The sequence below is a fragment of the Fusarium falciforme genome, chromosome 4, assembly GCF_026873545.1.
Source record: "Fusarium falciforme chromosome 4, complete sequence".
Classification (NCBI taxonomy): Eukaryota; Fungi; Ascomycota; class Sordariomycetes; order Hypocreales; family Nectriaceae; genus Fusarium; species Fusarium falciforme.
The window spans coordinates 3,101,817-4,175,553 of NC_070547.1; the positions used below are offsets into that span (position 1 = coordinate 3,101,817).

The 1,073,737-nt window shown below is 54.1% G+C and overlaps 292 protein-coding genes and 15 pseudogenes across 307 annotated transcripts in view, besides 15 other annotated features; 146 read left to right on the forward strand and 161 right to left on the reverse strand.

Annotated features, from left to right (window-relative positions):
- Positions 1–2,506: 2,506 nt before the first annotated feature.
- On the forward strand, positions 2,507–4,348 carry NCS54_00568900 (Mannosyltransferase; the record flags this gene model as incomplete). Its single annotated transcript, XM_053151181.1, has 4 exons — positions 2,507–2,615; positions 2,781–3,166; positions 3,234–3,361; positions 3,418–4,348. 4 exons carry the CDS (start codon positions 2,507–2,509, stop codon positions 4,346–4,348), a joined length of 1,554 nt encoding a protein of 517 aa, XP_053007156.1.
- Positions 4,349–5,002: 654 nt separating this feature from the next.
- NCS54_00569000 (Ribosomal protein) lies at positions 5,003–5,782 on the reverse strand (the record flags this gene model as incomplete). The annotated part of the gene is made up of 3 exons (XM_053151182.1): positions 5,003–5,459; positions 5,516–5,693; positions 5,764–5,782. The coding sequence occupies 3 exons, from the start codon at positions 5,780–5,782 to the stop codon at positions 5,003–5,005; spliced, it is 654 nt and encodes a 217-aa protein (XP_053007157.1).
- A 367-nt stretch (positions 5,783–6,149) lies between these two features.
- Positions 6,150–11,187, forward strand: NCS54_00569100 (Hypothetical protein; the record flags this gene model as incomplete). Its single annotated transcript, XM_053151183.1, has 7 exons — positions 6,150–6,244; positions 6,310–7,154; positions 7,200–8,421; positions 8,473–8,716; positions 8,825–9,659; positions 9,711–10,384; positions 10,435–11,187. The coding sequence occupies 7 exons, from the start codon at positions 6,150–6,152 to the stop codon at positions 11,185–11,187; spliced, it is 4,668 nt and encodes a 1,555-aa protein (XP_053007158.1).
- A 167-nt stretch (positions 11,188–11,354) lies between these two features.
- On the reverse strand, positions 11,355–13,359 carry NCS54_00569200 (DUF3074 domain-containing protein; the record flags this gene model as incomplete). Its single annotated transcript, XM_053151184.1, has 2 exons — positions 11,355–12,763; positions 12,819–13,359. 2 exons carry the CDS (start codon positions 13,357–13,359, stop codon positions 11,355–11,357), a joined length of 1,950 nt encoding a protein of 649 aa, XP_053007159.1.
- A 780-nt stretch (positions 13,360–14,139) lies between these two features.
- Positions 14,140–18,246, reverse strand: NCS54_00569300 (Hypothetical protein; the record flags this gene model as incomplete). Its single annotated transcript, XM_053151185.1, has 1 exon — positions 14,140–18,246. One exon carries the CDS (start codon positions 18,244–18,246, stop codon positions 14,140–14,142), a length of 4,107 nt encoding a protein of 1,368 aa, XP_053007160.1.
- A 1,045-nt stretch (positions 18,247–19,291) lies between these two features.
- On the reverse strand, positions 19,292–20,889 carry NCS54_00569400 (Eukaryotic peptide chain release factor subunit 1; the record flags this gene model as incomplete). Its single annotated transcript, XM_053151186.1, has 5 exons — positions 19,292–19,296; positions 19,350–20,481; positions 20,537–20,586; positions 20,643–20,727; positions 20,854–20,889. 5 exons carry the CDS (start codon positions 20,887–20,889, stop codon positions 19,292–19,294), a joined length of 1,308 nt encoding a protein of 435 aa, XP_053007161.1.
- Positions 20,890–23,403: 2,514 nt separating this feature from the next.
- On the forward strand, positions 23,404–24,032 carry NCS54_00569500 (Hypothetical protein; the record flags this gene model as incomplete). The annotated part of the gene is made up of 2 exons (XM_053151187.1): positions 23,404–23,832; positions 23,883–24,032. The coding sequence occupies exons 1-2, from the start codon at positions 23,515–23,517 to the stop codon at positions 24,030–24,032; spliced, it is 468 nt and encodes a 155-aa protein (XP_053007162.1). The 5' UTR covers positions 23,404–23,514.
- A 604-nt stretch (positions 24,033–24,636) lies between these two features.
- Positions 24,637–26,830, reverse strand: NCS54_00569600 (WHIM1 domain-containing protein; the record flags this gene model as incomplete). The annotated part of the gene is made up of 5 exons (XM_053151188.1): positions 26,534–26,830; positions 26,241–26,410; positions 26,056–26,185; positions 25,630–26,001; positions 24,637–25,563 (listed from the first exon to the last, which is right to left on the reverse strand). Exons 1-5 carry the CDS (start codon positions 26,774–26,776, stop codon positions 24,637–24,639), a joined length of 1,842 nt encoding a protein of 613 aa, XP_053007163.1. The 5' UTR covers positions 26,777–26,830.
- A 1,618-nt stretch (positions 26,831–28,448) lies between these two features.
- On the forward strand, positions 28,449–29,487 carry NCS54_00569700 (60S ribosomal protein L2; the record flags this gene model as incomplete). Its single annotated transcript, XM_053151189.1, has 5 exons — positions 28,449–28,497; positions 28,560–28,667; positions 28,769–29,152; positions 29,209–29,306; positions 29,362–29,487. 5 exons carry the CDS (start codon positions 28,449–28,451, stop codon positions 29,485–29,487), a joined length of 765 nt encoding a protein of 254 aa, XP_053007164.1.
- Positions 29,488–29,810: 323 nt separating this feature from the next.
- NCS54_00569800 (Adenosine kinase) lies at positions 29,811–31,605 on the forward strand (the record flags this gene model as incomplete). The annotated part of the gene is made up of 4 exons (XM_053151190.1): positions 29,811–30,273; positions 30,389–30,847; positions 30,903–31,398; positions 31,569–31,605. The coding sequence occupies 4 exons, from the start codon at positions 29,811–29,813 to the stop codon at positions 31,603–31,605; spliced, it is 1,455 nt and encodes a 484-aa protein (XP_053007165.1).
- Positions 31,606–32,270: 665 nt separating this feature from the next.
- Positions 32,271–35,393, reverse strand: NCS54_00569900 (Hypothetical protein; the record flags this gene model as incomplete). The annotated part of the gene is made up of 4 exons (XM_053151191.1): positions 32,271–34,003; positions 34,054–35,033; positions 35,094–35,207; positions 35,320–35,393. 4 exons carry the CDS (start codon positions 35,391–35,393, stop codon positions 32,271–32,273), a joined length of 2,901 nt encoding a protein of 966 aa, XP_053007166.1.
- Positions 35,394–36,893: 1,500 nt separating this feature from the next.
- On the forward strand, positions 36,894–37,724 carry NCS54_00570000 (C2H2-type domain-containing protein; the record flags this gene model as incomplete). The annotated part of the gene is made up of 2 exons (XM_053151192.1): positions 36,894–37,229; positions 37,293–37,724. 2 exons carry the CDS (start codon positions 36,894–36,896, stop codon positions 37,722–37,724), a joined length of 768 nt encoding a protein of 255 aa, XP_053007167.1.
- Positions 37,725–37,975: 251 nt separating this feature from the next.
- On the reverse strand, positions 37,976–38,556 carry NCS54_00570100 (Hypothetical protein; the record flags this gene model as incomplete). Its single annotated transcript, XM_053151193.1, has 2 exons — positions 38,173–38,556; positions 37,976–38,119 (listed from the first exon to the last, which is right to left on the reverse strand). The coding sequence occupies exons 1-2, from the start codon at positions 38,473–38,475 to the stop codon at positions 37,976–37,978; spliced, it is 447 nt and encodes a 148-aa protein (XP_053007168.1). The 5' UTR covers positions 38,476–38,556.
- Positions 38,557–38,774: 218 nt separating this feature from the next.
- NCS54_00570200 (Hypothetical protein) lies at positions 38,775–39,450 on the forward strand (the record flags this gene model as incomplete). Its single annotated transcript, XM_053151194.1, has 5 exons — positions 38,775–38,817; positions 38,871–38,932; positions 39,058–39,204; positions 39,281–39,391; positions 39,439–39,450. The coding sequence occupies 5 exons, from the start codon at positions 38,775–38,777 to the stop codon at positions 39,448–39,450; spliced, it is 375 nt and encodes a 124-aa protein (XP_053007169.1).
- A 130-nt stretch (positions 39,451–39,580) lies between these two features.
- Positions 39,581–40,189, reverse strand: NCS54_00570300 (Hypothetical protein; the record flags this gene model as incomplete). Its single annotated transcript, XM_053151195.1, has 4 exons — positions 39,581–39,705; positions 39,764–39,840; positions 39,891–39,982; positions 40,037–40,189. 4 exons carry the CDS (start codon positions 40,187–40,189, stop codon positions 39,581–39,583), a joined length of 447 nt encoding a protein of 148 aa, XP_053007170.1.
- Positions 40,190–47,010: 6,821 nt separating this feature from the next.
- NCS54_00570400 (Hypothetical protein) lies at positions 47,011–48,365 on the forward strand (the record flags this gene model as incomplete). The annotated part of the gene is made up of 2 exons (XM_053151196.1): positions 47,011–47,231; positions 47,297–48,365. 2 exons carry the CDS (start codon positions 47,011–47,013, stop codon positions 48,363–48,365), a joined length of 1,290 nt encoding a protein of 429 aa, XP_053007171.1.
- Positions 48,366–50,655: 2,290 nt separating this feature from the next.
- On the reverse strand, positions 50,656–52,212 carry NCS54_00570500 (Protein kinase domain-containing protein; the record flags this gene model as incomplete). Its single annotated transcript, XM_053151197.1, has 2 exons — positions 50,656–50,787; positions 50,842–52,212. The coding sequence occupies 2 exons, from the start codon at positions 52,210–52,212 to the stop codon at positions 50,656–50,658; spliced, it is 1,503 nt and encodes a 500-aa protein (XP_053007172.1).
- Positions 52,213–60,114: 7,902 nt separating this feature from the next.
- On the reverse strand, positions 60,115–62,251 carry NCS54_00570600 (Protein kinase domain-containing protein; the record flags this gene model as incomplete). The annotated part of the gene is made up of 6 exons (XM_053151198.1): positions 60,115–60,822; positions 60,878–61,287; positions 61,346–61,709; positions 61,767–61,916; positions 61,970–62,051; positions 62,121–62,251. 6 exons carry the CDS (start codon positions 62,249–62,251, stop codon positions 60,115–60,117), a joined length of 1,845 nt encoding a protein of 614 aa, XP_053007173.1.
- A 946-nt stretch (positions 62,252–63,197) lies between these two features.
- On the forward strand, positions 63,198–63,767 carry NCS54_00570700 (Trafficking protein particle complex subunit; the record flags this gene model as incomplete). The annotated part of the gene is made up of 3 exons (XM_053151199.1): positions 63,198–63,234; positions 63,290–63,610; positions 63,664–63,767. 3 exons carry the CDS (start codon positions 63,198–63,200, stop codon positions 63,765–63,767), a joined length of 462 nt encoding a protein of 153 aa, XP_053007174.1.
- A 592-nt stretch (positions 63,768–64,359) lies between these two features.
- NCS54_00570800 (Hypothetical protein) lies at positions 64,360–66,081 on the reverse strand (the record flags this gene model as incomplete). The annotated part of the gene is made up of 3 exons (XM_053151200.1): positions 64,360–65,417; positions 65,470–65,855; positions 65,924–66,081. 3 exons carry the CDS (start codon positions 66,079–66,081, stop codon positions 64,360–64,362), a joined length of 1,602 nt encoding a protein of 533 aa, XP_053007175.1.
- Positions 66,082–66,541: 460 nt separating this feature from the next.
- On the forward strand, positions 66,542–67,497 carry NCS54_00570900 (Hypothetical protein; the record flags this gene model as incomplete). The annotated part of the gene is made up of 3 exons (XM_053151201.1): positions 66,542–66,698; positions 66,880–67,218; positions 67,307–67,497. The coding sequence occupies exons 1-3, from the start codon at positions 66,578–66,580 to the stop codon at positions 67,495–67,497; spliced, it is 651 nt and encodes a 216-aa protein (XP_053007176.1). The 5' UTR covers positions 66,542–66,577.
- Positions 67,498–68,580: 1,083 nt separating this feature from the next.
- NCS54_00571000 (Fork-head domain-containing protein) lies at positions 68,581–70,875 on the reverse strand (the record flags this gene model as incomplete). Its single annotated transcript, XM_053151202.1, has 1 exon — positions 68,581–70,875. The coding sequence occupies one exon, from the start codon at positions 70,873–70,875 to the stop codon at positions 68,581–68,583; it is 2,295 nt and encodes a 764-aa protein (XP_053007177.1).
- Positions 70,876–77,343: 6,468 nt separating this feature from the next.
- Positions 77,344–81,951, reverse strand: NCS54_00571100 (annotated as a pseudogene). The gene is made up of 3 exons: positions 81,161–81,951; positions 78,573–81,095; positions 77,344–78,514 (listed from the first exon to the last, which is right to left on the reverse strand).
- Positions 77,344–81,951: a sequence feature.
- Positions 81,952–82,788: 837 nt separating this feature from the next.
- On the reverse strand, positions 82,789–86,625 carry NCS54_00571200 (Hypothetical protein; the record flags this gene model as incomplete). The annotated part of the gene is made up of 5 exons (XM_053151203.1): positions 82,789–84,246; positions 84,297–84,607; positions 84,661–84,948; positions 84,998–85,458; positions 85,514–86,625. 5 exons carry the CDS (start codon positions 86,623–86,625, stop codon positions 82,789–82,791), a joined length of 3,630 nt encoding a protein of 1,209 aa, XP_053007178.1.
- A 5,952-nt stretch (positions 86,626–92,577) lies between these two features.
- NCS54_00571300 (NADH-cytochrome b5 reductase) lies at positions 92,578–93,744 on the forward strand (the record flags this gene model as incomplete). The annotated part of the gene is made up of 4 exons (XM_053151204.1): positions 92,578–92,740; positions 92,828–92,909; positions 92,994–93,537; positions 93,595–93,744. 4 exons carry the CDS (start codon positions 92,578–92,580, stop codon positions 93,742–93,744), a joined length of 939 nt encoding a protein of 312 aa, XP_053007179.1.
- A 486-nt stretch (positions 93,745–94,230) lies between these two features.
- On the reverse strand, positions 94,231–97,932 carry NCS54_00571400 (Hypothetical protein; the record flags this gene model as incomplete). The annotated part of the gene is made up of 2 exons (XM_053151205.1): positions 94,231–95,277; positions 95,332–97,932. 2 exons carry the CDS (start codon positions 97,930–97,932, stop codon positions 94,231–94,233), a joined length of 3,648 nt encoding a protein of 1,215 aa, XP_053007180.1.
- Positions 97,933–101,489: 3,557 nt separating this feature from the next.
- Positions 101,490–103,615, forward strand: NCS54_00571500 (Sorting nexin-41; the record flags this gene model as incomplete). The annotated part of the gene is made up of 5 exons (XM_053151206.1): positions 101,490–101,589; positions 101,697–101,959; positions 102,016–102,282; positions 102,332–103,465; positions 103,520–103,615. The coding sequence occupies 5 exons, from the start codon at positions 101,490–101,492 to the stop codon at positions 103,613–103,615; spliced, it is 1,860 nt and encodes a 619-aa protein (XP_053007181.1).
- A 749-nt stretch (positions 103,616–104,364) lies between these two features.
- On the forward strand, positions 104,365–105,596 carry NCS54_00571600 (MRNA-capping enzyme subunit alpha; the record flags this gene model as incomplete). Its single annotated transcript, XM_053151207.1, has 2 exons — positions 104,365–104,546; positions 104,615–105,596. The coding sequence occupies 2 exons, from the start codon at positions 104,365–104,367 to the stop codon at positions 105,594–105,596; spliced, it is 1,164 nt and encodes a 387-aa protein (XP_053007182.1).
- A 635-nt stretch (positions 105,597–106,231) lies between these two features.
- On the reverse strand, positions 106,232–107,725 carry NCS54_00571700 (annotated as a pseudogene). The gene is made up of 4 exons: positions 107,680–107,725; positions 107,463–107,627; positions 107,286–107,406; positions 106,232–107,231 (listed from the first exon to the last, which is right to left on the reverse strand).
- Positions 106,232–107,725: a sequence feature.
- A 2,483-nt stretch (positions 107,726–110,208) lies between these two features.
- Positions 110,209–114,809, forward strand: NCS54_00571800 (Hypothetical protein; the record flags this gene model as incomplete). The annotated part of the gene is made up of 3 exons (XM_053151208.1): positions 110,209–110,646; positions 110,703–114,134; positions 114,189–114,809. 3 exons carry the CDS (start codon positions 110,209–110,211, stop codon positions 114,807–114,809), a joined length of 4,491 nt encoding a protein of 1,496 aa, XP_053007183.1.
- A 750-nt stretch (positions 114,810–115,559) lies between these two features.
- NCS54_00571900 (Snf5 subunit) lies at positions 115,560–117,737 on the reverse strand (the record flags this gene model as incomplete). Its single annotated transcript, XM_053151209.1, has 2 exons — positions 115,560–115,886; positions 115,941–117,737. 2 exons carry the CDS (start codon positions 117,735–117,737, stop codon positions 115,560–115,562), a joined length of 2,124 nt encoding a protein of 707 aa, XP_053007184.1.
- Positions 117,738–119,263: 1,526 nt separating this feature from the next.
- NCS54_00572000 (Peptidase-M24 domain-containing protein) lies at positions 119,264–120,874 on the forward strand (the record flags this gene model as incomplete). The annotated part of the gene is made up of 4 exons (XM_053151210.1): positions 119,264–119,285; positions 119,550–119,738; positions 119,797–120,609; positions 120,681–120,874. The coding sequence occupies 4 exons, from the start codon at positions 119,264–119,266 to the stop codon at positions 120,872–120,874; spliced, it is 1,218 nt and encodes a 405-aa protein (XP_053007185.1).
- A 1,792-nt stretch (positions 120,875–122,666) lies between these two features.
- On the forward strand, positions 122,667–127,124 carry NCS54_00572100 (PHD-type domain-containing protein; the record flags this gene model as incomplete). The annotated part of the gene is made up of 6 exons (XM_053151211.1): positions 122,667–124,855; positions 125,154–125,241; positions 125,634–125,965; positions 126,019–126,483; positions 126,539–126,746; positions 126,798–127,124. 6 exons carry the CDS (start codon positions 122,667–122,669, stop codon positions 127,122–127,124), a joined length of 3,609 nt encoding a protein of 1,202 aa, XP_053007186.1.
- A 1,860-nt stretch (positions 127,125–128,984) lies between these two features.
- NCS54_00572200 (Hypothetical protein) lies at positions 128,985–132,582 on the reverse strand (the record flags this gene model as incomplete). Its single annotated transcript, XM_053151212.1, has 2 exons — positions 128,985–132,243; positions 132,344–132,582. 2 exons carry the CDS (start codon positions 132,580–132,582, stop codon positions 128,985–128,987), a joined length of 3,498 nt encoding a protein of 1,165 aa, XP_053007187.1.
- A 3,706-nt stretch (positions 132,583–136,288) lies between these two features.
- On the reverse strand, positions 136,289–139,302 carry NCS54_00572300 (Non-specific serine/threonine protein kinase; the record flags this gene model as incomplete). Its single annotated transcript, XM_053151213.1, has 4 exons — positions 136,289–136,698; positions 136,760–136,859; positions 136,913–138,977; positions 139,289–139,302. The coding sequence occupies 4 exons, from the start codon at positions 139,300–139,302 to the stop codon at positions 136,289–136,291; spliced, it is 2,589 nt and encodes an 862-aa protein (XP_053007188.1).
- Positions 139,303–142,100: 2,798 nt separating this feature from the next.
- NCS54_00572400 (Glycine--tRNA ligase) lies at positions 142,101–144,641 on the reverse strand (the record flags this gene model as incomplete). Its single annotated transcript, XM_053151214.1, has 2 exons — positions 142,549–144,641; positions 142,101–142,496 (listed from the first exon to the last, which is right to left on the reverse strand). The coding sequence occupies exons 1-2, from the start codon at positions 144,142–144,144 to the stop codon at positions 142,101–142,103; spliced, it is 1,992 nt and encodes a 663-aa protein (XP_053007189.1). The 5' UTR covers positions 144,145–144,641.
- Positions 144,642–145,596: 955 nt separating this feature from the next.
- Positions 145,597–146,881, forward strand: NCS54_00572500 (Aurora kinase; the record flags this gene model as incomplete). Its single annotated transcript, XM_053151215.1, has 3 exons — positions 145,597–145,695; positions 145,744–146,715; positions 146,765–146,881. The coding sequence occupies 3 exons, from the start codon at positions 145,597–145,599 to the stop codon at positions 146,879–146,881; spliced, it is 1,188 nt and encodes a 395-aa protein (XP_053007190.1).
- A 1,309-nt stretch (positions 146,882–148,190) lies between these two features.
- On the reverse strand, positions 148,191–149,038 carry NCS54_00572600 (annotated as a pseudogene). The gene is made up of 2 exons: positions 148,469–149,038; positions 148,191–148,418 (listed from the first exon to the last, which is right to left on the reverse strand).
- Positions 148,191–149,038: a sequence feature.
- A 394-nt stretch (positions 149,039–149,432) lies between these two features.
- NCS54_00572700 (PUA domain-containing protein) lies at positions 149,433–151,215 on the forward strand (the record flags this gene model as incomplete). The annotated part of the gene is made up of 6 exons (XM_053151216.1): positions 149,433–149,457; positions 149,670–149,714; positions 149,767–149,954; positions 150,012–150,122; positions 150,177–150,447; positions 150,503–151,215. 6 exons carry the CDS (start codon positions 149,433–149,435, stop codon positions 151,213–151,215), a joined length of 1,353 nt encoding a protein of 450 aa, XP_053007191.1.
- A 205-nt stretch (positions 151,216–151,420) lies between these two features.
- Positions 151,421–152,043, reverse strand: NCS54_00572800 (60S ribosome subunit biogenesis protein NIP7; the record flags this gene model as incomplete). Its single annotated transcript, XM_053151217.1, has 2 exons — positions 151,421–151,761; positions 151,818–152,043. The coding sequence occupies 2 exons, from the start codon at positions 152,041–152,043 to the stop codon at positions 151,421–151,423; spliced, it is 567 nt and encodes a 188-aa protein (XP_053007192.1).
- A 1,703-nt stretch (positions 152,044–153,746) lies between these two features.
- On the forward strand, positions 153,747–154,699 carry NCS54_00572900 (annotated as a pseudogene). The gene is made up of 2 exons: positions 153,747–154,508; positions 154,577–154,699.
- Positions 153,747–154,699: a sequence feature.
- Positions 154,700–155,380: 681 nt separating this feature from the next.
- Positions 155,381–157,453, reverse strand: NCS54_00573000 (Hypothetical protein; the record flags this gene model as incomplete). The annotated part of the gene is made up of 1 exon (XM_053151218.1): positions 155,381–157,453. Exon 1 carries the CDS (start codon positions 157,169–157,171, stop codon positions 155,381–155,383), a length of 1,791 nt encoding a protein of 596 aa, XP_053007193.1. The 5' UTR covers positions 157,172–157,453.
- A 268-nt stretch (positions 157,454–157,721) lies between these two features.
- On the reverse strand, positions 157,722–159,581 carry NCS54_00573100 (Hypothetical protein; the record flags this gene model as incomplete). The annotated part of the gene is made up of 1 exon (XM_053151219.1): positions 157,722–159,581. The coding sequence occupies exon 1, from the start codon at positions 159,549–159,551 to the stop codon at positions 157,722–157,724; it is 1,830 nt and encodes a 609-aa protein (XP_053007194.1). The 5' UTR covers positions 159,552–159,581.
- A 407-nt stretch (positions 159,582–159,988) lies between these two features.
- NCS54_00573200 (Hypothetical protein) lies at positions 159,989–161,459 on the reverse strand (the record flags this gene model as incomplete). The annotated part of the gene is made up of 3 exons (XM_053151220.1): positions 159,989–160,052; positions 160,100–161,162; positions 161,219–161,459. 3 exons carry the CDS (start codon positions 161,457–161,459, stop codon positions 159,989–159,991), a joined length of 1,368 nt encoding a protein of 455 aa, XP_053007195.1.
- A 2,296-nt stretch (positions 161,460–163,755) lies between these two features.
- NCS54_00573300 (Iwr1 domain-containing protein) lies at positions 163,756–165,167 on the forward strand (the record flags this gene model as incomplete). Its single annotated transcript, XM_053151221.1, has 3 exons — positions 163,756–163,825; positions 163,881–164,870; positions 164,938–165,167. 3 exons carry the CDS (start codon positions 163,756–163,758, stop codon positions 165,165–165,167), a joined length of 1,290 nt encoding a protein of 429 aa, XP_053007196.1.
- A 1,511-nt stretch (positions 165,168–166,678) lies between these two features.
- NCS54_00573400 (Hypothetical protein) lies at positions 166,679–167,893 on the reverse strand (the record flags this gene model as incomplete). The annotated part of the gene is made up of 3 exons (XM_053151222.1): positions 166,679–166,755; positions 166,810–167,685; positions 167,737–167,893. The coding sequence occupies 3 exons, from the start codon at positions 167,891–167,893 to the stop codon at positions 166,679–166,681; spliced, it is 1,110 nt and encodes a 369-aa protein (XP_053007197.1).
- Positions 167,894–174,033: 6,140 nt separating this feature from the next.
- NCS54_00573500 (Hypothetical protein) lies at positions 174,034–175,173 on the reverse strand (the record flags this gene model as incomplete). Its single annotated transcript, XM_053151223.1, has 4 exons — positions 174,034–174,106; positions 174,216–174,318; positions 174,388–175,036; positions 175,138–175,173. 4 exons carry the CDS (start codon positions 175,171–175,173, stop codon positions 174,034–174,036), a joined length of 861 nt encoding a protein of 286 aa, XP_053007198.1.
- Positions 175,174–176,902: 1,729 nt separating this feature from the next.
- NCS54_00573600 (Hypothetical protein) lies at positions 176,903–177,691 on the forward strand (the record flags this gene model as incomplete). Its single annotated transcript, XM_053151224.1, has 2 exons — positions 176,903–177,009; positions 177,079–177,691. The coding sequence occupies 2 exons, from the start codon at positions 176,903–176,905 to the stop codon at positions 177,689–177,691; spliced, it is 720 nt and encodes a 239-aa protein (XP_053007199.1).
- A 754-nt stretch (positions 177,692–178,445) lies between these two features.
- NCS54_00573700 (BZIP domain-containing protein) lies at positions 178,446–179,715 on the forward strand (the record flags this gene model as incomplete). The annotated part of the gene is made up of 2 exons (XM_053151225.1): positions 178,446–178,695; positions 178,796–179,715. 2 exons carry the CDS (start codon positions 178,446–178,448, stop codon positions 179,713–179,715), a joined length of 1,170 nt encoding a protein of 389 aa, XP_053007200.1.
- A 397-nt stretch (positions 179,716–180,112) lies between these two features.
- On the reverse strand, positions 180,113–182,167 carry NCS54_00573800 (Hypothetical protein; the record flags this gene model as incomplete). Its single annotated transcript, XM_053151226.1, has 1 exon — positions 180,113–182,167. One exon carries the CDS (start codon positions 182,165–182,167, stop codon positions 180,113–180,115), a length of 2,055 nt encoding a protein of 684 aa, XP_053007201.1.
- Positions 182,168–186,591: 4,424 nt separating this feature from the next.
- NCS54_00573900 (Protein kinase domain-containing protein) lies at positions 186,592–190,444 on the forward strand (the record flags this gene model as incomplete). Its single annotated transcript, XM_053151227.1, has 3 exons — positions 186,592–186,625; positions 186,699–190,112; positions 190,170–190,444. The coding sequence occupies 3 exons, from the start codon at positions 186,592–186,594 to the stop codon at positions 190,442–190,444; spliced, it is 3,723 nt and encodes a 1,240-aa protein (XP_053007202.1).
- A 550-nt stretch (positions 190,445–190,994) lies between these two features.
- Positions 190,995–194,380, reverse strand: NCS54_00574000 (Zinc-ribbon-16 domain-containing protein; the record flags this gene model as incomplete). The annotated part of the gene is made up of 5 exons (XM_053151228.1): positions 190,995–192,289; positions 192,340–192,432; positions 192,489–193,067; positions 193,119–193,739; positions 193,801–194,380. 5 exons carry the CDS (start codon positions 194,378–194,380, stop codon positions 190,995–190,997), a joined length of 3,168 nt encoding a protein of 1,055 aa, XP_053007203.1.
- Positions 194,381–194,961: 581 nt separating this feature from the next.
- On the forward strand, positions 194,962–195,917 carry NCS54_00574100 (RRNA-processing protein EFG1; the record flags this gene model as incomplete). The annotated part of the gene is made up of 2 exons (XM_053151229.1): positions 194,962–195,271; positions 195,325–195,917. The coding sequence occupies 2 exons, from the start codon at positions 194,962–194,964 to the stop codon at positions 195,915–195,917; spliced, it is 903 nt and encodes a 300-aa protein (XP_053007204.1).
- A 654-nt stretch (positions 195,918–196,571) lies between these two features.
- On the forward strand, positions 196,572–197,637 carry NCS54_00574200 (Hypothetical protein; the record flags this gene model as incomplete). Its single annotated transcript, XM_053151230.1, has 2 exons — positions 196,572–196,941; positions 196,991–197,637. 2 exons carry the CDS (start codon positions 196,572–196,574, stop codon positions 197,635–197,637), a joined length of 1,017 nt encoding a protein of 338 aa, XP_053007205.1.
- Positions 197,638–197,820: 183 nt separating this feature from the next.
- NCS54_00574300 (2'-phosphotransferase) lies at positions 197,821–199,034 on the reverse strand (the record flags this gene model as incomplete). Its single annotated transcript, XM_053151231.1, has 2 exons — positions 198,579–199,034; positions 197,821–198,483 (listed from the first exon to the last, which is right to left on the reverse strand). Exons 1-2 carry the CDS (start codon positions 198,999–199,001, stop codon positions 197,821–197,823), a joined length of 1,086 nt encoding a protein of 361 aa, XP_053007206.1. The 5' UTR covers positions 199,002–199,034.
- A 777-nt stretch (positions 199,035–199,811) lies between these two features.
- Positions 199,812–203,514, reverse strand: NCS54_00574400 (Hypothetical protein; the record flags this gene model as incomplete). Its single annotated transcript, XM_053151232.1, has 2 exons — positions 199,812–201,662; positions 201,874–203,514. The coding sequence occupies 2 exons, from the start codon at positions 203,512–203,514 to the stop codon at positions 199,812–199,814; spliced, it is 3,492 nt and encodes a 1,163-aa protein (XP_053007207.1).
- Positions 203,515–213,773: 10,259 nt separating this feature from the next.
- On the forward strand, positions 213,774–216,161 carry NCS54_00574500 (Hypothetical protein; the record flags this gene model as incomplete). The annotated part of the gene is made up of 1 exon (XM_053151233.1): positions 213,774–216,161. The coding sequence occupies one exon, from the start codon at positions 213,774–213,776 to the stop codon at positions 216,159–216,161; it is 2,388 nt and encodes a 795-aa protein (XP_053007208.1).
- A 1,142-nt stretch (positions 216,162–217,303) lies between these two features.
- NCS54_00574600 (Hypothetical protein) lies at positions 217,304–218,657 on the reverse strand (the record flags this gene model as incomplete). Its single annotated transcript, XM_053151234.1, has 3 exons — positions 217,304–217,542; positions 217,598–218,397; positions 218,452–218,657. The coding sequence occupies 3 exons, from the start codon at positions 218,655–218,657 to the stop codon at positions 217,304–217,306; spliced, it is 1,245 nt and encodes a 414-aa protein (XP_053007209.1).
- A 1,434-nt stretch (positions 218,658–220,091) lies between these two features.
- Positions 220,092–221,334, reverse strand: NCS54_00574700 (Hypothetical protein; the record flags this gene model as incomplete). The annotated part of the gene is made up of 3 exons (XM_053151235.1): positions 220,092–220,229; positions 220,288–220,865; positions 220,932–221,334. The coding sequence occupies 3 exons, from the start codon at positions 221,332–221,334 to the stop codon at positions 220,092–220,094; spliced, it is 1,119 nt and encodes a 372-aa protein (XP_053007210.1).
- A 3,481-nt stretch (positions 221,335–224,815) lies between these two features.
- On the reverse strand, positions 224,816–226,777 carry NCS54_00574800 (Hypothetical protein; the record flags this gene model as incomplete). The annotated part of the gene is made up of 1 exon (XM_053151236.1): positions 224,816–226,777. One exon carries the CDS (start codon positions 226,775–226,777, stop codon positions 224,816–224,818), a length of 1,962 nt encoding a protein of 653 aa, XP_053007211.1.
- Positions 226,778–227,115: 338 nt separating this feature from the next.
- Positions 227,116–229,621, forward strand: NCS54_00574900 (Rab-GAP TBC domain-containing protein; the record flags this gene model as incomplete). The annotated part of the gene is made up of 6 exons (XM_053151237.1): positions 227,116–227,225; positions 227,281–227,398; positions 227,456–227,617; positions 227,672–228,204; positions 228,254–228,396; positions 228,447–229,621. The coding sequence occupies exons 1-6, from the start codon at positions 227,203–227,205 to the stop codon at positions 229,619–229,621; spliced, it is 2,154 nt and encodes a 717-aa protein (XP_053007212.1). The 5' UTR covers positions 227,116–227,202.
- Positions 229,622–229,810: 189 nt separating this feature from the next.
- NCS54_00575000 (MFS domain-containing protein) lies at positions 229,811–231,681 on the reverse strand (the record flags this gene model as incomplete). The annotated part of the gene is made up of 5 exons (XM_053151238.1): positions 229,811–230,181; positions 230,244–230,884; positions 230,939–231,274; positions 231,345–231,445; positions 231,499–231,681. 5 exons carry the CDS (start codon positions 231,679–231,681, stop codon positions 229,811–229,813), a joined length of 1,632 nt encoding a protein of 543 aa, XP_053007213.1.
- A 3,191-nt stretch (positions 231,682–234,872) lies between these two features.
- On the forward strand, positions 234,873–236,882 carry NCS54_00575100 (Hypothetical protein; the record flags this gene model as incomplete). Its single annotated transcript, XM_053151239.1, has 1 exon — positions 234,873–236,882. One exon carries the CDS (start codon positions 234,873–234,875, stop codon positions 236,880–236,882), a length of 2,010 nt encoding a protein of 669 aa, XP_053007214.1.
- Positions 236,883–237,975: 1,093 nt separating this feature from the next.
- NCS54_00575200 (Hypothetical protein) lies at positions 237,976–239,352 on the forward strand (the record flags this gene model as incomplete). The annotated part of the gene is made up of 1 exon (XM_053151240.1): positions 237,976–239,352. The coding sequence occupies one exon, from the start codon at positions 237,976–237,978 to the stop codon at positions 239,350–239,352; it is 1,377 nt and encodes a 458-aa protein (XP_053007215.1).
- Positions 239,353–240,374: 1,022 nt separating this feature from the next.
- On the reverse strand, positions 240,375–241,157 carry NCS54_00575300 (6-phosphogluconolactonase; the record flags this gene model as incomplete). Its single annotated transcript, XM_053151241.1, has 1 exon — positions 240,375–241,157. The coding sequence occupies one exon, from the start codon at positions 241,155–241,157 to the stop codon at positions 240,375–240,377; it is 783 nt and encodes a 260-aa protein (XP_053007216.1).
- Positions 241,158–244,965: 3,808 nt separating this feature from the next.
- On the forward strand, positions 244,966–246,630 carry NCS54_00575400 (MYND-type zinc finger protein samB; the record flags this gene model as incomplete). The annotated part of the gene is made up of 1 exon (XM_053151242.1): positions 244,966–246,630. The coding sequence occupies one exon, from the start codon at positions 244,966–244,968 to the stop codon at positions 246,628–246,630; it is 1,665 nt and encodes a 554-aa protein (XP_053007217.1).
- Positions 246,631–247,008: 378 nt separating this feature from the next.
- Positions 247,009–249,020, reverse strand: NCS54_00575500 (Calponin-homology (CH) domain-containing protein; the record flags this gene model as incomplete). The annotated part of the gene is made up of 2 exons (XM_053151243.1): positions 247,009–248,797; positions 248,854–249,020. The coding sequence occupies 2 exons, from the start codon at positions 249,018–249,020 to the stop codon at positions 247,009–247,011; spliced, it is 1,956 nt and encodes a 651-aa protein (XP_053007218.1).
- A 625-nt stretch (positions 249,021–249,645) lies between these two features.
- On the forward strand, positions 249,646–250,284 carry NCS54_00575600 (NADH dehydrogenase [ubiquinone] 1 alpha subcomplex subunit; the record flags this gene model as incomplete). The annotated part of the gene is made up of 2 exons (XM_053151244.1): positions 249,646–249,733; positions 249,791–250,284. 2 exons carry the CDS (start codon positions 249,646–249,648, stop codon positions 250,282–250,284), a joined length of 582 nt encoding a protein of 193 aa, XP_053007219.1.
- Positions 250,285–250,495: 211 nt separating this feature from the next.
- On the reverse strand, positions 250,496–252,407 carry NCS54_00575700 (annotated as a pseudogene). Its single transcript has 2 exons — positions 252,077–252,407; positions 250,496–252,024 (listed from the first exon to the last, which is right to left on the reverse strand).
- Positions 250,496–252,407: a sequence feature.
- Positions 252,408–255,022: 2,615 nt separating this feature from the next.
- NCS54_00575800 (Hypothetical protein) lies at positions 255,023–256,931 on the reverse strand (the record flags this gene model as incomplete). The annotated part of the gene is made up of 3 exons (XM_053151245.1): positions 255,023–255,960; positions 256,012–256,576; positions 256,632–256,931. The coding sequence occupies 3 exons, from the start codon at positions 256,929–256,931 to the stop codon at positions 255,023–255,025; spliced, it is 1,803 nt and encodes a 600-aa protein (XP_053007220.1).
- Positions 256,932–258,689: 1,758 nt separating this feature from the next.
- On the reverse strand, positions 258,690–260,578 carry NCS54_00575900 (MFS domain-containing protein; the record flags this gene model as incomplete). The annotated part of the gene is made up of 4 exons (XM_053151246.1): positions 258,690–259,060; positions 259,115–259,795; positions 259,849–259,874; positions 259,926–260,578. 4 exons carry the CDS (start codon positions 260,576–260,578, stop codon positions 258,690–258,692), a joined length of 1,731 nt encoding a protein of 576 aa, XP_053007221.1.
- Positions 260,579–261,935: 1,357 nt separating this feature from the next.
- Positions 261,936–263,794, reverse strand: NCS54_00576000 (SAM-MT-RSMB-NOP domain-containing protein; the record flags this gene model as incomplete). Its single annotated transcript, XM_053151247.1, has 2 exons — positions 261,936–263,534; positions 263,594–263,794. The coding sequence occupies 2 exons, from the start codon at positions 263,792–263,794 to the stop codon at positions 261,936–261,938; spliced, it is 1,800 nt and encodes a 599-aa protein (XP_053007222.1).
- Positions 263,795–264,520: 726 nt separating this feature from the next.
- On the reverse strand, positions 264,521–266,173 carry NCS54_00576100 (DUF1996 domain-containing protein; the record flags this gene model as incomplete). Its single annotated transcript, XM_053151248.1, has 2 exons — positions 264,521–265,754; positions 265,830–266,173. 2 exons carry the CDS (start codon positions 266,171–266,173, stop codon positions 264,521–264,523), a joined length of 1,578 nt encoding a protein of 525 aa, XP_053007223.1.
- Positions 266,174–276,231: 10,058 nt separating this feature from the next.
- NCS54_00576200 (Sexual development regulator velC) lies at positions 276,232–277,641 on the reverse strand (the record flags this gene model as incomplete). The annotated part of the gene is made up of 1 exon (XM_053151249.1): positions 276,232–277,641. One exon carries the CDS (start codon positions 277,639–277,641, stop codon positions 276,232–276,234), a length of 1,410 nt encoding a protein of 469 aa, XP_053007224.1.
- A 6,605-nt stretch (positions 277,642–284,246) lies between these two features.
- Positions 284,247–285,411, reverse strand: NCS54_00576300 (Hypothetical protein; the record flags this gene model as incomplete). The annotated part of the gene is made up of 2 exons (XM_053151250.1): positions 284,247–284,840; positions 284,896–285,411. 2 exons carry the CDS (start codon positions 285,409–285,411, stop codon positions 284,247–284,249), a joined length of 1,110 nt encoding a protein of 369 aa, XP_053007225.1.
- A 3,563-nt stretch (positions 285,412–288,974) lies between these two features.
- NCS54_00576400 (Hypothetical protein) lies at positions 288,975–293,102 on the reverse strand (the record flags this gene model as incomplete). Its single annotated transcript, XM_053151251.1, has 3 exons — positions 288,975–290,638; positions 290,693–291,256; positions 291,305–293,102. The coding sequence occupies 3 exons, from the start codon at positions 293,100–293,102 to the stop codon at positions 288,975–288,977; spliced, it is 4,026 nt and encodes a 1,341-aa protein (XP_053007226.1).
- Positions 293,103–296,949: 3,847 nt separating this feature from the next.
- On the forward strand, positions 296,950–297,861 carry NCS54_00576500 (Store-operated calcium entry-associated regulatory factor; the record flags this gene model as incomplete). The annotated part of the gene is made up of 1 exon (XM_053151252.1): positions 296,950–297,861. One exon carries the CDS (start codon positions 296,950–296,952, stop codon positions 297,859–297,861), a length of 912 nt encoding a protein of 303 aa, XP_053007227.1.
- Positions 297,862–298,358: 497 nt separating this feature from the next.
- On the reverse strand, positions 298,359–301,202 carry NCS54_00576600 (E3 ubiquitin protein ligase; the record flags this gene model as incomplete). The annotated part of the gene is made up of 4 exons (XM_053151253.1): positions 300,846–301,202; positions 300,343–300,486; positions 298,585–300,294; positions 298,359–298,532 (listed from the first exon to the last, which is right to left on the reverse strand). Exons 1-4 carry the CDS (start codon positions 301,026–301,028, stop codon positions 298,359–298,361), a joined length of 2,211 nt encoding a protein of 736 aa, XP_053007228.1. The 5' UTR covers positions 301,029–301,202.
- Positions 301,203–301,572: 370 nt separating this feature from the next.
- On the forward strand, positions 301,573–303,345 carry NCS54_00576700 (SANT domain-containing protein; the record flags this gene model as incomplete). The annotated part of the gene is made up of 1 exon (XM_053151254.1): positions 301,573–303,345. One exon carries the CDS (start codon positions 301,573–301,575, stop codon positions 303,343–303,345), a length of 1,773 nt encoding a protein of 590 aa, XP_053007229.1.
- Positions 303,346–303,941: 596 nt separating this feature from the next.
- On the reverse strand, positions 303,942–305,772 carry NCS54_00576800 (UV excision repair protein RAD23; the record flags this gene model as incomplete). The annotated part of the gene is made up of 7 exons (XM_053151255.1): positions 305,509–305,772; positions 305,344–305,391; positions 305,177–305,249; positions 305,045–305,124; positions 304,653–304,982; positions 304,122–304,598; positions 303,942–304,070 (listed from the first exon to the last, which is right to left on the reverse strand). Exons 1-7 carry the CDS (start codon positions 305,524–305,526, stop codon positions 303,942–303,944), a joined length of 1,155 nt encoding a protein of 384 aa, XP_053007230.1. The 5' UTR covers positions 305,527–305,772.
- A 1,964-nt stretch (positions 305,773–307,736) lies between these two features.
- NCS54_00576900 (Hypothetical protein) lies at positions 307,737–309,158 on the reverse strand (the record flags this gene model as incomplete). Its single annotated transcript, XM_053151256.1, has 1 exon — positions 307,737–309,158. The coding sequence occupies one exon, from the start codon at positions 309,156–309,158 to the stop codon at positions 307,737–307,739; it is 1,422 nt and encodes a 473-aa protein (XP_053007231.1).
- A 7,888-nt stretch (positions 309,159–317,046) lies between these two features.
- On the forward strand, positions 317,047–319,021 carry NCS54_00577000 (Photolyase/cryptochrome alpha/beta domain-containing protein; the record flags this gene model as incomplete). The annotated part of the gene is made up of 2 exons (XM_053151257.1): positions 317,047–317,216; positions 317,272–319,021. The coding sequence occupies 2 exons, from the start codon at positions 317,047–317,049 to the stop codon at positions 319,019–319,021; spliced, it is 1,920 nt and encodes a 639-aa protein (XP_053007232.1).
- A 97-nt stretch (positions 319,022–319,118) lies between these two features.
- On the reverse strand, positions 319,119–320,225 carry NCS54_00577100 (Hypothetical protein; the record flags this gene model as incomplete). The annotated part of the gene is made up of 2 exons (XM_053151258.1): positions 319,119–319,789; positions 319,844–320,225. 2 exons carry the CDS (start codon positions 320,223–320,225, stop codon positions 319,119–319,121), a joined length of 1,053 nt encoding a protein of 350 aa, XP_053007233.1.
- A 456-nt stretch (positions 320,226–320,681) lies between these two features.
- Positions 320,682–321,564, forward strand: NCS54_00577200 (Hypothetical protein; the record flags this gene model as incomplete). Its single annotated transcript, XM_053151259.1, has 2 exons — positions 320,682–321,040; positions 321,096–321,564. The coding sequence occupies 2 exons, from the start codon at positions 320,682–320,684 to the stop codon at positions 321,562–321,564; spliced, it is 828 nt and encodes a 275-aa protein (XP_053007234.1).
- An 8,345-nt stretch (positions 321,565–329,909) lies between these two features.
- NCS54_00577300 (Hypothetical protein) lies at positions 329,910–333,624 on the forward strand (the record flags this gene model as incomplete). Its single annotated transcript, XM_053151260.1, has 4 exons — positions 329,910–330,111; positions 330,233–330,598; positions 330,652–331,375; positions 331,446–333,624. 4 exons carry the CDS (start codon positions 329,910–329,912, stop codon positions 333,622–333,624), a joined length of 3,471 nt encoding a protein of 1,156 aa, XP_053007235.1.
- A 1,098-nt stretch (positions 333,625–334,722) lies between these two features.
- On the reverse strand, positions 334,723–336,597 carry NCS54_00577400 (Putative T-complex protein 1 subunit theta; the record flags this gene model as incomplete). Its single annotated transcript, XM_053151261.1, has 4 exons — positions 334,723–334,740; positions 334,796–334,969; positions 335,026–336,418; positions 336,539–336,597. The coding sequence occupies 4 exons, from the start codon at positions 336,595–336,597 to the stop codon at positions 334,723–334,725; spliced, it is 1,644 nt and encodes a 547-aa protein (XP_053007236.1).
- Positions 336,598–337,850: 1,253 nt separating this feature from the next.
- Positions 337,851–338,855, forward strand: NCS54_00577500 (HMG box domain-containing protein; the record flags this gene model as incomplete). The annotated part of the gene is made up of 2 exons (XM_053151262.1): positions 337,851–338,150; positions 338,289–338,855. The coding sequence occupies 2 exons, from the start codon at positions 337,851–337,853 to the stop codon at positions 338,853–338,855; spliced, it is 867 nt and encodes a 288-aa protein (XP_053007237.1).
- A 386-nt stretch (positions 338,856–339,241) lies between these two features.
- Positions 339,242–341,088, reverse strand: NCS54_00577600 (DUF155 domain-containing protein; the record flags this gene model as incomplete). The annotated part of the gene is made up of 3 exons (XM_053151263.1): positions 339,772–341,088; positions 339,372–339,723; positions 339,242–339,315 (listed from the first exon to the last, which is right to left on the reverse strand). Exons 1-3 carry the CDS (start codon positions 340,918–340,920, stop codon positions 339,242–339,244), a joined length of 1,575 nt encoding a protein of 524 aa, XP_053007238.1. The 5' UTR covers positions 340,921–341,088.
- A 594-nt stretch (positions 341,089–341,682) lies between these two features.
- Positions 341,683–343,218, reverse strand: NCS54_00577700 (Sacchrp-dh-NADP domain-containing protein; the record flags this gene model as incomplete). The annotated part of the gene is made up of 5 exons (XM_053151264.1): positions 343,128–343,218; positions 342,928–343,071; positions 342,513–342,858; positions 341,896–342,458; positions 341,683–341,840 (listed from the first exon to the last, which is right to left on the reverse strand). The coding sequence occupies exons 1-5, from the start codon at positions 343,183–343,185 to the stop codon at positions 341,683–341,685; spliced, it is 1,269 nt and encodes a 422-aa protein (XP_053007239.1). The 5' UTR covers positions 343,186–343,218.
- A 755-nt stretch (positions 343,219–343,973) lies between these two features.
- NCS54_00577800 (Hypothetical protein) lies at positions 343,974–344,646 on the forward strand (the record flags this gene model as incomplete). Its single annotated transcript, XM_053151265.1, has 4 exons — positions 343,974–344,005; positions 344,065–344,082; positions 344,356–344,520; positions 344,583–344,646. 4 exons carry the CDS (start codon positions 343,974–343,976, stop codon positions 344,644–344,646), a joined length of 279 nt encoding a protein of 92 aa, XP_053007240.1.
- Positions 344,647–347,546: 2,900 nt separating this feature from the next.
- On the forward strand, positions 347,547–349,657 carry NCS54_00577900 (Hypothetical protein; the record flags this gene model as incomplete). The annotated part of the gene is made up of 2 exons (XM_053151266.1): positions 347,547–347,910; positions 347,976–349,657. The coding sequence occupies 2 exons, from the start codon at positions 347,547–347,549 to the stop codon at positions 349,655–349,657; spliced, it is 2,046 nt and encodes a 681-aa protein (XP_053007241.1).
- A 1,061-nt stretch (positions 349,658–350,718) lies between these two features.
- NCS54_00578000 (MRP-L46 domain-containing protein) lies at positions 350,719–351,909 on the forward strand (the record flags this gene model as incomplete). Its single annotated transcript, XM_053151267.1, has 3 exons — positions 350,719–350,767; positions 350,878–351,563; positions 351,616–351,909. The coding sequence occupies 3 exons, from the start codon at positions 350,719–350,721 to the stop codon at positions 351,907–351,909; spliced, it is 1,029 nt and encodes a 342-aa protein (XP_053007242.1).
- Positions 351,910–352,348: 439 nt separating this feature from the next.
- NCS54_00578100 (Structural maintenance of chromosomes protein) lies at positions 352,349–356,126 on the reverse strand (the record flags this gene model as incomplete). The annotated part of the gene is made up of 4 exons (XM_053151268.1): positions 352,349–352,647; positions 352,698–353,136; positions 353,187–356,013; positions 356,089–356,126. 4 exons carry the CDS (start codon positions 356,124–356,126, stop codon positions 352,349–352,351), a joined length of 3,603 nt encoding a protein of 1,200 aa, XP_053007243.1.
- Positions 356,127–358,883: 2,757 nt separating this feature from the next.
- On the forward strand, positions 358,884–364,930 carry NCS54_00578200 (Hypothetical protein; the record flags this gene model as incomplete). The annotated part of the gene is made up of 4 exons (XM_053151269.1): positions 358,884–358,894; positions 358,950–358,967; positions 359,098–364,737; positions 364,885–364,930. 4 exons carry the CDS (start codon positions 358,884–358,886, stop codon positions 364,928–364,930), a joined length of 5,715 nt encoding a protein of 1,904 aa, XP_053007244.1.
- Positions 364,931–365,469: 539 nt separating this feature from the next.
- On the forward strand, positions 365,470–367,011 carry NCS54_00578300 (Hsp90 chaperone protein kinase-targeting subunit; the record flags this gene model as incomplete). Its single annotated transcript, XM_053151270.1, has 3 exons — positions 365,470–365,493; positions 365,543–366,838; positions 366,886–367,011. The coding sequence occupies 3 exons, from the start codon at positions 365,470–365,472 to the stop codon at positions 367,009–367,011; spliced, it is 1,446 nt and encodes a 481-aa protein (XP_053007245.1).
- Positions 367,012–368,393: 1,382 nt separating this feature from the next.
- NCS54_00578400 (Hypothetical protein) lies at positions 368,394–369,500 on the forward strand (the record flags this gene model as incomplete). Its single annotated transcript, XM_053151271.1, has 1 exon — positions 368,394–369,500. One exon carries the CDS (start codon positions 368,394–368,396, stop codon positions 369,498–369,500), a length of 1,107 nt encoding a protein of 368 aa, XP_053007246.1.
- Positions 369,501–370,018: 518 nt separating this feature from the next.
- Positions 370,019–370,631, forward strand: NCS54_00578500 (Hypothetical protein; the record flags this gene model as incomplete). The annotated part of the gene is made up of 4 exons (XM_053151272.1): positions 370,019–370,165; positions 370,217–370,322; positions 370,395–370,497; positions 370,556–370,631. The coding sequence occupies exons 1-4, from the start codon at positions 370,025–370,027 to the stop codon at positions 370,629–370,631; spliced, it is 426 nt and encodes a 141-aa protein (XP_053007247.1). The 5' UTR covers positions 370,019–370,024.
- A 2,108-nt stretch (positions 370,632–372,739) lies between these two features.
- NCS54_00578600 (Succinate-semialdehyde dehydrogenase) lies at positions 372,740–374,443 on the reverse strand (the record flags this gene model as incomplete). Its single annotated transcript, XM_053151273.1, has 4 exons — positions 372,740–372,867; positions 372,923–374,164; positions 374,227–374,314; positions 374,432–374,443. The coding sequence occupies 4 exons, from the start codon at positions 374,441–374,443 to the stop codon at positions 372,740–372,742; spliced, it is 1,470 nt and encodes a 489-aa protein (XP_053007248.1).
- Positions 374,444–375,699: 1,256 nt separating this feature from the next.
- Positions 375,700–377,529, forward strand: NCS54_00578700 (4-aminobutyrate aminotransferase; the record flags this gene model as incomplete). Its single annotated transcript, XM_053151274.1, has 3 exons — positions 375,700–375,896; positions 375,953–376,234; positions 376,287–377,529. Exons 1-3 carry the CDS (start codon positions 375,826–375,828, stop codon positions 377,527–377,529), a joined length of 1,596 nt encoding a protein of 531 aa, XP_053007249.1. The 5' UTR covers positions 375,700–375,825.
- Positions 377,530–382,217: 4,688 nt separating this feature from the next.
- Positions 382,218–385,075, forward strand: NCS54_00578800 (Hypothetical protein; the record flags this gene model as incomplete). The annotated part of the gene is made up of 7 exons (XM_053151275.1): positions 382,218–382,297; positions 382,555–382,689; positions 382,766–383,019; positions 383,082–383,161; positions 383,220–383,842; positions 383,896–384,063; positions 384,130–385,075. 7 exons carry the CDS (start codon positions 382,218–382,220, stop codon positions 385,073–385,075), a joined length of 2,286 nt encoding a protein of 761 aa, XP_053007250.1.
- Positions 385,076–386,087: 1,012 nt separating this feature from the next.
- Positions 386,088–387,495, reverse strand: NCS54_00578900 (Hypothetical protein; the record flags this gene model as incomplete). Its single annotated transcript, XM_053151276.1, has 2 exons — positions 386,088–387,310; positions 387,423–387,495. 2 exons carry the CDS (start codon positions 387,493–387,495, stop codon positions 386,088–386,090), a joined length of 1,296 nt encoding a protein of 431 aa, XP_053007251.1.
- Positions 387,496–388,583: 1,088 nt separating this feature from the next.
- NCS54_00579000 (Non-specific serine/threonine protein kinase) lies at positions 388,584–390,277 on the forward strand (the record flags this gene model as incomplete). Its single annotated transcript, XM_053151277.1, has 2 exons — positions 388,584–389,549; positions 389,597–390,277. The coding sequence occupies 2 exons, from the start codon at positions 388,584–388,586 to the stop codon at positions 390,275–390,277; spliced, it is 1,647 nt and encodes a 548-aa protein (XP_053007252.1).
- Positions 390,278–392,007: 1,730 nt separating this feature from the next.
- On the forward strand, positions 392,008–393,453 carry NCS54_00579100 (Hypothetical protein; the record flags this gene model as incomplete). Its single annotated transcript, XM_053151278.1, has 2 exons — positions 392,008–392,492; positions 392,544–393,453. The coding sequence occupies 2 exons, from the start codon at positions 392,008–392,010 to the stop codon at positions 393,451–393,453; spliced, it is 1,395 nt and encodes a 464-aa protein (XP_053007253.1).
- Positions 393,454–393,723: 270 nt separating this feature from the next.
- On the reverse strand, positions 393,724–394,170 carry NCS54_00579200 (Hypothetical protein; the record flags this gene model as incomplete). The annotated part of the gene is made up of 3 exons (XM_053151279.1): positions 393,724–393,765; positions 393,831–394,104; positions 394,154–394,170. 3 exons carry the CDS (start codon positions 394,168–394,170, stop codon positions 393,724–393,726), a joined length of 333 nt encoding a protein of 110 aa, XP_053007254.1.
- A 443-nt stretch (positions 394,171–394,613) lies between these two features.
- Positions 394,614–397,592, forward strand: NCS54_00579300 (Hypothetical protein; the record flags this gene model as incomplete). The annotated part of the gene is made up of 6 exons (XM_053151280.1): positions 394,614–394,630; positions 394,685–395,171; positions 395,231–395,299; positions 395,347–395,560; positions 395,929–396,248; positions 396,504–397,592. The coding sequence occupies 6 exons, from the start codon at positions 394,614–394,616 to the stop codon at positions 397,590–397,592; spliced, it is 2,196 nt and encodes a 731-aa protein (XP_053007255.1).
- Positions 397,593–399,532: 1,940 nt separating this feature from the next.
- Positions 399,533–403,711, forward strand: NCS54_00579400 (Phospholipid-transporting ATPase; the record flags this gene model as incomplete). Its single annotated transcript, XM_053151281.1, has 3 exons — positions 399,533–402,763; positions 402,814–403,481; positions 403,531–403,711. 3 exons carry the CDS (start codon positions 399,533–399,535, stop codon positions 403,709–403,711), a joined length of 4,080 nt encoding a protein of 1,359 aa, XP_053007256.1.
- A 3,320-nt stretch (positions 403,712–407,031) lies between these two features.
- Positions 407,032–408,113, reverse strand: NCS54_00579500 (Hypothetical protein; the record flags this gene model as incomplete). Its single annotated transcript, XM_053151282.1, has 3 exons — positions 407,032–407,542; positions 407,620–407,679; positions 407,899–408,113. The coding sequence occupies 3 exons, from the start codon at positions 408,111–408,113 to the stop codon at positions 407,032–407,034; spliced, it is 786 nt and encodes a 261-aa protein (XP_053007257.1).
- An 8,813-nt stretch (positions 408,114–416,926) lies between these two features.
- On the reverse strand, positions 416,927–419,058 carry NCS54_00579600 (Hypothetical protein; the record flags this gene model as incomplete). The annotated part of the gene is made up of 3 exons (XM_053151283.1): positions 416,927–418,013; positions 418,065–418,746; positions 418,830–419,058. 3 exons carry the CDS (start codon positions 419,056–419,058, stop codon positions 416,927–416,929), a joined length of 1,998 nt encoding a protein of 665 aa, XP_053007258.1.
- A 1,087-nt stretch (positions 419,059–420,145) lies between these two features.
- NCS54_00579700 (Hypothetical protein) lies at positions 420,146–421,810 on the reverse strand (the record flags this gene model as incomplete). Its single annotated transcript, XM_053151284.1, has 1 exon — positions 420,146–421,810. The coding sequence occupies one exon, from the start codon at positions 421,808–421,810 to the stop codon at positions 420,146–420,148; it is 1,665 nt and encodes a 554-aa protein (XP_053007259.1).
- Positions 421,811–422,583: 773 nt separating this feature from the next.
- Positions 422,584–423,531, forward strand: NCS54_00579800 (Pre-mRNA-splicing factor SYF2; the record flags this gene model as incomplete). The annotated part of the gene is made up of 1 exon (XM_053151285.1): positions 422,584–423,531. Exon 1 carries the CDS (start codon positions 422,599–422,601, stop codon positions 423,529–423,531), a length of 933 nt encoding a protein of 310 aa, XP_053007260.1. The 5' UTR covers positions 422,584–422,598.
- Positions 423,532–423,623: 92 nt separating this feature from the next.
- Positions 423,624–424,548, reverse strand: NCS54_00579900 (Epimerase domain-containing protein; the record flags this gene model as incomplete). The annotated part of the gene is made up of 2 exons (XM_053151286.1): positions 423,624–424,389; positions 424,445–424,548. The coding sequence occupies 2 exons, from the start codon at positions 424,546–424,548 to the stop codon at positions 423,624–423,626; spliced, it is 870 nt and encodes a 289-aa protein (XP_053007261.1).
- Positions 424,549–424,992: 444 nt separating this feature from the next.
- NCS54_00580000 (Protein AF-9-like protein) lies at positions 424,993–425,855 on the forward strand (the record flags this gene model as incomplete). The annotated part of the gene is made up of 2 exons (XM_053151287.1): positions 424,993–425,230; positions 425,287–425,855. 2 exons carry the CDS (start codon positions 424,993–424,995, stop codon positions 425,853–425,855), a joined length of 807 nt encoding a protein of 268 aa, XP_053007262.1.
- A 1,158-nt stretch (positions 425,856–427,013) lies between these two features.
- NCS54_00580100 (Mitochondrial distribution and morphology protein 34) lies at positions 427,014–429,077 on the reverse strand (the record flags this gene model as incomplete). Its single annotated transcript, XM_053151288.1, has 2 exons — positions 427,014–428,369; positions 428,811–429,077. 2 exons carry the CDS (start codon positions 429,075–429,077, stop codon positions 427,014–427,016), a joined length of 1,623 nt encoding a protein of 540 aa, XP_053007263.1.
- Positions 429,078–434,099: 5,022 nt separating this feature from the next.
- Positions 434,100–435,680, forward strand: NCS54_00580200 (Inositol-pentakisphosphate 2-kinase; the record flags this gene model as incomplete). The annotated part of the gene is made up of 4 exons (XM_053151289.1): positions 434,100–434,385; positions 434,436–434,708; positions 434,762–435,593; positions 435,647–435,680. 4 exons carry the CDS (start codon positions 434,100–434,102, stop codon positions 435,678–435,680), a joined length of 1,425 nt encoding a protein of 474 aa, XP_053007264.1.
- Positions 435,681–436,121: 441 nt separating this feature from the next.
- Positions 436,122–437,548, reverse strand: NCS54_00580300 (Hypothetical protein; the record flags this gene model as incomplete). Its single annotated transcript, XM_053151290.1, has 2 exons — positions 436,122–437,304; positions 437,361–437,548. The coding sequence occupies 2 exons, from the start codon at positions 437,546–437,548 to the stop codon at positions 436,122–436,124; spliced, it is 1,371 nt and encodes a 456-aa protein (XP_053007265.1).
- A 2,601-nt stretch (positions 437,549–440,149) lies between these two features.
- NCS54_00580400 (NACHT domain-containing protein) lies at positions 440,150–443,103 on the reverse strand (the record flags this gene model as incomplete). Its single annotated transcript, XM_053151291.1, has 2 exons — positions 440,150–441,452; positions 441,506–443,103. 2 exons carry the CDS (start codon positions 443,101–443,103, stop codon positions 440,150–440,152), a joined length of 2,901 nt encoding a protein of 966 aa, XP_053007266.1.
- A 188-nt stretch (positions 443,104–443,291) lies between these two features.
- On the reverse strand, positions 443,292–443,750 carry NCS54_00580500 (NACHT domain-containing protein; the record flags this gene model as incomplete). The annotated part of the gene is made up of 1 exon (XM_053151292.1): positions 443,292–443,750. One exon carries the CDS (start codon positions 443,748–443,750, stop codon positions 443,292–443,294), a length of 459 nt encoding a protein of 152 aa, XP_053007267.1.
- An 827-nt stretch (positions 443,751–444,577) lies between these two features.
- NCS54_00580600 (Hypothetical protein) lies at positions 444,578–445,966 on the reverse strand (the record flags this gene model as incomplete). Its single annotated transcript, XM_053151293.1, has 8 exons — positions 444,578–444,644; positions 444,692–445,257; positions 445,305–445,374; positions 445,418–445,525; positions 445,573–445,614; positions 445,662–445,757; positions 445,804–445,856; positions 445,913–445,966. The coding sequence occupies 8 exons, from the start codon at positions 445,964–445,966 to the stop codon at positions 444,578–444,580; spliced, it is 1,056 nt and encodes a 351-aa protein (XP_053007268.1).
- Positions 445,967–448,785: 2,819 nt separating this feature from the next.
- NCS54_00580700 (Catalase) lies at positions 448,786–451,162 on the forward strand (the record flags this gene model as incomplete). The annotated part of the gene is made up of 6 exons (XM_053151294.1): positions 448,786–449,064; positions 449,116–449,318; positions 449,364–449,604; positions 449,651–450,013; positions 450,061–450,268; positions 450,318–451,162. 6 exons carry the CDS (start codon positions 448,786–448,788, stop codon positions 451,160–451,162), a joined length of 2,139 nt encoding a protein of 712 aa, XP_053007269.1.
- Positions 451,163–453,393: 2,231 nt separating this feature from the next.
- On the reverse strand, positions 453,394–455,751 carry NCS54_00580800 (HET domain-containing protein; the record flags this gene model as incomplete). Its single annotated transcript, XM_053151295.1, has 1 exon — positions 453,394–455,751. The coding sequence occupies one exon, from the start codon at positions 455,749–455,751 to the stop codon at positions 453,394–453,396; it is 2,358 nt and encodes a 785-aa protein (XP_053007270.1).
- A 1,379-nt stretch (positions 455,752–457,130) lies between these two features.
- On the forward strand, positions 457,131–458,473 carry NCS54_00580900 (Phosphoribosylamine--glycine ligase; the record flags this gene model as incomplete). Its single annotated transcript, XM_053151296.1, has 2 exons — positions 457,131–457,941; positions 457,995–458,473. 2 exons carry the CDS (start codon positions 457,131–457,133, stop codon positions 458,471–458,473), a joined length of 1,290 nt encoding a protein of 429 aa, XP_053007271.1.
- A 5,248-nt stretch (positions 458,474–463,721) lies between these two features.
- NCS54_00581000 (1-(5-phosphoribosyl)-5-[(5-phosphoribosylamino)methylideneamino] imidazole-4-carboxamide isomerase) lies at positions 463,722–464,607 on the forward strand (the record flags this gene model as incomplete). Its single annotated transcript, XM_053151297.1, has 3 exons — positions 463,722–464,021; positions 464,072–464,261; positions 464,318–464,607. 3 exons carry the CDS (start codon positions 463,722–463,724, stop codon positions 464,605–464,607), a joined length of 780 nt encoding a protein of 259 aa, XP_053007272.1.
- A 1,409-nt stretch (positions 464,608–466,016) lies between these two features.
- Positions 466,017–470,616, forward strand: NCS54_00581100 (annotated as a pseudogene). The gene is made up of 5 exons: positions 466,017–466,073; positions 466,128–466,277; positions 466,332–469,323; positions 469,372–470,105; positions 470,158–470,616.
- Positions 466,017–470,616: a sequence feature.
- A 917-nt stretch (positions 470,617–471,533) lies between these two features.
- On the forward strand, positions 471,534–473,782 carry NCS54_00581200 (Coronin; the record flags this gene model as incomplete). Its single annotated transcript, XM_053151298.1, has 8 exons — positions 471,534–471,567; positions 471,646–471,734; positions 471,823–471,965; positions 472,019–472,171; positions 472,236–472,657; positions 472,705–472,741; positions 472,788–472,902; positions 472,952–473,782. 8 exons carry the CDS (start codon positions 471,534–471,536, stop codon positions 473,780–473,782), a joined length of 1,824 nt encoding a protein of 607 aa, XP_053007273.1.
- Positions 473,783–482,794: 9,012 nt separating this feature from the next.
- NCS54_00581300 (Transcription factor steA) lies at positions 482,795–485,120 on the forward strand (the record flags this gene model as incomplete). Its single annotated transcript, XM_053151299.1, has 5 exons — positions 482,795–482,912; positions 482,968–483,067; positions 483,121–484,626; positions 484,677–484,760; positions 484,817–485,120. 5 exons carry the CDS (start codon positions 482,795–482,797, stop codon positions 485,118–485,120), a joined length of 2,112 nt encoding a protein of 703 aa, XP_053007274.1.
- A 497-nt stretch (positions 485,121–485,617) lies between these two features.
- On the reverse strand, positions 485,618–486,630 carry NCS54_00581400 (Hypothetical protein; the record flags this gene model as incomplete). The annotated part of the gene is made up of 3 exons (XM_053151300.1): positions 485,618–486,160; positions 486,216–486,304; positions 486,354–486,630. The coding sequence occupies 3 exons, from the start codon at positions 486,628–486,630 to the stop codon at positions 485,618–485,620; spliced, it is 909 nt and encodes a 302-aa protein (XP_053007275.1).
- A 325-nt stretch (positions 486,631–486,955) lies between these two features.
- NCS54_00581500 (SWR1-complex protein 5) lies at positions 486,956–487,963 on the reverse strand (the record flags this gene model as incomplete). Its single annotated transcript, XM_053151301.1, has 2 exons — positions 486,956–487,604; positions 487,656–487,963. The coding sequence occupies 2 exons, from the start codon at positions 487,961–487,963 to the stop codon at positions 486,956–486,958; spliced, it is 957 nt and encodes a 318-aa protein (XP_053007276.1).
- Positions 487,964–489,058: 1,095 nt separating this feature from the next.
- On the forward strand, positions 489,059–490,810 carry NCS54_00581600 (Hypothetical protein; the record flags this gene model as incomplete). Its single annotated transcript, XM_053151302.1, has 1 exon — positions 489,059–490,810. One exon carries the CDS (start codon positions 489,059–489,061, stop codon positions 490,808–490,810), a length of 1,752 nt encoding a protein of 583 aa, XP_053007277.1.
- Positions 490,811–491,916: 1,106 nt separating this feature from the next.
- NCS54_00581700 (Hypothetical protein) lies at positions 491,917–496,349 on the forward strand (the record flags this gene model as incomplete). Its single annotated transcript, XM_053151303.1, has 3 exons — positions 491,917–492,009; positions 492,103–496,089; positions 496,146–496,349. 3 exons carry the CDS (start codon positions 491,917–491,919, stop codon positions 496,347–496,349), a joined length of 4,284 nt encoding a protein of 1,427 aa, XP_053007278.1.
- A 495-nt stretch (positions 496,350–496,844) lies between these two features.
- Positions 496,845–498,418, forward strand: NCS54_00581800 (Hypothetical protein; the record flags this gene model as incomplete). Its single annotated transcript, XM_053151304.1, has 4 exons — positions 496,845–497,093; positions 497,157–497,314; positions 497,370–498,208; positions 498,261–498,418. The coding sequence occupies 4 exons, from the start codon at positions 496,845–496,847 to the stop codon at positions 498,416–498,418; spliced, it is 1,404 nt and encodes a 467-aa protein (XP_053007279.1).
- Positions 498,419–498,610: 192 nt separating this feature from the next.
- NCS54_00581900 (Very-long-chain (3R)-3-hydroxyacyl-CoA dehydratase) lies at positions 498,611–499,390 on the reverse strand (the record flags this gene model as incomplete). Its single annotated transcript, XM_053151305.1, has 3 exons — positions 498,611–498,696; positions 498,760–499,110; positions 499,162–499,390. 3 exons carry the CDS (start codon positions 499,388–499,390, stop codon positions 498,611–498,613), a joined length of 666 nt encoding a protein of 221 aa, XP_053007280.1.
- Positions 499,391–500,509: 1,119 nt separating this feature from the next.
- Positions 500,510–501,048, forward strand: NCS54_00582000 (annotated as a pseudogene). Its single transcript has 2 exons — positions 500,510–500,714; positions 500,765–501,048.
- Positions 500,510–501,048: a sequence feature.
- Positions 501,049–504,824: 3,776 nt separating this feature from the next.
- NCS54_00582100 (Fe2OG dioxygenase domain-containing protein) lies at positions 504,825–505,977 on the reverse strand (the record flags this gene model as incomplete). The annotated part of the gene is made up of 4 exons (XM_053151306.1): positions 504,825–504,957; positions 505,004–505,230; positions 505,282–505,884; positions 505,933–505,977. The coding sequence occupies 4 exons, from the start codon at positions 505,975–505,977 to the stop codon at positions 504,825–504,827; spliced, it is 1,008 nt and encodes a 335-aa protein (XP_053007281.1).
- A 662-nt stretch (positions 505,978–506,639) lies between these two features.
- NCS54_00582200 (Amidohydro-rel domain-containing protein) lies at positions 506,640–507,770 on the forward strand (the record flags this gene model as incomplete). Its single annotated transcript, XM_053151307.1, has 1 exon — positions 506,640–507,770. One exon carries the CDS (start codon positions 506,640–506,642, stop codon positions 507,768–507,770), a length of 1,131 nt encoding a protein of 376 aa, XP_053007282.1.
- Positions 507,771–507,875: 105 nt separating this feature from the next.
- On the reverse strand, positions 507,876–508,744 carry NCS54_00582300 (J domain-containing protein; the record flags this gene model as incomplete). The annotated part of the gene is made up of 1 exon (XM_053151308.1): positions 507,876–508,744. The coding sequence occupies exon 1, from the start codon at positions 508,722–508,724 to the stop codon at positions 507,876–507,878; it is 849 nt and encodes a 282-aa protein (XP_053007283.1). The 5' UTR covers positions 508,725–508,744.
- A 291-nt stretch (positions 508,745–509,035) lies between these two features.
- On the reverse strand, positions 509,036–510,819 carry NCS54_00582400 (DUF2235 domain-containing protein; the record flags this gene model as incomplete). The annotated part of the gene is made up of 4 exons (XM_053151309.1): positions 509,036–509,739; positions 509,794–510,011; positions 510,064–510,494; positions 510,544–510,819. The coding sequence occupies 4 exons, from the start codon at positions 510,817–510,819 to the stop codon at positions 509,036–509,038; spliced, it is 1,629 nt and encodes a 542-aa protein (XP_053007284.1).
- A 1,184-nt stretch (positions 510,820–512,003) lies between these two features.
- Positions 512,004–513,296, reverse strand: NCS54_00582500 (GCV-T domain-containing protein; the record flags this gene model as incomplete). The annotated part of the gene is made up of 1 exon (XM_053151310.1): positions 512,004–513,296. The coding sequence occupies exon 1, from the start codon at positions 513,237–513,239 to the stop codon at positions 512,004–512,006; it is 1,236 nt and encodes a 411-aa protein (XP_053007285.1). The 5' UTR covers positions 513,240–513,296.
- Positions 513,297–516,801: 3,505 nt separating this feature from the next.
- On the reverse strand, positions 516,802–517,548 carry NCS54_00582600 (Hypothetical protein; the record flags this gene model as incomplete). The annotated part of the gene is made up of 1 exon (XM_053151311.1): positions 516,802–517,548. One exon carries the CDS (start codon positions 517,546–517,548, stop codon positions 516,802–516,804), a length of 747 nt encoding a protein of 248 aa, XP_053007286.1.
- A 4,925-nt stretch (positions 517,549–522,473) lies between these two features.
- NCS54_00582700 (HET domain-containing protein) lies at positions 522,474–524,360 on the forward strand (the record flags this gene model as incomplete). The annotated part of the gene is made up of 1 exon (XM_053151312.1): positions 522,474–524,360. The coding sequence occupies one exon, from the start codon at positions 522,474–522,476 to the stop codon at positions 524,358–524,360; it is 1,887 nt and encodes a 628-aa protein (XP_053007287.1).
- Positions 524,361–525,830: 1,470 nt separating this feature from the next.
- Positions 525,831–526,898, reverse strand: NCS54_00582800 (Hypothetical protein; the record flags this gene model as incomplete). The annotated part of the gene is made up of 4 exons (XM_053151313.1): positions 526,557–526,898; positions 526,220–526,507; positions 526,147–526,170; positions 525,831–525,872 (listed from the first exon to the last, which is right to left on the reverse strand). Exons 1-4 carry the CDS (start codon positions 526,683–526,685, stop codon positions 525,831–525,833), a joined length of 483 nt encoding a protein of 160 aa, XP_053007288.1. The 5' UTR covers positions 526,686–526,898.
- Positions 526,899–527,612: 714 nt separating this feature from the next.
- NCS54_00582900 (ATP-dependent RNA helicase DBP8) lies at positions 527,613–529,238 on the reverse strand (the record flags this gene model as incomplete). The annotated part of the gene is made up of 1 exon (XM_053151314.1): positions 527,613–529,238. The coding sequence occupies one exon, from the start codon at positions 529,236–529,238 to the stop codon at positions 527,613–527,615; it is 1,626 nt and encodes a 541-aa protein (XP_053007289.1).
- Positions 529,239–531,686: 2,448 nt separating this feature from the next.
- On the forward strand, positions 531,687–533,414 carry NCS54_00583000 (Hypothetical protein; the record flags this gene model as incomplete). The annotated part of the gene is made up of 4 exons (XM_053151315.1): positions 531,687–531,731; positions 531,786–532,514; positions 532,563–533,224; positions 533,273–533,414. 4 exons carry the CDS (start codon positions 531,687–531,689, stop codon positions 533,412–533,414), a joined length of 1,578 nt encoding a protein of 525 aa, XP_053007290.1.
- A 521-nt stretch (positions 533,415–533,935) lies between these two features.
- Positions 533,936–536,266, reverse strand: NCS54_00583100 (TRUD domain-containing protein; the record flags this gene model as incomplete). Its single annotated transcript, XM_053151316.1, has 3 exons — positions 533,936–535,954; positions 536,009–536,096; positions 536,151–536,266. The coding sequence occupies 3 exons, from the start codon at positions 536,264–536,266 to the stop codon at positions 533,936–533,938; spliced, it is 2,223 nt and encodes a 740-aa protein (XP_053007291.1).
- Positions 536,267–537,866: 1,600 nt separating this feature from the next.
- On the forward strand, positions 537,867–539,041 carry NCS54_00583200 (Hypothetical protein; the record flags this gene model as incomplete). Its single annotated transcript, XM_053151317.1, has 3 exons — positions 537,867–538,441; positions 538,499–538,780; positions 538,831–539,041. The coding sequence occupies 3 exons, from the start codon at positions 537,867–537,869 to the stop codon at positions 539,039–539,041; spliced, it is 1,068 nt and encodes a 355-aa protein (XP_053007292.1).
- Positions 539,042–539,484: 443 nt separating this feature from the next.
- NCS54_00583300 (Peptidyl-prolyl cis-trans isomerase) lies at positions 539,485–539,996 on the forward strand (the record flags this gene model as incomplete). The annotated part of the gene is made up of 3 exons (XM_053151318.1): positions 539,485–539,625; positions 539,687–539,926; positions 539,979–539,996. The coding sequence occupies 3 exons, from the start codon at positions 539,485–539,487 to the stop codon at positions 539,994–539,996; spliced, it is 399 nt and encodes a 132-aa protein (XP_053007293.1).
- A 267-nt stretch (positions 539,997–540,263) lies between these two features.
- NCS54_00583400 (40S ribosomal protein S12) lies at positions 540,264–541,048 on the reverse strand (the record flags this gene model as incomplete). The annotated part of the gene is made up of 3 exons (XM_053151319.1): positions 540,899–541,048; positions 540,452–540,764; positions 540,264–540,388 (listed from the first exon to the last, which is right to left on the reverse strand). The coding sequence occupies exons 1-3, from the start codon at positions 540,899–540,901 to the stop codon at positions 540,264–540,266; spliced, it is 441 nt and encodes a 146-aa protein (XP_053007294.1). The 5' UTR covers positions 540,902–541,048.
- Positions 541,049–541,465: 417 nt separating this feature from the next.
- Positions 541,466–542,082, forward strand: NCS54_00583500 (40S ribosomal protein S22; the record flags this gene model as incomplete). The annotated part of the gene is made up of 2 exons (XM_053151320.1): positions 541,466–541,598; positions 541,823–542,082. The coding sequence occupies 2 exons, from the start codon at positions 541,466–541,468 to the stop codon at positions 542,080–542,082; spliced, it is 393 nt and encodes a 130-aa protein (XP_053007295.1).
- A 2,307-nt stretch (positions 542,083–544,389) lies between these two features.
- Positions 544,390–546,335, forward strand: NCS54_00583600 (Hypothetical protein; the record flags this gene model as incomplete). Its single annotated transcript, XM_053151321.1, has 2 exons — positions 544,390–546,194; positions 546,242–546,335. 2 exons carry the CDS (start codon positions 544,390–544,392, stop codon positions 546,333–546,335), a joined length of 1,899 nt encoding a protein of 632 aa, XP_053007296.1.
- A 326-nt stretch (positions 546,336–546,661) lies between these two features.
- NCS54_00583700 (Hypothetical protein) lies at positions 546,662–548,123 on the reverse strand (the record flags this gene model as incomplete). The annotated part of the gene is made up of 2 exons (XM_053151322.1): positions 546,662–547,803; positions 547,853–548,123. 2 exons carry the CDS (start codon positions 548,121–548,123, stop codon positions 546,662–546,664), a joined length of 1,413 nt encoding a protein of 470 aa, XP_053007297.1.
- Positions 548,124–548,779: 656 nt separating this feature from the next.
- Positions 548,780–549,520, reverse strand: NCS54_00583800 (Protein RER1; the record flags this gene model as incomplete). The annotated part of the gene is made up of 4 exons (XM_053151323.1): positions 548,780–548,865; positions 548,916–549,215; positions 549,274–549,391; positions 549,452–549,520. 4 exons carry the CDS (start codon positions 549,518–549,520, stop codon positions 548,780–548,782), a joined length of 573 nt encoding a protein of 190 aa, XP_053007298.1.
- A 1,105-nt stretch (positions 549,521–550,625) lies between these two features.
- On the forward strand, positions 550,626–551,561 carry NCS54_00583900 (Hypothetical protein; the record flags this gene model as incomplete). Its single annotated transcript, XM_053151324.1, has 2 exons — positions 550,626–550,767; positions 550,831–551,561. 2 exons carry the CDS (start codon positions 550,626–550,628, stop codon positions 551,559–551,561), a joined length of 873 nt encoding a protein of 290 aa, XP_053007299.1.
- Positions 551,562–552,697: 1,136 nt separating this feature from the next.
- On the forward strand, positions 552,698–555,570 carry NCS54_00584000 (Hypothetical protein; the record flags this gene model as incomplete). Its single annotated transcript, XM_053151325.1, has 2 exons — positions 552,698–552,748; positions 552,811–555,570. 2 exons carry the CDS (start codon positions 552,698–552,700, stop codon positions 555,568–555,570), a joined length of 2,811 nt encoding a protein of 936 aa, XP_053007300.1.
- Positions 555,571–555,844: 274 nt separating this feature from the next.
- Positions 555,845–557,120, forward strand: NCS54_00584100 (Cysteine synthase 1; the record flags this gene model as incomplete). The annotated part of the gene is made up of 2 exons (XM_053151326.1): positions 555,845–556,064; positions 556,123–557,120. The coding sequence occupies exons 1-2, from the start codon at positions 555,950–555,952 to the stop codon at positions 557,118–557,120; spliced, it is 1,113 nt and encodes a 370-aa protein (XP_053007301.1). The 5' UTR covers positions 555,845–555,949.
- Positions 557,121–557,200: 80 nt separating this feature from the next.
- Positions 557,201–558,409, reverse strand: NCS54_00584200 (Hypothetical protein; the record flags this gene model as incomplete). The annotated part of the gene is made up of 2 exons (XM_053151327.1): positions 557,201–558,261; positions 558,313–558,409. The coding sequence occupies 2 exons, from the start codon at positions 558,407–558,409 to the stop codon at positions 557,201–557,203; spliced, it is 1,158 nt and encodes a 385-aa protein (XP_053007302.1).
- Positions 558,410–558,610: 201 nt separating this feature from the next.
- Positions 558,611–559,379, forward strand: NCS54_00584300 (Hypothetical protein; the record flags this gene model as incomplete). Its single annotated transcript, XM_053151328.1, has 2 exons — positions 558,611–558,815; positions 558,871–559,379. Exons 1-2 carry the CDS (start codon positions 558,638–558,640, stop codon positions 559,377–559,379), a joined length of 687 nt encoding a protein of 228 aa, XP_053007303.1. The 5' UTR covers positions 558,611–558,637.
- A 1,420-nt stretch (positions 559,380–560,799) lies between these two features.
- NCS54_00584400 (Hypothetical protein) lies at positions 560,800–563,666 on the forward strand (the record flags this gene model as incomplete). Its single annotated transcript, XM_053151329.1, has 4 exons — positions 560,800–561,584; positions 561,646–561,712; positions 561,763–562,742; positions 562,793–563,666. The coding sequence occupies 4 exons, from the start codon at positions 560,800–560,802 to the stop codon at positions 563,664–563,666; spliced, it is 2,706 nt and encodes a 901-aa protein (XP_053007304.1).
- A 989-nt stretch (positions 563,667–564,655) lies between these two features.
- Positions 564,656–566,472, forward strand: NCS54_00584500 (annotated as a pseudogene). The gene is made up of 2 exons: positions 564,656–566,332; positions 566,440–566,472.
- Positions 564,656–566,472: a sequence feature.
- A 1,150-nt stretch (positions 566,473–567,622) lies between these two features.
- On the forward strand, positions 567,623–569,448 carry NCS54_00584600 (Hypothetical protein; the record flags this gene model as incomplete). The annotated part of the gene is made up of 5 exons (XM_053151330.1): positions 567,623–567,678; positions 567,746–567,896; positions 567,953–568,444; positions 568,501–568,620; positions 568,678–569,448. 5 exons carry the CDS (start codon positions 567,623–567,625, stop codon positions 569,446–569,448), a joined length of 1,590 nt encoding a protein of 529 aa, XP_053007305.1.
- Positions 569,449–570,072: 624 nt separating this feature from the next.
- NCS54_00584700 (Proteasome subunit alpha type) lies at positions 570,073–571,091 on the forward strand (the record flags this gene model as incomplete). The annotated part of the gene is made up of 5 exons (XM_053151331.1): positions 570,073–570,103; positions 570,158–570,164; positions 570,214–570,266; positions 570,322–570,709; positions 570,761–571,091. 5 exons carry the CDS (start codon positions 570,073–570,075, stop codon positions 571,089–571,091), a joined length of 810 nt encoding a protein of 269 aa, XP_053007306.1.
- Positions 571,092–571,271: 180 nt separating this feature from the next.
- Positions 571,272–571,903, reverse strand: NCS54_00584800 (CHY-type domain-containing protein; the record flags this gene model as incomplete). Its single annotated transcript, XM_053151332.1, has 3 exons — positions 571,752–571,903; positions 571,654–571,697; positions 571,272–571,591 (listed from the first exon to the last, which is right to left on the reverse strand). The coding sequence occupies exons 1-3, from the start codon at positions 571,754–571,756 to the stop codon at positions 571,272–571,274; spliced, it is 369 nt and encodes a 122-aa protein (XP_053007307.1). The 5' UTR covers positions 571,757–571,903.
- A 242-nt stretch (positions 571,904–572,145) lies between these two features.
- On the forward strand, positions 572,146–574,632 carry NCS54_00584900 (DNA helicase; the record flags this gene model as incomplete). Its single annotated transcript, XM_053151333.1, has 1 exon — positions 572,146–574,632. One exon carries the CDS (start codon positions 572,146–572,148, stop codon positions 574,630–574,632), a length of 2,487 nt encoding a protein of 828 aa, XP_053007308.1.
- A 3,409-nt stretch (positions 574,633–578,041) lies between these two features.
- Positions 578,042–581,052, forward strand: NCS54_00585000 (Potassium transport protein; the record flags this gene model as incomplete). Its single annotated transcript, XM_053151334.1, has 3 exons — positions 578,042–578,141; positions 578,270–580,023; positions 580,075–581,052. 3 exons carry the CDS (start codon positions 578,042–578,044, stop codon positions 581,050–581,052), a joined length of 2,832 nt encoding a protein of 943 aa, XP_053007309.1.
- Positions 581,053–581,811: 759 nt separating this feature from the next.
- On the reverse strand, positions 581,812–584,106 carry NCS54_00585100 (VPS9 domain-containing protein; the record flags this gene model as incomplete). Its single annotated transcript, XM_053151335.1, has 3 exons — positions 581,812–581,997; positions 582,064–583,750; positions 583,802–584,106. 3 exons carry the CDS (start codon positions 584,104–584,106, stop codon positions 581,812–581,814), a joined length of 2,178 nt encoding a protein of 725 aa, XP_053007310.1.
- A 2,076-nt stretch (positions 584,107–586,182) lies between these two features.
- NCS54_00585200 (Hypothetical protein) lies at positions 586,183–588,101 on the forward strand (the record flags this gene model as incomplete). The annotated part of the gene is made up of 5 exons (XM_053151336.1): positions 586,183–586,653; positions 586,705–586,985; positions 587,036–587,282; positions 587,333–587,375; positions 587,425–588,101. 5 exons carry the CDS (start codon positions 586,183–586,185, stop codon positions 588,099–588,101), a joined length of 1,719 nt encoding a protein of 572 aa, XP_053007311.1.
- Positions 588,102–588,235: 134 nt separating this feature from the next.
- NCS54_00585300 (Aldo-ket-red domain-containing protein) lies at positions 588,236–589,158 on the reverse strand (the record flags this gene model as incomplete). The annotated part of the gene is made up of 2 exons (XM_053151337.1): positions 588,236–588,568; positions 588,622–589,158. The coding sequence occupies 2 exons, from the start codon at positions 589,156–589,158 to the stop codon at positions 588,236–588,238; spliced, it is 870 nt and encodes a 289-aa protein (XP_053007312.1).
- Positions 589,159–590,866: 1,708 nt separating this feature from the next.
- On the forward strand, positions 590,867–592,310 carry NCS54_00585400 (Hypothetical protein; the record flags this gene model as incomplete). Its single annotated transcript, XM_053151338.1, has 2 exons — positions 590,867–590,930; positions 590,980–592,310. The coding sequence occupies 2 exons, from the start codon at positions 590,867–590,869 to the stop codon at positions 592,308–592,310; spliced, it is 1,395 nt and encodes a 464-aa protein (XP_053007313.1).
- A 485-nt stretch (positions 592,311–592,795) lies between these two features.
- Positions 592,796–593,645, forward strand: NCS54_00585500 (Hypothetical protein; the record flags this gene model as incomplete). The annotated part of the gene is made up of 2 exons (XM_053151339.1): positions 592,796–592,916; positions 593,017–593,645. The coding sequence occupies 2 exons, from the start codon at positions 592,796–592,798 to the stop codon at positions 593,643–593,645; spliced, it is 750 nt and encodes a 249-aa protein (XP_053007314.1).
- A 1,836-nt stretch (positions 593,646–595,481) lies between these two features.
- Positions 595,482–596,991, forward strand: NCS54_00585600 (Hypothetical protein; the record flags this gene model as incomplete). The annotated part of the gene is made up of 2 exons (XM_053151340.1): positions 595,482–595,525; positions 595,584–596,991. 2 exons carry the CDS (start codon positions 595,482–595,484, stop codon positions 596,989–596,991), a joined length of 1,452 nt encoding a protein of 483 aa, XP_053007315.1.
- A 254-nt stretch (positions 596,992–597,245) lies between these two features.
- On the reverse strand, positions 597,246–598,661 carry NCS54_00585700 (Hypothetical protein; the record flags this gene model as incomplete). Its single annotated transcript, XM_053151341.1, has 3 exons — positions 597,246–598,234; positions 598,285–598,470; positions 598,529–598,661. The coding sequence occupies 3 exons, from the start codon at positions 598,659–598,661 to the stop codon at positions 597,246–597,248; spliced, it is 1,308 nt and encodes a 435-aa protein (XP_053007316.1).
- A 1,050-nt stretch (positions 598,662–599,711) lies between these two features.
- Positions 599,712–601,802, reverse strand: NCS54_00585800 (Ras modification protein ERF4; the record flags this gene model as incomplete). The annotated part of the gene is made up of 3 exons (XM_053151342.1): positions 599,712–599,822; positions 599,875–601,251; positions 601,311–601,802. 3 exons carry the CDS (start codon positions 601,800–601,802, stop codon positions 599,712–599,714), a joined length of 1,980 nt encoding a protein of 659 aa, XP_053007317.1.
- A 2,308-nt stretch (positions 601,803–604,110) lies between these two features.
- NCS54_00585900 (Hypothetical protein) lies at positions 604,111–605,614 on the forward strand (the record flags this gene model as incomplete). Its single annotated transcript, XM_053151343.1, has 2 exons — positions 604,111–604,556; positions 604,609–605,614. 2 exons carry the CDS (start codon positions 604,111–604,113, stop codon positions 605,612–605,614), a joined length of 1,452 nt encoding a protein of 483 aa, XP_053007318.1.
- Positions 605,615–610,957: 5,343 nt separating this feature from the next.
- Positions 610,958–614,387, forward strand: NCS54_00586000 (DUF4203 domain-containing protein; the record flags this gene model as incomplete). Its single annotated transcript, XM_053151344.1, has 2 exons — positions 610,958–611,312; positions 611,362–614,387. 2 exons carry the CDS (start codon positions 610,958–610,960, stop codon positions 614,385–614,387), a joined length of 3,381 nt encoding a protein of 1,126 aa, XP_053007319.1.
- A 707-nt stretch (positions 614,388–615,094) lies between these two features.
- NCS54_00586100 (Hypothetical protein) lies at positions 615,095–616,924 on the reverse strand (the record flags this gene model as incomplete). Its single annotated transcript, XM_053151345.1, has 3 exons — positions 615,095–615,683; positions 615,743–616,244; positions 616,303–616,924. 3 exons carry the CDS (start codon positions 616,922–616,924, stop codon positions 615,095–615,097), a joined length of 1,713 nt encoding a protein of 570 aa, XP_053007320.1.
- Positions 616,925–618,078: 1,154 nt separating this feature from the next.
- NCS54_00586200 (Hypothetical protein) lies at positions 618,079–618,612 on the forward strand (the record flags this gene model as incomplete). Its single annotated transcript, XM_053151346.1, has 3 exons — positions 618,079–618,356; positions 618,421–618,509; positions 618,563–618,612. 3 exons carry the CDS (start codon positions 618,079–618,081, stop codon positions 618,610–618,612), a joined length of 417 nt encoding a protein of 138 aa, XP_053007321.1.
- A 596-nt stretch (positions 618,613–619,208) lies between these two features.
- Positions 619,209–620,954, reverse strand: NCS54_00586300 (annotated as a pseudogene). The gene is made up of 4 exons: positions 620,608–620,954; positions 620,507–620,558; positions 620,287–620,435; positions 619,209–620,232 (listed from the first exon to the last, which is right to left on the reverse strand).
- Positions 619,209–620,954: a sequence feature.
- Positions 620,955–622,334: 1,380 nt separating this feature from the next.
- NCS54_00586400 (Hypothetical protein) lies at positions 622,335–628,174 on the forward strand (the record flags this gene model as incomplete). Its single annotated transcript, XM_053151347.1, has 3 exons — positions 622,335–627,122; positions 627,177–627,845; positions 627,920–628,174. 3 exons carry the CDS (start codon positions 622,335–622,337, stop codon positions 628,172–628,174), a joined length of 5,712 nt encoding a protein of 1,903 aa, XP_053007322.1.
- Positions 628,175–629,830: 1,656 nt separating this feature from the next.
- On the forward strand, positions 629,831–631,785 carry NCS54_00586500 (5-aminolevulinate synthase; the record flags this gene model as incomplete). The annotated part of the gene is made up of 2 exons (XM_053151348.1): positions 629,831–630,173; positions 630,254–631,785. The coding sequence occupies 2 exons, from the start codon at positions 629,831–629,833 to the stop codon at positions 631,783–631,785; spliced, it is 1,875 nt and encodes a 624-aa protein (XP_053007323.1).
- A 655-nt stretch (positions 631,786–632,440) lies between these two features.
- Positions 632,441–634,479, forward strand: NCS54_00586600 (Zn(2)-C6 fungal-type domain-containing protein; the record flags this gene model as incomplete). Its single annotated transcript, XM_053151349.1, has 5 exons — positions 632,441–632,553; positions 632,652–633,245; positions 633,297–633,464; positions 633,512–633,789; positions 633,839–634,479. 5 exons carry the CDS (start codon positions 632,441–632,443, stop codon positions 634,477–634,479), a joined length of 1,794 nt encoding a protein of 597 aa, XP_053007324.1.
- A 226-nt stretch (positions 634,480–634,705) lies between these two features.
- On the reverse strand, positions 634,706–636,427 carry NCS54_00586700 (TMP-TENI domain-containing protein; the record flags this gene model as incomplete). Its single annotated transcript, XM_053151350.1, has 5 exons — positions 634,706–635,270; positions 635,323–635,534; positions 635,583–635,901; positions 635,953–636,088; positions 636,142–636,427. 5 exons carry the CDS (start codon positions 636,425–636,427, stop codon positions 634,706–634,708), a joined length of 1,518 nt encoding a protein of 505 aa, XP_053007325.1.
- A 448-nt stretch (positions 636,428–636,875) lies between these two features.
- Positions 636,876–638,450, reverse strand: NCS54_00586800 (Pyr-redox-2 domain-containing protein; the record flags this gene model as incomplete). The annotated part of the gene is made up of 2 exons (XM_053151351.1): positions 636,876–638,233; positions 638,354–638,450. The coding sequence occupies 2 exons, from the start codon at positions 638,448–638,450 to the stop codon at positions 636,876–636,878; spliced, it is 1,455 nt and encodes a 484-aa protein (XP_053007326.1).
- A 955-nt stretch (positions 638,451–639,405) lies between these two features.
- Positions 639,406–644,928, reverse strand: NCS54_00586900 (U3 small nucleolar RNA-associated protein 10; the record flags this gene model as incomplete). The annotated part of the gene is made up of 3 exons (XM_053151352.1): positions 639,406–640,311; positions 640,362–644,499; positions 644,552–644,928. The coding sequence occupies 3 exons, from the start codon at positions 644,926–644,928 to the stop codon at positions 639,406–639,408; spliced, it is 5,421 nt and encodes a 1,806-aa protein (XP_053007327.1).
- Positions 644,929–645,839: 911 nt separating this feature from the next.
- Positions 645,840–646,781, forward strand: NCS54_00587000 (SGNH-hydro domain-containing protein; the record flags this gene model as incomplete). The annotated part of the gene is made up of 4 exons (XM_053151353.1): positions 645,840–645,845; positions 645,897–645,993; positions 646,049–646,173; positions 646,221–646,781. The coding sequence occupies 4 exons, from the start codon at positions 645,840–645,842 to the stop codon at positions 646,779–646,781; spliced, it is 789 nt and encodes a 262-aa protein (XP_053007328.1).
- A 1,491-nt stretch (positions 646,782–648,272) lies between these two features.
- On the forward strand, positions 648,273–650,176 carry NCS54_00587100 (Hypothetical protein; the record flags this gene model as incomplete). The annotated part of the gene is made up of 2 exons (XM_053151354.1): positions 648,273–648,465; positions 648,522–650,176. The coding sequence occupies 2 exons, from the start codon at positions 648,273–648,275 to the stop codon at positions 650,174–650,176; spliced, it is 1,848 nt and encodes a 615-aa protein (XP_053007329.1).
- Positions 650,177–650,522: 346 nt separating this feature from the next.
- NCS54_00587200 (Isochorismatase domain-containing protein) lies at positions 650,523–651,455 on the reverse strand (the record flags this gene model as incomplete). The annotated part of the gene is made up of 4 exons (XM_053151355.1): positions 650,523–651,027; positions 651,078–651,131; positions 651,195–651,210; positions 651,263–651,455. The coding sequence occupies 4 exons, from the start codon at positions 651,453–651,455 to the stop codon at positions 650,523–650,525; spliced, it is 768 nt and encodes a 255-aa protein (XP_053007330.1).
- Positions 651,456–651,983: 528 nt separating this feature from the next.
- Positions 651,984–666,773, reverse strand: NCS54_00587300 (Midasin; the record flags this gene model as incomplete). The annotated part of the gene is made up of 1 exon (XM_053151356.1): positions 651,984–666,773. The coding sequence occupies one exon, from the start codon at positions 666,771–666,773 to the stop codon at positions 651,984–651,986; it is 14,790 nt and encodes a 4,929-aa protein (XP_053007331.1).
- Positions 666,774–667,449: 676 nt separating this feature from the next.
- NCS54_00587400 (Hypothetical protein) lies at positions 667,450–668,075 on the forward strand (the record flags this gene model as incomplete). The annotated part of the gene is made up of 2 exons (XM_053151357.1): positions 667,450–667,668; positions 667,749–668,075. The coding sequence occupies 2 exons, from the start codon at positions 667,450–667,452 to the stop codon at positions 668,073–668,075; spliced, it is 546 nt and encodes a 181-aa protein (XP_053007332.1).
- Positions 668,076–668,504: 429 nt separating this feature from the next.
- Positions 668,505–669,409, reverse strand: NCS54_00587500 (CID domain-containing protein; the record flags this gene model as incomplete). The annotated part of the gene is made up of 3 exons (XM_053151358.1): positions 668,505–668,942; positions 669,023–669,199; positions 669,254–669,409. 3 exons carry the CDS (start codon positions 669,407–669,409, stop codon positions 668,505–668,507), a joined length of 771 nt encoding a protein of 256 aa, XP_053007333.1.
- Positions 669,410–670,691: 1,282 nt separating this feature from the next.
- On the forward strand, positions 670,692–671,856 carry NCS54_00587600 (Pyrroline-5-carboxylate reductase; the record flags this gene model as incomplete). Its single annotated transcript, XM_053151359.1, has 2 exons — positions 670,692–670,767; positions 670,904–671,856. The coding sequence occupies 2 exons, from the start codon at positions 670,692–670,694 to the stop codon at positions 671,854–671,856; spliced, it is 1,029 nt and encodes a 342-aa protein (XP_053007334.1).
- Positions 671,857–672,331: 475 nt separating this feature from the next.
- Positions 672,332–673,881, reverse strand: NCS54_00587700 (Histone acetyltransferase type B catalytic subunit; the record flags this gene model as incomplete). The annotated part of the gene is made up of 3 exons (XM_053151360.1): positions 672,332–673,455; positions 673,506–673,787; positions 673,854–673,881. 3 exons carry the CDS (start codon positions 673,879–673,881, stop codon positions 672,332–672,334), a joined length of 1,434 nt encoding a protein of 477 aa, XP_053007335.1.
- Positions 673,882–674,339: 458 nt separating this feature from the next.
- On the forward strand, positions 674,340–676,490 carry NCS54_00587800 (Putative lysosomal cobalamin transporter; the record flags this gene model as incomplete). Its single annotated transcript, XM_053151361.1, has 2 exons — positions 674,340–674,650; positions 674,702–676,490. The coding sequence occupies 2 exons, from the start codon at positions 674,340–674,342 to the stop codon at positions 676,488–676,490; spliced, it is 2,100 nt and encodes a 699-aa protein (XP_053007336.1).
- Positions 676,491–676,963: 473 nt separating this feature from the next.
- NCS54_00587900 (Hypothetical protein) lies at positions 676,964–678,751 on the reverse strand (the record flags this gene model as incomplete). The annotated part of the gene is made up of 7 exons (XM_053151362.1): positions 676,964–677,208; positions 677,263–677,452; positions 677,504–678,135; positions 678,187–678,368; positions 678,429–678,493; positions 678,546–678,617; positions 678,665–678,751. 7 exons carry the CDS (start codon positions 678,749–678,751, stop codon positions 676,964–676,966), a joined length of 1,473 nt encoding a protein of 490 aa, XP_053007337.1.
- Positions 678,752–679,759: 1,008 nt separating this feature from the next.
- On the reverse strand, positions 679,760–681,610 carry NCS54_00588000 (CAMP-dependent protein kinase type 1; the record flags this gene model as incomplete). Its single annotated transcript, XM_053151363.1, has 4 exons — positions 679,760–679,787; positions 679,840–680,217; positions 680,277–680,530; positions 680,582–681,610. 4 exons carry the CDS (start codon positions 681,608–681,610, stop codon positions 679,760–679,762), a joined length of 1,689 nt encoding a protein of 562 aa, XP_053007338.1.
- Positions 681,611–684,982: 3,372 nt separating this feature from the next.
- NCS54_00588100 lies at positions 684,983–686,154 on the reverse strand (annotated as a pseudogene). The gene is made up of 4 exons: positions 686,035–686,154; positions 685,953–685,976; positions 685,818–685,888; positions 684,983–685,757 (listed from the first exon to the last, which is right to left on the reverse strand).
- Positions 684,983–686,154: a sequence feature.
- A 998-nt stretch (positions 686,155–687,152) lies between these two features.
- Positions 687,153–687,513, forward strand: NCS54_00588200 (Mitochondrial import inner membrane translocase subunit; the record flags this gene model as incomplete). The annotated part of the gene is made up of 2 exons (XM_053151364.1): positions 687,153–687,290; positions 687,349–687,513. Exons 1-2 carry the CDS (start codon positions 687,207–687,209, stop codon positions 687,511–687,513), a joined length of 249 nt encoding a protein of 82 aa, XP_053007339.1. The 5' UTR covers positions 687,153–687,206.
- Positions 687,514–687,827: 314 nt separating this feature from the next.
- NCS54_00588300 (Hypothetical protein) lies at positions 687,828–689,039 on the reverse strand (the record flags this gene model as incomplete). The annotated part of the gene is made up of 1 exon (XM_053151365.1): positions 687,828–689,039. One exon carries the CDS (start codon positions 689,037–689,039, stop codon positions 687,828–687,830), a length of 1,212 nt encoding a protein of 403 aa, XP_053007340.1.
- Positions 689,040–689,574: 535 nt separating this feature from the next.
- On the forward strand, positions 689,575–690,423 carry NCS54_00588400 (Hypothetical protein; the record flags this gene model as incomplete). Its single annotated transcript, XM_053151366.1, has 2 exons — positions 689,575–689,700; positions 689,752–690,423. The coding sequence occupies 2 exons, from the start codon at positions 689,575–689,577 to the stop codon at positions 690,421–690,423; spliced, it is 798 nt and encodes a 265-aa protein (XP_053007341.1).
- Positions 690,424–690,622: 199 nt separating this feature from the next.
- On the reverse strand, positions 690,623–694,625 carry NCS54_00588500 (Hypothetical protein; the record flags this gene model as incomplete). The annotated part of the gene is made up of 4 exons (XM_053151367.1): positions 690,623–690,649; positions 690,703–691,990; positions 692,168–694,247; positions 694,382–694,625. The coding sequence occupies 4 exons, from the start codon at positions 694,623–694,625 to the stop codon at positions 690,623–690,625; spliced, it is 3,639 nt and encodes a 1,212-aa protein (XP_053007342.1).
- Positions 694,626–694,892: 267 nt separating this feature from the next.
- On the forward strand, positions 694,893–696,507 carry NCS54_00588600 (Zf-Mss51 domain-containing protein; the record flags this gene model as incomplete). The annotated part of the gene is made up of 3 exons (XM_053151368.1): positions 694,893–695,709; positions 695,765–696,422; positions 696,477–696,507. The coding sequence occupies 3 exons, from the start codon at positions 694,893–694,895 to the stop codon at positions 696,505–696,507; spliced, it is 1,506 nt and encodes a 501-aa protein (XP_053007343.1).
- Positions 696,508–697,039: 532 nt separating this feature from the next.
- NCS54_00588700 (PXA domain-containing protein) lies at positions 697,040–700,099 on the forward strand (the record flags this gene model as incomplete). The annotated part of the gene is made up of 3 exons (XM_053151369.1): positions 697,040–697,520; positions 697,571–698,357; positions 699,655–700,099. 3 exons carry the CDS (start codon positions 697,040–697,042, stop codon positions 700,097–700,099), a joined length of 1,713 nt encoding a protein of 570 aa, XP_053007344.1.
- A 1,436-nt stretch (positions 700,100–701,535) lies between these two features.
- NCS54_00588800 (HTH CENPB-type domain-containing protein) lies at positions 701,536–703,323 on the reverse strand (the record flags this gene model as incomplete). Its single annotated transcript, XM_053151370.1, has 2 exons — positions 701,536–702,682; positions 702,785–703,323. The coding sequence occupies 2 exons, from the start codon at positions 703,321–703,323 to the stop codon at positions 701,536–701,538; spliced, it is 1,686 nt and encodes a 561-aa protein (XP_053007345.1).
- Positions 703,324–711,576: 8,253 nt separating this feature from the next.
- NCS54_00588900 (Ribosome-interacting GTPase 1) lies at positions 711,577–713,433 on the reverse strand (the record flags this gene model as incomplete). Its single annotated transcript, XM_053151371.1, has 7 exons — positions 711,577–711,596; positions 711,841–711,961; positions 712,054–712,300; positions 712,374–712,764; positions 712,931–713,213; positions 713,319–713,339; positions 713,413–713,433. 7 exons carry the CDS (start codon positions 713,431–713,433, stop codon positions 711,577–711,579), a joined length of 1,104 nt encoding a protein of 367 aa, XP_053007346.1.
- Positions 713,434–714,189: 756 nt separating this feature from the next.
- On the reverse strand, positions 714,190–718,895 carry NCS54_00589000 (Hypothetical protein; the record flags this gene model as incomplete). Its single annotated transcript, XM_053151372.1, has 3 exons — positions 714,190–714,699; positions 714,751–714,977; positions 715,028–718,895. 3 exons carry the CDS (start codon positions 718,893–718,895, stop codon positions 714,190–714,192), a joined length of 4,605 nt encoding a protein of 1,534 aa, XP_053007347.1.
- Positions 718,896–720,237: 1,342 nt separating this feature from the next.
- NCS54_00589100 (Hypothetical protein) lies at positions 720,238–721,133 on the forward strand (the record flags this gene model as incomplete). Its single annotated transcript, XM_053151373.1, has 3 exons — positions 720,238–720,399; positions 720,456–720,748; positions 720,842–721,133. The coding sequence occupies 3 exons, from the start codon at positions 720,238–720,240 to the stop codon at positions 721,131–721,133; spliced, it is 747 nt and encodes a 248-aa protein (XP_053007348.1).
- A 23-nt stretch (positions 721,134–721,156) lies between these two features.
- On the reverse strand, positions 721,157–722,226 carry NCS54_00589200 (Polyprenol reductase; the record flags this gene model as incomplete). Its single annotated transcript, XM_053151374.1, has 2 exons — positions 721,599–722,226; positions 721,157–721,548 (listed from the first exon to the last, which is right to left on the reverse strand). The coding sequence occupies exons 1-2, from the start codon at positions 722,164–722,166 to the stop codon at positions 721,157–721,159; spliced, it is 960 nt and encodes a 319-aa protein (XP_053007349.1). The 5' UTR covers positions 722,167–722,226.
- A 1,207-nt stretch (positions 722,227–723,433) lies between these two features.
- NCS54_00589300 (Hypothetical protein) lies at positions 723,434–725,401 on the reverse strand (the record flags this gene model as incomplete). Its single annotated transcript, XM_053151375.1, has 1 exon — positions 723,434–725,401. One exon carries the CDS (start codon positions 725,399–725,401, stop codon positions 723,434–723,436), a length of 1,968 nt encoding a protein of 655 aa, XP_053007350.1.
- Positions 725,402–728,184: 2,783 nt separating this feature from the next.
- NCS54_00589400 (Eukaryotic translation initiation factor 3 subunit A) lies at positions 728,185–731,596 on the reverse strand (the record flags this gene model as incomplete). Its single annotated transcript, XM_053151376.1, has 3 exons — positions 728,185–731,130; positions 731,208–731,471; positions 731,594–731,596. The coding sequence occupies 3 exons, from the start codon at positions 731,594–731,596 to the stop codon at positions 728,185–728,187; spliced, it is 3,213 nt and encodes a 1,070-aa protein (XP_053007351.1).
- Positions 731,597–735,358: 3,762 nt separating this feature from the next.
- Positions 735,359–735,692, forward strand: NCS54_00589500 (Guanine nucleotide-binding protein subunit gamma; the record flags this gene model as incomplete). The annotated part of the gene is made up of 2 exons (XM_053151377.1): positions 735,359–735,519; positions 735,572–735,692. 2 exons carry the CDS (start codon positions 735,359–735,361, stop codon positions 735,690–735,692), a joined length of 282 nt encoding a protein of 93 aa, XP_053007352.1.
- A 1,378-nt stretch (positions 735,693–737,070) lies between these two features.
- Positions 737,071–737,566, forward strand: NCS54_00589600 (Hypothetical protein; the record flags this gene model as incomplete). Its single annotated transcript, XM_053151378.1, has 2 exons — positions 737,071–737,160; positions 737,213–737,566. 2 exons carry the CDS (start codon positions 737,071–737,073, stop codon positions 737,564–737,566), a joined length of 444 nt encoding a protein of 147 aa, XP_053007353.1.
- A 951-nt stretch (positions 737,567–738,517) lies between these two features.
- On the reverse strand, positions 738,518–739,760 carry NCS54_00589700 (Serine/threonine-protein phosphatase; the record flags this gene model as incomplete). The annotated part of the gene is made up of 4 exons (XM_053151379.1): positions 738,518–738,613; positions 738,675–738,974; positions 739,048–739,449; positions 739,581–739,760. 4 exons carry the CDS (start codon positions 739,758–739,760, stop codon positions 738,518–738,520), a joined length of 978 nt encoding a protein of 325 aa, XP_053007354.1.
- Positions 739,761–743,497: 3,737 nt separating this feature from the next.
- Positions 743,498–747,087, reverse strand: NCS54_00589800 (Hypothetical protein; the record flags this gene model as incomplete). The annotated part of the gene is made up of 3 exons (XM_053151380.1): positions 743,498–744,503; positions 744,557–745,590; positions 745,642–747,087. 3 exons carry the CDS (start codon positions 747,085–747,087, stop codon positions 743,498–743,500), a joined length of 3,486 nt encoding a protein of 1,161 aa, XP_053007355.1.
- Positions 747,088–750,217: 3,130 nt separating this feature from the next.
- Positions 750,218–752,825, reverse strand: NCS54_00589900 (Hypothetical protein; the record flags this gene model as incomplete). The annotated part of the gene is made up of 2 exons (XM_053151381.1): positions 750,218–752,737; positions 752,793–752,825. 2 exons carry the CDS (start codon positions 752,823–752,825, stop codon positions 750,218–750,220), a joined length of 2,553 nt encoding a protein of 850 aa, XP_053007356.1.
- A 9,722-nt stretch (positions 752,826–762,547) lies between these two features.
- Positions 762,548–763,462, reverse strand: NCS54_00590000 (Hypothetical protein; the record flags this gene model as incomplete). Its single annotated transcript, XM_053151382.1, has 1 exon — positions 762,548–763,462. One exon carries the CDS (start codon positions 763,460–763,462, stop codon positions 762,548–762,550), a length of 915 nt encoding a protein of 304 aa, XP_053007357.1.
- Positions 763,463–764,030: 568 nt separating this feature from the next.
- NCS54_00590100 lies at positions 764,031–765,493 on the forward strand (annotated as a pseudogene). The gene is made up of 2 exons: positions 764,031–764,208; positions 764,298–765,493.
- Positions 764,031–765,493: a sequence feature.
- A 3,917-nt stretch (positions 765,494–769,410) lies between these two features.
- NCS54_00590200 (Hypothetical protein) lies at positions 769,411–771,547 on the forward strand (the record flags this gene model as incomplete). The annotated part of the gene is made up of 4 exons (XM_053151383.1): positions 769,411–769,567; positions 769,622–769,830; positions 769,884–770,974; positions 771,028–771,547. 4 exons carry the CDS (start codon positions 769,411–769,413, stop codon positions 771,545–771,547), a joined length of 1,977 nt encoding a protein of 658 aa, XP_053007358.1.
- Positions 771,548–772,793: 1,246 nt separating this feature from the next.
- NCS54_00590300 (Hypothetical protein) lies at positions 772,794–775,595 on the reverse strand (the record flags this gene model as incomplete). Its single annotated transcript, XM_053151384.1, has 8 exons — positions 772,794–773,281; positions 773,328–773,542; positions 773,590–773,616; positions 773,666–773,871; positions 773,922–774,117; positions 774,165–774,383; positions 774,436–774,775; positions 774,824–775,595. 8 exons carry the CDS (start codon positions 775,593–775,595, stop codon positions 772,794–772,796), a joined length of 2,463 nt encoding a protein of 820 aa, XP_053007359.1.
- A 597-nt stretch (positions 775,596–776,192) lies between these two features.
- NCS54_00590400 (3-oxoacyl-[acyl-carrier-protein] synthase) lies at positions 776,193–777,629 on the forward strand (the record flags this gene model as incomplete). The annotated part of the gene is made up of 3 exons (XM_053151385.1): positions 776,193–776,642; positions 776,693–777,415; positions 777,468–777,629. Exons 1-3 carry the CDS (start codon positions 776,241–776,243, stop codon positions 777,627–777,629), a joined length of 1,287 nt encoding a protein of 428 aa, XP_053007360.1. The 5' UTR covers positions 776,193–776,240.
- Positions 777,630–777,937: 308 nt separating this feature from the next.
- NCS54_00590500 (Hypothetical protein) lies at positions 777,938–778,928 on the forward strand (the record flags this gene model as incomplete). The annotated part of the gene is made up of 2 exons (XM_053151386.1): positions 777,938–778,304; positions 778,354–778,928. 2 exons carry the CDS (start codon positions 777,938–777,940, stop codon positions 778,926–778,928), a joined length of 942 nt encoding a protein of 313 aa, XP_053007361.1.
- A 195-nt stretch (positions 778,929–779,123) lies between these two features.
- Positions 779,124–779,810, reverse strand: NCS54_00590600 (Dihydrofolate reductase; the record flags this gene model as incomplete). The annotated part of the gene is made up of 2 exons (XM_053151387.1): positions 779,124–779,603; positions 779,673–779,810. 2 exons carry the CDS (start codon positions 779,808–779,810, stop codon positions 779,124–779,126), a joined length of 618 nt encoding a protein of 205 aa, XP_053007362.1.
- Positions 779,811–780,050: 240 nt separating this feature from the next.
- On the reverse strand, positions 780,051–780,965 carry NCS54_00590700 (DSBA domain-containing protein; the record flags this gene model as incomplete). The annotated part of the gene is made up of 5 exons (XM_053151388.1): positions 780,051–780,126; positions 780,175–780,655; positions 780,705–780,745; positions 780,799–780,877; positions 780,932–780,965. 5 exons carry the CDS (start codon positions 780,963–780,965, stop codon positions 780,051–780,053), a joined length of 711 nt encoding a protein of 236 aa, XP_053007363.1.
- Positions 780,966–781,289: 324 nt separating this feature from the next.
- Positions 781,290–782,362, forward strand: NCS54_00590800 (Hypothetical protein; the record flags this gene model as incomplete). The annotated part of the gene is made up of 4 exons (XM_053151389.1): positions 781,290–781,383; positions 781,435–781,628; positions 781,675–782,001; positions 782,051–782,362. The coding sequence occupies 4 exons, from the start codon at positions 781,290–781,292 to the stop codon at positions 782,360–782,362; spliced, it is 927 nt and encodes a 308-aa protein (XP_053007364.1).
- Positions 782,363–782,627: 265 nt separating this feature from the next.
- Positions 782,628–787,573, reverse strand: NCS54_00590900 (AAA domain-containing protein; the record flags this gene model as incomplete). The annotated part of the gene is made up of 3 exons (XM_053151390.1): positions 782,628–784,301; positions 784,351–784,626; positions 784,679–787,573. The coding sequence occupies 3 exons, from the start codon at positions 787,571–787,573 to the stop codon at positions 782,628–782,630; spliced, it is 4,845 nt and encodes a 1,614-aa protein (XP_053007365.1).
- A 1,992-nt stretch (positions 787,574–789,565) lies between these two features.
- On the reverse strand, positions 789,566–789,909 carry NCS54_00591000 (Hypothetical protein; the record flags this gene model as incomplete). The annotated part of the gene is made up of 2 exons (XM_053151391.1): positions 789,566–789,766; positions 789,823–789,909. The coding sequence occupies 2 exons, from the start codon at positions 789,907–789,909 to the stop codon at positions 789,566–789,568; spliced, it is 288 nt and encodes a 95-aa protein (XP_053007366.1).
- Positions 789,910–793,959: 4,050 nt separating this feature from the next.
- Positions 793,960–795,837, reverse strand: NCS54_00591100 (Zn(2)-C6 fungal-type domain-containing protein; the record flags this gene model as incomplete). Its single annotated transcript, XM_053151392.1, has 3 exons — positions 793,960–794,721; positions 795,050–795,187; positions 795,241–795,837. 3 exons carry the CDS (start codon positions 795,835–795,837, stop codon positions 793,960–793,962), a joined length of 1,497 nt encoding a protein of 498 aa, XP_053007367.1.
- A 6,996-nt stretch (positions 795,838–802,833) lies between these two features.
- On the forward strand, positions 802,834–805,297 carry NCS54_00591200 (Hypothetical protein; the record flags this gene model as incomplete). The annotated part of the gene is made up of 4 exons (XM_053151393.1): positions 802,834–803,736; positions 803,815–804,754; positions 804,808–805,196; positions 805,250–805,297. The coding sequence occupies 4 exons, from the start codon at positions 802,834–802,836 to the stop codon at positions 805,295–805,297; spliced, it is 2,280 nt and encodes a 759-aa protein (XP_053007368.1).
- A 1,465-nt stretch (positions 805,298–806,762) lies between these two features.
- Positions 806,763–808,359, forward strand: NCS54_00591300 (TRNA-dihydrouridine(47) synthase [NAD(P)(+)]; the record flags this gene model as incomplete). Its single annotated transcript, XM_053151394.1, has 2 exons — positions 806,763–806,891; positions 806,956–808,359. The coding sequence occupies 2 exons, from the start codon at positions 806,763–806,765 to the stop codon at positions 808,357–808,359; spliced, it is 1,533 nt and encodes a 510-aa protein (XP_053007369.1).
- Positions 808,360–808,559: 200 nt separating this feature from the next.
- NCS54_00591400 (C3H1-type domain-containing protein) lies at positions 808,560–810,555 on the reverse strand (the record flags this gene model as incomplete). The annotated part of the gene is made up of 5 exons (XM_053151395.1): positions 808,560–808,796; positions 808,848–809,702; positions 809,760–809,976; positions 810,167–810,368; positions 810,426–810,555. The coding sequence occupies 5 exons, from the start codon at positions 810,553–810,555 to the stop codon at positions 808,560–808,562; spliced, it is 1,641 nt and encodes a 546-aa protein (XP_053007370.1).
- A 1,194-nt stretch (positions 810,556–811,749) lies between these two features.
- Positions 811,750–812,401, reverse strand: NCS54_00591500 (Hypothetical protein; the record flags this gene model as incomplete). Its single annotated transcript, XM_053151396.1, has 3 exons — positions 812,336–812,401; positions 812,130–812,277; positions 811,750–812,063 (listed from the first exon to the last, which is right to left on the reverse strand). The coding sequence occupies exons 1-3, from the start codon at positions 812,366–812,368 to the stop codon at positions 811,750–811,752; spliced, it is 495 nt and encodes a 164-aa protein (XP_053007371.1). The 5' UTR covers positions 812,369–812,401.
- A 4,662-nt stretch (positions 812,402–817,063) lies between these two features.
- NCS54_00591600 (Pre-mRNA-splicing factor cwc22) lies at positions 817,064–819,320 on the reverse strand (the record flags this gene model as incomplete). The annotated part of the gene is made up of 2 exons (XM_053151397.1): positions 817,064–817,383; positions 817,496–819,320. The coding sequence occupies 2 exons, from the start codon at positions 819,318–819,320 to the stop codon at positions 817,064–817,066; spliced, it is 2,145 nt and encodes a 714-aa protein (XP_053007372.1).
- A 460-nt stretch (positions 819,321–819,780) lies between these two features.
- NCS54_00591700 (Dolichol phosphate-mannose biosynthesis regulatory protein) lies at positions 819,781–820,264 on the forward strand (the record flags this gene model as incomplete). Its single annotated transcript, XM_053151398.1, has 3 exons — positions 819,781–819,783; positions 819,921–820,001; positions 820,079–820,264. The coding sequence occupies 3 exons, from the start codon at positions 819,781–819,783 to the stop codon at positions 820,262–820,264; spliced, it is 270 nt and encodes an 89-aa protein (XP_053007373.1).
- A 468-nt stretch (positions 820,265–820,732) lies between these two features.
- On the reverse strand, positions 820,733–824,198 carry NCS54_00591800 (Hypothetical protein; the record flags this gene model as incomplete). Its single annotated transcript, XM_053151399.1, has 2 exons — positions 820,733–824,030; positions 824,101–824,198. 2 exons carry the CDS (start codon positions 824,196–824,198, stop codon positions 820,733–820,735), a joined length of 3,396 nt encoding a protein of 1,131 aa, XP_053007374.1.
- Positions 824,199–826,398: 2,200 nt separating this feature from the next.
- Positions 826,399–826,934, reverse strand: NCS54_00591900 (Hypothetical protein; the record flags this gene model as incomplete). Its single annotated transcript, XM_053151400.1, has 2 exons — positions 826,399–826,649; positions 826,739–826,934. The coding sequence occupies 2 exons, from the start codon at positions 826,932–826,934 to the stop codon at positions 826,399–826,401; spliced, it is 447 nt and encodes a 148-aa protein (XP_053007375.1).
- A 1,778-nt stretch (positions 826,935–828,712) lies between these two features.
- On the reverse strand, positions 828,713–831,442 carry NCS54_00592000 (ING domain-containing protein; the record flags this gene model as incomplete). The annotated part of the gene is made up of 1 exon (XM_053151401.1): positions 828,713–831,442. The coding sequence occupies one exon, from the start codon at positions 831,440–831,442 to the stop codon at positions 828,713–828,715; it is 2,730 nt and encodes a 909-aa protein (XP_053007376.1).
- Positions 831,443–832,451: 1,009 nt separating this feature from the next.
- NCS54_00592100 (Hypothetical protein) lies at positions 832,452–833,054 on the reverse strand (the record flags this gene model as incomplete). The annotated part of the gene is made up of 3 exons (XM_053151402.1): positions 832,452–832,584; positions 832,649–832,798; positions 832,855–833,054. 3 exons carry the CDS (start codon positions 833,052–833,054, stop codon positions 832,452–832,454), a joined length of 483 nt encoding a protein of 160 aa, XP_053007377.1.
- Positions 833,055–835,157: 2,103 nt separating this feature from the next.
- On the reverse strand, positions 835,158–836,466 carry NCS54_00592200 (Hypothetical protein; the record flags this gene model as incomplete). Its single annotated transcript, XM_053151403.1, has 3 exons — positions 836,036–836,466; positions 835,896–835,977; positions 835,158–835,829 (listed from the first exon to the last, which is right to left on the reverse strand). Exons 1-3 carry the CDS (start codon positions 836,326–836,328, stop codon positions 835,158–835,160), a joined length of 1,047 nt encoding a protein of 348 aa, XP_053007378.1. The 5' UTR covers positions 836,329–836,466.
- Positions 836,467–837,381: 915 nt separating this feature from the next.
- Positions 837,382–838,903, reverse strand: NCS54_00592300 (C2H2-type domain-containing protein; the record flags this gene model as incomplete). The annotated part of the gene is made up of 2 exons (XM_053151404.1): positions 837,382–838,171; positions 838,293–838,903. The coding sequence occupies 2 exons, from the start codon at positions 838,901–838,903 to the stop codon at positions 837,382–837,384; spliced, it is 1,401 nt and encodes a 466-aa protein (XP_053007379.1).
- Positions 838,904–846,898: 7,995 nt separating this feature from the next.
- NCS54_00592400 (Hypothetical protein) lies at positions 846,899–847,464 on the forward strand (the record flags this gene model as incomplete). The annotated part of the gene is made up of 2 exons (XM_053151405.1): positions 846,899–846,988; positions 847,078–847,464. The coding sequence occupies 2 exons, from the start codon at positions 846,899–846,901 to the stop codon at positions 847,462–847,464; spliced, it is 477 nt and encodes a 158-aa protein (XP_053007380.1).
- A 251-nt stretch (positions 847,465–847,715) lies between these two features.
- Positions 847,716–850,313, reverse strand: NCS54_00592500 (Hypothetical protein; the record flags this gene model as incomplete). The annotated part of the gene is made up of 10 exons (XM_053151406.1): positions 847,716–847,931; positions 847,992–848,128; positions 848,179–848,820; positions 848,875–849,210; positions 849,261–849,288; positions 849,339–849,413; positions 849,463–849,576; positions 849,634–849,699; positions 849,753–849,968; positions 850,266–850,313. 10 exons carry the CDS (start codon positions 850,311–850,313, stop codon positions 847,716–847,718), a joined length of 1,878 nt encoding a protein of 625 aa, XP_053007381.1.
- Positions 850,314–850,791: 478 nt separating this feature from the next.
- Positions 850,792–851,220, forward strand: NCS54_00592600 (Mitochondrial import inner membrane translocase subunit TIM14; the record flags this gene model as incomplete). The annotated part of the gene is made up of 3 exons (XM_053151407.1): positions 850,792–850,842; positions 850,899–851,026; positions 851,082–851,220. 3 exons carry the CDS (start codon positions 850,792–850,794, stop codon positions 851,218–851,220), a joined length of 318 nt encoding a protein of 105 aa, XP_053007382.1.
- A 375-nt stretch (positions 851,221–851,595) lies between these two features.
- Positions 851,596–853,199, reverse strand: NCS54_00592700 (Hypothetical protein; the record flags this gene model as incomplete). The annotated part of the gene is made up of 4 exons (XM_053151408.1): positions 851,596–851,977; positions 852,027–852,698; positions 852,744–852,790; positions 852,840–853,199. 4 exons carry the CDS (start codon positions 853,197–853,199, stop codon positions 851,596–851,598), a joined length of 1,461 nt encoding a protein of 486 aa, XP_053007383.1.
- A 548-nt stretch (positions 853,200–853,747) lies between these two features.
- NCS54_00592800 (ATP-dependent DNA helicase II subunit 2) lies at positions 853,748–856,192 on the reverse strand (the record flags this gene model as incomplete). Its single annotated transcript, XM_053151409.1, has 7 exons — positions 853,748–853,765; positions 853,817–854,283; positions 854,332–854,543; positions 854,590–854,981; positions 855,030–855,545; positions 855,597–855,657; positions 855,705–856,192. 7 exons carry the CDS (start codon positions 856,190–856,192, stop codon positions 853,748–853,750), a joined length of 2,154 nt encoding a protein of 717 aa, XP_053007384.1.
- Positions 856,193–860,596: 4,404 nt separating this feature from the next.
- NCS54_00592900 (DUF4149 domain-containing protein) lies at positions 860,597–861,331 on the forward strand (the record flags this gene model as incomplete). The annotated part of the gene is made up of 4 exons (XM_053151410.1): positions 860,597–860,652; positions 860,711–860,744; positions 860,802–861,099; positions 861,147–861,331. The coding sequence occupies 4 exons, from the start codon at positions 860,597–860,599 to the stop codon at positions 861,329–861,331; spliced, it is 573 nt and encodes a 190-aa protein (XP_053007385.1).
- Positions 861,332–861,576: 245 nt separating this feature from the next.
- Positions 861,577–862,269, reverse strand: NCS54_00593000 (Hypothetical protein; the record flags this gene model as incomplete). The annotated part of the gene is made up of 1 exon (XM_053151411.1): positions 861,577–862,269. Exon 1 carries the CDS (start codon positions 861,985–861,987, stop codon positions 861,577–861,579), a length of 411 nt encoding a protein of 136 aa, XP_053007386.1. The 5' UTR covers positions 861,988–862,269.
- A 1,055-nt stretch (positions 862,270–863,324) lies between these two features.
- Positions 863,325–864,410, forward strand: NCS54_00593100 (4-nitrophenylphosphatase; the record flags this gene model as incomplete). Its single annotated transcript, XM_053151412.1, has 4 exons — positions 863,325–863,390; positions 863,447–863,468; positions 863,516–863,584; positions 863,641–864,410. The coding sequence occupies 4 exons, from the start codon at positions 863,325–863,327 to the stop codon at positions 864,408–864,410; spliced, it is 927 nt and encodes a 308-aa protein (XP_053007387.1).
- A 209-nt stretch (positions 864,411–864,619) lies between these two features.
- On the reverse strand, positions 864,620–865,847 carry NCS54_00593200 (Hypothetical protein; the record flags this gene model as incomplete). The annotated part of the gene is made up of 4 exons (XM_053151413.1): positions 864,620–865,044; positions 865,093–865,319; positions 865,368–865,432; positions 865,488–865,847. The coding sequence occupies 4 exons, from the start codon at positions 865,845–865,847 to the stop codon at positions 864,620–864,622; spliced, it is 1,077 nt and encodes a 358-aa protein (XP_053007388.1).
- Positions 865,848–866,471: 624 nt separating this feature from the next.
- NCS54_00593300 (DNA topoisomerase) lies at positions 866,472–868,698 on the forward strand (the record flags this gene model as incomplete). Its single annotated transcript, XM_053151414.1, has 6 exons — positions 866,472–866,552; positions 866,607–866,804; positions 866,854–867,032; positions 867,082–867,251; positions 867,299–868,611; positions 868,669–868,698. The coding sequence occupies 6 exons, from the start codon at positions 866,472–866,474 to the stop codon at positions 868,696–868,698; spliced, it is 1,971 nt and encodes a 656-aa protein (XP_053007389.1).
- Positions 868,699–872,848: 4,150 nt separating this feature from the next.
- Positions 872,849–874,063, forward strand: NCS54_00593400 (Hypothetical protein; the record flags this gene model as incomplete). Its single annotated transcript, XM_053151415.1, has 1 exon — positions 872,849–874,063. One exon carries the CDS (start codon positions 872,849–872,851, stop codon positions 874,061–874,063), a length of 1,215 nt encoding a protein of 404 aa, XP_053007390.1.
- A 5,025-nt stretch (positions 874,064–879,088) lies between these two features.
- NCS54_00593500 (Hypothetical protein) lies at positions 879,089–881,079 on the forward strand (the record flags this gene model as incomplete). The annotated part of the gene is made up of 4 exons (XM_053151416.1): positions 879,089–879,322; positions 879,374–879,577; positions 879,628–879,709; positions 879,785–881,079. The coding sequence occupies 4 exons, from the start codon at positions 879,089–879,091 to the stop codon at positions 881,077–881,079; spliced, it is 1,815 nt and encodes a 604-aa protein (XP_053007391.1).
- Positions 881,080–882,921: 1,842 nt separating this feature from the next.
- NCS54_00593600 (Hypothetical protein) lies at positions 882,922–883,326 on the forward strand (the record flags this gene model as incomplete). The annotated part of the gene is made up of 1 exon (XM_053151417.1): positions 882,922–883,326. One exon carries the CDS (start codon positions 882,922–882,924, stop codon positions 883,324–883,326), a length of 405 nt encoding a protein of 134 aa, XP_053007392.1.
- A 1,587-nt stretch (positions 883,327–884,913) lies between these two features.
- NCS54_00593700 (Hypothetical protein) lies at positions 884,914–885,501 on the reverse strand (the record flags this gene model as incomplete). The annotated part of the gene is made up of 1 exon (XM_053151418.1): positions 884,914–885,501. One exon carries the CDS (start codon positions 885,499–885,501, stop codon positions 884,914–884,916), a length of 588 nt encoding a protein of 195 aa, XP_053007393.1.
- A 7,431-nt stretch (positions 885,502–892,932) lies between these two features.
- Positions 892,933–896,080, forward strand: NCS54_00593800 (PUM-HD domain-containing protein; the record flags this gene model as incomplete). Its single annotated transcript, XM_053151419.1, has 5 exons — positions 892,933–892,962; positions 893,368–893,500; positions 893,601–895,030; positions 895,080–895,635; positions 895,683–896,080. The coding sequence occupies 5 exons, from the start codon at positions 892,933–892,935 to the stop codon at positions 896,078–896,080; spliced, it is 2,547 nt and encodes an 848-aa protein (XP_053007394.1).
- Positions 896,081–896,879: 799 nt separating this feature from the next.
- On the forward strand, positions 896,880–898,146 carry NCS54_00593900 (Hypothetical protein; the record flags this gene model as incomplete). The annotated part of the gene is made up of 3 exons (XM_053151420.1): positions 896,880–897,521; positions 897,577–897,807; positions 897,868–898,146. The coding sequence occupies 3 exons, from the start codon at positions 896,880–896,882 to the stop codon at positions 898,144–898,146; spliced, it is 1,152 nt and encodes a 383-aa protein (XP_053007395.1).
- A 476-nt stretch (positions 898,147–898,622) lies between these two features.
- Positions 898,623–899,488, forward strand: NCS54_00594000 (Hypothetical protein; the record flags this gene model as incomplete). The annotated part of the gene is made up of 3 exons (XM_053151421.1): positions 898,623–898,928; positions 898,990–899,111; positions 899,167–899,488. The coding sequence occupies exons 1-3, from the start codon at positions 898,632–898,634 to the stop codon at positions 899,486–899,488; spliced, it is 741 nt and encodes a 246-aa protein (XP_053007396.1). The 5' UTR covers positions 898,623–898,631.
- Positions 899,489–900,221: 733 nt separating this feature from the next.
- Positions 900,222–901,531, reverse strand: NCS54_00594100 (PH domain-containing protein; the record flags this gene model as incomplete). Its single annotated transcript, XM_053151422.1, has 2 exons — positions 900,222–900,906; positions 900,972–901,531. 2 exons carry the CDS (start codon positions 901,529–901,531, stop codon positions 900,222–900,224), a joined length of 1,245 nt encoding a protein of 414 aa, XP_053007397.1.
- Positions 901,532–905,840: 4,309 nt separating this feature from the next.
- NCS54_00594200 (Hypothetical protein) lies at positions 905,841–907,623 on the reverse strand (the record flags this gene model as incomplete). Its single annotated transcript, XM_053151423.1, has 4 exons — positions 905,841–906,128; positions 906,184–907,209; positions 907,271–907,345; positions 907,399–907,623. The coding sequence occupies 4 exons, from the start codon at positions 907,621–907,623 to the stop codon at positions 905,841–905,843; spliced, it is 1,614 nt and encodes a 537-aa protein (XP_053007398.1).
- A 2,295-nt stretch (positions 907,624–909,918) lies between these two features.
- On the forward strand, positions 909,919–910,759 carry NCS54_00594300 (Ribosome assembly factor mrt4; the record flags this gene model as incomplete). The annotated part of the gene is made up of 3 exons (XM_053151424.1): positions 909,919–910,109; positions 910,169–910,648; positions 910,702–910,759. The coding sequence occupies 3 exons, from the start codon at positions 909,919–909,921 to the stop codon at positions 910,757–910,759; spliced, it is 729 nt and encodes a 242-aa protein (XP_053007399.1).
- Positions 910,760–911,529: 770 nt separating this feature from the next.
- Positions 911,530–913,064, reverse strand: NCS54_00594400 (RRM domain-containing protein; the record flags this gene model as incomplete). The annotated part of the gene is made up of 4 exons (XM_053151425.1): positions 911,530–912,230; positions 912,465–912,570; positions 912,623–912,750; positions 912,803–913,064. 4 exons carry the CDS (start codon positions 913,062–913,064, stop codon positions 911,530–911,532), a joined length of 1,197 nt encoding a protein of 398 aa, XP_053007400.1.
- Positions 913,065–913,408: 344 nt separating this feature from the next.
- Positions 913,409–913,935, forward strand: NCS54_00594500 (Hypothetical protein; the record flags this gene model as incomplete). The annotated part of the gene is made up of 3 exons (XM_053151426.1): positions 913,409–913,447; positions 913,506–913,588; positions 913,644–913,935. The coding sequence occupies 3 exons, from the start codon at positions 913,409–913,411 to the stop codon at positions 913,933–913,935; spliced, it is 414 nt and encodes a 137-aa protein (XP_053007401.1).
- Positions 913,936–914,295: 360 nt separating this feature from the next.
- NCS54_00594600 (Triosephosphate isomerase) lies at positions 914,296–915,293 on the reverse strand (the record flags this gene model as incomplete). The annotated part of the gene is made up of 4 exons (XM_053151427.1): positions 914,296–914,327; positions 914,378–914,980; positions 915,064–915,134; positions 915,256–915,293. 4 exons carry the CDS (start codon positions 915,291–915,293, stop codon positions 914,296–914,298), a joined length of 744 nt encoding a protein of 247 aa, XP_053007402.1.
- A 1,841-nt stretch (positions 915,294–917,134) lies between these two features.
- On the reverse strand, positions 917,135–920,057 carry NCS54_00594700 (Hypothetical protein; the record flags this gene model as incomplete). Its single annotated transcript, XM_053151428.1, has 4 exons — positions 917,135–917,717; positions 917,767–918,012; positions 918,076–918,825; positions 919,972–920,057. The coding sequence occupies 4 exons, from the start codon at positions 920,055–920,057 to the stop codon at positions 917,135–917,137; spliced, it is 1,665 nt and encodes a 554-aa protein (XP_053007403.1).
- Positions 920,058–922,149: 2,092 nt separating this feature from the next.
- Positions 922,150–924,136, reverse strand: NCS54_00594800 (Hypothetical protein; the record flags this gene model as incomplete). Its single annotated transcript, XM_053151429.1, has 6 exons — positions 922,150–922,885; positions 922,940–923,058; positions 923,123–923,342; positions 923,409–923,466; positions 923,524–923,777; positions 924,030–924,136. The coding sequence occupies 6 exons, from the start codon at positions 924,134–924,136 to the stop codon at positions 922,150–922,152; spliced, it is 1,494 nt and encodes a 497-aa protein (XP_053007404.1).
- Positions 924,137–932,136: 8,000 nt separating this feature from the next.
- Positions 932,137–933,353, forward strand: NCS54_00594900 (Hypothetical protein; the record flags this gene model as incomplete). Its single annotated transcript, XM_053151430.1, has 2 exons — positions 932,137–932,222; positions 932,309–933,353. 2 exons carry the CDS (start codon positions 932,137–932,139, stop codon positions 933,351–933,353), a joined length of 1,131 nt encoding a protein of 376 aa, XP_053007405.1.
- Positions 933,354–935,438: 2,085 nt separating this feature from the next.
- On the forward strand, positions 935,439–938,039 carry NCS54_00595000 (Zn(2)-C6 fungal-type domain-containing protein; the record flags this gene model as incomplete). Its single annotated transcript, XM_053151431.1, has 4 exons — positions 935,439–936,042; positions 936,103–937,154; positions 937,210–937,804; positions 937,882–938,039. 4 exons carry the CDS (start codon positions 935,439–935,441, stop codon positions 938,037–938,039), a joined length of 2,409 nt encoding a protein of 802 aa, XP_053007406.1.
- A 3,777-nt stretch (positions 938,040–941,816) lies between these two features.
- Positions 941,817–942,386, forward strand: NCS54_00595100 (Hypothetical protein; the record flags this gene model as incomplete). The annotated part of the gene is made up of 1 exon (XM_053151432.1): positions 941,817–942,386. The coding sequence occupies one exon, from the start codon at positions 941,817–941,819 to the stop codon at positions 942,384–942,386; it is 570 nt and encodes a 189-aa protein (XP_053007407.1).
- A 282-nt stretch (positions 942,387–942,668) lies between these two features.
- NCS54_00595200 lies at positions 942,669–943,148 on the reverse strand (annotated as a pseudogene). Its single transcript has 3 exons — positions 943,067–943,148; positions 942,934–943,028; positions 942,669–942,866 (listed from the first exon to the last, which is right to left on the reverse strand).
- Positions 942,669–943,148: a sequence feature.
- Positions 943,149–943,358: 210 nt separating this feature from the next.
- On the forward strand, positions 943,359–947,538 carry NCS54_00595300 (Urb2 domain-containing protein; the record flags this gene model as incomplete). The annotated part of the gene is made up of 3 exons (XM_053151433.1): positions 943,359–943,409; positions 943,466–946,745; positions 946,793–947,538. The coding sequence occupies 3 exons, from the start codon at positions 943,359–943,361 to the stop codon at positions 947,536–947,538; spliced, it is 4,077 nt and encodes a 1,358-aa protein (XP_053007408.1).
- A 118-nt stretch (positions 947,539–947,656) lies between these two features.
- Positions 947,657–948,882, reverse strand: NCS54_00595400 (annotated as a pseudogene). The gene is made up of 3 exons: positions 948,721–948,882; positions 948,523–948,654; positions 947,657–948,457 (listed from the first exon to the last, which is right to left on the reverse strand).
- Positions 947,657–948,882: a sequence feature.
- A 590-nt stretch (positions 948,883–949,472) lies between these two features.
- On the forward strand, positions 949,473–952,855 carry NCS54_00595500 (Hypothetical protein; the record flags this gene model as incomplete). The annotated part of the gene is made up of 3 exons (XM_053151434.1): positions 949,473–951,758; positions 951,816–952,255; positions 952,303–952,855. The coding sequence occupies 3 exons, from the start codon at positions 949,473–949,475 to the stop codon at positions 952,853–952,855; spliced, it is 3,279 nt and encodes a 1,092-aa protein (XP_053007409.1).
- A 972-nt stretch (positions 952,856–953,827) lies between these two features.
- Positions 953,828–955,964, forward strand: NCS54_00595600 (Phosphoinositide phospholipase C; the record flags this gene model as incomplete). The annotated part of the gene is made up of 2 exons (XM_053151435.1): positions 953,828–955,397; positions 955,450–955,964. The coding sequence occupies 2 exons, from the start codon at positions 953,828–953,830 to the stop codon at positions 955,962–955,964; spliced, it is 2,085 nt and encodes a 694-aa protein (XP_053007410.1).
- A 397-nt stretch (positions 955,965–956,361) lies between these two features.
- NCS54_00595700 (uncharacterized protein) lies at positions 956,362–957,769 on the reverse strand (the record flags this gene model as incomplete). Its single annotated transcript, XM_053151436.1, has 7 exons — positions 956,362–957,015; positions 957,069–957,245; positions 957,297–957,353; positions 957,407–957,466; positions 957,520–957,561; positions 957,614–957,667; positions 957,722–957,769. The coding sequence occupies 7 exons, from the start codon at positions 957,767–957,769 to the stop codon at positions 956,362–956,364; spliced, it is 1,092 nt and encodes a 363-aa protein (XP_053007411.1).
- A 2,232-nt stretch (positions 957,770–960,001) lies between these two features.
- On the reverse strand, positions 960,002–962,059 carry NCS54_00595800 (Hypothetical protein; the record flags this gene model as incomplete). Its single annotated transcript, XM_053151437.1, has 1 exon — positions 960,002–962,059. One exon carries the CDS (start codon positions 962,057–962,059, stop codon positions 960,002–960,004), a length of 2,058 nt encoding a protein of 685 aa, XP_053007412.1.
- A 162-nt stretch (positions 962,060–962,221) lies between these two features.
- On the forward strand, positions 962,222–962,892 carry NCS54_00595900 (annotated as a pseudogene). Its single transcript has 3 exons — positions 962,222–962,359; positions 962,415–962,722; positions 962,772–962,892.
- Positions 962,222–962,892: a sequence feature.
- Positions 962,893–964,200: 1,308 nt separating this feature from the next.
- NCS54_00596000 (Protein-S-isoprenylcysteine O-methyltransferase) lies at positions 964,201–965,100 on the forward strand (the record flags this gene model as incomplete). The annotated part of the gene is made up of 1 exon (XM_053151438.1): positions 964,201–965,100. The coding sequence occupies one exon, from the start codon at positions 964,201–964,203 to the stop codon at positions 965,098–965,100; it is 900 nt and encodes a 299-aa protein (XP_053007413.1).
- Positions 965,101–965,275: 175 nt separating this feature from the next.
- NCS54_00596100 (O-acyltransferase) lies at positions 965,276–966,998 on the reverse strand (the record flags this gene model as incomplete). Its single annotated transcript, XM_053151439.1, has 4 exons — positions 965,276–965,499; positions 965,548–966,556; positions 966,630–966,670; positions 966,731–966,998. The coding sequence occupies 4 exons, from the start codon at positions 966,996–966,998 to the stop codon at positions 965,276–965,278; spliced, it is 1,542 nt and encodes a 513-aa protein (XP_053007414.1).
- Positions 966,999–968,367: 1,369 nt separating this feature from the next.
- NCS54_00596200 (Polyadenylation factor subunit 2) lies at positions 968,368–970,721 on the forward strand (the record flags this gene model as incomplete). Its single annotated transcript, XM_053151440.1, has 3 exons — positions 968,368–968,452; positions 968,905–969,020; positions 969,075–970,721. The coding sequence occupies 3 exons, from the start codon at positions 968,368–968,370 to the stop codon at positions 970,719–970,721; spliced, it is 1,848 nt and encodes a 615-aa protein (XP_053007415.1).
- A 406-nt stretch (positions 970,722–971,127) lies between these two features.
- Positions 971,128–972,168, reverse strand: NCS54_00596300 (Endonuclease; the record flags this gene model as incomplete). The annotated part of the gene is made up of 1 exon (XM_053151441.1): positions 971,128–972,168. The coding sequence occupies one exon, from the start codon at positions 972,166–972,168 to the stop codon at positions 971,128–971,130; it is 1,041 nt and encodes a 346-aa protein (XP_053007416.1).
- A 1,819-nt stretch (positions 972,169–973,987) lies between these two features.
- NCS54_00596400 (Hypothetical protein) lies at positions 973,988–975,800 on the forward strand (the record flags this gene model as incomplete). The annotated part of the gene is made up of 3 exons (XM_053151442.1): positions 973,988–974,063; positions 974,198–974,328; positions 974,382–975,800. 3 exons carry the CDS (start codon positions 973,988–973,990, stop codon positions 975,798–975,800), a joined length of 1,626 nt encoding a protein of 541 aa, XP_053007417.1.
- A 415-nt stretch (positions 975,801–976,215) lies between these two features.
- Positions 976,216–977,822, reverse strand: NCS54_00596500 (Hypothetical protein; the record flags this gene model as incomplete). Its single annotated transcript, XM_053151443.1, has 2 exons — positions 977,702–977,822; positions 976,216–977,642 (listed from the first exon to the last, which is right to left on the reverse strand). Exons 1-2 carry the CDS (start codon positions 977,781–977,783, stop codon positions 976,216–976,218), a joined length of 1,509 nt encoding a protein of 502 aa, XP_053007418.1. The 5' UTR covers positions 977,784–977,822.
- A 308-nt stretch (positions 977,823–978,130) lies between these two features.
- NCS54_00596600 (Hypothetical protein) lies at positions 978,131–978,769 on the forward strand (the record flags this gene model as incomplete). Its single annotated transcript, XM_053151444.1, has 4 exons — positions 978,131–978,171; positions 978,228–978,500; positions 978,555–978,674; positions 978,733–978,769. The coding sequence occupies 4 exons, from the start codon at positions 978,131–978,133 to the stop codon at positions 978,767–978,769; spliced, it is 471 nt and encodes a 156-aa protein (XP_053007419.1).
- Positions 978,770–980,065: 1,296 nt separating this feature from the next.
- On the forward strand, positions 980,066–980,515 carry NCS54_00596700 (Hypothetical protein; the record flags this gene model as incomplete). Its single annotated transcript, XM_053151445.1, has 2 exons — positions 980,066–980,152; positions 980,207–980,515. 2 exons carry the CDS (start codon positions 980,066–980,068, stop codon positions 980,513–980,515), a joined length of 396 nt encoding a protein of 131 aa, XP_053007420.1.
- A 478-nt stretch (positions 980,516–980,993) lies between these two features.
- On the forward strand, positions 980,994–981,960 carry NCS54_00596800 (S-formylglutathione hydrolase; the record flags this gene model as incomplete). The annotated part of the gene is made up of 3 exons (XM_053151446.1): positions 980,994–981,662; positions 981,723–981,827; positions 981,877–981,960. 3 exons carry the CDS (start codon positions 980,994–980,996, stop codon positions 981,958–981,960), a joined length of 858 nt encoding a protein of 285 aa, XP_053007421.1.
- Positions 981,961–982,443: 483 nt separating this feature from the next.
- NCS54_00596900 (UDENN domain-containing protein) lies at positions 982,444–985,094 on the reverse strand (the record flags this gene model as incomplete). Its single annotated transcript, XM_053151447.1, has 3 exons — positions 982,444–982,866; positions 982,915–984,156; positions 984,216–985,094. The coding sequence occupies 3 exons, from the start codon at positions 985,092–985,094 to the stop codon at positions 982,444–982,446; spliced, it is 2,544 nt and encodes an 847-aa protein (XP_053007422.1).
- A 1,294-nt stretch (positions 985,095–986,388) lies between these two features.
- Positions 986,389–987,358, forward strand: NCS54_00597000 (Hypothetical protein; the record flags this gene model as incomplete). The annotated part of the gene is made up of 3 exons (XM_053151448.1): positions 986,389–986,391; positions 986,457–986,889; positions 986,940–987,358. The coding sequence occupies 3 exons, from the start codon at positions 986,389–986,391 to the stop codon at positions 987,356–987,358; spliced, it is 855 nt and encodes a 284-aa protein (XP_053007423.1).
- A 4,519-nt stretch (positions 987,359–991,877) lies between these two features.
- On the forward strand, positions 991,878–994,407 carry NCS54_00597100 (J domain-containing protein; the record flags this gene model as incomplete). The annotated part of the gene is made up of 4 exons (XM_053151449.1): positions 991,878–992,505; positions 992,589–993,756; positions 993,810–994,009; positions 994,067–994,407. 4 exons carry the CDS (start codon positions 991,878–991,880, stop codon positions 994,405–994,407), a joined length of 2,337 nt encoding a protein of 778 aa, XP_053007424.1.
- A 330-nt stretch (positions 994,408–994,737) lies between these two features.
- NCS54_00597200 (Mediator of RNA polymerase II transcription subunit 10) lies at positions 994,738–995,293 on the reverse strand (the record flags this gene model as incomplete). Its single annotated transcript, XM_053151450.1, has 3 exons — positions 994,738–995,047; positions 995,099–995,201; positions 995,254–995,293. The coding sequence occupies 3 exons, from the start codon at positions 995,291–995,293 to the stop codon at positions 994,738–994,740; spliced, it is 453 nt and encodes a 150-aa protein (XP_053007425.1).
- A 368-nt stretch (positions 995,294–995,661) lies between these two features.
- NCS54_00597300 (Hypothetical protein) lies at positions 995,662–996,264 on the reverse strand (the record flags this gene model as incomplete). Its single annotated transcript, XM_053151451.1, has 1 exon — positions 995,662–996,264. The coding sequence occupies one exon, from the start codon at positions 996,262–996,264 to the stop codon at positions 995,662–995,664; it is 603 nt and encodes a 200-aa protein (XP_053007426.1).
- Positions 996,265–997,013: 749 nt separating this feature from the next.
- On the forward strand, positions 997,014–998,073 carry NCS54_00597400 (annotated as a pseudogene). Its single transcript has 2 exons — positions 997,014–997,609; positions 997,659–998,073.
- Positions 997,014–998,073: a sequence feature.
- A 1,200-nt stretch (positions 998,074–999,273) lies between these two features.
- NCS54_00597500 (Hypothetical protein) lies at positions 999,274–1,000,697 on the forward strand (the record flags this gene model as incomplete). Its single annotated transcript, XM_053151452.1, has 3 exons — positions 999,274–999,582; positions 999,633–1,000,367; positions 1,000,419–1,000,697. 3 exons carry the CDS (start codon positions 999,274–999,276, stop codon positions 1,000,695–1,000,697), a joined length of 1,323 nt encoding a protein of 440 aa, XP_053007427.1.
- A 614-nt stretch (positions 1,000,698–1,001,311) lies between these two features.
- On the forward strand, positions 1,001,312–1,003,987 carry NCS54_00597600 (Hypothetical protein; the record flags this gene model as incomplete). Its single annotated transcript, XM_053151453.1, has 5 exons — positions 1,001,312–1,001,493; positions 1,001,570–1,002,581; positions 1,002,633–1,003,323; positions 1,003,387–1,003,642; positions 1,003,696–1,003,987. 5 exons carry the CDS (start codon positions 1,001,312–1,001,314, stop codon positions 1,003,985–1,003,987), a joined length of 2,433 nt encoding a protein of 810 aa, XP_053007428.1.
- Positions 1,003,988–1,005,223: 1,236 nt separating this feature from the next.
- Positions 1,005,224–1,006,926, reverse strand: NCS54_00597700 (Hypothetical protein; the record flags this gene model as incomplete). The annotated part of the gene is made up of 2 exons (XM_053151454.1): positions 1,005,224–1,006,577; positions 1,006,631–1,006,926. 2 exons carry the CDS (start codon positions 1,006,924–1,006,926, stop codon positions 1,005,224–1,005,226), a joined length of 1,650 nt encoding a protein of 549 aa, XP_053007429.1.
- Positions 1,006,927–1,013,161: 6,235 nt separating this feature from the next.
- Positions 1,013,162–1,014,501, reverse strand: NCS54_00597800 (3-isopropylmalate dehydrogenase; the record flags this gene model as incomplete). The annotated part of the gene is made up of 7 exons (XM_053151455.1): positions 1,013,162–1,013,295; positions 1,013,350–1,013,923; positions 1,013,960–1,014,031; positions 1,014,089–1,014,109; positions 1,014,166–1,014,192; positions 1,014,236–1,014,300; positions 1,014,369–1,014,501. The coding sequence occupies 7 exons, from the start codon at positions 1,014,499–1,014,501 to the stop codon at positions 1,013,162–1,013,164; spliced, it is 1,026 nt and encodes a 341-aa protein (XP_053007430.1).
- A 664-nt stretch (positions 1,014,502–1,015,165) lies between these two features.
- Positions 1,015,166–1,017,301, reverse strand: NCS54_00597900 (Hypothetical protein; the record flags this gene model as incomplete). The annotated part of the gene is made up of 1 exon (XM_053151456.1): positions 1,015,166–1,017,301. One exon carries the CDS (start codon positions 1,017,299–1,017,301, stop codon positions 1,015,166–1,015,168), a length of 2,136 nt encoding a protein of 711 aa, XP_053007431.1.
- Positions 1,017,302–1,022,904: 5,603 nt separating this feature from the next.
- Positions 1,022,905–1,024,851, reverse strand: NCS54_00598000 (DUF4451 domain-containing protein; the record flags this gene model as incomplete). The annotated part of the gene is made up of 3 exons (XM_053151457.1): positions 1,022,905–1,023,213; positions 1,023,277–1,024,550; positions 1,024,599–1,024,851. The coding sequence occupies 3 exons, from the start codon at positions 1,024,849–1,024,851 to the stop codon at positions 1,022,905–1,022,907; spliced, it is 1,836 nt and encodes a 611-aa protein (XP_053007432.1).
- A 6,515-nt stretch (positions 1,024,852–1,031,366) lies between these two features.
- On the reverse strand, positions 1,031,367–1,032,101 carry NCS54_00598100 (Hypothetical protein; the record flags this gene model as incomplete). Its single annotated transcript, XM_053151458.1, has 1 exon — positions 1,031,367–1,032,101. One exon carries the CDS (start codon positions 1,032,099–1,032,101, stop codon positions 1,031,367–1,031,369), a length of 735 nt encoding a protein of 244 aa, XP_053007433.1.
- Positions 1,032,102–1,032,786: 685 nt separating this feature from the next.
- On the reverse strand, positions 1,032,787–1,034,241 carry NCS54_00598200 (MPAB-Lcp-cat domain-containing protein; the record flags this gene model as incomplete). Its single annotated transcript, XM_053151459.1, has 5 exons — positions 1,032,787–1,033,195; positions 1,033,252–1,033,728; positions 1,033,776–1,033,805; positions 1,033,857–1,033,933; positions 1,033,984–1,034,241. The coding sequence occupies 5 exons, from the start codon at positions 1,034,239–1,034,241 to the stop codon at positions 1,032,787–1,032,789; spliced, it is 1,251 nt and encodes a 416-aa protein (XP_053007434.1).
- A 935-nt stretch (positions 1,034,242–1,035,176) lies between these two features.
- Positions 1,035,177–1,037,530, forward strand: NCS54_00598300 (Actin-related protein 8; the record flags this gene model as incomplete). Its single annotated transcript, XM_053151460.1, has 3 exons — positions 1,035,177–1,035,216; positions 1,035,284–1,035,362; positions 1,035,415–1,037,530. 3 exons carry the CDS (start codon positions 1,035,177–1,035,179, stop codon positions 1,037,528–1,037,530), a joined length of 2,235 nt encoding a protein of 744 aa, XP_053007435.1.
- Positions 1,037,531–1,038,198: 668 nt separating this feature from the next.
- NCS54_00598400 (Hypothetical protein) lies at positions 1,038,199–1,040,005 on the forward strand (the record flags this gene model as incomplete). Its single annotated transcript, XM_053151461.1, has 3 exons — positions 1,038,199–1,038,581; positions 1,038,634–1,039,120; positions 1,039,166–1,040,005. The coding sequence occupies 3 exons, from the start codon at positions 1,038,199–1,038,201 to the stop codon at positions 1,040,003–1,040,005; spliced, it is 1,710 nt and encodes a 569-aa protein (XP_053007436.1).
- Positions 1,040,006–1,040,337: 332 nt separating this feature from the next.
- Positions 1,040,338–1,040,973, reverse strand: NCS54_00598500 (Hypothetical protein; the record flags this gene model as incomplete). The annotated part of the gene is made up of 1 exon (XM_053151462.1): positions 1,040,338–1,040,973. The coding sequence occupies one exon, from the start codon at positions 1,040,971–1,040,973 to the stop codon at positions 1,040,338–1,040,340; it is 636 nt and encodes a 211-aa protein (XP_053007437.1).
- Positions 1,040,974–1,042,180: 1,207 nt separating this feature from the next.
- On the reverse strand, positions 1,042,181–1,043,895 carry NCS54_00598600 (HABP4-PAI-RBP1 domain-containing protein; the record flags this gene model as incomplete). The annotated part of the gene is made up of 6 exons (XM_053151463.1): positions 1,042,181–1,042,754; positions 1,042,808–1,042,871; positions 1,042,934–1,043,038; positions 1,043,097–1,043,252; positions 1,043,373–1,043,391; positions 1,043,878–1,043,895. 6 exons carry the CDS (start codon positions 1,043,893–1,043,895, stop codon positions 1,042,181–1,042,183), a joined length of 936 nt encoding a protein of 311 aa, XP_053007438.1.
- A 1,409-nt stretch (positions 1,043,896–1,045,304) lies between these two features.
- NCS54_00598700 (Hypothetical protein) lies at positions 1,045,305–1,046,706 on the reverse strand (the record flags this gene model as incomplete). Its single annotated transcript, XM_053151464.1, has 3 exons — positions 1,045,305–1,046,147; positions 1,046,203–1,046,209; positions 1,046,531–1,046,706. 3 exons carry the CDS (start codon positions 1,046,704–1,046,706, stop codon positions 1,045,305–1,045,307), a joined length of 1,026 nt encoding a protein of 341 aa, XP_053007439.1.
- Positions 1,046,707–1,047,540: 834 nt separating this feature from the next.
- NCS54_00598800 (Hypothetical protein) lies at positions 1,047,541–1,049,730 on the reverse strand (the record flags this gene model as incomplete). Its single annotated transcript, XM_053151465.1, has 2 exons — positions 1,047,541–1,049,616; positions 1,049,677–1,049,730. 2 exons carry the CDS (start codon positions 1,049,728–1,049,730, stop codon positions 1,047,541–1,047,543), a joined length of 2,130 nt encoding a protein of 709 aa, XP_053007440.1.
- Positions 1,049,731–1,056,403: 6,673 nt separating this feature from the next.
- Positions 1,056,404–1,057,947, forward strand: NCS54_00598900 (BZIP domain-containing protein; the record flags this gene model as incomplete). The annotated part of the gene is made up of 3 exons (XM_053151466.1): positions 1,056,404–1,056,607; positions 1,056,856–1,057,570; positions 1,057,631–1,057,947. 3 exons carry the CDS (start codon positions 1,056,404–1,056,406, stop codon positions 1,057,945–1,057,947), a joined length of 1,236 nt encoding a protein of 411 aa, XP_053007441.1.
- A 1,669-nt stretch (positions 1,057,948–1,059,616) lies between these two features.
- On the reverse strand, positions 1,059,617–1,060,789 carry NCS54_00599000 (GH16 domain-containing protein; the record flags this gene model as incomplete). The annotated part of the gene is made up of 1 exon (XM_053151467.1): positions 1,059,617–1,060,789. One exon carries the CDS (start codon positions 1,060,787–1,060,789, stop codon positions 1,059,617–1,059,619), a length of 1,173 nt encoding a protein of 390 aa, XP_053007442.1.
- A 704-nt stretch (positions 1,060,790–1,061,493) lies between these two features.
- On the forward strand, positions 1,061,494–1,062,345 carry NCS54_00599100 (WW domain-containing protein; the record flags this gene model as incomplete). The annotated part of the gene is made up of 1 exon (XM_053151468.1): positions 1,061,494–1,062,345. One exon carries the CDS (start codon positions 1,061,494–1,061,496, stop codon positions 1,062,343–1,062,345), a length of 852 nt encoding a protein of 283 aa, XP_053007443.1.
- A 348-nt stretch (positions 1,062,346–1,062,693) lies between these two features.
- On the reverse strand, positions 1,062,694–1,065,013 carry NCS54_00599200 (Pre-rRNA-processing protein RIX1; the record flags this gene model as incomplete). The annotated part of the gene is made up of 2 exons (XM_053151469.1): positions 1,062,694–1,064,625; positions 1,064,672–1,065,013. 2 exons carry the CDS (start codon positions 1,065,011–1,065,013, stop codon positions 1,062,694–1,062,696), a joined length of 2,274 nt encoding a protein of 757 aa, XP_053007444.1.
- A 692-nt stretch (positions 1,065,014–1,065,705) lies between these two features.
- On the forward strand, positions 1,065,706–1,069,478 carry NCS54_00599300 (Hypothetical protein; the record flags this gene model as incomplete). Its single annotated transcript, XM_053151470.1, has 4 exons — positions 1,065,706–1,065,711; positions 1,065,781–1,065,892; positions 1,065,968–1,068,843; positions 1,068,894–1,069,478. The coding sequence occupies 4 exons, from the start codon at positions 1,065,706–1,065,708 to the stop codon at positions 1,069,476–1,069,478; spliced, it is 3,579 nt and encodes a 1,192-aa protein (XP_053007445.1).
- Positions 1,069,479–1,069,848: 370 nt separating this feature from the next.
- NCS54_00599400 (Hypothetical protein) lies at positions 1,069,849–1,071,585 on the reverse strand (the record flags this gene model as incomplete). Its single annotated transcript, XM_053151471.1, has 1 exon — positions 1,069,849–1,071,585. One exon carries the CDS (start codon positions 1,071,583–1,071,585, stop codon positions 1,069,849–1,069,851), a length of 1,737 nt encoding a protein of 578 aa, XP_053007446.1.
- A 641-nt stretch (positions 1,071,586–1,072,226) lies between these two features.
- The window catches only part of NCS54_00599500 (Exportin-T), a gene marked incomplete at both ends in the record, with an annotated part of 3,332 nt that continues 1,821 nt past the window's right edge, over positions 1,072,227–1,073,737 (reverse strand). Inside the window, one exon of the mRNA XM_053151472.1 lies at positions 1,072,227–1,073,737. This exon is cut by the window's right edge and continues 6 nt beyond it. Coding sequence (XP_053007447.1) covers positions 1,072,227–1,073,737 — 1,511 coding nt within the window.

Sequence of the window (1,073,737 nt, forward strand, 5' to 3'; positions counted from 1 at the left end):
TTCTCAGTGCCGACCGATCTAGACAACAGGCTCAGCCAAGTTCGACGTCGTCTGCAACTATCAAGTCGATCATGTTCTGGTCTAGCAAAACACTCACCTTCGGTAACTGACCGAGGACACCTTCTTCTCGCGTGCCCGCATACCTTTAAAGTTGCGACTACCGTGGCTACGACATGGCACAGACTTTGCTCGAAAGAGAGCCCGACCTCACGTCAAGCCATCGGGTATCATCAATGTCACTTGTCGAAGCATGCAACAATAACGAGATATGAGTATCGGCCCTTTCGACAACCAAGGCAAAACAAGTGAGGAAATGCCGGTGGAAAGACTCATCGTGGGAATTTGGTGAGATCAAAGGGAGCCCTGCAAGGTCCATGCGCTGGTGACTGCAAGACATCGTCATTACCATGGCAGAGATGATGCTGGTCGTCCATCGTACTCGGTCTCCATCCCTTGTCGATTCTGTCACCGTGGCGTTTGATCAATTCAGGCTGTTTTTGTTGGGGAAGACAGTCAGTGCTTTACATGCTGTGCTGTGCTGTGCTGTGCTGTGCTCTCGAGCGGTTAACCCTGCAGCCCTCGCGATGGACAGACCATGAGTTGGTCCACCCCCATCTAGAGGGAGCGGGAATGCCCTTGCGAGATCCAGTTGATCAGTGCCTAGATGGCTGGCCTGCCTCGTCTTCGCTCCGAGAGACGCAACCATGGTCAGATAATGGCCCCGCGCGCCCCCGTCCATCAAACAAGACTCAGCCTCTTCTGCTCGGCCGAGTCCCACAGAGGGCAGGACAGACATGGTGCCTCGAGATCATGATGCCCAGGGCCATATCGTGCAACAAAGGCGGTGATGGCGTCCCAAAGGGCAATTCAAAACGTCGCGGCATGCATGGCATGGCAGCAGTCCCCAGAGCAAGGAGCGGCAGCGACCGAGCCCACCACCATGCCAATCAATGTGCCTCTCGATCTCACCATGCTTAAACTCCCGTCCAAAAAGCACCGGTGCCTTGCCACACACGAGCGTTCCAGCGCTACGGATAGGGCAAATTGACATGGTCGACCGCCTTTGCGCTGGGGGACCGTCGAAGCGGTGGATGCGTGCCATGCAGCAGAATCGTGTGACATGCTGGCACCCCGGGGCAGGACGGGAGCTGGGCGATGCGCGGGGCGGCAGAAAAGGAGACTGGACGGGCCCAACACGTGTTTGCAGGGCGGTGATGAATGGGAAAACAGGCCATGGCCATGGCCTTGTCAATGGGCGTTGTGAAATGGCTTGTAATTGCACACAAGATTACCACCGCCCTGGGAATTGCCCAGCTGGATACCATCCTTGTCCTCTGCCATCTGGCGTATCAGAGGGCGAGGGAGACTCTGAGATCTCGGTTCCAAAGGGCTTAGCGTCATGGCTTCTTTGGCAGGGCTCCATCCGAGCTCCATGCCACAGAGCCTCTGCTTGGCTGGGTTGGCTTGCGGGTTGCCGTGGAGTTTGTTTTTGTTCTAGAGATTCTGTCTCTGCTTCTCGACAGGCCGGGCTCAACCGTTTCAGCCTCCCCAAGCCGACGGCTTCCCGCCTAGCCTAACTCCCTACGTCGAAATTCTTGAGATTCAGGAGGCTTGAGAGGCTGCCATTGTACTCGTCCAGAGTCCCCCCCGGAAGCCGCCTCCCCCTGTCCCGCAGCCCCTAAAAAAGCTTCTAGCGGACGCTGTGGGCCACCTCCAGCGGCCATCCCTTCCGTTAGTTCCGCCCATCCCGGGTGACGGTGCCCTCTCCAACTGGCCGTGTTTGGAGCTGGCGCCCGCCCTGGCTCCCCCTAGCCCCCTTGTGCGTCACCCTCCCACTCTTATCCTTGGGCCTGGGACTGGAGGTCGAGAAGCATGGTACGTACCTACTGACATTTGCTTGCACATGGACGGCACCCGGTAGTGGTGTGTGAACGAGCCCCCAAATGGAAACCACCCCAACAGAGAGAACCGCTTGTGACGGGGTTAGACCTATACCTACAAACATCACCCTCCTGCCGCTTCCTTTTGTTTCTCTATTTTGTTCGTCTCCTTGTCCCTGTTCTTGTCTGTTTCCTCGAGCTTGCCTTGAACCATATTCATCCCTATAGTACCTAGTTAATCATTGATTGGGCTTCTTTCACTTCCCCTCACCTTTGCCCACCTCCACGACCGATACCGACACCGACACCGAGACGCTGCCCGCCACGCACATACATCTAACCGAGCCCGCACGAACTGTACCTATCCTATATCTTGGGCATCCTTCGATACGATACGATAATTTTGGTTTTGCATTCGAGTACTTTTCGACCGTCGACAATTTCTCTCCTCGATTAGATCATCACTGCCCACCATTGCGACGACTGCTGCGCAAGCTCGAATCAGCTGCTGTGTGGTTTGCGACTCTCGCCCGTCGTATTCGTCCTCGCTTTCGCAGATGCTCGATGCCTTTGCGCCTTGCGACTAAGCACATGCTTGCTCTGCCCGCTTCTCACTGCTAAGAATTATGTGGCGGCGGACATATCTCATTTTGGTTCTCATCCGGCTGTGGTTTGCATTGTCACCCAGCTATCTACACCCCGACGAGAACTTCCAAGGCCCCGAGGTCATAGCCGGTATGTTTCCCGCTTCTGCCTTCCTGCGCCTCCTCGCCGTCGCGTTGCACAAGCCAGATTTACTGCTCTTGTCAGCTTTGATATTCAGCTGAATGTGCTCGCCAACTGCGTCCCGTCTCTGCAAGTAAGAGGGCCACACGCTAACCACTGCGTTGCCATCAACAGGACAGATCTTTAGTTACCCTGTGCGCCATACCTGGGAATTTACGAGCGAGAACCCGATCCGAAGCGTCTTTCCATTATGGCCTGTCTACGGTCTCCCGATGCTCCTCCTGCGGTGGCTATGGATTGGTAATGGGCAGGACGGCGAGATACCCCCGATTGCCGTTTTCTGGACCCTGCGCGTCCTCATGTTCTTGATCAGCTTCGTGCTCGAGGACTGGGCGCTACACGAATTGATTCAGTCGCCGAGGCATCGCCGGGTCGCTGTTCTCCTGGTTGCCTCGTCCTACGTGACGTGGACCTACCAGACGCACACGTTTTCCAACTCTATTGAAACATTGGTAGTCGCGTGGAGTCTGGTCTTGATCCAGCGACTCGCTGATCCACGGGTTCGTCTTTTTTTTTCACACGTCGCCGCTAAATGGACAAATCAGCTGACAAGATATCAACGTGCAGCAACGGTCATGCGTCCTATCCGCCACTGTTCTCGGAATAGTAGGTGTCTTTGGCGTCTTCAACCGAATTACCTTTCCAGCCTTCCTTTTTATTCCCGGGTTTCGCCTGATTCCCGTCTTCTGGAAGAGGTCAGACAGCCCACCTGCGCTTGGCGCGGAAGAGCCCGAGCTAACAACCTTCACAGGCCTGGATCACTTGTGTGCTTGATTTTGGCTGCGGCCGTGACGACAGTGATTGCCATCGGGTTGGATACTGCATTCTATCTGCCTAGTCCTATCACATGGACCGACTTGATCAACAAGCCCGTAATCACACCCCTCAACAACTTCAAGTACAACTCGGCCACCGAGAATCTGGCTCAGCATGGCCTTCACCCGTGGTACCAGCATCTGGTCGCAAACCTGCCTTTGCTGCTGGGTCCAGCTGCGGCACTTTTGATCTTCAAGCCTGCCTTTTCCCTTCGGCTCTACTCGGCTATTTCTGGACTAGTTGTTCTTTCGGCTTTCCAGCATCAAGAGGCGAGGTTCTTATTGCCGACGGTGCCGCTGTTCCTATCATCGATCCACATGCCCCGGAACCAGACGCTGTTTCGGTTATGGACATCGGCATGGATCATTTTTAACCTGTTTCTTGGGGTGATGATGGGCATCTATCACCAAGGTGGGGTGGTGCCGGGGCAGGTCTTTTTGAGCCAGCAACCAGACGCAACCCAGGCGATCTGGTGGAAGACTTATACCCCACCAGTCTGGCTTCTTAACGGGAAGAACGAGGTCCTGACGACGCGAGACGTCATGGGTCTCAAGGGAGACTTGCTTCTCGAGCAACTATACCAGCTCGCGACCTGTGACACCCCGGCCGACAGACGAAACCAGGAGTATCTGAAGGAGAAGAACGGCACGTACCTGATGGCCCCCGCCTCAGCGACGTGGTTAGACTCCTACCTCCCCAACAAGGGGCTGGAGGGGCTACGATTTAGGGAGGTTTGGCGTTACCGGCAGCACTTGAACCTGGATGATTTGGACTTTGAGGACGACGGCGTTTGGGGCACTCTAGCCAGAGTGATTGGGCGGCGGGGTCTCGTCGCATGGAGGGTGACGAAAAGCTGTCCTCACTGATGAAAGAAAGGGGTGGCGTATATCTTTTTTCCAGCTTTATGACTCGAGTTAGACACTGTTAATGACCATGTAAAACTACTTTACTTCTTGGGGCGGCCCATGAACCCATTCACTTTCTCCTTGCTTTTTCTCATCATGATGGTCAAGCTGATTTACCAGCTGAAATTATCATCGAGGCTTCATTTCCCCCACCAGCCGGCCTCATGCCCAGGACTCCCTTGCTCTCCCCGCAATTAATGACCCGAAGACTCATCCGCCACCAAGAGAATCGAGTCACTGGCGTCATCCGGCGAGCCTTGTGGGGGTCATGGAAACTAGGCAATTTCCAAATGTCTTCGAAGGTCTTCGAAACACTTGCGGGGCTCGCGATGCATAATTCACAAGGTGTTGATGCATTGAAGACTAGGGTCTCGAATAACATTAACAGCATGGCCAAGTCTTATGGGTACTTTCGCTCTTAGCATTACACCGAGATGGTCACACCACATATACAGCACTGTTGAGCGGAAGCATCATCACGTTACATCACAGTGAGAGAGCATGAATTGTCCAAATGTCTTCAATTTTTCCGCCATCCTAGTCTAAGCTGCATTGTCCACGTCTCAGCGGACACGATTGTTAGGCCATCTCAGGCAGAGACCAAATGAAGTACACTTAGTACAGGCGCTTGGGAGGAGACATGGTAGCCTTGATGGTAAGGCTACCGACGTTCTGCCAGCCCTTCTTCAGGAGAGAGACGAGGTAGTTGATGGCGAGCATGATGTTGCCAACGAGCTGCTCCTGGGTCATCTCGACATTGCCGACGGCGACACCCATGCACAGAACCTTCTTGAGCTGGAACTTGATGGTGGACTTGACCTCGTTGATCTTGCCAGTGAGGTCGTCGGAGTGGGAGACGGGGGTGGGGAACTTGCCGGCCTTGGACAGACCGGGGCCGAGGAGACGAGGGATCATCTTGATGAGGGCCTCGGAAGCGACGAAGGCGTCGTACTTGCGGGCGAGCTTCTTGATGAGCTTCTTGTTCTTGTTCAGCTTCTTCAAGTCATCAGCGGACATGGCATCGACACCACCGTGCTTGGCACGGTCGATATCGTGCTGGTCACCAAGAATGCTAGAGGGAGTCGTCAGCGTCTGTGTCTCTTTGTTCAGGTGTCTCAAGTTTCGTACCAGACAGCCATGTTGGGGCGGGGGATGGAAGGCAGCTTGATGGTGCCAGAGAAACGCTTGTCACGCTGGGGGTCATAGTTCTTCAGGCCGATCTGGAGCTCGACGGTCTCGAGGAAGTTGCGCTTCTTGGTCTCGTTGGAGTACTCCAAGAGCTCGGAGACTTGCGTCCGGACATTAGCTGCGTGGTGGTGAGCACATGGTCGACAAGTAGCAGAGGATGGCGCTAGATGGCGCTCGGGATGCCGTACCGACTGTGATCTTCGACATTTTGACAGTCTCCCAATAGATGGCTTTTACAATCTAATGGTGGTCAGGGCGAGTCGTGGTTGAGGGGATCTAAGAAATCTTTTGGGGCGGGTGAGATTTTGAGAAATCGAAAATGCGCTTGTGGGACTTTGGTGGGGTCTTGAAGGGCAAAATTTCCTCACGGGACCTGGCACGTGATGTGGGTCAATCGCTCTTGGCCGCATGAGTCGCAAAAGCCTATCGGCGAGAGAGTCAACTTTTGCGGCGACGGCTTCAGGAGAATTTGGGGCATTGAGCTGGTATCTTGAGTGAGTCATCTCTGTCTTGAAACGAGAAGCAGAGGTCACGAGACTCGCGCCATCTTCCCGCCGCTGAATTCATCGCCAGGATGAAGGATACGGCGCAGCAAGTTGACGACTTAATCGCCAACTCCAACCATATCTCAAAATGGGTCGAGGAGCAGCCAAGTGAGAGCCAGGCAAGGTGCGCAATTCTTCCAAGATGACTCTTTTTTTTATGTATGTATCCTAAGAAGACATTTTCTGTAGTTGGGCCCGGTCAATCTTTGCGAGGCTTCTTGAGGGCGCCTCACAACCCAGGGGTGCTTCGGGCAACTCGTGCGTAAAACTCTGCGGCTTCGTGGAGCAGTCGTCAAAGTCACGGTCCCAGGATCTCCGGCTCTGGGCCTTTTCCAGAGATGTCACCATCAGGCTGTTTGATTTCTATGTCGAGTGGAATGAGTCGGACAACCACCGTTCGATGAAGCTCGTTCTCGACCTGATTCCCCAGCTCATCAGGAGAAACCCAGCCGAGGAAGCAGGTCAGGCAACAAAGTCAGCTATTCTTGACAATCTTGTGTCGATTGTCACGGGTAAGTCGACAAAGCCTCTCGCCAAGTCTACTATCAAAGCCCTGGATCACCTCGTAACCAAGAACATTGTCACCCTGGAAGAGATTCGATCCAGCTATGTTACCCTCCAGCAAAAGGATACCTCCGTCAAGACATCCGAAGTATGGAAATCGTTCATCTTTGAGTTGTTTCACTGGATGACACTTCACTTTGTGTGTCCAACAGCTGGGAGATTCATCGTCTGCATTTACCGTGGCTTGAGACGACGAGACCAAGAGACACCAGTCGAATTGACCGTCGAGACGTGGCACAAATGGCTTCTGGAGGCTGTGAATGAGGAGCCTTCGATCCTAGAGTCTATCAAGAATTACATCTTCCTACCCCTGTTCAAGGCTGACAAGGCCGAGGCCTTGGACTTCTTGAAGAGAATGAATGAGCACGAGGCAGTTTCTGCCGGTGCCGAGATAGACCTGAATCTCCCAGCCCTTCTCCAATTGGCGGCTCTGGAGATCGGAAAGAAGGTCGGCTTGGTGGAGGAGCCTGGTAAGTTGGCACGCCCCTTATCTTGATACTTGCTAACAGTAGCAGCACTGGGCAATGACAAGACGAGCGATGGCGAGTCATCAATCGTGCTCCATGAAAAGGTTCTGGAGAGTGTGTTGGCCCATCCTTCACATGAAGTTCGATCTCTTGCCCTCTCCCTGCTCGTCAGTTCTCCGTCGACGACAAGGCCATATTCGTCCACCGCCTTGGACTTGCTACGCAAGCACTTGGCAACTTATTTCGCAGACTCAGACGCAAAGTTCCGAAACGAGGTGGCTGGCAAGGTGCGAGATATGTTCAAGAGAGTACGAGGCGCCATCTTTGTGCTCAAGAAGAGCATACCAAGAGCAGCCGCTCGAGACCAAAAGGGGCAGTCCGGACAGACAGTGTCAAAGCCCATTCTCTACCGAACCAACCTAATCTCACTACCGGAAGCCCAGCTGGTTGATTGCTTGGACTATCATCAAAAGTTCTTGTTCTGGTACATCAGCTTCTTGTGCAGCGAGTTGACGCCAACGGCCTCTTATCAACGACATGCCGCTTCACTAAAAGCGGTGACATTTATCCTCCGAATGGAGGGCGAAGCGACAAAAACATGGGAAACTGTTGATGACCAGGAGCTTTTCTTTGATCTGTTCAACGGTCGTTGGCTTCGTGCCCTTTCTGATCTGGTCATGGATCCCTTTGACGACATTCGAGATCACTCGGCCACAGTTCTCAAGAGAATATTCTCTGATGAGCGGTACAGAAACTTCCACCTTATGGCTACAGGAGGCAAGGTGAATCCTGCAGAGGAGCTTGCAGAACTTCTCAGAAGGTCTGATGAGCTCGCACGCCGGACTGCGAGAGCAGATCACTCAGATGGTGTTGCTAGGGTTTGCCAGTTGCTCTACCGGTTCTCTCAGGACGAGCAGCAGCGACTTGATCTTCTTTCGAAGCTTGTTGGCGGCGTTCAAGAGAAGTTGACAGTGGCGGAGAAGGACCTTGGCCGGGCAGTTCTGGACGCTCCTCTCCACGGTGACTTTGCTTCTCTCTGCTACACGTGGCAGGTGGTCTCTGAGCTCCAATTCTCCGAGACCGAGCTACAGGCTGTTCGAAGTCTGCAGGATTCGCTCGTGGCTTGCTGCGAGCGAGTCTGGGCGGCTGTCCGGGATATTCTCTGCGATGACTCCCCAGAGGGTCACCTCCCGCAAGAGCTTGAGGAGGTTGACGGCCTTGACACGAAGGACGTCCTGAGCTACAGTTTCCGATCAGTTCATGAATCAAGGTATGTTGTTGAGCCTTCACGTCTCGGTCATTTAGGCTAACACAGAGACAGCAACCTGTTACGAACCCTGATCCTCCCTATCAAACAACGGTCCCGTGAGGGCAAGATCTTTCCATCGAGGGAGGTCTACGAAAGGATAGGAAATCTGACATTTACCCAACTGGCTAGCCTTAGACACCGTGGTGCTTTCGCTACCGTCGCCTTGACCTTCTCAACCTGCTGCCAACTGGTCAAGCATCTTGACCAGGGAGAGGCCGGCGCCGAAGGCCCAGATCTGCTAGAAACATGGTACAATGTAAGTCGACACCTCCTTTCCAGCTTATCTCATTGCAGTTCCTGCAAAGGGGCACTGACCACTTCGTTTGGTGAATCCGACTCTGTTCAGGGGCTAACCCCTGTTTAGGGCACTCTGGATGCCATCTACGCCCAGGTATCAACAACTCGACGATCTGCTGGAATCCCCTCCATGATGACGGGCGTGCTCTCTGCCAATGCGGCCAGCCCCTCGTTCGAGCAGGTCATGGCCAAGCTGATGGAGATTGCCAGCCAGGAGGCCCGCGCCGCCGAGACGGACGGCTCCAACCTGCCCCAGGTGCACGCCTATAACTGCCTGAAGGAGATCTTCAAGAGCTCTTACCTGACGGCCATGGGAAATAAGTCCGAGAAGTTCCTGACGCAGTGTCTCGAGCTGGCGGCGAATGGACTCAAATCGGAGCTATGGGCGATCCGCAACTGTGGACTCATCCTCCTCCGCAGTCTCATTGACTGTCTGTTTGGATCCCACCAGAGCAAGGCTACGATGGAGGCTGGCTGGGATGGCAAAGCCAACCGTATCTCATATCATCGCTACCCCTCCCTGCCAAAGGTTCTCCTGAACCTTCTCAAGTCGGGCCACCAGATGATGGCGGCTACGGCCACAAGCTCAGCGGCAGCCGAGTCTGTCTTCCCAGCTCTCGACATCATCCGGAGAGCTGGACCTCCTGAGCTTCTCCGTGAAGAGCTTCAGGTGCACATCGCCAAGTATCTAGCCAGCCCAGTCTGGCATGTGCGGGAGATCGCAGCCCGAACCCTTTGCTCGTGCCTCTTGCACGATCTCTGGCTGGACGCTATCATCAGTCTGGCGGCAGAGTCTGTTCGTTCACCGATCGGCAACGTTCAGAACCATGTTCACGGCGTCCTCTTGTCCTTGAAGTACATTATTGACAGGCTTAGCGAGGTCATGCCAGATCAGCTACAGCGTAAGATATACATTTCTGGCGGACGAGACCAACTACTTACACACTTTACAGACGATACCCCAAAGCTTTCAGGTTTCCTCATAGAATACTGGCGTGAGATCCAGTCCCTCGACTCCCCAGAAATCGCTGCAGCCTATCTCGAGGTTGTGAACCTAGTGCGGGTCCTCCCCAGACCAAAGGGCGTCGCCCCCCTTGGATTCGAGTTTCCAGAGGATAATGTTCGGGAGAGTGCCCTTCTCAGGGCTCAACGCGTCATTCACGAGGTGCACTCCATCTCCGAGTCCAACGATCCGGTTGAGACCCTCAACACCCTCTTGCTGAGCAGGACCCTGGGCGTCAACACGATAGTCGCTGGCCTTGAGACGATCCCCAAGTTATGGGGTGCCTCAAAGCTGTCAGAGAGCAAAGTGAACGAGTTCTGCAATCTCTATCGAAACGTGTGTCTTAAGATCGGACCTGCAGAGCCTAGAGTCATTGCCCTGCAGAATCTGACAGACATCTTGGATCAGCTACTCAAGACCAACAACGTTGGAGCTGTCTCGCCGACTCTACTCTCCCAGATTTGGAGCAGTTTGCCATTGAGCTTATTGAACCCAGCCCTCGCAAACGCCGTGATAAGAGTAAGCGGCTGCATCTCGGCCATTCTGAGAAAGTCACAGGCTATATCTGCGGCTGGTGTCCAGAACTGGGGACACATGATGGCCGATGCTGGCCTCGACGACAAGGTTTGTAAGACTCACTCTCCGTATATTCAAGTGCTGACACTTTAAACAAGGACTTTGATACTCGTCTGGCCGCTGCAGAATCTCTGTGCTCATTCTTCATCGGTATTGAGGATGAGCAAGACTGGGCACGCGAGGAACACCTCCCAGCACTTCTTGCCCTGTACGACTCACTCAACGACGACGATGACGATGTGCGGGACGTTGGCTCTGCTGCCGTGAAGAGTATCCTCGGCCAGGCCCTCGTCCCCATCGAAGCCGCCAATCGCCTCCTCTCGTGGCTATCGCAGCGTTTCGGCCATGACTCAACTTTCCGGCAAGTTGCTGTCCGTCGAATCATGGGAGACGCCCGATTCCCAACCCCGGAGAGTCACACGGCGTCTGTGAGCGACCAGCTGCAGAACGCCATGAAGTTTGATGACTCGCTCTTCGTCATCGAGGAGCAGAACCTTTTCGTTGACGAAGTCAGGGAGACACAACGTTGGGTTTCCATCTACGAGAGCTTGAGCTGGGAGGCCAAGGATCCCGCTCTTGAAGCGTTGGCCGTGTGGTCAAATGCTGGCATCGACGAGATGCGTCGTCTCGTAGGTGAGGAGGACGGTCCTCTCGGATACGGTTCCAAGCCAGAAGTCTTTGCAATCCTCTCCCGCGTCGTCTATGCCTCGGCCGCCCTGGTGAAGGAGAGGCATCACCCTGACGGTAGATTGCTTGAGGGCGTCGACAAGTTTGGCAGCGCTCTACGAGAAGGACAGGGGCACATGTCGGGTCTTTTACTACAACCCCTGGAAAAGACTATAGACATTTGAAGCAATAGAAGCAGTAAAAGAACAAGAAAGAAAATAGAACAAGTCGTGAATTCATGTTATCTTGCTTCACAATGATCCCGCCTATCCACAACGCCTCGCAGTAAACCCATCTGATCGTTACGCTATAGTGTACATTCAAGTATTGCCTCGTCTTTCTCCGACTCCTTCTAAGATGTCTCGATGCCCGTTCCGGCTCTCTTGAGACTCTTGAGCGACGCCGTAGAGTCGGACCTGTCCACCAGCCCCATCTTACCCAGCTTGCGGACCAGCATTGTGTTCTGGGCTTGGAGTTCGCCGACCTGACCCTCGAGGATCTCGATCTGACGACGAGCAAGATCTCGTTCGGCACGGACTCGCTCCAGCTCGAGGGAGAGGTTGTTCTTCTCCTCACGCTCCAGAGCCTTGCGTCGGCGTTCCTCAGCTTTGCGTTGCTCCGCCTCACGCTTCTCCTCGAGCTTCTTGATCTCGCGACGATACTTCTCCTCTTGCTTAGCTACCTCCTTTTCATGCTTCTCTCGCATCTTGGCCAGCGTGGCGGCGTCCTTCTCTTTCTCGCCTTGGAGCTTGCTCTGTCGGCGCTCGTGAAGACGGGCAACCTTCTCGTCTAGCTTCTTCCTCCGCTGCTCAAGCTTCTTAAGCTCCTTGTCGCCCTGTGTCTGTGGTGGGTTCGAACGGGATGTCTCGGATTGCGACTCGGTGATGCTATCAGGGGACTTGTTCTCTGCAGTTACACTCCTCTCTAGGGCGGATGCAAAGCTTCGAATGGACGAAGTGTCACTTTCATCGTCGCGATGCTCTTCCTCGATCCGATGAGCTTCATAGGTGCTTTCATCAGTGGAGGCCATATCCGATCCGGTTCCCCATGTCTTGAGCAGTCCAGTAGGGAGGTATGAGCTCGCAGCGCCGATAGCGCCAGCTAACATGCCGTAGAGTCCGTTACTACTCGGCATCATGTCATCTTGGCTCGGGTGCTCATCAACAGGGTCAACATTGGCCGTAGGAATGTTTGGAATAGTTGCTGACTTTTCCTTGTCCAACACAGGCAGCTCAGTCTCTTGTGGTTCGACAACCGCGTTGGGATCTGGAAAGCCTTGCATCGCCTTGGCCGTCACCCACTTAAGGAACTTGCCAGCATCACCGACGATGCCGGGCGGCGTTCCCTTCTCGATGAGGAAACGTGGTACGCTGCCACCGGGATCGCTTCGAGTCACCATGAGCCATTCAACAGCTGTAGGGAAGTCGTCGATAGGTGCTGAACCATGGCCTTCGCTGCCAGGCTTTGGGCTCGGCCTCCTGGGCTCGTCTCGATTCAATAGGTCTGCTGACGACAAAGATCTCCTGGAAGTAAAGTTGTCAATGGGAACCTCGCGGATAACTTCGACCGATTCGTAGTAGCCACGGATAATGCCCTGGCGAGGAGGTGATTCTGGATGATCGCAAGGCTTGGATACAATCATAAACTGCCTCAGCGGACGAGAACCATCAGCAGGCTTAACGGAGGTCTCGGAGGTTAAGAGCAGAGTAACAAAGTCTCGCGGAGCAGTCGGACCCGGAAACTGGGCAGAAAGTTGGAAGACTGTTGGCAGTATAAGTCAGCATCACGTTGTCCGAGTGGGTAGCTCACGACTTACCCTGCAGTCTACCAGCATCATCGATGTTCTTGTCCTCGACACGCTTATCGGCCCCGATACCACGGATGTTGCCGCTTCCCGGTGATCCCTGTATCTTCATCGTCTCGGCAAACTCGACAGAGAGGCCTGTCTTCCAGTCGTCGAACGACAGGCCCTCGTGGACGCTTCGTCGCGCAAACCAGGCCCCGCGCCCATCTTTGGCAGCCAGCTTGTAGACACTAATACCAAGAGGATTCTCCTTGGCGTTGACTTTGACTTCTTTCCACTCTTTCCGTAGGTCCTGGGCTTGGCTGATCGCCGAAGCCTTCTGTCGTTGCGATAGCGCCCGTTGGATATCGGGGCCCGAGGCGGCCGATTCGGTCTTTGAGCGCGCCCGCCCTCCGCCACTTGGGGCAGCTCTCGTAGCCGGAGCTGGGATCGATTCGATAACGGTCTGTGTTTCGGAAAATATATCGGCGAGGAAATCTTTAAGGTCATCTTGGGGCACCTGGTCCCAGTCGACAGGGCCCATGGCCGCGAGCGGTTCGTGATGGCTCGCCATGGTTATGGTAGTGGTGTGTTATGGGTATGTTGGAAGTTTCGGTATGGGCTCGCTCGCAAGGAAGAAAAGAAAAAGAGAAGTACAAAGAAACAAGCAAGGAAGGAAAATCGTGTTCGTGAAAAGTCGATACGTCACTGACAATCCAGGGAAGAGAGATGTGTTATAGGCCAAGAAGAGGAGAAGCGGATGACCAAGCTAGAAGAAGAAGCAGGATTAAAGGTCTTTGGAGGTGATGAGCCATGATCGGCAGCCGTGGAAGCCGGAGGGGCGCTTCACTGACGTCAGCCAACTAGGACACTTACCTACCGCTAACCTAATCCACTTGGAAACCCGTAGGGCAGGCTCGCTCTTTGGTCGTTCTCGCTCTTTGCTAGCGCTCTAATTAGCGCCCGAGACGCGAGTGGGACATGGGGCTCGCTCTCCGGGTCGGTCAGGGCGCCCCACTCCGGAATACGCGGACCTACAAATACAAATACGAAAACTTCTCCGTATCCGCCGGGACCGGTCTTCTGGAAACCTCCTCTGACAAATACGGACTTGCAACGTATAAATAGACAACACTCGGACGACCCCTATTCGCATTCGGACAGCCCCTGTTTCACAAGTTTGGATTAATACAATTGCTTGCTTGCACAAATAAAATCCGCCGGCCAAGGACGGGCTGGAGTCCTCTATTCTCCCTTCACTGCTCGCTTCTCTGGTACACCTCTGATCCAACATGCCTTCAATATGCTAAAGCTTTGCTCCTCCCAATTACTCCTGAAACGACTCCGATCCATGCTACAATGTTGACAACCTCCGCTCCCGCATCACAACCTGGTAATCCTTCCTACAACTCCCGCAATAGCTGTCGCGCCATTGCTCAAGTGCTTGTCTTCGCTTCGCCGTTGTCTGCTCCATCACCTTTTGTGATTCCTTATCCTTTCCGGATTCTGATCCCTTCTTCTGCTTCTTACTGCGATCATCCGTCTGGAGCATTATGTCTAGCTCATCGCACAGCGACTTTTCATCCACCAGCCAGTTCTCCCACTCCGACTGGAGCATCTCCCGCTCAATGCTGTTGACAACTCGCATCGCCACCAACAAATCATGTCGGTACGAACCCAGCCGCTGTCGCGTTCGTCGTAGTCGGCGTGCTGTGGCTTGGCTTGTGGCTGTTGACAAACTGGCTCCGGCTTCCTCCCATGGCGTGTCCATATCCGCGGTATCCAGTAGATCTTTGAACGTAGTAAAGCATGTGCTGTTCTCGGGGAATGACAATGTCTGGCCAGCCCCTGACGCCTCATCCAAATCGGCAATGTAAATAGCCTTGCTCATCATCAGGTTTGGTCGAATTCCAATGCGCTGCATGAATCCGGCTGCCCTCCGCTCACCCCACCACGTTGTCACCTCGCTCGATGTCAGAAGCACATTGGTAAGTGTGCTGAATCCAAGCAAGGCGAGGATGATCCACTGAGCCGTGATAATATTAAACGCCTTGCGTAGAACCGCAATAGCACCCATGATGACCGATGATACTGCACTCTCGCCCAGAGATCGAACTGTCTCAAATAGCATGGTGGTCAACGTTCGGGGTTTGATGACCTGCTTCTTAGCTGAGTCTGTCGCACCAGGTCTGAAGACCACCACCTCTGTCTGTTGGCCAATCTGCCCATACACTTGGATTGCTCTGTTCGTCCGACTTCGAGGTCCGAGTTTGCGGACCTGGTCTGTGGCAACTTCGGCAAGCTCTTCGGCATCGCTTGCGGCATCGCGAAGCGCTTGACGCTCCACCAGATTCTTTGACAGAGCCGGAAGCTTGGACCAGTCAATCTTGGTGTAGATGGCAAGCTTGCACTTGGACTTGGCCACATGCGTGATGACGATCTTAGTGATGACCTTGAACCAGCTTGAGTGAGGTAGATGCCACGCTGTCTTGACGTGTGTCACCACGTATGTGACATGATCACTGAATACATCAATGATCTGATAGTCGTTGACCTCGGCCTCCTTTGATCGGCCCAGGACATCCTTGTAGTCGACCTTGAACTGGAAGTCCCGTCTCATCCTTCCCTGGTCAACTAGTACCCATGGGCCCTGGGCAATCTGCTGAGCACGTCGCTCAAAGTAAAGCTTTGGGAACACAAAGCTCTTGTCACCAAACAGCACATGGAAACAAGACTTTGCGCTGATCTCAAAGTTGCGCTCGGCTGCCATCTCCTTCATACCTTCCGGCTCGTAAATAACTGGTCGAACCGGTAGGTGAAGCTTGTGTATCTGTCTGGCTCTTGATTTCGAGGCGCGCGAATGGGAGCTGAAGTCGTTTCGCCTTGCCACCGGTCTTCCTAACCAGGTTCCATCGTCCATCGGTGTGTTGGCTGAAACTTCTTCCCAGCTCTCAACGCTGGGGCTTGGTCGATCAAACTCCTCCTTCTCAAGATTGATCAAGGCAGTAATGATTTCCTCCACGTCCATGGGTTCCTCAGCCTGAAGGTCGTCGATCAACAGGTTCAGGCGGGTGTGGAGAAGGCCCAACTCTTCCAAGAAAACCTTGATGGTGATCCTAGTGTACCCAGTATCGTTGGAATCATCGCCCAGATGCAAGAAGATGAAATCGCAGTCCTTTCCTGGAGCAGCTGTCACCTCGGCAATGATATCGAGGCTGATGCTGTAGGCCGTGACGAGGCCTATTTGCTGTCCGTAAAAGTACATGTTGTCAGGCGTGACATAGATACGGCCATCTCCCGCCATGTCTGGTTTGCCAGGTCCGCGCTCAGGGGAGCCAGTCCAGGCTGCTCGGAAGACGAGCACAAGTTTCTCTTCCAAAGGCGCATCCGGGAACAGCAGACGGAACTGCGCATGCTGGGCCCTCAGCTCGGGGGGATAATTGCGCGGGAACAGCTCACCGCCCTGTTTCCGCGAGATGCCCTTGCCAAGACTAGCCTGTGAACTTCCGGGGACCACAACTCCAATAGGGTCGTCTTCATCAAGCCTAGGTAGAACGGGTTGGGTCGGCGTGTTCATGGCACCCCAAAGACTAGTTCCCCAGTAATTGGCAATGACAGAAGCTGGGAGCTTCCTATTGCTCCCCACAGGGCGACGCTCTCCCGCAGCCAATACGGCAATGCGACTCAAGCCTGTCATCGAGGGAGGCTTAGCTAGAGTAGCTGGAGCCAGAGTGCCGGATTGGGTGTCGACCGATGGCAGCATGCTAGGCGTTTGTCTGAAGGTGGAAGAGCTTGCTAGAGTATTTGAGTATCCGGGTGGAATGTGGCTGGTGGACATGTTTGAAAGTCCAGGAGATCCTGCGCCGCTTGCCTGGGCAGCCTCAGAACCTGCTTGACTACCAAATGTGGCCTTGCGGTGAAGATCGAGCTTTTGGATGATCCTGGCTGCATGTTCACGGCCACTTTCACCTTCCTCTCGTGCCAAGTCTCTTCCCAGGGCAGTGATAGATCGACGAGACAAGCTGCCATTAACGTCAAAGCTCTGTCTCGTGCTGAGGTTACCATCTGTCCCAGGAACTGGCAGCGTACTTGTTCGCTCGAATCCACTCCCAGACTCGTCGTAGATACCAATCTGTGCATCAAGTGTCTTGGCTGAGAATTCTGGGATGCTTGGCGGTGAGATGGAAAAGGCGGGATCAACAGCACCAGGGAGGGTAGCGTTGTTTCTGTTCATGCTTGTCTCGAAGGCGTTCTTTTTGGTTACCTCGAAGACCTCCAGCCACTCCGTGAGTTCGCCTTGTGTCTCAGCTTGAAGGAGTATCGTTTGGCTCTTTGTCTTGACCTCGAAGCAGAAACGTCGGTCCTCGGTCACCGCTGGCTTTGCGTTACAAAGCAAAACTCCAATCTCATCACCCTGGAGAACTCCCAGCGGACCTGGTATGAGCCAGCCAAAGATGCCGTCACGGCAGTAGTACCATCTCCTGATCCATGTATGTCTTGCGGGTTTGCCAGAGAGTGCGCGGAGGAACAGCCAGCCTTGCTTCTCCGAGATGACAGGGACACCCTCCTTGAGGCGCATGTTGACGGGGCCACGAGTGCCGAGAAAGGGGACAGTCGAGGTGCTGTAGTCTTCGAGCTCGCGGGACGGCTTAAATCCTGCGAGCGCGCCCTCTGCAAGATCTCGCCTGGCCGCTTGCAGTTCACGTCTGAAAACCATCTCTGAAGCTCCCATCTCGTTCGACCAGCCCTGAATTCGTTCCATCTCCTGGTTCCACCGAGCGGCGTTGCCAACCGCTTCTCTAGTGCGCTTCAGCTCCTTCCATCTTTCACTGCAGATCCTGACAAGTAGCTTGTCCATGCTGAAGCGTAGCTGGGGAGCAAGCTGGCAGTAGTCCATGGATGCCTTCAAGTATAGCTTTCGGGTCTCGAACACGGCAAAGGCGTCTTCGCGGAGAGCTGAAGGTTCCTTTGTTTTTGACTGACTGACATAGCGGGCCAAGGTCGTGTCAAAGGTTCGCTGCGCCTGTTCCATAGCTCTCCTGCACTCCTTGAAGTTCCTCAGGTCGCCAACGATGAACTGCCGGATGGGATCGACAACAGAGCCATCCATCTTCTTCATAGTGTTCAGCATTTGTATCCAGTACTCGCGCCAGCCATCGCCGACCCTCTTGAGGGCCAGAAAGGTATAGTCGTTGTCAACAACGCCGTCGGCGGCTGAGGGCATCATCTTGACGATGTAGGTGTTCACGGTCTCTTCGAGGGCGAGGAAGTCGTGTAGGAGCTTCGAGGTGGACTGGACGTAGCCGTTGAGCCATCGTTCGATGGCATCGACCTGCTCACCGAAGTTGGTGGCGGTTACTCGAAAGGTCGGGGAGTCAAGAGCGGCTTCGTTGAGGCCAACGGGGATGGCGCGGCCAGCTTGCATGGTCGCAGCGGCCGGTGTGCCCGGTGGTTCGGGCATGATGAATGATGAATGATGTTCAGCGCCCGACTACAGCTTCAGTTGACACTGAGCCGTGGTCTTTATGGCGCGAAATAATATGGCGGTGGGAGATGGAATGATGCTGGTAAGATGGTGGTCGATAGGATAGGTCGAGCCCTTGTTGTTTCCCATGTTGACGTAGCACCCTTGCTCGTTCGTACCTTCCTCTCGCATTCGTAGAAAGCCCCCACATCAAAGTTACGGACGGAGTTGGAAGGAAGGTGGTCTCAAGCCACAACTAGCGCCGTGGAGAACACCAAGACTCCATGATTACCGACGTACGTACTACGTTTTTCGCCGTCGGAGAACTGAACGAACGGAATCCGCGGAGCCTTTAATACCTACCCTGGGAGCTGCGGAGCTTCCCCTCGGGCAAGTAATCTCGCTGCGGAAGCGCCCATCAAATGCGAGGGCAGGATTACGCAGCCATGGGAACGAGGGAAGCCCTCGGACACGGACAAACTCAAGCAACGCGTGGACGCGCAAACTACATCACTTTTGGGAACTGCTCAACAATGGCCATGCAAACGACTAGTATTTTGTTGATTCGACGCGTCGTGACTGCTCGTGGCTGAGACCCGTCAAGAAATGACGAACAAGCCTGCAGCCAGCTCACGCCGATTCTACTCCATGACAACAGATCTTTCAAGCCATACAGAGCAACGCCCGTGACGGCCCTCGCGGATCCTTTAGTCGCCGTGACACCCCGATCCTTCAATTTTAACGCGTGGGCCTACCAGCAGTTAGACCTGACTTCTGGGATTGCAGAGTTGATGGTTTATCTACCTCTATTCCCGCCGATCATAACTCAAGCCGTCATCATTGTGCGAAGCGGACTGGGTCGCGACACCTGACGGGGGTAATGGGGAGGCGCGAGACTGTCCCTCCCCATCAAGCGCTTCTGAGCGATTGACATCGGCGCGGCATCGGTCGACCTCTGCGCCTCGAGGCGCATGGCACTGTTGTCGTGCGTGGACGGTTGAACTTGAGTCGATCCCTCGCTGGTGACGAGGGGATCCGCTGGTCAATCTGCGCCAATGTTAGCTCAAGGAATGCATCTCCAATGATCAGCCATCACTCACCGTCGTAGTACTCGTCGTCGTCGCTCAGGTCAGCCAGCTGCTCAAAGTTGACCTTGTAGCGGAGAAGGCCGCCAATGCCACCGAAGCCCTTGACGAACTGGTTGCCCTCGGTGGATCGGTCAGAAACGAATTCGAGCGTCGTACCAAAGTCCTTGTAGTGCTCAGCAATCCATTCTAGGAACGAATCCTGAGAGACAATGTCCATCTCCTGGCCAGTCTCCTTGTCGAGGAACTTGTCGCGGCTGGCCTGCTCCTGCTGCTTGGTGGTGTGGAGGATGATCTCGCTGCCGTTGCTGTCCTTGAGAACCCAGCGGGTGATCTCGAGGTTCTCAAAGACGATGAGAGTCTCGACAGCACCGAGCTCAAGAGCCTTCAGGGTGTCATCAATACCGTAGCAGACCTTGCCGGTGTCCTGGCTAATCTCCTCAAAGTACTTTCCGATGAGCTTCTTCTCCTGGATGAACTTGACGTTGCCGAGGGTCTCGGACGACAGCTCAATGGCCTGGTTGAAGCCGTTCTCACCACCGTAGGAAACATCGACAACCTTGATGACCTTGGACTGCAGACGGTTGTCGAACATGTCGGAGGCGTTGAGGTCGTTCTTGAAATCGGCGGAACCAGCGAGGATGATACCAGCGACGTTGACCTTGTCAGCAGTAATGAAGTTCTGGACAGCCAACTCGGCGACCTTGCGGACGTAGTTGTGACGCTTCTCCTCTCGCAGACGGGCGAAACGCAGGGCGGACTGACCACCACGGCCGTGCTTCTTGGGAAGATCGACAGAGAACTTGTGGACGACCTCACGGGTGTTTCCGCTGAGGGTACCAAAGAGGGCACCGTTACCGTCCATAATGATGAAGCCGAACTTCTGGTCAGACTCGAGCAGCTCGGCCAGGGCCTCGGTATGGAACTTGTTGTCGCACAGGTAGAGAGAGGTGTTGATGGGCTTGAAGGGCTCGAAATCGATGTTGACCTTTCGCTCCTTGCCTTCGGAAGTCAAGATTTCACCACAGTAGACGACTAGGCCGTTCGGGGGGACCTTGTTGTACAGCTTGAGACGCTGCTGGGTCGAGGTAATGGCGGACAGGACGGACTGTCGGTTGACACGGGACTTGATGTTGGAGGCAGTACCCTGGGGAGTCGTCAGTGAGGCCATGAGGGAGTTGGGGATAGTGGCAGAGTCGTACGTATTCTTCAGCCAACATCTTGGCTGCCCGAGAGACCTGATCCTTGGGAGCTGGAAGCGGGTATGTTAGTGCGCGGTTTCGGAAGCGGAGCAATGGAACGACTCACGGATGATGAGGGAAATCATGGAGGTTCCATTTCCTCTGGCGGCCTCGAGGCGCTTGATGAGCTTCTTGACCTTCCAGATCTCAATCTATCGCGGGATTACTCGTCAGTCGCGGTGGAAAACTTGGGGTTGAAGGGGGGGTAAATTGTTGATTTCTGGGAACGCGGGGCAAAAGTTGACATCAAGGAGGGGCGATGCTAGACAAAGACTTACGTTCTTCTCGGCCTCGTTCGCCTGAGCGTCACTCATCTTGGGAGATGGATCGAGGACTCTTTCTTAGCGAAGGTTCTTTTTGGCTTCTTCTCGCGAGTCTGGGGACTCGTTCCTGTTTGTAGGCGTGATCTCTGGAGCCCGAGGATGCCAAAGCCAAAAAGTTGGATGTTAGTGCCAGATTTTTTTCTCGTGCAACGGGCGATGACCTAGGCACCCGCACGCACTGAACCCACTTTACTGGGTGTATGCTAAATAAATGTGGCCACTGACCTTTTGCTGCCTGTGTCTGACTCTCAACCTGCTACGCAGTAGCAGGCAATTGCCCTGTGTGAATGACTTGCTGCCCGAGCGGGGCATCGGAACCTCCGCACCGCCACAATGACGGAAAACGCTGACTCCAGCCCCGGGCCATCGCGTCCACTACCCAGTCCGTATTGTCTGCCGTTGGTTGTCTTGTTGCCTTGACTTCCATCCATGACAAAGGATTGTTGACTCACCGACTGTTCATGTGCGTGCCAAAATCCGGGGTCAGAGCTTAGTGAGAGGCAACTACCTCATCAGGCTGGTATGGATGTTCCATGTTCAAATCTACATACACCATGTCCAAAAAACGAGAGCTCCCACTATTCACCAACGTCTGGGTATACTTTAAAAAGAGTGGCGCAAAACCGGTGATTGCTTGGATCAACACCCGTTCCCTGGGAGGCTTCCCGGTTCGACTCATCCTGAGCTGACATGTTATCCATGGGGTACGCATCTGCCCTGTCTCTGCTCCGTTGGTGTTCAACGCTCCTTTGATGGACCCTCATAACGTCCACTGCCAACTCACCAAAGAAGAGGGTAAATACCAACGCCACGAATGCCAAGTCAATTCATGGAAAGAACGTGTAGCTCAAAGCTACGACCGCGACAAAAAGCAGTCCGGCGATACCCAGTGCACACCTCATTGCTAACGGGGCGTGATTTATACCAGCCTCGATAACGTGTACTCGACGTTCGGAGGTGTATACTGCCGACTGCTATGTTTGGTGTTAGCTCGCAAGCCCATGATGTCCAAGATAATGGATATGTTGCAGTATTGGTTCTACTTGGCGCCCCCAAAGATCCAGTCAACGAATTGGTTCTGATCAGCCAGCTGTACTTGCTATGTCTGTCACTGAGCAATTCGGCTCTGGACGCAAATACAGAGCCTGGCTTATATCTTGTTCATCATTGCCGGTTGCAAACGAAGCTCTCCTAGAAGGGTGACCGGGTTGTACGAGTGTCCCCCCTCGTGTAGTCGAAGCCTCAGTGGTAGCATCGGGGTTCGGCGTGGTTTCGCTTGTCAAGGAAGCCCCCTTGGTAGTGACCTTGTGGTGCTGCTTGATACATATAGGGCAGTCGAGATTAGCGGACAGCGCGTGAGAGAGATGGACGGTTGTGTCGCTGAGACTTGGCTCACTGCCGACCCCTAAAGCAGTCACTGCGAAAACAAGTAGCAAAAGAACTGGCAGGATTTTGCCGAAGCCAAAGGACAATATCTTTTTTGTGTCGACCTCTTTTGTGAGGAGAAGACGGCACAAGTGGTAAGTATAGTGACCAAACCAGAGAGCAGGCTACAGCAACTGAAAAGAGATGGACCCAATGATTTCCCACAGCAAGATCGGGACGATGATATAGACTACTTTGAATAAGTTTGGCTTCTGTCTTAAAGCATGGACTTTGCTTTGCTCCACAAAAGCTGCCTTCGTCCGCTTCTGAAGCAGGTAGGTCTTGACATCCGCCCTCGTATCTCTACGGGAATAGATTAGCTTCAAGACACCCGTTGTCCAGAATGTAGGTGTGAACTTGTTTTTGCGCGGCGTTATCGGTATAATGGCGTTTAGGTAAGTAAGTGAGGCGCATACGACGTTAGTCACACTGCTAGCCATTGCGGTTGACGAGGGCTATTCTTCATATGTGCAGGTAAATGATGAATCAATATGATAGTGCCATGTACGGGCTTCCTGGAAGACGATTATGAAGTACAGTATAAGAAACAATACCATGAGCCCACAGCGAACGACTGCTTGGCGTTTGTCCTCGAGAAAGTACGGCTTGAGCACGGCCAATGTGGCAATGTGAACGGTCGAAGAGATACAGATGAGGCGATCGCCAACCTGGAAGGAAAACACTGACAGTTTTCAGATGCGTATATACATCGTGACGGCATAACATATGCCTGTCAGGAGGGTTTGGTCGCTAAGACCGAGGAGAAACGCTTGGTAGCCGACGTTGTCTAGTGTCTCCTTTGGGAGCTTTGTAACCCATGTGGGAAGCTTCGATAAGAGTTTCTCATCTAGCCATGTATAATAACAGTCTGGAATACCGCCTCTAACAATGGCAGCAATGGCAGCAAGAAGTGCGAGGGCGGCTGTAGCGACAAAGGCTATGATAATCTGTGGGTAGAATTAAACACTTGGTGGTTGGTTTGTGAGAGCCAATCAGTGGACCAGCCAATCAGCTGCGCTTCCGTTCCCCATGCGCTAGTTTGCCGCCCCGGTCGGTATCAGCCGCAACTCGGCTCTCCGACGTCAGTTGCTCAGCTTCAGCGTGACCAAACCGCCCAGGCGCATATCAATCCAGCTCTTCAACAAGGGTCACGGCTCGATACATCGCAGCCTGCCTAACCTACCGCCCATCATGGACTCAGCGCCTACAGAGCTCGCGTCCACCATCCAGTCCACGCACATCAAGCGCCACCCAGACGCGGCCCTCGACGTCAACCCGCCCACAGCCGCCTCGGCGAGAGAGCCCGTGATACTGCAGAGCCTCAAGCACGGCAGCGACGACGGCATCGATGAGGACGAGGAGGATATCCCATACAGCGTCCTCCGACCACAGCCGCGGCACTACAACCTCCCTCCGCTGCCGGATCTGCGCTTCGAGCAGAGCTATCTCCGGAGCATCTCCAAGGCGGATACATGGTGGAAGGTGGCGCTCATCACGACGAGGGATCAGGTACGGTGTGCCCAGCTATATGGAAGGTCTGTTTACTGATGCGGCGGCAGATTCTGGTTCCCTTGACACAGGGTTTGTTGTACAACTTGTTCCTCTGCGGCTGGCAATACTGGAACAGGAATGCTCGACTACACGGCAACACATTAGGTGCCCGGGTACGGCGGTGGTGGTGGGGAGTGAATAACTGGAAGATTCACTGATGCAATCCAATATCCTTATGAGAATTCGATGCACTCCAGCTCCTGTCCCATACGCCAGGTGACTGAGCGAGATACATACCAGATGCCGACGGAGGTGAACTCAAGACCTCGCAGGCCAAAGACAAAGAAACAATAAAAATAATCCATAATAGTGATGAAAAACAGCTGAGGGAGCATTCCATCACTACCGTCTTCTCACTGTTCCTTGGCCCTCACGACCGAGGAATTCATGTAGGCAACCCGAAATCATCCGCTCGTTTAGAACCTCCAAAGATGAATGAATTATGCGTTTATTTCCTTTTTGGTATCAAGAACATAAAAAGCGTCCGCCCTCGCTCGCGTTCACGCCTAATTCCCTGACTTATGACAAAATACATAACCAGGGCCCAACATGAGTATCTCTTCTGGGTATTGCTTCGCCATCTCTCGTCTGGATGGCCCATCATCGGCACCTCATGCAATGTGCCGTGCCATCAATACCCTTTTTTCCGCATGCCAAAAATCTATTCCGCCGTGATACCTACCCTTGGCCATGTTAACTCTATGCCATATAAGCCCCCTATTCCGGAACTCCGACAAAAACATTTGATTACACCGCCACTCCCTACTCGTGGCTTGTGCCAATATCCAGAGGCCGGGGGACTGGCTGAACATGTGGCTTCTCTGGGCTTCCTCTAAAAGCCAGAGGCGTGGCATGGATCGATGCAGGAGTCGCGGCCTGACGCTCTGCAAACTTGGCGTCTGGGGCTGGGGATACTCGAGCTGCTGGCTCGACTTCCTTGCCGGCAGCCTTCTTGATTTCGGGCTCAGTTGCCGGGGCATCCTCCATCTCGACTAGAAGCGCCTCAGCAGCCTCAGCCTTATCGCCCCCTCTCTCGGAGCTAGGTGTCGGGAGCTTGCTGCTAGCATGCAGGTTTGGCGCCAGGACGCTTCGCAGCTTTGGTGGCGTGACTGAGAGCTTCACGACCAGGCTGCGGCCTGAATCATCCAGATCATCGTCAACCATGGCCTCGTCTTCATCAAACTCGTCTTCGTCCTCCGACTCCTCAGGCACGTGCTCGTCGACGTCTTCCTCATCGTCTCCAAACTCAGCTTCACTCTCATTCTCAGAGTCATCCGCAGTGTTGCGCCGAGAGCCGTTGCTGGTTCCTGCCCAGCCACTGGTCCCATGGTTGACTGCTGCTGACCGTCGAGGTCTTCCTGTTGGGCCCACCGAGCTCTCCTTGTCGACTTCCGATGTGTCTCCCTGTACACTACCAGGAGCACTGCTCCCCGTCGCAGGATTCAGTCGGGTTGGCGCCCTGATCTGCCGACCACTCGAGGTAGTCACTGGGCCAGTTTCGACTGGAGTATGGGTGCCTGTGTTGCGGGCAGAACGTCGAGTAGTTGAGTCGCTGAAGATATCCTCATCGTCTGAATATGTGTACTTCATCTTCTTGCCCCGAGTGCGACCCTCGTAGAGTGAGAAGCCGGGCTCAGGTCGCTTGAACTGTTCCTTTCGCATCTGGCGGTATTCGCGACGCTTACGTTTCTGTCAAATGTTAGCGGGAGAAAGCGCAAACATGCCTACTTGGCATTTGGATGGGTGTATACTGACCTCTTCACCAGCTTCGAATCGAGGCACCGCAGAGATCATCTTCTGAGCCAACTTCTTGGCTTTCGGGCCGCCGTCCTTGGTCTCGAGCTTCTCGGCGAGGGCTTTGAGCTCATCAATTGTGCCCGCCACACTCCACCATGTGCGCTTCGTTCCAGCAGGGTTGCTTTCTCGGTAGATGCGAAAAGCTGTGTCGTCTTGTCCCTCAATTAGGAAATAGCGACGCTTGTCGCCATCGGATCCCCATGGCTGGACCGATCTTGGCTGGTTCGCATCATCTTCGTGGCGGTTCTGCTTGTAGGATTGGTTGATGAGCCCCTTGACAGTCTCAGACGACGAGAGAGTCCAAAGGATCAGAGTGCGCAACAATGTGAGCTGCGAGATGGTCAGTAGTGGTCGCGCGATCAAGTAGAAATTGAGGTAACACACCCTCTGCGTGGGGTTCATCGACGTAAAGGTTGCGCCGCCAGACAAGGGGTTCTTGTCCTCCCAAGCAGGCGCCCATTGGTTCTTGTGGGTGCTAATGGCATCCTCCAGGGCGCGGCCGTAGTGACCTGGCCTAGAAAATTGCTTGTCAGCATGCTGTTTTATCGTGGCGAAAGGGGTGGCCGTACTTGACATCCTGCTTGCGATTCAAGAGTAACCCCAGCAACGCGCAAAGAAAGTGTTCGACTCGGTCGCCGGGAATGGCTTCGACAACATCGCGCTCGAGCTCCTGGGGGCCAAAGTGGGCAAGGGATTTGGGAAATGCGTCGTGGAAGCGGCTTCTGAACATTACAATGAACTGCAGCTGTTAGCGAGAGCCCTTGACGTCAAGTACGCGACCAGGTCGCGTCGCAAAGGTGGCAATACGCGCCAAACCATTGCCTTTTGAAAAATGAATAAAAATCGAGATACGGGCACATACAGCAATGTCGGGATTGTCTGCCAGGACATATTCGTGAGGCGGCGAGGGTGATCGTTTGCGCGGCGGCGGCGTGGGCTCTTTGGGTGGCTGCTCCGCAACCGTGGAGAAGTATTTCTGGATGCCCTTCTTGGGCTTGGGCTTGGGCGCCTCCAAATCAGCAGGAGCATCCAGCTCGATGTCGGACGGCGCAGGCGACAGCGAAGACAAGGACGAGAGGTCCGAGGAATCGTCGTCGGCCGACATTTTGCGGGCGGCTGCTCGATGTTGTTGTTGTGAGGATGAATTGAGGTTGAGATGGGAGATGGGGATGGAGATGTGGGGGGAAGAAGCAGCCCAGGAGGAACGACGTAACTTGGGCTCTCACGCGGAACAAGCACACACTAGCCTCAGGTTGCGAACGAGCCGCAAGCCTTATCAAATCTGATAGGTCGACCAAACCAAGTTAACTATTTGAGCAACACAATAAACAGCCAGAGCCTTGTTGTCTGTCTCTGACTCCCTGAGGTCCTGGCCTGGGCAGGCATGTCTCCTCGCCTGGCACTCGACTTGACATGACAGCAACATGAGGTCTGTGAGCCCGACGCACATGAGGCTGGCATGCCCTCATCCACACATACACATTCCCTCGTCAGATCTTCCAAGTTGAAGATTGCCATCATCCATGAACGTAGCCATCACACCCCAACCTATCCATCCCATGTTATGACTCTTAACCTGAGACGGGATTGAAGGCCCGCTAGGTGCATTCGAGTCTAGCAAGTCTGTTTTGTTGATCCTTCTCCTGACGGTCGCTACTCAAGTTCTGTGTCGTTGACCTTGAGCAGGCATCCTGGACGATCCCCAGCACCCAACCAACCCGCCGACTTATGTCACCCCCGACGCCCATTCCCTGCTTGCACAAGTCCAAAAACGCTCCTGGAGTCCATTCCCGTAGGCTCAGCCTGAAATCGAGGGGAGCCACCCAGAGCGGATGACCACGTCTCACACAGAGCCTGAGTGACAAAATAAGAGTTTTCTCACCGCCTTAACCTTCAGATAGCGCAGAATTCGCGCCACACATCAATGGCTGTCTCAAGCGATCTTGAGCATCCGCAGAGGCAGACCAGGGATGCGTCCCACTGAGAACGCATAGGTTTTGTCTTGAATCCCAACATCGTAACACGGGGCACCAGCTCACAATGTTATTGTTCTTGTCCATTTTGACCATCCAACGGGTCAACCACTTGGTCGGACCCAACCACTCCCGTGCATGGAAGCGTTTCAGAGGTTCTCCACGATGATGCAGCCAAACCTGATGGTGAGTGTGCCACAATTCAAATATCCCGTGAGGCAGCCTTCCATGACATAAGACTTGAGATATCCGCGATGGAAACTGTCAAGATGCGATGAAGCTGACAAACGTTTCTGCATTGCATGTAATCTCACAACATGGTAGCAGGCTGAGACGTCGCGTAGGCCAGGCGTCGCGGTGGCCTTCCAGTGGCCGGGGTGTTGTTCCGTCGTGGTGATGATCTCAGCCAGAGGACGTTGGGGGATGAGATGATGACATTGGCTCGGTACGCGTCGCGCCGGCGCAGGGCGCACGTTAGCCAAGGTACCGGACAATCTCTGGGTTGAGTTGGCCGGGTTCCCGTCATTTTTGCAGGTTGCAAGAGCTGGGGCCCTGAGTTGTTCGGCTGTCGCGCCCCACATCTCTTCACTGATCGGCTCGCGAGGTGCAGGTCACGTGGTCAGGGCTCCTTCCCACCCATTGAGGTTCCGCGCACAAAAAATTATCGAGCGCAGTGCACCGACGGCCCTCTTTGACAAAACACCAAGCGGCCCAAGCCAGGTAAATTCCCATCCTTACCTCTTCGCCCTCGATCCTCCATACTAACCCACAGCTTCACAGCATCTACCGTGAAGAAGAGCCACCATGGGTAGAGTCATTCGCAACCAGCGCAAGGGTCGTGGATCCATTTTCAGTCAGTACCGATCGAGCCTCCCGACGATATCGAAGTTTCGAAAATACTAACATCCAGGAAAGCGGCCAACACGCGCCTGAACAAGGCTCCCGCCAAGTTCCGCAACCTCGACTACGCCGAGCGCCATGGCTACCTCCGAGGTGTCGTCCGCGAGATCGTTCACGATGCTGGCAAGTTCCCCGACGAGCTTTCCCAAGAATTATTTTTCGACGGAAACCACAGACACATTGGCCATGGAGGAACGACGACTAACCAGAATTGTTTTGTGCAGGTCGAGGTGCTCCCCTCGCCAAGGTCGTGTTCCGCCACCCCTACCGATTCAAGCAGGTCACCGAGACCTTCATCGCCAACGAGGGCATGTACACCGGCCAGTTCATCTACGCCGGAAAGAAGGCTGCCCTGACCGTCGGCAACGTCCTTCCCCTCGGTGAGATGCCTGAGGGTACCGTCGTCTCGAACGTCGAGGAGAAGATTGGCGACCGTGGTACTCTCGGCCGCACCTCCGGCAACTACATCACCATTGTCGGCCACAACCCCGATGAGGGCAAGACCCGCATCAAGCTCCCCTCTGGTGCCAAGAAGGTTGTCCACTCCAAGTCCCGAGGAATGATCGGTATTGTTGCTGGTGGTGGCCGAACCGACAAGCCCCTCCTGAGTACGTTTTCCCTGGTAGCAAGATTGGTGGGAATGGATTGCTAACATCGGAAACAGAGGCTTCTCGTGCCAAGCACAAGTTCGCTGTCAAGCGCAACAGCTGGCCCAAGACCCGTGGTGTTGCCATGAACCCCGTCGACCATCCCCACGGTGGTGTACGTATCCCCAGGATTGACTCACGAAAAACAGAAGAGCTGACACTCGACACAGGGTAACCACCAACATATTGGTAAGGCTTCTACCATCTCCCGATACGCCGCCCAGGGTCAGAAGGCCGGTCTTATCGCTGCCCGGAGGACGGGTCTTCTCCGTGGTACCCAGAAGACGAAGGAGTAAGATGGCGGCTGGTTCATGGTCTCATTGGGATGGTGTTATACTGGCTTGCTTGCATCTATTGATGGTACTGCTGAGAGCAGATGGCTGGTAGCTCAAAGGGCAAGTACTATGGCATTTGGCGCAAAAAATCTGAAGGCCGTTTCTGTGTGAACGATGTGCGCTGCGCGAAGAAGTGAGATACCAGGAATACCAGAGATGGGCTTGCGTCGTGAGGAGCCTGCTTGATCGGTAATGATGTCCGATTGTCAATCTACAGTTAAAGCCAACCACGTGCCTCCACTGCCTGCCTGCCAATCTGTGGATGCATCTCGTCAAGGTTCGCGATGGATCATGGCCAAGGGTCACCTGCTGCAATGATGCGGGTAGCCGGGTCAACTAGTCCTTGCCGAAGTGATCGTATGATGGTGATCTCGATTGAAGTGAATGCTTGTCTACCTTTCCTATCTTTTAACTCCACCGTTACAGACACTCTCAACACCAATTGCTTTCTGCCATCAATCGAGACAATGCTCGCGAGACCATCCACAGCCCGTCTTCCCTCCCTCGTCTGTCGCACGTGGGCTCGCAGCCTCTCAGGCGTCGCTCCCACTCGGACGCCGACGACGACGCTGGCCCCACGTCGACTGGACCTGAACCCCACCAAGACCATCAACCCCTCCATCCGTCTCAAACTCTTCCCTTCGAGAGCTGCATCTACACCATCATCTTTTGTATTTTCTAGACAATTGAACACCATGGCCCCCGTTAAAGAGTTTTCCCTCCTCTGCCTGGAGAACCCTCTCCTCGGTGAGTCGTCTCGAAGCTTGAATACCCCTCAATGATTGAATCTTACTCCCCTTACACCGACATGTCCAGTCTTGGATTGCGTGCTGACGGTTACCTTTTTGTCCCTCCCCCGCAGACATCCAGGCCGTCGGTGACCAGGCCCTGCTCGACAAGTACGGCCTCAAGGCCAACGATGCCATCCTCGCCGAGGAGAAGCACATCCCTCTCTACGAGGACCTCCTGAACAACTATGATGCCAAGCTCATCGCTGGCGGCGCTGCCCAGAACAGCGCCCGAGGTGCCCAGTACATCCTCCCTCCCAACAGCGTCGTCTACATCGGCGGTGCCGGCGACGACAAGTACTCTGCCATCCTCCACGACGCCGTCAAGGCCGCTGGCCTCCGTGTCGAGTACCGCGTCGACCCCAAGGAGAAGACTGGCCGCTGCGGTGCCATCATCACTGGCCACAACCGAAGCCTGTGCACCGACCTCGGTGCTGCCAACCACTACGACCTGGACCACCTGAAGCAGCCCGAGATCTGGAAGCTCGTCGAGAACGCCGAGGTGTACTACGTCGGTGGCTTCCACTTCACTGGTGAGAGAGAGCTCCAACAGCTTAGCTCACGTCCAATTGCGCTAATATAAACCAGTCTGCCCCCCCGCCATCATGGAGCTTGCCAAGCAGGCTGCTGAGCACAACAAGATCTTTGTCCTCTCCCTCTCCGCACCCTTCATCCCCCAGTTCTTCAAGGAGGTTGTTGATGCCAGCGCCCCCTACTGGGACTACATCATCGGTAACGAGACCGAGGCCGCTGCTTACGCCGAGTCCCACGGCCTGCCCAGCAAGGAGCCCAAGGACGTCGTCAAGCACCTTGCCAACCTCCCCAAGGAGAACACCAAGCGAAAGCGAGTTGCCATTGTCACTCAGGGCACTGACCCTACCCTTGTTGCCATCCAGGGTGAGGAGGGTATCAAGGAGTTCCCCGTCCACGCCATCGAGCCCGAGAAGATCAACGACACCAACGGTGCCGGTGACGCCTTTGCCGGTGGTCTCCTTGCCGGTATCCTCGAGGGCAAGCCCCTTGAGACCAGCATCGACCTCGGCCAGTGGCTCGCCCGTCTCAGCATCCAGGAGCTTGGACCTTCGTAAGTTCACCCCCATGAGCACGATTGATTCTACTACCTCGCAAGACATTGATTGCAACTTCATTTCTTCTACCTATCTTCCCCTACAGCCACCATCACGATGGCTCCTCCACAAGGGCACCAGTCCCCGAAATCATCTCAGAAAAGTCTCGGCTAACCGTCTCCCGCAGATACCCCTTCCCCAAGCAGACCTACCAGGGTGCTTAAACCCATAAACAACTCATCTTGCGTATCCTTCATCAAGGGACTGAATGTGGTTTGGCGTTGAGAGGGAAAAGGGAAACGGTTTCAACAACGGCGTTTGCATCCAATGGGAGAGAGAATACCCTGATTGGGGGGAGCTCCCAAGCGCACAGCGGCACGGTATCCTCCACGATATCGAGTATTTGGCAAGCATATTTTTCTGAGTGAATATAAAAATGAGTGACTTCTTGCCTGAGAAACCAAAAGAATCGCCCGTGCCTGATTGGCGTGTAGACCAGCACGCAAGGTTTGTGTATAACCACCCCGGGCTGTTGTGTCGCAGTAACTCGAGATCAGATGTTGTGCAGAGATCTGGTGTGTCGGCAAGACAGCAGATCCAGATCCCGTAGATGAGTGTATGTTGCATCAGCTGAATGATCGAGTGTATCGATCGATACGTTGATATCGTCGTCAAAACCGCGAGGACTCCAAGAATGGGTGCCTTAGCTAGCACATGGCTGTTTGCTATTGTTCAGCTCGACTCATCGTAGTAGTCCCGAATGGCCTAGCCAGGAACTGGGCAGCACGAAAGCGCCATGGCTGCTAACAGACTCAGCAGTTGGCCGTCTCCAATTGTCAGATTGGTTGATGTGAAAGTAGAAAAGGTTCAGAGAGAAACCCTCGGCCGCCTACTTGTTGTCGTGAAAAGCAGCCTGGAGAATAGCGGCGTCGTAGTTCAGAGCCGTCTCATCCATCTGGAAACGCCGGGCGGCGGACGGGACAGTCATCGACTCCTGGGTCTGAGTGCGATTATACTGGCTCATGTCCACGTAGCCTCCAGAAGGCATGCCATAGACGGCTCCGTTAGCTGGGGTTCCCTGGTACAGGCTGCTAGGGTGGGAGAAGGCAGACGCGGAGGACATGGGATAGCCGTTGAAGCCCTGGTGGTGGCCGTAGGACGATGGGACAGTCTCCTTGGGAATGCGAGACGAGTTCTGACCCCACTGGCTGAACGTAGACGTTCGGGGAGCACTGGTGCTCACAAAGGATTGAAGCAGGCTGTTGCGGTGAGCGGCTTCATCTGCAGCTGAAACGCGGCGAGGGCTTCCCATCATACCGCTGGCCACCCGAGGGGTCAGGTTCGTCGGGAGTTGCTGAGGCGAAGTGCTCGCAAATGGATCCTCCAGAGTACTGACAGTCGCTCGGGGCAGGTCTCGGGACGAAAAGTTGGGACTGACAGGGGCGTCAAAGACGTCTTTGCAAGCAATAGCGGAAGGACCAGTCGCCTTATGAGGGGTGGGCGTATATACCCAATCCCATGGGAGGGGCTTCAGCTTGCCAGAGGTGATCGAGCCGGTTGGGCTAGGCTCAGGCTGCTGGATCATCCCAAAGACCTCATTCGCCGTCGCACTATGCATTCCATAGGAAGTCTCATCGCTAGACCGGTGAGATAACTGGGTAGCATCCGAGATCGGGGGCTTCAGGAACGGGGTGAGCATGCCGAGGATAAAAGTGTTTTCACTTTGGGCGGGGGAGGGTGCTCGAGGCTGAGCCTGGGGTTGAGGCTGGGGTTGAGCAGTGGGTTGGGGAGAAGCGAGGGATGCCTTTCTCGCGTCATCGTTAGCCGGAGGTCGATTTTCGGTTTGTCGATTGTCAGGCTGTCGATTATCAGATGCGGTGCGCTGCCGGCCGGGGTTCTTAGTGTTGACCTTGAGTTCGCGCACAGGAGAATTGACGATTGACATTGGCTCAGGAGCATTGTTCATAACGGGGACATTGCTGATAGTGGGGGCGTTGTTCACAACAGGGACGTCTTGATATTCAAAGACCAGACCCCGTTCAGAGACACGATATGTGAGAGGGCAGGAGTTGTCTTCAGCCAGGAAATAGGCGCAGCGAAGGATGTCCAGGATTCTGGCCAGCATCTCTTGGAAGGGATCAAGCCGGCTCTCTTGAGACGGCAGTCGTGGTTTCAGGGTACCATTCTCGTTAAAGTAAGACCGGCAAGCCAGAGGAACCTGTTCCTTGGAAAGGGGAAGCAATCCCTGGGTGTCGACATCCTCGGCCAGCAGGTAAGGGCACGAAGCCAGGTTCTCCTGGGTGTATGTGTCGTTGCACAAGAGAGAGAAGACCTTGGAGAGGGCTTTGACCATATCCGGCAGAACTGCACCCAGCGCTTCACCAGCAGCAAAGATCTCGTGACGGCGAGCGGCGAGCCACATGCCGTAGATGCGGAGCAGTGGGAGGAGCGAAGTGATAGTGGGAGACGACTTTGCGGTAGCCGGGTCCTCGGATTCGTGACTTTCGCGACTAACAATTTCAGTAAGCTCAGATTCCAGTGCAGCACAAAAGGCCAGGATAAACTGAGAGTTCAGGCGCAAAGTATGCTGGCAAAAGCGCGATGTCGCAGGGGTTTGAGACTCTATGCTGCGTTAGGAGGTGCTTGAAAAGGTCTGGACGTGCAAAACAAACCGGTAAACTTTTGCGTGGCGACGTAGTAGCTTGACATGTTGATCAAGGCCATCTTGAACAGGACCTGGGTGTGGCTAGCGCTCTTAGAGGCCATGTCAAGACGGTGCAAGACCTCTCTCTCGAGCTCGGAGCTGTGTGACATGACTTCGTCCCGATAGTACGAGGCGTGGAGCTTGGTGAACCAGGTGACAAAGGCATCGCTCGGCCCGCGTGTTTGCTTCTTGGACGGGTTCTTATCCGGTTGCAAAATGGTCTTGAACTTGGACTCGAGGTTCTGTCTCGCATTGGGGTGAGGGTCGGCCGTCGCGATGCTCCGGTAAAAGTAGTAGACGACGTCGAGGTCCTTGCCCTCCTCCAGGCTGATAATGCCCATCTGGTGGAAGGGGAAGCCCGAATCGGACTTGAGGTCGTAGGCAAGGCTGTAGTAGGCCAATGCGGTTCTGTAGCTCGACTTTCTCAGACCGGACTGAACGTAGTAACGAGCCAAGTCGCCGAGGCATATAAGAGTATAGTGACAAGAATTCAACACCAGGGGGTAGATCTGGCTTGGGACCGGGCTGATGACATCGCTGCTGGGAGAGCCGTCGACTTCGATCCCCTGAGCAATGCGCTTCAGCTCGACAATATCGTAGCGCGCCGAGAGGCGCTGGACATATCCCTTGTAGAATTCCTGGGCAACGTGCAGAAAGTGCGTGTACTTTTCTCCAAGCTTCCGCTTCTCCACATTGCGCCTGTCATTCTTCTGCTGCTTCGGGGTGCTCTGCTTGTCTCCCTTGGACTTTTCGCCATTGCGCTTCTCGGAAGCCGTCTTATCAGCCCTGTGCTTGTCCGAGTGCTGCGCCAGGTGTCTCAGGCGGCCCAGGGTTCGTCGGTATTCGTTATTGATGCTGGTGTGCACCGTCCACATTGCGTGGTCGGTGCGCTCGGCGACAGCATACTCAAAGTCGAGGTAGATGGTTTGCACGCAGGCAAGACGGAATCTATGTTGAGGGCAGCCATCAGCATCAGGGGCGCAGCAGACTGCGAGCCATTATCCTCACTTTTCCAGCTGCGAATCTATCGCCTCGAACTGGGCGATGTCGACGCCAGCGTTATTATCTTTGGGGAGCTTCTCGAGCTGCTTGGTGAGGAGCTTTCGCAGCTTGAGCGCCGTGCTGGAATGGTGGTGAGGTCAGTGACTGGTAATGGGGGTCCGCGAAGCTGGCGGGGCACTGTCGAAACAGAGCTCGAGCAACAGCAGGGAGGGAAGAGGGCATTCACACGTACCGCCACGTGTGTCTCGCCTTGGCAGAAAGGTCTGCGTGCTCGGGCGTGGAAGCCTGAGCAGCGGCAGCCTCCATGGTCGCAAAGTTGGGCGAGTTTCGGCGATCGGCGAGGTCGGCAGGGAAACTTGGCGAGCGCGGAGTACTAAGGCGAGAGGTCTCGTCGGCGAGGGCGGGACGGGACGGGGGAGGAAGGATGTCGCGGGGGACAATTTTAGAGAGTTGGTATCGAACTAAAAGGATTCTCGATCATTCTTTCTTGGAGCGGGATCATGGAGAGGTCGTCGGTCCATAACTCGATCGCAGTTCGGGATGTTGGGTCTGTGTTGGGGGGGAGCAGACTCGGCGGCTCGCGAAAATCGAAGCGTCGGCCGAGGAGACACACATTGGCGGAGACGAAGAAGCCGGCGGGCGGGTGCAGCGACGGGAGCGAGCGAGAATGGGGATATGAAATGGGAAATGGAAAAGGAAAATAACACGAAAATGGGAAATATAGTTGAGCTGCTGCAGGCTGCGTTGTTTGCGCCACAAAAACAAAAGGCGCTGCTGAGTGAGTGAGTGGGTTGAGTTGGGTTGGGCGCGCGCGGAGAAAATAAATGTGAGAATAAAGTGAAGAAGAGGGATCGATCCGAGTCTGAGCCTGAGCCTGAGCCGCCTCCCGTCAACACGAGAACCTGAGTTAGTTGAGGTTGAACCCCTCAAGGTCCTGATTTGGTGCCCGTGGGAATACTTCGGATGTGCACTTCCAAGACCCTTGGATCATCGCTGAGAGCCCAGTATCAACGCATCATCCGTTACCATTTTCTGCAAGGCTACTGTTGCTAGTGGGTGTCTGAGGCTGCCCGATGGTTGGTACTGCCAAGGGGATGTTTGAGGCTCTAGAAATCACGTTGCTTCAATCACAACACTGTCAAATTACATGCATCTCTCTTCGTCAACTTTTAAACGTCGGTTCATGCCTCATCACCCGTGGTCCGTGCTTGTCTCTTGTGCCCCTCACCAGTTCATCAGGCAGCTGAAGAAAATGTTACGTGCGTGACCAATTGACAACCACGTCAACGTTTAATATCGTGTTTTTGAAATGCAAAATTGCATTAAACATCCATGGTGCATAATGTTCATTTCTGTCATACAACCAGCTTTTTCACCATTCGTGCCCGGCCTGAATCAGTGGTTTTCACATGAGCCTATCGTTGGACGTTTGATCGGTTAAGGCTGTAGCGAGCTTTAGCGCCCGTCACAGCGAAAACCCCGCCATATTTCACTGAGCTGCTGATCGGCCCGCAACTCCAACGCAGAAGCTCGAGATCCAATTCTTGGATATTGTCCCGTCTTTGCCTCAACCTCACAGTTGTACAACCTTTTGCTTGACCTTCTCACCAGTAAATAACACCGGATTACACACACCAAACTGTCCAACATTGCTTCGCCTCCCACAAGCAACCAGCAACGGCACAACATCCTCTCAGGCTCGACAAACACACTCACTACCCTGCACTCACCGCTTCGCAAGTCTCTGGTTTGCTTCAAAAAAACGTAAATTCTACCGCCCCAATCAAGCTCACCACACACAAAAAGATGAAGCGCTCACGAGAGCTCCAAGAAGAGCTAGATTCGGACTCCGAAACTGCAGGTACCCAGCCCACCATCCGCCCGGTTTTCAAGGTCACCCAGCTCGACTCTGCCATCGACGACGAGCTCGACTCATTCGCCATGAGATGCAACTTGCCACCGCACAGAGAGCCCTTGGCTTTCAAGACCTACGACGAGTACGAGGTTCACTACAACAAGTCTCACACAAATCGATGCCTCGAGTGCCGCAAGAACTTTCCCAGCGAGCATTTGCTCAACGTCCACATTGAAGAATGTCATGACCCGTTGGTGACTGTCAAGCGGGAAAAGGGGGAGCATACTGTAAGTTCTAGCTCATGGCCCTTCTACATCAGATGAGGAACTGACTTGACTAACACGGAATAGTACTCCTGCTTCGTGGAAGGATGTGAGCGCAAGTGCATGACACACCAGAAGCGACGGATGCACCTCATCGACAAGCACATGTACCCAAAGAACTTCTTCTTCGCCGTTACAAGAGATGGCATCGACGGTAGGAGGTCCCTCTTAAACGACGGCAGTCACCACCGCCGCCGATCTTCAACCAACTCGCAAGTCACAAAGGGCTCTCGGCGCCGCGCAAGTCTTCTCGAGGCCGAGGGCGCAAATTCACAGCAGGAACCCAAGTCACCAAAGACACCAAAGTCACCAAAGGCACAGAAGGAGGAGAAGAAGCCGGACAGCGACAAGTCCCCAGACACGGAGATGGCGGATCTTGCGGGCGCCATGTCGTCGCTGAGCTTTGTCCCCCCAAGCATCCGGTTCGGACGCGGGAGGGCAGGCTTCTCCAAGAGATAGGATATGGATGGGTATGGGGTGTCCAAGCTGTGTAGTAGAATCAGCACCATGTTATGAAGATATGAAATGGCCAAATAAAAGGATTTCTACCTCATCATGTCGACCTCCCTCGCTTTCCACCAGTCAGTTCGTAGACCCATGATCTGATAACTTCCCTGTTGCGCCAAACGCCGTCTCTTTTGGTTTCGTTTTTAGCCTCAGTTTCCCATGCCCGTCCGGCGTTAAAAAACAACAACTCGAGCTTGCCATGTCTAGTCGCTCGATGCGCAACCTCTGCAGCCACAGCTGACGCACTGGATGTCCTGGTCCTCCTTCATCTCCGCTCGTGGGACTCGGCAGATACAAGTGCTGTTAAAGTTTGTCTCCTTTGTCTGGATACAGCGCAAACAGCAGAGCTAGGTAGAGTTAGCAACGAAACATCAAATAGTGGAAAGCATAATGAACTGACCTTCTCATAGCCTTGCTTCTTCCACTTTGCGATCAACATGGCGTCCGCGTAGCCGTTCTTTAGGAGGAAGTCGTACAACTTCTTGCTAATCGCCTCCTTCTCGTAGTATAACTCGTAGACGTATCGGCTGCGCTGATGCGAGATCTGGAAGATTTCCCACTGGGCCTGATGCCTGGGTCCTGCTGGCGGGGGTTTGTTCTGCGCATCCTTCATCTTGTTTGCAAACACAAGCAGATCGCTTTCGATATCCTCAAAGCCCTCCGGCGGAGGCTTTCTCTTGGACGAGTGTCGGATCGCGGGCATGATGGGTGGTTGCGGTGGTTGTGTTTGTTGCTGTTGTCTGGCCTTCGTCGTTGTTTTGCTTGCGCGCGCGCGTTGGAGAAACCCCGAAATCGCAGGTTGCCTCTGGCAAAGTTAAAGGTGGCGTCGCTGACGAAAGGCGGCTTTGTAAGTGGGAGATTCCCCTTGTGGCTGTGTACTAGCGTGTGGCGCCCACACCACGTGATCTCGTTCCGGGCGCTACCTCTCGTGCATCTCGGCTTCGGGAATCTGGGAACGTCAGAGCAGAGTGGTTTCCCGTCCGAGAGCATTGATTGCCCACCATGGCCATTACGCCGACCCAATTTGCCAAGAAGACGGCGCAGTGTGAGACGACTTGCTACCGGCTACATTTCTGACCTTGCTGATACCCTCGATAGCTGCCAATTGGGCGGACGCGAAGCGTCGAGTCCTCTCTTCCTACCGAGAATGGCTCCGAGCTGTACGTTTGACGAACCCCGACATGGCGCTTACGGCTGTGGGAAGGCTATAACCCTTACTTGGAGGCCCATTGAAGCCAGAGGATCGAGTCTTCGTTCACAGATCCGACTAACCAGCGAGAACTAGGCCCCCGAGGTCCAGACCATGTACAACATGCCCATGCCCGTCTCTACGATCCGAACCCGAATGCGACAAGAGTTTGAGCGACACCGATTTGCGAACAAGCTGTCCGTCGTGGATGTTCTCCTGTTCAAGTCTCACGCCGAGTACCAGGTGCGGACGATCCCTACGGCCAGGAGCGGGTTGGGGATGATGAGAGGGGTTGCCTTTGCTAACCCCACGATTGCAGGAGACCATGAACTTCTGGAAGCAGACCAACCACGTCATGTCCTACTTCAAGGAGGAGAACTTCCGAGGCGACAAGAGACTACCGTCGAGCTTCATGACTGGTTTCCTGGAGGTGAGCATCGTTCACCCTATACTGAAACGTAGCTAACAAAGACACAGGGTCGCAACTAAAGTTAACGGCAGTGATTGCTCGTGTATATAACTTATTAGAAGGAATTCATCAAAACGCCTCTATGTCCATCGTGCTCCATGTGAATGCAATTGCCTTTTTTTAAAAACCCCTGCAATGTCCGTTCCAGGTTTACCGGTCAATTCCTTGCTCGGCATTGTAGGCCTGCCTCTTGGTCCAGAACTCGTCCGCAACAACGTCGCAGACATCCTGAAGATCAGCCAATCCCTTCTTGAGAGCATCCACCGCCGTACCACCTAGTGGAATGGTTAGTATGGTGAATGGGCATTGTAACTAGATACTATATGAACGTACTGTAGGTCTGGATGCGGATGTTCATCTTGGGCTCTGAGGGGTGAGGGATTGAGTAGGCACAGAACTCGACATCAGGGCTGAGACATGTCAGTTACAAGCACAAAGCGACGCTTCTGGGAATACATACTTCTTCATGACAATATATCTCAGAGCGTTTCCAAGAGTGTGGCCCTCGTCAATGAATTCAAAAGAGGCGGCAGTGTCTGTTGAACCAGGCAGCTAAGTGGCTTGTCAGTAAAACCCATGAATGGGGAATAACTTGAAAAAGCTTACAATTCTCACTCGCTGGGGCTCAACCTCCTCTTCCTCTTCTTCTTCCTCCTCCTCCTCCTCCACGTCCTCACTAGGCTGCGCAGAGGCTGGGGCATCCTCCATATTGGTGTCCTCAGCATGAGGCTGTTCTTCCTTCTTGGTACGAGCAGGCATTTTGATGTATGGAAATAATTTAAGTAAAGCGTAAAATAGGGTGGTTCTCTTGTAGAGTCTTGTTGCGAGGTTGACTTTTTTTTTCTTTCCACTGGAGTATCAGAGGTCGGAGCCTTCAATCGCAATGCCACTGAAGGAAAATTTTGGCGGGGCCCGAAAAGGCTGACCAGTGGGCAGGGGGGTCCAATCGTAGTTGATGAGGCTGTGCTGTGGCGCTTCCGCTCTAACTACAGGGCTGAGTGGCTGAGCGTGGCGGGCATGGAAGGGCTATCAGAGGCAACCGGACAACCTATTCCACCAAAGCATAGGTCTGTTATCATTCAGATAGATGATATTTCAAGTCTATATCTAAAGAAAGTCACTATGTCTTCCGAAATCCCCCCTCTTTCTTTTGAATTTTTGGAGAAACTTTCTCTGGTGACTTTGATCATCATCGTCTTCGTCCGTGTGTATACATACATGGATGGCAAACTACTTGAGTCGGTACCTGTTGAGCAAACATGAATGCCAACTCCTGCCCTTGCTTATTAGCAAATTTTAAGAAGCAAATACATGTCTATTTAAATTTCGTTCATACCTTTGACTACCAAGCACAGCGTGGATGCCTCGTCCGGCCCCGCCGGCGTCAGAACTTGTCTTGTTCGACGAGTGATACAATAGGAAACATGCGTGACAATTTGTCAATGCCATGAATGCCATGATTTTGGCTGCCGGTCCTGTGTGCCAATGGTAAACCAACAGGTCAAGAAGCCGATGTGTTTTCCGGCAGTGCCGACAAACGTGCATATCATAGTCCTCACGAGTGCCCGCAATGCAGGGTGGTTCCCGGTTTTCGCTGCTCTTGGCCCGAAGCTCATGATATCAATATAGGGTCAATTCATTTATTTGATTAGAAAGGGCTTGTCACTCATGGTACGACAGCTGTGGGATTGTTGGCGCAGCGCATCTGCCAAATATAGTTCACCCAAGAACCCAAGACACGCACGTCTTGTTGCACAGCTCTGCGCAAGACGACCAAGCTAGCGTGAGAGACAGTCTGAATGGAAGGGTGCATGATGAAGTGGTCAGCTACACGCAACGGACGATAACGTGGCTCATCCAATACCGTGAAGCAGATATTGCCCCAGATAGTGGCAGTCGTCTCAAGTTAATATCACTCTCCCGCATAGAATCTGCCCCTGGGGAAAATGACTGAGAGGTCCGGTGATGCCGACCATGGTTCATGCCTTGGAATGTCACCATATCCTCCTAGGATATTCCAAGTCATCCACGAGGCAAAGCTTGAAGATTTGGCATATAGACAAGGATGCCCCTCATGTCTCGGGCGTCATGGAGGGGCCTTCAGATGAGCCAACAGAGCAATGTGCACAAAACGGCAAGAGTTGCGGCCGATAGACTGACTGCCCGGACAAGGAAAAGCCGAGCCAAACTCTGACCTCCTGTGACGACAAACCGCAACCAGTTTATCAACCAACATAACATGACCGGCGACTGTGTATCACAACCACAAACCTCGCCGGGATCAGCTGGATATCGATTCAATGCAACGGCTAGCCACATCAGGACCTAGCACGGACCAGCCATGATTCGCGTTTGAGGGTTTGGGAGGGTAGCAATGGCAAGCCAATCAGAGACCAAGGCCCGTGGGTATGAAACATGGCAAACGACGGCGCCCAGAAAGGGTGGTTGCAGAAACAAATTGGGCACTCGTGCTGGGGGCCCCCGGGGATTGTGCTGCTGTTGCAGCGAGAGGTGTGGTGTCAGCGCATGTGGAGGAAACCCTCCACAAGCTCATAACCTGAGACGCCGTCTCAGGTGAGGTGAAGCACAACAATGTGAAAGCCCTACAGAGCACGTCCGCAATCCGCAACAATTGTCCCTGGTCCGAAGGGTGAAGCGGAGGCGAGAGTCGGAAGAGAATCTGGGTATTCACATCCTCAACCAAGCCGGCCCTCGTCAAAACCATCAAATCGCCGGTGGCAAGCAGCTTTGAACCAAAACAAGCCCGGGGAGAAGCCACCTGAAGCGATGGCGGCGGGAGATGGGCGGCGCCTTTCTTCATTTCGCATGGCCCACGGCGTCGAGATTTGGTTGGTTAAGCAGCGACGGCGCCGAAAATAAAGGCATGCAGCATGTCGAGTCGCCCACCCGGTTTCTGCTGTAGAGAACTCGGAGCCTTTCATCTGGATGGATATCGGCCTGGTAAAAATACCCGGCGGAGGAGGTTTGGGGGCCTCAGCGTGCTCACAAGGTTCACGCCCAGATTCTGCGCTGGTCGAACAATCCTAAAAGGGATCACCACCATTGAGCCGGAATTCCATTTCGTTTGCTGCTCACCAGAATGCTGCGGTACGTACTGTGCACGGTACGCATGTATGGACATGTGGCAGACCCGAAAAGAGTGGACGCAGTAGAAATTAATCCTGCAGCGAATGGTTGGCCAGAAGCGGTGGTGAGGATGGATGATGGGTGCAGGCCCGATCAGAACCAGGGGCTAGTTGACAGGGGTTGTTGGAAGGTTTGAGGACGGAACTGGGGCGCTGTCAATGCCGGTCAAGAGAAGATCGTCAACACGAGACTTGTCATCCATCAGCATGACTGAGGCAGAGCCCTAACCAAATACCTCGATGATTAGCTGCCTCAAAAGAACGAGGAAAGAAACGACTTGAGTCTGGAAAAAGGTATGAAATAATTATTAGGTTTCGTCATAAACTTGAACCTTGGCATAATGAATGTGTTTGACGCATCACAATAATATGTTCATTAATAAGGAATGCGTATTGTTGTCTTCCGCGTGCCCGAGCCTCTGGGGATGTCGTTATTGACAGTTGGTGGTGAGAAGCATGAAAGATGGATGGGCAGTGGAACAGCAGATCGTATACGATTTTGTGAGGGGGAGTGAGCCGAGTGAAGATCTTGATCTGGATGGAGAACGGGCTGAGGCAGACATAAGACGACTTGCAACGCACTAAGGCAGCTATCGTTCGTAGAAGGGCAATAGTGCAAGCAGATGCTGCTAGAACCTGGGGCGATTTACCTATCAATTGCAGGCCTTCTCTGTAGATGTAGCAACTATTGACTTGTAAGCGGGGATCTCGAGGGCAGAGGGGCGAAATTGTCAGTGGTGGCAGATGAAGGCTTGCGACGACGACGACGACGACGACGGCGACGATGAATGAATGAGGAGATGGTAGATCGTACGAGGCGAGAAACAGTCCTTCATTTCTGATTCTCACCGTTTCGCCCTTTGCCTCCACAGCCTTGATCCCTCGCGATAGCAACTCCTTCTTGTAACGCTTGCCTAGTCTGGGGTTGTCGCTGTGTCTGGCAGGTCTTTGCTGGAAGAATTTGTGGCCGAAGATCGTCAGGGACCCAGGCCTGTTTTGGGATGCAGCGTGTTTGAGAATGCGTATGAGGGGCAGGCAAGTTTCAGCATGTGGGAGTGGCAATCCAGGCGTGGATGGGAAGTGGGAAAGGGAGTGAACGAGCCGAGATAGTGGGGAGACGACAGGACGTGTCAGTGGAAGTGGGTTTTGGGAGGCGAACCGGCCGTGACTGGGAAGCAGCGGGGGGTGGTTAATAGCCACGAGGCAGCCCAAGATTAGCTCGGGATGAGATTGCATTGAGATGGACTTGCGTGCGATTTGTATTGTCGTGTCTGGAGGAGAGTTTGAGTTGGGTCGAGACGTGTAAGATGCGGGTGGGATTCGAGATGTTCTACTGCAGGACCGTACCTGCCTAGCTACCTAGGTAGTTGAAGTCCGTAAAGCGCACCTTCCTTGCTGTACTGTAGAGGCATTCATGCAACTCCAGGTCCCGTGATTCCAACAGCTCCTCCTTCACTCGTACCCAACACGGGATTTCCTCATCTTACATGCATTCGCTAGGTGAGGTGCTTTTGCAGTGCCTATGGGACCCTCATACCCAGAAGGATACGCATGGCCCGACGTTCAAGAGCCCGAGGCCTTGCATCAGCAGCTCGCAGCTAATCGTCCGGTACCTCCCTCCCCCTTTCCCTCCCCTTTACCTCGTGTCTGTACGGATGAGCCCTCACCATTGGATGTCTGCATTCAGAGTCGATGCTGCTGCGCCGTGGATCGCTGACGAAACAGGTTCCATCACTCAGAGACGGCCGACTCACCATCCATCTCGACTCACCAACCATGGGCCTTGAGACCGCTAGCGTACCAGCGCCACGGGGTGCACTAGCGGCGAGCATCCAGCAGGAGTCCTCTCTGACCCTCACGCTGACACTGGCTGTTACAGGTTATGGAGGGCTGCCTGACAGGAATGGATTCCAGATTCTACCGAGCCCATCCATGTCCCTCAGACCACTCCCCCGTCCCAGTAACCGACCGATTGGACTGGACTGGCTTCCAGTTGCGACTGAGAACTGGAACCACAACAGCCGGGTTGTGTAACAACTCACAGCACCTCGTCTTGATCAGTGATCTGAGACTCAGGACTGCCACATAACGCTGGCTGATTCATACAGTAGAGAGAGATTTTCCTAATCTGCATGTCTGAGATGGACACCGCAACTGTCCAAGACCAAGGGGCGGTCAGCTTCAGATGGGAACATCACACAGGGGCCGTCAAGTCAGTGCAAGTATGTATTGTCTGGTCTGGTCTGGGGCCGCGGACTGAACTGCGGTATGTTGATCCCATCTCCAACAGCATCTATGTAGGCATCTGCAGGTGGGCGATGGTTGGACATACATACAGCCCGTACCGCAACCGCACAGAGCGGGCACAGCGCATCACGGCGGCCGATGGAGAGAGAATGTAGTGCTCTTGGGCATGTGAGGTTGGCTGCCAACAGCCTGTACAGGGATAAATGCCCAACCAGCAGCGGCAGGGGCCACGTTGGAGGGTTTGTTAGCATCAATGTCAAACCGCCAGCGACGGTGAGAGCGAGGCCGATGGCGACAAGGTCGACGACGAGTGGCCGACGGCTGGCTTGGGTCGCGTGCATCCAGCAGCAGGATTCAGGTGAGGAGGACCCTGGACCCTGGCTTGCCATGCCTCGTGTCGTTTCTTTGGGATGTTTGCCCGCCTGTCAATCGCCTATCCGTCCGATATGAATGGCCGTGGGCCGTCTGTTCTGGCTTGATTTGTGCCTGTGCGGAACGGCACTGGAGGAGTTGTGTGGGTAGGGACTTTGGCTGTCTGTCTGTGGCCTACTGTGCCTGTGCCAATCGCTTGGACTGCTCTCGAGATGCTCATCCGGTCTGCGTCTTCACAATTGGTGTGATAGCCTCACCCCTCCCCATCTGGCTTCTGGGCTTGGAGCAACCAGGGGCGACCCCGGTCCTTCTCTATCCTCATCGATCCCATCCATGTCCCTTGGCTCGTCTGGCTGGGTCGGATCCATTGCTTCAAGACACGAACCGGGCGCCATGCCTTTGTGTCACTTTTCCCCGTGTCCCCTTTCATAAAATACATGGCACCAAATAAAACATCGCCAGGTACCCGACCGACCCCTCATCGTCAGCTGGCGATTTTCTGCCGTTATTCTGCGACTTTTTGTCTCGAGCCATCCTCCTCTGGACTCTCTTTTTCTCTCCTTCTCTCCCGCATCTCATCCGAGTCCATCATCCCGCTGTCGCCAACCTCGCACCCGAGCTCGTCAAGTGCCTGCAACGCAACCAGACAGAGCCATTGCTTGGTGCCTACTTTGTGACTGCTCACTGTCACTACTGCTACCGCCGACGCCAACGCCTTTCCGCTTCGTCACATTTGCTGTCGGCTGTGGGAATCTCTTCATTCGCTAATTCCGAGCCCGTGGCCCACGGTCTTGCATCCCACGCTGTTGGTTGGGCGCTTGACTGCACTGCATTTGCGCTGCACTGCGCTGTACTTACCGGCTTCCTTGTTCCAACGGCGACAAGATCCAATACCAGGACATCATCGATTGTCTCTCCCTCGCTTCACCACCTCTTTTCGCTATAATCCAGCTGTTCTAGTGGCCGTCCAGCGGAAGCACCCCGCGCCCATCTTTTACCCAAAAGAACCAAGCGACCCTTCTTTGGCCGTTTGCCTGCTGCTTCCTGCGCACCAACTGAACTAAGTTGGGCGAAACACGCCAAACGCGGGCCTGCCGAGCCAACAACCCACACCTGAAGTTCCATGTTAAAACAAGTCGCCAGTCGACCGACCGAACCACTCTGACGCCCCCTGGCTTTTCACTCCCTCAATCAATCAATCAAATCAATCGTCAGCAGCGAACAGAGGCGAGACTAATAATTGTCTTTTTTGTCTTCTTTTTCTGCCGCCTCTTATCTTATTTTTAATTTCGATTTCTCGATCGTCCTCCTCTTTCCTGGAAAAGAGGAAAATTACCCAACCCAGCCTTCGACTTTGCTCTGTCACATCTCGCACAGAGCTGAACCGCCTGGTTTGAGCTTGGACAACTAAAGGAGCCCCAGCCGTCGAGTCGAACCACCAACCAGACATCGCGGCCTTCCTTGCTGAGCTGAGCTACCTCCTCTCGCCAGCCTCCCGGTTCTGGACTGCGAGCCTTCCATTGCTCCATCTTGTTCCGCGACAAGACAGAAATCTCGTGCTGACTTGAGTCTGCCACGTCCACGATCGCTTCCATTCCTGTCTCGCGGCCCTCGCCGAACGATTCATTTTTCCTCGCCAAGACAGGAAGCCTCCGACTCGCGAGACCCAGAAAAACCCAGCAGCTCGGCTCACTCTGGCTCGCTGACTGGCCCGACTGGCCTCTCGCCCTCCTTGCAGGTCTCCTCGCACCCTGCCCAACTACGAACCACCTTTCGCCAATTCCCACAGCCAGCCCTGCATCCGCTCCTTTCACTATGAGTGCTGCAATTGCAATGGCCCCCTCTCCCGCTCCTCACGAGAGGCCCTCATACTCTGAGCTGCCTCCTGCGCACACGTCGGTTTCAACCACCGCCGTTTCTCCCTCTGCACAGCGGTCCGCCGCCGCCCCTTCAGCATCGAATGCGACAGCGCACTCATCCAACAGCAGCAGCCCTAAAGCTGCCGGCTCTGGTCCTAAGTCCTCGCCCCCCAGCGCGTAAGCCTTAATTACTCCTTGACCACATAAATTTTCCCTCTTGCTGACACTGCCTGTCTCTCTAGCTCTCGATCTACCGGCGCGCCTCCCAAGATTGTCGTCAAGAAGGAGCCCGCCTCCCCCGGTATGACCAACACGCGACCCCGGCCGCGAAGACTCGACCTATCAAAGAACACTCTGAAATCGAACCAGCCCGCCTCTGCGCGGCCGATGACCGCCCGCGAAGGCCTCGGTATCCAGGAAGTCGGCATTGCGTGTCTCTCCCCTGGCTTTGTCACCCAGGACCCCGTCATGAAGGAGCAGCTCCAGCGAAGTATGTCGGTTCGAGAGCAGCAGCGACACATTATCGAAGCGAGACTGCACCAACAGTCTGCCAAGGGTGACGGCTCCGACAAGGATCCCGTCTCCCAGTTCGCCGCCAAGACGCCTGGCATGTCGCGAAGAAACAAGGCCCCTCCAGGCCTCTCTATTGTTGCTCCCTCTCACGAGCAGTTCGCCAACGAGCGAGTTATCCAGTCGGCGCCTCTTGGTCACACCTTCACTGGCCGACAGCACCCTGCTCCTATGACCCGACATATCGCCAACCAGCCCTCTAACCTGTCCAGCACCTCGCACATCCACCACGTCCCTGCTAACCAGACCAACAACCGACTGCCACCCATCAGCGACGTCTTTGGCCAGGGCCTCTCAGCACACCCCGACAACGCTCCCCAGTCCCTCTACCCCAGTGGTCCCAGCTCTCGGGGACCTCTAACATCTCCTGGACACCCCCCTCTTCCCCAGGCCCCGACGCCCGGCCGTAGCCGCGAGTACAGATCTGCCGAGGAGGCCCAGCAAGACCTTGCCGGTGGCCGACCCGAACTTCTTCCCAAGCTGGTCCACTACGGCGGACACCAACCCCCGACTCCTCCCTCTCCCGCTCCTGGAAGCCGGCCTGTTGAGGCCTCACGAAGTGCCAGCAAGCGACGGACCCGAGCCGAATATGAGGACGGCAGCCCTCCCCTGGGCCACGGCCCTGCTCCCACTCGCCGTGGACCCTTTGGTGCCGGACGCGACAGCCCCGAAACTCAGCGACAGAAGAAGGAGGAGTTTATCCGATTATGTGAACGGGCTTGGGATCTATTCCACTCGTAAACCTACATACGATATACCAATAATTCTTTACAACTGGACGACCTCCGAGTATGTCTGGCCTAGGCTCGATTCAGCCTGCCAGCTGAGGCGTCATTCTTGTTCATTATTTCTACACTATTACTGCGCAGCTTGCCTCCGAATTTTTGTTCAAAAAGATATGAGAATCTGGCGGTCACGGAATGGGGGGTGTATCGAGTGGGATGTAATGTCTTTGTTCTAACGACGCCATGAGGGTTTTGCGTCGATATCCTAAGGGGGTCTTTGGAGGTCTAGGCCTATCTCCCTGGACAGCCTCTATTCTCGGACCGGCAGCAAGTCGGTGGGGATTGGCTTGCTGGGCTGCCATGGTCGGCAGCAACTCTCTTGGACTTTATGGGTCTTGGGTTTTATATTATTTCATCGAGCTCTCTGACCAGAGGCTCGCAACATAGGGATCGAGGCAAAAAGGGACATTGAAGCGGTACCTAGTCGGTACCGCAATGATCCCCAAGGAGGGACTGGTGTACTACTGGGCCTCAATACAAGGAGGACGGATGGGTTGATTACATCGTTTATTTGTATGCATAGTTACGTCGGTTCCGGCCCAAGATGGTCGCGGATAGTTCTGGTTTTCTGGTTGTCGAGGCAGTCAAGTCAACTGACCTCAGTCAGATAGGTATGGGAAGAGTTTTCAAGTATGGAGAAACTCGAATGGGATTTACGCACCTGACAACAGGATATTTCAACTCAATGTTCCTTGGCCGGTGACTGATGCGTTGTCTTTGTCTGTGCTCAACCACTCTGGTTACTCTATTGCGTAGTAGTTGAGAGTGAGATGCAACCTCGTGATCTAATGCAAGTCCTTGATTAAATTGGTTAATGATAGAACTATTGAGTCTGTGCTTCAGGCTATCCTCTTTCCCTAAACTGTGTAGCCACCTTTTTGTGGTCTCGGCGTGAGTGTCTTGCCGTGGATAGTACTTTTAACTCTCTCAAGATCACCTATGATGATTCTCTTCATAGTATTCGTCATCCATTTCACCTGGTTATTGCAACACCAATTAGACGGCTATTGATGCCTCTTTTGTCATGTCAAAAAAGCCGCTCACTCCCTTCTTCCCACACAAACTTTCCACCACCGTCAAAGCGTTTCCTTGACCGTCTTTCAAAAATTAAACTTTCCCCGACTGAACGCCGCGCAAAACTGATAGAACCAGAAAACACCCAGGTCAAAAAAAAAAAAAAATGACTCGTCCCCCATGTCCAGTCCCAAACCATCGGGTTCGCGGCTTGTGGGCGGGTCACGTCGCGAATGAGTCTAGAACATATACTATAGGACATACTACGTAGTAGTACACTCTTCTCTCTCTACCTTTCTTCCCTGCTAGAGGCAAAGCTTAGGTCGCGACGGATTGGGAAGAGCTCGGTGAGTGTTTTCAGGTTTAGCTTGTTTCAGCGGCAGTCGAGAACTCGAATTCGGATATTGGGCACGTGGGTTGGTTACAGCGCTTCTTTCATAGAACTCAAGGCTCAAGGCCGACATCAACGTCTCGTCTATTTTGGTTTGCTTGAAGCCATGGTTCGCGTCAAGAGACATATAAGACTATTTTGATACCCCATGAAATATCTGTGTGAGATAGATCCTATTTCCTCAGTGTCCGCATACAAACCACAACTTCACCCTTCTCCTTGTCCTCTCATATAACCATACCCATCAGCCCACACTGGATCAATTCCTTGACCAATTCATGGTCTCCATCCTTGTTTGGGACTCTTCCCGGAATCTGCAGCGAAGCCCTCCGTCATGTCCATTGTGTGTGTGTTCTGTCCTGTTCTGCCTTGCTTTGGAAAATGAAAAATGCAACCTCTTGACATGCATGTCTGTCAACATCGTGAACCTCCCTATATCGCCGGCCCGATTCCAGGGCATAGGTAACCAATTCCTGCCGCCCTTCTCCATTCTTTGAATAGGGGAAAGAGAGAGAAAGAAAAACCCCGTCCCGTCCTGTCCCGTCTGCCTACGCATGATACGCTCCAAAAACCAAAAGACTTCATGTCTGTTTACACATGCGCCCAACACCAGTGCTCAGTATCAAATGACATAGGAAATAATCCAAACGATAGGTCATCGAATCGTCAGCCGGGAGGTGGCGCCAGTGGACGCCTCAGCCTACCCATTCCGTCTCGTGAGAGATTGGTATTCCATCTGGGTGCTCTCTTGGATAACAAAAGGCACATGCATCGATAACCCCCTTGGCCAAACCATCATGCTGTGGCTCGAGCTCCAGGATCATCAACACAAACTATCCCCTTACAGACCCTCCTCGCCGGCCTTACAGAGCTTGATCTCGCGCACCCATTCTGACTTAAGGACCTGGGCGGCTGTCAAGCGGCGAGTCGGGTGAGGGTCAAGAACCGAGTAGATGACATTACGACAGCGAGCCTAGGGCACATGTTAGCAGACTCCTTCATTGCCATGCAGCGCCCATAAACTTACCCGATGAAGAGACTCGATAGGGCCGTAACCTTCCTCATCTCGGCGACCTTCGAGATAGCGAGCATAAAACTCGTCGTCATCCTTCTTGGCGAGTCGCCAGAGGTGACGACCTGTGCGCATTGCCATGTAAATAACACCGCAAGCCCACACGTCAACTGCTCGAGCATCAAACTCCTTGTCTGTGTACTCTTCGGGGGCGATATAAGGAGCCGAGCCGCAAAGGCCAGAAACCATGTGCGCATCCGTCTCCCATGCCATGCGGAAGCACTCTCCGTTACCGAAATCGGTAATCTTGAGAGCACCACGCGTCGTCAGAAGGAGGTTTTCCGGCTTGAGGTCACGGTGCGCTACACCCATTTCGTGCAGGTATTCGACACCTCGCATCATTTGCTTGAAGAAGCAGTCGGCCTCTTGCACCTCGAGCTTGCCACTCGACAGGACAAGGGTGTACAAATCACCTCCGGCACAGAACTCCATCACTTCACAATAATCTCCCTTGGCATCCTTGAGGAGATCTAGAGTGTGAATAACGTTAGGGTGGCGAAGCGATGATGAGATGCAAAACTCGGCCGTCAGTCGCTTGCTATATTTCTTTTCGGTTTCTTCGGGTCTCCGTCGAAATTCCTTGACAGCAAAGAGCTTCTCGCCACTGCCACCGACCTTCTTGTGGGAAATCCGAACAATGCCGAAAGCCCCACGTCCGACAACCTCTTGACATTTGCCGTACTTTTCAACTAGGGTGGTTGTTGCGTTGGGCCCGCCCTTTTTGTCACTGGCCTCTTCCTTCTCCTGCTGTAGAGTGTCCACCCAATTTGAGACGAGGGAAAGGTCGTGTTCAGGAGCGTCTTGCTTTTTGCGCAGAAACGTTCTCCACATGTCTGTCAGCTTCTCTTGGCGTCTGCTAGACCTGAGGTGATGCTCATGGCCGCCTTGGAACTCGGCATCGAGGACGAATCGTTGAAGTTGTTCCTTGCTACTTGAAGGCTTGGTTGTTTTTGCCGCAGACGTCGGCTTTTCGGTTGACTTGGTCGTAGACTTCTCACCACCCTTCTCGGCAGACGAGGTTTTCCCAGCAGGGGTTGAGGTGCCATTCGTTGATGAAGCCCGCGGACGGTTAGGAAGGTCGACTGAGGACGGGGCGGGGGTTGAAACTCGAGAAGGGTCCTTGGAGGAGAACATGCGGGTGAGACGGTTCTTGACTGAAGACTTGTCCGGAGGCTTCAAATGAGTGTCGGAAGGAGTGCCATTAAGGCCTGTACCGTTCTGCGGTGTCAAACCAGGGGATTTCTTGACGCCATCCTGTGACTTAATGGACGAGGGTTTCGAGCTCGATGCGGAGGGCGGCTTAGAGGAACCTGGGAGGTTTGGCATCTTCGTAAGAGGTGAAAGAGAAGACCAAGAGTGTCTCGGGTGTCGAGAAAGCGACTGGCGCGGAGAGAGTAAGCGGTGCGGTGATGGTAGGATATGCGGCGTCTCGGTGCAACACCAGAGTGAGGCACAAGCACAGGCGCAAGCACGACTCGAGTAGTGTCGCGCAACGGATCAGCCTACAGACGACGGGCTATGCCGGGCGTACGTGCGACAATAAGCCAGGTAAGAAATGCGGTACCGAGAAGAAAAGTGCTGGAGGGGGAGGGGAAAAAAGAAGTCGAGTCCAAGAAGATCAAAAACAGGACAGGGCGGATCTGTGAGCTGTTTCTGGATCTTGGCGGGAAGTGGAGATGAGGCGAAGCAAAGCAAGGCGAGGAGGCGAGCGTCGATGACAGCAGGAGCTGGAGAAGTAAGGCAGCGCCCGTCTGTACAGAGGTGGAGGAGGTGACGGGCTGGTGGATAGCCAGTAAGTCAGTGGCGGCTGTTGGTGGGATGGACGGTGAATCAAGACCCGAGGCAAAGGCGGACAAGACCTCCTAGGAAACCCGGAAGGTATTTGATGAATGGTATCGGCGGACAGCCTACAGGCGTGCGTTCCTCTCTAGGCCGCCAGACCCCGGAAAAGCAACCAAAGGCGAGTTCGCTGAGACCCTCGCTGCCTCTCTTGGCTGATGATGATGAATGCCAAGAAAGGAACCAAATGCAAGTTGCGGATGTCGGCTTGCAGGGACCGCGCGATGCGAAGATGGCGAGCAACCCGTCCAACGAAACCCCAAGAAATCCGAGTCGAGGGCGGTAGGTAGGTGAAGAGACACGCTCAGTGGCGCTGAAGAGAGACGCCTTACAGGCGTTGCTGGGCTCGGGCGCCCGTAGCTTGGGGCGGGAAACTCTGCTCGTACCACAGAACAAAGATGGGGCGATCTGCTTGCTGTGAACGCGCCAGAAAACCGCAAGGGTTTCGGTGGATGGGAGGAGAAGTAGGAGGAGGAGGACGGCGAGAAGGAAAGCAGGAGAGAGAGCGCAATAAGCGAAGATGGAGGTGAGGTGAGGTTAAGTTAGGTGAAGTGAAAGGGAAAAACAGGACGCGGGAATTTAAGAAGAGGGCACGGGGGGAAAGGGTGTGAATAAGGGCTTGGGAAGTATAAGGTAAGAGAGAGCCAGAGCAAAGCTAAGCAGGAAAGCAATAGGCGTGTACGGATGTAGGTAGGTAAGGTAGGCAGGCGGTACGCAAGCACGGGAGTGAGGTACTTGGCCGGCCGTGATAATTAAGGTCAATTCGCATGTAGCCAAGGTCGCTACCTGCGAGCTACTGTATTACACCTCAATCGCTGGCGGGAGCGAAATGAGAAATGGAGCGCAAGAAATGGACCAGAGTACGAGGGCGAGGGTGAGGGCGAAGCGGGCGGGTAACGCAGGTAGGGTCGATGTGGGGTCCGGTAAAGTACAGTACTCGCTGTACAGTCAGGTACAGCGTCTCTTCGGCCTGTGTTCCATCCATGAATGGATGCCAGCTTGTGGGATGGATGGATTTTTCAATAATTAGTACCTTATTACGGAACGGAGTACGGAGCAGCAAATCATGTTGCCATGGATCCAATCGAGGCATATGCCGACCTGGCTCGGCTCCATGTCCCTCCAAGTTTTTCCTTCTTGCTTACTATTTATCATTCAATTGTTTCGTGACTCTTGTCCATCTTGCCTCAGGCCAGGTTCGATGACCCTCTCGAATCTTTGTTGGGGGCTCCCTGGCCTGCCTGGCTGACGGGCGGCTTCGGCCTGGAGGAACAAAGCCTTTTTCTTGTCCAACTCTCCTGTCGGTGGCTCGCTCTCCTTTTGACCATGGACTCCGCAGCAAGCAGCAGGGAGGACCAGAGGCTGCATTGGCGGCGGTCATCAGGACAGCTGCTGATGCTTTGATCACCCAAGCCGCCGTTTCGAATATTTCCCTGGCTGCTCAATTATTTCCGACTCGTAACTTTGGATTCAAGGGGTGGGTTTGACCGTCTCTGTGCTGTGCTCCATGTGTGAGCCCTGGTACAGCACAGAACCCGCCTGGCCTGGCCCTCGCAAAACGCCGTCATGAAAAGGAGGGGCCACCAAAGATGCAGTGGGCGGCCATGGGACTCATGATGTACATCCGAGCCATGAGGTCCAGGTACCAGAATGGGAATTCCCTCCCAAGTACAGCACCGCTCTGCATGGTGGGAAGACCCGCCCTGCAAGGTCTCCTCTGGGCTGGCCAAGACGGCACGGTACCTCAGCCCGGGAAACGCCAAGCACCACCTGTCGTCAAAGATGAGTACAAACGAGGTAGGCTTTGGTATGGGGTACCACCCAGTACCTGCAATGACCCTCATCTGCTTTCAAAATCCGAAAAAAAGAATAGCCACGGTCCTCAAGAACCAGCCAAGCTTTGCGGCGAAGAAGCCCCTGCAACAAAAGAACGTGCGTTTTTCTTTCTTTCTCGTCCTCCCGGGTCCGTCACCCACCGAAGCCGAGCCTCCATCCTTTTCTTTACTTTGCTCCTCTCCCCTGTCCTCCTTTGCTTTTCGTAGGTTGCCAAGCACCACCCGAACTGCCCGGGTTCAAAGACGATCAAAAATCAAAGGCGGTGACGTAGAGAGGGCGAACAAAGCCGGAAAACCGAGGGAGCACCTGATTGTATGACGGCAGATCTGTAAGAGCCGGCAATCAGCGATCCGGTCCCTGCAAAACGGGGTGCGACGAGACAGGCTGGCAGACAAAAAATCGAAGCACCTCGACATTTCAGCATCCTGTACCAGACAAGCCATACGATGCGATGCGGTGACTCTTTCGGTATGGCAACCCAAGGCTGTGCAGAGGCGAGGCCCCAGCGAAAACCGTCTGCCCAGCCGCGCGGTACTCGCACAAGGTAATATGACGAGGAGGCGGAGGTGAGGAGCTCGTTGATCAGGGCCCATCCATGGTCCATTCCTCTTAACCAAGGGCCGAAGCGACACGGAAGAGTTACCGTGCTTCTTCGACTCGGTACCAACTTAGACGTTGGCACTGGAAGCACAGAGACGACGATGCAGCGGCTGATGCGGTGCACGTCTGTGGGTACCCTCGGCGTTCGACTTCTCCGTCTCCAAATCTTTCGGGGCGCCTCGGATGTGACTCTAACAACCTTGGAAGTCTAGGCAGGCCCAAGGCAGGTCGAACTGAGAGTCTGGAGCGTCGAGACCGATTTGTAGCCAAGGGCGACAAGGGGACGAGAGAAAAAAAAACCGTGGAAGATTCGAGCAACCCATTGCTTCAAGGAACTGGCTGCTGACGTTGTTGCCGCTTACCATCCGGCCCTCGAATTACTATTCTGTGAGGTGAGTGTTGAATTGCCGTTTACCTGGGCCGTGAGATGGCTGGGTCGCCCTGCACGACGGGCGTGAATGCAGTGGCGGTTTGTGAAAATTGCTTCGTCCTGTCCGTCCAGGGACTTCTGCCCACACTCGCGCAAGACATGGGATGGGCCCCGGCCTACCGTTCTCGGAAAGCTGTCGCTACCCGCTGCCCACTGACATGTGCTATCATTTCGCTGACCAAGCTGCGTGTTTTGTGTTTCCAGATGGATGGATGAGCCTCTCAGCTTCGATATCTCAGCACAGGTCTGAGCCTCTCTTTATCAGCCATCTTATCTTGCCACTGTTGCGCAAACCTCTTCCTTTTCTGACATGAGAATCTGGCCCCTTTCCGCAGCTGGGCTGGCCGGCTTGATGATGAAATCCACCTGAGCGAGTCGTCCATCCTTGGACCTTGTGCAGACCCCAACTCCACCCATAGAAAGCGCCAAGAAAATGGCGCATAGGTAGGTCAGTGCTTGAGCACCAGATGGACATGAACAACAGAGATCCGGCTAGACAGGGATGCCAAAAATGTGGGGAGCGGCGCGGAGGGGCTGCCAAAGGTGCTTTGCTTTGGGGTCACCGAATTGCCCGTCGTTAAGAGGGTGATCCTGGCCGAGAAAGAGTTCAAGTCAGCCATTGCTCACCAACATCATGAACATACAGAGGGAAATGACTGATCCAGGTCAGTTCAAGGGGTTCTGGGTGTCGAATTGTTGGTGGCATTGCTAGGGCTGCCAAGACTTGAGCCGAGGTCTAACTGATGGAAGCTGCAGTCCAATATGCGCGAGATCTGCAGCAGTCGAATCTCACGCAGCCTCTGTTCAATGCCGTTCGCCCAGAGCACTCAAGACCTTGTGCGCCGTGCTGTCCCAGCCGCTGAAGGCGCAGAGGGCACCCATCCATTATGGATGACTCTGCTACCTGCCCTGGCCTGGGCATGGACCTGAAGAATGGCGAGGGTGCTGGGCGCTTGACGCTTGACGCCCAGATTCGTTCTTGTCGGTTATTGGCTGGCCTTACAACATTGGCATTTTCTTGATGAACCCTGTGTAAGCATTGACCTGCTCATCTGCGAATCTTGGCCGAATACCTGGTAGGCGGACCAGAATCTACGATCGTCAAAGATGTGGTGTAGATTCGCTCAAGAGTCGAGCCGCGATGATAGAGGATATTATTCTGCTTGCATGCATTTTGTTGTTTTGGTGCCGGACCTGCCTCCACTTGAAGGAGGTACCTGCCTGGGCATGGGGCTTCGCTACTGCCTGGATTGTTACAGCCAACATGCTGCGCTCACCGACTAAACTGACTTCAAGGCTGCTTACCTACCTCTACATTATCTTGCAACACTCTGCTGGTCTGGATCAAAGTCATCATTCACTAGCCATTGCCTCGATGCCTCCACTCTTGCTCTTCCGCCAGCCTCTTCCCTACACGACGCGACCACTCTCGTCCGCTGAAGCCGGCTCTATGTTTCGACTATATCGGCCCAGAAGTGGGAGGACCCCAACGAGAAGCACCAAGACGTTGGTTGTTCGATGCGCATGTCTACACCGCGTTCGGAATGCCCCCGGGGGAGCATTCGCCTAGCCATCTGCAGGCCTTGCATCCATCCCACAGACGATGGACGTACGTCAAAATGAAAGGTCCCGGGGCCCCGGAGACTTCCTCGTGCGTATTCGGCAAGGAGGGCAAGGCGCCAAAAGGTGGTGACAGAAATGACTGTACACTCTTCTTTCAGCCTTGGCAGATGTATTCCTTACATATATGTCTGTCCTAGGTACTTTGTGTTTCCCACCATTAGAGACGACTAATTACCATTGGTTGTTAGAGTTGTGTTGACCTGAGCAACCACCACGAGCAACCTTCACGAGGTTGATTCCGTCTATGCTATTACGCCCGTTCTGCGATCACCAAGGCCAGATAAACCCGCCAGCACCAATGATTTCCTCCTTGGGATTTTGTCCACCAACTCGTTCAAGCATGCGCAACCAACGTCACTTTACTTAGCCCGAGCCGTTGAGCTAGCAACACTAGCAGTTAGGAGTTTGGTGCGGAAAATCGCAGGATCTCGACCTCGTTCTTCCGACGAATCGGCCCTGTTCGCGCTCGCTAAGTGAGAGGATAGTATGAGGGATTTCCATGCACGCAGCAGGACAACGAGCACAAAGCACGATGAAGTGGCATGACCTCCTGCCGATGCCGCTGTTTTCTCGTTGTTTTAATTTTTCCTATCCAGGTACGATGTGCAGGTATCCTCTCCGTGCACCGCCCCCGCGTCTCCGAGATTGCTCCATTGCTTCTACCCTCCCTGTCTCCCGCAGCTGCGGTCTGGAAGCTCCCAGCTAGGACTCCACCGGCCTATACTACCTTGAGCTAGCTCCGGCTACAGAGCTCTGAAGCGAATTACTGAGAACCCCAGCGGCGCAGACAGAGGCCTCCAGCAAGCCCGGAGCCGTTCGTGAGCATTTGTCTGCCCAGGGTCAAGGGTCACGGAACCTCAATGATCTTGCGTTCCCACGACCGACACAATGTCCCCAAGCTGCCATAGCTGGCGCCTCCGCACTCAAGCATGAGCTACCGCCACCAGTGTCCACCGCGCGCGTACATACGTACTGCACCTACCTAGGCTGGCTCATTGCTTATCCGCCTCTCAGGGTTACGCGGAACCCGCTTCGCATTCCGCAACCACCGAATCCAAGAGCCGTCCGCCATCAGCTCGCGTGCGTTTGCATACATGCTGATTGCATACAAAAGGGGTTGGATATCCTGTTTGACTGATATGCGCCCAATCCAGGGGTATAGTTAAAGAAATCTGGCATTGGTGGCGCCGGGACTGGCTCTATTTCGACTTGCACTTTCGGCAGAAGCGAGACATGTGCCGCCACAAGTTCGCTATTTACATGGATCTCACCAATGCTTGGCTGTAAGCAGTCATGGTCGAGGCCACATCCCCAACACAAGCAAGCAGAGAGCTTGACAGTTTCAAGATTACGGGATGCTCCATTGAGGAAAGACAAGGTCACACAGCCCTAGCCTCCTTCACCGGCTTTTAGTTCCCACACAATGGCACTGGCGGGACTGTGGATTAGACGCGCTGAATCTCGTGTTAATTCTATCACATCAGTAAGTTGTGCAGCTATGCGACATGGCAGGATATTTTTCAGTCAGGAGATAACCCGCGAAGCACGAGAGCGTCATGTTTTGCATCCCACGTCTCCTTGTCGATCAATGAGCCTTGAGACGTCCGAATTTGCAATCTCACCCTAACGTCACACCGTCTTGTTCTACCCCCCAAGAGCCTTTGCGACTGGGTTTGTTCAACTACACCGACAACTGGATAACGGAGTTTCTTCACCTTGGCTCCCCGTGGTCTATGGCCGACAGCTCACTGGCTCACCGTCAATAAGCACCAACCATCCATCTCAACCCTGGCTCTGCTCCCGAAAGCTACCCCTGCGGCCCACACAAGCTTATCGAAGCTTCCATCTCAAGGCCCTGCCAGATGGCAGTTCAACCCCTGTCTCACACCCAGTAGTGTCTCACGGCAGCTTGGACTTTGCCGTCTGTCGAGGAACTATGGGGGCCAGGGAAGCGAGCTCTGGCAGTACACTTTATGTACAGTGACACCTTGAGCAACGTTTTCCACGTGGCGTCGGGTGTTCCTGGCGCGGCCAAGTACCGCCGCGGTGCCCACTTATGTACGAAGCGCATGGCCTGGATTAATATCCCGTCCTCGGGAGAGCTCCCCGTTGCCGTGCCTAGTTTTCTCTGCCCTCCTTTCTCGTTGGCAGCCAACCGCCTCTTCTCGTTATCCACTGACCGACCTGTCATGGTGTTTCATGCCGTGGCTGGCCACAGGGTCTCACGGCAGCTATCCACAGGGCGTCAGCCATCATGGACAAAAATTTTCTCTTCAGCCGCCATCTCAACGGCGTATCATGATGCATCTCGTCCGTGGATGGGCGCTTCACTGGCTGTGCTCTTCCCAGCCCCCGTCATCTGTGCCTGGCCAGTGCGTCTCTTGCCGTGTATCTTGAGAGATAGGACGCTGGCAACAGGCATTTTGTTCCCGGTTCCGCGACAGAGATGCCACCAACCATTCTATTACGGGGATGCCAAGAATACAAGTGACCAAGACTCACCTACTTCAATCCGGCGGTGCCGGAGAATTTCGGGCCTCCAGAACGCTCATCTATGCGGGCCAGAGATATGAAGAGGCCATATATCAAGGCCATCCATGCTGTTGTTCTCATGTCGATCCGTGGCGCACCGCATTATCCGCAGGCCACTTGCCACAAATGCAATGCACATCCGCATGCCAGGGGATATCATGTTCCATTCGGCTACCAGGAAATAACGTACCGCCATGGTATCTCGCTTGCTCCCCTGCCCATCGAGGTGATCAATCTGGGTTTCCCAGCTATGTACCATTGGTTATCTTCCAGAACGCCCGTTTCCCTGCATGTGGTATCCAACCTTGAGGCCCTCCTGCTAGCGCGGGTATTGCTATCGACTAGCAACTCTCAGTCTAAAAATTGTCTTACTTGGCATCAGACACGTCCAGCTTTGATGTCAGCTGTGTTATCGTGCCCGTCGAGCTCGAGGACGCCTGCCGATCTTCGTCTTTGGGCGTATCTACGCCCTCGACAAGTTCAGGGACCCCCTTTATGTTCTTCGCATCCTTGACAAACTTGGTTAGGTATACGGTCGGTTTGCGTGACGAGTCATTCTGCCCCGAAGTGATGTTTTCGATAGCGCTCTCATAGGCCCGATCGTAGACGTTAAAGTCGACGGCAGTTGGGGAATCTGAGACCAGACCGGGGGTAACCTCGTCTTTGGCAAAGTCGTCCCTGGTACCCGTGCCGATGCCCAAGAAGGGCACGCCCTCCTCTCTATCATCCCTTGCTGGTGGTGTTTCGTTGTCTTCTTTCACGAGCTTTTGAGCCTGGACTTTCCGTCGCTGCGAGAGTAAGGCCTCAATCACTTCAGCTTTGGCCCTCTCCTGCGATGCATCAAAGGCACCCTGCATCTGGTTAGGGGTGCCTGACCCAGGTCGAGAGCTGGCGCGATGCCTAGCCAATATGTTCTTGAAGCGGTGGATGGCCTTCATAACGCAGAGGAGGTGATTCATCTTACGCGTGAAGGCGCGGATGACCTCGAGTTCATTTGGCGGCTCGATCATGTTGGCACAGTTCTCCTCTGCGGGGAGCAGGGGATCAGCTCCTTTCTGGGTCACCCAGGGATGCTCCTATACCAAAAGTCAGTCAAGAGTCTCGGTAGCCTTCCAAAGGTGGGAATCTAACTCGGAGTTTATCCATGGTGATACGCTTCTCTGGATCCTTTTCGAGGATCTTACTCATCAGGTCGACAAAATCAGGGTTCTCGTCTTCAGGGATTTGTGGCTCATCCGACTTGATAGCATCATACATGTCTAGGACTCCTTCGCGGTTGAAGGGTATCCGACCATATTTGAGGCAGTATAGCGAGACGCCCATAGACCAGATGTCAGCGGCAGTGCCCGAGACATCAGCATGCTTGCCACAAAGCTCAGGGGGGAGAAACGCGGGTGAGCCAGCAGACTTTGCTGTCCTCATGTTCTCTGGCTTCTGGAACATCTCGGACACGCCAAAATCAACCACCTTGAGGACATCATCATCCGACAAGAGAAGATTGTCGGGCTTGATGTCTCGGTGGATGATACCTTGGGCGTGAACTAGGGCGAAGTTGTCAGTCACGACAAGAGTAACGAAATAGCCCGAGATGTCACTTACGGTACTCAATGGCCAGGATCAAGTCGCGAAACCAGTAACGGCAGTTCTCTTCGGGGTATGGCTCAGCCTGTTCATCCAGACCGACCTTCATGACGACACCTTTCCTGCACATCTCCAAGACCATGTAGATGGAATCCTCCTCAGGGTCATCCAGCACCTCGTAAAGCTGGACCAGATTGGGGTGGTTTAACTTCTTCATGATGGCGATTTCCTCACGAATGAAGTGCAGCGCATCGTTGCTCTCGGTGGCGCGAGCATTGAATCCAAAGCCAGGGCCCATACGTCTAGGGCCTCGAGGGCCCTGCCTCAAGATATGCGACTGAGCACGTTTTCGAAGACGAGCTTTTGAGAATTCTTTGACAGCCTAGTGAGATTAGGGATCAAAAACAGCATGAGATTGTGGACGCAAGTAGAAACTCACATACTCATGGCCAAACTGATCCGTCGCGAGATGAACGGCACCATATGAGCCTCTCCCAATCTCCTCCAAGATAGTATATTGGTTCACGCGATGATTCGACTTTCCGTCAGCATCTTCGTTTCCGAACTGCGTCTGCGCATCGAGGGTTTCCTATAGGAGAAGGGTGAGCCGAGGTCCATGAGTTTGGGTTGCGACGATAAGACCTTGACTTCGCGATGGGCACTCGGGGTTCGCTTGTGGTGTCGCATGGGGCTCGAAAAACGATGAACAGCGGTAGGCTCGGTCCTAGCATTGGGTCGCAGTGTCAGGCGAAGGCTATGGCCTCTAAGCGCGTTGACCTGGTGGTGGACTTACAGGTGGTGGGCGAGGGGTGGCGGGGGGTTGTCGTCGACGGCATCGTCGTGGCAGTCGACTTTGACCTGAGGCGATGGGAAAGTAAACGACGGCCTGATCTCAGGGACCGGCGCGGATTGAGAGGTATCCATGGTGGAGGAGAGCCAAGGTCGAGTGGCACTGGTGAGCTGAGGAGAATGGATGGGTATGAGGATGCGCGTTTGTCCTGTTTTTCGGTGGATTTGCTTGCCCCGCACCCCGCGATGTGAGGGGGACGATGATGGGCTTGAACGTCACAGTTTGCGCCTTGAGTTGGGAGACGAGGTTTGACAAGAAGTCAAGGGAGATGGAAAGAGTGAGAGTGTGTGGAGGAGAGTGAGGGTCACAAGGAAAAAAAGCAAGATTGGGCTAATGGGCTTGGGGTCATTGAGAATCAACTTGGGTCCTGTGGCTGCTTATTCCAGTTGGAGATGAGGGAGGGAGAGGCCTTGGATCCAATAGCTGCGGTACAGTACCTGGTAACTACTGTAGCTACCTGCCTAACAGTTACCGAGAAGGGCAAATAGTGCGCCGGCAGCTGACGCGCCTTGTGGTCCTTTACTACCTTTAGGTTGCTTCCCTGGTGCCATGCCGGGCTGGACGGCACCTAAGTTCTGGGAAGGCGCGACGGGCAGGGCGGATTCAGCACTGAAGGCTGACTGACGGAGCCCCCGAGGCAGGTACAGGACAGTAGGTAGGTTCCGTTCCTCCTTCCTCCCCTGCTCCCCTGCCAGCCCTGTCACGATCCCGTCAAAGACCCTCGGCCCCACTAGAGCTCAATGGGCCGGGCTTTGAGTGGGGGAGGCGGTGCAGGTCTGCGTTGAGGCTCGGTGGATCCTTCCGTCTCATCCATGATGGACAACTCTTCCATCCGATCTATCTATCGCGATCCCAACTTCATTCATTCCGCGGCGTCGCATCTTGAAATCCGACCTTGGACGACCAAATACTATAATTCACTCGCTTACGGCTTTTGTCGCATAGCCTCTGTTCATTCAAGAACAACTTGAAGCTTCCACGCTCTCACTCGTGTCGCCGTCTCCCCCTTAAACCGCCGTCATGGTTGTCTACTCATTCCACATCTTTGACCGGCACAGTAAGGCCCCCCGCTCCCTATACTATATAACCTCACACACCTAACCAATCCCCAGCCGAGTGCATCTACTCCAAGTCCTGGCTCCCCCCGTCCACAAACCCAGCCGACCCCGATGCCCCCGCAGTCAACACCACAGCCCCGACGACGTCGTCCGACGACGCCAAGCTCCTCTTCGGCACCGTCTTTTCCCTGCGCAACATGGTCCGCAAGCTCGGCGGCGACGACGACGCCTTCATCAGCTACCGCACCGCGCAGTACAAGCTGCACTTTTACGAGACCCCCGCCAACCTGCGCTTCGTCATCCTCACCGACACGGCCACGCTGAGCATGCGCAACGTGCTGCACCAGATATACATCAACCTGTGGGTGGAATACGGTATGTTTTAGAGGTTTCCAGGTATGCAGCAGGGTGCTAATGTTTGCTCTCAGTGGTCAAGAATCCTCTGGCGCCGGTTGAGCACAAGAATGGCGAGGGCGTCAAGAATGAGCTCTTTGAGCTTGGACTGGATCAGTTCATCAGGGGGTTGATGTGAGCGCTTGCGCCAGAGAAGAAGCGCCACAGGAAATAAGACTACCCTGATCCAAGAGACAAAGAATCAAGCAGCTCCAAGAGCTGGCAGCTTGGACTTGTCCTCTGTCTGGAGGGGGTCTACGAGCGGGCAAGACAGACCCGTCCCCGCCTCAGACCACCGAGGCACGAGAACAGGAGCCTCCGCATGATGATCCTGTCTAGAAACAAGAAACATCTCGATCGGAGACAGTAGCCAGGAAAAGGCCTCAAGTTGACCACATGAGTCACGTCGATCCAGGATGAAGACAGACACATCACGGTCCTGGCAGAAGGAGGCAGACGAAGCAGACAGACAAGACTATACCCAACGCCGATTCCGGCATAAGAAAAAAAATATTACACGGGGAGATGAACTACCCCCCAAGATCCCAACTAAGCTATGCCCTTCCCTTCCCTATCCCTTCTAGAATACCATTGTATGTTGTTTGTGTGTGCCTCGGCGAATCCAGATGCAAAACCAGCCCCTGTACAGCTCGTTTATATCGACCAACTCATGACATTTCCCAGCAAGACTCTTCATATGCATTACACGAATACGGCCTCAACGCCTACCCTCACGACGACTTGTTATCCACGGCTCGCTCCCACGCACTCTCGAACCCTCCCTGTGAGTCCACCACAACGACGCTCGACTCGCCTTGTGTCTGCGTCTGAGTTGTCTGTGTTTGCGCCTGCGACGTCTTGCCACTGGCCTGTGAGGTACCCAGGTCGACGGCGCTGGCCATGAGGTCGTCATCGGCGCGGATCTCCTGCTCCCAGTTGCTCGAATAGACCACGGCGGCAAACGCCTCGAGGTCACGGACCGTCTCCATCTTCTGCAAGTACTCGTTGGGCATGCCGTTGCCGATGACATGAGCCTGGCGCGTCAGCACCGACATGATCTTGGGCAGCAGGATCACCTTGGACCGTCGCTGGTCCTTGAGCTCTGGGGAGACGATGCCATCTGATGCAGGAAGCTCAAAGGCCGCCGTGGCGAGCTTGTTGTCGACCAGATACGAGAAGCCGGCATCGAGGAGCAGGGTCAACACGTGGGAGAAACTAGGTGACTCGATAAGGTCGGCCGTCTCATCGAGGAGACGGCGCAAGATAGCCTGCGATGCGGCTGCTGACTGGTCCTCTCCCTCTTGAGCCGGGGCCTCATCGAGGATGCCCGACTCCCGAATCACCTCATCCTCCATATCCCTAGGTGGGAGAAGGAATCGGAGCCAGTCGCACTTGCGGCGCTCCTCAGCTGTAGAACCCTCAACCAGCTTCCTCACCTCCATGGTCAGCTCCGAGAAGCGTTCGAAGCTCAGGAGATCCCTAGGGCTGAGGCTGCCAAAGACGGTACGCACAGCGCTCTCAACACGACGCATGAGGTCCGCCCAGCCCTTGTTGAGAAGCCACCAGCTGAAGGTCAGGTACTTTCGGTTTGTGTCAAAGTCGCTGCCATATGTCTGCTCCGTGTTGTCGTCATCGTTGTTCTCGAGACTGATAGTGCCCTGCTGGCCACCCGTTGCGAGGGCCACCACGCTTGAGAGGTAGCTTCGTCGGCCGAGGAGGTTAAGTTGCACCCGGGTCAGCAACGTCAGTAGTGCCAGGGTGTAGATGAGCGTAAAGGATCGCGTCACGGCTGTTGGTGTGTGAGTTGTCTAGTACATGATGCTAGGAAGAGCTTGACTTACCACTGATGGTCACATCATCCCACAGCTGCCGCTTCGTCTTTCGTGGCTTGGGCAGAGAAGCTCCATCCTGCTGGCCTGCTTCTCCCCCGGCGGCAAAGGGTGACGGCGTCGCAATCTGGCTGGCGTGGATCCCGCTCTCGCTCTGTATGCTCTGACTGACCATGCTCTTTCCATCATCCTCTGTCAACGTCGTGTCGGCGATGCTCGGCGGCGTGATGGACTCGGTGGCACCGTTCTTGATGGCCTTGGTAGCCTTCATCTGCTGGATCTCGTAGGTGATCTGCTCCGTGTTCATGGCCTCGAGGATGGCGGTGGTCGCGGAGGGGAGGAGGGCCAGCACGGTGAAGGTGCAGTCCTCCTGGTTCTGCTCGAAGCGGCGTCGCAGGCTGCGAGTGTCACGTTAGCAGGGTGGTGACACGATACAGTGATGGCCAGTGATGGGCGGTATACTCACTTCTCCTTGGCGATGCGATCGCTGCTCATGCGCTCGCGTGCGTCGTTGAGCTTGGATATGACATACTGTGTCGCGACGTAGCCGGCGCCAATGACGCCGACGCCAACGGCGATGGGCGTCCGGTTGTTGCGCAACCAGCGCCGCATGGAGGTGAACATGGCTTGGACTTGGAGGGGGACGGGTCAATTGCTCATGGGAAGGAGGAGCTATGGCTTTGTTTCTGATGGACGTGATCCCCTGTGAGGATCAGGTGGCGGGAATGTGAAAACGAAGAGATGTAGACGAAAAAGAGACCGTTGGGCTTTTTTCTAAGATGGGCGGCCCCAACGTCGTCGCGAGCTGAGGGTTTGAATATCAAAGTACTCGGTACCTCGGCCCCGGGAGGAGGTTCCAATCGATCATGGAACACGGGGAAAGAGGCGAATGTGCACCTGCCTGCTGCTGAAAGTGTGGCTGGTGCCTTTATCATGTGGCTAGTTTGAGCTAGTCTAAGTACGGTTACCCTGATTGCCGCATGCCCCGTGCCCCTCCGCATTCCCCGATGTGGTGGTCAGCCCAGGAGAAAAGTGACGTTGGTTTGAGTTGAAGGTGGGTATGATGAACAAAACTCTCTCTTCTACAACAACCTCTTTTCCTCCTTCTCTGTCACTGATAATGATTGTAGCCCAGAGTCGAGTTCAAGATACGGCAACGCGCACCATGGAGCAGCAAGAGCCGCCCGAGTTCCTATTAGACGTCTTTGCCGACCCGCGCTCAGTCCACGACGTTGTCAAAGGTGAGTTGAGGTCCTTGTTTAACGTCACCCTACCCTATATAACCCACCCCGCAATCCCGTGACAGCCTTGACGACGACGACCACCGAGGTCGCGATAGTCCGGAATCGGCGAGAATGCGATCGCGACAGCGCCTGCGAAACATTGTCGGATGAAACAATGGGCTAACGGTTTACTCGCTAGGTATTCTACACGCCATCTTCTTCCATCGCTTCTTCCCTTCGGTCGTCCCCCAGACCCGCGAGGTTCTCGACATCACCCTACCCCACGTCGATGACGATGAGCTCGAGACCATGATCGAGCAGCGCGTCGCTGCTCTGGAGCGCCAGCTCGACGCTCAGCGCTCCTCCGGCGGAGCCGCAAGCACGGGAACGGGTACAGAGGGCGGAGGTCGCGGGCAGCTGGCCGTCCAGTTCTTTGAGAAGCGCCGGCGCAAGGCTTGGCTGTCTCGAGGCGACGAGGAGGTCTGCTGGGAGACTTGGACTGTTAAAGTGACGGTTGCTGAGCCGAGGACAGAGAGTGGTAAGAAACCCCCCTGACCAGCCCTTTTATCTTGCGCATGGGAATGGTAGGAATTATCGCGACTTTCGCTGACATTATCATCACTTAGAACGAGCTAAGGTCCGGCGCGCAATGGAGCAAACGCTCCTCACCTCAGCCATGAAGATTGTCACATTCACCAACACACACAAAGACCATATCCCACCCATCACGACACAAGGCACGAATCCCTTCCCCTACAAGATCAACCTAGACCAGAAGGAGGCAACAGGCTGGGCGACCCGGATGCGTATATACTGAGAGGAATAGAGTGGTTCAGCTGATGACGAGGCTCCCCTATCAGGGGCTACTGAGTTACCAAGTTGGATACCTAGTCAAAAGGGGCCGAGAACAGATACGAAGGCAGAACACATAGGAGTGATTTCCTGGGGAGGCGGATTAAAGATCTCGATCGCGCAGATGGCCTCGATCGATCTAGGGATGGAGGCGTAGATCACACATAGACAGCCTAGTCGGGTAAGGCGATACGATGGCGTTTACGGAGTTGAGGTTGGAATCTCGATTGGTATAAGACACAATAGATACCCCGTTGCCACGACTCAGCCGCCGTGCACATGATGGTCAACACTCTTGATTCCCGACAAACCTGCCACCGGCAAGGAGGCTGAGACCACAGTCTCGGACACTCGAGTCAGCCAACACGTAGTTGTGATCTAGAACCCAGACCAAGGCTCTACGAGTATTGGCACCGGTATTGGCACAAGCATGTGGATACTTGAATTAACAAGCAGAGCAAGCTAGAAAAAGAAATGATTCATCATGTTAAAAGGATAGTAGTTATAACGCTGGCCTCGGGTAGCTTCTCTCCGAACCTAGTAACAAAGGGATACACGCAAACATACGCAGGGTGTAGAGTACACAATTCTTCCAGAGCCACACGGGGGCCATCCAAACTCCGAGCAACCAAGAAAACACGCGACATGCAAGTTGGGTTAAAAAGCAAAGGGGAAAAAGACATCAACGCAACCAAAACCAAACGCACATGCCAAATCAACCAATCAATCAATCGTCATCCAGTGGTGTCCCGAGCCTCACGAGCTCTCACTCCCCTCCGCGCCTGAAAGTCATTATCGTCGTCAACTGCCAGCCGCGAAGCCTTTCCGAGAGCCCGGCAAGCACCGAGCCTCCCTGTTCTAGTCCATACCGGACAAATCCAAACGTGTCCAAGCCACAATGGAGCACAGACATGGCCGTCTCTCGAGGAGGAAATTGGAGGTTTTCTTCTTCTTTTCGTCAAGTCATTAATCTCATCATTACGCTTTGTGTTGTTTGTCGTCTCCGCCGCTTCATTTTCTGGTGGGTAGGTGGATAGGTATATGCGTCTTAAAATGCAGTAGAGTAGCTCCGACCCAGCCCGGGCTTGCTGCCCCTGGGGTTGGCAGAGTTAGAGTTGGTAGAGTTTTCGTTGTCGTTCGAGGTGTTTTGTGATCCGGAGCCAATCTTCTCGAATCCCTTGAAGATGTCTAGGTTCGAAAAGTTTGCGACATCCGGCGTACCGTGGTTCATGAAGCCAACAGGGTCCATCATCATTGAGGGCCAGTCACAGTCGGCAGGGAGATCTGGCAGGCTGGCAAACTTGGAAGGGGACTGGTTCCTGATGGGGGATTGCTGGAACATCCTTGATGGCGAGCTGAGGCCTTCAAAGATCTTGCTGGGGCTGTCATACGCAGCAGACGGCTCGGGGGCCTTGAGCAAGGGGGCGGAAGCGATGGGCTTCTTGACGGCAGAGTTTGTGATCTCGCCTAGGGCGGATGTAGAGACAGATCGATCCAACCGATTACGCTTGACAGAACGCTTGACAGGGGATCCAGCCTCAGCTGAGCTGATGCCAGCAAAGGCATCTCCCTCGAGGTTTGGCAATCCGTGGAAAACCTCAAAGTCGGCCGAGTTCACGACATCGCAGTCAAAGCTGTAGACGGGGTCATCGAGGTTGAAGGCAGGACTCCATGGCGCAATATCACCGAGGCCACCGAGGGCACTAACCCGGCGGATAGGCGACTGGAGAATGCTTTGGACCTTGTCACGGTGAAGTCGAAGGTTGGTGTTGGGAGAGACCGAGGGAGGTGGTCGAACAGGAGGCTTGATCTTGATGACAGGCGTGAGCGGGGGAAGCATCTGATTGTCGTGAAGTCGCAGCGGAGAGGACGAAACGGGCGGGCAGAAGCGTGACTTGGTCGGGCTGAAGGGAGAGGATCCTCGCAGGCGGGCAATCTCCTCCTCGGCACGGCCTCGAACCTTCATCCTTGGGCGGTCGGCCTCTGAGGTCAGTAGGTAAGCCTTCTGGTTGGGTCGGACAACGGATGAATCAAGAGAAGAGATGTATCCACTGTCATCCATGGACGCAAACTTGCGCCTGCGAGATCGTGAGATGGAAGAGGCGGGGTTGCGAGCGATAGGAGGTGGAGTGTTGCTTCGGGGCTCCATGTGCCGAGAGACGGGAGGTGATGAGTGCATGGCAGCGGGAAGAGGTGAGTAGAGGGAGGAGTCGTGAGGAGCATCGTTATCGGCCTTGTCTGCGGCATCTTCGGGACCAATGTTATCAGAGACCGGGATGGTTGCATCCGAAGACAACTCCGGAGGCATCGACATGGTGGCTTGAGAAGTGGGAAGGGGTGGGAGAGTAGCCTGGCTGACGGGAACGGGCGGAGGGAGAGTAGGCTCCTGAATCGGGGCACGAGTCGAACGCGAGGGCTCTAGCCGAGTTGACATGACAGGTAGATTCTCCGAGGCGGATGCAGATTTGCGTGTAGTCTTTTCCTTCAGGAACTGGGACTCGGTGCCGGGTTCGATGGCCCAGTAGTTGCCCTTGCCGGGGTCGTCCTTGGGTCTCTCGATCTTGTTGAAGTTCTTGTGAAGGCTGAGGTTATGGCGGATGCTATTCTGCCAACCGGCATCGGAAGGACTGTAAAAGGAGTAGTTGTCGCTGATCCACTTGTAAATCTGGGCAAGTGTGAGTCGTTTCTTAGGAGATCGGAGAATGGCCATTCCAATCAGTTGGGCGTAGCTGTGAGGAGGCTTGTTGCCGTCATCGATGATGGGTGGGAAGGCGTCGGGAGGAGGAATGACTGCGGCGGCCGGCTCAGCCTTGATCTTCTTTGCTGGCCTCGAGTCCTTGATGGGAGCAGCATCCATGAGCGCTCGCTTGCCGTTGGGCTTGCGGTAGTAGGTTTCGGCCGGGAGGTTGACGGCGGGGGGTGCCGGGAAGAGCTGAGGGCGAATGTTCTCCTTTCCATAGTCGAAGCTGATATCAATGGATGGCTTTTGAGGGCCCGTCTTGAATTCTGATAGGTAGGGCCCCTTTTGAGGCATGTTGGCGCTGTGGCCTCTGGTTGATGGAGGAGCCATGGGGACCATGTTCAACTTGTTCCCGAGCGACGAATTCAGGGGAATGTGTGACGAGGAAGACGGCCTTGTCTTGAAGGTCGAATATGTGCTGTGCGAAGTGGCGGGTGGGTTGAAGACGACGTTGGAGCTCGAGCTCGTCAGGGGTCGTCGGTTGGGTTTTGTGACTGAGGGCATGGGAGCGTGACTGGTCATAGGGGCGGCGCTCTCGAAGATCTCGTCCTGGAAGATGTCTACTGGCTCGTCCAAAGCCGAAAAACGCGTGTGCTTGGCCATTGTGGCCTGGATGGGAAGCTCGAGGTCGGTTCAATTGCGAGAAGACGAGGACTGCGGTCTGACTTTTGCCGGAGGTTAGTCAGTCGAGACCGGGGACGGGTAGTGCAGAGCAAGCAAGCAAGCCAGGGGAGGGGATGGGGAGAAGATAACGTCGTAGACGGGATGTAAGAGGTGGACACCGGCAGAGCCTGATGGGACGAGTGTGCATGACGGCAAGGAAGAGAAGGAGAAAAAGGGCTCGAGACTCACTTGGATGGACCGTGTAATCTGTTAATGAGTTGTGGGGCGGTCGATGACAGGGCTGCCGTGACCTTTGCTTGAGGCGTTCAATAGGACAAGCTGCCGGTATCTGGGGTCATCTGCCTTTTCTCCCAATGGCGTCTTAGGCGAGACGGAGGAAGAAGCAAATGCAGTAGGCGGTCGAAGCAGCGGTGGGCAAGAGTTGCGCCGAAACAGACGGACGATGCTGGGGGTTGAGTTGACTATAGTAGGGGATGTCGCGAAGATCTGGTCGGGTACGAGTTGGACTGGACCGAGAGACGTTGAGGAGAGGGGAAAGATGCGGTCGAAGTAGGGAAAAGAGCGGGAGAAGAAGCTGGATGGATGGGGATGCTTAGGTACACGCGAGAGTTATGCACGGCAGATGGGCGAGATGAGAGCAGAGCCGGTGCGATCTGACTGGCGGATGAATATAGTAACCCTGATGATCAGAGGCGAGATGGATATCGATTGAAGGAGAGAGAGAGTGAGAGGAAGAGAACGTGGAGAGAGTGAGAGAATGTGAGGTGTGGAAAGCGGCGGTTGCTTGAATGATTCAGCCAAGGACCAGAGAGAAAGACCTGCTGGAGACGGAAAGAGAGGCAGGCCTGGGCCGGCTGTGGGTGGTGAGGTGAGTGGTCCTCTCCCTCTTTGGCTCTCTGCCTCTGCTTGGCCGCCGTGCAAGAGGCCCCAGTGGAGCTCGGCGCAGGGAGGATGATGAGCGCGGTGCCGGGGATTGGGTGGGAGGCGTCCGGGCTGACACGACACGAGTTGATGAGCGAGTGAGAGGCGGCACGGAGATTTACTGGGTAGGCAATGGGCGCGACAATCAATCGGCGGCGGGCGCGAAACCGGGGGAGTCTGATGAGCCTGCCTGGCCGAAGATGCACCCGTCCTCAGGTTATCGAGAGTGAGGAGATGGAGAAAGAAGAAGAGGAAGAACAGGAACCGGCAGAGAGAGAGAGAGCTGGTTTACTGTAGCTTTACACGGGCAGCTAATGATAGGGCGTGCAAGATGGGGGCATGGGTGTTTCGGGAATGGGGGGGGATTTGCGCCGCCGACTGACTGACCGACCAAAGGGAGAGTACGAAGAAGAGCGTGATGGGAGAGGATGGAAGAGAGAGAGCAAGTGACGCGAGAGAGAAAAGGTGTGGGGATAGGATAAGGATAGGATGGGAGAGGATAGGCAGAGAAGGAAAAAAGTTACTAGGGGCGTGCGGTGCGTGCGCCGCGATTGCAGGGGTCACGATGCGTGTGTGTGTGCGAGTGCGTGCAAGTATGAGCGTGAAAATGGCATGGATCCATCCTCGATTTTTACTGCCGTAAAAGTAGCTAGAGCCAGCTGGGTTTATGCATCCATCATACATCATCAGCCAGCCAAAAGGGTCCATAGTGCAGCACCCTCCGTGTCGGCCTCGACGCGCGCGTAGCCTCTGATTGGATTTGGAGAGACGCGCAGCACGGGGATTGGATGGATTTCTTTTCCCAGGACAAAAGAAATGTCGAGGACTACGATCAAGGCGAAACGGGGTCGCGTCTGCTGGCCGCCGGAATGCATCATGTGTTTTTTGTTCTTTGTACAAGATTAGAAAAAAAAGGAAGAGAATGTTCTCGTTTTTAGTGCTATGCGACCTCTTGAGAGACCATATGGGTGATGAATGATTTTTACAATCGTGGACGGCACACAGAGGGCAGAAGCAGCAGATGATGTTCATGGATGATAGGCGTCGTTGGCCGAAACTTGGCTTCGCGTGGTGGAGAGAGAGGGGGATGATGGGTCAGATCTCGATCTCGACGTCCACTCGCTGGAAAAGCCGGGCGGGTTTTTTGTCTCTTTCCCAGACGTTCCGTGCTCTCCGTCGCCGTCAGTCAATTCTCGTTGGGCCTTTGAGGGCCTGAGAGTGGCGCCAGAACATGCGAGAGCAGATCACGGGCGGGCCATGGATGCAGGATGCGGAAGGCCAATTGTGGGATGATGCTCCCGGGTCTGTCGAAGAGGGGAACATGGAAGAAACTCAAAAACAGAGGTGCATCCTTTTGCAACCAGTCGAAACGCCGCCGTGCCTGTCTGGGCTTTGTCCTTGGGAGGTTTCGGAGTTCGGACCTCGACCTTGGATGGGCTGAGACCCCCAAGATCTGACCGTCAGAGTAAAAGTGTGTGTGTGTGATCTGGTTCACAATGCGACGACACACAGTCATAATGTCTATAGCCTCCTCTTCTGGCCTGTGCCTCCATCTCAATAACCGTTGGGAGACACTACTGTCTTTGTCTCGCCTCTGAGAGCTGGGCGGCTACACACAAGATTGAAAGGGCAGAAAGGAAAAGACGGCATAATCTGTGCAAGAACGCCATACTGCTATTCTCGTCAAGCACAGCCAGCCACAATTCGATAGAAGACACCGTCTCGGGTGCTGACCACTCCACTCCACCGAATCGATCAAGCTGTTGGCTCTTCTCTTGTGAACTCGTGGGCTCCGTTTTCTGCACCACTTGTAACCCATGTCTCGCTTCACCGTTTCCCTCATGCTTGTCCATCCTTCTCCGCCCCCGTCTCACACGCACATGCTCCCCAGCAAGGCAAGGGCGGAACTGGCAGACAACTGCAACATGCTGCGGCCTGTGGTTCCGCCCAGGGTCGCAGAGAGGCCGTGTGATTGGGGGTTGTCCGTGGTCAGGGAGGAATGCCAAGAGAGGCAGTCAAGGGAGAGAGAGGCCGACCGTTTTGATTTGACTTTGCTTCTCTGCTTCGGAGGGTGTCTTCGTCTCCGGTGAACGGCGGCCTACGGGGGACGCGGGCGCATGGGCGAGAAGTGTGGGTGGCATCTGGGAATGGCCTCTTGATGGATACTGCTGAGAGCTTAGCTGCAGCAGGGAAAGAGGGAGGAGGAGGGGACGCGTCTCGGTAGGGGCCAGACGCGTCTTCTGACACTTTTCTTGTTTGGATTGGAACGCTCCCTAGCCAATCATTCACCGCCAATCCCCAGGGTCTGAAGTTTGGTGGTGGTGCCTGGGCTGAGTTTCTCAGAAGATGAATCGAGGCGTCTGGAACATCGTGACCGACGCCGACCGAGGTCGGCCTTGAGGAGCCCGGCCCGGCAGTTTGATCATCGTCATTGAGAGATCATGATGTCTTTTATTTAGAACAAAGCTTGAAACCAGAGTGAGGCCCGAGTTCAATATCACAAGCTCCCCTTGCAGTAGTCGAGATGATGAACCTTCATTGTCCCATTGGGGTTGCTTCTTGGCTTGGCTTTGGGGAGCAAGGAGAAAGAGGGGGACCCTGTGGCGTATCTTCAGGCTCAATTCGAGGCGAACATGGGCTGCTTGAGGGTCGCTGATTGCCCGTCCTAGTCGAAGCAAGGGGACAACAAAGGCCGAGGCCAAGCCATCAAGGCAGAGCTGAGATGGAGGCTTCCAACAAGTGTCGGGTCTATCTGTGGAGAAACGCCCAGGCCCGTTTCGGCAGGTGGGGGTCGTTGGCATCCCTCCATCAGATCAAGCAGGAGCAGGAGCAGGAGCAGTTGGAAGCATCAGATCAGATCTTTTGGTGGTTTTCCTATCTAGAGAGTATGGCCACTTGAAACAAGGTCAAGGTATTCAGGATAGCAAGAACCAACATCTGGTTCACAATCATCATCTGCATATTTCCCAGCCTCACTTCAGCTCCCGGAGTCACCGTCTGTATCTCGGCAAAACGGAGCAGCTGGCATGGATGTCCCGCTCTGCCGTAATGAACCCGCGACTCAAGTTTAAGCTCAAGGGCCCTCATTAAAAAAAAAAAAATCCAAAAAAAAATCCGGCTTTTAGGTGATGACGAAACGCTGGCCCTATTTTTACACAGCCCTCCCGAGAAAGAACTAGCTGCCTTGCTTGGCTCCAAAGTTTGTTACGGTTCATTCTTGTTCCCTCCAAGTGCCGCAGCCCAACCTCGACCTTGACCGGGGGGCGGCAGTTGGAAGCTGGACCACGAGACCGACAGTTTCAGCTGTCAGAGTGAAAAGTGGTGGAATGGTTTGTTAATGGCACGACAATGCCGTCTGTCTGTCGGGTTGTGCACGTTCCGGAGGCATCTCCTTGGTTGGAGACGGTCCCTCCAAGCCTGGATGTTCCATGCCTGGCCTTTTGAGAGGAGGGGGCACATCCGGGTGCTATTCGCTCGTCATGATGAGCTATATGTGTCTATCCATCCATCCATCATCAGCTGCAAGCCATGTGGTGGTTCATTCGATGGTGTTCGTGTCATCGGATGTAGGCATCAAGTTGGGTTCCGACGCGTCAGATAAGACGCGTCTCGTCTCCAATTGACTCGACCGACTATTTACACATTGCCGTTTCTGGCAAGATGTACACTTGAGAGGAATGATGGGATAACCCAAAATGCGACCGCCCTCTGACTTGTTCCTTCACCTGACTTTTTTCTCCTCTATCGTCTGTCAACGGACCCTGAGCCGAGTTCCATCTGTTAAACCAAGTAATGCATGCAATTGACCGCTCATCCTTCTCGTGAACACGCCCCCCTCTTCGCCCCTTTCCATCCGTCCCCCTTTCTATATGTCTGCTGTGTTCTGCTCGCCTCGACTGATGCCCATGCCATGCCGTGACATCATGACAGCCCGGCCGTTGGGCAAACCAATTCAATTCAATCCAGCCAAGCCAAACCAAGCAAAAGCCAGCCCGGCCCAGCCCAGCCTTGGAGGCGATCCCGTGCTTCACGAAATCTAAATTGGTGTCCACACCGAACACGCTCCTCGAGGCCATTCGCCCGTTGGTAGAGCCCCCTCCCCCGGCATACCGGGACCCTCCCGCCCCATGGGATGGGATAGGCCCGTTGGAAATGATTTTCATTCTTCCATTTGGATTCCTTTACGGAGTAAAAGAAAAGGAAAGGGCAGTCAGAGTCAGCTCTCATCTGCCGATGCCTGCATGAGATGCCAATCTTGCCGTGGAACCAGGATTTCCTTCTTTGGCGAGATTCACGGTCCTTGACAACTCATCTAGCTCCGAGCTAACGGCCATCCCCTCCTCGCACAATCTGATCTGAGCGTCTCGCCATTAATGATAGAGAATCATTCATTTTGTTTCCTTCTTTTTTTTTTCTCGTGCTTCTGCCTTGCTTTTTTCTTCTCTCGTCCCAGGAATATTCCTTGCTGTCAATGATTGACCCCCTTGGATCAGCTTGCATCTGCGCCGTGAGACCCGCCATGTAGACCAACCTATCGTGGAAGCTTCCGATATAGGTAATTTATCCCTGCAGCTATATCGGAAGTTCCGTATACATTCATGGAGCTATACTCCGTATTCTAACACTAGCACTGCACATTGCTACTGTCTGTATCGACCTTCTCCAGCTGAGTCTGCCTGTCATCATCCCTGCCTTCACTCCAGTCCGGTCCAACATCGCCCTCGACTTGACAAGTCGAGTCTTCCTCGGCCTTGGCCTCGGTCCCGTAGCATACTCTAGACTATCTCACCCACTACTGCGCCGGCATGATGGGCCATGGGCCTTCCAAGGCACCACCGGTCGTTAGGAATGAGGCAGCCGTGAGCACTGCTCTACATCCCTGCCTGCTGCTCTACTCGCACCTCGCTTCCATGCATCACGAACCTCGACTTCTCTTGCATGTTTCATACTAATTGACACGTCCACTTGCACTACCACACTGAGGGATTGTGCAGAACCACCATGGGCTCTCCAGACTCACACTGACCTGATCCCTTCTCGCCCGCTTGTCATAGGCCCCCACAACACCCAGACACCTGAGCTTCCAAGACATCCGTCCCCATCTTTCAACAACGTGAATCGATGCAGTGGCTGGGACATGGCTGAGACCTCCCCAACTATGATAAGAAAACGCCCGCGTGGCACCACCTGTTCTAGGCTACCGAGGTATCGTAACCGATCTTTGTCGGAAGGGACACCACCTTGACTACTGAATGCCGGCCGAGGCCATCATCGTGAACCCGGCTGGTTGCTTTATCACGGAGCACAACGGCGAACGCTCGCAATGTTCGCCCCACGTGGGACAGACATCACTCAAGCCAAAACCCATTCCTAGTCAAATAAATATTCACAATTACATATTGAAACCGCTGAGGTCACCATTGCCCGCGTTCCACTGCACTACCTCCTGCCTCTACATCCCTTTGCTCAACGTTGCACCTCTCCCGAGTCCCCTTTCCTATCTATCTACCTACGCGCACGATCCTATTAGTCCAAAACTCGCCCAGCCACCGCCGCTTGGCTCTTGTCCCTGGTTGTCGTCTTCTTGAGCGACCTGCCCATCTGAATCTCGCTCAGGAAACCAGCAGGTCTGCCTCCCCCCGAAGGAGGTGCTGGCGCATCTCCAGGGGGCGGCGGCGGCGGAGGAGGTGGGGCTCCACCAGCAGGCATCGGAGGGGGTGGTGGCGGAGGAGCCGAGGGTGCATCGGATCCGGGCATGGGAGGAGGAGGAGGCGGCGGCGCAATGGGGACACCACCCTCAGGCATGGGCGGAGGAGGTGGTGGTGCAGCAGCAGTGGGCAACGGCGGTGCCGGGGGAGGAGATATGGGAGAGTTGACGCTTGGGGGAGCTGGGCTAGCCGTCGCCGAGTCCCTGCCGGCTGCCGACAGAGGGCGGGGAGGCGCCATGGTGCCGAACAGGATCGATGCCAGCTGTGCCGCGTTTCCACCGCCGGGACGGTCATCGTCAGAATCGTCAGAGTCATCGTCCTTGTCGGAGCCCCAGTCATCTGTGTCCGCACGACGGCGCGAGACAGGAGCCGCAGGTGCAGCCGGAGCCTTGGCCTCCTGGTTCTGAGTGATACGGTGGAAGGGGTTCGTAGAGACATCAGGCTGCGGTGCAGAAGGCGCGGGCGCAGCTGGAGCGGGAGGCGCCTGTGGAGCGGCAGCAGGAGCAGCAGCCGCATGCTCGTTCGACTGGGACATCATCCGGAAGAATGGATTCTTGCTCTCACTCTCAGCAGGTGGTGATGTGATGACCGCCGGAGGGGGGGAGACAGCCGCCGCAGCTGGAGGAGGCGATGGCTTCCTCTCCAATTCTTGACTGGCCACCTGACTGCCGGCCATCGTGGGTGTCGAAGCCTGGGGAGTGATCTGTTGAGGACCTTCGTCATCATCCGATGAAGAGCTGTCGTCGTCCATGGCCTCAAGTTGACGCTGGAGCTCAAGCTCACGCTGGCGAGCAGCCTCAATCTCGGCTCGTCGTGCGGCAAGCTTGGCCTCCTTCTCCTTGGCTTCTGCCAGAGCAGCCTTCTTTCGCTTCTTCTCTTCCTCCTTGCGCAGCTTGCCTTGTCGCACTTGCTCCTCGAGGGCCTTGAGACGAGCTTCGGCAGCCTCTCGCTCGTGAGCAAGATCATCTTCCTGTGCCTTTGCTGCTTCCCTTCAAGGGTGTTAGCTAATGTCTCATCGTAATTGTGTAAGAGGTGGGTGATACATACTCCATCTGTTGCGTTTCACGCTGTTGCTGCTCATGCTCCCGAGCGAGCCTCTCTTCTTCGGCCTGCTTCGCAGCAGCAGCTTCCTCCTCAGCCTTCTTTGCGGCGTCGAAATCCGCCTCAGGCTTGCCACGATGTCGAGTGGGTGGAGGTGGGGGCTTCTTGGCCTCTGCCTTGGGCTGCTCAGGGGCGGGTGGTGGGATACCCTGCTCTTCCGCGAGACGGGCTTGTCGCTCAGCCTCTCGGCGAGCATCATCCTCCTCAGCCTGGCGAAGCTTCGCGGCTCGCTCAGCTCTCTCACGCTCCATACGTTGAGCAGCTGTCTCGCCTGACTTAGTGGGGGCCTTGATGCCAAGTGCAGCCAGGCGCTCAGCCATACGCTGCTCAGCCTGTTGCTTGATGAAAGCAGCGCGTTCCTCAGGAGTCTTATAAGCCGAGTAGGATCCTCCGGCAGAGGGTGTAGCCGTGCGAGAGGTGGACGCGGGGCTCTCGATCCGGGGACTGGCAACACGCTCCGGTCGAACCTCCTCGGCGGCTGTGCTCCGTGCGGGTCGCTTGTCTTGAGCGCGGGCCCGAGAGGCTCGGCTCTCACGCTGGAGATCGAAGATAAAGTCACGAACCTCATCCTCGACACCGAGAGCATCCTCCCATCGGCGCTTCTCGTGCTCGCTAGTGCTATCACGGCCGCCCTCCTTAAGGCTATCCTCAATACCTCGGGCAAAGTCTCGAACGCTTTCCTCGACATCACGGACCATGCGCTCGTTGCTCTCCTTCTCGTTCTTAACCTTGATGTTCTCCTCCTCGAGTCGCTTGGGCGCATCGAGATCCTCAGTGCCAACATCAATCTTCTTTCCGGTCAGGGCGGCAGTTCGCTGCTGCATCATGGCCTTGGCCCTAGCCTTGAGTCGATCGGACTCGGTCACAGTGCCGCCAGGCCCAGTGCCTACAATGGGAGTACCACTGCCGGGATGGGCCTTGGCGTCCTTGATGCGGAACAACTCGAGTCTAGCCTCCATGATGGCCTTCTCGGTTCTTCGGACCTGAGAGGCAAGCTCTGGAACCTTGTCTGTGAGGTTCTGGAGCTGGCGCTTGAGAGCTCTTCTCTCCGCATCAGAGTCTCCACTGATGAGAGCAGCATCAGGATGAGAGTCAATGTCCTCTTGAATGCGACGGATGCGACGATACAGCTCCTCCGCCTCACGTCGGTCTCGTCGGTCAAGGATGTCGTCCTCCTCATGGTTCTTCTCATCGGCGAAATCCATAGCATCCAAAAGGACCTCCTTCTCCTTGATCTTCTTCCTCAGCTGGTCCAAGGTCAGATCATCGCTGGAAGCGACGGATGCTGGGGAGTCAGGCCGGGGAGAGTTGTTGCCAACCCTACGACGAGCACTAGACCTGTATCCAAACTTTTCATCGTCGTTCTTGAAGACAGTGGCATCCTTTCGGCCCGCAACGGCTCCAGCGGGAGCACCCCTGAACGAGCGGTTCTTCATGTAGCTCACGCCCGTCTTCTGAGGCAGCAAAGCAGCACCAGACTTGGTCCGGAACTCAGATTCGTCATGAAGCATCGACTTGAGGGTGCCAATCGACTGGCTGAAGTTGCGTGTCGAAGGAGGCACGAGCTCTGGAGGAAGATTATTGGGCAGGGGGTATCCATTGAGCTTTCTGTAGATCAAATGCATGGCAACAGCAAACTCGTCAAGGTCAAGGCGGCCCTTGTTGCCATGGTCTGCCAGTGTCCAGACTCTTTCTAGGTCGGGCTTCTCAAGTCCACTCTGGCCAAAGATCTCAATGGCTTGGTCGCCACCGATGTAACCCTTGCCGAGGCCGTCCCAAGCCTTGAAGAGGGAATCGTAACGCGTCTTCTCTTCCTTAGTAATTGCCCAGGGGATGACAGCGTTTCCTTGAAGGCCTTGGGTGGTGAAGTTACCACCCTCTCGGCCCTGCTGGGGCATCATACGAGCCTGCAGAGCATCGATATTGGGGAGACCAGTCGAAGGAGCGTTGACCAGACCCCATTGACCCGGGCGACCCGTGGGTTGGGCGTTCAAGGGAGCAGCCATGCCACCAGCCCCAGCGGGCGAAAGCGATTGACCAAAACCTGTAGGCATGGGGGGCATTGGAGGACGAGGACCACTATACCCAGTAGCTTGAGGGTTGTTCTGCATCCCCGCGAAGCCAGTCGGCTGAGACTGGACGCCCTGTTGCCCGAATCCTGTCTGTTGTCCAGGGAAACCCGTCATCTGAGCCTGGAGCAGCTGCGAGTTGGACGCCTGAGGCTGAGGCTGCTGGATCGTAGGGGGGGTCGCGGTATTGGTCCTGATATCTGGAGCTGGGGTATTGCTGCCTCCCTCGTCGGCGACGCTGAAGCTGATGATATCCACCATGCTCGACACCTCGTTCTTGACATTCTCGGGAAGGGATGGTGGCAGTTGCTTGCCAGTGAGCTTCAAGTTGCACAGGTACATGGCGAGCGCGAATTCGGGAAAGTACAGCTGACCGGCACGAGTGGTATCAGCGAGAGTCCTATGTCAGGTTAGTCCAACTGCTAGATCGCAAATCAGTATATAAAGTATAAACCCAATACTCACCAGATGTGCGACAGAGAGTCGCCGTCGAGCCTTGAGCGCATAAGCAGGTCGCGCGCCTTCTCTCCTGACATTGTCATCCCCTCGCCGACAGCAGACTTGAACAAGGTCTCAAACTTGGCCTGGTCCTGCGCTGTAATAAAGGTCAGTCGGATGTTGGGGATCTTGTTGGGCTGCTGCTTCTCTGCCCTGCGCCCTCTAGGCTTCGCAGTCCCGCCGGTCTGGAAGGAAGCGGCCATCTCGGTGAACCCAGTCGGTTGGGGCTTCATGGGCGGAGGCGGCGGTTGAGAAGGGCCAGAGGCTTGCTGCGGCGAGGCAGAAAAGGAGGTCTGCTGGCTCGACTGGAATCCAGGTTGCTGCTGCTGCTGTTGAAACTGCTGCTGGAACTGCGGCGGGATCGACGGCATTGGGGGAGCGCCGGTCTGGAAGCTCTGTTGCTGCTGAGGCTGCTGCTGCTGCTGTCCCGGGAAGCCGGTAAACTGCTGCTGGAGCGGCTGAGTCGGCTGCAGTCCCTGGCCTTGCATTGGAAAGCCAGTGAACTGCTGTTGCAGAGGAGCCTGTCCGAAGCCGGTAGGCTGGGGCGCAAAGGGGCCAGGCTGCTGGCTGGGCTGTTGCTGCTGGCCTGCGCCCAAGTTTCCGAACGATCCTCCACCATATTGTTGTTGCCCGGGTCGCTGGCTATTTCCGCCTAGGAAGGCGTTGGAGTTGGAGTACATGGCGGGCGAGCGCTGCCGTTGTGGTAACCCTCCGTTGTCAAGACCACGTATGAAGCTCGTTCGTTCGAGGGGGAGACGCTAAATCGGGGGGTTGACGACGTCGCGGTTGGAGCGTACAAGCTCCGGGAGGACTGGACTGATAGAGAGTGTAGGTAAGAAATATGAAAGATTAGAATACGAAAGGACGGAAGCCCTCAAATGGCATGCGTAGAGCAGATGGAGGGCATCCACTTGGGGGTGATAATGGAAGTTTTGATGATGAAGGTGGAGGATTAAGAGGGAACAAGAGTGAGAGCGAGAGAGCGCCCGAGCGTGGCTTGGTTGGTGATGACGACCTAGCGTCTCGCCAGGCCAGGCAGGTTGCTAAAGGTTCCAGTGGGGTCACCCCCGTGGAGCGCCGCCTTCTCAGTGGTGCTTTGGGCCCAAAGCAATTTGAGGTACGGAGTAGCTTGGGCTCCCCTGGACCAGGCAGGGATTGGCGGACTTTCTGCGAGTTATTGCGGCGTGGTACTGACATTGGATGCTCGGCTATTGTGTTATTGTGCATACATTCATGACGACGCTGTATTGCTGCGGTTGTGAATGCGCAAGTCATGGTGTTGCAAAGCTGGACCTTCATGGCTGAATCGCTTCGTGCATCCTCACAACCGGCACAGTAATTCGCAGACTATACATAATCAATTACTCATTAAAAACAATGAAGTCGACTTGTCTAAGTGAAAACTCGCGAAGGGTATCAAGAGTGAGTATAAGCAGCAAATCCAGACCCCCATCCAATCAATAGATCCTTTCAACGCCTGCTGCTTGCCAGATTTCTTACAACAAAAGAACTCCAAAAAAATGATCGCAAAAGGCCGGTCAAATATCCGCTCCTTCGTACATGTGTTTGTTTCCATTACTTCATTTATCCATGCTTCATGGACGCCGTTCATCAACTTGAATCCCATTGTCCTCCTCCTCAATGCATCCAGCCTCATCGCTCCAGAACCTTCGGTGAGCTCGAAGCTCCAGCCCGAATTCTGTGTCCTGGGGATCGGCAAATGTGTAGTCGTTGTCGGGGGACCCCAGAGGGGCCGCCTGAGTCTCTTCCGGGTTGCCCAGCAGATACTCCTTATCCACCGGGCTCTCAACCTCAGGGGGTGTCGGGACTGCTGAGCCTGTGCTTGGGCTTTCGCCTGTCGCACTCATGCCCCCTTCGCTCGAGACGATCGAGTAAGATCTTGACCAAGATCTTGATACTCTGGTGCTAGGATCAAAGGAAGATCCAACCAGGCGAGTCGCCCCCAGAGATATGGTACTAGCCCTCTTCGGGTTCAGAGTTGGGTTTGACATCCGACGTGTCTGTGCCCGCTTGGCCTCGAATGATTTCAGCGCAAGCCCGCCGAATGCCTTGGAAAAGTCTTCTTCGCCGTCACTAAACAGGAAGCCTTCTCCTGAATCGTTTCGACCGTCTTCCCCTGCTTCAAAGAGCAGCCGGTTCCTTTCCAGAACCTGTTGCTGCGTTTGTACCGAGTCCTCCCATCCATCTCTCAGCTGCTGCGCAAGAGGGAGACTGATGCTCGGGGGAACCTTGTCATGCCGCAGCCTAGACATCATCGATTGTCTGCGTGCTGTGGAAGTGGCAGCAGCCACAGCGTTGTCGACCGATTTCTGAATAGTCTGTGCGAGATCACGATCCGAAAATGCCGAGAAATAACGAATCGTCGTGCTATCGCTAAGATGCTTCACGAGATGCCTGAAATTAGAGAGATTAAAGTCATTGCCCTCACAGTCGAGGCTGTGGAGCGTCTTGTTGGCAGATATGGCCTCTGCCAGATCACCAATATTAACGTTCAGCATCTGGCTTCGTACGCGGAGGTGCTCGAGTCGCGTGTTTGATCGAAGCCCACTCAAAGCCTTGGAGAAGCGTCGACCGAGGCGACCCTCGTCCAGCTTGGCATCAAAGCCAGAGAGGTCGAGGAATCTGATGGTGTTGTTGTTGGAGAAGAGGTCTGCGAGTGCCTTGCAGGCTGTCTCGCTGGCAGAGTCGGGGGTGGCTGTGCCGGCCAAGCTCAGACACTCGATCGTTGTGTTGACCGTGAGCGCTTTCAATAGCTTGATGTAGTTCGTCTCCAAAGCGAATTCTACCATTTGAATGAATAGACCCCATGGGCCAAAACCCTCAGTGATGACTGCGCACATGTCATCAATACCCTCATCTAGGCGATTGCCATTGATGTAAAGTGTTATTTGTCTGGCAGGGCCCATAGCATAGAACATCTGGGCTATTTGAGCTCCTGTTAGGCCGCATTTACTCAGGCGAAGCACTCGCAAGTTGTCCGAACTGGGTGAAGCCAGGTACCCAGTCAAGATGTCAACTGTTGGAGCATTGAGCTAGGGCGTGTTAGTCTTGATTCAAACTGGTAGATGGGGCATCTACTCACTGCAATACCAGACAAGTCAAGCTCCTCCAGGGCCCAAGTGTGCAAGGCCGATTCGTCAAACAAGGGAACATCTAGCGGGATGCGGGTGTTTCCGGCAATGTTGAGCTTCTTGATGACCTGGAGTTGGCTGAGAGCGTCGTAAATAATCTCGAATTTGACAGTGCCTTGGTTTTCGGAGGTGTCGATGTGCTGTAGGCTGGTGCCCTGGCCTGCGATACCAGTCCATAGAGTTGTAAGACCCTCATCGCCAAGCCCACAATTTGCTAGATCGAGCTTTCTCATGTAAACATCTTCGAGGACGAGGAGGTTGGCTGGTGAAAGGTTAATAAACAATCAGGGGTAGTCGACAGAAAGGGTAACTAACATAGCTCCTCAACATCGGCCGGGGCAAGGAGGTTGCCGGCCATAGTGATGCTGTGACAGAGGCAAGCCTGGCGCCTCAACAACATGAGGATCGGGCGCAGAACTTCTGAGCTGACTCTTCGAGCACCCTCATGATCTTTGGAGCGTCGAACCGTACTTTGAGAGCCCAGGATGTTCCTCAGGTCCATGCTACGAATAGACTCGGACGAGAAAGCCAGAGCGTGCATCTCCTGACTGAGGACGGATGCTTGCATCAAAAGATCATAGTGCTCTTCCGAGATTTTGATTCCTGCTCAAGTTAGTCAATTGTGCACACCGCGAGAGCATGTGAGTTGTACCATTCAGAGATGTGTAGGCGATGGCATCTCCAAAGTGAGAATAATCCTTCTTGCCAGCAAGACCAGACAAGTCGATATTGCGGAAAGAGAGCTCCTTGAAGTAGCTGTTGTAACGCAAAGCTCGGAAAAGCGCGAGGAGCTGTAGTGTAGAGTAGGGCTGTCCACTTGAAGGTAACAAGCGAAAAGCGGGTTGAGATGGCGTGTTCCATTCAATAGTCCATCGAGGAACTTGAACTTTGAATGCAGCGCAGTATGCGTGCAAGCTTCGCTCCAGTCCGCCCAAGTCGTTGCCTGAGGTCAGTGAGAGCGGTGGGGGAAGCCCCTTGATGTCAAAAATTGCCTTTTGCAGATGCTGCGGCCACATGGGCTTGAGTTCTCGATCTACCTTGGTCATGGCCTCAATGACTCGTCGATAGTGAACGCTGGCGAGCTCGAGTCTGCTCTCGCGGCCGAGGGGAAGTCTGAGCAACGTTAGTACCCAGGGGTTTAACGAGGACAAGGCCTGCAGTGACTTACCGAAAGCTCATGACAAATCTCTGTTCGTGCGACGCAACAGATGCTCGGAAGCGGATGAGTGAAACTGTGCCAAAGGACTGAACCTTCACACGCAGGTCACCGGGGGTGGTTCCATAATCTGCCTTGAGAACTTCGAGGAAGTACAGCATGCATGGTCCGATGACAATGTAAAACGAGGGACCGTCCACAAAGTGCTGAGACTCCTCGGCCGAGTTGGTCTTTTGGGGCGCCCCAATTGTGCGCTTGACAACGGGAAAAGTCAGGATCTTAGAGAGACTGTTGTTCGCGTCAGGCTCCGTGGTCTCGACGATGTGATTGATTCTGGCCTTGAGGTTGCCGGGGATCAATGATGGAGGTGGTGATCGTCTGAGGTTCATCCTGCAGGCCCTTTGAATGCTGGCTAGCCAGTCATCACGGTCCTTGGGAAGCATGAAGAACAGGTGTGCCTTGGAGTATGCCAGCTTGGGCCACTGAGCAAACCACCAGACTTCGATGCCGAACCGAGGGCTTGAACCTTCCTCATTGAACACAGCAACGATGGAACGTAGAGGAATCTCCATACGGACATCTGCTGCTGAGGACTTACCGCCGGCAGAATAGGGGGAGCCGCCAGGCTTCAACATGCCGTCCCCCTGTTCCAGCTGCGGGAAGACAGCCCTTGCGGCCTCGGCGCTCCCAAACTTGACCAAACAGGCGTCGGTGAGAACGAGGTATTCGGCGCGTGCCTTGAGGAGGGTGACATCGGTCTTAAGGGGGCCATATTGGGCAACCTCCATGGACGAATAAGGCACCTCGGGGGGCATTGAGGAGAATTCGGGGGCGGATGCGCTCATGGGCGACACGCTCGAGACTCGGCGGTGAATTCTATCGATCATGGATCCGGAGCCGGAGTGGTTCTTCTGGAGACGGCGCGTGGAGGTCGAGTTTCGAGAAGGGCTCTGGGACATGGACTCCATGGACGAGTTGCTGAGAGAGCGAAGGGCCTTGGAGAAGACGCGAGGCTTCTTGCCGTCGCCATTCTCAGACTCCTTTTTCCCATTGTGAGGGATCGGGACAGGGGGCGTCGTGCGGAGAGTTGGGAGAGTCCTCCTCCTCCACTTTTCGGCGTTCATTGTGATGAGGTCGCGATCGTCGGCGGTTTTGCGTCAAGACCCAGTTCTTTTGGGGTTTCCCAGATCAGCAAAGATGGAGAAGCAGATTGAGGATCAGTGGATGCCTCGCATGCCGCCCAAAAAGACAGGATCTATCAGGAACTTGATCAGGTTGGATATGGGTAGGGCGTCTTCTGGGGAGCCGTCTCCTGGGGTGAAGAGACGTGACGCCGTGGAGCAAAGATGAGAACGGCGCGGAGACTGCGCAACAGGCAGGGTCACCTCGACGTCAAATTGTCTCAGTCCTCGGCTACTATGTCTTGGAAGTTTGTCAAATCAAGCCAAGAACTCCCCCCCGCATGCGTGCGTGGTCGTTGAAGCGGGATGCGGAACGCGGATGCGGAAGCGTTGGCTGGTGTCAACGCCCGTGGTTGAACAATTTTTTGGGTTGGGTAGGACCAAAGCGTGCAATAGAAAAGCCGAGTGACGCGTGGGCGCAGGCTATGAATAGCAGCTCTCGTCTCTCGGCCGAAGGAGGGAGAGAGAGAGATTCCTAACTCACAATCACGCAAGGAAAGGAGCGAGAGCGAGATGTGGATTGCACGAAGCAGAGGGCGCAGAATAGGAAGATCACGGTGCGAGCTGAGCAGAGTGAAGGTCGAGGGAAGAAGGATCGGCGGCAAAGGGAATGGCTTTGACGGGATGTGCGTGCGATAGATGTGACTCGGATATTGGATTGGATTGGATTGGGGATGACGTCGTTTGGAGGTTAAGGGCCAAAGAGTTGCCCCAGGAGCATGTGAGGACCAGGTCACGTCTCAGGCATGCTGATAGCTGCCAGGCACGGGGAATTGGAGGGGGCAGAGCGATGCCCAGCAACGCAAGCAGTTGAGTGAGCGATACGGGGGCAACGAAGCTTTCGAGACGCCAACGGGAGGCTTCACGATACGAGGTGCCTAGATAGAGTATCCGGTGGCCCCGGGGAACGACGGCGGGAGGCTGTGGTGGTTTTGACGAGGAACGAAAGACGGATTCAGGCCAAGCCTGAGAAAAGATGAGGATGGAAGGAGAGGGTTGGGGAGACAGCAAACACCACCGGTGGTGATTTGTGCCTTGGAGTTGATCGGCTTCGAGGGTGTACTAGGGTTTATTCAAGGAAAATGGGGTAAAGAGAAAGAAACAAGAGCCTGAACATGGAAGAGTAGAGAAAAGTCGATGGTGTGAGGCAAGCACACACGGGCAGACTGAAGGTGTCGTCGTCATAATGCTGCGCCGGGTCACAGTGGAGATGGGCCCCCGACCACCCCTGGAAGCTTTGTGCATTGCAGTAGCCCGTCTGCTAACGAGCCCGCACTAACGCCCTGAGGAGCAGCGGGCTATGGCTCCCCACGCGGCCGACGGGCCCCAAAACAAGTTGGCCCAGCGAGCCGCCCAGAACAGGAAACCCTGGCAAGACCCCGGCGTCGACAGCCAGCACAAACGAGGACTAACGTGTGTCAGATCTCGATCATTGGGAGAGGCCAATTGAATGAACCAACCCAAGGATACGGCCTTGTTGCTCGGAGGCTACTGGTCAGTTACCTGTAAGCTGCTCTGATCTGAGGTCTCAACCCTCTCTTGCGCCAATAGCCAGGGGCCCCAGCAACCAACATGGCGTGGTCCAAGGTTTCTTGGACTGAGACCCTCTCAGATGGATGGGATGGGATGGCCTTTTTCCTCCTCTAGAGAGCGCCTTTTCCGTTTCGCATGCTACCTCGCTGACAGCTCGTGACAGAAGGCCGTGATGATGCCGAAGCCCATCATGCTTTCGGAGTGGCCTCTCGACTCGTCGACTCCCGCGGCCAATCACCAGGTGCGCGGGGTAAAATTACTGCACCCTGGCCCCATCGACTTCTTTGTCCTTTTCAGCCGCCCACGTCGACGAGCCCACGCTGTTCTGACTGCGCTGCTGCTTGCGCTCCATGGCTGATGAACCTAGGACAGCTGAAGCTCGGAGCATGGCCCCCTCCACTCTGGCCCAACGCTCCAGGCGCCAAGGAGCTGGAGCATTGGTAGGTTCCAGGCCCACGATTTTTTCTGCTGCAGTAGCCGCGAGATTCAGCACGGGGAGCTGCGAGTATTCGTAAGTCGGTGGATCACGCTCGGTGGAAAAGATGCACCGCATGCGCGGTACGCAGTGTACATACGTATGTATGGATGCAGATGTGCATACAGAGCCCCGTGCCCTCCGGCCCCTGCTGGGACTGGAGACTGGATCTGATCCTTCTGTATAAACATCGTATTGTTGATCTCGTGTCGTGCTGTGGCTTACCCGTTCTGCTTCTGTCGTCCTCAACCTTCTGGATCTCGTGCATGAGCTTTCCACCCCCGGCCCATGGATCGATCTGCCGTACGAGAAGTCAAGCCAGTCATTCGCAAAGCTCGGCAGCCGTTGAGATACCGTCACCAAACAAAGCCACCCGCTAAAATGGTACACGGCGATAGCGCATCCCCCTTGAGACAAGCCTCTAGATGGTATGGGCGCTTCGAGACCTGAACCCCCCCTTCCATTTCCCCCCATCATCTCTCGCCTTCGGACAATTATTTGCGTCATTGGAGATCTTGACCGACTCGACATGGGAAAAACCTCGCCATCCGCGCCTGACAATGTGCCATCACTCGGACGGGACATAGGACCCATGCCCGCGCGGGCGGGCGTGGCATCTGGTGGTGAAACCGTGATATCCGCCAACAAGCAATTGGCAGAACCGCCGCAGCGCAGTCTGCAGTCGGCGAGCCCGTGAGAAGGAAGGGTCCCGGGGTCATGGTCGTATCCGCCATGGATGCTTCCTGGCCATTGTTTGCCTTGGTTCTGCGCCTCTGGCCCCTCAGAGACCCTCAGTGACCCTCTAGACAGGGGGCAGCTGAACACGAACAGACGAGCCACTCGGAGACTTGAGATGCGATCCTGCTGCACCCAGCTCCGCTTATTAACGTGCTCACTCGCCTCACCATCAATGCCTATTCTCCTTGATATAAGACTGCAGCTCCTGCGTGGTGTTGACTGGGCGATTGTTGATGACTGATGGCCAATTTGCTCTTCTAACAACTGCCATCTTAAAGCCAACTCCCCTGACAAGGTTTGCAGATGCTGGAGTCTCATCACACTTAACATTTTGGGCTCAAGGTGATGGAATGAGAAGGACCATCAGGACCACAGGTTGCCGCATTTTCCGTGACGGATTTTTCGGATAGTTTCGCATTATACCTGGTGAGCAGTCACTTCGATACGAGGAATGCCATGGATGCTTGTCAGGCGGAACTATCTGTCAACTTCTTGACACAAGTTGTGCAATTCTCTGCCCCTGTGTCTAATATTCCTCATATAGCAGCAATGAACAGTGAGCAGTCATCCACCAACATATAAAGATCCTCGCAGCTCCCAGTAGAGATTAAAAGCAGTGGTCCAAAGGATCTAAAATGGACTACATGATGTAGAAGTGTCTCGTTTCGGGTGGCTGTCAATATTATGAGCGTCTCTCGGTTGCTTAATGAGTCCAATCAGAGGCTGGCACCAATTTCAGTTTCCACGAAGAAGCTCGTCCATGGGCTTGATCTAAGTAACATGGGATTCCTGATTAAGAGCCAAGTATACATAGCCTGGCGAGAAGTGTAAGACATGGCAGAGCGGAGTGCAGACAGAGAGCGTAGGCTGCAAGCCACGATCTCCAAAATGGGCGTTGCACAGAAAAAGGTCGAACATATCTATCATGGGGCATGCTCAGAGAAATATGCGATTACTTCCGGTTCTCAAGTTTGCGTGATGTGGCCATGGTTATGGTTATCACTTCTGGCCCGGGCTGTTCAAGTTGAACAAGATCTAGGAGCACCAGGGGCCTCATATTCAGTGCTGGTGTGGTCGTTGGCCCGCAAATTCCGCAAGACAATATTCTTAGTGTTATACATTCAGGCCCATCGCCGATTTGTGTTCCGAATGTCAGAATGCGTAGGTAGGTTCCCCCATGGCGTTCTTGTAGTAGCACACACACATGTTTGTGGGCATTGCCATTGGTGTTGTCGGTATTCCAACGTCAAGTTACCAACAATGAGCTTTTCAGGATCATATTTAACACCAGGGGAAAGCACCAGCTATGTTATCACCGACTATGAAGAATGAATAGCTTTCTCAATTGACACTTATCGAAACAATGCCTGGAGTGATTCCGTGCCCCAAGTTGTAAAAGCATCCATGTCGTGACCGGTACCATCAAGACTGAGGTATCAACCCAACAGACGGCATCTATACCTTTTGCGTCAACAAAGAATGCTTCTCGGATGTTTCGGCGAAGACTCATGGTCGAGTTTAAAGTGGGTTGGGTCGCGAACTGATATGATGTGACTTGTGGTCTGACGACATCAACCAGAAGAACCGCATACCCAAATCGACTTTACCTGCAGGAATTGTATCATGGGCGCATTGATATGATCATGACACCACAGCTGTGGTAAGGCCCCGGGAGACTCGACATGGCTGCGATACCCTCCATCAAGCTGGCCAACCTTGCCCGTACGTTTTGCAGTAGTGAGGTGATATGAGAGATAGTCGATAGTCACGAGCTCTTGCTTTTCTGCAGTGGAACCAGAAAGAGTCAGCGTGGTACCGTGAGTGATGTGAGGTGGATTATCAGTGAGTCAGTGGAAAAGATGTCTGGTGAGCAGGACGTATGGATCTCTGAGTGTGTTTCTTAACACTCAATTCATCCTGAATTAACTTTGAGGCTTCTGGTATAACTGAAACGATGTTACTGAGACCAAGTGGCTGAAGTTAATAGTGCTACGAGGGATGCTGAGATATTATGCCATAGTGACTTTAGTGGGACGACGTTGTTGAAGCTGGGTTTTGAAGCCACTCGCAATGTTTAAGAACCCCAATGAGTCAGGTTGCATGAAATGGAAATGCAGTGGAGCTTTGATGCCCATGGCATTTGTCGAGTCAAGGTGTGAAAGCGCCTGGGTGATGGCTCGGCATTGCAAGACCGAGTTTCCGCATGTCGGTAGGAGAAGGGACAACAATTCCGCTTCCGCCTTGACGAGAGCAGACCCGTAGGATAGTACTTGCAGCCACCGAAAGAACTCGAGGCCGGTCGTATGGATCTTGGTCAACTTTTATTCGACAGATATTGGACAATGAGGAGTGGTAGATCTGCGATGGATCTTGATTGATAGACCCTCGGAAGGAATCTCCTAATAGGGTCATGTCTCAAGTTGCTGACTTACATTCTGCATGTCACAGGATCCATCAGATTGAAGATTCCAAAGGAGCCCCAGTTAACAAGGATGATGCTCTGAACATGTTGAAGAACTTGACTGTCGGCTTGTAATTTATCTCCTTGGCAAACTCTGGTCGAGTCACTCTGATTATATCCAATGAGTATGCAAAAAGCAACAACTCTACTCTTATATAACCCCAGCTCAACAATTCGAAATCCCCTCTTGCTTGCCGACTTATTTCCCCTCGGTTCCAATCTCTTCCCTCGGAACCAAGCTCAAATCGGCAACAAAACGAGATCCGATTCCGCAGCTTTAGAGAGAAAAAATGCCCCACCTTCCCATAGTCTGGGGTATGGACCGTACCGGCGATTCCTTCCATCCGCTCTCAACACGGCATCGTCTCCCGCAAATACCGTCCCCACCTTCGTCACCGCCTTCCAGAAGCAGAAGACCTACCCGGGGCGATTCGGGGGTCACTCGGGCGCCGGTCTTCGGTTTCCAACGGTGGGAAGGCCACCATTTTTAAATCAAGGACAGCTTCCCCTCTTCAAAGCCAGGTTTGCCTTGTTGAGACCTCTTCCGCAATCCCCTCCCCCTCCCCCTCCTCCAGCTAGAGACCTCGTCGCGAGGTTTCAATTGCTCCCTCCTCGTTGAGAGCATCGAATCGCAAAAAAATCGGTGTGTGTTGGGTGTAGCTAAGCGCGCACCAAACCCAGAGTCGCCATGTCTTCCGGCGACAACTCGCTCTTTGCGAGGCACTACATCGACTATGTCTACATGCCTGGCCTGCTCCTCATCGTCGGAACCCTCATCATCAAGAAGGAGTGGACGCCCTACGCCGCCCTCGTCGCCCTCGCATTTGGCGCCTACAACTTCCTCGCCTTCCGTGAGCTTTTCCCTGTCCCCAAAACTTTTTCTCACATTCCCCGCTCTTGGGTGAAGCTTGTCGATGTCGTCAGCTAACCAATCGCAGAGGTGAAGAAGGTCCTCAAGCCTGATGTCTTCCAGGAGTTCGAGCTCGAGGAGAAGACCATCATCTCGCACAATGTCGCCATGTAAGTTTTTAGCTGCCAACGCAATTGACGGCTCAATTGCCTTGCGCCACGAAATGCGCCCGCGCGCTGACAGCTCGACGATAGCTACCGCTTCAAGCTCCCCAGCCCCAAGCACATCCTCGGTCTCCCCATCGGCCAGCATATCTCCATCGGCGCCCCCTGTGTCCAGCCCGATGGTTCTACCAAGGAGATTGTCCGCTCTTACACCCCCATCTCTGGTGACCATCAGCCCGGCTACTTCGACCTTCTGATCAAGTCGTACCCCCAGGGCAACATCTCCAAGCACATGGCCTCGCTCGTCGTTGGCCAGAGCATCCGCGTCCGTGGCCCCAAGGGCGCCTTCGTCTACACTCCCAACATGGTCCGCCACTTCGGTATGGTCGCCGGTGGCACTGGAATCACCCCTATGCTCCAGGTCATCCGGGCCATCATCCGAGGCCGCGCTGCCGGAGACAAGACCGAGGTCGACCTCATCTTTGCCAACGTCTCGCCCCAGGACATCCTCCTCAAGGAGGACCTCGACTCTCTCGCCGCCCAGGACGCCGGTATCCGCATCCACTATGTCCTCGACAAGCCTCCGGAGGGCTGGACTGGTGGCGTCGGCTATGTCACCGCCGACATGATCACCGTGGGTGCCTCAATCTCTAGCCTCAAAGACCTGACTCGCTGACAATCAATCCTGCAGAAATGGCTCCCCAAGCCCGCCGACGATGTCAAGATCCTCCTCTGTGGACCTCCTCCCATGATTAGCGGTCTCAAGAAGGCCGCAGAGAGCCTTGGCTTCAAGAAGGCCCGCCCCGTCAGCAAGCTTGAGGACCAGATCTTTGCCTTTTAAGCGCATCGATTTACCAACCCAAGCTTGATCATCCGCCCAGGGTTTCCATCAGCATTAACCCGTAGAGAGATAGTCGTCTATCGGCAATCTCACGCTTAGAAACAAGAGAGAGGGGGGCGGACGGGATGCATGTACCTCTGACAAGCAAGCCTAGATAGGCTGGAGCACTGTCATGTCATAGCAAAATGATGAGGAATATGTTGACGCAAGGAAACGAAATGTAGATTCACATTAGTTATATACCAAGACTTGATTGGCGTTGACGGAGTCTGTTTCAAGACGACCTCCCCAGGCAAGACAAGACAAGATAAGACATCAGCAATTGCAAGCACGCTTTCCATTGTCACCAGCCCCAACTCGTCTAGCATTATGATATAGTACAAATAGCATAGCCCCAAACTGCACTGCACTGTAAAAACCCCAATATTTTGTGTTAGGGCTTGGTAGGTAAAGGTCACATTCTGAGCACCCAACTTGTCTTGCCCCTTATTCCTCGTCATCGTCCGCGTCCGCCATGCTCGTGTCTGCGCGACGAGGCTCTTCATCCTCATCGCCAGACGCACTCTTGGCTGGAGCGGGGGCCTCCTCTTCCTCCTCGTCATCACTCTCGACGACACGTCCACGACGGGATCGCTTGTGCTGTTGGCGCGGAGCGAGCTCCTCATCGTCGTCGTCATCGCCAGCCCCCTGGTTGGCCTCCTCGTCAACGTCCATCTTGTCGTCGTCGACGGCCCTTTCATCTGCCTCTGATAGAGGTGTCTCCTCTCTTTCCATATTTCTTTCAGCACGTTCGAGCGCGTCGTCGTCGTCTGAATCATCACTGTTATACACCAACTCCTGGCTCTTGTACTTCTGGGACTCCTTCTTCCCAAGACGGAGACGCTTTTTGGGCTGAGTCTCCTCCTCCTCTGATTCGTCATCTTGACGGTCTCCCTTCTTCTTCTTCTTTCCTCCTGATCGCTTCGGCTTGCTCTCGCCGGAAGCTCGGGGTGCAGTCTTGCGCTTCCGCTTGATCTTTTCTCCCGTTTCGCTGTCCGTCGTCATCTCAGCCTCCATGCGAGCGCGCTCCTCTTCGGCTCGCTTCTCAGCCTGCAGTCTGTCTCGCGCAGCGATGGCTTCGCGCTCCTTCTTGATTTTGTCTTGTCGCTCTTTCTCCTCTTCGAGCACCTTTTGGCGTTCTTCTTCACGGCGCTTAAGCTCCAATTCTCGCTGAGCCTTGGCTGCTTGGATCTTCTCCTTGTTCTTCTCCTCCCACTCCTTTTGCTTCCCGATGGCTCGCTCCAGTTGCTTACGCAGTGTGTTGCGGGCCATGTTAGCACGCTGTTCGACATCGTGCTTGGGATAAGGAGTCTGAGGGTGAGTGGCAATCTCATCCAGGGATGTGATGGCAGCCTCAAGCCCTTCGGCGGCCTTCTCAAGCTGCTCTGCTGAGCGCTTGTTCTCCGGCAGGCCCTGAATCATTGTGACGAGTTGAATCTGCACAAAGGCAACATTGAACTTGTAGTGAACCTGCTCGGGAGCAACTTCAAGAGCCTGTATTCCAAGATCAGTATGACAACGATTTGCATTGACGATGTAAAAACGTACCTTCTGAGCGCATTCGAGCGCCTTGTTGTATGCATCGACGTCGCGCTCCGTTCGGCCACGGTTCAGCCAAGTTCGTCCCAGGCAAGCGAGGATCACAGGGTCATTAGCCTTGCCATCTCGCGAGAGGGCGATCTCGTAGTGCTCGATAGCCTTCGAGTACTGCCTCAGCTCGGCATAGATGTGACCCAAGTTGACATATAGATGCGAATCCCTAAGGGTTTCCCGGACCTTGTTAAAGATGCCGAGTGCGGACTTGTAGTCCTTCTTGTCCTCCACAAGGGCAATGGCGATACCCTGTGCGGCATATGCGTTCTTTGGATCCAGGGACAGAGCCTTCTCAAAGAACTCAACAGCCTTGCCGTACGTTGCGCTCCTCTTTTGCTTCTCTGATTCAGACTCGCGGCGCATCTCTCGGGCTTGAATCAGGTACAGGTTGCCCATTCCCACCAGAGCATGCCGGTCATGCTTGTCGTAGTTTTGAAGAGTGTGCTTGTAGTGGCGGAACTCCGGGTCCTCGACGATGTTGGAAGGGCGTTTCCTTGAGTGCACTCTGCCGAGATACCAGCCATAGAGGGCACGAACCTCGAGGTCGGTGTTGTTCTCCTGGTACAACTTGGCAACAGCATCAGGGCCTTCCTTGTTGGGGTTCTTCCTGAGCTTGATGTAGGCCAGTCGCGCGCGAGCATCCGTGTAGTCGTCGTGACGGGCCAAAAGTCCTTCATAAACCTCGACAGCCTTGTCCGTAAGTCCTCGTGACTCGTAGCTTCTGGCGAGGTTGAAGCTGATGGTGGACACAAGAGCATCCGTGTCCATGTCAGGGTCCTTCTCGCCAATCTTGATGCAAGCGCCCAAAGCAGCCTCAAACATATCACTGGCGAGCTCGTGTTTCTCGGCTTGCGAGTGGAAGCAGCCGATGTTGTTCAGCAGTTGGGGAGGCAGAGACTTGCGAAGGGCAGCCTTGATCTCCGCCTCATCGGTGACATCTTCCGGGCGTTCTGAAGGAGGGACCTGGTCCAGCTCAAGCTGTTCCACCTGTTGCAAGCACTGCAGGGCCTTGTCAGGGTGATCTGTCTCGTACAGGCGTGCTAGATTCAGTAGGACTGATGCATCTGGCGCCAGTGTCTTCTTTGGGTCCTTCCATGCATTTCGGGCACCTTCAAGAAGGGTGATGGCCTTCTTGAGCTCAGCAGATTTATCTTCCTTGCTGTCGCTAACCTGGTTGGCGAAAACTTCCTCGGCATACAGAGTGCCCAGAAGGATCATGGCCTCGTGATTCTTTGACTGCTGAATCATCTTCTCCAGGCGGAGTTTGGCTTCTCCAAGGTCGTTCTTCAAGACTGACAGCTGCGCAACTCCAAACTTGGCGGGAAGGTAACCGGTCTCTGTTCCTCCTCGCGCATCATCGGCACGACGGTAGTAATCGGTGGCGCGCTCGGTGTTACCGCTATAATGCTCCTTTCTGGCCAGAAGATACCAGCCATCACTGGCAATAGCGTTGACGTCCGTGTACTGGATGGCCTTGTGTGCGAGCTTGTCGGCGTTGTCCCATGCCTTTCTCGACAGGAAGTAGTTCGCAAAGGTAGAGCAGGTCAGAGGAAGGTCCTTGTCGAGCTTGAAGGACTTTTGTGTGTACTCGGTCATGGCCTTCTTGTAGAGTTTGAGGAATTCGTCGCTGTTAACGGGAACGTGGCCGCTGGCGTCAAGATAGTACAATCCGAGGAGGATGTTGGCCACCTTAGAATTGGGGTTGATCTCAAGGCATCGCTCCCATGCCATCTTCGCGTCATCCTTGAAGCCAAGTTGCCAGAAGCAACAGCCAATGCCGATTCGAGGATCTGGGTCAACCAAATCGGGCATCTTGTGCAAAACATCTTGGTAAATCGCAAGCGAATCGGGGTACTTGTGCATAGAAAACAGGGCCCGCGCTTTTCCCATCAGAGCCAGCATATTCTTTCCCTGCGAGACCCTGAGAGCATCGTCAAAAGACTTGACGGCAGTCTTCAAGAGCTCATGCTTCTCTGAACCAATACCACCAGCGGTCTTGGACGGGGCTTGCAGCGACGCTCTCAAAAGCAATAGAACACCTCTAGCGAGGAAAATGGGTGGGAATGACGGGTTCAATCGGGCGGCGTCGTTCAGAGAAGATGTCGCGAGCTGGAGGTAGTACTCCTTGGTCTTGGCTTCGGATACTCTAGTGCCGTCGGGTGCAACTCGAGGCGCCTCTCGACTCTTCCACAGATACATCCAGCACAGACAGCAGATCATGCTAACCTTATCACGCGGGTTTGTGCTGTTGCTCTGGATGGCGCTTCCGCCTCGGAGGAGCATCTCGATGGCATGGTCGATCTTGTGTTGTTTGGCATATGCCAGAGCGACCGTCATCCAGTATGTCTTGGCGGCGCGTTCGTTTTCGAAAAGGGTACAGAGCTCGGTGGGATCATCGACCAGGTCCTCGAGATCGATCTCGACGGCTTCGTCCTCTTGGTCGCCTTGCACGGGGATGTCGATGGCAGAAGGGATATCGGTGAATCGAGTGCTGACTGGGCCAGCAGGGGCGTCGCCGTTGACACCGTTCGCGGTGCCATTCTGCTGCGTGGCCATGATTATCGAAGGAGTGGGAGGATGAAAAGGTGCTGTGTTCGTTGTGAAGCGAAAGCTTTGGGTGGAGGAACGCGTCGCTCGGAGCAGCTAGCAATGCGCCTCGAATCCAGGGACGATCAGCGCATCGGACGGTTCAGAAATCAGAGAGCATAATCAATCGCAAGAATCGAAGGAGCGTTTGCGTGGCTTGAGACTGCGCTGGCGACGAGAGGGCGGAAGGATGATGGTCGCGCAAGACGTTTTGTCGTGTTAGTTTTGTTGCATCGCAACTGAAGCGAGAGAGAAACTGAGAACCTTGAGTTGCACCTCCGTGGCGGTACGTACTTGCGGGGCGGAAGGCGGCTCGCTGATTGGTCATCGGCGGACGGCGGCACTCAGCTGGGAAAGAGCCCCTGTCCAACGCCGCTGCCTCTAGTTCCAACTTCAACCGTACATCCATTTCTACATGCACGAACCTTTGCAATAGCAAATTGTGCCAAAATCTTGATATTTGTTATCAATTCCATATTTTATGGTCTTTCTCTTGAATTTCTCACAACATCTCCTAAGCATGGACACGTTAGCGGACGCACATATAAAAGTATACTCAGCACAACTCCTTTTGCTCCAACTGCGAACAACCACAACATCTGGAGTTTTCGCATCTTTCAGCATAGAAAATTCCAAGAACTTGTTTCATCAAGTTCAAAAATAACCTATATTTTCCTTAATGCTCTTAAGGCCATGTACCTTCCACAGAAAACTTCCCCTTACCCGAGCTTGGCTGGTCGTCGGTGGGTTATGAGGACTACAGGAGCACGAAATAGATTGCTACCACAAGAGAGGGTCGAAAGGTATTCTCAGTACGCCTCAGTATATATGATTCAATATTCTGGTTCTTTTATCTCTTGGTTCATGTCTCAATTCCCTTGCAACAGTCGATACCTGAGTGTTTATGCCCAGCAGTGCCCCAGAGCAAGCTCGGTAGGTATCAGCTGGCAACCACCGTTCGCCAGTGGCAGCTTTCTTGAAGAGCTTCAACCTTCTTCTTTCTATCTTCTCGACCCTGTTCGCCTTTGCCCCATTTCTCCCTCTTTTCTAACATTTCCCACACATCGACGCAAGACAGCTTTCCCTCGCTCCCGAATGCCCTAACAGTTCGTTGGACGCTTTCACATTCCCAGATTGACTTTCCTATCGCGACCGTAACTATCTCAACAGATTGAATTTGCAGCAGCAATGACTCCAACCGGCGGGGAGCAGATCACGGCCTCACAGCATGTATCTCCCCTCGGTCCCCGCGATAACCAATGCTCAGGATGGAAATGCTTGACAGAGGCCGAGCAGTGCGGAATCATTTTCAGCATAGTCATCACCTCGATTGTTCTCGTCCTTGCTTACATGTACTACCTTGGCAGGATCACTTCAGCGCATCAAGAAATCGTGCTTGCCCGTCGCCGTCGTCGTCGACGCAGAGAACGCCTTGCGAACATCTCGGTGTCACAACTACCCGCCGTCCCGCAATATCCAAGCCAGTCTCAGCAGGTTGTCTACCAGCCGGTGTTTTATAGTCTGGGTAGCACCCCGTTTTCACCTCCACGAGCTCAAGTGCCTCCAGGGCCGTTTCCTCCCCAGCCCGTTCCAATCATCTATTCAACATCAACAATCCCACCTCACCCAGCCTTCGTTGCTGTTCCCCATATTCAACAGGGGAGCCTACGGAACAGCCCACGGAGCAATCCACGCGGGCGATCTGTCCAACGCCATCCACCATCTGAATCCTCATACCCTTCACCTTCCCCATCCCAATCACAAGGGTTGCCTCCTCGACAACCAACTTGGCGTCAGAGGCTCTGCCGAGCTTTCGGGCTCCCCGTGGGAAGAGCTTCAACGATAGCCAGCTCGGCTCCGGGAACTCCTGTTAGATCCCGGTCTGCCTCAGCAGGTGGTCGCGAAAACATAAGACGCAGCTTATCTACGTCCAACCGTGCTGAGCATAGTCACGTATTTCGCAAGAGCCAAGAGTCTCGTCGGAGCCGCGGCCGCTCAGACAAGGCTCGTCACAGCAGCGACCATGATCGAGAGGATGAGCCGAGACCCGAGTCTCCTGACACCAATGTTGCGACAGTCCATAGTGACGATTACCAATTGAATCCCATCCCAGAACCAGTTTCCGATGGACGTGGCCCTGTCAGAGATGAGCAGTGGCCACTAACGACAATACCCCAAGGAAAGGAAAAGGGGGGCTCCAGCAGCTTGGGCAGCGACATCTACTCAGATGGAAGGCAGACCCTGCCGACAATTTCGTCGATTCGACCAGCTTTCGACACGAGAGCTAGGCCAGCTCATCTACCTGAAGAGTTAGGTGGAGGTTCTTACACGCCCGTGGCTCGACCAGGGACGCCGACTGTCAGTGAGGGCAGGGAGATGCGGGCTAGTGTGTATCGAAACCACAGAGGTCGTGAAGACAGGAGGAAGCATTGGGAAAAGTGAGTAAACCCTTCAAAGCCGACTTGGTGTATTCTAACTCCAAGCTCTAGGGTCGTCGACCCTAGCCAAATGACGGATGATGGTCCTGGACCTCTACCGCCTCGACGTATCCACCAAGGAGGGGGGAATTATTATGCGGTTTGACGAGAGGTAACAGCAGATGCTGTGAAACGGAGCAGTGCTCGTGAACTTTGGAGAATGTTTGCTAATAGGTGAGTTGTGAGAGTCATTTTGGTGGTCAAGGGGGTTAGAATGAGAACCTCACATTGGAGGCCAGTCCAAGTTAGTTTGTTGGAGTTTTTGTATAATAGCCCGCAGCTCCGCAGAATCATCTCGACCACGTTGTCTTTGTGGAAGCACAAGGGTGAAGGGCTGGTCATATATGCAGCTCGGCGTAGAGTTACGCAAGGTTCAAACAATGGACATGGATGGAAAGCAATCACCAAGAACTACTACATGAGAACCGACATGAATCCTATTGTATCTGATTGGCCGAGGGGAGTTGGGGACATCATCATCACACACACTTGACACGTCCCTGAACGATCCATGAAATGGATGGAACATTCAGGCGGCGACAGCGCTAATCCCAGTCTGCACTTGAACGGACCCACTACAGGTAGAACCACTTCCGGAGCTCTTGGGTGGTGGCCTTGGCGCAGAGCCACCTCATCCCTCCCCCAATCCCCCAGCCAGAGCCAGAGCCAGAGCAAGAACCAGCCCAGCCCAGCCCAGCCCGCCAGCCCCATTCAACGTCATCCTATCCCATTCACATCCGCCGACACCGCCGCCGCGACGCCTTTTCGCCCTCCATCGACTCCGCCTGTGAATGGCGTAGAATGGCTGCTCCCGTCTACATCACACTCTCTTGATCCCTCTGATGCACTGATTCAACCATCGCCTCGCTGCATTCTTACTTCGCAACCTATCCCAGCTGCCCCTCCCCCACTACCTATCTCTACCCTCGGCACGTCTGGAGCTTGCCACGACCCGACCTCTTTCTCCAGGCTCCAACTTAAAGACACCTCAGCTTGCGAAACACTGCACGTCTCCAGCTTTCGACGCGATTGCAGAGACAAACCGTCGCCATGTGGAACGACGAAGACAACAATCCATACGGCACTAGCTTTGACCGCCGGGATTCGCAATCGTCGTCTGTCAACCCGGCTTCCCCGACCACTCGTGATTGTGAGTATCTTCATACCTGTATCTCCAGCGCTGTCGCCTGTGGCACAAGATGGAATCTGTCGTTTTCGGCGATGAGGAGAACATTACTGACGCGTACATCGTGGTAGACCATAATTTCGAGCCTCCCCACACGCCAACTTCTGGCAGCGACGACGACCAACATGGTCAATTTAGCCATGGGGGAGCTCAAGCCGATAGTGACGAAGAGGTCTCGAGGGATGATGCCGGGCCCCGGCGCAAGCCTGGCGGCTACGACAGTCGAATCGAGCAGATCCTCTACGAGAACCCTGACCAGTCTATCTTGATTACCGAAGCAGGCAAGAGCCTTGAGAGTGGTGGCAGGTATATCGTATATACTATTCGCACCGGCGTATGCTCCCACTTGTCCCACTCCCGTGCGCCGCTTCTGCTAACTTTCACTTCAAGGACCTGGAAGTGCGACGTCGATATTCGGAATTCGCCTCCCTGCGCGATGCCTTGACTCGTCTGCACCCTACCCTCATTGTCCCCCCCATCCCCGAGAAGCACACAATGGCCGACTACGCTGCGAACCCAACAAATGCGAAGCAAGACCAGCAGATTATCGATCTGCGAAAGCGCATGCTTGCGGTCTTCCTGAACCGTTGCCGCCGGATGGACGCCATTAGAACTGACGGAGTCTGGTGGAGATTCCTCGATCCTAACGCCAGCTGGGTATGTCCAGACCTCGATAGCTCGATCATCGTTGCTAATGCCAGAGCAGAATGAGGTTTTGCATTCACATCCCGTAGCATCCATCCCCAAGTCAGTCCTGAAGGCGCCCCCGCTCGATACTGCGAACCCAACTGCCGCCCATAACTTTCTACCTGTTCCAGCGGCATCGGCAAAGCTCAAGACAGTGGCTGGCGCCAATCACGACAACAGCTCTGGTCATATTCAAGCGGGACCTCATGCTTTTGGCCGATTTCCACCTGAGGCGCATAACCTGAGCGAGCAGGAGCTGGACCCCTACTTCATCTCATATGAGTCGTCGATCAAAGAGCTCGAGCAGCTCCTGACTGGCCCCATGGAGAAGGTCAACCGTCGAACCCTGAGCCATCTTTCATCACTGGCAGCCGATCTTTGCGAGCTTGGGTCCGTTTACAATGCATTCGCTGTTTCAGAGCAGGCTCCGTCTCTTGGACCAGCCATCGAGCGAGTTGGTCAGGCCGCTGACCTCTCGTACATTGCGACAGAAGAGCTTTCAGGGTCTCTCGGCGCCAGCTTCGCAGAGCCGATGCGAGAGAATGCGCAGTTTGCAGGTGTTGTCCGGAGCGTGTTGAAATATCGCGTGCTCAAGCGCGTCCAGCAGGATCTAACCACCGAGGAGTTGAACAAGAAGAGAGCACTGCTGGACCAGCTAGAGCGGAGCGAAGCCGAGGCTCGACGAATTGAGAACTACCTATCGAGCAGCCAACAAATCTCCCCCCCGCCAAAGCGATCGGCGAGTCTTAAGGAGCCCGCCTCTCACCAGCGACGGGATGGTGGTCAAGAAGACACGGAATCTATCGATTCCGACTTTCCTCCGACTCACGGCGATTTCCCATCATCTGCACCCTCGGCAAGCCAGGGGCTACCGGAAAGGAGCACCAGTGTGCCATCTCACAAGAAGATGCCTAGTGGGAACTCAATAACGAACAAGATCTTTGGACCCATCCGTCACGCAGTTCAGGGAGTTGTCGATGTCGACCCGGAGCGGACACGACGCGATTTGATCGGCAAGACAAGGGAGAGCATTGGTCAATTGGAGCAGGCTCAAGTCGCTTCGGAGCGAGATGTCAAGGAGGCCAGCGCTAGTGTTTTGCAAGACCTGAAGCGGTTCCAGAAGGACAAAGAGGAGGATTTGCGACGGTACATGGTAAGTTCTACCCGCATTCGAAATATGAAAAGGACAAGCACTAACGTCAAGTAGCTCGCTTATGCGCAAAGCCAGATCGAATGGGCAAAGAAGAGCAAGCAGCAATGGGAAGAGGCTCGGGCAGAGGTGGAGAAGATTGAGGAGTCATAAGGGGACTGCTTCGTTATTGATAGTCGATGGAATAACTTCAAAGGAGTCAAGAATGGGAGGAGGCAAAAGGACCTCGGACTAATTCGCGTGGACGATTCTCTTCACGATGGCGTTTATCAGGGGGTGTCGCGTGTAAAGTAGACGGCTCTTGACCTTGAACCGGGCCCAGCAACGGTCGCCTTTGGGCCATCTTAGGTAGAGCTGCATTCTATTGCCACATCCAGCAAGAGTTGTGTTGTTGAAAGAAACCTCAGTATTTCCTACTTGGTGTTGATAGACGGTGATCAGTCCAAGTACTATTCATGGGTATTCCAATGATCAACCGCAAGAAGGATCATTCTGGCCCATGATAATATTGCGCAACTTCGAATCGACACAAACAATACAGGCTCCGTCATTTGACTCTAGGCTACAGCAAATATCTCTAGATAACCCAACAAATGTTTGATAACCTGTGGTCGACAGCCAGCAGCTCATGTGGATCCCAAAGGAGCCTTGAATGCACCTCTAGGTGGGGAGCTACCTCTACGTGGCAGGCCAATGAGGGGTCGGCCCTTATCGATAGGAACACTGGTTTGCGACTCAGTTGCCTGTCGCAAGCTCATCATCCAAGTTGAACCCTCCATTGACAAAGACTCTTGACCGTAAAAACACGTCTCTTAAGCGCCGCCCTTTAAAAGTATTCGAACTCACGAAACAATTCCACTCACATCACACATGGATATCATCGAAATCACGCTCAACTCAACATGAATCAACAAGATGGACCCATCACCTCCATCGCCGAGCCCGGCATCAAGGCCAACTTTGAGATGCGCAAGGAGCTGCGAAGCAAAGTCTCGGCGCTGCTGGAGAGAAACTCGATGAGTTTTCCCGGCGCGCAGCCTGTGAGCTTCGCCAGACAGCATCTAGACGAGCTCACTAGACAAGAGTATGCCTCCAACTCCAAAGCTGGGCCTCGACGCGCCTCACGACGGTTACTGACCCAGTGGCATTTAGTTACTACGTCTGCGAAAAGTCGGACGGCATCCGATATCTCCTCTATTCACATATCGATAACAACAACCAAGAGGCGCACTACCTGATCGATCGCAAGAACGACTATTGGTTCATCCCCAACCGAAATCTTCACTTCCCCCTCGAGAACGACCAAAGCGCATTCCACACTTCTACACTGGTCGATGGCGAGCTGGTCTGGGACAGTCTACCTAGCGGCAAGAAGGAACCCAGATTCCTCGTCTTTGACTGCCTGGCCATGGATGGGAACAAGCTTATGGATCGAACCCTCGACAAACGGCTGGCCTACTTCAAAGAGCGACTATACACGCCATACAAGAGGTTGTTCCAGGACTTTCCCGATGAGCTCCAGTTCCAGCCCTTCTACGTCGAGATGAAGCCCTTCCAGCTGGCCTACGGCATCGAGATGATGTTCAAGCAGGTCCTGCCCAGCCTCAAGCACGGTAACGATGGCCTCATCTTCACTTGCCGCAACACGCCCTACAAGAACGGCACCGACCCCCACATCCTCAAGTGGAAGCCCCCGGAGGAGAACACGGTCGACTTTCGCCTGCGCCTGACGTTTCCCCTGGTGGAGCCTGACGAGGAGGAGCGCAGCGAGGGCATCACCGAGCCGTTTGTCGACTACGACAGCGTGCCCAAGTCTGACCTGTGGGTCTACCTCGGCGACAGCGGAGAACGGTACGAGCGCTTCGCCCCGGTGTACATCACCGAGGAAGAGTGGGAGATTCTCAAGAGCCTGGGCGATCCTCTGAACAACCGCGTCGTCGAATGCAACCTCGACGACCAAGGACGGTGGCGCATCGTTCGCTTCCGTGATGACAAGAGCGAGGCCAATCACACAAGTACGGTTAAGAGCGTCTTGGAGAGCATCAACGATCGCGTCACGGAGCAAGACCTGTACAAGGCTGCAGGCCGGATACGGGACAACTGGAAGGCCCGCGCCGCTCGGGAATCCCGGTGAGGCACCAAAAGCAGCTCGAGAAGCTCAAGGCCCGCTGGTGACTTTGATGAGACCCTTCATCAGGATAATCCGCCTTCCTCTAGAGTATTGAATTTTGGATGTAGGGAATCGGGCACCTAAGATGCTTGGGCGAAAGAGCACAGGGCTAGGGATGGCGTCTGCAAATGCTGATTTTCAAAGCTAAGGCGAGGCGTTGGACAAGGTAATTGGAATATGGAATCGTTTTGTTTTTCATCGCTTCCGTGTTGTGTTTCTGATACAATTCAAGGGTGCGTTTCTCGTTTTTTGCTGCTGCAGTCGTCGATCAGGCTACACTGAGATGATGTTGAAGGACCACATTCACTTCATGGGAATTGATGGGACATGGTCAAAGAAGTGATGCCGCATTATTTAGACTTGATAAAATCTATACCTAGCACCCAGCCTCTTCTCATTACCTAGGTATGCGGCGTAGAACAAGCCAAAAACGAACCGACAGATCCCCCGATTTTGATTTCCAGCTTCGATGCCAAATCCGACCGATGAAACTCCAAAATCCTAGAGTGATCCATCCCCTTTTACATTCATACAAGTGTCGTTTCCGCCATGGCGCACCAGTTGCAAGGCCAACCCAGCAACAAACACCTCGTGAGAGTCTAGAGGAAGAACATGATGGTCGCAATCAGCATGATGGCACAACCCAGGTTGGAAGTGCCATTGCTGCCACCAAAGCCACGCGGCTCAGGCTTCTTGGTAGCACCCGAGACGATGATGGGCGTGACAACGGTAGGAATGACGGTGACGGTGCCAGAGGGACCAACCACCATGGTGTTGTTGGCGGTCGGGTAGGGAGGCATTTGAACCTGGACCGTCTTGGTGGAGGTGGGAGCCTCGCCGGTTGTCTCGAAGACGACTTTGGTGAAGGTGCTTGTGGGGGAGATGAAGGAGACGACAGGGGATTCCTGGACGAGGTCCGTAACAGTGATTGTAACAATCGACTTGTGAGTAGTGAGAGTCTTCTGAACTGCGGTCAGCTCTGTAACGGTGCTCATGTCCTCCGCGGGTGGGAAGAGGTCTGTAACAGTGATGACAGTGTGGAAGCTTCCAGTGACAGAGAAGCTCGCGTTGACCTGAGTGACAGTGAAAGGTTCGCCCGAGACGGTAGCATCGGGGAGGCCACTGGTGAGGGACCAGTTGGTCTGGACATCAGTCACAGTAGAGGGGTTGCCCGAAACCGTGGCATCGGGAAGACCAGGGGAGACAGAGAAATCAGTCTCGACGTTAGTGACGGTGTCAGGGCTTCCAGAAACTGTAGCATCGGGGAGGCCGCTGGTGAAGGAAAGCTGAGTCTGGACGTCGGTGACGGTGGAGGGCTTGCCGATTACGGTCGCCTCAGGGAGGGCAGCAGACGTGGCCGTGAAGTCCTCACTGGGAATAGGAATGACGGTGACAGTGAAGCTCTCAGTCATGGTGACGACCTCAATCTCGCAAACCTCGGTGGAGCTCTCGATGGTGGCAACAGAGATGGAAACATGGACCTCCTCAGGGACGGTAACGTAGGTGGTGCCAGTGACAGTCTCAACCTTGGTAAAGACGTTGGGAGCGCGGCTGGTGGCGTAGATAGTGGAGAGTTCAGTCTTGGTCTCGGTCATTGTCCTAGATTCGATGTTAGAGCCGAGTGACGTCCAAGTATTAGAGTCTACTACTTACGAAATGGGGTACACGGTACCATCACCATCACCGCCATCACGACGAACAACTACGTGCCCATCTCCATGCACCTTGGCCTCAGCCATCAGAGCACCATCATACGCTCGAATCTCCTGCTGGGCTATTTCTGCGTCAGCTATCTCTACCCATAGGAATGTTGGTGGTGAGAGGACTCACTGTAGTGGGAGGCTAGAACACCCATGCCAAACATGACCGCGAGGAGGCAAACAAGAAGAACGAAACTAATGAGAAGCTTCTTGACGGGGAGAAGACCCTTGAGCTTGTCGAACTTGGACACTCGGGGAGTCTCCTCGCCCTTCTCGGTATCGATAACAGTTGCCACTAGGCAAACAGTCAGTTGGAGTGAGCGCAAGAGGTGAGGGCGACAACATACTTGGATCGATGCGATAGCTGAATACAGGTGGTAACGAGCGTGACTGCTGCGATGGTCAGAAATGTATTTCTGCTCATTTATGTCATGTCATGATGATTTCTTGGTGTGCCTGTGATGTTTCTCTCGGCAGGCAGTCCGGAGGCGCACGCGGAGGAGATGAGGATGATCAAGAGGCAGGGAAGCGCAGATGAGCACATACCTATTGGCTAGAAAGAATGAAGCGTCTGTTGGCTTGAGGATCAGCGAAGATCAGGCGTTGGAGTAACGAGGGCGGTGGTGAAGCGAGGTGAAAACGAGCGATGGAGGAAGGAAAGAAATAGTGCGAGGGAAGGAGCTGTGGTGGTGATTCAAGTGCAGATAAACAAAGGAGATGGGCGTTTGCTCAGGCAGCAAGGAAAACAATGGGATATTATGGCAGTGATTCATCGACAGGGCAAGAAATGATGGCAAGAGCTGGAAAATATTGCTATCAGCCGGCGGGCAACTGGCGGCCAGTGTCAGGGCCGGCAGATGTGAGCCAGATGTTGAGGGGCATCGTCGTCGTAGACAAGTGCCCCAAAAGAGGGGCAAAAATAATGGGATACAGGTACATGGAAATACTCTTGGTGCCAAAGGCTTAGATTGGTAGAAAAAGCTTTGAGTGTCTAGGTAGGGCGAGATAAATGTAAGAACCCGGACTTACAATGGATGCCGTGGCAGTCAATGTGGTGAGTTCTCGTCGTCACTTGGCAGCAACAGCTTACCAACCGGCAACAGGTAGAGGAAGTGAACGGCTAGAGTCAAAATTCTGTTAAAGTGGGAGGAGGAAGCGGGAGAAATACGTGCTCTCTTCAAGAGGAGGAGTGGTTCAACTTGTACTTGGCGGCCAGCCAGCCAGGACACTCCAGCAGAGCAGGCAAACGCAACACCATATACCACCTCCGCCGACGGGAAATGTCCCCTTTCATAGGCGAGCACAAGGCAGATGCAGCACATGGCTCCGTCCTTTCCATCTCGGGGCAGAGAAATGATTCGACCGACGGCAAACGACGCGGTCAAACTTGTGCCACAAGAGATCTTATTCCAAATTGCGCCTCCCGTGCCGAAACTGTCGGGGGAGGGAGAACGTTCCAGGGCCGAGTTACAGAAAGGAGAGGCTGTGTGTCCATGTCGGCCGGCGGTGAAATGAGGCAAACATGATCTTGGTGGTACGTCAACGGCCGTGATGGGACGAGTCGAGTATCACCGTCTCCACGACACATGTATCTGTTGTGTATGTGCGTGTCTCCGTGGTCATTGATACTCAGGAGAAGCAGCTTGAAGATTGCTACGTCGAAGAGGGAGTTCTCTTGGATGTGCAAAGTATGACTGACTCCTTTCACACATCGAGCGGCCTCTCATGTCCGCAATGTTGGCTACATTGGGTGCTTTACTCTTCGATGATCAGACACGTTAGCTTCGTCACCCATTCATCAACTAGAGGTTGTCTTATAGTTTAATACGCAATGTTAAATTGGTTCCTTCGAGTGTTCAATGTCAACGCCACCTGCAGCGTGGTTACTACTTGCATAGACAGTCGACATCTCGATGCAGCGAATCTCAGCACTCAACGTTGTTAGTTGCATTACAGCTCTGTTTGACATGCAGCCAAATGCACATATATAAAAACGGCAAATTAAAATTAAAGGATTAAAAGATACTAAATATTGCCAGACAGCGGCCCAAGCCTGGTCCTTTCCTCGTCGCAATGCATCAGCGTTTCGGGGACGGTGGGCGACTGTCACAGATAAATGACGGACGTCCAAGTACTCGGTGAATGCAATTAGCCACTGTTTTACTTATAGGCTTGAACCGAGTATTCTCGAATCCTTCCAGATGTCATTTACAAAGAGTGCATATTGACTGACCCAGGAATGACGTGGATGATAGCCAGTTGAGAGATGAGAACAGCTCTCGATAGCAGATGCTATTATGCAGCTATCCAGAACAATCAGCTCTCAGCTACCTTGTTGGCGGGGTCCACTAAAAATGCGCCAGCAGGCCCGGGGCAGCTCCAGGCGGCAAACGGGAACGGGAGCTGGTCCGCGCCATTAGCTGTAGCTGCATTTGGGCGCTGCTACTAAGGTCAGGTCGCGCGTCGCGCACACGCACGGCACACGGAACACGCCTCCGCTTATCACATTGGAGGAGTCTCCCTCTCTCCCACCTTCACATTCAGTTCACCTTTTTCGCATCGCACGCAATCAAAGCTGCCCGAGCTGTCCCCCACGACGCTCAATCCCGCCGTCTTCGAGTCCGTCATCGGGCGCTTCGTGCGAAGTATATCTTAGCGACCGAGAGTATCTCCTTGCGAGTGCGCATGCTATGTGGTGACCCTGCTGTCGCGCACCACCCTCGTTTCCGCTTCCGCCTCCGCAACCAAGTACGACTCGAAGCACTTCGTCACCTCAACCCGCCGCAGATCAAGGCCGTGCCTTGACCGCCTCGAAAAGCCCTGCCATTTGGCCTCGTCGGTCTATTTTTCTAGCGACAATCCCCAGGTAGCGCATCATGGCGCGTCGTCGCGCGCGCGCTCAAAAGCCCGTCGAGGTGGTGGAGGAGGAGGAAGAAGAGGTTATGGAGCAGGATCAGGAAGAACAGGAAGAGCAAGAGGCCGCCCCTGAAGAGGGCGACCAGGCATCGGAAAACGATGACGAAGAAGTCGAACTGCGAAGTTTAAATTTCGATCAGGAGCTTTCGTGGAGGCCAGCCAAGCCAATTCCAACGGCCACCTTAATCAAGCGTCTCGAAGCCCTATCGAAAGAACTCTCCGAGCTCGACCAAGGCGCCACCGACCTCGACTCTCTGAAGAAGGTCGCTAAGCACCTCGGGCATCGAAACTTGATTCAGCATAAGGATCAGGGCGTCAGGGCGTACACTGCCTGCTGCCTTGTCGACATCCTACGACTCTTCGTCCCTGACGCCCCTTACTCGGACGACCAGCTCCAGGTGGGTTTCTTCTGGAGTATAACCTGGGGACGGATGGAAGCTAACACGATTCCCAGTCCATGTTTTCTCTCTTCATAAACGTCATTCTGCCCGCTTTGCATAACCCCACGAATCCCTACGACAGCCAGCACAAATATGTTCTCACGTCCCTCACCGATGTCAAGAGTATTCTGCTCCTTCAAGACATCTCTGGCGGAGATGGCCTCATGAAACAACTCTTCAAGACCACATTCGACGGCGTATCAAAATCTGGATCAAAGCCCGCCACTGAAGAACAGGTCGCCAAAGATGTCGAGATTCATCTGACAGAGATGCTGATGCAATTGATTGATGAATCCGCCAGCGTATCAGCCGATGTAGTTGACGCTATCATCAGCCAGTTCTTGAGAGCCGGCCCTTCTAAAGACAAGCGCAGTCGAGAGCAGAATGGAAACCAATCCACCCTTCTCATCAAGACCGAGCCACCAGCATATGTCATGGCCAAGAACATCTGCAATGGATGTTCTGACAAGATGGCCCGTTATGTTAGCCAGTATTTCAGCGATGTTATCCTTAACGCCTCCAGCTTCGCCACTAAGTCCAACGGTCATCGACAAGGGGATGACGACGACGAGGATGCCGCCCAGGGCCCATCGAGTTCCGAATTGAAGAGTCTTGACCAGGCTCACAACTTGATTCGCGAGCTCTGGCGAGCTGCTCCCGCAGTTCTTGTCAGCGTCGTTCCGCAGATTGAGGCCGAGCTTTCTGCCGACAACGTATACCTTCGCCAGATTGCAACCGAGACCATTGGTGATATGATCTCAGGGATCGGTGTAGCTGGACCTCCCCCAGCTCCTGTGTTGGAGCCGGCAGCGTACCCTCCTCTGAAGCTGTTGGACGAAAGGCCAGCTCCAGCAGTCGAGAATGTTTTGACAAAGCCATACTCACCGCACTCCTTTGCCCAGACTCACCACACCGCCTACCGCAACTTTGTGGGGAGAAGAAACGACAAGACTGGCACTATCCGCGCAGCCTGGGTAACGGCCGCAGGATACATCCTAGCCACGTCTGCCGGAGGCATTGGTCTGAGCAGGGAGGATGAGCTTGAACTCGTCAAAGCCCTTAGCGACAAACTCAATGACAGCGAGGAGAAGGTTCGTCTGGCCGCCGTCAAGGCAATCGAGCTATTCGACTTCCGCGACATCATTCTGAAGCTGGGAGTCATTGGCGGCGTGGAGAAGGCCGGCTCTATCTTCGCCAGTCTCGCAGACCGCTGCCGTGATCGAAGGCCCGCCGTACGTGTGGATGCCATGGTCCTACTGGGCAAGCTCTGGGCAGTTGGCTCAGGCGAGATAGCTGACGGCCAGGACGCCGTCACGACTTGTCTGAGTGGAGTACCCTCCCGCATCATCAACGCTTTTTATGCCAACGATCCAGATCTGAACGTCCTGTTGGATCGCGTCATGTTCGAATGTCTGATCCCTCTCAAGTATCCCATCATTAAGGGTGGAAAGGCGGCAAAGGCTTCGTCTCAGTCGCAATCGCAGACTGGTGGCAGCCAGGCAGATCAAGACAAGATTCGAGCCGAGAGAATTCTCCTTATGCTCAAGTTTCTCGATGCTCCCGCCAAGAAGGCATTCTTCGCCATGCAGGCTCGTCAACCACAAGTTGCCAAGGGCGTCGAAGTCTTCATCCAGCAATGCGAGGCACACAACGGCGGTGTCGGCCACGCCAACGAGGAGAAGGTCCAGAAGGTCTTGGAAAAGACATATCAATGGTTTGGTACCTTCCTCCCCGATCCCCTCAAGGTTCGCAGCGATCTCCAAAAGTTTGCCAAGTTCAACGACCGCCGCTGTTACCAGCTGGTCAAGTGGACAATCAGCTCTGACAGCGACTTCTTGACTGTGCGAAGGTCAATGAATGAGATGTTTGGCAGGATCCAAGCGAGCCCATCAGCAGCAGGCTGTCTAGACACGCTCATTCCACTCCTATACCGCTCTGGCTCCCTGATGTATAACCGAAGCCATCTGGCAACGATTATGGATTACTCCAAGAACGACAAGGGCGGATTCGCCGCTGTTGCCCACGAGGTTCTCAACGACATTTCGCAGAGGAACCCTGACCTTTTCAAGGCTCACTCGGAAACCCTGCGAAAGGAGATCATTGACCAAGTGCCGTCAGAAACCCGCTCTAATGACCCGGGTATGGTGGACATTCTAAAGGCGTACTCATCATTCTCCAAAAGATACCCCAAAGACATCACCTATGATCGAAAGTTCATCCAGGTGCTCATGGACTACGCTCTATATGGAACACCGGCCAGGACTGCCAAGTATGCTGTCAATATTCTGCTTGCCAGGAACGACGACAAGAGCAAGGTTACAGCCACCAATCTTATGCAAAAGGTCATGAAGGACCTCGACTATGGCTCGCCGCACTTTCTCAATAAGCTGACTGCAGTCAGCCAGCTGGAACGCCTGGCACCAACTGTCACTGTCGACTTTGACGATGCCATCAACGAATTGACGATCCAGAAGATCCTGCGTCAGGTCCGCACCGAGGATGAAAACCCCGAGGTTTCCTGGGTTGAGGACGCCGACATGAATGAGGAGCTCCAGGCCAAGATTCTGTCGTTGAGGACACTGGTCAACCAGGCGCTTGCAACTCAGGAAGATCCCGATACTGAACGGGTCAAGACCGTCTTCAAACTTCTCAAGGACTTGTTGGTTAATGAGGGAGAGTTCTGCAAGGTCAAAGACACTCCATTAGCTCACAAGAAGCGCCTCAGGCTCCTTGCGGGTCTACTTGTCCTCAAGATGTGCACCGTCAAGCGTTACGATGAGCTGTTCGATCATGCCAGCTTCAACAAGCTTGCTGAACTCATCCAAGACACTGAGCTGCAGGTTCGCCGTTTCTTTATGGAGAAGCTACAAAACTATCTCAGTCGAGGACGGCTACCTGGGAGATTCTACGCCATCCTTTTCCTGGCTGCCTTTGAGCCAGCGGCTGAGCTCAAGAGCCGCGTTGAGACATGGCTCAGATCGCGAGCGCGGAGTCTGGCTGAGGCCAAGAGAAGAGTGCTTGAGTCCATCATGAGCCGGCTCATTCCTTTGCTGGCACATCATCCCGATTACAGCTCAGACGTCAATGATCTGGCCGACTTTGCCAATTACTTCTTGTTCTACCTCAACACATGCGCGACTGAGGAGAACATCTCCCTGATTTACAAGTACGCTGAGCGAGTCAAGCAGACCCGGGACGCTATCACGCCCGAGGCCAGCGAGAGGCTGTATGTCTTGTCGGATCTCGCAACTGCGGTAACCCGCAAGTGGCAAGAGAAGAAGAATTGGGTATTTCAAGCTTATCCAGCCAAGGTTGGCATGCCTCAGGGGCTCGTCCAGGCCTTGACATCAAACGAGGAAGCCAGGGAGATTGCAAAGAAACAATACATCCCAGATGAGCTAGATGAAAAGCTTGATGACCTCATCAGAGCTCTCGATCGTAAGAAGGTTTGTGTCCCTCTTATCTCAGCTAGAGAGAGACCTTGCTAACATCTCGCCTAGAAGCGGAAGTCTATGAGTGAAAGGCAAGATCCACCAGCAAAGAGGGTGAGGACACAGTCCAAGACGGCGAGCAGGGAGAAGAAGCCCAAGACTCCCAAGGCAAAGAAGGTATCGAAGTCTAGGAAGCCTCGGCCATCTAGAGACTCACCACCGCCTTCGGAACGCCGTCGCAGTGGTCGAGCTCACAAGGTGTCGGTCTACACGGAGCGAGACGATGATGAAGATGAGGCCGAGATGTTGGAGGGTGTCGCCTCATGGCAGTATGAGGGCGATAGCGACGGCAGCGGAGACGATAATGAGGCCGGCTCGGACGCTGAGTCGGAGCTTTCTGATGCCCCTTCAGAGGAACAAGCCGAGGAGAGTGGCGCAGAATCAGACAAGGAGGAGCTTGAAAAGGAGGATGACGATGACAACGAAACCCCTGAAATGGAGGTGGATGAGCCCGAGCCACCAAAGTCCAACGGGCGAAAGACGGCTGCACTCGCGTCAAGGACCAAAGCTGCTGCCAAATCAGCCGTCAAGGCTAGTGTCCTTACCGAGGCGAAGCGTCCAACACGGTCGACGAGGAGTCGGCGAGGCAAGGAGTCGGCCGAGATGGATGTCGACGATGACGAAGAGTAACAGGGGAAATTCGAGAGCAGGGTGATGAAAATACGGGAAACAATGGATACGCGGTGTTGTCTTTTCTTTTTCGATTACTTCTATATAGGTGTGCCGGAGAATGGTTATGATAGCCGGGCCAGTTGTGAATGAATGGGAGGCGGGTGTTGAATTACCTGTGATGCCGGGCAAGGAAGGGAGTCTTGAGGCTGTCTCTGTATTTTTTATCCTTTCATATACCCTCTCATACGGGACTCGAGCACTGCGTGCGAACACGTTGATTATACATGGCTCGTTTGAAACTGTCTGTCGTACGTGATGGCTGATCAATGAACAACACAATGTAGGTACGAATCGAGAGAGCACAGCATGTCAATTCAAGGTGGCAAGCAATCGCTCTCGTATTGATATCTCTCACTCATTCGCCCTATCCTAGCTATACAGTGGTTTTACCGCCCCTATTTCTCAAGATCAAGACTCCATGACTAGACCAACCTCGAGGGAGAGAGGCCGCTTCGTTCAGCCCATTCCCATTCTCTCTCTCTCCCCCCTCTGGACCGGGAGTCGTATGTACAGCGATAAAAGATACTCGATACTTTGAGTCTGACGCAAAGCAAGGAAGAAAAAAGATGGAACAACGCCCCAAGTTCGTCTAGGAATAACATGACCCAAGAAACAGCCCTCAAGGGGTAAGCATATGAAATGCGTCAACATGAGAAGACTGCCAGGATGAAGGCCCCCCTGTGCTAAGAATATAGCAGCTCGCTCTCCTCAAGACTTGGACGCCGACGCTGCTGCAGCCTCCCGCGCCAGGCGCTGTCGGACCTGGTTCTTGTGCGCCGAGAATTTCAGGTGAGCCTCGAACTTCTGGGCCGTCATATCAGGGCCGGGCGTATACAACTTAGTAGTACAGTCCAGGCAGCGGATGCGCGGCAGCCAAGCGTACCTAACGCCCTCGGGCATAGGTTGGTTCTGTACGGGGAGTTCCGTCACGGGGTCGAGGTACGAGTATTTCATGATGGCCTCGAACCTATCACCTTCGTTATATGTCTTCTCTAATTCCTTAAGGGCGTTGACGAGCCACTCAGGCGGCGGGGGCTAAGGGGCTCAGTCAGCTCAGTTGGTGATTAGCTATAGACTGGGAGAGCTTACCGCTGGGGGATGGGCCTGCCCAGGAACAGGCGGTGGTGCTGGTAGTCGGCCTATTTGGCCCGGAGGATATGTCGAAGTAGGATGCGCCTGGGGGGTGGAGCCAGATGGTGTAGATGGCGGCGGAGGCATAGACCTTGAAGAAGCAGAAGCGCTAGGGGCACGAGGGAAAGGGACTGGTGTCTGAGAAGGCGTCCTTAGATCGCGATAGTCGCGGTTCATGAGCCTCCTCAGCTTTTCCCGGTTGAGCTTGAGCGTGACAATCAGATGCGCCGGCTCCTCCGTCTCCTCGCGGAATCGACGGGACGTTCTCGTTTCGTGGTGATGTGTGATAGCGCTGGCCTCGGGAGTTTCGGAGCGGCCCAGGTTGGCCATTCTCTGCTGTGCCGCCGAAGCAGCTCCGCGCATGCCGCGTGTTCGAGCAGTGCCGCCAGTGATTTGTGATGGGGCAGGAGAATCAGGAGCCGAGTCTTCACTGTCGTCTGAGTCCGAGATCTCGCCGTCGCGTACGGCACGTTTCGTCCGAGGTCCAGCAGCCCGCTTATACAGCCGACTCTCCTCAATGCTAGTCGCGGCTCCGGGCAGGACGGACGACACGATGAGAGTGCGGATCGTCCTTTGCCGTTCCCTGAGGTCAGGCAGTTGTGGACCTCCTCTTCGGTTGATGGACCGCTTCTGCCGGCGTTGCTCGCGTGAGAATATCGTCTCGTTTCGTTCCAGATCGGCATCGCTGAGCTCGTATAGGTAAGGGGCGTACTCCTTGGCCTGCTGTTGAGGTCGGAAGACGGAGGGTAGAGGGGTCTGTAGAAACGCGCCGACCAGGTCGGGATCTTCGATCGGCCGTCCGTCGAAGGGGTGTCCGACACTGTATAAGCTCCTGGTGAACAACTGAGTTTGCTCCCGGATGCAGTGCGCAATGGCAGTTGTGAACTCTCCTGAGAGTGACAAGTCCCTTGCCATGTTGGCAGCAAACTCCTCGGGCGAGTTTGAAGGGTTGTTGATCTCCCACTCGAATTGATCGACGAGCGTATGTTGGCCGATGGTGATGTTGAGCTTGATGAGGATGCGCATCTCGTCGTTCTTGTACGCCAGGTAGGGCAGCTCTGGGTCAAGGGCGTCCTCCTCCGAGAAGACGAAGGGATAGAAATCGTTCAGCTGCTCGCGCATTTGATGCACCACCTGCTCGTAGACGGGGTGAGATGCAGGAGGCTTGAGACCCATGTCCTCGACGAGTTGCGCGGCGAAGAGCTCGACTCCCAACAGGCGCTCGTGGAGGTTCCAGGTGAAGGTGTCGCGCAGCTTAATCTTATCCCATTCGACCTCCAGCCGCAGGGGTACCAGTTCCTCGTGCTGCTCGGCCTGCTTGAGCATATCCTTGCGCTTGTACTTTAGGGGAGGCGTGGTCCGTTGGCCGGGTCGGGGCTTCTGGGAGGGATAGATGATCCTGGAGGGTCCGTGGTTCTCTGTGTATCCATTGGCAAAGCCATTGTAGCCTTCGCCGTAGAGCCGTGAAGGCGGGAACCACTGGCGATAATCGGTGCGAACCTGGCGATACTCCTGAATCTTGTCGCGTGTGTCGGCCATTATTTTTCGGGTGTGGTCCAGCTGACTCCCGAGCGCCGCGGCGGCGATGGCATCACGGGTGATGTACCGCTCAACCATGAGCTTATCATAGGATTCCTTTGTCCGCACGGGCATCTTGCTCGACGATGCGGTCGATGCATCCCTATCGGAGGCCGAAGTCGCGGTGGACGCCGGGCCCGTGGCCGGCGCCGTAGAAGTGGAGGGCTGAGCAGCCATGTTCGAGGCTCACGGGGCGCGGATCGCGGTCGCGGCGCAGCGGAATGGCCGCGACGGAGGCAGCAAAGCAGGGCAAAATATTGAGATGGGTTGAAACAGGATGCGCGACACGTCGAGGGGCTCGAAGAGAGATCGTCAGCGGCGAGGATGCCACGTTGGTTGGGGCGGGGATGGATGAAGTCGCTGGGGTCGAGGCGAGGCGAGGCGAGGCGCGAGGCTTGAGGCTTCAGTTGAGTTGAGGATTTGTTTCCAGCCAGGCGGAAGGCGCAGGTGCAGGCCGGGAGGATTCTGCCGCGCCGCGCGAAGGCTCCTGTTTGCTGGATCAGTCAGAGAGTGTCTTTGGTCTGTTGTACAGGTACCTCTGCAGAGCGCGTGCTGTGGTGATTGGTATGTAGAGGGACTTTGCTGCGCCACGTGTGGCTTGTGAATAAGCACGAGACTGGTAACCCCTTTCCTTTCATAATCGATTCTTAATAAATGGCCATCGAGTTATCCCCATGCGCGGGATCGTTTTAGTTATTGATTGCTCGGTGATATCACATTGAAGGCGTTGTTTGATTAAGAACGGGTATGCAGCAATCTCGTTCAACTATCCGTACTGGGGAAGCAGATGTGGCGCAAACTACCTCCGTTTGGTCGACTTACAACAGCGCGCCTTGGGTCAAACGGTGGAATTGAATTCTAAGCAACATTCAATACATAGAACCGAGAAACAATATCCCAAAGTCAGAAATAACACAGAAACACATACAAAATCATACACAATGGAAATTTCCAGCCCCGAGAAAGCCCTCATATGTCACAATCGTGGGCAGATGTGAAAGTGTAGGGTAGCTAAAATTAGCCCCGGCAGACGGGAGTGACCGATTGCCCAAGACGGAAAATAGGGCTGGATGAAGTCATTATCAGTAACGACAGTTCCTGAGCCCCTCAACACCGAGGCCCGAATACTCCTCACCCAAGTAAAAAAAAAAAGGTGACTGTGTGCGGCCGTCTCCGAGAAAGGTCAAGCTGCAAGCAGACGGCGCACTTATTTTGAAAATTCCCCAGGTACTAAATGGTCTCTGGGCAACTGGAATGACGTGTTGTTGACCTGTTGACCATCACGCTCTGCTGCAAGTGGCGCTTGCTTTTGCGCACACAAAGACGCACACAACCTAGACATAATACGCCAGGATTCACCACCAGCAATGAACATCGGGGCAACCCGAGGGGAGGCATGGGTTACAGAGACCAAAAGCAAGCGCTAGCCAACCTGATCAAAGCGAGAAATCACCATAAATCATACAGTCAAATAGCAATAATCCACCCTCGAATGCAGTCCATCCATCCATCTTGGGCCCCTCCTCCACTAAAACCCTGCCGTCGAAGCCCTTCCTTCCAGCTCCCAGTCCAGTACCAGGGTCCCCGCTTCCATTTCTGTGCGTGCGTGCGACTTGGTCGAGCTTTCGTCGTCCACACTCCCCCGGCATTCGTAGTTCTTCACCCTTCTCACCAACCAACCTACCTGATCAATTTTGCCCACCATGTCGGACAACAAGGAAATCGGTAAGTCTTCCTGTGTTATCTTGTTCTGCCCTGCTCGACATCCAATGGCGCGCACATCAAAGAGCTCCTCTGCGGGAGCTCGCCTGCTGTAGCTCTGGCGCTGGCGCTGGCGCTGCCCCTCGCCGTTCGCTTGCTCAGCTGCTGGTTGCCCCGCCATAACAACAACCCATTCCTGTGAATGCCCTCGTCACCATTGCCCCACGATGACCTCGCTTGAGATGTCGAGTCCTGTCTAATGACACTGATGCTGATGCCACTCTACAGATTATACTCTGGCTAACCCAGACACTCTCACCAAGTACAAGACTGCTGCTCAGATCTCTGAGAAGGTCCTGGCCGAGGTCTCAAAGCTTGTCGTCCCCGGCGCCAAGATTGTCGACATTTGCCAGCAGGGTGATAAGCTGATCGAGGAGGAGATTGCCAAGGTCTACCGAGGCAAGAAGATCAACAAGGGTCTGTCTTCCAAAACTCCCCCATCTCCCGCCCGTACAGCATCACTGACGCCGTTTAGGCTTCTCCCACCCCACCACGGTCTCCCCCGCGTCCTACGTCACTCCCTACACTCCCCTTACCTCCGACGAGGCTGAGGCCGGTATCGAGATTAAGGAGGGAGAGCCCATCAAGATCCAGCTCGGTGCCCAGATCGATGGCTTCGGCTCCATCGTTTGCGACACTGTCATCGCTACCCCCGAGGACAAGGTCGGAGAGCCTGTCACTGGCCGCACCGCCGATCTGATCCTGGCCAACTACTACGTCAATGAGCTGCTCCTGCGACTCATGATCCCCCCTGGCCTCCTGGCCCAGGGAACCGACGAGGAGAAGGCCAAGGCTGCCGCCCAGAAGGCCCCTACCCAGTCCAAGATCACCAGCCTCCTGGAGAAGGTCACCAAGGCCTACGATGTGAACCTCGTCGAGAGCACCACCTCGTGGCTGTTTGACCGCAACGAGATCGAGGGCAGCAAGAAGATTGTCCTCGCCCCCGCCGAGGGCACCAAGGGCGACGGTACCCCCGAGATCAGCGAGGTCTGGGGTGTCGAGGTCGGTGTCAGTCTGGGTTCCGGCAAGGTCAAGAGTATCGACCAGCGACCCACCCTCCACCGCCGCACCAACCAGACCTACGGCCTCAAGCGACCTACCTCTCGCAAGATCCTCTCCGAGGTCCAGAAGAAGTTCGGAACTTTCCCCTTTAGCTTGCGACAGCTTGAGGATGAGCGTGATGCCAAGTCTGGCGTCGTGGAGTGTGTCCGCGGTAACGTCTTCCGCCAGTACGAGCTGGTTGGCGACAAGGACAACGCCCAGGTTGCCCGATACCTCACCACCATTGGTTAGTATTTTCTTGAATCGAGAGACGCCAAATAGCCACTGTGAAGCCCCTGACGCTGACATGAAAAACAGCCATCACCAAGAACGGCATTACCAAGCTGGGTGGACCCCCTCCCCTGAACCTGGAGAAGTACCAGTCGGACAAGAAGATCGAGGACGAGGAGGTTCTCAAGATCCTGGAGCAGCCCATCGCCCGAAACACGGGCAAGAAGAAGAGCAAGCCCAAGAAGAAGGCCAAGAAGGAGGGCGAGGCCGATGCCGAGTAAATGGAATGGCAAGAGCGGAGATGTTGATGACGGGGTTGGACAGCCTACGATCCAAGGACAAGAGGCGCAAGATATCAGCATGCATGCCAACAGGCCGGGTCTTTGATCATGCCTTTATCGGACGGGGCTATTCGAGGAAGAGTCTTTCCAGCGCAAACCTTGGGAAAGTTAACGGGGACGTTCGACATTCGAAATATCACACCCAACATGTTAGTTAGATGGTTGGGGAAGCCCAGGGAGGTATATAGAAGCCCAAAACAGCCTTATACTGACCAAGCCCCTGATTTTGCCATTATCTTGTTGACTGCCTTGTTGGATAGTGATCTTGAGGAGGCCTTGCTTGAAGCATGCACACAAGAAAGAGGAGCGAGAACAACACCCAAAGGTGTCCGGTGGAGGACTTGGATGAGGGGCATCGTCATGTGGATGCAAAACGAGGCGAGTGCCTGAGATAAGAGACAGTGAGTGACTTGATGACTGATGAGAGCTGCCCTGCCCGTGCTGTGGCGGGAGGCCACAAGGCCGATACGATGGATGCTTGCTCTGGAGGCGATGAGTGAGTGACGGGAGCGAGCAAGGTCTTGTCATGGAGGAAGGGGGATCTGATGCACAATGCGTGGCCAGGGGCTTCCAATTCGCCAGCTCGGGCAGAGTCGCCTTGTTGTGCCCCCTCCCGGCCGGCCCCTGACGGCGTGTGATTTGTGACGAGGCGGCCCAAGGCGGGCTATGAGGTTGGGGAGAAAAAAAGCAGGCGAGACGTCCGTCTAGTCAGTCCTAGAGGCTGCCTTGCGGCGAAAAGAAAGCATCAGGCTGGACAGCAAATGTTTGATTCAGGAGGACGGGATTGTGCATTGACGGGGGGAGCTTCAAGCTTGACCCCCTTATACTGTAGCTCGAGACGGGAGCTAGACTTGGGTTGGGCTGGTGGGTAATGGAGCTTTGCTGAGCTTCTGACTCAAGGACCTGGGGGAAGAGAGAGGTAGGAGAGCTAAGATGGGGCTCGGGTTTGGGAAAAGAGTACAAGGAGAAGGGGAAAATGAGAACAAAAAAGAAAGGAAAAGTAGGATGGAGAGGGAAAAGAGGCGACAGGGCTCACAGCATGACAGTGAGAGTTTACTGTGTGAATGTTTGATGCCCAGGAGGTGGTCTTGGGACTGGAGCTATGAATGAATGGATATAACTAGCTGCTGCTCACCCTGATGCCCTCACCACAGTGACCTACAACTGTCGTTATTTCAGTACCGTTGCTGTTCAATCACTACCACTGGCACTGGCACTGGCACTGCCGATAGCCCTCCATCCACTGATTAGCAGGGCTGTAGGTCGGTAGGGACTGGTGCTGTAGCTGTTGGATCCAGCTCGCCCCCCGTGCGTTGCTCAATTGCCCGCCCCCCCGCGACCCCTTGTCCGACCCGCGCCGCCAGCTCCGACGGGACGCACCTCTACCTGGACCTTCTCAAAGTCGAGTCTCGTCTCAACCCGCTACCCACCACCACCCTCTTCCTTTCTTCTCCTCGTCAAGACACCGCGTCAACGCCCGGAAAAGACGCGATACCGCAGCAGTAATTCATGCTGCTTCTCCAGAGCGAAGTAGCTATTTGCCCCCTTTTTTACTCCCCACGCGCGTGCCCTGGCTGACCATGTTTCTTTAGTAGCCCGCCCAGGCCTACAGAGGTGCGCTGCTTGTCCCGCGGCAACAGGCAGAGGCACGGCAGGCAGGAGAAAAAAAAAGAAGGGCACCAGGGAAACGGGGGGCAACCACCACAACCACAACCACGCAAAGGTCGACACAATGATCTCGTCAAACACCCGCGCCTCACGATCTCGCTACTCTAGCCCCGCGCAATCCCAAAACACCAAATGGAACGGAGTGCTGGACGCGTCCAAGGGAGCTACCGAGGGATCAAGGGCATTCATGCAGCGATGGTTGGAGCCTACCGTGCAGAGCAAGGCGAGCTTCGAGGATGATGGTCTGATGCGATATGGCGTCGTGGAGAACATGGCTCCGTTGGGAAGTCTGCCCAAGCCCAAGAAGGCCGCGCCCGAGACCACTTCTGGCGTGCGGAGGATCATATTGAGGCCGTCAGGGGCAAACGCTGCCAAATCTACCGCCGAGGCCATCCCGAGTGATCCGGCTGCGGATGTCGACGTGGACGCCGACCACGATGCTGATGCTGCCGCCGCCGCAGCTGCTGCCAGAGCAAGGGCGGAAGCGTCTTCCCCTCCTCCGACCACCCAGCCCCCTACACCGCCACGGCGGAGGTCCATTGTGCTCAAGGACGCGGCAGCCGCAGCGGATGATGAGGACGATGAGGATTACGACCCGAACCGGACGAAGCGGCGACAGTCGGGTCGCGCATCTCTGGGGAGGCGGACACGGCGCTCGTCAGGCGGCCGCAGGAGCTCCATCGTTGTGACTAAGCCGGCAGTAAAGGAGACCAGGGAGGCCAGGGAGGCCAGGGAGCCCAAGGAGAAGGAGGCGAAAGAGGTCAAAGAGACGCCAAAGGACAAGGACATCAAGGACACGATCCAGGCATCCGAGCCCATGGCTGAACCCCAGGACAAAGATTTCATCGACAAGGTGGTCGAGGCTGCAGTGGACGAGGCCCTCAAGCACTACCGCTATCCGACGGCGTGGGCGCTGCGGACCCTCTACGACGAAAAATCGGGCGACCCCCGGTTCGTGGCCATGATCGAGGACGTCTTCAACCAGACGGCCGACGAGGACACGATGCGAAAGTTCTCGAAGCAGATGGAGGAGAAGAAGCGCGAGGGCAAGAAGGACAATCAAGGCTGCTACTACTTTATCCCGCCGACGACGAACAGTCGATTCACACCGCACAAACCCAAGGCAGCACCCTACGGCAAACTGCTGCATCACCGCCAAGAGGAGCATCAGCACCAGCACCAGCACGACGGTGACGACGAAGACGAGGAGGAGCATCATCACCGACGAGCGTCCAAGAAGGTAAAGACGCTGCATTCTTCCCGGTCTCACTCTCGATCTCACTCGCACTCTTACTCTCACCCTGCGCCGCACTCCTCTCACCCTGCCTCTGGCCACGCCACCCGCCACACACCCCGGAAAATGTCGACAGACAAGCAACCCCGAACGCCGACGTCGCGGAAGAGAGGCCGTCGTGACTCTGCGTCTAGCGACTCTTCGCTCTCGTCGGCTCTCAGCCTGTCGTCTCCAGAGGCCAGCATCGGCAGCCCCAGCCCCATCCGTCGAGGGGCAACGGCTGGTCGCCCTGGACGTGGATCTGGAACTGGAGCTGGAGCTGGAGCTGGAGCTGGAGCTGGCCGTGGACCTGGGGCCGACTCCAGCGATGCGCCAAAACCTCGGCCAATCACCACCCGCCGCAAATCACTCGCCGCCTCCAACAAGACCAACAAGACCAAGTCCAAGCGATCCAGGTCAAGCCCATCCGCATCACACTCTCCCACCCTCCCCGTCATCTCAAACACCAGCAATTCTTCTGCCGCTGATGCACCCGCCGGTGCCACCATCAGCGTGAGTGCCGAAGCCAGTATGCCAGGAAGGCTTGCTGATGCTCCCGTCTTGAACAACCTCCTCCCTCCCAAGACCAAGGCAGGCAAGGGCGCCAAGGGCTCGTCTGTGCCGGTCGATGAGGCTGGCCATGATAACGACTCCTCCTTCTGGGACCGCAGACGCGACGCGCAAAAGTTTGCCAACAGCGTCACAGTGCGCGAGAGTTCGGTTCGTGATGGTGAGGACGATGAGCAGGTTGCGACACCCGCCAAGAAGACCAGGAGGACGCGTCAGTCGATCGCGCCCCCAGCGACAACAAGGGCAACCCGATCAGCCAGCAAGAGGCCTCACGATGAGGTCGAGAGCACTGTGTCTCCAGTTGCATGGCCTTTCCAGCGTGATAGCAGCTCAGTCGCAGGCTCGAGGGCTGCCACGCCCACGCTACGCCCACCCAAGAAGCAGAGAACTGGCCTTCGTGTCAAGTCATCGTAAGTCACACCCCAGATGGTGCTTCATCTCCAAGATGCATCGATCCCATCGGCACAACCATGGTGGTTTTCATGTCGCTCTCGCTTTGGGTGTGTTTTTTTGATACGGAGAGACGCCTGGACGCGTGAGAAATCACGTCTTTTGTCCCTTTTTTGGCTGATCTCACATCACATCCATCTCCAACCACCCTTTGCGTCAGAGACGAAGATGCACTAGCCTAGGCTCTACCGCAAGACAAGGCCTTGTTTGAATCCATGCATCATGAAGAATTTTGCTGATAATACGTGCCCTATCTAGCCCCGTGAAGAAGCGAGGAGGAACTGCTGCCGGAGTGCCTCGGGCTATGGGAGATGGCACAGCAACCAGCGCGGCCGCCAAGGATCAGGTATGCTTCTTTTTTTCCTTGTTTGTTTCTCATTTCACTTGGAGGATGCGAGACGCGTTTCAACGGCGATACACTCTGAGAGGCATCATGATGGAAACCCAAATTTCATAGATCTAGCAGATGGTGGCCATTTTTTCGTGCCCTGTCTGTTTGGTCTGGTCTGGTCTGGTCTGTCTGATGAGGATCACCAGACAGGGCTTTTTTGGTGGTCCCTGCAAGAATGATCCGCTTTTCCGAGCCAGCCACCAGATTGGAACGCGTTGCAACAGAAGCAAGCCTCAAGCGAGGAGCGAGAAGCGCCTCGTATGCGAATGAACTCGCGGGCCAACGTGGACATGAGACGTGGCTGGATATGCATGCCCTGGTAACCACTCAACTGACACGGCGGTTAGATATCCGACAACGATGAGGACTGCTCCGCCTGTGGTGCAGCCGGTGATGTCGTCTGCTGCGACGGATGCCCTCGGTCATTCCACTTTGAGTGCGTGGGCATGGTACCATCTGACGACCTCCCTGATGAGTGGTATTGCAACGAATGCCTGTTCAAGCGGTATCCTTCACGCGTGCCTGTCCACAAGGGCGTTTTTGGGCCTGCTCTGAACAACCTTGAGAAGAGCATTCCTCGCGCCTTCAGCCTTCCCAAGAAGTTGCAGACTCGCTTTGAAGGGGTCAAAGCTGGTCCTGATGGCGAGTACGAAGAGGTCACGGCTGCCAAGACGACCAAGTAAGTGACGATTCCGGGCATCTAGATATTAGAGTGGCTAACCAAGACGACAGGAGGAAGAATGGCTACGAAGAAGTACCCGACTTCTTCAGACAGCGAGACGATGGACAACCTGTGCTCTGCCACGGCTGCCAAAAGGCCGCGACAGATGTCCGGGCCATCATCCCTTGTAGCGTCTGCCCGCGTTATTGGCATATTGACTGCCTGGACCCCCCTCTGGCTGTCCCTCCAGTTCTCAAGAACTGGCGATGCCCTCTCCATTCTGAAGAGATAATTGCCGAGGTCCGCTCGCTCGCGCCTGCTCATCGGTTCCGCAAGATCAAGGGAGCGCAGACCATCACGCCAGCATTGTCACGAGGTCTCAAGAACAATGGCCAAATTGAAGTGGACTGGAACGATGAGACAGAGTCTGAACCAGAGTCAAAACCCGTCAACAATTCTGGCTGGCCAGATCCCGACTCGTTTGGACGGGCTTACAAGCTGCCTGCCCAAGGCATTGTACTGGACTTTATTGAACAGTGAGTGACACTATTACCTCTCTCGCGATCCCCCGTGTTCTAACGCCATATCAAGGTTGCGCCGTCAAAACGCTGGCTACGGTCCTCGCCAAGATGAGCCTCGATGGCTGTCATACGCCCCTGTGCCTGTGAAGGACTCGAGCCATCCTGTCAAGGGCTCTGATCTTCAGCGGTCAGTGGACGAGATGCAAGTCGCCTTGACCATGACCAGCCTCAAGGACCACAAGTCGGAGAGCGTTGACCAACTGATCTCAGCTCTCTTGGTGAGTAGTTCTTATTCCACCTTGTCTCACATGTTACTGATATATCTACAGGACGCTGCTGACCCCAATGTCCTGGCGCTCATGACCAAGACTGATGCTGGCAACATCGCTACTGGTCACCTCACAGACAGTGACAAGCTTAGCCTACGCGTTCTACTTGCCCAGATGGATGCCATGGGATCCCGTATCAGACATCTCCTTGGTGAACCGGACCCCACCACTATGCTTGATCAGGAGCACGAAATACCTAGCATCCTATCTCCCCAAGACTCAGCCATCGCCGAGCCACTCGATAAGGTTGCGGTGCCTCCGCCTGTCACTGAACCTACCCCCCCTTCAACCATTGACCACGCCGAAGGCGCTATGGAGCTTGATTAAACCTCGATCGACATGTTTCCGAGTGGCTTACAACCCCTCGATCCTCTTCCTGCTCGCTCTGTCACGACAGAGCATCACGATTCCCAACGATTCTCGACCAAAATTGGCACTCTTGTTTGACTATAGCGTAACCCCCTTTTTTTCTCTTCACTTTTTTCCTTTTCATAGAAATCTGTGTACGAATTTCAAAGCTCTCACACGCAAGCGAGCACTCTCACTCTATCAACCCCAACAACCCAAAACCTCTTGAGCCCGCTGACTATGGATCGCTGGAGTTTGGGAGGCTTTTGGTATTTCGAAATCATCACGACCACGGCATAGAAACGACCTGGGTGCTCTCTTGACATTTTTGTTTTTCTCTCTTCCACCTCGCCCTCGCCCTCGCCCTCTCCGACTCTTCTCTTCCTGTGCCAGCTTGCCGTTCAGGTTATTGCCCATGGTCGTACCCCTCTTCGCATCTTCTTCTCTTCCCAGTGCCATCTGATTCGTGGTCTTTCCCTGCGACTCTACTTCTCAAAACCACTATATTATGGACGAAACGAATCTCCTTTTTCTTTCTTCTTTCACCCGCCAGCGGGGCGGCAGCGGTCTGATGCACCAGGGAGGGGTCTAAGCGGGTGGCACAAATGTGGTCACCCAGAACAGCGCTGCGTTTAATGCTCTTGTTGTATCATAGTTTCGGTGGAGTGGCATAGGATGAGATATTTCATCCCATCACCCGCCGGAGAGGGGAAGAAGGGTAGGTGGATGGATGGATGGAAGGAAGGGGTGGAATGGTGATGGATATAGCTCCTTTTCGGTATCGAGGATAAAAAAGACACAAGAAGGCGAGCCCAATATCAAACCTAACAATCCGCTATGCGTGTTCCTTTTGGTGCCGTGACTGACACATTGATTCCTCTCATTGCCTACAGTAGTCGTAAGAGTAATTCATACGTGTGTTGGTCATCTGATTGACAACGGGAGTCAAGGACCTTTGATAATGTTGACATGTGAACAACATCAATTGCGAGGCCGTGAAAAGGTCAAGGTCGTAAAAGCGCCCCCATCTTCCTATTCTTCCATTTTAATATACAACAATCCTTTCATTGCGAGGCATTGCCCTGCAAGCCAGCTGTGGCCCAGTGACCTCTTTGCTGGTAGCTGAGCCAAATATCCTTCGCAAAACCCACCCAACCTCTTCTTCCTCTTCACCCAAGGCTGAGTGAGCCCAACAAAAAGATTCCTTTCAGTCCATTGACGCGCCCAAATCTCACTCGTGTGACCAAGACTCGTCGCAGGCCCTTGAAGAGGGTGCCAAGGTTTCCTTTCTACAGAGAATTGAACAAACCCAGACCAGACCAGAGCCCATACATAAATCCGTCCGTCGCCGCCTTGAACAAGAATCGTCGAGTAGTTTTATTTCTTTCTTTCTTTCTTAAAAAGTGATTTTCCCCCAGGTTCGTTCAATCGTGGAAATAGAATAGTCCCGCTTCTCCGTCTTTTGTTTGTTGGCGGCGTCAGAGTCAGACATTCAAGGCCGGCCTGAAGTGCGCTCCCGCAACGCAGAGCAAAGCAAGAGATAGGAGGCAGGCGTCGAAACAAGAGATTTCGCAACGCAAGGCATCCAAATTCGCACATCGGACACCCGGTCCATACCAACCATATTTGGTCATCGTGACAACGCGGCCGTCTTTGCCATGCATGTCTGTATCCGAAGTAAGAACCCCCCTAATACCCCCCAACTCCTGATGGCATCATGTGCCGGAACTGGCCTGAAAAGTGAGAAGAAAAGCTCAAAAAGATCCGTCTAAGTTGTAAACAGCTCCCAGTGACGCCGTTGAAGCACAGCTGATTTGATCATCTCTGACAAACACCTTGTTAGTTTCTCTGCTGATCGTTGCGAGACTGAGCTGTACTTACGCGGCCGCGTCTGGGATTACCCTGGTCCTGCTGCATGTAGCCCATGTTGGGCATGCCTCCTCCCATGTTTCCGTAGCCATAGTTGCCCATTCCCATGTTGAACCCCGGTGGCGCAAATGGGGTCTGCCCGGCAGGCATCTGAGGCATCTGCGAGACAGGAGGCTGGATTGGGCTGCCATTGGGCATGTTCTGCTGACGATACTGATCGACAGAGGGGTTGGGACCGTTGAAACCCCCGTAGCCAGCCTGCATGGGGGGGAAGTTGTAATTCATGGGTGGCGGGCCACGGTTCATCATCTGCTGGTACTGCATCTGCTGGATGTTGGCAGGCATTGGGCCGCTGGGCGCGTTGTACATCATGCCCTGGTTGAACTGAGGGAATGCCGAGACACCGCCATCGCCTGCCTCGTTCCTCTGGCCGCCATAAGGCATGTCGAAGCCAGGAGGGTTAGCCGGGGCGTTCATTGGGTTATAGAACGGCTTGTTGGAGTGAGCAGACTGAGGATGGTGGCCGTTGGAATTCGCCTGTCTCGAAGCTGGTCGCTGGCGCTGCTCAGCGTGAGTGCTGGCATCACGGTTGTTGGCAGCGTTTCGAGTCGAGATGCCGACCTCATCCATCAGGCGCTTGTACCCCTGGTTGGGCTGGGCCTTGATTCTAACAAGGACAGCCTTCACGTTGTCAACCACCTGGGTGCGGATTGACTCGTCAAAGAAGGGCGTCGTAAGCACCTTGAAGATGAGCGTGGCACCGCACTGATGATCCTTGAGAATAGCCTCAAGAACCTGGTCATTGGGGGTGAAGAAGAGCGCCTTGAGGATCGCATCTCGGGCATCAGCCTCGGCCTTCTGGTTGATCACCTTCAGGACAGTGAGATAGGCAACCTTGTGGGTGCAAAGGTGCACCAGGTAGGGAACCAGCTGAGGCGAGAGGACGGTCCGACGTTGGGGGAATGTGCAGGTATCCAGGAACCACGTCAGAAGCAGGGCGCCGTTAGCGTTTGTTGCCAGCTGAACACTGTGAAGGGCAATGGCAGCCGCGAGCATCCGCTGCTGGTCCTTGGTAGCATGATGGCTTTCCAAGCAGGCTCGCATGGCACGGGCGCCATACCGACCCTGAGCAATCTCCCACATGCGGCTGAGCATCGTCTCAAAGATGAAGTCGTTGTAGGGAGCGCCGAACTTGAGGCACCCCTGCAGAACATAGTTGCCGTACTGATCAAGGAAGAGAGGGATCGTGTAGGGTCGCAGGTGCTCGACAATCATGGACATCTGGGCGGGCGTCTTGCACACATCAATGATCTTCTGGGCCGCCCAAGTGCCGTTCTTGTGCACGCCAATCTCGGCCATGTGAGGCGCAATCTCGGTCAGCATGGCATCGCGGAGCTGGTCGGAGCAGTGCTCGAACAGCTTTTGAACGACAGTGTTACCCAGGTAGTCAGACGAAAGCTCAGCAATCTCCGGGAGCATGTCGACAGCAATGTTCTCAATCTCGGCCTGAGACAAGCTCTGGTTGTCAATTCGCTTGCGGATATCTCTGAGCTTTGGCGCATCGTGGACTCTAGTATGAGCGGGCTCGCGGATCGGGGGAATCTCTTCAACGAACGAGTTGAACTGAATGGCTGACTGAAGGTTGCGAGAGATCCTGAACCTGTCCTCGTCCGAAGCTCCAAACTGCTTGACAATGTCGAGAATGTCCGTAGTCATCTCACGAAGGGCTGGAACCTTGGGAGAGGCGTTTGCTGAGGTAGGGGCAGGGGCGGTTTCACCAGCGGGGGTAGCAGAGCTGGTGCCCTGAGCGTTGTCTTGTCCCTTGGCGAATGGATCAGGGCTGGGAGAAGGGAAAACACCATCATGACCAGGAGTGTTGGAAGCAGAGGGTGGCTTAGCAAAGTTGATGCGGATGGGTCCCGCACCTGGGAAGATCTCCTTGCTGTTCATGCTTGCCTTGGCTGAGATGGCACTCTCAACACGTTCAAAATTGACAAAGCCGCAGTTCTTGTGGGTAAGGACACGGGCAGACAGGATGGGACCGTGGGACTTGAACATTTCGATCAGAGTCGACGTAGTGGTTGAAGTGGGAATGCTACCCAGCCAGAGTGCGCTGGTAGGTCCTTCAAGGCCCTGCTCGTCAGCGCTGAGAAGGCCGGCATTGCGGCTGTTGGACCTGCCAAGGTTCATTCCAGCAACGGCCTGAGGGAGGTCCTCGTAATCCTTTTCGTCCTGCAGGCGAATCTCGGCGGGCGCAATGGCATTGGGGATGTTGGAACCACTCGACATGTAGGTCCTCATAAGTCGACTGCCGGGAGTATCCAAAACACCAGCAGTGCGGGCACGAGGGCGGGTGGCCGAGGCCTGGTTGGCAAAGGCCTGGACGGCAAGGTTGTGGTTGTGGATTGCGGCGTTGGTAGCTGCCAGCTGATCCTGGAGGGCAGCCACATACTGGGGATCCAGAGGCATGTCGGCATCATAGTCGTCCTCGTCATCGGCATACTTGTCCTTGTTGTTGACCGAGTAGGATCGGAAACGGCTTGCTTGCTTTGTAAAGTCAAGGTTGGCCAGATATGGGGTCGCAAGCTGGGCGCGGGGAGGCTGCGGGGTCTCTGCGAGGCCGAGATAATCCAGGGTCCTCATGTGGACATCAGACTCGCCGCCGCCTTCCTTAGAGAACTGAGACTGAGCCGGGGAGCTGGGACCGTTGGAGCCCACACTGGCAATGCTGGCGAGGGTGGAAGCTCGCTCACGCCCAACACCCGCGGGGTTCCAGCTGCTGAAGATGGAGGGACCGAACGGGGAGCTGGTACCGGGAATCGGGGCAAACTGGCTTCTCTGGGGCATGGATCCGGCTCGCAGACGGGAGAGGAGCGTGGAGCTGGAGTTGGCAGCCGCGTTCTCCTGGGGGTCTGGGTTGGGAGAGGGGGACTTGAAGGGGCTCTGAGTCGGCGTTGGCCTACTGGTCTTTGCAGCCAAGCCAGCGACGCCCAACATGCCGTTGGCCACTCCCCCGGGAGAGAAGCGCGAAGGCACCGTGCCGGCACGAGCGCGCCTGGTCTGAGGCATCGAGTCTGGCGTGGGAAGCTGGGCGAAGTCGGGGAAGCCATCGGTTGGGGATTCGGGAATATTCTCGCGCAGCGGCGTAGAATTGCCGCTCGTGGGAGGACCACCCCAGAGGCTCCCCGGCATGCCCGGTACGCCCTCTTGAGCCTGAATCTCGCGAGCCCTGCGCGGTGAGACAATGTCCACGTCAGCAACTGTCACGAGCGGAGGACATGATGGCAATCCGAGGAGATGAAGCAGCTCGGAGATTGGGACAGACAAACCTCTTGGAAAACAGACGGCTGGAACCAGACATCTCGTGCGACGGAGAACCAGCCCCGGATCGCGGATTGCTCGCCATCTTGCCAGAGGGATTGAGACCACCAGACAGGCCGAATGGAGAGCGAGAAGGCGGCAGAGGGTCGATGGGAGAGTTGTTGGCGGAGGGAGAGGTGGAACGGGGTTGACTGGCAGACTGGGAGGCGTAGCCAAGAGTCAAGTGTTCGGATCTAGAAGTTGACATTATCAATTATCTAGCCGACCTCATGAGACGGTGACACGAAGAGGTGTCGGGCCGGATAGTGGATTATTATTCGCAGCGGGGATCGGTTTGACCAGTGGATCAAATCGTGTAGTCGTATCTAGAGGCGAAAAGGACAGCCCTGGGAAGGAAGTCGTCTAGTGAACAGTACGGTATTGCAGCAGCTTCTTTCTTCTGACCCCGAGCGGTGGACGAAGGGGTGGATGATGACGTGGAGCGCCGAGGATGATGCACCGTAGGTAGGCGACGGAAACGGGGGTGTTGGATTTAAGGAGCGCGATGCGAACGAGAAGAGATCCAGGAGCCGTCGGTATTACAAAGGATGCTTCGTACGAAGGAGACGAGGACAAGATCGGAGCCGAGAGCAGTCGATGACCGAGAGTCGTTAGGTCTAATATGGATGTCGAGGAACAGGGCGATCCGGGAGGAGAGCCGATCGAGACGATGGACTTTTCTGTGGCCAGACAAGAGCGCTGGAACTTGTGAAGGACTGGACAGTGGCCGTCCAGCGTCGTCCGAGCCAGCGGCTTGGGGAGTGATGCAAAAAAGGAAGGGAATGGGGAAGGGGACTATATGAAGGGGGGAGGGGGGACAGGAAGAGAGAGTGTGTGAGAGGGGAGAGGGCACAAACAAAGGGTAGGATCAATATACAGGCCTCATGGAGAAGGACAAAAAAGGAAGATTTTTTGACGGGGCCTGGAGAAGCAGACGAGGCGCGCGCGATATGGAGAACGGGGCAAAATGGGGGGTGGAGGAGGAGGAGGAGGCGGGAGTTAGCAGCACCTTGGGCGGGAAGGAGGGATGTGGGAGTGGGAGTGGGAGGAGGAAGGGGAAGGGGAGAGAGCCCGCGCCTTGCTTCCTTCCAGCCCAGACCCAACGGAGCATGGAAGCTGCCCTCAGAGGCTGCTACACTCAATACAGCACAGTACAGTAGCCAGGTACTGTACATCAACGCCTCCCGGGGGGACCCGCTAACCAAAAACGCGGACAGGACAGAGAACGGCCGTTAGTGGCCAGCTTTTGCCCTGGAGCGAACACACACTCTCTGTAGGTATCCTTGTGGGCAGTTTTGGGGATGGACGAGTTGCCCAGGTGGATAATTTTAGTGGGCGTCCAGCCCCCTAGGGCGACTGAGAACGTTTGCAACAGTCGAGCCCGGGCTGTGCGAGTTCCCCTCAGGGCTGTGTACCTTACCTGCGCGCCCAGTTGCGGTATGGAAACTTGGTGAAGCCCGCACACAGGGCATCCTACGGTACGAGCAAAGCGACGCAACACGCAACCTGCTTGTCCTGGCCACGCCGAGCATGAAACGGCGCCCGCCGCGTGGGAATTTTACCTGTCTTTTTTTTCTCCCTCCTGCATGCAGTGTCAAGCTTTTTATTTTTTTGTGCGGTAAACTCTCGCTAGGTAACCAAACCGAGCCGTTCCGTCGCCAGGACGATTTGAGTTAGTTTGAGGTACTGTACCTCTGTGGTGCAGTCCCCGTGTTAGGGTACAGATGGATGCAGATATAAACTTGCAGTGCCGTTTCTGCTTTGGCTGACAGTTGATTTGTCTGTTTGGTGTATGCACTGTACTGTGCTGCCGTTAGGGGGCGAGCGTGCGTGTACTTTCAGGTTTCATCGTGGAGCAACACGAGTTGGTTCTTCCTGGATACGAGCCGAGCCATTGGGCGTTCGTTTTGCAGCTTGACTTCCTCTGACAGTCTTCCCCAGACTATTCATCTAATAATGTACCAACTTGCTTTGCTTGCCCAGCCATCGGTACCCAAGACCCTGCTGGTAATCAAGTTGCAGGAGGTGACGACTTGACCTGGACAGTTTCGAGTCCTAATCCCCGTCTCGACTCCGTGTGTAAGCCTCTCTGCCCCACACGGTCCGTCCGTGACACGAGTCGGCACGCGCCGAAGACGTTGCAATTCTGTGCGCCAGCAGCTCAGCCTGGAATCAATTTTGTGCCTGTAGCTAGGCTGAATCATTCGCAAGTTTATGCTCTACAATCGCATCGGTCAATCTAGTCTTTGGAGTGACAGACGAGGGTTCCTTGTCCCGCCTTGTATGTACACTAGACGCCCGAGGTCACCTTGATCAAGCTGCCTATTGCCTGGCATATAAGACGGCAATACGCACGTCTATCAAAAAGCCAAGGCTAAATTCTGCTGACATCGGCTGCTCGGGATTCGGTTAATCAACTGTCTGAATCCTCACCCATAGCCTGATCTTGAAAGCCCACGTTGCTGACCTTGACAGCCCAACTCAACACAACACTATACGCCTCACTTTCAACCCAGCAACAGCCTCCATTCTTTGTCTGGCTTCACTTCAGGTACTTCAGCTTTATTGATAACAGACATCCTTTCTCGTTTCATCTCCTCTCATCTCCCCTCTTCCTCGTCGCTCCCATATCCTCTCTCACTTTCACACTCTGACTCCCGAGAAGCCGCCCCCATTGGCCAATTTGATGACACCTCTCCCCATCTCACCAACCCCTTGCTCGGCCACGCCCAATCACGGCCCCGCACAGCCTCGTCGGAGGATCTGCTAGCCTCCATGCTGAAACAAGCCCTACCATTTACCCCCTACCCGTACATATGCAAGCAAGTTGTCCTTAGAGCGCGAGGGAGAGTCCAAGAGCTGGCAGGGCATGGTGGGTGTAAGTCAGGGGCTACACGCCGAAACGTACGCACACGCACTCACCACATCCCCTCCTCTCTTATTCGGCATCCATGCAGCGTAACCTACGTACTGTACCGACATATCACGAGCTGACCCCGGCCACGCCTCGGCTTTGGTTCTTGGCCCTGTTTCATATTCCCACCCAGCGGCCCCCAAACAGAGCAGCCCATAAAGGTAACTCGTCGTCTTTGTCCCGGGCGGCCCGTGACCCCGCGTCCACTTCATGCCGAATCGCTGAGATGGCCATCGAGAGCCTCTCCTCGAGGATTCGATACATTGCCTATGCTTGGCTGTCTTGCCTTAGGCCGTGGCCCTTTCTTTGCCCTGTTACACGACGCGCCTTGTCCTCTCAACTTGAGCTTGTAATTGGTTACCATGGATGTATGCCAACCCGGCCTCCGTATTCGAAGCGCTGCGTAACTACTACGTAGTAGAGAACCACCTATTTCCTGTCACGACGCTTCCCAAACCGATCGAGCTAAAACAGATCAACAACTTCAAGGCATTCAGTAGAATCCATGCAAACATCTCAGTTCTTTATTTCCTCTATATTGTCTTTCATTACTGGCTTCAGAATGATTCTCTTGCGCGTGACAGTTCCCGCTTGCACTCGAAATCTTGCTTTGCTTTCATGCGGCAGACCGTCTCCATCTGCCCAACCCCTTCAAAAGCTTCAAGGGCCCCCTATATGTGACCCGACTCCTAGTACTCTGGGTATTTGTCCTAGCTTTCATCGCATTTCATCATCATCGATAGAACGTGGTTCGGCACCATGAGCAAGGCAGCTAGGTACTGTAGGCAGGTGGAGGGATGTCTACACTTGGGACATCCTCCTGCCCAGAAGGAGGTGCTAAAGAACTTTCGCCCGTAACGCCAAAAAAAAAAAAAAAAAAAAACAATCATCTGGGGGGAATATATGTGTCACCTTGCTTCCAAACCACATTCAAAATGCCGCGTCGCAAAAAGAGCCCTTTCTCTTCAATATCGTCAAACCCTCGCTTGCTGCTCGTCCCTTACTTGGCGTGCTTCTTGAACGCCAACAAGTCCGCTAGGCTGGCTAGGGGGCAGCCGTGTCGCAAAAAGTCGTGGGCCAGCAGCTCATCCGCCGAGGCGCGGCTCTTGACATCCACGCACAGGCAGACAGACAAGAACGCCTTGAGCTCCTTGCTCAGCTTCTCGGGCTTCTTGAGCCGGGGAGTTCCGTTGGTAGCGATGAGATACAGCGCCTTGAGGGGCTCCTCGTTGAGGTAAGGCGGCTCCGACTCGATCATTTCAATCGCCATGATACCAAGAGACCAGATGTCCACCTTGGGACCATACTCCTTTTGTTTGACAACCTCTGGGGCCATCCAGTAAGGAGTTCCCACCATAGTGGCTCGCTTCGACTTCGTCTCTGTGAGCTTGGCGCAGAAGCCAAAATCAGCTAGGGGCGTGTGTTAGCAGTAGTTACATGAGATGACACCCATCTTTGTTTAACAACTTACTAATCTTGACATTTCCGCGCGCGTCCAACAGAACGTTGTCACTCTTGATATCACGGTGGATAATGTTTTGCGAGTGCAAGTGTTGCAATCCGCGGCAAGTCTACGGCATCTGTTAGAATTGTGGCTCAAGGCTAAGAATGTCAATGAACTCACTTCGTGGCAGATGGTCGAGATCTGCTCTTCAGAGATCGACGGGTTGTTGTCGATCACATCAGTCAAGGCACCACCCTCCATGTACTCCATAACAACCCAGAGCTCCGAGTTGTTGTTGCGCAAGAAGGCATCCAGGAAATTGACAATGTTTCGGTGACGGCTGTCCTTCATGACCATGATCTCGTTCACAATAAGCTCCTTGCGTGGTTGATGAGCGAGATCCATTTGCTTAATGGCAACCTGGGCCCGGGGTCCCTGCGCGCGCAGCATGTCACGGGCAATACCCACGGCTGTTTCCTTGATCTTAGCCACATAGACCGAGCCGGAAGCACCCTGTCCGATCTTCTTTTGCTTAGAATAGGAAATGTTAGGGTCATCCTTGGAAACGGCTTCCTTGAGCTTGGCCATGACCTCACTCTCAGACATGGTCGACATGCGAACATCCTGCTTGCGTTCAGATGGCGAGGGCTTGGCTGTAAGCGCTGCCTCGGCGGCCTTGACGCCATCAGGTTGTTGCTGTTGCTGACTGGGCTTGGGCGCGACATTGAGAGGCTTAACAGGGGCAGGCAGTCGCGAGGGCTGCTGCTGCTGCTGCTGCCGGGGCTGCGATGCTTGGTTGCCATTGGCATAGCGGGGAGCATTTGCGTGGCCTGTAGCACCGTCGTTGCGAGGAACTCGCTGCGCTTGGGTGGGGTCGCGAAGAGCGCTGGAGCTGTTCTGCGAAGCCAAAGGCGGCCGCGAAGAACCAGTCGGGGCAGGAGGAGCAGGTCGCTGGGCTCTGAGGTTGCTTTGTTGAGTGGACGCCTTTGGTGCCGAAGGGGCGGCTCGTGATGGGTTGTAACGGTCGGGCTGGGGAGAAGGCGATCCGCCATATCCGCCAATCTCCTGCTGGGCCAGAGGGACCTTCGTTTTGGGGAGAGAAGCATTGTACGCTTCCAGTTCGCGTCGGTTCTGCTCCTCGATCTCACGCTCGCGTTGTCTCTGAGCTTCCAACTGCTTTTTACGTTGCTCCTCCCTCAAGGCTTCCTGGGACACGTAGTTAGGGGCCATGGCCTGCATCTGCTGGCGCTGCTGCTGTTGCTCTGACGGCGAAGGGCGCTCGTCAGGTCGAGCAGGACGCTCAGGGCGCTCAGGACGTCGAGGAGGGGTCGAGGCAGACTGAGGAGGAGTGTAGCCGGGGCGTTGAGAGGCAGGAGGCGGCGCGGGGCGAGGAGGGGCGACTGAAGCACCGCTGCCATATCCAAGTTGCTTGTTCCCTTGGCTTTGCGCAGGAGGAGTAGGTGTCAGACTGGAATACTGGTTAGGGTTCTCCGCCCGCTTGGCCAGATCGGTATAGAAGTCAAGGACTTCAAAGACGGCCTGGGGGTTACGCTCGTAATCCTCCTTTGTGATGGCAGACGAATTGAGGAGCTTCGACCACTCAGGGGGAAGTCCGACAAACTCGCCAGTCTTGGGATCGAAGCCAACATGGACGGCATGGGAGAAATTGGTCGGGTTGCTAACGCCGCCCATTCCAGGGCAGGCGCCGTAGATGAAATCAATCCACTCGTAGAGGTCATCGTCGCTCTTCACCTTGATCTGAAGAGTCTTGGTCTGTCCATCGTCATCACCAGGGCTGTTGGACGAGCCGTCGGGCTTCCGCTTAATCTCAAAGATGGTGCCGGCCGCCTCAACTCGTCCGACATTGACAACGTCCCTTAGGAATAGCGTGTACGAGACCTTGCCACCTTCTGTCTTGTGGAAATCGAGCGACTCCTTACGGAGGATCAGATATTTTTGCTTCCAAGGTTGGATGAAGTTCTTGCTCTCCTTGACAGAGGCCCATCCCTCCTTCTTAATTGCAACCCCTCCTAGACCATCAGTGTTGTTGGACTGCTGGCGAGCGATCGGGAGCGAGATGGTGGAACCGGTATATGTGGAGGTTGCGGTGCTGCGAATGGGAGAAATAGCCATGTTGGCCATGCTTCCTGGGAGATTGGCATTGGGCGTTAGATTCAACCTCGGACGGTCGGTGGGAGGTCGAGGAGCTGGGCCCGGGTTCATGAACTGCCCTGACGTGTACATACTGTGGATGGTCAGTTATCGATCGTCAATACGATTCCCGTCTCTCGCTTCATCGCTTCTGCTGACACCCGCTCGGACACGGCTTGCTTCCCAGTTTGAACCCCTGAAAAAGGCATGGCAGCCATTGATCCAAAAGTGGCAAAACCTGGCAACCGCGGCTCTTTCGTGGCTTCCATGGTCCCCCAAGATTTGAAACTGGGAAGCGCGAGGATTGCGTGGAGGCATCCAGAGGCGCGGCCCCTCACCCCGCCTCGGCACCGTGACACGCGCTGCCTCATCCAAGCCCGAGGGGTTGCAGTGTTGCAGACGTACCTGTTTTGAGCCATCTTGGATTATCTGAGCTGCAAAATGCACAACAAATCTGGCAAGAAAAAGATGAAACCGAGGCTAGCTGTCGATAATGCGCGAGCACTCGAACACCGAGTGCTACGTCTCGCTGGTTCTTCGGCTGCAGTGGCGGTGGGCGGTTCTAAGAGGTGGTCGACCGGCCCAGGAGTACTGAAACGGGCTCTGAGCGGTCGGGAGTACACCCAGTGGAAAGCGACCGTGCCAAGATTAGTAAAACGATTCACTCTCAGGCGCAACGAGGAAGGCTTCTCAGTGACGGAATATAGAGATCATGTAGTCGCGAGTCCGTTCGGAGCGGCGGTCAGAATCAGGCTCGCTCGTGGGTGACGAGCACGGGGGAGACTTGGGGTGGAGGTGAGAGGCGCTGGTCCCAACGGTGGACTGGAGACAGGAGGGCGGCAAGCTGCACAGTTGTACCGTACCGGCGCACGCAAAAGCTTCTCAGTTGCCTGAGATGCAGTGAGACGTACAGTTTGCAGCGCGGGATCAGGACAAAGAAAACATCCAGAAGCCGCAAAGAAGACGCGCGGGGGAGGGAGGTTGAAGGGGGAAGAAGGGTTGGGTGATAAGGTAAGGTCGAGGGGGGTGGGCTTGGATGATGAGCGACCACAAAGAGCCAAGAAGGAGAAGGAGACGGAGGAAACGAGGAGTGGGGAAGGAGGAAGGAGCCCCAGGTGCCAGTGCTTGCTTGCTTCCATGCTTAGGTAGGTACCCTCTTACCCTTAGTCCCTCACTAGGTGTCAGGCAGGTGTCGACGGGCGGCCAGCTGGGCTGTTTCCATGTGCCATTAGGCCCGGTCAGCGGCTTCCCGGGTCGCTAACGCCTGTCTTTCAGGTAAGGCACCTAAGATTATAGTGGAGTTACCCCCTCATCGGTTCGCTAGGATTGAATGCAAGGATATGGATGGAGGTAGGGTAGACGATGGAGGGGCTCCCGTCTCCTTTGAAGACGGGGACTTGACTCGACACAGTAACAGCAGCAGCGATGGCAATAACCGCTTCTGCAATTCATTAAGCGGTAACGATATATGCAAGGCACGGAAGTAGACGCTCCATGAACGTTGCTACGTGCCTCTTTGATGACAAAATGATGCCCCGCTTCCCTGATGAGTGTGGAGTCATGAATGTTAGTCAAGCCTTCTGATCTGGGGGAGTAGAAGGCAGGTGCAGAGGTCTGTCATCACTCAGTCTGGACCTCCTTAAAGACATCTAGAACATCAACCTTTCTTCCCATCTTCTTGGGCCAAGTTGGGTTCGGATTTCAGATCATCAAACACCAGCCCACCTTTGTCGCCCCCGAAACGCCTCTTGCTGTTACGATTCAAGCGTCTGCTAGGCCCAAAAGGCTTTCAGAGCCTCGTGTGCTAAGATCGTCTAGCGGTCCAGACCGGCTGCGCTCTGAGGCGCCCAGCTAGTTACACCATGTCGTCCACCACCATTCCTCGACCCGTCTCGATCCCTGGGACTCTCCGTCTTTGCGAGGCCTAGGAATTGATTACCCTTGGATTCCTGTCCAAGGATGCATCCTCTTCCACCAGGCGTGGTGCTAATTCCGGGTCGTAGAAGCCGGCAAGAGTTCCATGGATACGCTGTGGGTTCTTCCATATACCATCAGCAACTATCGACACGTCCATGCTATGGATGTCGTGTACAATACGTATCATAGCGCCGATTCCCGACCGAGGATCGAGGCTGTTGCGCCGAGACTGCCACTGACTGCCACGAGACCCAAAGACAGAGTTCCAGCTACACATGGCGAAACATCGTCGCCGCAGCCCGCCCACAAGGAAACGGCATGACGCGAGAGTGAGGACCGACTAGACCCATCCATACCAGACAACCCGGCGCCAAGGCCCGCTCTCAGTCCCCTTTGAAGCGTGCTAGGATCGGCGCCGAAGACGGTGACGGCCACGTTGCGATTGGTTCTCTCAACATGACAGTGAATCCCATTTACACCAAGGTCCTCCGTAATAACTAGCTAATTAACAAGATTGGACTGTCCCGTGGCAGAGACCCCTTCCCGCGAGACCCTGCTCGGCTTGCCAGGTGGACGACGGGGATATCAACTCTTCCCAACCACCAAAGCCCACTATTGCAACCCAATCTCAACCTCAGGTATCTCACACGTTGCTGGGCCATGACCCGGCTCCTTTTGCCTGCCAATTCTGATAGAGAAGGGAGAGGTCTCAGCCAATGCCCACCAAGACAGATGCCAAACCGATCAGAACCCGAGACAGAGGTGCACATCATCAGCGTCAGCGTCGTTGGCCGCTGGTCTCATGGCTTACTCTGACCCTCTCATGGTATGGATTTTCTCCCTCCCTGACTAGGCCCCGGCCAACCCCTGGCCCTCCCGCTCGCTGGTTGTTGTTTTTGCGTCTCCGCTGCATGCATGGGCCGCAGATCCCGGAATCCTTGACATTCATGAAGGCCTGGATCCCTGCCTACCGGATTTCAGGAGAATCTGGCCAAGTACTACGTCCCCGGCAGCATCAAGAGCCGACGACGGAGCATTTATCAGACAGATTGCAGTCATAGTATGTACCATGAGCGGCAGATAACATTTCATACGTTCGGAGAAACAATCATGACGCCGAGTAAACAAGACAGTCTCTTTTGACTCTACCAGACAGGCCTTTTTATGTAGTGTCTAGGTACATTACACCTGACAGATCCCAACTCCTGGTTTGGCCCCCGTCTTTCGGCCAAGACAGCCACGCCGGTATGATATCTATATTTTACATTTCTCTCTATGCCAGCTCTATGCCAGCTCTACTTTATCGAGCAGCAACCTCCACCTCCTGACCCTCAAACTTGGGGAGCTCGGACTCAATCTGAGACCAGCTCTTTTCGCCCTCAACGAGCGACCTGATGGCGTCGATAATCTTCTCCTGGTCAGCTCTGACCTGGCTGGTGCTGTCACGATCTCGGAGAGTGACGGTGCCGTCCTGCACGGTTTGGAAGTCGATGGTGATGCCCAGAGGAGTGCCGAGCTCGTCGTTTCGGCTGTAGCGCTTGCCAATACTGGCAGACGAGTCGTCGACACGACTCGAGATACCAGCGGTGCGCAGACGCTGAGAAAGCTGCTTGAGGAGCGGCTTGAACTGGGGGTTGGAGGAGAGAGGAACCAGAAGCACCTTGGTAGGGGCCACGGTGGGAGGGAAGGACAAGACCTTGTAGCTGTTAGTAACTTGACGAATCATCAATTATGTGAGGGATGCTTACACCACGGGCTTCGTCACCGCCCTCGCTGGCGCGGGTCCAGAAGCTGTGCTCCATCAGGGAGTAGAGGATACGACCAATACCGAATGAGGGCTCAATGACGTTGGGGACGAACTCGCGGGTGTTCTCGACCCTCTTGCGGAACTCGATGGCGATCGACTCCTTGCCAATCTGGACCTTGCCGTTGCCGACACCGGCCACCTCGATAGAGATGCTGCCAGTCTCGCTGAGTTCCTTGGCAAGCTGCTCGCGCTGCTCCTGGGAGGTGGCGTCAAGAGCCGCCTCGACAGTTTTGGCATCCTTCTTGAAGAGAGGGCCAAACTTCTTCTTCTCAATATCGATCTGCCACTCCTCGATGACGAGGGGCTCCTCGCGTCGCTCGCGCACCACCAAGGGGGCACCAGTCTTCTTGGCGTGGACGCTCAAGTCGTAAGCACTTCGGTCGGCGCAGCCAACACACTCAATCCAGCCAGAGGTGGTGAAAAGCTCACAGTCCCAGCAATCGCAGGCGTAGTGGGCCATCTCGTTGGCCATGTGCTGACGGAAACGCATCTTGCTCAGATCGACACCGATCTTCTGCATGAAAAGGTGAATGCGGGCGAGGAAGTAGCCCAGAGTCTCGTTATCAACCAGACCCTCCTTGACAGCCTGGCCAACCTTGACGGTCTTGGTCTCAGTCTTGCCAGACAGCTGAGTGTGGCGGTCGAGGAGGACAAGCTCAATGTCCTCGACTTCGTGGAAGCGGCTATGCTTCTTACCACCCTCGGGATCGACAAAGTGCTCGATCTCAGCCATGAGAAACTCACGGACTCGCAGGAGACCGGCACGAGGAGAGATCTCGTTTCGGTAAGACTTGCCGATAGAGGCGGACGCGAAAGGCATCTGGGACTGGTTGAACTCGAGGAGCTTGGCAAAGTTGAGGAACTGGCCCTGGGCAGTCTCAGGGCGAAGATAGCCGGGGTAGTTGCTGCTGGGACCGATCGTGGTCTGGAACATGAGGTTGAAGGAGACGGGCTCCGAAGGCTGGAGGCCGGTAGCGGGGTTCCTGAGGTCGTACTTCTTGATGAGCTCGCCGAGCTCAGGGCCACCATAGTTGTCGATTCTGGCCAGGACCTCCTGATACTCCTGGACGACGGCATCGTCGAGTTTGACAGCCTCCGTCTTGGCCTTCTTCTTCTTCTTCTTGGGGTCCTCCTCCTTGTCCTCCACCTTTTGGCCACGGGCCTCCTTGTCGCCGTTCAGTCGAGCCTCGAGAATAGCCTCGACGAAGTGGTCGGCTCGGAGAATCTCGCCGTTCTTGGGGTCCTTGCACATCCAGTCGGCGAACTTGTCGACGTGACCACTGGTCTTGAGGACCTCGTGAGGAGTCAAGACAGTGCAGTCAACCTCGAGCATGTCCTCCTCGAGAATGAAGTGCTTGCGCCAGACGTCGATAACGTTGGCCTGGAGGGAGCAGCCAGGAGGGCCATAGTCGTACAGACCGCCAACGCCGCCGTAGATCTCGAAGGAGGGGGTATAGAACATGCGACGTCGGAGAATGGACTCGAGGACAGCCTTGTCAAGGGGCTGGCCCTTGAGGGTAGTAGCGGTGGAGGTCATGGTGACTGGTTTGCGCTTCTGCGACTTTTGGATCTGAAAAGCGTTGAGGGGTCGTGAGGTCGCAAAGGTGCGGCGGGCAGCGACGGTGCGGGGTGGTGGCGGTGGTGGTCTTGCGCAGGCCGTGAAACGGAACCTGGGACCAAAGCGTGAGTAACTGAGCTGCCTCGTCAAGGGCTGCGCTGCAGAAAAAGATGATGTCGAGGGTGAGGTTGGAGAGAGCGAGAAGAGACGAATTGGCTTCATCCACTCGAAGTTTACAAAGTCGTAAGAGGACAGAGGAGGGAGGCGTGAGTCACAAGCTCAAGCCGCACTGGTTCCCCTGGGGTCCTCTTTTTGTCTAGGTAGGTATGTACGACAGGTAGGTAAGTCAGTGACTGACTCTTGGGCCCGACTGTTTGGGGAGGGATGGACAGCGGTGGACGTCGGTGGATGGTGGGGGGAGCAGGCAGGCGTTGTGAGAGTTTCTCTGCGGGCTGCCGAGCGCTGATTCGGTGATTTGGGTGGTTTGAAGCCCTACGGTGTAGATTTTGCCGTTCTCTTTGCAGCTGCACAAGTGAGACCTAGACGTGACTGACTTTTTTTTTGCGCCTTCCCGATTCATTGACCTCCGACCGGAGCCACTTGCCGTTTGCAAAGCTTGTTCCTGATGGCCTTGACATTAGTCATTGTCAGCAAGATATTGCCAAGCAACGCAAATTTCTCGGAAGCACACTACCCAATGACAAGAGGAGAGAAGATCACTGTGATAGACCACATCCATATAACACTGGTTGATGAGGCAAAAATGACACCAAAAAAAGAAACCCAATGCGAGACTCGAACTCGCAACCTTTCGATCACCTTAGACAGCCGTCCTTGTGGAGGAGCCAAGATAGACTGGGAATTGTTAGTTTGGATGAGCATGTGTGAAGTGACTGGAGAAAACATACAGTCGAATGCGCTAACCATTGCGCCAATTGGGCTGAGGCGTTTTTCGCTGGTGGGCGGCTGTTTAACTTTGAGTCCTATACCCCAACCACAGTGGCTAGCTAGCAACCAAAACACGAGATTATTAGCTTACCCTGCTCTAAGGGCAATTAAGAAGGCATTGTAAAAGTAATAAGAGAGACTTATAAAATTTACACTTTATTAAGATATACTTTACATATTTTAGTATAATTATGTATATTAATATCTAATGCTTAGGACGAGGTAGGTCTTATTTCTAACCCGCATGCCAGGCTAAGTGCTCAGCTGGGCAGTCAGCGACAATTGGTCCAAGCTCCCCCACAATCCGTTGCTTTGACAACGTTCTGTTTGTTAGACTAGGCCTGCAGGTGACGGCCCGGGTTCATAAAAAGACGGTCCATGTCCGGTGATCGAGGTTTACCCTCTAATCGCGTCGATCCATCTTTTGCTCTTCCCTCCCACTCCGTTACTAACCCCCAGACAGCTCAGCTTTCATTATTCGCCATGGCTGCCCGTACCCTTGAGGCGACATTTGAGCGCATGACAGTGAATGATGAGAATGACTCCATCGGTGAAAGCTCCAAGTCGTATTCCAAGACCAAGGTATGTTGAGATCCTGCTTTGGTGATGCTTAGTGGCTAACATTGGCAGGCCGTGGTCTCAGCGACTTCATCACAAACCTCCCATGGCAGCAGTCGACCCAACCTCTTCAAGGTTGCCCTCCAGTCTCACAGCGGCAATGCCAACGCAGCCGTAGTACTACCCTCCCAGGCCGCCCAACGAAAGGCCAACGCTCCCTCATCACCTCCCCGGAAAGCCCTTCCTTCTTCGTCGCGGACATCAGAAGAGGCCGAAGAAGAACGAGACTCGCTTGCTTCCCTCCCTGAGCAAGCCTCCATCCCCAAACAACTCCACCTGGGCATGTTTGAGATCGGTCGCCCCCTCGGCAAGGGCAAGTTTGGACGAGTGTATCTAGCGAGGGAGAGGGCCTCGGGTTTCATATGCGCCCTCAAGGTCCTTCACAAGAACGAGCTGGTGCAGCATAGAGTCGAGAAGCAAGTCCGACGAGAGATCGAGATCCAGAGCAACCTGCGACACCCAAACATCCTTCAGATGTACAACCATTTCCATGACAGTAAACGAGTCATCCTCATCCTCGAGTTTGCTGGCAAGGGCGAGCTGTACAAGCACCTTCGACGAGAGAACCGATTCCCGGAGTGGAAGGCGGCCCAGTACATTGCTCAGGTCGCTTCGGCTCTACGCTACCTCCACCGCAAGCATGTCATCCACCGGGACATCAAGCCCGAGAATATCTTGCTCGGCATCCATGGAGAAATCAAGATGTCGGATTTTGGCTGGAGTGTTCATGCTCCCAACAACCGGAGGAAGACCATGTGTGGAACTCTCGACTACCTCCCCCCGGAGATGATCAAGCCCGGCACAACCGACAACTACTACAATGAGAAGGTTGACCTGTGGAGCTTGGGTGTTTTGGCGTATGAGTTCCTCGTCGGCGAAGCGCCTTTCGAGGATTCGCCCATAATGACCCAGCGGAGGATCGCAAGGGCCGACATGGCGGTTCCTAAATGGGTGAGCCCAGAGGCTACGGATCTCATCAAGAAGGTAAGCACACTCACCTGCTCTTACGGATAATATGCTGACTTGAAACAAGTTGCTTGTGTTGGATCCCGAGAAGCGAATCCCTCTGGACGACATCCAGATGCACCCCTGGATCATCAAGCACTGTGTCAAGGGGGAGCGTGTCTCCAACCGCGAAAAGGCACAGTAATCTGACTAGGCTTAGGTATGGGTACCCTAAGGAACAAAGGCGTTATGGAGAAGCTTAGGATGACTCTCTGGGCTGTGATCATAATGATGTGATGAACGTCTTCACACGCAAAGATGGGACCTTGCCTCTGTGCTCATTGTTAGGCCGAGGCCGGCGTCGATTGGATCGCTATCTTTTCCGATACCTAGAGAGCATATGGGTTGTTTGGGGGCGTGGGTTGGGACCTGGGTTGGGTTACATGGAAGGGGCGTTTTGGCGATTTAATTTTTGATCTATGTTGAGGACGGAACCTGGCCGTTTGCGTTTGTTAGAGTACTGTTGTAAGCGTTTTTACATAGCATCATTAGTGATTGCTTCACGAATCGAGAAGATATGTTCAAGTTTTATATGCCTTTACTTAAGTCCTGATCATGAACGGGGCTCAGACTGTCCCCCCGTTGCAAGAAGGGACAAGCCAACGCATAAAATTAGTTTGGCCAGTGTCTCGTACCAAAACCCCGTTGCGGGAACAGTCTGTTACACCCTCTCACGGCGGGATCAGTTTGAGCCGGAATTTCAGGTATGACTTTCTGGTTGATGCTTTTATTGCCTGGTAGGACTGGTGCTAGATTGAGCTAAGCCCGTCTGATAGGCATTTAACCCAAAACTCAATCGGGCTCAGTCTGATCCCAGTTCATGATCTGGGCCTTAGCAAGAGTCTGTTGCCGGCCACCTTGCCCTGGTGATTAGGATGACTGAATCATGCGGCAAGTATAATCTCATGTATTAGGGTAGTATGATTAAAATATGCATGCTCCTAAGGCAAGACTTAGATACACCGAAGGTAAGTCTTTCTAATAAGGTAGTCATAGGAAATTAGAGTATCCTTAAGAAAAGGACACCCAGAGCAGCCTAAGTGCATAGAAGTGGCAAGCAAGTCAGCTCTAGTTACCGGGTTGTCTATGAGAAGATCAAGAGAGCAAGGTCACTAAGTAACTTGTAGGGCAGACAAGGGCACAAAGCCAGTTTCATTAGAGATGCGCATCAGGGCAGCCTGGGGAGTCCCCAATTCATGGCCCAAGTATTGGGAAGAGATATGACTGAGCGGCCCAGGCAAATTTGCATGCCCATGAGCTTGAGATACCTAATCAGGAGTGTTGCGAGATTCATTATATCGCCATGGTTTTACACGTGAATGTAACATGGAGATGAGCTTGGCGGGTCATGGTACAAATAGTAAGACTCCTTGTATAATGGGGTATCGCTGATAATATTGGTGTAAAAGTAGAGATATTGTACAAGTCCCTTTATCGTCACAGTCATCGATCAATCACCGGTACACTTCATCAAATGGCCGTGTGTCTGAGAAACAAGAGTCCCAGACTTGGTTGACCACCTTTGTTGCTTGGACGTCGTCTTTACAACGGGGTCTGGCCATGACGGACTGGATGGCTCTTGTGCGTACGCAGTTCTGGAACTGCTGTGTCAACTTCCAGTTACCTCGGGTAAAGGCCTCTCGTGTCCATCTGCATTCACCGCTGAGCATGGACGCTCGGATCTAGTGTATCAGTTAGCATTATGGTCAAGCAGCAGCTCAATCTCACCCACCTCTGTACAGGCAGCATGCTTCAAGTCCTTGTCACCAGTCCAGTCCACCTTCCACCGCAGGTGATCCCAAGCGTGCACCATCTCGTGTGCGAGCGTGTCCTCTAAGTGTTTTCGGTCTCGTACTTCGTTTGCGCAGAGCAAGATGCCATGGTTGGGACTAAAGCCACCAGACTGACGATGAACCTGACCGTCCTCCTCAAGATGGGCGGGGCATCGACGACAGACGACGTTGGAAGGGTCTAGCCGTCCATTGAGGGCCTGGATCTTCTCGGACATGAAGCGGACGACGGGGGAGTAGGTGAAGAGCCAGTCCCGGTAGTCCTCGCAGCGCTTGCAATCACGCTCCTCGTGGACGCGGTATCGCCACTCACGGTAGTGGAATTGGCCTTCGGGGGTCATCTGACCGGAGAGGATCTTGAAGTAGTTCATCCACCATGCCGTCTCTGGATCAAAGCCGGTCCGCGCAGGGTTGTTGAAGACTTCCTTGGGAGCTGCTGTGGAGGAGCTCGGCGCAGCTGCCGGGGTGCTTGAAGACGAAGCCGGAGGTTCGGATGGCATGATGGGGATGGGCTGGACACGGATCAATTAGATTGATCAGGTGGATTGAACACGGACAGCCTTGTTTGGTGTCGGCAAGGCTGATGAATTATCGTCGTGATGTCTCGAATTGATCTCTCTTTACCTTCCAGCAACGCCCTAGCATGGTGGAAATTCTGCCGCCGGAAAACCGTCGGTGGCACGCCGAGGGCGGTGAGCCTATACATGATCCCTGATTGGCCCAATTCTCCGAACCCCCTCGACCCATTTTTCCGACATCGGGTCTGGGGATTCATGGGCTTGTCGAGCACAGTCCAATCAACTCGACCATCCACCAACGTTTGCCCAGGATTCTCCCAAGTTGCGCCCAACTCATGACAGAGAGACACCTGCGGTTCCACATCCAAAGCGACAAGGGCGTGCCAAAATGACGAGTGAAATCACTGCTCAATGTAAGCCTTTTCTTCTCTTTTATTTGCTTCATTCATCTTCTTTCCGTCTGTGTCGCGGGTAGTGTCCGGCTGAGGCTTCTATACAATACTTGTGGTATATATAGACGGCAGGCCATTCCCATGTGAAAACACCAAGCACCGCACCAATCCCTGAAATTCACAAGGCCAAGACAAGAGAGGCATTAACTGACCTCTTTTCCTTTTATTCGCAGCCATGAGAGGAAATGGAAAGTCTCTCACCATCGTCATCAAGCTTGGTACGTCGAGAAGGAAGCTTTGAGTCATCACCCACTAACACAAGATATCTAGGAACGAGCTCAATTGTCGACGAAAAGACTCATGAGCCGCTTCTCCCAATCTTGACTCTAATTGTCGACACGGCCGTCAAGCTTCGCAAAGATGGCCATCGGGTCGTCATTGTTTCCTCGGGCGCCATCGGCGTTGGTCTCCGACGCATGGATGTCGAGAAGCGCCCCAAGCATCTCGCACAGCTGCAGGTGGGATCACAGTTGCACAACTTTTGAGTGTGAAAACTGAAGTGCTAACCGGTGAAGGCCCTCGCTGCCATTGGCCAGTGTCGTTTGATGAGTCTCTGGGATAGCTTGTTCACCCACCTGAGACAGCCAATTGCTCAGATCCTGCTCACAAGGAACGATATTGCAGACGTAGGCTCACTCTTGCTTAATATTCAATCAACAAACTAACCAATTCTATTCTAGCGAACAAGATATTTTAATGCTCAAAACACTTTCAATGCCCTTCTTGAACAAGGAGTGATCCCAATCGTCAACGAGAACGACACCTTGGCCGTCTCAGAAATCAAGTTTGGTGACAACGACACCCTCTCAGCCATCACTGCAGCCATGATCCACGCCGACATGCTATTCTTGATGACGGATGTCGACTGTCTCTATGACAAGAACCCGCGAACAAATCCAGACGCCAAGCCGATCGAGGTGGTCGAAGACATCTCAGCTCTTCAGGCCGATGGTACGTATCCATTCTCATGAATTTGCTACATATAAAGCTGACCACGATCAATCAGTTTCGAGTGCCGGCTCAGCCCTTGGCACAGGTGGAATGAGCACCAAAATTATTGCCGCCAGATTGGGAACCTCGGCTGGTGTCACGACCATCATCACCCGATCCTCGAACCCTGGAAATGTGCTAAACATTGTCCGATATCTTCAATCTCAGCAAAAAGGACACTCGTCTCCAAGCGCCGATGAAGGAACCAGTCACTTGACACGATCAGCTTCGGCCCTCTCCCTCTCATCTTCAGCGGATCTCACCAGCCCTCCCCTGCATACTCGATTCGTACCAGCGGATGATCCCATCCGAGATCGCCATTTCTGGCTACTCCACACTCCATATCCCCACGGAACCCTCTACATTGACTCGGGAGCCTACAAGGCACTCCTCGGCAAGGCTGGCCTGCTTCCTGTTGGTGTTGTTGACGTGGAGGGCAACTTTGCGCAGCAGGAGGTGGTGCGGCTCGTGGTGGTCAAGCGTCGGACAACCCCTAGCTCTGACGGCAAGCTCTGGGATGGCATTCCAGAAGAGGTCGGAAGAGCCCTGGTGAACTATGCAGCCGCCGAGATTGGACGTATCAAGGGGCATCAGAGCGTCGAGATTCAAAAGATCCTGGGTTACGCTGACAGCGAGTATGTTGCCCACCGGCAACACGTTGGCTTCTTTAGAAGAGACAGCAGACCCGTGAGCCCATCTCGAGAAATCAACCGGGCGGTGATGGAGTAGGAACCATGTTGAAATGTCAAAAAAATGGTGCAAGCGAATAGATTTGAGCATATAGAGCGCTTTCTGATGATATCTAGCCGTCTATGTAATCAATCACCCAAGCATTGATGTGCTCGGTGCAAATTTCCCCCCCACAACGCCAAAGAATGAAGGATGAATAAAGAGCCCCAACGCCGGCAAAGTACTCACGTCGACAGCTTCAGGCTTAACCAGTCGCGAACAAGTTGTCTTCGTCTCGGAGGTACTCGCCGCAGTCGGCCTGTCTGAAGCAGGTGATACCTGTGGGATCTAGCCTTCGGGCCTCAGCAGTGCTGCGCGCCGTGACGCCAAAGCCCAGGGGCGTGTCGTTCATGCTATAGACGACAACGCCCTGGTGCTCGGGGCAGTCCTCGGACCAGCGGCCAACATGAGCCTTCACCACGTTGCTGCCGTAGAGAAAGGGCATGGTGCCATTCTCCTTGACCCAGATCTTATAGCGGGCGTGCTCGGCGATGATGGGGAGAGCCGTGACGTGCAGGCGAAACTTGCCCGACTTGGTAAACTTGCCTAAAGGATCGGGGCGTTAGCCATTGGCGCAACGTATGCGGACTGAGAGTACATACCAAGGCAGGTTCCCAGGGAGAGGAGCTTGTCGCGGGCGATCGAGGTGGCCAGGTTGGCGATGGACAGGCGCACATAGAAGACGCGATCGCGAACGAGGCGGAAGACGTAGCGGTCGGCGTTGGGGGAATCGTCGAGCGGCGCGATGAGGTTCTTGAGCGAGCTGCCGGTGTAGTTTGCCAGCTTCTCAAAGAGAGTCTGGGTCTCCTTTTCCGTGAGGGGCCGCATGGTGTCTGTCGTTGAATGTGTTGTGAAGTGGTGAGTTGGTGATGTTGGATTCTTGGTGTTGAAGCTTAGAAAAAAAGTTCCTCTGGGAGAACCGATAAGGAGCTTATCGGTAAATGTGGGGGGTCGGGCGTGGGTACGTACTCGCCGTCTGCACCTTGCTGTTTCCACCTTGGACATCTATCACCACTTGAGAATCGAACCAAATTGCGATTCTTGTTTTTTTCTAATCTTCTTGCTAGTTAGGTTTCGATATCTATGTTCTTCCACTCATTCGAGCATTAAAGCCACCATACGGAGACTTTTCATCTTCATCATGGGTGGCCGACCAGAAGGCGACTGACTCACTGTTCACTTAGAAGGCTGGTGTGACAACATAACTGTAACACCCTCAGAGATTGAGGGGGGGTTGCTTTGTTCCATCTTGTTGCTATTTTATTAGCCCTCTATTTCTTGTGTCTTATCTCTTTTCTCTCAATGGACTCATCAATTACCACATTCCCCTCCTTTGGCTCTGCCGAGGTTGTCTTGTGAAGAACTGACTTGCAGCGCTCGAAATCAACTCGACCTACTATGGATATTTTATTCACTATTCAAACTTAACCAAACACGATGATATAATTGTTTTACTCCCTGCTTATATACACCAAGTCCCCAGGGCTTGAACATGCGTCCTTTCGCTCCCAATTCCCGCGAGTCTGTCATGACCATGATCTGGATACCCTCGTCCATGTGACTGCGTACCTCCTTGGGACTGACTGGGTAATCTCAAAAAACATTTACTGCCATTGTAGCAGTGCGATTATCTCAAAACGTCTGTCTGTGACTGACAGTGAATTACGACAAAAGACCATGTCATAAGGAGCATTCCTACAATGGAACCACTCTGTTATACTCGTTGCCTAGATACTATTTAACATCTCATCTATATGGTATCAACTGCTCTTTAACATTCTGGCTTCATGACATCTGACAAACATTATGTCGACGATTAGACACTTTGTCAACATCCAAACACTCTGTCCCAGTCCCTATTCACTGGGTACTAATGGTATGCCTCACACATTCAACTATTCTGGGTGATAAACACATAAAGGACACCCCCGTACATAACAGTCAGATATTAAATATATTAGCTAGGGATAGTATAAATAATTTGATAGCCGACCCTTTAGTCTTGAGTTCGCTGGGAATGAGTCCATGTTGATGCTCTGAACTTTGATGAACGATGAAGCCATCACGAAGAGTGGGGGCAGCCAGCAACATGGATATTAGTCCTTCGCACACTCTATACAGAGAACGGTCCATCTATTTGAAATTGAAAGGGATTTCAGACTCTCAAACTCTCTCTTGCTTATAGATTGGGTCCCGTTGAGCACATCTTGTGGCAGTTGGCAGTCACTTCTAACATTTTGCAATATCTGAGTAGCCAGTCCCACATAGGCTCTTGATTGATTTTGGACTTGAAACTGCCTCTAATTCGAGGGCTGGTTTTCTTCCTGGGAACCTCATAGTGATACTTGAAGACGCCCAACGTTCAGGAGAGATTGATAGATTGATAAGACAGGTGCCTGGGTACCATAGAGCGGGGACCAAGGTACCTCTGCGAGAGCTCCCCCACCATACCCCACCACCACCAGACCCTTCCACAGCAGGTACCTTGAACTGTAAAGCTTCATCTTGAAACAAGCACCTCGTCTCCATCTGCGGTACATCTCATCCTCCATCGCCCAGCGCTCCGGAACCGCTCGCCCAATATGAATCACATCACCGACATCAACGAGCCCTACCCAACCCCCGAGGCTCTCGCCGCGGCCACCAGCACCCACAACCAGGGCCGATTCCGCATCTCGACACGCAAGCTCCCCATCTCAAAGGCCGGCGTGATAGACTCCCTCACCGACAAGATCGGCATCCCCATGCCCGAGATGATCTTTGGCGAGAACCTCGTCTCCCTCGAGCACGTGCCCTCGGGCTGGTCCGTCAGCTTCAACACCCCCGACGCGCTCGACGCCGTTGACAAGACGGATCGCCACATGCTCAAGGTAGCCTACGCCCGGGATTGGGAGAGCACACGGGAGGGGACAACTCAAGGGATCAAGGAGGTTGTCAAGCCTTATGACTGGAGTTACTCGACGACATACACCGGCACGTTGGCTCCAGGAGCCCAGCAGTTTGCGCCCACGGACCAGGCTATCCCCATTGAACTACTCAAGCGCCGGGACCCCATGATCTTCTTTGACGAGGTCATGCTGTACGAGAGCGAGCTCGATGACAATGGCATCTCCATCTTTAGCGTAAAGGTGCGCGTGCACGAGAAGCGCATGCTTCTGCTGTGTCGGCTGTTCATGCGCCTGGACAATGTCATCTTGCGGATACGCGACACCCGCATCTATGTCGACTTTGAGACTGACACTATCCTTCGCGAGTACTCTGCTCAAGAGGAGAGCTTTGCGAATGTCAAGAGGGTGAGTGCATCTGATCGTCCACTTTTGACTGCCAGGGAACCCAAGAGTTGCTAACTGTCAATCTGTAGAAACTCTTCATGTCTGGCAGATTGCCCGACGATATTACCATTGCCCTGCGCGATCCTAATGTGCTGGCGCCGCTACTGCCTCTAGTAGAGCAACGGACAGAGGCTGTCAAGCTCAACGCATGAGATGATACTCAAGTATCTCCGTGTTTCGATCATGGTGTTTGAGGCGTTGGTGGTTGGTTGCTTCAGTCACGGCATCAGCTGGGAGCGAGATGATCTGACTTGATAAAAAATGAATTTGTTTTGGATTCCAATAAAGCTAGCAGCATTTTGCTTCTTTAAACACGGCCGGCCTTTACACTTGGTTTGGCCTTGTTTGCTCAACCACCCACAACCCCCCCCCCCGGATCCCGAAGAAACGTGATACATGCCATAAACGACCATCATTTCAGACCCTTCATGATGAAGAAAAAAGACAAGACCAACACCCTGCGTAACTCCACATGTTTTACTTCGCTAACACAAACCGCTCCAAACCCCCAACGCCCTCCCAGAGCCTACTCGCCACCAAGAGAAACTTCGACGATCCCGCAAACAAGCCTCCTTCATGGCGCCGTTCAGAGGTCAACGAGACACTGACACCTCTGACCTCATGAATCACAACCTCGCGTAAGGGGGTGTTGGGCTCGGATACAACATCCATGTCATCAACACCCGCCTCTGGATAGCAACTCAACAGTTGACAAAAAAAGATGTGTCGCTCTGAACAGAAGGCAAGCAAACTGTCCTGTCGCCATCCCTCCAGAGATGCCAAAGCCCATCAGGGGCCACGGCAGTTTCTTCCCCCCTTTGTTTGCTTGTGCCTCATCGTGCACCCGGCGGTGACGAGCTCTGCGTAACCTCCTCATAGTCGAGCTCCCACCTGTCCACTTCCTTGAACTTCTTGACTGCCTGTCTCAGCTCATCCGCAGACGGCATGTGCGAGCTCTCGCCGCTTCCGTCACCATCGAATGTGTCGTCTGGGAGCGGTTGGAACTGGCTGCGGTCGTGCTCATCGTTGTCACTGCCTTGCTCCTCGCCCTCATTCTCCTTATCTGACGAGCGCCGGGAGTAGGTCTGCTGATTCCGCCCCTTGGACTTGTTGGAGGCTGCCTGCCTGCCCTTCGGGGCCTGCGCTGAGCGTCCACCCCGTGAGCCTGGCCGACTGGCTTGTCTCCTCCGGGTCGTCCGGCTATCCACATACGAGAGCTCATCCTCGCCATGCGGCATCTCTGATGTGTCGTACTCCTCATCGCTCTCCAGTCCCAGGGGGTCCCGCTGCTTCTTGTACCGGCGCTTCGGGAGTAGGTTGGTGAGATCGGCGGTTGTGAGCTTAGGAGAGGGTTGTCTCCGAGCGGCGGCCCTGCCTCTGGTCTTGGTTGCCCGTGTCTCGCCGTAGTTGGGTGAGTGTGTCAGCGAAGGGGGAGAAGAGACGTCTGAGAAGTTGTCGGCTCGAGGTGGTGTGGCAACGGATGGTCTCCGTCGTCGTTTTGCTAGGGTATGGATATCTGGCCAAACATCGTTTCCCTCTTCGGAATCGCTGCTGGCAGGTGGTGCCATGATCTCTTCATCGTTGATTGGCGTGACAGGTCGATCGGGGAGAACGGGCGAAGGACCAAGTGGTGATGAGAGGGAAGAGAGTGAAGAGTCGCTTGCGTTATCATCAACAAGATCGATCTCGCTTGCAGCTCTTACTTCCTCCTCCTGCTGTTCCTCTTCTCGGTCTTCTTCCTCTTGCTCCACATCAACGCGCGACATCTTCTCCGGCCTATCGCTACTCGGTACCGCATCCTCGCTCTTACGCTTTCTACGCCTCGGCCCCGTCGACGCCTCTGGAGTAGCTTCACGCTCAGCCTCGAGCTCGGATTCAGGTTGGGTCCTCCGTCTGTTGTTGAGCGGCGTCGACTCGGCCTCGGGCAGAAACTCCTCCTCGTCCTCGCTCTCCGAATCAGGCTCTTGACCTGCTCCAGCCTCTTCCGGTCGGGGCTTCCGCGCGGTCCCCAGGATACTCGGCTCTCGCGCGCGTCGTCTGAAGGCTCCGAAGTGGAGCGTCGAGCTGATGCTGGGAGTGTTGCCGCCGCGACTGCTTGGTCTGATTGGCGGGTCGTTTCGGCCGATGATACTGGATTGACGCGGTCTGCGTTTGAAGTTGCTCAGGTTCAGTGATGATGTGTCGGTTGAGCGCATTCCTCCTCGCTCGCCATCGCCATCGTCATCGAAGCTGTCATCGAGGTCGCCAAACACGCTGTCCGCCAGATCCAATCCCGTCGTGTCCCTCCGATTCGTGGGCGTGGCCGTAATTCGTCGCCCACCCTCGACTGAGCTTCCCGAGTCTTCATCTGCAGCGTTGTTACCACTTGCAGAGGTTGGGTCCTCATTGGCCAGCCTGTCGAGCGCCGCATCGCGACGTCGGCTCGTAGCCAGAACCGCCTGCTCGTCAGTCGCGCTAAGGCGGGCACCAGAAGCTCGCGTCGTTCGTCTTCGCCCTCTCTCCGGAGACTTGACCTGGCGGGGAAGTTCGTTGTCGCTCGGGGCTTCAGCCTCGGGTGTGGGAGATCGTGCAGCAGCTTTCGCAGATTGTGCGGGCGCGCGACGCGCTCGTTTAGGGCGAGGCATTGTTTGATTGTGTGTTGTTTCGGTGTGGAATATGTGCGTCAAGGCCCTTCCGGGATAAATGATCGAGGTGCGGCTGCGACCAGCCTGGAGCTGTCCCAGAGACTCAAGTTTGCACTTTTGGGGGAAGCGGAGGTGCGGCAATGATGATGATATTGAGTGTGTGGGAGAGAAACACGCCAACGGGACGCGACGCGATAAGAGCTGGTACGTACCTTCCGTGAGTGGATCCACAAAAACACCGGGCGCTTGGACCAGGTCCCGGAGCTTCAATCTCAAGATCGGCGTGGAAGGAGCCGATCGCTCATCAATTCTCGTACCTTGCATTTGTACTCATCCATCTTATCACCACAATGTCATCCCCAAGATACATCACGTTTGCTTCATTTATTAAGCGCATTGTTGGCGATGGTGATATGTTACATATGCTATGGAGATATCGTGATAAGCCCTGACCGGTCTACCCAAATAGACTTTTCTCTTCATGCCTCTGTTCATACAAGATTCCATTCCCTATCGTACATTTCATAACAAGACTGGCCGATTTATGTCATTAAATTAGGGCCTGTCCCTTGAACATGCTGTGCTTGACTTCTGCAACCACATCCTTTCTATCATCGTTGCCCACGAGGACGATGCCACGGCCTCGTCGTCCCATTCGTCCGGCACGACCAAGTCGGTGGATAAAGTCAATCGTTGTGTGTGGGACGTCGTAGAGAATAACGTGTCGAACAGCCAATGTGTCGATACCTCTCGAGGCCAGATCTGTAACGACAAGAACCCTTACGTTGGCAAGGGATCGCTGGCGAGATGGGCTGGGGGGAGTGGGGATCCTTAGGGGTTCGGGGGATGTGAAGGTCTCAAGGACTTCGCCGTGGCGTTTCTCAGGGGTATCCCTGTGGAGGGCTTCGGCATTGATACCCTTCTCTCTGAGGTAGGCAGCTAGCTCTTCCGTCTTCTCACGCTCGTTGACAAACACCATGATGCGGCGAACGTCAACTTCACCCTTGACGGGACCCTCGTGGCTCGCAGATTCGCGACCGATCGAGTAGATGGCATCCGCACAAGCGAGATCCTTCTTGTTGCGGTAGGGGTCCTTTGAAACATCGATGACGCCAAGTTGAACACGTCGGGGGATGGCATGAAGATTGGGAGTGGTGATTCGAGTCATCTTGGGGTAGTTGGTGGCGAGGAAGTTGTTGAGCTTTCGGGGGATGGTGGCTGAGCAACAAACAAACTGCTTCAGGGACGGTGATGCCCGCTCAATGATGCTTGTCGTAACAGGGGCGAAACTTCGGTCAAAGAGCGAGTCTGCCTCATCGACAATCAGATGAGTTACCCGTGACAGAATGTTGGGGTCCGAGTCAGCAATGGATGCCAGAAGATGGGGAGTCGAGACGATGATATCAACGCCCCTGGGTCCGTAGAGGTTGCGCTGGATCTGTTGCGGCTTCAGATCGGAGGACAAGAGCTCTGTCTTGAATTTGGCCACATGAGATATCGACTTGGACACCTTTGTAACCTGGTGGGCGAGCTCCGCCGTAGGGACAAGCACAACAACCTTGGGACGAGCCATGGTGGGGTGAGGCTCGTCAAAGGCCTTGTATTTGGACTTGCTCGCTAATTGCCGCTCCTTCTCGGCCTCCCACCGCTCCCTGTAGGCCTTGATTTCGGGGTCCTCCGCTTCCGCCATCTTCAAAGCGTCAATGGCCGGAAGAAGGTAGGCAAGAGTCTTTCCGGAGCCCGTCTCAGCGGCGAGCAGAAAAGACTTCATCTCGGTCGAGGGCCTCTTCGGATCCAGTGGGCCCTTCTGTCCCAGGAGGGCGGGGATTGCGAGTCTTTGGACGGGAGTCGGCTTGATATCGGTCATGCCCTTGAAGAGCTCATCGTTGACAGCCGCCTGGAGGACAGGGATGAGGTCGAAGTTGTCGAATGACTCGTACTCGGTCATTGTTTCCTTCAGTATCGTGCGCTTTCCATATGAGACGGTAGCTAGGGCGCGCTGCATCTTGAGCGCCTTTCGATCGTCTCCGTCCCTGTCCCTCGAGCCTCGTCTACCATCTCTTTCCCTATCTCTTCCCTTGCCACCTTTCGCATCCAAAGCACGCTGCCGCCCGGCCCTCCGAGCGGGATCGACGTTGGCATAAGTCCGGTTCATGCCACCAAAGGGGCCCGGGGCGTCTCGGCGTCTTCGTCGGTCATCTCGAGATGGTGGTGCTTCGTCAACTCGGTCAGAGAGAACCATGCGAGAGGGGCGAGCCTTTGCGCGTTGTGACAGAAAGCGCTGGGCTAGGCATGGTTGCAATGGCGCTCGAATCGCGGTAGCCGGGCGCGCCGTGAATAGGCAAAGCGAACAAATTGAGTTCGCTGCCACGCGCTGCATCGTGACGGAGAATTGAGGTTTGTCTGTTGCTCGTCTGTACTCAGGTGGGTAGGCGGGCAGGTAGTAGGTTTTTTTTCTTACAAGGTCGGTCATCGGAGTTTTTTCGCCGATCAGTGGCAAGGTACGTACCCCAGTTGAATCCTGCCTTCAATAGTCAACTTCAGAAAATTAACGACTTCACCTTGGAAACAAATTCAAGATAAGTTAAAGATAAAATAAAGAGATGTACCTCCGATTCTCCTTGCAAGTTGCATACCTAGGTTATGTGAGTTGTCCGTTCGACCCGACCCTCCTGCCGAAACTTCGTTTGCGCCATTCCAATTGATTCCCACCGCCAAAGGCCAAACCAAACCTTGACCCTTTCATATTATCCCCTTAACTATATTATACCTCCAAGCCAGCTTGACAATCACGGATTGAATCGCATGGCTGGCCTACTAATCAGAAGTTTGCCACCATCCTATTCCAATAGCGACTGCGAGCGCCCCGGTCGTAACGATCCTGTTCATCAATCAGCCAGATTCTTTCCCAGGCTTTATTCTACTCACATGGGTAGTACACTCCCGCCGGAGCTTCGAGACGGCTCTCCAGCGGGCGATGCCCCATTAGGCGCTTTCCCCCTTTCCGAGGCCGAAGCAATGGGCTCGTCTTGAGATGGGGGATCAAGTGTTGGCTTTGAGCTTGTGGGGGTTTGGTCTTCCACGGACTTGTCCGCTTGGCCTTCAGCCTCCTGGGCACTTGCAGCTGGTGACGTCTCATCCGCAGCGGCAATGCTCAGACCCGTGCCGGAGTGACCATTCTGGGCCTCATAACTTTCAACTTGAGACACTGACAAGCTTTCGTTCTTCTCTTTGGGCTTTACCTCTGAGGTTTTCAACACCACAGCTTCATCTTCCTCGCTAGGAAGTGACTTGAAGCCAGCATCTGTCCCCTTGGGATTTTTGAGACCGGGTAACGAGACGACAGGGGGGTTCTGGGGCTTTCTGTCACCCGGAGGCTTGGGCTCTTCCGCAATTGAGCCCAGGGAGACTGCCGATCGAGTCCTTCCAAAGCTGCTGTGGGACAATCTACTTTCTCGCCTTCGAGTAGTTGTGGGACTCAATGAGGCAGGAGACAGGCTCAATTCATCGGCCGAGTCGAGGCTGGTTCTTCTCGAAGAAACCACACGAGGCGAGGACGGGATGTCGTCAAGGTGGGTATGATCTTCACCGAGGTGGGTTTGGATCGTCCGGAGGGCATCTAGGATCGAGCCACGGTCTGAAGGAAACTTCTCGAGCGTGGGGTCGTTGATGTCGATGTCAGCCATATCATCCTTCTTGAGCTTGTGTTTCGAGTGCTGCTCTGGGCTATTGCTCGCACTCGGAACAGCCTCGTGGTCTGAGTCGCCATCTCCAAAATCATAGGCGCCCAAGCATTCGTGCGCAAACAGAGGCATCTTTATATCATCGGATTCATCCTTGGTATTGTCAGCTGCCTGAGAGGTCGGGGCCGGCTGCGTGTCATGTTTCACGTTGATCGCCGGGGTGTTGAGGCCAGCGGGAGCGATCTGCTCCTCAGTGGAAGGCTCGGGGACGTTCAACAAGTTGTTCTGGTTCCCGGAATCGTCGGTTACTGTAGCCACAGATCGTCAGATAAGCCAATTGCATGATGGATCGGATGCAACTCGCCGATGGGATAGTTTTCGGCCAGAACCCACCAGTCGCCATGTCCTATGCGGAGCTTGAACTGGTAGTCCTGGTGCGCCTCGACTGTGACCTTGGATCGGAAAGTGTGCTCTCCATCCTCACCAGTGGTGAATTCCATCTCTTGAGGCTCCCATTGCGGATCGGAGAAGGAGCCGGCGAGGAAAATGGGAGGTGAAGTTCCAGGCTTTCTGTAGGTGATGGTGGAGGTGATCTTGGGCGACATTGTAGGGTGTGATGGGGTTCCTCTATGGCGGGAGCGACACGGAAGAGGTTGCGAGTAGTCGCACAACTCAATCTCGGAGTGGGAATATCGAGTCGCAGCAGAGCTCCAGGAGCGAAAAATAGGTTAAAGGAGGAAATGGCATTAGCGATGATGTCGTTTTGCGCTGGAATCGAACGATACTAGAGGTAGGTAGGCAGGGATGCGCGAAGGGACTGGACGGGTTGGGATATTCTGGGTATGTACTGTATTGTACTGTACGAGGCAAGGAAAGGTCCTTGACGGATAACACATGGCAGCTGCCGGCCGGTGACGCGTCGATAGCTACGAGGTAGGCACGAAGTCAAACCTGACTCAGATCTACAAGTGGACTAGGTACAGTGTCCAACCCCGCACCCGTCAGAGCGGCGGTCTGGTGCTGTCGAGGCGACGTCGATACAAAGTCTTGCGCCTCCAAAGACAGTGCCACCCGAGAGCTTCCAAGGGAGAAGAGAGAATGCATCATTTTGAGGTCAAGGCGGGCCAGGAGGTGGTCTGTGCGCCCCCGCATTCCACCATCTCGAGCTCCATCTCGGTCATGATATGATTGACCAATGGGTTTGTCGAAGTGCATTCCGATATTTGAGGGTTGATGATAGAGGTGGTCATGTAGATTAGCATATAGACATGGAAGGGAACATGTATATCACCTATTGTTGTGACCCACGTACCTAGACTTGTTGTACTGTTGAAAGTGTAAGTGCAGGTAGAGATCTCACAGATGTGAATCTACCTACACTCCACCGCCCTTTTTTGGGCGTCAGCCAACTCGTGTCAAGACCTCTCCGAGCACAACACACCGTCTTTCTTTGACCAAAGCGGTGGCCGACATTGTTATCATTGCAAGTCGAAAACGCTGGAAGGGCTTTCTCTCGGTCATGGAAACTTTGGAAGCCGTGTGGCGGTCCGAGTCCGGCTCCACGGTCTGACAAGTGCATGATGGGGTGGATAGCTTCCCAAAGAGTCGCCTTGCTTTTGTTGCTGGCCTGTTGCATGGGTGGGTAGTGTTAACACACAAACATTATAAAGCATCATATCATGGCAGCGAAATGGTCTGAATAGGTCTACCTGTTCTTATGCATAGTAGCCCACCACGTTGGTAACTTTGAGCACTTGATTGTGTAGGCAAGTCGTCTGAAGCAGCAAAGAGCCATGTTGGAGTAAACGCATGCATCTTGAGGCCAAGGGAAACCAGCATGAACCGTGCGCCCCCGCACTTCCAAGTTAGAGCTCATGATATCACCACCTTGATACCCTCTCTCTTCGGCGTGGTCCAGGTCTACGGTGGTTTGGCATCAAACAAACAACCAGACAATCATGATCATAACCATGGCCTCGTATGTCGTTTCCGGCATTTGAGGCTCATTACCGGCCTCTATCTGATTGGCTTCCAAAGGAGAGGATTCTACGCCAAACGTTGTCCGTACTCCACTGCCTACCTTATCCACCAAAGAGTGCCGCCTTCGTCTGATCACGACGGGAGTCGGGCATCTCCCTACTACAGCCAATGGCGTGGTCACCTTGCGCACCGTCCATCAACCTCACCGCACATGTTAAAAATCTCCCTCTTCTCCTCTCCTGAAATCTATTTACAGTTGATCATGATAAGTTTCCTTGTCTGCGTCTCAATGCTCAGCGCCCCCACTCATGAGAATTGGAAATGACGCTAAAACGGACATTTTGACCCCACGCCGGAAGCGGCTCCAAAGTGGTTGAAGATGAGAGGCCACCACAAACAGTCACCAAGGAAACGACGACCCAGATATTCGCCATATTATGTTGACGAATTCATACAGTTCTCATGTGATATCTTGATGAGTACATTCATTTGTCATCCAATTGAAGCTCAGAGCTCACAGCTAACAAGTAGGTACGTACCTCTAGTTTCATTGCGGACGGCTTGACTCTCCTCAGGCCCCACTTTCCGGAAAGTGGATGCAGCGACCCAACTCATCCAGGACGAAAAAAAAACACCTCCAGCGATTTTTGGTGGAGGCCAGGCCAAACTCTGACCTCATCGATCGCAACCCACGCTTGAGCGCATGCTGTAGCATCATTCCAGCCTGCTTCAGAACTCCCGTCTATCTCTTCTATTGTGTATTTCCTTTTCTCTATTTCGGTCTCGGCCCCTTACATCTACTCTTTGAGCGCCCCCAGGCAACCATCCATCCATAGCTTCGTTTCGACGAGCCGCCGTGAACTCCGCAGCTCCAGCACAGCCGTCATATCGCACGAGCGTGTCCTCTCGCAGCTTCTAGCCATGTCTATTCCGCCTCAACTTATTCGCGTCAAGCGAAAGCGCGACGATGAGTCGCCTGTGACTTTTCTCCGTATGGTCTTCCCCTTCTCCGTGCCTTCGCTATCGCGGTATCTTACTCTGAGCAGAGTTTGACGAGGGCGCGAAGCGCCATCGAACTGGAAGTAATTGGGTCTACCAGAGGCGACATGCCGATCCCCAGTCTCCCACCGAAGCCCCTGCGAGATCCCTTCACGATGTCAAACCCGTCATCCATGTATCCGGTCCTGATGGTGACGCTCCTCGGACAAAGGCAAAGGTCGCCGTCAAGGCATCGGATCCTGCTAGCATCGCCTCTACGTTGAACACGGCACCCGCCGATGACTCCAAACTCGCCGAGCCACGACGTTTCCACATATCAAAGAAGATGATGATGACGGCTAGCGGAAACCAGTCTTCCATCCCCGGCATGAAGAAAAAGGGGCGTTACGGACCCGCCGTGTTCGTTGAGCGAGGTCGTGTCAAGGTCAGTCAGCGAGCCTCACGAGCTCTCGAGGCAATGCGCGCATCTGCAACGCCGCCGCCCGACCAGCAACAGCAAGATGCAACCGTGGCAGTAGATCAGAAGGCAACGGAGCCGCGCTTGAAGAAACCAGGAGTGAGGAGTAGGCAACGCTCTCCTATGCCGGATCCCAATGCGCGGGCCCCTCTGCCGGCCTCCGCCATGAACCCTCACAACCAGGACATGTCGAGGATCGCGGCTGACATGAACGACTGGGTCATGAAGGAAATTGGCGCAAACCTCCAACAGATGGAGAACGAGAAGCGCAAGGCGGTGCAACACAGGTTCAAGCCAAAAACCCCGACCAAAAGTTATGCTGAACGCCATCCGGAAGTCGTGGCCAGCACCCCTGAGCCCAACCAGATGGATACAGCCATGAGCGACGTGAGTGATATGGATGATGATGACTGGGTTATTGAGGAATATGTCCGTGTCCCTGCACATGCCATGATGGTCAACGTGGCACCAGCAGATGTCGGTGTTTTGGTTCTTGATGGAGAGGAGGATAACACCCTGTTCTTTGGGCCTGAGAACGATGAAGATGAGGAGCTTGACGAGGACGACGAAGACGAAAATGGTATGTTGCTATTTCTGGATGAGGCCCCCCATTGTCTTTCAAAAAGCTAACAGAGCAAACTTGACAGCCGAGAACTACTACACGGCGGATTACCCCGAGGACGAGGTCGAGTCAGATGATGAGTATGGACGGCGCCCATACGGCTACCGCAACGGGAACGCATCCGACGACGAGGAGTTTGACAATATGGACTACGATGATGATGATGACGACATGGTCTTGGAGGGAGACGGCGACGACGATGCCACCATGGCCCGCATCAAAAACTACGTGAGACGCAGCCATGCCTTTCAATAGAGCGGCATCCGTACTGTGCTATAGATTTTGAGGCGTCATACTTTGGCCCCCCCCTGTTCCTCTCGATCGACGACTAAATTTGGCTCGTCCAACAAATGCAACTCCATCTGCGAGAGCACAACCAACATCCAACCCGATATATCATGGACAAAGCAACTCAGCCCGCCATGCAAGCCACAACGGCGGTCCCCTGGAGCCTGGCACCCTCTCCATTCGTTCAGTAGCCGAAAGTGTAGGTCCGCTGCCAACCAACAAACTCCGGCAACGTCCTCGATCCGGCATTCCCAGCCTTTCGACTTTTTTTCCCCTTCCAAGGCTGTAGATTATCACGCACGAGGGGGGAGGGGGGTTCCACCACACGCTTCCGAATGTTTGCTCGCGAGGAGCGGGAGCGTCATGGGGATTGCAACTCGCCCAGAACCTCAAGACGAGGACAATGCTTGACCTAACTCGCCCCAGCAGGCCTGCATCTTCTCTTGCCTTTTCTTGCATGTCGATAAGAGCAGAGTACCAAGCCTCTTCCACACCGGGACCTTGCATCCCCCCTCAGGCGCCCCTCGCCGAGCCCACAGCCACGTACAAACACGTGCACGGAACACGCGAAACGAAACCTTCAGCCCTGCGTAGACAATCTGTCCCGTTTCAGCCCTGCACGGCTTCCTTCGACATGTCACGAGGTCTTTTGAGGAGCGGGCTGGTGTTGCAGCCGACAGGGGACTATGCACATGAGCCTAGCCGATGTTTAGAGATTGACTCTTTATTCAACTCGATTTTCAGTGGTCACAGTGGCATCCCAACAGGCACACGGCTGCAAAGGCATACTGTAGACAAAATAGAATATGAATAAGATCAATCAATGACATTTTTACATGCTCACTGTGTAGCCTCCAACGCCCTCCCTTGCCCAGCCCGTCATATTCATCCCTCCTCATTAGGTAGTTTTGGATGGTCCATCATGGTCTAGTATACAAACACGTCAGGGAGCAGAGATGAGAACGACGGATATCATCGCCTCTTGCTCACTTACTCCTGTTCGGCCAACGCCGGGCCCAGCATGCCCTGCCTTTCATTTCTCTCGTCTCGTCTCGTCTTGTCTTGACTTGCTTTTTCTCGTTCTCTCCGTCTCTTCTTGGTACCATTGACAGTCGTTAAATATGTGGGAAACTAAAGGAAAAAAAGACAAAAAGAAAAAGGATGTGCAGTGATAAAGATGTAAGTTAGGTGACAAATGAGAAGTAGTTACATGCGCAAGGGAATGAAAGGTACATGGGATACATGATATTCGTGACTTCGGAACCTCGGTCATATCGGGGAATTTGGTGCAAAAACTCGGGGTAAAAGGAAATCAAAACCTCATTTCGTCAATTGAGCGGGGCCTAGGCCGATCCGTCTTGGTTATTGTTGGTTGTGTTGGCTGCGTGGGTGGGTGTGCGTGTGCGTGTGTGTTGGTGGTAGTTGGTTGCAGATGTTGTTGTTGGTGGCAGCTTCGTTTCCAGACTTGCTCTGCCTCCCTACAGCTTCAATCGCCGCTGCTCCTTTCTTCGTCTTCGCTCGCGACGTTCTCGGTATTGCAAGGCTCTCTTCGCAGCTAAGCTAGTGGTTAGCATCACTAGTTGCAACCACAGAACACAATAGGACTTACCCCAGTCTCGGGCCTTGAGCTTGAGCTCTGGGTCGACCCAGGCGTAATTCACTGCCCGCTCGGGGTACCGCTGGGCAAGCCCGAGCGGCTCCATAGGCTTGTCTTGGCTGTCACGCTCCCGGCACTTGATGCTGACGTGACGAGGCTCGAGGTCGTCCTCGTTGTCGAAGCAGAGCCAGCCGTCCTGATCCCAGATTGGTATGCGCAGATTCATGCGGTAGTACCACGCCTGAAGGCCCTGGACTGTGCGCTCGGGGGTGCGGCCAAATCGCGCGGCGAATTCTTGCTTGATGCGCTGCCACTTCATCTTCTTATCGTGCCAAGCGTAAATAATGAAGTCTCCTTCTTCGGTCGTGTACTTCTGGTTGATGTGTCTGTTCTCACCCTCGGGCGGTGGGCTCGGGTAACAGTCCATGCCTGTTTGTCTCTGCAGAGGCTGGTTCCATGCAGCTTTAGCAACGCCAACTTTTCCGTGAGGGTTGCTGTAGCTGCTGTAGAGACCGTAGTTGTTCTGTAGTGGCTGTCGGCTGTGGTCAACGGCCAGGGTGTATTGATCAAGGCTAGTGATGGTTCCTCGACGAGAAGAAGGATAGCCATCGGTGGCCGGGTCCTCTGAAGGGAAGTCTCTGAAGGACCATGATGGTTCGGATAGATTGAGAGTCTTCAGGGGCAGCAGAACGGTAGGATTGCCAGACAGCCTAGATAGTGGGGATGGAGGAGTCCAGGAGCTAACTGGGCCATGCTTTTGAATAAGAGCCTCTACGCCCTCGTCGAATTCCCCTAGACTAGGAAGTCTCACGAGCGAGTCATCACGAGGGGAGTTGAGACGATGGGGTTCCGCAAAGGTCGCGACCTCTTGGGGCTCGGAGTAGATGCCTATCGTCGTTGTTGGATGAAAGAACTTCTCATGTGTTCTGAATGACTTACCCTCAATCTTAACTCTGGGGCTTCCAGAGTCTGATCCTGGTGGAGTTTGCAATTGCATCGGTCGCTGAGAAGAGACATTTGCTGTAACATCTCCACTGGAGCTCCCTCCGGATTTCGAGGGAGCCCCAACGACATCGAGGAAAGGCTGAATATTCATATTGACAATGGGTGTTCAGTAAGCAGGCGGTGCGACGAAAGTAATACACCGGGGCTTTGTTATGATCCAGAGTTGCTTGTTATGATTCAGGCGGAAATGCGATGCCTCTTGAAGGATTCCCTGAAAAGTCGAGGAGGAGCAGGTCGAGACCCTCGGGGTTGGGCAGAGAAGTTCTGTAAGGGCAAAGGCTCGTCCAAACTAGTTACGCCTCGATAGACCAAACTCAGGCAAGGGGCAAAGGGAGAGCCAAGGGCTTAATAAATAAGGAAGGGAGGGTTTGGGCGGAGAATATTCAAAACTGCGGGTACCTAGTCGAAATATAACATTCAGAGGGAGGGGTCATTGCTCTCTTGTACTCGGCTGGCGGATGGGCCGAGACTCGATATCTGTGTAGGGTCAAAGGAAATCTGATCGTCTCTGCTAATGCAATCTTTTTCTTCTTCTTCCGTCCGGTACCTGAATCATCGATGATAAGCCGTCCTCATCAAAGGAAGACGGCCCAGGTGATTGTCTCGACTTGCCAAAGAGGTCTGTGTGTCACCCCTGCTCGATACGAAATAGGCGCTACCAACAGTCAAGCTTGCAGTTGGGTAGGTAGAGCGCCCCCCTCGAGGGGGAACACCCTCCCCGCCTGCTCGAGCCTCCACCATTGAGGGGGCCTAGGTGGGTTTGTTTCGAGGTGCAGATATCAGGTAGTACCGTACGGTACCTGTGGGCATCAGAGACAGCTCCGTAGGTTACTGCAAGTTCAGGGTGCCGCCCCTCCGCCAGACTCTTTTGTCAACGCCTACCAGTGCTCTCCCGCGACGGGATGATCGACTTGCTTTGCCATGACCTTACCTGCAGGTTGGCCCATCTGTCATCCTTGGTGGAGCACTGGTAGTCGTGTACTGTATGTATGATGCATCCAAGACAACGGCAAGACGTAGGAGCAGCACGTCCAGATCCCGTCCCCAGAAGCCGGTACACCCGATGCGAGCAACTCTCCTTGGTGCTACTACACCTGGACTAAACTCATACCGTCAACCTTAACTTGCACAGAAAACAGAGAACGAGGAAAGAGAGGAAACCAGCGCAGAACGAAGGAGTTGACGCTCGACCCCCGTAGCCTGAAGCCGGAGTGAGGGACCCGCATAGCCTGTAAGCAAGGGGAAGATAGTTAAGCGGAGACCCCATCCCTCACTCAGGGCACACAAGCGAGCCTCACTGTATAATACTGTGCTTTATAGAGCATACTAAGCCCTCGCACTGAAGAATTCGGTCACACAGCCCCTCTCATGTTCAACAATCAACCTGTCTGGCAGCCTGGTCGAAGTTGAGTTGCTGAACGCAACCACTGTGGACGATGTGCCCCCATCTCAGCCACCCTTGCCCATCTCCTCAATCGGAGTACTGCGTCAGATTGGCCCAGCCGTCTCCATTTGACGCACATTAGATCGAACTTGTACTGTCCGGGGCCTACCCTGTCTTTCAGATCCCAGCCAGATCTTGCTCGATTGGCCCGAGATGGGTGCGAGGGGCGTCGGGGCCAGGGTTGAAAGGCCGGGGTTGCCACTGCACTGGGGCGTCCAGCTCTGGCCAATCCAGCGTCACTTGACTGCCATGAGCCGGCTCCCTCGAACAAACTTTGTTTGCCCCAATAGCTCAAACTTGTTGGGTTGTGATGAATGATTGTGTGGCCAGGAACCGTCCTGCTGGGACAGGCTTTGATCGGCTGCTTTTCTGATCAAAACTGGGCGATACTTGCGAAGAGTCCGTGATGCCTCTTGGCTTCAGAGTGGAAAGTTGATTGAACAAATTGGGTGCACGTTTGCTGACAACTCGCACCTCTTGATGGAACAGACAGTGTCCTATGCGCCTGGTTCTCAAACGGCAATCTAAATTGACAGCCGCCACCACTGCCACAACGGGTTCAATCTGTCCTGTGGGGACAATGTCGTCGAAACTAGACGAGCGTATGGCCATAGCGGAGGACCTGAATGACTCTGTGGGGCAATAGGACAATGGTCCGGTTCAGTTGTTTCGTCAGCTTTCAGGAGCAAGAACTTCTTGCATTTTCATTTTTCACAAATTGCAGGGGCATTTGCCTGCCACAGCCATGAAGGAGAGGCCAAGGGTGAGCGTGCGCTACCAAACGGCGCTGGACATGGGTATGGGTAGTTGACGACATTGGCCAGACAAGGGGGAGGAGACGGAGTGAGAATAGCATGAAAAGGTATCGGGGGGCCGGAATCTGACAGGTATTGTCTTGGAGGTCTTGCTCCGCTTAAGCGCAGACGGCTCATGAGCAGCGAACTACGCCTACGCAGTCCGCCCAGAGGCCTCGACAAGTCACTTTGTCCTAGTTGACGAGTGACGGCTAAGTCTGCGTGTCTTGATGATGATGCAGGGTCGCCTCGGCTCCAGCTTTGGAGGGGGCGCGACCGTAGCGCCTGGAGAGAAGAAATCAGGTTTAGGAGTGCCATTGTTGACAGGACGAGCCAGGGGTTGGTTTTCGTCGCTGAGCTACCTCTAGCCCATGTGTGTTTCTGTTTCCGGTCTTCATCGCGGCGATAGCTCACATCCCAACCCACAGGGAGCCTTGTTGACGGTCCATATCAGGCATGATAATGGGCCAGCTGATGTAGCTTTCCTAGGATTGTTCAGCCAAAAGTCGATGGACAAGCAATGCGAAATCACAATCACAATTTAATGCCTGCAGCTGGCGGCGGGCGAGAGCGGGAAGGGCCACTTACATGCTGTTGCAACATGTATAAGCGCGTAATCATGCCCGGAGCACCGTCATGGCATCGTAGCATGGAGAGAATCCTGGAAACAGCGTGGTCTAGCAATTGCAAGCCGCGGGGACATGCGGCCGAGCGTCATCGGCTTCTCACATTGACGAACGTGGGCGACCTAGACCCGTGTCACCAACACGGGCGACATTGCTTTTGCCTATCCTTGGCTGAAGGGACGGCGGATGGATGCACGTTGGGCCACGCCGCCACACTCTGCCAACCCCAATTCGGTAGATGGTGCAGAACGGTGCTGGTGCTTGCGGGTGTTGTTGAGCGGTGGTCAGTGGCTTAAGTTGAGAGGTGACGGTTGCGTGGCAGGGGCAGCGAATCGATGAGTCAGGTATTGGGGGTCGCCAGGTCAGGCTTGGTGACCGCTGTTTGATGAATCGTCAACAGTCGCAAGGATGGCAGAAGATGAAGTTGGCGTGTCGAAAATGTGAAGCGTCTTGTCGATTCCAGTCAGGGAGGCTATGTGCTTTGCAGCCTCAGGCACTACTGTCAATCTACCTAACCCAAGGGAGGTACGATCCATTCCATTCATTCCACGATATGACTTGCCAAACCTGAAGGAAGGTCCTGCTCGACAAGAACCTGCCATGTACTGAGAATCGAAGTCCTCTCCAATTTCTGACTTGGAAGGAGCCAATGCTTATCCTTCCTCAAACCTGAAAGCACATGACCGAAGCGCCGGCGTCTGTCGCGCTAGTTGTGGCCGTTGGCTGGGTGGTCCATCAACTCCGAAGCTCTTCGGTCGCCACACATCGCATCAGCCAGAACTACCTACTCCGTCCCGAGCTGTCAGGATTGCTTTTTCGACAGCTAAGAAGCGGAACGTGAGAAAAAAAAACTGCCGCTGTCTTTCTTTTTCCTACGATCCTGCCCCCTCGTCCCCCACCATCCACAACTTCCACCTCCACCCCCCGCCTCTCCGATTCCTCTCCGCCCCTAGCATCATCCACCTTCCACGTATAGTCGCCATGACCGGCGCTACTCACGGACACTTGCGATCCTCATCCCCGAGCCGAAATCTGCTGCGGAACAGAGGTTCATGATACTAATCAAACATGACTCGGTCGACCCTCCCCGCCTCCGGCTCTTGAGCCCCTCTAGTCATCTTTGGTCGATTCTGTCATTCACCCACATGTTCAAAGTGCGTTAGCATCGCCCACTCCTCGAACCGGGTTGGCGGTTGACACGGGCCGTTCGGTCTTTGTAGCAGCCATCTTGCCTCATTCGTCTATCCTCTACTGTCTAACTGATCGCTGGAGGCAGTGGGGAGAGGCGGCCCAGGAAACGAGCTACTGGTAACCTCAAGCAGCTGTCAGCCATTGTTAGACAGACACCTGTCTTGGTTGGAGTCACGCGTCTGGGCCTCTTCCGCTCGACACTCTCTGTCTTGTGTCCAAGACCGATGCTCCGTAATGCCGGGGTGCATTATCTTGCCTCAAACGCTGTCCTTTCAGTGGGCGCTCTTGTGGTCCCAGCCAGTGGGAGCAAGAGTAGCAAACCTCAAACGCCATGTCGCACGCAAGGCTTTGAGGCGTTGCATAACCACCAGCAACTTACACCACATATTCTCCGGAAAGCCGACTTCTACCTTGCCCGTGTTACAATGGTCGGATCCGATGCAGCCCTGTTGGTTTCTAAAAGGGGGCAAACAAGGCGTTCGTCCCGTCTGCTCAGCCCCAGTCTTTGCGTTGGTGGAATTTCAAGGATCCTCGATCCTTTGTCATCGGCCGAACGACACGACAGTCTCTTCTCGTTCCCATCTCATGGTGGGACAGGGAGGAACACCGAAAATACTCCATATTGTGCTCAGGCCAATTGTTTCTTTCAGACCAGATACCTCCTACCATCTAGTGCCGACAACCCTGGCCTTTCAGCAAGAACGGCACATAGCGAGGTGAGTTTTTATCGAATTTATCACTTCTCAACTTACGGATTGATGACAGAGCCTGCCAGCCGAGGATAACAGGTTTTGGTTCGGCTATACGTCAGGGCCCTTGTATCCCTTGTAAACTCGAGGGAGATGAATGGTCAATGGCTATTCGGTTAAGCCAAATCGTACAATAGCTCGCTGACGGACGCTATCTCGGTTGAGTTCCCGCCGCTATGTATCACATCCGGCTCGGCCATAGACAGGGGTCATAGATCGACGGCGATCCCACTACCTTTTTGCAGACGCAAAGACTTTTTAGTGCCAAGGTTCCCGATCCGGCTGAAGCCCTTGTCCGGCTGGACAACCATGAGCACCCAAGAAGAGAGAACCCCATGTTCATCATGGCCTCATTTTTCGACGATCACCGCATGTTCGTGTCGGCAGGATCAGCAACGCAGCAGCACATGGGCATGGCCATGTGCATGGACTAGAAGGGGACCCTACTTACTGGTCTCGTCTCCTATTCAAAGACCCGAAACATCTCTCAAACTGGCAAGTCCGTGTCACAGAACCCTGCCTCAGCTTTTGCATGTTATCACCACCTGTTCCAGACCCCAAGCAAGCGACGACGTGCAAGGCAATGCACATATGGGCGGGCTTAGCCTGCATCGACTCGACTCGACTGCATCTTGGCCGGGTCTTTTTTTAGCCGCATATCGGCTGCTCACGCTTGCCTGCCGCGCCCTCCACATCAAAGAAAGGCAAGGCGGATGCCGCCAGCCAACAGATACCGGGCGTCAGTCAGTGGATGATATCTGATAGCAGTGGCTGGCCGTGCTAGCACCTCGGGCCTTGGGCATGTCCCGTGACTGAGGGCTCGACGGCAGTGTTTGCTTTTTATTTCCATGGCCCCCGTAGATCAAGGTTCGAGCACCTCAACCGCTCAAGTCAGCGCCACATAATCGGCAGCAACGCTCACCCTGGTGTCCAGCCCTGTTTCATATGAGCCCGGTGTCCGGGTCTGAGGGTGGCGATTACCATCTCACCAAGCCTCAGGGGAAGATCGGGAACGGCGTCGACGGTATGAACCATGGCGCGAGCGGTACAGCAGGGAATCGCTCTTGGTCGGATATGAATCTGATTCCTGATATACTACCAATCCCAAGGCCATCCTTCCTCTGGACGCCAGGGTCCGTCTGTGCGCCAGACAGTGTCTAGGGTCTATGGTACTGATACACAGCCGTCATGGCCCGTCTTCGGTCCCTCAGGCTCTTGCACGCCCACGATTGCGAGTCAGAGGCACTTGTAGGCTCCCTCTCCCTGGTGCCTCGGACACCAGGCGTCAGGTTGTTTCGAATCAGAAGCACAGTACCTCGAGCCGGGTTGTTGGGCAGAGCCTCCAATTCTCTACCGTCGTCCGGAGCCTCCACTCTTATCCTCTGGGTCTCACCAGCGGACGGCACGCGTCTTGTTCCGGAGTCACTCTAGAGTTTAGAACCTGCTTCGGCCTGGGACAGCGACCCAGTTCCTGGAAACGATTCGTCGCCCGAGAACCTCCTGATTCTGGCGTCAGCACGGGCCGAGATTGACGTGATACAAGTGGATGGCGGTGAAAAGCAAGCAGGTCTACCGTCTGGAGACCATGTAGATGGATGGGCCAACTCACCATCCTCGCTCCTCTCCAGAGCTCAGGAAGCTGCAGTCGCTGTCCAGCTCGCACTGCCATGCTCCCACGGGCTGGGCCTCGCTTATTGGTGACCCAGGTTCGCCTGCAGTGCCATGTTTGTCAGGATTCTGCTGCTGCTGCCAAGGTTGGGTCAGTTGACCAGAAAACTTACCAGAACCGGCCGTGCTCGTCTGCATGCTTCGCCTGCGGTAGACGCTCAGCCCGCAGGTGAAGGCTTGGAAATCCTCCGTCTCGACAGTGTCGGGGATGTTACCCGACAGAACGCGGCCCAGAGCGATGATTACGGCTGCATGTGTGCATATTAAGGCGGCGCGCTTTCCCTCCCGATCACATTGGTCGATGATGGCTTGCACGGCTGCTGCAACTCGCCCGTACAGGTCCTGGATCGTTTCACCTCTTCTCGACGGGGTCAAGGCGGACACGTAGTCTTGGTCGTAAGCTGGAAACAGCGCCTTGAGTCGCTCGGCAGGCGCTGGCACTGGGTGGTCAAAGGGCGCTGCTCCAAAGAACTCACATAGTCCATACTCTGGGCGGATTTTGGTGGCCGCAGTGTCGAGTTTGCCTTCGGATTGTTGTCTCTTGAGCTCTACAAAGGGTGTGATTGTCTGCAAGCACCTGTAGTATGGGCTAGAGTACACGACGTCGATGGGAGGATCAAGTGTCATCAGATGCTGGCCCATCTCCTTGGCCTGCGATACTCCATGCGACGTCAAGGGAGGGTCTGCGGGAATGCCTGTGGGAGACCGTATGAAGGCGGAATAAACGCCAGTCAGAGGGTCGACGCTCCAGCCTGATCGGAACTGAAATTCGCGGTTGACTTGTTAACATGGGCCAAAGTAACAACACCATGGCCGCCTCGTAGCGTCGTCTAGGCCGGGATACGCCGTGGTTCGTGACTTACCCCGTGGCGGGTGACATATATGACCTCGAGGGACATGATGATACTACTATCAATGTGCAAGTTAAGAATCGGTGGCTCTATATTATCATTGTTGTTGTTTTTGAGATGTTGGTCATGGGGGGTGCCATGATTGGTGTTGAGCAACGCAAGATCTGGTGGACCTCGGGATCTCGGTGTGAGTGAGCCACATGACGGCGCGGGGAGGAGCCTCGGCCCCACCTACCGGAAATCGGTCTCTGAAAGGGCGATGGCCTGATCCCTCATGACCAATGAAAAATTAATAAAGGAGCCTAACCGCGCGGATCGAACCCTAGCCCCCGCCGTGATTATCAACGCCGTGATCACGGTTTCAAAGCTACCTTCTGCAAGCCGTTGCGAGCTACCATTGCATGTTGCTGTTGCCAGCCGCTGGAAGCTGCCGTTGAAAGCTGTCATCCTTTACGAGCCGTTGCAAGCTGCCTCATGACTCAAGGGGGAGCTATTTCCAATTACGAATTTCTCAGATATGAACCTCAGGCATCAAAATCAGCTTCGCTGGCCTCTGACAACGGGCTGCCGTTAGTAACTTTCCTAATAGTTACCTATTATATAATATGGTATAGTCTCAGAGAACGAAGTGTGATAATATAAAGATATAAACTTATTCTCCTGCAGGCTAGGAGCTCATGTGGCTCGGTTGCGAGCATATAAGCTGAAGAGTAACACTCGCCTATCTCGCATGTTCGCAAGTTCGCATGTTCGCAAGAAGCACGATATTGCGGCCGAGAAACGCCTCCAGGGCATCTATTTTTAGGTTTCTCTGACCAAAATAGTCGCGGGGATGTTGGAGGTCCCGACTTTGGAAGACATACTCAGCCTTGATTGTCGACGCCCTGCCGAGTACATTACCAATCGACCCAAGCTTCTTGATTCCATCATTCGATCGTCTTCGACGTGTTCACCCCGTGTCAGGTAGGTCGTGTCTAGTCGCAATTGACCGGATGTTGAGCAGAGGCTGGGCAAGGCGAAGCAGAAGGTCAGGCTGCAGCTTGAGTTGGATGAGGACTCGATCTCAGCTGCTGTCCACACACATATTCGCCACAAGGTGGGCGAGTTGGCGGAACAGAAGGATTATGGCCGCCAGACACAGAACAACATTAGGCGTCTAATGTCGCCAACATGTTTCTCTGGGTGGCATCGGTCTACCAGAAGCTGGAGGACACACAGATGGATGTTTGTATCTCATCTACCGGTACCCGTGAGCGGCATTCAGGCAATCCAATGTTTAGAAACAGACCTTGGGACCCTTGCCACGGTCTGCCTAGGCGCCCAAGGCGTAAAGCGGCATCAGGCTGTGAAAAGCCTGGAGTGAAAGCGCCAACCCAAACAGAAGTGCAAAGCCACCATGCACGGGAATTTCTTCAGGGTCGGCCAAGTGCAGAATTACGAGTTGCCTCTCTTCTCTCGGGGTCAGAGGCCTCCCCATCGTTTTGTCCTGTTGACAGATAGATATGTGGTGAAAGGCCGCCTCGTCCTCATCTTTTTGGGTTCCCTTTCAACATTACCTATACCTCTCTGGCTACCTACCTGCTTAAACAAACCCCCAGCTACAACCAAACGGTTCTTTTCTACTTTTACTACCACTATTTCCAACTTGTATCACAATGCTCAGCCTTTCTCATGGTCGTGGACAAGGTAGCGGCCGTGGAGCAAGCGCCCGTGCCGCGCTCACGCTCGAAATCCAAGAACAGCAGTCACGCAAAAGGTGCGACCTTTCTGGGTCATCATGGCAGTCGATGTCAGTGGTTCTATGAGATGGCTTATCGATACTGTTGTCGATGGCATTTCCGGAATCAACGCGGTCCTGAATAACGAGGACCTCGTCAGTGTCTTGTAAGCATTCTTTCCACCTTTCATGGGTTACCCTATTACATGACAAGGTTAACTAACTGCTGTAATCAGAGACTTTGCTGAAACACAACGGACCATCTTTGGATACTTGAAACGAGCCAGAGTTGACTGGGACAACGTGAGGGACACACTGAGAACCGATGCGCATCGCTCCAACTGCGGAGCGCAAACTGCTCTATGGGACGTAATCGGGTATGTCCTCGACACGACTCCACACAACAGGAAGTACAGCGTGTACAAGCCCGAAATCGTCATCTTCACCGATGGTCATGACAACTGTTCAACAAAGCACAGCATTTACAGCATTCAAGAGGCCATCCGACATCCGGGCATTTCTCACGTTCACATCACCATCATCGATGCGTCTCAGGGCGGCAATCCCCAGCTTAGATGGATTTGCGGAGAGACTGAGCATTGCTCGTATGTGCCTGTCCAAGCGTTTGAGGAGGTTGTTGCGCGTGCCTTTGTAGAGGTCACTGCAGCCGGCACAAAGCGTCTTACCATCTCGATCGATCTATCAGGTGACACGATGAACGCACTGGCAAGTACATTCAATCAGCTGGCTATTGAACCTGCGGCGCTCCCTTCCACAGAGGATGGAGAGACCAATGGTGGGAGAGAGCGTGGACGTGGACGTGGTGGGCGTGGGCGTGGATCGGGCTAACTAGAAGCTGCCTAGGTTGCCTCTTGGGAAGCGGTTCGCCCAAGGGCAGCATCGTGACCCGGCTGTCATAAGAGGCGAGATAGAATGCAAGGGAACGTGGGGGTCTGACACGTAACGGCATATCTGAATCGCCCCGGGAAATCCTGTCCTGCTGCACTTCTGTTTAGGTAGATGAGAACATGTTGAGTCTTGACATATTGTTGGAGCCATTAGGATGAATGTTGGCAAATAGAATGTTGATTACTTAACAGCGTGTTGTTAATAGCGTTATAGCGAGAGCTAATAGCTGGTAGTTATCATGTTGAACTCGTTGCTGTAGTCTAAAGCCAGCCTGACTCAGAACTCCCATCACCATCGTATGTACTAGCAGTGTTTCGGTTGACAGCTCGCGAGTTAGCGCCGAAGCGAACAGCTGAAAAATAGACATTGGCCAAGGACGCAGCCAACAGTGGGCTCGTAGCGGTAACAATGATCCATATCCAATGGAAGCTGTCTTTGGAGAGATTAGCAGTCCAGTTGCTGCAGCCAAGCTCGGTGGCAAGAGGCCATGGCCAAGGAGATGCAGAAGTCATACTCAAAACATGCAGAGTAAGCAGGAGAAACCCAATCTCAATTCACACAGAGCATTGACACAAATTATCATTATCGTCACAATCTTCCTCAAATCTAGGGTAGCCCAAGATGGAATTACCGCATTAGGCAACTATGAGACGCAAGTGGACCCAGTGGCTGACATCAGCCATAAGCCACCATAATGGCTGACGAGAGCCTTCGCGATGCCCTCTCCCAAGTTTCCTACTATCATTCTCCTGAGTCAAGGATTTCGGACGCGAAAATTGAACTGAAAGGGATGGAGCAAACACGTGCTGGCGATTCACAGTCCCCCGCAGAAGCGGATACGAACCATGACACGCGCAGTAGGCCATCAGCCGTGAAGAAAAAGGTTGTTCGTCGCGATCCTGCAAAGAGACGGCTGCAGAATCGTCTAGCGCAAAAGACATACAGTGAGTGTTTTACCCCTGGGCAAGAGGCGGGTGACCGGCTTTTTATATGTGGTGGATTCGAGGTGTTGCGGGCTCCGGTGGCTGACATGATCCATCTCAGGGGAAAAGCAGAGGAAGCGTATCCAGGAGCTGGAGCGCCGTGCCGGGGGATCCGGCCCCGAGGCACATGCAGGTCCTCCTCCCGGGTCTAATGATACCCAAATGGTAGTCAGGGCCGCTGCAGAGCCGGCGACGAATGCAGGAACCCTCAATGTTGAGACGGTCAATCCCTCGCAGCTCCAGGCTGGTAGTGGGACCTCAACTTCGCAGTCAACAGAAGATATCTGGGGCCAAGATCTTCTCTCAGCCACTCTTGATCAATGGCTTAGCGAAAACCCCATAGGAGTTGACGAGAACCAGTATTCCATGGTATACTTCAACTGCGGTTGCCCTATCCTCCACATCCCCAATCACTCATCCCACGTCCTCCTCCCCGTCATCCCAGACCCCTACATGAACACGTTACGCATCGACATCATCTGTGTCGTCAGTGCCATGCTGCAGAACTGTCTCCAGCTTGGCATCACACACGCCATGTACTGCTCCGAAGACGCCATATCGCCCTTTTACAGGCCTCACACCGACGCAGAGCCTGGCCAAGGCGCCGTGGTTTCGGCGGTGCAGCGTGGATTTCGTGCCCTGCACTACGACCTAAGACCCACGCACAAACAGATTGTGATAGAGCACCATCCATTTCTCGATGTGATCCCGTTCAAGGAGATTAGGGACAACATCATTGATAACATGGACAACATGGACGAGGATGAGTTCTTTCATGATTCGTTGAATCACCTGACCTGTTGGGGGAGTGTTGCAGGGGCGCATACTGGATCTCCGTGGGATGCTCGAAGCTGGGAAGCGACAGAGATGTTCTTGCAGAAGTGGTCGCACATTGTGGGAGGCGAAGACGGTGAGTTGACGAGGAATTCGCGGTGGTGGAGGTCTCTCAGGGGTGAGAGGGTAGTGACCGAGGTCATGTAAGACCGAATGCGTCTAAGAGAAATATAACCAGTATGTTGAGATGCCGAAATGGCTTGTAGATATCCAGCTTAGAATTGCTCTCATGTAATCGACCGTCTATACAACTATGCAGAATGACCATCGTTGAGCATGATGAAACCGCTGAGCTACATCTGCGCCGACATCATGATGTGAATGCCAAACAGTCTGGAAACCACCCAGAGAAACACATATACCTTGTTCTACCTTGACGCCGCCCACTGAAAAACCCCAGTAGGTTCAAGTGCTTGCCTATCCCAAATTGAACACCGCCTTGTTGACTTGAATATCGAAAAAAGCCCATCCATGTACGTTTGTTGTGTGTGAAACCCGCATTCCATGCAGTCTCTGGTCTTGTTATATAAGTCATATCGGAAGCTCACATGACAGAGCATGATCCGAGTGTGCGAGCCCTCCGGCGACCCGTGGGACCCAAGCCTCCGTCTTCCTCGTCCATGTGGAGGGCTTGGGCCTCCCGGGCTCGACGCCTGCGTCTCCGGTAGCCCGCACCTGTCATGCCCGCTTCCTCGGTAGCCTGCATGTAATCTGCCCATCTCCTCTCTAAGCGGCCTGCGGCTGCAAGATCCCCCCGCAGAACCCGCTTCTGGTGCTCGTCAACCGTCATCTGCCAGCCATAAAAACACTTCAATCCGATCACCTCAGTCGGGTAGCTCACTTTGCCGCTCTGGCCTGCGACAGGCTTGACTTGAGTATTTCGGAAGAGAACTTCTCGAATACCCGCCCATGTCACATTCTGACAGTCATAAACCACCATCTGGAGAGTGAGGTCCGGCCGTGTTCCTGCTTTCATGGATCGTTCGGAGCGTTTCATAACCATGGATGCTGCCTCTGCGAGGACGAGGTTGCTAATCCTGGTATTGTCCAGGTCGACACTCTTGAGTTTCGTGCAACGTTCCATAACCGGTAACATTCCCGTATCACCCAGATTCTCACAGTAGCTCAGGGAAAGGTGCTCCAGTGAGTCAGCACATGGCGCCTTGGCTAGATGTTCAGACAAGATCGAGTTTGTGAGATTCTCAAGGTCTTCGAGCTCAAGGTGCGTTAGCCTAGGCGTCGAAGCCAGAATGGACTCGAGGGCACCGTCGTTCAACAGCTTGCAGCCAGAGAGCTGCAGACCCTCGAGATCTGGCACAAGGTGACCCAAGGCTTTTACACCTGCGTCTGTGAGACGAGCACAACGGCTGAGATCCAAGTGGCGAAGCTTTCGAGGAGGAACAATTGGCTGATCGGTCAGAATATCAATCTCCGGCTCAACACCGTGCACCATGACTTGGAGAGCTTCATCGGTGAGCTCCGCGCAGCCGCTCAGAACCAGTCTCTCCAGGTTGTTGGTCTTGAAAATGGCCTTTGCCGCAGCCAAATTGTCGAAACCTCCGACTTCGCCGGCACGGAGATCCCTCAGCTTTGGGCAAGCTTCAACGACTGCCTTGACGCCTCGAGCGTCCACTCTGCCACACCATGAAATGTTGAAAATCTCGAGTTGGGGGCAAGATTCAGCAATAATCTTGCAAGAGGTATTGGAAACTGCCGTCAGTCCAGTCAAGTTGAGACTGACCAGCTTCTCGTTGCTTCGCAGCAAGCTGTGAAGTGTATTCTTTTGAAAGTTCTGGCAACCTTCCAGAGTTGCATTCATGAGGTTCTTGCACGCCTTGACAATAACCTCGGTGCGCTTGTAGTGCTCAACCTGCACACAGCCTCGCAGGTTTAGGTCTTTGATGAAAGGGCCCGCGGCGACAATTATCTTGGCCAATGATTCGGCTGGGACTTCTCGGTAGAATTCGGAGGCATCAAGAGATGTCCACAACTGTCCATCGAAACAGGCCTTGTAGAACGACCTCGAGACTCGAGAAGTTCGCACCAGCTCTTTCGGTTTGAAGAAGGAGAAGATGTGAATTTGGAGCTCGTAAGGCATCCTCTCCCAGAAACGGAAGGGTGGCTTCTGGATCGGCTTAATGCCAGGGCGGACGTCTTGCTTCACCCTGAGATCAGACGGGAGCGGCACGGTGCCTGGAGTTGTGGCCGGGGTGCCATTGTCGACCTTCCGGATTCCCAATTGACTCTCGATGCTCTCAAACGGAAACTCCCCAGAAGAATGGGCATAAAATGTCGAGGCGTTGGAAACCCCCAGTGGCGATGATTGTGGGGTAGGAGATCGGACGCTGTGGGGGGTCTGAGGTGGGCCAACAGCAGCGAGACTAACACACGAGAGTGTGCTTCGTGTGCTATAGGGGCTCCCAACAGACCTCGAGCGACGCAAGTTGGTCAGTGAAGGTGATGAAGATATCCGTTGAATCCGTCGGAGCAGCCGGTGACGGTTCTTCTCCTTGACCGGCATGTCCGGCGCTGGCGGAGTGGATACGCCTTCTGGGGCCGGCGTCGCGGTGCCGGATGACGCTATCTCGTGTACGTCCATGGTGTTTGAGGTTGCTGACAACCAAGACCAAAGCAAGAAAATGTGTCCAAAAAATGAAAGAAAACCGATGCGTTTCCTGCGCTGACAAGCCTTCAAGGCAAAAAGAAAAAATACCGCCACTGATAATTGTACTCGTCGGTCGAGCGAGGCCGGCCGGTCGGGGGGTGGCTGGTGCGTTCCTCGGTCGCTGTTGAGGCGGACGCTGTTCTATCTCATCGCTAGCGAAGGACGTCGACGGAGGATGGCCAGGCGGTTCGCGGAGGTTAGGTTTGGATGCAAAAGGTGACAGGGCACCGACGATGGGAAATGCAAACAATAAAAAGAATGAAACTGTCGTGAAAGGGAGAAGGATGAAAAAAAATTATCGAGCTCGATATCTCTTGGAGGGGGACTAGAGATCAGCAGACGACGGGGTGATGGTGGTGGGGGAGTGGTCAGCGGGGCCGTTGTGGTACTTGAGGACGAGGCGTAAGATCTTCCAGGAGAGACAGGAGGAGATGATGGGCGTTCAGTCGAGGTGCGCGTAAAAGGCACATGCCCATGAGAGGACCAACATGACCGTGATCACCGGAACGAGAGAGGGATGGAGGAGAAGAAGGAGGAAGACGAACAACAAGACGGGAGCCTTCTTTTTTCTGCTGGAAACCGCGCCCTCGGAGCACACCCGTACTTGACTTTCCACTCACCACCTACCGAGCCCGAGTCCGAGTTAGCAGCAGAGCCTAGATGGCTGCATGGTGTGGGAGGGGGAGGACCCTGCTTCTCGGTCTCACACGCTAATCCCCACCGTCTAGGTTCTTATCGTGCTACAGCGGCGGCGGGGTCGGCTACTGTACGGGCAGAGCTCCGGCTGTAGCGAGTTCATCCGTCCAGCCCATCAATGGATGGATAGCTGGGAATCCGATGGGGTGGATGGCGTTGACTCTATCGATAAGAACCTTGGTAGCGCTTCGGCGAGTCCTGGCTGGAATGAGACCTTGAATCACATCGCGGGATACACGAGGCAAAAACGACAACCCCAAACCCTGAAGCGGACAAGATTTCCCAATAATCCAACGGGGCGGTGATCCGGAGGCCAATCGGTATTGTCCAGTACAAGGCCACTCCAGACCATACTCAAGGATCCTCTCGTCTCTTTCAGGGGGTCCTTCACAGGTGTGTGCATCGCCTCCACCCTCCCATCCATCCATCCATCTTACCCGAGCCATCCCCAACATAGGCTGCTCTCTCGTGTGTCCGCGTGGCACCAGCCTTTGGGTTGTTACGCCGTACCTAGCAAGATATCACCCAAAAATGCCATTTCTCCTGGTCATCATCTCATCCATTTTGCCCAAGGCGCCAGTTTGTGGCTTTTTTGCTTAATCCCGCTCTTGGTCACGCTTTAAACTTTGGTGAGAAAGACCACTTACACTGGATCATCATTACTGCAAGAGGCTACCCGCCGTTGCTTCGAGGCCTTGAACCCGAGCGTGCCTGTCTCGGATCGCCCAGTTCTAGACGTCCCCCCAAAGGTCCCCCAAGGTTCCAAGGGGTCCTCGGGCCCTTACACCCAGAGATGTAGGCAAAACGTTCCCTGACTCAAGGGTCCAGCTCGCGATGGACCAACCATGGGAGCCGCTTCTCCGCATGCAGGTTCTGGAAGGCGGTCAGAACAACGTCCGACCAGTGAGGGAAAGATCGCGGTCCACGACAGAATGCTGGGCTGAGGGTTTTCTTTGCGTGGCTGCGTCTGGCCGTCGAATAGCGGCCTGCGTCCTGGGGCGCCTTTTTTGCCTCATGGCCTTGTTCCTTCCTCTTCCAGTTGACGCGGGCCTTGATGCCGAGAGCCCGGGGAAGAAAACCCCGCCAAAAATGCCCCTCACCTTGGGACTCCGGAGCGTTGACCCCGCCACGAGTTGTTATCGCTCTTCTCCATCTCTTATCGCTTTCAAGCACCTCATGATGCCTTTAAGAAGGCGTGAACTCCAAGCCGGTTAACGCGGTCAGAGACAAACATTCTAGTTGCTCATGCGTCACTTGTCAACAGCGCTTCATATGCACCTCTGGTCCCCTTTTTGGACCGCTAGACGTCTTGTTCCCGGATTTGGCGCCCACCTGGAGATGACACCGACTCTCAAGTGACAGGTCTCAGGGTCATATGCCCTCGTGTCTTGGTTATCGTTAACCATTCACGCCCTTTTTCTCTCAGCCTGAAGCAGAGATAACGATTCCGCTTGGTCTGGCTGTGATACTCGTTGGTGTCGCGTGCCTCGTTTGAGTTAGTGTCTCCTGGCGAGACATTTTGGCAGCTATGGGTTGGTCTTATGACTATGTCACGCTGTGATAATCAAGATCTGATTCTGAGGCTGCCTATATCGATCGCTATCTGCAGCCTGTTCTACCTTGGCTAAAAACCTGGGTCTTAATGATATCCCGCTACTGGACATGGATACTTCGAACTCCTCTGATCGAGCTTTCATGACAGCCATGGCCAAATACCTTTTTGGTCTGGTGGCTTTGAATTAGGTTGACAGCAAGATGGATGTCTCAAGAACTAAATGCCAGTTATGTCCTCCGTATCCCCGACCCTGACTTGGTATTTCCCCCTTCAACATGATAGTCAGGGAAGTCAGTTGTAGGTCCTCACCATTATTCTCTGATTCTGCTGATCTCTCGTCAGTGGAGAACCCTCTGTGGGCCCTGACGCAATCCAAGAGTCTCCGTTCTCTTGGCTGAATGATTTCCAGTCGAATCGATTGGCAATCTCGGATGGGTCGAGGAGGCGTTGACTGCAAAGCCCAACTCCACGTGGCCGTCAAAAGGGGAACAGTTCGCTCCTCTTCTCCTATGCTGTTGCTTTTTGCCCTCATTTCCCCCGATTTTGCGCATTTTTCTCTCCTGATTCATGTGCGAAACCTTGGGCGTCTTGACAGTAACACGACGAAGTGATCGCCAGTCAAGTAATCTCACTCACATTGATACTCCCGCTTGACGCAAGACCCCGAAGACGATGAACCGTTCCTCCGGGGAGTCGGAGGGCCCTTGATGCTAGACCTCATTTGGTGTTGCCCTCGATGACTAAGTTGAGGTCTCACTCAGAGGCTGTTTACTTTGTCCCACGCAGGACTACTGTACTGGCCGACAATATTCAACAGCTTGATTTAGGTTTTGAGTTACCGTGGGAACAAGGGGCAGCTCATGCGCTTCGACGCAATCTTGGTTCACGTGCTATTGTTTATTCCCATTGTTGAGTCATCTTGGAGAAGAGCAGCATCATGGATCAAAGTCTTGGACACACTCTTCAACTCTGAGGTGGGCCGGCCGCCAACTCAACCGATACGCTATTATTCCGCCCACCCTCTAGTGGCCGTCGGTGACGGAGTCTGTCTGGTCTCACAGCCCGCGCAGGCCGGGGATGGATGGACCCAGCCAGAGGACAAAAAATTCAATGAGCCTCAAGCCTCGCCCCCAATTGAAATTTGGACCAAAAATTTTAGGTAGCACCGCAATCTCAGGGTGCAATCCAGCTCCAGCTCCCCCTTTGGCTTGGCGTAGCACATGTCGTTCGTTGGGGATTGAGGTGCTTCACATGGTGTTGATCTTCTTCTTCGAGGTTCCAGCTGCTGGCGTCATTTGAATCCTAGACGGACAAGGGCACCTCTGACAGCAGACGCGGATTGGAAACTTGTAGCTTCCTGCCAGGCTTGCGTAGGTTTCTTGCTGGGGTTCTTCACTGTGATCGCCGCAACCTCCCTGGGTTCAGGGACCTTGGGGAGCCATAGCCTGGATGACAGCCAATCAGAGGCCCCCTTTGCCTCCATCACTCTGTTCTTGGGCGGCCTATGATAACCACCACAACCCCCATGAATTAGAGCCGTCCAGTGTGTAATTACCTACTCCTCAAACCAAACCCACCATCCTCCCTCCTCCCGCGAGCCTTACGACTGAGACGTCCAGCGCCTGTTCCTCTTCTCGTATTCCCTGGCCCCATTGCCGACTTATCCATCCCTTATTTTTCAAGCATCAACATCATCTTTTACCGACTCGACTGCCTGCTCCTCGTCCTCGTCCAATCTGCCGATCTCGACCGTTTTCTTTGTCACCTAGGTCACAAGCCAGGCCAGGTTGAGACCCAGCAACAACACGACCCCATCCGTCCACCGACCGCCACCACCCCTCGAATCGTAACCCTGGAGTATCAATATTCCTCGATAAACCGGCTGGCCTCTGCTTCGATTCGTCCTCTTCTCTCCTAGACAATCTATGATAGCAACTTCTCCTTAGTGGCGACGGCTTCGATCCATTTTGTTGGAGCTTTTGGGCGACCAGACCCAGCCGACCGAGATTTGCTGCTCAACCCCGCCATCCTCAGAGCACGCCTCTCTCGCAGCCCTTTTCTCACCATCTGACCTGTGGTTTCGGCCTTCTCTCGGCCGACTCCAATTATGCTACAGATGCATGGCGGACAACCTGATCATGGTATGCCCTGCCTACCTATGGACCTAGACTCGTCCCCCACCGCAGCTGACCACGATGCTCTTCTCTTGCGCAGGCACCGAAAATCACACGGGAGACGACCATCAACGCGGACGGGAAAAGCTGGCGACGTCGCTCTCCCTGCCCAAGAACCGTAGCACCGGCAACCTGGTTTCCGCGAGCGAGTCGTCACCGAAGCAAGATCGTAGTAGAGTCCGAATGTCGCTGGATGCGTCTGCGGCGGCGGCGGTTGCCGCTGACCTTGAAGCCATCACCAGGTGCGTCGAGTGGAATCATGTGTCGCTCAGCCCGGGTGTGGCGGCCAAACCCAGCACGTTTTCCGCTGACCACCATGTCAACCCCAGGTCCCCCATCATGACGGATCATGAGCATGGCCTAGGCCTTTCTGGCCTCCGCCGCATAAGACAACAACGTCCTCCGTCCCGGAACCCAACACTACCGGGATCCCGAGCCTCGTCTCGAAGCCCTTCCGTAGCCACTCTGTCTCGCTCCACCTCGATGAGTGCCATGGTCTCTAGCACCGGCAACCTGCCGCTGGCCGGTGGTCCGGCATCTCCTAGCTTCTCTGAGGATCTCTCACGCTTTCCTTCCGAGTCTCTGCACTCGTTCTCTTTTGCCAATCAGTCCGAAGACTTCTTGCACAACCGGCACAATGTCTTGAAGCGGTCTATCGAGTTCATGAAGGACCATAGTCTTCCCATGAACTCGTCACAGGCGGCTCTTGCAAGTGCTCAAGCCAGGGCCAGTGGTGATGTTGAGACTCAAAACATGCTTGACCTGCTCGCCCAAGCACAGCTGATTAGAGCTGGAAATCTTCCAAACCCTGATGAATTCTACCAACCAGCCCCATTGACGGGCCCTGCTGGAGCCTCGGAAGACAACGTTTTCGACAAGAACTTTAACCCTCGAGTATCGAGCACTGATTTGACGCAGCCTCGACAAACGTCTCCTGCGCCGATGACTCGCCGATCACGAACTGAGACGACGAGAAAGGCTAATGTTGTTGAGCCGACAGAGGTTGATCGTGTCCCAGAGTCAACAACAACAATTAAACCTCCAACAGGTGAGGAGGAAATTCTTGCCGCTGTCGACAAACCTGCACCTGCACCTTCACGACCCACGAACCTGAAGCGAACCATGACAGACATAATGTCTGTGTCTGTTCAAGACAAGTTGATGGACACTATGGCTCAGCCATTCTTGACCGGCCAGCCCATGTATCAAGAGCCATTGGCATCGCCGTCTTTGGGGCCGCTGCCTGGCTCCTCAACATCCAACTTTCCTACTCAACTCGGTCCCTCAGTTCATGGACACACAAACCGATGGGTTCCGGCCGCCCAAGCAATCTTTACGACGGAAGTGAAGCCTCCGTGGACAATTATTGCGGCAAACGACCTGGCTTGCTTGGTGTTTGGCGTGACGAAAGCCGAAGTGCGCAAGATGGGCATTCTGGAAGTGGTTCAGGAAGAGAGACGGGCGTGGTTGGAGCGCAAACTTCTCAAGAAAACAGAGGACGAATTCTCCGATGCCAAAGTGTCATCGGGACAATCAACGCCGGCAGCTTCGGCAGCTTCAGCACTACTCAATGGCCGATCTGGTATTACAGCTCAGCTCTTGAGCAAACCAAACTCAAGAACCCAGTCCCGGAGCTACGCCGCGAGACGCGCACAAACGGTTCACAGCGGTGACCCAAGTCCTCCAAAGACCCGTGGTGGAGGACACCATCGGAACACATTATCGAGGGGAGTACTCCTCTGTGGTGATGTTGTGCCGATCCAGAAGCGCAATGGCGCAACAGGCTCTGCTAGCCTTTGGGTCAAGGAGAAGCGAGTAGGCCTCATCTGGGTCCTGGAAGAGATCCACGAAGACGTAGCCCACATCTCTCTAGATGAAGATGGCATCGTCCAAGAGGTGACAGGATCCACGTTACCAATCTGGGGTTTCGAGTCGATTACTCCAGGGTTCGATATCGCCAGGCTTATCCCACGAATCCCCAGGCAGGGCATCGATCCCAATACTGGAGAGATTGATTTCGCCCAGGCCACACGGCGAAGATTCTTCACATGCCCTTACTCGCCCAACGTCAACATTCCTTGCACTGTCGAGCAAGTCAGGGGCAAGCTACAGCTCCGTGTCTCGACGTTCCCTCACATGGCTGGAATCGTGGTGGTCGAGCCAGAGGGTCTCAAGATTCGAAGCTCCAACTCGGTCTTTTGTGGTGCGCTTTTTGGGTTCGAAAAGGCGGATGGCAAGTCCATCAACACCATCATCCCAGATTTCGACAAGATCCTGGACTCGTTGATAGAAGAAGACGGCCTTCAGCTGCTCGATGGTATGGTTGTTCCCGAGCACCGGTTCAGAAAGGCATCCGCGTTTCTCGCCCTTAAGGAGCATCGCCCTGATGCCGCCTCCGCTTTCCTTCATCCTGCCGGATTACGCGCAAAGCACCGCGACGGGTCAGACCTGAAGGTTGACGTTCAAATGCGCGTAGTCAAGAGTGAAAAGAAGACGCTCGTGGTCAACGAGACGGTGGTCGAAGGCAGTGATGAGGATAACGCCAACCCGAGCAGTGGCGACGAGACGTTCGAAGTGACCCGTTCAGAAATTGTGTATGCCCTGTGGATTACCTACTCCCGCCATCTCCATGGCACCCAGCCGAACCTCAACAACCTCGAGTCCCCTACCCGGTCCGGAGCTGCAACGCCCCTTCACCAGCCATCTCCTGGTCAGACCCCGGCCCATACTCCCCTAGAGATCACCTCGGACGACGAGGCGCCCAGGAAGGACCTGCTTGTTGCGGCAACCTCGCTCTCTAAGCAATTAAAGGACCTCACTCTCAGTGCCGCTGCCAAGATCACCGGCCAGCAAAAGCCTGCTCCCCAAGTTGATGAACCACCCCCGCCCCCCAAGGTGGTTGAACCCCCCCATAAGAAGACCATCAACGACTACGTGATTCTCGAGGACATGGGCCAGGGTGCGTACGGCCAAGTGAAGCTAGCCCGAAATAAGCAGTCAGGTAAGAAGATTGTGCTCAAGTATGTCACCAAGCGGCGTATCCTCGTCGACACGTGGACCAGGGATCGCAAGCTGGGAACTGTGCCTCTGGAGATCCATGTCCTCGAGTACCTCCGCAGACCCGAGTTCCAGCATCCCAATATCATCGAGATGCAGGGATTCTTCGAGGACGACATAAACTACTACATCGAGATGACCCCCCACGGTCTGCCCGGCATGGACCTGTTTGACTACATTGAGCTGCGAACCAACATGGAGGAGTCCGAGTGCCGCAGCATCTTCGTGCAAGTAGCCAATGCCATACATCACCTGCACACCAAGGCTCGGGTGGTGCACCGCGATATCAAGGATGAGAACGTGATCCTCGATGGAGAAGGCAACATCAAGCTCATTGATTTCGGAAGTGCTGCATACATCAAGAGTGGTCCTTTTGATGTCTTTGTAGGAACGATTGGTGCGCAACCCCCTTGAGCCTAACATCGGCTTGATGACCTGACTAACTTGTGACTAGATTATGCTGCTCCTGAAGTTCTTGCTGGCAAGCCATATCGTGGTACAGAGCAAGACGTCTGGGCACTGGGCATCCTTCTGTATACCATCATCTACAAGGAGAATCCCTTCTACAGCATTGACGAGATCATGGATCGCGACCTGCGTATCCCCTTTACCATGAGTGAGGAGAGCATCGACCTGATCCGCGGCATGCTGAACCGCGACGTCGCGGGCCGCTTCGACATCAACCAGGTGCTGGAGCACCCCTGGTGTCAGGTTAACGCCGCCTCATGAGAGCCGTATCCTACTCTCACTCGAACGAAACTACGACGATGACGACGACTACTGGTCAGCCAAATGAGTTGGCCTACGTCGACTGGCAACTTCTTTTTTGGTCATGATACCCCCTCCTCCAGCAACAAGACCAACCCCTTCTTCCATTTGTGTGTTTCGTGGGTTAGAAATGTTTCGATTGGAAAGCCGAAATGAAGATAGAAAAGAGAAAAAGACCATCTCAGCTAGGAAAGGCTGAGCACGATGATGAGTTGGTAGAGAGGGCGCTTTTCTGACAGGAATTATATTTGATTCGACGGGTTACTACTACTACTACTATACATGAGCCAGCACGATCAGGGGCTGACGGGTCTGGGATGGCAAATGATGGGAGTTGATTGCAGGGTTTGTCTCTTTTTTCTTGGAATTTCGTGGATAGAGAGCAACCAAGACAGCATGTGACGTGACACAGCGAATGTTCACTTGGGAAACGATGGTGAATAGAGATGATTGCGTGGTGGCTATCAATATAATATTCACAAAAACAAAGCTCGTTCATCTCTCTCTCTAGCTAATGATAACTCAACTCCGGGTTTGCCCTGAAATTGCAACGACAACGACATTCGGGTACTGGGCATTCGACATGTCTGGCAAACCACTGCCTGGCGTGATCTAGATGCAACACATGCTCGCAGCGAAGGCAAAAGGTTGGGAATCGGCCTGCCATTCTGCCCTCGCCCTTCTCCTCGGGCTTGTCAGAGCGCGGCACGCCGACAATCTCGAGGCAGACGACGCAGCGCGGGAGGTGGCGGCCACAGTTGGGGCAGCTCACACCAGCGTTGATGCTCGTGGCGAGGAGCGGATTACGCGTCTCGAGCGACGAAGGGCCGGCAGCTCCCTGCGCCGAGGTGCCGGCTCCAAGGTGAGGCGGTTGGTGGTTGTTGACAAGCGAGGTTTCGGCGTCGCAGAAGACGCAGCGGAGGGCGATCTGCCGCGAGGGAGGCTTGAGGTTGGGGACTCCATCACGCTTGGAGCGTTTGGTGGACTCGACGTCGAACTTTGTGCGATGAAAGAAGAGCTTGTGGCGCTGAAGGTGAGCTCGGTAGGCGTTGCGCCAGGCGCGGCAGCGGATGTCGTCTATATAACGGGGGGCACAGATGGACAGGACGAGGGCCGCCGTCTGGACGTCGTGGAACTTCTGTATGTAGCGTGCAAAGATATCAACCAGGGTCTCCGAGATGCCTGTAAGAACGATGCCCTCAATGTCACCATCAGCCACAGCGAGAGCGACCTGGTCGTTAAGCCATGCGGTAAGTTGATCGTCGTCAAAGTTGCGGACGGCGACATAGACTCGATCAGAGAGGGGCAAGGATTGCTGGCCGGCGATGGCTGACCAGTCCCCGGTTGCGATGAGTGACGAGATGGCGCGAAGATAGGGGTCAGTCTTGGAGGCTACGGCCTCGTCAAAGTCGAGCTGCTCCTTGGCGAGCTGGCTGTCCCCACGACCCATGAGCTGTAGGGCCAATGACACAAACAAGAGCTCTGGGTGCGCGGTGCTGGCCTTTTTAAGGATCTGAATGGCCTCTTTGTGGTCACCCGTGAACAAGGCTCGAGCAGCGGCCATGGTATGGATGGTGGTGGGATACTCAGGGTCTGCCTTGCGGTTGCGGCCCTTGGGATCGTGCTTCTCTGAGTCGCCCCAGCCGCATATCTCGAGACAGAGCTGACGATGACAAGGCCACTTGGTGGTTTTCCCGTCAAACTTGGGGAGGTGGTTCTTCTTACAAAAGGACCCAATTAGACGTTCCCAAGTTGATCGATCAGGGGGTGATGTGCCGGCTGGCAGTCTAGTTGAAGGATCACGGCCTATAATTATGTCAGATCAAGCGGTGCGGTAAGCAAAGTTGAGTGCTAACCTAGATTGTTTGTCCATATTGAGTGGACGCCCAAGTAGCTGAGATCGAGGCTCGAAAGGATCAAACCTCCATCATCGGCGGTATCTTCTGCGGCTAGAGAGAGGTCAGCATTTGATAGACTACACTACAGCCCTTCAAACCAGACTCACTTGCAATCCAATCCCAGACATACTTGACCCAGGGGTCATCTGCTACAATGTCTCTATTGGCGACGGCATCGAAAAGATACTTTTCCTTGGCACGCAAAAGCATTGTATGGTCAATGACGTTTTGTGCTTCCCTGGGTAGTCCCTCTGCCTCCGCCAGCGAAGCCAACAGCGCATCATGGATCTCACGGCATGAGCCCAGGCTATCAGATGCTAGAGACATCTCACTCATCTGGCTTTGAACGATCTTGGTGTCGCCGGCGCGTGGCTTAACACCGTTTGCTGATTTAGGAGCTTGGAACTCGTCCCTCACAAAAGCGCGCAGGGCCCTTATCTTTGGAGCAACAGTAGAGGCTTCATGGAATGCCTCGGGCAAGGGCGAAGTAGTTGCCCCGACGTTCTCTATCGAGACGGAAGATAGGGTGTTTGATTTTATTGCAGCTTCGGTGTCTGCCCGAACGTTTGCGCTCTCTGGTCCAAAGAGCGGGACATCTGACAGGGCCTCTTCCATGAGCAGAGGCCCCAGAATGTCTGGAGCCTGGGATGGTTCGAATTGCATCATGCTGTGGTAGGGAGCTCCTTCTAGTATGGGGTCAGGTTCCGCAAGCTAGATGAAGAATCGAATCGACGTACCTTCAAGGCCACGATGCGGTGCTTGCCAGGGCACAAGCTTGTAGACGTGATCTGAAGTATGGGATGGCTGCTCCAAGATCTCAAAGTTTCCATTTGCTCGTAGGACAAGAAGTCGTGGGCGCAAGACAGGAGAGCTCAAAGTCACCCAATCAAAGGCGACTATTCGATCATTCTTCCTTGATGTTTCGACATATGAAACATCCATCTCGTAAGATTTCTGGACCTGGAGGAGCTCGGGACCAGCAGAGTTGGCCGACGGTGTCTCTTTGTTGGTCTTTAACACCTTGAGCTGACCAGTACGCGACAATACGGCCAGGAGGCCTCGGTGGTCGCGACAATAACGTAGGGATCTGACAAGAGAATACTTGCCATCTGCTAAGAAGGGGTCGGAATCTGTCTCGATCACTCGATCAAGACGCAGAGCTCCTCCCCAGGGCAGGTCATCTTCATCAACCGCCTGTAAGTAAGAGTGAGCAGCCACAGGCCTCGTGGTTGCGCGCCGATCCCAGATCATGACACCGGGATGGTCCAGGGCGGATGATGCAAAGTAGTTTTGATCGGCATAATCAATCGTGAGGTTGTTGTTGCATTTGGTCTGAAATGTAACGACACTGCCCGGATCTGATGAGAAAGAATATATAGATTAGCTGGATAAACTCAACATTGATTCTTAGAATCTTACCGCGAAGATCATGTATGCGAAGTCCTTGGGCCTTGATGCCCACCACGAGCGTCTGGGGGCTGTCCTCAAAGAACTTGATACTAGATACAGACACACTGGGTTCAAGGCGATGCTTGGGGTCTGAAATATTGGTGGCATCCGATGGAAAGCCTTGTGTGTTCTTGTCAAGCGAAGACAGGCGGCTAACATCCCAGATATGGAGACATTGGTCCATTCGAACGCGGTCAAGGCCAACAGCTAATAGGCCTGTGGTGTTGAATGCGACAGCCTGACACGTGCGAGACATCTTGAGACCCAGCTCAACGTATGCATTGGATCCATCGTCGATCCTTAACAGGTTCACAATACCGCTCCCAGTGCCGACGGCAAGAAGGCCAGGGTTGGTGGGTGACCAGTCATAAGTAGTGAGCGGAGGGAAGTCATCGTGACGGTTGAGTTTCTTGTAATCGAATCGACCTGCTCTGGCGTGTCCAACGGGCTCATAGACCTGGACAACACGGTGCTGGAGGTTGATGTGGATGAAGTTGTCGTATGAAGGGTTGGAGGACCATTTGACGAGCCCTGGTTCTGGGCGGTCCATGGCGGAGACTGATCAGCCCAGCGAGGGGGCCTTCAACGCGAGCATGTGAATTGGCAATGAAACTCTTTGTGAACGGTATCTCCAGGAGGGTAATGCCAGCGGTTGCGGCTTAAAGGCTGGATCTGAAGGTGAGGTTGAAGTGAGCTTCCCGAGTCAGGTGCTGAGTGTGTGAGTGTTTTGAGCTGAAGTTTGAGAGCAAGCCCAATGTGAAAGGGTATCCACAACAGTGATGAAAATAATTATTCTCTTAGAGAGCGGCGATTGGGTGCCATTGACATCAAGAAATGAGACTCATGATGGTTTGCGTGGTGTAGGTGGGAGTATGGAGTATGGATGCTGGGTAAGGTACCTTCCACTCAGCTCACATGGCAGAGCGCACCTTCTCCACACTTGGGACGCAGGGCGCTAATCCGCATCTGGAAAGTACTGATAAGATACTGACCTGACGATCCCCGCCAGTCGAAAAAAAAGTTACTTTGTCCAACTCTCGCTCGCCCTTCTATCCCCATTTACACCCAGGTTATCGGCCAACGTCAGCGACAACATTCCCCCTTTGATCGCGCAAACTGCACACCTTCATCATGGCTCCGAAGCGAGACTTTGAAGAACTTGGCTCCCCTGGGCCTGATCAAGAAGGCTTCAATGGTGCGGCCAAGAAGCGCAAGCACAACACAAAGACAAAGCATAGGCCGAACGAGGGAACGTCAGGATGGGCCAAGAAGCGGGCACGCACGATCGAGCGACTCCTCAAGCGGAACCACGACCTTCCCGCCAACGTCCACAATGACCTCGAACGCGAGCTGGCCGCTCTCAAGACCACCGTCTCCGACAAGGCTTTCCAGAAGAAACGAAGCGCCATGATCTCGAAATACCACATGGTTCGCTTCTTTGGTATGTTATTTCTGGATTTATCTGGCAGGTTTAGGAACTAACGTCGAGTGCAGAACGGAAGAAGGCATCGCGATTGGCAAAGCAACTGCGCAAGAAGATTGAAGAAACAGAGGCCCCGGAAGAGCTCGAGGAATTGAAACGGGATCTCCACGTCGCCGAGGTTGACGAAGCATACACTCAACACTTTCCCCACGCCGAAACCTATATCAGTCTGTACCCCGTCGACAAGCGGGAGAAGGAGGCCGACGATGACAAGAACGATTACACACCACTGAAGCAGCGAGGTCTGCTGCATACGGAGCGGCCCCCAATCTGGTCCGAAGTCGAGCAGGCATTGAAGGAGGGGCCCAGTGCGCTACGAGAGTTGAGGGAGAGACGGTCACCGGGTGGTGTGGAGGAAGAAACCAAGCCTCAGCGCCGCGAGAACAAGCCCAAGGCGCAGGCAAACGTTGGCAAGCCTGTGGCAAAGACGCAACCAAAGCAGCAGACGTTCAAGGACAAGAGCACATCGAACAACAAGGACGATTCGGGGGCCACGATGAACCGCAGAGAGCGCCGGCGGCTGATGCATCAAAACAAGCAACCAGTCGCGAAGAGCGACGACGACGACGACAGCGATGGGGGCGGCTTCTTCGAGGAGGACTAAGCACTGGGAAAAGAGAGAAGAGGGAAATGGAAAAAAATGTCGATATTCATGCGCTGCTGGCTTCCTGCCGGGCGTTTTTCTCGCATACACATTGCATAGATTGTTGGTAGATACCCCTGCTGCCGATGGGTCGAGCGTGTGTGTTCGACCAGGCTGTAACCAACACAATTGAGCGATTCCAGGATCTCAGACTCGACGAACCATGAAAAGTAAAGCAGTTTCTGCCTGACGATGCAATATGATGCGAGTCGTCGGCCTCTCAAATAGCCTAGTCCCACCGAAGCTGGCCGTGCCATGGCCGGCCCCCAAGCCACGGCCCCGGCCCAGTCGATGACCTCGTCTAGGCACACCACCATGAGAATGAGGCAATACCGCCTGAGCGCGAGACAAATCGCGTACACTTTTGAACAGCAAGGATCCAATCATTGACCGTCTCGATCCTTGGGCGACCCTGCGTAGATGAGGCCGGCGAGGATGAATCAGTTGGTCAATGGAGAACCCCTCCAAGTTGCCTATTTGGAGAGAGATCTGACAATGGGGGCCTGTATCTTACCTATTGTGTGTGGTTCGCCATTGCGATCTTGGAAAAAAGAGGGCGGTTCTTTTTGATTCCGCAAAAACTGCCATTGTTGGCTTTATTTACCAAATGGGTCAATGGCGTATCTATATAATCCCCTCAGTCATCTTATAAAGAAATCCTTTTACCGTTCAGTAGACAACCTCCGAGTCTGCCCAACATTGACCTCTAGAAGGGTGATCTCATCACGCTTCATAGAGTTCACGACGACGCCTCAACGACTACACTCCACCACGAGCGAACCCCGAACCATGGCTCCGTCTACCATCCAGGGAGGCATCCCTTGGGATCTCCTCATTGAGTTTGCCAAGGAGAAGAAGGCGGAGGAGGAACAAACTGGTTTGCCTGCGCAGTTGGGCCAGCAGCAAATCACCGCTATCTCTTCCCTCATCTCACTCATCCCAGAGCCTGATGTTACCGAAGGGGACTGGATCAGCACTCTGAACAGTAATTGATCTCTTCTTTATCCCTCTATGCATTGACTAACACGCTTCAGCCTTCTGTCAGCAGAACAAGCACCCCCTCCCGTACTGGTTGCCCAGTGAGACCTTCAACGTCGTCGCCCACGGGGTCAGTCTCCAACGTTCCCGTGTCAGCTGCCATCTCCCTTGGTGCAACCAGACGTTCCCTCAGCAAGGATTCGGGCACGAGCCTGGTCAGGATCCCCCGACATTCAAGAAGGCGCAGCAGGCGAAGCAGTTCGCCGCCATGCAGGCCTACAACTATATCCAGAGCACCCGGGGCAACAAGCGACCTGCCTCCACGGCCCAGGGCTCACCCTCTCGCACTAGAGTCAAAGCTGAAGAGGACAATTCGGACGGAGGCGTTTTCACGACCGCTGCGCCTCGCCAGACCGGCGGTGCCTCCAGCAGTACCCCCTTGATCCGCGAGCGAGTCGCCCTTCTGGCCGGCCAGATGAACTATGGAATTCCAGAGTACTTTATCGAGCAGGACGGCGAGACTTGGATAGGCCGCCCAATCTTTAGAAACGATGGACGGATCCCCGAGGGTGTGGGCGCCGTGAGCGGCTACGCTGATAGACAGCAGGCTGAGGATGCCGTCGCCGAGAAGCTGCTTGAGTGGCTCGAGCAGGAGTTGCTGGCCAAGGAAGCGCTGCTTGGCAAGACTACAAGCCAGACCTGAGGCCTTGTGATACATGCTGTTGTTGTTGGGCTAGGAGCGCCGGAGAGCTACGAGAGTTATGTCATGGCTGTCAAGGACAAAGATCAGGGAGAGAGTAGCCACAGTAGTAAACGAATTCACGACCTTTCAAATAATGCGACACCGTGCAAGCAATCAAGTAGTTTTGATTCTCTAGGCTCTGCATCAGGAACCACCCCGTCTCCCCCCTCTTCCTCCCCTTCCACCACCACGAGGGCCCTTGTTAAAAGGAGGCCTAATCTTCAACCCACTGGGCAGGTCAGCAACATGCTCTCCATCCTGCCAAAGCACGCCGACATCAACAGTCCGGCCCGTCGCCAGCTTGAAGAACTTGGAGCTCAGAATGCCCTGCTCATCGCCCTCGGTCAGCAGCACGCCGTTGTCGCTCATCCACCACTTGACGCCCTCCTTCAGGCTCGCCTCGACGTCAATCTCAATGATCAGCTCGGCGTCCTTCCGCATGCCGCTCACTACCCCCTCCTCGGGGGTTCCTGTTGAGCAGTGCACATGGTTGCGGTTCATGGGCTTCAAGCCCCCCGTCTCAACGATCTGTGGCCAAAAGTAAAAGAAGGTACCGTGCAGGACGCGGTCAGGCACGTTTCCGGCCTCAATGGTGATGGGTGCCAATAGAGCCGCTGACTCGAGCTTGATCGAGTGGCCCTGGTTGGCGCGGATGAGGTAGTCCTCTGGTGAAGTTGAAGTGGTTGATAGGGATGGGTTTGTGCTGGGGTTGGGCTTCAGAGTAAAGCGCTGCTTGTCGTTGGAGGCGACTATGGATTGCACATCATCCAAGGTGACTTTGAGGGAGCGTAATGGACCCCATGCGAGCTGTGAGAATGTGTTAGCTGTGTCCGGAGCCGAGTGAAGCATGTTCACGGCAGTCCATACGACAGCCATCACCAGCCGAGCTTGATTTCACTTACCACTGAATTCAGAGGCGCATATCCTTCATCGTCAAGCTGAATACCCGCGTTCCCAGCCTGATGTCTCAACAGCTTCGACAAGGCCTTTGATACCTGAACCTCCCTTCCCTGTCCACTTCCACCACCACCTCGGCCCTTTCCCCGTCCTCTGTCACCCCTTCCCTTAGAAGTACTACTTTGAACTTTTTCCTCCAGTTCTAGAAGTGATGCGTCTTGCGCATCTTCTCGGAGGTTGTCAGCCATGCTGCGTGTTTGTTGCGTCAAAGTTGTGGGCTGAACCGAAAGAGATGTCTTGCGACGGTTTATAGCACTTGAATGACCCAAGAATGTATAATGAGTTCTTGGGATTTGGAAGAGGCTTCGGCCTGAGAGAGGAACAGACGAAGGTAACCTTTTCAGCTTGATTGTGTAGAAAGAGAGCATCAAGCCCTTTGTTAAGCTGGAAGGAGAATTGTGGTGATGGTGGGGCTAAGTGCCTTCACTTCGGCCTGACTCAGCGCTGCAGTTTCTAGGCTGCCAGCCTCATAGACAAAGTTTAACGCGTAAGAGCCATGGTATATCGAAAGATGTGAATTGAGAAGCCAATAACACCTGCGCATGATTAGAGTCTTTTGTGATAAATCTCACTTATACGTGTGGCTTATAAATCTTCTTAACAATCGTTATTTAAGAGAAACCAACGTCTTTACATATCACAGAGACAAAAGAGTACATCAAATGAACCATCAAAAGACAGATCGTGATTGCCACGACCGAGCCATATCATACATTAGACTAACTGGCATGTACCCATATGCTTATCCTGGTCCCATTGCATTCCCCCTCTTGTACGCCGTCGCCTTCGCCTCCGAGAGACAGACGGACAGCCGCGGGGGTTTCTTCACCATGCCGCCGCCCTGTGATGCGCCGTTTTCAAAGACAACCATCCCAACTCCATGATACAACTTTTTCTTGCGGGCTTATTTCGTCTTCCTTGTGTTTGTGTATGTATGTGCCTCTTCTGGTGGGTGACAGCGTAGGTATGTACACTGGGGTTGAGCAGCCATCGACTTGCCGACGGACCTGCTCGTCATGAATCGTCAAGCCGAATCAAATGCGACAGAAAAGGAAACGGGGTGCCTCCCGTCCAAAGCGGAATATAAGAAAATAGCCACGTCCTGCGGTCGAAACATAAACTGTGTGTATAGTGTAATAGTACAATCGTAAAGTCAATGCAAATCGTTGTCATTGGCGTCATCTGTAGCCGCCAGCAGCTGTAGAAGGGTTGGCAGACGCAACAATGCTGTCTCGATTCGGCCTCCTGATCATGCTGCCGGTTCGGTTGATCAACGTCGTCTGTCCCAGCGACATGTAGCGTTGTCCGCGATCCTCGGCGAGCTTGTCAGCCACCGTGTTGTTGTTATTGTTGTTGTTATGATCCTGCTGAGTGGATCTCTCTAGATATCTCCGAGGGGGTGTTGCCATATTAGTCGCTGGCGTCGCTAGCCGGGAAACAGTAAGGTTGGAAGAGGCGAATCGTCGGCGGGGAATGGCTGAAGTAGTGTCAGACGCTTGTTGTTGTGGCGTCGCATCATGTGTCACTGTCCGAATCGCGTTGAGATCCGTGTGTGCTCGCGAAGGTGATCTGAACTTCATTTCGTCCTCGCTCTCGTCGCCAACTGTTCCTCTCCGGCCGCGGACAAACAGGGAGGTTCTCCGACCTTCATCGGGTTCCTCGGTTCCTGCGCGTCGAGTTCTCAGCAACAAAGACGACTTCCTACCATCTTCTGGTTCCTCAGTGCCTGCCCGGCGAGACCGGGCCACCAAAAGAGAAGATCTTCGCTGCGAAATCGGCTCCAGTGGAGTAGATGGCGTAGAGTTTGACACACGAGAGGCAGGGAGCGAGTTTCCGTTGAGAATGTTGAGCCTCCTCTCCTCAAACTTGGACATGGCTCGAGGACTAGTGTTCGCCCTTGCCAAGGCCTGCTCGGTGTTCGAGAGACTCGGTCGACGTTGATGTGTGAAGCCGGTAAATGTCTTGTTGACTGTCGGTGTCGTCGGTGCGTCGTTCTGAGCAGGCGGGGGAGCTTCCACCGACTGTCGTGGTCGCGTTTGGGTCACCTCCTCGCCCAGGGCAAGGCAGAGTTCTGTCAGGCTCCGGCACACACCGTCCGCTTTCCGTCTCAACTGGCGATCAGTCACGGTTGTGCCAGAACCAATGGTGCTGGCGCCACTCGAGATTGGCCCAGGCTGGCCGACGGTTCCCATCATAGAAGAAAGCGCCATGGCATCGTTTGCGGCAGCCTCGAGGGCCCGGTAGACTTCGGCATCAAGCAGAGCCTTGGATTTGGCAAGGGCGGAGTGTAGGATCGGGTGCGATTCTCGGTGCGAAGACGTGGTGCTAACAGCGTCCGCGTTCTGATTACCGTTGGTAACTCGCTTAGGTGATGAGGAGATGGTGGTTACCGTTGTGGTTGCTGTTGGTGGTCGTTCATCTGATAGTCTCGATACAGCGGCGCCCGATGTTGACGGGAGCTTGCCTGTCAATTCCAGACGGTGAATCCGAGACTTAAGATCGTCAAGCTCATCCCACACCGTTGAGGGTGCTGTGGTTGACAAAGTGGATTCTGTTCCTTCGGGCCCGTTACTTGTCTCTTGGTTTGGTTGACGCTGGAAATCGAAAGATCGAACTAGTGGAGACGAATTATACGTCTTGTTGTGGTGACCCAGAGCAGATTTGTACGTGGAACTGCGCGTTTGCCCGTTCGAGTTCGAGTTGTCGGTGACTGAGGGACGTCGGCGAGACGTCGCATCGTTGCTGGGCTCCTGGAAGGCTATCGATCGAGGCGTCACCGGTGATGGCCGGATGGTCGATCGGCGGCTTAAATCCTCTCCGGGATGTACCGATGCGGCTTTATCCCTCGTCAATGACCGGTAAGTAGACATTCGAGCGACCTCACTGGCTCTCTCGTCGTCATAGCCCCTTGACCGGGACGTTTCCTGCTGGTCAGAGAGGCGACGCCGCACCTGGGGAGGTGAAGAGGGCTGGCGAGCTGGAACAACGTTGGATAGTGGTCGGCGATGGGAGAATCGTGTTGATCGTGACTAGTCCAGTTAGCATTGGGTCGAGTAGAACGGGCAACGCTCGGGTACGGTTTCAGAAACGAGACAAGTGAGCACACACATGAGAATTCCCTTATCTCAGTGGATCTAACTCAGTCTCTCGCGATTCAAGAGCCCATGCGCCGGAACAGATACGCATGGACCGTCACATGGGCGTAAGACAATGGATTGGCAGGAAAAGGAATTTACTCACCACGACACTTCGAGTCTCATCCGCAGGCTGCTCATCCGGTTGTCGCCGGGAAGCCTCCTCACGGGCAATCTTGAGGAAAACGTCGCCGGTGTCATCGTTGTCAAAGGCGTCGTGTCGGCTTGAGAAAGCAGGTGCCGAATGCAAAACATCATGGTCGGCTCTGCCCTCTAGGGCGCGCAGAGTTTGGTCATGGTTGGAGTCGGGGCCGTCATCCCCAAAATCGTAGTAGCGCGACCTCGAATTCATGTCGAGGGTGAGGCTCTTGCGAGAGCCCGATGAGCGAAAAGCCCGGATCGGGGGAACGCGAACGGGATTCGAGGCCGGCGGCTCGGTATTGTTACTGACGCTGAGAGGCGGCCGGTAGGAAACTGGAGGTCGCTGCGAGAGGGACGCTCGCCTCTCATCGATCGAGCTCGGCTTGGACAACGTCTTGGGCAAGATCAATTCTCGCTGACCAGAGGAAGGAGAACCCTTGGCTGAACCGCCGTCGGATGAGGAGGGGTAGGAAGCGTGAGCACCCTGGGCACCCTGGGCGGCCTCGATGGCCTCGATGGCGTGCAGGCGTTCCGCGTTCAAAGAAAGTGGCGGGCCAGTGGAGGCCGCGGCGGCTGTTGATCTGCGAGATACCAAGGATCGTCGGGTCCGATTCTTGTTGGAGGAGAGATGCGGGGAGAGGGTGTCGCCTTGGACAGGTGCAGGTGCGTCGGGAACGGATGCGGGACGCTTCGCCTGGGGTGAAGGCTCAACTACCGAGACGTCTGACGAGGGTTGAAAGGAAGAGGCCCTGGAACGCGATCGCAAAAGCGGCGGTGAGACGTCGTCGGTGGGCGAGAGTTCAGTGGGCGAGGTTGTGTTCGCGGAGGCGATTATGGTCGCAGATGCAGATGCAGAGACTGATGCAGTGTCGGCGTGTTTTTCGTCGTGGTGATGCGTTGTCGGGTGAGAAGGGTTAGAATGGGTCGTCGCCGGGGCCGTCGCTGGTGCTGAGAAAATGTCTGGCGCCGCGACTGGTCCACTAGCAGAAGTGCTCGAGGGCGCCAATGGGCCTGGATCTGCTGATGCTGTGGATGGGAGTGCGCCCGGGACCGGGTGTGAGACAGAGGCCCGGGCGACGCTGGAGCCCGGATTGGGTGAGACAGGCGGAGAGGGAGCGTGGAGCGCGAGAGACGGCTGCAGCGGGAGCGCCGCTGATGTGTTTTGGGAAGTGGCGGGGGCGAGAGAAGTCGACGTCGAAGTGTCAGTGGGTGCGTCGGTGATGAGGTTGTGACTGCCGTCGCTGGTTGTCGTTGTGGTGGTGGTATTATTATTGTTGTTGTTTTTCAGGTCCAGGCTGGGGATCCGGTTGTGGTTGCGCTGGGCAGTGGTGATGGTGATGGACAGGGGTGTGTCGGCCTTGCTAGCGCTATTTCCACTGCTGGCCCTTCGGTCAGTGAAGCGAAAGGCGGGTAGCTTAGACGAGCTATGGCTCTGACGGTGCAAATCCGGGTTGACGAGGGCAGCAGAAGATGGAGATGGTTCAGATTGATGGGCAGGCCTGGACGAGTCGCTGGGTGCAGCGAGAATGGGCAGATGCTGGTGGGCACCCTCGGCACGGTTGGGGCCCAATTGGCCCGCACTGGTGAAACCGCCCTTTGCCGTCATGGTCTCGCCCACCGCAGCTCGGTAGCATCCCAGCAAGTGCTTGCAGATGAGACGTCAAGCTTCATCCACACCCTCGAGGTTTGGATGCGCGGGCGGGACGGGGACGCGATGGAGGCCTGGGTATTGATGAGATCTGGAGTCGAATGTCGAAGAGTCCGATTTCTGCTTCAAGCTGGGCGCTGTCCGATATATGAGCTCCGTTGGGCTGTTGTCCTCGAGACAAGACCCCCCGATGCAGTGGCTTCTTTTCTTATTAGTGATTACAATGAGCGCGGCAGTGCAAGTCTCAGCATGGGCCGTCCCATAGAACAATGAACTAAGACAGTAGAATGCCTCTCTCGAGCCTCCGTCTCTGTCAAAGCGCAAACGGTATCTTGAAACGCGTTCCTGGGAAACCAGACAATTCCAGAAGAGGGACGTCACAATGGAGTGGGTTCCCGGGTCGTCGAGGGGACCTGGCGTTGAATTGGGTAGGTAGTAGCAACGAAACAGAAAAAACACAACCAAGCTGGGTTGGGTGGCAGGCGAAGTCGATCGCGGTGGTTTTTTGAGGTCCAGGCCTCTAAAAAGGTCGAAGAAGAGGTGAGGGAAAAAGGGAAGGCTAGGCAAATGCAGCTCCAGTCGGTGAGGTGAGTTTTCAAGATGCTGCCAAAGGCGAAAGGCGAGCGCGTCCGTAGGGGGGGTTGGGTACCAAGAGGGCGAGAGAGAGAAGGAGAAGAATAAGGGACCGAGGAGCAAGGAGACGAGACGAGAGAGGGGAGGAGAGAAGAGGATGAAGAGAGTATTCGCTCGGGCGAAAGAGAGAGCAGCAAAAAAGAGGAGAGGCGAGAGGAGAGCGAGCAAGCAATGGACGAGAATGAAAGGATAAAAGAGGAGGGGTCTGTCTGTTGTGCTTTGGCGAACGAGGAGCGAGGGCAGCAGGACCTCAATCGACAAGGGCCCTACACGGACGGTCCCTTTTTTCGATCCAACACCAACACCACTGGAACCTACAACAGTCCCCTGTTGGGCGAGCGAAAGAGAGGAGGATCCAGATAGACAGGTAAGGTGCTGGACTAGACGCAATCGAGGAGACGAGAGCTTTGGCCTTTGACCAAATTGGCCAAGGAACGACGGCCACGAGCAGGTGGGCTCTCTCTTTTAGGAGGCTTGCAGCAGAGGAGAAGGACACCGCTCAGTCCAAGGCATCAAATGATGCATCATTGTCGGCATATCATGTGTACAGAGTACTTGGCCGACAGTCAACGTTTCCGGCCTCACTCTACTCTACTCGACTAGACTTGACTCGACTCGTCGAAAAAATGCCCCGACAAAGCCGCGCGCGCCCCCATGTCATGTCATGTCATGGATACTTGACGTCCTTAATGGATGGAGGGATGGATGGACATGGACGGACGGTTAGACATTGTGGATTTTTGCTTTGGCTGGGTCAAGTGCAAGTGGATGCAGTTCGCGCAAAAAATCAGAGACATCAAACCAGCCCAGCGCCGGAACCATGCTATCGAGGTCGGGATTGTTGCTGCACAGCACGCACATCACAGACATTGGATCCATGGCTTGCTCTGCTTATCCATCCATCCATCCATCCATCCAGGATCGGGGGAGAAGGGCATGGGATGGGATGGGATGGGGGATCAATTCGATCTGCAACCGACCTTCCCCTGCAGAGACCCTGACGCCCGCGGCGCCGACAACCTGTTGTGCTACCTTGCTTGATCACACTACGTACGAGTGAGAGTTGACGACGGTTTTGTTTGAAACGGCTCTGTGAAGCCACAGTTTCTCCTGCATCTCCCGGCTCTTGACGATGCCCTCCTTTTTGGTGTCTCTCTCTATCTCTCTCTGTCCCTGTCAAAGCTTCGGGCCGCCAAAAGCTCCATTCCCAAAACGACCCAAGCTTTCATCCTGTCTCTGCACCGGTGCTGCGTTTGCTCCTGGTCCGATTTCAAACAGGACTATCCCAATTCCCCTTTGCGGTTCCCTTCTCGTACGGAATGCAACTCATCCCTTGTCATCCGTCCTAGCGGCAGAACATGGGCCACCGTTGGATTCAACCGCCCGATGGACCGCCCGCTGAGCTAACGTTAAACGGGACCTGAGCGAGAGATGGGAGCGCGATAGAGTGAGGAGCCCACTATTCCAGGGGTCGGCTCGTGGCTCGAGGAGGCTGGGCGCCGCCCAACGAGGGATAGCGCCAGGGCGCCCGTGGGAGCTTCGACCACCGGGTCGTAGACCAGAGGGAAACGCCTCTGCGGAACTACATGTCGCCATCCCTGTGCTGAAACAGAGGCTCTCTGGGGGTAGGATGCGAGATGAAGCCGTCTATCGTCCAGTGGTACTTACATCTGGGCGCGGTATCAGGGGGGAGGAGGACAAACATGAGATGATTGCTCCAACCCCAAGATCCCGAGATGGATGCATTCGGCTCGCACAAGTGTCCTCTTTTCTTGATTTGGTCTCAAGCAGGAGAGGAGAGGGCTGGTGATCGACAGGTACGACGTGACACCAAGTTCCACAGTCCCGTCGACAAAGTCTGAGCGAGGCGCCGTCGTCGTCGTGAACCACTCTTGTCGTTGGAAGTTCCAATGTTGGTTGAGCTCTCCCCCACCCCCGTCCGCCTTGAGGCCGGCACCTGGACCAAGCAGGGAAGCCCCTTGCACACTCTGCGAATACCCTCAGCGCTCAGAATCCGTCGCAGTCCCAAGATGGTTACTTGTTCGCGCCATGTACCGGGCCCCGAAGCGTTTTCTCCGATGAAAGGACCGTTCGCCTGTCTCTGGCCTGCAACAGGACCGCCGTTAATTTGACGTGGGTGGTTTCGTCTCCATCCTTAGCTGCGCAGATCGTTGAGAGCCAATCCTGACGGGGAAATTCTTGGCCGCTGGATCGTCCATCCATGGACTGTTACTGTTACTGTTGCTCTCTCATGTGGTTTTTGGCGGATGCAACCGACGATGCGGGCTTTGGGACGGCGCATGCGAGGCGTCATGTCAGTTTGTCGTTAATGCGTCGACCTCATTTCGTTTCTCCCCTTCTATACCTAGGTAGCGCTGTTTAAGCGTGCTACCTATCCCATATTCATATCCATACTATCCATATCCCTCCGCTCTCACCTAGCAAGCGAGCGAGCGAGCTTCTGCAAGGCTACGATTGCGGAAAAGACGACCTAGGTAAAACTACAGCCCCCCTTGGTCTACTTACCACTTGCCGGCCAAGCTGCAGCATTGTTTCTCGCTTGCTTTTATTGCGGCTCCCCTCTTCTGCAATCTCGACTTCTATTTTGTGGGGTCCTATGCAGGCATTGACTTTGGGCCTAGTGTTTAGCGGATGAAAGCTGCATTTGAATACGGGATATTGCGCCCGCGCGCTTCACGACATATCGACAGCATCGCTGAATCTGTCCTGTCGGCCGCCAGGCCAGGGCCTTGCAAGTCAAGTTGCCCGGCGCCGAATTGCCGTTGAATCCTTGTGGGGCGACCTCTGATGAGCCGCAGTAGCTCACCACACGTGTCTATCCCGATGTCGCTAACTGCATAGCGTTGGTGTTTTGGGTCGATAAACAAATTCATCATCGGCAGATGAAACGGTGCCTGGCCTGAGGCTTCCCGGAGATGGCGTGCTGGCTGGATTCGGACTCATAACTCTTTCGCGTTGCGTCGCGTTGGGCTGCGAATGTCTTAGTCGAGCCGTGTGCGGAAGTGAACCCTTGGGTCCAACATTGCTTCGCATGGCTTGACGAACTTGTCGCAGACCGGCTCAATATGATGATTTCGTTCCGGGTTGGCTATACAACCGTTTTTAGGACATGCCTCGTGGACAATGACGCGTTGAAGTCGTGTAAACATACACATTGTGTGATACAGACGAGCAAGACTGTCTCTTCGTCAGGCAGGGCCATTTGCGCCGTGTTCGAACACTCACATGGGGTGTGCCAAACAGCCAGGCTTCATTGTACCTAGACATCGATAACAGCTTGACCGGTCCCTGCTAGTGTTTCTTATTTCCAGCCAGCTGATCTCCAGGTCGTGTGTCAGTCTGCCAACATGCCTGTACACACCTCAGCGTCATCCGAAACGGTCACCGCGGACTACATACCAACCAACAACACAGTATCATCCCCGGATATAAACGCCCAGTTAAATACGATTATGATGAGGGAAACACCGGGCCTAAATAACTTGTCTCGGTTTTGATATTCCTCGTGATGATGGTCTTGGTTGGCTACCCTGTACAAAATCGCCGGTTCAAGACGCACATGGACACGCCAACAGATAGACCAACAGTAAGCCGATGGGTTGATATTGACGTCATGGCGGAGGCTTGTCGTATATCACTTCGTGGATATATGGTCGCTGTGCTTTTGATACGTCCTGGCATGTTTCGACTGATGACATTGCCATCTCACCCAACACTGCAAACTGCCGGGCCACCCGAATATCTTTGGATCAAGCAGCATCCAACATGCCGATATCAGCATTGTATGCTCTTGAACGCTGTTCCAACTCTCATAGATCGTATAAAGTGCCATGTTTTTTGTCTACGTTTCCCGGGGAAGGCATGATGGTTGAGTTGCACCAGCCCACAAAGGTATCACACAAACAACCTGCAGAAGCCATGCTGGGAAACGTATGGATACAAGAGCACAGACTATAGTGTAGTCCAGGCCCCCGACAATAACAAACAACGGATTGACGTAACAAAAGGAATCGGATGGCCGACGCATTGGCTTAGCTACCTATCTGCGTCTCCTGAGTGATCAACCGAAGTCTCGATGGCCAGCAGTGACTTGACTTTGGCTTGTGTATTTTCTTTCTACCTTACCAGGACCATCACAATGCGATCAGTTCAACACAAACCATCGAAAAATTCTTCCTCGTTGATCGTAGAAGCCAAAAGGTCAAGTTATGTGGGAGTGACTCAACTCCCCAGGACTTGGTGCACTTGCGTCGGCCGATGTGTGACAATAGACGACAACTCCAACCAACAATGGCTCAAAAGCACAGGAATAAACTACACAGGCACTCGACACACATGTACTATACCCAAAACACGAGCTATACGAGGATAAAGAGTTTATCGCTTACAATGGTTGTCGAGACTGACCAACAGATGATGAACCCGTACCCTAGACATAATCTAGACACTTATACGGGAAGACAAATCTCGGGACACTCGAACTGCGAGAGCCGTCTGACCAACCTGGTCAACGGAAAAAACAAACAACACTGTCACTTACATAAAGGCGGCTGCTGTAACCCTACGGTTGCTGGAGACAATGCCATTACTGGTCTGAGTTTCGGGACGTTCCGTCGAACCTGAAACTCCAACACGGACGATCGTGCCAATACCACCAAAGACCCATGTACGGGAAAACTATCCATGCGCTTGGTAACCCTCTTATTATTGAAGATGAGCTGCTCCCCAGCGTGAGCAAGTTGGGAAAATGGCGCCATGCCGCGTAGAGTAACCCCGATAGACGCCGGGCAGCAGTTCCCACGGCATCGCGTGTCTAGATCGAGCCTAAGCAGAGCAAGACGGGACGACATGACATGAAGGAGGTGTGCCGGCCCGGCATTGCTGCCCGGCAAGTTTGGCGACCTTGGGATATCCCGGCTGAGGCACCATGCTGTTAGAGTTTGTTTTAAGAGTCATCTTAAGAGTGGTCTTAAGGACGTCGCCTCGTGGCAGGACGCGAACGGGCACCACGGGATATTCCAAACCTTGAGGTCGTGCTGGATTCGGGCCTGCCCTTCCGCATAGGGAAAGCGCAGAATGTCAAGCCCGTTCAATGATTCATCAGGCTATGAGATCATGCGGACCTCGTTCGTGTTTGCCACCTCTACACTACCAAAAGCTTCAGTGGCAAGACCCTGACCGGCAACGCGTGACGCAGAAGATTTTCGGGAGGAAAAAACTGTGGCCCAAAAACAAAGGGCGAATTCCTATCCGACTCGGCCGAGTTCAAACCGAGCAAGGAGCTTGGAGGATTCCAGTTGCGATATTCCTTGCAGTGGCATTGGCGGTAAGAAGACAGTTTGTTCGAAACAAGCGCCGGCGCGGTCGACACGCCCAAGCGTTTTGCATCAAACCCATCCGTCCCATCACAGGAGTCAAGCAGGAGACAGGAGAAGTTTTCAAGGAGGATGGATGATCAAGACGGTTGCGTTGCGCGTAGCAAGAGGGCGAAGCGACCCTGCAATGAATGAAATGGGCGAGTTCTCGTTTCAGATTCAGACCCGCCCCCAAACGCGTCCATCGGCGGGCTAGCCCAGCTTCAATCTCGGGCTAGGCAATGGCGCGCCCAGGGGTCCCTGAGGATACACAGCACAGTGCTGGAGAAACAGCTGCAACTTTCAGGTGGCTCATCTGACTAGAGGGAACCGTCGTGACCTTTGCTGCCTCTGACAGGCCTGCAGCAGACTTGGCCTTCCGGCAATGGCAGGAGGTCGTAAGCAGAGGCAGATGAACCCTGCAGGGGACGATGGAGATGACTGTAGTCATTCACTGTGAGTCCCGTCTCGAAACCCGCCCTGCGGGAATACGACCGCCTCAGCTAAAAAAAGGCGTCGCTATTTGAGATCCAAGTGGGTTTGTTGCAAACGTCGCCCCTGACCCCGAGCCTCGAGCAATTTGACGTGCATCGATCGTCCAGAGGCCAATCTTACTGTGCCGACTGTAGCATCACCTCCTGCCTTGTTCTGCTTCCTGCGCAGTATGGGATCCATGACTGGACTCAGCTGGTATGGGGAAGACGGAGTGTGTTAGTGAGCGATCCAGAGAAGCTGAAACTAGGATTCTCCCCTTTCAGACAGGGGGTTTCCGACTGAGCCACACTCTTGTCTGTGGCTTGGCTGCCTCGAGCTTGAGGCACGGGACGGACGAGACGAGGCTAAGAATGGAGAAAAACTCACGGTTAGCTTTGGTATTGGCCATGTCCAAAGTCCTCAGTGGCTGAAGGGTATCCCCGAGAGATCAAGATTGGCCAATCTCTGTTCAAAGTCTTGCTGCTGGACTCCTCCGCCTGACCTAAACTGCGGAGTCGTTCTGTCGTACAAAGACAAGATGGAGTAGGTTGGTAGGTAGTCTTCGTATAGAGGCTGGGTCGCGTATTGTTAGTTGCCTGCTGCCTCTCCAAGACGAGAAACTAGACGCTGTCCCTGGTCTCGCCCTTTCACTCGAGTCCACGAGCTTCTCTAGGCGCCTTGATTCATCCAAACATGACTAGCATCCAGCTGGAAAGCATTGCCACAGCCGCTTTCAGACGATAGACGCCGCGAGGTGGCGCGACTAACAAGGCCCAGCCACGAGGCCTCTCTCTAGCAGACAGAAAGACAGAGACAAGCTACAGCCAACCAAACAACCCACAGAACAGCTCCTCCTCTGGTCGGAACCTGCTCCTGTATCTGGCCTGGCCCCCAAACAAAGGCCACGCGAGCCTCGGGTGTCTGTGTTTCGATCATATTGAATGACACCTGCTCGCTGCCCGGCCAGCAACCCAGTGGCCACTCAAGAGCCAGTGCACCCGAGCGGCCACATGCTGGGGTTCCAATCTCAGCGGGTTTCGATCAGGGCAGTAGTAAGCGAAGGCATCCATCCAATGTAATAGTTGGCGGCGGGCGGGCGGTGGAGGACGAGCCTCTCTTTCTGTCTGTGTCTCTGACCCTGACCCTGACCATGAACCTTGACCACTACCGCGCGAGCGAGAGCGACGGCGACAAGTCTCACCCAGAGCAGAGGCCCCCCCTTGCCCACCTGTGACTGTGACGCCAGACGCCCGAATCACCGAACATTGGATGAGACGGGGTTACGGGGCGACGGCGGGCCGGGGTAGCAGGACGAACCTCCTCTGGTCTTCTGGTTTTTCTTGGCTATGTGGACATGGCTTTACGGAGTGGCGCACCGCGCCGCGCCGCGCGAGTCGAGACGATAATCGAGAGTGGAAGAGATCGTGCTCTGTACTCTGCTGTGTTCTGTAGTTACGGGACTATGTGAAGGCCTGCGACCCTACATAACTCGGATGGAGATGGGCAGGTTGGATAGCCAAGAGAGGAGAGTGAGCTGGAATCTTGCAAGTTTGGTCTTGTTGTCTCGAGCTTTTGAATGGCTGGTGTTGTTGTCTGGTTGTTTCTTAGTTCCGTCGAGATCTCAGATAGCCTAACGGGACTAATTACCCCCATTATCCGCACCGGTTCTCTTGAATAATCCATCCATCGTCGCAGGATGGATGGATGAATTACTCTCACTGGATGGATCACACGGTGCACAATGGTTGCTGCAAACAAGGAGGTACCCATCCACGGCCCACTGGCGGTTTAAATTTAAACCCTCGACCTTGCTTGCACCCCCGCCCCTGGCCCTCCCCCCCCTTTGCAACCAACTCTCAAGTCCCAAATTTGGCCTGCGGGCCGTGATTGGCTCGCCATAGACGCCTACCACGACCCGCTGCAGAGCGCTGGCGCTGGTGATGCGCAAGGAGGAGACGTCCGCTCTATATTTAGCCCCCCGGATGTGTTTCGTGCTTGCGTGCCCCGTCCAGTCACGAAGCGGCGGCGCCCAGAGACTGCAGAAGACCATGGCCGGGGCTAACCCGGAACGGGAAGCAGGGGCTGTGAGTGGTCCCTCGTAGCGCCTTCCTCGCTGCTTGCCCCCATCGGGTCATCCTCTGCGATGATGGGATTCTGTGTCTGTCTGCTCGCTCTGTTCTCGATGGCTGCTCTCTTCTGTTGGTCGCTACAGCAGACATGCCCTGGTCTGGATGTTCTAGGAGTCTTTTTTCTTCTACGCGTAGCCTGCTATTGGACACCGCCTGCCCCCAAGTTGGAACCCTTGCCTGGTTTCGGCTTGCTGGTAACCGATCCACGGTTCCTCCGTATGTCACCAGAATACTGTACCCGCCCCCCCAAGTCGTCTCACGTCCAGTCTTTTGTGTCTCTTCTGGCATAACCGCCATTGATGCATCCAGCCTCGCGCCTGTTGCACCGTAGGGAGCGACGGAAACATCAGCAGCTTCAGACAGGCGCTGGGTTCGTCTCGCTGCCGCCGAAGGGGGCGCGTCCAGGCAAGACTGAGCCTCGGTGCCAGGGCTGGTCCGGCCTGGTCCTGGGATGGATGTTTTAGGTGCCGCCGTTGCTCTGTCGGCAGCGCTCGGTCGCCCTCTTACAGCGCCTCCACCAGCTCCAGCTGACGGGACAGGCCTGTAGAGGCCCTGTGCCTCCACTCCTGTGCCTTGCGCTGCCCAGTGTGAGCCCAGTGTCCAGGCAGGGTACTTACAGTGCCCGCCTCCAGGTCGCCAAAAACCTGAACTTGCAGAGTCAAGTTGCATCCACCCCCCCAGGCCCAGCGTCTGTTGGCAACCAAACTCAATCCAATCCAATCCCAGACGCGCTGCACTCGCTTTCTTCTCACACTCCTCCTCTCCATCCATCTTACTCGCCGGTCCTCCTCTCATCCCTCACTCCCCGTCTCTTCACTTACTTCTCTCCTCACTTTGATCTTCGTTCAATCTTGTTCTCCTTCTCCCTTCGCTTCCCTTTCCCCTCCCCAGCCGCCTTGTATACCCTCACCTCACCTCACCTCGACGACTACTCGGTCTCCCTGGCAAAGGGAATAATGATCTTGCCATTGTAACAGCGCCACGTCCAGCCCTGCAGCCCGCCATCCTTCGCATGCTCTTCGCCGAGACGCCGATTCTTTGTCTCACTTCTTCTCTGCTCTGGGCTCGTTCCTTATTCTCCCTGCTACACCCCAGGTTCGACCGACGATAGTTACTCCTTCGCCTATTTCTATCGCCTCAATCCGTCGTCTTTTTCGCTCTCGGAGCACCTTTTCCTCCGCTTATCGCAAGGCTCATTTTCCTCTCTTTTTTCCCGCCAAGACCCCGAAAGGATTCTGGCTCTCGAACCGAGCACTGCCCACCACTCGCGCCCTCAGTGACAGGATCAGCTGCGCTATCCACATCGAACGACCGACCGTTTGCTCTCGATCGCACCTCGGCCGCGACACCACTCATTTATTTGCCCGGAACGATCTTTCTTTCTGCTCCTTTGGTTGAAAACTTGCGCACATTAACTTCATAATATCTATCAACAACGACGCTGTCCCAGGTGGAAAATAGCGTGGTTATCCGAAACGCCCCGAGGAATTCCAGCCAACGCCCTCGTCAGCGACAAGAGCACACTTGGCTCTTTAACGCCTACATCGATTCACCACGCACACGACACACATACTTTCAGACCGCAACGCGGAACGGAAGCAAAACAATGCCGTCCGTAACAGACCGGAGAACCTACGAGGACCAAATACCACCTTTCATGACAGTGTTTGATCTGGATGCCGAGACCATGGCTGACCAGGACACTGTCACCCTCGTTGACCCCAAGTTTGTCGATCTGGAACCCAAGCGACCTGGCATGATGAGTGCCACCCAGCACGGCCTCCGGCCGAGCATGATTCCCGCGGATCCAACCCACAAGCACCATGACAGCACCTCAACTCAAACTTCAGAGTCGGCCGACTCTTCCCCCACAACAACGCTGTCCACAACCGACTCTTCGCCTCTCTCAGACCCGTCTCCGTCCTCGTCCCCCGATTCTCCGACAAACCTCATTCCCCTCAACAGCTTCCCTGCCACCAGCTTCGGCGCTCTTCCTGCTGCTAATCCCACCACACTGCTCAGCGAGCCCCCGCGGTTACAGCGACCCATGACTTCGCCCTCGCCGCGCCGGGCGCGCAACATGAAGGGTCTCTCGATCCAGCCCCCCTTTGCCAGCTCAACTGCGACGACGACCATTTCCTTGGTTTCGGAACCTTCCTCGCCATCATTCATTAAGCCCATGATCCCTGCGATGAGGCGGAAGCCGAGCCAATTGAGCCTCAAGACCAACACCTCCGACTTGATCAGCAGGACAACACTCGAGGTTCCCCCCTCGCCAGGCATGCCTATGCTGCAGCGCCGCGCTCTCAAGCACTCGTGCTCCTCACCTCACATGTCCTCGGGCCTCAAGTCGTCTACCTTTGGCCCACCCGGTGGCATGACTTTTCCCAAGGTTCTTGAGCGGAACGAGTCTGGTCTGTCTGAGGTTCTTCGACCTACAAAGTCGACCATGAAGCCGTCGTTTGGTTCTGCAATCACGGAAGAGGATTCGCCAATTCGAACCCAAATGGCCAACCGAGACGATGATCCTTATCGCGACAATGAAAACAACGAGGACATGAAGACTCCAGGATATCCCGATGGTCCGATTGCCATTTATGGCGACAACGTCTACCTCTATTCTGAGCCTAATGCAGATGAGGCTGCGCGGTTTGATGTAGTAATTAACTGCGCCCGAGAAGTCCGAAATCCCTTCGAGCTTCGCAAGTCTCTTCGGGACTCGCGATCGACTTTTGAGCACTTCCGTTACTCGACTCCCGACGGCGAAAGCCCCGTTCCCGATACTGCCATTTCGACAGCCAGCTTCGCTACTGCTTTCGAGTATCCCCCGGAAGAAGAATCCGCTGAGACGCCCACAACCCCCAAGGCAACTCACTTCAAGGAGCCCGAATACATCCACATTCCCTGGGATCACAACACCGACATCGCACCGGATCTGATGAGGCTGTGTGAGACTATTGAGGATCGTACCAGGGCTGGCTTGAAGGTGCTTGTTCACTGCCAGCAGGGCGCTAGCCGATCAGCCAGTCTTATTATTGCCTACGGTCTCTACCAGAAGCCCGAGCTCACCGTCAACGATGCTTACTATGCGGCCCAGAGCAAGAGCCAATGGATCAGCCCCAACATGAAGCTCATGTACTCGCTGCAGGACTTCCAGAAGGAGGTCTCTGGAAAGCGATCTGGACCAGCCGCTCATGGCCCTCGTACCGGCCGTGTTCCTACTAAGCACCGACTAACTTTGTCAGCCGATGCTATTGATATTAGCCCCAAAACACCCCAGACAGCGCCTCTGCCTACGCATGCTGAGGATGTGAAGGAAACCCAGTTCAGCCCGAGCCCGAACCGGCTCAGAGGGAACTCGACCCCCGGGCTACTTGCCGTTTCACCAGGCCCAGCTTCTGCACCACCTACCTGTACATGGATGGAAGAGGTTGAGCAGCAGACTTCGGAACAGTTGACCCCCTTCAAGCTTGGAGGTCTTCCCCAGCGGCCCAAGTCAGGACACGGCAGATCCCCGCCAACCTTAGCACCGCCGCCTACTCTGGCTCTGGCCCCGGCACCTAGTCTGGGCTCTGATATGATGCCACCACCCACTCCGGGATTCCCGTCTCAGTCAAGCTTCGGCTTTCAGAGCATGACGTTCCCCAGGTTCAACTCAGCGCCTTCGATCAAGTCAGAGAGCACCAAGTACGACGATGCTCCTGTGACGAGGACAATCACCCTGCCAGGGTCGTTCCCTGATGACGAGGCTCTTCTATCCCCACGGGTCGAGACGATGACCAACAACCCACTGCACGAGGTTGGTGAAGTTGCCGGCATGCGGTTTGTCGAGTGCCCACCAACCCCCAGTCAGAGTCTCTTTTCCCCTCGAGCGGGAATGTTCCCTCGCGACCCATTCTCGACGTTCGGAAGCCCTGCAGTGGTAGCAGACCCTCGGAGCCCCCCAACAAGAGGCGAGGCACCTATTATCCGGTCAATCGACGATCTACTATGATAGAGCTTAGTCAATATGGACTCGGCGTACTTGACCCTAACCCGTGTTGGAAGAACGGACGTCCGACTCGGAGTTAACAAGTTTCCCTGAAGGGGAACTCACAGTCCGCCTACTTTCGCTTATATCTCTTGTATTCGCCATATATCTCACTCACAGTATTCGACGACACAATCACGGCATTTTCAGGCGTTTTTGCAGGCAGGGGTGGACTGCTCCCTGCAACCACGGCCGGTTATTGTTGGACCGGACGCACGACGACACGCAAATATCTCACTCAAACAAGCAATCTTCTTTGTCACCGCCATCATCGATCGACTCATCAACCAGCCAATCAACCAATCAATCGCTACCTTCTGCAACCCCCCTACTTTCGTTTTTCAGCAAAGCACAGCGCAAGGCGTCGGACGGTTCCACCTCCATCGGTGTCGACATTGTCTTTCTGAATCAGAAGGAAGACGTTAGTGTAATATAGACAAAAGACTTGGGTGTCGTTTGTCACATTTGTTTCCTTTTTTAAAAAAAAACTCGTTTCTTTGTTATCTTTGGTTTTGCTTTGTTGAGCTTGGACAACAAAAACGGAGTGGCGTATGGCTCAGGCTCAGGAAACCCTCCCTTTGACCCATGGAGGGCTCAAATACCCAGCTAGGGAGGGGGGGATGGAAACATGACGATGGATGGGAAAGACGGGCTCTGCTATCTTGGGTTATAGCAGGGAGGGAGTTTTTGGAATTGAAGGATATCTTATCTAGTTGAAGCAGGTGATTCGAGAAATCACATACCTAGCTAGGTGAAATCACAAAAGATTCTCCAATTGATCAAGTTGCGTATGCTGTGATCATGTTTCTGCTGTTAAACTCTTTCTGATCTTTTCTAATTTCTAGCACTTTATTGAATGTAATGCCGCCACAGAAGAGAGACTCTGTAAGTAGATCCATCTTTAGGTCTATGTATGTATATCTTCCAACTCCAAACTAAGCTCCTCTGAGCCTCCCACAACTCTGACAACCCTCTAGCGCCTTTTTAGTAGTAAATAAACAATATAATGCACTGAATCCAACGCCTGATCTAGCTTTACGTTGTAAACGGTCTCCTTCACTCTCAAAAACATGAACTCTGAAAAACATGACAGAAACACGACACAATTAGAGATCCTTCTTGTTCCCGTTCTGCTGCGCCTTCTTGGCAGCCTCCTTGGCCATCTTCTCCTGCCGCGCGATGCTGGCCTCGACGCCGATGCCGCCGAAGACGAGGGCGACGCCGAGCCACTGCATCTGCGTCAGGCGATGGCCAAAGGCGAGAACAGACAGGATCATGGTGAACATCTTGCGGGTGACGGTAACGGTGACGAGGAGGACAGATGAAAAGGTAGCGAGGGTGTAGACTAGAATGACAGTGGTTAGCTGGGGCTTGCCATGGTTGCGAACAAGAAAACCTACAGATAAACACCTGGCCAACGGCGCCGCACGCCGCGAAGCCGAGGACATCCCTCCACACGGCCGGGTACCGGGCCATAAAGTCGAGAGCAGCCTTGAGCTCGCCCGCGCTGCCGGCAACATCCATGCCGAGCCACTCACCGATGCCGGTGGCGACGAGCCACGGACTGCCGATGAGGTATGCGCCGGTGACGAGGGAGCTCATGAGGTTGTTGGCGCACATCATCTGGGGGCCCGAGTAGGGGCGGAAGGTCTGGAAGATGTGGTCCTGGGTGCTGTTGGTCAAGCCGTCAAACAGCAGGTTGATACCCAGCAGGAGGAGACCCCAGGCGGTGCTCGCGTCGTCGGGCCGCACCGCCGACGCCTTCTTGCTCTTTTTGCCCGAGTGTAGAGTGAAGACGGCAACGCCGAGCGTCACGGTCGCGACAACGAGGTACTTGTACAGAGGATACCGCCGGCGGAAGACGGTGATGTGCAGGAACATGACGGGGAGCAGCTTGCAGCTCTTGGCGAGGAGGAAGGTGATGTAGTCGAGGTGCGCAAGAGAAGCGTATCCAAACGGGCTGGCGAGACTGCTCGTGACGGCGACGAGGGCGAGAGGAGCGAGGATGCGGCGCGAGGGGATCACGGGAGGGACTGGGCTGTTGCGCGGTGTCGAGGCGTAGAGGTAGACGGCGCCTACGATGGCGGCGAAGACGGACTGGATGGTGTTGAGAAAGACGGGGAAATGCCAGACCTCGGGGGCGTCGGCAGGGCCGTAGGGCGTCGTCGTGAGCTTCTCTTGGAGGTAAGCCCATGTTAAGCTTGGAGGGTTAGTATCTCGATCAGTCGTCATGATGTCGCTGGCCATGACTTACAAGGATGCATAGATGCCCGCAACCGCCACGACAAGCTGGAAGACTCCCGCATTCTGCTCCAGCGGCACAACATCAGCCGCCTTCTTGACGGCGTGTCCATTGGAGCCCTTGTGCGCGCCATTCGTATCTTCCCAGGCGGCGGTCGTCTTGTTAAAGAACTCGGACGAAGCCTCGCGCTTCACGGCTGGCTGCTTTGAGCGCGCCATCCTGTTCGTCGCTTTGTAGTGAGTGGAGTCGAGATGCGATTCGGAGTGTCACGAAAGCAGATATAGTCACACAAAGATTGATGATGCGAAGAAGAAAATGGCAATTGGATTTAAAGAGAGACAGAAGGAATCGAGTGAGTGAAAGGGAGTGGAGAAAAGTGTTGGGAGGTCATGTAGTTGCCATGATGAAATTTGACAGTTGGCTTCAATTGCCAAAAAAGCATGAGACACAACCTAGAGGTTGCAGGCTGAGCGCCCCACCCTAACGCCACAAGGGTCTTTGTGGCGTTACTTCAGCCTCGTATCCATCCACTCTATTCACATCGAGATCGAGATGGCCTAGACTCAGCCACGACAAACAAAGAGACATATTTCAAATCACATCACAAACAATATCATGCTCATAAATTTAATTTTATTTCGTGGCTCTTCAACCTGACCTATATCTGCCCCCAGCTAATGATGCTTTTCCCAGATCCCGCCCTACATGCAAGGTGGAGAGAGGAGAGGCATCATGCGGGTGCGAGTTCACGAGGAACCAAAATACACAATCAAGTGAGCCAGCGTGTGTGTGTGGATGGATGGAATATTGTGATGGGGGTATGTAATATCGATGCGTGCGTGCGTGATTCGGGATTATGGAGCGATAAGTCGGGAGGCGCAAGTCGCGTGACAATGTCGGAATCCGAGCGTGTAAGAGAGAGAGAAACAGTTGTGCGAGGTGAAAGGGAGGGGAAGGTGACGCCAAGATTGAGTGAGGTGGAGAGACTGAGGTGAGGAAAGGTAGAGGCCGTGATGTGCCCTTCTCGGCCCCCAAGTGTCTGCGCTGTCTGTCCCAATCATTCATTACCGACTCTTTGATGGAGGTGTTGTGATTTGTTTTTTTGTGTCGTCAAGCCATAGCCATAGCCATGTCCATATCGGGTCCAAGCCCGACATCCATGCTTCGCCAGTCGTTAGAAGCACTGTGTCAGTGTCATGCCCATCCAGAGCCATGAAACCATAACTCCGAGGAGAAAAGCAGTCGTCCCGAGCATCCGGTTGAGAGAAACTTATACAGACGGTATGCCACATGAGATGCATATCGGTACATCGCGCCACAAAGAGGGTTGGTTGGTTAAGGAGGCGACGGGGTGACGAGCAGTCACAACCGGGCTGATTTTGCAATAATAATGAGAATGAGACCAATTAGGAAAAGGAAACGGAGTTGAAGATGGGGGGTTTTCTTTTTCGGCGGAGGGAAAAGAGTCGTGGAGAGGAGTCGGCCGTTCATGGTAATGTCGTCTGGTATCGTCCCCAAAGAATACACAAGCCTCGCGGCAAGTCAGATCTGGAAGTGTCCCAGGTCGCCTTGCCAGAACTGACCTCAGCAAGTCGCACGGAACACGCAAAGCAAAGCAAAACTCAATGAGAATTTTAAGCGCCGCGAGAAGCCTACTCGGGCTCCTGGAGCTGGCTGCGGCGCATCTTCTCTGCCTCGAGGTTCTCGTACAGAAGGAACAGCGCCGACTCGTTGGCCTTGGCAGTGCCCATGATGGTGAACATGCGCTCACCCGTCTCATCATGAGGCGCCTATACAAGTATCTGGGTTAGCTATGCTGCGACTGGCTCCGTGGGGAATCCGACTTGCCTTGGCGATGGAGATGCGAGCACCCGATGTCTTGCGGATCTCACTGATCTTGCTGCCGGCACGTCCAATGATGCAGCCAACCATGTCCGCAGGGATGCTGATGTTCTGCGTCTGGATCTCTTCGCCGTTCTCGTCATGGGTAGGCGGGCCTCGAATGGCTGCGTCAGAATCAGAGCGGCGATTATACGGCCTTGAGCTGCCGTTGCTAAAGTCGGCGCCATTACCTGTTCGCATGACGCGAGGGCTACCGTACTCGCTCCTGCCTGAGCCCTGGCTGTATCCCACTCCACTGCCAACACTTGTGCTGCTGGAGGGCTGAGTGCGAACAACAGGGTTGTAGAGGACGGTTCCGGTGCCTCGCTGCCAGTCATCAACCAGACACTTGCAGATTTCCCACACGGCACGCTGAATGCCCTCGGGAGTTCCTTGGACCTCAACTATCCGCTCGGTGGACTGGGGAAGCATCTCCTTCTGGGCGACCATGCGGACACCTGAAGCGTCCTGGATGTGCTTGATCTTGAGACCTTGCCTTCCAATGATAGTACCCATTTGGTTGTGGGAGATGAGAAGCTTGATGGCTAGAAGAGCAATGTTAGAATGTCGGGCCAAAACTGTTTATTGCATCAGGAAAATTTTCAACGTACGATGAGTGCCGTTACTCTGAACAATGCCTCCCATGCCCATGGCGGGGGCACCCTCGAGAAGAGCCCGGGCGACGATGGCATAGGCCCGAGAGATGGCGTCGCATCCACCAGTGATGGTCAGGACACGATCGTGAACGCCCTGTACGACCTTGCTGACACCGGCCTTGACACCAGTCTCGTCTCTCAGATCGGCGACATTCTTGCCACCTTTGCCAATAATGACACCAGCTTCCTTGGACGAGACAATGGCGCGAAGGGTGAGTTGGGCCTGAGCGTACTCCTCGTCCGTCTTAGGGGCGGGTTCACCATCGGGGCCGAGGCGCTCGTCCATTCTAAGCTGATCCATCTGGTCGATGATATCGCTGCCGTTGTTGGGGGGGAGGGTATCCTGAGGGGCCGACATTTTGGTGGAGGGTCGGAAAGCGGGAGGCGAGGATGGTTTTCGAAGTTTGGAATGAGTAAGGGAGCGGACAAGCTAGAAAAATGTCCGAAGGAGTCTATTCTATATGTCAGAAGGTTTCTTATTCAAACGCAACTGGAAGAAAAAACGAGAGCTCCAACGCGCAAACCCGGGTGGAGGATGGTTGGCCCTCGTTGCACCGCACCGCACAATTAGAGTCATGAAACTCATGCGCGCCGGCACAAAGAAGCCGGCACTGAAACGCACCGGCGCAGTCAAGAGCCAACACAAGTAATGAAAACTATTCACTAACCTTGACGTCGACGCTGGGGGTGATGCGAGGACGCAGAAGGATGCTGGAGAAGGCGGGGGCGGCGGGATGGGGATGGGTGGTGCAGTGTATTTTTTTTCTGCGGTCGTGTACGCGAGGCGGGATAGCGGGGTCAAGGGTCGCGAGCGCTCCGATGAGAAAGCGACGGCGGCGGCGGATGGGTTATTGCACAGGAGGCGTGGAGGAAGAGAGGCCAACAACTGGAGAAGTGGAGGCGGAATAGACTGAAGTGAGGAAGGGGGGCGAGGAGAGGGGAGGAGAAGGGTGAGAGAGATGGAGAGAGCAGAGAGAGGGAGAAGAGAGGTGGTGAAGGTGAAGTAAAGTGAGGTGAGAGGTGTGTGAGTGGGTGAAGGAGGAGGATAGAAGAAGAGGTGGAGGAGTTGATGGAACTGGGAAATGGACCCAGGGCCAGAACCAGAGCCAGAGCCAAAGCCAGCACCAGAAGCAGAATCAGAGCCTGCCCGCCAGGCCAGGCCATGCCATCCACCTCATGGACGGGATCCATTGCCAGGGCCACAGAAAGCCCAGAGCAGAGCTGCGGCAGCGGCAGCGGCAGCGGCAGCAAGTCTCTCCTTCCCCTCCATCCAATCCGGCTCCCCCACTCCACTCACTGAGGGAGGTGCTGCATGGCCCAGCGAGGGACAGGATGCTATGACCACCTGAGGTCATGGGCTGAATACTTGACGGTCTTGTACCTGTGATCCCAGCTCCCTCGTTGTGTCAATAAGTGAGGGCGGAAGAGACACGACTACTGAGGGGAATGTATACCTGCTCACCGAGTACCGAAGCTGTAGCTTGTGCGCCTAGATCCATCCCATCCCACTTGCCGACATCCACACCCACGCCTCCTGCCCCAGCTCAAAAGTCACCTCTGCCATGTACTGTACTAGCTCTACATTGCCCCTCGTGACGGGCATTTGTAGGAGCCCGATTGTACATGAAGCGTCTGAGGTAACTCGTGCGACTCGTTTTGCGATAGGACATCTGGCCTCTTCATTCAATGGGCATCGAGGGCCGTCCTGAGCTCGCGATTGGGGCTAGGAGGGGGGCTGGGAGATGGGTGTAAGTGGAGGCTCATTTGTTGACTGATTGACGCTCCTACCACTTGAGCACAGGGAAGGAAAGACCAGAGACCTTCCAGGTGCTTGCTTGACCATAATAGATGGAATGGAAGCCACCGTTGGAGACGGGAAGCCGCAACTGACGGGGCCAGGCAAGGTACTGGCGAGCGGTAGTTGGGCCACCTGCCGTTCCATTTTTTAAGGCCACACGTGCCCTTTGAGATGCCTTCCACCAACCGAGGCCCATTCTCCCACTCTTCCATTCCACCTTATCTGGGCACATCAGAAAATCCATGATGAAATCCACCTCTCGGAAGTGAATCGTGGCATCTGGGTATCCTCCACAGCCCGCGACACAGGTTTCGGATCAGGCCCGGCAACCCGAACAATGTTTCGTGGCAGACACTGGTCCTGCTGCCTCCCGCGACAGCCTCTTCCCTTCCACGCACAAGTACAAAGACAAAAAATTGCTTGGCATGTGCCGCTAATCCTTTTCGAGCATCAAGCGAGCATTGAGCAACCCATCCCAGGTTTCTGGCATCTCTGCCATTGGGCTTGTTTGACCAGGGAATGAATGGTCCAGAGGTGAATGAATGCCACGCCGTTCCCCACTCACCTAGCACCTGGCATGTGGGATAAGAAATAAACGAGACAGAGGAAGGGCAAAGTACCTCCAAGTCTTTTTAAATACAGGTATCTAATGACGAATTCTATCATTTAGTGACAGAAAAAATGGGATCATATACTTTGAATGCTCTAAAAGCTTCTTCTATACTATTCAGAATTCTTTATCATCACTATGTAGCTATCCTTGGAGAAGGACATGATGCTTCCTTGTACTGGTGTCACATTCTTTCTTGACCCTAGTGCCTGGTCACTCGGAGTTTTCTTCCACACCCACTCGGCCCGGGGCCTGTCCTTACGGAGTGGGCCAGCCCTGGAGGAAACGGTCTCCCAGGACCACCATCGCAAGTGAGTTCGCCGTCGCTGTAATGGACAAGAGAGGAGGTGAATGACGAGAAGGACGACGCATGGGCTCGCTAAATCTTTAACTCTTATCTATTCTGCCGTCAACCGTTCTCATGCTTATCAGCGTCTTGTCCAGAGTGCGGGGATATATGTGGACGTTTAAGTAGGTTAGCTTGGCATAAGAAGATAAAGCCCCCTCAGCCGCCTGTTCCCCTAGTAATTCCTGGCCCTCTCTGGAGTAGGCCGTCGAGAGCTCCTGTTTCTACGACAACATGGAGCAATGATGGCTGATATCAGATCATTCGGAGCAGCGTCAAGTTGAGGCCAATGACAGGCCCAAAGTCGACCTTGACGGGCTTATTGGCCTGAGTGACCCAGGGGTGTTTCGCGGGCAGCTTCCCCAACCTCCTCACAATGTTATTTCGGCGAACTTGCTTGGATCATCCGTCTTAGCGGGCAGGACAGCGCTGTGTACACTCGAGCGGTTCGGCGAGCTAATGTGCAGACTTTTTCCAAGTTACGCGTGAATCCTTTTTCCCCCTCCGCTTCCGGCTCGGCCGGTGCTCCCCCGGAGGAGTTCAGATGCCGTGCAACGGTCCGACCCCGCAATCCGTCCGTGCTCAAGCCCGTTGGCTCTTTTTGACGGCGACTGTTTGGACGGTGACCGGTCGGGACATTTTGTTGGATTCAGCTCAACAATTTGATCTTGTAAATTCAATATTCCTGCAGATCCTTCCAGTGACGCAGATATTCTTTGAATTCCCTGTCACCTGGCTGCATCAATAGTCTCTCAGATTGGTTCTCGGATGGTTCCATCGGGTGGAGCAACACTGCCAGAGGCCTGCATAAGTCACCATGGAGGCATGCAGCTTAACAGCACCCGTCACTCCTCGTTGAGCTCTGTCACCCTCTGCCGTGCGATGCTTGTGGGTAACGTCCTCACATAGAGACGACTTTCCTCATCGCGTGAGTGCATATGTTTTCAATTGAATGCCCTTCTTCTAGAAACGGTGGGCCGTCAGGCCACTGACGTTGCAGCGAGGCCAAGACTGCGACCAATATCACGACGACTTTATATTGACATACATAGCTAGGTACCAGGCTCGGAGTATCTGGCACCGACTCATCGCTGCCTCAGCTGCTGCTCATGTTCTATCCAGAAGTTCTTGCATGCCTTGTGTCCCCAGTGATCCACCCACCACTCCCCGAAGCTGTCCTCCACCTCAAAGTCCACCTTGGCCACCCGTTCTTCTCTCTTGAGACCGCAGATGATGCACGCCTTGGGGGCCGTCGGTACCATCTTGGCCGTTTGCACCGACATGCTCTCGCTAATCTCAGGGACCCTGAGTGCTGTTGAACCCTTGCCGGCCGCCTTGGCCGCCGCAACGGCAGACCGCAAACGGCCGACTTGCTGCCGCCACACGGCGACGACATCTGCGGCCTCGCGGTCTTCGCGTGCTGACTGCGTCTTGTCCACTCCTGCAAGTTTCATGCCCTTGCTTCCTGCGGCCGAGATCGACATGCTTTTGGCCAAGATCTTGTCTCGGTGCCATCGCTGTTTGCGGCCCGCAATGACCCTGGCGGCTGTCATCGCTAGAAGAATATAACCTTGTAGAAACTCCCCAGCCTTTGGGTCTGATAGAATGCGCTGCTTAATCGACGCGGTTTGGCCCGATATGGGTTTGAATAGAGCATTACCAGAGTTGAGGAGGTCGGGAAATACAGATAGGATAACTGATGGAGGCGGGACATTGATGGGTGGAGGAGCATCATCTGGAACATGACTCTGAGATGGCTGGACATTGTCGACAGCATCCCAGTCCCAACTCTCGGCCGGTTTTGAGGAGTCGGTACCTGCCTTCTGGCTGTCGGCAGCCGGAAAGTCATCCCAAGCCCCCCATCCTTCGTCATCTTCCTTGCCTTTGGTTGCCTTGGTGCCCACCGGACTGTCCATAGATGGCCATGCCGTGACTGGCGATGGCTCCTTGGGCTTTTTCGCCTGCTTGGGTTCCGTCGGAGTCGGTGTCTTGATGGCCAAGTCAGGAAAAGGGTTACGGTCTTGAAAGGACGGAGACTTTGGCGCCTGAGGGTAGTTCGAAGCTGTGGCACCGAAAGCAAGACCCCCGAGAAGCTGGCTAGGAGGCTGCTTCTTGGTTGGCTGCTTCGGCGGTTCTGGCTCATCTAATGAAAGGAGGTCCATCGATGGAAGAGTTGCTGCTGGTTTCGTAGGGGCCGTTGTAGGAACTACCTTTGGTACCGGCGCGGGTGGAGGAGGGGGTGCCACAGTCTCAAACTCCCCAAATTCATCGTCGTCGTCATCCTCATCACCCTCCGCCACCTGAAGTTCAAAGTCCTCCGCATCAAAAAGAACGCTGGGGTCATTTGAAGCTGAAGACTTCAGCATAGCCTTCATGCGTGGCTGTTGCGGCTCCTGATGGGCTGGTGCATGCTGCCACTGTTGTCGGAGCTGTGACTGAGGAGCGGGTTGTTGCGCCTGGGCTGTGCCAGAAGTTTGATGAGGAAGTGTGCCAATATCGACAAGGCTGTTGGACATGAGATCCAGCGTGGATGCCCTCACAACCCGAGTTGGGGGTTGCTGGACAGAAGGCGCTCGCTGTGCTGGAGCTGGACCAGGGCTTGGGTTGTGCCATGGTATTGAGGGTGAGCTGGCTGGACCCGTAGCTGGTGAGCCCCAAGCCGGAATAGACACAGGCGTAGGAGTTGGGGCCTGGAAAGGAGAAGGGTTCGCGGGTGAGGGCTGTGAAGGCTCAGCTACCTCGAAATCCCCCCATCCGTCATCATCGTCCTCAACCGCTGCGGCCGGCTTGGACGGAGCTGGAGTACTTCCCCACGAGATTGACGCAGCAGGCTGGGTCTGGAGTGAAGGCCAAGGCTGTGTGCTTATGGGAGAAGCATGGCTAGTGGTGCCAAAGAAGTCAAACGGATCCTTGGCTCCAGTTTGTTGTGATTGCTGTGGTGGTGGTGGTGGTTGTTGCTGAGGCTGAAAAGGAGTGGCCTGTTGGGCAGGAGGAGGCGTGGGATTGCTTGAGAGGCTGTTGAACTCAGCGAAGAGATCGGCAGACATGATGGCTCATCCGATGAAGCATCCTTCCCGAGCTCGCGGTCACGAGGTGGGTATGGAAGTGGATGAGAGTAGATAGATAACGACGGGTGCTGGTGAGCACAAGGCTTGACGTAGGTGGTCTGAATGGATTGGATGCACGAGGCATCACAAGTCGTGGCTATTTGTTTAGCGCGATGCCCCCTGAACGCGGAGGCCTCGAGCTTCTGGTAGGACCCCCGGGCGGCCTGTCACGGGGGGGTTAGCGCTAACAGAAGGCTGAGAGTGGGGCCAACTTCCATCCACCGCCAACCTGGATCCATGGAACTTGCCTAGGCTGGATCCCGTCCCTTCCTTCGCCTTTGACGGCCTCAAATTCATCTCATTCATTTTGCATCTTCTCTTGCGACACGGTAAAGCCTCTCCTCTTTGCTTCGCCACGAAGCATCATGAGGCCTCTGGAAGAGTTGCTGTGGGTTGCAAGCACCGTCAAGAGCGACTGAATTGACTGACAAACCCTGACGCAGGCCGAGATGGCGTGAGACTCAAGTTCACGGCGCTCATCTTGGCGACCTGCAACGAGCCGTTCGATATAATGGGCCTTCCAGTCCATGCATATCGGGATGTCGCTCTGTGTGCTGGAAGGTAGGTCAAGCCGCTCCATCATTGGCTGATGCTGGATCAAGTACTGACGCCTGATAGACTTTTCTACTGTCCACTGCAGCTGAGGGCTTGAGCTGGTCTCAAACCCTCGATGAGGGAAGACGCCTCTATACTGAGCGGCGGGAGCACTTTCTCAAGTACATCAAGCACCCAGAGACCCTAGCTGAACTCAGCATAGACCCTCTAACAGATGATCCTGCTGTGAGTCTTGTGCTGCAACTTAGACTCTGACTAGAGGGCTGACCCCAACTCAAGTCTCCTTGGAACACCGTTCGCCAGGATGAGATTATCCGCGCCGAGATCCTGCAGGATGTCCAAAGACTTCCGGATGAAGCATCATATCATGAAGATGAAACCCAGGCCATGATTCTGGACATCCTTTTCATGTACTGCAAACTTAACCCTGAGCGAGGCGGTTATCGACAAGGCATGCACGAGCTTCTCGCCCCTATTCTGCATGTCATCCAGCAGGACACCTTGGACCCGGCGACCATACCATCGGACGCCTCTCTCGAAGATGCTCTCATCAAGACTTTGGATGCTTCCTTCGTCGAGCACGACGCTTTCATCCTCTTTTCCAGGTTAATGGAACATGCGCAATCATTTTACGAGGTTAAGGACTCTATCGCGACATCAGGAACCCCTTTGCGATCCTCCAAGTTCCCTGAACAAAGCTCTACTATCGTCGAAAGAAGCAGGTTCATTCATGAGGTATGCCTTCAAAAGGTGGACCCGGAACTCGCTGCACATCTCACCAATATCGAGATATTGCCGCAAATCTTTCTTATGTATGGCCTAAGGCTTTCTTCATATCCACGCTCTTGCTGACAAGAATAGTCGATGGATCCGGTTACTTTTCAGCAGAGAATTTCCGTTCGAGCAGTTTCTGGTCCTATGGGATACGATATTCGCTGTTGACGCATCACTAGATTTGATAGACCTCATCTGTGTTGCCATGCTAATCCGCATTCGATGGGATTGTAAGTTGTTTTGTTGGTTTCCTTCTTTAGGTGCTAATATTTCGCTACAGTATTAGAAGCGGATTACTCCGTCTGCCTTCAGCTGCTCTTGAAATATCCCGCCCCCTCGCCATCTCACGGCCCTCATACGTTTGCTGATGATGCCCTGTATCTCCGCGAGCATCTCAGCGCATCTGGCGGAGCGTCTCTGATCATGAAGTATACTGGAAGGATGCCGGCTGTATCATCGCCCTCTCAGAACTCGCGAGCAGCTACCCCAAGCTTCCGTGCCTTCAACTCGCTCAGGCAACGAGGACTTGGATCCAGGTCACAAATACCTTCGCCGTCTCGGTTTATTCAGCAGCAAGGCGGCATGGAGGCGCTGTTCCAAGGAGCAGCCAAAGGAGCAAAGGGGGTGTTTGAAAGGGGCGAAAAACTCGGCATCAACCAGGCGGTTAGAGATGCTATGGGAGAAATCAGACGCAACATCAACGAGGCCAGATCAACTCCCAGGTCTCCACGACAGATAATGAGCGAGGAGGGGGCGGCCAAAAGTCTTGCTGCGCTGGAGAGGCGCAACCAGCAGCTGGCTGCCATGCTTGACGAGACGGTCAACAACCTCAAGGCAGTGTCAGCTTCAAACCTGGAAGATAAGACCAAGAGCCTCGACCTCATTGAGGTTGCGGCCGCCAAGGTCCAGTTTGTCAAGATCTACCTAGAAGATTCTTCCATGGAAGTTCCAGTACTGGAGTCCCCGCCGTCTGAGGAGAGCCCCAGGGAAGTGGTGGTGGCAGAGACGACTATTGTCCAGCCAGACCCAATCCCTCCGATGGAAGCGGAAGTGGACATCTCCGGTCTTCGGATTGTTGAACCGGTCCCAACCCCCCGGGAGGAAGAAGCACCAAACAACCCTGATCGTATGGATACATCTGGTGACGGTCCGAATCCAGATTCTGCCACCAAGGCTGCTGGGGTAGAAGTACGGCCATCTCCTGTCCCGACTCGATCAACACTGGCACAGTCCTCCTTCTCATGGATGCTGGAGCCAGACCAATCCGCTCCCTCGAAATCTTCAGCGTCATCAGCAAAGTCACCACCACTTCAGCACAAGAAGAAGATGTCCAACAGCACTAGGCGCGAGAAGAATGCCTTCCTGTTCGGGGAGGTTACCGAGAGCCGCAACCCTCTTCGCTCGGATGAGATATTCGGGCTGGAACCTCTCACCAAGACGAAAGATGAACCGTAAATGATGCATATATGCACATAACGCAACCTAGACAACCCGGAATGTACTTGATTTCTTATGCCATCATGCCCAACTTTTAGACCTCATATCTACTATACAATTTATAGATCGACCAAGATTACAGTGTGTTTTCAGACATATCCTCCGCGTCCCTCGAACAGACTTCTGCAGTGAATGCCCGTTGTCTTCTTACCTTTTGAGGGGTCTCTCCTTAATCCAGAATGCCGTCAAAAACGATACAGCAAGGTATATCGTGATCAACGCCAGAGCTCCAAGCGTCGCCACCTGGTAGCTCGAACGGACCTGAGCGGCGAGGTGAGGCGGGAGTTCCTTGATATAATCCAAGCTCTGTCGCACATTCTCCTCTATCTCACGGGCCTCGTCGCCGTTGGGGAGTCGAGAGGCCAGCTGGGTTCGGAGTACCTGTTGGAGGACGGCAGATCCAGTGCTGATACCGATGCTAGAGCCGAGAGAGCGGAAGAGATACGAGCACGCAACGACTACAGCTGTGTCTTCGACAGCGGCATTGGCCAAGAGACCCACAAGTGTCGTTGTGATGCCTACGAGATTGATCAGTAAGGGGCCAGTCACATCGGTCAGCGATGAGATGTAATAGACATACCACAACCAGCTCCAAGAGAAGTGGCGACTAGGCCAACAACCTCTCCGGTGGTTGACCTGAACCAAACAGACAGCCCCAGAGGCAAGGCTGCAACGAACAATAACGCATACGCAGACACAGTGATTGCGTAGAACTTTTCGGTTCGCTTGATAATCCATCCACCGAGGAGCGAAGCAATCACGCCAGCAATCATGCCCGGGACAAGCAGTGCACCGCTTTGAGTAGCAGTTAGTCCCTGAACGGCCTGGAAGAACAGAGGCATGAAGAAGAGGATTGCCATCTGGCCCGCCACACCAAAAAAGTTGACGAGGTAGCACGCGAACAAACTGCGGTCGAAGATGATGTGACCGGGAGCAAATGGATTAGAGGCGACCTTCATCTCAACAAAGAGAAAGAGCCCGAAGAAGACTGGAACGAGAGACAGCGCAACGATGGTGATGATGTGTGACCAGCCCAAGTTGGAGCCAGAGTCCAGGCCAGCAAGCAGGGCGACTACGGCGATGACGAGGGTGAAGGCACCTAGAAAGTCAATCTGGCGTACTTTGGTGAGCCAATGGTCGTGCGATACCGGTGGGAGATCGAGGACGAAGTAGACGGCGATGAAGGCAACAAAGCACAGCGGAACTTGTCCAAGGAACGACCTGGGGCGTATGAGTGCTCGTCCATGACAAGATACGGCGCGGGGGCAAGCTCACCATCGCCAACCAACCGAGTCAGCCAGCAGACCTCCTAGAGGCGCTCCTGTCGATGTCCCAGCAGCCCAGAGAATGTTGATGCAACCCTGCCACATTCCGCGCTCCCTCAGTGGCACAAGGTCACTCAGAAGGATAGAAACCACAGCGTTCATGCCGCCTCCACCAATGCCTGCAACGGCCCGAGCGGCGCACAACTGCACCATGGACTGTGCAAGACCGCAGCCGAGGCAGCCAAGGGCAAAGATGGTGTAAGCGAAGAGAAGGCAAGGCTTCCGGCCAAAGATGTCGCTGAGCTTGCCGTAGAGAGGCTGGAAGCTTGTGAGAGTGAGAAAGTAGCTTGTCAAGGGTCAGCATAAGGTCCTAGGCGCTCTATAGGTTTTCCGTCTTGTAACTTGGCCGGACTCACGCTGTGGCAATCCAGCTGGTGTTGTTGAGAGCGTTCAGCTCGTTTCCAATCTTGGCATACGTTGCTACGGTCAGTAACTGGTCAATTGCAACCATATAGACCTAGTGACGCTGTTTAGAATGAGTGATGGCTATTGACATTATCGGTTTCTTACACCGATGCCCACTGCCGGAAGGATGAGGTGCATTTTTGCCTTGACGGGCTCCTGGACATGATTGCCGTTCACTCGGCCATTTCCTGCGTCCTCATTGATAGCATCGCCGCTGTTGCGGTCTCCGAGGAGCGGTGAAGTCTCGGACGGAGCTGAAGCTCTGCCAGACGTTAAACTGCCCGTCATTTCTGCTCGTCTTGGTTCGAAATAGCAACCTGCAAGGGCGGAGGAAAACGGCGAGGTCTAAGAAGCTCCGGCCTCAGCTCGAGCCTCGAATTGAAGAATCTGGCAAAACAATTCAGCTGAGTGAGAAAGAAGCAAAGGCTCTACGATGCTGCGAAAGAGGCTGGAGATAAGAAATCAAAGGTAACGTTTGTCTCGGACCGGACCTGCAGCCGGAATCAAATCTGAGCAGCGATCGGAACCCGAATTGAGAGGGTGTGCTGCGGGCCGTTCCCCCGCTGGCCCATCAACGGCAGATTGTGTCATACTGGAGACTAGAAACGTGATGGAAGATTCTGAAGTTATTCAGACGAGGAATTGCCGTATCCGAGATTGGTAGCACGGATGATTCTGATGCTAAATTGCCATGTTGAAACTTTTCAACACGATCTCTGAGGTAAAAGATGTCCTGTGGTGGATGATCCAGCCGAATGCCCAAGTCTGCCACGGTTCGGAGAACCTGAGGGTCCGACGAGAATGTGCATGTGTTGGATGAGCTTTCAAATTCGTTCAATCGGACTCGAAAAGACGAAAATATTGCGGCGACGGGGAGGGGAGCCAAAGGATTGTACATAGAACGCATGTGAGTTGTTCGGAGTACTCGGTAATTATCCAGGGGAAACGTCGCAGCCGTCAATGTGAGTAGATGCATCCTCCAAAGCCAATTATACTTGTCGGTGTGGGTGCTAATTGGTATAAGCACGGCGAGACGAACCTTGCCTGTGGCACATAGAGTGAGCAATTCCCACGAGATCGGGCAGTTCCTATTCAAGCCGTGAAACAATGCGATTCAGTCTTGTGTAGCATGGATGATGCCTGGCCCAGAAGCCTTCCAGTCCGTGCTGTTGGTGTTGGGCGAAAGCATTCATGGTTGTGTTCATGCCACTCATTGTTGGACAGCATCTGCCGCGAGGGTTCCCTGCCCAGTTCTGATGCATCTCATCTCGCAGCATTGAGAAGATTAGATGTTGTAATCCCAGAGAATCCTTCGCAGTTATTCTTGGTTCAGGACGGGAACGGACAGCTGCGCGCGCGATGTACGCCAGTGTACAAGCCCAGGGGCATCAATGTCGTACGTGCACGAGAGCAGTCGTGGCAAACTAGCTTGTCAACAATGATTTTCAGACCGAGAGGCCGCCACGCATAGAAGCCAATGCCCCGGAAGGTTCGTCATGATGATGATCCGTGCGCCATGAAACTTGGAACATTCGACTGGGGTTGACTTTGACGTGGGCAAGACATCGGTTTTGTCAAGATTGGCGGATCGAGGACGAATCCGGACAAACCCACGAGGCACCTTTCTGTCAATGCCAACCACGGCGTAAGCATGAAGCACCACCTCGTCATAAGCCGTTTCCCTGTCAAAGGCAATTTTCATCTTGTTTCGACCTCTTCCAACAATGCTGCCAGACATTGCAGGATCACGCGGAGTGGAGTGCCATCCGGCAGCATGTAATTAGCTGTGGAGATGCTTGGACTGTGATGAATGGGGGATCGATCGCCCTGAACGCACACCACACAGTCGAGGGGAGTGACGCGGCTGGGCCGGGCTGGGCGATCAGTGACTGGGGGTTCCTGATGTACATGTACTGTACCTCACCACTGGAAACCAATATTTGGGCCATGAATTCGTGGCGCGCTGGTGTTGAAATGCATATCATTGAGGCTGAGCTTATACGCGTGCAAAGGGTCATAATATTGAACAGCCAAGAATGAAGTATTCGGTATTCTCATGAGAAAAAGAAGGGAAGAGAATGATCAGTGAATGTCATCTGACCGCCTCGGGATTCCGTTCCGTGCGGTGTGGTGGTGCTGTGCATGAGAGGAAATGAGACGAGATGAAGAGATGGGACGGACAAGACGAGAAGAAGAAAAGCCAAAGTGGATCACGGGGGAGAGCTGGGCTTGGCCGTTCTTTCCAAACGTTGTCTTTATCACACAACGTGAATATGGGCGTATTCGGGACGGGAGGAACAAGGCGCTCAGATCATGGTTACCTCGTGCCATGATGAGGACAGATTCTTCCAAAACCGAGGTTGAAAGAATACACCATACCAATCGTTCTCTCCTCTGCAGCGCAATCAATGTCTTGATTCTCGCTTCTTTCTTTACACATGCTATCAAAGGCAAAGAAAAAAAAGGCAATGCCAGGGGTGACGTGGTTTTCAGCTGGAGTGAACAACTGTCCCCGCTCGCTACTGCAGCTCCTGGGGGTGTTCCTGCTGCGGTCCCACGCGAGCCCGCCCTGAATTGCCTCAACCCTGCTGAAATCTAGTGGCTGTTTCAGCCGATATGGCTTAGTCCCCTGATTGCGGATGGCCGCTGGGAGGGAAGAGCCACAGCGAACAATGCGCCAGAGTGTCCCTGCAACGCCCCAAGGCCCACTACGGACTTGACGAGTCGTCCGGTACAAGCCACTTCTCAAGCCTCCTCCGCCCATCCCGCGATCCAATGTGGATGGATGGAGATGGGGATGGGTCGTGGTGCAAGGTACAGTACATGTGCATCTCTAGTTGCCTGACAGCGAGCGAGGTTAGCAGGCTCCCAACGGCTCGGTCCAAAGAACTGGCCTTGGCTGGGCAGGGTTGAAGACGGCGCCGCGGCCGCGGCAGCCTCTGAGTGTGATGAAACCTTGGAACTCCCGTAAACAGGCAGGAAGCGTAATACCTACCAACCAAAACAAGTTCTTGGACTTGTTGTTCTCTCTCCTCCATCCAATTCTTCTTCTTGCATCTCTTCGTCTTTTCCCATCTTTTCTCCCTCCCTGCTTCTTGTCTCTACTTCTTCCTCTCGTGTTGCTATTTCAGTTCCTCTCCGTCTTGAACCTTGTCCCACCCACACACACCACCTTTTGCTCCAGTCTTGAGCTCGAGATCCTCTCGTGGTTTCACTTCCAACACGCCTCTTGGTCACTTCTTGTCTCCCTCCCCCCACTCGGATGCTGGTTCATCATCCCTCGAGGGGCGTTCCGTGAATCCCGCATAACCCGAGGTTCCCAATTTATCAAAAAGATTCCAGGGCCCGGCATTCTCGCACGCTTTTCCAGCCCGTTGCTTTACCTTTTGCTGCGCTCCGTGTTTCGCCTGTTCCATCTTGCTTCAAGTTGACCGCTCCCCCTACCCCTTCTCCTTGTTCCATCGACGGCCTAGTTCGTCATGGCCACCATGTTGAACGTCAGCTCTCTTCAGCCGCCTAAAACAGGCACCTCTCGCTGGTCCAAAGCTCTCCCTGATGTCCCAGGTCCTGACGACCCAGCTTTTTACGACGACTACGACTACGACGATCCTTCACCTCGCCTTCCTCCCACCAGCGAGTTTTCTATGCCCCCGCCTAGGTCGACCAGCATGGCCAATGCAAAACCTTTGCCTCGTTCACTGCCGCCTTTGCACCTGCTCGCAGCTGCCGATGCGCCCCCGGCCGGTCCGCCAAAGATGGCTATCCCACGCCGGCCTGTCGGCAAGCAGCCTCCTCTGCAACCACCTCCACCACCTCAGAAGCAGCCCGGGCACCAACAGAAGCAGCAACCTCCACCACCGTCCCCTTCGGAGTCACTGTCGAGCATTTTGTCTGCCTACTCCCGGAGCTCGGGCGAGTCGCTGGTCAGGTCATCCGACGGAGCTAATACCAACAGCGACCATCAAAGTGAGGCAAACCCATCCCCGAGCCGCGAAGCTCCACTTGCCAGCACCAGTACAAAGACCAGCACGCTTATGAGTCCTGCCTCCGCCGAGCAACACCAACATCAACATCAAGACCAGCAACAATATGCTGCACCCAAGCCGCCTGTCAAAGATAGTCGTCCGCCGCCTCTACCTTCCAAGGATACCAAATACCACCTTCCGGCCACCCCTGCTCCGAATCGCCCGCCTAAGCCGGAGTCTAACATCTCACCTATCAAATCATCACCACCCCGAGCTCAGCAGCAGCCTCAACTCTGGCGGCGCCGGTCCAGCAAGGCCGAGCGGAGCCTCGAGCTCCCCGACCTAAAGCTTGTTACCAGCCACGGCTCAACCGCTGCGACAAAGCCCATTATTGCCGTCGCTGCGCCATCTCAGTCGGCCCAACAACAGCTCCCTGAAGGCGTCACCAAAGTCTCCTCACTACCGAGCCAGCAGCTCAGGAGCACAAACAATTCAGCTCTCTCGGGTCAAGATACTCGACAGGCGCCGGCTTCCGAGCAGGCAGCCGAGTCTCCAGTCATGGGCAGCAACAGCTCCAAGCTCAATCGCCTCAAGGACAAGCTTCATCTTCATCGCCGAGGCAAATCGTCGAGTGACACCAGCAAGTCTTCAACCCCACGGCCTGGTGCGCAAAGGCCTCCTACACCTGAATATCAAAAGGAAGACATCAAAACCCCTATTGTTGATTCATTTGTCTCGCCTCTGTCGCCTGCATCGTCCCCAGAGCCTGTCGCAGAAGTATCTCCCGAGCTTCCAAATGACATTCCTCAGCTTCCTCCCCAGCAGCGAGCCAGGGCGCCCTCATCCGCCAGCATTGAGTCCAAGCCCATTACCCGCAAAGCTCTTCCCCCGCCAAAGCTCCCGAGCCCAGTCGAGATCAAACCGCAGCCTGAGCCAAGCGCCAAAGTCGAATCACCGGTGATGGGATCGCTCCCACCGTTGGTCACTGACTTTGCCGGAAATCGAGGATCAGCCGGTAGCGACTCTGCGTCGAACCGTACGCAGCCTCCTGCAGATGTACCCACTCGGTTTCCGCCACGGCACTCGTCTGTGAGGTCTAATGCTCCGCCCCGACAGCTTGCAGTGGATCAAGATCCAAGGCTGGTACAATCTGAATCACAGGGACTTCTCTACAAAGGCCGAGATGGGACCTTGTACCCCGAGATGAAGGTTCTACGAGAACCCGACCCGCAAGCGGCTTACTTCCCCAAACAAGCCGATTTCCCCATAGCCGAGGGAACTGTCATCAAGGCACCGCCGTTGAAGGAATCTCACTTCAACTGTTACCATGGACACAGGACGATGAACCGTCGAACCAACAGGCACTATCCCCTGACATGCCAGGGTTGCGAGAAGTCGGATGTCGAAGATCGATGGACATGCACATTTTGCCATTTACGAATCTGCGAATCTTGCCTCAAGAAACTGAACAGCAATGGAAGAGATCTACGACGATTGACAGACGAGGCGAAGCAAACGTCGTGATCGAATCAAACCAGGCCACAGGCTAAAAATCTCGCGAGATTTGACAATCCTTGAAGCTTTTCCTATCATCACCACACTTGTTCACTATTGTCACTACTACTGATTTCCTTTGTTACGCATAGAAAACGTTCACAGGGTTGGGCTGGGCTGGCTCACGGATCGCATGTATGATATGGGATGGCTACGAAGGGAAAATAGTTGCATGGAAAACATAGACACCCTGGGAGGATGTTATTTGTTGCTACTTTGACGATACCATGTTTTGCGACCACCGGCGCATTTGGCACGCCGGACGATAAGGGGAAGGGCTCACATGGGGCTGCACGAGGAGGACATGTTTTATCTTTGGCTGACCAATGTCACTGGCATGGACGGGATGTCCTCTTCGTGTTCTCTCATGTTATTATTCATTGGTCTGCTAGATCTAGACCGCTTGTGCGGTGCCCTAGAAGGGCGCTACTCCGTTGTTGATCAATAACAAACCCGATTCTCTATCCATCACCTAGCCAAGTTGTATTGTTTGAAGAGACCTCCTGCGCTAGCCGAGACGCTGGCTTCGAATCAGTCACCAGTAGGTCACTACACCCATGTGCTAAGACCTACTATAGTAGCAGTTAAGTGATACAGGTGAGCTATAGGTCCACGTGTCAGGCCTCCCACGGGCATGACAATGTGTGAAATTGACCAGGCACGAGCATCAAGGAATGACCAAAACAGGCTGGCTTATGCAATATCTGACAATGCTATCACCTCATATTCAAGGCGAGGAAATCGCATTACTGACCTTGGCATTGAATATCAATGCATCCAGGTAAAAGCATTCCACAAGCTGTCCCTTAACATCACATCTTTCGAAACAACTTCCTCTCCCTTTGACTCGACGTAGGGCTGATCTCGAATTCCCCAATCCGCCGGTGTGGGGGCTGCGTCTCCGGCTCCACATCCAATCCATCTGCCCCCTGGCACCTGCCAGTCCGGCTGACTTACCGGTAGGCCGAGTAACCCTGGCCTGGCAGCCCCAAATCCTCCTCCGCCTGTCAACAACAACCCATCAAGGAAGAATTGACACATCCATCCGGAAGAGAGGGTCATCATGTCCTCGCTACAACGCTCGCGCTCCCTGCGCAAGCCTACTTCTACGGCTACGAGCACCACTGATGCAGAGCGCCATGGCTCGCCGAGTCGCCTGCCCATCAAGCCTCTTACTAGGAGCGCAACAACGGCCAGCAGTACTACCACCACCACAAGGACATTGAGGAGCGGGTCAACAGGCCTCACGAGGTCAACATCGGTGAGGCAGCCTGTAAAGACAGCGACACATGAGCCTCCAAAGAGGGAGTCGACGAGGTATCCTCCCTCCACAACAGCCACAAGACCTCGACCAGCGGTGAGGCCAACTTCAGCAGATGGCCAGCCTACACAGACAAAGAGGGTTGTTTCGCATGGGCGTGCTAAGAGCACAACTACCGGGCTAAGAAACGCTCCCGTTTTAAGGCCACCCTCGTCAGGTTCGTCGTCCAGCGGTACGACAACGACTACCACCACAGCGACCCGTCCCCTCCGGTCGAGAACCGCAGGCAGCCATGACAAGCCCGCAAATGCTGCCATAGCCCACGCACCTCATCTTCGACCAGCTTTTACGACTCTACAACAACACTACTCGCCAGCCAAGTCCTCCGCGCCGAAACCTCTGACGTCGACCTTCCTCGCTCCACCGTCCCCGTCGAAACTCCCGGCCAACGTTGCCGCCTCTGCCGAGACGAGTCGACTACAGACCGAGCTTCTACAACTCCATCTCTTACACAAGGATGCAACTGCTGTGAACACTGCCTGGCGCGCTAGCGCTGAGCGCAAATTGGGAGAACGATTCTCAAAGCTTGCCGTCGCAAGCAAGCAGGCTGACGATCGCGAGAGGGCCGAGGTTGAAAGAGAAAACGTCTTGGTTCTTCGCAATTGGGCCATTGGCGGCGGCCTGGAGGAGCGCATCCAGACGCTAGATGCAGTGGTCAATGGCGTCTGGACCCTCGGCGAGCCTGGAGGTCGCTATGCGAGGGTCGTCAGACGGTTCGAGCGGTGGGTTGACCGCATGTGCGAGATTGAAGAGGCGCGCCGCGAGGGCGGAGCCCTCTTGCAGGAGAGCGAGGTCCTATTTATCGGCGAGCTGGAGACTGCGTGGAAGGAAGAATACACAGGGCTTGTCCGACGCCTAGAGACATTGGGGAGACAGCTGGAGGAGTTGGGGCACTTTCCTGAGACCGACGACGGAGATAAGACTGCAGAGCGGTCGAGCCTGCAGCGGATGGTGGAAGGTTCGCGTGCCATGGTTGAAGGAATGCTGGCAGAGCTGGCGGTCATGGAAGACATTGAGCGTGACGCGCTCGCCCGAGAGGACGACTGGATCGAGAGGATGAACCGGGAAGAAGATATCGATGATACCCCTAGGGCTGGAGCGATCTGGCGAGTCGTTTAAGACTGGTTCACAGCGGATTCTTATATGGATGGATAATGTTTTTCTTCTCCTTTTCTCTCTTTTTTTTTTTTTTTTTTTCATTACAGGCATAATGGCATGGATGGATGAAGCGCAGCATGGACATGAGAGCGACTCTCGCCCACGAGCATCACAGCAGGCGATTGAACTTTGGTTTTTTCCCAAACGCGATGGAATAGAATAGACTGCTTTTATCATGGGAAGACGAGAGCCTCTCTAGCTAAGGCGATTGGTGAAGATGATGTCGACGAGCAGCAAAAAGGGACACGAAAAAGCAGATCTTCTCCTCCCTTTCCGTCGTGCTCACAAGTGGATCGAATATCGATTAAAAGGGACAAGGGGACAGCTGAAAGCTGTGGCAAAAACGACCAACCTCCCATTCTAGCTTGCAAGTATCGTGTGAGTGTGAGTTTGTGTTTTCATGTGTGACTCGATGTGTTGTGTGTGGTGGTGTGTGTGGTGTCATCATATTTGGCGGCTTCCCTCCGCCTCGCAACGCCCTCTAAATGGTTTCCGCGCAAATGAAAAAAAGAGATGTCATAAGGGGTTGTAATGGCTAAACGGGTGGATGATGAAGTGAAGTGAAGAGCAAAGGGCACATCCTATCTATGTCGAAGGCGTAACGAAGTTTCATAAAACATTGAATTTCCGAAGAGATCGAGCCAGGCAAATGGGCTGTAGAAAGAACACCGCACACCAAAAGGTATGTATGCGCTTACACAGACATGAGTACAGTCTTGGCGCCAGACTGCTCACGAGGTGTGCAGTTTATTCTTGTCGCGGTTCGTCTAGCCACCAAAATGCGCAGTGAATCGTAGCCCGCTTGCCTAGGTAAGGTTGCCAGGGTAGGTCAGGTCGTTGAAGCTCGTCATCAGCTACCCCGCGCCAGTCTCAGATTTTCATGGATGCGAAGCAAGATCCCCTGTCCAGCAGCATTTGCGTGACAATTGAAATGCAACGCGCCGAGTGCGCAGAGCTACCTTGTAGCCGGACTGTAACTGATATCATAGGAAGGCCCTCCGAGGGAAGCTGACGCCCTCGACGGCAGGCTCGTCGACGAACCAGCTGCAGCGCTCGCCGGTGGACTCGTTGACAAGGGTGCAGGGCAGGCCACCGTTGGTATCAAAGATCTGCTTCATGATATCCTTCTTGCCGCCACCCGTGGCAACAAAGGCGACGCGAACAGCGTGGTTGACGACGGGGAGGGTGAGAGTAATGCGCTTCGGGGGAGGCTTGGGGGAGTCGTCGATGGGAGCAACCCAGGCACTGGTCTCGCGAAGCAGAGGGTGGCCGGGGAAGAGAGAGCAGGTGTGGCCGTCGGGGCCGCAGCCGAGGAGGAGGAGGTCGAAGATGGGCAGGCGAACCGAGTCGCGGCTGGCGAAGCTAGCGACGAGGGTCTGCTCGTACTCGTCGGCGAGCTCCTGAAGGTCGTTCAGGTGCTCAGTGTTGATTGTGTGGACAGTGGGCTTCTGACCCTCGGGGATCTTGTCCAGAAGCTCCTTCTTGAGAAGGGCATAGTTGGAATCGTCGTGGTCGAGGGGAACAGCGCGCTCGTCGGCGAAGAAGATCTCCCAGCGAGCGAAATCGACGACGTCGTTGGGGCCTGAGGAGGGGGCGAGGAGGGCCTGGGCGAGGGTCTTTGGGAGGGAACCGCCAGAGACGGCAACCTTGAAGGCGCCGTGACGGGCGATGCCCGCGGCCTGGCTCTGGATGACATATGAGCGAAGAGCCTGGGCGAGGACGTCGACGCTGGGGAAGGCGAAGAGGTTGGGCTGTGTTTTAGCCATGGTGAAGTTGGTGTGTGCGGGCTTTGGAGTAGTGGGGGGTTTGTTTTTTTCGACAAGTGACGACAATGATGAAGAGGGGAGAAAAAAAGTGAAGAAAAGAAGAAGAGAGGAGGAGGAGGGGAGGGGAGGATAGAGATGATGGCCAAGTAGGCAGCTTAGGTAGGCAGCTTAAGGTTCCTTGTGGCTCTGATTGATTTGACGTGAGCAGAGATAAGTCAGGTATTAGACAACCTTAGGCAGGGCAAAGCAAGCAAGGTAGGTAAATTGTCAGGACTTAGGCCGGGCAGAACGTTGTGGATGGGATGAGACGTGATGGGATGGGACAATTTGATGGAGGGGGCGGGGTTGGGCTGGGTTCCAGTTCCAGTTCCAGTCCAGTTCCCGTTGGAAGGTCCCGGTCCCGGCGATTTTTCTGGTACCAGGTACTTGCTCCGTCGTTCGGTGATTGTCGACCCGGGGCTGGGGAAAAGGCGGCCGAAGGAGGACCGGGAAGCAGGCCGACGAAGAAGACGGCCTCACGATGGCTTCTTTGCAAGGGAAAAAGCTGTGAGAGAGGATGGTTTATCCGGGGCAACGGGGGGATTGATATGATGAGGCACAACACAACACAACAATGACAGACAGCCCTGTAGCAGAATGATGAGCGCAGTGGCGTACCACTGTAGCTTTTTTGACTTTTTGGGTTGCTCTAGTCTGGTCCCGTTGTTTGACTTGTCATTCTTGGTTTATTCTCTGGATAATGCAAGGAGAGCCGCCCACCCGCGTGCTACCGGAGCTTGAAGCAAACGCTATCATCAACCATGAGCTTCCGAGTGCATGAGTATGCTCCCTTGCCGAACCGCGAGAGGCTGAGCTATTGGACAACGGGGCCAAGCTTCATGTCTGTCCAGGTCCAGCTTTGATAACACCCCTTGGATCTGATGATCTGATAGGGAGCTGTCGATGCAGTGAGCAAGGGCAGATTAACCTTTCCGTCGGCCTGGCTTGCCGTTCCATTGTTGACGTGCTCTAGATCCCCTGCCTACCTAACCCATCCATTCCTCCGCCGAACCGACATCATCATCATCACGGCGTGGTGACACAACACCAACCCAACCCCTCCACCAGTCGCCATGGCCACATGTCCCGGATCCCTGACTTGATGTAGGGTGGCAGAGCATATCTCGAAGCAACCTAGAAGACCAGGAAGGTAGCCAATGGCTTCGTCCGGCATGATACCGTGCCCTCGATCAGGACGGGAAAAAGACGACATAGGCAGAATATCCCCGACGCATTCTGCGCTTGCAACGTGATAACGAGGGGAACAGGGGAGCTCGGACAACCCCTGCATGCCCCTTCCCAACACTTTGTGGTTGTGGCCTCACCTTTGTCCCCGTCTGCTTCCCTCTCGTCGGCCGCTCGGTGATCTTTGCGACCCCTGGTTGTGTGGGAGGAAGGGGGGGGGAATTCCAACAAGAGGCCACAAGCATGTGCTTGGCGGGGTTCTGCTCCTGAGCCCTCATGACGTATGTGCCTGGCCTATTTTTTTTTTCTTTTAGAGTGCTTCCAAGAGCTGGGACTGGGGCCTGCTAGCTTGGGGTTCCATCGATTGCTCAAAGAGCGCCCGCTGAAGCTTTGTGGATGGATGGATGGATCACGGGGAGCTTACATTCAACTACAAGTATGCTAACAGCTTCACGTAGTATTGTCACCCATCGAGAAGCGAATACCCCAGACTCCAATTTCCGCTGCAGTTGAAAATGTCCTACAGTCGGAGGCAACGGTACGAGTTATGCGAGCGAGCTGGATGGGCTCCATAACGGTGGTCCAGGTTTACCCTGCAAAACGACCGAGAATAACCTCCACCCCATGAGACAAGACAGTCTTTGGCTGACTAAGGACGTTGACCCTAAACACCAGTGATACGGTAGATTAGTGATATTTATAAGGTATTACAAGACAATTAGAAGGGCTTTACGTCTACTTAACTACCTACCTACTTATGTTAGGTTGCTCAGCTGAGGTAAGTTGTCCTTGAGCTCCATGGGAATCAAGTCGATGGAAGTTGCAAAAATCAGCCAAGCGTGCCTGCCCCTCCACATCTTCCCTGCAATACGTACCCCTCCATTTCATGCGTTCCACAATCTTCACAAGGGCCTTGAGGTCGTTGTCTTTATAACCTCCCTTGACCAACCCTGGCCTCCTCTCCTCCTGACAACACTGCTTGCTCCATGAATGCTACTAGACGAGACACTTGCAGCAGCCAGCCTCCGTACAACTGAACACCAAGTCGTGACTCGAGGGTCTCGGAAAGAAAGCAGGTACAGCATCATGACGCACGACACGACGTACGGGCTAGAACGCTCCCGCACCGCTTGGCGCTGGCTTTCTGTGGGGGGTTGATGTTCTCTTGGGATCTGTCTAAGAGACGGTGAGCAGCTGTAGGTGCTTGTCCCTGTGCCAGAGCCTGCGTCTTGTCATGTATGCTGGCTGCGGAATCGACAGATGGATGGCGAACCAACCACGAGGACTGGGACAACGGTCTAGCAACGCAACGGCACGCATGTAAGTGTTGGGCCTGTGCGTTGTTTCTGGACGTTTCGTTTTGTGCGTGCAGAGGCAAGACAGGGAAAAAAAAAAAGAAAAGGCGTTGTTTGTCAGAGCGGATTCTCTTTAGCGCCGGCTCATGCTCATGTTCCCTCGGCTGCCATCAGCGCCCCCGGGCTTGAGCAGTCTGGTTGGTTGGCCTCGTCGACTGGCTGACCTATGAATACGAAATTGTGAGGGTGAGGGTGGTGTGGATGGAGTTTTTAGTTCCACCTGTGGGACGTTTTCAGATGGATGGACCCTGGCGATCAAAAAACCTCACACTTCTCTCGGCTCACCAGGACATGTACAGTACAGTGAGTGCCTGGCAGAGGACAGGAGAGGAGGGTGGGAACCTGAAAGCACTGGCCGTTCTATGCTGAATTTTCTTTCTTCCAGAAACTCGGGGCCAGCACCGTCTTCCGCCCTCTATTCCCGGCCAAGACAGGGTCTGGAGACTCAATAACACCCTCTGTTGCCGGAACCTTCTCTCCGCCGACACCAATTGAATCGTCGCCAACATATCACATCTCCTGGTTGTTTCCCCTCTTCCGCCTTCGGCATTGGGGTTGCTCTAGGGTCTTCAACGGCTCCAACGTCTCTTCCCGCGTCCAATCCTTGTCCTCCTTGCACGGCAACTCCCATCGGTGGCTTTGTTGGACAGAGACAATCCCTGGCTGCCAAAAGCCATACATGAGCCACAGGCTTCCCGTTGCACACTCGCTTGCAGACTGACAACCCACACGACCTCAACTGGCTTGCCACCAGACGCTTTGTTGGCTGCACCGGGCTCAAAGTGGCCGCCCCGGCTTGTCTCCGTCCTGGTTAGACTCGACCAGAACACACACGAAAGCACGCTCAAGGGATGGCAAGGGCTTGTACTAAATAAGTCGTACGCATCGTCAGCAGCTTCGCACCAGGACTGCGCCGGTATTATTGTCACCCCGTCTTGGCCTGCAAGCCCTTTCTTTTCCCTCCGATCCTTGCCTGGCATCCCGGGAGCCGCTATCGTCAGTTGTCGACGGAGCCCTCTGCCCTACGAGTGTCACCGCTACAGATACAGCACTTTACTGTCTGTGCCTACACGCCGGCCCCAACCTTGATCTGTCGGATCCGCAGACCAAGCGAAGCTGTCGCTTAGATCCGTTAGCTCGGCTTTTCACTCTGCTGCCCCTCGTTGCGCTCGCCTCAACTTATACAACAAACCAAACTCGAAAGCAGCTCGCAAGAGAAGAGACAAGACATGGACACGGCGGCTCGGAACGAGAAGCTGTTGGACCGTCGGTCGCAGCTAACCGAAGGGCTCGTCAGCCTGCCCTATGACCTGATCTTGTACCTGGAGCGGGCGGTTGTCCACTCGGATCTAGGATATCCGGACCTGGCTGCCGGCGATGCATATCGCGCCTTGCTTCTTGCCGACGAGGTTCTCAACGAAGGGTTCGAATACCATGACCAGGCTCTAGAGTCTCTGCAGATGCACACTGCAGTCCCCCTCCCTGATGTGCTGGTCCACGGTAACCTCCCAGAGGATGAGCTGCATGACTCCCAGGGAGATTCAGAGGGAGACGACGTGGTTAGGCGCCTGGCCACCTTGGCCTCGGTCCGTGCCTATCAGATCCTGTCTCTCGGTCTTCTTCTTTGCGGATCTCTCAAAAGTGCCGCCAGCTTCTGCCAGCGTGGCCTCCAGCTCTGTCCTTCGAACCGAGAGCTGCTCGATACTAAGAACAACATCAACACGGTAGCTCGCCGGAGACTCCGCCGCGACGATGTCGACATCGACTACCCCAACCTCCCCGACGGCGGTCTCGTTCGCCGTGAGGTGTATCCCTGGAACGACCATGAGCCTGATCGATTCTCGGCCGAGTCGCTTACGGACCTGAATGAGCACTTGAGCCAAATGGCCCCCAAGTGCGCAGTCGAGGTTGCTACCCTGCCCATCTTGCTCGAAGGAGCCAGCAGTACCGACGACTACGAGATTATCCCGACGTGCAAGCAGCTCGGGGTCTTCGCCAAGGAGGACATTGCCCCTGGCGAGGTGGTTCTCAGGGAATATTCCCTCCTAACTGCCAATAACCGCTTGAAAGACTCCATCTGCGACGCCTGCAGCTCCGATTTGCCGCCACTCGGCAGTGAGAATGAACCTGTCAGCTGCGACGAATGTTACGACACTGTCTTTTGCACCCAGTACTGCCACGATCAAGCCATGGAGCGATATCACCCTGCCGTCTGCGAAAAGGACGTTGATGCAATCGCCAAGGACCCTGACGCTTTCGAGGCTGACGAGACCCTGTACCTGCTGCTGCTGTCCCGTGTGCTGGCGATTGCAGCCCACGAGGAGGTTCACCCCCTGGACGTCCGCGAGGTCAAATACATCTGGGGCGACTTTGTGCCAACCAGAACCAACGACATCAACGTCTCGCCAAACGCCGGCCCTCCGCCCGAATGGACCCTTCCGTTCTCGTTCAAGTATAGCATCGAGACACCGCTCCATGTGCTCGAGAAGATGGACATTGATATCTACGCCTCCCTCGCCGAGTATGATCTCTGGGTGCTCAACACCCTGTATGCCAAGTTCCGCGGCACTGCGTCAGCCCGCAAGAACCCCCGGGACGGCCGCCCAGATGTGGCCGCCGTCCACCCTTATTGGTGCCTTGCGAATCACGACTGCGACCCCAACGTCACCTGGGAATGGGGCGGCCGCATGGTGCTCGAGGCCAGGCGAGAACGTGTGCTGGATGGCCGACCGGGGGGCATCAAGCGTGGAGAAGAGATCTTGAACCACTACTGTGACGTAAACTTGCCCGTGCAGCAGCGTCGAGAATGGGCACGAGGCAGCCTGGGCGGCTGGTGCATGTGTAAGCGTTGTCGGGATGAGGCTGCTGCAAGCGATTCGAAGCACGAGGCTTGATATTGGATCCATGATCTGCTCACGAGGTGTATCTTTAGAACTTGGATGGCGTAGAGCCTTTTAGGGAATGGATGGATGGGTTATAGACAAAAGTTATGGGACATTCATTGATTGCTCGGAGCGAAGATGAATACACACGGTATATACACATGTTAATGAGATTTCTTGACCCCGATCACGGAATACTGATGGCTAAGTCAACTCTCACCCTGGGGAATGAACCATCGCCCGTCGTGGCATCTATTCGAGACTATGACAAGTGATCCAGACGTGGCCAATTACTACTAAACTACGGTAGAACACCAGTATCACCAAGCTTGCCCCTTTTCGACCCATGCATGTCACCAGCGTTTCCCCCCTTTTCCCGATAATGAGGCCTTACCTTGGCTGTTCGGGCAGTGGCCGCGGTCCTACGATCTGCCTCCGTCCAGCTCCGATACCTAGTGATCCGTTATTTTGGCTATCACCGCCAGTGTAGCCGGCCCATTGTCCAACATCCCATCTGCCGCCAATGCCTCCACCAATACCATCTACACCCTCACCGGAGCGCACTGCTGCGGCCGTTTCCTTCTGAGCCTCCTCCCACTCGCGCTGTCGTTGGCGCTCCATCTCCATCTCGCGTTCCAGGAGGGACTTGGACGCCCATCCGCCAGCCTTGGTCTTGGCCTGGCTCTGCACGCGGCGCTGGTCCTCGCCGTCGTGCTCAGCTGTGGCACCGAGTTCGCGCGAGTAGGTTGTCTGAGGAGCGGCAGGCACCGGAGCAGGGTTGCTCGCGAGGAAGCGGTCGGTACGGGTCGGGGCGGCGGGAGCAGGCTTGGCAGCGTACGCCGTGGGGTCCGGAAGGGGACGGCCGCCGGTATTTTGTGGCTTGACCTTGGGTGCCGAAGTCGGGTCCGGGAGCGGACGAGGAGACCTCGGCGGCAGGATGGGAACGTCGACTTCTTGCACAGGTTCCCTCTTATGCGGAGATCGGGTGCGCAGAACCTCTCGTTCATCTCTTGACCACGAATCCGACCGTGTCGGCGGGCTGGAGAGGAGGGGCTTCTTCGCCTTGGGCTTGGGTCCGCCTCCTAGGCGCTCCGCTCTCTCCTGGCGTTCTCGCTCGTACTCGGCCTCGCGTTGCCTGGCAAGCTCCAACTCCTTCTCCAGCTGCTTGACGCGGCTTCGGTAGTCGTCTTCTGAGGCGCCGTCCTGCTGCGACGCCGCCTCCTCCGCTCGGTACTGGCTGAGGAACTGACCCTTGAGTTTGGCATCGCTTCGGCTCCTTGCGGCCTTGCGCTCCTCATTGAGCCGGGCTTCAGCGTCCTCTTCCTCTTGACGCCTCTTCTCCTCTGTCAGCTTCCACTGGCGTTCCTCCTCCTCCCATCGTCGCTTCTCCTCATCGACTGCTTGGCGCTCCCTCTCGCGCAGATTCTCCTCCTCCTGCTCCCATCGGAGCTCTTCCTGGATCCGCGCACGCTCCTCTTCTTCAACCTGTCGTCGCTCCTCCTCCTCGGCCTCCAGGCGAAGGCGCTCTTCTTCTTCCTTTCTACGGCGCTCTTTATCGGCGAGGCTTGGCACACGGGGACCAGCACTAGTGATCTGCCTCCGTCCGCCAAACGAGATGCCAAGGTTACCCTGACTAGCACCCCCTAAGTAGCCGTACTGAGCAATATTCCAAGCCGGCGCGGTAGTGCCCTCATGCTCCTTCTTGCTCCAGCTGCTAATGGGGCCGGGAGATCCGGGGCTCTTGGTAGGGCTTTTGGTAGGGCTCCACCGGCCGGAGCCCGAGTCGCCGGTCCGATGTGGCATGGCGGCAGAGCGGCCGAACGCCGGTGATGGGTTGCTGGTGAAAGATGCGCCTCGATCGCGGGTTCCGGTGGGGGTCCTCGAGCCTGTCCCCTGGGGTGTCACAGCATCAGGTCGCGACTTGGGTCCGATGGCTGTGGGGAAGTTCTGGGGGCTCGCAGCGTGGGCGGCTCTGCTGAATGCCCCGATGCACTGGAGAACCTGGGCAGGGTCCTTTTGCTCGTACAGGTCGACGGTGAGGAAGGTATCGTGTTGGTGGAGGTTCAGGGGCGGGGACTGGCAGGCGCGGAGGAAGAGGGAGATGTTTTCCATCTGTACAAAGGGCATTGCCGATCGCTTGAACCTGAGGCCAGGAGGTGGGAGAGCGAGGTTGGCTAGTCTGCAGAGTCGTGTAAGTGCCGCATTCACGATGGCCCATGTGGCAAGGGGACGTACCTGCACAGAGCGACACCATCTTTGAGGCCCTCGAGAAGGTCTGAAGAGGGCAAGTTCTCGCCGAGGATATCTTCGATCCACGTACGGGCTTCGTTTGCTGCGGCAGGGGTGTACTTTTCCAGGCGCATCTTGCGCAGGTCTTTGTCGAGGGACGTCACGGACGCCATGTTGAGATTGAGAGGTCGATGATGGACGTTGGAGCGAGTGTTTGAGTATGTGACACTTTTAATCGGGTTCGAGAGAGGGCCACGCAATGCTGTGCGGCTGTAAATGTAGCGGCGCGCAAACGAGTCTTGGGGTTACGCAGCGTCTTTTGGATTGGATTGAGGGGGGTGACGGATGGATGGGATGGGATGGGTATCGGGGGTATCGAATAGCAATAAACAAGCAAAGGCTGCCTGGTTCAGTCTGTCTATCAGAGAGTTGATGGAGGAGAGAGAAAAGAAGAGAAAGAAGGGATCATCCCGGAGATCCGAAGTGAAGTGCAGGTTGAAAGAAGGGTTGGTTCGTCCGGTAAGTAAGTAGCTTAGGTAGGCGAAGGCAGCCAGATTAGGTGGGTTGGGTACAATTGATCCCCACGTACGCACGCCTGCGTCATTGCTTAGGCCGTCGCGGGGTGGCTGGTGCGCATAAAAAGTGTGGCTGGTGGAGGGTTGCCATCATCATGCTGCTTAGGTTAGGATGGTCGGTGATTTGACTGCCCGGTTGTTTCATGCCCCTCCCCCCCGAAATTCTCCTTCCTTCGAAACATATGCAAGCATCTTGACAGCCCAGCTCTGACAAGACCTTGCAATGGCCCCCAACCAGATTGGCCCCGTTGCTAGGGTCTGGTACAGGTGGAAGGCCCTCCGTCTGCCATGGCGCAAACGCTTCCTCATGGGTAAGTTCCTCCATTCATGCCACCCTCTCGGCCTCGACTTACACACCCCACCCGCAGGCTATGACCTCCAGGGCAACACATACTGGGAGTTCCGGCTCACGCGCGGCCTCGAGGGCAACGAGCGATGGCGTCGCATCGTCAATTACCCACGGTCGACACACTACTCTTCCGTGAAGGTCAGTCCGCAGTGGCACCAGTGGCTGCGGCACACCCGGCAGGATCCCCCGACACTCGAGGAGCAAGAGGGCGACGTGGCGCGCCAGGTGAGGATGAAGAAGCTCGCCGCCGAGGCCGACGCCCGGTGGGAGGCCAAGCCCCGTGTCATGGAGGCCCCCGAGGCTGCTCCCGCGCCGTTGCTGTCGTCGGCGCAGGCTGGTGGTAGTCCGCCACAGCAGGACGTTGGACGGGAACGGCAGTCCCCCGCAGACGCAAAGGAGGTTGAGGAAGAGGTTGAAAAGAGCGATGATCCATGGGCAAAGGCAAAGGCTAGGGGGCCTGGCGAGAGCTGGCAACCTACAGCCTGGAACCCTACGGCGACAAGGAAACGATGAGATGTCAACCCGAGAGATTGTAACAACAATGTACAAAAGCTATCCATTCCGATTTGGGCCCAAAGCGATATTCAGAGGATATCATCATTCATTACAACATAATGTCTATCTATGTACAGGGGTAGTCTAAGTTTGTACAATATCAAGTCACCAACAAGTGTCACCATCAAAATACCCAACCAACCCATCATGACCATCAACCAGCCCGAATTCATGACTCCGCTTCCACTTCCGCTTCCTGAATAGCCTTTAACGTCTCGAGAAGAATCCCGAGCCTTGTCCCAGAGTTCGCCAGGACGTCCTGCGCCATGGCATCGCCTGCATCCCCCTTCATCTTGCCTGTCCGCCGCTTCTTTGCCTTGGTCTCTCTAGCCTTGATGCCCTTCTCAACAGCTGCTTCGAATTCTTCTGAATACACCATCATGTCAAACGTCCATAGAAGCTGGATGGCACTCTCGACCACCAGTGACAGCTTGGCATTGTCCTCCAGCGCCACGGTATTTGCCGGGTGCAAGACATAACAGTGTTCTAACATGGGCATGGTCAAACTCCCCTGGGCGTCGCCTTCAGGGTCCACTCTAGAAGGATTCTTGTATGATGAAGGTAATAGTAGGTCGAAAAGTTCTTTGTTGATCGTCACAAGGGCTTCGGGTAATAAGATGTTGGGTCGTTGTGAAAGAAAAAGAGAGAATGTCGGTAATGGTAGGAGTTTGAGGGCAGCCGTGTACTCCTCATAAAGACGATTAAGCTCGGATCGCTTCCGTAGTGACCATGTCACAGCCGATAAGAGCTTGAAAATGCGCAGTCGTATGCTTATTGATTCCACCATGCCAGGTGAATGGATCCCGGCATCCCCGAGTTTGCGTGTGTCCTTGGGTTTTTGAGGCGTGGGAGGTTCTGAGACACCTGACGACATGGATTCATCCTCGAAATAGTCGCCGAACTTATCGTTTTCTAGATCGAGCACTTGTTCTCGTTTTCGCTTCTTGGATTGTTTTCGTGGGCCCCGGGGTTCCTTGTCAAAGACCTCGCGGTAGGCCGAGGATGATAACTCGCCTCCATCGGCGAATAGAGCTTTGATGAACCCCTTGGCGCCATTTTGTCGTCCGTTCTGTTGATCCATATATATGGCCATGATGGATTCCTCCCTTGATGTCAGGATCGGTTCGCTCTCGGGGCCGTTGGCCTGCTGTGCCGCCTTGTCGCGCCGTTCACGCTCGTTCCAGTCGGCTTCGAGTACGTCCATCATGAATTCCAGCCAGACTTTCCAGTAGCGCCACCGGTTGGGGTACATTGTGCTGCAGTTAAAGGCCCAGCCGACAGTAGACCAAAAGTCCTGGCCACGGTTCCATACACTGCCGTCATTGGCGATCTTGCCCCGGAGGCGCTCATCGTCGCCGCTCAATTCGGCGTCGGAAACATCACTATCGTTTGCTGACGCAATTCGTTCCCGTCTGCGACCTGATCGAGGGACTGAGTAGAACTGAAAGGCGGTTCTGAAGTCGGCATTGACGGGGCCGACAATGGCGAGAATATTGCGTAAATAGTCGAGCGCTTGGGAGGATACGTCGAGATGTTCCTTTTTCTCGGCGCGAGTCGTGTGAAGGGGGTGAATGATGAGTGTGCTCAGCAAGGCGAGATGGCTTGGGGGAGGAATCGGGACACCCTTTCTGTTGGTGGAAGTGCGCTTGGATGCGCCAGCACCGGCGATGCTGTTGAGGAGATTAATGGCCGAGGCATCTCCATGAGAGTCAGCAGAACGACCAACACACAAACGAGGATCAAACCATACATAGCTGCTCTTCAAGAAAAATATGGCAGTGAGCCTTCAGCTCGCGGGGTAGCTGGCGCGCATCGCGATAGGGACAAGGATTCTCCTGGACGGGACTGCTGGCGGCGGTAGACTTGTCGACTATGGAGTCGTGCGCAGTAACAAAGGATGCCGGCGAGGACAGGCAGGAAGAGGGCGACGCCGATGCCATGTCGCGCTCGGAGTGGAAGACATTCAGGAGAGTTGAAGCTGACGTAGGTTGGGTTGGGCTGGTGTTTGGTGAAGAGGCAAAAGGCAAGGGAACGTATCGCTTTACGCGGGTTGGGACCTGGAGAATCGCGAGAAGCGCGCGCTACGAGGCGCTATCAGAGGGAACCTTGAAAGGCAGGAGGGGTTGTACCTGAGCTCCAAGCCACACTCAAAGCTTTGTCACTTTCGCACTGGGCCTAATACCTAGCAAAGATGACGGACAGACCACTGACGCCATTGAATGGAGCGCTATGCAGCTATACCCCACGCAGGAATGGTGAAATAAACCTTGACGCAGGCAAACGCACAGAAAAAAAAACAGAGAAACTGGCAAAAATTGATGATGAGAGTGGGATTCGAACCCACGCCTATTTCTAGACTGCGAATCGTTGCTAGTTCTTGTGGAACCTGAACACAGCGCCTTAGACCGCTCGGCCATCTCACCTTGTTTGTTGGAGATTCGACTCCCATACTGGCCCCTTAGGGAAAGGCCCACGGTGCCTTCCATCCCATCCTCCATCACAACACCCTTCCAACCTTCGGGCCAAGGTCGCCATTCATAAGCTTGGTTAATCACTTACACTCCTAAGCAACGGAAGGGTTGAGATCTAGCACAGAGTTTGTTAAGAAAACAGATTTACTACAAGAATGGATTTGTAAATATGTAGGTAACTAGGTACGCCTATCTGTTTGGGTGGATATCATCCTCAGGTACCTAATTCAAGGTAGTCCATCAAGATAGATAGAATGATTATGATTCCTGTCCCGCATGCGGAGCATCGCTTCTCTCTCTTCGTTCTACCGCGTAAAACCAAACAAGAAGGTGTGTTGGCTCTGCCACTTCACTCGGCTGATGGGCTCTTTGGGTAGCCAGTGCCCACCAAACTTGAGACATGCGGCATGGCTGAGCAAAAAGAGCTCCTCGGCTCTCGTCGCCAGATGGCACATTGTTTCTCCATGTATCGACCCAGGCGAAACTGGTATATATATAATCTGAATGAAGACATTGGACTTGGTGTCTTCAGGCTCGTGGAAGGGAACGCCCCAGTCCGAGCCAGTCTTTTCTTGTTGGCAAGGCGAGAAAGACCGGGGAAGGCTGTATATAGTATCTAGTGCGTGGACCTATCTCTTTCAAGCGGATAATGCTGGTTCACTCCTCGATGCTCACGACGAAGCGAGAAATCGGCGTTTGCTCAGGTTCCAGGAGAATTCGTTGAACTTGAATCCAGCCACTACCAACCGACCACTTTGGTTGTTCTCGGTAAAGGGGTAAGAGCCTTTAACACGCCGCCTAACCTGTGAAGCTGAAGAGGTACGTAAATGTAGGCTTTGACGATCTCCAGTACAAGCTCTTGATATTCACGAGCAATCTGTTCAAGAGTATAAACTCGTGAATGGTGAGTTCTTGACCGATGTGGGCGCGGCTCTGCCCCTTCGTAAGAGATGTTGATGATTATATATAGAACCTGTATTGTCAAGTCAGCCAGAGATCGCCTCATCGATCGTGCCAACCAACTTACTTTGACGGTTTCCTTGGTCTGTGAGAAACCCCCAAGAAGCATATGCTGTGGTGGTCACCAGATGTTTGAGGCTCTCGGTCTGCACCATTGGAAAAATATATAGTTCAGACTACAGTAACAGAGGAGAAGATATTCCAGAGTGCTGGCATATTGCTGGAAAAACTCCCTCGCTCTCATCATTCTCGTGGGAGCGAGCTCTATCTCGATGACGAGACGAGAGGAACACGGCAACTACCGCGCAGCTGGGCAGGCCAGTTGAAAGCCGGATAAGGAAGATCCAGGGTATTGTTCTTACTTGGAGAAGCGCTCCTATGCTCATAACCCGGATTCCCAGCAGGTTTCCGTTGTCGACACTCCTCGTCAACGGATATGAATATACCATCTAGGTACAGTATATATATTAAGATGAGTGATAAACTCACGAAAGACATTCAAGGCTTGTGAGGGGATTATATAGGGCAATGCGAATTAGTTTGCTCTGAACGTGCTTGTCTGCGAGTATCCTTGTCCTCCCGCATTTTGCCCACTACGAGCCTTCAAATCTTTCTCCTACCACGTTCGATTTTTGGTAACAAAGATCCTCTCAAAGAGCCTCCCAGATTCCATAGCAATCTAGAGGGTGTCACGTCCATGCATTCAATGCTGTTTCCACGGGTAGACAGGTAAACGACACCGTACCTACGCGTATACCCATGCAAACAAACACCGACCATCAATTCTCTGGAAGCAGTGAAAGCCCAACTTGGCAAACACAGTCCAATTGGTCAAATATCACTCATCACTTGCGTCACCATTAGAGATGTACGAGAAGATACTGACTGCTGCTTTGTCTTAACGGTTGGCCAAAGCTGTCTGGGATGATGAACATGTAAAACTCGCCAGATTGCTGACAATTGTGACTTGGGTTTTATCACCGACCGTGGGGCATTTTCTTAGAATAAAATAATGCTGACAATCTCGCAGGTTCCATGTTGCTCGACGTGGGCAAAGCCATCAGCCTATAACAGATTCGGACTTGATACGATGTCTCTCTTGTGTAAACAAGAGGGATCACAGATCATCACAATAAACATACGCCAAGTAGAAGTCTAACAGTTCATTCATATTCGTTGGTATCATACTTTTGCAGACGCATCTAATACTCTATCATCCAGAACCCATCATTAACACCAAAAAGCAACGTTGCATTTTCTCCCATCTAGACATCCGACTCGGGGCCAGACTTCTCCTTGTCTCCCTCCTGAGTACCCTGATCAAGCTCATGCTCTGTCTCAAACTTTCGATCCAGGCTCTTGGCCTTGACGCAGAGCACAGACACCACGAGGGCCACGCAGGCCAGAAGAGTCAGGACCAGCCAGACGGTGCGCAGACCCTTGATGTACCCATCGACGATGGTCTCCTTCATCAGCTTCATACTATCAGGAGCCTTCTTGATGATTTGTACCAGAGCTGAAGCGTCCTTGGCCCACTCGGCAGCCTTGGGAGCAAATTGCTCGCTCTTCTCGATCTGCTTTTGGAACTCGTTCTGGAATGTCACTCCGCCGACAGCAACGCCAATCCCCTGACCAAGAGATCGGCAGAATGCGTAGAAGCTCGCAGCAAAGGGAAGATCCGCATTAGAGGCACCAGCCTGGGCTGCAAAAGCTTGGGCAGAGTAGAGAATGCCCAGGCCGAGACCTCCAGTGAGATAGATGAGCACCCACTTCCAAGTCTCAGTGTCCTTCTCAAGAAGCATCATCAAGCCCATTCCCAGAGGCACGAGGGCCCATCCCAGCCAGATGAACGGTCGGTAAGCACCGGTCTTGGCAATCAAAAGTCCAACGACGACAGCAGCGGGGGCAACAGTGCCCGTAAAGGGCAAAACTGCAACACCGGCATCGATGGGCGAAGATCCTCTGACCTCGTGGTATAGGGGTACATAGTACAGCAGGCACCAGACCAGGATTCCGTGGATGACGGTGGCAAAGTAAGCCGAGAGCGACGTGAGGGATGTAAAGAGGCTCGGTCGAAGGAGGGGATCGCATGTCGAGTGTTTGGCCGAGAACTTGATGTGGCAGCCAAATCCGATGAGGCCAAGGATGCCGACGACGAGGGGGACGACAGTTCGGGGGTTGCTCCAGTCATACATGATGCCACCTAGGATATTCAGTTAGCAACAGCCACAAAATAGAAGCCAAGATTACTTACCCCAGCTCAGGGGAATAAGGAAGCTCGTCAGCGCTCCAACGAAAATGACAGTTCCGATCCAGTCAAACTCCTTCAGCTTGGTGTTGACGGTTGCATCCTCCTTTCTCTTGATCTTCATAGTCACAGGGATGGCAACATAAGCCACGGCGCAGAAAGGCAGGTTCAGCCAGAACAGCCAAGGCCACGAAACTTCGACGAGGGCACCGCCCACTACAGGACCCAGGATGCTTCCGATGGCCCAGTTGAGCGAGATGAGGCCGAACCACTTGCCTCGCTCGCGGAGACTGACAAGATCTGTTGCAATGACATATGTGAGAGCCAGGATACCACCAGAGCCTAGACCCTGAAGCGTACGGCCACCAAGGAGAACGGCGATGTTCTTGGCGAGGGCGGCCATGATGCTGCCACCCGCAAAGACGGTCAGGGAGCCAAGAAGGGCTGGTCGACGGCCGAAGATGTGGGATAGGGAGGCGACGGGGGGCTGGATGACTGTCGAGGCGAGGAGGAAACTAGTACCACACCAGAAGGCCTCGATGGCTGAGGCTCCAATGTCTTCTGCGATGGTCTATCAAGGTCAGTGAGTCAAGTGGTGATATCAATCGTCCAGACTCGAAGCTTACCGGCAACGCAACGCAGATAATAGTCGAGTCAAGGGCAATGATGAAAGTGACAAGACACAAAGTGCCAAAGGCACCATAGAAACGCCATCCCCTGGATGCTGTAGGCATGTTGACGTTCTCGACCTCCTTGAGCTGGACAGAAGGGGCGTTGGATGAGGATGAAGGGTCCCAAATAACTCCTTGGCTGGAAGACTGCGAGCTCTGAGGTGTATGTCCCGGGACGTTCAGCGAGCTAACGGCAGGCAGAGAGTCCAGCCTGGGAGCCTCGGGCCGCTGAGGTTTCTCGGTTTCGTTACTCATGGTCTTTTTCGATACACAAACAGGTCAAGCCGGTCCTAATGTGCTGGTGACACAGGGGGAAAGACAAGCGAAGTGAAGACTGCTCTGGGTATCCTCAACCGAAGAGAACAGCAGAAAGCCCGTTCTTTAAGAATAGCCTCAGAGGATGAGGAAACCCACCAAGAGAGAGGAAGCCAACGCAACGCACGTCGATGGCCTCGCTCAGCCAGCCTCTGAGCGGCCCATGGCCCCCAAATTAGATCTGCAAAATAAACCAGCAGGTCCTAGACCATCTCTCGAACCTTGTAGTCGAGATGAGCCTAGCCAGAGTACAACGGGCATGCAGAGTACAGCCCTGCCTCGATTGAAGGGGCGTCGACAGATCCACAAGCAAGGTGAGTTAGCCAAAACAAAACCTCCGCTTTCTCACTTCTCCAGCTTCCATTGTCCCAGAAACTAGCGATTTCCAAGCGCCGTACCAAGCATGCAGAGTCCCGGACCAGGGTGCTTGAGCCTCAGACTTCTGTGGCGGCCGCCCACCAAGGAAACCTTGGAGGGGTTACTAGGAACCACGATGCTGGGGATCTCTGACGCGGGTGAGACTACGTGGGCGGCGCAAAAGTAGGCTTGGTGATGTTTGAAAACATGACATAAAAGGGTAAGCAATGGGCCCATAGATGATCAACGTGATCTACCCTTCGGTCAGGATACCTGATAAAGCCCGTCAGTGATGGAAAATCTTGCCATCATGATCAACGGTCAAGGGAGTCAGCCCTACAGCGTCAGATTTGTCGGGTCCCTGACCCCTGCTGTTCCGTAATCTCAGCCACTGGGTTCTGCATCTCGGCGAGGCCGTTTTCCAACGACGGCCGATCCCCGTTTTGTGCAGGTTGGGTTGGTTTGATCCCGATCCGCCAGCCACAAGCGATGGAGGCTGTGGGAAGTGGGATTGTCCATGTCGAGGTCAAGCCAAGGCTTGATGCCAAGAGTTTTGAAGCATTCCTTTCTTTCCGCACGTGTATCCGTCCAAAGGCTGGACTAAACCTTTTGATCCATGTTTCATCATCTCTTCCTAACCCTTTTGTAACTGTCGTCAGCAACTCATTTCCCTCAAAACAATGAGCAATCTCGTACCCCGTAATGGTTACGCAAGCTGAGCGGTTCCGTCGGCATACCAAAGTGCGGAATTCTGCACCTTGCTGTTGGTTGTTGTCTTGCTGAACCACTAGCTGGTCAGACTATCTGCCCGACTACGTAGTGATAGCGCCACTAGAGCCTAGTTAGCACCAACAGGGCCATCCCGGCGGTTTGGGCATCGCCTTCATCGATCTCTGGGTCGGGTTTGGTCTGGGCTGAGCGGGTAGAATGTTCCGATTGTTTCGTTGGTCTGTATCTCTGAGACTATCTACTTCTCAGCTTGCGCCATGCACATGCTTCTAATCTAGTACGGCGGTCAGAGCCTCTATCCCTATCTATCCCAGTCTATGAAGCTATCCACGGATCTTTTTCCCAAACCGTAAACGCCATCCCATCCGGCCCCATAATCGCTCCCGCAGAGTGGCGCGCTGAGGCTGACAAGATCCACCCGGATTCCGGGTCCGAACAAACAAACAAACAAACAAACACGCACAAAAACAGAAAAAGGAAAGGGAATATTAGCGAGCATGGCCGCTCGGGTATGAATGGTAGTCGTGTCTCGTTTCTAAAGGAGGAGGGGGGCTTGTGCTGAAGAAAGAAAAAGTTTATATCGAAATGTTGTTGCCGCTGTTGGTTATCAACTTAGCGAGTCGCGTTGGTGTGAGTTCTTGACATGCTCCGGCGGAGAGCATTGCTCGCCCGGCGTTCCTTTTCGGCTTCTTCAGCTTCAGCCACGGCTTGGTCTTCCGTGATCTCCTCGTGCTTGTTGCGCATCCGCTGGAGGACGCTGGCCGCTTCGGCAGCAAACTCGCACTTCATCCGGATGGTCTCGCCGTACTTGTAGAACAGGAACGGGAAGGGGATACACGCGATGGCCAGGAAGGCCGGCACCGAGCTGGCCCAGTGGATACCGAGGTCGTCGTACATGTACGTGGTGAAGAGCGGGAATGCGGCACCAAAGAGTGATCGAAGAACCGAGTTTGCGGCCAACACCGACGCCGCGAAGATAACATCTAGACCAGGTTAGCCTGCTGCAGAGTAGAGACGAGCTGGGAGCTGAAACTTACAAGAGTCAATAAGATAGTTCATTAGCGAGAGGAACACCACCACAAGGCCAGCAGAGAAGACAGCTGAGCCCATGATGCAAACGATCCAATGCACGTCGCTTCCGTTGGACCAGGCAAACCAAAACAGACCGACAGGAATCAGGATCGAGCCAACAAGCGTAGGGGGTAGTCGGGCCTCCGGGGGCGCATGGCCACCAGCCGCAGCAGCCACGCGCATGTATCGCTTTTGGTCCATGATGGAACCAGTTACGGCAAACACCATGCCCACTGCGATACCAATAAAGGCGAGGCCTCCCTTACCAGGGCTCCATCCGCGACCCTGCTGGAAAACAATAGGGAAAGCAGCAAAGCAGAGGTACAGAGTGCCGTAGATGATGGCCATGTAGATCGAGGTGAGCAAGACGATAGGCTCCTTGAAGAGCAGGATCCAGGGACGCAGAAGAGCCACCTTGAACTGCGTAGCAACGCTAGTGTGCGGGCGGCCAGCATCCATCTTGGCAATGTAGACCTTGCCAGTCGCCTTTGAGAGGGCGGCAGCGCGGCGCCGGAGTTGATAAGGGGCGTAGGTCTCGGGGATGAGAAGCGAGTTGACAATCCAGACGACACCAGTAAAGATGGCCATCATGCCTTCAACCCAGCGCCAGCCCTCGTGCTCTCCGAGGAAGCCACCAGCAATGGGACCTAAAGTGCCATGTTAGTTTGCGTGCTTCATCCCGCATCGGAACTAAACGTACCAATAGTAGGACCAAGAAAAGGAGCCCTATTCACAACCATTAGTTCACTTCCACAACATTACAAGGAGACTACGCACATGGCAAACAGCGCCGAGGCAAGACCACGCTGCCTGGCATCAAACATGTCGGCAATGACACCACCAGCGTTAGTAAGAGGCGAGGAGCCGAAAGAACCGGCAAAGAATCGAAGAACGATCAAAGCAGCCATGGTGGGTGCTCCAGCAGCGCCAGCGTTGAACGCCGTCAAAGCCATATAAGAGATGAAGAAAGGAATCTGTCGACCATAAAGCTCAGACAGGGGTGCCCAGAAAAGAGGACCGATGGCGAAGCCCAGGACGAACATAGAGATCCCGAGAATGACAACCTCAGTCGACACATGAAAGTCCATCAGGATATCAGTGAGGCCGCCTGAGTAGGCGGTACTGACAAAGGCGACGGCGAGCGTCGCGATGGCCTGTAGGATAGTGATGGCCCACTTCTTGGACTGGGAAAAGTTCATGGCGTTTCGGGGGTCGTTGGGGAGAAACTCGACGAGATAGGGGGACTCGGTCGTCCCCTCGCCGGCGTACTTGTGGTTGAGGACAGCATCATCAAGGCCGACCTGGTCAAAGATGAGGCTAAAGTGGGAGGCCTTGGTCTGGACTGTCTGGTTCTCGATATCGACTTCGTTGGCCGTCACCGAGGATGACGACGATCCCGGCCTGGACTCGGGTTGTGTAGTTGCGGTCATGGCGGCGATAGGACACAGTGGGAGGTGATACTAGGCACTGCAGTCGTTCGAGATGGGATCCGGATCGGCGGTCCTTGGTTGGGATGAACTAGCCAGGGTATCAGGCTCAGTTGCACATATGGATTGCGTCCAAGTATCTCATCCGTCTCGGAGACCCAGCACGGCGGGAGGCAGATATATATGCCATGGGGACCTCGCCCGTCGGTCCCAGATGCATTGTTAATCCAGATCCACTAGATGCTACCAGAACGCCCAACAGTCTGGGTTGACGGGGGTCTCTAGACCAACAAAGATGCGAATAGATCTCGGGCCCTCCTGGTCGCCGACTTTGAGCGAGCCTCTGACGTTTCTGTCGTCCGTTTGTGGGCACTGCGGTCGGAGTTGAAGACTATTCGGGTAAAACAGAGATGGGTGCATGTAAGATCGGGGGCCCGGCACCTGGCCTGTCTCTCAATCCCGGCTTGCGACATCGTTTACAGGTTGTTGCCTCATCTCGCGTCTTTTCTGTCCCGTTCCAGGAGCCCCGGCGTGCCTCGGAAACATGCCGTCCCTGTCGGCGGTTCCCAGTCGATAGAAGGTGAAGGACCAACTAGAAGCCTGGAAAGAAGGGGATCCCCGCTCGGTCAGAAAGTCCGACGGCGATTATGCTGCTCCCTCATGGGCTCAGCCGCGTAGAGTTGACCCATCTCATCTCATCTCAGCTCGCCGACGGGATTAAAGTGGGCGCTTTTGACGGCGAACCCGCTGGCTTAGGGGCACGCCACGACGCCAAGTTCCGAATGCCGACTCATGTCTCGTCCGTGATTCGGATCCGAAGCGGCTTTTACTGTAATGCTCCAGTAGGAATGATCCGTGCCCACGTTGTTCCACGCGCTAGAGACCAAACTTTGTTGATAACCTTGTCTTTTGTGAGCCTCGATCCCACTCGCGTCAATTCTCTGACTGATAAGAAAAAAGTTGCCTCGGCTCATTTCGTTTTCGCTATCGGTTCAGGGCACGGAGCCGCCGGCCGGCCGATATCATTGCCCCCATCTCCCTGCCTGACCCCCGTTCCCTCGTGGATTTGTGCTAGCGGCTGTCTCAGAAAGATGGAAAGAATAGAATGTTGGACCGGTGACGGATTTCGGGCGTCAAGACTGGCCGACCGCCGATCATTGCCTTGGAATTGTCCTCCTTTATCGCGGCTGTCAAAGATCAGGCGACATGACTCTGCCTTGAATCCACCCACACACACCGTTGTTGATTCAGCCCTAGCTTTGAGCCGCATTACAGCCGTTCGTAACATCACTTCCCTTCACAATCCTTTATTTGGGAAGCCCTGATGCATATTATCCTTGCCATTGGCTGGCATAGCGGATCAGTCGCCGAAGCCTTGCCATTCTTCCTCTTCCATGTCCTCCACGTTATCTTGATGACTCGAATCTGATGCCAAGTGTGAGGGGTACTCTGAAATGTCATCATCATCGCTCTCATCTTCACTTTCATCCTCGCTTTCCTCCTCTTCCTCCTCCTTCTTCTCGTCCTCGTCTCTTGCAGTCAATGACACGGGCTCGCCAGTCGACTTCAAGACGGGCATGCCCAGAACATCTCGGATAATGGCACCGTTCTCGTCCCGCATGTAGGGGCCGTCATCATCTGCAGCTTCGGCGTCCTCTTGGGCACCAACCCTTACAAACGCAGCCACAAAGAAACCCATGACACCCTGCCCGTCGTCCTTGTAGGAGCGGATGCAGGCCTCCGCCACGTCTGTCTGGTCCCCACATGCCGAGGGTAGGCCCCGAACGGGCCACTCTCGCATACCGGAGACCTGGTCGGTCCGTCGTAAGATGCGCCAGTTCCTCTCCTTGGCAATCTTAGATTCGAGAGCCCTCATGACGACACGTTCGTTCTCTTGCATATGGACGGAACATGTCGAGTAGGTAATCTTCCTCGCCGAAGGAAATCGAAACGCGTGTTGAAGAAGGGTCAGCTGGAACCCTGACAGAGCATCCAGCCGTGCTTCCAGATCCTTTTCCGACGCCAGAACGGTCTCGTTCCCGTCGTCGTCGATGATGACCTTCTCGGGCTGCTCAACCTGGTCATGCTTCCTCTTGCGATTGTTTGGCTTGGCGGCCACCCCTTTCCCCGTGTTTGCAGGGCTATCTGGTAGATGGAGTTCCGGCATTGAATCTCGCCCGACAATGCCACTCCCTGAACAACTCGGGTCCAGGAGCAGAGCTCCGACAGACTTGTATTTGTCAGACTCAGGGTTCACCTGCAAAAAGTCCTGTCCAAATCCGATCTGTGTCATGGGCCTGGAGCCCGCAGTCTTGACCATCTTCTCGAGCGTCTGTGCCCGCCTGGGGTCCTTTTCGAAAGCATAAATCGTCTGCTCTGGTGCATCAAACTCGGGTCGGTGTTCCTTGAGAATAGCCGCCAGGTGCGTAGTCTTATTTCCAGGCGCCGAGCACGCATCAATCAAATCCCCGTCTTCTGACTGGGGGTCCAGCAGATAAGCCGGGAAGCACGACGCCTTGTCCTGCAGGATAATCTTGCCTGATGCATAGGCCTCCGTCTTTGTCAGGTCGATTCCAGGGGTGATGGCCAGGAGATTTGGCACGTGCGGGTCGATGTAGAGGAATTTTCCCGATTTTGTGACAACTTCCTGGATCGAGGCGGCTCTCGCGTAGGTCGAAAAGGTCGTCTCCAGCTGGTCTTCCAGGGTACTCTTCACCGCGTTGACGCGAACCCACCTCGGGTAGTTCGCTTCCTCGCCCGCTGACTGCCTCTCGATCTGCTCCTTCAGGGCCTCAAGCGTCGGCATCTTTCTTCGGAGCCGAGCCAGCTTGAATTCTGAATTGAGCCTCGCCTTGTGCCGTTCAATGGATGCACGAAGCCCATGACTCTGTGGGAGAGCGATCCCTCTCTTGGCCAATAAGAGGTCATGTACGAGAAGTAATGACAGAATAGGGGTGAGCTGTGCCAATTGTTAGCCAAAATTCGGCCTTCATCTGAATCGAATCGTTCATATCTTACCTTGCGTTCATGCTTGAGAAGCTCAGACTTCTCAATCACCTCCTTCAGCACCGAGCTCCATTTGCAGCTCTCGAGGACGAGCGCGTAAACCTGATTGGGTGAAGATTTCAGATTCTTCTTCTTGAAGACCCGGGACTTGAGACTCCCGCCCTGTGAAGATGATCCCGATAGAACCTCTGCCGCCTCATGGTAGAGAGACATTTTTGAGGCGATGCAGAGATGGTTGAAGTTGCTGGCGAGGACTGCTGAAGAAAAATGAAGCTGAGCTTTGAGAAAGAGGCGGTTGGATAATTACAGTTTTGCCGAGATTCACCCGGGGACCTCAAGCCCGTGTAAGTGCCGTGATACCTACCCTACGACTCAAACATGACCGTTCAAAGACACACAGACTAAGTTTAGAATTAGCTTGACATTGTTCAATAGATTTAAAAGCTGATTATACAGGTAAGGAAAGTATCTCAGCGACATGATCACACTCCGCTTCCACTTTCTTAAAACACAATCAACTGGGAACACCACACCTGCCAGCAAACATCAGACACCACAACGGTTACATCACGTAGTTTCACCATCAACAACTTCTGTTCATCATCATGTTTGGGTGCCCTGGATTCATATCGGGCTAAGGGTACGTACGCACGCGTACGGCCCTTGAGAAGCGAAACCATGTCCTTCAAAATGTACATGTCAAGAAGCGAAACATCCAACTCTCTCTTTCTTTTCCCAGATCCATAATGCGTGTTTGATGAAGATGTCTCTCTCTAGAGATCGCCGATCTTATATCAGTCCAGCCCATGTTCGCCGGACCCCATATGCAAAGATGCTCCGCAGATGCACCCTTTCTTTATTTGAAATGTCATGAAAACCAACAAGAACACAAGAACTGTCTAGGCCACCCTAACTGGTGAAACCCATAAAAGATTCAACTTAGTGACGGTGGCTGCGGCGGCGGAGATGGTTGCGGCCGCTGCCGTGGTTGTGGGCATGTCGTCGCATGTGATCCCTCTTGTAGACAGGTGCAGTCTGCTCAGGGGCGCTGGAGGTCTGGGTGACGGTGACGGTGTTCCAGACGGTGTGAATCCTGGGCCTGCACTTCTTGCCCTTGCCAGGCTTTCCAAACACGTTGGTGGGCTTGGGGGCGTCGGTGGGAGCGGTGGGAGCTTCAGACTCAACGACAGCCTGAGAAGTAGGAACAGTCTCGGGAACCTCGGTCGGCTGCTTGGGGGCGTAGGTAGACTCCTCATCGGCGGCGGCGACGGTGGCGGAGGACCCGGCACCAGTGGCGCTGGGAACCTCGGGAGCGGTCGTTTTGTCATCTGAAGCAGGCTTGGTAGCAGAGGCGACGGGGGTCTTGGAAGAGCTGTTGTCATCATCACCGGCTGAGGGAGATCCCTGGCTGACGCTGTCACCGTACGCCCATCCACTAAGAGGGTTGTTTCCGGGCAGCTTGCTCAGGGTACCGTCAACCTCCTCATCGACCTCGGACTCGATGGTGCAGTCGCCCTTGTTCAGGCCGTAGGTGAGGCCGGGGCAGTTGTCCATACCATTGGTACCAGTGTTGCAGGTATCAATGATGTGCTGCAGAAGGTCCTCGTCCCAGCCAGCCATGAAATCGGCGTGGTTGCTGTACCCAGTGACATCACCGTTGGAGAAGACAAAAGGCTGCTCGCCCTTGCCCTCCTCCCAGCGGCCGGCGAACTTCTCGGTGTGCCAGTAAGACTCATAAAAGAGGTGAGGCACATGAATCCAGCCCTTGGGGCAGTCCAGATATCCGTCGTTGTCCTCGGGGTAGGCCATGTTGTTCTTGAAGTCGGTGAGGCCGGCATCGGGGTTGTAGCAGGACGGGAAGTGAACGTCAGCCCGCAGAGGCGAGTACTTGCCATCGCAAGTCCTGTCAGGGAAACCCACACCCTCACCCAGGTTGTTGGGGTCACCGACACCAGCCGTGGTGCCATCAGAGTTGGGGTCCCAGGATGGAGGCACGAAAATGTTGTCAAGACGAGGGCAGGTGATTCTGGCAGCGTTCACAGGTCCCTTGGAAGGGTCGAGGTTGGCCTTGGCGCCGGTCTTGGGCATAGTGCGGGTCATACTATTACCCGCAACTATCTGAAGACCGACGGGGAAAGGCTTGATGTCGTCATGAGTCTTTTCGAAGCTGAGACTGCTGTTAGAGCTTGCGCTGTATAGTTGAGGAGCGTGGCTGAAAGGCTCTGGTTTGTCAGGGTAGGACTCTTACAAGTAGTAGGCGTTGAAGTAGTCAAACTCAACCGACTCGAACTTCTCAGTCTTGGGGTCGCGGAAGTAGAGCGAGGGGAACCAGTAGTTACTGTTGTCACCCTTGACAAGAGCGTTGCTACACTTGGAACCAGCGAGGTCCTTTCCGGTTGAGCTCTTGCCGAAGGCGCTGCCGCCCATGATGGTGTGGACGTGGGTGGAAGTCTGACCAGGGAACAAGATGGGATCCATGCGACCCTTGGTGAGCTGCTTGTTGGTGAAGCGCAGGACGGCAAAGGTGCCATCCTCGTGGGCGGCAGAGGCGACACCAGCGAGAGCGGCGACGGTGGCGAGAGTGTACTTCATGATGACTTGGTGGTTGATGAATCTCGTATCTCGGAGAGTTTTGTGTGTTTCAAACGGCGGGTCCTGGCGAGACCTTGATCGGGATCCAGGCAGAAAAGAGTGTAAAAAGCGTTGATCTTGGAGTCAGTGTCTCTGGGACTCTGGGCACCAACAATGAAACCTGCTGCGAACCTCGCGGAAAGAAGAAGCAGGGAGTAGAAGTTGAAGACGGGCGAAAGGCGGGGGGAGAGGAAGCGGCGCAGGTGATACCGGAACACCTGTGGGATTGGAAGAATGAATGTGTCGCAACCAAAAGGCCGGCCACTGAATCAGAGAGCGGACGGTGGGAAGAGGTTGACGAGGGGGGAGCCGAAAAGAGGGGAACAAACAGGATATCGCGGGGAGAGCCTGTTTTAGGAAACGAATGAGGGAAGTGAAAGAAGAAAGAGAGCGGACGTGCCCAGCAGCTGCTTTGCGGTGTACGAAGGTGAAGAGAGGAAAGGAAGAGAAGAAAAATGAGCGTGTGGAAGGATAAAGAGGAGAAGTAGGTTGGACGAAGGAGGGTGAGGTGAGGGTCTTGTGTGAACGGGGGAGACCTTGGCAATCCACCATGGAATAAGGTAACCCAAGGTAAGCAGGCCGTTTGGAGAGGGGACAAGACCCTGCTCGGCGTTTGGGTGCGTGCTACGGCATAAGGCTGCTGAGTTCAGACCTGGCCCTGGCCAGCAGCTGGCGGCCAGTTTGCGAGCATCTCTTGTTGGTTTCTGCCTCGATTATCGAAGCGAGCGATGGATGAGATGGAGTTGCATGGGCCCCAGCGATGGATCCTACCCTTGAGCTGGGCCCATTATCATCCAATTCAGGGGTCGCAAGAGCCGCCACGGCCTCTTCGGGGCTTCCTAGTGTAGCAAGATAATGAAAGAGGATTGGCTAGATGCCCTCACGCCACATCCGACTTCTTGTGCGCAGTGCCAGTGCCGGGTGCAGCACATCCATCCAGTTGTGTGCCAGCTGACCAGGCTGGGCTGTCAAAAAGGCGCTCTGCTCTGGTCTCTTTGGATCCATGGGGTCACCACGGCGAGGACCAGTGAAACGACCCGAGGCGGCTGCTTCTTGGCATCCCTCCCGATCATTCAATTGCTGTACCTGCATCTGAGCTAACAAACCCCTCCTCCGGGGACCGTTGGCGCCGCCCCGACGATGGATGACCTAACAAGGGGGGTTGAGGCCACCAAAGCCAAGGCCTACAAGCGTCTATACATTTGCGGTGACGGATGGGGGATCGTGGGAGCACACATGGCGGTGATGCGCTGGCGCTCCGTGTAATCGTCAAAAAGCCCGGCTACGGTTGAAGGTGGCTGCTGCAGGATGGGATGGTTACCTTATCTCGACAACGTCTCTCTGTCCCATTCAAGGATATGAGTGTTTGCTCATGGCACAAGCAATGTGATTGAGCAGCAGAGGACCCGTTGCACTGCACGACTGCAGCTCGTCGTCCCACGAAGAAGGAGAACAAACCTACAGTTCTTTCAATGGAGAGAGGCCAGGATCGGGCCGCCAGCCTCTGACGCAGCAGATCATGGAGATTACAGGGTCGCTATGAAAGTGCCTGCAGATCAGCGACCTGGAACAAGCAGGGGTCTAATTCACAGCGCTTCAACGGCCATTATTCCCGACCCACGAAAGAAAGTTGGAGTGAAGTGATATGACCTACGGCAGGGATGTGCAGATGCATGTCGCGAAACGGAGCGGGTGTTTCAAGGCCGACAACCTTCAATTCAGCTGGGCTGTGGACATATCTTTGAAAAGCAAACAAACACTTCTTCAACAAAACTGAGTCTTCCCCTTTCATGGAGACTCACAAAAACCGTTTCTGATGGTTCGTCATCCATGGCGATAAGCTCACGGCGGCCAACGATTTAGCCAGGGGCAGCACATGCACTAGCAGCGTCTCAGCGCCAATCGACAGCGCCTCAAGCTCGCTAAAAGCTTCAGTGGCTTTTGGCTTCTCCTACAGGGCGCCTCCAGCAACGTTGCCAACGTTGGGGGGCCCACTGAAAAGGCCTGAAACGCGCTAGGTTGCTTCCTCTTGATTGCCCGGCCCCACCACGTCAATCCTCCCCCGCCAGAAAAAAAAGACCCGAGCTAAAATGATCCTGGGATTCATCATGGAGCATCACCACGACGACAGCAAATCGAGGCCTCATGTTCATCCGACCCCCGACCTGGCCGAAGCCATCAGGCCCTGCATTGTTTCGCTTCGCCCTCGCTTAGCTTTTCGTTCCTTCTAATCCCCCCGAGTCTTGCCCTGCAGCACCGAGAATTCGGGATGCGTATGGTTGGATCTGCCTTGCCAACTCAAGACCCAACCGCCCGGTCCGGGCCACTCGCAGCCCTCCTTATTCTTCATCCCTATTTCCAGAGAGCGAAGCTTCTAGTTTGGTTCTAGTCCATTGTTGATGTGGGTATGACACCTGGCCCTCATTTCCACACTCTTCATGCGACGAGTGTCGATTGTCACGTCACGTTGCCTTCAAGATCGGATCAAGCCAGATCCATCCGATGAGGCTATAGCATTTGGTGATCGCTACTACCATCGACTCTAGCCTCCTCCTATACGGACTACTATCTCGTCATTCTTGGTCTAGTTCCATGGTCGAGACCTGCGATGAGTGACTTGCGAGTTCGAAATGCTTACCAATATGTGATCCCACTGCCTGGTCGACTCAACATAGCCCTACCAGCCCTTCTCAATCAAGGGTAGTCTGCCCGAGAATAAGGAGACGGCGACTCGAATCCATTGCCTCCCGTATGCCAATTTCACACACCGCTATGTCAGCCACGGCAGCTTGCTTTCCAGATCCGTCTTCGATAGTAGTCTGCTGATGAGTCCAGCATCTTCCTCGACCCCATCGCACCCTCTTGCAGCAGGTCGCTCATTCTCGACCAGCATCTTTTTACAGGCTAGCTGCAGTCACCCGCAAGGTAGACCAGATTGCTTACGCTTCCCCTCTTTGCGAGACCCGGCACAATTAGGCCAGGGGTTCGGGATCTGACCCTGAGGGACGAGGGTCTTCGATGAAGCAGCTGCCCGATCCGGTGGCCCTCGGCATTCTGCATCTCCCGTCTTCCACTGTGATGAACGAACTTGTAAACCCTGGGCCCGATCCTTCGCGTCGGAATCCATCTTGAGGATCGATTGATGAGTGAGATGAAGGGCCGTCGAGTAAGGGGGCAACTCGAGCCGGCCAACACGGGGAGCTTTGTGCAAGGCCAACCGTTACACACTCTCGATGGGGAATTGTCTGTGCCAGGTTTTCGCCTGTAGGTAGCCGACCTTCCATCGAACGGGGCGGCAACATCTTTGTCGATATCTTTCTCTACCATCCAGTTCTCTCTTTCTTCTCCTGTCAAGCTGTACATCATTTCACCCTCTATGCTCGTTGCAATGCTCACTTCCCACGACTTGAACCCAAGCGGCGGCCCTCGGCACCTCGGGTCTTCACGTGCGCTAGGCGTCGTCGCTAAGGATGGATGATGAGATCAGTAATTTCGTCGACAGGGGAGAGAGGATCAGGGCCGAAAAGGCGTGGTGGACAAAGAGAGCTGCCATGGCCCAGTTGCCTGCCATCAGGTAGGCAACAACGAATTATTTGATTTACCTTGGCAGCCCTGGGAAAAGGGTTCAGATCTTGTGGCCGTTGTTAAGCTTGATAGAGCCCTCAGCGGGCTTGGGAATCCCTCAAAGCTTCTCAACATGTGGTCTTGCTCGAACATTCCCAGCTTCCTTCTCCTCAGGAGCCACACTACTCATCAAGATAACAATCCGTCGTCAACGCCCTCCTACCCGGGTGCTCTGTTGCCGTCTTCCGCGCTTTTCTATATTCATATTTTGTAATAATAGGTTGGACATCTTAGGCACCCGGCCCCTTCCGCCCATCATCTTTCGCCCATCTATTGCAGACTGTCTACATAAATCTTCAATCACGACTACCCTTCTCACCCTGCGCATGCGCTCTGAATTCTGTTACTCTAATAACCATTTATGAGATACCGGGATTAAGTCCCACCAAGCTGCCATGCCATATTTTCCACGCTCCCGAAGATGAGGGCAGATTGTTATACCAGCTCACTGTTGATAAAGGTTGTAATCTGTCTAGCAAGGGCCTCCACAAGGACATAGCCACAAACAGCGAGATTTCCATGTCCTTTAGGGTAATTCCAATAACTTCATAAAGGAACAAGATGCCGATGGTGATACTCCCCGCCTTTCAAAAATGGTTGATTATGCACTTTGGCAAGTCTCTCTGACAAGACAAATACATCCTGGCAGCACCAGGTGAACTGATCTAGGAAGAAGTATTGCCACAGATTCTTATCTCCCTGTAATTGATCTAAAGCTTCATAAAGAAAGATTCGCATATGACGCTCGGCAAGTGTGATGGAGATAGCGGAGGGGGAGATAGAACGAGCGTCCTTGATGGAGGGGACCAAAGGACGGGCAGGTACATATAGTTGTTTCATGTTAGGCCTTGGATATTCATAGGCGAGATCATTAAAATCTAGTAAGGTTGACTCGTTCTGATTAATCACCATCCATCGAAATTAGATACAACGCCATAACGTGAAGTCCTACGCTTCCACGGGATACATGTTTAGATACCACCCACTCTCAAGGGCAAAACCATCAAAGCAACACATTCGGGAAACTAGAATACTCCCGAACTTTTGATTTACTGGTTGTAGTATTTTCGTATTATGTCGTAGTAGCTCGTACTTGATCGTCCGTCTACGAATTTGGCTCATCCATCCAATACTGCGATCCAGGGGACACCGCTCCCAAACTGTGAAAGGTGCTAAGCCATTATTGCGAGATGAGGAGGGCAGCATCTGAGAAACCGGAGTCATGAACTTTCAATCCTTAGAAATGAATATCAACACTACGACGCTGATGGTGTCATTGCTGCCCATGATTGGCAGGGGGCCTGCTGATGGCTGCAACGACACTCGAAGGCTCAAGCATGGGCGGCTACACGTCAGAAGTAACTTTTATATCTCCGGGAAAGTGACTGTAATTCCGTTTTCGTGCTGCAAGTGCTTTTCTCTGCAATCGTGCTGCCATGCGGCGTGCCCTACTGGCCCCCCTCGGCGGCTGCCCTGTCACGAGCCACCAAAACATGGAACTCAACCACATTTTGGACCAACATGGCCGGTAGCAGTGATTGTCAAGGCTACCAGTATTCCTAGTAAACACCCTTAGATTCATAGACGCGGCCACGCCTTTGAGAATTTCAGAATCGCTCTGTCGTACCCCTCCAAAAATGTCTTCTCTTGATCATCGGGCTCCTGCGGGGGCGTCTGTTGGATATGAAATTCCCGAGTTCCCTCTCTGCAGTACGACACGCCACCATGGGTCTCATCATTCTTGCAGAGGCTGAGAATCCCAGCTGAATGTAACGGCCTTCTGTAAAGGGCGTTCTGGAGAAAAGGCGCCATGTCATCCATGCCACCTGCCAGTCCAGTCGAGTTGAGACACTTGGTTCGCCTCGTCCCGCCTCACATCGCCTCACCTCCACTACCTGCTCACCCAACACCTCAACAAGAGACGGGATAGAAAGCAAGCAAGTTGGCGATTGCATCATAAGAAATAGCCTGAGTCGCCAGAAAAGAGTTCCGCGTCTGCATGGATCAACCATGCATGAACGCCCGGGTATCATGTTGCATGCATCCTGACTCCTAAAAACTGATAGCTTCAAGCCCACTTGACGCCGTGCCGGACCCTCTGGTGACCCATTGGCTCCTCTCGAGAGACCTACTATTGCAACCAGCGGGTACTCTTCCCGGAAAGCCGATGGCCTACCCTCATCTCGGCCTCTCTTTTTCTAGATTCACCATCCGCGGGATGTCGAGTGTCATCATCTCCTTCGTCACCGGTAGTGGATGCGTGTCTAGGCAAAATTGGACCGGCCTATCCTCTTGCTAAAAGCATTGCTGTTGGTGCGAATACGGGGCGCGGCCTTTGATCGATATCGCTGTGTTCGGCCGAGAGCCAAGCCCGGAGGCAACCAAGAGAGACGCTGATTCCTCCATCTGGTAACAAGATCAACTAGCTTTGCCCTTTGCCCTCTGATCCGTAGTCTCATCTTGCCGTAACTGGCGAATTGGGAAATACTTGGACATTTTCATGTCACAAGCCGGGGAGTGGCTTCAATAGCCGCAGTGCCCTTTGCCATTCTCCAATCCGACTTGTCACATGCCAAGTGGCGCTGTCCATTCCGACACCCCCTTCAAGTGAAGATGAATGGAACCTGCGAAAGACAGGGACAGAGGCAGGAAGTGAGAGAGAGGTGACAGTTGCTGGTTTCGGAATACCCTTCAAAGGGGCTAGGCTATTACTGTCAAGAGCACCAACCTTCTTTAGTCCCACCAACATCACACAAGACAGCTAAAGCCGCTGCCGTCAGGGGGGTTGGACTCACCGGTGAGGAGCCCCATGTAGGGGCTAAGGGTCGATGAGGAGCACCAAAAGGGATAGAGCCTCCTGGGGATGGGTATTGCTGGCGCGGGGGCGCAACGCGGGCGCAGATGGAGGCGCAACGCCAAAATTGCCGCCGTGTTCAGAGGGTGAGAGACAGGTCTCACACCTTTCTCCAGACCTTGGCATGATCGACGGCTCGAAAAACACGCTGTCAACTTGTGGTTTACACGTGCCCATAGCCATGGTCGTGGCCGCGCCCGTACCCGTCCGTGTCTGCCGTGACCCTCGTGTGCCGCTAGAACATTTACTGCTCTGCCAGCCTGGAATGTTTTGGGGCCAAGTGTTTGGGCATCTCTCTGTGATAATTCCACGGCCCTTCTTTCTCTCCTTCTCTCTTCCCCCGTCTCCTCCGGAATCGGCCGGTGAGGGCCACCAAGAACATGCCGTTAAGGCATCGCACCAAATCCAATCGAGTTAGGAATGGCCAAGGGTTTTTCTTCTTTTCATGGCGAATTTTCGTACAAGTTGCCGCCCACTCAACAGGACAGGGCTCGTCGCTGGCTGCGGGGACAAGCTGCAGATCTCGGAGATCAATGAGATTAGCTGCCCGCTCATCTGGGTAGGTGCATGGGCAATAATATCCGTCCGGAGGAAGAACTTGGAGCAAGGGGACCTTGCCAAGACATTGATGAGCAGGGATGGTCCGAGTTGCTGAAATTGGAGGCAGGTTGGTTACACAGAATGTTGCAGAACTGATGGCGTCCGTGCCGTAGATGCCCGCAACAAGCTCTTGGCCAAAGGGCGGTAGCCTCGTCACCGTGACACTTTATTTCCGTAAGGCTTCGTATAGCTTCGAATGATGCCCAGCTGTTCTCAGCTGCTGTACAGGGTGTCAGCTGTCAGCGCCTCGATGCTCAGCTCGGTGCAATCCCACCTTGTTGATCCGCCTGAACCCACGACGCCAACCATCATCAACTCACACTGCAGGATGCAGAAGGCAGAATGCAGAATGCATGTGCATATGCAGTCATCGCGGCCATGGCCCATTCGTTGAGACATCAAGACCCCTCCACCCGGATTGCAATGTCGACAAGGCACGGGCAGGTACCCGTTGCTCAATGTCTCAACCATGCGAGACAGCGAGCAACTCGCGCTATCTCGATCTGAGCTCTGGTTGGAGGATTCTCACTTAGCTCCATCCATCTTGTCTGTTCTCTCAGCCATGGGGAAGCCGGGCTTGTTTCCAAGTATCCGTTCATTTTCAACTCTTGACAAAGAGGGTCCAAGTAGGTAGGTAGGTCGACGGCGGTTTGAAACACACAATAACATGGGCATCGGAGCTAACCTCCCGTCGACGTCAGTAGTGCTTTAACTTTCGTTGACAACAGTCAAACTTGACTAGTAAATCGATGGCAGCGGTCCGCGCAAAACCCGGTTCGTCGCGTGGTTGCACCCGTGCGGGGTGGCCCTGGGACGACCCGTTTTGCATGCATCGGGAAACCGACTGTACGCATATGGTCATAGCTCTCGTTGCCATAAGGCGAAGCCGCCGTGATGTGATGCTAAAAGCGACGATCACTGTAGGGTGGTGTGCAAGGATGCCGGCCACCTGGATACAGTATTCTGCCCTCATGCTCTTGCTCACGGGAAAAGACGTTGAACTTTTCGATGAGACATTACGTCGTCTTGTGCTCACATGCTCCTTGTGTTCTCGTCTTCGTCATCGCACCCTACTTCCAATTGAGCATTGGCGCATCAACACCCCCTTGGTCCGATTTAGTCGTCATGATCTGTCATATTGAGTCGTTCCCATCATGCTCCCCAAGCCACTAGCACGGGATCGCTCACCATAGTGAGATAATTAGTCTCATCGGTCGCACATCCATTGTCCTCAACGACAATGTTAGCCCAAAGCCGTCGACAGGGGTGAGCTGGCTGGCTACTCTCTGTTGTTCCACCCCAACATGGATCCTAAACCACACGCGGAGACCCGGGCATCACAGCGTTGTTGACTGGAACTGGAATGCGAACATAGCCAAATCATGTCGAGCCGCGTTATGGCAGCACGCTTCGAAGAAGAGAGTTCCTGCTAAGGCCCACGAAACGGGTAAGGGCACCATCTTCTCTCGCGTTCTGCGGGACTCTCCCCCTTCCCGCATTCGTGTTGTCCCAATGGTTGCCTGGCCGCTTCGTGCCGTCGAATCGACATTTTCCTGTGTGATCTCAAACCAATGAGGGCGACCCTTGGCCTGCCCACTGGCGACGCCTCTAGGTCTGAGACATGTAGGCATGCCACTCCGGGCTGGCCCTATGTCATCGCGATCAATGCGTAAGGAGGCTGATCACTTCTGCAGACATCGCAATTTGACAGCCTGCATTTGATTGCTATTGGCGAGCCCAGAATCATGGATTCGGCTTCCCGAATAGAGATCTGAGAGCTCAGAATAAGGAGTGAATATGTCGCACCAGCGGCATAGATTTCCCTGCCCAGGTTATGACCCGTCATCAGGCATCTATATCAATTCATACCTCATGGGGTGAGCTAAGGCGTTGAGGCGCTCCTCGCAATGCAAGACTCGGGGTATCTGTCACCATGTTGACCATCCCGTTATAGTTTTGCAACTGAAATGCGCTCTTTGTCTCGATGCCGGGTATTAGACAGACTTTCTTCATCGTGAACTTCCATCGAAGACTTCGTTCCAAATCGATGAAGGAGACTTGAATCGGAAACGCAAGTCCTCGACACCGATCGTGTCTCGATACTTCCACGCGTTCCGCACAAGCACATGCTTATTATGGTTAAACATGGAGTCCATATCTAGCCATGGACCTGCAAGGGAGAGGCCATGATCATGTCCCTCGACGTGACCTCAACGCCTTATTTTATGTACTCGGCTGTCAAGACTCGCCACTGGATCGCCCTAGGTGCAGATCTAGCCCATCAACCATATTCTGATAGCCTGAGAGCTTCCCCTGGCTGGGACAGGAGAGCAACGCCAGGTCTCGGACCGTATACGTGCATAAGTATCCACAAAGCTACTCCTCAAGCAGCCCGCAGGTGTTCCCCTGTGATGAACGGCGTCGATCGATATGTCTCTACCAGCGAGGCCATAGAATAGCACTTGTTCTGGGAGGCATGTTTTACCGGTTCTGTGGTGAGATGCAGGTCGTTGTCATGATGCATCCCCCAGAGAGCCCTTCGCACTGACGCAACCACCGACTTCCCCCAAACCCGCGTGCAAGAAAGCGTTGGACGATTTGAGAATGAACCGCTCTCTTTGAGTCTCGTGAATTAGCTGAATTCGAGTTGCGCGCATGTGTAAAATAGCGCTCTTGATATATATAGTAAGACATATCGGTTGCTTGTCGATATAGCAAGGTCATGCCTGTGCCGTTTCCCCAAACCAGACATGATGAAAACAGAGAAAAGTCGTGGGTATACCGAGCATGCCAGAGCTATCATCATTCTGGAAAAGATACTTGAAACCCGCAAAATAATGTCAGTGACCACACAGCCAGTTTATTCCCCCCTTGTCGTATATGTCCCAGGACTGCTTGCCCTGTACCCTTCCAAACGCCAGAAAAGTTCAACGAGTATATATTATCGCGCCGAGCGGCGGCGTCTCTTGCCCTGAGAGGATGTTTCGCCATCATCTGGCTCACCATCACTCGATTCGTCGTGACCTCTTACATTCTTTGACCTGTCGTTGCCCTTCTTGATTGAGATGATACACCCTTGCTCCTTCAAGCGCTTGGTCAACCTCGTGCTGGCCTGCATTCCCGGGAAATCCTTTGCAGTATAGACGGTAAAGACGTCGCTTTTAGCCTCGACAAGGACAGGGAAGTGCCTTAGTTCTCTTGCTCGTGCTGGGTCGATCTTTACGAGGCTGAACTTGAGGCGGAACGAGCCGGGGGTGCGGCAAGAGAGGTCTGGAAAGCAGAAGAAGCAGCCTTCTTCATTGTGCTCATCTTTGCCGACAAATGGGGCACCAACTAATGAGCCCATAAGCCGCCGTTGTTGTCGGTACTCCTCGGGCATGAAAGATGCATCTCGGGCACCACTCTCGTCGTATATTGAGCAACTCATCACATAGTGACAGTAACGTAACTGCTTGCTGATCTCTTCTGGAGTGAGGTTGGGTCCTTCAATAATGAGCTGAACGATTGGGGGAGGGTCAACGACTCTTCTGTCCCTCTCGCCGAAGCCACATGATCGAGCGGCTACGGGTTGCTGGCGGATCCTCAGCTTGTAGGTGGCATCAACATCTCCGGGGCGTTTACTGCTGCTGATGCTGCTGCTGCGACTTCCGCTGCCGGCGCCAGGACTGAGCAGGTCAGAGATTCTCATGGGATCCGGCCTCGATTCAGTGGGCGAGGCGGCGGGACTATTTGGATTTGTCCCGCTGACCATGGGGGCAGTCGTCGGGAGGAATTGCTGGCCGGTGAAGCGCGGAATAGCCCGCATGTCGACTGATGGAGGACGCTGCGCGTATGCAAACGGTTGCTGGTTTTCTGAGATTGAGGGCACCCGAACAGGTTGTGAGATGTGGCGGCCCTGTAACATGTCTGGTCTTTCAATGGCAGGGGAAGAAAAAGGAGGTGGGGGATGCGCAGCGTTGGGTTCATAGTGCCTTTGCTGATCGAAGGTGCCACTGGAAGTATGATGGGACGGCACGCTGAGAGGAGGCGGAGGATGTGAGACCTGCGGAGCGGTTGACATGTCGGTCAACTGGTATCCATGACCGGGTCGTGGGTGCTGTGGGGGCTGCAGCTGTGAGGGACGGCGGCTGCCAGGGACGCCAGTTGACATGCTCGCTGGAGAAGACAGCTGGTGATCGTAGTGTGGTTGTATTTGTGGTTGATGAACTGGGCCGCGAGGAGCATAATGGGGATCGGACCAGCTTGTGGCCGTGGTGGCATATGGACGTGACATGGCTTCCGACATGGCTTCCGACATTGTATCAGGCCGCCGCGAACTCTTCGCGGCAGTCTCAACGGCTGTGAGGGACATGGACGTCGAATTTCAACTGGCGAGGGTCGCCATCAAGAAGTATGCATGGGAGAAAGGATAAGCAGCGGCAGTTGTCAAGATAGGCAGCTTGGGCAGGTCAGTGGCGGCCCGGATCAGTTTCGTCAAGTCGATAGCAAAACTTACACAGCCCAGGTACTCCGTACAAAAGCTGAGCAGCGTCCAATGAGGTATGTGGATCGCCCAAGTCAAAGGGGACAAGAGGGACGCCCAGTCGCCCACCACTTCCAGGGAGCTGGCTGGTAGAAGGAATGCGGATGGGTCCACCGAGCGGGTGACGGGGGAGTGCGCGATGGATATGGCAGGGCAGTGAACCAATGGAGACAAGGCGTGCAGCCTCTCGAGGCCGAATCCGTGGGAAGAGACTAATGAAATGACTGAGGTCAAAGCCCTCGCTCGGACGAAACCGTCAGTGGTGGCCGACAAGTCGTGGGTGAAGCTGGAGCTGCACTGAAGGGCGCCAAGGGAAATGGGAGAGGGAGGACCAAGAAATGCCGTGGGTTGTCGTGATGGAGAAAACTGGGAGAGAAGTCGCCAAAGTCCACACCCCACCCACATCCACGCCCACGAAAGAGCCGGATTTGGTTCGTTGCCGAGCCTGAGGCGGAGAGACGGCAACGCGAGGAAACGGGGCGCCTCGTGCGAAAGGAAACGGGCACGAACGAGAACGAATCCGTTCACGGGTGAGAGATGACCTAGTCCGTGGGTTCTCGAGAGAGTAGAATGCGGCGCCGTCGACAGTACCCGATAGACTCGAATGCACGACTGAGATCAGGGTGGCTGATGCGGCGTAGAGAGGAAGGACTTCTCAGGTCGAGGTCGAGGCCGAGAACGAACTGGTTCGATGACGAGGGGCCGGGACGGCTGAGGCGGGAGAGAAAAAAGAGGAGAATATTCTAAAGCCAGAGTATGTTCCAGAGAAGCGGAATGGTATTGTAGATTGACTTGAGGCCCAGCGGTGGAGAACACGTCGAGGTCGTTGATGGTACAACAAACCCGACGTTGCCAGAGTTTCTAGTCGAAGAAGGGACACAGCTGAAACGAGCTAGAGAAAGACAGGCTCAATAGATCAGCCAAATACGAAGCTAAAATCGAGTTCCCCAGAGAATTCCAAATAGATATCCAAGAGAGAACCGCAATCAAGAGCTGAGACCAGAGGTTAAATCGCGGTGAGAGTGCAGATTGGAGTGCGTCGTGATAAGTAGGTAGCAAGGAGATGACCAAGTACGTTTTGATGGTTGATGCAGATGGCAGTGGCGGAGAATTGATTATTAAGGTACTGACTGGCTGCACCTACCTTGGTAGCCACAGTCAACTGGGCCTTCCACTTCCACAGCTGCCAACCGAGAGATGGCAGTTGCCGGGTGTCAGGTACGAACAAGAGCGGGAGCAGGCTGTACCGAGGCAGGTATCTCTGGGCCTGAAGCTACCTTCCGGCTTGATTGACCTGGTACCACCTACCTGGGGAAGATAGGTAGGTAGGCAAAGGCAAGGCGAGTAAGGTCGTAGGTAGGGAAGGTAGATAGGTCGACATCGCTTAAACGCCAATTCCAATAATTCCATCCTACCTTCCTGTGCTGACCTACTACCTCCATGACCGTGACCTGCTTGCCTAGGTAGGTACCTAGGGAGGGCCAGGAGGTGTGGTGCTGGAGGCGTAGTAGGTACCTGCCTAGGCGACAAGGTCCGGTAAATCACCCCAATCTTCAATGCAGGCAAGGCGGGGAGTTGGGCTGGGCAAGCAGGGCAGGAGGTACCCAGCTAGGCGCGGATTGCTGCATGATGGAGGGTCTCAGGAGATCTGCCCTTGCAACCCAACCTGAGTCTCGACGTAAATATCAAAAAGCCCCCTTCATTCTCCATCTTTCTCCTCTCTTCCCCCATGCAAGCTGTCCATTCCATGGTATGTCACTCACAGACGTACTTGAGATGACCAAATCTCACCTGCCGACAATGCTCTCGAGCCGGCTTGTGACCAGTGAACGGGGGGGCTTCGGACATCGGACAGTGGACGGGAAACAGAGGGTGAGCCAACATTGTCGAGGCGCCACGGATCCTTCAAAAACTCAAGCGGGCCAGTGTCAACGACGCACGCCTGGTAGGCTTCCCGTTCCAGCAACTGGTCCGAGCTACAGACATCAGCTCGCCCAATTGGTGATCTCTTGCCTGTTTGACGATGCTCCCAACGCTTCGCATTGCCTTGCCTGAGGAACCGAACCTGTTAGCTTCTGTGCCATGAATAGATACACGCCAAGCATACCACTCGCACCGGCCGGGTGCCCATGAACTTGACCTGGGCATGCGGTACGGTACAGGGGTGATTGCTCAGGCCCCGGGGGGAGGCCTTGAGGAGGGGGGACAGCTGGGGCGGTGATCGCTGTGTTCGGCCATGCTGAGAGGCACGGCATCACAAGGACAACGACCGCATGCTTGCCAACAGTGGTATCCGAGGAGATATCAGCGAAGCAGAAGCTCATCTGGAGAAGATGAAGAAGAAGGACTGTGGAGACGTTTTAACCGAGGTCTCAAGACCGGCCTATTTTCCAAACTCTTCTTCCAAAGAGACGACAGCTTCATCGGCATTCGCCCATGGCCGCCGGTTGAGGCTCCCGTCAGGAGTCGACAACCTCGGGCCCGTCAGGCTTGGGGAATCGGGACACCGGTTGACACTTTGGATACCGGGGCTGGGATCTACCCGCAGCCGGCGATGGCGCCGCCCGTGTTTCAATCTCGGCGAATCTTCACCACGCGCCTCAGGGTTCCGTGGGTCCTTAAGAGCAGGTCTAGCCCGCAACTGTGTGTACCCAGCAGAGCCTTGTGGACGGAGCCAGTTGATTGGTGATGGATTAGACACAGACGTTGATCGCAGCAGAGACGGCTGCCCTGCTTTGCGACTCGACTGGACGGTTGAACGAACCCTTTGTTGGTGGGCAAGGGAAGGGATGAGAAGGTAGCAAAAAGCAACGACGACTGGACGCCGTCGGCGTCGAAATCAGCGAGTCCAGACTTGTCACAAAATGTTAGTTTGATGGTTGGCCAAACTGATGTTGGCTCCCAGCGCCACGGCGTTCTCTGGCTTTGTTGGGTCCTCAGCCATGGCCAGAGCTGTCTTGCCCTCATTATCGTCTCGTCAATCGGTACGGATAATTGGACGCTGCATCGGGGGGCGGCCCGATGATGCTTATTCTCGACGATGAGGAGGAGCCCAGCCGGAAAAGAAAAGGCTTTCCAGTCCAGGCGCGGCCAGTTAGCTCGCCTCCATCCCTCTCAACATCGGCGCAACCACCTCGCCACCCAATAGTTGCGCAGTCCCTGCCGCACTTTGTTCTCTGTCAAGCGTTGCTGTCAATTCCTCGTCCCCGGAGTCTGGATCCCGTCTCCAGCTTGCTTTGGCGTCGAAGCTCAGGCCGCCTGTTAGTGCTGATGACCACCACGCGAGAGCGCCACACGGTTCTGCCATGGATCTATTGCTGGAGCTGATGAGGACCTTGGAATCTCGACGAGTCCCATGAGGGGACTCTAGGGCCTCGTACGTGAGAGTTCGGAGCTGCTGGTAGGTACACCACAAGTCACGAGGAGAAGATCTCTTCCTAACCAAACTCTCATTGCATCTCTCTCTCAGCCGTGTTGGTCGAGACGCTTCCTGACTACAGGATGCGGCCGTGCGGCGTTGTTGGCTCAACCCTGGATCCCTGGAATCCTTGATTCAAGGAACTCAGCTCCAAGGACCCGGAGCGTGGGTGATCACCCGAGCTAGGATAAGTTTGGTCCCAACGTTGCCGTGTCTCCCCCATTTCTTGGATGCTGTACCTTCACGACGTTATTTGCTCGATTACGCGAAGCCAAGCCGCCCATAGCTCGAGCCTCCCGTCCGTTCCCGCTTCGCCCCTTCAACAACCCCCAGCAGTCATGGCAAAGGAATCTCACACGCGAACACAGCTGGACCCTCACGTCCTAATCATGCAATTGCACAGGTGCAATTCTGATTGCTGCTTGGTCGGTTGGCTTGGAGTGGTCCAAACGTCCTGTCTGTCAGTGGGAGCTCATGATTGGCTTCCATTCCGCAGGGACCGTATTACAGGCACGTTGGTGATGATTGAGGATGGATAACGAACTGATCGCCAATCTTGTTAACTTGACAATCGATCGTGGTTGTCCCAAACCAGACGGACTCGCTTGTCAGCCAACGACTGCCCCCCCTCCTTTCTCTCAGCACCACTGGCACTACCTGCATCTCGGTTTGAGAATGTGTGTCGCTCGCTCTGTTGGTTGTTGGCCTCCCGTCTGCCAGAGCCTCTTGGGGTCAAGGGTCTTGGCCACTCAGGATGACTAGCTCTGGCATGGCGCTGACTGCTTGCATCCCAAGATATGATGTGCCAATCAACAACTCGTCGGTGAAAACAGCGTGAACATGCATTGATCTGCACAATTGCTCCCTGACCGCCTCATAGCGTCGGCCTGAAGCTGAGGGGTCTAGGAGTTGAGGGGCTTGAGTCCCTTCCATCTCACATGTTCCCAGCCCTCCAACAACGCCGTGCCAGCCGTGAGCGAACAGTCAGTCTGAGAGCAGATTCATCATTCCTCTAGCCCAGTGCCAAGAGAGGCTATCGAGTGATGGAACGCCTCGTTCGGACTTTGGCAAATCCAACCCCGTGTCCTTGGAACGGTTCAAACGCCAACGTCTTGATGCAGTCATACCCCAAGATCGGCAGACGTTCCACAGCCGCTTCATCGCGAGCTCCTAACCACTAACCAGCCGCTTGGCAAGCCCTCCGTTTCTGTACTACGCTAGCGGGAATGAGGCCTGGGCGAGCAGCCAGCCAGGTGGTGATGGCCATGCCCAAAGACCACCATCAGACGTTTCTTGGCCATCTGCATCTCGTGTTACACATACCTATCGGGACCGGACGGCTTTTTCCCGAGTCATATGGTACCTCTGCCCACCGCCTTGACCGCGGAGATGAGAAGAGCTCAACAATATGAGCTGCTCCAGACCAAGAGGCGAGGGGGTAGGTGCTGGCTGATGAACGGGCGTTGCATCCAGCTATGCGGTTAAGGTTCTGTCACCAGAACAAGATTAGGTTCATGGCAACATGGCAGACCCTCGCTGCCTCGTTACGTCGTCAGCCACACACACCGTCCTGTCAGCACCTGGCAACTCGTAGGGGGGTGATAACGCTCAAGCTCTAGACGTCACTCTATCACAGACACACATGGGCCGGATGTGATACTTTGACGACGTCTGACCGCAACTCTCTGCCTACTTGTCTCAGTATCTCTTGTCAATCGCTAACTTGTTTCACATCATTCCCGGCGAGAGGAGAGAAAACATGGCCTGGGGGTGCATATCAGACCAGTACGTCACTCTGAGCAAGGCCTTCGGGAATACCGAGAGTTCCCTCTTTGAGTAGCCATTTTCTAACCATGTAAGTCCGCGGAGAAGGTGTTGATACATTGGTGAGTTCGGAGAAGTGTATAATTGAAATTGTATTTTCTTGATGAAGAGCTTGTAAGGGGGATGCAGCCCTGCAGATATTCACACACCTTCAAGAAGACATAAGACTATTCATTCGATCATAGCCAGGATGCTGAACTCGTGATATTATCGGGAACCACGTATGAATGAAAGCGAATCACCTAGAATGCCCTGGTATCCAAGTCTCGCCCACGAAGTGAGATGGGCAAGTAAGAAGGATAGGGACAAAGCCATCAGGGGCTCACCTCTTCGGCTGGGGGCTAGTCTAAACGGAAGGCAAGAAGTCGCGATGGAATTATAATTTGCCTTTTAAGGCCACAACGTTCTCTCAATACTTCTAATCGACTGGGGGGAGAGAGCGGCTCCTCAGTCACAGGCAAAGCAACGAGTAGCAAGGTCCATGTTAACATCCTTTATTCATAGTCATATATGTATCTAACACGAGATTCATCTGAGAATCTCCTATACAATATAGACCATGTCCGCCCTGTGTGTGTGTGTGTGTGTGTGTGTGTTTTGTCCACATCGTTCATGTGTGGCTATGATATAGCCCCTGACTCCAACAATGGAGCAAAGCTGCTTGGTCTATCCCAAGGTCCTTTCCTTTCCAAGACAGCATGCGCCATGCCCCGTTCCTCTAGTCCATCGAGTATGCCCCTTGCTCGTTGTCCATGCCCATCACCACCCAAGCCAGATAAACCCAACCCAAAAAGTCGATATATAACTCCGGGCCGTGCTCGCTTTTGATGATCAAATCCGGTCTAATTCCAAACAATAATAAAAAAAGAAGCCAGGCCAAGCCAGTCGTGGCAAGGAGGAAAGAAAAAAGACATCCTCATGAGCCGATGATTAAAAGTACTAATGCAGAGTGATGCTGTCTGCGTCTGTAGTGATTGCTGCCTCGCGGCAGATGTGAGTTTGAGTTGAAAATAAAAATAGAAGCAGAGGGTATCGAGTCGTAAGTGTATGCCGAGATGGCGATCATATCAGAAGAAGAAAGGGTTGGATCGTGTACAAGATCCAAAGTCGTAACTAATTAAAAGGCGTAATAGTCCAAGGTCGAAGTGTATAAAAAAGGAGGGTTGCAGCAAGTTGGCTGCGTCCAAGTGCTCTATAGTAGAACATTTACCAGAGCAGCACCAGCAAGTGTCGCCATCAGGCCTACCCAAGAGGGACCAAAGCTATGAGCGGCATTGGTCTCTTCAGGGGGTAGGGTGCCATTGACAAAGTCCATGCCGCACAAAGTGTTGACTTGACGAGCGGCAGTTTCGTATGTGAGGGCGATGGGCTGAGACCGGTCCTCAGCTGCGGCGTGGAAGATGTTCATGGTTTCTTGAATGCACCAGCTACATGAGGGATTGGTGCTACCGGGCAGAGTGAGGTTGTAGGGGAGGTAGTAAAAGTAAGCATTGGAGGCGGTGCTGGTGTTGGTGACGGCATTGGCGTAGCAGTACATGTCGTCATCGGGAGTCTGGAGGCAGGTTGCCTTGTACATCATCTCGTATGTCTTCATGCCGTAGAGGAACTGCTTGACGATGCTGTTTCCATTGTCCCACTCTTTCTTGCAGTTGTCTGCCGAGGTCAGGTTCTTGGCTGCCGCGTCGAAGAACTCGGTGCAGTAGGTGACGTTGGCGGCGCAGGTCTGGTCGAGAACACGGACAATGCTGAGGAGCTGCTTCTGGGCGTCGAAGAAGCCACGGGATGTCTGTTCAATGTTGTTAGTATATCCGTGTTACATGGTTCACGGTGAGACAGCCTACCTGGAGCATCATAGAGAGAGGGTAGCAGGCCTCGAACGAAGGATCGGCGAGGACGCCATTGAGAAACGAGGGGCAGTTGCTGTCCGAGGTGGTGGTGAGCTCCGCGGCCAAGTTCCCATCAAAGGCCTGAGGCAGAGGTGAGTTGGTTGAGGCGGCAGTTTGAGCTGTACGCTGGATGGTGACGGTTGTAGAGCTTGGCTTGGTTTTGCTGCTTCCATCCTTGGCAGGTGCCTCAGGGTTGGTGATCTTGTCGGGCTCCTCATCATCGTCCTCATCCTTGCTTGATTCCCCACGGCGGTGCAGTTCATATCGGTTTATCGTAGCAACGTGGTGTCGTCGGTGTTGAAGGGAGGTGGCATATGTCTCACCTTGTGCCAGAACAGTCGAAGTGAGACATGCCAGAACGAGGAGCCAAGTCAGAGCAAGTCGTAGGCGGGGCGCGCGGGAGCGGGAGGATGTAAGCCGGGGCTGGGCTTGTGAAGGGCCCTTGGAGGCGGATGAAGGTGTTGAGATCATGGTGAACGAGTGACAAGGCGATTGACGCCAAGAAAGGACTGGTTGATGGTTGTGAGATGGTTGTTGCTATTGCGCACTGGAGGAAAGGTGGTTGCCAACGCAGATAGCGAGATTGGATGCGTGTTTCACCACGATGGAACCGGTTGGCTCGACAGGGAGCGTGGTTGGCGGGGATTCAATGGTGAAGCACAGGCGAGCAGATGGACGAGGCGAAGTAAACAGTGAGACGACGGATGGACGGTATTTATCTGGTTGGTTGCGTCGGAGGTTGTTCAGAGGTGTCGTCGCATGGCGCGTGTTTGGAAGCCCAGGGTGCTCCAAAAGGGTCGTGAATGGGATGATAGTTCCCAAGAGGCTGAAAGAATGGATGAATGAGAGGCAGTCGCGGGGGATGCGACAGGCGTTGCAGCGTAGGCGAGTACAGTCTATTGAGAGAGACCAGACCGGACAACCGAAGACGAGCGAGGCAGGTCGTGATTGCGAGACGGGATTGGCCAAGGGGCAACGGTCGGTGGGAGATGAGATGGAGCCGTAGAGTCACCAACCAAAGCAGGCTGGGCTTGAACGGGTTGGGTCGGATCGGGTCGCGGAATCGGCGGCCAGATGGTGATGATCGATGGGGCCTCGGAGAGAAAAAAGGTAGAAAAAGCCAAGAGATGGTGCGTCCAGCAAAAAGGAAGGGAGAAGAGGCTCGCTACCGAGTTGCTGGAGTTGGAGTTGTCGACTTGAAAGTTAGTGATCGTCGCGGGTGGGTGAGGGTTCAAGTCGGCGGGTCAGGGAAGGAGGGGATCGGCGGCGGCTCTCAACGGTTGCACGAGCAGGAGGCAGAAAAGGGAAAGAAAAGAAGGGAAAAAAAGAGGGCGCCCAACGCTTGATGAAAAAGACGGAGAATGAGTGGATGAGGCGGGAGATGGGCATGGGAAGGGTTGGGCTGGACCGGGTCGTGTGAGTGGACGACGGCTCTTCCTAGGCACAAGCAAGAGAGAGAGAAAAGTAGCAAAGAAGGACGATTCCGGACCCCGGCCATGACCAGAGTCGGAGCCATCAGCCAGGGCCAGGGACAGGGGACAGGGATTGTTTATAGGGAGAATGCAAGAGATGGATGGATGAAGCTCTGGAAATGCACCAGGGGTGATGAGGGACCCTCCGAGGCTTGCAGTAGCTCCCCCTTAGCGCGACGGTTTATTGAATGGGGCCCCTGGGCGGCCACTCTATCCGCATCAGCCAACTGTCGAGCTAGCCTCTCTGGGGCATGGACTGCGCAGATTGGTAACGTTGTGCATGCGTGCGTGCGTGCGCTGGCTGTCCATCAACTTTATGAACTCCATGCTCATAAGAGGCGATGGATTGTATATGTGACCCATTTTGGATCTGTGTTGGCAGCTGTCAAGAAGGAGGCTACTGTTACGCTGACCGACTTGTTGAAAGGGAGACGGTGAGTACAGCATCAAGCAACTTATGCAAGGCTGGAGAGAGACATTGTCAGAAGAGGCTGAAAACGCTCCATCGAGAGACATGCCAAAAAAAGAAAGGAAGCCTGTCGACGTCTGACGACGACGCGTCTTCAACAGAATCCCCTCATGTCTCATTCCCGGTAGACCAATCTTCCGAGCGGCGTTGCATTAACACGTCCAGGTTGCGCACACTCACCCTCACAGACACACACATCTGTAAACGACGATTAAATTCCCCCACATGCAGAGAAAGAGAGAGACGCGACCTCTTCAAGGTTCGCGCGGCATTTTAGCCCCAACGGGCCAAGTCGTGGCACAAAAGGGGACAATGTCCAATCTCGCTTGAACCCATGTCGGAGCCAGCCACCATGGACAATGCGATGCGTTGCGGGCAAAAAATAGCATCCGTCCAACCTCTAGCGTCGCATCACTCTCCGCCTGTCACCTCATGCCGCTTCCTTGATTGAAAAGACTCAGGTTGGGTCTGGATAAGATGGCTGCCGGGTCGGTTCATGCATGCACGAAGACGGCTCGGCTCCCTCTCTCACCGTTTTGTTTCGTTTCGTTTCCTTGCCCCGTCGTCTCCAGCTTCAGGTAAGTCCCCGCTGGACTAATGATGGATGGCTTCTGTCTCTGATGGCCGTGGCTATTTCCGGTGAGTGAACCGCTAGTTCAGTTCACGCAGGTCATTGTCGGTCGGTGGTGGTGGTGGTCATCGTCTTGGTCTTGGTCTTGCTCTGGCTCGTCGATGGCCAGCTAGCTTACTGACCAGCGCATAAAAATCAGAAATCTCCACTAAACTCCTGGTTCCTGTTCCTGGCCAAGGATCAAAGTGGAGGGGAGTGATCCATTGATGACAACCTTGAAAAGAGACGGACGCTTGCTTGCTGGCGCTGCTGCTACGTATCTTGCATACCTCGCTGGCAGCAATTTCCCTCGAGTCGACCAATCACAGCGCCTCCTCCCCTGCCAAGAAAGCCTGCTTCCAACCCCACGTGCCCTGCCCTTCACTGTCCGTCTGTCCATCGAGTCAACGGCTTCCATCATCCAACGCTTCATCAATCTGTCTGTGTTACGGTTACACTCTCGATGCAAGAGTTGAATCCTCGATCTTGACTTGACCGGCCTGGCATGCAACGGCCAGCCACCATGAGTCGCGTGTCCTTCTACGTAGTACCTACATACAGACCCTGCTCCAAATAATAGGTACGAATGACTCCAGCAGTAGACGCATCATCCAAACACCAGATGAACCAAAGCCCCTGACTTGTCCCGTCCCCATCCCATGGCTATGGCTATGGCGCCAATTCCACAAAAAAACATCTGTCCAATGTCTTGAACGCGTATCTGTATCCATCCCACCGTAGTCGCCGCAGAGCCGTCCAACGCGTGCCGCCGCGACTACCGCCATCCTCGTTGCCGCCTGGAGCCACTACCCGCCGTCAGCACCCGTCGGCGTCGGCGAAGATTGAATTCGACAATTCATTGTGCTCGGGCCTCGAGATAGTCGATGGTAGCGCACGCGCGGTCGCCGGAGCCAAACCAAACCTGCTGAAAATGCCCAGTTTCTCGACCGTCATGGTCCAGACTCCTTCTCCGTTCCCCATCTTGTCGATCAATTCTTCTTTTGGTAATTTCTCGACCCCATCTTCAGTTTGTCTTGCACGCCTGGGCCATGTGGCGGTCCGACGCCCCGGCTGTCTCTTCATCCCCCCTGGCTGGCAACATTATCAGGGGTAGCTATGCCGACACCAATTGAGCAACCCGCTCGAGATTGTGCATCAACGAATATCCAGCACTGTTTGCTTATCAAGGGTTAATCAACCTCATCTAATGATTGCCTATTAAGCTGGGCTGCGATTTCAGTTTTCCTCGCCAACATCTTGGAGTCAACGTCGCTGGAATCCACTGAATGACTTCAGCTATAGTATCCGTAGATTTGAGTGTATTCAACATCGAGCGGAGTCGACTGTTCAAATAGGTACAACCAAGAAAGCATTATAGACTGTATGGAGTAGATGTTCCTCATCATAGCTCCTTTTGGGGGAGATTTGCCGCCTCTAACAAAAGCCACACCTCAACGCCGATACAATGCACATAATATCCTCCTTACTTCTGCTTCTCCAGACTTTGCAGGTTAACCAACTCGGCGTAACGCCCATTCTTCTTCATCAGCTCAGAGTGCGTTCCCTGCTCCACAATCCGGCCTTGGTCAAACACGTAGATAATGTCTGCCTTCTGGATCGTGCTGAGACGGTGCGCAACCGCGATGGTGGTACGACCCTTAGCCGCCTTATCAAGCGCAGCTTGCACCACGTGCTCAGACTCGGAATCCAGCGCAGAGGTTGCCTCATCGAGAAGCAGGATCTTGGGGTCGCGGATCAGAGCTCGGGCAATCGCAATTCGCTGCTTTTGACCACCCGACAGCAATGTGCCCTTGCTACCAACAACCGTGTTGAATCCTTCGGGAAGCGACACGATAAAGTCGTAAATGTTGGCTTCGCGACACGCGAACTCGACGTCGGAATCAGGAACGTCCTCTCGAGACGTTCCCAGGAGAATGTTCTCCTTGATGGTTCCCTGGTAGAGTGTTGGCTCCTGACTAACAAGGGCAATGTGTGAACGGTAGTCGTTAATGTTCAGGCCACTAATCTCCCGGTTATCGATGAAAATTCCACCAGATAGGGGGTCGTAAAATCGCTCCAGAAGTGCGATAGTCGTGCTCTTGCCGCATCCAGAAGCACCCACAAGGGCAATGTACTGTCCTGGTCGCACCGTCAGGTTGAGACCACGCAGGACAGGCTGCTCTGGTCGGGTCGGGTAACGGAAATGGACGTCACGGAACTCAAGAGTGCCCTCGACTTCGGGAAGACGCTCTCCGCTTTCCGACCAGGTGTCCACAACAGGTTGTCGGTCGAATAGCTTCTTGAGCTCACCAGCAGCCTGATGGGCCTTGCCCATGTCAGGGGCAAACGAAAAGATGGTACCCGCTGACTGCGCACCGAAGATGACAGCCATGAAGCAGAGGAAGAACTGGAACATGGTGTACTCCAGCTTGCCAATCAAGGTGCCGCCGTACCAGAAACCAAGGGCCAAGCAGGCGAAGATCAGGGACTGCGATGCGGCATAGAGCAACGAGGACTTCATGACTGAGATCAAGCTCTTTCGCTGCTGCACCGCGAGCGAGTGTTGGTACTGCTTCAGGACGTCTTCCTCGCGTGTCAAGGCGGCCACAGTTCGAATAGCTGAGATAGCTTCAGAAGCAAACGTAGCCGATGAGTCGTAGGCGGCCTTGGACCGGCGCTGGAAGTGCGCGAGCATCCAGAAACGGAAGAATCCACAACCAAGGAGGACTGGAATCGTCGAAATACAGACAAGTGACAGCTTCCATCCAATGGCCAGTGACATGGCGATGGCAGAGATGAGAGTCGTAGAGACCATCAGCAGCGTTCCCAGCGTCACACCGCTCAGACCAGCAACGTGGGTCGTCTCCGTCGAGAGGAACGAGGTGAGGGCACCAGAAGTGTTCTCATCACGGTCAAAGAACGACACATCTTGACGGAGCATAGTTCGGAAAGCACGATCTCGGACTCGGTGAACAAGACGCTCAGAACACTTGGCAAACAAGACGCCTTGGATAATAAAGGCGAAGAGCTGGACGAAGGCGAGCATCACGTACATGGCGCTCCAAAAGTCCGATTCCTTCTTGATGTGGTGGCGGTTGTCGTCAGTAAGGGGCTCGGACAAGACCACGATCTGTTTGGCAAAGAAAACTATCACACGTGTTAGTCAGGGTTGGCATTGTTAGTTTCGAGTATTCGACATACCGGCTTGGGTAGGGTTGCCTCCACCGCAGATGGCAGAAAAGAAGAGACCGATGAGCATCAGCTGCCATTCGGACTTGTTGAAAGAGGCAATGAGCTTGATCAACGTCCAGAGGCTGTACTTTCGCTCTTCTTCAGGCTTACGGCCCTGGAGAGCCACGCTGGATGCTGACTTGGTGGTCGTGGTACGGTTCAACTTGGCAGCGATATCGTCATCAGGATCAGCGACAATACCGCCCTTCTCCGAGGTCATCTTGCGGATAAGAGTCTCTTCCTCTTCATCAAGGGCCGCTTGCTCCTCGGCAGTCATCTCATCAACAGCAGCAATGTTCTGGGCAGACACAAGATTGTAGTAAGCACCCTTCTTCTCCAGAAGATCGTTGTGGGTGCCTTGTTCCACAATTCGGCCTTCCGCCATCACCACAATATTGTGAGCGTCTCTGATGGTCGACAATCGGTGAGCGATGGTTATAGTAGTACGGCCCTCAGCGGCGTTCTCCAGAGCTGCCTGAACTACACCCTCAGACTTGGTATCCAGAGCAGATGTTGCTTCGTCCAGGAGCAGAACTATTTTGCGTTAGTCACATATCAGTTGGTTGGGTATTGTAGTCTTACTCTTGGGGTCGGAAACCACAGCACGAGCGATGGCGATACGCTGCTTTTGACCACCTGACAAGAGGAAACCTCGCTCGCCAACATTGGTCTCATATCCTTCGGGAAGGGCAGAAACGAAATCATGAGCGTTGGCCTTCTTGGCAGCCTCAATAACAAGTTCCCGTTGCTTCTCTTCACTCGAGTTCTCGTGCGCGGTGCCGATCAGACCATAGCGAATGTTGTGAAAGATAGTTGTACCAAAAAGGGTGGGCTCCTGACTGACCAGGGCCATCTGCTGGCGAAGCCATCGAAGGTTGAGCGTGGAAATGTCGCGATCATCCAGGTACACGGTGCCCTGAACGGGATCGTAGAATCGTTCAACCAAACCGACAATAGTACTCTTGCCAGAGCCGGAGGCACCGACCAGAGCAGTAACCTTGCCAGCTGGGATCTCCAGGCTAACATTGTGCATGACAGTCACTTCGGGTCGAGAAGGGTAAATGTGCTTGACATTGGACAGCCTGATAGAGCCCCGGAGCTGCTCAATCTTGTCACCTTCCTCGCTCGAGGGGTCAAGGGGCGACGCACGGTCGATGGTGTTGAAGATCTTGGCAGCAGCAGCGATAGCGTTGGTGAAGGCTTGAAGGTTGGGCGCAACGTTTCCGAGGTTGAAAGCACCGATCATGACAGCCATGAGAATAGTCAAGATGTTGGAGAGCGAGGTCTCGCCGTCAATGAGAAACTTGCTTCCCTGCCAGAAAGCAAGTCCATAGTTGAGGTAAAGCACCATCATCATGCCAGCAATCATGCAAGCGATGGCACTCTTGACACGGAAACCAAAGAACTCGGCCTTCTTGAGATGGTCGTCATATTGGCGCGCAAGACGCTCTTGGGTACCAAAAGCGACAGCGTTTCGGATGGAGCTGATGACCTCGTCGGCAAGGCTACCTCCCTGGGCATAAGCTTCCAGACTCTGCTTGTTATACTTCATGATGAAGGTGGAACCGCCGCCCATGTTGAGCAGCAGGGCGACAACAGTGGAAAGAAGGATTAATGTCAACTTCCAATATTTGACGAAACCAATGACGAAAGCCGAGATAAAGGTAGCGAGCGCAGAAAGAGTGAGGGCAACCTTTTCAGAAATGCCATCCTGGATGAGGTTGGTATCAGAGGTGATACGAGTCGTGACCTCGCCGGCGCCGAGCTTGTCGAAGAAGCCAATGTTTTGTCGCATGCAGCTTTCAAGGTAGTGCTCACGAATCTTGGCTGAGATGTGCTCTCCGGTGTAGATGAATCCCACAGTGCTGACCCAGACGACGACAAACTCGGCGATTCCAAGGTATACAAAGTACAACACAAAGTGGACCAACTTGTCGGTAAATGCATCGTAGTCCAGCTTGTGGTTCACAAAGAAGTCCTGGAAAACACCCTGGAGGCTACCAAAGACAACAGTCATGAGAGGGAGGGCAGCACCACCTGCAATGGCGCAAATGGCCGACACAACGATGATGATGATGTCGTTGCGGGAGGAGTAGCGGTACAGCACGCCGACACCCTGCTTGACCTCGGGACTTACGACTTGGCGGCGCAAGATCTCCGCTTCGTCAGGAGGCAGATTCCTGAAGTGGTCTTCAAGGTTGTCGGCCTTGGGCGCCTGGACAACCTTGGAGTCTGCCTTCTTCAGGTCAAGCTTCTCAGGGTCGGACGATGGTCCATGGCCAGGACGAGCAGTCTCTATGTCGGTTGATCCCCCGCGACTCGAGGATGAGGGCCGTGAGGCGGTGCCAGCGGCCGTCTTTTCGGATAATTCAGCGGCCATTGTGAGGGAGAGGATCGAGGTGTCGCGTCAAATGAGAGGCCGCGAATGGAGATGAATGTGAGAGCTGTAGAGGGACGGGCAGCGCCCTCGAGGAAAGTTGCGCAGGCAAAGCCCGAAAATATGAGATCGTGGTCGTCGAGATCAGCGCGGCATGTGTATAATTGGTCGAGAACAAGGAAGCTACCGAGGGCGAGGCGTCATTACCCAAGAGATGAGGCACGATAACGATACTCCAAGATGAGCGCGGTGCGATGAAGTCTCGAAGCAGCAGAGGTCGGACAAGCGTGGGGTGATATATAAATCCAAACACTAGCAATGAGGAAGATTGCGACCAGCAGGTAATAACAAGATCAAGTGAAGCAGCGAGGACTCGGGCGGGATACAAAAAGGGTCCCGGACGCACCTACCTTGTTTAGCGTCGCCGTCGTTGCGGGCCGGTTCTGGAGCCACGCCCCCCAGCGCCTCGCCAAGTTCTCGGCCGGCACAGTGCAACACGCTTTGAATTCGATTGCTCTGATGAGTTGCAGGGGCATCGGAGGGTCTCTGAGCTTTGGGAAAGAAAGCCTTGGATTGCAGATGCGGGGAGATCTCGGGGGCACACTGGGCTGATACTGATGGAGGAATGTAGCTTGGCGTTGAAGCTGATTGTTTCTCAAGAGTATAAAGGTAGCTTGTCGCGAGTTTCTCAATCAATGTTTACCCATCTCCGATACTCGACATCTTTTTCCTCTTCTGCCATGTGTCTCTGTTGCTTCGCAACTGCTCACGACAGCATATGTGCTGCATCGCCAAGATTAAAAGACCTGGGGTGATCCCCGACACCCCCTGCCGCTCATTGGTCTGTTCGTCTAAGTGCGAGATGTCCGAGGCAAGGCATCAGGCAAATCAAGGACCAATTCACAATCAACCTCGTCAGCCAGCAGCGTATTCTACCCATCCTTCGCATTCGTCGTATCTACAAGAGATAGCGCATCGCATCGATTGCGGCAAAATGAATGCCGACTCATCGACTCATCTTACAAGACGCATGGCATGTGTCTGTCTATGACTGTCTCTGATTATCTTCAGCACGATTGGCTCCTGGTTGATTCACCAACCTCGGACTCTTGCAGAGCCCCGACACCCCGTAGCGGCGGCCAGAGACGAGCCAAGAGTCATTCAGCGGGCGAGTGGAGAAAGAGCTTTCGCGGCGTTCGAAACGGCTACCTCTTTCGGACACGGGCCGGGGTTCCCCGGTCCACTTTGCAGGACATCCATTAGATATTTCGCTCTCGCTTAGACAAACACACCTGCAATCTGGCGTGTGAGTGTCTCGACTACAGAATGCGTCACTGCTAATATAAGATCGGCACCTCGGCACCACTGGTGTGGTTACTGTACCCAGAAAAGCGAGGGGTGTCGCTTTCGTTCTCGTGCGGTCTGTCGGGTCCGGCTTACTCCATCCTTTAACCAGCAACTTTCCTCCGGGCTTATTCCCAGGCCACGAGCTTCTGGAAAGGCTTGGCTTTTTTGGGGCCATCGGGGGGTCAGCCTCGAGGTATCACGCACGTTTCGACCAGAGGTTCACTCAAGTCCCAATGGCGTATGACAGGTGTGTCGCATTGCAAGACACAAACTGTTGTGTTTCGGCAGAATAGCACCTCGATGAATGTCGAGTAATCACGTTCAAGTGGCACCGTAGAGACTGTGTGTGGATCAGTCATTCCTTCGCATTCTCGTTTTCCTCTTTTAGGGGAAAGCGAGTCATCGGGAGCCAGAAATCGGGACGGAGTACGGGGCATATGACCGACAGCCCGGTCTCTCATCTTGATCGGGGATCGGCCACGTTCTGTCCCCGGTTCCCGTCTGCCCGGACAAACTCTTTTTAAGGCCGTAATCTCCTGGCCCAGTCAGAGCCTGCATCTGACAAGACCACCTTCAACAGGAGTTTTTAAACTTGGCCGTCGGTGAATCCTTGCACCGAACCCCGGTCCCTTCCTGATATTCATCCGTACTCTGGCCCATCAGAAGAGTTTGAGATGTGCGCTGCCCTGAGGGGTTTCGCACCACACCAAGCCTGGCGAACCATTCGCGAACAGCAAAAACGGAACCGAGAATCGCCCGTGTATGTATGCTGGCCAAGGATCGGGAATCGGTTTAAAATGCATGAGTTGAAAATACACAATATGACCCGAAGAAAGGGAGCCTGGTAGCCTGGAGACGATGGAGGCAACAGCTGTCACTATTGACACTCCCGTAGAACAGTGTTTTGTTTCAGCTTCTCGTACTGTAACTTTGCTCCGACTTCCCCCCAGCCCATCAGCCCTACATACGTCCAAGAGATCAGCTGACACACGAATACGCGTGTCGAGGCACCAGACTTTCCGATGTTGTGGTGTCTTCGGTATCGTTTAGGTCTATATAAGGTTTTGACTCACCATGAGTCTTCGAGCTACTGTACCCGCCACTGTCATCTGCCATGACGGTAGCGGTCTCCCGGCGTCTACGTAAACCACAGTTCTGACGGCCATGTGGCGGTTACCCTTACGTCCAATACGAGTTGAGAGGTAGGTCACTGTCGAGGTCAACGTTCCGCTATCTCAAGCATAGCTTTTGATCATGGCCTTCAATATAGTTCTCACGCGTTGGCGGTCATCCATGTTGAGTAGATTTGACGGTTGCTTAGGGTAGGTGGTTACAGTTAAGCTGCGCAAAACCTACAGATGTTTATTAGAGTTTATGATATTCAAGGCGATAGTTGAGGATAATTGAGCTCTCTCTGTTGCAAAATCTCGCCGAACTACCTGTTAAGGGGTTTGTAAAGCCTCTATTTAATAGCTGTTTTGTTGTAGATCCAATCAGCAGGCTACCCTTCAGTACCCAGGCACGCCGCAAACCCAATCCAACCGAGAACAATCTGCGTTTACGCCGACACCAGGCCTCCACATGTATCTATTCTGCCAAATACTGTAGGGTCATGCAAATGTTGATATGGATTCAGTGTCCCTTCCACTACCCAGGTATGTTGCCACGAATCGGTGCCGCTATTCGGGACCATTCGGATTGCCATCTAGTTGTCAATGTATGGCCAAGAAGCCCTGGTCTGCCAAGGTTTGTCGTAACCAAGACATAGGATCCCATTCAAAATAAATACCAAGACAAATGTGCTTTTCTTGCGCTTCTTGAAGGCATCGAAGGTTCTAGGGTGGGCTAGGCCAACACTTTGCTCCACTGAGCTGAGGCCGGGTGTCAAGCGGGTCAAGGGTTCATTGATGATAGCAACAAGGAGCCTTGAAAGAGTTCTTTCATCTTGCCAGAAAATGAACGATAAATGTGCTACTTAATTTTCACAAAATAGTAGTTCTTTCAACCTCCTCTTTGTCTCTAATCCTTCAGGTCTTGTTCGGTGCACCATACCTGGGTCAAAGGAAGGCCACCAAAGCAAACCGTCATAGCGCCAACATCCATTACCTATACAGAGCTTCACAACCTTGATAAAAAAAAACAAGAATTGATTCACAGCCTTCAAGCATTTCCGTCTTCTTATCACCAACAGCACATCCTGACAAGATCGCCCAATCAGCCACATTGCTTCCGATAACACTCGGCTCATTTTCAGCTCTGCCACTTTTGCGTTGCCACTGGCACGTGTTCAACAACGCCCCTCTTCCAGGTTGCCAGCTCCAATTCGTGCGTGGCCTCTTTTCTCACCACTGAACTTCCATCCTACTTCTCAACAAAAGTCGCCAGCTCAAACCGCCCACCTCCCATCAAACTCTGGGACCGAAACATCTTAAAACCCGGGCCTAGGCTCGTCATCCTACAACACATCGAGACACCGCGTCCAAGACATTGATACCCCGCCATCATGATACCCAGTCTGTTCGCTCTTTGCCTTGGCCTCCCGGCCCTGACGCTCGCCGCTCGTCAGCCCAAGGATGCCATCAAGCTCTCCGACGTCAAGTCCCTTACCCTCCGCGGCAAGGGCGCCATGACGAACCACCGTCGCGTATCGGCCATTCCCCAGCTGCGCTGCGTCTCGCGCGGCGCCATCTGCGACCTCTACGAAATCGACGTCATGCGCTGCACCAACCAAGGCTCCTCCTGGGGCGATGAGGACATCGAATGGAGCTGCACCGCGTCGCTCCCCGAGGAGCTCAAGCTCGGCAGCACCGACGTCATCTGTGAAGGACATGCATACCCCGACGACCCCTACGTCCTCAAGGGCAGCTGCGGCGTCGAGTACCAGCTCGCCCTGACCAGCAAGGGCGAGCGACGATACCCCGACATCGCCAACGGCGGCTGGTTCAATGACGGTCGCGGTGGCATTGACTGGGGCGCTTTGGTCTTTACCATTATCTTCGTTAGCATTCTCGGCTGGATCATCTACTCGGCATGCTGTGTGGCCCAAAGGAATACTGCCAACAACAACCGTCCTCGACGTCGACCAGATGGCTGGGGTGGTCCTGGTGGATGGGGTCCTGGATGGGGCCCTGGCGACGACCCTCCTCCTCCGTATCCCGGAACGAAGCCTCAAAACACAGACAGTTGGAGGCCAGGCTTCTGGTCCGGAGCCGCTGGAGGAGCTGCCGCTGGATACTGGGCTGGTAGCCGCAACAGCAACAACAATAACCACTGCCACCACGACAGCAATAGCAATTACGGTAGCATTGGACGTGGAGGTGGAGGATGGAATTGGGGTGGATCAGGATCATCATCTGGCTCCAACAACTCCAACCGCCATGAAAGCACCGGCTTCGGTTCAACCAGCCGACGCTAGGTGTGCGTCTTATCATGTAGCTCATTTTGTTGACATCACGGCCATGGCTCAATCATCAATCAAAGGTATTTCATCGCATAATCGACTCTTCCCATTTATCCTGCCAACTCGTACATCGCCTCATAACCACGACCCGTCTGAAGACTGCCTGCCACCTAACTACCAAGTATATACATGCAAGCAGCGAGACGCCTCATGCGGCCGCTGCCAAATAAAAGTACACGGACGACTTTCCAATTGTAGCCATCTAGCCCAGAGAAGAAGAAAACCGTCAAGATAGCCATAGCCTGTCCAGGCCGTATCACCCACCCAAGCTGTAGAGAGGGCGGGTTCCAGCACGACCTACCGGGCGGACTATCCCGGAAACAAAGGCTCAAGCAAACCGAACCGAATAGCTCTTGACGGAGAGGATTAACGAAGAAAAAGAGGTATCGCGGCGTGTGTGGTGAAGAAGCAGCTTCTGGTCGGGGGAGGGTTTCGTAGGGCTTCTCTGGCATTTAATGATGTACGGACATAACATCCATCTTGTCAAATGCTCGAGAGCAGGTGGGACATTTGCGCATGCGGTTGCTGATGCGGTCATCAACACACTGGTTGCAGAAAAGGTGGCCACATGTCTTGAGTGCCGTGTTCTTGAAGTTGTTGCGACAAATGGTGCACAAGGCAAAGGTCTGTTGCTGGGTTAGCCAGTGCAAAAGAGATCAACATGTAAAGCAAACTTACTCGAAGCATCTCCTCCTCTTCGGAGGAATTGCTCAATGCCTTGTTCTTCCACGAGTCGCGATCCTTCTGCACATGCTCGATTCGCACCTTGAGCTTTTCCACTTCTGTCTCCTGCATAGTGTTGCGCTCTCGAACCACCGCAGATGCCGCATCCTTGGACTTGACCAGGTTCGTTAGATCGTTGACTTGCTTACTGAGCGAGTCTGTTCGTCGGACTGCCTCCAAACTTGTCGCCTCCGCCTTCTTGTTCTCGCTGACGAGGCTGGCGTTGGCCTGCTTCAGGTCCGCCAGTTGCTTCTCCAGATTGCTGAGCAGGGTCCGGTTCTGCATCTCAAGTTCCTTGAGCTGCGCAATAATCTCTGAGCTCTTGCTGTTCTGGTGTCGTAGGGATCGAATCTCGTTGTTCCGGGTATCAGCGTCCTTCCTGGCGGCAAAGTACTTCTGATCCGCCTTGCTCTTCTCGGCGATCAAGATGGTCATGCGCTCCTCCATAGCGCTCGAGTCCATTGCCTTTCTATGAGCAAGCTCCTTCATCTTCTTGTATGCTTTTTCTATGGCCGGCAACTCCAGGTTGATTGAATCGAAATCTTGCTGCAGCTTCCGGTATTTCAGGCGAAGCTCGTCAACCGTCAAATTTTCGTCGTCGGGGTTGAATTTCTCTTGCTCCACGCTCGACGTGAGGCGCGAGAGCTCAAGTTCGAGAGCCGTGATTCTGTCGTCTTTGGCAGATGCCAGATCCTTGATCTGCTCCATTGATCCTCGCTCCTGCTCCAGTCTCGCTTTGCACTGAGTGTTTTCGGCCAAAAGTTCGTCTCGGGCTGATCGCACTCGGGCAAGGTCTTGATCTCGGGACATGATCTCAGCCTCCAGTTCCTGCGTCACTTGGTTCGCATCTGCCTCGAGCTGACTTCGGAATGCCGATCTCTCCGCCTGTAGCTTCTCGGCCTCCTCACGAAGCTGCTTGTTCGTGGCCTCGAGCGTGTTGATACGCTTGATGAGATCCTCATTCTGGTTCTTGAACTGTTTGAAGACATCGGTCCGGATAAAGTCCTCGTCGGTCAAGGTGTCCCTTTTCGCCTTAAGAGTCGAATTTTCGTCCTGCAAGGTCTTGATCTCTGCTAGAATGGCATCCAGCTGTTCCTTTTGCTTCGTAGCCGCCGCGGTCGCTTCCTCGTATTTCAGCAGGATCTCGCCAGAATTTCCATTGGTCTCGCCACTCTCGGCACCCGCATCGCCAGATGCCGAAGGTCGGGTAGCATTGGCAAATGCTTGTTGCTCCAACTTCTGCACTTGAGAACTCTTTGCCCGATCCAGCTTCTTCTCCGCCTTGAAGTAACGCAAGGTCGCGGCGTTGAGTTGCTCCGAGAGTTGGTCCTTTTCGCTGCTCAGTCGGTCTAGTTTGAACAAATATTCCTTTTGCGCGGCCAACAGTCCGGAAACCTTGCTCTCCAGTTTGGACACGCTTGGGTCAATGCTGCCTCGTGAAGCGGCCAAATGTGCGAGGAGCGATTCCGCTTTCGACTTGATCGACTTGCCCTTGTCCTGGAGATGTTTCTGGAAATCGTGTAGGTCCTTGAAGCTCACACCGCTGAGGTATGGGGGCTCTGCCGCCGAGTCAGCAGAGGTAGGATGGGGGTTGTGGGGGTTCATACCGGAAGGAGTCGAGGAGGTTGTATCTGAATCTGCAAGGAGTTCGATCTCCTCTAGGACCTATCCAACAATCAGCCATGCCCCGAGTCGTGTGCCAGATAAACCTACCTGTCGCCACCAGGCGTCAATGATTCTCAGGTGATCGTCATGATGTACGGATCGTTTGTGAAGTTCCTCAAGTCGCGACTCATAGGTGGCTGCCTTGCGACTATACTCCTGCATCTGTCGATAGATGGCGCCCTTTGTGTAGGCCTGGTAACCGAGGTCAGCGGCAATTTCGTCTCCACGCGTCGACAAAGTTGTATGATATGGATTGCAGGTTGTGGTTGGGCGGGGGCGCGGCTCAGCAGGTGCATTGCAGATACACTTCCGAGCCGAGGACTGCTGTCGCCGGGAGCGAGCGAGCATTTCACTGGCTTGGTGAGCACTACCGTCCAGGACCGTCCCCGACAAGAATGGCATGGCACGAAGCCTGAGAGCAGAGCACAAGCCTCTGAGATGAAAGGCACAAGACGGAAGAGAGGGGGAAATGGCAGACGGGCGGGCGCTCGATCGATCGCTCGAGCATCTGCGGTAGAAAAGACAAAGACAGTCGTGTGACAGACACTCACCTCGATCCAACTCTCCTCTTTCATCTCGAGGGAGTCATCCTTGGCCTTAGAACCATTGACGGCGACCCTCTTGCTCGGAGGGGCCAGGTCGTCGGCGCTGCTGATGGCAGGCCGCTTCCTGTCCTCCATCTTGGCGAGCGTGGATGGACGGGGCGACGCAGAGGGGGTGGCCGTGAGAGGCATCAGAAGTCGCGTAGCACAGGGCAGCAAAGAGGGCGCGAGGCACAGGAAAAGCGACGGATCGGTCGTGGGAGCGCAGTGAAGCCAAGTCCCGTCGCGAGCCTGGGCGTGCGGGCGATCATCAAGAGGTGGCGCGGGGAGGGCGTGTTGTGATGATGGAACGTTCCCTCGGGCCAGGAGTTGAAATTTCGAAGTTGAGTCGCAGTCCAAGAAGCGCCCGGGCGTCTCCACCTTGAATGGTCAAAGGGGCTTAGTGAAGGGCTAACCTGATTGGGACATGTGGAGCCTCTCGTGCTTCTCGTGCCTCGTCCTTATCGATTCCCATTCCCTCCCATGAGCGGTTAATCCTCGCTCTGGGCACTCTGCTGGGCCCGGCCTCTCCACCATCCCGCATTTTCTCTGCATTTTCCATGAGTTTTCTGCAGAGGGTCTTTTTTTTTTCCCCTTCGTTTTCAAACCTTCGGATCTCCCCTCGCGTTGTTGAAATGACCATAATATTCTGTACCTTGGATCGCGATACATACATGGCAAACGCTTCACATTCACAATGAGTTCCATGTTCAAGAAGAAGGGAGGGCCTGCCTTCAAACCGAAGTTCCCTCCCCGTCGCCCCGCGGGACCGGCACTTTCACAACCCAAGCCAGCACCTCCTCCGCCGCCGCAAGTTCCTGTCGCTGAACCCGAGCCTCAGTCTGAGCCTCAAGGAGCTTCTGAGAAACCCCTCACCGAAAAGTCCACTGTCGAACCTGTCGAAGCGCAATCCCAGGACTCTCATCAGGCACCCCGCCAAAAGTCTCCGACCCCGCCAGCGACGATCCCAGATCCTCCAGAACCAAGCCAGAATGTCGCAACTCAAGAACCCCCCTTGGCACTAGCGTCGCAAGAGATCCCTCACGAGCCCGATACTCAGATTGGCGAAACTCGAATAGAAGAGGCCCCTATAACCGCAACGACCGAGACAACATCACAATCCAGCGCTCCAGTGCCTGCTCCCACGAGCATACCGGAGCCAACCCAAACACCTGTCGCAGAGAGCGCAACCCCGCAGGCAGATGCGACCCAAACAGAAGATGCCGACAATACGCCTTCTGCTGTTCTGCAGGCACCAACTCCAGATGACTCAGAAGCGCCGAGCGGAACGGAACCTTCCACAACACCATCCGCTGACGCAACTGAATCGACTTCGACGCCATCGACCGAGGCCCAGAACCCCCCCAAGCCGACTCGAAAACCGCGAGCGAGGAAGCAGGCTCCTCAAGCAACCCAAGATGGGACGGGCGCGGATGGAGAGACTGCGCGACCCAAGAAGCGCCAGCGAAAGCCAGCTGAGGAAGGCGCAGCACCAAAAGAGCCAAGGAAGCGCAGAGCACCCGCTCAGAATGGAACGGCCGCGCCCAGGAACCGACGAGCACGCTCAATCACACCAGAAGATTCCGAGAGCCAGGTGGTGGACCTGCAGAAGCTCAAGATGTCAGATCTGACCAGGGATCTGCACATTGGTAAAAAGTTTAGTCGACATGATGAGCTGCGAGAGCGGGAGCGACGTGCTAGGTTGAAGTCGAAACTTGGGACCGAAGGTTCACGCGACAGTTCAGCAACCCCTGAGGCCAGTGGACAGGGTGAGAAGACGGGCAGCCCGGTAACCCAGTCAGGGGATGCGTCACCAGCCTCCTCGGGCCCAGCACCGCCCTCTGGTCCTCAGTTCCGCATTGTGGACGGGCAGATTGTGGTCGACCAGAGCTCTCTGACGGTGGATCGACACGCCCGAGCAGCGGCCGCACGGGGAGACATGGAGATTGTCGAGGAAAACGACTTTACACGACTCATCACCAGTAACTCGTTCATGAACACGTCCAAGCTCAGGGGCCCCAATATCTGGACCGACGCGGAGACGGAGCTCTTCTACCGAGGGCTGCGCATGTTCGGCACCGACTTTGAGATGATCTCCAAGATGTTTCCCGGCAAGCAGCGGCGGCACGTCAAGCTCAAGTATAACCGCGAGGAGCGGCACTGCCCGCGCCGCATCGATGCCGCCCTCGTGGGGGAGAAGACTGTCAAGATGGACCTCGACGAGTACAAGGCCTTTACCGGCAGCGAGTTCGAGCCCGTCGAGAACATCGAGGCCGAGCAGCGCAAGATACAGGAGGAGTATGAGGCTGAGCAGAAGCGCATTGCTGACGAGCAGGCCGAGATCATGCGCAAGAAGCGCGAGGAGCTCTTCAAGGACGACGACGAGGGGGATGCCAAGAAGCGCAAGAAGAAGAAGAGGCAGACGATTGTCTATGGGCTTAATGGAGAGCCTATTACCCAGGATGACTGAACACACAGGGATTGAAAGTGAGGTCAAAAAAGGAGAGGTACACGGAAAGGGGAGGAAACCCAGATTCGAACGGCGCAAAGAGGCAAAACATCACGATACCCATAGGGTCTTTGGAATTGATTAGGCAGGCAAGGCAATTGGGCGGCTGTGCTTGGGGGTATTTGGAACGAGGAAGCAGTCTCTACAGGTTACAGGCATTGAACATCCATTTGCTGTTGAGTTAGGAAATACAAGTCCACTGGTATAGCTGAAGCTCAACTCGGCTCAGGCATGATTGCGTGTAGATGGATAGGTGACCGACTAGAACGAGGCCACAACTGCACGTAAAAATATTGTATTCATCAATCTCATCGGCTGTCTGTGCTACCCTGCCCTTGCAAACATTCAAGGCCAAGCAGAATCCCCACGCCTGACGCCGGCGCATCTCGTCGTGCTGATCACGACTTGCCAGGCGGCGCCAGGGCGTTACCGCGGTATTTTCGGGTCAGAACGCCGTATGCCTACCCATATTATGTTGGCAATGCCTGGATATGCTCCATTCCCTCCCGATTCGTAATCGTAACACGCGCTATCCCGAGCAATTCACCCTAACCCACCTAGTTGCCAGGTCCAGTCTCGTCGTCGTCCGGTTGGTCAAAGAGGAAGTTGGCGGCAAGCTCTTCGTTCTTGTCGCAGGCGAAGTAGGCCTGAATGGCCTGGTCTCGGTCGAAGCCGAGGCGGCACAACTGCAGCTGGGTTAGTGACCTCGTCAGGGGTTCAGTTTGGGTGATTCTTACCCTCTCGATAGCATCGCGCTCCTCTTCAGTGACAGAAATAGCCTGGGCACCAGGAGGCAGAGGAACATCGTCATCAGCATCTTCGCCAAGGAGTTGGAGGAACTGGTCGGGATTCGAGGCAATGAGCTCAGCCAGCTGAGGGTTGCCGGCGCCAAGCTGCTGGAGGATGGGCTCGAGCATCTGCGGTTGTTGCTGGACAACCTGGCGGAGCTGCTGGAACTGGGCGTTATGTCGCAGGAAGTCGAGGTTACCCAAGTCACCACCCTGACCGGCAGCAGCCGCAGCAGCAGCCGCGGCGGCGGCTTGGTTGCCACCGCTTCCTCCCCGACCAGAACCGCCTCGCTGAGCAGCGAGATCGAACAAGTTGACGTTACCACCCTCATCACCGCCATGAGCGGCGGGTTGAGCGGCAGGGGCCTGTCCTCCAGAGGCAGCATGGTGCTGCTGCTGCTCTTGCCGGATGTTATCGGGGATTCCCTAAAATCGAGTTAGTAACCGCGGCTTGTGAAAATGCGGGGTGGTGAAACCAACGGTCAGAAGATATTCGACAGCACGGTCAGGGTTGTTGAAGGCAGCGCGCATGGCAGCCTCGATCTGGCTCCTCTCAAAACCCATGGCCTCCATGTTGGCAATCGCCTCGGCACGTTGAGCGCCCATGGCCAGGCCCGAGGGCTCATTTGAAGGAGCGCCGGATCCGGCTTCGACAGAGCGCTGGGGGGTGGGAGTCGCAGGCACAGCAGCCTGATGCGATGTGGACTGGACAGGGGCGGCGGGAGCGGCTGGAGTGTTGGCGATAGGCTGGGCGGGAGTCGCAGGAGGAGCGCTGGATTCGGCAGCGGGAGCAGCGGGCTTGGGCTTGGGCTATCGCACGAGGTGTCAGTCAGTCTCGGGCCGGGGTGGCAGAGAGTCTGTGTGTTGCAAACCTTGTTCACCATGCACACAACGAAACCCTTCTCCTCGATGTTGTAGGAGGCGACGGTTTCCTCATCCTTGAGGATCTTGCCTTTTGTCGAGGTTAGTGGAGGTTGATGTGCCGTGGGGGTCCATGTAAATACCCGAGTAGATGAGCTTCTGTAGCTTGGGGTCCCAGCCCTTCTCGGCCGAAATCTTTTCCTTGACGGCAGAGATCTGTTGAAGTGTTTGTCAGTCGACTGGAGGTCCAGTTCGCGCGGCCGCGATGAGCGATGGGTGATGTGCGTAAGTAAACGCGGGGTGGGCGTACCAGCTCGGTCGGTTCAACGTCAAGCGTGAACTTTTGCTGCTTGAGATCCTACGACGTACAGTTTGGTCAGCTATTTCCCCGGCAGGTGATTGTAGAGCAGATTTAGATCTGGCAGCGACGGATGGATTTGAGGCAGCGACTGCGGCGCAAGTGTCGGCGACGTACTTTGAAAGTGACCTTCATGATGGGCGAAAGAGTCTGCAGCTGTTGGATGAGGTGGGGAGGTGGGAGGCGAGAGGCGAATAGCGACGCTGGAATCGGAGCAGCTCTACCTCGTCTGTTGCGGGCTCGGCGGGGGAAAACGTAGGGAGCGCAAGCTGTCGCGGCGTAGGCGTATCCAGAGGAGGTGTCGAAAGAGGTTTGAGGATCGAGGGAGAGGAAGAAGAACAAGATCAGTCGGGCGCGTGGAGAAGTAAAAAGAAGAAGATGGGAGGGAGGACGAGGGAAGCTAGGTTTGGTAGGTAGGCAGGTAGGTCAGTTGCAGGCGTTGACGTTGACGGGACTGACTGCCCGGCTGTGACCAGTGGCAGTGGTCAGCGTTCAGCGTCTGCGGCGGGGAGTGCAGGTGGGGCTGAGCAATTGGAAGGCTCTCGCTGGCCTAGCCCTAAAAGGGCCTAGAACGACCGTGTTCCACCCCAGGCTGCCAGTGGCGGTGCGCGTCCAGACTGGACGATTCAGAGCATAACAGTACTGTAGCTACGCTGCTATCGTGGGCGGCTGCCTGTATTCCCCCACGGTATCCCACGGCATAGGTAATTGCATAGACCAGGTCAGGGTCATCAATTACATATTCCACCAGTCAATGCCCAGCCTCGTCTCTACTATTTGCAGTTGCTGATGTTCTGAATTACGCCGTTACTCATTGGCTGCTGTTCATTGTCTACCTCTACCTACCTAAGCAGGACCTACTCCATAAATCTCCCTCAGCCGCATCAGAACATCTGCAAGACATCAACAGACAAAAACTTTGTCTGTCCACGTGTATGCACTATGGAACACACTGCCCTGTCGTGACCTGCCCATCACAGCATCGCCGTGCAACGCGGAGAAAACTTTGATGAGACAGTTACCTGCATGCTAAAGGTCAAGCTCGCACCACTTTGCCTTCATTGATAATGGATCCGTCAAGTCGACATCCAATTTCAACGCTACCCAAGCTCAACCACCCATACTAGAACATTCCATATCTAGCAGTAATACCCACGGGTTGACTAGGTCCTTTAAATATTCAGCCTAAATCCCTTGCACATGGCTAGTATCCTACTATTTAAAAGGCATCCTACTTATAACTCAAAGATTACGGGGTACTATCACCAAGTGAAGATATAGATTCCAACGGACGGTAGCTTTATCAATGATAATCTAATACAATAAACAACCAAGGCGGAGAGGAAGGTACCAATTGCCAGGCATCCATGCCCGCTTCTCTTGACGAGTCCATCATTCACCATTCCTGCCCAGCTTGCCCACAATTGAAGACTGTTGGGGTCGGGACTGCATTTACCATTCAATTAAAGGAGCATCAAATTCTCTCTGCTCGAACCCTTAGGTCTGATACCCATCTTCAAGCCCTTTCGTTTCGCAGATTCCACGGTTCTCAAAACTTTGCTGTGAACTCCAACTCCCCTTGCCAATACTGACAAGGTTCGCGAAGGAGGCAATGACCTAGCCAGGCACACTCGGCGATGGCACGCATGAATAAGATACTCCTCAAAGATATGCAGCCAACCGCTCTCCTTGGCCATCAAGCATCAGACGTTGAAAGCTTTTGGGTAAAGTTTGGAGGTCTAGGTACGTAGAAACTCTCACCGGGAGGAGACGAGGTCAAGGGGGATAGCTTTGCTTCCAAAGAAACGAGTCGACAGACCCTGTCCTAAAACCCAGAGCAAGAGGTGTACGTTGGGCAGTTGAACAGTGACACAGATTGCTCATCTAATGTACACTCTGATACATGACAATTCTCTTCAGTGACACAAGAAAATTAAAACTCATCTCTCCAATAGACCCAGCAGGTCACGTCTGCACAAGAGAAAATGGCAAGGTTGTTAAGTGGTGATGGATGCTTGATTCAGCTATCTAGGTAGTTGCCGTCGTTCATTGACTCGCGCCTCAGACGCGAAGACGGCCCTGTAAATAATGTATATAAACGCCTCGCTGTTTTCTCTTCCTTGGTATAATCCTAATCCCGCCCGGCCAATCCACCAAGTTCTAGATGGACTCGAGTCTGGTTTACCATCTAAAGATCCCGCCCCCCCCAGTAGAAAGAATAGACAAAGGAAAGATGGATTCAAGCAAATGCCAATCCATGACATGGTCCGCCTGCTGAAATCCCTGTATCGTCGCGCACATATTCAATAGTCGTTAAACATTACCGTTACTTGCGGTAGTCGTCATCAGTTCTTCTTCCCATTCTTTGCCTCTCCCTCACTATCGCTGTCCGACCTGACCTTGCGGCTGTTATATCCGGTCCAGCTTGATCGAGACCCAGCCCCCAGCACCCATTCGGGGATTGGAGGAGTTATCGGTCGCTCTGATGAAGTTTGTGAGGATGCCTCCGCTTCTGTCTCCTCCCGGATGCTAGCTTGCTCATCCCGCAGCCTCCGCGAATCCATACTGTCTCGGTGGCTGAGTGGACTTGGCACCACCGGGTTGCTGACGGCGCGCATCTGGTTCAGTGATCGGAGGCTCTGGCGATGCGTGATGACCTGTCCAGCGTTGGGAGAGGCCACGACGACCGTTCCAGGGGTGGCAATCGGGGGTGGCGTGGGAGAATCGGATCTGAAGAGAGGGTGGATATGGAGCTCGCTCATTGAGGGTTGAGGGCTCAGTGTTGGTTCCCGTCTGGAGGGCACGGGGCTGTAACTGCGGCTTCGAGTCCGGATCCTTGGGGGCTCGAAGGGCATTTCGTGGTTAGGGCTAGGCGTCCTGCTTGCAGTTGGGCTGCCGGGAATTGTCTCGAGGAAGTGGCCCTTGGTCTGTGGAGGAGGCGTTGTTGCCTCCATCACTACTTGGCGGTTCTGGGTGTCAACAGATGATGTGTCCCAGGTGTCGAAGGCATCCTCGCTGGATCGGTGGACGTGTGATTCGACTGAAAGGGGTCGTCGAGTCTCAGTTGTAATGAGCTGCGTCTTAGAAGTCACAGGTCGGATCGCGTTGGAGAGTTGAACCTTGATAGAAGTGATGGTTCCGGCCCTGGAGCGTCCACCGATGGATGGAGGGGGTGTTCGAGAGTCCATCGAATTCATCATCCGAGGAGCAGGATCCGGGTCTGGGGTCTGGCTGTAGCGGAGAGACTTAATAGACGACTTGGCGCGGAAGGCAGCTGACTGGCGGTCCTCTTCAAGTGTGTGAAGTGAGAGGGCCTTTTGGTCAGAGTGCCGCACGAGGTAGAAGTGAACAGAAAGAAATCCGGTCTGGAGAGCAAATCCAATACCGAGAGCGACGGAGAGGCCGACAAGAAAGTTTTTCTTGTTCGCCCCAAGGAGTTTCTCGCTCTTGTCGAGTGTCGATTTGCTCAGTTGAATGAGAGTAGCCACTGTTGCAACAGTGGCAAAGAGGATGGCCAGGAGGCACGCGCCGTAGTCGACGCCGAGGCATTTGATTGACCAGTATCGAAATGAAGCTGAAGCGTATGATGAAAGAAACCAGCCAAGAGCAACGAGGACAATGGCCTCGAGGACGACCGAGACCTGCGAGAGGGTCCGACCACTTGATTCCCCAGGAATGTGAAGGGTGAGGACAATGAGGACACCCATGATGGCCACTGTGGAAAGCAAGGCCAGGGAGCCCAATGCGAGAGAAATGGAGCGACGCATTGTTTCTCGTGAGTGCAGGTAAGGGGAGTGTTTGCTGGGTTGACTTGCAAAGCCCGAAGTCGAGGCAGTTCAGAGGCGAACCTCGCACTTGACGATCACCAATTCTCAGAACTGAATGAATATGAATTCCTGACCGTCTTGAATGTTTTTTGAAGATTGTTTGGTAGATGGATGCTGCATAGTCTGGCTTAGGCCAGCTTTGTTGATGACTCCCGGGCAGCAAACTCAAATGCAAGGCTGTGAGTCGAAGCGAGGGTGGTGATACTGCGGGTAGAAGCCGAAGAGATTCGAGTGCGTGTTTTCGAGTTGTAGTAGTCGTAGTCAGACAGCTCGAATCTTTCAACGATGGCTGGTTTTCGATGTTGTTCCTTCGCTGGGGCAGGTTATAGCCACGATGGTATAAGTCGAAATCCAAGCAAGCACCAAGCCAACTCTGGGTTGGCTAACGAACGGAAGAGATATAAAGCGAATGTAAGGCTCTGGAGCAAGAAGACCAAGGAGGTTGGTATTCTTGATAGCGAGGGACGCAGAGCCAGGAAAGTGAAGCAAGAACAACCAGGCTTCAAAGTGAGGTAAGGGTACAGGATATGGGAACGAACGGAATAAAGAACTGAACGAGGGGAAAAGAAGGCCAGAGGGCAGGAAGAAGGGACACAGGCAGAGGCGAGGACTAAAAGTAAAACGAACTTGTGGATGCGGACGTCGATGTGGGAGGTGTGTGCGAAGACGGGATGGAGCCGTCGAAGTCAACGTCCAAGCACACCAGCACCAGCCAGAGAGAGCATGGTTGTACCAACACCAACAACAGGCCGCCAAAAGGTACATGCCATACCGAGAAAGCACACGATGGCGGACTGAAAAAAGCAAGCGGCGGGATCCTGGCGTGCGTGTTCTGGGTAGTGCTGTGCTGTGTTGCGTGTCTCTGACCGGGCTGGTCCGGGCTAGGCCGGGGTCTACAACCCCCGTCAACTCTCTTGCAACTCTCACACACAGCACAGAGCGCAAGCATCGCACAGCTTCGTTTCCTAGGCCTGCCTGGCGTGTGCCTGAGGGAGGTGAGGGGCTTGACAGGGGTCCCCTTCCCCTCCCGATCTCCGAAGGGGGTGCGAGGGTGTGGCAGAGGCTTGCTGGCTGGCTGACTTGTTGCTGATGCAAGTCATGACAGAATGCCAGCCTGCTTGTCGTTTCTTTTCTCTGCCATCTCAAGGCTGGCTGGGTCTGAACCTCTTGTGGTTCTGGTCTCACTGATGGGCCCAGTGGGGAAGGGGGCGTGGGTGGGTAAAACGGCCCTGGGTTGGAAGGCTTGGAGTATTGACTGTGTCAGAGATAAGTTGAAGGTCGAGATGAATCGTAATTGAACTCATAGAAGAATGAGCAGATGTTCAACGCCGTGACTCGTTGCGAGAATCAGTTGCATGCATCAAGAGTATTGCATCCTGAGCCGAGGACTTTCGAACCATGCTCTGCCAATGTTTCCCTCACATGGATCGTAACGGGCAAACAGCAAAAGCCGGCAACGGTTCCCCAAACTCAAACTGCCGAACTGGCAATGATCACCCAGGCCAGCATGAGATGAAAAAATCTTGCAAGCCCTATCTCCATGGCTAGAGCACGAGAGGCATAGCGAGGTCGACGAAGCCTCTGGGTTCCCCGCCGCCCTGGGTGCGCCATGCTGAGTTGGGCATTTCATGGTGCGCCATCAAGAGCCGAGGAGTCCTCTTTTCATCTCGTTGCTGACGACATCATTGGGTGTGCGCCAGAGCTGGCCATCGGGTACCTTGCCCTAGCACCTTTGGCGTTAGATCCCCTCGATCCAATTCTAGCAATTTTTTTGTGAGTTGTGAGACGGCGGCGTCGGGGCTGCACGGGGCCATGAACCGTTGAGTTTAGAACTCGGCTCTTTGTTGACATGACGTTGCATCGCGACACGCAAAGGGCAAGTTGCAAGTAAATAGCAACGGCGCCATTCGCGTGTCGAAATTTTGGACAAGGCGAGGTTGGCGACTGTATCGTCACGATTTCTTCATGGTGAAGGAAGCGAAGCGACGCGACCCTCCCTCCTCGCATCGAGACTTTGGGGAATCTCTCCGAAGACAGGGGGGAGGCTGATCAGAGGCGATGCTGCTGATTGGAGCACGGTGGGCGGACCAGAAGACGTCACTTCCATTCGCTTGTTGATGCTCAACTCAACTGCAGTCTGCGGGCGGGTTAAGGGATTCCCCGGTCGAGGAAGAATCCTCTCGAGGCCAGGCAGATGAATGATTAGATGAGATTGGCTGTCCGAGCTGAAAATGAAGGGAGGTGAGCAAGACTGGCCGGCTGAATAATCCCAAGTCACCAACGGATCCTTGCTTTGGAAAGAATCGTGGAAGGAATTACCACCAGGATCAACTGCCTGGTTCCTTGAACAGTGGGGCAGGCACAACGGGAGTTTCAATTTCTTGGAAGGCACAAAGGCACAGCCAGTCACCCATGCCCTTGCCCCGACTGTTTCAAGTTTTTTCTCTCTGCCTCCTCCTCTCATGTTCCCATCCATGGATGCAAGTTTTGAGGGACACCCCGGGACATATCCATCTCATTCCCCGAAAGCAAAATGTGGCATCCAAAGCAGGTTCCCTCCCAATGAGAGGACGCGATGGTACCGAGCACCACCGAGGGCGGCCGAGAAGAAAAGGGCAGTGCATTTGACGCCGTCCTGCACAAGGTTGCTCGCCGTAAGGCTAGCCCATGGAGCGAAAACGTGCCCCCAAAAGTCTCTCTGGCAGCGAGCGAGCGCGTGGGTGGGAGGATGCTGTAAGCAAGCTGGCCGATGCACTGCAATCCTGTCAGCCAGAGGCGAAATGACGCTCTGCTGAGAGACAGAGGGAAAAGAAATGAGTGCCTATTCAGAAAGACGGACACAACACGGACCCTGCTTTTCTCTCGGAGCGCCCTTCAGCGCCATCATCTCGCAACCAACAGCCATGATCAAGAGGCGGACCGGCCAAGACAGCGCCAACTCGGCCTCGTCCCTTGCCTCCTCTAGCTCTGGTCGCGTCTCGAGACCATCATGACCCTGTCTCATCATGGCTGGCCAGCCCCAAAGTCTCTCCCCTCCCCCCGGTTCCTCTTCCCATGTGCGGGCCATGCTGGACGGGACGCCATGTTTCAACCGTCCCGAGGTCTTGCCCTGGCCGTTTTTGACTCTGCCTTCGCTTTAACTTCAGGTTCGCTTCAAGCGTTCCCCTCTCTCCAGCCTCTTTTTGTCGCCGTTGATACCCCAAACGCATACGCTTCAAAGTCAATTCATCTCAGCTGCAGCAGCTCTTGGTCAAAGTTAACATCAGAGTCAAGCTCCAGGCCACATCGAGCCAGCTTCAGCGCTGACGACGTTGTAATGCCCCGCCCTGAATTCTCCGGCATGCCGTGCTACGTCCAACTCTTCTGTTCCTCCAGCCTTATTTCGTCCCCGGCGGGCCAGGACCCGAAGCATCGGGCACTAAAGCCCATCTCAATCCCCGGCCTCGCCGGGTCTTTGGCTATGATCAGTTGCGAGGGTTGGTCCTGTCATCAGGCTGGATAACTCCAAGTTTCTCGTGGTCCTTCATCCAACATGTCGGGCTCGTCGCCCACTTGGTGGAGCGGTCAACTCGCAAGTGACGTGCTCACGAAACGAAAGAGAGGACCCTTGCGCCTCCGACTGTTCCTGGGCCTGCAGGCGGAAAGGGAGAGGGAAATCCTGCAAGAAAGGCCATCCCAGTCGCGGCATTTCCGGGGAGATCTCGACAGGGTGCCGATGCTGTGTCTGATTGGCGACAGGGCACTGGTCTGTTTCTTTTTATGAACGAGGCGTCCTCTCGGATTTGCTGCGCTGCTCGCACTGAGTGGTTATGCCACGAACCTATGACTGCGGTTCGCGACGGTTACACCCAGGCCAATGTCTCGCATGCCAGGTTCTCGCCGGCTTGATCAGAGACATTGACTGAGATTCTGGGGAAGACGAGCTCATGGGCTGGCTTGACTCGACTGGATGCTCAAGCCAGCCCCCGCATCGCATCACATCACATCGGGAGTTTGCTAATAATAGGGTGTGGGTGGAAATCGACACGTCGCACACTCTCACATCTCACGCCATGGTGTTGCCTCGACGTCCGTACGTATCGGGATACGGGGGCCGCAGATAGCATCAAGAGGTGCTGTTTTCTCTTCCCGTGACTAACTAACCAACCTCATGGCCAGTGCCTTGAGTAGTTCGCTAAGGCATCATGTACCTCCGCTCATCCTTCGAACCACGCTCATTGCCAATCACCCAGCGGAACCCCCGCATATCTGTCCAAGGATCTCCCTCTTGTCCCGCTCGCTGTCGTTGCTGGTATCTGCTGCGCCTCAACAGCTGTCAAATACGAAGCCGGCTCCGATGGTCTAAAGTCTTGTGTTGGTGATGAACTCTGCCATGTTGGCTGGCTGAGAGCCACGTAGCTCGCTTCATCGAGTGAAGATGCCTCAGCTTCAGGTCTTTCATGCCCAATTTGGCCGAGATCGGTGTCTCAGGTCCTTGGACATTCTGGGTGTATACAAAAATACCCCGCCCACCGAATCTTGATGGACGGAGCAATTCTACAGATCGAGGTGGTTTTGTTTCTATTGTCGTAGTCTCTCGTGTTTCCCCGCGCCGGGATGATGCTGCAGAGTGTTCATCATCGGGGCAGGCACCACGATGGTCCTCAGTTTCCTTCAACTCCACTCTCAGAAGGCTTCAGCCATCCACGGGCTCCCGCCTGGATCGGCCGGGTACCGATGGTCAACTGAGAGGCCGCAGGATCAACGGTGAAGTTCGCCGGCGTCTCCTTGCCATGGTATATTGGCAGCATATTGCACCCGTCGAAACGACGTCATTGTAGACCGAGAGCAATCAACTTCTATATTGCACATGATCCTTCCCGCCTGTCGTGCACGGCTGGTTGCCGATATCGTCGGTTGTCTTTCAGGACTTGAGATCTTAGCTCGTTGATAACTGCGAGGCGAGTGATGATAGATCCAAACTTGGTCTGTCGTTAGCTCAATCGCTCTAGCTTGCTATGGATGATCACGATGATCGATCTTTAAATAGCTAACCCTAATACAGCCAGTCAACAGAGTCCTTTCACGCGTACATCTTCTTCTTGTGACACCCAACAGGAGCGGTATTTCAGCCTAACTGAGCAAGAATATGAGCTTGAAATCCAGTATCTAAAATTGTTTGCTTGGCGCATTCCACAACGGCTTATGTGCACCGTTGAGGCTCTGGATACTTCTGCGGGCCTTTGAACGGACTATTTCTTGTTGGTAAGCAAGGAGCTCCCAGATTGACAAGACAAAGCTTATTGTTGTGGAAATTGCATTGATGTTGGACAACCCCACTCAGTCTCGAGGGTGTGCATCGACAACGGCAATGTTCACCGAGGAGAAGAGTGCGAAGTTGATGTTTATGTTGACTTTTTTTCGTTTTGTTTTGTTTACTTACTTCTACATTGGCTCAAGCTCTGGTCAGCCAAAGTGGGGGAGCTTCGAGACAATGACACAGATCCATTGTTGGGGAACCACGATTCTAGTGTGCATGACGTGAATTTCGCTTCTGCATGGCCGCATGGCCATCTACGCCGTTCCTCGATAGTTCTCAACGGTGGTCTCTGAGCTAAGAGGCTGAGCCGCTAGGATCTGACTGCTCAGGTCGATGACATGTCGCGGCTCCAGTTCAGTTCAGTTCGTAGGAAATGAAAGTGAGCAAACCTCATGCACACGCCTCGATCGAGGTCTCAGCCTCTGAGACCCAGTGTTCACACGTACCCAGTTGATCGACGGCGTGCAGTTGATCGTCACCTTACCCACAAGACGCGCACACAGTTGATAGATGATGCCTCAGAGCCTTCACATGTTCCCCTTGGCGAGATACCAAGCCCGCGGCTCGGAAATCAGAGCTTCATACCCTAAACCGCGGGTTGGACAATCTGGTGGAGTACGCCAACGTCTAAGCGGCTGCAGTGCGTCAGACTTTTTTCCCGTCCTTCCCGTTACATTGAGCGGGAAAAGAAGGAGCATGCAGCTAAGAGAAACCGCTTTTTGTCGTAGTTGTGCCAACTGTCTGACTGTTTACTTTGGCGTTTTTTATCCGCTGAAGGAAAACAACATTGAGCAGTGAGACATGATTCAACTCACAAGGCAACAAAGTCTAGACAAGACGACAATAAACTAGATGATAGAAACCAGAGAACAGGAAAACATCAGCATATGCCATCATTGACTTGCCGCTGTCATGACAACTCCCTTGACAACTCCTCAGCCGCTGGCTGTGCGTGCAGCACTAGGTCAGCTGCCACGACCAGGCGACAGCTACAACTGCAACTTCTATTTGACAATTGGGCCTCTGAAACACTGTCTCGCGGAGTTTGGACCTTGGACTATCGGCCGGGCTAGATCTGGACCAGGGTTGATAAACCGCTCTGAGCCCGTGTCTTGGTTTACCCATGTCTCGGTGTCATTTCCGAGAACTGGTCGTCTTTTCGCGGGGCACGTGGGTTAAGGGGATGGGTTGCAACTTGCTGATCGATTGATAAGAGGTTCTTTGATATATGATAGGTTTTGAACAGACAGATATCAGCTGTGCCCCTTTTGTCGGCATGTTGCTTGGGTTCAGCTCAATCTCTGGCGCAGCGCTTGCTTGCCCCCCCAAAGACGGCAGCCCGCCAAAGACAACCACATGCCGTCCTTGTGTTCAGTGTAAATGATTGTCGTATACAAATCACATCTCCCGACTCTCCAGCGCTTCATCCCGAGACTCAGTGCCCAGAATCCCTGCACCTTGGAGTGCGAGTGAACAACTCCGGGCGACACCAGTAGCGTCACATTGGCTACATAGCAATATCACGGCTCATACTAAAAGCTAAACAGGGAAGACATCAAGAAGTACGGAGAAGTACCCTGAAACCGTCAGTAGTATCTGTCCATCGCAGACATTGTACTCAGGGACCACCTGAAACCCAGCACATACTCACCGCGCAATATAGGGCCCGGTCTGGCGCTACCAGAGACAACCCCGGGAAGACGCATTGGTAAAAATAGGGTTGCGTCCGAGAACAGTTCATCTTTAAACCCTTATCCGGCTGTGGCAGATAAATGTCGAACAACAAAATGTAGAATATATATGATCAACTGACCGGGGGAAATATTGAGACGGTTCCTTGCACAGGCATAGGCCATGCCTTTCTTCAGATCACGTAGTTCTCAGATTGAAATCTCAAGTCAGGTCATGATTTCGTTCGACAGAGATGGCCAAGCTTGCTGGTTGCTACGTGCAGGGTTTGTGACTCGCATCATCTATAGCTTCTCTTCATATATGCCACAGAAAAACGACTTGCCTGAAACTACCATAACGTGGACTATAGTGACCGGACCGATGCAACTCTTGCTAAGTTGGGTTGCAGATTATCGAGAGTAGCACCGTCTGTGGGAACTTTTCCGCTATATCTTAATATCTAAATATTGAGCGAGATTTGTTATTCAAAACAATTATTCTCACATGATTGTATCTGGAAGTAACCCCGGTGAGGGCGCAGAGCAAGCAGATCCACCTTGTGCGACATGCGGTATAGCACACTCACACCTCACAAGAGGTTGTTAGACATGACAATTGGAAGAGTCAAAGAAAGTATAGATTCTCCAAACGAATCATTGAGCAGAGTCGGCGAAAGCAGATAGAAATCTCTCCGTGTAGTTTAATTGTTTGTCTCAGATCCATCTCAAAGCCCGGTGGCCGGGGCACTAACAAGTTGTTGACATCATTGACTCTGTAATTGTCAAAAACCAACACCACGAGATCTCAGCAAGACTTGATTCCTACTTTACCTCGGGTGCAGAAACTGTGAAGTTTACAATGGGGAAGCCCCGCGTCATCTACTGGTTCCGCACTGATCTGCGGCTGCACGACTCGCCAGCTCTCAAGGCCGCTCTTGACCTCGACCCGGCTGTGCTCTGGCCCATCTTCACGTGGGATCCTCACTATGTCTATCGAGCGCGTGGTGGTCTTAATCGATGGCAGTTTCTGTGAGTGATAAGGAAATGCCTTGGTGTCTTCAACTCGTGGGCTAACTCAACGTAGACTTGACTGCCAGAATGACCTTTCCAAGTCCATCACCAAGTTGAACCCCAAGTCGAAGCTCTTTGTCCTCAGAGAAGCTCCACAGACCCTCTTCCCAAAGCTATTCAAGGCCTGGAATGTCACTCATCTCGTCTTTGAGAAAGACACCGACAGCTATGCCCGTGAACGGGATGATGTTGTCACACAGGCTGCCACGGAGGCAGGCGTTGAGGTCATTGTCCGCACGGGGAGAACACTCTGGGATAGCGACCAGATAGTCGAGAAGCACGGTGGTAAGCCCACAATGTCAATCACCCAGCTTCAGCAAGCTGGTGCTAGGCTCGGCGAGGTTCGTAAGCCGATACCTGCTCCAAAACATCTTCCAGATCCTGGAGAGATGCCTGTCGACTTTGAGCAAGAAGAGCCCGAGACAAAACCAGACTTCAATTCAGAGCAAAGGACAGAAAAGGATCAGGCATATACCAAGATAGCTGGTCCAAACGGAGACTTTGCTATCGAGACCATGGAAGAGCTGGGCTTTCCATCAGCGACGACTCCCCACAGGGGAGGTGAAACTCTTGCTCTCGAGGCACTCGACAAGATCATTGCCGACAAGAAATACACAGCCAAGTTTGAGAAGCCAAAGACGAGCCCGGCCCAGTTTGAGCCGCAGTCCACAACTCTTCTGTCGCCCTTCTTGCACTTTGGGGCACTCTCTGTGCGAGAGTTCTACTGGCGCGTCCGAGAAGTTGTCGATGCTTACGGAAAGGGGGCCTCATCGCCTCCAGAGAGTCTCATCGGTCAACTTCTCTTTAGAGACATGTACTTTGCAGCTCAGGCAGCCCTCGGGGAGGTCTTTATGCAGACTGCCAAGAATCCGTATTGCCGCTTCATCCCCTGGCATCTTCCCTCCAAGAGAGATCCGAAAACCAGCCTTATCACCGGGGAATACCACATCGACTCTGAAGAAGCAGACATCTGGTTCAAAAGGTGGAAGACGGGCATGACGGGTTTCCCCTGGATCGATGCACTCATGAGGCAGCTGAAGGAAGAGGGCTGGATTCATCACCTTGGACGTCACGCCGTGGCGTGCTTCCTCACAAGAGGCGGATGCTACATTGACTGGGAGCGCGGTTGCGAGGTCTTTGAAGAGTGGTTGATCGATCACGAGCCTGCTTGCAACGCTGGGAACTGGCAGTGGCTGTCCTGCACAGCCTTCTTCTCCCAGTACTTTCGCTGCTACAGTCCCGTCTCATTCGGCCAGAAGTGGGATAAGGAGGGCAATTTTATCCGCCGTTATGTGCCTGAACTAAAGAGCATGGACTCCAAGTACATATACGAGCCGTGGAAAGCCCCTCTGCCCGATCAGAAGAAGGCGGGTGTCCGTGTCAAGGGAGATGGCCTGAACGATGTCCAAGAGGGCACATATCCCAAGCCAATGTTTGACTTTTCAAAGAGACGAGATGCGTGCCTCGCTGCCATGAAGACAGCGTACAAGGTCGGACTTCATGGAAACGATGAAAAGGTTCTGGATGGAACTTGGAGGGAGCTGTTCCCTTCCGGTAATGATGGGGAGATCCAGGGTGAGATCCAGAGCGACAATGGGGAGCACGCTGATCGAGGAGATTATGAAGGTGATAGAGATCAGAATGAAGCTCGGGAGGAAGGGGAGGGTACAGCATCTGTTGAGAATCAAGATGGCGAGACTGTGGGTAAACGAAGCGGGAGGAGACACAGTACTGAGAAGGCTGCAAAGAAGCAAAAGACTTGAACACGGGGCTTTGTTCCATAGCCCGTATCTGGATACAGTTATCTCCCGGATGCAGCCAGATTATAGTGTACAGTACCAGAGTCGTAAAGTGGCCTCGTCAGATCTTCTCCCTCTCATCCGCCAGACGAGACCACTCCATCGCCCAGAGATTGTGCTCCCTCTTAGACGCCTTATCCGTCTCCCTCGCCTCCTTCTCAAACTCAATCTCTGAAAGCTGTCGAAATGTTTCCAAGCGTCCGTTTATGCCAGCCGTGTAAAGGTACTGCTCCATCTTGTCAGGATCGCTCGTTCGAAGCAGCTCAGCAAGCTCGACAGCCGCCTCTCCAGAGCCCGCCCCTTCAATCCCCTCGAGCAACTCCTTGGCCTCAGCAGTCCTTCCGAGCTTGAGATACAATCTCCCGAGGCACAGCTGACAGTGATGCTTCCACTCGAACTCGGAACCCTCGGGGCCGAGGGCGCGCTGTAGCACCTTTACAGCGGCGTCATACATGCCCAGCCTGTAGAGCCTCTCACCTTCGGCAGTGAGAGCATTTCTGTCTTTCCCTTCTTGCACAATCTGCTTGAAGCGGGACTCGACGTTCCTGTACTGCGAGGCTTTGCCCCAGAAGCCGCCCCCGATGAGCTCCCTCGCCAGGGAGATGGTCGACGGCCTGTAGCCCATGTTTGATGCTGCTGTCCACAAGGCTCCAGCAAATAACTGAGACTGTCTGGTTGCAAATCTCAAGATGCAGGCTAGTTCATGTAGAACATGCGCCGGCACATCATCCTCTAAATACATCTTGTTAGTTCATCCATGGGGCTCTATCAACATGGGTTGTTCACCTTTTGACAACTTGACATTCCACGGAGATGCCCCCTTTTTGATGGCGTCTTGGAATAGCAAAGCAACCTTGTGGTATTCCTCCGGAGACAAGGTGTCAAATGTTCCCTCCGTCATATCAATGATTGCCTTGATGTCCCCGGGTGTGATGCTTGAAATATCAAAGAGCTCCGAGTTGGACGGTCTGGCTGCTGGTGCTTTTGGCGCTCGCGGTGCCCGTGGTGCTTGTTGCGTGGCATAAGAATGTGCCTGAAATAGTGCGATACTGGTGGATTGACTGCTACCAACAGCTTTCAAACCGCAAGGTTGCGTTGTGGGCAGAGGTTTCGGGGTAGAGCGCAGCATCTGTGAGCAGAGCCGGCGGGCTCTCAAGTGACGAGACATGGCCACCGATTGGTATCAATTATCTCTGGATTTCAATCGCCAGAGTAAAATCCCTCGGAGCCCGTCAATTGCCAATTGCTCAACTCGGGAGTGAGGTTGTCGAGTTGCATGAGGTTGAATCGCACACCAGCCACAATCCCAGCAGCCACAGGTGAGCGGACCAATCATGTCTCGAGGAGCCACAAGGTGAGCAGAGCACACCGAAAAACCAACCTCATTCTGAATTTTTCGAGCATCGAAAAGGGAACTTGAGACACGATTCACGTCCAAACTCGGCATCTTTTCTGGGTGAGGCGCTTAATTGTCGCGCTTCATATTGAATAATCACTTGAAAGAGATTATTTCGGTTTCATTTTCGGCATCGCACAAAAATCAGAAGATTGACTACGGTGTTCTCTTCATCTCATCTCGTCGCATACATTCACCAGAGCGTTCACCAGCTAGCGACACCAAACAATGGCACCAGCAAAAACCCGCAAGAGAAAGTCCGACCAGGGTCTTCCAGTCGAGACGCCAGTCGAGTCTTCAGCATCAGACGACTCCAAGATACAGCACAAACTCCCCGTCCGGGCAAAGGATGACGACTCCGCTCAGAGCGCAAAGCCAGCTTCGGCACCGACAAAGGGAACCATGATGGTCTTTGGGGATGACGACGAGATCCCGACGCCTACACCTTCAAAGCCCGTGGTACAGGCTCCTGAGAAGGAAGAGGAAGAGGAATCCAGTGACGATGAGGCTCCTGAGGCTGTTTCCACAGCCAAGGTGGCATCTGATATCAAAAAGTCTAGCCAAGCCGCCCAGAAGGCTGCCCAAGAGTGAGTCCTGCCCTTAGTTGTCAACCCAATTCCATAGCCATTAACTTCTATATAGACAAGCCGCAGCACAGAAGCGAAAGCGCCGGGAAAGGGATACCCTCTTCAAACAGCAAGCCGAAGAGCGCAAGAAGCTAGAGGACGAGGCCAAGGCCGCTGAAAGCGCTCCAGCTCAAGCTGAGCCCGCCGAATCTGCAGTCCAAAGGCGACAGCCAGCCAAGACGCCCAACCTGCTACCTGCAGAGTTCCTCACAGACTCGTCGAGCGAGGACGAGGGCGCCGACGAGGACGATCAGGCGGTGGCACGGCCAAGGAAGCGTCGTGTCACCGCCGTGGAGAGGACCTTGGCGCGTCAGAACCGCGGACCCAAAGACGAGAGGGTCGGGTCGACGGTGTACCGCGTGGCCAAAAAGGTGGACGAGAGCATGGCGCCCAAGCTGCGCAAGCACGCCAGGAGTTCCAAGGAGCTGCTGCTTAAGCGAAATCGGAGCGCTGCGAAGCCGCGGTCTGGGTTCTTGGTCAAGTAAAAGGATGTGGGAGGGGGTATTTTACATTGGCGTTGATGTTGTTTGCTATGTACATGGCCTAATATTGGATGGACTAGAATAGCATATGCACGTTTGTTTTCTGGTGACAGTTCGGCTGCATTTAGTCACATCCCATGTGCCACAGGCGAGCGGTAGGCTGTGAGATACTGGATGGACGTTGATTTGCGGTTGTTCATGCATAATACCATCAAACATTCTGATTGCCGACAACATGACAGGTTTTCAGCAGGACTGGCCACAGCAAACGTGCATACGAATAGATATCATCGCCATGACAGCTAAATGATAGTAGCCTTGGTAAAATCGACACGTTTCAAGCCTGAGTCAAGTTACTTACGTCCAATTTGTTTCCATTGAAGCTGGTCGAACGTCAGCTACCCTGCACCATCACTGGATGGATCCACGGGAGAGCAACGACAAAATCCACCGCCTGGATCACGGGGAGGCCCCTCGATCAGCATTGACGCTGGTCTAGCTCACGGCAAGTTGCTTAATGCAAGAGATCCCGAGGGACTAAGCTCGCCATTGCCGACGGCTATCACCCATCCATCCGTGGTTACGCAGAACGAAAACACGGATCCGCAAACTCTGACATTGCGATAGCTGCCATATCCACATCCAAGTCAGAGAATCGCCGCGTGTCTACCGAGATCATGTGGGGGCCTTTTCTTGGTGAGCGACCGTCGACGGATCGGCATGCATATGGACGGACACAAGTTTAGTTGGAGGCACGACGACGCGATAATCGTCACCGGAAAGTTTCGACGAACCGGAAGACTCCAGACCCGGCCCCGTCATCTGGACCTGCAGCTGCTTCACACATCCAAGGAAGCAGAGAAGAAGGATTCATCAACGAATGCAGTCATTATTCCCCGCGTCAAAAGGTGGATTTGCTGCTGTGGACCATCGTCGACTCCTAGGGTTGTGACCCAATTGAGACGCTCGAAGCAGGCTTCAACTGCCCTGATCCCTGGCTTCGTACTGCAGCACCAGTCCTTGTCAGGGGGGAGGGATGAAACGGTTAGAGTCAGGAACATATCGGGTTTCCCAGCCTTGAATTTTGACAGCAACCGTAGAGTCAGTCAACTCTGACGGCAGAATGGCTGTGCTGTACCAGCTGATTGTCCTAGGACCGGACGATCTGGCGTCACATAGCTGCGCGGAACACCGGGTCCTCGAGAAGCCCGTAGCAGATGGGATGGGTCCGAATCAATAGTCCTCAAGGACCCCGGAACTGACCATGTATAACAAGGCACATATAGTCAGCTGCCAATCCTCATCCAAACATGCGAGACGAAGAGGCGAGGAAACTGTGACATGGAGTGACGAATCCCACCTCACCAAAGCCAACACCACACGAGGCAGGAAGTAGAATGCATAATGCTTCGTGGCCTGCGCGGATACCAGAAGCCAACCACTCTGCTTACATGACCATGGAGCGCAGGTTATGAAACCTAGTTGATTGACGACGGAATGATATCACCTGGCAAGCCTGTCCTTGATGCTTTCTGCATAAAATATGCTGAGCTCGGGAGATCGACGCAGGCAATTTGGACAGGACGCTCTGACTCGCGTTTCATACCTCCAGCATCTGTACTTTGTCTGACCCGACTGTCATTGGCGATCGACCTGCATGCCGGCACACACTTGAGTCACTTGAGACCAACAAATGTCTCGGGGACTCGGAAGTTGCTGAACTATTTTTGTTTCTGGAATGGCCGTTGAATAAAAAAAAAAAAGAAGCAAAAAAAAGGAGGGCTGTCCCAGTCTGGGCAGCAGAGCATGGTGCCGAGTCAGCCACGTGGGATTAACGTGACAGCAGGTGTCAGTGGACGTGCGAGACACAGTTGACACATGCTACAAGACAATAGGACCCTTTGCAACCAATGATTCCGAGTGAGTGATTGGGGTTAGCCATGATTGTTCTTGATGCTGCGTGGCTTGTACCATGGTGGCCTTCAGGTATCCAGGAATCGTTATCAAAAGCTGACTGCAGAGGCTCACTACCGGCAGCGGAATCTTAGATCGGACAAAAAGCAACGGTAGCAGAACACGATCGGGTAATTCAGCTCTGTGGAGAGCCACAACATTGACCACTCACTGGTGGCCTCCCGAACCTGGTGCTGCCGACTCTTGTTTGCCAAGGAACCCATGTGGACGGAGAAAGAGATCGTATCTTGCACGACGGCAAAAAGCAAAGGCAGCTGTGAGTTGGCCGGAGCAAAAAGAACGAATAGTGCTTCTTGAGACCTGGCAGGCTCAAGAGCGAGCCCGATGCTGTATGCCTTCGGCCCATGATTCGCCTCGACTGCGAAGCGGGCTGAGGCGGGGCGCCATCTTGATGATCCCCGAGCCAACTTGCATGAGCCCACCAGAACTTGGCCTTGGAGCCACGCGCGAGTGCTGCAGGCCTTCTGCGGCCAAAGGTCCGTGCCATCTCCAAGTCAAGGTCAAGTCAAGCCACGGGGCATAGGTGTGAAGGCGTGGAGAGCCTGGCGAATTTGCCATCACCAACTTGACGGTTGCGTGGCGCCAGACTTTGAGTGAGCTTGGGGAGCTGAACCCCGGAAGTCTTCTCGAAAGAGGCAAGAAAGGGGCACTGGCAAAAAGGCCCCTGCGAGCACTGTAAATCCAACATGACAGCCCCCCCTCCCCAAACAAGACATATGTCATCGCCGGCAGGAATCCATCTTGTGGATGATGTGATCATCTCGCACAGGCGAGCCGTCTGTCATGACAGGCAAGGCCACCGTAATAATAACGGCGGGTATCATTCATGCTAGATGATGAGCTAGCATGGGATACCCAGCATGAAGCCCTGTGCTATCGCTCATGGGAGACGTCTCCGCCTGCGCGCTCGGACGGACGTCTGGATAACCTTGCTCGACGGCTCAGCGAACCCTCGTGTCTGCGGGATACGGTACAGGGCGACAAGCTGGCCGACAACGTGGATGACTAGTGAGCGAGAGCGGCAGTCGAACGAGATCACCGGCACCTGGTCTGTGTAGATGGTGCTGGACCTCGTCCTCTGAGATAAGATGAGGCCCATGGATGGATGGATGGATGACCGACTTCAACTGAGGCGAAGGAGGATTCCAGGGGTCCTGACTGCATACAACATGCTCCTCGCGCTCAGTATGCAAGTGTGTCTGTGTGTCAGTTGTCGCCCCATCGGCTCGCCCCGTCTGACCTCGTCGTCTGGCAGACAGATACTGGGCAGCTCTTCATGCAGTGGTGTCGTCTGGCGTCTCATGGAAGGGCGATATCCACAGAAGATTCGCTGGAACAGCTGAAGAAGGACGCTAGGCCTGATGACCGTATGCAAGCCAGCTGCTGGAATGACGCTTCGATTCCGTTCTCGAGCCCTTCTAGGCTTGACCTCTGCACACCATCAGATGCATTCAGATGCACTGTGTGGCAGACAAACACACAAACAAGGTCGCTTATTTGTTCTGCCGCCTCGCGTGTAGGTAGCCCGCCAAGCGCTGTTAGCGAAGTATGCGCAGCAGAGGGATAGCGAGAGCCGAGAGTGAGTGTCCATCCGTGCCGCAATCGCGCCTCGAACCTGGCAGTTGCATTGCAGCAAGCAAGAGCCGTGATGTGAAGGGAGCTCACGACTCTCCCAAGAAGGTTATGCTAGCGAAAGGAACCAACCTGCAATTCATTTCCGATGAGGATGCTGCTCCTGGGGTTCCAGGGCTAGATCGAATCAGGATTGGAAGGGAGGTACCAAGAACCGCAGACTCTCCCCTGGACTGGAACCTGAAGCCCTGGAAGGGAAGGGTTCCGTGTTGCGCCACATGCTCTTTTGGGGATAGCCTCCCGTTGGGGTCTGGTCCAATGCCACGGCAGGTGGTAGTCGTCCCTTCATCTTGTCTTGCTTGACTTGACTGACTGAGGCTTGGACAGCGGCATTCTTTCAGCCCGGTTTCGACCTTTCATCGCTACTTTGGACCTCTTTGTGGTAGATACGACAATCAGTTTCGAATCTTGTAGTTCTCTTTGTCGATCTGATCTCCCCAAATGGTCCGGCGTTGACAGTATCACAAGAGAGCAATGACCACGCAAATGCTTGCCTCTTGGTTTCTCGTTGCAGGTCACGGTCGCTGGCTCAAGGATAGCCCAACCCAACACGGATGGATGCCGGGGAGACTACCCGGCCAATCGCCTCTTTCATCCACTTCAACTCTCTTGTCATGTACCCTGACCGAAGGCGACAAGGGGGCCACGGGGCGCTATCGATGTCAGTGGTGGACGTGGGACGACGCCGTCTGGTTGACGATGCTCTTAACACGCGCGCTATATGGCCATTTGCCATGCTACAACCGCGGCGGACGCGAGGCGACATGTTTTGAGGGCAAGCCCGGCCAGAGGCTTGTCGCCCTCTGTGCTACGTTTGCGGCAGACCATGCCGTCATGTAACCGTTTTAGTGGGCGTTGGAGTCTTGGTCTAAACCACCATGGCTTTCCGGGCGCCGTTGAGGTGGTTGCCGACCGTTGACAGAGGCAGCCCCTTGTCTTAAAGCCGCCGTCTTAAGGTGCCTGCTTGTATGGGTGCTTGAGACTTTTCGGTTTCAGAACAGAAACAAATCCGGCACCAAGAAACAAGCGACCCCTGAAATCCTCTCAGGCTTGTCTCATCTCGTCCACCTTTGCCTGAGAGGAATCTGTCTCGGCAACAGGTCAGTGTTTGAGCGCTTCTGCTTCGCCCCGTTGCGGAAGCTGTCGTCTTGCCGCTTGTCGCCGCGGTGGCCACCTGGTGGACAATCCTATCAGCAGGTGCTCCATCTCGCAGGGGATGTGACGAACCTGAGGGGTCTGCTTGGATAGTGACCAGCTGGCCGCCTGGGTCAGAATTCCAGACCGGGTCTGGTTTCTTTTTCCCAGGGCTTGAATCGTCAAACCCCTAACTGAGTTTTCTGGTTGCTATCGACTATTATCGTTTGGCCAATATCCGCTAGGCTATGCGCCGACTTTGGTGATGGATCATATCAAGGAACAATATCAACTCACCCCAGCAGCAATAGTTTGAACACTATATGTTGACCCGTCTATTTAAAAAACAAATATCGTTACTGTTCATCTGAATTTTTTTTTTTTTTTTTAAAAAAAAAATTAGATAGCACCGTTTCCCTGCGAAGAGATCAGCGAGTTGGGCAGAACAGCGTAACGTGTTGACTCGGTAACTGTCATCCACCATATTCAGTCTCATCTCGTACGGCTCAGTTGATCTCTGACGCGGGGACCACTGTATCTTTTGCTGGCGGGTCTCTTGAAAGAAGCTCCATGTTGAAGGGCACTCCCGTAGGAGCCGGTGGTCGATCTCGAGCGTGGGTCAGGATAGGACAGGACAGGACAGGTAGTCAGTCGACGACCGTGCTTAGCTCACGGCGACAGCGAGACTGGACTGTCAGTCTTGAATTCGGCCTCCTCCGGACGTGCTTTGGAGGATGAATCCTCAACCCCTCCGTTACGTATCCGTCCCCCAGTAGAGTGTTCCGCGCAGTTGAAAGGTGAGACGCATTCCTGCTGTGCGTGGTGGAGAGACACTTGGCTCGCCAATGAACGCTGACGCTGTCGGCCGCATCACCTGCAACCTCGCTCGCACGGCCTGGACTGGGTTGATCTGAGAGATATTCCTCCTTCTGGACTGCGCTTTGAGTCGGACCCAACGCGCGTGACTGTTCTGTTCCGTCTCGCGGTGAGCTGGACCAACAAAGGGAGGCAAACAAGCTGTCCAGCGAGGCGACTGCAACTGCAACAGCGGCGCGGCACCTGGTTTGGTTTGGCTTGTCTGGTGTTTCTCTCGCGTGTGCCCAGGTTCAATGCCGCCGGTATTGGGTTTGGATCCCTTCCCTTACCCACCAGCCACGGCAACGACACACATTTGCCAAACAAGGACGACTGGGTGTGTGGTGTGTGGTGTGTGATATGGTGGGCTTGTCAGAGATGCCCTGGGGATGCGACCCTGGTAGCTGGAACTGTCGCTCACAGTGGTGATGATCGCTCAAGTCCCGTGAAAGCCACGTGAAAAGGTACCGGCCGAGTTGCAGAGGATGGAAGCCCAGACAGAACAGAACCCCTGGAAAGCCCTCCTTCTGCATCGAGATGGCTGGAGACCCGTCCATCCCCCGGACGGACGCTGCACCTAACGCTCTCAGACATCCAGCCCAAAGAAAGACTCCGCCAAAACGCCATCGAGCAACTTGCGCACTGACTGCGTGGTGGCACCGGGCAAGGGCAGCGCATGTCGGATACGTACATGACCCAAGGAAGAAGAGACTTTTCCAGGCAGGACCCCTCGCTAGCTTGGGCGATGGGAGGCTTGGGTACTGGTGCTTCGCCGGTGCTGGACTCCTCCTGGCCGCGGTGGCTTCCAAAGCCCTGGCCCTTGGTTGCACTCCTGAAGACCGAAGGGTTTTGGTTCGCTCTAGGTGACAGCCCCGACGAGTCAAGAGATTTAACAGTTTCCCTATACGGAACATGGGGTCCTTCTAGAGAACCCATTTCCCCGAGAATTCGCCCTGCTCTGGCACAAAGAGAGACCTGACCTGGGCATGGCTGGGTAGCCTCATCGGCTCGCTCCCGTCCATCCAATACATTCTGGACTCCGAGCATCTGGAAATGGGCCAGCCTCGACGGAAGGAACCTCAACGCTGGGAAAAGCCAAGGGGCGGGGGGGGAAGCCGTCTCTCTGTCATCCAAAGGGAGCGTTGGAGATGGATTGCCGGGGAGGCGCCGGGGGGGCGCCGGGAGCCCTGGGTGCTGTGGAGCCGGCCTCTGAGCGCAGCCCTGGGGGGCCCTTGCGCGGAGCCCGGACCCTTTGGAAGCTGAACAGGGGGGACCCGTGGACGCTTAATGGAGGGACCCACTCCGGCCACCGCGAGCGAAAGCAGCCATCCATGGATCCTTGCACATCGTTCTGCGCGAGGCACCTGCTGGGCTGCTTGCTGGGCGGGCGGCCCCCAGAAAGAAGGGGCATGGAAGTCAAGTCAAGTGGTGGCAGCGTTGGACCCATCCATGGAAGAACAACCCAAGCTTCCAAGGGGATTTGCTCCGTTCCGTCGTGCGTGCTGCCTGTCGTCTGTACCTGGCACCAAACATCTTAGCACCACACCGCGGGCCCTTGGTTGCTGCTAGTCAAGGTTAATGGCCCGGTCGTACGGTGCAAATGAAATCCCATCCATCCCATCCATCCATGGAAGACCAGAGCAAGCCGATTCCTTAAAAGTCGCCCTGGCCCACCACGCCCGCACCTTTCTCTGGTTTTGGCTCTTGCTCTTGCTCTTGCTGCTGTGAAGTGCTGATAATCTTGTTTCTTCCTTATCTCGCCTTCCCGCTCTCCCCCCTCGTTCCCTTCCTTCCTTCCTTCCCTCCTCTCCCTTTTCCTTCAAGCAAAGCCGCCCTTAACCAGGACAACTAGCTGCCTCCATTCCTGCCGCTAGAAAGAAGGCGGGATTGGACGAAAGGTAAAAAAGAAAGGAAGTCACGTCGACACAGAAAAAAAATCGTTAGCGAAAAGGAAAAATCGACAACTCTTATACCCACAACCAAGACGGTCTCTCTTCTCTCCGCCAAACGTCTTCATCGGACGAGCCCCCAAGGACAAAAAGCAACGACATCGTCTGACGACTGCCGTGGTGAGACGATTGTGGCTGCTTCCTATACCGTCAGTGGAGCAGAGCCTCTGGGTCACTTCCTAAAGTGAGTGACAATCCAGGGTCAGCATCACATCGCGCATTGCTAAAAAGCAAAAGTATCGGGATCCGGCGTATCGCAAAGCAACAGCATCCCACGCAAACTGCATCCTCACAAGCGACAAGACACAGCTCGACGCTCAATTCCCTCAGGCAGTCACTGATAATTGCTTCGGGCCCCGTTTCGTTTGCGAATTCCTCTTCTCTCCCCCCTCTTGACGGGTTTCGAAACGGCCGAGCCGACGTTCCAATTCACCGAATCTCAGCGGCGCAGTTACCGACAAGGGTATTGAGTCGCATCGCATCCCGTCGCATCGCATTCATCGCACCGCCTGCCCAACGCTCTTCCAATCTGGATTCTCAGACGTTCCGCTCCCCGCTGAAGTCGAGTCTTAATCTCATCTTTCCTCGAGTACGATCGCGCCACCGATATCTCTTCTCACCGACCTGGATCTTGCATTATGCACAGACTGTCCCGCTGGATACCGTGTAATTAAAGGAAACACCCTCTTTCTCTTGTCCCACTCGGAGCGATCGCTTCTCGCCTCTGGTCGAACGCCAACCGCTTGCTTCACCCTGCAACCTAATCTCCCTGACGACACACTGCTCAAACGGTGTCGATTTTAAATGTTTCGCCGACATCGCAAGAACCAAGACTACGCCGCATCTACCACTTCAAGCAAGACCCGGGAGGACGACAGGGCAATCGCCGCGAACCTTCGCGACCTCGGCCTGGTTGGCTCCCGATCCTCTAAATCAAGCAGCCGAAGACCTCGAACCGGCACAGACCCCAACTCCTACTCAGAAGTACCGACCTATCCTGAAAAAGGTGCGTCAGAGGCTTGGAAGTCGCACGGCAACCATTTTGGGTTTCTTGGCTGGCTCGAGTTTGAGCCAGTCAATGCGATTTCAACTCAATTATCCCATGTCTTACTGACTTGGTCTCACAGGACATTCGATCACCGCCAGATCTCTTCGAGGGCAGGGCTCAGCTTCTTCCGCTGGCTCAGTGAGATCAGGTATTAGCACTAATTCGCGTCGAGTCGGAAGCATTGACAACAACGTAATGGCTACCAACGCTGATCGGAGTCGCTCGCGACGAGAGCGCACTTTTGTGGGCAGTGAGTGTGCTGTGTGTGAGGAGCCTCTTGAGCACACTCTGCGAGGCGAGCGCATCCTGCAATTTTCCTGCTCACACGTCTCCCATGAGGCGTGCTTCTACGAGTTCATCCGTGAATTTGAATCACAATACTGCCCGTCATGCGATGCGCCGTTGCATTTGGACACTAGCCGAGGTGGTAATGTGATTGATATAGGTACGCCTCTCGTTCCAAGACAAGGCTTTGTCAAAGCGCTAATTCAATTACAGAGAAAATTAGCAATATCGTCCGTTCGGCAGGCAGTGACTCGAGGTCTAATATGACACCTACCCCGACAGCAACTCCTTGGGATACCCAGACTGCTCGACCACCCAGTCTGGAGAGCAACCAAAGACGCCATATGCAGCAGCAGCAGCAACAACAACAACAACAACAACAGCAACAGCAACACGGTGGCCGTGATAGTGTTGCTCGGGGTAGCTTGAGAGATAGCCGAGAGGCTCTTTCAGATCGTTACGGCCCCTCGCGTCATGCTCGTAGCGACAGCGAGGCCACAGGAGTTGCATCATCTGGAGGATATCCCGAGACGACACAGAGCGGACCTCCCAGGCGCCACGACTACGACGTTCAGGCCATGGAGACGACACCTACTAGCCCTCGTGGCATCACCCGAAATCCTATCCCAGCACCGATCGTGACGGTGCGCTCAGAATTCCCCACCCTCAACCGATCACGCCAACAACAGACTCTCACTTGCTTGGTCACTGTCGAGGTGCCTGACAACAAGTGGAGGCCGGATCCGGAAGATTTGGGAGCACCAGCTCCTCAACCGCCTCCTGTGGTCAACCGTGCCGAGGAGGCCTATGGCCGGCCACCTTCGCCTGCGCGAAGCGCCCCCCGTTTCTACCCTTATGAATCAACAGAAGTCCTGGAGGAGATGACTGATAGCCTTCGCAACCGCGTCGACAACTGGCACGGCTTAGACTTTAGCAGGTTAGTGGTGGCGCTGTGTTTTTGGACAGCTCAATCACCGATTGGAACCTGACAACTAACTGCTTTACAGATTCGGCAAGCTTAGACTCTATGGCACCCTTAGAGTGGGTAAAGATAAAGTCTCATGGCAGGAGCTGGAGTGTTTCCTTTTTGCCGAGATGCTTATCTGCGTCAAGGAGAAGAAGATCCCGCCTCAGATGGCGCAGCAGTGGGATGAGAATGGCGCACCTCGCAAGACAACTCGATGCACCCTCAAGGGATCCATCCTCATCAAGAAGCATCTTAACGAGGTGTCGGAGACTGGGAACATTGACGAGAACATCCTGACACTGAGTCTCTCAGTTGCCGAGCTGCCTCAGTTCCACCTCCGATTCGAGAACCGCAACCAACTCAAGCTGTGGCAGCAAGCCCTCCTTGACTTGAATGCCGTTGAGACATCACCTGTCCGGAGCCCCGAATATGACCGGGGCGAGTCTGAGACTGATGAGGAGCTTGAGTGGCAGCGCTCGCGCCCACAACGGGTCTCTTCAGTGGCCTCATCCTGGGGTGGTGCTAGGTCAGTGACAACTGCACCGACCGAGTATACCAACTTCCCAAGGAGCCCCGTTATGACCAACTCGATCCATGTTCCTATTGACGTGGTCGTTGTGGTGCCCATCTCTTCCTCAATGCAAGGTGTTAAGATCAACCTTGTCCGTGATGCGTTGAAGTTCATGGTCAACACTCTTGGTGAGCGAGACCGCATGGGCTTGGTCACCTTCGGCTCAGGAGGCGGTGGTGTCCCAATTGTTGGCATGACGACCAAGGCCTGGCCTGGCTGGAGCAATATCCTGTCCTCGATCAAGCCTGTTGGCCAGAAGAGTCACCGCGCTGATGTCGTTGAGGGTGCCAACGTTGCGATGGACCTCCTCATGCAGAGGAAGTATAACAACCCCATTGCGTCCATCATGCTCATCAGCGACGCATCCACCTCTGATGCCGACAGTGTCGACTTCGTCGTCTCCCGAGCTGAGGCGGCTAAAATCACTATTCACTCGTTCGGTCTGGGCATGACACACAAGCCCGATACTATGATCGAGCTGTCGACCAGGACCAAGGCATCTTACACTTACGTCAAGGATTGGATGATGCTTCGCGAGTGTCTGGCTGGCTGCCTCGGAAGCATGCAGACCCTGTCCCACCAGAACGTCAAGCTCAAGCTCAAGCTGCCCGAGGGTTCCCCTGCCAAGTTCCATAAGATCAGCGGCGCGTTGCAGATTACGAAGCGAGCTACCGGCCGGGACGCGGAAGCCTCGCTTGGCGACCTCCGATTCGGTGACAAGCGGGATGTTCTCGTTCAGTTGGTCATTCTTCCCGACAACTCTTCTCAGGAGCAGTTGCCTCAGGACCCCTGGGACAACATCGTGTCGGGTCTGGAAGCCCTTGGCGGCTCCATGGACAACGAGAATGAGAGGACCCTCTCGGTTGAGGAGGTGCCCTTGATCCAAGCGGATCTCTCTTGGGGCGATATTCTCCGGGAGGGTACCGTTACACACATGCCCCGCCCATCCCTCCTGGCCATCACGATGCTCCCATCTAGCGGTGGCTCCAAGAAGCCATGGCAGAACTCTCCTCCTATCCCTCCTCACCCAAGCATCGTGCAGCGTCGCATGGAGCTGCTCACGTCTGATATGCTCACTCGGGCTCTGACTCTGGTGAGCCGTGGCCAGCATGACCGTGCCCACACTCTCCTCAACGAGACGCGATCGATCCTCAAGGGTCTCGGAAAGGGAGGGCTGCCCCCGATCCCTCCCATGAACAAGTCGACTCCATCGGCCCCGTCGACTCCTCACCCTGGAAACGACAGCTCGCCAGGACCTGCCACTACCCCCGACCGCAAGAACAGCCCTTCGCCCCCAGCGTCGGCCACCTCCTCTGCGATCAACGGCTTCCCCACTGTTGGACGCAGCCGTTCTAACGACGGCCTCGGTCTCGGCGCCGGCATCGACGCCAGCACTGTTGCAGCTCTTGATGCTGAGCTGGAGAGCAGCCTGGAGTGGATCAACCACCCAGCCGTCTTTGGCCGTGACAGCCGCAAGGCCGTCCTCCAGGCCATTGGTGTTATCAGCTCCCAACGTGCCTTCACCTTCCGCACCCCTATCGAGGGCTTGTGGGCTGCCCGCGTCGGCGGCGTCAAGCGTCTCACGGAGAAGAGCCGTGAGTGGCGCGAGGAGGGCGGTGGCGAGGGCGGCATCATGGAGGAGGCCTAAGTGCCCTCTCCCTTTTCTTTCGACACTTGTTGCTCAAGCTTCATTTCGCGCGGCGAAGATTTGGCGTCTTGGTTTTTCGGCTTGATTAACGACCCATCACGACCCCATCACCTGGATGTTCCCCATGCCATCTCTACACGTATTTCTACGTTGCCCCTTGGCGCTTCTTTTATTTGTTTGCACATGGATACCACAACATCATCTTCTCGACTTCAACTCCTCTAAACGGAGCTATTCGATACCCCCTTATCTTCCCCGCCATCTGGTGCATGTCCAGGCTCACACTATGCGTTTGCTTGTTTCGTACTGTTTTGCATGCTCAGCAGTCACCCCTGTCCATGGCATATATCTGCCGACAGATGGGTGACGGGGCACATGCGTTGCTATATCATATCGTCTTTGGCGAAAAATCTACATGTTTGGTTTCTTGGGAACGGTGAAGGAAAAGAGGTTCACTTGAGAGAAGTAGCCTGAGGAGCTGGCGTTTTCCCGTATACCATGAATGGCGATTACTGCTTTATCGGTTTTTCCTGTATGATATAATTCATGTGCTGGATGGTTTCTACCATCGCATCTGCAAGACATCTTTTGAGAGATATATATATCCCTTTGTGCGCATCTGTCGACACAAATGAGAGCGATTTACGAGTTGAATACAAGTTTTTGACCTCATATTCTGTTCTACTTAGTCTAACGTGAATTCTTTGTGAAGTCTTTGGAATAAGATCGTCTCGAGAGAAAGTCGAGAAAGGTTCCCAACATTTCTCTTGTTACTGTATTAAGAGTGTCTGTCGCAGGCACATTCGCCAGGAGTCACAAAGACCGCTTAGTTCGCATATACTTGAACAATGGGCCATTATCATATCTTTGACAAGCACTGGCTGGGTATTAGTCCCTTGGTGGTATTTACCATTATGGCCGGAATGGCTACTCTAGATACAGGCATCGCAAATCCTGCGCATTGCCCTTTTGCTTTTCACATTGATGCGTTCACACATGATTTGACAGCCTTAGTTGAGGGTATATCTAACCGCCCATACTACCGGGAGTTTTATTCACACATTCCCTGCCTTGTCCTTTTGAACTTAACTCAACCCTTTAGTCCTCATCCCAGTTCTATACAAGTTAGTCAACGTGAGCCTAGGAGCGTAGAGCCGGCTTGAAAACTTACAGGGTTGGGACCCGGGGGCTTTGGTCCACCAGCTTGTCGTGCCACGATGATCTGGTCGACCGAAAGGACTGTGCGAGCGGCTTCGGTGGCGAGCTTGATGGCCCATTGCTTGGAGATGAGAAGGTCGAGGATGCCCTCGTCCTTGGCGTCAAGGATGCCAGTGTTATCATCGTTCTGGATTTCACGTGTCAGTTCCATATTCCAAGGTGCAATGAACAATATCAACCAACCTCAATATCAACACCAGTATCCCAGTCGTCGCTGTTAGCGTGAGCGGCATAAAGTCGGCTCAGAACCTCGGTGGCATCCAGGCCGGCACTCTCGGCGATGGTTCGGGGCACAACCTCAAAGGCCTCGCCGTACTTCTTGATGGCGTACTGGCTAAGACCAGGAGTCGTCTCACCATGAGCCTGTATCCTCTCAACCAGCTCAATCTCTGTGGCACCAGCACCGGGGACCAATCGAGGATCGCGAGTAATGGCCTTGACAACGTTGACACCGTCGTCGACAGCACGCTCGATATCATCAAGGTGGTTCTGGGTGGCACCTCGGAGAACCAGGGTGGCCGTCCGGGTGACCTCATCTTCTTGTCGGAAGACAGTGACGCGGTCACCACCAATCTCGAGGGTCTCAACAACATCGATAGTTCCCATCTCGTCGGGCATGGGAGCACCTAACCGGGCCAGGGGGGTGGCACCGACCACACGGCAGACTCTTCGAAGCTCGAACTTGCTGAGAATTCGGATGCACAGGATGCCGTAACGGTTGAGGTAGTGCATAGCCAAGTCTCCCACTCGGTCTCCGCAGACCACGACGCGCAGGCCCGAATCGTGAAGCTCCTTGATGGCGGTCTCGAGCTGAGACTCCTCGCCCTTTGTAAAGTCCATCATCTCCTTGGCGTTGTGCAGGAGAACGGTACCCTTGGTCTCGGTCTGGCCAGCATCGATGGGGCAGGTGAAGACACCGACCTTGGCGCGGCTGGCCTTCTTGACAGATCCATCGGGCTCCTTGGGGAAGACCATGCCCTTGACAACTCTGCTCTGCTCGAGACTTCCACCCATGATCTTGACGACGCGGATGTTGTCGACGTTGAAGTTGGCGGGGTTCTTGGGGAGCACAGCGAGGACAGCCTCCGAAACAAGATCAGCGAGGAAGGTCTCGTTGCCGTTCTGCTTGCTGGCGATGACGGTGCTGATGGCCTTGCTGAGCTCTTCCTGATCCCGGATATCCTCCACCTTGTCGACCGAGAGCTCCTCAAGAGTCTCGAGAGCAAACTTCTGAGCCTTCTCGTAGCCGATGACGATATCCGACGTCTTGAGACCCATGCGCAGCAGGTCCTCCGCTTTCCGGAGCAGCTCGCCGGCGAGGACTATGACCAGGTTGGTAGCATCACCCATCTCGGCCTCTTGTTGCTGACTGGCCATGACGAGGAGCTTGGCGGCGGGGTGGACGACGTCGAGTTCGCGGAGGATGGTGGCGGCGTCCGAGGTGAGGATCATCTTCTGAAGGTGGTTGATGACGACCTTGTTGCGACCGTAGGGACCGAGCGAGGTCTGGACGGTAGAGGCGATAGCCCTGCAGGCATCGATGTTGCGCAGGACGGCGCCATCTTCCGAGTCGTAGCTGGAGAGGAACAGTAAGCATTTGCGGCGCTGAAGGTGAGGATATCGAAGAAGCCATGAAGAGGCGGGGAGCTGCTGTCCAAAGGACGGGGAGCAGGAGGGGAACAGGAACTCAACTCACTTGTTGTAGCCCTGCTTAAACAGGCCCGCGTTGGGGGCGTTGGGGATGTTGAGCGACATGATGACTGCCACAGAGCGACGGGGTCGAGTCTGGTTGTGGCGAGGTCGAGAGTGTCAAGGGTGAAGTTGAGGGTGATGCTCCTGACGATGGATTTCGCCCACCAGCTCCAATCTCCCTCCCACCATAAAAACTTCCACGGGCGTCGTGGGCGGTCGATTTAGTGGGTAGGTACGTACCCAGCTGCCTAGCTGACCCCTGTTCTGGTAGATGCCAGCTCGTGAATGATTTTTTACGTGGCCAGGTTGCTGCAGTGGATAGGTAGGAGATGCAATAAAAAAATTTAATAATAATTAAACTTCATTAGAAAGACCATCTACCTAATTAACAACTTCCTCCATGGCTCATGTGATCAGAGTGAACCTATCTACCCCAAGTTTGACAGCCTTGTCCTTCGAGGGGCAAGCCAGGGGCTGATGATCCAATCACAGCCATCCCAATGCTTGCGCCACAAGCCCCTGACAGCCTTGCGTCCTGTGGCTTGACTCCAGATGGGGGACCCGCGAAAGGACGTTGCTCGGTGGTGAGCACCAGCGACACCATCGCTAGAGCCTCCCCCGGCGACGGCGGCACGGCTCGTGATGGCTGATGCCCTGGACCAGGACCTTTTCCCGCGTTTTCTCCTCATCCAAACTCTTTCAACTTTGCCTCTTTCAAGCCGGCGCCACATCCTCCCTCGGCATCTTTTACCTAGTATTTTTCCACCGTCGATTGACTCTTCGGGGCTTGCAGCATCGAACTCGACCACGAGAACACGCCTTATTTGTCGACGACCTGCTCCTCCGTGATACAGCCAGATCCTCCACCGTGTCGACGACTGCGCCGGAATCCTCCAATTGACCAGCCGCGGCCGTCGCGCTGAATCCCATATTACACCACCAAGGAGAATAGTCACTTTTTTTTTTTGTCGCGACGCGGCGTCATTCATCGCGATAACACCTTCCTTCACATCATGCCTGGTGAGTTTCTTGTTTGTGTCAAGTTCAATGGAGTTCATGTCTGTACGGCTCACAGTGGGTTCTTGCTGTCTGTTGGCCTGCGGTCCCGGCTCCCGTCCGTCCAAATTCTGAGCCCACGGATAAGCCTGAGCGAGCGCACGCATCGATGGATGTCTCCCTTGCACCCTCCACCATCCTCATTCACATCCGTCGCGACGTATCCATATTCATCGTCATCGCGATAACCCGTCCCTGCCTCCTTTCGCGCCATCCTTCTTGAGTCTAGCATCGCATCGCCTCGTCTCGCAACATCCACCATGCCCATCACCCTCAAGCGCAAAGCACCAGACGCTGACCCTCCTCTTCCTCGCTCGACAGCCATCCCCACCGCCCTCCCTCCCTCGGTCGAGGAGGCCTACCGACGGAAATGCATCCAGCTGAAGAACCGCACGAGCGAAGTTGAAGACGCAAACGATGCCGCACGCCTCCGCCTCGCCCGTATCAAGCGCCAGGTCGAGAAGCTGCGAATAGAGCGCGCCTTCTTGCTCGAACAACTCGCGAAGCGTACCAGCGCCAACGTCGAAGATTCTGATGGCAGCCCCAGCCCGCCTCCTACAGTACGCTCTCCCCCTTCCTTCGTTTTCCCCCAAATCTTTCGGCACAAACCCTTTCCCTTCGCGTTTGCTTGGCAAATCCTTCTCTCCGGTCTGCCGCCGGCGCCCGGTTCAATGTTGATGCTTTTGCGCTTGGATTAGGACTACCAATTCGCCATCCCCAGTGAGTTAGCTGCTAACCCCCAGAAGCCCAAGGATAAGCCGTTGCGCACCAAGCGAGGCCACCGAAAGTCCATGATGCCGGACGCCGAGGCCAAGGCACCTGGCGGTGCCTCGTTCAACACCCAGAACGCTGGCTCGCCCACGTCTGAGACCTTTTCGCACCCGCCCGAGAGCCAGTCCAAGGGCCCGCGCGCCAACGGCGTTTCTAAGGAAGCCAAGAAGCCCGCCGACGCCTTTGAGCTGTACTGCTCCGAGACACGACCTGCCCTCGAGGCTAAGCACAAGGACGGTGACGCCGAAGTCGACGTGGAGAGTGAGCTGGCCCGCGGCTGGAAGGAACTGCCTGAAGCCGATAGGGACGAGTTTCAGGCCAAGTTCGAACAGTCACAGGCTAAGAGCTCTGAACCTAAGGAGACACCTGCCGAGGATAAGAAGGAAGAGGAGAAGCCCGAAGAGACCAAGCCCGCAGCTCAAGACGAGGATGTCGAGATGGGCGACGACACCGAGGACCAGGATACGCAGGCGGGTGAGAAGGCAGGAGAGTGAGCGGCATCATCAGCCAGACTTTGATAATATCGGGGAGGCGTTCTGGTGGGTTCATGGATTCGGTCACACTGCGCATGTTTGGCCATTGCACACTTTTCAAAGGGGTTTTCGCATTAAGGAAATGATATTCGGAAAGGTTTCAGAAAGAAACGGGAACAATAGAGTAAAGAAAACTCCCTCTCCGCGCGCATCGTCTTCCACCGTTGCCGCGAAGCCATCTTATCTAAATATTCTGTATGTTTTACACCGGTACTCCCGATCCATCCCATACGATTTTCTGGTTTCCCCCCAAGACAAAAAGAAGTACACAATCCCACTTCGCTAGGGAGCGCTGTATTAACGGCGAAAGAGCGGGAGAGAATAAAGTGGCCTGGCTAGGCTGTGTTCTAGTCACCAATGTACAAGTCTACCACGATATTTATCGCGGCGACGAGGATTTCGGCTGCAATGAGAATAATCACTAACAGGTTGGTTAGTTTGGGCATATATCTGGCGTCAGAAACGGTGATAACATACCAATCCACTCCAACTTCTCATCATGACCGTGGCTAAGCTCTCCCTTCAGCACAGCTAACAAATCGGCTATGACGTCGAGACGTTCTGTGAGAAGACCAACTCGCTGGTCCATCTCTAAATAACTCCTCACGGCCTGGTACACAGGCTCGAGCTGCGGTTCTACCCAGAACAGCTCGGGGGTGTCGAGGACTGAGCCGTTGAGGTGGATGCTGATGCGGAGGATGAAGAGCTCGCCGATCTGCATGTTGATTTGCGATCGCCGGAGCGCAATCTTTCCCGTCGTCGCTATTTGGGTGGGAATGTCTTTGCACGTTTCGACAGTTGACGCTATCAATTCCTCGTAGAGTGAAGTCTGAACAAGTTAGCACAGCCATTGTCAGCTTTTTGGACATTTGCTCACCTTGACGCTCTGCGCCACCGCATGGGAGATGGCCAGTTTGGTCATGTAGTTGTTCTTGTCGCGCAGGGTGATAAAGTCGTTGTATATACGGGCCTGGTAGTCCTTTGTGTAGTAAAAGTTGAACTTTTCCGTCTCAACGTCGTCGGCCGCGAGCTTCTCCGTCTCGAACTTGGATATCTCCTTCAGGAACCTGGCCTCTTGGGCCTCGGTCATTCCCCAGATGACCACAACTCCATAGTCAAAGAGGAACACCTCGGGTGTGTGTATGTGTGTGTCGAAGTCCGGATTGCTCTCGATGGGGCCGCGGTCATCCACGGCGGAACCCAAAATGTCTTCGTTGCCAATATGGGAGCCGTTCCCATTAGTATGGCCATTGTGACCCGAGGAGTGCTCCCGAGTCTCTGATTCAACTCCTTCTTGCTGGAGATTGATCAAATCACTCCTCTGAGGCCTCTCATCCATGGCGTCGCCACCAGTAGAGTGTCGTCGCTCATAGTTCTGAACCGGATCGCGGCTGCGAGCGCTCTTGGCAGCGTAGTTGTACGGCGTGTATATACATTCGTCGATGAGTTTGGGGTTTGCGCCCCTGGTCTTGCCCCTCCCCTTGAGGAACCTCATCAGGGCGTCCATCTCGTACCGGTTCGCGGTACAGTACGCTGTTACACGGGGGAGCCGGTCTCTGTCTGCCTTACCCAGCTTTGCCGCATCCCTTCGCGCGGCGGGATCTTTAATCCTCGTGTACTGAGAGTAGACATCTCTTCCGCTTTCTTCGTCGGCCTCCTCGTCCAGGTCCGGGGCGGGGAGTAGCTTGAGCTTCTCCGTCTTCTTGGTGCTTCGCTGGGGACCAATCTTGGGCCCGACGGCCATATGAGCTACCGCAGGCACAGATCCCTGGCTGTTGCGTCTGCGGAGCTTGTTGTTGAGGGCTGTGAGCATGGGAGGGCCGCCGGCGCCGCTGCTGGATCCGGCGCCATGGTGGTGAGGGCTTCGCGGTTGCAATTGTAGTCGGCTGGGCTCGATGGTTCGTGTGACGGGGTTGTCGCTAAATGTAACGGATCGGGTTCCCTTGGGACGAGTCTCGGTCGGCAACAGAGGTGTTGATTCGCTGGGCGGCGCGTCGGATGTGGTGGTGGTGGTGTGAGAATCCATCTTGGTGAAGCTCACAATGGTGAAAGTGTCGAGGGCGACAAGGCGCGAGCAATTGAATTCAGCGATGCAACACCACTCTCCCAGAGAGCGGGAAGTAACAAGGGTCTCTGACGGATGGCGCAAAAAGACTGTCAAAGATGGTTGATGCGATAGGAATGCTGTGGTAGATCGAACGGAAGAGCTTTTACTGAGGATAATGACTGATGATGACGTTTTGCACCCAACTTGGACAGAAGGTTTTCTCCAATTTCGGCCCACTGAATGCGAGAGCGACAGGGGACCCGCCACTAAAGCAGCCAAGCTACAGCGCGTCCACGTGCAACTTGACTGGCCCTGGCGACGGGACCGGGGCAACGAGCAATGTTCCCCGCCTTTCAACCTTGAAGGTTCATGAGTTGCCATGGAGTTGAAGAGACGATAATGAGACTAGAGTGAAGATATGTTGCTCTGAGACTCATAGAATGCTTTCTGGAAACGATGTTGGAATTTGTCTCTTTTATTTCCCTTACCCTGGGTTAAATCAATGCAGTCAGTGACTTACTCACATATATCACATCCAATATCAACACGCCATGTAAGTGATGGCGTCACATGTGAAACCACAAAACACATCAAAACTTGACAATTCGCAATCAATTTCAGAGGCATCTGCTTCGCGTAGACTCTCAGGGGAGGCCCGGCTCCAAGCACATGGCAGGGTCATCTGAATGTCCCAGAAAACATGTTTGGATAAAGAGATGCCATTGCCAACCCGTCCATGCTCTAAGCGTCAATAATCTTCACCTCCATCTTGAGGCCAGAGTCGTCCAGTCGACCAATTAGGCCTTGGCCTAGACAGGCCGGCGTATAGCAGCCTCCATCAAGCTGGATTTCATCTTCCAAGATAGTCGCAGCGATCTCTGCGAGCAGCATGCCCGTCACTGGAAAGTCATTAGCACTTGTCAACGGTACAGCTCATGCAGTTCCATCACTTACAGTAGTATATGCCGCCATGATACCACATGTGGCAATAAGCTGCCTTGCCTGTGGCCTTTTCAGAGTCAGGATACGCAATACATTTGTACTCAAGCGCATCGTTCTCTGTGTCTTCGTGCTTAGCGCCTTCTCCAGGCTGCAAGACACGGTTCTTAAGAAACGCCCTCAACGGAGGAATCGACACAACCAACATGCCTCCAATCAGTAGGAGCCAGTGAATGAAGATTCCATGGAGCCAATTGCGAGCCTTCATGTACTCTGACCAGGTAAAGTTGGGTCCGTAGAACTCATCCTTTCGAGATGGTGTCTCTGAGAGCAGTCCCCAGGTCCGCTCAATGACGGGGATGTTGGTCGATGCCATGGCAGAAGTAGTCATCAGACCAAGGTTAGGGATAGTTCGAACACCAAAGATCTTCTCAAGGATAGAGTCCTTGGGCCTCGTGGGCTCCTTGTGGGGGATAGGAGACTGAGCATATGGGCTGTTGGCCTCCTTCACTTCCTTCAATGTGAAGATATCCCAAAGGCCGAGCGCAGTAGCCAGAGTGCCACCAGAAGGGGTCGAGCTGTGACCACTGTCAGCATATCTGTATCTTATCAACTCATCAAGTACAACTCACCTGATCCTGTGCAGAGAAATGGTAACATCCTTGGTCGGAGTTCCCAATTCGGTGCGGATTGCCTTGGCCATAGCCCATGTGCCGAGGTCCACGGGAGCAGACTCAATACCAGACTGAGGGATCAGGATAGCACCCGTCTTCTTAGCAGTCGCCTCATACTTCTTGATCATCTTGTGAACCCATGGGAACTCGCCCGTGGCATCCACATAATGGGTTCCCGCCTCAGCGCAAGCCTTGAAGGCATGTTCGCCGTAGAGACTGTATGGGCCGACAGCGGTGATGAGGACACACGTCTTTTTCGCGAGTGCACTCAAGTCATTGTCGTTGAGGCTGGCGATCTCAATGCCTGCACAATATTAGTTTGAGGTTAAAAATACGTGGCCCTTCCATGCCTGCAATGGGAATTGCTTCATACCTGGTGGCAGCCGGTCAGGATTGCGCTTTTTGCACTCGTCCACGACAGCTTGCAGTTTGGACTCTGAGCGGCCGGCGACAGCCCACTTCAGGTCAGTTGCGAGGTGGGTGGTGATGTACTCGGCAGTCCATTTGCCCGTATAGCCTTGGAAGCGGTCAGATTTGTATGAGTTGCTCAATTGCCTCCCGTCTTGAACTCACCGGTAGCTCCAAAAACGACGAGGTCGTATTGACGACCATGCTCTTTGATCAAAGGCATATTGAAGCTAGTGGTTGCACAATGGAGTGAATAGGTTTGTAGGACCGATGAGGAGAAGGGGAAAGAAGTCGTGTAAAATACGAGAACGTGGCACTACTCTAGACACGATGCCATGTCTTCTTGTACATCATTCTACCTCTGGAAGTAGCTCTGGTACACCCAAGTGGTCGGTGTCTTGCTCCAAGCCGGCCCACCCACAGGAGCTTCAAGGGATCCTGGTATTCAGCCCAGCCGCATCAGCATCTTATCTCGGCCTCATGTGTCAGTGATCCTCAGCTGGCAGATGCTGGAGTAATGAGCCATCCCTTGGTGCGATGAGTGTAGAAATAAGTGAATTTTTCTACCACCAACACAAAAGGCCAATATGACGGTTCCATTTTGTAGTCCGACTTCACCACCTCAATGGAAGAGTCACCAAGCTAATACAGCTCAGCTCACCTGCCACACCCAATGCTCTTCCGTGCACAAAGACAGCTGGGAGCCTGCACGAATCAGGTTGACGGAAAATCCACAAGAACCGAGAATCTCCTCCGAGTCAGATTCCGTCTCGACTCCTAGCATTTTGCCGAGGTTTTTCCTCAATTGCCAAAATTCAAAGAAAAAAAAAGTAGGTGGGGCCCACTCGCTTCCTCTCACGTGCTACGTGCTTGCGCCCTAACGAAAATCACAGGTCCAATTCCAAGCACACTTTCGCAGTCAGCCTCCAACCGCAGTCGAGCAACTTCACCTCCGCTCGTCTATCATTCCGTCTTCATCCTCCCAAGACGTCCCACACATAAACCCTCAAGATGACCAAGCGAACGAAGAAGGTCGGCGTGACGTGCGTATCCCCCGTTGCTGAATTGCTGCTGGAAATCAAATTGCTAACTCTGTCGGCAGCGGTAAATATGGTACCCGGTAAGTTTCACGATATCCCATCGCCGATAAAACTTCGACAACGATCTCTCCCTACGACCTCGCCTCTGCCACGACCTCCCTTGTGCTTGCGACTTCTCCCTGGTATCTGCGACTGCGTCAACCATCAAGACGGGGCACTGGATCACAACTGGAACAAGAATCCTGGCAGCTTGGAACGGTCGTGGCAGATCAAGGGCAGCAGGGAATGAGACCACCACTCGACGGTCCGGCATGATCATATCGAGCCACAGCAACTAACGCATGGCTGTACAGTTACGGTGCCTCCCTGCGAAAGCAGGTCAAGAAGATGGAAATCACCCAGCACGCCAAGTACACCTGCACCTTCTGCGGAAAGGTCACCGTGAAGCGACAGGCCACTGGTATCTGGGACTGCAAGTCTTGCAAGCGCACCGTCGCCGGTGGCGCTTACGTTGTCTCGTGCGTCCCCTCTCCGCTACGGCGACAACTGACACAGCAATGGAGAACTAACACCAACACAGCACCCCCGCTGCCGCCGCCATGCGATCGACTCTGCGACGACTCCGGGAGATTGCTGAGGTTTAAAGGAGTGGACTTTAGCGGGAGGGGAAAACGGCTTTGCTTTTCGGTCTGGTGTACGGGGGAACATGGATTTCGTGCCTACACTACGAGTTGGCGGACTGGACGTCAGCACCCGATCTTCGGTCGCATAGAGGCCGTTCGATTAGCAATGAACAAAAATGAATTGCATGGTTTCGGACCCTTTCAACGAACAGATGGATCTTTGCGACCTGGCGGCAGAGGCCCCACGAATTGTGTGAAGCCACGGCCAACCAGCGCTTGGGATTTCAACTCGTGGGCGAGACAAGACAGCGTTATTATCGTCAAGAATGACAAAGCCCCAACTCACATCCAATATCATCGTGGTAGAGTTCAGCGCACTGAAGAGATTGGCCTGTTAGAGGTCGGGGGGATGACCAGGGCAGTTGGGGTTTTAGACGTCATCGGCATCGTAGAAGAGTCACGGATATACCGCGTGTATGATCGAATATCAGTCTCAGATGGTTGGTTCATGTGAAGGCAGAGGACCCGTTTTGCTCTGTGGGCCGGTCAGACCGCAAGTGCGGCAGATGTCGAGCTGACTGCAACCGTGACAGGCTGATGGAAGATGATGAAGGCTCCAGGTCCGTCTCATGAAGTCGAGCCCAGTGGGCCAAGGCAATGACCTTGACCAAGGTGGTTTGCCGTCCTGCCTTCCGAGCGCAAGTGGGGGTTTCCATGTCTCTGCACGCATGAGACAGCGCAGCGCATTGCTTTGGCAGCAGATCGCGGCCGAATCTCGACGATTCTCTCCGATGGCGAACCCACCTCTGCAGCCAGACGATAATATTTTTTTTTCACGGGAAGTAATAAACAAGAAACAAAAACAAAACTGCGTGTCTCTGTTACGGCCCTATGAGAGGACGCGAAGCCCATCCCTAGTGTTAGGCGCCGGACCACACAAGCAAGAGGGGCCTATCCCAAGAACCCTGATCTATCACTCGAGTATACCCTTCAAGGTCGCATCGTGAGTCGAGCGGAGACCCACGACGGTTGTCGACTCAGTTATTGCGCGTTTGATGCGCAGAGCGAGAGCAGACCGCCTAACAAGGGAGGTTTGACGCCATCTACAGCAACAGCCCGAGTGCGTCCGTGACTCGTCATGGGGCTAGAGGTTGTCGGGGGTTGGTGCTCAGAACCCCCCCGATAAACGTGGAAGCCCAGTTCAAGCAAGGCGAGATCCGTCACGAGGACCGCATCGCCTGTGCTGGGCGGGATGAGCTAATAGGGCATTTCAAGGCAAAATGTGGGCTGGGCTATTGCTCAGCTCGACGGTAGTCTTTTGCAGTTGAGGGTCGGTGAGATAAGCACTTGACACTTGACTTGTACCTGAGTGAGTATTCGTGCGTATGAGGAACCAGAGGGTAAGAGGATGTTCGGGTGTCAGGCAGGCCTAATGGCAATATGCGCATGGGGCGGATGGAGTCGTCGTGTCGCAGGTGACGCCTTGCTCAACAGCTGGAGCCTCGGGGTGAGCTCAGTGCTCAGTGCAGCGGGAGAGACTGACCAATCTGCCAGGTACCTCGTTAACATGCTGTGCTCGGTACCAATTACGGCGACGACGCTCGCATCGGAGGTTAGCCCAGCCCATGAAGGTATCGTAGTAGTAGGGGGATGGACGGTCACACGTAAAAAGAGTTTCCTTACATTGGGTGTCTTCCCTTCTGGGCAGGCGGAGAAAACAACCTGAGCATAATAGTACAGCACAGCACAGAAGAGCACGGCACAGGACCGTCCCATGCCGGATTCCATCGCTCCGTCATCCATTCACCTTCATTTCCATTCTCATTCTTTGCCTCTTGCCTGCCTCTTTCCAATCAAACCCATCTCCCCCTCCCTGGCAGCCTAGACACTTGTCCCCAGTCATCGACCTTCTCCTCAGGGGAATTCACGCTTTGTCTTGTCCCCAACCTTGAGAGTTCGATACACGCTACAGCCGTGAAGCTTCATAACGGGCATCCCCTACCACATGTGGGCTTCCAGAACGTCACTGACGACACGATTTCAACAAGCCACTTCGAGTGTATCACCAGCCACTTGAGAAACGGACAAAACTTTTCCTCCCCTTTGTTAATCTTGTTGTTCCTCATCTTATTATTATTCACTCTCAATCACTCTGCCGACCGGCTACGCCTACGACTACGCCGACGACTGCAGTTCCACCTCTGAACAGGCAGCCAGGACCCTGCAACTTGGGTGGCTCACTGTTAGTACCACTCGCAGGGATACCTGTACCTGTACCTTTGTCTGGCGACAACCCGACTTGGGAATCGGACAGAGCAGCGAGCCCAGCGCAGCGTCTTGCTTGGACTCGGAGACAGGACAAAGAGGAAAAAACAAGAGGTATTTATTTTGTATTTCTCTCAACATAATCAACCCCATCATCTCCCCACCTTCAACCCCCCTTTCCACTCATCTTCCCGTCATCTTCGCCTCGACTCTACTCGACTCGACGCGACCTCAGGTACCCAGAGCCAGTCATCCAGGGTCTCTCTTCCTCACAGAAGCCCAGCCCCAAAAGGTAGCAGGGACTGATGCTCCCCGCGGACCGACGGCCCCTGATTGGACCATTGTCAGGCCCCCCCTAACAGGCGCCAAAACCGCCTCTGGAGGCCCGCTGCACTTGGAACTTCCTTCCTTCAATTCTCAGCAGGCTGCTCCATCCCTCGCCCTCCCAGGCGCTCTCTTGTCCGTCCCATCCACTAATACATCACCACTCACAGCCAGGCCCTGCCGCTTTGCCCCCCAAAAAAACGAGCCATCCCGCCTAAATCGATCACCACCACATTTACCACGCCCGCCGCCCGCTCGAATCCATTTTCTTTGGCCGATTCTCTTTTACATGTTTCCATCAAGATACGGCCTTTGTTATCCAAAACGACATCATGTCTGAGCCGGAGCAGTGCATTATATGCCTGGATCCCTTACCACGGGCCGCCCTCGAGACGGACGCTCAAGCCGCCGTCAGTGTAGCTGATGCTGTTGCTGATGCTGCTGCCACTGACGGTGCTGTCGCTGGCGGCGAACCCGCTCCCGAACCCGCTCCCATGGCTGCCGCTACCGCTCTCTACGCTACAGCTCCCAGCTCCCTCGACGATGATTCCAGCTATCTCAACATTGTCGCCGCCCTTGACGGATGCAATCATATTATTCACGATGCTTGCATTCGCTCCTGGGCTCAAAAGACAAACACCTGTCCCATCTGCCGTAATCCCTTCCACTCGGTCCGCGTTTACAACGGAGTCGATGGTAAGTTTAGCTCACCCGCCTTCGTGCATGCCTGTCTGCACACGCTGACTGGTGTCACTATGCAGGAACACCCATCTCGAAATACGAAGTCCAAGACAAGAAGCAGATCGCCGAATTCGACGTGACCCAGTGGTTGGGCGATAATCCCGAAGAGGAGGAGGAGGAACAGGGCAATCCGTGCCCTATCTGCAACTCGGCAGAGCGGGAAGATATCCTCCTCCTTTGCGACAGTTGCGATGCCGCCTATCACACCCACTGCATTGGTCTCGAGGCAATCCCCGACGGCGCATGGTACTGTATGGAATGTGCCCATCTTTTCCAGCTCGAGGATGAGCCAGAGCTTGCCGAGGAGACTGATCGGTCCCCTCGTCTCACATCTGTCCGACGCCCAAATCCACGAAATGTGCGCGGATACCGAGTTCGAACTAGAGAACGTATGCGAAGGGCCCGCCGTCAAGCTCGAAATGCTGAGTGGCAGGGCGCCTGGGGCCAGTTTTCGGGTCGCTTCTACGAGATGAGCGACTTGGACCTCGACAACCACGATGATGAGGATGAGGAGCTTGAGCAATATCGGCGGTTCCAAGAGAGCGGTCGGCGCGAGCTCGAGAGATGGCAACAGCGAATGGACATAGCCCGCCGGCTGGGCGCTCGCGACGTCTTTGTGAACAATATCCCCCCCGCCATAAGCGAGCGCCTTCAGCCCGCGCCCGCGCCTGAGCCCGTGCGAGAAACAGCCGAGGAGAGACAAGCATGGGGCGCTCTCGCGCGTGCCCGCGAGGTTGAAGAGTCCAGTACCAACTCTCGCAAGCGCAAGGTGCGATCAGTCACGGCATCCCCTCGGGAACCCGTCCAGGAGCCAGAACGCAAGCTCAAGCGACCTCGAACTCGGCGACTTCCGACCCAGAATGGCGAGGGCTCGAGCTCTGTATCATCCCCAGCGCCCGGCCCCTCGGCCGGACGAGTCACGAATGGATCGTCGACCAGAAATGGTGTGGTCAACATTGGTGGTATAGACCCTCCCCTCGTCTCGTCGCTTCTGAAGGAACTCGAGCCGAGCAACATGTCGGACGATGAGACGTCGGGCACGATGAATGGATGGCGACATCCACCAGATGCTTCGTCGCCAGCCCTATCGCCAGCGCTTTCTCCCTCGTCATCCGCTTATGGCAGCCCCCGAGCTCTCTCCACCACTCCTCCTCCCCTGCTCAGTCTGGCGGGTCGACCAACCTCACCAACCCTTTCACTTAGCACCACTATCCAGCCTCACTACCCACCAGCAAACTATTCACCTACCCGCGCCAACAAGACTAAGAACATTGAACATGGCGTGCAGGAAGCGCGGTCAAGAAGACCACAAGAGGCACAACCAAGCAGGCCACAGGAGACACAGTCAACTAGACCGCCCGAGGGTCGGCCGTTGGAGCTCCGCCAACCCCGGCCACGCCGGGCACACCAGGTACCCGCGCAACCACCAAAAGACCAATCTCCAACAAGGCCCAACGCGGCGTCCGATATCACTCATGAAGACAAAATCAGGATCAATGAGATCGTCAAGGGCGCATTGCGACCGCACTGGCGGTCTCAGAAGTTGACGACAGAGCAGTATTCAACCATCAACAGGGACATCTCGAGAAAGCTTTATGACGAAGTCAAGGGCGCAGCTTCGCTGAATGACGATGCCCGCCGGCAATGGGAAAAGAGAGCGACCAAAGAGGTGGCTCAAGCAGTTGCAGAACTGTCTGCTTAACGACAGAAAGCGGGAACTGAGTTTAGCGGGCGTTCAGGTATCATGGGGCGGTCCATGTGGTTTGATACCCAGCATTATTTGAAGAGGAGCATCATTCTTTGAATTTCGAATAGCGTGCGTGGTGCGGCGAAGGAGTTGGGTTGGGTTGGGTTACGATCGTGGGTCTTGTCTTGTTTGTATCTTGTGTGTCTGGGCCATTATTATCTTGGCTCCATGTGTATTCAGTTATGTGTCTGTATATCATTTTCGGCAGGCATTTGAGCCTAGGGTTTAGGAAATCAAAGCCGCATCTTTGAACCGCAATTCGAAGTTCAGACGAATCGCAGTGTTATGTGCAATGTTGACAGAGAACCTGAGATTCACAGTTTAGCCTCGCGTCTGCCCAACAGATAACCGGTTACCAGCAAAAGGGCACGACAGCTGCCCAGGTGTTGATACTCTGCTTGGCTCAGAGAGCGAGGTTGGACTGAGAGGAAATTGTATCACGATGAAGAGGCGAATGACAGCGAGAACGCTCGGCTTAATCTCTCCCTCCACGATAGCTGCGTGGTGGGTTGAGCGAAATGCAAGCACATGACGGACAATAAACCAGACTTGGCGCGGATGAGATGTCAGCAGTATCTATCTAACAGAACCCGGTGGGAAAATGATAAGAAAAAGCTTCTTGCAGGTCCCGCTAGCGAAAAAGACTGCGGAATTCACTCTCGGCACACGTAAATGATCAGGACGTTCTGGAGGTGGAAACAGGTCTTGACGATAAGGAAATGGTGCCTTGAAAGAGAAAAAGAAGAAAGAAAAAAGGAAAAGAGAATTGGAAATTTGCTGTGGGTTATGGTAGAGTAGTTGATGCCTGAGGCACAAGTGGGCTCTGAGGGGTCTTAGGTAAGCCTTCTAAGAGTTCAGAACCTCGAGGCACGGTCACCAATTGGACAGAGGTACGTACCTCGAGCCGGAGAAGGAAAAAGTTCTAGAGGCGCGAGAGCATCGTGGGAACATCACCAACGTCGGTCCCCAAATCGCACCCATATTACCCCCTCCTCCACCGAGGGTAGACGGCTATAATGACAGCATCAAGTCGAGGTGGACGGGCCCTTCGGGCTGCGCTATCCAGTGAGTCCATCTGCCCTCCCGCCGGGCCTCAATTGAACGCTGGGGGACCTGGAGCGGGCTTTCAACCTCAAGAGCTCTTGTATAAACTAACCAGCGGGGATTGTCTTTAGCTTCTCCCAATATCTGCGTCCGATGCGCTTCTTCTTCCTCCTCCGCCTTCCCTAAACTCTCGGCCCGCCTCTACTCCTCTGCCGTCGATGTCACAGCCGCCACCACCACAGACTCTGCCCCTCCAGCGGCGTCCCGCCCTCCTCCTCCACCCTACGATGTCCGGTCCGGCATGATCCTCACCCGGCCGCCGCTGGTGACGCGGAAACTGCACCCGTTCGAGAACTCCTTCTTCTTCTACCAGAAGCGCCTCGAGGAGCGGCTCAACACGCCCTTCATCACGAGCATCTACTTCAAGCCCGACACGGCCCGCCGGCTGGACTGGAACGTCAAGGTCCAGGAGCGCCAGGGTACCGTTGCCAAGGAGCTCGGTGTGTACAATGGCAAGAGCTCCAAGGCTTGGGACGACGAGCTCCGTGTCGGCGACAAGCTGAGCGACCAGGAGAGCATCGTCAAGGCCCTGCTCAAGGACGCAGAGGCCCGTGTCAGTGATGATGCCGAGCTCATCGCCCCGGATGATGTTGTGCCTGTCGAGCCGCCCGTCGACCGTGTCACAGAGGCCGACCGCAAGGGCGATGTGAAGCGACTGGATCGTCAGCTCGACCGGACGCTGTATCTGGTTGTCAAGGGCAAGGATGGCTGGGGCTTCCCCGCGGATGTGATTCCCAAGGACGAGAACCTACACGAGGTAAGCATTCCCCCTTCTTTCAGCACGAAAAGATACTTACAAACTGCTCCAGTCCGCTAAGCGTGTCCTTGACCAGGCCGCTGGTGTCAACATGAACACATGGGTCGTCGGCCGCGTGCCCGTCGCCCACGTCGTGACAAAGCCCACGCTCAAGGCCGACGGCAGCGTCGAGAAGAAGGGCCAAAAGACCTTCTTCCTCAAGGGCCGGATAATGGCCGGCCAGGCGGACCTCGAGGGCAACCCCTTTGGCTACACCGACTTCAAGTGGCTGACCCGCGAGGAGCTCGAGGCCGAGCTGTCGCCAGAGTACTTCAAGGGCGTTCGCAACATGATGGCCGACAGGTAGACTAGATGGGCCAGGCAGTGAGGGTGCTGCGTGTAAATTATCATGTATACTTGCTGTACAGAAGCAATTGACAAGTCAATATCATCTCGTGGGCATCTGCGTAAAGTCGGCGTCATAGCAGGGCAGGCTGAGATGACTCAAGCCTCATTAACAAGACATGAACTCAGGGGCAGGATGGGAAACGCCTCACAGAAATTCGAGGCAGACTAGATCATCTGTTGTTACATGATATGGTATTCATCGCCTCCAAGGCATCGCAAACCAACATCGTCAGCCTCCCTCTAGCCTAGAGAAAACAACAGCAGGAATTTCAATTCATCATCGCATAAGGAAACCTTTCTCAACTCGCCCAACGCCAAGTCCGCCCTCCAACCGCAGTGCTACTACATGGATGGATAGGTACAGCAAAGACAAAAGCCCATCACGCTCTTCTTCCCGCTCAGTTCGGTCTCGCCTGACCCTCGACAAACTTGAGGGCGTCGTCCGCGGTGACGCAATCGATGGTGCTCGTCTTGTTGACAAACGTCACACCATAGCACTTGTCTGCAACGTGGACAATCTCGGGTCGGAAGGTGGTACAGATGAACTGCGTACCAATCTCGTTGGAGATGGAGTCGAGAAGTGCTGCAACGGCCGTACGATACTGGGCGTCCAGGTTGGCGTCCACCTCGTCGAAGATGACCATGGGACTGCTCTCGGTTGCCTGAAGGGCAAAGATGAGGCAGAGAGCACACAAACCTGATCTTGTTAGAAAGGGTACCACTCAACAGGGGATGAAGTAGACTCACTCTTCTGGCCACCACTCAGCTGCTGGATCTTCTGCTGCTCGTCCAGATGCTTCGAGTTGAACGAGACGCTGATTCCTACACCAATGTAGTTCTCGACGGCACCCCGTGTCTCTCCCTCCGAGTCATCGGCCGGCTCCTGGCGACGATCTGTCCGTCGCTGGATAAGCAGACGACCATGACCAGCAGGCACCAGCTTGCCAAAGATGGTCGAGAACTCTTTCGAGACCTGCTTGAAGGTACGCTCAATGGCCTCATCCTTTCGACGGTCAAGGTGCTCAACGAGTTCTTCAATAGACGTTTGGGAAGCGTCCAGCTCCTTTCGTCTCTTCATCAGCTGATCTTGCTGGGTGGTGAAGCTGTTGTATTGCTCAAAGGCCTTCTTGTTGACGTGCTTGTACTTCTTGAGCGCTTCGTTTACTCTCCTGAGCTTCGACGTGATCTAGAGCAGGTCAGTTCAGGTTGTTCACACTCTATACCCATAATACTCACTGTCTTCTCCTCCATGTTTTCGTATTTATCAAATGCTTCCTCAGGGAGCACACCAAGGTCCCGGATGGTCTTGGCGAGTTCGGCAGCCCGCGCCGTCCAGAGAGCCTTCTGACGTAGACTCTTGTCCATTCTCTTTTTATGCTTCTCGATCTTCTCCGAGATTTCTTGCTGCCTCTGCTCTCGCTGCGCCTTCTCGACGGCCATCTGGTCAAGACGGTTCTGTATGTCATCCATCTTGGCCTGTGTCTCTTGAAGGCTGGTCTCAACAGCTTTCAGTGCCTTCTGAGCCTTCTTGAGCTCCCTCTGGGCCTCCTTCAGGCCGCCTGACGATAATCCAGATGCTGAATTCTCAAAGGCTTGACTGTTGAGCTGGTCGAGCTTCAACTGCAGGTTCTGGCGTAGGTCTCCCTCGAGGAGCTGCTTCCGTGTTTCCAGGCTACGGCGAGCATTGCTGGCCTCGTTCCATTGCTTCTGGAGTTCCTGAACACGGTCGCTGAGTTCCTCCAACTGGCGTTCCTCGGCCGCTGTCAAGCTCTTCTTGAAGTCGGTCTGAAGTTCAGCCTCGTGGCCTGCAACATCCTCCAGGAAAACATTCATGTTCTTCTCGACACCCTCCCGACGCTTGATGGCAGCTTCAAGGTGGTTTCGTTCGTTCTCTAGATGCACCGACTTGTTCCTCAGCTCATGGCTCAATGGCCCAAAGCTGTCATCGACCTGCCGCAGCTTCTGCTCCAGCTTTTGAAGTTCCGACATGGCAGCCGTGATCTCTTGGTCTTTGAGCTCCACCTGTCGGCGGATATTGCGAGACTCGGCAATCTTCTGCTCGTAGTTGTCCCGCCATTTATTTACAGACTGGACTGCTTGCAGCCGCGACTTTCGTGGGTCGATATATCCACCAGTCATGGCACCTCTCTTGTTTGTGGTGTCACCTTCGGCAGTGATACCATCAACGCCATGGCTTCTGGCATACTGGCCGGCAACCGTCAGGTTCGGGCAAACAACTACCTTGCCAAACACCTGCTGGAAAGCCTTCTCGTACTCGGGGTTGTACGTGATCTTGGACAAGAGCGGCACAGCGTCGTTGGATCTTGGTAGATTGATTTGCCGTGGTCGCAGTTGAGCAAGAGGCATGAAGGTTACTCTGCCTCCTCGTTGTCTGAAGAGAGCATCTGCAAGCTGAGTGGCGGTGTCTGCATTATCCACAACATAGTGAAAGAGACTGGCACCAGCAATTTGTTCCACAGGAAGTCTATAGGCGTCGCTGACTTCGAGGAGCTCTGCCAACGTTCCGTATGCTCCGGGAATGTCGTTCTCTTGCTTCAGCCGTCGGATAGTTGCCAGACCACGCGCAGTAGCTCCGTCCATGGTATTCGACAGCTCACGCTCCGATGACTCCTTCTCTTGCCGAGCATCACCAATGAGCTTGTTGAGTTTGTCGTCCTCTCGTCTAACAAGCTTCCTTTCATCATTCAGTTTTTCGAGAAGGTCGTGTGCCTTGGTTGCCTCGTCTGCGATGGCTTGTCTTTCACTGTTGAAATTGGCCAGGCGAGTTCGAAGATCAGCAACCTCTTGCTCGGTCTGGGAGATGGACTGCTGAACCCTCTCAACCTCCTCGTCCGCGTCGATCTTGTTAGCCTTTTGGGTGCTAATAGTGCGATTCAACTCCTCGATCTCTTGCCTTAGCCAGGCATCACGCTCGCTCTTGTTTCTGAATCGAGAGCCTCGACTTTGCTTGGCAAAAAGGCGGTTTCTCGTAGCCTCCACATGATCGAGTTGCCTTCGTATCTCGGCCTCCTCTTCTTTCCGTCTGTTGTACTCAGGGATGATGGTCGCCAACTCTTGCTCCTTGGCGGCTATGTCAGCCTGGACTGATTCCAGTTCTGCGGCATGTTGTGCTCGCGCTTGCTCTTGGGCAGATTGTCCTTCTCTGAGGTTCTTGGTCTTCATTTCTGCCTTGGCCAGCGCCTTTGCGTTGTCGCGCCGATCTTCCTCAAGTTGCCGTCGATCAATCTGCAGCATCTCCATGTCACGCTGGAGTTTATGTACTTCCGCATCGAGTTTCTCAATCGCCTTTTCGCCCTCTGTGAACTCATCTCGTCTTATGTCAGTGTTGTCAAGGCCGTCTTGCCGGGCGTTGTCGAGTTCCTCCAGAGAGTTCTGGATTTTAGTCTGCTCGCTGTAATAGTATGCGTATTCCAAGCATCGCTTCTCTCGGTCCTTGTTCTGATAGGCCTTGAGCTCTTCCTTTTCCTCCTCCAGCTCGTCCAATCGTTCTTTGATGTACTTGAGAAGCTCGTCGATCTTTTCTCGCTTGTTGTTTGTCTCGTGCATGATTTTGAGCGACTCGGCACGACGGGTTTCATACACTTGTGTTCCCGCTACCTCCTTCAGCAGGTTCAGTCTGTCCGACTCCTTCATGTTGGTCAGGGCAGTGACTCGTCCTTGGGGCACGATGTAGTATGGGTTTGATCGCGAGAATCCTGCGGCTTCGAGGAGGTTCATGACGTCCGATTTGGTCACAACCTTGCGGTCGACGGAATATTCGTCCTTTTTGAGACCAATCGTGCGGCGCAGGACGACCTCTTTGTTGCCAGTCGGGAAACGGTCGTCGCTATTGTCAAAGATGATCTCGACGTATGCTGACATGACAGCGGAGCCAGAGCCCTCGTGGAGGAGACCCTGGCGCTCCTCGCGACTCATCTGTGTGTAGGCATCGCTGAGGACGAACCGGATGGCTGCAAAGAAGTTGCTCTTTCCGGAGCCATTGCGACCGACGATGACATTTGTCTTTGACGAGAAGGGTTCAATGACGGTCTGGTCCTTGTAGCTGCGAATACGTCAGTCAGCGGTGAGCGAGAATGGAGACGGGTGCGAGGAGGGGTCGTGTGGGCAGACAACCTACCTCTTGAAGCCCTGGATAATGATCTGCTTGATATACATGATGAGCTGCGCCGGCGCTGTAGCGCAACATGCGAGGGAAACAGGGAGTTGTCTGCGAGTGGATGCGCAATCTCAACTCGGTCTGCGACTTTTGCCTCGTAGATGCGACCTGATGCGATTCGACGCGTCGGCTCAAGCACCGCGATCAAAGTGGTGGGTGTTGGCGCGTCGTTGCGACGGGACGTGGTTTGCTGCCTGAGAAGCTAGGCGCTTAGCGGCTGGTTGACGACAGATGGTCCGTGCATTATAGGAAAGCTTGGTCTCTATCATCCTGTGCTAGGCTGGCAATGGCATGAATGATTGATTGCCTGCCTGCCACCTTGAATACCTAGGCTTGCAAACGGTTTGGACCTGAAAGACCGTTGGGTGCAGTAGGGTTGTATCGTTAGACAATCCCGGGTCTGCCTCGGCATGGCTCGAATGCCTCTTCAGTATTTCCCATACCAGTTGGGCGAGTTGATGAATTCCATGTAGCTCTACGGCATGATTCGCGTGGCATCACAACCCATGCATGCCGAGCTCGCAAATCAGGTACCCTTTGATACATTGGTAGCAGATATCATGGGGTCAATCCTGGCTTGTCTCACTGCCGAGACTTTGCCTGCCTTTACCTCGTATGCGTGATTGATGTCGGTCGCCTTTTATGAGGCGTTGGCTCGGAACATGGGGATGTCCGACCGCTGTTGGTTATCGCCGTTGATTTGGTCGGCCCACCCCATATGTCTCGCCTGGTAACGCCCCTGTAGTTGAGAGGCATCGTTCGCGCCATGTGACACAGTTATAAGGTTGCCGGAGTCAGGCAATCCATTGTCGCCATGCAGGGCGTCACCGTGCAGTATTGGCCATTATGTTTCCTCTGGTCTGCCGAAGGCATCTACATGCATAATACTGCCTGGCTAGGCAGCACGGGCACGGTCTGGATAAGCGCTGCATGAGGCCTGTGACGAGGCTGCAAGCATTGCGCTATGCCTGCACCAGGCCTGGTGGACTTGTATGTGGGCTTGATGGTTGACGCACGATCTGTCTGTTGGTCATCCTCCCATCATCGACAAAGTTGTCAACATCGAGGCTGAGGGTAGGCTTTCGCAACCCAGCACAATGACGCCGAGAACATCGTCTTGTGCGCCTCCCGCGTGCCACATGGCTTTAATGATCAAATTCAGACGTCGGGTCGGGAATTTCAAGGGAGAAGACATGATTCAACCTGACGGTGTAGGGTAACTGACTCGACTGCCGAGTTGCGCTAGACAGTGGCCGCTCTGTCAGAGAATCCCCTTGACGACCCGAACCCGTCAGCAACGATCGCCCTGAGGCTGGTGCTGGGCGCCTGGGAGACTTTACTCAGCGCGGCTGGACCACACTTTAAGTGGACCCCCGCACTTGTGCCGTCAAGGCCCAGTCGAGTCAAGCCCCAAAAGGACAAGCCTATTGGAGAGGACCAAGGGAATCAGCAGAAAAAAAAAAAAAAAAAAAAAAAAAAAGGCAGGGGCCGCGAAATGACGCTAACAGGCAAGAGGGAAATTAAGCGAGCGCAGTCCGAGAAACCGTTGGCCGTGCTTCCCAAAGCCGCGCCGCGTGTATAAAAATACAAGCACTCACTTATAGAAGACCCGGCCTGCCCTCCACCCCGATTTTCCCGGAACCACAGCACAGCAGGAGCGAGCAGCACCGCCCAGCTTGCGCAAGCGGCAGAGCAACCAAGCAGGAAGCACCCACGCCTGTCCAGGAAAGAGCCAGCTTCCGCAACCACGAACGAATCAACTTGCATTGGTATTTGCGCCCACTTTTTTTTTTTTTATACTCTTGTCGGTTGACAGTCATTTGCTCCCCTGTCATTTTACTTCACAAAGCGACGTTTGCTTGATTCCATATCCATTCCCATTGCCGCAATCCCCCCCGTCTTTCCTAGTCAACCCCATCGCAAACAACTCCCTACCCAGACCCAGCCTTCTTCCGAACATCCCGCAACCCGGCCAACCAGCGGGGATTAAAAGCGCTGACGACCATCGCCATCGATCGGTTACGTCTCATTGCAGCGTTTCGCTTTGCATCGCTCGCAACGCAACATCCACCCAACCTTAACTGCCGATGCTGCATGCGCGCCAGACAGGGGAACTTACTCGTTTAAGTTGGACTCAGCCCGGGACACTCGGTCAGCAACAACTCTGCAGTTGACAGCTTTCCTGAGCAACTGTGCATTTTGGCTGTACCCATCCCCGAAGGCTTGACGCCCTCTGTCCTGCTCTGCATCATCAACTGGTTGGTAGGTGATATGCAGACCTTCTCCTCTTCCTACCATCTCATCCGCCCTTTCCTGTCCGATGATCTCTTGATCCCGTCTGCCCCCACTCCCCGATCTTGTTGCGTCATGAGTGATTCGTCGTCCTCTGTCCTTCAATCACCCTTGTTGCATGCTCGCAACCCATCATTGTCACTGAGTTCCTCCTCATATATATTCCCTTGCAGCGCCAATCGGGAGTGGCGCATGTTTGCCGACTCAGATTCCGCTCATCTCAATTCCTTCGTTGTTGTCTCCCGGATGTCTGCATTTCCTTCCCGGCGACCCACACCCTTCCGTCGCGTCGCGCTACACAATCCCGCGATGCTGGATACGAGATCGCTGCCACCTTTTTTACACCCATTGTGATGCTTGGAACTTTTTTGCGAGTCGACTGGATTTGGACTGACCACTGGACTGTAGTGATCGAAATGTCATGATACACGCTTTACACTTAATACCCCCAACTAATACACACCATGGCATCAAGGTAAGTCCTTTATCCGTTCACATAACTATCGAGACCTTGCTAACTTTGTATGCAGACTCGACAGATTGGTCACGTGAGTAAACACCTCTCCCCTGCTTCCAGACTGCAGGCATCGACATGGCTTCCCGTTGAAGATATATGCGGAAACCCGCTTGTCCCCTGTCCGGGCCTGAAGGTGGAATATGGAGCTGACTTTTGAATAGTATCCTCGAAACGGGGAGTACGAGACTAATCCGCGACACTGCTGTCAACCAGCTTGCTGACTGGCAGAAGCAACATCCTGATGAGTTGTTCAATCTTCTTTCCCGTGTTGTCCCCTACTTGAGACATAAGGAATGGGAGACGCGAAGGACTGCAGCTGCGGCCATCGGCAAGATTGTAGAAAATGCGCCTGTCTACGACCCAAACTCCGAAGATGCACCCACTGAGCCCAAGAAGGAGGAACCCGCTGCCGAGAATGGCCACATCAAGAAGGAGGAGGAAGACAAGGAGCTCGACATCTCAGGCGACGAGGTATTCCGGCTAGAGTCACTCAACGTTGACATGATTCTCAAGTACGGAAGGGAGCTGCTACGGGGTGGCGGCATCGAGTATGGACTTGCGGCCCTCGAACCACAAGCACGCCTAACCCACCAGAAAAAGACATTGAACGGGCGCCTTGGCCTCTTGGGAAGGAAGTATGAGGACGAAGAGATCGCCTACACTGGCGGTGACAACCTGGCGGCCCCCATGACCCCGATGGATGCTACGAACGGCCACAGTCGGCCAGACGGCGCCAGTGGTCAAGGCCAACCCACCGAGGAGTCCCAGCTCAGCTCTCGACAACTCAACGTCCTGAAACGAAAGCGCAAGCGAGAAGCCATGAAGGCATCCCAAGGCAAGGGCGGTTTCGGTGACCTCTCTGTAAGGCGCTCGTTGACATCGGGCTCGGAACATTTTGGAGAAGATTCCCCAATGCCGGATAATGACTCGAAAAAGAACGGCAAAATGAATGACTACTTCAACCTCGAGCGACCGGCGGACGTCGACGAAGACACCAAGGTAGTCAGCGAGTTCAAGGGTCCCGTCATTCCCATCAAGTCAGAGCTCGAGGCCGAGGACAACATGGAGGGCGCTGAGTGGCCCTACGAGCGACTGTGCGACTTTCTCAAGGTTGATTTATTTGATCCGTCTTGGGAAACTCGTCATGGAGCTGCGATGGGCCTACGTGAAGTTATCCGTGTACACGGCGGTGGTGCTGGCAGAGTACGTTCCAAGTCTAGGGAGCAGAATGATGCTCTCAACCGCAAGTGGCTTGATGACTTGGCCTGCCGCTTATGCTGCGTACTTATGCTTGACCGCTTTACGGATTACAGTTCTGACACGTCTGTTGCTCCTATTAGAGAGACAATAGGACAGTCGCTTGGATCTGCCCTTAAACACCTCTCCTCACAATCCGTCTATTCCACCTTCAAGATCTTGTACAAGATGGTGATGCAAGACGACCTTGGCCTCGAGCGGCCGGTGTGGTCTGTGTGCCACGGCGGTATGATTGGCTTGAGATATGTCGTTGCAGTCAGGAAGGATCTTCTCCTCCAGGACAGCGACATGATAGATGGGATCATCAGGACTGTGATGAAGGGGCTAGGAGACATGGATGACGATGTCAGGTCTGTCAGCGCTGCTACCCTGATCCCCATGGCCAAGGAGTTTGTCACATTGCGACCCGGACAGCTCGATGGCCTTGTCAATATCATCTGGGAAAGTCTGTCGAATCTCGGAGACGACCTCAGTGCAAGCACTGGTCGTATCATGGACCTTCTCGCCACCCTCTGCAGCTTCCCCGAGGTGTTGGACGCTATGAAGACTTCAGCCGCCCAAGACGAAGAGCGGTCCTTCACTCTACTCGTCCCACGCCTCTACCCATTCCTGCGCCATACCATCACTTCGGTGCGTGTGGCTGTCTTGAAAGCTCTGTCAACATTTGCCAAGCTCGATGCAGAGACATCACAGGGCTGGCTCAACGGGAGAATTCTTCGGCTCATCTTCCAAAATATTCTTGTCGAAAGGGACAAGGAGGCCCTCAATATGTCACTGGAGCTATGGATGGCTCTCGTCCAAAGCCTGGCCAAGAATCCTGCTGTCCTTGCTGATGAGTTTGCTGCTCATATCGACCCCATGATGCAGCTGACACTTCATCCCATTGGTGTCTCGAGGAACCCGATACCGATGAATGCCACACTCTTCCAGAAGCCGTCTGGTGGCACGTACTCTATGCCTGGTGTTGTTCAGCACACGCCTCGAAAGCCCTCATCACCCGACGGGTCCGATCGAGCGCCCAAACGCCGACGCAAATCGACCAAGGTTGATGAAGTTCCCACAACGAGCCTCACTCACGACGTTGATGGCCATATGATGCAAGGCGATGTTGATCTCGTCGGTGTAGACGTTCTTATTCGGTCGCGCGTATCAGCTGCGAAGGCCATGGGTCTCATCATGTCGCTTGTTCCAGTTGCCAACTTGGATGACTACGACGCACTCCTCATTCCCGGACTTGGATCGGCATTTTCTTCGAGCCAACTCACAGCATGCGTCATTATCGACGAGTATGCCAAGAACTGTCAGACCGCCGGCGACTCGCGATACCTCGAGAACCTCCAGCGCATCCTTGATTCAGAACGGCCAGCGGCATACAGAGACTTGGTCAACTTCATTCAACGCGTCAGGACACAGTGCCAGCAGTTGATCCATCTCTTCCGAGATCACGGCAAGGTCTCTCACAGCAAACTCCCGACTCTGCCTGTCGTGGTGCAGGGAGAAGCCGAAGCCGGTCCTAATGCCTTCTCCATCGCAACTGCTGAGAAATGCGTAAGCGATGATTACGAGAAACTGAAGAAGGCTATGCCTCCAGGCCAACGTCTTATTGCGAGCCAGCAGCTTTCTGATGCTCGTGACGTGACGGTTGCGGCAATTGAGGAGGCCAAGGCCATCAAGACGGCTCGTGACGTTCGGATCAAGGCCGCAGCAGCATGCGCGATGGTTGCTATGAAGGTGCTCCCGAAGAAGCCCAGTCCCTTGATCAAGGGCATCATGGACTCCGTCAAGACGGAGGACAACCAGCAACTCCAGACTCGCTCAGCCGACACCATCGCTCGACTTGTCCAGCTGTTCACTGAAAAGGGCCGAAAGGGGCCAGCTGACAAGGTAGTGTCCAACCTGGTCAAGTTCTCCTGTGTCGAAGTCGCAGAGACTCCTGAATTCCCCGTACACGCCGCTAAGACCGATTGCGTGTTGTCGATGCAAAAGGAGGAAGATCGCGTTGACCATGCAGATGCAGCTAAATGGGCCCGAGAAGCCAAGGCTGCTCGTATCACGAGGCGTGGTGCGAAGGAGGCCCTTGAGATTCTGTCGAGAACTTACGGGGCCAAGCTGCTCGAAATTGTGCCCAGTCTCCGAACCTTCATGGAGGAGCCCCTTGTCAGGGCTTTCTCTGATGCTCTCCCTGCTGAAGCCAAGGATCCTGAGCAGACGTTCGGACAGGAAATCGTGGACGCTATGTCTGTCATCAGGACTATGACGCCAACTTTGGACAAGACATTGCACCCCTTCGTTATGGAATTGATGCCCCTGGTCATCAAGGCCCTCCACTCCGAGCTCTCCGTCTTCCGCTACATGGCCGCCAAGTGCATGGCTACTATCTGCAGTGTCATTACGGTTGAGGGTATGACGGCACTTGTCGAGAAGGTTCTCCCGTCTATCAACAACCCTCTCGATCTCAACTTCCGTCAAGGCGCGATCGAGGCCATTTACCACCTGATCGCTGTGATGGGCGATGCGATCCTGCCTTATGTCATCTTCCTCATCGTGCCAGTCCTGGGACGAATGAGTGATTCCGACAACGAGATCCGTTTGATCGCTACAACGTCGTTCGCTACGCTGGTAAAGCTTGTTCCCCTGGAAGCTGGCATTCCCGATCCTCCTGGCTTGTCCGAGGAACTGCTCAAGGGCAGAGATCGTGAGAGGACCTTTATCGCTCAGCTTCTTGATCCAAAGAAGGTGGAGCCGTTCCAGATTCCCGTTGCCATCAAGGCGGAGTTACGATCGTACCAGCAAGAAGGTGTGAATTGGCTCAACTTCCTCAACAAATACCATCTCCACGGTATTCTCTGCGATGACATGGGTCTCGGAAAGACTCTCCAGACTATTTGTATCGTCGCCAGTGACCATCATCAACGTGCCGAGGAGTTTGCCAAGACCAAGGCCCCGGATGTACGAAGGTTGCCTTCTCTCATCGTCTGCCCGCCTACGCTGTCAGGACATTGGCAACAAGAGATCAAGACGTATGCACCGTTCTTGAGCGTGACCGCATATGTCGGCCCACCAGCGGAGAGAAAGGCTATGAAGGATAGACTGGGCGAGACGGACATTGTGGTCACATCGTACGACGTCTGTCGCAACGACTCGGACATTCTTGATAAGCATAGCTGGAACTATGTCGTTCTTGACGAAGGCCATCTCATCAAGAACCCCAAGGCCAAGATCACTCAAGCGGTCAAGAGGCTGGCCAGTAACCACCGTCTCATCCTTACTGGCACACCCATTCAGAACAACGTCCTGGAGCTGTGGTCTCTGTTTGACTTCTTGATGCCGGGCTTCTTGGGTGCTGAGAAGGTCTTCCTGGATCGGTTCGCAAAGCCGATCGCAGCAAGTCGATTTAGCAAGGCTTCGTCCAAGGAGCAAGAGGCGGGAGCTCTCGCAATCGAGGCACTTCACAAGCAGGTGCTTCCATTCCTGCTGCGTCGTCTCAAGGAAGAAGTGTTGAACGACCTCCCACCCAAGATCTTGCAGAACTACTACTGCGACCTGAGCGACCTGCAGAAGAAGCTCTTTGAGGACTTTACCAGGAAGCAGGGCAAGAAGATCCAGGCAGAGGCTGGTCGGGAGGACAAGGAAGCGAAGCAGCATATCTTCCAGGCGCTACAGTACATGCGCAAGTTGTGCAACTCCCCTGCCATGGTCATGAAGCCAGGAACCGCCTTCTACGATGACACGCAAAGAATCCTGAATAAGAAGGGCACATCGATCGAAGATACCCAGCATGCACCCAAGTTGACTGCCTTGAGAGACCTTTTGGTAGACTGCGGCATTGGTGTCGAGGGTAATGAATCCAATGACCCTCTGTATCAACCCATCAAACCCCATCGAGCACTCATCTTCTGTCAGATGAAGGAGATGCTTGACATGGTGCAGAACAAGGTCTTGAAGGAGCTGCTTCCTTCAGTGTCACACCTGCGACTCGATGGCTCAGTCGAGGCGAACAAGAGACAGGATATCGTCAACAAGTTCAATAGCGACCCGTCATATGATGTCCTCTTATTGACGACAAGCGTGGGTGGTCTTGGTCTCAACCTGACAGGAGCCGACACTGTCATTTTTGTCGAGCATGATTGGAACCCGCAAAAGGACCTGCAGGCCATGGACCGAGCGCATCGCATCGGTCAGAAGAAGGTGGTTAACGTGTACCGACTTATCACGCGCGGAACCCTTGAGGAGAAGATTCTGAACCTCCAGCGATTCAAGATCGATGTGGCATCGACAGTTGTCAACCAACAGAATGCGGGTCTCTCAACAATGGACACAGACCAGATCCTGGACCTGTTCAATGTGGGCGATGCTGCACCGAACCTCATAGCGGACAAGGAAAAGAACAACATGGAAGGAAGGGAAGAAGACATGGTGGATATCGAAACGGGCGATGTGCGCGCGCCTGGAAAGAAGGCATGGCTGGACGATCTAGGGGAGCTATGGGACAACAAGCAGTACGAGGAGAGCTTCGACTTGGACGACTTTATGAAGACCATGTCGTGAGTGGAGGAAGACAATTGCAGAGGGAAGAGTTACTGAGAAGGGATCTCGGCTCGTTTAGAATATGGTGTTTTGGGACTGCGTCAATACCTCTGTACAATATTAGATCATTTTAGCGAAGGAGTACTCTTGCTTATGAAGATCAGGGTTGATCCCGGAGAATGGAATCCCACATCGCTATACAAGATCTGATTCCCATGAGGCTTTGTGAGTGCTGAGATTATACCGTTTCCAAGTCGATGAGAAGGGGAAATGCACCAATGTCTTACTGATAGTGACCTGTCAAGTATGTGAGGCAATTTTCGACGGCCTTTTCTCAACAATCAAAGCGTAATTGGTTTAGTGGTAAAATTCTCCGTTGCCATTCGAGTAACGTCGGGGAGCCCTGGGTTCGATTCCCAGATTACGCATTCGATTTCATTTTTGCTCATCGTCATGAATTATCTTCTGCTGTTTCTATCATCTTGTGAAATCGTGATGGTGCTGTGATGCTGTTTTGTGGCGTCACGGGGCTGTGGCTGTTGTCGGGTGTGGCTGCCCAATGCTCATGGTGGGGTGCTCCGGGTGACCCCGCCATCATGGTCGAGCTCAGAAGCAACGTCCAGAATCTTCCACTCTGACAAGGCAGAGCACAAGATCGACTCTCTACCTGATTTCAGCTTCACTTTTTGGTGGAAGAAGTCATCAACTAGAGATACGAGATCAAGTTGTAGTATACTCACCTAGTCACCATGCCCGTCGATTACAGCAAATGGGTTAGTACTACCCCGAATGGTCAGCCTCGGTTTATTGACTGTTTGCTAGGACGCGCTGGAGCTCAGCGACGACTCGGACATTGAAGTGCACCCCAACGTCGATAAGCGATCTTTCATCCGGGCGAAGCAGAACCAGATTCATCAAGAGCGGCAGCACCGCAAACTACAGATCGAGACCCTCAAGTACGAGCGCGTCGTCAACGATGGCTTGATCAAGCGCATCTCGGCCCTCCTGGCATCGCTACGAGCCCATGCCTCCGAGGCCGCAACTAGGAACCCGGCCGAGGTTGCTTTCCAGGCGGTTATGGAGTCGGCTGGGAACCCCAAGGACGACAAGCCTCCGTCGCCGCCTGAGGGTGTCCATACACAGGAGAAGGAGCAGCCATCGTACACCAAGATGATGGCCACTCTGCTGGATCAAGTCAACAAGGCTCTTGACGAAAAGAATCCCGAGAACCGATACGAGGCAATGATTGCCGAGATTCAAACGCACGAGGATAAGATTGAGAACCTGCAGAAGGAGTTGGTTGTGAAGCTGGAGCAGCTCCAGGCAGAGGAGAGCCGCAAGATCACGAGCGAGAGCATCCACACTGGGTTTGACAGCTCGTACGTTGCCAAGTCGACACCGGCCGACAAGAAGCAGGAGTCTACACAGGTGGAATTGCTGAACCCCAACTTTTCCGGTGCCGCATCAGGCTCCAGTGCCGGAAAGGAAGAAGTCAAGGTGGACGACGATGCAGACATTGAGGCCTCGGCAGCGGGAAAGAAGTTTGGCTCGATCAAGGCCAACGACTACTCGGCAAGTCTCCAGTTCCTGTCACAGAACCCGCAGATCCTGGTGGAGCGGGAGACGGATGGGCTGCTGGTCTTGGCCTTTGACGCTGCTCTCGAGGGCAAGGATGAGCTTTCGAGACAATACGTGCACCAGGCTCTTCTCCTTCAATACTGCCGAGCTCTGGGCAAGGACGGTGTTGGACTGTTCTTCAAGCGCATCACGACCAAGGGACATCAGGCCCAGGATGTATTCTACAAGGATGTGCAGGACACGTACGTGAAGATCCGGACGAGGTCCAAGGAGATCCTGGCGGAGCGGGCCAAGGAGGGAGAGACGGAGGGCGTCGAGCAGATCCAGCTGCATGCCGTGGAACCTGGTACAGTCATTCAGATCACAGTGCCGGCAGCGGACAGCCAGGACCCCGAGGAGCAGGAGGCGCGCAAGATCTTTGAGAGCTTCAAGCCCGAGATGCGCAAGGCTCTGGAGTCGGGCAAATTGGACGAGGTGAACAAGGTTCTGGGAGAGATGAAGGTTGACGAGGCTGAGGAGCTCGTTGGTCTGTTTGGCGAGGTAAGTCGAGCGAATGATGTTGACTGACATGAGCTAACTTTTGATAGGCCAACATTCTGAGTTTGGAAGAGCAGATAATCGATGCGACGACAGAGGAGGGACAGAAGCAGCTCAAGGATATCGAGGCAGCTGCTGCGTCAGACAAGAAGCAAGAATATGGAGACCCTGAGTAAGTAGCTCTAGGCATATATGATGGTGTGTATGAAGGCGATGGTGAAACGGGGATAAAACAACCAAGGTTGGCATTCAGAGCGGGTTGGTACAGCACAGTAGTGGAGTGTAGTGTAGTGCATTTGGTAAATTGCAATACTATGCGGCCAATTATGATACATATGCCGCTTCAAGAGTGTGCGAACATGTTTCTGAAGGGAGCATTGGTTTACCAGTGGCGAGAATGTGATTTGCCATGGCCTGCCTCATGGTGTGTTGGAGTCGTGATGTTGAGCCGCCCGATCAAGGTGGCATAACGTGGACAGGGGGTTGGATAAAAATAGAAGCGGGCCTAGCGGAGTCGAGGACGAGTTATGCACAGCCTCCATCAACATGTGCCCGGCGTGGCTGGCGGGCGATCATGAAGAGGTTGGATGCATGAGGGTTTGTAGATTATGACGAGATTTACTGTTTATTCAATTTCATATTAGCAGCGTATCTAGTATTTCGGTCTATTTTTCTAATCTCATAGTTAGATTGCAGACAAGGAAAGTGAAATCATGTAAACGAGATCCAATCTCGCCAAGACCAACAAGCGCCGCCCCCAAAAAAGAGACCATCCATCCATCCATCCCGCATCTTTTTCTTTCTACAAAAGCCTTGTTGAAGCTTGGCGGCTGACACCTGCCGTTGATCCCGAGTGAGAAAGAGGCGGTCGATCTTGAAAGTACATGACCTTTTTTTCTGGGTCAGAGAATTTGTCGTCCCACGTTTGTCGTCGATCAATGGTTGCTGACCAGCCAACTGTAGATACATGACGCGCGGCCAGTACGAGATGTTGACAGAAGAAGAAGCATAGCCGTATGCTTGACTAGCTAGTTCTATCGGTGAACTGTTAAACATGGCTACTTCATGACCCGCATCAATACGATGCAGAGTGCTTCTTTTCTTAGCCTGTTTGAAAGCGCAACACCCATCATGACCTTACAAACAAAACCACATGTATCCACCATTTGCTGACGTCTCTCGGGGCGCAGCTAAGCCCCCTTCCCCTGCTGCACATCTTCCAGTCGTAGCCTGACGGTGGAGAAAGCTCAGGCCCTTCAGGGTCTTGACGCCTCTAGACTTGTTACAGAGCCGCCCCCAACCTCCAAAAACTGGAGCCGGGCGACGTCAGCTTTAAAGCACAGACGAGATCCCCTGGATCTTCTTTTTGTTCAATAACTACTGTTCTTTCGTTTCATAATTCGTGCCTTTTCCTCTTCTTGAACATACGAGCAAGGTCATCATCATTGCATCTTGATTTGATCTCTTTTGTTTTTGTGTGTATTGCTACTTCTTTCATCTAACAACACCAAAAACACCACCAGACAGACATATCCACATCTACACCACAACCGCCATCATGCTTCTTCCTTCCTTCAGCTCCGTGGCCGCTGGAGCCCTCGCTGCCGCCTCCGCCGTCTACGCCCTCCCCCAGTCTTCCGGCTCCGGCTCCGGCTCGGGATCTTCATCAAAGGCCTGCAATAACTCTCCCGAACTCTGCAGCCGCAGCTACAACAACATCACCCACATGGGCGCTCACGGCAGCTCCTTTCTCCGAGACTCGAGTACTTCGACCTTTGGCGCCGCCGGCAACCAGAATTACAACGCTACCGATGCCCTCGGCGCTGGCATCCGTCTTCTGCAGGCCCAGGTTCACAAGGAGAACAACACCCTCCGCCTGTGCCATACCACGTGCGAGATTCTTGATGCTGGTCCCCTTGAGGACTGGCTGAGCAACGTCAACGACTGGATCGTCGCCAACCCCAACGAAGTCGTCACCTTCCTCCTCGTCAATTCTGACAAGGCATCACCCTCTGAGATTGGCAAGGCTTTCAACGACTCGGGCATCGCCGAGCTCGCTTACAGACCTTCCGGCGAAGGACCCTCTGGCGACTGGCCGACGCTCGAGGACATGATCAGCGGGAAGCAGCGCGTCGTCGCCTTTGTCACCAACATCGACCCCTCGACCGACTACCCCTTCCTGATGCCCGAGTTCGACTACGTCTTCGAGACGGCCTTTGAGGTGCAGAACCTCGGCGACTTCAACTGCACCCTCGATCGACCCTCCAAGCTCGACAGTGCCACCGCCGCCCTGTCGTCCAACTACCTCAGCCTGGTAAACCACTTCAAGTACCAGAGCTTGGTCGAGGGCAGCGACCTGTTCGTCCCCGACGTCAACAACATTGAGATTGTCAACAGCGACGGCACGACCCAGGACGGAAACCTGGGCAAGCATCTCCAGGAGTGCCGCCAGCAGTGGTCTGCTGCCCCCAACTTTGTTCTCGTCGACTTCTTTGAGGAGGGCCAGGTCCTCGCCGCCGCCGACAAGATGAATGGCATCTCGGGTGCCACTGGCCGTGAGGCTGTCGAGGACAGCGATGACGAGTCCATGGGCAACAGCCCCGATAGGCGGCTGGGCATGGGCGCCCTGACTGCCTTTGTCGCTGCGGCTGTGCTGTTGGTGTAGACGAAACCCTCAGTTTCGGCATATTCCTTTTGTTTGCTTGCGACATACACCCCACAAAACACATACATATCAGGTCCTGTGTGGCCTCATCTCATAAATCAGGTTGGTAAATTGGGCTCAGCGAGGCGTTCAGGTTCAGCAAGCTTTATATTGCATTTGGGAGGATAACACGGAAATTGATATACCTGATGAACCAACTGGATCAGGTTGCATTTAGCATAGACTGGAAAATTGGTCTACATAACTGAGGGGATACAACTCCAACTCTTGCATAGATAGACTGATGAATGAACAAGGCATAGATGCCATGTAGAACTTGGATTCGACTTTGAACGTGATATCTATTGCAATTATCAAATAATGACCAAACTGTGAATGAATATCAGTAACTTTCGGTGCATCGTCATGAAGTTGAGAGGTGATGCTGCTGTTAGTTGGTTGTGACGTCTCCCTCAGCCAATTGGTCACCTCGAGGCCTTGTCCCTACCCACCTTCAAAAACACACTCACTCCATCACATTTCCGATGCGTCCCCGTCTCCTCGTAACCTCCTCCAGGCGGTACATCCAGACGTTCAGTTATAGTACATCTCGAAAGGCCTTTACCATGGACTACGATAGCCTCGCGACCCCCGAGTCGTGCTACGTCGACTTTTGTCTCCTACCCGTGAGTCATCTGATGTAAACCAACTTTACAGCGCTGACAAACTCCCGACAGCTTGGAACGGGAAGCGTCTCGGTGGCCGAGGATATTGCAGAGGTGCAAAAGGTTCTCAAGGCGAGCGGGCTCAAGTACACGCTTCACTCTGCCGGCACCACAGTCGGTGCGTCATTTCTTTTGAGCTGAGGCAAGCTGTGCCGAGATGAGAGATTGAAAGCTGACCGTGACTTTGTAGAGGGTTCCTGGGACGAAGTCATGGCTGCCGTGGGCAAGGCCCATGCTGCTGTGCACAAGCGAGGCGTAGTGAGGATTCAGTCATCCATGAGAGTTGGTAGCCGGTGAGTTTGAGGTTTCCCATTATGCAAGCTCGAGTCGAAGGTTAACGGTTTATCAAAGGACGGACAAGAAGCAGACGGCAGAAGACAAGGTCAAGAGGGTGGAAGACATCCTAGCCGCCAGAGAGTCCAAGTGATGGATGGATGCATGACCCCCTCGCCAATTCATACCGTAGTCATCGAGGGGAACAAGTTTTGTCGAGCCTGTGAGGGAGGCACAGTTTGAATACCTCGATGCTATTCGTAGGAGAATAGAAACTTGGCGTCTAGCCCTGTCAATGGAAAACGAACCCCAAGCCCTTCCTTACAATGCCGTGTGACTTCCAACAATCTTCCCTCCCCGGTCCCCGCTCCGTGCCGGGAAGAGGTCGGCGGGAGGCTCAACTTTGACCGGCACGAGATAACGAAAGGAGAAACGAACCCCATCGTCATATTTCTCTGAGGCTCCGCAAAATCTGGGGAACATGTTTGTAAATCATCCACTCATTACGTACATACGTATTTTTCTTTCAGTCCGGCCCTGTCTGTTCTGTCCTCCCGCCGCCGGCCGGCCCCAGCACCACTACGGAGGTCAACTACCCCGGAGCCGACGGCCGTCCGGGGGAGAGAGCAGCCTGGAGACTGATGCCCGCCGGGCAGTTCTGTATTTGGTATGTAATTTGGTCTCACCGTCATGTGGTTTGTCTATTTCCCCATGTTTTTACTGATTTTGTCATCGAGCTTGTAAAACAGAGCTAATCGGTTCTTGGTAGGTATTTTGCACATTTCCCGAGTCGAGACGGGAGCCGACGCCTCGGTTCCGAGATTAGGACTAGTGTGACACTTTTGGTTGCGAAGTTTGCTACCACGTTGCGTGTGTGGTTCACTGAGCCAAAGATAACCACTTTGGGCTACCGTATCTGTATGTATGCCCATCTGTAAAGGGTAACTATCATGCAAAGTTTGAATAGCTTCTTCGGACATGAATCTCCATTGCAACCCATCCCCCAAGCCACGAGTTGTGTTGTCATGTACATTCATCGGCATGACGGTTGGTGTCTTATCACGACCGGCTATGAATCCCAACTCTGGTAACAGCCAAGAAGATAACTCGATAAACCCATGACCAACTGGTTCTGCGTTCTCCTTTCCCTGGTGTTCCATCTCCGAACCAGACGTATCTGCTTCTCGATACACACCTCTCTGTGGGACCGGCATCTCTTCCCGGTCGTGGCGATCGCTGTGGCTTTGCCTCACACCTCTTTTCACCAACAACACACACCTTTGCCCGTTTGAGGTATTCTGCCCCCCTCTCGGTGAAGACCGGACCGGCCCGGAGGGTGTTCTGAAGAACCGGAAGAAGTCTCCAAGTGCCGCCTCTCGCTTCTGGGCCTGCAGAGGCAACGAACTCTGGTTCCGCCCTATACCCCAAATGCCGAGCAAACGAACACCCCCGATCCCAAGATCTGATGGGACCGGAGTGAGGCTTGCAGAGGGCGGACCCACTGGGGGCCATTTCTCTTTTGTCAAAAACACCAAGGCTGGGTTCTGAAGTGGGGGGTTTCGCAAGTCGTGATGGCTTCATCGGGATATGATATTGGCACTTTTTAAACACCGCAAATGAGGATGACCAGGTCCGTGGTCATCATGGAGTTGTGTTTCCGATCCGAGGCACTTCCTCGGTCACATACCTCCATGTCTTCAAGAAACCCCTGGATCAGAACCGCCGAGACAAACAACGACGTGGCCCCCCCTCCACAACCGAATTCACCTCATACCCCTTGCCTTGCACCATCCTGCACATCTGACAACCCATACCCGCCCCCCCCCCCATGCCACCATTCCCGGCACTCACGATGCCATTCCTTGGTGTTGAGGCCATGCGGCTCAACACCCTCCCTTGTGCGCCCCCCCTGTACGGGCTTGGGGTTCCACCTGCTCGTCCGGAAGGAGCTTGGCCCGGGAACGTCTGCGTGAGAGGGTGAGGCGTGGGTTTTATGCCGTGCCTGTCCCGGTGCTTCAGTGCTGGGCTGTGACATAGACTTGCATGAGAAGAGCAGCCTACACACTTCTCTTGATATCACGTGCCATATGTGTCAACTACCATGTTAAGATGATGCCCTTTATGGCGTCTATTCATAGAAAACTCTTTTTCGCTTGATATCCTTAATGCTAGGGCCGCTTTCGACCACTTACATGCCACCATTTTGGGTATTCCTCCATCCTTCCATAGACCGTCTATCAATCATTAAAGAAAATCATTAACCTATACATCAATACCTGTCATAACCATCTTGGTCACCATGAACTCTTCAATGCCATACTTGCTTCCCTCACGGCCGAAACCGCTCTGCTTGACACCGCCAAAGGGCGCCGCAGGGTCGCTTAGCACACCTATCATGACCATGTTAGTTACTACACTCGGTTTCTCGACTTGTAAATGACTTACCAACGTTGACACCAACCATGCCGACTTCCAGAGCCTCAGCCACTCGGTAGCATCGGTTCACGTCGTTGCTGAAAAAGTAGCCTCCGAGACCAACATCCGTGTCATTGGCGATCGCGATAGCCTCCTCCTCAGAGTCAAAAGCAAAGAAAGCCGCCACGGGACCGAAAGTCTCCTCATCACAGATCTTCATGCCGGGCTTCATACCCGTCAGCATGGTGAGGTCAAAGTAGTTGGGACCCAGCTGGGGCAGGGGCTTGCCGCCATGGACGAGCTTGGCGCCCTTGGAGATGGCATCCTCAACGTGCTCGGCAACCTTGGACACAGCACGACCGTGAATGAGAGGGCCGTGAGTCGTCTTCTCACCAAAGCCATCACCAACGACAAAGGTCTTGACAACGTCGAGCACCATCTGGACGAATTTGTCGTAGATGCTGCGGTGCACGAGAATGCGGTTAGCGCAGACGCAAGTCTGGCCTGAGCAGCGGAACTTGCAGGCGATCAGACCCTTGACTGCCTTGTCCAGATCCGCATCCTCAAAAACAATAAAAGGGGCGTTTCCGCCCAGCTCGAAAGACAGCTTCTTGATGGTCGACGAGGACTGGTTCATCAGGATTCTGCCCACGCCCGTCGATCCGGTGAAGGACACCTTCTTGACATCGGGGTGCGTGGTGATGACCTTGCCAACCTCGGCCGTGTTGTCCAGCGCAGTGATGATGTTGACCACACCGGCGGGAATGCCAGCACGGTGCGCCAACTCAGCGAGGGCGAGAGCCGTCAGGGGAGCCTCAGCGGGAGCCTTGACGACGACGGTGCAGCCAGCAGCGAGAGCAGGACCGGCCTTACGGGTGATCATGGCAGCGGGAAAGTTCCACGGGCAGATGAGACCACAGATTCCCACGGGCTGCTTCACAGTAGACAGACGGCATGATGGGTTGCTGGCCTCGATTGTCTCGCCGTAGATTCGAGGGGCCTCCTCGGAGAACCACTCAAAGAAGTTGGCAGCGTAGATAGCTTCAGTTTTGCCATCAGACAGAGGCTTGCCGTTCTCAAGAGTAATAAGACGGGCAATGTCCTCGGCGTTCTCGATCATGAGATCGTACCAGCGGCGGAGCAGGCGGGCCCGCTGCCGCGCCGGGGTCTTGCGGAAGGTCTTGAATGCGGCGGCGGCGGCTGCGATGGCGGCCTCGGTGTCCTGTCCGTCAAACTCGGGGCATCTCGCCACCTCTTCAAGGGTCGAGGGGTCTGCAGCACAGTGACGTTAGCTCCATGGATCTCGAGTGAGCTTGGTTGGTTGGAGCGCTTACTCTCGACAGCAAAGACCTTGCCAGACTTTGCAGCGACCCATTGGCCGTTGACGTAGCAGGACGTCTTGAGGAGTGTAGGGTCGTTGAGCTGCAGAGGAAAAGAGATCCGGTGTTAGTGGAGGCTGTATCTCGTCTTGCAGTTGTTGGGAAATGGTCCAAGACAGCTAATAAGAAAGGTGCGACAAGGGGGGGAGATGCTACACACCTTGGAAGCCATGGTGATGCTTGTCTACGTCGACTGTTGGTGGTGAGGGAATGTGAGACCCGGCAAGTGAACGCTTTTGTGGTGATGGTGGAAGACGAGCTCTTGCTTGTCTCTTGACCTTTTTCTATTCTTGCTTACAATACTTTCAGTTCCACGAGCTTCCCCTCTCCTTCCCGGCTCTTGTCTTTTTGATATACCCAAGTCCAAAGCCTAGGCTCGAGTTTGACCGAGGACACGGCACGGCAATGAGCCGGGCTGGCTGTCACGGTCGGTGCACGTTGCTGAGTCGTCCACCATGACGCTGCCGTTTCGCGAGCACAATTGAGGCCTTGAACTGAAGCCGCCCGCGATGCCGGTTCCGTGAGAGTACACTTACAGACGGCATCGACTTAAGGGCCGGGCCGGGCATGGGCGTGTGAGATGGAGGGTGTGACATGAAAGGTGAACGGCTGGGAAGCGAGGTGTGACATTAGCCAAGAACAGGATGTGGGCGTGTCATGTGCCTTGGATTCTGCGAAGAGATCCCCATCGGAGCTGGTGGAGGTGGGGAATGGAGAAGGAAAAAAACTTATGGGAGGCCTGGTGGCCGGAGCGAGCAGCAAGCGGCAAGGTCTAGTGACGATGGAGAATCATGGTAAAAACTGGGAATTCAGTGGAGATTGGATTCGAGTTATCCACGGGGTTCTCCAGGTTCAGGCTTGGTCTGTCGGTGCCGCCGTTGATACCGTACGTGCACACAGACTCTTTTCATCGTGAGCCGGTGGGGGAAGTCGTGGAGAGACGACGCCGGGCCTGTCGTGACAGAACCTTCCAGGCGCTCTGACCACTGAACTCGCAGGGGATCTTGCAGTGCCGACAGCGCTCACAGCGCCTTAAGGATCCCCGGGGCCGCTACCGACGATCCAATGTCCGGGGCGTTCAAGTCCCAGATGGTGGGGGTACATGTTTGTCTCTCACGGCAAGGTCATCAGTGTCTAGAACGAGGGCAGTGGTTGTACTGCGAGATTACCGCGCGGTACAGAGCTTCATGTAGAGTACCACTCAGCCTCCCACATCTTTTCTCCCCCATGAACCATCAGACAAGGGCAATCCAGGCCCCGTCCAGTCGCTTCGGTATCCTACATCCCCGTCCTCGGTACCTCCGCCGACTTCCATCATCGAGGCCAGGGTACATGCTTGCCACGCAAAACACCCACCAAGTGCCGGGTCCCCTCCCTGCCGTTCCTCCCACCGAGCGGGTACCTTTTCTTTCCCTCCGCTGGACGGAGGTACAAGTGGCGGCGCGTCTGAGGTCTCGTGAGCCTCCCCCCTCCGGCTGCGAGCCGGTCGGTCTCTCGACTCCGGTCCCACGATTGATTCTCTCCCTCTGCTTGCGCCTGCCACGGGCTGTCTCCATGAGCCGCAACAACCATCGGAGAGGGGCAGGCAGGCTTGTCGAGGCCTTCCAATTGCCTTCCCGATCTTGGTTGGTGCCACTCCTTCCTCGTCGTCGTCCATGGCAGCCGCCGATTGCTATAATAGTTCCTCCCCCGACGTCCATCTTGACCTCGATTCTTCTCCAGGACATCCAGACTCTCTATCCTCGCACACACTCTTGATACCCCAGAGGAAACACAGTCAAACCCCTTTAGAGATCTTCATCAACACCTTCAAGATGCCTGCCTTCGTCGAGACTCCCAAGACCACCGTCACCACGGAGATCCCTGGCCCCGTCTCCAAGGCCAGCACCAAGCGCCTCGATGCCATCTTCGACGCCCGTGCTGTCCACTTCGTGGTTGACTACGACAAGTCCCACGACAACTAGTATGATTCAATTGCTCTCGATACAGGCTCTCAATGGCTAACCAACTTGCAGCATTGTCGATGTTGACGGCAACAAGTACCTCGATGTCTACGCTCAGATCGCCTCTATCCCCGTTGGCTACAACAACGCGACCCTTCTCGAGGCTGCCAAGTCCCCCGAGATGGCCTCTGCCCTCGTCAACCGACCTGCCGTGGGCAACTTCCCCTCCGACCAGTGGGTTGACATCCTCCGCAACGGCCTCATGAAGGTTGCCCCCAAGGGCCTCAGCTACATCTTCACTGCTCAGTCTGGCTCCGAGGCCAACGAGCTGGCCTACAAGGCTGCCTTTATGCTCTACCGCCGCCGCCAGCGTGGTGAGGGTGTTGACTGGAACGATGAGGAGATCAACTCCTGCCTCGAGAACTCCAAGCCCGGTTCCCCCGAGCTCGCCATCATGAGCTTCCGCAACTCCTTCCACGGCCGTGGCTTCGGCTCTCTCTCCACCACCCGCTCCAAGGCCGTCCACAAGCTTGATATCCCTAGCTTCAACTGGCCTCAGGCTCCCTTCCCTGCCCTCAAGTACCCTCTCGAGGAGCACGCCGAGGAGAACGCCGCCGAGGAGAAGCGATGCCTCGAGGAGGTTGAGCGCATCATCACCTCGTGGCACTGCCCCGTTGCCGGTCTCATCGTTGAGCCCATCCAGTCCGAGGGTGGTGACAACCACGCCTCCCCTGCCTTCTTCCAGGGCCTCCGTGACATCACCAAGCGACACGGCACCTGCCTCATCGCCGATGAGGTCCAGACTGGCTTCGGTGCCACTGGTTCCTTCTGGGGCCATGACCACTGGAACCTGACCTCCCCCCCTGACATGGTCACCTTCTCCAAGAAGGCCCAGACTGCCGGCTACTTCTTCGGCAACGAGATGCTCATCCCTGACAAGGCCTACCGCCAGTTCAACACCTGGATCGGCGACCCTGCCCGTGTCATCATGTGCAAGGCTGTCATCCAGGAGATCCTGGACAAGAAGCTGGTTGAGCAGACTGCCCGTGTCGGCCACATCCTCTACAACGAGCTCTCCCGCCTGGCTGCTAAGTACCCCGAGCACATCCAGAACCTCCGAGGCAAGGACCAGGGCACCTTCATCGCCTTCGACACCAAGGACCCTGCTGCTCTCGTCCGCTCCATGCGCCACATTGGCGTCAACATTGGAACTTGCGGCAAGAACACTGTCCGCCTCCGACCCATGCTCATCTTCGAGGAGCAGCACATTCCTATCCTCGTCAACGCCTTCGACAAGGTCATTGGCGCTCTGTAAGATGTCTGTGAAGTACTACTAAGGGGGTCAACGGGACGGGAACTGGGATTTTATGCATCATCATGTCTACTACTAGCGTTGCATTTTTTGGGACATGTTTTATGGGAAAAGAAAAAGGAGACGAATTGTTCGAATAAACTGGTAATACCTGAGCAGGAACAGACGGGCGTCGATCATGACAGAAGTAGTTCTACGCAAGGCGTACATTTAAGGTACTGGAAATCAAACAAAATTACCATTACTCTGCTTGTCCTTGCCTTGTGCATTACGATATGTGAATAGTCAATGTGAGACTGAGTGAGACTGAGTTTTGACAACGCATAGTATCGGTATATCGTTGCCAAGAACTCAAGGAACCACATATCCACTCAATGCTACTCAACTCACAGCAACTCTGGGTGATGAACCCTGAACCAAGACAATTCGATCTCGGCATTGAGATTGAGATTGAGATTTACAAGCTGCGCTTGAGCATCTTGGCATGCTGTATCACTTCTCATGGCCACTCAACGCCCAGCTCGAGCTGCACGTCGGTGCATGTCCCCCCAAACGCCGGCCATTGCCGACTTGACCGCGCATGGCTCGGCATTGCTCTCGTTCTCCGGCCTCAAGACACGACCCGTTGGGGATAATTGAACCGCGGAGGCGGGCGGGGGAGGGCGAGAAAGGAAGGCTCTGCCACGTGCTGATCTTACCTATCACATCGAGGAGGCGAACGACTGCAAATCGGGGAGACCTGCAGTTTCAATACACAGGAGAGGCGTACGCAGGCCTCCGTCGAGACCGCAGAGATGAGGCGTGTGTGAGTGCAGTAAGCCCGTCGACCAGGGACTGGGGGTCCAGAAGTCATCAGTGGCTTGCAGTAGCTGGTGGGAGGGGGACATTGGCATTTGTTGCTGCGGCAGTTCGGCGCCTGCAGACGAGGGAGGGACTGAGAGCGCAGCAAGAGGATCGGGGCAAATCTGAGGTGCCAAAGGCGATGGATGCAGTGAGAAGGGGGATCCATGTCGGATTCGGCCGGTCGAGGGTGAGCTCCGATGCCATCGAGTGGTTAGAGAGATACCGAATGCCGTGGGAGAATAGGTTGGCGAGCTGCAAGATGCAATCTCGAGACCCATCTTGTGCAACAGTCGATCCACCTTGCTTCTTCCTACCACGCTTGTGGTTATTTTCTGTTACATCTCGATCAGAATGAAAGGAGGGAGAGGCTCTCGTGTCCTTGTCTGTCTGGACGGCATGCTAAGAAGAGATAGTCGTGGAGGGAAGAGGTTGGGCGCCCTGGTATGCAGGTCTGAGGCAGCCACCAGAGTGAGATGGTGTACAGCCGCCAAGCTATGCGAGCCATTGATAAGCCCCAACGTCCTATTGAGGGCGGCAGAAGTGAGGATAATGGCTAAATAGGCTGCCGGAGCCGAGTCAACGAGGCTCGGGTACTGGGCGGTGCGCGCGTTCACCGCGGTCTGGGGTAAATCGGCCGTGTCTCAAGCCCGGTTGATGGACGGGACGGCACGCCGATGTTCAGGGGCGTCGCTGCTCGGAACCGACAAAGCCCAACGTTGCATCCAGGGGACGTCAACGACATGGAGCTAACGTGCTCATGTGACAGAGGCTTGCTCTATTGACTGGACAGCAATCCAGGAGGATGTGACATGGGACGGTTTGTTGGAAGGGTAGCGAATTCGTACAATGCTGATATGTCCGTGGGTCGTGGATGCAGAAGCTGGGGATCGGAAACTATCTCGCATCCTGGGCACGACTATCACCACCAGGGGCCGAGCTCCATGGACGGGAAGCAAGGCAAGGATCCTGCACGCGGGTGCTGGCTGTCAGTCAGGACCTGCTTTGGCTCTTGGGAAGGGGATTGGAAGATCTCGAGAATCGTCGTCATGGTGCTCGATAAGCGGTCAACCCCGCAAAAACCAAGGCATAACCCATGAGGGGAGGTTGTTACGAATCCATGGATGGCGGTGCTGCTGCCCTTGCCTGTCGGCTTGCCTTGGATGTTTTGGAGTTGGCCCAAAGATCAAGGCCCTTGTCATTGACGAATGTCAATCAAATCAAAGTGAGGCGTTTGTGGTCCGTGAAGACGTGCGACATCTCATGCGGCGTGTCGAAGAGAGTGGGGAGTGGGGGACGTGTCGTGTCGTGTCGTCCATGTCTATTGGTCAGTGCGGTAGAGTTATCCAAGCCCACGGCTCTGCTCGTCCGTGAGAATGCTCCGTCTGGCGTCAACCATGTCTCGATCGGGGAGTCGAGCAGCAGAGGCTGGTTGGTGAGAGGAGCCTTGGTGGACGGAATCCCCATACCAGCACCCATGTCCGATCCATGTGGCATCTTCCCCCAGCTTCGATGCGTGCAATGTCATTTGTCTGCGCAGGGGCTCGGTGGGTTATGGATGCACCGCATCTGCTGACCAAGACGCCATTTCCCAGCAGCTGCGGCCGATTAGGCTGTGATGTGATATGGTTGCGTCTGCTCTTGACTTGTCTTGGACGGCAGGGCTCCATGAGCGCCTTGCGGTCATTGTAGCAATGAAGCTTTGCCAAGGGTCGTCGAGAAACAAGGGGTAACCCGTTATCAATTGATGAATGGCGCCTTCCTCGTGGCTCATCGAACCTATCCTACCATCGTCCCATGTATCGTCCCCGCTCCGCCCCGCCCCGCCCCGCTCTAAAGAGGTGCTTCTAAGTAAGGCGCTAGTCCCGATGAGGTGAACCGACGATTGTCATCAGCTCGTGGTCGATGGCCTTTTCAGGTTCCCTCTATCATCCTTGTGGATTTCCCTGTCATCTGCACGAAGCGCGGGCCCATCTGCAGTCGCATTGCCTCCCGTTGTGCACGCTGTCTCGCCTTTGTTTTTACCTCCAGGTTCCTACCTACAAGCAGTCTTCTCTCAGCCTTCCAGTTGCGTGGACAGGCCTTGGTCTTTCCCTTCTCGCCTAGCCATCCTGGCATATTCCCCTGGCCGCATCTTCATCAAGCTCCACACAGGGTCGTAGAACAAACTTGGAATAACGTCACCCTCCGTTGCATCCGTTCCTCATTTTAACAGATGCCAATTTCCCACCCTGACAAAGGAAGGAAAGAAAGGAACAGAAGAAAAGCGACCCTGTCCATGCGGCCATGCCACGCTCCTCTGACGCCCTGTGACGCCGTTTACACCTATCGCTGCCACTCAGCAACCAGCCCGCCCACCTCAAGCACGCTCGCCCCCCGACTCAAGACCTGACGGCAGGCCGATGGGTGAGCGATCGCCAACCAAGTCAAGTGCGGCGGCGCGTCGAGGTACATTCTGCACGGCACGGTTACTACCAACAATCTAAAACCGTCCATCCCCAAGGAAGAGAGGCCGAGACCCTCCTGCGCAAATCCCCTCGCCTCCCCTAGGCACTCGCTCGCTCGCTCGCTGCAGTCTGAAAAAGCAAGGTGCTGGCTCGCCATCTGCTGCAACCAATTGGCGTTGCGCACCAACCAGCTCGTCTGGTCGACCATCGTGGGCTTGCAGCAACAGCAATCCCGATTCACAGCATCAAGACCCCTCAGCACCTGCAACAAGCAGCAAGCCACGACAAGCATCAGCGGCATCAACCTGCCTAGCCCCTCCAGGGTCAAGGGGGGTTGTAGATAGACTACTAGTGCCCTTTCCCCAAAGTCTCGAACATCAAACTCGCAATCTGGAAGCTCTCCGCTGTCTTTACCATCGCGGCCCCTTCGTTTCTTTTGAACCACTCAAAACGCTCATCTCGTCTCAGTCGTCGTCTCTTCAGCTCCCACAACCTTCAAGGTTCCCCTTCACAGCATACACGTCAACCTAGGGAAACGTCAGCAAAACCAAACAACAATAACACAGCCATCTGCTACTGGCATCCGTCGTCTTGGTGTGGGCGCTTCACTCGCTCTTACTGGCCTCCGCCGGGTTTCAAGCGGCTTCTACGGACACGACGGAGTCGACGGACTGTCTTGCTGCGACTCCGCCAACGCCACTAAAATTGGCGCTAGCCGCGATCCCCGCGTCTTACTTATCTCTTCTGTTCCTCTCCTTCGTCTCGCTCCGGTCTTTCGTCTCGTTCGGCTAACAAGACGTCTGCGGTTCTCTGACCACAAAAAAGTCACAAGTCACGACTTGACTCGACTCGACCTATTTACCTAGGTACCTAGCCCAAAAGAAAAGGCACCGTGGTCTGCTCCCCCCACCAGCAACCCAGAAAACCCACTCCAGACCCGAAACGAACGACCTGACCTTGTCAACCTTGCTCGCTGCAACTGGAGTTTTTTGTGGGAAAGCTGGCATTGCTCGGGTGCTATCGACTGTGCTGGCTGGTTTCTGGCTACTGTACTGGCTCCTGTACCTAGTCGCTGTCACCTTTTTGGCTGCCACGGCCACTGCTGCCGCTCCGCTGCGCTGCGCATCCACCCGCAGGGTCCTGGATGGAGCTTTTTGCCTCACAAGCCTCGATCTAGTCGTGAGCCGCAAAACTCCCGTGATCCCCTCAACCTAAACCTTCAACCTCACCTCACACATATCCTCCGACCCTCCCCAACCCTCGCCTATCGCCGTTCCGCTGAACCCTCCGGCTCTCCACGCCTTCTTGCTGGGATCTACGGGCCTCCCCGTCGCTCGAGGTCCCAGGAGTCCTTCAATCCCTCCCGCCGCAATCGGCCCCGCGCCGTCGCGCGCGTCCTCCTGAATGGACAACCAACAACAGAGCCTGCAAAAGCACAGGCAGCGCCGTGAGGCCGAAAGAGAGCGCAAGCGAGCCCTTCGAGCGTGAGTCTCCCGCCTTTCCTGCAGTTGCGATCTGTCGATTCTTCGCCGCAATGCCTCGTAGGGGCATCAATCAGTCTTGGGTAAGGGCCGGCTGTCTCTCTGCCTGAAATCGGATTACGGCCGTGCCCACCTCAGCCTTGTCGCCATCTACCTCATTCGGTTCCTCGACATCCAATCATCCCTTCTGCCATTCGGTCTACTCTGATATTCGGTCTACTTCTATCGGCGCGACTCTGATGCTAACTCGCTGTCTGCAGTTGCGATGGCTGCCGACGCCAAAAGGAGAAGTGTGATGGCGGCGTCCCGTGCCGAAGATGCACACGCTTGCATCGCCAATGCGAGTTCCTAGGTCCTACCGCGCGAGATGCTGACGGCGGTGACGGTTCCGCAAGGTAATTCTCCGCGCCGTTGTTCCACCGCCGATATGCGTCACAGCCGTTGCTAACGTTCGGCTCTTGCCTGCCACAGGAACCGGTCCGGCGCAAGCAACGCCGAGCTTCTCCAGCGCATTGCCCACATGGAAAAGATCATCACGCATTATGCCGGCAACATCCCCCTCGACCCCGAATCGATCAAGGCCATGGCCGAGGCTGTCGACAACAAGAACCCTGACATCGCACAAGTCCACCGACAGGCGCCTGTTGTGGGATCACCCGGCTCCGACTACTTGGGCGTGGATGATGAAAACTATACAGTCCAGCCCCTGGACAACAACACCACTCGTGAGACTCACCGCTGCTTGCGACAATTGATTTTGGGCTGATCGGCTAATCTCGTGTTCAAGATTATTCGGGCGAGTTCTCCCATTGGAACTTTTCGATGCGAATAAAACAGTGGATCGAGCAGTGTGTGCCAGACCGCCACGTACGTCTTTTCCTACACCCCATTTGCCATGATAATTCTAAAATTCGGGTCTGCATAGGATGCACCGGGTACTCTCAGTTTCAAGGAGTATTACCGAGCTGAGGAGCTTCAGTCGTCTACCAACACTCAAACATCTCTCTCAGCGCTACCGCCTCGATACGTTGCCGAATTTCTAGTCCAGGCATTCTACAAGCATGCCGAAACCAACTATTTCTACGTCGAAAGGGCGTGGCTCGCCGAGCAACTTGATCTAATTTACCAGAACCCCGGGGCCATGTCTCGCCGTGAAGTCGGCACGCTCTGCATGATTTGGATCATCTTTGCCATCGGCACCCAGTACGCCTACTTGGATTCTCGCACAGGGAGAGACGACCACGGAAAGGGGGCCGATTCGAGCCCATTCTCAGAGGACACCATCGGCGTCATGTTCTATCAGCAAGCATGCAAGCTCGTTCCCGACGTCATCACGGTGGCCTCGCTCGAGAGTGTCCAGGCCATTCTCCTTATTGGCATTTACACTCTGCCCCTGGATGCCTCAGGGCTGTCGTACATCTACCTCAACCTCGCGGTGAAACTGGCTATCCAGAATGGTATGCACAGGAAGTGGCCGGCCGAGGGGCTTGACCCCTACGTCCGTGAGACGAGGAATCGCGTGTGGTGGACAGCCTATACAACCGAGAAGTATGTTCTAGCCGATACAGCAATCTCACATCAGGAGACTAACATGTAGGTAGGAGAGTTGGGATCTATCACGGACGACCTCTGTCCATCCAAAGCAAGGATGTGGATGCGGAGATGCCTGCAGATCGACCCGACATCATGCCATCCAACCCCGCGAATGTCGCGCACATGCTCGCGACGCTGCGGCTGAATCAGGCCCTTGGAAAGATCGCACACGAGATGTAAGTCAATTGCGCCACGCCAAGGTGGTCCCCCCTGAAGGGTCCTGGGCTGACAACCGCCAACAGATCAGTACTTCGAACATCCCAGAAGCATGAGATTAACGAAGGTCTGCAGCGGGTTATCGACATGAAGGAGGAGCTTCGGAAGTGGTGGGATTCACTCCCGGAGACGGCATTCCGCAAGGAGATCAACCTGCAGAACCCAATCTCGCGCGCCGACATGCACCTGAAGCTGGAGTACTGTCTTCTACGCATGTATGCTGGGAGGCCCTTCATCTTCCCCCGTGAGGCCATCCGGGGTAACGCAAGTACCTCGAGTTCGCCGGCCGACTCGAACAACCAGCGACCCAACACCCCCCACAAGTCGAACCCCCGTTCCATCCTGGTTGCAGACTGCGTCGAAGCTGCGTTGACCATCGTGGAGACGTGTCACTTGCTGCAGACCACCATCGGCCTTGCACGTGCATCGTACACCGAGTTCAGCTCTTGTCGGGCTGCCCTGCTCGTCATCATCACCCAATGCCTGCAGAAGAAGACCGACAGGCTGCGCGATGGTCTCCGCACCGGCATGGCCATGATCAAGGAGATGTCGGCCGGTGGCGAGTCGGCCCGCTCTGAGGCGTCCTTGATTGAAGTCTTTGAGCGAGCCATCTCGCGACTGGACGCTACTGCTGATCCCTCGGGTAGGGAGACAGACTACTCGAGGTTCAAGAAGTGGGAGCTTCTGTGGAAGAACGACGTGCCCGCCCAAGAGATTAGGCACGAATCTTCACCCGAGGCTTCCATGCCGCTGCCTCCCAACCCGAATGCATTCTGGAGGGGAACAGGCAGCACAACTCGCCCAGGCATGCCGGCCATGCACGCAGCCAGCCCCTTTATGGGGATGGACGCGACCTTCCCATCTGTGCCGCAGGTCATGGATGAGTTCTCCACCCTGTTTGGATACGGCTTTGGTCCTAGCCCTGAAAGCATGGCTGGCACCGCCAACGGGGGCATGTGGATGGGACCTTGAACGGTCTCGGGTTTCTTCCTTGAGCCCTGTATGGGCTGAAGGAAACTGGAGGAAACACATACAGGCCCCTCGGAGGCGTCCATTGGGGCGGGCGTTCGGCTGAGATGCACGGAACGCCCGGTCCAGAGGATGGGATGCCATGGACCGATTGAAGCACTATCTCGCAGGAGTTGCAGACCTGAAAAGTTCCGGGATGCTTTGCTATTCATCCTTCGCGCTTAGGAGGCGTGTCCAGAGGACGCTGCTGCTGAACCATGTCCGCTCGAAAAGCAACCGAGTCCAGCAGCACGCCCTGGATACACCAGGGCTCACAAGCTCTAAGGCCCTTGGCCCTAGAGCGAACAAAGCCACGCCACCCCGTGTATCCCGTGCACAGGGTGACGGGGTACCGAGCCACTATCGCGAGAAGAACTGAAAAAACTACGTTGTGTGAGACGGGATGCTCACAGAAGACGGGACCGAGTTCACGAGAGATTGACAATTCGTCGTTATTTTATTTGTTTTACGGGTTCACAGCCACCATCTACAATTCTTACCTATGTTGCCAGGTCGGTTCTGTTCTGGAGAGGCACACGTCATACATACTATACTATATATCTAGTGGAGGTTATCTGTACTTTCTGGGACGGTATATCGGAGCATAGGTGGGATGGATGCTGTCGACCAAGGGCAGGATAAAAAGTAAAGAGTCGTAAAGAAAATATTCCATGTGCAAAACGGGTGCTCATCCACCGTACATTGAATTACCATATAGTTACAATGATACCAACTCGTCGTTTTATTTGCTTGCCTTAACCGTGCGTGAGTGAACACAGTAGCGAGCTGAAATTATTGAGCCAAGCGTGATAGTATTTTGTTATAAAACATCGTGTCATTTAATATGGACTATCCAACATCAACACCCCCTATAATTAGTGGCCATAAACTATTGATACAGTTTTCATCCCTAGAGCATCCAGGCGTGAGCGAGGAGAAACATCTCCATTCCCTACCCCATAACCCAGAGGTTGTTTTAACCACGCATAGTCTGTCGCTTCTGCGACTTGCGCATCTCCTTCTCTCTCTCCTTGTCGAGATACTTCTTCTGGGCCTTGGCGTCGAGACCCTTGAGGTCAGCGTCACGCTTAGCCTTGCGAGCCTTCTCCTTCTCCAGAAGGCGCTCCTCCTGGCGCTGATCCTCGGCAAGCTTCTTAATCTCGGCGATGGCGTTCTCACGGGTGTTGCGGACCTTCTTGGTGACCTCGGGGCGGAAGTGGGCAACCTTGACGAGGGCGTCGGGAAGCTGCAGGAAGTAGGAGAAGAGAGGCAGAAGCTTCTCGTAGTTTCCGTTGGAGGGAAGGCGGTACTTGAGGAAGAGGCGCTTGCGAGGAGAGGTCTCCTCGACGGTAACGGGCTTGTCGGTGGGCTGGTCCGAGACGATGAGGTACTCAAACAGATCGCCGGCGTTCTGAACAGCCTCGATGAGCTCGGGGGTGAGGAGGGCATCGGTGACCTCGGCGCTCTCGCTCATGACAGTCAGCCAGAGGGGCAGCTTGGGGTTGTCCTTGGTGAAGGTAAGGGACAGATCGTATCGCTGGTCGCGAACTTGGCGCATGACATCCTTGTGAACAACAGCCCAGACGAAACCATCATAGGTGCTCTTGGAATCCTTGGCGCGGACCTCGGCGGCACCGGGGAGAGCAGGAACAGTGAGGCTCTCCTTGCCATCGAAAGGATAGATCAATGCCTCGGCGACGTCGTGGGGAGCGTCGAAGGACTCGACGAAGAAGCCAATGATGTGCTCGAATCCGTTGATAATGGGGTTGAACTTCTTGGTCAGGGTGAGCTTAACATCCATGAAGGCCGTGTTCTGCCGGCCAGTGGCGTAGGTCGCAAACTCGAAGAGCGACTTCTCCTTGATCAGAGTATCAGGCTTGACATCATTGTCCAAGGTGGGGACGCCGCCGAAGCCAACGAGAGCGAATTCCTTCTGGAGAGCAGGAGCGTGAGCGCGTATCCAAGCCTTGGCCCTAGAGCGGTTGCGGGTTGCGCCAATCATGTGCAGAAGGAAGATGAAGCTCGAAATGATGAGGATGATACCCTCAAGCTTGAACTCGGAGAGGGAGTGGCGCTCGTGGATGTTGTACCACTTGGTGTAAGGAGGAGCGGTGACGGCGGGAGCGACGCTCTCAGTAGAGGCATCGGGCACGATAGGCTCAGGAGCCGGGCTGGCAGCATCGGCGAAGTCGGCAAAGTCTGGAGGATGCGGTCGCGCGCGTCAGTCATGATGCTATCTCCACGCGCCGCAGTGTGGCGCAATTGTCGAAACTTGGGGGGAGAAGCGAGGAGAGGGGGCAGTTGCACTCACCCGAATCGGGGCTCGCGACAGGCTCCTCGGCAGCCTTGCCGCCTCCAAAGGCGTTTTTGAAGAAGGAGGCCATGATTGGGGGGGATTCGATGGAGGTTAGGGAGCGTCGGGGCGGGAGAGGGAGGAGGAGAGGAAAAGAGGAGAGCGAAGAGGCCAACGGCGCCAGATGGCAGAAAATTGGAGCTGGAGACCAAGGGCAATGAGGAGAGGAGAGCTCCTGCTCAATGCGGATGGCACTGTGGGGCGGCCCGAATCTCTGGGGTGCATGCACCTTTCTACATCTTGGCCGGAGTTAGGTAAACGTTATGGTCACATTAGACGTCTTGAATCCTATTGTAACCCTATAATACTTTATATTTGACAGTCTTCTTGAGTAGCATATTCCTATGTTTATGCTCCCCGACTAGGTAACAGTTGTGCGAGGTTGTCAATATTCTTCTAGATCATGCAAGGAACAATTGGAGCGAAAGACGTGAACCATCTGAATGTCACGCCATTCGTCCCATCCCACCCCTGAGCCCGTTGGCCAAAGCCGTTGGCGCTGCGTCGTCATGAACAAGCCTGGCTGGCCCTGTGTCGATGTACTAATAGTTGAGATTTACTAGGGAAGAAATGTAAGGGAAGTTTTGCTTCTTAATAGTCAGGCATCCAGAGTAAGCTTAATTATGAGCGTTGTCGGCAATATATCTTAAATCCCATCTTTATATTTACTTATCCTCTCGATCATACCTGCCCCGTCTAGTCGCCAAGGGAGTGTCTTCACGATGGATTATCGCTTGCCCATGTTCAGGGAAGTACACAAGTCATCAATCAAGACTCGGATTGGCAGCGTGTAATTTATTGTCCTGGAGGTAACTATTTACAGTTATATAACATATATTGAACGGTCTCGTATAACTCAATCAACATCTATAGAAAGTCATCAGACTAAGTTGTGACTGTGTACCAAGAATCAACGTTGCACAGAAGCATTCTGGAAGAGCAAGCGAACGCCTCAGACACAGCCGTCGAGCTAGTGGTTATCACGTCCCAAGGGGTGAGAAAAATGGGTCCCGTTCCCCTGCCAACGCCTCGTGACCTCATTCGAGATGACTTTCATGATGCCCAAAGAGCGATTGAGAGAGAACCAAAGCTCTCAGCGGTTTTGCAGCAAAAGTAAAAATGTCGCGAAACACTACAACACGAAAATATGGCAAGCAATCGAAGCGCTCAAAGGCCGAGCGCCTGTTCGCCGAGCTTCCTCAGAGCCCAATACGGACGAAACCAGCACAGAAGCACGAGGAAGACTCAATATCCTTACTGACGGAGAAAATATCGTCAATTAAAATCGACAAGGAAAAACCTCCCACTAATAAAGCGCAGAGGTCGAAAAAACAGCCACCTCCCATCGAAACGCCTGATGTTGAGGTTGCTCCCCCAGAGCAGGACAAGCCGCTTGAGGAACCTAACGAAGATGCTCCACTAACCGACGAGCCACCTTTGGATACAACAAAAGAAGAAGAACCAGAACCATCAACTGAGCCCTCAGAAGTCGAAAAAGCTCCGATAGAAGTCCCCGAGGAGACCACCCAAGAACCACCACTCCGAATTCTGACTTGGGATGACGTCTGTCCGCCAGGGGACAAGATTGACAAAATTGCCGAAGCATCTTACGCCGAAGTCTATCGTGTCAGAAATGACCGAGGAACAAGTATTATCAAGGTTATACGGCTACCGTCACCTATCAAACCACAGACCAAGGCCCAAGTGCGCTCCGGTCTTGTCGACGAAGAGCCGCATTCCGAAGAGGACATTCAGGGTGAACTTCAAATCTCGGAATGGTTGGCCGATATCCCAGGATTTGTGATATACAAGGAACGATATGTTGTTCAAGGGAAAACGACAAGGGAGCTGCTCGAAACACATCAATCGTTTCAGAAGAAGATGAAGCGGCAAGACCCAGACAGGGCTCAGTTCTATCCTTCACCGAGTCGGTACTTAGACGACACGCGGTTTCTGGTTGTTGAGCTAGGCGACGCTGGGACGGCGCTCGAAGATTGGAACTTGACGACCGAGAGCCAGCTATGGGATATTTTCCTCCTACAGGCCATTGCCCTAGCGAGAGCGGAGGATCTTGTCATGTTTGAGGTGAGTCGCTTGGAAAGTAAATGAGATCCAGTCACTAACTAGAATAGCATCGCGACCTTCATGAGGGCAACCTATGCATTAGGCAAGTCAAGCCGCCCAAGAAGATGGGCTCCCCATCTAAGGGCTTCTTTGGCTTCTCGGGCCTCGACATCACCATCCTAGACTATGGCTTATCACGAGGGGAAGACCTCTCGATCGACGATGCGAAACCTGTGGCTTACGATCTCGAAAAAGATCTCAGCATTTTCACAAGCACTCACGCACCGCAATGCAAAGTCTATCGCCAAATGCGATCATTCCTGCTTCGCGCAGACCGGACCTGTCTTCCACCAGAAGCTCACAATACCCCATACGCCAAGGGCATAGATGGCCCGCTCTCTTGGGATGCATATGCTCCTTATACCAACGTGCTCTGGCTGGCATACCTCTATGAGTACCTGACAGAGCATTTCGCCGGCGATAAGAAGGAGCTTGCACGGTTCAAGAAGGAGACACGGGAAATGTGGAAATACCTAAACCCAGACGCAGATGAGAGCGTGCCGTGCTTTGGTTGCGCAGCAGATGTGGTCTGCTTTGCGGTCGAAGCCGGCTGGATGCGAGAGGAGCAGCTCAATGGGGCAGAGGAATCAATTGTTGAGCGAGAAGACAGCATCATTACGACTCGCGAGGAGCTGAGGGAGGAAACACAGGAGCGGACACCACTAAGGAGATCAACACGAAAGCGATAATCAACTGTTGAAACCCGAATAGGTAAGACGAGTTGAGTTGGATATTAGGTTTCACTCTGGATAAGGCGTTTGGAAGAGGCGATACCATATTCTTGGCCATCTAAATGTCATGGCAATTTATAGCGAGTTTAGAAATAATAGCCGATTGGATATTACTTTTGCGCCGGCTCAAACCTACCATCTACACTTCGGAACTGTGTGTGTTGTGCCCGAATGCCCTAATTAGGAAATATGTTGATGTTTTGGTCATGAAATTGAAGTTTGGAGTCGCAAGTTCCGGGCCCGCTCCGCCGGAGAACTAGAGGGTTTCGGATAAGAATGGCATCATTCAGGAACGTATTGCTTTCTTTTGTTCCCCTCCCTTTGCTTTTTGAATCTTTCATCAGAGGCATTGTGATTTTTTGTTGTTGCTGAGGAAGTAAGCGTTAGCGCGGAGAGCAGCTCGTGACGAGTTGCCGGAAAGAAGTCCGCCGAAGCCGCAACTCAACGATGCGCCAAACTAGCGGTGTTGATGGACTCGGCTCCCTTTGAGGCTTGGCTAGGCAATGGATGGGTCACGGTCTCGTTCCGACGCTCTAGAAGGCAACCACGCATGTTTTTGTTGTGTTGTGGCCGGCTGATTTAGACAACGGAGGAGAAGCAAAACACAGGAAGGTCGTTGGAAAATGGCACGCGAGTGTAGGTCATTGGACCTGACGGGAAATGAAGATGTAACGGGTGCACCAACGAGTGTTATTCACAGGCATTCCCCAGGTTTCCGGACTAGTCCCCTCACGGACCGGGCATGCGATGGGGGATGGAGGATCGGTGAGGCCTTGGACTGGAGCCGAGGCAGTTCAGATGGATACGGAGGAGGTTGGCGGATGATGGCTGGGATAATGAATAAACAAAGAGAAGATGTGTTGCATGAAGGTATCCTCGAGATCAAGCAATGAATGTGTTATACTACACGGAATAGAAGATCATAGATTTCCGGCCAGATACCACATCTCACAAAAGCCATGGACGGCCTCCACATCGGCCACGGTTCCGTCCCCGTTGTCGGCTTCAGCGCCTCACTCTCACTGAAGAGAAGACGTGGACGGCTGGAAATTAAGCACGGCCCCCCGCCCGGACCAACCCGAGTTGACATTGTCGAAAGGTGCCGAGGCTAAAATCACCTGGAAGGCCGAGAGAGACGGGGGCACCTGCGCTACTGTACTGGGGACGGCACCACCTGCAGTGGCTTCCTTTTTTTCTTCTTGCTTGGTTGGCTGGATTCAGCTTCCCATGTTGGCTTGGATGAGCTGTGCTGCTGCTGTTCCTGCCGCATGCCTGCTTCTGCTCCTTCCTGCAAACCACATGTCACGGCCGCCAGCTCCAAAGTGACTTGGCTCCGTCCTTTTCAATCATCTTCGGCCCCGACGCGTGCGCCGATGCAAATTTCCCTTTTCCCTCTTGACCCCGTATTCCCTTTTATCATCCCGTCGCTGCTCAATTGAACCATGAATCTGGGGTGATCCCCATCTGCTCTGCTCACACTCGCCATTTCTCTCCTGTCCCCGTCTCCGTTCGTACCGACCGCCCCCCTTCAGCTCGTCACCCGACCTCGGTACCTTCAAAGTCAACAATCGGCATCACCGTTCATGTTGATGTTCAGCCTCGGGCTGTACTCGTTGTCGACTCTCTAGCTGCTTCCGCTGCTGCTGCTACTGTTGGTCTGATCTACTTCATCGTTCAGCTCCATCATCATGTCTGTCAACGGCCACCACACCGCATACAGCCCGACCTCTGTGTCGTCATCCGCGTCTCATGGTCTGTCCCACCACAACAATATCCTGACAGCATCAATCATCTCGTCCACCTCATCCCGGCATCCCTCAGCAATATCCAAAACCTACCGCCAAGCCTCGACGCTCTTCCTCACGCGTCGTCTTCCCGAAGCTCTAACGACTCTTCTCCCTCTCATAACTCCACCCGAAGCTATCGATGATGGCGAGCCTGCACCAGTCACACGTGCCTCGAGGACAACGCGCGTCAAGGTCTGGAGCTTGTATCTGACCATCCTCAATGCCATCATCGAGTTGGAACCCGAGGAGGGCAAGGATGCCTTTGGAAACCAGGAGTGGAGAGCCTTGTGCACCAAGGTCCGAGAAGGAGAGATTTGGGACGAGGTCGCCAAAAATGGTTACCACGGCGTCGAGGGTGACGTCGATTCGGACGTTGTTATTAACCTGTAAGCCTTGCTGGAATGTGCCCGTTTGAGACTTTTGGCTAACTGAGACAGGGCGACATTGCTGCTCGCACACGCTCGCGACCAGACCCTCAACCAGCACAAGCTCGAGGCTTACCTAGCCGCCACAAACACCCCCGACCTCGACGTCGCGGGTCGGCTCGCCGAATCGCCGAGCTCGCGAATGTCCAATCGCTACCGATCTCCAGCTAAAGGAGCGAGCGGCGCCGATACCCCCAGAGACCTCAACGCCCGAGTTAAGATCCTCGAGCTATACACATTACACGTGCTCTTGCGAAACAATGAATGGGACTATGCTCGCGAGTTTATCAGCGCTAGCCCCGTCTTGGATGAAGAACGTCGCGAAGCGTTCCTCCAGGCATTGCAAAGCCTCCATGAGGAGCAACAAGAGCATGAGAGGCTTGAGAAGGAGGAGCGTCAACGCCAGGAAGATGAGCTACGGAGAGAAATTGAGGAAGCCAAGAGGCTACGTGCTGAGAATGAAGAGAAGGAGCGGAAGCGGATAGAGGAGGAGCGCGCAAAGCGCGAAGGGAGCGAAGTTGACTATGGGATCGACGAAACTCGAAGTCAAAGCGGGTCAACTCGGCCACGACATTCCAGAGCACCATCAACCGCATCCTCGAGACCAGCCAAACCAGCCCGACCGGCAACAGCGAGGTCAAACGGCAAAGCCGTCGCGAATGGCAAGGCCATCTCGCAGCCTCCTACACTCACATCTCGTGCATCGATGATCATCACACGGCTACGGGCCGTTATTGAGAACCTAGGGTCTACGCTTAACGCCAACCCCTCGCTCGTGTTCAAACTGTTGGCGTTCATTATGGGTTTCATTCTCATGTTTGGCCATGCTGGCCTTCGTGAGCGGGTCAAGCGGATACTAGCGGCCTCTTGGAATAAGGTCAAGGCGACAGCTGGGATGGGAGTCAAGGTCAGCTATATCTGACCGTTTTCTACTGTTGTATTATTTAGTGTCCAGCCGTTATAAGGAGTTTTGGTATGGGACCTAGTATTTCAAAACCAGATATGATAATCACAGCTAAATTCTGTATCCTGTCATTAAGTCCAGAGACATGAATTGACCAACTTGATCCAAAAACCACATTTTCCCATCCTTGATAACGCCCATAACCCCAGTGATGCCATGTTTAGAAGCTTGACTTGATCTAATCCATAAAACACCGCAATCCACGGCCCAACCCGGGCCACCGATTGGTTAATATTGCGTTGTACGATTCGTTTTCTTTTGGTAGAATAACTGGACGAGGAGACACAAGTCAGCAACCTAAAGCTTAATATTGACCTAAGAATCATTCTACTCACATCTGTTCTTGAACTACCAAGATTTATAATCTTCGGGCAACCGTCACGATCCTTCTCGAGGCGCGTGCACTCGAAGCAGTAAAAGGCATCCGAGATGCCCTCACCGCCGCACACGACGCACTTGTTCTGGTAGTTGCCGAAGCTGCACTCGTCGCAGATGCGCACAAGGGTCGTGGGCCGCACGTAAGAATCGCATACGGGACATTTGCCGTCGCACTTGTCGCAGAGGCGACCGATGGCGATGCCGGCCTGCTTGCGGCACATGACGAGATCGCTGAGGAAAGGTCAGTCGAGTTGATTCAGAGGGAGCGCGTTGAACTTACGGATGATGACGAGACATGGTGAAGAATGCCGCGATTAGTTTCACAAGAAATCAACAGGCTTCTTTGTTTGGGAAGTCTTGTGGTGGTGAATCCGAGACAAGAAGAGGGAGAGGTCGCAGAGCTGGAGGTTGAAGAGGTGAGTTTAGCGCTGGAGATTTCTCAGCCTTGCCGCGGTCTTCTGCCTGTTTCGAATGCGAGGGCCAATCAAGGCGCCACACTCCAGGCGGCCGAGGCGGGGCGTTTGTGGCTGGTGCCACTCTCGACGCCAGATTCCTCGACATTTGCTCATTGTCAGTCCCACCTTCTTCAGCCTCGACAAGGGATCCATCAACCATCCGTCCTCCTTATCTACGCCTCAACGTCCGTGCCTCGAGCTGTACTTGGACAGCTCACCATACTGTTTTCAGTTGTTGAAATGCTCAGATGATGCGATCTATCCAAATACGTGAGCATATTGAGAATGACCACCGAAGCTGAGTATGTCAAACTCGAGACCTGTTGCCTCAGTACAGAGCGCTAACTATATCGCAGAGTTCGTCCATTGGACGATGTGCAACCTCACGCCGATACCAACACAGACGCGCCAGCCCATGACCGCCAAAATACTCCGGAGAAAGAACCATTGAAGAGAAGGGCATCAAACGACGAGGAGGAAGGCTCCGCCAAGCGCATCAGGCGTGATGATCATTTCCGTGAAGCAACCGACGAAAGACCAAGAAGAGGATCATCGCAAAGTCGACGAGAGTCCCACGGCAGCTCTGCGGCCATCGATGCTGATCGCCGTAGGTTGGCGACACAGGAGGAAAAGAAGCGCGGAAAGCGACTGTTTGGGGGACTCCTGAGCACCCTGAGTCAGACGACGGGCAGTTCGCAACAGAAGCGTCGCCTAGAGATTGAACGACGGCAACAGGAGAGGCTCCAGAAACAGAAGCTCGAAGATGACAGGGCGCGCGACGAGAATAGGGCACGGCTCACCGGGATTCGGATGGCTGAGCAGATTGTTTTCGACGAGCAGGTGGTATGTCAAAGGCAGAAGCCGAGTACATGTTGGCATACAGGCGCTGACGCGGGATACAGATGCGGAACAAACACTCCAAGATGCTGGCGACGGCCCGGTACTTGCGGACAACGGCACATCCGCGAATAGTGAGTTGGGCGAAGGATTGACTCTTTGCTAGTGCTGACGATATCAGTATTATCTACCTTGGAGGCTTACAGAAGAGCAAGAAAACGAGATAGACAACCAAGTCGGGCAAGCCAAGGCGACAATAGCGCGGCAACTGGAAGCCTTCGCGGCCAGGAAAGAGCGACATGCAAAGGACAGCGGTCGAGACAGGCGATCGTCTTCTCCAGTCACAGCACCTGTTCCAGCACCCGCGAGCGAGGCTTCAGTCGACAAGGCGAGGAGTACGAACGGCTCAGAACATTCAGGGCGGGCTCCAGAGAAGGAGCATCATCATCACCATAACCATCACCATCATCATGATGAGTCGGCAGATGTGTTGGAGGAGGCTGAAGAGGACATGGTGATTTACTAATCTAGGGTTGTTATATCATCTCGCCAGCCATGATTTAGCAGGATTATTCCCTATTTCTATTGCTGTTCTTCTGCAATCATTTGATGGGATGCAAGGTGTTCCAGCTTGATGTCATGAGATGCATCTTTGATGTCGGAGAACGACGTGCATTTCATGGAGGTGGGCATCATGAGGGCGCTTCTACTTTGGGATTTATCATCAGCATCAGATACCAATTTGACTCGATACCGCGCTCAGTTCTCTTTGACCTCTCATTGGTGATCTCGGCGGCTCGCTCCCTCACTCATGACCGTGCTTTCGCCATGTGCTTAGCCATGACCATGCAAGCAAGCGGGAACTACAATGCACGTTTCAGCGAGCGACATCTCACCGACGTGACACGGCCAGCAAAGTCGACGCCGGGTCCGGGCCTGACGTCGCTATCGGGAAGTTTTGTCCGGCCGTGCCTCGGCACCTTGGACACCACCCCACCCTACAGGTTTTGGAGTCTCGCGAAGTCCGAGGAACATTGGGGACTTTGCGAGCTTGGATTTTTTTCTTTGAACGGCCCTTTTGCGGTGAGTGATTAGTGAGCCCGTTTCTGAGTTTTCCGGGTTGCATTGATGATCTTGAAAGGGGATCCTGGTTGCGAGTCGCGTCTCATAGGTGAGAGATGGAGTCCATACAGACGGACAGAATCTATAAAGAGACGATGGCCCCGAGGTTGCGGATTGGACTGTTTTCTCTTCAAGCATAATCCAGCCTATAAATATTTGTTTAGTCTAACGTCGTGGACTACCTTTGTCGACATATAACTAACGACGTCATCATAGCTCACCAACCCACACAACTACACACCTCGCAATCTCGCAAACACACAGCCAACAGAATATCCAGCCATGGCGCCTGATAAACTCGCGCCAAATGACCCTCGAGTCAAGGCCGAAACGGCAGAGATCCGAGGCAAGACTTACAAGTACATCGTCGGAGAGCCTGAGAACACCCCCGTGGCAACCCTGGTTCTCGTCCACGGCTTCCCAGACCTTGGCTTCGGATGGCGTTACCAGGTTCCTTACTTTATGTCCCTGGGCTTCCGAGTTGTTGTCCCTGATATGCTGGGTTATGGCGGAACCGATGCGCCTGAGTCTCTGAAGGAATACACCTACAAGAATCTGGCGGCGGACATCAAGGAGCTGGCTCAGAAGATAGTTGGAGATGGACAAATCATCCTCGGCGGCCACGACTGGGGCGGTGCGCTCGTCTGGAGGATCGCCATGTGGCATCCCGAGCTGATCAAGGGCGTCTTCAGCGTCTGCACGCCTTACCACCCGCCATCTGAGACTTTCATCCCGCTCGACAAGATCATTGCCAGCGGCCACCTACTCAACTTTACCTACCAGCTCCAGTTTGCCGGCCCTGACGTCCAGGACCGCATCCAAGGAAAGGACAAGGTGCGCCAGTTCCTAAACGCCCTGTACGGCGGCCGCGGGCCAAACGGAGAGTGGGGCTTCAGCACCAAGGAGGGCATCCTGTTTGACAACCTCCCCCTCCTTGAGCGGTCGAGGCTACTGTCGGAGGAGGAACATGAGTACTACACGGAGCAGTACGCGGCACGGGGGAGCCCTGAGATGCGCGGCCCGCTGAACTGGTACCGGATGCGGGAGCTCAACCATGGGGACGAGGTTGAGATTGCCAAGGCGGGACACAAGTTTGCGATGCCGGCGCTGTTCATCACGGCGACGGAGGATTCGGCACTGCCGCCGGCCATGTCCCTGGGCATGGACAAAAACTTCGACAACCTGACCCGAGGAGAGGTGAAGGCGTCTCACTGGGCGCTGTGGCAGGCAGCTGAGGATGTCAATGGGCAGATTGCCAAGTGGGCAGATGGGGTGTTGAATGGGGCATTGAAGGCATCTCTGTGAGCATGGGATACTGTAGGGATATGACTTGATGTACGATAATTGATAGCTTTTCAAGCATTGGCTCTCTTGCTTAGGGTGAATGTGAATATTGGAGGTTGTTGAAATAAGTGGTGTGTTGGGCGCATGCCGGATGCGAGTTAGAATACGGCAAAGTTGGAACTATCTGGCTGCTGACGTATCGGAAAGAGTTTCAAACGATGTATGTATTAATTTGACGTTATCAGATAATGATAAGGGAATTCTTGGCTGGTATCGAACAAAGCTTGCTCGACTAATACGGCGCTCCATTGCTGACATGGACAGGACTGTGCCTACATGACATGAGCTTACTTTGAGATGGTTGGTTTGCGAGCTTACTAGAGATCTCAGATGAAGAGAAAGCTTGGCCATGTTGGAAAAGCAATAGAAACGTCTGCCTGTCCATAAGAGGCATCCAGATAAACCTACCGTGACATTGGCAATGGATGGATCGAGGTAGTACGTTGCGAGGTGACGACGTCCCTCCCAGGGGCTTGGGGCGTTTCTGGTTTCCCATCCATCGAAGGAGGTACTTTTGGCTTTCACTGACAGTTAAACGAAGGTAGCGTCACCAAGTAAAATTGCGTGACAGGGTACCTCGGGTGGATCCGATGAGGAAACGATCGATACATTGAAATGCTGGGACCCTCTCGTTCCCCTCCGCAATTACGTCCCCTGGCGTTTTCTTGCGTGGCGGGCTTTATTAGGGTGCTCTCCAATGCTGACGACCCTGGGATCCATGGCCACGAATAGCAACACATGCCATACGAACGACGAGATGCTCAGCCTGCCACCGCCGCTCAAGCCCCCTTTCAGTGGATGGATGTGTGGATGAATGAATGGAAACGAAGAGGACCAACTGCTGCGCGGGGTGGAATTGGGACATGATTCGGCCAGATCCTTGCAGTTGAAGTGGAATTGCTGCTGTTGATCCTCCTCTTGCTCCTATCCATATCCACCTCAGTCCATCCCTGAGCCCTTCCAGGGCCCTCCATTCCATATTCTAGCACTGTGAACCTGCGACGACGGCCTGTACCCTCTGGACAGTGACAGGACAGCCCGCCTGCAAATCTGACCGCGCCAGCCCCCCCCAGAACCCGAAACTCTCATTCACCAATTCAATCCCATCCCACGGGCGACACATAATCCCGCTCGTGTTGCATTGTGAAAATTTCTGTCCTCCTATTTTCTGATCAATTTCCCTTTTCAGCAAGCTTTGAAGATTGATGTAGCAAACCAAGTCTACCAAAAATTTTTTGTTACTGTCTGCTTCGCTACGCTTGCACTGAAACATCCAGCTCCCAGAGCTCTCCTGGCGTCTTCTGGCCAATCACCGCCTGCAAGCTGGCCACACCAAGTCCCTTGAGGCTCAGTCGACGTCCCACACCCGCCGCTGCACGGCCTCCAGCCGCTGGAGTCCAGAATCCGTCTTCGCCCCAAAGCTTGCGCCTGGTAAAAGGAGGCTGTGCTTTGTGCTGTGCAGTGTGGTGCAAGCCAACAACATCATCCGCATCCATCACATCCATCGCGAAGAGTCGCAGCTAGACTGGACCTGTGCAAAGTGTGCTCAGTGTGTCCGAGTATTGCTGACGGGACCTACCCTGACCTGACATCCACCCACTGAGAGCAAACCACAGACACCGCGACAGGGGCGCCTCCATTCGTTGCTTTGATCCATCCCATCCATCGACTGCCGTCAGCTTCGTTGCTTGGCATCCTTCCGCACTGCCCGACCTCCATCTTTCACAGCCAGCGCAGCGCAGCGACACCACCGCATCCGCCAACCGACGTCACGAACATCCTTCCTCTCCTTCTCCTCCCACCGAATCGATTATCCCATCGCAAATAAACCGTCCCGACGATTCCGCATGCCGACCGTCGCTTTCGCGAACCGATAGTCTGACCCTGAATTGTCCGCCGCCATGGCTGGGCGACCGCCTGGAGGAGGCTTCGACGGAGGTTCCTCGAATAATAACGACAATCTCCTGCTCGACCTCGACAATGACCAACCCGTCTACAGCGGTGGTCAGCGCTCCACCCTCAATGATGACGACCTTATGCGATTTCACGAACAGAACCAAGATCCCCAAGGACGGACCTCGGTGTCCTACGATGACTTTGTCGGCGCTCGAGATGCGAACCGGCATGCAGCCTCAAGGCCTGCTGGCGGGTTGGACGTGCCCGGAGCGGGCTCTGGTAACAGCCCGTACCTGACACGGCAATACAGCCAGACGTCGGAGCTGGGTAACTACCAGCGCTATGCTGACGATTTTGACGATTATCCTACCGATGGAGATTCATACTACCACCAGGGCAGCGCAAGAGCTGACGAGAGCACACCGGGCCTGGGCAGGAACACGGCGCGGAATAGGAACAGCGTCTTGAGCTTAGGCGGAGGCTTCTTTGGGAGGGTCAAGAACAAGCTGGGCATGGGCCAAGGATACTCGGAGATGGATCTGCCTCTGACGGAACCGGGCCATGAGCGAGGCGATTCTGTTGGTGGGGGCTCCCAGCAGCATCAAGCTCAGAAGAAGGGCTTCGACATGGGCAACTTCAAGTTTGGCTTTGGACGATCCAAACCCGACCCCTCGACTCTGGGCCCCCGACTCATCTACCTCAACAACCCGCCCGCCAACGTTGCCAACAAGTACGTCGACAACCACATCTCGACGGCAAAGTACAACGTCGCGACCTTCCTCCCCAAGTTCCTGTTTGAACAATTCTCAAAATTCGCAAACATCTTCTTCTTGTTCACAGCCGCTCTGCAGCAGATTCCTAATCTGTCGCCCACAAACCCGTACACAACCATTGCGCCCCTCATCGTGGTGCTCATCATCTCTGCTGGAAAGGAATTGGTGGAGGATTACCGGAGAAAACAAGCCGACAATGCCCTCAACACATCCAAGGCGCAGGTTCTCCGTGGCTCGACCTTCCAGGAGACGAAATGGATCAATGTTGCTGTTGGAGATATTATCAGAGTGGAATCGGAGGAGCCTTTCCCGGCTGATCTGGTTCTTCTTGCTAGTTCAGAACCCGAAGGCCTCTGCTACATCGAGACGGCCAACCTCGACGGCGAGACTAATCTCAAGATCAAGCAGGCCCTTCCAGAGACCTCGACCATGGTTTCGCCGAGCGAGCTCAGTAGGCTGGGCGGCCGAATCAAGTCGGAGCAGCCCAACAGTAGCCTGTACACATACGAGGCGACCTTGACGATGCAGACTGGTGGCGGAGAGAAGGAGCTTGCTCTCAACCCGGAACAACTACTTCTGAGAGGCGCTACACTGCGAAACACGCCCTGGGTTCACGGTGTCGTTGTGTTTACCGGTCACGAGACGAAGCTTATGCGAAACGCCACGGCCGCTCCTATCAAGCGCACAAAGGTTGAGAGGAAACTGAACTGGCTGGTCCTGTTGCTGGTTGGTATTCTGCTGGTGCTGAGTATCGTGAGTACCGTGGGAGACTTGGTTCAGCGAAAGGTGGATGGCCCTGCGCTCCAATATCTTTACCTGGACTCAACAAGCACCGCTGCAGATGTCGTCAAGACATTCTTCAAAGACATGGTCACATACTGGGTCCTGTTTTCAGCCTTGGTTCCCATCTCGCTCTTCGTCACTGTGGAGCTGGTCAAGTACTGGCATGGAATTCTCATCAACGATGATCTGGACATGTACTACGATAAGACGGACACCCCTGCGACCTGTCGAACCTCGAGTTTGGTGGAAGAGCTTGGAATGGTCGAATATGTCTTTTCGGACAAGACGGGAACCCTTACTTGCAACCAGATGGAGTTTAAGCAGTGCTCGATTGCTGGCATTCAATACGCCGACGACGTGCCCGAGGATCGCCGCCCAACCACGATAGACGGTGTCGAAGTTGGACTTTTCGACTACAAGGCTCTCAAGTCTAATCTCAAGGACGGACACGAGACGGCGCCTGCCATTGATCACTTCTTGTCTCTGCTCGCAACCTGCCATACCGTCATTCCTGAGATGGACGAGAAGGGTAACATCAAATACCAGGCTGCGTCTCCGGATGAAGGTGCTCTTGTTGCTGGTGCTGTAGAGCTTGGCTACAAGTTCACTGCTCGAAAGCCCAAGTCTGTTCTGATTGAGGCTAATGGCCAGGAATTCGAGTATGAGCTTCTTGCTGTGTGCGAATTCAACTCTACACGAAAGCGAATGTCGACCATCTATCGATGCCCCGATGGCAAGATTCGATGCTACTGCAAAGGTGCTGACACGGTCATTCTGGAGCGTCTCAACGACCAAAATCCCCATGTCGAGGTTACTCTCCGACATCTCGAGGAGTATGCATCGGAAGGTCTGCGAACTCTGTGCTTGGCTATGCGAGAGGTGCCGGAACAGGAGTTCCAGGAGTGGTTCAAGATTTACGACGCGGCTCAGATGACGGTTGGAGGAAACCGTGCTGATGAGGTGGACAAGGCTTCTGAGATTATCGAGAAGGACTTTTTCCTGCTTGGCGCAACCGCCATCGAGGATCGACTCCAAGACGGTGTCCCTGAGACTATCCACACGCTTCAGCAGGCCAACATCAAGGTCTGGGTTTTGACCGGAGATCGACAAGAAACCGCCATCAACATTGGTATGAGTTGCAAGCTCCTCAGCGAGGACATGATGCTCTTGATCGTGAACGAAGAGACGGCAGCCGCCACGCGGGACAATATCCAGAAGAAGATGGACGCTATCCGGACACAAGGAGACGGCACAATCGAGACGGAAACCCTGGCCCTGATCATTGATGGAAAATCTCTCACGTATGCGCTTGAAAAGGATTTGGAAAAGCTCTTCTTGGATCTTGCCGTCATGTGCAAGGCCGTCATTTGCTGCCGTGTGTCTCCCCTCCAGAAGGCGCTGGTTGTCAAGCTGGTCAAGAAGTATCAGAAGGAGTCGATTCTCCTCGCTATCGGCGACGGAGCAAACGACGTCTCGATGATTCAGGCTGCCCATATTGGTATTGGTATTAGTGGTGAGGAAGGTCTCCAAGCTGCGCGAAGTGCCGACGTGGCCATCGCTCAGTTCAGGTATCTTCGAAAGCTGCTTTTGGTACACGGTGCTTGGAGTTATCAGCGTGTCAGTAAGACGATTCTGTTCTCATTCTATAAGAACATTACCTTGTATATGACACAGTTCTGGGTAAGTCGAGATGAGAGTGAAAGAGAGAGCATAGCTAACCTCTTATGCAGTACACATTCCAAAACGTCTTTTCTGGTCAGGTCATTTACGAATCTTGGACGCTGTCCTTCTACAACGTCTTCTACACTGTCCTACCACCTCTTGTGCTCGGTATCCTGGACCAGTTCATCTCGGCGCGTCTGCTGGATCGATATCCCCAGCTGTATGGCATGGGCCAGCAGAACTACTTTTTCAAGTTCAAGGTGTTCTCGCAGTGGATCGGCAACGCCATCTACCACTCGATCGTTCTCTACATCTGGGGTGAGCTCTTCTGGTACGGCGACCTCATCCTCGACGACGGAACGATTGCTGGGCACTGGGTCTGGGGTACGGCCCTATACGGTGCTGTCCTGCTCACCGTCCTTGGAAAGGCGGCCCTGGTCACCAGCAACTGGACCAAGTACCATGTTATTGCCATCCCCGGAAGCATGGCGTTCTGGTACCTCTTCATCGCCGTGTACGGTATCGTGGCGCCTATGGCGGGTGTCTCAAAGGAGTACCACGGCGTGGTGCCCAAGCTCTTTGCCAACCCCGTCTTCTGGCTCCAGACAGTCAACCTGGCTGTCATGTGTCTGCTGCGTGACTTTGTGTGGAAGTATGCGAAGCGCATGTACAAGCCGCAGACATATCATCACATCCAGGAGATTCAAAAGTACAACATTCAAGATTATCGACCAAGGTATGTTAAAGGTATTCCTCTTGCGGTTACAGATGCTAACAAGGCACAGAATGGAACAATTCCAAAAAGCTATTCGCAAGGTGCGACAAGTACAGCGCATGCGCAAGCAGCGCGGATACGCCTTTTCGCAGGCAGACGAGAGTCAAACGCGTGTGCTCCAGGCATACGACACGACAAAGCATCGTGGACGATACGGAGAAATGGCCAGCTCAAGGCCATCCGGGAGGTAGACGCTAGCCCCAGCGCTGAGTGGGAGAGACAAGCTGGTGTGAATTGTGTATCAAAGGAGTCAAATCTTCTGGCGCGGATGTTTTGGGAGGGGGAGGGGTTCGTTTTTTGAGACTCCGTGATTATTGCGCGCATGACGAAATACAAAACAATCCATTTGGGAAACCTTTTTTTTTATTATTATTACTCGGGGAGTTGGATGCCGCTCGGTTTGAAGCTGCTTAGGGAGGTGGTGGCTTTTGTTTCTGCCTTGTATCAATGGCCATGCTTTTGGAGGGTTTGGTTTTGTTACTGGCAGACTGAATTCCCATGACTTGTCTCCTTTGAGGAGGCATTATACTGTCAACTAGATCAAGCGATGGTGGAGTGTATAGGCTCATGCCGTATGAAACTGGGAATTGTCATGTATTGTGTTGCTTGTGTATTGTGTAGGATGGGTGTTATTTCATGATGGGGGAATGCTGAATCGACTGTTCTTGACGAACCCTGCGATGTATTGAAGCTCACAATACTTGCGCGCTTGCTGTGCGGTGTCGGTTGATTATCGAGGTAGATCGTACCAGATAGTAGAGAAGGGATATGATGCTGCTTGTCTACGTTGAGCGTCGAGAAATATACGCGACCATGTGGTTGTGCGGTTTAGCTTGATGGAGTCAAGATGGCAGAAACAGGCCGACAACGGAGTTGAAAGAAGGAGACCAAGGACCCCGGCACAACCGGCCTCGAATAAAAGCCTCCCAAGGCATGAATCACATCCAGCCTAGACGAAAAGAGCCCCCCCGGTGTTAGACTAACGCAAGCAGATCTCTCTCTCGCACACGGACCAAAAACAAGGAGATCTGAGACATTGGGCAACCAACCTCTCTACTCCGCGGACTTGGGGTTGATTCCAAGGAACAACTGCCGTCTTGAGGATCTTCGCCCATAGTGTTCATTAGATAGATGTCGGTGAAGGGGGCAAAAGACATAGGATCGACAGAGTAGTGATCTACTTTGTTCCAGATACTTGGTATCACCAGACGAGAAAGAAAATGGTTGAGCTGATCACCGACATGGTGAATGATGCTCACATCCCCCACGCAAACGCAATGCAAGCACGCATACATTGTCTCCAAATCACGCGAACAATCACACACTTTTCTTCTTGCTCAGCTCTGAAACCCAGCCCCCATTAGATCACCAGGCCCCCCCTATTTTCCCTCAACTCACTTCACCCCCGGAACGCCTCGTGCTCGCTCACATGACGCCTCCCCCGCGTCCGCGCCCTCGAGGTGCATGCCGCCACGACGCAAGGAACTGGTCCTTTTTCTTGTCTGACAAGGTATGGGGAGAAAATGTTTCTCGTCTGCACATTTCCGTCCCTCCGTCATCTCCTTTCATCCCCCCTGTGGACTAGCAACAAGAGTCTGGGGTAAAGTAGCGGCAGGTTCGGGGGGCATGGGGGGCGGGAATGCGGAAGGGTTTGTTGAAAATCTGGGGAAAATCCGGGGGTGGGAGGGAAAAAAAAAAAACATGGGGTCGGCGGCGGTGATGGAGGGTGGCTGGCTGATTAACAACAAGCGAGAGCTAGAGATGAGTGAGAGAATGAGGTAATCGTTGTCAATGATGATGAATTATCGGTGTATCATGGATGCTATGTTATGTTATGCTATGCTTCTAGGTATATCTTGTTTGTATGTTTGTATGGTGTATGTGTAAATGCGCTCAAAGAAACCTCCCATGCGTGTAAATCAATAATGCGTAACCCATAAGAGCGTCGGCATGACAGATAGATGCCTTTCGTCAATGATAGAAAATGCTTGAAATATGTTGTTGCTGACGCGCCACAAGAAAAGGCGATCAGTGAATGCCTCCCAGAGAGAAAAAAAAACCAATCAAGACAAGACAGATGACTCGTTCTCGTTCGTTGGTGTCTGTTGTGGGCGTGTGATGAGACAGGAAATGACCACCGGAGAAAGAGAAGAAAGATGAGGGGTGTGATTTGATGGATCCATGCCAACCAGACCAGACCAGACGAGTCGAGTAGAGTTGTAACAAAGTACTCCGTAGTGCAGACAGGTAAGTATATGCGAAGAGCCCAACAAATTATACAGCCGCCGCCGAGATAACCGCCCACCAGATGCTATGCTATGCTCATGCTAATTCTAATAAACAACATCATGCCGTGCCGTGCCATGCAGTCGACCGCCCATCCAAGCATGCCTGTGCCCATGAATGCCGCTCAAGCACCTAGGCGAGGTGGTATCCGTAGCTCAGGGGAAGAACAAGAGACCTTTCCCCAGGCCAAGGCCACCGTAGACTCCCACACTAGCTCGCGGCAGTGTCCAGGGAGGCATGACCCTGTTAGCTTGGCCTGTCTGTCCGGCTGCAAGAGCCAGACCAGGGGGCGGCAGAGTCTGTGTGACGGGATGCGTGTGTAGCCAGGGGACAGGCAGACGGACAGACAAGACCTGCAGAGCCAGAAGCGGGGGATCGCCAAACGAAATTACCGATGGCCCCCGACGAGACAGGCAAGCAGACAAGAAAAAAGAATAATAATAGAAAGAGAAAAAAAAAAAAAATGACAAAAGTGCCGGCCAACTCCGCTCCAACATGATCATGGTGGAATGCTGATGATGCGAGATAAAAAAGAAAGAATATAAAAAAAAAAAAAAAAAAAAAAAACACTTTTGAGCGCCGGGGAAGTGTCCCGTCAGCAAGAGAGCCCCTCCCAAGATACAACATGAACCACCAAAAACCAACCGAAACACACAAAAAGGAAGGAAAATTGTGGAATAAAAAAAAACAAGCCCACTTCGAGCACCGCGTGCTGTGCTTCCTCCAGTGCCAAGTGGGAACTCGACAAAACTAGGAACCGGGAACTGGCAGCGCCATGTCTCGCTCCCTCCCAGATTGGACAGGCGAGCAAAGAAAGACAAGACAGGACAAGACAAGAGGACCCAGCAAGTAAGGGCCTTGGCTGAACCCCTGCTCGTACCTGTACCTGTACCTGTACCCGTACTTGGATGCAGTACAGTGCAGCGCAGTGCAGTAACCCCGACTTGCAAACCCCGCAAAAGGGCCTGCAATCGTGATCAATCCTGCCCCGACCGCCTCGCCCAATCCCCGTCGCATGTCTGCCCGGCGCCGCGGTTGTGACACGCTTACCAACTGGCCTAGCCCCCCCGCAGGCCATCTCCCGCCATTCAGCTCGGCCTGTGCTACCACACCAGCCCGCCTGCTGCCAGCCTCACGGCGTTCACGCAGGCTGCCATGGCTGCGGATGACAGGCCCCGACTGACGGCTCAAGATACCATACGTTGAAGCATGGTTCGCGTCCATCTCATCTGCCGACCATGGGTGTCACAAGCTCGATGCTCTTGGGTCGAGAGTAGGTGCCCGGGTGGCGTGAAGGCAGAGGCCGGTCCATTCCCGCCGAAGTCACATCGTAGGTGTATGCGCCGCTGCCCGCGCCGTAGTAGCCGCCGTCGTACGTTGAGGAAAAGTACGCCGCAGAAGGTCGCCCGTACGAGCTGTGCGGGCTGGTCGCTGCGCTGCGACTAAAAGGCCACAGGTTGGTCGAGCTGCCCGTCGGGGACGGAGGACTGGGCGGCCGGACGTTGAGGGATCGGAGCGCCGAGATGGCCGAAGTGTGTTGGTAAGCCGACGCCCCGGGTCCTGGGGTCGCCGGTGGGGAGCTCAGCAGCATCGAGCTGGGTCGCGAGGGCGATGCCCGCGGGATGATGTCCTTGGGCTCTGGGTTGCCCGCCGTGTAGAATGGATAGTTGGCCGACGCGTAATGGCGGACCGACGAGGCCGGTTGTGACGTCGAAGTCTGATCAACCCTTCGACAACTGCAGCAGCCATAATTAGCATCGTCCGGGACTCACGGGGGGATCGAGGTCCACCGCTGAGTGGGTTCGTAACCTACCTGTCGGAGCAGTACAGGAACATGTCATCGCGAGGGATGAATTGCTTTTCGCACGTCATGCTATCGTATTGTCAGCAAACTCACTCATTGGAGGGGTTTCTAGAACGAATGCCGTCGCCCTCCGGCCCTCGGGTTCTCTCTGATGCCAGGGGCTGTGCTTGGTTCCTGAGCATGACGGCATTGCTACTGCCAGGGCAAAAAGCAAGGAACCCTCAGAGGAGGAACCCAATCCGGAAAGTCGACGACGAGGAAAATTCTCAGGGATGACGTGAGACGTACCAGAACTGCGGGAAGCTCTCCCTCTCGTCTTCCCAAGACTCTGTCCGCTCTCGTTCACGTTCGCGCTGGCTTCGGCCGAGTTTCTGCGGAGTGTGTCGCCGAGTCATGACGGGCCGCTTATACTTTGAAGGGTCGGTCGCTGTGACAGTCTTTCGCACGTCTGTTGATGATGTGTTGGGGAGGCCGTGACCAGACTTTTTCCGGCTGTGATGCATTGTGTGTGTGTGTGTGTGTGTGTGAAAGTGTTGAGGAAGAGAAGAAGAGAGAGGCTGATAGAGGACGACACCTCAATCGAGAGGGGGGGAAGGGTGATATGATATGAGGCCCGGTGAAGGATAGCCGACGAGAATGGTTGACAGGGTACTTGGCTTGGTACCGCCTGTAAACCAGTGGACGGTACCAAATTTTAGGGCAATTGGAGCCGCTGGGGTCGGGTGGGAAACCGCCTCTCCAGTAATAGATGGTTCGACTGCGGGGGGGGCCCTTATCGTGGACACTAGGCTGCAGATTTCCCCTTTCTCCCTGATTTGATCAAAGAAGGGAGCACGGGGGGAACAAAGAGATGGTTGCAAAAATTTTTTCTTGTCCTTGTCCGTGTCTGGAACAATTCGAGAATTGTGTGATGCCAGGGTCACTCGGGGTGGCAAATTGTGGTCGGGGCCGCGTGCAGGGACGACAGGACAACAAATTCCCCGAGAACGGTTGCGGATCGAGGCGGACGGGTAGAAAAGACGTTGGACTGATTGATCCTCAGAGTAGGGATATGATAGTCGGACAAAAAATTTTAGTAATAAACGTAGGGCAAGATTTGTTCGGCGAGTTATCCCAGATGGGCGAGTAAAAGACAAGATCGTCGCACGGGTTGTTTTAGGCTCAATAACGACTTGGGGAAGCCCCGGTGGGTGATCTTTTTTAAGCTCCCGAATCTCGATGAGTGAAAAATTCCTTCACAATGAGTCCACTTCACGAAAGACAGACTCGACCTTGCGTCAACGTTAAGGTACCACAGGCGAGAATAGAGATGCGCAAACGTGGAGACGAGGCTCAAGCTATGTCTGATTCGGCCGCCGTAAGAAGCGGTATGGACTGTTCAAGCGTCGAGTTGCAAGGACAATGCCAGGGACCAAAAGAGGCCGAACGTCCAAGTGTCGTGTAAGTCGAAATTTAGGCGACGGGGCCGGGTGGTAGTCGAAAGGGGCGCTCTTGTTAGCGCTGGTTGGTGTTGTTGGTTCGCTGGGGGAGCGTGGAGACAGGGCAGGACGGCAAGGTTCGAAGGTACTGTAGCGAGGGAGGAGAGGGAAGAGGAATTGTCTCTGTTGTATGCCTCTGGTGATGGTGATAGCGGTACACAATCGTCGTTCTGGATGATTCAATGCAACCAGAGTCAAGGCAGGCGAAGTCGGGGCACGCGAGTCTTAAGTATCAAGCTGGGGCACCTGTCAGTCACCTGGGATGGTGACTCGCTCGACAGGTTGTCGTGATTGAGTGAGCGAGGAGCCGAAAGCGGAGATGGGACGCCCGCAACAAGTCAGCCAATGACCCGCCGCAATCGACACTGCGAGCTGCGACTATCGGATTGCGCGAGAGTGCTGGGACAGGGTTGGGCTGAGGATCCTCTCAGGGTGCCCAGTTGGTTGCTAGTCCTCTGACAAGGGGACTTGCAGGGTCGCGGCAGGGACTGGTCCCAACAACAGGCGGGAAACCTGCAATTATGGGCTTGTCGAAAAGTCGGAGACTTCTTGTGACCCTTTTTTCGGTGGATTGGGATCCCGCTGGGGATTCGTTGCTCTACAGTGGCGTGGTGTGGAGAGGATGTGTCAGTTGGGATGCAGAAACGGAAACGTGAGGCCTTGGTGCTCGAGCGTGAGCGGCTGGCCAGTGTGTCGGTAGACGCGTGCGTATGTCAAGGGCGTCGATTGTGAGGGTGAGGGTGTCTCAAGCTGACTGATACGATGTCCGCAGACGTCGTCACGCTATCAACAGGCTGATTCCTGAGCCATCAACGAGTGAGAGAAGGCAGCAGCAGTGTGCGGACAGGCTGGAAATTGTATAATGAATGGTAACTGGTTCTTTCGAGACGATGCAATAGCAACAGTGCTCAGCCCAAGAGTGAGTGGGAAGAGGACGGATGATATCAAGGTTGAAAAGGTGAGGATGGAGTAGGTAGCTTGACCACAGACCAACCACCTTGAACCTGGACGGGGTCTGGGGAATGGGGGTCTCTTTTGTATCTTGGACCTGGGACTCGCAACCGTGATAGATAGCGATCCATCCTGATACGCGTGCGGCACCAGGGTTGCATTATCAGACGTGCGAACCAGGTACACGTCGATGCGAACTTGAGCAACAAGGGGATCTTTGGGATACCTGGCGTCCCTAGCGCAGCTACGGCACATGATAGCATCGCTCGGACACGATGGTGTTTGGAGGGGAATCGATGAGACGTATCTCGTCATCATCATGTCTGCGCAGAAGCACCGTACGCACCGTACCGTGACTTGACTTGCGCAAGCTCCGAGGAGAGCAAAGAGCATGATCCCTTGGAATCTAACTGCGCCGTGCAGCCGCGTATCAGCAGCGACCGCAGCCAGCGAACAGCAGCTCGTGCATGTTCCTCTCCGCTCATCCCGATCGGAGCTAGAGGATATGGATGGATCACGGAACGGACGAATGTCAGGGACGCATCCACCGGCCATCGGGGTGTGGATTGGAGGTTCAGTACATTGTAGGAGGGGGTGTGCATCTCTGTTGATGATCTCCAAGGGTCCAGGTGTGATGGATGGATGGGAAACCAAACCCGTGTGTGGGTTCGCCCCGAGGATGGAGCTCCCAAGACCGGGAAGTGATGGCCTCAAGGATCGCCCGCCAAAAGTCTTGGTTGATTTGATAGTGGTGGTTTGGTCCGTCATCATTCATGCCATGGTGTAGGTGTTGCAAGGTGGGCAGGTGACGATGGGACGCGGTGTTCTGTCGCAATGCCTCTTTGGTGACGATGCAGGAGCAGCCACCATCGCGCCTGCCTACAGAGTGCCTAGCTCCAGCGACTAGCAATCAAGGTAGGGGCCCCTCCATCTGCCGTCCGTGGCCCACCCGAGGAGGCACTGGGCACTGGGGGCGCCTGCTTTCTCCACCGGGGCGCGCCTGCCTGGGGGGACCTGCTGCTGCTTGCTGGCCGCCGCCGTCAGGCACAGGGAAGAAGGAAGGAGGGGCCGCTGTATGGAAGTCACTGAGAAGCACCTGCCCTGGAGTTTTAGCGGCCCTGGAATGGAAGTCTACCTTGGGTACCTCCTGCCAACTGTCCGCCAACCAGCGGTGGTCGTCTCATCCACCCCGCCGAGCACGTTTCGCCGTCTTGCGGTGCGTGTTGCTGGCTTACTCTTGCGTCTTTGCGACGCCATTACGCAACAAAAGTCAGTTTCTAGCAACCAGGGGTGCCATCGTTTCAATGGATTGATCTTCGCACACCGTCTCTTTCTCAACAGGGTTCCAGTTCTATTCCAATGTTTCTCCCGAAAGCTTCGTCTGCGGGCCGTCACAATCTTGTTCCTGTGTGTGTGTGTGCTGTGCCTGTGTGTGCGGGAAGCAAAGGCCGCTAACTCGGAAAAAAAAGGGTGTGGTTGACAAGTGTGTTATTATGATGTGCATCATCGTTTGCAGACCCAGACCTTGATATCCAGTTGGTGGTGCACGAGAAGGGGGAAGAAAAAGCCCGAGGAAGAAGAAAGGAAAGGGAACAAGAGGGAGGTCGTACGGGACCTATCAAACCAGCCCCGTGGGCAACTGATTCACCCGTAGCCGCATGGGCACCACATGGGAGGGACGGATGGGGCGGGGATTTTTTCCGTTTTGTTGACGATGATCCATGTGGATTGCTTGGAATGAATAGAGGTGAAGGATAGGACAAGATGGGGATACATGATATGTAGATTGCGTACGAGGTTGCTCCCAAGATCCATCAATCCTTGGGCCCATGTGGATGAGCCCGTGCTCCAGTGCATGAGTTTTCCTGGACAGACAATGGATGCAATATCCAGCCAAACCCACAGATTTCAAGCCTCCATCACCAAATCTCCACCGTCAACAAATTCCCACCAACATGCCTACAGTAATGTACCTAGCTGGCAAGCCTAGCTACGCGGACGACGTGCGTACCTCCGGGACGGTCAACGCACCGCGTGTCCGGTCACGGCCGCAGCGAGCGACTGCCGACTGGATTGACTGACTCCGGACATTACATCACCGCACAGATGGGGTGCCCCCTCTCCAAGCCCATTGTCCTTCTCATGACAACTACTCCGCTACTTTGTAGTTACGGTATCACTCCGTCCAGGACAAGAACCGAGGTGGGGTTCGGTTCCTTTTCTCTCTTCCCTCTGGAGCATGGGTTCTCTATCTCTGGTCGTATCTCAATCCTCCACCGGATACGGTGGAAACCTTGTAGGAGTTCTTCCCCCTGACTCCGTTGAACATTGCCGACATGGCATGGGCATGGCAGCGGTTGAATTGACTTGCGGGGCCGGTCCAAGCAAACCTCCCCGGCGATGGAGTCAAGTTGACACTGGAAGCGGGGAAGGGAAGGGAAACATTGGATCCTCCGTCCATTGAAAACGCCAACAGCTTTCGGCCCCAGAAAAGCCAAGCTCGCGACGCCATCGAGCGCCGGGCCGACGACGATGCGACTTGGACCTTGTTCAAGTGAAGCCAACGATTCAGTTGAGTCAAGTGCCACCGAGGACTCGCTTGTGTTTGTTGTTCTGGTCTCTTTTTTATCCTCGGTCCAACGGGCCTGTCTGATTCGTTCCCCCGCTTGTGATTCCCATCATGAATGAGCTGCGCTGCACCCTGACGACAATCATTCATGGTCAGGGCCAGAGGATAGAGGGCATCAGGGTCGCGGGCGCGTGGGAGCCAGCGTGGGGGGTTCCCATCCCAATGCCAATGCCAATGCCTGCACCCACACCTCCTCTTTGCTTTGTGTCTGGGGTTCCATCAGCTCCCCTGGGTTGCGTTTCGAGCAGTTATTTCCGTCCGTCCAGTCTGATTCGGCTGGCTCGCGTCCAAATCTGGGGCAGATGACAGGAATGGCCTGATGAGAGGAGAAAAGGACGACTGCAACTGTCATGGCTATCAAAAGGCGGGCTTCCGTACAGTTTGTGATGTGTCTGAAACACTGCGACGATAATGCGCCCAGAATGACCCTTCCAATGTGCAGGGTCTGTTTCTCTCTGCTCTTGACGCCGTCTCAAACCTGGCGGTTTGAGCCTTGTCCGTGTGTCTGTCTGTCCATGAGGGTTGAGGACGACCCTCCATCAAGGTCCGGGAGCTACCTAAATGTCATTGACTCTAGCTTCTAATTCGTCCTCCCTTGAACTCTTCAATCTGCCAATTCCCCGTCCCCGTCCCCCGTCCGGCTCATGTAGGGACCCGTCGGGGTTCTCGCTTCAAGTTGGAAGGCCTCCACTTGCGGCTCAGCAACAGCCCACGAACTCGGGTTGCGGAGCCTCTCTTGTCGACAAAGAAGAAAAGAAAACAGAAATTTTCATAACGGTTCCGAAAGTAGCTTGAATCCAGGGGTTTTCCCTGAGTCCAGTCCTCTAGATCCATGATCCTAGAGCTCGTGGTCATGGCTTCAGTCACATCATCTGTGCTCACGGGCCAATCGTTCTCGCACGCTTGGTCGGGTTCGCTTATTTCACCATCAAAGGGATGGCCCTCGTCTGACTGACTCGGATATCTTCGGTGTAAAAGCCCTCCAGTGACGATCCAGGGCCAATCTTCAACACCGCGCCCAGTGACGATGGTTTCGCCAGCTAACGGACCAAGACTGCCATCTCAGGCAAGGGCTGTGAGTCTGGGCCTGTCCCCTGCTGCCGAGAGGTCGGGCAGGCATGTACTCGGTAGGTAGGGTCTAGGTAGGCTAAGCTACGGATAGGGTCTGGGCGATTATCGTCAATATCTGGCGGGCAACCAGCATGAGGCCAAGATAAGGCCTCAAATGCGCTCTACGCGCCGGAATTTCACGACACCTCACCAACCGACAGCCGCAGGACCTGACCTATTCTCGCACAGTAAATGATGTGATGTCGTTTATTGATACGAGTATAGCCAGTCAGTCAGTCAATGTCCGCTGGTAGTGGAGTTGACTCGCCTGATGCGTGCTTTCGGCATTCAACCCCTTGCCTTCGACGGCGTCAATATATGGATTAGACATCAAAAGAAGCAACATCTGTTTGATCCATCTTCCGTCCGCCCACTTCACACACGCATGTCGTGCATCACCTCAACGCCCACTCCCCACTCGATGCTACCCTTCTTTCTCCCTGCCTACAAAGTTACAGCTACCCTGAGATGCCCTCTCGCCACATCTCGCCATGCCCTCCCTCTGGCGACGTCGAGAGAGATGTGCCTGGGAGAAACCACCTGACCCGTCGCGTGTATTGTTCTAGACTAAAGGAAGAGGGGGTTGCACCGTTTTGCCTGCCCTGAGCGAACGGCAGATGCTGCAGATGTTGTGTCGTGTCGTGTCAGATGCATCAAACCTCCCGTTTCGATACTGTGCTTCTACGGCTGAGCAGCTCAGCTCAGCTTATCGCGACCGAGGCCATCCAATATCTTATCCAGACACCCCCATCCATGCCAATGTCCATGTTAATGCCCGGTTCAATCTCTAGCTGGAGCTCTCCCCTCCGGGTAAACAACCTCGTGATCGCTTATCTCCCTCTCGATTCAGTCTCTAGCATGCCTCGTCTGTGCTTATTGCCTGCCCGATGATTTGATTATCTGGCTGATCTCCTTTCCCCCTCCACACCACACCAACTGATAGCTTGCCGCCCCCATCTTGACTCCACGCTCGGCGATCAAGGGACCAAAAAGCAAGAGCACGCGCCACGGCCGAACTCAATGGGGTAAACCAGTCGATCCATCCATCGGTCGTTGCTTAACTAAACCGCCGCGTGTTCGACTACCTATCCTATCGCCGAAGATTCCCGAGACCGAACCCAGATCGACATGTTCATCGTTGAATCGTCTCTTTGGCGAGTCGTCATCGTCAGCGTTGAACTCGGCAGTTGTCTAGATCCTCAGCTAGTCAATCCCATCATCAACTCCCCACGCTGACGTCTCTGATCACTCTGCCTCGTCACACCATTCGCTGCCTGCATTCACTCACCTCGAGACGCAGCCTTGCGGGTACCGCGGCCTTACCCCAGAGACACGAATCCCCTCAGAAACGGCCAATCCCCACAGCCAAGATCCAGAGACGATGGCATCATCCCCGGCGGCTCTGTTGACCTCTATATCCTGGGCGTGGAGCCGCATCGCGTCAGTTGAATGTGCTATGGCGATTTGACACTAGCAGCCGACTACAGGGTTACGGTGCTCAGATGGACGCCAACATAAAACTCGTAGCAATTCTAGGCTTCTATGGGGTGACGACATGAAAATTGACTCAAAACTTTGCAGCTGAGAGATCTCCTCGCCTCGTCATCAAGTCAAGCAATGGTGTCAATAACTCAACAACGACGTAACCTTTCGACAAGGACACCACCCTATCCCATACGCCTGCAGTGCCTGGCGTCAATGTCACACCAAACTCAAAAGTTGACGTTCTACCTTTTTCGCTCGTATTTCGCAATTGTTCCTGCAGTTCATGCAACCCATACCCTACATCTCCTCGGACCTCCGGGACCTGTGTCACCTCAACAGTGAGAAATGACAACAAGACTTGCAGGCGGTGAATGATGGGTGGGAATACCTCGAACTGGATCATGTTTCCTTTGATCTTCCCTACGTGCTCACAAATATGATCCGGGCCTTGTTAGAATCATCGCGTTGAGCACCCCATTCTGCCGCTGGTCTCCATTAGACTGGATGAGTTGGAAGTGGAAGAGAGCCACCACTCATGCTTATGGCCACACAAACGATTAGGCACGAGACCATGGCTCACGGAGAGTCATGGTGTCACGTTCCGGCCCGCCCTCTGGATGTTCTGACACGGCAGCCACCCTCCAGGTCTTGAGCCGTGTCAACTTGATGCCTGGAAGTCGAGATTGGGAGGTCAGGGGACATCCCAAGGGAACGGACATAGATCTATTCGGCGTCCTTGGACACCAGCTTCATTGTCAAGTATACCTTAATATTGTGAGTGAGCCTCAGTAACGTTATCTCTTTATAAAAATCATCCCCATGCCGAGTTATCAGCCAGGGAGGCATTCATTTGCATAAATACCTGTTAAGCCGATGTGTCAAACACGTACTACCCCTTCTCAAACGGACAATGGATTCTACCCAGATGACTGGCTCCTGAACGACTGTAAGATTTAACCACGGTGCACTGTCGTGCTCAAGTGAGAATCAATGAGTGGTGGTCTTTCAGACCGAGAATGGTTGCTCATACGATTGTCACTCGTTGCCGAGCGCAGCACTATGATCAATATTGACATAAAATTCGTACTCGTAGCCCTGGAGGCAAGAGGCCTTTGCGGAATAGTCAGCTTACTCGCATTGCTTTACCTGATGAGAGCACACGACAACCATGGCACGACGACCATGGCACGACGACCATGGCACGAGCACCATACGAGCAAACGGCGAGCGTAACGTATACCAAGCTACAAAGAATCGGTTCTGTCTGTCGAGAACCCATGGATATCAACATATGTGTAGTTTACATGGCAACAGGAACTCGGGCAAGATGGTAGTTTCAGCTCAGTCTTGGTATTACAATGGCGTCTGCCATCTCACTGACACGCTGAAGCTATCCAAAAGGGCCACTGCATCAGCGGCATTGATATTACACATGTATGATAAGCCCCTGGCTCTAAAAAGGAGAGTATGAGCCACGGGCAAAAATAAATGGTATTCCGACAAAGTCCGTTCGCTGCCAAGTCGTTGTCGTTCCGACTCCAAGTACTCCATGATCCCTTTTCCTTCATTCCCTCACAGAGTCGCTATAATGAAGGGTTTGAGCGTCAAGCTCGGTAGTGTACGCAAAGAAAATTCCACGTCTCTCATTATCCGATACCCCCTGTTATGGGTGGTAGTATGTCTGATGGGCCGGTTCTCCCGGGATCTGTGGTGTCCGTCTGTCGGTCGCCAGTTCATGTGGTGTGTCAGTTGGAAAGTATCCGGGCTCAGTCTTGTTGGTTGTGTTAGATCCCATCGTGCCATCGTAGTGCGGACTCCCAGGAGAATGGCCTTGGTCCGGGAATTGCATCATGCTCACCTGCGGAATCCAGACGTTGCCATGGGCATCGAACTTGGGTTCATTGCTTCCATGCGGAGACATGTGACCTGTGTTGTCGAGGTTTTCCGAGGGCAGTTCCACTGGTGGCCCTTGGTGAGGCTGGACTGTCTGTGGTCTTGACTGGAAAGGAGGTGGGCTCGCAGGGGTAAAGGTAGACGACTGCGGGCTCCATGGGCCCGGCGAGTACTGGTTGGAGCTGACCGAAGGATGGGTGGGATGGTGGTAGTCATATGGCTGTGACATGGCCTGTTGAGACCCGGTGCGGGTGTTTCGTCGTCGATGTCGTCGAACGAGGCAGAAGACGCCGACGAGAGCAGCAATAAGAGCAACGGCTCCGCCGACCGCGATACCAACAATAGCCCCTGTCGAGAGCTTATCATTCGATCCACCGTTACCACCATTACCTGGTATCTCCCGTGATGGGGTCCGCGAGGCGACTGATGCTTTTCTCGTCATGAGGGCGTTGAGATCATCATGGTCAAAGCCACCTGCTGGCTTCGTCTTTGTTGCCCCACCGTCTTTATTCCCTCCTACGACCTTGATGACATCTGTCGGGACAACATATTTTGTCTTGTCGGGTTCATAGAGGTCCCATGGGGCTTTGTTCTTGTTCTGCCTGCCCAGGTCCATGAGGTGCAGACCCCATTGATCCGGGACATCGCACACGTCGTTGAGCGGGAAGAAGCCACCGTGGACAAACATCTGAGCCTCGTTGACGACGTTGCAGGTAAAGCTGTGGTGGGGGAAGCTTCCGGTCTTGTTAGTATCGGTGGGATACATCCTGATCCACTCAAAGGTTGGCAGCGTCAAGATGTAGATATCGTCAAAGCCGATGCTGCCCTCTTCCTCGCCGGCACCTCCATAGAGGTAGCTGAAAACCGTCAGCCTCCAGATTATTTAACCCCAACAGGAGTGGACTTACATATTGTATGAGGACTGGTCTTCCACCCATGTAACGCCTGCGCAGAATCGTCGTCGCACTTCGGGAACGTTGCCAGTCGCGTTTTGGATATAGAACTTTCCGCTCAAGACGTCGTAGAGCATGATCTCTTCCATTGGTTGTGCTTCCCAACTGTCGTTTCCAGTCGCACGGATTCCACCAAAGTAGACGAGCATGCCGCCGTCTCCGACCGGGACGTAAACCATCACGCCCTCTGCTCGGCCTATATCGTCGGGTCCAGTACTGTTGGTCCACCTGTCATGGTCCATCTCATATCGGAGGAGGTAGGACGTTGGTATTTCGGGTGCATCTCCCCAATCCGGGACAGTCGCGTTGTTCATCCATCCTCCGTAGTAGTAGGCCTCGCCTCGACTTGGGATGGAGACGCCAGCTCCGTAGCTCAGTCCGACGATGTCGTTGTCCCTCGGGGACCCGAGATTCTGCCACAGATCGTTGATGATATCGTATTGGTAGAGATCGAAATCCCATGGTGTCTCGTCATAGAACTCGCCGCCAAAGAGATAGATGTACTTGTTAACATCATCAGGCCAGAAGATGCCACCACTGACGTCAGGAATTGTCGAGTTCTTGCTGAGATTGGCATACGGTTGAGGCATGCCCGAGCTAGCAACAGCGTTCAGATCATGATAGATAAAGTAGGGGTCTGGGTTATCGCGTTAATAGCTTCTTCCCAAAGAAGCATCTTGGCCGAGATCCAAGATCGCCAAGACAAGCGGATCGACATACTGGAGAAATTCTCTGGTGTTCCGGAACCACCATCATATGTGACCAAACCTCCTCCAACGTATAGCTTGTTGTCGACTACAGCACTCTGGTGACCCCATCGTCGACAAAAGTTGTTGATCGGATCCCGTTGTTGAACCGCGACATTGACGTGGAAAGCAAGGAGTGCCAGCCCCAGCACCACCAATCGCTCGTGTAGTCGGCTGGTCGGAGACAGTGAGATCCACATCATGGTTTTCACCGCGACGTAGCATACATGCTCTCCGAGGATACGCGTCGATCACCAGTCGCTCCGGGTACCTGAGGAAGGCGATGTGATTCCAGACGGCCGAGATACTCAATATCTTCAATGTTCCGTGTGTGGTGACGAAGAAGGGAAAAAGTCGACAGTGAAACAGGCTCGTCAAGCATAAGCAACAAGCAAGCCAGACGACGGACGCACGCTGCTCATGGGCAGGGGAGCCCCAGCCGTCAGGAGGGAGCGCAACGGCAGATGAGAGTGGCGGAGGCGGCATCCGGGGCTGTCCATGTGTGTGGTCCAGACTCGCGCCAGACTCCCGCCGCCCGACGCCTCGGATTGGAGGTCCACTGTGCTGTGTGTGAGAGCCCCATGAGACGAACAACTCAGCAACAAGGCGCTGCCTTGGAAAACCGGACGGCGAGGGGATGGCTGCATGCATGCGCCTTGCCATCCACTCAATTCACTTCACTTCACCCACACAGCCAGCGGCTCAGCGCCCTGCGGCTCCCGTGTTCCTGCTACAGTACAGTACGAGGCCGCGGCTGTGGTGAGACGAGATGCCATGTCTAGCACAGCGTGTGCGACAGGCTTGTGCTGCTAGTCCACTCCTTGACCATCTTGATTCGCACAGGGCTGGGAGCTGGACGCAGCTAGGCAGGCCAGCAGATGAAGACCTGCCAATCGCGCGCTGCGGGCGTCCCTTTCAGCTCGTAGGGTCGACCAAGCTCGACGCCATCCTAGCCCGGAGTCGCTCACAGGGCTGAATGGGGTGACACCCACTTCCTGTTGGGCTTGCTCTGCCCCCCAGTCCCAATGTCTACGTAACCAGTTCTTCGGGAAATCAGGAGACGGAAATTAGGAAACTCTAATAAAGTTCATGTCTCGAGGCCGTTGCAGTTGTCTCTGTCTGTCCCGGCCTGCGCGGGATGAACCCCTTTCTGAACGACCGCGTTTGTCTGACATGATAATGATGATGGCTGACCGATTTTGCAAACCTGCATCATATCTCTCACAATTGGGTCCTCCTGCCCCTGGCCTGGTCGTGCACAGCTCACCTCTCATCCATCCATCCATCGACTCAGCCTCGGGGATCAGTTCCTTCAGCTAGACGCCGCAACCCTTTCATCCACCCATCAAGTGGGAGACCCAGCGCCGCACGGATATCGCCGTCCAGCAGTCCTCGCATAGGGTGCGCCTCCTGCTGCTGGCACCCGAGCCAAGCATCCTGGTTCTGCTCTTCAATGGCTTCCAGGTCCCGCGTGGCACAACCCGCCAAGTCGAGGTCCGTCGAAGCTGCATCATCACGAAGAGCCACAACTGAGAGGGATGCCCCAATTGCCTTTCTGAAAGATTCCACGACAATCTCTTCTGTTTGGCCCTCGGGCATCAGTAGGTTCCCTTTTCGGATCAAACCTTCGAGCTCGGCCCCCGATAGTCGCCATTCTTGCCAGAGCGATGCTACCGCGCCTAGACGACCTAGAAGGACTATGTAAGCCCGATAGATTTCCAGGGCCAGCAGTGTAGCGCCATCATCGCGCCGCTCCCGGAGGAAATGAATGGCAATAGATCGAATTGATCCGTGTGCAGTGTGGCTTTCTGCAGCATGGGTATCGTTGCGGATACCCGTCAACAGACTCAGGAGGGTCTGTCTGTCGCTCATGTCGAGGAATCTTGACTCTGAACTGACTCTGAGATGGTGCGAGTACGTCTCCAAAGTATCGAGGACGTCACCCAAAGCTTCATCCCCAAAGTATCCATCTCTAAAGGCCATGTCGAGATATTCCATGGTGGCCGCAGGCTTGCCCATCTCGGCTGAAAGCCTCAGCCCAAGCCCACACAACGGCTCACCAATATGGGCGCCACTAGACGATAGTCTCTGGCTAAGGTTGCCAAGGAAAGCCAAGAGGTCGTGACAAGTTGCGCTTTTCTCCTGGCAGCCGTTCAGAATATTCGCGCATGCATCCCGAACCTCGCTAGAGAGGCTGGAAGGTGGTCGCCCTTGGCCGTTGTGGAGCGTCTGGTGAAAAGACGTGGCGTCCAGGCCTGAAGACAGACATTGCGAAACCAACCTGCGAATGCTAATAACCGTGTCCTGTTCTCTTAGGGCTGATGCGAGCTGGCTGGGAGACGGCGGTTTGTTGGTCTGCTGCTCGGACTGTGCCAATTGATTGCGTAGCTGGAACCAGTGAAGCAATAGCTGGTCGTCCTGTTTGGCGTGTCCTGGAATCCCGTTTTTCGAGCAGATGGTGTGGAACCCTTGTTGGCGGTCGGAGGAGTCGACTGGTGGGCCTGGTGATGAGCTAGATGGGGCTCCGTTGAGGGCTGCGGAGAGAATGTCATGGCTCCCGAGTCGCCAGGAACTGGTTGGCTCCATCGATATCTCGAAAACCTTGCGCCGGGACCAATCGACCTCGCTCAGCAGCTCATCGAGCCGACTTCTCAATGCCTGGCGCTTGGGATCCACAGACCAGTGTTTGAGCATCTGAGCCTCATCGTCCTCGGTACACGTCCGCACGTGCCTACTGTCCATATCGTCGAGGTCGAGGAGGAGATTGTTGATCTGGAAGAGTTCCCGATTCGGCGGCTTCTTGGGTTTTGCCCTGCCCCATCTGTTGACGGCATAGTAGATTTCTCCGCTCTTGTCCTCTCTTTTGATGAATGTCTTTTGGCGGATTTGTTGTGCTCCAGCGTTTAACGTTGGTTTTGCAACCTGTGGTCTTCTGACAGCTGCCGTGCGCATCATGTTGGCGATAAAAGGGAGATGAAAGGCTGGACACGTTGCAGCAGGCGTGCTAGATAAAAAGCGTCAGAGAGGACAATTGCAGACGGAGAAGATGCTTGAGGCGACACGCGACTTAAAAAAGCTGTGATATCATGTTGGGAACTTGAACAAAGCAAGGAGGAGTTGGAAATGGAAAGTGGGAGAAGGCCGCGCGCATTCATTCCTGCTCTCCCCGCAGACACGCGACATCCGAGGATGGCTTTGACGCCCCTTCCTTGACAAATCCCCGCCGCCATCAGCCGTGAAGCCCCCTCCAATTGCCTTGTACAGGCTGTTTTGGTTGAAGTTTACAGGCGTTCTTTCAGGCAGGTGCTGCCCCAACGGTCCGATTCCCCGCCCCGCAACCCCCTAAAACCTGGGGAAGTGGAGGCCGCTACGGCAATTGAAATGACCAGCAGCAGATCTGTGGCTGTGCGACTGAGCCACAAATATCGGCGTCGCAATTACACTTTTCCGCTTGGCTGGGGTGTTGACTGTGACTCTTGATCTCAGATCAAAGGTGAATGAACCTTCATAAAGAATATTAAATCACTGGCATATGAATGATAGCCTGGATCGGATCTTTTAAGACCCTCACCCTGGTCTTTCTATCCCCTCTGAAACTCAGACCTCCAAGTTTCCATTTCCTGCCTTGCATTCACTGCCCCACTATCTTCCCATTTAGGACTAGCTTTTGTTTTCAACAACCTGAATTCACAACACTCCACGGAGCAACCGCATCATTTGCTTCATCACATCAAACCGACAATATGGCACCTCCAGCAAAGAAACGAAGAACAGAGGCAGTTGAATCGTCTTCTGCAGAAGAACCGGAGACTATTGAAGAAACCCCCGCCAAGGGAGGTGAGACCGACGACCTCTCCAAACCCGACGACACAACCGCCACCGAATCATCCACCGAGAAGAAGGATGACGCGCCTGCTCCCGATGCCAACCCTGCTTCGAAAGCCAAGGATCGAATGGCCCGCTTCAAGGCGCTCCAGGCGCGAGCAAAGACTTCGGCGGAAACGAACCTGAAGGAGGCAACACTCGAGTCTCAACGACTAGCGACCGATCCCGCGCAGCTCACTGCGCTGCACCGGAAACACGCCATCGCATCACACAAGCTGCTCAAGGCAGACGTGGAGGAAGCTGGCGAAGATTTCGAGCGCAAAAGAGCATGGGACTGGACCATCGACGAGAGCGAGAAGTGGGACAAGCGACTCAAGAAGAAGGCGGCTCATCGCGACAACAACTCCTTTGCGGACCAGACGCAGGAGGCCAACAAGATATACAAGCGACAGCTCAGAAATATCAACGCCGATATGGAAAAGTACGAAAAGGATAAGCAGGCCCTTATCGAGAAGGCTGCGGCATCAGGCGGCCTGGACATTGTCGAGACCGAGGACGGCGAGCTCATCGCTGTTGACAAGGATGGATCCTTCTACTCGACCGCAGATTCCACGACGTTTTCTCAAAATAAGCCGGATAAGGCGGCAGTCGACCGTCTCGTGGCGGATCTGCAGAGAGCCGAAGAGCAGCGACTGAAGAAGAGAAAGGAGAGGATGGCACAGAATGGCGACGAAGGGGATGTCACGTACATCAACGAAAAGAACAAGCAGTTTAACCAGAAGCTGTCTCGGTTCTATAACAAATACACTGCCGAGATCAGGGACAGCTTTGAACGAGGTACAATGATTTAGAGGGAGATGGTCCATAGATGGCGCTTTTTAGTCCTCAGGGGTATTATACAGTCTAGCGTTGTGCTTTTAATACATCATCATAACCACGGCCACTACAGCATTGTTTTCCTCCATGCCTTGCTGGCAAGTTCCTCAATCTGGGGCACTTCGAGCGCGCCCTTGACGCTCTCGTCGCCCAGGGCCTCAACCACAGCCTCGGCGACAGTCTCAACCTTCATCGGCTTGACACCAGCTGCACCCATAAAGGTCTTGAAATAGTTGCCGGTAAGGTCGTTAAAGGCAGTGCCCAGGCCGACCATGGCAGCCAGTGGCATCGTGACGGGGCGCGAGCTATCAAACATGAAGGACGGTCGGATAAAGATGCCCCTCAGTTGAGGGAACTTGGTGGCAATGGTGACTTCGGCCTCTCGCTTGGTCGAGATGTAGCGTTGAGGAAGAACAGGCGCTCCTCCAGCAGCAGAGATGTAGCAGAGGGAGCTCACATTCGCCGCGGCGGCATGCTTCGCCAGAGTGACGGCACTGTCACGGTTCATGATCTCATACGAGAACTGGTCCTTGGGGTTGGGAGGCTTGATATCCTCGCCTTGTCCTCGCTGTAGGGGATCGACACCACGGTCGCGGACAGGCGCAAAGGCTTTTCGGAGGCCACTGATGGGCGATTCCTTGCCCGAGATGGCACCCTTGTAGTCGGCTTCGAGGAGGATGCCCATACTGTGGACGACATAGTCGGCGCCGTTGAGCAGAGGAGCATACGTAGCCGGACGGAGGATGTCACCTCGCTCCCAGCTGACCTTGTGTGCCCACGGCGGGGGAGAGGGGGACGAGGTGATGGTGTCCCATCGGGGGTCTCCGGAACGGCTTAGATGAGAGATGAGCTTGTGATGTGTGGTGGTGAGCTTGCGAGAGGCATTACCTGATGGAAGTCACATCCCAGCCTCTTGCCACAGCATATTTGCAGATTCGAGAGCCTAGAAACCCAGTTCCTCCGCAGACGACGAGCTTCTTTGTCGCAGACATGTTGGTGTTGGTGTTGAAAGTGGTGTGATGTCAGGGTTCACCCGGAGCTAGGTTGAGCTTTAGAGAGCTTTTAAGTAAGAGGAAAACTGGACCGGCTGCTGGAGGAATATGAAGAGCAACTGAGACAAAATCGCAAAAGGTGTGACGTGCCAATTGAGCCCTACGGCCGAGTCCCAGTAAATGTTGAGCACTTCCCGATGGGAGAGAGAAATCAATGAAATCATCATCGGACCTCGAGGCTGCGAAGTCTTCATGGCTTGCATCCGTACTAAGCGATCATTGGCTGAGACAACTGTGGCGCAACCCAACAATCAGTCGCAAGGCTGACGACCGTCGCCAATTCTTTCTTCTACATCTCATCTCTCCTCACCCCGCCATCTCCCAATATCATCCATTTCTAATCGCGCGGGCGCATACCTCTTCTAAGGGAATAATTACTACACTATGGCGCCGCAAAATCAACTAGGAAAGCGCGTCAAGCTGACACAGGTCCGACGACCCTTCATCGTGGGAAGCACCGCCAAGCCCTTCTCAGATACCAACCCGCGACCAGCAGGCATCCCCGACATCCACACACACTCCTGGCAGGTCTTTGTGAAGGGCCTCGACGATACAGACATTACATACTGGCTACGCCGCGTGCAATTCAAGCTCCACGAGTCGATCCCTAACTATGTACGAAGTACGGCCTCGACGCACCATTCCCCCATACGCGCTATGACACTAACGGCGAAATAGTGGTTGAAGGAGAGCCTGGAAAGCCATTTATCGTCAACGAGACGGGATGGGGAGAATTCGACATCACTCTCAAGCTCTACTACGTTAACGACTCGGGCGAGAAACCCCAGACGCTGTACCACTACCTCCGCCTGCATCCCTATGGACGGAACGAGGAGGAGAAGCAGGCCATGGTCGCGTCAAACGGCGAAATCCGAGCATGGAGCTACGAAGAGCAGCTTTTCAACGAACCCTACGAGACATTCTACAACATTCTTACACAAGGCGCCGTGCCCAAGGGGTGGAAGCCGAGCGGCGGCAAAGGCAAGGGTAAGACGCGCCTACCGCCACCGCCTCCTGCCGATAGCAACGAGGTATGGGAGCGCTCGGCCATGATACCGGCGCACAACAGGCCAGGACAGCCCTTCAGCCTCGAGACGGAGGCAGCCGAGATCCGAAAAATAGCAGAGGCCCAGGCGCAGGCCGAAGAAATGTCTAAGAAGATCCTGGCCGAGCTCAAGAGCAAGGAGGAAATGCTGGCCAAGCTCAAGGCGGAGAACCAGGCTGCTGCTGCCGCGAACAAGTCTTAGACGGAAACGGAAACGCAAAAGAAAGCAGAAGAGCCTACGAAGAAGGTGCCAAAGGCCAGAAAGATCAAGAACCGCCACTGGTAGATCACAGCTTGAACCCGACAGCACGCATCATGGATTGCTATTCAGGCGCCAATGTGATACCCGACTGCGTTGTGGAAACTCGGAATTAAAGGGGGCAACATCCGCTGTCAAGATTCCACTTTACACAATGAGTCAACTGACAGCGTCATTCCGAGGTTTTGACGTTCGATTGGACGTCGTCTTGCGAAGTCGGCATGAGATGTGCCAACTCATCAAGCTCCGGTCCACAATGGACGCCAGGGGTTAACAGTGGAGGTCACGAGAGGAAGCCGTCAGAAGCAACATGTTGCCAAGTCAGGGGTCGAATCAGGAAGTACGCTCCCGAAAGCGGCACACATGGGATAGACTGGGCGCTTAGAAGAGAAGAGAGTTTGTTGCATCTGTTTCCTTAGACCGTCGTGCCATCAGACAGAACTTGACACTGAGTCATCGTATGGGACGGTGATGAATCTGGAGTAATGTCACAAGAAGCAATATCGTCAGGTAGCCCGAAGATCTTTGAATCATGTGAATTGGAGTTGTCTCTGCAGCAACACAAACACTTTGTGGGTGCTACCCAACCCGCCCGGTTAACCCTTTTATCCCATACCATGGGTTTTGTGCCTGTTGATATCTCGGCCATTCCCAGTCTCAGCCAACCTCACCAGTCCTACTCCGTAACCGTTCATCAAACACCTTGTACCAAGCCATGTGTGCAAACCATCCTCCTGGGACCCGCGACCAACCCAAAAACACAAAGTTAACCCTATCCAGTCGCACCCTGCGCGACCCCTAGAACTCTGATAGTGTGATGCTATCGGCTCACACATGTAGAAGAGACGACAAAAGAAATAAAGACAGTATCCACGCCCCAGCCTGGCCGGTCATAACTCGTGATCCGGCCCACCTTTTTTATCATTCGGCAAGCCGCCTCTTCCAACGCCCGTTGCATGTACCAAAAGAAAAAGCTGGGTCAGGTCGTGTCCAAAGCCTGAAACCCTCCAAACACCAGCGCCTGCGAAAAAGAATGAAAAGTAAAAAAAAAGATCTAAAGAATGGAGAGCGGTATATACTGATGCTCATGATCCGCAATTTTTATCGAGTAGCGGCTTCGTATGCTGGTGGTGGCATATCTTCGCGCTCCTCCCAAGTTCCGCGTTGTCGGTTTTTCTCGTCGTAGACGCGCTTGGCAATTTCGCCAGCCATCTTCATAATCCAAGCTTGTTCGAGAATGACAGACGAGTTCTCTGAACTGGTGCTTTGATTTTCCAAGATAAAAGCTTTGTCCTTTCCTGCCTTGATGCCGGTAGTGGCAGCTGCAGGTGCAAAGTTCTGAGGTTCAGGGGCTTGGGCAGAAACCAAAAGGGGTTCCATTTGTTGTGATTTTTGGAACTCTGCCATCAGCGGAGGAAGGCCCGTCTCCTGCACGCTTCTGAATCGAACCTTGGCCGGAGTGGGCGCTTCGGCAATGACAGAACCGTCTGTCTCTTCAGGAACAGAGTCGTCAATGGCAGGCTCAGACAATGGAATGTTGAGTGATTCGGTTTCCGAGGCCTCGCTAATAGTCTCTGGGGTAACAGCCTCTGACTTGGTTCGCCTTAAATTGACCACTCTTGTCTTCTTCTTGCGACCTGCCCGTGATCGGCTGCCAGGTCCAAGTGATAGGCCAGTTGTAGCCGAGTTCAGACTGACAAGTGAGGGTCGAGCTGGGAGATGACCGTGTGCAGTGCTTCCGGTGTCGGAGAAAGTGTATGTCGTAGAGGTGCCGGCAGGGAACGAGTAGGTCTTGGTGAGAGAAGGTGTTGCGATTGATGGCGTCGGCGCCTCAGAACGATTCTCGTGTCCTGTCCAAGCACGGAAGACCACATCGCGAATGCCGGGGGTGAAGAGAGATAGGGTGCGGTGGGAGTCTGTCAAGGCAGCAAGACGCAGCAGGTTCTTCTGCGAGAACAAGGATTTGACCTCGCCGCTTCCATTCAGCGTAAGCTCCGAGATGGCGTTGGGGTCGAGGAGATTGCCGTTGGCATCGACAGGGTCCAGCGGGGGGCTTGCCAGAGGGTCGACACCTGCTTCATCTTCCGTCTCCTTGGGGGTTTCGGTTCCCTTGTTGGCTTGGTCGGGACACCATAGTTGAAGGGACAATCTGTGAATAATCGCGGGTAACTCGTCCATCATGAGATTTCGTAATTGCTGTTCGATGGTCCTTTGTAGATAATCGCGAACGAACTGTATCGAGTCGAAGGTCGACGAAACCTTGAGGGATTCGAGTGGGTCATTGCGGAAGACAAGGGTCAGGCCCTTTTGCTTTGAAAAGACGAGGATGATGAACGCCGAAAGTTTGATTTCAGACAAGGTGATCGAGAGTGGAATGGTTAGGCCTGACGCGGCGGCCAAGGGCTGAGGGGAGGTGAAAGTCGGCTTCGAGTATAGGTACGTGTTTAACGGATTGGCCTAGAGTTGCCGAGTTAGTGCGAGCCCTAAGAGCGTTTGCATGAACGAAATCGAAGCTACCAGGCGCTAACACGCCCGCATGTGACAACGCATTGAGTGAGCCCAATGCGCATATCGCAATCAAAATGAGGTGGCATTCGAGGAATGCAATATGCTGGGAGAGGAAAGTCGAGGAATGAGGGGAGATGGTGGGCTTGTGCTGGTGCAACAGAGGCTTGGCCGAACTGAGGGGTTCGTGATGTTGGGCGACCCGACACGTCCACCACCAGAAAATGGTGAGAAGGGATGCAGGACGCGAGCAGCGATCCCGCAGATGTTCCTCCCGTTGTGCTTTGGGTATTTCGAATGTTGTGTGTTGTGCGCGACACTGAGGCTTCCCAGTAGTCATCGCAGAGTGAGGCGTTGACGATGTCGGATACGACGGAACAAAGAGGGACATACTTGAACTCTTGTCTTGAGTGTCAAGAAAGAATCACCAGAATAGGTCATCTTGAAGATGCCCCGGAACCTATCCTCTGCCAAGTCGCCAATTTCTAGGATCTCGAGGTCGGGGGGCACGGTGCCGAGGTTGAACTCGCTGACGAGGATATCATCGACAATGATGGGCGGTTTGGGGCTCTTGTTCAGCGCCTTGGTCAAAAGGTCGCGCGCGCGACGGTAGAAGTCGGCGTCAGCCGTCAACGGCGACCAGTTGAAGTTGAAGGCCATGTTGAAATGGCTTTCACCTTCTCACAACCATGGATAGAGCAAAGAGGTGCCGTCGAGTCGGCAGATGTGACGAAATCGCGAAGCGGGCGAAAGCACTGACAAGGGCGCGCGTGCTAGATGGAGCTCGTCGAGGGGCAAAAAAACAAATCGATCGCGAACAAGCGAGGGGAAGGTTCGGCACGTCGTCGGCTGGGGGATTTCGAAACGAAGTCGGCGGGCGGTGAAGGAAAGGGAAAAGAGAAAGGTGAGACAACAGGAGTCGGCGGTGAGCTCGACAGTGAAGGTGGGTGGCTAGAGGACGGCGGCGATAGGTATAAAGAGGAGAGAAAATAAATCAGGATGGATGAATGGATGGTTTGGATCGTGGAGATGACGCTACAGGATCTCCCGGGGGCAGAACCTCGAGGATGATTGGGGGGGCCGAGGCCGAAGTGGGGAGCTCGGGACAGCACCGCACCTGCACTGCAACAATTTTTTTTCACTCAGGGCTTGACACGGCCAATACCACCAGCGCTGGAGGTAATATTAGTGGGTATGGGTTTGAGGTGTCTTAGCGAAACCGTCAGAGGGCCGCTGAAAAGAGGCGGTCTTGGAGGCTCGAGCCCCTGGATTGCAGCTGTCGGGTTCCAAACTTGGATTTTTGGGTTTGTGAGGGATTTGGTTGGTCCGTTGGAGCCGGCGGAATGGCAGGGTCTGGTTGTTTGTTTCTCGGAGTTTAGCGGCCGAACGGAGTTGGCGACGGAGTTCAAGATATCTGAATTTGCGGGAGAAAAGAGGTGGTCCAAGCAGAAGGACCCGAGCAGTTCGTCGGATTCAAGCAATGAGAGGCGTTTCAATTTGAATTGTTAATGCAGTGAGCGGCAGTCGAGGCAAGGTAGCCCTAGATGTGCAGCGCAGCAAAGCAATGCGTGCAGCACAACGCAAGGTTCGCCGATGGACTCGGGCGCTTCGCGAGAACCCGAGAAGGCGCGCTGCCGTGCTGTAGCCGGAACGGTGGCCGAGGAGCTGGGCTGGGCTGGAGGCCCACAGGATTTCGTCAGTAACTTCAGCCGGGCCGGGGACTAGTCGCGTGACCCCGTTGTTGTCAGTGAGTTGGCGCGTCTCTTATTGAAGTGAGGAGAAAAAGAAGAGGCGGGCGCAATCGTGCTGTGCGCAGATGTAGTGTGTGGTACGGAGGCGCATCAATTGGGCTTTGTCCAAGTGCATCAAGTCGAGAACAATAGTCTACTTTGTATAATTCCTGCCGCTCCCGAACTCACTCGCCCCCCGTCCTTCTCATGCGAACGTGCAGCATTGAAATTTCGCTTCTCTCCACTGCCGATGCATCCTTCCCTCGAGGTGCGGCGTCACAATCAGATGATGGCGCCTTGCACCTCTTGTGAAGCCGTCTCGTGGGTCGACGAATGCATCAGGTGGTTCGATCTTCATCCAGACTTTCTGGGGAAGCGAAAGAGTTTGCTTACGCGAAGACCCCTAAAGATCAAGAGTTTCTTTTTCTGGCAAGGCATCGCCAAAACCATCTGGCCAAGGTATGATTTTCGCCAAAACACGGGCCAGCGGCTCTCTCCGGAGTCCTCCGATCCATCCCTCTAGTCGGGACACCGGCCTCTGGTCACCTCTGCAAGCACTTCCACCAACGACTAGCCTTGGATAAGGATGACCGGGAGCGGGAGCAGGTGTTCGCGCCGGGCATGAACGGAACAAGGAGCGGCAAAGCAGTTTGAACTGCAAGCCAGTGCGTTCTACTCAAATGCATTGGATCTTGCTGAGAGAGTCGCATTGTAAAACCTTGCCAATGCGTGATTTGGTCATGTGCCATTGGGGGCAGCGATAAGCACCTCCTGCCTCCTCCTTTACCCCACGGAGAACCTCCGCTTGCGCTCTCCTCCATCTCGCCCACCATCACCACCGCCTCCACTAACGGTCGGAGCGGTGCTACGTTTTTGAACCTGTAAGGCACCCGATTCTGGTGAAACACTAACCCTATCACCTGACGAGTCGACTGGGCTTCACATTCGTTCTTTTCGACATGGGCATCTAAAAAGAGAAATCGGCACGACCAGCTATGTGACGGCATATTGGGTCTCACCAACAGAGGCCTTTGTGCTACCCCAGCCTTTGAATAATCTCCGAATCCGTTGTGTCTGGGTCTGCTCAACCAAATAAAGCGTGTTACACATCGAATCACTCGAATGCAGAATTGTGACGCCGCGGGCGCTGCCTTTGTACTACAACAAATGCCTCGCTGGGCCAAGTCACGGGAGCGAGTGCGTGCGTTTACTGCGCATGCTACAGCTGCACCATCACAGTGCGCTACGCATGTATTTCCAGTCGTCTGGATAGAATCAGTTCTGTGAGCGAGTTGAGACTCCACGTGTAAGTCTAGGAGAGTGGGCAAGTGTGCCTAACGTCTGTTAGGGCACGCGCTAGCAACTCCACGTCGATGATCCCAAGCGGGAGGCCCCAGGAGCCAACACGGCCAGGCGGGCACCGCACTCTACGCGACCGAGACATTGGAGGAGCGGCATCGCAATGGATCAGTCACTCTGTCATAGGGATGCCCAAAATCCCATGATCCCCGCCGAGCCGCGCACCTCAAACCACTGACAGCTGGGCGTTTGAGGCCAAGCCGGTGCCTCATCACGGCGGCGCATCAATCACCGCCAGCTTGCGTGACATCATCCCCTCCGGTCATGGCCGAGACCGACAAAAGTAGTCAACCTCGTGCCCGCTTGAGCCCCAAAGTCGGAACCGGGGCACCAGCCAGTTGGGAACAGCAGAGGCCCGGACACGACGGTTTGAGTCATCCGTGGCGGCGGCTCAGCAGCTTTTGTCTCTGCCACGCACCGCTGACATTGACGCTGAGGCTCGCCAGCTACGGTTCTGCGTTGTCGGTACCCGTCTGGGTTGGTGCTGCTGTTGTCATTTTTGTCTTCTTTGTGCTCCGTGCGTCCAGACAATCAAGGGTTCCAGGGTTCCAGGGTGTCTGTCAGAGGCGCCAGGGTGCAAGGGCTGAGAGCCAGCCAGGGGATCGCCACCAAGGAACGCCCTTGTGCACAAGGCCCAAATGGCACATCGTGGCCTCGTACGGATGGGACCAGGGAAGCTGTCAGAGAAGCACGATCCCACACATTGACTAAACCGGACGGCAATCTGGGCGGGTGCTCCCTGCTCAACCGGTTTCCAAGGCCTTGGTCTCTGTCGGACGGACCCCAGCCGTCCGTGTGTGATGTGATGGATTCTGCTGGGCTCGCTGATGCATCATAGCAGGCCTCACTCACGGCACTTGGGCCAGTATCAACCCCACGAATGCCTCGGCTCTTAATTGTCGCAGCCCAAGTCAATGGGACCAGGCGGCGCCACAGCAGTGACACCAACGTCCAGCGCCCCTCAGTCGGTCGCATCAGGTGCAGATGCAGGCGGCGCGCAGGACGAAAGAAGACCGTGAGAGTCCCACGCTGGGCCATCCACTCGCGTCCCCCAAGCTTGGATCGATGGCTTGCTGGTCCTGGAACACTGGAATCCAGGGCCCTGGTTGGCCAGAGGCGTCGTCTGCTTGCTCGCCATGCCTGCTGCCAGAGGCGATGACTGGCATTGGCGCTCGCCCTAGTCCGGGTCCGGCCCCATGGTGGAGGGGCCCTAAAAACCTGTGCGTCACCATCCCAGATCGAATCGTCGACTTTTCTGGCGCGACGGCGGGCGACACGAAGGCTATGGCCTGTGGAAGGTGGACTTTTGGGCTCGCTGGCACCCACTCCGCGCCGCCGCTGGCGACCAAAAGACCCTGTGCCTCGCTCGCGGGGTTGCTGTGCTCTGTTTCTGCTCCTCATCCTCGTGTGTCGATTTGTCGCCGGTCGTCAGTCTGCATATCCACTTGCTTGCTCTGTACTGTAAATCGTGTTGCTGCGGTGGAGGCGTCTGCCAACGGAGACCATGCCAACGGCGGTTCTCCCCTAAAAGCAAACCGAAGCAATAGGGGGCACCAGGACAGGAAGACGAGTTTGTCATATCATATGGCCTTGCCGCTCCAGTTTCATTCGACCTGAATTCGTTGTACACCTCGTTCTCACCCTCCACCCCCTGCCACGCATCCAGAGCCATCATGACGATGATGTCGTCCTGCTAGGAACAAGACATGGCCTGTTGCGAGTCTCACGACATCGACCCCTTACTCCGAGATCTTGTTCAACCGCACCTAACAACGTCTGTCTTGCCGTCGTCAGCAGAGACCTCAGAGTTAGACATACAGCACACATACATGGTTGTGGCCTGGACTGCGTTGCCATCCATTGCAGTCAGTGTAGCGCGGGGCATTGCAACGCATCCACGCATCGTGTCCTCTGTCGCTCTGCTTGATTGCCTCCGGTTGCCTTGTCCGCCTCAAATCGCGAGGCGACAGACAGCTCTACAGCCTTAAAATCAGAGTGGCGGAGCGGGATTCCCCAAGTTAGGGTCACCGCCGGAAGGCCTCTTTTACACATTCAACTCCCGTCAACAGCTTCTTCACCTCCGTTCTCACCAACTCTAATCTCTTAACCATCCAAGGACGACAGCCGCGACTACTGCCGAAAATAACGTCACATCGCATACAAAGACAGGCTACTCGAGGTCCAGAACCGCAGACACAAAGGGCGGAACCAGACAAAGACGCAGATTCGAATGCAGTTCTAGAGCGTGACCCGGCCTCAGAAGCAAGTAAACGTTGGTGCAGCAGCGAGCGCAGGCCGTGAACCCGGCTTTATTCCACCACATCAGCAGCTCGGGTTTACTTTATTAGCCTTGCTCTTACATATCATCGCTCTTCCCCTTACTGTCCCTCTCCTTCTTACTCATCCTTTACATCTACCTTCTTGGTTGACAAGTCGACTCATCACTTCTCCTCCCACATCATCTCCATATACACCTCAACCCTCCCCCATACCACCAACTCTCCCCCTCCCCTCTCCCCCACCAAAAACGCGCGACATAGGTGGCTTGAATGTGCCTTGCAGGCCACCTGCAGAACCCTGGTCTCCAATCACCATGTCGACTCCCTCTCTGTCCGATGGACAGCTCACACCGACCGATACTGATCCCGATCTCTGTTTCTCTTCTTCCGAGGATGACCAACTATGGCCAACTGCTCAGGACGTGGCTGAAATGGCCATCATGATTCACGGCAGTGCTGTACCTCTATCATGGTCTCGAGAAACTCTCAAGAGGCTTCCCCCAGGGACTCGGCCTTTGAGGCTTGTTGGCGAGGGTGCCGCCAACGTTGTCTTTGAGCTGGACATCCCCGAAGGATTCTCCTGGGCCCACGAATTCAAAGGTACAACCTCCGCATCTCCGCTCAGTCACTACAGACTAACTCGTGTCTAGGCTGGCTCCTTCGTGTCGCCAAGGCCCCAACTAATGGTCAGCCTGCCAGATTCAACTACCTCAAGCAGCAGGAGTTTTACGCAAAACAAATCACACCCTTTCTCAAGACTCACGCCATTCAACAGGAGCTTGTTGTTCTCCGCAACTCAAACATTATTCCCAAGCTCAACGCCTTTCTTCTTTCAATAGACCATGAGCGCAAAGAGAAGTTCAGGGGTTCCTTCCTCTCCGAGTCTAACTGGGGTCTTTTGGTTGAAGATATGAGGGTGGCCGGTAAGTTGCTCGACTTATGGGCATACCTGTGGCTCATTCTGACTCGCATACAGATCCCAAGAATAGCATTCTTGTCGAGTTCAAGCCCAAGTGGCTCAACCAGTCACCAAGCGCCCCTCGAAATGCCATACGATGTCGGCAATGTGCCATGGAACTCTTCAACTTCCTCCGAGACCCAAACCCTTCAAGACACATCCCAGAGCGAAAGCCTTGTCCTCTCACACTCGCAAACCCCGACGCCCCTGACGCCATCAGTTCACCCTTTCGATTCGCCCCGAAGCTGGCTTCCATGGCTGACAACCCAATCGTGCGGGAACTCCTGGCCAAGACTGCTGACCACCAAGTGCTCCGCGACCTGAGGTGGCTTCAGAACTTTGCCGACTCGGACGGACCTTTGAATGCGAAAAAGGACGACCCTATGTTTAGCCTGGCCATGACAGTTCGAGACTGCACTTGCTTTGTGCAGATGAACCTTGGTCCTGGTGTCGCCCCCGAACAGAGGCTTCGAGTCCGACTTGGCGACTTTGATCTCAAGGATACCGACATGAAGTTCAGACGGTGGACCTCAGCCGAGCATGATCTCATCGACTCGGCCTGCTACACAGCCGACTGGATCTTGTGTAACGACAGATACTACCATCCACCCACCAGGTGCCTCCTGGAGTGGACCCGCCGAGATCTCGACTCTGTCAACATCATCGGCATCAAGGCCAAGAATGCGCATACCCATACCAGCAAGGGGATGCACTTTCCCGTCGAGAAACTGGCCTCGCGTGCCGATCTTTACTGGATGACGTCCAACCCGACCAAGCTCAAGGCGCTGCTGGAGCCGTACAGGAAGGACAAGCCCAAGGCGGCAGTGTGTCCATTCCGAAAGGAGCCTCCGTGAGTCTTACACGTCACAGTTTGTGAGCAGGACCCCTGCTAACATGCTGCAGGAATCTCCGAAAGTGGTTGTCGAGAAACCCCTAGGCGGCCACCACGTGAGACGTCAGGCCAGGGCTCAACGGACCGAGGCGAGGCGCAAGGCGAGGCCTTTTTTCCCTTTCTATTTTTACCTCCTTTTGTTTTGGGTTGCATCATAGCGACGGCGGTCTTTACATGGCATGGGTAACGGTTCGGAGGCATCATCGGGGAGCATCATCACCGGGCGGCATCGGCATCGGCATTATTGGGAGGCAGCATTATCAAAGAGGCGGGCGTTGGGGTTTACGGTAGCATTTTACTCGGGTTGATATATGACACGCGGTTGGGTGGGTGGGTGGTTGGTTGGCTGCATCCAATACCAGAGCGTACCTTGGTTAGGTTCAATGCTCAATAAAATATCTATCGTTTATTCATCATGACTATCTGTCTTGTGTAATAACTTAAACGCCAGCAAAACTCCCTGTCTGTCTAACCCATGTCATGTCGCTAAATATCAGCTATCGTAAAACTCAACAAGCTACCAATCGATAACCCTGCAACGAGGCACAAGCCCATGAAGCCGCCGGCAACTTCACGCTCACCCTCGTCCACCCACTCACCCGACGCCATCATAAAGCTCGAGCCAAGCCAGCCATTGGTCACACCAAAGGCCAGCTGGACGATAAAGAGATAAAAGAAGTCGCTTGAGACGATGGCGCCACGACCGCCAATGTTGCAGAGCAGGTAGAGGGGTAGTATGCCGAAGCGGAGAACGGCGAGGCTGAACAGGGCAAATGGCCGGTGCTGCAGGGTGAAGGGCATCATGGTTGCCATGCGGCCACTAAGGTCACCGAGATTCCAAAAGAAGAATCCAAGTGGGATAAAGGCATTGGGTTGGAAGAGAGGACCGGAGCTCTCTTTGACGGAATGGATCTTTGTTGTGAAAACAGGCATGAACATGGTCGCGATAAAGGTGAGGGCCACACCAATGGCGAGCCAGTGGAGCTTCTGGAAGAGGCGCCAGAGAGAGGTTACTTTGCGCGAGGCACGCTCAGCTTCCTCAACACTATGCATTGATTCGGCCATTTGCTCGATCATGCGGTTCTCAATGATGTGGTTGTGCCGGCGAACCAGAGGGATGAAAGACAACAGGGCGGCTACCGAGACGGCTACAGCCGTGAGGAAGTAGACAAAAGCAGAAGCCTGTCCATCCTGGGCAGAGGGCCCTTCATTCTGCTCCTTCTCAGCGGGAGGAAAGGCGAGGACTGTGATGACCTGCGCAATTGGGGGGAGCACGCCAGCAACACCCTGTCCTGCCATGATGGCCTGCATGTACTCTGGCCGGCCGAAGCTGGCAGCAAAGGCAAAGGCACCATTCTGGATGAGGCCGGCAGCTGTGGCGGCGCCTGCAACCATGACGAGGAGGAAGACGAGATACACTACTGGCGATACGCCAAGGCCAAGGACGGTGGATGCCGTTAGCAGGGAAAAGGTTATGACGTTGATGATGAGGGCCAGGTTGATCCGGAAGGGGTAGGAAGCCGAGTACTGGATGCTGGTGAGGACAAGCATGGCACCCAGGTTTGTTATGGTAGACACGGTCAGGATCGCAGACTGGAAATTGGCCTGGATCCAAGCATCACCAGCAAATCGCGAGGCAAAGTAAGGCGCCGCAGCCAGAAACATGTTCCTATGACGCCTTAGCAACAGAGTTTATAAGCAAACGTTGAGGGGGAATAGACTCACCATGCCCACAGCATGGCAACGCCCAGCAGGGCGAATATGCTGTATTCCATCCATGAAAAGGGTAGGTCGTGTTGGCCTTCTAGCTGGGTAGAGCCCTCGAGCGCGGTTGCTTCCTCGGCGCCGTTGAGAGGCTCATACTCTGAGGCCGAGGACGGTTGACGGCCCAACGCCCTTCGAACGCGATCCATGACGTGTAGTATTTTCCAACGTTGTTGCTCGTGGGTTTTGTTCGTCCGCGACGCGGCAGTATGAAGTTCTCGAGGTTATCGTAATCGGTACAGCCGAGACGAGTTCGAGGAGTAAAGTATCTTCGGATCGAGGCTCTTATGCCATGAGAGGTTCTCGTCGCGTTCCGTTCCTCTCGAGCTCCGTGGATCTAGTCTTAAAGCTGTCTCCGGACGAAAGGTCGCCTGACAAGCAGCCTGGTGATAAGCGGCACGTCTCCGTAGCCCGCGATATTCGGAGATGGACCGTGATGGATGGGGGACGGATCGTGGGGGAGGAGGATGATGGCAGCAACCCGGGGAGTACGGAGACAGTATCGAGATAAGATAGATCGGGTCCGGGGTCGGAAGGGTCCATGTGCCCGACCGAGTCAGCTGGAGGCGGCAGCGGACAGAGCGGGACGAGGCGCTAAAAATGGACCCTGCCAGGGAACTACCAACAGGGGTTGTTCCTCTGTCCCAAGAGCACAACTATCCACGGATGATATTCCATGGATAAACCCTTCTCTAATTCAAGTCATGAAAGAATCGAAACGATTCAAGGACTCGGTGCCACTCCCGAAGCACAAGCTCCCGTAATGTGTCATGATAATCTACCATCCTCCCCTTCCCGCCTCAGTCATACTCGGGACTGTCTCTTCCATAGCGTCACACAACATTCCCCAACACTACCACATCCCGATAACCCAACCACATGCCCAGGATCACGAGAGTATCTAGCGACATTCTCCCACCGCAAGGCCCTCGACGAGGCATTTTTCGTCTCTTTGCTCAGTCAAGACTAGTAAAGCCCACTAAGGAGGGAGGTTGTCCATACGGGGAACTATCCGTGAGGCCCATTCTGCGACCTCCACGTGATGGACGAGCTATGCGATGCAAGTATGTCATGCAGACTTTGTAAAAACGAGAAGAACAGGGGGAATGAAAGTTGAGTTCTGACTGTTAGAGACAAGGTCTCATCGGTGTTGTGGAACTTGCTGCTACCCTAGCTGACACTATCATCATGTGAGAAGACTTGACGAAACTGCCTGTTCTATACCGGCCACTAACAACTATCTCAGGATTTTAAGTAGGAAGGCGATATTGGGTAGGCCAACTGATTATTTGTTCTCTTTCGTGTCTTCGCACAGAGAAGGGCTGAGCTCAGGGTAAGACGAGATCGCATAGAATCTGAGTGTAAAGATCAGTGAAATGATTGGAAGGGGGGAGTCATTCTCAAACCAGACCGCTACAGAGGAGAAGTTCCTTGAATCTAATCGATTATTAAGCCGATACTCCAAGCTGATCCTTATTATCAGTGTCGAGAGTGTTCGGTCTTTCGAACAGGCCGTGGATATTGGCCACATCGTGGAAGTAATCTGATGAAACTATCTGGCAGAAGGCCATCTTTTAACCGTGACAGGGTAACTCATTAGATCCAACGCGCGGTTTTCTTAGCTCAATGCAGTCAGACTTTCTTTCCAAGGGACGTTCGAGTGCCAGATCACTTGTCTCATGGCCTTCTGCGGAATGCCATAGTAGACATGGCCATGATATGGGCACTCCAACATGGAAAAATATACTTCATGGACTCAGTGGGAATCAAGCGCCCTAAGAGGAAGGTTTTGCATTTACAAGGATAGTCAGCTTCACCTTGGTATGTAACTCCGGGTGAGGATTGGATCAAGGAGCTTGCCCAGAAGGTATCTGTGATAGGACTGGTAGCCTATTTAGCCATGGTTTTATTTGATGAGTGACTTGTAGTTAAATAACTAGGCCTTAAGGCTAATGGCGCCTCAATCGGATTGCTCGCTACGACTGTGAGCCACCTCAGTCCTGACAACGATGCCAAGGCCATCATCATTCAGGACAAGATAGAACGCTCCATCTATCCCTCGCCCTTCTCCCGTCCCTCCCACATGCCGAGCATTCATTTACATCAGTCATAAGAGTAATCGCCATGACTGCCGTTGACATGCACCATGGCAACAACGTCGAGCAGGTATGATAGATGAGTTCCTAAAGAGATAATCCCCAACCGTACAAGCCCAGGATGTCCCTTGAAGCACATTTGAAAGGTCAGGAAGTCCTACAATGTACCTGACCAATGTTTCCAACTAAACTTGGCTCAACGCTGAGTATTAGTGTCCTTCGTGATGTGAACTCATGTTGTCCTGTCTCGAGAGGAGTAGTTGCTCGACATCCTAATTTTCCTATCAAGTAGACTTCAGGTGACCTAGCTATCCCTACTAAATTCTTATTAAATTATCTATATTAGTTTAGCAAATAATAATCTTAATATTTAAGAAGATTACCCAGGGTAAACCAAAGTTTTTGTATAGTTTCTTCTAATTATTTATAAAGTCTTAATTTGATATCTACTCCCGCCTCAATCTATCCGTACATCCTCTCCTAATATCCTAATATCTCCTCACACTTTGCTGGTTTCACTGTTTCACGCCTCTCCGATCCTGGATGTTGACAACAAATCCTAGCTGCCCGGGTTGGTGGTGCAGTCCACTCACCAAATCTGAAGCCCAATCATCTTCATAGTTGTGGTTCACGGTCAACATTGTTGGCGGTGTCTCACCCAAACTGTCGTGAAGGGTGTCCATCTCCGTGACACATGCAATCCTCGATGTTCCCTTCGAGCGTTGAAACCTGCGCTCTGGTGTTGGATGTGTTCCCTTGATGTGGATACACCAACCCGTCTATCCTGACAGCGATCTGACCTCGCATCTTTCTTTTAAGAGCCGCCAATTCTCTGGCATAGCTGAGAGTCGACTGGCCTAGAACTCTCCTACCAACACCCACATGCCTGAGTTTCGCTTGGGCGATTCCGCTCCAGGGGAATATCTGAGCTGGAGGAGAGGAGCTGGCCATGTCGCCCGTCGAGATCCTTAGTTGTTCGTTGAAGCGCCCGACCAGCAGCCATGATCTCACAGAGGCAGAGCGGGCCACCGATAGGACATCGATGGATCCCCGGCGGCCGATGTAGCTCGTTGTTGCTCCTCTCCGAACCAAAAACTTGACGGCCTCAAGCCTGCCACAGGCGCTGGCTATCATGAGAGCTGAGCCGAAAGGACATCCTTCAAAGTCGATTTTCGCATCCAGAGATAAACAGTTTTCCATTATGGTGACTAGATCCTGTGAGGCTGCTCTGCAGAGAGGGCTCCATCCACGATCCGGCTCGAGATTGAGCCATCTTTTTACTGATTCGGGATGAAACCGACGCTGCAGTTGGCGAAAAGTCTTGTTGAGGAAGGGCAGCCCTCCAAAACTCCAGCGGGTCTCCGCGTGCCACGCAAAAGGGCCCATATCTTCAAGTGAGAATTCCGAGTTCAGAATGAAGCTCTGGCCAACGCCTGTTCTTTGAAACAGATCCATGAGGGCGCCATCCTCGCGCCGGTGCACGAAAGAGGCAAGGCCATTGGTTTCCAGGGCCAGGACTGACATCAAGTACTCATGAGGCACATCTCTTGGCAAAATATCTGAGGGGCGCTCTAGAATATCTAAGGCTTGAAGACTTATGTATTCCGGGGCATTGGTGAGGCAGATGTTGGTCAAGTTGGCGAGCCGAGTCCCCCAACTGAAATGCAGGTCGTAGATGGTGTTTGTGAGAAGAGGAGCTGGCGATGCCCCCAACTTGATGAGGAACGCTGCCGTTTCTGCGTTGAGAGCTTCATGCAGTGGACCTGCCCCATTTCCATCAATGGAATCGACGTTTGCCCCATACTGGACCAGAAGTTTGGCGATTGTTGTAGACCCGTTTCTTACCGCGCAGTGCAACGCCGTCGTCATCCTCGGCTCCTTGTTCCCCATCAGAAATAAAGAGAGAAGTTTTAGTATCTGGATGACGACCTTGTCAGACGGAACTTGGTTCATCTGGCTGGAGGGTGTGTCAGTCAACATGATAGACACAATGGCATCTTGCTCACTCACCCGATCCTGCCTGAGTTCTCCAACAGATGCTTCAGTATAAGCCGTACGCCCTCCTCGCTTCTTGCACCCACGGCATGCCAAAGTGGCTCAGCAAATCCATACATACTATTCCCTTCCTCAAGGTGGCGAGAGAGGAGCGATGGGAGGATTGAAACAAGCTCCCGTCTACCCGAGGCGTAGCCCAACGCGCCCTTATAGAAGTGGTTCTGTCGGACAAAGGGAACTAACGTGCTCGCCTTGCGCTCGATGAAAAGTTGGGATATACCTTCTCGACGTTTGATCAAGGCATATGATAAGGGAGAGCAAGAACCAGTGCCAAGGATGCCCTCGTCGAGCGGGCAGCCATCGTCAAGACCAGCCCTGCATGCGGTGAGATTGTCGGCTTCGATAGCTTCCTTCATTATTTTGCGCCAAGCCCTTGACTCAACGCGGATCATCCTGGCCTGTTGTTCTGGGTGGTTGGAATCCTGGAATGTTCCATCAAGGAATTGAACGATTTCGTGGTGGCCTTGAGATTCGGCGCACATTCTTGGGCTCAAGCCGTCGACATCAATTGAGTTTGAAGCGCCTAGTCTTACCAAGGCTTTTGTGGCCTCGAGATGACCTCTACTGGCCGCGAGGTGGAGCGCAGTGGTGTTTATTGTGTCCATGACGTTGACCCCCGAGTCCTTGGACACGAGATAGTCGACGATGTCTGCACTGCCACTTATCGCAGCAAAGTGCAAAGGGGTAAAGGCACCAGATGCAACTGTTTCAGGCCCGATAAGCCCTTCTTCGATGAAGAACTTGGTGCATTCCAGGTGGCCAAGATGGCAAGCATGATGGAGATGGGTTCCTTCCCAGTAACGTCCACTCACTTTCCAGTGATACGACTTAGTCCAATCGATCTTGCCATGATTTGCTCGTGAATAGCCAAGTATGGCTTTGAGAAATGCCACATTGACTCGCATCGTTGCAAAGTGAACTGCATCAAAGTCGTCGCCGAGCGAAGGGTCAGCACCCATCTCAAGAAGAGAGGTTGCACAGTAGAACGACCTTGCCCACACATGATGTGCAATCGGCGGCGCTCGTCGCTTAGGGACCAACGATGAGTTCATCGCATTGATGTCTGCCCCTTTTGCGACAAGCTCTCGGATAAGCCAGCCAAGGCCTGGCTCATCTGATGGAGAGGCGACTCGATGCAGCAAACTCAGCCCCTGTTTATCGGGGGAAAAGTCCCTCAGTCTCTCCGAGTTAGAATGATCCAAAAGAGACTGAAGGAAAGCTTTGCCGATGCTCGTTGTGCACAGTTTCACTACCAACGGTGGTGCGCATGCATGCTCAATGGCTGTGGTTCCGCCTGCTCGCTGATGGACATCTAGTCCATGTCTGAGCAAGACCCGAGCACGGGCAATCTCGCGATCTTCAACAGCTTGCTTGAAGAAGTGGACCACGATTTCTCCCTCTGGATCCCAGAAACGTGAAGCGAGTATTGCCTTGTCAAGCGTGTCACTTGACACAATCCCTGTACTGTATTTGAGCCAGCCACTGGCCTGAGTCAAAGCTGATAGCAAAGGATTGAGGCCGCATTGCCCAACTGCCTCCTCGAATACCTCCATGGCTCCACAGGACAAGAGGTCTGCCCATATTATATCCAACGCTCGCCAACCTCCTTCGAGAACGACACGTTTTCCTTCGCCCCAATGCTCGACTTGCAGTAGAAGCTTACATGCGAACTCCCATGGCGTGGTTCCTTGGTCGCTCAATTTGAAAGTGTCGGAGGAGGCGAGGACTTGGATGACGTCCTTCATGTATCCAGCCACGCCCTAAAGGCATGGGACGAGGTCAACCAGCTGCCTGTGGTAGGATGTCGTAGTTTGATACTCTGAGATAAGTTGGTTTTTGGGTTGGCCTCGGGCTTCATGAAGAAGTCAAGGATGAGCCTCTTCCTGACATCCACCTCGTCCCTCTCCAGGATGTGAGTAATATTGTCCAACTTTCTGTCGAGCTTTCGGTCAAGATTTGCTTGGTTCGTGAGGTAGATCTGTAGCTTACGCATCGTGTCGGCTGTGGTGGCCAGAGTGAGTGTCTCTTTGCAGCGTGAGATGTCGGACAGCAAGTCCCTAGTCTCAGAGGCAGAAAAGGGCCACTTTAGTCTTCGGGTGATTCCCTCCCACTTGCTCTTGTTGTCAAACTCATCTGCAGCTTTCTTCACCCTGTTGCGTAATGTTTCTAGAGTCTGTTTGCAGTGGATGAGATGCTGCATCCTGAGAGTTGGCTCAAAGGAAGCCTCAGCCTCCAGCTCACTCGCAAGAGCGTTAAGACTCCTCAGAACTGCGGAGAGCCCGTTGATTTCGGTAGAAAGGGATTCGACTTCTTTTTTGGCGTTGACTGCCCCGCGGGCGTATTCGAAGACATATCGGAATACCAGCAATGCTGGCCGCCATGGAAAGTGGTTCGCCCATTTCGAGTCAAGGTATGAATAATATCTAGTCTTACCCGCGTTTCCTGCTTCATGCCTCGTTTAAGTAGATGTAGAGCATAGAATTGACTGGGTTGCTTGAGTAAGACTTGTGATGATGCAACAAGGTTTCTGCCGGGAGTAGGGTCGAAAAATAAACACCTTAAGTAGGAAATAATGTTGGCTAATGATACTCATGGCCTCAGCTGACCTCGGAAATGGGGCGCAGGCCTCCCTTTGCAGATAAAAGTACAAAAGAATATGCAGGCCGGTGAGGCAGATTCCTCGTTGGTTGGCTGAGCCTACCTACTGAGGCACCAGATCAGGCTGGCGGCAAATACCAGACGCGCATGAAGCTCGTTGAACAGTTGAGTGAGTACCGAAAACAACAATTTATATCAGGATATACTTTGTACGCTTCAATCTAGATGTAAAGACATAGACATATGGTATTCGTAATAGATCGCGTCTCGTCTACCGCCCCGTTTTCTCCGTGACGCTCATTACTTGGGGTGTGTTTGGCATGGATGTGAGGCACTTCTCACAGCCTACCTACGGTGTACCCCATTGTGCAGAATAAGGCGTACCAACTAGAGCACAGCCATTCACAATCACAAGGCGTCTGGAATGCCTCATGCTTCCGTAGTCGGAACCGCTTCTTTCTTCTCGTTCAGCGGCTTCTGTCCCCAAACCGTTGCCCTATTCACGTCAGTAAAAGTAACTACCCCTTGAAACTACCAACTTACACTTCAGCATAAGAATGTATAGACTTGTCCCGGAGAGCCTTGCGCGTCTTGGCCAGGAAGACCTGCACTTCCGAAACCTCCCATCCCATGACCTGCGTTAGCAGGAACAGCACGTAGCCCTCGAGGCTGTTCTCGGTGATGAGCAAGTTGTACTGTCCAATCTCCTTCCACTTCTTGTCGGCCGCCCAGCCACCTGTCGGGAGCTTGAAACGGTGCTCGTTGACGGCCGTGAACCCCGTGTCCTCGAGCCACTGCAGGCTCTGCCCGTCCTCGATGATTCTGAAACTGCGGCCCATCCTCTCGCCTGCCTTTTGGAAGAGGTCGCCCCAGCCGTTGAGTGGTGAGTCTTCGGGGATGCTGTTGTCGTCGGAGCGCACGTCGATCGAGTAGTCCATGTGTTCGAACCAGCCACCGGGCTTGAGGCAGCGGTATATTTCCTTGTACAGAGCGGGCCAGTCCTTGATCGCGCCCATCAGGACTCGGATGTGGACGTAGTCAAAATGGTTATCGGGATAGGGCCAAGGGAGCTGAGCATCGTCGAGTTCGAACTTGCAGTTGGGAGGGACCTGCAATTATTAGACGTTGGGAACAAAACAGACACAGTTTGACATACCCATGGTGGTTGAATTGGTGAGAGGTCGGTTCCAATCACCTCAGCAGAGGGGAACTGATCGGCAAAGTCGCTACAATTGTCAGCGTCGTCAGCGCATCGTCAAGGTCTCATACATTGCCCAAATGCCAGTTCCTGTTCCGACATCAATGACTCTCTGTGGATTATCTCCAATTGGCGCTAGAAACAGCTTGTTGTCCAAGGCCAAGTAGAGCATATGATGGCTGGAAAAGTTAGAAAGCGAACTGCAACCTGTATCTGAACTACGGACCTGAGATCGAGCCCGTCATTTTGTCTGTCATCATTGGGCCCCCTTCAAATAGTCAGCAATGATCAGTCACATGGAAATTAATGTCATGCCAGTATTCTGTTCCAGTGTTAAAGTTCTGATAGGTTCTGCCGTGGAGCTTGCGGTATTCGAGGATGCTCTCGCTTATCGAAGTGGTGGAGCTTGCGCTGAAGATCATCAACTCCATATCTCCAACTCAGAGGTCATTCTTACGTCTCGCTGCCAACAGAAGAGTCATTGCCGTCGGGTTCGATCCACTCAGGATCCTATTGCTGGTCAGATTCACGCCTACATCCTCTTCAACGCATCTATCGGCACGTACAACGTTGAGCTGCTGAGGGCTGGGGGTGCGCTCTGCTTGTGCTTGCTCGGCCATGGTCACAGTTGAAAAGATCTGCGTGTCGAACCCCTCAATAGAGACCTGTCAGGCTGGGAAGACGCCTTTATTATGTGCAGCCGAGGTGGAGCTGGTGGACAGACCTCAGGCGTTGTATGGCCAGGGTCGTCCCATGTGCTTGGCCCAACACCTGCCAAAGGCGGAGGTTGACAGGGCCCTTGACGGCTGGGAGGCTTGGCACAAAGAGCTTTATCGAGGAGTCCAGCCTCTCTGGTTGAGTTTTGGAACGGCACCAGCTCTGTCGATGATGAAATCTTGACGATCTAGCTCGAGCGAGGTTGAATGTTCATTCCTTTGAGACTTGGCACGCCCATGAGCGTCAACTATCGATTTGAACCTCAGAAGCCATCATACCATGCCCATATCTCGTGATCGACAGCCAGACCTGTCAAAGGCGTGGCACTCCAGCGCCGTTGAACCCAAATGCGGGAATTCCCGCAAGCGGTGCGGCGCCAACTGTTGACGATGGCCTCTTGGTCCAGTCATAATGCCCCGAGACTGACGGAGACGATCCCGTTAGCAGTGATAGCGCAAGACGGGAATAAGCATGATGGTTCCCCGGGCCGGGGGTGGTGATGGTAGTGGGGACGCTTGAGATTGAATTGCGGCACGAACAAGAGGGGAACCACGTCAGCTCAGTTGTGGATGGTTGCCCTTTCAGTTGTGTTACGGTTGTGTTATTTCTGTTGAGTTGCTCTGAAGCCCTGTCCCCCTAGTCTCATGAGGCCCTTTTGACTTGGGTTGGAAGCTCTAGCAGCCAGAGAGGTGATAATGCTCGTGCTCAACCTATATGTAGCTTGTTTGTGTATTGATTCCCTGATACTGGTTTCTTGCTAGTGTCAACCATCTAACTCCTGGTTGCAAGCCAGGTCTGCTTTTGTACAACTCCGTGTTTGAGCAGTGAAAGCAGGAAGAATCCTGTTAATAATTTAAATCAGTGAAATCCTTTCACCAGATTGCTTTGTATACAGACGAGTGCATGCCACTACAGGGCCAAGTGTTGACAATTGCTAGATATCTAGTCCCCTCGGAGGGGTTTAAAATTGCAGTGAAGCCGAGGAGCATTTCTTCACACCCGCGAGAACAGGCTAGGGGGAAACAAAAAACCGGACAGGATCCCACCTATTTGCTGCGGTTTTGGCTGCGAGCCAGCCCGGTGTTTTTTGTTCCCCGAGGCCAGATTTCCAAGTCAAAAAAAGGCTGCGTGAGCCCCCCCGGTCAAATTTCAACCCATGATAAACCCATTTATCATCATTTCTGCACATCTATTGAAGGACATGAATGCCCACCTATATGACTGGCTGCTCTGCACTCATCGGAGATTTCTCTCCTTGCCTGTGGACCATCCCTGAAGCTATTCCCGCCAAGGTATCCATGTCCCCGCAAAATGTCTAGCTCACTGACGATCAGAAACATCTCATCTCCCAGCGACTTGGGTACAGAGCCTCGGTTGTTTCCATCCAAAGTCAGTGATAGTGATACAAGAAACTCCCTCGTGGTTTCTATTCTTGTCCTTCGATTCTATTCATATCCGTCACATACATCAGACGTTCCTCCAATAGAGGTCGTCACCCGAGCTTCTGTCACTCTTCCCCGGCGCTTCGAGTGATCACACCTGCATCTCGGCACATAACCATGGCGCATCGGCGGTAGTGGTGTTACTGTACCTTATTCATGAGCCGCTTCGTATTGTCAACTTGGCTTCTCTGATTGGGCATCCGAATCATCCACTCTCGGCCTCATTCGTTTTGTCGATCGACGGCATAGAAACTCGTCTTATTCTGTCATCATATCCGAGACCCATTGACAGAGCGGTTCATCTTCCATGATGCGGCACTTCCTTTCATGAGTTTCCTTGAGCCATCAAGGCGTCACAACGTTCCATTGAAACCCACAGGGGAATGCTATTCTTGGGCATCTTCCCCTGTTTGCATGCCAAGTTAAGTAGGCAGAGATGCGCAGGTTTGTCGTGACCTGAGCTCTGTGGGGGACAGCAAACATCTCAAGACACGGGTGAAAGACCTTAACTCTGCTCGTGTCATGGGAGTTCCATGTGAGGACTGGTCTTTGTTTCCTTTCGCCCACATGCCAGGCTGCCCAGATGTTCTCAAAGAATTAATTATTGGGCCTGACCTTGAATAAGTAGTTGATGCCAAATTCCACAATGGCAAATTCGTAGTCTAAAATCCCCCATCTTACACAAACCAGGTGGCCCTGAAAACTCAGTGAGACTTTTATCCCCTCACTGTATCACGGAAAGCTGTGGTTTCACTGCCGCACCCTTGCTGGAAGCATGGTATATCCCGAGACATCACGCGCTAGCAACTTGTTCCTCGCAAACTACAGCTACATTGTTGTTCGTGGCTGACTCCCTTCATCTTTGCCTCCCTCGTCCTAGGTAGGTAGACAGGGATCAATGCAGCAGTATCCCTTCCCATCACACAAATGAGCTCAGAGATACGGGACTACTGCTGCCAAGAAGCAACATGAAGCTATTTTTATGACCTCACCGGGGATACAAGCCCTCAATGGCAGAGTACTGCTTGAGTGACCTTACGATTCTTGCCGAATGATGACACCTCATCATTCACTCGTCACCCGGAGATCCGGTTTGCATCACTTTGTATTCGTGGCCACGGCATGATCATGCTCTCTAGGCCATCGGGGAAATTTCACTCGGGTCTCACTGTTTGTCTCTGGCCCTGACAAACTATAAGTAGAAGACTAGAACCCGTCTTTGACTGACTCACTTCTGTGTGGTTCAAGCGTGTTTTGCCTGTCGACTCCCAGCTGCAAACATGGTGTCGTCTAAGCTCATTGTCTCTTTCGGTCTTGTTGCTCTGTCGGTTGGACAGTGCCCCTTTGCTGATCCGGATCATCATCTCGCAGCCCGAGATGAACAATCCTCCCGTGACCACTTGAAGGAATACGAAGTCGACGATAGCAAGGGGTACCTCAGCTCAGATGTCGGCGGCCCTTTTGAGGATCAGGAGAGCCTCAAAGCCGGAGAGCGTGGCCCAAGCCTGCTGGAAGACTTTATCTTTCGCCAAAAGATCACTCATTTCGATCACGAACGAGTATGTACCCCTTGAGCAGAATGATGCCGTGGTACTGACTGCTTGATGCAGGTCCCCGAGCGTGCTGTCCATGCCCGGGGTGCTGGTGCCTATGGAACCTTTACCAGCTACGGCGACTACAGCAACGTTACCGCGGCTTCGTTTCTCGGCTCTAGAGGCAAAAAGACTCCGACCTTTGTTCGCTTCTCGACCGTAGCCGGTTCGAGGGGTAGCGCGGATACGGCGCGTGATGTCCATGGTTTTGCGACCCGGTTGTAAGTGCAACGTCGGAGATAATGCCCATGTACTGAGTATTACAGCTACACCGACGAGGGCAACTTTGACATCGTTGGGAACAATATTCCTGTCTTCTTCATTCAGGATGCAATTCAATTCCCTGATCTCATCCACGCGGTCAAGCCCTCCCCTGATAGCGAGATCCCGCAAGCTGCCTCAGCCCACGACGCAGCATGGGACTTTTTCAGCCAGCAAACGACCACTCTTCACACTCTGTTCTGGGCAATGGCCGGCAATGGTATCCCGAGAAGCTATAGGCACATGGTGAGTCAACCGACCCAGATTCAACGACGAGATCTAACGCGGGTAGGATGGCTTCGGCGTGCACACCTTTCGCTTGGTGACGGATGACGGTGACACCAAGTTCGTCAAGTGGCACTGGAAGACCAAGCAGGGAAGAGCGAGTCTCGTGTGGGATGAAGCCCAGCACATCGCTGGCAAGAACGCCGACTACCACCGCGCCGACCTCTGGAGCGCCATCGAGTCTGGTAACGGGCCCGAGTGGGAGCTATGCGCGCAGATCTTTGACGAGGACCAGGCCCTCGCGTTTGGCTTCGATGTACTCGATCCTACCAAGATCATTCCTGAGGAGTTTGTTCCCCTTCAGCGTCTCGGCGTCATGAAACTGGACGCGAATCCAGTCAACTATTTCGCCGAGACGGAGCAGATCATGGTATGTTTCACGTGAGCTGCGACTTGAGACACTGCTGATATGTATAGTTTCAACCCGGCCACATCGTGCGCGGCATTGATTTCACCGAAGATCCTCTGCTGCAGGGGCGAATCTTTTCATACCTCGACACCCAGCTGAACCGTCACGGGGGCCCCAACTTTGAGCAGCTACCTATCAACCGACCAGTGGCCCCTATCCACAACAATAACAGAGATGGAGCTGGTCAGAATTTTATCCATAGAAATACGGCTGCATGTAAGACATTCCACCTCCTTCGCCAGCAACACCTAGCTGACAGTTTCAGACACTCCCAACACCCTCAACAAGGGTTACCCTCTGCAAGCGAATCAGACCCAAGGCAAAGGCTTTTTCACTGCCCCTGGCCGAAAAGTCTCCGGGAACCTGGTGCGCGCAAGAGCCTCCACCTTTGCAGATCACTGGAGTCAACCTCGACTGTTTTACAACTCCTTGACAAAGGTTGAGCAGCAGTTCCTAATCAACGCGATTCGCTTCGAGATGAGCCACCTGAAGTCTGAGGAGGTCAAGAAGAACGTTCTCCGCCAGCTAAACAGGATCAGTCACGATATTGCGGTCAGGGTGGGCAAGGCATTGGGTCTAAAAGCCCCTGACGCTGACTTGATATACTATCACAACAACAAAACGGCTGGAATATCCATTTTCGGGACCAAATTGCCCAGCATCGCGACGCTGACAGTTGGAGTCCTAGCATCGACAGACTCGGGCAACTCAATCAAGCAAGCCAAGGTCCTCAAAGATGCACTAGCAAAGGACAAGGTGACTGTGACGATTGTGGGTGAAGTCCTCGGTGACGATGTCGAAATGGCCTACACTGCTGCTGAAGCTGTTGATTTTGATACCATCGTTGTCGCCAGCGGTGCTGAGTCGCTCTTCAGCGACAAGAAGTCAACTCTCTTCCCTCCAGGTAGACCTACACAGATCATTGTCGACGGATATCACTGGGGAAAGCCGGTTGGTTTCATTGGAAGCGCAAGAGAGGCGGCCAAGGCGGCGGGAGTGGGCAAGGGAGATGGCGTGTATCTGGCAAGCGACGTAAATACCATCGTCGAGAACCTCAAGGATGGTCTGGCGACCTTTAGGTTTACTAACCGCTTCCCCCTTGATGAATGAGATCCAAGACTAAATAGCTACCCTTAGTCAATCCTCTTCAACATCTCTTCAATTCTTATGCAAAAGTAATCTTAGTATAGTAGAAACAGATCTAAGGAAAGAAATAACTCCTGTGGAGTCCCGCTTAATGTTGACTTTCTTACACCGCTCTCAGTTTGCAAGCCGGTTCTGGGTCTAGGTAAGAGAACTGGACTATATCGTTAACTTTTGCCCCTGAAGAAGCAGCATCCTCCTACCTTGAGGTTCCATTTTGAATTGAGCAATGATCCGGACGCAAGAACTGGGCTCCTCTCTTTGGTTTGCCCACAAGATATCGCCAGAGTTCGCCGGCTTTCGTCTTCCATCGGTTGCTGGCCGTTACGAAGACCCTACAGTACAATGAACAAGATAAAATGCTCCTCCCGTCGATCACCTTTCTCCCATTATTTCCAAATTTTGACCATTCACTCTCATCAAGGCGTCAGATTGATGAAGGTAAATGTTCATTGTCTCCCTAGCAGAGCCACTGTAGCAGTGTAACAAACCTCACGAAAACCTGTTTACCAGTTGGGAAGGTACGATGGAAGGGGAGATTCTGGTACCTGCCTGCCTACCTACCTACCTAGGTAGGGAAGAGGCCCGGAAGGATCCCCTCACCTATAAATGTGCCTCAAGATCAGCTCGGATGAATCATTCCTCTTCCAATCATTCCTCTTCCATCATCGCTTCGTCCCCCTCCTTTTTCTATCTGCTTTGTGACGCTCGAGGTTTGGTACTGGCGACCACCTCATCATAAGGATCATCAGGTCTAGCCCTAGCCGCACGGCACACAACGAAAATCTCTGGCTGCCTCTCCTCTTCTTCATTTCTTCCCCAGTCATCATCAACCTGACGCCGGTGAGTTGCCTCTTTGCTTCTTACCCGCTTGCCCCAAGATGCCTCGCCCTCATCCCCCTGGATGCCTTGAGCTTTACTTGCTTTCCTTTCCCCTTTCTCGCTTTGCGGGATCATTTTGACCCCAACATCAACTATGCTGTCGCTTTCGCTGCGTCCCAAGGTGGCGGTTTTCCTGCTCGTGAGGGCATTCACAGACCTCGATTGGGATTGCACCTAGGTACCTACCATGCCCCAACGTGCACCCTCCTGACTCCCTTCCGAGTGTTTTCCCCCTTTGCTCTACTTCTGTTTCTCTGCTTTCTACCCTTCTGTCTTTTCTTTGCCCGCATGGTTTTTGAGGCCTCAACGCGCTGCACTGTTGCCGTCATTTTCATTCTCGCAAGGCCATTTAGCCACACCATGAGTTTCAGGCCAGCAGATGGCCATCTTGACAGTTTGATGAGGATTTTCTAATCATTTATAGATACAATTCAAAACTTCGGTGATTCCCAGTCAGTGACTGTGAATAACTACTGCGCCCCAGGCGCAGGCGACGGTGGCGGCAGCCGCCGGGGAGGAGGACGAGGAGGAGGATCCACGACCAGTGGACACGTCGTAAGTTTCTATCATTCCTTGTGTGGGCATTACAATGCTAATAGAGCTATAATAGTCGAAGCGCGCTGTAAAGCGCATGAAGAGGACGCCCCCTCCGAGAATACTCGCCAGGATGCCCTCCCCATCCCGAGAATACTCGCCAGGACCCCCTCTCCGAGAATACTCGCCAGGATGCCCTCCCCATCCCGAGAACGCTCTCGATAGGACGCCCCTCCATCCTCCCGAGAAAGCTCACAACGGTGAGAACACTCACGAAAAAGGGAATTCATCCCCCATCGAGAACACCAACCGCCAGAAGGGAGGGGAGAATACTCGCGACAGGGACGACAGGGACGCCAATATGGAAGGAGCCTGGGGGCATATTCATGTATACCTATAGCATAGCGTCTTCCTGTCTCATCATAAAACTAGGCTCTATTTTGATTGCTATTATCTCATTTTAAGATTCCTATTAGAGAGGAGAATTAAGAAACATTACTAACGTATACTAAGGATAGCCTTAATAGAATGCTAAATATCGTCTCCTTTCATCATGCATCGGGATGGCTTCTCTGTGTACTATGTCAGGCGTATACGGTTCATCAAAATTCTCCATTGCTTCACCTACATCTCCAGAAGGGTTCGTGAAAAAGAACTGAGCATATCTCTCAAAAAGTCATGAGCATCATGGTTCCTAGACAAAAGATCCACCCCTCTCTCATCAAACAAGATCAGCTATCCAACTCCAAACGCCAACACCTCGCTATCAAGATTCCTCCCTCCTACCCGAGTAGAACCCCTACTTCCTCCTTGGCCTGCGCTTCCCACGCCTTGAGCAGGATGTGGCCAATCCCCCTGCGGTACGCAACCTCGCCGATGCGCTCAATCCACAGGACATTGACAATGTCGATCATCTCGTCGGCGTCCATGTGTTCCTCGAACAGCTCTGTGTCAAAGACGTGCGAACCCCTTCGCTCTGTGGCTGTCGACACGGCGATGAACTCGAGGCGCTCCTCGCCGTCGTAGTTGGACGACTGCACGCCCAGCCAGCCGTCGTGCGCCCGAAACTGGCCCGCCCACTTGTTCGTCTTGCCCCAGATGTTCCCCACGGCAAGGGGCGGGTTCGGTCGGTCGCGGTGAGCGAGCGTGGAGAGGAAATCAACCTCGAAATGACCCGTTGTTGTTCGGAATGAGAGCATCGGCACGGGGTAGGCCTGCTCGCCCACAGGCGGCTCGTAGCTGTTTGTCTCAGGAGGATCCTCGACCGGGATGGGGTATTTGAAGAGCGCCGACTCATCGCTGTCGTGTTTATAGTAGGAGCCGGAGCGGGACCAACCCGGGGGGAGGTCGGAAGTGGGGCTCCTCCGGCCCCGGAGCTCCCGGTACTGGAGGCCCGTGTTCATGAGGGGCACGGTGGCGGCCCGGTTCGTGAGGCTCCAGGTGACGGTCGGCCTGATGCGGAACGGGTGCGCAGACTTGTACCGCTTTAATTCCTGGCCGCGCTTCCCCGAGCGGGCCTCCTCGACGTAGTCTGCCGCGGCTCTCCATAGTGTCAGATCGACTGGAATGTTGTCGAACCACCATCCCATCCAGGACCAAGAGGGGAGGAATGGCGGTTTTGGCAGGGCCCTTCGGCGGATTGAGGCGTGGGGACGCCACAAGAGAGCGATGTCCAGAAACATTATAGGCATGCCGAAGACGAAGCCTCCTGGGAATGAGCGCGAGAGGACATGCGTGATGCCGGAGAACGCAGGCAGAGTATCGTCAACGTGAGTCAGCTTTCTCGCGCTGTAATCCATGACGATGCGAGCATACTCGTCGAGGTCGGGCCAAGGTGAATGCTGGTAAGCGAAAATCGCGTCAGGGATGGATCCGGTGCATCCTTGACGATTCCCCTTGAGCTTCTTCATGACACTATTTGGACTCCCCTGCCATGTCTCGCAGTGACACTCCCAGGTAACGGCGTCCTCAAAGAAGAAGACGCAGCGCCGGGAGTAGAGACGTTCAACGAGCGTCCAGCCCCGCGAGTACCAAGGCGAAGCCACTACCAGATCTTGATGGTTGTTGTTCCCAGGCCTCATGTTGCGCACAGAAGAACGTCTGGGGTTGAGAGAAACCAATCCAGAATTGACATCGCCAGAGGCCGCGACGATGGTGAGGTAGGCATTGGCAAAGACGTATGCCATGTGCTTGACATTGTCCTCCATCTCTTCCGGGCTATCCTGAATGATGCACAGTCGATCAATCCAGATGTGTCGAATGCCCAGCTTCTTGGCTAGCCACATGGCGTCGAGGAAGGTTTGCGGGATATCAGTATTGGGCAAGGTGTCCTGGAAAGCCTCGACGTTGGACTGCAGCAGTTGGGTGTACATCTGGGGCGTGGTGTTGTGGCGCGGGCCCCAGACGTAGCTCAGAGCGAGATACCGGTCCTTGGGAGTCCCTTTAACGAGGCGGCGCTCGACGACGTTGATGAGATATGTCGGATGCCACGTGGTGACCTCGGTCTCGGAGGAGATGGCGCAGTGGTGGTTGTGGTCGGCGTTGCAGGTGTCCAGCCACTCCTTGATGCGAGGGATGGGACTACCTTTGACGACGGATGAGGCGCGCCGCCCGATGGACGAGGCCACTTGCGGTGGGTGATTGTTGCCATGTCCGTGACCGCCCTTGTCGCCGCCGCGAGCAGCTCTGAAAGAGCCGAGGAGGCGGTCGGTAATGCTGTTGCGCTTGCTAGGCGGATGATCTCGAGCGCGAGGTTCTCGAGGGATGACGCGGTCTTTCTCGCGATGCCTATCTCTGTCGCGATCTCTGTCCCTATCCCGATCCCTATCGCGGTCCCTATCTCTGTCTCTATCCCTGTCCCTGTCCCTGTCTCGATCTCGGTCTCTGTCCCTGTCTCTATCCCGATTGCGGTCTCGATCATGATCTCTATCGCGGTCATGATCACGGTCATAGTCGCGATCAAGGTCTGTGTCTAAATCTCTGTCCAAGTCTCGATCGCGGTCTCTATCCAAATCTCGGTCTCGGTCACGGTCCCGATCACGGTCCCGCTCGCGGTCGCGGTCTCGCTCTGGAGAGTCGGCATCTCGGGGATCGCGAGAGTCGGTGTCGCGGGGGTCGCGAGAGCGGCTCCCGTTGGGCATGGTCTCGGCAGGACAAGTACAAGTTAGGAGCGCATGCCAGAGTTGGCAAGATCAGATCAGAGGTTCAAATAATGATCAAAATGTGCCGCGCAACGCGACAGTGAAGATCATGTTTGGGCGTGGGCTTGGACTTGGGCTGGGCTGATGGTCGTCATGTCGCAGTCGGTCAAGCCCCTCAGCTTTTTTGCGCAGGGTGCACAGCGCTTGAATCTGATTGGTCAGAGGTCGAGTGACCCAAACAAAAGCCAAGCGTCGTCATCCCAGCAACGGGCCGAAAGGGAGCTACTATGGTGCTAAAGATTGCCATTGGCCATGTGCAAATGATCATCAGAGTAAGATCTACCAAGCTGTGAATAGCTTCAAAGGCTTTTAATAGCATATCCAAAAGACTCGCCCGCGATTGATGCAAGCGTGGATCCTTCTTTTTCCCTCTTGCCCTCAATGGTTACATCCAGAGGACCCCTACCCCGCCAGCACTGCCCCTCGTCTTTCCCGGAAATCGACCTTTGTCACCGTTTACAAGTCCTACAAGGAAGTTGCCGCCTTTAGGAATCACCGAAGTGCCGCTTCTTGGGCTAAACTGTTACCTAAGGATTCAGCAAGTAATGATCATTATGAAGCCTTAAATGAGGTAATCTTTTTCAAGAATTATCATAAACAGAGAAGAGAATATAGCATATTTATGACCATGTTTATCATTCCTGTTCTAAATATCGCATTATATTTTCCTCAGAGTGTGATGGTTTAAGCATATAAAGTGAGCCGAGCTCGATAGCGGGGACACTTCTGTCCTCCCTTGCAGATATCCTGAGCAAGCGGCGGTGAGGCGAATATGCCCGCCTGACATAGGCATGTGTCTCTGCTGTACCATCTTAGGACCAGTCGTGGATCTTCAGACGCTATTTCCGATGAGTAGGTATATCGGTTCAAATACCAGGACTTGTTGGCTGCTGCCAGCATCTCCAATCCATCCTAGTATGGCGTGCTTCCAGAGGAAGGGCGGGACGTGGTCTTTGTCACTATCATCAGTCAAGCGTGGAGCCTGATGGCATATTCTTTAAATGACGTGAAAGCGAGAGTACTCTTGTATAGTGAATGACCGCGACACGATGGCATCAAGTTACAATCACCCACCAATATAAGCAACCGTCGGAGTCGGCCAGAAGTCAAAGTAGATTCAGTGCCGAGTCTGCACACATGGTGCTCGAGGTTAAGGCCTCAGCCAAGAAAAAAAAAGCACAGTTAGCATTTAGCCATTAATTCTCACAAAAACCGTGATTGGGGCTTTTCTTTCAGACAAGGACTTTCTCTCATCGGATCGCTTACTCACCCTCTCACCTCAGACCCATCTGAAGACTCTTAACCATACTCAAATCACCATGGCAGATAATCTCATTGTTCTCCTCGTTGGAAAGGGTGCGCGGGAACATGCCCTTGCCTGGAAGTTGAGCCAGGCGCCTTCAGTCAAAAAGGTGCTCGTCTTTCCTGGGAATGCGGGAACAGATCAAGTTCACCCCAAAGTCTCGAACCTCGAAACCAATTTTGAGGCAACAGACTACCGTCAACTAGCTGAGCTTGCGATAGAAATCGGAGTTGGTCTCGTCGTTGTTGGACCTGATGACGCCGTCGTTGATGGCATCGAGGGCCTCTTCAAAGACGTGGGCATCCCATGTTTTGCTCCAACAAAAGAAGCGGCTGAGCTCGAGGGATCTAAGACTTTCGCAAAAGATTTTATGGCCAAGTACAATATTCCTGCTGCCGCATATCGGAACTTTGACGACATCGAGAGCGCAAAGACCTATGTCCAGGAGGCAGACCATCGAGTCGTCATCAAAGCCGACGGCCTCGCCGCTGGAAAAGGAGTCGTGCTACCTGAAACAAAGCAGGAGGCCTTGTCCGAGCTCGACAGCATCATGAAAGCTGATGGAAAGTTTTCGGCTGCTGGCTCTTCTGTAGTGATTGAGGAGTTCATGGAAGGAGACGAGATCAGCATCCTGACCTTTAGCGATGGCAAGACTTTCCGATCTCTTCCTCCAGGACAAGATCATAAGCGCGTCTTTGAGGGAAACAAGGGGCCAAACACTGGAGGCATGGGCGTCTACTCGCCAGTCCCTTTTGCAACTCAGGATGTCCTGGATGAGATTGACAGGTCCATCCTACAGCCCACGTTCGACGGACTTGAAAAGGAGGGTGGGTAAACATGGAACTCGTGAGTCATACAAAGATGCTAATTCAAGCTTCAGGGCGCCCCTTTGTTGGGCTTTTGTTCACAGGTGTCATGATCACGCCCCAAGGGCCCAAGGTCATCGAGTACAACGTGCGGTTTGGGGACCCAGAAACGCAGAGCGCCATGATGCTCCTCTCGGAAGATACAGACCTCGCTGCTGTTCTTCTCGCATGTACCTCAGGAACTCTTGGTCAAGTCAACTTGAGCATGCGCTCAGGCTTCGCATGCAATGTGGTTGTTGCTTCTCAGGGGTACCCAGGGAGGTATGTAACAGGAGTGCCAATCACTCTCCAAACGTGCCCCAAGGATGTTCAAGTTTTCCATGCCGGTACTTTCAGAGACAAAAACGGCCGTTTGAGAACTGGCGGGGGGCGCGTCTTCTCTGTCGCCGCCTGGGGAAGTACCCTCCAGGAGGCTGTTGAGACCGCATACGAGGGTACAAGGAGTGTTCACTTTGACGGCATGTTTTCGCGAAAGGACATTGCTTCTCGGTGAGTAATATCTTTTAATCTTTGAAGATAATTTCTGGTCATACTAATTAGGTTGGATTTTAGATGTCTACCAACCTGAACGAGAAACACGGCCTTTTGAAGTTACTCACCGAAGATATAAACAAGCCGCAGTCGTCGTAGTGAATAGAAATTTTCAAGTTCTGGCTTCATCAACTAGTTCAAGTGACCAGTATGATGATGCAAAAAAGGATCGGACAAGGCACTTCACTGACCTCCACGGCGGAGTCCGTCAGCTGTGACACTGCGCCGAAGGAGATCAAGGTGGCCGTGGCCACCAGCGGACGAGCATGTGGAAGCTTTCACATTCAATGATCGCGGTAGCAGTTTCTACAAAGTATAGCCTCGAATATTCACGTCCTTTGCCTCCCTGAAGGTGGTGTTTGGTCGCCTTGGTGAGGACTAGCGTATCAGACCCGATCCTTGGGCTGTCCTTTGACAAGGGACGACTCTTTGAAGGGACCAAACTCGCTAATCATATACCAATCATATCTCTTTTAGGAAAACTTTAGCATTACATAATTCAAGTCGCTATTCGCGTCGGTGTCGATGGTTGATGAACAAGAATGCCTTCAGACGTTCATCTGGTGAGCCTCACAGCGTCAAACTAGCCACTCTATTCTGAGCCAGCACCAATACGAACACATACGTCATCGACTCATTCCATGACTCCCACACATATCACTAGAAAATTATGGAATCCTGGAGCATTCTTAAGATGGTAGTGAAAAGGTTAGAGGGCGGGACCAAAAGGAGAAAACCGCCATTTATGATGAATGCCAGCGAGCACCTTCAACATCACCCTCCAACCTTGGCGATTCTGCCTTCTTGTGCTTGTCTAATTTTGTCCTGCGCTCTTTGCGTTAGATAGCTCAAAAAGTCCCACCAGCCCATATGGATGAGAGAATACAGGGCCGGTACGTATGTAGGCAGGCGGGTTAAGGAATAAACGCGACACCAGAACATCATAATTAGCTAAAGATATATCATAATAAAGGTCAAGCTTTAGAGCTTATTTACTTATTCTTATTATACTCTCTTGATTATCTTTAGGGGAGGATAAGCTAAAGGGCTCATGCATACCAGCGTCTCTCTTGCATCTCCCCCCGGTTCGCTACTGGTGGAACTAACATAATCTGCCAAGTATATGCGTCGGATATCAACCTTTTTGAAGCCAAGCATTCAGGCGTTGGCAATTTTAAGGACTCTGGCAGAAAATACCTGCCGGCGGAACCCCACAGGCGATGCGACGATGAGGACTTCAACGAGAGTGTACGCGTGGAGTTTCAGTACAGATTCCATAAAGGCAGGACTTGATAGGTGTTTTCGAACCGAGGGTGCATGATAGGTTGGCAAGCAAAAGTCAAAATCCTCTGTATGGCTACAAGCTACTAAGATAGGATCTATGGCAAAGGTCCAAGGGTCAAGCTGAAGGAATTGAGTTACGAGCTGAACTCCTCCACCAAGTGATGGGCGTTTTCAAAGCTGTCTCAAGGCTACAGACAGGGCAGCTATCCTGGGTATTAAGATACGAGAAAATAGTCGAACGAGACCTAATATGCTGCATAGGCACTAACCTTACGGCTCCAGTGGACAAGGCAAATGGTCAACGCAGGCTGCAGGTGAATTGATGACCAGTAGATAACGACGAAGCTTGACTTGATAGATGGAGATCATCCAAGACTGTCAAAGAAACTGGAACTTGGCAGAGGTAATACAGTCGGAGAGGCATGGTTGTGATAAGGTCAATTAGTGCCAGGTCTTCCAGGCATGACTAGAACGAGCGGGAGGGGTGGAAGACTGGGAGTTGTCTTCGAATTACGTACCTACCGAGTCACAGGGCTCCCCTTTCACATATCAACTATACCTTTGGCTGGCTTCTTCTACATACACCAGACATCTTCAGTTACCTACCTACCTAAGTAGCAATAGATGCAGGAACGGCCCCAAACTATCAGGGACCTTCCTGGCTTCCCAGATGTGGTATTTTTAGGACGTGGGGCTGCACGGAACGGTTGTGGGGTTTGCCCCGAAGGGCTGACCCCACATTCCCGAACCTTATGTCTATCACCGGCCGGTGACAACACGAGAACCCGAACATTGGCAACATCTAAAGGTGCTTAATGAAGCGCATTCCATAGTCATGATAGGTCACTAGTCCAATATATGACGCAGTTATCTTGTAGAATGCAAATCCATCAAGCAGCTGCGATGCCCCCATTAATTCTGCGAAGAGTCATGATGCATCTAGCAAGCCAACGGAGTGCGTCATGTTGGGAGAAAACAACCAGCGATGCGTCGATGAGTTTTCCCAGAAGGAATATAATGTCTTCGTGATAAGCGCAACATCAACAAATCGCAGGATTGGTGTAGTGGTTGTAAGTCATTGAGGCTTCTGAGGTTCATCCCAACGTTACTAACTCTTCCAAGATCACGCATCGTTCACAGCTGCAATCAACGCAAGTTCCGATGAGGTCGCGAGTTCAATCCTCGCATCCTGTACCATTTCTTTTTGCTGGGAGCAGTTGTGGGTTTTTGTTGTGGTTAAACAGCGAGTCCTGCCAGGTCTCGGAGACCTAGGACACAACAGAGCTGGAGGATTTGGTTGCACAATTCATGCGCATAGAAGGAACTGAGAGTTGCGGTTTATGCATATGCACAAGTCACACATTGGGACTGGTCTATCGAGTAGTCCAAGCTGGCGAAGGTGGCACAGGGGCTCCCATCCGCCACACGAAGAGCCCACCTCCCAGAAAGCTTTGTACGTACACATTTTTGCATAAATCAAGACCCAGATGCTCCAGTTTTATCATGAGATTGCTCAAAGAAGAGGTTCCTCAACGGTGGCGGAAGAAAATCCCAAAAACGCCAAAAAGAATCGCCCGATCGTCATGATCAATACAGGCAAAAGAAACAGGTCGAATCGGGGGTCGAACCCGAGGCCTTTCGCGAATTAAGTTTGTGAAGCGAACGTGATAACCACTACACCATTCGACCGGTGCTTGTTGTTGAAAAGAAGGGTTCCAATTTGATCTCACGAGGTTTGCGTGGAGTTGCGGGATTTCCGAGCGTTTTGGGGCGCCCACAATCCAGAGAACCCGTCTCCGGATCCACTTTTAACAAGGTTATTAGTCATACAACTTGGTGCGCATTTGAGGGAAAGTTGGTTGAGCTTCACCCTCTCGCCCAATTTAACAACACTGGTTTGCATCAACAGTAGTTCGCCATTTCCAGGCACAGCACTGCTAGACTTAGTTCCAGAGGATTGTGTTTTTTTCCATAGAAATCCGCCAAGACATAATCCCCAATCAAATATTAGATCTTTGCGAAGGGGTCATCAAGACCAGGAGGCTCGGCGGCACAATACTATCCATACCACAGTGATGCTTCATCCCGCTCCTCACCTTAAGATAAACAGGGGAATCTCTGAACCCCCTAGGGTATGAATTAATTCTTTTAGCTGTTGAACCTCGATATTTAGTTCCACTGATCGAAACCAATCGGTGCGCCTTACCCTTCTCCATAGACCGGGGGGTCAGAGTCCAAGGGGGCCAGAGATGCCCGTGTTTATCATATGAAAGGCTACAGTCTAGGTATAGATAGATATAGACTTAAATGGATTGTTGTGGCGTTCACCGCTGCATATATTGCAATCAACTTAATGAGCAACCTTAGTCCTTTCGTACCAACCCACCTCTCGAAATACAGTCTCCCATTCGTTTTCTCGAGAATGTCCAATATCCCGCGTCCTCTACAAGATTAGATATTTTCTCCAACTTAGATTCACAGGTGCGGAGGGGCAATATGGCCACTTCGTGGAGATGTCACAATTTACTTCAAAAAGCTCTCCTGGGCGGTCAAACATCTACGATGTCACGGACTAAGTTCCAGAGTCGCAATTTCCGTCAAAAGAGAAAGCTCCGTGAAGGAGGCTTCAAATGACACTATGACATCCTTCTCGTTGCGCATAACGAGGTTTCGGTACGGGGCGGCGGCAAAGCTTGTTTTATGCGCTGGCATGTCCCTATTTGAAAGAGATGCATTTTGACGGAAATTGCGACTCTGGACCTAAATGACAACATCCCACTTGAACCTCTAAACTGTTTTTTGAAACCACTTCTTCTCTTTATTTCTCAAGGTAGTAAAATGCATGAACTAAGATATGCCCAAGCTACCTGGGTAGTTAAGACAGACCCAGATTGGATGCAAGGCCAAGAGGAAATCAAGATCTCCCACCCTCACTTGGATGATGGAACTTTTATGACCTAAATAACTTGCCAGAGCACCACTCTTGTCTGCCGTTGTGCAACAGGAGCAACGCCTGCGCTCACGATCCATCATGAGATCCATGCATGATGGGGTTTCGCTCGGGTCTTGCGCAGGGCTACGCTCAATTCAAGTTCCATCCATCTTTTTCATCAATTGAATTGCGCATGTTTAAAATCGAGGGGTGAGACTATTTTCGAGTTTAAATTAAACTGATTGAATTGAATTGATGGCGGCTAGGGGGGTCACGTGCCCTTACATCATATCCGATTAGGCTAAAGTGACTCAGTTGGATCTGTGTCATGTGATTAGTCACGTGATCGTTCTCGGCGGCGCGGCCGTCGCAAAACACCAAGAAGGCATCATTGACGAAGCGTCACAAAATTTATCTCTCAGATTGAAATAATTCAATCAATCAGCCTGTATGTAATTGAATTATTGAATTGAAAACTATCTCGACTTGAATTGCATTGATTTGATCTGAACTGGTTGCGATTGAATTGAGCGCAGCCTTGGTCTTGCGATATCGGCCAACTTGACATTTTGCCATTCACCATAATGGTTGGCACATGATGAGAGAAGGATATGGACCTCTCACTTGAAGCATGTTTCCAGGATCGGGACTCATAGCATTCATTCTCGCTTTAGGAAAGCAATTCACTTTTCATGACTGCGGAGATGGAGCTTAGCTTGCAGGGCTCATTACAGCCATTTCAGTCTAGTTTGGAGACCTCCCTCTCACTCAAAGAAACGAGCATTAGCAACACGCATTTAATTGCTTCTATTACAGTATTTACATGAATTTTTCAAGTCCTGCAAGACAAAGTGAGAGCCATTTAAGCTCATTGACATCATGGACATGTAGCACAATGATCTGAAAACGCCAATACCCCACCTTGTCTGCAACTTTTTGCTGAGCAGATTGCTACTTGACTCACCCCAAGTTGTAGACGCCTTCAAGCTTCAACATGACACGCTTCCGTCCTTGTATCGATCTCCACGCCGGTCAGGTCAAGCAGATTGTCGGTGGAACTCTCGATAGTTCTTCGTCGGCCCTGCAGACAAACTTCGTTTCGCAACACCCTCCGGCTCACTTCGCTCAGCTGTACCGGGACAATGGGCTCTCAGGAGCCCACGTCATCATGCTAGGCCCAGGCAACGAAGGCCCAGCAAAGGAGGCCCTTCGAGCTTGGCCAGGTGGTCTTCAAGTTGGAGGCGGTATCAACGACAAGAATGCAAAGGAGTGGATGGATGCAGGCGCGGAAAAGGTACGCCATCAGACCGATTCGCACGGGAGGAACAGCTACTCACCCGACAGGTCATCATCACGTCCTATCTGTTTCCGGAGGGCCGCTTTAGTCAGGCAAGACTGGATGCGGTTTTGGAGGCGCTCGGCGGTGACAAGAACAAGCTGGTCATTGACCTGAGCTGCCGTCGCCGCGGCGAGGATTCTTGGTTTGTGGCCATGAACAAATGGCAGACAATCACCGACATGGAAGTCAATCAAGGTATGTCTAGATTATGTCTAGATACATGTCTCAAAACATTGGCTCACCAGAGACAGAATCCATCAAGGCTCTGGAACCCTACTGCGCCGAGTTTCTGATCCACGCCGCCGACAACGAGGGTCTCCAGAAGGGAATCGACGAGAAGCTTGTGGAGCGGCTCGCCCAGTGGTGCACTATTCCTGTGACCTATGCCGGCGGTGGTCGACACCTTGAAGACCTAGAGGCCGTGAAGCGGCTCAGCAACGGCAAGGTGGACCTCACAATCGGGAGCGCATTGGACTGCTTTGGGGGGTCAGGGGTCAAGTTTGACGATTGCGTCGAGTGGAACAAGAGGCAAGGGAATTAAGGGAAAACAACAAATCATTTATAGACGACCTTGACGATTGTCATTCACAAAGCCTCCACAGCAGGGCGTTGAAAGGTCTCGGGCGCGAGGCCGACAATGCGACCAGCTTGTGACGGCCGCATAAATACGACAATAAAAGTGCCAGCGAGCCAATGCAGGGTCTTTGCAACCTCCAATCTCGAGCCAGAGAATTTATATAAAATGTTCATGCGAAACCACATCAGACTCTGGCGTCCAGTCACGAGGATACTTTAGCTGCAGCAACACTGCTGATAGACGAGCCCGCCACAGAAGCCCGCTTAAACATGGTAGGACCGAGTTTTACAATCCAGCGTGCGAGAGAAACAAATATTGATCGAAAGAAGCGAGGCGTGTAGGGTGCGACGGTGTGGATATTGTTTGTCTGAGCCACACCCATGCCGGCAAAGAAGAGTCTAGTGCCGAGATGACCTCAACTGGCGCTCGGGAAGATCGAGATGCAAGACATGGCAAAGGCATCGTCTAAGACTAGCGGAGCCATCCATTGAGGAGTGGGGGATTTCGAGGTTTCTCAAGTTCCGGCAAGCTGGGAGAGAAATGGAGTGTATGTGTGTGATGCGAATGTGGGCACGAGATCAGGTCCAGTCCCATCAAGATCAGACTCGCTCCCAACAAGACCCGGTATCATGCAGTAAGCTTTCTGCATCTCCATGGGTGACTCAAAAGTAAACGTCATGATGAGGAAGCTTAATTGGGCAACAACAACAAGTGTAAACACTGCGTAGCTGCCCATGACCAAGGATCATGCCAGAATGGCCAACCAATAGGCCTGCCAGCGCGGCGGCTGGATGCGTTGCTGCCATGGCGACTACGGGGCCTGTGTAGCGCGCAGCCCAGTACCGCTGCGACGCTGGCTCTGGCGGAGGGCAGCTCTCTGCAGCGCCTGGAGGGGAGCCGCTGCAGCAGGGGCGGGGTAGGCCTTTTAGCATCCCGGCGCATTGTAACAGAAAGATTAGCGTCTCCAACGTCCGACTCTAGCTCGCCTCTTGCATCTGTTGCCCCAGCGACGCCTTCCGCACACAGCCCGTGTTTGTTTTCTTGCCGTCCAATCAGCGCACTCTCCTGCCTGGCTCGACACCACTTCCCTTAAACACATCAACTCGCCATAGCACTCTCCCACCTGCGCATTTCTTGACAGCAACATATCGCTGATATTCAGTTGTGTCGAGTCGGTCGTCGAGCCTTTGAGAGAGCCGTCGTCTGTTGACCTACACCAAGGGCGTGTTTCCTTCTTCAACAAACCGACCCCGTGTCGCCTTACTTACCTTGCCTTCATTCTCCCACCTGGGCAGCTTCACGCCGAGTCGCGACATTCCCACCCTCTACATTTCTTTGTTTGTATTCCTCTCCGCATACCAATGCGTTGATAGTCCGCCACCAACACGACAAGACCATCAACCAACTGGTTTAGCATGGCCACTGAACAGGTATGTTGGCCCGCGCCACTCGCCCTTCTTTGTCTCTGACCAAAACATGCACAGGTGCATCCTTTGCGCATCACCAAGAACACCCAAAACACATCTCCCTCCAAGATGCCGAGTGGGATACCTCGCCCGCTGTCGGAGCTCTCGCCGACCGAGATGCGGCGAAACTCCCCCAGCTGGCACAAGCCGTCCAACGGCTCCCCCAAGGTACGTTGTAAACATGGCTCTGCATTGTTTACATCTTGCTCACACGTGGAACAGAAGTCAGGAAACCCCGATTCTTCACCATTCCAGTCATCGCCGCTTGAGTCTGTGTCGTCCCCACGACTGTTTTGGCAGAACCGCAACTCCGAAAACTTCTATGGACGAGGAGGCTCCCCATCTCCAAACCGCCGCTCCTCGATCGAGCGTCTCCAGAGAGCTTCTCGAGTCAGGAACAGCAATATTCTGGCTCTTGAGCAGAAGCAGGAATATGATCCTACTCGGATTCCTCAGATTGAAAGACCCCTCGCTAAGGTCCAAGGGAACGCTTTCGGATCGACTGGCTCATTCCGAGCTTCCGCAAACGAACGCCCATCTATCGCCCACAACCGAAGCGAAAGCAAGACGAGCATTCCCACCATGAGCCCAACCAAATCTTCCATCCCTCAGTCTCTTGGGTCACCGAACCGCCCCCTTACCCCGAGTCGAGACCAAGTATCGCCCACAAAGTCGTCTCTCTCACATCGATACAAGAGCAGCTTCGACATGGAGACGGGCACCTGGTCTGCGGACTCACCTGGCGACGACCATGAGCTGCCCCCGGGACGTTCGCTGCATCGTCATGCGAAGAGCGTGACTTTTGACGCTGCACCTCCCCAGATCAACGAATACGAGATGGCGACCCCTGACCTTTCATCCATTGGTACCAACTCTCGGGAAGGAAGTTATGAGTCTGACGATGACGATGATGACGACGTGCTCTACGACCCTGGGCACGTTGATCTTGAGGGTGACAGCTTCGATGCGTCGCTCGAGGACACGGATAAGACTCCTGTTGTCGGCCCTGATGACTGGAGAGGAGAGAGCCCACTGGTGCACCGCGATGGACCTCGCGAATATGATGGCAGCCCCATGCCTGAAAATGCACCTTCTGTTGCATCCGCTGGCCGCCCAGCACACATCCGCACTGATTCTTGTACCTCGAGCGGAGAGCATCGGCCACTACCACCTCTCCCTGGATTCATTAGCCACTCGCGCAACAACTCTGCCCCTTCCTCTCCCGCGTCTCCTGGACTCTCAGCGACCGCAGAGAGGATGCTTGGCTCGCATAGAAATCTGCCGTCTCCCCCTCCTGCCTCTGCCACCAGCAAGTCCGACATCCACAATATCGGCAACACTAGAATGTCTCTGGAGGAGCGACTTCGACTTATGATGTTGTCTGATGACAGTGACGGCAAGAGCGCCGCGGTGCAACAGCGCGAGCGACGCCTTCGTAGGGCTCATGGCCGTGAGCGACTGAGCAGTCCAATTTCCGAGCCTGAATCAACCAAGAGCATGACCGAGACCCTTGAGGGCGATGATGCTGACGCTGTTGGCGACATCTCTGCCCTGGAGGACTACCAGCTTCCTCCTCGCATCTCGCGTGATTCTATCATGCGCAAGGTCAACAATGGAAACAAGACTCCGGATCAGGACAAGGACTACATCTTCTCGTCTCCTCCTGGTTCACGAAGCCCCAGCAGGAGCCCTGAGCGACATATTCCTCTGGATCCTGATGTGCCCATCCCATCGACCGAGGACTCTATGGACGATCTCTCGGATGAGGAAGGGGGCAGTGTCATCATTACCCGACTTCCTGAGAATGAGATTGACTTCTATGAGGACTCCGACTTGGACTTTGACGAGGACGAGGAGCTCGAGGAGGACATGCTCCACGCACATGCGGACACTGACAGCGAGAGCCATTACTCTGAGTCTGAACCGGCGCAGCCAACTCCAACTGCCGAGGCCGAGAAGGCTGCTGAGAAGGTTGTTGAGAAGGTGACCGAGAAGGTTGTCGTTGAGGAGGTTCGAGACGAGGTCACAACTCCTCGTGCCACGACTCCCACTCTGCCGCGCGGTTTGGATGAATCTCTACCAGACTTTAGCTCGGATGGCAAGGATGCTTCATTCTCGCGAGACTTTGAGTCATACATGCTCCCTGAGCCCGAGCCAGAACCTCAAAAACAGGAAGAGCCTGCTAAGGAGGAGAAGAAGGCCGAGCCAGAGGCTCCCAAGATGGCCGATGCCCATGCTTTCCTGCAAAGACCATTCACTCCTGAGCCACTCTCGAAGCCAGAGTATGATGGCACTGGATGGGGTGAGCCCGAGGATGAGTACGAGGATGGTCCCAGCACCCCGGAGTCGGTCATCCATCATCCCGTTCCCGCCGATGTATCTGAGGATGAGGAACCCCAGGTGAAGATCTCGCCTGCTATTCCTGAGCGTTCCGCTACCATCAAGGCAACGGGTGGCTCAAAGCTCAAGACCCGGCTCTCAAATACACCTTCCGACATTGCTTCGATGCGAGAAGCCCGCCGACAAGTCAGCATGGAGGTGCCCGACGTGCCACCGATCCCGGACAAGCATAGCAAGCGACTGTCCAAGGACGTGAACAGTGGTCTCTTGGTTACCGGCGACGAGTTTATTGAACGACACCCCAGTTTCAAGAACCGCAGCTTGACGTTGGATCTTGACCTCGGACTCAGCCTCGACAAAGACTTTGAGAGAGTCATTGAGGCACAAAAGGTTGCTTTTAACGATTCCTATGTTCAACAATCCCTTCTTGACAATAACAGCCCCAGCAGACAAGCGTCTGCTACCACCAATCAACCTCAGACTAAAGAACTGAATGCTAACGTGACTTCTCGTCGTCAGCGCGGCTACCTCATGCGACAAAACACGAAGCTTGTCACCGCCAGTGACAAGGACACGGACGAGCCTCGAGGCGCCCGATCGGCCGGTAACTCACCCGTTAAGCAGGATCGCCCCATGTCATGCATCGTCGAGCCCTGGAACAGCAAGCCGCGCCCCAGGAGTGTGCGGAAGCGCGTGGGCGGTAGCATCGGCCCCGCTCCCCCACTGCCCGGACAGGAGAGCAATGCGACAGCAGTTACCCAGGCTCACGAGGAAGACTTTGGTCTCGAGATGGCGACGCCAGACAGCGGAGAGAGGGGTCGTCTCTTCGTCAAGGTTATGGGCGTCAAGGACCTTGATCTTCCCCTTCCAAAGAGTGAGTTGCAACCCTTGAGCATTGAAAGACTATATCTAACAGAAGCAGATGAACGTACCTGGTTCAGCCTCACTCTAGACAACGGTGTACACTGCGTGACGACCGCATGGCTTGAGTTGGCGCGTAACGCACCCATCGGCCAGGAGTTTGAGCTTGTTGTTCCCAACGACCTTGAGTTCCAGCTGACTCTCAATGTCAAGCTTGAGAAGCCAGTTGAGCGTGCTCGACCACCACCTCCTGCAGCCAAGGTGCACAAGCACAAGACGTCAACCTTCAGCAGAGTGTTTGCGTCACCCAAGAAGCGCAAGGAGCTGGAGCTCCGCCAGCGAGAGGAAGAGGAGCGTGCTCTGCAAATGCAGAGAGATGCACAAGTCAAGCAGCAGCGCACTGGTCCTCCCACAGCGTATGAGCTTTTGTCGCCTCTGGCTGCGGAGGACGGCAGCTTCGCTAGGGCATATGTCTGCCTCCGAGAGCACGAGAACCGATGCTTTGGCCGACCTTACATGGCTGAGGTTGCTTGCTTCAACGAGTGGGCTACAGAGGAGGCTGGATTCGCCTCCAGTGTGAAGAGCAAGCGTGGCAACACGGCGGTTGTCCGTCGCGCCCCCTACAAGGTTGGAAAGCTTGAACTCCAGCTTCTGTTCGTCCCCCGACCCAAGAACGCGACGGATGAGGATATGCCCAAGAGCATGAACTCGTGCATCCGAGAACTCAAGGCTGCAGAGGAGAGAATGTCCCGCAACTGGGAGGGCCATCTGAGCCAGCAAGGTGGCGACTGCCCTGTAAGTTATATATCCTGAATCCTTGTGACATTCAAAGCTAACATGAATCCAGTACTGGCGCCGTCGATATTTCAAGCTTGTTGGCACCAAGCTCACTGCTTACCATGAGGCGACCCGGCAGCCTCGAGCAACCATCAACCTGGCTAATGCCAAGCGGTTGATCGATGACCGTCGAGCGTTGACGGAGAAGGAGACAACGGGCAGGGGCGGCCGACGACGTCGCTCAGCCTTTGCGGAAGATGAAGAGGGCTACATGTTTGTTGAGGAGGGATTCCGTATCCGCTTCAACAATGGTGAGCTCATCGACTTCTACGCAGACACCGCCGAAGACAAGGAAGGCTGGATGAAGGTGCTCTCGGACGTTGTCGGCCGTGACAGCCCTGAAGACGACGCCTCAGGCCCACGGGCACGATCCAGGTGGTGCCAGCTGGTTCTTCGACGAGAAGAGCAGCTGCGCCGACGAGCATCGGGTCGCCGAGTGAACTCACGACCTAAGAGCATGTTCCTCTAAGACTATGATGCCCTGATATTAAGCGGTTACGACATGGACGAGCATGAGAAAAGGTGCTGAGCGCCAAATGAAAGACGACAAGACAAGCCTGAGCCAGGAGTTCAGGACCCACAGCAGACATGCCAGACAGACCTCTCTGCTCTTCTTCGCTTCTTCTGGGTGGTATACAAGGTTAGGGGATTGATTGATTCCAGCATTGTTTGTGGTATTAATTTGATGAAGTATGCACAGTCCGAGTTAGTTTGGAGTCAGGCGAGCTGTGTTTGACCTTTGGATGAGGATGGAAAGGGGGAGCATGGAGCCGTTTATGCACTTACAGGCGTCGGCAGGGATCAGGTTTCTTTTTTATTGTGTTTTACTGGTTCGTTGTTTTTTTTTGGGAGACACCCGGCGACTGCGCGTCTAGGAATTTCTGTTTGTAACATGAGGATTATAATGAATGTCTTAGAACGAAGAGAATGAGCAAAAGTGTTTGTGTCTACCAAACCAACAGTTGATGATGGAGGTTGGGGTGAGCACGTGACTCGAGAACAAGATATCCCTTGGCACATTCCTCATGCGAGCAATCCATGGATGAAGAGTGGCTCGATCCACTTTGGGCTTGGAGTGGGGAGCTCGCCGAGGCGCAGCGTGATTTACAGTGGCTCAACCCTGGAATACGACACCTACTACGTAGTACCCAAGCCTGTAGCTTAGGTACCCGGACCCTCTGTGCTGCACAGGCATACCCACCTACCTGCTACGTACGTACACACTGGAGCTGAACTGAGCTGCCATCCATCTTACATACAACCTACAACCAACCTACGGCATCTTTTGCCCAAGTTGAAGCTCCCTCGTGAAACGACGCCGACTCTCGCTGCGCTTGCGTTCCCATCTCATCACCTACTCGACCGACCCCTCCTCCGTCTTCCATCATGGCTGGCCGTTTTGTGCGGGCTTCCAAGTACCGTACGTGCCGTGAATCTGGGCGCAAACTCGCATAGATTGCGTTGCGCCAAACATCCGCATGCTGACGCCGCTCGCCAGGACACGTCTTTGGCAAGTCGACGAGAAAGGAATTCTGCTACGACAACATCCACATCAGCCGCAATGCTTGGGACACAAACTTGGTCAAGGTGCGTCTTTGCGCGCGCCCGTGAAGCGCTGCTGCCATCCATCCATGGTTCCACCGGCTGATATAGGGGTGGTTGGGAATCACTATAGGTCAACCCCGAGTATCTCTCAGTCAATTGGGATGCATCTGGCGGCGGCGCATTCGCCGTCATCCCCCTGAGCGAGCGAGGAAAGGTACCCGACCAGATCCCGCTGTTTCGCGGACATACCGCTTCTGTTCTCGACACGGATTGGTATGCTTTTTCCTCCCCCTGAGCTCGACCCCCGGACGAAGATGCTGACGTAGTCCGAGGAACCCTTTCAACGACAACATCATCGCCTCTGCGTCGGAAGATGGCAAGGTCTTTATCTGGGAGGTCCCCAAGGGCTTTACCCTTCACACTGACGCTGAGGATATCGTCGACGTTGCGCCCGTGAGCAAGCTGGCTGGTCACTCGAGGTTCGTCCCTCCCACTTCCCAACAACCCCCCGCGCAGGCACGAGATGCTAACACCCACCTCCAGAAAGGTCGGACAGGTCCTCTTCAACCCCTCGGCCGAGAACATCCTGGCGTCGGCGTCGGGCGACTTCACCGTCAAGATCTGGGATGTGGGCACGGGCCAGTCCCCCCTGGTGCTCCGGCACAACGACATCGTCCAGAGCCTGTCATGGAACGCCAGCGGCAGCATGCTCGTCACCACCTCGCGCGATAAGAAGATCCGGGTGTGGGATGTCCGACAGGAGAAGCCCGTCCACGAGGCCCCCGGCCACGGTGGCGCAAAGAACAGTCGCGCTGTCTGGATGGGCGAGCACAACCGCTTCGCCACCACTGGCTTCTCGAGGATGAGCGAACGTCAAATAGCCCTGTGGGAGCCGGGCAGGACTGAGCCCATCGGCGGCTTCACCATGCTGGACTCCATCTCTGGTGTCTGCATGCCTTTCTGGGGTATGTTTCTCGACATTGTGGATGCGCCAGCTTCTAACATCTGACAGATGATGGTTCAAACTGCCTGTACCTTGCTGGCAAGGGGTGAGTACTGTTATATACTCTCTGAGTACGCTTCTAACAAACTTAGTGACGGCAACATTCGATACTTTGAGTATGAGAACGACAAGTTCGAGTTCCTCAGCGAGTACAAGTCTGGCGACCCTCAGCGCGGCATTGCCTTTATGCCCCGACGAGGCATCAATGTAGGTTTCTCCTTCATAACTACACTCTCACACTTCTCACTCTCAATAGGTGCACGACAACGAGGTCATGAGAGCTTACAAGACGGTCAACGACTCTTACATTGAGCCCATCTCCTTCACTGTGCCTCGACGCGCCGAGACCTTCCAAGCCGACATCTTCCCTCCCGCCACTGGCATCCACCCTGCTGCCAGCGCCAAGGAGTGGTTCGACGGCAAGACCGGTATCCCTAACAAGATTGACCTCGAGAGCATCTATGAGGGTGGTGCCCCCAAGGAGATTGCCTCCGACTACAAGCCCCCTGCTGCCGCTCCCGCTCCCGTGGCTGAGAAGCCCGCACCCAAGAAGGAGGAGCCTAAGAAGGAGGAGCCCAAGCCTGCTCCCGTTGTCCGATCTCCTCCCCCTGCCATGAACGAGCAGAAGGGGTCCATCTCCGCCATGGCCTCCAAGTACCAAGACAACGAGGAGGAAGAGGATGACGAGGACGAGACCTCGAGCTTCGAGGAAGTCTCGCGCCCTGCTCAACGTCATGCCGCCCCCGTGGCCAAGTTCGTCCCTCCCGCTCAGGCTCCCGCTACCACCACTCCCGCTGCCACCGCGAAGCCAGCCTCCCCGATCAAGTCCCCCGTCTCCTCGGCCCCGGCCTCCCGCACCGTGTCATCCTCTGCTGCTCCTGCACCCAGCAGCGGCGGCGACAGCTCGCTCGCCGAGATCAAGTCGCTCCTCGAGGGCCAGACCAAGCTCATCAGTGCCCAGAGCCAGCAGATCGGTCTCCTGGCCGCCGAGGTCGAGGCGCTCAAGCGCAAGGTCAGCTCGGGCTCCCAGGACCAGAGTGAGCGCATCCGCCAGCTCGAGCTCGAGCTCGAGGAGGCCAGGTCCTGAGCCCGGAAACTGCCAATTTTTCTGCCGACTTGTTGAGCGGCTTGGAGATTTATGATGTTGGGTGGATTGTTGTAGCGAATATATGTATATAGGGTGTTCAAAAGGCTGCATTTTGATGTCCCCATTGGAGTATTCCCGTCCTTTTCGTGATTGTTTCGGCTCTTCATGTGTGATTTCATGATATACCCTTGAGTCATTATTACCCGGTTTGATCTGGCAAACTATCGGTAGACTTGACGACGTGAGCATTTGAATCAATCATGTTCGTATATGCGCAAGTTTGAACTCTCAGACTCGAGACAATTTGTGATCGCTTTGTCCACAGCTTCATGGGTGAGATCGTTCTTATATCTATCATCCGACATATGGGGCGATGGGAGTCGAGAATTGCTTCGTTTCCCCGCGAAGCTTGTCGCACAATGTCTCAACCCGCACTGCGACGGTTTGACAACTACCGACGCTAATCCTCATTGTTTCCTTTCGTGACAGCCGAGTATCACCTTTGCAGGCAGTGCGCTTCCGAGTTGTAAAGACATAACTCGGTACCAAGGCCACGGGTACCGTTGGCTCTTGTGACATTTGGATGTGAATGGATCTTTTGGGTCAAGTTTGTTTGTGGCTGGTTTCAATTACTTTCTCTTCGGCACACAGTTTCTTCATTTTAAACGCGCCACTACCCAACAAGTTCATTTTGAGTTGTGGTTGGTTTTGACTATTGACGTGATGGAGGGTTGTTGGTTCCCCTTCCATGCGTTGCCAACTAACAATGTTAATTCCAACGTCAGTCTGATTTATCTACATAGCACAACAAACTCAAATAACAAATTCCCAGGTCAACACAAACTAGAAAACAGTGTTCATAGAGCTATAATGAGATAGGTAAATAGCCATTTCATCACTAAAATAACCAAAATTCATCGTGTCGAGTCAGGTATGAATATCTCATTTCGCTACCCTACACCACCAACTACAACAACAGCCGTACAAGATGTCGTCGACATCTGTCGCCATTATTCCAACATGATAGAGATCCATCTTGATCCAGCATGACTACCCCCTCATGTTCCATCCAGTGTAACAGTAGCCGCGCTTTGGCACGCTCATGTCCCATCATGCGCTCCACCGTCGTGACTCTCACCGTCAACAGCCTGCCATCTAGCGGCCGACCATACACTACTGCAGGAACCTTTGCTGATAGATACGACCTTGCGAGTAAAGTTATTACCGGTGAGTTATGCTAAAATGTCTATCTCTGTCTGTTACACCACGGCTACGCGCCTGGCCCTTGCCATGGGCCTCTCCCACTCGGAGAATTCTCTCTATGTGGGCAAGCCCTATGAAACACGCCCCGTCAACCTCTCAGCGAAGCACACACTGTGGACGTAGATCAAGCCACGAGAGCTGAATCACGAATACCCACATCCATCGAATAGACAAGCTCGACGGCCTGCGAGTCTATCCCACCCCCGCCCCCCTCTCTTGACACTCCTCCAAGTGGCGACCCAGTCCAGCAACGAGGCGATGTGTGACGGACCTGCCGCCGTCGGGCAGGCAGCCAGTCGGGGCAAGCAGGGTTGTGGGTTTACCGCTGGCAAGTCTTATGCCATGGCGCCGGGGATGCTTGTTTGAGGAAGCTCTGCAAGTTGACCTGTTTCACAATAAGGGGGTCTCAATGGAACGTGCGGTCCAGGCTCGGATCCGTCCTTGGATCGAGAAGGACTCCCGGCCGCTTGACAATGCAGTTGCGGCGGGGGTGGTTGAGCTAGATCACGATAGAGTGGCGCTGAAAAACAAGATGGCGAAGGCGGCCGAGAAGGGTCCTGGTCAACGGTCACGATGCCCTCTTGTCGCCCCTCCGACGACGCACCTGTCCCGGAGACCGGCATCTAGACCTGGAACTGCTAGATCTCGGCACGGAGACAGGTGGCGATCAAACACCAGAGTCATAGCATCGTGTTTGAGATATCTCGTTCGCTCGAGCGAGGTTGCACCCAGATATCCAAAAGACTCCATTTTGGGAGAACAGGCTCCTGAAAAGGGCGCTCGGGGACAGGAATAGCCAAGCCGGCGGAGCTATCCAGACCTTGCTGGCCTCACTAGCTCAACGTCAAGGGAGCATCTGCAAGTCGAGAGCGCCCCGTCACTCGCCACTAGGCTCAACTGCGTGAGGAGGAGACCCTCACAACCCACAATCAGGGCTCACCTGGACGCCGAGGCACGAGTCAAGGGAAGGGAAGGGGAGAGCTGGAAGGCACCGTGCCTTGCTGCGCCATCGACGGGTCGTATCTGCAAGGTCGAGCGGAATGTCAACCGGATCGTAACCCCCTGATACCCCAGAAACAAACCTGGAGGCGAGAGGTTTGATAGCCGGTTGAGTAAAGTGCTTGCTTCAAGATCTTCTGGAAGAACCTGTGGCTGGGTCTTAGACGTTTCAGCTTCTGGGAGCTGGGAGCAGGGGGTATCTCGCGGTTTCGGCCTCTGCATGACATGAATGGGACAGGCCCCGAGCAAGATGTGATTATCTGTCGGACCGGCCGTAACCGACTTCAGTGCTGGAAATCAGGAGAGGCAAACAGTTGAATGTGTTGGCCCGAGGGATTCCGACAAGAGGGAGAGTTGTGACGAAAACTCTAGCACAAACTGACGAGTTCACCAGCCACTCCCTCGCAGGAAAAGAAACTTCTTTCCCTTTGGTGAGTACCTGCAGTAGTGGCAGAGCGTAACGGTAGTGGTGGCAACGACGGCCAAGGACAATGCCGTTGTTTCGATCTCGGGCTCGTGCTTGGTCTGTTTCAGGTTGTTAGTCTGTTCTACCGCTGAGATAACCCAGCCAAGATCCGACGCTAGATGGGCAAAAAAAAAACTCGGGCTGGGGCAGCAGCAGCAGCAGCAACTGCAAGAAACCTAGAACTGACCTCGGCCAGAGCGCCGGGTTGTCACAGTTCCGTAGCGGTTCATCTCCAGCCTCACGGGACCCAGTCTAGCAAGCAACGGAGATGCTAGCGAGCTGTCTCTGGCTCCTCCCGCAGCGAGTCAAGCGCCAGCCCGGTATAAGCTCGAGCTCGGTCTGGAGTAGATGGGTGATATTCGGGCCCTTTCTGGAGCCCCCTGACCAAAGTCGCCAGTTAGCGCTGCGTGTGTGTGAGAGGGGTGTAGTTGATATCCATCTCTCATCAACATGATCACTCTCTCACTCAATCCATGACGATGTGATTCCGCGGTGAGCAAAGCAAGGCAAGGCAAAGCAACCCTGGTGAGAAGCGATCCACCGCCGGAAACACAGCCCGATCGGCGACCGCTTACACCTTGGTCATGGCTGTCGTGATGGGATGCTATTTCTGGCTCAGGTTGATTTGATGATGGGATGGGATGGCAAGAGGTTGGAGAGTGAGCGAGAGCCAAGGTGAGAAGGCATGAAGATGAAAGTTGGTGTGGGAACCTGAGGCAGCCAATCAGCAGCCCGAGACACGGCTCAAACTGGGCCACTTTTGCGGGCCTAGGAGGGGCCCCTCGCTACAGAAACGCTGCGTATCGCCGACAGGGAAGCTCTTCAGGAATGTGATTGGATGTCTCAAGATGCTCAACCTAAATTTGGGCACACACCAGCTTCTGAAACGCCAGCGTTGAAGCGTTGTGGCGGCCCGTTGACAAGGTTCTTTTCTTTCTCTCTGGAGCAGATGGGGAATAGGAATTCAGGCGGAGAGGACGAGGATGAGGGCGAGGCCCAGTTGCTGTCACCGCTGGAGGTGGCATTGGTGGGCTAGACGCCAGCCAGATCTGAGCTGTGTCAGATGAGACAAGACCAGAGATGCCGATCCAAAAGTTCAACGGCGTGTGCCGGACCTGAACCCAGGCTAGGGCTTCGACCACGTTGGAACCGACTCGTGCGTGTCTCCAGCAGCGACTCTCTCTGTCTAGACAGCTTGACAGATGCAGAGACAAACCCTCACAGAGACACACAAACCCACCCGGCCCGCAACGGCGCGAATCATGCTTCTCTCACGTGCGAGTCGAGTCGTCGGGTCGCTTCCATCTTCCCAAGTGCAATTTTAAAATTGCTCAGGGGCAATGCAGATGGTGTCGCAGCCGATGCTACCATGCCCTGACCACATGCAAACCCATCCCGTTTGTCTCTGGCTCCTTTTTGCCGCCGACCAGGAAATCTGGTTCCTGGATCGCGAGCTTCTTTTGGCGGATGTGATATCGTGAGAAATTCGAGTCAATGAGGCTGGCCAAGAAGCGGGGGAGTGAGGGAAGGATGTGATCAGCAAACTGCACACTGCAGGATATCGACTCTCGCCATTCACTCATTCATTGTCCCACCACATTGCTGCAGGCCCCAGAGGAGAAAAAAAAGGTTCCAATAACCAGCATGTGATGACGCCAACGGCTGTCTCCCTTGGATGCCGGCAGGCCGTTATTGGCTTTTCTCCCACCGTGTGCCATGCTCTCATCTGCAACCTGATCGAGTGTGCTGTGATCTCCTATTGTCTTGCAACCAACGCCACAGTATTACGGACATGTTTTGTCAAATCCTTCTCGTGTGTCTGGCTGGCATGGATTGGATTTGAGTGGCTTGCTCACAGAGTCAGAGTCATCCATGACTTGTCGTCGTCTTTCCAGCGGAGGGAGGGAAATCCACGTCTGGACATTTCCCAACCCTTGACCGGCTGGTGTGCATCCAAGGGACTGGTCCACAAAACCATCACCTCCCATCCAATCGATGCCATGCCCGGGAAGCCTGCGATACCATTGATTCGACATCATGTCGACAGAGCCGAGCAGCCCAACCACTCACTGGCTGGCAGAACCCAGGATATCCAGTGAAATGCTGTTGGGTGCTGGAAACTGGGAGCCTGAAAGGGTGTGAGGGTTTCAGAAGCCCAGCATTGTTAGCGCACCAGCGTCGAAACGAGCACGAGGTTTCTGATGCAGTCCTGCGGGCGCGTTTCATCTTGATGAGGGACCCCTTCCCCCGTGTCGACACAGCCTCCCACAGGGATGCGCGTGCCAGTCATCCTGTTTCTGTCGGCCTTTTGATGGAGGAATCTTCAAAGCCCATCCCTGTCCTGCAGCGAAGCACCTTCAACAACTGGCTCACCCGCCACATCAGCCATCATGGGGACCAAATCAAAAGTCGACATCGAGACGTGTCCTTCTGCTGCTGGCCCAAGGTAATTTCAAAGGCTGGGCTGTCATCGTCAACGCGTCCGTAGAACATTAGAGAGAGATAGTACGTACGGCACACACGGTGGAAACCACGCTCCGAGGGATCGCCAAACACCGTGGGGGATTGTTTGTCAAGCCTGGGTTGCCCTGGTCCCTCATCCATGGGTGCATCTCCCCGCTGGCCGGCTTTAGAATGCGTTTACCACCTTCTAGCCCGGCTAGTGGCTTGTCCATGGCCTGATTCCCTCCATGATGCCCATGTCGACTTACGTCGGGCATCCGAGTTGGGAAGTCCCTTTACCGACTGAGTCGTGACTCTCTGGGACATGATCTGAAGAGCCGTTTATCTGGCAATGTCTGGAAGAAACGTGGGAGCAGAGTCACTTCTAAGACACCTACACCTGGCTGGCCGTTGCTCGATTTTCTCCACATGGATTCTTGTATAACCCAGCTAGCGCAGCCGAACAAGAGTCAATGCTTCGTCGTTCGCACAAGCCTTTGTGAATAAACCCTTTATGTCGTGCATATGCAGTCGCAATGGCTGACTGATTCATCTCTGAGCATGTCAGACTTGAACCAGATGCTTCATCAGTTAGTTATGCTCGTGCCGCAGGGAGAACAGACCCTCCTCCATCTCCGCCTGGACCTCAGCTCAACCGAGAGATAATTTGAGCTTGTGCTAGGTAATCAAACACCCGCATACATGGTCTGCGAGATCCAGAGACATTGCTTATCCCCCTTTTCTCGACCGACGCGACCTCTCTCAAGGGGCAGCTTAACCCGACTTCTATTGCTCGCGTTGTCACCATACTAATACGGACTGCTCATGTTGTAATAAGACAAGAGCAACATCCGTAGTGGAGTTGCCCAGCGACGGCAGAGACACCGTGACGTTGGGGGAGGCCACGCGAGGTCCGGTAGCCCCCAGCTCTTCTTAGCTGTAACCTTGATCTTCAACCCGCATTTCGCGGTATGTTGTTGATTCCGAGCCTGACCAGCTGGAAATGCGTCAAGATTGCGAGCTCGTGGCCTGGCAAAAGCCACCTTGTCTTGTTGGTATCTGCGGGAAACTTTGACCTCTTTGATCTGATGAGAGAAGACGGCGTCTAGGATTGGCCGACGACGCTAACAAGTCCGATGGCTTCGTTCTTGAAGACTAGCATTGGTTTGCCAATCTCGTATACTCCACTCCCCCAGTCTTAATCTTTGGCACGGTCGATGCGAGAAATGGCCGGTTGAGAAGCCGATGTATTGACAAGTGGGTATGTTTCTTTGAGCCAACTTGAGCGCACACGGCGGGTTGCGCGGTGTTCAGAAGAGGAGATGTGTTGTTCGATGCTGGGCAATATGGGATCTCTCCCCGTCGATTAGATGGCCATGCGCCGCCTACCTTATTTTGCACACACACAGCCCTTCACCAGCTCCAACTGGCCCCGGCGTTTGGACAATATGCAGCGGCCTGGAGATTGGCCTAGATTGACCCTGGGAATCTTGGAGCTAGGCTTCAGAGTGGTCTCTGGATCCAATTATTGGGCTGAGACAGGCGGCACGATGCGGCCAGCCCATGAACCACTTCTGGTTCAGGTTTCAGACGACAAGCTTTGTTATTTTGGAATCTGCTCTGTCAGTCCTCATCCCCCGACTGTCTCCATCGTTGTAATGACTGAGAGACATCGATCAACAACAGCAAAGAAAATGGCAGCCCCAAGTTGCTAGACAGCAGATGCAACTCTGGATTTGTTTCCGCCATCCTTGTCGACCCCGTCGGCCCCAAACCCATTCAGTCAGTCTCGTCCGACACAGAAGGGAGTGTGGGTTGTTGAAGCAGGGGCGTGGCACCAGCTCTCTCAATGTCGTACCTGGTAATAAGGGGAGCCAATGACGAACCCCCTGGTTTGGTGTTGTTGACATCCACCTCGATTGATCCATCGTGTGCCGCCGGGGAAGTCTTGTTTCTGTGCTATCCAGGTTTGTGTGCTCGGTCATCAGCGAAGAACCCAGCAAAGCCACCCAAGATTTGCCTCGACGCCTTCCGCCTACCGACATACCGGCGATATTAAACACTCGGGTGCCTCCACCGGCCCACGCGCCCCAGCGCCGATTCCCAAGCCCAGGTCGTGGTCTCCGGGCATGGGAATTTGTGCAGAGGCACTACTGGAGGCACAAAAAGGATGACACTGGAGCCAAACGCGTTGGGGCACGAGCCTCTTGTCGACGGCCCCAAAGAAACAACAAGCTCATGGCGTCGTACTGTATGGCGCCGGCACTGTACCTAGCTCGCTGGTGTTTTGTTGTTGTCGGCCATGGGCAATACCTCCCTGGCCAAAAGCAAGGCGGCCCAGTTTTTGCATGACCAGGGGCTCTATCATCCGGACAAAGAGGAGATCAATGCTAGCGGTATAAGTGCGGACGAGAGGGAGGGACTGAATTAATGACATGGGAGGGAGGGCTATAGCAAGCAGCAGCTCTCGATGGAAATCTAGTGGTGGGTGGAGAGGCGCGGCATGGCATGGCAGCAAACAAGCGTGATGATCCAAGTTGGCGGGCGCGGCCTGGCCTCCATGGTGGAGGTGGAGGAGAACAAAAGAGGACTGTCCGAGTTCGCACTGTGCCTTGTTATGCCCCAGACAGACGATACGCCCCAGCCAGGTATCCCTCATTGGCACGACGGGGACTGCTCTGGCTCAGGCCCGCCGCTCCCGCTACTGGAAAACTGAGCGGTACTTGCGGTACCTCCCCCTCCACCCTCCATCCCACCTCACTCCCCTAAAAAGCACCGTGCGTGGTATGTGGCTGCTCCTCTGTTCCCGCCCTCGCTCGCAACCTCCGTCGTTCGCCCTTTGGCGCGTGCTCGAGGTGGTAGTAATCCAATCCATCCATCCAGCCCAGCCCAGTCCAGCCTATCCAATCCCAACCCACCCGGGCAGGTGCGCCTGGGCTTGCACTAAAGGTACCTTGCCTTATCCTCTCGCTCCCACTCCCACTCCCAGTCCAGTCTCCCTCTCGCCCTCTATTACCTGCTCCCGTCCGCGCGCGACGCTCCCACCACCAACAACTCATTAAACCCCCGTGTATCCTCGCCCGCCCGTTCGGATTTCCTCTCTGAAATCTCTTCTCTGTCGTTTTGTTTTCTCTTCATTTTTTTCTCTCCCTTCCTCCCCCCCCTCGCTCCACATCCTCCGCGGCCCCATTCCGGAGTCGCCCTCAGACTTATTGTTTCTCTTCCCTTTCAACAGAAGCCTCCTCCCCCCCTCGACGCTCCAGGTTCATCTTCAACGCGACTCCTCGTCGTCAGCCGTCCTTCGTTTCTCTTACACCATCACGAGGTCGCTGCTCGCTTTGATGAACATTGCTCTTCGGCTTTGTTGATCCTTTTTATTCATTTCTTGTTTCTCCTGTTCGCTTACAGCTTTAATCCGGCTTCGATCCCTCGTTTCGCGCGAAACAGCGGCTTCGATCCCCCACCATCGCCCAAACGCCTTGACGGTTGCTCCCTCGACGCCTCCCAGCTTCGTTCGCTAGACGTAGTAGCTGGGTCTTGAATCGCATTGCGCAGCGATTCCATTATTCCGGGCTGGTCTCGAATTTTGGTCAAGACGCATCATCTCAATCATCTTTATTTCCACTCGGATCTAGGCTGCGCCAGACCATCTCCTTCCACAATCGCCATCAATCGACACACTCATCTCATCACATCTTGCTTGTCGACAACAGCTTCTCAACTTGCGATCCAATTGAACTGCACCGAATCGCTTCGAAAACCTTCCCGGGCCTTTGAGCGCCAACGACACGACTGGCCGCCCGGTCACGTCATCCCAGACATCTCTTCCAAGACAGCACAGGATGTATTCACAACACTCAGCCATGGCTCCTCAGAAGCCTGAGACGTTCATGTTGAGCACTGAGGCTCAGCAAGCTCTGCCTCATGATGCTCAGGTCGCGCTGCAGCAGGTTGACAACCGTGAGTCTGGCTGCTACTAAATTGCCTCAGTCACACGAGCTGACTCTGTACTCAGTGAAATACTTCCTCATCTCCGCTCCCGTCGATTGGCAGCCCGACCAGTACATTCGCCGATTTCTTCTGCCAACAGGCGAATATGTGTCCTGTGTTCTCTGGTAGGTAGCTGAGAATTCGGGCGCTTCGGCCGGGTGACTAACTGTGCGCGCAGGAACAACCTGTTTCACATCTCCGGCACCGACATTGTGCGATGCTTGTCTTTTCGATTCCAGGCTTTTGGCCGCCCCGTGAAGAATTCCAAGAAGTTCGAGGAAGGCATCTTTTCTGACCTCCGAAACCTCAAGTCAGGAACCGATGCCTCTCTGGAAGAGCCCAAGAGCGCCTTCCTTGACTTCCTCTACAAGAACAACTGCATCCGAACCCAAAAGAAGCAAAAGGTCTTCTACTGGTACAGCGTGCCACATGACCGCCTCTTCCTTGACGCGCTGGAGCGCGACTTGAAGCGCGAGAAGATGGGTCAGGAAGCCACCACTGTCGCCGTCAGCGAGCCCGCACTCTCGTTCCAATACGACTCGTCTCAGTCGCTCTATGAGCAGCTGACCAAGGCCCAGCAAGCCAACTCATCTTCCTTCAGCGCCCAACAAGCTTCTTTTTCTCAGGCTCAGTCCACGTCCCCAGTGATGAGGGCGATGGACTCCATGCCTCCCCCGACAATGATGCCCCAATCCATGCCCCCTTTGGCGGAGGGGATGGACGCAATGGTACCATATGGGACGATGGCGGTCGCCAATCCGATGACCCAGCCTGTCCCCGTCAAGAGGGAACCTGATTTCACCCGTGTCCAGTACAACCAAAACGGTGTCCCCATCTCGCAGGGTCACCAGCGACACGCCTCCATGCCCGCTTATGGTCTTGAGTACTCGCCAGCCCCTTCTTTCGTTTCCTCCCAATACGAAGACTACAGCAACCGAGGGATCTCCTTCGAGCCCATCACGCCTCCCCAGCAGGCGCTGGGCATCTCTGCTGAGCCTGCGTACATCGCCAACGAGGAGACTGGCTTGTACTCTGCCATCCCTGACCACATGGCCGGCATGGGTGGCCTCAACGGTATGGTCCAGCTACCCCCTTCAAACCTGGCTGGACCTCAGTTCTCCCGTCCCTATGGTACAAACAACGTCTACTCTGTGATCGAAGGTTCGCCGACATATAAGCAGAGAAGACGGCGTTCATCCATCCCCCCAACTATGTCGGCAATTCCTACCCCGGCTGCTTCGGCCCCAGCAGCCACCCACACCCACAGATCCTCTGAGCTTCGTCGGTCTGTGTCTGCTTCCGTTGGACCCGTCGCCGAGGGCGATGAGTCGGCGGACAACTCTCCTCCTGGTCTTTCCTACAGTGCCTCAGCAGTCTCGGTCAACAGCCAGCACCACAGGGACATGTCCCGACACGGCACCCCCCTGTCCACTGTTGAAGGCAGCCCCGTGGCTAACCCCATGGGAATGCACCAGCAAGAGTTCCCCCAGCTGGCCAGTGAGGAGCTTCCCAGTGAAGGTTCTATGAGCGAGCAGCGAAGATCTGTCCCTGCCCCTAGCGGTGGTGTTGTCCGTCGCGCTCGTTCCGCCACTGTCATGGAGGTTGGACCTTACCCTCAGAAGTCTCACTCCTGCCCCATCCCCACATGCGGCCGTCTCTTCAAGCGCCTAGAGCACCTTAAGCGGTAGGCATTGCTGTCCTGTATTATCCAAGCCATTCTAACTGGTGAACTAGACATGTGCGCACTCACACCCAGGAGAGGCCCTATATCTGCCCTCACTGCAGCAAGGCATTCTCTCGATCAGACAATCTGGCACAGTATGTTCCCTTGCTCTTAGATCCCACTTGGCTACCCAGACTAACACCCCCTTTAGACACAAGCGCACTCACGGTCGCGAAGACGGCACCGAAGGTCCTCTCAACCTTTCTGGTGAGGAGGATGAGGACTTCTCTGGCGAGGACCACCTCGGTTCACTGGAGGAGGCTTCACCACACTCCGATAGTGCCTACGTTACCGGCTCTCTCAACGCTGTTGCCAACCGCTCGACCCCACCATCGAGCAGCACAGCTGCACCCACAACCATGGCACCCACACAACCGTTCAACAGCCTTGAAACTCTTAGCATGCCCATGACCATCAGCCAGCCGGCAGCTATCAATGCTAGCGGTATGATGTAACGGTTGACTGACGTACGAATTTGTCATTTCATTTGCACCTGGGTTATGACTACAAGGGACTTATGGCTTTACTCATGGGTCGAATTTGCAATGGGTATTCTTTCGTCCTACGCTGGACTTTCCTTTGTCTTTACATTTCATTTATTCTCATTTTATTTTCGGTTCAAAGCGCTCATCCGGAGGTTAAAAGATGAGAACCTGATAGATTTATGCTCGGATGGCCTGAGGGAAAAGCTCCTGTCTGAGGGCATTGAGCGATATGAAGGAGAACAGTGTTGCATTGAGACGGGATGTGAAGAGGACGCAACCTGTATATATATGGTTGCCATCCTTTCTCGGGAGAGACAAAATGTCTCGACATCAGACTTGAGAACATGTGTTCTTGACCAGACATGGTCGAATGTACAGCACATTAGAGAGAGAGAACTATGTTTGTGCAATTTGACTCTATAATCCTGCACCTGAAGCCTGTGATGTGAAGACGACTCGGCCCATGTCTACCTTCTTCCCCTTCTGCCAAATGCATCTCTGCTCCCTTCGATACCCCTGATGTCTCTGTCGCTGAGTCGCAACTCGGCTCCCTTGAGCCTACCCACACCAGGACGGTCCACACCAAAGTCCCTTTTCCTCTCCCGGCGCCCTTTCTTCTTGCCTGTCTCGCGCTCGAGGATGACTCCGTTCTCTTTGGCTTCTCTCCTGCGCTTTGCCTCGCGTGCACCCGCCGCGGCAACGATACCCTTGCGCATGTTCATGGGCATTTTCTCCTGCTTGTGGATAGAAATCTTGGATCCCAGGGCCTGGATGCGCAGATCAGTCGCCTTATTGCGAGTGCGACCGGCGTCGAAGGCCTTGGCCGCAACAGCATGTCCTGCACCGTTGATGGCCGGGGCGAGGAGATGGGATTCGGCGAGGAGTCGGCGGAGTTCGAGATCTTGGGCTAGGAGAGAGGGGGCATCTTCGGGGAGTGTAGATGAAGAGGAGGTTGCAGGCGCTGTCGATGGTTCGGTTTTGCGAGATGTTTGGTCTGGGGGACGTGATGACTGAGTAGATGTGTTAGTTGAGAGGACTGAATACGCAGGGAGGCTGGATATGTACCATAAACGCTTTGAGCTCTCGTTTTGACATTGCTGTCGGCTTAGGTGGTTGTGCGCCTGAGTGATCTACGACCTCTATCGTTGGAACTTCTGCTTGATGTTAACCATCTGTCGCCATGGCTGCTTTTGCGAGACTCACCCTCTTCCTCTTCCTCCTCACTTTGCTCATCGTCCGAGAGACCACCCCATTCATCGTCGTTCTCGGATCCTTCCTCTTCATCATCAACCTCCTCATCGCTGTCTACGCTGGTTGCATCCTCATCATCGTCGCGCTTCGTAGCTTTTGACTTGGACTCGACATCTGCGCCAGGTAGCGGAGCGAATTGTGCTTCGAAATGCCGGCGGAAAATGGCAGCGGCGTCTTCCTTGGAGATCGAGGGCTCGGAGCGAGCTTTGCGCTTGCCTAGAACGGCCATGCTGGGCAAAATCTGGTGGTTGTGGATTGGTGAAGGAAGAGGCTGGGCGGGTGTCGACATGGAAATTTTTGGGTGGTGTTTCTCAGCCTTGCAAGGCTGCCCCACCATAGATATGATAACATCAAGACAGCCACTCCCAGGAGTTATACAGAGACCAAGTCAATTTGACTTGATACATTCATATCCTAATTGCGTAAAGAAAGTCTATTATACATATGTGCTTTTCTCGGGAAGCTTAGACCTGAAGTTCAGCCATCCTTCCCTGCTGTACATGACATGACCCATGGTATCATTATCCCCAACGCCAGTAATGCTGAACAAAAACTTAGGCTTTCCCAGCCAATCTTGCTCTTCTTGACTCCTCGTCTCTCCGAGCCTCGCTCTTGGCCAAAAAGTCTTCTCTGGCCATGTACGAGTCCTTCGACTTGCCCGCCAACTCGAGCTCGTCCTTGATGCCCTCCTTGTCCACGTAGCCGGCCCAGTCCATGCGACTCTTTTCCACCACGTTGAGCTTCTTGGCCTGGGCTTCCTTGCCTGCCTTGATTCGTGCGGCCATGCCGAGGTTGAGATCTGCTCGCTGAGGTAGAATATCAATTCGGGGCTCGAAAGCTGATCGAAAGGCCTTTCTCGGGGCTTGCTTTGCTGAGCTATCCGTGGGCGCCTCGGGGTCTTGCGATGCGAGATACAGCTTGGCTTCGGCCGAGTCGCGCGGGACGAGCTTCTCCTCAGTGTGTACCCGACCGGCAAAGTTATATGTGCGCTTGATCCGTATCATGGTTGAAGGATCATCGGCGGTGGAAGAATCGGCTGTTGGTTGACCATCTTCGCCCTGTTTCTCTGCGTCTTTCGTGTCCGCATTCGAGCTATCGGCCTTGCTCTTAGCAGTAGAGGTTCCAGAAATCATCTGCGCCCAGAGGGCATCGACATCGACGGTGACGGGTTCGTTGTTCGTAGCATATTTGCGCTCTTCTTTCCTGTGCCAATGTTAGCAAATCCTGCCTTCTGACCTCTGAAAAGCACCTTACTCTGCCGCCCGCTGCCTTCGAGTCTTGATCAAGCCACCTTCTCCCCCTTCATCTTCGTCGCCGTGGGCCCCCTTCCCTTTTGTCCTTTTGCGTCGCTTCTCTCCTCTCTTTATGATTGCCTCGTCGCCCGAGTTATCATAGCCCGCATCGTCGGCCTCTTGGCTATTTGCAGGTCGCTTTGGTCTGTCGTCACCGTCTTCGGAGCCAGAATGGTCGGAAGCCTGGTCGGGCGCGGCATCTGGGGCGAAGTCGGAGTCTTCGGAGGAAGCATATTGCTCGTCCTCGTCTAGAATTGGATCTGGTGGCATTTTGACGTGATGTTGAAGAAGAAACTGCCTAGAAGTTTCACTCGCGTCTAGAGTGACGGGTTCTCGGTGAACGCCAAGCTACGGAGCCGGCATCGGTGAGTGACCAATCAGGAAGCTTTATTTCAACTCGAGACCGAGACAGATCAGTTAAAGTAATAGGGGATAAAATGGAGGAAACTGTGGTTTTTCATGGCCATATTGTGAAAATTACTAGTCAAATATCGCTATAGAGGATTATTGAGTTTCTGTCGGTCTTGTGTGGCTGGGGGTGATTCACGCGGATTGTCGTATTCTGAACCTGGTGAATGACCAACTTCCACCCTCCGCCGCTACCCAACTAGGAACCTGAAACCTAACTTATGTCCCTCAAACGTTTCTAACAGCAGTCGTCGAGAATCTCGGGGCATAAATGAAAATGAAAAAAGTGCGCCATGTCGCCGATCAAGTTGAACTCGTGAGGGAAAGCAAGGTCGCGAAGCTTGAAAACCAGAACCCCAGCTTAGCGTACAGACTTGACCATGTAACTTACGGTGTGCTCCAGGTCTAGCCGGAAGAATCCTCAGAGTGACACCATCTACGTGGCGTCGTGGCATGTCAATAGAAACCGGACCAAGAGAAGGGACTCCACCTGGCGGTCTGGTGAACAACTCAGGATTGCAAACATCACCAGAGATCAAAAAGAGGCCAGACTTGAGTTTCAAGACTCGTATCAAAGGTACGACGTCCAGGATAGTGAATCGACAGGTTACATAGACCAAAAGAAAGCCGTCACATGGAAACCAGTGGTCTCGCAGAGTTTTCGAGAGTGTGATTCAGAATCGGCAGTTGATGAGATGATAACCCATCCCTACCATCTCACCCCCGCAAACGCCTAAAATAATCGGGGCGGTGGACGAAAGACATTTTCCCAATGCAAAGCAAAGCAAAGCCCAACCCAACCACTGCAGCGTCGCCTGGCAAAGCCGCTTGACAAGGCCACCACCCGCCTGCCTGCCACTTGTTAAATCTCGCCCACCCTCCCTCGCCCCCCCACGTAACCTCCCTCCTCCTCTTTTCCCCTACCCTCTTTGGCGTCTGGCAATCGAGCTGCCCGCCATGAGTTCCGACGACGATTTCGAGGTCGAGGTGCCTGATCTGGCCCAGGACGATCCCATGAGGGCTTTCCTGCCCACGTCATTTGGCAAGAAGTCGAAGGAAGCCGATATCGCAGCCCAGATCGACCGGAGTCGAAGAACGGTGCCCATAAGCGCGCCCGAGGCCAGCGGTGGACAAGGCAAGAAGAGCCAGGAACCCAAGAAGAAGCAGGATTCGAGCGACGACGACGACGACAGCGATGACTCGGACGATTCTGACGACGAAGATGAATTTCCCGTATCTCACGAACTCGTACTCAAGACCCACGATCGCGCAGTAACCACTGTTTCCCTGGATCCTGCGGGAGGACGGTTAGCGACCGCTTCGACAGATTGTTTTATTAAGCTTCACGATTTTGCTTCCATGACCCCGACCACATTGCGAGCATTTCGAACCGTTGATCCCTACGAGACGAAGGCGTCAGCAGCGAGCTCCGAATCCCACCCAATCCACCATATCGAGTTCAACCCTCTCGCTGGAGGTGTTTTCCTCTGCGTTTCCGCGCACCCGCAGGCCAAGATCATGTCTCGAGACGGCGACATTATCACAGAGTTTGTCAAGGGAGATATGTATCTTCGTGACATGAACAACACCAAGGGTCACATTTCCGAGATTTCAACAGGGACGTGGCATCCCACTGACAAGAACCTTTGCGTCACTGCTGGTACGGATAGCACGCTCAGAATCTGGGACATCAACAACAAGCGGAAGCAGAGGGATGTCGTCGTTTTCAAGTCCAAGGCCGCAGGTTCTGCTGGCCGTACCAAGATGACCGCGGTCGCATGGGGAACCCCAGCACAGGGAGGCAACAATATTCTCGTCGCGGCGGCTCTCGATGGCTCACTCGTCATGTACAGCGGCAACAGTCCTTTCTCGCGACCGGCAGGGGAGATTCGCGATGCCCACAAGCCTCAGACATGGACCAGCGGCATTGATATTTCCTCAGATGGTCGCATGGTGGTTACGCGAGGCGGCGACGACTTGATCAAGCTCTGGGATACTCGCAAATTCACCAAACCTCTCGTCACGGTTTCGCACCCCTCGACTTCGGATCACTACCCGACGAGCAATATCAAATACGCGCCGAACTCGACAAGCATCATTACAGGCTCGGCCACAGGCCATCTCCATATTCTGAACCCGGGCAATCTGCGCGCGGAACATGTCACTCCCATAACGCCTGGATCGCCCCTCATCACAGTGGATTGGCATCCCAAGATTAACCAGATCATCACAGGTTCAGCTAATGCCGAGACACACGTCTTGTACAACCCCCAGATGTCGACTCGAGGAGCAGTAGATGTCATGTCGCGAGCCCCGAAGAAGCGCCATATCGACGACAACCCTGAATTGACGATGGACCAGTCCCTTGGCATATCCGGCGATTCTATTGTGACACCGGGTGCCATGGGGGGATCAAGGAAATCTGGAGTTACCGCATCAGGCCGATCGAAGGATCCACGACGACCGCATATTCCCCAGCAGACGCCTTTCCAGAAGAACCAGCCGGACGAGAAGCATGTCGTGGAGAATATCCCACTTGCGCGCATGCTGCACGAGGATCCACGAGAAGCTTTGTTGAAGTACGCTGACAAGGCCAAGAGTGATCCCATGTTCACCAAGGCCTGGAGTAAGACGCAGCCTGAGACTCAGTACGCCGAGTTGAGCGACGAGGAGGAAGCGGGCCCTGACAAGAAGAGGCTCAAGAGGTGAGGGCGCTGATGCATCCTGACCAATTCCCTGCCGTCGGGACAAGAGTCCAGCAAACGGACAGTCCAGACCAAAGAAGTTTCTTTTCTAGGCTCCGTGTAACATGCCTTGAGCCATTCCGTAACAGCACCGGGGCGCAGCCACTCCAGGAATCTGCAACCAAGGCCAGGCAGGATTGGTTTTCCACCCGCCCGTTTGTGGAGCTCGAAGCCACAGTGTTTGTGAGAATGAGGGCGACGATCTCGCTTCCAAACGGACACCTGCTCGATATCTTTTGTGCTTCAGAATATCAACCATGGAGAATACACCCTGACAGCAGCGCGAGGGTGCTTGGGGATGTCACGTGCTTGTAATGATAGTCAACCAACTAGCCAACCAGAAGCATCATATTGCTTATCTAATACAGAAATCCTGGGTGCCTCAGGCCCCATTGGAGCCTGCATGCTTGCGGTCCCCTCTTGCAGGGGGCCGTGCTGAAAAATACTGTGCCCAGCCGCCTCAATACCGCACCAACCATCACGCCGCATCTTGTCCAGCTGTGTCTTCACTACTCCCCCATCATCAACCGGCGAGTGCGCGCATCCAAAAAATCGCCAGGGCCCTCTCAAACCATCGGCTCCCATCTCGAGAAGTCGCCAAATCCGTGTTGCACGCGATTTGCACGCCGCCCCGATCCCCGGCACCGGCCCCAAACGCGCCCGGTCGCCACATCACACACTTTTCCTTTCAGTCCTCGACCTTTCTTGAAGCCTCGAGTGTCCTTCTCGTGACTCTCGCCGCGCTCCTACTTACTCTGAGGCCGCGGTCCACGCCAAGGCTGTCCCACGCGCCCTCCACGACGTGTCGCTCTCACCTCGACCATCCTGACAACTTTTTTCCCACCCATTGCCTTTCCGTTCCGACCTCGACGCGCTCGTTTTCGCTCCTACTTTCTTGAACAAGACGTTTTTTCCTTTTCGCGACAACCCCCGATACGCTAGGCGGCTTGCGCGACGACCACCGGCCGCGAATACCTCGCACGACATGCAACATAGGTAGCCGTCACTACATCGAGATATTTACTCTTTATACTGTCCAAGGGCATCGCGTCTCCCGACCACTTCACCACCATGGCGTCGGTGCAAGCTCCTCCGGCGGTCCAGCACCCCGGCGCGCCTATGCCCGCAGGCATGACCAAGCAGCAGGCTGAAGAGGTTTTCAGGGTATGAGCTTCTGTTGACGCGCCCGTTATGTGTCAATTCATACTGGCGCGGAACCTTGATTTAGTACGGCCCATACTGACGCGTCTTTGATAGAAACTGAAGCAGATGAAAGACCAGGGCGTCTCCCAGAGTGACCCCGAATTCATCAAGGCATCGCAGTTCTTGATTAACTTTCAACAACAGCAGCACATGCGCCGCAGCCAGCAACAGTATTTGCAACAGCAACAGCAGCTCCAATTACAACAGCAGCAACAGCAACAGCAGATGCAAAACGCGACCAATGGTGTATCTACCAATGGTGTCCAACCTGTCCGTCCCCAGCAGGCCACTCCCCAAGCCACGCAACCTCCTTCCAACGCGCTCAGCGCATCGGCGATGCCGACTCAGAATACCTCGACGCCAGCCTCCGCAGGTACCTCTCCATCAACTGCGTCGACTCCAAACCACTTCACTCAGCAGCAGCTCGGCCTCTTGAGGCAACAGATCCACGCGTTCAAGCTCCTCGGAAAGAACGCCGGTGTTTCTGCACAGCTGCAACAAGCCATTTTCAACCAGCGTCAGCGCAGACAGGCTGCCGTTGCCGATGCTCCTCAGGGGGCACACCCCGTCAAGCCTAGCCAGCCTGGCCCCGACGCCGGCAAGGCTTCGCAAGATGGCCCTGAGCCCGACACACAAGACGAGAGCTCACAGGCTCCCAAGGCGCACACCTTCAAAACGGTCAAATCTCCCTACGGCACTAGCATGATCCGCTCCTCTATCAAGTACTTTGATCATTCGCAACGCAAGAACCGATGGTTTATTCCGGGCGTCTTCCCCACCGGGATTGACTTCGACCACCTGAGATATGAACGGGAAGTTGTCGTCTCAAATAGGATGAGACAACGATATGCCGAGTTGAAGAACCTGCCCGGAGACCTGGCTCATTGGGATTCGTCCAAAGAGAACCTGGAGGCCGATGATACTCTGAAGCGCAAGGCAATTATTGAGATGAAGAGCATTGCGCTGTACGCTAAGCAAAGGGCGCTCCGGGACAAGATTGGTCGTCAGATGATGCATTATGACAACCTTGCCATGACTACCAACAGGTCCAACTACCGTCGCATGAAGAAGCAGAATGTTCGTGAGGCTCGCATCACCGAGAAGCTCGAGAAGCAGCAACGCGACGCCCGCGAGAATCGGGAGAAGAAGAAGCACAGCGACTTCCTCCGTGCCATCTTCAGCCACCAACAAGAAGTCACAGAGTCCGCTGCCTCCCAGCGCACCAAGTCGCACAAGCTGGCACGTCTCATGTACCAGCAGCACTTCAACATTGAGAAGGAAGAGCAGAAGCGCATTGAGAGGAACGCGAAGCAACGTCTGCAGGCTCTTAAGGCCGATGATGAAGAGGCATACCTCAAGCTGCTTGATCAAGCCAAGGATACTCGTATCACTCACTTGCTCAGGCAGACCGATGGCTTCCTCAACCAGCTGGCGTCGTCGGTTAAGGCCCAACAGCGCCAGGCTGCTGAGCGTTACGGTGACGAAATCGAGCCAGCCATGGAGGAGGAGAGCGACTACGATGAGGAAGGAGAGAGCAACAAGAAGATCGACTACTATGCTGTGGCACATCGTATTCGGGAGGAGGTTACTGAGCAGGCCAACATTCTCGTTGGTGGAAAGCTCAAGGAGTACCAGGTCAAGGGTCTTCAGTGGATGATTTCCCTTTACAACAACAACCTCAACGGTATCCTGGCTGATGAAATGGGTCTCGGAAAGACGATTCAGACCATCAGTCTGATTACCTACCTCATCGAGCGAAAGCAGCAGCCTGGACCCTATCTGGTCATCGTTCCCCTCAGTACCCTCACCAACTGGAACCTGGAGTTTGAGCGATGGGCGCCTTCTGTGAGCCGCATTGTCTACAAGGGCCCCCCCAACGCTCGTAAACAGCAGCAGGATAAGATCCGCCAAGGCAAGTTCCAGGTCCTCCTAACAACCTACGAGTACATCATCAAGGATCGACCCGTTCTCAGCAAGATCAAGTGGTTCCACATGATCATCGACGAAGGTCACCGAATGAAGAACTCCAACTCCAAGTTGAGCGCCACCATCCAACAATACTACCACACCCGCTTCCGACTCATTCTCACTGGTACCCCGCTGCAAAACAACCTGGCCGAGTTGTGGGCTATGCTCAACTTTGTTCTGCCCAACATCTTCAAGTCTTCCAAGACCTTCGACGATTGGTTCAATACCCCCTTCGCCAACACCGGTGGCCAAGATAAGATGGAGCTTACGGAAGAAGAGCAAATTCTCGTCATTCGTCGTCTGCACAAGGTCCTGCGTCCCTTCTTGCTCCGCCGTTTGAAGAAGGATGTCGAGAAGGATCTTCCAGACAAGACGGAAAAGGTCATCAAGTGCAAGTTCTCTGCTCTTCAGTCCAAGCTGTACAAGCAGATGGTTACGCACAACAAGCTCGTTGTCAGCGATGGCAAGGGCGGCAAGACTGGTGCTCGTGGTCTGAGCAACATGATTATGCAACTTCGAAAGCTTTGCAACCATCCGTTTGTGTTTGATGTTGTCGAGAACGTCATGAACCCTTTGAGCATCAGTAACGATCTGCTGTGGCGAACTGCGGGCAAGTTCGAATTGCTTGATCGAATTCTGCCCAAGTATCAGGCAACCGGACATCGAGTCCTGATGTTTTTCCAGATGACTGCGATTATGGACATCATGGAGGACTACCTGCGTTACAAGCGAGTCGAGTATCTCCGACTGGACGGTACAACAAAGTCGGATGAGCGTTCTGACTTGCTCCGAGAGTTCAACCAGCCCGACTCCAAGTACTTCATGTTCTTGCTCTCGACCCGTGCTGGTGGTCTCGGTCTCAACTTGCAAACCGCCGATACCGTCATCATCTACGACTCCGATTGGAACCCTCACCAGGATTTGCAGGCTCAGGATCGTGCGCATCGTATTGGTCAGAAGAACGAAGTCCGTATTCTCCGACTTATCAGCTCGAACTCGGTGGAAGAGAAGATTCTGGAACGAGCGCGATTCAAGTTGGATATGGATGGCAAGGTCATTCAAGCCGGTCGTTTTGATAATAAGTCGTCGGAAACAGATCGTGATGCAATGCTTCGAACACTTCTGGAAACTGCCGATATGGCCGAGTCTGGTGAACAAGATGAGATGGAAGACGAGGAGCTCAACATGATGCTGGCTCGCAGTGACGCCGAGATGGCCCTTTTCCAGAAGATGGATGAGGAGCGACAGAAGATCTCGCCTTATGGCAAGCCAGGTGGCAAACCTCGACTCATGGGCGAGGATGAGTTGCCTGACATCTACCTCAACGAAGGCAACCCCATCTCGGAGGAGACGGAAGAGGTTGTCCTTGGCCGTGGAGCTCGTGAGCGCACCAAGGTTCGATACGATGATGGCCTCACGGAAGAGCAGTGGCTCATGGCAGTGGATGACGACGAGGACTCTCCCGAGGCGGCGGCGGCCCGTAAACAGGCTCGCAAGGACAAGCGAGAAGTCAACAAGCTAAAGAGGCAGGCCATAGGCAACTCGATGGGCGGGTCACCTGCAGCCAGTCGCGCCAGCACGGAAGAAATCGAGACTCCAAAGAAGCGAGGACGCAAGCCTGGCAGCAAGAACGAGAAGCGCAAGGCTGAGGACGGAGAGGAGCCACCGGCTAAGAAGCGACGCGGACCACAAGGTCGCCCCAGCAAGGTCAGCCTCGAGTCGCGTATTCCTCCTCATCAACGCGAGGTGCTGCAGAAGAGTCTTCGAACTCTGTATGAGGCTCTGATGACTCTGGAAGTGGATGACATTGAACCACCAGAGGATGACGAGTCCGATCCTGGAAAGCGCCTCATCATCGGTCCTTTTGTCAAGCTGCCCCCCAAGCGTGACTACGCCGACTACTACGTCATCATCCAGAATCCCATCTGCATGAACCAGATCCAGACACGGATTAAGAAGGAGGAATACACGTGCCTGAGCGCGATGCGAAAGGACATTGAGCTGATGATCCGCAACTGCCAAACCTACAACGAGGATGGAAGCATCCTGTACCAGGATGCTAAGATCATGGAGGTGAGTGATTGTGCTATGAGAGGATTGATTGTGAACACATTTCTGACCCGTTTTAGGAATTCTTCAACACCAAGTATCAAGAAGAAATGGCAGCACATGCCGAGCTTCAAGAGCTTGAAGAGGGAGGCAACGAGAGCTCGGTAGCCCCCTCAGGAAGCGGCGGCACACCACAGCCCAGCGGAACGCGGATCAAGTTAATTTCGAGCAGCTCCAGGGAACCGAATGGTGGCAGCACTGCGGCCCAGAGCGACGAGGAATGAGAGACGTGCTGCATCGACACTGACACCGACAGAGGATGGAGAAATTGATGCGGAAAATGTACAACAAGGGCGTCTAAATCATTTGATCGCATTGGTTCTTGAGAGCGGCCATAGATGGCGCTTGGGCAGGGATCGCGAGGGGACTGACTGACTGTTTGATGATATATGCAACGGCGTTGGGCAGGATGGGTGACATAAACATTATTCCAGGAAAGGATGAAAGCCAAGCAAGGATGAAGCAAAGGGGAGGAAGGAAATCAAATACCAAATAAGAAAGATAGTCATCGTCCAAGGTCGATTTCCTCGGCGGGCAGGGCCAAAGAGGAGAGCTTGGAGATGGTATCAAGCTCGCAAGGGGCTGGCCAAGTTGGTCTTTTCTGCAGAGATAAAGTAGCTAGTTGTATTGTAATAGAAGTTGAGACAACCAAGTCGGCCTTGCTAAACCGTGAATGATCATTTAGTACTGAGACTTGGAGCTGCAGGTGGCTGTACCGTATGGATGGCGTTTCTAGGTCAGGTGTCTGTGTGTCCGTCTCTGGTCTTGTGGATTCCTGCCAGGCAGCTCAACCGTTGAATCTCTACTTTATACATCATTCGCCACACGAACCGTGGCATCTACATATAACCTGCACTTTCCAGCCAATAGACAGTAGACAATCAGCACCACCCATTACAAAAGTAGATGGATGGGTCGTCGACAAGATGAAGAAGACTCTTCTCCTCTGTTTCATCCACGGCTTCAAGGTTGGTGGTAGTGCTTTGCCCCTCCCCCGCAATGTCAGCGGCTGACTTGTCTTATCACTCCAGGGCGGCGAGGACACGTTTGGTGTCGACTACCAATTCACAAAAGACCTGCGCGACCTCGTCGCAGAGGCTCTTCCCAAGGTCAATGTTGAAGCCGTTGTGTATCCCAAGTATGAGACTCGTGGGGATCTGGGCCAGTGCGTGAGTCGCTTCCGCGACTGGTGAGTGCCGAATATCCAAGGATGTATATCACAGCCACTGATCAAGATTATCTAGGCTCCAGAACAAGGTCATCGACATGGAGGTCGCGGCTGGTACACCGTCGCCGACTATAGAGCCTTCTGTACGCACCATCCTCATCGGACATTCCATGGGAGGCATCGTCGCTGCTGAGATGCTCATCGGCCTGGCCTCTGAGAGGCCCATCTACACACAGGACGGCATCGAAAAGTCAGAGACGCCCACGTTCAATGCCCTCATGTTTCCCTACATCCAGGGCGTCCTAGCCTTTGACACTCCCTACCTTGGAATCTCCCCAGGAGTCGTGGCTCATGGCGCCGAGGCCCAGTATTCGAATGCGGCGCAGGCTGCCAGCGCTATCTCGCAGCTCAGCGGCCTCGGCGCATCGCTCTGGGGAGCCAAGCAGGCCAGCTCACCGTCTACATCCCCGGCACCTCCAAAGACGGTCGGCGCCCTTCCGGCTCCCCCAGCGGCATCGGGCGGTGGATGGGGGAAATGGGGCAAGATGGCCATGTACGCGGGAGCTGCGGGAGCAGTGGCTGCTGGAGGTGCGGCAGCCTGGATGAACCGCGATAACCTGAGCGAGGGTTTCTCGTGGGCGACATCACACCTTGAGTTTGTTGGGTGTCTTGCCCGAGGAGAGGAGCTGCGTAAGAGAGTAGCATTTCTCCTACAGCTTCGAGAAGAACTGGATGTGGGCTTTGCCAACCTATACACCAGGCTTGGGAAGGCAGCTCCGCCCAAGCAGACCAACGTTGTCGGGACGGTACTCGGTCCAGACAGGACGTTTTGCAATCTTCCCAAGAAGCAGCCCGGAGGGACATGGAAAGAGGCCGTCAATGACAAGGCGACGGACGAGACGGGGGCGCATATGCGTGAGTTATCCATGATGCGATCCAGATACACTGATGGACTAACGATTACTAGACATGTTTACTCCCAGGGAGAACCCAGGGTATGACAAGCTGGCACAAGATGCGACAGACTTGATCGCGGAGTGGCTTCAGAATGGATGGTACGAGACAAGTGCTGAGGAGAAGCCAATGATTGAGGATGCACCTATCGAGGAGGCTCCCTTGGCTTGAGCAAATCGCTCGAGTTAGAGTGTTGGCTTTCTAGTTAAATTGGCTTCTATTTTCTAGACTTTATTATCCTGGGCTTTGTCGATATCCCTGTTATACAATTACACATTGCTTCTAATGCACGTAGTGTTTCTATCCCAGACACAAAATCGCTTCTTTTTATCCACCTCCTTTTTCATCTGCCTGCTCTATCCTTTACTGGGCCTTTCCGCTCTCGGCCTTGAGGTTGCGCATAACCTTGCGTCTCTGGGTCATCATGTGAGTGTACAGGATGTAAGATCCTATTCGTAGTCAGCACCAAGACCCTGTCTTTCTCTTCAGCAATAGTATCCGTATCCACTCACCAGGAACATAGATGCCCAGGATAGTGTAGAGAGCCCACTTGTACGGGTCGCCCAGCTCGGCGGCAGGCTCGGTAGCCAGCCAGATGAGGGTGCACTCGCTAAAGATGCCGATGGGGTAGAGCACGAAGAAGGTGTTGTAGCGCAGCCAGGTCAGGGCCTTGGGCTGGAAGCCCGACAGCGTGAGGGCGAAGAAGGAGTAGCGGATGATCTCGGTGACGGACCAGGCGACTAGCATGGACGAGTAGAAGGGCGACTGGGCGAGGTAGGGGAAGACGTCGACGATGCACCAGACGAGGAGGAAGCGCGACGAGACCTGCATGAGGGTCGTGACGAGGGGAGCGCGAACGACGCCTGGAAAATATTAGCCTTGAGCTTTCGAGGTATAGATTAGGGGGGAATTACCGAGCAGAGAGTGCAGAACCTCCATGCCAGCCAGCGTCTGCGTCCACTTTGTAAACTCGCCAGCATACGGATACACAAACTCAGGTCCATGGAGGACAAACAGGGAGACGGTGCGGCCGAGGACCGTCGCCCACAGCACGGTCGAGATGAAGTTGTAGAGGACGAGGTAGGCCTTGTTGAGGAACGAGGCCTGCTTCTTGGGCCTCGCGGCGGGGGCGTCGGCGGCCATCTTGGGAGATTTTGATTGAGGCGGGAGAACGAGAATTGGAAACCGGGATCGTGAGGTTGAAGTCGGGAGTGCTGGGGATGAATGTTGAGAATGCCACCTTCAATTCAATGTCCAAGTTGCCTATTTGGGACTAGTGATTAGAGCTCCGGAGAGAAGTGGGTCTGACGGAACCTCGGTGACAAAGACGTAGCTTTAATTCAACAGATATTCTCCTGCAAGTGTCTGTGCCTGCTTATTACTTGGCGTAGATAGATATGAAACTCTCTTCCTGTTGTATATATCCATTTTTGTAAAGTCATCACGATACGGATATACAGTAAATAATACCTATACGGCCAAGCTGTGCGACCTGCCCATCAAGTCTTTCATGTTGTTACTGTTCGTTACCACACACAATGCCTTATGGTTTTCTTTTTCCGCAAAGTGCTCCATCTGTTCCTGATCGTCGAGTCCGTTTGTTGATTAGGAAACTTGTTCTGGAGGGCGGCGACACACTTGCTTCACTGATCATCGGGCCAATACTGATTGAGCTCATCCCCAGCAGCAGGTGACCATAAAGAGCCTGCTCCAAAACTGGCCATCATCCACATCATCTGGTCCATTATCAAAAGTGACCTAGTGATGGCTTCTCATTATGCTGAGTAAGATCCGCGGAGGATAGTTGGTGACTGAGCCAGTTGGCATAGTCCAACTCTGGAGAGCACAATCTCCAGATCGTCTTCTGGCACGGTTGTCGCTTTGACTTGAGGGCCTAGGACTTCCGGGTGTGTAGATGACAAGGCCTTGTACCGAGTATCGTCTGAGGGCCACTCAAATTGGCCTTCAGTTTCAAGTGCATGCAAATTCTAGCAATACCATTCACAAGAAACGTAGACCTCTTCCTGGAAATGATGGCAAGACGTGCAGGTGGCGTTGCTTAGGTGATATTGCTAGTACTTACCTGAGCTCCTTCCCCAGACGTCCCTATGAAGCAAGCTCGGTACGTATCGAGTTAAAGATGATATGAACTGAGGAGTGCTAGGAGGAAACCGAGGTGAAGATAATAATCCTCTTTCTCAACTTCAGGCAATGGGCAAGTTGTTAGGACCGTGAGGTGGACAGGCCCAAGAGTCTTGTCAGCCAACTGTTCATGATACAAAGGAAGTGGCTTTGACATTTGTCGAGTCCAGGTATATCGGCCTAAAGAGTCGAGGCTGTTACGACACCCCTGGAATTACTATCCTTCGACAGGCGCATATCGACCTTGAAGGAATGGTCCTCGACTCCAAGGTGCGATCCATCCGCGACCGTCTTACTCAAGACTGGTCAGCCGCCATCTACAACGGTCAGTCACCTTCTTCCACGTCTAATTGAAAATGCTAACTCTTATTCTAGGCATGTACTTCAGCCCTGAGCGTGAGCTTGTTGAGCATGCCATCAAGTTCTCACAGGGCCAAGTCGAGGGCAAGGTGAGCCTTGTCGCCTACAAGGGATGCGCGTACGTCGTTGGACGATCCAGCGAGACCTCCAACCTCTACTCTGCCGATGAGAGCAGCATGGACACTCTGGACATGAACTGGACCCCCCAAGACACGACAGGCTTCATTGCCATTCAGGCTATCCGCCTCGAGAAGTACGGTGCGAGGAAGATCAAGGACGGCGAGCCCCTTGTCCGCTAAGCGCATGACGGGCTTTAAGAGGTTGCGCCACATTGAGATAGACGGCGATAATTCGCAGGGCTCAATGCGCACTATGCGGTAGTTCATGCTCGCGGTTAGGAGAGAAACCCAAAACAAAATATGGATGCTATTCTCATTGCCTTGCCGTACCATTCGCAGTCATCGTACTCATCAATGGGGTAGAATAACTCGGTCGCCTGGTAAGACAGTACTCTTCCCTTGGAGCAATAGGTCGTAATTCCATCTGCCGGCAACACCGGCCACCGGACCAACCTCACTCGAGCGGTTATGGCCTCTCATCAACCTCCTTTTATTGCTGATGAGGCTTCCAGTAGAGCCTTCAACGCCCGTCGGTGATCCCCTCTGACTGGATCAGCTTTGCAATTGTGTCAGAGGGCTCGGCAGCCAACTCCCATGTCTCGCACTTGATGGGCTCTGTGAAGTCATCACGTTTTTATTCTCCTCATCGCTTCGATTTTCTAAATGCCCCCCCGCCAGTTCTGGATCATCTAAAGAGGTTCATCAGCTCCATTATGGAGTTCTCATGACACAACCAAGTCCCGGATACCTATATCACGATGTTGACTTTTATCCTCTAGCTGCCTACCCTCACAGCTATTGTTTGGCTGACAGAGCTTACTACTTCTCATCTCGTACTAGACCCTAACTTACCTACCAACGTACCTGGCGAGCTTCATCACGGTACCTTTCCGTAGGTAGGTAGGGACAATTAATTATTTGGCCTAAGCGGCGCCGAGGCTCACAAATATGTGCCTCGGCATGATCAAGCTGCATTGAGTAAATAGTAGATACTAACGATAACATATTCGTTATTTTAGGCTTTTCAGCCATCGGTTCTCGATCTTGAAAGAAAAAAAATAAAAAACAAAAAAAGCAAAACACCCTGTGGATGAGAAAGGAAACATGTACTAACAACGGCACTCTTAACCAAACATTGAAGTCCAAGGCAAAATACCTCTCTGCCTGGTCTCTATCGTGCAACAGATCCTCTACGCCAGCTCGTACACCACCTGGATCCCAGCCTCTCTCCAGTTAATAATGACGAGTAGGGACATGAAATAGGCACTTGCCGTTGCCGCAATGGGGCCGAACAATGCAGCACCGTCCAGGAAGGACTCGGCACCCTGGGAAAACCCCGCCGTAAAGTGAAAGGAGGCAAACACAACCGCTAAGATGTAGCTTCGATATATGTCAGCCTAATCGTCATTGATCTACGGGCTCATACTTGCATTGTCTTTCTGTGTTGGGGGTGATGGGGGATGTTAATGAGTTGCAACCAGACGTAGATGGAGAAGCATACGGCCCAGGCAACGTATACGCTGTCATAAGCATTAGCCAGATGGTCCAAGGACACTGGATCCAAGAATACTCACGCAATCCAGGCTGTCTGGGGAATATGGCTCGCTGTCCGTAGAGGCACCACTGCCATAGCCGTCATTGTCGATGTCATCCCTGAGGCGACTCGGAGCCCTCTTGACATGGTCCATGCCGAGTAGACAGCTGGAACAAGGCCAAAGGAGACGAGCGAGCCAGTGGTAAGCCTCCATTGGAGGTTTGCTGCTCGCCAAAAGTATTGCCGCTTCTCTCGATCTCGGGCGAGCGAGTCTCGACGCATCTCGTTGTCGTCCGAGGTGTACTTTAAGAGCACGCCCAAGCCTCCATCGGCGGTAGGTAGGGGGGTTTTCTAGTTGACCGAGATGTTAACAGTCTCGCCGCCTTCAAACTGATACAGCGGTGACAGGCACAGCGGCAGCTTGTAGCACAGAGGCGCATCATCACTCACGGAGTGGAAAAGAGAAGAGGGATCTAGATATGGCCCCTTCGTCACTTGCGCGATACTGAAGTCCGTTGATTCCGAATCATTGTGATGCGTTGGCATCCTGATGCTCGGGTTTGCGGCGAAAGAATAGCTATCATCAGTCAGAATAATCCCCTTTTAAACCGGTATGCGTGTACCCACTGTCCGTGGTTAGCTTCCATGAAGCCTTTCTCGACCGACTCTCACCTGTAGATGGAGGTGTAAAGACAAAGCCTACCAAGTTCGGCAGAAATATTCTAATGCTCACCATCCCATGGATCGTATATTTTGGACTGCGAGCCGTGTGGCAAATTTCAAGTCTGCCTCCTTTTGGTGAGATACGCCTGCCCAGAGTGTGTTTTCTGCAGTCGCCTTGCAGGAGGCTTCGCCAACAAGCTGACCTTTGCAGGTTGCCTTGTAGAGGAAGGATGGGTCGCGATCCGGTATTCCATTCTTCAGGGGTTTCCAATCACCCCCGTCAAAAGATAGAGTCTGCTCGTTCTCCTCCTCTAGATTTTTTGCTCTTTAATTTCCAGCTTTACTTTCCTCCGCAGATCCAGAGAATATTGCCTACGAAGCACTCCGAAACTTGGGCCAACGAAAGGTGAGAGCCATATCCCGAACGAGATGTCTTCTACAATACCGCTCCATCATATCAAAGCGTCTATTTAACCTAGTCATCAGCCAGCTTGCGAATGTATCATGCCTCTTCTGAACTGCCACATGTGGACCTGCCACAGATGCCATTATTGCCTCGATTGCAAAAATCGTCCTCCACTAGCCGTCAACGCCATGGTCAGAGACGGAAAATTGGAGTAACGGCCTCGGCCTCGGCCATAGTTGCGGCGGCGTTTGCTGCAGCGCTATCCTGCTTGGACATCTGCTCTGATGGAAGAAGGCACAGTTGGGTTCCGGTTCAAGTGGTGAGAACAAGCCCATGTTTAGGATATACGAATGCCTCATGCTAATATGTTACATTGAAGGACGTCCGCAACCTCGGGTGCCCCTCGACTGGCAACTCCAACACGGAGGCAACTCTTGTCGCCATCTGTCTCTACTGCGTCCCGACCGGCATCCTATATCATCTCCAGCACCAGAAGAGATACACCGACATCTTTCTCGTGTGCAGCATCATACTGGGGTTAGCATTTGGCTTCGCAACGGGCTTCGGTCCCCGGGAGATGCTCTTTCGCCTGCTCCCAGGATTGGCTCTCGGCGCCCTCGTCATGTCGTTCCTTGGTCCGGATGTCGAGAGAAAGGCCAGAGACTGTGCCAAAGCCAGCTCTCTAGAGCCCTCATGTTCCACATATGTTTCGACTTGTCATTAAAGCAAGTTCGGAGCACCGATCGTCCCAAGAGAACTATCAGGAATATGTGGCCTAGTTCCTAGCATAGATTTCTTGCCACGACGTGCTCAGGTGGGGTGAATTATTGGGCTTTTCCCTTGACTCGTCGTTTCTTGTCAACGTCAAACTTAAACCCCTTTTCAAGCAACAGTTATTCTTTTGTCGACAGCTTCCTATCCCACTTTCGTTTTGTTGTTCTATTCATACTCAGAAAAACTATTTCCCGAGTAACGTCTTGAACGTGCTCTCCTTCCTTGTCTTTGATATGCACTACCTAGTATAGACTCGCTGGATATAGTCGCAATACTCGCAAAAATTTGTCATTTTTGGTCCTTTACTGCAGTATCATGCTGGCAAGTAGAGTGTAATTACAGGGCCTGCAATATCCTTTGCAAAATGTGTGTCCAACCGCTACCGCTCAGATAACTCAGAAAGGTTTTACACTTCAAGTTTCCGAAGTGACATATGACAGAGGAGGGTAATGTTTAGAGAGGCACTCATATCTAGGGTGTATTCTTCTTGTATTCAAGTTGACTTGTACTACCATCTACTCATCCACCCCAAATCAAAACACAGTAGGTACCCAATGCAGCCGCGTCCTAGATGACCATTTAATAAGTCGCAGTGAGCCTCTGTACCAGATAATCACCGCTCTTGATTCCCTCATGCTTCTTATCCTGCTCAGTCGCAAAAGTACCAGGAAGAGCCTCAATGTAGCTCTCAAAGTTAGGGTTGCAAAAGTAACTAGGCCCCGTCAGCTTAGCTCACGGACTTGAATCTTGATACTTACGCAATGCTGTACCGTGGCGGGTAAGAGTCAGACTCCTTCCGCGGCGGCTCTACGACCCTGTGGATGGTGCTCTTAATAGTGTCATTGCTCCAGCGTGAGAGGAGATCGCCAGCGTTGACGACAACAGTTCCTTCAATGGGCGTGGCATCGACAAACTGCCCTGTTGGGCTCTTGACTTGAAGTCCGCCACGGTTGTCTTGGAAAAGCAGAGTGATGGAACCGTAGTCCTGGCCGTGTCAGTAATCTCGAGCCAACAGACATGTAAACACAACACTTACACTGTGCTCGCCAGCTCGCACAGTCAGCGGGTTCATCTTGAAAACATCAGCCTCCACAGCAGGATAGTGAAGCAGTCGTAGAGTGTTGTCGCCGACATCAGTAAACCCGTCAAAGAACGATTCGTCGAGACCCATGCCCACGGCAATGGCTCTCATCACCTCGACGTGGAGCCTCTTGCACTGGTGATAAAACTCGAGCATGTCACTGCGGAAACCGACAATGTCGCCCTCCTCTTGAGGCCACTGGTTCGGGTGTCCAGGCTCATCATCTCGTCCAATCTCGTAGCTCTCCTTGAGGTCGGGGGCTGCGTTGCGGATCTTGTCCACCTCGCGAATGTCCTTGAGCTGGGAGACCTTTTCGCGGCCGGGAGACGAGTATCCTCGGTTGGCTTCCGGTGTCGTCCAGTTCAGCTTCAGCTTCTTCTCGGTTGGCTGATTGAAGAATTTAGCGGATAGGGAATAGGCACGCTGCAGACTTTCAGCTGGCACATGGTGATTCTTGAGGTAGATGAAACCAGCAGTCTGGAAGCCATGGAGGATGGCCTTGGCTGTGTCTTTGCGTTCCGAGGGGGATCCTTTGAGGAAGAGAGAGAAGTCGATGAGCTGGACGAGTCAGCTGAATGATGACAATCCGTGTGCGGTGACACCTACGGGAATGGAGAGTCCCTCCTTGCTTACGGCGAGATCCGAAGTCATGATGAGATGGGCTAGTCGCTATAGATAGATAGAACGATAAGATTTGATATTGAAGATTAGATCTCAAACAATAGTTTAGATCTTTGTAAAAATACAAAAATACAGGAACCAGATCGATCTTCGCCGGGAGCAGAAGTGCCACCCTTTTCAACGCCAACCAGCAGCCATCAGAGGGCCAGACCACGAGGGACAAAGCCTCACATAACAAGAACATCCAATAACCACACTACGATCGCAGCAGGAGAAAGTGTCGCATGCGGTACAACGCCCGTACCTCGGGTGCCGCCGACTGATAAGCGTTTTGGGGTGAGTGATAGGACCAGGAGTCATGATAACCTTTGAGGGGGATGCGGGGGTGGCTTTTTGCCGGATACGTCGAGTACAGTATGGATCACAATACCACCTGCCTACCTAGAGGGATCGGCCAGTGCTACTCAATGCTTGGATTCATTTGATATCTACTACGTAGTATGCCGTTGCATATGCCGTTGCATGAGGGTCTTTGTGTGCATTGCAGATGAGGGGATAATGCATTGTGAGACATAAGGCACTGATAACGTTCCTTCGGCCTCCTCCGCCACCTCAGAGATAAAGCTCGACATACATCATACATCACAGACCATACACAGCAATTATACTGCCTGTCCTATTCATTCAACGCCATGTCGTCCTCTATCCGTGTGGTGGACATCCACACGCACATGTACCCTCCCTCTTACATCCGCATCCTCGAATCCCGCTCCTCTATCCCCCTGGTCCGCAAGTTCCCCCAAGCGCCAGACCCCAGACTCATCCTCCTAGAGGCAGAGGTAGCGGCGCTTGAGGAAGCCACAAACAACGTCGAAGCCAAGCCTCCAGGTCGGCCTCTCACGTCGCACTATGCATCTCTTGCGCAAAAGATCCATTTCATGGACACTCACAAGATTGACATCTCTGTCATCTCCCTCGCCAATCCGTGGCTGGACTTTTTACATCCCGATGAGGCGGGTGCCATAGCAGAGTCGGTCAATGAGGAATTCTCGAGCATGTGCGGTCAGCACCAAGGAAGGCTATTCTTCTTTGGCACTCTCCCCTTGTCGGCGTCACTTGAGACGGTGCTGGCTTCGATGGAACATCTCAGACAACTCAAGTATTGCCGCGGAGTCATCCTGGGCACATCTGGACTTGGGAAGGGACTAGACGATCCTGCTCTCCTGCCTGTCTTTGAAGCGCTCGCCCGAAACAATTTGACCATCTTCCTTCACCCGCACTACGGTCTCCCAAACTACGTCTGGGGTCCTCGAAGCGCCGAGTATGGTCACGTTCTTCCTCTGGCACTCGGCTTCCCTATGGAAACCACCATCGCCGTGACGAGAATGTACCTAGCGGGCGTCTTTGACAAGGTCCCGGAACTACGCATGATCCTCGCTCACAGTGGTGGAACCCTCCCCTTCCTCGCTGGAAGAATCGAGAGCTGCATCATGCACGACGGCCAGCTCGTCCGCGAAGGCAAAGTGACCAAGGATCGTCGAACAGTCTGGCAGGTCCTCAAGGAGCAGGTCTACCTTGATGCCGTCATCTACTCAAAAGTTGGACTCAGTGCTGCCATCCAAGCCAGCGGAGCGGATAGACTAATGTTTGGCACCGACCACCCCTTCTTCCCGCCTCTGGAAAGTGATGAGCAGGGCGAGTGGGAGAGCGTCGGCTTGAATGCCGAGGCTGCTGCCCAGGCGGTTGGGCAGGACACGGAGGACTACAAGGCCATCATGGGGATGAATGCCATCAAGATCTTGCGGCTCGACCAAGAGTCATGATTCTAGAAAAACTCAGCATTAGCCTAAAGATACCAAACGCCGCCCAGGTGTATTGAGAGTGCTACCGATCAAACTCCGTATCCCATTTTCGTCCAGCATTCCAAGTCATGAAACGGATGCCTGTTCAGCAAACTTGACTTCGGCTTGGTGTATCCTCATCTTTGCTTCGAGCAGAGCCTTCTCTGCTTCGTCGTATTCCTTGGTCGTCACGTTTCCCTTTTGTAGGTTCCTGACTGCTTGAACGGCGCGCAGCTTGTCACAGATGAGTTCCCAGTAGAGTCTTCGTTCTGTTCCAAAGTCCATCGAAAAGTCTCCCGGCACGTTCATGACGCCGTTGAGTGGCTCAGACGTCTTTGTCCCGTCGGCAGCCTCAGCCGCCTTTCGCGACTTGCGCAGAAACTTTTCTCTCGCCTCGTCCTGTTTCTTCTTTTCCTTCTTTTCCTTGAGGCGTCGTCGCGCTTCAGCAAGATCCTCTATCTCTTGCGCAGCATCAGCTTGTCGCTTCTCCTCCTCCTCGCGCATGCGCCGCTGCTCAAGTAGTCGTGCTCTCTCCTTCTCGATCTCCTCCTTCTCGCGCTGCTCCTTTTCGTCGCGTTGGCGCTTCCAGGCGTTCTCGCGCGCCTCGAGGTCGTCGACAAAGTGTTTGCGCTGCTTGTCCATGGCCTCGCGCTCCTGCTTCCGCAGCAGCGCAGCCTTGATGGCGCCATCGTAGGCCGCGCGGGCAGCAGGATCGGAGAGGACATCGCGGGCGCGCTCAAATAGCTGCCACTTCTCGGCATCGAAGTTGTCGCCAGCCTTGTCGGGATGGTACTTTAGTGATCGCTTTCGCCACGCGCGGTGGATGTCTTCCTTTGGGGTGAGGGCGTCGACGCCCAAGAGGTCGTAGATGTCGACATCTTTCGAGGCGTACTCCTGCGCATATTGCAGTAGATCCGCTGCTTTGGAGTCGGACATTTTTTGGATCGTGGGTTTGTGCAAGGTTAAGGAAGAGAGAAGTCAAAGGCAGTGACGTTAAAACTGAAGTTCGCCGTCGCATCGCGAAAGCACGTGATCCACCCAGCCAAGAGGTGCCTCACCTTGATTAAGAGCACACAATTGCTTTCTTCCATTCAAATTTCTTTGAAATCAGAAAGTTCCACTGTATTATCATCAAATTCGAATGGTATATTAACTCATTATTAGAGAAACGAGCTCAAGACACTTGCAGCTACTCAAGTCTAAGCAGCCTATACCCAAACGCCAACTTATATGCCACACCATCAGCTTCAACCCTCCTTTGTATCCGAGAAATGGAACACATTCGGTGAACCGGCTGAAAGTCTCAGAAGATGCCGCTCATACGGACCCAGTGGCTCCTCAACCATGATCCGTTGCCTCTTGTCACTTGGCGCATTGCTCTCGCTACCCACATACTCCCAAACCCATCGACCTTTACTCCAGCCATTGGGGTCTCCCATGTCGTCTTCTTCACCCTTCGGGTCCCAGCCGGGGTGAAATGGCACAGGATCTTGGTATTTCTCCTGTGTACGCTTCACCTTCCAGCTCTTGAGCAGCGACGGGCAGTCCCAGACGGTCTTGTCATTCAGCCCAAGACCCTGACACGCCAGACGGATGCGAACCGTGCTGTGGATGCGCTCGTTGGTGTCCTGGAGGAACCTAGCCTCGTCGAGCTTGGTCTTGGGGTCAGTCGGCCTGTACAGACCCGGCGTTCGGATCGTCTGGCCCGAGAGCTTGTACAGGAGGCTGGAGGGCTTGTTGATGGAGCCCAGACCCCAGGGCCTGAAGGGGTGGTTGTTGTCAAAGATGGGACTGATTGCCCACTTGTCTGGGACGCCCTTCTTCTTCTTCGGCTTGGTCTTTTGGGCTTTGGCGTGAGATGCCTTGTAGAAGTCGGCGGTTTGCTGGAAGCAACGCTCCAGGGACGGCAAGTCAAACTCAACACCGACTGAAGCTAGTTGATCCATCATCCCTGGCACAAGTCAGTGCTGTTCGAGTCAACTCAATGGTGTAATAGGCAACTTACATGCAAGAGTACAGTTAGCAATGCCCTGGTCCTCCCATCCACCGCCACAGTTGGCATGGTTACCGGGAAACCAGACCTGCCTCAGATCCGTCGTGAGTCTGTTCTCGGGGCGCCTCTCCCAGACAGCCGGGCTGAATGGTGGACGCGTTTCATCCAGAGCCAGTGCCTGGAAAGCATGCTCGATTTTATCCGACAAGTTCGTGTCGTGCCACTTGTACGTGCTCAGACGGTCAGCCTATATCTTCCAGGTAACGAAAAGGTGAGACTTATTCGTCATTGTCGGGGCGGATCCCGAGCTTGTCCAGCCAGGCAACACGGGGGATTCCAAGACTGCCCACGGTATCCCACACACAGACGGCCTTGATCTTGATCAGATCGCCCTGTCCGTTGTCATGCCTCACACGAGTGTAACCCAGCTTCTCCAGCTGGGCTCGATACACCGTGGCAGCATCCTTTCCCTTGGGCTTGTTGGGGAAGGGGATGTTTGGGAATGGATCCTCGTAGTCATCGTCCATCCAGTGCTGCATATCCTTGAAGATGGGATAAAAGTGCTCGACTCCTTCACGGGTCAGGAGACCAAGGGCGCCAACCATGCCGGCCACCGAACGCACCGTGAAGGCACCTCGTGAGTAACCAACCAGGATGATCTCATCTCCGTCAGTGTAGTTGGCACATAGGTAAGAGTACGTCTCCCTCATGCGCTACAGGGTCGAGTCAGTCTATGCTTCATCCTGAAACCGCAATGCTCACCTCTGACAGACCCAGGCCAAACGCTCCTCCCGTGATGCTGTCAAGCATGTTGCTGCCCGTGCCGACGCCAGACTCATAGTTGATGATCTGGAGCTTCCCGTCGCTGCACCTCCGCTTGAAGCAGCGAGATATGCGTGTGACGTTGGAAGGCACCTGGAGGGTTCCCTCTCCTGTCAGCAGCCCAGGCTCCTCGTAGCCATTGTCGCTGTCCATCCAGGTGCCATCGCAACAGGCGATCAACCGCTTGGTCGTCGCAGGGGTACCGTTCGAAGCCATCGTTGAGCGCTCAGCAGAATCTGCACTTCAGCCAAGACCTTGAAGAACGAATCAATGCGGGTCGCAGAAGCCGGGCATCAAGAGTTATATAGGGACGCGACAGCAAGCATTGACACGCAGCATTCGCAAAATGCTACAAGAATCGACAAAATAAGCGGCACAGCCAAGAGTCGCTTCCCCTGGTCTCAGAACCCCCCAGGGCTGAAGGCTCGCGAGATTACACCAAAGGAGCAGGGCCTCGCTTTTGCCAAGCCGGGCAATGCTGCACGGTAAGCGGCCATTCTTACAGCCCAATTCCTTTTCAGTCAATGGGCTTAAAATGAGGAGACAGCAATTGCAGAAGCTTAGAAACCCTATGGACGAACTTGCGAATCAAAGTTCCTCTGGTTCCCTGTCAAATGGTCGATCCACTCCAAGCTGGAGCCACTTGAATATCCTCCCCTGGTCAGCATCTCCTATTCTGTCTGCTTAGTGGCTGGGGTCTTGGAACTATCACGCTGCATGTCTCTCAATCGCGAGCTGATGTCGATCGCCGACGGCTGCGGCCTGGTTCCTTGCTGCTGTTGGTAAGCCTTCATCACAAGAACCTCACATGGCCTCGGGGCAATTGCTCGAAACGAGAACTGCCATAGCCACAATTATGTGAGAAGCATGCCATTGCTGATACTGTAAGTGTTCCCCGTGTCGCCTCGTATGGAAGGTTAAGGATATGGGGAACGGGACGGCACGATCGGCGCGCGCCATGTCTCACAACTTGCTTCTCCCTCACCGACTTGACCGTCAAAATAGAGGCGCCAGGGACATGTACTGACCCAATGCGGTTCTTGCCATTCAGCCCTGACCTCTTGTGCACCCAATGTCTCTTACTGCGGTCTGTCCGAAGGTGGACAGGCACAGCTTACTACTGGCGGCCTTGTAGGGTTCAAGAACCTCATAATCGATGCGGCTCTTTTTCCAGGTACAGCATGAGGAACTGGTCATTGAGTGAGATTAAAACATCACAGCCTCATTGAGACGATCACGAGAACATGCCAGTACCAGAGTCGAGGTATCTTCCGTCTGTCTAGTATGTGCCGTCTATTGATACACTTGTTTTACAGTATCTTGCTTCAGTGCTACTGAGCACCCTGCTTCAACGTTTCTAAGCATCTGTCCTCGTCCTCAGTGCTACTGATCTTTTCGTCTCAGTGCTGCTGAGCATCCAATCCCTTCCGCAGCCAGTCCGGCACAAAAGCCTTGACCTTGACGCCGGTTCGACTGCCCTCATCTCCCCATTCGAGTACAAACTCATCTTCGGGGTTGAAGGCCGCCGACGCCGTCTCCCCAGGAAGAACCACATCCGTCATGATCTCGAGCCTGCACAGCCCAAGCCCGACGTTGCCCACTCCCTTGAGCCACTTGCCCGCGCTGCGCCCACGCTTCTCAAACCTCCCGATGCTCGTGTCCCGGGGAATCATGTCTGCCGTTGCGCTCTCGAGGGCCAGCGCCGCTCCTTCAGCGTGGTACTGCAGCTCGGTTGGTGCCGCGTGCTCCTTCTCGTAGATTACGCACGGCAGAATGCGCTTGCGGACGACACCGCGGTGCTTGGTTCGGATAGTGAGCTCCTGACCAACGTAGCAACCCTTGCGGAAGTCGATCCCGTTCATGACATCCATATTGGTCTCCTGCGGGAGTGCGTGCTCCCTCGAAATCTCATCCTGACCCTCCGGAACGCCGTGTAGATATCGTCGAATCGTGTACGCATCTTCCGTACTCCGCTCGAGATCGATCTCGGGCGCATTCTGATCTAGCCTCACAAATCGGCACCCCAGACCAGGTGCCCTCGGATCCTGGAGGGTCAGCTTTGTGTGGTTGACAATGGAGTCCCAATTGGTCCCCTTCGAATCATCCCAGGCGTGCCACACGCTCGCTTCATCCTCGCCCAGCAAACGAACTGCCAGCTTCGCTCTGAGCTTGTAACGCTTGATGTGCTTCGCCAGCATTTTTGCCTGATCCGCATCAACCTCGATCAGAAACCCGGGCTCCTCGGCCGAGGCACCGTGGTTGGGATACACAAAGACATCGTAGAGCACTCTGCCAGTTGCAGTCAGAAACGCAGTGTAAAACCCATCCCTCCTTGGCTCTCCATCCGCATCAGAGACGTTGGCAGTCACAATTCCCTGTAGAAACTTGGCAGCGTCAGGCCCGGCAATGGAGATGAGTCTCCTCGACGTCAAGGGCGTGAGTCCCGAGGCAGGCGGCGGGGGAGGAGACAGCGATGTCGCGAATTGGCGGCGTTGCAGCTGCCGGCAGCTGCGGCAGACGAGGCCCGACAAGGCATCGTGAGCTAGGGCTCGCCTCGGGAGATGTCGCATCGTTGGAAGAAAAAGTGCGTGGTTTTTTTCAGTTAAAGGTTGACCCCGAAGACGGCCTCTCGGCATGGAGATTTGCGAAATCTTCCATGATGACGTACCGAAATCGAAAAGCAGGTGGCCCGTGCGTCCCGGGAAGCGAATTTCAAGGGTTCGGCCTTCACGGGCAATTCGGACTTAAAACTACCGTCCTCCACACTTGCTAAACACCGAGAAGCCGTGTGGAGGGGAGGACGGACATGATGGAGGGGGTGAGATTCAACAACGTTTGAGGGATCTACGTTTAGTCAGGTTTGGTCTGCGGCTTTAGCGGAACAGTCATTGTTGCTCACAAATTGTTCTCGGCCGACCACGTCGTATCAACCACTTACGGATACAACGGAAGAGTCGGAGACAAAAAGACCTCTTGCACCATCAATATGATATAGCGTCAGCAACAAGTGTCTAAGCAATTGTCTAAGCAATTTGCAATAAGACTTCTCAAGCGCTCAAGATAACATCAGCACTCTGCTGCATTTGGCCAAGTGATAACATTCCCCATCGTGGCCGGCTCTGATCTGATAACGAGCACGACGGGGTCATCTAGCTAATTGGCCCCCTTGCACCCGCAATCTCTGATAAGACTGAGACCCCAGGTCAGCAGCTTACCCCAGTGTCGGAGCCCCTGGGCGTGTGCAACGGTCATCAGGTCAGCAGACACCTCGGCATGGGCTCTCAGAATTGTTGACAAAACGGGCACCTTTATCGGCATCGCGGTCAAGGACGAAACCGGCCTTCTCTTGTTGCTGCACCTCGGCGAGTCGGGGCTCCGCTCCTCGGTCAACCACGTTTCCCCCCTTCCCCAGACTTGTTCTCATTCCCCGCGCGAGTAAGCCCCGGTCAGCCAATGAGATTGCGCAGCGGCGCCCTTTGTGCCGTCTGGTGTCCGATATCCGGCCCGGCTGCGTTCGGGAGGGAGAGCGGAAGAAAGTGGATCTTTTCGAGGTCCTGTGACCGACCAAGGCCGGCCGATACGACGCCGTGCTCTCACCCCAGTGAAAAAAAAAACTCCAGCCAGGTCCGTATCGGACCTTGTGTCGATTTCGCCGATTGTGGATCTTGTTTCGTCTTTCGCCTCCAAAGCTTGCGCAAGACATGTACGTGATATCATCAGGGACACGCAATGGTGAAGCCCCCCTGAAGAAGCACGCTGCGAACCGCCCGAGAAAAAAAATACGGCATCGCCATATGGCGTGCTTGCGTGCGTGTTGGTGACGAATCCAGCACATGCGATTGTTGCATGGTCTTTCGTGTGTGCTACACGTATGCGTACCGTATGCGATTGCGATAACGAGGGGCTAGCTACAGTATGCGCCGTAGGGCCTGCGGAGGTGCTATTCCACCCCCTGGTTCTTTTATCAATCTCATGATACAGATCAGCTGGCCAGAACCCCAGCTCTCCCGAAGGATCTACCATTAGTTCAGGGCACCCGAACGCGAGAGCTCCGGTGTCGTCGCTGCAGGTTCGAGACCTTTTCTCTCCTATGGACTTCCTCTGTTGGAAGGCGTCGTGTTTCGCTTTCGTGGTTGAAAGCCTAGATGTTTCCCCCCTCGCTTAAGCACACGGCAGCTGTTTCTCCTCAGACCACCAGACGCCAGGCTCTCCTCGATCCACGTGTGCCGGGCTCTCAATCAAAGACAGTGTCTAACGAGAAGGCTTTCGGCTTTGGCTTGTGCCGTCCAGCCAGCCCGTTCGGCCTCGAGCCCCGAAGCGGTCAGTCAGCTCAGCTTGGCTGGGCGCGCCATGTGCCCTTACATGGGGGATTGGTATGTGCCTGAGATCCATGGGGCCTGGGCCTCATGGAAACAGGCCAGCCAAGATGGCGAGCTGGGAACCTATTAGTGGATAGCGAGACAGTGCCCGGGAAACGTGTTTGTGATAGTTCAAGGAGAAAAAAGCAAGGAAGAAAATTTTATCTCCTCCCGGCTGGTCCAGTCATGAACGTTGGGCATCCAGTCTCTGCCCTGGAATCCGTCTTTCAACAAGGTCAATGGATCAAGGTGAGCCCCAAGCGTTGACATCTGGTCCCATCAGGGTGGAAAGTTGAACCTGAAGCGGAGCCGACGACCCGCGATGTGAAAATTTGTACATGGCCCATCCTGGTGTTTTTTTTTTTTCTTTCCTTGATCTTTGTCATGTTCTTTCTCAGCCTTTTTGTGAGACCCAGTTGTAGCACAAACTCGGTGGGCCTCAGATCCTCGTCCGTGGGGCTCACCTTGATGCGGCGCATGTCTCGTGGGGGAAAAGAAAAATACTAGCGGCAAGATCGTAACAAAATCGGTCAAAGAGTAAAAAAAAAAAAATCCACAGAAGGCGCTTCGGCCAAGTCTTTCTTGATGAGACGAGAGAAGAGGTCGGGCTTCTCTCGGCGGACTGCCCGATCATTTCGCACCTAATGAAAGGGGTCTCCTGGTGGCCTGTAATTCTATCGCCTCTTTCTCGCTTGTTCCAGGTCCTCCTGTCATGTCGTGTCGCGTTTGCGGCCCTGTCTCTGCGCCCTGGCGTTGACCGCCCGTCGGGCTTGTCGTAGGCTCCGACATGCGCCCCCAATCCATGTCATGTTCATTCTGAGCCCTTTGCAGTCCGTGTCGTGTGTGTCGTGTCTCTCGCTGACAACAACGCCCTTGTTGGGGAGAAAATGTCTCCGCTGACCAAACACAAACACCCTGACCGTTAAGAATGCCCCAATGTGAATGGCTTTGGACCCTTGATTGGGCATTGCCGGGTGGATCGGTCAAAGTTCCTTTGATGGCCGGCACAAGCTGATGAATCATTCACGATTCACCGAGAGCCACCGGATCGAAAGGAAAGGAAAGGACGATGCGAAAATGGGGCGTGTATATTCGCTCTCGCAGAGTCGGAGTATCGGGGAGTCCGTGTAGCACGCCGAGAGCCTTGGCCCTTTGCCCCATGCATGGGATGCCGAGTAACGCGCCCCCCTTCGCCCTCTTCAGTTAGACCCGTGTCGGCCCATGATTCATACCGATCCCCCGATATCGCGAAATTCTGGCCGCTGATAAGGATATCGGTCGGAGGATGGCGTCAACGCCCGCTGCGATGAGAGATAGCCGGCTGACCGACCGAGACAAGAGGCGGCCGGCCGATCACGATAGGGAAGCGAACGATTTTGCAATGCGAGAGTGAGTGAGTAAATGTTTTGAATGTTTTTCAATTGTTTTCGGGCTCCTGCTATCAGGAGCCTCTTTCTGTTTTTGGTGAGCTATCTACCTTTGCATCTGGGGGGATCCTCAAAAGGGCTGCCACTCAAACCAGTATGTCCAAAACCAGTGGCTCCTCTTGGGAGCGGCAACTCATTGAATCGTATATCCCCCATATCCCTTTGGTGATGTTCCCTCCTTTGTTCTTCTTGAGAGTGGTGAAACCTGTAACCCTTTGTCCTGTACACAATGAAACCCATCTAGTCGTGTATAGTAATAAAAGAAAAAATGCAATGCTTTTTTGGTGTATCCAATGTCCGTGTGGTATCCCGATGTATAGTGAAAACGCCATGCAATGCCGCCATCGCTTTGTTGTATCTGAAACAAGTCGCTAAATAAAGACCAAATCACACAATTCAATCAAGGAGACTGCCTAGTAGACCGAGATGGCCGACACCAGCCTCGCGGGATTTCGAGGTGGCAGGTAGTACTCCTCATCGTAGAATGAATCGGATTCGTCTTGTTGTTGCTTTTGCGACTGCTCCTTGGTGTCCTTCTCGTTGAAGCTGAGAATGGGCTGGGGAGGCGAAGGGGGCATCGAGTCGTCGTCGGAAGAGTCAGAGTCGTGGTCGACAAGCTCGGGTGGTGAGTTGGAGTGAGAAGGTGTTCGGACAAGCTCGAGCTGAGCGTAGTCCTCCTCGAGATCATCCTCCTCCATATCCTCGTCAAGCTCGACATTGGTGATGCGAGGGCTCATGGCCTTGATGGGAGTGGCATTGGCCATCTCAATGTCTTCATCCTCAGAGTCGTAGTCGTCAGAGTCAGAAGAGTCGGAGTCGTAGTCATCCTCATCCTCCTCCTCGACAATGTTGTCGGCCCATTGCACGTGGCGGTCTTGCTGAGGGCTGGCTCCTCGGACGGATTGGTTGAACCATCGCTCCTGTTCCCGCTCGGCATCGGCAAGCTCAAGCATCAGAGAGTCGAGAAGGTTGGCGTGTCCGACAAGCAGGCGAAGGTCGTGATCGGGCTGGGCAGCCTCGCGAGAGAGCTTAGCCCGAGCCTTGTGGGCGAGGTAGTATGTTTGTGTGATGGACATGTTCTTCTTGATGGCGGCTTGTCGGAGAGAAGAGGAAGAGGCAGTAGGCCTATGGATGGAAGTGGTTGTTGTTGTCGTCGACATGTTGAAGAGAGGAATCAAAGGTGTGGAGGTGCTTGGCCTTTGTATAATTGGCGTTTGGTTGCTGTGAGTCAAGGCAGCGATCCCGATTGCGGCAGGCTTGAGTTAGCGGCAGGGATGCTCGGTGGTGACAATGACTTGAGCGATTGGGTGATAGGGTGCTAGTCAGGGTCGGTCCCGTGTGCTTTCAGAAAAAAGGCTTTGTGGAGATGATGGTCCTTGATGAGCGGCTGATAGCTTTGTAAGTTGAAACTTGCTAGGATGAGGCTGTTCAAGGGCTTGTAGATGCTTGGGATGATGATGGGCCAGAAGTTGGGGAACGGGGGGGCAACCGATTCTTTTAACCTCCAGTGACCCTTTACGGACTTTTCTTGTTGTCTCACGCTTTTCATGGGATTATGGAGTTATGCCCGAGACGCCGCTAGAGCGGACTTTGCGCACGCGGACCCGAGGAGTGCGAGAGATGCCCAGGCATGGGGGTGTGTGGCTTAGTGATCGATGGGATGGGTGTGTGGATGAGGATGACCCATCATGGCCCATGCAAGACCCGAAGCCGCGAGGGGACCCAGAGATTTGTGCAAGATTCGCACCGGCCCCTGTGCTTTTTTCAGGGCTCTACTGGACGAATGACAGCGTCAGGCCGGGGTTGTTTGCAAGGCACACAAGCACCAGCTGTGCCTGCGTCTCCGGGCGCGAGAGATCCCCGCGGACGTCCGAGGTGCCCGCCCCCTTCGGGGCCAAGGTCTCTTCTCGGGCCCAGGTACCTCGGACAGCCCGAGTGCATGGGCGAAATTACAGGTACCCCCGTCAGTTCCGGTACCCGAACCAGGACCGGAGAGCTTCGTTGGGTTGATGCCGTTTTGCTCCCAGCGCCCATCGTCAATCACCGTTGTCGCAGCAATTCCCCTCTACCGGTTATCCGTCCATCTCGAATGTATTCCTCGAAACGGCTGTATTGCACAGCATAGTGACTCAATACGACTCATCCCCAATGGCGGACTTTGACGCTGTTGCTCGTGCAGAATAAGCACCAGCACACAGGCATCGATAGAGCAATCTCGCACATGGCTGTCGCAAGGTGATTCATAATCTGAGCCCTTCAGTCAGCAAGCACTGCTGGAGCTTGATTAGAAACTGTGTGCCTTAGTGCCCCTCGCAGCCCATCAGCGTCCAGCATCCACCTGTGTCAACTCCGCTAGACACACACAAATCCGAAGGTGGATTTCCAAGCCCGCGCCCTTGGGCCTTACCAAAGGCAGACAGATTACTACCGTGCATTTCTCAGCAAATCGCGAACCTTAATGGCCCAGTTCGGAGTCGCGATCATGATTGTCTCCGATGACTCTTCTGGCTGCTAGTCTAGTACTGTAAGTTTCTGTTATTGCGAAAGGTGTGACTCTTTTTCCAAATACATGCGGATCGCAATTCATCCACCATGCCCATCCCCCCTACAGCGTAATTCCAAGACACTGTCGGCATCCCGTGGCATCCGCACCTCCGTCACGATGGCAGGATGGATGACCTTGATTCTGTCTGGCCTGCCCCCAGGACAGCTCTTGCGAAACCTGCTCTGAGGCCTGCCAGAGAGTGCGTGCGCGCGGGATACGGCACCAGGATGGGGATACACGGCACGGTTCGCACCCTGATGAATGTTGCCGATTGATCCAGCTCAAAGCTGTCATGGCTGTCCGTTATGCTGCATGTCTGGCCTTACGCAGCAAACCCTTTCCACACCTTGGGCGGTGATAGATCGCCCCGTGTTCCGTGTTGCCGCACACGCACCCCCAGGGGCACGGCAAGCCTTCACCGGGCTCCGCCCTCGTTGTTCGTCACCACCTGGACGGGAGAGGAATGGCGGGACAACGTGGGTGGGCAACGGAAGGTTAATCCAGAAGCGAGAGCGAGAAAGGGAACCTCCCCTGGCCAGTCAGAGACGGTCCTGAGCGAGGCCACGACAGGAGGGTACGTATCGTTGTAGGGCTGAGCTTGATCGAGTCGGCCGCCCGAGGGTTGGTGTCGCGCTCGAGGGCGGAAGACCGAAAGCGACGGACGCGAGCCAATAGAAGGCGGCGATGCGGTCAGTCATCACCATCACCATCACCTTTCACTGCCATGATGGGCTCGACCTTGCCCACGTAAGCCCAACCCATCCCTACACGCATATCTTCAAACACGGTCACTTGGCAGCAGTCATTTAACCTTTTTGGGTCCTTTCGTCATTCTCAGATTGATATTGGTGGTGTTGTATCCAAGGCGTCGGTTTCGGTTGCCAGGGCATTCTTGAATAACGTCTGCCTATTTCCAAATCATGATACCTAAACTACTTTAAGCTCCCAGGCACACGCACTCACACTCGCACGCCTCGTCTCACATTACGAAGCTGCAGCTATAGCTTAGATAGCTTACACACCTTTGACAAGGCAGCAAAATTGACTCGATTGACTGATTCGAGATGGACACTGGGTCATTCCCCTTCCCCTAGCTCAGCCGACACGGCTACGCGGCCACCATCTCGCAGCCCTGTAGGCATATGCCAACTGCAGCAGGCCCTGTCGGTCGGCGTTGGAGATGCCCCCGACCATGCCTCGGCCGGGTTTGGGGGTTGTCGCAAGGCCAGCCTCAGCCCTTTACATGCACCGGCTAGGCCGGGCTTTTTGTGAATTCCGAATCCACCGACCACACACCGTGACTGTCCGAAAGTGGTCCGCGGACGACGGTGCAAAGACGGGATTGAGAGGAAGAGTCAGAGCTTCCAATTCCGCTTTGGAAACTTTTTTTTTTTCTTTCGCGCTTCCATTCTGAAGAGTCACTGGCTAGACTAGACTACCTAGCTGTGGCTACGATATCGGCCTCGGTGGAATTTTCCTCGAGAAGTTTTTTCGTTTAGCAAAATTGATGTGAGTCTGTTGCACCGCCCGGGACATTCCAGACAATGAACAAAACGTTCCATTGCATCCATGCAGGTAACCTTCTCATCTGGCTCCATTTGGAACTTGAAGCAGCATCAACCATGCAGGAAGAGGGTTCAATACGACAAGCCGAGTAGATCAGATCAGGTCGGATTTACCCTTTTCTTCCACCTGAAGCCCGTCCAGATGCATGGAAGGTGCCTTCTATGGGGCACAGAAGAAGCAACATCCGCGTATTATTCCCCCCTGTGCCTGTGCCACTGCCACAAATAACCAACGGGGGGTGCAAGCCGTGCATCTCGTGGACGGCCGCGGTTGGTGAGCGGGCTTCGGCCTTGTGCGAACCACTGACCGCCGGTCTGGTTAAGGTTGCTGGCGACACAGTCAGCGTCCCAGCAACGAAATGGCGGAGATTGTCGACTGTGGGAGATCTCAGAAGGTCCGCAGCCGCAGCCAGCAGCCCATACGAAAGGCCGCAGCCTCAGCCCGCCCGCCCGCATATTTCCAGGGACGTGTCTTTCTCGTCTCGTCCCGTGGTGGATGGTCCCTTAATCTAGCCCAGGCTGCTTTGTCAAGACTGGCTCCAAACTCTCGGCCGAGGAGCTGCAAGGGGGGTGTTTTTATCAAATCACGGCACCGATGATCCAGCATGCATCAACTCGCTCGGTAAGCGGATGCCTGATTTTTCGCCTTGATTCCTAATGCGAATAATCTGCCTGAGGGAAGCTTCCACAAGGTGCTTGGAGATTCCCAGTATCATGGAAACTCACCCCATGTTTGCAACACTCTACCCGTGCGTCGCAAAAGACTCGAAACACAACGCGCAGAGTGCTGACGCTGCGCCTTTCGTGGCATCTTGTCCTTGTGACTCGTTCTCGCGGCGGGCATTTTCGCTTTCGGGTTCACAAAGCACCCCGTCCCGACATGTTCCATGCCCATCAATTGCGGAGAGCTACGGAGTCGACCTTTGGCCGATCTCCCGATAACATGGGGAAGGACGAGGCTCCATCCATCAAATCCTTATCTCTTGGTGTTCCTCCGTTCTGGTGTTAACTCCTAGCCCCGAGCAACTCCCGTCCCCGTCCCCCGTCCCGTCGCAAGCTGTCAAAAAGTCGGCACGCCGTAAACTCCGGCCGTCCATCCATGATGACGCCTTACTTACCCTACGCCCAAATTAGGAAGTGATTCGACAGCGCCTTGCACACCTTAAATTCCCGAACCGTTGATGACGTGACCATGTCCTCAATTGAGCATGCCATTCGAGATTGTTGTTGACAATGTGACGAAGCTCTGCCAGGCACAACGCCACAACTTGCCAAAGCCAAGTCAAAGCCACGCGCTGTCGTTTCCTCTCCCTGGAAGCGATCCACCGACCAGTAACTTGACATGTTTCTTCTTGATCGGGGAGGCGATTCGAGGAATACGCCTGGGCTTGGCTATGTCGACTTTTACGTCACTACAGGGTATTCTCGATCGCCAATAGTCGCTGCGATTTTCTCAACTCGACTGAGCGATTGCCTCTACTGACGCAAATGCGGCTTGGCACGGTCGCCAGACGACAACAGCTGCAGATGCATTACTGTTATACCGTCTACGACATCATACGAGATGCAGCAGGCAGGCTACAAGGCTGACTGAAACCTCCTGCATGTCGTATGGTTCCCTGAATGCCTGGAAGCCTGAGATAGATGGCACGCTTCTCTGTGGGTTAGCCGACGAAGCGGCAGCCTGCTTCTTCACCGTCAGCCAGCGAGTTTCATGTGGCAAGCGTCTCTGCAACCAATGCCAAATGAAGCTATATCCTAAAGCCTGGTGCGGAGAGAACGCAGGTACAGGAGAATGAATCACAGAGGTTGCATGAGCGCCAAAGACGCTGTTTGTTATCCCGTGACCAGCCAAGGCACGCAGTCCTACACTTGAATTACTGATCCTCCTAATTGGTTGCCCATAAGCATTGCTCACTGTCATTTCTCACACAGTTACCCGTCGTCAAGTCGCTGAATAGACTGAGTTGCCGAGATGAGACTTCTAAACGTCTTTACGCACGAGGTGCACGAGTTCAACGACGAAAAAAAGATGAGTCGATACTGCATTCTCTCTCACAGATGGGACACCGACGAGGTTCTCTACAAGGACCTGCTTGACACATCCACCAAACCGACCGCCAAAACTGGCTGGCCCAAGGTTGCCGGCGCCTGCAATCTGGCAATGCATCTTGGCTACGAATGGATATGGATAGATACATGCTGCATCGACAAGTCTAGTAGCGCTGAGTTGTCCGAAGCTGTCAACTCCATGTTTCGCTGGTATCAGGAAGCGGATATCTGCATCGCCTACCTAGCCAGTATTCAACACATAGCCCCTAGGCCAGCCGACTATGTCGCCTATCTGGGAGACAGCGATTGGTTTACCCGTGGGTGGACTCTACAGGAGCTGTTGGCGCCGCGGGCAGTCGACTTTTATTCAGCAGACTGGAAGCACCTCGGGTCCAAGAACAATATCAGCCTGGACCTAGAACGAATCACGGGAATAAACGCTGCGTATCTGAGCGGCCAAAAAAGAGTCACAGAAGCCAGCGTTGCCGAGAGGATGTCATGGGCGTCGGGAAGACAGACTACCCGTGTTGAGGATATGGCCTACTGCTTGTTGGGTATTTTTAACATCAACATGCCCCTGATATACGGAGAGAGAGAGAAGGCTTTCCAAAGGCTCCAGCATGCCATTATTCGGGAGATTAACGATCAGACTATTCTGGCCTGGGGAACTGGCTTTGTTGGACCGGGAGAGTTCGATCAATCTTACGATGAACACCTGCCACTCCTCGCCAGGAGCCCTTACGCTTTCAAGGACTGTGGTGACCTCGTCCCATGCAGCAGCCCGCAAGTCAAGGCAAGGCTAGAAATCCGCCAGGACGGCGTAAGAATCACCTCCCCCATTCTATGGGATACCGAAATCCTTGGAGACACCCATTACAACCCACTGTCTGGCCATTCTTTTGTGGCGTTGCTTGCACCCTTACAGTGTCGGCGGAGGAATGACTTCTTCAACTGCGTCGCTCTGGTGCTGAAGTGTGAGAACATCAGTCATGACACGATCAGAAGAAGGCTCACACTGGATGATATGCGACTTCATAGGGCGACGCAAGGCTGGCATCTCGTGCCCAGGAAGTCGTGGTGGACTGAGCCCCTTAGGCCAACGCTTATACCGCTCGACGCTCCAGCAGAACTGAATTACCACACCCTGAGACAGGACGAGGGCCTCATCATTCGAACACTCCCGAAAGGTTACAGCATCAAAGAGTACTACGATCCCACAGCAACATATCAACGTGTTCCGCCGTCACTTCGCATCCCCGACGCCCATCCCTGCGGTCTGAGCCACCCCATTATAGTCCGCATCGGAACGGACTCACAAAATAGCATTGCTCTCATAATTCGGTATCAATTCGACCCAGCCCAGCACCCATCCCCCAAGCCCCATGGGAAGTCTGAGGCTCGGCGCGCCTCGGCATCCCTTGACCCTAACTGGCAACCATTTAGCATACGAGGCCGCATTGTTTGTATTCCCAATGGCATCGACCTGAAGAAAGTTGCCAAAATTGACGAGGTCGATGTCGGGAAACAGTGGGACGCTTTGAAGGCGATTAAGCCGGATGCGAGGTTCATACCAGGCAAGCGGCTGGATTTTCGGGAGAGTAGGTTGAAGAAGTGCACTTGGTTACTGCCAACTTTTTCGAAAGAGCCTGGGTACGGTAATTATGTATTTATCTTGGATATCAAGGATATCCATGGGAAGGGTGTATCAGCCGAAGACGAGCACTGTTTGGTGAATCAGGGGTTTGAACCCTTTGTCGATAAGGCGTTTGCGTCACATTTCCCTAGGCGAAGACGGGACTCAAAGTTATGAGTAGAAAATGGGAAAGGGTTTGTGCGTCTACAGATCTTTAGTAGCTCCAATGTCGCATGAATGAGCAAGGGTTAAGTGAGTCTTGAAGTGAGTCTCCAAGCCGACCAATCTGCCTCGTAGAGCATACACATAAGAGCCGGACCCTTAGCAGCTGTAGCTCTTCCTTATTTCGACAATCCAGTGGGAAGGGTGCTCAACAATGCCGCCAACAGGGGCTTCCCGGCATCCATCCCTGAGGCGCTGCACGCCATCGGCAACAGACCCGAAAGATGCGAGCGTCTTCTTCTTACCGCTCTATAGGAGGCCATTTGTGTCAGTGTCTCGTTGCAGCCTTAACGTCAAGAAGTTAGAACCCACCCTGTTGCACCACCGGACCCCGCCTTTTCCTGAGCAATGGACCATCCCGGCCGGAGATTCGGTCTTCCCTTACAGCTGCAGAGAGATCTAATAGCACGTCTGATGAAGACAATGTCAAGACCATCATTCTTCGAGCAGTCAACTCGTGCCTTGCTGAAGTCGGTGCGCTTGACGAGGAGATCCAGGTCTTCCTCCTCGAACTCGACGTGGAGGTCATCGGGCATAGGAGCCTCGGGGACTACCTCGACTGTGCAGGTCGGAGCTGTCACCCTTTCACTTGTTTCAACTGCATTGACAACGGCCTATATCTTTATATCGGACAGGTCCTCATGATCTATCGGGTATCATGCACTCACGTGTGTAGCAAGACTGAAGAGTAGAACGGCGAGGGGGATGAGAGTGGAAAACATCTTGACGGCTGAAGAAGATATAACAAAGATGCAGCTTAGGGGATGATTGAGGAGACTGATATCTCATAAGTATTAACTGGCTTCCAATTTATAGATATATGTACACGTTTCACCTCTCAAGATGTGTATGGAGTAGTGCGCCAAGAGTAGCACAAGTCTCGTATGGAGTCGCCTCAAAACCTAGGAACTCTGGAGTATCTTGGGAGCACGGCCCCGAATGTAAACAATGACGAAATAACTAAGCGAATACGAGTTGGGGCACACGGATATTGATTCAGCTGAAGTTGGGGTGACCAGTCTCTACTATCTTGGCAGCCCAGTCTGGAAGATGTAGGTAGAACTGGTCGAAAGTTGGTGAAGTCCACGACCTATAGCCAACGCCATCCCGTTAGATGCGGACACAGGGTATGGGAAAGACAGACACGAGGGATTACATAAGATGAGCAAGGTGAGTAAGTTGGATAAAGAAACCGATATCCTTAGAAGCCCAATGAAGGGTTGCATTACCCCATCCAACGCAGATGAAGGAACGCATTGGATAGGGTCAATCATTCAGACAACGAGTCAAACAATACGATTGTTTGACAAGTTATTCCCGAGGAGCGAATCCCGCCTGATCAGACCCAGCAGCACCCATGGATCATCAAGCACTGCTCCGAGAGATTGAAGCATCAAACCGCGAAAGGGGTAGTAGATGATATACTTAGGTCAGAAGGATCGTCTGCAGGGTATAGTGGCACAGGAGCTGTGAGCGCAACTTGGGCCAGTCATTGGTTAATCAACTCAGAGGGTTGACTATATACAACATCTAGCCAATAGGGATTCCGGGCCGATCCAAGTGCTGTTACTCTGGATCTCGACCTTTGCCTGCGGTCTAAAACCTTTCCACCCGAAAACGCTGAACGCGAAGAGAGCAGGAACCATCTGATGAATGAATCCGCGGCACTGCTCTTCAACAAACGCCACTCTTCGTTCGGACCCATGAGTGGTTTTGGCTCTGGAACCAACTTGGAACATACGCGTCGGTGAATCTGATAGAATATCTAGCAAGGTTAGCTGTGTCGCTCGAGTTCAGGGGTTCGGGGTACCTACAGTCACTGCTATATCGGCGAGAGCTACCAGCGCGTACACGAGAACCAATGAGCTGGGGAATGTCTTTGAAACACCCATGTAAATAAAGCCCATAGTCTCTTCTGAGACTTCAGGCCCATAGATGTTGGCAAGGCCAAGGGCAAGCACGAAATAGATGCCGCAGAAGAGAAGTAGGACGATAAAATACGAGTAAAAATAGTAGAGAGAGCCACGCCATCCACGGAGATCTATTCCAATCTCAAAATCGCAACCGTAGCCTACATAAACGCAGGGCTGGATATCTTTGCGCTGTCTCGTGTCAGCACTTGTTGAGAATAGGGGGAGGGGGGTGGCTAACGTTCTGCCGGATGGACTCGAGAGCTGATATGGCAGAGAACGCGAGAAAGGTATGAAATATGGGCTTGATCTGTTCTGCACTGGCATCGGACATCTCGAGATGGCCCGAGACTGAACCTAGACAGACCATCAAGCATGCCGTGGCAGCTTGTAGATGAACGTGCCAGTCGCTGGAGAGATGACCAGGGCCATTCCAAATGATGTAAATCGCAAAACCCACCAGTGGGATTAATGATATTCGAAAACTGTTCTCTTGGAATCCCAGCCCTGTCACCGGGCCCTGGTAGACAAGGGCCGCGGTGATGGACAGGATCCAGTAGCAGACATGATGGCGCGCAGACAGCATTTTCCTCCGGTGAGTAAAGTTGAGGAGAAAGATGAAAATCTTGAGCTTAGGTTTGGGAAGTCGGCATTTTATGGGCATCAGAGCAACTTTAACCTTGATGCAGGTACTCAACGTTGTTGGGTACGTGTGCACATCTATGGTGCCAGACGAGCACGTTGAGCAACATGTTCGTCTCCCAAGACCTAGGTAGCCACGATGAAAATGATTTTGTGGATTTGCATAGAGTGAGAACGGTAGGATGAACAAGCTTAGGTGCGAATTTGGCCCATTTCGCATGGTATCTCTCACAGAGAACTTGATGGGATAAGAAGAGTTTAAGTGCTGGTCGCATTGAAACTGTACACCACAAGACATATCTTGATTTCTGCAACAGAGTGGTGGAAGCAAATAAGATAAAACCAACATGGAAAAGATGAGAATAGGGAGTTGATTGATGTTCAATATATTTCCAAGCCCACCTGTTTGCGGAAGGGATTTTGGCGATACTTTGGACATTGCCTCTTTGATAGTTGGATCTCGCCTCAAGGATACCCTGTACTAATACAAGTTGCACCCTGGGAACTTGCAAAGGAAAGGTTCGTTCATGGTTCGCGACCTCGGTGCCATGGGTAGAAAATGCATCAAGCCATCACTTAAACTAAACCAAGTCAAAGGAAACCCGTGAAAGAACAAACGCTTTGTCTATACAGTCTAAACCCATGTACCCAACGCCTACTCTGCTCGAAGCTTCTGCTTCGTCCGCTTCCTCTTGCCACCAACTTCTCGCCCCTCCTCCACCTCCAGGAGAGCCTCGCGCTTCTTCTCCGAGACAACCTTGAGGACGTCGCGCACCACACGGGTCTCCAAGTTGACGCCCTCCTCCTCCCACGACTCCATCTCACGGCCCACGCGCTTCTCGATCGTAAGGGCCAGCTCTACATCGCGCTGCCCGATAAAGCTGACGGCCTCACCCTTGCGACCCGCACGGGCGGTACGTCCGACGCGGTGGATGTAGTCATCCGGGTCGCGAGGGAGGTCGTAGTTGATGACGAGGCTGACCTCGGGGATATCCAGACCTCTGGCGGCGACGTCGGTAGCTACAAGAATACGGGCAGCCGAGGCGCGGAAACGAGCAAGGTTGTCGATTCGCTGTCTCTGGGGCAGCTTTGAGTGAAGCGATGTAACTCGGTGGTCGAGCAATCGCAGTAGATGGTGGAGGTAGTCCGCAGTCGAGGTGCGGTTGCAAAAGAGAATGACCGTCTTGTCGACGTTTGCCTCAGTGAGCAAGAACACATGGAGGTAGTGCTCCTTATGTGTGACTGGAACCTTGATGTACATCTGGTTCAGAGTCGCAGGGATGGCCAGTGTCTGGGTGTCAACCTCGCACACAAAGACGGGCTGCTTGCCTGGCTTGATCGGCATGTCCTTCAGAGCGCGGACTTCCGGCGTGATGGTGGCCGTGAAGAGCAGAGTCTGTCGTTCCGTGGCCGGAGGCAAGACCGAGAGACATTGTTCTACGTCAGGAAGCATGCTGCCAGGACCTGTTGCATTGAGCAGTCGATCAGCCTCATCGAGAACCACGTATTTGACTCTCCTCAGTCCACAGATGGTGTCCTCTCCAGAAGTGCGCACATGGTCGGCCAAGCGACCTGGAGTCGCAATTACAACATGCGGCCGCTTTCCCAGCTCGATCGCCTGGGCGCGCATGTCAGAACCTCCTGTGACCAGAATGGCCTTGAGGCTTTGGGGGGATGAGATGGCCTTGAACTGCTCGTAGATCTGAAGGGCCAGCTCTCGTGTCGGCGTCAGCACAACAGCAAAGATAGCAGTGGGATCCTCGGCCCATTTCTGCAGAATGGGCACCGCGAAAGCAACCGTTTTACCGGAACCTGTTCGACTTCCACCGATACAGTCTCGCCCTTTCAGGATCTCGGGAATACAGCCCTTTTGAATTCCTGTCGGACGCTTAATGGCCATGTTCCCAAGCGATTGGACTAGCCATGGTCGAACATTGAGCGCCGAAAAGGTGGTGTTGGGATCGGTAGGGGCGAGGATCGACTTTTGGGGAGCAGTTGAAGGTTTCGCTTGAGTCTCCTTCTGGTCTGCCTTGGCATTGCGCTTGACTCGAGAGGGAGCCTTGATTGTGGAAAGCACCCTCTTCAGCTCCTCATCTTCAGCATCGTCCTCGTCGTCTTGATCATCGCCATCGTGGGGTCCTGTAGATGGTACAGTTCTCCGACGCTTTCGGGATGCGGCACTGTCGAGGTAGTCGGACTCGTCAGAGGATGAGCCCACGTCAGACAAGACATGCTCTTCTGACGCATCGGTCGCGTGGTCGGGGTCGGCGGGCGGCAACATGGCTCGGCTTTATAAATTGCAGGAGTCTCACGAATCCATACAGGCAATGCAAGTTGCAGCTGGTCTGGAAATTTTTGGCGGTGACGGGCGTCTCAAAATCGATGGACCCTTCTCCACTCGCGGCGCGCGGCGGGTGAGCTGTGGGGTTGATGGCATGGCGGGGGCCAATGGGAGAAACGAACCTGTAGACGCGCGCTTAGAAGCGTTCCCGAGCGTGGCGCCCACTTGGACGATGGGGATATGTAGTCGGAAAGGGCTAATGCAAACGCATCAATCACCGCCAGACTTTCTCACGGTTACAGGATTGTTTCTCATGATGGCCCGGGGCATCTGGCGCACCGGACATCCAAGTACCTGTCGCAGCAGGGGGATTTGAAGCCGAGAGCCGGGCGCTTGTCTGCCGTGGCCACCGTGCGAGAGCAACTAGTAGCAGCGACAGGGTCTTTGCAGCAAATGAGGAGGCGTCGCCGGGATGTGGTCAGCTGCGACGTCGTGCGGTGATGTGATGAGACGGCAAATGTGGTTTATTGATTGATTGGGCTCTGTTGGTAGTTTGTTTTTGACTGATTGAAGAGTGTGAGATTGCTTTCATCAACAGGCAAGGGGCCGGATGGCTCAGGGGCAAGCCACTTGTCATCCTGTTGATTGTTGATATTGCTGCCATCAACGGGCAGAGCCTTGTTGGGGGACGATCTGTGGCACATGTCCCATCAGAGCGTTGGATGATCAACTCTGACGCCCCAAGCTTTGACTTGCGGTTGGACCACGTTGATGCAAGGCGAGCGCTTCTCACGCATCAGACCCAGAGGGCACGGCTTTCGACTCCACAAAGAATATGCCATGCTATGCAATGCGAGGATCGATAGCCTGACATGAGGTTTCCTAGGCTCAGCTCATCGACAAGGCAAAAATTGTGCTGGAGACCTGGAGCATTGTGGGCTCTGTGATAGGTTGCTCAGGGGCCCGGAGACTGGAGGAGCAAAGTGACGACGACGCCGATGACGAAGGCACCAACAAAGCAAAAGCAGGATTGTAAGACAACCGGTCTGCCTGTCTCAAGCCTCGCTGGTTCGCCATGCCGCTTGGGCATCGGGGAAAATCCTTGGCTCACACATAGACACACAAAGGTGTCGGCCAAGGATTTGACTAAGGATGAAAGAAGAATCGAGTGCCTGAGACAACAGCATTCCAACCTGGCAGCTATGTCATGCTTGCTGATGCTGATGTTGGAGGTCTGTCAGCGAGCGATGGATACTTGATTTCCGGTCGCCGGTGGTTCTAGACCCAGCCTAGGTCGCCGTCTCAGACCGACGGCATCTGCGCCAGGAAAACATAAGCGGCAACAGCGCGCGTGCCGTGATATTCATGTTTAGGTACGAGACTCATGTTGATGAATTGTTTGTCGTAGATGGGCAGACCACGTCAGTTTGGACTGGAGGAAGATCTGAGACAGGGCCCAAACAGCCAAACCACGGACAAGCCGCTTTTCAGGGCTTGGTCAGCTCCCCCGCCCCGGTTACAGGGGATGGAACCGCTCGACCCCCGCCCCGGGGCGCCACTGCAAGCGCTGTGCCGTCGAGCTAGCTGGGGCACCAGTTCTCCGCTGAGTCCTAGGTACTGGAGCTGCCTACAGCGTACCAGAGGTACCCGGAACACAGGGGCGTTCTCACTGAGTTGGGAAGGTCACAGGTGCCCAAGCGCCCCGCCCCGGGTACCTCTCCTCCATCCAGAGGATGGCAGTCACAAGCCCACCGACTCCGACCCGACCCAATCAATCCATCAACGCCATCATCCACCTCGGGGCATTCTCCTCTCGTCCCCTCGCCCTCTCATATCCTCTCATATCTTCTCTCATCTCCTCTCCTCGCGTTTCGGATTCACACAGCGACGTGTCGTTCGTCGCCACGCTTCTTGCTGTCATTCCATTCTACTCTCTCGTCCTGCCCTGCAGCGCCCAACGACCGCCTTCCTGTTGGGTCTCTTCCACACAGTCCGCGAATCATCCACTCTCGGCTGTGTTGCATGGGCTGTTTGTCAACGTTACTTCTGCGGCTGTCTCGCTTCTTCTTGACGACACCACCACAATAATCTGACTCTTCAGTCTCACTCACCTCGCTCACCTCTCGCTGTCGTTGCAACAACCTGCTTAATCACCACCAACATTCGCTGTTTTTTCCGTCAATTGCCTTGATACACATCAATCCGCATCTGCCCGCCTATACAAGTATATCTCACTGCCATTACGACGACGACGCCGGCCGATCGACGACCCTGCCTCCGTAATCCCGACCACTCGAACCGACCGACCGACTAAATTCTGACCCAACTTGTCCCAGCGCAACTTGTTGTTGAGCTTGTGATACGCATCTTCTGTCGACCGTTAATTCCCACCTACTTGTGTCATCCCTCTTTCGCCCACAAGCTGCCCTAAGCAGCCCAACCGCCGAGATGGCAGACCAACAACCTCAAAGCTCTGACTCGACTCCTCAGCCTGTACGCTTTCCAAGCTCTCCTTGGCTGGTCCTTTCCGGTACTGACTCTTCACAGCAACTTCCGGCCGCTATTACTCCCATCTCTCTACCAACTCCTCACGCTGGTCCCTCACCTGTCCCTCTGCTCCGTCCCGCCATCCCCGGCGCTAGGAGTGGCGGGGCTCGCACACCGAGACTCGGCCTTGCTATTCCCCCATCTCCCAATGCCAAACCTGTTGGCAGCCAAGGCGCACCGGTTGCTGCGCCTTCAAGGCCTCCTCTGCCGACTCTACACCTAAAGACTCCCATGGGGAGCAACGTCACTCCCCATGAGCAGCTCCCTCGATCACAATGCGTTACGCAACCATCAGCAAGCGGCGGCAGCGAGAGTAGTGCTGCTCATTCAAGGTCTGGTAGTTTTGGGCCTTTGGATGGTAGGGCAAGCAATCCTACCTCGGCCGGCTCTCAGTACTCGGCCCTTTCGTTTGCTTCTCAGTATGGTATCGGTGTGTCAAGACCCCAGGGAACTCCAGACCCGGTGTCGGCCGTTGGATCCATGTATTCTGAGAGGAGTGAGGGTGGTGTTTCTATGGAGCGCGATGGTAGCCTGCAAGGACTTGAGGCTTTTGATAAGCTGAGCCTGGAGAAGGCCAGGACTCTCGATGTCGACGAGTTGGATGAGGAGGGCTGGAGAATCGCCAGTATGGAAAACAGGATCGTGGAGCTGGGTAACCTTGGCGAAGGTGCAGGTGGTGCTGTCACAAGATGTAAGCTCAAGGGAGGCAACACGGTGTTTGCTTTGAAGGTGAGTTCGACGTGACCCCGTTGTACGTTTCCAGCTGACAAGTCCTAGGTCATCACGACGAATCCCGATCCCGATGTGAAGAAGCAGATCCTTCGAGAACTTGGCTTCAACAAGGAATGCGCCTCGGACCACATCTGTCGGTACTACGGCGCTTTTGTCGACCCTGCCACGGCTACCATCTCCATTGCTATGGAGTTCTGCGAAGGAGGCTCGCTCGACAGCATCTACAAGGAAGTCAAGCGTCTTGGTGGCCGTACTGGAGAAAAGGTTCTGGGAAAGATTGCCGAGGGCGTCTTGGGAGGACTCACTTATTTGCACACGCGACGAATCATTCACCGAGACATCAAGCCATCCAACATTCTCCTCTGCCGAGACGGCGCTGTCAAGCTTTGCGATTTTGGCGTCTCTGGCGACTTTGGTACCAAGGGTGAGGCCAACACCTTTATCGGTACCAGCTACTACATGGCCCCTGAACGAATCACTGGCCAGTCGTATACCATCACTTCGGATGTGTGGTCAACAGGAGTTACCCTCCTCGAGGTTGCACAGCATCGATTCCCCTTCCCAGCTGATGGCACGGAGATGCAGCCACGAGCTGGTCTCATCGACCTTCTTACCTACATTGTCAGGCAACCTGTGCCCAAGCTCAAGGATGAGCCTGACATGGATGTTTACTGGAGTGACAACTTCAAGTACTTTATTGAGTGCTGGTACGTATAATCTTGACGAATGATGAGAATCTGCTGACATGATTTCAGTCTGGAGAAGCAGCCCAACCGCCGAGCAAGCCCCTGGAAGATGATGGAGCACCCATGGATGGTTGAGATGCGCTCAAAGCGCGTCAACATGGTGAAATACCTCTCGTTTGTATGGGGCTGGGATGACCAGCCCAAGGCGTAGGCAACTCGCAAGTGCCAAGGTCTTGGTAACGTAGGAAAATTGGAACAACGAGCCGTGCCCGTGTCACAAGCGCGAGGTGGGCGACAATTGACTCGACGGCATCTCCCGTCTTATGCCCATGACAACATGAACAAGGCTGGGCCTGTGTCATGAGGCTCTTATACGAGATGCATTCCTTGGGGACGCGCCGTGGACACGACTAGGATCTCGATCACGAACCAGTCAACCACAAGACGGCGCACATTGGGAAGCCGATTCGCGGAAGGATAGGATGGTGTTCATGATGACGATGGCAAGAGGCATTTACGTCGCTGTACGAATGGTCAGGATCTGGCTGAATAAGAACGAAAGATTGTGTGTTGGAAAACGGCAAAACCTGACAAGGACGGGGAATCTCCCATCTCGCGCTTATGCGCGTAGCCTTTCTATGTACTATCCCACAATAGATGGGTATCATATTCTTGGATACATGTATTTTTTTGCCTCCTTACATGGCGCCCATATTGACTGTATACTCCCTACTATGCCTCCGTAGTTGTCTCCTCCGGGGGATCACCCATGAGCTCTCGTAACGCGATAGTCGCATAAGCACTACGTCCTAGCTGGAACTTGACAACTGCGGCAAGTTTCATGGGTTGCTGGGGGGCGGGAGCCTTCTCAGCAGAATCCTCAGCGGCAGGGGCACTTTCTCCATTGCCCTCTTCCGCGTCCGTACCCTTCATCTCAACGTCCGTGGACGCCGCGGCCTCACCCTCAACCTTGGTCTTCTTGGCGGCCGACTCAGAATCGGCATCCTCACGAGAGCGTTTCCTGTTGGCACCCTTGGCAGCCTTGATGACGTCCACGTCGGTGGGGTGCATCTGCTCCGTATCGTCCGAGTAGGCGCGCACCTCGACCGAGGGCGTCCCGAGGAAGCGGTTCATGAGCTTGCGGTACCGGCCGGGCAGGCTGAACTCACGGCGCATGCGGCGCATCTTGTGAGGGTCGAGGCCGCCGTTCTCGGGGTGGCCCATGAACTCCTCGTAAAAGGTGCCCATGTCGTTGTCGGGGTACACGACGTCGTAGCCAGGGGTAGGGAGGACAATGTCAAAGATGGTGTACTTGCCGCTGGCGGCTTCTTCAGCGGTGAGGGGGCGGGCACGCACAGGAGCGTCGTCATCGTCGTCGACAGGGTTCACAATGTCGTCGCCGTCCTGGTCCTGTCCGCTCACGAGGGGCGTGTTCTCGGTCGGCGCGATGATGAGGTCACCGGTGATGACCTTGGTGCCGTGGAGCTCCCAACGGCGGCTGGCAGCGTGGTTCCAGACGTAGGACTGGTAGGCGTGGAGGTACATGGAACGGAGGCCGCGGGTGATGTGGACAAGAGAGCCGATAAAGTCGCGCCGCGACTGAGCACCCTGTCGGTTCAGGTGTCTGAAGATGCTGTTCTCAGCCGAGAAGCGACGAGGCATGATCTTGATGGCTCTATCCACGTCCTTGTCCGTGAGGAAGAGCATGCAGGCCTGATTCCGGAGGTACTCATCCCTCTTGGAGGGCTCCTCAGGGATTTCCCCTGCTTCTGCCTTGTTTGCGATCTCCTCGTCGTAGTGAAGAAGCGCCTTGACTGCTTCTTCGTATTTGTCGCCCAGGATCATCTGTCCAACCTGGTGTGTGCCGATATCATGTGTTCCGAAGCGCTGGTGACCAAAGTAGTTGATCCAGCCGTGCTCAGCCATGTGAGCGAGCGCGGGCTCCACATTCTTCCTCAACTTCTCAACTTGCTGCTCAATAGACTCATCGGCTTGGCCGACCATTTGGCAGCTCTTGATGGCAATGACAAACTCGTTTCCGAGAAGCTGGCCCAGGTAGATCGGCTTGTCGCTGTACTCATAATCTCCAGTCGACACGCCCCAGAGTCGTCCGTTGATACCGTGGAGGTTTCTGGGCCGCATGTAGCGCACAGAGCATCGCTGCACCGTCGAAGCTCTGCGATCCTTGGTACCGGCGTATCCGATGACCTGGGGCTTGACCTTGAGGAACCGGGCAATCTGGTTGACGGCGTCCATGGTGTCGCGGTTCTCCTTGAACAAGGTGAAGTGCAGGTACTCGCCGGCGGGCTTCTCCTCGCGGGTGCCGCGGGGGGCACGGCTGCGCTTCTTGTTGTTGCCCTTGCGCGGGGGGATAAACGTCGCGACAATGGCGCCCAGGTCAGTCGTGTTGGTGTCTATCCGGGACCTAAAGATGCGGCGGATCTCTTGGTGCACTTGGCCACGCTTGGGCCTGTCGTCCATAGGTTCCGAGGTAACAGACTTCTTCTTCTCGTGGTCAGCTCCTGGGCCAGCCTTGTATAGCTCCACAAGCTCCTGCGTAAAACGCTGGTCGGTTAGAGTTTCAAGAGTGGCCACGTCTTCAGGCGAGACATCGTACGTCTGCTCAGGTTGCGCGGCGGGCTTGGCTTCTGTGTTTTCGCTAGCCTGTTTCTCAGAATTCTCCTTGGTCTCCTCTTTCTTCGAGTCTCCGTTTGATGCCTCTGTATTGGTCTCCTGTTTTGTCTCTTGAACCTAGATAAAGTCTCAATATTTGAACCTGGATTGTAGTAGAGATTGCGCACTCACAGGTGCCTCCTCGTCAGGTATACCAATATGCTGAAGATGAAGAACAGTGCCATCCTCCTTGATCTCGTTCACCTGAAAGTCTGAGAACCTACAGCCGGGTTAGGACACCAATTGCGATCAGGATCAAGACATAAGCTCATACCTCGTGCGCATCTCACCGGTCCACGGTATGGCCAGAGGAGTCACCCGCTGGCTGATGCCGATGGACCTGGTGTAAGAGGCACTTCCGCGCGTCGCATAGTGAGTTTGGTCCGCCATGATGACTGCGCTGCTTGGGAATTGCGCTCAACGCGTCGTGCGACAGCTATGTTTATGTCGTCTATACAATGTGCTGGTGGGGCAACTTTGGTATCTGGAATTTTTCTCCGGCAGTATTTTTGCGACAGCTTGATGGAGAAGGCGGTGAGGTACAGGCGCCAACCACGCTGAAGGTTGGTGCCGAGTTTGGTAGGCGGTGAAGACCGCATTAGTTGGCGCAGTTCAGTACTTTGGGAGGTTTACTGTTCCTATTATCTGTTCTCCTGCTGGACAAACACATCCTGCTTAAGAAACATGGGTATTCCCTTGCTTAGTGTTTGAAACTGATTAGAGGGTTTTCCCTATGTTCTTCGCGGCAGCAGACAAGAATACTTCCCAAAGAATGGAGTCTGGAGAAGCCGCAATGCCATGGTGAGCACCGAACAAAGACGCAACTCGACAAGGCGTTTCATGGCAAGGAGATGAACGAGTGTTTAGCTGCAGCCCTGGACTAGTAACTAAAATCATCAGCTGGCTTTCATATTAACGTTTGCCAAGAGACGGTTGGCTTTAGAACAACACAGTGTTCAACTGACAACTCAGATCAGAAGATCGGATAGAGTTTTGAAGGAGCGTTCTGAGTTATGAGCAGTGCCACGCCGATCGCTCAGCTCGAGGTCAGTCTGGAAATGTCACCAAAATGAATTCTTCCTGCTCCCTAAAGACGGCATCATGTTTGCTCAAGTGGTGTGATAGATCCTGGCATGTTCGGACAGGGAATAATCGGGTATGTGCAAGACATCCATCATTCTCCAACCCAACAAGCCCAGCCCAACCAGCCAATCTGGTCATGCATCATGGCTTTCCTTTTCCCCCCCCTCGCTTGCGCATCAATAAGCGACCGGCAAGACATAAGATTCCCAGCGGCAAGTCTTGCCTTCTGCTTCTGGCCAAGAGAGCAGCTCGGCTGCTCGGAAAGCCGCGGACTTTGCAAGGATGTCTTCCATCGCGCACGCGTCAAGGCGTGATCCAACCTCCCCTTGGTCCTTATCCGAGTCCCGTCTGCTCTCCATGAGTACGTTCCATGAGGCGGTGAATATGCCTCACTGTACGTAGTGTCGTGTTTGGCGGTAGGCTCCCGATCTCCCGTATCTTCTACAGACTTGCTTTTGTCTGAGCCGTGTCGCCTTCGGGTGACTGCATGATAGAGACGGCATCTGACATGTCAATCATGAGTAGTCAAGACGGGTGGTGAGGAAAGAGACAGCGGCACGTGGCTCGTAAGACTCTATATTCAAGCGAAAGTGCGACTGGCTGTTCGAGGGAGCTCCTCATGGATCCAACCGAACGACCAATTTGAGATGCTCGCCATCTCTGGCATCAATATTATCAACATACATCCATTCCCCAGGTATGAACACACGTCTTTTCCCCGTTACGACAACTCGCCAAGGGTTACATTAAGGCTTTGGCCAAGGATTTCTCAATGCTCCACCACGCTGATGAAGCCCAGGTACCCTTGTCCGCTCACCTCTGCTACACCGTGGCAGGTACTGGCTCTTTGAAATCTCAGTGAACTGGCTTGATGGCTTCCGGCAAAAGTGAGCAGCACAACTCGGATATGACGGTACAGATGGGCTTACAGAGATTAGGCCAGTTATCCAACATCGTTCGCGTCTCGGGTCTTAATAATGTCGAGAAACGCAGCGGTAATGGCCGGCAGTCCACTGCCACCTTCGATGAAGACTTTATACTCGAGCTTTCCGACTCTATTCGAGAAAGTCTCGATAGAGGGGAGATTGGGCCGCGATGGGAAGAAGCCATGGGGTTTCTGGCCGCGGCGCTCCGAGACGAGGCTAACAAGGAACCCCTAATGGATCTCGCGACTATCGAGAGAGGTCGTCTCGATAGGCTCGTCGCCGATATCACTGACCCCGATAAACGACCTATGGACGAACCTGAAAGATACGCAAGGGACGTGAGGCTAGCAGAACGTCTCGAATGGCGATGGAGGTCTCGGTTCCGGGAACACTACTTCAGCATCCAAAGTTCCCGATATCTCAAGCTCCCAAAGACGGGTAGACTCAGAGGGGTGGAGAGAGATTTCGGGATCAACAACCCTGGCGAGGAATGGAGGATCAAAGATATCACGACACTGCAAGCAATCGATAGAGACGCGGCATTCAAGCCAGGGCAGTAAGACATCCTTTGGGAACGGCCAGTTCGACCTGCTTGCTAATGGATATGTCATAGTTGGTGGCTGAATCTGGCCTGCGCTCAACGAGATGGCATCGTTGACAACCCACGCGAGACACCCACTGTAGGGCATCTCGGCGGTGATACGCTGCCACTTCTTACAGGGGAAGAGTTCGAGGACCCTGTACTGAAGGATACAACCACTTATATCAGAAACGGTGGCCTGGCAGATATGCACGTATCGCTCATAACCAAAGTCGGCACCATTATGCGTGTCCTGCGTGGACACAACCTCAACAGCCCATTTGCCCCAAGATACGGTGTTCGATACGATGGATTGTAAGTACCTGCCGACTGGATTACAATTGCTGCTGGCTCACTCAAGCCAGATACAAACTGGCACAATACGGACAGAGATTCTATGAGAAGATGAAGACGGACCGCATGTTTCTAATACTGGAGAGAGTCAAAACGCAACCGCCGATAGAAGACTTCGAGATGGTCCCACGACCCTCGCAAATAGACGACTGGGGCCTCTATTCGCAGTACGCCGAGGAGCAGGTCAAGAAGAGGTTGGGCGACAAGGGCTTCCTGAACTAGAAGTTGGAAAGGGCTCAGGAGGAGAGCGACCAAGAGGCATACCGCATGGACCGTGTCTTGCGCAAACGATTGGTAGCGGAACGGGAGGTAGAGGATACTGCGGAAGGGTCTGGCATCAAGGAAGATGGCGTTGGAGGGTCTGATGTTCAAGAGCCAGGTGCCAAAGCACGAGGGTCTGTCTAATTCGTGGAGTTGGTTATACCACAGACCTCTTAATATTTGTAGTAAAAAAAAATTCATGACAATCATAGAAAGCATGTACATATCCCCTGGTTTATACTTGGTGACGCTCGGTTCATGACATGAGGGGTTGCGAGGGCTGCGTCACAAGCTGGAATCCTCAAGGGTCCATCCATGGCGGGGCAGAAAAGGCCCAGCTCAACATCCCACCGCCATAGCCATCTTTCTCTCTCATTCTCTAGCACGACAACTCGAGCGACAAGATGGGCAAAACTAACAAGGGCGGCGACAAGGGGGGCAAAGGCAAGGGAGGGAAGGAGAAGAGCGAAAAGACAAAGGATAGCAAGGACGCTGGAGGCGGCAAGGCAAAGGGTGCTCAGAGCATCAACGTCCGCCACATCCTGGTGAGTTCGATGAATGAGCTTTAGAGGGGGGACATTGCTGCTGACAAAGACGGGATAATAGTGTGAGAAGCACGCCAAGAAGGAAGAGGCTCTGGCAAAGCTCAACGAGGGAGTCAAGTTTGACGAGGTCGCGCGCGAGTTCTCCGAGGACAAGGCCAGACAGGGCGGTTCGCTTGGATGGAAGACCAAGGGCAGCCTGGATCCCAAGTTTGAGGAGGCAGCTTTTGTCCTTGAGCCAAGCACCACGGCCAGCCCCAAGTTTGTCGAGGTCAAGACTGAGTTTGGGTATCATATCATCATGGTGAGTTTTACGGTAGATGCTTGGGAAGGTATTTTTCTAATGATGGGTTCAGGTTGAAGGACGAAAGTAGACGAAGCTCACTACCAGACATACACATGTATGCCAATGTATCAATCACAGGAACAGCACACGCAATTTCAAAACCAATGATGCCCAATTTTTTTTATTCCTCTCGATGCAATATGGCCATGAGACGTAAGGCCTTGTGTGTGGTTCAGATGCCAACCGAAGTGGCTAGAGTACAACAACCGCGAAGTCGTGTTGTCAAGCGGCCCCGAAAGCCAAGCCCGCAACTCTATACCCCTTCCACTGCCCAACGCCCTCCGCAGAGAATCCCTTACTGCTCGGTCTGGAAGTAGTTCAGGAGGATGGATCGCTCCTGAGACTCCTCACCCCAGTCCTTAACGACGACGCAAGAGCAGTTGACGACCTTGCGGGCGTTGCCCTCACGGTCGAGGACGCCTAGACATGACATGTTAGCATTTCCCATTCACAAAGATTCCTCTCGGTTCCAATGCCACGTACAGAGGCCAGCCCACTCGCCGAGCTGCTTGCCATCGGGGATCTGGATCAGGGGAATGTTGTGCTCGTTGCAGAGAGCGACAACAAGCTTCTTGTAGGCCTCCTCCTCGCAGTTCTCGTTCAGGACACACATGTGAGCCTGTCGTCGGTCGAGGGCCTTGGAAGCCTCTCGGAGGCCACGGGCGAGACCATCGTGCATGAGAGCGAGCTTCAGGACACCCTTGAGAGCGTCAAGAATGGACATCTGGCCCTTGGGGGCATCGCCGGAAACCTCAACAACATCGGCGACCTCGGGGGTGTTGTCTTCTACGTCCGACTATATCGCGAGAACTCGTCAGTAAACCGTGTGCCGCCAAGTAAAATTCCCACACCCCGCCGTCGCAAAAATCGTCCCGCCGCGGGCGCGCGGGCAATTGGCCAGCAAGGGGCGTCGGATATCGTCAAACTCACCATCTTGGCTTGTTTTCTTGTCGGGCGATCCTCGAAGATTTCTATGTGTATCAAGGGAGAAAAGAAAAAAGGTTGGAAGGACGGGGGTTTGAGTCGTGATCTGGAAGTGTCTTCGTTCAGTCTCACGGTGATTTGCCGAAATCTAAACGACCGAGTGCGCTGTACCCTTAGGGCATTTTTACGTGCACGGACCACCAGGGCACACCGCACACTCCCACCCCAATCTCGACCTTTTTTTTTTCTGCCCACAACGCGTGCTTCTCTTCCCAACCAACGACCCAACGTCAAATTCCACGAGGTATGTATGACTGATGACGCCGAACAGCGATTCGAAATCAGAAGGATGATGCCTTTCACCATGGCAAGAGAGAGCAATCGAGGGCCTCGCCGGCCGTAAGCTCTCGATACGCTCTTCTCTTCAGCACTGGGCGGCAGAACCCTCGCGATGCGGTCGCTGAGGGCACTCTCCACGCTCACGAGCCTTCCGAAGGGCTAACAATGGCTTCGTTCCTGGCAGATACCTCATTTCCCGTCCCGACTTGAGAATCTCCTCAAAACACCGCCAAAATGGTCCGCACCTCCGTTCTCCACGACGCTCTCAACGCCATCAACAATGCCGAGAAGGCTGGCAAGCGTCAGGTCCTGATCCGACCTTCCTCCAAGGTCATCATCAAGTTCCTCCAGGTCATGCAGCGCCACGGTAGGTCATGGGCTTTTCTTCTTATTCTTGTTCTTGTTCTTTTCTTCTACAATCTCCCTTGTTCGGCATGATAACTAGGGCTACCGTCGATACCGCACCACGACCCAGCCCCTATAAGTTGCCGATAGATTAAACCTCGGAGATCTTACACGTTTTTCTGATTTTTCTTACCCATGACGTCTAACGTTTAGTCTCTCGACACATCAACTAACTCGTTATCCCAGGCTACATTGGCGAGTTCGAGGAGGTCGATGACCACCGCTCCGGCAAGATCGTCGTCCAGCTCAACGGCCGCCTCAACAAGACCGGTGTCATCTCCCCCCGCTACAACGTCCGCCTCTCCGAGCTCGAGAAGTGGGTTGTCAAGTTGCTCCCTGCCCGTCAGTTCGGCTACGTCATCCTGACCACCTCTGCCGGTATCATGGACCACGAGGAGGCCCGACGCAAGCACGTCTCTGGCAAGATCATTGGCTTCTTCTACTAAACGGGATGGGTAACCAAAAAAGTTTTTGACGAAAAAGAGTCTGGCATTCTCGGCGTTGGGGGGGAATTATGATGACAATGACCGATGCGATACTATAGCTATGGAGCTGGTCGCACACGCGAGCACTAGAATTGAACCTTGACGAGATGCTCAGATTCACCGATTCAGATGGCCCCTGTGAAGTTGATGTTGGCATGCTATATATGTCTTGTTTTTGTCCAATCGCAAGCTCTATTTTACCAACTAGTTCCAATGTCGTCCTGATATTCTCCATGCCATACTACCATGCCTTGTGATGTCTTGTAACCTGTAGATGATGTTGAACCTGGAATGGCGGGTTTATGTTCTACCGGACCATCGGGCTGTCCATCATGGCTTGGGTACCTGAGGTCTCAGGTATGCTTCCATACATGTCAAGAATGGCCAACGAACAACAAGCATCAAGCGTCGTGTCTTTAACTGAACATATAAGTTGGCAGCCGCCAGAGCCTAGCCCTTCCCTGGCACGTTTCGAGGCCAGATGCCACAAGGCCAAACAGCAGCCATTCCTCAATGAGAGACCGATGAGCGAGGCTGTAGGGTTTTGTGCCTGGCGAAACTTCCGTAAGCCTCGTCTGGGGCATTTCGAGCATCAGGGAAAGGTCAACTTCAAGAGGCTGCTAGGCTATGGGGTTGATGGCATCGTCTGGAAAGTCACCGTTGATGAGCGCGTCTATGCGCTCAAAGTTGTAAGTTTATTCATGCCCATGTGTGTCCACAGTGGTGATGTGCTGATTATCAAGTTCTGGGACAACAAACCTCCAGAGGGCACACGATACTGGTCAGTTCAGCGAGAATGTCAGAATGTCTCCCTCCTCGAGATGATGCGGTTCGCGATCGAAAACTCTTCTAATCCTATTCGATTACATCCACAACCGCAAACACATCGTGATGCATTAGCTAACCTTCACGTCTTCTCCAATGGGGGTCGTGAGAGGCAATCATTCCGAGACACACCTGGCGCGATCGAATACAACACTCCCCCTCGTTTCAGGAGGTGCTACGGCTGGATGATGATAAGCGGCGAAGAGCTTTATACGCTACCCCGGAAGATGAGAGTACCAGAAGTAAGACTAGACGGTGCTGTACGCGACATTTCGCCAAGCGAGGATTACCATGGCATTGTGTATGAATACGTATCTGACACTGGATGTGCTTTCTCTTCAGAGGTCGTGCAAGCGCAGCTGGATTTCTTTTGGCACGCTGGGTTCTGCTTGGTGCCATCGCGGGTAGAGAACTGGAAGGGGGTGGGAATCCTAGTAGATATGGCCGATCTTATATGTCCTTGGCATATCCCGTGGCATCCAAGTCTGTATGGGCAAAGGAGAGCAGCAGAGGTGTGTGATGGCACAGCAATCGGAGCATGAGAAATCGATGTAATGTAGGCAGGTGTGTGTGAGTGAATTGACCATACAACCCAAACAGCACATTCGTCATCCCTCGTCTCATAACTTTTCAGTGTTTCTACCTAGAAAATGAATGTCAAAATTGAGCCAGGAGGCAGCAAGTGAGTACCAAACGTCCACGGGTACCTGCCAGAAGGCGTAGCTGGTTACCTAGGCGGCCTTGCCGCTACAAGTCGGACATGGAATACCATTGACAATCTTGTTACCACCGCAAGTTTCGCAGAATTGCGGTTTGGCGGATGATCGAGACGGAAGGTTTACCACGACGAAGACGACCTTGGTATTGACGCCAGTGAGGTGCTACATATTCATATGTAAGGATCCTACAAGTTGGTCAGATGCCAGGCTGCTGCCCGACGATCCCACCCTGGACTGGAAGTGCACGGAGCGAAGACAAAGGCAAGGAGAAGGAGAAGGAGAATGGAAGAAGGCCAAAGGGTACATACAGTACAAGCACTAGTGAAGCGTTTGTCAAGTTATGTCAGTACTAAAGTTCATTCGTTACTAACTACCAGAATCTCATTCTCAAGGAGGTATCTACCTACCTAGGTAGGTCCTCATGATATATCACAATCACGTGACTCTACATATTGTCAGCAACCCAAAGTCGTTGTAGCAACGCAATGAAGAACCAAGCCATTGTTTTCTTTATCCGAGCCTGTCCAATGAGAACGCCCCAACGCCAACTCGTCTCACCTCTCAACGTCGTTTTCATCGCCGAGTCTGGATGGCAAGACGTGTGGCTTTTGTTACAATTATGCATTAATCTTATCATGATTCTTTCACTCGGCTGATTCCTACAGACTTTAGCGCATCTTCAAAGATACCCTCCTGTCTGGCACAGAGCCAGCTCATCGACAAGATGTGGTCCCTCGTATCCTTTCGAGCTTCTCAACGACGGCAGCTCTTTTCAGTGGCTGCCCTCGTTTTCTTCTTTTTCTGCGCCTACACTCTACTACGGATACCACCGGACCAATCTGAGAGGCACCAGGTACAGACACAAAGACAAGAACAAGCACCAATACAACCACAGTCAACTCCAGGGTCAGAAGGCACAGAAGATAAGACGTCGACTGAAGGAAGCCCAAACCCCAAGGCAGTCCCCGAATCGGGGGTGCATCCCATCACATATCTCGTCAAAAATGCGCAGCGCGAGTTTGAAGAGGTCAAGGCCCGGCAATCCAAGTCTCTCCAGGAAGCAGTTGTCGAGTATCGCCGGAGATATGGAATGCCACCTCCACCTCACTTTGACAAGTGGTATCAGTTCGCCAAGGACAATGGTGTCAAGCTGATTGATGAGTTTGACAACATCTACGACCTGATTACGCCGTTTTGGGGACTCAGGCCCAAGACTATTCGAGCTCGAGCCAGAGAGGCATTGGGATTCGACAACGGGCTGATTGGAGTGTCAATCCGTGATCACAAGATCACTTATATCCAGAACGGCGTCGAATGGCAGCAGAATGCCACAAAGGGCATGATGACAAAGTTCCTCCAGTATCTCCCAGACATGGACCTTGCTTTCAACTTTCACGACGAATCCCGAGTTATTCTATCTCACGAGGATCTGGCGAGATTGGTCAAGATGGCAAAAGAAAAGTATATGCCCGCAGCTTTTGCGGTCGAAAAACCCGCCAACGACTTTACCAAGACAAACTCGGAGCTTCATGATGGAAAGTCGTTTGAGGAGACGACTCTCTCACGGTTCAACTTCTTTGCGCACCAGTCGACTTGGTCCCATTCCCGCCTGTCATGCCCACCAGACACTCCAGCCCGGTCTATCGAGGATGATGAGAGCGTCGATTATCGGAGCAGGTACGGTATGAGCGATCTCGGTTTTGTATACAACACCACCGCCATGTCCGATATCTGCCTCTCGCCATCTCTCAGATCGACGTTTGGCTTCTTTGGTGGTCCCAACGCATACGGCATCGTTCAAGACCTCTTCCCAATCTTTTCTCAGTCCAAGATCTCGTCCTACAGCGACCTCCTCTACCCTTCCACATGGGACTGGGCTGGCAAGGTGGAATACGACGAAGACATGGACATGGAATGGGCTAAGAAGGAGAGCAAGCTGTACTGGCGTGGCTCTACGACAGGAGGATACAGCCGCGATGGCCGCTGGCGACGACAGCACCGCCAGCGTCTCGTCCAGAAGCTCAACGCCCGCGATCAAGCTCACATCCTCACCAGCCAGAGCACACCTCCCTGGGGTGCCAGCGAGGTGCCCCGCGGCGAATATCGCGACCTCGTTGATGTGCACTTCTCTCACATCGGGCAATGCGACCCGGGCGACTGCGAGGCCCAGAGGGCATTCTTCAACGTGACCGACGCCGTGGATCAGCAGGACGCCTGGCGCAACAAGTACCTCCTCGACATGGACGGCAACGCCTTCTCAGGCCGCTTCGGCGCATTTCTGCGTAGCAAGAGCCTCGTCTTCAAGCTCGCCGTCTTTCGCGAGTGGCACGCTGAATGGCTTAGGCCGTGGGCTCACTACGTGCCTTTCAGCGTCCAGGGCGACGACTGGCTCGAGGCAGTGCGCTTCTTTGACAGCGAGGAGACTGCCCGCGGGGAAGGCGAGCGAATCGCCATGGCGAGTCGGGAGTGGGCGAACCAGGCTTTCCGTCAGGTCGACATGGAGGCGTGGTTCTTTCGGTTGATGCTAGAGTAAGTTTTCCTGTGGATATTCTTCAAGACGATGCTAACATATTTAGGTATGCTCGGGTGATAGACGACAAGAGAGAGGTGATTGGCTACGATCGCGCCAGCGCCAGCAAGAAGCTTCCGACAACAGAGGGAACTGACTGAATGACTTGCGGTATTATATTACGGCTTTGGATGACATTGCATAAAGGAACATGGGGCATGGGTTTAATGGCGTTCAGGTTGGGTCGGGATATATACAGCACGAGTACTGCACTAGCAGAATCACCTCCATGCACGAGTTAACGAGTCTTGAAGAGATATATATCCATCATGTTACAAGTTGAATTTTACTATGCCCGGAATCTATGATTAAACTAGCCCTACGCCGGATTCGCCAAAAGGATGCATCTTCTCTCCGAGTTCCCCCGATTTGATCGTGACTCTTAACCTTGAGCGACAACAATACACGGCCCACTCACATCGGAGTCCTACTCCTCCTCGCCCTCGGCGTCACGATCCTCAGAGGCCGATCTTGAGCGGTGGGCCGCTGGACTATGATGCCCTTCCTCCTCACCCTCAGCGTCATGATGTCCATGCTCCTCCTCTTCCTCCTCCTCACCCTGTCCCCAGCCCAGAGGGTTCTCGCGGTACTGCTTCATTGCCTCCTTCATGACTTCCGTGGGATCCTCGACCGTGATATCAAGCTGATCCACTATCTGCTCCTCCTCGGCGATGCCAATCTTGCGGGCAATGTTCTTGGTTCGCTGGGGTCGGATGACCGACTTTTGCATCACGGGGTAGTAGTAGACAGCCTTCTGGTTAGGATAGAATGTGTCCTCGTTGTACGCCAGGATAATCTCCTCCTCAAACTTGGTCGAGTGGTCCAGCTCCGTCTCCTGAGACGTCTCGTACGCTCGGAGCCGGTTGTACTGGAAGCAGCCGCCAGCGTCTGACTCGTGCGTATACAGCTCCTCCTCGTTGTGCTCGGGGTTCTCGACGTCAAACTTGCGGCGGAAGCGGTCGCCTGCAGAGGTTGACTGCGCGAGGTAGTAGTCGTAGTTCATCAAGTTCTGGGGCTTGGGGTTGTTGACAGGATCCTGGTCGTGGGCAGCGAGCGCCAACTCGTACGCCTCTTCCTCCTGAGGCGTTCGGTCTATGGGTCTGAACAGACCACTGAGTAGACGTTTATCATAGGTGGACTCGCTGGCTACTGGGTTCTGATGGAATTTGAGGGTGACATATGCACCGGAGTCGGGGAAAGCATCGAGATCGGGGATGAGAGGAGAGCAGTCCACAACAGTAAGGTTCCTCTTGGAAGGATGCTTGACGCGCTTGGGGTCCTTGAGGTCGTGCTCGGCAATGTCGAAGCCCTTGTCGATCTTGCGCTTGATGGCCTGAGGCGAGTTGGCGGCGGGCTCGACGAAGCGACGGGACTTGTTGGCCTTTGTGAGAAGGGCGCGAGGCAGAGGCCCGTCGTGGCGTTTCGTGACGGTGGACGAGATGTACTCGGTTCGGCGAAGGAAGGAGACATTGGCCTCGGCGACCTTTGGTTTTCCGAGGGCGGCAATGGGTCTTAGGAGCGGTCGATCGTGAGGGTGAAGAGTAGGAGGATGAGCAGGCGCCTGAATTGCTACGCAGAGTCAGCATGAGCAGTCCCCATCGTCAAAGCTGAAACTCACATCGTTCGTCACCATCAAAAACACCAGGCATGCCCACCAGGTCAAGGGGCATGCCCAGCTCAGCATCGGCCTCGATATTCAGAGGCTGCTCCCTCGCAAGCCTTGATGCAAAACCTGGAGTCGTGTACTGGCCGCTGGCGAGACCCGTGTTGGGGATGTCGAGCAGCTTTGGCGGATGTGGTGGCGGCGGGAGCGCATTGGAGAAGCGGATGCGAGCGATGAAGTCCTGGTGAATGACGCGCTCGCCGGAGCGAGGAGCTGAAGACGACATGACTGTGTCGAATGGCGATGGGCGCCGGGGAGATTAGGAATTGGCAAGGTGAAGCCCAAGATGCGAGGAGGGGGCGCGCAGATGAAGGGGTTTGGTTGGGTTGGTTGATGGAAAGTTGTTGGCGCGCGCACGGCTGAGGTCAAGGTTGAGGAAATCTGACTTTGCGGCGCAAGGCTGGCCCGTCAGAGCAGAGCTCCACGTCGCGTCAACACCACCACCAAAACCTCCAATTTCCATTCTTCTTTCAACACTCCAGTGCAATCAAAATACACACCCAATTATTCATGCTTGATGTCGTTTTCATTAAATGGTTCATCTCAAGACTCGAGCCTCTTGCGCTCTCGTTCGGTTTGCCCTAGTCCCAAGCCCATTCAAAGTCTATAAAACTACGTTTTGTTTCGTAGGCAACTCCCAGTTCCGTTATCGCCAATCCCAGTTATCGCCCGTTCGATTTCGTCCATCCATCACTCCCACCTCATGATTTGCATGCAGTACAGCGTCCCCCGAGACACACACAACACATCGCATTAGTGCGCAGCTTGATAAAGCTAGCCGCGGTGTTTATACAGGACACGCAGGTCCCAGGTTCGGTTGGTTTCCCTGGCCGGTCGTGCCGAAAGAAGAAAATATCAGTCGTAAAATCTTCCCGTCGTGAATCAAGAGCTGTTCTTGGCGTAGTTCTTCTTGCCAACCGTGAAGGGCACATAGCGGTACTTGATCATGTGCTGGATCTGTTTTCGCACTGCGGGGGGTTAGCATTTTGCTGTAAATAAATGGTAGGTCGAAACTCACTGGTAAGAACGAAGAGGATAATCCAGTACATGACCAACACGGGCCAGAAGACGGGCACGTTGAAGACCTCGAACCAACTGCACACAAACGAGATGAGGATGGCTCGGGTGGCCCAGTACCAGAACTTGAACTCGGGAAGTCGTCGAATGAAGGGCTTGAACTCCTCATCCTGCTTGGTGGGGAGAGTGCCCACGGAGCCATCCTCCATCTCATTGTCGATCTCTTCGTTCGAGGGGTCAAACTTGGGCTGCAAGAAGGCCAGGAACAGGTTCAGCAGGTAGATGCCGAGCGCATAGGCAACTATACCATGTTAGTTGCAAGGTTTGGCGTAGAGGGGCTTCCTGGAATGAAGGCGTACCGATGTACCAGCCCTGCGCAAACAGGATTCGAAGGAAGAAGAGGAAGAGGCAGACAACGGTGCCAATCCATCGGTAGAGAACAAAGGGGGTCGACTGGTCCAGCAGAGCTTGGTAATGCTATAATCAAAGTGTCAACGGAGTCGCTTGCGCCGTGGGTTCGCCCTCGAGGAGACATACGCGCGCGATCTTGGATGTGTGGACGCTGACAGCCTCGAAAGGGGTCTGCTCAGGCTCTGGCGCATTCATCTTGAACAAGTGTCGATTCGAGTCGCCTCGGTCGATAGAAACAGGAATCTAAGTACAGCGTCGTTCAAGTCGAGTAACAAAAGATGAAGCCCTCAGGGATAGAAAACGGCGACTATGACCCTGTTGAGGAAGAAAAAGAATTGATGGGAGGATTAAAGTTGCGATGGATGGCGAATCGAAGAGGGCGAGCAGGGGACTTGCAACGTTTGGACTTTTTGGCGATGCAGCCACGTAAGGCCAGTTCTGCTCCCAAATGTTCTACCGGGGGTTTACCGGCGCAGCAAGAACCGTTGGCCGCCGGGTGGCCTCCCTTGGAGCTGGAAAACGAGCCGTCTCATTGGTGATTCAGAGGCTCCGGGGCAAATTAGTTTAGGGGATCTCTTGGAGAAACACCCCTTGCCCCCCACCTGTCATTGGGGCGCAGTCCGTCGTGTAGGTCGCGTTTCGCGAGATGCCACTTTGAGCAATGCATCTCCTTTTCAAGCCCTGGAGCTTCAACTGGTAGGACGTGTATGACCTGTGTGTTGGGGGTTGAATGAGACTCTGAAATGGCTTAGTTCTCATCATGACCATGTCATTCTAATCTTCTTCTGTCAGCTCTGCTTCACTCTTTGTAGGTTGCGGTTCATGTCAAGTCTTGGTGTTAGTGGAGCTATAAGAGCCAATTCGGCTGCCTAACACATTGCATCATCACTCTCATGCGTAGAAAAGGAGGTAAATGGATACATCAATCCCCGGAGATTGAAAAACACCATCAATTTTCAAAGCCAATGTCCATGTTGACTATTCTCCAACTCGACAGTTGCTTCGGCTCAATTCACGTGACAGTTCCAAGCCGTCGGCTTTGCCATGGATATGGGCGGCTGTTGTCCATATCCTCGGCTTATTTGCCGACGCTTTCCAGTTGCGTCACTGTGAGTTTAACTAAGCTCCCTCGTCTCCAGCTCCAAGCTTCCAGTATCAACCTCCAGCTATATATCGCTCGGCCAATTGTTTCTACTTGAGAGAATTCAAGGGCTTCATTTCTTCGCATAGCAGGTTCAATCGTACCACTGTTTCTTTTTGACCGCAATTTGCTCTCCCTTTGTTCACTACAGCTGTCAAGATGAACGCCCTCCGATGCATGAGACCTGTGGCCGCTCGAGTGCCCTTCCAGCCATCTACTCTTCCCCGAATTGCTCGGGCATACAGCTCAAAGAGCTATGAGTTCATTCAGGTTTCTCAGCCGAAGCCCGGCGTTGGCCAAGGTAAGCCTCTGCTTACAATTGAGGGGCTGCTGCATCAATATCTCACAAACTGACCACCATCAGTGACGTTGAACCGCCCCAAGGCTCTCAACGCTCTGTGCACACCTCTCATCAAGGAGCTCAACGAAGCTCTCCTTGACTTCAATGCCGCCAGCGATACTTCAGTCATTATCCTGACCGGTTCTGAGAGGGCCTTTGCTGCCGGTGCTGATATCAAGGAGATGGCCCCGCTCACCTTTGCTGAAGCTTACACCAACTCTTTCATCGAGTCCTGGTCCGACCTCACCACCCAGGTCAAGAAGCCCATTATTGCCGCCGTGTCCGGGCATGCCCTCGGTGGCGGCTGCGAGCTTGCCATGATGTGCGACCTCATCTACTGCACCGAGACCGCCAACTTTGGCCAGCCCGAGATTAAGCTCGGCACCATCCCCGGAGCCGGCGGCAGCCAGCGCTTGACCCGTGCCATCGGCAAGTCCAAGGCCATGGAGCTCATCCTGACGGGCAAGTCCTTCTCCGGAGCCGACGCGGAGAAGTGGGGTCTCGCCGCCAGGACATTCCCTACCCACGAGGCCCTGATGGAGGGCACGCTGAAGCTGGCCGAGACCATCGCCGGCTACTCCAAGGTTGCCGTCGTGGCGGCCAAGGAGGTGGTCAACAAGAGCCAGGACCTGCCGCTGCGGGATGGCGTCGAGTACGAGCGCCGAGTGTTCCACAGCCTGTTTGGCAGCCAGGACCAAAAGATTGGTATGAAGGCGTTTGCCGAGAAGAAGAAGGCTGAGTGGACTCACTCATGAGGAAAACATGGGATGAGAATATGAGATGAGATGGTGGCGATGCTGCTGTAGTTAGTATTGCTAGAAGCTGCTTATGGCTTTCTTGCCTCGCTGCGGCTTACGAAGGAAGCAATCCTCCTCAGAATTAGCCTTGGTAGATGCAATACAGACCCATTGCAACCGCAGGACGCGAAATGTGTTTGTTTATGCTTGCAAGTAGTGGAAACAATGGTAAGTTCCGAAAATAGGTGATTCAATCCTACATGGTTAGGTAGGTAGTGAGAACCAGTTACAACATGGGCAAGGAAAACATCCATGATCCATTGACGGATTTCACTACTTTCATATCCATATCTTCTGGGTCCACAAACATCAAACATGCCAAATGTCTCGGGCTCGATCAAGTGTCCGCCCTTGTGACCAGCATCGTATCTTTCAACCACTCGACACCATCTCGCTGTTCATGAGGTGGGGGGAGGCAGTGGTTCCTCCAGGGATGTTGTAAGCGGACATCTGCAGCTGGTGTGAGTGAGAAGGATGGATGGGATGGAAGGCTCCGCATGATGACACGGGAACAGCCACAACCCGCTGTTGGTTCATGGCAATGGCGGGCTAATGGATTACAGTAAGGATGAGGTCAGGGAAGAGTCAACAAAGAGGGAATGGAAAGTAAACAACTGGCTTCCCTATCCTGGAATGCTCTGCGGACAGCCTATCATTGCCTGATGGACAGCGTGTTGGTTATACGTCAAATGTCTCGCAGGCCTCGCACACGCTCCACAGACAGGCATACATGAGGAAATGGAAACTCTCGTCTTCTATGTAGCTGCCCAACCTCTTCCCGCCTTCTTTTGGTCTTGAACACGCTGTAAAAAAAAAAAATGTGTGTGCCATCGGATGGGATGCCAATGCAGCTATTTCCTCCGCCTTTTCCTCTCTCGTAGCGCCCATGCCCAGGCCCAGGCCAGGCCCCCAAGACCAAGACCAACCCCCGCCACCCACTAATCGATGACCTCTAATAGTCGGCCCAACGCCCATCCTCGACCGGACTCGTATCCTCAAACATATCTCTGCTGTATTCTTCAGCGGAGGCTCCTCCTGCGTGCGCATCCCATTTGACCCAGAATATGGGCTATAGACCATATACCGTGACATGAATGGAGCCTCCACAAGCCGGCCTGGATCTGGAAAAGGAGCTGACGTGCTCGGTATGTCCTTCTCCCCGCCTTTGATCTTGCATCACCACAAACCCATCACTAACCTTGCGCAGATCTGCACGGAGCTCCTATACCGACCTTTGACCCTTCTTGACTGCCTTCACACTTTTTGCGGCGCCTGTCTCAAGGAATGGTTCTCCTTTCAAGCCACGACGGCCGAGCGATCGCCAAACCCGCCAGTTCCCGGTGCCAACATCTTTACTTGCCCATCATGTCGAGCCGCCGTTCGAGATACCGCGCACAATGCCACCGTTGTGACGCTACTGGACATGTACATCGCTGCGAATCCGGATAAGGATCGGTCGGCCGCAGAGAAGGAGGAGATGGCCAAGAAGTACAAGCCTGGCGACCAGGTGCTGCCCAAAGTAAACACCCATAGAACGGCCGAAGAGCGGCGCGCAGACGATGAGGATAGAAGGTTGGTGGAGGAGGTTAGAGAGCTGAGTCTGCAGGAATCCGGAATATCATCTGGACCCCCAAGGACACGACGTAGACGTGAGAGTCGCTCTGCGGATGATAGAGGCAGGTCGGGCAGAGATCGGAGCTTGGACAGCCGCCAGCGTCGACCAGGACATCGCCCTCGCACAGACGACGGAGCCCGCCACAGCGCCGACCAGCTGTCCGAGGGTGAACGGAGACATCGACGAAGCGACTCGAGGCAGCGCCAGATTGAGCATCAGTCATCCATCAGGTCGCTCATCAGCTCAGCCGACATGAGCGAGCGAGACATTGAGAGAGAAATCGAGGACTTTGCCAGGCAGATTCAGGAGGAAGGCCTTCTTGACGGACTTGATTTGGATAGTATCGACTTGAGTCGTGATGACGAGCTCAGTAGGCGCATCACCGAGGCGTACCGACGACGACAGAGGGAACGCGCGCGAGACACATCGCGGAGGAACAACGGAAGTAGCTATCAGTCATCATCACGGCACACAGAGCCTGGGCAGTCGGACTCCCGCATGCTGGCCCCGGACGGAAATAGGGCACCCAGAGGAAGACCCCGTCCTCATTCCAGATCAACAAGCGCCGCCAGTGCGGCCAGCGCTGCCAGCCAGACCGAGGAGCGAAGTCGTCCACCGCCGTCCAACCCTTCAGCAAATCTCGAGGTACAGGACACAGGTCGACGGACAAGGCGCAGGACCGCTAGCGGAAGCCGTAGCGCCACGGCGCCAGTCTTTCCAACTACCAACGAGGCCAGGCCTGCTGCCCGATCTTCAACTGATCTCACATTGAGATCTCAAACCTCGGATCCCACTCACTCTCGGCCTAGCTTCAGTGAGGGACGTAGCACAAGCACTCCTATTCACCATGGACCGTTCCCTAACCCATCCGAAGCTGCGGCGTCGACGGGCAACAATGGAAACCTGTCTTTTGCCAACCGGCAAGGAAACACATCAAACGCCTCGGGTGCAGCGCAGCCTTCAACTGGCCACGCCGAACAAACAGCAGGACGCAGTAGTCGTTCCCGTCCTGCAGACCTCGCGATTGTTCACCAGACGGTGGCCAGTCCAGTCAGTAGCCCAACTGTCTCGGGACAGGGACACCAGAGAACAAGATCTCAACTATTTCCTGAGCCATCCATCAGCTGTGCTCGATGCAACAAACCACACATTGAGTATGAGCTTCACTACAATTGCTCCATCTGCGCCAGCGGGCAGTGGAACATGTGCCTCGACTGCTACCGAGCCGGCAAGGGTTGCCTTTACTGGTTTGGATTTGGTTACGGTGCCTGGTCCAAATGGGAAAAGACACGCCAGCAGAAAGGAGATCCCTCAATGGCAAGGCCACATCTGCTCACGGCAAGTCGGTATCGACCTCCTCGTGCCACTCCCGGCGGCGCAGATGGCCGGAAAACCATGACGACCGACGATCCCCGACATCGACTAGAGAGCGGCACGTTTTGCGCTAGATGTTCTGCCTGGACAAACGAGTGTTACTGGCGCTGCGATGTCTGTAACGAAGGAGATTGGGGTTTTTGCAACAACTGCGTGAATCAAGGGAGATCATGCACACATACTCTGCTGCCATTAGCACATGAAGCCACACAACCAGCTCAAAGCAGATCAGGAAGCCCGCCAAGATCACCAGGGAGACCTCCAGCAGCAACCATCTTCAAAGGACCCAATGCGTCAAACGCTGGTCCCTTCAAGCCCCTGACATTTGCGACACGATGCGATATCTGTCAGGATCCTATTCTGCCAAACAAGGCAAGATATCACTGCTATCAATGCACAAGCTCTCTCGTTCCAGATGCGGCGCCAGGCGATTACGATATTTGCGCTTCTTGCTATGGCACTCTCGTCACTCAGCGCCAGATCAGCCCCGAGAACGGTCATGCCGGTTGGAGGAGGTGTCTTCACGGTCACAGAATGGTAGTTGTTGGATTCACTGACGGAAAGATCGGGCAGTGGAGGTACATCGCTCAGGACCTAGTTGGAGGTCGTGGCCTACGATTCGAGCCAGCCGACAAGCCGGAACATCGTGAGAAGGGACTTCAGAAATGGGTATGGCAACGCGGCGATCAGACAGCAGCTCGTCTCGTCACCAGGGACGTATCAGAAACAGCACCCTCCAGCGATGGCTCGACAAACTTCACACAGAGCTTCCCTCCGGATGGCGGGGTAGGCATGAAGGCGAGCGCGAGGTGGGGATGGTATCCCAAGTCGGGAGCAGACGACGAGCTCCTCTTCCCTCGGGGGGCAGAAATCAAAGAAATTGAAGACGTGAACGGAGATTGGTACTTTGGGACATATATGGGCTCTCGGGGACTGTTCCCAGCGCCGTATGTGCGGCCGGATCAGAATTCCTCTTGAGAGCCTGGAGCATGGAGTAAGACAAGGGGCCGACGGCGCCTCATTGGATCAAGAGATTTATGATCAACGTTTCCAGGATATCAAAGCTTTCATATTTACTGTGTATATATCATTCAAATATCCATATCTCACAAAATTTGTCATCTTGAGCGTTATGGTGTCATTGAGGCCATCATGGAACTCGGTGTGGATCCTCGCCGACAGCCCGGGATTGCGCCATAGCTGCCCGCCGGTTGCGGCCCCACCACATCTAGACGCTTTCCCTTCTTACCAAGCCAAAACCCTCCACAAAGCAACCTCGCTCGCCTGGGACTCTTTCGTTTCTGCTGCTCTGTCAATTGGCCCCTTCCGAAGCTCGCGATCCTCCTGCTCCGTCCCAATGTTCCGTCACAGCGTCCGGCGGCTCGCCGTTGCTGCCGCAAAGGCTGCTGAGCCTAGCGCCCACACCATCGCCGTGTCCCAGGCCCAGGGCGTTTCTCGGGGTCTTACCGGAGGTTTGTAGCCCATGTGCCGTTCTGTGTGATAGCTACACAAGCTAACTTCCCGCTACAGCCATCGGAAACACCCCCCTCATCCGCCTTAACCACCTCTCCGAAGAGACGGGCTGCGAGATCCTCGGCAAGGCCGAGTTCATGAACCCCGGTGGCTCGGTCAAGGATCGTGCCGCCCTCTACGTGGTCAAGGATGCCGAGGAGCGCGGCCTGCTCAAGCCCGGCGGCACCGTGGTCGAGGGCACCGCCGGAAACACGGGCATCGGTCTCGCCCACGTCTGCCGGTCGCGGGGTTACAAGCTCGTCATCTACATGCCCAACACGCAGTCCCAGGGCAAGATCGACCTCCTCCGGCTCCTCGGCGCAGAGGTCTACCCCGTCCCCGCCGTCGCCTTTGACAACCCCGAGAACTACAACCATCAGGCCCGCCGCCATGCCGAGCGACTTGACAACGCCGTCTGGACGAACCAGTTCGACAACACTGCGAACCGCCGAGCGCACATTGAGACTACGGGACCTGAGATCTGGGCTCAGACGCAGGGCAAGGTCGACGCCTTCACTTGCGCTACCGGTACCGCTGGCACTCTGGCCGGTATCACTCGGTATCTCAAGGAGGTCTCAAACGGCCGGGTGAAGAGCTTCCTCGCCGATCCTCCTGGCAGTGTTTTGCACTCGTACATCTCCTCGGGCGGCAAGCTCATCGAGCGCACGGGGTCCAGCATCACTGAGGGCATCGGCCAGGGTCGCATCACGGACAACCTCCAGCCCGATATCGGTCTTGTGGACGGCTCCCTGACCATCGCCGACGAGAAGAGCATTGAGATGGTGTACCGCTGCCTTGACGAGGAGGGCCTGTACCTGGGCGCCAGCTCGTCACTCAACGTGGTGGCGGCCAAGGAGGTGGCCCAGAAGCTGGGCAAGGGCCACACCGTCGTCACGGTCCTCTGCGACGGCGCCTACAGATACGCCGACCGGCTCTTCTCGCGCAAGTGGCTGACAGAGAAGAAGCTCTTGGGGGCCATCCCCAAGCACCTGGAGAAGTACATTGTTCTACCATAGAAGGGGGCATGTTGTACAAAAAAGCTAGATGTTACAGAGTAAATTGTACATGGTCAAACGTTAAAATAACTTTTTCATGTCTATACCGACCACTGAGGCTCCCGGCCCGTCGCCAACTTGTATGTCTCGGCCCAGCTTTCAAGATAGCGTTGGTCGGCCTTGATAAAGTCCTTGAGGTGCTGCTCCAGTGCGTCCCGGATGGGTGTCAGGTCCTTGGCAGCGTCGCCGAGGATCTCCTGGGCCAGCTCCATGCCCTTGATGTTTTGAGCCAGCGCGAGGATATAGAAGTTGACGGCAAGGTGGTTGTTCGTGTTGGGGTTCTCCTTGGTAAGGGGAGAGCGGGGGTTCAGGTCGGCGAGGACGGGGGAGTTGACCAAATCGTCAATACCGAGGCGAGTCCAGGAGCTGGTGATGAACTCGACGTTGTCCTTGAGAGCCTGCACATCAACCTCTGATGAGCTCTCGGCCGCCTGCTGCGCCTTGATGGACGAGGCTCGGGCGAAGAGGACCAGTCCTTGGACAATGGGGGATTGGTGTACCCGGTCCGTGGGTTTGGCGCCCTGGCCCTGGTGCTCTGGTCGCTGAATAAGGTCCAGAACCAGCTCAATCCACTTCAGAGCCTGCGCAGACTCGTTCGCCTCCCCGCTTGGCGAAGTGATCTTGTTGTTGATCTGGGTCAGAAGGAGAACAAGGTGGTTCTTCCTCGTCAAGCGGAGATTGGTCTTGCTGGACTGCTTGGCGCACTCAATGATGGCATAGGTCTGCTTGCTCTGTCCCGCCTTGCGGATGATCTTGTCGTAGTGGTAATTGTGCAGGCGGATGCCGGCCTTCTTGTAGCCGGCGAGCAGGGTGCCGAGGTTGTCCCAGTCCTCCTTGGTCTCCATGAGCTTCAGGACATCTGAGAGGGCCTTCTTCGAGTTGGGGATCTCGGTGAAGCGGTCGATGGTGGTGAACTTGTGCTCGAGGCCGTCGAGCTCGATGACGACGGGGTTCTGCTGGATGAAGGATCGCATCTTGGGGTTGAAGACGAGCTCGCGCTGCTTGCGAGGGAGGTAGGCGGGGAGGATGATCTTTTCCTGGATCGTTCCGAGGGCCTCGTTGAGCTCGGTGTTTTCGGTCTTGGAGAAGATGGCGCTCAATCCTACAATATTTAGCTGTTGGACGGATAGAAGGACCCATTATGGCAACATACCATGGGAGGGAGATGAGCTGAATTGGCGGGCTGAAAGCGCAGGGACTCGCAGGTTGGCCAGTGGCCGAGCCACCGACGCCAATGACCTCTTGACCATTGTGATTGACTGAGAGGGATGATCTATGAGGCTATACAGAGAATATCCCAGCCGAATAATCGGTCTCGTTTCTACGACTGCTGCAAAGAAAAATAGACGGAGAAACTGTGGGGCCGAGCCAATCACACGCGGGAATTGGCATGCGGGACGTTGGAAGCTCCAGAAATTCTAAGCGTCGGATCAACCTCGAGATATCTACTCTCTGTTCACGACAAGCCACAAATCACGATGAACGTCACCAGCGTGGGACGGCCGGTCGGCTGTCTCAAGGCGGCCCTTCGACGGACGAGATTCCAGAGGTCGTTCCAGCGGTACAACTCTTCGGCCAGCCTGGAGCCCAGGAAGTCGGCCGAGGTCCAGCCTCAGTTCAAGAAGGCTTTCAAGAATGCCTTTAGCGCTGAACAACGTACGACTCGTCCATTTTATCCTCGCCTTGGTATACAGAATTAACAATTGTTCAGGGGCCGACATTGCCAAGGTCAACAAGTTCCAGATCTACCCTCAGGTCCCTACCATCCGCTCAACCCACCCCGACCCGATGCCCGCCCTCCTCGACAAGCAGATCGCCAAGCTGGACCCTACAGGCGCACGCACACGACTCTTCTCCAAGGAGCACGCCGACAGCGCCAAGGTGGGCGACGTGCTCATGGTGACGACCAAGACTGGCGAGCCGTTCGCGGGGGCATTCATCCAGATCCGGCGCCGGGGCCAGGACACGGCGATCCAGCTGCGGGGCCAGATGATGAAGGTGGGCGTCGAGATGTGGTTCAAGATCTACAGCCCGACGGTGACGGGTATTGACATCATCTGGCGACGGCCCAAGAGGGCGCGCCGCGCGCGGTTGACGTACATGCGCAAGCCCAAGCACGACATGGGCAGCGTGGACCAGCTGGTGTTTGCCTGGAAGAAGGAGAGGTACACGCTGCGGTCTCGGGCGAAGCAGACTGGGCAGGGGCAGCAGAGGAAATAAGAGCTGGCGGGAAAGCTGGTTGTATGATATATGATGTATTAGAGTCTATAAATGGACGTGTACCATCATCTAAGGTGTGTTTCGATGCGAGAGGAAGGCATTGGACATTGAGATCTATGGTGCAAGAGTACTCCGTAGTTTGTTGAGTATTGTGCATTGGTTTGATTCAACTCGATCAGCCATGAATCCATCCCATCCTTGTATGTGTTCAGCCATAAACTTCACTGGCATTTTGCAATAATGGCCGATTTCATTCGAGTCAAATCATTTCATCTCATCAACTAGCATATCTCACGAAGTAGCCAAGTAAATAAGTTGGCAATGTAGATCCAATATTTCTGCCCATCAACGTATGATGCAGGGTAAGCGTGCTCACTCGACGTCAAAGCAGAATGCAATGTTCCCACCCCTTGCTTAAACTCTGCGGTCTCACTCCAAGGACAAACTTGGCTGTTCTTGGCTATTATTAGGACATGGTGGTCTCGATAATGTCAGGCGCCACAGTTGAATTGGCTTGAAGAATGATTGTTTGTCTAGGAGGGCTGCATCGAAACTCTTCATGTACGGGTTTAATTGAAAGAGTGTATATGGCACGGCCTTTGTCCCAAAATAGATAAACCTATAATGCATGATAAAGAGGTTTCGCGAAACGTTTCAAGAGACCTCAACGGTCTAGCTCACACACAAAACTCAAACTCCCTGGGGCAATTCAACAATGAACCACACCCCGAAACCGAAACGTCGAGTTAACGCCATGCATCGACCATGTGCAGAAGCCGCTGATCGACCCAGAGCGCTTCCCACGATACGATGGCAGGGTCCACCCCTGGACGAACGGCATGAGATGGCGTGCCGCATTGAATTTCTGGGGTTTCCAATGAGCTGACTTTCAACGGACGAGTCGCAACAGTCGAGAAAGCTTCAAAGGATGTGCTCAGGTTTCAGAGGAGAACAAAGAGGGAGCTCAGAATCTCCAGATCAGCCCGTGTGCAGTATCTCGTCCACGTCGCGAGGGGATAGCACAAGGCATGGAGTTTATGCGAGGAGGTCTCCATTGCAGGAGATGTGCGAACCGAACCTGTGAGGGGATGGCCTCGGTGGAGGAAGATATAAGCCCAACGACCCAAGCCGTGTCTTGTCACGCACGCATGCCCAAATCAACCCGAGAAGAACGCGTATACATACGAAACGTGTAATTACAATCTCGACAAAAGCCACCTTTGATATTTGACAGAGTGGGTTTTGCTCTTGACCGCAATATCGAATTTCTGCCCATTTCATTTAAACGACCAGGGCACCAACACGAATCGACAGCCGAAATCGCCGCTGTCGTCGTTGACGAGGGGCAGGGGTTCACAGAGACCAGAGCCCGCTAACCAACAGAACAAACGCTAGAACCAGTTAGGTGCCTCTAAAATAAATGGCCGCCGCTGCTGGGGATCCCGCCGTCCAGGGCCTTCAGGGGAGGGGGGGGAGGCAGCCATCACTGCTGCCCCTGCAGCCCGGCAACGAGAGGTTCCCCGATTTTTGTTTACACGGCGCCGAGTATAGCAGCGACGACGCCTATTGCTCGAACCAGCAGGAGCCTGGGTCTGGGCATCATCAGCACCTGGAGAACCGAGACGACATTTACCACCCGCATCATCACCAGAAGCATCAACATCGTCTCAGCCAACAGCAGCAGCAGCAGGATACCCCCGGTTCACCTTCTGCTTCAGCATCTGCATCGTCCCGCTTATCGTGCATCTCTACCGTATCCGTCTCATCCTCCAGATACTTGTCCGCATCTTTCGAGTCGGCCTCATCCCCTGTCTCCGCATCAACCTCCATCGCCGACGGCCTCTCCTCACGCCCACAATCCTCCTGTTTCTCCTCGCCCGTCGCTGGTCCCGTCGCCCGCTCCCGAACTCTCACAAACACCTCTTCGTCTTCGTCTCCGTCCTCACCGACCCCGCGCAGCCGGCGGGACAAGTCACAACTGCATGCGGCGCGACTGCAGCGATCTGGGAGCACAAGCACAAGTTTATCGTTGGGCCTCCACAAGGCAAAGAAACCCTCAAAGCCGCGGAGGTTTTCGCCTAGTTCCAGCACCCCAGCTGACGCTCTCGCTGCCGTCGAGCCCCCGCATGATCAAGGCCTGACGAGGATGGCGTTTGCGGAGCAGCAACAATGGGTCAAGGTCCAGCAAAAGACCTTTACAAAATGGTACACGATGATGCCAATTATCTGCTGAAGAGGACGCTCGCTGACATGACTCATCGTCTAGGCTCAACAGCAAGATTGAGGCACGCGCCCTCGTGGTTCAGGACCTGGTGGAGGATCTCAGCGATGGTGTAGGTTGAGGATGCGCACCCCCCCAAGCTTGATGCTGACGTTTACAAAGGTCATTCTCATTCACCTCCTCGAATGTCTTTCACACGAGTCACTCGGTCGCTATGCCTCAAAGCCCAAGCTCAGAGTTCAAATGTTCGAGAATGCCAACCTGGCGCTCGACTACATCAAGTCCAGGGGCATCCAGCTCACAAACATCGGCGCCGAAGATGTCGTCAACAGAAACCAAAAGATCATACTGGGTCTCATCTGGACTCTCATTCTACGCTTCACCATCAATGACATCAACGAGGAGGGCATGTCGGCCAAGGAGGGTCTCCTGCTCTGGTGTCAACGAAAGACGGCGTGTTACGACGAGGTCGAGGTTCGAGACTTTAGCGCCAGCTGGAATGACGGTTTGGCCTTCTGCGCTCTCCTGGATATCCACCGACCTGACCTGATCGACTACGACGCCCTGGACAAGTCAGATCATCGAGGCAACATGCAGCTAGCATTCGATATCGCACATAAGGAGATTGGTATCCCCAGCCTGCTGGATGTGGAAGATGTGTGCGACGTGGCCAAGCCCGATGAGAAGAGTTTGATGACGTACATTGCCTACTGGTTCCATGCCTTCTCGCAGATGGAAAAGGTGGAAAACGCTGGACGCCGTGTCGAAAAGTTTGTCAATAACATGCAAGGCGCCTGGGAGATGCAGAGTGCCTACGAGCGGCGGATGCGAGCCTTGCTCAAGGCCATCCAAGAGCAGATCGAGGGGTGGAAGCAGTCCAAGTTTGAGGGAACCTATGTCGACGCAAAGGCTCAAGCAAACCAGTTCGCCGAGTACAAGAGGGGTCTGAAGAGACAATGGGTTGCTGAGAAGAGTGACCTGGCGACTCTACTAGGCAACATCAAGACAAAGCTGGGTACATATCGTTTGCGGCCGTATGACCCTCCGGCCGAGCTGAGTCTGGAAGCTCTCGAGAGGAAGTGGGCGGAGCTGGCATCTGCAGAGATGACACGCGCCCAGCTCATCAACGAGACAATCCGAGAGTGAGTGAATTCGTTGTGCAAGCACTTGACCCCTGACTAACAGTACACAGCATCAAGAACGCCCTTCGCAAATCCTTTGCCGACAAGGCAAACGACTTCGCAATGGCCCTCAACACAATGCAGCTGGCACTTTCTGGTCTCGACGGCGATGTCGAAGACCAGCTACACCACGTGAGGAAGCTGAGCGAGAGCCTGGCACCCCTAGACCAATACCTCGAGAAGATTGCGGTGGTGGACGAAAAGTGTCAAGAAGCCAACATTGAGGAGAACGACTTTACTACCTATACATACGACGAGCTTGTATACGAGCTCGGCCTTGTCAAGACGTCGGTGCAGAAGAAGCTTGCCTTTTTGGAGAACCAGATGGTGGCGCGAAGCATGACGAACCTAACACCTATTCAGCTGGAGGAGTTTGAGAGTGTCTTCCGTCATTTCGACCGCGACGACACAAACTCCCTACAGGAGCTCGAGTTTAGTGCGGCCCTGGCATCACTCGGACTAGTATTCTCCGAGGACGAGATGCACGACTATTTTGTCGAGACGTCCAACGGCCGCGAGTATGTCACATTCGAGCAGTTTATCCGCTTCATGGTGGATGTAACTGAGGATCAGAACACGGCAGAGCAAGTGTTCCAGTCGTTCCGCGAAGTGGCAGACGGCAAGCCATACGTGACAGAGATGGACCTACGGCATAGTCTGGTGCCTGACGAGGTGATTGACCAGCTGATCGAGATCATGCCGGAGCACAACGGACCAGACATGTCGGAAGACCGGGGGATGCCGCAGTACGACTACATCAGCTTCATGGAGAAGCTTATCAACGATCAACAAGACGGGCAGGACGGCTCAGAGGCGGCCCTGCAGGACAGGACAAATCTTGAGCAGAGGAGCCCTGTTGCAGAGACACACACGAACGGAGCCTAGGGGGCTAGAAAAGGAAGGTGAGGATCTGATCTGAGTGAGGAACAAGAGGAGGGTATATATCAAGTGCTCGAAAGTGGGGAGGCTGAGGAAGACGCTGGATACATGAACCCTTGTCTGACGGAAGGAAATGGAAATGAAAGTGGGGATGTCTCTGCGCAGTGGAAAAAAACAACAACTGCCCTTGCCTTTCTGTTTGATGCATCTTGTTGGTGTTTATTCTTTTTGGCGGGCGGCGAGGGGGGGACGGGGAGGGCTCTTGGCTTTGGCAAATGGATATCCCTTTGAGTTATACTGGAGAGTGTATTGATTGATTAGGATGGATAGGCGGCATTGCCCTCTTGGGATGCTGCTGTAGTCTTCTTTTTTTATTAATTATTCAAGGGTTGAGGCTTTTGATAGTCGAGATTCTGTTATTTACCTTACTTTACCTTACAAGTTTGAATCATCATGAGTGTGTATGTCTCATGAAGTAGTTGATGAGTCGCCAAGAATGGGGGCGCAATGTCATGCCTCTTCGGTTATTTTTCTGACAACCGGCTAAACAGCTGGAGGTAACAATTGCTCAATTGGGCAAGAACTGCTGTGTCCGGTCAGTTATTCGATTTCGCCGTCACTTTTGGCCGGTATTCGCAACGGTTTACCCCCGCCATTCTCGGTATCCAAGCTGTTTTCGCCGTGACACTAATACCCCACAGAGACCGAGAGCTGTCACCGGACAAATCCGACAATTGAAATCCCGGTTTTCGGGATTGGAAGACTTAATTTAGACGACCGGCGGTACGTACCTCTGGCACGCACACAAGCCCGGCCCGATGATCCCATGTGCCGGTGCCGGCAGGCTCCGCAATCGCCTCTTGCGCCATCCATACAGAGGGGAAAAAAAAAGTCGCGGGGCAACCGTTCTCTCTCGATGGATAAAGTAGCTTTCCGCCTCTGCAGGACCTCAAAGGTTCCAATTCGTCTTACGCAGAGCTCCAAGCACATCAGCTACAGCTAGAAGGCACAGAACACCAACAATGTCCTCCCGCTCACAGCTCTTCCGCGCCCTGAGGGCACCCACCCGCAGCACCAGAAACTGCCTGTCTGCTACAAGGACAAGAGGAGGCCTCGCCGCCGCCGCCGCTGCTCGCACCGCTCAACCCGTCCGATGCATTGCGACCTCAGCCCCGAGGCTCGTCGTCTCTCCGACCCAGCCTTGCCGGGCTAAGCTGACGGCCGAGACCTACCCGGACCTGGAGCGCGACGCCCGCTTCGCCCAGGTCACTCCCGAGCACGTCGCCCGCTTCCGCGAGATCCTGGGCAACAACCCCTCGGCCGTTATCGACGGAGTCACGGATGGAGGCGCTGCCATTGACGAGGCCGACCTCGAGCCCTTCAATGAGGACTGGATGCACAAGTACCGTGGCCAGGCCAGGCTCGTTCTTCGGCCGTCCACCACCGAAGAGGTCAGCGGCATCCTCAAGTACTGCAACGAGCAGCGTCTCGCTGTCGTTCCCCAGGGTGGAAATACGGGACTTGTGGGAGGCTCCATCCCCGTCTTTGATGAGATCGTCATTAGCATGGCCCGTATGAACGAGATCCGCTCCTTTGACGAGGTCAGTGGCTCCCTCGTCGTCGATGCCGGCTGCATCCTCGAGTCCGTCGACTCGTACCTTGCCCAAAGGGGATATATCTTTCCTCTCGACCTTGGCGCCAAGGGGTCGTGCCACGTCGGTGGTAACGTCGCCACCAATGCCGGAGGCCTGCGATTGCTGCGTTATGGCAGCTTGCACGGCACTGTCCTCGGTGTTGAGGCCGTCCTTCCCGACGGTACCGTCATTAACGACCTGTGCACCCTGCGCAAGAACAACACTGGCTACGACGTCAAGCAGCTCTTTATCGGTGCCGAAGGGACTTTGGGCATCATAACAAAGATCGCTATCCAGTGTCCTCAGCGATCCCCAGCGGTGAATGTTGCCGTCTTTGGCATCGAGTCGTATGAGAAGGCTCAGCTCGCCTTCCGTGAGGCAAAGAAGCAGCTGTCCGAGATCCTATCAGCGTTCGAGCTCATGGACGGCCGCAGCCAGAGGATCGTGTCCGAGGTCAAGGGCCAGGAGCACCCCCTCGAGGGCGAGTACCCCTTTTACTGCCTGATTGAAACGAGCGGTTCCAACGGTGAGCACGACTACGCCAAACTCGAGGCTTTCCTCGAGGACGTCATGACTCGTGAGGTGATTGCCGATGGTGTAGTGGCTCAGGACGAGACCCAGCTGCGCAACCTCTGGGGGTGGCGAGAGGGCATCACTGAGTGCCTGGGCCACTGGGGAGGCGTCTACAAGTATGACATCTCGATCCCCCTCACCGACATGTATAGCCTCGTCGAGGACACCAAGGCCCGGATGACTGACGCGGGTCTTTTGGGCGATACCCCTGACCACCCCGTTGTGGCTGTCCTGGGCTACGGCCACATGGGAGATGCCAATCTTCACCTCAACATCCCCGTGCGCCGCTACGACCCTGCTGTCGAAAAGGTCCTCGAGCCCTGGGTGTACGAGTGGATCCAGAAGCGCAACGGCAGCATCAGCGCCGAGCACGGCTTGGGAATAGCCAAGAAGAAGTATATCGGCTACAGCCGAGACGAAACCACCATTGGTCTGATGAAGCAGATCAAGAAGCTCTTTGACCCTGTAAGTCTCCCTTGCTCTCCCTCCTCCTTCAGCCCTAAACCGAACCTGTCGGAGTTTTGCCCCCTCCCATCCTGTTTCTCTGGCGTTAGGGCTGACATCCGCCCCAGAATGGCATCATGAACCCCTACAAGTATATCTGATACCCCGTCTCTTGGCCTCGCACCAAGCGGCAACCCTTCTTACCCACCTCTGCATCTGCATTCTGCGGCTGCAGCGCGGCATGCTGCAGCGGCATCCTCCCTCGCTGGAGGCCTGATTTCCATCTGTAGACTCATGCATCGGGCCCGGCGCACCTGCAATCGTCACCGAGCACACGGCCAAATGGATCCATGATGCGCTCTGCACTGCGACATCGCGTCCAGTCTCTTTCGTCGGACGTGATACTGCATCGTGGCTGTGTGCGTTCGTCCGGCCCGTGGAGTCACCTGTAGATACTGTAGATAGACTCGTCAAGGTAGCCTGCCCTGCGGCAGTCAAATCAAGTATGGTGGCATGGCATCTTGTCACGCAACAAGGATCCGGGTTCGGCCCACTCCCGCGGAACTGTACCGTGATGATCCAGGCACGGGATTGTTCGTCAGAGCTTCGCTGGCCTGGAAGAATGGTCTCGGGAAAGGTGTGTGTGTGTGCGTGTGTATGGTCGCCCGCCGGCGGCCCATGGCGGTGGAAAGAGGCCCAGAAGTGGTACGGAGCCCGACACCATGCTTCTCAACTCAAGCCCCCGCCTCGGGCCACCGTTGACGCCGTGGGCACTTTGTTGTGTGGCTTCTTCAGCTCAATGTCGGTGGTAGCCAACCAGCAGCCATATCGGCCATCCCCTTGCACACCTCCTGGTCAGCCTTATGGGGCTGACGGCGCTAGAAGCACCTTTTCTCCACAGCGCCCCGATGCCCAATGCCGCCGCTATGCCAAAGTTCCCGGGGCATGAAGCCAAGACCATGTGCTTGTTTGGAATCCGTCAACCGATCCAGGCTCCCTAACGTGAGTAGGTGGCCCCTCATCGTCATCCCATGCTCTCAGCCCCGATGCCAGACTGTACCAACGTCAACCACCTCGTCATGCCTGTCATGCCCTGGCCCCTGAGCTGTGCACTCAGTGGATACGTAAGCCACCGTCCCCCAGCCGGCTGGAGTTGGATAGAAGCTCTTGACCCATCTCATTCGCTGTTGGGGGCCGCCCTCATTACCGCACCATGAAACTTTGGCAGGGTAGTTTCCGTGAAGGGAAACATCTTCGTTTCGCTTGGCCGAGCTATCCCCAGGCACGGGAGCCCTCAAGGGGATGTGGGAGATGCTATCCCGTATCTTGTGGAGTGATACACTTTCCCTGGGATGCCTCAGCCAGATGTGAGTCGTCGACTATTTAGTTTCAGCATCGCAGACGGCCTTGCCGAATTCTTGGCCATGCCCCAAGCTCCTCGTCTTTGAACGACTCAGCTCGAACGCACACTGCAACGGTCCTTTTGATCCAGACTCTGCGCATCCAATTCCGACATCCAGACAGCATGGTTGGTGTTCCAGGCAAGTATAAGGGCTGCGAGACTTGCCGAAGGAGGAGAGTCAAGGTTGGTTTGCTGGAAGACTCCTCAGTGGCCTATGTCCAAAGCTGATAAGCAATCAGTGCAGTAATGAGAGGCCATACTGCCAAAAATGTATATCGAGCGGCAGGCAATGTGAAGGGTACGAGAGAGAACGTGTCTTCATCACTGGAACACCCGAGAACAAGGGTAGGGTCGCCTCGCACCCCAAAAAGGGATCTTCGTCCAAAAAACCGAAGGCCTCGGCAGGCGAGAGTTCCTCCAGGCTCAATCTGACACCGCTTCCTCCTCTCGCTTCCGCCTGGGATGACCACACACTTGTGTCGAACCAAGGCGTCGAGTATTCGGTCCTTATCTCCGCATTACACACTGGGCCTCCAACCGTCTTACGGGATAGTTCAGGTCAATATGACTCTGCAGGATTCCACATCATGTGTCCCCCATACACCCCTTTGGAGCTGCAGCAGTCCCTGAGTCAAAGAGACTTTCATGTTAGAGCACAATGCCTGGCGCGTCTGCCTGGCGTCGACGAGCTAGATGACTCGGCAGAGAGCTATTGCATCTTCTTCTTCGAGGTTGGCTCATTGCTCCCGTCAGCCCGTCCCGATCTAAACCTGCTGACACGAGCCAGCACGACTCACCACACACATTTAGCGAGTCTGGACCACATCAGATGTGGAATATGGGTCCAGCTTACTTCAGCCATTTCCCCAACCACCACTACTTTGTTCGAGTGTATCGACCCTTGGCTGTAAGTCCCGATTGGATTGTCTGAATTTTGTCGCTCGTCGTACTGAATGGAATCAAGACTGGTTTCGCTCTCCTGAATCGGCAAGACACATTTGTGTCGGCTCCAGACTGGAAAACCATCCCGTGGCAAAGGCATCCGAAATGTTCTTTGGACCAGTTGTTGGACCTTATTCTCTTCATGCCCACGATATTCGAACAGACGGACCAGGTTGTGCCATTAGAGGCTACTCTCAGTCGACGTTATCGCGCTCAGCAACTTCTTCAGGACTGTCTCTCACTTGAGGGACACTTCGGTGTCTGGCTCCAGTTTGCCGTCCGACCCACTGAAGGATATCCTGCGCCCTACTGGGAAGAGGAGTTGACGAGCCCCGGTGGCTTTATTCCATTTTCCAACTCCTATTCCTTCAGGGATGGAAACACGGGCCTGACTTTCCTGTACTATTGGATGGCACAGATCCTGCTCCACCAGTGTATCGAGAGCCTGCACAGAGCCATCTTTCAGCCGGTCATCGATGCGTACCCCAATATGTGGCCCGACTTGCCACCTGACCTTCAAATCGACATATCGCGGTACCAGCATGGCCGTGTGTTTGCTGCCGATATTTGCCGTGGGCTTGACTCGGTCCTCGACAACACGGTGCAGCCGGATATGCTAATAACACCAATGACGGTAGCAATAGATTTGTACAGAGAAATCAATGCAACCTCGCAGGACGGCCTGATGGAGATAATGTGGCTGGACAACTTTCGCTCGAGACTGGTGGAAAAGGGACAACATGTTGCTGGTGTCCTGCAGAGACAAAGATGGGCCGAAGTTGCGAGCTTTTGACCAAGGAGAAGGTGCTCATACTTGATAGGTTGAAGACTTCATTCCCTCCTCCTTGATCATGTCGAAGAAGAGTCGAAACGCTTCAAACTCCTGCCCCGTGCAAGGAGAAGAGCAGCTGGTCTGCAGGGATATTGATGATTCATGTCGATTGTTGAGTTGCAATATGAAGAAATAGACACTGATAGAACCAGATAATATAAAAAAGAAGGCGATGAGATATAGGCCGGATAGATGACTTCAAAAATTGACAAGAGCCGAGTTGGTTGATAGTGGTTCATATGATGAAACCCAATGAATGGATGAACAAGGCAGGGGCGTTGAGGCAGTGCGTAAAACCGTGCGAGTTTGAACAAAGACAGTACGTCGGCCCCGCCACTACCTTTATCCGGGACCACTCCCCTCGCCAGCACTGGCGCTGGAGCTCCAGCTCTCAGCCTTCCGTAGGTACCAGGCAGGCTGCAGTTCTGACGAAGCTACCCCCAGCGGCTCAACGTCAACATCCACCATCAACCAGACCCAGCGCCAACCCTTCAACTCTCCGCCCTCACTCCCCGAACCGGTGTGTCGAATTCATCCTCCATAAACCTTTCCACCATACGACATATTTCTTCCCAAACCTAAATCATGGCCTCCGGATACGACAGAGCTCTGTCGGGTGAGTACTGACAGTGTTCCCCATTCATGATGCATAGCTAACAACGGGGGCTAGTTTTCAGGTTGGTATCTCTTTACTGGCTTTATTACAGCATTCTAACATATCGCTAGTCCCGATGGACACGTCTTCCAGGTCGAGTATGCTGGAGAAGCTGTGAAGCGAGGTGTGTATTAGACTCTAGGGCGACGGTATTATCATCACGGCTCACACCTCGATAGGAACCTGCGCAGTTGGTGTCAAGGGTACTGATGTTGTGGTGCTGGGATGTGAGAAGCGATCGGCCATGAAGCTGCAAGATACTCGGATCACGCCCTCTAAGATCCAACTCCTCGACAACCACGTCGCCCTGGCCTTCGCTGGCCTCAACGCAGACGCCCGAATCCTCGTCGACAAGGCGCGATTAGAGGCGCAGTCCCACCGTCTCTCAGTTGAGGACCCCGTCACCATTGACTACATCACCAAATACGTCGCCGGTGTGCAGCAACGGTACACCCAGGCTGGTGGTGTGCGGCCATTCGGCATCAGCACCTTGATCGTTGGATTCGATAATGGCAGCAAGGTCCCCCGGCTCTACCAGACCGAACCCTCTGGTATCTACTCCGCATGGTAAGGTTCTTCAAGGCGCAGCATGTGGCCTCATGCTAACTGCGGATTTAGGAAGGCGAACGCTATCGGCCGTTCCAGCAAGACTGTGCGCGAGTTCCTCGAGCGAAACTACAAGGAGGATATGGACCGGGAGGCTACCATTCGACTGGCCATTAAATCCTTGCTCGAGGTCGTCCAGACCGGAGCCAAGAACATCGAGATTGCCTTGATGGCACCTGGCGCTGCCATCGAGACGCTGCCCACGGCTGAGATTGAGGGTTACGTGAAGGAGATTGAGCAGGAGAAGCAGGAGGAGGCTGCCAAGAAGAAGACGGGCAGGACCCCAGGCACTGGAAGTGCGGCTATCCTGACCAGATCTCAGGATGATTCTGCTGCGGAATAGAGGGGAGTTTGGGAAGAAATCGCATAGACCAGGGCATCTAGCCTTCGAACTAGAACCCAGTGCCATTGTATCAACACAATAATGACGGGACGCGTTCTATTAGGCTGTTTTCCCGTGCAAGTGACAAGTCGCTATGAATCCTCAACGCCGTACAATTTTCCATTTCTTATTCTTCACCGATCATCCCAACTTGTCAGCATCCTCGTTCGGGTCGAAGATGGATCTCAAACCTCCCTGCCTCTTCCTGTCGTCCTTGAGCATCTTGCTGTTCATTCGGACATCGTCGCTCTCGATGGACAGGGCAGCCTTGGGGGTCTTGGCCTCGATGATGAAGTGGTTATCGCAGTGGGGGCAGTATTCGTCGGCCTCCTCGAACTCGGTGGCGTCCTTTCGGAAGCACTTCTTGCACTTTTTGCAGGCAAAGGTCATCTCGAAGGTCTGCATAAGAGGGTGGGATTCCTGCTCGGTGTGGCATTCGACGCAGTCAAACCACTTCTTGCCTAGACACGCATGTGTTAGCTTCGAGGGTGTTGTCATATGAAAGCTTGTGGCTTGGTCGTACAGCAAGGCGACCGGACGGCGACTTGGGCGTTGAGAATATGCTTGCTAATGTCATGTAGTTAGAGCCTGTGACTGCAAAATTCTGGGCGCAGCTCGTACCACATGGTGAATACTGTTGAAGGAAGGTTCGGATTTCTCGATAGGCTATAGACAGTATGCGAAAAACAAAAACTCGATTTAAAAGTTCGTAGTGGTATATGGAGGTTTAGTTCGTTCACCGGTAGGTTCAAATAGAAGCCGAGAGACTTTGGCGGGGTCTTCAACTTTTGGGAGCACCTCAGGCCCCTGACCGCGCGCCGCGCTAAAATTTGGGGGTTTCTCCGAGCTGACTCCAGGCAGCGTGATCCCCTTAGTCATCATTCATCATTGAGGCAACACTTCAAGGCTGATTTCAACCCTCTCATCTCTCCAACGCATCTTCCCCAACAACCCACACTCGCTCCTCCACGCAACATCGCCAACCCCGATTCGCGCTGTACGGAAGTCGACAAACATGCCTCCGAAGAGAAAAGCGGGCGGCGCCGTTCAGGGCGGGGCAAAGGTTGGCAGGTCCTCGCGGTTGTCGACACCAGGAGCCGCGACGCCTCGAACCATCGATAGCAATGATGAGAATCTGATGGAGGAGGATGACGCCCCGATCGACGAGGCCCTGGAGCGGGATTTGAATAAGAACATAGACATTTTCTCCCTGGATCGCTACCAGAAGAGACATGCGATTCGGGATCCGCTCCCGCATATTTTTGGCGATCGTGACTTTTCCTACCTGGTTCTCAAAAAGGACCATCAGAACCGCCCTCTCTGGATCGATCCTCAGAAGGGACGCATTATCCTAGAGAGTTTCAACCCTCTTGCCGAGCAAGCCCAGGACTTCCTCATCACCATCGCCGAGCCGCTGTCCCGGCCGACCTTTATGCACGAGTACGCCTTGACGACCCATAGTCTGTACGCTGCCGTCTCCGTCGGCTTGTCGCCAGAAGATATCATCAACACGCTGGATCGATTCCTCAAGACTCCACTGCCAGACGAGATTCGAAACTTCATCACCAGCTGTACTCAGAGTTACGGCAAGGTCAAGCTGGTTCTGAAGAACACAAAGTACTATGTCGAAAGCCCCGATCCCAATATGCTCCAGACTCTCCTCAAGAACCCCAAGATTGGCCCTCTACGTGTTCAGGGAACGGAAGAAATCACCACCACTGTTGCGCCCAAGATCGGTGGTCTCGTTATCCCTGGAACACAGAACGCGGCCGGAGTGAAGCAGGCTAATGGCCTCGGTCAGTCCGGCGAGCAAAAACAAGACGATGCGCCGGCCAAGGAGGGAGATGTCTTTGCCGACCTCAACGAGGAAGATGATGAAGATCAGGAGGTGACACACTCGTTCGAAATCGCCGACAAGGACGTGGAGACTGTGCAGAAGGAATGCCTGAACCTGGGATATCCAGTTCTGGAGGAGTACGATTTCCGACGCGACGAGGTCAACGCCAATTTGGATATCGATCTCAAGCCCGGCACGCAGATTCGACCGTACCAGGAGAAGAGTCTAAGCAAGATGTTCGGAAATGGACGAGCGAAGAGCGGACTCATTGTTTTGCCTTGTGGTGCCGGCAAGACACTTGTGGGCATTACGGCTGCTTGCACGATCAAGAAGGGTGTCATTGTCCTCTGCACGAGTTCCATGTCGGTCGTGCAATGGCGAAATGAATTCCTCAAGTGGTCTAACATCAACCCTGACGATATCGTCGCCTTCACTTCGGATTCCAAGAACAACGTCTTCACTGGAAGCACTGGTATCATTGTCACAACCTACGCCATGGTTACGCAGTCGCGAGCGAGATCTTATGATGCTGAGAAGATGATGAGGTTCCTGACGGGTCGGGAATGGGGTCTGATGCTGTTGGACGAGGTGCACGTCGTCCCCGCCAACATTTTCAGAAAGGTCACGTCGTCGATCAAGACGCATTCGAAGCTAGGTCTCACGGCCACGCTCCTGCGAGAAGATGACAAGATTTCGGATCTGAACTTTTTGATCGGACCTAAGCTCTTCGAGGCCAACTGGATGGAACTGTCCAAGCAGGGCCACATCGCGAGAGTGCAGTGTGCCGAAGTGTGGTGCCCGATGCCTACCGAGTTTTACGACCAATATCTCAAGGCACCCAGCAGGAAGAAGGGCCTTCTCTATATCATGAACCCGCGCAAGTTCCAGGCCTGCCAATACCTCATCAACTACCACGAATCGCGAGGAGACAAAATCATTGTCTTCTCAGACAATGTGTATGCCCTCAAGGCGTACGCCCTCAAGCTACAAAAGGCGTTCATCTACGGTGGTACCGGCCAGGCAGAGCGTCTGCAAGTTTTGGAAAACTTTCAGCACAACCCTAACGTCAACACGCTATTCCTGTCCAAGATTGGCGATACCTCTCTCGACTTGCCCGAGGCAACCTGTCTGATCCAGATTTCCTCGCATTACGGTTCACGTCGTCAGGAAGCGCAGCGACTGGGCCGAATTCTACGAGCCAAGCGAAGAAATGACGAGGGCTTCAATGCCTTTTTCTACTCGCTTGTGTCCAAGGACACACAGGAGATGTACTTCTCATCTAAGCGACAGGCTTTCCTTGTCGATCAAGGATATGCATTCAAGGTGATCACGCAGTTGGCCAACATTGAAAAGACTCCTGGCCTCGCGTTCGCAGACGTGTCAGAACGTCGTGAACTCTTACAAAAGGTGCTCGTTGAGAACGAGAGCATGGAAGAGGACGATCCAAACGACGATCTCTTCCATCAGGGCACCATGGGACGCAAGAAGAAGAAGAAGGGTGCCCGACGAACAGCCGGAACCCTCGGGGAGCTTAGCGGTGGCCAGGACATGGCATACATTGAGCAGAACAAGAAGATGCAGACAGTCAAGCGGAACAAGAAGGACAGCAATGCCTTCTTCAAGAAGATTGGACGAGAGAATGCCAGACGCGCCGCGGCGCAGTAATAGACACACAGTTGGAAACGAGACTACACAAACGGGTACGGGTTGGGCAAACCAAAGATTGACAAGACACAGGTTTCGGGAGAACGGGCATAATGGAGAGATTGGAGAATCGTATAGTAACATCCGCCTCGGAATGTCTTGGAGGCGCAAGGGACGGGGAAGACTCGGCGTTTAGGAAAAAGGAGCGGCACACGGAAGCCCGCTTAGACTGCATCATGTATTCTCATTGTACTCCGTACCAAGCAGATCAAAGAAAAATGACGTTTGAAACCAGGATGATGGGGGTTCCGGCGTGATGTGATGATCATGTTGGAGTTGGTGGGGATATATGATGTGGAAGTATAGTGCCGGCCGGCCAGTAATACGGCGATACCGGAAGGTGGTCAACGACAGACTGTATTGAGTAAGATGGCGCAGTAAAGGGGGTTATCGAGACCTGCAAGCGAGGCATCGCAGGGTGTTGTGTATCACACCACAGGCAGTACTGCGGCACAAACCCATGATGCAGTGCGTGGGTGAGCATTCGCAAAGATGGTGGTGTAGCAACAGCAACGACGGACGTCAAAGGCACCTCAGATGCGATGTGCAGATAGCGTCCCTTCAGCTGTTTTAGAGTCAAAGCCCAGTTGGAGCTGGGACCTTTTAGTGCCGAGTTAGTGAGCCGGGGAGAAAAGCTTGGCGATACTAGGGCTGAGGTTTGGGATGCATCCATCTTGGAACCTCGATAAACACGTGGGCTACACCAACACAGGTGGCTTGATATGCTGTGTTTGATAGTGAGAAGGCGGTGGACATTGAATACCCTGTCGACCCTGGGGTCTAGATTCATGGCTGTTCAATTTCACTCTGTCTCGGAGCTGCTCAAGTTGTCGTCGTCTAGTGCCGTCTCCGGCATCCGTGGCGCTGGGTCCGGCGAGAAGGATCCGTTGTCGTGCAGGACGCTCATGCAAGCGTTCTGGGCGCCTCTTGTCTCAGCTGGTTCGTGGCTGAGAAACATCCATTGGCGAAAACGGCGACGCCGGGAGAGTGGAGGAGGGCCTGCAGGAGGAAAAGAGCGGTGACATCACATCTTGTACCGCCTTCTTGGTGTTTATCTCTGCTGTAGGATGGAATTGCCGCAAGATATCCATCCTGGATGCCGATAATGCTGGAGATGCATGGATGGAAAGACGAATCGTGGCTACGTCAAAGAGCTGTATTTGGGGCGTTAGCTTGCGAACATCCATTGTGCTGCGACAGCCAAACCATTCATCCGAGAAACGGCCCTAATTTCGAACAGGGGGTCCAGGGCTTTTAGCCGTTGGCGTTTTTTTCAGCAGCCCCTTGGCTTGGCTGTTTTGAGCGTAGGCGGTTGAGAATAGTGTTTGCTGCCATTTGGTTCCTCGGGGAGAATATTGCGCTCTTGCGACAATCTCAATCAAGATCTCGTCTTCGGGCCCGGGCTATTGCAACCGTGCCTGCGGTTTCGTCAGGGATGTCTGCTATCTGCGTTGGCTCATGGAAATAGCAATTCAGGCTTGATTGCAGGCTCTGCCATTGGCCCGATAAAGGATTGGCAATGCGACAAGGGCCGCTGCAGGTCTCACTCGACGCACAGGGAGCAATGCGAACACCCCCAGTGAACATCTCGAAGCTGTTGCGCCGCGTTGGCTTGTGTAGATTTCATGGGGCGCCTGCGGGTCTGTGACGTTTTCCAATGGACCGCGTCGGGGTAGTCGGAGACGTGGAAGCAATTTCGTCTCTGTTGGAATACGCTGCTTGGCGTCATCGGATCAGCAGCCATCAGAATCCAAACCAAGATTGCCAATCAGGAAGAGCACACACGTGTCAGTACTGCGGGCGTTTGCAACGGCTTTCTCCTCCCGCCCGGAAACGGACGGTGGTGGGTGAATTGGACATCATGTCAGGCTTGGTAAGTTTGTGAGCTCTCACTTTGCAGTCTCCTTACCGTCCATCTTGTCTCGACCCATCGAGCACAAGACCTCCAGGCTGTCTGTCGTGTCGAGACTGCGGCATGGATCCTGGCCAGGGCCGCTAATAAACACCAGCGCCAGACGACGGTGGGCGGGCATTTACCGGTGCCGGGGAAATCTCCCCGAGAAGTGGTTGATAAGCTCTGCCTCACCTTGAGTTGTCGGATTTTCGCCGCCGCCGGGTCCAAGCCCCATATGTTTGCACTGCATGCATCTACTATCTCGCCAACAACCCCGGCCCCGGCCATGTCAATGCCGCGCGTGCTTGCCTGGTGGGAACCACTCCTTGCTGTGCCTAGATCGCTATGGGCCCAACCCTTGGCCTGGATATCTTGGCCTGCCAGGTTCAGACGGCCGAATGCTTCTGGATCTGACTCTGTCTCTCGCCCCTTGCCGCCCAAGACCCGACACCTTGCTTCGCTTTGGTCGTCGAGGTTGCCGTGGTATGCATGGATATCCAAGTCCTTTGACCAGCAGCGGCCGTCAGTGACGCCCTCGTGCCTCGATGGCGGATCCCGAGTCGCCGTCTTTGTCTCCGTCTGCGCCGTTGGGTGCTCTTGGCTGTGTTTTGTGTTTGGCTCCCGTTTTGTAGCGTCGAGGTAATCAGGTATATGCGTTGTTGAGGACCGGAGGTGGGTTTGCTCGTTTCCCACAAGAATTTTCTTTGATCGATCGAAGCCAACCTAATATTAGACTGGAAGGGATCGCTCCGTTGCCTCTTGCCGTTTATCTACCTCTACCTACCTGAGGTAACTCCATTGTCCCCTTTCCAGGTTCCTTCCTCCTCTCCTTCCTTTATCAACAACGTGGGCAGACTCTGATGTGAACTCAACCTTCACAACATCACACCTTGAATCTTTTCCATTCCACCTTTAAACCTCCATCACCAATCCTCACCTCTTTCCGTGAATCCCTTCCCAATTAAACATGCTCCTCCTCGAGAAACTTCAGCGCCTCGTGTCCTCGGTCTGGGCACTCCTCTCCTAGCCTAGCTCCTCGACTAGACTCTAGTCGCCGCACCTGGTTCCATCTCTCACAGCCACCACCATTTTATTTACCCTTTACGACCACCATCAACCGAACTGGCCAGTCGCAGTCCCTCAGAGACTCACCCGTCATCTCGTGATTCACTGCACGAAGTTCCCCTTCTACCCGCTCGTCTCCGCCTTGGCAAAAAACCTTGTTACTGGTGTAAATCACCAGTCTCCTCTCCTGCGCCTGCGCCCCTCCGTCAGAGACCCTCTTGCGCCATACATAGCCGTCGCCATGGCTGTCCTTCCTTAGCCTGAAGCTCGGCGGCCAAGCAAGCGATCCTTGATCCCAAATATCCTGGGCGATCCTCTTCACAAGCTCCCCCCTGTTTTCTTCCTTTCTCCCATTGCTCACCATCAACCAACCCTTCCACTGGTTATTCTTCTCCCTTCACCTCACGAGAGATGCTAGACGGGGCGCGCGCCTCTTTTTGGGCGCAGCTCAAAGCTGTCAAGCCTCCGTTTGTTTCCAAGAAGCCGCATTTCAATTTCATTTCAGTCCATTGTAAGTCCAATCCTCGCTCGGCCACTGACATGCATCCCCCACGTGGGAGTGCGTTTCTTGTGTTCCCATCCCCCGGCACTTGACATCGAATGCCAAGTCTCTCTGTCTAACCACTTGACGAATTACAGATACGTGGATTATTGGTGCAACCTTGATTGCTTCCATTGCCATCTACGCTGCAGGCCGCGGCACCACCGAATATGTCGACGCCCTCATGTTCGCCAGCGGTGCCAATACCCAGGCCGGTCTCAATCCTATCGATGTTAACCTCTTGAACACCTTCCAACAGGTGGTCGTCTACATCTTCACCATCACATCCAATCCGATCACGCTCCATACCTCGGTCGTATTTCTGCGTCTCTATTGGTTTGAAAAGAGATTCCAAGGCTGGGTCACGGATGCCAGACAACGTCGCACCACCATCTCCAAATCAAAGTCTCGCGCGCGTAGCGAGGTCCGTCAGGCCGAGGAGGGAGTCAATGGCCGACATATCACTGTCGTGCCTCACCAGGGCCGACCACCGCGCATTACCAACGACGGAATCTTACTCGACGGGGACGCGATGATCCAGTCCCAGGCCATTGAGGACGATGACGACGATGACCACATGCCGCCTAAGCCACCACCAGCCAGTAGCGACGAGAGCGATACAGCAACCGTCTCAGCCGGGCGGTCCAATAGCATGGAGCTGAGCCCTCTGGAGAAGCCCGATCAGGCATTCGAGGAGGACAGGGATAAACGCATGGAGGGGCCGGGCCAGCCGCAGAATGCGCCCACGGGAATCACATTCGCTGAGACAGTCAAGAGAAGCGACGGCATCGACGACGAGCTTACCAAATTTCCTCGGAGGACCCATGCCGAGCACATTGCCATCCTGGAGCGCCAAAGAAACCAGGACAATGAGGTTTTGCGAATTCCCGGTCCGCGTGAGACCGAGAGAGGCATGGGACCGCGACGACTTGATGACGGTGATGCACGAGACGGAGACGACGATACCATTGCCATGACACACACGAGGGACTCACGGCAAGATCAAGCAACTATCGACTCGAGGCCCCCGCGCGACCGCAGACCAACCATTGTCATTGCTGAGCCTGAACGTCCCATCAGGGAGGAGCTGGCCGACGATGCCAAGGCTGTTGGTGGCACTCTTGATTCTCTCAGGTTCCGCAAGCCTAGAATTTTCAACCGCGGCCAAAAGCAGGTCCATGAAGACCATGAAAGCGGCGGACCTGTGCGCGCTTTTCGGACTCGTACATTGGATACCATCAAGTCAGCCTGGTCCAATGATCACACCAAGGACATGCCGTACCTGAGTTATACACCGACTATGGGTCGCAACTCTAACTTTGTGGGCCTAACTCTTGAACAACGAGAGGAATTGGGTGGAATTGAGTACCGGTCTTTGAGGACCCTAGCTCTGATCTTGCTCTGCTACTTCTGGGGATTTCAGCTTATTGCTGTAACCTTTCTGCTCCCCTTTATTCTTCACAACGACCACTACGGCAAAATCGTCGAAGACGAGGCCATCTCAAGGACCTGGTGGGGTATCTGGACCGCCAACTCGGCTTTCAACGATCTAGGTCTTACCTTGACTCCAGACAGCATGAACTCGTTCAACACCTCGGAGTACACCATGATGATTATGTGGTTCTTCATCATCATTGGCAATACTGGCTTCCCCGTCATGCTGCGGTTCATCATCTGGGTTCTGGCTCAGATTGTGCCCAAGGGCACAGGTCTCTGGGAGGAGCTGAGATTCCTCCTCGACCACCCTCGCCGATGCTTTACTCTGCTATTCCCCTCGAGCGCCAACTGGTGGCTTTTTTGGATTCTGGTCGCTTTGAACGCCATCGACCTGTTGTTCTTTGTCATCTTGGATGTATGTCATTTTTAACCCAGGTTTCTGTTGATCTAGCTAACTTCAGCCTAGCTCAATTCTGGCCCCGTCGCCCAACTACCAGTACATACACGCATCGCCGACGGTCTCTTCCAAGCCGCAGCTACTCGAACTGCTGGCTTCTCTTGTTTCAGCATGTCGGACCTCCACCCAGCAATGCCAGTCTTGTACATGATCATGATGTACATTTCCATTTTCCCGATTGCTATATCTATCCGCCGAACCAACGTGTATGAGGAAAAGTCACTGGGCGTTTACGGCAACAAGCGGGACGAAGACGATGAGACAGACTCGCCCAGTGCGCTCAACTATGTCGGCACTCACTTGCGACGCCAACTGTCATTCGATTTGTGGTATGTCTTTGTGGGCTTCTTCCTTCTCGCCATCACGGAGGGCACCAGCCTCAAGGAAAAGAAGTTCAACTCGTTTGATATCCTCTTTGAGGTGGTCAGCGCTTACGGCACCGTCGGCCTGAGCATTGGCGTACCCAATGTGAACGCCTCGCTTTGTTCCCAGTTCACCGTTGTTGGAAAGCTTATCATCATCGCCATGCAAATCCGTGGTCGTCACCGTGGGTTGCCATACGGTCTGGACCGTGCGGTACTGCTCCCTAGCGAATCTCGTTTCCAGAAGGAAGCCGAAGAAAACCAGCCGATTCTGATCCGGACCCGGACGAACGCCTCGATTGGAACTGCTTCCGGAGTCGAGCCCCAGGCCGGCCTTGGTGCTTCTGGTCGACGAGGCAGTTTCGGTCGCGTCAAGGAGCGAGCGAATAGCCGCATCATCTCGCAGTTCCTATTCCCGGGACCTGTCATTAGCAGTGATGAGATTCATGGGCATAAACGCACTACGTCCAATACATCTCAAAACATGGCACGAGTCTTTCCTCGAGCCAATACTGAGCCGGCTTACGACGAGGAAAAGGACCAGGTCCCTCCGTTACAGACCATCCAGTCCCATCACCACCACCATCCACAGCCTCGTCGGGCAGACACGACCCCAATGCTCTAAGCCAGACGCGAAAAGAGCCTGCTACAGTGGAGGAAGCAAGACATGCATTCCCCCTATCATGACCTCGAGAACTGGTGTCTTGTCACTTTCAGAGGTCGACATTACTTTCAAAAACTTAAACGGTTACAAAACCAGCCACATATTTACGAACTAAGCATTCTCCAGTTGAAAAGCAATTTTGGATGTTACAGGAAGGATCATGGCGTCTACAATGGGATTACAGGATTAGATTATGGGACCTGGGAAGGTGGTTTTAAAGCGCAAGCTTGTCTTTTGCCCGGATTGAGCGAGGTTTCATGTTTCTTATTGCCCGCACACACCACCACCGCGACGCGGTCCGGTCGGTTACGTGGATTTACATGGGCGTCTTTGTCTAGCGCGGCGCGGCCTAGAAGGTCATGACGATTTCGGGTTGTCTGGTGTTGTTAGGGAACTATCTATTACACTCTACCTAGGTACACGGATGTCAGCATGGAATAGAACGGCAGTTTCAGAGGAAATTGAAACCGCCACAGGCGCAACCCTGTTGATTTGACTTTTGAATTCAAGAAGCTTTCATCATAGTGATTATGTATATTAAGACGCCTCTCCGCTAGTCCAGTCGCGTTCTAAACAAGAATACCGGTTTGGTTCTGTGTTATTACAAAGGAAAAGCCCCAGACAACTCTCTGTTGCCCAAAATGAAGGTATTACATCCAGGGGCTATCAATATCTAAATAAGGTAGGTAAGGTAGTCTATGATGCATTCTGTCTATCCCATCACTTGGTCTCAAACGCCCCAAGGTCCTTCAGTGCGCCGGCTAAACGGCGATAATCTCGCAACAGGTCGAGCACTTCGCCAAGTCTGAGCTCACCAGGAGTCTGTATCTCCATGAACCGTTTATTAGGCGGTGCAATCTTGGGGATCTCCTTTGGCGGGAGGGCCGCGGCAATGTCGGGGAACGCCTGGACAACTCATCAGTATGGGAACATAATGAAACAGCATCTGCTGTAATAGCTAGAGTAACTCACGGTTCCCAAATCCCCACCATCCGCAGGTTTGGGCACCTCCTTGGCCGCCGGTGTGGCCGCCGGTGTAGTCGGCGTTGAGGATGCGTTGCGGCCAAACCCACGGATCATGCTAATACTCGGGAGTCGAGCCATGGGGTTGAATGTGTTCCCCAGGTTACGCATCTGCTCTAGGACAGCGGGATTCTGCCCGGGGCTTGGTTGAGGAGCAGCCTTGGTCTCCTCGGAAGAGAACAGGACCTTCTTTGAAGAACTGACGCTGCGGCCACTGCGTGTACTATCGGTGCTCCTATCACGACGACCTCCAATTAAGTTGAGCATCCGATCTTCTCGCTGCGTCGGACGTTTCAGGGGATCGGCATCATCAGGCCCAAGCAGTGTGTTGATTCCACTAGTATCCTCCTCGTCTGGTGATGGAGTGCTGACCAGCTTGCGAGCATCGTCCAGTGTTTTCGGTACCAGAATGGACTCTCTGGGGCTATCCTGATGTTCCCGTAACTTGCCAACCAAGAACTTGTAACTGTCGCCCAAGCTGTTGGAGATGTTCTTCAGACTTTGGTCCGCAGAGCTAAAGACAGCATCACTGGCAGCGCCAAACGCTTGTGCAGGGGCATTGACGAGGTCGCTCAGCCGGCGGTTGCGCAGATTAGTAGATGCTTTAAGTGCGGAAGGGGTTGGTTTCGTTGCGGCAGCATTCGTCTTGTTTGTTTCTGGGTCGCTTGGAGATGCAGCGGCTGGTCCCTGGGGATACGCAGGTGGAAACGTCTCTGATCTGGGGCTGGAACTGCTCTTGGCTGGACCGGAAAGCTGCTCATCCGCCCTGAGAGTTGCCAAATCCACGGTCTCCAGAAAACTAATTGCAGCCTCGAGATTTGTCAAACAGTATGCAGCCTCGCCCGTCAGCTTTGGCTCCCATCGAAAGTTTTGTACAAAGTGTACATCGCTAATAACGTGGAGGTTCTCGGGCGGCAGAGTGATAAGGGTGTAAATGAGCATGGGCATGATCTCGTCGGCAGAAGCGGAGGGATGGAAGTGAGCGAGGGTGTCAACGATACTCCTGTGGGCAGCCTTGAGATGGTTGAGCTTTCCAAGAGGGTATCTCTTTTGGCTCATCATGACCAGGTCTCTCCTGGCAGGCTCCAGCTTCTCCTTAATGTCCTCTTCCGTAGGTCCAGTCGTTTCGCCAGATGCAACCGCCACCTCGTTGAGATTGATACCCAGATCAGCAGGACCAATCCCAACCAGCGCCAGAGCAGCAGTCTTTGAGCGCAGTTTATCGTCCTGGGCCTCATCTTGTGTGCTTCGGTGTTGGTAAATCTTATCGTATATGCCTTCGCACAATCGGCGTTCCACGGCCTCCTCCAATAGCACCCTCTTGGCTTCGAGAGCCTTTCTTGCTCGCTTTCGTTGTGCTAGTTCGTCGGCGGTAATCATTTGCTGCTCGGCTTCTGATTTCGCCTTCTCCTTGACGTTGAGCGCACTAGCTCTGGATCGTAATCGGCTGGCGGCCGAGGATATGGAGGACGATGAGGGCGTGGGAGAGACATCGCGACTCTGCCTGGATGCAAGGGCATTGATGTGTGTGTTGATGTTTGACGACGCCTGGCTGTAGAACTCTTGAAACTTCTGCGAGAGTCGTTCGATGTTAGGAGGAGTGGGATGGACCTTGGCATTTAAGGAATCGATGAAGCTATCCATAGCTTAGCAATAGGGTCACAAGAGCCTATAAATCACACTGTACCTGTCGGTCAAGGTAATGAGCTCAATGGGGAGTATGTCAAGCTCAACCGAGGCGCGGCCAATCTCGAGGCCATCGTCGGTGTCATCGTGGTCGCCAGATTCGAAGGCATCAGGGGATCCACTCGGAGACGCATTGGCAATGGTATGCGCCCTCTTGGGGACCTGGAGATGATCGTCGCCATCGGAAGCAGGGGTCTTGGGGACCTGAGAGAATGTTGAAGTGCGGGGGGCGGAAGGTCGAGCTGAAGCTCCGTCGGAGGGGCTACGGGAAGCCATGAATCGTTGACCCGAGCTGTATACGATCATGATGAGCTTATGGAAGATTGCATAGGCGGTCGAGGTGGTGCGTGTGGGTGTAAGTAGAAAGGAGAGAGGTTGTCCAGGTTGCTCAGAGACGTCGAATACATACCGCAAACGTTAGCAGGCTGAGGGGAAGGATGCACCGCGAATGTGAATGATGCAAGAGACAGCGTGTCTCAAAGTCAAAACAGCCCCGTGAGGAGGTTCTGGGTAAGAGGCACCAAGCGTGAAGTATGGAGAAGGTAACAATAAGACAAAGAGGGAGCTCGCAGTAAACGAATGTCGAGAATAGATGCTATATTGGGAAAGGGGATGAAGATGAAGTTGTCTATATTGGTACGTATGCGATGACGATGGATAAGGAACGTCAGGTCACGATAAGAGCTGGCGATAACCCCCCCGGCAAAGCAAGCAAGCATCGCGTGCCTAGATAGGTCGATTGGCTTGCATGAGAAGAGTGGAGAGGCCGTGATGGGGGCCAGGTAAAGCCACCGTGAATCATCAAGCCACAGAGCCCAAGCCACGAAGAGGCGGCGCCACATATTACCAGCCACATCCACATCATTCACAACCATGGCAACTTTCGGTGATTGCCTCACCTTTACCGGCTATATCCTCGGTTGAGCCAAGGTCAATATTGGTGTACAGCGGTATTGCATATCGATAACCGTGGCTTCGGTATTGTGTGGATTCCAATGCCGTTCGATTTTTGCAGTACAAAAGCCGGAAGTCCTAAAACTAACGTGATCTAGGTCAAGCCGTGGTGCTTAAAAACCCTCGGGTCTCGTCGAATCTTTCCACTTCGGACCGCCTCCAGGAGCATACCTCCAATCGGCTCTAACCGGTCTCCCACTACATAGTCATACTACCCTCCGTCTAGAGGAACTTACTGAGAAGAAAGAGGAGAAAGGTGACTCCATCGGGTGACCCCAATTCTGCTCGTCCATGCATGGAGAGTCCCTGCATTGGGTCCTCGTGTTGCGTTGGTGATGTTGGAGTCCAGTCCAGAATCTTTTCATGATTTCCGATAATGTGACGTGTTAACTTTATCGTAAAGCCAAGCACAACCATAGCTTCTCTTCGAATCAACAATGTCCATCTCAACTGCACAGCACAGCCCAGCTCTTGACCCAAGTTACCTCTCCACTTACACCGGAGCCGACGTGTAGGATTGCCGATGATGACCTTCCCCTTCACCTTCCCCACAGCCCGAGCGCGCTAACTAATCTACCCCGCAAAATCGAGCACCCAAAAGTCGGCTCGGGAGCGGAGCCTATCATACTGAGAACTCCAAAACCCTTGACATGGAGGAGGCATCGTGAGGGCGAATCGCCCTTGTAAAGATTCAAGGGTTGTTGAAGGGGTCCCCAGCACCCCCCCAAGGATCGTGGCAGGTCCATGTGCCTTCTATTTCTTCCCTTCACCCAGTCTTCCATCCATCCTGTCGGGACATGCCGGTACTTGTTTGTGCTTCTGTTTCTTGCTGGCTGCCATTAGTTCTCACTGGTGACATCCTCAACTTCCCTTCTGTCCAGAAAACCGTGGCTGAATTATCACACCACTAAATATAAACAATGGCCTCACTGTAAATAGCCTCTGCTGTGCCTCCGCCGTGAAGGTAGTGCTTCTCTAAGCTTACAGCACCCTTGTGCGGGGTCCCCACGCGCAAGACCCCTTGACGCTTCGTGGCAAGGATGGGCGTGATAGTCGATAGTTCTTCCGCCTTGGGCAATTACTTGAGCATGAAACGTCACTGGCTGCGATCGGCTAAGCTGCCCAGCCAAACCCACACACCGCGCGCGCGCCTCCAGGTCTAGTTCACCGGGGAAGTTGGAGAACCGAGCTGCGCCGTATTTGCCGGGCTGAACCGAGACACAGCTACTTATGAAAATGCAGGAGCTATCCATCCATTGTTGTTTTACTGTCAACTGCTCTGTACTTGCTTTGCTCTTTAACCGTCTTGCTCCCTCTCTGCCTTGCTTCATCTTCTCACCAAGTGTAAAAGCCCACGTCTATTCTTTATTCCTCGAGAGCGCATAGATAAGCAAGGCAGAGCAGTCCAGTCCAGAGAACACCTTCACAATGTCTGGCCCTCCCTCGCGCATTCGCTCCATCCTCAACCACCTCCGGCCTCACCCCGCTGCGTCTCCAAGCTTCCACACCCTCTCCCCGACCACCTTTCTCGAGCGCGCCGCCTCGATTGAGCCCGACGCCGAGGCCATCTTCCACATCACCGTCAACGGTGCTGTCCTGCGCCGTTCATACGCTGAGTTTGCCGATCGCGCACGCGGCCTGGCCTACTACCTCCTCAAGCATGGCTACCGTCGAGTCGGCATCCTCGCCCCCAACACACCTGCCTTTCTCGAGTCCATCTACGGCATCGTCGCTGCTGGCGCTGTCATTGTCCCGGCAAACTACCGCCTGAAGCCTGATGATATTTCTTACATCTTTGACTTCGCCGAGGTGGACTGCATTGTCGTGGATAACGAGTTTGTTGGCCTGCTTGATGCGTACAAGGAGAAGCACAAGAATGTGCCATTCATTGTTGATCTGGTGAGTAATTGTAACCCCGGATCCAATTTGTTCTCTAACTTATCCCTACAGGACACCGATGCGACAGAAGGCCAGCTCTGCGGCCCCTTTGACGAGGCCGTTCTCGAGGGTCTGAAGCATGACATTGATCAGGGTAGCCAGGGTTGGGCAGGTCTCCATGCCCAGGCCCGAAGTGAGGACGATATGTTGGCCATTCCCTTCACCTCTGGAACAACTTCACGTCCCAAGGGTGTTGTCTACACCCACCGGGGTGCCTACCTGGCTTCCCTGGCCAACATTATCGAGTCCGGTCTCAACATTGGACGCTGCAAGTATCTCTGGACTCTTCCCATGTAAGTCTGCAATGATCTATCCAAGTCGCCTGATCTAACTAATGGCGCAGGTTCCATGCCATTGGCTGGACATTCCCTTGGTCAACTGTGGCTGTCCGGGGCACCAATGTCTGTCTCCGAAAGATTGATTACCCGCTCCTCTGGAAGCTCCTGAAAGAGGAGGGCATCACTCATTTCAATGCTGCCCCCACTGTCAACACATTGCTGGTCGCTGCTAAGGAGGCCGAGAGATTGCCTCAGGAAGTCAAGGTCACTGTGGCCGCCAGCCCTCCCAGTGGCCATCTCTTTGAACAGATGGTAGGTCAAAGCCCCTTTGAATATGGCAGTCTGCTAACATGGAATAATAGACCAACCTCAATCTCATTCCCGTTCACGTTTATGGAATGACAGGTTCGTAGCCTACAACAGCCACTCGAATTCATTACTAACAACTCTTTAGAAACCTATGGTCCCATCACCAAGTGCTACACCCTTCCTGAGTGGGATGATCTCCCTCCCCATGAAAAGTACGCCAAGATGGCCCGCCAAGGTCACGGCTTCATCACCAGTCTCCCCATCCGGATTATCAAGCCGGACCAGCCCCAGGGCGTCCTCATCGACGTGGCCAAGGACGGTAAGGAGATTGGTGAGATAGTCTTCCTCGGAAACATCTGCGGCAAGGAGTACTACAAGGACCCTGAGGCCACGCGCCAGCTCTTTGCAGGAGGCGTGCTTCACTCGGGCGATCTTGCAGTCTGGCACCCAGACGGTAGCGCTCAGATCCTAGATCGAGCAAAGGACATCATCATTTCAGGAGGTGAGAACATTTCGTCGGTTGCCCTTGAGAGCATGCTAGTGGAGCACCCCGACGTGCTCGAAGCGGGTGTTGTCGCCGTGCCCGACTCTCACTGGGGTGAGCGACCAAAGGCCTATGTCACCGTCAAGGAGGGCAAGGCCGTGACGGGCGATGAGATCATCTCGTGGGCCAAGCACCAGAGTGATATTAGCAGATTCATGGTTCCTCGCGAGGTGGAGGTTGTTAACGAGCTGCCCAAGACTAGCACGGGCAAGATCAAGAAGAATGTCCTCAGGGAGTGGGCCAAGCATGGCAGTGAGCAATCTGGTGGCAAGTCATAGTAAGCGAACGGAGTAGGGTCGTTATTGGGTATCTTTTCTATCGCATACTTTTTGATATAGCATTTTATGCTTGCTTGGGGCGGCAAATGAGGCGCTTGGATCTCACAATATAAGCCTGTTTCTCTTCGAATTCCTCAGTCCACATTCATCTTGAACACAGCTCCCTTTGACCCCTCATCTAATGCATCCAGCGTCTCCATATCGTCCTGGTCCAGTTCAAAGTTGAAGACGTCGAGATTCTCGTGGATGCGGTCCGGTTGCACGCTCTTTGGTAATGGAACCCAACCCTTCTGTAACGCATATCGGATAAGAATCTGAGCAGGCGCCTTTTCCTTCTTAGTCGCCAGGCTCTGGACCGTCGGGTCATCTAGCCGGGTGCCCGTTGCCAGTGGGCTATAGGCTTCGACTAGAATGCCATGGGTTTGGCAGTAAGCTACCACATCTCGCTGCTGGCACCAAGGATGAAGCTGATACACTCTAGTGTCAGAGTAACTTCCTGTGCTTCGAGCAGATGACTCACCTCGATCTGATTCACGCTGGGGGGCCAAGCTGCCGCATACCCTCTCATCTCCTCCAGATGCCGCACACGAAAGTTACTCACACCGATGCTCTTTGCCCTTCCCTCATTTCGAAGTCTCTCCATGGCGGCCCACAGCTTCTCACGGTGTGCACGGGATGGTCCAGGTACGTGAATCAGCAGCAAGTCAACATAGCCATCCTCGCCAGCGATGCGATCCACGCTATCTACAACTTCGCGATACACCCCATCCTCATCATTCGCTCGATTCTTTCTGGCGGTGGGGCTCCCGACCTTTGTCGTCAGAAACACGTCCTTTCGGTCCACGCTAGATTGCTCAACGGCGGTACGAACGTGCTGCTCGTTGCGGTAGAGAGCAGCCGAGTCGATGTGTCTATACCCTGCTGAGAGGGCTTCGATGACAGCCGCTGTACAAGCTGGACCACGGATTTTATAGACGCCAAAGCCGATTCGGGGGATTGAAGTTGTAGAGTTGACGAGGGCGAGACGGTCGATGAGTGTGAGTGCGTCTGAGCCCATGGTGTAAGTCTGGCGTTGCTGCCTAGTAATGGCACAGGTGAGTTAAGTATGCAGTTCTAAGAGCTGCAAGATGACCCAAAATCAAGCTTGATCTGCCCCGCTAAGTTGCACTTTACTAAGCACGAGATTTCCGATGTTGGAGTCATAAAATGTTGGAAGGGTCAACAACTTAGAAAAGAGTGACTTACATTCAATGGAAGTAAAGATATATAAGACTGACATGAGAGGAATACAGGTCTCTATTCCCCCTTCAACAGCCTTCTTGCATTCCAAGTCCTATCACATCATTTCCACATGTAGAGATACAAAGTCTATAAAGTAGTTATTCTAGAGCTATATTTCAATGTCAAGTTGACCTTGCTACAACGTAGGGTAGGTTATCTCATAAAGACACCAAAGAGTAGATATCGGGGTCCGTGTCCCAGAACTCTCACCAGCTAAACTCGACGAGTTCTCCTAACACTCAATATTCGATAATTCTGTGGTAGCTAGTATGCAGGGGAAAAGGGAAACACTGGGCCAGCTTACAAGCACACCCCTCCTTGACTTGCACTTCAAAATCCTTCAACATCAGCTCACCCAGCATCGACCCAATTATTAAGAATCCGACGGTCACGATACTAGTCTGTCTAGCCCTTCTCACGCCGGATTGGGATTCAATATCGCGATTGCTGGTGGCTGATTGTTGGCGAGCCAAGGCCAAGTTGGGAAATCCTAGCATGCCAGAAACCAAGTTGCCAAGCATTCGATGATATGAGGCACAAACCACCACACTATGTCCGTTCAATATGTAGATCCCTGCGCACATGTTCCAGGGACAGGCAAAGTTGAACACTGTCTGGGAACTTGACGTATGACGTGCTGGATAGAGAACCCTGTCTCTGATCCTTCGACCGCACGGTCAGTCGGTTCCGCAAAGTCGGTCGACATGCTTAAGCGATGAACGTAGATACTGCCAACCCAACAGATTGGGATTATCTTCCTTGTCTGTTGAAGGATTAAGGGCTGAATTGTTGGTGTTGCACATGAAGCCGCATGTCACTCTATACACATGAGGATGGGAGTAACATGGATCCTGTTGCCACGAAAGGGTCCCGTGTTTCACTTACTACTTGCCTAGATGTTCTTTGTTCTATCATCGCCGTTTCGAGTTTTTCCAGACATGCTCATGTTGCTTAATTCCCAAGCATCAGTTCAAGATTGCTATGACACATGGACCCTGTCCAACAGCAACAGCTGATGTTGTTTCTTGGCAGCCTGTTGGTTGTGACATGATTGAGCTTTTTTCATAGATGCATTCAGACCTGGCAAGCACGTCATGAGAATCCCTGGCACTCTCACGACACAATCGTGCTTCATGGTCCAGACATTTGGAACGTAAAATGCGGTGATACTCCTCTGTTTGTCGGTTTCTATAGGGTCTAGCTCAGGCAGATTGCTGCCATACCCAATGGAAACCGATACGAGCATAACAGCCTTGTCCCAGAAATCAATGCCACCCGGTATCTCTGGGAGCATTTCTCATAACCGGGATCCTGTGGTGTCATGATGCAACCAATCCTGGCCTGCATCAAGAGTTATCACCGTTATATATCCCATCATGACCACCATCAGCTCTCCAGTGCTTGCTTTGGGGAACACCGTCATTGAGTTTGATCAAACCGCATCGGATTATTGATTCGGTCCAACAAATTCAAACACAACAATCATGTCGAAGTCGGACGGGGAGCCTCCCACAGAGACAATCAATGTTGAGACGGAGAGAGTTCAAGGTGAGTAGACCGACATGAATGTGGTAATTACACAATTAACAGTGAATAGTGAAATGGTATCGTTCAACTCTCTACAATGCCACCATTCTCGGCCTCTGTAGCTTTGCGGCACCTGGTCTGTGGGGAGCGATGAACTCTCTTGGAGCCGGAGGAGCCCAGAAGCCATACCTCGTGAACACAGGCAACTCACTCACGTTTTGTCTCATGATCGTCTCGTGCTGGTTCACCAGTAGCATCGTCAAATACATCGGCATCAAAGGCGCCTTGGTGGTCGGCACAGTCGGTTTTGCCCCGTACAGCGCTGGCTTGTACCTCAACGTTCGCTACGGAGCTGAATGGCTCGTCATCTTTGGGGCCGCCTGCTGTGGCATCTCAGCCGGTATCTTCTGGGCGGCTGAAGCAGCTATCGGTGTCAGCTACCCAGAGCCCAGTAACCGAGGGCGACTTGTTGCGTATTGGCTTTCATACACGCGGCTTGGTCAGATTCTCGGCGGAGCTATCAACCTCGGTCTCAATGCAGACAGGAGAGAGGCGGGCAAGGTTTCTTACAACGTCTATCTCATCTTCATCGTGCTTCAAGCCCTGGGGCCATTTGCGGCGCTGTTGTTGAACCGCCCTTCGCAGGTCCAGCGGCATGATGGCAAACCTGTTGATCTCTCCATTTTCGATAATCCTTGGGTCGAGTTTAAAGCAACGACACGGACGTTTCTAAAGAAGAAGGAATTACTGTTGCTAATCCTCTGGATCGGACAGGCATTCTACTCGGAAGCAGTCTTCTTTAGCTACATCGCCCTCTACTTTAGTGTACGAGCCAGAGCACTTGGTTCCTTTCTCTCAGGCATAGTGGCTGTTATCGCAGGTTGGATCCTAGGCATCTGGCTCGATCAGCACCATCTCCCCCTCAAGGCACGAGCACGCTGGGCGTTTTGCACCATCATGACCCTCCAGGGAGCCTGGTGGCTCTGGCTGACGGTCAACGCAACAGAATTCCACAACAAGCAAACACCGCCGACCTACGACTGGAACGACGCAGGTTTCGGACGCGCCTTTGGGGTCTTCGTCTTCCTCCTGGCAGGTCTTCAGCTCAACTTTAACTTTCAATACTTCCTCATCGGGCAGATCTCGACGGGCCCGCAGGACACGATCCGGCTGGCGTCCATCTTCCGGGCGGTCGAGTCGGCGTGGCAGGCCGTGAGCTACGGGCTGGGGTCGGTTCCCATCATGGCGGCCGTCGGCAGCGCGTACATCAACTTTGGGCTGTGGGGGTTGTCGCTGTTTCCGGCGTGGCTTGTGATAAGGAGGATCGGGGAGGTGGACAAGGGGGAGAGTGAGACTGAGCAGGAGCAGGAGCAGGAGGTTGTGACGGTGTCCAAGGTTTAGACAGCACTCTTCAAAGTGTATCACATTATCTCTAATGCCATGAGACTAACACACAAAGAAGATGCAACTGGAACACAAAGAATCCTGGCGATGAACAAAGTGGAACGCATTGGAATCACACGCGCGGGACCGTCACTCATGATAGTGGGGCCGCCTTTATTCTAGAAGACCCCACAGGGCGCTAGAGCACCATGGAAATGTCGTCACTGCCTGCTGAAAGCTCCCGCTCCAGGCAGAGCCAGGCCTGGCAGGCTTCAGTAGGTGGGTTCCCGCAGGTGACACGGGCTGGAACTGATCTGATGGGTGGAATGGCCCATCACCAAAACCTACCCGTCACCTACTTCAACCTCTCGTCACATTCTCTCCCCAAATTCTTTTCTACCACCACCAAGCACAGCTATTACCATATCGTAAATCCTCCAGTCTTGGGCTCAATTCTCGAATACTACCCCTTCGACTAGCTCGACGACAGCTCTCAAACAATCATGAGCACTCTCCGGCCTCTGCGGGGCGGCTGTCAATGCGGCCGAAATCGTTACATCATCGCCGTTCCTCAGGAGGGCATCAGCGAAGCCCAGGTCCTGTTCAATACTGAGCCTGTCCATCGTAAGTTGATCCTCCCTTCCACGGAATGAGATTGTGCACGGCGTGTAGAACACGGCCAATTGATCTTAGATCAAGAGATCATCAACTAACAGCCCTCCAGAGATTCCACTTGCAACCCCACTAGCCGCCTACATCCGAGTGCCTCTATCTTGGTACCATAGCACCACCTATGCCTTTTTCCCAGACGAGACGCACACCTTGATCCGACGAGTATACACCCATCCCAGCCAGGAATACTCGAAACGTCACTTCTGCGGCTACTGCGGTACTCCCTTGTCGTACTGGTCCGAAGACCCGCGAAGCGAAGCCGACTACATCAACCTCACGCTGGGTAGCTTGCTGAGAGAGGACCTTCGAGACCTCGAGGACATGGGGTTGATTCCAGAGGAGGGCGAACAGCAGAGAACCGCATCGGAGCAGCCGGCCGAGAGAGTGGGCAGGAGTACGGCTCTGCGCCAGTCGTATGGAGTGCCGTGGTTCGACGGCATGGTTGAGGGAACCCGACTGGGCAGTATGCGGCGTAGCCAAGGCGTCAGGCAGTCTCAGAACGGCCGTGTCAGGGTTGAGTGGGAGATTGTAGAATTCTCAGGGAGCAGCGATGGGGAAGAAGCGGGAGGGTCGGCGGGCCAGGCCGGAAAGACGGGCGAGGGAGAGGATGTCGAGATGGAGCTGTCACACCCCGGGAAGCGGAAGATGAAGGATAGAGACGACTCAGGAGCCACTTCGTAGGGAAGGTGAGATATGATATTCGTTTGATTCTGGTGCAGAGAGTGGATGTAATGGCTGGAGTCTGGAGGCTGAGGACAATGAAGCAATGCTTGCTCAGAGGAGATGCATATTAGTGATACTTTCAAGCAATCGACAGCGTGTTTAGAGCTCGGCAAACACCCTTTCGTCTGCAAACTTGAGTAATGGGCCATGGGCAACCAAGGCAGTTCTCGACAGAAAAGTATTAGCCGGATATCTCGAGTTGTACCATGGCTCAGTATCATGATATGCTGCTTGACGGTGGGTCATGTCACAACTACCCGGTACCTGCTCCGGAGATGACCTGTGTTGAGAAAAAACCGCATACTGTCAATATGAGATACGCATTGTTCCTGTACTTATCCACAAACTTGTCTTGATAACACTTTCGTTTGCTCCGGACAACTTTTTGAGCAGGTGGAAACTAGAGGTGACACTCCTCCGCCGTGGGTGTAGTAGACTGGGGAGCGAGTTGAGACTCACACCAGACCAATACCGTCGTGAGCACACTCAATTATCCGTATAAGCCTGTTTAACCTCATCGTGCGCCGTGTTTCGGTACAGACTTCTATCATGTGAAAAGCGATTGTGAAATTCAGGGCGGGTCTGGTGTTTCGGGCCTGGGAGCCATCGTCGGCCGGGACGCTCGGGGCAATGCAGGCCGGGCCGTTTAACAAGTGGGGACAAGCGCCGAGAGGCAGAAACAGAAGCAGAAGCAGAAGCAGAAGCAGAATTGTTTCCAAGAGCTAGAGCTGGCGGCCCTGGATCTCCATGACAACAGACAAGCCACGTGCCTAATGCGAAACGCCGTATCTGACGGAGTTTTTCCCAGTCATGCGTTTAGTTTCTCCGGCGAGTGAGGCAAAGCAAGCCAACGCTCGGCCCTATGTGTACTGCACTCTACTGTAGGTGGGCGAGGGCGTGTATGGATATGCCGAAGTTCTGGCGCTGGCGGGCTGTCGTGGCGCCGGAGAGGCGGGCCGAAGGCTCGAGGAGACCCAGACGAGGAAGAATCGTCTGACGGGTCTGGGTCTAGGAGGTCCTTGTACGCGGGAAAAGAGGGGAAGTGGCAGGATGCAGAGGATTGGGACTGGAGTGTCTGCCAAGAGTTGGGAATTTGCTGTCTTGTAAAAAGAATCAATTGATGAAAAGCGCAGACAGAATATTTAAAAGACGAGGGTTCATGTAACACAAGCTGGAGCTGGAAAGCCTCATCCAGGTTTGCGGGGAGCGGCAGGGTTTTGACAACGCAGGAGCTCCCTCGGGTCCCACCATCTCAACTCGGGAAGGTACCTGCCTCGGTGCCTTCCAGACCAGGAGTGCATGTCCATCCATGTATGGATATGGGGGCACCAACCACAAACCGCCAACATCCATGACCTTCCCCCCTCTCAAAGCATCTTAATCCCGTCAACTAAACACTGCCCACCCCCACCCCAGCTCTCGTGGCAGATGATCCCGCCAACGGCTAATACGGTCCGACAGGACGTCCATTTGACTTGGGCATATGCTCCTGTGCTGAATTGCCAAGCTGCAGACGAGACCATGGACCTAGAACCGACAGCCCATGCTCTCTGCTCTGCGGGCAGCTATTTAACATGACCAGCTCGCCTGCTTCAGCAAACTTGACCTCTTCTTCTTCCTCCTTCCTCTCAGTCACCTTTCCCTCCCTTCAGTCCATCCTCCTCGTCAACCTCAGTTGTGACTGTTTGTTGTTGGACTCAGCCGACCTCTGAACTGGCTACGTGGAGTTGACGGCTATATACGACATCGCCCAAATCACTATCCTCCACCATATAGCTTGAGCTATTGCCCACCATGTCTCTCCCCGCCGACTTCAAGTGGGGCTTTGCCACCGCTTCGTGAGTTGTTCCGTCCTTCTCGTCTTCTCTAAAGGACCTCAATTGACAATCTTGACAGTTACCAGATTGAGGGCGCCATTGACAAGGATGGCCGTGGTGTTGCCAACTGGGACGTGTTCTGCGCAAAGCCCGGCAAGATTGCTGACGGCAGCTCTGGTGTCACCGCCTGCGACTCTTACAACCGCACTGCTGAGGATATCGCTCTTCTCAAGTCGGTTGGCGCCAAGGCCTACCGTTTCTCCATCTGCTGGTCTCGAATCATCCCTCTCGGTGGCCGAAACGACCCCATTAACCAGGCAGGTATCGATCACTACCGCAAGTTTGTCGACGACCTCCTCGACGCTGGCATTACCCCTTTCATCACCCTCTTCCACTGGGATGTTCCCCACGAGCTTGATGTCCGTTACGGTGGTCTCCTGAACCGCACTGAGTTCCCTCTCGACTACGAACGCTATGCCCGTGTCATGTTTGAGAGCATTCCTCGCTGCAAGAACTGGATTACCCACAACGAACCCTGGTGCTCGTCTATCCTCGGCTACAGCACTGGCTCCAATGCCCCTGGTCGTTGCTCTGACCGAACCAAGTCTGATGTTGGCGACTCATCCCGCGAGCCCTGGATCGTCGGTCACAACCTCCTTGTTGCCCATGGCCGCGCCGTCAAGGTTTACCGCGAGGAATTCAAGCCCAAGAACGGTGGCGAGATTGGCATCACCCTCAACGGCGATGCCACTTTCCCTTGGGATCCTAAGGACCCCAGGGATGTCGAGGCTGCTAACCGCAAGATCGAGTTCGCCATCTCCTGGTTCGCCGACCCCATCTACCTGGGTGACTATCCGGCCTCGATGCGCGCCCAGCTCGGCGATCGCCTCCCCACCTTTACCCCTGAGGAGATTGCGCTTGTCAAGGGCTCCAATGACTTTTATGGCATGAACCACTATACTGCCAACTATGTCAAGCACCGGGATGGAGAGGCCCCCGCCGAAGACTTCCTCGGCAACCTGGAGCTTCACTTCTGGAACTACCGCGGCGATTGCATCGGCCCCGAGACCCAGTCAACTTGGCTGCGACCTTGCGCTCCCGGCTTCCGCGACCTGCTTGTCTGGCTCTCTAAGCGTTACGGATTCCCCAGGATGTACGTGACTGAGAACGGTACTAGCATCAAGGGCGAAAACGACATGCCCAGGGAGAAGATTCTCGAGGACGACTTCCGAGCCCAGTACTACGACGACTACGTCAAGGCCATGGCCGATGCTTCAAGGCTTGACGGTGTTGATGTTCACGGCTACTTTGCCTGGTCTCTGCTGGACAACTTTGAGTGGGCCGAGGGATACGAGACTCGATTCGGCGTCACCTATGTCGACTATGAGCACGACCAGAAGCGTTACCCCAAGAAGAGCGCCCAGCACCTGGCTCCGCTGTTTGACAGCCTCATCAGAAAGGAAGACCCAAAAGTAGAGAGCAAGTAACAGAAAGCCAGGGGCTAAAGCGAAGTTGACTAGGGAATAATGCCACCAATCTCGGCCGGAATATGATTGACGGATGGACGAAATTATTGAATAGTAGTTAGTTATGCCGCTTGAAAGGGGATGTATGGAAGTGACGGATAACTGGGTTTCACTGCCTTGAATTGATACGCTCAAAATATTTGTCTTGTTCAAGTACTAGTACTTTGCGATATGTGTCGTGGACTAGGTGTCAAGTATCCTGCCTAGTAAGCACGCTACTCCTTTGATACATTCTGGTCTACCGTGCCCTTCGAAGTGTCATGTTGCTGAGATTGCCCCTCAGTTATCTGCTGTGGTTCAGGAGTATCGCCTCCTATTTCCTCGTCCTCTTCGGTCTTGTCAATTCCACGCCGCATATACCAACGAAATAGGTAAACCACCATCTGAGCCATGAAAACCTGCTCAATCGTATAAAGCAGCACAGGGATTTGGATATAAGCGCGCGTGAGGTCATCAGCCCTCGCCCACATGGCGCTCACCAAAGGGATACCCAGACTCGTCGTCTTGGCCGCCCCGCAGAAGCATACGGCAATGGTCTGCTCTTTCGACATGCGGGCTGGGAGCAGAGCTCTGGGTAGACGCCTGCCGAGCCAGGATGAGGACGCCCATCCCACGAAGCGTTCCGGGGGACGGGCTGCGTAGAAGCATATGACGGTGAAGATGGCGTATAGGGCGACGTTGATCAAGATGTTGAAGACAACGTTGCTCGATGAGAGGTCCTTTAGGGCACCTGTGCCGAAAGCGCCAGAGAAAGTGGTCCACACGAGCAGAACGAGACACAGCGTAGACACCTTGGCCAACTTGAGGGTTTCCAGGACCTTTACCGTCTTCTCCTCCCAGGTCCATCGGATAGCCTGACCCACGGCGAGGGGCAGCACGACACTGAGACCCAGCTGCTTGGCGACATCAGCGTACATGTGTCCAAGAGTAGCAGGGCTAGCAGGGCGCCAGTCATCAAACGACTCGGGGTGACCCGAGGGGAAGAAGCCGTAAATGAGCAGCGGCGAGAGAAAGGACCCGGCGACGTTGCCGAGTACCACTGAGATGATGGCCGCTGCGTCGTCTCCGCCTGCTGACCGTGTCATCACCACGTTGGATGCAATTGTCGTCGGGAGGCAGGCTGTTGCGAGGAGACCGATTAGGATTGGTGGTGAGGGTGTCTGGGATTTGAGAGCTCCTGCAGCAATGGAGATGTGAACGATGGCTGTTTGATTAGCTCATTGGCTTTGTACATGATGTGAAACTGAATCCTACCAAGTACAATAGCTGGGATGACGGCAAAGCTGATCCCCTGGACGAGAATATGCAACCTCCAGTTCGTCACGTTCTTTCGCAGCTTGCCTGGTGAGAGCTGCAGACCGCTGACGAGAAAGATGAAGGCGACAGCGCCGTAGAGAATGCTATACTCTGAGCGGATGACACCTCCATGTTGAGCGACGGCTATCAAAAGACTCTGTCAGTAAGAACTCGGTAAGGGGGAGGCCCGAGAAAAACATACACGGGGCATAGTATCCCACGACACAAGCAATCGCGAACCCAATGATAAGGTATTGCGCCAAGATCAAGTTGGCCACCCTCTTGATCCAGTACAGCACACCTCGACGACTGTCCTCAGCCTCAGGGACAGACATGGCTCCTTAGTATTCAATGTATCCATCTTGGATAGTATCAGAGAAGGAAAAAAAAGAGAGAAGCTCCCTGTCCGGGGTCGGAGGTTGGTCTAGTATTCGAACGAATTGTGTCATTCGCCTCTGGCCGTCCGGCTTGGCGGTGGGAGAGGATGGGGCCGCCCGCGTTATTACCGCCATCACGACATTGATAGGGCGGAGTTTTAAATGTCCATGACCCTTGCTTGACCTGGCACCTGAGTCGAGAAAAAGAGTTGTAAACCCTTTGGCTTATGCTCCCCTAAGGATGGTGAATAGAGTGTAATAAGAATAGGCAAAGAGGCTTTAAAGCTTGACATTTATGACCATATATCTTTAGCTGATTATTATGCTCGAGAGGAGTTAGGTGATTAACCCTCATGATATTCTCCGCGTGCCTGGGTTGCATACGCCCTTGGCATAGCCCATCAGTCAATTTACGGAACGTCAAGCGATTGGTAAAGACGATAGAAGTGACAGTGGACATGTCAAGCCCAAGAAACAATTCATCGTGAATTACATATTGATACAATTAGATAGGTACTAACGCGCAGATTAACGAATACTTCTCCCCAGCTTCGCCCGGCTCCATCTCCGAAACGCATCATAAAACCAGGGAGTCCAGCCATCTAAAGTCAAAAGACGAGTCATCCACCAAACCTCGTGTCAAAAAGGAAACGCGGCATCCAACGTCGCCGACAACTTTTCTATCCAGGCATCTGCCTCGAGCAAATCCAAAAAGAAAAAGATAAAACTGATCCAGGGGAAAACGCCGTGCCATGGGTGATGATGGTATCTTGAAGATGGGTAAAAAAAAAAAAAAAAAAAAAAAGGAAATAGGGTGCCGCAAGTCTGAGGGTATAGACAGACAGGCTCTGTGTAGGTATCTCATCAAGAGTGGCCCTGTTCATGAAAGGAGCCTTCTCATTCGTCGTCAAGAGATTAAAGAAGGTATAGTATGTTGAAAGGAAATTGACAAGCTGAAGGTCAATTGATCCAAGGAACGAAGGAATTTCAAAGTGCGAGACGGGCTGATCAAGCCATGATGGCCGGGACTGGATCCAGAGGTAGGGCTGTTCTCGAGTCGCCGGGATTGGTGGTGCTGGGAGCTGGAGCAATTTCTGGATCTGGGATCTGGATATCAAGCTGTAACAAGTGTCAGTATTTGCAATTCTCATAAGAAACCATCACAACTCACAGTCATGTAGCCTGTTTGCCGAAGGGGCATGAGCTTGGGCGCCATGGCTCCATCTTCAGACCCCATGGCCTTTTCCATGTCAAGGTTCCATTGCTCAATCCATTTCTCGAGGCCATTCAACCGAGACTTGATTCCAGTTAGGCCTAGGTCGTCCCAGATCCAGCCTGTCACGAGTCCTAGTAGGCTATCCAGAATATTCCTCATTCCGTATGGGTTGAACGCCGGTATCAGTTCACCGTTGAGCTTCTCAATGATCCGACGGAATTCTTGCTCCGACAGGCCAGCAGGATCCAAGATCTCGGGGTACAGGTTGGAAAAGGTAGGCGCCAAATCGCCCTGGATCAGCCAGTCGCGTCGTATCCGAATAATGCGCGTGTTGACATACTCGGGCGAGTCGATAGGGACGTGAGGGTTCAGGTGAGGGTAGCAAGGATGTTGAGGTCCCCATTCACCAGCCGCATCTGGCTCGACTTCTTCACCCATAATGGAAGAATCCGTCGATGAGAGGGCCGATCCGATGCCATCCCCGGCCGAGACATTGGAAATTCGGGGGTCCATTATATCGGGACCCCGTTCCAGGTCCTTGCCGAAGGACGGCATTGGATCATCGTTCTCCGGCATCATTACAGCCTTTCCCTTTCCCTTGTCGAGTTTGACGGGTGCGTCTTCCACGATGTCCCCCTCTACAGGTACTTTGCTAGGTCGGGGTTCGGATTCTCCGGCTGAAGCGACACCACGACGAGATCGCGTCTCGTCGTAGGAAGCGCGAACTGACGATGGAAGGCTCACTCGTTTATCGCTACTTCCCGTCCGATCAACCTGAAGACTAGCACGGGCCGATAGAGAGTGGCGGGTTTGACGCTGCTCGGGGAGCGTGAGGAGGGGATAATCGCTAGGACCAGCTCCTACGGGATCGGGCAGAACGTTGTCGAGAGTAGGATGCTGGAGGGGTACGGATGGAGGCGGTGGTGTTGAAGGGCGGCGTTTGCGAAGAGTGTGAGGTCGGGGGGTCGAGTTTGTGGGATTCCACAGGCGAACGGCAGACAATCGACGGGCACGACGAGTAGAGGGAGCAGTACCCTGTCGTGGGTGAAAAGGCGAATGACGGAAGGCAGGCTCTTGATGACGGTCGGTGGGTGGTCGTCTGGGAGCCTGTTGTGAATGCAGGGCGGCAGCGGCGGCGTCGGCGGCGGCTAGATTGGCAGAGGCTGGGCCGGTTCCGGGATACGCGGGCTTGGGAGGGTCGAGGCTCGAGAAATGAGGGTTGTTGCCCGGGACATCTACTACGGTGGCCGGGACGGGCTTGGAGGGAAGCGCTCGGGAGAGTGGAGGATCCGTGGGAAGCAGGATGTCGGCACGGCCGCCGAGACGACCGCGCTGGGAAGGTATGGCGGCGTCCTTCTCACGTGAACGTGAGCGAGGGCGAGGCAGCGGACTTGACGGCGGTGGTCGCAGATGGAGATAATCTCCTCGTCGTGATGGTGTTGGTTGTGTCCAAAAGACTCGACGCTAGTTGCCAGCGCACGGAGCTGGCGTTGGTGGTGCCGTGGAGACGCAGGCGCAGATGCAGAGAGTGACGCGGATGGAGGAATGCGATGAGTGTGATTTGTCGTCGCTAAGATTGACTCGGCTGCGCCAAGAAGGCCTGGCGATGAATCGGGGATGGTGGTGATGGCGGCGGCAGCAGCAGCAGCAGGATCGTCAGCCTCGTAGTCTTCGTGATGGTCGTCGTCTGGGCCGTGGCTGGACTCTTGGAGGCAGCTACAGGCAAAGGTTTTGCTGGAGTCGTCGGTGATCAAAGGAGAGGAAGAAACAAGGAGAAGGCCTCGGCGGGCCAGCCAATCAGAGGTGGGGAAGGAGGCTGGGGGAGAAGTCGACGACCGGGGCAATGATGCGCTGCTGCTGAAGGACGCCCCAGAAGCCAGCATCCTCAGCGAAAGAGAGACACTCTAATGCGGTGAGTGTGCCTCTGTAGGTGGGTTCGGCTACTGCGAGCCCGCCTTTCATAAAAAAAATTTGGTTGTCGATCTGGGGAAATTGAGTGTAGAAAAAAAAAAGAAGGCTTCAAGGGGCGGGATGCCCGGCCTTGAAGAACAAGATGGTTAGGGGTGCAATTGGAACGCCAGGATTGTCTCCTTGCAGCATGGGCAAGTCACTGATATTCAGCGTTTTCCATCTAAGAAATGACTGACTGGGGATGAGCTCTTCCCTAGTCTTTTGGGGATATTGTTTCTTTCTTTTTCTGGTGGTTGACCCTCGGATATTGCATCAAATGTCAACGGCCGGTAATCTGCGCTCGCCCAGGTATTAACTTTGGCGATGATAATAGTTAGCGGTACACGGCAATAGCGATCATACCCTGCCGGTAATAGCTGACTCGAAGTTGGTGATGCTGAATTGAGGCCCTCGCGAATCTTCTCTTCTCTTCTCTCCAGGAACCAACTGAAGACACGGGGCGAGACCAACACCTTTTAATAAATCGGGCACTAGGCCAAGTCTCATCCCAAAACCCTCGTCATGCGCACAACCCCTCCCTCTCCTTTTTTTTTTTACTCCCGTCTCTTTTCCCTCGCAAGTAAATTAACCTAAGCTGCCTACGTATGTATGCGCTGGCTGCGCGCGGTCTGTTCGTTTGCTACCCGACACCATATCTCCATCCATCCACCCAATCTTCAAACCAGGGGCCCCGTCCTCTTGGGTTTGACAGGCGACCGGCTTCCCGACAGGGGGTCGACGGTCCCATAGATCCTGCGTATCAAGGGATGCTTGGGTGTCTCCAATGACGCCATGGCGGGCTTCATTTCGAGCCGCGTCCCTTTCAGCCTGCGAAGACGGGAGGACGAGGATAATGAGAGTCTATTCTTGATGATTTCAAAGCAACTGCTGGTCGACAACTCCTTGTCGGCGAAGGCCTCAAAATCTGTCCTGATATCCCCTGGTTCCTGCGTCGCCCTGCATAAAATGTAATATAATGCACAGCAGATTATCGATACGTGGTGGGGGGTTATGGATATGCCCGATGGATGGATGCTTTGACATCCATAGAAAATTCCTCCTGACTCTGCCCCTGTCTGACTTGGGATGAACTTCTAACCTCTACTCTCTGCGCCGCAAAGAGTCTGTAGCCTCAAAGAGTCCTTCTTCTTGATTTTTTCCCGCACCTGACACGGCGACGACATGGGATCCTGCCCATCAACCCCTAAAGACCGTTCGATCATGATGCTCTTGGGGTGGTAGTTGCTACGCTCAGACTCTTGAAGAACGGGGTAGACTGATTCATGACAACCACATCGAGCAACACTCAGACAGCCCCTGACCCAGCGCCGGCCGGATGCTGACGTCACACGATGAAGGCTATCTCTCGGTTGTTTAAGACGTTTGAGGGGGAAGATGTCAGGCTCGGAATGCAGAGCATCCGTCGTGATTGTTACATGATGGGATGGACAAGGAGATCTCGAGTGTTCCTGAAATGGAAACCCGGGGGCTTTTATCGAACCTGATTAGTATAGGTTGCATCTGCGTGTTGTGTTGCATGGCAGTTTTCTCATGTGCCATTTCTTGGTTCTTCATTCGGGTGGAAGCAGCCCATATTCTTCTGCAACACACCAAGCCTCATCACCTTTCTGGCAAAGCCACATCGCTCTGCCGCGACTCAGGCCGTCTTTTGTACATGCCAATTGCGACCCCTCATCCCTTCCCTTGCATGATGATCGGCGAGCCTCGGGACCCGAATCGAGACATGGAGAAGCTGTCAAATCAGATTTGCCAGCAAGGCCAAGTGCCGTGGGGAAGAGAGAGAAAGAAAAGAGCCAACTACCTATTTTGGCCTCGTGCCGCTTTTCCTCTTTTCTCAGCTGGACGCAGCCCGGCCCAACTCCTCCGCATGGCGTCGTGAGTCTAGCGTTAGGTACTGTAGCGTCTTGGAGCTTGGGAGAGCTCTCTGCTTTTTTGCCGGCAGGTGACGTCGTCAATCATCTTGACTCTATTCAGCAAGGACAGGCAGAAAGAAACGATCCTCTCGCCACCGCATTCCATCCTCTGCATCTCTGTCGCACAAACCTAAGCTCACTCTCCCTCACTTCTTCCACGTCGCGTGACCTCTCCGCCTTTCTCTTCCAACCCCAACTCTAGTCTCCCCCCCTCCATCCCCGACATCTTTTCTCGAATTTATACGGTACGGTAGTAGCAGGCCCCCCAACACCCGCAGCGTAGCGTCTACCGAATACCTCCGTGGCCATGACGGATGAGAATACGACGTCGACCAACGGATGGAGGCCTGGTACCGGCGTAAGCTCCGCCGTCAGCGCGGCCCCGCCCTCCGGCCACGGGCTTCGACGCGCCATGACCGTCTCCGCCGCCGAGGACGCCGCTGCTGCCCGGAGGGCTCCGACCTCGTCGTTCCCTGCCATGGACACGATGCCGCCTCGCAGGAGCTCCAACTTTTCAGAGTATAGTCTCAGTGAGGCTCGCGACATACTGAATCCCCAGTCCAGAGATCCCGGTAGCGCCGACACCTTCTCTTCCCCAGGGGACTCTTCATCACTAGCATCGTTGTCACTGGCCTTTGCTCTTTTGCCGGCTCTCGCGGGGGTCTTGTTCAAGAATGGAAGCGCTGTCGTCACAGATGTCATGCTGCTGGGTCTGGCTGGTGTCTTTCTCCACTGGTCTGTCACGCAGCCATGGTGAGTTGGCTTTCATCCACCCCAAGGGTATACGCTCACTTGTTGTGGATAGGGCATGGTATCATTCGGCGCAGGAGGTGCGGATACAACACGAGGCAACGGCTGAGAGTGTCATCGAGGATGATAGTGACCTGGACTCGAGTCCTCAGATGCCAGCGCACTCGCCACTAGATCATGTTCCCGAGGAGGAAGAAACACAGCCGGAATCCCATGGGGTGGATGAAAGGCATCCCACAACCCAGCAGCAATCAGCCCTGGCTGAGCTATATGTCTACGAAATTATCGCGCTGGCTTCATGCTTCGCACTCCCGCTCATCGGTGCCTACCTCTTACACGCCATCCGATCCCAGCTCAGCCGCCCATCAGAGGGTCTTGTTTCCAACTATAACTTGACCATCTTCCTTCTTGTGTCGGAGCTCCGGGTTCTCTCCCACATGATCAAGCTGCTCCAGTCACGAACACTTCACCTACAGCGGGTAGTCCAGGGCAGCCCCTCCAGCACCCAGCCAACTCGCAACGCAGAACAGTTGGAAGCGGTCCTCGCACGCTTAGATCGACTCGAGTGTCGCATCACGGCTGAAGATATCATCTCTGCCCAGGGGAGCAAGCAGGATTCCTCCAGGTCGAAGCAGCAGGACAATGCCGTGGCACGCGATGTGCGCAATGCCATCCAGCCTGAGCTCGATGCGCTAAACCGGGCTGTACGCCGTTACGAGAAGAAGGCAACCCTTCTTCAGTTCCAAACAGAGTCAAGATTCGCCAGCGTCGAATCAAAACTAGACGACGCCATCGCCTTGGCTGCGAGTGCTGCAAAGAATAGTGCATCACACAAGAACATCTTCCTATGGGCCATCGAGTCACTTACAGCGCTCGTTCTTCTCCCCTTCAAAGCTCTTTTGAGAATCCTACTGCTACCTCTTAGCACACTCTTGGCTTTTACTAGCAAGAGCAAGAGAAAGTCACCAACGTCCAAATCATCCCGTGGCCGGAATGGCAAAGCAGTCATGCAGCCTAGGTATAATGGGGACCGAGTACCAACTCGAGTGTCTAAGCGATAATCAATTCGTGCCACCTCGCAAGGTTGAGCAGTCTTTAATAATAATATTCTTTTGTATCCTAACCAGCCATGGTGGCTAGTTCTTATAAGACGACTGGAAACTACAGACCTTGATGCTCGGTCGGGGATATGGTAGTGTTTCGCTCTGCTACATTCACCTATCTTTGGAGCACTTACCTGGGGAAATTGTTTACTTTGGTCTACACAGTAAGCGTTGATCAAGTTATCCCATAAACGTGGTCACCAAATGTAGTTCTCACAGAAGCTCAGAAGAGACGCTCGGTGATTGAGCCAGCCATATCCAAGCTGCCCAGGGTGAAAGGCGTAAGGTAAACCCTCCGGCCCAGATGAATCAAACCTTGTGCCAATGGCGAGACCGAATTGGGACCAAAGCAATCAACACAAGATGAATCGAGAAATATGAGCCCCCAATCTTGCACCGGTACGCCTCCGGCTGAATAAGAACCGACCTTGTGGTTTGTTGTCGGCCATGTTTTGCCTAGAGTTGCGACCTTGTCTCAGGTTGAATCTAGCGCCGGGCTTGCGCCAGTCCAGCCAGCCGTGACCACTAGCGAGGCTTAAAAGCCTTGGTTCTGACCTTTGGGCTGACGGTTGGCCTTCGCTTACGGCTTTACCGGGTCGAGGACATGTCCTGAGGCGAAGGATTGAGTTGGTGGAGGTGGGAGCTAGGAATTGACTTTACCGCGCTCACGGCCGAGTGCTACCTCAGATGCTCTGCCACGCTGTTCCGCAGTAGCCAACATCGCCAACACGCTAACAAGCGTTGAATCAACAACCCGTCTCGATCCCGATCGCGTCACCCTTGCTCGGTGAGGTCATCCAGAGCACGTGGATGAGAATCGCATTTTCCGCTGTCCAGGATCAGGACGGCCGGAGGTTTGGTAGTGCAGGAGAGGGCAAAGGTCTGACATAGTTGCAACACCTATCCGAGGGCGGTGACTTGCGAGGAGTCAAAACACACAAATACGATGGTCCCGTGTATGATGGTGTTCACTCTGTGAGATGACGAAGGTATGACGGGCGCCTCGGGTTTCGTATGGGTACGACCCAGCTGCCGAAGTCCTGAGGTGATCTGATGCCATCAATAATGGGCTCAACCAGGACAGCCTGGGTGATACACATAGTGGACACTGCTCCATCATCTAATATCCCCGTCCACCCCGCTGTACCGGATGATGTATGCAGCAATGAGAGACTGCGATCATGGCAGCGCGAAATATTGCAAACTCAGACATGCACATCACAAGTTGTCCCTATAGGCACAAGCCGAGCCGATATCCTGCCTGGGGGCGCAGCTTGACAGGGTTGGCTGGTCCATGTGCATTAATCAAAACATCCGTCGAAAACACAATTGCGTGTAATTGTTGTTCAGGAGAGTAAGATGGCGCACCCATGGCTGACTTTTCTTCGTCCGAAGGAGGGAGGCAAGGTTGACAGGGGGTGCGCGTCTTTTTTTGGGCTGGTGATCTTCCCGTGACGAGATAGGCGAGAAGGGACGAGCTGGAAGTGATGGGACAGGATGAGATGTGATGGTAAGGTGTTGCATGGGACAATTACCAAAAGAGGATGGGATGGGCGTTGGACTCAGAGATGACCCTCCACAAGGCTCATGTCGGCCAAAGCTGCCAAAGGCGCGTCGTTGGAAACAAAAAGGTGGGACCCTTTAATCTCAGCACGCGTCGGTGAGGCTGCACTGGCGGCCGGTAGCGCATCTTCTCAAGAAGCTAAATGAGAAGGCTCTCAAGTAGCGCCTGGTACCTCTTGGTACGGCGCGGCAACTTGGCAGTTGTGGTGGATGCTTCTGCGGGCCATGAAATGGATGATGACGCCGAGCACATGGCGGATGTCGTCGTGAACCGTGGGCCTTCAGCTTGTGAATGCCCCTCTAACGTCTGAACGCGGTATCGGCCTCTCTCATGGTGTCCTCCACGAGCGGAGTCTTGGTCGGCATTCGGGGACTCGTGCGGAGCGGGCTGTTTAATGAGCTGGAAAGCCAACCTGGGCAATGGCCGACAAATACCAAAGTGCCTGGCTAGCTGGCTGGCTGACCGTGGTTAAACATGGGCGCTGTGGTGCATGGCATGACATGATGTTGTTGGCGTCGCATCCGCAGGACAGGATTTGCTGATCCCGGCCTGTCGTGCAACGGGATAATGGCTTCCGCTGACGGCCCATGCGCGGCCGTTGAGTGTTGAAGAAAGCCTTGTTGTACAAGTCGACAAACAATCGAATGAGGGATGAACAGAGGTCGAAGCACGAGGTTACGAGCTGAAAGAAATCATGGATGCCAAGATGCAACGGTAGATGCAAGAGCAGGTTGGACTTTCAGGAGCACCTGCAGTCTTAGGTTCCCGAAATTGTGATTGGAAACCAAATGGCAGGTGCGGCTCGTAGTTTTGGTTCTAGAGCGGAAAGTGTGGACGGCACGGGCGATTGCAGAACCAGATCGATTAGGTAGCCACGCGGACTGGTTGAGCTAGTGTGGGAGGGGTGGTAAAAACAACAAGGGATTATCAACCAACAAGAGAGGCGAGGAAAAGGAGCAAACAAGCAAGTCACTCACAAGCGAGGCCCTTGCTTTGTTCTACCTAAACACATATGCGGGCACCAAGGAGAAACAAAAACTGCAAGACATGGCGGGCACTTACAGAGAAATCCCCGGCCGCCTGCAGGCCCATGCTTTGATTTGCCCATTCACTCATGATCCGTTGAACTCATAACGACAGTGGGGAGTCCGACAGGAGAGGTAAAAAGTGGAGGGAGACCCTTTTCGCTTCTGATCAGGTCAGGAGGCGAAACTAAATGTCGAGTTCCAGAACGATAGAGATTCAAGCTTGGACCTAGGAGGATCCTCCGTCCAGCCAGAACCCCGGAACCCTGAGTTGGTGAACCATGAGTAGAGCGGCATGAATTTTAAATTAGAAGATGGGACGAATGATTGTGAGACGATTGAGTTCCGAGCACCGAGTGGTTCAGGTTGTCGTTGACTGAACTGAGATTTCAGACAATGGATGAATCCGGGCCGCCTGAAAGGGACGGATGGCTGGACAGGACAAGCCATTGTGCTCCCAGAGAGGCGGGAAGTGGGATGTGCTTTGTCGGTGAGCCGCAAGCCGCCGCGTGTCATGTAAGACTTTTTCTGGCTGTGTGATATCACACTGAGATATAGCTCTAGCTGTCGTGTTGTCCAGCACAGCATCAATAGAGGCGGTCGAGGCGCAGCTGAGCAGGGAAAGAATCCTCGTCGCCGGCAGAACCATCTTGTGTGAGAGTGGTGTCTGAGGTGTAATACCACCTCAACTAACCCGCGGATTGGCCTATCAGCAAATGCGATGGCGTCGCAGAAGTGGTGACGATGCATTGCCGTGCTCCCTCCAACCCACTGGCACGGGCACGTTGGCTACGTGTGACGATGGCAGCGGCTGAACACAGCGCAGCCCGCAGTGGCTTCCCAGCAAGCGTGCGTCCTTGGCTGTTCGACCTGGCTCATCCGCCTTCAGGATAGGATCCCATTCGCAGGAGGGCTGAACGCCCGGTGACAGGCAGAGCATGACCAGGCTCTGCCGTTCCGGCGCGTTTCTTCTGGCCGCAGCAAGGGTCCCTCTGAGCTGTTCGCTGGGGCTGGGCCAGGGGCCCACCAACGAGAGACTGGTGATCTCTCAAGGCAGAGAGAGAGGCTGCTCTGGCGGAGGATATCGAGGCCTGCCGCGCCAGAGACAGAGACCTCGCCCTACCAGGATGCAGAGGGATTTCACAGGGATTCGGATGGGGCATTGGGGCCGCTGTGAGCAGAGTCTGCAGGCTCTCAGACTCGCCTCAGGCGCTGTTCGGCTGGAGCCCACTCTAAATCAGCCGCTCAGCATGATCCCTGCGCCGTGCAATCTTGAGGAGCAGGTTCAGGTTCTGTCTGGGTTGGCGAGAGTGGAGAGAGTTTGGGCGAAACATCCTTAATGGCAGGGCCGTAGTATTATGCGTCTCGTCTCAGCCAGAAACAGGATGGGGCGAAGCGTCTGTCGAGGAGAAAGCCTTGGAAAATAGAAAGCCCATTCGGTGGAAAAGAGGCGCTCGTCAGCTAGAGAAAATTTCTCTTTAGCCCCCGGCCGTTTTCTCTCAGCTGGCCAATTGCGCTATGGACCATGCCATTGCCGTGCCATCCCATGTCCATCCGTCCACCATCCATGATGGGATCCATGAATGATGGCTGGCCCTGGCGCGGGCGCGCTCCCGTCCAGACCAGGCTGGGATGGACGTGTACCTGAAGGTAGAGTCGACAGGTACATCTCGATGGCGATTGGCTGCCCTTTTGATGGGAGAGGGGTGGGCCGGGATGTGCCTGGGGTGAGGTACCCCACCTGCTATTCCCGAATCGGTCAACCTGAGCAGTGGAAGGTGCAGGGCGTGCAGGGCCAGCACCGGGAAGGCGGTACGTACCTTGTAGCTCCGGCTGGCCCGCGTCTGGGTCGTCTCTCTGTAAGTCGTTCGTCTCGGCCATCACGACACCACGGCGTCACAGGAGGCCCTGGGGAAATTGGCCCTGGGAGCGCAGCTCTCGCAGCCCGCGCCATGTGCTGTCGCTTCATCCACTCGCTGCCAACCATGGCCGCGGCTTGCCAGGGTATTCCCAGTCGTTCTCCGCGTCTCCAGCGCCAGGCAAGTGGGCTGTGACGGTCCATCGTGAGCCGTCGACTCCAGTCCTCCAACGAGCCCACCACCAGATCTTCGAAGGAAGCTAAAATTACACATCGCTGCACGCCCAGCACCGATGATAACTATGATCCCACACCCTTCAGGATCCCCTCTTCTAGGCTCTCTCCCCTCCCTCTCTTTCTCCGTCCTCCTTTTGCCTCGTGGTAGTGCTCATCGCATTTGGTAGCCTCCATTGTTACCTGTTGGCTCGGGTTTGCCTTGTTCCACCGACATCCCGCGCTGTGCTGCTGATCGTCGACGACTCTCTACCATCGAATCCCCCTTGTCTCTCTCCCGTTTTGTATTTCCTCTTGCCGTCTCCGAGTCCCCCGCCATTGATCGGCTTTGATCGTCTTGTTTCACGTCCCGCCGCCATCGTGCATTTCCGAAGCCAGGGCTATCAAGCTATTAGAGTTGCTTCTTGCATCCCACCCACGGAGTTGGCCTGCCATTGAGCACTCGCACTCATCGTCTTTTCCTCTCATCTTTCTTTCGTTCACAGCAAATACGCGTTCCTTGAAATCTTCTGCCGGTTTGGAATTCAACGATGCTCATCAGGCCCTTCAACGCTGCCATCAGGAGCTCTCGATACTAAATCGTCAACCACTCGCCCATCAACTTCAACTTTCGAACCACAATGTTCTTCCGCTGGTCTCGGTTATGGACGCTGCTCTGCCTGCTTTTGGTAATACAGCAAGTCAGTGGCGAGATCTTCAGATTGGCTCCACGACAGGATGAGGAGCAACCACCAAAGACAACAGCTATCCAGTCCGACGCAACAACACGAGAGAGTGAACAGGCCACCAAGGCGGAAGCTTCTGTCAAGAAGACTGAGGCTCGAGAAACCACATCAGCCGAGGCCGAGTCCAAGACCGAGTCCGTTTCAGTTACCACTACCGAAAGCGAGGGAACTGAAACTGAGACCGCCGACGCTACATCAACAAGCGGAGCTCTTGAAGACGACGCCGGCTTCAACTCGACTCTCTACAATGGTAATTTTTGGCAACAACTTCTCAAGTATCTGACTGACAAACTCGACAGCCACAATCCCTGCTGGTCAACTGCCCATTACGCCGGTGCTCACTCCTGGCTGGGGCATTGCTGGTACCATCCTCCTCCTGACCGGCATTGTGCATGCCCTGGTTGGTATTAGGAACCGAATGGTACACACCTTCTTTTCGACCGCGTTTTCTGCCGCATTGGGCGTTACCGTGCTCATCGTCTACGTTATGAAACCCGAAGTGAGCGATGGCCTACAGGGAGGTTATGTGGTTGCCGTCGTGCTCTCAGGATGCCTTCTTGGTGCGGCTTCCATGTTCTTTCGAGAAATCACCGAAGGGCTTGGCTGCGCATTGGGTGGCTTCTGCGTTAGTATGTGGCTCCTGTGCCTGGTTCCTGGCGGTTTACTCGGACCTGTCGCATCCAAGGCTATTTTTATCGCCTGTTTCACCTTGGGTGGCTTCGTCTTCTACTTCAGCCATTACACTCGAGACTGGGCTTTGATTCTCATGATCTCCTTTGCCGGTGCCACAGTAACTGTGATAGGTATCGATGCCTTCAGCAGGGCCGGTCTCAAGGAGTTCTGGGCTTACGTTTGGGATTTGAACGATGACCTTTTCCCGCTTGGTGCTGATACTTACCCGGTTACCAAGGGCATTCGAGTGGAGACGGCAGCAATCATCATCATCTTCCTCTTTGGTATCGTTTCCCAAATTAAGCTGTGGAAGGTCGTTCGAGAAAAGCGCGAGAAGAAGGCCGAGGAGGAGGCCGAGGGTCAGCGGAACCTCCGGGAAGAGGAGGAAAATGTCGGCCGAAACATTGAAGAGGCCAACGCTCGAGAACGACGTCAATGGGAGAGAGTCTATGGAGATGGCGATATCGGAAGCTCAACAGCCTCGCGCACTTCAGATGACGGCGAGATCTCAACGGAGAAGAAGCACCGCGACAGCCAAACCGACTCTTCAAAGAGACAGTCCGCTTCAATCGTCGAGGTTATTGAAATGACGACCATGACAGATCCAGAGCCCCCGAAGAAGCCAGCCCCCGTCACCTTGATGTCCTCGGAACAAGACATGGACGGCAGAGTGACGGTTCGCGTTGCCTCGGATGACATTGCTCGACCTCTCAGCCAGGTTGATGAGAAGGCTCCCACCGTACACCATGATACCCTCTCAGTTGCCAACGAGTCTGTTGACAGGCGCGTGTCTCAGTCCTCATCAGCTCCTAGATCTTCTGCTCCTCAAGTCATTCCTCTTCCGTTCACGATTCCCGTTGCCGCCGATGATGATGACGCCATCTCCGATGCCGAACGATCCTCAGTCGCAACCTTTGCCGATGACGAAGATGCCGAGCCCCCTACTCCCGGTCACCGCCAGTCGCTTGCTAAGAGAATATCTCGCCTTTCTCGTGGATCGATGGAGTTGCTGGGCAACATCTCGCATCGATCTAGCCGTGTCCTTGGCGAAGACCATGAACACGGCCATGGTCACAGTGGAAGCACTGAGGATCTTGTGATCCCACGTTCCCGACCTCGTGACGATGATGGCTCAGTCGCGGCGACAGTCGATGACGAGAGTCTGAGTGCTGGCGACCGCCGCTCCCTGCCCGGCACTGAACCACCCAAGAGCATTGAGATCAATGCCGAGCTCTCTGGAAAAGATGATCATAGCAAGTTGAGCCCGACCCCGAGTCATCAGACCAAGTTCCTCGATGTCGACACGGCTAGCAGCGCTGCTAAGCCTATTAAGGCCGAGCATACGGAGGAGCAGGCTTCTGAGGCCCTTGACAAGGCTAAGTCCGCAACTTCCGGTTCTTCGACCCGTCTCAGCTTGACGAAGGATCGCCTGCCAAGGTCATTGTCTAAAGTTGCCTTGTCCTATCGAACCAACGAATGGGCCAAGCACTTGAGCCAAGCTGACGCCCCAGAGCCTGACGACATTCACATCGACGTTCCTCGAAGCCCTGCAGTGCCGACTATCGAAACACCCGCTCCCGTTCATGTCAATGAGTTGCAAAAGTCAGCCCATGAGGGAACGCCCGCACCTGCTATCGCACGATCCGACTCTCAGGTGTCTAACATGTCTCATTCTGCCTCTCGACGCAGTGTGAGGCAAAATGTCCCCGCAGCCCTCGCTATCCTTAACGGTGAGGGACAAAACCGTAGCCCAGGCACGACGCCTACCAGTGCCGCTGTGCCTCGATCTGCCTCCATGGGCCTGCGTCGAACCTCGAATGGCATTGAGCCGATTGCCGAGGAGCGTGATGCTCCTAGTCTGACTCCTCCCATCCCTGAAGGACAGGCTGTACGATCTCATTCTCTTAGCCCGGCTCCTATGCCAGATGCCCACCGTTCGTCCACTCCGGGTCTCGTCTCGTACTCAAGCCCCCAGACTCTGCTCGGCCAGCGCGAGATGTACCTCCGCAACAAGTCTCAAGGAAACCTCCTGGCAAACCCATCCGAAGTCAGCTTGAACAACCCGTACAGAGCTTCCAGTGATGCGGGTTCTCTCAACAACTATGCCATGTACGCTGCCGGTGTTGGTGCAGATGTAGATGATCTACCTCTGAGCCAACGAAAGCAACTCATGCGCCAGAGCAGCTTGAACCCATCAGCCTCTACACCTTCGTTGCAGCGTCTTAGCGGTGGAAGTGGTAGTGGCGGCATTGGTGTCAACAGCTCAGAAGGGCCCTTTGACTCTCACCAGCCCAAGCGCGTGTCCACACTCCCTACTTCCGCTGAGCGCGAAGCCCGTATGGCCAACTTCCGAGAGAGTGTCCGCCAGGACCGTCTTGCGGGTGCTCCAGTTGTCAACAGCACAGGACGCGAGACCCCATTCACGCCGATGTCGCTCCTGGCCGGCAGGGAAACCGAGGTTCAGCGCAACGTCGAGATGAGCCGCAACATTCTCATGAGCCAAAAGGAGGCTGAAGCCCAGCGACGTGAGATGGAGCAGCGAGAGAAGGAGTGGAATGATCGAGCCTTTGACGAGCGCATGCGAAGCGGCGATCTTCTCGGAATCCACCGCGAAGCCATGCGAAAGATGCAGCGAAACGCCAAGGACAAATGATGAGGTCCTCACCTTACACCAACTCTCTGGTGCCAGCCAGAGCAAAAGCACAAACACATCTCTCTGAATCGATCAGAGACACCAAGCCACATTCATTTTGACGTTACATTTTTATACCATCTTTCAACATGTTATCACTTTGACGCATTATTGATACCAGGGGTTTTCATGTCAGGGATTCTGAAAAAAAAGCGGGATTGGTCAAGGCTTCAAGATCAAAAACGACACTCGGGTTGGCGGAGGTTCAGGTATACAGGTACATTATATAGAGGGTGTGCGTGTGTGTCACTGTAGCGCATCGCCGGCGTTAATTTGGCGGGTTATAATTCTAATGGTTCTGGTCTTCCTGGGTGGAGGACATGGTGATGGCCAGGTGTCTTGGATACGGTGGCTTTGGCAGAATCACAAAGTTATGGATTATTCACAAATATGGCTTCTCTTCTCATGGGACGAATTTGTTTTGTTGTGACTTGTGAAAGTCCTTGAACTATCTTCTGAATCCTTCCCTGACTGAAGACTCGAAACCTGGAAACGCCGACGCCGACGCCGTCGCCTGCAATGATGCTGAGCTCGCTTGGATGGGTATGATGGCAGATTAAACACAATAAGCAAATAAAGGGATTATCGAATCAAGTGTGGCATGCTTTGTCTCTGGTGACATGGGTAGTTGGTGCTGGTGGTTACGTAGCCCAACCATACTTGCTTTCCTACTGTCGGTATGTTTGTGCTAGCATGGTCTCGACGGTGATAGACTGTCCAGACGTCGATGGAACAAGTAGACTCGTCTCGGGTGTAGACACTGATAGCTGGGTTTGGTCATCGGACCACGAGCGTGTCTGGATATGAGAGGGTTCCGTAGAGAGATCGGCCGTATCCCAATGGGCGTTGTTAATGACAGAGGGTAGAGACTCAAGGGGGAAACCTCGTTCGAGTTGAGGATGTCTGTTCTTCTTTCTTCCGAAACTGAAGGAGGGAATGGAAGGTAGTGGTATTGTGGGCAAGTCGAACCGCGTGCGGAAGAGAAAGGGGTTGGGCGTCGGAGAGGTTATGGGTTCTGATGCCCTGTTGAGGGCGGTGGTTGAGGGGGCCGTAAGAGGAGGATAGGAAACGTCCCATGGATTTGACTGTGGCGCCTGAGATCGGACAGGTTCGGGCCCTTGTTCGACGTCTTGATTCGCGAGAGTGAGGTCGATTGGGTGCATGGGAGCATGACGAGAACTCCCTGCCGAAGATGTGCTCAGGCTGGGAATGTGTCGCGAGGACAGAAAGCTTCTGAGCTTGCTCTGTGGAGGAGAACTGTTTCAGTTAGTTAGTCTCTTGCATCGAATATTTACTGTCGCTAAAGTGAAACTTGCCTCGAAGCCCTTGTGGACGTCATCAGATGAGTGTTGCCGGAACTGCTTCCGTATGCATCTCTGTCAGGGTCGTACTCTTCATGAAGCTTGGGAAAAATGTAGCCGAGACCGATGAAGAGTAAGCCGAGGCGGTAGCTGTTCATGGCATCTTTTGTAGTGCCAAAGAAGATGAAGACGGGAATGGTCGCAAGGATGGTGATATAGCAGCTGTTCATGTAGACAAAGGGGACGCCATTCGAAGGTAGAAAGATGATGTTTGACCACATGTTTGGGAAGGGTTGATTGTGGATGAGATGGTAGTCGAAAGGTTGGAGGGGGAAGGCAGCCATGAAGTTGATGACGGCGAGAGTGATGATGATGGGTAGAAAGGGGACCAGGATGGAGATGACCATGAGATAGAGTCGGCGCTTGGTTCGTTGAGCGCGTTGAGCGGTGAGCCGGTTGCTGCTGGCAGCTGAACGGGTGGCCCTTGCGACCTCTCGGAAACGGATGTAAGTCAGGACTGCAAACTACGTGTTAGATTATCTTGATTCTGTATGAGAAAACGAAGTGAGACTTACTTGCGTATCCAGAAGTCATGATGGCAATGACCACAGGGGCAGTGACGAAAAAGACGATGTAAGGCCACGACGGTGAGGCAACCCAACTGCATCCCACCAAAGTGCCGACGACATATCGTTGAGCGGTAAGTGGCCAAACCCAGCAAAGCTGGATAATGGGAAGAGGGAAGATGATGAGTGCCTGAATAAGGTGACGGCGACGTCTCTCGCGGACGGTCAGGGGGTTGGCTCGCAAGAGACCGACTTGCTGGGCGAGGTTACGCATCATGGCGAGCAAGCAGGTGACAAACAGAGCAATGTTGAAGTTGTGAATGTAAGGACTGAGATCGCAGAGACCATATCCGGGCCACCAACTGCCAGTGTCATCGTTCCTCCAGATCAGGGCGTTGACGATGGTGTCGAGGTTGGTCACTTCGATGTTGATGATGAAGACGACGGCTGCGAACTCGCTGTTGCGGTAGAGATGCTTCAGGGGGACGAGACAGATGATGTTTGCGAGAGTGGCGAGCAGAACCCGGCAGACAAAGTTGGCTGTGAGAGTGGGAGTGGTGATGGCTTCAGCTTCGCCGGCCACAACGATCCAGGAACCGTCACGGCCGAACAAGTGGTCTGAGCCGGCCATGACGAAATATTGATATGAAGCTTTTTCATAAAAAGTTTCAAAGAATGAAGTTTGTCAAAGCACACGCCTTGTGATGTTGTTGGCAAAGAAAGATTGGAGAGGATGACTGGAAACCGTTGCGTCTTGGCTCAACCGTTGATCAAAGCGGGAAACGCAGGGGCCGCTTCTATCAAAAGGGCAAGGTCTTTTTGTTGGCTTTTTATACAGTCGCCTTGCATCAATTACTTATTGCCCAGGACCCGGGAGGCTGGATCCTGGGCAAGGTGGGCGTGCTGAGGCGCATCTCAATAAGAAGCAGCCTCAGATGCCACATTTGGGATGATATGACATGGATGTGAATTACGGCCCTGAATTAGAGGCTTCAATAAACTAGACCATTTGGGTCATCTACGAGCGGGAGTGACAACGTTTGGGCAGTGCCCACCCGGGTCGTTATTGAGGATCTGGAGGTCTTATTCAAGTCTGAATGCGGTAAGTCGATCGAACCAGGGGGTGGAGGTGAACAGAACGGCACTCTGGTGAATAGACCGGCATGTGCATGCAGGCTCTATAAAAATAAACAGGAGGCGCCGGAGTTTGCGCCCCTAGGGCTTGAACGTGCGCTTGTCACTTTTTTGGGGGCGCGGGCTATGGTGATGATTTGAGGCATCTCGTCCGAAGGTGAAGGAAACAAGATTATCGAGCATGGACAAGGCTTGGCTGTGACAATTGGAACTGGAATTACACTGAGATATTGAATGTGTCTTGCTGACTCGGATGAAACCCGGATTGAGTGAATCAGGCGCTGGGCCTTGCAACACGATATGTGATTTCTTACTCATGATGGACTGTTCAAAGAGAGCTGGAGTTGAGATGAGGTTGTACATGCAAATCATTATACTCAATAATATGCGTCTACCAAGTCAATCATGTCATACCCAACTACCGAAGATATTTCGCGAGCTTCAGCCAATCAAATCACGCATTGAGACAGTCCCCCTAATCTCTGGGTCCCTGCCCTATCGCGTCTCAGAATTCACCGACGCGACAAGCTTCCCCAGCCGAGCGCTATCAACCTGGCCTAGTACGACTCCGCTCCAGCATTATCACCAAAAAAATCCCATCACCACGACCACCACCTCGTCCAAAGACCCCTCAACAAGCCCCTCGCAGCCATGTCCTTCTCCGCCCTCCGTCGCGCCGTCGTCGCCCCGGCCTCGTCCGCCGCCCGCGCCTTCAGCACCACCTCGCCTCGCCCTCTGGCCAAGATCACCATCATCGGCAACCTCGCCGACACGCCTGAGCTGCACTCGACTAGCACCGGCCGCGAGATCGTCCGCTACGCCGTCGCCAGCAACAGCGGGCCCCGCGACAACCGCAAGACCAGCTGGTTCAAGATCACCAGCTTCGCTGAGGGCCCCGGCCGCGACTACCTCATGAACTTGCCCAAGGGGTGCGTATTTTTATGTTTCGACACCCGCGAGGAACCCGTGTCCATGCTGACAATGATGCCGTAGCGCTACTATCTACGTCGAGGGCGATGCCACTGTCAACACTTACACCGACGCTCAAGGCCAGACCCGTACCGGCTTCAGCGTTGTTCAGCGTATGCCACCCGATCTCCCTTGCGGTAGCACATTTTCTAACTCTGCGCTCCAGGCTCCCTCGAGGTCCTCCGACGCCCCCAGGCTCCTGAGCAGGGCGAGTAAGCGGACTTTTGTTGTTTGTTAAGCATGGACAAAGTACACTACGCGGCGCAATGCCTCCCATGTTTCTCTCCTCTCTGTAACGGATGGTCGATTTTTCTCTGGATGTCTTGTATGGGTTGTAATGTACGATGAGGCTTACACGCAACCGTCCGAGGGGCTGTATGATACCATGATACGATAAACTTGTTAAACTTATTTGGAAAGTGTGTACTAGATGAGCGCTCGTTGTGGGACGATGTGCATATTGATGTTGTGCGGTCTTACGAGCCTCGCACATGATGGTTCTCCGGGTTGGTGTCATTGCTAACTTGGTCCCCTTGCCATGACCTTGTATTCTGATAAGGGCATTCTCCCACTCGTTCTTGTGTAAGATACTCACCGCATTCATCAAATCAGCCTCAGCCGATGAGGTCAAGCTCTGTGGACAGGGTACGCGGTGGAATATCATGGTTGTTTGTGTAAACCAACCAACAATCAGACATGAGGGTGTGGGTTTGAAAATCTAATTGTTTAAAAGACGACCACGGCCAACCGAGTTATCGTTTGCTCTACACCATCTATTCCCAACGGCAATCACCAACGTAGGTGACACTAGCTTACACCAAAGTGCAGCTGTCCATGCACCCAAAGCCAGCGGCGACGCCACCCTCTTCACTCTTGTCGCCCTTTGTCCGTAGCAAGTACCCAGCCTCCTCATTGTGATGAATCTTGCCAGAGCTCTGATCCCAGACACAAGTGCCGTAAATGCCCAACTCGCAGATGACGCCACCTTGCTCCAGGCTGCCATTGCGAAGGATGATGTTGGAGACTGGGGGAGGGGTGATCAGCTCCATCAGAATGTAAGAGTTCCAGTGAGACTCGGGAATCGACTTAAGGAAGCCCGGAATGGAACCTCGGTAGATGTTGTTACCGCCTCCCTCGCGCTGTGGCTTAAGTACATAGGCTTGGCAGGCTTCTGGGTCAAGAGCCTTCTTGCGAGCCTCAAGACCTGCGTCACTTGTGTCCATGGGGTAGATGTTGGTAAAGGTTCGCCACAGCTCGGCGGCAGCGTCTGTGTCGTCGCGGATAAATCGACCAAGCGCAGATGGCGCAGACGCAGGACGAGGTGTAGCGAGAATCTGCTGCACCTTTTTCGTTCCGGCCAATTGAGTCAAAACCGTAGGACACTTGATGGCGTTGGATCGCTCCAAATGGTACCGAGCTTCCCAAGCTTGCTGGTCTGGGTAGTCAGAAGGCCCATATCCGGACCTCATGTAGATGACGGCCACTTCGTAAACCTTGGAAGGGTTTCGAGGAAGGCGATACAGAAGCTGCCGCTTCGAAGTTTTTGCGATTTCAGTGTGCTTCAGGATTTGGGAGTATGGCAGCCTGAAGACGGGTGTGGATGGCGATGAGCTGATAATCTGATACTCCAAGTGACGCTGATCAAAGATGTTTCTCTCTCCATCTTGCACGAGGAAGATGACACACTTTTGATGGCCGAGCTCAGATTTGGGGTAGGCGTTGTAGGCTGCCTCGATGCCAGCCGCCAAGCCACGGGTGCTGGTGTTATCAGGGAGATCCAGCGAGCCTTGGGGAATGGCATTGTCCAGAAGAGGGTATTCTGTTGTGGCGAGATACCTGGTGATGTCAGGAGCTGTTCACGTGCATGTTAGGTGAAGTAAAGACACGCACTTGTGAAGACCTGACGTATAAGTCGAGAGTCCACCAAATGAGGAGGCAATGGTGTTGAACTCGACCTGCTTTACTTGAAGCGAGGGGGGAGAAGTATGGGTATCTTGGTGAACCATGTAGTCTGAGCGGAACAGACCGAGAGACAAAGGCTTGGATTTGTTAGAAAGAAGTTTAAGTGGCCTAGGTTGAGACTTGCCTGGGTATATCCCTCAGCCTTGACCTTGAGGTGAACGTCCCACAGGTTGCGAATAAACTCATCACCATCTGCAACCCTTGGAACAATTCAGAAAATGCGACATGCTGGTGACGATGTTCACCTACTCTTTGACGACCTGGGCCAGAAACTCCTCATCCCGGCTCACAGAAGCATACAGCTCATTGTAAGTCTTCTGCACTGCCTTGCCCTGGGCGAAACACTGCTTCGGAAACGGGCTGGGAAAGAGTGTGACGGGGACATTGACGGCGGCGATGCCCTTGGGATCTGCCTCGGCGGCTATGACTGTAGGCGGAGGCCTGACGGCGAGGCCATTGCCTATGGACCAGTCCTTGACGGTCTCGACGAGGGCTTCCTTTTCTTCGGCCTTGAGGGTGGGGGGATATGCCCCGCTTGTGAGAGAAGCCATGGCAGGGGAGGTTGACTGGGATCGTAGAGGTTGTTCGAGAGACCTCTAGGCCGCTTAATGAGAGATTCTGGTCTGAAGGAAGGGAAAATGAGGTTTCTCAAGAGTGTATCGACGACCCGCTAGCCGAAGGGGTAGGTAGGTACTCTTTTGCGTGATCGGGAAGGGTAGCGCCGGATGGGGTGGCTTAATAATTCAGTGGGTGCTTCTAGACACAATTGGAGCAGGACTTTCTGTGAGACGCGTGGGTAACATGCTCTATAGTGGATGTTGAGGCTACTTCATTCTCCTGCTTATGCAGTCTTTACTTGCTAATGGATGGTTATCTTTGAATAGACATGAAGATATTTAAAGGTCAATGCTTCCTTGGACCCCAGTCACCCAGGGAGTTGTATGCTTCGATTGCCATTCGCGGGGTATCAAGTTGTCCTTGCACTGTGAAGCTTTTACCACTGCAGTCCCGGAGTTTGACTGCAGAGCATGTTTTGCTTTCAACCGGCAGGCCATCAGATCTAATCCTTACCAGCGTGCTTCAACTGTGAGGCGCCTAGGTGCTTTAGCCAGGCATCAAGACCACTCACTGCATGAAAGCAGCGATGGAGACCCATGGCCGCCCGCCTTGGTGGGGCAACCGGGTGGTTGCTCACTGCTGCGTCCTTAGTGCTAAACCAACTTCTCGCAATTGACTGGATATATGCCTCCTGGATTGTTTCATAGCCAAGGCGTTTTCGTCCATTGGCCTCACACAGCGGCCTCCAACTACCTAACAACCAACTGTACCAACATGAGTGTGCGTGAGGTGCTCAATGTTGCATCCATCCCAAGGTACCTGTTGGCGGGGTATTCAAGTCACGTGAATGCCCGCAGACTGCCCCGCCGATGAGATCGCCCCTCCGGTGGTACCTCTGGCGCACCGTGTCAAACAGTAAACGCGCTTGGCACAGAGGCTTGAGACGGGAAAAGCGCTGCAGCCATTCGCTCACATCATTCGACTTTTGCGATACATCAGATCCTCACTCTTACTTCGTCCGCCGCTTCAGCGCATTATCAAGTAACGTGCAAGAGCCCGTCAGCGTAACAACTCTTGATCCACGAGCTTGTGCACTGGCTGCATTTGGCATCGCGGCCCGTTGCTTGTCACTCACTTCTCTAAACAACGTCCCGTCTGTTTGGCCTGCAAGCTTGGGGCCCAGTTTCTCCAACCCACGCAGCTACTGTAGCTGGAGGCTATGCGCTTTTCCTCACATCTCTGTATCAATCGCTGGGCCTACGCCCAGCCAAGCTCATGTTCTTAACCAGTACCCCCCGTGAGTTGGCCCTCGTTTGTTCATCTCTTCTTTTTCATCATCTTCACAACCACTCACCCCGACATTGTATTGACTCGCGAATCAGAAACACCAGCTATTGCGCAGCGCGCGCAACTCCAACATGGAGGGCGTTGAGGCCCAGGATCCCTTTCTTTGGGACGTCGACACCGTGGCCCGTAAACTTTCCACTCCTGGCTGGCCATGGGGGCGTGATCCGTCGACTCTGGTTGCCCATGTTCAAGAGGAAGAGCTTGACGGGAAAACCTTGTTGACCTACGATCATATCTTCTCGCGCAAGGAATTGATGGAATGTTTGGGCATCAAACCTGCCCGCCACAAGGCTGCCCTTGCAGAGGCCATCGTTGGCTTTCGGTCTAGGAGCCGCGCATATCAGCAATGGCTTCAGCTCTACTCTCGGCAGGAATCCGGATACGTGGATGATGAACCCAAGGAACCAGCGCAGGGGATGGTTGGGCTCAACTCCATCCTAGCTTTGCCAAACGGAGACCACCAGGTTTCGCCTTCTGGATCATTCTCGGTCGGGATTAACGGAGAGCAAGCTCCAAAGGCCTTCGCGCAGGCCGACACTGCCTCTCGGCTTGATACGTTTGAGAACTCAGCACAAAAAGGCCCGTCGAACGAGGCGCAGCCATCACCACAGTTGGATGGCCAACTTGTCGCCAGGGCGCACATTGATCCTCCTGCGACTGTCGAAACTACCGCCTCGACACGAGAGAATGCCGATGATGATAGGTCCGTCAAGCGTCGTCGAATTGTCCCTACTCTTCTCGACAGCAAGCCACACAACATTGCTCCCTCTTTCCTCCCCTCCGCAGCGGACGTCCTCGATTACTCTGTGAAACCTGATTCCGACTCTAAGTCTGAATCCGAATTTGCGCTGGAGCAAGCCGGTGCCCACAGATTCCCCTGGGAAAGGGCTCCCTCATATGCTTATCTCGGAAAGGGCAGGATCTCAACCGCCGACATCAAGGATTCCACGGTCCCTCTTAGCTCCAACCTTTTGGAGTTTGAGGACGGTGCATTCGCGACTACTACGGCAACTAAGCCTCCGCCTGGCTTGAGAAATGTGGTCTCTCGTGTTCTCAGACATGTCATGGTGAGCAACAGTCGTGAGCCCGCCCTCTTGTCAAGGTCGTCTAGTCCGGAATCCCAGGGATCCAACCACTCCGACCCTGTTCTTCATTGGTCAGACATGGACGAAGATTTCGATGAAGAAACTTGGAACGAGATAGAGGCGGAAGCGCTCGAGAATGAACAGGCAGAAAATAGTCAATCACTTCCCACCCTCATCTCGAACGAGCGAGTCAGGGAGATCTTGGATGAGGCCATCCAGTCCATGGAGGCTACCTGGCGGGAGGCCAAGCTACCCAAACATGAACGAACAGCCTACCGCTTGTGGATCAACGCTCGACGCATGGGGACAAAGAATCATCAGGTTCGCCATGCTCACATCCAGGCCAAACACTCCAACGACAAGATAGAAGAGTTTTGTACAGAGATTGTGAAGGAGCAGTGGAAGAAGGAGGCTCGGATCCGAGACCAAGCGGTGATTCTCCAACAAACTATCGAAAACAAGGCATACCACGTATGGTTGATGGGTGTGCTGGAGTCTTCTCGTCCACCTCCCAAGCCAAGCAGAGTTCCCAGACCGAGACAGGTGGCTGTGCAACAAACAGAAGTTCCATTGGGCGAAGAGATTCTTACCAGCTCTGACGAGGATGATTTTATAGTCCCCGATGAAGAGCTGAAACCAGAAGACCATCCGATGGGCATGGAAGAGGAGGCTGTGCCAGCTGGACCAGGTTCGCGGCCTGAATCTCTGAAAGCAGAGTCACCAGTGACCCCAGACTACATGGACCTTACACAAGACCTTTCTGCCGCAGCTACGCCCGGAGGCCATGCCTTTGGCGAGGCCGATGTCATTGACCTGACCATTCTTTCTGAGTCGGAAGTGAGTCGCCCGCCGAGTCCTCAAAAGAACACACAGGTTCCCCCTACTCCTCCTCCTCCGTCGCCGCCGCCGCCACCCCTGCCAAAGGAAACAGTGCTTCCCAGCAGTGTGATTAATGTTCCCCCACCTATTGAGACACTTGGGAACATTCAAACCATTGGCGGTGTTTCACCCAAGAGATGGGTCAAGAAGAGCGATCGCTGGAGGCTGTTGATCTGTCTGATCTGGAGACTTGATCACTCTCGCCGAAGAGGCATCCTTGACCGCATTCAGTCGACGCAGCCCGATGTCATTTGGACGGAGCACTTTGAGTCTTACATGGCCGATCCGGTGAGGAGCAAGGACGAGCTGACCCCTGAAAACAGCAAGACTGTTTCATTTGACTTTGTCCGGCTCTTCCACTGCTTCTTCCAGTGTCAGAACGTGGCGGAGGATTCAGTAATCAAATTTAAGCGCAAGAAACTGAACAAGCGGCTTCGGAAGACACGCGGAGTATGGTTCAATCCCTTCTGCAAGTTCATTGAGATGGTCCTCCCCGAGTTCCCTCAGGACAGCCAAATTTACAGAAATGACGACCTCGATGCTCTTGACGCCGAAGAACTGGATGATGATCTGGGAGACGACCTGGACAACGACGAGGATGTCGAATCGATGGCGAACCGAAAGGCGCGGAAGAATCGCCCAGAGATCATTCGAGACAGGGCGGCAGTGGACCTCAGAGAGCGAGAACACCAAAGACTCGAAGAACAAGAGGCTCGCAGGAACAAGCTGCGAATGGACCTCAAAATACACGGCGTAGCTTCAGACGACAAAGCTCGCATCATCATCAACGAAAGTAAAGAAGAGGACCAAAGCCTCATCTACATCAATGAAGCGATTGGCCCTCGCATCAAGGAACACCAAATCGATGGTGTCCGCTTCCTATGGAACCAGATCGTACGCGATCCAGAGACACGGCAAGGGTGTCTGTTGGCTCACACAATGGGACTGGGAAAGACGATGCAAGTCATCACCTTTCTTGTTGCGCTGGCCGACTCGTCCAAGTCTAAAGATCCATCTGTGGTCGCCCAGATACCCGAAGACCTGAGAAAGGGGTGGACTTTGGTCCTTTGTCCACCCTCCCTGGTAGACAACTGGATAGACGAGTTTCTCATTTGGGCCCCGAAAGGCCTGTTGGGAAAGCTGCGCAAGCTCACGGCGACTCTGAAAGGAGATGACAGATCTGACACAGTTGAAGCGTGGGCTTCAGAAGGGGGCGTGCTTGTGATCGGTTACAACATGTTCAAAATCCTTCTCGAAATCCCCGGAGTATCAGAACTCTTGGTTGAGAAGCCTAGTATCGTCATCACGGACGAGGCACATGCCTTGAAAAACCCAGAGACCAAGACTCACATGGCGTGCTCTCGCTTCAACACCAATGCCCGCATTGCCCTTACAGGCACGCCCCTACACAACAGCGTGCTCGAGTACTATGCCATGATCAACTGGGTTGCACCGAACTTCTTGGGCCCGTTGGCAGAGTTCAAGATCATCTACTCCTTGCCAGTTGAACAGGGATTCGATTTTGACAGTGGCCCAATTGAGAAGAGAAGAGCTTTGACGAAACTAGCTGCTCTCAAGAAGCTGGTCGCACCCAAGGTTCATCGCCGCACGACAGCCGCGCTCAAAGATGGCCTGCCGCCCAAATACGAGTTTGTTATCTACGTCCCACCCGGGGACGTCCAGAAAAAGCTCTACGTTCTCTACCAGGAAGGCATCAAGGGCCAACTGGGAGACGCGAAGGCCAGCGTTCTCTCCGCCATGAACAATCTCAGTTTGATTTGTCGACACCCCAGATGTTTCCAAGAAAAAATAACGAGAGTCCGTGAGGGAGACAGGCAGAGAGAGGGGGGAATACCCACCAAACACTCAGAGGATGTGGCATTCCCCAGGCAGATCATTCCACAGGCTTTGCAGGTGCTCAATGTTCCGGATATTAACGACATCTCCCTTTCGCGGAAAACAGAACTGCTGACAGTCATTCTCGACGAGGCACGCAAGGTTGGAGACAAAGTACTCGTGTTCAGTCAGTCTCTGGATTCGCTTAACTACCTGGAGGCCATGTGCAAGATGCAGCTCAGGACCATTAGTCGCCTCGATGGAAGCACGGCCGTCGAATCCCGTCAAGAGGAGATCAAGAGATTTAACGAAGGCAGCAAGGAGGTATATTTGATATCGACAACTGCTGGAGGCGTTGGTCTCAACATCCACGGAGCCAATAGAGTCGTCATCTTCGACATCAAATGGAACCCAACCGTCGAGCAGCAGGGGATAGGACGTGCTTATCGCCTCGGCCAAAAGAAGCCCGTTTTCGTGTACTGGCTCACGACAGCGGGAACTTTTGAGCAGATCATCCACAACCAGCACGTTTTCAAACAGCAGTTGGCAGCTCGTGTTGTGGACAAGAAGAATCCGATTAGCTGGTCAAAACGCAAGGGCTCTGTCTTGGCGCCCCTGAATGAAAACATGAAGCCAGCTGATCTAAGCCCTTCGCTTGGGAAAGATGTTATCTTGGACAAGCTTATCAATTACCGAAAGAATGGCAAGGCCATCCTCTCCATTGTCGAGACAGTCTTATTCGAGAGGGAAGACGTGGATACGACACTGACGGCCGAGGAGCAAAAGAGGGCGGATGAATTGGTCGAGATGAACAACCTTCGCTCCACCGACCCTGAGAGATATGAGCAAGTCAAGCTGCAGATTGATCGGGGAGACCTCAACCAGCAGGTATCAGCGATGGCTGCTGCGTCAATGGTAAACCAGAGGCCAGTTCATCGATCCTTTGATGGAGCATCGGATCTTCCAGACGAGGGGAACGGACCCATCCACATGGCAGCAGGTCTCTATGGTTGGACTCTTGACGGAGCCAACGAATCAGCCGTGGGGGGAAACACAACAGTAAGTTCATGTTGCGCACCCATTATGAATCACGGGGCTGACGAATTCACCAAGGTTGTCCGGCCACCAACACCGCCTCCTCCTCATGTCCAAGGGCCAATCCCTATGCCTATGCCCGGGGCGAATACCTTCTTCGGAGAGCACCCGCCACAAGTTCCCGTCGCGGAGAATCAGCGACCAGCGCCACCGCAACCGTTTGTCACGACTCCCACGGCACCTCCAACTCCTGTGGTGGCTCCAACTCCTATGGCAGCTCCAACACCAACGGCGACACCAAAGGAGCCCCTTCAATCATCTCCTCGCCCGGCACCTCATAGCAGCATCTTCAAGGGAGGTGGTCTATTCAACGTGTCAGAAATCCCAGCCAAGGTGGAATTCGAGAAGCAGCTACAGGATACAGTCCGAAAGCTGCAACAGCGCAATGTGCCCCGGATGGGAGGAGACGCAGCGCAGATAGCCAGTGCCCTGACGGACAGGGTGAACACGATTCGGAAGGAAGGCAAGTTTGGATTCTTGCCCGATACCCAACGTTGGAAGTTCCTTGTCGGGCTGTTGTCACACGATAAGTTCGGAATTGCCATCGTTGCGGGTTATCTAAGCGCAGACTACGTGGCTCTGGCCGAAGAGCACGAACTGGAGAGCCGGATGCAGACCATCAACGCGCTTGAGGAAATGGATATCTCCGCCCAGGCGGACAGGAGATTCAACTCACCGGACCCAAATGTATGAGAACAGGAGCAGCCCCAGCTCGCACCAACTCGGTTGTTTGAAACAAGACGGGCTGACTTTGTTTCAAGAACCTACAGAACATTCGCCGGCATAGCTTACAACGGAGCGAGACTCGACCACTGGTCAGGGATGATATGAAAGTAATGCGGGAAGCAATGGACAATAGAAAAAACAGGGCGTCCCGTCTGCCGCAGTGGGCTAATCAAGCACTGGAGGAAGAGCAGAACCGTGGATCCCCAAGACCAGAACCATTAGAGCGACGGACCGTGTCTAGGAATGGAACACCTCGCGGGGGGCAGGTCGACCCGTGGCGGGGAGCATAATGAGAAGAATTGATGGGAGACGCATGCGCAGGGTGGATGAAGAGCACGAGAGGATGCACAGGCGTTTACGGCGTGTCATTTGAACCCAACGATACCCATTTGGAAGGCTGCTTTACCTTTACTGCTTTGCGGCGAGAAGATCAAGGGGCCCTTGCATAAGGCGACACTGCGAGAAGGAAAGGATTACTGTACGGAGGTATGGATTTTGAGAAATCAGGAGATACGACTGTGGGATCTTGGCGGCGATCGCCTATGGGGCAGGAACAGTACCTGGGCCAGATTCTAGACGTTTCATAGGTCTCTAGGCGCTTGAGTCCAGCTCAATTGAAGATGGTCGCCTACCAATCCTAAGTGTTGTTGTTCTTGTTGTCTCACAGGTCGGGTAATTGAAGACCTTTTCGCCGAGCTGAATAGACTAGAAGTCAAGGAATGATTCCGTGAATATGAGTCAGTCTGGATGTTGTACAAGAACTCAGCAGTCCCGATTGAAGGAAATGGAGCTAATAGTGAATGGCTTAGTAGTTGATATCCACTTTGACAATCGTACGAGAAGAGAAGATGGAAGACCGAGGGCATTCTAACTCGGGTCCTAGCGCGAGAAGCACCAACGTTATGTAACTGTTGAAGATGTGTCCGGTGCCGGAAAGATTTGCCTGGTTGAGAAAAGAAGCGCTTTCTGTCGGTGACACATGGCCAACTGAGATTTCGCCCTTTTCGCCCTTGGATGACAACGGCGACGGCCGGGACCAATTGGAAGCAGAGTTCGAGGGTGCGAAAAAGAGACGACGGTTTTGGCCCCTCTCGGAAAAGAAGGAATCTGGGCCAATCATGAACGAGGTATTTTCTTTACCCAGGTCTCGTTGGTGTCGATGAGTCTGACTCGGCCCTGTCCTGGTGGCATGGATGTGGATGTACCGGACAGTATTCCACATGCTGTGTCTGCATGTAACCCGTACCCTGCTGGATGTGAATGTGGACCAGATGTCGTTTCGAGGTTTTATGGAAGAGTCACGAAATATGCATAGCCGTTGTCGAATTGAGAGAAGGGTATTTGAACTATGTCATTGCCTGATTGATAACATTGATGAATGATGCTTCACGTGCAAGGTACAATCTACAACTAGGTTACCCGACGCCTTGGCCACTCGGCGTCCCCTTCGGCTGAGCTGAAAGGTGAGCGGGCAAGCGACATGCCGGTGGGGAAGGAGGCATCGGCAACCGGCAGACGAGAAGTCACCGGTGACTTTCCTGAATGGGGCAAGAAGCGCGGAGTTGCTTGGAGAGGGAAGGAAGCGAAAGACGGAACCGAAACGGACGGATTCTATGGGTCAGAGACGCCCTTTCCGAACCGCCGACTGTCTCTGAATCTTTCTCAGCACTTCCTTTTCCTCAACCTTTTTTCCTCCTCCCTCTCTTTTTCTCCTCTTCCATCCAACCAACTCAACCCTCTCCACATTGTCAAGAGAGAGCAATTGCTTCGCTTTTGTCTCGCTTGTTCATTGCGACCGAGTGTAGCCCCTCGTCGCTTTTTTTCGCTGGCATTTTTGCCCCTCCACACACCCTCAACTTCGACCGTTGCCCCTCCGGTTCGCTCTACTTACCAAAGCCTTCTCCGTCTCGACTTGAATCAACGAGCATAGTCGGATTCTCGCAATCATGGACGCCGTCCTTCGCCAGTCCAAGGCCATGTGCCCCTTCTTGAAGACGGCCTCGCCTGCCACTCTGCGCGCCCTGTCCACCTCGACCCGTCCCCAGGCCGCCCTCCCCTCGACGGCTGCCGCCTCTCCCTGCGGCGGCACCATGTCCAAGCTTCAGCTGCTCGGTCAGCGGTGCCCCGTCATGGGCAAGGCCATGGCTGTCCAGACGGCCAAGCACCGCGCTGCTGCCTCGGTTCGAGCTTTCTCTGGTCACTCCAAGACCGGCAAGGCCAAGATTCACACCAGCCGTAACCAGGAGGCCCGCGCCGTCGACCGCCCGCTCTTTGAGGGTCGCGACAATGGTATGTTCTCGACGCCACTAATATTGGCATCATCACATGTTGCCCGGTCTCAATTGATCTTCAGCTGACACTGAATGCAGCCCCCATTCCTCCTGGAACCAACCCGAACCGAAAGGCTACCTCGGCCTCTCCCGTCGCTGCTGCCGCCGCCGCTGGCTTCCACTCTCCTGGTAAATTCGACTACGAAGGCTTTTACAATGCCGAGCTCGACAAAAAGCACAAGGACAAGTCGTATCGCTACTTCAACAACATCAACCGTCTGGCCAAGGAATTCCCCCGCGCGCATATGTCTGACAAGGAGGATCGAGTAACTGTCTGGTGCGCAAACGATTACCTGGGCATGGGCCGAAACACTCATGTCTTGAACAAGATGCATGAAACCCTCGAGGAGTATGGCGCTGGTGCTGGTGGAACCCGAAACATCTCCGGCCACAATAGGCACGCTGTCGAGCTTGAGGGTACGCTGGCCAAGTTGCACGCTAAGGATGCGGCTCTTGTGTTCAGCTCATGCTATGTGGCCAACGACGCGACTCTGGCAACACTGGGTAGCAAGATGCCCGATTGTGTGATTCTGTCGGATAGCCTGAACCATGCCTCCATGATCCAGGGTATCCGACACTCTGGAACCAAGAAGATTGTGTTCAAGCACAACGACATCCAGGACCTCGAGGCAAAGCTTGCGTCTCTGCCGCTGCACGTACCCAAGATCATCGCCTTTGAGTCCGTGTACAGCATGTGCGGCTCCATTGGCCCAATTGAGGAGATTTGCGACCTTGCTGAAAAGTACGGCGCCATCACCTTTCTCGATGAAGTCCATGCTGTCGGCATGTACGGTCCTCACGGTGCTGGTGTTGCTGAGCACCTGGACTGGGAGGCACACGTCAAGGGTGCCCCTCGGGGAACTATCATGGACCGCATTGACATCATTACTGGCACTCTGGGCAAGGCTTATGGCTGCGTTGGTGGATACATTGCCGGCAGCTCCAAGCTCGTTGACATGATTCGCTCTCTGGCTCCTGGCTTCATCTTCACCACTTCGCTGCCTCCTGCGACCATGGCTGGCGCCAAGACGTCGATTGAGTATCAGATGGAGTATGATGGTGACCGACGGCTCCAGCAGCTGCACACTCGGGCTGTCAAGGAGGCGATGAACGCCCGAGACATCCCCGTAATTCCTAACCCCTCCCACATCATCCCCATCCTTGTTGGAAACGCGGAGACCGCCAAGGCGGCTTCCGACATGCTTCTCAACGACTACCGAATCTATGTGCAGTCGATCAACTACCCCACTGTCCCTGTTGGCCAGGAGCGTCTCCGAATCACTCCTACCCCTGGACACACCAAGGAGTACCGAGATCAGCTCGTCCAGGCTGTTGACGAGATCTGGACTCGGCTCAACATTAAGCGAACTTCTGATTGGGCGGCCGAGGGCGGCTTCATCGGTGTCGGCGAGGAGGGCAACGTTCAGGAGCCCCTCTGGACTGATAAGCAGCTCAACGTGGAGCAGGCGACCGAGGAGATCAAGGCCACTGGCAATGCGGTCAATGGCATCACTGAGGCGCTCCTCGAGCTTGAGTCGAGGCAGACTTCCCAGGCTGCCACGGCTGCTTGAATGCCGCCCAAGTGCAAAGGGATAAATGTCCCTGCACATGCTGCGACTGGTGAATGAGTCACAGCAACAATCAAGTTCCTTTCTACTACAACCATTTGAGAGATATCTTTTGCAATCTATGCCAGCTCTGACTGGATGGATCTGAGAATTGAATACTTTTTTGCCCCATGCCGCATAATGTGGCGCATATGGGGAACCAACACATATTCTTGACCCTCTTGTCTCGTGTGCCTGCATGCTTGTCTGTCTTGACCCTTCTGACCTTGCTTGTGGTGTTTGCTTTTATAGATCTCTGTCTGTGTCTAGTCTGTGCTGTTAGTGATTGCCAGGGTCTGTTTGCTCCATTCCTCCGTTCCTCCGTTGTGGTTGTGGCGTTTGGGCGCGGAAAAACTTTTCACCGACCGCCAGCGGAGGCGTGACTCGGAGGCCAGGCCGGAGGATCGGCGCAATTTTGGGTCTCCGTGTCCGTTCCCAAGGACCAGGACCCTTGCATTTCGGACGGCATCAGCAAGTGAAACGGCGTCCGAGGCGACCGTTGGAGCAGTCGAGCACATGAGCCCTTGTCGAGGTCGAGAATGCCTCCGACTCTCCTGCTCCGTTTCCTTTCCAAACCACTTTTCTGCCGTCATAGCGACAGGATAATAGGCATGACAAGATGAGTCCCGGCATTGTCCCATCCAAGAACAAGGGCCCCAAGGCCTGCACGACATGCGCCAAGGCAAAGGCCAGATGCGTCCCGGGCCCTGAAGGGAGCCTCAAGTGCGACAGGTGAGCCTAGATGATTGGCCTGGCTGGTCTGGCCGTCAAGGTTTGTTGTGTGTAAGTTGGAACTGGCTGCTGACGAGAGACGTATTGCCAACCCCCAGGTGTCACCGGCTGGACAAGACATGTATGTCCCAGACTCCGGCTCCGCCCCGGCCCCGGAAGAGCCCCAAGCTGTCAAAGATTGCCGCTCTGGAGAAGCGTCTGGAGGAGCTGTCGTCCCATGTACGGCACGACTCCTCGAGCAGGTCCCCCACACCGTCCCCCGAGGCAGAGACAGAGCCAGTATCGGAGCGCTGCAGCAAGACCGACAGCTGGGACTTTAACCACATTTTCCCTCTGAAGCAGAGCGCTGATAGTCAAGCACCCCATCCACCCGCGTCAGAACCAGGCAAGCGGCGCCCATGGGACTCATGGTGGCCTACGCCACACGAGGCCGAGCTGCTGTTGGCAAACTATAGGAACATCCATGCGTGTCTGTTCCCCTTTGTGAGGGTGCCGGAGCATCTCACGGCGCTCGAGGTGCGAGAGAACCGGCCGTTCATGTGGAAGGCCATCATGATGGTGGGGTGCTTCCTCGATGGGGCAAGACAGGTCAAGCTGGGTGAGGAGCTGTTGGCCGAGATTGGCCGGGCGGCGGTTGTGGATGGGTTGAAGAGCCTGGATCTGCTGCATGGGCTGCAGATGTTGGTAGCATGGTGGGTTTCGACACGCATTCTGTGAGTTGAGCAGCACTGACCTTGGCGCAGGTTTCACTATGCACTCAAGGGCTCGCAGGTTACGAACCTGCTCTTCCTTGCCCGGTCCATGTGCGTCAACTTGACTTTCAAAGAGGATGCCAGTTTGCAAGGGGAAGCCATGGAGCGGAATCTCGACCATATGAGAGCATATGCCGGGACATATTATCTCAACACTTTGTAAGTACCCCTGCTATTTTGAGGATAACTGCTGACCCCTCTTGCAGGGTGTTTACGGCAAACAAGAGACCGGATGTTCTCATGAACACTAGTTCCCTAGAGTCATGCTGCAAGGCGCTTGAGGCAAACATGCAGTATCCGTCTGATGAGTATTTAGTAAAGCTGGTGAGAATTCAGCAGCTAGCTCAGTCCATCTCTCTCACCATGACTGTCGAAAATATCGGTCAACATGCTATGAAGCTACCTTTAACAATGGTGGTGCGCTCATTTCAGGATCAACTTGATCAGTACAGGAATTCTCTTGGTCCACGCTTTTCCGGCAATGGTGAGTAACCCGTCACTAACTTAATACCAGACGCTAACATGTGTGCTAGATAATCTCAAGTCGCATATTCATGTGGCCGAGGTCCTCCTTTACGAGATTGCCCTCTCGGATCAACACTCTACAGCCTCATACATGCCCTTGACCGACCGACTCCAGCTCCTCTGGGGCTGTCTCAGGTCGCTCAAGTCCTTTTTTGATCTCCGCTTCTCGCATCGTGAGCTGGAGAGGCCAAGGTTCCTGTGCATGAGTGCGTCCGACTTTGTCTACACCATCATCACGGGCATTAAGCTCATGACGCTGCAATTGCCTGGATGGAACCTCGCCAGCATTCACAACGAGCTCGACATGACCGAGGTGATGGGCCAGCAGGTTCGCGATCTGGTGGTCATCGTCGCGCGGCGCAAGCAGGGCAACATCCTAGGCACGGCGACGCCCTCAGGTGTTCCGGCGCCGCAGCCCCCTGAGGATCCGTTCGAGAGGCTTTTGCGGCAACTCAAGACGCTGAGGGACCTAGTCAAGGTGGAGCTGAAGCGGCTTGTAGCCGGGACTGCGAACCCTCAGGTCGTCGAGTTTAGCCAAGATATTTTGATGGGTGATTTCAGCAGCGATTTTTGGCAGGGATCCACGCAGGGGTTTAATGTTTGGAATATCGTGGGGGATCCAGGCGTGTTGGATGAGTCTATGCAATGAGATGATGTGATAGTATAAAGAATGGATGAGCTGAGCCGGCTCTCTGGCGTTGGAATATCTAGTTATGAGACTACTTGGGCGGGCGTTGATGAAGGAGGCGTGGACTATTCAGGGGTTCAGGGGGTTATCTGGTACATGTTGAATGGGTGGTTTCTTTTGGAGATAATCAAGTGTATTTTATTGTTTGTATATGTCAAGCTTAATACTTTTCGATCCCTTAGTTGAACTACGCCTCGATGTCCGCAGCCTCGACTGCCTTGACCTTGGCCATGGTCAACCATCTAAGATCACCGTTGCCAGTGGCCTTTCGAATGGCATACAGCTCGTCCAAGAAGGTGGGAACAAACGTACCCGGCCCGCGGACCTCACTTCTCTCGGCGGCGAACTCGGCGGCAAGCCCGAACATGACGGTGCCGGCTACGGCAGCCAGTAGCGGATCGGCTCCGTACGCGGCAACCATGGCACTCACAGTGGTACCAAGAGTGCATCCCGTGCCTGTAACCTCACCAAGATAGGGGTGTCCGTTGCTAATAGCCAGTGTGCGGGATCCGTCGCTGACAAGGTCAACAGCGCCTGTCAGGAGAACCACGTTGCGGCGCTTTTTCGCGATGGAACGCACGAGCGAGGCTTTCTGGGCGAGGGTCAATGATGAGGTAGAGTCTACACCACGCTGGGTGATTGTAGCTCCCGCCACGGTCTGGATCTCGCCCTCGTTGCCCTTGATGACGGTGAAGTGGCCTGCGTCGAGGAGGGACTTGACGGCATTACGGCGAACAGATGTTGCGCCGGCGCTGAGAGCGTGAGCAAACTGGGTTTGATATAGAACAAAAGGGCGTAGCTTACCCGACTGGGTCCAGAACAATAGGACGTCCGGCTTCATTGTAGGCCTTGATGGCCTGGATATAGTTCTTGAGGCCGTCAGGGGTCACAGTGCCCATGTTGACGACGAGGGCGCCGCCAAGCTTGGCCAGGTCGGCCGCCTCTTCTGCGTAGTTTGCCATGATGGGGGAGGCACCGACACAGAGAGCTACGTTGGCGGCAAAGTTCTGGACGACCTGTGACTTATCAGCTTTGAACATGTCTATGTGAGGGTTGAAATATACCAGGTTGGTCATGTTGTGCGTCAGGGGGGTGGTATTAGCTACCGCACCGACGACTTCAGGTATCTTGGCTGTGATCACCTGGCTGAGGAGGTCACGAGAGGCAGCAGCAGGATCAGGAGCAGCGATGATGGCGCTCACGACTGCAACGCCGTCAAGGGCCTTGGTCGGCGAGCGGGCAGCCGTGAGGACGGAGCCGGCGTTGGAGCCGTTGACGCCGCCGATACAAACAGTAGGTACAGCGCCGTGACCGGCAGCCGCGAGCGCGGAGAGGATCTCACGGACGCCAGAGGGGCCAATAATGGACTTTGTGTCCTTCTTGCTGGAATAGGGGGTTAGTTGATGGTTGGTGAGGTGATGTTTTGGTTCTTACGTCTGGGTTGAATAGACGGTCCCAAGACCGAGATAGTCGGCGCCAGCTTTACAGGCCTTGAGAGCTTCTTCTACAGAGCTTGCAGTAACACCGATGATCTTATCAGGTCCCAAGAGGTTCCTGGCCTCCTCAAAGGCTAAATCATCAAAGTCAGCTTTTCTCATCTCACACAGGCTCATCTCAACATACCCATATCATCCTGTCCAATATGAACACCCTCACACCCAACCTCGACAGCAACATCAACACGATCGTTGATGAGCAAGGGAACGTTGTACCGCCGTGACACGGCGTGCAGCTTCTTGGCCGTCTCAACAGCCACGGCACGCTCGCTGTGCTTGTCGCGGTACTGCAAGACGGTGACGCCGCCCCTCAGCGCGGCCTCGACGACCTTCTCGAGGTCTCCGTCGCCGAGGATGGCCGGGGTCGAGTCGGTGACGAGGTAGAGGCCGTAGTTGACGGATGGTTTGGCCATGGTTGGTGAGTGAGTCAGTTTGGGCCTGTAGGCGGGGTTAGCATGGATCTTGAGATTGACAAGATTGGACGCAAATGAATATGACTTTTTTAGGCAAATACCTGTAAAACCGTATGTTATTTGATCTTTGATCAAGATCTTGAGGTAGTTGAAGGGATCAAGTGTTTATCAAAGGTGGAGTGAGTTGAGTTGAGCCAAGTTGAGCGACTAAAATGTCAGTGGGTGAGTAATTATGACATGGGGCCATGATCGCGACATTGGCAGTGGAGGCCATAGACTCAACGACAACACAGTTAATAATCATACATTCTATCCTTTATGAGTCTATCTTTCAAAAAGACACTTTTTTTATCCTTTATTCCAGTCTATCCCTGCTGATGCTATGCCACAAATACAACCCAAAGTTCCTATCATACAGTTTATCCCTCCTACAATTCATCTCATCACCTTAAAACCTCGAGATATCCCGCCCAAAGATCCAAGTAATCAACCAGTAAAATGGAATCATGATCTTGTTCTTCAGACTCATGCTCTTGGTCAGGTACGCAGTCCTCCAGAGGATCCACGCAGCTCTGCCCTTGAGTTCGTCGGCGCCCTTCTGGTGGATGGCCCTCCATCCGCCGAGGTACGCCATTGTTCCCCAGTTGCGGAAGTGGAACGGCGCCGTGGGAGCTCCTTGGGATGAAGTGCCCGCGTTGAAGCGCTTTCCGAGGTATGTGGCCTGTTGGCTGGCCACCTGAGCTGTTGCTGGGAAAGATCGGCCTTGGACGACGGCGCAGTCGCCGATGGCGTAGACGTCTGGGAGGGACTTTGTGATGGTGTTTCCGTTGTTGTCTTGGGATTCGACTTGTACGCGGAGGTGCTCGTCCACCTTGATGCCACCCGTTTTGCTGTCCTTGGCAATCTTGCCTGCGCCCTTGACCTCCTGGCCGACCAGTCTCCCTACCAGGGGATTCTGCATGAGACCAGTACTCCAGACGACAACACCAGCTGCCACCTCCTCTGGCTCTTCCTTAATCTTCATGAGTAGTACGTCGTCGTCCTGTCGAATGCGCTGAAGGTGATGCTCCGTCTTGACACGGATACCCCTGCGGCTAAACATGTTTGTCGCATATGCCGCCAAGTTGCGATCAAACATGGGCAAGACCTTGGGCGCAATGTCGTAGATGGTGATGGCCACATGCTCCATCAGCTCTGGATACATCTTTGACAAATCCTCATGAATCAGGTCGTGCAACTCTGCCGCAAACTCAATGCCAGTAGGACCTCCACCCACGACGGCAAAGTGTAGCAGACGCTTTCTCTGAACATCGCTGGCACTTGGCAGAGCCGCCTGCTCAAACTTTTGCAAAACCTTGAGACGTACAGTTCTGGCGTCTGTAGCATCTCTTAGGAAACAGGCGTGCTCCTTGACACCTTCGACGCCAAATGTCTGGCTGTAACACCCAACAGCCACGACGAGCTTGTCATACGGCACCTGGAACTCGAGGCCCTTGAGCAGATCCTTCCCCGTGCGGGCCGTGACACCATCTCGCTGATTAGCCTCGACTGTGATGGTCTTTGCCGCAAAGTCAATGTCTGACGCCCACGCCTGGTGGAACTCTGTCAGTCCCAACTTGCGGCATGGCTCAACAGCAGCTCTAAACTCGAGGGTTCCAACCGCCGTAGACGCGATGAGGGGAGTGAAAACAAAGTGGGAACGAGGAGAGATGAGGATCCGTGAGGCTTTTGAGGGGTTGATTGTCCGGGCGAGGGCGTAGCCGGCCCATCCGGATCCGAGCACCACGATGCGTTCCTTGGAGTCGGCTGAAGTGAGACATGTTAGTGATGTTTTCGAATTGGAGATTTTAGACATGGACAAAGAAAATCCTTGAAAAAATCAAGAAATACATCCTTGGAGGATATCAAATATCAAGCTGAACTCACCATCTTGTGTTATCGTGCCCGCCAGTCTCTTGGAGATGACTCTATTCCCAGTTCCTCCCACCCTCACCAAAGCACGACTCGGCGGAAAACCAACCATTGCGCAACGACTCTCAAGTGAAACCGTCAAAGGCGTAAAGAAACAGAAACGAAAATAAAACCACCGAGAGAAGAAAAAAATCTGGAGGATCGAGTGTCGCCTTCCGTAGATAAGTGGTCGATGAATGAGCGCTCGTGCCCGTGTAAGTGGATTAGCCCAGCCAGTGGATTAGGTAGGCCTTAGCGAGAAGATTAGGATCCGGTTTCGGAAACAACGTTGAGATGAACAAGATGTCGATAATGCCTCAATTGCTCAATGGATTTGCAATTGGTTTGTTGAGACTGCTTTTGTTTGTGACTCTTTCTCTCCAGGCCGTGTCTAAGCGGGCTCCCTGTTGAATATTATATCAACCCTTCGTCACTTGCCTCTGGCGTCTCCGAATGCAGCTCTAGCTTCACCTCGGCCAGGTACAGCTGAACCGCCCGGCACATGCAGGGTACCTCTTCAAGGCTGGCGTCCCCTGCTAGTTCGCCTGTACCTGGTCATCCTCGTGACGTAGGTAGTGACCTGGTTCTCTAGGTGAGCCCGCCGCCACGATAATTCACCGGAGCTGTCCGAGTCCGCTCACCGTGTAAGAGCCTCCCCCACGAGCCTCTCCGCGTGCCCGTTGAATCGCATCTTCAGAGTCCCCGGCTGTCCGATAAACACGCCGTGACCCCGAACACGCCGAGTGAGACACTGAGAGTCTCTTCCTAGTGACTCACTAGCTGACAGGCTCTCCTCTGTCCCGGTCTATCCCTGTCTTTACCACATGTCAGCGCCCGCCTTAGCTCAAAGCCTCTTGATAATGTCAAAATATCTTCTCTTTTTACATAGAAAAATGAAACTTCTAGTTAGTTGCTTGTAGCGCCTCTACGTCATAGCCTGTCTATTTCCAAGCTTTTGTGTCAACAACTCCAGTCCCTCCCTTCAATTCCTCCCTTGGTCCGTCCCATCTCATTCTCATCTCATCTCCCTACTGCAACATGGCGTCCAGACTCTCACCCAACACTCCCTCAATCTTGACAATCCATCGGTGCGTCTCCCGTTCGACCACCTCGTCGTCATCCTCCTGCAGTTCGCTGATCCGAGGCAGCATCTCGTGCAGCATCGACAGCCACTCCTCTCCCAGCCGGTCTGTCAGTGCCTGCTCGCACTTGACAGCCGCCAATCGCACTGCAGCAGATTCAGATCGAAGGTGCTTCAGAAGTGCCGAGTTGAGCTCCTTCTGGTGAGCTTGTGAATCTGCCGCCGAGGCCAACTCCACCGTCGTCGGGATCAAGTCCTCTGTCACGTCGACTGACCCGGCATGTGAGAACTGCTCCATCAACACCGGCCCAACGGCACTGAAGTGTGCTGGTGCCTGCCAGAAGTCATCCTGATCGTGCTCGAAGCAGTTTGCCAACGTCTGCAGCACCCTCGTCCACAGCTGTCGCTCCTCAGGCTTGCTGAGGTCCACCGTCTGCAGAACCTTTACTGCATCCTCCACAATGTACGTCGCGTAGTTGGTGACAATCGACTTGAGGTTTCCAAAGAAGACCTGTAGGAACCCGTATACGCTGTACTGTCGTAGTGAACGGCCGGCCCGGTCACTCTTGGGCAGGCCAGAGCTTGACCACTCAATCAATTGCACAAACACTGGCCGGAACGCCGCGTCGTTGAGCTTGTAGATCATCTTGAGTCCCTTGTCATTTGTGCTCGCGTCCAGAGCGCTGAGCTTCAAGAGGCTCTGCTCGCCCACCTCGCCCTTGGCATGTTCTTGTCGTCGAAGGTCAAAGGCCTTCATCAGAATGCCCGACAGGAGCGTGGCATTCTTGCTGATGCCAGACTTGGGGTGCTTGTCAATGGCCAAGCCCAGAACATCGAGATATTCCGCCACAGCCTGCATATGTTAGCTAGTGTCATGCAGCATCTGAAAATGTGACAACTTACAGAAAATCCAGAGCTCCTGGCACTCTCCCAGTTTCGGTCCAAAGCCGAGAATATCTCCTTCGCCTCGAGCTGCTTAGCCAGGAAGTGGAGGCAATCAACGCGGCTTTCTCTTGTCTCATCCTCAAGATCAACCTCGGCTGACTTGTTGGACACCTCCAGGATGCGGTCGATGTAAGTCGAGAGCATGTAAGGGAGGTGTTCGGCGAGAGAGCTGATGAATCCGTAACTTGCCACGTGAAGCTCCTCATCCCGAGCGTCTTCCGCCAGGCTATCGTTGAGGTAGGCAACGGCTTGGGGAATCGCGCTTGGCAGAACCGGCACAATGGCATCCTGTAGCACGTCCACGAGCGATGTCAGGCACAGGAGAGCCATGACACGGAGACGTTCCTCAGACTGTCCGAGGCAGTGTTCACCAGCAATCGTAGTCGCTGCCGCCACCACTGCCTCAATATCCTTCTTGCCATACTTCTCGGCGATCTTGTCCACACATGTGACAGCAGTGTGCTTGTACCGCATGTCGTTGGACTCCCTGATTCCAGCTGTGAGCTGGGGCAGGAAGGCCAGCAACACAGATCTTGATGCTGGGTCTGTGTTGCTCTCCTGCTCGACTCGGACCTCGAGCGCCCGGAGAACCTTTTGTCGCAGTCCCATGTCTGGCCGGTCGAGCAGGTTCTCAACCGCCTTGATGAATTCGCCGATAGACAGCAAGTTGAGGTGGTTTGAGAGAGCCTGTCCGCACCGGTTATGGAGAGTCTTAGTCGCCTTAACAGTATCTGCAAGAACGAGGATGTTCTCGAGCAGAGTAGCGTACAGTTCCCTCAGTCGCGAAGCGTCCATGTCGTCCTTCTCCATCAAGCCGCCAATCTGAGCCCTGAGCTTCTTGTTGGCCAAGAAGCTAGGGAAGGCCGACAACTGGCGGAGGGCAATCTCCTCAAGATCCTTCTTGTCCTTGTCCCTGTCATCGGTAATGCCGAGAAGGACAAACGAGATTCCGGGCTTGGGCTTGAACAGATCAGCGATGAGATCGAGCAGCTTGACAAGCGTTTCCAGCTGTGTCTGAATGCTGAAGTGGTTCAGCAACTCAATCACGAATTGCAACAGGGCATCGCTGGGGCCATATCGATCAACCAGCATGCTGACGAGGGCGTGAAGGAAGTCTTGGGGCCCAAGGGTCTCAACCAGAGCAACAAAGAGACCGTGTCTCCGGTGGGCCGGGATGTGCTCGTAAGCAGTGGTGAAGCTCACGAGAATATCCGAGGCACCAGCAACAGGGCTCTTCTGTCCCTGACGTAGAGACTCGATCAATGGGGGAATGACCTCCTTGATAGTTTGAGCCACAACATGGGCAGAGTAGTCGTCGCTCTGACGAAGGACAGAAGTACCCATGAAAGTGAAGATGGGCATGACACTGTGAAGCACCAGGTTTGGCGCCGTTGTAGCAAGGCTGGCGATCAAGAGGAGAGCAGCGTTCTGCACAACAGGGCTGGATGACTTCTGAATGCAGTTGACAAGCAAATCGCCATAACCGCCGGAGCTGTCAATCTTGAGCTTCTTGTTGGCCTTGTACGTGGGCATCATGGCAAGAAGGCTTCGGAGGATGAGGTTCTGCAGGTAGCCCAGCTCAGAGCCCACCACTGTTCTAAAGTGCTGGAGCTCAGACAGGGCTGTAAAGAGGCCGTCAAGAAGCTCGGGGTGCTCAACCGGGTTCGAGTTCTCAACCAACTGCAGAACAAAGGTAACCTTTCGCAGAGCTTGGCTCAGCTCAGGGGTGACCTGGGTGATGAGGCCACGGTCACCTCCAGAGGAGCTAGTCCTGCGACGCTTGTTTGGTGGGGGTTCCGTGATCATCTTGGTACCAGTTTGGATCGAGTCGAGGAAGTAGGTGAGGATATCGGTGGTCAGGCGCACACTTCGCAGCATGTCCGAAGCCTCTGCGGGGACAACCGACTTGGAGTCACCGGCAGCAGTCGATTCCTGCGAGATCTCCAGCAGTTGCTCAGCTGCTATGAACTTGATCTCGGGCTTCATTGAGGACCACATCTTCTTGATTCGGGCAAACATGGCACGGATGAGATCAGCCTTCTCCCTCTGCTCCGGTTCCCTCAGGAACTCCAGGAAGAACTCGAGTCCGGCAGTATCGTTGGGAACAACAACATCAACAAACCGAGTATCCATATCCGACTTGTCCAAGCGCTCCGAACTGCAAAGCTGGGCCGCTTCTTCTTCGCTCAAACCGGCCCACCACTGCAGAGCAGGAAGCAGGAGCTGCGTTCTTGTCGTTGTGCTAACTCCGCGGACTTCGTTGACAGTCTTCAACAGCCTGTTCTTGACAAGAATCAGGGGAGTGTTGACGATATGGGAGGCGAGGAACTCGAGAAGGGCCAGTCTTCCGGGTTGAGACAGGTGGTCCTTCTTGTCGAGAGCAGCATTAGGCTTTGACTGGTATTTGCCTTGCTCAATCGCCGTCTTAAGAACAGCAGAAATGTGTTCAGGGTCCATAACACACTCCTCAACAGTTGGCAGAATCTGCAAGTGGAGGACCTTGGCGACAACATCGGAAGTCAGTGAATTTGTGTCCTTGGATTTTCCATACAGAGTCTCGGCACCCCAGACAGTGAGTCCTTTTGAAGGGACTGGTGGAACGTATAGACTGGTGAGAACGGTGATTAAGTCGGCAGCGGCCTGGCGAACTCGTTTCGAAGGATCGCTCAGCGCAGAAATGCAGTAAGGGAGCAGAGCTTGGAGGTCAGTCTTGTCAGAATCGCCAACCTTGAGCCTCCTCTTGACCATTTCGAGCGCCGCAACTCTAGCCAGGGCAGGATACGGCCCACACCAAATACGGATGAAAAAGCTGAAGTAGGTGCAGTCCTTGAAAGCTGATTGACGGTGGAGCTTGGGGTTTTGCTCGAATTCGGAGAGCAGACCGGAGTTTTGAGAGCTCTCGGAGACGATGGAGAAGAAGGCGTGGCTAAACTCGTCAAAGATCTCCGAGGGTTGAGGCTGGAGGCAAGGCGAGAGGGACTCGGATCGATCAGAGAGCTCCTTGAGAAGCAGGCCCAGGTCTTGAGGCGCCTTCTTCTCCGTACCGTCGTTCATCTCCTGGTCATCCTTGGCGGCTTCGGGAAGTCTTCTGGAACGGAACGAAAGATCAAGCTTCATCTCCAATTCCTCGATATCGAACTTGACTTCCTCGAGGACAGACTGAATGGTATCGCCAGACTTGCCGGTGCTCTGGGACAGGGTGATCAAAGCCGAACCCAATTCCCGTCGGAGTGCGCCATCCTCGTCGTTGTCGTCGTTGAGCCGATGCGCGGTCAGGATCAGAGACTTGAAGATGACGGAAACTTGCTTGTCCTTCAGGATCGGGCTGCTCAGGATCGTGATAATAGTCGCCAATCCTCGAGCATCGCCCTTCTTGGTAAGCCTTTCGATCAGAGCGAGGCAAAGACCGTTGGCCAGCTTGTCAACTCGGCGCTCCTGTCCAATCTCAACAAGGAGCTTGCCAATGTCGGCAACCTTCATTAGTGCCTTGGTGGTCTTGCTGCTCATCTGCTTCGCGGATCGGTACTGCGCCAGGATGGCCAGGCAGACCAGACCAGGGCGTACCGTGTCGTTGGTCCAACCGTAGACTGTCTGGTCCATGAACGCGGTCACAGCTCCATCCTCGAGATTTCCCTTGGACACAAACACGGCAATTGCCATGTACGAGGCAATTTGAACACTGGGAACCTTCTTCATAACCAATGATTCCGCAAAGATGGGGCCGAGGCGATGAAGCAGAGCTTGGTCGTTCTCGCTCTGGACGGCGGCCCGGCCTGACCTCGTCTTGTCCAGGATGCCACTGATGGCCTCAGTCATGATACCCGCCCAGAAAGAAACCAGGGCAGGATAGTTGTATTGCATGCGGCATGACTCGAGGGTGTACTCAGAGATGAGGGTCAAGAAGGCAGGGTGCTGGATAGCCTGGCGAACCAAGACAGATCGGGGCGGCGAGGTAACGGATCGAATGTAAGGGTCGAGGAAGCGGAAGTCGTGTGGGATCTTGTTGGGGAGAATCGATAGAAGGGTCGCGAAGGCCGGGATCGAGTGGTAGGGGAGAAATGCGAGAAGCAGAGCTTGGGTGTTTTCCTCATGGATTCTGTCAAAGCTTAGCCTTTTATCCCATCTCCGTCAAGGATGAAATTTCGTACCTAAATCTTCGGATGAGCCATTCAATAGACTTGATAGCAGGCATTAGCCTAAGGCGACTGCCTGCGAGACGCAGGAAGGCCCCGACTCGTCGGTCCAGCTCCTCATTCTCAGAGGCTGTAAGCTGAGTACGGTCTTGGTTCTGACTCTCCTCGCTAAAAATTGTAGCCTGGAAAGGCGCAAATCTCGCATCGAGCTGGCAAAGTTCCTCGAAGCCCTGGAAGCAGGTGGTGTAGAGAGTCTGGTAGTTCTGGGTCGCGGCGACTCGAGGTTCCCAGATCAGCGATTTGGAATGCGCAGCCTTTTGCGCCTTGACGTTGAGAGTCGACTTTGAGTTAGCGGCCACCTGCGCCAATTGAGCAGCGAGAGAGGTGGCCATGATGACGGGGGCTACACCTCAGGCTCGGGCAGGGGAGGAGAATGGTCGATGTGAAGGTCGTCCTTGAAGGCAGCGGGAGTGAGGCCTACGCCGAAATTTTTTGGCACGGGGAAAAAGATGGCCTGGAGATTTTGTTATCGATAAGAGGAACTCTCCATAGCAGGCTGCAGCTGGTAGGTTCATGTGGGTGTGTCTACCCCACCATTTGACCCACCGTCCATGGAATCCTGGCTCGATCTGTTCAGCTTCTGTCATGACATAACTCGAATTATGATGGTTGGGATTGGGGTTTCTTTTTGTTTTCTCTTTTTGGATTGGCTGGCTTCTTGATAGTTTGAATTGTGTTCACTTCCATGCTGTAGCTTGCCTCTATTCTTTTCGAGCATTGATATTCGAACACTTGGTCTTCTAACATTGTCTACCAGTATCGTACCTAAGGGACACAACGATGAAGGACGCCATTCGATACCTACACCAGCAAGCAGGTCTATTAAGTTTGTTACTCCAAAAAGCCAATCGCCTCATATTCGTCTTTAAACTGCATTCCCCTGCTCTGCCGGCTTCCCTTTGTAGAAGCAAACACTCGACGGCCCACTTCTACCTCTCGCGCCGGCTATCACGATGCTTCATTGGTTCGCAACCCCCACAACGGCGCAAGTAGGTACATGCGAAACGGTGGGACGCAGCCTGTGATGGCTAAAACACGACGAATACCGACTTACTTATTAGGCTGTTGAGTCCCCGAGTGAATGAGTTGGTTGCTGAGTTTACCCGCTAGAGTGGCGTGCTGTCTCTGAAAGCTTAGGTACTTATCTGCTGGAGAGAAACCCGACCAACTCCAAGTCAACCTTGTCAGATATATTCCCCGCAGCGCCTCAACCGACTTCACCAAACACCACGTTGTGTACAACATGGCTGTAAGACATCTTAGATCCTAGCAAACATTTCCTTTATTAACAATTCTTTAGTCTACACTTCCCCAAGTCGTCCTCTTCGGAGACTCCCTATTCCAGCACGCCATCCAGCTCCTCGATGGCTACTCTTTCCAGGCCGCTCTACAGTCTGGTGAGTGCTTCAACTCGACGAACATTGATAGAAAAGGCCACTAATAAATGCCCAGAATTCATTCGCCGCCTGGACGTTGTCAACCGAGGCTTCTCGGGCTTCAACACTGACCATGCTCTGAAGCACCTCCCGGACATCTTCCCCGAGCGCACGGCCTCATCGCCCAAGCTGCACTATCTCGTGAGCTGCCATCACCTCACATAGCCCACTGTACTGACCGCAGCCAGGTTATCCTGTTTGGTGCCAATGATGCCGTCATGGAGACTTCTGTCACTAACCAGCACGTACCCCTGGAGCGCTACAAGGAGAACCTCACCAAGATCATCAACCACCCACGCATCACCGCCCACAAGCCCCAGATCATCCTGGTGACGCCTCCTCCGTTGGATGAGATCAAGTCGACTCCTCGATCTCTTGGAAACGGCCACAAGGCGGCTCTTCGCCACTTTGCCGTCAGCGCCTCCTATTCCGAGGTGGTCCGCCAAGTCGCAAAGGAGAACCCAGGGGTTGCCCTAGTCGATCTGTGGCAGGTGTTCATGGACAAGGCCGCCGAGATGGCATCGCCCGGAGACTACACACCCGGCGGTCCCCTGCTGGGCTCGCCCGAGAACGGCAAGCAGGGTGGCCTGGATGTTCTCCTCCCCGACGGGCTTCACATGGGCGGTCAGGGTTACCAGATCTTTTACGACGCTCTGCTGCCTCACATTGGCAAGGAGTGGAAGGGACTCGGGGAGGAGGATCGGACAGGATGGGCGATTCCTGACTGGCGCGACCTGTGCGGACTCTAGTCCGCCAAGCCGGCATGAGCGAGCAAGGGTAGAGATGTCTGGATAGATAGATAGAGGGAGCCTTAGACGTTATAGAGTCTGTTAGAGATTATAGCTGCCACTCTTTCTTTGTTCTTTATTGAATTTCCATGCCCTGCTCTGGCTTGAACGTCTCGGTCATTCACATCACCCCTTCACCCATCCCGTCCACCAGTCCTTGTCTCTTAGTTTCACCCCGCCTTCATGCCGATAGCCCCCTCAATTCGTGGCGGGTCAAGAGAGGGATACCTGCGTATCAATGGCATTCAATTTCTTCCAATTCTGGGTGGTGGGTGGCCGGCATACCTCTTATCTCCGGTCAGAGATCAAGACATTGCATTCTGCAGCGAGGATTGTCGTGATGAGCCATGGATGCGTGCTACGTATGACAACATACATCCTCGTAGTGACCCCAGTCAACCTGAGGCTGGACGGCTCACGACGGCTTGTCCTCAAAGCCCCCCGGGCCCTGACTCGCCCTGGACACAGCCTGAATTTAGTGGATTAGCGGGCTCCAACACGCCACAAGCGCTACTGTAGAGGAACCGCCACGTTAGCGCGCGGCCCCGACCTACCCACTCCATCCAAGTCGAGCAAGTGAGGTCGCTTCATCCCTCGAGACCAACCTCGAAACGTTATTCTCGACTCGATATTGCCCGCCCTCCCTCAACGTCGACGCTGTTTCACGGCCTTTTCCTGCGCCCGAGAGAGACTGAAGAACGCATAGTATTTCTATCTGCGCTCTCGCTGCCTTGTACATCCTTCACGCACCTTCGTCGCCCATTTCCGCTCCCCACCTTCTTTGCGACGCCGCGATTTGTCCACACACTCGACGACAACCCCTATCGTCCACATCCATATCGATCCGTACCAGCGACTGCGTGTTTAACTCGATTCACCCGTAACCCATCGAGTGCGAGATATAAATCCCTAGTCTAGTGACCGAAACCTCAACTCGACCGAGTTTCTACTTGATTCCGCAACCTGCCTACGCCGTTTCACGATTCAAAGTCGCATATCTCCGACTGGACGTCGCTCTTCCAACGACTCAGCCCCTCCGACACAGTATCGACTCACTGATCTGCCGCCATACTCCAAATCTACCCATTAAACCGCCGGGCGATATCATACATCGTACCCTCCGTCGTCGGGGACCTTGTGGTCTGTTCCAGGCGATGCGGCGGGGAGGGAGGACCTCGTGAACTACCATTCGCCTGGGGATCGAGGTCGGAAGAGCCAACCGCTGCTCTTGTTTGGAACACGGGCGCTCGTTCTAGTCGAGGTTCCATGGTGTAGAGCTCTACTTCTTCATTCCTTCGCATCGTTTGCCATTGCTGGCCTTTCCTTCGCTCCATCTTTTCGTCACTCAGCCTCGCTCTCCCAACAGCCGTGTGTGCTGCCTGCTCTTCTCGACCGAACGGCCAGTTCTGCCAAGCTTGATCCAGCGTCGTATCACCTGAGACGGTTTCGGGGATGGATCCAAGGTTCCCTGTCACTCGCGAAGATCTGTACAGCCTACAGATGGAAGTGAAGCAAGTACAGTACACCCAAAGCAGCCATGCCGAACGACTCTTGCGATTGGAAAAGCGACAGGCGGATGATGCCGCGCTGAAGTCGGTCTGGAATTCTCCCTTTCCTGGTGTCCTCAGCGGCACTCCTCAAACAGGTGGGTTCTCTCGTCCGTCCATCACGGCATCGCCTCGGCGCTGACACTACGTCCAGGTCCTGTCACAATCCCTCACAATGACATGTTTGATGATTTGGATGAGCAAGGAGAGCAGCTCCTAGGGTCACTTCATCTTGGCCCAGCAGAGGAGGAGCCGGTCCGGCGAGGCGCTGCTTCTCGAGCCAATAGTGTTCGCTTCGATGAAAGCGCCTTGCACGGTTCCAACTGGGCAGGCCCGAGCAACCGTCATTCGGGCGAGTTTGTGCCCATCCGCCCTGGCAGCGGCCTCATGATGGAACGCTCACTATCCCACAAGTCGGATGGGAGGCACAGCTCTGCCGGGCACTCGGTGCACTCTCACCACTCTGTTGCTTCTGGCCGAGCTAGCAGTTTGGGTCTTGACAACAATTTTGCGGTTGGCGACGACGACGACGATTCTTTCGATATTCCCGGTCCTCCTCCTGCTTTCTTCATCCTTGGGACGGTTCCCTCGATCGTGCGCTGCTGGCTGACGCCCAACTTTGGACATTCCACCTTGCTTTATGCCGACGTCTGCAGTGGATCGCAGAAATCCGTTGTTGAATACTCGCTTCTTCGGGAGCTGGACCTGGTGGATGAAATTCAACGTGATGTTGACGGGGCTTATCGAGTGAGACTGAACGTCTACTTTGCTGAAGCCGTCGTCACGCATCATGGCAGTCGCTCTAGCAGTCCTAGAGGCCCAGTCCCTTCCATCACCGTCTTCTTTGACGTTTCTGGCATAACTGAGCAGCCACTGCAAACCTCGGATCGGAAGACTATCCGCATCTACTTGGGTAGTGATGCGCTGCGGGCTCACTCGGCGGACATCCTCTTCTCACAGAACACCATGACGCTCTACGGCGATGAGCGAGAGCGGCTCCAGGTGCCCTTTGTGCGTCCCGAGGATGATGCCGTGTTTCGGAATATCTGCACCACCAATGTGATTCCCGAGAAGCCCAAGTTGAATGCCAATGCTGCCCCTTTTGTCTCGGGCGACATGGGACAAGTCAGCCAGGAGAGCATTCCCGATATGGACCCCATCCCCCACCAAGACGACGAGTCCCGGAGCGAGATGTCCCCGATGGCTACCGAGGCGGTCCCCAGCAAACGCCCAAGCTCCCGCGGCAGCCTGTCTGATGTTAGCAGGGAGAATGAGAGGCCCAGAAGGGACACCAGCGGCGACGAGGCTCCAGTCAAGGGAGGACACAGTAGAGCAGTGTCGACCGACTCTCGACGGGACACATCCTCGGGCATCTGGGGATCCTGGCGCCAAGGAACGGGTAACGGAGCCGATGGCGCACAGCGAGATGGTCCATTGAGCGGATACCAACCGGCAGGCCGGGGCCGCAACATGAAGGTCCTCAAACCCCAGAAATCGGGCTCGACATCTGCACGTACAGGTGCTTCGTATGAGCCGCCTCCTCCGTCCAAGGGGGCCGGAGAGGGTCGGCGCAAGAGCCAAGCCAGCATCGGAGAGAACGGCGCCAGCCCCGTCAACCGATGGGATGTAAAGCGTGTCGGTAGCATCGGCGGTGACTCGAGACCTCAGACGCAGCCACAACCTCTTACGCCTCGCGAGGCGCGCAACGCCAATACGTTGCCTAGATCAGCCAACCCAGTCGGAGTTGCATCAGCGTTTTCATGGATGACACCAACGTCGAAGCCCAAAACGACAGCAGGATCTGATTGAGGAGCGATAGGATCATAGACCTCATTTCGACGGCGTCCCCTTTTCCTTGTTGGTCTTGCTTGATTCGGTGTGCTCCCCTGGTTTCTGCGCGCGAATACACGGAGGGTTAGAGGTGTAGAGGAGGAGATTCCCATATCGGAATCGAGGCAAGCCCTCAGGTCAAAACGGGGGATGATAATGATAATGGTGGTTCGACGTAATGAAATGACCAGACAAAGAAATAAAAAGGGCAAGGGTTCCTTCATGTCCCTTGACTCAAAAACAATTCAAAAAATTGGGCGTAATACTTGGCAATATGTTTTGATGCGTGATGTTGTATGGTATCTACTACCCCCGGCCTTCTCTTTCAAATCTTGGAACCAGGAGGCAACGACTGCCAGACCTGTTTGGTATCAGCCATTGACCCCTTGACGACGCCGATCAGGCTCTTGAAGGCAGGATGCGACGCGTCCCCCACGCACTCGTACATCCAGCTCTCGCTCGAGGTGACGGTGATGCCGGGCTCGGCGCGCAGCCGGTCCAGCGCAACGCCCACCTCGCCGGGATTGCAGCTCGACACGCCATCTGCGAGCACGTACACCTTGTGTCCAGCATCGCGCAGGTCCAGCGCCGTCTGGGTGATGCAGATGTGGGACTCGATGCCGACGAGGGCGATCTCGGAGCCGGGGGCGAGGTCGGCAACCACGCTGGGGATGAACATGGAGAATCGCGTCTTGTCATGCGGCGGCGAGGGGAGTAGCTCGGCGAGAGAGGGAACCGTGGGACCGAGCTTGGCTGATGTTTGGGTCGTGGTTACGACGGGGATGGAGAGGGCTTTGGCAAAGTTGAGGACCTTCTGCGTCGTGAGGACTCTTGGATTATCGTTAGCTGTGTGGAATTGGTAAGTGGGAGGGGAGTGTACATCTTGTCAAACTCGTAGATGACATTGCGAAACTTGTCTTGGATATCGCAGACACTGGTAGTCGAGCTCCGTTAGTTGACCTCTCCCCCAATGATCTCGCTTCAATGTCCGACGTACAAGATCTTAGGGTTCTCTTTGTCACACTCTGTCAGTCAATTGCACGCCAGTCCGTCCAGTAGACTCACTGAAGCGCAGCTGCGCCGGCGCCGAAGACATTTCGCGAAGCTGTTGTGTAACGTATCGAGGACGACGGGTATCAATTGGAGAGAAGCTGGAGCTGCGGCTCAGATTGCCGATGGTGTTTGCCTTTACAGCTCGCGATCCGAGAGCGAGCTGAGATATACCACGTCGACCTAGGTGAGCTGGGGACAAGCGCATCGCCAAGGAAGGGGCTGTGATCGTCAGGGCTTTTTTAGTCTTTAGAGTTCCAAGGTCTCAGGTGAGCTGCGGTTGATGAGACATTGGAAAAGTCGAGGCCCAAAGGATGGACATTGGAGCTTTGGCTCTTTCCCAAGTGGTGTTTCTGGGCGTGGGGCAGCGGATGGGAGCGGGGTGCACTGCATTAGCGGGGTCTGACGGCATGAGCAGGTGTCAGTTTGTAGTGGAAGGAGGCGCTGAATGGTCAAAAGCTACTCCCCTGGAATGGAATCATGGCGGGAGCGTTCCCGAGTTCATGGCTACGGAGCATTTACATCACAGTTATCAACGTGTCCGTGTAATTACCCTTTAAAACATCAATTACTTTTATCAAAGTTGGAATATTACCTGTCTAACATCCATTCTATACCCAGCCAATACAATGCTTTCTTTCTTTTTTGAAACAATCAACAGATAAACCAAACGCCTTCAACTCCATAATATGCTGCTTCCAATGTTTCTCGGCCTCTCTCCAACACTCCCTCCAGTCTAGGCGTTAACCTCGGCGAACCACGTCCGAAGCAGTCCAGCCAAAGCGCTGGGCAGTTCCTCGAGATGATGAACAATGAGATAATACTGGAAGGGGAACGTGTCCAGGTACCGCTCGATCACCACCTTGCTCTCGCCGCCGTCGCGCACAAACTTGGCCTCCTTGAGCTCGAGCACGCTGTCACCCTTCTTCTTGCCCGTGTCGTCCATGATGATGAAGACGATCATGATGCGCTCCTCCATCGCCTCGCGCAGCAGCCTCCGGATGCCCTCGTGAGCTGAAGACGGCGTCAGACCGTCAGACAGGATCAGAGCTAGTTGCCACAGGTCCGAGCCGCCGCCTCCCTGCTGCCGCGCCAGCCTGAACGTCTCGATGGTACGCTGGATCAGGAGCGCAATGTCGGTGCGGTCCTGAGAGAAGTTGAACTTTTGCAGAACCTTGGCTCCCGCGTCCGAGGCGAACGGCTCCGTTAGGCCGTGCGCCGTAAAGACGTCGCTGCCGAAGCCCATGATGCCAACTTGGCCGGCCTCGAGCATTGTAAGCGATCGCGACACCATCACTAGAGATTCCATTGCCAGGGTGCCCGAAGACGATTCACCCATACTCTTACTGTCGTCGACGCAGAGCAGAATCTGATAAGTGCGCTTTGTGGGGATGCTTCGTCGCATCCAGATCTTGTCTCGCTTGTAACTTGATGCAATGTAAGGGATGATGCGCTTGATGTTGAGCCGCTTGCCAGTGCGGAACGCTCCTGAGAGCTTGGTCGACTGCGATGGTGTGAGGATGAGTCGCAGCTGAGATGTCAAGGCCAGAGAAAGAGAGTGAGTCTTGGTCTGGAACTCGGTCCACTGGTGCATAGATTCACCAAAGTCTCGGAGTGGTCGCTCCTCGTCCGAAATGTGCGTTGTGGAGAGTTGCGTAGATGTCTCCTGGATCTCAACTTCATCTTCATCCTCTTCTGCCAGCTGCGCTTCTTGCTCTTCCGGTTCGAGCTCACGATTATAGTTGCCCTGTCGTGTCTTGACTCCGGAACGTGTGTCATCCTGGTCCTTGTCTTGGTCTTGTTTGTTCGCATCTGGCGCTTCAGCTGAATCAGTCGTGTCCATCTTGTCGGGGTCCTGCTCGGGTTCTTCCTCCTTGTCTTCGTCCATCAAGCGGCTCGTAGGATCCTGCTTTTCCTCATCGATTGCCATGGACTCATCGATAGGCTGGACCTGATCATCATCTGCCGTTCCCATAGCTTGTGTATCCGCGGCAGTGTTGTCATCCTGGAGGTGCTGGAACTCTCGTCGACTCTGATCAGCGTTGGGGTCCTGAGGCGCATTCTGCTCGTCCTTTTCTGTAGGCTCAGCATCCTTGATGTCCTCTTGCTGTCGATGCCATCGCTCAAGAGCATCGCCGAGCTTCTTAAACGGATCGCTGCGTGCCGAATCGTCCTTGTCTTGTTGCTCCTGCTCAGCCCTATCCAGGACTTCCTTTGACCGTGACATCGAACCCTTGTTTCCTGCGCTGGTGTCTTGATCCGCGGCAGCCTCTCCCATCTCGCCATCTTCTTGCTGGGCCGCGTTGTTCTGGAAGTTGTCGTCAACGTCCATCGATTCGGCATTCTGGTCTTGGCCGGAGCTCTTGACGTCGCTCGGCGCCGCGTTGTCAGCGTCGGCCGTAGAGTTGTCCTTGGGCGGCTGAGTCTGGTCCGTGGCCTCTTCCTGCTCTTCAGCCTTCTCTTCTTCCTCTGGCTGAACATCTTCTTGCACTTCGTCATTACCGCCAACCTTCTCCTCGGGTGTCTCTTCCTCCTCTTCCTTGACCTCAGCCTCGTCTCCAGCTTCCTCCTGGAGCTGAGCTTGAGCAGCAGCGTCATCTGCCTCATCCTCATCATTGTCACCCATCTCCTGGTCCTCAGGCTCTTGCTTCTCCTCTTCAATGTCAGACAACGCATCGAGGTCGTCGCTGTCTGAGGCTGACTCGTGCTCATCGTTTAGGTCCAGCTCCATGTCCTCAGGAAGAGCCAGGGTGTCGTTCTCCTGGGCTGTCTGGTCCTGCTTGTTCATCTCCTCCTGGGTCTTAACGTCCTCTTCTTCGGCGCCAGCCTCTTCGGCATCTTGCTCGCCAGAATCGTCCGCCTCAGGCTCTTCTTCGCCCTCTTGCTTCTTGGCGTCTTCGTCAGCAGCCATCTGCTCATCGTCCTTCTTCTGGCCCTTGGCCTTCTCTCCTTGCTGATCCTTCTCAGCCTTTTCTTCATCATCTCCGTCCCACATCTTCTCGTCGACAGCTGTGGGATCGAGATCATCAACGTCGCCGGCCTCTTCATCCATTTCATTCTCCTCCTCTTCCTCATCTCCGTTCTTGGAACCTTCCTCGTCATCTTCAGCTCCATCAACGCTACCCATGTCTCCCTCCAGCTCTTCGTCTGCCATGTCCACAGCGTCCTTCTCGTCTTCCATTTCGCCATTCTCCTCCTTGTTGGCTTCTTGAGCAAGTTCAGATAGGTCCTCATCAGGCTGGATATCCTTGCTGATGTCTTCAGCACCTTCTCCGTCGCCAAGACCAGTTCCAGACTCCACCTTGCCGGATTCTCCTGAAGTTTCGTCCGACTTCTCATGAGGTGTACAGAATCCTTGAGACGCAATCTGAGTAAAGGCCTTTGTCATGTTGTAGGCCATGTGTGCGACCGCTCCGTGAAGGTCGACAACCTGCACCAGAGACTGCTGGCAAAATTCAACATACTCGACCAAGATTGGGCTTGCGATAGCCATGAGACTCATGGCTGCTTGGCTCAAGTGCTTTTGGCTCATGTCGATGTGTTGCATCATCTCGATACAGCTGGAAACGCTTCTCTCGACTTCTCCGATGCGCAGCTTCTTGAAGAGATTCGTAAACCCATCGCAGTGGGCCGTGAGCCAGGCGGGTTCATCCTCCTTTCTGGGGATTGATCGGGCGGCCTTCTGTGCAGTCTCGATAGCGACTAGTATCTTGTCGCAAAGTGTCGAAATAGCATTGGCGAAGGTCGCAACCTCCACATCGTTGGCTGCGAAGCTGACATTCTCCTCAGTAGCCCTAGTCCAGCCGTTGAGTTGCTTGAATACAAAAGAGAGCTTGGGTTCCTCCGAGATCAGCTCCTCAATGACGCCCCGGAAACTGGCGAGTTCATTGGAGAAGCTTGTCTCAGCCTGTACGGCTGCCTCGGAGGAAAGACGGTCTGGAAGTTGGCCGAAGCTCAAGGTGGAGGTCTGGAGTGACTCGAATCGTCCATACCACGACTTCAACTGCTCAAGAACTCGGACATGCTTCGATTGTCCCAGCTTCTCGTGGATTTCGATCAAGCGAATAGAGAACTGGAGGATGTGAACCAACCAAGGGAGGAGCTGAGTCCAGTTGGACTTCGTGGTTTTCTTGGTCAGAATGTTGTTGTCTTGGACACGACCCAGGTTATTGAACTGATCCGTCGATTTCTTGAGCGACAACAAAGAAGATGCCCCGGCCGAAATGAAGTTTCTCTGGCTTAGAAGGAAGTCAAGCATGCCTTCAACAAAACCAATACTTCGTCCAACCTCGGCGCCTGTAAGGTCCTCCGAATGGTCTCTAGCGGCAGCCCTGGCTTTCGGGGCGAGATCCAGAATCTTGTGCAGGTGGTAACCGATTGCTTCCTCAGTCTTGTTGTCCCAAAGCTGCACGGGCTGGATTCTCGAGAGGACAAGAGATAGCGAATCCTGCTGGGCCAGCTTGTCCTGTCCTAGGTTGTACTTCAGGCCCATCTGACGAAGGTCTCGCAACGTGTCCGCAAACAACTTTCGCTTTCTTGTCTTGAGATGCTTGACCTGATCCTTGTTCTCGTCAGTCAAGAACGGTGGCGTTTCCTTGCGAAGTTCGGCCATGGACTCATTGAGGCTGGAGATGAACTCGTCCACGATCTGGGGCACTCCGCTGATCATCTCTGGGGTACGGGAGATCTTCCGCATCACAGAGACCGTCTTGGAAACATTGGCTAAGCGCTTGTGGCCAGTGATCCACCCCGGCATCGTGTTGCTAAGATGGGAGAATGCTTGCGGGGGTACAGCAGCAGGCTCCGAACTTCCCTCTGGTCGGTCTGCGCGAAGCACATCTTCGTCAGGAAGACCTTGCTCGATGATGTGCTTTGCCTCCTGACCCAAGACGCCACGGAACTTCCTCACAAGTCTAAAGAGTTTCTGGTGAGACTTGCGAGCGCTTTCTCGGAGAGCATTGATGTTTGTATCCTTCCAGCTCGCCATGAGCAGGACGTCCTTCATCTTCTTCTCAATGGGAAGGCGTCCCCTCTGGATTGTTTCACCCATTACCTTCTCGTATCGTGAGTAGTACTGGATAAAGTTGGATAGCGAGTGAAGAATGATCTCAAGCATCGGGTAATCCTTGATGAGAAGTTTCAGGTGGCTCAGGAGCTGTCTGAGAAGGGCTAGACGAGCTCCATATTGGCCAACGATTGCCGTCGAGAAGTACATCTCCAAGCTCTGAATGAGAGAACCGGCGTATTCACGCATCTCATCCGGTACATCAACCAGGGAGAGAGGAACAGCAATAACAACCTGGTAAGCCACAAACCACCAGGAAAGGGCATCATCCTGGCATTTCTTCTCCTCCATATCAAAGAGGTTGGCCCAGGTGGATAGTTCAAGCCTTCGCCAGCGGATAACCGTCTCAGTCAGGAGGTTGTGCAGAGTAAGGACGCCATGCACCTTGCTTGCCCAGCCTCCAAACTGCCACTCATAAACATGACCATGGAGATATTCCACCTTGGGCAGGATCTTGGCGAGGGGCTCAGTATGAACAAGCTCGAGAACCTTGTCACAGGCCTGGATCACATCGGCCAATGGTTGCATGTGTCCAATCTCATCGACCAACTGGAGCTCGCGGAACCTGCCTTTGATCTTGTGGATGAGACTGACGAGCTGGCGGGCCTCGGGAACGTTTGCATCCGTGTAGAAGTTGTAAGACTTGTCCACCGTGGATGAAGCCAGAGAATCGAGTTTGTCGTTCAAGATGAGCATAGTGCCAGCCAGCATCTTGCTTGTCAGGCTACGGTCGATATGCTTGTGGTCGATGGTTTCAGATGTGATCCTGTTACCCACAGATTGGCAAACCTCCTTGAGAGCCGCCGAGAAGTCCTGTCGATCAAGGAAAATGTTTCTGTGGAGTCGTGCAACCCGCAACGACTGATCGCGAACCTCATCTCGCTTCTTGGCAGGAGGACCATTGGGAGCATCCTCATTATCAAAGCTAGGGAACAGCTCATTGAACTCCTCGGCGTCGAGCTCTTCCTCGTCTTCTAGGGCGCCTCGGAAGCGGTAGAGGCTGCCCTTGGCTGCCTCTTCTTTGCGGTCAGCTTCGAGTCGCTTGGTCCACTCATCGTAGAAGTTGTGGAGGCTTTGGAAGACCAGCTCGCGGGCATGAGGCTGGACGTTTTCGATGCCCTCGACACTGACGACCGTGCCCATGTAGGTGAGAAACTCGAAACTCCTCGATGAGAAGTCGCCGCTAGTTTGGTTCCACATACTTCCGCCGAAGAATGGCGCGAGCTCCAAGAGTTGTTGGGAAGATGGTGCCAGTTGGCGAGCCGAAGTAGCCTCACAGAGTGAAAGTCCAACCATGAGACATCGCAGCAAGTTCGACGTAGGTCGAGTCATATCCTGATACGCTTCGAAGCGGGCTGAGAGTCGGTCCAGAAGTCTGAGAACGTTTTCTCTAACAAGGTGCAACTCCTCGGCTGCTTGAAGAGGATTTGTATCCAGAACCTGCAGAGCAGAAGACAACGCAGGACCAGTGATGGCCTTCAAAACATTGGAGAACTCAGCATGGAGCCCGCTGAGCTCGGATTTCTCAGGTCTGTAAATAGGCCGAACCTCCTCGGGCAGTGGACCCAAGGCAGCTGCTTCTTGCTCCAGCAAGCGAATGCGCTCATTTGTGTCTTGCCCAGTAAACAGCTTCTCAAAGGACCGCTGCGTATCTGTACGGTCTTGGAGAAGGGCATGTAGTTCCTGGAGAAACTCGCGCTCCATCTTTGGGCGGCTTTGGGGGTCAAACACGCGGTCTGGGACATACAGCTTGACGGTTCCAATGCTAAAGTGAACCCATGCAAATGCCGAGAGGTAGGCTTCTCGTTGAGCATCTTGCTGTGAGGCAACCAGAGCCTTCAGAACAGGCACAAAGTGCTCGGTGACAATCTGCTTGAAATGCTCCGGCTCAATGCTCGAGACAAGGCCATTGAAATGGTCAAAGTCGGTTAATCGATTGTCTGAGCCTTGAGAAGCCAACTCAACAGCTTGAATGACAGCGTCCTTGAGGTGCTGGCCATGGGCGCCAAAGACCTCAAGAACAAGCTTGAGGAGGACGCCGTTCAGTCTTGACAGGGGGTTAACCATCAGATCAGCACTCAGGTTCGCAAGGTGTCGTCCAGCGATTGGAAGTTCGGCCTCCAGCAAGGCCAGGGATCCAAGGCTGACGGATCCCAGACTCTGCATCTTGAACCAGAATGAAGTCGCAAACTTGCCATCCCAAGAGAACTGGTTCTGGTATACCAGGTTCTCCACAGACTGCAGAAGTGCTGCCTGAAGATCAGAGGTGGCAAACAGCATGCCAGATCTTGTCGGCACATCGGACAACACTTGGAGTTCCTGGGTAAAAGGCATAGGCTCAGTGCCTGAGGTCAAGGACTGAAGCATCGACACCTGTCGGAGAGTTTCAAACTCCTCAGCTAGGAAGGGCTTCAACTCGACCTCATCGGATCCAATTCGGGCTTCAAGAGACTGGATTTCGGCGGTGAGATCTTGTAGAAGCCCATCGGCGTTGGGAACTTCACCCCTGAGAATTCCAGAGGCCTTCTCGAGAGTGACCATTGCCTTGGACAGGTCAGGAATTGATGCGCCAGCCTTCCATCGCAGAGCGTCAAACCTGGTACCGAGCTTCTCCAGCTCCAGTGTTCGGTCCAGAATTTCCTTTGTGGGCAGAGGAGTTGGCCGGAAAACATGCCAGAGCAACTCCATGCTTAAACCAGTGGACAGCTTGAAGCCGGCAGTAAAGTCCTTACCCAGGCGGTCGAGAAGGTGAACAACAAAGTCTCGCTCTTGGGTACCATCCAAGGCGTCAAGGTGCTTCTGTAGGAAGTTCGCGCCCTGAGCAAGATGTGCCTGGAACTTGGCCTCATCAAAGTCGGTCTCTGTAGCAAGCTTGACGGTTCGCTCAAGGTAGCGCAAGACACCTCTGAGGATCTGCACTCGTTCCGCCCACAAGGCGGCCGATTCGAATCCAAAGCCAAGCCATGTCTTTGCCGCGTTGATCGTGGATGTCAAGAATGAAGCAAGCTTGACAGTAGAATCCTTAGACACAGCCGCCACGCGGTCACTTACAAGAGACCGCTGTAGTCGGTTGAGAGAGGTCAACTTGTTCACTTGAGCCTGGCGACGCTGGTCCTTAATCGAGTTTTGCAGGTTGTACAGATCTTGATAAAACTCCAGGCCTGCACCGAGCCATCTTGCTTGGTTCTGGACAGGGAGAAGCTGAGTAACCGGAAAGTTGTTGAGAGGGTGCAGTGGCTGGGCGGAAGTGAGTCCGGCAGGGACAGGGAGGGAATTGTACAATTGGGAGATGGCATTAACACCATCAGCCCCGTTCGTTGAGTGGAGGAAGTCCAACAAGTCTCCCACGCTCTTGGTCATTGTAGTCTTATCGGAATCGCCGCTTGGTAGAGCGTTGACGAAGCGGGGAAGCAGAGCCACATCGTTGATCGAAAGGGCCTCCAGAGCAGAGTTGACAACAGTGGTGTCTTCGGGCATTGAGTCGGCAATCTGTTGAGACATACCGTATCGCTGGAGACTGCTCTCAACTCCTATTACCCTGCTGTAACAGGGAGCACGCTCAGGCGGCGGAGTATGAATGTGGATCTCCACAGCACGGTTCCTCATTGCACGCGACAGCTCGCCGTATCGTGGGTCCATTGTCAAGAAGATACGGAAGTCGGGATGAGGTTTGACGACCCTGGGCTCTCCACCAGGACCACAGTGTTCGTTGATGCTCAAGAAACCGTTGGGCTCAAGAAGGGAGTTCAGTCGGTCCAGAACAGAGGCGTTGCACATGTTCGCATTGTCGAGAACAAGCCACTGGCCCATCTGCAGAGCCTTGACAATGACTCCGTCCAGCCATTCGAAGCGAGGGTTCTCAAGCACCAAGGGGCCCTGAAGGAGAAGAAGCGTCTTGGAGAGTGCTGTTGCTACTTCAGAGTCCGAGGGAATACCAGCGAGAAGGGATTCAATGCAGCGCTGAATGGTAGGCAGAGAGTCCACTTCGCCGGCGAACCCATCAAGCAAGTGAAGGAGATGGAGAGCATCTTCGGGGACTTCTCCAGGCACGGCTGACATGATGGAGTTTTGCAGATCCTGTTGGACGACTCGAAGCGCGGCGTTGACCTCTCGCAGAGGATCGGCCTGCTCAAAGCCACCAACAAGATCCATGGTGTCAATGTCGGCATTCATGGGGAACACAACCAGAGACTTGCCAGCCAAGGCAGCAACATGTTCCAGGAGCACAGACTTTCCATAGCCAGAGGGACTGCTCAAAATGCAGGGAATGTTCTGCTTGACGCAAATCATGAGAGACTCTAGCTCTGAGAGACGAGGAACGATGTTGATGTTGGGCAGTCGCTCAGGCTGCGAATTAGGATGCCTGTCGAGAAGAGCAAGGCCCACCTGGCCAAACATCGGGTTGATGTCGTGGTATAGGCTGTGTTGTCGCGGCGAAGCACCAGAGATGAGTGTGAAGAGCTTGTTTACTTCTTCGCGATCCCTCTCAGATCGGAAACGTTGTCTGACAATAATGTCAAGGAAGTCTTCAGCTTGAGCATTGTGAAGGAGAGGGTCGGATGAATTGAGGAGCTTCAACCAGCGGAGAACGTCACGCAAATTGAATTCCCACGGACTGCCCTGTGAACCAAAGGCCTTCTCGACGGCAAGCTTGTGCTCAAGCTGAGACACAAACTGGATCAACTGGCTGATCACTGGAGCCGAGATATCGGGATAGTTGTGCGCGGCAATCAGGTTCAGATCATCGTCCGAGAAGACATCAGCGTACACGACGATGAAACGGTTCACAAAAGAGCTGGGCAGACCCTTTCGGCCACCACCTTGGTGGTGAGGGTTCTGGGCTGCGAACAAGCGGAAGTCTGGGTGACGCTTGAAAACCTGGTCCAGTTCCGAGATGTAAACTTCACCTCGGTGATCAAGACAAGCGTTTAATCCTTCCAGAACTGACTGGGAGGCAAGGTTCATCTCATCCAGAAGTACCCACTCGCCCTTTTGCATAGCTTGGAGGAATGGCGCGTCTCTCCAGGCAAAGTTACCAGCCTCGGCACCTTCAACGGGCACATCAGTACCAAACAGGTCCATCAGATCAGTCTGGTCAGAAAGGTTGATTCTCGTGAGGGGCTGGCCACATGCTTGCGACAAGGCAGCAACAAGGGTTGTCTTTCCAACACCAGGGCTTCCTTCGAGAAGAATTGGCTTTTGCATCTGAAGTGCTCGAAGAACTCGCATCGCGTTTAGACGAGTAGTAGGTGCGTGGAAAGCGAAACCAGGGTCGGCGACTCCTGCAGAGGAACGAGGGATGCTGAAATGTCCGATTGTCAAAGACTGTTCGTTCATCGACAACTCTGGGTGTGTCTCATAGACGAATGACACATCCTTTCCAATGAGTTCACTCAGCTTGTCGAGACAGCTTTGCCGCTGTTGGTTGATCGACTTGGGGTCGGTGGCCAGCAGAGCAGAAGGGTTGGCGCCAATGCTGTCGATGAAGATAGTTGAGGCACCATGTACCAGAGAGACAATAGGTTCATCAGACTGGAAATTGTTGATGAACTGAACCCAGACAAGGATCTCTCTGACTGAGAAGGGGGCGGTGGCCATCGATCTGAACGTGTCTCCGAACCAGGCAGCAAACTTGACGATAACCTCAACCAACTGCTTCGAGTCGCCCACGAGCTTCGTCTTGACAATCTCGTAGATATCTTCGCTCTGCGACAATGCAGGAACCCAGATCTCAGTAAATCGGTTTCGCAGCGCGGGAGACAGCTCCTTCTTTCCGAAATCACCACCAGGGTTCATGGTGGCGAAAAACTGGAAGCCATCAGCTCCAACGACGAAGGAGTTGTCGATGCCCTTCTCCGCGAGCAAAAGAGTTCTTGATGGTTCGAGCACAGAGTTGAGACGTTCCAGGACTGAATCATCGGCAAGGGAGATTTCATCGAGGAGGAAGAAGTGGCCTTCTCTCATGGCCTCGACAAGACTACCATCTGCCCACTCGAACAAGGCCTTGCTTCGTGTCTCGTTGCTGCTTATCCGCTCTCGGATCTCGGACGGAACCTTGTCGCTGGTCGATGAATCGAGGGTATTGTATCGCTCGAGACGTTCTTCAACCGAGCCAGACACATCTAGACCAAGAGTCTGCAGAACCATTTTCAAGTCAACATCCAGAGCGTCGACGATGGCACCTCGGTTGCGAACGGGTCTCTGGGAACCGATCAAATCACCTGTCTCAGTGTTTTGGTGGGCGTTTACAATGTGAAGTTCCTTCTTCAGTGCCTCAGCCAGCAGTTGGACAACTGTTGTCTTTCCACAACCAGTTTCACCAACCAACAGAACGGGTTCATTGTTGCGCAATGCTCGGGCAACAAGAACATAGAGTCGCCGCATCGCATGAGTCCACACCACACCCTGGCTGTTATCCTTTCGGCTAATTCCCTTGAGCTCTGGGGCGGTGGTAGCGGAGTACAGATCTTGAGGATCAATCTTGACTTTGAAGACCTTCTCGATGACTTCCTTGACTGCGATGCGCTCCTCCTGATTGCGAACCCTTTCCGCCAGCAGCATGAATCCATGAGCAGCAATTTCTTCACGTGTATCGGCATCTCGCAATGCCCAGCGGAACAAGTCTCGGAGAGTGGCAAAACTGTCCTTCTGCTCGAATAGTCGGCTCGTTTGTCGAAGCCGGGACAGCTCCTTGTAGACAGTCACAATTCTTCGACAATCCGGAGGCGAAGTGTTGCGGCTTCGCTGCTGAAGAATAAACTCCAACTCATCTTCAGGAATGTCGTCGAAGTGAAGCTCCAAGAATCGATTTCGGAATGCTCTTGACAGGACCTTTCGGCCGCCATAGAGACCAGGGGGGTTTTGGGTTGCAAAAAGGATGAAATTTTCGTGAGGTCTAACGACTTCCTGGGTCTCGGGGATCAGGAGTTCTCGGTTGTCGTCAAGCAGGCGGTTCAGAGCTTCCAGAACATCAGTTGGTGCCAGGTTCAGTTCGTCGAGCACGATCCAGTGGCCTTGGCGCATGGCTTGCACCAAGATACCTTCCTGGAATCGCAGCTTTCCATCGGCTCCCGAAATGTAGGTACCCAGATACTCCTGAAGATCGGTGTGCTCGTGGTTGTTGATACGCACGAACTTGTTGCCAGTGAAATTTGCGAGATACTCAATCATACTTGTCTTTCCGGCTGATGTAGGACCTTGAATGAGGATGGGGAAGCGCCTTGTAGAAGTAGCTCGGACAAGGTTAAGAAGGTTGCGTTCCACGTAGGGGGTGATAATGTAGTCATCCCGTTCAATGGGAGTCTCGTTGCCCTGGAATAGCCAGTACTGTCGGTCTCGGCTCTTGTTCTTGAACCGGACATATTGCTTGCCGTCGTTAGGGTGCTTCGGCGCTTGAGAGAGTAGTGACTGCGAATTTCCGTGCCGTTCAAAGAGGTGATGGGATATTAGGGGCACCAGCATCTTTTCGGAGTCTCGATCCAGGAGCGTGAGAAATCCCATGGAGAAGCCTTCGTAAAGGGCTCTGCGCACACCGTAGTAGGGTGCGATAGTGTTCACGTAACTCAAGACCCGAGTGAGGGTTCGAAGACTGAAATGGGGCACCTCATTCGCTCCATCAACAAGTCTCTTCTCCTCGGCCAATCGCTTCGTGTTGAGATAGAGTCGAGCAATGTCATCGGCTGCCTGGTCGTTTTTACTGCTGCTGCCGCCGAGATAGGTCTTGATAATTGTAAGGAGGTCTTTCAAGTCCTTGTCTGGACTCGAAACATAGACTTCAGTAAATCTTGATCGGATGCCAACTGGAAGATCGCGTTTTCCAATATCGGTTGCCGGGTTCATCGCGCCAAAGATTCGGAAGTTGGGGTGTGCTTCAATCTTCTCGATCTCTCCAGTCTCTGAGAGCAGGATGGAAGGCCTCTCATCAGGTCCAGTCAACAGGTCTGCAATGCTCTCGAGAGTATCTGGCGACGCCAGGTTGATCTCATCAAGAAGAACCCAGTCACCGTTGCGAACAGCCTTAACCAAGTTACCCTCCATGAAAGAGAAGGCGAAACTGCCAGAGCCCCCTGAGATCTGGACGTCAAACTGCTCGAGGTTGCGAGCAAAAGTGTCCCATCGCGGTTGAAGATCACGCAGTGTTTGCAGCTTTGACTGCGTCTTTCGACGTTTTGTCGGCTGCTCGTCACCATTTCGTGTCTCTGCTTGCTGAGCATGTACCCGCTCGAGTTCAGTAACGATCTTGTTGAACATCTTTGGAGCTTCCTTCCACAGCTTTGACACTCTTGACCATTGTCCCTTGGCGAAGCACTTGCCGACCTGCTCGAGATACTTTTGGTTCTTGGATGCAGATATGCCAGTTGCGGAAAAGAGATCCTCGAACTCTTCCTTCAACGGCATAGCCAATGTCCGTGTGTTGACAGGCTTGAAGCCGCCCAGAAGATCGCCGACTTCGCTCTGCTGGGAAAGGTTGACAGCGATCAGCTTATGTCCAAGAGACTCAGCCAACTGCTGCACAACTGTGGTCTTTCCGATACCAGTTTCTCCCACGAGAAGGACTGGCTCGTTCAACTTGACGGCCACAGCGATTTGCTCAAGTAGCTTCTTAGCGTGCGCTGTGCTAGCAAATGGCCGTTTTAACTTTTGGACGCGGTTGGAGTGCTTCTTCTTCCGCAGCACTGCTCGACCGATGCTGAACTGGTTGTCGCTCTCTTCCAAAGGGGGTATATTGGCAGTGATGTAGTGTTCTGCCCGTTCTTTGGAGAGGTGCATCTCCTCAGCAATCGCAAAGATGAGCTGCTTGCCTAACTCTTGATCTGGGCAACTTCCAACAAAGCAGTCCACAGCCTCCATGAACATCCAGTCTCGGGTCGTCTCGCTGATGGGTTCGTCTCCGGTTTTTGAACCGGCAGCAACCAGACATTCCCGAAGTCTGCGGCACCACTTGAGCAGATCTCGTAGTGTCATCTGGCGATCCATGACGTTACGGCCTCGGGATAGCGCTCCAGGGGTGCTGCTGAGTCGAGAAAGCCGACCATACACTGCCAGGATTCCAGGGATAAACTTTCGGAGAATAGGATGTGTTTGAACAACCACATCCTCGAGCTCAGATGCTGCAAGAGGCTGAGTCCCCAGGGTTTGCCAGAAGCGGATTCCAACGAGGCTCGGCAGGTTTTCCCGTCCATTCATGCCTCGCGATGTTCGCACGGTTGCAAAAAGTCGGAAACTGCTGGCTGCTTGTATCCTCTCCCCCCGGCTTGGGATAAGTAGTTCTTTTCGCTCGATCAGGGGAAGCAGTGTGCTCAGAACTTCGGTAGGAGCTCGGTCGAGATCTTCCACCAGCACCCATCGTCCTTCCCGGACGGCTGTCGTAAGTACACCAGGGCGCCATTGGAAGCTTCCAGGTTTTGAGTCCGTCGAGTATAGGCCGATGAGCATCTTCGCATCGGTCTGTTCGTTGAGATGTAATGTCACCATGTTGGAGTACATGCCAAGCTGCTTGGCCAGCTCGTGAACCAGGGCAGTCTTTCCGACACCAGGAAGACCATATAGCAGCACTGGGTCAGACTCGCGAAGCATGCTGGCTAATCGCTCCAAATTAGAGACAGTCGTGGGGGTAAGGACGAGATTCGATGACTCCCCAGCCGGGCCCAGGGGTCGGGGCAAAATGACATTGCCGTAGGAGACAACGTAAGGAGTGAGAGCTTGCAAGCACGGGGTGTCATTGCCGTCGGCCTCGTGCGCTGCTTGTATTTCTTGGCGCAGAGTGATGACGGACTTTACTCGAGACTGTTCGTACAACGATAGGAACCCGTAGTCAATCGATCTACCATCAAAGTCTGCGAGAATAGCCTCGTTCTTGCCAATGTGCTCCTGGATGAGAGACTCGAGCTTCCAGTCGGATCCATGGAGGAGCTGGATGAAAATCCTTGTAGCAAGGTACCGAACGGCTATGCTATCATGCTTGAACAAGGTCTGCATGAGAGCGGGAGAGGTCAGGGGTCCAAAGTTTCGAGGGTCGAAGCTGATGAGTCTCCATGCCACCAGGAGGCTCTGTAGTAAAGATTCTTCATCCTGGGGCATGGCATCATGGTTAAGCCTCAGGGGCGGGAGGCGAAGCGAGGGTGAATTCGTCGGCTTTTCAGACGACGAGTGTTCGAAAAAGGTTGAAAGATAAGGGGCAAAAGGTAAAATGCGTGCCAGGGCTGAATAGATTCGTATCCGCTGTCGCTCGTTTCCGGGGTTGAGAATCCATCGTGAGCAAATGTCTGCAAAGACATGCTCAAAGTGCGCAAAGACGCGCTCTGTAAGTGGCGGGCAGAGAGCAGCCTCTGCCACGGCGTCGAGCAGCTTTGTCGAGGTCTGGTCCTGGATGAGGGCCAGTAATTCTGAGGGCAGATGTTCCAGTACAGCCGCATCCGCAAGGAGCGACCTCCTCTGCCGCGAGACGTCAATCATTGCCATGATTGCGCTCGTGTTTGACGATTCTTGCTCTCGATGCTGGTGCCTCTCTCAATTCACAGGCAAGGCAAGCTCTCCTAGACTTTTTTTTTCTGTTATCTTATCTCGGCAAAAAGGTGCCATGAAATTCCGGGCCAATCAAGGTGGCGCTATTCCGTTTTTGTCAGGATCCTGACTTCAGTTGACCTCTGTTCAACTTTTTGAGGCTGAATAGGTAGGTAGTTAGGTATAAGATAAAGATGTGCCCGGGGCATTGTTGACCGAGGGAGATATGTTTCAAGTTACAGTATATCTGTATTTGAGAGTGAACCTGAAATTGAGCCTGTGCTTGACTTTCCCAGGGAGGTGCTGGATGATTGATCTAAGTGCCCTCGCCGCGATGGTATTGAAACAGTATGTAAGTGAGAAGTATTGTAGTAAGAATATTCACAGAGAAAATACAAAAAGATCCAGCATTTAATATATTTTCCTCAGCAATTGTTCTCCTGGCACTTCCGACGTTGAATGCATCCCACATTCAAGAACAAATGCACGGACCATCAAGCCACGTGATCCAACCGCTAGCCCGCCGGCCCATCGAGAGAGCTACGAAAAACTTCAAGACGCTCCCTCAGACGCCCGCACGCGACGACTCCCGACCCTCGAATTGAGCCAACCCCCAGCCCAATCCTCCAACACAATGGCCATGTCTTGCCGGTACGCCGCCCAGAGCTGTGCTCGCCAGCTCCGATCCGCCCGCGCCGCCCGGGCACCCGCACAGCTCCTCCGCGCCTCGGCGTCCTCGAGGAGGTGGAACTCGACCGAGGCGGCCCCCTCCAACCCCAAGATCGAAGCCATTGTCGACCAGATCAGCCAGCTGACCCTCCTGGAGACTGCCGACCTCGTTTCAAGCCTCAAGGTAGGCCTCCTCGCTCAATTGGCTCTTTCCAATGGCCCCCCTCCAATATCACCCCGCTGACCTGGTATACCCTCAAATAGACCAAGCTCAACATTCCCGATATGCCCATAGGCGGATTCGCCGCTGCCGCTCCCGCTGCTGCTGCCCCTGCTGCCGAGGAGGCCGAGGAGGCTGCCCCCGCCGCCGCCGAGAAGACGCTCTTCACGCTGAAGCTCCAAGGGTTCGAGACCGCCTCCAAGGCCAAGGTCATCAAGGAGGTCAAGAACATGCTCGGCCTGAGCTTGGTGGACAGCAAGAAGTTCGTCGAGAGCGCGCCCAAGATGATGAAGGAGAACGTGCCCAAGGAGGACGCCGAGAAGATCATCTCGGCCATGAAGGAGCTGGGCGCCACCGTGGTGATGGAGTAAGGCGGCTTCGCTCTGGGGCGACGAAACTAGCGACTTGGCACGATAGATGGCTGGATTGCATGTACAAAACATCTGTACTAGTATCTAACAACATTTACCCTCTTCAAAAAGACTCATGGGGGGTGCTCTTCAAATCACAGGGTGTTCCAGGGTAGTTGAGTTGGGGTGATGTGTATATGATGTATGAAAGGCTCCATGATAAAGACTTCATGATGAAGACTAGGGAACTAGAGTAGCCCAGTTAAATAACACCAGTAATGGTACAGTTTTTTAGAAACCAAGCTCTCTCAAATATTGTTTCAAGTCACCATCCCACCAAACCATTGTCAAAACGACGGGTATCGATGATTTTTCTTTCAGTACCTCGATGCAAACCCAAATCCAAACGCCGTCCAAATGCCAATATGAGATGTATGATTAACGTTCCAGTCAATGACGGTTACCATTCGCCGCTCGTTGGTGTTGACAACCGGGCTGCATTTCCATCTCTTTTCGAAAGTCGGCCAGCTCTTCGGTCAGTAACCGGTCGTCGTCCTCACCAAAGTCGCTCGTGTCCTCCCACAGCCTGTTCATCTCTGCATTCTCAACCTTGGGGATGGCCCATATGCTCTCTCGCTCACGCTTGTGGCGTTCACGGTCCTCCTCAATCCGCTGCTCGATCTGACGCTTGTCGAGCCGGTGAGGTGCACTCCGCCGGCCTGGCTTGGGTATGGTCTGTGAGGGAGGCATATCCGTCATCTCGACGTCTCCGTTGGGAGAGGCCAGACCAAGGTCGTCCGCGTTGGTCTCTCGCTCCTTGATGACATCTTCTATCTGGGTGACCGTCTGAGACTCCAAGTATCCCTTGCCTTGGAGACCTTGTAGAACCTTCCATGGGTGTAAGTCAAGGTCTCTTGAGTAGAAAAATCTGGGGTATTGGGATTGGGATCATGCGTGGGTCAGCTCACCTTTCGAACCACTTTGACATTAGCAGCGCCAGACCCATCATCTGGAGCAACGGCATCGACGACACGAATAATATCACGTTGCATCATCCGAATGTAGTCTGTGTGCCCGTCGCGCTGCGCCAGGTCTAGAAAGTGCTCGATGAAATACATGATATTGGCGCGAGTGTTCATGTTGTTCTAGCCACCTGGGTCAGCACTGACACCACATAGTGGCTGGATGGTGATACATACCCGTTCGAGCTGCTCAAGGACACAGGAGTGCAGGTCCTCGTCCATCTCCTTGTACTTGAGGGCATATTGGGCAGCTTTTTGGGCGGATGCTACCGAGGCGTTGAGATGCTGAAGCTGCGAGGTGAAGCGCATGCGCACCTCAAAGGGGTCGGCCATGGTGAAGGGTAAGTGAGAGGGCAGCTAGCGGAACGAATGGGATCAATCTCGACGGCAAATGTTAGCGACAGCGTGTGGAGTGTCTCGGAAGTTCGGAAGCTCGGTGACAGCAAACCAAAGACATGAAGCTGTCACGACCAGGACCTAGCGAGACAAGCTCCAAGGTTCATGGATAGATAGACAGGGCTAGATTGTGACAGCTCTGAAGGGGATTTGTCGATGGAGGTTGGCGGTGGGGCGTTTCTCTTGTCTTGTCTTGTGCCACGTTGTGGCTGTGCTCGGGCTCCATCCTGAGGTGAGCCATTTGGAGACCTCACCTCACCTCACCTCAGCGAACAGGCAAGTACCTACCAACGGGAATAATATGACACGTCCTGTCGCACCGTCCCGCATTGTCGGGCGCCATTTTTTTCTTTCCTTTTTCCTCTCAGGCACCTTGACACGACTCGACCGGCCCCAGCCCCGGGCCGGACTAGCCGAAGGTGTATCGCATGGGTCTAACCCCAACAGGCTGCCGGTGAAAGTGTTTTAAGTGTGTGCGTTCAGAGGGCATCGGCATCATGTTCAGGGGGGAGGACCCGCGGGGAGCGATGGCGACAGGGCCCGGACGAGGCTAGAAGCCCAGGTCTGGAAAGATTCGGAACGGCGAACGAACCAAAAGGTGAGAAGCGGCAGCGTTATGTCGCGCATTCTGGGGGGCACGGGCAAGGGCCGTCATCATACAGTACATCTCATCTCCTGACAGGTTGAGGCGGTGGTGAGACTCTGAGGCCAGCACGCCCGTTCTCATTCGGTGCGTAGGTGTGTGTTTACTGTGTTGAGGTCCGTGAATAGCACCCTCCGTGAATAGCACCCGTCTCTATCTGTCCTCTCTCTTGCAATGCTACCCCTTAATCCATTTGCGTTCTTTTCTTCTCTCCCAAGCCCAGGAATAGGTACCGTAGAGGTAATGGATACGGGCCGTGACGGGGCAGAACGCGCATTGGGCAGCAAAGGCACCTTTCCGTTGCCTGGTAATTTTTCCATGCTACCAGCACAGTACATTGAAGCGTAAACAAGAGAAAATCGATACGTGCCCATCTTACACGTTCAAATCTTTTAAAATCTCCCTTCTCCTTCGACTTCCCCAGCTTTTTCTTTTCGAATCTCCATCTCCCATCTCCCTCTCCTCCTCCTCTACCTCTCACCTCTACACCCTCTCCTCCTCTATCCTTTTATACAAACTTTTTTACACTTTTCTCCACTACACAACTTCTGTATATCCTCCTTTACCTCAAAAATTATGCCCAACACAATGGCTCTCACGCCTTACGGCTCAAATGGATCTACCGATCTCACTATGGCTGTTCTCGGTTGCGGTAAGTAATCTATCTAAAGATACGCGATATCGCACGGCACACCACTGGATTGTACGACATGAGCCTCGTATAGATCCACCAATACTGTGTCCTCTACGTTGCACATTGAGAAACTCACTTGCTGATCATGAACTAGGCACCATGGGCGTCGCCATCCTTAGTGGCATCCTGAACTCGCTCGCCGATATGCAAGGTCCTAAGCCCCTGCAAATTCCCAGGTCAGGAGCCTCAACTCCCATGGACGAGGTGCCCCAGCGTCTCCCATCTCGCTTCATCGCCAGCGTGGCCACTGCTGCCGGTGCCAAGCGTGTCAAGGGCACCCTCTGGGAGCACTCTTCCATTCTCAAGGTCGTCCACAATGACAACCTCTCCGCCGTCCAGCAGTCAGAGGTCGTTCTCCTGACCTGCAAGCCCTGGATGGTAAAGGAGATCCTCAGCGAACCCGGCATCGCCAAGGCCCTGCACGGCAAGCTGCTCATCAGCGTTTGCACTGGTGTCACCGTTGAGGACATTGAGATTGCTCTCCACGGTGCCGTGCCCTCCAAGGACCCCAACGAGGATGGCCGTTGCCGTATCGTCCGGGCCATGTGCAACGCTGCTGCTGTGATCCGCGAGTCCATGACCGTTGTCGCCACCAGCAGCCCGCCTCTGGACTGTGCTACCGAGAGCCTCGTCACCTGGATCTTCAAGCGCATTGGCGATGTCGTCTACCTCCCTGCCCAGCACATGGATGCCTCAACAGCCCTGTGCGCTTCCGGCCCGGCCTTTTTCGCGCTTGTGCTAGAAGCCGCCATCGACGGCGCCGTCGCCATGGGAATTCCCCGCCATGACGCCCAGCGCATGGCCGTGCAGTCCATGAGGGGCATGACCGGCCTGGTCCAGAATGGCGAGCACCCGGCCCTGCTCCGGGAAAAGGTCTGCACCTCGGGAGGCTGCACCATCGGTGGAGTTCTGGTCATGGAGGAGGGCAGAGTCCGCGGCACCGTCTCAAGAGCCGTGCGGGAATCCGCCGTTGTGGCGAGTCAGCTCGGAAAGGGAGTTGAGGGTGTGAATGGAACAAGATTCCCCGGCCCTTCAAGTCTGCAATGAATAAACCACGACCGGGACGATGGGCCAGAGTCTGTAGAGGAGAAGTCTCAGCCCGATCCGGTCCCTGAGTCTCAGCCACATCCAGCTCAAGAAGATCCCCATGTCACTGAACCGGTCGAGGATCTCAAGCCAACACAAACACAAATCGAAGAATCGGAGCCAAAGCCGGCCGAAGGATCGCGGTCAGAGCCTGGCGCCGACTCTTCTGACACGCCTCTTTTCCTTACTTTGATCAGCACTTGGCAGGCCTTGCGAGATGTTTTCCGGAGCAACACTCACATTTGTTAACGCGGGTTGTTTGTTAGTTTAGGTTGCATTGGGTAGACGGGGATATAGGTGCAATGGCTATTACATACATATATATAAAAGGATAATACAGCTTTCTGTCCAAACCGTTCCCCAACTCCGAACCAACCAAACCAGCCTTCCGTTCCTTTGTGAAGATCCATCTCAGTATTAGGCACATCACTGGTATCTAGGCATCCTCCACACGAGCCTTCTTACTGCTTGAACCCTCGCCGTTTTCTTCCTGCAGCTTTCGCTTGCCGTTCTTTGGTTCGGCCTGGGCATTCTTGGCCGAACGTTCGCAAGCAGCCAGGATTCGCGCATACTCCAGTCCAACACCGTCCAATGTATCATCAAGCCTCTCGATCCGCTCATGAGGCTCAATTTGAGCAAGGAAGTCTTTGTTGTGACGGTAGAGGCGCTGCTTGGCAATCAACTTCCAAACCCTCAGCTGGTGCTTGTCTGCTTTTGTCGGAGCTGGGCGCTTCTCGTCGATCGCCATTGTGGGCTGCACCGATTCCGGCAGTTGAGACATGAGGTACATCTCGAGGACACGTCCAAACTGACGAGGAGCAATCTTGGCCTTGAGGCGGATTGTTTCCAACTGGTCGCTGCCGACAATCAGTTTGGGGAGAGTTCCCTTCTTGGGAATCGTTACATCTGTGTCCAGTCGCAAGTTGCAGAATTCAGGCATCCCTTTGAGGAACTGCAAATCGCAAATATCTCGCAAGAGATCAAACGCCTCATTCGGGTCTTCGACGGTAAACTCGTGTGTCTGCTCATGCTTGTGATAGTATTCGAAAACGGTTTTGTAGAGGCGAGCGCCATTGCCCTTGCCCTGGAAAGGAGGCAAGATGATGAACTGAGACAGACGTGTTCTGCAGGGAAGCTCTGCGAGGTCCAGATCGCCTGTTGGCAGCTCCCAGTCACCCTTTGGCGACGCCGGAGGCGTTGGGGGCCTGAAGTAGTAGAATCGGAAGAGAGTTGCGTAGCCGACAAAAACATATGTGCTCGTCTCTGCCACCGTTTCCTTCTTGTATAGCGAGAAAAAGGTCCATCGGTCGGCGTCGGACAGATCAATCTCCCCAGAGTCTAGGTCCTGGCCAATATAGCTACCTCCGTCGATGAAGAATGGGACCAGGATTTGCAGGCGACTGTTGAGCTGCTGAACTGCTTGGTCGGCCAGGTTTCCGCGCCAGATCTCGTAGTGGCCGTCGGGCGCATCGATGGTCGTGTGCAGAGTGCCGGGAGGCGTCCAGTTGTCGCTCATCTGCTTGGAGCTGTCCTCGAAGTCGCTCGCCTTGGCAAAGGCAACTGTGTATTATTAGTATTTTGCCATTCAAAGCAGACAAGACAAGACATACTCTTGGGCAGGTGGTGGCCCTCTTCCAAGACCGCTTTCACATCTACTGGCTCAGGTCCGCCAACAGCCTTGAACTTGCTGCTGTAGGATATTTTCAGGTGCGGTCGCATGTCATTAGCGCGGTACCGCAGGTTGACCTTTAGGTCTTTGTACCCAAAGATCTGCTCATCCTCCCCGAAGAAAGAGTGGGTGAAACTAGGGTTGAATGCCGCGATAGTGGTAAGGCCAGTCTTTGATGGCGCCATCAAGCTGATGCGAATCGCCTCGTTGGCGTTGCTGAGCCCTTGAATTGAAGTCAGCACCATTGATTGCGCAAACGAAGCTGCGCGGGAGCTAGAGAGATACTTACACTCCTCAGCATTAGGCAAGCTAGCCATGATGTTGTCTACCGTCCTCTATTGTGATATCGATTCAATAAAAGGGTCGCAGAGCGTATGCGACACGATGCAAGAAGACGTCGATTGGGAATGAAGAATTGCGATGGATGCGCCTCCGTTGCTGGAGTGAGTGTTCGGAAACTTGACCTACCCAAACGCGCTTGCCAGGGTGATGAAGCGCGCGTCTCACGCGATTCAATTAAGCCTAGCCAGGTACCCTTTTGCGCCCCAAATTTAAGGCCGCTTTTCAGAGATCGGGTGTGCGCCTGCCTCAAATGGCGCCAGAAAATGACGTAATATCACCCTTGAACAGTACGTACCTGACGAACCCTGAGCCGGTCGGCCCGTGCCCCTGGGAATCGCAAAGGCAATGTCAGTCAAGACTCTATCCTGGACTGGCCATCTTCAGGCTTCCATCTCGCAAGCAACTCGTTAACCATGCGACTCGAGCCTTCGCCATGTTACACATCACAAGTAGTTCGTCGCCCGTCGGCTCCGCTATCTTTTCATGTCTTGCGCTACTAGTCATCTCTCTCGTCGTCCTACTCATCTTACGATACTATCTCCCCCTCCGAACGACTCCGGCTTTTTATCTCCTCCCCATCTTCTTCGCCCTCTGGCTGCCCTCGATAGTCGTCATCCTCGTACCGATCGATCTCGCCTCGAGTGCGACCACCGGAGATGAGGCAACAAGAGGAATATGGCTCCCTGAGCGAGTCCTTCTAGTATCATGGCGCATCACATACTGGCTGACCTTTGCATTGACTTGGTAGGACACATTTCCAGATCTGACTGTAAATTTGGCTGACTAGGGTTTTAGGTTCATCCTCCCCATCCTCGCCGAATATGCTGATGCAGGATATCGAGAACCATACGACAAGTTCATGTACTCGGTTCGCAGCAATGCGATGTTTCACGCCATTGTCCTGAGCCTCGGATCGGTCGGTCTTATCTACGTCTTCGTCTACTATGGATTCAACTTCACTTCCGTCAAGGCGCTTGTCATGGCTCTTGCATACTGTTGGGGATTGATCCTAGCCATCTATCTGATGGGTCACGGGTTGGTGTCGATTCCGCGCCGCCTCATGCGTGGCGCAAGCATAAGCGGACGATTGCGACGCCTTCAGAGCAAAGCCCCCAAAGTCTATGAGCAGATGGAGGACTCGATCGCGAATCTCGAAGATATTGAAATTCAGGTTGTCGAGCTTGGGCGGCGCAAGACAGGCAGCGCCTTGGCCTTCCGCGACTGGATCGAAGAACTGCAAGAGATGGCCAACATTCCTGAATCCCAACCCCGACCATCGCGATTCGGCGGCACTGGCACCGATAGCGCCATCATCCCGCATGTCATTACCGAAAAATACCTCGCCGATCTCACCAGAAAGTATGTGCGCGCGAGGCATACTCGATCCCGATACGTCAACGCATGGAACGAGCTCGTTCAGGAAGCGGCCGAGACACAGAATATTTTGGACTCTGCAGGATCCAAGAAGCTTGAACTCGGCGATGTTTCACCCCATGCCGGGTTCTGGGAAAAGATGGTGATACTGACTCCATATACCCGGTACCTGTACTACTACCATCTGCTGCCATACGGGCAGGTTCTTCTTGGCTTGTTCCTGGCGGCAGCATCGGCCTGTATCGTTTGGTCCGAGTTTGTCAAGATCGCGTTCCCCAAGTTGTCGGTCATCAGACTAACCGTGGTGCACCACTGGGTTGGTGACAAGGCTGAGGTTGGGTTCGCTGGTCAAGTCATCTCATCGCTATGGATCTGCTACATGTGCGCAGCTGCTCTCATCTCGATGACCGAGGTCAAGGTCTGGCGCGGCCGGGCTCTCGTCCGTCGCAACACGGCTCATGAATCGGCCTTTTGGTACGCCATGCAAGTGGCCAAGCTCACTATCCCCATCTCGTACAACTTCGTGACCTTCCTATCCAAGGACGTCTACAACAAGACCACATTTTACAAGTTCCTGGGTGTACTGGTCGACTTTACACCACTTGGTCGCTATTTCGACGATCTCTTCCCTGTTCTGGTATTGTTCCCTGTCTTTGCTACCCTGTTCGGTATCTATGGCAGAGTCAAGAGGATCTTTGTGGGAATGGACGTGATGGATGATGAAGAGGACAACGCTGCTGGTTATGGCACCGGTTCCTGGCGCGAAGGCCGAGATCTCATTTCTCGAGAACTGGGTGGAAACACCCTCTTCCATCGCCGGGAGGATGCCCTCGCCAGAATAGCGGCGACAGGTACTTCAGGAGGCAGATCCGCTCCAGTGCTGTCTATTCCCTCTGCTCACGGCGCCGCATCCTCACCTGCTCGATCGCCCGCTCGGCCTGCCACCACGACCCGGGTACGCACATCAGCCTTTGGCCCCCACTGGAATGACGAACCGCCAGAGGACGACAACATCTTCCAGATTCTAGGTCACCGCATGAAGAACACGTTCGACACCATCGAGGGACCCAAGTGGTTCCATGATATGAAGAAGCCCAAGTGGATGGGAGGTAACGACGATGATGACGCCGGTGCTGGTTCTTCTGGGTCCGGGCCAGACTTTCGTAGATGGTTTGGAGGTGGCTCGAGTGAAGGCCAGATCCGCATCTAAGAGTCATTTTTACACATGGGTGGCGCAAGGTCTGCTTTTCTTAAAAAAATAGGGATTCTCTTTTTTTCTGTTTGGATACACCGGCATGCTTTTCCCTTGATAGAGTCGGTCTAGGGCTAACAGCATTGCTCTGGAGTTTTTGGTCAAACCGTTTAACGTATCGATGCTCGAGCAGAAAGACGCTGATGTGTTTATGCGGAGTGCAATATGTGGGTTAATGTTGACGTTTTATGGAGCTGGGATAGCGGTAATGTGAGATGTTTATAGGTAGTCAATTGTGTCAAAGGCATATATATATATATATATTTCATCATGTTCGTAAAAAGCCGGTCCGTGTCTATGAAGTGAAGTCGTCCATGTCGTGGTGCCATGGTGCATGAATCTGTTCGTCAAAGTCGTAAAAGTATCGTCGTATCCAAGGTGTAACAAAGCCGCCCAAACAGAAAACAATAGTTCTTCCCGTCACCTTGGTTTCAAGGCTTTGGGGGCGGGTTGGCCGTGTTCCAGGTATTAGCCTTGCTCATGGTCCGCTTGCGCAAGGCAAACATGATCTCCTTTTCCATCTTGTCAATGTTCTTCTCTAGGTCCGCGTCGTCCTTCTTGTGCTGCTCCCGGCGACGCCTGTCGAGGTACATCCAGCACCCAACGATGAGAGCCGTAACAGGGACTGTTATAGCGAAGTAGACCCAGAGTTGGATAGAAACGACGGGGTCGGCATCTAAAACCCATCGTTAGCAGAAAGGATGTGTAGAGGAGGGTGGTAAGATCAAACCTCTTCCAAAATCAAAGAATGTCATGCTAAAGACAGAGGCGAGATATGTTCCTGGGAGAAAGAGGGCACCCATGAGCGACAGAGTCTTCATGGCTGTGCTGTCCCGCTTGCTCGCGTGAGCTATCCTCCTCTGTTCTCCGGCGATCTCGAGATTAAGCCGTGCCTCACGCTGCGACATGATGTTATAAAGCTATCTCAAAAGTCAGTAGTGTTCCACAACCCAAGGATAGCGAGGGCATACCGCTTCGCGTTGGACCTTGAGCCTTTCCAGAGTCGTATGGATATAGTTCTCCAATCCCGTAAGCTTCACCTTGTAAAAGTCAAGCCGAGCGACCATGCTCCGATGCAGCTTGTCGAGTTCCTTGCGCTGCTTGCGTTCAGCTTCACACATATCCTCGCTTGCGGTTGTGTTCCACAGATAACGAAAGCTCTCCATAGCCTTCTCCATCTCCTTGGCAAGGGCCATGTACGCCTGGGGTCGCTTCCACATGACGTTGCCGTGGCATTCGACGAGGTCACGGTTCAATCCGTCAACGTCTATGAGGCCGTCCTGGAAATACTGCTCTTGCTCCTCGACCTCGTTTCGTAGACTGACGGCGTTTTCGAGTCGGCGAAGCCAGTGCCGCGCTTTGCGCTGCTTGTTATCATTCTCTGGAGAGAGATCGTAGGAGAGGATGATGATGGGAAGCAACATTGGGTGGCCGACCTCAGCAGCGCAGGCTTGGAGGTGGACGAGGGTCTTTTCAACCTCAGAGCTGGGGGTTCCCTTGATGAAGCCAGTAGTTATGCCGGTCTTGAATGAGTAGGAGAGGAGCATCTCCCAGCCGCGCGTTTTGCCTTTCTTGAGCACATCTGACTTGCGGTGGATGATTTCTATCAACAAAGTCAGTAACAAGCCCTTTCATCAAAGTTAATATAACTCACGCAAGTGAGGGTCATCGTCATCTTGGTCATATGCGCACCAGAAGAAGGGCCCGACCACTGATGTTGTCTCGATGCCGCGAAAAGGCAACCTCATCTCACGAACCATGGATGCGTACCTATCGCAAGGCAGCGAGATGACCTTTGACAAAAAGGTGTCATTATGCTTGGCATTCTTCTGAACTCTGTGAAAATGGCGTTAATTGACATAGTCTCATTGTGTTTAGCTTCCAAGGAGAGCTCACATTAACCGAACACCGCTGAGTAGTTTGGTGCCATATCGCAGGTTGTCTGGTGGTGCAAAGGCGCCCTGTTTTCATTAGCTTGTGATCTTCACAAGGTCTTGGCAGCTTGTCACTTACCCTCCGATGCAGGAAATTGTCAAACTCATCATCTGGCAAAGGGTGCTCCTCGCAAGAATTATAAAAGGGATCCTGACGCAGATTAGATATGCTGTATCCATGACAGCCGAATGACATACCGAATAATTGAAGATCTCGACGTAGCCCGTGTCCTCATAAACAGTGCGACATTCATTGACATAATACCGGAACATATAATCGTCCATGGCGATTCTGAGAGCTGCCTCGATATCAATGTCGCTGCTGAAAGTCGTCGTCGTCGCTGGACGCGTCTTCAAAGCGCCACCGCTTCAACTAGCCTGGGCCGGGTTCCGTCGAGCTAGTCGTTGCTTGGCGACAAGTATAATTGCGGAGGCGGCGACGCAAGGGTTGAGAAAGAGAGGTTGAAGGGAAGAGAAGGGACAAAGAATCGGTGAGAGAGAGGTACAGCACGGTACGGATGCAATGTCAGGATGACATCTGATAATCCTAGACCCCGACAATCAATTTTTTTTTTTCCCCCTTCTGCTCCTCGGTTCTCCAATCCCCCCGAGTCGGCCGCTAACCCAGCCAGATCCAGACCTTGTCCGGCCTTTTCTTAAGCGGCCTCCTCAGCTGGCAGAAAAGTACGGATACCTGAAGGAAGGGATCGTCCGTAAATGAATGGGTCTGTGCCTGGGATCGAATGCGAGTGTTACCAACTGCGTCGTAGTAGTGACAATTCTTCCAGGGTGTCTCAAGTGTCGAGGTTGGTCATCCATCCCATCCCATCCCATCCCATCCCCCGCCCAGCCCCGTGACTTTCTGCCTCAGCGAGACATCTATCCAGCCAGGTGCAAGTGCAAGTGCTGCTGCGTTCCAGTTCACTCCTTCTTCTTGCGGCGGTCCGTCCCGTCCGCTCCACGATCCCCGCCGAAACCTCAGGCCGACAAATCCCCATTGGTATGTATCTATTGGCATTTTGCAGCAATTCACACTCGCACAACAAGAATTAGGTAGCAACTAAGGATGCATTGATACTCGTTAATGCTGTTTCTGTATCCTACTTGAATAGGTAATAGACATGCTGTCTCCAATCGCACAGTCGTCGCCCCCAGTAGTCCAACTCTTCCGTGTTTCCAACACAACCTTCATAGACAGCCTCACCCTTTTCATCTCACTATCCGCAAGGCCCATCCCCAACCCAGAAACGTAGTCATACAAGAACCCATCCATATACTCCAGCAAGCACATCCTTAAAACTCCGTAAAGAGGTGTCCAAATCTGGAGCTTGTGTTAGCACATGTAACCAATTACCACACTTGTCTTCACTTACTCATCTGTTCCTCCTGTCTGGCCATATTTCTCTGGGTCTTCGGGGTATCGGTCAAACTGGCTAGCGTCACCCGCACCAGCCTTGACTGGCGGCGTGTATGGCGCATCGATATCCTTTCTAGCCAGGCGATCCCAAGTAACTTCGGCGAACCAGGGGTGATTCTTCACATCCGCAGGTCCGCCGTACAGGTTGCCCAATCGCTTTGTCAAATCGGCCGTGATCAGGCGCTCCAGGAGATTCTGGGCATCTGCATTGACGTACGCTGGGTACTTGACCTTGCCCTTGAGAATGTTTTCATAGATCTTCATAGGAGATCCACTGTCCCAGAAGGGCGTGTATCCGCAGAGCATTTCATATATCAGGATGCCCAATGACCACCTAATGCGCGCACATCCATGTTAGCCTCATTCCCCCCAATTGCGCACTTATCCACTCACCAATCCACAGACTTGTTGTATCCCTTGTTAGAGACGACTTCGGGAGCCAGGTAGTCGGGTGTGCCACACAGCGTCCATGTCTTGTCAGGCACTCGCTTCGCAAAGCCGAAATCTGTAATCTTGAGGTGGCCATGTCGGTCAAGGAGCAGATTTTCTGGTTTCAGGTCTCGGTAGATGACGTTCTTGGAGTGCAGGTACTCCAACGCTAGCGTCACCTCGGCGGCGTAAAACTTGGCAACTGGGTTCGGGAAACGCTTGAGAACATGTTAGCAGACTCTCTTTCAAGTCGCATTCGCAAGACCTACCCCCGACTTCCTGAGGAGCGAAAAGAGCTCGCCTCCTTCAACAAAATCCATCACCATGTACAGGTTCTTGATGTCTTGGAACGTGCCCCACAGAGTGATGAGGAAGGGATGCTTGACATCTGCCAGCATTCGTCGCTCGTCGTTGGTGTGCTCGACCTGCTTCATCTTGACTACTTGGGCCTTCTTGAGCACCTTGACTGCGTAGAAACGTTGGTTATGCTTCGATTGGACCAGATGGACTCGGCCGAAGCTACCAGTTCCAAGTGTCCTCAAGATATCGAAATCACCCAACGAGTACTTGCCCTTGGTGACGCGCATCTGTGATCCGTTGCTAGGCTGCTGCTGATGGTTCGCCTGGTGCTGTTGCGGTTGCGCCTGTTGCTGCTGCTGCTGTTGGGGCTGGTATTCGTGCTGTTGCGGTTGCATCGTCGGCTGAGGCATGGCCTGCTGCTGTTGTTGCTGAAGGACTGCGGGATCGGTGCCGGGGCTGACCGTCTGCGCGGATCGAGCTTCTATAGTTGATAGGTATTGCGAATTGGGCTGGCCGTTGTTGGCATAGGAGTTGCCCTGGGCATCGTGTTGATGCTGCTGAGGCGGATTGATGAGGTTATTGATGCTTGGTAGGTTCTGCGGGTCGTGGTGCATCGCATTGCCCGTGACGTACGGGGGCTGCTGAACGTTGACCGAGTTCATCGTCTGCTGTCGCTCGGCGTCGCTGACTGCCGCCGTCTGCTGCGCCGGAGCAGAAGGCGGATTGGACTGAGGCGCGGTGCCTGCCTGGGCGTCGGGATGCTGTTGAGGTTGGTGTTGCGGCTGCTGCTGCTGCTGTTGCTGCTGGGCGCTGGTGTTGGTCTGGGCAGCTGGCACCGAGGTCGAGTTCCTCGAGGTTCGAGGCAGTAGCGACGAGCCAAAAGCCTTGGAGATGGACTTTGATCTGGAAGTTGGCGTGACAGGACTGGTTGGATTTGAGGCCGGATCAGAGTTACCCTCTCTGGTCCGCTTTTTCTTGAGGAACCCCAGGGAAGGCATAGGGTAGTAGTGTGACGGATGGAGGAAGGGGAGGGGAGGGAGATGTGAGAGAAGCGGGGAGGAGAGGAGAGGCAGAATGGACCCAAAGTGAGGGAGGACTGGACTCTTGCAGATCACACCGTTCGCCGGATCAGTCGGTGGTGGGTAATGGCGATGGGGAGAGGGCGAAAGAGGGTGGGTGTAGGTAGGCGTGGGCGTGGGAACCGGCGTTTGAATGGCGATTGATGAAAGGCCTAAGGTAATTTGGTTTCCTCCGAGGAAAGAGAGTCCAGTCAGTACGTTGCCGCAGCGGTAGAAGGACGGCGCCGCCTTGGAAGGATTCGAGCTGGTAAGGTGGTTTCGCACTTCCCGGGAGCCAGCAAGAGGTCAGTGAGCTCGTTTCTGACGCAGCCTAGCCTCTAAATGGAGCTCTCGAGTTCAGGGACAGAAGGTAGCAGCTGCAGGAGTGGGCAGCGCCGGACCAGGGCAGGGGTGGGCGTCAGAGCTGGCTGAGTCCTGGGTCTCTAACAAGTTTGTGGGGGAGCTCTCAGCTTCAGCTGCTAAGGCCAGCAACAACAACAATCAACCTGGCAGAGGGGATTGCCCTGGATACAAGAGGGGTGACGGCCGGGGTTTGGCGTGATGCTGATGCGAACAAAGACTTCAAGAGCTTGGCACATTCCACCACGACAACAATTGAGGGACGGAACAGCTCCTGAGAGAAGAGGAATTGACGGTGGCTGACGAGTGGGGGAGTCTGTCTGTTGGTCTGTGTTCTGCGTGCGCTGCGTTACGTCTGCGTCCTGTGTGTCGCGCGCTGTTTGAACGACGAAACGACGGGGTCTTGCCGATTGACTTGTCCCTCCTCAATGGATCTGGGTCCGTATGAGAGGTACCAATGTACGTACAGTACTATGGGATGGTGACGGTTGCGAACAAGGTTTACCACGCTATGGTGATGTAGTGAAGCTTGCGCCAGTAAAAGGCACCCCTCTTTTATGATGGGATCAGCGATTGCGCACTGGGCTGATGGGCGCAGATAATGTCCTTTTCTCGCTTATGCTCTCTCGCTCGCCTGCTGGAGCTCGGTCAAGATGGGGCCTTTGAGAGCCGGCCGTCTAGTGGTAATTGGTCGATGGGCGATCTGCAGGTCTAGCAAGCAGTAGTCGAGGGTCAACAAGACGGACACGGGAGAGGGCGAGAAGAGACGAGAGCGAGAGGGGAGGAAACAAAGGGCGATGATGTCGTCGTTCAGGTAGAGTGGGACGGCACCCGCGCGGCGCCTCGGACAACTGTGGCGGGCCTGGACGAGATAGGTGCGGAATTGGCCAGAGTTCAAAGTCAGGAAGTAGAAGAGAGTTCGAGGGACAAAAGTCGAAAGATGTGATATGACGGGAAGAGCTGGGTATAGGGAGGATGGAAGAAGAGTTCAATCCATGTGGCAGAGAGATGGCAATGGATGGAATGGAAGGGAGAGCTTCTCCAGGATGAAGACGACGACGACCTGAGCTCACTTCTGATGGAGAATGGATCCAATGGAGCTCTCCAGCAACCTAGGTTAGTTAGGTTCCGAGATGGATGGTGTGGGTTTGGCGGGGTTGAGTCTAGTGAGGAGGTGAGTGAGGTGAGGCCATGGGTATGGGTATGTATGGGTGAGAATGACGGGAGCTTCCACACTCTTTGACTCGTCTCGCCGCGCTACGCCGCGACCGGAATACGACTAGGCCCAGCCCCAGCTTTGAGAGCTCGCATCATTCATCACCGTGACAGAAGCTCCCAAAACCCGGCTCAGGCCTAGTCTAACTAGTGCGCGCCCGCAGGAACGGGCATTGAGTTCCTGAAGCCGGTGGAATGCACATTTGCTGCTTTCAGGTCCCCTCGAGGAACGAGACTCGCGTGCAAGACGCCTCGAGGATGGGCATGGGCATTCGAGGTCGATACTCTCATGTAGATGTTTGTTCAGTGAAAAGAAATGTCTGGCCCCTGGTCGACCGCCAAGCCCAGATGCCGAATGCATCATCGAGTGCTATGTTGTTCCTAGTCCAGGACCGATGCTGAGTAAAGAGGATAGTGCTCAGGATCACATGGATGCATATGAACCACATAGTACAATTAGGGAGTCTAAAAGGAAGCTGTGGCCGCGGGTAAGTTTATGAATCAATTGCCCTGAAGCCCTTCGTTATCGATCCCGATTTAATACGTCAATGGCCAATTTGCTGCCATTGACGCCATCAGACTCACATTGATAGTAGATCAACCACTCCATTCCATCCATTGTGCTAGAAGCTATTGTCAGCCGTCATTACAGTAGACCGAGCTCAATTGGAGGGTTATCAGCAGTTGATTTTACTCTGGTTCCTGCATTGGCCGTGGCGATAGAATTCGGTATCACGGGCGACAGCCGAAACTCAGTGCAAGACATGGAGTCTTCCATAACATGGGTGTCTCTCAAGTTTGACGCCCCGGTCGGCTCTTGGTTGGTTTGGTCAACCTGAACAACTATCTGAAATACATAGACGGATAGGTTCATTATCGCGTCTCTCCTCTCAGCCAGATACCCAAATTAGAAGGGCTCCCCTTAAAGGCCATTTTGATCGACGATGGATCGCAAAAATGGCGAAGGTGGCGGCTGTCTTTCTGTTCCTGCAGTACTTCGACTTGGCTTAGTTCTCTTCCTTCCATCAAGCCCTTGACAGAAGCAACCCAACATGAACTTCACGTGCAGGCATCCTCGATCAGAGCCACCTCGAAAACACATGGAAAAGAAAACGTGGGTTCCATAGATCCCGTGCCAATGCCAACTGGGCCGTTCAGCTCCCCTTTTCAGTGAGGCCACTCTGCCCCTGATTCCGTCATGTTGTCTTACCCTGAAGAGGGCGATTTGCGACTCAAGATTGGATTTCACGAGAATCCGGATTGAGAAAAATCCCATTAATTTATAAATACCGGCTATATCAACAACAAAACATGAACCTTGTGGTTTATTTGTGTTGGTGGCTCGATGTTTATGTTGAAACAAGGTCTATTCCGTGACTTATACACAGTACCTCCCCTCAGTGACCCTTATTTATTCAAGCCATCGGCGTCCAACAATACCGTCACAATTTGATTTAACAACCTTCTGAATGCCCTCACTTTCACACAATCTCAATCAAACAACTAAAAGCAACAAAAGAACTGATTTATTTTTCAGATGGTATGTCACAGTGTTCCACCGGCTGGTAGCCCATCCCACCACTCTCAGATTCCTACTCAAATACAAAAAAGGAAATATAGATGATGCCGTCGTCCCAAGCGGAGACGTGTCTGTCTTACATTCACCCATCAGCGCGTTTCCATCTACCCATTCCCCGATCCGCATCCACGCCCGTATGTGAGTGCCAGCCCACCAAATTAGAACCGGTGCGACTTGGCCTTGGCTCGGTAGGCCGTCCAGCCGACATAGGCGCCGCCGACAACGATGATGAAGAGGATGATCTTGGTGAAGAACCATGTCCAGCTACCGCCCTCCTTCTGAACGTTGCTCTTGCTGCTGCTCTTGCGGCCCTTGTTCTTACCACCAGGGGAGGCCTTGTTGCTGCTGCCAGGCTGAGTGTACAGGTTCTTGGCCGAGACCGAGATGATGTCGTGGTTGTCGCTAAGCTCACCAGTCTCGGCAGTGAAGCCGACGTAGGCAATGTTGGGGATCGCAGGGGGCTCGTCCAGCTCAAAGCAAGTCTGCCACTCGTCCTCAACCTTGTACTGGAGCTCCAGCTTGAGCTGCTTGTCCTGGAAGTAGGTCAGGCGCATCTTGGTGGGGATGCTCGCATGTCGGATGCCGCGCGCCGAGCAGCCAGCGAGCTCGGTGTGCTTTCCGTCGTTGGACTTGTCGTACGTGGTCTGGCCGTCGCCGTGCATGGCCATGACATAGGGGAACACAACGCCGGGGCGGTTGTTCTTGTATGTATCGACAAAGATTCCGAGACCCTCAAACTTATCCGGTCCACCAAATACGGTTCCCTGCTGGGCTCGCTGGCGGGTGATCCACATGGCGAAGCCATCACCATAGAGCTGGTTCTTGCCAGAGATCCTGAACTCGACCTCAACCTGCCAGTTTGTGGCGGTGAGGGGCACGCGAGAGTACATCCATCCCGATTGCGACGGGCGATCCGAGGTCAGTCGAATATACCTATAATATGTCAACCCATGATCAAAGTGTCGCCATTGTCAGGGCGTCGGGGAAGCGTACGAGTCGGTTCGAATGATGGTGTCTCCTCCAAAGTCGTACCAGCGGCTTTGCATGTCCGAGTCGAGGTAGGGCTACGGGGTCATATAGCATTAGCCAAGGTGTCGATCTGTCATGCTCGCGTGCGCCGCAACTAACCTGGGTCAAGGAATGTGTCCTGAGCTAGAAGTCGTGAAAGTCAGCAAGAGTCCATGTCCGCCACGCAAACGAGAAAACATACCGAAATGCTCTTAATGTTGCCATCTGGCTCAGCAGCGCTTGCGGTCCATGCGAGCGCACCAAGAAGCGCCGCTGATAGTGAGGGCAGCCGCATCATGAAAGCTGTGCCTCGATTTCCTCCGCTTAAGTTGTTCGTCTCGATAGGGGCCAATGCGAATGTTGGCTCGATACAGGCGCACGCCGCTCGTCTGCGTGGCTAAGGGATCGCGATGCTGGTGAAGAAAGAAATTGACCGTAGAGGTCGTGGTTGAAGTCGTCGTGACGTTGTGGGCAGGGTAGGTAGGGGGTTGTTAATCGGAGCAGGAGCTAGCACAAGTGTCCTCTTCCTCTGGCCGAGCCGATTTTAGGTGTGCTCTCCACAGTAGTACCTCCGTACCTTCTTTTCAGGTGCCTCGAACGCTCTGGCGGGCTCATGGGGCCCCTGATCTTTAAACCCTGCTGCCACTAGCTTCACGGGTCAAGCCACATCCGCCACAGTCTCCTACTTACACCCATGGATCACTTACCCGTGGATGTGGTGAAACCATTCTATGACTCGAGGATTGTAGTTGTTGAGATGCCTTGAGGGGAATCAACTGAGGGTGCCTACTGCGATGTTTAGTCTTTGGTTCCAGATCCATAGAGTATGTAAAGCCACTCGACGAGTTTCATCATGGCCCCATGGGGATATGTGGCTGAAAAGCATTATCCTCCATGATTGCCAACCAACGGATACTCGTTCTTGGGATCTGTAGTGCCATGTGATAGTGAGCCACTTTGTTTTTGGAAATCGAACTATGGGATAATTAACTAGTATTCACATGAGTATCTGATTTCATATTTATCTTTAAAGAGATGTGTTTGTCTGCAGTCAAGTCGACCTCCGTGGCTTTACCTTTACACTCTGTAGAAAGCCATGCTGGGAATTATAGTGACCGAATATTAGCACGGTAGAAATATGATTAACTATCATCTCTAAAAATAAGACCACATGTTTCTTCTGCTAAAGGGTTCGTCTTGTTCCATCAAGCTCAGGGTACCTACCTGCACCTATGACGACGATTTTGCTGAGTCATCCGGCCCATCCAATTTTCCACCACCAAGGATTCTATCGCCCGCGATAAGCCTTTTACTCTGCGGCCGACAATCCGAAGCAACCCAAACCGTCAACGACTCCAACAAAAAACCGCAACCATGGATTCCAGCCAAGTCAAGCAGGCCGTTATGAAGCAGGTCCAGCAGGAGGCCAACCTTGTCAACGCTCGGGCCCTCATCGAGGTGCGTATACATGATCAATTGACCCCGGAACGAAGAAATACTAACCTGGCTTGCGTAGAAACTCCAGGAGAATTGCTTCGAAAAGTGTGTCCCCAAGCCCGGATCTTCCCTCTCGAGCAGCGAGACGACCTGCATGACCAGCTGCATGGAGAAGTACATGGCAGCCTGGAATATGGTTAACTCGGCCTACATCGCCCGGTTAAAGCAAGAGTCCGGTCATTAAGAGGCGCCAACGAGAAAACAAAAAAAGAAAACGAGTTTTTCCGGTTACACTTTCACTACAAAAAAGACGAATTGTGACCTCGGAGGAGCGCGGAATTGTACCATATTGTTACAGCATATGTCTGGGTTGAGACGGACCTGAGGCGCATATCTGGACTGGGACCCGGGAGAGAGGACCGTGTACGAGGGGGGTATCAAGCAAATATCAGGGCGGCACCAATGGAATAGACGCGCTGGAGCAATGGTGGCAAGCATAATGTATCAAGAGCCATGGATGTCATGATATACACTCTTCTTTTCACCTTGTTTGGGTATCTAATCTTGTCCTTCGGTGGCCTTCTTCTTCTTTTCTTCCTCGGCCGCCCGTTTTCGCGCGAGGTATCGCTCCTTGGCGCTCGAGATCTCGCCTTCCGTCTTGCGACTCTTGGCCGCTCGCTCGACCTCTTCCCGTTGGCTGGCTTCTTCTTCCCGTGATCGCTTCATGGACTGTTCAAGCTGCTCCGCCAGCATGCGCGACTGTCGTTCTCGCTGGGCTTGCCTCCTCCCGATTTGCTGACCGGTGACTACTCTCTGTGGCCGTTCAGCCTGTCGATCGGCTTCTCGTTGAGCTGATTCCTTCTTCTTTGCGCCCACGTTTAGGCCGCCCCTGAGGAGCTGGCGCTTGTCGACGACCTGCCCCTCCTCGTTGATGGCCACTTCGGCGCCCTTCTCATTCAGTTCTTTGGCGATTTCGGCATCCGTCTTTTCCTTTTCGGCTTGATCTTCCTTCTCTTCCTCCTCGGGTGCGCCGTTCTTGGCCTTTTCTTCAGCAGCCTTGACAGCATCCGAGTGTCTCTGCTCATCCTTATCCAGCAGCTTCCTATAAAAGGCAGACATGCCTCCTCCCTTGTTCTTTTTCGCCTCCTCCTCTTCCCTCCTCCGCTCCTCCTCCTCCAATCGTTTGTTCTCCTCCTGCTGTTTCTTGTATGCCTCGGTGACAAACTTTTCCTTGCCAGCGTACTCATCGCCTTCGGCCTCTCGTTCGCGAGCAATCTTCTTCTCCTCGGCGATGAGCGCGTCGCGCTTCCGCACCTCGGCCGCCTGCATCAGGTTGCGCATGTACTTGGGCTTCCTCTCTTCGTCCTCCTTGGTGGCCTGCTTCTTGGGCTTGAGCGAGTCGTAGACGGAATCGTACTCGTAGACGCTGGCATCGACTTCGGCGGCGGCCTCGGCGTTCTTCCGCGATGTGAGGGCGCTGGAGAGGTCGCCAAACATCATGTTTGGCTGGCCCTTGGATTTGAGCTTTGGGGGTTGTGCAGGTGGTCCATTCTTGGATCTGGCCGATTTTGACTTGGCTGATTTTGATGTAGAGATGCCGCCAAAGTCATCAAACTCCCCAATCTCTTCCGTCTTGCCATCTCGGTTCGCGCCGTCGTTGTCCGAGTCGTCATCGTCGCCAAACATGGGCCGTCGCTTTGGCGGGGCTGGTTTGGACGCACCTGGCTTCTTGGTGAGGTTGAGCCCGAAGGCCAATCCAGGCTTGCTCATTGTGTCTTGATTTGTCTCTGCGATGTGTGGGTGATGGGTTGACCGTCGAGTGTCGAACGGATAATCGCGACGCGGTGTTGAAAGGCTAGTAGGTGGGTAGTTTTGGTTGGTGTTTGAAAGTTGAAGATTGAAGAGACAAGGTTAAGCACCGCGATGCGAGGATAGAAGTAGGTCGCCCATGGCTTTGCGCGACCTGACGTATTAGGTATGGGGATGTAAGAAGCAGAATTTCTAGCTTTATCGTCAATATTCGAATTACGTATTTCATTTGAATTGTTCTATTTCTATGAAATATCCTGCTCGAGATACAGTACCTGTCACTTGGTCCCTTGTCCCTTTGCGCATCCTGTCATGCGCCGCATCTCAGTGGCGTCTCTCTTTTCCGCTAGCATCTCGATCATGACGTGATTGGACGAGCAAATCGCAGGCAACCGACAGCACCTCACATCTTGCCGCTCTATCAGCTGCACTTTCGCCTGGGAACTCCTCACTCTGGATACTCGATCAGATACCGTTGATATTATTATTAAAAATCATGGAAGCCTGCTCTACTTGCGCAACCGTCCTCGAATCAACGCCGGCTTATACTGAGGACGAACTATCGCCCCAGGATCGTCGAGTTCAGTGTTGTTATAGGGTTATCTGTGGCAAATGCATCGTCGTCCGTCGCCCGCTTTGCATAACCCTCTCTCGCTGCTGACCCTTTCCTCAGAAGAATGAGCGCTTTGCAAACTATTGTCCTTACTGTCAAGTCTCGACCGTCCCTTCGTCTCTGCCACAGGGCCTGAGAGAGCCGCCAGCTTACACCTCGTGGCCCTCATCGAGTTCGAGAACGGCGGATATCTCGGGTGCCCCGCCACCATACACACCAGCTTCACCTCGCAAAGTCGCTACCACAGATGTCGAGAACGAGAAGGCGGCACCGGCAGACGATGGCTCCAAGGAGAATGTTCTAGATACCCTCCATTTCCTCGATCATCGACATGATAGCGTCAACTCCCTGTCCCTTCGATACGGCGTCCCCGCCACCGTTCTGCGAAGAGTGAACAATATCACCAGTGACCATCTTCTAGTCGGCAGACGCACCATACTTATCCCTGGCGAATATTACAAGGGCGGCGTTAGTCTTTCACCGCGACCTATCGAGGGCGAAGAGGAGGAAACGAGAAAGGGAAAGATCCGGCGCTTCATGACCTCTTGCAAGGTCTCCGACTATGATGTAGCCGTGCTGTACCTAGAACAATCCGGCTACGACCTCGAGGCCGCCGTTACAGCCTACCTAGACGACGACAAATGGGAGAGGGACCATCCATCACAGATACCAGGAAAAGGGAAGAAGGCCGACAGATACAAGAACCGCGGCCCCTTCTGGAGAGGGCTTTGACTCAGCTTTGACTTGACTTGGATATTAGATTCATGCTTCATACCGCCTTGTGGGCTGTCAACACATATTTCTCAACTCGCTGGATACCATCTCCCAAGCCAGGGACTCTTGACCCTGTACGATAACGCCGTCACCCGACCTCCCAAACAATCGAGGTTTTTGTACAATAGCTATCCCAAAGATACCACCTTTTCCGTCATTAAAACGCTGATCGTGTGCGGATGTCCTAAATTCGTGTTAGCAAAGCAGAAACAGATATGGTTTATCAGGGAAACGTACAGAAATCTTCCTCTCAATTTCTCGGACCGAGCGATCCAGCTCGCCCGCAATCATCTGCTTCTTGTCGTTTGGAAGCAGGTTGTACCTCTCACACAAGTCGCCGTCGATAACTCCCTTCACAGGAGCGTAGTAACCGCGATACATGAGATGGTCTCGGCCTGCGAGAGGGGGATCCTCAGTCCTCAGGTGTTGCTCGAGGTTTTGGAAGAAATCAGCGTCCTCACGGCTGACAAAGGGGATGAAGACTCCGATCGTGCCCATGATTCCGCTCCACAACAGAATCTCCTGGCCACCAACTACCAGACTTGTCTTGGTAATGCTAGTGGGGACATCTTGCGTGTAGAAGTGACACATCAGACCCAGTCTGTGAGGTGTACCGTGGAGATAATCTCGAGCGTTAATGAGATGTAGGCCAGATTGCTCCTCATCAGCCTCCTCACTGGCCTTTTCGGGACAGCGAACAATGAACATGTTGCCAAACTTATCGCCGCCCGCTATCGACTCGTAGTCCACCATGGTTGTACACGTGGTCCACCTTGCGACAGTATCATCGGCGAAGGGAATGAGCTTGTTTGTAGCAGACTTGTACACAACAAGAGTGACGCCCTGCTGCACGTCGCCAACAACAATGCGGCTGCCTTGTGTGTTGAGCGAGACGATTCGCTGTGCTGACACCTCGGCCTGAGCTTTGCGAAGCATCTGCCTCATACCAAGGTCGTAAATGCGCAGTTGTGTGCCGACAGCGACAGCGACCTTGCCTTGGAATGGTAAGAGAGCCAGAGGAGGCTCCTCAATCTTGGTCTTGTGAATGAACTCCAGCTCTCGGCCGTCTTCCACAAAACGATAGATATATAGATAACCCTCAGAGTAGCTCTGAGGATTGACGATCATGTCCTTGCCCGTGCCAACAACAAGGAAACTTTCGCTGTCCTGGCTGGCAAAAGAGACCACGGTAGCGCTGACAGCTGCTTCGTTGTTCTCAAAGTGGACGGTTTGCAGAACCTGCCCTTCTTCAGACAAAGGATCGATCACATTGATGCATGATGCCCACCGGCGGTTAGCCTTGGGGTAGCCAAAGTCCTCAGGTGGGAGCACCTGAGAGTCACCGTTTACCACGTTGGGATCGGCCAGCAGCTGTGCGCGTAGCTCAGGCGGTAGGGTGTTGTTGTCGGCCTCGATCGTATAGAACAAAGGTTGTTCGGGATGTTTGACCAGCTTCTTGGGCGTATAAGTCAGGGGAATCGACTTCTGAATCAAAGTGTCACCCAGACGGTCGATGTTGAAGATTCTATATTCGTTAGCATTTTGCCTCACAAATTGCTCAACAATTAATGGGAGAAAAGATGTCGCTTCAGTAGGAACAATTGGAAAAAATGCGTAATAAGCCTCATCGCTCAAAGCATAGGATCCCGTTTTATCATCATATGCAACTGAAAGGGGTATCAAAATATCAAGAAAAACGTACCGTAAAGATTGGCCCTGGATGCCGACAATGCCTTCCTCGCACTGCTCACTGCTAAAGTTCCAGCCCCATTCAAGGTCAACGTAGTTGAGCGGTGTCACCACGAAGCCCTTTGTGATGGGGTCGGGATAGCCAAGCCAGGGTCTTGAGCTCAACCCGAGAACGCACGTCTTGCCCTGGACAGTAACTTGGAAGAGTCTCACCTCCTTCGGTCCGAGGAACTTCTGACGTGTATCTGTCAGCTCGCCAGTGACCTCATCCAATACTGTCCGCAGATAGACACCGGAATGAAGACCGATATGGAGATAGAGAGTCGAGCCACCGGACGATGAGTCCTCCATGGCGATAATGGCCAACGATGTCGGGGCGGCTGTCAAAGCCTGCACCGACTTGTTTTCCAGAGTCGAGTCAGGGTCCAAGCTGAGAATGCGGACGGTGCAGTCATCGCAACCGACAGCAAGGAATGAGCTTCTTAACCGTCCTTCGGGGACATCACCAAGGCTCAGGCAGGTGACAGTTCCGAACATCTCCTTCTTTTCGTCATACTCGGCCAGCGAGCCATCAGCATCCATCTCAAAGTAGACGATCTCTCCAGAACTAAGGGCAATGGCAACTTGATGAGCGTTGGCTGAAGCGGCGACGATAGATCGATGCTGCGGAGCTGCCCACTCATTGATGTGGCCATTTCTGACATGTCGAATACCCTTTGGATGAACCTGGATAAGGCCATCATCACCAAGAAGTTGTGCGGCCAGTGTAGGAACGCTGGTGAGGAAACCAGAGTCGCTCACTTCCTCGACCGTTTCTCCAATGCTCAACACCAGTGTGCCGTTGGTGAACGAAAGGACAATGTAAGCATCGTACTGCTCCGAACGGTTTAACTTGAGTGTCCACACAGCAGATGGGATTCCCGGTAGTTCTGAAGCGACGATCTCATTGACCTCCAGGCCATGCTTGAGCATCCTGAAGGTGCTGCGAGCGCCGTTGCCACATATGGTGTAGATCTGAGGGGCATCCTCTCCCGTGAGATTTGCAACCTTGCAGTCCAAAAGAGGATTCATGGCAGGGATACTCTCAACCAAGGCCAAGTTCTCAGTCGGCCTTGGGTGGAAATAGACCGGATCATACGAAGCCTTTGGGTCCGCAGGGAAATCATCGCTGATGAACTCGAGCTCATCATCGTCATCTCCAAGCTTCTCAAACTGGTAGAAGGAGTAGTTTCCAAACTGACTGGCAACATAGAGAAAACCGCTCTTCAAAATGCAGAGGCTGGAAGCCACGGGAACGGTGTCGAAGTACTTAATCTTCAGCCTTTTAACCTCTCCCGTGGGATTGCCGTCTTCGTCCTCAACCATATCAATGGACAATTTGAAGAGGTCGCCATCCTCGGTTTGTAGGAGGAAGAAGAAAGCTCCTGCACTGCCTTTCAGCTTGTGCATGATGCCCGACACGATTGTGCGCTTGCGGTTGGGGTCCTCAGTCGCACCTCGTCGACGGGGAATGGCGACGCGAAATGCTTCTTGGTTCGAATGTCGGTAGGTAATGTTCTCCTCACCACATACGAGCACGCCACTGGGACCATCATTACCACCAGGGACCTGGAAGAGTAGCGACGCTGTGGGATCGACTGGGTCTGACCACCTTCGAACCACGTGGTTGAGTCCCAGGTCAAGCTCGTAATACACCAGCTGCGTCTCCAAGTCTTCCATAGCTTGGCCGCTTGAATCTTGATCAACCTCAGAGTAGTCGATTTCAAGCGCGGCGAAAACAGGATTGGAGTAGCCGACATCGAGTGCAACCATGGAGATGACAAGCACACCAGGCTTGTGGGCCTCGAGAGGTGACGAGATTGTCAGCTCAGCCTGGGAGTTTCGGTTGAGAACATAGACAAGCTTGTTTTTCTCGGTAGACGCGATGAGACACGCTCTTCCCTTGGGGTCGCATGCGAGATACTCGCCAGGAATAACGCGTCGCACGCCCGACTTGCCAAAGGTTTCGAGGTGCAATCGCTGGAAACGGTTTTGGGCTGGCAGATACTCAATGATGGTAATCCGGCCAGAGTCGGTAGCAAGAATCAGGTAATCTATGCAGATTGCGTTAGCATTGTCCTCATCTTGATGTGACACTCTGCTCTCGATGGCGCTGCATTTGGCGCGTCTGTGGCATCGCCTTCGAATATCACTAAGTGATCTTCCAAAGAGTTTTCGGATGACTTACCCTTGTTGCTGCCCGCCAAACGGAACGCGGCGAGGGACCGAATGATTCCAAAGATATCATGGGAGAGGAGGGTAATCACCTTTCCCTGAGACGGGTCAGGTCGCAGCAGCGTAAGCTGTGATCCTGCTCCAGTAATGATGAGCTGCTCCCTGGTGCCCGCGAACTGGCCGAGCACCGCCTGAACAACGTTGGTCGGCGGCTGGACCGTCAGCGAGTAAAGGAACATGTTCGACGTTGTCGCCATGTTTGCGGCTAGGCGCAGTTGAGCCTGCGCGGCTTCAAGGGCTTTTGCTTGGTCGATTGAGTCGCGTCGAACGAAGCTGATGTTTAAAGCTCGAGGCTGGTGCGAGCTTTGATTCAAAAGTTTAGGACGCGTCGGAGGAATGATATTGCGGCGCAGAACGACGGTGGCCCGAGCTCCTCGAAATATCCCACTCTGCGACACCACCAGGTCTTTTGGTGAGCCCAGGACGATCAATTCAAGTCCCAGACTCGATTGCTCCAGCACAAAATGGAGCCTACCTTGCGGCGAGCGGCTTCTAGCCTTTGCGGGCGCTGCTCTGCTACTCTTCGGAGGCAATTGGCCACCGGGAGCCAGGCGAAGCCATGGATGAGGATATCAGCCCATCATATCCGAAGCGTCCATTCGACGACCAAGGACCAGAAGCGACCTTCGCCTGCCCAAAGGGACTTTTCGACCACGGCGAAGAATCAATCCGAAGCTGCAGCTGCGAGCAAAAGTCCGGAACCTCCAGTGCGCCTCAGCGAGGATAACCTGTTCCACCCGTTCTCCAAGTCCCCAGTCCCGGAGTTCCGACGTCGAGCGGCCTTCATGCGACAGCATGCCTACTGCCCACACCCCGATCACCAGCAAACCAAGGTTCCGACTATCGCCCCCCAGCACGAAGATGCCAAGCCCCAAGGCGGTACCCAGGCACCGGCCCATGTCAACTTTGACTGCCCTGACTGCGGACTTCCTGTTTACTGCTGCGAGGAACATTGGATGGACGATTACGAGAAGCATCTTGAAATTTGCGATACACTTCGACAGATCAACGAGGATGACCATGACTTGCGTTCTGGCCGAATTTTCCATGAGGCAAACCTCCCAGACCTGCAAATGGAGGACGCCGCTATCAACATGACAAACTGGGATACTTTCATGTACACCCGAGAGTTTGATGCCGTCAACTCGGATCGTTCGATGAGACAGATTACCCGTCTCTTGACATACCCCGTTACGATTGGCAGTGTTCTCCACGAGCTTAGCCCGTATAGCATGAAGAAGGGAGAACGATTGACTGCTGAGGGATTGAAGAGCTTTAGCGGTTGGTGCCACCACTTGCCATGACCAGATATTGCATAACTAACATATGATGATAGCCTTGCGGTATAACCTGCACCCCCCCAAGTCTGGTCGAGGTTATGGTGTCAACCAGCTCCGGCCTGAGCCCCCACCTGTGAGACTTTTCATCCTGGGAGCTCGTGCTGAGTCGTCTCTGCCACGACCTGCTTGGGTGCAGTTGGCACACATGTTCCCCGAGGCCCGACTTCATCTCATCTTTGTTGGACCAGAGAGTATGGCCAACCGTGACGACGAGTTTCCGCTGCCGGAACGCACTCCATCGAACCCCTTTGGAGCGGTAGTGGAAGATCGTGTCTGGTACAAGATGAAGATTAGCACGATCGTGGATTACTACCACACCATCCACAAGACCCAGCACTTTGCGCCTTACGATCCCTACTTTGATTGCTTTGTGCTCTTCCACCCCGGTCTGGGTCACCCTGCCAGCAGTCACGAGTGGGAGGAGACGCTTCCTCTGCTTCTCGAGACCAAGGTTCCTATCATCAGCACTGGATATACTCAGTTTGATATGGAGCGGGATGTGGAATGGGTGAACAAGAAATCGAAGGGAGAGTTTGATATCCTTCTTCAGCCCGGCGAGAACGTCTTCCGAAGCCTTCGATGGGATCTGAATGACATGGATCCCCAGGATATCAGCTGTGGTAACTGGGGTGTTTGGGCGTTCCGTGGCAAGAGGTATGCTGTCGTCGACCGTCCTTGTTGATACAAACGCTGACCTTGACTCTACAGATATGAGACGACGGTTAAGAATGAGGAGTAAAAATGTGAATATGACTGAGGTTGAGAGGGGTTGTACCCATATTGTACAGAATCTGTAGCATTTAGTCGTATCTGGATAGACCAGACCGAAGGCATCCTACTTCTTACATCTTGTGAGGAAGTAGTAGAAAATAAGAACATCTCCTGAACCTTGACCACCTATCGATTATTCATAACTGATCTGCAAGGCCTCCATTAATTAAATCCTTCAAAATCAAACTTGCTTAATGACAACTTCCATGCCATGCCGTCGTTGTAGCTAATGCAGGTAAAGCAGGCACGACGACATGCCTCCCCCGCGCCTGCAACGCACGGTTCAGGCAGGGCAGTAGCGAGCGAGCGGGTCAACCCGTGCCGTGGGCGGGCAGGAGCTTAACACGGCGACACTACATGCGGCCATGCTGCGACCTGTTGTTAAGTCAACCTCCAACCTTCAAACCAGAGATAATAACTCCAACGACGTCCGCTGCCCTCACTATAATCCGCCTCCGCCGCCGGGCCATGATTGCGAAGCCTAGCCGATCGTCCCGGTTATGACCGCCGCTTCTCCCGTGGCCGCGGCCACTCCTCCTGTCCGCCCTCCGGCCCCACGTCCCAAGACCGTCGCCTTCGAGGCGGATGCGCCGTCTTCTGCTACCTCACGCCGGCCGAACCGCTCGAACTCGTCCGATCCGCTCTCTGACCGAGCGACATCTCTTCTGGTACGCCGCACGCTGTGCTCACCGCAGCTTGGGGACAAGAGCCGAGATGCGCAGGTGCCCATTGATGAGCTGCTCCCACCTCTGACCAGCCGCAACGATGTCGATCTTCAACTATACGCATTCCTCGCCATTATTATGAGAGAGTTTGTCCAGAGCTGGTATAGCAAAATCACCTCGGACGAGAACTTTGTGTCAGAGATATTACACATCATCGCCCACTGCTCACGGGCGTTGGAGCAACGGTTTAGGAAGGTTGATCTGGAGAGTCTTCTGCTAGACGAGATACCTGACTTGCTGGACAAGCACATCACTGGTGGGATCTCTACGCTCTAGATTATATTGATACCGTCTAACCGCCACCAGTTTACCGTACTGCGCATAATGCTGTATCGACGCCGCCTGTAGAGCTGGACCCTCGAGAGGCGTATCATGCTCTATGCCCTCTTCCACACCTTGCGCCCGTTCCTCGCTCAGATGACCCGGACACAGCATCAGATCAGAAGGAGAACGAGGCGCTCTACCGTCAGCTGCTCGTTCAGGGCGTGTTGGCTATCCTGTTACCAACCGAGGACCTGGAGAATCCTTGTCTCACAGCCCTCGTCGAGCAGATCTTTTCCGAGCTCATCATTGGCAATGTCATTGCCAATAAAGCCTCTCAGCCGTGGCTGTTATACGAGGGAATCTGCATCTCAGCCAGGGTGATACGAGAGAGGAAGGAAAAAGGGGCCATGTCGGAGAGTTCAGGTGAATCTCTCGAGCCTCAACTCGAGGTCAAGGGCGGTCGTGCGTGGTCTGTACGCTCCATGTTCCTGGGCGTGATTCAACTGGGTATGCTGGTCGTGGGCTCGCTTCGCTTCATCACTACGGCTCTTGTGATGGCTTCGTCTCTTCCCGCTAGAACCACACCCTTGGAAGAAAAGAAAGCTGTGATGGACCACGACAAGTCGGCCGCTTCCATCTCACGCTCTAACCCGAGGTCATCCAACACGGCCAAAGCCCCCATCCTATCATGTCGAATCTGGACCTGCCTTGGGAACCTACTCGAGTTGAGCATGCGTATGCCTTGGCTTGCCGGGTTTCTGTCGCTTCTCCAGTACGGCGCGATTAACGGACCTGGACGAATAGCTGGTCACGATGGGCCTGTTGACAGGTAAGATATGAGCATTCCTTTTGGATTTCTTGATGGACTCTATTACCCCTTCATTCACCTCGCATGAGTGCCGAGTCACTGGACCTGTTGATGCTCCAGTGAGCTTGCAGAACAGGGATACTTCAACGGCTTGGTGAGGCAAATCGGGCCGCCCGGTGGTTTACGGCCCATGCCGTCCGTCTTGTTTGTTCAACGATAAAACGTTTTTGGCGCACACCCTCCTTCGCAATCCACAGTCAGTCGGTCGCAAGCGCACGAAAACAGGGCAAGACGATTTCACTATCGACGTTTGGTGTCTCGAACATGGACGGGATGGGTCTTCAGGAACAGCCAATGGAAGGGCATAGCGCCGTCTTTGGCTTCCGATTGCTTGACGAGGTGCGCCAAGCTAGGTCGCTTCATCCAGCAGGATTACAAGATTACGCGCCCGGCCCTGACCGGGATGTCAGCTTGTTGGAAGAGACAGACCGCCCTCTGCTCAGTCGAGAGAGGCGAGCAACAAACAACACCAACAAGCTTGAATTGACTCTCGCCCCGTGCCGCGCCACCCGAGAGGCTAGCTGGGATTTCCCGAGACGATGAAAGTCGGACCTGTCTTGTCCTTTTTTGTCGAGGAGGGGGAGTGAGGGAGGATTGGCGATGCCTTGGCCCGGCCAAAGATGATACCACCGAGTGGCACCTCTCAACCTACCAGGAGCGGTTTGGTCTGTCAGGCCTCATCTCTGAAGGAACCATGCTGTTATCCGAGACGGTTGCACAACCGCAACCACCCTTGAAGGGCCTGCCTTGCCTTACCTTGCCTTGCCGGCCTTGAGGGGCGAATCCGTCTGGTGACATTGGTTTGCACACCACCCACCAACACCATCAGCCGCCGTGTCTCTCTGTCACGCCTCATGGACCTGCTGTGTAATATCACGGCTCCTGCATCAAACACGCCGGGCTGGACGCGTCTCTGTCTGCGCTTCCCCGCACTCGACAGGTCCCCCCTTGTCTGACCTATCCCCGGTCTCAATTTCACGCCCTGGAATGCTGCCCGGCTTCCTGGATCAAGATGGCAGCACCACCCTCCATCGTTGCCGGCCGGTCCATGCATACGGCGCTGAGGCCCAGCGGTCCATTGACAGCCTCGTGTTACTCACACTCGCATCGAAACATGTGCCCCTTGCTGCAGACAGACAATGCAAAGCCTTTCCGCTTGCTTGACAAGGACCCCCCCACGCTGCGATGCGATGCGCTGCACTACGTTACGCTGCGCGACTTTGACTTGAGATGCAAGCTAACCCCTTCTCTTCCGTAGGCTACTCTCTCATCACATTCATTCTCTCTTCTCTCCTTCTCATCTCCCCCCTCTCCTGCGCACCCTCCGAGGCGTCCTCTTCCCCAACAACGCCCCCGGCACGACGAGCTTGTTCCCACCCTCCTCCGATGCCGAGCTGCAGGCCTTGCGTCGCAGAGCCGCTAACGCCCTTTGGGGGCTGCTGCCGAAGGGGGTGGGAAGCCTCTACTTTGGCGGTCGCTTATGGCGGCGCGGGGTGTCCACCGGTGAGGGGGATTCCTCATCGGACGAGGAGGATCTTTTGGTAGACGAGATGGAGCGGCTCCTCCTGGTGCTGGACGATGAGTACTGCAACAAGCACCTCATGTACAGCATCCTCGAGTTGGTGCTCGTGAGGTTAATGCCGGAGCTCAGCGAAAAGGGGGTGACGGATCTGTGGGAGGAGCGGCTTGGAGTAGATGTGTAGAGTGATGATGATGATACCCTATTTTGTCAGTAGATAATGAATGTCCATTTCGATCGAGTTTCACGATGAATAGCAAAGATGGACGAGGTCAAGTTGTTCAAGAACAAGGGCATTTCCAAATGCACAATCGCCGCCCATTCCCTCCCCTTCCTATCCTCAACTATTCAAAAGGAATGTCCATGACTGAGCATCCCAAAACAAGGGGCAAGAGACCCTCCTCCCAACTAGAGCCTGACCACTAAAGCCTCCCATCATCGAGCACGTATATTCCCATGAATCCCAATGTCACCTTCTTTTCCCAAGCCTCCCCTCCCATTTTGTCCCCCCTCCCCCCTTTCCACGATGACCGAAGCATCTGTCAAAAAATAGAGACGCTTCACCCAGACCAGAAAAAAACAGACCAAATTTCCATCCCACACTCCCCCCTTACCCCTTTCCCTTAAATGCCGATGCCTCGCAGCAAGTACCCTCTCGTCTTTGTGTGTGTGTGAGCAAAACGCATGCGATGTGAGTAATAACCCAAGGAATGTTGCCATAGACAGAAAAACATGATTATGCCCTCCGCAGCGATGCCTTGTGATGTACGATGGAAAAGGAAAAAGAAAACAGAAACTATACTAGAAACGTAGAGGTATAAGAATAAATAATAAAACAAGACAAGAGAGAAAAGAGGGGAAACCAAAATTCAAGAGACAAAAATGAAGCATCGTTGAGCTCATGTACTGCTCATCGTACAATCCCTCTCTTTCTTGTTCCCTTCTTTCTCCTCTCTGTTCTCATAAAACCATGCGTGTACTGCCTGCCTTTCACGAGCGAGTAGAAGCAGGTTTTGAAAAAGGGTCGTGTGGACGATTTGTTGTATGTAAAATTGTGTTCGGGTTCGCGTGAGCGGGAGAAATAAGTCTTGGGGGGTTGTGGTATCGAGTAATAAAAGAGTTGATTTGGTTTATTTTTTAATAATTTTTTCCGGTCCATGTTGTTCTCTCTTTCGGAGTGGATTGATTAGTCGTCGTGGTATCTCGAGTGAAGTCGGATCGCGTGAGTGTATCTATATAATATATACAGCTCTGGATATTCGTCGTTGACCGGTTTAAACGGGCATCGAAGGTCGAGGAGGGATCGTCGAGAGTAGAAGCGACTGACTATATGGCAAATCAAAACATGTAGTCAACAAACAGATCTAGCCTCAAGCGTCCATGACGCGAGGCGCGAATGCCAGGAGGGCGCCCCTTTTTTCTTCTCCGCGTGAGCAGATATGGCCCATCCCTCCCATTTTGGTCTTTAAACCAAGGCACTCTCTCTTCTGCGGCGGGCTCTTGCATCACAAGAGCTTCCCTGTGCAGCGAGTGGTCCCTGCTGTGAAAGAAACAAGAAAACGCCCAGCGTCAACAAGAAAACATGTAAACGCATAGTCTTCCCCCCCTTTGATCAGATCTTCACGTCGTCTCCATCTTGGCCGATATAAGAGCGGGTGCCTCGACGTCACCCTCGGGAATGCGAGACAGACCCCCTATCGAGGGCCGGCCACCTTGGTGCTGGTGGATCTTGAGCTTCTTGGTCAGCTGCACAATGGTGATATATTCGTTTGAGTCAAAGTTGCCAGCCGTCTGGATGTAGGTCAGCAGCGTCTGGGCGGCACGACGGGCATCCTCCTGTGAGGGTGAGACGGGGGAAGAGTCGACAGGGGTCGGGCAGGTGGCGGTGGAGCGTGTGATACTCGAGTTGCTGCTGCTGCGGCGCAGCGTCGGAGGGGGTGAGTTGACGCTCGTGTCGATGCTGAAAGGTGCCCCATGGAGTTCGTGCTGAGGTGACTCGAGAGCTGAAGATGGTGCCGTGGACGATGGGATATGTCGAGGCGTCATTGGCTCGGTCGACCCTGATACCTGGTTCACGTAGTCGATGTTGAGTGATGGGAACGTGTTGCTTCTCTTCTCTCGAGACTGGAAATCGGCGCCTCGCAGTTGATCCATGGGGAAACCTCCAACGTTGGGGTCCGGTGAGAACGTAAAGGTGCCTGTTGGGCTCATTGTACCCGAGAAAGAAGACGCCGGGTTATCTCTCAGATCGCTGGACAGGGACGTGGTCGACTGAGACTCGGTGTGCTTGTATGTAATAAGGTCAAAGTCGATACCGTCGATAGGGCCATCTTCATCGCTCCGGCTTCCAGATAGGGGCGAGATATTTCCCGTGGGCGAGGTCGGAGATAGAATATCCTGGCTGCTGTTGTTCTTGGTGACCAGCGTTGATAGTCGAGCACTGTCGGGGATATTGGCCTCTGAGGCTCTCCGCGTCAACTTGGCTCCTCCAATGCCGTGCTTTTGCTTGAACTTTTGTAGCCAGCTACTCGTCAGGCCGTTGAGGACGTTCTCCTGGTTCCCGCTCGCATGGGCAAACAGCCTAGCCTGCTCCATGATCTCCTCGTCGCTGACCTTGAACCCTCGCTGTTGTTGTCTCCTGACGTAGTTGCTGAGCGTGCGGTCAAAGTCAGGGTGCTTGCCCTTTCCGCGCTTGACGGCTGGGTTTTCTGGCTCTTGATCCCGCTTGAGATATTGATCCTTGTGCCTCAGAACCTTGGAAACCGTGCTGTGATGAATGTGTCAGACCTTGTTCTCTTGTAGCTCCTCCGTGGATAGGAAGGATAGCTAGCCATCTGCTCAAAGCTCCGTCTCTCCAGGGCCTGCCTACCTTCTCTCGACACCAAACCGGGCTCCAATGTCGGCCTGTCGAGTGCCTGGGTTGTCCTCGTGAAACTGGCACATTGCCCTCTTCTGCTCGGTAGTGAGCGTCTTCCTGGACTTTTCATGCTGCGTCGGTAACCTGGGAGGGTCCACAGGCGGTGCACTCGTGGCGGGTGTTATTGATAGGGGCGGTGCTGAGTAGCTCCCTGAGGGAGTCGGGTTCGTCAGTTGGCTCGGCCATGTCGTGTTGAGCATTGGAAGCTGGTGATGGGCCATCGGGGGCGGGGGCGGTGCTGGTTGGATCATCTGGTGAGGCTGCGGCGGCGGTGGAGGCATCCTATTTAACGGTTCTGAAGGCATGCCGTGACTGACAAAGGCTCCAAAGGATGGGTACTCGGTCAATGGACTGGCGCTGTATGGGCTCTGACTATAGGGGCTCATGCTGGTCCAAGTATCGCTGCCGTAGCCATTGCTGTTGGAGCTACCATTGCTCTGGGCCATGATGGTGTCGTGGCCCATTGTCGACGTCCCATTGACGTTGTTCATGTTGTAAATGTAATGTTATATCTGCCTTGTCTTCCAGCTAACACTGGGGTCAATAAGAAGTAATGTTTCGCGGTAGCTTAGCCCCCAACAAAGCCAGCAGCAGCAGAGATTTCCTGTCCACAGGAACAATCAATTGATTGGGGGGGCGAGACCTGCGCCGGTTGGTGGTGTATAGAGTTGGAAGAATAATCAGACTCCCTCGAGATGCTGACCACCAGATAAAGCTGGGGAAGGACGAGGGAACAGAGACTTGGTGGGATGGGCCCTCACGTTTGATACGAGTTGTCGATGAGGAGATGCATCGTCTTGCCCAGATTGGTTCCTGAAAGTGCAGAAAAGGAAGGGGATCGATCCACGTTTGCTGTCGATCAACCCAACCAAGTTCCAACCAGGGGGTCGGATAGAACGGTGGTGTTGGGGGCGAGAACAACTACTCCTCCTAGAAGCAGCTCTGGCGCATGCACTCAGACACAGACAGACGCAGCCTCCTCTCCCAAAGACGGGGCCGTGGAGCTCTCTCGTCTGTTCAGGGCTGAGGGCTGCAGAACAAGCAAAGACCTGTTCTCTCACCTGTCAACTCTTCCTGGCCAAGTTCAAGACTTGAGACTCCTTCTTCTGATGGAGGGAGGGGGAAAAGAGCCTTCTCTCACTCTTCCCGTCTGCTGTCCCACGCGGATGCTCCCCTCAGAAAGTGAGACAATGGCCGGGAAGTTTCTTCTAGTTTGCTTTTTTTTTCTTGTTTCCTTTCTCTCTCTCCCCTTCTGTTGCACCTCGTGGAGATTGCGGAGACTTTGACCAAAAGGTAAACGCGGCAGGGCGAGAGACAAGACAAGTCAAGACAAGACAGGAACGGAACCGAGTTCGGTTGGTAACAGTGTGGAGGTCGTTTCTGGTGCAGTGCAGCGCGGTTGTGGTGGTGGTGCGGGCGGACGGGGAACAAGAGACAGCCACACAGACAAAACAGGGTGGCAGACGGGACGGAGAAAAAAGGACCAGCTGCGTAGCTAGATCCGGACGACAGAGTTTCGATGGCGGGTGCTGCAGACTGAGGCGGACGTTCCAGCACGAGGTCAGACCGTTGAGTATAATCGTTGTCTTGTACTGTCGTAGACGCGAGGCGAGGCGATGCGGTGGTGAGTGAGACCCTAAGCCCATTCACCGTGCTACATATGTAAAGACGAGGCCCCAGAAAGGTCGACGACCTGGTCCATCTACATATGTATGTATATGGGATGGGATGCAGAACGCACGAGGAATACCGGTCCAGGATGTGGGGGGGCCTCTTGCAGGGGGGAGGGGTGTGCCAGAGATTAGAGGGGAGTGTGTGTGTGGACTGAGAGAGAGAGAGAGAGGTGAATCTCTCTAGAGGTCGACTTGGTGTGAGTGTGAGCGAGTAGCAGTGGTGGTGGTGGTGATGGTGACGGGATAGGATAGCATGGCATGGGGGATACAGAGATATGAGAATGACGGGGAAACCTGGTTCGCATGGGGTATGACAAGCAAGACAACCGATGGCGATGCCTCCAGGGCAAGACCAAGACTTCACCTCCTCCCTCTCTCACACACACACACGCGCCTATGTACAGACACAGCACAGACAGGCACGACGCACGCACACACAGACACACACTAACAAGCGCGGCAGATGAGGACGACCGGCCGACCGACGACAACGACCAAGAGGAATAGACCGGGCATGGCATGGGCATCATGATGGCTCGGGGGTGGACCGGTGAGCCAGGGTCCAACGCTTCCTCCCTCCCTCTCCTTCTCGTCTGTCATCCCTCCTCCACCCCGGCAAGGTAAGGTCGCCGCTCGCGGGAAAAGCAACTCACAATCGTCAGCCGTTAGGAGACGGCGTGCGTGGGTAGACCCCCCCTGGTCAGCGCCAATCTGATAGGTGAGGTGAGAGACAGACAGGCACCTCTCAAGGGCAAGAGACACAAGCTTTTGATCAAGAGAGAGAGAGAGAAAGCCGAAAAAGAAAGCAATGACCAAAGGAAGCAAGTCAGTGTCAGGGCAAGACTCTTCACTCTCCCTCTCCCTCCCTTGCATATCCCAGGAACCTTCTCCCGTCCTCTTCCTCTTCTCTGGTGTCTCACCCGTTCCGGACGAACCACCGTCGACTCTTCATTTCCTCATTCCCCTCTTGGACGAACCGGCCCTGCTTCTCTTCAAGAAGGGGTTAGTTGGATACATAGGCCCATGATTACAGACCTGGGCCCATCAAGATGAGGTCAGAAGAAGGACGGGGCGTGCCGAGTCGAGTACGGTACCCGCTTGCCCTCTCGCTTTTTTTTTTTTTTTTTCTTCCACAAGCCGCGAGCACGAGCACGAGGCATGAGGCATTTCGACCAGGGCCTAACAACTCTGTTCCTCTTCTCTGGTCTGGTTGGTGCCTCGCAGTGGTTCAATGCCGACATGACATCGTTCCCCCACGAGAGGGACCACTCTGCTCCGAAGCAGCAGGGTGTGTAATACTTTGAAGCAGGTGTGGGTGCTTCTGCGAGAGAGAAAGAGATGCGTCTCAGTGTGTCTCAACCGCCCGTTGAGAAGAGAGAGAGTCTGAGGGGGGGAAGGGGCCCCATGCTGGCTCAAGAGCAGGACCGACGCGCGCGGGCTAAAAAAGATAGTCGCCTAGCAAGGCCACCAGCTCGCTACTCTCATAGGGCATCTCTCACTACCCTCAGAGTGCGGCGCCGGCGCCAAGAGCCATGCCCATTCGACAGTCCAAGATGGCCTGGACTCGACTGGGTTTAAACTGGAGAGGCTATGGTGGGAGGGGGCCATAGAACCAGGCCCTTTCTTCCGAGAGGGAGTCCACCATGAGTGGACCAGGTCACCTGCTAAGCCAGATCCTCCCCAGATACGAAATCCATCCCGCCCTGGCCTGAGAGAGTCAGACTGAACCTGAGCATATGAGCCCGCGATATCGACATGCTGCTTCTGGTATAACGCCCCTCCCTCCCTCCAGACCAGGCCGCGACCATGCCATGCCATCAGACGGACGGAAAAGCACCGACCGCGCTCGCTCGCTCGCTTCCCCCTACCTCTCCCCCCAGCAAAGATCGACTGACGGGCCACGGATGAGATACATTCAGCAGCGACGACGACGGCGGGAGGTCCGGCTTGCTCATAGCATGGACAAGGGTCTCGGGCAGCCCTGATCCCTGACCGACCAGAAGCAGACTCTAGGATGATAATCATAACCCAGGCCAGCCGCGAGCAACATAACCCGAAAGGTGTTGAAAAGGGTAAGGCGGCCAATGTCACTATTTAGCTCCTTAGCCCCAGGCACAAGAGCCGTTCCCTTCAGCTCTGCTTCAGCCTTCAGCCTCGGACGGGCCAGCTCGTGGCCTCGTTCGCCGGCTGGCTAGCCGGCCCCCCCTTCCTTCACCTCACCGTCCGTGGTCCATTGCTTGCTTCCATTTCTTCCCCGAACGCCGGACTCTGTCGTCACGGTGCCCTTGAAGACCAATGCCCGCCCGGATGGCGAGATCCGGCTCTCGCGCCTTGTCTCATCGGATGGGGTCAGGCCTGGGGCGGAGATGATGGGTGAAGGGAAGAGGGGGGGGGGCAGACGAGAGCCACTCATCAGCGAGGCTCTGGCGGTTTGATTCGCTCAGCCTTGTCCTTCGTGCGCCATGTCCTGGCCCATCTCTTCTCCCTTCCTTCTCGCGTCTTTCCTCGCCTCGCCTTTGCCTCGTGGTTCCAGGGTGGTCGAGCCATACTCGGGCCTCACCACCACCCACCCCCGTCGTCCAGGCCAGGCCAGGCTTGACGAGGCACGTTTTTTTCTCACTCTCTCATGCGTGCGCGCGCTGACCATACCCCGATGCGATGCTCGATAATCCCGGGACACTACGCTGCTGTTGGTCTTGTACCGTTCTTCCTGGTCCGTCCCCTGGCCAAGCCCATTCAGCGGCATGGCTTGGCTTACTGGCCAAAGTCTAGCGCGGGCAAACATCGTGGGCCGTGGAGATGTGCCGCTCCAGGATACCTCGATAGGTAGTAGCTACATACCAGGACGGGCGGGAGCGAGTCGTAGCCATGTTACTCTGTAACGGACTGGGCGCACGTGTGGCCGTGGTCCACTCGACAGCCCTCTTTTTTTTTGAGTTGTTGGTCTGTGTTATGAATCAGCTCGTGGCTTAGCATTAGTCTGAGCGAGATGCGAGTGTTTCGTCCATCTTGATCGGTCTGCAGTGTTCAGCAGATAGTCCGTCCGCGATGGGCTCTACCCCCTTCCCTCATCTTGATCTCGGCGGCGTCGTCGTCGTGCTATAGGCGAGCAAGCAGCCAGCCGGCGTCTTTCGCAGACACACCTTTTGAGTCGAGCAACCAAGCAAGCAAGCAACATGATGACATGGTGCTCGGGATTCCGCAACTGGAATGACGGTGGGTCATAGCCTGGTCTCGTCCATCCTATCCTATCCTATCCTATCCCATGCCATGCCCTGGAGAACTTGGTGTATGGATTACGGAGCAGGTACTGCGCAAGCAAGTATGGTAGGTACTGACTGTACTGTACTGTACTGTCCGTCTGATGTATGGATGGATACCTCTCCTACACCTGGTGCCTCGAGTCGAGACGAGAACCGAGACGGAGATCTACCACTACTCTGCAACTGCAGCAGCAGGTAGGTAGCAATCAAGAACCAGAACCGGGGGGCTTGACATGGACAGAGGCAGACTAGTGGGACGGGCCTTTCTGGAGCCAGTTTGACAGCCGCCGCCTGCCGCCATCCATCATCCATCGCTCATCGCCAGTCGACGTCGCCATTCCGCCCCCTGTCCTTCAGCAGGAGTCTGTTGTGTGTATCCATGTCATGGCATGTCTCCTCCCGTGTCTCGCGGCTTGGCCTTTTAACCTTTCCGAGCCGTCGCTGCACCCTCGGTGATTGTCGCGTATCATTTCTTCATCTCTCTTGGGGTTGGGCCTAGGCCGCAGACAGAGCAAGGAGGTCCAACATGGAGGAAAACGGCTCCCATGGCTAGTCAGATCTCTAGCGCAATTTCCGGGGGAGGCATAAACGGGTGTGCGCCCACTCCCGAGCGCAGCTAGAGCTTGTCTACCACTCCACCCCCGGCAGACGGAGAGCCATTGGGCAGCAAGCAACCTCTTGTGCTTGTTTGCTGCCGTCCGTCTTTTTTCGACCGCCGACAAGAGAGAGAGATCCTGACAACATGAGAAAGCCCGCAGAGAAATGGAGGAGGGGGGCGCCGCCTCTGCCCGTGGACGGTCCAATCCGCCGTCCGGCTGTTGATCCAGTTGGCCAGCTCCATCAAGATCCCTGACACCGGGGTCTGGGTTTTTTTTCTCTCTTCCTTCCCTTCCCTTCCCTCTACTCTGTCTGGTTCACCTTTCGCTTCCTTCTCTTGATGGTGCCAGGTACCTCTCAAACGTTTCTTTTGTGGCTTTCCTTTCCTGCTGGTGTCGTCCAACGAGTGAGATGACAATGGCAAGTTGGCGTCGGCGGAAAAAGAAAGCAAGATAGAAGGATGCTTTGTTTTGCATTGCTGATCTTCGGACCCCAGACCCAATGCGTCTGTAGTGTAATATCAAGCTGGAGCCATCCGCGGCAGTCGTTGCCTGAACAAGCTTCCTTGCTCGCTCATTGACTTGACCTGACGGCATCAGACGAGCTCTCTCTGCTTTGGCTTTTTCTCCCGTGGTGGCATGGCGCACTAGTACTGTAGGTCCTCCATCCCATCTGTCGTCCCCCTGTTGCTGCTGAAGCTTGACAGAAACGAGGCCCTCCGCCTGTGGTGAGATCATGACGACGCGACGCCCACTCGGCGGCTCCAGAGAAGGATCGCAGCGCGCGTCCAGATCTAACCCAGCATCTCATGACAGCGGCATCATGTCGTATCGTATCCCAACGCCTGGCGTATAGCCATATACGCCCTCTTCGCCCGTGCTACCGTGATGCGGCCAATCGCATTTCATCGCCTTCAGACCTGGTGCTGTAGGTAGGGACCGCGGGAGGTGAGCTTTTGATCAGTGCAGTCAGTGCCATGCTGCCCTGCTGCTGCTGCCCTGCCCTGGGATGCCATGCCATGACATGCAACTGCTACCTTGGGGCCGCGTTTGGTCAATGGTTGCTAATCAAGCGCAGCCAGGGGAGGGTATCCATCTTTGTTGTCTCTTTGGGCGCCATCTGCCCCTTGCGCTGCCCGATTGAGATCTCATCAGCCGTCGTGATATGACTGCTGAAGAACAAGACTGGCTGTTGCTTGACCTCGTGCATGCCGTGAGCTTGTCTGTCCTGATGTTTGCTTCTACAGCAACGGGATCAACCTTATCGGTCGGTTGTTTCAAGCCAACCGTGCCCATCAGCTCCCAACAAGACCGACTGACTTGCCGTCTCCCCATCTGTCCCCATTGCTTCCTCCTCTTGCACTCTTGACAAGGCTTTGTGATCTTTTTTTCATAACCCTAGACGTCAAACCCTGCTCTCCTACAGTCCGCACACACACAGACACACACACACCAAAACATGATCGAGCAAGCAAACGTCCATGCAGGCAGCAAGGCCCCCCCCCTCCCTCCTCTTCAACAGCTGCTCCACCTCCTCCCTCCCTGCAGCCACTCTATGCTCCTGTGGAGATCAAGCCCGCAGCGGCCTGTGAGAGCGTTCTTACCTCCCCTGCTTGCTGAGAGGGGAGAGGGATCCCCTTGTCCAGAGAGGGGGCCGCCTAACCCCTTTCGAGCTTGGCGCGGGCTTCGGGACGTTTTTCATGTCCAGAGGCTTGCCTCTCCGCCTTTCACGATGCTTCTCTTGCCGCCGGGCACCATGATGAAGGGTGGGTCGCAGAGCGGCACTAGCGGGGGGTGGACGGAACGGAGCGTGTCGATGCGAGGAGCCATGTCGAATCTTGTCAGTGACAAGAGCGGACTTTGTCTGACTCGTCGTTGACCGGGGGAGAGGCAGAGAGATGATAGATGCCCATGCTAATCCTCCCGCTTCTTTTCTGCTGCTTTGTCATGATTGCGGACATTGTCTCGATCCTGCTTCAACATGCCCTTTGCCTGTGGATATACGGGAACAGGACCACCAAGGGGAGTACTGTACGTGCCGGGATACCTTGACTTGGCATCTAACGTGGCTTACGGATACCTGAAGAGCACGAGCCTTCGGCATAGATCCTTTGGCTGCTGCGTCTGCGTCTTTGCATGACACGATAGAGTGAGCGAGACCCGTCAGGGCCAAAGATGAAGTGAGCCTGCGCTCACTCGCGAGCTCGTCCCTTTAAGCGCCCCGATGCAAGCCAAGCAAAAGCAAGAGGACCTGTTTCACGGCCCCCGCCTGCATCCCACGCTTCTGCTGGGAAAGACGGCCGCAGATCGAGAGGCCCTCGGCTATGCAGGTCGAACCACTGCGTCCCGTTGCTTGTCGACATCAGATGGTGGCGTCGTCTTTGGGGTTCAAAATCTACCTAGCGTCGCTGTCTGTTGTAAGTCTTGTAGATGGTGAGTGTGAGTGAGTTTGAGTGATTGGTAAAGGCTCAAGTCAAGATCTCTGTTGTTGCTGCTGGGAAATGCGTCTCTCTCTTTTGTTGATGGATGGACTGACTGTTCGGAATTGCCCAAGAGCGGTTCCGAGTGGTGCAATCTTCCAAACAGTCAACTATGAACTGCCGTGGCTGCCTCTTCTCTTGTTGATTGATGTGCACGCCGCAAGTGCTTCGCTTTGCTTTGCCTTGCCTGCCTTGCTCCATACGGCAACCATTCCGGAGATATCTCTGCTGAGAAATCCCCGTCTCCGTCTCCATCTTCATCTTAATCTTGTCGCGTCCCTTGTTCATCGTCGCCTGCCGATTAACACTTGCTTCTCTCTCTTTCATCTCCCCTGGTGCAGCCCCATCAGCTTGCCCTGCGAGTGCGCACGCCACCTCGTCTTCCCCCCGGAAACTATTGTGCCGATCATTATCGTGCCTGGTCGAGCCCAAGTCGAGACTTCGCACCAGCCAGACGTGCTCGTAGCCGCGCATCCAGTGCAGTGTCAGCCCTGTCCTTATTGACCCTGTTGTAACCGTCATTCCATGCCGTTACCCGCGTGGTTCCCTCCTCTCTGTTCCCCTCAGCCACTCGAGTCAAGCCCAAATCAGCCCGTTGCTCCAAACCTGGTGGGTGGTCGGGCATGGGCTCTGGCTACACATCGATTGCAGTGCGGCGGTCCAAGTTGCCCGGCTCACGAAGCCTCTGACGTTCCCGTGGGGAAGCCCCCCTTCATCTCCGCAAGGTTTTCTTCATCGTTTAACAATGGTCACTTTGGCAAGACAGTTAGCATCGTCATGACTCTAGCACAAACCCTGGCAGCCTAGCCCCAACGCACTCGACTGGGGGGGTCAGACGCCCCCGGCCGGTCAAAGAAGCAAGATCCCGACTGCATCGGGTAGATCAAGCTTGACGGCCTCAGAGCATCCGTTCCCGCGATCTGCGTTTGGGCCGCCTCGGAGTTGGTTTGGTCTGGGAGGGGGTCTTGGTCGGGATCACCGAAGTAAGCTACTCACCAACATCTTCGTCACACAGCTCATGTCCCAGCCCGACTCGCTGCGGCTGATGCTTGACAGACTTGCCGTATACGATGGCCGTTTTGAAAACTTCCGTAATGCTTCGGTGGATAGCGTTACACTGGGCACCGGATTTGGTCAGCAATCACATATTGGCCAAATTACAGGGCTCCGCTCTAGGAACCGGGTGAGCTGGGCTCTCTCTCAACTTACAAAGTCTTCAACCGTGCAGCGCGTGGATCGGAGAACAACGGGCGCCGAGTAATCGGGCTGCTTGCCCTTGGGCTTCGTGTACACCCGAACAAGGTTGAGTTTGTCCCACATGGCCTCCATCAGCTCGTCAATGTTCCACCCGTGCTCGGAGCTGATGGGCACGGCGTTGGGGATTCGGTACAGCAGATCAAGCTCCTCAATGCTGATCGAGTCGATCTTGTTGAGGCAGTAAACCACGGGAATGTAACTGGCGGGTTACCAATGTCAGCACCTCAGGTCCATCTCTACTTCAGGTGTACCATGTGTTAGAGCTCGCCTACCTTCGACTCTTGGCCTCGAGAACGTCGATCAGGTCATCGACGGTGGCATCACATCGGATAGTAATGTCTGCAGAGTTGATCCGGTATTCGCTCATGACAGCCTTGATCTCGCCATGATCGATATGGGTCAGGGGCACGGTGCTCGTGATATTGAGGCCACCCTTGTCCTTCTTCTTGAAGGTGATGTTTGGTGGCTCCTTATTGATTCGAATTCCGAAGCCCTCGAGCTCCGACTCGATCACCCGCTTGTCCGTCAGGGGCTTGTTCACGTCGAGCACAATGAAGATCAAATGGCACGTCTTGGCGACGGCGATGACCTGGCGACCTCGACCTCGACCATCCTTGGCACCCTCGATAATTCCGGGAAGGTCGATAATCTGCAAGGGGGCGCCTGGTGAGTGCGTGTCAGCCGGTCTGCCACAAAGCCCGGGGGGGCACGAAGGAGCAACTCTAACAAGTGGCTCGCCAACGGGGTCGGGTATCAAGCCCGCCAAAACGGCCGCAGCCGCTGGGCGGGCGGGACAGAGTGGAGGAGGGGGAGACCAAGTGAAACTAACCGTTATAGACGACCTGTCCTGGCACCGATGTCAGGGTGGTGAACTCGTACGCGGCCGCCTCCGAGTGTTGGCCCGTCAGTCGGCTCATGAGCGTACTCTTTCCCACAGAGGGGAACCCAATGAAGCCGATACTGGCGACACCTGTCCTGGCCACATCGAATCCAGCGCCGCCTCCGCCGCCTCCGCCACTGGGGGTCAACAGCTCGCGCTTGAGTTTGGCCAACTTGGCCTTGAGCTGACCCAGATGAAACGACGTCGCCTTGTTCTTCTGGGTCCTGGCCATCTGTTTCCACGGGTTAGAGCCGGTTGGCTGAGATACGGGAGGGTTCGTCGATTATCGTCATCTCGAACACGCCGAGGGAGGGGGGAGTCGATGGGAATCACGCACTTCGGCCTCAATCTCTTTGATCTGGCGGGGGGGTCAGGGTTAGCAAACCTCATCTCGTTCATGGCGCAACTGGTGGCAGTTCGCAGCAACATACCTTGTCCACTGTGGTAGCCATGGTGGCGACTAGCTCCTGCTACGGTATCGGCTTGTTTCCAGGCTGTGTCTGGCCTCAGATCTCGGGTTCGTAGCACAAATCCGCGGTGAGCAGGGGACTTTTGGTGATAATTGAAATGCGTGTGTTGGAGTCTTTGAGATGGTGGGGTAAATTTTTCTGGCAGCCACCACCAGCGAGTGGTAAGTGATGTCAGCCAGCGGGGTCTCAGCAACCAATCAGGTCTCAGGTCAAGTTAGACTTTGGGTATCAACACCACGTTATGAGTTGCCACTCAAGTCAAGTATTCAGACATTTTGACGTTTGTTGTTTCGTTGATTCTACTGTGCGTACAAGCGCTCATACAGCGGGTTCGAGCCTGTCCAACAGTGTCTCGTTCCAGTAGTAACGTCAAGTGTCCCCCAGCCATTAGCTTGTGTGCACATGACGAGTGTCATCCTTCTTCCTTACACGCGACACAACTTGTCGCCTTCAAATATCGTCTTCTCAGGATCTCGGAAGCCATCCAACCCATGTACATGACATGACCATTCCCCCAGAAACAGGCCTATATCCCGATCCAATCCTCATGGGTAGATAGATGCCATACCCCTCTTTACCTGTCATCATCCCCATGTCGACGAAGCAATAACCCAGACCATTCCCTGTCTGTGCCTGCGCCGTCCATGGTCGTTACTTGGACAAAGGAAACTTGAAATAGCAGTATAATAACTCTCAACCGTGAATCTGAGACTCAAACCCCATTGGGTGGCTTCAGGTTCAATTTCCGTTAACTCCATTCGTGAGCCCCTCGTGAGCGGTAGTCGAGTTTGTCATGCCCTCAGACGACCCTGGCGTCAAAACCCGGATAGTGCCATTCATTGACTTTTGGCTGATGGGCGATGAATGAATGCCGTTGACAAGAGGAGGGCTTAGGTGGCCGTTGACCAGATGCTCAAGTCCTTGCTCGACGCAGATTCGAGGGTACTCTGGGTCGTCTGGGTGGACTTGAATCAGTCCTCGTCGAGGAACCTTCTTCTCTGGGAACGGTGTGCTGCTCGTCTGTGCGAGTTGAGGCATGTCTTCGCCCACCAAGAGACCGCTATAGTAATATTTGGATCGAGGTGCGAAACCATGGAAGCGACCAGCATCTGGATCTTGCTTCCACTTGTTGTTTGTCACCCACCCACGACTTTGCGCCTCGGTCTCCAACAGTTCGCGGTATTCCACCGCAAGTTGAACATGACACAGGTGTGGGATATTAGGAACAGTATACATCAGATCCGACACCTAACTTGTATTAGCAAATGACATGTCGCTGGCTATTGTGTCACAACATACCTTGACAAAGAACATTTCCATGTCGAGGAATCTCTCCCAGGCTTCCTGCTTGAGCCGTTGTTTCGTCTGGAAACGCAGTTCGGAGGGATCCTCGTCTCCATAGTAGTTGGGGAGTTGACGTCCAAGATCCCAAAGCTTCTCGTCGACGAGTGAGTAGAGACTCCATTCGATTCGCCAAAGAGTAAGTTTAGCCAGGGACGAGACAGGAACGCGTTCCCAAGCTGTGTCTGGGACATCTGTTAGTGAAATCCAGTATTGACTCAGTAAGCAGACTTACATCGCGACAGATTCAGATCCTTCTCGCCAAGAAGAAGAGCAGCGTGTGTGTTGAGAACCCATTGCTCGCGCCCTTCAGGGGTTTGGTTGGCTTCTGGTCGGATGGTATCGTAACGGCAACCTTGCATCCGCTTGAACTTCTCTGCAATAGTAGGAAGCTTGGGGTTGGGGCAAGTATCCAACCATCGAAGAAGAGGGGGCAACTTGTCGAGGCGCGCGCGTTCCTGTTCCTCGCGTATCCGTCGTAGTTCGGCTTCGCGAGCGGCTCGCTTCCTTTCCATTTCCTCGCGATGTGCTCGGTCTCGGCGCTCCTTTTCTTTTCGTTCCTCCTCCTCGCGTTCACGGCGAGCTTGTTCGGCCGCTTCTCGCTCGAGCTGCTCACGGTGTAGCCTTTCCTCTTCCTCTCGCTGCTTGCGCTCTTCCTCCTCCTTCTTCTTCCGTTCCTCCTCCAGACGTTTCTTCTCTTCTTCCTCACGGCGAGCCTTTTCCTCGGCCTCACGTCGTTGCTTCTCTTCTTCTTCTCGTCGTCGACGCTCCTCCTCCTTGCGTTTCCGTTCGGCCTCGCGTTCTTCCTCTTGCTTCCGCTTTCTCTCCTGCTCGGCCTCCTCCTCCTTACGCTTCTTCTCCTCTTCCTCTGCTCTCTTTCGCGCTTCTTCCTCTTCACGCTTCTTCTTTTCCTCGGCTTCGACTCGCTTACGCTCTTCCTCCTTCTTTCGCGCCTCCTCCTTGCGAGCCTCCTCCTTCTTCCGGGCCTCTTCTTTCTTCTTTGCCTCTTCCAATTCGGCGAGACGCTGCTTCTCTTGCTCGGCTTCCTGGGCCTGCTTAGCCTCCTTTGCTCGAGCAGCTTGCATCTCAGCTTCTGACACAGCTCGAATTGTATCAGCATCCTTCATGTCAACGTCAGTATCTTCTGACTTGACATGGATCAGCTTCTCGGCGCTGCTGGATCGATCCGGTTCCGCGCGATGAGAGTCATGATGCTTTTCCCGTCGATCGTCATCATGCTTCTTGTGATTCGATTTGGATGAGAGCTTGGAAGAATCTTGAAGAGAACTGGACTTGCGTGGTCGTTCGTCAGAGGATAGCAACTGTTTCGGTCGTTTCTCCTTGGTTTCACCGTCGATACGTCGTCGTTTCAGCGGGACTTCACTATCGTCCTTGTCACCGTTACTGGGTCGATCAGGCGTGGTACTAGCTCGGTGCCTCTTGGCCGACCCATCGCCGGAAACTGATAAACGATCCCTTGACTCGTCTCGCTTGAGAGCCTTGGTTCGGTCATGGTACTTCTCAGACAGTTTCTCGGGCCTGTGCTTGTCGGATGGTTCGTCGTGTCTCGTTTCGTGAGGGCTGGTAGGGTGATCTTTGAGTGATGAGGCGTTGGAGGCCATACTAGCACGCCGTTGCCTCTCTCGTTCTCCTCGTAGCTCGCCCTTAGACACAAGCTTCCTTCTGGGCTTGACAGTTTCACCTTCAGACGATACACCAGCAGCATCTGATTCGGCACGTTTCACCTTGAGCTGCTTGTGAGAAATCGAGGGAGACAGTTCGCGATCTGAAACATTGATAGAGGGGAGGCGATCTTCCTTTCTGGGACGTCCTGGGCCACGTTTTGGGGGATGGTCATCTCCATGGTTGGCGGATGTGTCTGTTCTTCGCTTTTCCTTGGGACTTGTGAGCTTGGCGCCGCTGAGCTTCTTCTTCGGCTCCGGGCTAGAGAGATGCCGCTTTTGTTGCAAACGAGCCTCCTCCTTCTCCTTGGCCTCGGCTCGCCTGGCTCGCTTCGCTTCGCGCTCTTCTCGCTCACCACGCTCACGCTCTCGGTCCCGTCGGCTGGGGGATTTCGTTTTGGCCGAGTCCTTGTGACTCCGCTTGTGCTCGTCGTAAGCATTTTTCAACATGTGTTCTTCTTCCTTCCAGTTCGAGCCTGCCCGACGCCGTGCGATTTCGTAGTAAGTTTCTCCCTTGAAACGCCGTGTTGGATCAAAACCCTGCTGTTCTAAGAGTAATTCCACAACCTTGATGTTCTCTTGTCCAATTGCTGCTAGTATCGGTGTTGCAAACTCTGGTTGTACGGAAGAAATGGGTGCTGGATCTGGGTTTGCGGCTCCTAAACTTAGTAGCAATTGGATGACAAGATCGTGGCCTCCTCTTGCAGCAGCAACCATGGACTCGGGGTCGTTGAAGCCTTCCTTCACTTGCAGGATGCGGGCGACGGTTTCCTCATCTCCGCGTCCAGCAGCTTGTCGAAGGGTCTTCTCGTCCAAGGGCATGTACAGCAAATCGTTTCTTGTCTTTTGTGCGCGAACGGTTCCTGATCTGCGTCCTTGTTGATTTGTGGCAGGGGAATTCCGAGGACTGTCCGGTGCGTGTGAGTCCCTTGCGTCATGGGAGTCGTGGTGCGAATGGCGGTCTTCCGAGGTGCGTCGTCGTTCACCTACTCGCTTCCTTGCTGCCATCAGAGCGGCACGAATCTCGTCTGCGTTTTCCGTCTTCTCGCTTACACGGTCGACTGGCTCCTCTCCGTTCACGTTGGCTTTTCGAGGGTTGACACCAGCGTCCAGCAAAAGCTTGACCACTCCGAGGTGGCCATTGTCGACGGCGTCGAGCAGTGGAGTATCTTTATCGTAGTTGACACAGTCCAGGTTGCAGCCGGCCTCGATCAAAAGTTTGACAATATCCTCGCATCCATTAATTGCAGCAATTTGCAGAGGTGTATTTCCAGCGTAGTCGGCAACGTTCAGGTCCTCTGGCCTCTCCATAAGACGTGTTTTGGCACCCTCGTAGTCTCCTTTGGCGCAAGCGCGGGCTAGGAAGGTCTGGCCGTGAGCATCGAGATGCTTTTTGTGCGGCGCCATTCTGGCGGGAGAAGCATTCGTGTCGGCGGTGGCAGGCGTTGCCAGGCTACGAAGTTTGGAGCTGCGAGGGTGGGGACTGCCACTGGCAGAAGATTCGTCCGAGTGGTATTCCGTGGAGTGTAGAGGGGGAGGCAGGCGCCTCTTCTTTTGGCCGGAGCCGTTGGAGGAATGTGAGGGCAGTTGGGAGGATGCGCTCCTCCGGTGAGATCGAGACTGTGGGGAAATAGATCGGTTCTGTGATTCATGGTGTGACTTGCCAGAGAGAGCCTTGTGCTCCTTGTGCAGGCGACCCGAGTCGATGCCTACGCTGGTTGTTCGCTGGCGGCGGACCTTGCGGCTGTCGGCCTCGTCGTCGGATTCGAGCCTTGAGCCCTTGCGCTTGTGCGGCACCAGGCGCTCGGTAGATTTTAGTTTGTCACGGATGGACGTCTTGGAGGGCCGAGGGCGAGAGTGTTCAGAGTCGGAAGATGAGTGGGGGTCGTCGGAGCGGCGACGGTGTTGACGCCGGTGCTGCGGTGGGGACGCAGGCGCAGAGCTCAAACCACTCGACGCCGCATCTTTGCCCCGTGACTGCTTTTCGCGTTCGAGATGGGCCGACAGACGCTTCTTTTTAATAGGGTCGCCACGGGCAATAATCGAAGACTGATTTTTTTCGAGGTCGTGAGGCGGACAGCCGGCCGCCTGGATGGTCGACTTGGAGGCGTCGCCGTCGCCATCGCCATCGCTCTTATCCTCCTGCCTCACCTTGCGGGCCTTTGAAGGGGAGTGGCCATCTTTACCAGGCAGAACGATTGTTTCGGCGTCAGAGTCGCGGTCCTCGGGACCATCTGCATCGGGCGCCGACGAAGAATTCGCAGGTTGACGAGGTTCCTTGTCCTTATCAACGGGCTCGGAGGGCTTGGGGCTTACAGGCGGCGGCGTCGACTTGGTGGTTTCGGGCTTGGGGTCGGGCCGCCGAGGTTCATCGCCAGCAGGCCTCGTCTGGTCGGACTGGGCAGCATTCTGCGCATCCATGACATTTACCTGCGAGGACGGCCAGCGACTACCACCATTCTGGTGATGGATGACCAGGACGACAACGATGGGGGCGATTGATTCGCACGGGTGAGACAAAAGGGGGAGCCCCTATCGACGACGACAACCGAGGACAAGGTGCGGGTGCGGGCGCGGCACACGAGATGGGATTTGGTGAGGCGTCGAGAGCGAGCGAGAGAGGACACGGGCGCCGGTGACACGAGGAAAGGCGGAAAAGGACAGACAGCGACACGTATTCAACAGAGATCCGGCGAGCGTTGAAGGTTACGGGGAACAGAGTTCGAGGGATCGGAGTCTCGACAGGAATCGGGCGGTCGGGTCGCAGGCGGTATACGAGGATGAATGATGATGGATTGTTTTGGAGATGAAATGCTGAAACCTTGTTTTGCTGAATGGATGACTGAGAGCGACGGGGAACTCCCCAAGCCGAGAGCGAAAAGAGTCTGTCCGTCCCCTTTGATGGCCATCGGTGATGTGATTGGACGGTTCCGTGCTTGGGTATTCGTACTATGCTCTGTTAAGACCTACGGCCGCCCACAAGGTGCTGACCGCACTCAATTACGGCAGACGAATGAGCGGCGCCGTAGGCACTTGAGGCCAAGGGAGGCAATAATAAAGGGTCCAGGCTCCCGGGGCGGAACATAAGAATGCGTCTCTCCCGTCACGATCCTTGCCCAGAACGCGTCCGGCTTTTTTTGACGGCTGCCTCTCAAGTCCCGGTCTTTTGGCGCCCGGGGGGGCGACTCTAGGTCTCCTCTCCAGCGCGCTTTTAGTGGGTTTAGCAGCCACCGGGTCCCAACCACCCTTGCGATAATGGCACCTGAAGATGACACCTTGATCCATCATCTCGACGGCACGGGGACAAGGCCAGGAATCAAATCAGTTCATGCTCGGGGGTTTGCTAAAGAGGAGCAAGCGGCATTTTTCAATGTTACAAACTGACTTCCTTTGTCCCGTCCTTGTCCTCCTCCTTCAAGGCTGTCTCCCTACCTCCAGAAGATCGTCCTTTCTTCATTTCTCTCCCCCCCGCCGCTGCAGCGCACGTGTACATGCATACCCGTAGTGCGCCCACAGCTTCAGGCAACCACTCGCACTCGGCCTCCAATATTCTCCACTCTCATTCAACAATCCTTGCTGATCCCTGGTCGAAACACCGCCTGGCGCCATCACCAAGACTGACTCTGACCCCTCGATCCTCATGAAACAACCCAACGGTACGGAGTGTGGCATCTACAAATTGCAGGGATTCATGCCAGCGCAGTGCGTGCGTGCTGCTTGATTGATTCATTCTACGACCCAACAGCGAGCAAAATCCGACATGATGGATGCATCTGCCTCTCCTTCTGGCCATAAAGACGATGCCGGCAATGGCTTTTCACTTCCACCTTCCCTGGACCACGCCAGGATCACCACTCTACCTCAGACGGCGTATTACATCCCAGACTTCATAAGCGAGGAAGAGGAGCGAATGATTTTGGATAAAGTGTGTGGCTTGGCCTGGACGACATTCATGCCTCATGACTGAACGATACCCCTTAGATCTCGAATGCCCCCAAGCCGAGGTGGAAGCAGCTCACCAAACGTCGTCTTCAGACGTGGCCATCGGATCTCGTCAACAACAAACTTCTCGACGCTCCGCTACCTCCTTGGCTCGAGACTCCCGTGGTCTCTCGCTTGCTATCACTTCCGATCCAGGATTCCGAATCTGGACACATATTTGCCCAGAGTCCTCATAAGAAGCCCAACCATGTCCTCATCAACGAGTATCCACCGGGTATTGGCATTATGCCGCATAAGTTGAGTACACGACAGCTCGTGGTCCCGTTGCTATGGTATGCTCATCTTGCGTAGGATGGATCCGCGTATTGGCCTGTCGTTTGTACGGTGAGCCTCGGTGCCAGCTTGTGCTTGAACCTGTACCGCAGCAAGGAAGACGGTGCCCTTGATCCCGAGCCTGCGTGGAGGATCCTGCAAGAACCTCGTAGCCTTCTCATCACGACTGACCAGCTGTACACCGACTACCTTCACGGTATTGCCGATATCGAGGAGGACGCCGACCTCACTGCAGACACCGTCGCCAACTGGGACCTCCTCCGCGACGCCGACGCCTATGCCAGTGGCCGGAACATCCGCCAGACCCGTACAAGTCTGACGTACCGAGATGTTCTTCAGGTCTCCAAGGTTGCGAACAAGCTCGGCATGTTCCTCAAGCGATGAACGACGTGGGCGCTTGAGTGAGCCTAGAATACGAGAGGGATCATTGTCCACCTCTTGGCCACTTTGTCCGCTCCAAACTTGTTGGCCATCCACTTCCTCGTGCCGTGTGCTGTGGCGCCCAGGTTCACAGCCACGAACAAAAGTCCGCATAGGACCGTTTTGTTGAGGAGCTGGCCTGGGGGCGCGGCAATCCAGGCAATGGCGACGTACAAAAGGCATTCGCAGGTGTAGTGTGGGCACACCAGATATTCAAACCACCCTTCGCTTGGAAGGGTGTATTTTTTGAGGCTTGCCAGATACCTATGGCATTGGTTCTGCTTGAGGCATGCCACAACGTACAATGCCAGGGCTGATGGCACCTTTCGCGGGACTTGGATGGGTTGGTTGGGTGAGTCCCAGGATGCGAGAATTGCGCCTACGCCTTGTCAGTTTCGAAAAGCGAGCTTTTGCATATTGGTGACATACTGGAGCCCTCGATCCAGACAGCGACGCTCATTGCGGTGTAGTATCCGAGCCCGAGCGCCCAGTGAACAAACCACATGGGCGATGATCCCGGCTTTGACACGCATAAACTCTCATAAAGCCGTCTCGAGCCCTGCAATGCCATGAATAACCAGGCCACGAATACCTGTTCCAGACTCATCGATGACTCTTGAGTTCCATCTTGCAGGGTCGCAATCGTCCTCATGACTGAGCCCCTCTGGATATACTGCCATGCCCAGAAGACAGAAAAAGACACGGATATGATGTAGAAGTGCAGAAACCACGAGTGAGGCACCTGTCCGTAGTTTGTCAAGGTCTTGAGGAATGACCTAACTGCTTTGAAACTCTGCTTTGACGCTTCCGGCTTTCCGCTTGCTGGCTTTGCATCCTTGGGTCGTCGAGGGCCGTAGTCCATGAGAGCGCTGCGGACATCCTGCGGTAGAGCTTGGATGAAGAGGATGAGGCCGGCTGAGAGGACGAAGAAGCTTTGGCACCACTGCGCCGGCGTCAAGGACGACGCGATGTCAATTGGCCTTTGTACCAGATCCATATTTAGCTCTGTATGCTGAATGGGTGGTGCTATATGGAAAGAAAGGAAGGAGTTGGCCAGGTGAGGAAGTGAGGGAGCATGTGTTTAAACTGCCGAGGCGTCGCGTTGTTCTCTTGTCGTACAGTGTCAATTACGCGCTTTTATGGCTGTGGATCAACCCCAACACTGTACTGGCACGACACATCACCAGCTTCCACTTCTATGACATCTATAGTCAAATTGTAATTCTCCGCCGGTGTTTATCTAGTATCATAGCTTTAAGATAGTCCGCTGATAATATAGATGAATGTACTGTCAGCGCTGCATAATTCCATATTTGGGGTCACAATCTGATCATGTCGTTAACAACCTCCCAAAACGGGAGTTCCTTACAGCCCCCATAATCAACCCATCTTATGATAACATGAGCCGATAGAGAAATAAAGTTACGCAAACCATGGAATTGTCAGCCCGAACTTCTGGCTGTGTTAATGACTGAGGGTGGGATTGGCTCTTCGCGGCGAAGAGCCCTACTTACCCTATACGCACAGGTCCAAGATGGCCTTGTGTGTTCGGAGATCAAATAGTTGTCACAACTCTCGGCCTCCAATAGGACAAATAAGTGGATACTTGATGCTTCGTGGATCTATGGGAGGCGGCTGGGCCGGACGTGTGTAGTACTGAGCGGATGATACCCCTGGTGATACACCGAGAGCTTGGTATGTGGATGATGGACAGTCACTGAAAGAAAGATAGGTGGACATCAACGAAGAACGAAGATAAGAGAGAGGCGCCAAAGTGACACTATACCCAATGACACCATCACAATATACCCGTGCTGTACTTAGAGCACACCTCATGTGTGTGCGGCCTGGTCTCTCGGACTCAGGGGCGACGGAACATGTGAACTTGGACTCTCAACCTAGTCATCTTCTCTCATGTCGCTTATAGAAGAACAGTAAAACTACCAGAGTCGTAAGAATACGCATCAGAGCTAGTCACAGTCACGATAGTCAAATATAGCCAGAGTGATAAAACCAATGCAGCCTCTATTGTAGCGAATGACAGTCTAAACAAGCAATTCTAACCCAAACGAGTGTGTGTCTAGCAAATCCATGCAATGCAACCCAATCTAGAAACAAAAGACAATAAAAAAACCAGACCAGACCCCTTGAAACCGTTCTATCCCATGCCCAAGCCGGAACCCCATGCACCTCTTCCTTTTATCGATCGATACCCAAGTAGGTACTGTAGGTAGACAGGTAGCTTAAGATCAGCTGTAGGCAGCTTAAGCGCCGGTACCCCACTTCTGGCAGCGGGAGGCGGCGTTGACCTGGGCGTTCTCGCCGAGGCAGTCCTGGTATTGGACGTAGCACTTGGTCTGGGCAGACTGCCAGCCGTCGTTGCCAAAGATGTTGAACCAGCGGGGCTCGATGCCAGACTTCTCGAGAGCGCGGCGGTGGAAGTGGGAGTGGCCACGCTTGTAGTTACCGCCGTTGAGCTTCTTGCAGCTCTGCACGTAGACGTTGTTGCACTGGTCGTACTGGGTCTTGCAGGCGTCGGCGCAGGCGTTGCTCTGCTGGTTGCGCTGGTAAGACTTGCACGAGCGGGAGTCGTCATCAGTGTAGAGCTTGAAGGGCTTCTGGGTGAAGTCACCCTTCAGATCGTTGCAGCCGACGAGGGGAAGCTCAATGCCGGCAACGGGGTTACCAGGACCATAGCCGTAGGAGCGAGAAGAGGGCTGCTGGCAGATGTTGGTAGGCTGAGGAGCACAAGAGGTGGAAGAAGCAGGAGGGACGGTGCTGCTGGTGGTGGTGGCAGCGCAGGGGTAGACAGAGGTGGTAGTCTTGACAGGGTTACCGCCAACAGGCTGGTTCTGCTTCATGCAGCCGCTCTTGTTGCAGCTACGGCCGCGAGAGCAGGTCGAGGCACAGAAACCCTGGACACCGTCGCACCACTTGGAGAAGTTGAAGCAGTCGAGAACGTTGGGCCAAACAGCCTTCTGGAAGCAAGAGGCGATGTTCTTGGCGCAGGTGTTGTAGGCGGTCTGGCAGCTGTCCTGGTCCTGGAAGTCGGGGACCGAAGGGGCACACCAGCTGCCGACCTTGTACTCGCAGTCGTTGGGGACGACAATGGTAGCAGTGCACATGGGACCAAGGGTAGTGCAAGAGGAAGAGGACGAGGTGGTGACCCGAGAGGGGTTGGTAGACACCTGAACAGGGGCAGTGGTGCTAGTGCTTGTACTCAAGGTCGAAGTGCTCGAGGAGCTAGTACTGGCAGCTGCAGCGCTGGAACTAGAGGACGAGCTGGAAGACGAGCTGGCGGCAGCGCTGGACGAGGTGGTGGTGGTGGTGCTACCTCCGTTTCCATTGTTGTTGGTAGACGAGCTAGAGGCAGCAGCAGCACTGGAGGAAGAGGAGCTGACAATGGAAGAGCTGGAGATGGTGGAGACGGTCGAGGGAAGAGCGGACGAAGAAGAAGACTGCGAAGAGCCGGGCTTCCAACCACAAGGCTGGAGAGACTGAAGGTCGGTAGAGACAAAGACGCTCAGACGGCTGGGACCACCACACTTGAAGGTGCTGTCACCGTTGCAAGGCATGCTGCAGTCCGCAGGGTCAGCCTTGGCGGTGTCGTTGGCCAGAACGTTGCCGCAGTAGCACTCGCCACCGTACTCGATACCAGCCAGGGGGAAGCCCTGGTCAGAGCAGGCGTTGAGGCACTTGGTGACAGTCATGGTAGAGCCATCCATACTCATACCCCAGGTCAGGGCGCGGCCCTTGGGGGAGTTGTCAGTGTAGCAGCCGAGGGGCTGGTAGTCAGCGATGACCTTGAGAGCGCCGCCGAGGATGGTGGTAGTCTTGAAGGTAGGGTCCTGCCAGATAGAGAGCTCCGAGTCACCGCCGCAAGTCTGAGTGCTGTTGCCGCTGCAGGGGAGGTCGCACTGGTCCTCGGTGAGCTGGGCACCGCTGACAGTAGAGCCACAGTAGCAGACGCCCCAGTACTTGAGGCCGGCGTAACGGAAACCGTTGCCCTTGCACTCGGCGACACACTTCTCGACAGTCATGTTGTACTGGTTCTGGCTGGAGCGGTAGATGAGGGCGCCGGCAGAGGCGCCTTCAACACCATCCGTGTAGCAACCAGAGTAGACAAAAGGCTGGAAGGGGTCCAGGCAGGGAGGGAACTCAATGTGAGTGGCAGAAGCGAAGCCGGCCAGTGCGAGGGCCGCACCGGCGACGATGGTTCGAAGCGAATGCATGTTGTTGATATCAACCAGTGAACGGATGTCGAGGGCTGTGAATGGTTTGTTGTTGTAGCAAGTGTTTGATGGTGTTGCACGCCCCGATGGCGTTTGAAGGCGATAAAAGAGTTTTAAAGAGAGTGGTGCCCGGGGGCAAGCAAGGACAAAAGAGGGAATGTAAAAGTTTCAAGAGAAGAGAGTGTGAGAGCGGGCTAACTGCTTGAGAAGCTGCTGTTTGATGATGAGAGGAGAGGTTGTGACCCTGGACGGGAGGAGACAAGGTTATTTATCCTCATGCCAGGGTCGACGATCGTGACGAAAAGACTTCTCTCCGTCTCTTGCAGATCAGATCTCGAACGCCCATCAAACAAGCCATGGACTCAGGGACCGGAAGCCCCGTCCTCCCCCACAGTGCCACGAGAGAGCCATGGTCGAGGCCCAGGGACGCCTCGAGGCGACGATGAACCCGCTTGCCCGCCCAGCATGGCAAGGTCCCGAGTCGACGGGTGGCTCACCAGGACGCTGTTCCTAGAGCGGGAGCTGTAGACAGACGCCACGAGTCGCCGAAAGCAGACAAAGAATCGAGTATCACGACGTGCGGAACGACTCCACTGGCGGGGGCGAGACAATCCGATGGGGCTCGATCAGGCTAGCTAGCTCGCCCATTGAGATGCCAGTGGTGGACAAGACGAAGGCTTGCCGGCCCAGAGTCTTGGGACAAACCGAGTAAGCGAGAGATGCTGAGGCTTGAGAAGCTGACAAAAAGGTTACAGGTCCAAAAGGCTGAAGTCTGGAGCACGTGGAGATGCCAAGGGTCCAGGCATGCCCCGATGGCTGTCGGCTCCCGGAAGAGCCCTGAATGCTGTCCCTGGTGTCCCTGCATGATTGTCATATTGTTCCTGCAGAGCGAATGCAGGTACCGTTCAAGCGCCATCATGGAGCCTAGAGGCGAGTAGTGACACCGAGGGCCCGAAGTCAAAGCCCAGCAAGGCCATCATCAGTCCCCGACTAACAGCGTCCACTCGATACGACTGTATGGTCTGAAACTTGCTAGCCACGAGAAGCAATGTGACTACAATGCCATCACTGTAAGAAGCTCAGTTGACATATCTCCTCGACAGGTAAACCAGGACGAGGATCCTCACAGATCCCTGTAAAACATCCCGTCTTCCCGAAACACAGATCTGGATCTGCACCTGGATCATATTCCAAATTGCCCCAACGGGCATTTACCTTCAGGTCGGGCACTTGATAGAGTGCCAGAGATCTGCTAGCTCCATCTCAGGTCCGTACGAGCATACCAGGAGCTTTCTCTCTCTTTCGTCTCCTCCGGCCCTAGGCCCAGCACTTGCTGTTCACCTATTCAGAGATAAGACACCACAGTGGTTCCTTTGTTGCCGGCTCCGATCAATAGCCAGCTGATTCATCTTGAACCAACGTCTGACGCCGGAAAGCCCTTACCACCAGGATCTAGACGTCCACCTCGGGTTGACCGGCTACGTTGAGCGGCCGGATCTGGTCAAGGCTGAAGGGCAGCAGAAAAACGCTTTTAGGTTGGTAGCCTCTGCGCGTTAGTCCGTTTAGCTGGGAAGCCACGCGAGAGAGTTCCTGTGTCTCCTTTCCCTTTCTGGGAATGTCTGGCTTGAGACCCTCGTCATTCGGCGATTGTAAAGAGGTTATGCTTTGTGCTTGAGGTTATGTTGGTGTGGCTCGTGTGAGGTTTCAGGGGCGCTTCGCTCACGTGATTGACTCCAGACTTACACGAGCCGTAGGGTAAGACCTCCATCTGAAAACTTCACGATGGAGATCAGTAACAACACAGTGATGTTTTGAGAGGGCAAAGAAAGCTAAGAATCCAGATGGACAAAGTCTGAGCAGTAAATCGAGCCGCAGGCACCGATGACGCATGACACAGACCTGGGCTCGGTCCATGTACCTGGTCTGACAGCTCGAGGCTACCCACCAGCGATCACTGATATTGAAGAAGTCTGACGCCTCAAGGCACATCGGCTCCAGCTGAAGCGCTACCTTGACCCCGCCACAGGTCTCATTTAGCTCCGATACTATTACCTCTCATGACATCCTTTTCCCATCGACCTGTGGGAAGAGTTTACGTCGGACGGTCCGCCTGGCGCTTTGAAGCCGTTGAGTTTTTCAGGAACCGAACTATCGCCAACCTACACTCCATTTTCTGCCATTCCCATACTTCGCGGTGCCCACCACTAGGTCTTGATTACTCCCAAGTGGCTGCTGCGTTGATGCTACCGAGAATTGTCAATGGATGTTCTAGGCCCTGATGACTGTATCTGACACAGGGCCAACATGACAAAGTAAAAGTTGCCTGATCCAGACTCGCATACAATACACCTGAATAGGTCATCAAGCTCTTCGGCCAGTGGCTACCTACTTCGTTGGCAAACATCAAGCTCAAAGACTCACTCTTTCAGCCATCGACATCTAATTCAGCCACGATATCAACCTCTTCACGTGGTAATCAAATCACGGCGTCTGCCTTCACAAACAGTGTAAGGCTGTTCATCCAACTACACAATCAACAACCGAGGCCTTGGATATCCAAATAGGACCATGGATCATGAAACATGTTGCTCGTATGCTGAATCACATCGAATAGATACCTACGTACTGCTTTTCCTCCCTTCCAATCTCTGGTTCGCTCAATCCTCAAAACGACGGATTAGACTGAGCTCTAGAGTACATTCATCTCCATGTGCAACCAACCAATCCCTTAAACGCCGATGCGAATCGCAAACAATGCATACCCGGCTGCGTCCTCCCCCAATTTAAGCCTTGTTCCTCAGATGAGGAGGAACCCACTTGCCAGGTGCCCGCGTTGCTGGCAGAGGCTCGGCAGGAGGAGCAGGGGACTGCTTTCGGTCCTCCTCACCACGTCCCTCACCACGTCCCTCACCACGTCCCGAGTCTCCACGGTCCATCGGCGCACCGCCCCGAGGAGCGAAGCGAGGGGGAGGAGCGGAAGGACCGGCATCAGCCCCACCGCTACCGCCCTTGGCCGCCTCACGGTCACGCCAGCTGGGCCTGTTGCCAGAGCCAGCAAGCTGCAGTCGGGGGGGACCACCAGCAGAGGGGCGGTCGTTGGACTCGGCCCTCTCCATGGGAGGTCCACGGGCTGGGGGAGGGGCGTCGCCACCCTTGTTGGCCTCGCGCTCCCGCCACTTGCCGGCACCGAAGACGGGTGGCCTTCGGCCCTCGCTCGGCTCTGCACGCTCCGCACGCTCCGCACGCTCCGGACCCCGAGAGAAGGTAGGTGGTCCCCGTTCCTTCTCGGCCTTGCGACGGGCCAGAGCCTCTTCCTCGCGTCGCTGTTGAAGGGCAGCCTTCTCCAGCATCTCTTGACGCTCCTTTTCTCGCTGCTCCTTGAGCTTGGCGAGCTCCTCCTTGCGTGCCTCCTCCCGGCGGCGCTGCTCCTCCTTCTCGCGGGCCGCCTTCTCTTCGGCCTCGCGGAGCTCGCGCTCCTTCTCCTCGCGCTCGCGCTTCTCGCGGAGACGTCGGTCGCGAACCTCCTTCTTACGGATGGAAATCTGCTTCTCGAGTTCTCGCTCAGCATCACGGCGGCGCTTCTCAAACTCATCACGACGACGCTCATGGAGCGAGTCGCGGAAAGCCTCGTACTGGGGCACCAGGCGGCTAAGCCGGTGCTTGAGTTCGACACTCTCCTTGTGCTTCTGCTCTGCGTCCTTGAGGGTCTGGGCCTTGACCTTCTCATAGATGGCGCGGTCCTCCTCGATCTGCCTGGCATGGTCCTCGTGCAACTTCTTGGCCTCCTCCTTACGGAAGGCACGTTCAAGATGGTCGAGTCGCTTGCCAGTGATGCGAAGACGCTCGTTGACATCGTTCTTCTCCCGTTCCAGCTGGGCCAGCTTCATGGCACGGAGACGGTTGCTGTCAAGGTTGTCAAGATCCTCAAGGTCGATGTCAATAGCCTTATCGCCCATCTTGAGGTCAGCGATCTGCTTCTTGAGCTCCTCCTTGCGAACACGGTCACGCTCGGCCTTGAGGCGCTTGGCTTCACGCTCCTTCTGCTCGGCAGCAAGTCGCTTATCCTCGGCCTCCTGCAGAGCCTGCTCGCGGAGTCGCTTCTGGCGAGCATTCTCTTTCTCCTTGCGAGCCTGGATCTCGGATGCCTCCTCCTTGCGCTTCTGAATGACTTCCTTTCTGGCGAGGATCTCCAGATGCTCCTGCTCAGCACCAGCCTTGGCACGGGCAAGAGCCGCGGCGCGGGCCTCAAGGCGCTCCTTGTTGAAGCTGGGATCAATGTAGTGGCAGGTAGTAAAGAGAGACTTGGCAAGACGAGTGAGCTGGGAACGAACAATCTCGGAGGGAGTGCTCTGGAGACGCTGAACAGTGCCAGTCTCGGACTCGGCAGATCCAGCACCGGATCCGCTGTGGCCAGCCTTGGAGGACGAGAAGACGTCGTTGTCGAAGCTAAGGACGCCTGTGGCATGGTCCATGCGAATAGAAAGATCGCCCTTCTTGTTACCGTTCATGATGAACTTCTCAATGGTGCCGCGAGTGACCTGGTAGGGCTCGGGGAACTGGGCCAGGCTCTCAACAAAAGAGAGGTCAACAGTTTCGTAGACCTGGGAGAGCTGCTGGAAGAGACGGGTAAGGATGACCTGCTGCAGAGGGAGGATGTACTTCTCCATCTCGGCATCGGCACCAATCTTGGTCAGGATAGGAGAGATCTTTTGGCAGATGGACAAGGGGTGGAAGTCAACCTCAAGGATGTTGTACAGATCTCGGATCTCGGGGCGAGCACGCTGAAGGAGGGACTTGGAAAGGGCATCCCGGAACAGTCTGGCACGAGTGGGAGCCTGGGACATGCCAAGGAGGTGAGTCAGGCGGGAGTTCTTGTTCTTTCGGGCCTCGTCAAAGTCAACCATGGCACCGCGGGATCGCGAGGTGCTGATGACAGGGATGGCGAGGGCGGAGAGAAGGACGAAAGAGGCAGCCTTCTGGAGATCGGCCTCAGACGCAGGGGGGTTGTCGGACTTCTTGCCCTGGCCGCTGGCAACCAGGACGGAGGACTGACGGAGGAGAGTGTAGTATCGAGACCAAGCAGCAGCGTGGAAGAGATAGTTCTCGCCGACGAGGAAGATTCGGGTGAGCTTCTCGTAGTAGTTGGCCATCATGACGTTCTTGGGGGGTCGCTTGCTGAGGTTGAGCAGGGTGTGGATGTCCTCAACACTTCGGAAAGCCTCCTGCCAGAGCTCGAGCTCGACGGCAACGTTAAGCTGCTGGAAACGCGTCTCAAGGTGTCGCTGAAGAGTGTCTGGATCGCTCAGGTTGATGGCGTGCATCTGCGACGAGTACTTGGCCGCGGTCTGGACATGGTTGCGGAGCAGCTCGCAGAGACGTCGGAACTCGGTCTTGCGAGTGTACTTGAGGCAGAAGTCGAAGGCCTGGGTAGCGGTGCTCTGGTAGAGGATCTCCAGGCGGGCGTTGTTTCGGAGAATGTCGAGGACAGTTCGGTAGGCCTCCCAGAGGAACTTGAGCCAAGGAGTGACGATCGCCCGGTCTGTGCGGTCTCGGGACTGTTCACCAGAGACGGTGGCAAGGAGGATAGACTCGGGAGTCTCACTGGCCTCGAGATCGTCGACACTGGAGGTGGCGGCGGTAGCCTCAATGCTCTCCTGGACCTCATCGGCCTTTTGCTGGGCGGCGGTGACCTTTTGGACGGCGAGCTCGATGAACTTTTTCAAGACCAGCTGCACATGCCGATGTTAGCGCCGAATATCTGACAAGCAAACAGCGGTCCGGGCGAGACCGGAGTTTAGACACGCACCTCGATGGTAGCAATATTTGTGTTTTGAGAGATGTTCTTGTACTGGTAGAGAGCATCCTTGGCAAGCTTGCCCTTCTTCTGCTCGACGGAGAGCTCGACGAGGAGGAGCATCACAGGCTCCAGCGAGACGATGGGAACATTTCGGGAGCGCTTGCTGGTGATGTGCTCGTGCAGCAAGGTCAGGGCCGCGGGGGCCTGGCCAACGCCAATGAGCTCGTTGGCGCGCTTCAGGACATTCTCGGGCTTTTGGTGCGGCGGAGGAGGCTATCCAAGACGACAGGTTAGCATCATGACGAAAACATAGTGCGGGAGGGAGGGGTAAAGATTTCTGGGGATAGGGTTGTTTCGCCTCACGGCGACCCGGGACAAAGGAAGGCATCGCGTACCATGCTGGGCAACCTCCTCTACGATATGACTTGACGGAGAGAGGAGATTTATAAGTGATCCGAGATCGATCGCAGCCTGCGGAGGCAAGTGTGCTGAGAGACTTGGCCGGCACTCGTGATGGTGTTGCGAGGCACAATTTTCGATGGGATTTTCGTGTGTGGGAGCCTGAGGGGCTCCCGGCAACCAAAAATGGAAAAGTCACGTGGGATTACATCAGCAGCTCGAGCTGCAACAGCGTCGCACGGCGTGGCTGATGATTTGCACCAGCCACACGCAGCCACAAGCCGCATCAGCGAGATTATCGGATTTGCATCATGACTGGAGTTCAGTCATTTATCAGCCTGTCTTGATTCCCATGCTCATCAGTATATTTCATCCAGGACGAAATCCAACGGCATATGTACAGAGAAGCTGCTTAAAGTCAAATACATACTTAGCAAGTCTTCTGATTCCCCAAGAAACTGCCAAGATCTTTATGGTAGAAACACCACAAAGCAACCTCTGGAACAAAAGCATAGATCAATTTGAGAAAGCTCTCCATTTCAAAGTAGAGAGAAGATCAAAGTGTTGAGCAGGACCAGCTTGTCGGCTCCTTGAACAGCTTGAGTGGCTTGAACAGGGGAGATGGTTGAGGCGAGGCTGCCGAAATGGAAGCATTGCAACACACGTGACGATTGATGACCTCGACCCCGGAGAATGGCGTCAGATGGACTGTGTTTAGCCGGCAAGGCTGTTCAAATAGTTTCACGGTGGGAAATTGGGTCTTTCGTTCCTCTGGCAGACTGGCAATGAAAATGCTGGACGAACATCAGACTGTGAATGTAACATATCAACCTAGCCAGGGGAAACTCTGATGCCTAGCAGCGGCCTGGATGCAAAAACGAACAGGGCGCTAGACTCAAGACGGGCCTGATCCACCGGGAATGAAGAGCTCGAACCATGTTGAAGAGATGGTACGCATCAGCCCACAAGCGGAACTGGCGTCAAGGTAGCGCGGCTCTTGCTCGACTGGGGAGCCGAAGCGATGGATAGAGGAAGACCTTGAGGACAGCTCAATGTTGACAATGAACAAGGTAGACCGCTTTGGATCTCAATACCTTCAAGTTTCTGGCGGGCATGTGAAGTCTTCCGAAACCCTGACGGCCGATGTGACTATTCGCAACAATTTCCAGGAACGCGTCTAATAATTGCCCAGGGTTACATAGCCCTTCTCACGTCGTCGACCCAGCAGTCGAGCTAACATTCCTCCCCGGAGGGCGAAGACTTGAGGTGCCAAGACAGGTCTCATCTTAATTGCAGGCGCGAGCCCCAGCAGCATGAGTGGAGCCGTTGGTTCCTTAGCAGAAGATCCCAGACGCTTAGTCCCGCTCTTAACGGAATATCAATGGGGAATATGAGAGACGGCAAAGATTGCAGGTAAACAAGAAGACGCGCCGCGGATCTTTTGTCGTTTCTGGAACCAACAGGAGGAGCAGGAATCGATCCTATTTGCGCATCCCTCGTAGATAATTGCTTTGTTTCCTCGGGACGCGGTCCTCGAGATGGAGGTTGAAGAATCTTCCTCTCGCTCCTCGCCGTCGAATCCACAAGAGAGCGGCCCCTTTCTACAGTTGCATATCGCTACTGCAGCGTTCCGGGAGCGGGAAGTGACAGAAACGGAGGCCCTGAGCGTCCTTTCAGAGCCAAGAGGCATCTTCGAGACGGGGTGCGGATGCGGCAGTCCGTGCTGCGGTGCAGCGCATTTCCGTCGCGTTCTCAGCTCAAGGCTTGCACCGAGCGGCGACAGTGACAGCTGTGAATTTCGAGAAGGGATCGAGTGCTTTTTTTCTGTCGGTGCTCGTGCATACGCGGATGGACTCTGCGGGCGTGCTTTGACCCCTTCAACACCTGTTGTCGTGATGGATGCAGAGGGACAGAGGGCGTGAGGCTTTCCACTCCCGCGTTCTGGCGGCCGATCCTCCCGTCCATGCCGATTTGATCAAAGCTTGCTCAAGAGGCTTTTTGACTTTCTGATCTGCCTTGGTAATAGGCATTGGAGGGTTCACCCCAGAAGCGAGGGGGGAGCGAAATGTCAGCGTCATCTCTCCAACGTCAAGAGAAAAGAAGGTCTTGTCCAGTGCCAGCAGACACGAATGTCATCATCCGACCTGCCCCTATCTAACAAAGCAAGGCTTCTTCTGCTGGCTCGATTCATGCCCTGAGAGCCCTGGCTCGGGGGCTGCTGATTCAGGTCCCTCCTAATAATCCGAGAGGTAATCTTGGGCGGACTTGTAGCTTTCCCGCTAAAATGTCAAGCCTGAACGTAAACGGACAGTCGACAGTGTGGACTGGAGATGGAGGCTTCGGGGCCAAGGGGGATTACCTAGACACGGCTCCGCAGGGCCCCAGCATCGGCCAATCGCATACTGGCAGGCCAATTTGCGCAGAAGGCCCTTTTGCGATCCGTGGGCTGCTGCTACTGAACACAACTTGTCGCTCAGCAGGGCTGCCAGTAACACGGCAGATTAGGGGCCTCGAGTCTAGACATACATGTGCGGCGGCGGCGGCGGCGTGCGGCGTCCTGGTGCTTCTGCTGCTGCGCGTTGGAGTAGCTAGGTATGCACATACTGTGCAAGGCAAGGCAGGCAAGGCAAGGGTCGCGACCAGTCAGAGAATCACCCGTTTTCTCTCTGCGCCTCCGGAGCCGTCCAATTTGATCGATCCCCTTGCTGGTCGTCTCCCCTTTACAGTAGCAGCCCCTTTCGCAGGCCTTCCTCGCATGCCCCTAGCTCGGGCAGACGGGGCCCCCAGATGCTGCCCCTACCCCCCCAATTTCCATGCCAGGGCTCCCGCAGCAGGAGGACAGCTCCCAGCGCACGAACCACCTGCACCCAGGAAAGCCCCCCTAACAAAGCAAAAGCCCGCTGGCCACTGGCTCGTCCGCCGCTGGAGTGACCCCACCGCAGCCTCTAAGCCCTGCTTGGTGCTGGTGCTTGCGCTGGTGGTTCCGCGCGAGACCTGGACCTCTGTTGGCTTTTGGTACGGCGTGAAGGTACCTTTTACTGTACCTTCAGTACCTTCCTCGGGGTTTCCATTCCCTCTTTCGCTCCTGCTCCTGCTCCTTCCTCCCCTTCGGCCTGCAGTTTCCCCCCCTACCGACCTGGCTCCTGCCGCTGCTGTTGCTACACAACCTTACCTTCCTTACCTTCCATTTTACTTTTGCATTCTGCCTGCCTCGCCTTCCCTTTCTCGACGGATCCTTTTTCGACGCTTCATCTGCCGCTTCAACCATCACGTCCACGCCCACGACTGCGCCGAACGTCAATACCCTCTTTCTCATCCGTATCCGCTCCCGGCGTCATTGTTATTTGACTCGAGCACGACCTTCCGTAAGTTACAGTCACATTTCGTTGAGCTCGTCTTGTCGAGGCCGCCGCGCCGCTATCAGGGGCGAACCATCTAGGCACTCGGGTGCTACGGCAAGAGGGAAATTGGGCTGGGAGGAATCAGAAAAAGGAGATCGACAATGCTCCCTTGGACTAGCATGTCGCGATGAATTCGAGCGAGGCGAATTTGATTGACAGAGCCTCTCCGTCGACCTCTTGATCCTTCTTCCTCTCATCCCGCAATGCCCTCGGCTGCCGCGTCCTGAGCCCATCCAAAGCCCTATCAACACCAGCTAACCGTGAATGATGCCTAGTTCTCAACGTAGTCGCGCGCCAGAACGCCGCGACTCTACCATCAAACCCTCACCCTCTTCGCCCTCCTCGGCACCCCGTTCCAAGATGCCTCAGTACACTTCGCGAGATGTCGGCGACCCTACGCAGATCAAGAAGAACAAGCAGTCGATGGCCGACCTCAAGCTACGCCGGCTAACCGAGCTCAACAACCGTCTGCGCGAGGATCTTGAGCGAGAACGCATTCCCGTCAGCACGGCGTCCAAGAGGTGAGCAACTCGCGTCCTTTATTTGTCCACTGGTGCTGATGCCATTTGACAGCATTATCGCCTACTGCAACGGCACCCGGGACTACATGGTCCCCTCGGTCTGGGGCGCTGTCCCCAAGGGCGAGGACCCCTACGCGCCACAACAATCCGGTGGCTGCTGTGTGGTCATGTAATAGTGCTTCCGTCACTCTTTTCTTATTCCCGGTTACCAAAAATCAACAACCACGCAACGCCGATGATGATTCAGCGATTGGACGGAGGAGGCCCCAGTCGATTTTGATATGTTCGTGACGCATTTAAGGGGGGCAAGTAGATTGAGGAGGGTACCGAGTGGGGAGAAGACTCGGACGGCCAAGGAGGAATAGGCTCTGGATATCGAAGCACCTGCTACCGACATCACAACACAACGACACCCACGATCGTCACCCCTGGGATGCTGTCAGGAACGACAGGTCCCGTCAACGAAGCGCGAGATGGGAGGAGAAATGACCGGCGTGCAGGACCCAGTTGAATACAGCGACCCAGATCGAGATACCCCGAGATACCAGTGGAGCGGGTCACGAAACCGAGAGCCAGAGCAGGGGAGCTGGAGTTGACGGGAGGCGAGAACGATGTTGATGTTTAATTCGTCTCTTTGCGTCTCGTGGTTCTGCCTCTTCTGAGGGGAGACACGTGCAATGCAAAGAGGTAATCAAGAAAGGGGAGGGTTTGAACCACAATGGGTCTGGGTCTGGGGAGCGGTCACGGATCGGGCTCTTGCGCAAATGTAATAATTCCCTTTTTTTATCATCCTCTTTTTGTTATCATCTCTATCCTTTCCATGTCGTGTACGTTTCCCGCCAGCCAATATATTTTTTCTCATGACTTGATGGACTTTAATCTGGGAGTACTACATCTTTCTGTCTGAACCTCTTTCGCGACAACCTCGTGTCAACCTCGTGTCATTTTGTCTGTTTTACGTGTTCGAGGACAGACCATTTCTCTATCAGAGCAATCACGCCGGCATTAAGAGCCTTCTCACTGTCTCTCTCTCCCACCTTGAGTACCACCATCATCTTGTCCATCCCGCATTGTCTCTCGTCAAAGTCACGAGACCTGCATCTGCCCGTCCGTCCGTTCGCGGATCCGAACCCGCGTTCAAAGGCAAGGGAAGGAAGCGGCCGTTCTCCACTCTCACGCCATTCCTAATGCAGAACCTCCCGATTACTCAGCAGGAAAAGGCTAGACGCACCTACAGGGGAACTTGTTCTCGACCGCGGGGCTTGCATCACGGGTTGGAGGGGTAGAGTGAGTGGAATTGCATTCCTGCTGATGAGCTTTTTCATCATTGAGAGATTGACTGTTGACTTTGACTTTTGCCCTTTTTCGAATTGAATTTGGCTGTCTTCTATTTTTGGAAGAGCATTTCTGCAGAAATAGGGGAGCGTTGTCGTTCAACTTCTTGCCCGAGTCAAGTCAAGCTCTGAGACACTCAACGCCTCAAAGGCAATCCTTCAAGAATAGCCAAGACTAGGACCGTCTCGACGAGATAGAAAGAAGAAATAGGCAACCATGGCTAGCCAGGTGCCACCGTCGACGCCGCTTCCTCGCGTGGCGATCCAGTTCTGCACGCAGTGCAAGTGGAACCTCCGCGCAGCCTATGTAAGTCGCCCTCTTCCTACTTCAAGGGAGGACTTGACTGACTGGTACCAAGTACGCCCAAGAACTCCTATCTACCTTCTCCACCGTCCTCGGCGAGGTTGCTCTCCAACCCTCCACCGGGGGCACGTTTATCGTCTCCATAACGCACCAGGCCCCAGAAGCCGAGACCGCTTCGACAAAGGTGCTCTGGGACCGGCGAGAGGATGGTGGCTTCCCCGAGACCAAGGAGCTCAAGAGGAGAGTGAGGGATGTTGTTGAACCTGGGAGGGACCTCGGCCATGTGGATGGGAAGCATGCAAAGAAGACTGAGGAGAACAAGGCGGCCCAACCTCAGCAAGCAGAGGAAAAGGCTGTGCAAGGAGAAGCGAGCCAGGGAGGAGACAAGAAATGTGAAGATTGCCAGTGAGGAAGCTTCCAAGTTTGGGATCTTCTTGAACAGCATGACCTGAAAACACTCAACCTCCCTGATATGAGGTTTCCAGTTCACTTGTCTAGCAAGAGTTCCGTCTACCATTTACACCACTGTACACACCAAGGCCAAGACCAAGAGCGTCTTACTCCGTACCTCGCTACTACATGTCTCAAATGAATAGACTGACGCAGGGACTCTCAAGTTACCATCAAGGCTCGTCATGAAATAAACATTTGTTCTAACATCGTGTCCCACACCTCTCCAAGCTCCATCATGCCTCCTTGAAAAATAAAAATCCGGCAACGCTCTCTGCTCCGTACCGCCCTTCCCCAGTCAAACACAAACTTATACACGGGTGTCGTCAAGCAACGAAAGGAAAAATGACCACTAGAGTTCGTCCGTTGAATGTGTCGTACGTAACCATCGATCGCTCCCAGTCAAGAACCGTTGTCCTCGTCATCACAAAAAAAGGTTGAGAAAAGTCAGTCTCCCGAACTGCATTCATCCACGGGCCGGCCTACGCGCGACAGACATATATGACACCATGACGCCTGCCCTATGGATTGTGCATGGGATCCGAGAACTGTGAGCAACTCAAAAAACAAGTTATGTCAATGTTTTATCTGTGAGCTAAGAAACAGCCGTTTGTCGTTATCAAGTTCGCATAGAGGCATTAGAGACGATTCGGGTTTCGCAAAAGTCAGCGCCGCGGACCGGCGCCTTTTCAATTCCGACACCCTCCCAGTGACCCAACGTTCCCTGCCACGCTCAGTGGCAAGGCGAGCTGCGAGACGGCGGAGATTGGGGGTGCGCTTCGATCGAGACGGGTCTCGAGTCAAGTCGTTCGTTCTTCGTCGCGGTGGTCGGTCATCCACATCGTTCGAGGATGTCGTCGTCTAACGTCGGCCGAACCTAGTGAAAGCGGAAATTGTTGGCATAAATTCTTCAAGTCTTCATTTTGCGCGGGGAGTTTGCTGATTTGCTTGTGCTGCCAGCTCTGTTTGTAACATACTTTTGCTTCTTCTCAGCCGGTTTCAAGATCTGTCGAGGAAAATCGGGTCAGTATGGTCTTCAGAATGCGCCGCGGGACACCATCACATACTTGGAATGAACAAAGCAAGCTCTCGTCCACGCTCATCATAGCACCGGCGTTGTCGAATTCACCGCAGTAGTTGGGCGCACTGAACAGAGTGACCAGTTGGCGCTTGGAGAAGAATTCGTAGCCGTCCTCGACAACCTGGTGGGCTCGGCAGATGAGATCCATGTCGTGTTTCTGGAGGAAGCGAGAAACAACATCAGGGCCGAATGTGAATGAGACACCACGATCGTTTTCGCTCCAACCGGTAATGTCCTTGTCAGGATCCGACCAGAGAAGATCGCACAGGAGACCGCAGTCAGGAATCTAGAACCCATCAGCACAGCGCTCAGACGACGACGCCGCGCCACCGTCGTGGCACAGCGCAGCAAAAACTCACGTCAGTGGGACGCATCACACGGCGGATCTGCTCCATAGAGTTGAGATCGGGGCTCAGACCGCCGTGCATGGTGAAAATCTTCTCGTCGATGATAGCAGCGATGGGAAGGCAGTTGAAGCAATCGGTAAAGGTCTTCCAGAGCTTAATGTTATAGCGACGCTTGCACTCGTCGTAGAAGCCGTAGATACGGTTGATAGAAGCACACTCGTGGTTACCTCGCAGAATGAAGAAGTTCTCGGGGTACTTGATCTTGTAGGCGAGGAGCAAGCAGATGGTCTCGAGGGACTGCTTACCTCGGTCGACATAGTCACCGAGGAAGAGGTAGTTGGCCTCGGGGGGGAAGCCACCGTACTCGAAGAGTCGGAGGAGATCGTAGTACTGTCCGTGGATATCACCGCAGATCTGGACGAGGCGGAAGCCGGTGAGTCAGCATGACAATTTCCCGGCATCGCTCAAGACCTGAGCACCAAAGGCCAATTCCAAGCACCATGTCTCGAACTTTTGAGGCCGGAATGCGCGGTTAGATGACATACCTTGATAGGGGCCTCGAGCTCGAGGAGGATGGGCTGGGAGATGAAGATCTCGCGGGCCTTGGTGCAGAGATAACGGATCTCGGCTTCGAGGAGCTGGACCTGCTTGCCTGGGCGGCTGCCTCGCACCTCGAGTAGCCTGTCGATTATAGAATCGAGATCGACCTCATGTTGGTCTGCCATTTCAAAGGGATGTGCTTGCGAGAGCGGACTCGCAGAAAGTGTAGAGGGAGGGAGGTCGCGAGGGGGACGGCGGGGAGAGCTAAGCGGCAAGCAAGATCTCTAATCAGGTCGGCTGCGGGGTGGAAGTCGTCGAGTGGAATATGATGCCAAATGGATGCACTTTCGCAAAAACCTGGCCCAGTCAGCCGGTGAACCGTGGCAACAAGACTCAAAGACAAGAGAGGACGAGAAAACAACGCCTCGGACTCGCTAACGCCGCAACCGAGAGGGCGTGGGGTCGGGTAAAAAAAAATGTTGACAATGCGAGGGAGATGAGGCGCGTTGCGACTGTGGGAATAGGTAACGAGCGAGGGGGGGGCATTAGAAAATTTGGAGGGGGAGAAGCCGGAGGAGGAGTATGGAGGCGGGCGTGGTAGTGCGTGCGTGCGGTGGTGCTGTGCGGTGCGGGAGAGGAGGGGGGGCAATGCAAGAGGGGACTTCCATCAATGACTGGGCTTGGACTTGGGCTGGATGGAGGAGAGGCGGCGCGGCGACCATCGGGGGAACACAAAAACTCACCCGTGAAGGGATCACGTCTCTCTGGAAGAGTCGGACTTTCTTTGACAGAAAGCGGACAAGACGGGGAGAGCGACAGGGACAGAGCAGGCAATGTCGTCGAGAGCAGCAGCCGCGTATTACCAACGGGATCAGATCAAGTAGAGAGGGGGAAAAAATCGTCGTCGTGGTTGCCGCAGTGGGCCACCGACTTTGGTTGTTGATAGCTGTACCAGAAAGAGACGGGCAGGTACAGGGCGTCAGAAATGGGGGGCGAGCCAGAAGGGGGGTGAAGACCGTCAGCCAGCAGCAAAGTGGGCAGCGAGTTTCTTGTTTTCTTCGCGGGGAGGAAAAGAGAAGTGGGCGTCTATATTTGACGCTTCGTCGCCGGTATCAAGGAAAAAAGATCAAGTAGAGACGTCACAGGAGCCTCGATCGTCGTTTGGGGGAGGGGACGGTATGCTCGTTCGTCTTTTCTGCAACCCGTTGTTGTTGGGGCAGGCCGGTCGGGCGCGCGCGATCAGGGAAGGGAAATTTGGAGTCGGGTTTTTAGGACGGACACGGTGGTTCGTCAGTCGTCGTCTCGTCTCTTTCTGAGAGGAGAAAAAGCCGTCGCGGATGTTCGAGATATCGATATGCGTCGCAGGGCGTGTCAGCGATGGGCAAACACGTACGTGGGTAAAGTCTTCGTCTCGTTCGTTTCGTCGGTTGAGTTGAAGGGTTGAAGGTTTTTAGAAGGGGGGATTTTTTTTTCTCGCTCCTGGTCAAGGTCAAAGCAAAGGGGACGGCACCTGCCCTACCTCTTGCCTCTGGGTACCTGTAGGCGCTAAGAGAGGTGCCTGTAAAAGCCTGGAATGGGACTGCGGGCTGGCACTCTGGGGATGCGGCTACAGGGATGCCGGCGCTGTCGGGTTCGCTGAGCTGTACCTAGCGCCAGGTGCTGGTGGGCTGCCGCTATAATTGCTTTCTCGTTACGGGGCCGTATCTGGCTAAATGAATGGATCCAATGGTGATTTCAAGTCACTTTTCCAAGGTTCTTGAGAGCTTGGCTATGGATACCAGGCAGAGAAAGAGATCTGCCCTGCCATGGATGGATGGCACAATCGTATCGTCCAAGACTGGAACGTAGCCTGAGCCGGGGGCTTCGGGGCCTTCCGACGACCTCCCTCTGCATGTCGTCGTACAGCTACCGACCGACCGACTGACCCCTCTCTGGAGCTCTACCTACATAGGTATGTTGCTCCCGTTACTACGGAGTACTCCTTGGCACAAGCCAGCGTCTCATCTCGTCCTCCATCTCCGAGTCTCATCTGCTTGCTGCCCGTTGGGTGCCCATGGATACACTCGCCCAGGCTTAGCTCTACGTACCCAAGTAGTAGTCGAATCTCGGCAGTGCCAACCTTGATCCATCTGACACCTTGCCCAGTCCAGGGGCAGAAATCATCCATCATCAATGGATGGAGGGGGACGGGTCTCAACTCTCGAGCCTCCTGCGTAGCTTTGGCGACCGGATTCGTCGGCGCTTAATAGAGCTCGCTCTGCTCAGCCTCTCTTAGGTACCTAGTCCCGCTCTCCACCGTGCCGTACCGTACCATAGGTACCCAGTTGGTTCGTTCCGCGGATGTGCTAAGACGCGTTCTCTTGCGACCGAGCAGACTGACAATACGAGGAGCGAGAGCATGTCGCGTGCGTCGTTGAGTTCAAAGGATCTGATTCGGCGTCAGGGGAGGGAAGACCTTGCTGCTTATCACAGCCATGTATCATCTTCACTGCTTGACTCGAAACTCGTACATTGGACGGGCAAAAACTACCTGTGCTAGACTAGCACTGGCTTCCCCCCTCAACAGATTCCCATTGAACAAAACCCTCTCATCTATCTTTTCAAATAGTCGTAACCCTCAACCCCTTTCTCTCCTAACTGCTTGCCACGCAACCCAAGACGACGCATCACTTCGCATCGGTCCCCCTCATCTGGAATCTGGATCCCCTTTATTCCCACTTGCTGATCTCTCCTTTTCTCGGCCCAGAGCTCAAGCTGTGTCTGTCCACTTGTCGAAACACCACGGACGAAGAAAGCCAGGGGCCACACAGCTGCCCGACTTGTGTTTGGGCTGCCTCTGTCAGATAGACACTGGCTGACCCTGAAGAAAGCTTCAACTCAAATCTTTCTGCAACAAGTCTCCGATTCCTCTTTCAGCCAAAATCCTACGTCAGCTCTGTCAGTTATAACTACCCAGGTATACCATCTGACCGACGCAACTACGGATCTCAGCCGTCCCTAGCCGTCTAGCCGCCAGCCGAGTTTCAACCCTCCTTATCATGCGCGTCAAACTGTGATTGTGACTCTCTTTGAAGCTTATGTAGACACCTTCCCCTCGTCCGGGCTCTAACTCATGTAGCCAGACCCTCTCACCGAAGTTGCCCTGCACATGCAATCCCCAAAAGTTCGCTGCCTTTCACAGGCAACTCTCCCCCTCATTGCGTCAGAACGGGCATTCTAGGCCCCGCTGGACGCGCAGCCGGTGTATGCGCCACGGGAAGCTGGAACGAACGAGTGTGGCACCTCGTCATGTCGAGAGATGTCATCATGCATCTCCCATCTCGATATTGGTCACGTGACTCGTATGCGTTCTTCAACGACTTTGCTGTTCTGTGTAGATCAACAGGCTAAATTGGAACGACTTGATGCGGAGAGGAACGCTTCTTGACATGATGAACATGATGTGCATCATATCATTGACATTGTATCGATCGTGATCGGAAGATTGTTCCGAAAACTCACCGCCAGGACTCTCAACATTACGTACATCTCAATTTCTCAGCATACTCTCAAGCAAGGCATCGAAAAGACAAACATGCCATTAAAGTCGATCAACTGCCATGGTATCTGAATCAAACGCTCTCATAGAAGTTGTACATTTGTATCGTACTCTTATCCCTCCTTCGTCCCGGAACCGCCATCCATCCATCCATCGCTGGACCCTTCCAACACCATCTTCCCTGCCCGCAAACGCCCTTGGTTCCCCAAAGATTAGAACTAGCCCTATAATTATCCCCCATCTTGCCTCAAAACGCCAAGCTCAGCAGTGGTGCAAGTGTGTTTGGCCATATGACCCCCTAAAACGTGAGAAGAGAAATGAAAACGCAAGCATAAAGATCCCCTTAGTGATACAGCACCTGCTCCGACCCATCCAGTATGAACCTCATCTTCGCCTAGTTGATGTCCTCCGCTTCTTCGCCTTGCTTGCCCTCGTCTTACCGCCGACAGATTCGGTTTCTTCAGCTTCATCTGCCTCCACAACAACGGACGCGGCTGCTTGGTCAACAACCATCCCCAAACCCTTGAGCTCCTCGTCATCCATGTCTGTGAGGTCTTCGCTGAGCATTCTGACGGCGTCCCTGCCCGCCCAATGCTCTCCAAGAACAGAGGTTCCCTGAGGCTCGTATCCCTTCAGGTACCAGAGAACTCCTCCTTCGGTAAGAGGATCGAGTGGTTCTAAGCCAAGACTCCCGTTAGATTGTGGTGGAGTTGGAGGTCCTGATTGAGCTGGCCGAGGCTTTGACACATATCCGTCAGTGTCTGGGGGTGTGTCTGATGACTTGACAGCATTCGCAAGGCCATCTCGTTTCTCCTCCTCGTCCACCATGTCGAGACCTGAAGTGTCGACGTCAATATTAGTGCTGACCTCGATATTTCCACCCTCCACTTCGCCATCTGGCGTCGTGTCCATTACATCCCCCTCCGACGGGTCAGCCTTGACTGTAATTTGAAGTTCGGCATCCACCATGATGGTATCATTGGCCTCATCGGTTGGCTTCCCTTGGCTCGCTGTGGTTAACGGCCGACCCGCTTCTATACTTCGGTCTACCATGCCCTCCAGCTCGTTCTGCAAGCCTTCGAATGGTTTCTGCGAAATCTCCGACTCAACTCGCAGGGCTGCCTCCAAGGAGGGCTGCACTGCCTTAAGGATTCGCTTGCCCAGCTTGCGCCGTTCCCGGATATCCGCGAAGGTGTTCTTGACAGGCAAAGCGTCGAGATGCTCAGATCGTGAGTCCTCCGTCGGCGACCCGCTGTCAGGGGCCGTAGCAATGCCATTTCGTATTACCTCGCATAGGTCAGTGGCGAACGACATGACCGTTACGTAGAATCGCGTTTCTATGCGAGTTTGCAGCTTCTTCAACCCCTCGATGAACAGGTCCTTATCCAACCTGCAAAACATTAGCAATCAATCAAACAACTCAATTGCGCGAGGGACACATACGATATTGCTCTTTCGATAGCAGGGCTGAGGAGCTTTGCAACCGGGAAGTAGCACTCATCCACAAAATCTTGCTCGAGTTCACCAGCTTCCATCTTCAGTTGCTCCCGCAGAACCAACTCGTCCGAGAGGTCCTTGACTTGCTCAAGATCCTTGATCAAGCTTTCAGCAAACTGGATGCGTCTGGCAAGTCTAGCCTTTCCGCTGGGTCCCATGGCTGCAAAATCGCGCCGTGTCAGCTCCATCGAGGAGAACGACTCCATTTGAAGCTGAAGACGCTTGATCAATGCTGCACCGCGGCGTGCTTCACGCTTCAGTGTCCAATAGCGACATGCTTCTCCAAGATAATCCTTGCGCTTCCGGAAAGAAAACCTTTGGATAGACGCCTCAACAACTTCAAAGACCGCCTGTGGTATGATGGGGGCACCTGATGGCAACTTCCACAGATTCTTTGGCGGCTGGCCTTTCTTCTTGTCCCCACCATTGGCAGCAGAGTTCTTGCTCCCCGCCCCTTGCGACTCGTCGAGGAAGCTCTCCGTGAGGGCGTTTCGTTGCTCAGCAGCAATAGCATGAGCAACCGCGGCATTGTCAGCCCAGATGCGGTTCCTCATGGTCCTCTTGTAGAACTTCTTGGCCGCCCGAGTGGCCTGATGGACACCATTCTCCTGGGCATAGTCTGGTGGGCAATGCTTGTCGCAAAAAGCCTTGAGCACCATGCCACCATCCAAAACAGCTAGGGCACCCTGGCTCGTCTTCATCTTAAGGAAGAGCCGAGATCTGCGAGCGCACGTGACGTGGAATGCTTGGTAGCAGTTCTTATTTCCGCATTGAATGCAGGCTCCCATTTTCTGCCGGCAGATGTAACAAGTTAACTTCCATCGAGTTTTGGGCACCTTTTCCACGTCCATGACTGGCTCCATGAAGGTATGGTTGCCGAGAGAGACCTCGGGTATCCACATGGCGCAGAGCAGATGTGACCATTTGGAGGAATTCGTTTGCTTGAACGCGCCGTCGCTGTTGGGACAGAAGATGCAGGTCTGGAAGCTTGGTTAGTATTGGCTCTGCTTGAAGCATATCGTCGTACTTACGGGAACTCCACGGCCACAAAGCTGACATTTACGACACAGCCATTGACCTTCTGGAATAAAGGGCACACCGTAACATTCCTGGTGGACAGCAAGATTGCAGCCATCGCAGAACACGATCGCATTGGTGTTTTCGCAGTCGCCATCGTCGCAAATGGCGCACTTGGAGTCAGGCTCCTCGCCCGCCTGCGGCTCGCCGTTAACTGCTGCAGCAGAGCTCGACCGAGGACGATGAGTCTGGGGTGGTTTGGGATTTGGCTTGGGTATCCGCTTCTCCAGCGCATGCCACTCCTTTTCAATCTTGGTCATGGTGATCTCAAAGATTTCTCGGGGGATCTCTTCCAGCTGGTTTTGCTTGCGCTGCAAGTTGTATTGCTCCAGCCACATGTCATCCTGCTCATCCATGTCATACTCGACACGGCCGATTCTGGAATGGTGAGCCGCTTCTTCGGAGCCGGCTCCCTCGGTCAGGTCTGCCTCATCCTCCGCGTTACCATCAGCAGATTTGATGAGGCTCTGCTCGGGGCGCATGTAGTGGTCGCTCTCTTGATAACCGACATTACTCATGGCCTTGTCGACATATCGAGCCTGTCCAAAAGTTTTGCTCTCAAACAATTCGATGCGGTTAGTCTTGCGATATGAAGGAAGTTTCAGGTCCAGTTTTTCCTTGGGGGTCTGATTCTGTATAGGCAGGATTTTTGGTGTTTTCGGTGTCGCAGCAAAATCAAGAGGCCGGGAGCTATAAAAGCTAACGACATCTCGAGTCGGGCGGCGAGGGCGCCTTTGAGGCGTGTCGACAGCAGCATCGGTGGGATTCGAGTCCGAGCGACCCTGGGGGTTCGGGGTGTTTCCGGTAGATGCGGGGTTCGGCTGCCTTGACGGAGTCATGGACTCGTTCATCGGAGTTCCAGATGTCTGGATAGCAGAAGAATCAGGGGTTTCTTGGGGGATTCCATCGACCTCTTCGGATCGCAGAACTAAGAAGCTGCCCTCAATATCAAGATTGGGGTGAAAGTCCTCCCAGCTGCGCTCTTCTCGGGGCTTGTAGTCTTCGGCCTGCTTGACTGCAGTCGCCATGGCTGCAGCAGAGCCCCAATGCATCTCTTCTAGGTCGTCGTTGCCGGCGGCTCGTGTGCGAGCGCCTCGCTCTCGTCGTGGCATCAGGGAGGGAGAGTCGCCATTGATGGCCTCGCGCGCGGCCGTTCGTGATCGCGATATCGTGGAAGGTCTGGAAGTGCTCGGTGTTTCGAGCATATCGGAATCGATGAAGCGCCCACCTCCGCCAGGACCGCCTGGGACATATCGGCGCCTCTTTGGAGGGGGCTCGCTTGCTGCTGCCGCTGCGAGCGCGGCGGCCCGCGCGGCGCGAGCAGCGTTGGTTGTACCGGGAGGACGCCCTCGACGCCTAGCAGTTGGTGGCCTCCTCGGAGTAGGTGAGGCCGGAGCCATCTTGACAGAAGCTAAAGACGATGAATATGGGAGATTCGAAGGCTCGCTGGCGCAGGAGTCGGGTGGATGAGCGCGTCAGGGAGAGGGTGGCGCGCGGGCTCAGTCCGGGGCTTGGCGGGGTAACCAATCATCTGGAAGGCGCCATACACGCCGGGACGGGTGCTGCCTCGGATCCTGCGAGTTCAAGTGTCGAAATAGGGCTTCGTTGGTGAATGGTTGATGGAAGTTGACAGCATCAGGAGTAGACGTGACGTCGGCTGGCGGCTCTGCCTCGGGCGTAGAAAAACATGGATACACGCGTGAAGTTGGAGCGCACGGACCCCAAAACTGGAGTCGTGGCCCCAAGTGTCAGGGGTTTGCATTAGTCAGCCTGGGGAATTCCCGATCCTGTTGAAAGCCATCCATGACAATTATTGGAAAAAAGCTTTGTGTAAGTGAAGGATTGCGATGTCAGATTGATAAAGGATGTCGCTCATGTATGTCTTTCATCTATATAGTATTGAGTCTCCAATAATCACATTGTCCTTTATCTCTTGAAACACATATAAGCCTTTACGAGAACACACGGAATGACGGCCAGCATGCAAAGACCATGTCATTCAATCAACACTCGATCTCAGTTCCATAGTTAAGCGATCTACAGATGGACGAAATCCGGGGACTTGAGCATTCAAGAAAATCTCCGAAGCGGGGGCCATCATTGGATGCACTGCCAAAACATGCCCGCCCATCTCCCCAGATTGGCGCTTTGAGTAGGTCGCAAGCCGAGGTCTACCAGACTTTTAAGCTTCTCGTCGCTGCTGACTTTTTATTCGAGTGAGCGCCATGGACCTCGTCATTGAAACGAATCACGTCGTCTTGTCCGTCATGCACACAATTCACAGCCTGGCCAATCCGACATTTCCACGCTGACAGACCGCACCTCTGAAACCGTGCAAAATGCCGTGCCAATCAGCGAATATTCGTGTGTGCGCGCATGCCCAAAGCGCGAAATCACGAATGCCCGCACGTGGAGGAGTAAGCATGTTCATGCGAGATCCATTCATGGCGAGCCACGATGGCCTCAGATCTAGAGACCCTAGCGCTCTGTCGGCGTTGCCCCCGGCCGTGGGGCCGCCCATTCCGATCCACTCGGTCGCCTCGGGTCCGACATGGCTTGCATCGAGGTTGACGTGTAAGTAGAAGGACCGAAAGGGTAGGGGGGTTGTTTCTGGGGTCTGGGGTTAATCTGATCAGATAGCTGGTTACACGATGCTCACTCGCAAGCCTGCGCAGTGCTATTAATTCCTCCAGGTCTATTCTATGGCAGATGAAGACGCCTGGATCTGGCCCAGACGCCCCTTGTATAATACAGCATTCTCAAATTTCGAGGTGCGGCAATGACCATAAAAAATAAAACTCATCGCAGCGAAATGCGATCATCACCAGCGTCACTATCCTTCATCCGTCAGCACGTCGCAGCTCTGCTTGACAGCTCGCCAGCACTGAACTGTAAACCTTCAGAATGATCGACGAGACCCCGAAGAATATTTGGAATAGCACCTAGACTCTTACTGACCAAACCGACGTGATAGTAACCAGGCATCAACCTACGTCCCTCATGTGCGTCTCTATTCACGAGCACTGAATCTTGGCGTTGACACATGCCAATCGCTCATCCGTCTGTCGCCCAAATGTCACTCCAGCCTCACCGAATGTCTGCCATGGGGATAGCTTCACTCCATCCAACCATCCCTTAGATCTACACCACATCCCACTCGCCCTCGCCTGAAACCAGTTCATTCAGCGCCAAAGAAACCCTCGAGCATGTACCTGATACTCCTCACCCAGCCCACCATCGTCATTGGGCTGTTCTCCCTCCCACCACCATCGTCACCACCACCCACCACCCTCACTAGTCGAAACCTGCCACTCCGAGGACCCCAAACCAGCCAGATTACACTTTGGCCTTTCCATCCCTTTCCTCCTTTCAGAGGCCGCCAAGCCCCAAACAATTGCCCAGTGTCTCCTCACTCCCAATTCGGGGCGCCGGCCTAAGTGCGGTCATGCGAACTTGGGCGTGGCTGACCTGGTCACGTCAGCCAACCCTTCTTTTTTTAGTCTCCAACACTCATGGCGGCATCACCGGAACACCCAGTGCCTGGAAGGGTCATTTCTTCAAATGCCAAAAGCTGAACTCCAACAGCACGTGGGTCGAGACCAGTTTACCCTCCTGAGGATAGCTAATAACCTACAGCAAGAATAATAGAAGACTGATATCCAAAGTTTCGCTTCGACTACACTGTGAATACTCACGACTTGGAGGTGTTAGATAGAGAACAGACTCTTTGCGGTTCTGGGGTCTCGCTTATGTCTTGATCTGAGGGGGTAACCCTTGACCATTCCATCAAGAACATTTGCACCCACAAAGTCCCATCGTAAGATAAGAACATCCTACGTCTCAGCCAAGTCATGACAAACACCAGAGATGCATCAAAGTTTGAACAGATCCATGATTTCCATGTATTACATCAACTCTCAACAACAACTCTGTCAACCCCTCCACTATGGAAATCCACAAACTGTGTGCCTTGTCAAACGACCACTGAAGTCTTTTTTCTTTCAGCCCATGCCACACAAACCCAAAATGCAAAAAGCCAAATCTCATCCTTGTTCCGTAAACGCCGTGTCCAAACTCCGACCAAAATAATCCAATGTCGGGGGTTTCCCTCCCGATATAGATGAGAAAAAATTTGAGCATTCTTGAGAAACAAGTCCTGCCCTCAAAAGGGATTTTGCTTCTCCGCATGTTCCAGATATGCGTCCAGACCACGAGTAACATGATCAGGAATGCTCCGGCAACCAAGAATAGCAACCATGGGTAGTGATGATGGCTCTGAATGCTCAAACAAATGCAAATGTTCCTTCTGCCAAAAACGCCGCCTCGCTATGCTCCGTAATATCATTGCAAAATGCTTATAAATGTCGAAAACAGAAGTGTGGCCAAGCTTGAGTCTCCAGAATCAAGCTCGGTCAAGGAGAATCGAATCATGCTGCAGAATCCACCAAATCCCGCGGCAGAGAGGGTATATAAGGGTATCATTGGGGTATCATCATCCTCCGGATACAGATGGTGTGTGAGTGTCTTGGTCTAGCCCAAGGTTCGGCCACTGTGAATGGCCTGCGCTTGGGGAAGATGAATTGGAGTATGAGCGGTGCGCATGACAGGGGCAGATGGGATACCAGGAGATGAATACTCTGCCGGACGGCTGGAGCCCCAGCTCTCCTCGCTCAGGACTGAAAGGTAGCCGTTTCCGACCTTATTCCGCAAGGCCTCAATCTTCTGGCGATACATCTCTCCGCTGGCATCCCAATCCTGGGGCTCTTTCCAATCCGCGCGGTCGTCGTCGGTGGAGTAGACAGTGGAAATGTTTGGTACTACACTGGTATCGATTCGGGGGACTTCAGGGGCGCTCACAGCGCCCGAGTGGGTGGAGAGTACCACCGGAGGCAACAATTGAGTCTCAGGCTCTTGGGAGATTCGATAGTTCCCATCGTTTGTGACTGGCGCCTTGGGCTGTCTGACAGCTGGCTTCGCCACGTGCACGTCAACAGGGGCGGGAGAGGGGAGTGTATCAGACGTGGCAAGGTCAACGATACGCCTCTTGGGCGTCTTCCGCCGACGTGTCGAACTTGTGTTGATCTCGCTCATGACAGCCTTGGGAGCAGGCCGCTCTTTTCGGAGAACAGTAGGCTCCTTGGGAGGATTGTAGATGATAGCAGGCTTGCTCACATCAACAGTGGGCACCTCAGGAGCCTGTGGCTTGACCACGGGGACGGACTCGGGGATGGGAGGGCGTTCGACCAGCATACGCTTTTCGGCATAACTGGGTCCGCTGCCATCAATGATGACATCCTCCGTGTATCCCGGGGTCTTGCGGAAGAGATTGAAGATGGTGACACGGTAATCCTTGTGCGTGCGTGTGAAGGGGTTGCCTTCAACCCAAATCTCATGAATGTCGGGGATACCAGTGAGTCTCGCGAGCTCCATGGGATCAACCAGACGGTTCTCTCGCAGATCAAGTCGCTCAAGGGGGAACAACTTCTCAACACCAGCCAGACACTGAAGTCTGTTGGCTCTGAGGTTCAAGGCTGTGATGGCGGGGAGGGGGTTGCGAGTGAGCGACTGAAGCGAGTCGATCATGCAATGCGACAAGTTGAGGGCTCGAAGAGCAGTGAGGGTGGCCAGGCTGTCCGGGACCTGACTGAAGAGGTTGGCTGAGAGGTCAAGAGAGTAGAGTGTATTGGAGAGGGGCGCGAGGCTGTTGTGAGGAATGGAGGTCATGGAGTTTTCCGCCAAGCTCAAGTGTCTCAGGAATCGCCATTTGGAGGCGGGAAGGATGCCCATCGCAAGTAGGTTGCCCGAGCTACCACGGGCGTGATGGTGACCACCCCATGAATCCGAGAGGCTGGAATGAGAGCTACCAGATCCAGATCGCCTCATACGGTGATGTCCACCACGAACGTGATGGGACTGAGTCCGAGAACTAGCAGGTCGAGGAGGTGAGTTGCTTCGGGGACGAGCCTCCTTGTGTTGAGGCTTGGAGGAATCCTCCTGGTCCTCTCTGCTCAAAGACTGCCTTCGGCTGCCTTCTTCCACAGCATGTTCGCTGGGCGTCATGGAACCAATCCTCATGTCAACATGATGACCAGGGGAGCTCGGTGCAGAAGCAGCCCGATGAAGCTCTGGATGGCCAGCGAGGACACCGCTTCGTCGAGGGCTGCTGCTCCCTGCCCAGGCGGAGGTAGGTGATGACTGTGATTTGGAAACCCGTCTCCGACGCTTATCCATGTCATCCAATACGATCTCAATCAGAATGTCCGCAGGGTCCTCGACGCCAGCACGCTTGAGCGTCAACGACCGCAGCTGATCGGCCAGACGATCCCAACCGAAAAACTGTCGAAAGTCGATGCTGTTGACCTCGAGGGCCTGGAGATTCTTGAAAGCGTATAGAGGGACGGCTGAGTCAAAAGGGAACTCCTCGTAGCCACGGATCAGGCGAGCACGCCAATCCGGTGCCAGCTTAAGGCAGGGGATCTTGGTAAACGCAGAGTAAAGGTACTTCATGTCGGCTTCCAGGGCAGCCTTCTGGCGCTCAGTGCGGGCAGCAGAGATGCTGGCACCGATGCCAAAGCTGGCCCACAAGGCAGACATGCCAGACATGACGCTGCGCATACTCGATACCGAATGAATGGAATCGATATCGGAACCCTTGCTTCTCGACCGTTGGGTGTTGCTGAGGAACGAGACATAGTTGGCGGAGGATGAGCTGTCGTGGAGGTTTTCTAGCCGGACCTTCATAGGGCCAACATTGATGTTGAGCTCTTCGAAACGCGAGAGGAGGTAGAATAGGTGGTGAGGGGTGAGCGCCAACTTTGCCGATTTAACATTATGGGAAGTGAAGCTGAGGGCGCCCAGCGACAAGGCGGCGGCGAGTGAACTCGAAGTGGATGAGGAGGTGGCGGGTCGATCGGGGAGGGAGGTTGAGGTCTGGGAGAGGGCGGCGGCAGAGCCAGTGCTCTGAGAGGATTTGTGCCGAGTTTGACGGCGTTGCAACTGAAGGGCGTTGGCGAGAGCCTTTTCATGCGTCCGCACGAAGCTGGCAAGTTGCTACATCAGTCAGCTGGGTTGCCCAACTTTTCGAAACTCTCAAACATCACCATACCTTTATGAACAGTTCTCCGTCTTCTGAATCCATAATTATTGTCCACTACGCATAGGAGCGGGGTCCAGTCGTAGTTATAGAAAAGTATATGGTCGGATGGGAGAAGCGATGCCGGGGAGGGATGGCTTCGCCTGGGGTATCACGGTCGGAGGAAGATCGAAGGTTGCAAAAGTTCTACCTATTTCACACTAAGGTTAGTTGGATGCGTCGCCAAGCGGCAGCTGAGAAGGCGCAAAGAAATGTATAAAATGTGAGCAAGCAAAGCACGAAGGGTCCAAGGCGTTCTGCACAAATCTCGGCATCCAGTCTGCAGGCGGGGTTGGCATGACATGCCAGCTGAAATAGGGCGAAAGAAGTGGTTGTATAAGTGTAAGTCGACCGGTGATCGTCACTGCACAGCCTCGCTGTTCACTTTGCCGCCCGTGGATGTAGGATGGGAACCGAAATCGTAATCGTGGTCACACGCATTCGATGATCGTTGAGGCAGCAGTCACGGAACACGGGCGAGGAGGGAGCGGCGATGGCTTCGGAGAAGAGGTTTGGACTGGGAGCACGAGATTTCTGGCCAGGAGAAGCGAGTGCAGGACATCGAGAAGCGCGCAGAGCGTGGCAAACGAGATGGAGGTTGCGGATTTGCAAGAGGACAAGATTTTCGGGCGGAAGACAGGTAAAAGCAGACAAGGTTCGGTTTTCAAGCGTGAAAAGCCGTGGTAGACACAGAAGCGGTAGGCAGCCGTGACCAGGACCCAAGCGTCTTCACCACGGAATCCTTCTTCACTGTTGTCGCAGCGCAGCAAATCAAATAGCAACAAATAGACAGCGACAAACAGCAAGCAATTTAGAGAGACATGCAAAGCAAACGCAAGAGAAGAGGAAATGATGGAAGGGAATGCAATCAAGATCATCGCGGAGCATCATGGACTCACCTTTGACGAGTAGGGAAAACCCAGCGACGGTTGCAGCACAGCAACAGCCCAAAGCTGGGAAAGGATTGTAAAGCCTCGACAGGTTCGCCAGACAAGAACAGCTGCGAACCTAGATTCCTCCGTGGCCCTGAGGATACCTCGAGAGGATTGTCGATATGAAAAGGAGAGGAGGAGGAGGAGGAGGAGGATGGCGTTGATGTGATCCAGGAGTAGACGGGAGGACGCAGAAGTAAAGGAAGGGTCCCAAAAGGAAGGTGGAGGGGCCTGGAGGGTTCCTATAGTAATATGGAACGGGCGCTGGCTGCGCAAGAGGGACCCGTCGAGGAGAGGAAATGACCAGGGTCTCACCTGGGATGGGATTTTTCTGGCTGGCTCTGATTCTGCTGCCTCCATGCGTCGACGAGAGAGATCACTGCGCTCTGCAACGACCTGGCAGGCCCAGTAACACAGGGCATCTCAGGCCTGTCCTCCCACTCCCTGGCACCTCGACACCCTCTCCCAGGACTAGCACGGTTTTTCGGTCCCCTAAGCACCACACCCTGGCAGTCTGGCTGGTTCATCAGCGGTCGTACGGGCGGCTGATTGGGGCTGGACGGGGCCAGTTTGGGGGCACGCACCCCATCTCGCAAAGTATCCGGTACTTGTGACCCGCCTCAGGAGCAATGACCATCAACGGGGTGTCCACTGAGGAGCCACTGAGGAGCCTGTGGGCGGCCACTTGGTGTGGACCCTGCTGGGTCTCTTTGCCGCCATCTGAACGAGGGTCTCCCCCCATCCCGGCCGAGGGCATTCCCAATCCAAAGCATGCAATCCCCAGAAATCGTCCAATGATGATGACTGCTCAACCACCGCCTGCATGAGCGCATTGCAGTGCAGTGCAGAGTGCAGCCAGAGCCAGATGCGCATCCAGAAACCATCCGCCTCCCTCTCGCGCGCGGTCGTCTCGGGCCTTGATGCCATCCGCAGCCAAGCACAAGCAGCAGCAGCGCCTCTTCGCTTCGTGCGCTCCGCATCCATCGCATCTCGGTCTGCAGCCGGGATGAGATAACACCGACGACGACTGGGGGATCCTGCGACTACGACTTCGACGACGGAGACTACTTACGTACCGATCAGAAATTGGCCCTGGCTTTTTACCTTGCTTGCATCAACTCAACCTTGGACCATCCAGGATAAACGATGGATCCAACCAATCCATCCCTGGTACCACCGCACCTCAACCGCGACGTCTTGCTCAAGCCAAGTAAGGATTTTCCCATCACCTCTCACCTCAACTCCGCATTCAACCATCGCCTCTCGATTTTTCGCGTTACCCCATCGTCATTGTCGGTCAGGCTGGATTACAAGAGAACCAGCTTGGAAACTTGGAACAATCCAGTAATGGACAATTTGTGTGCCCAAGAGGTTGAGTTCAGTTCAGTTCAGCCCAGCCCACCGCCACTTTCATATCCGGGGAATTGGGCTGGGAGAGACATGTTCCAATATCAACTCCATATTTTTGGTTATCTTCACTCAACTTGCGCCTCATGATTTCACTCATGGATCTGCAAACTACAGAGGGCTGACAATGGTCGGACTAGCCTTGCCAACGCTCACTATTCACTAAACACGTCTTGTCAGCATTCATGTCATCTCTCGATATGTAGGCAGTCGCTCCGGGCTCGCCGTGGGCTGAGAACAGCTCGATAACGAGACCGAGAGGTTACTTGCAACAGAATGACAGAGAGGGCAACACCAAACAGGCCGCCGAGCGTTCGATGGTCTTAAGTGGAGTCGTCGAACGGGACCATGCTCGAGTCGCTCACCACAGTGGGGGTCCTCTTGGCGTGCACCCACCTGGCAGGTCGAGGAAAAAAAAGATGCGAGTACAAACTTATTTGCTTATCCTCCCCTGAAGGGAGTCTATAAAACATAGAAATAATATATAAAAAGGACTTCAAAGTATTACCTTTATTATGATATACACTTGAGTATTTTATCATATTTTATATAAATTTAATTATTATACTTGAGAAGAGTTAAGTAACCTTGTTAATGTTCTGCTGTCTCGTTTATTTCTTGACCCGCGTGGCGTGGAACCGGGATCAGGAAGACCAGGCCAGACGCGCAACGACTCGGCGAGTAGCAAGTGAGAATGCAAGAGCTGCACTTGAGATTGGTGATGGGTGTTCCGCCTAGATGGCCAATCTAGCATGGGCGCAAGCCGCTTATTTCCTTTAGGGGGATCTAGAGAGGCCGTAGCGTCGGCTGCGGTCGAGGATTCGGGAACTCTGTTCAAGACGGGTGTTTGCGCGCTGGGCCTTCATTTCCAACAGGACCAGTCCAGGCTCAAGCATCGTCAACAGCAACACGACGACGACGAATCGACGATGAAATGCGGCGCGGTTGTTGGTCGGTGCGGGCAAAGATGAGAGATTGAACCGTGTGCGTGCGCACGCCTCAGCCATGTCTCACAGGCCAAGCCAAGCAAGACTGGAGGGGAGGCATGGCATTGACGGACGGCACAAGGACATGGACCCCGTCCCCCGCCGTCTTTATGGATGTTGTTGTTTGTTTACTTGACCCGGAGATGCCGCTATTGACCATGGAGACACCGATATAGCCTCCTCGGTGGACACCCGAATGAGGACCGAGGGGTCGAGAAGAGGCAACCGTCAAGCAGACAAGAGTCAGGCTGCTGTCGTGCAACGGAAGAATTTGTTCGCCTCTTCTCCTATCGCGGCATTCTAATTCCCGGGTAACTCGATGACAGGCACTTGTAAATTTCTCAGTCGGTGGAGCGCCGGCACTGGTGATGCACCAAGCAGCAGCAGCAGCAGCAGCAGGACAGAAATGTCATGCAGCACATCATCATCTTCCTGACTCGCAGTCTGTCGCAGGTTGTCCTTGCATCAAAGCAGTCCCCTTCTTGTCGTGTCCCGAGACATGGCAGATCACGCCTCGAAAATCCCCATACCAGAGGAGAGGCAAGACTTGTTATCTCGGGGAGTCGCACAAGCCTCCTCTTATGCCCAGCCGAAACCCATCAGCCGTGCCGCCGCCGTTTCGACGTATCGCCGGCGTTCGTTGATGGGTACTGTACCTGAGATTGGATTTGATCAAATGAATATGGATGTCAGTACAAGGTGCACGCAACATCAATCACGCCGGCCCGCCAACCACCACGGGTCTGCTCCAGAAGAATCCCTCCTTGATCAACCATCCACACCAACCACCATGCTCTGGATCATCCATCCATCCGCTTCAGCGCAGTCCAGTGCATGATTCACTGAATCAACAGCAGCAAACACCCACCACCAACCGCACATCCAGATCCAGAACCCCCGAGCCCGCCTGTATCGCGGCAGGCGTCTGTCATGGCACATCCAAGACATGCCTATCACGCAGCACAGCTCGTTGCTGCCACGAGACCATCCGCTCCGTTCCGAGCTGTCCCTCCCTCCAACATCTTATGCTCGCACCACGCGCATTCCCGTCATGAGGATGGAACATGCGGAAGAGGCCATTTCCTCAGCTCAGCTTTCCTTCTGTGGGAGAGCCTCTGCCGCCACTGTGCTCTCCTTAGACCCCCTTGTGGCTCACATTGGATCTCATTCAACCCATGATCCATCGCATTCTGCATCTGCATCTCTGCTGCGCTGCGCCTTTGGCCTGTGTCGGGCGCCGCCTCAAGCGGAGCCTCTGACCATTTGCTTTCACTCTGGGCCGCTCTGGGCGCGCCCCCCAGCAGTTATGTCATATCTCCACTGCACCCGCGTGGCGCCGACGTTTGATTGGGGGAGTGGCATGTCATCTTGCTTCAAGGGCCTCTTGAGCCCCTGGTCGCAGTCCCATGTACTAGGGACAAGTACGGGTACTTCTCACCTGCAACTTGCAGGGTTCTCTCCTTTATCCTGGGCTGTTAGTGGACGCCCATCCCGCCCGAACCACCGCAAGATGCTCCAGCTCGTCTGTGACGGCCATGATCTTCAGCATCTCTGGCATCCCGCTGCGCTTCAAACGACCAACCACTGCCAAGACGTGTCCGGGCTACCTCACTGCGTCACTCTACGATAATGGACATTGGATAATGTGGCCATTTCCGTATGGATTTTCATTAACTTGCAGAAATCCCATGAAAACTGACTCGACTAACAGTCGATCTCTTCACCTCAAACCCGGTCCAGCCCGCGGATAGGCGCCTTGTTACCTACCATCCAAAGGATTTCGAGAACAGAGGAGAGACACTGCCCTCCGTGTCATGATGTTTGTCCCGCAGAGGCTGCTGGCCAAGAGTCTGGGGCGGTTTTGTAGAACCTGAAGGAGACATGGCTGCACTCTTCGTCCACTCAAAACGTTGCGCCGCTTACAAGTTGAGGCACCTCTTGTCCAGGGCCCCTGGTCCATCAGCTCGCTCTGGCAAAGTTGGCTTGTCGAAACAGCCAGTGTCTTTCAAGAGCTGCAGGTTAGGATGGAATGCCAATTCATTCTGACGGGTTCTTGGAAGAGACATATTCTACTCGGGCTGACACTCAAGACCGGTGCGGTTTCTATTTTGATGGCAGCTGCCGTACATGGATTCACGATAGGAGCAAAGTCTAGACCCTCCAGTGGTTCGGCGCCGACATCAGCCCCGTTCAAGGACCCTTTCATCCTGCCGGATCCGGCAATTTGTCTCTAAAGACATACGACGTTCCCTTCAACCCACGAACTACTGCACGACGACATCGTCGCTGCGACCATTGTCGCAGACAGACACAGCTCAGGCCATGTTCGCGCAACTCGCAGGTGATGCTTCGACCGTGCGAGGGCAGTCCCATGAGTGCGTTTCATGGTCTCTGAGGAAGAATCGTGATGGATGCCAATTGAAGTTTCCACAAGAGTGCGGCTTGGAGTGCTTGCATTATCTCGCGGGAATCAACAGAGCAAGGGTCCAACAGACGAGAGAGCAAGGGTCTCATTATCGCGCGCGCACCGGCCATAATCTGGCATCACCATCCTGTCCTGTCCTGTCTTGGCCGAGTCATGCCGCCTCGAGTGTATTGTCCGATGCGAGACATGATTGAGGACCGTGTTGCACTTTCAGTCTGGGGAATAAAAAGTGCCGTCACGAAATAACGACGTGAGCCAAAGTTGGAAATCCTCAGGTGAGATCCATACCATGCCATGTCCCACCTGGAGAGGACTCTGCTGCGGCCGGGTGGATCTAGCGTCTCGTCTTGAGTGAGCACAGAGAACCATCAAGTCCCCGGATCCAATGTCTTGACTTCACCAGTGGCTCATCTACAGAGACCGTTTCACCAGCTCGGATGATTTTCGAGACTCGTCCGGCAGAGGAGAGGGAAGAACCGGCAAACCATGTCCGTATATCGGAGGTTGACCATCACCTGCTTCGGATGTCGTGAGATGAAGTGCGCGACGCCGGCTCGGAGGGCGATCTAGTCTTGATGCTAACAGACGGAGGATCTTGGGTGGGTGGGATAGACCGCCCAGTTCAGCGAATAATCAATGATACTGTCCCTCCCAAACTGCCTCATCTACGTGATGGCGTTGGTTTGCCGTGTCGTGGGTTGACGGCTGAGCCTCCTTTGACCCTTTGCGCTACTGGCGGTTGTTCTAGAAATCGAGACACGGTGACCAATGATGGGTGCCAGGTGCGTCCTCAGCCAAATTGAAACGAGGGGCACATGACGCTTGACGGTCGCATTCCTCTCTCCCTCGAAGCTACGGGAGGTGGCAGCTCGGGAGAAGGCCGTGTTGGATGCTGGGTTTGCTGATATTGGCTGGGATATCGGACGTGATTCGCCCATCCTCCGCTCACCGCTGCTTGACCCCCCCGCGACATCCAGTCGTCCAACCCCAGGATTTGAGCATCACGTACAGGAAACCGCAGGACATGACACCCTCAGTGATCTCCAGTGCCTTAGTACATGTCACGATGCATCTAAAAAGATCTTCTGGCTCATTCGCGAAGCATCACGCAACACGCTCACGCAGGTGTATGGCCCTGTGCCGTCTCGACTGTCCTTGAGGGACACTGTCGGCGATCGACCGACGAGGGACGGCACTACGGCGCGTATCAGGGTCTCTGTTCAAAGGTCCAGGCCCTCTCTCGCTAGAGCATTCTACCCCTCGATCTGGTGGGGAATTGTCCAATCTGCTTGGGCGACATGCCACCTCTGCATCTCGAGGGTTGATGGCTGCAAACCGACGCGCGACAATGATGATTCTGCTTCTTGGGGGGCACACCATTCGTCGAGTTCTAAGGAGCACGAGGGGCACGCATCTCTAGAGGGGATCTGGCGTTGGTAGCGAAAACGACAAGCGAGTGAGCAGATGTCGGATCAAGATGGGATGGTCCAAGTGAGCTCCCCTCTCCATTGTTTGCAAGCCACTCCGCCGATGCGGCTATCTGCACAGATATCATGACACTACTCCAGATGTCTGGGCCCCTGCTCTCAAGGGCGAAAGTGATTGCGTGGAACCATGTTTCACGAGCGCCTGGAACAGTCACTTGAATGGGCGCCGCTGCTCTGTGACAAAGGCGGATGCGTATTCGTTTGGGGACAAAGACAGTGAGTGGGTAGGCATGTTGCATCGCCCACATACCGACCGGTCGACGAGAAAAACGCTCCGAGGACTTGGGCTTGAAGCAAGGCACAGAGTGGGCATCAACTGCAGGGCTGGTGCAACTGTTAGCTTGCTGGTGCTCGGCGGTAACATGACTTCGGACTTGCAACATTGAGGCAACGGATATCGACAATGGATGCTCAAGTCGAGCCTCCCTCCGCTTACACCGAGCCGAGCACACGACAAGTACGAGTACTTCCCAAGACCTGCGGTCCCTTTCTTCCTTTCGGCCCACGGAATGCCTTGTCGGCCATATGTCAGAACCTGCGTGGGCGCCAATAGGAGAGGCAGCGCAAGGCGCGTCGGCCACGAATCTTTATCGCGCGCAGCTTTCTCGAGGTTGGAGTTCTGAATCTGGTCTTGATCTTCATCTTGACAAGAAGCCTTCCAAGGTATCGACCGCATCGTTTCCACTGCACTAAGCCCCCCCAGGTCAGGGTCCCTCGTCCAGGGTGGGACGCTCAGAGCTCACCGCAAGCCGTAAAGGGCTGACCCAACCAGGAGCACAAGCTTGATGACGTCGATAAGCCCACAATAGCTGCTGACAGGCATCTTTGTTTGGACCCTTCGGATGGAGTTTTACAGATGTCGGCAATTCATTCTGATAGAGCTGACGATGGCGCAGGCTTCAATGACAAGCCTAGGCGATAGTGTGTGCGCGCGGCTACGACTCTGAGGTTTGGACCCTGATTTGCAGGGGAGGGGGTCCGAGTGTTTTGATGATCGCACAAGGTGTTGGATCCATGTGCCAAAGAGAGTTCGATTATTCTCTCGAAAGATGCACGATAAAATTGCCATGGTTCACTCATCATGGCTCGATGGCATGATCTCAAGGCGCCCGCCGCCGTCCAAACTCGAGTGACAGCGCGCGTGCGAGTCGCTTGATTTGATGGGCGCCCACAAAGCAAAGAAGCGAAACCCACGGCGCTAGGCCCCGCCTGTGGAGCTTTGAAGTTGCTTGCATTGGATCGTCAAAAGGCTGTTCAGCGAAACTGTCAGGGATAGCCTCGTCTGCTGAAGCTGGGAAGGGTGAGGCTGGCTGACCGCTTCCCATTAGACTGGACGACGACCTTGGTTTGGAGGGGTAAGATATCGAGGGGCTCCAAGTTTTGGATACACAGAAGAGGAAAATTTCAACTTTCCCCCCGCCTTCGGGATATGTTTAGATCCTGCTTTCGTCATGCCGAAGGACAGATTCCATGTTGGTCATTGCTTCTGTTGCTTGTGCCTGTGCTTAAGCGGCTGGGACTAACCAATCTGAGGGGATAACTGTCCATGTTGAACATGGACCCCTCAACGATCGTGCAGGGACTGTCTACGATGTACCAGCCACTCGCGCCATGGGTGTTTGCAGTCGAATGTCAGTGCCGGCGCCATCCTCGACCCTTTGTTTGGTTTGGTTCGACGGGTGGCTTTGCGGCAAATCTCTCTTTCTTTGTGAGAGGTCATGTAGTGGTGCGTGGGCTGATCTGTGATGGCTGACCAAACTGCGTGTAAGTCGAGTCGAGTTGAACGACACGCCAGTTTGGTTTGGGGGCCCGCCGCTCCGGAAGATCACGAGGGGTCGTCAAGATGCAAAGTGCCGCAAACATGGACTTGTTCCATGGACGTTCCAATCGAGATGTGGAGATTTCCAACTTTCCATTCAGGGAAAGAGGGCGGACGAAACGAGAGCCCCATGTATCGTCTACTTCTCGCCCCTCTAGTCGCATCTCATCTGTGGAGTTGAGACGTAGCATGTAGCCTCCATCATACGTGATGTCTGCGTTGGGTCGTTTGCTCGCCTCAATCTTGGCGGTGTGTTGTTAAGCTGAGCGATTTGCTTACCTGTGGGAGCATCTCGGAACGGCTGGGAAACGTTGCTGCTTGTACGCGATCAACACCATCATGGCGATGTGCCGCTGCTCGCGTGCCCGACAGATCGGGCGATCCCATCACGAGGGAAGAAGAGACTGATGTGGTCACAGAGAAGTTTTCTGTATTGCGGGAATATTCTTCAGGAACATTACAGTCTGTGGCTGTGCTCCCGTAACTGAGGTGGTGAGAAGTGAGGCTATGAGGCCCAGATCTTGGATCAAGATTTTCCATACACTCTTCTTACACGGTAACGTACAGGGTAGTAACACATCTCGGCTCTCACGCGGTATATCACGGAGTCGCCGTCTCAACGTCCTCTTCCATCCTCTCTTGCTTGATACTTGCGCGTCCCCCGAGTGTCGATCATGGCTGGATTTCCAGGAGCTTCTCCAACGTGCGGAACCCATCATGTGCAAAGCCCTGGGTCACGTCCACCTTGTAGTCTTTGCCGTTCACGCGAATAATGCCAAAGCCCATATCAGTCCAGGCCGACTTGACTCCGTTGAACATGGCGGACACTGCCCGACCCATCCTGCGGAAGGGCATCGTGAACAAGTGCTCCATGTCGAACTTGCGTAGTGCCTCTCGCTTGACCTCGGCCGCGCGCTCCATCTCCAACCGCTTCAGCTCTGGCACGTACTCACCTGGTAGCGAGAATCGACTCTTGAGCCAGACCTTGTCCAGTGGTGCTGTAATGACCTTGGGCTTGAGCAACGGCAACATGCGCTTGACCGTCACCTCCATCTGAATAGGCGCAGGGCCGACGCTCGAGGGGCTGCCAGCGGCGGGCGCGAGCTTAGCAGCCTGGGCTGGTAGGATACGGATACGGCCGACGATGTTGGGAGTCTTGGCAATGAGGTAGAAGCCCATAGAGACAAGCAAGAGGTAGGAGGCGCCGAACGTGATGCCGACCCATTGCGGAACACCTTCGGGTTGGTTGACAGCCGTCTTCGCAGTGAGAGCCGTCCACGTGAGAAGAGAGACACCGCTCGTCCAGCAGCCAAAGTAAAACCAGAAATGTGAGGGGCCCTCGTAGAGGATCGTCGGGGTGGGCTTTGTCGCGAGGCTCTTGATGAGGGCGTACTGGCTTGGGGCAACGGACGATGCGGCGGCAGCGGCGGCGATCTTCGCAGGCCGGGTGGCTTTCACGGCCGGCTGGGCAGCCCGGCGGAGGGATGTGGTAAAGAAGCGGGATCGGAGGACGGCGGATTCGGCGGCGCGGGGTGCGAGGAGGGGCCGGAGACCGGGGAGGCAAAAGCCCCTTGCGAGGCTAGCCATGATGTGGTTTGTGTCGTTTGAGCAGGAGAAACAGAGACTACTGATGCGTATAGTGTGTTATATGTGCCGTAGGGCGTCCAATTGGGTGCGTGGTGTCATGAAATCACACTCATGTGTAATATTTTGCGGCTTCTCAAGCAAAAAAGTGAAGCTATCCAGAAATTCAACTTTCAATCGAGCTAAACCCATCTGGGGCTGTGCGGAAATAAGCCGGGGATCATTTTGGCGTGGTCGGGTTGCGGCAAAATGTCGTCCGAGGGGGATGAGGGAGGGCGACAAATTAAGTGGAACAGTTGAGAGATATACTGATGAGCATGGGTGTTGAGCTGGTGAAGATGTCGCGGTGAATTGTTATTAAAAAGTTGGAAGGACAAGATTTAGGCATACTTATTAGTATTTGATCATGTTTAAGCTATTAGATAGTTAATGAGATAAAAAATTGAATGGTGTATAGGTGAAGAAAACCGTTAAGAAAACGTTACTTTTCTGTCCCTTGCGTTCCTAAGCTTCCCGCCAAAAAAAAAACGTCGCCGTATCCACTTCAGCGCCGCCATCCCAACAGCTTCAGCTCAAGAAATCCATCCCTCCAACACCCCCCGAGGCCGCTCCTACGTGCCCTGAATCCCCTCCACAGCCCGCCTCACATCGCCGTCTCCCGTCCTCAATTGAGCTGTGTGCAATGGCGTCTCTCGCGGCAGCATACAGGGCGTCTGCCCGTGTCGTCGCTACCCGTTCCGTCGTCCGTAGTACGTTTCTGCTGGCCATCTCCTCCCTCTCGGTCCCTTTTGTCGCGCACCGACTAACACATGGTGACCTTTTTTCCCTTGCCGTGCAGCCTTCACCACATCGACGCGATGCCTCGCCGCTCAGAACTTTACCATGCCGGCCCTTTCGCCCACCATGACCGAGGGTAACATCGCCAGCTGGAAGGTCAAGGAGGGGGAGTCCTTCAGCGCCGGCGACGTGCTGCTCGAGATCGAGACCGACAAGGCCACCATGGACGTCGAGGCCCAGGACGACGGTGTCATGGTCAAGATCATGACGGCCGACGGTAGCAAGGCCGTTCAGGTCGGATCGCGGATCGCCGTCATCGCCGAGGCCGGCGACGACATCAGCTCACTTGAGATCCCCGCCGACGAGCAGCCCAAGGCCCAGCCTAGCCAGGCCACCAAGGAGACCGCCCCGACCGAGTCGAAGCCCGCCGAGAAGAAGAGCGCCCCGAAGCCCACGGGCACCGGAACCTACGAGCACAAATACCCCCTCCTGCCGTCGGTCGGACACCTGGTCAAGGAGAAGGGCCTCAGCGAGGACGACGTCAGGAAGATCAAGGGCACTGGTCCCCATGGCCGGTTGCTCAAGGGTGATGTCCTCGCCTATCTCGGAGCCATCAACCCCGATACCCCCGCGGCCAACGAGTCCAACTTCAACGCCCTCACCCACCTCGACCTGAGCAACATCAAGGTCGCCGAGAAGAAGGCTCCCAAGGAGGCCCCCAAGGAGGCTGCCCCTACTCCCAAGGCCCCCGTGATCGAGAACCTCGAGCTGTCCATCCCCGTCTCCCTGTCCAAGGTCATCGAGGTCCAAAACAAGATCCAGGATACTCTCGGCGTCTTCCTGCCCATCTCTACCTTTGTCGGCCGCGCCGCCGAGGTCGCCAACGACGCTCTCCCTGCCTTGAAGCGTGCTCCCACCACCGACGAGCTCTTCGACCAGGTTCTCGGCCTCGACAAGGTCAAGGCCGTCAAGGGTTCCCGCGGTGTCTACCTCCCCCAGATCTCCGCCATCCCTCCCGCGTCGCTGCTCGCCCCTAAACCCGCCGCCCGCAAGCAGACCGACATTATCGACATTCTTGCCGCCCCCAGCAAGAAGGCCGCTCCCAAGCCCGCCACCATCCGCACCGTCCCCGGCATGTCCAGCGGCGCCAACCTCTTCACCCTGGTAGTCCCCAAGGCCGAGGAGGAGCGGGCACAGATCTTCCTGGAGCGCTGCAAGGTGATTCTGGAGGAGGAGCCCGGACGGCTGGTGTTGTGAGGTTATAAAGATTCCCTGTAATATATCATTTTCCGCTATAGACAATGGCTAGTAATTGCGCTTGGACGCTTTCTTGGTATGTTTCCTGACAGCTAGCCGCAGGTGTCTTGAGAACATCCGTCCATCACGGAGGAGTGTCTCAGGCAGCCATCTGTTACTTATGCCTGGATATCTAATTATGAGAATTTCACATTGAAAGTAACGTTATGAACGAATCTTGTTGCCACAATTCTCTCAGCCCTACGTGATTGAACACATGCACTTGAAGGGCTTCGAGCTAACGAGCCCTTGCTTTTCTTCACCACGGAAGAACTATCCAACATATGAATATTGCCCCACGACGCCTCATATCCTTAGTGCCTGGTGACCTCCGAAGAGTTACGGCGGTAGACTCAATTGGAAACCCCTTCAATGGCGATACCTTGACCTCCTCTGCTCTCGCCTGAGGGAGCAGAGCGCTAGGGCAGAGTACAGCTCGACAGTCCTTACACCAAAGAAATGGTTCCTATCTATTCAGAAGCGAGCCCCAGGTCTCATCCCTACACCTCCTTAGAAAGAAGGAATTTCGTAAGATGAACCATTCATCCAGTGATTTCTCATCGACCTTCCGATTCCAGTAGATACACCAATGTTGACCGTGTTGGTTGCTAGCAGGGGGCGGCGTGTAGGATACGAACATGGATTGAAGCCCTCCGAACCTGCAGTGCCAAGAATAGACACATCACTAAGTTCAAGGGGATGACATCCGCAAGTGTGGTCAATGATTCCTGGGGGTGTGGAAATGAGCTTGCCAAGGGCAAAAGCAATATGGTAATATCCCTTTTGGTTGTTGGTATCTGGATCATGTAATGCCAACGGGCTAGATCTACCCAACGGCCTGTCTGATGCCCTGATCTTGTGTTAATAATTTACTTTCTGGCCAACAACGCAACTTGGTTCGAGACCGAATTTAAATAAATGGCGAGGTTTTCAACGGCTGCACATGGCATCTAGTGTTGGTGTGATTGAAGGATGAGCCATGCCATTGACTAGTGGGAACAGCTTGCGCGTCTTCATATGATGACTGGCCAAGAATATGGCTTGCTGCCGTCTTTTTAGTGTATTGACTTGCTTGGTGAGTTTAGTAGCATAATATTGCGTCAGGACTGGGAATTGACAGCTGCCATCGACTGCAAGTTCAAGTTAAAGCCAAGGCGACCAATGGGCTTCAGAGCGTGGGATGGCGATTCAAGACCAAGACAAACGTTAATTGCATTGGTCACAACCTGGGCGGGGATTCCCATCTTGGCAGGTGGCCTGGCATAGCAAGCTGAAGGACAATAAGTTGGTGTCTCACTCTTGGAAGATCTGCCCGCATGTAACCCTGGAGGGAGTCGTTTCGGATGCTCGCCGAAGGAAGCCTTGACGCGTGCCAGAGGTCGGGAATAATCAAGAGCCATTCATGCAGAGGTGAGGCAAGCTCTCTAAAGGGGACGTGATTCACAAACTGACCAGTCACCTTGCATGGCAAAGGTGGTTCGTGATTGGGGAGCTGACATGCCGACTGCGTCGCCCAGTTCAAGTAGGGTTGTAAATCGCACCCAACAAAGACAGTGGCGTCTCACAGCAGCCTCAAGTGTCTCGGAGAGCGGGCTTTGATGAACCCAGCGACCCGGTCGTTGGACAAGACGGGCTCGGGGCATTACCTTACCTGTACAAATAACCCTGCCTGGCCACAATCACCACCAACAAGCAGCAGAAAGGTGGGATGAAATGCAACAGGGTGAGTCAAACCCCTCGCCCGCGGAGAGGACAGGCGGCCATTCGCCAGGAAGCCCTATTCAGGACGCCTCAATGGACCCGAGACCTGGGCTCAGACATTGATAGAGAGGTAAACCTGAGGGGTAAGGCGGAGCTGCGGAATGCGAGGCAGGCAGGCAGGGGGAGAGAAGAGGAGAGGCTCGGTGTGATATCGACAGTTTGGAAAATGCCGCTCCGACGATCTGGGTGTGATGTTGTGTAAGTCAGGCTACACGTAGAGCGCAGTACTGCATGGTAGGCTGTGATATGCATGGTAGACATTCGTGCGCTTATATACGCCTCGATAATGTTTTGTCGGTGCTTCCTTCCTGAGTTGAAAAGATGGGAAGGAGTGAAACCTTTGTCACGTGTAATTCAGATTGCAAGGGCTTCATTTCTATCCGAAGACGTGAAGAATTTCCTTCCTGAACCAGGTCGACAGCCGAAAACACCATGGGCCAAGATTACACAATCACTCACTTAGCAATAAACTCCGACTAACACCACCAGGATGCCATGAGATCTGACTAGAAGAGTCCCACTCTGCAGATCAAACCAGTGGAGGGCGACAGGGAAAAGAAGGGAGCCCCCACATCGCTGAACCCTGGGTAAGGCATGGATGGGATGGGCATGTGTGCGGCCCCTGGTGCAACTCCCGAACCAGCATCTCAGAATCTCTACGGCCATTCCAGGAGATCGTCTTGATCGGTCCCATATCCGTCGCAGGCCGTGGTCGCTTGACGCAACCTCTACCGAACCGTCCATCATGAGGCCAATGATATGCTTCCCACGCAAGGGGGTCGCGAACTTGCCATCGAGTTCTGGAAAGGCGTACCTCCCCAGTGCCGCCGTCTCAGGCTCTCTCTCAGCTGCTGCTGCAACGACATGTCGACACGCCATGGCAAGCCCTCTGGACGCCACAGGCATCTGCTCGGCCTTTGCCAGAGTCGCTGCTTTCATCACATCGCATAGCATCTTGCAACCCTTTCCAAACTGCTGGGACGGCTTCTAGTTGGATGCCGCCCTCCTGCCTTGGTCAGGCGGGTGGGTAGAAAGACCTTGACCTCCCTCACACAGCTGGCCCCGGATGCTCACTCAGGTCATTATCCGCACTCTGTTGCTCTCACACTCGCTTGCTTCCGACTTCCGAGTGCTCTACCCGGCCTCTTTGATCAGCTACCAGTGTGAGATCTCAACATCAACCGACAAAGCCTCACAAACCCCGGATCCGAAGTTCCTTGCGCAACACCATCATTCGGACAGGGCTCCTAGCTTGGTCACATCCGCATACGCTCACTTCAACTGCTGCTTCGGAGTTGAAGCTGCGGCTCCCCGACTGACAGGAAGCTCAGTTGCTGGTCAAGGCGACTTGAGCTTGCTGGGAGAAAGGGGGAGTACTCTCACCCAGTCGCGCGTGTAAACTCCACGCCTGGAGCAACTCAGGCAGTTGTTGCTCTACAGACTCTTCGAATATCTCTCGACGGCTTATCATATCCTGCGGGAGAACAGTCGTTTCGTTATCATCCTTTGACCTTACGTCTTTACTGGCATCTACCCCCTTATTCATCAACAAACTTTGCTGCATACATCCTGCATACATATCCGCCATGACGCGAGCCAGGGTGCGGCCCGACATGCGCAAGAGAGCCGCAACGGCTTGTAACACCTGTAAGAAACGCAAACAGAAGGTGAGAGACCAACCCAGCCAAGAGCAATGGCCCCTGTTTCCCGTCCATGAGTTGAGCACATGTTACACAACCGGCTTTAGAGCCGTCATGCACTCGCCCACCACTTGCATGACACCACCGGTTGCCTACAATTTCCCCAGCCATCCATTGTCTTTCAAATTCTTTCCCCAGTTGCAATTGTCGCTGTCTCTTACCAACACTGGGCCGAGCCCAAGATCGCTTCTCATACATCTATGCTGGCACAACACCACATCTCCTTGTCACTACTAACTTAGCCTTGGGTAGTGCGACTCAAACAGGCCCTGTAATTCTTGCCGCAAGAGAAGAGTGGTTTGTCGGGACCATGGCGACAAAAGCCCAAAACCGAGTAATCGGGTCATACCGGGCTCGCCTTCGAAACGACGTTGTGCTGACCGGTCCCCTGATTCCTCTGGATATGTTTACGCGGACATGGACTCAGACAACACGGACGATGGAAATCATCAAAAAGTCGTGCCAATGTGGGTTTCCAGTTCCAACTTTGACCAAGCCGTCGTCGCCTTGAAGCCAGGGGAAGTGGAATTACACACGGAAGCATGGATGATGCGAGACCTCACTAACAGGGGCTGTGAGTATCTCCTCCATGAAGGCTCTGCTGCTTGCTGCTGCTAACAAGTCCAAGTTTATGTTGGCAATTCCTCGACATCCTCCTCCCTGGTCGTTATCAGCACTGTCGTAGGGTTCATATCGGGGGACTCTTCTTTTACCGACGACCCAGACCGCTTCAAGATGCCAGAAGCTCCCTTTATAGCCCCCTCCTCGCCCCAGACCAAATCATTGCTGCCTGAGATAAAGCATGCTAAAATATTGACAAGGTCGTTCTTTGAGAACGTAAGTTATTGCTGCCTCATGCTGGAAGTCTGTATGATCTCTAATTCCCACAGACGCAAGGCCTGTTTTGGGTGTTGGACCCGAACTGGACAGACATGGCCTTGGACCGTGTCTACGCCGCGCCAGACTCTGCTGCCGCTTCAGACCGTTGTCTCATATATCTCGTTCTGGCCATTGGGTTTACCATGGGCACAGTTTCCCTCTCGCCAGGCCACAACGCTGTCATTCATGAGATGCGTATGCTTGATGACCAATGGGGAGAAAGGTTGTTTACCGCCGCAAAATCGATAGGCGACCCGATGACAGCTTTTGAGGATGAGGGTTGGTCCGAAGATGGCGGGCTGTGGTCTGTCCAGGCTCTTGCGCTGATGTCGTATTTCACGCTGCTGGTATCACGACGGAATGCCGCCTACGCGTACTGTGGCGAGTACTATGCTATTTCTTGTTCCTCAAGCGAAGCTAACCTAATTGTAGGCATGGCTGTTCGATCTGCTTATGCCCTCGGAATACACATGGCCCCTCGAACAGATGTCTTGTTCACTGACCAGCATGTAAAGCTGCTGAGACGAAACATTTGGAGAAGCCTGTTTATCCTTGATAGATTTCTCGCAGCATCTCTGGGACGGCCGTTGGCAATGTCAGAGCAAGACTGTTCTCATAATTCGCTCCAAGTACCAGCAGCATCATCCAACCATGGAAGATCGCGGTCCGTGCTTGATGCGTCCGTCGAGGTGTGCGAAATTATCGGCCAAGTCTTGAATAAGATCTACTCAAGTAGTAGGATCTGTTCTGAGGCAGCACACGGAATGATGAAGGATCTTGAGGCTTGGTCCAGGCGGAATCCGTCGTTGACAAAGATGTCTTTCCCAACGGTGATGGACGCCAGCGCTTTCGCTAGGGCCTGGCCCAAAGCTCACATTCTAGGCCATTACGCCAACATTCTTCTCTGTAGACCGTTTTTTCTGGACCTTTTCATGAAAACAACAGTAAACGAAGATGGACTGATACGGACATGCATGGCAAGGCCATCGCGAATCACCTGCGAGCTGAGCGAAAGATGTGTATACCAATCGCTTCAGATGATCAAGCTCGTCAGGTGGGCCATTGATTCGCACGAGATGCGTGTTTTTGACTCTTCGACTCTGTAAGTGCCAAGTACCATTGCTTTTGTCTGACACATGTTCTAACCAAGCCAAGGCACATATTATTTGACGCGGCTCTCATTGTGCTCAGCAACGATTATGCCGGCATACATAATGTTCCCCATGCCGAATTCTGGATAACTCAGGCCATGGACGCTCTGAAGATGTCAGCAGGTCCACGCCGTCATGCTGACAAGTTTGTCGGTATCTTGGAGTCATTTCAACAGGCGAGAAAGGGGGAGAGATCAGGGGAATACTGGAAAAAAGATGTTGGATTGGCAGGCTATGGTGAGCTATACCAGCTGTCGACAGGGAACTTTGTTCAGGGTCGGCCTCCTTCTTGCTCACCAGTCAACGATGCTTGGATTTCGCCATGCGAGAGCCGTCGTGGGTCGCTGGCAACCATGTATCCCTGGGGAACGCAAAACAAGGATGGCAGTCCTTTAGGGGCCTGGCCCACGGTCTCATTGACAGACAACAACACGCCTCAATCTCAGGGTCTGACTGATGGTGCAGGGAGCTCGCATGGCGAGGAGGGCGAGGTTGGTTTCGATTGGCGGTTGTCAAAGCAATGAAGCACTTAATTGTGACACGGCTTGCCCAGCCTGACAGGGGAGTATGGCTGGGAGGAAATGGGAGCTGAGTTACTGAGTGTACCGAAGCGAGATAGGCAAGTTGTCTCGATGTTGTATGATTAGAGGTGGGTAATTGGGTTATTGGTTGTTTAATGGGTATCCGATTCTAATGTAACCATATTTCAAGTTACTGTCCTTGAACAAGATGTTTCTACCAACGGTGGAGGTTGACACGAGAGCAGGATATCATGCAACTTGATGTACACGTAGACACGGCAGGGGTCACAAGGTGAGGCTGCTGGCTGAGTGCCTTGGTGTTTATCAACATGGTGGTTGAACTGGGGCTCGAAGGACAAGAAGCAGGCCAAGCCAAACCAGACAAGTTGGCTAACAGACTAGAAGGGCATGATATGACACTGCTCTGGTCCCCAACATGCATGCCTGTACTCCGTATACCCACGTCGATAGTCCCGTCGTCACACCGGAGCACCCTTCCGACTCAGATCGGGAGAGCCACCAACAGATCGGGACCATCGCGCCGACCATCCTGTTTTTGGTAATCGTACGAAATACGGACTGGAGAGGGAGAAGGATCTCCTACACTCTAACCTGATCCCGCACGCAGCCCAAGCTGCAAGACCCGGCGAGCCGAAAAGCATCCAAAAGGGTTCCCCTGCTCGGCGTTCTGCAGGCGGCAAGGTACTGTAAATGAGATTGGGGGGAAAGGAAACGCGGGAAATCCTTGAAATGTTTGCTTGATAGATCATTTTTTTTCTTCAGCAAAACTTCGAAAGCAACTTCCGGTGCAGCCTTGACGAATGGAACGGCACGGCTAGGGAGGAAGCGCAGTTTGTCATGTATGCAGGAGAAGCAGCATACATAGACGTTTGCTTCTTTCAGTACGGCTGGTCCAAGAGCGGTCTGGGACAGATGTGTGTATATACAAGATATGTACAGCCCCCCCCTTTCCCCTGTTAGATTGCATGATCGGCGGGCGAGAAAAAAGCAATATGTGAGTTATGCGGATAACGCCCCGGACGTGCAAGGCCAAGGCGGAGGCTTATTGTCAGCTGCTTGAACATACGCCACGTCTCATTTGCCAGATACTAGCTCGGCAGTTGGAAGTGTCTGTGTCTGAGGAGGAAGGGGGGGCGTATAGATGAGAAAGACTTGGATTGCCATGTCTCTGAAGAGGCGGCTCAAAAAAGTGCTAGCATACAATGATTCCCCCCCTCTCTCTCACTCATCACCAGCTCTCAGGGCCAAAGCGTTCCCCCTGGGCCACATGCGCTTGGATGGCTGTGCCCTGGACGTCCATGGTGGTGGACACGACATTGTTCCCCCACCAGCTAGGCGGCTCGACGCCATGTAGCGTAAATGCGAAGAAGATGAAGAGGGTGGCCAGGGCGAGGCCGAGGTCGAGCGCCGACGAGGTGAGGAAGTTGAGCCTCGTCCACCACCGAAAGTGCCGCTTCTTGATCCAGAACTGGAAGACGAAGCCCACGACGCCCCAGGAGAGGTAGTTGAGGGGCGTGGCCGGGGGAATGGCGCCGGCTCCGCCGAATATGAGGGGCGCCATGAGGTAGCGGACGGGGGACCTGGGCCAGCGCTTGGCGGCGAGGTAGATGACGATGGGCGTGATGGCGCCGACTATGAAGAAGGTAAAAAGGCCCGAGTAGACTTGACCGGGGGAGAACATGCGGGCAGGGCCGAGGAGGCCCCAGATGATGGAGGCTATTGCATGTTAGACGGCGTTTCATAGTCGAGAGTATCTACTCACCAGCAAAGAAGACACGGCCACCAGGGCACGTAAAGTGGTCAGCCTGGTGTGGCTCGCAGACGTCTTCAATGTTATTGAGGGCCAAGTTCAAGACTACGATCTGGATGAAGCATGAAAAGGTCGTGGCCACGACCTGGGTCAGGAACATTGTTCGAGGCGGGATCTTCATGTAGTGACCAAACTTGAGGTCAGAGACGAAGCGGAGGGATTGGGCCCTGGAACGGTTAGCTACTGTCAAAGGCGCCAGAAGCGAGGGACCTGCATTGTGATGTATCCATATGTCTTGAAGCTAGAGTTCAAGTTAGCATAGTTCTTACAAGTGACAGGTATCTACATACATCATCAGTGCCAGAGGACGGCCCGGCTGGAGGTAGCCATAGATAAACTCAGTCAAGACGTTGAGGCCAATCTGAGTGTTCGTAACGGCCTGGATAATACCAATCGGCAGAGCGAAGCCAAAAGAGATAGCAATGGCCAGCAGAAACGCCCACCAGCTGAGGTTTGTAGGGAATCCAAGAACGGTGTAGAAACCAATGAGAAGCATCTGCACCAACGTTAGCCATGCGTCTCGAGGAGGCACTGAGGGGAACCTGCAGCGGCAAAGAGAGACATGTACCACCACGTGGGAGCTTCCTTGTATTTGTTCATGAGCTTCATGTGGATATCCGGCTTCTCCTTGGTACTATTCCTCCATTGCTGCCAGATCTGTTTTCCGTTGTGCAGGTAAGTGTACACGACGAGCGACGATATGGCGGCAAAGGATAGACCGTAGGACATGGCAAACGTGGTGCTTGACTCTGTGAGCTAAAGTTGCTCTTGGGTTTGAGTTTAACAAACCTGATGAATAGGGGCGAGTAGTTCTTGTACTCTTCCTCGTCCAGAGTAAACTCAGGCGTTAGAATACGCGTAGTGTTGTATGGAGCTCCCGTGTTGTCGTATGTGCTCGAGTCGCTCATTGGCAGGTATTCGGCATACCACACTCCGCCATAGTGAAGAAACGACGAGAGCACGATGAAGAATGTGCCAACTCCGATGAGGGTGTTGGCGATAGCATGCCTAGACTTGTTTAGAGGGTATCCTGTAGTCAAGTTGAGCAAGTTCAACCTACCAAGGCGGAATAAGTGGCGAGCCAACGTAACCCGCAATCTGCGTCCAGTCAAACGTGATGGGGAGAAGTGACAAGCCCGTCTGCCCGCCAAACAACTGGTTCACGACGGGATTTTGAGGCGCCAGCCAGGTGGCAACAGCAAAGATGCTCAGAAACTGGGCTAGGAAGCCCGGGATGAAGTAGTAGGCAAAGGCACAGCCCGTAACGATGGTGAACCACTTGTAGCGGTGCATGGTGCCTCCGATGATGGTGGGGTCTGGGGCGTCGTTTCTCTCGTACATGGCGTTCATGAGGGTGACGCCCACGAGGTTCTCGGGCCATATCATGGAGGCAGGGTAGACTTTGACGGTGAGCTTATTGGACTTGTTGTTTATCATGATACACTCACCTAGGAACTTGCGTAGCATGCCAGCAATACCGTAGCCCACTGACTGCGTCGAGATAGTCAACAGGAGCTGAAACATGATGCCAAAGTTCTGCTTATAAAAGACAAGCTGAGCTAGGATAATATCCGTAGCGTAGGCCACCGAAAAAGAAACACTAGCCATGACAACAATGATGGCATGCTCCTTGATGTTGAACGGCCCCGGGTTGAGCGTCCACCTGACGCCAAACGTGGTAAACTCCCTGTCCGGGACGAATCTCGCCCACCCGTGGCCCATAGGCCAGGCGATGATCTGGGCGATGAGGGGTCCAATGCTAATGGAGGGCTGCCGGAGGGAGAAGAGGGTGTTCATCGAGGCGCCCAGGACGACGAGGAGCATGCCGATGGTCCAGGCCCTGACTGTGTTGCACGGGAGGTCCTCGTCGTAGTTTCGTACCGCGGCTCGGACTTCTGGGTAAGGAGAGTTTTCCTCTTCTTCTTCCTCGTCGTCCTTGATGAGGGCTGCTTCATCGCCCGAGTCCTCGGAACCCTTTCGTCTCGTCTCATACTCTTCGGGAAGATTGGGGTCCATGAGGAGCTCATACTCTGAGCCCTGATCATCATCGTCGTCATTACTAGCTCCGCTGGCTGCCCATTCATGAAGGCGATGCTTGAGGTTATCGCTTGAGGGATCCTCCATCTCTAGTGATGTTGACAGCCGCCCACTAGGGCCCCCAATGGTCTGTCCGATGGCCTCAGCGGGCATTGCGGAGCCTGGCTTCTGACTGCGAGGCATGATGAGACTTTTGAAGCCTCTTGGCCCCCAGGTTCACCGATATCAGCTCGAGTTCATCCACCAGCTCAGACGCAGGGTCCTCGTAGAAAGTCCTGGGAGACTATGGGGGGGGGGTGAGATAGTAAGAGCTGACGTGTAGACGCGTCTCGACTAAAAAGATGCCACGTGCAACAAAGAATAGCACAGAAACGCTATATATCAGATAAATCAATGAATATCCAAGATTGAGCGAAATTATTGTCGAGATTTTTGGTCGTCAAAGAGTTGTCTCAGTGTAGGAGCAGCAGGTGAAACGTGTTTGCTTCGCGTCTTTTGTGCTCCGTTTTGAGCGGGTGGCGTCTTATTCAGATCTTAGGCGCATGACCATTTAAACAACATATATATATATATCTTGTCAGAAATTCATATTTAAAAGATGAATTATTTGGTCAAATATTTCCAATGTCAAAAAGATACAAAGAAAGGGAATCTTGAAGTGATTGTCAATGGCTTATCGTGACGATGCAACGCCCCTGCATCATGAACGGGAAGCACAGTGCGCTAAACCAAAGTGGGAAATTTTTGACATGACCCCGGATCGACCTTCAACTTACATCTCAACTTCAACTTCTCATATTCCCCTCTCAAACTCGGAATGGGATCATAATGCGTCGGGTAGTCGTGACTGGCCTCGGCGCCATCACGCCTCTAGGAGTCGGCGTCAGGCGGACTTGGACCCGTCTCTTGGCCGGCGAGTCTGGCATCGTCAGCGTTGCAGACTTGAAGCCTCGGGCGCGGTGGAGGGAGCTGACGAGTACTGTAGCTGGGATAGTTCCCAGCGGAGAGGGAGAAGGTAAATGGAGGGCCTCGGACTGGCTCAGCATGACGGAGCAGCGCCGCATGTCCAAGTTTACGCAGTACGCCATTGCCGCCAGCGACATGGCCCTCAAGGACGCTGGGTGGGAGCCAAAGGACGAGCGCGAGCTGGAAGAGACAGGTGTGTGCCTCGGAAGCGGTATTGGAAATCTCGATGAAATCTACGAGACGAGTTTGGTGCACGATCAAGGTGTAAGGCTTCGAGTTGAGCTGAGAGAGAGCCGGCGCTGACTGCTTGTCAGGGATATAAAAAGGTGTCACCACTCTTTGTCCCAAAGATTCTGATCAATATGGCTGCCGGCCACATCGCTATGAAGTACGGATTCCAGGGTCCAAACCACGCTGCTACGACAGCCTGTACAACCGGCGCTCACTCAATTGGAGATGCTTCACGGTTCATCGCCATGGGAGACGCAGACGTCATGGTCGCAGGAGGTTCAGAGTCATGCATCCACCCTTTGACTTTTGCCGGCTTCGGAAGGGCCAGGTCTTTATCCACGGCCTATAACGATAATCCGCAGGCAAGTTGTCGGCCGTTTGACGCTGACCGAAATGGGTTCGTCGTCGCTGAAGGTGCTGCTGTGTGCGTTCTCGAGGAGCTAGAGCATGCCAAAGCGCGGGGGGCTCGCATCTACGCCGAGATCAAGGGCTACGGATGCAGCGGCGATGCATACCACATGACGGCGCCTCGAGAAGATGGCCGCGGTGCCCTTCTCGCCATGACAAAAGCACTGAAGAATGCGGGCATCAAGCCTTCGCAGGTCGACTATGTCAACGCCCATGCCACGGCTACCCAAGTTGGCGATATAGCTGAGACTTCAGCCATCCGAAGTCTTATGATGGGCGACGAGGGCCACGCTCGTGAGTCGGATATTACTGTGAGTAGCACCAAGGGGGCAGTTGGACACCTGCTTGGCGCTGCTGGAGCCATTGAGGCCCTTTTCTCCATCCTAGCCATTCATGAGGTATATGAAACTCTTGAAAAGCACTGAGACTTGTTATTGACAACTATTCTAGGGAATTGTGCCTGCGACGCTGAACCTGGAGAAGCCTGACGTTGGAGCCGCCTTCAACTTTGTACCCAAGGAAGCTCAAGAAAAGGATATTGGAGTGGCCATCTCCAATAGCTTTGGATTTGGTGGAACAAACAGCTCATTAGTGTTTTCCAAATTCCAATAGTCTCACCTCTGTACAATGTAAAAATGTGTATTTTTATTCATCATGATTTTTATGAGAGTTGTTGATGTTCTTCATGGTTGCGGTGGTTGTGGAGGTTATCTAGCACAGTGTGTCACAGTGCTGATAGCACCAAGGGTCCTCGGCTGCCGACATTCTCCCGGGCCACTCACATGGCGGACAATTTCTCTGCCATTGAAAGATTGAAGCCGTCATGCACCCGGCCATGACGTGAAGGACCCCGGACGGACCCAGCATATCTCCCTCCTCGACCCAGCACCTCTCAATCTTTCTCCAGAACATCACTCACAATGAGCTTGACCTGCGAGACCTGCAGGACACAGGCCCGGACCGTCCTCCGCGCCGCAATCCGCGCCGGCGCATCACGAGCTGCCGCTGCCCCGAGGACGAATTTTATAACCCCCGCGAGAGCGCCCACTTCTGTCCCCGTGAGGCAGTTCAGCAAGACGAGCGAGAGGAGCCTCCTCAAGGGCCTTGGGAGTGCCATGGCTGAGCCTTACCGCGTGCTGGGTGCTACAGAGCAGTTGTTCAAGGCATCGTCAAAGGCTGCCGACTACCACATCACCGAGAAGGAGCGGAAGAACGACCAGGTGCAGCTTGCGGAGGATGGTGAAGAGATTGGCCACTCTCTGAACCCAGATAGCGTATGGCATCACAGTACGTCTGTCACTTGCCCAATTTATGTCTTGGTTGCTAACATCTTCAGCCTTCAAACTCCCTCCCACATTCAGCACCTGGTCCCACGTCACCATGCTTCACCTCTACCTCATCAACGCCCGGATACGCTGCTTCGAGCGCGAGCCCTTCCATAACTGGCAGCACCAGCTGACGGACCATTTCTTTTTCGAGTGCGAGAAGAAGATGCACATCGACCATCACATTACGTCGAGCGCCCTGCGGCAGCGCTACCTCAAGGATATTTTTGTGCAGTGGCGGGGTCTGCTGCTGGCGTACGATGAGGGGTTGATCAAGGGTGATGCCGTGCTGGCGAGTGCTGTCTGGAGGAACCTGTTCAAGGGCTCGCCTGACGCTGATCCTCGTGCTCTGCTTGCTATTGTGGGTTGGATGCGGTCGACGCTACTGCAGTTCGAGGCTGCCAGCGATAACATGCTCGCTACACAACTTCCCCAGATCCTCAACAAGCCCGTCGACGTCTTCTGGACAAGACTGGAGAAGCAGCTAAGCGGACAGCAAGACGACACCACCCCAGCGAGAGAGCCGGTGAAGCATGAGGCAGAGGTTGTGCCGCCAGAGGGAGCGGCCAAGGTCTCTGCGACTTGAGAGGATGTTATGTATTATCAGATGTTTACGAACTATGCAAAAAATTTAGAAGGGCTGGGTTGTAAAAAGGGGTGTATGAATAGGTAGGGCATGGGAGTGTGGGCTTGGGGCATCTTGATTGTTGTACCTATGTATATACGAAGATAATGCATGGATGATATCCCATCTCATTTGGATTGTCGTATTCTGTCTCTTCTAATCGACCTTTTCCCACATTTGAAATTCATACTTGGTCCCTGCCTCTTCCTCGCCATCTTCGGAAATCTCTTCACCAGTCCAGCTCGCCAGCTCTTCCCTCGGCTTCTTGACCCAGTCTCCGGATTTGTCCCCCTTTAGCTCAATCGGGAAAAAGGTGTCACACTCAAAGTCACGCTCGATACTCGTGAGCAGCACCCGTCGGGTCTCGGAAAGTTCTAGGGCTGCGGCGTAGATCTGCGCACCGCCCATGACGAACACACGTGCGACGTCGGCTCGGGCTCGGGCGTACCGGAGCGCGTGCTCTAGAGATGATACCCGGATGGGCTCCTTGTCGCCGACGATAGGTGTTGGGTCTTCGAGGCCTGCTGAGCGGGTGATAATGATGTTGAGACGGTCCTTGAGGGGGCGGAACTTGACAGGGATCGAGTCCCAGGTTTTGCGGCCCATGATGACGGCATTTAGAGAAGCAGGAGGTGACTAAACTCTCTCTGTCAGTTTCCAGTATCCAATGCTACACACGCTGTGTGGATGAATTGAATTGAGTACCTGTGGCGGAAGCCGCGTCGTCACGCGCGCAAAATACTTCATCTCCTTGCGAAGACCTGTCCAGGGCATCGTCCCGTGGGCGCCGATGCCCATATTTCGCGTCGCGGCGACGATGAGGGTGAGTTCAAGAGGCTGCATTTTCGCTGTTTGATGATGGTTGAAGATTTTGGTGGAGTGTCGAGTTCAAAGTGAGTGAGTGGGTTTGTGTCACTTGCAATTGGCTCAGCTACAGGCAAATACAAATGTCACGAAAATCCAAGAATCATTATGCTTGATTTTCTTTCATTTAATTGAAAGTTTAAAATAAAGGCTCCTTGGAATTCTTGAAATGTAATTCCTTCGCTCTCATCCGAGTCTCCTCCAACGCCAATACCCGACTTACAGCTTGGATGAAGGTGGCAGCACCTCGACGTCCTGGAACGGAATCCCCAGGAATCGATACACATGGTTGAACCTATACTCAAGTCAGAAAGAGCCTCGTCAAGTAATCAAAAAGACTCACCTGTCGCTCCCAAAGAATGACTCCGACTTTCCATCCCGGTTGGTCACCCACAGCCACGGAGCACCAAAAGCTCCCTTGTCAACAGCCTCCGCCGTCAGCTGCTTGACCTTTTCCTTCGTGCTCTCCCTCCCCTCCATGATCTTCTTGACGTCTTCATCCGTGAAAAGCTTCTTGCCTGATCCGCCGTCAAGTTCATCCGTAGCTTCAGACAGTGCTGCAATGAGGTTGGCATCCTCGGCGAGGTTCATATGCGGAGGCAACCATATCTTGTGAAAGAGAAAGCGAAAGGTTGCGAGGAAAGTCGACTCTGGGTAGTTTTCCTTGATGAATTGCAGAGCGCGCAGCGGTGAGAGGGTCTTTGCGATGGCAAAGATGTCGGGTGGTGAGCCTTGGTAGGGGATTGAGAGGCGCGCAGCGGCACGGCGACTATCGTCGCTGAGGTATCTAGCCTTGGCTGGGAGCATCCACGGAGGCTTATTTCCTAGAATTTTGTAAGGAGAGGAGGAGGAAAAGATGTAGTGTTGTCATACCGGAGAGGTTGTTGATGCCACCGAGAAAGACGGGATGGAATCTAGAAGGAGTTAGTAATTGCCAACAGAGTTACGCAGAAACAGAAATACATACTCTACTTTGACTCCATGGGCAGCAAGCTTGTCAATGTTCTGCCTTAAATCCGCATACCCAACATAGCTATAAAAGGACACTACAATCAATCAACAGTCAATAACTCTCCAGATTATGTTATCGCCAAACTCACCAATGTCCAGGTAGCAATCAATGCGTCCTCCCATCTTTTGCAGTGTTTACTGATCTCTCCCTCTCTCCTATGTTGGTTAGAAAAAGGTAGTTGTTGTGATCTTGATTGTTTAAGACGTGATCCTTCCCCCCGTGTTACCAAAAACGCGGAGCGGACGCGGGGCCCCCGGGTTCCATGTGGGGTGTGGGGATGCCGAGGTTCGGATAGTTTACGTCTCCACCACCGAGCAAGGAGTGCCGAGCATCACCGTTCGTATCAGTAATCAACCCGTAGATATACTTATACGTGAATTCAAGAGGAAAGAGTTTCCCGAGGCATCATCCAGATAGCCAGAGCAAACACCATTAACTCAGTATCCATGACACCTACCAAGCCCGTCGCTCTCGTCGTCGGTGCCTCACGGGGCATCGGCCGTCAGGTCGCCGTTGACCTTGGCCGGAATGGCTACGCTGGTCTGTAACACTCTCTCAAAGACTATACATCTCAACTAACGGACACGCAAGTCGTCGTTGCTGCTAAAACCATCAGCGATCCTTCCAAGCCCGCAGGCCCCTTCCCGCCAGACCCCAACTCCCCGGCCTCAACCATCACCACCGTCGCCAGGGAGATCACTGAAGCTGGTGGCCAAGCAACAGCCGTCCAAGTTGATGTTCGCTCCCCGGAGAGTGTCGATGCTCTCGTGTCCAAAACACTATCGGTAACTCTTCCCCAAACCTCATTACATCCACCACTAACACAACCAGACATACGGCCGTCTAGATGTCCTCATCTACAACTCAGGCGCCATCTTCTGGGCCCCCGTGGCGTCTACTCCCGTAAAGCGCTTCCAACTGATGCAACGCGTCAACCCAGAAGGTCTTTACGCAACAGTCCAAGCTGCTCTTCCCCATCTCCCCTCCACAGGCCGCATCGTAGTCGTCAGTCCGCCAATCTACAGCCGCTTCTTCCGTGGCAAGACGGCATATGCCATGGGCAAGGTGGGAATGAGTGTCTTGACAAAGGGGCTTGCTATGGACTTTGAGCGTGAGGGAAAGAAGGACATGGCTATTACGAGCATCTGGCCGGCTGTGGTGCGTAAACTCGAGCAATGTCCAACAGAACGCTGCTAATCATTGTCAGGCCATCGAATCTGCAGCTACTCAACAGTTCACTACCAAGAACCCAGACGAAGCCAACGACCTGCGCAAGGCAACCATCTTCTCCGATGCCATCCTCGCCATCCTCCAGGCTCCCCCCTCTGTCGTCAACGGTGAACTCCTCCTCGATGAGGACTTTCTCCGTGAGCACGCCGGAGTCATGGACTTTTCCAAGTACAACGTCGTCCCGGGAACCACACCCCGTCGTATCATGCCCCAAAAGCTACCAGACCTCACGGTGGCCGAGCAGGCCGATGAAGGAAAGCGATATGATAGCACCAAGGCCAAGTTGTAAACATGCGGCATCATTGAATGTATTTTATGTATACATGAGGATAAAGAGACCAGTGTACAGGAAGCAAATAATATGAAAAAATAAGCTGTGTAGTGTTTGATATCCTCTAAGCCAGACAGACACATCTCTCCTCCATAGCCAAACGACTGCAACACCCCAACTCCTGAACATGGTTTCAATCAATCACCCAACTCTTTGCACTGGCTTCCGGTTTTTCCTTTACAAGATGACGTATCCCTTAACATTTCGCAACTCCGATCCTTGCTCAAAAGCTCTGCCGTTGGCTGGGCGGAGCAACTTCCTGCATGCTGTCAATGTCCCGCATGGTGTCGTTGAACACCGACGTGACGAATCCGATGACCCTGCTGCGGTTCCACTCGTGCCTTGTGCGCCAAATCTCGTCCATGAGCTCACGGTTGATCTGTTCCAGCTGCTCGATGGTGCAGCCGCTCGTCATGTTTGTCACGTTATGCAAGAATGTTTCCACCTCGTCGGCCGTGAGCGGCTGAGAAGCAGAACCGGATGAGCCCGAGTTGCGGATGGAATGATGATCATCTGAGTTCTGGTCGTTCAGGATGTGCGCCATTCCGCCCACGCTGTGAGCCTTAAAGCCAGACGTGCGCTGCGAAGGCGGACTGCCTGACAGGTTAGACCCTGGCAAGGCATTGCCTGTTGCTGCCGCCTGCTGGGCTTGAGAGTGCATCCAGGACTCGTTCTGGCCCGGCACCAAAAGAGTGTCTGGGATATCGAGTTCAGTAGTGTCATCCTCGCCACCACCTCTGTTCTCAGCATGAGTGCCATTAGTCATCTGGGTGCTAAAGTTGGATGACCGATGATCAGAGGGGTCTGATGTCTTAGTTGTCGAGGCCTCATTGATCACCGCTGAAGGCGAAACTCCGGGTGGTAGGGATGTCACGGCTGACTTTTGCGAGATCTGCGTCACTCCCGTGTGTGCCAGACTAAGGTGTTCGTGGGATTTGGGCGGAGGTCCCATCTGAGAAACAGCCTGTGTGTCATCGTCGACTCCACTCATCTGAACATCATCGCCAGAAGGATGAGCTGTGCCATTGCTGAGGGGATGCGAGTCCTGGCCTGAGAGACCGTGGCCGTTTGACAGCGGACTTCTCACTTGGAATCTGGCCATTGTCCGTGATCCAGGCACTGTCTCTCCCAGGGTAACTGGACCCTGCGAGTCGCTGTCGTTGCCACCCCCAAGATCAGATTGAACACGGTCCACGAGCGATTGCATTGCCTTTCTCTTCCGTTCCTTCTCGGCGGCGTCCTTGGCTCGCTGGACTTGACGTCGGTAAAGCCCTTCCCAGTCAATCTGCGAAGTTTGATTCTCGATACTAGCGACATCAACCTCGACATTGCTGAGAAGTTCGTTGGCCTTGAGGGTTCGTTCTTTATCTCCAATATTCTTGGCGTCCTTTGCGAGTGCCTTAATGTCGAAAAGGAAATCCTTCGGCCGAGTATAAAACCCGTTCGAGAGACGTTCCTCAATGGTTGTTGTTTCGAGATTGTAGTAACATTTGCCAGTCGCAGTGTCTCTCAGAACGTCATTGCCATGCTTGTCCTTGACAATCTCAAAGGGTCGCGTCTGGACGCCTTCAACGTCAGGCCGCACGTAGTTGGGATCCGACTCAAGAAACAGGTACTCGATCTGTGCTGGGGGGATAACAGGCTGCCTGAACTTCTTGTACTTCCTGTTGATCTGGTCCATGATGGGCTGCAGCTGAATCTTCAGGGCGTTAAGAAGTTGGTGATCCTTCTTCTGCGCCGCCTTCATCTCAGCCTTGGTAGGAGGAGGAGGCTGAACCGGGGGAGCAACAGGGAGTTCCTCAAGCACTCTCTTTTTACGATTCGCAGGATCAGGGAACTCGGCTGGCTTCTTCTTGACATAATTGACGGTCAAGCTGAAGTACTCCATTCGAGCCATCTATCCAAGGTTAGAATACATCATCGCAACAGCCAGTTACTTCACTTACCGCATCGGGCTTTGAGATCTTCATCTGGTTCTTCTTGGAGAATCCGAAAAAGTCTCGGAAGAGTTCGGCGGGGAGGTCGTCCTTATCGCCCTCTGCCGTAGCAAGAAGAAGAACCGGGTCAGTGGGAGGAATAGATCGTAGCATGGTCTTGAATGTTGTGAGAGCAATGGTGCCCTGCAGCGCGAGATACCAGGCCTCAATGTTGGGGATGTAGATGACGCTGGGCTTGTGTCGTCTAACTTCCGTAAAGAGTCCGACAATGACTTGCTCCATGGCCTGTTAAACGTTAGAATCACATATATACTCTGCGTGTCAATATATCACTTACCCTTCCATCACCCAATATGCTAGGGAGGTCAAAGTTCTGCACATGAACGCCCTCGAAGTAGTGCAAGATGGCGGAGGAGAGGTAAGTCTGGCCCATTCCATGCTGTCCGTGAATGATGAAGCGGGGACGGAATACTCGGGATCGCTCAAACTCCTGGTGCATCGCCTCTCGACCAAAACCATGATCGTCATCTTCGAACTGCTCATACATGGCCTCCTCCAGTGCTGTCATCTTCTTCTTACGGGGCAGCAGCCCGTCAAGGGCGCGTTTAGCCTCCGCCAATTGCTTGCGCAACAACGGATCTATCGACTTAGGCAGAGGTCGAGCGCCCGAGGTTGCTGATCGCTCAGATGAGGGAATCAGTTTCTTGATAGACAGCATAAAGTCTGTTGCGTGGACGCTGATCTTCTCAGGATTGACCACCAGCTTCTCTTTGGAAGAGTAGATCTGGGGATATGTCCGTTGAATGGAGTTGAGAGCAGCTTCTGTGCAAAGGGCTCGCAAATCAGCACCACCGTAGCCCTTGGTGTTCTCAGCGAGTGAGTCCTTGAATTGCTCCGACAGGCCCCAGTCCGCAGTGTGGATGTTGAGAATCGACTTTCGTCCTTCAATGTCCGGCAGGGGGAAGTAGAATTCTCGATCGAAACGGCCTGGTCGACGGAGTGCAGGATCAATGTTGTCGGGGCGGTTGGTTGCACCAATGACAATGACTTGGCCACGGCCGTCCATGCCATCCATCAGAGCCAGGAGTGTCGAGACAATGGAAGCATGAATCTGTTCCTGCTTGCTGGATCGGACAGGCGCCAGACCATCGATTTCATCAAAGAAGATGATACTAGGTTGGGTTCTCCTTGCCTCCTCGAAAAGCAACCGAAGCTGCTTCTCGGCTTCACCAACCCACTTGCTCAGGGCATCGGCACCCTTGCGCATGTAGAACGAGATCTTTCGGCCACCAGAGCCCACCGAGTTGGCCAAGGCTCGGGCGAGCAGTGTTTTACCAGTACCTGGTGGACCGTGAAACAGTACACCTCTTGGTGGAGTGACGTGGAATCTGGTGAACAGTTCAGGATAGAGCAGGGGAAGTTGAACCATCTCCTTCAGTTGGTCGATATGACCTTGCAGACCACCGACCTTGCTGAAGTCGACATTCATATCAACTCCGAGAGGGTCAGCATCAGCAAGTGCTTTGCGGTCCTTGATCTTGCCAACATTAGGAGTTGCTCCGACCCCATCGATGTTGAGACCTGGTGCGCCAGGAAGCAGGCCACCAGCAGGGCCCGCAGACGCCGGAGTCATGCCAACGTTACCAGCAACGCTAGAACGATGCATCATCTCATCGTCACTGCTATCCGAGTCGACCCCGCCAGCTGCGCCTGTGCCCCAAGGCCCATTAAGAAGTGAACCGCCGCCGCCGCCGCCTCCGAAGGGACCAAATGTGGTGTTGAGGTTACGTTCCCAGCCTTGGCTAGCGCCACCACGACCTCGTCGTGCACGCGCGGGTGCGGGTGCGGCTTCAGCCTCTTCCTCCTCAATGTTAACCGAGGTCAGGGGAGGCATGTAGTAGTTGACTCGGGCTCTGGATCTTCGGGTGTTTTCCTGGTAGACGATAGGTGACTCCTTTCTTGGGCGCCGGCGCGAACGAGAATCCTGTCGCAACTCGCGTGCCTCCTCATTGAGTTCGTCAAGATCAAACTCGGGCTCTTCGTCGCCAGAATCACCACCTTGACGCGAACCTCTGGCAGGTCGTGCTCGTCGGCCTCGAGGGGCTGGACTGTCGACGTCATCGTCGTCGTGGGCCTTTTCCGAACCCGAGGCAGCCGCATCTTCCGAATCATCGCCAGGTTCGAAGTCGCTACTAGGCTCGTGAGACTTCTTGCTGGACTTTCGGGTCAGACGACGTGACTTTCTGGGTCCGGCATCAGATTCGACTTCATCTGGCTGTGCTGAAGCATTTGCGCGAGCACCTCGAGTTCTGCGAGTGATGGGTACGTCGTCCTCGTCGTCATCTTCCTCCACCGTTTGCACAGGGGCATCTTCTCCAGGGGCATCCTCTTCGACGACATCGGTTTGGACAACATCCTGCATTTCTTCATCCTTGTCCTCCTTCTTCTGAATCTCCTCAGGGTCTTGAGAGAGTTCATCAGGCTGGTCGACGTCATTGATTTCTCGAGAGCCGCTCTCTTGAGTAGCTTCCGGGATAGTCTCTGGGGCGTTCTTGGGTGTCTTCATGGCCCGTGAGGCTCTTGTATTCCGAGCAAATGTTTCGGGGCTTCGGCTCCGTGAGCTTCGCGAGGGAACGGCGTGCTTGCCAGAGTTGGAGAGTTCCAGGAACTCCTCTGCCTCTTCCGTGTGGGCTCTAGTTGTCCGGCGTGTGACAGTGGGCAGTTGACCCTTCTGCACTCTAAGCTTCACGACTCTGCTCCTGGTTGGTCTTGCAGGTTCCTCCTCGGGCTCCTTTTCTACTTCCTTTACATCTTCGGCCTTGGCATCGACATCAGCATCGACATCGTCCTTGGCGTCATCAGGCTTGTCAGTATCGTCGCCAGTCTCGGCTGCCTCCTCGCTGCTTTCTCTGTAGCTCTGATGCTTGACAGCAGCTTTCCGGGCACGTCGACCGGCGGCGTTTACGGGAGCATCCTCGTCTTCTTCATCTTCGTCATCGTCGTCGAGAAAGTCATCCTCCTGGCTATCGGAGAGTTCGTCGTCATCGTCATCGATGTCGGATCCCCGATAGCGATTCCCACGTCGGCGACTCGGTTTTCCACTCCTAGAACGACCACTCTTCTTTGAACTCTTTCGAGGCGGCCCGGCGATGGAGGGGTCGAAGTTCTCGTCGTCGGAGTCGGACTTGTTGGGATCAAAGTCCTCGAGGACTCTCTTGCGCTTGGGGACCATTGTAGGTGATGCTGGTATCGATTATGTGCTTGTGTGTGGTGGTTCAGGCGTCCAGCAATGACACGGACGATGGGTCTTGTCGAGCTTTGCTGGGTCTAAAGACAAGCAGGGAGGTCAGCAAAGGGATCATTCACCATGGCGGCAGTCATCGCTGATGATGAGAATGCATCGATTCGCATCGAATCATCGCGTTTGTATTGACCAGTTGTTTGCGCAAACTCACTGTTTACATGAGCGGAGAGTGCACGATATCAGGTTGAGCCGTGCATGGGGTGGTCGCAGTCGAGCTTGTGGCTTACAGCGCGCGCGTCAGGATCAGCGCAAAAGCATCAAAGGGGGCAATCGGTCGGGATGCGCTGGACAAGCATCCAGAGCAAAAGTGAATAGTCGTATATACGGCGCTAGTGGTGAATTTGGGGAAACGGGCGAGCACGAATAAGAAAAGAAAAAACAGGTGACTGCGTGGGATGAAGCAGTTTTGCGCGTCTTGGTTCGCGGGCGATAGGCGTCGAAGTCTGAGGTCTGGCGAGTTGCGGCCTCACGTGCATTTTGGCGCGAAAGAAAACAAGGTGGCCCGAGCGTTTTTCCAGGCAACTGGCCCGCTTCTGGTCTCTGATTGGCGCAAAAGGGTCGGAAGACACCATGGCGATTTGGAGAGCCCGAAGTTGACCTAATTTATCGAGGCTTTGACATGAATTGCGAAACAAACAGAATCAATCTTCAACATGACTTTTCGGACATGATTCTTGCTCTTTTTGTAAAATTTTGATAGGCGTTGGCCCATTTACTCATTATAGACATTTCGCGACCGCCCCGAGGCCCGTTTGCAGTCTCAATTCCTATTCTTAATATTCCTATATGTCGTCAATATCGAATTCAAACAAGACCCCAGCTCTCCCCAGATTTCCCCATGCCGGCGCCAACGCTCGATGCTTGCGGCTCAAGGTCAAGCTTCCCGTAGGGCTGATGTTGACGGCGAGTCGCAGGTGGCAGTCCCTGGTTCTTCCCGGAGCTTACCCGCTTTGATGCCTCGTGTCCTTAGAATTGAGGCAACACTTTTTGGTCATCAGTCAGCAGCCAACATGCAGTAGGGGTTCGCTTCCTCCAACAGGGCCTGTCCACGTCGAATTGCCCAAGTCGAGGAGGTTGGTCATGGATTCCCCAGATGGAGCCCGGTCAGGCAACAGCTATTTTTCGATCCTGCTTTTTCTGCAGGTTATCTCACTATCATGATATTTTCTCGTTTCGCGGTTACTCGGCAATGACTTGGCACCGGGCAAAAGACAACTTGTGCCCTGCTGCCGAAGTGACTCGAATCTCGGCCCAAGAAATCAGCAGGATACTGACCAAAATGGATAGTCGTAAGACACGTTTCTCGCATTCTATGAATATCCTGTTGGGTGTTGGTTGGAGCGACCTTGCTTCATTAGTGACCGACCGACAAAGCATCCTTTCAACCGTCTCGCGCCCATGCTGTCTCATCCATGTGACTACTCGGTACTATCACAAGCCTTGGCTTTTTGCCTTGGCTCCCATCATTGTTACGATAACCGAGCGAGGGACGCGCAATCGCGAGAAAAGGCGGGCTTGCTCAATGCCCAATGGGCAGCTTTTTGACTTTGGTTCGTCACACGCCAATTATAGAAAAGAGCCGAGTTTAATCATATTATCGTCAAATTCATGGACTCGTTACGAATATTGCTACAGTGAAAGGTATCGTACAAGGCCGTCATTCGTGGTACATTGCTCCATCTCGTCGTCCTCCGCTCCGTGCGCCGCCGGTCTAGGATGTCTCTACCCTGAAGACGCCGCGCTCGCCAACAGCAACAGCAAAAACTCCCGTCCCGTACCAGCCAGCGACGTCGAATAAATACAGTGAATGTGAAACAGCATGAATTCCAGGCTGACAAGTTGCGCGATTTGGACGTCATGGCAGAGCAGGGCTGCACTGCAATGCATGCAGCTGAGCCCTGGAAATGGGATTCCTGCGTCTCAGTCCTTCTTGAGCATGGACCGGGCGAGCTCTGTGAGGGATGGCCCGCCAAACAGGAGCTGGTTGGTGTGCCGACCACAAGTGGTGTAGACATTGACGGCCTGTGGTGCGGGCTTGAACCATGAGTGGGATGACTTGGGCGGGGATGAAGCAGGTGATTCGGGGAAAGAAGCCTCGCTCGAGTACGAGTTTGTGCGCTGCTGGTGGCTTGTGAGACTTGTGTGTTCTAGGCCAGTCTTGCTTTTAACCGACATACCTTGTCGTCCATGATGGGAACCGGCTCGGGGTTTCTTCCCCGTTGTTCCTCGGAAGAGGAGCTTGTGCGGGTGCGGCCAAAGGTCATGATGATTGTGTGAATGTTTTTGAATGTGTTGTAGAGATTGAGTGTTTGGTCGTCAATGAAAGAGAGTTGCGATATCTTTCAGAGTCGGGGTATCAATGGGTATCGTGGTCTATCAGCCTTCAAGGCAGCTCAGCTCAATGGGCACTCCTGGTGCGATCAATAGATATCAAGGAATGCCTGTTGTCGTAACAAAACAGTTTGATCAGGACAAGAGAATGATGGGTAGCAATCGAGGGAGACGAAGCTCCCTTAAATGCCCTCAGGGACGTGCGGCTGAAATGTGATGAGCTGGCCCCTCACGGCCCTAGACATCTCCAGACGCACCCCAAGAAATCGCCAACACCATCAATGTTGCACTAGGAGCCCTAGGAGCCCTACGCGGCGACGCACCTGGTCAGCCGGCAGGTCTTGGCCCGGACTCGGTATGACGCACTGCAGATCGGGGCTACTGACAGCACCTCCGCGGCACCGAATTGGGAAGACCATGCGACCCTCGTTTACCCACCTCCTTATGGAAGGTCTCTAGAAGCCACAGAAGCAATGGATCACCCCTCCAACCACTCACGAGGAATGCTGGGCGCTGCTTATCACAGTGATACAGAGGTAAATCAGCCAGCAAATCGCCAGGGAGATGTTTATCCTTGCCTTTCCCTAACCTCGGCAATAGAGCACCCTCGTCCTATCTCGCCCTTTCCCCCACAGTCTCATGGACTCCCCTCATCCTGCTGTACTCCCTTACTTCCCAAGTGAGGGTTTATCGTCTCCCCAGGCAGCAGAATTCCAATGATAGAAACAAGGGAGACAGTGGGGCAGATCGGCACTGTCGGCTCCGAAGGATGACCGGCGCTGCAGTCAGCCGACGCCGAGCTTACGGGCTCCGCCAATCCCCACAACGGGGACCCCGACGCGGCCCGATCATATCCACTCCGTGCGAACGCCCAGTGGCCGTCGGTGCCGCTTCCCCCAGACACTCACTCAAAACGTCACTGCCAAGTGAAAAGCAATGGTAGAGGAGCAGTCACGCGGCCACCGCTTCCCCGTAATCCTCCGCCTTCTGGAAGCCAGCTAGAAGGACACCCATGCATCTGATCGACCTGTGATTCGTAACCGTGGTCTTGGTGCTTGTCACTGAGCACCCGGGAACCGAATGACGCGGTCGAATTAAGGTAATGGATGCCACACCAAACGAAGGAGTTCCCCCAGCCACGGTTAGGCGGCGAACTACAGCAAGGCGAAGCTTCTCACATCTCCTGTCCGTTGCAACGTCAGGACGCCCGACGAGGTCACGAGAAGAAATCACAAGGGGTAGAACGAGCCCAATTGTTGGCCCAATTCGATCCATGCTTAGAGTTGAGTATTGCAATATTTCGTAGCCTCAATCGTACTCAATGCTTGATGCTCAATGCTCAATGCTCAATGTCCAAGAAGTGACGTTGGTCTTGGCGTCTTGGCTCATCTTGCCGATTTCCCGTGCGCATCACACGCCAAGTCCACAGAGGACATTCAGACCCTTGTGACATGGAAAGAAGGTTATACTACGTAGTAACTGCTACCATTGCTTTGAACAATGTCCAGCGATTGTGTGCTCCAATGGTCTTGAGGAATGGCTAGGTCTGGTCTGGCCCGCACCCAAACCCCCATTGTCCGTTGCTCCATATTCTCATTATCCTCTCCACGTGGGTCTCCATTGCTGTAACTTCTATGAGATTCACGTTGAATAGAAATAGACTTGGTATCTCAAGGGCGTGCTCCCATTTTTGCGAATTGGTGCTGTACAGCCGAGCCTAGTTGACAGTATGTTCATGTAAAAGGACCCCGAAAACCACAAGAACGCTGAGTAATTGTCATGGAGTGATGTTGACGTGGGTCGCTAACAACTTTCAAGAAGTCGCTATCCAGCCATTAGGGAGGCTAAACTCTGCAATATGATGACGTTGACCCTCCATCAGGCTCATCGTTTCTCCTGAATAACGATTTGGCAACGGACTTCAACGTCGCCTGGCCGAGTGCCCACCATGATGCGAAGCTACTATTTTTGGTCAATACCCATGGATGGTATTATCCGAAGCCCAAGCTTCATGCGTATCCTAGATCTAAAGGACGGGCCGAAGAAGATCAACTTCGGGTTGGGTGACACGACCAGTGTCAGAAACGTCGGCCGGGTTGGCTTGCATGAATGTCATCGGCCATATTCCCCGGAGGATATAGTACAAATAAGTCCATGAGTCAGACCTTACATCCGATTTATCTTAGGCCTGGGATGCCTTCAGAATGAAAGTTTTCTAGGCCCAGTGGTGTCTAGGGAAGCGAAGCAACATATACCCGTTCAACCAGAATAGCAACTGCATCTGAAGCGCGAGATGATTATTCTGAGGTAGACTGTCATTTGGTACTTGATTTGTAGCGCCCTCATTACCCATACTCCTCGTCCCATTCATGAAATCAAGGCGACTTAACGACTCTTCGCCACGAGACCCGCGTCTATAATGGGCCGCATAGGACGTGGAGGCAACCTTGATCAGGGACAATTTAGAAGCCAGGTTTCCAACTGAAAGTAAGTAATACCAGCGCAGCGATTGGAGTTCGAGGATGCCGTTCACATTGGCCGAGACGAACCGTTTTGATGATGCTTGCACTCCCGAGCGGAAACTTACACCATGACAAGATGGGATGGGGGGTCACAGTGCAAATAAAGAACTCTAAATCTAGAGCGAACATCAGTCTATCTAATTTCACAGGCTCTGATACTACAGAATCGTGATGCTACCTCCTAGTCGCGATCATCATTATCAAACCGCCATTGTCATTGATCAAAGCTATCACATTCCAGGAACTAAAAGAGAGCCGTAAGAGCCCCTCAACCAGTCCATATACATTGGTAGCAATCGACTTATCTGAATCAGCCATGCTCCAGCTTTCCAAGCGTATGCTATCCGTCGTTTCGGACGGAGTACCGTCCATACTAACTCGAATAGAACCACAGGTGAGGAGTGGGAAATGGCCGGGGAAAGACTTGCTCGAGAAGACCTCAATCTTTTTGAATTGGCGCTTTAAGTCTCGTGTACGGCATTTGTTATACATAAGGTAAGAGCATGTAGGTGCTCGGCTATGTGAGAGTTGTAGCTCAACATTGGAACACTGACCTGGATTTCCATCTGTGCATAGATACTCTAGTGAACATTGCCAGCATAGGAGTATTCGATGATAAAGTCTAGTCCTTGTATCTCAGTTTGTCGATACCTCTGTGCGGTGCGAGAGTTGCTGGGACGGATGTACAGCTACTTGGACAACAAGCCAAGACCGTCCACCCCCTTCAATCTCAAAATTCCGCATTGCTTTACAAAAAAGAATTTGGATCATTTGCACTGATTCCTTTGAAATCATGAGTGATTCTCTCCTCTTGATCTGTCTCATCTTGCGTTGTGGTCAACTATCTCTCTCTAGGGTCACGTAGGCCTATCATCTTTCCCGTAGATACACCACTTCTACGCAGCCAGGGGTTTCCCCTGTGATTCTTTTAAGTTCTTTGCATGGGAGCTATTCGGAATGGTTGACTTTCTTTAGGTCCAAATGCGACTGTTAGTATTCCTGCTTGTGTTTGGAGCTGCTGGTTGGAGCCTCACAGGGCTGCCAGTCACTATGATTACTGGCATACACCCAACTGTGTGTGTAAGTCAAGGAACCAGCATGACTCGATCCCCATGGCAATTTCCATGCTTCACGACTAAGGTATCGTGCTTGTCAAGAATCCAAGTCTTCAGCATACTACAGTCCAGTTCATGAAAAACGTATCGTCAGGTTTCCGGGTTTCGGCCATCACCACAAGATGAGGTGACTGTCCCTCTCTACCATGACTTCCCATGGTGTTTCCAGAGATGGGTCCTCTACCGCTGGAGCTTTATAGCATCCATACATATCTTCAACTAGTAGCGCTTAGGATAATAGTACCAAGGTGGAATGGAAGATCGGGGCATAGGGCAGCAGAGAGGTTCGAAAAGACCAGCTTGGACCAGCCAGTATCATATAACGCTCGCAAGAATATATCATCAGTCAGCAGTCAGACACCCCTGAACTCTCCGACTCAATCGTGCCTCGCACCGAATAACCATCCGTGTCCGTCTTTGGAGCGGGATACGACTTCCTATTAACAGCCGCATAGCGTCTCGAGAATTGATCCAGCATACTCCCGATCCACCTCTGCTCCTCGGCAGAAGCAAACTCATACGCTATACGTATCGAGAACCCGACCCGATACGGCCCCATGGTGCCTTGTCCCACAGACTCGACCGACCGCAATATCTTCTCGACGAGATCTCGCTGTGATGCCTCCGAATTGGGAACCGGCATCCCGCACTGCGCCAGAGTCTCCTGCAGGATGAGCATGCTCGCCCAGTACCCCATATGCATCGCCCCGGCCGATTGATGCTCGTACACCAGGACCGTCTCATACATCGAAGACGCCGGATCGATAGGCGCTGCCTCGATGGGCTGCGGTATGGGGAGCGCGGCAAACTCGTCGTACCACTGGGAGAAACTCGCGTGATTCGCGGCGGCGAGGTGGGCCAGAGAGGAGAGCTGGGAGGGCTCGACCGAGATGCCAGCCTTGTTGGCCTCGCGGACGAGATAGCCCCATTTCAAGACGGGCGAGACTTGAACGAGGTTGGTGAAGAAGGCATCAGCGACACGGATCGTCTCGTCTGGGATCTCGGCCGGGTGGATAAGGTGCCTCCCACGGTCGAACATGACCTGGTGCCATGCCGGGCGCAAGAGGAAGAACTGGTCCTTGCCAGGATAGAACATGTCACTCATTATCTAGCAAGGGGCCGTGTTAGTCTTGATCCGCTAGAGTAGCAATGGGAGAGCCGCCGCCAAGGGCGGGAGCTCAGTGAGGTCCACCCATATTGGACGACCAGGATCGAGACTTGGAGTTCATGGGTATATGTGAGATGCTATATCGCGCCATCTCAATGCAGAGTAACCTTGCCGGTGATGGAATGGGTGAGATCATGGGCCGCATTGAGGTTGTTCGGCTATGGTCGTAGCAGTCTCATATAGGCGCTGATGTCGCTTGACATGGAGATAATGCGAGTTCCAGCCCTCCGCCTTGTTCTTGGAGTTGGGGAGAAATGAGGAAACGTACAAGAACCCCACGAAACGAGAGTAGCATGGCCGCGTCCCAACCTTCGGCATGAGCCGTTGGCCCTCGTTGCTCCATTAATATGCCAATGCCCTTGGCGTGCTGGAGCCAGGTATCCGGAGCAGTAGTTCCCGCGAAGAGCTAGGGTTATCAGTTTCGAGTTAAAGAGGCGAGTGGACAGCAGGAGGAACTACCTCGAAGAAGCATAGCAGTATCGCAGCGCACAGGGTTTCGGGTGCGCTCCATTCTGAGGGATGTCGTAGAGCCGCCTGCAGCTCATTGAGTGTGAGGACATATATCGACCGGCTCTGAGCAATCAGTTCAGAGTCCGAGGTTTGCTTTCCAGCTAGATGTAGAGCAAAGGAACAGACAGCGCCGTCAAGTAGGGCTCGCTTGCCCAGGCGGTCAACCGCCACCCACGACAGGATGCTGTATATGTCTGTGGCAGCAGATATCATATAAGACGACGCTATCATGTTGTAGAGGACCTGGGCCCTGGGAAGCTGCAGCGACCGAGCCAAGGTCAGGGGAGCACGAACCAGAGGCCCCGGTCTGCAAGACAGGGTCGTGTTAGAGTCGGCTGCACAAGAGGCAGGCTTGACGACATTGTCTGCTCGCTTGCCTCGTTGACGAATCTGGTGTTTTCCCACGACGAACTTGCGGCTGCGATCGTAGCCTGGACACTGAACGCCATACTTGATACAATTGCCACATGCCGGCCTTGCCTCGTCACACTTGACCTTTCTCGCCCGGCAGAGCTGGCAACCCGTGCTGCGCGGGACACCGACCATGGTCTCTGGGTGCTTCCTCACCGCCGGTTCTCATCTGTGCCACGCTCGGACAAATGAACCCCCACCGACGGGTTGACTTCCCGAAGCGGGCGGCGCGATATGAGAAGGATGGGATGGGTGCGGAGCGGGGGAGCGGCGCGGCGCGGGGGAGTGATGTGCACCGCCGGATCGGCCTCTTTTGAGGATCCTCGCAGGGTGCTCTCTGCCGAGACACTCAATGACAGTATCCGGATATTGTGAGCACGGATAATGTAGGTAAATACCTATGTTGTCGCTCTTCACGTGCAGCCGCTGAGATGCGACTGGGTGGTTCTGAGACGTTGATTTATCCGATCCGCCCCTCTCGTCTCCGACGCCCCGTGTCGTCACCTCTATCCAGGCAAGATCAGCTCTGCAAGACGCGCGATTCGTAAATCTGACAGGTGCAAAATAACAGAGCAGTCAGTCGTCTCGAGTAAATTGATAGATGTCTGTCTGGGGAAACTGGAATGACCGCCTGGACGGGCCGGGGTTCGTAGATAGTTTGACAGGGAGAGGATGGAAAGGAGCCGAGACCAAAGTTACATCCGAATGTGTAGATCCCCTTTTGAAGCTGCGGCCTTCGCGGAGGATGGGTAAATATTTGGCAGAAGGCGGAGCTTCAGGGCAACCTGTCGTAATCCTGGCGAATAGTCCACTGTTCTCTGCTGTTTGGTTGGGTTGCCCTCATGTCAGACCCTGAGCAGTCCACGTGGGCTTCATTTCATCGAGCAAGAGATTGAGATGAGGTTGACAACCTGAACCTCTCCAGATGAGCCAGCAACAGGTGATGGTGACAGTGACTGGTATAGTGACCCCCGGCACCTTCGGGAATTGCTCTGCCAGACGCTAGGACGTGGTTCCTCTCGCAACCCGGCCCCGTGTTATCTCCAGCTCATCTCAAGCTGAGGTGAAATGAAATTACATGAAATGCCCAGGCCCCTGTGCCTGTAGTCTGGACCTAGGGGCAATCAACACCAGAGCCAATCTTGATACAGTCGAGGACTGTCTCCAGAATCATGGCTGGCTGGACGGTACTGATACGGATGACTTGTCTTGCCCGTCGCCGAAATAGTTGGCCCAACTGCCAGGACCGTGTGTTCTTGTCTCTCCCCAGAGGCCCGGGCGGATCACGAGTGAGCCTGTGCGGCGGGAATGGATGCATGTATCAGCATCGTGATCGATGATTGCCATGGGAACATGGCGCCCCATTAGGTAGGTTTCTTGTGACATGGACAAGAGGTCGAGACTATCTGGCAATTAAGCGCCTCTAAGTGAGCAAAAAAGCTAATAAGTCGTTGGGATAGCCTCGCCGTGCATATCCCTCTCATCCAACATGATGGGAAAGTCTGTCTTCATAGAAGTCTACCCTACACGTCGGAAACCCTCCCAGAGGGATGGTTGACACTCTCTAGCCGTGGCCCCTTCCCGGAGGAAGGGCCCCGAAGGGTCGTCGATCAACGGCAACGGCGGGAGTTTAAATGGGCGATTCGAGAGCACCACCAAGCTAAACCCCAAGTGATGGACAGGAAGGGTACAGTTGCACCAGAGGTTGGCGCGGCTCAAAAACCCCAGTAAGTGGGAGCCGAACAAAGCGCCGACTGGCACCATGATGCCACCATGAACCCTTCGATGGCGGCTTACCCTTGATTGACCGTACCTGCTTAAGCGGTAAAGGTCTCGGGGTGAAGGATGACCGGCGTTGAAGCCATCACCAGCCTGGTCTGGTCCAGGTCAGGCTCTCCAGCCCGTGTGGCTAGCTGCAAGACACTGCATCTTGTTGATGCAACCAGCATGGGCTGCGGAGCCATCAACAACGCCAGTAGCAGTAGGCTACACGGGTCGACATCCGCAGTATGCAGATAAGATTCAACTTGGTTGTTTGTCCTCCATTCGAAGCCAGAAGGGGCTAAGCGACAGAAGCTTCCGTACTCACTCTCAGCAAACGCAGCCAACCACACTGCATGTGACGTTGAACCCTGACGCGTCCTCTGCAAAAACAAGCGTCCAGTAGGAGGTCAAGGACAGCATTTGAATTCCCAGCCGCACGCCATGCGCGGTACAGTAAGTTGGCCAACGGTTGATGCCAGTGAACCGATAGTCACAAACACAACTAACAACAAGTGCCGGAACCCGTAGACGAGTGGACTCATGCTGCGCGGCATCATGACAGAACGAACGTGTGTGGTGGTGTTGTTCGCACGCAATGTCAAGACGGGGGGCCTGAGACAGGCTGGCACCCCAGCTCAACTTGTTTCATCCCTGGAGGGTCCAAGGGGCGCATCCTCGCATTGCCATCATTTCAACACAGGCTGCCAGGCTCCCTAAATGGCATACCCCAGACCCGTTGCCTGAGTCAAGCAGCCCAGTGCTAGAGCAGCATTGGTTTACCAGGCCTGGACGGCACCAGCTGGCATGTAAAATGACGAGGACTTGTCGGTGAACTGTATATGGTGGCAGAATACTACCCAGTCACCATATCGTCGAGTCGCACCTCCATGAACTCGCCTGGTCGTTAATCGCAGCCTTGTTCGCCCATTCCCGGTCCCTCCCAGCTCCGTATCCCGCAGACACCGGCGGGAACCTAGTCGGTCGAGGGCAGAATTGGAAGAGGGGGACAATACCATTTCTATCCATTTGGCTTTGTTGGGCGCCCGGAGACGCTGCGAACCCGGCACTCGCGGCTAGACTTCAGAGGCCTAGCGTACTCGACTCCTCACTGCTGGGTATCGCCACGCAACCACCACCATTGCACAGGAGAGCAAGTTGAGTGGGGGATACGCGACTTGTGATGGATAAGAACCAACAGGCAGGCCCTGGCCTGACCCTCTCGGTGCCCCAGTCTAAAAATACCCAGATCAGCGTGAGGGCTGCCCTTTTTCCCAAGGAGGCTGCTGGGTCAATGTCGTGTTGTCATGGAAAATTCCAGCTTCCTTTCAGTGGAGAGGCGGCGTGATGCTTTGCTGTCATGGTTGCGGCTCTTGAGGGCCAGAGAAGGAAGAAGAAAAAAAAAGTTGTGACAAAATAAGATCAATGAGCGTGGAGAATCGACCGGGAACCAGGGGCTTCGTAGACGAACGACACAGCAGGCATTGCTCGGTGTGTCAACCTTCAAGTTGCAAGGGACTCTACAGCCCTAGCAGGAATAAGACCACGAGCATGTCTCTCGGCGTGAATGTGACGGAAGATGGTGTCGAGGCCATCCTCCACCATGCCTTGCAGCACATCTCTGCCAATTGCCCTCCTATCAGAACTGGCCCTTTTCGATGCTATCGTGCATATGCCTGGTGTCGTTTTGCCCCCGATTGCCGTTATTCGAGGACCCAGTGGGCCTCGCCTCCTCGTCTCTTGGTCTTGGTTCTTGTTGCGGGTTTGCCGTTGCTGTTGAAAGTACAGTACTTCCATCTCCCATCCGACCCATCGGATGCCCAGTCTGAGATCCACGCTCCCTGCGGCCATCGCCTCGCAGCAAGACTACTGCAGGCCATGGGACGACAAGCAGAATGAGGCGCACTGGTGCATGCTTCTTTCTGCCGGCATCGATTCAACTCAATCATGTGTCAAACCGAGATCAGGATCAGGAGCATATGAGATACCGAATCTCACGGCCAGTAATCGAAGGCTTGAGGTAACTCAGGATGTGAGCGCTAAGTTGTTGAGATGCAGGAGAAAGGGACGAGTTTGATTCATGCCATGGGCCTGGCCCATCTGAATGGATAATCATCTCTCATGTGAGGGTGGGCTCCATTGTGTTACGCTTTTCTTGTGGCCAGGTTGATTTCCTCGTTTATTCCCAGAAGAACATTCCTGGGCTGTCGGTTCAACTGCCAGAAACAAGGTAACGGTAGCCGAATGATACGAGGCTGATGCTGATCTTTCAATTGACTTTGACGCTGTTGGAAGGGTCACTAACAACCACCACCACGATCAGGAACCTGCTCGCCGAGGTTGTGAGGATGGGTTCTCCTGAAGAAAAATCGAGGCAGCGATTTGTAGATACACAGGGCCACAAAAATGCGCGCGAGTCCCAGAAGCGACTAGGATGGCCCATGGCTAATCGTATTTCGATGCGCTCTTCTGCGTAGGATCGGTACGAGCGGCGCGAGACCCAGCATCAACGTCCGCCGGCCGCCGGCTTCTGGCGGACGACTGGGTGAATGGAGACCTTCTGGCACATTGACTGGATCTGCGATTAAGCCTCTGGCAACCCCCTAAACAGGTAGGTTGGTGACTGGACTGGCTATTAGGAGCAAAGCAGCGAGGTAGGTATGCTCCACCGTCCCCTTGCTTGGAACCAAGTAGGTAGGTAGGTATTGTACCCAGACAAGTATTCTCTGCAGCCAAGCGTCGGTACATACCCCTGGCTGACCCCGAATCGTTGAAGGTGCGGTGCGGATATTGCAGACGGGATCAACTCGACTCCAGACGGCGGCAAAAAGCCATCGTTTCGCCTGTTCTTGTGGGAGACGGCAACCAGCAGACAGCGGCAATGTGAGGAAATTCAGGGACCTCTTTTTCAGCATAATGACAGCCTCGAGGAGCACAGGTCAGCGCCAACGTTTGAGCTGCTCCCGGTATACTGAGTTGGTCGTTGGACAATGCAGCGAAGGAAGCACCGTCAAAAAGCCAGACAGCGCCAGCGTCAGCCAGCAATCAAGCACAGACAGGTTCCTGGATCCAATCTGTTAACGGCCGATCTGCTGGCGCTGGGCGGTCCCCTTCCCCTTGCGTATCCTCGCGGCACAGGACAGGACAGGAGGCCAGAAGCCAGAGATGGTACTTGAAGGACGTGGTCACTGTACCTTGCCGGGGGTCTGTAGAATCCCTTGTCTAGCGCAGGCTGGGTCAATGCCACAACGATGCCGCCAGCCAATGACGGGCTCTCAGGCCCTTGTGGCATCAACAGGACCCGCCCGAGGCTCCTGGAAGTCGTGGGACTTTGTCTTGGGGAATCCTGGAGACGCGCTGGGATGGCACCACCAAGGACCTCGTGTTGGGCCCTGGTGTGGATGTGCGAGGTGAGGATGTCGAGGTGCTTCTCGCTCCCGAGACATGTGCGAATTCAAGAACAGAAACCGCATTTTCCATTGCTTGTTTGCTTGCTTGCTGACGAAGGCCTTAGGTAGGTGCCCCTTGTCCCGTGCAGCCCAGGGCTTACAGTACGTACTCGTACTGCGTGCGTATTCTGTATCTCAATGGCAGGACCGGCATCTGCTCCACCAGGCTGATACTCAGGCCAGCAGCGAATACCTTGTGCCGTCTGTTGTTGATGTCCAAATCACGTCGACTGCATAGACGGATGGATTGGATGCCATCGATCGTGTCGGTCAGGTGCGTGGGATGCAGCTCCGGCAGGTGGCATCCATCCCTTCTCTCTCCATCATCTGTAGCCACCGAGGTTATTATCGAACTGCAACCACGCTGCTGTCACGTTCAGACCCGAAAGGGTTGCGCGTCGGACATGAGATGCGCCTACGGAGTAGCTGCTGCAATTGGCGGCCCCCACTTTGACGGTAGAGCGTTGAGTGTACAGGAGGGAACGGGGACATTGGAACTGAAATGGATGGGCGTCTTGGGTGGCTTATAGGGGGTGCCACTCCCGATGGCCGCTGCAACTCAGGCGGATGTGGATGGACAGTTGCGAGCTCTTTTGGCACCTGGCATTGCCGTTCCTGGCCTCACTGCGTGTGCTCTGACCAAGGACCATCCTTATTGAGTCCTGACCGGCGTCCTTCCAGAGAAGTGGATACCAGGTGTAGGTACCTACCTCCAGTACGACCAGGTACAAGTCCCCGGTACCGGTACGTATCGCTCTTCCCTCTTTCCCGCCCGAGCACTGAGGCCCTGTCGACTTTTTACGGCCAGGAGAGCAGCAGCCGTTTCCTCCCTCAACCTCACCACCACAGCTTGGCGAATTTCTGTCTTCTTTCCTATCACCATCTCCGTCTTGTCTCGTTGTTTCTCATTGTTCTTGTGTCATTTCCTTTTTCTTTCCTCTCCTCCCTTCCTCATCGCCATCACCGTCACTCTTCGCCATTTCGGCTTTCTCAGCCCCCTCCTCTGCACACCTCGTGTCTCCCGGCTGCAGCTAAACTGCCGTGCCCCTTTCTCTCTCCCAAGTCGGTCGTCGCCCTCTCCGAACACAACACTTTTCTGGACGCCTTCGATCTCAGCCCTTTTCCGTTCTCTCGCCCCTCGTGAGCGCCTCGTTGCAGATATCGTCACTTCAGACTCTTCCTCCAGCGCATTTGCATTTGCCTCGCCATCTGCCCTTGCTCTTTCCAGATCCCCGTGACGACCTCCAACGAAAGGAGCCCTACCTTGCCTCCCGCGCTTTTGAACCTTCACCTCGCGAGCGAATCCCGTAATACCTCCCTTTCTCGTCTCGGCTGTTCCGTCTCCTCGTTCTATCACCCCGAAACGACGACGATCTTCCCATGTTTCGCTACAACTAAGCCGAGATTCAAGTTGTCTAAGACGGCTCTTGATCTTGCTCCCCGAACCTGCCTCTAGCAATCATATTGTAGCCGAGTCGAAATCTTGCCCACGGTAAAAGTGAGCTGTCCCTTTCGACACGATCACTCGTTTCTGTCTCGGGTCGCTGGCGTCCTAGTCTTCTCGTCTCTTTCAACGCTTCTCGTTTGTCACCAACAATAAACCAGAAAAAAAGTAAGTCAGCCGTGCGAGTCGGTTGGAGCTGTTGACGTTGGCTCATGCCTGGTACCATTCATTGTTTCTTTGAGGCAAGCTCGATTTGGTGAACGAGTTGCCGCCTAAATTTGAGAACAGCCTGCTGACAACAATCTTTCAGTTGCATCTGTTTTGTCCTGTCCTGCACATAGATTGCGTCGCGAATCCACCACCAACCTATCATCAAACTCTCGAACCCGGACCGACGACAAGAATCCGTGCACGAGCTTCGTGGATACGATTGTTGTTGACGGCTCCTCGATTTAACGAGATTTGCCGACGCTAATTATGGCTGCGCTGGTTCAAACATATCCTCAGCAAACTGCAACGGTGACGATGCTCCAGACCCGACCGACTTCCGCTACAGGCATGATATCCTCCAACCAAGGCCAGAATGGCCACCAGTACGTGGGAACGCCGTCTCAAGCTCCCAGATACGGCGCTGCCGCCCCATCCGGATACCGTGGCAGCTCGGCTCCTGTCCAACAATACGCCTTCACGAGTACTCCGACTCTGAACCACGCCCAAGCCTGGCAGCAGCAGCAGGGACAACCCGTCCGAAACCAAGTCTCCAATGCCAACTATGGCAACCGTGGGTTCAGTTCGTCGATGACAAACCTGCCCTACACGAATACCATGGGTGTTGGCCAAACGGGAGCACGCGATGATTCTGCTATCCCCCAAAGGAGAAATATCGTACCCGCTCCTCGACCTCACTCCGCCTTCCTTGCCGGACCTACCCAGCAGCCATATTCCCCTACTTCATCAAGCAAGGCTGCTCCCGATAGATACAGACGACCGTCAAATTCTCAACAGCAAAACCAGCACGGTCGCTCTCAAAGCACGACCCTTCCAGGTAACAACGGAATGCCTACAGCGGCGCAGCTTTACAACGGGCCGAACCCGCAACGCGCGGCCGTCCTCAACCGACCCAACAGCTTCTACAACGCTATGCCTGGCACATCTATGGATGACATGCAGTTGCCTCCGCAGTCGCCCCTGGATGACTCTAAGCGATCGCGGCGGCGTAGCATGCGGAGTGTTGAGTCGTCGGAGTCGTCGAGGGCTGTTGCGCAAGACAAGGTCAAGTCTGATACCCTCCGAGTCGTATCCAATCCCGCCGTGCATTCGCGCAACGGCAGCTCTGAGAGCATTGTTTCAAGCCGCAGCAGCCACTCGCGCCCATCATCGGTGAGTTGCTATTCCCGCCGCATTGCCCAATCAGATCGGCACGGTGATGGTCGTATGCTAACAGGGATTCATATGCAGTCTGCCAACCGCAATGTCTCGGCCCCCACTGGAAACCCCTCTTCCCTGGCATCGAACGAAAGCACATCTAAGCAGGATCACACCAAGTTGGTTAATATCCCACCTCGAGGCTCATCTTCCGATGCCATCAAGCGCACAACCAATCCCTCTCCTCTCTCCAGGCCTGCCACCATGGCCAACGATGTCGCTGACGACCCTGCACCGTCCAACGCAGCAGCTAACCACGCGGCAAGCGCGGGTAACCTAGAAACGCCAGCGGCTAGGCAGCTCGCGGCTATTAACCAGAAAGGGCGCAAGTCCAAGAGCAAGACATCTAGGCTGCGTCGCGCCTTCTCGTTTGGAAGCGCGGCCGATTTCCGCAAGGCTGCTGGACCTGATGGCGAAAGCGCCGACAAGACGGAACCCTCCAAGCTGCACAAGGATCCTACCTCGGATGAAGCCTACGATGCTGAGCAAGCCCGCATCGCCGAGGCGCAAGAAGCGGCAGGCCTTGGTCACAGCATTTATGGCGGTAGATTCTTTGGCGGTTCGACAGATAACCTTTCCATATCATCCACGGCCTCCTCGGCTTCCATCATGATCCGGAAGATGGGCCGAGGCATGAAGAAGAGTGGCCGGTCGCTGGTGGGACTTTTCCGACCCAAGTCTGTGATTGGAGTCGCACCCGCGGATGGACCTATTCCCGAGGCCAGCCAGGCCTCCGTATCAATGATCACTGTCGAGGCGGAGACGCAGCGAGTCAACGTTACTGCTGACCCCAAGCCGACAGATGGCTTCCCCCATCTGGAGCGCAACTCGATCGACACAAACCTGGGTGCTGAGATCGCTGAGCGCCTGGGAAGCTCGGGCACGGACAACTCCAACTCGCGCAAGAGCATTGTCGGCGGCGATAGAGAACGCGCGGAAGTGCTGGCCGCAGTCCGCAAGGGAATCTTGAAGCGTATGTCAAAGTCTATTGGTGATGAGTCGACTCTAGCTAATCCTCAGTAATAGGACCAGGCTCTTCAAGCCCTTCTACCCGGCCAGCTGACACTTCTCCTGGCCTGGACCTCCCCAGTGTCCCAGCCATTAATGACTCACCCAACTCCAGTGCCCCCAGCACGCCCAATGATGAATCGCAAGGTCACCGTCGAACCGGCTCGATCGCTATTGGCAGCGAGGATTACTTCATGACTGCCCTTCGGCTGCGCCAGGACACCAAGAGCGCGCCTGGCACTCCTCATGGATCAGCCAAGCGCAACGCGACCTTCTCCCCTCGCCTGGTCTTTTACGACACCTGGCCTAGCCAGGAGTATGACCGACGTGGCGAGATTGCGACATGCAACCGGTTGACACCGATGCTGGCGCAGCAAATCAAGGAGGAGCTTAATACCTTCAAGATGGTGCGTTTGATGCGGTATCAAGTGGAGATGGCAGAGGCTAACAAGATATTCAGGAGATGGAAGTTCACGAAAACTCAAAGATCTACACGCACTTTTTCTGATGATGGCAATGGCAATCAATGTCCACCACACAACACAGAACTACGGCTGCTTCTAGCAGTGTTCTGTTTCCTTTGATCGATACCGGGCCGCGAGACCCGGAATCTTGTATTGCAACCATAGTACCTACCGTTTGGGCGTTTGGGACAGCATAGTAAGGTGTCAAGGGCGTTCAACTCTAACCACTCTCTACATGTCATGTGGGATTTAGACCAAAGAGTCATACATTTCTTTAATCTTTCTTTTCTCAGTTTCCTTTTTCATGTTGCGATGGAGCAAAGCAGAGCATAGCAAAGCAGAGAGCCCGCCCAGGTCCCTAGCTGAGGGTGACGGGCATGGATTTATGGGACTTTGCAGTAGCGGAGCTGGAGCGAGATTTGGAGGTGACGTGGCTAGGGCCAGCAGTGGCTGTTACCGCTGCTGAGAGCCAGTAGATGGGATGTTGAGCCTGGAAACGACGGCGCCACTTGTTACAGAACACGACATCCCCAGTCGTCAGTCTCTATGTGGACTCGACGAGGAAAACTGGGGTGGGTGGAACAAGATGGAAGGACGTGTTTCTTTGGAGTGATAACAATGAACGAGGCAATGACTTGCCGTGAATTTTCTAGCTACTTAGTTTTTCGGTACGTACGTAGGTAGGTGCTTGTCTTGGCGATGGAAGGATGGATGTCTATAGCTGGAACTAGTAAATAAGCATCAAAGCTGTTTTAGTTCGAGATTGCATGGATCATTGTTGAAGCCTCAGTGAATGGTCAATTATGGGCGTTGCCTATGAGACGGACGAGGCGCGTCAAGAGATGGATTGGATTAATGAGGGTGGTCGATCTGAGTGTGAGTGGCAGCCCGTGGGGGCTGTCTCAGATTATGAATTGTAGTAAGCAATCAAAGTCGAGCTGAGAAGGGGAGCTGAGTTGGAGATGAGATGGTGATGGGACGGTACGTACACCAAGGGTCCACGTTTACGAGCAAGTATTGGTACATGTACCGGTACAAGTTGACGTTGCCCGTGTGCTTGTGCCTCGACGAGGCTGAAGCTAAGCCGACTTTGGGCTTGTTTCTGATGTGGGGAAGGCTGAAGGCTGAACGCGGGGCTTGCCTTGCGGCTTCCATACCTCGGCGGGTGGGCCTCGTCGCGTGCCCCGCGCTCAGCCACAGCAGGACCGACAGCCTCGCGGTCCCCCACCTTGAAGCTCCGGAAAGTGGGTGGAGAGTGTGACGAGCGCCAAGCCAAGGAAGGGACCTCGAACATTTTTTTTTCTCTTTCCTCAACAATCCCTGTTGAACCTTGTGGGCTACACAACAACGACGGCTACAAGCACGCTTTGCGACAAACGACTTTACGACATCCTGGAGAGATTGTTGCGGCGAGTCTGGCTCCGGAAGACTAATACTCCGGGGCCCGTGTCTGCTTATACCTCGAGGCATCATCATCATAATCATCCCGCCTTGCGAAGAATATCCACCATGACGACCGGAGACGACCAGAGCCCCGCGGGGCAACACCGCCCAGCTAAGCTGCATGGCAGGGCATTCTACGAGAGCATTGGCAGCCCCAAGTTTATCGTTGCGCCCATGGTGGACCAGTCCGAATTTGTATGTATCTTGCTTTCTTTCTTAATCCTTCTCGGTGCTGCCATTGCTGACTCTTTCTTAATAGGCGTGGCGCATGCTTACCAGATCCTTCCTCTCCCCAACCGAGCAGTCCAGCCTCCTCGCCTACACGCCCATGCTGCACGCCCGCCTCTTCTCGCAGGACGAAAAGTACCGCCAAGCTCACTTCCAGGCTGTCCGCCCAAACGCCGACCCCTGGCTTGACGGGAACCCCTCCATCGATCGGCCGCTGTTTGTCCAGTTCTGCGCCAACGACCCGGACGCCCTCCTCGCTGCCGCCAAGCAGGTCGCGCCCTATTGCGACGCCGTTGATCTCAACCTTGGATGTCCTCAGGGTATTGCGCGCAAGGGAAAGTATGGCGCTTTCCTCCAGGAAGACCAGGATCTCATCTTCCGCCTGATCAATATTTTGCATAAGGAGCTGCCTGTGCCTGTTACGGCCAAGATTCGCATCCTGGAGACTGAGGAACAGACGTTAGCGTATGCGCAGAATGTGCTCAAGGCGGGCGCGTCCATCCTGACTGTGCATGGTCGGCGGAGAGAGCAAAAGGGTCACTTGACAGGCCTGGCCGAGTGGAAGATGATCAAGTTCTTGCGCGACAGCCTGCCAAAGGAGACAGTCATTTTTGCCAATGGAAATATCCTTCAGGAGGGCGATATCGAGCGATGTCTCGAAGCTACAGGGGCGGACGGTGTCATGAGCGCTGAGGGTAACCTCAGTGATCCGGCCATCTTTTCGAAGCCGCCACCTATGGGCGAGGAGGGACGGGAATATTGGAGGGGTAAGGACGGCAAGGGTGGATACAGAGTTGACGCCGTTATGAGGCGGTACATGAACATCCTCCACGAGCACGCCTTAGGAGGCAAAGCCCCTGAACGTCGACCACTCTTCATGCCCGGCGACGACACAACATGGATGACGGAGAGCCAGGCTGAGGAAGACGAGCCAGCACCCAAAAGACGCAAGAAGGAGGGCGGCGGTGGAAAGAAGGGTGAGCAGGGGCCAAACATGTCGGCCATGCAGCCCCATCTCTTCCACCTCTTGCGGCACTTTGTCTCCAAGCACACCGACGTGCGGGACATGCTGGCCAAGAGCCGGGCGGGTGACATGGATGCCTACGAGCGAGTGCTAGCGGCCGTGGAGCTCAAGGTGGCCGAGGGTCTGCTCGAGTACGAGCGCACCAACGGCGAGAATGTGGCAGACCCCACGCCGCTGGCCGAAGGTGAAGTGGATCCCCCAGAGGAGGAGAGTTCGGTAGGCACACAACGCCGATGCCGGCGGCCGTGGTGGGTGGTACAGCCCATCATCCGGCCACTGCCCAATGAGGCGCTCAAGAAGGGAGCTATCACGTTGAGTAAGAAGGAGAAAGGAAAGGCCAAGGAGAAGAAAGAGGAGGAGAAGGGCAAGCAAGAGGATATCAAGGCTAGGGACAAGGCTGTTGCTGGATGACATGATGGACGATACCCACTAATTGGGATGGGGTAGACGGCGTATGAGGATATGAAGGTTGGCTACTTAGAGTACAAAAGACTAGACAGGTTTATTGTCATACATATCCATATCCCAACTTCCAGCTTGCCACCACCAACCAACCAATCGTGTTGCTCAGACTATGCTCATGTCGCCTTGCCTCCTTGTCTGTCAACCAATTACTTGGCCACGGCCTTCTTCTTTCCTCGAGATCCGTGTCCATTGGACTGGCCACCCATCTTACGGAGCAGCATGTTGAACAAGCCACCTGCTTGGGTATGCTCCTGGGGGAAAGTCCATTTGGTTTTTGCCGTGAATTGTCTCAAATCCTGCACGCTCTCGAACACCTCGACAGATTCACCAGTTCTGGGGCTCTGAACAAGGGCTACGAGGTTGACGTAAGCTCCCCGGACAATCTGTTGCATGTCAGTATTGTGAGTTGTGATGAGCTCGACAAGTTTACGAACCTTGTGAGCCTCCTTCAGCGTCTTTGGAGTAGACAACCTCATTGCTTGGCACAGCTTTCCCCAGTTCTCCAGGTTACTCTCATCAGTTCCGTAGACGTAGTCGAACTCTTCCAACAAGGCGTTGCGGAAGTCGTTCTTGACTTGAGCTTTCTTAGGGCCCTGCCACTTGAAGTGCTGACCCATGCGAACAAACTCGTCCCACAGGGGCTTGTCCCGCACGTAGTCGAATTCGGGATACTTTGCGAAGAAAAGATCAATCGGAGAGTCTTTCTCTTTCTTGGAAGAGTCTTCCTTCTCATAGGAGTCGTCCTCTTTCTTTGGGGGATCAGGATCGACCGTGCTGTCGGGTGGAGGCAGAGTGTTGGGGAGCAGGTGGGAGTACCTGCAGTTGTTTCCGTAGCGACACTGTCCAGATTCTTGAAAGAGACGGCAGACAGTTTGGACCTGCTCCTGCTTCTTCTTCTTCCCTGCATTCTTCTTTTTAGACTTGCTCTTAGTCTTGCTGGCCTCGCCGTTGCTCGCCTCAGCGGCACTGGCTTGCACCTCATCGAGGGGAGCCACATCTGGTTGTGGATCATCTTCTGTAGGACGCTCTGGGACCCCTGGCATAGAATCCAACAGGGAGAGACGGGAACCCTGTAGAGAAGAAAGTTGTTCCTCTGGATCGGCAACAGTGGCAAGATCGCGAGGTCGACATGATGATGATGGCCGGGTGGGTGGAATGACTGTATAGCCTTGGGAGGTAAGAAGGGTGGTCATGACACCAGCAAGGGTTGGAACTTTCACTGGCTTGACGCGCCAGGCCGGATGGTCTAGGGGTATCTCGTCAGGAGAAGAAGTGTCAGGGCGATAGTTCTGCTCCTGGTCAGTTTGTGCGGATTTCCCAAGGATGGGCCATGGGCGTCATCTCACCTGGGGAGTATTGACCAAATCTTCATCTCCATGATGATCGCCCCCAACGTTGGGATTCGGGACCGCCATGATCAACTTGGGAGAATTTGGGCGATTATCGAAGATGGATGAGCCAAGATTTTGGAGGGAAGAGAAAGAGGGGGAGGAAGGAAAGAATGGTGAAGCGGAGGTGAATGCGTGGACCCTAAGGCTTAGGACACTGATAGCAACCTGCACTCTAAGGCATGTCAACGAAAAAAAAAAGCAAGTGGGGATCAGTTTGAGAAGTCTTAAGTATATTGAGTAAGCCAAGTTGATTCATGCCATGGTTTGTCATGTTGGGGATCAAGAGATACAGCAGAGTGTCACACGGTGAGGGTCAAGGACGTGACCATGATGATAAACCACCACCAGCTCATTTGACCTACCGCAGAAAACTGCCCAACCACGATGCCAATGCTCCAACCATTCCAAAAGCTCCAACGACTGTCATTCCCAGGCCCGTCAAGCCAAAGACGTCGCTCACTATAGTCATGCCGTAACCGCCCGCTCCAGCACTCTGGAGAATGGCAAACGGGCTTCCGGCTGCTACATTGCCAATGTAGCTATGAATGAAGGCAGCAAACGAGCCTATGACGTTCCATTAGCACATGCACGTATAGTTTCGAGACAAGAGGAGCTGCAGACCTCCAATGACACCGCCCTCAAAGCCCATGAAGCTCAGTGCAAGATTTGCAGTCTGGGCAGGCGCAAGTAGCAGCGCTAATCCCGTAGATATAAAGGCAGAGGCTGCCGGCATAGACAATGTTGATGCCATGGCTGGTCACGTATTGATGGAGGTGGTCTGACCTGATACTCCCGTGGGCGTGAACACCAGCTGCACAAGATCCTGGGTCAAGTATAGAGGAGGTCTCAAGAGATGGGCATTTCATGGTAAATATCTAGGTAGTTCATCGCTATGTCTAAGTGTTCACTGCCCGTCAAGAACTTGCTCAAGCAAACACCAAGGACTGAATAACTACAGAGTAGCAAACTGCTTGTGTTGTACTAAAGACCAAAGAAATACACAAAGACCTTGTGTGTGGTGACCTGATCCTCCATACTATATTGACACATATGTCTCATATAGTTTGCGATAATGACATTGTGTCGGCTTGCCCCTGAATACCGAACAGCCTGGGGATGGTTGATTGATCAATCAAGTAAAGTATCTCCAAAACGCTGCCATACCAGCCACAGAGGCATATCCCAAAGCGACGATATTGTTCAAGATAGCAGCACCATAGCCTCCCATTGCGGCGCTCTGGAAGAAGGCGAAGAAACTTCCGGCGCTAACATTTCCTATCCAACTCTGAATACAAGCGGCCCAGGACCCTAGGGGAGTTCGTTAGCATGGAAAAGCTATGTGAGACGGGAAAGGGCCAAGGAAAGGAGAATATGCCTGCATGAACACCAGAACTCGTGAATCCAAAGATGTTTAGGATAGCCTGGTTGAAGAGGCCAGCAGCCGAGAGAGAGGGGCTCGCAAGAAACGACAGGAAAGGCAGCATATTGGCGTGGTTCTGGTGCGAAGTTGGTAGAGGGATGTTTGTAAGTGGCGTCCCCGTGTGCTTGGTAAGGTCAGTGTTATAGTTGGAAGAATGATAACAGGGAAGATGGAGAGTTAAACACTATGTATTGCTCATCCAGTAACCTACACATTCACCTCTTTGCCTGACGCCTTTACTGTAGATAACGGCTGGATGCATGAAACCAAATTCCTCAAGACATAGTCAACAAACAAGAAGCAGCATATATTTTTTAAAGAAAATGCGTCTGGTATTTCTTTGCTCTCAAAGAGCCCATCCGCACAAGATGTCTGCAACATCCACAGTGGTCCCCTGGATAGTTCCAGTACCTCCATACAAAGATCAAGTGGCTCCTTTGCCACGTCTATGTCTCCAGCTGTCTCTCATGTATATCGTCCAAACTCTCAAAAGAGACAAGATGGTGCGGCTCGCGAAGAGAGGCATCACAGGCGCGGTTTGTTGTCGTCCTTGCCCTCATCGCCCACCTCTCCACTCATCTTCTCAGTGGATTGCTTTTCATCTCCCTCATCGGCCTCGCTCTCTTCGCCGTCTTTGTCTCCTTTCTTCTCTTTGTCGTTCTTCTTTCCTCTAAAGGACGCAGCAAGGCTACCGCCAGCGCCTAGAGCAGCTGCACCTTGGACGGCTCCATATACGGCAGACAAACCGTAACCGCCAGCGCCGGCACTCTGAAGGGTTGCGAATAGACTGGGGGCAACGACGCTTCCGATGCCGCTCTGAGCACCGGCGGCAAGAGAACCTGGAAGAACTATTAGCAAGCCTGCACTAAATCGATGCACTATCCCGACAAAAGGTTTCAACGGACCTCCAACGATGCCATTCGCACCGAAACCTGCGAGGCCGAGAGCTGGAGCAGCCACCAAAGCTGGGACCGCGCAGACGAGAAATCCCGCGCCCACTGCAACGGCAGCCTTGGGATTATCCTTCGCATGCTGTGCGGCCTTCCCAGCGGCCTACGCAAGCCTCATCGTCAGCACGGAACCGCAGGAATGTATAAAGACCAATACGCACCTCAGCCAAAGCTGTCTTTACTTTATCAGCCATAGCGCTAGTTTCTCTCAAGAGTTGATGCAAGTGGTGAAAGTCTGATCAAGGTCAAAGGTGAGAGAGTGAGGGTTGCAGGAAAGCCTTGGTGGCGATGCAGTTTCATGTGGGAGGCCGACCAGGCCAACACCAAACATTTGACCCAACCACAGGCCAGCGAACCCCGGTGAATGCCTACAAGTCACAGCAAGGTTTCAGTGACGAGTTATTACGTGAGACTTGGATTGTTTGCCAAGGCGAATGATTTCTGAGTCGGCAAGTTTTGCTTCAATCGCTCAAAGACGGAGTCTGGACAAACAACAAGTTGTTGGAAAAGGAGAGTCACAGTTATCATCACGATTGGAACTCCAACAGAACTTGATTCGAAAACTTTTCGATAAGACTAGCCGACTGGCACACTTCCCGCTCAGACTCGATACCAAACTACCTATGCCAAAGAGGATAGGAACCCGGCCACCTTGGCCACCCCAACTGCTTCCTTGCTCATGGTGATGCTCTGAAGAAAGGCGAAAACACTTCCTGCTGGGACATTACCAATAGTGCTTTGCTACGAAGCGGCAGCCGAGCCTAGACAGGTCAATCAGCATGCTGAGCGCGGTATTCAACTTAGGCGCATACCTGCTAGTGATCCGATGGGTGTGAAGCCAATTGAGTTGAGGGCGAGCAGGATGAACTCCATATTTTTGTCGAGTTATGGTTGATGACTCCCAAAAGAGTTTGAGTAATTATGTGTAAGGAACTGTTGCTCTTGGTATGTGAAGGAGGAAAGGGATGGGTAGAAAGGGGTGGAATGCTCGGTAAAATATAGGAGACGAACTCCTAGTTCATTCAATACTCATGTCATCAGTTTGTTAGACTTGAGAGATTGGACGCACCGCCATATCTAATTCAACCATGAAAAATGGGCACACACAATGACACGGCTCGTCATGGATCTTACGCAGAGATCTAGAGTTGAAAACGGCATATCGACGAGTTCGTATATAGGTGGCGACGCAGGACAAGGTCTGGATGAGAGTGTGATCTCGATCCAACTGATACAACAGACCTGGTGTCTCCATGAAAATAAGCTTCAGTGGTATGCTCAGAAACTCTATGGGGGCAAAGTGTGTTGATATATTTCCTATGCCTAACCGCATTACTTCACTGTATCGGTGCCCTTCCTCTTGCCGACTCTCCCCTGTGGAATACAATTGCCAAGAGACGGTTGATGACCCCTTTTGACAACAACACAAACGCTCCAATCCATGGCCCCAAGCCCGTAGGAAATTCCAAACACCAAAATTTCCAAAGTAATCCAGTCCGGCAACCAGAGTGTTAGCTGCGACCCTATAACCGCCATGTCATGCTGGGTTTCATTGTCGTCTCGAGCAAATGAGTTAGCGACTCAGTTCCGTGCCAGAAAATGAGGGCTATCGCCAAGCGGGCATGGGACTCAGCGTTATTCCCAGAAGGCTCAGTTCGAAGGTGAGGGCGCTGAGCACCAAAAGGATGCCAAAGGATAGAGCGGCAAGAAGAATGGTCATCAGACAGATGTTGACGAAGTGCGCTGCAAGAACCTTGGTTGTGGGCATCATGGTGTATGCTGCCGCGGTATCGAAGATTTGGAAGTGCACCGCCATGGTAAATGTGTTCTGGGGAATTGTGGTATTAATTTCAGTGTCTTGGTGTGAGTCGTGAGTAGTGGGAAGAGCTGGGGAGTGAGAGATGATGGATTATATACCTATCATGATGCCTTTCACTGCTCTTTTCGCCTTTGATATTTGACTCTATCTGCACAGGTAGACAAAGACTCCAGGCTGCCAATATGCTGCTGGCATTAGGCAAATGACTTATCACACACATGTGGATAGCCCTACCCCTGAACCCTTTATCAGCAAGAGCACCACAAAGATACCAGCTTGCCATGGTATTGACTTCTTTCAGGGCATGCTGTACCTCGTAGGCACTGTCGACAATCACTCCTCAAAGATACAACCAAGGAAACATGAAGCTCACCCTTTCATCTCGATACGCATCTAATTAGCAGGGAACAGAAGCCGAGAGATCCTGCGCATGAGCTCAGCTATGTGATCTTGTAGGAACCAGGGTATAGCAATGAAACGGATAGAGCGGCATGTGGTGCAATCCCCCTCTATACTTCAGCAAACTTCGTATTGAAGAAAGCCTTTGTTTATCACGACAAAAATATATTCAGGCTTGGGATAAATTCCTCTTGAATGGGGGAGACTTGCTTTGGAGTGGCATCGTAAAGCCAAAGGATGAGGTCGACTATGGCAGAACCTATAGGAGACAGAATCTCGGAGAAATATGCAGCTCCTTGTGTATCGCATTAGAAAGACGTTTGGGAGAGCGATAGGCAAACTCACCACCCATGGTGGAGTAAAACCACATGGCCGTGAGACCCAGTAGAAAGCGGGACGTTGTTGGAAAAGACGAACTCGCTAGAAAGACGAGGCCGAGGCTGAAGCAGATGATGAAAGACTCGAATTCCATGTTGACGTGTTTACCAAACACAAGTTGGCGAAATGTAGGTAGTTGAAAGAAGTCGTAGGTGTGGTCGTCACTTGTTCCTGCAAGATGTGCATTCAACCATGTCAAGTTTCACAGATCCTTCTCGTGATTCTAGGCAGAAAGGTTTGAAGTGAAGCAAAGTAAAAAAAAACACGGATGAATATCTCGAGGTGGATAAGGCAGCTCTCACGTGGCACAAGTAGAAGTATCATCATAAGGACCGATTCACGATATTCAAGTCACTGCCCGGACGGGAACTTGACACTGACCAGGCAGCTACAGTCACTGTAAATCATTGAAAGAGATTTCATCATAAATTCATTATCAGAGCATCATGTGCTACTGTACTTGTCATCCCTTCATCCTTTCATATCGAGCTTGAGATTCCTCCTTAGAGTTGAAAGCCTAAAAGCAAACCATATCCCACCCATCGCAGCTCATCGTCCTCCTCAGATGTCCACACATCTCCATCTCAAACGTGTCGAGTGTCGTTCAAGCCCAGTCGCATGACATGCAAACTCCCTGAAGATCGCAGCAGAAGTCAACAGGGCCGGCGGAGGGCAGGGTAGTAGCAGCGCCAAACGTCTCATAAGATCGGAGAGTCTCGCTCAGTCGGAGGACCAGCGTCATGTTACATAAAAGGATGCAGCCGAGGGTAGCTCGGGACACAATCGAATGCGGGTCGGCATCTACTCATCTGTTAGAACAAAGACTGTGGGTAAGCAGAGGGATACTCACTATCAGGGTCGTAAAAGGCGTCAAGGAACTCCTGGAAGATCTCTCCCCACATGGTGAGCTTGATGGGGAGTCCGATGATGGTGTTTTTGACACAACCCCAGACGCAGTGGAAATCTTTGGTTGTGTCGGTGAGATCCATGATTCCGCAGTTGACGAGGTGCTCAGGAGTGGTTGATATGGTGTATCAGTGTGATTCGGTGTTGTTGACTTGCTTGAACCTCAACCAGGTGAGCTTGTGAGAGGTGAAGAGAAGTCTAGAGAGATCACATATCATAGTGGCATTTATATCCAGTCCTTCTTGAAGCGTTCGCCTTCTTTCATCTGTTTATCGAAATGCCACAATTGGTGTTGCAAACGTGTGTATAGACTTGGTGAGAACGCCCAGTTGTAACTCCCCATTTGGACTTCAACGAACGCAGCATAATAAAAAGTGACTGTTTGAGTAACACCATGTTGCCCAACAAAACATGTTCATCTCGTTGGACTGTCGTATTTGAACTGCACAATGCATGCAGGATCCGGTATGAACCCGTTAACACCACGAACCGCAGCAAACGCCCAGACAATGCCGTTCAACACATCATCTAAAAAGGGCGGAGCGAATCGGCCTTTTTGGGGGATTGCTCAGGTTCGTAGATGCCCTCACATCTAGTTTATGGCTGTTCTGTCATAGTCGATGGGATCATAGAACCGTTAGGGATCAGGGTGAAGGTCGATTCCGCCCCTTTTGACACTAAGGAACCAGGTCAAGACAGGCACTTTGGGGCTCACCAGTATTATCTTTTTTAGCATTCACCAAACGATAAATTTCAACTTGCACTAGAGAGTTTCAATGACCTGCACGAGATCCTCTTACACGTATCTTCTGAAGTAAATGTCATAAAGCCACCAGCGATCAATAGAAACAATACGAAACGAAAATGGGCTAGAAGCTTTCAATTTTGGTAGTCCCGCTGATGATACAACTCCCCAAAGCAGCCCAATTCAACTAACTACATGTTATCCATTAAGATTTGCTTCCCATCGTCTTTCATCCCCTTCCGTCTTTTCAACTTCCCCGCCGTCCTCGCTTCACAGGCGGCGGCGACCTAGATACGCTATCGCTATATCGTCTCCTCTTGGCGGGTACAGGACTGGCGGGTCGGTTGCCTCCACGTCGTGGCGGGCTGGGCGACCGCGATTGTGAGTCTCGGCCACCCCCGTTGCGCACCGGTGGCGGCGACCTGCTCTCTTGCTTGGCCCTCCTTGGCGGCGGAGAGCGGGAATCGTACGAAGGCGATCGACTATATTGCCTTGGCCTGTCCCGCGCTCCGTCGCTCACAGAGGAGCTGTTGCGCCGGTAGGAGCCTGGACCGGCGTTTCCGCGCGGCCGTCCTCGTCGTGGTGGGCTACCAGAGAATGACCTCTGCCGCTTTCTGGCAGCAGGGGGAGACTCCCGCTTGTTCACGGGAGAAGGGGATCGATCTTGTGAATCACGCGATCGACTTCGCCTGTCACGAGGTGGCGGTGAGGGTGACCGACCTTCTGAGGCGTAAGAATCTCTTCGGCCACGAGCTTGGCGTGGAGGAGGAGAGCGTGACCGGCTGCGAGACGAGTATGAATTGCTGCGTGCTCGACCACGTCCACCACGAGGCGCCGGAGATCGTGAGCGGCTCTCACTAGTATACCGCCGACCTCGACGAGGGGGGCTCGCAGAGTAAGACTGGCTACGTCCACGTCCTCTTGCAGACACAGACCTTGTGTAGGATCTTGACCGCGACGAGCTGTATGAGCGTCCGCGGCCCCTCCGCTCAGGAGTCCGAGAAGTCGAACGGCCCCGGTCAGTGACCCGACGAGGTGTCCGCGATCGTGACCGAGATCTCGAGTAGGACGAACCGGTATAGGATGAGTAACTCGAAACCGAATCCGAGTCTGAGTCGGCGGCAGGAGGAGCGGGTAGAGCTGGCTTGGGCATGTTCTGAAGGTGTGTTCGCATCTCCTCGGTGAGAGCACCCATTCCAATACTCGTAAAGTAGTTGATGGAGAATCTGATGTTGCGGGGGTTTTCCTGGGGGAAGAGACCTTCCAAGTTGGGCCTCAAGGTCTCGTCCGTCATACGTGCCCTGAGCTTGGGCATACCCATCTCCTCCGCGATGAACTGAAACAGGATCTTGATAAAGATACGGCTGCTCGACGTCGTTTCGTCCTCGTTGAGGTGGATGACGGACAGGCAGTGCCAGCCAAGGGCGTCTGACGCAAACATGTGACCAAAAAGCATGGCGATGTTACGGAGCTTGTTGTTCTCGTAACGGTGGATGGTCTCGTAGTACTTGGCAAAAGCCTGCTCAAACAAGTCGCACCAAAGTCGGTTGATCTTGGCGAAACGCTCACCAATCATTCCAAAGAACTTGGTGTACGTCTTTTCTTGCGAGCAGCACTCGACGATCATTGAGGGTAGCTCGGGCTCCTGTCCTGCTGGAAGGTTGATCTTCATGAGCTTGTGAACGGCTTCCTCGGGGTCGGCGCTGGACATAATGGTGAGGTAAATCGTCCTGCGCAGGTTGACCAGGTCGGCATTGGACTGATCCTTGATCTCCATAGCCTTGGTCTTTTCATCCTCCTCTTCCTCGGACGAACTGTCGTACTCGTCATCGTCATCATCCTCGTCGTCGCTTCCTTCGCCCAAGATCTCGGCCTTGAGCTTCTTGTACGCCTCTTCGTGCTCCTCCCATTCTGAGTCAAACTTGAAGATGTTGAGTCCGTCCTGCACGTCAATCTCGCCTTCCAATTCAACCCTGTGAGTAATCTGATCCTCCTCTTCAACCAAATCCAGCTCCTCCTTGACAGCAGGGTTGTCCTTGAATTTGTCCTTGCGCACCTGAAACAGAACCTCGATCATGTACTGCGTTCGCTTGTCGATATCGGCCTCGTGCAAAATATTTCTGAACTGGTCGAAAACGGCCATGGAAATAGATGGTTGCATATCCTCCAGGTACTGTCCAACTTCACGGCAGAAGCCAACCGCGATCTCCACACTGTCGTCGGTAGGTTTGTGAAGAAGTAAAAGCAAGATCTGGCCAGCAAGCATCTCGTGTTGAACCTGTTGGTTGATGAGGTGGGCGAGGAAGGTGGTCGAGGAGAGGCAGACGGCCTTGTCGTTGCGCTTGAAGCCCTTGCGGAACTGCATGACGAGTCGGCGGATCAGCAGCTCACCAACCTGGGGCAGCTTCGTGTTGACAATGGCAGCCATGGCGGCATAGATGGGCGTAAACGGCAAACTGGCCGCCTGGGCCTTCATGATGGATCGGCAAAACAGACCTCGGCCGCGGACCAGGTTCTCGCCAAACAGCTCGGGGACGATGTGCTTGATGTTTGCCGTGTTGACCTTGTTGATCAAACCATTGATACTCTTCTTGAGCGCCTCCCACGCCATGCGCTGGTACTCCTTGCTCGTCTTGTCCGTGATCTGGGCCTGCAGCGCGCGCAGTCTCGCGGGGGGAATGTAGGTACCGCCGGATCGCATCGTCAACAGCTTCTCGTACTCGGCCTTTGCAGCAGCCTGCTTCTCCTCCTCCGTGCGCACGGGTACCGGCTCGCGGGCTCGTGAGGGGGATGGCGATCGCGGCGCCCTCGCAGGACGGTACGAGTCGCCATCGCGCTTGTCGCTTCGGTCGCCGCGGTCGCGCTCGCGACGGGGGATATCGACCTCGGCGGACGCCATCATCGATAGAGTCGCAGTCGCGGCGGTTTTGATGTCGTGGATATCGCTGCTCCTAGAGTTGATGGCGTTGCGGAGACAGACAGAGCGAAAGTTCCTCAACGACCAAGATGGATGTCGTCGGTGACTTTGAGCCTGAGGCTGGGAGGCTGCAGCGCGACCAGAGACCAACCAGGAAAAAAAAGTTGACGCACAGGCTGGCGAGGCTGTCAAGCCACATTATCTGTGGCTGAGCTATGGCGCTTGCTCCACTCAATTCGAAGCACCACCCATCGTCACCTCCTGAATCGCGTCCTGAATTTTGGCCAGGCTGGACTTCTCGACAGGTACATCCCGCCCCGTGCCACTTCCACCTCTCATCCCAGCACCGGCTCAGGCTTCAACGACAGACGTTCTTTAAACTTCTTTTCTCCCTTCTTCTTTCCAGACCAACTACGCTCGCTCGCCTTGCGCATCTATTACAATGGTCAGTCGCTACTTTGCCTCTTGGTTTACACGCTGTCCCCTTTACGCGCCTCATACCATCGATCCTTGAACCCATCTCTTCAACGACCCCTCGCCTTTTCAAGTTGTCGCTCGACTAACTCGATCTCGGATTTGCAGTTGGACAAAATCGTCGGTCTCGCCATGCTCGTGGCCGCTTCTGTCGTCTTCCTTTACTACACCATCTGGACTCTGCTCATGGTGAGTCTTGCCCCTCGCTGCTTCGACTCTCCTGGTCTCGATTTCCGCGCATGTGTGTATACTAACCACCCTCACAGCCCTTTGTCGATGACGATCATGTGCTTCAGAACTTCTTCCCTCCCCGCGTTTGGGCCATCCGCATCCCCGTCATCATCATTCTTCTCGGCGGCGCCGTCGTGGGCTCTTTCCTCGGCATGGTCATGATCCGGAGCAACAAAAAGAAGGCCGCCAAGGCCAAGGCTGCCGCCAAGAAGACGAACTAGACGATCAAAACGTCGATAGATATACCTTGTAATTATTCATTGTGGCATCTCTGGGCGATGCTCTCTGCCTGAGTAGTCCACCATCTAATCATGCCATGGGACCTTGCGGCTGAAGACGAAAGGTCCCACGTGTCGTTGTATTGACACAGAAAAAGAGAGCAATGCAGAGAAATGGGTATCTAATGTGCTTCTATTTATTCAGGCCTTAGGGCCTGCTATACAAATGCCGTGATAACGAGTGTCTTTCGTATTACCAATGTGTCCAACAGACCAGAATCAGACAACTCCAGTAATCCAGACCGTGAGTGAGGTTGAATTCAAACATCCCCTGCTACACCCATGTCGACACCTTTGCTGTCTGTCGACAAAAGCTCAAGCAACGGAATACTATCCCATAGCATGCATGAAAAACAGCAAAGCCAAGCAGTCCGCATCTCAAGCCTCGGGTTGTCGTGCTACCAACAAGACCTAGACTCTCTGATCAGCAAAATCGAGGACCTCACAGTCATCCTCAAAGAAGCCATCCTCCCCTGGGCCTCCGCCCTGAGCTCCACGGCGTCTCCTTGTTGTCACCACAATCTGCTCCTCATCACCATACTGCATCACACGCTCCATGGCCGACTGGGGAAGGCCAAGGTGGTCATCCAGGTCACCGTACTCCTCTTCGGCAACAGACGGCAAACCCAAGTCCAGTCGCACCACGGGAAGATCCAGCCCAAAGGCCCAAGCAGCGGTGCTTGAAGCCCCACGAGATGAACCTGATTCCACGGGTTGCCCCTTCTTCTTCTTTTTCTTTGATGCATTCTCTTCTAGATTCGTCTCGGCTAGAATGGCAGACACTGCTTCCAGTTGATCTGCTGCGCCTCGCCGATATTCGCACAGGGTTACCCGCCGATCAGTGTGGAAGGGCTGGTAAGGCGCGCTTGATTCTATCTCGGCCTGAGGGATCGAAGATTCCATGTTATGGTCTGCGGAAACCGCACGAGGTCGAGCGTTGAGTGTTAATGTGTTCCCGGCGTCCATTTCACGATCCGAAAGATCGAGGATCTCCTCTTGAGCGCCCAGGTCGACCATTTGTCGCACAGCTGGAGCAACGAGATCATTAGGCAAGGCCGGCACATTGTAGTCGTGATATCTGCTGGCGCGTGTCACTCTGCTACCAGCCTGTACGCTAGACCGACGAGTCCGACAGGAGAACGCCCGCATAAGGCCGCCTCCAACCACGTAGAGTCCGTGATGCTTCCGGCTCCTGATCCAGGTCACACAGGATGCCACTGGAAAGGTCGAGCTTGGTGGCAAGGACACACGGTTTTCTCCCGTCTGTCGAAGTTGGTTAATTGCAGTTCCCGTCTTCCCAAGGGAAGAGCTAATGCTGGCAGCAATCACCCTTCCTCCTATGGCCGCAGAATCCTTGAGAGTATTGCTAGTAACGCCAGGTACATTGGCGCTGCTACGACGGGGACGGCCCACGAAAGGTTTCGCAGCTTGGTATGCCGCACCAAAGGCGCCTGTAGCCAACGAAACGGCGGTATTAGTTTGGTCTGGTGTAGCAGTACCGCTCTCAGGGGCCGCTTTGCGACGGCGCGGAGCGGGCCACATGAATGCGCTCGACGGCATATCGAGAAGATGAACAGTGCCACGTTCTGTCACCATGGCTAGCCGCTCGCCCTGCGCCTGTGTCCAAGCAACGTCGACGATCCGTGCGACAGTCATGCGAGAGAACTGGGCGATCTGACGGACCTGGGGTCCTGTGCTCGTGTTTGGCATAACCGATGCCTGGAGGGGGGACGATCTGGTATGTTGGATACGCAAGAGGTCCCAAACCGTCTGAACATCTCCCTTGCTGCTGGCTGTAAACAGAGACAAGGAAGATGGTGAGAAGGAAAGATAACTGCATCCCAATGGAGTCGAGAACGTAACAATTGGGTGGATTGAGGACGAAGTAGAGAGCGATCCAGCGTCAATGATAGACACCAGCCCAGGCTCCTTGGCTACGGCCTGGCCAGCGGAACCATGGGTGGGCGGGAACTGGCTGGGGTCTCCATGGGGAGACCGAGTTCCAGCCCAGTGTTGAGGCGGAGAGCGAGCCTGTTGCGGCTGTAGCTGAGGGCTTGACGACTTATTCCAGTACGAGTTCCAAGCCTGCCGCCCTTGCTGGCCAACCCATTTAGCACCCTGAATCAGCTCCTGGGTCGTCTCCCGCATGATCTTGTTGACGACACTGTCTGATATGGGCAGATCGACCGATGCAGATATCGTCGGAAGTTGGGGCGAGGTGACAGTAGAGAGTCCAGGTGCCTTGCCAAAAATTGGCAGTGGCACATGAGCTCCAAGCAAGACCTGAGATGATGGGTTCGATGGACAGTAAGCGATCCATCGCCCATTGACGGCCAGAATCGGGGTTTGCGGGTTTGGTCGAGGGGTAGCGGACAAAGCGCGCGACTTATCGGCCTCCTCTGGCACCTCACTACGATGGCTCTGCTGGAGACTGGTCCATATCTTGCCGACGCATGTAAAGATGTGGCCATTCTGTTCCTCCAACAGTTGCCAATAGACCCAGCATTCACCGGTGACGCCCGAACAGACTACAATCGTTCCAGAGTCTGCTCTAATCGTGAAGGAGCCACTAGGCGGGGGAGGTCTAAAGATGGGATTTGTGACGGAAATCTCGGGGTTGATGTGAATCTTGGGCGCCTGGAGAAGCACATCGACAGGTTGGTTCGTCTTGAGGGAGTAGATTTCGACGGAAGTCTGATAAGCATCGATAGACTTGCGTCCTTGAAATCCATCCTGATGAGCGAAAACTGACCGTGGGCTCGTCGTTCCGTCGGGTCTAGGGCTCGCATTCTCATCCTGAGTCGATAATCCAGCCGAGCTTGAGGGCAATACAGGACCATGAAGGACCACCGCCACAAGAGGGAAAAGCGACTCCGAATCGTTGCCCAGAGTCCATGGAAGAATCTTGGCATGGCGGACACCTCCACGCAGCCCCTTTAGACTTGCCACAGGCTCGAGGCCTCTCTTGCTAACGGCGTAGACATCGAGACCACCTTCATAGCCCGCAATAACAACGTTACTAGGGCTAGCAGGGAAACCGGAGCATTCTGGAAGCTTGTCAAAGCCGAAGAAGTAACCACGTTCACCTGCTTTCATACCCGAACGGGATTCCATATTGAGATCGATATCCGGGGCACCATAGAAATGCGGTTGGGGCTGATGAGGGAGTGGAGGCTGGCCTCCCATCCTCGAGCCAGCGAAAGGAGAGTTGACAGAACCACGACGATAATGCGCACCCGGTGGGGGAGTCTCGGGCGACTGATACTGAGCATCCATCTGAAAACTCAAGGGTCGTCGACCATGACTTGGGGGAGACAGAGATGCAGGAGAAGGGCTCATGTAAGGTCGCTGGGCAGCCCATCCGTGATGCAGTCGACCGGGGTCCTCATAAGAAGATGGCTGAGTAGGAGGTGAATCGCCCATGATACTGATGAGGTTGCCTGGGGAGCCGGCCATGCCGCTCCTCATCCATTCATTATTCATACTCGGTGCTGTACTTGCAGATACTGGAGTGGTGGACAAAGCAGCCAGCATAGGGGAGACAGCGGGGTTGACATTGTCAGGGCCGGAAGAAGGCTGGATTTCGGGGGTATCGGCCGGGGGCGTGGAAGCGACCGAGGTGGAGGAGCTCTTGCTTTTGTTGCTGGCAGCGCTGTTGGAGTTGGTATTGCTGGTGCTGCCGTTGTCCTTGCCGCTGTTGTTGATGTTGCTACATGCAACGGGTCAGCCAGGTACTTATTATGATAAGAGGCAAGTCATGCGGACAAGGGAGGACTCACGCGAACTTTCCAGCTGTTTGCTTTGTCACGGCCGCGGCAATGCCGCCACTTTCTTTGGCATGTTTCCTGTCCTTCTTGGAGGCTGGAGAAAGAGTCATGGTCAGCTCCTCTGGCAAGCAGAAGGCAGCGGGTTGCAGGACGGGAGTCAAGGACTAGGCGCGGTCCAGGGGCGGGATAGGCGATAGGTAGTAGAGGGAGGTAGGCGGAATGAGGGGGGACATAGAGGTACAAACATACAAGGCATTCAACTGATTTGGAGAAGCGTCGGAGCAGTTTCCTGCCCCTAAAGCGTTCGCGTTTCCGCAGAACGTGGTTGCCAAAAAGGAGGCGTCAAATCGATTTACTCAGACAGAGTCGAGGTGACGCCGGCACTTGGCTAGATTCAAAGTCTGTGTCCTGTGTCGCGTCGAGGATCAGAGGCAATGACGCCAGAGGGAGCCAGCAGTGAGTGACTGCGACTCGCACAGATCGAGGGGTCGATTAACTGTAACAGCAGGGGAAGTACCGCTGCAGTCAGGTCGGGTCAGTGCAGTGAGTGATTGCGAATGAGAGCAAGGGCGGGGTGCGGGTGCGGGAGTTTGTTGGGCAGCGGCGTAGGCCAGCTTCGTCGCTTTAGTCTATAATAATATTGGATAGAAAAAAGAAGGAAATAGAGGAACCAAAGATCGTTTCGAGTTGGGAATAAAGAAAATCGTCATGCGCTTGTTTGATGCTTTATCGTAGAGTCATGGAAGAGTATGGAAATGAAAGAAGAGAGAAGGAGTCGGTTGACTTGGACCTGGAACTGAAGACATGGGAGTCACCCCGAGACGCATGGCATGGTCCATGGATCCATGGTGTAAGGCAGCCCGGAGCTATGGACATTCATCCACCCATCCACCATCCATTCATTCATTCATTCATCCCACCCTCCCGCGGCCATTGACACCTCATCCAGTGACGCGGGGTCTTGGTCCACTGAGGGGAGAGCGCTACGGGGGGTGTCGGGGAGCCAAGCAGGGGACCACATGCCCTGGGCTGTAAATAGCGAACCTGAACCCGCCCGAGGTTGTTCTAGCGCCGGGCGGTTTTGGATGGGTGGAGGCTGGCTGAGGTTGTACACGATAAGGGACCTGGCAGGCAGAGGTACCTCCCGTCATCACCAGCCCCCGCGGGAAGTGATAAGGCAAGGCCGGGTACATATCAGAGCCAGCCGGATCTGCGTGGCTCATCCTGTCAGGCACGCCGAACCGCTGCATTCTAGCTCAACAGAAGGTTCCGACTTTCCTCTTTGGCACCGATGGCTAACCATCGGTGATTGACACAGCACAGTCAGGTCAGACTGGCTCAGCAGGCGGTAAAGGCGCATGGCTCTGGACCTCTGGTCAGCTCCAGTTCCAGCTCCCGCGGTGCGAGTCTCGGGACAGGGCCGGCCGACGCGGGGGGTTCATGCGCTGAAGGATGGGTACGAATCCGGTCCTCCCTAGGGAGCCTGGCCGAAGCGGCGGGCATGATGAACCACGTCGCAGGCTATCATGCCCAGTTACGCGCCCAGTTCATAACAGGTTTCCGGGTCTGGAGTGTTAAAGGCAGAGCTTGGTGATGACGACGTTCCTTGATCCAACAAGTGGGAGAAGACACCAACTTGAATGCCACTTCGAATCGGGCAAGTACGCAATAGTCATCACAGTCATCAAGTCATCAATGATCCGCCATCATTCCCCCCAGACATCCAGGCTGCACCATCCACCATCTACCATCCATCCGACCCAATCCAAGCCACATGATTCTACGCCGTGACCGCGGGTCAGGTGAGCCCTGCCATCTACGCCATCAACCTTGCTGTGCCTCTCATCTCCAGGGGGCGATATCCCAGATGAGTAGATCGTGGGAGGCCGCGGGTTCGTCTGCGCCAGAGCAGAAGGCGGGCAGCGTGGGAAAGCAAGGGACGGTGAACTCTGGAGCGCCCCAGAAACGTTGCGACGATGCCATGTTGACGACATGACGCCCCCGGGTGTGCTGCTAGCCTTTTTCATCTGACCTTGCTCGGGACTTGTCGATTCCCCTGCCAGAGCTTTCCGTTAATCGGCGTGCTGATCCGGGGCTTTGCCATTCGACCATGGGCGATACGCATCGGCAATGGGCTTTCGCAAGCCCCCAACTCCATCCCCGCATTTCTCCCACGGGACTGCCATGACGTATCCGGTTGGACATGTTTCTCAACAGAGGCGCTGGGCTTGGGAGCTTGGAATACCATCAAAGTTGATCACCCAGACTATGCACAATTTCAACTGCTCCGAGTTCATAAAAGGTGTCCGCCTATTCGTTCTGCACCCAGGCTCGATACTGCGCAAACTTCCACTGACCCTGGACCCTTCTTACCACCGCATGCGCCGACCAACCAGCCTCAATAGTTCTCCCATCTCGCGTCAAGAAGCTCGCTTCTCCGAGCAGCATACACTCACGCTCCGATGCGTCCGATCCAGTGAACCTCCCAGGGAATACTTTGAGCACCGTGTGCTTACGTTCTTGGATATGCGCCCACATCCGAGTGCGGAACTCTGGGATTTCTGTGTATTCGCCTGTCAGCTCAACATCTCAACAGTTTGTCGGACTGGCTTCACATGATAGTCGACCCGACAGATACCAGTTGACTAACCTTCAGACCCCTGCGCCTTGTCGGCGCCAATCTGTACGTTCGCATCGTCCGTGAATGAGTCGACCCATAGCTGATTCTCCTCATGGTTATCAGAGAGGCGATAGAAACTCGTCACGAAGTCTTGGAGCTCTTGATCATCCCAATCATCCCCCTTTGCGTATTGGGGTATGTATTTTTCAGGTATGTTCTTTGCCATTGTGAATTTGTTGCGAGTTTGTTTTCTGACAAATCGAGCAAGAGAGAGCAGCTTGGCCACTCCGCCCGCCAGACTCCTCACTTATAAATACGGATATACGGAGTTCAACAGCTAGCATGATGCAATTGCTTTCCACCACAGGTGGGTTGCAGCAGATCGTGATCCAGCTAACGAAAGTTACCGCCAGTGTTTCTTTCTGGAATGAAGCGTGGCGGTCCGCCATGCATTAACTCTATTCCCACAGGGCTTAGGTTTTCATATGTTCCTGAGCCTTCGAAGCCTAGGAAGCCTCAGATTCTACACAACTTGTTGCATCTCAGGTTCTTGATCTTAAGAACATGGCAACACAGACAGGACCGGTGCGATAACAGCCTCTGCCGGATACTTGGTCGAATCATCCAGATCCTCTTGCAACAACAGCCAGTTCATCCGGTATGGTGTAGTGGCTAACATTTCGCGCTCTCATAACCTGAGGGAATAGCACCGCGGAGCCCAGGGTTCGATTCCCTGTACCGGAGATGTTTCTTTTTGATCCGCTAAGCAACGGTTTTATTTTTATCAATGGTGATGATATTCTATGCATCACTGCCAGTAACAAGCCAACGGCGATGCGCTGGACACGAGACACCATTGGCCTCGTTGTCGAGATATGCCTTTTTGATACCAGAAACAATTGGTCCTTTGATCGACTATCAACCGAGCTTGGTAATGGCTCCAACCGTCACCACATACTGCTCAGTCATCCCAGCCCGGTTCTTCCTTGGCTCCTGAGGAATCGAAGGCCGACGTGGTTTTCAAACATGCTGATCAATCATCTTGAGGGGTGAAATAGGCATCATCGCTGTTGAAACATCAAGTGTATTTTCTGGCTTCTCATCAACTATTCAAGATACCTCCAGGACTACGCGACCACCGCAACCTTCAGGCACTCTTCAGTCACTAAAACTACCCTAGATGACAGTTGACGCAAGGCTTGAATTGCGACGAAGCAGTTACAGTTCGAGTGAAAAACAACTGGACTTTCTTCGGAAAGTTATCCGGAACTCGGCAGCACCTGCCCTGTGAGGAGTCGAGTATTCAACATCCAGGCTCCTTTCATCCCGTCTCAACACCCACTCATCGAAACAGAAAACCAAGGAAGATGCACGGTTAGCAAAAAGCATTTCACTCGGCAACTGGCAAAAAGAAATGAGCAATGCGTGATCTGGGAATCGAACCCAGGGCTCCCCGACGTTACTCGAATGGCAACGGAGAATTTTACCACTAAACCAATCACGCTTTGAATTGTTGCACGTGATATGGTCGGTGCAATCGGCCGTCACAGGGACTGCATTGGACGAGGGTGCAAAAGAACATCGGATTGCAAAAAGAAACACAATCCGGTTTATGGAATCGATGAAAGAAACAGACAAAAAGGTCAAAAAGCAATGCGTAATCTGGGAATCGAACCCAGGGCTCCCCGACGCTGCTCGAATGGCAACGGAGAATTTTACCACTAAACCAATTACGCCTTGTTGGAGAAAACGTTCCCTATTGACCATTGAGAACTCGTTGCGCGTAGCGAGCTTCTCAGTTTCCGTAATGTATTGGTGAAAGTTGCTGGCAGGTCCGAGACTGGAACCAATAAAGAGCAAACCATTCGGGTATCATTCTCTCGTAGGATCCTTGCAGAGGATATCTTCTAAAATATCAAACATCCAGACTTCGCCCCAAATCGTACCGTTCTGAACTCCAAAAATCGACCTGTTGAATTCCCCAACATTGTTGCTGCCACCCTCCTACATCTTCACACCCCTTGCGCTAACCTCGCCCTTCTCGCCAATGTTGAGCAATACCCGGCACTCAGGACAGTACCATTTGGTCGTCCGGGCGGGCACCTCGGCGAGACCGACGCACTCGAGATGAAACCACTCTTCCTTGCAGTTCTGCTTCTGTGTTAGCTGCTTGTTCGTTCCCTTTCGACGGGATGCTGAGGTAGAGGATGAGTGTGAGGGCGTGGTTGAGGAGCCGCTTACGTCGACATTGTCGCACTGGATCATGAGGCCGAAGCTGACTCGGTTGCAGGAGCAGTATCTCGGCTCGTCGGGATCGATCGGGTTCCCCTCGTCGTCTACCTCCTCCAGCTCTGGCTCCGCAGGACCCTTATTCTGCCTCGGACGAGCTTTCTTCTTCGGCGCCGCTTTTCGCTTACCGACAGCGCTATTCCCGCCACTGTTTGTGGTACTAACAACGCCGGGGGCAGGACGCTTGGTTCGCTTAGCTGGCCGAGGCTCGGGGGCAGGCGTGTTGCGAGCGGTGCTCGCCCGTCGTGGCCGATCTGCCGCTAGTGAGGACTGTGGCTCTTGGCTGGCACCTTTACCACGAGAGCTCGGTCGGCGGAGGGCAAGGCCCTCCGGCCCTGGAGTTAATCGGGGCGTTGCAGCCCGTGAAGGTATCTGCTTGCTTGGTATTTCAGGGGCAATTGGAGGGGGTTGTGGAGGAGGGATGATAGTAGGTTGGGGTTGGGGTTGAGGCTGAGGAGGGTTAGACGCTTGCCGCTCAGGTTGCTGCTGCTCCTGAGGAGCCTCCTGAGGTTGCTGAGGCTGTGGCGCTTGTGCCTGTTGCTGCAAAAGTAGCTGCTGGGCCTGCTGTGTCCGCTTCGCTGCGTCACCCCGAGTCTCTCGCTTAGTGTTTTCTCTCACTGGAGGCAGCACTGGGGTTGCCGACTTTCGCGGCTCGGGGATTGGGAAGGGCACTGGAGTCTCTGTCGGGTGGGCTTTGCCAGGAGTGGCGGCGGGAGCTGCAGTCGAGTTAGACGGGTTGGGAGTCGGAGACTTGGCTCCGCTGGTGACCATAGACGTGCCTTGGGGTGGGATGGGAATGGGAACTGGGGTTTCGGCGTGTGTGACGACGGGGTGTTCACCAGGCGTCGTCAGGGGAGCTGGAGGACCTGTACTCTCAGGGGTTGGTCCCTTGCTATGGCTCATGGAAGGGTGGTGGGGTGGTGGAACTGGAGTCTCAGTCTTGGTGCGCTTCACCTGTGGTCGTGAGGGTTGTGTTTCGTTGTTCTCATGGGAGTTGGGGGTCTCCTCTGGCTCTGCCTCTCTTTTTCGCTTCGTGGCTCTCGATGTGGCTCTTGTTTTCACGGGCTTGGTGGGAGTTTCTTTGGGAGCCTCAGACGCCGGGGCCGTGGCCTTTTGGTTCCCCTTGTTTCCGTTGCCATTGCCGAGGAAGAGCTTAGCTGCCTCTGCCATTTTTCTGGCTGATTCTTCCGCTTCCTCTGCGGCAAGCTTGGCCAGGGCCTCCCTCTTCAGTTTCTTTGCCTCGTTGAGCTTCATGCCGCGATTGCTTGTCGGGACCTCTTCAGCAGCCAACGTGTCAGCACTGATCGCACCAGCAGGGAGTTGCTTCTCGCCCGACTCGTTATCAACGATAGGCTTAGGGACTGGAGGCTCAAAGGATTTCCCCTCTTCCTCGGCCTTTCTCTTGGCCTCATGATAGGCATCAGGACCACGGCCCAGAGCCTTGAGCTCGCGAGCAATCATGGTCTCGCTCGGTGTCCACGTCGCATTCTTCTTCATCCGTTTCCGTAGCTTGGCCAGCTCGTACTGGGTAAGCTGCAGCCATGGAGCATCCGGGCTGCCAATAACCGCGTTCTCGGGTGGCGGATGAAGCAAGGCGGCATTGTTGGCAGCCGCAGCCTGGCTCAGGGCTGCCGTAGGATAGCTCACTGGCCGTGCGAGGCGACTCGGCGTCTTTGGGGTCTTGTTGGTAACAAGTTTGATTCGCGGAGGCGGCGCTGGAGTTCTTCGACTTGGTGCCGGAGTATCCGACTCCTCATCAGAACTAATGTCGCTGTCGTCGGTAAAGGTGTCGTAGTCAACATCATATGGTGCTAATATCTCTCCCGGGACAATGATTCTCGGAACTTGTGGGCGTCTGGGCTTCTGACCACCTTCGCCTGCTGCCTTGGAGCTTAATTTATTCCTTGCCAACTGTGGCGATTTCGACACAACTGGGCTTTTGACTTCCTCAGTGGGATAGTTGTCCATCATCTTCTGCAGTTTAGAAAGTAAAACCTTGGCCTTCTTGTAGTGCCTGTTAACATTTTCCGACAGCCTCACGGCCTCGGCATGGGCAAAGACCCTCGAGTCAACTGACTGAGCCAGTTGCTCAGAGATGTCTGCCCGAAGCTGCACGGGCGACGGGCGCTCCTCCGCAGGTAGACTGGGGAGCCGACCCCATACCGAGGTCAAGTCGTCGACCATGTGGGAGGCATTGATGTAGCGCTCGTCGAGCTTCCCGATGAGCGTGAGGGACCGCACAACGTCAGAGGAGAGGTATTCGGTAAAGTCGAGGAAATCGGTGACGGTGGTCTGCGCATCGGGATCAGCGCGCGACTGCAGCGACGCGAGCCCGTTGTCCATCTGACCAAGCGACTGGGAAATGGACTCCTCCATCGATGTCTGGTCCTTGGGCGAAACATCCTCCATCTTGGTATCGCCCTGGGGGTCTGCGGCGGCGGCCATGGTGTTGCGCTGAGCTTCGGGGCTCGTTTGACGCGAAGCGCGATGGGTGGTGTAAATGAGCGGATACCGTTGCCCTATTGCGAGGACGTTGGCGATGCCATCTGATGGCGTGGATGGTGGGCGCGTCGAGAGGTCAAGGGCGCGATGTTCGTCAATACGTCAACGCGGAGGTTGCGCTTGCGCACTCGGTTAGGTAGTGCGCAACCCAAGGCGCACCAGGAACAGGAGATGGTCCGTGCACGTGCGGGAAGCAAGCTTCAGGCACACACATTCTGGATGCCTGAGTCATCAAGACTGGGCTCGCCTTTATCTTGGCGACGAGCAGAGAAAGCATCCGAAGGAGTTCATGGTCGTCTTTGGCCCCCAAATCCCCAAATATAGGAATGGCCCATGCTTGACGTGAGGCACGGAATCGATCTGACTGGTTGAAGCCGAGATCCATGTTATCGCACTCGCATGGTCGTCGGCTTAGACGACAACCGAACTGCTCTTTGACGTGTTTGGACAGCCTCTTCAACGTCCTGCTAGGCTGCCGAATTCTAGCAATTCTGATTGCGAAGCCTCTCAGCCTCAATTGCATATTGCGCATGGCCTGTTGCTGCATCGTGGCTGTAACCGACAATAGTTCCTGGATGCCTGGAGCTGTGGATGCAACTAACACTGCAACACAGTTGAGTGGAACATGGCACATGAGGGACTTGGATTTTGAGAAAACATCCCCTGTATTCTCTAGTTACTGGTTCATACCTCATTCATACGTAGTGACGAGTAATGATAGTCGATATCCATATCCAGAGATTCTGGATATCGTCCAAAGAAGTGATCTAAACGCCCAACTCCAACCGCAAGTCCCATCCGTGCATCTCCGGTCCCGAATCCTCTCATTACCCAGCCATTAATTCCATCACCCCATCCAGTCATTACAACTCGTTATCGTAAGAGAAAAAAAAAAGCCAGACTAAGCCAAAGATAAAGAAGAAGAAATCGCAAAGCTCCAATAGCAACGCCATTACCAGTCCCAGTCAGGCTCCGTCTCCCTCATCATGGTCGCACCCGCGATCTCTGCAGACTGTTCAACGAAATAACCCGACTCGGGTCCAATGAGGGTCAAGCTTCCGTAGACAACCAGACGACGACACTTGCTAAAGATTTTGTCAGCAAAAAAAATAACAACTTCAAACAATTACAGGCTCTTTTTGCACTTACAGACATCCCGTGATGCTCACGTTTCCGTAAATCTCCAACTCGGTTCCTTCGAGAGTTCCGACAACCTTGAGCTTTCCGTATGCTTTGATCTTGTCTCTGACAGACAGGCATCCCGACACCACAATGTTGCCATACGCCTTAATCCGGCCGCTGTTTTCCACTCTATTAGCCGTGCAGGTCTCAATGGGCAATAGTGATGTACTTACCCACAACTAATACTCCCATTCATCTCAATGCCTCCGTAGGCGTCCATCTTGTCCCTCACGCTCACCTCGCCTTCCAGTCTAATACTACTTCCCGACTTGACCGAGCCCTCAATTTCAATTGGCCCTTCGACAATGACTTCATCATCGCTCCTGATGCTCCCGGACCTCCTAAGGGCCGTGGAGTCATAGTAGCTAGCCATGGCGAGACGTATTAAAGATGCCGCTTGTGTTGAAACTGTTGAAGGAGAAGCTTTGAATGAAAGACATGTACCTGCGGCGGTGATTGTGTGATGATGCTGAAAATATTCGATTCCATAAGGAAAATGGGATTCTTCTTATACTTGAAAGAATTGTGAACTGCAGTCTCAAAGCCAAAAGTTGAAGATATTCTGAGCAAAGTGCACGGGTACAACAACAAGGTCACGCATAGCGAGCAAATAGCGAAGGAGCGAGATAGAGTCGCCGACCGCATGAACAATACTGCACATAACCAAACCCTTGCAAGGTAGAAACAAAAATCAGCCACATCCTATAGGGCTGTTTCTTTCACGATGAGCAGCTTCTCGGCGAGGCTGGTGCCAGGCACGAGACCTTGTCAAGCGGCGTGTTGTAGATAGTGGCATTTCATCTTGGCTTTCTCGTCCTGCTTGCCGCATTCGCATTGTGGTGGACAAAAACATCCCTGAAGGGGATCCCCCTCCAGGGGTCCATAGGCTTGGAATAGCACACAACCACATGCCGAACTGCTTCGGAGTGGCACTGCTCCGGCACTCCGGAGTACTTCTCTGCAGACTTTCATCACCTTGTGGAGCATTTCTCCTCTGTTTAACCTGTTACTGAGCCTCTCTGTTCGCTGTTGGTCCTACGGCATGTTAGTTGCAGCAAGTGTTGCAAGGGGTGTATGGTCGAGTGAGGATAGGAAACCCTAAGGTCATAGCATGATACTAGCGAGGCGCATTTCGGTGGAGCTGTGCTTGGAGAATTTAGGAAGATATACGCGGTACGAGAGGGGCTGCAAGCAGGGGCTGTCCTTGACGTGTCCTCAACCTGTCCTAAACGTCGTGCCACAATCACCAGTGACAGTTCGACCTTGGGCTCGATTGGGGCCTAGTTCTCCTATAGAATGAACGTTCAAAGCCCTGAATCGCCGAATATCCTTGCCAGCTGAACTGCAGCAGCCCTACAGCCTCTCTGAGCTGCCGAGTCCGCTATTGGGATCGTACACTCTGGGGCGCAGCCTTGCAGCATATCCGTCCTGGGTAATCACAGCGAAGGTTCCCCATCTCAGCTCCCAGGCTTCCTTATTTCTTCATATCCAAGTGCGGAATTACGGAATTATGACCGTTCACGAATTCCGTCTTTGAATTCTGTTCTCAACTTCAGTTCATGTCTGTGACAGGCCTTGTTAGTGCCTCGTTAGCGCCCGTTGAAGATCAACGACACCAGGCCTTGGCATGGATGATAGCTTTGGAACCCAAGGCAACGGATAGGGCTGCATCTATAGATGCTTCCTTGCTGCAATAACCTCGGGAACAGTCTGTCAACCTTCTAGATACAGCAATTACCTATCCCAAACACTGACCTGCAACCCCCATGCATCAGCCCTACCGAATCGATCTGCCTTGCTGGTGGATTCGACTCCATCAACGAGCAACAGCCCGTGGACCCTCCGGATTCCTAGACGTCATCGCCTCTAATGGATCGACTTCTATCCCCGCCATCTAGCTTCCGCTCTGGTTACCCAACTTGGCAATCTCCAGACCTCAGCGCCATTCACGGTGTGATTTGGAACAAGTTCGTATCGCCTTATCGATAGTCATGAGGATCGAGCACCGATGCGTTGTCAGTCATGAGTGATATCCATCCGTTGAAGCTGAATTCGCCTGTCTAGCCTATGGCTTGACAACACCGGGCGACATCTTTATCTTGACGGCCTAAACTAGGCAACCTCTTAAATAAGTTATGTATTAAGAAAAAAGCCCGTCGTGATAGTATTCATACAATGACATAGGAAAAAGTGGTTGCCAACATAGACGCTTCTACTCTCAGACAACACAAAACACTGTCTCGGAGCAATCCTGACATCAACACACAGCCAACCAAACACAAAAGATACCGGCCGAGTAAGCCCCAATTCCACCCCTCGACCCCAATTGAACAAGGTATACCAGGAAACCAGGGCATTCCAACTCTATCCATTCATATGGCCCTCTCTGCGGACACGCCCATCCCTGGCCAACTCAAATGGAGGACCAAATCAGGGCGCCTTCGGTTGTCCTCCAGTTGTGAGATTCGTCTCTCCTTTAGTCTCCACCTACAAAGCCAAGACCGATGCCTGTGCATAGGGCTGCAAATGCCCAGACACTTGCATACACGGCGGCGCCTGCGGACTCGACGCCGTAAAGGGTCTTGGTCGATGCAAGGAACGTGTTGGTCGCGGCAACAAGGGCAGCGATTGCTGTCCGCCGAACCACCACCTTGGTCTTTGCAGTGTATCCCCAGACGTTCCACCAGACCGTCTCCCCAAGGGACGCGGCGACAGGGTCGAACTCGTCGATCTTATCGTCCTCCTTTGCCCGAGCTGTCGTCGCAAACGGCGCAAATATGAAGGTGCTCGCCGCAACGCCAAAAAGCAGTGTCACAGGGAGGACAGACGCGTACGAGGCCGTGTATGCGGGCTCGAGGGTCGGCACACCAGTGTAGTAGACGACCAGGATGCGCGGCAGAATGAAGCGCAGCGAGAGAACCAACACAACGGTGTAGATGCCAGTCGACAAGGCAGTCGTATACAGTTGCAGAGGCAAGTCGATGAGCTCGCGATTGGGCAGTCCCGCAGCGGCAGCGGCCGAAGGCGTGTGGACGGTGGAAAGCGGCCGGAGCAGGGAAAAGGGAACGGCCACCGAGGCGATATCGATGGCCAACGCCCAGAGAGCTGTCGTAGCGCTGAGGTTATAGAACCTCGACAGAAGAAAGTACTATACCATGGGTTAGCATCCATCATGAACATCCATCCGGCATCGGGAAAGGTGGGGTAGACTGACGTGAGGACCATGCGACAGCAGGTCCAACATGGCAACATCCAGGCCATCCAGCTTGCCGTACCATCCCAGCGCCAGCTCGATCCTGGGACACGGAGTTAGCGAACCGTACCCCCCAGCTCCATCGCAATCAATTAACTCACACTCTCCAGCCCGCGAGAAGGGTGACCTCTCCCCAGGTGTCTTGGCTGCGGCTGATGGCTGCGAGTTGACCACCCGAGAGCTCGCCCAACAGACTATACCCGAGACTCGCCATCGCGAAGCTCGTCGCCACGGCGAGTGGGAACTGCGCCTGGTCGGGAATAACCTCGCGCAGGTTTCGTGGCGCGACCTGCCTCTGCGACGAGGAGGAGGAAGCCGCCGTCGTTGTCGTCAGCGCCGCCTCATCGCCGCCCTCGTCAGCCTTTCCGGCAGCTCTTCGCAAAGTCGCCGGCATCTCGGAGCTTTGTTGTCTGTGTAATTCGAAAGAAACGAGGCTGATACGTAGCTGGATTAGCAAGACCGGATTCCCGAGGATGCCACAAGTGTTGCGACAGAGAGACAAGATGGCGCTGGATCCAATCTTTGTGTGTATGTGTGTTTGCGCCGAGGGGCGGGCAGGGCGCTTCTAGCTTCTGGTGGGGAAGATCGGGCAGTCAGTGACGTCGAGGAGGTCGCTGGGGAAACACTCTTTCAGCGGGCAGCCTCTCCCACTGACCCCCACTGTATCTCGTCCCGTCGCTTTTTGCTGCTTTACTCTAGCGGGCTAGCTGCTTTTTCACGACCGACCAAACCAATTTTTCCAAATTCCATACACTTTTTTCTCCCTCTTTTTTTTTCTCCCATCTTTTCTCCTCTAGAACCAGCCGCTGAACTATCAACTACCTATGAATGATAAAGATTAGAGATCGACTTTTGTTTGGCTTCTCTCACTATATCATTCTTGCTACTCTCGTCCCACGTGGATCGGGTCTGGCTTGGCTGCTGCTTGTTCTATTGCCCAGCCCATTGTGACCTCGTTGTTCATGTCTAGCGGTGCTCTATCACCAACATCATTTTTCGTCATGATCTGACATGATACCTATTCAATCATTCTCCCAGACCCAAACTTTCTCCCCCCGTGGCGTATTCATCGTAAACACGAACCGACACGTGGTTTCAAGATTTATTCTTCATTTATTCAGTAGGTATTTATTTATTCGGGCGTCCGCTCGACGCCTCTCCGGATCCTCACTTTAACCTCGTGGCGATGCAATCTCATCCTTGTCAAGTCCCAGTATGGACGACAACGCAGAAGAGCCCTCCACTCCTTGGTGCTGAAGATCGGCGGCGGAGCTGAACCACCTCATACACGCAACAACATATATCGTGATGCGGAAAAATCACAAACAACGCGCCCGCCCTTCAACGTCATGCAATATTCCAACTCCAGAGTCAATATGCCCGACCCAAGAGATTACTCCGTCCCGTCCCATCCCGTTCGTTAACCCGTTAATGATGAATCCAAAAATCATTCCTCCATGCGACCGAAAACACCGTCGTCGTCATCTTCGCTGCGACCCCGCGAACGCATCTCGAAATCGTCGTCGTCCATGACCGAATCGCCGCTCTCCTCCATCTTGACGTCCTCGCTGGGTCGTCTCATTTCGCCTCGTGTGAAACTTTCAGGTTGTCGGCTGGGATAGCTGTTGATGAAGCCCGCTGCCGATAGCGGAGTTGCTTGGTCGAGGTACTGCGCCGGCAGCGGAGGGACAGGGGGCGCATCTGCGGGAAGTCCGGCGTTGCGAGACCCATTGTTGCTACCAAAGCTGCAGCTGAGGAGCTCCACCGCCGCAGCCAGGTCCCGATCGTCTTCGCCCGTTGCGTTGCGGCCGGATGACGTTGGTCGGTGGTCGTTGCTCGGCTGCCGGTAGTGACCGAATCCTGAGCCAAATGGCGCACTCCCAGCGCCAAACGAAGCCGCCGATGTGGACTGGAAGCTCGTTGCATACCCGCCGTTGCTGCTGTGACGCTTGTTTCGGTAAGAAGTGCCATTGACATTCAGCCCCTCGGCGTATGGTGGCGGGGTTGTGTCGGCAGAGCTCTGTCGCTCTGCGGGGTCAGAGTACCCCGAAGCCGCAGGTGAAGAAGACCCGGCCTCGCTTTGGAAGTCCTTGGCAGAGTCGGGAGGGGTTGCGGCACTGTCCTTTCCGTTGCCATTCATGGCAACAAGGACAGACGCAGCCTCAAGCAGCTGGACTTGCTGGTGCTTCGAGATGAGCAGCTTCGAGGTGTAGGACCATTCGGGAGTGTGCTCCCACCTAATCCTAGTCAGCGAGACTGATTCACACACACGCAACGTCACACGCCAAAAGCAGATCCTGTCTTTGTAAAAGACTCGCTGGATTGGGAGCAAGATCAATGGGGAAGAGGGGTACCAACAAGTGCTTCGTCAAGCAACTGCTGTGCTTGTAGCCCTTGCCGCACTTGTCGCAGCGGACCTCGACCCGGTTGCTCTTCTTGCCCTCCTTGAGAGTTTGACCGTCGCTGGCACGCCTCTGACGAGCCTTCTGGAACTTGGTCGCTCCCTCGTCGGCCGAGCCGTCATTCGGATCGTCCTCGATGGCGCTACCATTGAGCTCTCGCTTCGGATCGGGCATCGACTTATGGTTTGGAAGGCTGGCTGGCGGGGAGGGAAGGCTGCCAACGAGGGCCGCCCTGGCAGCGGCGCTCTTGGACATTCGGCGGCCACCGTTTGCAATCGGCACAGCGGCGGACCGGTCACCATCCCGGAGGGCAGCGGCCAAGGCGGAGGTGATGTTGGAGCTCGGGTTCGTAACCGACTTTCGTCGAGTGACTCGGTGGTTTGCGTTGAGGGCACCGGTAAGCAGCGAGTGCGAGGTCGCCCGAGCGTGGGTTTGACGACCGGGCAGGCCCGACGCGGTTGTCGACATGGGGGAGCGGTTCTGAGTCAATGGCCGCGAGGACTGCTGCATTTCCTGGGTAGGAAGAAGGAGATCAGCAAATCTGGGCCTTGGTAGGTTGGAAGCCATCTGGCAGGTCGTGGGAGGTTCATGGCAGGGTAGGGTCGGGGCAGGGCTCGGGTCGGACCCTCCGAGGATGAGGGCAGCGTACTTTGGATGATGCCATTGCCGACTGTGTGAGATACGCTCGGGATTCGACACGACAGGAGTCGGTCGACCGCGAACTAGGCGTGGGGATTGAAGTTGTAGCTTGCTCTTTGGGCCGGAGGATCGTGGACGGATGATGCTGGAAGGAAGAGAAGTGGTGAGAGGCGAGATGCTGCGAGGAAGTGTAGTAAGTAAAGCGGACGAGAAATAATATTTTGGGAAGAACAACCCAGCGAGGGCGTGTGTGTGGCTGCGGGGGCGTATGTAGCCAGCAGCCGGCGCCTGTACAGTTCAGTACAGTACAGTGCAGGTGAATTGAAGGTTTTGCGACTACCGGGACTTGATCAGTGAAAGGGATGATGGTCTGGGCTAGTCCTGCCACTTTACCACTCTCATTCAGTGACCTTGTGCCTTGGAAATCGACCCAGAACCAGCGAGGGGTTCTTTGAGGGAGCCAAGGCCCTGGGCCGGTTCCAACGCCTTCCACCAAGCGCTATGGTGCCGTCGACTCTGTGCATTGGGGGGCAGAAGGGTGGGAGGGGCGTCCCTAGAGCCCCGGGGCAGCCATTCGATGGCGACAGGTGGAGAGGGAGATGGCGGGTTATTGGTCCGCTGACCCCCTTGTCGAGCATCTGAACAACTGAGTTGCAGCAGGGAAGAAGAGAGCGAGAGGGGAGGGGCTCTGGCGTGGGAGCGACCCAAGGGGGGGCGTGTGAGATGGATGGATGTCCAGTGCAGGCAGTCAAGAAACAGGCCAGATGAAGAGTCGCAATCGGCCGGCGAACGGGGGCTGAGCGACGGGCTCTGTCCCCTTGCTGACCTGAGCTTCCTGTTGGTACTGAGGTGAATGTGAATGGAAGGATGAGAAAGGATGACAGGTGGGAATAGATCTCTGCCTGTATGCAGCGGTTAGCATAAAGAGAGCAGCGAGTCTGGCCGATTGCCAACGAACAGAGCCTGTTGATATGCCATGCCGCGATACATCCAGAGATGGACGTTTCCACCTGGTCTCCCCTCAATCCCCTCCCCGTTGTGCATGCGCAGCAGGGCATGATTGGGTCCCCTCACGGGCTGGCACCGTCCCTTGCTAGATAAGGTATAAAAAGGCATTGCCTCTTCGGTTGTGCAGCGGCCAGAAAAAAAAAGTGCAGATGTGCCAGGGTCCTGCCCGCTGCACAACCGTCGCTGGCTCGCCAGGGGAGGAGACATTGTTCCTGGACCATGAATGGTGCAGCCAGTGGTTGTCTGTCGCTCGGGAAGTGCAGTCCCGGACGCGTGGACTGGACATGGACGGAGAGATGGAAGGGCCATAATTAACGAGCCGAATCAGAAAGAAAAGAAAAATGATGCCTGCTCAGGCTCGTGTCGTTCGTTTTCCTGTTGAGAATCATCGTCAATGCCTTTGCCATGCCTCGATTCTGGCCTGATCCGTCACCCGACTCGGGCATGTCCTCATACTCCAGTCGTATGCCGCCTCCTTTGCTGGTCTGGTTGAGTGCTTCTCCGTCTTCCCCAACTTCCGAGACGGGCAGAGTGGTCCCGTGGCCCCGACAGGGCCGCCGACGCCGCCAGAGCGCCCCATCGAGATAGGATAGACAGGCAGAGACACCAGCCGGAATTTCACACTGGGCGGGGGAGGGTGTCGATGCATGGGCGAGCTGCCCTGCCCGGTGCGTGCTCAGAGAGAGCCGGGGCGGTTGATTTGGGGCACCCAGTGGGGGCGTCGCTCGATGAAACCAAGCAAAGCCGGGGAATCAGTAAAGTGGAAAAGGAGGGGGGCATTCCAGCTTCAGTATCTGCACTGTGTATGGGTATGTACGAGGAGCTCACGGACGTGGGCTTGATGGCGTCTCCTCCAAGAGAATCGATGAGCGAGCCACAAGACCACCGGCAGCAAATAGTTTCTCGTGTCCTGCTGCCATGCCACGAGCGCAGAGGAACTGTCTCAGATTTTGAGTGCCGTACTTGGTTGTCGGGTTCGAGCTTGTTGAATGTTCCGGAGCTGAGCTACTTAACAAGGTTGGTTTCCATTGGTACCTACCGTAGGTTTATGTGGTAAGCCGTTTGTTTCTTCTCCTTGCGTCGGCTAGTGAACTTGATGCGAGCCGGGGCGGTGCGTGTTCCAGCGATCCTGTGATCAGGGATGATATCCTTGACCCCAATAACAGGTGCAACAGCGCCGTCGCTCACCTCGGACTGCGCTGGGTTAGTGCTTCTCATGGCCCTGTTCACTGTTCAGTCAGGAACGGGCTCCCGTGTCGCCGTGACCGAGCCCCTCCCCCCACGACAGTTCCGCTGGGTGCGCGGCTTGGTCCAAGAGGCATCACTTCCGGCATCCGCGACGTTCTTCGGACAGTCTGGCAGTGGACATCATGGGGCGTCTTCCAGGAACAGGCAGCCAGTGTTGTCCCAGAAAGGAGAGCCTTGCCTGGGGTTGGGAAATCGTCCAGGCGTGACGAGGCTATGGGATGCGTCTCTTTAGCGGAATGATCTTGCGACATGGCCTCTCGTCGGGGGTCAAGACATTCTTTCGAGCCTGGGGCAGAAAGTAGAAAACTGGGGTTGAGAACAGGTGTCTACTTTCTCATGGCCGTTTATGCTTGGTGATCGATCAACGTTGCTGTCAATTCAATGCCAATGTTGATGTAGTGGTTGTAGGGCTAAGCGCGTAGACGCTGGAGCGCGAAGCGCACCTCAGGCACCTATGGGCACTCTACCAGCGAACGACACGTCTTGCCGTCGCTGGCAGATCAGCTCGACAAGTGTCTGTCATTTGCCAGCTGTAATTACCATGGATGCCAAACAGATGAAACAATTATGCTTGTAAGACCAGCATCCTGTTTTATCTCGTTATTGCATTTCCCAAGCAGAGAGCTTCTTGTCTCTTACACCTTACACGTGGTATTACCCGTGGAGGCCATCCAGGTCCCGCATTGGACGCTTTGTTGGCGCTGGAAGCTTCAAACCTAACCCTTGCCCTGAAAGAGGAACCCTGCCCTGAAAAGTGGCCGGCCTGCCGAAGCCCCTTGGTTTTGGCCCTTTTTTTTCTGTTGCTGCCCTTGAGCCAAGGTGAGCGAACCCTGATCTGATCTGCTGTCGTGATCTGATAGCTCGGTCAAGCTGCTTTGCTGGGCTGACTTGGGCCTGATCATTGACTTTGTTGTGTTTCTGTTGGGCTCGGCCCTGGTCTGAATCGGACAGATGGGGAGGGAATTTTTTATTCGGCAATTACTGGCTGCTGCTGATCATGGGCTGCTCAAGGACAAAAAAAAAAAGTTGAGACCCTTCTTTTCCAACTTTTTTCTTGTTCGTCCCGAGGGGAGTCATGATTGCAACCACTTCGGAACTCCAACACCGAAACACAATATTTTACTCAATCCATATATGAGATTGTATTTATGGCATTAGCAAGAAGCTCACCCTCTTATCATTCTGCATTCAGCAAGTCTACGCGATAGAATACTCATCTATCCTGAGTCCCAGATGCCAGACCCTCTCAATGACCCTCATGGCCCCGTCCCCAAAGAAAATAAATCGCCAAGGGGTGCTCCTAGCAGACGTCTCCCCAGAAAGGCCCAAAGGGCTTAGGTGCATAAGGTCCTTTGCACTCACATCCCAGGCGTGTGCCGTCCAGGATACCCGCCCAGTGTGGAAAGGTCGTCAGCTGGCCGTGCCACTCACTGCCACCACTTTGGTCGCCGCTGGCGCTGCCACCCCGTCGCTGGCCTTGTTTGGACAGAGGGCTTCTGGCACGAAATTTAGCTGCCACCGCAATTTTAACCTTGGAGCACGCCTACTGCTGGAGCAAGCTGCTGGGCTGGGTTGACGGGCGCTGAGCGAGACGCCTGGCTTCTCTGCTAACCTCAATGGTTTGCTCCCAGTGCCAGCAGGGGGCCCAGGTTGGGTGAATTATGGCAAAAGAGGAAGCCCGTTGGTTCATAGGTTGGTCCCTTTGGGAATGCAATGCACTGTGCCCCTCTCTGGCTGGCCACCTCTCTTCCGTATAGAAACCAATGTCCAGGTTCTCACGTAAGGCAAAGCCAGGTTGGTGTGTGTGTGCAATGCGTGAGGCAGCAGGATACCTGAGGAAGCAACTCGAGTGATCCATTCAGAGCGAGTGCCACATCTCGTGTGCTGTGCTGTGCTGTCGACGCCTTCCAGCCTGGTACAGTGCTGCACATGGCGCACTGGTAATCATGGACTTTGAGATGCATTCTTACGCGGCATTTGACTTACAACTCACCTGTATCAACCACTGGAGATGGACAATTCGCCTATCCCTCAGGTTAAGCTATCGCCTACCCCTCAAAATGCTAGACAATAAAAGACCTAGCGGGCATCCATCCCGTCTCGTTCTTACCATCCTTGGCGATTGACCGGTCACAAGCTCTCTCACCTGACCTGCACTTTCCAGCTCAATCAGTTGTGTGCCCGGACCTCTTGGTCACATGTATCTCGTTAGGGCATCTTTGGTTCGGCGATCGCTGTCTCCTTCCTATCGGATTGACAAGTACGGATCGTGGAAGGAGGGACGGAGAGGCAAGCCCCCGGGGTTGATCCATCTATCGAGGTTGATAGATAGATGCACCAGGGCAGGTGGCATGAACTCGCCTTGTTCAATATCAAACTCCAAGGGCACAACCCGCCCCCTTCGGAATCAGCCCACACACGACCTGTCACACCTTGCAGACCAGCGAGACAAGAAGGGCGATACTAGCCCTCGGGATTTCCATCAGCCGTTCCTGACTATCTCACTCGGGGCACTTCCATGTTGAGATAGCGACCCGACGATCCTCTTGTTGAACGCAGGTCGCATCGGGATAATTCTGCCAATAGCGCCATGTCCTCCAATGCCAATATTTCGGCTGTTTGATCTCGACACGTGGAACCAATGATGAGAAAGGCCAGTTGAGACACAGGAATTCCTTTCTTTTCTTTTCCTTCGTTACCGTCGTCGCAGGGCATTGGAAGGGAGGATTCGAGGCTGGGACGAAATCGACGTCATTGACATGCCGCGTGCCTGGCAGAGGCGCCCCTGTTCTCCGTCAGCCTCTGCCTTGTTTTCATCCTTCACTTTTTTCGACCTCCTTCAACTTTTTTTTTCTTGCAAGCTTCTAATGACGCAACCTGACATTCGAATCGCCCGGGACTAACACATCGGCCGCCCAGGCCGGGGTGGGAATAAGATAGATTCTCGTGCAAGAAGGACCCCATCGAGAGATGGAATTCCCAGGACAAGCCCACAACGGCCGCATTGGGGTGCTGCGAGCTTACTGGGACGAGACCAATCAGGTCCGCGTCTGCTTCCTCCACACTCTCTCAATCTCGATCTTCTCTTGATTGAACGAGGCTCACTGCCGCGCAAGTCTGCCGATGATGCACCGGGACTATTCTTCAGATAGTGAGACATTCCGCCCAGAGAGGCGACAATGGCCGTGCAATGGTCTGAGGCGCTTCTTTTCCCTCACTCTGATTCTGCAACCCTGGATTTCTCGCATCACTGACGCATGCAGTGGGCTCACGGCCGGCGATCCGGGGTGCGCCGCCTCCGCGCTGGGATCATGATAACACCGACACCAAAAAAAGCCGCCGCTTCCAAGGCCCGCAGCCCGCTAGGGGCACTCTGCCTCTTCGAGTATGGCTTCGACCCGAGAGACCTAGCCGGGTGAATGACAGTTGGGGCCGGGTGGATTCTCTGCTGGGTGGCTTCTCTGACGAGAGGAGACACGAAGCCCTCTCTGGAGCCCATCACGCACCCCCCAGAGCAGGAGGAGAGGACCAGGACCCAGATATTCTGGCGCCAACAGAAGGCCCAATGCCCCTCTACTGTGCTGGAATTGTCGGTGATGGTCCCGGACAATGGGGCAATCGCAATCGGGGCAGCATTTTAACAATGAGTTGGCGTGCTGTGCATGTCGTAAAAGTGGATGAGCCGATGAATCGGCGCTGGGTGACTCAACCGTCAAGTCATGGTGAGCAAACACCGGCCGACAACGGCCCAGGTCCGCCTGAGCCGGCCGGTGTCTCGCTCGCCCACGGACCTCATCGGATTGCGGCGGTCAAAGAGGGAGGGACAGCTGGCTTTTCTGGTCCGTACATGCGTATCACCGGCAATTGCATTATACCGCGCACAGCTTGACGGCAGGACGGCATTCAGGCCGATGGTTCCGTCTCCGCCAGCCGCCATTTGTGTCTCGTCTCGTTCTCACGGAGGCCCCCGCTTTACAGAATTACCCCTCTATATCACGAAGCTCGTCCGTCTCACAGCTGCCGCCGATACGCACAGTGGCAGTAACGCGGTTTCACACACCCCGCGATGAGCATACGCACAGGGGTGTGATTGACCATCGTAGCAAGGATCACGGTGGGAGAAGAATGCCTCAACTTGATGACAAAGGCCAGACTGCATGTCTCAACACGTTGAATTCGCTCAAAAGACGGCTTGTGAAAAGTTGAAGAGAGACAGCCCGTTTCAATGGCCAAGTGAGGGGCAATTTCAAAAGACGGAAACGAGCATATGACAAGGACATGTTACTGCGCATCTGTTGCCGTACCTGCATGAGAACAAGACTGCCTATTCTTGTTCCACGTGGAGTCATTTCATTGTTCCTTGGAAGCGTTCTCCCATTCGGCCTAGACGGCAAGGGAACCAAGGCTCTTGTGGTCTCAATAAACTATCAGAAACGAGAGTCAAAAGGTTGATACTCCCAGTGCTGTGGTCTGGGCTGTAGGCTCCCGAGATCAGCAGCGCTTGTCGGCTCAAACGATTTAGAAGACGGGACGAAGGAATGCTTGCTTGATGTGTTTGAGGGGACCCTGACGCAGCGACGAGCCCGCAGCGGGTACCCAAATGCCATCCATGATCGGAGGCTATCGACGGAACCTGGCAGCCTGTGAGTGGCTTATCTCTGAAGAGTGCTGATCACGGGCTAGCGTGCCATTGATATCATGAAGGCAGTTCTGGCGTGTGGTGAGACTTGTTCAAGACGCAGGCAGATCGAGTTTGCCCTGGGAAACATTCGTAGGGCTTTCAAGTCTTGCCTAGATGTCAACTCAAAGACATTCTGGAATCTGGAAGACCGAGGCCCGACGTCGGTGCAGCAACCAGCCACCAAGTTCCTGCGATCCGGGACAAGCACCCCGAGGTTACTCAACAGCGGGAAGGACAGGTTCGAGCCAAATACTAAAGCAACAGGGTTCATTACAGGAATCGAATCTGTGGTGCGATTTGCTCCAGCACAAGGCCTGGCCCGGTGCCACAGAAGTTGGGGGACAACAAACTCTGTGCTTTCGAGGCCCAAGCCTTCATACCATGGACAATGAATGCCGATCACCTCACCAAGATTACTGACCCCAGCCTTGATCTCTCGAGAGACGACTCAGCCCAGGCCAGTTCCTCGCAGTCAGGCGTGATCAGTCCAAACTTCTCCACGCCTGAGCTGCTGTGACTTGCATGGGAGGAGGCGACATGGAGCCCAGCGAGATCTACGCGGTTCAGCCTAGTCATGTACCCCGGATTGAGCACCCACTGGCCTGTCCTGTGCTGTTCTGGTGCTGTCCTGGTGCTGTCCTGGTGTGGCTGCGGTCTTGGTTGGCGGGCGCTGGCTTTCCCATGTCCAAATCCGTTGACACACGGAAAAGGACTCGAGATAGCATCGGTCGCAGCAATCTCGACACAGCTGAGGCAGAGACATTTTACCTTGGTCGGACACAAGGATCCCCCACGCACCCAGTGGCGTCACCAGTGACGACTCCTTAAAAAGTCGCATTGTGTAGAATGTGTCAGAGAAAACGAAGTTTATCTTCTTTTTTTCTCGCATCTAAAATCCATTAAGCCTTGATGCTTGCAACGACAACTCACTTCATCATCCACCTCAACGTATCCACATCTACGTCAGTATTGTAAACACCTCAACCATGGCTCCCGAGCACGATGTATACCGCAGAGTTGGCCGAGGAGGTGCGGGAAACTATTACCCTTCGACTGAAGTTGACGAAGCTGCCAAGGTGAGCTGCAGTCTTTGACTTGTGTGGCTCTTTTAAAAATCGCTCTCATCGAGATTCTCATTTCACCCAACTTACACGTATTGCTCCAGGACCTTGAGGCTCAGGATCTAGCCACAAACCCTGCGCCTCCTCCGGACCGCAAGACGGCCCACCTCCCCGCGCGAGCCGGCCGCGGCGGTGCCGGAAACTATGTTGACCCGGCGGATCTGCCGGATGCGCGAGAGCAGGAGGAGATGGCAGACAAAACGGCCGCGGCCGTGAGCGCGAGCCTGAAGCGAAATAGCCAGCACATCCGCGGGGGCCTTGCGGGTCGTGGAGGGGCTGGTAACTGGAAGACCGAGGAGGAGGAGAAGGAGCATCACCAGAAGACCAAGGGGGAGGAGCTGGAGAAAAAGGTCAAGGAGGCTGTCGAGAAAGGGTTGAAGATGCCCGACAGGGTCCACCATAGCACTGACAAGTATGATGATAATGCTTGAGGAGATGTGCTGTTGGCCTCGGATCCAGAGATGATACCCGTTGAGGGAGAGAGTTGGTTAAATTGAAGATTTCATTGATAGAAGTACTCGCAATATCAAGACTACATAATGCCTACAAAGTTCTTACTTGTCCTTAATACCAATGCCAGGTAATCCCAACCAGTCCATCTTACAACTCCTACAGTTTGTTCATACGCATGTATCCCACGGCCCCCTCTTTACTCTACGGGACCTGTCATCACGTGTGCGGTCTACCAGATACCCTTGGGAATATCAACCTTACGCACCAACTCCAAAACTGCCGCCGTGAGCTCATCCAGGCTCGTCGCCTCCTCCCCCTTAGCTGGCATCTCAAACAGGTCATAGTCCGGGTCACACTCTGAACCAGCCGCCGGGAGCGTGCCGTCCTGGAAGTACTTGCGGATGTGGCGGACGGTGCAGGTCGACGGCGCGGCGAGCGAGCAGTGCTAAATAGAACTATTTAGTAAACGATGAGGAAGGGGGAGGGGGATGGAACAAAGACTAACCCCGTATGAGTTTTGCTTGAGAACGACTGAGCTGGGGAACCTGGCCGAGTTGTTGAAGGCGCTCTGCAGGGGCGTCACGTTGTCGGCCATGTTTCCGATGAACAGGATAGGGTGAGCAGTGTCTTTCTTGATATCCTCTGCTCAAGGTTGTTAACAAGATTCTTTGTTCGAGAAGAGTCTTACTTACTCTCTGAGAAGTGCCACTTGGGCCTTGTCTTTCTCCCCACGCAGGCGAGATGGAAGTTTATATTGAAGGCACCCGCCCAACGACTAATGCCCTTGACATGTTTGAGATAGGCCTCGAATTCCTCTGGTGTCTTTTCGACGGCTGCGGCGTCGAGACACATGATGGTTGGGAAGGCGTCTAGTTCCATGGCCGTCTCCAGGGGGCTTGTGGAAGGAGTATCACCCAGTGAGCACATCTTGCTGGACTCGAGTGCGCCGCCACCGCTCGCCATCAACATATCATAAAAGGGACCCCCGTCACCTCCCTCAAGGGAAGCGTAGATCTTGGCCAGCCGGGGGAACTTGGTGAGCGGTGAGTAGATGCACCGCTGTGTAAGCCGCTGAACATCCGAGTAGGTGACCAACCGCGGCAGGTCTGGTCCCGAAGGGTGAGACCACGCGGGGATGAGAACGGGAGAGGCCTTGAGACGTTCAAGGAGGTTGATCCGGCGTTGCTGGACAGCCTTTGGCGTTTCGGCGTAGAAGGCGCATGCTTCGGGGCCGACCTTGTGGCAGGCCTTGTCGAAGGCGTCAAAGATTGCGTCGGCATCGGACATGAATTTGCCGTGGTCCAGGTTGAACCAGTCGTGATACTCGACATTTCCTGAGAAAGCGTCAGTCAAACAAGGCAAACAATGCTGCGTCTCTCAGTACTCACCATCGCTGACTAGTCTCTCAACACGCTCAGGAAACAGCCCAGCAAAAACACCTCCAAGAATAGTACCATAGCTGAACCCCCAGTATCGGAGCTTCTCATGGCCCGTCTTGTCGAGGATCTCTAGCATGTCCCTCGCAATTGACGCGGTTCCGAGGTGGGCATTGATGCCCGTCTCCTCCATGGCGATCTCGCAGGCACCAGAGTATGCTGAGGCGCGGGCGTAGGCATCGTAGATGAGGCCTGGGCGCTCGTCGACGACGGGGGTTTCTTGGAGGGTCCAGAGGTTGCGCCTTTGGGCTGAACCCCAGCATTCTACGCGAGGTGTAGAGACGCCGACTGAACTCAAATTAGACATGGCGCGCTCTTTCATGAGTTGAAGAACCTACCTCCTCGAGGGTCGAAGCTGATAATGTCCTAGAATTGTCGGTATATCATCACCGTTATTCGGCTATGAAGAGACTTACATGGTTATCGCCTACAATCTTCTGCAGGAGAGGACCAGACTTCTTGAGGAAGCTCACTCCAGAGCCGCCAGGACCCTTGTTTTAAACGTCAGCATAGATACAACATCACTTGGGAAAGACCTACACCGGGGTTGACAAAGACTGGAGAAACAGGGTTATCTGTGGACTTTGCCGGTAACTTGATGACACCAACTACGACACGCTTCTTGTCTGAAGGATCGAGCCAATCCATAGGAACCTTGGATAGCCATTAGTATGTGGTTACGCTGGAGTGGGGATCGGTATCCCAACTCACATCAAGCCTGGCACACTCAAATTTGGTATAGCATGTCTCCCACTTGAGGTCTTGGCTGGGCTCCAGCTATATACCCAGTGGTCAGCACAATAGTCAATCCTGAGAAGCAAAATTCATACGTCGTTCCAGCTCCATGGCTCCGGCTCAGACTCATGGTCAACCTCATCCAGTCTCGACTCAGGACGGCGATGGAAGAAGGCGATCAACGCAGTAGCGGCCAAAAGAGCAAGGACTGTAGCAAATGTTGACCGCTGTCGTCGTCTAGGACGTTCTCGAAGCAGAGGCCTTGCCTCGGCAGCTACCTTTTCATCCATGGAAGCCGGCTCGAGGATTATCTAGGGAGGGTCAAATTGAGGAGACGGTGAGAAAGGAAAAAGCAATTAGCCGCCGCGAGCTGCTTGCTGTGTATTGTATGGACGTCTAGGCGTTCAACAAGTCACCAACCAACAACACCACAAAAGAAGCACGATTGAATCAAAGTGAGGGCAAGAGAGAGGATAAAGAAGAAGGAGAAATGCAGGGCTTCCTATCGTGACAGAGTCGTGTCCCAGTAGTTCGCCCTGGTAAGACATGCAGGCCAGAACGCATACCGGAGCTGATAAGCCTGCCTGCCACCTTTAGCCCACACACACCCAAGAGAGGCAAGTCAGGGCGCAAATCCGCGGCTTTCGTCCTATCATGATGGAGGGGAATCTAATTGGGAGAAGGCGTGCGACTGACACAAAGAGGAGAGACAGGGACAAGTCATGGGTTCTTTTGTGTGGTGGTGTGTGTCATGGGATCCCGTCAAGCTTCTTGAACGCTTGTCTATCCGTCCTTTACACACCCTTTGGGTCCCCTTTCCCCGCATTCACTATCCGGCATTCCTGTAGTGCAAAAACGAAACATTGGTCTAGGGGTCCATGGATACCGGAGGGAGTGAGAAACCAGCCTTGGATTCTCTGTCCAATCATGATGAACCACACTCCGGAGCTCCGTCTTTGGCCGTGCCGCTCCCCTTATCGATAGGTAACGGTAAAATATTAATCCGCAACCCTCCGGTCCGCGCCGGTAAGGTTCTGGAAAACTTCAGTCCCCGATTTGCCGCCCCAAGTTCGGCATCTCTCTCCAAACCCACTCATCGTCGTTACTCAAACCTCGAATTTCCTTTATACCAAGATGGCTTCTGTTATGGCTTGGGGCGCCGGCGCTGCCGTGGCCGCCTTTCTCGTACGCTCAAACCACCAGACCTCAAACAATCCCAGTCGCTAACCCGCTCTTAACAGGGCCGAGCCGGTCTCGTCGCATGGCGACGTTCGCGCGGAGGAGTTGGAGCCATGGGCAAGGCTTTCTACAAGGGCGGTTTCGAGCCCAAGATGAACAAGAAGGAGGCTTCTCTCATCCTCTCCCTCAAGTATGTCTTTTCCCCATCACCAATGACAAACCCCTCCCGACTAACACTTCCGAAGCGAGCGCAGCATCACCAAGGACAAGGTCCGCAAGGCTCACCGAAAGCTCATGCTTCTCAACCACCCCGATCGAGGCGGAAGTCCCTACCTCGCTACAAAAGTCAACGAGGCCAAGGAATTTCTAGACAAGAATAGCTGATCCCGCATCATGCTGTCATGACACCGAAAAGCAACCGATCCAAGTCCCCGGCATTCGGACTTTGCACCCTCCTCACTCTCAGCGTGTGGGCCTGACGAAGAAAAAAGAACAATCGACGACTGGAGTACCGACGTGGCTGTATCACCCGCGTGTGTATAATGTACACTACTTGTTTCCATAGCGAAGGCGTTTGTTGGTTTATGGGGAGGCTCCTTAGAGCCAGGGTAGGGCAGGGTGATGGGATGAGCACGTCGTTGAGCTATCTAGACTAGACGCTGTACGAATACAGGGCACCAATGGCATATTCTCTTCTCAAAATCTTGGCTATTTCGTCTCCTAGCTTTGGCATTGCCAAGTTACATTAGACCCGTTCCTTCACTCAACCTTGTTCATGTCACTCTTCTCGTCCTCGCTCTTAGCCCCCTCAATAGCGATGCCGATCATGGCGCAGAGTGTGTAGTAGGCATCGTTGCCTGCGTTGTGGAGGTTCTGGCTTGCGATTCCCAGTTCCAAAAGGACACTGCTGAGACCTCGTCCGTTGTTCGAGTTGGTCCAAGATTGGTGGATATCCTTGGTGTCGACTGGGGGATAAGCGTTTGTGACGGCCTCGATGTCGATGCCGAGGCTTTTAAGATACCTGATATCTTGATTGATGTCGTGGCCCACGATGGCAATGTTTCGCGAACCTTTCAAGTACGGGCCCAAAATGGCCAAGATGGCATCCTTAGTTTTCGCCTTGGTCGGGAACATACTTTTGCTAGAAGCTGGTCAGTCGGAGGGTTTTGGTCATAGGAAGAGCAACTCACCCAAAGTTAAAGGCATTAGGACAGCCCTTGACGTAGCGATAGTTTCTCAAGCCTGCATACTCCTTGACACGGAGATGGTGGCATTTGATCTTGGGCCACCACCCTCGCCCACATTCGCCAGGGCCGATTCCTTGAATGTCTCGTGTATCGAGAATCGCAAAGCCGATCTCGGAGACTGGGTTCGGTGGCCGTTCAATCGCCTCGACGTCGACGCAGATGAAGACGACATCGTGGCCTTCGGGGTTTCCTACGAGACCGAGGTACTCTTGAGTGTGCTTCAGCATCAGGTCCCGGCTCCTTTTGTTAAAGAGAGCCTTGAACGAGTTGCGCTGTTTCGGGATGAAGCCAGTCTTGACGAGCTTAAGCTTGTCCCGCCACTCAGCCTGTTGCCCCTTCTCAGCCGTTTCGTAGAGATTGACGTCGTAGTCATCGATGGTGGGCCATGGTCGAATGTCGAGTGAGGTTTCGTCCTCGGATCGTCTGAGATATCGTGGGCGCGGTGTGTTTGGATCATTGAACCGCATGTAAAACCTTTCCGTGTTCACACCCAAGGGAATCTTGAGCGAAATTCCCAGTTCAAGGTTGATGTCATCCAGGAAAGCTTGGAACTGGGCCGTTGGAACCAAGAGGTATGGGTCTCTTGTTGGTTCATCTGGGTCATGGAGGTAGAAGCTGAGATGGTTAGCATGAGGCCCTATCTTTAGAAAGGTCACCCACAAGTCCCAAACTCGATCCGCCAAAGGTTGGGCAAAGAATGGCTTTGCCTGCATGCAAGTCAGTTGGTGGAATGAAAACAGGGCTATGCCAACACACCTTGGGTCGGTTCGTCTTGCCAATGAAGCGCTCAGGGTACGTGAGAACAATCTTGAACGGACAGAATTCAAAAGCCGGGTTGTCGACGGGCTCTCCAACCCGAAAGTCGGAGCAGTCGAATGCCTCGTTCTTCATCTTCTCCCTAGCAAGATCTTCCGCGGCAAAGGTGGTGTGGTCTCGATCTTGACCAGTCGATGGGCGATGGTTGGACCAGTCGTCGTCCAAGACGCAGCGATCATTGCCCGATTCTACCTGAGAGACGCCCTCTTCCTTTTCAGCATCCTTCTTCCTTTCGACCAGCTTTACCTCTTGGCCAAGGACCTGTCGAAGCCTCTCGAGGCGCCCTTCAAGGTCCGCCATGATGATGCTTGCACTCGCAGAAATGTGCTGTTATTCGAGCGCAAGAAGGAAATGGACGAAAGAAGAGAAATAATGACGATGAAGAAAGAAAGATTACTGGGCTTGGATTAGGCCTTTGTGATGAAATATTCACCGGACCACAAAGATGCCTGGGACGGGTTGAGAGAGGGAGGATTTAGGTGAGAAGGTGCAGCACGCGCCGTTTTTGAGGGGAAGGATGAAGGAGGAAAGGTGAGGCTGATTGATGAGAGCGTGACAGGAGAGGGAGGGAGCACGGAGAAAAGGCTTGAATCTGCCTCATTCGTCTAAAACACGCTTCACGGCATGATTCGCTGCCGTAGAGAAGCTGAAAATAGTCTAATCACTCCGTTTGCTGCGTTTGTGCTGCAAGAGCCCGATATCCGCGTGTAAAACAGGCTGGACCACCGTTGTTTGTTTGCATGCGCACCAAGCGCCAAGAGCTTTTATTTACAGCTAATATACAAGACCACCAAAGCTATCGATCCATAGAGGTACCATGATAAAAATACGTACAATACATCACGAGTCTACTTTGACTTGTAAAACTGTAACACGGTTAGCATGTATCCAAGAAAACGTAGTGGCCAGAAACTCACCTCGTCTGCTTCCTCTGGGGACACAGTCGATGCTTCTGACTGCTTCTTGTCAATCAGTCCCATCCGTGACCACCGCACCTTGAACCAAAAGTCTCGCCTGTCTCCTCCAAGATCACCTGCTAGTAGCTGCTTCTTCATGTCCCGTACAAAGGTGTTGTACAGCCCAGGCTCCTCTAGGTTCGTCAACTCCTCCCGCATAACGCCCAAGCATTCCATGGCGCGTGCGTATTTGGCATCCCCAAAACTCTCTGTGATAAATGTCGTGATAATTGCTCCCATCTGCTTCGCTGCCTCTTCGATCTGGGCAACCTCCTCGGTAGCGGCCAGCATTTGTTTAAACTCGGGGACTGCATTATCTGGGTCAATCTCCTCCTTCCTCTCCTCCTCCCCGAGGAGGGCATCCACGTCAAGACCAGAAATGGGCTTGACCGCCTCTCTGCCTCGCTTGCCCTTGACCTTGGGCGGAACTATGACATAGTTAGATACGAGTCGCGAACATTATTGGCGAGACGAACCTTTCTTGACATCTGCCACCTCCACGAGCGTATCAATCTTGCTCTGGACCTTTTCAATCAAGTCTTCAGGTGGCGAAGCGAATCGCAGCAAGATCGATGGCGTATCGGGAATGGGCTTTTCAGGGTATACTGCCCGAGATTTCACGGCGTGGTTGATCCGATGAATTGTTGGGTTGAACGTGTCGTCGATGGGCGCGTACTCAGCGGGTTCCCTACTCAAGTTAGTTGATGCCATCATTCAGTAGACATAGACCTTACCCCTCATCGTCGATGCCATACATCGATAGGTCCATCGCATCAACGTAGTCGCTCATGGCATCATTGAGCTCGTCTGTCGGAAGGAAGCGGTGTTTTGTGATGGTTTGGCCGCTGACGGTGATGACCCGATCCAAAGGTGGGAACTGGTAACTTCGAATATCTTCGGCAAACGGCAGCGGGATGTCATACAAACACTCCATGTCTGGCTCCACGCCAGGAGCTACCAGCACCAGCTGCGGGTCTTTGCCATCTTTGGGCACGATTCGGGCGATTCCATACGACTCGAGTTCCGAGAGTGCCCAGACGAGGGAGGAGAGGGCGAGTGCTGACTTTGCATCAAACTTGCTGGCTACTGTCACGCAGACCTCGCCCAGGTTGAGAAAAGGTTCATACTAGAAGAGTCAATAACACGATGACCACAACGTGTCGTAGAGTCTCACCTTTGAGCAAGGGATGAATCCAACAATTGAGAAGCTCTTTTGTGTCTCAATCTTGGTGATGTTGTGCTCTGACTCGCTGATATGCACAGCAGTCCGGCCATACTCGAAACCCTTGGCAAGGTCCTCAAACTCTACGTCTCGCTTGCCACCAGGGGCATCAGGATCGTTGACCTTGTACGATCGAGCTTGCCTGACCGCGGAAAATTCAACGCCCTCCATCTCGTCACCCTCTACGGCCTGCGTAGACTCGGATCCCGTGCCTTCAGACTTGACGACCACAGTGCTTGCTGTCAAGGGTCGCGCAAGATGGGTCTTGAAGTATCTCTCGACATTGATTTTCATCGCAGAGGGGAACCGCTCGGGATCTCCAAGAGTAAGAGTGCCATCGTATGTCTTGTATGGCTTCACCGACTTGATTCTAGGGGTGTCAAGCTCATCAATGGCCTCTGCAATCGTCGCGAAAACACCGTTTTCGCAATCATCGACCAGTGACTTGAGAGCTTTCTCGTTCTCTTCCTACATATACGTGAGTAATATGCTTGATAGGGCACTAAACAATATCCTGACCTTGGTGTTGGGCTTGTCCTCTTCCTTGAAGCCATAGTCAGGGTTATCGAAATCCACGCCCCTACCATTCTGTTAGTGGGGGTATGGGCAAGTGGCAAGTTTACTCACAGGACAGTCAGTTGGATATTTGAGTCGTTCATTTTCTTAGAGATATCGCTCAAGCCGTCTGCATCCATTGGACCCTGGCCGTCGGTGATCAGGATGATCTTGCGATTCCACTTGAGTTTCTTGGTGAATGTGTCCATCATGTCAACAGCGACAACAATGGCTGAAATGGCATCTCCCGACCACGTCTCGCTTGGCTTGATGACAGACTGCAGGTTCCTCAGAGAGGACATGGACATCGGCCCCAGCTCTTGCAGCACGGCGATGTTCTCATAGCCGTCGTCATCTTGCAGCTTATTGTCGGTCCCGTCAGTCCTGAAACCGACAACACCAACACACAAGGTCTTGCGACTGGCGGCGACAATGTCGGTAATTTTGTCCCACACATATCGCATGCTCCAGTCGAGATCTGATTCTGATCGCCCAGTGTGAGTCTGGGCCATGGTGGACCCAAGGTCCAGGATGAAGATGGTGGCTTCCTTCTCCGCCATGGTGGATGAATCAACAAAGGCGAAGTTTGAAGGTATCAAAAGAGGGGTTGAAGTTAAACCTTGAATATTCACGGGCTATTTCGCTCTTTTTAAACGAGTATCAATGGTGAGCGCCTTCTCATGGTGAATCCCGGTCTTGGATTAGGCAGAAGGGGCCATGAGCTGAAGCTGTAAGATGAGAAGCTCCCCACAGACGCGTCCAGGTCGCGTTATCACGTGATTGCTTTCTACCACTTCTGCCTGTCAGCGTAACACCCCCCAACTTCACGGAAACACAGAGAGTTTGCATCAGCAATTTTTCAGCAGGCTGCACCTCCTTTTCCAGGTGTCAAGGCGCCATGCATGTTCCTGTATTTACTGGGTCCTTTCCCAGGCTGCCCAATAATATCGGCCATACTAAACGCGAATTCTGGCAGTTGGTAGTCCCAATCGTCAGCCCGCATTGACTTGGTATCCCACCTTGTGAACGCGAATTCTGGCTTGGCTAATCAGAGCAATGGTAGAATTGGCTGAAGGCTTGCTAGGGGATCAAAGGTGTGCATGCTGCGTTGATTGTCAACCCAATCAGGGCAGTGAGGCCCAGCGAGACCAGCCCGGATCATGCGTGTGCATCGGGCTGGAACAATGTTGAAAGTGCATTTGAATCATGTTGTTGGAAAGGATTTCATGTATATATTAGCCTCCCATAGCCCCTTCCTCCAGGTCTCTCTTCCATTCAATTATTCATCCATCCATCCATTGCACCATCAACACTCCCAACAACAAGCAGTGCTGCCATTCAATGCCTCCAGCAGCCAGGATACCTTTATCCCTCTGGGAGAGGGAAAAGGAGCATATCCGTGCGCTGTACCTTGACCAAGACAAGACACTCGATGAACTTGTCAAGTGCATGGCTGAGGACCATGGCTTCTATGCGACGTATGAGTCCTCTCATGTCTAGCCCCAGACGCTTTCTCAGGCAGCTCACTAGTGATCGAGCAGGAGAGCCCAGTACATTCGCCGACTGGACAACTGGAAGATGAGAAAGTATTCCACCAAAGAAGAGTGGGAATACGTCGACTCGTTGGTCAGAAAGCGAAAGCTTGAGGGCAAAGAATCGGAAATCATCATGGGTGGGAAACCCATTTCAGTCAAGAAGCTCAAGAAGGAACTTGGGCGATACGGCCAACCAAGCTCCTCAGAGAAGCCATGCTCGAGTAAGTCTCCTCTCAGTATTTTCAGATCCCGGCTAGGTTACATGCACTGACAAGCGTTGTCAAGTCCCTCCGGACGATGCTCTCGAGGGTATTGTTGCATGCACGCCACCAGCAACAGCATCGGTGTCTTTTGGCATCAAATTGATCAGATGCACCACTGTCCCCTGGTTTCTGTTTCATTATTCATTCGTTCGTAAAGGTCGGTTCCAGTATTTACATCCCAAAAAAGATGAGGTTCTCTGACCGTTGTAGCCATATCTGCTTTCAAGCATATGACAGAAAGTGATGTTCGGCAATCCGCACTTGCAAAGAATGTGTCAAAACTTGACTTTGCTGTTCTCAAAGATGGGGTTGGCTCGTCTACAGTGGCTGAAATGGTAAAGAAAACGATACCACAAAAGCCCAGTGCAGATGCAAGTGCTCTGCAAGTCCAGTTCCCAGCTGCCCAGCTTTTTGTCCAAATTATCTGTTGGGCCATATATCAAATTTCCAATAATCTCCTCGAAGACATTCAGACCGACAACTTCCTCCAATGGATCATCGACCATGGCAGCATGCAGCTTCTCCGGCAATTGACTCGCCTGAACGATCCGGTAAGCAGGGTCCTCAAGGCAAACCTCCTGCTCAGCGCTATCCGTATCAACAGCCAAGAAACCGTCCAATTTTTACTAGAGAACGGAACCAAGCCAAGCATCATCGATCCCATCACTCGAGAGACTACTCTCCAACTCGCTGTCAGTGACGAGCTCGGTAATGCCGAAATTGTCCGGCTGCTGCTTGAATATGGAGCTTGTCCAAATACAATTTGCCCAGAATCGACCGAGATACGTTCTCCTCTTTTTCTCGCCATGATGGATCTTCCTCAGAAAAGTTCCATCGCAGAGATTCTGATCCTAGCAGGGGCTGATGTGAATGTATCATACGAAGATACCAAACACCCTTGGATACAGAAGACCCCCCTCATAACGGCAGCAGCCCAGGAAGATGTCTCTCTAACTAGACTCCTTCTTGAAAAAGGCGCCAATCCGAACATTTTTTATCTCGGCTCGAGGTCGGCGCTGCATGCTGCAGTTCAAAACAACCGCGCTGAGTCTACTGAAGCGTTGCTGAGGGCTGGTGCAGATGCCAACATCCCTTACGGGGAAGGGAACCAACTCGACTTCAATTATGGCTCCGATCCTGACTTCGATTGCTTCTCCCGGCGCTCGTCGTATTATGCCTCGGATTCACTGCTCACCCCCATTGATATCGCGTATGAAAATGGGAATGGCCAAGTGGTTGACCTTTTACTCCAAGCCAAGGCTCATGTCGGTGGTTACCTCGCCTTTGTAACGAACTGGGATCAAAACGTCAGCCGCCTAGCATTACAGGATGCCGCAAGGCGAGGGAAACGCCATCTAGTCGAAGCCTTATTGATGGCAGGTGTCGATGTCAATACACCCCCAAGCGAATTCGATAGAGAAACTGCGCTTCAAGCCGCCGCTACGTCTGGGAATATTGACATGGTCCAACTTCTTCTAGACAGAGGTGCATTTGTCAATGCGCCTCCTTACACCAACGACGGTCTGACCGCCTTGCAAGCTGCTATTTACTCTGGGAATCGGGACATCGTTGAACTATTGATACGACAAGGCGGAGAGATCAATGCTAAGCCCGCACCATATGGCGGACAGACGTGTTTGGCAGCTGCAGTTTCAACGGAAAACATTGACCTCATCGACATGTTATTGAGTCTGGGTGCTGATATCAATCCCACACGCTCTAACTCAGGCAAGTCTTTTTTTTTTTTGCAAACCACTCTTGTCGTTCCAGAGTCCACCGCTAACTTCAATCAAAGTTGTCAGGAAAAATCAGCCCTGGCGTGGTCCGTCTCCCGAAACAACTATCAGCTGTTCAACCTGTTGATGTCAAGGGGAGCCAAGCCAGATCTTCCTCAAGACTGGCCAACGCCTCTGTGCGCTGCTATCAGAGTGGGATAATTCGACATGGCCTTTCGCCTGATAGAAGCTGGAGCAGACGTCAACCAGCCAAATCAAAGTAGTGATCCCATATTTGGCCCCTCCTTTTGCGTTCGAACACCACTCCAAGTCGCCATTGAGAGGAAGAATAATGAACTCATCAATCTTCTTTTAGATTCCCATGCAAACATCAACTATTCGCACGACGGCATGCGGCTTGGCGCGGCTCTTAAGTCTGCCATTGCCTACAAAAATCGAGACGCGGTACGGTTGCTGCTCTCTCGGGGAGCCGATCCTGGCAGCGCCATGTCGCTTGCCTCAGTAATTCCCGGCCCTAATTCCCCTGTTGATCTCGAAATATTTCGAATGCTCATCAATCACAATGTTGAAGTCAACCCGCACCTTTGGGAAATGGCATCACCCCACGGGTTCTGTCTGACGCCACTTCAAGCAGCCCTTGAAGGGAGTCACGAAGAGCTGGTGAGTATGCTTCTAGAGGCTGGCGCCGATTTCAATACTCCAGCATTTGGGAAGGGGGGCAAAACTGCCTTGCAGGCGGCTGTTGGGAGTGGCAGCTTCTCCTTTGTAGAGGACCTTGTTTCTCAAGGTGCAGATGTCAACGCTCCCCCGGCAAGGGAGTACGGGGCGACGGCCTTGCAATTCGCAGCAATCCGAGGATACTATAACATTGCTGTCTTTCTTCTTGAGAATGGAGCCGACGTCAACGCTCCAAAGGCGCCTGTGGATGGGAGAACTGCACTTGAGGGTGCAGCAGAGCACGGCAGACTTGACATTGTCCACCTCTTGCTTGAAAACGATCAAGAGGAGGAGTCTCTGGGCCAGCGTTGCCAAGAGGCAGCGGTCTTTGCAGAGGACAATGGGCACTTTGTCATTGCTAAGGTTTTGCGTGGGTGGGGGAAGTCATGCTGAGAAGGCGGGGGTGTTGGATAACTTCAATTCTTTGGATAATATCTAGATGGCTCAAGACTGTTCTTTTCCATACATAACTATGAAATTCAAGATGAGAAGTCAATGATGAATGCAAGGTGCTTCTCCACAAACACGTCTAGACCGCGCTGTCACGTGCTCACACCAAGCAAAGCATGACTTCATCAACTGGGGGGTTCAAGTTGTCCGAAGTCCGAAGACAGGGTTATGACACCGCGACACCTCGGCTGAATTGGAAAAAACCTGGCTCGTTCCTCTGAAACTGACCTCAATCGTTGGTATCGACCACATACAGCAGCACAATGGCAAGCACAGTCAGTGCCGTCGTCTTTTCGCCGGCTCCGTACCACATCATTACGTAGGTGGACGATGTTCTTTCAAGTGAGCTGCAGACAGAGGACTGACTTGGATTGCAGTTACGGAACCCTCTTGGGGACGTCATTCTTCCACGTACGATATCTCACGGCTTGTTTGGTACCATCCCGTCCTTGCTTACAGAGCCACTAGACCTTCATCAATGGCATCGTCATGATCCGGACGGTTGACCGTCCTAGCTTCTCTGCCATCCAGCAGAAGCTCTTCCCCATCTACTTTGGCCTGCAGACCATCCTGCCCGGCATTCTCGCCCTAACATTCCCCGGAAACTCGCTGATTGGCCTCTCCAACGGCCCTCGGGGACTGGTCACCGAGTTTGCGCGCTGGCACTCTCTGCTCCCAATTGGGATCATGGCCTTGACCGGTGCCGTCAACTTTACCATCCTCCTGCCCCTGACGACTGAGACTATGAAGCAGCGCCGTGGTCAAGGTATGTCGTAAATGTACTTGCGGTGAAATGCGCTAACAGGTTGATAGTCAAGCGAGATGGCAAGGAGTGGTTCGCGGATGGCCCGCACTCTGACGAGATGAAGGCCCTGAACAAGCGATTTGGCATCCTGCACGGCATCTCATCCCTGATCAACTTGACCACCTTCTTCGCTGCCGTCGCATACGGTTTTACTCTGGGTGGTCGTGTTCTGTCCGTTGCGGACCTGGCCTAATCTGTTGACTGATGCAATGTCTATTATCCATGTCTATGCATGCTCTATACTAGTACACAATGGCAACACTCGACTCGCTCTGTCTAAGTCTAAACCATGCGCCTCCTTCCTCCGTGATGCAATGCAACAGTAACAAGTCCCGTAAGACATCGTTGATCGTAGTATCATGATTCGTTCATAAAAAATCTTTGGGTATAACCTTGTAAACAATGCGCCGGCTGCTCGCCAAGTCAAAAGCTCTCAGCTCAAGGTCGCCATTGCTCAGAGGAAGTGCGAAGGTGTCCCTGGAACGCACGGAGATCCTGCTTGGCCTTCTCAAAGTCTTGATGGCGCTGGGCCTTGAGCTCCTCCTCGTTGTGCGCAGGCTTGGCGCGTCGCTGATTGGCCTCCATCTGGCCCCGGACGGTCCAACGGCCTGGATGACGGTCAAGCATGGTCTGCACGTCGACCTCGTCCTGTGGCTTGGGGAAGTCGCGGAGAAGTGCAGGGATAGGCTTGCTTGCGGCGGTGTGCTCAGATTCGTCTGCCTTTAGCCCGGGGGTCGACAAGGGGGTCGTCTCGCTGGACGACGTGTTGTCCACGGGAGCGTTGAAGTAGCCGTGAGAGTTGGTGGAAGTAGTCGAGGAATCGACGAGGTTGACAGTGGTGCTTCCCATTGTGAGAAAGGTGGTGTAAAATATGGATAGCTGAAGTGATGGTGTTGTGAAAGTGATGAAGAAGGTCGGTCCCGTCTCAGGGGCTTTGTTCCCTTTATACGTATGGATGGATGATGAGATTCTGCAGCAAAGGAAAGAGTTTGCTTGCGGGCGAAAGGACAAAGCTGCTTGCTCTCCAACTACGGTCAGATGTCGCGTGCCTGTGCTTTTTGTATGTTCGGCCTTTCTCGGGGAAGCAGACAGCCACGTCAACCTAGTTGTCAAAGGATGAAAGGAGGTAAAGGAGATGGAGCAAGGATGGACCTGGGAAACGGCTTGACAAGAGTATTTATAACACGAACACGATCAAAACTTCTCTCGGGGTCTACCTTAGTCGAGAGAGTGGAAACCCTTTGGACCCCGTGCGACGTTAGTTCAGCTTTCAGGGTCCACGCATCCATGGTGGATGTCGACGCCGCCACGCTAGAGACGGAAGCTGCCCTGTCAAAGCGGTGAAAGATTCCGTCAGTATCTCGGTAACAGCGTAGCGTAGCGTGTCCATTTCTCTCTCGTCATTTCTCAGCTTCGGCTGTGGGAAACGGCATCCGCTCATTCGCGGATAAGACGGTTATCTCAGGGGGAGAAAAGTGTGTTTGGGAGGATGGGTTTCTTGAAAAACCCACCGATGACAGTAGCGGCGTTGCCGAATTACTCGTAGGGCCCTGTCCCGACCAATGGAGACTCACCCGTTAGACCCTTATCTCCTTCACCGAGCCTCGTGGAGAAAGACATTGAACCCTCCATCCGTCGCCACCACGCGGGAGGGCAGGAACGGAAACTTCTTCTGGGGGCCAATTGGTTTGGTTTGGTTCGGAGATCGGAGACTGGGAATAGCGGCAGCTTGTCTCGGACTTGCAGAGATTGTCGTCCGGGAGTTAATTCCGTCTGGGGCTCTTGTTGCTGCAATGATGTCAGCGGGGTCTTTGCTGACGAACCAACATGAGCCGGTATCGCTTCATCGCGGCTTTACCCTGTAGTCCGCAGGATGTTTTGTGAATATCAAAGACTCTGGAAGATCAGTCATATTTTGATGGTTTATCTGTGTATTGCATGTTTAACTGTTTCTATTGTAATCATTTGCAATCTCTTGGCTATGCTTCCTGTCGTATTTGCCGTGGAAAACTTCGAGAAGGTGTCCATTTGGTTCCTAGGTTTTCACTCAAGATGGATGTGACATGACTAAGCTCCACAACTCGCCGAGTCAAGTCCGCCACTCAACCTCTTCTCACTCAAAGACACTCAAGCAACGCAGATAGAAGAATTTCTGTGTCGTAGCAGAGTTTTACAGGCCTCTGAAGATGTCGAACCCAAAATATCTCACCGGCGATGCTGCCGCCGTCAACGAGTTCATCGACAAGTTTGATGTGAGTGATTTACACGCAGGTCGCATAACCTCGCACTCACTTATGTTTTCTGATAGGTCTTTTTGCTCGACTGTGATGGTAGGATGAACCGATATCCAGTTTCATGCATGAAATAACACTTATAGGTGTCTTGTGGTCCGGCGATCATGTGTATGATGGAATTCCCGAGACCATCGCCCTCCTGAGGTCAAAAGGTTGAGTCACAGCCACATATAACGTTAGCCAAGATCAATGACTTACACCTCACAAGGAAAGAGGACCGTCTTCGTCACAAATAACTCCACAAAGTCTCGCGATGAGTACCTCAAGAAGCTCACCAACCTGGGCATCCCCAGTGAGAAGGACGATGTCTTTGGTTCCAGCTACTCTGCCGCCATCTACATCTCCCGCATCCTGAAGCTCCCCGAGGGCAAGCACAAGGTCTTCATCATTGGCGAGGCCGGCATCGAGAAGGAACTTGAGTCTGAAGGCATCGCTCATGTCGGCGGTACGGACGAGGCCTTTAGACGGGACATCACCCCCGAGGACTTCAAGGGTATTGCTGACGGCTCCCTACTCGACCCTGAGGTTGGCGTTGTGCTGTGTGGTCTCGACTTTCACGTTAACTACCTCAAGCTCGCGCATGCCATGCACTATGTCAAGCGAGGTGCCATCTTCCTCGCCACCAACACAGACTCGACGCTGCCCATGCACCATGACTTCTTCCTCGGAGCTGGTTCATGCCACTACCCCGTTGTTCACGCAACAGGACAGACGCCCCTGGCTCTAGGCAAGCCTAGCCAGGCCATGATGGACGCTGTCGAGGGCAAGTTCCAGCTCAACCGCGCCCGGACATGCATGGTTGGCGACAGGCTTAACACCGACATCAAGTTCGGCATTGAGGGAAAACTCGGTGGAACGCTGCACGTGTTGACTGGTGTGCACAAGAAGGCGGACTGGGAAAAGGAAGACGCCATTGCTGTTCCTTCCTTCTATGCCGATAAGCTGAGCGACCTCTTGTTGTCGGCCGAGAAAAACTAGACTATCCTAGACAATAGACAAGCAGACTAGATTTGTGTTTTCTATGTTGATGCCCCCCGACCAATCTATTTCCCCAACAGTGCGCCCAAAACCTCGCTATCCTTGCTCCTCGTATATTGATAATGTGTTTTGCTTGCCAGGCTGCCTTGATGTATCCTTGGATGTGGGATACGGTAAAACAACTGATGCCGTGGAGAAAGGCATTGCTCTTACTTTTGCTTCTTGTTCTCCATCCGCTTTGCGATCTCGCTAGTTCGGATGACCTTGGGCTGCTGAACAGGCGTCTTGTATGGTCGGAACGAGGTGGGCATGAACATGCCAACATGCTTCTGGTACTGCGAATACTCATAGTACTTGCCGGCAGTGATACGCTCAGTAAGCCACGTCGATCCCTGGAACAGAAGAATCAGAGCCCCGGAGCCAGCAAAGGTATAGCTGTATAGGTTGTTGGTGGCAAAGCAGCTCCACTGGTACAACACAAACCAGACCAGCTGCTCGGCGGCAAAGTTGGGATGTCTGCTGTAAGCCCAAAGTCCCGAGGTGTTGAAGCCGCGATCAAGTTGAGCCTGAGTATAGTTGTAGTTCCTGGGTACCTTCGCATCCTTTTGGTACTGGTGCTTGGCCTGGTGGTAATCTAATAATGTTAGAACGAGCTTCGTCCACTGTGACTACAAACACTCACCCCATTGTTGGCCGTCGCTCACCCACTCGCTGAAAACAAGAGCAATCTCCACGACAAAGTAGGCGACATCAGCCGTTGTGATATCAGGCTCAAACTTTGTGGAGAGCAAAATGGCGTATGCAGGAACGCAAGAGAAAGCAAAGAGAAGAACGCTCTGAATGAATGATATGAATGTGACGTTGAAGATGAAGAAAACGAATTTGGGAACGTATTTCTGGAGGATCGCCCTGCAGCGTGTAAGTTGAGTGGACGATCACCTTTGGACATGTACATACCATCGGTAATCCTCAGATCCAACGTTGTAACCGCCTTTACGCCAGTAATTATATGTTAAACGACACTGCAGATATAGCCGTTAGAGTATACCCCTTTGCATGAGATTTGCTCAAACTTACGCTCCAAACAGTTGTAGCAGCCGCCACAAGGTCAATTCTCGAGGATGGTACACCAGCAAGACGAGCCCAGACCGCCAGATGAACAATGTAAAGATTGGGAAGCAGACTCCACATGCGATCGACCTGGGAGTAGTTTCGGTTGATCTCAGACACGACGAGGAAGACGAAGCCAAGAGCAATAGAAGCTGCAAAAGCCGAGATGAGAGGATTTGTATCGATATACAGCTGCCTCAACCCGGAGGGGTCGGCAATGTTGTCGACGATCTGTCCCGGCAGGGCATAGAGCTGGGGTATGAAGGGCTCGACAGTCTTTGCATAGTCGCCGCAGTCCTCGATGGACTTGAGGAAAGGAAAAGCCATTATGTTACCCAAGAAATGAGAGACAAGATCGTGTATGCTTGTCCAGGCTCTGTCTTTCTCCCACTGATGTTTTAAAGAAGCCCGGAATTGGCAGCGTCATAGATGATCGATTGGGGCTAGGGACCTCAAGTGACACACGCCACTCTCGGCTTGGCCCTGTGCCTTGTTGCCCCGGCTCCCTAAAGATCGCCTACGCAGCGGATGGAGCCGCTGTGGCTAGTGGCTTGAGGCCCAGGACCCGCCTGTAAAGCCACTGGAGGCGAGCAGGGGAGTTAAAATTCAACTTCAACTCTCGGCACGCACCGCCTTTCCTTTGTCCATCGTGAAAGCGCGAGTTCTGAAACGCGAATTGTTGGACGTCGGCTGATGTGAAAAAGACCTTGAAGCCGTACAAATAGGGCGGATCATCTTATCAGGGCGGCTTTTCTGGAGGAATATGGCAGCGAATCATTATCACTGCGACGCGTCTCGTCGTTGACCGTGCTCCTTCTGCGTGCCGTGCCTTCCCACCGCGGCAGCTTCATGACTGCTCGACGCCTGAGGCAGCCTCTCTTCTCGTGATCAGCGACTAAACCAGCCTCAGCCAAGAATCCCTACTCCTTCAAACACCAAGAAACCGTCGAAATGAGGGTGCTTTGTGTGGCTGAGAAGCCATCCATCTCCAAGGCCGTTGCTGGGATTCTTTCTGGTGGTTCTCACACCACAGTACGTCCATCTCCTTGTCCCCGAGAAAGTCAATGCTGACCGAGAATGCGATAGCACAATACCCGAAACAAATTCATCAAAAACTACTCCTTCGATTTTGACTTTGGCCAGCGATGGGGCAAATGCTCCGTCACCATGACATGTGTCACCGGCCACTTGACCAACGTCGACTTTTCTCCAGAGTACAAGAATTGGAGCCATCCTCCGCCAGAGGCACTCTTCAATGCGCCAATCGTTACTAGTGTTTACGATGTGAATCCCCATATGCTTACCGGTGTGATATGGCACTGACTGGCCCCAGGACAAGAAATCGATTGCCCAGAACATAGAGTCCCAGGCAAAATTTGCCAGACTGCTTGTCATATGGACCGATTGCGATCGTGAAGGAGAGCACATCGGCCACGAGATTGTCGAAGCCGCTCGAAAGGGCAAGCCAGATATTGAGGTTAAGCGTGCAAGATTCAGCAATGTGGAACGAGCGTAGGCTCCCCTCTCCTATCACTGCCTGGGCCTGCACTGACATCAACAGCCATGTTCTCTCGGCAGCCAGAAGCCTGGCAGACTTGGATGAGAAACAAGTCAATGCCGTTGCTACAAGAATCGAGCTCGATCTTCGCATTGGATATGCGTTTACGCGATTCATCACGAACAATCTCAGACCCCTAGGCGGGCCTATGGAAAAGTTGACTCTTAGTTACGGTATGCGGCCTATCATCAACATGCTGAACCCGTTGCTAACTGCTCAGGATCTTGCCAGTTCCCAACCCTTGGCTTCGTCGTGGACCGTTACTTTCGAGTCAAGAACTTTGTCCCGGAGCCCTTCTGGAGCATCAAAGTCGTGCATAACAGGGAGGGGAAGAAGGTTGAGTTCTCTTGGCTGCGAAACCGACTTTTTGATCGAATGTCAACAGTGATCCTTTATGAACGCTGCCTTGCCGCCAAAACGGCGACTGTCACCAAAGTTCAGGAAAAGCCAACGCGCAAGTTCAAGCCTCTTCCTCTCACCACAGTTGAACTACAAAAGGCTGCAACAAGACTCCTCCGTATGAGTGGACAACAAGCCATGACTATCGCCGAAGGACTCTACAACAAGGGTTTCATCAGCTACCCTCGAACCGAAACTGACCGTTTTGATAGAGGAATGAACCTCCGAGCTCTTGTTCAGAAACAAACCCCTGATGAGAGATGGGGTACTTTTGCCCAGGGTCTCGCGAATGGCGCATTTCAACAACCGAGAGAAGGAAGACACGACGACAAAGCCCATCCTCCTATTCACCCTATTACATACGCGGCGCCGTCCGTCTTGAGTTTCGACGAGGGCCGGTTATACGAGTATGTTGTTCGTCGGTTCCTTGCCTGTTGCTCAGATGATGCCAAAGGTATGGCAACCGATGTTGAGCTTGAATATGGAGAGGAGCGTTTCAATGCCCACGGAGTCATCGTTCTAGAGAGGAACTATCTCGAGGTCTTCATTTACGAGAAGTGGAATAACTCAGCGGAGCTCCCCAAGTTCACTGAAGGGGAGCGCTTTCAGCCAACCGAGGCCATGGTCACAGAAGGGAAAACGACGGCACCCAACTATCTTACCGAAGCCGATTTAATCGCTCTTATGGATGCCAATGGGATCGGCACAGATGCAACCATGGCAGAGCACATCCAGAAGATCCAAGACAGGGAATATGTTGTTACGATTGAGCGATCAGGCCAGGCACCGGCAGATGACGAGGAGCCGGACGCAGCTCCGGCTGCAAGAGGAGGACGTGGACGTGGCCGAGGTGGCCGAGGACGCGGAGGACGCGGCGGGGCAGCTTCTTCTGGTGGGCGAAGAGGTATCAAGGTGTTCGTTCCCACACAGCTCGGTGTGGCATTGATTCTGGGGTTTGATCGAATGAACTTCGAGACGAGTCTTGGCAAGCCATTTCTCCGCAAAGAAATGGAACTCAAGATGAAAGCTATCTGCGAAGGTCGTACGAGCAGGGAAGTAGTGCTGCGGGAGAGCATTGCTCAGTACCGCCATGTGTTTATGCAGTCGCAGGAGAAGCTAGGGGTTCTGCGAACGGTATGTCCCCATCAACGATACACAAATTCGGATGGTATCACTGACGTTATCAACTAGGCGTGCCGCGAATTCGTCTTTGCTACATGAAGACTCGGGCCCTCGGCTCTTTCAGGGCTCGTGGACCCTTGGTCAAGGCCACAATCACAACTCGGAGCTTCGTGAATACTCGATGATATCGGCGGGGAACAAACTGCCGACTTGGGTAGCTGACGACATTTCGACAGCGTACCTGCACGCCCCATTGTCTCATTCTCATTGTGGACCGAGAGACTTTCTGAGACTCAACCCCGAGATCAAGCCTATCAACCAGTAGGCTAATGCACACGCACGATCCCGATGATGTGATTTGAGCATCGTGACAATGTCGAAACATGGCGGCGGCATATATTCTACACCCCCTCAGTTGGGATGGAACTCCTCAGTTGGGATGGAACTTGGCAGTGGGGGATGGTAACCGCAGGCATGTCCGAAAGCGTCGTGCTGGTGTAAGCACGGCAATCATCAGTTGACTAAACTCGGCAATAGGCAGGCTACGGTTGTGCGTCTACCACCTGGTTGGGACGAATGGACGAGGTCTCTTGGTGCGGAGGACCCGGAGCGGGATAGACCGGGATCGCCCACGGCACGGCGGAGCCACGGAGTTTCGCAATCCCCCACACAATGATTGTAGCCTCGGGCTTCAAGTGCGCGGGGCAACGGGACTATTGAGCGAACCCGTGGCTCTCGTCTGTCGGATGCGCGTGGCCCCCATGGCACCTCGTGTGGCTGGGGATGACTGGCCATGGGGAAGTCTATCGCCCAAGAGAGGCCCACGGCGCAGCGTCGTCCAACGTGGGGTCGTGTCAATGGATGATGGGCCACGCAGGCGCTCAAGGATGAATTCCTTGATTCGACAGAGCGTCAAAGAGGGGAGGTTTCGCAGCCGGAGCAAGTCCGGATGCCTCCACCTCTGGGGAGCAGGAGCTGTTGGGTGACGATGCCGGCATCAGAAAACGGTTACGGTCACTAATAGTTAGGGCATCGCGAACCCAATCAAAGGGATGCACACTGGGAACGTGACGGGTCGTACACTGGCGACGACTCTTGCTGAGGTGATCGAGACTGGAATCTGGCGCATCTGGTATGACGGATTGCCCTTCGCGGCTGGGAAGAGTGGCATGCGAACGGTGGAAGTGCGCGATATTTGACCCGTGCGATGTGCCAGCAGGCCCATGATGGCATGGCCATTCAGACCTGAGCTCAGCCATCCATCACGATACGAACAAGGCGCCTGGCACCGGAGGCCAGAGAGGTTAGGGACAAGGCCTGAGCTGACACGTCTGAGCGGTGGGAACACTATTACGGATGGGATTTGTCAGTCATGGCCTGGTATCGAGCGCGAAGCCGGAGCGAGATACATCATAATCAAGAGTCAGCTTGCGCGGATACCTAGGTACTTGGGGTCAAGATGTGGTGAGCATGATGAGGGCGTCCTATCTTTGGAAACTGATTAGGGCTACTCGTTGACCAAGCCAACGTTTACACCAACATCGGCTCGTGCACAAAGGGGGGCGAATCTGGACAAGAAACAGATACACAAATGACCATGTCAGAGAGGAACCGTACGAATTACTATCCATGACACGGTGCCACGGGAACACAGATGGCGCATGATAACAGCACACCCCCATCACGATGGACACGGGATGCGCTGCTGGAACACGGGAGGCTTGGGGTTCGCCGGCAACTTGCCCTCTCCGCAGGCTTCTAGCCCTACACTTGTGTGAAAAAGGTTTCTACCAGTACGCAGGTACGTGCAAAAATGGCACACACAAGAATTTCCAGAATTTCAGACTTTGCGAGCTTATTGCCATGTCTCGCAACTCCTTTTCCAGACCCAAGGGCCGACTAACAACAAGCCGGGCTAGGGCATGGCCTTGGAAATTGGCCCGGCTTTTAGCACGCCAGAGCCGTCACTTCTTTTGATATCCCCAAGGAGAGGACCCCCTGGAACCTTGTCCTTGCGAATAAGTGCTGCTGGGTTACGGGCCCTTGTGGGTATCAAAAATCACAACGCACAGAAGAGAGGTGACAGAAAGGTATGTGCGTCAGGGGCTTTGCACCTCTCATATTGTGTCTCCTTTATTTCCCCCCTTGATCAGTCGAATGCAGTATTTTTGTGACCCGCTTCGCTGCTGCCGCTCTGCATGTCATGACGACGACCACGTTTTCGCGAGCATGATGGGTGTGAGTTTTCTCCATCAAGATCCCATGACGCCCATGACTTTTCGTTGGACTGTCCCTGGCAAGGCATCTTGAGAATTGGTGCCACCACTTGATGAATCAGCCAAATTAATCCTCCCCATCAGAATCCAAGCCCAGGCCCTGGCGGCGATGGAGGGCAGGAATGCTGGCCACCATCATCAGGTGGACGAATGTCGAATCGCTCCCAGCTGCTGTTGAAGCACTAACACCGGCTAGAGTCCAACAATCTTTCCCCAATCTCCTGGGCCCCGTGGTCTCGGGGGTGAGAGGCGTTGGCCTGAAAAAGAACATTGCCAATGTACCTCTTACACGCTAAGTGTGACACCGGTAGCAGAGTCGCGACTAGGGCTAGCCCAGTGATCCCCAGACTTTGTTATGGATTGAAGGCTGAAAGACTTGGAACGAAAGAGCGCGCCCCATCTCACCGTGAGATCAGGGCCAGCCGTCGTCGACACGGGGTCCGCCTCCGGGCCCCTGAAGGAGCTTGAGAAGCACAATGACGATGCCGGTGCCGCATCGCAGAAGCGCCGGACACGGGCACTTGAGGCCCCCGTCTCCAGTCTCGGGCTCTTCGTCCAAGGCAGAGAGCACCTGCGGCCAGCGAAGCAGTCGGGTGGAGCACCATTGCGCACATCATGGCACATATCACGGTGGTGGAATTCCAGCTCTCCTCTCCGTGGGCCGAAAACCCCCGATGCCCGATACTAAGCAGGACCAGTAGATCCAGGCCGGACCCGGGACCCTGCCTGCGTCTGCCTGCTTGCTTTTCCTGGACGACGGTTTACTCTGTCCGGAAGTCGTGCCGATATTTGATGCTCTCGCAGTTAATGAGAGAGAACCGCGGGACTGGAGAAAGGGAGCCGTAGTGAAGAGCGCGAGCCTCGCAGTGGACGCTGCGCTGTGCTACGCTGAACGACACTGGAGCTCACTGGGGCGTGAAACGGCAGTTTTATTTCGTTTGGCTGGCCCGGCTGGCTTCCCCGTTGCGCTTTGGCTCGTCTCCCTGGACTACCGGCTCCTTGGGAATTGGAACCCACGATGCGATGGATCAGAGACAATGAAAACAAATTTTACATGGGCATCACAAAACAAAGGGGAGAACCCCTCTTCGGAACGGGAAATGCAGGCGAGAGAATCATCTCGAACAAGACCAAGGAAATGCCTGACCTGGCTGATGACTCTTGCTCGGCTTGGTTGGGTTCCAGTCATTCAGTCCAAGGCTTCCTTTGATCCTGGGACCTGATTTCGGATTAGAGCACACCCAAGCATAGCATCAGGAACCCGGTGCGTGTCGCATTCCCCCCCTTCAACCTTATCAGTGAGCATGCCTCTTGCTAGGACAACGCCCCTTTAGCATCTCCAAAACACGGGGGAGGATGAGGCCGCTTGACCTCTTTGGGCCGCGGCGCAGCTGTGGCTCTCGCTGAGCAAACACATGTGATTCGCTGGCGCATGGTGGCGTGCCCATAGTGACCAAGTAGGCACCCCAATGGCAAATCCACACCTACCTCCTCCAACAGATTCGCCCCCCCCTCCCGTGCCCCGGGACTGCGCCTATCGCTACCTGCACCCAGCACACGCACCGCCGTGCACACCTGGCAGCGCTCTACAGCAAGTGGGAATGAGTGAGAGCAGGTACTTCCAGGGCACTGGCACTTCCATTTCGCGATGCTGCAAGTACGTACCCGACGACTCACACGGGTTCACCTGCCCTTGGCCGGCCATGTACTTGTATCCGACCTTCGCAGCTCCCAGGCACCCTCCCTTTTCCTTCTCTTCAAACAACAACAACACCAACTAAGGAACATCACGATTCGTATTAGAGTCACCTGTCACAGTCCAGATCATCGCGTCAGCTCTGCCACGCCTGCCATACTATCGCCTCGTCGTTCGCAACATTGTCTTGCCAGCGCTCCGTCTATCCGGCTTCTGAACTAGGTACGTACATATCAGCCCGTCCTCGGTGACTCAAACCACCACCGCGTCGCCCATCATGCCCACGACTCTTCCTCGCTCCCGCCGACTCGTGCGTCGCAAGGATCGCATCGCATTTCTGTCTTGTTGCCCGAGATCTCATGCGCTGACCGTCGACCCCCTCCCTCAGACTCGCTCGTTCGGAAGCGCATACACACAAGACCGAAATCCGGTAATCATGGCTACCATGGCAGCGGCTTCTCGCGATATCCCCCAGGCCTCCTCGAGCCGAGACAACTTAACTGCTGTAGCGGCTCGGAGTGTCCCTGCGACTGTGACACGATCTCAACCCCTCCCTACTCCCCCCAACTCCATCTCTCCCTCCCTCCCGCCTCACGGGCTCAAGGCGCAACTCCAGAAGGCCAAGCTTGACCCTATCGACTCAGACCTGGACCTTCACGAGTCCTCGGACCACGGCCGGTCTGTATCGCCTGCCCTTGAGGCGTCAGGTGCCATCACCAGCTCCCTCCTCGCCCGATATCACCTGCCAGAGATCCTGCTCAACCACGGTCCCTTGGCGATCCGGCACATTATGGGATACCTGACCACCTCGGTCCCCGGGTTCTCAGGGATCCCCCCAACAAAGGCGAGACGACTGGTCGTGGGAGCGTTGGAAGGTCGGGGAGGCGAAGGAGGTGGACTGGCTGGAGAGGTGGAATTTGAAAAGGTGGGATGGGGACGATGGGATGCCCGCCAGCGAGGACAGCCGGCGCGACACCGACAGGGAACGCCCCCTTCGTCCTACGGAGCAGGCATCCCCATCTCCAAGAACGGCGGCAGAGGACAGGATCGGGCCCGACTTATGGCGTCTTCGAGCAACGGAGATTCAGTCAACTTCTCCCACGATGATGACCACGACATCTCCATGATGGAGCATGAGGCGGACAAGATGTCCATGGACGGATACGCGTCAGCTTCGTGCTCTGAGGCTCCGGAGGACGACGTCGTCATGAACGACGACCCTGAGGATGCGACCGACGACGAGGACTGGGCAGCGGTGGGGGCCGCTGCTCTCCGAGCCGAGTCCTACCCCAACCAGGCTGCGGCCCAGACGGACCGCGGCTTCGTTTCTTCTTCTGTATATACACCAGGTGGACTTCGCTCCTTCTCCGCCAGCTCCGGCATGGCGCGCCCACCTCAACCAGCACATATCGACTTTTCGGCGTTGGCGGGTACCTCTGACGCACAGGAGCGGGAGGCCGTCGAGGCCCTTCTGCGACTCGGTTCTGTATAATACCTCTCTGCATGCGTGGCGTTTGGGGGCTTCCGGAATTTGGCTGAGGGCATTCATTCGGTTTGGGTTGACTGGGCCCAAAAGGGAAGGCCGTGTCGGCCCAACATGATCGAGGCGGCGACCTCTAGATCACAGCTCACTATCACGATGACACGGTTCTTCGAACGGATTTCTGGGTTATGGGCTTTTATTTTCTCATCGGTTTCGATTCTCGGCGTCTTGGTACTCGGCGGCATCCTGTCCTTTGGGAGGCGGATGATTTTTCGTCGGCTTTGGGGGAAAAGTCAGCAAACGGCATGGGTCATTCAAGGTTTCAACGCTTGGGTTAGCCCCAGGCACAAACCTTGAACGCGGGTCTTATTATTTTTTATTGAGGGGATACAAGTCATCCAAGGCAGATATGTCTTGGCTCTCTTGTTCTTCCTGTCGCTCCAAGGGAGCAGTTCGATTCTTGGTGGTCCCAAGGGACTACTCATGCTAGGAGTTGGACTCCTGAGCGACACGACAACTCCCTCGATGGGAAGGGCTGGTCTCTGAGGTTGCGTCGTCTCCTTGGGGCATTCTTTTTTACACATACCCGGTTACCCGAGCCTGGCTTTGAGCATCCACAAGCAGATCCTACCACTTCAACATGGCATTGTGGAGGACTATGACGACAGATATTTTCATGCCTTGGTGGGCAGTTGCAGCCAGTTTTTGCAACCTTCTCAACTATTTGTTTAATTACCTTTGAAGAGGATTTGGGGCGGGCGAGCCAGCATCATTAGATAGAGGAGGATGAAGATGGAAAGGGGGAACACATTGGATGAAACTTGGTACAAGACATGGATATGATATCATGGCTGGAATCAAAAGGAGCTGGACGCCATCATGAGCGTGCCCCTCAAGTCTCGAGTGCCAAGAGCACATGAAGAGACGGACAAAAAGGAGTAAAAGCAGCAAATTGGTGAATGAGGGATTAGGTAGCTTCCTGGTCGTTAGCATTCGAAGCCCCGCCAGCTTTGCAAATGGAAGTCTTGATCTTTCTTTCCCGCAAACCAGAGTAGATGATGATGAACTGTGATAGTGATTGCGTGATCTAACCTTGGATGGGTGTTGAAGCAAGCAAGCAAGCTAGTCGGGGCAGCCGAGGGACATTGCGACGTCGCCTCAGGTTGGGGATATCATGTTGGGGACGAAGGTTGTTGTGGCGATTGCATGACTAGACCGTGAACTGGTGGTCTTGAACGGATCACATGCTAGGACTTTGTTGATTGGCTTCAATAACATAGGGTAGATAAATGAACAAGGTGAAAAGAATTGAAGATGTTGAGAGATGGAGAACGAGTGGTGATGCGGTGGAAGTCAGTCGATGTGTGGTGCCGATCGACCATCACGTGATGGATGGAACCATGACTTCAGATCTCGCACCGGCACTTGACGACACTTGTCCAACAAGCATCGGCATCTCGTATCAAGAGAAGATTTTGTTTGCTACTCCTGGTCTCACCAACCTTCCATCATCTCTCCATGATAGCGCTAGATCATCTGAGGATTTGGAACCCGATCCTCGTGCGAGTGCACCCTGCTAGATTGGGCAACGACGCAAGAAGTGAGATGATGCCGATGAGAGTAAAAAGAAGAAGAAAACAACATGGATCCCCCTTTCTTTGGTCTGACAGGTGAGGTATGGGGGATATCTGTTCATGGATACACACAACATCACCCGAGAGCAGGATGACAAGCAAGTCTCGCTAAACCCCCGCAGATTGCCTGACCCGCGGGGCGCCATGGCCGTCGGCGATGCTTCGATGGGGAATATCGGTGCTTCTGCCTTGGGAGGGGCAATCGTCCAAGAGACTGGGCATGCGAGATGACATGATCTCAGTGCCGGGCAGAGTCTTCTGCTTGGCCCCAAGAGGATGCCCAGACCTGGGCTGAAATCATTACGACTCGGCCGTCTCCCGATGGGACGGCAGATATCGGCCAAGAAGGAGAAAGGAAGGTACTGTAAGGTCACCGGAGGGGGGGAAACCAGGGAAGGGCATCCGCCTCCGCCGCACGCCGACAGACATGAACTGACTGAGGGCTGGGCGATGAGTGCCCAAGGTCTTGGCCACAAAGCTTGAGCAGTCAAGCTTATTGTTTGTACGGTGGATAAAGTGCCCCCATGGTCCTCCCTTTTACCTTGCACTGCCGCGTTGTCGTCATCGCACCCAAGACTCTTGGCGGGAGAAAGGAAAGGGGTGGACTTGCGGAGAGGAATTCTGGGCGTTTTCTTGGACGCTTCTTGGCTCTCGTTGGGGATTGGACGAGGGGGGGGATTCGGTATCCTAGTTGCGGACCGTGTTGCCTATGGATGGATGGAAGAAGGTCTTGGGTGCTGACAATGGCCGTGAGGGTCTAGTGACGAGATTACAAGCTCCTTGGCGTTGAGGGCACTGTGGCGGCAGTCTGTTTCTTTGCTGAGCCATGGTCAAGCCTCGTGGCAAAATACCCCAAGACACATCCCAGTCGCTGCGGCCAAGACAAAGGATGAGGCACTAATAGATTTGGGAGAATTCTATGGAGTTATACAGTGTCTCGGAGGAAAGGGGCTGAATGATGGAGGATTTAATGAAAGAATGAGGGCTTGTTGAAGGCTTCAGGATTGTAATGTTTGTTCTAGTTTTATACAAAAGTGCCATATATGTCAACGAATACTCAGTATCCATTCTTAACCGAAGTTGTCTTTGAGTTTTCTTTGGACCGCGTGGCAGTCCCCGGCACCCCGGGTCCCCGGCGATACTCTCGGGCGCCCGACCGAGTCCCTGCTCGGCGCCGGGGCGAGAGCGGATGCCGTGTGTAGGGATAAACAACGTGGCATTTCTCCAACGGGCAGGTTCTTACTAGAGCGTGGGATAAAGATGTCTCGTGTGATGAGTTCAGAGATGATAAACCAGTATTCCATATCTGCGAGATATATCACGTCTTGAACCTCGGTGGTCGGCTCACAATACGGTTTGAAAACGGCATTGCGCATCACGAGTTTACCGAAACGGTTATCGAAGCATGGCGTTTCCCAAGATTGGACTACAACAAAGTCCGCGTATTTATGGGGCATCTCGGATGTTGCAGGGAGAATGCTCCGTAAATATTTGCAAAAGCGTGCGGTTTAATATGGAGTAGGAGCAATTTACCTCGTCCGTGAAAAGCGGAGGGATGGGGAAGAGAATGAGGGGAGGGGGGCCTGCAGGTCAGATGCAGGTCGCGATACGTAACAAGATGTAAGGATTTTTCAGGAAAGTTTTCGCGTAGATGTGAGATTGCTTGTATTGTTATTTGCGCCTTTCCGAGGCGCCTCTTGTTTGCGGCTTGTAAATAAGCGCTGCTGACCCTAGACCAGAGAAGAAACGAGGAGACAACAGGATCGAGAGGGGGGACAGAAAAAAAACGTGGGCTTGGGGCCGCTTGGCTGAACCCCGACGATCGGCTACGTTCCTGGAACTCAACTCCCCTCGTGAGCTTGGCGACGAAGGAGAACGAGGTCTTGGCCCAGGCGCCGCCAAGCATCTTGGCTCTCTCTTGGCAGGCTGGGGCCAAGACCGCTTGGGGCTGGCATGAGAAAGAGGGAGGCCTCGGCGTCTGGCGGAAAGCTTGACTGCAGATAGCAGAAGGCATGCCTTGGCTTGCTTGGCTGCTGTTGCGAGTCGTGTGGCCGCCCCCCGGGCTTGGCCCCAGAGTCAAGTCATCTGTGTGTCAGATATTGTGATTGCTTTGGGTGAGTGAGCTCATTGTCGTGTCCCCGTGCGAGTTTAATGGCTGGGGGGGAGGGGGGCTTCTGTTTCCTCTTTGAGCATGTCGTCTTTTTTGTTTGCAAAGCTTGATTAATCACATTTTGTTAACCTGACGCTTTCCATCATCTGCCACAGCTTTGAAGAAGGGAGGGGGATTGGAGGGGAGAGAGAGGCATTAGCCGTTGCAGATGGGGGGGTGGAAGGGATTGGTTTGACCTGGGCTGGGCGCTGGGCACCAAGAACCAACAGCTGCAAATCCCGCCCGAGGGGACACATTTTTCGCATCAGAGTTGACAAGGCTCTGGCCGCGTCCCTCCCTGAACCAGCTTGAGATGAAGGCGGCTGGATGCGGCGACGTACCGCCCAGGAGCAGAAGCAGGAGCACGCTACTGGTGACGATCTCTCCTATTCGCTTTGAGTTGAGCGCTGGGCTGCTGCCACCGGACTTGTCAGTTCCCCGGTAGATCCGGACGCATGCACTAGCCGGGCGGTTCATAATAACCCTCTCTATTCATTGCCAATATTGCACAAGACAAGCGTCGCCTGTTGTGCTACTCCTCCTGCTATTCTCAGTCTCTTCCTCTTCTGCCCTGTCGGGTATATCCCCCGAACGCCCTTCCATGCTGCCACACACACAAACACACTCACACACGCACACCCCTCGGAAATCCCAATCGCTCAGGTGACGTTGGCGACCGAATAAAACGCTTGACGCAGTGGTGGCCAGCCTGTGTGAGGCCCCGAGGTGAGCGAGACCAATAGCATCGTCGCGATGAGGGGCAGTGCCCAGACTGCCAAGCCTTGGCGGTCTTGGCATCGTTCCCTCCACCTGCGCACTCGGCGTAGCGCACAGTTCCAGTACATCTCACTGCACCAGAATACTGTTGTGGGATAAGTACCTCCCGTCTTCGGATACCTGACAATTCTCGCCAAGACCGCCAAGACTTTCCGCTCGCTCTTACCCTCATGCCCAGACTTTTGCGTAAATGTAAAGGGAGCACATCCCCCCCCGGAACTCGATATGAAGGCAAGTTCTCTTCTGATCATCTATCAATCTCTCCTCGATCCTCCGCAAAGACATATTTGATCGCGTCTGGAAGGCGATCCTTTTGAGCGTATACTCGTCCTGTCTTGATGCACATTGGGAACCTTGAGTCCCCTCTCAGCCCCAAAACAACCTTAGCCTCACTCGCTTTTCGCCGTTTGGCTTGAGCGGTGCGTCATCGGCTTAACAAATACTCCGTGCACAGCACCACCACACACAGACAATATGTCTCCTCCGGTGCCTGAGCAGCAGCCACAGCAGCCCGGCCAGCAGCAGCAGTCTTCGGCTGTGTCGTCGTCTGGTAGCGCCAGCAACGACTCCAAGTCTGCCACTCCTGCGCCCAGCGCTGCCTCAAACACCTCTCAGAGCAGTGCTACGCCCTCGACAAGCTCCGATGATAACCTCATCTGCCGATGGAATGCCTGTAACCAAAAGTTTACCACTCCAGAGTCGCTCTATGTAAGTCTTTGAGATTCCAATGACCCTGCGCAGATTGCTGACTTGACGTAGGAGCACATCTGTGAGCGTCACGTTGGTCGCAAGAGCACCAACAACCTCAACCTGACTTGTCAGTGGAACTCTTGCAGGACCACCACAGTCAAGAGAGACCACATCACTTCGCACATCCGGGTTCATGTGCCCCTGAAGCCTCACAAGTGTGACATGTGCGGCAAGTCTTTCAAGCGACCCCAGGATCTCAAGAAGCATGTCAAGGTAAGCATCATCCCCTGTCCAGTGACAACAGTTTGACTTACACAACCTAGACTCATGCCGATGACTCTGTCCTTGTCCGGCCATCCCAGGATCCTCAAGGTGGACTCAACTACAGGCCACAGCCTCCCAAGGGTATGTCACAGCTCGATTCTCCCCCACGGCCGTGGCCATCCCGTTTTCCTTACCTCGAGGCTAATTCGCCTCCAGGCCCCTCTAGCTATTATGACCACAATGGCCAGATGCGAACTAACGCCGCCGCCTTCACCCATCAGGCAGGGCATCCTAGCGGCTACTATGCTCCCCAACCCTCTACCAACTATGGCCTCTACTTCAACCAGCCACCCCTGAACAACGCCCGCACCGAGCACCTTGGCTACAGCGCCGCCCCCAGCGGTTATGATCGAAAGCGCGCCTATGACATGGTCGACGACTTCTTTGGCAGCGCCAAGCGTCGCCAGATCGACCCCTCCTCATATGCCCAGATTGGCCGCTCCTTGATGCCTCTTCACGGAAACCTGTCTATCCCCAACGGCCCCATGGCCGCCACAGAGCAGTACATGCCTCAGCCAGCTCCCCCGTCCGCCGTGCACGCTGGCCCTGCTCCCAGCAACCCCCTGGCTCAGCAGTACTATCTCCCCATGCCCAACGCGCGCACGCAGAAGGATCTCATCCACATCGACAATATCCTTGGCCAGATGCAAGACACCATCTACGAGAATGCCAGCCACGCTACTGCTGGCGTTCATGTCCATGGCGAGGGCTTCAACGGTTACCGCAACACTCCTTCGCCTCCTACCTCTCACCGATCACCAGGAGGCATTCCCGTGACAGCCGATGCCTATCAGTCCGTGTCTGCAGCTACCATGGCTTCCCCCCTGACAGCCATCTCCTCCACCGGCACTCCCGCCGTCACTCCTCCCTCCAGCTCCATGTCTTACACTTCCGGCCACTCTCCTAGCCCCTCCTCCTCGGGCATGTCTCCTCAGTCTCGCCACGGCTCAACAGCCTCAGTCATGTATCCCACTCTGCCTACAAGCCTTCCCGCAGTTAGCCAGGGCTTCGGTCATTCTGCTACCACAACTCTGGGACCCAGCTTTGAGAGCAACGAGCGCCGTCGCTACTCTGGTGGTATGCTTCAGCGGGCACGAGGACCCCTGCCTCTGCCTCATGAGGATACCAGCGGTGCCTCGACTCCTAAGGCGAGCGAGTCTGCCCTGTCGGTTGGCTCTCCATCCTCTGAGTCTGATGTTAGCGACGCGACCCGCGAGCGTGAGGAGCAGTATGACCGATGGCTCGAGAACATGCGAGTCATTGAGACCCTGCGCGAGTATGTCCGAGGACGTCTTGAGCGCAAGGAGTATGTTGAGGATGATGATCGACGACCAAGCATTGCGGATGTCATGGATGTTGACCCCAAGAGCCCCAGGGGCCCCATCCGAGAACTGGGTACTCCTCGTGAGGGTTCCTCACTGTACCCCATCCTCCGCATGCCTGGTGCCTAGTCTGCTCTCTGATGCGGCTGCTGGTCTTGCTGTATTTGTACTATTTTCCTTGATATTTGGGGACTGCTTGATACGGGTCTTTTTCAATGCAACGTGTCACGACTGCATAGGTGGTCTTGATGTTGTTGTCAGGTTATGTAGCATTTGTTGCGGTGTGCTCGAACACTCTTGGTTGAAAACCTGGCTTGGCCAGGAGGCTTTACATTACTTTACGGGTTGGTTATGAGTTCGGTATAGGGACCTGGGGATGCAAGAGGCTACGCTATGGATGACGATTCCAAGATGCAAAAACACAGTCAGATTCTCGATTTGGTTATACTCTTTCTCTTCTCGGCGGCCGCCACCGTGCCGCTTCTGGACGGCAATGTATGTATTGGATGTCTTGTCTTGGTGGGTGGTGGAGGCTACGACGGTTATGAACATTGATTGGAAAAGACGGCTCGGATATGGGCGAGTAGGAAAACTAGGGACATGAATTTCAATCTCGTTGCCACTGAGGCAGAATACCAAGCGTTGCGTGTCTTGAGCATGGCTGAGGTTGAAGGTGATGATTGATGGATCATGATGGTTGTGCGTAATACGAGATGCCCGATACGAAGTGATCTGTAGATCAGTTGAAAGGATGACCCGAATCTGTTGGATGAAGCAAGACATGGGACAAAAGTGCCTGCAGAGGTAGATTCAGATATGGTTGATGCAGGCTTACTCTAGCCAAGGGAGCCGAGAGATTCTTGTCAGCGCTGAGTCTATAAGGTGTCATTCAGATCCCATGATGCCAGCAGGGGACGAATCAAGAGGAAAATAAACATTCCAACGGAAAAGCCATGCATGAGAGAGGATAATTTCACAGGTTGATTCATCTGAACTGTCACAATGCCGAGAGTTGGGATGGGGCTGCAATGTCGATCATGGATTGCTCGATCTGGAGATTTTGACAGCTGCTAGAAAACGTCACTTTTTGGGGGCACGGGTGCTACGATGGGGCAATGTTTCCAAGAATAGGAGGGCTTGCTTGTCGGTGTGTGTATCACCGAGGTCATGTTTGTTTCGTTTGTGATGCTCTGATGGAGAAGTTGTTTCTCTGGAGGTTGCATCGCAGACCGACCCACGTGGGGATATATGTACGTTTAGCCTACACGGGCCGTCGGCAAGCCATTCTCATGAGAAGAGAAGGTTGTATGTCGGCAGTTACTGAAAATGAATGTTACAAACAATGGCGGAGAAGAGAAGAAAAAGACAAGGGAAAAGACGGTAAATCGTATCAAGGACCAACCGGGCACACAGTCTGAAACAAAAGAAGGGAAATGAAGCGATCCTCCCCTAATGATCGACAAAACGACCGGTGCGGAGGATAACTATGACCCGCGACTGTTTTTTTTTGCATGAAGCGGGCCACGCGGGAAGAATAGCGTTTACGTCGATCAAAAGAAAGAAAAAAGAGGCTTGCTTCAAGTAAGATTACGCAAAGGGCTATGTGCACTCTACTGAGGACGAGGGTTCGCGTTTTGGTGGAGTTGCAACCGTCGGACGTAGATTGATCGACCCAAAACACAGTCTGGTTCGTGTTTCCCTTGTCAGTGACGTGACCTTGCAATGCAAGGCCTTGTCGAATATATAAATGTGTTGTGTTCTCTCTCCCCTGCTGTTCGAGGTTTAGTCACAGACTCAGGTTGTCAAGTGATTCAAGAAAGAGAATTAGGTGTTGTTCACTGTTGTTCAATAACACTTATACTCACCTGCAACCCACACAACTACTCTTCCCACACTTGCATCCTCATCTCTTACTCTTTTTCTTTCTCTCCTTCCCAGAGAAAAAGAAACGAAACAGATACAACCTCCATCATGCGCTTCTACTCCATCACCGCCCTCTTCATGGCCGCCGTCGCCATCGCAGCTCCCGCCAACGATGTCAAGGAGTGCTGCTGCTGCAACATCGGCGAGCCAGCCATAGTCTGTACGCAACGCGCCCCAAAAGACTGCATCTGTCCTGCCGTCATGTGCCCCGAAGACGCCCCGACCCGGTGGCCCGACTCTCCGACTCCCACCGCCACCGTCATCGAGAAGCGCGAAGAAGAGACACCAAAGCCGGAGCCCTGCTGCTGCTGCTGCAACCCAGGCAGGGGAGCCATCGTCTGCACCATTCGCAAGCCGGAAGAGGACCAATCGTGCAGGTGTCCCATGGTCCTCTGTCCTCCCGACGCTCCGACCGTGACCGAGGGTCCAGGCGTCAAAGAGACGGGGAACTAGATCCTTTTAATGACCAGGGGGAAAAGGATGCAACATGAACGCTTTTTTTGGGGGGGAGAAATTTCACGCCTGTATATACTTTGAAGGATCCATTCCATTTTTTCTTTTACGTATCCCGTCGAATAAGGAACATCTTACTTGCATTGAAATGCGGTCGTCGTGTAACCAAAAGTAAAAAGTTATATAAGCCCTTGTCCCCCGCGAGTTAAGTTTTGCTCACCTCACCCATCAACACCAACCAAGCAAAACACAATCACCAAACATGCACTTCTCGTACCTCCTCCTGGCCCTCGTCGGCACCGCCATGGCCGCTCCCCAGCTCGTCGCCCAGCAGTGCTGCTGCTGCAACCTCGCCACCGGCAAGTACGAGTGCTTCAACCCTCCCAAGTCGCAGGGTTGCAACTGTCCCGCCGTCGTCTGCCCCGAGCCCGCTGCTTCGTGATTATGGGAAACTAGAGGTGAGATTGACGCTGTCGGGTATTATCCCGGTCTAACTAACCGGGAAACAGAAGGGCGTGGGAGCTGGGTGAGACGGTGTTGCAGGTTGTGGGAGGGATTCTGACATGAACGGCATCTGTCTGAGGGAGTTGTCAGCTGACAGTGCTGTGCTTCCTTGCCTCATTGGTTTGCAACTGAGAGGACTGCATGCTGTATGGTCATAATCAGTACTCGGATCATTAATAAATCAGCCTACCAGGCTTCAACCCAATTCATGAAGTGTACAAAGTTCAATGAGTGAGGTCCAACTTGGCGGTTGAATAGTCCATGTTTGGCCGCGCCACCCCTCCAATACATCAGCCAATCAACTCCCTCACTAACGAGACATGTCGATGGAACAGGCAATCCTACAAATGCAATTGCCCAACAGAATGCCTCAGCCTCAATAAACAATATCTTCACTAAAAGGGGATCATAAACAAATAGTCATCAATCACATGCATCAACACAGTCAATGCCAAGATAAGAAATTATACACTATCAAATACAGATAGGGAAGCTACTCCAAAAGGGCCGATATGTCGTGTCCCAAGATTCGACCCCACGATAGATCGCTGCTGCTGCTGCTGCTGCGCTGCATGTACAGTGTTTTGCTGGGTCTCGTGTTACCCATCACTTGCCAGAGTGATCCAAGGCCTCGTCCTGTCTCACCGGGGCGCAGTCGCTGCCGCCCACCCTCTTCTCCACCCTTGGTTTCTCCATCTGCTTTGCATATCCTTCTCTCCTGAGACCTTGGACCAGTTCAGTGGCAGCTCGTGTCCATGCGAGTTGCACATGTGGAAGGGGGATAGAGAGGCAAAAGTGTCGTAGGGGAAGGGCCGCCGCTGATGGGTAGCATTGCGAAGATTAGACCGCAGCGTAAACGGGTATATAGTAAACTGGTCATAAAAGTGCCGTCGACTCTCCGGTTGCCTGTGGCAGAACCGGGCCAAAGGGCGGGTTAGTTCGCTGAATTTTTTTGCGGGAGATTATCCCAAAAAGAAGAATCGTATTCAAGACTTTGTCGTGACGTGTTTGTCGTCCAAGACGGCTTGAAGTTGCATCGCCGGCGACGGTGAAAAAGAGAAACAGGGGAAATGCTTGCATCTCTTATTGGAACTGAGTACGGTCCTTCTCCTTGAGACCGCCGATCTGGTCCATGTCGATAGAGTAGAACTGTCCCTTGGCCTCCTTCTCGTAGGCGGGGAGCTGCTCATCGTTCATGGGCTCAAGACCGACAGCCGAGTTGTCGCCAACCCGGACAACGAGAACACGACCGCTCTTTGGTCGGCCCTGGTCGTCCTGCTCATCAGGGAAGGTGATGTGGATCTCGGGAACATTATCGGGAGAGTAGGGAGGCGAGTTGGGGTTGGCAAGCATGGGGTGGCCGTTCTTGTTGATGACAAAGACGCTGGAGCGGCCATTGTGCGTCGTCTCGATGGTGAGGCCTCGGTGGTTGGCCATGCGCTTGGTGTTGCTGTCGTAGTACGAGGGGAGACCATCCTCCTCGTCGTGGACAGGCTGCATCTGCTTCTGGCGACGAGCGCGGCGGAACAGAAAGAGGATCGAGACCAGGATCAGGCCGAGGAAGACCAGGCCGAGAAGTCCGAGCATCATGTTGATCAGGGTGTCGTCCGAGCCATCAGAGTCCGGGGGTGCGGAGGTGGTCCGGGCAAGGAGGTTGTGAAGGGAAGGCATCGTGAATAAAGTTGGGGTCGTAACGTTATGACGATGACAGTGATAATTGAGTTTCGTGATAGTCAATGGGGGCTCCGGTGTACAAAGAGAATGAGTGACGGGCCGTTAAAGTCTATAATTCAGAAATGTCAGTAAGCCCATCCAAGCTGCAAGGAGATAGCCGACAATGCCATCGGCGAGTGCGAGTGAGAATTGCCATTCTTCCAGAGTGTGAAGCCCATCTGCAACGCATCATCCAATACAGCAGCCAACCCCCATTCCCCATCATGGTCGGAAGAGCCATCGAGGCTTGCCGGGCAATGCGAACCGGCCAAACCGAACGAGTTCCCTCCCACCAATTCAATGCATGCCATGACGTGTTGCAGAAAAGACCCCTCAAAACAGAACTTCCGACAAAATAGAGGTGGCAGGTGGAGGGTCAGATGGGACAGAGGAGACGTACGCCAGGGAGAGGATATCGCCAATAGTCGGTTGGTGAATGCCTGGCTGGGAACCTCGGAAAGGGAGGTGGTTGGTGGTGTTGGCCTAGTTTGGTAAGGAAGGGAGGTTGGGGTAAAAAGACTGGACGGATATCAGCTGAAAGAGTGAAGCTGATGATCCAAAGGAGGGGGATTGCAAAAAACAAAGATGTACAACAGGAGCAAAAACGATGCCGTTGACGGGAATCACGAAACTGCCCGCGAGGATTGGGTTGGAAGAGAAAGAAGAACAAGAGAAGGGCGGATTTCGGTTGGGGGAGTAGGCCATAGATGAAAAGAACAGGGGACTACCACGGAAATGAGGCCGGACCAGGGTGCAGGCAGTAGCAGGCGCTGGAGAGGCGTTGGACGGGCGCTAGGGCCACTGTTTCCTTGGTCCATCTCAGGGGCACCGCCGCTGTAATTGGCCGCTAAGCCAACTGGGCGTTGGCGTGCTGGCCCTGCTGGGGCCTGAGAGCACTGCAAGCACTGAGCTCTGCTCGTGTGGTCCTTCCATGTCTTTTTTCGCTTCTGGTGGTGCGGGGCGCCACCGTCGAGCGGTGGGATAACGAGCCAATGGCGTGTCGGGGAGTGACACCAAGGGTCCGCTTCCATCCACATGGATGGCACGTCGTTCTGAAGGTGGGTTTCCATCCATGGCCATGGTCCATGGTCGACTGTGACTCGCGCAAGCACCTGAGGTTCTCATTCTCTGTTGGTTCCAGCATCACCCTCTCGAGGTCAGCCCTTGTCCTCTGTATCTGGCTCGTTCTAGCGCTGGGGGGGGTCAGCTGGGATTCGCTGGCAGCTTCCCTGTAGGCGCGCGCTTCATTGGCTGCAGCCGTTGGTCCAAGACTCCGCTTTCCCCTGCCAAGCCCTCCAAAGCCACGGTGCCTTGGTGCATTGCTGGTGGAGCTACCCGTTTTGAGCGAGCAGCACCGAAGACGACCTCCATACGGCCACCACCACGTACCTTTGCCTATCGATAAGCAGCAGAGACTTGCTCATCACTCACTGGATTGGACTGAATTCTTCATGTCAAGGGTCGCCTGCTGAAAAGGGCCTAGAGCCCACACGAGCGTGGCGAGCATGAGAGCGAATTTCGGCTGGTTGACAAGACGCCAATGCAAGGTACGAGCGCTATCACACAATGACAGGGACGTTCGGTTCGGTTGCGTGAACAAAGAAAAGCCTCTTGGATGAAAGCGAAGCGCCGCACCTCGACGAATCCGCCTTTGTTCGCATACATTGCCTGGCATCGCCACTTCGTCTCCGCAGTAGGTGTCGTAAGAAATAAGCCGCTCAGCCTGGTACACGCGTTCGAGAATCCTCTGCTGCTATTTCTAGCGTTACGATGCGATGGACAGACGCAAAGGGAAGGTACGCACGGTTCCCAGCAACAAGCTTCATCCATGCGCGCAAGCAATCGAAAAAGGGACGCAATCGGTTGTTTCTACCAAGTCCTTTGTCTGTCGCTTGTCCGCCTTCATCTTGTGTGGAACCAATGTCCTCGCATTATCCATGCCTATTTTCGCCATCAGGAGACCCGGCAGCCCTCCTTTTCCCTCGATCCCTTTCATCGTTGACCGGCAAGAAGACTGGGTCTCTGGCACATCACCCACTGTGATCCGGCAGGCATGGATTCTCTCGCCTCTGCCCGGATTTCCTTTTGCCTGACCGCTGGCCGTAGAGAAATCTTCGGGTAGCCCTGAGAGGAGCATCAACATCACCCCACATGCTTCGCGATCAAAGCACGCCATCCGTTGTTCCTGCGTGCTTCTTCTCCGCAGGGCCAACTCATATGGCGGAACCACGGATGGAGCCTCTACTACCTTGACCACATCTCCAACTGTGCTCCAGTAAACCAAGTTTGTCAGCCTGGCGGTGTAGTGCTCAAATAAGACGTTGACACTGAGAATGAGCGATATCCCGATGACCGAGGTCCGTTGGCTTGAGGGAATTATACCTCTTGTTGCGAAGCATCAAGTATTTTTGCTTGCCCTTTGTCCTTGGAATCGTTCCTCAAGGTCGCTTCCCTTTCGCTTCCCTTCCTACCCTGCTCTCACCTTGTCCCTTTCATCTATCAATAGAAGGTCTACCATTCAAGTGAATGTCAACTGTCGACCTTGGTCGTCGAACCAATTCTGCCGAATCAGCCATGCCAGTGCATTGCGAACCGTGGACGCTGAGGTCCCTCTATGCACTACACAGTGCTGCTGCTCGAAACTGTTGTCGATTCGAAGGCGACACAAAGTCGAACCCGTTCCCGGAACCAAACATCTCCCCCACAAGAGGTGCACGAGACGCAACCTCCCGATGAGCATGAACAGTTCATCACTCACCGATGCAGCAGATGAGTGGATAAGACAGCGAGCGGCAGATTGACCCTCGTCGGCCGAGGAACCGTACAACCTGGCCAGACGACAACGACTCATTCGATCCGCCAGAAGTGTGAGGCCTTCGATCGGGCCATCGAGGATGTGCCTGGTGAACGGCAAACCGGGTCTGAGTGGTTCAGGTTTCTTATGTGCAGCATGTCAACGTTCGATGGAAGGAATGCAAGACAAGACCATCTTCTCGGTGCGTCTCGTCCCAGGCGGTGAACGGCGAAGTGAAACATGTCCACACCACAACAGACACTGTTTGCCTTGCTTCTGGCCTGTCAACGGCATCGGGATCTCTGATGCGGCAACCGTTGAATCTTGGTGCATCGTGGTATCGGGCCTCTGTCGAGGAGGTCGTGGAAGCCAAAGCCCAAAGGCGACACGCTGTGTCACGAGATCAACTGGGCAGGATTATCATCAGCATCCAACCTCGGGTCACCTACTGTCTTTTCTTGTTGCCAACGAAAGTCGGGCCACTCTTGGGATGAGCGGACGGCCAGAGTACGCAGCGCCCAACATGACCAATGTGTCGTCAGGTTGACGGTAAGAAATCCCGGCAGCGTTCCAAAGGGATCTTTAAGAACACATTCTGCGAGGACATGCAAGTGCTCACTTGCTAGGCAACGCGTGGACTGGGTCGACTCAGTTCTCCCTTGCGTTCCCAGCCTTGGCGAAGGGGGGCAGATCAGTGCATCTTTTCCCCGAACACAAGTCAGTGTCTAATGGCGGTCTGTACAATGTACTCAATCTGGAAAGGGCATCTCGGGATGGAAAACTGTATAAAGATTGTTTGTTTCGTGTCGGTTGCTATATTGAACTGATTGCCTTGGTGTAAGATACTCTGCCGGTGATACTCTACAATCGCAGTTCGAATCGGATCGCGTCCGTTCCCGCCATTGGGCGAGATGCCACGACAAAATGTGAAGAAATGTGTGTCGTGGCGATGCGCAATTAGCCGTCCCGCGTTCGTTCAACGCGCTCGTGCTCAGGCCTCCTTTTCCAGGCCAGGTGGTCTCGGGCTTGTCCTTTGTTTTCCTGAGGGCGCCGAGACAGTCGACGGAGACCCACAGTCTGCAATTCGCGAATGTGTCAACACTGCCTGGCGTAGGTTTCGAGGAGGCGGCGCATCCCGTCATGACCTAGTGTTGAGAAGCGGAGAAGAAGGGAAGCGTAAAAGGGAAGCAATTGTACTGCAAGGGAAGCGCAGGGAAAGGGCCGAGGAAAGAAGCCATCTGACCACATCTCGGTGAGCCAACTTGCTGGCGACTGAGTCTGAGGTAGCGCCGTGCTGTCAAGGCACCGCACACCTAAGTCAGCAAGTACGAAGCCACCAAGGGAACATGGACGGTGGATCAGAAGTCATGGATGTGTTGACTGGATTTTGAAGTGGCGCTCACAATTCCATTCTCCAGGGAACGAGATGGAGGTCTCGGCCCAAGACATTGAATCGAATGTGAGCTGGAGATTGATTACCCGGTACCAGCATCTGGAACACCTGGAGATTCCATGATGCAGGGTAGGAAGACTCTGATGCAGTAACGGGCCACTGTGGATATGTGCATTTTGGGCTCGTCATGGTTCAAGTAGACAGGATACAGGTGACCTTTTGAATTGCTTCCGTGTCCAAGTCGTCTCCTCATGATTTACGGCATGATGCAAACACAAAAGCCAAAGTCACCTCAGCGACTCCCTGATCAGGATACGGTTAAGCAGACGCAAAAGGGCTAAACCAAACAGGGTTTAGTTGGGAAAGTTAGTCTACACGATCTGGGTCTAGCCAGGAGGGGCCGCCCGTCTTGGCTTGCGGCCCTGAATTGGGGCTTGAGCGATGGAAGGTTCTCAGGTCCAACACCGTTAACAGCCAGCGAGGACACGGATACTCTGTGCGCCATTGTCACGGTGCGTGTGCGTCTTGTATCAAGAGGTCAAGACATGGTAGAGGTGATATAGTATATCATCAATGACACCGAGAAAGAAAAGAATCAGCTGATGAAAAGGGCCTTTTCCTGCATGGCCTGCGGGATAAGCCCCAATCATCCGCATCAACATTGTCAAGGCCAGTCTGTTGAGAGACGGCAGCGAGGAAGTTCAGTACAAGTGTCCTACCCGATATGAAGCATCCCGTCTTCAAAATCACGCACATGAGCATCGCGGTTCGTACAACGCTCGGGAGATCCGAGGCTCCTCATTGTGCCAAGTAGTGAGGCAGCACGAAGACAGGCAAGCAGCCAGCCAGAGCGGTTCATGTGCTGTTGCAGCCCGACTTCCGGAGGAGGAGAGTCGAGACAAGCTTGACACAGCGGCAGATTGGTCGGCAGAGCAAGTGGTAGATACCCGGGCAGTCTACACCGTGCCCCGTCTGGGTGCTGTGTCGACGAGGCACAATATACACCGACCAGGCGCGGATGGCGTGCAGGTCTATTGTTGGGGAGACATGCCATCCTGCGCCATCTGTGTCAGAGAGGGGTTTAAGCTTTTCGCACGCACGAGGATAAAGGCGTCCCTTGTCTGCCTGTTCCTCCCCGTTCGAACCGTTTGCGTCTAGGAAGCGCGTTGTGTGCCGCATAGATCACAGCTTCACCGGTTTATCACAGCACAATCTACGGATTATCGTCTGGACGAATGGGAAATACTGGGGCAATTCATCTGCCTCCCTGATCGTCCCCAGCTCAATATCGACACTAAGGCAGGATTTCCCTCCCTGCTCGAGATTAACCCTTGTCCACAGGTCCTCGAGGATTCCCCCCCCATTTCCAACCTTGGAGCTCGACCTTAAACCACACAGACGTCGGCGCGCTATCGAGCTTGTCTCGCCCGTCATTCCCCATCATTCCTGCGCAGACAGGACCGCACACGAGGTTTCTCCCTTAGACGGAGGGCCAAACGTTTCGCGGGCCCTTCTCTTGCTCTCCTTGTCGCGCCCCGTGCATTCCGACCCTGGTGTGCGACCTTGAGGCTTGCCCTTGTTTCGCTGGCCCGCGGCCGACTACATGTAAAACTGCCCCTACGCCCTCAAAGCTGTCGTTTGCCGCTCTCACCCTCACCTTACTTGCTCTTCCTCCCCCTCCTCTCCAAGTTCTTCCCTCGTCGAAGCTTGGTTTGTTGTGTCTGTCGACTCGTTAATTTACTTGATCCGTCCTCTTTGTTAATTACTTTACTACCTCTAATAATCTCGCCCGCTTCTCTGCCCATTTTCACTTTCTTCTCCCGCCCCATACTTACTCGATAAACTCTTTGTTTAGAACATTTCCACACATCCGATCGAAGCCACCGTTGATATCTGACCGAAACCTTTACTGTCTAATAGACGTCCGTCCGAACCACCTATCTTCCTTTGTACATCTGGCTTCAAGTACAGTCACACTTTTCTGCACCTACCTTGCCTCGGAGGAGAAGAAAAATTCTACTCTGCACATGTCGCTACATCCCTCGGCTTCATTTGTCAACTGAATAATTCCCCAACAAGACCTTGTCGGCTCTCCACCCATCGTCGGCACATGCTCGCTCCGGGACTGTCAAGGATCCTGTTGCATTCCTAAACATACAACAACACACAAAACGCACGCGACATTACACACGCCCACATATACGGCACGCGGCAGAAAGGACTGCGCACACCGTTTTACTTTGCCTTTGGATCTTGGTTTCCAGGGTATTTCCGTTCACCTTGCTTGTATACACATCCAGCTCCTCCCGTCCCAACAGCCGCACCGCCTCCCGGGAAACCGAATTGGGGTACATCCTGGAAGCAGTCTCATACACACAGTCTTGGGTCCCGCCGCAAAAAAAGCTTCACCACAAATACCTTAATCTTTATTGTAAGTCACGACACAGGCACCAAAGCTAATTTCCTGCCACATTTCCTTCCCGCCTTTAACCCACGAAAGGCAAGAATTGGCCCTTCTTCGCTGGGGAAAGCCTGCTTTCCATCTATGTCCGGATTTTGAATATAAAGTCCCCCCCTGTCCCTCTCCCTCAGCCTTACCCACTCCTGACCCCCCATCTTTTTTTCGCCTCCACATTAGTTGTACTTTGCTCCGACCAGATACTGGATTGTGCTGACTGAGCTCTAGCTTGGTCGTCCGAGATCAAGCACCTACCTACCTCACTTTTTCGATAACAACTGCCGTCTTGTTCAACTACGGCTTCTCTTCTTTACACACAAGACCCGGTCGTCACCATACAGCATCCATACCTTGACCCAACGTCCGTCTCATCGCTCGGACGCGGCATCTAATACAGGTATCCGTATCTAATACGTTGGGCCCTGGATCGTCCCTCCATCGGTCGGACACACAACACTCGCTCGAACCTTGCAGCGTGGCCCTTGAAAGCCAAGGCACCCCCAGCACCATCTGCCGCTCCATCCACCTCGCTACACCCTCGCCTCCCTTGCGCTAAGACGCCAGACACCGGACCCCAGCACCCACTCGACTCCTGTCCCCTCGGAGTGCAACCCCAAACACACCTACAGCGAGGTCCGACACCGCACTGAGTGCAGTACGAGAATCTGTGCCCAACCCTGAGTTGCTTCTTGATCAAGGAGACAATTCAATTCACCTCACTCGTCCTACTTCATCATTTTTGATATGGACCAAAGCATGGCTAGCTCTTTTCAGGTGCGTCTTTGCTCTTCTTTACCCGAAACTTCATTTATGCACATGACATTCCTCGTCCTCTCCACCCTCATGTCCCATTCCTCGTCCTGCCCGTGCCCGTGCCCTGCCATCAGCGCCTTGGCTCAAAGCCCTGGGCCAGGGAGTGCGACGTCAGAGGTGCTCGTGTGTCTCAACCAGATGCGACAGGCTAGCGCACGTCCGGATTCGCTACCACGTCGAGTCTGCGACCAAAAAAACGACGGCCGACGCTGTCCCCCATAATATTGGATGCACACCAAAACTCAAACCTTGAAAAGCACACATCATCATCATCATCATCATAGCCCATCACGAAGAATTCTTTGTTTTTTTCTGAGGAATTGGCCCAGGAACCGCATACTGACATTGTCTCTTCGTCTTTGATAGCCTAGGAGACGCCTTGGTGGCTCTACCAATCTCGGCACCATGCCTGCCCAGACCAACGACAGGCAACCGACGCAATCCATCTCGGTGCCCTACACGGCCGACGGCTCGGCCAGCAGCATTTGGGCTTATAATGGTAGGTGTCTCCCCGTGGCCGCGATATATCTGTCGTCGCTGGTCCTCTACACTCTGTCTGCCCCGCTCCAGATCCCACGTGTACTGACTCCGAGCTCTAGCTGTCGATGATACCCCTGCCGGCTCCAGTGCTGGAGCGCGGAACGCGAACACTCGAACCCGACCCGCGAACGCTGCAACCCGACATGCAAACTCTGGTACCCGGAACATGAGCTCTGATGACTGGCGGTCAGGTTCTGGTTGGATGATGGGAATGCCACGATCGACGGGCTCGCCTCGCGACGAAGGAGGCATCGGCAACGGCATCAACAACAGTACCAACGTGTTCGATGGCTACGATGACGCATCGATCCAAGATACCACCACCATGTCATACAGAAGGCGCAGTCCTCAGGAGAACTCCTACATGGACTCGATCAGCAGCTTTGGCATAGCACGGGATTCTAGTGGCCCTCAACGACAGGCTCAATCACCTGCCAATCTGTTCAGCCATGCCCATACCCAAGGACACACTCCGAGCAACTCAATTCAGTCTCAGCGGCCAATGCCAACGCATTCCTCCTCTTTCCAGCACCAGTCAACCAACAGCCGCGCCTTCAACTCCAACAGGCAGCAAATGAGTGAAGACCTCTCTTTAGAGTTCACTCGCCGGTTGACGATGGACGACAATTCAGTCTCTTCTATGGCCAACGTAGGTCGGTCAACCTTCAACCCAGCCTCGCAGCCCTTTGAGGTGAGGTCCAGCTCTCAGTTGAGCAACGGCATCGACTTGTCCCAAGACCAGTTGGTCACACATCTGAACTCGCAGCTCCATGGCATGAACAGATCATCCATTGATCGCATCCCCACCGCACAGAACCCTCGCCCAGAGCAAGCGAGAAGTTCCGGATCCTACGTGAATACGGACGTGTTGAGCGTTTTGTATGGTATTCCAAGATCGGGTTTTACTGGCGATCACGACCGGGTGCCCGGGGCGCTGCCTGGGACACTGCCTGGGACCCAGTATCCATCCACGGCCTCCTACAACCAGAGCACCATGCCGGTGTTCTACTCGCCGTACTACGATCCACTCACCCAAAGTGTCCGTCCCACCATGGTCACTGGCTATAACCTACCGAATCTGCCTCCCGGATACCCTGGAACTGTCCCCATACAGCCATATCAAACTACCGACCCCGGTAGGGAACGTCGCAGCACCGTTCTCAACGACTTCCGCAATCGCCAGAGGAACAGGCAACAGTTCACTCTCAGTCAGATCTATGGCCATATCGTCGAGTTCAGCGGAGACCAGCAAGGCTCCAGGTTCGTGCAGTCGCAGATCGACAGCGCCAACAGTGACGAGAAAGACCGAATCTTCCGAGAGATCGAGCCGAATGCAGTTCAACTCATGAAAGATTTGTTTGGCAACTATGTTATCCAGAAGTTCTTTGATCATGGCAGCCAGGTGCAGAAGAGCATCCTTGCCGACAAGATGAAGGGCAGAATGGTGGATATGTCGATGCAGATGTACTCCTGCCGAGTGGTTCAGAAGGTACGTGTAGATTTGATTTCTCCAATGGACAGTCAACTAACATTAGTAGGCAATGGACCATATCCTCGTCAACCAGCAAGCGGAACTTGTCCAGGAGCTGCAGCCCAGGATTGTCGATGTCATCAAGGACGAACACGGGAACCACGTTGTCCAGAAGATCATTCAGCTGGTACCCAGGGAACACATTGGCTTCATTATGGATGCTTTCAAAGGTCGTGTGAGAGAATTTGCCACTCACAACTACGGATGCCGCGTCATCCAGAGAATTCTCGAGCATGGCTCGGAGGAAGACAAGGCCATGTTTCTGGAAGAGTTGCACAGCTCATGGAGGTTTCTGTTCAACGACCAGTACGGCAATTATGTGGCCCAACACATCCTCGAGAAGGGTGACCCCCAGGACCGGGATCGGATTTTTACGATGGTCATGTCCCAACTCTTGACTCTGTCGAGACAGAAGCAAGCATCGAATGTGGTTGAGCGCTGCATCAAGAACTGTACTCCTCAGCAGCGATCCGAGATTCAGAAGGTGATCACCACAGTGGGTGAGGACGGATCAATGCCACTGCAGCACATGATGTCTGATCAATTTGGAAATTACGTGATTCGTAAGTTCACCCGCCCAAAAATGTCAGTGTATGCTAACCATGCGCAGAGAAACTTCTGAAGCGTGCTGAACCTGCAGAGAAGGAAGCGCTCAAGGACAAAATCCGACCTCTGCTCGATGAACTAAAGAAAAGTGCGACGACAAGACAGGTGGAGGCTATCTCCAAGCACCTTGAGGACGAGAGCGAAAGCGAAACAGCCACGACTCCTGCTACTACGCCGGCCTCGACCCCGAGCGCAACGCCGGCCTTGAATACAGCAAGCGCTCTGCACGTCGACGTCAACTCGTCAACACCAACACCCGTCTTGACGAATGAGTCCAACAGCCCACAGAGCAGTGGTCCGCCCAGCACCAACGCCAGTGCTTTTGGTGGCCTTGCCGGTGATGATACGGACAAGTTGGGAAACGAGGCAAGGACAGTCCAAGTGCGGGACAATGAAGCTTAGGTGGTGTTTGAAATGGAAGCGACAGGGAGTATCAATTTGGTGGGTGATGAAGAATAAAGCATAGATGGCGTTCAAGATGCTGGAGACATATAGTTATGAGATGGGCAGGTTGGGAATGGAAGCGAGAAACGACATTGCGGGTGTATCATCACATTGGGGAATACATGGGATGGATGGCTGGGCTCTGGGAATGCAATGCAATGCAATGAAAGGGATGCCGGCCGGAAAGCGATAATAGGAGGGCCGCAGAACATGAGGTATACAGGGCCTTACACCAGCGACAAGATTATCAGCTGTATTCTAGGTACAAGAATCGGTTAAGGATAGTATATGAGGATTATCCAAAGCGGTAATAAGAGACTCACTCGTACTTGGGGTCTGTAACCTTTGAGATTCCCGTTGTTGATATCTGACAGTGTGACAATGAAGAAAAGGAGTGGGTACGTACCTCAACCCCTGCGGTTAACATCGGCAGTCCTGCCCCAGAATAATGGAACCTTCCCCTACCTAACGTTCAAGTGGTTAAGATGACGCCACGTGCAGGAGCCAAGTCACTTAAGCAGGTACCTAAATTAAGTTACTCTGGACGGTAGTTGCCGATTCCGCTCCGAAACCTCCCAACGTCGGATCCGTTTTGCTACGTACGTTAGGAGGAACACTTGCATCCTCCCTCATATGGCGTCTCACATGTTAAACCTCCTACTCGCACCGAATCGAATCCTGCCCCTATGAGTGCATCACCTCGAGCCCGGTAGTCTACACTAGCCCCCGACCTACCTGCGGGGTCTCCCTACCCGCAATGACAGCCACTGCCCGGTTGAGGTCTCTGAGCCCGCACGTGCTGCGAGCCATCGGCACAGCTCCTCGCGCCGCGGCGTTCACACGGCATAGAGGAACCTTTGCGCGGAGACGAGGGAAGGCTGTTGAACCTCAGCCAATTGGCAGCGAGAAGGTCCGGTCGCTCAATGCCTCGTCTGGTGTTATCGGCGGTGCGGCCAGTCGGCCTGTGGCAAACCAGAGCACTGCCGAGCAACAACCACCCCAACCTACCCCGACCGAAGAGACTCCCTCGGAATCCGATACGCCTAGCCAGAACTACTCGACCCAGTCCGGCGAAGCGACGAGCAGCAAACCTCAGCCGAAAGAGAATGAAACACCCCAGGAGGAGCGGGCCAGGCTGGCTCGAGAAGAGGCCAAGCAGAGCGGCCCCCTGGAGGCTGTTCTGCACATGCAACCCCCCGAGACTATGAGGCCTGGCCCTGCCATGTGTCCGCCACCATATATCCATCACTTTGACAGCTACTCGCTGGTCAAGCAGCTGCAAGAAGGGGGATACTCTCAGGAACAGGCGACAACAGCCATGAAGGCAATTAGGGCGCTGCTCGCACAAAATCTTGATATTGCGCAGTCGACTCTGGTTAGCAAGAGTGATGTGGAAAATGTGAGCTCTAATTGCACTCGGAGAAGTGGTTCAGGGGGCTGACTGTATTGACCAGGAAACATACCTCTTTACGGCAGCTTGCTCAGAACTTAGCACGGAGATCAGGAATAACCGAAGGCTCGAAGAGGAGCAGCTACGTCAACAACGAACGCATCTGCAACATGAGGTGGACATCTTGACCCAGTCCCTTAACCAGGAGGTCTTGACACTGAATGACAATGTGCGAGGGTTGTTCAATGACCGCAAGATGGCAGTGAGCGAAGAGCAGAAGGTGGTGCAGAGCGCAGTAAGTTTTCTCTCAGCTGGATACGGGGTATGGAAACGTGGTTAGCTGACAGCATTCCAGGTCCAGCAAATCAACTACAAGATCAGCATCGTACTTAGTAGCGATGCCAAGTCAGAGATTGAGGCAGTACGCTGGATTCTGATCCGTCGATCAGTGCTGGGTATTCTCTTCATGGCTGTTCTCACGCTGGGCACACTCCGATATGCCACCTATGTTAGCCATGAGCGACAAAGGGAGGTAGAGAGGAAGAAGAAAGAGGAGGAAGAGAGACGACGGAATGGCGGCAAACAAGACCGCTCGTCAGATGCCGACGCGGCTGTGATCCTGGCTGCCAACTAAGAGTCTCCGATGACTACTACAACTACAACAGACGAACGACAATATTTCCTTGGGATTTATAACCGATACCCTATAGACTTTTGAACTGGGAGGAGTAACCACACACTGGGAGAGGGATTGGGATTGGGACCCTAGATGCTATGAGCCATGACGAAGGATTGGAGAGACCCTCCACACATAACATACAGACACAGAACAGAAAACTACACTCGGCTTTGACAAGCCTATTTCCTAGACGTATACATAGACTTCGAATACATAGACCGCACCCTGCGACAATATCAGCACAGGGACAGCCTCCTTCTCATCACTGAGGGGAAACGGCTTTCAAGCCACAACCGACCCCTCATGCACCGCCACCAACTGGAAAAACCCATCAACACGTGCGATAACCCCACGCGTCGCACCTTATCGCCCCGTCGCGTCTCCCGCCGCTGCACTACAACACCAAGAAACAAGCATCACCATTTTACCCACACCATCCAATGGCACCCGATCCGCAACCAGACAACAACCCCCCGGCCGCCGAACCGGCGCAGGAGAACGAGCCCACCGAGGAACAGCCGGCCTCTCCTCCGTTGCCCCAGCGCCACACAGCCGTGACGCCCGGCCCTCGCGCCGCGCGACTGCAGGAGCTCTACTCGCGCTCCCTCCGCAAGACGCTCGGCAAGATTGGATGGGAAAACGTCGCGGGATGCTATCCTACCGTCGCGAAAAGGGCAGAGGGCGTGCTGAGGCAGGTGCAGGGTCAGATGGTTGAGAAGCTGGGGGAGAAGTGCGAGGTACGCTTGTTCCTCTGTCTGTGGAGGAAAGCATTGACTTGTCGCTGACACTGAGGATTAGAAAGAATTCGAGAGTATTCTTGTTACGAGGCAGGTTGTGCCAAAGCTCAATGACCTGGAGAGTCTCATAAGCGACGCCTCTCGCCGCCGCGCCGAATCAACATTAGAAGCACAACCAACACCGTATGCCCCTCCAACCCTTCTCGAGTTTCTCCTCCACTAACATGTTATACTCAAGACCTCACCTCCTCCCCCCATCCGCCATCCTCGCCGCACACATGACGCCCTCCCTCACGGCGCACCAGTCGCAGCTCAACGCGCGCCTCCAGACGACGCAGTCGCAAAACGCCCTGCTGCATGACGAGGTCCGCCGGCAGCGCGACGAGATCCGCTCGCTGCTCGAGGCCCTCGAGGCCGTCGTCGCCGACGTGCAAGGTGCAAATGACGCCCTGCGGCCGCTCGTCGATGAGGTGGCCGCCGAGACGAGGGAGGGTATTGCGGCTGTCGAGGCGGCGAGTGGTGGTGGGCGAGCACCACCGCCGACGACTACGACAACGTAGTGGATGGAGTGTAGGAGGTGCTGTGGAGCAATTGGAACGTTACAAGGCTGCTGCAACATGGCCGGCCGTAGCGGTGGAATGGCATGCATCGAGGGGTCCTTGGGAGGCGACACATTCATATGATACCATACTTTTCATCTTGTATACCGGCGTTTACTTACGAATCAATGTCTAAAAACGAGCAGTCATTTCATGACGAGGAGCTATATCCTGATATTTGTCCTCATAGGTACCTATGTACAAGCAACTCAACAGTCAATGGTGACTGCGTGCTAGCGAAAGTCGTGTATATACAAAATCATGTACAATATCCATGGGCAAGTATTATCCCCCCCATGCCATGCACCGCGAAAAGAGCTTTAACCAAAATAACAAAACAACTGAAACTCCGGCCCATGATCATAAGTCTTGGCCACCGTTGGCTTATGCAACCCCTGAATGCGCCGGTTATGCAAAGTATGTACAATCATCAAAGAAATGAGATGGTGAGCGCCGTGCCCTGTAAGTCTTTAATCCCGCGTCGTGCGAGTTCATCGTCGGCTCTAAAATGTAGATGAGGTATTGTCGGGAGGTAGGTTGCTGTTGTGCGATATTGGGATGTGGCTGGTCCCTTGGAGGTAATGTGTTGGTTTGTCTTGTGGTGGATGTAGTCGAGTATATCGAGATCTGAGAACCTGAGGGTCCAAGTCTTGAGAATAGGGAATGTTCGTATGCGTGTTTATGATCGGCCGGTCTATATCCTCCTGTTTTCGGTATGAACAGTTTGCCAAGCTCCAAAATAGTCGATCTCTCCGTACGCTGGTGGTAGAACCCTGACCATGCGGCCTGTCGTCCAATCAACGTACCACTTCTTCCCCTTGCTGATGATGTATGGAGATTTGCGGGGACTCCTGAACAAGAGGTTGCTGTAGCATAGCTTGGCGTACAGCATGTCGTGGGCACTTGACCACCTATGTTCCGGGATCCATTTGCCATCGACAGGGTCGATACCTAGGTTGTTGTATGACGTCGTGCTGAGACGGCGGATCGGGTCTATTCGCGGAGGAGGCTCTGCTATTTCTTCCTCATCCCCATCAACCTCGAGCTCCGGCTCTACTCTGGTCTGAGAGTCTGGCGCCACAACCGTACGTGTCGATAGCCGTTCCACATCTGGATTCTCCGAGACTTCTTCAGGAGGTTCTTCAATACCCAACTCCGAAAGGTCAATGGCAGTGGCGGTTGGGGCCTGTCCGTGAAACCAGCGAATCCGTTGAATCCGGGGGATGGACATATCACGGGGAAAGTCTCGGTCCTCTAGAGGGAGAGCGATGTCGATGGCGGCAAACAGTCCTTCGAGCCACTTGATAAAGGTACTCAGTTCAACGCAGCACAGAAGAAATTGGTCCGTCTCTGCGCGAACACGGATGGTATATCGTCGCCTAAATGATATTAGTATATGAACATGAATTGCACCACCACCTGGTCACGAGACAGAATAGCTTACTTCTTATAGTCGGCGGCGATACCAACATCCGCATAGAGTAGGCTGTACGTTTTTTCAAGCTTGCCCTTTTTCATCCATGGAGGGTTGTCTGGGTCGATTGATGGTCCATCATCACGAGTCCTTCCCCATCCCCAAGCCTTCTTCGCCCCATAAATGCTGAGTGCGGTCCCGTTGAGTGTCACATAGACGGGATGCCATTGACGGTCCTCGGCCCTCTTTATTGTATTCTCGATCTCGTGTTTCTTGTCAAAGACGCCCTCGAGGGATATGTAACTCTTGTAGTCGGGCAGTGGTTCCTTTTGCTTTGCTGTATCTGGGCGAACTTGATTCTGGCCGCCCCCACCGCTCGCGAGGCGTTTCCCCTTTGCTGAACGATCTGTAGTTGACGTTGATGTAGGCTCTTGCTGGTATGGGGGCGGCTGCGAAGGTCGGCGCGGGCTTGTCATGATACGCTGGTAGTAGAGATCCTCTTCCATCGAGACACGCCGCCGGAGAGGCGGCGACGCAGGAGCGATCGTGGATGATCCATCGTCGTCGAGCGACACCCTACGGGGTTCCATGGGGCAGGCCAGGCTTATATATGAGGCTCGAGAGGGTCTCGCGACCGGCCGACACGGAGCGGGAATGACGGATGAGAAGTCTGGGGCGTGAGCTCAACCAACATTGGCCGCAGGAGTCTCCGTAGAGGGCGGCAGACTGAGAAGGTTGATCATTCCGACCCGCTCTGGAGATTTGTGGAGAGAGATGTTGAAGGAGAAAAGCGAGCGAGCCAACAGAAGAAGGCAGACGACACGAGGACAGTCAGCGTGGACCCGAGGAAACGAGCATCCGTCATGGAAGATGTCCCGGGGCCGAGGGCGCAGGGGGTTGAGAATGTTTGAGGATCGTTGGATCGAACGGGGGCGTGGGCAGAGTAGAGTAGGGCAGCAACAACGGTGTGCTTCTGAATTCGGGCCTGTCGGTGCCGGCGCCAGGGCGAGTCTCCGTTTGGCTTCGACGGGGGATGGAAGAGGAATGGAAGCGCGGCGGCTCTTTTGTTCGGGGGGGCTAGGATCGAAGGTCAGGGCAACAGCCAGCACAAGGCGACGTCAGCCGTTTCCAAAAGGGCCCACGCAGCGCAGCGCAGAGGCCGGGAGGGAGTGGAGAGGGAGGAATCACCGTCAGGAGAGGTGAGAGGATGGATGGAGAAAGGACGGGACTGCGACTGGGACTGGGGGGGTCCCTCGCAGAAGGGAAAGCGACGTTGAGGGTGTGGATGTGGACCAAAGCACCGGCTCAGGGTGGCGAGATGAGGCTGCCGCAGCGCGCTCGACTTCGAGATTCGCCTAAAAACGACGTTCGAGTTAGTCACATTGGGGGATCTGATGCGACGGGGCCGTGATTGGGTTTAGGAACCTGGGATGGGATTGTGATGCGATCCGCAACCTACGCACCTTGAAGGGTCGAGGCGCAACCGCAAGCGCGCAGGAAGGGTACGGTACTGGACGGTACGGGCAGGTTGTCTAGGGTTTCGCTGATAGGGAATGACGAGCTTGCTTTGCGCCGCACTTCCGCGCTGGGTGTCGATCCCCGAATACAATACAGCCCTAGGGGTTTGAGACAGCGGATCTCTATGGTGCGCAAGGCTGAGGGGGGTAGATGAAGGAGGAGGAGAAGTGGTGATGGGGCGTAATACGACTCGATCGAGGAGCATTGATCCTGAACCCGGGCCAAGAAGGCAAGCACAACACATGGCTCATGGCATGCGGATGGCTTGACCTGGCAGGTCCCAAGCCAAGTCGCAGGTTCAAAACTGGAAAGGGCTCTTTTGGGAACCCCCGGCCACCTTCCCGCCAAAAGGTCCCGCGACTGCGGGTCCACAGAACCGCACGCACGCACGCCGCGCACAGGGAAGCCACGGCCCACGGCCCCACCGGACGTCCCTCAGACAGAGCCGCTAGTCCCGGATGGGTAGGTACCACGGAAAACGGCACGGTTGAGAAACACCACCAAAAAAAGGTCCCTGAGGGCATCTTCATGACTGGATTACTTACTCTACCACAATTAACATGCGGGTGCAGTACCCTCCAGCTGCGGCACTTGATCCTTCTGTGCAACATGTGGCTTATTATCCCATCTCAATAGCACCAGCCCTTTCCCAGCTGGCGCAGAGATTCAAAAGCCGCCGGCTCGGACGTACATACGCCACATTCAACATCTCGGCCGGGTCTCGACCGTATTGTCCGGGGTCGCCTCGGGCCTCGTGCGTGTGTCGTGGACCTGCAAGTCATCCGTTTTAATCGAGCAAAAACAGGGTCTATCCAAGCCAAGCCGAGATCTTCTTTTTCTGAAATCCTATGGCTCTGCATAACCTACTTGTTATGCCTTCCTCTCGGAGCCTATTACTCATTCCGAAACGCCGTCTCATTACACACTGCGACAGTGCTATGCGCAAAAGCCAACACAGCAGGAAAAAAAAGTGCCCTCCGCTGTTCTTCCACAGCCAACCAACAGCTGTTCGCAAAAGTACTTTGTCCCGACGCCCTTCATTCGTCAAATCCCCCGAACAAGCGACAAGCGACCCAAACTCCTGGGTACGAGTACGTACCTCGACCAAGCATCGTGTGTCCTCAGGTCGGTGTCTCCCACCCAGAGGAACTTTTGGCGCTGCCCTTGGCACCTTTGAAAGCGGCCCCTCTCCGCGTCTGGGGTCACCTATGGATTCTCTTCCTTCTCCTCGGCCTCTTCTGTTTTCAATGGAGTAGGCCCCACACCGATATTTGTGTCCTGTTACTATTATTTGGTTTGTAAGAATTGATTCTTAGTTATGGTTTGCATTTTGTGTTTCATCTACGCTGCATACGAGCTTCATCTTCAAAGCCTCTTATTGAACTCAGCTTAGCCACTCAAAAGTGCCCCATTTCCTGTCCTGACTTTTCTCTCTCGGGATCAACCAGGGAGTAATTATTACAGTACAACGAGTCCGAAGCCCCTGTCACGCCCCCCTCCCTCAATTATCATCCATTATTAGTTACTATTATCCGTATAACCGTCCGTGATTGGAAAGCGGCCCGCGGGGCCAACAGCATGTCCGTCCTGTCTCCGTTGAAACCATCCCGTCTTACTGTGTGCAACCAACACGCCAACAGGGCCGACTCTCGAAACGCGAGGTGCAGCGCCCCGATGATCAAGATAATCAAACGCTATTGCATTGCAACTCCAACACTACAATATTGTTCTCCATCAATGTATGTAATGCACGCGGAATACTCCGCCGCCATGTCGGCACTTGGTAGGCCAGAGATCAGGGGACACACGACGATCACCCACTTTCTCACTTATTCCCCCGAGAAATGTTTCCAGACGTGCCTGCGGAATTGGTGTTCTATGTCGATCCTTATCCCACTATAGAAACAACAAGCGAAATCAAGTATCGAAGAAATGCCATGGCCATCGTTGATCTCTGCCCTGCGCTCTTGCGGGGTTGAATCCCTAAAGTCTATTAACTCGAAGAAGCTCTCCGACAAGCTCAATACTATGTACGCTCCCGCCTTGGCTACACCTCCATCCGCTATCTTCAAGCCATGCTAGACTACCTACCTATTTCCCTCCCCTCCGATCGTCTTACACACCCGGATCTCTCGGCACGCAAGCCCCCTCCCTTTTTTCCCCCAGAGCCTCATCCTGACCCGAACCCTCGTCCGGTCTCACATGACCTCTTGTTCAATGCTTCTCCTCCCCCCGCCTGCATTAAGAAGGTCGGAGTAAGAACCCTCTTCCCCCCCGGAGGCCACGCCCCGGACTTTGCGCCCTACCCCCGGGAATAGGCCCCGACCAGCCGCCGAGCGAGCGGCCGGCTAGCAAAAAGAGGACCATAATGCAATGGGACCATGCATCAATTACGAAATACGTCTCCTCCGCTGATCAAAAGTCCCTCCCGTATGTGAAATACCAACAAAAGGACCTGACCAACAGCACCTTGAGAGACGGACAACATCAGATGCGGCGAACCATTCCACCGGTTCTACCCACGAGCTTCGTTTGCCAAGTTCTTTGAACTGAAACTCGCATCCGCCTTTTGCCATCATGAACCGTCATCACCTTGTTGGCTTTTGCGTTGCATGTATCCATAGATGTTACGTTGCCTCATCCAACCCGCGGCATCATGGTTGACTCTCTGTCTTGAACTTGGCTCTTCACCGACACTCTGTGGTATCTGTCTCGTCTTCACACTTTCTTCACACTGCCCCTTTTACAATATGCTTCAGAAACCAAAGGAACTGATGGCTACTTGCACAGTAAAGTGTACAATATACGGTCTCCCTATAGACCCTCTCGTACATCCAGGCAAAGGCTCACCTCCGCCTCCAACTATTTCATTGTTCCCTAACCGTCCTCCCATCCATCGCTCCCCATGCTCGCTTCAACTCCCCGAGTCCCGCCTCTATCGCCCTCACGTTCGCTTTTGTGAGAATATACACGGTCATTAGAAAGTAATGATGCCAAACCAAAGCTCCCACCCGAGGACCTTTTCACCCCCCTTTTCGCTGAATCCCTGAGCCAATCGTCGGTTGCCGAGGATGAGATGCAGATGTAGCGCGCAAAGCAGCGAAACTGAAAAACGAACAATCATGACTCCAGGTTCCCAACTCCATCCTTCCTCCCAAAGGGAATGCCAAACTCCGCCTCCTCCCGTCCTTCCTTCCTGTCGGCATTTGCCAAGTGTGTGTTTGTGGTTCCCCCCTGGCGTCTTCATATTTTTACGCCTTGTTGGCAGAGTGTCCCCAGGAGCATCAAAGCCCCTTTCATGGGCCACAGTGCCTATTATATAGGCAAAGTCAATAACCGGTAATCATATACCAGCTTTGCTATGCCGCGTGATATGCCAGTTTAGGCATTCTGGGCCTGAGAACCGCCACGGCCTCGAGGGGCACCGCGACCTCGGTTCTGGCCAGAGAAGTTACCTCGAGAGCCCTGACCGCCAGAGCGGCCACCGTCGACACCACCGCGACCACGTCCAGAAATACCACCTCGGCCGCCATAGCTGCTACCACCATAGGCGTTGGCCTTGGGACGACGAGGCTCAACAACAATGTTCTCCCCGTTGACAGTGTGAGGGTTGGCAGCGACCGCAGCCTGGTAGCCCTCAGCAGTCTTGTACTCGACAAAGGCACAGTTCTACTTATGGTTAGCACGTAGAGTCCAGTGGGTCAGGGGATATTGCCAAACATACCTTCTGGCGGTTAATGTCAAAGTAGGTCAGCTCGCCAAAGGCGGCCAGAGTGCCCCTAAGCTCGGCATCTTGAACCTTGTCGGTCACATACTTGACATAACCCAGAGTGCCCTCCTTCTCGGCGGGAGGTCCAGAGATGGACTGAGGACGGTTCTGTCGCTTCGAGTCGGCACCAGCGGTCTGCCAGCCAGCAGCATCCTTGGCGGCAGGCTCAGCGGCAGGAGCAGCAGCAGCAGCGGGGGCAGCGGGAGCGGCAGCAGGCTGAGAAGTAGGAGCGGCGGCAGCAGGAGCAGGAGCTCGGCTCTGGGCAGGAACGGGAGGAGTAGGAGTCTTGGGGAGAGGAACAACGGGCCTGGGGAGAGCAGCGGCGGCACGGCTAGCCCAGGTCATAGGCTTGGGGGGCGCGGCAGGCTGAACAGGGGCGGGAGGAGCAGCGACAGGCTTGGAAACAGGCGTAGGGCTGGGGTCCTTAGGCTTCTCTGGCTCCTTGACATCTTCCTCAGCAATCTCCTCGGCGGCAGCATCAGCGTCGGCAGCGGGGATCTCGGGCTTGGCCTCAGGGGCCTTGGTTTCCTCGACCGTAGACTCAGCGGCGCTTCCGTTCAGAGCGGCGCTGTCCTTAGATGTGGAAACCTCCTCCAGCTTCTGGTCCACAACCTCGGGGTCGAGCTGAACAGTGTCCTCCTTGGTCTCCTCGACAGACTTGGGGGCTTCAGGCTCGACAGGAGCGGCAACAGGCTCCTCCTCAGCAACCTCGGGCTCCTCAACAGGCTCTTCGGGGGCAGCGGCAGATTCGTCGTCAGTCTCGTCGTCAATGTATCGCAGGATATCGTTGAGGACAAAGTAACCAGAGGGCTGCTGAGCGAGAACAAAGGTCTGGACGAACTTCTTGGGCTCACCGGCCTTGTTGGAAGTCTCACCAATAACCTGAATGACAATGTTTTCGAAGGAAGCCTGGGAGTCAACGTTGGATACTCGAACCTTGCAGTCTTGGAAGTCGAGGGCCTTGATGCGTTCTTGGATGGCCTGTTGTGATAGGATTAGCAATTGAATTGGCTAGGTACCTATATCTGATATTGAAACTCACCTGTCGACCGACGGAGACGTTGGCAACTTCAGCTTCAAGACCGTAGACGAATTGCGAGCGCTTGCCGTAGAAGAGCTACCAAGCTGGTTAGTGAAAATCTGAGCGCGCATAGGATTGAAAACACATACGTGGAGTTTCTCAGGCGACTTGCTCAGGGTGGTGTAATATTGCTCGACAAAGTACCATCCGACCTCATCCTTGGACAGGTTGCTGTTGCTAGCGGGGGCGGAGACAGAGGCATCGGTAGTGGCAGCGGCAGCAGCAGGAGCGGCGGCAGCAGGGGGAGCTGTTTGATGTTGGTCGGTATGTTCCTTGTACAGATTCTGATGGGTGAAATTACCGTTGGAGGCCATGATGGCTGTGTGATTCTGAAGTCGGAGGGTGACGGAGGTGAGGAGGGAGCGAGAATTAGGTCGGACGCGCGATGGAAAAGGTTTTGATCGCGAGAGGTGCGGACAAAGACGGGACAAAGAAACGCGGCCCGGGGTATGCGAATGGGCTGCAGATGGCGACGGTGCTTGGTGCGAGGTGGAGATTCGAGTTTATTTCAAAGCGTCGGAGGACTGTAGGGCACAGGTGATGACAAACCGTGGCCAAGAGGGTTCGCAGACGCAGGCGGAGGCGACGATGGTGGAAAACGGGGAGGGGTGGCAAGGGTGGGAAAGATGCGCGAGACTCGAAGCGGACGGGACGTCGAAGGAGAGAAACCCTGGAGATGGAAGATGGAAGATGGAAGCTTAAGATGCAGAGTATTGAGGATGGTGAGAAGGAGGAAAAGGGCGAGAAGGACTCTGGGATGAGGTTGTTGAGATGATGTGGTTTGGGTGTTGGGTGGTTGATTGTGGAGGTTGTGTGTGGCCCAGAAACAGAAAAGACCTTGTGCTTGTGGTAGGTAGCCTAGGTCCTTCCTTCCTTCAGGTAGCGCGGTAGCTCGGGCTCGGAGTCGGAGGCGCCTGGTCCGTGCATCAGCTTGCACGATATTCGGAACGGAAGCGACCAGTTTTCCCGAAGCAGCAACTGTTCTTGGCAGAAGGCCGAGGGATTTGGAATAGTTGAAATACGCAATCTACAATGCCGTTTTCGGTTGAAAGTCCCAAGGACTTGTGTCTCGTCGCTGCAAATGCATCTCCTGCGCTCCTCGGGTCGTCCCATGTTCCACATGCCGCTAGTTCAAGGATCCTCTCGTTGACCTCATGTAGCATAATAGCGCGGAACCCTGTCATTGCTGCAGTGCACGGGGAATAATCGATTTCTGAACTCAAGCCACTTCCGCGTATTTCAGCATATTCCACAGTTTATAGGATAGCAGTTGAAGCCACAGGAACCAGCAATGTCCTTAAATAGGCAAAGCTAGGGACGAATCACACTTCACGGTTCAGTGTGATAACCCTCGGGATTAAAGTTGTGGCAAGGTCAGCCCTGCCGGAAACTCAATGTCAAGACAGTGATTCGTAGACTTGCACACTCGGCCCTCCACAAGACGGTTATTGTTTCATACCCTCTATTTTACCCGCAACCACCACAACCCCAGAGAGCTGGAGAACATTATACACGAGCATCAATGCTGGACCAACTTGGCCCAGAGCGCACCCGCAATTGCTGAGAGCCGATTTTGGATGGATATATGGATTACAATGATAATAAATCTCTGAGCTCGCATTAACAATCCGTTACTCTGTTCCTCGTTGTATAGTCCAACCAGACGGAGGGCCTGAGACATACTCTTCAGCCAGCAAAGGGCACGATGAAAGCACGTGCAATGAAATGCGGATGTTTCACCCAACACTTTTAGCCCGTACCTCCCGAGAGCGAGCCTGTTTGGGGCGAATGACACCCGGGTGGCCAAAGCCCCTCGTGGAATTGTCTCAGCGTGGGCACAACCTGAAGGCTTTATGACTGTCCTAGTCGATGAAAAGAGCCACGATAGATTACCGAAGTCGTCCTGAAAGACAGTGAATATCTGGTACTGGAGCACGCATGTGCTGAGCTGGCAATAGTTGCTACGGCATGTGGCCGGAGGCAAGGAACGACTCATGATGAGCAGGTCCATTGTTGTACGTGAATTGAACCAGGACTTCGTTTCTCATGAAACAGTATGACTCACGAGAGTTGGCTGAGCTTTGCAGCTTGAGTAGCTATGTGCATTGTAATAGTATTATGCTATTGGCTGCTCAATAAGTGTAATTCGCCTTGATCCCATTGGCGATGACTGGGCTTTAACTTGGGCAACCCTCCTGGATCTCTCGCATCTAGTTTAGTTAAGAACAAGCACAAAACGGCAGAATCCTCACCATAATGACTCGGCCTATAGAGAACTACCATGTACTCTGTTTCTAGGTGTTGAACATACAAATCTACTCTCCTCTCCCCTCGCCTTTACCTTGTGGAGGTAATTACCGAATCGGGATCAAGGTGAGACCCCTGCAGTTCTCATCGGTGAATGCGCCAATGCGGGGTTCGTTCCACCGCCCACCTGAATTTTTGGCTTTTTTTTTTTGGCACTCGAAAAATTTCCACAATCTTATCAGTTGCTTCCAGCGGGCGCGGATCTTCAACCAACCTCGACTTTTTTTCTCCCTCTTCACACCTTGGTCAATTCTTCTTGCGCCGATATTGTACATCAATCGACATTTCTCTAACCCGCCAAAATGCCCAAGTCGAAGCGCGCCAAGGTCGTCCACCTCACCCAGGTGTCCAAGAAGACGCGGGAGAACAAGGACAAGCTGTTTGAGAACATTCGCAATGAGATTCCCGAGTACCAGACCTGCTTCGTCTTTAGCGTCGACAACATGCGCAACAGCTACCTCAAGGAGGTGAGGCGCGAGCTCTCCGACTGCCGGTATGCCAATCTCTACGAGCCCCGACCGCGGAAACCTGGACGCTGACCCGTCATCATAGACTCTTCTTTGGCAAGACAAAGCTCATGGCCAAGGCTCTTGGCCAGACCCCCGAGGAGGCCATCGCGCCTGGTATTGAGGGTATCACGAAGCACCTGGCTGGCACCGTGGGCCTACTCCTGACGAACCGGCCGGCCGAAGAGATCCTCGCCTACTTTGACAACCTCGCCCCCGTCGACTTTGCCCGCGCTGGCGTCGCTGCGTCCCGCGGCTTCTCTCTCCCCGCCGGTGTTCTCTACGCCACCGGCGGTGAGGTCCCTGCTGAGCACGACGTGCCCCTTGAGCACACCATCGAGCCTGAGCTGCGCCGCCTCGGCGTGCCCACCCGCATGGTCAAGGGCCGCGTTGTTCTTGGTGATGAGTCTGGAGAGGGTGAAGACTATGTCGTCTGCAAGGAGGGAGACATTCTGGACTCGCGGCAGACGAGGCTGCTCAAGCTCTTTAGTGTGTGCCTGAGCGAGTTCAAGGTCAAGGTGTTAGCGTAAGTCTTACCCAAGCGCACATTAACTTTCATCACAGACTAACACACCGCAGGTACTGGAGCGCCGCAACCTCCGAGGTGACAGAGGTCAACGCCATGGATGAGGATTAAAAATGATGAGCCAATAACAATGCTCTTGAGAGAGAAAGAAACGCACACGGTGCTAGACGTTTGGCTTGACAAATTCTTGTGTGTTCGAATGACTGATACCAGCATGAACTTTTTATTTTTATGGGATCTCGGCGTTGAGGGCCATGGGATATGGAGGGCATCATGTTTTTTGACAGTAGACCCGCCCCTGAATGACAAAATGCATACTCAAAAACATTCACACGACGACTCATTCACTCGCTCGGCCAATACTATTTAACTGTTACTTTCAACTGAACAAAGAACTCCTAAGTGATACATCAGAGTCGGCCTTCTCGGCCATCCTAGGCGACATTTTCAAGGGTCAGCAGGTCACGGAGTCCTTACCCTGACCTTACCTATGTTGCGCAACGTCTTACGCCCCTTTTCACCATTGTCACCCTCCTCCTACTTTTCTCATCACCTCCCAAAAACCAATTAGAATACATAACAAAGAGAAAAGTTACCTCCCACCTTGCCTCGTCTCGAACCCATCAGGAAGGCATTTGGAGCGTCGTTGAAACCGTCAGGGGTGAGGTCAGACTTGGCGAGTTAGGGAGGCAGTATAGCCGGTTAACAGAAACAAGCGAATCCAGAACGGCGCGAGGGAATACTCTGAAACTGCCGTAGGCGTGATTTTGGTTGTCGATATAATCTGGTGCGCTTACCCTTGGTGGAAAAGGGGGGTGTATTAATGACGGGAGGACGAGAATCGACAACCCACCAACAGGCCATGGAGAGGAAACACTGCTTTAGTATCGGCGCAACTTCCTTGGATCCTCGTAGCCACCGTCATAACCACGTTTCCGGCCACCGTCATCGTCGCGGGGCCTGTCGTAGTCCCGGTCGCGGTCGCGATACCCACCTTCTCGTCCACCTTCTCGTCCACCCTCTCTTCGGCCGATGGGTTCCATGTTGCTTCCGGTACGTCGGTTGTCGCGGTCTCCGAATCTGCCGCCGTCGCGGTAGCCGCCACCACCACCACCGTGTCTGTCGTCATATGAGCGGCCGCCGCTTCGCGAATCATACCCACCAGGGCCTCGATCGCCTCTGCGGTCACCGCTGCGGTCGCCGCGATCACCTCGGTCGCCATAACCGCCATTTCTTCGATCGAAGCCAGGTCCAGAGGGCGCGTCGCTCGGTGCGCCGTATCCGTTTCTATCGCCACGGCTGTAGTCGCCACCACCGCTCCGGAAGCCACCTCGGCCGCCGTAACCTCCTCGGAAGCCACCCCGTCCACGTCCGCCGTCGAAGCCCTTGTAGCCACCGCGGAAACCACCGCCAAAACCGCCAGGACCCATTGGACGGGAGGGCATCGACCTGGTGTAGCCTCGGCCACCGAGACCACCACCAAGTCGTCGAGGTCGCCATCCTTTAACGGTTCTGCCTCGTTCGACGTCTACCTTGATACGTCGATCCTTGATGCGAATGCCATCGCAAGCATCCAAGGCAGCTGCTCGTGGGTGCGCCAGATGGCGCAGGTGTCAGTCAATCTTACCATAAATAGTACCTTGCGTGCTGAGCGGATTGACAAAAGAAAAGGAATAGCAGAGACGGGCAAGCTTGAGGGCCCTTGTGTCTCGCCGTATACTTTAAAGAAAGGGCAAGCTTGAGGGCCACATTCTGAAAGGTACATCCAGGGAAGAAGACAAATGTCTAGTCAGAAGGGGGAAGGGGGTGAGTTTACCTCTCATATCCTTCTCTCTCTCAAAAACGACGAAGGCGTATCCTCGATGGGGCTTCTTCTTCTTGTTCGGCTTCTCGTGCGCGTGTGTATCGACAATGATGCGAATCTGGATCGCGGTTAGCATATGATCATGAAACAGTTGCGCAGGGACAGCATACGCGCTCGATGGGGCCGAAGCGCCCAAACTCCTTCTCCAAGTCTCTCTCATCAGCATCGTAGCTCAGACGCGCGACAATCAAAGTCTTGAAGGCATCGCCTCGGACGTTCGGATCCTCGTTCGGCTTATCTGTACAATCGGTTAGCGATTGCGCGACAGCATCACGGCTGGGGCTTCCTACAAAGCTTAGGTGCCTGCGTCACCAGCTCCTCCAGGTTTTGCTTCTTCTCCTGCTTCTTGCGATCGCGCGCCTGAAGCCAACTCTCGGTCGGATTATAGACGTCGGTCTCCTTGTACTTCTGCAGCTCGGGAAGGAATTGCGCGACGCCGCTGATAGGCGCCGTCTTGCGATCCTGGGGCGCATGGTCGGGCGGCTCGACCCATCGCAGGGGGGGTCGCGCGGCGAAGAGTGCGAGCAGATTCGGGGGGAGCTTGTCCGTCATGGTGGAATCTCGCGTCGGATATAGCAGAAGAAAAATAGAGAGTAATGAGCGAAATGAAGAGACGCGCGAGGGATACCGCGGTCGATAATAGATGGAAAGACCAGGCGCACGGAGTTTAGTTGTGTCGTCGCGCGGTCGTGAAATTATCCCCCCCAAGACTCGAAGGCTGCCTTTCAGTCGAGGCTGAGACCATGCTACCCGGGGTTCTGCCGCCACCACGCTAAGCCATTTTGGGGTACCCTGCACGAGTGCTGATTTTCTGGCGATGGCCTCGCGTGTGTACGTCAAACTCTCTCTGGTTGTCGTTGGATCATGAGGATAGCGATTGACACGGCCAGACAAAGATGACGATCAGAGCACTACGGCAAGTGGCAAAAGGCCAAGTGAGTATTCAATTGATCACAGCCTCTCACCTGAGACTTTGTCACTGACCGCTTCCAGAATGGCCTCGGCGCATTCGTTCTGCAGTGCAAGAGGTTGGATTTCTTCTACTGCGACTGGGCCGGTAGCTCCAAGGGAATGAAGTAAGACAGCCATTTTTACACTCTCCTATTTGAATTCGGTCTAACCTTGCTGCAGCGGCTTCATCAAGTCTCTCCTCCCCAAGTTCGCCGCCGCCAACCCCCAAGTCGAATTCTCCATCTCCCCCCGACCCGGCAAGCACCCCGTGGTCATTGGCCACTACATCAACGGCCGTACCAAGCCCATCTGCGTGCGAAACATGTCGCCCTACGAGATCCTGCAAAAGGCCGAGCTCCTCCGTGACGCCAGCGGAGAGAAGCTGAAGAAGACCAACAAGGCTGTCACCAGCACCAAGCCCAGTGTGCGTGGTATCTGGTCCCCGTACCACGGAAAGGGAATGGTGGTCTGAGACGAATGTTTGGATTATGTGTATATGTATCTGGAACAACTTGGGGTTGCCTACTTGCTGCATTGGGTTGCGAGGAAACTGTACGATTTAGAGTAAGGATCTCCGAATGATAGAAGCGTCAATGATTCCTGCTTCGCCGACATGACACTTGACTTGACTACAGTTGACAAAGGGAGAATTTTATGGTCAAATAAGATATATAACAACGGAATTTTACGGATGCCGCGGAATTTGGCACCGAGAGTTCACAACAGTTCGATTGTTCATGGGTATTTTTATTTCATTCATCATCTATCTGCTCTCCCTTCAAGACGGTATATCCTTGTCTCAAGAGGGCCTTTTACTTTTGATATCGGTTCCTTACTGCTTGGTGGCGTTGATGATGTCCACGACTGGGAGCGGTCAGTACAGATTCGTTCAAGAGGCAACAGGAACAACTTACAGGCAGGCTTGAGGGAAGCACCACCGACGAGGAAACCGTCAATGTCGGGCTGCTTGGAGAGCTCGCCGCAGTTCTTCTCGTTGACGCTGCCGCCGTAGAGGATGCGGGTCTCGTCGGCGACCTTGTCGCTGATGCCGCGGAGGAGGTCACGGATGGCCTTGTGAACCTCCTGAGCCTGCTCGACGGTGGCAACCTTGCCAGTGCCGATGGCCCAGATGGGCTCGTAGGCGATGACAATGTTGCTCCAGTCGGAGATCTGGGACTTGAGGGACTCGATCTGGGCAGAGACGAACTCGATGGTCTTGCCGGCCTCGCGGGTCTCGAGGCTCTCACCGCAGCACCAGATGACCTTCAGGCCGTTCTCGGTGGCGTACTTGGTCTTGGAGGAGACAACGTCATCGGACTCGCCGAGGATGGTTCGGCGCTCAGAGTGGCCGAGGATAGCCCAGTTGATGTTGCTGTCCTTGAGCTGGGCAACGGAGATCTCGCCAGTGTAGGCACCGTTGGGCTTGTCGAAGACGTTCTGGGCGGCGACTTCGATGTCGGGGCGGAGGGTCTCGCGGACGAGAGAGAGGTAGAGGGCGGGAGGGGAGACGACGACCTCTGCAGGGACAAGTCAGTTGATGATGCTCAGAATGAGGGGCAGCTGAGCTGAGGGACGACGTGGAGGTGAGGGGCAGACATACCAGCGTTCTCGTCAAGGGTGGCGTTGTTGAGGTTGGAAACAATCTCCTTGATGGACGACACGGAGCCGTTCCTATAAGAGTAACGTGTGAGCTTCCAGATACAGCTTCGTAGGACCTGCGGCCTTTTTGCTTCATGGAGGGGGAGGGGGAGGGGCAGAACAGCAACGGATTGGATGGCGGGGTAAAACTGACATCTTGAAGTTGCCGCCGACGAAGAACTTGCGAGCCATGATGGGCAATTGGACTATGTTGACCTGAAAAGGGGGAGGGTGTTTTTTGGTGAAGCAGAAGATAGAGAATGTGGGTGAGAGAGAGAAAGAAGAGGTGTTGTTGAGAAGGGTAGCTAGCTAGTAAATAGTTGGAGGTGGTGGTACTAGGCCCGGCGCGCGCGTCCGTGTTAGTTGGGGCGGGCGGAGGCGGCTCAGGCCAGGTCCATTCATCAGGTCAGGTCATGAACATGGATGGGCATTGACACGGACGGACAGGAACACGGAGGGGCAGCGATTACTGAAACATTACAACAATTCACGAGGTATGAGAATCATGTCTCTATTGTCCTTGTATGGACTCCCTTCGTCAACTCAACTTCAGCCATCACCTTAACCTCCCATCATCATCTACCGCCCACCAAGCACTTATACTGGCCCGGCGACACGGCAGAGCCCGGAGCTCCCAACACCATCCCGCCGGGTCTCCTCCCGTTTCTCGCCATCATCCGCGGGGCCGTATCTCATAATACCCGAGGCTGATCAGGCCAGCTTTCCCAGCCGCGTAGACCAACATCAGACACTCACCTCCGCGGCCGGGTACCTGAAATCTCTAACGCAAACGGTTGCTGATCCGACTGGCGTCATAGTGGAGGAGGCTAACCACAGCGGCATCCCACCTTGAAAGCTAAAGGACCTCTGCACCGAAGCTTTGACCGAGCAAGCTTCGGAGATACTCACCGCTCAGCACGGCATACACCACCTCTACATACCTACATCGTCCCATACGCAGCACGTCCTCTCGGTGAGCCTCCGTGCCCGCGATATAGCCTCTCCTTGGACGAGCACGCACACCCATACCGTATCCCCCTGTGTGCGGCGCGTACTTGACGCATCCAGGTCAGCACGTCCCCGGGACGAACAAGACATGGCATGCAGTGCAGCATCTCACTCTCCGCGATTCCTGCCCCGGGGTCACTCTTCATCAGCTGCATCCTGTACAATCACCCTGCTTCTTCCGACTCCTTGCAGCTTTCACCGCTGCTTTTCACTTCACCACGTTTGAGATATCATCTACGATTCATCAAGCATTCATTGGTCTAGGCTTCTGAGATGAGGCTGCGGCGAGTATCTTGACCCCCTGGATGATCTAGCGATAGTCCTCAGGCGACAAAACGCACTGTCCCGAGCTCTCGAACCACTATGTCTCACCGAATATCATGCCATGATAGTCAGCCTCGTCAAGGAGCATCGTTCTTCACCCATGTCATACTTAAGGTTGTTCGGGAAGTAAAGCAATGCTATCAAATGACAAAATCCTATTCCCTAACAAAATGTCTCTATCTGCTACCCTCTTGCTGTGATCAAAGGGGTCTGTCTGTATCTGTCTGTAACTTGTCCTCCAACAAATAAAGTAAAAAAAAGTAGATGTTTGAATCAATCTATCAGATATGTCCTTCCTCTCGGCTTCCCCCTTTCGACTCTAAAGTCGTCAATGTTCCCTTTCGCAAAGTGACCCCGTCCTCCTCCAGGCGCGGTGCCGAGAAATCGGCGGCGTTCTCCTTGGTATGTGGCCTTGGGTAAAAAAGACTCCGACGGGATGGCAATGCGTCCTTATGGATGGGATGCTATATCTGGCAGGACTGGCGTCTCTGCCGAAGATCCTTGGGCGTCTGGTTGCCCGATCCGTGGTGCGTTTTGGAGATTCAGAATATGGTCTCTTGATAGACGGTCATTCCGGTCTCTGTGCACTCGCACGTTTCAAATGTTGATAAATCCTGGTAGCAGACAAGTTTCGCTTTTCTAGGTCCATCTGGTTAGCTCAGGGCTTGTGGTATAGATATCAAGAGTCACTTACAATTCATTCAACCGGTACCGGCAATAGCATTGCCAGTCTTGACCGAGTTGAGGTCGTTGGTAAGCTTCATCATGGAAGTGAGGCGCTTCTGCATGGTGGCGATGTGCTGGACGTTCTGGGCATCCTCGGGCTTGACAAGGGTCTGGAAGAGGTTCTCCACGGCCTTACGGTGCTCCATCCACTGGTCAAGAAGGGGCTGGGTCGCGGACTCCTTGGGCTCCTGGGGAACGGGCATGGACTTGACGGCCGCCTTGCGGCTGGGGGCGGTCTGAGTCTCGGTCACTTCAGTCTTGCGCTTACGTCCCTTGGAAGGCTGGGCGGATCCGTTGGTGGGCGAGCCACTGGAGCTTCCGTGGTCGTTGTGGACGCGCTTCATGTGGTCTCGGAGGTTCCACTGGCGGGGGAATCCATTTCCGGGCACGGCACGCTCACATCCCTCATAGACGCAAAGGAAAGGCTTGTCACCATGGCCATGGAGTCCGTGGGCCTCACGCTCATGGCGGAGGAGGCACGCAGTCGACGAGAAGCGGGCGCCCTCGCACGACTCGGCCTTGCAGCGGTAGGGCTTCAGGTGGGAGTCCACAAATTTGCTGACAAGTCAGTACAGTCACAAAGCAAGGGCGGCGGGGTGTTTCTTACTCATAGTTGCACTTAAGCTTCTCGGGCTTGTGGTTGCAGCTGGGCTGTCCCTCCCAGGGGCAGTGGTAGAGTCCATCCTCATGGGGAGCAGCCTTCTTGTAAAGATCGTGGTCCCTGGCGGACTCACCATCACTGTTCTGTCGTCGGGGTCCGGCAAAAGGAGCAGGCAGGGCAAGGGTCTCATCAAGCTGAGGCATCACCTTTCCATTGGCATCCTCGGAGATCAGGGGAAGGTTCCGGTCAAGGCTAAAAGAATCGACTAGGTGAGAAACCGATTTGGGAGTCACTTTGCGATCGGGTAATACGTACCTAGGCGACTGGCATTGGATCTGAGGCGACGAGTTGGGGCTCTGGGTGGGGAACCACAGGTCCTCGATGGTGTTGGGAGAGGAAGATCGGGAGATGGAGCTAGAAAAGCAGTCCCAGGGGCTAGGGGGAGAGTTCTCGGCAAGGCTGACATCAGGGCCAAGCTGCATATTGGCTGGGACCACGTGGAGGGGGCTGGAGTCCGGCAGGGAAAAGGTGGCATCGCCGTTCAGTCCAACGTCGAGGGAGTATCCAGGCCAGTACATCTGGGTCGTGATGCCATCGGCATCGGTGTCCAGGAGGCAAGTATCAATTCCCGCCATGGCAGCACCGGTCTGGGTTCCAGTCTGGAGAGCGGAAGCATTACCTGTGAAGTCCATGTTGTTGGACAAGTGTGATGATTGTGACAGCGCAGAGCCGTTGGATCTGTTCGAGCTAACCCTGGACATCGCTTGTCCACCTCGGGTCACAGGAGCAGTCCTGGATGCAGTCCAGTTGGTCTGAATGTCCTGGCGTCCTTGGGAGTGAACACGGCTTCCTCGGGGGGTAGTCTGGCCAGATGTGAAAATGAACTCCTCGGCTTCTCCGGAATGGGCAGATCCATTGTCTGAGAAATCTTGAAAGTTCTGTGGTCCTTCTGCTGTCGTAGCCCACGACGAACCTGTCAAGAGGTCCGCTGATGGTTCTGTTTGAGAAAAAGAAAAGAGTCCAGATGTTGTCGAAGCCATGGTAGGCTGAGAGAAGCTGAAATCGCTGAGGAAATGGTCAGTGTGCCGTTCACGACTACCCAAAATCAAACAAGAAAAAGAAATGGTGGTGCTGATCATGGCTTAAATCAACTTTGAATCTATGGAATCGGTTAGCCATTTTTCACCGCGTGGCTGTGCGTCGTAGGTACAGACCAAGTATGACATTGAGGAGCATGGATCTGGTTAGATCTTGCTTTCTGTCAAGGTTCCTCGGGCATCCATTGAGATCGTGGCGATGTCTCCAGTCGTCATTTTTCAAGTCACAGGTCGAATCCAGGCTCAAGCATCCAGTGTCGTGTCAAGGGTCATTGGCGAGTGGCGGCGACGGTGTTGGTTGTGATCAGAGTTCAGGTCGGGTGTTTAGGTCGTTCAGTCTCAGCTTCCCGTTTCTCGGTCAATCAGGTTGTTGGTATAGCAATTTGCAGTGTCGAGTATAGGGTCCCAGAGTCGAGTGTAAAGCAAGAGTCCATGTCATCCATTGAAACCAGGGGATAAAAGCCAGCGAAAGGTCAAAGAGGCGTTCCAGAGACAAAGCGTGCGGATGCACAAAACAATCAAATTGGATTGTCAGATTCATGGCCGTTAAGCCTGAATGCTACCTTGATTCCTAGAACGACCATCCAGTGCGGGCGAAATGTTGATCCAGTCTGCGTCTTCCAGTTTGTGGCATCCATGCGGTCGATTGTCTCCTAGTTGTTGCCATGTCCAGATCTAGTCCCGAGTTCAAGAGTATCCATGTTCCTTGGGTCGAGTCCATGATGAAACCAGCAATGTCCTTAGGCAAAACCAGGAAAAGAGGTCCGGCCTTGATCCATGGAAAAGAGCTGCGATTCAATGTACATCAACGGGCAATACTCACCGTTTGGTGGCATAAAGCCAGAGTGAGAATATCATTGTTTCATGTCCGGCTGGACAAGTCCATGTGTGAAGAGATCCCGGCAATGAGTGTCGACAATCCTAGGAGAAATGGGCCATTTGATCCATGTGAAGAAGTTCCTTGGGGCGAGAGCTTGAAGTGTTTGTTGTCCGGGAGCGATATCCTTGGGTGGAAGACAGAGTGAAGAAGCAAGACGATTGATACATTGATTTCGCGCAACATGATTTGAAAAGCAAACGCAGACCTCCCAGGGAAGAGTAAAGAAAACAGTACCTGGACAGCGAGTGAACCTCATCGAGGTCAGTCGAGTTCTTGAAACCTGGCATGGTTGCCGTGGTCACACAAAGAGTAACAGTCATGGTATCCTCGGGGTAGAGCAAATTGAGCTCTTGTGATCCAGCAGATCAACGCGGGACGTTGTCTTGCAAGTTCAGACCAGTGGCAAAAACTGTCGTCAAGTTGGTGTTGTTGCGCGACAGGATGATCCTTGGGCTGATTGGGTTGGGTTGCTTTGGTGTTTCCTGACGGAATGGCAAGCAAGCGTGCGTAGACAGATATGGTAGAAGAGGGTTAGAAAGAGGAGTAGTAAAGGATGGGTCGTCTTTGAAGGATCAGGCCGAAGCGAGGATTGTTGGGCAGTAAGAGGCGAGAGTTGGGCTGGAAAATTGAGGAAGCAGAAGTGAGACGTTGGGCAACGAGGGACCCTGCGGGTTTTATCATTGTCGAGGCCTGACGACTTGCCGGAGCCAGGTTCCACAGCAAGCGATGGATGCCAATGAAACTGCCGCATCGGATGGCCGCATGAGTGAGTTGGCGTTTGTGATTTCAGAGCGAAGAGACCGGTGTGTTGGATTATTGCAGGGATATGCGTCCAGGTATGGGCCAAAACGACCACGACTGGCTCAACTTCCCTGATTTGGTGAGGGGCCTGGTGGAGAGCAGGCCCGGGGCCCGTCCTATCACTTGGCGTCAACTAGTGAAAGGGAGGGATGATGGTTGTCGGACAACGCATCACTGCAGCTGGTGAGCGCAAAAGGGAGCTGGACGAGGGTGAGCAGTGACAAGATGCGAGGAAATGGCGGGACCAAGGGGAAAGGCAGAGGCTGGCACCGAGATTGCGCTCAAGTCGTCATCCCGTCTTGCGAGTAGAGTTTGCATTATCAGCGTCGATCCTCATGAAGTTCGAGTCCAAGCGCTTTTCGAGAATATTGGTCTGCGAGGGCAGTCCTGGTATTGGACCTCCAAAACTTGGTCCTGGCGATCTTCTCAACCAAAACACCACTGTTACGAGTCAAACGGTGCTGACGATGTCGTCCCCTCTCCGGCCGGCCCGCAGCAGAAGAGACCACCCCCTTCATGCCCCTATCTCCTCCGGCCAGGTCAGCACGGGTGGATCAGAAGAAGAAACCATCACCAACCAGACTGCGTCCTGCGAACCGGCATGCAACCAGCGGCACACCGAGTCTGTCTCCCGTCACCCGGGTTGTGTATCCCGGTGCTCTGATTGCTCACAACGCAGGCCGTGCTGGGCGGGGTAGGTCTCGGTCGGCCACGAGCAGGCCCTTCATTACGAGACTGGACGTACCTCAGAAAGGTGCAAACAGAGGGAGGCTACAGAAAGGGCCAGCGATTCGCCGAGAAAGCAGCCTATGACAAACAGCGGTGGTCAAAGTGGGCGAGAAGCGCTTCCAGAATCAGAGGGAACAAGATGCGACAACAACAACAACAACAACGAGGAGATAAGAGGCCAGAATGAGGTGACCCCAGAGAGACCAGAAGCGAGACAGGCCACAGTCGCTCGCGTCGCTCGCTGTCGCAGGCCGAACATCGTGTTCGTGACGGTGCCAAGACAGGGCAATCCAACGCTGTGCTACGGGAGACGAAAAACTCTGTCGCTCACAGACAGGCTGATGCCTGCTGATGTTGATGTGTTGTTGGTGTTTGATTGCCCACCTCAGTTTTGAGTTTGCTTTCCAAGGCAATGGGCCAGGCACTGATTCCACTCGACGGAAGGAAAGCATTAGGGGTCCTGTCAACTGAGGAAGGTCTCGCCCCACGTGATGACACGGGACAACCCGCTCCACCAACGATCCATTTCCATCCCTTCCATGGAAGCCAGCATGGAAGCCCACCAACAAACGTGGAAAAGTGCCGTCTAACGACGCGTGGCCAAGTGCGGCTCTCTATTGATATCAATACAGTACATACAACAAATCTCTGCGTCGACTCTCTTCTACATACACTATGTATAGGTCCAAAAGATCTAATTTCGGAAATCCCACCCTCAACATTTGTCAGCCCCAGGTGCAATGGGCCAACCGCTCGCCTTACAATCATGATTGCTCGAGTGAGCACTCAGCAAGACGCTCCGCCGTGGCTCCAGAATGACGAATCCTCATGAATCAGTCCTACTAAAAGATTCCACGCCTCAAACACTTCACAATGCATGTCCTAGTCCGAGTCCAGCTCTATCACGGCTGGACTCGCACTGCTTTCACCAGTCACACCTCCCGCGATCCCCTCATTCCATAGTTCCTCCAGTCCCCTCTCAACCTCCCCCTCTATTCTCCCAAGCACCCCGACCAGCATCGCCTTGGCCGCCTGCCAGCTGTTGATGCCCAGCTCGCGGCTGAACAGCTTCATCTTGTCACTGTAGACTCCTCGCCACTTGGCCAGCTGTCTCTCCTCGACCATGTTGCTCGCTCGCCCCGTCGAGGCAATGGCGGCCCCAAACATGACACACCACAGCCACAGCGCCTGTGTCCACACGCTCGTCTTGAGGTGTGCCTCGCCTGCGTTAACGTCATCGATCAGTTGCTCCAGAAGCCAGTCGATCAGAGTCACGTCAAAGTACTTGTGACCCAATTCAGAGCACAGGTAGAAGAAGGTGGCGATGAAGCTCGTTCGACTACTCTTGGGGTCTCCGTTAAGGATTCGCGGTACGTATTGGGTCGGGTTGAACCCTCTCGATATCTCGTAGTTGAGGTTGAGGTCCTTGGTGTGATTCTGCCACAGCCTTGCTGCTCGTGAGTCGGTATCTTCCCACCAGCCATATCTCGGTGCCTCGCGAGGCGGCAGCGCTGTAATGTCCCAGATGGAGGCAAACAGGAGTGCCATAAAGGTTGGTTGATATTCCGGTACGTTGACGAGCTGGCCCGACTTTCCGGTTCGCAAGCCATCACCGACCCTATTCATCAGCATCAGCAAAGGTGGAAATTAGAGTACAATTTTGCAAACCGACATCTTGAGCATCCTTTGGGGCAACGTCGGGACTTGGTCACCTGCCCGATTCCACTGCTCGACTGCTGACCGGATACCCTTGAGGTGCCTCGACGAGGCATCCAGTTCTCCAATGGCGCCCTGGATCAATGTCAGTCTCGTACGGTCCGACACTGCGTCCGACACTGCATTCGAAATGTCCTACCTCAGTTAGTGCGAGCGCAGAAATCGCCAACATGGTGTCTCCGCTCTGCGCAGTCTCTGGTTTCTGGAGTTGTTCTCTCGCGAACTGGTAGGTGGCGGCTTTGTGGTACAGGAACGGGATCCTGACCTCGTCCATGGACCCCGTCACCCAGGCCCATTGGCAGGCCGATAGCATCAGGCACATGTGCATGTACCCCGGATTTTCGAACGACTTTTGAATCCTAGACGGCTGTCAGCTCATCGTTTCGGCCGAACCATGAAGGTCCCGGGAATTCGGGTCACCGCACGCCGAGGATTCCAGTTCCCTGGCTACGGGTCGCTGGCCCCATACTGTGTATTGCGAAACTGATTAAGCACGTTAGTCACCATCCGGCCGAAATCCTCCTCGTGCAGGCAGCTTACAGTGCTGCAGGAGGCGTTTCGACGGCTCCGGGAGGGCGTCGAAAGAGCCCCCAACATAGTTGTTGAGGACGTTGATGAGACCTGGCGCTGGAGGCTCAGCCAGAGCCATCTGGGAGCTGCCAAAGGCCTCAAGTTCGGTACTGGGACCTGCGGCGCTGCTGCTGGATGAAGGTGAAGGTGACGACTCATTGGATGGCAGCGTCTGTTCGGGAGTTGGATAGATGCATTCACTCCCCGTCTGGAGGCAATTGGTGCTACGCTCGCCAAAGGCCGTTAGTCAGTCTTACAAACGAGACCACTACAACTCGACGGTCGGCGCCCAGGTCTGACGTGTGGCACGGCAGTAATGCAAGGCTCGTATGCCCTACCATACTGTCCGATCGCAGCCTTGCATCAAGCCAAGGGTCCGAGGGAGTGAGTTGCTTGGAAGTGAGGGGGGGAAGGGGAAAGTATAAGATATATGGATGGTATGGTGCAGCTGCAGCCGGGAGAGAAGAGTCACGTACCATAACGGCTTTTGCTCATCGCAGCGCACATGTCTTCGTTTACAGGTCTGGCATCCATTTTTGCTCCGTCGATGAAATCTCCTCTTGCGTTCCTTTGGGGGAGCCATTCTCTTCTCCCGTGGTCATGAGGGTTAGTTACTATTGTGGTGTTTCTTTGGCTCTCTCCGAAAATGGCAAAGGCTTAGCAACCTCGCCCACATGCTGATGTATGTGTCGGCTCGTCTATCGTCAAGATCCGCAGCCCGGCAACTCGGGGACCGTCGACGGGAAATATTCCACAGGAGGCGAGGTTCTGGTGGTGAGGCACGGTTGGCACGGTCTGAACAAGAGACAGGCCATGGAGGCATGCCTTCGTATTGAGAACCAGCCTTTGCCCGATTCCAACCAAGCCAGATGGCGGGATAGCCCCAAATAGAAGCCAGAGAGCAAAGCTCGTTTCCCTAGACGAGGCCTGCAGGGACCTTGTCCAATCAACGCACACTGATCCCCCCTAGACCCATGACTCGCTAAGACCCGGTGGCGGGGGCTTTCTCACCCAAACCCGTAGAGGCTACGCCCTCTGTCCGGGGGACTCGAGATCAGTGAGGCCATATTGGAAAGCAAATAGGCGGCCGCTCGACATCGGGCTGCCTCGAAAGCGCATTGTCTCGCGCAGTGTGGATCTTCCCATGAGGAACCCCCTACGTCACCGCTGCACGATGACTGACAACCAACGGTATGGAGCCTCATCTGGGACCAGGATCGTTAGTAGAGCATCGGGAGGCTGGTGCTGGGACGGTGCGCCCACCTGGAGCAGGAGCCTACCAACGGCCTTTGAAACGCTCGAAACGGTTCAAGAGGATGCAGATGGCACGAGACCACCACCGACAGAAATTGTGAGCCTCACTACAGACGAACCCTACATAAATTAAATCAGCCTTGCCCGGCAGACACGCTCCACAGACGCTCCAGACATGAAGATCACCATGCATGCCATCCCCCTTCGTTCATGTTCTGATGTTGTTGGTGCGTCAACTAGCGCCATCTCTGTAGTGAATGACCGAGGCTCTCCGAAAGACACCAGGTCCGATCCGGATCGGACGCCCGTGTCGGAGCCCCGGGGGTGGGCCCGCCTCGGAAGTTGTGATGGTATGCTGCCTACGGAGGATGGTTTGGTTCTCATGCGGGGCTGTGGTTATTTTGGGTGACGGACTCCCGGTCGGCATGTCAACAGTGGGGGGGGACAGGTGCATTAACGCGAGCCCGTACCAGGCGATAGCTCGTGTTTCCCTCCCTCATCGTGCCACGTGCTGCTAATTGGAGGCGGCGCAGGACATGGGGGAGCCCTTCAGCCCTAGGGAAACGAAACAACATAAACGCGACCAGGCACTGGCCCTTTTGCATCGCCAGGGCAGACAGACAGATGTCGTCTCCCTCGTGTCAGCGGTGTCTCATCTTTGGAGGCTCGTGTCAGACTCGTTCTCCATGATGATGATGGGGGACCCTCTGAGGGCTGAAGGGAGCGTTACGTCCGACGCCCTGGTCAATGAGGCGAAGCTACCTGTTTGTCGCACCGTTGGAAGCAGAAAGATCACTGCTGCCTTGTCCGATATGCATCGAGACCAGGGTCGCAGCCGTTTTGTGGCTTGAAGAACGGAGGCAGAGGGACGGTCTATTCCCCCGGACTGCCGCTTCTCAGTATATGGTACTAATCCTTCGTCCAACTGGCTAATTTAGCCCAGGAGCACAGAGGGCACGATATGGGGAATCACGACGGGGTTCTACGGATCATGGCTTGACAATGAGCCCTCTCATTGAAGCCCTCGTGACGATACCAAGCGGCATTTGTCAAGGTGGCGTAGGGGGAGAAGAGACGAGCAGGTATTATTGCAAGGGATTCTATTTACGGATTCAAGGAAGGGATGGAGATACAGGGGGGACCTCGACGGTACGTAACGTAATATCTTCAACCTCGATCAGAAACGGGCTCTCGATCTGTCCTGTTCTGCTCTGCTTTCCTCTGCAGGTAAGCTCGCGTCCCATCGTCTTGGGTCAATCACCTGACAGTCATTCGCAGGCCAGGTCGAGAACATCGAGTCGAGGGGGTTGGCTAGGCCAGTCTCACCAAAAGGAGAAGCCGAGATTCTCGTAAAGAGGAACCAGAAGAAATGAACAGGGACAAAAATAGCCAGAGCTAGAAGGCATTGGGAATCGGAGACTTCCAAGTTCGTCGAAATGTCAATGCCCCCCAGATCGAGAGGGCGCCCTACGAGCTGTCAAGTTACTATCTGCCACAATGTCTCACCACGGGATGTGGGTGGTCACGGGCGTCATTCGGCGTCGCAGTTGCAGATGCCCTCCGGGCCAATCGTTCATACGAGATTTTGCAATGAAACTCGATTATTGAGATGTAATTGCACTTGTTCGTGTTAATATCACAGACGGCATTGAATGCATCTCATTGATCGAATGCCGCCATTAGATCGAGACGGTGGCGCTCTAGTAGGCTGTCGAGAACGCCCCCTATTAGCGCCCCCATCCAAACCTCACCTCTGAATGAATAGATGGCTTCTTCCGTCAAGAATTTTAACTCTAAACACTCCGTATATCCGAATTTGAGGAGCTGCCTCGGCAATTGTTGATTTCATGGTCCAGAATCGTGGTCTAGAATCATGACAGTGGCAATAATGTAGGCATTCAGAGTCCAGCCCAACAACGATCAAGTCTGCTCACAATTACACACAGCTCACGATGATGACAAGACTACACGGATAACGCTGCAAGAACTTTTGGGCTCGCTCCTTCTTGAGTGCTGCGGTCATGGTTGTCGCCAAGTTACGAGGTCCCCATCTCACCATGCTCCCGCACGACGCCTCACAAGGCAGACAAGTGCCATCTTGCATCTCGAGCACTTTTGATCCCGCTCCTTGGCGCTGCAGATGCTCTGCTATCAGTCACTTACGAGGTCTCATCTCAGCTAGCAAGAATCATCCCGTAAAGGGGGGACCAGTGCCGACGGGAAGCTCAGGTACGGGGCCAAGTCCAGCGTCAGGGGGTTGCACACCACCCCGAAAGCTAAACATTGCCCGCGATGCGAGATCCGTGGCTTCGTCTACCGAGTGGTCGTCGACTACCAGAGTTGATACGAGCCCGTGGTACGGTATCATTCGTTGCTATAGGGAAACTCGACAGATCTGTGACCAGTTGCCGACGCTGGTGGCAGTGAACGTGGTGGCGGCTGCTCGAGTAAGGGGCATTGTTCACCGCCGGCTCTCCAGGAGTGTCCTTTTCTTCAGAAGATCACCCCTCTCCTCATACCTTGGTCTTCTACGTGTTTCTCTTTCCCCTCACGTCCAACAACAATCCCGCCAGTGCCGACAGTCGCTCACACTTAGCGCTCAACATCACCTTTCGGAGCCCCTCCCTCGGGAAGTACCAAAAGCCGAGGGCAGTTCTATAGGCCGAGAGCAGAACGCCGTCTCAACAAGCAGCATGATCTGATCGCCAAAGATTTCTTGGGTGCTCCCGCCCAGCGGAGTCATTTCGCGAGACCTTCTTTGGTGTGTTAAGACCAGGGGTAATACGAAAGGGGGGCTTTTAAGCCAGATCCTCGGATTTTTGACGCTTGGATGGGGTTTGGGGAATTGACAGGCTTGTGACAGCGAAATCTCGGAAGTTTTAAATCTTCTTGAGCCAGTAAGCTCAATAATTGGAGCGATAGCACATCGTCGGAGACCATGCTTTTGCTGTTGAGCCTGCGACAAGGAGGTCAAAGGTCGATAAGACAGTGTCAGAGGCCAATTTCACGGCTTGGAGAGACAGTATAGGACGATTCCGAGTGGTTGATTGAGTAGGGCTCTTCTACTGTGGCTGAAAGTGTGATCCAGTCTGATACCTGGCAAGTGGAGGGATCAAAAGGAGGAGCACGAGTTGGTGTTTTTGGCAAGCTTGAAGAGACACTGACCTTGCTTCCTATTCAGAAGTCGAAAAAGACCATTCCCAAGCCCAGACAAATTAGATATTGGCATTGTAGAATTATTGCAAGGACACTGGGTATAGTAATTGTACCGTCACTGTTGCTGTGGTAAAGTTGGTCTCACGTCGCCGTTGACTGTCCAAATAGCTGGGAGCAAATCGTGATGATGCAAACAACTTGAAATATTGGCACAATACTAATAGCTTGCCTTAATCTGTCAAGCTTATTGAGTTCCTTTTCCTGTAGAACCCATTGTGAGAAAGCTATACAATCGCTACACAGTCCCTCGTTGTGGTTACCAGAAGAATGGGAATCCGATATCAGCATTAGGTTCTCGACTGTCCCTATAGCCCTTGTATTGACTGTTTAGGCCTTTTTTAACCGAGTAGACACCATTTGATGAGCATCTCGCAATGGTTTCAGAGGCGTTGGTGGATGCACTGACTTCGTGAAGTACCGCCGGCTCCGGTGACCAAATTTTCTTCCCAAATCAGACCCTGCCGGCCAACCGCTGGTCACCATATACAGCAAGCAGTCAAGGCTGCTGGCTATGCAAAGAAGAAGGGAGAGGGAAGGGGGGAGGAAGGAGGAATAATGCGCCCAGTGTTTGAGAAGGTTGTTCTGAAGTCTCACCTAGGGTAGGCAGGCTAGGTCGGATATCCAGGAACTGAACCCAGACGGTAGCCTCACTTACTTGCCAAGAATTTGGATGTCAGGAGATTGGGCATGTTTGATCGGACGGTTGATGAGAGTGGGCAGAAACTCTGTGTGGTGCAATGGTTGGTCTGTTGCCCACAGTTGGGCCTCGATGAGATCCATATCAAGATTTCTCTGAAGGGGTCAAGGATCCTTTCCTGCCAAGATGTGATGTGATATATGTGATGGAACTCTAGTTTTGTAATTACATAGAATATGTATGCAGCTGTGCGTTATATGTTGCTCACAATATTAGTATGCCGGTAGTGAGTCTGGGTATGTGCCCAAGCATCCAGGTATGGATCTGTCTACCCTACGCAGTAAACATCACCTAGACCAACCACAGCAAGACGACACCAACAACATCTCTGGTGGCAACCCTTCTCTTATTCGGGTTGAAGTCACTACTGTCGTGGCTTTGCATCTGCAGTTCTGTACCATGAGGGCGTCTAGAAGATCCATATCGCGAAATCAGACACTCCTCGACATCCAACCACAACCACACAGATATCCAATTATAGGATATCTGGACCTACACGGCCTCAGATTGTCCTCAACACCAAGGCCAGCCCTATCGAGAAGAATAGATATCGCTTGGCCTGCATGGCCCGATGCTTGTCTAAACGCTCCCTCAACTCTCGACTGCCTCAACCGGACAATTGGCCATTATGAGTCCTGGCTTCGTTAACGACGACGGCGTGAAACTTCACGGCCACACTCTAGGGCTGCGAGAAGACAGCAGCGCTTATGTGACGACTTTTTCGTGTCACGTTAATATCCATGTCAAGAGAGAAGAAACGTTGGGTTCCGCAGATCGGCCACATGCATTTGGCCGCCCGTGGGCAATCTGGCACCTGCCAAATGGAACCTGGCCAGCCAAACAATCGGAGCCATCTCGAGCCTCACCTGGTTCGCCCTGCTCTGGCATCCTTGCGTGGACGATGGACGACATCGGCTTCCATGAGGGGACCAACAACATTGGCCGCCCTGAGGACAGGAGCCTCGAGTGGAGGTGGCCCATCCTACCCTGTCCTCGATGCCGACTGTCGCCTCAGCCTTGAATCAGGGCAAAGCAGATGAGGCGTCTATCTCGCGCCCACATCGACCCCGTCCGTCACGGCCACGGCCAACCTTGATCCATCATCCATGGAGGCACATCATCTCTATCCGCTGGCAACGAGATCCACCCGCAGGTAATCCTTCGCCTCATAATCGGCAAAGCTGAACTCGGCCGGGTCAATGCGGCCTGCGCTGCGCTGCGCGACGGGAGAGAGCGTAAGGACCCTTCATCTCCTTGCCACCGTTCACAGGTGCCGACAATGCCACGAGCTTGTGGCTCCCCCCCAAAGCCCAGGGTCAAGGGCAGGTGGAGCAAGCCGCAGTGCCAGCGTCTGCTTGCATCAGCGTCAGGCCATGGTGTCGTCGTCGTCATGATGGATGGATGCTGTGACGGGCCCTTGCACACGCTGTTCCTACCTCTGCACTGGACCGCATCAGCATGGGGAGCCAGAGCCAGCCAGCGCAGTCCTGTAACTAACAGCCTGTCTCCGAATCCCCTCATGGGCCCTCATGGTTCGCCGGGCGGAATTCGGGCTTCGCTCAGATCGGCGCCCCGCGCCCTGCAAGAGATTCAGGGTCGAAGCCGTTGAGCTTCTGCCACCCAATCACCAGATGCCCTGTCCTGTCCTGTCCAAGGCCAGCACAAAAGCCAAGTTTAGCCAGGGCCAATCGCCCTGTGCGCCATGTTCTGGAGGTGGTGCGCTGTACTGTTCTGTGCTTTGCTGGTCTGGTTCTGTGCGGTGTGCTGTCTTGGTCGTCTGGTCTGTCGAGGTGCTCTGCTGTCGGACCGCCAGCTGGGCATCTTATGGGCTCCCGTCAGAAATACCCAACCGCCAGGCGCTGATGCTCGTGATGGTGGTGGTCAGTGGGCATCAACAAGCCCTGTCGGGTGCGATTAGCTGGCATCCAACGCCAACCCATCCATGATGGCCCAAAAGCAAAAGCCTTGGTGCCCGACCTCCATCGAGTCCCATCGTCGTCCCGCCATTGACCGCTCCTCATGGTTCCAGGTAGTCCCCTGCTCCCAGCTATCTCCTGAGGTCATCTTTACCTGACGCTGCCAGCGCGTCTTGGGCAACAATGCCTGCGCCCAATGATGCCGGCGGGAAATTGCCTCGCTGTTCAAGACCAAGGCAGTAGCCGAGAGCTGCCCCCGCGATCCATGAGATGGAAGCTATTGTACCTTTGTCTCCCACACTCTACTTTTGAAGCACGCACAAAACATCTGGGGTAGTCCCGGGCTCTGACGAAACCCTTCGACACTGACGCTCCACCTCCTCGGCTACACAACATCGACCATCCCTGGGTTCCTGGATTCTGCTTGCTTGCGTCTCGCCGGAAAGGAAGGGATCAGGAAAGGAAAAAAAAAGTTACAGTAATACCCACCACTCAGATCCGCTGCACGGCTGTGGGTTGCGCGCTTGCTTGCGTCGACGGCAAGACACGACACGACTATCGCAGCCCTCCGTTCGGACTTTGGCTCACGGTCACTCCCGACCACCTGGAAGACTTTACTCGTCTTGGGGCGAATTTTGTTGCAAATCTCTGCCAGAAGAGTCTTGGTCGAACGCTTCCCGCCTGGTCCCTGTCGAGACTCCGCCATTAACGTTAGTGAACGGGGTATCTTCCATTTTTTTCTTCTTAGGTTCCAGTGCCATCCCATCCCATCCACCATCCATCTTGGACCAGGGTCCGGCTCATGACATGCGTCGGTCTCTCCCTTGCAGCCTCACGAACGAACATAAATCGTCCCTATTCCGAGCTTCAGTGCCCCCAGTCCGCTCCCGTACCTGTGCCAACTCAGATCGGCTCACTCATCAGCATTGCCTGCGACTGGTTCGCTGAGAATCAATCAATCGGTCAATCAATCGCCCCTCCCAAGCAAAGCAAAGCAAGCAAGAAAGCCCCCCTCCAAGGATCAAGCACTACGTATCGTCGTCTTAGTGCTTCATTGTTTTCCCGCGAGTTTTTTTGTCCAATCATTCCGTTTCCGTCCATCTGGAGCTGCTGGCCCTTCCTTTGACGTACGTCCCGAGACGTCAACACAGACAGAGACAGACAGATTGATCCATCTGCCTGGGCCACAAGTCACACCGCCTACAACCGCCGACGGGAGGACCCAGACCCAGGAATCCCATCGCCATCTCAGGAAACCCTAGTCGCCGTGGATGCCCCAGAGATTTTGGAGCCAGCCTTTTGGAGAAAACCAAGGATCACGGCCCAAGGACCCATAGTGTGCAAGCTGTCCATCGGATTTAGTCTCTTTTTTTCTGGAACCCAAGGCCCGGACCCATTTGCTTCTTCCTCGCCTGTGGATTCTTTCTTTATCAGCCGCAAGTCTCGTCAGCAGGACTCTGTCCGGAAGTTAACACTGCCTTCATTCTGCTGCCTGCTGCCATGACCAGCCAGTTCAGTATGGCGCAACCAGAGTATGCCTACAGGTCCTCGGCCATGTCCAACAGTCCCTGGAACCCGACTCGCAGGTGAGATTGCTCTCTCCCCGTTGCCTGTCCAGCCCGTCCGTCGCGACGGGCGCCATCAGTGTGGTTGGCTAACTCTCGCCCGGTAGTTCCTTTGCCGAACCCACGGCACATGGAGGCTTCGATAATGTCTTTTACTCGACACCAAGGTATGGACATCCTCGAGCTCCCACGCCCGCAGTTTTTAGTAACAATGGCCCTCTGCAAAGTGTCAATTACTCGGCTAGCTCCTACAACCTCGCTGCCGGTGTCGGTGCCGGCGCCGCTGCCATGCCCACCGCTGCCAACGGTAACGGCGCTGCTGCCGGCCATCTGTCGCGGGCCGAGTCCGCCTACCCTCCGGGCTCGACCTACGCCGGACGTCCTCCGTCGGGCTCATTTGGCAAGCCCATCGGACATGGATCGTACAAGGGCTCCGGCTCCCAGGCCTGGGAGACCCATGACCGCTACTCACCCACCGACTCTGTCGACGACATCATCGCGTCGCCCAACCTGTCTGACTATTCCCTGGACAATGGGATGAACAGCGCCGCCCAGGCCAAGTCCAAGCCCAATGGTAAGGGCCGGTCACAGCGACGGCCGTCGAACCGAGACGAGTTTGACGGTCCCCATCAGTTCCTGCAGCGGCCACCGCCAGACGTCATCGCGATGCAGGAGCGCGAACTCCCGCATCTGCCCACGAACCTCCACGTCCAGGAGCAGGACAGCGTTCTCAGCCAGGTCAACGACCGACTCTCGCAGTGCGCATACGACTTTGTCGCCAAGTATCAGTTCCCGATCCCGTTGACTCAGGATATGAGGCCGGTTGAGCGACCGCAGGATCGAGAGTGGACCGAGTGGGTTTACCTCTTGAAGCGCCTAGCGACGAAGCGACGCATCCCCGCGCGAGTGCTGTACAACGGACAGATCAAGCAGTTTGTCACGATCCTCGAGAACTCGCTCGAGATGCGACACGCGGCAAAGCACCAGAGCCGTCCCCTCAAGGACGACCGCAACATCCTCCAGCTCATCTCGGCCGGCATTCAGGTGGCCAAGATTCTGAAGGATGCATCGGCCATGGACTACCTGGACCGATTATACGTTTCTACCGAGAAGCAGATCCAAGACCGTGCGGCTGCGCGGTACCGGTCTTGAGACACAAGCTTCATCACGAGTCCTAAGCGACTCCCACGATATACGTTTATACGCTTTCCTACAGCAGGAAAAGACGATCGATCAGCCGGCGACGACTACGGCACAGAGCAGAGCAGAAACAGGGGTGTGACCCGGGTCTCTTTGCTGAGGCTTCAAGCAACGCAACTGCAGGGTCGCATTGTGAATGATAATGTTTTTGGAATATGGATGGGCATTCTTCCACGGTTGTACAACATGAGTTGAGCACGACGCTGTCGCCGACATGTTTGCCGCGGGTAACAACCGTCTTTTCTGGTTGGGAGGCCATCGTCTAGAGCGTGTTGGGAGTTTTCATGTGGCAATGATTTCTTGTTTTTTTTTTCTTGGGCGAATCGCGGGTTTCTTCCTTTTTTGGTTTCGTTGCTGTTTTAGCATCCATGATTGTTACGCTCTCGTTTTCTTGTTGCTCCGGGTTATGGGCATCTCTCCAATAGAGGACTCAGGCACAATTCGCACTTCTTGCTGTGTGTTTCGGTCATTCCGGTAATTGGAGAAGTTGGTTCCGGGCATGGATGGCGCGCCCACTGCCGCCCCGGCCGCGGGTGGCGTTGGGTAACGACGGAGATGGTGGTGTTGGGCATCGGGGCTATGGTCAGGAAGGCTGGCAAGGGTCTGGGATATTGGGTATGGATGGTTGAAAGGGATAGGAAGCTGTGAGGATGATCAATCCCCCCAGGAGGCAGGCGGTCTCGTGCCGGAGGCGCCCTTTCGTGTTAGGCACGGGGGACACAGAGGCCCGGAGGCCACGGTCTTGCGATAGGGTGTATGAATACGGTAGCGGGACGGGACGGGACGGGACGGGACGGGATGGCAGAGCCTGGCTATGAGGCCGGCCAGTCAGTATACGAGCAACCAGCTGGAGAGTTGAGTTGACGGTTTGATTTGACAACAGTTCGCATAGAGTATCGCAAAGACGAGAATCAGAATGAGCGAGATTACGCAGCATTGCTTATGATGAGAGGTCACTGCTGGCGTGTGAGTGATTCAACTTGAGACGAGTGAGTGTGCCAACATCAACGTTAACATCAACAGATAATCAGATCGAGATTCAGCCTCAAAACAGACCGCGATTGCTCGCCGGCAGAGGCCACGGGAGTTGAATGCAAGTCATGGGGTTCTCATGTGGCGTCTGGCTGATGTGATGAACTGACATGTCCCGTCGCACCGGGGCGCGGCCGAAGCTGTCTTGAGGCCTTCCTGATTCATGTCGTGATGCACGAAATCGATTTCAAGGCCAACCGAAACAGCTCAGCTACGCGCCTCGCTCGATACCGCTGCCGCCGCTGCGGTGCAATGGCTGATGACAGCCCACAGGCAGTTCAAAGGCTCATCACTCGACATAGTACTAGGAGAGGCATAGCGTCAAAGTGTTCGAAACTGCCCTGGATGAACATGTGCATAAACGACTGGCCGACGACAAGCCTCACCCTGCGCTCCCCGAGCTGGGGTACCTGACATTCCGCGTGGTTTTGCTGGGACTCTCAGGTACCCCCGTCGTGGGGTCAACTTACGCCCAGTCGGTCGCCGTTTAGGCTTAGCGCGTCGAGTCTCGACGGCGAATGCAAGCAAACAAGGGCCCCACGACGACCCCAAGAAGGTCGACCGAGCAGAAATCCAACAAGTTAGAGAGTCTCTTTTTCTTTTCTTTATTTTCACTTCGGTCTACGATTGTAGAAAAATGCCATTGCTCTTGCCTTTTATATCTGCTGTTGCTCCCTGGACCTGTCGCTGAGTCGGTCCCCTCTCCTCCTCCACTCCCCGCTTTGCGCGCGACCAACTCTTGGTGATCTTTGGTGGATGCGATCTCGATAACGACTACAACGACAAAGTGACGACTCGATTCTTTTTGGCTGTGATTGCCTGCGACTTCTTTCTTTCGTCTCATTATCACGGGCTTCAATCTACTATATAACGCCCATTTCTTCCCATATATATCCGCTTTCTTCCCCATCCGTAACCTGGCCTCTCAATACACCACGCCATAGTATTGACTCTCATCAACGAACTCGGATCTTAACCCCTTGAAACCTCTCTAAGCCTCTCACAATGGCGTCTGTATCTTCCCGGCCGTCGCCAAACTCTTCATCCCCCTACGACTTCGAATCCGCCCCCGAGACCGACGAGACATGGCAGTACATCGACTACACGGCCTCGAGCTCTGGCCCATCCTCCATCGGATTTCTGTCTGACCCTGCCAGTGGAAGCTTGGGTAGCTTTGCCATGATTGGAAACGTTCATGGAAACTCGCCCTCTCCTTACATCTCTGGGAACACTCCATCTTCCTACGTTGCTGGCAGCACACCCTCTCCCTACATGGCCGGCAACACACCATCACCGTATGTGTCAGGGAACACATCCTCACCCTTTGTACCAGTCAACACTCCCTCACCATACGTCTCTGGGAACGACCCCTCCCCTTCAGCAGCCTCTCCCCTCCTCCTCGGGGAGATGGACCAGACCGCCTTCTTCTCTAGTAACCCATCGTTCCCCTCGCAGTCCGAGAATGGCAACTCGGACATGTTTGCGACAGCAACCACAACAGCAGATGGAGGCTTCGGCCCGGCGCAGGGCTTCATGACCCCCCAGCAGTACCTCTTCCCGCAGCAGCAGCAACAGGATGCGAGCCAGTTCTCGCCCCAGGGTTTGAAAGGTATGCTGGTGGCGCAGAGGACGGGCCCCAGTTCACGGCAGGGTGCTGATGAGACTGCAGACATGACCCTCATCAACAACTTTGGCGCCAACATGTTCTCGACCGGCTCGGGTGAGCAGGTTCAGGTACCCCAAGTCGACCTCAACATGCCACAGCCGCTGCAGTCGGATCCAAACGTCCCGCCGTGGAACCCTACCAACACGAGGGGCAGCGAAGGCATCTTCATCATGGATGACTTTAGCAGCTCGCCTTCCCCCAAGAGCATTCACTCACAGAGCTCTTTCTCTAGTAACAAGGCCAGCTACGGCAGCAGCAGCGGTAAATCATCAACTCAGATCCGCAAGGTCAAGACAGGCAAGGTCGAGAAGAAGAAGACTGAGCAGTCGGGCAAGTTTGTCATTGTGACCCCCAACTCCATCTCGGCTCACGCCGGCCGCCCGAACCCCTTTGAATGCTTCGAGGCCATGGCTCGCACCAGTCAGCGAGGCCGAAAGGGCCCCCTGGCGAATGCCACCAAAGAGAACGCCCTGCAGGTTCGGAGGGTGGGAGCTTGCTTCTGCTGTCACAGCCGCAAGGTCAAGTGTGACAAGGAGAGGCCCTGCAAGAGCTGCAAGAAGCTCATGATCCAGGTCCCTCAGGTAGTCTGCTGGCAGTTCCAGGACTTTGTGCCCATCCTGTTCCCAGACTTTATCCGTGGTCATCTGCGTAAGGAGGTCATGACCAAGTTTACTGCTGAGAGCATTGTCAGCTTCCAGGTCAATGGAGTCGAGCAGGGCTGTTCTGTCGAGCTCTTCTCTGGAGGCAGGTTCCAAGCGGTCCTCGCCATCGAGGCCAAGTTCTTCACCCCCAAGACCCCTGACATCATCCAGCACTGGCACATGGTCAATGTAGGGCCGGACCGTGTTGAGCTGCAGTCCAACGGAGCCGCAGCCATTGCCGTCGAGCTCGAGAAGACGGCCGAGAGGGACAGCCTCAAGAAGAGGACAAAGAAGTACATCCAGGAGCTCATCACCGAGCCTGGCTTTGTAGACCAGGTGACGGAATCCTTCCGCTCCACTCAACTTCCGAGAAAGCTTCTTGGAATCATCAAGCAATACGCCGATGAGACCGAGGTGAGTAAGCCCGAGTGAAATTGTATCAGTAGCCGAGCTGACGACGCATCTCCAGTCCCTCATGGTCAAGCGCGCCCTGTCCATCTACTGTATGCACTACATCATGACCCGACAGCTCTGCCTCACCCGGCACACGGTTGACTCGCTGCGGTCTACTGGCATGATCGCCCAGAACGACGGCTTCGTGACGCCCCGCATGCTCGCACGGCAGATCAAGTCAGTCGTAGACGAGCTCATGTTGCGCGAGATGCAGCAGCTGTTTGAGCTCTTCTCCAAGTCGCTCAAGCCCAAGATCCGGCGCGAGTGGGCTCCCTGTACCGCCGCCTTCCTGGTGCTCTGCCTCTTCATGGAGGCGGTCGAAACGGCGGCCGACACCTTTGTCGTGGCGGGCAACGAGATCAGCATGAGGAACAGCGCGCGACCCGAGTACGACCGCAGCGTGGCCCTCAACACATGCAAGGAGGTCGAGAACATGCCCTTCAAGCAGTTCGCCTACCAGTTCCACCAGGTTTACCAGACTCATACCAAGGAGGCCAATGCAAAGAGCTTCAACCCGCTGTTTGACAGTAGCTTTGCCGAGCAGGGCGAGCTGGACGGGCCCGCCGTGACGTTTGCGGCTCAGCTAAGGGAGCTCTTCTTTGGCGAGGACTGTAAGTGCAACCATTGACGAGAGTAAAGCCCTTCTAGAAGGTACCCGAAAATGCTGACGTGTGTCTCACTTTTTCAGGGTTAGAGTTGCAGTTCCTGGCGGCCAACGATATCCTCCCCAACAGCGGCAGTCACCCGTTCCCTATGAGCCCGGAGACCTTGTACACGGGTCGACTCGTGGCCAAGTTTCTCATGTCCTTCACCGATGACAAGGCCATCTTTGGAGACTCTGTTTGAGAAATATTTGCCCGAGACATGTGGGCTGACGAAGGGTGTGAACCTTTGATTGTATACCTAGGGCAAGGCGAGGCAACGGTTTTGTGATGGATGACATGGCGTACATATGCAAGGCTTTTTTGGTTCAACGACAACAGGATAGGTAGGATACCCTTGTACAGACAGGTTTAGGAGGTTTTGAACGACTCTCGGTGGCACGATGTATACAGGATAGGACAAAGGCGACGTTTCGAGTTCAGTTTAGGGATTGCGGGATCTTTCTTTCGTCATAACGTGTATAAGTTGATAGTACAAAGCAGAGACAAGATTATTAAAAGAGTCACTTCATTCACTATGGTATGTATGCCCGATTTTAGTCCTGGAACCACACATTTTCAGTGGCAGCAGGGTGGAGCGGACTGGTTGTCTAGACCGTTGGATCATTCTCCCACGCGAACGATTAAATAAAAGTTGACACACATGCGCATCAAAAGCGCGAGGTGTAGGCAATTTGTGGGTGCCGTTGAAAACGGACTTTTTTGACAAGGGGGTAGAAAGCTGCTGTGACAGGGCAAGGGTGAGTTGAACATGAAAAAAGCATAGCAATGAAGCCGAGACAAGCGTATCACAAAGACGCCGCATTTCAGACTGTCAAAAAAGACGCGCAAGACCCTCACACTCTCGAGGGACCTTGCAAATGTCTCGCATGCTCATAGCGTTGACAGGCCTAGCCAAGGGTCTTCGGAAGACCGGACTGAAAGCGGTCGCCAGCAGGAGCCAGACGTTACGTCGGACGACACCGTCTGATGGGCCAAAAGCCGAGGGAGATGATCATCTCGGCTTAGGGTAAAGTTGCCCGTCAAAGAAGAGGCTGAGGTAGTCGCGTGTGAAAAAGATGTTGAGAGAAGAATGAAGAGAGAAAAGAAACTGGAAAAAAAAGTTGAGCTTGTTTGAAGAAGTTGGTGACAGGGATACACAGACCCACTCGCACGTGACACCAACCACCGTTAACCGCCAGCTTCGAGTTGCTGCTTTTTTCACTCTTTTCTTCTTCCTTCTTTACACTTTTTTACGCACGTAAAAATCAACCGGCTTCGATTCTCTTACTCCCTGTCGGTCATATTCAGTGCTAGAGTGACGTAGATTTTGTTTTGCTGTATTTTGTGCGTGTCGAGATGGTTCTGATTGTCTCAACGTGTCCAGCAAAAGTTCTCACATGCATTTTCGTCTTAGAAACACCACACTATGAAATATGTCTACCATGTGCACAAGATCCAGCCCCCTGGCCCGTACGCCGGCACTAGTTGTAGACTTTAGCTGAGGCTCGTAATAGCCGGCCTCTTCCCTGTGTAGCTTGCATCCCTCGTCGGGTGGGAACGGGGTTGCCCGTCTTCCTGTTTTGGGCAACTCCATGGGTCGTGACGGGTAGCGTCAGCGACACAGCATCTCGGGGGACCCTGCCGAGTGGCCGCTTCACAGAACAGTGACGGCAGACGGCCCATGTTGGGAAATGCGAGGTTCCGAGAAAGTAATGGGCTCAAGCTCGTTGCCGTCCCCTTCCCCCCTCAGCGGCCCGGCTGCCTGGGACCAACCAGCAGAATGAGCATGCCATGGGCTGGTTTAAGCCTTTCTGCGTGACACTAGGTAAATGTCTGTATTTGTTCAGCACTTGAAAAACTCGGTAGCTGAGGACCCGATCTTTGTCCTTTGCTCTGAGCCTCGTTGGTGAACCCATTCGACTCGGCCATGTCTACAAGAATGGCAATGCCTCGGTTGCCTCTTCTGCTGACGTTGGAGTTGAACCCGTTGACGTCTCGCCCGAGGATAATATTGGATTCACTGTGCCACGCTTGCCACAGGGCCAAGAGATACACAAAGAAAAGGAGGCCCTTGCTGATTGATGCCCTTTCGCATACAACTGCACGGTCTGACGGGTTCCATCCGCAATGGGCTCAGGGCCACCTCGTTCAGGATACGAGCATGTCTCTGGACGCCTGTTTTTGGAAACCTGTGCTGCGGCAAGATGCATCTGATGATGGAGTTCGTAGCTCGATAGGCTTATGACGACGAGGTACTCGAGTTGGAGGAACCACGTTGAGCAACAATGAATCGATACTCACTTCCGGTACTCTGCACCGTCTGTGACGCCATGCGGCTCACCAGAGGGATTTGCTTAGGAGTAGCTATCATTGTAACCGGAGTTCATGCTGGTGGTCTTCTGAGGCCTCTCTGAGTAGCAGTTTGGAGATAAAAAGGAGGTCATCCCCTTCAACTTGATCTACTCCTCAAGCACCTCTCAAGCTCTTTATAACCACAATAGCTCTGCCCAAGGTTGGATTTCTACTCTTCTATTGTTGAAGCATCAATTGAAGCTTACGACCTTCTAACGCGCTCAAATCTTTGTCTCGTTCTCACCAGACTCCAACAATGCCTACCTCAACCTCCGGCTCTGACCCAGGAAACAACGGGCCAAAGGGTCCCGACCACCCCATAGACCCCAGTAAGTATTATCCCTTCTCTCACTTCCTCAAGCACGAAATCTCCAATCTTCCGATCCGCGGGACTGCGTCCTCGTCGCACTGTTGGACTTGCACAGCGGTGTTATGTTTTCTCCGCAGTGACAACGTCTCGCTGCAGAATCGGTGCTCCTCCAATTGGGCATTATCTGATACGGATCAACAGCCTACGGAAAATAAACTCCCATTGTCGGACCAAGTGCCGGACATGCTGTGGGGGTTAGGGTGTGAGGAGAATGGGCGGCATTCTGAAGACTAGCTCTAGACAAGATTGTTAGAGGAGGATGGTTTGCACTCTCGGTGGGTGGCCTAGGCTCGGGAAATGTAATGGTGATGACTTGAGTGCTTTGGAAAATGGTTTGAATCTTCTCTTGATTAGAAAATAAACGCTACTGGTGCGCTCACAATGTTTCCCCTTGTCCCTTGTGCAAGCCTCCATCGTCTGATAGCCCAACGCCGTGTGCCCTGCGAGGTTTACACAAAGTAAAGATTATCGTCTGGTGTATCCCAAAGAGCGTAATGTTGGGGGTCGCGTCAACAGAGAAAATACCAACGTGTCCCTCGAGGCGCGAATAAAGGGGGGGAGAGATGGGATGCGGTGAGTGGGAGACTGAGTTTGAGGAAGCATCATACGAGTGACGTGACACTGGTGTAAAGGTGGGAGAAATGAGTCAAGGGGAAACATACCATCTCGGGGAAAAAATCTCGCCATCCGGGCTGTGTGTTTCTCAAGACACGTTGAGACGGTAGAGTCTGGAGTTGTGGGAGACTTAAGCACCCTTGCGGGAGTCTTGCCTGACGGTTTGGTCACTGGATTTAAATGCTTTGATAAAAGGTTTATTTATCCTCAGCAGAATAGTGATGGAAAGTCACGCTATGTTGTGCCGTCTCTGTACGCATTCAATTGTGACTTCCAGTTCACCGGAGTCCTTGATACCTGCCACTTCTTCTGCAGGGAGGCTAGGTAGTAACTATCGCCAACCCTCAAACTGCAAAGAGGCAAACCTAGAACATATCCTCCCCTAAACATGTCTTTTTCTTGCCAATTTTGGGTTCTCTTGACAGACTGACTCCCGCGATTACTTTGTTTTCTATCCTCCATGCAGAGACACGTTCTGTATCACTTGGAAACGCGAACAACCTCAACCTTAAATCTCTCTCGAACCAAACTCCTATCGATTATCAATACGATTCAATACGGCTTCGGCAAGCCTCCAGGGCTAAAGCAAAGGCATAGCCAGAACGATCTCCGAACGGCGTTATTCCATCGAGCCAAAACAGCATGTCCGACGCTTCTCGATACCCCGAATCGGGCCAGATAGAGATATTCTTGATAGCAGTGGGAGTCCTGGTGCTAGTTTTGGCGTTCGGCATCTTGGTTCTTGTATGTGCTGGTCTTGGATCCTCTAGCCGGGGATGTGAGCCCGAGAACGGACGGCGTTTAGTGGCTTCAAGAGCCCATCGTCAAGGACAGGATATTGCACCGAACAGGTCATACCGCGACCACGGCAACTCCATCATCAACAGTATCCGCAGACAAAGCCAGCCCCTGGCTGAAGAATTCAAGCTCGAGATGCACAACCTGAGACAGAGCATTGCTATGCTCATGTCACCCTCGGCCAGCCAAGATGGCAACCCTAGCGTTGTCGACAGAATGCGGCGGTTAAGCCTTGACAATCTTCTCACCTTCTCGACGAATAGTTCGGACTTGATAACCGACTGCGAAAGTTGTTGCGAGCTCTTGGATTCACCTCTGGCCGCAACAGGGAGGGAAGATGCAGCCGGAGCAAGGAGGAGGTCGAGCAGACTTGCTGGAAACACGGTGACTCCCGATTTGGAAGCGCAGCAGTAGGATAGCCCCTTGCAGTAGTTTGTTGATCATGGCCAAGATCGCTGGGATTGGTCATGGTGGTTATCGCTTAGGAATAGACGGCAGATTGTTGTACATGACCTCTATTGAACTGAATCTGAGAAACGTCCTACTCTGACATTGGCTCCTCCGGAAGCCCGCGGAAACCCGCTTCGTTTCATCCTCTAACACGCCGCAAAGTCCGTATGCGCTGTTCCTTGTACAAAATGTCGATTTCGTCCCCCGGCCAATCGGCACCTTTACTCGCCATCATCCATCATCCGCTTATGCCGACTGCTTCTTCAGATCCCGCGCAGCCTGCTTGAGGCTGAAGTTGCACTCCTCATAGGCCCGGCCGGCACCGAAGCCGACGCCGACAAACGCGGGCCATGCTCTTCGCTTGAACAGGAGGACGGAGAAGACGACGCCGAAACCGAGGCCGAGGGTCGACTTGACGAGGAGGTTGGAAAGGCAGCGGTCCCACTGGCCATCAATTAGCATCATCCTACCATGTACAAAATGTCCCAGTCCTCCGTGAAGATGCAATTACCTTCTCGTTGAGGAGCGACTCGCTGAGGGGCCGGGAGGAAATGGCGCTCGGGGAAGGGCGAGGAGGGACAGCGGTTTCGGCCATGATGGGCAGTCCTGGACAGGTGGCGCGTTAGCTCCAATCGGACAAATACGAGGCTGCGGAAGGGAATTGGCGCACTTGAGGGCTTGCAATCCGGTCGTTGCGGGCGAAATCTGGAGCTGGAAGCTTTGATTCTCTGGGCGTCATGTCAAGCTTCACGAGTATTTCTCGGTTACTGCGTGGCCGAAAGGCGGTGAGGATCGGTGGACCGGGGATGGCTTAGCGCGACGGCAGAATTCTGGAAATTTTGGGTGGATTTTGGAGGCGCATTCAAAGATTCGAGTTCAAGATATCTTCTTGTCAAGCAATTTTTCTAGTCGTTCGCTTGTAAGTCTTTGGTCGCTATGGAAGTGACCATGACGGATAGTCCTTCTCAAGAAGGCACTCAAAACCTTGTGAGTTTCCCTTCAATTGCGCCTTCTAGGCATGACAAGGCTTACACGTGCCTCAGGACAAGACGGATCTCATCAAGACCGTGAGAGGTCTCGACCAAAGTGGCCCAGGAGAGGATGGAAAAAATCTCGAAAAACTATGGAAGCATCTGACTGCATCGGCGGACAGCCAGTTTCATGCCGCGGAGCAGAGCAGCTTGCGATGGCTTCTGAAATCGATGAACGGCTCATCCAGCGACGCCGAGACTATGCGACGATGGCCCTTGACCTGGACGATCCTTGAATGCGTCTTTCAGCGCATTCCGCTGTTTTCGCTCGCCAAGTCGCTTGCTGATCGACGATTCATTGCTGTTTTGCAGCAGACCCTGAAGGACATTTCCAGACCAGCCACGGATTCATCAGCTACTCCATCCAAGAGAAAGAGATCGACAACAAAGGCCTTTTCTCTTGAGGACTTGAAGGACAGTCAAGGATGTTTGATGGCTGGTGAAGCCGTTTTAAGTTCTCTAAAGACTCTGCTGGGCCGACTCGACTCTTCTGCCACGCAATCATCACACGACAAGATTGGTGCTGAGCATATTCGATCTCTTTTCTGTACCTCAGCCGCCGAGGCTGCGACACTCGCATCACTATCATTGAAGCTCTGCGATTCTGCTCTGTCTAGCAGCGATGATCAAACCGAGGGTTGGGAGTCTTGGGTTGAGACAACGGCGTCCATCTGGGATCTTCATCTACAGGGGAGTGATGATGCTCTGGAGGTGGCTACGCATCTCTTTGCGCCATCAGCAGCTATTCTCAGCAAACTAGAGAAGGTTTCCAAAACCCAGAAAGCCGCCGTGCGCGAATCATTACGGACAAAGTGGTCGATCGATCTTCAGAAGCTCATGCATCGCAACCTGATACTCCCCGCTCGAGCGGCGTTTATCACAAAGCATGACATGGAGCCCATCTCAAGAGCCCTTCAAGCTGCCGAGAAGAATCTTGAAGTGGCAGCCCCTGCGCTATACTTCCTGGCATCAGGCGTGACGGATGCTTTAGGTGAGGGGAGACTACGGAAGGGCAACTCGGATTGGATGAAACAGGTTTTCAAGGCTGTCGAAAATATTTTGCGTCCAAGAGCCGACCGGGATGAGCTCGTACAAATCATTCTTGAACGAGCCGCCGAGAAATCAGCGTCTATCGACACGGACGACCTGCGCTCCGTCTGCCGCGAGTATGCTCTCCAAGAAGAAAGTACCAACTGGAGACTAGTATCAGATATCGCCAGTTGTGATCCTGATGTGTTCCAGCTCTCCGAAGAAGGTGCACGCCTCCTGGATACTGTCTGCGAACGGAGCATCGCGTCAAGCCTTGACGAGGCCGAGACTGAAGCTGTCACAAAGATTATTCAAGCCATTGTGCAAGGATTCCGCACCGGGCGAGACTTGTCCAGCTTCTTGAAGCTATGGTTCCAACAGCTCTGCAAGATCGAGAAGCAAAAGAACAAGGACAGCTTGCCTTGGATCAGAGTCGCCGAGAATGAATACGGTAGTGATTCTTTCAAGGCTTTGATCGAAAAGGAGCTGTCTCCACAGCAGCTTCTCGAGGTCCTGGAATGGGTTGAGAGCGAGAAGTCCCATTCAAAGGCACTCTGCCTCTTCCTGGACTCTATTGCGCAAGGAATCCAGAGCGAATCTTACGCGGATGCTGTGGGGAGCAAACTCTTCGACCTTGTGAGCAAGGTGAAGAAGACGTCTTCGACTTTGACCGCGTTGAAATGGGGAGTTGTTTCCAAGACACTATCGTGGGTTGCTGCCGAATCAAGAACTGAGATTTGGGATGCCGTGCAAGGACATCTGAGCAAGATCTTGTCCGAAGCACCCATAGAGTCCAGGGAGACCTACGAAGCTTTCAAGTGCTGTTGTCAGGCTTGGATCTCGATGAGTCCAGATGACAAGCAACTTGACGAACCCGCAAAACTGGTGGGATTCTTTACAACTCGCCTGTCCGCGGACCTGCTCTCGTCGAGCGCCTTGAAAGGAAAGGACTTTTCTTTGTACCTGCAACTCGATGCTGTACCGGGCTATCTCGAAGAGGCAGCACCTCAGCACTATCTGGCTTGGTTTCTACGAGGCTCTAGCCGTCTCAGTCGATTTGTCTACGGAACAAAGGCGGCTCTCCCAGAGGCGCTGCAAAATGCGCTGTCGCTCCCTAGCAGCGAGATTGACCAGCTCCGAGAGATCTGGACCTGCTTGCTCGAGAATGAGAATAACGTGAACGATGTTAAGGTTGCTGGCGACCTTGTCGACCGTCTGATTAAGGCTCTGGAAGAGGACGGCAAAGAGAAGCGTTGGCCTGCTGAGGCAAGCCAAACTTGGATCCGAAGCTTGACCAATGTTCACACAGATGCCTTTACTCGAGTCCAACGAGAGCGAATCATGGTTCTTCTCAACACCCACAGAGCCAAGGCCACCAAGCGAGTATCGCTAGATGGCTGGAGATATATCCTTGCGCTGTCGACGAAGCTCATGAGCCGACCGACATTCTACGAGGGAATGCAGTTTTCTGACCTTGTCGACGTCGCGGATGCCATGTCGGACCTTTCTTCTTCGACACCGACTCAAGATGGTACTTTGACAAATCTTATTAATGCGTACTTTGAGATGGCCTCAGTTACTATCCAGCAGATGGTGGAACACATCGACGACCGAAGCATTAAGTACTTTGAGGAAAGCCGCAGTTTCATCTCAGACTGCGACGACGCTGGAGACCTGTCACCCTTCCGTCTTACTCTGTTGAAAGCGTTGATCACTGAAGTTTCTCAATCGCCAAACTGCACTGCCCATGCTGAGCTGAGATCATTGCCAGACAGCGCAAAGAACGTGCTAGGAAACTGTGTCATGGCTGCAACTGGATATTTCTTGACCGAGAAGAAGGCCTTTGAGGGACACAATGTTATTGCCGATCTCCGACTCTTCGCTGCTGTCGATGCTGCCGAAGCATTGGAGAGTCTCTCTGCGGTTTCCAAGTTGAAACAGTCTGACATTCGAAAAGCCGAGAAGCGAAGCCACGCTGCCATGGCCTCAGGGGATCTTCGAGGGTGGAAGATGCAGACATTCCTGAGGACATACTTTTCATCGCTCATGGAGGAGTCTCGGCCAACGACGTTTTATAGCATCAACGACGTGCCGCCGAAGCTCCAGGAGCCCTTCTTCCAGAGCAATGTTGCCTCTGTTACGAAGGAGATGGACACACCCGCCAAGATTGAGTACCTCAGGGATCTCATCCAGGTGTTTGTGCAGGGTTCCAACACAGATGGACAGGCATCAGCCATCCAGACGGTTGTGCACCAACTTCTAGGTAAGATGATCAATTTTAACAATATGACTGCTGGCTAACGGTATTAGTGTGCCCTGACCTTCAGAGCAAGGGAGCGGGCTTCGATTTGGCTACTGCTCACAGCGAGTTGACTTCGACACTCCTGACTCTGGAGAGCCAATCTGTGTGCGTCCGGGTCTGTCGCGTCCTTCAAACACTCCTGGAGAAGAAGCCACAGTCCATGACTCAATGGAACGTTGAGCTTGTCCTCAACACTGTCTGCGAGCTTAGCTCGCCTGAGCATGCAGGTGACGAGCGAGTGCCCTTCGGATGGCTATGCAAGCTGGTCGAGGTGATCATTAAGAAGCACCGACTTCGACTTGAAGGCCATCACCATATCCTCCTGTCCGTGATGCAGGCCCTCATCCGCAACCTCATCATCAGCCAGGGCGCCACAGACCCCCTGGGCCAGGCCATGCATGAGACGAAAGCCCATCTCTACGCTCGCCTTGTCACGCTCATCTGTGAGCCTACAGCTGGCGCCGTCTCTCGCTCGCAGCATCAGAATGCGCTCGACTCGGCGACTGACGCGGCGAAGCGTTCAGCTGGACGGCACATGTATCTGGTGCTGATGCAGTATGTCAAGTTGCAGCTGGAGGCTGACGTGCCGCGATCGGTGAGGGAGGCTTTGGAACCGGCCATGAACTCGATTTTCGACATTACACCCCCCGAAGTGAGGAAGATTCTCAACGATGCCATGGATGGCAGTGGACGTGCGATTCTGAGAGAGATGTTTAAGAGATATACCAAGTTTGGCAAGTGGAGCGGCGTGTAAGCGGTTTAGAGATGTTGATAGATACCATCGCACGAATAGACATTGGGCAAGGTCAATGGAGTTATTAAATATTATGGGTATCTCTGAATCCTATTTCATTGACAGACACCAGATGTTCTCACAAATCTTGGGGCCTCTTCCTCTTGTACGTGCTAGGATGACCATGAACCTTGCCGTACTTTCGAATCTTGCTATCAATGTCAATCCGGGCAAATATCCAGACAAACAGTGCCAGCAGAGAGCCAAAGAAGTCAACGATGGCGTTGTTCTTGGATGCGCCACCAAAAGCACCCCATTTCATGAGGGTGCCCAGGAAAGCCACAGTGATAAAGTATTCTCCGTTCTCGAGTCCTTGGATAGCCTTCTCGGCAACCTCGTCTGGTGTCTGTTGGGGGTCGTCCTTCTCAATGATCTTTGTAATCTCGGGCTTGACCTCATTCTCGCGCTTGTTGGCCTCGGTGAGGATTGTGCCAGGGTAAACGACGTGGACCTCGACGTTCTGGGGGTACATCTTGACCTCCTGGGAGATGGTCTCGGCTAGACCTCGCAGAGCATACTTGGCGGGTGTGTACGGGCCGTATCCGGGGGGCGAGTAGAAGGCGACGACGCTCGAGGTCATGATGAGGTGCTTGGGCTCCTTCTCGACGGGGGCGTTAGGGGCGAGCCACTCGCGGAGGATGGCGTGGGACATTTCGGCGGTGCCGTAGAAGTTGACGTCCATGTGCCGTCGCAGCGACTCCATCTCCATGTCGATGTACAGCTCGGGGTAGGCCATGCCGGCAAGGGTCCAGACGATGTCAGGGCTCTTGCCATTGTTCCAGCTGATGGCTTCGGCGAGGAGAGGGCCGGCGTAGGAAGGGACGGAGACGTCAGCCGAGATGTAATGGAAGCGCTGGGTTTCGGGGCTCTTTGCCGCGGCCTGCAAGGGAAGTCGAGTTAGCCGTGTTGGAGGGACAGCAGACGAGCTCTGTGTGGGGGATTGACCTTGACGATTGCGAGAGCAGCTTCGAGCTTGCCGACGCTTCGGGCGACAAGGATGATGTTTGCGCCCTTGGCAGACAGTTTCTCGGCCACGCTGAGACCCATTCCCTCGGATGCGCCGGTGAGGAGGACCGTCTAGACGAGGAATTGTCAGTTGAGGGGACCATGAGAGGCTCCCATGAGGAGCCGTAGGACACATACCTTGCCCTCAACGGGCATCTTGTTTCCGCCAAAAAGACCCATGATGAAGGTACCAAAGAGGATAGTCGCGACAGAAGCACCAAGGACGGAGAGGATTGTCGTCGAGGAAAAGTCCATGGCGGGAGAGCTCGAAGCAAAGGTGAGTGGATGAGGGGCACGAGTAGCTATAATTGATTCCAAAGTCCGTAGGATTCTCACCGACCTCCACCGGAAGAAACGGCAACTAGGGACCGCACGATAATCTTAAATCAGCTACGGATAGTCCGCCCAGACGTGTAGAGCTGACGGCAGCAGGTGAAATTAGATGTAGCGGGATGGTGCGCTGGTTGGTGTGCGATGCAAGGGTTCTTCAATGTAGGTATGAGCTGGCTTTTCTGCTGCTCTCCCGCGGACGCCGTCTCCAATTGAACTTAATTACACAAGGTGACACAATTCAGGTACCGGCTGGGCACACGACCAAGCTTCTGACACTGTCTTTAGGCGAGCTGAAGCCGGTTCAGGGATGCTTTCCAGGGGATCCAAGTGGCACCTCGGTCCCTAGGACAGTGTATATCTATCCGCACTGTATATACGCACTGGCCAAGCTCCAAGCTGCAGCCCCTTGTGGCTGACGTTTTGATGAGGCTCATCGCGATACAACCACCAGCTTACACGACGCTTTCGCCGCAGTCACATCTTTTGCAATGCCACACCCCTGAATATTATCTGATACAAGGCATGAGCTGCTGAGGCAGTCTCTCCAGCTTAGCAACATGTCCGACGAGGATGAATCCCCCAAGCCTACGGTCCCAAAGTTCGCATCTTTCAAGCCAAAAACAGAGACCTCGGAGCTGAAAGTACCCAAATTTTCGTCTTTCAAGTCCAAGGAGAAGGAATCGAGTGCAAGCGCAGGTTCGAGATCGCGAGAAAGGGAGCGTGATCGAGACTCGAGAAGGAAAAGACACCATCGCTCTGACAATCATCACGATCATCACCACTCAAAAAGGCACCGCTCAGAGCACAGAGAAAGGGAGAAATCTCGACGCTCCAGCCGTTCGGGGACTCCAGAGCATCAACGGCGCGTCGATCCTCCTCGAGATAACAAGGAGGCTTCACGATTGTATGTTATCGACACAAAGGGCGATCCCTTGATTATTCGTTATGGCCATCTTGATCGAGCTCAGGTTCCTGCCTACTACCGTGACGGATATGGCAAGGTTCTTGGTACCACTGGTCGACTTGTGATACACCGCGATGGACCCAGGGATCAGTTCAGTCTCCGCATGCCGGGTGAAGGCTCCTATGCTTTTAAGGATAAGGATGGGCTTCGCTCAAAGGCATGGCGAGTGAGAACAAAACCACTTCGAATCCGAAAGCAAGAGAATGATTCTCTGGAAGATGCTGACGACGACTTTTTGCCATTGAGCACATCCAAGAAGCGGAAGCGTGGCAAGCAGGACACGGAATCGTCCGATGAGGAGGAAAAGCCATCATACCGCTCGATTGAGGGTAAAGCAAAGCCTCGCCAATTTGTCGACAGCGATCTGGAGACTGACTCGGACTCGGATGCCGAGCAGGTCGACTTGGACCAAAACAACCCCCTGAAATGGAAGTCCATACAACTTTCCAGACGCGTCAAGGATCAGCCAGATGATATCGATGCCTGGCTCGAGCTGGCGAATCATCAGGATGCCCTTCTAAGAGCCGGCGAGGACATTGACCACAGAGCACTTGAAGCTGAGGTGCACTCTTTTGCTGAGATCAAACTACACATGCTTGAGTCGGCTTTGGCAAACGTTTCAACTCCTCAAGATCGAACTCGGGTGCTGGTTCCTTTGATGCGCGAGGGAGTCAAGGTGTGGAATAGCAAGACAGCCGCCAAGAAGTGGACGGACATGGAAAAGGACGAGGAAAGTAGTTTTACGCTGTGGAAAGCACACCTCGACTTTGCCCTGTCCAACATTTCTACCTTTCACTATGACTCGATCAAGCAGATGTATCTTAGTCGACTTGGTCAGATCCTTGCAAGATCTGGATCCGATCTCGGGATGGAAGACTTTAGCGAGGCCATCTACGTCTTTCTAAGGCTTACAAGATTCATTCACGACTCTGGATACAAGGAACTTGCTGTTGCAGCTTGGCAGGCTTTCCTTGAACTCAACTTTTTCCGACCTCCACATTTGAATGACCAGACTGCAGCATTCGAATCACTTCGGGATTTCTGGGAGAGCGAAGTTCCCCGAATAGGAGAAGCAGATGCCCAAGGCTGGGCAAAGTTTGTCGAGGATGGTGGTATAGGAGATGCCCCTGAGCCACTCGGGGACAACAAGGATATTGTGAGCCAATCTCGAGATGACTACAGGCGCTGGGCGATCATTGAGCACTCTCAGGCAGAGAAGGCTCGAATGCCGGCGAGAACCATGGACGAGGGGACAGAAGATGACCCGTTTCGAGTCGTCATGTTCTCTGATATTGAGCCATTGCTCTTTATTGTGCCGAGAACTATCATGCAAGCTGTGCAGGAGCAACTTGTGGATGCTTTTCTCATCTTTTCTGGATTCCCACCTACCTTTCGATCTAATACCTGGACGGAAGAGGCATTCCATGACCAGTTCCTGGTTTGCTCGAATACAACTGAAGAATCACGGACTCTGGATGCTCCATCTAGTGATGAAGATTCTATTGAGATACAACGAAAGCCGCCAGCCTTTACGCATCAGCCTCTTTGCGTCTCTCAATCCCCCGACGTATTGTTTTCGGGCGGGGAGTGGTTCTCTTATCTCCCAGAGAGGAACGGGAGTAACGAGGTTGAGCTGAGCCTCGTGGTTAATGCCACCAAACAGTTGGTCCATACTGCCAACTTCGAGGCACTCGCGGGATTTCACCTGGCGTTGTGTGCGGCATGGGATGGAACTGGTGTTAAGAAGCCTGCCAAGGCTCTACTCAAACGATACCCTACCAACCTCGACTTGTACGGCGCATATGCGCTGGCCGAGTCTGCCAGTGGAAGTCATGATGTTGCTGTCAAAGTCTTTTCATCGGCAACAGCGCTTGCATCTGTAAGCACTCTATAACTACATGTTTTGGGACATCCGGTGACTAACACGTGGTGCTAGAAGGCATCGACACCAAGCACCTTTGGGCTTTGGAGGAGATGGTCCTGGATGGAACTGGAGCTTGGGAACAAGAAAGCGGCAACTCAAAGGCTATGCGCTTCCGTGGATGACACCTTGCGTTCTTTGGATCAAGCTCCCGACGTATCCTCGACGCACATCCTCAAAGCTCACCAAGCCTTTTCTTCTAGGATGAACGACTTTTTCTCTGCTGGCGAACTGGATCACGCAGAAACTCTGACCGAGTGTCTGGTTTTGCTGTCTTATTTGGCCGCCGAAGGCTGTTCTGAACCAACGTCAGACTCTCAAGGAAACATATCAGCCGCGATTGAAGTTATTCACAAACAATCTGTTGAATTCAAGAGGCGACATCAAGCATCACCCGCTCACGAGCGGGCCCTACAATTTACGGCGAGATTATTATACTTGCACGCAACACGAGGGTAAGCTTTCTTGCAAAACCTGATAGGGAGTTGCTAACAGGATCAAGGCCCTTCCGACGCGCATACCTACTTGATCAGCTGAAGCAATTCCTTAGCTACTTTCCCCGAAACAGCATCTTCTTGACTTTATTCGAATGGGCTGACTCTAGCCTTCGCGTAATCGACGAGACGAGAACACTCCTGTATGAGACAGTCCTCACCCCAGCTCAGGACTGTCTGAGCAGCCGACTATTCGCCATCCATCACGAGATGGAACGTGGTAACGTCAACACAACAAAGGCAGCATTCGAGCACGCCGTGTCGAGCGACATGTGCAAGTCTAACACTGGCCTGTGGATCAAGTTTATCCAGTTCTGCAGCTTGCAGAGGGAGCTACGGGTCAAGGCTAAGGATGTATTATTCCGGGCACTGAGGCAATGCCCATGGTCAAAGGATGTCATGATGGAGGCGTTCCTGACACTGAACCGGGACATGGAGTCCTCGGAGCTCAAGGGGGTGTTTGAGACGATGGCGTCCAAGGGGTTGAGGGTTCATGTTGACTTAGATGAGTTTCTCGAGAAAAGGAGGAATGAGAGGCGAGCCCAGAAGGGTCGAGGATGAGATATGCTGTGGTAATGATGGGCTGGAATGGTGGCACGGCCAGTGAGAAGTCATGATGGAGAATTGTAATCTCAAATCAAAACATAATAACAGCGCCTTCATATCACCATTTGTCAGGGAGTCATGATCTATTGTGTGGCTCAAACGCCTTTCGCCGAGAAAAGGGGAAGATGGCTTGTATCAAGGGCTCGGACCATGAAGGTTGCCAAGTGAGTTCGGCTTGTGGTTGCCGTGCAAATGGAACGATACGCCTATGACAGTGGTAAAGGTCATCTTGGCAATTATGAAGAGAATTGCCAAGCCCCCCTTTTATGTTTTACAGAGACTGCTTCCTATCCGTTGCCTACGTATCATCATGTGGCTTAGGGGTTCAGCTGGCGTCAAGACGGCAAGACGGCAAGACGGCACTGCTCTCAGCCTTGGGTTTGTTTTATGTTGGAGGGTTACAGGCTTCATTTATGGTTCTGACAGTACCTGGCCTAAGAGTTAGCCACAACATCATACCTGGTTTAGAGCGTTTCACATTGGTCAGTTCGTAAAAGAAACACATGCCACGTGACGATCCTACAGGAGAACGATATTCAAACCGAAGGCCTTGAATTTTCGTTTACCGGGTCAACCACTATAAATAGTGACCCGCGGGTAACGTGGTTGATGTTGTTCAGCTGGTTCAGAAGGGGTCCTATAGGGGTCCCCGTTGTGGGGCGCGTGTTGCAAGCTATCCTGAGCTACCCTTGAACATGAGACCACGTCAGATGAGATGAGATGTCAGATTAAGGAAGCCCTTGTGGTTTTTACTGTGGCTTGCTCTTGCCTTGCCGAGCACAGAAGGAAAAAAAAGATAGTAGGGAAGGAGAGGCCGCCAGTTTGCAAAAAAAAGAGATCTCCCAAGATGGATCCGTCTCTTGAGCCTGCACCGTCATCCTTTCCCCAGTTTGGGCTGACTTGACTTGATCCTCTATGGTCTAGAATATGCAGGGGCAGCAGCAGCAGCAGCAGGAAGAGAAGCAGCAGCATGTGGTGGACGCCCGCCAGCCAAGGCCTGTTCGACGACAGCGAATAACTTCACGTCTGCAACACCACTTCATCGCCCTCTCATTTTTACGCTCGCTGCTCGATCTCACGTCATCAAAGAAGGAACGGAAACGCAAGAGACTCTCTCGTCACCTCAAGATGCCTCTTCCCCTACAGGCTGGCGGCGGTGCCAGCGAGACGTCCCGCTCTCTTTCAAGCGTCGACCCCGTCGTGCGTGCGCACCTGGTCAAGGTCTTTGAGTCTCTGGTCGACCGTGAGGATGGCACCTGGAGCCAGGAGACGATCTACTCGTTCGTACAGAAGACGCAGCAGCTCGACCCTTCGACCGCCGTCGACGAACTGCTCGCCCGCGAGTCGCTTGACGTCGACGGCTTCATCGCCTTCATGACGTCGTCGCTCGCAGCGGCCACGACCCCGCCCAAACCTCAGGACCTCTCGTACCCGCTCGCTGCGTACTTTATCAGCTCCAGCCACAACACCTACCTCACGGGCAACCAGCTTTCCAGCGATAGTTCTACCAGGCCCTACACTGAGACCCTGCTGCGCGGTGGTCGGTGCATCGAGATCGATGTGTGGGACGGTGATGAGTCGGACGCAGAGGGCACAAGCAGCCCCAGCAGCAGCGACGAGGAGGCGGGCAAGCCCATCAGGAGGGTCAAGAAGAAGAAGAGCACCTTTAGCAAGCTCAAGGCCAAGCTCGGAAAGACGACCATCGACGATGGTGCAGAGGCCGATCCCGCCTCCGCTTCCGGCGCCGGCGCCGAATCTACGGAGCCCGAAGTCGCCGTCGTTGAGCCCCGGGTCCTCCACGGATACACCCTGACCAAGGAGGTCTCGTTCCGCGCCGTTTGTGAGGCCATCCGCGAGAGCGCCTTTATCGTCAGTGACCTCCCTGTCATTGTCTCCCTCGAGGTTCACTGCACCCCGGCTCAGCAGATGTGCATGGTGCGCATCATGAAGGAGGCCTGGGAGGGTCTCCTCGTCCCTGAACCCGAGGGTGACCCAGATGCGCTACCCAGCCCAGATTCGCTCCGCCGCAAGCTCATCGTCAAGGTCAAGTACGCGCCACCCGGCACCGAGGCTCCGTTGGAGGACAGTGAGGATGACGACCGGCCTGCTCCCCCAGGGGCAGCGGCGGCAGCAGCAAAGAAGGTATCCAAGGTGATCCAGGAGCTGAGTCGCATGGGTTTCTACTCTCGAGGCGTGTCTTTTAAGAGCCTGTCGCAGCCCGAGGCCGGAATGCCTACGCATATCTTCTCGCTGTCCGAGAAGAAGGTGATTGATGTGCACGAGAAGCAGGCGTCAGATCTGTTCAACCACAACCGCCACTTCCTCATGAGGACGTATCCTTGGGGTCTGCGGATAGGATCGTCCAATCTGGACCCTGCCATCTTTTGGCGCAAGGGTATTCAGATTGTTGCCCTGAACTGGCAGAGGTGGGATGAGGGCATGATGCTCAACGAGGGCATGTTTGCTGGCACAGGAGGTTACGTCTTGAAGCCTCCAGGTACGAACACCATCATGTGATATCACAATCTCACATAACTAATCATCAATAGGATATCGACCAAACCGAAGCAAGGGCGACGACGATGAGGATGACGCCTCTTTCAACACCATCACCCGCAAGACTCTTCACCTCACCATCACCGTCCTCGCCGCCCAAAACATCCCCCTTCCTCCCGGTGACACATCCGCCCGTGGCTTCGAGCCTTACGTCAAGGTCGAGCTGCACGTCGAGGGTCCCGACGAGTTCCACGGCGGACCCATCCCCAACGACGGCCACGAGCGTGAGGGCGAGTACAAGGCCCGTACCCGGACTCACCGCGGCCAGGCCGCCAACTTTGGCGGCGAGCGTCTCGAATTCCCCCCCGTCCCCCACGTCGTGGATGAGCTCTCGTGGGTGCGCTTCACCATCCGGGATGATGAGATCGGAAAGGACGATCTGGCTGCTTGGGCTTGCGTGAGGCTTGATCGGCTGGGTCAGGGATATCGCTTTGTTCATCTCATGGACTGCGAGGGACGTGTCACTGAAGGAGTCGTTCTTGTCAAGATTGACAAGAAGCTGGTTTAGTTAATTCATCTCTACCCATTACCACCTGAATTGAATAATGATGACATGATATCCATACTACTTCCTTTCTTATATGAGTTGTGTTTCAGTGGCTATTAGTTTAGGACCTTTCATCGCGACAACACTAACATGCCCGCCCATAGCCTATGGTTTACTTGCCTCATGAGCCATATTTTTATTCAAATGGTCGTGTCAATAAAAAACCGCTTGCCAACAATAAGAAACACGTCTGTATGGTTGGACTTCAGACTGTTCTTTACTTGTCATATCAGTTGTATCACAGTGGTCTAGATCATGTCAAGAAAACATGTCCATGGTGCTGGACAGACTCAATTCTTCATTATCCATACATAAAAAACGCCAGACTAGTTCATATTAAACCATCCCGACCCAGCAATTAGTAGTCGTCGTCATTGTTCTTGTTGCCCTTGATCTTCTCGGAAATCTTGCTGCCGATAAAGTCACCAGCCTTGTCCTTGATCTTGTCCACGAGGGTGTTGGACTCATCATCGTCGTTGCGCTTCGAGCTGCCGTAGCCGCCAGAGCTGGAGCCGTACGTGTTACCGCTAGATCCGTAAGAGTCGCTCTCGTTCTTGTTGCTGGAGCCGTAGCCGCCAGACGAGGTCTTGGAGCCGTAAGAGTCGTCGTTGTCACGGCCAGAAGAGCCGTAAGTGTTGCCAGAGGAACCGTACGAGTCGTTGTCATCCTTGTCCTTGCGGCTAGATCCATATCCTCCAGAGGAAGACTTGGAGCCATAGGAGTCGTCATTGTCACGGCCAGAGGAGCCATAGGTGTTTCCACTGGAGCCGTAGGAGTCGTTGTCCTTGTTGCTAGAACCATAGCCTCCCGAAGAAGACTTGGATCCGTAGGAGTCGTCGTTATCGCGGCCGGAAGAGCCATAGGTGTTGCCGCTGGAGCCATACGAATCATTGTCGTCCTTGTCCTTGCGGCTGGAGCCATAGGAGTCATCGTTGTCTCGGCCGGATGAGCCGTAGGTGTTGCCGCTGGAGCCGTAGCTGGAGCTCTTGTTGTCGTCCCGGTTAGAGGATCCCTGAGTAAGGATTAGCTCGAGAACACATTCAAGTCAAGAGTTTTTAAACATACGTAGCTGTCGTTGTCACGGCCAGACTTGGATCCGTAGGAGTTATCATCGTCGTTGTTGCGTCCGCTGGATCCATAGCCACCCGAGGAAGACTTGGAGCCGTAGCTGTCGTCATTGTCACGGCTGGAACCGTATGAGGACTTCTTGTTGTCGTCGTCATCGTCACGGCGGGAAGAGCCCTGGTGAAAGTCAGTTAGCTGTTCACTGGAACGAGAGAAGTTAAGACATACGTAGCTGTCGTTGCCTCCACCGTAGCTGGAGCTGGTGTTGTCACGGCCAGAGGAACCCTGATGTAGGTGTTAGCCTCGAAATCATCTTGGTAGAAGAAATATCAACGTACGTAGCTGTCGTTGTTGCCACTGCCGTAGCTGGAGCTCTCGTTGCGTCGGTTGGAGGAGCCCTACTCGAGGGTTAGTTTCATCACCATGTGAGTGAGACAATATGGAGCCATACGTAGCTGTCGTTGTCGTTGTCGTTGTCACGGCGAGAAGAGCCCTGGGGAAGTCTTAGCTTGAGGTCATCCTGATTGGAGTGAGTGGTCACTTACGTAGCTGTCGTTGTTTCCGGAGCCGTAGGAGCTCTCGTTTCGGTTGGACGAGCCCTGAGCAGACCATTAGCTTGAGAAGCTTAAGTGAGAGTGAGTGAATGAACGTACGTAGCTGTCGTTGCCGTAGCTGTCGTTGTCGTTTCCGCCGTAAGACATTGTGATGGATGATGACTGATACAAGTTTGATAGTCAAGGAAGTGATGTGAGTGAATGAACAAGAGGGCTAAGCTGGCAACGAGGGGACAGCTTCAGTTTAATACCTACAGAGAGAAGCTCCCTCAAGCTGGGATCCAGCTGCTGCCCCTCCAGCTCGGCCCCGTTCCGTTGTCATGTGGATCATGGCCTCCCGTACCAACAGAGAGAGCTTCCTCCCCTCCCCCACCACTGGCCCCTCGGGAGATGACGTGCCACTGTTCCATTGTGGCATGGGCTGTGACAATGCTGCCATGAAGCAGAAGCTTGTCGAGCGGGCGCGGCTAGCTGTGCTAGCACATGGAGGAGGCTTGGACGGGGTCCCCGACTGAGGGAGGGAGGGAGACAAGGCCCCTTGCCAAGCCAAGATGGGAGGACCCCACGTCTCCCGGCGTGAGCATCAGAGGAAGGAAGACGTGCTTCGATTGTCGTTTCTTTTGCTCTCGTCAAGATGATCTGGTCTCAGCCAACCATCACCCGAGTGTCCCACACGACCGCGCGTTTACTGCCAGCTCTCGGCGGTACCGTCGTTGTACCTCAGACCATGAGTGCCTTGATGGATGGATGAATGGATTCATGGTCCCTTGAATGGCCCCTCCACCCCTCATTGAAGAGGGGAGCCAGAAACCTGTTGTTGTGTAGGGAGTACATGGCAACCAGGTGTCACGATCCCACAGTCCGAGGTTCCTTGGCATCAATTGGCTCGATCGCGACATCTGAGGCTTGTTTCGACAGCTTCCCTCCGTGTCGTCATGCCTGGCTGCTTGTCATGGTTCGGCTTGAGCACATCACATCCCAGAGCTTTCCACAGCGGGGTAACCAGTTCACCGATCGACCTGAGAGGCGCATTAGTCGTGATCTACTGGCGACGCTAGCCCTGAAAGATGCCAAGGATGGGCCCGGGCGGCCCAGCTTGACAGGGTCCAAATCAGGTCCCGGAACCTGGACGAGCTGATATGGAGCTCGATGGACTGTGGCTGTGCCTGCTCTGGCAGGTCGTGGGAGCGACTATTGAATGCCGGCCGAGAAACTGTCATTTTGCCTGATGAGCATAGGTGTTCACAAGTTGCTGAGAGAACCCTGAAGGGCTGAGCTGGAGTGCAACCCTCCATCGTGGCCGTGGCCGTAGACTTTCTGTCGGACAACATCCACCACCACGCACTTGTGGAGTCCCGACGATAATGACACTGAAGCCAAAGAACAGGAGGGCCAATGTCTGTCTTGTCTGCATGAGATGGGGCCGGAATCTTGCTCTACCCAAGCATCGAATCGCATCGCAGAGTGACGTGCCAACCCACGCCATTTCCAGCCGTGTCTGAGATGGTGATTGAATCGGGTCTAGCAACCCTCCGTGTCTTGACCCCCCGCTCATGTTGCAGAGGAGCTGGTCGTGACCTTGGTTAGCATCCCCGCTTCAACCGAGGACCCTTGAGTCTTGGCTGTTGACCGTTTCAATTGCTTGTTTCTGTAGCTCGTTTCCTTGGTCTCGACGAACGCGTTCCCAGATTTCCTTTGTATATTAATGTCGTGCCAACTTAATTGCCGGGAATGACTTCCATTCTCTGCTTCTGTTCCGACTTGCAACCGTCTTGCTTCGACCAACATCTATTGTCCAGCCCAACACCGACGTTTCTCGGACCACACCAGACATGCCGAACCCAAGCCGGACCTACAGTACTAGGCGGGTAGCCCGTGTCCTGTCCGGTCCCCATCTCTTTGCACGTGTGATAAATGCTCATCGACTGAGCAAATAGTCATCCACCGGCGCTCCCGGACTCCCAGAACAGAACAAGAGGCATCCAACTCTTCCATCCATCTCGATTTATCCAGATCCTTCGCAGCCTGCCGAGCCTAGAACCCCGACCAGAAATGACACAAGTGCATAAGGCGAACGGAAAGGTGCCCGTCTGCTCGAGTCCAGCGACACCAGGTCTTCAGGTGTGGCAGGACAACCACAACTGATTCAGCCAAGTTGTGACCTCTCAGCTTTCCCAGTGTCGTCACTCGAGACGCAATAGCAGCCACAAACAACTGCCGGTGAAACGCTGTTCTCTAGATGAAACCCGTGACATGTTGCAGCCAAGTCGAGCTTTTACACCGCAAGGCTTGAGGGAACACCGACCATCATCGGTGATCTGTCTAGAATGTGAGACAGAACCACACATTCGGCGCTTATCCGCGCTCGTTGCTCGAGCCTTATAGCTTGCTTGATCTCTCGGGGCCGGCAAGAGCACCGCTCATCATGGCCGGCTCCGTCTTGCCGGCAAGGATGAGCTCTCGGCCTCCCTGAGTCCCCCACCAAGCTACTCCAATAGCTGCTCGCTCCACATCTAATTCTCCGCTCACGAGGATCTCCAAGAACCGCTGCTTGACGGGTTCTCGTAGTGTGGGATCCGAAATCTCATTCATTGCCTGAGCAGTAACCGTAAACCACTCTTCCACTAGAGGAAGGGGAAGGTATGGTAGAGAGTCAACCAGTGCCAATGTCAGTGAGCTCTGTTGAGATAGGGGCTCTTCTTGTGATTCCTCCATAGCCGCCCGCGACACAACGTCCGCTGTAGGAGGAAGAGGGCTGGTTGACGCCGTCATAATAGAGGACCGGAGCATCTCAAGCAAGGTCTCTGAGAGATGCGGCTCCATTTCGGCAATAGGGAAGGGGGGTGATACAATCTGCATCACAGTCTTAAAGGCCACTCTGAACTGACGCGAGGAAATGTGTCGTGGGAAGGAGTCAAACAGCTTGGCGATATAGAATGGTGTAAGCTCGATAGTGAGAGGACTGTGCTGAGGGCAAGAGATGGTCGAGAGGATGGCACTGTGAGCAGACTCGAACAGTTGTACCATAGACTGTGTTGTTGGTCCTTCATGGGAGATATATGCAATTGCCGGCTTAATGATGAGGGCATCGCATGCGTCTGTCGACAAGGTGAGGGGAAGATGCTCAGATAGGTTCAGGTAGAACAGATCCAGTGTTCTCTGCAGATATGTGGTTTCTGTTGAGGCGTTCTCTTCCGGTCGCGTCTCCTGAAGAAACATGTAACAGGCAGACGCGCTCCGAGAGATAGAGTCGATTGACGTCAGGTATGTAAAGTTGTACACCTGGAAAGCGTTGTTGCCGTTCCTTGAAGAGATAAAGAATATGTTGCGCAGAATGTGCAGTGATTTGGTTGCAATGACGGGAGCCGCCACATCGTTCAGCATGAGGGGATCAAGAAGGCTTCGTGACACAATCGCTTGAAGTATAGCAACTGTCCCGAACATGAGCTTCCTCATGAGGTTCCAGAGCACCGACCACGTGCTTGTCAGAGTCTCCTGTGTAAGCACGTTGCCCTCCAGCGCTGGGTCTATATCGCTCAGTCGGTTCGTTTGCCAGGTCTCCAAGACCTTGCTGGTAAAAGCAACGAGGCCATCCTGAGCAGCAAGGACGGCCGCAGTGTCGGTTGCATGCTGGATGGCGAAACCGGCAAGCTTGGCCAACGGACCCATGTTGGCCAAGGTGGGACGCCTATCCAGTTCTTGAATATGGCGGAACGAAGGCGTCGTTGGCGACCAGGCGAGCAGATGGGCTGGGGATTCCACAATCTCGGTGCTGATTGGGATGAGGAACTCGCCATCAGCAAAGCCCTCCTCAGCGGTTACAGCCCACACAATGAGAGGCAGCATGGCATTGCAGTTGATGAGACTCTTGTGGAAGTCAGACAGCAATGGGAAGGCAAAGTTGAGAGCCATAACAACCGAGGCACCTGCCACAGGACCGTCCTCCTCGCGGGTATCAAGCGCCAGGTTCGCTGCCATCACCACTGCCTCTTCAAGTGTATTCCTCAAGCTGCGCGATAAGGACTGGCGGTTATTAGACTCCATGCCCATAAGCACACCTGTGAGAACGAGAAGATGCTGCCACCGCCTCGATCGATCGTCCGCGCCCTTCACAACGGCCCTTGTCCACTCCTCGCATCGCAGTCCGCCACCCTCGTGAGGCTCGTTGCGCTTCGTCTTGGCGATCTCATAGTTGTGGATGCGCGCGGCAGCAGTGTTGTAGATGCTGATGATTCGGGTAGAGGTTCGAAGTCCGCCGGGCTGGAACCAGATCGCTGGCGCCGTAAGGAGCTGCGATGTCAAGAGGCCGAGGTTCAGAGGGTTTGTAAGCTCGGTGAGGAGGTGCGTCGTCGACCCGATGATCTGCTCCGTCTTGGCGGCATCGTGGACGTCTTGATAGTGTTGCAAGACGGTTCTGAGGAGTCTATCGGAAGACATGGCGATTCATCCGTGTCCGTAGATGTCAGGACAAGTTTGAGGTGGTGAACAGGTTGAAGTTGCTTCTTGTCGCGTTGCGCTCGGCGCGCAGGCCGATTTCACGAGCTTTTGCCGAGGCCTGGGGATGACGTTCCGGGGAAGGTGCATAGGTACCGTCCACCCAGCACGGGCATCCATCCCTGTCCTAATGGATCCCCTGTCGCCGCCAATTCAACCACCCCATTAATTAATCGACTGTCGCAAACAGCACGAGACTCTCCTAGCACAGCGATACCATTCTGCAGCTTGCACTATGGCACGGTAAGTCGCATTTGAACCTCGTCGCGACATCGGAGAGCTAACATGGGCGATGTAGATGGCGCTTCCGAACGAACCTCCCAAGGATTACCAGACGCCGGGCTTTCCGTCCCTGAATATCCAGACCCTTTATGACACCACCAGCGATAAACGATACACGCTCTACTATATCTTGGATGTTTGGCGGTTCACTCTACTATGGACAATCATCATTTACGCATGCTTCCACTTGGCTGCGGTTCTGATTGCCATGTTCAACCATGGATGGAAGAAGTCGTCGTGGAAGTATCTATGGGCGGTTCCCATCATATACCTCGTCATAGCAGGACTTGAAGCCGTCCTCGCTGGGAGCATTGTGGGCTTGGTGTAAGTCCTCCCGAAGCTATGATGCGCCGAGTTACTAACGCGATGCCAGGCTGGGCGCTGTCTACTCTGCCGGATACTACGAGATGAATACTTGGATCCCATGCACCTGGGGATTCATCAACGTTCTGGTCCTTATCATCTCATCTTTCTCGATACAAGGCGGTCTTTAGCAGGGAATGTCGACTATCTGATATCTTTCCTTGGACTAGACACCAGTTCTCATGTCTTGCGTGCTTGTTGCATAGTCTTGGAGGCAGACGCGGCCAGCTGAAGTGTATTCGGTGCGTGGTCGCCTCATGAACCAGGAGATCTCACGCAGATGAGGACTTGGACCAAAAGGCTCCTTGAGCCAGGCGATTGCTTTAGTTGCCATGATTATGCTCAAGCAGTTGGAAACAATGCTTCTCCACCTGTCTCTGACATACCCAAGGCCTAGGACGCTTCAAGTTTGTGAAGCGAGGCCGAAGTGAAGAGGGAAATTCCACTAGAACAAAGCTTCTCTATGGCGGGATGGACCGTTGACAACCCAGATACAACCAACTGATGGAGCTATCACGATCATGATGTTAATGGCTTCTGAGAATGCGAGCCCGGATACATCTCCATTACCGTAATATTTAATACTCTTAATTCTCACGTTGGATAGCTATATGAGGCTCGATGGCTGATTCAACGGTCGTGTGAGCTGGTCGAATTATAAAACAACGACAAACTATGATGCCCACCTTATCCCAGCCTGAGTTCATTCAGTTCTCTCGTGTTCAGCCCGAAGCAAAGATCCGCGAGGGCTCTGCCAATTGAAACCTCGAGCTCTATGCATGGAACAACTCCAAGTAGGCTCTTAACGTTATTAGGTACCTACATTGCCTTTGTTTGTGCTCTGGCGCAAGTACCTCTACCCATCATGCAGTGGTTCCCGCCTCATGCGCCCAAATCCCCTAAAGGGGAAGATGCTGCGACTTTGGAGTCAACAACCCAACAACAACTGCAGCTCAAAAGGATTGGAATTTTCCTGATATGAACATATGTTGCGATGGGCTCCTTTTACTTAATATCCTAACGCCATGAGCGCCTATATATGCTTAGGGCTTATTCCACTTGAACAGGCGGACAACCCCCTTAGCCCCAAGGCGTCCAGGTGGGTCCCATCCATCCCTCCATCATCGCAAAGCTCTGGCCAGCACAGCTTCGTATTGTTCTCTGCATCACAATCAAGACCCCAAGACGCCGCGCGGGGGGATAATGGCAAACCAGCAGTCGCGGTAGCCAACTGGTCTTGTCCATACGCTCCTTTTTAACCAAGGCAGGGCGTCTTGTCCTGCCTTCTCCTCCAGCGCTCTCTTGCTGGTTTTCTTCAATCTCGAATCCTTGTCCGGCCTTCACCCCTTTGACTTTGACCCTTGAGAGCGATACGTCCGATACTATACCTCAGGGACAAGCGCTCTTCAGACACTTTTTCTTCCATCACAGAAATATTCATGCAGACATACAAGCTCTTTATTGACCGTCATCACAAAATGTCTGAAAACGCCCATCCTGGCGGCCGCGCCGCCGCCGCCAACTTCGACCCCACGCCCTCTCATCACGAGGCATCACCCTCCTACAGCGAGGACTTCTCAGACGACATGGATTCCCGACCACCCCTCAGCGACATCATCGCCATGAAACCATTCTTCGCCGGCCAGCCCAAGTCGCTCTCCGGCATCGCCATCAGGGCCTTTTGTCTGGGCATCTCCCTCGCCTTGAGTGCCGTCGCCGTTGCGGCTATCCTGTGCTTCTCGTCCAGCCCTGTCTGGCGAGTGCCCTTCTTCCTCTTTGCCCTCTCGGCTTTTCACTTTCTCGAGTTCTGGACTACGGCTGAGCGTAACACTCTGGTGGCCAGCATCGACAGCTTTCTCTTGACTGCCAACTGGCCGCTATACGCCATCGCTCACTCTACCGCCTTCATCGAGTGCGGTCTTGTCAGCCTCGTTTTCCCAGAACGCCACTGGGCGCCCTTTGGAACTGGACCGTTGTTCCTTGGAGCTGGACTTGTCATGGTTTTGGTTGGACAAGTCGTGCGGTCAGTAGCTATGCTTCAGGCTGGCGTCAGCTTCAATCACCATGTTCAGAACCGAAAGAAGGATTCACACGAGCTGGTTACTACGGGGATCTACTCCCTGTTTCGACATCCAAGCTACTTTGGCTTCTTCTACTGGGGCTTGGGGACGCAGCTTGTGCTGGGCAACGTTGTTTGCTTCTTTGCCTACGCTTACGTGCTGTGGAAGTTCTTTAGCAGCAGGATAAGGCACGAGGAGACCAAACTAATCGAGTTCTTTGGGGACGACTATGTGCAATATCGAAAGAGGGTCGGCACTAGGATGCCATTCATTGGGTAGCTGCATCTGGAGACTATGTAATGGACTAAATCTAATCAGGGTCTGGCAAGGAGGTAGATACATGATGAATTGTATGTTGATGCGAAATTGATTAATCAACTGTATAGCTAAACTCCAGGATTCTTAGTACAACAGCAGTAAAATGATGTTTGCACCCCAACCCAGTAAAAACACCCTATCTCGCAGCTGCTGGTGCCATTTGTTTGCTCACACTTCCGTACTTTGCTTGCCATGCGTAAAAGTACATCAATGCCGCAAAAGGCTGCCCAAACATAGTAAACGATACCCAAAAAGTGATGTTCCCAATCACCCTTCCGGTGTGACCGAGCTTCATCTTTTCGAGGGGCTTGGTAAGGGCAATGAGCGGAAGCTGGAGGAACATGCCCAAGAAGGCAACCCCTGCAAAAGTCAGTCCATGTCAATGAGCACTAAAGGTGTTTCGCTTACCGATGATGTTGTGAGTAGGAACGCCAACAAGGATCTCATGCAAAACAGCAGAGACAAAGAAGACGGAAAAGCTGGCTGCCTGCGGGCTCCAACCACGTCCGATCATAGGCATGTAGACGTGACGCTTGAAATACGTGTACACAGGCTTGTTCCATGTTCGCCAGTAGGCTCCAAGACTCTCACTGTTCCACCAATCATCATAGAACGACCTATCGCCGAACCTCAGGATCTCGGCGAGGGCATTCAGGAACGACTGGAAGAGGGCGAAAAAGCCGGCCAGCCAGATAACGAGGGAGATTGTCGACAGCTTCATCAACCGCTCAAGTATAGACATGATGTCGAGAGATGCGATCTTGTCAAGCGAGTTCTGAAGAACAGGTGCAGCGTACTGAGCGCTGGCAACCCAGATGAAGACACTGAGACAGAAGATCTCTCCAAGTCGCTTGGCCACGAACACCCATCTGATCTTGTCCGTGCGAGGATAGACGGGTTGGTAGACGAGGGTAGGCGCCCACCAAAAGTAGATCAGATTGCCCACTGTGATGTTCTTGGGGTATGGGCATTGCTCGTACAGCTCGGGGACCAACTCGCGCTCGCCCTCCACGGGGTGCAGGTAGGCGTGTCGCAAGTCACGGTTGGTAAAAGCATACGAGGCCGTCTTGAGCCAGACGATAACGGCATGCATCTCGGTCAGTGTACCGATCAAGGGGTGGTGGATCTTGAAGTAGACAACCCAGGTGGTAAGGACAAGAGCAAGGGTGATATTGACAGCATGAGCCCATGCCACCATGACCCAAGTCTTGTGAAACTTCTTGCGCTCCTGTTCCGAGGGGCCACCAGCAGGGCCTTCTTTAACACGCTTAATGGATCCTCGAGCCTGCTGGGCGGCAGCCAGCTCAATGAGATAGGCGGCGAGGAGATGGCATGGGATCAAGAAGTAGAGGAGGAGTCCCATGTAGACATCTTGTCGGCTGTAGTCGTGACATCTCAGACAAATCAAGACTCCATACTAATTGATCGCCGTATTAGCTGCTCGTTCGCCATCAAAATAGACCTCCAGAATAGGCGCAGCATAACTATACCTTTTGAATGTTCTCAATCATCAATCGCAAGTTTCCAACCACTGCCAAGTGTCAATGACGAAGCTCAATGCCAACGGTCGAAGAAGGGCACTGCCACCTACCCAACACAATCACCATCAAGTTGCGGAAGCCGAGGAAGCTGGGTGTCGCATCGGAATCGTAGCTCAGGCATGACGGCCTCGTCTTGGAGTGCACCGCGACAACATGTCTGTACTTCTGGCCAGCCTTCTTGGGAGACCCGGTAGTGGCCCCTCCGTTGGTGCGGTTCTGCGGTTCGCGTTGAGTGACGTCGTGGCCGCTGCGCCGGGAGACTGAGCTCGGAGCCGAGCCATTGGATGTTTCTACGCTCGTCGCTGTGGCCGAATTCATCGTCAATGAGCTTTGCCGCGACGGCGGACTGGTCGAGAGACGTGAGGTTGCAAGAAAGGAATCAGGGACAGAGAGCGCTTCGTTGATAACCGGGACAAAAATGATGAGCTCAAGCTCGTCGACGCAAAGTTATATGGGTGGCGGCGACTGTTGCAAGGTTGATAGGAGATCTGACGCCACGGTTTCAGTGGGTGAACCAGCCAGAGCTACACAAGGGAGCACGTCAGCAAAGGGTGACGCTGGGGGACAGGCAAGGCAAGATGAGGTTATTAGAGTAAGGAATGTCGAGAATCGGATGACAATATTGAGCCGAGAGAAAGGAGGGGAGGCAAATTCCAGGTTTCGCAAGCCCCCGAATTGAGTCCGCAGTCCGGGTGGTTGACTTTTTGTTGCATCAAGCTTCGCCATGACCTCTGACCAACCCCAGGGCATCCTATCATGGATGGATGGACGGGTTCATAGCGTTTGGCGGGCCTCTTGGCGGGGCTGCCCGGGGGCCTTTTTGGCAGTCGACAGGAGCTTCTCGCAGGGAGGCTAAAGGCAAGCAACGCTAGGGGTTCGGGAGCATCCCACCCCCTGGCCAGCATCCAGTCAAGAACAGCGTCGACACGGGCACTGCTCGTGGTCTTGGGCGGTTGAGTGGGACCATGAGCCCCCTTGGAACCTCTGGACCTGTGGCGTTGCAGGGGACTGAGACGGTACTCGGGGTAAGCAGTAAGTTATCTCGCCCGTTGGCGTCAAAGCATGTGAAAGTGCGGTTGTATTGCATCCTGCTGGTGAGTTGATTGCGGGACATCGGAGCTCGGGTAGAAGCCGTTTACTCCGACCCCAACAACTTTGGGGTACGAGATAAATTTGGAGCTCTGTTTGGAGGATCCTCGATCTCATCAGATCTACCGTTGAGGATCTAAAGCGAAAGGGTGGGAGCTAGGTATCTAAGGTACAGTAGGTGCCTCGTGGAGGCCATGGCGACCTTTCTCTCATGATGGCTGAGTAATCCGTTCCTTCCTCCAACGATGCCAGAGATGCGTGAGCGCGAGGTCACCTGACCGTACCAGGATCATGTCGGTTAATCCTCGTCTGAATTGGAGCTTTGGCCCTGGCTTAGAACTTCACTTGAGAGCTCACGCGCCTCTGGAGAACAGTATCTGGCTTTGTCTTTAATTGGCTTGCGCATCTCATCACTCAACTGTATCCTGTCGATATCCTTATATCTCTCTTCCGGACAGTACTCGATTCGTTCAATCTCACACACAAATTCGAATAGCTCCATTGTGGCTCTTTTCGGCCTTTCAAGACCCACCCAAACCGACGCGCTTCTCACCAAAGCTACTGTGGATGCTTGTGCTTTGAGTCGTGAATAGTCACGATGGCCTACGAGCCTCGTGGTGATCATGGTGACCGGGGTGGTGCTCAAGGACAGGACGGAGGTTTTGTCAAAGTTCGGGGTCGACGTGAGTGCCCCTATTGTTTCCTTGAATTCCGGCAGTGATGCTTCACTGTTCACTGAATGGTCAAGTTGACTATTGTTCCTTGCCAGTGGCAGGATGAAGTGAGAAATTGAATGCAGCGCCCATTTGCCCCGCGTATTCATTTTTCTAATTCAGCATGTCATTTATTTGCTTGCCACTAAGATGTATACTGCATTGGGATGAATAGCTTGGTTCTATTGTGCATTGAGTATACCATTGCAAATATACCAGATCTAGCGTTCCCCAATGTCTCCTTGATTTTATCATGTTTGCGTTTTCTCCCTCTTCCCCATGACCTCGACGAGCAAGCATCTTGTCATTGCAAACGTTCAAGTTGGGCATCAAACATCGGATCATCACCTCGCCCACGATGGACGACACGAGAGACAAGAACAAGGCGGTGTTGTTCTCATATCTAACCGCTACTCCTTCAGGACCGGTGACCGACTACGGTGCAACCATCACTCATTGGCAGCATGATCGCGTCCCGAACTACAGAGGAGGTTATGCCGGCGAGGCCGAGCGACCCAGTGCCAGCTATATCGTCGATGTAAGTTCGGCATCCGCTTGGATGATCAAATTAGCGCTGACCGAGATGATATAGATGCTCCCCCCTGCAGCTCGAGTCACCAGAGCTGGCGATAGCATTCCAATCAAGCATCTCCACTCATCGCTGAACAAGATCAAGCACCCTATCAACGTGGTTCGCTGGACACCAGAAGGTCGCAGACTGTTGACGGCCTCTACTAGTGGCGAGTTCACCCTGTGGAACGGAACGGGCTTCAACTTTGAGACCATTATGCAGGCCCACGACTCGGCTATCCGTGCTCTCGAATACTCGCACAGCGACGACTGGCTCATCTCGGCCGACCATGATGGAGTCATCAAGTACTGGCAGCCAAACTTCAACAACGTTCAGAGCATCAACGCTCATACCGACCCTATCCGAGACCTCGCCTACAGTCCCAACGACTCCAAGTTTGTCACTGCCAGTGACGACTCTACCCTCAAGATCTTCGACTTTGCCATGGGCCAGATGGAATCCAAGCTCGAGGGTCACGGTTGGGATGCAAAGAGTGTCGATTGGCATCCTACCAAGGGCTTGCTTGTTTCCGGTTCCAAGGATCACTTGGTCAAGTTGTGGGATCCTCGCACCAGTCGCTGCCTCACGACTCTCCATGGCCACAAGAGCACCATCACCAAGGTCCTTTTCGAGAAGATTCGCGGCGCTTGCCTGGCAACTTCTGCCCGAGACCAGACTGCCCGAGTTTTCGACCTCCGCATGATGCGCGACATTTGCCTCCTGAAGGGCCACGAGAAGGACATTTCCACTCTCACCTGGCATCCCATCCACCCCAACTTCCTCAGCACTGGTGGTATGGATGGTTCGCTCTTCCACTACCTCCTGGACTCGCCCAACCCACCTCCTGGCCAGCCTTTCACCGTTGCGCCTTACGACAGCCCAGACCCGACTTCAGTCCCTGCTCAGTCTGTTTGGCCCATGCACAAAGTCCCCTTCGCTCACGACTACGCCATCTGGTCTCTGGACTGGCATCCTCTCGGCCACATTCTTGCATCAGGCTCCAACGACCGTATCACGCGATTCTGGAGCCGTGCTCGGCCAGGTGATACCGAAGTCTTTCAGGATCGCTACCACATCGGCGAGGCGGCTGCCGAGGCTCAGGGAACCTGGGACCGCCGCGGCAACCGACGTCAGCGACAAGAGGAGGAACAGCAGGAAATGGAAGACGAGATGGATGCTTTGGTCGACCAAGATGCTCCCAAGCCTGCAGTCCCTGGCCTTCCCGGCATTCCTGGTCTTCCTCTTGGTGGAGGAGTGCCTGGTCTCGGATCAGCTGTCCCACCACCTCCTATTCCTGGTGTTGGTGCCGGCTCGGGTGCCCCCCCTCCGCCTCTGCCCTTCCCCTTGCCAGGCCTCAACGGAGCTCCTCCACCTCCTCTGCCTGGTCTTGATCCCAACAACCCTCCCGATCCCGCTCAACTCATCGAGCTCATGAAGAAGGCCGGCGTCCCTCTGCCTCCCCCTGGAGCGCTGCCACCCGGTCTTATCCCCCCTCCTGGCAGCATGCCTCCTCCACCCGGCAACTTTCCTCTCCCAGTGCCGCCTCCACCTCTGCCTGGCCTGGATGCCGACCTCAAGGGCGACAACCGACGACGGGCTCCATTGCCAAGCCAAGAGGAAAGCCTGCGACAGGAGCAGCGCCAAGGCAAGTACACACGGGCGAGGTAAATGTGAGGGAATTCGTTTTTCGATGTCGACAGGTCGATACCCTTTGGCGTTGGTGGTAGCATGAAAAGCATGGAATGGCTGCTGTAATCGAGCTCAAGAGCAGCCATATTCTTCGGGGGAAAGTAACATCACTGCATGGATCGTTTAAGGCCTACCTAGAATGGCACATTTATCAATCATGAAATCATTTCCTTATTTTTATTTGATGTGACTGCGTGTAGTACTGCTCTTGGTTTTTAACTTAGAGCATGCCATAGTAAATGTCCAAAGCTCTACAAGCAGCAGTTCATTTAACATAGTTGCTTCGGGTTCCCAAAGATGCTTAAAATCCACGCGCGCCCTGGTCATTCACTTCATGCCTCATTTTTATTTCCTAATATACAACACAAGCTGTGCAATGCGTAACCTATTTCTTGGGGAATGCCTTTTGCTTGTCGGCAAAGTCGCGGATCACCAGGGCACAGGTGGTGTCAGTACACAGGCGGCGTCTCCGCTGAGGAGGCAGCTTTGTAGCAAACTCGAGACCACTGGCACGCTCGACAGCCTCAAGGGGAACCTCAAAGTCGGTGATGGGTTTAGAGTTGGCGATAGGGGCGTTGGGAAGGACAAAAGCGCCCAGGGCAACGTTTCCACCAACACGGCCGTCCTCAGCAAAGATGACCTTGTAGAAGTGGGTGGGCACGGCGACCGAGGGAGGGCTTCCGATCATCTCGTATTTGACGTACCACTTGCCATCGGCCTCCTTCTTGGGCAGATAGAGAGGGCCAGTGACGATGCGGACCGAGGGGTACTTGACCGTCAAGCGACGGCAAAAGTCCTCAAAGTGAGCCCAGTAGTCGCGGTTGAAGCCCTCGCCAACCTGGGGGCACATGTTTGTAAGGTAAAAGGTCTCGTCCATGGCCTTTTGCGACCACTTGCAGTCGGCGGCGGGGACCTGGTGGCCGCGGTCGTAGCCACTGCGGAAGTAGTCCTTGAGCAAGGCACGGAACTTTTGCGGCACAGAATCATCCTCGAGGAAAGCGCTGTTCTTTCGATCGCCCTCACGATGGGCGAGGGATGCGGGGGTGATGTGCTCGACGACCCAGTGGGGGTTTCGTAGCCGGCGGTCGTAGGAAGAGATGAGGGCGGAGCGGTTGCCTACGTCGGCGACGGGGCCAGGGAAGCCATACTCGAAGAGGCCGGCGGGATTGACGAGGGCATTGGGGTCGAGTGGAGCGTTAGGCGGGACGACGGCGGGAGGTCCAAAGACCTGAGAGGCAGGAACAGCACCGGAGGAGACGGTGGGAGCGGGGAGAGCGGCCATTGAGTTGACGGAGGTTGTCGGGGCCGGGGCGGCGGCAATCTTGGGCTCTTGCTTGCCGCCTCGGAGGGCGTAAACGGCGGCCGTGACGGCGGCGCCGCCTCCCGCACCAAGGCAGGCGATGGTAGCGAGCGTCGTCTTGGACATGACTGTGATGGTATTTGCTCGTGAAGGTGACGGAGGGGGAACTAGTCGAATAAAAACGAATCCAATAAGTTATAGTCCGTCGCCAGGAGTGAATATCACGAACAATCACCGCCCAATAGTGTCGAGTGAGGGAACCCCGTGATGGCCTGAAGGAGGGTCACAAGGATGTCGGTAGATGTCGAGATAGCTCCGGGAGCCGTAGAAATTTTGGGAGCTCGGAACGTGGGGGATGACCGGTGTTTTCCCGCTATCAGATCAGGGGTCCTGAAGCTGGGGGTCCTTGACGTCACTGGGATTCGAGGTGGTATTGGTGAGTAAAATTGGAAATACTATTCTGTTAAAGTTTTGGACTGTGAGAGAGCCGTTTTGGACATGTGTACTCTTGAGCAGACCGATGATCCTGTGATCACACGAAGCCATGGAAAAGACAGTCATTACGCGGTAGGTCGAGCTCGAAGAGCGGTGACTGTACATTCATGTTCTTGTGCAGCGCTTGTGCAGCGAGTTGTGCGTGTTCCAGATTGTCTGAGGGGTAAGTAGGTAATTAGTTCAAAGCTCATCCGTCTTGTTGGAAACTGCACATGCAGAGGCGCCTGTTGTTTCACAGCAGACGCATGGTATTGGGTCGAGGGCTATCTCGTTACTACCATCGGCCTACCGGAGCATGTATACCTAGGGCACGAAAGATGGCCATTTCGGAAGTGTGGCAGTCTTCGTGATGTGATCGGAAACAGACAATGAATGGCCGGATGAGGCTCTCCCGAGCCTCCATACCCGGTATATGGTTTAGTTGGTGATGACGAAAGGCGATATCGTGATTCGCTGCGCAACCGGCTCGTCTGCAACACCCATGTCCAGCATAAAACGAGGCCAGTATCACAGGTGAATATCGAACACCTTTTGAATCACGACCGTCTAAAGTTTGGTGCGAGGATAAGGGCACAAAGGACAGTGATGGCTCGGTGCGAGTGGCTCACGCAAATAACGCTGAACCACTCACGCAGCAGCACCAGAGCAGCTGGCCGCATACCCCCACGGGTCAAAGACATGTTCGTAGAGAAGCTCTGGGGTGTTTTCCTCTGCTGTCTCACGCGTAGAGGCCGATTATTCGTAAGCCATGGCGGGCAACGGGTGCGGCGGCATCCAATGATGTGCAGACCTCGACGGTGAGAACCTTGAGGGACAGCTCTTGTAAGGCGGCACCGCCTCATGATCCCAGGCTTCAACCCCCATCTTGGAGCCCCTTATTTGGCATCTGGCAGCAAGTGATCACAGGAGGGGATAATAGATAAGGGAGCGTGCTGCCGGTATTTGTGTTGTGTTGTATTGTGCCTCTTGTCTGCAGAGCCAGGGATTTTGAAAATCTCCCGAGAGGGAAGCTCCCCGACCCATCCATGCCGCCTACCCTGCCTTGTATTGTTCATGCGCGCCTTAGCTTGCCTTTCGTCTTTTGCCACTTTCAACTATCAAATCAATCTTGGATTGTTCAGCATCCAAATCATCAACATCATATTTCTTCCTTTGTCCCTTTCCGTTCACTTCTCGCTTTGTCGGCGCGACTCGAGGTTAAAGGTCCCACCCTGCGCTAGCCAGCTCCAAAGACTACACCATCCCCGGTTCGCTACGTCAGACTTGAACCTAGATCGACGCCTCTCACACGCTTTCTTCACGTCCCATCACCGCCAGCCACTTTACCACCTGGATCTTCACTTCCAAGCCTCTCCAAACCTATCAACTTTATTGTGACCGCCCTCGTTCAGCTTATACCGAGATCAGAGAGCCGGAGCAAGGCACAGCAAGCGCTACACACAGCAGGACCATGGCCACGACGGTGGTGGCGGACAGCATCGACAATGACACTCGAGGTTGGATTATGTGCGTTGTCAGCGGCATTGGTAAGTCGAATCACACTACTTCTATCCGTCGATTGCTTCATGCGACACTTGTGGCCTCTTCGTGAGGCTGGTTGCGCATCATGCGACTTTGATCTTTTCTGCGCTGTTCTTTGCTAATCCATGACAACCTCTAGCCTGCGTTCTCGGTGCTTCCATAGTATGTGTCGACAGCATCGTCCGCCTGTTTCCAGGCAAGAAGAATTTTAGAATCCAGGAAAGCAATGTCTTCTTGGCATGTTCTCTGAGTTTGAGCTTCGGCGTCATGGTACTACTCCTAAACTCCTTTGCACCTTTCATCATGTGCTGACCAATTCGCAGATGTTTTCTGCGCTGTATAGCATGCTACCCGAGTCCAAGGAGTATTTCGAAGAGGCGAAATGGTCCAAACAAGCCGCTGGCCTGACCATGATGGCTTGCTTCATCACCGGCTTCATCGGAATCCAGGCTATTTCACGGCTACTCCACCAGTTCATGCCAACTCACGTTGTGGACTGCGACCATACCCATGATAAGGCCGCTAACAAAGACAGCGAAGCCTGCCAGCATGGCAGAAGACAGTCGAGGGCAAGCCGTGCCCGTCACCGAATATCCCGACCATCCTCATCGCACGTCCCTGTCGACAAGTCTCTGGCGAGACTCGCAAACGGACACGATCATGACGCCCCGGTTGAATCCACTCCCCTTTTGGAGTCTGCACGAAACGGTCAAGCCAGGGTCCCTAAGCGACATGCATCTGCCCGCGGGGACGAGATGCAGCAACGCCCCTTCAGTCCTACCTCCGCTAACCAGCCCCGACCCGTCAGCAACAGTACTGAGGCCTTGTCAGAGAGGAGGAAATCCATTCGCGAAGTTCAAAAACGGGTCATGTCCTTTGTACAAGATACCAAGTGCAACTGTGATGAGCTCAACTCATGCTATGGATACACAGACCCATGTGGCCAGGAGTGCTTCAAGCATTTGGGCAATCGGACTGGACTTCCTCCCCGGCAACCTCATATCCTTCGCACTACTACTGGATCCTTTCTAGGCCGTGGCCACGACCATCCTCATGACCATCATGATCACCACCACCATTCCCACGTTGAGGACATCCATGAAAGCGAGCCCCTTAGCCCGAGTTTTCGAACAAGCAGGGCCAAGTCGCGCGAACCGATTGACCCCAACGCTCCGACGGAGGTTTCCGATCATGACTCGTCCTGCTCATCGATGGAGCAGGATGACGATGTTGAGGCTCAGCATCATCACCATGTGCCGACCAATGCGTTCCTGTCCATCGGCCTGCAGACGTCTATCGCTATCGCGTTGCACAAGTTCCCTGAAGGCTTTATCACCTATGCCACTAACCACGTTAACCCGGCCCTTGGCTTCAATGTCTTCATGGCCCTCTTTGTGCACAACATCACCGAAGGTTTTGCCATGTGTCTGCCCCTATACATGGCTCTCGGCTCCCGCTGGCGTGCCATGGCTTGGTCCGCGTTCCTGGGCGGCCTGTCTCAGCCCATCGGCGCGGGTATTGCGGCATTGTGGTTCAAGCTCGCGAGTCGCACAAACATGACGCCCAATTCAGTTGCTTACGCGTGCCTATTCGCTGTCACCTCGGGTATCATGGTCAGTGTCGCTCTGCAGTTGTTTGTGGAGAGTCTGAGCCTGAACCACAACCGAAATCTGTGCATCTTCTTTGGCTTCCTCGGGATGGTGTTGCTGGGACTGAGCAATGCTCTAATTGGATCGCACTGAAATTCGGGATAGTATAGCTTATTGCCTATTGTACATGCCCGCTCGTCGTCTTGCTTCATCATTTCGTTTTGCTTTTTACTTTTCCTTTCTGTCTTGGTTCACTTTGCATGGTGTTGGGTAACACAGGGCTCAGGCAACTCTTTCAGGCGAAAATATATAGGCTCATCAGGTCTTATAGACGGTCGGTCGTGCATTCATCACTTGCACGTGGGGGGCTGGTTCAAACTGGGGAAAATGATTGTATTCTTTTGCGTAACCTGATCTCGCCGTATTTTGTGACATGTATTCGTTCATCTACATCATGACGGTGCTCTCCAATTTTGAGAGACGTCCGTCGAGGCCTTGGGGCCGGGTATCTAATTACTTTTCGGGAGCCGACAGGCTCAACAAACGCCGTGCAATGCATCCCATAAAACTAGAGGGCGCCGAGGGCTGGATCTATCAAGGATTCTTGAGTCTGGGGATCGCGGGCCAGGAGGAGAATGTTGGCCTCGTCTTCGGGCCATTCGTCATGGGGAGGGTCATAGTCCATCTGGGCAGCAAATATGTAGTCCTCCTGCATAGCGCCTGGCCAAGCCGGAGTTCCGGGGAAGCTACCAAAGGGGATCGAGTTGGAATCGAACTGGTTATCGGACAGGAACATGGCGGGGTCAGCTTGCGATGGTGGGCCATGGCAGGCCTCAACGTGCACATCGAGGTCGTGGTATCGGATAAAGGCCTCGTTGCACTGAGGGCAGGCGATCTTGCGCCCTGCTTGGTTAGTAGCGCCTGAGAGTTCATCGATGAGGTCGACTTGTTGGTGGGAAGGCCCGGGCTTGGAAAGCTTCGGTCGTTCTAGGCCGAGATGCTTGTAGCGAATGTGATCTTCAAGGCGAACCTTGGTGCTGAACTTGTCGCCGCAGCCTTGGTCGTTCGTCCAGCCCTGTAGCCCTGCGCTGCTGAGATCCACCTCGCCGCAGACAAAGCGGAAACCCTCGTGCGCGGTACGGATATGGGCATTGAGGTTGGATTTCTTGGTGAACTTCTTTTTGCACTCGGCGTAGGGGCATGCGATCGTCTTCCGGTCCTCGACCGTCTGACCAGAGTGGTACATCTCCACATGCTTCTCCAACTCCCAACGCGTGCCAGACTTGAAATCGCAGAACAGGCAGTTCTGGTGCTCCTGACGGATATGGGCCTGGAGCAACACCTCGGTTGTGAATCCCACACGCTCCTCGGTGCCATTGGGCATCTTCTTGAGGCCACATTCGCCGCACCAAAACTTGGCCTCGCCGTGCTCTCTCTCGCGGTGCCGCTTGAGGGTTGCTTTAGAATCGAAGGCTCTTGGGCAGCCTTCTTCAGGACATTGGAGCGCTGGTAGGCCCTGGTGATCCTTGCGGACGTGCTTGTTTAATGTCTCCTTTTTCCTGAAACTCTGGCCGCAATCTTGACAGCGGAACCTTTCCTCCCCTTCGTGGACGGCTTGGTGTCGCTTGAGTCTTGTGCCAGTGACGAAGCTCTTGCCGCAACCTTCCTTGGGACAGACATGCTTTCGTTCGAGAGTGTGGACGGCTTTGATGTGTTGCTTCAGATGCTTATCCTCGATGTAATCCTTGTCGCAGCCCTCGTACTGGCACTTGAATGGTCGGGAATTCGTGTGGGAGTTGAGGTGGTCTCTTAGTCTGGCAGGACGGTTGAAGGTCTTGGGGCAGCCAGGCCATGTGCAAGCGAGGGTTTTGAGATCCGAGGGAAACTTGTGTCTCGGAGTCGTGGCGGCAGTGTTAACTGTCTGAGGCGAATCGGGTTCGTACATTGACGCGGGAGAATGGGCAGTCGTGACATCGTCTTCGGGATCATCAATATCTTGTTCAAGATGTTAGCGAATGGAACTCAAAGACAGTTTTACAAAACAGGGAACTCACACAAATCATCTGAACCATCAGAATGGAGCTTCTTGGCCGAAGGCGTCCCAGGCGCCTCTTCGACAGCACTTCGCTTACTCATGACGCTGGCATTCCGGATCTTCCCTGATGTTGAATTTTGGGATGGTCAAGGAAGTGGCAGAATCGAAATCAATTTAAGGCGGTGACGTTTAATTTTTTGGTGGGGGACGACCTGAAAGGACCGAGGTGTGCAAGGTGAGTTCGGTGAGCGGACCCAGACCCACCCGCACCCGCGTTGGCGCGCGTCGGAAAAACGCCGGCCGAACTGCATTTTCTTTCATCGCCTCTGGACTTTTTTTGCGAGGCTGAACCAGCTGCTTTCAAGATTGCTAGCCAAGGCATTGCGAAGACAATTCTCCATCACAGCACACCTTCAACTACTGAAAACACCAACTGAACGTAGACAAGATGTCTGACTTTGGTGATGATGATGTTGGTGGCGCTGGCGGGTAAGTTTACGTCGCCATCTCATGACGGCGCACGCGATTCTGACAAAGGCTGCCAGTGACGAGCCCATGTACGAGGACGAGGAGGTTACCGAGTACTACGACCCCGAGGTTGTCGAAGAGGATGAGGATGGTGAGAACCGACCTCAGGATGGCGAGGATATGGACAACGTCGTTGTTTCTGGAGACCCCTCTGCCGCTGCGAACGCGCTCAAGGGCGGCGAGAAGCTGCTCAAAGACAAGAAGATCCCCGAGGGCGAGCGAACCACGACGCCTTACATGACCAAGTACGAGAGGGCGCGCATCCTCGGAACCCGCGCCCTGCAGATCAGGTTTGCATTCCTCGAGCGCGACGCATCGCGACCGGATGGCTAACCGTGAGGCAGCATGAATGCGCCCGTGCTTGTTGATCTCGAGGGCGAGACGGACCCCCTGCAGATTGCCATCAAGGAGATGCGGGAGAAGAAGATCCCCTTGATCGTGCGACGATACCTTCCGGACGGCTAGTAAGTTGCAGACACTGCTAGGAACACTGTAAGAGATGGCTAATCGTGTCCTGCGCAGCTACGAGGACTGGACTTGCGAGGAACTGCTGCAGTGAGCGAGGAAAGGGGCCGGGACGAACCGACTGCTCGATTGCCCCGAGGCGTATATACCCGTTTCGTTTCTCCGGCCTTAGACCAACAATCGAGCTGGATCGTTTTTTTCGTTCCTGCTCTCTTCCCTCTTGGCTTGGCATATCCGAGTAGTGTATCATCCGGAGGTTGATTAATCATGTATAAGCGCGGCGTTTGAGATTGGTTTACACAGGAACTAGACAAAAACAGAAAGGGAATCAGTTTGGTTACACTGTCTGTCTACCACCTGCTTGCTGCTCATGGTGTGCATGAGGTGCCGGTCGATGTGACGAGTCACAGCTGCACATGGGAAGGGGATTTCTCTGCGACAAAGGATCTGACTTCACGTCACAAACATATCCATGGATGTCGATGAAGGGACATGTCCAGCCAAAACCACGCGAAGATGATGTCAACTGGGAATGACTCTGGGTGGATGGATTGGAGATCTCGGCGGGTTCGGTGTCGTCTGAAACGACGGCTTGAGACATGACGGCATCCCCAGCCTCTTATTCCGGAACTCTGTCGGGTCATCGGCTCGCAACTTTTGAAGAGAGAGAGAGACCAACAACTCTAAAGCAGAATTTGACGGCATATACGTCACACAACCTGTCTTGTTTTAGACCCCCAAGTCAAACTAGACCACGCCATTTTACAGCCTTCCGGGCTTGTCAACCTCAAACACAGGGTCCGACCCGCATGTGGCTTGTTACTGTTTACCCTTCGTGTGTTGTTGTGTACTTTTTGTGGCGAGCGAATGGATCGGCCCAACCACGTACCAGAGGATGCTTTTTCCAACCTCGGGGCGTTAGGCCCGAAGCAGGAGATTGTGACGGTCGTGGCTCGTAGATCTGTTGAGGGCGGGAGAGAGTGTGCATCGTGTTGTCCCGGCCGTCTGCGGGGAAAATTTAGAGGGCCCCCCTCTGATTGACATGACGTCGGCGGAAATAATTAACGAACGGGCATGAAGTTTGCGACTAATCACACGAGTCGTGCAGAGGGGAAAATAGTAAAGGATTGGATATTGTTTGTTGCACGTTTATTATAAAAGAGGTTGGCTTGCGCATCCATCGCGTGTTTGTTAAGAGGGTGGTTGGTACACCAGAAGCCAACCAAGCAAACAGCCAACGAAGGCGTATATCTACACACTGGTTTCCAGCAGCAACAATAACTTCCAGCCTCTGCAGAGAACTTGACTCATAATTTCTACTCTTCATCTCAGACAACAAAGCCTCTTGTTGTAATTTTTTTAATCGCCAAATCAAAGACATTTGTCCACCATGAAGCTGTCTTCGGTCGCTGCCTCAGTCCTTGTCTCCGCTTCGGCGGTCTCTGCATCCCCAATCCACAAGCGCGAGCTCGGAGGTGTAAGTCCTCTCTTCACTCATCTCTATCGGCAACGCTAACCTTTTAACTCCCAGGTCCTCATGTGCACCGGAGCCAACGCAACAGGAACCTGCCACTACGAGGTCTACAAGCTCGAAAAGTGCCACCAGCTGCCTCCCCCCTTCTACAAGAACGTCAAGACCTTCGCCCCGGACGGCGAGAACTTTGCCTGCTACCCTCGCGTGTACGACTGCGGCGGCATCTGCAAGAGCCCCACGGGCTGCACCTTTGGCAAGGTCGACTTCAACTACGAGCACAAGTTCAACATCAGCGCCATCGGGTGGGACACTCTGTTCCAGAGCTTTGACTGCTTCGAGAAGCGGAAGCCCTCTCCTCTTCCTTGAGATAAAAAAAGGCGCCAGCAAAAAATGTTGTCATGATTGATGGTTATGGTTCTAATGTGGAGTTCACGGCTGTCTTTTCCTGGTACGGCCAAGGGGCCCGGAGCACGGAGGAAATCACCGGCACAAGGGCGTTATCGTTTTGATTGATTGGAAGCCGGACACGGAGGGAGTTCCGGATTCCGGGGCGGGGAAAAACACGAAAGAGTTGCAGATCGGGGAGATAATTCGGCATTCGCTCTCAATGACGGATGGTGGGGTAACCCCGGACACACTGTAAACTGCCCCTCAAAAGCTTCCCCCTCTTCTCGGTACTTAGCTATAGGTTCTTTCTAATAACTACCTATTTCTTCTTTCTTCACGTCATCATCAGGCACTTGGACTTGTTTTCTTCCTTAAACTTAACTTATATACCCCCAAGCTACATCTTGATTCTTCAATTGCCTGTGTATCTCCCAAGTACCTAATACTGTCGCCCATCATGGCCTTCACCACCAACGCAACAATCACCAGCTTCGGTGGCCGCTTTCTCAAGCTCACTCACCAATCTTCCGTCACGGGAACCCCCATGAACGCGACCCTCTACCTCCCCCCCTCAGCCTCAGCCTCCAAGCCCGCTCCCCTCCTCATCTACCTCTCGGGCCTGACTTGCTCCCCCGACAATGTCACCGAGAAGGGCTTCCTGCACGCCCACGCCTCCAGCCTAGGCCTCGCTCTCCTCTACCCAGACACCTCTCCCCGAGGTCTCGATCTCCCCGGCGAGCACGACTCGTGGGACTTTGGCAGCGCCGCGGGCTTCTACATCGATGCCACCAAGGACCCCTGGAGCAAGAACTACAACATGGAGTCGTACGTCTCCAAGGAGCTGCACGACCTCATCTTCCAGGAGTTCAAGGAGCTCGACTCCTCTCGCGTGTCCATCTCGGGCCACTCGATGGGCGGCCACGGCGCCCTGACCCTCTTCCTCAAGAACCCGGGCAAGTACAAGAGCGTCAGCGCCTGGGCCCCCATCTCCAACCCTTCCAAGTGCCCCTGGGGTGACAAGGCCTTCTCGGGCTACCTCGGCGACGACAAGGAGGAGTGGAAGAAGCACGACGCCACCGAGCTCGTCAAGAGCTGGAAGGGCCACTTCCCCGCTCTGATTGACGTGGTGAGTTTCGCTTGAGAAAAACCTTGGCAGAATGGGACTCAGACTGATGTGATCCATTAGGGTACTGCCGATAACTTTTACAAGGCGGGACAGCTTCTCCCCGAGAACCTCGAAAAGGCCGTCAAGGAGGCTGGCATTGAGGGTCTCAACGTCCGCTACCGAGATGTTTGTATTTCCCTGAGCTGCTCAAATACAATTAACTGACAGTTAACAGGGCTACGACCACTCGTACTTCTTCATCTCCACCTTTGGCGAGGACCACGTCAAGCACGCCGCCAAGGCCCTCGGCCTTTTGTGACTACCACGCAGTGCGCTGTAAAACGGTGAAAGACACGAAAGCAACATGTTGAAATATCGGTTGAATTTTATTTGCGGCGCCGCCTTGAGATAAAGCCCCTCCCCTGTGAGCAGGGTGTATATGTACAGTCGAGATAGGCAAGTCTCTCGACAGCATCAGCCATGCCTACTACATCATGGCACGAGATTCTAGTTGAGATAGGGGATGCCCTTCGCCCCCTTTAGGCTTGATGAATCCAAAAAGCAAGTGAAACAAACAAACAAAACAATGTTCGGTCCCGTTTCGCTCCGCAATCACATGCTCCCTTCAAACCCGAATTGAATATAGAACCCATCCCATGTCTTTACCCCCTTTTCCCCGCGAATCTTGACAACGCCGCCCACATGAATCATGGAAGCCTCCCAACAAACATGGATGGCATCGCAGGTAAATTCGCCACCAACACAGTACTCCGCCCAAACAAAAATCTCCCCCAAAGAATATCTAACTGATCCTCCTGTCCACCTCTGGGTTGCCGAGACCCTCTTTCTCCAGCTTGGCCCGGAGCTCGGCGTCGAGCTCTCGACGGAGACGCATGTAGGCGAGCTTCTCGAAACGGCTCAGACTCTTCCACCAGTGCTGACCGGCCTCATGCTCGGCGATTCGTTCCAGGAGATCGGCCGTCTTGATGCGAACTTCGCGGTCTTTGTGGAACAGGCCGAGAGCGAGATAGAAGAGTCCCGCGTGGGACTCGGGTGCAACACTCAGAAGGAGGCAAATCTCGTCGTACGTATGGACGTGTTTGGACACTGTTAGATAAATGTCCCGGCTCTGTGCCGGCGTGAGACGTTGCATGCGCAGACGGTCATGAAGATGAGCGAGGTCCAGGCCCTTGAGTGGCCTGACGGTATAGATCTGAGCCAGATCCTGCACCTTGTTAGCAATGTCCCAGTCTCCTTTAGATGGTCGTCTTACTTGGATGAAGCTGTAATAGCTGCGGGTGTTGCGCCATCCTTCGATTCTGGTCACATTACCGGCGAGCTCCTTATGCTTCGCCGTGTCATCTGCCCAAACGTAGCCATGCCCATTCGCACCGGGTGGCATCAAGTCCTGGTCCTCGCCGCCAATGTACAAGGCACTCGCGCCATATACGCTCTCCTCAAACTTGGCCGCGATCTGGGTAAACTTGCCAACCCAGTCACGCCATTTTGCCCTAATCACACGCTCACCGTGTCTCGCTGCAATGCTCCTCAAGATGTCAGCCATAAAGGCATTGTCGCCGGTGTAGTCCTGAGTAGTGTTTGTAGTACCGCTGGCTACACTGGCAAAAGCAGAGTTTTGCTGCTGAAAGTATAACAGGCCTTCTGTCACTGGAGCAGGATCAATCTTTGTACTGATCTTTACCCGTCCGCTTGGCAGATCACACAGAACATCCCACCACTCGGGGTGGTGCTCAAAGGTAGGATTTGTCACACCGGCGATGAATCCAGGGACATTGAGCAGGTCGTCAATCTTTGTCAAGTCAGTGTAAGGGAAGGCGTGCCGTGTGAATCCGCGCAAGATGCCGCCAGACGCAAGGGCACACGCTGCCAGGACAGCCTCAGCAACCTCGCCTGAAGGCATGTTGTAGCCTAGAAAGATGATCCTCTTTTGCGTCAACAGCGCATTGGCTAGCACGATAATAGGGTGCGTGTTGATGCCGTTCGTGGTAAGGTGAGGGTGCAGCGCAAATGGCTGAGGCGTCTTCTGGTGCGAATCCGAAAAGTTCTGGATGAGCTTGATGAGCGAGAAGTCACCCACCGTCTCGGGCATGACGGCCACAGGCACTTTGATGGGAATAGGAATGCCCTTGTACATGACCTTGCTCTCAAACTCATGCGTGTCGCGGGGAACCGAGTAAATCGACTGGCCACCCTCGACATGGGCCTTGGTGCCGGCCCTCGATATACCAGTCAGCTTCGTCGGGCTCCGGGTCGCATCCAATGACTGGTCTGCCGCCTCCTCGCTCTGGTCTTCGGCTATCCGCATCTGGATCATCTGCTCAAACTTTTCCACAAAGAGATCCTTATTATCGCTCGCCTGCAGCAGGTGCCGCTCAAGGAGGCTCAGCTTGGGCATCAGGGATAGGTCCATGGCGTTGACCGACTCGTATAGCATGGCCAACGTCTCGGGCACAGGCGCCTTGAAGTACTCTTCCAACGCCAATAACAATAACGGCTAGAGGGGCGGTCAGCAGGTGTCCGCGGCCACAGGAGTTGCGCGGGAAGGCTACTTGCCTTGTATATATGTAGGAAGGGATGGCGCGTGCAAATGGCCATGGCTTTGACAATGGCTCCTCGCTTTACCGACTTGTCATGCTTGGTGTTGACCAGATTTAGAACATAGATCAGTGGCGGTCCTTCTCCGCCTTCGGGTTCGCTATCGGTAGACGAATCGTCGTCATCGTCGTCTTCCTCATCGTCCCAGTCATCATCCAGCAAGTCCTCTTCCGCCTCCTCGTCCTCCTCGTCTATTATGCCAGCTGCCCTATCGCGCCGCCTCTTTCGCCGCCTCCTCCGCTCTTCCTTGGCTTTGCGTTCCTCGTCCTCTTCCTCCTGACTAGTATCCTTGTGCAAGAAGAAAATGGTCCAATCCTGGTTACGGGCGTGGGCTTGGTCGGGTAACATCAGCTCGGCAAGCATATTCTCGTCTCCAGTGATCGCAACTGGATACTGATGTTCCATAACAGGGCCTCGGTCGATATCAAAGGAGGCGACGAGGATATATTCGACATGGTTCTCGGTTGAGCTCCGCGGGTACTGCGAACGAAGCTTTCGTGAGGGTCGTGCGTGGGGGTTCGTGCGACGCGGCGCCGACAGAGACGAGTGCTGCGAGGAGAGGCCGGTCGAGGGAGTCTTGGACTGAGAGTTGGGATCTGAAATGCGATCGCCTTCGAGGCCAGGAGGAAGCGGTGACCTCGAGGGAGGCGGCGAGGTTTGTGACATTTGCGATTCCGGGCGAGACGAGTGGAAGGAGGCTAGGGAGGTGCGTCGGTTGGGTAACGACCCATTGGAGTAGTTGCTATGGTTATGATTATGGCTGGTGTTGGTGTTGGTGTTGGTGTTGTTACTGACCGTCCTGGTCAGGTACGGCAGCGTCGACTGGAACGAGGCCATGGCGGAAGCGGATGGACAAGTCCGAAGACGGAATCAAGTCCAGCTGGGGCGACGAGACACGACTGTAGAAGTCTTGTCTGCCTCCCTCGTCCTGCGCAAGCTCGGCAGCCTCTGTAGGCTCCGGATCGGGCGATGTTGCGCTGCGAGTCCGAGTCGGGAGGGCCGATACGAGTCGTCGAGATGCGGTGTAATGCGCAGTGGGATCGACACTTGTTCCACTTTGAGCGTCACTCAGCTCTACTCAAAAGAGCCCGGAGCCGAAGACGCGAGTAGCACCACTAGCAGAACAACGGGATTGATTCAGAGAGAAAGCTGCAACCGAGACATGGTCTGCCACAAGTGGGCGCAACCCAGACGGGGATGGAGTCTTTGATTTCCAAGGGCGGGACACAGACCGTCCAAGTGGAAGAGAAAGACGAGCTTAGCCAAGAGCTGAATCCCCAGATGGCAACCCGCCTCCGTAGGTAGCGGTCTTGGCGATATGAAGCAATTGGCACCTGTGATTGAAACCGATTAATTATTAGGTCGTCAAGAGGTTAAAGGTTGTGGTTCCAATTCCAGCCTCAACCCTCCAGCCGCCAGTCTTGAAGCCCCCCCCTCAATCGCCTAGCGATCAGCCCCTGAAAATGGTTCGGTGGGCTCGAGCTCGGTTTCGCCTTCCCTGGCCTCATTGGATGCGCGACAGTCGCCCCTAGGCTGATCCATCGCTGAACTTGAAGGGTTCAGCAGGTCATTGGGCCCCTGGAGAAATACCAGCAAGCCTCCTGAACCACTAAAAGTGTCACCGAGGACGACCCTCAACCACTGAAAAGCCACAATAGCAAAAGGGTCGGTCCCCTGAATCACGGCATCAGCTGGTGGTTGAAGGCGCTTGGGCCATCTAGGTGGCCTCCTCTTCTGTCGGCAAGCCCCTAGCGCCATGCGCCATGCCTTCCACGCTTTTTCGCACCCCGGATTGGGCTTGGCTCTTTCCCTTGCTGCATGTGGCTTTAACAATTGTCTGTGGCTCGTTCGTGGCTGGTGAGCGTGGTGGGGCACCCTCTTGCATCTCCCCAGGAACCAACCGCCGTGACACCATTTGTTTACTTTGGGAATCAGGCTGCATCTACAACTTCAGATCCCCTCAAGTGACGAAACCGGTGCACATCGCCATTTCAGATCTGCCCCATTACTTGCAACTATAACGAGACCTTCCTTAACCGTCAAACTCACACCAACTCCTATCCTCTTCCTTTCCCCTTCGACCTGTTAATATCCCTTCTCCGCTCGTCCCTCCGGACCCACGTACAAGACAATGGTGCACTTCTATGACGAACAATCCCTGGCAAGCGCGCTCGTTCCTGCTAACACGGCCGTTTCCAGTCTGTACCGGCCACATATAAGCCTTCTCCCTTGGGATATGGCTCTTCTCCCACCCGCAGCTCCCCCTTTCGCAGACCCGAGTCCCCTGCTTCGCCATCTCCCCTCCGACACATTACTCCCACCGGATCGCCGACCAAGGCTGGACCTTTTGGCGCGACATCACGATTTGCTAGACCGACCACTCCCACGAGCACGCAGCCCAGCTGGACACCCAAGCCCAAGACCCCAGTAGCAGACGATATGCCTACATCTCCTTCACGCATTGGCGCGTCGCCGCGCACACCAGTATCAAAGACGCTTGGCAATGGTAATGCGCTATCTCAACTGCAGCCGACTCAGGTTCGGACACTGCGAGATGGGTTTCAAATCTTGGATCGAGACTGTGATGGGGTCGTCAACCGAGAAGACGTTGCCGATATGCTCAGCCAGCTAGGTAAGAACCATGATATCGATCAAGAGGACGGGCACTAACGATATAACAAGGCCTTCCTTCCCACCCAGCAGATGTATCAAAATTCTTCCCCCCTTCCGCACCCCAAACCATCACCCTTGCGGTATTCCTCAACTCCCTCGCCGATGCCCTTGCAGCTCTCTCGCCCAGTGCCGAGCTCCTCTCCGCCTTTTCAGCGTTCGATGATGACGACAGCGGCCAGATAGACCTGGCCGAGCTGCGCAATGCACTCTTGGAGACGGCACCCGAACCCGGTCAGAGATCTCTGACGACCAACGAGGTGGATAAGATCATGAATGGATTCACCGGGCGTCGAGCCTTCAACCGCAACATGAATGCTCACATTGGTGCCAAGCGAGGCGAGGTCTTCAAGTACCAGGATTTCGTCCACTCCATCATGGGCTCCAACAATGGTTCGGAAGGCAACTCGAACGAGAACTCTGAGGATTGAGCAGTTCTCTGGTCATAGTGTAAGTTAAGGGTTTGGTTTGGAAAAGGTTGATTCGGTTTGGAAACGGTTTGGGCAATGGATTTGGGAATAGCATAAGTCATCGAATGAGAACACGAGTAATTACCGCACACCTTACGTTGGTTCGGCCTATTTGGCTAGACTACACCTCAATTACAGCGCGATACCCGATCTTACAGGCTTGTACGGAGTATATCGAATAGACTCAATGATTGCGTTCGTTGGGTAAAGGGGCTCTATCTGACTGACCTCTACCCATCATTTTCCAGTCAATCCAGAAATCTTAACGATACCATACCTTCTAAGACAGCATCTGCCCTTCTCGACACCCAGCCTTGAGGTATCGTAGGAACAGTAGTCTCCCTAGTTTCTTTGGTCGTTCTGATCATTGCGTTCCAAGGTACTGGTGAGTTCTTTCAAAATATCTCTTCTGTAGATCGTCTCACAGTAGGCACAATGGCACAACCGACCACTCAAACCGTGCCTTTTCTGTTAATCTTGGCAAATGCTTTAATATCTGCTGCTTCCGAAGAAGCCTGGCCTGTATTGGTGTCTCGGAAACTGCCATACACTCGAAGTTACTCCATGCCGGACTCTCTACGGGTTCAAGTTATCCGTACCGCTGTCTTAGTTCGCCATAAATGAGTTTAGAGCGCTTCCAAGGGAAGAATGATCCGGGGAATGGATGGTAAATGGTTGACCGAGTCTTTCCAATCACAGCATGTGTTTTCACTCGTTTCAGTAACCCGAATGCCTAGCATGTCATGTCCCTGGAGTTGATGGCTCGCTCCGGCACTGCTGCCTAGGTAGAGTTGAGAGATCGAATAACCTTGATGCAAGACTAAGTATTCTATGTGTACAAAAATATGTATACTTTGAGCGCAGAGAATACCCTCAAGGTCAAAGCCGTGTTGTTCTCATCAGTGAAGGATGTCGACCCAGGTATTACAGAACAAGTGAACGCCACTTTAGGCTACAGAACGCCTTGAAGCTTCTTGCCAGAGTTATAGTGCAATTGCTCATTCCTTGGCTCGCTGGGTAAGCTGTGGAATATGGGCTATCTCATGAATACCCCTTCATGTTGGTGAGTTCGCTTTCTCTGCCTGGGAGCGGACAACTCAAACGCAGCGAGTAATCAAAGGCCTGAGTCTGATAAGTATTCATAACAACTTCTTTTTTTCATCCTGACTTGCGGCATATCACCTTGCTTATTCCGGGATTATGCCCTGAGTTATCCATAACAAGGACACAGAGTTGCACGATCGTCGAGTATTCAGCGAGGCGTAGTCATTGTTAATTCTATGGGGTTAGAATGAAACCGGGTTGAGGAAACCATGCGACGTTTATCTCCTGTCGGTTACTTTATCTGCGAATTGCTCATTTTTGTCATCTGCCAGCCGTCATAGCACGCTTGGGAGCTAACAAGAATTCAAGTGTTCCAGGTACTCGAGGTTTTCAACATCCCTCACTGGTACAATATAGCTACAGGCACAATTCAGAAACTATTCTGAGCGAAAACGATCGTTTTCAATAACTCCTTCGCAACCGGGCCTTGGGACAACCCTTCTGCACTGAAACTGTATACTGTCTTCCGGCTCAGTTATCCTGTCAAGGGCCGGGCTTCAACTATATCAAAAAGCACAACATCAACGAAACTGTATAATATCTGCTGGTTGGGGCTATAGATGATGGCTCGGGAGAGGGTTACTTCCACCTTCACATCCATCTTGACACGAGGTTCTAGCAAGCGGATCCACAACACTTGCCTAGGATCCATGGACGTCAAGTCAATACCGCAATAGAAAGTGGCCGTGACTCGCTGACCGGAGACACTTTCACCATTTCCTTCATGGTAGTGGCAGGCTGCCTTTGGCAAAGAATGATCAACCCACGCTGACACACTGCCGGTAAGGTAGCACGTTAGACGGTGAAGGGGCAACGCGAGCTTGAGGGATGTTGTCAGTTGACTCGCAATCACAGGCAAAGGATGAGATAAAGAGAATCGGACGTACTATCTACGTTTCAATTGCAGAGTCTCTTCTAGTCCTGCAGTTTGGGTCTTGGACTCCGAGGGCATGTGGTAATGGGGACGCCAGTGTACCTGTTGGATATTCACCTTGCAAAGGGGACAATGACGTATGAATGTAAAGCATCAAATCTTATTCCACCTCGTTTAAAGCGCCTTGATAAGCATTGACGATTGCTTAGGAGGTAGGCATCCAGACACGTTCAAGGAGCTGACTTGCAGGATGATCTTTTATAACACCAAGGACACATGTGATTTGCGACAGGTATATGCCTGACATGCGACAGTCCTTCAGTGTCTTTCGAGTCGGCATTGGGATTGACCTCCACCGTGTTTGGCCTGGACAATTACACCTCGGGCAATGCATGCTATGCGTGAGGCCCATGCCGTTGTTACTGCCAAATTGTTGGCATTGGTAGAATTTACAACCAACGACCACTCCTATGGGATATTGGCTGACAGCACAGGGCGCGCGGGTCAAGCAGTGACCAGTCACGAAGGAAAGGGAACGGGCTGGAGGATGGCTCAGGCTGACACGCGCTGGAAGGTAAGGGAATAGAATCCGGGGGCCCGGCGGGCTCTTGTGATTTGCAGCCAAGCGAAAGAGACCCTGGCAGGGATCCCGGCCTCCCCGCCCCTCCAACAGAGGAGTTGAAGCCGTTGAAGAAGAGGCAGCAGCCGCTGGGTTCCGGTGGCCGGAGGACCGACGGGTGGGTGTGTTGGTCCAGGCCGTGGGATCCCGTATTACTTGCTAGCAGGGTCCTGGAAGCGGACCCACTGAACCTTCTAGAATGACGTCCGGCTAAGCGCAACTCCTCGATACAAGCACCTGATTTACCGCCCGCTTCAATGATGCTTTCCCGAGTGTACGGCGGGCACTAAACTTAGTCGAGCCGACGCGGGGTGGGAGTTTGAGATGTACTTGATAGTTATCGGGTCTGGCGGTGATGTGTATTGATGTTTGGAATTGATTCATTCCGAAAAGACACGGCATGCACAACCTTGTAAACGCAGTCTTTGTCACACGTGAGGGTCCTTTAAAGTGTCATTCATCCATCAATCCATGACCAACTTTCAACCAAGAGTCGATTGACAGATAGTCAGTTCCCAGCCTCCTCATCGTGTTGCGTGGTGTTGTGTTGTAAGCCCAACTCGGCTTGGGTGGCCACCTATGCACTGCTCCGTATGGACACCTCACACACAAACGCGGCGCCTCAACACAGCCCGCCTGTTCCCTCCGTCGTCATGAACGAGAGACCCCTTTCATGCCCTTTTGCCTGCCTCGCCGTTTGATCCATTTCCTCATCGTACCCTGTCCTTGTTTCATTGGCCCTTTGCCTGCAGTCTGGCTGGCTGCTCTGTTCGTGGTGGGGGTGGGAAGCGCGTGGTGGCCTTGTCCGGGGGTGCAAGTACCGGGTACTCGCACGGCAGGCGGTCTGACAGCGTGTCACCCGGTCTCCGAGACCTGCGATTCGGCCCCAGCAAGGCCAGTCCAGTCACAATTTCCTTCTTCAATGATCCAGCTGGAGCCCAGCCAAGCCCCATCCATCAGCAAGACGCTCAGGCTCCCGTCACATCAAACAGCCAGTCAGCCTTCGCAGGGCTCTCCAGCCTTTTTCTTTTTTTTTTTTTTTCTTCTTCGACTTGCTCTTGGATGCTGTGGACATGGCAGCGAGGAAGCCGACAGGTTGAAAATTGGGACGGATTAGCCTGGACTAGCCAACCGTCTGCCCCGTCTAGGAAGTCATCAACATTGACACGCAGTCTCACACAGGCCCAAATTGCTTCCCGTCTCCCGCCAGGCTGGAAAGACCCTGGAGAAACAAGGTGCCAATTGTGCCCGGGCGCCCATTAATTGTGCAGACCAAACCACTTGAGATCAAGACCAAGACAACCTAAGACCAGACCAGGCGCGGGCCCCAGCTGATAAATCGGCTGGCCGTCGTCGCTTGTCACTCGTCACTGACTGTCTCCCAGTCACCGTCACTGGTGGTCCAAGGTCAAGGGTCAATTTCTCCTTCATCTTTCATCCTCCCCTGCCCCCCAGCTCTTTACTTTTTGATCATCTCTTTTTCGCTTTCCTGTCCGTCATCTCTGATCTGTCCTGTCTCCTTCTTGTCCTTCTGCCTGGCTTGACTGTCTGGGTCCAGCTGCTCACTCCATCACCACCATTCTACAATCGCCATCCCGTCAACTCTCCTCGTCACATACAACTGCCCCCTTCTGCTCTACCCCTACCTAGTCCGGCTCCCTCTGCTTCTCCCACACGCACACCCCCCCTTTTAGGTTCAGAGCCGCCCCCGAGCCGCACCTCGACTGTTCCCGGAGCCACTGGAGACGCGGCCCCGAAAAAAAAAATCGGTTTTTTTCCTAACGCCCGTTTAGGGCATCGAGTCAGGCAGTGAGGTATCCGGCATAACCTTGTTACGGGGATTCTTGGGAATTCTTCCATCCGTATCGATTTCTCTGGCACAAATGAAGAACTTCTTTGGTAGCGGCAAGAAGCCATCATCTTCCACGTCTTCCTCAAGGAAGCCCACCAACGGAGCAAACGAGCATTCGAGTCTCGACGACCGTGAACGTGACGATACCGCTCAGTCGCACTCGGAGTCTTCGTCGCCCACCCGATCTCCGACAAAATCTTCTTCATCTAGGAGATCATCCAGGCCTGCCTCTTACGCAGAGTCAAACAAGTCTTCACACTCGTCTAGACTCTCGAGGCATTCTACCGACGCGGGCCACCGCTCCTCCCGCCGGCCTAAATACGAGCCCGCCACTCACCCACTCAACCTCCCACCCGAAGAGCGCAAACGCCTATCTGCTCTCGCCGCTGCCATGAACGGCAGCTCTATGGATATCGACGGCGAGCCTGTCAACGGCGCCCGAGCTACCACTCCTCCGAACCCTTCCGCCCAGACCAACTTTTCGGTGCCTATTCCCAACGGCTCTACTCATGATGGCGCCCCTCCTCCTCCTCCCCACAAGTCCAACCCCTCCAGCCCGACTCCTACGCCCAAGGATGATGCCGAGTCCTACAAGGCTGCCGGAAACCGTTTCTTCAAGGACAGAAACTATTTCAAGGCTATCGAGCAGTACAGCAAAGGTATGATTTTATCTGAGAAGCGTGGCTCATTCGACTGTCTTGGGCCTGAGGTCAGCCTTCAGATTGCTGACATTTTTCTGTAGCCGTCGACCTATTCCCTTTCGATGCCACCTATCTAGGCAACCGAGCTGCTGCATACATGTCTAATGGTCAGTACGAGCATGCTCTTGAGGATTGCTCCCGGGCTGCCGACTATGACCCCCAGAATGCCAAGATCCTCCTGCGTCTTGCCCGCATCTACACCGGCCTAGGCCGCCCGGAGGAAGCCATGACAACCTTTAGCCGCATTGACCCTCCCCCGTCTGCCAAGGATATGGCCCCGGCCAAGGAGATGCTGCACCATATTGAGTCAGCTCGCAACACCCTTCAGCGAGGTTCCGGATCTGGCATGTCCATGGTTCTTCACGCTCTTGACCAGGCTGAGCGTGGCCTCGGCCCCAGCGTCACCAAGCCCCGCAAGTGGCAGTTGATGCGGGGAGAGGCCTATCTCCTGATGGGACGTGAGAACTCGCTGGGCGAGGCGCAGAACATTGCCATGTCTCTACTGCGACACAACAACCAGGATCCCGAGGCACTTGTCCTTCGTGGACGCGTGCTGTACGGCCAGGGAGACAACGAAAAGGCTATCCAATGCTTCCGTATGGCCATCAGCTGCGATCCTGACTTCCGTGATGCAGTCAAGTGGCTCAGGATTGTGCAGAGGCTTGACCGCATGAAGGAGGATGGCAATGCCGACTTCAAGGCTGGTCGTCTGGAGGATGCCATCCAAAAGTACACCAACGCCCTGGAGATTGACCCCTCCAATAAGAACATGAATGCGAAGCTGCTACAGAACCGGGCGCAGTGCAAGATCAAGCTTAAGCAGTTTGATGATGCCATCGCTGACTGCGAACGCGCCATTAGCCTCGATCCTGGCTACACCAAGGCTCGCAAGACCAAGGCCAACGCGTTGGGCGGTGCAGAGAGATGGGAGGATGCTGTGAAGGAGTGGAAGACAGTCCAAGAGTTCGACCCCGAGGACCGTTCAGTCCTAAGGGAAATCCGCAGGGCGGAGCTGGAGCTGAAGAAGTCTCAGCGAAAGGACTACTATAAGATCGTAGGCGTTGAGAAGACAGCCACACCCGACGAAATCAAGCGAGCCTACCGCAAGATGGCTGTCAAGCTCCACCCCGACAAGAACCCCGGTGATCCCCACGCCGAGGAGAAGTTCAAGGACTTGCAGGAAGCCTATGAAACCTTGAGCGACCCTCAGTAAGAACACCCTCCCCAGATGAAGCAGAGACATGTGCTAACAAACTCTACAGGAAGCGGGCCCGTTATGATAATGGTGATGACCTCGTCGATCCCAACGACATGTTCGGCGGAGGCGGCATGGGTGGAGGCATGGGCGGCATCGACCCCGAGATTCTGTTCAACATGATGGGTGGCCAGGGCGGCTTCGGCGGCGGTGGCTTCCGGTCAGCGGGCGGTTTCCCTGGCGGTGGTGCCAGCTTCAGCTTTGGCGGTGATCCTCGACAACAACGTGGTGGTTACCCCGGCGGCTTCAACTTTTCATGACCAGCCGACTCGGACCAAGACTCTGAGGATCGAGAGTACGATACAACGGACGACGAAGAGGAAGAGGAAGAGCATGACGATGATGACGACTATAAAGCCCCCTTTGCCGAGAACCCACGAGCAGGAGCTCCCAAGAACAGCAAGCTCCGAGATCATATCGAGCAGCGCCGAGAGGCCCATGATCGGCTCGTTGACACGGTACGGCGATACGGCACGGTGTTCCTGGCCGCAGCCGTCTTACTCCCAGCGCAAGTGGTGCTCCTGGCTCTGGTGGGCATTGGGTTCATTTACATTTGTATGAGACGCGTCCGGCACCCCGGCGGAGACCGGTTGCCGACGTTCTAGAGACGTGCTTGATCATGTTACACACAGAGGGACACTTGCACGCATGCTACACAAATACCATTGCCACGGCGTTTTTTTCAGGGACTAGTCTAGAGGATGAGAGAGATAGGCGCAGGGCAGAGCTGCGGGACGGAGAGACCCGGCTCATCCCTTTTGTTCATAGTTCTGCCACGGAGGGAGGGATAGGATACTGGCGCGGACTCTTAGATCGGTTCCTTGTGGGTTGCGTCCCATGTCTGGCATATCAACTGTTATGATAATAGAGGTTTTGTCCGCCAACTTTGTCTAATGGCGTGTGAAAGAAGAATATTTGATGTGCTTATATCAATCTCATTGCTCAGTCTTCTTGCCAGGCGGTACACCACCAGTGGCCTCGACGACCTGGGCGACGTCGTCGCGCAGCTCAGGCATGGCTGTTGTCATGTTCTCGGCGAGTGTGTCACGGAAGGCTTCGAAGGCGTGGCGCTTGCCGCGCATGAGCTGGTTGCCGCGGCGAACGAGCTCAACGAACTCACGGGTGTAGATGTCTGGATTTCGGCCGTGCTCGACGTACTCGAGGAGTTCGGGCGGTACTGACGGCAGGTTGTTGGGCGGTGATGCCGACATGTGTAGTGTGCGGAGAGACTGAGAGAGGGTTTTTCTAGAGCGTGTTAGTTGGTCGCATATGGTAGAGGGTGTGAGGGACTCGTACATTTCGTTGGAGAGGACTTCTTTGCTTGGGCGGCCGACGGAGTCGTAGGTCGCTACTTGGACCATGATCTGGTAGAGGTCTTGAATGACGTCCTTGAGCTGCTCTAGAAGGGCGTTAGCACATGTTAGTAAGGTGTATAAGGACTTGGATCTTACGCTCAAGGACATTGTGGTCCACACGATCGACGGGAGCCATTTTGTGGGATCTTGTTGTTGGTGATGGATGGTGTTGCTTGTGACAGTGGATGTTGTCGCGAGGCTGAAGTTTAGAGTGCTACCTTGCGGTAAGTGGGGGAGTTTAAGGCTGGGTGGTCTGTGCGCTGGCTCACTCTGAATGGAAGTTGGTGTAAGAGTCAAGTTCTTGGGATTTCCGATAGGGGAGTCGCTGGTCTTTTATATTTGATTTATTTGATTTATTTGATTTATTTGAGTTACTGATTGAAAAGCAAAATGGTTTGGCATTTATCGTTGCTGGAGTGATCAAGGCAAAAAAGTTTGAATTATTGTGTTGAGGGTATCATGATGAATGTCACGTGCAGCTTTGACTGTGTCAATGTCGCCGTATCATGTCTCTCCTTGGCTACTCTTTGAAGGGTATTTCTTTGGCTGGAGCAACCCATCATGCTCCAAGCATTCAAGATGGGCCTTGTACGCCTGCATCAAAATGTCGACGGCGCACTTGATGGCGAAAGCTGCCTGCTTCTCCGAAAGACCTATGTCAACCCTCTCCAGGTCAACAGTCATGATCCTATCACCACCAAGGTCATCCTCTACCAGATGAAAATTATCTAGCTTGAGGTCATCATGCGACATACCCGCGTTGACTAAGACAGTCAGGGTTTCCTCCAGCAATGGCTGGAGCTCGTCGTGCCGCAGGACTGCACCTTCAGGAGTTGCGAGACAGGCACCGACTATGTCGGACATGAGTAGAGCCCGGGTATCGTCATAGTCGACCTGGCCGAAGCAGATGGGGATGAAGTGCCCCTGGAGGGGCTTGAGCATCTCGTAAGCCGCCTTTTCTAGCTCGAATTCACTCTCCCAGTATTCCTTCTGCTTCTTGAAGACAAAGTGTCGAAGCAATGCCCATTCAGGGTGCGATGACAGAATGCGGCTACTCAACTCTGAAGGTAAGATCCAGAGTATGAAATATACAATGCTATCCACCATGGTTAGAATTGTGCTGAGGCGGAGGACGTTGGGATGCGCCGTGTTAGCTGGTGACCCGGTTGCTCCGATAATGCGGCTCCCAAAGCGAAAGTACTAGCTCAACAGGCCAGCACGATGTTTCGTTTCAGTTGAGAGTTATCACGGACAATGGTTCTTAAGCGTAGCGCCTTTTAGGTAGATGGACGTCGGCTTGAAGAGGAACTGTGAGCCGGGCTGGACAGTGGACTGGCACTTGGACTGGGAGACGGAGTCGGAATGGGCTCATCTAGTCCCCCGTAGTTTGCACCGAAGCCATTCCCATTCATAGCGCTGAAATTCACAGAGTTGCACAGCGTATGAACTCGAACCGGCTTTGATTGATGCTGGGTGCGAGTCCATTGGGAGAAGTAAATCTAAGGAGAAAGGAGGCGCAGAGAAAAGAGCCCTCCGCTAATACAGCCTTATACAGTCACACCCAACACTCATGTCACCGCACCTCAACCACAAAGTAACTAACCTGTACAACAACCAACAGCCTCTCAATTAGGCATCACGATTCTTCTAATCCTTTACTTCCATCGGTTTTCGATTTTCTCATGTTTTATTAAGAGCACCCATGTTGTTTTACTTTGCACTTCTACCAGCTCAGTCAACAACAACCCAAGTGTCACCAGCATGCCCAGGCGCGCTCTCGTTTGCCAGTCTCGCCTCTTCACCTATTGTTTGTTCTATCCATGGCCTCACTACGCATCATTTCGCGATTCCCTAGGCTCTGTCTACCTTTCATACATCTCGCCAGCCATCTGAGGCCGGGTATCATGGGCCCATACAGCACGGCTGAGCATCACATCCTGCAGCACCCTGCAAATCCAGTTGCAGAGACCAAGTACACCACGGCATCCGACAAAGAATGGGCGCGGAAATATGCGCCCATCTCGAACATCATTGTCCACTCCTTCGTTGCTGACGATGGCCTGACCCACGCCAACTTTGATAGTGCCTTCATGCCCCTCGGCGCTGATGACGCGCTGCGGATGAGCGAGCTCGCTGTTCCCGCCAACAACAGGCATTGGCGGCTTGAATTCGAGGCCGACTGTGAGAATTGGTTCAATACTGAAGTGGCCAATGTCACCCTCGCAGCCTGGAAGAGTTATCCCAGTGTGGTTCAAGCGTCGCATTGCAAACCCCTTTCTGGTCGCGGCATTTCGGAAAATGTCGACTCTACCTTCTCGGCCAAGTTTTCAGGAGAGAGAGCGCCGTTAATTATTGGTGAGATGAAGAGGAATCTTATCTCGGCTACAGCCTGGCAAACCGGCAACATATTGGGCCAGGGGTCCCAGATGAAGCTCTCTCGAGAACTGCGCGGGTATGTACTTGCTGACATCAAGGTACGCCATGACTAACTCTCTGGGCAGATATGCCTGCAAGTACGAATGCCCTCAGGTCTTTTGCTTCGATGGGTCAACATTACTCATTCTACAGTTTCGCGCACTACGAGCTAAGGACCTCAAAGATGAGCGATGCTGGGTCGATTGCTGGGTGCTTCCCAGAACAACCAGTTCCTGCACACTACGCTATGCCTTGTACAGGCTCCTGGCCCAAGGTTGGAGGCGATACCAGGCAGAGTTCTCGACACCATCTTTCACCGTCGGGGGTCTCACTCCTTGCTCTCGAGAGTTCTTTACTGGGCGACCCATCTGGGAGGGGGAGGAGGGTAGTTTTCCTTCCCACCCAGGTGGTTATCGGCGATCCGTGGACGCAGCTACCGGGGCTTTGATGTGGACTCATGAAGAGTCTCCAACCAAGATGGAAACCGGTTCTTTTTGGTGACGTTGGCTAATGCCGGATGGTCAGAGACAAAGACACAGTGTCAACGGCCGACATACCTTACTAATGATCCCTCATCTTGTCTCGTGTATCCTATCTTTTCCTCAACACAAGTTAATTTTGGCATTGACAAGAAGTTGCGGTGAAATGCCATATCGTCTGGATAGTCTACCCAGCCACGTTAGGGTCCATCATCGCCCAGACCTTGCAGTAGGCAGCCGATTCTGCTTCGGGTGCCATGTGCGTGTAAATCTGGGACAAGTTATTCCCTCCTGGTGACTCTCACTTGGTAATAAGAAAGAAGCTCTGGGTCCCTATAGATGTATGTTGACGCCAGCCCTGCCTCTTGTGTCACCGCCAACCGAAGCTGATCCATTTTAGACGCAAGTTACCGAGACATAAAACGTGCTTCTTTCGGGAGAGTAGCACAGAGATTCATCAAGCCGAGCCGCGTTTCTTGCTCGACCTGGATCTCTCTGTCTGCTTGCGCCAATAGGATGGGTACCCGGGAGCGGATATGGCAGGTTGCTTACATTGTTTGCCTGCAGTATGGCCTCTTGTCAACGGCGGTGGGCCCCGGTGCTAGAGAAGCACCTAAGGGGTTGATGATTCAAACTGGCTGTTTCCATGTAAGTTGCTTTTTCCGTTAAAGAGGTTGCATTGGCATGGATGTGCTCCAGGGCCAGGATGGGCTGTCTGATATCCAGCCAAGAGAGGATTGCTACTACCAGTCAGGGGAGAAATGCCGTGTCTCAACACTGTGTTCTTTGTCCGGAAATCTATTTGCTTCTTCTTTCTGTAGTATCGAGGTCTCTCGCATATCATATTGCCTAGGCTCCGCCCCTGAACCTCAGCTCCCAGCCCACACTCGCCAACTCTACAGGAGTAGCCACAATCATTAAAGTACAGCAGGTTCTTTGTCCTACCCAAGGGCTAGCTCTGGAGTAAGAAATTTGGCATAGGCAGAATTGAAAACGAACTCCAAACCTGCATGATGCTGCACCAACACTTGATAGCCCATCCGCTCAAAGAAACCTCAGTCTCCTATAGAGTTGGGAAAGGTATAAGATGTCTCTTCTTTTTTTCAATTTCAACCTTCTTCAGGTTTCTCTCCTTCATGCTAAAGAGGATCTCTTCCATCTCATTCCGTCTTCTTGTTAAGCATCAACTCCATCACCCAGGCTCACAGCCAGCACCGCCAGGATGCCGTCGCAGAGTCAGTACGTGGACTCCAAGTTCCTGTTCCCCCACACCTACCGTGAAGGCAACAAGTGCATTGGTTGGACCAAGTCCCGTCGATACTGCAACAACCCGATCAGCCAGGGGAAGCATCTCAGACATCTCCTCCTCATGGAGCAGCTCAACGAGCTGTCTCTCGCGGAGCAGATCACCTCTCCCCTCCTTGAGCAGGCTGTGGAGTTGCGTCTTTGCTATAAGCATTTGGAGAATCACCTTGCTCCCGAGCTGGAGAAGGCTCAGAGAAAGCTCATGATAGCTCTGGATGATTCTGAGGTGTGTATATCGTTGACTTTGTGTGATATCCTCCCACTGACAACGTGCAGGGACAGGGAGTTGCCCAGGATCAGCCAGCTAGAACTAGCACCAGACTCCCTGAAAATGTTACTCCAGTTGCCAGGCCTGGAGTTCCAGCTGCGCCTCCTCGCAACCCAACAACCCGGGCTCCGACCGCTCATATTCCGGCTGCACGCACACCGCGCGTCCGTTTCACTTCATTTACCCGCAGCCCAGCAGGTGAGCCGTCGGCAGCGTATGCCCCTAGCCCTCGCCCAGACACAGCTCGCCGTGCCGCGCCCGTTCGTAGTCCAGCTGCTCGACCTCCAGCTGTCAACGACTACATTTCACCGGCCTACACCCAAGCTATCCGGCCTCAACAAATCCGTGTTGCAGAGGCTCGCATCCCTCCTGCTAGGCCTCTGCCTCCTCATCCAGCCGTTCGTTTCTGGGAGCCCACCCATGAGTACGGCAATCAGTTGGGAGGCCAGTCTCATCCCTGGGCCAGATCTGAACCCCTGACTCCCCCAACTAGTCTCCCGTCCCCTCGGGATGACACTCCCGACAGCGATGTCACCGTTGGCCGTTCCATGAACAGCACTGCTGCCACCATCTACATTCCCTCCGACTCTGAAGACGGGAGTGCATCTGACGACGACGATGATGACAGCTCGGAGGATGAGGGGCCTGCGGATTCGAACAGCCGAGTCTATACGATGAGATTCTGGCACCGGTACGACAAGAAGTGGGATTCTCTTGAGGACAACGGTCGCGTCACAGGGAAAGTGAGTACCCCGACTTCCCGTTTGCTTGAAAGTGATACTCACAGACTGCAGGCTCTCGAGGAGCAGATCCCCTGGCCCGTGTACGGCAACAGCTACCCGACCCCGGAGAATGTGGAGGCCTTTTACCACGATGCCGTTGTTGGTTTCACAGCACGAAGTGACCGTATCCTCGTTATGGGAAACGAGTGTCGACGCTGGGCACCCAAGAACCTCAAAAAGGTGCTAGGGAAGCGCATCTTGAAAGGAATGTTTGCCGAGACGCTGCAGATGATTTACTCTGTGGCCAGAAGCTACCACGACCGTCTCATCTCTGAGGCTGGGGGTAATTGAACTGGTGGTGAGGCTGAAGTGGTGGCTGAGATAGTAGTTTGGATATGCTCGTGGTTGGTGATAACATTGACAAGGGTGTTTTGTTTGGACGTGGTACAGGGAGGCCAAACAAGGCTGGATACTTGAGACATGTACCTTTTCTTTGAACAAGTATCATTACAATCATCTAAACCAATTAGGAGGCTTTGAGCAAAATGACGAGTAATTATTCACACATCCATTAAGCCCCTTTATGATCATGTGGTCATGTGGTGTGTAGTCAAACAGAATTGTGTAAATGGCCGTCTAAGAATGTCCAACTGGGAATGAGTGTAAAAATGCAACAGAGATACCCCTATGAAGCGGGAAAGGGCTGGTCGGGTCGGGTACTTCATGTTACTGCAAAGTGCAAACGCCCATGATGCAGGTCCCCGCTCCTGAGGGTTGTTTGCTCTTGCCCGTTTACCAGCAACTGGCCATGTCTGCTTGACCTTGACCGACATTCTTTTCTTCTTCCTTTCTGGTTTTTTCATCTCCTTCTCTTCCATCTCTTGAATTCAAAGACTTCTTGTATCTTGAGAACGACTGCTTCCTTTGTTGTTGTATTGCGGAAACAACTGCTTCTATCAGCCACCATGAATCGCCAACCACTCCCCAGCGCCCCCAGGAGGACGCATGATGAAGTCGAGGACTACACTATCGAAGAGAGAAAGACTCTTGATAGCATTGAAAAAAAGCATACCATAAACCTTCCTCTGAAGGCGACTTACACCTCATTAACGGGGCCTGAATCCTTTCGTGAGCTGGTCCAGAACTGGTATGAAACCTTTCTTCCTCATGTGTTTATAAGGAGCGTGGAGTCTTACGTGAACCACCCTCTTTTGACTCAACAGGAGAGACGGAATTACTGTCTCGTACAAGTCCGAGATAGACATCGTCGAAGAACACAACAATACTGAAATCATCTTCAAGGCGTATGGACGCAGCACAGGGTCTGAATGCCTCGGTTACATCTTATTCAGGGGCCACAACGGGAGAGGCACCGTCGAGCTCACCAACCGCAATTCTAGGCTGGAGCCCTATTACCTCGACCTAGGTGGCACCACCAAAGCCGCCAACCAGGACCTTGCGGGCTTCCACGGCGAGGGCCTCAAGCTCGCCTTGCTGGTCCAGCAGCGCGAAGAGCAGAATCATTCCGTCCGCTGCACTACCGGTGGCTTTGGCTGGTGCTTTGGGTATACCACCCAGGCTAACCTCGTCGCACACCTGACTCGTCTCAGTGAGGGAAATGCGCGCAGAAAGGACAAACACCCGCAAGGTACTCTTGCTCCCTTTTACCCAAATTATAAGACTGATGTCAGGTTCGTTGTCGGCGAGATCAAGAAAGCCAAGAACGAGCGAGGCGAGACCGTCAGACGGAGCGCCGTGAAGCGTGAAGAATTCGAGTCCTGGTGCACCACCGTCCTCGCTTTTCAGAAACTCGACAAGAACAGCGTCCTTAAGACCAAATATGGCGAGATTATCATGGATCCCAAGCACAGAGGTAGCCTCTACCTCAAGGGTCTGCTCATGCGCAGATCTACGCGCTCTTGCTCGGCCAGCATGACGGGCAAGCCCCTCAAGTACGGCTACAATTTCCAGAATGGCACTACAAACCGAGATAGAAGAACTCTGGGCTCAGCCGAGGAGGAGGGCCGTGCTATCCTCGCAATCTGGCAAGCGGCGCTGGTTGAACGGCCTGGCCTCGTGGACGAACTCTCTGACATCCTCAACTCTTCAGATCCCCAGTGGGCAGAGGTTTCCATGCTCCGTGTCGGCTTGCTACCTGGTACCGCCGACAAGCTCGCCCAATACCTCCTTTCGGATACTTCCAAGTGGTATTACTCTCCTAGGGAGAGAGAAGAGGTATGAGACATCCCCTTACGTGGCATAATCAGCCAATTGATGCGTCCCTAGAATCCTGGGCTCGACACGATCATCGCGAGCCTCGGTCGCCAGGGGTTCCCACTCACGGTCGAGTACTGGGATACTTTGGCATCGTATAGCCTTGTCCGTACCGCGAAGAGTGGGCAGCGAGGCCGCTTCCGGTCTGCCGCCACCGTCACCATTCCGAGAGATCAGTTCGCCCGGCAAATGGAGAGGATGCTCCGAGCATGCTTAAGAGCATGCCCCCAGACCAGCTCCTCAAAGCTTGAGTTTGTACAGGCCGGTTGTCTCTCATTGAGGGCATTCTTCCAAGAGAAGGACGGCGGGCTGGTCAGAGTCCATGAGAGATGGCTCCATCGAGCCACCGTCATGGGCGGGTTCGCCTTCCTGGAAGATGTGTCCGAGATATACACTTCCTTGCATGCTTGTAAGCTGCTATTTAAGGACATCGTGGACCAGTTGGGGGATGGTGCTTTTGCAAATCCCGATGCACAAGCCAGTGTCGGGCAGAAAGAGCAGCAGTTGGTGCTGGCCGAGGAGAGACTGACAGAGTATGCTCACCATCATTCCACTCTCACGCTCAAGGCAATAGACAAGGACTCTACTATAGTCGTCACCTGGGAGGTCTTGAAGAGTTCCATGGGCGATCCTTCGTTTGAGGTTGCTCTTCATGATGCTTCGACCTGCTTAAGCCTCAAGGACAAATTGCTTGCCAAAGATGGTAAGGGACCAAGGCCCTCGAATCTATCATATCATCCAGTGACGCGCTAACTATTATCGATAGTTGACAGAAGTGATTCTGTCTGCCCCTCTCGAGTGCACAGCTCCATCCAGACTGCACAAACAGAAGCCTGCTGCAGAGTAGTAAGTGTCAGGGGAAGATCTCGCGCCGGCGAGTCGACGAAGTATGCGGCAAATTTCTGCGATGTCAAGAAAGGAACACGATACTTTGCCATCGTCTACAGGCCTGACAAGCCCTCGTCCCTTGTCGTTGCGTCAAACATGGGCGGTATTCTCAGTGACACTCATGAGAATTCTAGGTAAGACTTCAGATGTCTTGTTCTATATTGACAACTTGTGCTAAAGGAATCAGAGCTCCATCGGATGCGAGAGCCGGACCTCAACTAACACCCTCATACCCCTTTATAGGAGGCCAAGCATTCCCCCAAACGCCATTGCCCTTTCCAGCCGGCCAAGGCATGCCCATACCAACATTCGCAGGCGGCTTTTATCCTCAATGGCCCAGTCCCCAGGTGGTCAACCAGCTCCCAGTCGAGGCCCTACGTCAAGTCAACTACCATCATCCCGCTCAAGCTGTCCCTGGATACCTCAGGGGCAATGGAGGCATGGGCCAGCCTTTTCAAAAGCGTCACCGCACTGGCTGACTCATTTCATGAGCAAGTTGAAGGGGTGGCTGCCAGAATTATGGTTTGGGATATTGAGCGTGCATTTTACTTAGAGCAAGTCCAGAGAGGGATGTGAGGAGCGGCGGAGGGAAAGGGATACAATTGTGATGTTTAACGAGTCAATCTTGATGGATCTTAGCGGGATACTCTAAAAGCTTTGCTTTAACAATACTACCTTCATTTCAACAAGGTGTTTGGTTTCCTACTTCAGGAGAGGCGTTCGACCTTGGATCAACTGACCCTGAGTGTTTACCAAGTGCACATGTTGGCTTCACGTGCTTGATTCGTCATCTTCACGGCTGCAGTTTCTCTCGTCACCATGCATCAACACGAGCATGGCTAATTAAACCACGCAATCAAGGTAACTCAACATTCCAACTCGAAAGCTTCTCTCTCGCTTACGGCCAAGGACACGCTCTCTTTCGTTTCACCATTTCAGCCTCCTCCGAAGCCGCCGCCGAAGCTACTGCAAGCCCAAGTCTGATCACCGGGATCTCCAGCGCACGAGCAAAAACAACATGCCAATGGGTTATAAATATCTTTAAGCTTATCATTTTTTTTTCTTTTCACGGCGTCACCGTTTTAATGACGAGGATTTTCACGTGTGCAGACATCAATAAGTTTTCCAAACAACATGTCCAGATTCACTATCCTAATCCCTTCTCATCCCTCCCTCGTCGTCACCAGCCTCTCTCTCACAAATAAACATCAAATATATACAATAGAAATTAAGAAAGGGTAATAGAAAAGAAGAAAAGAGAAAAAAAAAAAAAGCCGTTCCGCGCCTTGCGGCAGAGAACAGCAGTATAAAGACCTCCATCACCCCAAAAAGAGGTGATGCCACTGTAGATGATTAAGACGAATGGGGAAAAAAGACACGAAAGAAATAGAATTAGAAGAAAAAAGAGAAAAAAAGAAACCGCCCTCCCATTCTACCCTGTCATACACATGCGTAATATCCAAGCATCCTGTTTCCAGGAGCCGGACGCTTTGCCCTATAGTGTCCCAATCCCAAGTTCAGTCATCAAAAAGGAGCGTAATGTCGTTTGCCTGGCTAGGCATCTCGTCTGTTGGCCAACGCCGTGATATTAAAAGTCGTGTCCCTCTTTTTATCCCGGACAGCCGTTTATCCCAATGAGTTTCAGAGAAGAGAAGCGAAGGGAGTAGAAAGAAAACCTGGGCGGTGTTGTTTTAAAGAGTTCAATCGTGCCGCATTTAGAAGAGAGCAATGGCACCGACGACACCAGCCATGAAGGCAAGGACAGGGGCCTTGTTGGCGGCAGCAGCGCCAGTAGGGACCTCAACGGGGGCCTCGGTGGGAGTGGCAGGGATGGTGACCTCGGGCTGAGTAACCACCTCAGTCTCGGGGAGCTGGACGGTGGTGGGCTGAGGAGCAACAGTCTCATAGACGGTGCCGCCACCGACGGTGTAGACAATCTTGGAGTACTGGGTGACAACCTCGCCCTGGCCGACAGTCTTGATGATAGTCTCGTAGGCAGGGATGGTGGTCTCAACCTTCTCAACGATGACGGAGGTCGAGGTGTAGACGTTGGTGACGACCTCACCCTCAATGGTCTTGGTGACGGTGATGGGGCAGAGGCTGTACTTGGTGTTGTAGACAACAACGTGCTCCTGCTTGGTCACATCGGGCTTCTTGACCTGGTCGTAGATGGTGGTCTCAACCTTCTCGACAATGTAGTCGGTCGAAGTGTAGACCTCGGTGATGACCTCACCAGCGATGGTCTTGGTGATGGTCACGGGGCAGAGGCTGGTCTTGGTGTAGTAGATGACATCCGTGGCATACTTGGTCACATCAGGCTGCTTGACGTGCTCGTACTCAGTGGTCTGCACCTTCTCCTCAATCACGCTGGTGGTGGTGTATGTCTCAACGACAACCTCTCCAGCAATGGTCTTGGTGATAGTGACGGGGCAGACAGTAGTGCGGGTAATGTACTCGACTTGAGTCTCGTGCTTGGTGATATCGGGCTGCTTGACGTGCTCGTAATCGGTGCTCTTGACAACCTCCTCAATGACGCTGGTTGTCGTGTAGACCTCGGTAACAACCTCGCCGGCGATAGTCTTAGTAATCGTCACAGGGCAGACGGTTGTGCGGGTCGTGTACTCGACTTGAGTCTCCTTCTTGGTGATATCGGGCTGCTTGACGTGCTCGTAATCGGTGCTCTTGACAACCTCCTCAATGACGCTGGTTGTCGTGTAGACCTCAGTGATAACCTCACCAGCGATGGTCTTGGTGATGGTCACGGGGCAAACTGTGGTTCGGGTAGTATACTCGACCTCAGTCTCGTGCTTAGTGACGTCGGGCTGCTTAACCTTCTCGTATTCGGTGGTCTTGACGACTTCCTGGATGACGCTGGTGGTGGTGTAGACCTTGGTGATAACCTCACCGCCGATCGTCTCGGTCACGGTGACGGGGCACACAGTTGTCCGGGTGGCATATTCGACATCAGTGTACTCCTTGGTGACATCGGGCTTCTTGACTGTCACGTGGACGTCCTTGGTCTCAGTCACGACAATGGTCGAGGTGGCGAGCTCAGTCACGCAGTAGGTGCTGTATGTTGTGAGTTGACTGAGCCAAAGCATCAGAGAGATTGGTTCACTTACGTTCCCTCCTTGGTATGAGTGTAGGTGACGGGGCAGGTAGTCACGGTGGTGTAGGTCACAGCGGTCTTGGTCACGCCGTAGTCACCACCATAGCCGTAGTCACCGCCGTCATCGCCGCCGTTGTCGCCGCCGTTGTCGCCATATCCATCATCTCCACCGTCACCGTAGTCCTCTCCGCCGCTTCCGTATTCATCTCCTCCGTTGCCGTAGTCTTCCTCACCATAGTCGTCTCTTCTTCGGATGTTCTGGGCCAGGGCCGTGGTGGCCAAGACCAGGAGGGCAGCGCCGAACTTCATAGCGAAGGTTGTAAGAGGGCTTTGGTTTCAACGAGGGTGTTAGGAACGAGTGCTGTGGGTCAACAAGCGATAGTGTAGTAGTGGTTGAGCGAAGGTATTAAGTAACCTGAACGAGTTGGTTACTCAAAGGAACTCGAGGCCTGTCTCGGGATGGCCGCTGATGAGAAGCTGGAGATAATGCAAGAGAGAAAGTAAAGCCAAAGAAGGTTGAGGGCCACGCTTATATCTGTATCGTGATGCTTGGGTGGCCGGGGCCTCGGGGAAGGAAGGGACAGAGAGACCAGCCCGAAGTGACCATGCTGCCATGACAACTTTGCAGGCTAGTTCCAACAAACTTTGTCGTTCCAACTCCACCTCGGGTTGCATTAGACTGACTCTTGCTGCGAGGAGACGAGAATCGACGACGAGAGAGGGGGGTGGCCTTTGCCAAGACGTGATACGGACATCATCAGTCCAACCCTATTCGAACAGACTGGAGGATGTGGCTGGAGCTCACTGGAGCAAGAGCTGTGTGCAGGGAGGGTGCATCGGTAGCAAGGACGGGGAGAACTAGGACCGGCCGGACGAGGCATTAGAGCTCACGGTGATCCCAGTCAGAGCTGGCCCAAGACGTGATGTCAACATCATGCACGAGGTCGGCGAGTCCCTCTCTTCTCGGACATGGCCAAGACGCCTGAGAGCTCGCTTGGCAAGGTTCTGGGAACTCCATCCTGGACAAGCAGATCTGCAATAGCAGGACCGATATGTCGGCCTTCCTCGAAGCTCAACAAAAGATCCTGTGGCATCCAGGCATTGACAAGGCTGCCTATCAGCTCAGGTGATGATGCAAGGCAAGACCAGACCCGGGCCAGTAGAAGGATGCATCTGCTCAGTTGATCACTGGATCAGCCTAACGCTCCGTCTGGGGAACCACTGAGACGGCAAACGGCATGAGGAACCATGGGCACAGTCAGATACGAGCGAGTTTGCCATGTACTCCTCCTCCCAATACGAACGACCATCACACAAGTCAGATAGGGCGGAACAGGGCGCTGCGCTGCAACTCTCGGGCTCAACTCGGGAGTCATTGGTGATTTCTGACGTCGGTCTCCAGGAACAGTGGTTAGGTGGAAAGGTAAAACGGACCGGGGATGAATGAGAAAGGCGGAAACAGAGCGACTAGGGCTTAGACTGCGGGCTCGACCAAACATCGACGAGTGTTTTACCTCGCTTTGCCGAGAGGCAACTAGTGTCGAGGTACCTCATGTACTGACATGCGAGACTGAGATGTATTGAGCGGTTTGTTAGTGATGTGGCCTGCGAGTCGGCCTGACAGACCAGGTCTGGTCGTCCCGTGGGAGTTGGGATGTATCCCAAAGGTAGCGCCATCACCAATTGCTCCCCACGAGCAGCCAACAAGACGTGAAGGCCCATGCCAGGGCAGGCCGATGTGAAGCCACAGGAACCCAGCCGAGCTACGTGGACGGAGGACTTGGCGCCAACCAAGCCATGACACAAGGAAGACGCATAAACCTGCTTGCCGTGACAGCAGGAGCAAGTCGAGCGGGAGCGAGCGGAGCGGGCAGATGGGCAGTCGAAGTGGATAGCAAGGTGCTGACTGTGTTTGTGCCTGTGTTGTAGGTACCGCAGGTGCACGGCGTGGGTGAGCCTCTCTTGTCTCGAGGAGGCTTTTGCTTATGCCGAAGGCACCTTGCTCTGGTGGGTTAGTCAAGATCGTCACCCCATCTGTCGCCAATCGACGATTGCCTCGATGGACGACGCCCAGGTCCCCAGGAGGGCGAGCCCAAAGAGTGCCATGGTTTCGGAGGGGTGGGTCCTCTTCCCCAAGCGGCCCCCGACGTGCGGAACCCAGACTAGGAACGGGGGTTTTTGGGTGTTGATCCCCGTTGCCATGTTGTTGTGGGAGTGGTCGACGAGACTTGGCGGCCGGGTCTATGGGCCGATGGTGAAAGCGGTCGGGACTTGGCCCTCTCTGTCGACTGCGCTGTGCCTGCGGAGATGGGTCGACGGGCACGACCGGCCAAGAGAGAGGCCCCCTCTCTGATCGTGATACAAGCCCTGTTCATGGCTACTCTGGCATGCGGCTGTTGTACCAGCCCAGGTTTCCGGGTCCGGGAGTGTGGGATTCCATCCCGTGAGAGACGATAGTTCCGGGCATCTCTGGCAATTCCGAGATGTTCTAGCCTACTACCAACCACCATGAACAGGTTTCAAGGTGAGGTTGAGGTGAACCGGCCTCGCCATGCCCTGCCTTGCCTTGCCCTGGCCTTGGGCCGGCCGGCCATGTGTTCTGAAACTCAAAATGTCAGCAGCGGCGACGACGGGGAGTCGGATGCACGCGTCCTGTAGACGAGCACGGCATATTCGTCGAGCTGGACCTGTCTGAGCGAACGACAACCATTACGCGATGTCGGTTGGTCGCGGGCCAATCGACTGTCTGACGAGGTCGAGGCATCGGCCAAGGAGCAGCCTCATCTGCCCTACCACAGCGTCAACCTGCAGCAAGCCACCACGCGTTGTCCTTTGCCGAAGCCTGTTTTTGTTTCTCCCTCGCTGCCCCGGGATCTACGGCGTGAGGACGGCTCATCTCGCACGGCCGAGAGCGCGAGAACAAAGCGAGGGGCCGGGGTGTTAGGAAGAAGAGTGGTTGCTGTGCAGGAGTCCTTGCTTGATGTGATGCGCGGGTGTGTCGAGAAGATCCGCCTCTCTCACCAGATCGGCGAGGTTAAACGTGCGCGCACCCAAGCCAAGAAGCGAACCGTCTGTCTCAGCCAAGCGGCTCTAGCGCATCGGTTCCGTGGGCTTAGCGCATCATGGCAGAGCGAAGGGGGCCAGGGCCAATGCTGTGACGCTCTGCGGCTAAGATACCGACCAAGATGGTTGCTTCGGATGCGCCCTGACGATGATGGTGTGTAGGAGGAGGGCGTTGAATACGAGAGAATGGTGCCCTGGACGGTACTAGCGCTGGTGTAGCTCTCAACATCGGAGGATTGAGTTCTAGAGCAAACGGGTTGAGATGGGGCCTGAGGAATTAAAACGCCACCATTAAATAAGGTAGGTACGAGGGGGTGGTAGGTATCGTGAAGCGAAGCGCCTCAGTGTAAGTGAGAGAGTAAGAAACTACCCTGTTGCCTCGCCATTATCTCACCATTCATGTAACTCGAATATACGATATTCGACATTCTGCAGTCAGTCAGCGTCTGAAGGAAACAGAGCTCAGCCATGCCCTCAAGCCATAATCCAACCTCGACGGGGCCAAGCCGCTCTCACTGTTGGTACATACAGGAAAATACCTGCTCCGTTCAGCCCACATGTGCTTCTTGGGTTGCACGACGCCATGTACGCTTACGGAATGGAGGGTGAGGTGCAGAAAAAGGCAGAAGGGGGGGAAAAACTCGTCCTGCAAGGGAAAAAAAGGCTTCCATGAGAATGAGACCGACATGACATCAGACGGGCTAGAGAGTTGATCTAAGGGTCGGGGATAACAAGAGAAAGTCCGCAACTCGGGACTGGTCAGCAATTTCATCGAGAAATGATTCACAATACGAAACAGCCTCTTTTTCGGTTCCCCAGCAACAATCCTAAAAGAGTTCCCATGACATGAAAAGACAAGAGCCATCAAGATAATCAACTTCGTATCGTAAACAGGTGGTGTGGTTGCTTCTGTAGGTATTGTCGCTCAGCGCCAGCCACATCCACACCTCTTCCTTCACATGGGGGATCCATCCCAGCCACACCTACACCTCGCAACATCACGAGCGAGTCACAGCTTTCTCACTCAAAAAACCGGGGGGTCAATTCATGGATGCAGGGCTTGAGCAGATGCGATGCAATTCGAAAAAGGATAATCCCGATGGATGCCCACCCCCAATCGAATCGAAGCAGTCAGAACCTGCACCGTCGTTTCCGTCCTATCCGAGAGCCAAGAGGGAAGCAAAGGACGCTTGCCATCATCAGGCATGATGGAGCTGAGCTGAGCTGAGCTTTACTTTGCTTTGCTCTGCTTCGCTTCCATCGCCTCCAACGATAAAGCACGCAAGCACGGCCAACACGTGTGGGTGTGCAACTTGGCGGAGAGGATACAGCTAACGCAGCGAGAGCTCCCTCCTCGACGCATGGCGTCGCCTCTTCGATTGGCTGGCCTCGAACTGCACTGCGTGTCCGCCCTTTTCTTTGCGAACCTGAGCCAGGCACGGTCAGTACCTTACAGCGGGAGCAGGGCACAGACAGCCAGCTACAGCTACAGCACAGCTGCTTGGACAGCTCAGAGTGTGGAGGACGGGAACCTCAACTGATGTCCACCGGAGTCGGGTGAGCTGGCTGATGTTGAAGCTGCCGCTTGCAGCCATCACAACACGGCACAACGCACAAAGCAATACACGATAAACTAACTGCCAGAGGGATTGACTTCTCCTCTCCCGTCCCAGCGACATGCAGCAGTGTTGCAAGTCAGTGCAATGCCGGCCTGTCCATATCATGACTCCTCCTGCGGCCACAGAGGCTCCACCAATCATGGCAATCCCGGTCAACCTCCTTGCTCTCACTTCAAACGACATCAGCCGCGATGTACGATGTACCTACTGACCCTGGATTCAAGCTTATTCTCCGCTAATCTCAACGTCATGACTCTTGGTCTTCTCTCCCCTTCAACCCCCTCTTTTCTCGTATCGCCATCCCCATTCTCTACTGTACGAAAAAGGCGAGCCTGATTCCCATACCTCCATGACCGGCCAAGCTTTACCTCCCACCCAATTCCATTGCCGAGACCAGCAGGAACAAGGCATCTTCTCAAACCTGCAGCCCTCTCTCGACCTGCATCCCCTCGCGAGACCTAGAACCCAGTCTTTGCAGCTCTGCCCAGATCAGCGTCGGCAACTTCCCTTCCCAGAAACAGAGCCCAGATTCTGACCAACGCAGAGCCCGCGTGACAAGACGGCCCCTCCTCCGGAAGCACGAAGAACAAGAAGAAGAGCATCAGGCATCTTGATCCGCCGGGGAACAAGCAGACAGATGGAGCCCTAATGCACGTTTCTCTGCATTGCAACCAACCCGACAGAGACAGCAGTCATCTTTTCAAGCTCGCAAACCGAAAAAAGTCAATCGCGGCGAAGAAAAAAGTGGCATGCTTTTCCACGGCATGAGTTTACTACCAGGCCTTCCCCTCATGCCACGGCGTGGGCAACTCGTGATTCCCGCATATCCAGTCTGACAGGCAGGAATACAACGTCTTGCCGTTGGAAGAATCGGAATCAACGCCCGTTCAACCTGCATCTCCACGCTGCTGCATCTGTCCCCCGCGGTGGACCGTCTCTTGATCGACCTCTTTCTCTTCTTCAGTTGTCATTTGCCAAAGGCCATCCTTGATGCCTGTTGGCACGGGACATGCCATGATGTGACAAAAATCCACAGATAACCGTCAAAACCCTGTCTATTGGGAAGAGGTGCTCTGGATCGTCATATTTCCTCCATGTCTCCGGAAGCAAAAAGGCAATTGGGTTTAGGTTTGGTCTCGACCGGATAGAATTGCTCTCGGTGCCCATCCTCGGAATTATCCATCAACTCTACTCTAAGTGCCATGTCTAGAGTTGACATTGTAACCCAGGCCCAGCTTAAAAGGGTTCTAATATGCGGCTGAAGAGGATGTGTCGTGTGAGGAGGCAAATTTTGCTCATTGTGTAAGTCAAGTAGATGTCTCACACCGGCAGTTAAGATACTGCATCCTCAGCGTAACGTGCATCCCCGGGCTTACACCACGGCCCGCATATACGCTGCCCAAGTTTCGAGACACTGGCCTCATTCAAGAGCAAGCCGGCATCCTACAAGGATTGTCAAACTAGAAAAACCTCTGTTGTCTAGGTTAACTGGCAACACACCAGCCATGGCCACCATGAGCTGGTCAGTACGACCGGCACAATGTACATAGAAATGCCCATTTCAGAATACCGTGGCGGTGATACCCGGTAGTAGACTGAATGCTTCTTCGAAAAATGAAGTATCCCATGGGATATCTTCTTTTGTCATTGATCATTTTACTATTTCTTGTTCCAAAATGGTCATCATGCTACCCTGCAAATACGTTTTTAACTTGCGGATTTCTTCTCCTTTCCAACCATAACGTTAACTCGCATAACATTTTTCTCTCGCCCAACTCCTATGCCTTGAGGATCCGTGTAAGCTCCTTGACGACAGCCTCACCGACCTCCTTGGTGTTGGCGTTACCACCCAAGTCCTTGGTTCAGAGGCCACCGTCCAGGGCAGCACGCACAGCCTCCTCGGGAAGGTTGAGAGAGTATCGGAGAAGCATAGCCACGGACAGGATCGTGCCGATGGGGTTGACGATACCCTTGCCCGAGATATCAGGGGCAGAGCCTGTAAGGCTTAAGTTAGTTACCAAACATAACATCGCGAGAGCATGACACGTACCGTGGATGGGTTCGTAGATACCGTTGCACTTGCCCTTGCCATCAGGGATACCGCTCAAGCTGGCACTGGGCAGGAGACCAATGCTGCCGGGGATGACGCTGGCCTCGTCGCTGATAATGTCACCAAACAGGTTGCTCGTCACAACAACACCGTTAAGACCGGTAGGGTTCTTGACCATGATCATGGCCGCGCTATCAATCAGCTGGTGCTCGACCTTGAGGTCGGGGAACTCCTTCTCAAACGTCTCGGTCATGACCTTGCGCCAGAGTCGGCTCGTGGCTAGCACGTTGGCCTTGTCCAGAGACAACACCTTCTTGTCACCGCGGCCGCGGGCCAGGAAACCAGCCAGGCAGGCGACGCGCTCCACCTCGGCGCGGGAGTAAGACTCAGTGTCCCAGGCAGAATTGCGCTCTCCAAAGTAGATACCGCCAGTGAGCTCGCGCACAATGACAAAGTCGGTGCCGCGGCACACCTCGGCCTTGAGGGGTGAAGAGTCGACGAGCGAGTCCGAGGCGAAGAAGCAGGGTCGCAGGTTACCGTAGGTGCCCATCTTCTTGCGGAGCTTGAGGAGGCCCTGCTCGGGGCGGACGGCCGGTCATGCAACACTTACACCACCCATGAGATGCTCCTGGAGGTTGAACTTGCCAACGCTGGGCTTGTTCTCCTCGATAGTCTTCAGGACCTGCTCAAGTCGTTTACAATTCCTCATCCCAATGGCTGCACATGGTGTCTCCCATACCCGGATACCCTCGGCGATAACCTGTCCATGATGATTAGCACACGAGCGCCAAAAGCTCTAACCAGCAGTCGACGCACCTCGGGACCGCAGTGATCGCCAGCCAGCTCGACAATGTTGTGTGTTCAGCCATTGTTTCCTCACTCGTACGTCTTGGAACCTTTGAATTGATAGGAATAGAGTCGAAATAGACAAGGGAGAGAGTGGTAGGTTGGCTTTCGGGAATGTGTTTTCTGAGTTCCAGCCGATGCTGCCCCGCCCCTCGACGACGTTCTTCCCCCACCATGCCGAGATCGAAGCTGCTGGAGCTCCGGCGGCCGGCGCGTCGCGCAGTGGCCGGCTCGGCCCTCGACGGCAAAGTAGAACCCAAGAGGGCGGCAACGGTATTGGCCAACGAGAGGCCAGACAAAGGTCATTTTGGGCACTTGGTTCGAGGAGGAGGCTGTCTTGAGCTCTTCATCTATGCCTCGCAGGGCTGTTGTGTCTGCACAAGCAAGTATAAGCGTTCTTTTATCAACTCCTCCAGCGTCCAATGTGTGGCATTCGTCCATTCATCATAGCCTCATGCACTCAAGACTCCAGCACATGAGGCTTTAGCCCTCAGCTACTGTAACACCCATGTACGTCATCCTCACAAGACAATAGCTCACCGACCTTGCCCGTGTCAAAGGCAGGAGAATCACGGCACATCGTCCAAGCTAGCATGACCAGAGTCTCATAAAACCAGATGCATGTGTATTCAAATCAGACCCACCCCGAGGACTCCTCCCATTGTCTACTCCTTCAGAAATGCTCATCAACCCAATCCTTATCGAAACGCCCTGAATGATTTGTTTGCCAGCGGTGACGGCACGGCCCCGACACCCAGCATGCTTCCTCGCCCCGTGTCTCGCAGTCGCCCTCCACGCATGTTTGGGGTGTTTGCGCAAAATGCGCAGATGTAAACCCTCGGTCGTGTCCGCGAATTCATATTGATACACTTGCCGTGCAGCCACATCTCACACGACTCGCTGGTTGCAAGGTCAGCCCAAACTCTGTCTGTCTCTGTCTCGGCCCGCCACCAAGCTGGCTGGAAGCTACTCACCACTGAATCATAAAGCCGTCTCCCCCGTCAGCCCCCTTTCTGCTACAGACACACCGGATATCCTGTCTGTCTGTCATGAGGCTGGAGTCGGTGAGGGTCGACGGCGAGATGGTATCGCCCCGGAAGGGGCCCAAGTTGTTGGTTTGTAAGTACCGGTGCTGTCCCGCTCCACCCATCTGATTTGACCGCTTCTTGCGGTCCTCCATGACCTTGCGCAGCTCGCTCGTGGCATCTCCGACCTTGTCGCGGCGCTCATGCATGAAAGTCTCAGTTTCGCTCTCTCCATCGTGTTGCGACCCTCCCATACCATCGTGAGCACCGATACTACTGGTGCTCCTATCGCTGACACTGCGTCTGGAGGAGTGGAAGATGGAGCCAACAGGCTTCAGGGGATCCGGTAGAGCAAACGAGGCGTTGAATGAACTGGTCCTGCTAGGGATGATAATGGGCTCGTCGTCAGAAGATGAGTCTTCATCGTCGGAGAATCCCAATTCGCCTGTTCGACTCCTATCTCGGGACGTCCTTCGGTGGCTGAAGCTTCCATCCCAGTCACATTCATTGTGTACGACGGTTGTTTCAGCACGGGCTCTGCCTCTCGAGTCGATCGTGAACCGGACAGAGGTTCGAGTTCGCGGCGGCTGCAGTGGTGCCTCGGGTATAGAGGCCAGACTCGATAGACGATGCTGACTCTTCATGGGAGACAGCCTTCCGGTCGGCCTTGCTATGGGTCGTCCATTGTCACTGTTCGATCCATTGCTGGCCTGTGAAACTGGTCGAACTGCGGGTGCCAGCTTGGGCAGGACTGGTCGGTTCTGGGTCTGAGGTTGATTTCTCTTGCCTCGGTTCTCGCTGACGCTTCGACCCATCCCTGGGCGGGAGTTAGACTTGACGGGAGAAGGAGCAAGTGCACGATCGGGAGCCTTGGTGGCTCTGAGTTCCTTCACACTGGCTGATCGTCGAAGATCCTCTCCCAGAGGTGTTCTCGACCTCGACTGGAAGATGGTAGCTTCAGCCGAGCCAGCTTGTGTCACAGGGATAAGAGCAGCGCTATCCAACATGGGGTTCTGCGTAGACCCAAAGAGCAGTCCAGGATTCACTCCATTCGCTTGCTGAGACATTCCAAAGGGATCGTCTATTGGTGCGGACAGGGCTGCAGACATGGCAGCACTTGCCGCCGTCGTTGCTGCCGTTGACCCGAGTGGTTTCGGGGCGATAGTGCGGTCACGTCGAGCTGACTGAATGGGCTCTGGGTTCGAAGCGAAAGATGCAGCTGGATCCTGGAATAGCGGTATGTCGTTATTCCAGTCAAAAGATCCTGTATGGCGGTGTCCCTGAACGGGGGTTGTCTGGAAGACATTAGACGGAGAAGCACTAAAGTCAAAGTCCATGCCCATTGAAGGGTCCCAGAAGCCGGCGGTGCCAGGCGTTGGCATGGGATATCCAAACATGTCACCAGAGGCGGCCATCAAAGCGGCAATATCATGTTGCTGCTGAGAGGCGCCGGTGAAGTCAGGCTGACCGAAGCTCTGATCATTTTGCATCGTGAGCTTGTCAGTGAGCTTCCGCTCTCCCCTACGTCCAGTGGGCGGAGGTGTCGCCGTCTGCGTAGGCTCTGCACCGCTGAGGTCGGCCTTTCTGGCTTTCTTGGATGACTTTGACTGCTTGGACGGATCAGGGCTGGGCAAGGGAGTCGAATCGGCTATATATTCTTGAGGAACGGTTACTGAATTCGGCGATGAGGCCAGGCGGCGGGATGGATCGACCGGCGGCAGTGGCAGATTGGGATTAGAAGAGAAGTGATTCACATGGGTTGCAATCTCGGCGGCAAATGTCTCGGCGGACAGCAGCCTCTTGTGGCGGCTGGCGGGCGTGGCGGGACCAAGGTCGACGAAGGGAACCTGGTTTCCCCGAAGGTTCCCTGGGGTCTTGTTGAAGACAGAGTAGTCCTCGGCGAAGCGCGGCGTCCAGCCCCCGGCGTCGGTGACGGAACCTTGCCCGGGCTTTGGGGTCTCGAAGATGGGACTAGGGAAGACGGCGGATGTAGGAGTTTGTTGAGAAGTCGGTGGACGAGGCTTCGAATCGGTAAAGCTGTAGGACAGGAAAACTGTCAGTGGTTGTGCAACAACGTGCATGGCCGAGACGGAAAGATGGCATGGTGCAGTTGAGGCAAGATTTGGAATTGAGCTTGCCTGATAGCCAGTTGATCCCCGCTCATAGCAGCTTTAATTGCTTGTCATCAAGGCCAAACCAGAGGCAGGCCGTGGGAAGTATCAAATTCGAGGTTGGTGTCGTGCACGGTCAGCCTCGGGCCGTTGGAGAATACCTCAGCAACGGCGGTAACACATGCAAAGGATCGGAAAATTAAACTTTGGAGAAACGGTGCAGGTAAGAGAGCGTATGCAGCAGGTCTGTAGCAGGGCGGTTTCGAGATGGGTTCTGAAGATTTCGAGCTCGGCGTGGGCAGGGCAGGACAGCTTGTAACAGGGTCAAGTCTATTCGGATGTCGAAGGTCGGTGCACGTGGGTCATTATAGAAGGTCGTAAACGATCATGGCAGGACGGAAAGAAGGCATTAAAGTCTAAGACTGTTTGTTTTGAACAAAGAGTGTTGTTAGCCTTTGTTTGCAGCGAGGGGAGAAATCAAAGACAGTGGCCCAAACAAAGGGAGGAATGAAGTCGGCATACGGACCATAAGCCCCGATAAAAAAAGAGGAGGGGCAGGAAGGGAAGGGAAAGGAAAGGGAGACAACAGAGACTGGACTGGGCCGGAGGGATAGAGGCCCCGCTAAATGACGCCGAGGATAGAGATGGATGAGGGGGGGAAAGCCATAGAGTTTGGGTTTGAGACTTGGCTGAGGCCTTGTCTCGTTGGCAATCGATGTTGTGGTGATGATGGGAGAGATGGATGTTGATGTTGATGCCGATACAGAGACGATTAGGGGAGAAGGGGCAGGGACCAGAAGCCTACCTCGGGCGTAAGATTGGATTATTTCATCGATGCTTTCCTGATTCCTTCTCCTCAACAGCTTGGCTTCTCCTCTTTGCTTCGGTCGTGATGCCGTGGCCGCGGGGTCGGTCGTGGGATTAGTTTAGGCAGAAGAGGGTCGAAGTTCGAGGTCGAGGTCGAGGTCGGTCCGCTCGTCGTAGGTAGGTCGGTAAATTTTATGGACAGGATGGATGATGAGGTCCAATGCACGGGATGGATTGGATGGACGGATGCAGTGGATACGGACCCAACCTTGCTGTTTACAGCAACTGTTTGCAGGGCTTGGAGCCGAGCTGAAAGCTGATCTCGCAAAGAGCCAAAAGAAGAATAGGAGAATAGAGACTCGACAAAGGACAAGGAGCAAACAATCCAGCCAAGCAAGCAAGCAACAGAGAGAATAGATGGAATCTTGAAGCCTCAGCGGTGCATCAGGTAAACCAAAGCTCACGCGATGGCGCCCCCGGGCTGAGCTTTTTCCACTGGCGGTTGTTGGGCAACCAAGAGGCGGTCCGGGGCATGTCTCCAGGGGCCTGCAGGGGGCTAGCTGCAGTGGCGAGGGCAGCTAGAGTGCGCTGCGGGCTCTCACCAGCCAACCACTGGAACCGGCCTAAGCTGGAAGAGGCACCAGCCGAGGAGGGCCAGGGACGGATGAATGAGCGGGAGGAGCTGACGGCATGACAACAAGACTTGTAATGATAACCGTGGATTTTCCTGCCGGTGATAAGTTGGTCTGAATACAAACATGTTGGGCTGTCAATAAGAGCCGCCCGGGGAGCTGACCGAAAGCAAAAAAGTGCAATCACAACACCAAGGTTCCAATGGATGGCTGCCGCTATGACTTCTCCCGTCACACATGCAGATACGACGGCCGACTCCTCCCGAGCCGATTCCCAATGAAAAAGATAGTTGATCAAGTCCTAGACGACGACAGGTAACAACCACGACGGTAAAAAAGTCTTATCCCCTTGTCTATCTGCAGCTTCTGTCACCCGGGGCTGCATCTTTCACCTCCAACCACCCCCCTGCATCTTTTGCTGTCCGCTGCCGACAGCCAACCAATAGATCACCAAAACCACAGTCAGCTCACCACTTTCTTAATCGACTATCGGGCGCTGTCCGTCGTCAGGCAGGCCATAGACCAAAAAAAGAACCCAGCCTCGTTCCTTTTGGGCAGTGATCCTTTTCACCCAAAAGAGAAACAGCTTGGCTTGTTGACACTGTTTCAGACAAATCCATAATACTGATACTTTTCCACCACTAGAACGTTGCTCGAGGAACCTAGCACGTCACATACCTAGCTGTGTCATGATAGGGGCAACGTACCCCTGCCAAAACGCATAGTGTCCAGTTGCACTCGTCATCGAGGCGTCGTATTGTCTGAGCTGTGTCTGGCAACCACTAGCAACCACCTCAGGGGTCAAGATACTATCTATCTCTTCGAGTCAGTTGACCCAACGTTGTCACTCATAAAACGTGAAACTATGGCCGCTTTGAGCTTGAGCACTTAGCAACTATCGTGGTTTGGTTCAGAAAACCAGTTTGAATAGTTTGTTGTCTCAACATAGCCAAGTTGTCAATAGAAACCAAACTGCCAAGCAACCAGACAACGACCGATACAGCACATCCGAGACTTCCACCACATACTTTATGCGGTTTCAATTGACAGACATAAGCCTTGCATATTCCTCCTCCACAATGGCGCTCTCCAACTCGGACGTTTTCCGCCGCTGCAGCTTGACATCAGCCTGTGTCCAAGCGAGCCAGCCCACCTAACTGCGGAGGTTTCCCACTCAAGGTTTCAACGGGGACGGAACGGACGGGTTCGAACTTGCGAATAGTGACACACGCATGTGCGTCCTCACCCGCCAAACTCACAACAACAACCACCACGATCGAATGCAACTCAGCTCGCTTAAACTGATGCAAGACATACACGATTTTCGGCTCTTCATCCCATAATACACACTGCTGACCCCCCTCTTTCACGTGCCGCACGATTCCAGTCGGACGGTACAGGTTGAAGCACCATGCGACGGCGGAGCGTGTCATGATTGGCCGCCCTCAACGCACGGGATGGTTGGTCTTCTGGAAATAGGACTCGACCGGGGTTTTAAGTGCTTGCATCCCACGCATTGGATGGAGGGAGATCTTTCTTTCAAATGCCCGTTTATCTCTCTTTCAACCTTCCCACCAACCATGTTTAGGGGCTTAAGACAATGCTTTTGTCTGGTGGTTTTTTGAGTTGTCTCGTAAGCCGAGTTATCCTGATGAGGTGTGATAAGGGGGCACGACGCTACCATATCGCATAAAAACATCATAAATTGAGTCCATTGAGAAGCTATTTTGAGAGATGTGAGCAGTCGATTCCTCCTCATCACCACTTTAAGTCGTCGTCAACCCTTCATCCATGGGCCGTTTCAGCTACCCATTAAACAACTGCCGACCACTGCATCCTATCCCTCCCTCCCGTCCTCATGCGCACCATCCATCTCAGCCCTCGATCTCCCGCGCGCAATCCCATTAAACCCCCTGGTAGTCAAATTTATGCACCAGGCCCAACCTGTCGGAACGAGAAGAAACCACCAAACGGCGCGTCAAAAGGTAAACATCTGGGCCCTCCCCAACTGCCTGCCCTTTCCGTCCGGGCCGCGACAAAGTATTCCCCGCTCCCGGCAGCCCACCTCCGTTCCCGGCCGGCACCTTCGGGCTGGCCTCCGCGCCGCATGAATCTTGGGAGATTAAAGAAAACACCAACTTGTTTCTCTCCGTCCACACCCCCCTTAACAGAGATCCAGATCTCTTCTCTTCTGTCTTCCCTCCCGGAAGTGTTTCCTCTTTGCGCCCCTTGTTAGACGACCTTGCTAGACGCGGCCTCCATCGCCCTTCCAAAAAGTTCCAGGGAACGTTTGCAAGGCCCATGTTGACAGTCCGCTATAGCCCTACCGGGACAAGGAAGCCTTGTTGGTAAGCGGGATGCGTTGTCAACTCTAGTTCAGCCTCGCTCTTTTTTTTTTTTCGAGTTTAGTTCCCCCATCGTCTGATCGCGATCCCGGCAACCGTTTCAAAGGTGCTCAAGCGAACCTACGTCCCATCAAGCTTCGCTTCTGCTTCACCTCAGCGCGGCCCACGCAGCGTCCGGTTACAAACACTGAGTCCACGGATTCAGGTCCCGTCCTCAGGTACCGTAGCAGTCTAATCATACGACCCAAGCTTTTCCTCCCTCCCTCCCTTGGTCGGGTACCTGCGTCAAAGAAGCTTTTCCCCGGGACCAAGGTCGCGTCGCCGATCCGACAACCCTGGGCCTGGGCCTGAGCCTGGCCAGCCGGGACGCAACGTGTGATCACACACACTGGGTGCTAATCACGGGCTCGCTCTCTATGAGGACTTATACAACGGACTGCTAAGAGGTGACACGTCCTGCCTTGTTTCAAGAGTTTTATTGTCGGTTGCCGAATCGAGTCGTCCGGACCCCCCGTATCCAAATCACGACTTCCCATAAACGGCAACTCAAACTGTTTCTTGCAATTTGACAACCTCAACACCATCACCAACAGAGTGATAGATGCCGTTCGCAGGCATCGGTCAACTCCCCTCAGGTGAGATCCCAGCAGGCGACAATCAAAACAAACATCTCCAACGTCACCCTACCGCATAGATTGGCCGTCGATCCTGCTCCATCCCTGGCATTAACAGCGCTATAAGACAGAAACCCAGGCACCGCGACGACTCGACTCCAGACTCGCTTGCAGAGAACCGCCGAGCATCATGCCAGCACCCCCTCGCCTCTGTAGCAGGCCCTAGCTCTATGGTACCACTTCCCCATCTCCAAAGATACATTGCATTGTTGCAACGGGGGAGGGGGCAAGGCAAGCCTTGTGTTTTAATTGATGTGACATCGCGTCCAGCCCCGTCGAAACAAGACGCACGCGACGATCTCATTCACAACGTGTTTCACGCCTCCTCAATCCTCTTGTCTCCGAGTCAAGTCTCAATCAAGCCAAGTAAGTGTTGGAACCAAGGTGTAAAGCGCAAACGAAAACGACAGTGATATTCTGGGTGACCGTAACCATTTCTATCTAAGTTGTTGTTGTTGTTGTTGTTGTTGTTGTTGTTGTTGTTGAAGCATGAATTGTATCCGACTGGCCAGCAGCATCGTCCATCTTGCTCGTTTCAATCATCATTCGCCCCTCGCAACAAGAGGGTGCTCCCAATTCCTGTACCAACCATTCTATCTAGTGCAAAAGAGTAGAGAAGAAAAAAAGAACAAACTCCTGGGTATCCCTCAACAAGGTGAGCAGATGTAAAACTATGTAGTAAAGAAAAACCTGATCTTGATGAATCCCTCACAAAAGTCCCATTGGCGCATTCTCTTGTGCACCTTTTCCCAACAACCAACCTGTGGCCCAGCTTCTAGACCGTAAACAACTTGGACTCCAAAACTGGGCCCTTTTCTTTCTCTCAGTTCCCTTCCAAAGTTTCCAGAAGTAGAAAGCATAAACAAGAAGGAATAAAAAAAAAAAAAAGAGACAAACAGAAGACTAAAGCGCATTAGGGGTTGATCAACTGTCACCCCCTTCAGCTCCGACTGGTGGTATCAAGTAATCATCCCCGGTTTTTTATCTTCATAACATAGTAACGAGTGTCGGGCCATCTGCGGCCATGCATATGCTGTCGTGAGATGGCAAAATCAAAAAAAGAGTAGAAGCGTTTGAAGCATGTAATAAAAAAAATGAAAAAAGGTCGTGGCGAGTTAAATCATGTTCGGAAAGGGTTCGGTCATGGCGAGGACATTTCCAGACATTTGTTCGAGGGTGTATGGCTCCTGAACGGGAACAATTGAGGCCACTTGGGCCTGTGGTTGAGGATGAGAAGTGATTTGCGACATAGTAGCGGGTGTTGGCGTAGTGGCAACATCCATCGAGGAGGTTGGCATCTGGGGCGTCATGGGTCGTTGAGCTTCAGTCTTGGCCTTGGCCATGGTCGACATGGCTAGGGCTCTCGCGTTGCTGCTCTCGCGGCGACGCTTGGGCGTGTCTTTAACCTTGAGGTGAGTGTGGCACTTTATCATGTTAGCCAAGGTTGTTGCTGGGGCCGAGGATGTGATGCTTGTTTGCTCGCTTACCTTATACGCGTGCCTGAACCAAGTCGTTCCCTTCTTCTTGCTGCTCACCAGTGCGATCCACTCATTGCAGCTCCCACACAACCCCTCCCAAACATCAGGGTTGCCGTCCATGCGTCTCTTTTGCTGGGGTTCCTGGAACGAGCTTCCGGTTGCCGCACTGATGCCGTGAGAAAATGACTTGTCGTACCAAAAGGCCGAGTTTTTCAGGACAAGCCACCTTCCGGGCTTGCAGATACCACACCAACCTTCGCGCTTGTTGCCATGGCCTCGCACCCATCTTGGGGTGTAAAGGTCGCCCTCAAATCGCAGCTCTTGTTCGCGGGGAATCAAGTCGGGATCCGAAGGGTTCATGTCCTCGGGAGGAGGAGGGATCTGTTCCTCCTGAAGAGCGGCATACAAATCGGGTGGATCGGACAGGTCGGCGTAGTGGCTGTTCAGGGAGGTGGGATCTCCGTTGCTCTGAAGCATCCTGAAGAGACCGTGAGACAGAAGAGGCGGAGGGGCTGCGAAGTGGTTCACATCCGTCTGCCAAGGCTGCGACGAGATCTGGGAGGGGAGCTGGGTCGGAAGAAGCATACTGTTCCTCTGGAACACGGGTGTGCTGGGAACCACGAATGGGGCTTGCTGCATCGCTTGAAGGTTGCCATAGTTGAGGGGCAGAGGAGCAGCGCCAACAGCTGGGGACGAGTGACCAGAGCACATATGCTGGTGCGTGTTGAACACGTCCGAGCACGGGTGATAGACGTACGGGGCAGGCTTTCGGCTTGATGCTGTTCCGTATGTGCCAGTAGACCATCGCTTGAGTCTTGGGCCTTCGACGCTGTAGGGAGCAGACCGCACGCCAGGTCGGGGAGACGGAGATGCGCCACGGCCACGGCTCTGAGTGCGCACCAGCTCGGTCCTCGTCTGAGGGGCGATGCGAGGTGAAGCCACAGGTGAGAGCTGAGTGGAAGACATCAATGAGTTGCGGTTAGAAGTAGGAGGGTAGTCGGAGCTGAATGAAGGGGCCTCGGAGAGGGCAGTTGAGAAGTCGTCGTAGGAGGGGATGTCCGATAAGGCACCGGAAGTCGACATGGAGAACGAAGAGCCAGACATGCGACGGTTGTTGGTATCATCTGTAGCCATAAGGTCTTCGTCCATCACAGTACCTTGGTACTTGAGGTCAAGAACGGGAATAGCCTCGTCAGTGGTGAAAGAGCTCATTCCCATGTTCATATCATGGTCGATGCCCTGCAGGTCAAAGTGATCTTCACTCGGCTTCTCCATCCACGTGGCTGTGTCGACGTCAGCAGTGGATCGCGGTTGGGCTCTTATAGACTCACAGCTTTCCATAGTGGTAGGAGGGAAGAGTTCTTGATGCATTGACATAGGGCGAGACATGGTCTCACTTGGGGTCTGCTGAAACGAAACGGAGGATGAATCCCAGGACGGCACCGAAGAGTAATCTTCAGCACCGCAAAAGGAAAATCCTTGGTAGATTGGCATAGGTCGAGATTTGGTTTGAGTTGTGGGTGTCGACCACATGTCGTCCGAGCCCAGCACGGACTCGGTCTCGGTGAACTCATTCGAATTCATGTTGACTGTAGTTGTTGACCTCGACGGATATTGAAGCCGGCCGTTGAGGCAGAAAAAGTAGAACAATGAAAGGCAAGTAGATGTATATATGTTTTGGCTGTGGTCATAATCTGTAAGTATGGGCGTGAAGGAGTGACCCGAAGGAAAGACAAGAGTGCTATGGCCTACAGTCAGGGTGTGACAAGACAAGAGTCAGGAACTCAAGAAACAAGTCAAGGGAGCGCGCCGTTAAACTATTATGCAGAACGGATCTAGCAAGGACCGGGCGCTTGTCAGCATGATTCCGCGATGATGGGCAGCCAGGTGAACTGGCTAGGGCGAGGTCGAGGTCCACATCATATCTGGATCTTCGGGAGTGCCGCGGGACATCTTTGGCTTACCTGGTCAACTAAGGCCGCAATGGCCAACTCGGAAGTGGGAGTAATTTCCGGGCTGCCAACATGCGTTGTAAATGAATGCGTTGTAAGGAACGAGTAGATTCGGCCAGGGTATATCGGCAGCTGCTATCACGAGAGGGTTCCCAAGGGCTGGGTTGGCGATGGCGGGGAGGTGGATGCTGAGGTTGACTGAGAGAAACGCGTGTATTCGAATTCTTTTTCAAAATGAGAGCGAAGCAGTTGGTGTGGACAAGCTCATAGGCCGGATCTCGGTTAGAAGGAATGGACAGGCTCTAGGCGTGGGTGGCGGTAGGCAGGCTGGGCTGGGTGTATATATTATACGCTTGCGTGGTATGTGTGAGTGAGTTACGTTGCTGTATGTCAACGGGTAAAGGAATGACTGGAGACTGGGAAACGAGTAGAGCTGATGAGCGGGTGATGTCGCGCAGAAAAGCAGGTGCAAGAAGAAGCAGATTGGAGGGCGGAGCCGGAACCTGGAGGTATAAAAGAAGACGTGTATGAAGGACAAGAGGCATTATCCATGGGGAGAGACAGGCTCCGCAGGTCAGGGACGGGCACCAGGGGAGAGGTTTGGGAAGACGGGAGGGGCTGGGCCGAATAGGTCGAACACAGACCGATCTGTGAACTGGTACAAGTGAGAAGCGTAGAGAGGAGGGGGGAGTCCGGTGCAAAGCAGAGTCGCAGCGATGCTAGGATAGAATGGGCCCCGGTTGCGAGTATGTTCGTCAATAAGATGGACGTGGACAAGGAAGTTGAGAAGCCGGTGGAGCTAGCGAACAGGGGTAGGGACAAGGTGTCGAGGGACCCCGGACTAGGGATAATAAGGTCACAGCTTTCAGGCGACAAGGCTGGAGGGAGCCCGTGTGGATCGAGAGATTGAGAAGAAACGGCCTTGCCGAGCTTAGAGGGAGTAAGAGGGACGCTGATGGCTCACCATGGGGGACGATAACCATCATGAGAGGGAACCCAAAGCGAACAGGCCATGAGATTGAAGTAGGGACTTATTGAGATCCCAGACGGACTCCGAGACATACCAAGGGCGGCGCAGGCGTCAAGTGTATCGCCAAGGGGCTCGATCGGACCAGTGGACCGCCCAGTCGGGCTGCACAGCAGCAGCTCGACGGAGGTGGCTTGTCTCATCCGGCGCTGAAGAAACAGAGTCGACGGGGGAGGTGGTGTGGGCGGGCGGGCGAGTGAGTCGACGACGACCGAACATGAGCGTGTCGACTCAAACTGGGCCACGTTAGGTCCGTCTGGGGTTGACAAAACTTCCGACGACAGCGGAGCCGGAGATGGAGCCACACCACCTCAAACTCTCGACACCCTCAGCCAGAACGCTGCGACTCGACGCCTCGCCTCGTCGGCTCGGCGAGACACACCCCTCTGAGGGTCGGCCGGCACGCCCCCTGTGACCCCGACAGAAGGACTGTGCGCTCTGGATTGCCAGGGTGCAAGAGATGTGTGCTATTTTTCACAACAGTCGAAACCGCTAAGCCTCGGGGGTAGAGGTAGATGCGCCGTAATTGCTCAATGGTTCCGGTCGCCAAGGGCAAGTCAGGAACCGAGCCGCTGGGGATCGTTGAGCACCCGGGCCAGGAGCTGCTTCGGGATCGCCTCGAGACAGAGCGCAGACCACGAGTGCCTCCCGGTGCGACCATGTACATGGCAATATAGCACACACGTCAAAGACTTCATCCTCAGATCCCCCGCATGAGGGGCTGCTCAGGTACTTTGTGCCCTGATCGTGCGGCGACGGAGCTTGCGGGAGGGGAGAGCCTTGATGGCTATTTTGGGATTGGCAGGCAGCGCCTGCGCGCCCACAGGCGAGACGGCAAGTAACGTCGGACCCCCCACAACCGACCACCCCCCACAACCGACCACCCATTTTCCACCTTGCAACACCATCACACCCCATTTTCAGACAGCGATTTCTCGCGCAATATTGAAGCTATCGCCAAACCGACTTTTGCATCGTTTTCGTCATGCCTGAATGGACCGAACAGAATATGCAAGATGCGTTGCAGATGTACGCAGACGGCGTGTCAATGAACAAAGCCGCCGACGCGCATGGGATACCACGTTCCTCCCTTAAGGGTTGGATTTATGGCGCCCAGACGCGAAAGGAGGAAAATGAGACCTGGCAAAAGCTTACTCTACGGCAGGAAAGAAAGCTACGAGACTGGATTCTCATCTAGCACGACCTAGGCTGCCCTGTTTCTTATACCTAAGTCCGAGACTTCGCCGGCAAGGTGGCCCAACGGAACGGGTTTCAAGATGGCGTCGGAAAACACTGGCTTGAGGGTTTTTTGACGCGTTTTCCCGACGTTAAGACGCTCAAAGGCAAGAAAATAGACTCTGATCGTTATTACGGCGCGTCTACTGAACTTATTAAGGCGTTTTTTATGTTGCTAATGATGCCGCCCGTTAAGAAGATCAAGTAAAAGCATCGTTATAATATGGACGAGGTCGGGATGATGGAAGGGATTGGACTTAATGGTCTGGTTCTCGGTCGAGCAGAGAAGAAGTTAGTTCTTTTGAAATAGCCTGGTTCGAGGTCTTGGATTTCAATTCTCGAGTGTATCTCGGCGACGGGGAGAGTCTTAAAGCCCCTAGTGATCTTTAAAGGCAGATCGGTTTAACAATAATGGTTCCCTTATAATATCGACTTCCTTGAAGATTGGAACTTTATATGCTCTGAGAAAGGGTGGACGAATAACTAGATCGCGCTCCAATGGCTGCGTAATGTGTTTATCCCGGAGATGGCGCCTAAGGACCCTCGAGAACCACGACTCCTTATTGTTGATGGCCACGGTAGTTATATGACTGAGGACTTTCTCTTTGAGTGCTACGACAATAATATCTATCTTCTATTCCTTATCCCTTACTCTTCTTACATCCTCTAACCCCTTGACGTTGCTGTCTTTGGTCCCCTGAAGAACGCATATCGTCGCCTTGTTTCCGACCTCGCCTCTATCGCAGACTTAACACCAATTGGCAAGATAACCTTCCTCGTTAACTATCATAAGGCACGACTGCAGGCAATCACGAAAGATAATATCATAGTAGGCTGGAAGGCTTTAGGATTGTGGCCGGTTAACATAGCCCGGGTTCTGATGAACCCGATGGTCATATAGACACCTGAGAGGCCCAAAACGCCGCCGCCGCCCGCAGAAAGTCCTTCTGAATGTCCTATATAGACCCCTCGCTCAACGGCATAGGTGAAACGGGCACTTGGCTTGATCTCCTTGACCTCTGAGGTCCCTCCGGTTGTGTCGCTGCTTATGAGGAAAATGGGGCATTATCTTGAGGATCGTGGTGTCATAATGGAGATGTAGGCGAAGGAAATATCGTTATTGAAGAGTTAAAACGAGGAATTAAGACCGAAAAAGAGGAAAAAAGTCGTCTTTGACGGCAACGCCGAGTTTGCAAAGGTTCCCGCGATTAAGAAAGCTCGTGAGGCGATGCTCAAGATCGTATAGCCGCGTAGGACCGCCATGAGGGTTTCTAAGATAAAACAAGCTGATCTAGAGCATACATTCCATCTAAACCTTTATTAGTCAAAAAATCAGCTCAATACAATAATGCGTTGTTGGTTATTAATTGATTATCGCGATCGCATGACCTTGGTGTTGTTGTGTAAAAAGGTGGTTGGTTGTGGGGGGTGGTCGGTTGTGGGGGGTCCGACGTTACTCATGTCGATGTTTGAGCTTTCGCATGATGGGTCATCGAAAGACCCTCTTCTCTCTCTCGGCTTGCGTGTTGAGAGCAAAAGAGGCGGGAGCGGCCGATGCGACTTCAAGTTGGAACCTGACCGACAGATGCTGGTGGGAGGCAGCAGTGACTGTTGAGCAGAAGAGGACGAATCGGATTCCCACCTCAGCTATAGCAAACCGCCTGCCGCTGATATATGCTCAGAGATTGCAGCCACGAGTCCAGATCGCCACATCTGAAGCGCTGTACGAGTCCGAGTCGTCCAGACATGGTGATGGAGGGTATAGACGATGAGGCGGTATAGCAGAATTCTGCCCATCTGTGAGCTGGCCGTCCTGTCGCTATAGCTGCGCCATCGCTGTAGCTGTCGCGTCGCCTCCGCCTCGTCCAGATTGGGCTGCCAGCCTTGCGAAAGTGCGCTGGAAAGAGGTTGCGATGGAAGCAAAGCAAGCTGGACAAGCGTGTTTGAAGTTGGCCTGGAGCTGGTCGTGGGACGCCTTCTGATTTGCAGCAAGTGGGGCTCCCAGGGCATGGGTCCAGGGTATGGCACGGGAGCGTGCGGTGCCACTGTATCTTCTCTAACCCGCTTCGGCCTAGAAATTGTCTTTTGCAGACTCCTATTGGTCGAAGCTCCTTGGGTCCGGGGCATAATCAGGGGCTCGTGCAGGGACGTTGCCGGGGGCCGGCTGTCTCAGATCTGTCGCAGGACCAGGGTCTCTTCCAGTATATCCACTGATATGGATCCACTGCTTGAGGGCTGCCCATCCATGGATGTTCGCTGATTTCCGCTCTACGTCCACTAGAAGCTCGCTGGAAGCTGCTGCCAGTGCCCGAAAAGAGGCGGTAGCCACCAGATGCTCGATTCTGCGATGAACACGTCAGAACTGTGTGGCTTGCCCTACTGGCGGTGGACGTTGAAAGTGTGGATCAGCTATAGTAGGCAGCTTCCCTTCCGTCCCGTCTAAACCTCTTCTAACAACAGCCGAATTATTCCCTCCCACCTTCCAGTCCACTGCCAACCTTACCTGACCTCGCTAGCTAACCTGAAGCTTAGGCTTACCTTAGGTACCAAGACCAAGGTGTGATTATCTAGAGATAATCTCTCCCTTCCAGCTCGGCCAAATCTCATCCTCGAAACCTGAACATCGAACGGCGCCATCCTTCCATGGCTCCTTGGACGCGGCTCCGTCGTCTCTCATCCAGGCAGGGCAGCGAACCGCATCCAGCGTCGTAACTCAACTTCCAGATGATTTCCATCTCACAGCAACTGCCGGATCCTCGGCGGCCAGCGCATTAGCCCATTCGATACTGTTACATCGCGTTTGCAATTGTTTCCTTTTGCTCGTCATCCAACCAGTACTTTCTCTCATCTCTTCTCCATACGGATTACTCTCATTCGTGGCAGTGCCTCGTTCGCCCATTCGTTGTTACCGCAACTCTTGTCCGGCTCCCTTTCGCCTCCCAATGTCGTGCGCAACGCGTCATCTCGATGCCAGCGCGTCGTGGAGACCTTCTCTCATATTCTCCCACCATCTTCCCCTCCCTTCCCTCGAGGGCGTTGAGCTGAGCCCAGCCCGACGCCGCTCGCAGAGCCCCGAGAGCTCGGTAGACCATCAGCGCCATGACTATCATGCATGACCACCGATCCTAGCCATGTTCAATGCTTAAAGAGCTGAGAGCTTGAATGTCCCCCCCACGATGACCATGGATGTGTGCCCCTTGCGGCCGCCAACCTCAGGACGCCGAGAGATGGTACTCGCCTACTTCCCTTTCGAGACAAGCTGCGCCTCGTATCAAATCCAGGACATCCAGGAGTTGTGAGTAACGGGATGGAGGGGAGGGAGGGGAACCCAATTGCCCAGGATAATCTGTCGCGCACTGACAGCGACAGCGCCCTGGCTGCTTTCCGCCTTCTATCGGCGTTCCATGATTTGTTCTGTGGACCCCGGTAAGGCCGTTTTGTGACCAGGGGTTCCGGTCTTGTCGGTCCCTGGCACCACTCGCACGGGAAATTGGATCACCACCCTCTCATGGCCACCATCACTCACGTCTTCTCTCTCAAAACGGACATCATAAGCCAATGGTGACGCCATATTACCCCCGCAGATAGTTCTTTTGGGCTTCTCGATGCTACCTTGAATCCCAGATGGCTTCGCGGGAGACGTTTCTGGCCTTCGGCACTCCCTCCCGCGCCGTTTCCTCTCCCCAGCGCTTCTGGAAATAGAACAACGGAAACGCCATCGATGACGGGTCCGTTCCCCTTCAAACATTAATTTATTTACACTCAGAAAGAAGCAATCATCATCCCGGCTATAGCCCTACCATGGATGCCGAGGCAGCAGCTTTCTTGCCCTGCCCGGCCCTGTCCTGCCCTATCCTGCCTGCCCTGTCGCCTCATCGTCCTTCCTATTCCTTGTTGATCCTCTTCCAGACTTCGTGCTCGGCGGCCGCGAGACTGTCACCAGCGGCTGAAGCCCACTTCTTAGCCGCCTGCCACACCCCGTCTCCATCCTCATCTCCCATCAGTGACAGTGACGGCCTTCGGTTATCCTGGGCCACGGCGGCTTCATGCGCTGCCCTCTGAGAACTGGAGAACTCGGATGCGTGCACATCCTGGTGGTATCCTGGTGGGTGCGAGAAGTCGCTCCCGGAAGGTCCGCCCAGCCCGGACGTCGATCCCAGGCCTACCATCGGGGATGGGCCTAGCACTGTCGTCGTCGAAGAACGTTGCGCGGCGAACTCCGATCCGCCGACAGGCGCATAAGACATCTGGGGAGGCATGGGCACTTCTGTCGCTTGCGCTTGGGCGACGTGCATCGTCTTGCCGGCCTTGGGCGGCGGCGGCAGGTAACTTGGAGGTGTCGGTACGGCTCCCGGCTGCGGGGCCGGAGGGCTCGCGTCGACGGCCGCCTGGGTCGGAGTTGGCTGGACATCTGCCGAGTGGTGAGGTACCCCAGTCGGTGCAGGCATTGACGGACGAGCTCCGGGCTGGGCTGCTGGGTACGTGCTAGTAGGCGAGTCGGTGGTATTCGGTGCTCCCGCTGATGCTTCGGGGTCTTCTGAGTGCGCTGTCTGCGGCGTGATTCCTAATGGCTTGGCCGCCGTAATGGGGCTCGCGGTGTAGATGGGGATTGGAGGCATCTTGATGGTATCGTAGGCTTCAGGTTCGGGTGTCTGATGGGCTGCTACGTGGGGAGCCGTCTCTTCTTTCGTATCGCAGTTGATTGTTCTCTTGAGGTAAGATTTGGTAAACCGCCTTTGCTTTTCCTCTGGGTGATTATTCGTAATTACTCTCAACTCACGAGATGATGTAGTCGTGTCGAAGTTGAAGCGAGACTGTGGCAATGGAATCAATGACTGCCAGCTACGTCAGGTGATTGATCGGCCTCGCAGGTGCCTGGCGCACGCAAACATTACATGCAGCGGGGAAGGGGAGCTGCCGATCAGATTCCGGCAGCTCCAGAGCTCCAAAGCCATTGCCCGATGCGGAGGGTAAGAATTGCAGACCTGGCGGCAAGCTCTTTGTCAGTGGATGATGAATGGCTTATGACGTAGCTGGTCGCATTGTAGACGCCTCCGGCGATGAGCTACCCTGAACCGCCGGTTTTCAACGGAGGGTTTCACACCAGAGACACACCAGACATTGGGAACAGGTTGTCTCCAAGATAGGACTAGGGAAAACAACTAAGTGAGGTAGAAGGTTTCATTTGATGGAGTTGTGTGAGTTCTCGGGTTCTATTTTATGGTTGCCAGCGCCATTGTTGGTTCTGTGCCTGGATCTTGGCATCTGATTGACTACCTAGCTTGGTAGGCAGTGTGTAGATCCTCAAGCCTTTGCAGCAGCACTGAACGGACAGCCCAACGAGATCCTCTTCTTCACCTCCTGCTCCATCACCTTGCCCTCCTCCACTCCCTTGCCAACAAACCTCTCTGGGCCCAAGTCCTCGGGGAGAAACCCTTCAGGCTTGATATCTGCACCACCATCGCCAGGGAGCAGCCCACCAGCCAACCGGGTGAAGAGTGCTTCCGGGTTCCAGCGGGACCAGAATGTCGAGGCCACGTACCAAGGCTCTTTCATGTAATGGTAGGCGCTGATACGTCCTGTTTGCTCGTCTGGCTGGGAGATGTAGAGGCAGGGCGTAAACCGAGGGAGGCAAAGATACCGAACTGTAAGCTTTCTGGCGAGCAAGAGACTATAAGTCAAGACTGTGATGCCCAAACCAGGCTCTGGGAAGCTATCAGGCTGTTAGCATTTGTGGACTTGCTAACTGGTTTGTCAGGGAAACCTTACCCAAATGCCCGCCTCAGTCTGGGTCCCATGAGGACGCAAGCTGCCGGGTAGCCGAGGGGACGAGCAACCTTTGCATGAGATTGCAGCAACATATTCATCAAGAGATGGCCCAACTCATTAATCTCCTTCGAGGGGCGCAGATGCTCGTCCTCATAGATTTCTCCCCATCGAGAAACATCCTCAAAGAACTCCAGGCCGTCCACCCACGTGTCCTTCTTGAGTACGGTCTTGTAGTCAATCTCCATCATGTCGGCGACATACTTCCACATGGTGCCCAAAGCTGCGATCTCCATATCGGTGAGTTCGCGCCATTCATAAAGTCTGAGGAACCGAACTGGCTCGGCCATGGATGCGTAAAGAACGTAGAGCAGGTCTTCTTGGAGAATCTTGCCTGCTTTGATGTATGGGGCGTGCAGGTAGTTCATCCGTGCCACTGCTTTGTGAAGCCCAGGCGAGGCCGGGGAGTAAGATGCGAAACTGTAGGAATTAGTGCCGAAGCCAAGAGTAGCGAGAGAGAGTATTACCAGCAGTATACGACCTCGGTGTCCGCATATCTGATGGAGTTAGCCAGGACTCGATAAGCTCAGTGACGGATTTCACTGTACCTCTTCGGGGCTTTCTCCCAAATATTCAGATCACTGACAGCATAAAGCAGCTTCGCAACTGGCTGAACGGCATATGTCTACTCAGGGTCAACAGTGCACAGCTACCTCGGCATTGACTTGAGCATACCTCAAACAGAGCTAACCTAACCGAAAGGTCATAGAAGAGTGGAAATTCGAAATTCGCAATATTCCTCACAATCTGATGGGCTTCTTCGTTTGTCATTCGACCCAGAGATTTGCGGTCATGGAAGCCAAGTCGAGATTGGAGGGCGTTGATCCGTCGAAATCGAAAAATCGAGCAGAGGGCAGCATAACCAAGGAACGCCCCGACAAGGACTGGACCAGACCAAGAGGATGGCTGTACACTGAGAAAAGCAGTCGGCATATTGCTGGATAATACTGAAAAATTGGAGAGGTGCTCCACGATCGAAACTTGTGCGTCCATAGTGGCGCTCACGATTACACTCGAGCAAGTAGCTAGTCGTTGTCGGAGATGGATAAAAGAGCAGACTCAAGGGAGGACAATGGCGGTTGAAGCGATATATGAGAGACCAATGGCTTTTCCTTATGTCATCTCTGGCGTTTGACACAAGTCAAAGTCAAAGAAATCTCACCTCCGAGGCGTATGATCTTTATGTGCCACAGGGCCAGCCTCCCTGACGCCCTAGCACAGCGAACAGGGATAGAGGTCATCAGGGAAGACTTACGCCAGCTAGCCCTCGACCAATGAACGACACGTAGATGACGAGCACTCGGAGGTAACTGCATCCTAGACGATGCAACTTGGTCTACAGCCCCGGTACTTGGTGGAGAATCACGGTGGAAATCAGAATCTTACCAACGGGCCAGATATGCAGGCTGATCTTGATGAATGAGGCCTTGGGGGCGGCCCAATCTGAGACGGAAGATTCCGGTTAATGAGACGCTATTGAGGGTCTCATGAGCCTCCTACACGGCCGCCTGACAGCCACGTCAAGAGCTAGGACTTTAGCTGGCCATTTTGCAAGCCCGCCATGAGGTTCTAGATGTCCCGGCAGTGCAAGCTCCACAACGGGAAAGAGGTCCGGCGCGGAGGGGATCTGAAGGCGGGGGCGTATCAAGGGGTCAAATGTCGGTCGGATCATTGAGAATCCGAAGGAAACGCGCTAAGCCTCATTTACACAAGTTGTCTGTCCGCGATCACGGCCATCGTTGGATGCGCTCCTGGAGTTTTCAAGAGCTCAAAGCAGCTTCAACTTCAGCCTTCTTCAACTCCAAGCACATGTGAGATCGCCTTGGCATAGTTGTCGCCACAACTTCTGCAAAGGTTTCATCGCCATCATGGTCGGCAAAGTCAGCGAGAGGGTCCTCCTGCGGGAAGGTATGGTTTGTTGCTTGCCTGGGCAATCCGGCTGCGCTCAAGACACCTTGCTGACGAGCTTTTCTAGGATTGGAGAGGACTGACAATGGCATGAAATTGACAACATGGCCTGATGTCACCCCCATCAATCAAAAGAACTATTACACGTACATCAATCCCTTTTCAAGGCGCGTCAAATCGATACTAATACTCAGCTAGCGATTACATGAAGCGCGATGATCAAGTTCTCGCCCTCCGTCTCCAGAGCGATGCGACACGCGACCGACTAGTCCAGAGTGCCCGAGACCGCGACCGCGCCCTATCCAAGACCGCTAATGGCGAGCTGCCTCTCCCCGTCGCAGACTTGGCTGAGGAGGATGGTGCCACAACGCCCTCCACCGGCATGGACCCCTCGAGGGTCATTGTGATTCACCCCGGCAGCCAAAACCTCCGGATAGGCTTTGCCAGCGACGCGCTCCCCAGGACGATCCCCATGACCTTGGCGACCAAGTTCCCCCAGACCGAGTCCGAGATGTACGAAGCCCTTCCGCGACGGCAATTCGAGGCCAAGACCACAGACCAGCAGTACGGCGAGGAGTGGGCCAAGAAGTACCAAAAGATGTGCAATGATCTGAAGATCGACATGCGAGCCAATAAGCGCAAGGTTCTCCCCAATTCCAAGGAGCTTGTGCAGACCTTTAACCGTCGCACGGAACCCGAGCTCATCCAGAAGCATAATGACCCCCTTGAAATCGAATGGACCGATATCGACACTTTGGAGGACCCCGAGTCACTGGCGTCATGTTTCATCGGAAACCAGGCCCAGCGCGTGCCTGACGACTCGAATCCCAAGTTCAAGCTGTGGTGGCCGATCCAGCATGGTACATGGAACGAGGATGGATACACAAGCCAGGAACATCTCTACGACGATTTCGAGACTCTACTCGACAAGGCTTTGAGACAAGAGCTCGGACTCAAGACTAACAGCGAGTGGCAACAGTATAGTTGCGTATTTGTCATTCCCGACCTCTATGACAAGCGATACGTCGAGCAGGTGCTGCGATCCTGCATGACCTGGTTCGAGTTTAGTAGGATATGCTTCGTCCAGGAGAGTATGGCTGCGACCTTTGGTGCTGGATACACACAGGCTTGTGTGGTCGATGTGGGAGCCCAGAAGACATCGGTAACGTGTGTGGAAGATGGTCTTTGCATCGAGGACTCAAGAATCAACCTGAAGTACGGCGGATACGACATCACCGACACATTCGTCAAGATGATGCTCTACGACAACTTCCCTTACCAGGACATGAATCTGCGGCGGCGATATGACTTCCTCCTTGCCGAGGAGCTCAAGATCAAGCACTGCACCATGTCCCAGGCCGACATCTCTGTTCAACTCTTCCAGTTCCACGTTCGGGCGCCCAACCAGCCAACCCGGAAATACCAGTTCAAGACCTACGATGAAGTCATCCTTGCCCCAATGGGTGTATACGATCCTGTCATCTTTGACAACAGCACGAAGCTGAGAGGCCGACGGAAATTGGTGGACCGGTCATACAACGCTTACGATGTCGATATCCCCGATGACCCCTCGTCGGCCGCCCAGCTAGCGATCCTGGCGCTTGTCCAGCCATCGATCACCTCAAACGCCAATGGCTTCACCCAGTCACAACTTGATGTGTCGACCCCTAGCAAGGAGAAGGCGCAGTTCAACTTCCTCGGCAAGGATGGTGTCGGAAGCGGAACCCCTATGGGTTCACACGCCGGCTCACCTGCGCCCGAGGGAGCCAGCACACCTGTCCCCCCTGCTTTTGTCTTTTCTGGCAAGGACAAGGAGGGTGCGAATGGAGGCAGCCCGGCTCCTAACGGCACCCGGGCTGCGGGAACGCCTATCCCTGGACAGAACGCTCAACCACCGGCGGGCATGTTTGTCGATGCCGCCGCTCGAACCGCCAAGTCCATGGCTGCGGAACGGGATGCTGTGCTACCTGTGGCGCCTCTCGATATTGCCATTCTTACGAGTATCCAGAACGCTGCCAAGGGTGACGAAAAGAAGCTACGAGACCTGCTGGGAAGTATCATGGTCATTGGAGGTGGCGCCAAGATCCCTCACTTCACGGTTGTTCTGGAGGAGAAGATCAAGGCTCGACGACCAGACCTTTATGATAGAATCCTGGTGAGTCGAAGCGCAAGAGACATGGATGAGCAAGTGGTTACTTGGAAGGGTGCTAGTGTTTTTGCGAAGCTGTCAACCAACGATTCGTGGATCACACCATTTGAGTTTGAGCGTCTCGGCGCAAGGACTCTTCACCACAAGGTGCTTTGGGCATGGTAGATAAGCGGCGACAGAGGGCAAGCAGTGGGGTAGTTCATGCATGGGTTTTCTTGGAGTTGGGACAAGGATACGGAGTCTGGATCAATTTGCATCAGTTAATGATCATCATTAAGGGTTGATGTAGCGGTAGAGAAGAAAGTAGTAGATGTATTGTCTATTGCTCTCTGTAGTATTCTTAGGTCAAGCCATGATTCTAGACCAATCGACGAGATCATGGTGTAACTATTTTTACCGACAGCCTGTCACCTCGAATTCATGGGCGCCAAACGACGTAACCACAATCTTAAACCAACAACAGCAACATGTCAGCCATTTGCGACAAACAATCATCCGTCTTTTACATGATGATCCTCTCAACTGCGATATCGGGCAGGGTGCAAGGAGGTGTTGAGCTTATGTAATGGCCCCGTCATCCCCCCCATCCCCGACATCCGATCCGAGCTTCATAGCTCCATCCCAGCTCCTTCCATCTAATCTTATCATCCTGACTATTGAGGTGGAACATCAAATACGTCAACACTCATCCATCTACGCGGTTTCCATTGCTTCGGCCTCGCGATGTGATACTGCTTCTCTTTCCCCTCTTTTGATATTCTTTCATTCACTACTCTTGACATAAAAAAGAAATCTCCGAGGCTCCGAGTATCCGCGATCGCATCTGCCCCACCATGCCATCCCTCCTTCGATATCTCCCGTTTGCGCCCTCGACGACGCCTCTCCAGGCGCTGACGTACCTCCTCGGCATCTCGCTCTTCTCCATCTCGTTTCTCGTCTTCTTGAACAGCTCCGTCTCGTTTGTCATCACCGACTTGATTGGGCAGAAGGAGGGCGTGGGCGATGTGGTCGGAACGCTTGGTTTCGCCGACGAGCTCGTCGCGCTCGTCGCTTGCCCAGGATGGGGCCTCGTGTCGGATCGCCTGGGTGTGAGATGGGTCGCCGTTATAGGATATGCCATCATTGGCATGTCCCTTGCACTGTTTGTCCAGGCGCGCGCCGTGTATCCGCAGCTGTTGCTTGCGCGCGTCCTGTTCGCGGTTGGCGCTTCGGCAGCGTGAGTTTGAGACATCTCCTGACAGCCATTGGCGAGATGCTGACCTTTGTAGGGCTACTATGGTGACTGCGATTCTACCCTCCCTGACAGATGATAGCACTAGTGACGAAGACGAGGCCAATGCAAGGTTCAAGGCGCTTCGGACAGCTCGCAACAGCGTTGCTTTCTCTGTTGAATCTGAGGCGACGATTACACAGGATCGATATACACACTCCGTCTCCGAGAGCGGCTCAACAGACTCGAACGACAAGGCTGGAAGACCATCGAAGCTGGCAGGGTTCGTGGGACTCTTCACTGGATGCGGTGCCCTGGTGGCACTGGTCCTGTTCCTCCCTCTGCCCGTGCGGTTCGGTGCGATTGACGACGTGACACCGGCCGATGCAGTTTCTTATAGTTTCTATGTTGTTTCCGTGGTCGCCTTTGCCGTAGCCATCTTTGTCGCTATTGGTTTGCGTAATATCAAGGGCGAGGAAGGCAAGGGTTGGAGTGTGCTTCTCGGACTGAAGAAGGACCATGACTCTGACAGTCATGAACGACGAGTGAGTCTGCCGACCCCTTTCGAATTCACTTGCTAATGTTGCTAGAAACTGGTGCCCTATCTCCATCTTATGAAGGACTCGGTCTTTCTCGGATTTACCGACTCCAGGATCGCTCTTGGATATCTGGGCGGTTTCGTAGCCAGGGCTTCAAGTGTTGCAATCTCCCTTTTCATTCCTCTTTTTGTAAACACCTTCTTCATCAACAACGGATTCTGCAAGGGTGATCCCCACGACTCATCCCCTGAGCTCAAGGAGGAATGCAGAGCCGCGTATGTCCTCTCTTCCATCCTAACGGGCGTGGCACAGCTCATGGGTCTCATCTGCGCCCCTATCTTTGGATACGTTGCTAGTCGGACTGGCCGTATCAACTCCCCCATCGTCATCTCGACTATCTGTGGTATCGTCGGCTACATTATCCTCCCTCAACTATCTAGCCCGGAGATTAAGAACGTCGACGGCCGAGGCGGGAGCCCTGCCATCTTCCTCGTGGTCTCTCTCCTTGGCATCAGCCAGATCGGCGCCATCGTCTGTAGTCTCGGCTCTCTCGGCCGCGGTGTTCTCGCTGTCGAACTACCCAGGACCGCACGTCATGAATCTCTACTGCAGCCGGACGAGCATGAGTCGACCGACGACGAGAGCGAGCCGCTCATGACTATCTCGACGGATCAGGAGGCGGCTTCGCGTATCCGCCTTAAGGGCTCTATCGCAGGCGTCTACTCGCTGTGCGGTGGCGTTGCTATCTTGCTGCTCACAAAGCTGGGTGGACTCTTGTTTGACCGACTATCTAACGGTGCCCCCTTTTACATGATGGCCATCTTCAACGCTGTGCTTCTGGCGGCGACACTGGGGATGGATGCATCCCGCACGTTTGCGCGGCGTTTTTAAAGTTCTATTTGCTTCTTGATCTGATTTATAGTCTATGAGGAATGAAAAGCGTCTTTACCTCTCTCCTACTCATCTTGTTACATTGGGGCTATATCACGGGTCGCATATCATTTGGGGTTCACATTGAAAGATTTGTAGATGGAGCAAATGTTTGTTTTTATTTATACTGCCTACTACTGACTCACCGTTGAAACTATCTGAGCTTACTCTGCTTGTGTCTTGGTGGTTCGCATCGCTCAGGGGGTGCTCACCTACTGACTCTTACCTTTTGTAAGACTCGCGCCGCCTAGGGGTAACTCGGCAACTGGGGCGTACTCACTCGCCTTGACTCTTTACTTTGTCATCAGTCGCTTTCCGTCAGTTACCGTCCAGACACGGTTGTCCCTGTCCACGACCCTGTGAGGCTTCCCCACGGGCGCGGGCTCCTTGTACTGGATCGGGTTTTCGTCGCGGGACCAGTCTGGGTTGGACTTCCTCTCTTCTTTGCCCCCTTCCAAAAACAGTTCTGGTTGTTTCGCGTACCACTCCCTCTTTGCCCTTCTACCCGCGGGGAGCTTGCTCCAGATGCGCTCCTTAATAACAGTGATCTTATCCCCAAGACGGGAGATGGGGGCGAGGAGGCCGCTGTTAAGATGGCGGTGGAGGGAGGGAGAGGTACTACAGAGGTCGTTTCCGCCCATGGTGACAGAAGTGCGTGTGGTGTGTCCTAGTTTCTTGTTTGCGTTGTGCTTGTAGGTCAGTTTCTCGGGTTTCAGTTGTTTCTGAGTTGAGTGTTGAGAGAGAAAAAGAATGGGAGAAGATTGTGGGAACCCGCTGAAGAACGATATAGTTTTTGAGACTTGACGTTCTGATGATCTTGAGAAAGAATTCGAAGAGTGACTAGAAGCGTTAAAGGCTACTAGACATTCACATAGGAACTGAACGTTCCAGGAGAGAGACGGAGAGGATAGGAGAAAAGGCCTGAACATACTGAACAGAGCGATTTTCTCTCGGTGAATTCATTGTTGTGTATAGAAACTTGATGGGTATATCGAGGAGTTATTTGAAGCAACAGAAGCTAGTAGACATTCACTACGGAACTGAACATATAGGGGAGAGCAGTGCGAGAAAGGTGAAGAAGGCCTAAACAAGGCGGTTTCTCGCCATAAGTTCATTTATAAGTGTTATTTATGGAAATTTGGCAAGGAGCTTGAAGAGCTATTTGAAGCGTCAGGGGCCACAGGGCATGCACCGTTGACAGATTCAACTGAACAGAGAAAAGAGATAACTGGGTGGAGAGGGCCTGAACATACTGGACAAGGGATTTTTCTTTGAGAATTCACTTAGACTTGATGTTTGTAGGATATCCATTATATATTTTACTGTTCAGGGGCTAGCTCGACCGAGTTCTAACGGTCTGGCCAGAGGAAGGAAGTATATATAAAATCTCAATTACAGGACGATGTATCTCTAGTTTGTTTGCATCAAGAGACTCGGACTCGTAATGGGGCATCCACCAAACACTCTTCTTTTATGCGGCGTTGAAAGCAATACATGCCGGTCGAGTCAAGGCATGCTCAACACCACAAAAAGGGGTTTGGGCTCAGGGATCAGAGGCAGCCCGTAAACTTCCAGAACCAAAGGGAATTTCCACGCACAAGCAACTATAATATTCTCGATGATAGTGTTACCCACTAGCATCAGCTAGAATTAAATTGGTCAATTCACTGGGCATGTTTGAGGTGAATGTCGAATGGGTTCAGCAACACAAAGATCATGACATGTCAAAAGGGGCCAACAAGACATCACGCATTGATGGCACTCTGGGATATCTGATTTCACTTTATTTCACTCAAAGTCTCCCCGGAACCACACTACCGTGAAGCGCATTTCAACTGAATTTTGTACGGAAAACCTTTGAGAAGACCTAGAGGGAGAAAACTTCTGGATGCCAGCCGAGCTGGTGGCAAGGTATCGGGCCCCAGCGGGACAAGCCAGCGAGGCACGACATCCGGCCACTGAACCAATGGTCAACTTTTTCAACCTTTCAAACAACGAATATCATCACCCTCTCGGTTTGTCCACGGTGAGACAGAAAAGAGGAGGGGTGGACATGACGTTGACCCAATGTGCGTATTTGACATGCAAGGGGGTTTATGAGAGCAGAGCTGGCTCTCTTATGCGAGTGCGGGCAATCTAGTTGCCGCCGAGGCTGGGGAAAGCCGACTGGTCGCTGGTGTTGATGGGAGCGTTACCCTCACGGCCACCGCGACCACCGCGGAAGTTGCCTCCACGGCCACGGTCAGAGCCACCACGCTCACCACCACGGCCTCCACGACCGCCACGGCCGCCGCGGCCACCTCGGGTGCGCTCAGGCTCGACGAAGCGGGGGTCGAAGTCGATGGTCTGCTTGACCTTGCGCTCGCGCTGGCGCTGGGCCTTGCCGCCGGTGCCGGCAAAGTACTCCTCCTCCTCGTTCTCGAGGGGCTTGGCGTTGGCCCACTTCTTGTCGAGCTTGCTGCCCTCGTTGGCAGAGCGGACATTGAGGCCAGCGTCGAGAGCGGCCTTCTTCTCAGCCTGCTGGGCAAGGTAGTCGGTGTAAGAGACCTGCTTCTCGGCCTCCTCGGCAGCGGCGTCCTCAGCGGCGGCATCCTCGGCGAGAGCATCCTTCTGCTCGGTCTGGGCAATGGCATCGCCGGCCTGCTCGTCCTTAAGCTCAGCAGTACCCTCGGTGGCACCCCAAGACTGGGCAGCCTGCTTGTCGGAGCCACTATACGCTGTTAGCATCTCAGGCCAATAAGCCAAGATTTGAAGGTAGCATACCCATGGGCACCAGATCGGGTGGGGTGTCGGTCATCGCGGTCGCGGGAGTGTCTAGCGCCACGGCCTGCAGAAAGTATGTGAGCTTGTTTTCATGTGAATTGGCAGATGAGCCTCTGCATTACTCACCACCACGGACACGGGCACCAGCACCGCCTCGGGGGCCAGATCGGGGGGTCTCCTCAGTGGATCGGCCGTGGTTTCTATCGCTGCCAGCACCACGATCCCGGAAGGCTGTAGTTCGAATGTCAGTACAATGATAATCCGGGCAAAAGGACCAGGTGTAACTGACCACCCTCGTTACCGCCAGGACCTCGGCGGTTGCCTCCAGCACCACCGGCTCTCACGGGAGCCTGGGGTTCGACATTGCGCTTAGTAGTGCGAGGGTTGATCTTGTCGACAGTCTTGACAGGGACGACGGGCTTCTCCTCGCCATCGCTGTCGTTGCCTGGATAGGAGCCGCTAGGTCAGCACGAGTAATTGGGAGATGGGCGTTGGGCAGCGTCGGAACGAGTCGACCGAGCGACGTTGGGATTTGACACGGGAGGAGGGGAGTTTCAAATCGTACCGAGGTAGGCAAAAGGGTTCTGAGAATCAGGTTAGCATGCTTGAAGATTTAACCGACAATTGATGAGGCCACAGGCGATGTGATTGTCTTGGAAACGGTGGGAGGGGCAGTCGGCGTCGCGTTAGGTTAGGGCAAACAACCTGACGGGCGATGACGAAGGACGGGAATGAGGGGCTGTATTTTGGGTCGACGGCGAGGGCACACGGCGGAGGGCGCTCGACGGCAGGAAGATGAGGCAGAAGATGTCGAGAAGAGGATGAGTAGACGCTCGTAGAGCAGCGTTGATGAGAAGCCGTACAGCCTGAAGCAAATGCGAGCTTGCTGAGGGCATCCAAAGCCACCGTCAGGCAGAGAAGCCGTGGGCGCCCATTCCCCTCTCTTACCCACACACAGAGGGCGCAGAAAAAAGCAGGGCAGGTGCAGGAGGACAATGAAAGCGCAGAGCATCACACCAAGAGAACAATAGCAGGAACAGGTTCGAAAGACAACGAAAAGGAATACACACCTTTGTGACAACCGACATCTTTGTCGTCGCCTGGGCTTATCGCCTTCCGTCCGGGGCGTAAATCAGAATCTTGAGGGCGACGAGGAAGTTGGTTTACGGTCGCATGACCTTGTAAGAGGGAGGAGCTGTTGCCGGAGAGGGAGGGGCGGGAAAGATTTGTCTGGTGTTGATTTTTTGGTGGTGGAACTAAACTGGTGGTGATGGGGACAAAGCCCGCGCGCGGTTCAAAGAAAATCCCGGCCCTCTTTTTTTTTCCGAATAATTTTTTATTTTTATTTTTTTATTTTCTCACCCACTTTGTTACCCTCCCTTCTTGTTTCTCGTCTTCCTCCTCCTCCTCTATTCCAAGCAAATCACTGGCTGCTTTGCTTCCTTGGGCTGCCCAGAGTGGGACACTGGAGTGAAACTCTGACGCACGCTAGAGAGACCTGCCTCGCTTAACAAATTGTTGCAATATTTTTGTGGAGGTTTTGGCAGCTTCTGTTAGGGCATGGACGACGGGACCTACGCATGCGGAACAAGCTGCCCTGTGCTCCCGCCACTTTCCAGCCCAAATCCCCCGCAATTGGAGATCTGCTATTTCATATGAAGCTCTCGTAGAGCTCAAGAAGCACTCAGAATAACACCGTAAAGCAATTGTAGCCCGTTCACCTCATTCCTGCTTCTCTTCACCGTCCTTACATCCCGAAAAGTCAAACCCAGAACCATCCTGCTAGGAGAGTTTCGCCAGGGGATCATTCCAGAGCGTAACCCTCCGTTTACCCCGCCAGAGCTTTAGCGCTCTCAGCCCCGAGCTACGCATGTACTGTGAGGTAGGGCTTCGCCATGGGAACCTCCATCATATCATCCATCCCCTCCAACGTCACCTCCAGGCTCCAGCATTGTACGCATTGCCAGCGCGTGATTGCTACTGTAGCTCTGGAAACAACTCAGCTTGCTCGTACTACCAGAGAGACTCATCTCCGAAAGCATCAGACCAACGAGCCCAATTGCACCACCATCACGCTTCTCCTCGGCTCGCCTAGCCATGCGGAGCTCTAGACAAAGAGGTCCGAGCTTAGTCAGTCAATTGCGTCAAGCCGAAGTTTACCCACCTCGGTAACTTTACTGGTCAGTGATCGAGCATCATTTCGCTCCGTGCCTCGGCCGCTTCCCCCGGCGCCGAGCCGCTTCCAGACGTCGGTGTATCATGAGGTTTGTTTGCTCGGGTCGGTCAATGTGCCGGGCCTTGCCTGGGCTCAAATGATCTGACAAGCCTACATCGGAAGTGGTTTGCAAACAAACTGGAACTTCCTATCATCCATGTCGAACCAGTTCCACATGATACAGTTTCTAATGATACAAGTCGGTTTGCTCGTAGGTGAATGCATGACTACCTTATGTACTGCATAGGTTGTAACTGTAATAACCAATGATACCATCTCGTCTCACCGGCCTGTAAAGAACCTCTTCAACTCAGCCCCAACTCTCCCCCAGTCACCAACATCACTACTCCTCTGTTCCGATCTCCCTCTTACAGACCCCTCCTCGCTCAGGCTCGCGGGGATCCTCCTCAGTCTCCTCCCCTCTGTCGTCCTCACCGGCGCTGTCAGTGGCTGGTAACGCTCCAGGTACTCGGATGATTGCGGTGCTGCGTGCGTTATCCGCTGCATGTGCGACGTGAGCTGCGAAGGCAAGGGGCTGGCGGCGCGGATAGTCGACAAAGGCAGCGGGTAAGGCGTCCGCATCACCTGGTCGGGGTATTCGGGAGGTGTGCAGTATCCCGACGAGTTTATGTCCGAGCGACGACGTGGCGAGGCCAGTCTCGACGAAGGTCGTTTCAGGGGTTCCTCTTTGACCAAGGTGAATGCTTGTTTTCGAGATGGGGTTGGTGATCGAGAAGCTGGTGCCACGGGGAGTGAGGCTGCGAGCTGAGATGCATCTTTTGAGGCCAGCTCTGGGCTCTTCGCTGGTGATACAGGCGGGTAAACTGAACTCGGCGCGGAGGCGGGCTTCCGCAGGTGAGGCGGAGTCTGAAGGTAAATGTCGAGGGCAGACGGTTGCTGGCTTTGAAGTTTGACACCGTGATTTGGCGCTCGCTGCATGAATAATGGGATCGGCTTCAGGGGACTCGGCTTGAAGGATGGACCGTTGATAGGATCGAAGATGTCGACCCAAATGACCGACTCTGAAGGATCTGCCAAGTTGATTGGCATGTTGTTGGCCTTGTTTCCTTCGCTGTCTGCTCCATCTCTGCCAGTCTTTTGTGACGCCTCCCCGGCGGGAGTTTGCTAGATATTGTTGTCAGCAAACCAACACTTGAAGCGCCAGTGGAAGAAGACTCACATGAGCACTGTTCTTCTCGTCACCTTTAGCCTCCCATCTCCTCCTCGTCAACCCCCCATCCACTCTCTCAACCCTTCTGAGTCCCCTTTTCACCACAACGCTCTCCTCCCTCACATCATCCACCTCAGCCTCAATCACACAGGCCGCACATAGAGGAGCCTCTGTAACCTCCCTCCCTCCGCATCCACTGCCCTTGACCCCTTCCTCTGCTGTCTCCTCGTCCTAAAAGAGAGCCTGTACTGGCACACCTCGACAGATAGTCCTGCTCCCATACAGCAGGCATCCGTAACATGCTCGGTGCCAGAAACACCACCCAAAGCTAACGCACTCGTCGCCTCGGAATATGAGTTCTCCGCACACCCAGCAGATGGCGAGGTCGAGAAGCGCCGCGTGGCATGGGGAACAAGCGAGACGAGCTGAGCGGCCAATGACGTGGGGAGGCCCGTTGGAGAGGTGGAAGCAGAATGTGCACGTGAAGATGTTGGCCTGGTTGCCTGATGGCATCGTTGAAGAGTCTTAGGAGGGACGTAGTGAAGTGATGATCAACATGTTAGAGTCAGCTAGTGTAACGAGTGTGTAGAAGTCGGCTAGAGCTGGGGATAAGGAAGCCGGCACAAGATTCCTCGTGGAATATTGATACCATTTTGATACAAGATATTGGGCAGAGTTGAAGAGACCCGTAGGTACCAAGTTGTTTGCCGTATTTCCCTTGACGTTGCCATGGCAGGGGCGAATGGCAAAGACGCAGAAGGAAGGCACGGCAACACACATTGATAACGTTGAGCATGAGCATAAGCAGGCAAATGTGCACTTGATGCTTGATCTTGTGCCAATAGAATCCTACACAATCAACTACATGATGAACTCGATTCATCCGATTTTCTCACAACCTGAACCCTTTTGCCGTGAAACGCCCTGACCCTGAACCTGACCTTGACCCTTTGCCGTGTACCGGGAAAACAGAACAGAAACAAAACCAGAACCCAATTGGGTTTGATCAGCCGACTCAATCCGCAGGTTCCATGCAAACAAACAAGTATGCAGACCTCTCAGCCTGGAAAAGCACAATCTCAAAAAACTCCAGCTGAACAAGACCGTCGCTCGTCATATCCCGCGTCGTTCTCTCTCAGGACTTGAGCCTGTAGGTAACCAGGTTTGTTGACCCAAACAGTGTCGATGATATCAACATATTCAGTCAAAAAAAGCTACAGGCAACCAAGGTCCAGAACCAAGGTCCAGAAATATCAACGCGCGGGTCGTATTATACAATCATTCAAGGATGGGAAACTTCAATCAGTTACCATTCCTCATTTTGCTTCGCTCGTCAAGATAAAAGGCCTAGACCCGGTTCTTGGGGCGAGCGAGCATGTTGAGTCGGCTCAGACTCAGAACGGCACGCTTCTTGGATGGGGTTGCCGTGTTAGGAGTTCGGGGAACCGCGCTGCCAGCTCTGGTCTTCTTTGCACTAGGGGTGCTGCCAAGGAGGCGAGGAGCGAGAAGAGCCTCACCCTCAGGGACGTGCTCGTTCTTACGCTTCTTGGCTGCGCGTTCTGCTTCCTTCTCCTCGGCCTCTTCCTCGTCCCAACTGGCCCGGTGGCGCTTCTTATTGGACATGCCGTGAGGAGCTCCAACAAGAATCTTGGTAGGACCAGGCTCATTGTTCTCCTTGTTCGCCAGGGAGACAGGGGCGGTGGACCCAGGAAAGCTACCAGGCATCTCCGTGTTAGGCTTGAGGGACTGTCGGACATGGCGCACGCTCGATTGGCCAGGCGAAGCGCCAAAGCCAGCAGCAGGTGTCTCTCCAAACTCGATGGTATGATCACTACGGAAGGTGAACTTGCCAGGGACGGATGGAGCTTGGAGCTGAGGCTTGGGAGGCTCAGGCAGAGGTCGGAATCCAGAAAGATCAGGATATCTAACATCGTCTGAGTCGGTCTTCGCAATCGCCTCGTCAAGACCCTGGAACGTCACTCCCAGGTTTCGTGTCAGCCGAGTCTTGAACGAAGATTTCTGGGGAGAAGGAGAGCTCTGCTCGGTCGAAATGCGTGAGACCTCTGGGGTGAAAGCGACATGCTTCGTCACCTTCCGTCGAGGAGTAGTCAGCGGAACTGGTGGCAAAGCCTTGTCCTTGTCAGCCTTGGGAGGTGCAGGGGTCTGAGATATCATGGGCTGTGGGATCGCAGTCTGAGCATTTCCAGAGGGAGTCCTGTTTCCTCTCATAAAGGACTTGACTCTCTCAAGTCGACCTGAGCTGAAGACGCGGCTTCCGGGAGTAGTTGTCTTTGCAGGAGAAGTAAGTGTTTGGGTACTGATAGACTTGGGGAGGCCACTCTTGAGATCAGACTTTGAGGGCGACTTCACTAGGGAGATGGTTGGCTTGCCCGTGTGGGCAAGAGAAGCCTTGGTTGGGCTCATCAGCCGTGCCAGGCCTGCGTTTGGAGCTGGAGCTGGAGCTGGAGCTGGAGCTGGCAACTTGGACGCGCCGTTTCCACTAGACTTCGGTCGAGGAATAGACGAATCATCACGCGAGACTGGTCGATCTGTCGACGCGTCGTCCTCCATGCGCTGCTTGAATCTCTTCGAAGGGACGCGTTGTTGGACATTGGGGTACAGCTGGGTCTGCCTGGGGATGGCAGACTTCTTGGGTGATGGGGACCGTTGGAACTCGTCAAGATCAGCTCGAGATGACTTGCGCTTGATGGCTTGGGTCATGCGAGGCGTGGCTGGTGTGGGGACATCAAGCTCTGCCTTTGAGGGCGAACGCTTCAGACCAGACTTGCCCGGAGAGTTAGTCGGGGTCGTGTTCAGGTTGGTCTTGGAGTGTGTTCGCTTGAGAGACACGACAGGCTGGAAACGTCCGTTCTGGGCTCTCCAGGCAGAGGGGTGGTTCTCGATCGAGTCCATCTTCTTGAACTCTGCCATATGGGCCGCGCTGAAGCGTCCAGATTTTCCTCTGGGCTTGGCAATCCTGCGCCCGAAAGCATCAGTCTCGGTGGCCTCCGCCTCCCGTTGGGCAACCAGGTCGGCCTTGAACTTTGCAGTTTGCTCCTTGAGCCCCGCCAGTAATTGCTGAGCATCGTCACTCAGTTCGGACTCGAGACCTTCGCGTACGTATCGGAACTTGAAAGGGGAAGCTGATCCCGCGGCCTTCGACGGCGTGTCGGGTTGGGCATTGGGGCCGTTGTCCTTGATATCCTCGAATCCCAGTCTCAGGGCCGACGAGGGCTCACCCATGGTCTGGTGAGCTTTGCTGGGGTGCATTTCATCGTGAGGAGGCTTCACCGCCGAGGAGGTAGGCGTCGACGGCACGGGGGCGGGCGACGATAGCGCGGCATTCTTCTTCTTCGGCGGGGAACGCTGAGGGGATTCAGCCTGTTCGGCGACGGACGACAGGGTAGGCGCCGCGGCTTTGGTCTGCGATATCGGGTCAGGTTATCGATCCAGATGATTGATGATGCCATCGCGAGAGCTCACCTTGGAAGCAGTGGCGCCGGCCAGCCGAGCTGAGCGACGGCGCGGAGGGGACATTGTTAGTATGTGGTCAAAACCCGAAATTTATGCAACTTGTTGGCAAGCAATTTCAGCAATTAGAGGGACGCGATCCTCGTGTGTCTTGGGTCGTTGATATGATGTCAAATCTTTGCTGGCGCGAGTGTTGTTGGTGGGGATTTGTTTACATTGGCCCAGGTGGTCCAAGCTCCCCCTGGTGGAATAACAAACTTGGATGGTGAGATATACAGTGCGCTGACACAGTGTTTTCATCATAACTCGGCGTCTGCACTGTATTATCGTCAGCTGACCTACCCTGTGGCGCGATGAAGAACGAGACTTTTGATCATGATCCATCACGAGTTCAATAGAAGACACGATACTTGAGCTTGTCCTAGTCGCGTGAATTTCACCCGTTTTCTATGTGAAGAACCGGTTTGCGAAATATACAAAGACGTCATTGTGCTGAGCACATAGACTTTGCATTCCTCGGAACTCTATGTGTTAGGAGACGTTGCCCGGGTGGTTTCAGCCATTGACAAGAAACAACCTTGTTGAGAGACACCATAGCAACACACAAATACCCGTGTCTCAGCAGATAGTCAGTGACATACAACCAAAATACTGGAAGCACTAGATCGAATGGAACATGCAATTACTTGACTGCTAGTTGGCGTTGAAAAGTCACGTGTACGATGACTCTTGTTATCTCGAGTGTCGTGTTTCTACCACTGAGTTGCCTTGGTCTATCCACTATTGGAGACGGCATAGGTAGGGTAAGAGAACTTTCCAGCTCCATCCAAACTACCAGGATGCAATTGACTCAACCAACCTACTTAAGAGACAGGTCTAGTTCGTTGGTTTGGGCCGTCGCTGACATTGGATGTTTATCACCATCAGAGGCCTTAGGCAGCTCTCAAAACGCGTGCACTGCAACTGCTGGACCTGGGCTACAATAGATAGAGTTGGTTATCCCATGCGTTGTCATACGCCCTCGGTTCGTACTTTGCCAGAGTGTTAGGATATTAACAGATGTGACGCTGTCATAATGTCGTTATCTGTTGGCCATATATACCAAGTGCCTATTTTGTGGACGTAGCTTGGTGTGCTATTGCATACCTAGCACATGTGAGCATGATTGACTCATGCTCCCTACCACAACTCTTCTCGAGGCTTACGATAACCTACTCATGGGACCGTGTTCTCCGACAACTGCCGCGCAACATTGCGTGTCTCCGCGAAAAGAGACTCAAATACGAGTACCGACAACATGGGTTCGCTTTCGTGAACATGTGACTGCTTGAAAATCCCCGAGACTGAGATGGCATGATGCAAAACATACTTACCCATCACAGATTCACATGTTTTCCTAGTGCCAGCGCGATCCACTAGGCAATGGCAATTTCAGGCCAGGCAGATCACAATGTCCAGAGGAGAATTGACTTCAGACCTGCCTCTTTAATATCAGCTCGGATCACTTATATCATCGCCTCATGGAGCGGAATGCTGCGCATAAAACCGGGGACTGGTGGAAGAGCGATGCGAGACTCCGGCTGAATGCTGCCTGAACCGGGCACCGGACTAGTATAGTCCGGCGTCTCGTCATCGTCAGAGAAAATCGCGAGAGCCTCAAGCTGGGGGTCGCATCCTGTCAACCTCGATGGACGGGAGCGGCAATCGACGAGGCCGCTCCGAAGCAAAGCGCGATGAAGCGCGATGAGATGATCGAGAACAAGACCCGACGGGACCTGCTGCGCCGCTTGAAACGCAGGGGCCTGAACTGAAGCTCATGGTTCTCCCCCTCAGGGGTTGAGAGCATCGCGGTTGCGCTCCCAGCCGCGATTCGACACGAGGGCCTGCACGAAACGGAATTCACGGCCATTTAGCCGAAAACGTGGCCAGAAATGCTCACGTCACTTTCTCTGAGCGAGGCCAGGCACCATAACCACAAGCCCAGGGGGAGGGCAAAGAGAGTAGCTCATGGGGTGAGGTTCGTTGGATCTGGTCCTTGTGCCGTGCAAAGTGGCCTAAGCCACGCTAGAAATTTTCCAGAAATCAGCTATACCCACTTTTGTCTCAGCCCACCGTCTTTAGCACCATGCCGCGACCGGGGCTCCCCGATCATCCCGGTCTTAAGACTGCAGAAGCCCAACTCAAGGTCAGCTGAGGCGCCAGTGTTTTCATGGCATGTCCAATGAGCCTCCCGTCAACTGTGGTCCCTCGTTCGGTGAGGAAACTGCGAGACAAGAGGCTCGTTGGGGCATCTTGGCCAGGCAACGGGAACTTATGACCGTGATCCATAGCGCCATGTCCTCAGAGTCTGATGAGATATTCATGATACCTGCTTTCAAAGGGCTCAGCTCGAGCAACGCGGTTGCTCGGCGACTTGAATGCACAGGCTTATACAAATTCACCATCCGGTGAGGGACGGTGAAAGCTTCTGCACCAGAACGGGAGTACCATGACGCCTTGTTGGGTTGGTTCAAGTTGTCGTGCAAGGGCGGAAGCTAGCATCCAAGGAAGCTAGATTCGTGACAAGGCATCTCGGATGCAGGACGGGTGGGTTCAGACGAACTACCTTCGACTTATCCTGGCCCAGGATCAACCGCCCACTGCGTAGTATTGTCTGCAGGGGTTTGATTTGCGTCTGACCTCGATCATCGATGCGGTCCTTCGGCAGTGAGTGATAGGGCGCAGTTGACAACTCAAGGAGGCCGATATCGTACTCGCGAACTGTTGAGCCTGCAACACGCCATCGTCGAAATGGCGTCGCTTCTGGACCATGTGGGTTCCCCAAAGCTAAATGAGGACTGATCTGGATATCCTCATTCTCCCACAAGGCGGGTGATCTGGGGAAGTAACCATAACTCGAGATGTTGAGTCCACATCCAGAGCGAGCTTTACGTATGACCTACCCCAAGAGGCGATCATCGACGGGCCCATCCCTCGGGGGCCTGTGGGCGTGATCAGCTAGCCACCAACGATTGGCGGGAAATGAACGACGGGCAGAGTTTTCAAGATGGCTTCTGGAACGATGCATGGAATCCAACTCTCACATCGTGTGAGGCTCCACACGGCCCCATTGCAACGACTCGCGTCGACCAGAACGATGTGATGCATCGTGGCATCTTGGACATGGACTATTGATTGGCAGTGTCTCAGCTGCCTCAATTGTCGAAGCAGGTGAACAGTTTTCTTGTCGTCGACAAGGGTCTGCATCCCGGAGAGAAGACGTGTAGTTGTCGGCTTGGCCGGTGACGGATGCTTTGCCTGTTGGATCACCGTTCATGCTACCGTTGCTTTCTATCCAGTCGTCGTCAAGTAGGTTTCCACATCAAGCACGGTCGTGATGCGAACTCGTGTCGCCAATAACCAATGTGCACGTCTACCCAGGATGACCTGCTCTGAGAATGTACCTATAGGCTCTGTCAGTTTCACTCGCATGTCAAAGCTTCCAAGTCCTTGGTCGGCACAACGTCCGGTTGGTGAAATCCATGTTGGGCTCGCGAGCCAGGGATGCCGGCTTGCAAGGTCATCTCATTGAGAAATGCCGTCACTGCCACGCCTCGGTGCAATGCCTGGGAGTTGATACATGGACTGAAGCAAGACAAGACAGGAGGAAGATGGTAGAAAGGGAGCTGCCTCGCTTATCTCACAATGTGGCTTGGCCGTTGCAAGAAAGCTGTGTGTCTAGACTGACCTGGCCAGCCTCAACTTGTGGTATGCTCGACCCCAAATGTGAGAAATCGACGAGGATGGAAGCTGGCATGACCGTGTCCAAGCGTCATGTCAGTTTCAGGCACTCGCCTATCAAAATGCACTCGTGAAGTGGGAGCCTGGTCTTGATGGCTCTCAAAAGAACCTCATGCATCGAGATGAAACCTTCAGCAATGCCTTGAACTCAAAAGGTACCAAGGCGAAGTCGAGGCTGTACAGTACATGTATAGCATGTGGTCGCAAGTTGAGAGTTTAGAAGCCGAACTGGCCGGCATGCGAGACATGCGGCGACCAAGTGGGGATCACGATCATGGGGCCGGGGGCAACGCAAGGTGAGCCTGCGTATGCTTCCGTGAGGAGCAGCCGTGTTTGGCATCGAGCTTGTGAGGGACTTTGTGTGAATTCTGTTGACGAAAGCCAAATTCGAGAAATAGCTTGCGTGTCGGCATAAGCTGTATGTGATGCAAGTGTGTCTCTGAATCTCGTGACATACTTCGGGACATCGGAGATCAGGAGGCGACGGCCCAGCAAGGCGGATGGCCCTTGACAGACAGCCACAGTCGCACCGCCGCACGGCTTGTTGGGCACACTGACCTCTCTGTGGATTCGTCATGCCGGTAGAGAGGTCTGCTCCCATCTCTGAGTACAAGCATCAACACGGCTCTTGGGCCACACGATTGAGGAGCAAGGTTTGAAATGTGTGCTGCCGCATAATCGGCTAGAGCAACAACAGCTTCATGGACTGCTGTTAATGAAACAATGCCCGCGGTGCGGAGGTTTCGGACGCAACAAAGCTCCAATCCGAGAGGAGAGTTCTTCACGGCAAGGATCAAAGTGCCTCAAGGCCTGGGTCCAGCGCTAATCGAAATACGGGTCAGGTGTGGTGCTGACCGCTCCACCATGTGCTCGTTCGTTGTCGTAAGTCAGACTTGGACATTGCGCTGTTTCCTCCTCCAGGATCTTCGACTCGGTCTTCGCGGAAACCGATGCGATAGGGGAACGACGGCTAGTGAGTGGCGTTCAAGATGGCGTTGTAGCTGGGCGAAGAGCTGAAAGGGGACGAGATAATAGGCGGCAATTGTATCGGCTCTGAAGCCTCGCGGTAATCGAGCATGACGTACCACAGCATCGACGAGGCTCGATACAAGCAGCGCCTATCTTTCGACACCACAGGGGGCCTGAAAGAGGAAGGGTGACCTCCGGGTGCAGGCCAGCGGGGCGAAGTAATCCCTGCCCGTGAGTGGATAGCAAACGATGGATCGTTCCCTGAGTTTTCTAGAAGAGCAAGGTTGGGAAACAAAAGAAACGGTGTAAATAAGCATGAAAGGACGATCAATTGGGTCGAGCGAAATGACGGACTAACATCTGAATGATGAAACGAAGCGGCAATTTTTTTTCGCTCCTCAAGACGACTGGGATGAGCATCTCTGGCCGAGGACGGCTGCAAGTCTTGAAAATTCTGACAGCCATCAGTCTGGCATGCTGAGCAACGATTGGAGAATGGGGTGCGAGATTTGACGCCGCGAAGCAGGAGGCACATTTTGGCACATGCCACACCACCACCACCACCAACGTCCTGGGACTGGACTGCCAACTCTCTTTGCTTTCTCTCCCAGCCCAGCCCAGTAACAAGAGCATCTCCGGCGTGAGAGTGGGAAGCGGGGGCTCCGATGTTGCAGCCGACCAAATCCAGCCAACCAAGACGAGTTGTCTGGCCTTCCAGCGAGCCAGCAGCAATCTCCTCACACGAGCGAAAATCCCCTCACGTCTTTCTCAGCCAGCTGAGAAGAGGCTGCTGGAAGATGGTGTCGTCGCTTGCACACGGCGTGGGATGATGGCATGGGGGATGCCCTCTCAATAAATCCTTATCTTTCGCGGCGGCGCCGACCGTCAGAGATGAAATTTTCTGCTGCACTCTGCTGTGTCTTGCTTCACCCATCAAGAAACAGCTCCTACATTTGGTGCTATCCAGGTCTGGTTAGTCTAGGTGGGATGTGGGCGATGGCTGCGGCGTCGGCGGATGGGCTGTCCTTTGGGATGGCAGATGGAGGAGGGACCGCGGCGGTACGAACGAGAGAGGCGGCCGAGGTGTAATATCCATTGATTGGATCCCAGGCTCACCGTTCCGAGTCGAGCGAGATCACCTTGGCCTGTGCGCCTTCTCCCGTGTCTCTCGAATCCCTCACTCAATCTCCCATGAGCAGGCGAGACGAGATGGAGCTAGGCAGGCACCGAGTCCGGGTCCTGGAACAGACCAGACCAGGCCAGGTGGAGGAACTCAAGGTGAAGAGGAGGAGGCCATGGATGGGTAAAGAGTCGGGTGGTGCCTGCTGTGTGGACTGGTTTTTTTAGTGGATGGTGCCGCTGGCTGGTGCGTGATCCACTGATTCCCACCTGGACCATGCTTGGCCTACCCACCCGTATGTGCTCCTGATTGGCCCAAGGGCTCAGGCCCCCGCAGTGCACGCAGAAAAGAAGGAGTGCCCTTGGCCGCCCCCTCCTCGCAATTCCCATTACATAAAAGAGTACGGGACGCTGCCTCCCTTGCGCGCGCTCTTCCTGTTATCTTACTTCCCCCCCAAAAACCGACGCGAATTACAGCCCGTTTTTATCTCGTCGTAGAATTTCTTACGTTTCGGACGTCCCTGCGACATCCCACTGAACTGATAGGCGCCTGTTAGACGCGCTCAGCAATCACTCGCAGAGCAACCATTATCTCAGGCCAAGCAGCGCCTATCGCACCTCATCTCGCCCTATTCGCCGAGCCCCCGTACAACCCCCAACCTTGGCCGCATCTGCTATCATCTTGCGCCCGCCGCCCTTACGCCCGCAACCGCAAAGCAAAAACCCAACGGGCGCACGCTTGCTCTGGACTCGATTCTCTGCGCCCGTCGTCGTTTCGACGTTCCACCTCGTCACGTAACAGAATTCCCGTTTTGCGTCTCTGGGGCGTTTGCCGCCGTGCGGCAAATCGTCTCGAAGCCCCTGCCTGGGTATGGCAGACAAGATGTCCATCGATAAGGCGGATCCGACGCACAACCAGAATAGCAACCATCTCAACGGCCTCAACGGTCATCGTCGAGAAGAGACCGACTCGCCCGCAGGCTCTAGCCCTGACAGGGACCACAACCCGGGGATAACCTCTGCCAATGCTACCCAGGAGGCTCAGCAGCCCAAGAGGAAGGGCGGCCGCAAGCCTGTAAGTGAATCAACTCTTGCATACCATCTTACCTAAACCCTCTATCGCCCTCAATGTTTGGTCTCGTACATCAACGAGATCGACACATCGACAATGCAACGATGGTGGCGGGCGTTTCTTGGCCTCACCAGGAGTGCCTTGAACACAAACACCTTCCCCGCCCTTGCTTGCGACCTTGACTCGACCAAGACATCCAACAACACATAACAATGCCATTGTCGGATAGCAACTAACAGACAACATCAAAGATCTATGCTACATCCGAAGAACGAAAGCAACGAAACAGACAGGCTCAGGCTGCATTCCGAGAACGCCGAACCGAATACATCAAGCAACTCGAAGAGACCATCCGCGTCCATGAGTCCAACCTCCATAACCTCCAGGCGGCCCACCGCACGGCCGCCGATGAATGTTTGATGCTTCGCTACAAGAACTCTTTACTTGAGCGTATACTTCTTGAGAAGGGCATCGATGTTCAAGCTGAGCTTCGCGCAAAGACCGGTAGCCCCAACCTTGGGCCAACCCATATGCCGCAGAACCTGGTCCAACCACCACCGATTCAGCGTGCTATTATGAACCGACACCACCAGTCTCGTCGATCGAACTCGAACATTGCACCAAAGGCTGAGCCCGGTCCCGTGTTGCCGCCTCCCCTCCAACCACACTCGACCGCTACCTCGCCCAAGAACCGACCAACACCATCGTCGCACTCGAATTCGCCGACGAACACTGGTGCCTTCTCGCCAGCGGCCTCGGACAATGTGTCGATGCGAGGTTCTATGACCAGCATGGGTCGACAGCAGATGCCTCAGCAACAGCCGCCGCAACAACCGCAGCAAATGCCCCAAAGCACACAGGCTTCTAGGCAACCAATGATGCAGTCGGGTGTCCGAGGAGGCCCGGTGTCCTCGGGCGCTTCATACTACCCCACCCCCGCTTTCCAGAATCACATTGAGCAGCTAGGTAAGCTGATGATGCCTCAAGCCCGTGACCAAGTAACATAAGCTGACAGTGTGGGTATAGAGCAAGAATATGACGCTCAAGCCGACATGATTGATGATTCCGAGATTGAAACACCTGCCGGACACGGAGGCTATCCATCAGGCTACAATGGCGACAACCAACAACCCATGATGATGTCGCCAGCCTCGAACGGACCCGGGCACCAGATGACACCGTCACACGAACCCGTTCAGCCGCCACAGACTACACACTCCCAATACCCATCTATGACCCAGTTGTTGGACCAGAACGGTCTGGACTGGGACCCCTTTGGATTGACTGCCAGTATGCAGTTTCCTGCGCAGCAATTCCAATTCGACCAAACCAATATGAGGTGAAGGTGCATACCGTCGAACAGGACCCCGGCACTTATATCGACGAATGCCCCAATCACCGACAGGCGCCCACGGAGCTAACACCGCAGGAGGCCTGGCCCTCCTGTGAGCTCCCGTTTGTGCAAGAAATCGAGACTCACGGCTGATGGGGGTTCCTGAGGGGTTGAAATGCCCGACTCAGGCAACCTAGTATGCCATGCATGCAGCGAGGGGACACCAACACTTAACGACCACCCTTGATTGAAAGGCAATCTCGCCGCGGTCGACTTGTTGATTCTTCTCAGCCGTCTGGTCGACGGAGTTGATGCTGCGGGATGTGTGATAGATATATCCCACCGCAACATGCCTCGACAAACAGGCCACCTTCGGTCCTGGCACGCAGTTTGCATTGAAGTGCAGCTCTGGCCGTGACCGGCACTGACTGTCTATTCTTACGACGGCAGGTCTTGTCGACGGACACATGATGACTATTATTATCATGGGCGGAAGACTTTTGATTGTTCATGGACGTTGTCTATTGTTGAACAGCACTAGCAGTATCTTTATATAAAAGTTGTTGATTGTTTTTATTCTTGGCAACATCTCGACGACATTTGCTTCGACGTTATCGAACCGGGCATGTCGCATTTTACTCATCAACGGGAATCGGCGGTGGGAGTGGACTGGGAGGGAATGCAAGGGAGATACCCAATATGATGAAATTTTATGGCGCGAGACAGGCTGGGATTGCGTGTTGGAAGAGGTTAGACAAGACGAGCTTATTCCACAAGGGTGTTTGATTCTTGGGAGGGCGTTGGATATGGCGAACAAGGGCAGGGTAGCTTTTTCAGATCTAGCAAGGATACAATCCACCTGTTGGTTGGCATCATGAGGTTTCCATGGGGTAATAGCTCGCGGTTTGCAAATATAGCGTCCCTGTCTCTCTGCATCACGTCTTCTAGAACGTCCCCATGAGCGCTTCCTTGCCTTGACAATGTCTCACGGGGCCCACGGCGTGTGGGACAGAGGCCAGCCAGTCAAGAGTCTTACCCCGGAAACGGGCTCATGGGCGCTTCTGTACCTGGGTGGATAGGTTACGGCGCCTGCTGAGGTGAAGAAGAGAGGAGAAGCAGGTGAGCGGATCGTGGGCCTGGGGAGGAGGCCCCCATGTGGGGACTTGAGTTGATGTTGCGAGTCAACTGGTGATGCTTGGCGTAATGCCGGACATCCTGATGGCTTTTTTCTTGCGCCATTTAGGTCTAGGCTTGGTTTTTCTTCTTCTGATCAAGTGGCAAATGCTTAAAATTTTCAAGTCTTATGGTCTTGAAGGAAAACAGATGAGAGTCAGTTTGAAGATTGAGGCGTTGGCCATGTCGATGGTTGTCAAGATCCAGTCCAAGCCAAGGCGGCTCGGCTCCCCTTGGCGGGTCATCAGCGGGATGCTGAATCTGGATAGGATCAGTGGGGACTAGAAGAGGGTTGATCCTCCTGGTGTGAACTTGATGCAGATGCAGGGGAGCCATGGAAATGGGGCACGTTGCGAGGCTGAGAGGCATATTTTGCGAGAGACTCGTCAAGCATGGTTGTCTATGGCATGCCGAGTTGGAGATAGGTCTCAATGGATGCAACCGTGGCTCTGAATTAATGTCCTACTCTAACACCAACTCTAGCAGGTGTCATGCATATCTAGGACTTACACAAACCACGTCATGATCATGATCCCCATGACCACCAGTCCGGTTGTCCAACCTCTCGGAATAGGTGCTGTCACACAAGACGCTGCACTCTTCCATAGCACCTTGGTCTTGCTAGCCTCATCTACTTCGTCAATGCTGCAGACGGCCTTGCACCCATTTTCGTCGTCCTCACGGGATGCCAACATGCCCCTTCTTTCAACATGTCCTGTCTCTGAACGACCATCGAGACTTCTCTTATCCGATCCCTCACTGTCCGTGCCGTTGTACACCATCTCGATCCACTGGATCTGCATGTACGCCGCGCCATTGAGGCTCATGTTGCCGCTCCAAGAGCCCCCGTCACTCCACGCGTTGAACAGGACCTTCGCCGGGTCCTTGGGTGTCTGGAACTCGATGCTGGCAACCTCCTGACCCGCCACGTACCACACGGAACGCGAAGGCGTCCAGTCGAGCCGGTGTACCACCCAGTCGTCCCAGCCGAGGCCCTCGGGGAGTGTGCCGTTGCGAGTCGCCTTCGGGACCTCGTCGCCGTCGTCGGTGAAGGATGGTTGGTTGGTGTACTGGATCCGGTTCTTCGGGTCGCGTGTGAGGATCTCAATGTCGGCTTCCTGCACGTCGGCGAGCTCGTCGCCTTCAAGGTATGTGAACATTGCCATGCAGGCTCCCGCGCTGCCCGTGACTCGGGCGAGCATACGGAGTGAGAGATAGTGATACGTCGACACCGACTCGAACTCTGCGGCGGTCTGAAAGTTTTTAAGACGCACCGTCCGCATAGTTAGGAACGTGTCCGATACCGCATCGTTGTCCTCATTCTTCTCGATATAGATATTGTTGGGTGAGTTGACCATAAGCACAGAGGCATCGCCGGAGAGGCTCACGCCGCCACTTTTGCGATTGATCCAGTCCTGGATACCCCAACTGTCGTCCCAATCCTTGCTCTCAAAGTAGTCGCTCGTGATGTCACCCGTCTCAGATGCGTTCTTGATAACATCTGGTACACCGGCGTACTTTCCAAGATCCCGGAAATCAAAGAACTTATGCTGTGAGTAGTAGGCAGAGTTGGTACCGTTCGTGAGGTAACAGTCGCACTCATCGTCCCCTATCGAGGCACCGCGTACGACGGTCGAAAGCACGGCAAGCTGTAAGTATAATGAGCGGATCGACAACATGGCCGTTTGTTAGTGAAATAGCAAAAAGAGGACGAGCCTCAGAGAAGAGCATCATGGCTGATCAAGTATCCTGCGTCGAGGAACCTCTAATGTCGCCTTATGGGGCGTCACCAGGGTCAATGCCCGCTATAGACGGTCGAGACCTGCTTCGCCTCATGGAGGCCGCTGAGAAGGAGCTGATGAAGCGGAACTCGGCACGTATGACGCTATGACCGGATTTCAGTACTATCATGTTGATGGGCGAACTTGTTGATGGCATATGAAGTTGAAGTTGATTAAAGAAGCTATCACAGTTGTCAAAGATAGGTAGGTAGTAGATATGGATGCGGACCCAGGGACAAAGGGATAAGGCTGATCACGTGACGAGACTTGGCCTCGGATCTTCCCAAACCCTGTTCTGAATCGCTCGCGCGGCGTCAGAGGCGCAGCGCATTGCATTCCTCTCGCATTCATATGAACACTTTTTTCTCTCCTGCTCTTCCTCCAAATCGCGCAGCGCATGCATCTTCTGCTATGTAAAAAGGCGCAGCTGGCGATTTCCTTGCTCACAAGACACTCGCTCTGCTAAACTCTTCTTTCCTCTCTTCCTCCAACAGGTGCATAAGTATCATGATGACATTCTCGGTTTCCGTAAACTCACCTTTGGGATGATAGACGCTCCAACTATTATCGCATCGCCGACTCAAGAACAACTGCCAAACGCCATGTCGTCACCTAAGCCGTCGCCTGCCGACGTAGAGAAGCCCGACACTCAGTCGCCGGTTGCGAAGCTGCCAGAGACGGACAACGCGCCTGAGAACGTGGAGAAGAAGGAGGAGGAGGCGGATCCCGGTTCCGATCGCGAGCCTGGTGAGGCTTCGCCAGAGCCCGAATCTTCGGATGCCCCCAACAAGGACGGCAACGCGCCACCTCTGCCAAATGAACCGACACCGGATGGACCCCCGTTGCCAAATGAACCTGTGCCTGGTGGTCCTCCCCTGCCGAACGAGCCTGCGCCACAGCCCGAAGACGACGGATGGGATTGCCAATGGGATCCAAACACGCAAGCCTGGTTCTTTGCGAATCGCTTCACCGGGAAAACGCAGTGGGAGAACCCGCGCGTCGCTACGCCAGCGGCTCCGGGTACACAGTCGAGCGTTCCTCAGCCGCCCGTGTCTGAGAAACCTGCCGCGGGTGGTTACAACCCCGCCATCCACGGCGACTACGATCCTAATGCCTGGTATGCGCAGGGAAACAATGACGATGATGATGCTGGACCATCCACTGGCGCTGTGGCCGATCCGTCGGATGTTTATGCTTCGACCGCTTCCTTTAACCGCTTCACTGGACAGTTCCAGGCGGCCGGTATGGGTCCCGAGCGGCATAGCGACGAGGCCAAGTCGCGGCGCCAGATGAACGCCTTCTTTGATGTCGAGGCTGCCGCCAACGCCCATGATGGCCGAAGCTTGAAGGCCGAACGGTCGGGTAAGAAGCCCTCCAAGGCCGAGCTGAAGCAGTTCAAGGAGAAGAGGCGCGCCAGAAAGGAGGAGAAGCGCCGCGCTTGGCTGAGGGACTAAGCGCGACGGGAGCTGGGGTGGCGCGCGTGACTTGGGCAAGAAGCACTTGAAATTCTTAGATATAGGCGGCATCATTCACTGGAAGGCGTTTCAGAGGAGTTGTGGGGACAGTCAAATGTTTTGCGTGGGTTGTTTGGCTGCGGATGAGGCAGGTAGGGGATTGTGATTTCCAAGCTCATTGGCATCGATATCATGGATGAATGGATGGATGAGATGACCTTGGATGCAGGCAGACTCGCCGTCTCGCATTGAATATGGACCGAGCTAGAGGTCCAGGAATCAGACCATACACTGAATATATACCCCTAAATACAGCTTTAACCAACCACTTTTCTACTTTGGACGTATCTATTCGTCGTCATCTTCCTCATCGTCATCATCCAACTCCATGTTCAAGTGAACGCTCTCGTCATCGTCGTCGTCCTCCTCCTCTGCGGCTGGAGCAGTCGAGACAGGCGCGGCGAGCACCCGATCAGGAGACGACGACTTTTCCAGGACTTGTCTCTTTGGCGGCGCGGGATCCGAGCCTTCATGCTTCCGTTTGGGTGGAGAGCCGGCCCGGGCGTTCCTATCTGTGTCGGCTGTGGTGGATTTGACCTTTTCGCTGGGCGCAAAGGGGTTGCTCTGGATGGGTAGGTTCTTCTCGAGCTGTGGGGTGGGTAGAGTCGCTGGCTTGAAGAGATCGCCCGTCTTCTTAGTAGCTGACTCTTCCTCGACATTGTCGTCCTTCATCTCCTCATCTTGCACCTCCTCCTCTTCCTCTTCCTCACCTGCTACAGGGAGCTCCTCCAGCGGTGGCTCACCCTCAGCCAGGCTCTGAGCGCCAGCGCGAAGGTTGGTGCGTAGAATCTCAAGCCCTTGATCGTCGGGAAACTGCTGTGTCAGGTGAGGAAGGATGCTGGGATATACCCGACCTCGCTGATCCTTGTACGGGTTGAGGACGCTCGCGAGCATGGCATCGCGGTTACTGGTGACGATAGCTGTCTGGTCGACGAGACCGCGCACAGATGGCTTGAGATAGCGCTGTGGCAGGCATGATGGAATAATGGCCAGGAGAGCAGAGGCAGCGGCCTCGTGCTCTGGCTCAAGAGGGGTTGCTGCAACGACGGCGGAAGCTTGGGGCTGGAGGAAGAGATCGGCATTGGCGGCGATGCTGTTCTTTTTGGGGTCTGTCGTGGAGGCTGCTGGCTTCTCGGACTCCTTGAGATGTCCAGCGTCTTGCTGTAGATCCCTGCAGCATGCACCGAGCAGAGGATCCAGGCTTTCGACGGACGATTTCGATAGTGTCGGGCCGGAAAGAATGAGAATTTCTTTCAAAATAGCGTAGCCAGTCATTCGCACGCTGGGGAGGTTGATTCCCGACTTGAATACTCGGACAAGGTGGTCAAGGACCTCAGGGGCCAGAGCCACCGTGTTCTGCTCCAGGCGTTGGAACAGAGTTTGCAGCAGGTGAAGAGCAGCAATGTGAATATCTGGCATGGCAGCCCAGAGCTCCTCTCTCTCCTCTCGGCCGATGGCAGCAACGGTCGGGAGAGCCTGATCCCAGGATTGGGATTTGGGCGAGAGTCTAGCTATCAGGAGTACTCGAGAGGCAGCATCGACCAGGGCACTAGTAGGTATCGTGACAGGTGCCTTGGTGGGATACCGCAGGCAGTCTGAGAGATAATGAAACAGGCCGATCAAGCGATCAGCGCCAGCATTGATACCCGTCCACGATGGGAGCTCCTCGGCGGACGCGCCACCGCCATGGGGTTCCCCGTCAAGTTCGACTCGCGATCGACTGTAGCCATTTGAACCTTCCCATGACTCCTCAACGGCCCTCAAGACCTGGTCGGCTGTAGAATGAAGGTCCTTGAGGAGAAGATCGACCAGCTTGGCCCACTCATCGCTGCCCCCTGACTTAGCGGCAACGTGGTGAAGCGAAATGACAAGTCTTCGTGAAGCCCTCTGCAAGCTCTGGGGAACAACGATGTCGTCTGAAAGAGTGGGAACGAGGAATGACCGGATAGCAGCTCTTATTTTGGAGCTAGAGGGGCGGAACGTGGTGGGATAAAGCGGTATCAAGGCAGAGAAGGCGTCGCAGATGGTCTCAACCACAGACAGAGGAGTTTGCAGACTCTCGGCAGAGTTGGCTTTGATGAGCTTGAGGCAAGCAGTGATGAATGTTGGGATAGTGGGAGTGGCGATCTCTCTCACAAGAGTCTGGTATGGCTGGACGAGCATGTAAATCCTGGTGAGAGTGACCACGGCCAACTCTTTGGAGGCGACAGGATCGCTTTTCTGCATACTGTTAGTAACACTCCGAGCTAGAAGAAGTTCAACGCACCTCGACAATAGACAGTAGACCGCCAACCCATGGCTTGCATCCTTGTAGAACTTCCCATCCACCAACGTCCACGACGGCCTTGATAAGACCAATTGCTGTGAACCTGGCCTCACGACTTCGCCCGTTCAAGTGAGTGGTGATGCTGGCCTTGAGCTTATGGACCAGCTGAGCGCCCTCGGCGGAGCTGTCCTTGACCTTTCGCTCCTGGGGCGCAGACAATGGCTCCTTGCAGTGAAGAACATGGTTGATGAGAGATGGCAGCGCGTGAGGGAGCTGGGTTGGGGGGATTGAGGTGAGTTTTCGACACAAGACCCGCAGGTCAGGGGGTAATGAGGCTGCCATGAGGATCGAGTCGTAATGGAAGGTTGTAAAGGCGTTTCTCTCGTCCCCCAGTGTTTGCGCCGAATGGTTATCTTGGAAGATGGGTTTCCTGGATAGGAAGGATGAAGAGAGTAAAGATTGATGCTGTGCCGTCACGTGCAACAAATGGAATGAACTTGCAACAAGAACTTTACGTCCCTTTACCTCTAAATTCCGATGCGACAGCAACAATCGATGAGCGAGATGTAATTGCTACACTCATTCGCAGGTTGAAGCTGTACAAGTCTTGACTTGCCCCGAAACTTTTTTTTCTTCGACAGCAACAAGCTTAGCTTGGACTGACGGGAAGACCCCTGGCAGCGGGGCCTGTCGTGGTGTGGCAGTGGCCTCTGATTGGTCTAGCGCCCGCGTTACGTCGACCCAGCAGCTCTCAATCTCCAGCTCTGCGCTACCACAAGCCATCAATACACGGTCAGATCCAATACGAGCCATCTCGTCAACATCTAACATCACCAACCACGGGTGCATGTAGAGGAAGTCGCCTTTGGCGCTGATCCGAATAGACTCTCCTTCCATCGGCCGACATACCGAGATCCTTCTTCCACGATAGCCTCCGCCGTGAGGCCTCCTGTTCCTCCCACGATCCCTCTCCTCGCCATGCGCTTGGCGCCATCTTGCTGCTAGTCCCGACAACCTCCTGAACAGGTCGAACCATGGGTGTAAGACGAGAGAACAAGGCCATCAATGAAAGCTCACAAACTGACTCTTCTCCTCCTGCTGTCGTATAGCCCAAGGCTGTGCAGTACATGCACCAGCTGGATCATGCCCGCTGCGATGGCAACTGGGATGTAGTCCCCGAGCTCGTTCGCAAGGTCCGCAAGCACGCTCCTGACAGAGCCTGTATGACGCCCTCCCGCTTCACCGCCCTCCAGCGAGGGGCTTTTTAGAACACAATACTTAATAACACTCGACCAGGTCTTGCTCTGACCGCCGAAACGGAATGCGCTATCGCTAAGACGACGACTGCTGCTGCCGCTGCCTCTGCTGGCAACCATAACCGACCGACCACCGCTGCGAACACGAGCCATATTGACCTCGCGGCCCAGTTGCCGAAGCTTCTGGAGGCGATTGAGGAAGAGACGTTGCACCTGACCGACAAGTTCCAGGCTCAGGTGTGTGCGGGATGGCTGCACTGGGTCAACGGGGAGTACAGCCTCTGCACCAGCCAACTGCCCGAGAGTCTCAAGGTGGAAGATGGCGAGCCCAACCCCACCGAAAGGGCTGCCGAATGGACGAGCGTCTGCGCTCTCAAGGCATCGTATCTCAAGGCTAATTGCCTTGCGCGCGGCGGCGAGATTAAGCAGGCCTTGGACGCCTTCCGGGCTGGACTCCCCTCGCTCGCACGAGTGTGGGCAGAGCAGGGGATGGGAAGACAGCTCCGATACTGGTCTGAGCTGTTCCTCACAGAGTACTGCATGCTCTCCAGCCAGGGCTTCCAGAGCAGCGATTCACCACTGGGCGAGAACGACTCCCTCGCCTGCTATCGCTCCTGGGCAAGGTTCTGGGACACCCTGGCTATGCCCGTTACCGGAGGATACGGCTTCAAGGGTTCAGTACCTCGGCGGAGAGTGTGGAATGAGTACTACATCGCTCTCTCTCAGATTGTCGAGTTCGACCTGCCCTACCCGACTGGGTTTGTGAATAACACAGCTGGCGACCTATCTCCTCGAAGTCAGTTGCGGGTGGAGCTCAAGCATGCCGAATCGACCTACCAGACCCTCTTGCTCGGCGAAACATCCTTTCCCAGAGCTGATGAAGAGCGTGAAGAAGTCGAGGGCTTTGTTGGCCAGGTGCTTCGAAACTGGTCTCTTCTCTGCGGACGAGGATGGAGAGAAGAAGATCTTGGACCTGGTGGTCGAAATAGCTTGAGCCGCGGAGTTCTCGATGCCCTCTACAGCGCTGCGATGAAGACGTACCACTCGACAGCTATCCTGCGCTCACTCTTTCTCGTTCATCTTTCAGTCGCCGAGTTCGATCTGGCCTTCAAGGCCTTTGACTCTTACTTGGAGATTGTCAAGAAGGGCAAAGCCCGTGTTGACAAGACCGGGCACCTTGAGCCTAGCCTGGACGATGATGCTACAGTCCTTGAGACGATTTCGCAGTGCATCATCGCCCTCTGCCGATATGGCCAGCGGACTGCTGCGGAAAAGGCCCGCCAACTTGGGTCTGAGCTGGAGGACTGGCTGTTCAAACTGCCACAGCTCAACTCTTCAGACACTGCCACGCCAATGATTTCTGAGTACGATGAGTTCAACTCTTCGCACCCTCCTGTGCCACCACATACCATCGCCCTGGCGTGGCAGGCCATCGGCTTGTCTCAAGCCCACTGGTCGAGAGTCACCTATGAAGCAGCCTCCAGAACCGAGATCCAGCAAAAGGCCATCCGATCACTCCGAAAGTCCCTCGCAGTAGAGTATGGGCGCTCAAAAGACATCAGGAGTTTCTTTGCCCTCGGTCTGCTCTTGGCTGAGCGAAGAGAGCTAACTGCTGCCATCGAGACAGTAAGGACAGCCTTGACTGTTGGCAAAGATCAAGAAGAGAATTACGACCTGGTCTATGGACCATACTGGCAAGAACGGTCCCTTATCCCCATGTGGCACCTCTTGGCTCTTCTCCTGAGCGCGAGGCAAGATTACCATCTGGCGGCAAGGGCCTGTGAAGGTGCCCTGGAACAGTTCAAGGATCCCTCTATCCTGTTCGGAAAGACAGATCAGACGTTTAGGAGCGAACATCTCAACGAAGCTGAAAAGGATTCCACAGCGGATGGTCGACGAGGCTTGGTCGATGATATGGATGACTCGGAGAAGGAGAGCATCCTCGAGGTCAAGATGACACAACTCGCCCTTGTTGAGCTTCTTGAAGGACCCGAAGTGGCTGTCAATGCCAGTTTCGAGCTGCTGACCCTCTTCACGAGATTGTTTGGCAACGTCGCGGCCCAACCTGCTTTGAGCCCTCCCAAGGCAATTGAGCCGCCAAAGACCTCGGGCACACTCAGGAGTATTAGAGGAACCATCTTTGGGGGTAATGATAGGTCTAGGCCGCCTACGAGGCAGGTCTATACTTCCATGTCCAGCGAACGGACCTCGAGGCCGCAGACTGCTCAGACAATGCGCAGCAGCGCACCGACGATCCAAGTTACAGGGGAGAACGGGCCCCTGACAGATGCTCGGCCACGAACTTCAGCGTCTTCTGTCCGTCGAAATAGGAGTGCCACAGGCAGAAGCAACAGTCTCAAGAAGCGGGATCGCAGCATGAGCCGACCGAGATCCTCTAGTATCGGAGCCGTCTCTCATGGCGCTACCGTTGTTGATGGCGACGTCTTCTTCACCCCAGGTGGTGCTGGTGCTGATGATAGCGAGCAGACTGATTTCTTCACCTTCTCTAGCAAACGGCAACCTGCGTCGAGGCGCTCGTCCTATAGACAGTCACGACCCCCGCCAAATCTGAACTCGTACCTCTCGACTCAGTCAAAGTCCACCGACTACTCTGAGCTGTCTGTCGACAACGCCTACTCCTCAACATGCGTTCTGCCCCTGATCCAGTTCCCCAAGGACAAGGAGAGGTCACAGAGAGTGACGATTCTTATCAGAGTCTGGCTGATGATTGCTGGCTTCTACCGTAGAGCTGGTATGAAGGAGGATTGCAAGGGAGCTGCCACTGAAGCTCAACGGCTCATTCAGAGCCTCGAGGCTGATCTAGCTCGGGACCCTTCGGGCTCGAGCGGCCTGAAGGGCCCCGGTTGGGCCGATAAGAAGAGTATCGAGGACCTGTGGAGTGATTACTGGGCCGAGGTAAGCTTTTTTCCTCTCGTCTTTGAAACAATAACTGACATAGTTTATAGCTGGGGCAACTTTCTCTTGCAAAGGGAGCTCCTTACGCAGCCCGCAGTGACTTTGAGACATCCTTAACGCATGCGCCCAACCATCCTGGCGCCATCGTCGGCCTCTCCAACATCCTTCTCGACATCTACAGCGAGGCTCTCCTCCCCCCAGTCCCCGTTCCCGCTCTGGAGGACACCCTCCTGCACCTCAGTCTCTCAAACCCCAAAGCAAGCCAACAACATCCTCACACCGTCACCGACCTCCCCTCAACTCCCCTCGGTCTCGGTCCCTCAGATCCCAAGTCCCCCACCGTCCACCACACCGACCTGGACGACGACGAGCTCCCCGCCGCCTACAAGGCCACCCGCCTACCTGTCGTTGACCGCCTCGCGGCTCGTGATCGAGCTTACGCCCTCCTCTCGACCCTCACGAAGCTCGGCTCCAGCTGGAACTCTTCCGAGGCCTGGTTCACCCTTGCCCGCGCCCACGAGGAAAGCGGCCAGCTCGACAAGGCCAAGGAGGTGCTCTGGTGGTGCGTCGAGCTCGAAGAGGGCTCCGGCGTTCGGGATTGGCGCTGCTTGTCTGGTGGCGGCTACATCATCTAGAGATGGATGACAGCACAAGCCTTGTTTCTTTTCTTCTTCCTTTTCTCGTTGCGGTTGATGGATTTAGAAACGGAGAAAAAAAGATTGATGTGTGGATATTTCTGGCAATGGATCCGGCTTGCTCACAGACTCGTACTGCCTGCCTATATCCTATTTCTTCTCTCTTCTTCTTTTTATACACATAGCTGTGGTGTTTCTGCTGGGCAATGTCGAGATACCTTGGTTGAGCCGACACGCGCTGTTCAAGACATTCAAAAAGCACCATCCATAATATGTAATTGAGCATTTCAATTAAAGCATCCTGATTGATTCATCGCTGTTTCTATACCAAGTCATCGCTGCCACTCACAACTCAACCTGCAAATCACCATTATACAGAACGCTTTCCTTGCAAGACTAAGTCCAACCCTAGGCTGGCACACTGAGCCGTTATCGAACGCAACAAAAACTTGATCCTCTTCAATCTCAGCTGAGCCCCTGTGGCGTCACGGAGATTTCCCTCACGTTTATCAAAGCCTGGTCGTGCCATGGAGACTTCGTAGTCCATGGTCGTCTTGGCGGCCTCTTCCAGTTCCTTGAAAATTCCCCAAGGGTAAGTTGGGCCAGCGTGTTTATCTGCTGCTGGCTCTTCCCCCGTAACTCCTGTTAGCTTCAGCCTCGCAGTGATGATCGCTTCCGCTAGCTTGAAGTCCCTGAAGACCCGGGCTGCCTCCCACATGTGAGCCGGCGTGGCACCGTTTCTCTGGAGGTGCGTGGGCAGTGAAGTTCGTGACCTCTTCAAGGCTTTCACAGCTTCCGCTGCCGTCTTCTTCAAAGCTAGCGGAAGCTCTGTTTCCTCCGCGATCTCTGGGAGCTGAGCCACTGTACATCTTAGTGTCTCGAGTTTTTGAGCCCTTTGTGCCGCCTGAGTTAGTGCCACTTGCGGTTCCGTCGGTGTCTGAGCTGGTATGGCTTGCGGCATCTTTGATAGCTCTGCTGCCGTAGCTTGTGCAATTGCAGCCCGTGCCGTGCTCCGTTTATCAACCAAGGCGTCTATAACTGCATTCATTTCTTGGATACTCTTCGCTGTCGCAATTCGCTCCTTTGGTGAGACGGTTTCCGCTACTAGTATCGCCTCCGCCTGATCTTGGAGAGGGCACAAACGGCTCTTGCCAAATTCGTCCGACCTCTGTAGCCAAGCAGACTTGGCTTCTACTGTTTCTGGGGACTCGGCTTGAAGTACTTTCATTTCCTTGATGGCCTGGGCTATGTGACCCCGTATCCGAGCTGGTGTTGTTATGATCACCTCGGACATTCCTACCGTTGGCGTCAGAGCCATTGCCGTCACGATACTTTCAGGCTTTGTTTCTGTTGGCATCTGAGTTGTTGCTGTACCAGAGTGTTCTTCTGGCGTTGCCTGCTGTTTCCGTCTCATGTGCCATTGCGTATCTTGCAGCTTTCGTCCAACATCGACGGAAATATTCTGGATTTTGTCATATTCATCTGGGTTGAAACCTTGCAAGTGCTCGAGGTTGATGACGCGATACACGAGGGTCCAAAGTAGGATCCCGAAGTTCAGACCTAAAAGCTTGGTGGCATCTTCGGCGGCTTTATCCACTGACATGGGCGGCGGAGAGTCAGCACCACGACCTTGCTCGGACGATTCAGGGGGTGGGTTTCTAGTGTCGGGTTTGCTCTCGTCCTCGTTGTGTCCTGAGGTCGGTGAAGCGTGAGCAGCAGTCTCGGAAGCAGGCTGCCTCTCGGTGGGTGGCTCGTTGGTGGGCAAGGTATCGGCAGTCCCATTCCCCGTCGCTTCAACATCGATGATCTCATTGAGTGTTGAGGCGTCGCGATCTTCGGGCAGGGAGCCCCCTTGGGAAGAGGGGCCATCATCTTGAGTTTGAGGTTGAGGTTGAGAGGAAGAAGAGGGCGAGTTGGAAGGTTCCAATGCTTTTAAACGATTCCTGGCAGATTCTAGTCTCGACCATAGTCGACGTGGTCGAGAACTAGAAGAAGTCGGTGTTGTAGTAGGTGGTCTTGGTTCTCCATTTGGGATAGGCTCGCTTCTCGCGGAAGGTTCACTGGGATTTGTGGTAGGCTCTTGAGCTGGAGATTCTTCAGTATCCATGGTAGAAGTCGTCTCAGGGTATTAATGATGGTGTTCAGGGAAGAAATGCGGATAACGATGGCGTTGTTTGATGGTGCTGATGGGACGAGAAGAAGTTTGAGCCGGAGGTAGAGGGAGTAGACTCCTCATGCTGCCTTCTATATCGTGCCTTCCTTAATTTGCTACCCGTCTCAATTCCACGCCGAGCAAGTGCGGCCGAACTGGAATCCGTGTCTCCCCTGGCAGGCGGCGCGAATAACCTCCCTGCCCACCAAAGTAATCCCCAACAACATGTGAACAAAGAGGGATAAACATCACATATTATAGCCCAGTCAGATACTCCGCTCTTCAGCACGGATGTGTATTTCATCTAATCCTCAACTACCATCCGCCTCTCCACCCTCGCTCAACCCTTGAATCCGGCCACCCTAGAAAAAAATACCGAAAAAAGGGGGAATATCTGTGACTAGAAATGACAAACAATATGATTCTTTTTAGCTCTAATGTCTGCCCTCAAAACTCCCTGAACATGCGCCGCGAGGCTCCCGTACACCCTTTGCTCGTCGGAGACCTTTGCTCGTAATCTCCAATCTTCTTCCTCACACGTCAACCATGCTCAATCGCTCAGCCACCCCCTGAAAATCATAACGGGCCTTTCCAGTCTACTGTCGGCTCTTCAGCAAGTTCAGGAGATATGACGAGAAGTGCCGTTTGTCTGTTGATGTCGTAAGAGATCGCAAGAACTCGTCGCCGTCCACGCCCAGGCTAGGGAAAAGATGGTTCTGCAGCGACTGGATAAACACCTCGCCAGTCTTTGTGTAGATCGCCTGCTCCAGGCCGGCAATCTCGGTAAGGACTTGTTTTGTCTGGGCATCCTGGAATGGTCGGAAGTTGGGATTCCGCATCACCTCCCAGCAAGTCGAGTGGAATCGGTCAATCATGAACTGGTCAAAGCCAGGAAATGCAGGAGTGGGACTGCCGCTCGGGGCGGTCGGGTTCTGGGAGATGACTGCAATATCTGGGCCACCCCAGATGGCCGCCATTCGTGTCATCAACGTGAAAGCAAGTCTGCTCCCTCCAATGTTGCCTTCGAGGGTCTTCGCCAGTTCAATGATGGATGAAATCATGGGTTCAAAGAAGCCCTGGTTGGACTCACTGACAAGAACCCCGTCTAGCCCGTTGTTAAGAATAATTTGAAGGAATGAGAGATATTCCCTCCTCAACTCAGCCAGCTGAATCTCATCGTCTGTTCCGGCAATGGGCTCCGTAAGCCCACCAAAAATGCGCTGAAGAAGTGGTGTCAACAGCATGTTGAGAACTTCATAGATCTCAGACTTGAAGCCAAAGACCACCTGATCCAGTAGTCGCAGAAACATGGCCATCTCGTCCTTGGAAGAGCTTTGGGACAACAAACCTTCAATCCACTGAGGCAGTTGCGGCAGGACAGCAGCACCCAAAACACCCAGCAACTTGGAAAAGGCCGATCGGCAAGCTGTTCGAATCTCGGCAGAAGAGTTCAGCTGGTTGAGAGCAATCAAGATAGCCTCAGCTGCTCGGGAGAACTCGTCAGAAACGGCCTTGTCAGGTGGCCCATGGGCGTTGGAGGAAGCAATGCCTGGGGTCCAGTCCGAGAACCCGTGAGCCAGAGTGCCCAGTGCCATGACAATGTGGTGGACTTGGAGTGTAGCTTGGGCATCTCCAGACTTGGCCCGTTCAAGATGCGCCTCCATATCGGTGAAAAGGGGATCCATCACAGACCTAGCATACAAAGCCTGTTTCTCAGATGGCGTGCCTTGGGTGGATGAAATGCAACCGATGGCCTCGAAAAGGTACAGCTGGCTGGTAAAGAGCGCATCCGCTGAGTGATCAGACTCATCCGAGGACATGTCATCGTCAGCGTCCTCGCCTGGGACCTCGGCCTTGATGGGCAGGAGATCTCCGATCGACTGGATAACTGTCTCGGCAACGTTTCCGACCTGAGCTCTAAGCTGCTTGATGAATCGGTGGAACAGATACCACGACCGAGTCTTGATACGGACGTGGTCGTGGTGGACCAGCCGCACAAAGTTTTCCAGGACTTGCGGAATGTATTGTGCGTTATTCTCAAAGACAACGCAGTAGCGAACGCAGATCTCCATGTACTGAAGCAGAATAGCGGGGTGGGAGAAGTTGG